The sequence below is a fragment of the Nyctereutes procyonoides genome, unplaced genomic scaffold, assembly GCF_905146905.1.
Source record: "Nyctereutes procyonoides isolate TBG_1078 unplaced genomic scaffold, NYPRO_anot_genome, whole genome shotgun sequence".
Taxonomy (NCBI): Eukaryota; Metazoa; Chordata; class Mammalia; order Carnivora; family Canidae; genus Nyctereutes; species Nyctereutes procyonoides.
Window position 1 is genome coordinate 33,878,022 of NW_026575131.1, and position 1,153,433 is coordinate 35,031,454.

General features: G+C 40.3%; 2 protein-coding genes and 2 pseudogenes across 5 annotated transcripts; 3 read left to right on the top strand and 1 right to left on the bottom strand.

Annotated features, from left to right (window-relative positions):
- Positions 1-49,002: 49,002 nt before the first annotated feature.
- Positions 49,003-950,812, top strand: ERC2 (ELKS/RAB6-interacting/CAST family member 2). The gene is made up of 21 exons (XM_055344919.1): positions 49,003-49,017; positions 50,170-50,238; positions 50,688-50,762; positions 82,902-83,696; positions 216,097-216,513; positions 318,488-318,562; positions 321,324-321,365; positions 339,892-340,047; positions 351,907-352,074; positions 418,741-418,908; positions 468,454-468,591; positions 474,500-474,640; positions 478,687-478,827; positions 493,856-494,049; positions 530,848-530,983; positions 593,932-594,092; positions 738,671-738,818; positions 740,285-740,413; positions 773,372-773,506; positions 789,417-789,482; positions 950,791-950,812. Exons 4-20 carry the CDS (start codon positions 83,040-83,042, stop codon positions 789,441-789,443), a joined length of 3,033 nt encoding a protein of 1,010 aa, XP_055200894.1. The 5' UTR covers positions 49,003-49,017; positions 50,170-50,238; positions 50,688-50,762; positions 82,902-83,039; the 3' UTR covers positions 789,444-789,482; positions 950,791-950,812.
- A 24,604-nt stretch (positions 950,813-975,416) lies between these two features.
- On the top strand, positions 975,417-994,954 carry WNT5A (Wnt family member 5A). Of its 4 annotated transcripts, none has more exons than XM_055343626.1 (5): positions 975,417-975,806; positions 981,932-982,065; positions 983,297-983,547; positions 988,119-988,411; positions 991,941-994,954. In XM_055343626.1, exons 1-5 carry the CDS (start codon positions 975,801-975,803, stop codon positions 992,397-992,399), a joined length of 1,143 nt encoding a protein of 380 aa, XP_055199601.1. In that variant the 5' UTR covers positions 975,417-975,800; the 3' UTR covers positions 992,400-994,954. The 4 variants fall into 4 exon arrangements, with proteins under 4 accessions (XP_055199601.1, XP_055199602.1, XP_055199603.1 ...); XM_055343627.1 differs by lacking the exon at positions 975,417-975,806 and adding an exon at positions 977,209-977,846; XM_055343628.1 differs by lacking the exon at positions 975,417-975,806 and adding an exon at positions 979,842-979,861.
- Positions 994,955-1,027,276: 32,322 nt separating this feature from the next.
- Positions 1,027,277-1,027,397, top strand: LOC129522622 (U4 spliceosomal RNA; annotated as a pseudogene).
- An 84,702-nt stretch (positions 1,027,398-1,112,099) lies between these two features.
- On the bottom strand, positions 1,112,100-1,112,919 carry LOC129522111 (peroxiredoxin-1-like; annotated as a pseudogene).
- Between the last annotated feature and the right edge of the window lie 40,514 nt (positions 1,112,920-1,153,433).

The following is a 1,153,433-nucleotide window of genomic DNA, read 5'->3' on the forward strand; positions in this document are numbered from 1 at the left end:
GTTTTTTGGTGGATTCTTAGAATTTTCTATATATAGAATCATATCATTTGTGAATAAATAGCTTTACTTCTTCCTTTCTAATTTCAATGCCTTTTATTTCTTTTTCTTGTCTAGTTACCTTGGCTAGAACTTCCAGTAAAATGTTAAATAGCATTGGTAAAAGTGGCATCTTTGTCTTGTTCCTGATTTTGGGGAAAAAAGCTTTTGATCTTTCATCATTGAGTATGATGTTAGCTGCTGTGCATGCAATCCCTTTATCGTGTATTTTTTTTAATAAATTAATTTTTATTGGTGTTCAATTTACCAACATACAGAATAACACCCAGTGCTCATCCCGTCAAGTGTACCCCTCAGTGCCCGTCACCCATTCACCCCCACCCCCCGCCCTCCTCCCCTTCCACCACCCCTAGTTGGTTTCCCAGAGTTAGGAGTCTTTATGTTCTGTGTCCCTTTCTGATATCGTGTATTTTGTATTCCTAGTTTCCTAGTTCCTAGTTTCCTGATTGTTTTTATCATGAGAAAGTATTGAATTTTGTCAAATAATTTTTCTCTTTTCTGTATTCAGATGATCATGTATTCTTTTCCCTCTGTTAATGTGTTATACTATATGAATTTATTTTCTTATGTTTAACGACTTGCATTCCTGGGATAAATTCCTCTTGGTTATAGTGCATAATCCTTTAGATATGCTGTTGGATTTGGTTTGCATCTTTATTCAAAAGAATATTGACCTGTGACTTTCTGTTCTTGTGATGTCTTTCTTTCTTTCTTTCTTTCTTTCTTTCTTTCTTTCTTTCTTTCTTTCTTTCATTTCACTTTGGTATCACAGTGATGCTGGCCTCAGAGAATGATTTGGGACAGCTCTTGCTCTTCTAATTTTTTAAAGAGTTTGAGAAGGATTAATGTTAATTCTTCTTTAAATGTTTTGTTGAGGGCACCTGGGTGACTCAGTGGTTGAGCATCTGCCTTTAGTTTACTTGGTGATCCCTGGGTCCTGGGACTGAGTCCCACATTGGGCTCCCCGTGGGCAGCCTGCTTCTCCCTCTGCCTATGTTTCTGCCTCTGTCTGTGTGTCTCTCATGAATAAAAAATTAAAGTCTTTTAAAAAATGTTTTGTTGAATTCACCCATGAAGGCATCTGGTCCTGAACTGTTTCTTTTTTGGTACGGAGGTTTTTGATTATTCATTCATTCTCTTCACCTCTTATAGGTTTGTTGAAGTTTTCTATCTCTTCTTGTGTATTTCTAGGAATTCGTCCATTTCACATAGGTTTGTTTGTTCACAGATGTTCATAATATTCTCTTACAATCCTTTTTTTCCTATAAGCTCAGTAGTAATGTCCCCATTTTCACTTCTGATTTAGTTATTTGCATCTTCTATCTTTTTGTCTTTGTCAGTCTAGCTACAGTCTGTCAATTTTGTTGATCTTTTCAAAGAACCAACATTTGTTGATTCTATTTTTTTAATTCTCTATTTCATTTATTTCTCCTTTAATCTTTATTATTTCCTTTTTTCTGCTTGCTTTAGGTTTGGTTTTCTCTTTTTATGATTTCTTAAGGTGTAAAGTTAGATTATGACTTGACATCTTCCTCTCTTTTAATATAGGCATTTACTGCTATAAAATTTCCTTCTGCTCACTACCTTGACTACATTCCATAAGTATTTTGTATTTTCATTTTCATTTGTCTCAAGTATTTTCTAATTTCCATTTTGATTTCATCTTTGACCCATTGGCTGTATAATAGTATATTTCTACATATTTGTGAATTTTCAGTTTTCATTGTTTTTGATTTCTTGCTTCATTCAATTGAGGTCAGAAAAGATACTTTGTATGATTTTAATACTTTATTGAGTTTTGTTTTGTAGTCTAACACGTGGTCTATTCTGGAGAACGTTCCAAAAGTACTCAAGAAGAATGTGTATTCTGACATTGTTGGAATGTTCTGTGTATGTCTATTAAGTTTAGTTGATTTGCAGTTTTTGTCTAGTAAGTCCAAAACCTATGCTTCCTCAGGGATGGTTTCTGTGAATGTATTTATTTTTTCCTTTAAATGGACCCTTCTTGGGGATCCCTGGGTGGCTCAGTGGTTTAGTGCTTGCATTTGGCCCGGGGTGTGATCCTGGAGACCGGGGATCGAGTCCCGCATCGGGCTCCCTGCATGGAGCCTGCTTCTCTCTCTTGGTGCCTTCTCTGGAGGAACTGACAGTCTGGTGGGAAGACATCTAATTAAACATAACCATACTATGACTCTAAAGTGTAAGAGGAACCTCAACGGTGGAAAGACATGCCATGAACCCCCTACTTGACTAGAGAAGCAAAAGGTGTCTTGCTTAGCATCTAGTTTAAACTCCCTGTGGGAAGTGGCCTACCTTTTGTTAGTAATTAAACCAGGACTAAAATTTTTGTTTTATGTCTTATTTCTCTCTCTCTTTTTTAAAGATTTTATTTATTTATTCACAAGAGACACACAAAGAGAGAGAAAGAGAGAGAAGCAGAGACACAGGCAGAGGGAGAAGCAGGCTCCATGCAGGGAGCCCGACGTGGGACTCAGTCCTGGGTCTCTAGGATCACACTCTGGGCTGAAGGCGGCACTAAACCGCTGAGCCACCCGGGCTGCCTTTATGTCTTATTTCTCAATTCAGCATTAACACACATAAACAAAAAGACAAAAACAACTTATCTGCTATACTTTCTTTCTGATTTAGTTGGAAAACCTGATCTTGGCTTTTGATTTCTTTTTTACTCACATAGAAGTTAGTTTGATTGTTCAAAAACTAGAGACAAGTGCTGGCAATTGTGTAGGCTATTCACCATGTAGGCTTCCCATGGTACTCTGCACATGCCAGCCACTGCTGGTCTGATCTGTGAACAGGACTCTCTTTCTTATGAGCCAAACCTGGGATGAAGTCTGGGGTGGTTGGATGATGCGCAAATGCTTCTAGCAGGCCTTGAGTTGACTTCAACCCCACTTTTTTTTTCTCAGACCAAGCTTAAGCCTGACACCTTCAGATTCACTTATCAACTCAGTCTCTCTCTAAACCACAACTGCCTGGCAAATTTTTATTGCTTAACTGTTGGTTGTGTGATGACAAAAAAACACCAAACATATTTTAGTTTTCAACATGCATTGGGGCCAAACCACATTGTAATTGGTGGTTCTTTGGATTTTTATTTCATGTGACATGAGTAGGGCAAGCAGAGACATCACTGATTTTGCATGCAAATAAAATAGCCATCAGCAGATCAGGGCTTGAGGGATCTCAAAAGATCATCCTAGGAGGTCATCTGGAATCACACAATTTCAGAGTTGGAAGAAACCTTAAAAGGATCACCTAGTTCAACAAACACCCTTTTAACTCTTGAATTTCCTTTATTATGTAATTTTTCTTTTTCCTTTTTTCTTTCTTTCTTTCTTTCTTTTTTCTTTCTTTCTTTCTTTCTTTCTTTCTTTCTTTCTTTCTTTCTTTCTTTCTTAGAGAGAGAGTGAGGAGGACAAGGGCAGAAGAAGAGGAAGAGAGAGAATCTTAAGTAGGCTCCATACTCAGTGTGGAGCCGCATATGGGACTTGACCACATGACCCTGAGATCATGACCTGAGGTGAAATCATGAGTGCCTAACTGACTGAGTCACCTAAGTGCCCCTACTATGTATTTCTTGTATGGACATGCAGCTAGACTGATGTCCATCCTCAATTATCCACTGGAACTGCTCTCTGTTAGTTCACCAATGACTTTCTAGTGGCCCAAACACTGGTCCCCTCAGTCCTTATTTTACTCAATATCTTTTAGGTATTTATTATGGTTAATTACTTTGCAAGTCTTTGGCTTCTGGTACATTATTTGCTTCTAACTTTTCTCCTACATCTTTGATCAGTGATTTTGAGTCAGGGACAGTCTTTCCCTACAGGGACATTTAAGAATGTTTGGAGACATTTTTTTGGTTGTCACAAGGGGCAGAGGGTGCTACTGGCATCTAATGGGTAGAGGCCAGAGATGCTAAACAAATGCATAAGACAGCTCCTTGTGACAAAGAGGCTTGAGGACTCCCAAGCCACATCACAGGATGCTGCTTGATCCAGAATGTGTTGCTCCTTTCAGAACCAGAGACCTGGCATTTTCTCCTAATGAAACCTTTGCAGTTGGAAAAGATATCAGAGTGGCCACATACACCTGTTCTTTATGTCACTCATTCATGCTGCCAAAGCCAAGACTTGACATGTCTATCTGCAGTTGGAAGAGAGATGGCTTGAGCTGAGTTGCTGGTCCTGTTGGCTTTTGCTGCCACTGCTGCTACTGCTGCACACCCCAACCCAGGCCTCAAAGGCTCCTCAAGGGAGGACATACTTTTTTTCTGACTTACATTTAGGAAGAAGTGTCTTTGCTGGACTGATAGGTCCCAGGGTTATAACTCTCTAAATTCTCTTATACTGCCAGTCTACTACTTGGAAAGAAGGATGCATGGGTCAGAAGCTGGTTTGGGCTGCCTCTTGGACCTACATTGAAGGTTTCCTTCCAGCTAGAATGGTCATCGGGCAATAACACCAGATGTCCATGTGGTCCCTTTCTTACGCAGAGACTGTGAATGAAAATGGATGGGCCCCCGAGTTTGGTATAATTCCCTCCTCAGCAGTTTTTTGCTCTGAGGGTTAATATGTTGGGAGAGAGGTGGCCAAAATCTGTTTGCCTTTAGGGCTAGTATCCAGGGTTTGGTAAAAAAATACACTGTTGCATCAGATTCTTCTTGATTAGACTATATCTTGTAAACTGAATCTTTTATTTATTGTAGATCTGAAGTGTAAAACCAATCTGTTGAAATTTATTTTCAGGGGTAGCACCCTTCAAAGCTGCACATAAGGTGTTTTGTTTTGTTTTATTTTTTTTCCAGATCAAAGCACTAGAATATGTCAAGAAGGAAATTTCCTAAGCTCAGTAATGCCCACAGAAATAGTTATGCATGCAGTATTTTAGCTAGCATTGGTGCAATATAATTTTAAAATCAGATATATTGTATACCTGAAACTAATATCATAGTGTATGTTAACTAACTTGAATTTAAATAAAAACTTTTATTTATTTATTTTTATTTATTTATTCATGAGGGACAGAGAAAGGTAGAGATACAGGCAGAGGGAGAAGCAGGCTCCATGCAGGGAGGCCGACGCGGCACTTGATCCCGGGACTCCAGGATCAGGCCCTGGGCTGAAGGTGGCACTAAACTGCTGAGCCACCTGGGCTGCCCTAAATAAAAACTTTTTAAAAAGATATAAAGACAAAATGGAAATGATAAATACAGAAAATAGAATTCAGTAATTACAATTCACTAGTCTCCTAACCAGCTGTCTGCTTACTCATTTATTCATTCCTTAATAATTTATCAAGTATCTACTCTGAGCCAGTCACAGTGCTGGGTGCCTGAGATGGGGACAATTCCTATCTATATGGAGTTTGGACTCTAGTAAGGATCGCATTCTAGTGCTATGTTAATTTTGAAGAAAATTCATAGCTTGAATATGCAACTATTTCAAATACCCAAGTCATAAAACTATGCCAAAATGCACGGGAGAGTCGAAAAGGAGAATTCACATTTTATATTTGGGAATGAATATACAGCATTTATGTCTCTAACTTCTACCTTTATCATAATGCTCATTTCCCCTAATTTCATTTCTTTTTCTTTAAAATAAAATGAAGAAATTAGGGAAAGGAAAGATTCTCCAAAAATTTGGATATGGATCCGTAACTCTTAATTTATTGTGAATAATTATTTCAAGGAATTATATTGGAGCTCTCCATGAAAAAAAGCAGCTTTTCCCAGGTCCTGAGAGACCATACTTGTGTTTAGGGTGTGTGTGTGAGTGTGTTTCTTGAGATAGATCAGGTTGGCTGTTAAATGCTCCATGTGGTTCAAAAAGAGATATCAGGAAGCTTTGGAAACCATTTGGAGCAGCATCTACAACAGTGAGACTAGAGGTTTATAGGCCTCCTCCCTTCACACCACCCACCCACAGCTGAATTGCCCACAGTGGGGCTGCTGCCTTGGGGAGCACAACTCTTGAGAGGACAGAGATTCCTTCTGGCATGGTCTGGTTGGCATCCCCAGCACCAACCACTGGCTGGAAGAGTTGGCACTCAGTAAGTATTTGTTACATGAATGAATAAACATTTAAAAATGTACTTTGAGCAAGAGAGGACAAAATTAAATCTCCTTGGGTTCCTAGTCAGATGATTTTTACAGCTTCTTTGATTAGTTGATTGGGAATTACATTTGATATACCAAAGACCCAATAAAAGCAGACAAGGAATGTGGGTACCCAGAGACCTCAGGTTTTTGAGAAGTAGCACCAGGTGCCTTTATGATTACATTTAAAGTAGACATCAATGCCTATATAGCCAGTGCTCTGGTTTAATTACAAATTATTGATGATTATAGGTTACATTTTGATTTACATAAAACAATCTGAATTCCAGATGCATATACTTAGAATTTATTATTTTGGGATAATTTTTGGTATCTCAGGCATTTTACTAATTAAGAAGGATTTCTGCATCTTGTAAGCTTAAAGAGGGTTTTCTTATATCAGTGATGGCAGATGGATTTCATCTCACTTGCCGATTTTGATTAATTGGTTTGCCTGGAATGCCAGATTGGGAAGGATTCTGAGGCCAATCCTGAACCCTCTGGAGAAGGCTACCACACATGATAAATTATTAATGTCTTTTTTGGCTGATAGAGGTGGGGAGATGGCACATGTCCTGCATAATTTCCATCCCCATTCTATAAACTATAATGCAAGATCTGAAGTACTCTTCTTTTTTTTTTAAATTTTTTTTTAATTTTTATTTATTTATGATAGTCACACACACACACACACACACAGAGAGAGAGAGAGAGAGAGAGGCAGAGACACAGACAGAGGGAGAAGCAGGCTCCACGCACCGGGAGCCTGACGTGGGATTCAATCCCGGGTCTCCAGGATCGCGCCCTGGGCCAAAGGCAGGCGCTAAACCGCTGCGCCACCCAGGGATCCCCTGAAGTACCTCTTCTGCAACCAGAAAGTGAACGCAGCCAAGATCTGCAAATCGGCATGGTGGTGGTGATGAGTAGATACATCAGTATACATCTTGAAGGAGAGTCTTTTTTTTTTTTCGTTTTGAAGGAAGAGTCATTTTTTAGCTTGATGGCAAATGCCCTGAAATGAAATTATTGAAAGAGTCTGGTTCCTTGCCAGAGGAAGACCTAAACGAACACAAAATTTGTGAAGTCCAAGAAGTCACTGCTGAACCTTGAAAATGAGTTAATAAACCTGGTGGGAGTTAAAACAGCCCAGGATTGATGCCAAATAGCTACAGTTCAGCAGCTAGTGATCAGCTGTGTGCTTTTGGTCAATGCAGCCTCTCTCCCTGGGACTGTGTCCTCATCTCTAAGATATGGATAATAATACCTGCTCTGCAGTTGATAACAGATATATATCAAAGGGCTTGGCACAGAGAGCAACTCAAATAGTAATTTTTAGGGTGCCTGGGTGGTTCACTGATATAAGAAATTTTAGGGTGCCTTGAGCGTCTGCCTTCAGCTCAGGTCGTGATCCTGGAGTCCCAGGATTGAGTCCCACATTGGGCTCCCTGCTTAGAGCCTGCTTCTCCCTCTGCCTGTGCCTCTGCCTCTCTCTGTGTCTCTCATGAAAAAATAAATAAAATCTTTTTTAAAAAGTAGTAATTTTTACCACAGAAGTGTAAATTGCTGGATTTTCTGGAAAATTATCCTTTAAGCTAGTTTGGTAACATGTTTATGTTTTCAAGCATGCTTTTGGGAAACTTTCTATTCTAAAAGATCAATGAGTGTGTCAGCTATTGATCGCTTCGTGAATACTAAAATAAAGCATAACTCCCATGCAGTAGCTGGCATTCATTTTATCTGGCAACCCTGTGAGGGCAATTTGCATTTAAGACAAATTACCAGTGCATCTGAATCTACTCATTTTTATTCTCTAAACTAGATACAAGCTACTTATTGATGCTTGCACTGCCCAATTCAAATCTACTTTACCACCTCGTTAACTGCCATGGTAGTAGAGTACACAGATTAGAAGAAATTATTCAGAACAGATGTATAACTCAAAAAATAGACAAACTCTGGGTTCAAGGAAAGATGGTGTTTTCAGCACTCTTTCACATGACTCTTGTAATTTTGGGTGCTCTTAGAAAGAGATCTCTTTAAGTGGAGATTACTTTTTAAATCCAATTTAGGCTTACACTTATCTCCAGAGGAGTCTTAACAATAAGAACTATGCAAACATTGTTAATTGAATAGAATTATTTTCTAGTTCCCTTTAGAACTTCGAAGATGAAAATTCAGGTAAGGAAATTATCATTACCAAAATGGTATGTCAACAAAGAGATTTTATCTGTATTTGCTTGCCTGTAGGAAAGCAGTGTAAATATCTGCCTCTGATTTCACAGGGAGGGAGAGTCGGGCAGCAGGTGAAACTTTTGTCATTTGCCCGTGGTTTTAAAATGTAAAAAAAAGGGATCCCTGGATGGCGCAGCGGTTTGGCGCCTGCCTTTGGCCCAGGGCGCGATCCTGGAGAACCGGGATCGAATCCCACGTCAGGCTCCCGGTGCGTGGAGCCTGCTTCTCCCTCTGTCTGTGTCTCTGCCTCTCTCTCTCTGTGACTATCATAAATAAATAAAAAAAAATTAAAAAAAAAATCCAACTGGACCCAAAAGGTAAAAGCTGCTTTGAAAAAAATCCACTTAGGGGATCCCTGGCTGGCTCAGCGGTTTAGCGCCTGCCTTCGGCCCAGGGCGTGGTACTGGAGTTTCGGGATCGAGTCCGCCTTGGGCTCCCTGCGTGGAGCCTGCTTCTGCCTGTGTCTCTGCCTCTCTCTCTCTCTGTGTCTCTCATGAATAAATAAACAAAATCTTGAAAAAAAATCCATTTGGCAGGAGGAAGTTCTAAAAAACAGTAAGATAGTTGCATTTTGAGTTATTTGGGCAATCTAAAAATATTTATTATGGAAAAAGTAAAAAAGACACACATACATACTGTTGATTGCTGAGAAATGGTGTACATGTACATCTGAGAAAAGAAAGTTATCTAGAATATGAGGTACACATTTTTATTTATTTATTTATTTTTAAAATTTTACTTATGATAGTCACACACAGAGAGAGAGAGAGAGAGAGAGAGAGAGAGAGGCAGAGACACAGGCAGAGGGAGAAGCAGGCTCCATGCACCGGGAGCCCGACGTGGGATTCGATCCCGGGTCTCCAGGATCGCGCCCTGGGCCAAAGGCAGGCGCCAAACCGCTGCGCTACCCAGGGATCCCATGAGGTACACATTTTTAAAGAATTACCTAATAGCCCTTCTGTCTTGGGATACAGTAGAATTCAGTGACTACAAAAGTGGGACTCTGAAGACTAACAGACCTGGGTGCAAATCCTTACAACCTCCTAGCTGTGTGATCTTGGGGAAGCTACTCACTCTTTGAGTCTCAGGTTCACTATCTGCAAATCCACAATAACTATGCCAGTACCATGTCACCGTTGCTGTGAGAATTAAATGAGACACTAATTATAAAGTGCTCACTATGGGGCTTTATACAAAAAAAAAAAGGTCAATAATGTTGACTAATGTTAGCCTTGGTCATTTTTAAAATTCTGAGGTTTGTGCAGTTGACAGGAGACTCAGAGCTGTTATTGAAAGCAGAAAGCATCAACCGGTCCCAGGGGGCTCCTGCATTGGAGGTGGTGGGGGGAGGGGCTGTTGGCCTTCTGATTGAAAATCTCCTTTTTCACAGATAGCTTCAAGGTACTGTTTTAGGAATACAGTGGTTTTTAAAAATTATTCTTAAACTGTTAGTTAAACATTACCTTGTATGGTATATTTTATAAGTTTTCAAAAGTAGCTCCTTTCAAGAACTATATTTAACTACATTAATTACTTTGGTAGTGATACATATTCTCAGATACCCACAGTTTAAATTTATTTTTATAAATGAAATTAATGACAAAATCAAATATATTTCATACGGTCTGCTTGGATAATGAGGCCTTTTTTCTTCTTGCAACCCAGTATGACTGGTATTTTCTCCATGTTTTTGTCTCTATATTCAAATTTAACTAGATAAATTTTAAAATACTCGTATTAGAGTCTAAACTTGGAGATAAATATCAGATTGGGAGAAAACATTTCCTCTACTTACACTTGCAAAGGATTATGTAATCAAGAGGCACCAAACAAAGAACTCTGTAACAATGGATTAATATTCTTGATATATGGTAATGGTTGCACAACTATAAATTTGCTTAACGTCATTGAATTACATATTTAAAATGGGTGAATTTTATGGTATGTAAAATATACTCCAATATAATTATTTTAAAAAGTCCTCCATACATAAAGAACTACAAATCAATTGGGGGGAAAATGAGTCAACAGCAAAATGTGAAAGAGATATAAGCAGGAAGTTTGCAGGAAAGCAAGTATGGATGGCTAGTAAAAATACAAATAAGCTCAATTTCATTAGTAATTAGGAGACTTCACCGTAAAACAGCAAGTGTACTTGTCATAAATCGTTTGTTAAATTTTTAATATTTTATTTTATTTTTTTATTTATTTATGATAGTCACAGAGAGAGAGAGAGAGAGAGAGAGAGGCAGAGACACAGGCAGAGGGAGAAGCAGGCTCCATGCACTGGGAGCCCAATCTGGGATTCGATCCCGGGTCTCCAGGATCGTGCCCTGGGCCAAAGGCAGGCGCCAAACCGCTGCACCACCCAGGGATCCCAAATTTTTAATATTTTAATTCAAATTGTAATACATTATTTGAGTAGGTAGTACACTTAAAGCATTCGAAGATAAAAGTGGAAAAAGGTGTAAAAATGTACAGTTAAAGTCCCCTTTCTTGTTTTTTTTTTCCCAGACATCTAGTATCTTTTCCCCTAGTGCAACAAATGTTACCAGTATCCTGTGTAATTTTCCTGAGATCCTTACACCTGGGGAAATATGTGTATTTACTACCACCACTTTATGTACAGATGTTCAGCCACTGTCTATATTGCTCTGTCTTCTCCCTTCTAATAGCTACCTCATAAGTCCCTAGATAGCATCTTCATTATTTTTTTAAAGCTGTTATAGAATTTCATTGTGCAAATATGTCACATTTAAATATTTAAATGTTTCTTATTGGCGGGGATGTTTTTTCAGCATTTTCTCATTTACACTGCACTAGACATTTCATCAGTTCACATACATGTGAACATGTCTGTGGAGTATTCCTACAGGCAGTTTTGATAAAAATGGCAACACTTTGAAAGATCGATTGCATATAGCATCAGGTTCAGGGGAATGGGCAGCTCATACATTGTTTGAAGGGAGCAGTCTTGCTCTGTATCACGATTAGAAATATGCTTACCCTTTGGTCCAGAAATTCTATTTTTAGGAATCTTCCCTGTAGAAATCCTTACAAATGAACATGAAGTTGTTCCTTCCCGCAATGCTTGTGATGGCAAAACACTGAAATCAACCTAAATATACAGTAATCTTAGTAAGCAAATTATGGTACATCTATATTATGAAATATTATGACAAGGTAAAAAGAAAGAGATGGATACTTATATATTGACATGTAAAGACAGTCCTATAAGTTGTGTTAAAAAGAAAAGCATGTTATATGAGTGATGTGGCCCCGCATAAGACAGATAGATAGAAAAGATCTATAAATCTATATCTATATCTAGAAACTGTGTATCCTTTATCTCTGCCTCTCAACCTCCTTCCCCTTCTTTCTATAAATGTATAGAAAAAGATCTGGATATATACATACACATTAACATTTAGCAGTGGTTAACAAAGAGGAAAAAAATATTGAAGAAGAGTGAAAGAGAAATTTTTATTCTTTATTTTTTGTATGGTTGGACAGCTTTTACAATATGAATATATTCACATACAATTTCTATAATTAAAAAAATGGCATTTGACAATACCAATAAAATTCTAATGAAAGCTATCAGCTACCACTTCAAGACTTTTTTCTCTTTCTTCCTCCACCCTGTTTTTTGTTAATCATGAACATTTTCAAGTATACATAAGGTACAAAAAATAATATAACAGATACTCATGCATCCACCATCCAAATTTAACAGATGTTAACATTTTGTCAAATTTGCTTCAGCTTTTGCTTTAAAAAAAGAATGAAAATGTTATGCTACAATTAAAGCTCAGTGCCCTATACCCTCATGGTGGCAATATTCTTGCAGTTGTATATCATTTACAAGTTTTTAGATCATAAAATAAGATGCCCTTAGATGATTCAAAAGAAAAAAACTTTTAAACTTAGTTTTCCCACATTTTGTAGAAAACTACCTGAAGAGAGATTAAAAATTGCATTTTTCTTTTTCTTTCGAACTACTTGGAGGGTTTACCATTTCCTGTTCATCCTGCCTCCACCCCTCTAAACCTGGTCTAACTTCTGTCTCTCTGAATGTCTTTCCTAGACTCTTTGCTTCCATCCTCTTCCCTCTGTTCCATCTTGACAGCTACTGCCACACTATCTGCCTAAACTGGGTTTCTTAACTTTGGCACAACTGACATTTTGGGTGGATAATTTTTGTTCAAGGGGAGGTTATGGCAGTTATGACAGCCAAAAATGTTTCTGGATATTGCCATGTGTCCCCTGGAGGGCAAAGTTACCCTTGTTAAGAACCAGTGTCCTTTGACGGGATGAGCACTGGGTGTTATTCTGTATGTTGGTAAATTGAACACCAATAAAAATTAATTTATTAAAAAAAAAAGAACCAGTGTCCTGATTTTTTTTTTAAGATTTTATTTGTTTATTCATGAGAGACAGAGAGAGAAAGAGAAGCAAAGACATAGGCAGAGAGAGAACAGACTCCATGCAGGGAGCCTGATCTAGGATTCGATCCCAGGACTCCAGGATCATGCCCTGGACCAAAGGCAGGCACTCAACCGCTGAGCCACCCAAGTGTCCCCCCAACTGACTTTTGATATTGCTTCCATGATCAAATAGCCTCCCATTTGCCTATCACAACATACTCAAACTCTTCCTTCATTCCCTCTTGCCCACACCTGACTTGTCCTAATCTGCCCTCACTTCCTACTTATTTCTCACTTCTTCCCATCAATCATGTAGACCTACCTCCCTGTTCCTCTGCCCTCTATGTTAAGCTAATTCTCATCTCTGGGCTTTTGTAGATGCTTTTCAGCATTGTATGCTGTTTTATCTGTTTCTGTCTGCCTATCCAACTCCTGTTAGTTCTGCAAGGACAGACTCAAGTCTCATTTCTTCAATAACATTTCCTGATGCTTTTGACTACTAGCTGTGTCATTCTTTGGAAGCAGTGAAATCCAGTGGTTCAGTGGGTGGGCTTCAGAATCCGGTGAATGTGGGGACAGACCTGACATTCCTACATGCAAACTGTGTTATTTGGGTGACTAGTTTATCCTCTCTGTGTCTTGTCTCCTATTAGCATAATGGGGGCAACAGTCTCTTCCTTGCAAGTGATTGAGATAATTAAATTACGTTTTGTAGACCTCACGTGGCATCTTCAGTATATATGCTATTTTTGGACTTTTGAGTTATTTCACGTGTGTTTGTCTTAACTGTCCAAACAGAATGAACTTCTTTAAAGAAGGGGATCTTTTGGGGTGCCTGGGTGGCTCAGTTGGCTGGGCATCTGTGTTCAACTTAGGTCATGATCCCGAGGTCCAGGGATGGAGCCCCGCATCAGGCTCTCTGCTCCACAGGGAATCTGCTTCTCCCTCTGCCTCTGTCTCTGCCTCTGTATCTCTCATGAATTGAATAAGTAAATAAAATCTTAAAAAAAAAAAAAAGAAGAGGATCTTTTGCTAAACTTCTCTGTCTTGCCAGTGACAGATCCTTTGTGGACACCCAATAAATATGATCAACTGCAAAGGGAAAAATGTTGCTGTATACATGTACCAATTACTTTATTACTATGATACAGCCTTGTCTACATAACCTGCTTCTTTGGCCCTTCGTTCCTTTGAAATAACTTTCAGAAGCACTAGGCTTATCACTTTGATTAATTTCAAAATAAATATATACCACCAGTCAGTTGCTGCTCTGTCACAATGGCTGAAATAATGGATTTCCAGAATGATTAGTGAGGATGACTTATTTCATAGTGCTCTTTGAAATACAGATGGAAATCATGGCACTCAAAAGATTCAGTTCCATGGTTTCTCTTTGGGATCATCATTTGTGAAGGTGCTGGATGTTGCTAGTAGTTTGAATTTCTTCTCTACAGGGTCATAGTTAAGAGCACAAATTTAAAATACAGACCATGATTGTAATTCCAATTCTGTGCATACCAACGGTGTGATTTGAAAAAATGTAAAACTTCTTCAAGCCTCAGTTTCTTGATCTGTAAAATGGAGGAACAATAGTACCTTCTTTATGGAATTACTAGGAGGTAATATATGTGCTGCTCTTAGCATTATTTGTGGCACATGGCAAGTGTATGTTAGCTATCTAACCATTATTTTTTTTTCTCTCCACAATATCAAACATCAACTATGCTACAGGTAGTGAAAAGAAGAAAGAAAGAAAGAAAGAAAGAAAGAAAGAAAGAAAGAAAGAAAGAAAGAAAGAGAAATGGCCCTGCCCTCATAGAGCTTACGGTCCGGTTTTTATTATGTTGAGTGTGGTAGATAGATTTAAATGGAAGGCTTATTGGACTACATGTAGGTAAAAGTTCTATTAGAAAAATTACTTTAAGGGCAGCCTGCGTGGCTCAGTGGTTTAGCGCCACCTTCAGCCCAGGACCTGATCCTGGAGACTCGGGATCGAGTCCCAGGTCGGGCGCCCCGCATGGAATCAGCTTCTCCCTCTGCCTGTGTCTCTGTCTGTGTCTCTGCCTCTTTCTGTGTGTCTTTCATGAATAAATAAACAAAATATTTTTTAAAATGTTTTAAAAAAAGAAAAGAAAAATTACCTTGAGAATTGATCAAAAATTTCAAATAGGAATTATTAGGAAGAGATTAATAATTTTACAACAACGACAAAAAATAATTTTACATTATTCTATGGTCATTTCAATGCTTGGAAATAACCTTGATATGGATGTAGAGTCTTAACCATCCAGTAAGCCTCTTAAATCAAGTATCATTTTTATTGTTGTGGAAAATAAGTATAGCTGGTGTGGTTTGCAGTGACACACGAGAAAATCTGTTCACAGAACCACAGTGCCAAAGCCAGGGACTTAAATGATCCCATACTGTGCTTGGTATACCTTCAACCCCACTCTGCTGTTCACATTACATCCTGGGCATTGGAGACTTTCCATGGGGACACTGTGTATATTTCATCTTTTTAGACTTGGAAACCAATTTACAAAACACAATGAGAAAGTAATCCACTTTCTCTGCACTTTTCAGTTTCACTTTGGAGTGGTAGATGGAGATTTCTGAGACATTTGTAGTTATCACTTAAAACTATTAGGAGGATTTCCTCTTTAAGAAACTGGCACAGGATCCCTGGGTGGCTCAGCAGTTTAGCGCCTGCCTTTGGCCCAGGGCAGGATCCTGGAGTCCCAAGATTGAGTCCCAGGATTGAGTCCTACGTTGGGCTCCCTGCATGGAGCTTGCTTCTCCCTCTGCCTATGTCTCTGTGTGTGTCTCTCTTTCTGTGTCTCTCATGAATAAATAAATAAAATCTTAAAAAAAAAAAAAGAAACTGGCACAATCTAGTTCAAGCCACTAGATGCCAACAACAACTGAAGCATGCTGAATGGGACTGGTAGGTCCATTCTTTTGTCAATTTTGATTTAGACATGCACATATGACCCAGTTCTAGCCAATAATAAGTGGAAAGTCGTGGGGCACCTAGGTGGCTCAGTTGGCTGAGCATCTGGCTTCAACTCAGATCATGATCTCAGGGTCCTGAGATGGAGTCCCACATCAGCCTCCCTGCTGGGGGAGCGGGGAGTCTGCTTGTCCATCTCCTCCTGCCCCTCCCCCTGCTTGTGCTCACTCTCTTTCTCTCAAATAAACAAATACAATCTTTTTTTAAAAAGTCCAGACGGTTTCTGCATTTTCCTAGGTTGTGAGACACACTGTAAGGCACAGTCCCCTTTTTAGTCTTAGCTGCAATGGTGCCTGGAATTGCATAGCGATGTTGGGATTGAGAGAAAACAGCTGGAGGAGTCACCCTGTTTTGCTGAGGATAGAAAAGCAGAAAAACAGAAAGAATCTGAATCCTTGATAATGCTGTTTAACTCCTGAATAAATCATCCTGGAGTCAACCACCTCTGGACTAGTTTAATGAAGTTATACACTTTATTTTTAAGCCAGTCAAAATTTGGTTTCACTTTCTTGTAGCCAAAAGCATCCTCATTGGTACAATTGAAACCCAGAACAAAACGCATTAGAGCAAAGTAAGTTCTATAAACCCTTGGATGCCTTTAGGCCTATACCAAAAAAACACAAACTCCCACATCTAATACACTGTACCAGCAAAAAATAGCTTTCCTTTGACTAAAGCCCAAGGTCTTAGTGAAGGACTCATTTTGTTTGGAATATTGACACCCGTAGAATATACATTTGAATGCCTCCCCTTTCATGTTCTCATGTCACTGAGTAGAGTGTGTTCCAGTGGCCAAGGGCCATGTTGCATAGCAACCTTAGAGATTACTTAATTTTAACAGCAGCCTCATCCCAGCCAGTTAACATTGGAGTACCCACAGAATGCACAACCCAGGATCCTATTCTGGTGGGAAGCTGGGGGGGCTATGAAACAAGAAATTCAATCCTGCCTGCTAAATGCTTTTGTTCAAGATAAGGGAAGATGGATGGAGGAGAACCCCAAGGTAAATAAAGACAATGTATGGGTAGGTAGGAGGGATGGAGGGGTGGATACAAGGTTTGCTTTCATTGGAGGAGGCAAGAAAAGGACTAGAAACTCAGAACTGTTTCCTGGACCCACCCATTTATAAACCATTTGCTATGTTCAGTTTTTTTTTTTATTATTTCATTCAGATCCCTTCGCTGATTTCATTCACACAGAGAAGTCTTTGTTAACCCCCCAATCTGAGGTAGGGTGCTCCATCTATCACCCCTGGTCTCTTCTTTTTTTTTTTTTTTTTTTTTTTTACCCCTGGTCTCTTCTATGCACTGTCCCTGTCAGCAGCACTGTGCAAATCAATCAATGATGTGGACTCTCAGAGACTTTGGAAGTTAGTTGAAAGGTTTGCACTCTTGTGCGGGGAAAAGATCTTAAAAAATTGTGTACATGTGGGCATAAAGACATATATGTACTATAGTGTTCCTTATAGCATTGTTTGCAACACAGGAAAACTAGGAAACAATGGAAATGTGCATTAGTAAGAAGTTCATTACATAATTTATAATACAACCATACTATGGAATTCTATGCACCAATTTGTAATTACTAGTAGTAATAATAATAGCAGCTAAGAGTTATTGAATGCTCACCTATATTTTATCATTTATATCCCCTAAAATCCCTCTAAGTATGAGTTTTTAATGATCCCTACTTTACCGATGAGTGAACTGAGGTACATAAAAGTTAAATGATTTGGCCAAGGTCAGACAATTAAGAAGTGGCAGACTTAGGGTTCATGACCAGTGTGTTGCTAGCACACATACTTTCAACCACTCATTCATACTGTCTTCCACAAATATTAGGAGTTATGTGTGCTCAAATAAAAAAAAATCACCTAGGAATTATATTAGTTGAAAAAAAAGCAAATGGGTCTAGAATGAATCTGTTCACAATAAAAGATGTGGGTAAGTATATGTGTGTTATCAATGCTTACCTCTGAGAAGGGGAAGGAAGTGGAGAGAATGATGTACACTTTCATATTTACTCTCTATATTCTTAAGATACTTAGGTCTTTTTTTTTTTTTTTAAAGATTTTTGCTTATTTATTTCACAAGAGACACACAGAGGCAGAGACATAGGTAGAGGGAGCAGGCTCCCTGTGGGGAGCCCGATGAGGGACTCGATCCCAGGACCCCGAGATCACCTGAGCCAAAGGCAGACGCTCAACCACTGAGCCACCCCGGTGCCTTGCTTAGGTCTTTTATAACAGTAATAGCCCCATTTATGATCTGAGTAATTAAAAAAACAGTCGTGCCAACTAAAGCTACCACTAGAGGGCTCAACAAGCTGCTTATCCTGATCTCCCTTTAGAGGTGACGCAGAGAGAGCTGTCCAGGTGCTGAAGTGTGTAGGATGGGTAGCTCCCTGTAGAGACACTGGGACATTTAGAAAGCCTCTTGGAGCCTCCACTACCAAGTTCTGTGGCTGAGAATCAATTGGTGTTGGGTGTTAGGCTACAGTATGAGATTGTACTAAATTCTTTCGTCCTCTCTGTCATTCCAGCGTGAGTCAGCTCTAGCATGTCAGAGAAGGATAGGCAAGTGTTTGTATTCCTTTTTTTTCCCCAAGATTTTATTTACTTATTTATTTATTTGTTTGTTTGTTTGAGAGAGTGAGCGAGTGCATACAAGTGGGGGGAGGGGCAGAGGGAGAGGGACAAGCAGACTATTTGCTAAGTGTAGAGACTGAAATGAGGCTCCATCTCAGGACCCTGAGATGAGGACCTGAGTCCAAATCAAAAGTCCAATGCTCAACCCACTGAGCCACCCAGGCACCCCAAGGGATTATATATCAATATGGTCCTCACTCAAGAAAAGAGAGGACTCTTTGTTATCCTGGTGAGATTTGTAACTCAGAAACTTGAAGTGGAAGCTTCACTTAGCAAAAGAGACTAGGAATTCCTGCCTAGTTCTCAAATAATGGGAGAGGATATGGCCTAGGGAAAGAAATTAAGTTTTCAAGGTTTTAAAAAGGATTTTATTATCTTTTTCTTTTTTATTTCTATTAAAATGTTTTAAAATATTTTATTTATATATGTATGAGAAACACATACAGAGAAAGAGAGAGAGAGAGGTAGAGGTAGAGACACAGGCAGAGGGAGAAGCAGGCTCCATGCAGGGAGCCTGACATGGGACTCAATCCCAGGTCTCCAGGATCAGGCTCTGAGCTGAAGGCAGCGCTAAACTGGTGAGCCACCCTGGCTGTCCCTATTTTTTATTTCTATTTTTAAGATTTTATTTAATTATTTGAGAAAGAGAGCGAGCATGAGAGAAAGCATGAGTGGCAAGGAGGGGCAGAGGGAGAGGGAGAAGCAGGCTCCCCACCAAGCAGAGCGACAGTTGCAGCCTTGATTCTAGGATCCTGGGATCATAATCTGAGGCAAAGGCAGATGCTTAATCAATTGAGCCACCCAAGCACCCCTATTGTCTTTTTTTGAAAAAAGATTTATTTATTTATTTTAGAGAGAGAGATAGTGAGCAGGAGGAGGGGAAGAGAGAGACCCTCAGGCAGACTCCCTCTGAGCATGGAGCCAGATGGCAGGCTCAATCCTATGACCTTGAGATCATGACCTAAGCTGAAATCAAGAGTTGGGTGCTTAACCAACTGAGCCACTCAGGGGCCCCAAAGATTTCATTGTCTATAATTAACTTTAAAAACCCAAACTTTAAACTCCTCTGTCACATAGTTTGGAAATGATAGGCAGGCCCTGCGCTGTAAAGATTGCAAATACAAATGTAGAAATAAGAACTTTGTAAAAATGAAAACTGCCTACAATGCTCACAGTTGATGAAGGATTGAGGAAATAAGTATGGATGTATACTGTTCCTGAGAGTTTAAAGTGTTGCAGCCCTTGTGGTACCTGGCTGGCTCAGTTAGCAGTCAGTACAGCATGCAATTCTTGATCTTGTGGTTGTGAGTTCAAGTTCTATGTTATATGTAGAGATTATTTAAAAATAATATTTTTAAATTGTTGCAGCCCTTTAGAGGACAATTTGTCAGAACTTACCAAAATATCAATGAGTATCTTTTTTTGGCCCAGTAATTCCACATGAAATATTTAACCTAGGGAAATTTAGTAAGTATGCAGTATCTTCATATTGCAATCATATAGTCATTATACCATTGTTCCTTGTAGTAAAAAGTTGGAACCAACATAAATGTTATTAGCAGGAGATTAGCAGGAGAAATTATGGCTCAGCAATTAATATACAGACACTAAGAAGGTTGACTTATATGAATAGGCAAGGAAAGAAAGCCATAACATTTTGTCGGATTAAAAAATACAGAGTAAAAAATAAATAAATAAATAAATAAATAAATAAATAAATAAATAAAAATAAAAAATACAGAGTAGAGAATGATATACATAGTATAATGTATTAAGGTGAAGAAATCTGCATATGTATGGGAAGAAGCATCTAGAAGGCCATACACTAAAATATTAATGATAGTTTTTGTTCAGAGACTGAGATGCCAGAGGAAAAGTGAGGGACTTTTCACTTGTTTGATACATACTTATATTAGTACTCATACATACAATGAGCATGTACCATTGTATATTTTTAAAAAGATAAGGAATTCTTTAAGCCAAAATATTGAGGTAGGCTATATTGCCTTTCTTTGTGCCCATATCCTTTTAAAATTTTATTCTCTTCAGTTTTGCTTTTATATTTTATTTATTTTTAAAAGATTTTATTTATTTGACACAGAGAGAAAAACAGAAAGCACAAGTGGGCGGAACAGCAGAGGGAGTGGGAGAAGCAGAAGACACCCTGCAGAGAAGGGAGCTTGACCTAGGGCTCCATCTTGGGATCATGACCTGAACAGGAGGCAGACTCTTTTTTAAATTTTATTTTTAAATTTTTATATTGATTTTATTCAAATTCAATTTGCCAACATATAGTATAACACCCAGTGTTCAGGGGAGGTGGGTGGGGGGATAGTTTAACTGAGTGACAAAGGCAGACTCTTACAGATGAGCCACCCAAGCGCCCCTCAGCTTTGTATTTAACACCACTAGGAAATCTGATTCTTCTTAGTCTTTCTTGCCCTCTTTTGGTCTCCAACAAGAAACTTTATCAGAAACCTTTTTAAAAGTGAGATGGATATTACACTAAAAATTCCTCACCAAAAAAATCAAATCACAAAAGTCCCTTGGCAGCTCAATAGATCAACTCACATGTCCTTTCTGCAAGCCTTATTGTAACAGACAGCTAAGACCGTATAAGCCTCTCACCACAACTTCTTGGCTGTGAAGTTTCAGGTGTTGCTCTTTTGAATCCAAGGATCTGGGAAAACATGGCTTAGATCCATGCCAACTTATAAGGATAATTTTTAAATTGCCTTATGCCAAGTTCAATTAGTATTGATTAAACTCTTGACTTTGGAAGGGGCAGTGAAGAAGTGGGGAGTGGGGAGTTTGTTTAATATTGGAAAGATTCCTGAATCAGCCATAGAAGGAATCCTCTGTGAAGATTCTAAATTAAAGGTGAGTATTGCAACAGATCCTTCATAAAAACAATCTCAGCTCTCAGATTTATCCAGTTTGCAAATTGTACAGTTGTAGGATAATTCCTCTGACTTGTGTCAGTAAGGTGGGGTGGAATGAGTCACCACAAGGCTGAAATCCTATAACAGATTACACTTCCATCTGCATGTGGGTAATTAGAAATTTTCTAATAAGATCTTAATACAGTTAAGCTGTGTTTCTTTTTTTTTTTTAAGCTGTGTTTCTGTACAATCTGTTCAGAATCCTGTTTAGGACATTGGAATTGTTAGAAAGTTAAAACAAAGCTAAATCCAAGGCTTTCACAATAAGGGTCCAGTAGGTCTGCCTTTTAACATTTCCTTATCCTTACATTTTATGTGTTCCATACATAGAGCATATTGTAGTTGATGCTTTGGACATACAAATTGCTATGTAAACTGAAACATAACAACTAATGGGACTAGAAAACATTACTGAGGCAAAAAGCTTCCATTTTGGAGTGCCAGTGGAGAGAAAAGGGAACCTGGGTTCCATTATTTATTTCTTTCAACCAGTAAAATTCTGTCTGGCTCATCTCTTCATCCACTGGAGAGAACTGAACCTGCAGTGATTTTGCATCTTCTGGGTAAGGCCATTTTCATTTTCCCAGATGTGGCTTCAGAACAAAATAATAAAATGATAATAGTTCTCTTTTAATGAAACACTTTCTATGTGCCAAGCAGTTTTATCTCATTTAATCCACACTGCTGTCTCAGAAAAATTCTATTTAAGAGATAAAATATATTCCCCATTTACAGCTGTGAAAACAGGATTAATTTATCCCAGGTTATTGGATTCCTGGGTGGCTCAGGGGTTGAGCCGTCTGCTTTCAGCTCAGGGCGTGATCCCAGAGTTCCAGGGATTAAGTCCCACATTGGGTTGTCTGCAGGGAGCCTGCTTCTCCCTCTGCCTATGTCTCTGTCTTCTTTCTGTGTCTCTCATGAATAAATGAAAAAGTCTTTTTAAAAAAGTTTTATCCCAGGTTACATTGCTGATAACTAAGAGGAGTAATTTAATTACCACTTATTTAAGAAATTTAGATTTGTTGAATGCCCAGAGTCTATACCTTCTTTCTAGGCCTTTTAGAATAAAAGATGCTTATATAACCTGATTTTTTTTCCCTGTGAGTTGATAATGTGCTTTGAGAGATAAGACACATTTTGATGAAGTAATGTGTGAACAAGGGAACAGTAAATAGAATAGACTTAAATCTGATAGAAAGACTGAAAACAAGACAGTATAAACTACCAAAGAGGCAGGCTACATAGAAGGCTAAAATCTCCAGAGGGAAGTGGAAGTATCTTAGTCTGCTCAGGCTGCCATAACAAACCACTGAAGACTAGGTAGCTTAAACATCATAAATTTATTTTCTCACAATTCTGCAGGCTGGAAGTCCAAGATCAAGGCATTGACAGGGTTGGATTGTCCTGAAGCCTTTCTCCTTGGTTTGCCAATGGCCACCTTCTCTGTGTCCCCACATGGCTTGTCTTCTATGTGCCCTATTTCTTCTCTTACAATGACACTAGTCCTATTGGATTAGGACTCCATCCTTATGAACTAATTTAACTTTAATTACCCCTTCATTTAATTTATTTTTAAAAGATTTTATTGTATTTATTTGAGGGAGAGAGAGAAAATGCAAGTGAGGGGGCAGAGGGAGGAAGAGAGCGAGAATCTCAAATGACTCCCCACTGAGTGTGGAGCCTGACACAGGGCTTGATCTCAGAGACCATGACCCTAACTGAAATCAAGAGTTGGATGTTTAACCAAGTGAGCCACCCAGAAGCTTCCTTAATTACCTCTTTAAAGGCTCTATCTCAGGGGCACCTGGGTAGCTCAGTTGATTAAGCATCTGCCTTTGACTCAGGTCATGATGCCAAGGTCCTGGGATGGAGCCCCTGCCTCAGGCTCCCTGCTCAGAGAGGGAGTCTGCTTCTCTCTCTTTTCCTCTACTCCTCCCCACTGTTTGTGCTTTCTCTCTCTCTCATTCTCTCTTCCTCTCTCTCTCAAATAAATAAAATCTTTAAAACTAATTAATTAATTAAAACAAAACAAAACAAAAAGGCTCTATTTCCAAATACAGTCATGGGAGGTTAGGACTCAACATATGAATTTGAGGGGACAGAGTTCAGTCCACAACAGGATGTCAGTGTGAGCTAATGCAGTCAGCAAAGGCTTCACAGGGGAGGAGGGCTATGAAAAATCAATAAAGTTATGGACAAACAGAGAAATTGTTGAGGAAGACATTTAAGGAGTGGGACCCGGAACAAGAAAGGGGCTAATGAGACAGATGCAGATAGACACTGAGACAAAGACAGAGTCAGAGAGATCACATTAGAAGTACAGTGGAAGGAAGTATCCTGCTTTCTCTAGGTGCCACAAAATAGAAGAGATGAAGAACCTTCTCATGAAACTTTCACCAAAAGCTTCCTTTGGGGGTGATGTTAATCCTCTTCCCACCAGGTCAAATGGACTCAACATCTTTGGGGGAGGCAAGAAAGAGGACAGCAATCGAGACAACAAGTTTCTTCAACAGTTAGCAATGCAGAAAAGGAAGATTGTTGCTTCACAGTCGCATAAAGAGATTTTCATGCAGAGATGCTAATACCAAGAGTACATGAGATGAGCCCACAAGTTCTTGAGCTGTTGGTCTCATCTCCCCACCTTTTGTTCCAGCCCCAAATCTTTCCTATATGATCTTAGCCTACACCCTCTGCTTGGGTTGCTCTCAAACTTCGTATCAGTGCCTCCCCACTTCTGCAATCCCAAGGTCATAAAAAAATATAGACTCTTTTTCTTTATCATATCTCTCCCTTGGCAGAGCTAAATTCTCACATTGACCCACTTAAACTAATTTAATGCATTCAGTTTCTACCAACAAATATAAAAGCAACATACATGTCCACATAGGGGCAACTGGGTGGCTCAATTGGTTAAGCATCTGCCTTTGGCTCTGGTCATGATCCTGGAGTCCTGTGCCGAGCCCTGAGTCAGGATCCCTGCTCTACTTCTCCCTTTCCCTTTACCCTTCCCCATTGACTTGTGCTTTCTCTTTTACTTTCTCCCTCTATCTCAAATAAATAAATAAGATCTTAAAAAAAAAACCACACATATGTCCACATAACCATACCTTCCTTCATACAGAACCTCTTTCAAGTCTGAGCTCTCATCGATATCACTTGATTGAAGAATTTTAATCTACATTAATATGATGTGTCTTGCTTCCTGATTATTAGTCCCTATCAGTGTGATTTGAGTGGAACAAAGGAAGTGACCTAGAATCAGGGTTTGAGGCTTCAGGGAAGCCAGAAGAATAGGGAAGTGGCCTACTCAATTGATAATGCTTATTGAGATGCTACTATGTGCTGGGCACAGTAGTAGGGACTGAAGATTGGAAGAAAAGTGACACTATACTGGTCTTCAAAAAGTTTACAATCAATGGAGAGGAAATAAATGAGTACAGAATAAGTCTAATATCACCTATTGACTATTGTCTAAGAGAGGTTGCAAAGGGAGGAAAGCGGAGGTCCAGGCCCAAGACCCCTCATACTTGACATGTCTCTGCCACATTCTAGCTTTTTGACCTTGAAGAAGTTACCAGAGAGCAAGTTTACCCCATTTCTTATGTGAAATATGAGGATGATAATATCTATTGTGCAGTTATTGTATAATATTAGATACTATACTGTCTAGTGCATAGAAAGTGCTCAGTAAGTTGCAGTTATTGTGATGATCTAATAATGATAGCATTTGTGATGTATGAAGTGTTACAGAGACTCAGTGGGGGCAGCAGTGAATTCTGACTTAAGGTGAGGGAAATTTGCTAGGGGAGATGGTGCTAGAAGAGTACCTGCATCTGCAAACCATCTGTCAGGAATGTCAGGAAGGTAGCTCTACACTAGGAAAAGTATTTGATGAGACAACCTCAAAAAGCCTGTCCAAGTATAAGATTCTGTGAATATTAGGTCAGAGAATTCTCCAGCTGGCAGAGACCTTTCGGGAAGAGTGCTTGATAAATACTCTTGACAATGTGTAATGAACTGATGAAGCTAAATTGATCCTCAATGTGCATAAATCGATAATTCCTTCTCCCCTTTTTATGCAGATAGTGTAGTACATAAGCTTCTGTCACTTTCTAGGATTTCTATAATTCAGAAGGTCAAGGGTTTTGTTTTCTTGGATTAAGATATTCATACTTTCTTTAGAGGGGCATCCATTTGCAGTTGGATCTGATTTTAAACTTCTCAAAACTTTGGAACACAAGACAAATGATGAGTGCTTAGCAATCTAATGTGGGCTTAGCAAAAACATAATCACCTGCACTAATACAATGATTCTTCTTCCCAAAAGATGTTTTATTTCAGTAAATATAAAGAATAAAAATGTGATACGATGCCTTCTGGATGTCAAACTTCAGATTTTTTTCAGAAAAATAAGAAATCAAAAAAACAAACAAACAAACAAAAGAAATCCAGATGTTTCTGAGCATGTTGAGTCTCCCCAAGATAAGCCCTCCAGCTGGGCAGGGAGTTGTTGGTGATGCTCCAGCAATCTGGATTTGTGGGAACAAATGTGGCCTATATACAATCTCTCCCATTTCCTACTTGATTCTAATTCCTACAAGGGCAGGTCTTGTGGAATGTTTTTCTTTGGCCTTGAATTTCTCAGGGTAATGTGCATTAAAGTGAAAAGTCGATATCTATAGTTCAAGGGCAAAAGAGACCATAAGGTACTGAAAAAATTAGAGCCCTGCAACCCAAGAAGGCTACCGCGTTGTGCTGGCATATCAGGCCCCAGCAGCGGAGTAAGCCAATTCTTGAGGCAAAAGCCACAGGGAGGGAATTAAAGCTAGGCCAGACCTCTTACTCAGCACATGCTGTTATTCATGCAGAAGCGGGGATACCAGTAAGACTCAACGTGCTGACTCAGCATCAGGCCACAATTCATATTATGAATAGAGAAATCCTTGAAAGGGCTAACTCCTAAGAGATGAGGCACCCCTTTATTATGGGTGAGCGTGACCTGATGCGGGCAACGGAAAGGAGAAAGGTGATTTGCCCAACCAAGGGCACAGCTGGAACTGAGAGAAATACTTCCCTTTGCAAATTGTGCACAAGCTGTGGAGACCTTGAGAGCCCTAGTGCTGGAGGCAAATTCCTTCTAGCTGTACCCTTGGACAAATAACTTACTTTCTCTATGCTTCCCTTAGTTTACTTATCTGTAAAATGGGGAATAACTTGGGGGGAATGGGGAATGCCTACTTTGTAGGTGTCCCTGGAGGATTAAACAACATATGTATGTGATGTGCTTGCCCCAGTACCCTCACACTTCATGAATACTCAACAAATGCTAGTAATAATTAAGATAGTACCTCATGATGCATTACCAGTTGCTCTTAAGCAACTAGAATTTACTCCTCATTTTTAAACTCCCAGACCTATGCTCATAAAGATTACTTTTACAGGGATCCCTGGGTGGCTCAACGGTTTAGTGCCTGCCTTCAGCCCATGGCATGATCCTGGAGTCCCTGGATTGAGTCCCACATTGGGCTTCCTGCATGGAGCCTGCTTCTCCCTCTGCCTGTGTCTCTGCCTCTCTGTCTCTCTTTGTCTCTCATGAATAAATAAATAAAATTTTTTAAAAAAGATTACTTTTACAAAAGTAAATGGAGAAAATTAAAAAACTTATTTAAAAGGCAGAACAGGAAATTCTCACCAGTGTTCTAAAAAAAAAAAAATCAATATTATTCTGGGATCTTAAAACCAGGATCTAACTCTTAAGATTCTAATGCTGATACTTGTGTGCACATTGAAATGCTATATGACGGTTACTACACTAAGGGCTTTGTCTGAAATATTTCCTTTAGGGACTCCTGGGTGGCTCAGCGGTTAAGCGTCTGCCTTTGGCTCAGGGTGTGATCCCGGAGTCCAGGGATTGAGTCCCACATCAGGCACCCTGCATGGAGCCTGCTTCTCCCTCTGTCTGTGTACACTCTGCCTCTCTTTCTCTGTGTCTCTCATAAATAAATAAATAAAATCTTAAGAAAAAAGAAACACTTCCTTTAATTTTCAGCAGAACTGTGTGCAGTGTGATATTATCCTTATTTCACAGATTAAGAAACTGAGGCTTTGAGAAATCAGGTACATTTCCAAAGGACTGATAGCTAGCACACTAGTTAACTATTGCTGAATAACAATTATTCCAAAACTTAGTGTCTTAGGACAGCAAACATTTCCAGGACTGAGACAAGGGACAGTGAGAGAAGTACAAAAGTTAAGGGCATGCCAAAAAACTTAGTGGCAAAGGTAAATAATATTATTAAAAATAAAAATTAATGTAAAATACCCTTAAACAATATACCAAGATTTTATTTATTTTAAAGATTTTATTTATTTATTTGAGAGAGAGAGAACAGAGATAGCAACAGAGAGCTTGAATTGGGAGGAGAGGGAGAAGCAGGCTCCCCCCTGAGCAGGGCTTGATCCCAGGACTACAAGATCACAACCTGAGCTGAAGGCAGATGCTTAACTGACTGAGCCACCCAGGCACCTCTCAGATACCAAGATTTTATTTCATTTTTTTATTTTTATTTATTTATTTATTTTTAGATACCAAGATTTTAAATAAAGACACAATCGGTATTACTGATTTTTCCTTCTGCTTCAGGCTCTGATATGGCTAGCCACAGCACTACTAGTGATCTTGTCTTGCACTCCATTTCCCCATCTTTCAAATGATCATATAATTTCACATTTGCTTATTTCCATCCCCAGAGCCAGTGTGCTAGTGCATGCCATCTTTTTCTATCACTTGTGCTACTGAAATTGTACCCCCCAAATGCCCTTCCCACCTGTCCTCTGGGTTCCCCAGGAAACAGACTCTGACCTGGAGATTTGCCTGCAGGATTACTGGGGGCATGCGTGGAATCAGCAGAGAGGGGAAATAAGGAAAGCAAGATCAGGCAGGGGGAGAAGCTGAACTGTGATACAGTCACAACATGGGTCTCCGCTGATTCCACAGGAAGTCCTGCAGTTGTCCCAGATTGCTGTGGCAACAAACAAGACTTTTATACCAACACCCCTTCACACTCCCATAATGTGTAGATTTGTCACTGGATGCAAGCTGCCCCCAGGGAGGGCCATGATCTTAGGCTAGGCAGCTCTCTTCAGACAAAGTGAATTCCCAGAGAGGAATCAACTGAGTGCCTTCAGTCATCACTGCCAACAGAAGCCAGGGAATTGAGAACTTCAGTCTTGAAGCAGAGAGAGTATCTGGATGGCTTATCACAACATCTACTACCTTCTTCAATCTATCCCCTCCTGTAGATGCTTCCTTTCAGCTATTAGAGAATCTGAGAGCTACCCATCCTGAGCCAAAACTCTATCATCCTCAGTCTGAAATGCTCTCTCTACTCTGAGCTTTGTCTTCCCAACTCCTATTCATTCTTCAGCCTAGATGACCTACTCACCGAACTCTTGCATGATCCTCAATTGCTTCTACTGCTTCATACCAAAGTACCATAAAACGTAGTGGCTTAAGACAACATTATTTATCATTTCTCATGATTCTGTGGATTGGTAGAATGGTTCTTCTGCTGGTGTTACCTGGGCTAATTCATGGCATAGCAGTCAGCTGGCAGGTTGACTTGGGGCTGGGCTCCACTGGGACAGTGGGTCTCACTTTCTCCACATGGTCTTTCATTCTGGCTTTTTTAATGATATGGTGGTTTCAGGGTTCCAAGAGGCTGAGAATGGAAGCTGAAGGCCTCCTGATGCCTAGGCTCTGGAACGTGCATATCATCACTTTTACCACATTCTATTAGTCAAACAAGTCACAAGGGCAGCCCAGGTTCACAGGTAGGAAAATAGATCTGCCTTTTGTTGAGAAGAGCTACAATGACTTTGTGGCCATATTTGATCTATCAAAGCAACCTCACCTAAGCACCCATGCTAAACTCTCCCCATCCATGCCCTGTTTTTCCTTCATTGTTCTTCTTATCACAACAGACAATAATGTTTATTTAGGTCTTAATTTTTTCTACTATGCTGTGAGCTCTGAAAGGATAGATAGCATGTCAATATTTCTCTGCTCATCCCAACTGCCTACTTGTGCCTTACAAGTAGTTGGCGCTTGGGGTGCCTGGGTGGCTCAGTCAGTTAAGTGTCTGCCTTTGGCTTAGGTCATGATCCCAGGGTCCAGGGATTGAACCCCACATTGGGCTCCCTGCTAGTGGGGAGTTTGCTTCTCCCTCTCTCTCTGTCCCTCCCCTACTGCTAGTGATCTTTCTCTCAAAAAAAAAAAAAAAAAAAAAAAAAAAAACCAAAAAAAAACACTCCTGCCAAACACAAATAGTTGATGCTCAATTAATATTGGTTGAATAAATGAATGCAAGTTCCACCTCAGATCTAACATTCTATGACTGCTATGGATTTTGACAATCCAGAATTATTACCAAAACACCCTGAAACTTAGTTTAATTCTACATATCTCAAAGTAATGGTTCTTCAAGTATGGTCCCTGAATCAGCAGCATTGAAACTTGTTAGAAATGCAAATTCTTGGGGCTCATCCCAGACCTACTAAATCAGAAACTCTGGGGGAATGAGTGAAGAATCTGTGTCTTATCAAGCTCTATAGGTGAGTCTAAGGAACATAAAAAAATTGATAACCATTGTCTCAAAGCATATTTCTTGGATTTTTAATGGGATTCAAATGAGTGTTAAAGGACAGAAGGATTCAATGGACCAATGACTGGGAAGTACTGAGTCAAATACAGCTAGATTTCTATACTGCACTTGTTCAGAACCTTTAATTTGTTAATTTGTAACGGGAATTTCTGAGAAAAGTTTATAGTCCCCAGTTCCTATTCTAGGAGCATTTCATGGGACTCGCATTCCATGGAATGCACTTTGACTCTTGGGAGAAACACTACTGTAAATTAGAGCCAGAGTGTATAAACTGGCAAAAAAATGTATATTACAATTAAGAATTATCTACTGAAAAAGAATCTTGAAGCTGATCCAGTTATAAAAGACCTTTTGGGTCTAAGTCACAATGTTGTGTGACATTGCATCAATTAGTTATTAGAACCTATAGCAATGTTATTTTTAAAGTTGCATTGTTTCTTTTTTAAAAAGATTTATTTAATTATTTTAAAGAGAGAAACAGGGAGAGCAAGAGTGTGTGCACAAGTGGGGGTGGGGAGGGACAGAGGGAGAGAATCCCCAAGCAGACTCCCTGGTAAGTGTAGAGCCTGTTGCAGGGCTGGATCCCATGACCCATGAGATCATGACCAGAGCCAAGATCAAGAGTTGGATGCTCAACCAACTGAGCCACTCAGGCACCCCAAAGTTACATTGTTTCTAAACTAAATCCAGATTTTCTGTTATTATAACCAATATACAGATGAAGAAATCAAAGCTCAGAGAGGGCAAGAACTTGCTTAGGGTCATGAAGATGATGAGCATGAAAATGGGATCTCAAACCTGGCATGATATATGGCTATAGAGAAGTTAACATTGACAGAACATTGCAGTGTTTTTCTGTCTGGCTTCTTGAAGAATATCAGTAAGTCCTGGATATTCAGGACATTTCAAATGCCTTTGAGCCTAACAAAGAGCCAGCCACTGGAGCCACTGCTATTTCTTTCCACATGGTGAGGATACTTAGACACTTAGGATGCTCCTGGCACTGCCTTTACCACTGTTCCTCACCTTGAACAAGAAAGGCCATCCCCCATGCATACTTGGATGCCAGTTGGTGGATGCTTCAATATAATTTTTTAAAAACCTGGCATCTCCTGCATGGTCCTCATCTGGTGAATCTGCATTGCTGCTTTTGCAATAGGAGAAGAACTAATAAATCACATCTTTCCACCCTGCTGTTGGTGCTATTCTGGCTGTCTGTTTTCCAAGCAGAAGCAACTATCACTCTATAATGATTCTAGAACCCTCTCCCTAAACAAAGTCACAAATCTAGGCTTCTATGAATAAACACCAACAAAATACCCATCAATGAGAAATAGTTATTAGCAAAATGGAAAATAAAAAATTATAGTCTAAAATCAGAATATTTTCCTTATTACAGTTAGTTATCTCCAATCTATTATGGCAATATCATTATATTACCATGATGTGTCAGCAGCAGTCTTTCTTTTTTTCTTTTTTTAAGAGTTTATTTATTTATTCATGAGAGACACAGAGAGGCAGAGACACAGGCAGAGGGAGAAGCAGGCTCCATGCAGGGAGCCCGGCGTGGGACTTGATCCTGGGTCTCCAGGATCAGGCCCTGGCTGAAGGCAGGCATGAAACTGCTGAGCCACCCAGCAGCGGTCTTTCATAGAATCCTCCCTATGTTACAACAGCTGTGCTTAACGCTGTATACATCATTGAGTTCTCACAGCAACACAATGAGGTGGTATAGAACCCCCATTTTACTAACAAGGAAACTGAGGTTTAACAAAGTTTTCCTGCCTCAAAGCCAGCTAGACGGCTAAATCACTCCACCATGCTATATATAGCAATGGGAAGCATAGAAATAATTTAAATGTTCCTTAGAAACACTTGCCTTGGGATCCCTGGGTGGCGCAGCGGTTTGGCACCTGCCTTTGGCCCGGGGCACGATCCTGGAGACCCAGGATCGAATCCCACGTCGGGCTCCCTGCATGGAGCCTGCTTCTCCCTCTGCCTGTGTCTCTGCCTCTCTCTCTCTCTCTCTCTCTGTGACTATCATGAATAAATAAATAAAATCTTTAAAAAAAAAAAAAAAGAAACACTTGCCTTATTTTCCTTTTGGCATACAAAATCTCAAGATAATGTACTTTTAAGAGTTGAACCACTGGATTTCTTTTAAGAAATGCCTTCCCTTTACCCAATCCATTAGTTATAGGAGACAGCATGGTGTTTTTGTGAGTGGTCATGGCTTTGGTGTGAGAAGTATCCAGATACAAGGAGAATTACTTTATGGGCCACGGTCTTTCATCTTGCATGTGGGGAATACTACATTCCACCTCCCAGGATTGTGGCAAGTGCTAGGAGAAGAGATGTATGTCTGTGAAGCTCTTGGTCCCGTGCCTGGCACACAGCAAGTGTTCCCTGAGTGGAGGCTGATTTTATTATTATTCAGGGAGTCCTTCCAGATCAGCTCTAGCCTCCTTCTGTGTTTACTCTTTCACATCCCCGACTCCATAGCTTTCATATGCATCTTCATTTACTAAAGGTTCATGTTATACCTGTCAAAGAGCATTCAAGAGAGAGGCGCTAAGTCAATCTCTGTATAAGCACGCTTGGTTCCAAATTTATTGGAGAGGTTCAGATCCCATAATGCTAGTCTCAGCCATTAAAACTAGGCAAGCCCCATGCCTCAGTTTCCTTATTTATAAAAATCGGGGGATAAAAATCAGTACTCTGTTCTTCAAAGGCTTGTTAGTAGGGTGATAAATCACACAAATGGAAAGCTAAAATGTACTACCAGCAGCCCTTAGTGTCAGCTTCTAGAAAGCCCGTAAATGCCACAAAGGGTATGTTCTGCAACAGGGAACAGCCTGACCCTGTAGTGAAACCCAGTGACAGAGTAAACTTATTTGTTTATCTTTGGTCTTCCTCTGTGGACCACCAATGTGAGAGGGTTAGCCATCCTGTTCTCTGCTTCCTCTAATGAACTCCCTGTGGTACAATCCCTTACTTAAGATCAAAAGGCAAGTCTTAAAAGGCAGAGATGAGGCAGGAATATTGTTGTCCTCTCTGGTTTACTCCTTACATAGAAGTGTTTCACCCCCTCGAAGTGAAACAAGTGAAGGTGCTGTGAAGGTTACTCTCGATTATGGGCTGAGAATTAATGGACTGATACAGGAAGAAACATAGATACTAAAAAAAAGTCACAAGTATTGCTGATAACCTGGGAGAAGTTTCTTTTGCCCAGAAGCTGAGGTTCATTTGTCATTTTACGTTTTAGAAGCCAGTCTCATGGAAGAAATTCTTTAACCTTCCTTCCTACTTGAGGCTACATCTGTTCTCTGACTCTTGCCTTTTAAATGATTTGCAGTGTTTACTTTGACAGATAATCAGCTGTCTTTCCTTAAAGTGGACTGAATGGCCAGAGCTACTTGGATGGTTAAGATTGGAATATCCAACCACAGCCTGCTCTGAGAAGGCTGGTATAAAAATATATCCTCTGGCTATGTGGAGATCATTTTCTAAAGAGGCAATTACTAATTTGAAGGCTGAGATGGGCATTCTGGAGCTGTCCAAAGTGCATTAGATGGTGAGAGTCTTAGTTGTCTAGTGGTAGATCAGTAACTTGGACTTGGGAGGCACACAACCCAGTAGACCCTGACTTTGCTCATTGTGTGAGCTTGGGCAAGTCACTTCACCTCTCTGAACTTCCTTTCTCTCTTATAGTGCAGCTGGAATGGTAGTTGTTTCAGGGTGTTGCTCTGAGGTTTAACTGAAATGAAGCCTATAAAGCACTTAGACTGGTGCCTGATAAGTTGTAGGCACTCAATGGATATTAGCCAGTGTCATCAAGATATGCAAAGTGCTTGGCACAAACATGCATATTAAGAGTGGCTGCTGCACCATTGGTACTGTGAATTTTGTCCCTTGTCACCTGGATCTTGAATCAGCTTTGCTTCAGCTCCTTGATCTCACAGACCCTTATGCCATGGAAGTGGTTCCATCATTTTTTGGCTTACAGGCTCCCTTGGCACAGAACTCAGACCTGACTTCCTGAGGCAGTGGGTGGAGGCCATTATCTAATACAGACTCTCAGCTATCCTCATCCATTTCAGTCTTTGCCCAAGACTAGAGTGACCCTCTTCCTCTCCTCACATCCTTGCCCCCTCCCCCCACTAAGTGCCTCTAACCTCTCATGCAAATCCAGAAGTTCCTTAGGAACTGAAGCATGTAATTGACTTGCCACTAAAACTCAGTTATGTATAGGGACAATCATGTCCCTCACTCAGTCTTCATCAATGTTTGGGTCAAAACTGACCTAGGGGGCAGCCCGGGTGGCTCAGTGGTTTAATGCCGCCTTCAGCCCAGGGCCTGATCCTAGAGACCTGGGATCCAGTCCCAAGTCAAGCCCCCTGCATGGAGCCTGCTTCTCCCTCTGCCTGTGTCTCTGCCTCTCTCTCTCTCCCTGTGTCTCTCATGAATAAATAAATAAAATATTTAAAAAAAACAACTGAGCTAGGGGTTCCCAGTCCTGGATACACATAGATTTGTCTGGTGGGGGGTTTCTAGAACATACAGGTGCCACCTGTTGATGATTAAATCAATGTGTGGGGCTGGTCCTGTATATCTGTGTAGCTAAGACTTTTGAGTGTTTATGTCAGGCACTGTGCTAAGAGCTTTCTACGAATCAGCTCATGGAATCCTCGTAACAACTATATGAGGTGTTATCTGCATTCTACTAAGAAGCTAGTTAAGGTGCCCAGGGCTCAGTTTGAGGTAGAGTCTGGGTGGGACTTGGCCAGGTGGGAGTGGGGAAGTGATCTCCAAAGGATAGACTAATGACCAAGTTACTTCTTCACAAAAACTATTTCAAGAATGACTCAGTATTTGAGCTTCCCTAATATTTCACACACTTGTTGTAAAGAGTCTACAGGCTCTGATATTAGCGGGTACCCAATTTCAGCTACAAGGATAGAGGAGGAGGTGGTGTTGAGGCGATGTCCCCCTTTTTCACGCCCTCACCCACACTTCATCTGTAGTCATTGCAAGGTGAGGCAAGTGTTAGTCATGTTCCCTGAGACCCAGCACACATTGGCCATTTATTCTAATTAGAAGCAATTAAAGAATTATTCCTTATGGTGTAAGTATTTCCTTGCCCAAAGAAGAAAGGTTTGGGGTTTTGGCAAAACAGACAAAACATTTGACTCTTTTCCATTTCTTGTCTTATTTTAAAAATGAGGCAGATCTATGGGTTTAGTCCATAATTAAGTTTATTTTACATAGGTGTTTTCGATTTTTAAGAAAGATTATTATTATTTATTATTTATTTATTTATTTATTTATTTATTTGACACACAGAGCACAAGCAAGGGGAGCAGCAGAGGGAGAGGGAAATGCAGCTCTCTGCTGAGCAGGGAGCCCAATGTGGGGTCAATCCCAAGACCCTAGGATCATGACCTGAGCTGAAGGCAGTCACTTAACCAACTGAGCCACCCAGGCACCATTGGGTGTTTTTGATTTTTAGTAGTTTTCAAAATTAACAAAGAAGCCTGTAAAAATAACTACAGCAGAGTAACCCTCCAGAATCTTATAAACTGACCACCCTTTATATTGATGTGAAAAAATACAATTATATTTACACATATATACTTGCACACACATATACACACTTACACATATACATGCTTGCTCACAATTCATACACGGAATGAAGAAACTTAGAAGTTTATTATATTTTAAAGTACAGCAATAAGCCTCATTTTCCAAATTAGTAAATATTACTTTATCAACACATCCATTTGTTCTGGTTTTGAGAAGTAGAATTAGAGTCAGACACACGTTGGTCTTAATATAGTAAGAAATTACCTAACCCTTTGAACAATTTGATAATGGAAAGGACTGCCTTGTGGTATATGTGAGTTCTGTCTCACAGGGAGGATCCATGTGGAGGGTAGGCTCTGGGAAGGGAAGCTGTCTCAGAATTGCTATTCTTTCAATATTGTGCTAAAACCTAATGTTGCAGGTGCTCTGAGAAGGTGAGCAGTATCATCAGCAACTCTAGTCTAGCACTTTGGCTTTTTTCTAGAATCTGCACTTTCAAGTATGCCTGAACAGGGAGCTAAGGTATGGCTTCTAAGCTCCCCTCTTACCTGAGTCTCTCTCAATTCCTTTTTGGATCTAACCAGTTACACATCCAATTAGTGTTAATTGTTGTAATTATCACTTTTTTTTCCCTAAAACTGGTAACCAATTAATTTCATAGAATGTAGATGATATGACATCAAATAACTACAGGTTATTTGGGTTTTTTTTTGTTTTGGATACATGGAATAAAGGCATTTTTCTGACTTTCATGAGGAAAGCTTCTTAGCAAATCAGCTACTAGTTGAGTTTCCAAAACTTAGAGTCTAAATTCACAGAGTAAAAAATTGTATTCTCAGATTTTCAAAAGATATTTATTATATCACTATATTGGGCCTGACATTGGTGTCAACATAATAGATGTGGTCGTATTCCTGATGAAATTGGAGCAAATAAGTGGGTGTCCACCAGCACCAGTGGACAACACTGGGTCTATGAATCATGCATTTATTCCAGTATAGTCATGATAAGAACCATGAAGGAGAATTGCAAGAGACAATGAGATTTGGCGGTGTGGGCACCTAACAGATGGCTTGGGGAGAGCTTCCAGAGAAGATGCCATCTGAGTTGAGGCTGAAAGTTGAATAGAAGTAAACTAGGTGAGTGGTAAGGAGGGTGTTAAGCAGAGGAAAAGGCAAAAAGGAGTCCATTTTTGGGAAGGCATTCAATTGGATCCAAAATCAGGTTGCACTTTTTCCCATGGTGGATTTTCTTTTTTTAATAAATTTATTTTTTATTGGTGTTCAATTTGCCAACATATAGAATAACACCCAGTGCTCATCATCCCGTCAAGTGCCCACCTCAGTGCCCATCACCCACTCACCCCCACCCCCCATGGTGGATTTTCTATGAATATTAGTCTGAATTCTCAAGGTACCTCAAAACCAATATGGGAAAGGCCCTTGAAATTTTATTTCACAAATTGTTTGTCTTATGGCTGGAGGAAATTATCCTTTTGGTACCTGTTTGTATTTTGCAGAACATAATCCAGGGCAAGGCTGAGCATCATGGATTTTGTAGTCCAATGTAGGACCCTTCTTCTCTCTTCAGACCTTTAATCCCCACTAGAGAGAGATGCAGACATGCAACGTATGTTCAAAATATCCTGAGAAGGGCATATGCCACTCTAAACAACATCTGACATGCATCATGTTCCAATAAACTCTGTTTTTTAACAAGGTCACAGAAACAATGAGTTTTGATCTTTACTCACAGTATAAGTTTTCTCTTAAAGAGAAACCCAACATTTAAAAAGTCATACATCCCCTTCTTATTTTTAGGACTGTTTTGGTTCCAAATGTGTTCTGGCTAGCACCCAGCTTTTTATGTGTGTTCTGGAAGTTTAGAAAGAACAGTTTTTGAAAGTCGCACTGGCAATTGAGAAACTCAGAAAGTGGAAACTGCATAGAGCCCCTGACAACAGAATTTATTGTAGACCATGAAGAAGATGATGTTAGTCCTCATTTACTAAGCATTTACTATAAGCTTAGCATACTCAGAGAAACTTTTCATGCAATTTCTTATTTAATTCTCTCAAAATATCTATGAGGCAAGTACTATCAAGCACCTTACCCCAGACCACCCCCCCCCTTTTTTTCTAATGAGGAACCAGGCTTAGATGGGTTAAGTAAATTGCCCAAGACCACACAGCTCATAAATGGAGGGCTGGGACTTGATCCCATTACTGTGTGACCACAAAGCCCAGTTTTAGCTCTTTTACAGTTCTGCATGTCCTGGAAACTAAATAGTGGAAACACAGGGTGTATTAGATTTTTAGACAAATTCAAACTCAATGGTAATTGTACTTATGGTTCCAGGCCTCAACAACTAATGCAAGCACAACTTCTTCTCATCATCACTCACAAAGTTCTATCCTCAAACAGAGGTTTAAAGACCCTCTGCATGAATGGATGAGTTTGAGTTTACTACTAGGTGTGGTGGAGAAGCTTGAGATGCAAAACGCATAGTCTTTAGTCGTGTGGCAGCAATGATAACAAAAGCTGCAAGGGACAAGACAGGTGTGATGAGTATTGCCTGGTGCACCACTTAAACTTCATTAGGGCTGACCTTCATTTACATAACAATCATCACCACTCCTGGGCACCCCGGGTGGCGCAGCGGTTTAGCGCCGCCTGCAACCCCGGGTCTGATCCTGGAGACCCAGGATTGAGTCCCGCGTAGGGCTCCCTGCATGGAGCCCGCTTCTCCCTCTGCCTGTGTCTCTGCCTCTCAGGCTCTCTCTCTCTCTCTCTCTCTCTCTCTCTGAATAAATAAATTAAAAAACAAACAATCATCACCACTCCTGATGTGGCTGCAGCTCTTCATCTGAATTTAATTCTGTGCTTATTGCTTTTTTCTTATTTAAAAGAATGGGACTTTACAGACTTCATTTCATTTAAGAACAAATTCCCAGAAAGTTTTAACCCCCCTTTGTTTTTCTTTTCCCCCCTCTTTTTAACTTTTCGTTTTGCAAGTTTTCCAGCCTCACACAAAAGTAGAGAAAATAACAAAAATGAACTTAGCTTCAACATTGCTTGACCTTGTGCCACTTTGGTTCATCCATCTTTCTTCTACTCCCTCAATTATATTTCTGGAGTAGTTTTTTTCCCTTAATTTTACTTTTATTTATTTTTAATTAACTTTTAAAATTCTTATTTTTATTGAAATAATTGACATACAATATTAAACTGATTTCAGATGTACAACATAGTGATTCAACAATTATGTATGTTATACAATGCTCACCACAGTAGGTGTAGTTACCACCCATCACCATATGAAGTTATTACATTATTGACTATGTTCCCTATGCCGTAGTTTTCAGCTCTGTGACTTATTTATTATATAACTGGAAGTTTGTGCCTTTTTACCCCCTTTTACCTATTTGCCCCCTCCTAACCATCAGTTTGTTTTTGGTATTTATGAATCTATTTCTGTTTTGATTTTTAGATTTGACATGTAAGTGGAATAATATGGTATTTGTTTTTTCTGTCTGACTTACTTCGCTTAGCATACATAATGCCCTGAAGGTCCATCCATGTTCTTCCAATGGGCAATGTTTCATTATTATTTAAGGCTGAGTAATATTCCAATGTGTGTGAATATTCCATCTTCTTTATTCATTCATCTGTTGATGGATACTTCGGATGCTTCCATATTTTGGCTATTGTAAATAATGCTGTCATAAACATGGGGTGCATTTATTTTTTGAATTGGCATTATTTTTTTGTTTGTTTGGGTAAATACTCAGAAATGGAATCACTGAGTGGTATGATATTTCTATTTTTAATTTTTTGAGGAACTTCTGTACTGTTTCTATAGTGGCTACACCAATTTACATTTTCACCAGCAGTGCATGAGGGCTCCCTTTTCTCCATATCCTTGCCAGCATTTGTTACTTCTCGTCTTTTTGATATTAGCCATTCTGATTAGTGTAAGGAGATATCTCACTGTGGTTTTGATTTGTATTTTTCTGATATTAGTGATGTTGAGAATCTCGTGTTCTTCACTTTTTAAAATGTCTTGTGTTCCTGGCTCTAGAAGACGGTCAAATATATTCATCATACAATGGACAGTGATTCAGCGATTGAAAGGAAAAAGGGAGGGCAGCCCGGGTGGCACAGTGGTTTAGCGCAGTCTGACCCGGGATCAAATCCCATGTCAGGCTGCCTGCAGGAGCCTGCTTCTCCCTCTGCCCATGTCTCTGCCTCTCTCTCTTTCTCTGTCTCTGCCCCCCCCCCCGTCTCTCATGAATAAATAAATAAAATCTTTAAAAAAAAATGAAAGGGAAAAGGGAGATGTGTACTGACACAAAATTGTCCATGATGTACACAATCAGCTGAACAAAATCAGACTGTAGAAGTGTATGTGTAATTGGCAGACAACCATGAGAAATCGGTTCAATGAGAAATAGAACTTTACTGTAGGTCTAGCACAGTCATAAGAACTAGAAGGATGGTAGAGTAGCTCAGAGAGTTGAAGATAATGTTACACAGAAGAGCTTTGGGAATCATGGGAACTTTGGGATCCTCAGCAATGAAATCAGGGACCTGACTGTACTCAGAGCCTAAACTCTCTGCCTCTTATCTCTGCTTCTCAGTGTTTGCAGCTTTTTTATAATAGTGGAGCCATGGGTGCCACCAACTCTGTAATTACATTCTTAGAGATCCTTGACTAAAGAATAGAGGGCCAGTTTGAAAAATCCCAGGGAAGGATTCTTACTGGCCTGGCTGTGGTCATATGTCCAGCCCTTGGAGCAATCACCGTGGCCAAAAGGAAAGGTGGTATGAAAACTTCTGAAGTCAGAAAGACAGGTCTAAAACTAAAAGGAGAAGATAAGGGATACTGGAAGGAAAAAAAAAAAAAACATAATTAGGCCCAATTTTTGTTAAAATATACATTAAAAAATCCAAGAGCATATACACCAGGTTGTGTTAAAAGTGGTTGATTGTGAGGGTAGATTTTCACTTTTCCTGGAATGTTTGAATTTTATTTTACAATATACTCCTCTTACTTTTGTAAGCTAAAAAAAATTTTTTTTTAAGATTTTTATTAAAAAGTTAAGCAGAGGGGATCCCTGGGTGGCTCAGCGGTTTAGCGCCTGTTTTTGGCCCAGGGTGGGATCCTAGAGCCCCAGGATCGAGTCCCACGTCGGGCTCCTGGCATGGAGCCTGTCTCTCCCTCTGCCTGTGTCTCTGCCTCTCTCTCTCTCTGTTTATCATAAATAAATAAAATATTAAAAAAAAAAAGTTAAGCAGAGGGATGCCTGGGTGGCTCAGCTGTTGAGCATCTCCCTTTGGCTCAGGGCGTGATCCCGGGATCCTGGATCAAGTCCCACATTGGGCTCCTCCCAGGAAGCTTGCTTCTCCCTCTGCCTATGTCTCTGCCTCTCTCTGTGTCTCTCATGAATAAATAAAATCTTTAAAACAACAACAACAAAACTTGTTCAAAAAAATTTTTTAAATAAGTTAAGCAGAAAAGGTCCTACACCAGTAAGCTCTTTGTTTGTTCAGTTGATAATGTATCTCATTAATCAAACCCAGGAGCATCATTCTAAAGGTTTTGCCAATTTGGTACATATTTTTATCATTCAAATAGCTTGTTTTCTTTTATTATTCTCCTCCAAGCAAATTAGTTCCCTTTCATTTAATTGTGTAGTTAAGGCTTTTGTTTGGAAAAGAACTGTTTCTCAGAGTTGATCCAAAGCCTGTTTCAAGAAATGGATGAATTTTTGGCAGTGTAAGTTATGAAGCTTTTTACTGTCTATAAGAATTGCTCGCTGATAGATCATTCAGTAATCCGAGCCGTCTTTGTAGGTGGTAGGATATATACCTAATGGTTAGAAGGAAAACTAGCACCCTCTCTTCTTTTCTGGGTCTGGGCCCCATTCTACATTTATCTACCATCAACCCCTGCCCCAAGGTAGGCTGATGAATGGGCCCATCACTTATATCTTTGCAGTATAACTGTGGATTCCACTCATATCACATTAATGATTCTCCTGTTTCTAAAAAACAACTCATGTTTAAGTCAGAGTGTTTATTCAGACTTTTCTCTCAGTGACTCTTCAAATATGTAGCCTAAAGCTGTTATTTTGTAGACCTTGGGTCTTTGGTTAAGCTGGGTAAACAAGTCCATTTTGGTCCCAAGAAACATTTCTAGTCATCTTGTTGCCCTTTCTCTCACAAGAATCCATCTTTAGGGCTGGTATTTTTCTCCTTCCCAGAGAGACTCCAGGTGGTAAAGATAATAGATGAACACAGGCATTCTCACAGCACAGGAATGATGTGCTAGAAGCACATCAGGAAGTTGGCTGCTAGTTAAAAGCCCTTGTGTAAGAAATTCTTTTTTTGGAACACCACGGTGTAAAAATCCCTATAATTGAAGCTCCAGTCTCTTTTACCTGTTTCCTTTAAAGTTTGTTTGTTTGTTTCCTAAAAGTTCCAATAAAACTTAATTTACAAAAACAGGCAGTCAGCCCCTGGGCTGTAGTTTGCTGCTTTGTTTTTCAAAAACATTATATTAAGATATATTAAGTTAAGACATGATTAAGATTTACCTTGATTGCTGAAATTTTGATGCCTCCTTTAATTTTCTACCCAAGGCTAGTATCTCACTTGCCTTACCCTGGTCCTGATCATTTAGCATGGAGATTCACAGATTTGTTTAAAACTCCTGGCAATGTTAATGTAAGTTTTACTCTTTTCCTTAACATGATCAGCATTATGGGCACAGAAGCCACCATTCCTTGAGTCTTCTAAGGACTTTACCTGCATGGTTTTATTTTATTCTTGTCATAGCCATGTGTAGAAGAAACTGTGAACTACTCCCCTCTTATAAATAAGGAGACTGAATCTCAAAGTAAGTAATTTATCTGAAGACATGTAACTATTAAATGCTGAACTTTTGCCACTAGGGAAGAAAATAGAAAAAAAAAAGGGTGGCTTTGCTATGCTATTGATATTTTAAACATCTTTCATGTTTCAACACCCTCCTCCCCGTTTTTTAAAATTATTTTTCTCTCATGTAACAAATCTCATTATTATTAGCTCCCTTAAAAGTTTTGCTGGGTCTTTTCAGCATCTGCATAGATAGGATTCAATGTGGATAGGATTTAAGGTAAGAACTTTTCATGAGTTTCTAGAATAGCTTAACTCTCCATAAGGCCTTTAGCTTTTTAGAAAGAGAACATGGTAGTGTTTGAATGTAACTGCTTTAGTAGGAAAAAGCACAAGTCTAAAGGAGTCAGGGTTTGGGTGAAGCCAAAAGAATATGTGAGCCTGCAGCATTTGGAAGGTTTAAAATCCTGTATCTGTACTTATTCCTCTTCTTAAGGACTTCCAAGAGGCCTTTTCCACCTTGAAATTGTTCTTGAAAAATGAGCATGGTAAAAAGTCCTTTTAATTTTACAGCTTTTAGCATAATTTAAAATGTGTTAATGAACTACCTTTAAATAGCCAAAGCAGGGAATGAAGGAAGAAGAGGAGGCCTAAGGTATGGGCAGTAGATCATGGAAAATAACATAAAGAAACAGACGCAGGTCAGGCTCAGGGCTTGGCCTGGCCATCTGCCATATCTTTCCAGAAGCAGTGTAAGGAATACCCAATAACTATAACAAAATCTACTTATGTGATTTCCCCCAGGTTTGTTTTCTTTGGGGAATCTGGTATCTGGGCCAGATTCAGGCTTTGGATTCTAGTGGAGTGCAATGAGGGGCTTTGCCTAAGCATAAGGAAACTGGCTTTCCAATTCAAGGACTAATTGTGGCTGCAAGGAAGAGAAACTTGCTCAAGCCACCTGAAGCAGAAAAAGAACGGTATGTATCTACTGGAAGGACACAGGGGCATCTCATGGAACCCAAGGACAGCAAGGGTGGCAAGACTTCATGAAGGGCCAGAAGTGTGGAAATGGAAAGTTATTGGAAACCAAGGAACTAAAGCAATTAATGTAATTTTACATTATATAAATATTTGACCAACATTTTTGCAAACCCCTGAAAGACTTTCATACCTTGAGATTACAGATTTACAGGAAACTGTAAATGGGGAATTAATAAATGCTTAATTATAAATGTGTAAAAAACATAACTTCATGGTTTTCCATATTTACAAACATTTCATTACATTTGAAAAAAATTGTATGTTAGATTTTTTTCTCATCTCACAACAATTCTTGAGTATGCTCTATGATTATGGACAAATCATAGCCACAAGTGACTATAATAAATTAGCCAAATAATTTTAAAGCAAAGCTAAAAACTCTCAAAAATTTCCACAGGGAAAAAATATTTTGATGGTGCTGGATTTTGATATGCTTGCTATGATACTTAGGACTAGAAAGGCCTTAAGACATTCCTGGCAAAGAGAATTGGCTTAGATTGATTTAGCTAAGCCAATAGGTTGGCTTCCTAAGGGTCAGGTGATTATTTCTGACTCAATTAACTGTGGTGGTGGTGATGCTAGTGAATCAGTTAATTGGGTCTTTTTTCTTTTATGGGAGCCCAGTGATGTTTCTCTTGAATTAAACCTACCCTGTTGGGCAGCCCAGGTGGCTCAGCGGTTTAGTACCACCTTCAGTCCAGGGCGTGATCCTGGAGACCTGGGATTGAGTCCCGCATTGGGCTCCCTGCATGGAGCCTGCTTCTCCCTCTGCTTCTCCCTCTGCCTCTCTCTCTGTGTCTCTCATGAATAAATAAATAACATCTTAAAAAAAAAAACCTACCCTGTTAAGATGCATATATAAATGACCTCATGGCTAGGAGGGACAGATAATTGTGAGTTGTTTAGGGATTTTTGTTTCTCATCTAACTAAATTCTTCTCATGGCTAATGACTTCTGGCTTACTCATCCATGCCCATGGCTCTAATTACTAATTGTGATGACTTCCACACACAGTAGCTTCATAATCTCTCATCTGACTTCAAAGCAGCCTGAGAGAGTCACCTTCTGGGTATTTCCATCATGAGATCCCTGGCACTGCAAATTTAAAAAGCTCCAAGTGAATCCAGAAATGATTCATAAATTTTCTATAAACCTGTATCATCCACACCCACCTTTATTTCCAATCTTAGTGAGTGGCATATTATCCAGCTGCCAGAACCAGACTCCTGGGAGCATTCTTGGCTCCTCCCTTTTGTCCCATATCCAATCACTCACCAAGTCCATTTGATTTTGCTTTGTTGATTCTGGGGCTGAACTGCCTGGTGTTAGAGGAAGTAATTGAGAGAATGTGTTCACCAGTTGACCATGAGCTGGACCTGGGTAATTTGAGGCTCCTCATCCACTCCCCAGTCCTTAGAATGTACACTCTGCTCACTGTTCCCACAGTGGGAGTCATTTCAAGGACATAGCCTTGAGAAGGTAAGGTGTTGTTGAGACCATCTGGACAGTATACATGACTGAATGCAGTTACGGCCTCTATATAAACTTTCAAGATTCTGGTGGGCAGGTGTGGAGATCTATTCATCTTGCAATCACTGGAGATAAGTCTTGTATGTAAGGTCCCTTGCTTATTAAACCTGCCACCTGCGAATCAGAAGTGGTCTGCCTCTTCCTTTGGTCTCTCTTTGTCCTCTATGTAAGGGGGCCAATTTGTGAAATAGATTTGAGTCTTTTTTTGGTAATAAATTTGAATCTTAATCCTGCAACTTCCTAGTTGTGTATATGTATAAAAGAGAGAGGGATTGTTGTGGTTGTGTTTCATGACTCTGTATCATTGTGCAATAAGAACAATTGCTTATTTTTAAAAATATTTTATTTATTTATTGGAGAGAGAATGAGAGTGAGAGATATCAGAGGCAGCCTGACACCAGGCTCGATCCCAGGGCCCTGAGATCATGACCCATGCCAAGGCAGATGCTAAACAGATTAGGCCACCCAGACACCCCAAGAACAATTGTTTCTAACCAGTGTTCAGTTCCTGGGCCACTTGGCCATTGTGTCCACCTACTGGGCAGGTTTATGAAGGTTGGCCGTAGTGCCTGAAAATATGGGGCAACATGGGGCTTTAGAATAGTTGTGTTTTTTCACTGTTGATATTTTATTAATTTTTTCTACTTGGTTTGAAAAATACATATGGGAGTACACAATTTTCTTTTTGCTTCAGGCTCTGATAGAACACTGGACAGAGGTGATAAAACTGGTGATAAACCTGGCCGATGGGGTGGAGGTATGGTATAAGCAAGAGGGAGAATCAGAGACGCTTCTAGGTTTGGACCCGAGCAACTGGATAAAGGGTGGTGTCGATAATCTGATGGGTGACCTTGGGAGAGAAGAGACCTGGTACATAAAAATCCAGAGTCCTGGGATGCCTGGATGGCTCAGCTGTTAAGTGTCTGCCTTCAGCTCAGGGTATGGTCCTGGAGTCCTGGGATCGAGGCTCACATCGGTCTCCCTGTGTGGAGCCTGCTTCTTTCTCCCTCTGCCTCTCTCTGTGTGTCTGTCATGAATAAATAAATAAAATCTTAAAAAAAAACCAAAACAAAACCCAAAGTCCTGTTTAGAATAAATCAAGTTTGAGATGCCAGTTAGATATCCCCATTGGCGTTATCAAATAAGCAGTTAGATATTCAAATTCTTTAGACCTTTAGGAATCTCCGTTTCTGTCTACTTGGCTCTCTATTCTTTCTGCTGACCAGCAAAGGTCTTAGAGCTCATTTCTCAGTGACTTTGGCATCATGGTTTTGGGTGCCCTAGTTCTGATCTGGGCTACAAGCTCACCACTCAGTACCCACTGTCTGACTCATTCCAATGGCCCAGTTTCAAATACTGTGGAGAGAGCTTGTGACAGCCCACCCAGGGGCAGGTGTTCTCCAAAGATTCAATCTCCTGTGGTTGACTTCACAGAGTATGCAGGCTGCTGCTCTGGGCTGAGCACAGGGTGGGACAGGAAGGGTGGATGTAGCAGGCAAATTTAATGACGTTTCCTTGGGAATCCATTTCTGAACCTCAGGGAAAAGGCTGACTGTCCTTCCTGTATGCTCCTACGGTACCCAGAGCTTTGTCCCTTCATAAGCGGTATTGTAACGGCCTGATTTCTTGTCTGTTTCCCTTACTGCAGTAAGGGAATATCCTTTAGGTCAGCTTTTTAATTTTTCAGATGAGAAAACGAAGTCCCAGAGAGGATGAAGATGACTTAAGATTCCTAATACTTCCAGTCCTTGTTTTACTACATAAAGTTGCTTTCTGTTTAAAGTGATTATTCTTAACTTTTTCAAGGACCTAATACAAAAGAAATCTATTGAGAACCATAGATCTTCTCTCTGGGGGTAAAAATGTACATAGGTATATAAACAACTTATTCCTGTGAAGTCCAGTGATTCTTGTTTAGAACCCAAGGATCAAAGGAAAAGAGAATGAGTGGCCAAGAAGAGTGAGCTTTAGGCATAGATGCAAATACATTCTCAACTGGGTATGTTACCTGATTTTCTGAAAGACAGTAAATATCTTACAGAGTTTTTGTAAGAGTAGTGGAAAAAAATCTAAGTGGTATACATAGGAGGTAGTCAATAAACATTGGTCACATTTCAAAAGATAAGGGATTTTAGGACTTCTCAAAGCACTCAACAAAGAACATTTATCTATCTATCTATCATCTATCTATCTGTCTATCATCTATCTATCTATCTATCTATCTATCTATCTATCTATCTATCTATCTGACAAGCTTTTTTAGCAGAGGCTGTCAAGACGGTACACAGGAAACTAAACACAACAGGTGTAGCTTGGTTTTACCTTGGAGCATCCAGGTCAACAGAATGAGTGTGATTTCTTGGTGACTGAGAGAAAGAAGAAGGTTAAGGGCAAAGAGGCCTCAAGGGGGATGAGTCTGTGAAAAACTATGAACACCAGATGTGTAAAAGGAAAGCTTAAGGAACAGGGCATTTGAATAGTCTACTTCCTTCATTTAATATTTCAATTTCCATCATAGGAGGAAGGAAGGAATCAACCCTAGTCATTGTGCTGATACCATACCTCTGCTCACCCAGACAGCCCATGGCTGAATTTAGCTTCATTTGCTCAAGCTTCCCAGCAGGAGACATTTAGATCTGGCCACTGAAATTGCTGGCAGCAGACTCATCAGGACAGGAAGGAAATCACTGCTCTAGTTTTGCAAATTGACTACTCAGTGAGAGACCAAATCTGGAGATCCCAGTGAGGTTTGGAGTCCCCCTTTCTAATATAAAAATGGTAGTGGCTGGGGCTCCAGACTTGTTGGGTGGAAGCTTTTTGTAACGAAAAAAGGTGTCCAATCCTGCTTGCACATTACCTTGAGGCGCGTGTATGTGTGTGTGTAAATGAACTCAGACACCATCTTTCTACCTTAGATGGGGGCAATGCACACCCGTTGCGGGGCGCAGAGAAGGGTCACTCAGTGAATGACAACGATGAGGCTGATGGTGATGATTTTTTTTCCTTGCTCCCTTTTTCCATCTTCCATTCGCTCTTTTCCTTGGGGCAACAAGAAAAGTGAAAATCTTATGAAATCCCTTCTCTCCTAAAGAAGATTAAGCTAATGGGAGGCTGCCAGAGTATGGGAACCTTGATTCCCGCCCCCCCTCCCCCCCAAACTCTAAAGCTTAACTTAAAAGACAGCTGCATCCTCTCCACCAAGGGCCATCCCTGCCCCTGTTGCCAAAGCCACCTGACCTGTCCCAGGAGTGCTTGGCAGCCTTTGGGAGGGAGTCCCGGGGAAGGGGCCTCGGGGCAGGGGGGAGGGGCAGGTGCTTCCAGCAGGCAGCTGCCTGGGAGGAGCGCCGCGAGGACCCCGCCGCCCGGGCCGGGCGCTCTCTGCTGCCCCCCGCGGAGGCGCCCGCGCCCCGGCCCCGGCCCCGGCCCCGGCCCCCCCAGCCGCTCCTCGGGAATGCTGGGAATGTGAGTCAGGGCCGCGGCGAGCAGGCGAGCGGGCGAGCGCGCCGAGCGGCCGGGCGGGGGGCCCCGCGGAGCGCAGCCCTGGCGGCGCGGCGCGGCGCGGGCGCGCGTCTCGGGACTGCGGCGGGCGCCGCCCCCTCGGCCGCCAGCCCCGCCCGGCCCCGCGCCCGGCCCCGGCCCCGGCCCCGCGCGCCTTGCCCTCCCTCCTCCCTCCTCCCTCCCTCCTCCCTCCCTCCCCCTCCCGCGCCGCTCCACCTCCCGCTCCTCCTCCCGCTGCTGCTCGCTGGGGCTCGGGCTCGGGCTCGGGCTCCGGCTCCGGCTCCGGCTCCGGCGCCGGCTCCGGCTCCTCCCGGCCGCCCGGGGCCAGGGCGACGTGAGGTTGTAAAAATCCATGTGGGACGGCCCCGGGGCGAGCATCGCAAAGGTGAGACGTCGACGCCGGGGCCGCGGCCGCCGGGCGCCGGGTTCCCGCGGGGCGCCCGAGCCGGGCATCCCTCGTGCCGGGTCCCCCTCACTCGTGGGGAGCTGCAATGCGTTATCGCGGGGGGCCGAGGGGTGAACCATCCGCCTCCCCCGGGGCTTTCGGAGCGGGGGGAAGGATGGGGCGGCCTAAGGGCGGATCTGCCTTGATGGAGAAACCCCCGGATTGGAACAAGTGCACGGCTTGCTCTGCGCGCGGTGGCCGCTCGCTCCCCGGCGGCCCGGGCCACCTCCCGCAGTCCCTCCCCGGCAGCCACCCTCACTGCCGTCGTCTTCCTTCTCCCCGGCTCCCCATCTTTCTCCTCCCGGCTTTTCCCCCCTCTTGCCTCGAGGGGTGGGGTGTTCGCAGGGGCAAGGGGCTCGGGAACCCCAAGCAGAACAAAGTGGAGAAAGGTGGAGCAGCCCTAGTGCAGGGGGGTGGGGTGCCTGGCTGCCTCGGTGGGCTCCGAGGGGACAGTGTTAAGAAAAAAGAAAAAAAAAATCCGTGTCAGGGAAAATGAAGCCGGCTTTATTGGGGGGGGGGGGTAGAGGGTGGTGGTGCATGAAAACGAAGGGATGTGGAATTAAACTGAACGATAGTCCTTTCGTGCCTCTCCCCTCCTCCGGATTATACAAGAAAAGGAGGGGGGGTACTTAGGAGGTGGTACTTAATTTTCTATTTTCATTTTTTAAAGAAAGACTTGGTGCGAGCCTTTTGAAAGATCATCTTAGGACGGTGAAGATTAAGGGCTGCTTGGTGCGGGATAATAAAACAGCGCTCATAAACTCTCGGGTCGGCCCGGCCTTATTTATTTTGTACTTAAGGGTCTCTGTTCTCTTGCCAGAGAGGGAGAGTCGGCTCTGTTCTGAGCGGATCGATTTTAGGCGGCTACCTGCCTTTGCTGGATGAAAGGCAATTTACTCCCGGAGTGGGGAATTGTCAGGTCCCTCCGTGATTGACAGTCACACCTGCCACTTATGTGGGCAGAACGGGGACCGGTAAAACCTCAAGAGCCAATCAACGCTCGGGAGAGGAGGGCAGCTCCCACTTGTCATGGTTAGTTTCCTGGTTGGCTTTTTAAATCAGTGGTTTTACTTAACCATTGGTTTCCACCAGGTATGAGGCTCCAGCTGTGAGAGGCAGACCAGCGGGGAGAAAACTCTTCGAAAATGGGCTTAGAAGCAAGTATGCTTGACTTGTGTTTGTTTCTTCTCTCCCCCTTCTCTTCTCACTAGTTGTAGTAGTTGGGGATGCTCAGGCCATTGGCTTAAAAATGAAAAGGAAATGGATCTGTATAAGAAATTCAGTGGTGAGGGGGCTCATTGGGGTTTAGAATCGTTCACCTATTTTTCTAGAATTGCAGGCTCCCTTCTAAGAGACACCATTTACTGTTGAGCTATTTGGGAAAAAGGGTGTGGCACTTTGTCTCCTATGGTCACTCTTGTCCTTGTAAAGTCACATTGTTTTCTCAGTATACAGTAGTACTTGCCTCTTGGCTCTATTAATGGATTTATAAGATATTTTTGAAGCAGACGAGCATACTTCGTTAGGACTGCCATAAATAGAAGGGGTTCTTTTAGTTTTTGACGGTGTAACAACTTCTGGAAGTGAGGATTTGCCTTCTTCACTTACAGTTTGGCTGTCAGTTTGGAGGTGGCAGTGGGGTCAAGCCAGATCCTTTCTGGAGGGTGGAAGAGTTTGCCTTTAAGGTGAGTTTGCTTCTAAGGTGAGCCATCTTGTCTTCTGCCTCTGTGCTTTAATAAAAGCCCTGCACAGTTTGGGAGGGCGGTGTGTGGATGGTGACGGAAGCATGGTTTCACCAGCAAGACTTTCATGGGTGGATGGAGTGTGGGCAGCAGGAAGGACCAGCTCCTCCTCAATTCTCTATAAGTGAAAGGCTTATTTTTTTTCAATGCCCTTCTTCCTGAATTCAGTAGAAAATTTACTGGTTGATCCTGTTACCTTATAGAAGCTGTATCTGGATGTGATAGAAAGCCGTGCATTCATTATTTTGTGAACAGATTGTGAGCCAGAATACACTGATTAGGATGGTTTTCATGTACCAGCCAGCTTTGTCAAGGTAGTATTATTACTATTATTATTATTATTGCTGTTGCATATGCTAGCACTTTGTGGAATATTTTACATACACTATCTTTCTAAAAACTTTCAGAGCTTCTGTAAGGTCGGGGTTATTATTATTTCCCCCAAATTACAGATAAGGAAGCTAAAAGGAATTATGTATCTTGCCACAGTTTAGTGTAAGAGTGAGCACTTGAGTCCAAATTTCTCCGACCCAGAGCCTTTGACCTTGGCTGTGGCCTTGAATTCAAATTTTGGTCCTGCTGTCTGTATGTGTCCATTCTGAAGTATGGACTCTCCCAGCACACATAGGGCCTATTCTGTTGAATCCATTGCGATGTTAATGGTCTTTGCACTGTGTGCCTTGCCACTCTGAAGGCCAAAGGCCATCACTTTACCATTAGACAAATATGGTAACCTTGTGTATTATATATTTCCTGTAAGTCAGCTTTTGGCCCAGTGGAAATTTGGTTCCAAAAGGAATGATGATTATTTAAAAGAAGGTAAAACAAAACAAAATCCGCACTATTCTACTTTTACTGATACCTTAAATTTCCAGCTGGAGTTCAGAATAGATATTGGTTGAATACATGCTCTTATCATTCAGTTGGCTTTTTTTTCCTTTTCCTAAGGGATTGGAATTTTATTTTCTCTTTCACTTATAAAGTGACTCCATTTCATTAGTGATTAAATATAATTGTATTTTAAATTATTCTACTGGAATAGTATGGCCCTCTTGTTTTATTATGTTGAAAAAGTCGTAAGACTTAAGCCTTATTGGTATCTTCCCATTGGTGAAATGCAGTGGTCATGGTTTGTCTAAACAGATATCCTCAAATATAAGGATATGGTGTTGGAATCCATAAATTTACCTCAACAGATAGTCTTTGACTTGGTTGAGGTTAACTTTGTGTAATCATCATCTTCTTTTCTTCTTCTTCTTCTTCTTCTTCTTCTTCTTCTTCGTTGTCTTCTTCTTCTTCTTCTTCTTCTTCTTCTTCTTCTTCTTTTTAACTAGGGACACCCTTTAACCCCTTTTATCAGCAAAGAAGTTAACATTTTGGCTGTTATATGAGAGACCTACTTGCCAGCCAATGGTTTAGTTTCTTTATTGTGACTTTCCTTATTTTGGAAAAATAGAACAAATGGAAAATGGAAAAGCACTGATATTAATGAAAATTGTAGGTCTTATATCTAAAACAGTTGATCCAAGGAGAAACATCATTGGGTGTACCAAAAGCAGGTTCTTCAATCTGTTCTTTCTTGTGTGAAGAAAAGGAACAAAGTGAATTAATATGTAAGAAATTCTAAAATACACCAATTGATAAAAGTTACATTAGTCAAGTTTTGCTGTGTATCGAAACTTCTTTACTTACAGCAACAGGTATTCATTTTCACACTCCTGAGTTTTTAGGTTGGCCATGATTTGGCTGATCTAGGCTGAGCTCCTGAGGTGGCTCTGCAATTGGCTGCATGTTTTGTTCTAGTCTGCTCCACATGTTTTCTGGGGCCCAGGAGGAAGGGATAGCAGCTGCTTGAGACATACCCCTCTCGTGGCAGATAACTGGATTTGATAGCTGAGTCAAACTGCACAAGCAATGTCATTTTCACAAAAAAACTTTTTGGACATGGCATATCCCATAGTGAAGATCAACATCCATGGGTAAAAGCAGACTCTGCCCATAGTAGAGGAGGGAATATTTGATGAACTATAATCAGAACTCCCACAACATGTAAAAAGTATGGTGTTTTAGAGAATTTTATGATTTTTTCTTTTTATTCTTGGGGAATACAGTCTTCATCTCCTCACTCCCACAACAAGCTTTATGACATATAAAGCTAGTAGTGTGTTTAACTTTTACAGTTCAGGAATATACCATGTTTGATTCTAGAAGATTGACTATAAATGTGGGTATGAATATGTACATGAATTACTTAAATTATCAAGGCACTGTTTATTAGAACCTACTGTGTTCCAAGAGACTATACTCAATGGAATAAGGAACACAGGAGTTTTTATCTGAAATGGGATCTGCCACCATAGAGCTTATTATTAGGAGTAGGTATCAGAAAGACTTCCTGGATGAAATGGCATTTTCCTGGACCTTGAAGCAGAGATAATGTTGGAGATATATAGAGAGCATTTAGATATTTATTAGTAAAAATGTAAGAAGAACATCTAGATATAATGAGCTATTTCTTTTGGCCAGAGGGTAAGATAGATGCATAATAATAATAACAATAGTAATTATAATAATAGCAGTAATTACAATTTGACTTCTATAGAGCTATTAACCACTGTGCTTCTCACTTTACATAAAATATATAATTTAATATTGGGATAGACAGTACTGATTGCTTATCCAATATTCATTCTCTCCTTTCTAACTAAAAGAACCCCAATTTTGTTTGAGATGGAAATAAGCCCATCTCACTTTCCAAGATGACCTTAACAGCCTAGAGTGGCCATGAGACTCAGGTCTTATAATGAATAAGTGGATGTTGTTGGTTGGGGGCTTTTCTTTTCTTTTTTTTAAGATTTTCTTTATTTATTTATGATAGACATAGAGAGAGAGAGACACAGGCAGAGGGAGAAGCAGGCTCCACGCCGGGAGCCCAAAGTGGGACTCGATCCTGGGACTCCAGGATCGCGCCCTTGGCCAAAGGCAGGTGCCAAACTGCTGAGCCACCCAGGGATTCCCAGTTGGGGGCTTTCTTGAAAGCTTAGTAAGGATGACACATTTGGCTATGATACCCCAACAGCTTTGGCCCCTTTCTGCTTCCTGCAGCTGGGAACCTGGGTGCAATGCCTGAAAGGCCCACAGCCAACCACAACGACAAAGATAGGACCATGTATTAAAAAATTCCAGCAAAGCTAGAACTTGGAAGGATCGTGATCTTGATGATGTTGTTGAGCCATAGTACCAGCCTAAACTGACTTCTCCCATACTTTTTTCTTTTTTTTAGGGGAGAGGGGCAGAGGGAAGAGAGAGAATCTTAAGCAGGCTCCATGCCCAGCATGGAGCCCAACGTGGGGCTAGATCCCAGAACCCTGAAATCATGACCTGAGCTGAAATCAAGACTGACTGAGCCACCCAGGTGCCCCCTCCCATACTTCTTATTGCATAAAACAAATAACCTCCTTACCTGCAAGCCACTATATGCTGCTTGTAGTCAAACATAATTCTCACTGTTACATTCTCTCAAGAGCCTTTCAAAGTAGATGCCATCATACCAATTTTATAGGAGAAAATATTGAAACTCAGGTTAAGGAATTTGCACAAGATCCAGGATTCATTACTATGCCACCATCTTGCCTTTGGCTGGGCAGGATCGAAGTACTACAGCAGAGATAATGTTGGAAAAGTAGGTTAGGGGAAAATTGAGGGGGTAACTGGATTCCAGGTTGAAAAGTTTTGAGTTTTATTTCATGGGCTATATACAATGATTTGAAAAAGCCAGAGACTGGAGGTTAGAAGACCATTGAGGTTTAAGTATGTGATACCTAATGCTTTAGTGTGAATGAAAGTGGAAGAAAAGCTGGGTACAGAGCAGAGCTGGGAACATGAGAAGAGAATGGAATTGAGTGAATGCAAATCATAGCTGGCTGTTACCTGTAATCTTCTGAGAACAAAATGAAAGTCTCCTGAAGGTTAGTATTAACTTCTACTAATGGCTTCACATTTGCCAGGAAGTAAGGAATGAGTAATATAGAGAATTGCTAATGGGATGTGAATCATTATTTAGTGCAGTAGGGTGGGCACCACTTATCATCCATACCATTTATTGTGTGACATGATTTTGGTCTGGGTCTGGCTCTGGCTCTGTTGTGCCACTTAAAGGGAACAGAAATGAAGAGTAAGACCAGAGGGTGGTGCAACGGTACAACAAATCTGTCAAAGGACATCTGCTAAACATTCTGGAGCTTTCCTGGAGGTGGGGTGGGGTCACTTTAACTTCCTGGGCCGCCCATTTTTCCCCTCTTTCTACTTTTTAAATCTAAAACAAAAGATTTGGTTTACATTAGTGGTTTTCAAATGTTTTTCAGCTGTAGAAACTTTTTTGTCTTTCCTAAATAAAAACTTATCTGGACCCTCAGTACAGTTAGAGAGAAAAAAAAAGAAAAAAGCAGAGTTGCTCTGAAAATTCAGAGTCCAGGTTTATGTTGTTTGAGACTCCTTCATATTGAGGTCACTGTTTTCAAATGATGCCTATACACCCTCCCAGGTCTAGGATTTGAAAGCCTTAGAGCTATGTAGTTGTTTTATTGGAGCATCCTCTTTAATAAATCCCTTTGCTATTCCACAGTTTGTTAGTCTTGTATCACCTGTGGTAGAGATTGTTCATGTTCTCCCCAGCTACTTTTCTCTCCTAGGTGTATATTGGAAGTGACTTGTGTCATGTCTATGCTAAAATATTTAATTTACAGTGTGAGACCATCCAGTGCTCACTTCTGCTGTGATGGTCATGGAAGCAGGTGTTGAGATGGAGCTTCCATCTAACTGGGTCCTTGAGTCACTAAATGAGCAATTGGAATGGGACATATAATGTGACCAATATATAAACCTTTGTTGTTTTAAACCATTGAGGTTTTATGATTGTTTGTTTATGTGGTACTTTTTTTTTTAAAGCTTAGCCTTTCTGATCGTCTTTTAGTACATGTACCAAACTTCATTTAATTTGCTTTTTTTTTTTTTTTAAAATTTATTTTATTATTTTTCTGGGGCGATGTAGAGTGAGAGAGTGAGAGAAAGAGAGAGAAGTTGGGGTAGAGGGAGAGGGAGAGAAAGAATCTAAAGCAGGTTCCATGCCCAGCACAGAGCCTGATGCAGGGCTTGTTCTCACAACTCTAAGATCTTGAACTGAGCTGAGATCAAGAGTTAGATGTTTAACTGACTGAACCACCCAAACACCCCTAAAGATTTTATTTTTAAGTAACCTTTACATGCAACGTGGGGCTCAAACTCATGACCCGAGATCAAGAATTGCACTCTACACCAATTGAGCCAGGCAGGCACCCCATCATTTAACTTAACTTTTTACATGTCTTCTGGATCAACCTGAAGCCTGTTCAACTTGTCCTTACTTTGTGGTTAGGAAAGCAATTGGTAGGCATCTATATCAGCTGTCCATGCAGGTCTCTATACTAGTAGATTCCTTGAACTGGAATGCTTATGTTTAGTAACATTCACTTTCATGTAAAAAAAAGTCTGAAGGTATGTTGTGTAGTGCACCTTACTTAAAAAAAATGGCTTTAATTTAACGACTTGTTGCTTTTTTTAGGTAATAGAGCTCAGTGACTTGTGGAAGAATAATGATTATTACTTATCATAATAATGGCTACTATTGATTACTTACTTATTCATTGATTTGTGAAATATTTATTGAGCATCTACAATGTGATACTCAGGGGCATACAGCTGAGCCAGAGATAGCTCTTCGGTTGGAGCTTACACTTTATTTTTTTAAATTATTTTTTAAAAGATTTTATTTATTTATTCATGATAGAGAGAGAGAGAGAGAGGCAGAGACACAGGCAGAGGGAGAAGCAGGCTTCATGCAGGGAGCCCGATGTGGGACTCGATCCCGGGACTCTGGGATCACACCCTGGGCTGAAGTTAGGCGCTAAACCACTGAGCCACCCAGGGATCCCCTGGAGCTTACACTTTAGTTGGGAGTTGTAGATGTTAGTTCTATTCTATGAAAGATACCATTTACTGAGCATTTACTATGTGCTAAGTGCTTTATATTCCTCATTTCAGATTACCTATAATGGTAGGTATATTATTCCTATTTTATAGATGAGGAAACAGAGGCTCAAAGAATTTGCTAAGCTCTATGAAGGCAAGAGCTTTTGCTTTATGCTGTATTCCCAGGGCCTACAAGAGTCTTTTTTTTTTTTTTCTCCCATGGAGCCCAACTTGAGGCTTGAATTCATTACTCTGAGATCAAGACTTGAGCTGAGATCAAGAGTCAGACACTTAACCAGTTGAGACACCAGGCACTCCCTAGAAGAGTCTTTAGTGCATAGTAGATGCTCAAATAAATGTCTGTTGATTGAATGAACAGAAGAACTTGCTCAAAGTTAATACCGTGGCAGATCTAGAATTTTTTTTTTTAAAGATTTTATTTATTGATTCATGAGAGAGACAGAGAGAAGCAGAGACATAGGCAGAGGGAGAAGCAGGCTCCATGCAGGGAGCCCAACGTGGGACTCCATCCTGGATCTCCAGGATCACATCCTGGGCTGAAGGCGGTGCTAAACTGCTGAGCCACCCAGGCTGCCCCAGATCTAGAATTCAAATCCACGGCTGCTTGACCCGCAAGGCCGCTAAATTATCACTTGCCACAATCATAGGTGCTGTGAGTGGCCCCATGATTACAATAGAAACAACAACTGGGCCCCATTGTTTTTGTGAAGACACCAGGAAAAGCCAGGCTGTTTTTCTTCAGCATCTAGGGCTGAGTCCTCTGTGTGATTTGCTACTCACTCTGCCTCAGTTGTGGAAGCTAAAGGCCACAACCTCACTGACTTAATCGCTGATATAATTGGTTACCCCTGTCTTGGGCCAGTTCAACCTCTGCCCTAGTCAGATTTTCTTAGCCCTTGGCTGGCTGTTTTCCAGTGTTGTGTCTCAAGTTCTGCATTTAAGTTTTTGGGCATTCCCTTTCCACTTTCATCTTTCAGATTTATTGCTTTGAAGTTCCAGGGAATCTCTAGTTGCTGGCACCTAGTGAGCACTCAACAGAATTAAAAAGAGAAGAGAAAGGAAAGAAAGGCTGCCTTCACTGTCAGGAAGGAACTAAGTGATTATTTGTTCCTGAAAGTCAATGATGAGATTGTGGCCCCAGCAGATGAAAAGTATGGGTTGGGTCGCAGGGCATCCCTAGGATACACCTCTAGGCAGAGAGGCAGTGACAATAATCATAGGTGCCTTATACAAGCAGTTTTACTTTGCTGTGGTTTATTCTTTAGATTTTATATTTTGCTTACTCGATTCTCTGTGTGCAGTGTGTTTGCACATGTGCGCGCATGTGTGTGTGATAGTGTTTCTTTTTTTTTTCCCTTGCCTTACAGATTTTCACTCCTAAAGGTAGTTGTCATGACATGATATCAGAGTATGAATGAATTGCAGGCAGCAAAGTGCCTTCCCTGTAAATGTATTAAGAGCAAACTATTAATTCAAGGCAACTCCTTAGTGGCTTAGAAGACAAGAGCTTGAATGGAAATTGAGCAATGTGACTGTTCTGCAAGAATATTCTCAGATCCTCATACAGACGTGAGAGACTTTCCACTAAAGTGGTGTGGCTAAATATAATAAGGGCAAGGTTTTATATAAGAAACTAAATCTAGTTGTGCTTTGTAATTACTAGTTGGTATGTAGCAAGTTTCTCTAAAACAAGGTGGGTGTGGTCAGAGTGAGTGGTTCATCCTCTGGGGTCCAAGGTGACTGAAGCTGGGGTCTGGGAGTTGCTCTGGGGGTGAACTCTGCTCTGAAGGTAGAGGTTTGAGCTGCTCTGCAAGATATGTAGTTAGATTGGTACTATGATCCCTTGTTATTTTCTTGGTGATACTGGCAGCCACCAAACTCCTACCAAGATGGCTTTCTTATGCATGGTTTCAGGCAGATTAGCCATGCTGCCTTCCTGCCAGCCAGCTCAATGTTAACTGTTATCACCTGGAGGAGCAAAACTGTGGTTCAAAGAGCAGGATCCTGGGAGCAATGTTGTTGACTCTTTCACATTTGGCTTTCAGGAGAGGGCTTTTGATGTATTTTCTTTCCCGAGATGTGTGTTTTTTTCCTTCTAGGTAAAGTTCCCTCCTACCCCTTCTTTGTTTTGCATTTTAGCCCTTTAACCATCTTGTTCCTGGAACCTCTCCATGGGGGGATGCAGGACGTTTGGTTGTGAATGGGATGATAGCTTGGCATTCTTAGGAGCTCTTTGAAAGTAGATCTTGTTTGATGCTGGGTGAATACAAAGGCAACTGAGTTTCAGTGACTGCTGTTTATTAGGCTTGCAAGCAAAGAGCTGATAGCGCGGGTACACAAGGGGTATTCTTTACTTTTTTGTTAAGTCCAAGAAAAACGTATCTTTTCATACAAGCTCCAAATACTGTGACAGCCCATCTTGAATTCAGTAACACAAACAGTTGCTTAGAATAACTTCAGAGCGGATTCTTTTGGATATAGAGATGTGAGCACTGACCTGTGAGTCAAAAGACCTAAGTTCCATTTTTGGGTTTGCCACTAGCTTTCTCCTTATTTGAACATCTCTTGGTATGTGTCAAAATCATTTGGTCCTTTTCCAGATCTAAAATGATATTTTTTTACAACAGTTTTTTCATGGAAAGAATCAATGAACTGTCATTTTATTAGCTATTTTATCTTGGAAAACAAGATGAGCAGTGTGCATTCACGATAGACTATTAACAAGTAGTTAAGTGTTTGTATTATATATTCACCATATGTGTGTGTGTGCTTTATGCCAGTCCTCTGCTGGGCATAGGGGGGTACAGCTGTAAACAGAGCAAATGGTTTTTAGGGGCTTAGGGATTGTAGTATTTAGTGGGGCACTAGACATTAAAGAGGCTATTATGGAGGAGCACCCAGGCTGTCATGGAAGACTTGGGAGAGTCAGGATAAAGGATGAGAATGGCTTCTTAAAGAAGGTGACATCTAGGGTGAGCTGGAACACTAGGTGGCATTAGCTGGCTACCCTTGTTTTTTTAAAAATATTATTTATTTATTTATTCATGGGAGACAGAGAGAGAGAGAGAGAGAGAGAGAGAGAGAAGCAGGCTCCACACAGGGACCCCGATGTGGGACTCGATCCCAGGACTCCAGGACTATGCCCTGGGCCAAAGGCAGGCACTAAACCGCTGAGCCATCCAGGGATCCCCCCCCCCCTTTTTTTTTTAAAATATTATTACCCTTGGTTTTGATGGTACAAATAACAGAGGGGAATGGTCTAGGTCCAAAGATGAGCAAGAGAATGGGAGGGTTGGGATTTGAGGGGGTGAAAGTAGACCTGTGGAACTGGAGATTAGCTTAGCTGGGGATGCGGGATGATGAAAGAGGCCAGACACAGTGATACAGACTCTGTGTTTCACTCTGGAGACGAGGTTTGAACTTTATCACCAAGGGGTTTCAGTAGGGGACTAACACGAACAGATGCTGAATTCTCTTTATTCTTTCATTCCACTTTCATGGCAATAATTACTTGATTTGGGTGTTTGTGGGAGTATGTGGGGTTTGAAATTGGGGTGAGGGAGTGGTAGAATGACCTGGAAGACAATAGAAAGATTATAAATATGACCTTGGGAATCCTAGCAATGCCCATTCTGATTCCATTGACCAAACACAATTTATGCATCCTTAATACCTTTAAAAGACCACTTTTCTTTTCTTTTTTTTTTTTTTTTTAAGATTTTACTTATTTATTCATGAGACAGAGAGAGAGAGAGAGAGAGAGAGAGAGAGAGGCAGAAACCTATGCAGAGGGAGATGCAGGCTCCATGCAGGGAGCCTGATGCGGGACTTGATCCCGGAACTCCGGGATCATGCCCTGAGCCAAAGGTGGACGCTCAACTGCTGAGCCACCCAGGCATCCCAAAAAGACCACTTTTCAAGTAAAGATGTTCCTGATATATAGTGGGACTCCACATTGCTTATTGGTTTTGAGAATCTTTGCAAATGTTATCAGGGACTAAGTTCTTTTCTATGAGTTTTGAGCAGAGCCAGAGAGTATGGCTCCTGTTGTAAAATCGTCGTAAATATTTGCAGTTTAATGGATGGCATTAAACTGACACTGTTATATTAATAGAAGGAAATTCATAGTATACAGCTTCTGAAAATAGTGTGAGAAAGTTCATGAACAGAAATGGTTTACTCCCTGAAATGCACAAGATTGAGTGTGCTGCAGCCACATTCAATATCCTATGCCTACCAGCTGCCTATGACTTTACTGTTGTATGACTTTTACCACTTTTGTACATTAGATAGTAACATTGCTAAATCACCTTTTTTTAAAATCTTTTTTTAAATTTTTATTTATTTATGATAGAGAGAGAGAGAGAGAGAGAGAGAGAGCCAGAGACACAGGCAGAGGGAGAAGCAGGCTCCATGCACCGGGAGCCCGATGTGGGATTCGATCCCGGGTCTCCAGGATCGCGCCCTGGGCCAAAGGCAGGCGCCAAACCGCTGTGCCACCCAGGGATCCCACCTTTTTATGCATTAATCTTGACTTCCATCCTTCAGTTTAGGGACCAACATTTTGAGCTATTGTAATCATGGTCTTAACTCCTAACAATTTTATTTCAGCAGCACCACCATATTTGTATAGCAGAGTTTATTTATTATTTTTTTTTCATAGCTTCTTTTTTTTAATTTTTTTATTTATTTATGATAGTCACAGAGAGAGAGAGAGAGAGGCAGAGACACAGGCAGAGGGACAAGCAGGCTCCATGCACCGGGAGCCCGACGTGGGATTCGATCCCGGGTCTCCAGGATCGCGCCCTGGGCCAAAGGCAGGCGCCAAACCGCTGCGCCACCCAGGGATCCCCATGTATAGCAGAGTTTATGTGATTGTTTGAAAATTTCTTGAATCTCGTCATTATTTTATAAAATAAATGCAATGGAAATATATAGGCAGTAATGTAGGGAGAGGTACGAGCCTCACACTTTTTTTTTTTTTAAAGAATTTTATTTATTTATTCATAGAGACAGAGAGAGAGAGAGGCAGGGACACAGGCAGAGGGAGAAGCAGGCTCCATGCAGAGCCTGACGTGGGACTCAATCCAGGGTCACGCCCTGGGCTGCAGGCGGCGCTAAACCGCTGTGCCACTGGGGCTGCCCAGGAGCCTCAAACTTCATGTAATTGAGGTAAAGATGGAAACCATTAGACATGCCCAGTATGGATGGTGTTTACCTTCAGTCAGATGCTTTGGACTTAAATTGACCACCTCTGTATAGATAGTTGTGGGAGATAAGAACTAAGTTAAAGGTTATAGACGTATGAGATGTGGAAATAAACTTTGGATAAAGAGCAAGATGTAATTTGGGATTTTATTTTTTATTTGTTTTGGTAACAGAGCATCCCTTTTTAACAAGTAGGCCTAGTCAACTTTTGTTCAGTTTTTTTTAAAAAAAGTACATATTCAGTACTTTTTCCTATAAAAGTAGAGGATAGAAATTGAATTTCTTATCAGTCTTATTTAGGAGAATCCACCTGTTCCTCTGGTTTGCTAATTGGCATAGGTGATCACTGTGCTAACAAAATTCTCTGTGTATTTTGGCAAGCAAGTAAAGACAAACCGAAGCAAATAAAATGGTACTTAGCAAGGTATATATACACTTTAGTGGATTTTCATGATTTCGTGGTTTCTTTTGGTATACTGTAGAACAGGAAAAGACTAAATGCATCTTAGTCTTCGTTGTAAGCCTTAATGATGCTAAGATCGTACATTCAGAAGCAAAGAGAAGGGGTAGGAATTAAAGTTTGTGTATGGTTAACCTCATAGCTCCCTAATTCACCAGGTCAGAAGGGTACAGTGCTGATCTGTCTGTTTTGGAAAATCTGGTTGATATCTGGGACCTTATCTAACTTCCTTTGTGGGTCTAGCCCACCTCTAAACAAAGAATTGAATGGGATGCAAAATCCCAGTTCCTTTTGGTGTCTTTTGTGGTTAAATGGTGAGTGATAAATCATAAGAAGGTGTTAATCAGGTAAAGGATGGAAAATAGTAGCTCTTGGATTTTTAATCTCTTCCTGAAACTGAGAAACTTAGTTTAACTTCAGTTAGAAAGGCATTTAACTATTGGACTAGAAGTTTGAGAAATTTACAAATATCTACTATGTGTCAGGCACTTTGCTAAACATGTTCAAGAATTATCTCATTTAATCTTTATAGTAAGTCCATGATCCAAGTATTATTTCTCATGATGAGGAAATTAATGTTTATAGAAGTTAAGAAAGTTACTTTTAGTAGTGAACACTGAGACAAGTATTTCTTGAAGGTAATTATTTGGGACATACAGGCATCACTAGTAGGTGAACAAGGGTATGAGACGGGGAAGAGAAGGCAGACAAGGCAGTAGCTTATTCTGTAAGCTACTACAGTGGTGACTGGAATTTAATTTAATCTCACAAAGAAATTCTGGAGGTTAAAAAAAAAAACCCTCTGGAGGTGGTGTAAAACACCTCCCTTAGGATGATCTCACATGAGGTGTGAAGGTACAGGGATGTGAAACCACCAGGTTCTGTCATTGTTTCTTTTCCTTTTAGTTTTTAAAATTTATTTTTATTAATTTTTTTTTTACTGTGGTAAAATACATATAACTTTTACAATTTTATTTTATTTTATTTTTATTTTTAAAAATTTTATTTATTTATTCATGAGAGAGGCAGAGACAGAGAGAGAGGCAGAGACACAGGCAGAAGGAGAAGAAGGCTCCATGCAGGGAACCCGATGTGGGACTCAATCCCAGGTCTCCAGGATCACACCCTGGGCTGAAGGTGGTGCTAAACTGCTGAGCCACCTGGGCTGCCCCATCATTTACAATTTTAACCATTTTTGTTTTTATTTTTTAAATTTAAATTCAATTTGCCAATATATAGTATGTCATTAGTTTCAGATGTCTTTTTCAGTAATTCATCAGTTGCATGTAACACACAGTGCTTATCACATCACATGCCTGCCTTATGCCTGTCACTCAGTTACTCCATCCCCCCACCAACCTCCCCTTCAGAACTCTCATTTTGTTTCCCAGAGAAGGGTTTCTCATGGTTTGTCTTCCTCTCTGATTTTTCCCCATTGAGTTTCCCCTCCTTCCCTTATGGTCCATTCCACTATTTCTTTTTTTTTTTAATTTTTTAAATTTTTTAAGTAATTTTTATTTATTTATTTATGATAGTCACACACACAGAGAGAGAGAGAGAGAGAGAGGCAGAGACACAGGCAGAGGGAGAAGCAGGCTCCATACACCGGGAGCCTGACCTGGGATTTGATCCCGGGTCTCCAGGATCGTGCCCTGGGCCAAAGGCAGGTGCTAAACCGCTGTGCCACCCAGGGATCCCTGTTCCACTATTTCTTATATTCTGCATACAAGTGAAACCACATAATTGTCTTTCTCTGATTAACTTAATTTTGCTTAGCATAATACCCTCTAGTTCCATCTACATCAAAGCAAATGGTAAGTATTCATCCTGATGGCTGAGTAATATTCCATTGTGTATATATACATATATATGTGCATGTATATGTATATATGTATATATACAGCTTCTTTATCTATTCATCTGTTGAAGGACATCTTGGTTCTTTCCATAGTTTGGCTGTTGTGGACATTGCTGCTATGAACGTTGAGGTGCTAGTGCCCCTTCATTTCACATCTGTATCTTTGGGGTAAATACCCAGTAGTGCAATTGTTGGGTTGTAGGATAGATCTATTTTTAACTCTTGAGGAACCTTCATACTGTTTTCCAGAGTGACTGTACCAGCTTGTATTCCCACCAACAGTGTAAGAGGGTTCCTCTTTCTTCAATCCTCACCAACATTTGTTATTTCGTGTCTTTGTTAATTTTAGCCATTCTAACTGTTATAAAGTATCTCGTGGTTTTGATTTGTATTTCCCTGATGACAAGTGATATGGAACATTTTTTCATGTGTCTATTGGCCATTTGTAATGTCTTATTTGGAGAAATGTCTTCTGCCTATTTCTTGACTGGATTATTTGTTTTTTGGGTGTTGAGTTTGATAAGTTCTTTATAGATCTTAGATACTAGCCCTATATCTGATATGTCATTTTTGAGTGTCTTCTCCCATTCTGTAGGTTGCCCTTTAGTTTTGTTGACTGTTTCCTTTGCTGTGCAGAAGCTTTTTATCTTGATGAAATTCCAATAGTTCATTTTTTGCTTTTGTTTCCTATGCCTCTAGTGATGTGACTTGCAAGAATTAACCATTTTTAAATGTACACTCTTGTGGTATTGAGTACATTCATAATGTTGTGAAACCATTAGGACCATCCATTTCCAATTTTTTTTTTTTTTTAGAGAAGGAGGGAGGGAATGAGGGAGAGAGAAAAGGAGAATGAGAGAGAGAGAGAGAATGAAAGAGAATATTAACCAGGCTCCATGTCCAGCATGGAGCCAGATCAGGGGCTGGATCTCACAACCCAGAGATTATGACCTGAGATGAAATCAAGAGTTAGATGCTTAACTGACTGAGCCACTCAGATGGAGCCCCCATCTTCAGATTTTTTACATTATCCCAAATGGAAACTCTATACCCATTAAACAATGACTCCGTGTTCCTTCCTACCCCAGCTTCTTGGCAACCATTATTCTGTTTTCTGTCTCTATGAATTTGACTGTTTTAGGTATCTCATGCAAGTGGAATCATACAATTTTTGTCCCTTTGTATCTGACTTAATTCACTCAGCATGTATTTTCAAGGCCCATCCTTGATGTAGCATGAATGAGAATTTCATTCCTTCTTTTTTTTTTTAAATTTTTTAAAATTTCATTCCTTCTTAAGGATGAATAATACTCCATTGTATTTATGTACCACATTTTATTTATCCATTCATCCATGGATGGAAGTTTAGTTTGTTTCTACCTTTTGACTATTGTGAATAATGCTTCTGTAAACATTGGTGTATAAACATCTCTGCCAGTTTTGTTTTTTAGGGTGATTAGTTCTCTTGTACTTCTATCTTGCACCCTGTAAGAGTAGAGTGGTTTTCCAGGGTTCAAAAGAAGTTTTCAGTAGGATGCTGATATTAGCAGTGTGAAGTCCTTTGGAGCACTTTAATATGTTCAAGTCAGAGGGACATGAGTAGGGCACTTAACAGCATCTACTCATAAGGCTGTTATACAAGTAAGTGGAGAAGCTGGTATTTGAATCTTGAACTCTTGACTCAAAGCCCATGCTTTTAATTGCTCTGTACTGAGCCGCCTTTAATTTTAAGTATAATAGTACTGGGATACAAAGGTGATAACCATGATTAGACATGGTTATTGCCTTTAAAGATCTATCAGGGTTGAATCATCTGTCTTGCAAAATGTTCATGGGAAGATGGACTTCCAGATTACTTTGTGCAATCTGGAACTCACAAAGCCAATGATTGTAAGATGGAATCACAGATAGGAGGTGCATGGTCTCCTTTCTCTTGACATCCTGTGGTGAGGCATGCTTGGGCCAAACGTGACTGGACTCTTCATGGCACTGTGCTCCAGGGCAAGCACTCACATATGTGGTGATCATTGGTGTTGTGCATTCCAGCCAAACCCATTGACGTTTCCTGTCATTCATTTGAACTGTTTGCATAACTATATTATCTCAGTAGGATTTATCCTCCTTCAAGCCTTTCCAACATTGCCTTCCTCTTGATGTCCAAGCATTAGGAACAGCTATTTGTTAGGAAAGAAATCAGGGTCCAGGAATGATAAAGAGAATACATTTGGAGGCAGTTGAAATGGTTGGTGATGTGTATGTATGCCTGAAAAGACATAACTTGCAAGCGATTTGCATTTGTCTGGAGACCTAACATGAGATATTTTATCTCTGAAAGAATGACACTACCAAATTGGTATTGTGGCAAAAGGAAGAAAGAGATGAGAAATAAATCAGTGAGAAAATGCTGCTCTATATTTTAGCCTAAATGTTAAATATTTTGTTTTAGTGTTGTATTTGTGGGAGATGGGTATATTAATCAGACACTGCCAAGTTATGCTGAGATAACAACCTCCAAATCTCAGTGGTTTATTTCTCTCTCGTGGGTTGTCTGTGGTACTATCCTACATTGTCTTTATTCTGGTTCTCAGGTGGAAGGAATGGTCACTTTCTTGGATGAGCCAGTCTCACTGTAAAGAAGAAACCAATGGATTGTGCATAAGATGGCTCTTACGGCTTCTGTGTGGATATGGCCTGTGTTACTTTGGTTCACATTGCAATGGCAATACAAGTCAAATGGCCAAGCCCAATGTCAGAGGGGCAGGAAGGACTCTCCTTTTATGGGAAACAGACTGTAGGGATGAGATAACTGGAGAGGGACAGTGAATATTTTGAACAAATGATGCAATTTTTGCACTGGCAAAAATTTTACCCTTATGTGCAAATTGCTTAGCAACCTTTTTAATCAGCCAATCTTTGTAGAGCTGTTGCAACATGTCTAATATTGTTATTCCTCCTTTATACATAAAGAAGAAACATATTGTGCTTAAAGGTCTAGTTCTCTTCCTGGAATCCATGTAAAACCACCCACATAAGTAATATTATTAATTCTAATTATTTAGTCAATTTACTGTCTTTTAAGAACTGATCATAGAGAATGAAGGGAACATAAGGCTCAGAATTGAGTGCTTTTCATAATCATATGTGGAATTAATAGAGAGCAAAGAACTAATTTTTTTTAAGATATTTTATTTATTTATGAGAGATACAGAGAGAGAGGCAGAGACATAGGGAGAGAGAGAAGCAGGCTTATCACAGGGAGCCTGATGTGGGACTCAATCCCAGATCAGATCCCGAGATCAGATCCCGAGATCACGCCCTAAGCCAAAGACAGATGCTCAACTGCTGAGCCACCAGGGGTCCTCAAAGAAATAATTATTAACAACAAGATGATCATCCTTTAATGTTGATGATGATGAGAGTTGTACTCTGTATTTACTAAGCTTCAAGCATTGAGCTGAGCACTTGTGCTTTCTTTGATTTAATCAGGACTTACCTTAATTTTGTGAAGTAGCCATTGTTATTCACTGAAGCTCAGAGAGATTTGTTAACCAGCTCAAGGTTAAACAAATAATAAATGTGGGATTCAGGATTCACACAGATAATAAATATGGATCTCAGGACTTAACTAGAATTTCTCAAAGATGGATGAGATACCTTTTAAAGAAATTATTTGTAGAACCCCAGGGTTGACTTAAATTACTGTATTATAGTAATTGTAATATGTAATGTGTAATGGATGTAATATGTAATGTGTAATGATTCTAATGGTAATATGTAATGTAACTGCAGGTGAGGTTTTTTTTTTTTTTGTTTTGTTTTTGTTTTTTTGTTTTTTTTTTTTTAGCTCCTATGCCTTTATAAAACCTAAATCAATTTAGAAGTTAAATATACTTCAAGGCACCTGGCTGGCTTAGTTGGTGGACTATGTGACTCTTTTTTTTTTTTTTTTAAGATTTTATTTATTTATTCATGATAGACGTAGAGAGAGAAAGAGAGGCAGAGACACAGGCAGAAGGAGAAGCAGACTCCATGCCAGGAGCCCGACGTGGGACTCGATCCTGGGACTCCAGGATCGGGCCCTGGGCCAAAGGCAGGCGCTAAACCGCTGAGCCACCCAGGGATCCCGACTATGTGACTCTTAATCTTGGGGTGGTGGGTTTAATCCCCATGTTGGGTGTAGGGATTATTAAAAACAAATAAACAAACTTAAAAAGTAAGTATACTTCATATTACTAATTCAAATTGACAAAATTAATTTAACCACATTAACTAAATTGCTGCTTATAACAAATATGATACTACTCTAGGTGGATTCTTTGGCAGTCAACTGGTCTACCTGCTATGTAGTAGGTGGTGACTCCAATTCTCCCACCATATTCACAATATTCAGCTTCTTTGAAACTTAGATTCATGCTGAGGAACTTGACCTCCCTTACCTTTCATTGAGCAAGAACTTGTCATTTAGATTCCCAAGTCTATCTTTTTTTCTTTCTCATTGACTGAAGGTGATTCCTGCGGTAGGGCTTGTTGCTCAAACACAATGGGCATGGCTGCTGTGATGATTAAGGATATCCTTACATTATTTGTTTTCAGAGTATTGAAATAAAAATGACCTTTTCTCAGGAGACTTACAAATTCCTTATACATAGCTGTAGATCTATCCCCTCCTCAGTACTTCCTAGGTTAAAAAAACTGGGTTTTCTCTCTCTGGTATTCTGTCTTTCTTTTATAAGACTCTCTCCATGTGAGACCACTCTCTATACTCCTAGAAAGGTTCTCATCTATTTCCAATGTTCACAATACCTGGCAGCCTTGCACAATATCTACAGTTATTGCTCATGTAAACCTGAATAAAGGGGCTCTGACTCCTCTTTGAAATGGAGGTCTCTGGATCTCTGGAAGGTCAGAAACTATATTACAGATTTGTTTTCTAGAAATATTGGTGAAGAGATTTGAACTATGTGCTGTAATTTCCCTTTTAATATACTTTTATATTAGATAAGCTTACCCTTATCTATGTACTAAGAGATTTAACTGAGTTTCTTGATGACTTAATGTAGATATTAACTCTCATAATTTCAGTTTTTTTAATGCATTTCTGAGCAACACTCAGCACTGCCTTGCACTTGACCCTTGCTATAGGCTCCTGTGATTCCTCCATGGTAATCAGTCATATTTTTGAGAGACCCCAGAATTAAGATATAGCATTTATTCTTTCTCTTCTTTGCAGAATACATAGATGAATACTTGTCTCTAAAATGTGCACATTTAAGCCATTCCCCATCTCTTGCTATTGACTGTACTGTGGTTGTTTTTGTTCTTCTTTTTTTTGGGAATAGCTTAAAATCTTTGCCAAATTTTTTCCTTGTGTGTGTGATTATGTGTATATTCTTTTCTAGCAAAAGCCTATTTAGACATAATCCTTCATGTTGATTTTAAATGTAGAAAAATTTTGTGTGATTGAGTTTTTAAGGGCATAGGGGTGGAGATGTTATTCCTTACCTTTCTATCACTTTCTCTGGAACACCTGTTGACAGATGGAGAATTTTTTAGTGTAAAGCTGATAATTCCTGAATATTCTTTTTTGTAAGTACACTATAGCTAAAGCTTTGCCAATTGACTTTTTATGTTTGCAGATTAAAGAAAATGCACAGATGTTTTAAAAATGAATCTAAAAACCTTATTTATCTCTTCAGTGCAACCAGCTTAATTTGTTATATTTATGACACTTTATGAGGCAATGAGTAATGTTGTTATAGTCAGTATATTATATTAACTATAATTGTCTTTTTATTTTGGTTTAGCATCTCACTTTTCTATTTTAACTGTTTATTGCTTGAGATTTTGCTATATTTTTAACTCATAGATTTAGCTGCGTACTAGATAGTGATTCCTTTAACAAAAGTTTTTAGGTCTTTCAGGTTTTAAATTTAATTCTTTAGAATGAATTGATAGAGTTTGAAATTAAAACTAAGGAAATGGTTAGTGGAAAGTACAGTTACCTAAATACATGGATATACAGAGTCCTTACTTTATAGTACAGAATATAGTCAACCTCTTCACTTAAGTACCTTACCATAAAATAGAGCCAAGGCAGCTGAACATGTAATCATGCTAAATCTGCACATGGAAAACAGTAATTATAAAACGAGTTTGAGGAAACCAAAGGAGAGAGTAGTGATGTGTGGATGAATGTGTTTGAGTTGCAGAGTGCTTCTTGGAGAATGATAGGAAAGCATTTTTTAAAATCTCTGCTATATCAAGCTTGACTTTTTTCCCCTGATTCATACCATTGTGGAATTTAAAAATGAAATGGCTTATTATTGGGACTTTCAATACCTATAGTTGTATAATAGTACAGCCTGAAGATGATGGGAAAATGGGCATTTTTCTTTCCAGTTTTAAAAAATGGTTGATGTCTTGAGCAGTTTTGAATAGTAGGCTGTATTTGACTTGGGAGTGTCTGACAAAACAAGCTTCATGGACTGAGAGAATTCTAAGACAACTTGAAATTTTGAAACCAGCATGCCCTGTTCTGGTAGCCTTGAGCTTATCACAGTTAGCTTTATTTGAGCATTAGCTGTATGCTGGGCATTGTGCTAATTACTTTTCTTTTATTATCTTACTTATTCTTTCCCAAATTACTATGAAAAATATTGCTATTATCCCCATTTACAGCTGAGAAAAGTGAGGATTGGAGAAGTTAAGTATTTTGCTTAAGGCTGCACATTGGGAAATTTCAGTGTGTCTTCAACTAGATCTGATTTTGAGGTCCTTTCTTTCCTTTTTAAAAACACTATGTTAGGGCACCTGGGTGGCACAGTTGGTTAAGTGTCCGACTCTTGGTTTTGGTTCAGGTTGTGATCTCAGGGTCATGAGATGCAGTCCTGTGTTGGGCTCCATGCTCAGCATGGAATGTGTTTGGGACTCTCTCTCCCTTTGCCTCTCCCCTGCCCCAGGCATAGGTGCCCTCTCTCCCTCTAAAAATAAATAAATAAATCTTAAAAAATTATTTTAAAAGAACAAACACTATGTCTCACCTTCCTGGCTATAGTAACAAAATTGTTGTTACTAAATGTCATGGAAGTGATTTCAATGATATGATGAAAATAACATAATAGTAACTATGTTCTCTCAAATATTCAAAATTTTTTGCATATCTTCTGTGTACTCTTAGGCCTGGTCAGGAAGAACCCTTGGACAGGGCCTCAGGCTCTGCCTTCATCTGATTGCATCTTCCCCGTGGGGGAAGAGTCTGCAGGGCTGAATGGAAATGTCCACCTGGAGCCTATGTCAGCATTCTAGGGTCCACTCTGCATACCCACAGGCTTGAGACTCCCTTTCCGAAATGACCCTGAGTTGTCTTCCAGGGTCTGTTTGGACTTTTTTGCCAGGTCTGTCCTCCTGAGGAGAAATCATGCTATCAGTGTGTATACCCTCAGGCCTGGAGTTGCTGTGGGGCACCTATTTGTAAAAATATAGGACAAGTGTCAGCAAACTCCTGCCTGTATGCTGAGTCAGCTAACACTTGTTTCTATAAATAAAGTTTTATTGGAACACAGCCACACTCATCTGATTACAGATTGTCTATGGCTGCTTTGGTGCTGAAATGCAGAGTTGAATAGTTGTGACAAAGACTAATGGCCCACAAAATCTAAAACATTTACTATCCGGTGTTTTATAGAAAAGGTTTGGTGCCCTCTGGTCTAGACAAGCTAGCCTGGTGTGCAGGATGCAGAGTTCATGTGTATGGGACCCCCTGGGGTGTGGCTAAGCCAGGGGTGGGGAGAGAAGGATGTTGGCTGGAGACAGGTCTGTCTCTTGCACCATATTTTGGCCAGATCTTTGAAGAATCCAGTTCTTAGTTTAGAATTCAAACTTCACTTTCCACATTTTTATATTTGTCAAGGTAGGAATATAGAATATATTTTATTTATCAGTTTTTAGCTCACTTTATAACTGTAAAATGTATGGATATATGGTACTTGGGCCTCCATTTGTACTCTTGCCCTGGGACCCACAAATGTTAGAAGAACTGTTAAACCCTGGGGTATAGGTTAAGGGTTTAAAGTAGGAGTCCAGAGAGGCCCCAATAAATAATTACACAAATTAATATGGAATTATAAAGTGTAGAAGGGCTTTTGGGTCATATATGGATTGTTCAAAAGCCTTACTCCAAGTTTCATTTGTCCAAATTAAACCAAAAATGCTGGAATCCATCTGCCAGCTTAGCTGGAAGTTTAGGTCTTTCCTCCAGGGCTCACCCTACCTCTCTCTACCTCTTCCTGTCTTTTCTGACTCCCTTCCCCAGAATTACACTGCCCCAAAGTGAGGGGGGTATGGGTAAATTCCACGCCTAAGACCAGAGATAGGTTCTGTCTAACTATTCTGCTATATGATTGCATCTTTGTGCCACAAGGTGTTGCCATTGAGACTTGTCTTCCTCAGACAGAAAGATACTATGGTCCCTACTATATGGTCCTGCAAGGGAGGGTCAACCCAGTTTTTCAGTGGCCAGCTCAGCCACTGGTGTGCCATGCATGGGGCAGCTGATGCAGTTGGTGCCTCACCCACATCTCAGCACTCATGGACTGTATTTGGAACATGAGGGCTTTCTCATAGCTTCCATGTAATGCAGACTGGAAGTGCCAGGGGAGCAGATGTCTGCCACTGGGCAATGGATAACTTACCCTTATGGAGGTATAGTTCTGAGGCAGGCTCTACACTTTTTCTCAAAGCTCCTTCAATAGACTGAACCCAGTTTCCCATGGCAGAAACTTCCCTCAAAAAGGACCCCATATTGACTTCTTTCACTTCCATGTTTTAGTGCCAAATTCTTTCCTGAGTCTTTCCTGGGATTACTTTCTAAATGAACCACTTGTACCCAAATCCTTGTCTCAGTGTCTGATTGTGGGGAACCCTGCCTGGCACACTTGGACCTCCTCAGGAATCATAGCCTTTTTTTAAATTTTTATTTTTAAGATTTTGTTTATTTATTCACAGGAGACACAGAGAGAGAGAGAGAGTGAGGCAGAGACATAGGCAGAGGGAGAAGCAGTCTTCCTGTGGGGAGCCCAATGTGGGACTGGATTTCAGACACCGAGTGCCAGACACTAGGATCATGCCCTGAGCTGAAGGCAAATGTTCAAACGCTGAGCCACCCAGGTGTCCCAAGGAGTCGTATCCTTGTACACAGCATTATGCCCTACTGCACAAGCTCCACATAATATGGCTATGGCATGTTTCTAGGAGTTTCCCTTCTCACCGGCTTTGTCCATACAGGCTTCTCCATGACTTATCTTGAGTCCCAATCACCAGCCTGCATATTCTCTTATCTTTTCTTTATTAAAGATTTTATTTATTTATTCATGGACACAGAGAGAGAGAGGCAGAGACACAGACAGAGGGAGAAGCAGGCTCTGTGCAGGGAGCTTGATGTGGGACTCGATCCCGGGTCTTCACGATTGTGCCCTGGGCCAAAGGCAGGCGCTAAACCGCTGTGCCACCCAGGGATCCCTGTCCCATATTCTCTTATCTTGAAGTAGTTGTTTTATTCCTGGTAGCTGTAGTATTGTTTGTGACCATGTTCATCTCCCACAGAGCTCACTGAATCTTGGGTTTGTGACTGGAGTATCAGTGATTTTCCTCCAGAATCCTTTGTGCATACTGATTACTCTCCTGTATGGCTTCCTGTTTTGCAAACCAAGACCCTGAGGAGGTGCAGCTTTGATTGAATCTGTCATACCATGACAAAAGAGCAACATGCTTTGAGAGAATATAGCCAAGAGACCTAATTTGGATGGGATAGACCTTGTAGAGAGTATGCTATTGGATGTTGTGATCCAAGTGATGATTAGGAATGAGCCCTATAGAGAGAATAGCACAGGTAAAGCTCTGAGTCAGGAAAGGACTTGGTGCAACTGAGCATCAGAAAGAAGACTCAGGCAGAGTCATTGATTAAAATGGCAAGAAAGGAGGCTGGCAGTATTGACATTGGCCAAATCCTGTAGGGCCTCAGGCCATGGAAAGAATTTTGATCTTTGTCCAAAGAGCATTGAGATGTTTTGAAGGGCTTTAAGTGGGTCAGGGGAGGTATTTTGTGACCAGAAATGTACTTTAGAATATGATGTGCGAGACAGAAGGAGGAGGATTAGAAAAGGAGAGATGCTTTGGGAGGGTATGGGAAAGCTGAAGTAAGTCATGCTGCTGTAATAGGGTAGTGACAGTAGAAGTGGAAACAAGGGAGCAGATGAGGACAGATTTTGGATGTAGAATTGATAGGATTTGGTAATGGACTCAAACTGGGTGGTGAAGGAGCATGAATTCTTTTTAAAGATATTTTAGGGGCAACTAGATAGCTCAATCAGTTAAGTGTCTGACTTTTGGTTTTGGCTTAGGTCATGATCTCAGGGTTGTGAGTTTGGGCCCCCATATCCGGCTTCAGGCTCTGTGTGGAGTCTGCTTGAGATTCTTTACCACTTCCTCTCCCTCTCCCTCCTCTCACTCCCCCGATTGTGTTGTTTTCTAAAAGAAATGAATAAATTCTTTTAAAATATTTTACTCATTTATTCATTTATTTATTCATGAGAGACAGAGAGAGAGGCAGAGACATAGGCAGAGGGCGGAGCAGGCTCCCTGTGGGAAGCCCGATGCAGGACTTGACCCCAGGACCCCAGGATCACACCCTGAGCCAAAGTGCCCCAAAGTATTTTTTTAAAAAAATATTTTATTCATTTAGGGATGACTAGGTGGCTCAGAGGTTGAGCATCTGCCTTTGGCTCAGGATATTTTATATGGGTAAGAGTGATAAAATATAAATGCCTATAGGGGCAAGAATGAAAAGAGAGAATCAGACTGAATAAAAGACCATAGGGAGTGGTGGGAACTATGGCAAACTGGAGGGGACATACTCTCTCTTGAAGGCGTAGCTGCTGGTTGATTCTAACTGTTGTTGTCATGCAGCAAAATGGGTTTGACATTGTCTGATTTTTTAGATTTTCAGGAGATGCTGAAATCTGTATTTCAATGTGAAATGTCTGTGTCTCTATGCTGGCAACTAGATCAAAATTCTAAAGAACACTGTGCTAGCCAAATATAACACATCTGCGGGCAGCATCTGGCTTCTGGGCAGCTGCTTCTTGCTTGAGATTTGTTCTACACTCTGTCTTCCTCTAGAAGAATTTCAGAATTAACTGTAGTCTGTGACACAAAGTTTTTTAAAAGTTGGGGATGCTGAGAAGAAAAAGAGGGTATTTTAATTTGGGCTAAATCTTGGGAGATACTGATGATCTCAGCTCACATGGTCTGTCAGCAGGACTCAGGTGATGGGCTGAGGCTGAGATCTGTGGAAATAAACTTAACCTAATTTAGAGCAGATAGAAGGAAGTGCTTTCCTCTTAAAATAGACCATTCCAGACCATGATAGTCTGAGACACTTGAGGTAGACAGAACAAGGCTCTTTCCACCTTGTTTCTCTCTGAGCTTATAGTTCAAGAGTCCATAAGCCTTTTAAATAATGAGTGGATGAGTGTATGTTTTATTTATGAATCCATATGCAATTAGAGAAAATATTCTTATAGGTTCATAATATCATCTTTGATTTGGTTTTGTATTTGAGTCTTAAAGGGAACTTACCCTCAAACTTTGAATTTTATTCATGAGGTGCTTTTGAAGTGAAAGGTGTCATGCAATTAATTTCTTTCGTGTTGCATTCAGCAACATTTGTCTGTTTCTGTGCTCAGTTTAATCTAATTAATAATTTATCCTTCTTGGGATTGTACATTGCAACTACATAAGAAAGCAGGTATTTTTAAGAGTTTATGAGAAAGCTCAATAATTGAGCCTATCTTGGGCTCATAATAGTATTTGAAACAGTAAGATCTTAACTTTGGCCTCATTTCTTATAATGCATTTATAGTTAGGTAGAAAAGCTTAGAAATGGTTACCCTGAAGTCAGTCATGGGAAATAGAAGGCATTATTGCATTATTGATTGCTGAATAAGGTTGATCTCTTTGCTCTTTCTCAGGGATTCATTTTACAGAACTAAAAAAAAAAATTCAGGATAGACGAGAATTAGGAGACTACAACCCAAAAAAGCCCGAGTGTCAAAACAAGTACCTAAAAATATATCAGGAGACTTAAACACAGCTGGGGGTGTGTGTGGGGGGGTTGTGAGTGACTCAGTAGAACAAGTAGGAATCATGAGGCTTAGGAGGACATGACAGCCATGGGAGCTCTCCTTGGCTTACCTTGTCAATTGGGCGTGCCTCATCTGTGAAATGAACATCACCCTTTGTGCTACAGCTAGCTATAAAGGCAGAATTATTCCAGGAAACCATCTTGCTCTTTGTCAATCTGGAGAAAGAGAGTAATTCCCCAAGTATTGGGCCTAGGTTGCTAACGACAATTTATTGTTAAGAAGCAGATGTGTACTGATGAAGAAATCATTCTGTTACCATTTTGATGGTCTCTGAAATTCCTCTTTGATTTAATAAGTCCTGTGGAATTGTATGTAATGCCTCTTGTCTGGTGTGCTTTGGAGTAAGCAAGATCCTGTTTCCTCACTTCTTAGACACACATACTCATGATAATGGACTTGTATTACTTTTGACATTCTGGCTTCTCTGTTGAGTGTTTGAAAAATAAATACAGAATTATATTTATTTCTTGTTCTGGTAAGGTCAAAACTCCAACCAGTCATTATTTTGATCTTCTGAATTTCCCTCTGAGAGATCAGTTTTGATTCTTTTGGGTCACCTTTATGTCCTTGCCCTTAAAGCAGCGCCTGGTCCCTGTAATCATCTGCTCCTCAAACCAAGTTAGATCTGAGATGAAGAAAACTCAGAGAAAGTCTATTCTAATAGGTAAAATTTCCATAGATAGAAGCTGTGTCCCAGCATTCAACACTGGAAATTAGGCTGATGCTTAAAAAGTAATTATTACATGAATAAATCCAAATGTTCAGTGAAACATTTTCAGGTTTTTTGAAGGGAAAAAGGAATCTCTCGTCAAATAAATTTGGGAAGAGCTACATTACATGCTCACTATTAGAAGAGTCACAGTACACATTAGTGTCCTAAAGTCTCTGAAACATCTTGGTGTAAAATCAAAACCGTTAGCCTTGTTTATCTGAACATTTGCCAAACTGTTGAGGAAGCAGTGGCATAAAGCAGAACTGGTGTAGCACGCTATTGGTACTTAAATACTTCTTAAGGTGTATTTATTGAATATGTAGAGCTATGATCCTGAGTTGGATAATTGAAGTATTTTTGATAGCCTTGAGAGAAGATCGTGACTTCCAGAATATATTGAGAGTAAAGAGTAGAGGCTGTTGGAGGTGAAGTAGTCAAGGGTAAGGATGGGAGTATAAATTGTTTCAACATTTCTAGAGAATTTTGATAGTGGGTATCAAGAGTCTTAAATTTTGATCTTGTAATTCTACTTCTGGAACTTTATCCTAAGGAAATAATAGGAGATGTATACAAATCTTCATCAATCAGAATACTAATTATGGTATTTCCTTTTTAAAAAGAAATTAATTAGGTGTCCCAAAATAGATGATTGGTTGAATAAATTATTATATAACCATTCAGTGAAATGTTAGTGACTGTTTCGCTTCTTTTGCTGCATAGCAACAACCAACTTCCCCTTCCCCAAACTTTGGAGACTTTAAACAAAAATTCATTATTTCCTATCACTCTTTGGGTTGTTTGGGTGATCCTTCTATTACACATAGGGTTCGCTATCACTCATGCACCTAATTTCAGCTGGCAGGGCTGGAAGATCTAAGATGCCTATCTTCAGAGTGTGGTGTCTTAGTGCTGGCTCTTAGCTGGGATACCTTAGTTCTCCTTCTTGTAGCCTCACTTCATGTGATGTCTCAGCTTCTGGGATTTTTCTGTGAGCTCTCTTTCCAGTAAGCTAGCTTGGACCTTAAATCTCTGGTTTTTAAGGCTGCTATGCCTCTTTAGAGCTAGGCTCAGACCTGGAACAGTGTCACTTCTGCAGCATCTGCTGGTCCAAGCAGTCATAAGGCCTGTCTAGATTCAGGTGGAAGAGAAATAGAATCCACTTCCTTGTGGAAGGTGAGACAAAGGTGTACAGGAAGAGAAGTTGGTGGCCATCTTGGAGACTCATGGTGGCCGTTAAAAATCATGTTTTATTAAGACATTTTATGGCATTAATGTTAAGTGGAAAAAAGAAGATGACGTTGAGATAAAACATTAAAGAAAATGGAGAGTACAATATTTTATATAGAATATAACAACTAATTTTGTTTAAAATTACATACACAGGCACTTAAAAAGAATTGGAAGCAACAACATCAACTTATTAACAGATATTGCCTATCAGTGCCAGGATTGGGAGTGTTTTCATTTTCTTCAGTATGCATATCTATACTTTAAAATTTTTCTATTATCATCTATCAGCTGTTTTAACAATTAAGGAAACTGATAATTTATTGGGTCAACTGGAAGGTCTTTTACAAATTTCAAAGATTAGAGACATGTATATTTCATGATCCCATGCCAAAAATTAGAATCATTAGTCAAAATTAGAACCAATTAGCCAAAAACTTTTAACTACCTTGACATTTAAATATATCTTTCTGAATAATCCCTGGCATAGGAAAAAATTAAAAAGAGAAATAGAAAGCTAATTTATAGATGACAAGAGTTCTAAACATAAAATCCTGGAATACGCAGCCGATGTATATAATTTTACATACATTCATCAGAAAATATGATTGAAGATAAATGAACACTTTATACAAAAAGGCAAAGTAAACACAAAGAAAGTATAAATTATTATTAAGGATAAAGAGATACTGATGAAATGGAAGACAGAATGTAGTAAAATGTATCAATAAAACAAAAGTTATATCTTTAAAACACTAAAAAAGTACACAAACATTTGTCATATGGTTGTCAAGAAAAACAAAAATACAAACAACATTAGGAATAAGATGGGGGCATAACTGGAGGAGATTTAAAAACATTTTTTTTTTGAGATTTAAAAATTTTTAAGGAAAAATCACACAAAGCAATACCAGTAAAACTGAAAAATTTGGATGGAATGAACTGTTGCTTAAGAAACATTTTAATGATCATTGGTACAAAATAGGTAACACACCTGAGTAGATCATTAAACACAGTGAAAAATAAAAAGTAATCAACAGCCAAGCCCACTGGGTTTTATGGGTGTGTTCTGCCAAACATTTCAGGGTTAGAGAAGTCTCTTACTATGCTAACTGTTCCAGAAAATGTGAAAAATGGAAAGCTTCTCAGCCCATTCCATTACACTAACATAAACCTGATACTATACCTAGAAAGAGAACCCAAGGAAACATGGGAGCTATTGTTAACATGTTTTGCTCTTTAACTAGAGAAACATTGTTTCAAATAAGTTACTATATGTTTGTATATAGTATGTTATCTGTGTGTTATGTGCCCTGTGTTTCCAAAATGATCACATACACTTTTTATTTATTTATTTATTTATTTATTTATTTATTTATTTATTTATTTTTATTGAAATGTTTTTTTTTTTTTAATCAGATCCACTTTTTGTTGATTATTGCAATTCACCAAAGCCTAGGTCAGTTAGGCTGGTAAAATTACCAAAGATGAAATCTGTGTGGGTATACATTTTGTCAAGTTTGAATTGAGACCTCTAACCTAGCTAGAGACCTCAGAAATATCTGCTTCTATACACAAGAAGAGAAGACAGGGGATGACAAGTTAGATTTCATCACTTCTAGGAAGACAACTCTATAAGTGGTGGCTCAGTTAGAACCTAGATTCCTAGATTCTAAGCATAGAAAAAAATAACAAATTCATTTAGCTGTTGGAATTATAGAAGGGAAGTTCATTGTGATGAACACCTATATTAAGAAAAAAAGATCTCACATAAATATCCTAACTTTACACCTTAAGGAACTAGAGAAAGAAAAATAAACTAAGGCTAAAGTTAGTAGAAGGAAGAAAATCACAAATATCAGAGCAGAAATAAATGAAATAGAGACTAAAAAGACAATATAAAAGATCTTTGTTATAGAAAATTTCACACATACAAATAAAAGCAAGAGAAAGAAAACCACTTGGAATGCCAACACTGTTAACATTTTGGTGTGTGTTGTCCCAGTCTTCTCTGTAAGTTATCATGTATGTATGTGTGTTATATAAGGTGAGTAAACCAAAAAATGTTTTGTAGTCTGTTTTCCCCACCCCTGCCCCAACTAGTATGTCATGAACATCTTCCATCTCATTAACTACTCATGTTGTAGCCACATTATTCTATTTGGTGTCTGTCTCTCTCATTATTTATGTAACTATCCTATTGTTGGAACTGTTGATTTATCTTTTCTATAGAACAGATTATTTTGCAAAAATCTTAGATACAAAATGATTTTTGCATATTTTCAAGTGAAATAAAATAAAGCTCTGAGCAACATAAACATTTGAAACTAAGTTCCTTAGTTAGAAACAGGAATATAATTCTTTGTAGGAACTTTTTAGGGAAAGGAGGAGACTTTATGGAAAATATTTCTTCATACTATATATGAGGACTCTTTAGGGTATAAAGCACAGATACCCCAAATAGAATTGAATGTGATGAAAAAAGAAACTTATAAGTGAATGTATCCATTGTCTGTTGCTCCAGTAATGCTGTAGAACATCCAGCTGCAGAACATCAGTCAGTGACATACTAAGAAGCGTTTGTTTAGTCCATATTTGTATTGGGCTCATTGGATGTCAGCTAGACTTGCTCATGCATCTGTGGCCAGCTGCTGGTTGGCTAGGCAGCTCTGCTGATCTTGGCTGAGCTTGCTCAAATGTTTTGGGGTTGGTTAGCTGTTGGCTAGGACACCTTGACTCTATTTTATATTTCTCATCTTCCAGCAAGCTAGTCTGGGCATATTCTAATTACTATTGCAGAGGAAGATGAACAAGAGAGTAAATACACAAGTGCTACTTCAGGCCTCTGCTTCCTTCACACATGCTACCACCTATGGGCCAAAGCTAATCATATGAGTGAACTCAGAGTCGGATTGGGAAGGCACTGCCAAGGACACAGACACAGGAAAGGGTAAAGAACTTGGGCCATTAATGCAGTCAGTCTACCTGGCACGTGTAACTAAAATGGCTTGGGGTAGATGTACCTTCAATGACTGCAGGATGTCAAGTGATCCAGGGTGTCAAGTGATGTCACATGGTTTGATTTCATACTATCTAAAGGTTGGCTTTGCTTTCCTTTGCATTAACTTCACTTCTAGGGGAGCCATTTCCACATCAGAAGCTCCATCTCAAAAACAAATAATTCTAGCTGTAAAAGAGCTTATCTTTTCTAGTTATTTCCAGCTAAAGTATGGTATAAATCTTTTTGGGCCAATGTGGGTCACATGCCCATCTCTAACCTAAAGTCACTCAGCTACTTAGTTTTAGAGTGGAAATTTGAACCTTCTTTTGTGTCTTTCCAAAATTTGTGGTCTTAGTGTCTAAAAGGTGAAGAAAAATAAAGTACGCTAAGAGGAAGAGCAGGAGGCCATGATGTACCCCAATAAGGCCATTTGGGTCCTAACACTGAAGGGATAATCACAACCCTGTAGCCCAGCCACATAAAATTCTGCACCAAAGTACTTGACTAACCATGTCAGGGAGCTTCTACTACTTTTCTCCGAGGGATATGGGACCAAGAACTCTAACATGGTGTATTGTTTCCTTGTGCCATGTCTGTTTAGGTGTGAATTAGTGTGGAGTGAATATTTAGGTCAACCAAAATGCAAAAGAAATCCCAAAACACCAGCCTGAAAGAAGTGTGTGAAGAGAGAAAAAGACAGGACTACCATTTTCTCTGGTAATAGCATTTAGGATCTGGCAAGATATATAGGAGTCTTGATGGTTGAGCCATCTCTTTTTCTTCTAGCTCCAAAATGGCCAATAAGTTCCAATGCCTGAGTCAATGTGAGCTGATTGGTGGTAAACTATCTAGAGTATTGTGTTGAGAAGAGTTCCTAACTTGGTGGAAATGAGGACTAGTGATGTCTGGAATGTGTACAGGAGGGGGACATAAAAACATGATTGGCTGTTATTTGATATCCTAGGAAGCAAATGCTTCTCAGAGTCGCTGTTAAGCCACTTATGTATGAGGGTCATGCCCTTAGGATAATGGAGTATTTTATAGCTAAATTCTCTATGACGAATTCTATGGTGAATTTTCTAGAGGCCCCAACTGTCACTTAGCACAAATTAAAATGCAGAGCTTCATTTTCCTGAGGAGAAATGAGCTGCTTTTCTGTTCTGAGAACTTTTAAGCTTGTTTGGGAGCAAGGTGGAAGAAATATACAAAATGTTCACATATAGTAAGTAAAGTTTGGGGCCACTTTCTCAAAAATAGAATACGGTGTGACTGTTTATTGTCCATGTATCTATCATTATCATCATTGACCCATTAATATATTTTAAAAAATATAATCAGAGTTCTGAAGAAGTTTATTTTTTATTCTCTTTTTTTTTCCCTCTTTTTCAGATCTCTGGAGCCTTTTTCTGGTACAGATTGTGAAAAGAATGCATTGAAAATTCTGGCCAATAGTGGAAATATTGGCTTAACCCCCAACTTAGTATAGTATTCCTTCTCTTCAGTAGCACCTCATAGTAGACGAAAAAAATGTATGGAAGTGCAAGAACAATCACCAATCTGGAAGGTAGCCCTTCTAGATCTCCTCGTTTGCCAAGGTCTCCTCGTTTGGGCCACAGAAGAACAAGCAGTGGGGGTGGTGGAGGAACAGGCAAGACACTGTCCATGGAGAATATCCAGTCCCTTAATGCAGCCTATGCTACGTCTGGACCTATGTATCTGAGTGATCATGAGGGGGTGGCTTCGACAACTTACCCGAAGGGCACCATGACTCTGGGAAGGGCCACAAATCGAGCTGTATATGGAGGCCGAGTCACAGCCATGGGGAGTAGTCCCAATATTGCTTCTGCTGGACTTTCCCACACAGATGTTCTTTCATACACGGATCAACATGGTGGTCTGACTAGCTCATCCCATCATCACCACCACCAGGTCCCCTCCATGTTGAGGCAGGTAAGGGATAGCACAATGTTAGACCTTCAAGCCCAGCTCAAGGAACTTCAGAGAGAGAATGACCTTCTCCGGAAAGAACTAGACATCAAGGACAGCAAGTTAGGATCTTCCATGAATAGTATCAAGACCTTCTGGAGTCCTGAGCTCAAGAAGGAGAGAGTCTTGAGGAAAGAAGAAGCAGCCCGAATGTCTGTCCTCAAGGAGCAGATGAGGGTTTCCCATGAAGAAAATCAGGTAGGTTATGACTTATCTCAGTGTGTGTTTCAGCCTTGGCTTCTCACTGAGTAGTTGATGCTTTTCAGATGGCACCACAACCTGTGCAGAAGAAAGTTTGGCATCATCAAAAAAACTATGGTTTAGTTTATGTTTGACTTAGAGACTACAAAAGGGCATAAAAAATATGAAGTTATAGTTTGTGATCTTATTTTCCAATGACTTTTTCATACAGTTGTAGAAGAGGGGGCATCATCTTCATTGCCTAACTTTTATACTCGGTTAATTTTTTTGTCTTTTTCAGCACTAACAACAGCAGCTCAGGTGTACTTCCCTCTGCACCGAAGAGGAACATGTTAATTTTTGCAAGCGTAGACACTTTAATGGCAACATTTAGAGAGCCACATTTGACTGGTGAATTATTTATTTTTGAAGTCACAGCAACTTTATTTCCTTCTAGAATGAATGGAGTTTATTCTCTAAACAGCAAACCAAATAATATTAAACAAAATAATATTCAACTGGGTGGAATGGGTTTGGTATCATGTTAGAGAAACAAAAACTTTTAACATGGCCTTTCCTTTATCCATTCATATTACATAGGCATGTACTATGTGCAAGGTACCTTCTTACTCTTCTTTGATCTATCTTGCATGTTATAGCAAGATTAGTTTTCCCTGTGTCTACTTGCAGTTATGCCATTTCTCTGCTCTAAAGCCCTCAATAATTACTTATTGCCTTCAGAGTGAAATCTGTCTCTTAGACTGAGCTGACAACACCTTCATTTGGAAGGCCTGAGCCAGCCTTTCCAACCTTATCTCTGAACGGGCACATCTCCTATGTTACCTGCACTACAACTTGGTAATTCCTGCACTGACTCAGGGTTTTCCCCGTCCAGTCCTTTGCTCTTTCTGTTCCCTTTCTCTAGTGGCCTTCTCAGCACTCCCTCTCCTTGCCTCTTCCCTTTCAGTGTCTGCTGGTCTCCATTTCCAAATCCTACCTATTCTGTGGGGCTCATTTCTCTACTGCTGTCTTCATAAGGGGTTTATGAGGGCTTTATGAGTCCAACATGCCTGGGTTTAAATCCCAGCTTCACCTCTTACTAGTAGTGAGATTAATGTTATGAGACTGGAAGAAGAGAGTACCGTACCATTTCGTGGAAAAATTTCCAGATATCATTTAACTTTATAGAAATTTAAGATAATTCTAACTTGGCTGAACTAGATTCTTTGATAATTGGTCTTGGTGTTGGCCTCATGAAGCTCTCTGCCTTTCTTGGGGTTATCTGCTGGCCCTCCTATCTGTTTCCCTGGATACCACCCCTTGGAGTCCAGGTATCTTTAGAAGCACTTCTGATCTGTATGAGAATCTGCTCTTCATTCTGCTTCTGCATATAAAAAGCAATCACTTTATCCCTTTGACTATCTGACAGAGCCTTTGCTTGTTTTCAGATGTGGAAATGTGATTTTTAGTTGGAGGAGAAAGTTTTGTTCTTCAATCCTAAATCAAATTAATGCTTTTCACTATTATTTCTGCTTTTTTCCCCCCTGACTTTGCTGGTTCATGATGTCCTTGTGAACCTGTTACTGCTATGTGTATTTCCCTAGTTCTATACTGGTTTTCTTCTTTTTTAGTTGTTTTGGAAAATGGTTACAGCAGTTTAGAAATGATGCAAGTAGTGACAAGAGATTTCAAAAGCCATTCTTTAAATTGTCAGTTCTAAAATTACTTTTATTTATGCTGCTATCATTAAATTTTTTTGAGCATAGATCCCCACTTATACACATATTTATTTATAAACTACATGATATGCTATTATGCTAATGTATTATGTGTCTTTTCTGACATCTACACAGAATTAAATATGGAAGTGACTAAGTAAAATAAATAATATATTGATGTACATTTTAATGACACACAAAACCTTGCTGTTGTAAAAAACATTTTAAACCCCTTGTATATTTCATAAAAGTTAGTTTAAACTAGGAAATATTCGTAATTCTACTTAACTGTCCCATGTTGCCATCATCTAGAAACAAGTGAATGCTTGAGAGTGCTTCCAATACCCCTTCCAAATTCTGGAAACTACTATGATCACAGGCGATCTTGGACATTATGGGTGCCATATGACTATGTGACATATGATCCAGTAAAAGCCCCGGTATTAATCTATAAGTAATGTGATTTTGTATCTTAGATTAAAAATGTGAAAGGAGGAAGAAGCATGGAGAGTTTGAAAAGTCAATTTCTTGCAGTATGAGGTAGTATTGGGAAGTAAAGAATATAAACATTGACCAAAAGCAAGTTATTTTTAAAAAACTGAAGCATCTCTCCTTCTCCTATGGGAATTATACCAGGATCTGTTTTAGGGGTATATGAGTACCTGCTTCAGGATAGGGTAGATCCTGCTGCAGTAATCAAATCTCGCTGGCTTAACACATCAAGAATCCTTTCTTATTCACCTGAAGTGTGAAGTGGGTCAGGTGACTCTCCAAGGTAACCCTCCTCCAGGCAGTGACTCAAGATTCAGGGTTTCTGCATCTTGGCACATGGCTTTAAGAGTTGCCACACCAGAGAAAGGGGGTGCATGGAGATAGCACATTGGCTCCTAGTTCCTTGGACTAGAAGTGACACAATTACAGGGGCTTGGGAAGTATAGTATAGTCCTTACCTCTTTCCAGGAAGGAGAGTCAAAGATGAAGGAATGCTAGAAATTTCTACCAGTGGGGTTTTTGTGTTTGTCAAAAAGTGGAGCTAGAGGAAATAAAATTTGGGGAACAATCCAGACTTCTGTTGTTGCTGCTGTTTCTATTATTACTGCTACTGCTACCAATAGACATCTGTTGAGGGCTTACTATATGCCACACATTGTTCTTGGAGCTTTGTGTACATTATCTTATTTACTGTTTGCTTCAATTATTTGGAGTAGGTGCTAGACTTTTCACATTTTACAGATGAAAAATAAATGTAGAGAGAACAAGCAGCTTGCCCAATTCACATAGCTAGTTAATGAGAGAGTTGGCTATATGGTTTTGGTCTAGTTCATGCCAATGTCTAAGACTTAACTTTATGTTCCCTAACTCCTTATAGGATCACTGAGCTGTGAATATAATCTTAGTAAAATAGGAAGATTATATGTGTTAGATGAAAAAAAATGAGTAGTTCTGATAGAATGATTAAGAATGTGATTTAGTTTAATTGGGATTTTTATTCTTAATTAGGAATTTATTTATTTTTCTCAGAAGTGGTTTTTTGTGCTGTTTAGAGTTCTACATTTACTATAACTGACTATAATTTCCCTTTAGAGTAAAGAATCTTTTTTTTTTAAAGATTTTATTTATTTATTCATAGAGACACAGAGAGAGAGAGGCAGAGACACATGGAAAAGGGAAAAGCGGGCTCCATGCAGAGAGCCTGACGTGGGACTCGAGCCAGGGTCTCCAGGATCACGCCCTGGGCTGAGGCGGCGCTAAACCACTGCGCCACCGGGGTTGCCCCTGCGCCACCGGGGTTGCCCTAGAGTAAAGAATCTTCGAAACTTTTTCTATATGGAAGAAAATAATGTAAAGGACAGGAAGGACGTTTGATCGTGGTTTCTTACACACAGCAACCAGAGACTGCATCTACAAATGTAGTTCTACCAGTGGGTATTTGGATAACTAGAAGTTTACTAACGTACATTCAGATGATCTAAAACAATTGGAACTATACTATATGAATACAAATGGGAAGCAAGTTCATCATAGAGTGGAGGTCAGGAAGCTCAAGTGCTCTTGTATATGAAATTCATGGTTCTGTGTATTTAATGCAAACCTTTTACCTTTATGTGCAGTGTTGAAGAGGGCTCCCACTTATCAATTCTATTGCAGAATATTTTGAAGTTATAGTGATTCTGTCCAAGGGAGCTGAACCCAACTCCAGATCCAAGGGAGGATGTTGAATATTCTTCCTGTGTATAGGAAGTACAGGACTATATGGAACCTTGGAGGCAATGGGTAGGGCACTGTGACCAAATTTCTTATGTGCAAAGAGTAAATACTCAGGTTCTTGGATGGATATTCAACTCCAGACCTCCTCCCCACTCCTCTCACCCAGGTTCTCTCCAAGGCCCTACTTCTCAGCCATGTAGATCTACATGAATAAAAATACATATGGTACCACCAGGAGTTGCAGTATTGGCATTTGGAATCATTGGTATGTTTGTAATAAACTGGGGTGCATGGATGCACAGTTATACTTACATTATCACTTGTGCTTTTTGCTTCATGATGTGCTTTCTTGAATGGAAGAAGAGAGTGGTGGAGTATTATAGACAGCTGATTTTTTGGAATGATGTGAACCTATAGCTTGTGCTCTCAATGTCACACCCGTACACTGATTTGAAGAGAAGTGAGAAGAAATGATTTGGAGTGGATGTTTGGCTGCCACTTGAGGCAGTTCCCTTAATATTTGTAATAGCCTATGGAGTTAGGGTGGATGTTGGGGGCAGGAGAGTGCAAGCACTAGAAAGTTAAGTGAAATAATTTTCTCTAAAAGTTTATATGATTATCTTTTCTTTAAAGCTCCATTTATTTACCTGCATGATAGAGATCAGAGAGGGAAAAAATGGTAGAGAAGAAATTTTCAGAAAGTTCATAAGGACTTATGTCTTATAGTTCGATGCATATAAGTTAATGACTTTTCATATTCTAGAATTTTTTGGTAATTATTAACTTTATATTTTTAATAGACTACTTTTTCCGAATTAGATGTGTATTCAGCAATTTTGAGACATTTTCCTAACTTGTGCATGGCTAGCCAAGGATCTGCATGAATATAAATAGCATCACATGCTGGGAGATTGTACTCGATCTAATATTTACCCATCTTGTGCATGCAGAAGTGGGGCAAGGTCACTGGGAAACGTAACCTAAGAAGTGTAAGTAAACCTGCCTGGGGAGGTTTATGGCTTTGAAGCAATGGTTATGTGATCATTTCTATTTCTGGCTTAACACAATAGGAAATAATCCACTTTAAATCAATATTAATCTGGGTTTTTGATGAGTTTTTGAGCTAGTTTCAACATATGATTTACTGGTTCTCATTTTGAGCCTGTAGCTTGAACAGGTCAAGATGGGTCACATTTCCATGTTTCTTTTATCACTGTTTTTTGTTTTATTTGATTAACTGTAGGGCCATTTTACCAGGGGTCATTAAGCTCTGTTCTAAAATACTACTATCACTGGGAGTGTCCCCGTATGAAGAGCTGTACCAATTGGAAGTGGGCAATAGAATTCACTCTGTCTCCTGTTGGGAAGGTAGTGAGGCAGTTGCACTGTGAAAGGGTGTCCATGAATAGTTAAATGCAGCTGCAGTCACTTTGAGTACTAAGTATTTGTGAAATCAAGGGCTCAATCTTGGAGTGTCCAGATCCATCCAGTTTGTTGATGGGACTTAAATATATTCACTACTCAGATAGACCTGTGTTATCCCTGTGCCTTTTTTCAGGCTCCATGCCTTCTGCTACTCTGAGCCTGAGATCCACGATCCCTCAAAACCAGTTTTTTAAAGTATATCCAGGGAAATGATACTTTCCAGAGGTGATTTTCCAGTCGAATAAACTAGAGACATGAATATCCTAGATATTCCTATCCTGAAAATTCATAATGCATATATTATGGTGTTGAATTATATTCCCCCCAAAAAGATATATTGGAATTTTAATCCCCTGTAACTCAGAATGTGATTTTATTTGGAGATAAGGTCTTTATAGAGGTAATCAAGTTAAAATGAGGTCATTTGGGTGAGCGCTAACCCAATATGTCTGATGTCCTTACCAAAAGGGGAAATTTGGACACAGACATAAAGATGTACAGAGGGAAGACCATGTGAAGAGACAGGGAGAAGATGGCTATCTAAAATCCAAGGAAAGAGACCTGTATTCTTCACTTACAGTCCTCAGAAGGAAGCAACTTCCTTAATCTTGATCTTCTAGCCTCCAGATCTGTGAGACAATAAATTTTTTTTTGTTTAAGCTACCCAGTTTGTGATACTTGGTTATGGCAGCCCTAACAAACTCATACAATGTATCAGCATGTGAAATGAAATACTCTAACTCTTACAGGTAAAAAAATTAAGGGGGCATCTCGGTAGGTCAGTCAGTTGAACGGGTAAGCATCCTACTTTTGATTTTGGCTCAGGTCTCACGATCTCGGAGTTGTGAAATTGAACCCCCTCATCAGCCTTCATGCTCTGAGGAATCTGCTTGAGATTCTTTCTCCACCCTTACCCCCATTAAAATAAATAAATAAAAAAAAAAAGAAAAACATTTACTAAGTTTGCTTAACCCCAGCAAAAACCATGAAATTTTATCTTAAACCAAGCATCTATGTATTGAACAGCTGTTGCTGCAATAATGCTGTGTAACAAGCCATTTGTGTAAAAAGACAAGCATTTACCTCTCCCTCATGTATCTGCAGGTTGGGCACAACCTAGTTGGACAGGGCTGGACTTGGGACATTAGACTCTAGGATGAAACTTGGCTTCAAATATGTTCTACATGTGTCTACATTCTCCTTAGGACAGAAGCTATTCAGGAATTCATCTTATGGTGGATCACAGATGCCAAGAATCCAACCAAACCACACAGACATATTTAAAGCCTCTGCTTATATCATGTCTACTAACATTATATTGCCTAAAGCATGTTACACTGCCAAGCCCAAAGTCAGTGGGGTCAGGAGAATGTACCCTCTGCCAAGTCATGTGTATATATATTCTGTTATATATGTTAACGTATATATGTTATTATGTATATGTATATAGTTTAATATATATATTTTTAAATAGTCTTATTTGTTACCAACTATAAATGTTCCTAGAACTAAGGGAATAAAGGCCACTCTTTGGGAAAGACTGCTTCAGGAGTAGCTCTGGAAGCAAGATATTAGTTTGAGACCTGTGAAGATAGATGAGCATTTTCAGCATGGTCAAGGGTTCCTTCAGTGGCTGGGCCTTCTATAGTGTCCTAGTGATAACTGTTTAATGGCTCGACATCGGGCTTCTCCCTTTCTGCCTCATGTAACTGCCAATGAAATCCAAATGGGAGATTCTGGGAAAGGTTTTGTTTTCTTAATAAAAAGAGTAAATGTTACCAGCAATGCTCCTTTCCCCTTCTTCCTGTCTTGAGTGTTGATATGTTGCCTGGAGCTATGTCAGCTGTGTAGTAACCATGAAAGAGACGGCATGCCAAGCACAGAAACTATGTCCTGCCATCTCTGAGCACTTCCAACAGCACCCGTAGTGGCTAGCCTCCAAACCGCTAGTCATGTGAGAAAATAGCCACTACTAGTTTAAGTCACTGTTGGTTGGGTGTTCTATTACTCGCAGCTCAGTACTTTCCTAAATGATAAAATATAAAATTATTAGTTTTTAAAAGATTTTATTTATTTATTCATGAGAGGCACAGAGAGAGAGAGTGAGAGAGAGAGAGAGAGAGAGAGAGAGAGGCAGAGACACAGGCAGAGGGAGAAGCAGGCTCCAAGCAGGGAGCCCAACGTGGGACCTGATCCCGGGTCTCCAGGATTACACCCCGGGCCAAAGGTGGCGCTAAACCGCTGAGCCACTGGCGCTGCCCAAAATAGAAAATTATTAATTGATAACTATTATTCATAATAATTATCAGTCATGATAACCAAAAAAATAGGTGCATTTCAATGAGGTGAAATGAGATCTTAAAGGACTTTACATGTTAGAATGAAGAAACCTACTTACTAGTTGTATTGGGCAACACTCCAAAGTAGTGACACAAAAGCTTTTCAAAGCCTGTGTAAGTGAAAAAGGACTATTTATTAATTCCTGTAATGAAATTGTAGAAAGGCTGAAATGTGGAGCTTGGGGTTGTCTAGATCCTGTGCCTCTCTCCATTGTTTCATCTCTGGTTCTTGGTATCTGTCTCCATCTATTATATAAGCCTTATTTTTGTCTTTCATGTGGTGAGTGGTCTTGGCTACCAGTATCCTAGGGTCATAACTGAAGCATGTCTTCACTTCCCATTTGGAAAATGTATAGAAGGACTTTGGTCTTGCCTTGGTGATATCCTCCCTCCAGGACTTGGTGAGTATGTACGGCTGGGGCAAGGGGAAGGTATGTGAGAAGGGGTTACTGTGACTGGTGACACCTTTAGACTGCAGGCATTGGGAGATGAGCAGTTCTTTATAGGAATTGAGATGAAGGGCAAAGGGATGCTGTAGGACAAAAACAGATGTTCACTGCACTGACTTGAGCTGTCCTTAGTCACCCTCTTTCTTCAAATATCTTAAGGGTTTATAAGTCATATCAAGAGACTGGAGATAGCTTGGGTGGCTCATTTGGTTAAGTGTCTGACTCTTGATTTCTGCTCTGGTCATGAACTTCAGGTCATGTGATCAAGTCCTGTGTTGGGCTCCTAACTCAGTGGGGAGTGTGTTTGAGATTCTCTTCCTCCCTCTTCCCCTGTGACTCTCCTACCATTTTATCTCTTTCTCTCAAGTAGATAAATAAATCTTAAAAAAAGAGAGACTTGAGAAATTAAGGCAATCAAATGTCATATAGGTTTTCTTCATCTTAAACTCTGATTCAAAGTATGAGTGTTTATGTATGCTTTCTCCAATGTTACATAGGCATACAGATTTAGAGCTGGATAATATAAGCCAGTTTAGCACCAAAGCATAACTTGAATTTTAGAAGGACATGTCCTGAATTTTAGAATGACAACAACAACAAAAAAGCCTACCTTCTCATCTTGAAATAGTCTTCCTCAGCTCTTCAGAGAACTGTAGCTTTTGTCTACCTTTCCAGAAAGGTGGAAAAACTTTGGTCCAGGCTTAGGTGATGACCTACTTAGACTGAAACCACAATTTTCAATGGCTTTCATGGGTAGGTGAAAACTTCCTTTGGTTCTGAAGATAGATGAGATGGCACGGAGCCAACAGTTGATTTCTTTGTTTGCTAGAATGTAGGAGAATGAAGTGAACTACACACATCTTTGTCACAGATGTCAGCTGGTTTTTGCCTCAGTAATCTCTTGCAGTCAGCCCTAGGATAAGCCATGTGTGCTGCATTAGTAGCCTTACAGATTTTTATTCCCAGGTTTTATTTTATGAAAGACTTGGCTAATCGGGAGAGGAATATAAACATTCCTGTATGCGGGACTTTAGGAGAGCTAAATGACTTCCATCTTCCATTTTCTTTCTGGTTCCTTATTTTGGTGATGGGATAGCAACAGCACATAAGCAACTAAAGAAAACATTTTGGAATATTTCAGTGGATAGATTATTTTAGTCTTACTTGTGCCAAAGTTCTTTTTGAAACCAAACTCTAAGGGGGGAAGGTAGAGGGAGTGGTCACCCCCAAAACATTCACTGCCTAATAAAATTCCCTATAGACAACATCCTCAGAGGATTTTAAGAAGCAAGTCTGTGTTGACAGGAGAAAAGTAACAGAGTGATTTTTATCGCCAAAGCAGATGGGGTGGGTTCTGAACCTAGCCTCCTCTGGCCAGAGTGCAATTTCAGTTTCTATAATTAGTTGCAGGTGGAGTTCTTGTGTTGTTGTTTTGGAGTCCACCGACATCTGTGTGCAAATTCCCACCACCCCCAGTTGGCATTTGGACTCAATAAGTGGTTTTGGCTTTGCAGGAATATAGAAAATTGTAAATCTATTTCTCTCTCTCTCTCTCTCTCCACACACACACACACACACACACACACACACAAAGCTGCTCTAAAGGTCAGGTTCTGAAAGCTGTGGAAAGCATTTTCAAAAGTTTGGGAAGTAGGTTTTAGGCAGAGTGTAGGCATGTAGCCAAAAGTTAGGGCAGCTTGACAAATGGAATTCTGGCATGTGCAATTTCATCTCTGTTCTCTGTAAAGCCAGCTTTTGATTATACTTTGGAAGTGATATGCAGCCATTTTGTTTTTCAGTGAGAACATTCTGGAGAGAAAAACTATAACTACTTCCTGTCTTATAAACCCATGGCAGGGCTTGCACTGTCCGGTTTGGCTTTATATAGGATCAAGTTAACTTGTTCTCAAGTGAGGGCAATTTGCCTCCCAAGGGACATTTGGCAATGTCTGGAGACATTTTGGTTGTCACTACTGGAAGGGGTAACATCCAGTGGGTAGAGGCCAGGGATGTTGCTAAACAGCCTAAAGGGCATAGAACTGTGCCCTACATTATCTGGCTAAGAATGTCAATATCTACAACGATGAAAAATCTTGAGTTAATTGGAAGATTACTATGTCTTCATTTTTCTTAATACTTTGCCTACATTCAATTCTTTTACTTTGTGATGATCAAAATGTATGTATTTATGCATAAAATATTCATATAAAAGGTAAAACCTAATTCAATGTTGTGTGGGAAAGAATTAGTTGTGAATGATGTCTTTTTTTTTTTTTTATTAACCTGGACGAGTAACCGTGAATCTTCAAATACCTTCTTTTAGAGGTAGACATTTGATAAATAGAGTTAATCTTTTAAGGAAATAGACAACCTGGGCAGCCCAGGTGGCTCAGAAGTTTAGCTCCGCCTTTAGCCCAGGGTGTGATCCTGGAGACCCGGGATGGACCCTGCATGGACTCTGCTTCTCCCTCTGCTTATGTCTTTGCCTCTCTCTCTCTGTGTCTCTCATGAGTAAATAAATAAAATCTTTTTTAAAAAAGAAATAGACAACCCTTTAAGGAAATCAAACTTTTTTTTTTTTGAGAGAGAGAGAGAGGAGGAGGAGGAGCAGGAGAAGAGAGAGAATCTTAAGCTGACTCTATGCCTAATATGGAGCCTGACGTAAGGCTTGATCTCACAACTCTGAGATCCTGACTTGAGCTGAAATCAAGAGTCCGACACTTTAACTGGCTGAGCCACCCGGGCATCCTGGAACCTATTTTTTTAAACCCTAATTTTTTCATACCTTTGCTGGCTTTTTATGGTGTTTTTTTGACTATGTCTGACATTGATCTTGAAAAGGAAAGGGAGAGAGAATAACCATTTTTGAACTCCTGTTGTATAAGGGACTTAATAGTTGCTTTCCGTGTGTGAGCTCAACAGCTCTGCAAAACATGTGGCATCCCCATTTTATAGATGAGAAACAGGACACAGGGTGATTAAATGGCCTGCCAGAGAGTAAGGAGAGCTCACCATTAGGTAGAGCTGGAATTTGAATTTGAGGTATGCTTAGCTTCAAAAGTGTGTTCTTTCTGTTGTCTGAAAGGGAAAAACAATAGATTTGCTTGAAAACCAGGGAATTTGGTGTGGAAATGGAAGCCCTAATATACAGCGGAAGTAGGAATGTGTTGCTTGACAGTATCTTAAGGATTCTGTCAAGAAATTATACAGGTGGGCAGCTCAGGTGGCTCAGCAGTCTAGCGCTGGCTTCAGCTCAGGGTGTGATCCTGGAGACTGAGGATCGAGTCCCATGTCAGGCTCCTTGCATGGAGCCTGCTTCTCCCTCCGCCTGTGTCTCTGCCTCTCTCTCTCTCTCTGTGTCCCTCATGAATAAATAATAAATAAAATCTTAAAAAAAAAAGTTATACAGGAAGGAGCATCTGTGTGGCTCAGTCGGTTAAGGGTCTGCCTTCAACTTGGGTCATGATCCCACAGTCCTGGAATTGAGCTCCACATCAGGCTCCCTGCTTAGTGGGGAGCCTGCTTCTCCCTCTCCCTCTCCCTGCCACTCCCCCTGCTTGTGCTCTCTCTCTCTCTCTGTCAAATGCATAAATAACATCTTTTTTAAAAAAAGTTATACAGGAAGGACAGAAAGCCAGAGCAAGGAAAGTAGCATGTTGTCAAGAGCAACAGAGGAGAGAGGGCAAGCAGGAAGGAGCAAATGCATTCTTGTCAAATACATGAGCAGAGGAGAATGCCAGAGGAAAACTCCTATCTTGGAAACCTACCCAGAAGGATGGGAGGAAGCAACTTCAAGGACTGGCTGGAATGTTAAAACTGCAGGTGGCAGAAGAATGAGAATTTCTCACAATGCTCATTAAAGGTCTTGCAGATCCATTCAGGTGATTATGACTTTGGCAAATTCATTGGATCCATAAGAGCAGAGCTTCAGAAATGGGGAAGTTCTTTATTACGCATTATTGTACTCCAGTGAGGATGGTCTCACTAATCCAGTTAGAATTCTTCCTAAACTTGCCTCTTTCTACAGGAATTTCAAGGTACATGGACAGCTTCTTGGCCCAGGAGTCATCTCAACTAGAATTCTTAGCATCCTTTTCAGGTGGTTTCTGACCTCACTGGAGTGACCACACCTATTCAGGATTTGGTTTTGGGTTGTTCCAAATCTTGCGTCTCAAAGTCAGAGCTTCCCCTCTTGAGAGTCCCAGCATTCCTGGTTTCCACCTCTCCCAGCAATTTCCTCCTATGAAACGTTTTCTTTGTCCTCTTTGAGAATCCAGCTCATTTTTTACTAATTGATTCAATCACCATTTATTTAAGGGAGAATGTAGTTGCAAGTAGGAGAAACCCATTCAAACGTGTTGAAGGGAAAAAGAAAGAGACTTATTAGGAATATACAAGAATTCTTTTCAGACCCCAAGTGTAGGTAGGGCAGCTAAGTGTCCTGGGGGATTGGGATCAAGTTAGTTGGAAAATAGGAATAAAAGGACACAGTCAGTTGCTCACTATTTTTCTCTCATGTCTCTTACTTTCTCTCTTTATATCTGTTTTTATATGCTGCTTGTGAAAAAGTGGCCATTCAAGAAATGCATCTACTCCATTCAAGTGCTTAATAGAGTTGACTAGAGTTGCTTGGTTTCAATTTCAAAATCAGAGAACCGAAAGTCTGATTGGTCTAGCTTGAATTCCAGAGTTTTACTAGGTCCAATCAGCTGTGGCCAAGAGAGTCATGAGAACCACAGTCTCTCAGCAGAGCTATAAAAAGACTCTCTGAGTAAGGTGCATGATGCGTAGATTCTCTAAGGAGGGAACATGAGGGTAAGAAGGTGGGAAGGAGAAAAGGAGAGCCCTTGCTGGGAAATAAGTTTGTGCAACACATAAATGGGAGCTTGCCTGATTTCAGTTTTTAAGAAGATCACAACCAAAAGAAAGTTAACTACTATAACTTCTGTAGACAGCTGTTTTAACAGCAATGTCAGTAGTCTTTTGGGATTTCCTGACCTTCACACCCACATTGTCAATCTCTACCTCTGATTATGCCCACTGGAGAAATTCCAGATATGGTATTAACTGACACCAGGATCAGTTCATGCTGTCTTATTTTAGTGGACCTATGTGTTCTCTTTATATAATGTCAGATCGCATCCTCTGTGGAACTTTAAAAAATTCTCCACTTTTCGTAAACTCTTTTAGTCTTTCTGGAGAATTAGGTCTCCAAAGTGGATGAGACTATGATGTCAGTTACAAACTTTTAGAACTAGGCCTGTTATAATCTGGCATCTTCTATTTTAAGTTACAACAGTTAACTTGAGTTCTAAAAAGTATTGTTTCCTGAGCATATATTATCTAAAAAGGAATTGAAAAAAATTAAAATTCACTGATTTGTCCCTTGGATGAGCTTTCTGAAATATCCATGTAAAATAACATAAAAGTTCTCAAGGAATCTTGGAACTATAGAAATAAGTAAATATATGAGATGGAAAGTTGGACAGTACACATGATGACCAAATTTAGAAATTGCTCAAATTTAGAAATGTAGCAAATAATAAAGTTTGCTTTCTCAAAATTTTTAAACTTCTGTTTGTGGTTTTTAACTTTGGGGAGCCAAGTACTCTTTTAGAGGCTAATGAAAACTTTTACATCTTTAGAAAAATGTACATAACCTGAATTGTGCACAGCATTTCACTTCCTTATTCCCACTCCGAACCCCGAGGGCATCTGAGGATATTTAGGTAAAACCTCTGACTAGGTATTGCCATTTAATTTTACATATTGCACATTTATTGGGAATAAATAGTTCTTGGTAGTTAATAAAATGAATGAGCTCTTGGTAACGTGAGACATATCTTCAGCTCACAGCTCTTCAATTTTTGCTGAGAAGCTGGGGACATGTGCCAGGATTTTGAGGATAGTTAAAGGGTGTGTACATTGGGAGGGTGAAAACTGGTAGATGGACAGTACCACATTCACTAAACATAATCAAGTACAATATCCTAGAGGTGGATTTTAAAATCCTAGATTTAAAATCTAGGATTTTAGTCCACACTCAGGTATAAGTTATCCTAGGAGAGTTTGCATGGTGTTGGATGTCACTCTGAAATATATGTTTACATATTTTCATTAAGGACTTTTGGTTCATTACGTTTGTTTTGGGGTACCTTGACAGTTTACTCTACCTTGGAACTTTACTTGAGCATGAAATTTGGGCTAGGAAAGGAAGCTTCTTGTTCAATTCTCTTTGTGAGAAGAGCCCTTGCTTGATGTGAGTTTTCTCTCTCTTCTGTAGAAGCCTAGCCAGAGTCCAGGAGAGTGGGCACAGCATCCTTCCAACACCCAGATAGTGTAGGGCTTCTGAAAGAGGTTGGGGAGGGGGAGTTGGAGAAAGTCTGGGCTACTGTCTTTCTCAGGCAAGCATGTGAGTCCATGAATCACTTTTCCATCTAGCACACCCACCTGACTACAATATGTTCTCTTGATAAGAATAAAAATGATCAGTATAGCTTGTAAAGCACTTCCTACGTATACCCTAAATGAAATAATGATATTTCAGACACTGTGCTGATGGGCTCACATATGGTATCTCATTTAATTTTCATGATCATTCTGTGAAGTAGGTACTGCTAATAATGTCACCATTTCAGTTGTGAGTAAGGCAAGGCTAGAAGAGAGATCACTTTGTCCAAGGTTACAGTTAGCAAGTGGCAGAGCTGGAGTTGAGCCCAGGCAGACTTAACTCCAAAGTTGGTCTCCAATCAGTCAGCCCTGATTGTAGTATGGAGTGGCCAGCTAGCCGTGTGTACACAGGTGATCTTAGGACAGGTGTGAACTCTGCATTACACAATTTGGAAGCCCAAGCCACTGGGCTTTATAATGAGAAAGTCAGTGCCTTTCCAAATCTCATCTAGTACTTTTGATGAACTTTAGTGAGAAAGTCTCAACTTGGTATCAGTCTTGACCACCTTTCTAATACCTATTAGGTGTTTCTTGCCCTCACTGTAGGATGTGGAGTGACATTCCTAAATGATGCTTATATTTTTGCTCTTTATATTTGATATGTTGTTTAGTTTCTGTGAGCAGACTGGTAATGTGGCCTTAGTCGGGTCTGCCTTCTTGGATCTTGTTTGACTATCTTTGACAGTTTGAGAGCACCAGCTTTGGAGGTGGATTTCTTGGGTTCCATTTCCAGGTGTGGGACTTCAGGCAACTTTATCTTTCTGAAATTGTTTCCCCACTTATAAAATAAGTGTAATAACATACTTGCTTTAGGGGTAAATTTACTGTGGGAGTAAATTTAACAGGATTTAAGTTTAATTGGATTAAATGAAGGAGTTCAAGTAAAAATATTTAGCATCATGCCAACATAAGTATCCAATAATATCCAAATAGTATCCAATAAATATCCAAATAATAGATAATGATGATAATCATGATGGAAACCAATTTGAGGACAAAGGCATCACATGGGGAAGTAGAGTTCTAAAAGAAAGAGAAATGGAATCAGAGCCATACTTGAAGATTGCCCCATCTCTGATCTTCCTGCAGTTTGAATTCAGACTTTGTTACTAATAGCCCAATGCATCTTGACTGATAGAGCTATCAATATTCAGGGCTCTCTGTTTAGAAGCTTTATGGTTACAAAAATGAGTAGGTCCCAGTCCTGCCATGAAAACCTAGTCTAGCAGAGAAAACTCTGGACTCATAAAAACCTGTAAAAAAGACCCATAAAAAAAGAGAAGAAATTTGTCCCTGCCATTAAAAGATATAATTAAATTGATTTAGGAGCCCAGAGAAGGAAGAGATGAAGAAAGACTTTACATAGGGAAGGTGGCATTAGATATAGTCTCTGAGGATGGACAACTATTCAAAATGGTAGGTAGGAGCAGGGGTTAGTGATAGGGAATCCCAAGTTCTCAATGGAGGGAATGGCCAAGAGAAACTAGATTACTAGAGATCGATTTCACAAAGCCTAGATATGGAGGTAGGGCAAAAATAGTGGTCTAATACTGAGAGGAGCACTTGATGGGATGAGCACTGGGTGTTATGCTATATGTTGGCAAATCGAACTCCAATAAAAAAAAATACCAAAAAAAAAAAAAAGAATAAAAAGAAGTAGTGGCGTAACTATTGTATTTCTATCTGAAGAGGAGGAAGAGAAGTTGGCCCTTGGAAATCACCTTTTAAAAGTTTTTCTGAATTAACAGATGTTGCTCTGGTGCATAATGTATATAGAAGCATAAGTTAGGACAAACTTTATTTTGCTTCTAAGATTTTTCCTATATGTTCCTGGCTCTGAACTCCTGGGACTGCCATGGTATAGCAGAAAGATAACTTTAAGATCTTCTCTGTTGGGGATCCCTGGGTGGCTCAGCAGTTTAGGGCCTGCCTTTGGCCCAGGGCGTGATCCTGGAGTCCCAGGATCTAGTCCCGCATCAGGCTTCTGCATGGAGCCTTCTTCTCCCTCTGCCTGTGTCTCTGCCTCTCTCTGTCTCTTATGAATAAATATGTAAAATCTTAAAAAAAAATCTTCTCTGTCAATATGCTAAAGGTCAAAAGGGAAAGTTTCTTATGAACCCAGCAGAAACTGTGGGTCTTTTGAGTTGAGAACAGCTTAATTTTCATTGGCTTAATTCTTTGACATCCCTTTTCTATTATTTGTGTGTGTGTATCTGTTTGCGTGTGTGTGTGTGCATGTGTGTGTGTGTGTGTGTGAGAGAGAGAGAGAGAGAGAGATGCCATTTTCAAAATGTCATCATTGGATGTGTAAGTATTGTTATAGGCTAAGAAGATATCATATCACAATTTTGGGAATAGTTGTTGTTGTTGTCCTGTTCTTAGGAGTGGCTAGGAGAGTTTTCTTGACCGAGGTATTGACCCCTTTAGTTGAATCCAAGCCAGTTCATGCTGTTTTGCAGATGGCTGCTCTGGAAAAATTTGGGCTTTAGCCAGACTTTTCTCATGCTTTAAAAAAAAAGAAGAATCACATTGCATTTTTCTGGTAGGCTGAATTGAAATATTTTCTGCAGCATGAGATGGAAACTAAATTTTTGTATCACTATAGGGAGTAATAGAGAAAAAAAATGAGGATGACTCCAATAAAAGCTGTTATTTGAACCCTCAGGAAAGGCAAACTCTCAAGTTGCCCAAAAAAGGTCACATGGCTTCCAGGTCTAGAAAGCTCCACACATTAATCCAACCAGTTAGAAACCTGAGGACTCATAGGAGGTGTTTACATGGTTGCTTTTTGTGAACTTTGGCCTGTTTTGCTAATCTTTGTCTACTGAATCCAACTGCTGCATAATCTCTGGCCAGCTAAAACTCTTACAATGACACTTTAAAAGTTTGTACCAAAGGAATGGTCTTTCAAAATTCTCTAACCCAAATCTCTCCATTGGCCTTATGTATGTTTACCTATTTTCCACTAGAGGGGTCACTGCTGTCCTTCCAAGAGGGTCAAGCAAGATGATGATTGGCTGAAATGGATCAAATTAACAAATACAGAACTTCTATCATGTGCTGGACTAGATGCTGAGTGTATAGTAATAGATAAGAATTCCTGCCTGTATGAAGCTTCCTTTCTAATGGGAGAAACAAAAGGAGTCAAGTTTTGCGCTTGAGCCACTGGGAAAGACTGAGTCTGAACAGGCTTAGTGTGTGGGGAGATCAGGAGTTTGGTTCTTTGATCATGTTTTGTTGCAAAGCCTCATTCATCCAAGTGGTGAACTAAGTAGAGATGTGGGTTTGGTGGAATTGGCTGTCTTGTGGCCTTGCTAGAACATTATGGAGGTGGTGAGAGTAGATATTGGGCTGCAGTGGGTTACAAGTGATAATGTTGATTTTTATATTCTTTTTGCAAGTAGCTTGGCTTTGAAAAGTGGTAACTGGAGGAGATGTAGAGTTTGGGGAATCTCCTCCTACTAAAATGTGACACAGTTGACCACACATTCTTACCATGCAGAGAATGGACCAGATGAGAAAGTGTTATTGGTGAAACAAAGTCTGAAAGGAGAGAGAGAAGACAAGATCAGCTGTGGATGGGTGGTGAGGTTTCCTTAAACTAAGGGAGGAGGTGGTCAGGAAAGGTCCAGATAAAGAAACAGTAGGTGTGGAGTAAAAAAGGATTAAACCTAAGGAGATTGCTTGGTTTAATGAAAAGAGAAATCTCCAGAATAGGAATTAACTTAGATTTCACTTTGATGCCAAACAGGATGTGATGTTGGCCAAACTACCTCCTCTCCCTGAGTCCCAGTTTTCCCTGTTGCATCACTAAACTGAATAAAATGGTCTCAAACACTCATGTTGGCTAAAACGTGACACAGATCTAAACTAAATTTTCAGGGAAATTAAGAGTGCCCTAGTGGCAAAAGAGTCATGTGTGCAATTTGATGGGGACATGTGGTTAGGATGAGGCAGGTGTGGTTGAAATAGGCAAAGGAAGGGGCTCCTGGGTGGCTCAGTCGGTTAAGTGTCCAACTCTTGGTTTCAGCTCAGGTTATGATCTCAGTGTTGTGGAGTGAGCCTCAGGTCAGGCTCCATGCTCATGGGGAGTCTGTTTGAAATTCTTTCTCTTCCTCTGTGTCTCTGCCTCTCTCTCCTGTGCTTTCTCTCAATAAACAGGTGAATCTTGGAAAAAAAAAAAAGAAATAGGCAAAGGCAGATGTGTTGGTGGTCAATATGATGTGTTGGTGGTTTTATTCAGGTGCTGCTGATGGGGCAATTTGCTTGCTGTGGGATGACACAGCAAGCCCAGTACTCTGCTTGGTGGAGACAGGAGCCACCAGCATGTCCCAGGAGACATTTTACAAGTAAGGCTAATTTTACTTTTGCTGTTGATGGCATTTCTCAGCTATACTAATTACCATCCTATCATCCTGATAGAAATGCTGCAGAAATATACCCTGTGCTCCCAAGAGTACAGAGGAGTTAAGAGGTTGTTCTTAAATAATCCAAGAAGAGGTTTTACCTGTGGATTAAAGCTACAGTGCTTTCTTTGTCATGGTTTTCTTAGTGGAAGGTGCTCTGGGTTAAATGGAACTTTGCCTTTTAGACTTCAGACTATGTGACCTATTCCCTCTTCAACATCAATTTTGAATAAAATTATTGCAGGAAGAAAAATGATAGTTATGGATTAAATGTACCTCAGTTTTTAAAAAAGGTATGTTGTAAACTTGGGAATGTTTTGTTTTCTTCTTTAGTTCCTTAATAAATATCTGTCTATATCCATTGATCCATCTACTTATTAAAATAATATCTCTGAATATAGCAATTGTTTAGTAAATAGCTGTTGAGTAAAATGCTCAAGTATATACAGAGCCAAGACCTCATAGACTTTGTGAAGTCAGGAGGCCTGGATCTGATTCTCACTCTGCCTTAATTTGGCCATGTGACCTTGGAAATTATTTGCCAGCATTGTAAAACTTGGAGATTTCATGTAAAAGCTTGGATTTCTGAATTTTTTCAACCTGGGCAGGTCTGGTAGCCCTGAACCCAGTGAGCTGGAGCTAAACAATTGTTGCTTGCCATTAGCTGGGACATTGTCTCTCCAGGTTGCTCTAGTCCAAACCTTTGTTGACAGGTATAGATTCTTAGTTTGAAGGTGAAACATAAAATATTTTCAAATTCAAGATGTTAATAAGATATGAGCATCTTTGAGTCTCAGAGACTTGGATGAAAATCTTGACCTTTTTGTGAAGGGAGTGTCTTAGTTCTCCTGGCCTATAGGAGTTTATCAGCTACCCACCTAGGTTTGGAAATGGGAAAGGACTGCCTTTTGATATTTGGGGAAGGAGAAATGGGTAAGATGTATCAGGCCTTGGTTAATTATTGAAAGTCAAAGACAATTGACATGATTATGGGTAATGGTGAAAGTCTGGTGCCTGGCCTGGAGTAAAAGGGATCATTTTTCTCAAATGAATGGAACAAAAAGGAAGAGAGAAGTATTAAAAATTCACCATAGATTAAGGTCTCACCCTTTATGCTAAGAAGGCAGATGCTGAGGTCCTTTTAGAGAATTTGCTTTGCAGGAGAGGAGCTGCCTTTGTTTGCTTTTCTGATGACTTAGATTTCTACAGCTGCTCATGGTTCTTGAACTTCCTGGAAAAAGTACAGGCAGATAGGATTGTGATGAAATCAGCATCCCAGCCCTATGTTTCCTAAGGACACTGTTGATTCCAATAGTATTTATCTTAATTCCAGCAGCTGGCTTGGATTTTATATTGGGATAGATATGACAAGGGGAGTAGTGTGTATTTGTATGTGTGTGTGTGTATGTGTGTGTGTATTTAGGTCCAGTGCTATATTTAGAGCAGGATAACCATTACAAAAATAGATGGTTATTTGATTTGGGGGAGAAATGGCTTTAATTTCCCCAAGTGCTTCATTTTCTTGGTATTCTTCAAGTGTGCATTGTCATTCAGATGACTAATAGGAAGTTCAGTACATTGGAGGACACTTTATAATGAGCATTATTCTTTGAAAAAATTGAGCTTATTATACACATTTTCCATCGGAAGGTAATATGAGGTTGTAGGAGTTTGGGTGGGGTTTTGGTGTCTGAATGCTACTGTTCTTTCTGCCCTTATCCAGGGTCTGACTAAAAGGGATATATACCTAAAGACCAGCAGTCAAAAGAGAAACATAGTATGGCTTTCTTAAGCCCTGAGGATGGGCTCAGTCTCCCTCCATGCAGGGATTTTTTGACAGATGAGAGAGCCTGCTGTTCCATTCCCATCAGACCTCCAGATGGCCATGCCTGCTGCATGTTGATTCTATGTAGCCACCATACTCAAGGGGAAAGCAAGTTAGCAAGAGGAGGAGGTTCTGCTGAGCTTACCACATGGATACCCAGAAGTGAAAGGGTATAGGAAGGTGGGCAGGGTCCTGTCCTTCCAGGCAGGGAAAGGCCCTGCCTGCTTTACTGGTCCTCATACCTGGAAGGTTGGGTGGGCACAGAACTGCCTAAGAAAGCAGTGTTTTCAGGAGTGGTCATTGTGGGAGAGCAGGAAGCAGATGGGAAGCATGGGGCTGGTTGCTTTTGCTCTTTTGGGGCTGGATGAGCAGGAAAGGGGATGTGGGGCATGGCTGTGTTCTTTTTGCTACCACACACAGGTTCCAGTCAATGTCCTGGTCACTGGTCAATCATATTGGCACTTCTTTTTGGGAGTGAGGCCAGTGAAGACAATCAAAGAGGTATAAGTGAAGGATGATGGACCTTTTGATGTCCAACACCTACATAAGAAATTAGGACATAAGGTTTGTCACAAATTTCTTTTTTTTTGTTTTTTTTTAAAATATTTTATTTATTTATTCATGAGAGACAGAGAGAGAGAGGCAGAGACACAGACAGAGGGAGAAGCAGGCCCTATGCAGGGAGCTTGGTGTGGGACTAGGCCGAAGGCAGGTGCTAAACCACTGAGCCACCCAGGTATCCCCACAAATTTCTATACATAAAGATAAATGTTGCTAATGTGTCTATCAGGTTTCTTTTTTCTAGGTACTCCCATATTCTTGAATTTATAATTTGTCTTTTATCAATAGCTTAATACATATTGGAATAAAATAATAGTAATAGCTAACATTTATTGAGAGCCACTGCATACCAGTCATATATACTGACTCACTTGTTCCCCAAAATAACACAGTGAGGTAGTTGTCATTTCTGTTCTCATTTTGGAACTGAGAAAATGGAGGTACACAGCCAACAAATGGCAGAACAAAGACACCAACATAGGTAGTCAGGTTCTAAAGTGCATATATAATTCTGTTTCTCAAAGAGGTGGGTTAAGAAGAGGTAGTGGGCCCAGGAATTAGGAGATCAGCATGTAGCCTAGAGCCTGACTTGGCTCTGCCACAAGCCTGTTGTGTGATTGATAGCATGCTAATGAATTCCTCATTCTGAACCTCAGTTTTCCAGATCTGTAAAGTGAGGATGTGATTTCTGTTAGTGTTTTTAGGCCTAAGACTCACTGTATTATCTTCCTGGGGCTGCTATAATAAATCACCCCTAACTTGGTGGCTAAATTTCACAGCAGAAATTTATTCTTTTACAGCTGTGGGAGCCAAAAGTCCGAAATCAAGGTGTATGCATGCAGGATTGGTTCCTTCTGGAGGCTCAGAAGGAGAATATATTCCATGCCTTTCTCTTAGCTTCTGTCGGCTGCCAGGAACTCTTGGCATTCTTTGGCTTGTACACACATCACTCCAGTCTTTCCTTCTGACTTCATATTGCCTTCTCCCCTGTGTCTCTGTGTCTCAAATCTGCCTGTCTTTTTCTTATGAGGACACTTGTCTTTGGATTTAGGGCTTGTCCTAAATCTGGGAAGATCTCATCTCAAGATCTGTAACTTTATACTTACAGAGACGCTTTTTCCAAATAAGGTCACATTCATAGATTCGGGGGAGTAAGGACTTAGATATATCTGTTTTGAGGCCACTATTCAACCCACTTCACTCACGATTCAGCTTTTTATCTGCTACAATATGCCAATGACAAAAAATATTGGAAAAGAAAGGATTAAAGCTAGGTAATGGCTAAAGCTTCCTGGGCAGATTGATGCAGTGGGTAAGAACATAGTATATGGAGTCAAGACCTCTGGTTTCAAGCAATGGCTCTGCTATGATCAGCCCTGTGACCTTGAACAAGTCATTGAATGCCGCTGGGCCTCAGTTTTCTACTCTCTAAAATGGACCTAGTAATAGAAACATTATAGGATTATTAAGTGAGTGATCATAAAGTGCTAGAACAAATGTTATGTTAGTGTTAGCTGTTATTATGATTATTGTTTCTGTTGTTACTTCCATTTAGAAGTTAAGTTTATGCCCATGATTTTAATAGAGAAATAAATTTTGCAGGGATACATTTAAAATATGGCAAGGAACAACCCACAAGTATGCTATTTTTCCACCATATTTTAAATTAGGGTGTCCAAATGTGTCTGAAATGTGAGGTTTATACTTTCCAGCGTGCTGAAACAATTTTTGGCTTAATCTTTTTAGACATCAAATAAGCTGAAAACAGAATATGGCTGTGCTCACTTTGGAAGAGGCGGGCAAGCAGATGGAAGGTGGCTGAGGGAGCATTTTGATGTGCTCATGGAGGAGGCGTTAATATTTCAACATCTTTCTTGTTATTTACAGATAATTTTTATGAGAGATTTTCAGAGATGCTCAGTTTTTTCCCTTTTCTCTGAGTGGCACAGAGTTGTCACAAATCAATCTGTTAATAAGAAACTGAAGAACTTAGCAGTCTCCTGTGTGGAGACTGATTGAAGTTTAGTTTTCTGGAACCTGATTTTATTTTCTGTGATAATTCATCACCTTGCAAAATTCACCCAATAGCCTAGAGAGTCAGCAAGAGTGATTGCTGGCCTAAGCTTTGTTTTAGAAATAGAGGAGCTAATTGCTTTGTATTAATATTATATTCCTATTCTATTTTAGGCAAGGAGGTAGACAGAGGTGAACAGGAGAGTCTGTAAACTCTTCAAAGGCAGATTTGTAGTGGAGGACAGATCTCCAAATAAACCATGACAACATAGTATATGATAGGTGCTCTGATTGAGGTGTTCTAATTGCTTGAAGCAGTTAAGGGCAAGTCTTCCAGAGGTAGATATACCTGTGTTTAAATTTTACCTCTAAAATAAAAATCGGCCACTTGGTCTCCCTCTGAGTTACCATTTTCACATCTGTAAGCTGGGGTTATTTTACTATTTTCCCAATAGTGAGGTTTAAATGAAATAATATACACAGAGTGGTTAGCATGAAGCTTGGTCCACAGTAAGTGTCTAGTAGATGTTAGTCATTATTACCATAGGAATAAAGGTGTCATGGGAAAGCTGTCTATGGGGTCATTTTGTTAATTTATTCATATGGCTTGATATTTATGTATCACATTATATGGTACATTTAATTCAAGCATGCTTTATTACCTGTCTTTAAATCTTTCACCAAAGTTCATTTACTAAATTTATATTCTATATCATATGGACATACATTACAATCAGTTTGCTCTATATATTATATCCTGAAATTTGACATTTTGAATACAGCTTTGTACATAAATTTTTAAAAAAGTCATCACTGTAATTACAGGCACTGATAGATACTAAGACACTTGACAAGGATATTCTTTTCCATCTATAGGGAATGGGCCTCACTCAGACTAGCTCGAGTAAATGAGGCTCTGTTTTAAGAAAAGAAGAATCAGGGGATCCCTGGGTGGTGCAGTGGTTTGGCGCTTGCCTTTGGCCCAGGGCGCGATCCTGGAGACCCGGGATCGAGTCCCGCGTCGGGCTCCCGGTGCATGGAGCCTGCTTCTCCCTCTGCCTGTGTCTCTGCCTCTCTCTCTCTCTCTCTGTGTGTGTGACTATCATAAATAAATAAAAAAAAAATAATATATATATAAAAAAGAAAAGAAGAATCAGTTAATCATAGTGGTGGTTAATAGTACAGCGTTTTGGAGCTCCAGGTCTGCCCACTACAGGTTTATGACTTTGGGTGAGTAACTCAACTACTGGGAGATGCCTCTTTAGGTAAAAACACAGGGATAAGTGATTCTTGCTTCAGTACGTGTTAGCCAAGACTATGTGAGATAGCGTGGAAAACCCCTAACGCAAAGCACAAAGTGTTTTATAGTATTACTCAAATGGTATTAAGAGGGCTAGATTCTTCCAGAAATATGATGGTAAGAACCAAGGTTTAGCTGAGGCTCGGAGTTGAGACTACATAAGGGTTTTAAATATTCACTCGAGTTCTGTTATTAACATGTCTTCTCCACGGTCACTTTTCTCTCCTGGTACATGTTTCTCCTCACCTCTGTTTTTTTTTTTTTTTTTTTAAGATTTTATTTATTTATTCATGAGAGACACAGAGAAGGGGAGAGAGAGAGAGAGGCAGAGAGAAGCAGGCTCCTTGCAAGCAGCCCAACGCGGGACTCGATTTTGGGACTCCAGGATCACGCCCTGGGCCGAAGGCAGGGGCTAAACCGCTGAGCCAGCCAGGGATTCCCCCCAAACTGGTTGGTTCTTTCCACCGCCCTTGGGGTTAAGTTCTGGGAGGAATCTGATTGGCTCCTCTAAATGCTGCGCCCCCTGAGTGAGCCCGAGGCTGGCACCACGGATTGGATGAGCTGGAGTCACGTGCCAGCCTCTGGACCAATGAGCGGAAGCGGGTGGGTCCTGGCGGCAAAGCCTGCAGGCTGCGCGCGCCTCCTCTCGGCTCACAGAGACCCTGACAGAGACCGGAACGCTGCGAAGGGTAGGTGAAGTCTTTGGTAAGAGATTTTGGTGACTGGACTGGTGATCACATGGCTCGCAAAGTTCGTGAATCCGAAGTGCGATGTGGGCCTGGCTGGTCTGCGCGCTTTGCCGTGTGCTTGTCCCTTGTGCGTCTCAGCGACGAGCCACCCCGACGGCCCTCGCTTCTCAGGTATGGCGGCAGAGCCGAGCTTTGGGCCTCGGCGCACGCGGCCTCTGCCTGCATTGCTTCTCCCGCCTTGACCACCCGTCCTGTGGGAAAAGCTGGCTTCCCTGTCCCCTCCAGGTTCCCGCGCGAGGGGACCTCCTCGGAGAGGCCTGCCTTGCCTTCCCGACGGTGTGTGAAGGAGCCTGCTGGCCTGGCACTACCTCACCACCCCGCTGAGTTCCGTCGTGCCTTTAACCAGTTTCCTTGTGTGCCTATTCTCCTGCTTCCTGTCTGGTAATTGGTACGTGGAATCTGTTAGGCACATATTTCCAGAATGCCTTCATCGGTGCAGGCGCTTGTCAGGACATTTGTTTTCAGAGAATGAGCATAAACTAAGGTGTCTACCGTGGAGATAGAATAAATGAGCTGTGGTTGCCCTGGCATTGTGGCCATTATACAATGTGTGTGTGTGAGAGAGAGAGAGAGAAGGAAGAAGGGAAGGAGGGAAGGAAAGAGGGAGGTAAGGAAGCAGGAAGGAAGGTGGGAAGGAAAGGGGGAGGGAGAGAAGGAGAGAAGGAAGGAGGGAGGGAAAGAAGAAGGAAGGAAGGTGGGAAGGAAGAAGGAAGGAAGGTGGGAAGGAAAGAGGGAGGGAGGGAAGGAAAGAGGGAAGGAGAGAAGGAAGGAGGGAGGTAAGAAGGAAGGAGGGAAGGAAAGAGGGAGGGAAGGAAGGAGGGAAGAAGACAGAGAAAAAAAGAATCTTTAAAAAATTTTTTTGAAATTTATTCATGACAGAGAGAGAGAGAGAGAGAGAGAGAGAGGGAGACAGAGACAGGAAGAGGGAGAAGCAGGCTCCGTGCAAGGAGCCCCACGTGGGACTCGACCCTGGGTCTCCAGGATCACACCCCGGGCCGAAGGTGGCGCTAAACCGCTGGGCCACCCGGGCTGCCCAGAAAGAAAGAATCTTAAGGGGAATTCCATAGTCCCTCATTGTGCCTGTTTCCCTTTCTCAACCTAGATTACTTGTGTTCAAATCCTGTTTCCTCCCCTAGGGGCCTCCATTTGTGACTTCTTTGTGAGCAAGCAACTCTGCTTCAAGTTTCTCATCCATAAAATACAGATAATAATGGCACCTACCTTGTAAGATTGTGTGAAGATGAGATTAATCGAATCTTGTGAAATGCTGTGAGCAGAGGCTGGCATAGGGTAAGGTAGCTCAACCCACATTAGCATTTATTAGGGTGAAGTGCTGGGGGGCTGTTGAGATTATAATGATGAGTCTAGGACTGGGATCTGTGGCCTACTAAGACTAGTGGGGGTGAGGTGGACATTATTCCTTTACTTGTGCAAAAAAACATCATTGTGAAATACCTAATACTCTGAAGGATGTTCAGAGTGCTATGAGCAGTATAAATACAGAAACCTCTTTTGGGTTTGCACTGGAGGCTTGTCAGGCAGTCTTCCCCGCAGAGGTGACACTTGAGCTGCATTGTGAAGACAGAGTGTAGGGTTTAACAAGGCCAACAATGAAAGGGTAGCTGGCAGTGGAGGAATTGTGTGTGCAAAAGCTCCAAAGTGGAGGACAGCATGATGGGAGAGCAGGGAGTTTGGGAGATGACTTGTGATGAATGAATGATATCTCATGTGGTTATTCTCATTTTGTAGAGAGGGAAACTGAGGTTCAGGGAGTATCTACCCAGAGTCTCATTCCAGGGTGTTGCCTGGGCTCCATTATAGGGATTCTGATTCAGTTAGGAATCAGAATTGGGCTGCACACTGTAATGTGCAACTGAGGTGGGAACTGCTGCTCTTGGCTTATTACAAATGAAGACTCAAATCCCTACCTAGATCGAGTGAATCAGACATAACCTGCATTTTAACAAGATCCCCAGGTGATGTGTGTGTCCAATGAAGGGAGAAGCTCTGGTTTATGCATAGACTTACCCAATGTTGGTCAAAAGAATTGGTCAGTTTCTGCAGGTCAGGTATGCTTGATTCAGAAAGGTCAAGCATAGGGCCCAGAAATCAGCATTCTTAAGAGTGTAGTTCAGAGTCAATTGATCCAAGACCAGATTTCAGAATATGCTCTTGAGAATGTCAGGATGAAATTGGGATGGGAGTAAGGGTATGAAAAGGATGTGGACTTGAACTTAAACCTGAAAATGCTTCTGGCCTGATGAAGTGTGCGGCCTCCCTTCCGTGAATCCATCTGCAGAATTCATATACTTTTTGATCGTCTAAACTTTAAATAAAACTTGGGAAAAGGGCAGTGTTCACACTAGGGATACTAATGGTCTATTAAACTTGGGGCTTGGTGAAAGTTGTGGAGGGTAGCAAGATTAGTGGTCTGGGTTCCTCTGGAATAGTTTTTATCGGCTCCTGAGACCAATTGTTTTATGTGGCTCAGAATAATAAAAAGACACTTATCCTGTCTGTCTTAATTTTCCAGATGGCCTCCAGGAAAATTTCCAAGCAGAAATCACATTTATTTAGTTCAGGAACCTACTGGGAAGATGATATAGTCATAGCAAAAGCCAAATTCGCATTGACTTTGAATTTAATGTTTTTCTGAATTATTGTCTTTCTAGGTTTTTAAAACTTTGTTTACTTTTTCTTTTCATGACTCCTCTGAATTTCTGTGACTTGGATTTAACTTAATTGTCCCCTTGAACTAGTGAAATTAAGAGGTAATTTGATAATGACTTTTTTGAAAAATGCATACTCTTTAAGGATGCAACTTACGTGGATTAAGTTTGATTCTCATCCCCTTTTCCCATAAACACAATAATATTGTGCTTTTGGGGGGGAAATTCTGAGTGTGTCTTATGTGCAACACATTTTCCTAGGCACTATGGGGTATGACTGGCTAATTTTGGGGACTCAGTGCAACATGAAAATGCTGGGCCTTATTAAAAAATTATTGGACAACAGACATTAAACCAGACATGGGGCTTTTCTAAGCCTGAGGAGCCCTATGAGGCTCCACAGGTCATACTCATAAAGTCAGCCTGGGTATGAGGTCCTGGGTGCCCAGTAAAGTGTCACAGTCATATGGAGAGAGCAGAGTAAACTGTACCTTGGTTCCTTTTTGCACCTCCCTGGGACAGTAGACCCTCTCCTCTCTGGTTTGGTTTCTCATACTATTGAGGAAGGAGGTAGAGTATCCAGAAGCCTGCCCCCCGCCTTTTTTTTTTGATGAGATGGATATAGTAACATATAAGGAACAAACACAAAGACCAGTATTGGAGGTTTAAATGGGTATCTGTTTTGTGATATGAAATTGGTAAATGTATATTGAGAGTCTTAAAAATATTCCTATCCTTTTTACCAGTAATGCCTCTTCTAGAAATTATATGCACACAAAGTAAAAAATGTTCATCACAATTGTTCTATTTTAAGTTATTAACAAAACATGGGAACTAACCTAAATATCCAATAATTAAAGATACCCATATTATCATAGTACTGAATACCAACCATTTAAAAACTGAAGAGTATTTAATGACATGGGAGTTGCTGTATTTTATGCTATATATTATGAATACATGATCATTGATACTTCTTAAGTCAGCCCCAATAATAGACATGCTTAGATATTGTAGGGACAGGGATGCCTGGGTGGCTCAGTGGTTGAGTGCCTCCCTTTGGCCCAGGGCATGATCCTGGAGTCCCAGGATTGAATCCCACATTGGGCTCCCCGCATGGAGCCTGCTTCTCCCTATGCCTGTGTCTCTGCCTCTCTCTGTGTCTCTCATGAATAAATAAATAAAATCTTAAAAAAAAAAAAGATATTGTAGGGACAGTGATATTGCTTAGGGCCACTGCCCTTGTCAAGATTGATTCATTCTTTTCTAATCATCAAATATGTCTCTGGCCTTTTCTGCCTAGTTTCCCACCATGTATCCATTACTTTGGCTAAAGCAGATGTATCTGTATTTGCACCTCCCTTGTTCTGCACCTTTGCTTGGGTGGTCAGTGCTAGTCTCTAGCTCTCCCCACCTACATCTTGAAATCTTATACATCTTTCAAACCATTACAAATTCTATTCTCTCTGAGCTTCCCACCCCCTCCTTCTAATTATCTCAGCTATAAATCGAGTGGTTCTTCCTCTCATTTTTTTTATAGCTTATTAATTGTATTACTTATGTAGCATGCTTTGTATATTGCTTTTTATCATAATTATTGGTGTCCAAGTCCCCCCCCCCCCACTGGATTATTAGCCCTTCAAAGAGGAGATCTTGCATATCTTTGAATCATCCAAGTCATCTCCCTTGTAAGAGTCATTTGATATATAGTTTCCTAGTGCATGTGTTCAATTAATTGCATGATGAGGGCAACATGAATCAGAAAATTCTAGGGAGGACACAGAAAAGATATAACAAAATGAGAAAGGGATAAGAGGGGCTATAAAAATTTCAAAACTCTAGAATTAATTTAGTGGAAGAGTAAAAATAACTTTAACTTAGAAAATAAGAGGCCATCTTACAGGTGTCATATATCTAGTATTTTTCTTCATGGCTACATCATTCATCTATGTAGAACATATTTGTAAAAATGAGGAGAATATTATAAGACTTAAAGACAACTGAGTCATCTATGTAAGTAATGTGGTAAACCACATTTGTGCAGTGGAGAGTTGATCTTATCACAGATACACATTACTTGTTAAGACTACTTTTGATTATTTGTTTCAATGTAGATGAATATGTCTTGATGAAGAGGCAGTCATTTTTGTCTTAATTTGGGGACTGGATAGAAAGGAGAGTGCTTTTATTATAAACTATCAGTAGTGAGAGAAGATTTGGGAAAAATTAGTTGGTCTTCAATCTTTAAAATAATATAAACGTAATCTCACATATATATTTTTTTTGCTAGAAAAATTCTGTTGTTTCTGAAGCAACACATTTTGGCATTAGGAAGTGATTTCAAGTATCAGTACAGGTGGGTGAATTAATGACTGGATTAGAAATATACCTAAGAATCTCAGTAGATTCATATAGTAGGGTGAAGAAGATTCTGTAGAACTCTAGGTCACTGTTCTGGGTTTCCTCTGGTTTAACATTTTTGAGTGTTTGGAAGAAGAAATAAGCATGCTCATCAAGTTTTCAAAGTTGGATGAAAGAATTGAGATGCGTTAGGAACTTGGTAGATGAAACCAAAAGACAGAAGCCAAGAAGGTTACATTTAATAGAGATAATTGTACATTTCTGAACATCAGTTTAAACAAGCATCCATGAAAGTTGATGAAATTTGTGACTTCACTGAAATTCCATGAAGAAAGCCCAAGGAACCTGTTGACCACAACTTTATTACTTGCCTAGTATGATCTGACTGATGGGAAATTGCTAAATAAGGACAAAACCAATGCACACTGAGACAACATTGAAAGGAACCGGATATTCAGCTCAAAGAAGGTGATGGTCTCCATTTCAGACCTCTCCTGAAACAAAGCCTTGCTTTCTGTCCTTTGTAGACGGGAAGATGATAGAGGGCAGTGAAGAGTTGGATCAGTGATTTGGAAACTAGGTCATATGATGAAAAGCTGAGGATGTTAAGACTGGAGAAGTAAGGAATGAGGGCATGTTTGATAACTGAGCTCAGATGTTTCAATCTCCCAGTGCAATGCTTCTCAAACTTTGGAGTGCACCTAAATCACCTGGGGAAACTTGTTACAATGCAGATACTGATTTAGTAGGTTTGGGGTGGGGCCCAAGATTCTGTATTTCTAACAAGCATTTAGATGATGCCAATACTGCTGGTCCTTGGACCACCCTTTGAGTGACAAGGTTCTAGAGCAGCTCTGTACAGTGGAACACTCTGAGATGATGGGAATGTTCTATATCTGTGCTGTCCAATATAGTAGCTACCTGCCGCATGTGGCTATTGAGCACTTGAAATATGGCTAGTATGACTGAGGAACTGAATTTTAAATTTAATTTCACTTAATTTAAACTTAAATAGTTACATGTGGTTAGTAGCTACTGTATTGAACAGTACAGTTCTAGGCAGTATAACTAAATTAATGATTGGAACTTAAAGGAATTTAGACTTCATTCTAGTTTTATGAGTTTTGGAGCAACTGTAGTCATTTAATATTGAGAGAGCTGCCTAGAAAATTAGCATAGTAATCAAGCCTGTAAAGAATCTTTAAAGAACACTGAAGAAGGGGCACTTCTGTTGGATGGGGAGTGGGGGTTATTAGTATCCAAGAGGCTGTAGCATGTAATTAGAACAGAGGGTTAATCTACTTAACACTGTGGTTCTCAGCCAGGGGCTATTTTGCTCTCAGAGGATATGCGGCAATGCCTGGTGACATTTTTGGTTGTCACAGCTGGAGGGAATGTTACTGGCATTTAATGGGTAGAGGCCAGGGATGCTGCTAAACATCCTGCAAAATTCTTGACAATCCCCCACAACAAAGAATTATCCAGTCCCAAATGTCAAATATGCTTGGTAAAGGAACTTTACCTTAATATATATAGAACTTTTATAAATCAATAACAAGATTAACAATGAAGTAGAGAAATTAGTGAAAAATATGGACAGGCAATTCCCAGAAGGGAAAAAAGATCTAAGGAAAGATAGTAACCTTACTGCTGATAAAAATATATGCAGGTTAAAATAATGAGATTATTTTCAGCTATCATATTGCTGAAATTTAAAGAGAAAGCTAATGCACAGTAGTGGACAGAGTGGTAAAATGCATGGTTATCACCTTTAGTAAGGGCTTTAAGTTACCTCAGGCCTCCTGGGAACAATTTGTTGTTATAATACATATTTTAAATGGGTGTACCCTTTGCCCACCAGTTACTCTACTTCTAAGAATTTATCCTGGAGAAATAATAGGACAGATTCACATAGATATGCATATTTGGACATGCATTATGGCATTGTTTATTATGGCAAAGATTGAAGAGAGCCTAAATGTCCAGTTTACAAGATTGGCTACACAAATTATGGTATATTTTTGCCATGGTATATTCTGCAGCCATTTACATAATAAGGTAGACCTTGATGAATGAAAGGAAGGATTTTGTTGATAGAAAAAATATTAGGTTATTACAGAATAGTAATTTATGCTGCAAAAGATTTGCACATATGACCATGTGTTTACATTTCAGGGGAATGGGCAAATATTAGGACTGGTTGTTAGGGAATTTGGGTTCAAGTCAGCTACTCCTTGACTCTTCTCATTTGACAAATCTGCTAATTCAGAGTTGCAGTTTCTTCATGTGTAAAGTGAGAGTAATTCCTGGGCCGTGTACTCATTTTACAAGATGCCTAGACTGAAATTGATGCTTTGTTTGCAAAAAGACACTCTGTGTTTAATGCCTCCAGGTTGGCACTGGCCTGATTTAAAATTATTTGACCTTTTGTGATATAAAAGTTTAAGTGAGCCAGAAGAATTCACATGCTGTTTCCCCCAGGCATTATTTAGATTGTACAACCTTGGGACTTGCCTTCCCTCTTTTCAGGTAATTGCTGGGGAGAGAATAAACTGAAAGGATGCAAGAGTAGGGCAGCTTTTTAATTTTTTTTTCAAGGTTATGGCTGATAAGGCTGATAAAAACTATTTCACGGTATGGCAGTTGAGGTTTCTCACTAGCAACCTTTTCTTAAAAAAATTGCTTGGAGCTTAGGTTTCTTAGCTTCTATTAAAGTCAGACTAACTTATCCTTTTTTGATATTTGATTGATGTTCCAATTATATGTTAGAATAAAAACTGGACCACAGAGTATTGAACATAGTAAGAATAAGAGTTAGAAAAATCATTTGTTAGGATTTTGTTTACAATTTTTTTTGGTGGAAATTAATAATTGCTTTTTATGAGAGAAGTCTTGATTTTAATGGCTGGTAGGAAATTTATATGCATTTGAAATTACCTTAACTTGTATTTTCCTCATTTAATTCATAACAGGTGAGTCAAGCCCTTCTGAAAAATATTCAAGACAAAAGGTTCTATCTGAATTAATGCATAATTTACAATAGGAATTGAAATAGTGGGTTGTTTAAATTATTTTTTTCTGATGGAATATTATATTTCAGATATTTGTAACTATCCTTGGGTTTTAGTTTAATTTTTTGGCGTGTACTAGGCATTTTAAAAAAATTATGGAGAATTTCAAACATGCAGAAATATAAACAAAATAGTTTAATGATTCCCTGTGTACTTACAATCTTTTCCCTATCCATCAACCTGTGGCCACTCCTGCCTTATCCTTACCCATCTACCACATCCTCCTCTGTTGGTTTGAGGCAGAACACAGATATTCTATCAATTCATTCATAAATATTTTAATCTTTACCACTAAAAGATAAGGATATTCAAACAAGTTCTAGTATGATGCTAATTTTCTTAGGAGTTCTTTGGACAATTAGATAGTCAGGGCTAGGTTCCCCCAGAAAAAAATAGGGAGCTGGGACAGCTAAGACAAAACCACACTAGCATCCTGTTTTATAGCTTAGGCAAGACCACAGTATCATCTTGTCTAGCAGCTTCTATAGCAGTGACTTTTGCAGACCATTCTGAAACAAAACAATTAGCCATAAAATATTGGTCACTATCACAAGTTGAGGCAGTTAGTCTCCAGATGTCTGTCCGAAAGACCATCAACACATGAATAATAGCCTTATAGGTAGATGGGTGCATGATCAAAGCCTTGTTTGGCATTCCTTAGTAGGCAATTCACAGGGGGCGCACACTCAGATTGCTCAAAGTAGTTCTGCAAAAGGGCTTATAAAAACCCCTAGATTTGAATGGCAAAATGGCAACCCTTTCTGGTTCCCTTCCTCTCAGGGAGCTTTGTATTTTTACTCAATAAGCTTTGCCTTGCTGCCCCACTCTTCATCTGGTCTACCTCTTCATTCTTTGAAGTGGCATGACCAAGAACTGCTGGCTCTAAGGAAATAGAAATCCTGTAACATTATCATATGCACTGAAAAATTAAGTACTACCAAATACTTAGGCAGTGTTCAAATTTTTAATCTTCCCATTGGTGCCATAGCTTTGTTTTGTTTTTACTTTTATGTGTGTGTGTGTGTGTGTGTGTGTGTATACATATATATACATACATATATTTATTTATTAGAGAGAGAGAGACTGAAAGAACATGGTGTAGGGGGGGGCAGGGGGAGGACAGAGGGAGGGGGAGAGAGAGAGACAGAGAGAGAGAATCTGGAGCAGACTGCAGTAAGTGCGGAGCTTAATCTCACAACCCTGAGATCATGACCTGAGCTGAAATCAGGAGTCAGATGCTTAAGGATTGAGCCACCCAGGTGTCTCTGTTTTGTTTTTTTACAACTGTTTGAATCAGGGTTTATTTATTTATTTTTTTTTTAAATTTTTATTTATTTATGATAGTCACACAGAGAGAGAGGGAGAGAGAGAGAGGCAGAGACACAGGCAGAGGGAGAAGCAGGCTCCATGCACCAGGAGCCCGACGTGGGATTCGATCCCGGGTCTCCAGGATTGCTCCCTGAGCCAAAGGCAGGCGCCAAACCACTGCGCCACCCAGGGATCCCTTAAGGCACTGTTATGGCTAGACCTTATCCTAAATAATATAATAATAATAAAAAATAATAATAATATAATAAATAATTAGATCTATGTGTACTAATATGAAACATTTGCATAATTATTTAAGTTAAAAAAGCAAGCTATAAAACAGAGCCTATGTTATTACTATTTGTGTAAAAAAAAAGGGGGGCTATAGGAATGCATATAGAATATATGTGTAGACCATCTCTACACACTGGGCAATACATTGATAACAGTCATTGCCAGGTACTGGGGAACTGAGAATCCACAATGAGTGGAAGACAGACCTTTTCAAATTTTTTGGAACTGTTTGAATTTTAAAACCCAAGCCATTTAAAAAACATTAAACACAAAAATTGTCTTTTAAAAATTCTGATATGCTTGCTTAAGCTTCCCAGAACACTGTGTACAGGCATTATCCTTTGTGCTGTGGAAGCCCTAGAGATGAACTGAGTCCTTTGTTTTTTAGGAGCTTATGCTCCAACAGGAGGGTAAAGGCATGAGAATTGATCTATTCAGTAGTTTGAGGTAGAAGGTAGTTAAATTTCAGAATCTAGAAGGAAGGGCCTTAGGATACTAAATAAAGGGGCGGGGAGTGAGTTATCACAATGGAAGTTAGAAAGTTGCCTCTGTTCTGAGACAGTTGCAATTTCTGCCTCTCTTAGTTCCCCTCTCCCCCATTCTCCAGAGAGAACAAAGGGAAAATTAAAAACAAAATAAAACAAAAACCAATTTCCCTTTTTCTCTTTTCAGGAGTAATGTAATTCAAACTGAAAAAATTCAAATTTGATAGAAATATTTAAGGTAGAAAATGAAATCCCATCACTCTAAGATAACTACCATTAAATTTGGGATATATTCCTTCATATTTTTGCTATGCATGGATTAACATTATAGAGGCATATTATAGTCTAACTTGCTTTTTTTGGTTTAACAATACATTTTGGATACCTTTCCATGTGAATATATATTAAACCACTTCATTCTTTTTATTTTTAAATTTTTTTCTTTAAAAAAATATTATTTTTTTCTTCCAAAATAACTTTAGTGTCCAAGGTTAGCTATCAGGTTTCAGGTAGTTTGTTATGGCCTCCTCAGGAAACTAATATATCTCCTTCCAAGTTTTTATTTAAACTCAAGTAAGTTAACATACGGTGTAGTATTGGTTTCAGGAGTAGAATTTAGTGGTTTATCACTTGATCATCCCAACAAGTGCTCTCCTTAATTCCTATTACCCATTTAACTCATCCCTCCGCCCAACCCCTCCAGCAACCCTAAGTTTGTTCTCTATAGTTAAGCGTCTTTTGTGGTTTGCCTCCCTGTTTATATCTTATTTTATTTTTCCTTTGCTTACCCTATGTTTATCTGTTTTGTTTAAAAGATTTTATTTTTAGGTGATCTGTACACCCAGTGTGGGGTTCAAACTTATAACCTCAAGATCAAGAGTCACACACTCACTCCACCAACTGAGCCAGACAGGCTTCCTTACCTTATTCTTTTTTTTTTTTTTTAGATATTATTTGTTTCTTTGACACACTCACACAGAGTGTGTGCACAAGCAAGTGGAGCTGCAGAGGGAGAGGGAGAAGTAGGCTCCCTGCTAAGTGGGGAGCTCGATTCCAGGAGTGAGCCAAAGGCAGATGCTTAACCTACTGATCCACCCAGGTGCCCTTACCTCATTCTTTTTAATAACTGTCAAATATTCTATTAAGTGGACAGACTATTTTATTTAGTCAGTCCCTTACCATGGACATCCTGTTTGTTTCTAGTTTTTCAGTATTACAAATAATTACTCAACTGAGCAAGTGTTTCTGAAGAATGAACTATTAGGATTGAATCTCCAGATAAAATGATATGAACTTGTACAATTTTAATAGTTTTTGCCAAATTGCCCTTCAGATGGTTGAGATAATTTCTACTCCCACCAACAGTATGATTCCTTGTTAACTACACAATTTCCAATCCTGAGCCTTTTATCTGAACTATAAGCAAAATAAAATAAAATAAAATAAAAACAAAATAAAAAATAAATTCTAAGTTTGCATTTAAAAAATTCTTTGTAAGCAGATTAGTTTAACATCCATTTGGTGTTTCTCCTTAGTAAACTGTACATTCTATGAAAGGAGAGATGAGATCTTAACCCACGGTAAAAAATATTATTTCCTCAACTTTCCATTCAAAATAACAGCAGTCTCCAACTGAATGATTTCTGAAGTTGCAAAAAACTCCAGTTTCCCTTTTAACAATTGAAGACCAAATCCAGAGACAACTTAAAGAACTTAAAGTTTGAAAAAAAGTAATTAAAGACCCTGGCACTTTGGTTTTTATAGCTTAAATTCTGAAATTTTTGAAAATAACAGCTTTATTGAGATATAATTTACATGCCATATAATTCACCCAGTTTAAGTGGACAATTTGGTCATTTTAAGTATATTCAAAGAGATGAGCAAACATCATCACAGTCGATCTTAGAATGTTTCGTCTCCAAGAAGAAACTTTGGTTGATGACTCACTGAACTTTGTGCTGTGACACTTTTATGGTCTTTTATGGTTTATCATGTTTTAGCTGATGGTTTGCTGACCCTGGCTTTCGGTTAGCTAGCTGGGGTATGATTTGAAGAAATAATGAATGGAGAAAGGTTCTTGGTTAGATAAGTTTCTAGCTATTTAATTCAGTTCATTCATTTATTCTATGAATTTATTAAGCTCTGTGCCAGAAAATGACTTAGCTATTAAGGATAGGGGGATGAAAAAGACAGGCATAATCCTTGGTTTCAAGAACTAATAGTCTAGCATGATAGTTCCTAAATAGTTCTACAGATAATGAATTACAATAGTGTTGAGTGGCATGGAAAGAGGACATAATTAGGGGCCATAATGGAAGCCTCACCTGTATAGGACACAGAGTAAGTTTTCCTGAGGGAGTGACATTTTAGCTATAATATAAAGTATCACTAGGAAAGGGTAGAGGTACAGGATGTTCCAGGCAAAGAGAATAGCAGGTATGGATACCTTGAGGAAGTGGTGAGTGGGAGGAACTGAAAGAGAATTTTGGAGAAGATATTGCTAAAGGGAGGGCAGTTTCAGGTGAGATTATGAAGGTTGGTAGTTGTCCTGTTAGGTAAGACTTCCTAGGCCACAGCAGCTTGTTTGGGCTTTGCCAGCCACAGTGAGTGGCTAGTGAGAAGGAAACAGACATTGGTCACTGACATTCTTTGATTATAACCACCATTGTCTTTATTGGAAGCCATTTTTTAAAAAAGATTTTATTTATTCATTCATAGAGATGCAGAGAGAGAAAGAGAGAGGCAGAGACACAGGCAGAGGGAGAAGCAGGCTCCATGCAGAGAGCCTGATGTGGGACTCGATCCAGGGTCTCCAGGATCATGCCCTGGGCTGCAGGTGGCGCTAAACCACTGCACCACCGGGGCTGCCCTGGAAGCCATTTACTATTGAACTTTGTCTTATGTCCAAGTGACACTTTAAAATATTAAAAAAAAAGTTCAAGGAATTTTTCTCCTTTTTTTACCTCTATGGAAAGCTAGTTAACTCTGTCCCATTGTGTCACTTTGTCCTGAAAGAGGACATTATACTTTGGTGAATTCTAGTATAATGGTCAAAGAAGGGTGATAGATAAGTTAATGAGCATAAGTAGGGCAGAATCAATATAAATATTTTTCATCTCCCTGTAGAAAAAGTGATTTTTGACTCACTGTGTACATGTGTACAATCTCTTTTTGAGATTATCCTATTATGAGACTCAACAAGATAGATAGAGGATGCTTTTGTTGGTAGCAAATATCATGATGACATAAATAATCCTGTGAAGTTAACTTGGTTTAAGATGGAGAGGCCAAGATGTGAGATACTTCTACAGCTTATGGCCAGAAAACATAAAGGAAATAAAGCTATATGGTGGAATTAAATCTTACATGGGCATTCATATATTCACAGATACACACTTTTACTTGGAAGAATCTGCTTGTACCTTGATAATTTTGATATTTGTAACATTTAAAAAAATTGTTTCTTTGAAGTGTCTCTTCACCTTTATCTAGCAGAGGGTAGTATCTTTGCTAATATTTTCAGTACATAGTTCTAATATGTTTACTGAATACATTGCGCAGCATATCATCTGCTATCCTGTGCTTTGTAATACAGTAGATGCATGGTAAATATTTGATTTGTCTTAAAATTGAATAGCATTCATGGAATGGAAAAATTAATCTTCCATCAGATGTGATTTCAGACAGTATGATGCCCAGGGGACAGAAAAGGTTATTTTTAGTATTTTTCGTAAAGCCCATAGGCCTATTTTAATTTGGGAAATAAAAAAAGTATCTAATTACAGGCATATTTTTCTACCCCCTGGAGAGATACTCTCCACAGTGTCATTAGCAACCCATATCTGTGCATGATTCAGTACACTCTACCTTTTATGAAAGCTCAGTTTCTTTTTTTTTTTTTTTTAAATTTTTATTTATTTATGATAGTCACAGAGAGAGAGAGAGAGAGAGGCAGAGACACAGGCAGAGGGAGAAGCAGGCTCCATGCACTGGGAGCCTGACGTGGGATTCGATCCCGGGTCTCCAGGATCGCGCCCTGGGCCAAAGGCAAGCACCAAACCGCTGCGCCACCCAGGGATCCCCGAAAGCTCAGTTTCTACCTCTATAATTAAAACTCATTTTCTCTATCTCTTTCGGTGATAGAGAATATGGGGTCATCATTCAGCTGTTACAATATACCTATTTACTAAAGTTGGTAATTCTTACCTTAAGCAGTAGACATAGCGTGACATTTAGAATCAAAGCTACAACTCTCTCCCTACCCCCCACTTCCTAGTCTTTTAATCTTTCTCTTTTTCAGACTCTTTATTCCAAAAATGGGAATGGTGGTAATATCTCTAGGGTCTTTTTGTGGTCAATGACTGATAAACTCTGAAGTTTAGATGGAAGTTATCACTGACATTATTTTGTTCTTTTCCCCTCACTGATGAGAAGGACATAGTCAATGGTATACATTGCAAGCTGTGAGTAGGCAGTTTAGGTGGAGTGAGACTGTGGCCTCTTTCCAGGGGACAGTGGGGGACTCAGCCTCATGTTCCTTATGGTAATCTTTCAGTAGAGAGTAATTTGCAATGTTGGTATTTGAGAACCTAATTTAGCACATATTTTTGGAATGTGTTTTAGGTGTGAGACCAAAAGATGTTGAAGATATGTTGTGGTCAGAATGCTTCATTCAGGTTTTCATTTTAATTTCCACAAGAGAGGAGATGAGTGCAAGAGCCATTATTACCATTTAACTGATGACAAAACTAAGGCTCAAGGGTTAGTCTGACATAGTCTGAGTCACATTTGGGAATTGAAGCAGGTGTTCTAAGTTCAGTGCTTTTTCTTCGTTATCTCTTTGCCCATAGCTCTGTTAGGCTCTCAGAATACAACAGAATGAGTGGTCTCATCCAATTGGGAGGGGTCCTTGTGAATAGTACTTCCTGCTAATCCTGGATGCAACCTAGGCCCAAAGCGTTAAGATTACATTCCATGGTGTGTTAATTCCACCCTTTCATCAGGCCAGATATGTGAACTCTTAAGTGGCATGTGAACTTGAATCCTAAAAATAAAACTTAATAATAATCTTTCTATTGAAAATATTTCTCAATTCTTTCCTCTTATTTCCAATTGTATGCATATAGATTTCCCCAGTGATAAATATACTATTGCTCTCCATTTTGATTCCAGTGGCAGTAATCACTAATCAGTCATGACACTTTCCCACTATGCTAAACCTAGTTCTGGCTTTAGAATCTTTCTAAACCCAGGGCATCAAGGCAGGCAGTTACTACTGTTTGCTGTTTTTTTTTTTTTTTTTCTTTTCAGTGTTAAAGTAGCTTATAACATTCTCATTACTCAATCACATAGAGTTAGTTTAGTTTGAAAAGCAAGCTATGAGAAGTCGTGAAATTCTATTTTTGTCATATGAGTAAGAAAGTTATTAGAAACCTAGTGTTAAGTTGGTTGTAATCTTTTCCCCTGAAACTTAGCAGAAGGATTTCCAAGAAGTTGAGTGATAGATCTTTTGTAGAGGGTAAAATACACTTGATGGAAAAGCTGATGGAAAAGCTATTTAACAAAGTTACTAATCAGGGCATTTTATCCTATTGAGAGAGATTTTGAGAAAAGGATTAATTTTTTCATTGTAAGAACACTTTATTCCATTCCCAAGTTCAACATGGGCATTTATTTATTGACTGTCATTGCTTTCAAATAGAAAAAGGAATTATTAACTAAGATAATTTTCCATTGTTAAAATTTCAGTCTTATTTTAGGCTCCCTTTCAGAGTCTGCTGTAGATTCAACCCCAAAATTTAGCAGCCTTTGTGAAGTTGGGTTTTTAGAGCTGTGGTTAGTTGTTGTTAACTTTCCTGTTCTTGGTCTCTATCTGATGGATCTGACAGTAGATTCCTGCAGGTTTCTTAAATGCTTTGAACTTTTCTTTACCCAGAGAATGATGTCTGTAGGTTCTCAGTTTAGGCTTCCTGATTTCTAGGGTTTTTTTCTAAGCACAGCATCAAAAAGTAGACAGAATGAGATAATGGGACTAGACAGTGACATGATTTATTATCTCTGCTGACTCCAGCCAAGGTCAGTTGGAGAAAACAACAGGCCAGTGTTGTTAAAAACACAGGTTTGACCTAATGTCTGGTCTTCCTTCCTGGGACATCATTCTTTCTGTGGCACAACCCCTGAGGTAGCACTCGCAAGACCATGTGTGGACCTTACCTGCCATTGTAGGTGGAATAGTTTCATTTCATTTGGAGGGGACTTTTCTCATTGTCCTGCCATTGACATGAATTAGGGTACCCCTGTCAGTGTAACTGAATATTATATATGTAGTTCTAGCGATCATGAGCAGTGCTCAGTCAGATTCCTTCTGTGTGCCTTACTTACTCTTGTGGTAAAATGACTAGAAATCATTCCACAGTTAGACTTGCTTTTTCTCTGCATTTTGTTTGCTCTCTTTCTCTCTGAAGTATGACTCTCAGCTCAGGGTCTGGATGACTGGTACAGTTTCTTCTGCATTTTTAGCTGAACTCCTTGATAATTTCCTTCTTCCCTTTCAGTAGTTCCCCCTGTGATCAATATTTAACAATATCTATTGCTTAACTTACTTATATTTTTTTGTTTTCCCTAGAGTGTGATCAGATCAGAAAGTGAGCTATTCCTTCTTCATCTTTACAAGAAGAGTTCCATAATATGTGCAGTATAGTTTTTATACTCTTTGTTGCTTTATACTATGAAGGTTCTATTGCCCCATACTTTTCATAAACTTCTCTTCCTATATGTAATTTCTCTTTAGACTTTGGAAATATAAGTGCTGATTTTGAAGTTTGCCACATTTCTTTTTTCCTTGTGTTTTTTAATTCAATTTATAGTTTTTGGGGTGGGGTTCCACCTATAAGCAAGTATCAGCTGTGGTGCTTTTGGGGTTCAAAAATGAATGAGGACTTAAGCTTCTTCCAGATGAACAGGGAAGATATGTACACAATTGCCATACAAAGTAGAAAATGATACAGATGTGGGCACGTAGAATAAGGAAAAAAACCATGGAAGGCTCCTGGAGGAGATGACATTTGAAATAGCCATGGGAAATCTAGATTTTAAGCTCCATGAGCGTAGGTTCTATGTATACTCTTGGGTTCTATTGTATGCTTAGGGCTGAGCATAGTCCATCGTGTGTAATAGGTGTTCCATAAATATTTATTCATGAAAATCATGACTTGGGATTTGGATATGTAAATATGACATTAGAAAAGTTTTACTAAAAGGGAAAGAGTGATCATAGGGAGAAATAATGGAAAATGAAAACAGGAATCATCTCTGAGGATCATGTCTATCTACATGTAAATGTATAAGAAGATAGAGTATTCATCTGTTAATTCCAGCTTTCTCTACATACCAAATTATTCTAGCCACAGGCAGACAGCCTTTTTTGAAAAGGAGAGTTAGAAATGGGAATATGGTACTCTGTCTGTCCTCTTACCCAATCAGTCATATCTCTTTAGCAGTGATGGCTGGGTCATACGCTTCTTGCGAGGCCACTCTTGGAAAAGAAAGAGGTGACAGAAAGGCAATGATATTTTTCTTTGAAATGGAATTTGATTAGATTCTTCTCTGTTCAGGCAGTGAAAAAGAGCCCAACTAGAGAGGTTTTAAAATCTTCTCGTCATTTTTGAAGGTTTGGATGCATTAGCAGAGGTGATGGTGTTGTCATGGTGAAAGAATGTTATTCTGCACCTGCCTAACCTGATCCCAGGTTTCACAGACATAAAATGGCAGAGACTCTGAATAGTCAAACAAGGGAGCGACTGCAGGGAAATAATCTTTAGTATGGTCTATTGCCCATTTTATTGGCATGTTCATTTTAGAGGATTTAAAAAATCACTTTGCATTGTGTGCGTTAAAAAAACCCCAAGAACATCCACAATGTGATGAGAATTCTTGAGTGTTAGGCAAAATTAGACAAAGGTCAAAACTTGAATTTTGTAGCAGAGATTGTGTGTGTGTGTGTGTGTGTGTGTGTGTGTGTGTGTGTGTATGGGGCTCTATAGTCATAATAACAATGGTTAAATCTTTCACAGGGATTGTAAATGATCTTAATTCATAGCACTTTTGCATTTTTAAAGTTAATTTGACATTCCTTAATGCCTATATTTATATTTATAATTCAGCTGAAATTTGGACATACTTAAAATTTTAATGTAAGTATTAAATTCTTATAGATTAGGGCCTTTTTTTTGGATGCTATTTCACTGTGGCACATTTTGGGTATTTTTAATAGTATATATTTATGCATCTTAACATGCCTCAATTCTGGTTGTCTGTGGTCAAGCCTTTAGCTCCTTGGCTTTATTGTTAAGTCCCAGTTGGGGTAAGTTTCAGTCAGAGCCATTGTCTGATCCAGATTTTAGCCCTTCATATGATTAGGATAATGGTTGGCCTGTCATAGTTCTTCAGAAATTATGGGATTAAATTAAAGCAAAGCATGTCAATTCTTTTATTGTTGTGATATTTATTTCTAAACTGGGGCAAGAAAGTTGTATTAGAAACTATTTCTATTCAACATTTGTTATTCTGTTTGATTTTTGTTTGGTGATCCAAACACAATCCAGGCCCAGAAGATGAATCAGGATTGACATAATTTGGTCAAGATAATCCTACTTTCTTTGATAGAATTTTTATTTTGTGGCAACCCTTTAGTTAGGAGTGGTCGTGTAACCCATGGGACTACTGACACATGAAAGGAAAAAACCTGGAGGGAGCTTCTGGGAACACTGGTGCCTTTCCCTTTCCACTTTCTTTTGCTTTGAACATGGAAATGACACTGGAGCTGATACGGCCATTTTGCTCTGGTGATACAAATATGAAGGTAAGAATGAAAAAAAGAAAGAATCTGGGTTTTGGATGGCGTCATTTTTTTTTTTTTTTTTTTTACCTTTGTTACATATGGATGGCGTCATTAAATGGCACAACTGATGCCAGCAACCACCTACCTCCAGACTCCTTACTTTGTAATGAAAAAAAGACCTGTTGGTTGTGACCAGTACAGTTGGATTTCTGTTGCTATTGAATTGCGGTAGAGATGGTATACTGAGGAAGAATGGCTGTGGCAGATCTGTATTCATCTAAGGGAAATCTGTGACAGGGGAATACTTGAAAATCACCCGAATCCTTCTCACAGGTGGTTCTAGGCAATCCCTTGCTACCAACAGAAGGCTTCAGACTCTGTTGTAATCACCTTTATATGCTGTTCATGTTGGGTGAAAGAGCTTATGTTGTACCTATTATTTTACCTGGCCACAATCTTAAGTTATGTAAAGTATTTGTATTTGGTGTTTGCTTTTTAGTTAGCTGTATATTGTATGCGCTTCTCTATGTTTCTGTGTGGTCTAGAATTCATCTTTTTAAAAAAGATTTATTTATTTATTTATTTGAGACAGAGAGAGACAGAGAGAGAGAGAGAGAGAGAGAGAGAAAGAAAGAAAGAGAGAGGCAGAGACACAGGCAGAGGGAGAAGCAGGCTCCATGCAGGGAGCCCGATGTGGGACTCGATCCTGGGTCTCCAGGATCAGGCCGCAGGCTGAAGGTGGCGCTAAACCTCTGAGCCACCCGGGCTGCCCGAATTCATCATCTTTAATAGCAGTAGCTATCTCCCGGTGATAATGATGTCCCGTTCATTGGTAGAGCCAATTACTAATGCTGTCTGTCCAGCATGGAAAACGGGTCTGGACCAATTGTTGTCAAAGTCCCACTTAACATTAGAATCACCTAGGGGAAGTTTAAAAAATAAGGAAAAACAGATAACAACACCCAACTGTAGAGATTCTGATTTAGTGTCTAAAGTGGAGCCTGTTTTTCTAAAATCTCTCCAGAAGTTTTGGAGGATCTCCACAGTTGGGAAGCTCTGAGGGTAATTCCATGATCTGGTTCTTTCTATTGAAATAAATTAAGCCAGGGCACCTGGGTGGCAGAGTTGGGTAAGTATCTGACTCTTAGTTTTGGCTCAGCATGATTTCATGGTTGTGGTACTGAGCCCATACATTGGGCATCTTGTTCAGCATGGAGTTGGCTTGAGACTTTCCCTCTCTCTCTTGCCCCTTTGTTCTGTGCTCACACATGTGGTCTCTCTCTCTCTCTCTCTCTCTCCCTAAAATAAGTATTTATTTATTTATTTTAGGAAGAGAGAATGTAGGAGCAGGGGAAGGGGCATAGGGAGAGGGAGAGAAGCAGACTCCTTACTGAGCATGAAGCCAAGGCAGGCCTGATCCCATGACCCTGAGACCATGACCTGAGCCATATCAAGAGTTAGTCCCTTAACTGACTGAGCCACTCAGGTGCCCCTTAAATAAATAAGTCTTAAAAAAATAAGAGGAAAGTATAATCAGAACTGCTCTCTATAAGCATTGTGCCAGGATCAAGAGTCAGAGAGATCTGGAATGCTTGAGATGTTTCACTATGACTTAATCATTAATATTTAATTTCATCCAGAATATTCTGTAGTTGAAATCATCTTGTTTTCTGATGTTACTGAATTTGGGGTCTCTTGATTTTCTACCTATGATTTCTCTACCAAGCAATCTGGGGCTTCACAGTGTAGATACAGTGTAGATACAAGCCTTTGTTTGATGTTTCCTAATTATTTCCAGTAGGCCTTTGATTTTTGTGGAGCTGTGTTCACTCTTAAGATGTAGTTTGGGGTCTTCATTTATTCATAATAAACAACCCCCTTCCCATTTTCTCTTTTTTCCTCCTATCTATTTTAAAAATTTATTTATTTATTTATTAAGATTTTATTTATTTATGTATTTGAGAGAGCAAGAGAGAGTGTGAGTGGAGGGGGAGAGAGAGAGGAAGAAGCAGACTCCCTGCTGATCAGGGAGCCCAACGTGGAGCTCAATCCCAGGACCCTGGGCTCGTGACCTAAGCTGAAGGCAGAACTTAACTGACTGAGCCACCCAGGCGCCCCTAAAAATTTATTCTTAACTGAAGTGTAGTTGACATATAGTACATTAATTTAACATAATGATTTTTTTTAACAATGTTTTTTTTTTTTAATTTTTATTTATTTATGATAGTCACAGAGAGAGAGAGAGGCAGAGACACAGGCAGAGGGAGAAGCAGGCTCCATGCACCGGAAGCCCGACGTGGGATTCGATCCCGGGTCTCCAGGATCGCGCCCTGGGCCAAAGGCAGGCGCCAAACCGCTGCGCCACCCAGGGATCCCTAAACATAATGATTTGACAATTATATGCATTATGAAATGCTCACCGTAAGTGTAGTTACCATTGTCACCATACAAAGTTATTATAATACTATTGACTATATATTCCCTATGCTATAATTTTCATCCTCATTACTTATTTATTGTATAACTGGAAGCCTATACCTCTTAATCCCCATTACCTATTTCGCCTATTCCCCTAACCCCTCCCTCTGGAAACTACCAATTTTTTCTCTATATTGATGAATCTGTTTGTCTGTTGTTGTTTGTCCATTTTGTTTGTTTTTCAGATACCACATATAAGTGAAATCATGTGATATTTGTCTTTCTCTGTTTGACTTATTTTACTTGCCCTATACTCTTTAGATCAATCCATGTTGTCACAAATGGCAAGATTTCATTCATTTTTATGACTGAGTAATATTCCATTATGTATATATATCATTGAGAATGATTCCAAGGTTTGGGGTCTGGGAAATCAGTAGGATGGAGTTGTTATTTATTGAGGCGGTATTTTAGGGAAGCAGGTTTGGAAGGTAAAACCAGGGATTTGGTTTTGGCCATGTGAAATTTAGGATGTCTGTTAGACATCCAAGTAGAGATGGCTAGGCTCTGTAAGTTAGGAATTCAGGGAGAGACAGTCAGGCTCAAGATATAAACTTGGGACTGATCAGAATTATGGATCAGATCACTAAGACCGTGAGTATAATGTAAGCTATATATAAACAGAGAAGAGAGAATGGCTGAGAACTGAGCCCTCAGATATTGCAACATTAAGTGGTCAAGTAGTTGAGGTGGGATGAAAATAAGGAGTATGGTATCCTTGAAGTCAAGTGAAGGAAAGTATTTCACAGCATAGGGCATAATCAGTTTAGATGCTTCAAATTGATCAGGTAATATGAAAACTAAAAATTGAGTGTTGACTTATCAAGATCATGAGGACCTCATAATTGCTAAGAGGTCTTTTGGGGAAATGGAAAAAGCTTGATTCTAGTTGGAGACCATAGATAGCATAGACAACTTTTTAAAGAAGTTTTTAAATTTTTTTTTTACTTAAATACAATTTAGTTAACATATAGTATATTATTAGTTTCAGGGGTAGAATTTAGTGATTCATTAGTTGCATATAACACCCAGTGTTCATTACATCAAGTGCCCTCTTAATGCCTATCACCCAATTATCCCATCCCTCCCCCTGCCTCTTCTCCAGCAACCCTCAGTTTGCTTCCTATGGTTAAGTCTCTTATAGTTTGCCTCCCTCTCTGTTTTTTACCTTATTTTATTTTTCCTTCCCTTCCCCTATGTTCATCTTTTTGTTTTTTAAATTCCACATATGAGTGAAATCATATGGTATTTGTCTTTCTCTGACTGACTTATTTCCCTTAGCACAATACCCTCTAGTTTCATCAATGTCTTGCAAATGGCAAGATTTCATTCTTTTTGATGACTGGGTAATATTCATCTGTCAGTGGACATCTGAGCTGTTTCTATATTTTGGCTATTGTGAATATTCCCACTATAAACATTGGGGTGCAGGTGCCCTTTTGAATCACTGTATTTGTATCCTTTGGATACATACCTAGCAGTGCAGTTGCTGGGTCATTGGATAGTTCTATTTTTAACTTTTTGAGGAACCTCTATACTATTTTCCAGAGTGGCTACACCAGTTTGCATTCCTACAAACAATGTAAGAGGGTTCCTTTTTCTTTGCATCCTTGCCAACATCTATTGTTTCTGGAGTTATTTATTTTATCCATTCTGACTGTTGTGAGGTGGTATCTTATTGTGGTTTTGATTTGTATTTCCCTGATGCTGAGTGATGATGATGAGCATTTTTTTTCATTTTTTAAATGAAATTCAATTAATTAATGTATAATGTATTATTAGTTTCCGAGGTAGGGTCAGTGATTCATCAGGCCTATATAATACCCAGTCATTACTTCACATACCCGTCCATCACCTTGAGGATTTTTAAAAATATTTTATTTATTTATTTGGGAGAGAGAGAGTGTGTGTGGGAGCATGAGCGGGTGGAGGGGGTGAGGGTAGGCAAAAGGGGAGGGAGAATTAGTCCCCCACTAAGCAAGGAGCCCCATGTGGGGCTTGATCCCAGGACCACGGGATTACAACCTGATCCAAAGGCAGATGCTTAACTGAGGCCACCCAGGTACCTCTTGAGCATTTTGATGAAATACTAAATAAATATGAGTGGAAATGCCGTTTCTGTCTTTGGGATGTGATAAAGGCATTTAAAAAATCATACAGTTCTTGGGATGCCTGGGTGGCTCAGCGGTTGAGCATCTGCTGTCAGCTCAGGGTGTGACCCCGAGGTCCCAGGATTGAGTCCCGCGTCGGGCTCCCTGCTCATGGAGCCCGCTTCTCCCTCTGCCTGTGTCTCTGCCTCTCTCTCTCTGTGTCTCTCATGAATAAATAAATAAGATCTTAAAGTCTTACAAGAATAAAAAAATATATATAGTTCTTTAAAAATACTGATGATGAAGTGGTTAGAGGAAACTAATTTTTTCCTTAAAAAACCTAAAATTCCCCATGAACAACATTGGAATAATGACTTATTTTAAGCATGATTCATAGGATTTTCTTTGGCGTAGTCAAATCAAATAATGTGAAACTTACAAAGCTTGAAAAGTGCTACCTTATTAATCAGTTATATTTAGTTAAACTTTTCTGATTTTCCCTCTTTTAGCCTTGGGGACTGTTGGTTAAGAAACAAAGAAATTGACACACATGGAAGTGTTTTTCTTTTCTGCTGTTCCAGTTTTTATGTGGTTTCAGAGGGATTGTAGGTGTAAATTGTCCTACTTTGGTAGTCAATTATCATTTAAAATAATTTTGAATTGTTTAACAGGTAGATTATAAGTAATTTTCACTTACTAAAATAGGACAAAATAATTAGCTTTTGTTTTCCATGTGCTTAATATTTCAAGAACAAATTTACAACTTGTATCAATTTGAACCTTAGCTCTATTTGTGAAGTTTACATTTTTTGTCACATCTCACTTTATATCAAAGGTGATATGCTGATGGCTTAATTTCTTTTTAAGAACATATTTGTGGCTTTTAATTGCTGTTGGCTAGGCTTTTGTATTAAGAATATGAGCGCAGATTCTTTTCCATAAGGAGGTATTCAGGCTTTAAACATTTATTTGTTCATTTATACCAAGCTGACCTGAAGTGATTTTTTTTTTTTTAAATTCTTATTTATTTATGATAGTCACACACAGAGAGAGAGAGAGAGGCAGAGACACAGGCAGAGGGAGAAGCAGGCTCCATGTACCGGGAGCCCGATGTGGGATTCGATCCGGGGTCTCCAGGATCGCGCCCTGGGCCAAAGGCAGGCGCTAAACTGCTGCGCCACCCAGGGATCCCTGAAGAGTGATTAACCGTGAAAACATGGGTACAAATAGAGCTCAAAGAACACAAAATGGAAGGGGAAGCTAAAGGTGATTGTAGTAGGAGGAGAACTCAGCAATGAGCCCTGAAGATGTAGTTTTATTTATATTCCTCTTTGGGATCAGACAAGGGAGTAGGAAACCATGCAAATCCAGAGGTGAGAGGGTCAATACAATACTGCTTGTATTGACCAGCAGTAAAAATATGCCTTAGAATTAGACAAACCTGGGTTCCAGTCCCAGCTCCATCACTTATTAGTGGTGGGGCCTAAGCAATAATATTGGCTTCCTGTGGCCTTCTGTGAAGAAATTAAATAAGATAATGTATAGGAAGCACTTAGTCTAGGGATTCTCAACTAGGAGCAGTTTTGCCTCCCAGGAGACATTTGCCAGTGTTTAAAAATGTGATTGATTGATTGAGATATCTGGTGAAGGTAGAGGGCTGTTACTGGCTTCTAGTGGGTAGAGGCCAGGGATACTACTACATGTCCTGTAATACAGAGGACAGCTCCCATAACCTTATTTGGTTCCAAATGTCAGTAATTACTGGGGTTGAGAAACTCTGACTTTAGCACAAATCCTGGCCCAGAGCAAAGGCTTCAGGAATGTTAGTTCTTATCACTAACATCATCATCATCATCATCACCATCATCATCATCATCAATTGTTGATACAGTAGGTTTCAGTTGGTTGCATGTTTCTTGTTCTTTCCTTTCTTTACCTTGTAAATGAATTTATCCCTGTACCTCAAGTCTAGATTTCTGCCAGCCTTGTCAAATACTTCCCTGAATCTTTTCTGTTATGCAGACTCACATCAGACTAAGATTTCTTAACCATTTATCTCCTATCCTTCCTTTACTCCTTATTAAGCAAGTATGATGAATAAGAGTGTACATTCTAGAGTCAGCCAGTTTGGATTGAAATGTAAGCACTACCACCTGTTAGAAAAGTGCTTTAGGCAAATTATTAATTTTTTGTGTTTTCGTTTTCTCATCTGTAAAATGGGGATTATGTTGTACCTTCTTATGTGGTTGTGAGCATTAAATGAAATCAGCTATGTAAAGCACTTGGCTCAATGCCTACCATGAAGAAAGTGCTCACTATATTATTTCATGAGTGAATAGAAGCTGTACCAGGTTATTTTGCTTTTTCATCTCTATGTGGTTGTGCTTTCATTTAAATTGATAATAGATGAGCTATCTTGGTAAGTAATAAACAAAATGAAAAGGTCTCTACAGATTAGTAAGGTAGGAGAAATGCACTAACCTTGCACTGTCCAGTACAGTAGCCATGGGCCACATGTGGTGACTGAGCATTTGAAATGTGGGCTATCCAAATTGAGATATGCTTTAAGTGTGACGTACACATTGGGTTAAGAGACAGTACAAAAAAAGGATTGTAAGGTATGTCAGCAACTTTTAATATTGATTACATGTTAAAATGATATTTTTGATATATTGAGTTAAATAAATATTAAAATTAATTTTACCTGTTGTGTTGAGATTTTAAAAATGTGGGTGGCTACTAGAAAATGTAAAATTACATATGCAGCTTGGTTTATATTTCCATTAAACTGTGCAGAGGTAACCTAAGAGGCAAGACTTCTTGAATGTAGGTGCATCTGCCAGATTCAGAATGCCCCTATTGCAATGGAAATGTCCCATAACATTTACTGGCATGATATGGATGTATAGTCATGACAAGGCAGGAATGGGAACCTGTCTCTGAGCCCAATTTATCTGACTTATTTGGTGAGATTGTAAACTGGAGACATGTGGATGATTTTGAGCTCTCTTTGGAACTTGGAATTTTACGGAAGAAATATTTTCTCTCTGTATAAGTCTAGAGAACATCTGGAGAGTAGTTTCATGTGGCTGCCTTTTGTTTCCAAAATGGAAGGTATTGAGCTCTGGGAGAGTTGTTTGTTTCTGCTATTTTGTGATTTAGTCCAGTGATTCATGATAAAAATGTGAAGTTTACACACATATGTACAAAATCTCTTTCTACTTAATTGACTACATTTGGGGGTAATTGTCTTGTAGGTTGGATGCATCGATGCATTTTAAAAACTGGTTAGAGCTAATGTACTGTGCAATCCAAAGATTCTCATGTGGTTATTTGTAATACAGTATTTTCTCCTATTTGATACTTGTTTTAGGGCCTAAAGTGTGAAATGATTAATTCTATTTAAAGATGAAAATCAGTGGTAACTGTATGCATAATATTTTTCTGCAGGTGTTGATCTCTTAATTTATATTTTTTTCTACATGGTGCTTAAGAATTTAGTTGTTAGGTTGAAAAATTGACAAGGAAGATGACAATCTATTATAAATAAGTGTTTAAACTTGGAAAGTTATGGCAGCAACCTCAAGATTATAAAATTGTAAAAGTGAATGGTATAAGGTCCAAAAAGCCTGTCTTATGTAGTCTTTGGTATTTCTCTCTGCATTAGGGACATTCTGGAAAATGCAGATAAGTTTATCAAAGAAAATAAAAAAAGATTATATTCTTCCATTTAGTGGGCATGATTTCTTATGTTTTAGTGTATTTCTTTCCAGTCTTTTTCTATGCATATATCCTATTATGGAAATGAGGTCATGTTTTACTTATTTGGCAAAAATATATTGAATTCATGGGGTACCTGGGTGGCTCAGTCAGTTAAGCATCTGTCTTTGGCTTAGTTTATGATCCCAGGGTCCTGGAATTGAGCCCAGCATTGGACCCCCTGCTCAGCAGGATTCTGCTTCTCCCTCTGCTTTCCCCAGGTCCCTCCCCCTGCTTGTGTTCTTTCTTTTTCTTCTCTCAAATAAATAAAATCTTTAAAGAAAACATGTTGAATTCTTATTGTGTGGCAGGCATTGTTCTAGATACTGAAGATATGGTGGTGACTGAAACTGACATTGGCCCTCCACTCTAATGAGAGAAACCTGACAGTAAACAGTTCAGTTGCACTTCATCATTTTAAGGGATTTGATGGGGGAAATATGGGGTGCTGTGGGAGCACTGAAGTGCAATCTTATAATCATATATTCATCTTACACTTGAAAAAATGAATCTAGGGGAAGCCAATTATCTATTGCCTACTGAATGATATATTAGAAACAGCCTCCTCCTATTTATTGTGACTTCTTTGTTTACTGTTCTTTTCTACTATTCTGGTTCTGCTAGAACTCCCTACTCTGTCCCAATTCTTATGTCCAGCCCACTGGCAAAAGAGGGACTTTCTTTGTTCACATTTCTTCTCTGGGAGCAAGTGAGATTCTCTTTGGAATAGGTGGAAAAAGTGCAGTTCAACCTATAGGGAAAGATGGTTTCCATTTGTAATATCAATGTTACTATACCAGCGCTTCTGGAGCTTGGCGGTGAATATCCTATAAAATGTTTCTTTTGTGGGAAATAAGAGAAGTGTGAAAAGAAGGGTTTGTGGGTATTTTCTGGGCAACCTGTTCTGGTATCTGTATTAGTTTATTTGTCGCTATGTAACAAATTTCTCCAAAACTTAGTGCTTTAAATAATGATATTTGTTATCTTACAGTTTCTTTTTTTTTTTCTTAAGATTTTATTTATTTATTCATGAGAGACACAAGAGAGAGGGCAGAGACATAGGCAGAGAGAGAAGCAGGCTCCTCGCAAGGAGTGCGATGTGGGACTCAATCCTGGAACTCCGGGATCATGCCCTGAGCTGAAGGCAGACGCTCAACCGCTGAGCCACCCAGGAGTCCCTATCTCACAGTTTCTGTGAGTCAGGAATCTGGGAGCGGTTTGTTGGGTTCTCTGGCTCAGGGTCTGTATCATGTTTAATCAGTGTGCAGCAGAAGGTGCAGTCTCATTTGAAGGCTTAACTGGAGGAGGATCTGCTTCCAACCTTATCCATAAGGTTGCTGAAGGATTCAGTTCCTTGCAGCCTGTTGGACTGAATGGCAAGGAACTAAGGACAGCCTCCAACAACAGCCCACCCAGTTCCTCTCGGGCTATTGTTGGAAGATTTCCTCAGTTCCTTGCCACTTGGGCCTCTCCGTAGGATAGCTCTACACATGGCAGCTGGCTTTTCCCAGAGTGAATGTGCAAGAGAGAGCAAGAAAGAGAAAGGGTATAAGGAAGGCTCTAGTCACAGTATTTAATAATCTAATCTTAGAAGTGACATCCCATCCTTTTTGCAATATTCTGTTTAGTTGAACCAAGTTGCTAGGTCCAGACCACTTTGGAGGGTATGCATATCAGGAGATGGGGATCGTTGGAAACCATTTTAAGAAGCTGCCTAATGGAGCACCTGAGTGGCTCAGTGGTTGAGTGTCTGCCTTTGGCTCAGGTCGTAATCCCAGGGTCCTGGAATCAAGTCCCTCATCGGGCTCCCTGTGGGGAGCCTGTTTCTCCCTCTGCCTATGTCTCTGCCTCTCTCTCTCTCTGTCATGAATAAATAAATAAGATCTTTTTAAAAAAGCTGCCTAATGCAGCATCCTTAATGGTTCTCTCCCAATTGGTGTTCACATAGGACTCAGTATTTCCTCATTATCAGCTCCTTACCTTTATTTTAGTGGATTACTTTCCATCAATAGCCTGTAGCCCAATGAGGGCAGGGACCATGTCTGTGTTGTCCATGGATGCACTCCCAAGGCTTGGGTTTGTGGCACAAAGTGATGTTTAGTACAAAGGAGTGGAAGAGGCTATAAGTTAAATACAGCTTTTACTTCTCTTCTCACCAGAGTCAGCTCCTTGCTTCTGCTGGGTTTCCTGGACCCACCCTGTTTGCCTGGCCCCAAGTGACAACCCTTGACTTTAGACCTAATTCTTGCAGTTTTACTTTAGATCAGGGGTTGGCGAACTAGCACTTGTGGGCCAGGTCATTTCCACTTCCTGTTTTCATAAAGCCCATGAGCAGGAATGGATTTTCATTTTTAAATGGTTGAAAATAATCCAAAGGACAGAATTTCAGAGCACATGAAAATTACATGAAATACTACTGCCCATGTCTGTAAATAAAGTTTATAAAATAAATTAAAAACAAATATAATTTAAAAATAAAAAAATAATAATAAAATTAAGTTTATATAATATTCATTCATTTCAGCACTGCCTAAGGCTGCTTTTGTACCACATTGGCAGAATTGGAATAGTTGCAACAGAGACTGGTTGGCAATCGCTGAAATATTTACTATCTAGCCCTTTACAGTAAAAGTTTGCTATCTAGCCCTTTACAGTAAAAGTTTACGGACCCTTGGTTCAGACTAATATACTGCTATTTCTAGCATAAAGTTGGGAGGGGTGGAGATGGTGAGATGGGGAAGCCGAAAAGCTCTGCAACTAATCCCTTGTTGAGTCTAAGTATCTTTCATGATATGGTGGTGTCCCAGATTAGTCACATACCATATTCAGATTTAGGAAGTAACACATCCTGAGGTTGAATAGACTAAATGAGTTTCAAATTCCCTCCTCTTTTTAGTTTATAGAAATGGACTCCGTATAAAAATACCAAGTTATTGAATGTACTTCTTCTGAAATAGCACACACATTAGTATGATATGTAGATTTTTTTGGTTGATACTAGCTTGGCTTCCATGTAAGCTTATGGGATCATTATGATTAAAATATATTAGTTAAATTTCCATTAACATTAGGCTGAAAAATATGGATAAAGTGCTGGTCTGGTACATAAAGTAGACCATTACAATATATGAAATTACTTTAGTTGTTACCATCTCAAATAATTTGGGAGACAATTGCTGACACAAAATCAATTTTAAAACCACAGGAATTGAAATACTAGAGGAATTTATATTCTGTATTTGTCAAAGTGCAACACAAGTATCTAATTAGAATTCACATAATAATAGCTGACTTGATACAAATTTGATTTTATATTAATTTCAGTTGCTGAGTAATGATGAATTTTCTTTCCCTTATATACAGTTGTTTTTCTTCATATTAAGCTGTCATTGAGTTGTTGGTTTGTGGTCCATCAAGTATGGATTATATGTAGCCTTTTAAATTAGGTGGTAATAGCTCAGGGTATAAAGTCTAACAGATTATGGCTGAGTTCTAGTTTCTGCTAGGTTCTGCTCTGTAACCTTGCTTCAATTTTCTTAGCTTCAGTTTCCTCATCTGTTAAATGGGTTCACTCACAGGGCTGTATTATCAAGATATTGTGAGATTGAGGAAAAAACATGTGATGTACTTGGTAATAGTGCATGGAATATAGTGAAAGTTTACTGAGTGTTAGATGTATTGTTATAATTACTCTTAGCAATATTATTTAATGTTGCTAATATTAATATAATTTAGGTGTTCTGCCATTAGTGGAAATGTGAGAATATTATGGGCTCCACCTCTTTGGAGCCACACTGCAGCTCGTAGCTTGTACAGTTCTCAGAATTTGAAAGCATGCAACGCCTCCTAGCCACAGAACTCTTTAGCTCATTTCCTTGGGGAATGACTCTCTGACCCATCTAAAGCATCCTATTCATGTTTCTCTCATTTTGGGCATCTTAAATGAGCCCCATTGGCCCATACAGATCCCTTCCCAGGGCAAAAGCTAGCACACAGCACAAGAGATCCAAGGGCTGGGTGGCATGAAATTTCTTAGTACCTTTCCAGTTTTTGAAGGCCATGGCATACACATATAGAAAATTGTAATGTTCCCATGTGTCTCTATAGAGTGAGAGGCTGATGTTGCCCATGGCTAGAAATGCCAAGTTAGGGTGGTGGCATGAGAATCAGTGACTTCTCAGTACACTGGTAATCCAAAACCACATGATTTTGCCATGGTGTATGGTTATGAAGCTTCATCTCTTTGCAAAGTCTGGGTGCAGTGATAAGATGTCAGGCTATCCAAGGAACCAAATTTGCCTGCTGGGGAAGGGCATATTTGTAGATGGTTGCATTTGGACTTGAACTTTTGGTGAGTAGAGTGGAGGAAGAATGGGATACCTCATACAACAGTGACTCTCCATGGCTCCTGGGATTTCTAGTGTCTTGCACATGCTCCTGCTGTGTATATGTGTGTGGGAGTTATGTTTGTTGTGTGGAAATAAATGAAGATCACCTAAATGAGAGCAAACAGAGGCTATGTATTTAGAGCTGGCTATAACAAGAAGTGGAGTCCGTATCACTTGCTTTGACAAAGACTGTTAGATGCAGTGGGCAGAATGGGATATCTCAACAGTGAATAAAGGGGAGACTTCAGTTATATATGGTTTGTTTGGAGGTTGTTGGCATGCGGAAGCTGAAGGCAGGCTAACCAGAAGCAAGGCATCTTATGTGAATTGTTTTGGGGAGAATATTTGATTTCCTTTGGTTGGTTCTGAGTTAGAAGCCATAACAAAAGATAAGGAAGTTGGTCTTGTTGACCAAAGCCTGACTGTTGCAGGCTGGTTACAGCAGAGTTTTTGAGCCAGAATCCTATTGTCATGGCCACACATATCCATTTATATATTCAGTCTTTCAGTTCTCTCTTTCATCATTCTTTTGCTTGTGAGTGGTTGGCCAATTCAGGAAAGGCTAGAGATTTAGGCCTTCCCCTATCAGAGATGGTCCAGTTGTCTCCATAGATAATTGCATTGCAAGATCTTCTTGACCTTTTTGTTGTGTTTTCAGAGCAGTCATTTGACTACTATGACAAGAATGAAAACACTTAATAGTTCCTATAAGTTGCTTTAGAACGAGGAACACTGATTGCTCAGCCCAGGCCAAGAGAACAAATTCCATAGGCCATGAGAATCAATCTTAGGAAGGAAAGTAACTGTTTCCTTAAGGCAATGTTTAACCTGTTCTGCCTCTTCTGTTTCATTGATCCAGGTGTAGCAAGCAGCATTGGCAATGGCACAGATACCACCATCACTTAGCCAAAAAATCTAGAACAATGTATTTTCATCACTGCTTGTGCCATTGAGTTGAGACTGATCTATGTTCATCAGGGGTAGAAGTGGTATTATTAATAATGTTTTCCAGAGTAAGTCATTAATTTGTTACAGATCTTTCTATTTGTAAGATTCCCATCATTGGGACCACTGTTCTGATTGTTTGCATAAACAGCGAGTCAGTCATTTCCCAAGGTAAAGTGCCTGAATAATGAAGGGTGGCCTCATTTTGGAGCTCATGTCCAGGCTTGGTGATATATAGAGTTGGAGGCTCTGTGCATGGGAAGGTCTTGGAATATAATTCCTAAAGTGCATGAGGTATTAGTCTGAGGCAAATGGGATCAGGCATCTTGGTTTCAAAAGGAGTGGTAGGTGCTTGTGGAGATACATGGTAAATGGAGTTGTTCATAACAGCAAACATCACATTAGCTAGGTTAAATATTTGAATCTCTAAGAGTTTCCTTCAGGTGGCAAGTATTTGGACCATTACTCCAGGAAATTTGTTGAATTCAAATGTGAAATTACCTAGGATCAGAACAGAACAACAGATTGTAATAATTCTTTTTTTTTCCCCTGGAAGAGAGGGTCACTAGTAGAATTACACATTGGTTTGTTTAAGGTCATTTGGCCACATAGTTATAAGTGGAAATGTCATTGACTATAGCTCCAGTGGTCTCATTTGATTAAACTGAAATTGTCCAGAGTACTATATCATGGGTATCCAGTGATGATGGCAGTCAGTAACACTGAGGCAATTGCTACTGTTTAGAATGATCAAAGGGTGAATATTTTCTTTCCTAACAATTACAATAGAAAGAGAAGAGAAAAAAATGCCATCATGGGTGGACAACAAACAAGGGTCTACAGAGAGAGAAAAATAAGTGTAAGGAGGTAGATGAAAAACAAAATAGGAATTAGATAGGTTCTGGAACTGGCCTTGAGTGGAAACTGTCCCCTGAGGTTATCAGCTTGTTGCAGAATTCTTTTTTTTTCTTTTTTTTAAGATTTATTTATTCATGAGAGACAGAGAGAGAGAGGGAGACACAGGCTCCATGCAGGGAGCTTGATGTGGGACTCCAGGACCACGGCCTGGGCTGAAGGCAGGTTCCAAACCGCTGAGCCACCCAGGGATCCCCCGTTGTTGCAGAATTCTTGAGTCAGCTGTCTACTTCTGAAAATTGACTACTTTTAGAGGGTCCCAGAGAATCTTCGATTTGATGTCCCCATGTGGGAGTAGCATTCTAATTCTGTGGAGTCTTCCATCTCTAGTTGTGAAGCATGAACCCATGGACTGACTCCTTGGAGTTTCACTGGTGTACTTGTTAACAGTACCAGATAATGTCTCCTCCAACAAGGTTCAAAATCAGTTTTTCTCTGATGTTTCGTTCCAGTTGAGAAATCTTCTTGTTGAAGATCATGGAGAGGCTGTTTAGGAAGACGTCGTAGGAAGGAGGCCTTCACTTGTTGGAGATAGGGCTGAGTGTAGTACATGAGTTCCTTGTGATATTTTTGCCACATCTGTGAGCAGCAGGACAGAATCTAGTATTCGAAGTAAAATCCCTAAACAGATGCGCCTTTTAGCTATTCATTCATAGGAGAATAATGTGTTCCCAAGGAAGTGAACCACATTGATATAAGGGTTAGTGGGAGTAGCTTTGGCCAAGATGAAAGAGCCACTATTAGATCAGCACCTTCTTTAATTCCTGGATGTTGTCGACAGTTATTTTATAGTCTGTTTTGAAAATCTCCTATAGTTTTATCTTTTTTCATCTTCATCATGATTGAGCTATGTATGGTTCAATCTATTTTTATTAGAAACATTTTGGGGATGGCTTTTTAGATTTTGTCCTACTTTTCAGGTCTTTGTTGTATTTTTTTATCCTCTGGTTTATTGTGAAAAGAGAGATCCTGTAGGTCTTATCCTGGAACAGTCCAATTAGCTTTTCCTAGTCAGAATTTAGATTCCAACAAACGTGTACAAGTTGATAAAAGCCTGGTTACCCAGGATCATATGTACCCAAAACAATTATAAATTCTTCTATGAATACTTGTTGGTCTTGTCTGGATATAGGAAAAACCCTTAGTTATGGCTCTCATTCAGCTCAGGTCAAAGGTTTAAATTTTGTAGTTGTCTAAATACGAAGTTCTTGGATGGAATGGATCTTTAGACACAACTGATATCTTGGGTTCATTGGGAAAAGGTAGAAGGTCTGGATAAGGGGAAGAGGAATAACAAAGATACAGATTGAGCAGAAGGAAGAGGGAAGAGGAAAAGCTGGTTGTAGGGAGGCAACTGGAGCACGGGGGAGGATTTACTAGGGACATGAGTCTAGTTTGTTGTTTTTTAAGATTATTAAATTGTTCATTAGCTTTGGCCAAACAATATTTTAGTGAAGTAGTTTTTATTTTTTTATTTTTAAAGATTTTATTATTTTTTTTTATTCATGAGAGATACACAGAAAGAGGCAGAGACATAGGCAAAGGGAGAAGCAGGCTCCGTGCTGGGAGTCTGATATGGGACTCGATCCCAGGATTCCAGGTCATGATGTGAGCCAAAGGCAGATGCTCAACCACTGAGCCACCCAGATGTCCCGCCCCCTTTTTGTAAGGTGAGGCAATTTTTAAATCGGAATTTTATTTGGAGGCCTTTGCCTGCCAATAAGAAATGCTGCCATGTTAGGATGACTTCTAGTGCTGTGGGAGCACATGGGAGGGTCACTCAATCCTATGGGGTGGACTGGGTGGGGTTGGAGCCCTTCCATGGCTCGCGATGCTTGGAACCCCAGAAGATGTAATTAGATGGGCCACTGGGGCCTGAGGTCCATGGAGAGTGTCAGAAGTCAAATAAGCAGGAACATTTAGTTACTAGTTAGACCTTGGGATAAGAGGGGAAAAAGGTCAGCTGAAACATCTGTTGCCTTCACTGAGATGAGGTTTAAGAAGGAAGAACACATCTGTCTGTTAGAGCCTGAAGAAGATATGTATATTTTGCTTTCTGGTCTCTTTCATGTTTACATGTAAATACAAGTACACCCACACACATGAACATGCATTCATGTATAGTGTACATGCACACACTAACAAAGGCTTTAAATGTAGGAGGTCCTCAATAAACCCAGCAAATATTGGCTTCCATAATCTGGAAGGAAGTTTTAGTTTCTACACTCCTTAAATGGAGAATTCTAATCCCTACCTCCCATCTCTGTTTAAAAGATTACATAAAGTAACATGCATGCGGCATAGCACCTGATGTATATTAACTGCTCAACAACCGTAAGTTCTCTTTGGAATTGTACAGTAAGTGTTGTTCAACCTTAGTGATCACTTAGTTCTTCAATTTTCTTCAATTTTTCAACTCATGAAAAAAAATGCTGCTAATTGGGCCTGAGAAAATCTTATTTCCCTTCCTCCTTTTTTTCCTATGGCACCTCTCAAGTAAACATTTTGTTTAACATTTTCTAGATTGTCTATTGAAGGTGGCATTGGTGAAATGAGGTGAGATAGGTGCAAGAATTAGGATTATAATGAAAGTTCATATAAGAAGCAGGGTATTTTTCCTGGAGGAAGAGAGGAATTAGAATTTGATGACCCCATGAGAACTGGCAACAGTTGGTTGAAAGTGGTGCCTGTGGACTTAGTGTCTTAGACTCTCAACCTGACAGTTGGCTGCCTTCCATTGTAGACCCGGTAATGTCTGCCTCCCTAGTAGGAAGACTAGACAAAATGATCTTTCTATATTTAAGCCAACCTCTCGGGACAAAATTGGAGATGGAAGGAGAATCTTTTTCAGTTTCATTGGTGACTCAGAAAAGCTTGTCCAGTGGACACTGGTCTGGTGAGAACCACAAAATCACCAATCTGTGAGACTAGCTCAAACAACAGGTTTATAGGGCTTTGTGTTCTACACTGTGATTCTTTTTATGGCACACAATACTTTTAGATAACACAATACAAAATAGAAGGATGTAAGAGAAAAAAAAGGAATGGCCTGATTCCCCTATACAAGTAGAAAGCAATAACAAAATCTGGGTACTACCAAATGTAGAATAAACAGCGAAGAACTCAATGCAAAGAGAGTGGTGTTCTGACCCAATGCCAACTCACCACACTAAGAGTCAACTAGCTGTGAGCAGCAAGGCACATGGACCTCCTTGGATCCACACCTGGGGGTCAGCAAACATTTTCTGTAAAGACCTGGTTTGTAAATATTTTAGGCTTTTCAGGCCAGTTTTTGTTGCAACTGTATGAAAGCAGATATAGATAATATATAAATGTATAGGAGATTCTGTGTCCCAGTTAAATTTTATTTGTGTACATTGGAATTTAAATTTTATATAAATTTCACATGCCATGAAATCTCACTCTTCTTTTGATTTATTTTCAACCATTTAAAAATGTAAAAACTGTTCTTGCCTTATGTGCCATACAGAAACATATGGTGGGTTGGATTCGGCCCTTGGGCCATAGTTTGCTATTTCCTGCTTAGTAGAGCAATAATAACAGTAAAAATAATAGCAGCCAATAAATAGTTGACTAAACACGTAGGTCAAAGTACTGGGTGTCAGATGTGGTTTTAAATATTTCATATAAATTATCTCGTTCATTCTCTTGTTAACATTATGAAGTAGTACCATTATTACTCCCATTGTTCTGATGAGGAAACGGAGGCTCGGAGAGGGTCTCAGTGAGTGGTGGAACCCTGGAAATCTTCCTTCAGAGTCCTTGGCTGCATTATTAAGCTCTTATGGCCATCAAGATTCATCCCATAAGCAGACATTTTAAAGTGATCAGGGGCTCACTCAGTCAAGGAAAATATAGGCAGTACTAGGTGCCTAGGGACCCCCTTTGCCATGCCACCATGATATGCCCTGACTACAACAGGAGATCACTGCTTATATCTAATTTTTATCTTTTTTTTAAGTTTTAGGGCTTTTTAAAAAATACTTTATTTATTTATTTATTTTAGAGTGTGTGAGAGCGAGAGTGCAAGCAGGGGTGGGAGTGGGACAACAGACCACCCTGAGCACAGGGCCTGATCTCATAACCTTGAGATCATGATCTGAACTGAAATCAAGAGTCCGATGCTCAACCAACTGAGCCACCCAGGTGCTTCTAAAGTTTTGGTGTTTTTAAAATGATAATTATTCTTCCTTTTCTAGATATAAAAGCAACATGACATAAGTTCATTATGAAAAATTGAGAGAATGTAGAAAATCTTGGAAAAGAAAATAGGATTCCCTGCATCTTGCCATCCAGAATTAATTCCTTTTTTTTTTTTTAAGATTTTATTTATTTATTCATGAGAGACATAGAGAGAGAGAGAGGGGCAGAAACACAGGCAGAGGGAGAAGCAGGCTCCATGAAGGGAAGCCTGACATGGGACTCGATCCTAGGTCTTCAGGATCACACCCTGGGCCGAAGGCGGCGCTAAACCGCTGAGCCACCTGGGCTGCCCCAGAATTAATTCCTGTTAGTAGTTAGGAATATATCATCCCTGTCTTTCTCCTACACTAGTATTTTATGTACATATTGTACATCTTTTTAACAGCTTTATTATAATATAATTTACATACAATATAATTCACCCACTTAAAGAGTACAATTCCGTGGGTTTTGGAATGTTACGTTGTTAAATTTAGAAATCATGGCAAAATATATATAATACAAAATGTGTCCTTTTAAACTTCTTTAAGTGTACAATTCAATGGCGTTCATTATATTCACAATGTTGTGCAGCCATTGCCACTATTCCCCCAACTTTTTCATTGCCCAAACCAAAACTCTGTAACCATTAAGCAATAACCACTTACTTCCCTTTTTCCTAAGCTCCAATCTACTTTCTGTCTCTGGATTTGCATGTTCTAGATGTTTCATATAAATGGAATCATATAATTTGTCCTTTTGTGTCTGGCTTATTCACTTAGCATAATGTTTTCAAGTTTCATCCGTTTTGTGGCATGTGTCAGATGTACATATTGTATTGTAACCTACTTTTTAATTTAACAGCATGCTGTGAAAATGTTCCTGGGTAGGCAGGGACTAGACAGTAGAAGAGGTGGGCTGAGTTTTATAAGCCATTCTGTAGAGTTTGGATTTCCTCCTGTGGGCAGTGAGGGAATGGCAATTTTTTTTTCTTGTTCTTTTCTTAAGGAGGGGAATGACATGATGAGAATTCTGTTTTAGAAGGAGCACCCTGGCACAGGTGTGGAAGAGGCCTGGGACTTGGTGATTTTGGAAGCCTTGATCTCAAACTTGAGTAAACATAGTTAAAGTTGTCCATGGTGTTTATAAAATGCAGACTCCCTGGCCTTGACTTAGAGTCCTCCCTCAGTGGACTGAGAGTGGGAATCTGCATTTTATTTTGTTTTTTTTTTTTTTGTTTTTTATATTTATTTATTTATGATAGTCACAGAGAGAGAGAGAGAGGCAGAGACACAGGCAGAGGGAGAAGCAGGCTCCATGCACCGGGAGCCCGACGTGGGATTCGATCCTGGGTCTCCAGGATCGCGCCCTGGGCTAAAGGCAGGCACCAAACCACTGCGCCACTCAGGGATCCCGAGAATCTGCATTTTAAACCTGTGTCCTGGTTGGTTGTTAATGCAGATGTTCCTGAACTTTATTTATTTTGATAAGTACTGAATTAAAGGTTGGAAGGCTAATTTGTAGTTTTTCCCAATTTGATTTTTAAAATTGCAATGATAGATAAAATGCTTTTCTATTTAAAGTGAAGCAAAAGCTACTCTGTAGTTGCATCTTTTTTTAAGGCAAGACTATTGGCACTTGGGGATTTATTTTGACTGGAAGAAGCATATGATGTTGTAGTCACTGCCTGATGACTTCTGCCTCTAACTGTATAAATACTCTTTATCATTAATTCAGTCATGTGCACTTTGCTTGTACCAACAGGAGTTTCAAGCTACTTTGGGTGAGGAGCCTGCTTTACCATTCCCTATTATGTCCCATGGTATTTGGTGCTGCAGTTGACAGTCATGAGTGTTTAATTAAGTGATCTGAAACGAGGGATTAAATTCTAAGGTTGAAATACTGCATGTTTATTTTTCCTGTTGTGGATGGCTTGTTCAAATTGAAATTCAGCAAATCTCTTCTTTAAAAAAATGGCTATTTTTATTCATCCAGGACTTTATTCTTAAGGTTTGATTACACGTTTAATCTATTTCTCATTAGAATCCTTCTGACTCTGCTCTGTTTTCTACTCCTTAATGAAACACCATCCACAGATTCAATTCTTTTTTTCTGTATCATAAAAAGTATCATAAAGAAGTGATATTCATTATATCTGCCATATAGACTGACTACTGTTTGTTTCTATATGTGACTGTCCTAAAAAACAATTGCAACTATCCTGTTTACCTCTCACAAAGGACACCAGGCTATGAGGAGACAACATCCTCAATTAGGCGGGTCTGCCAAGAGCTGGGAAGATTTTTGAGACGTCTAGAAAGCTCAGGTCAAAAACCCTGAGAAAGCCTGTACTGTAAGAAAGGAGAAGCCTCCTAGCTGTTGGATGGAGCTTCCAGAGCAGGATCCCTCTGTTCTAGTGGGGCAAGCAATCTCATGGGAGGAAGATGGGCATCTGTTAGGAAGAGCCCAATGTCACCTCCTTGCAAATGTAAATAACTAATTGTCCCTTCTGAATAGGCTTGTATGTAACTGTTTCTGAATTTTCATAGAAAAAATAATTCAAGACACACTGGAGACACACACAACAAGGGCAGGATCTGAGAATGGAACTGTAAGAGCCGTCTGTCCACCACCAAAATGAGTAATTTAGAGTGGTCCAGAACTAGAGCGTGGCTAGTTTATCTCTGGTCTTTCTTTCTTCAAGAGAGGTTTGAGCTTACCTCGGAAGTAAGGGGCTCGTTTGCCTGACGACTTGAGTTCTGGACACTGGGAAAATCAGCTTCTTGGAGGGTGTAAGAAGCCCTGGGGAGGGAATGTCCCAATCCCCTCCCCACTTCTACCTCCCTCCTCCCCCACTCCAATATGCTGTATGAGGCTGTGAGTATCTCCCTTATTTTGGTCTTTATTTTCCCGATCGATAGAGCAGGAGGAGGTTGGGCAATATGGTCTCTGAGGAACCTGGCAGTTCTAACACTAATCACTCCTTGGTAGCTTGTGGACCTTTCTTCCTGTATTTACTCTGGTTTTGGTTGACCAGTGTCCTTCCTTCCATTTGGCAGGAGATGGAGTGTTTAGTCTTTATCTTGTCTTTATTGGGAACTCTTCTGAATCCCTCTGACAGAGAATTGGCTGGACTTTAAAGTTCTCTCTACATCAATAGAAATATATCACCTTCCTTTTTATATAAGTGTTCTGTATAATAGAAGTATTTTTCTTTGAGACCTTTAATTTCTGAGTATGAGTCATGACTTGCAGCCAGCATCACGAGAGCAATATTGAGGATAACAAGCAAGTTGTGTTGTTATTTTAGGTTTTACTGTTTTCTGGGTTGTACCCTGGAACTCATGCTTCTCATCTATATGTGATTTATGATTTATGAGGAAAATATAGAAAACTGGCCCTGTGTGAATGACTTCTGTCCCTATAGCAATCAATATGTACCATATTTACTACTTGTGTTGTCTTGACTGACTGTGGTTGCTCTAACTGATGGTGTTGGATCACTCCTTGATATCTTGTGAGTATCATGTGGACCAGTGGTATCACCTCCAAACCAAACTAGTTGTGTTTGTTTTTATTTTTTGGTCACTTTCAATTTTTAATTCCATTTATTTAAGTTCCTCTTATCACATAGAATACTGATCCTTACCTTTTACATTTTGGTTTTGTTTAACATCTGTTGGAGACCTTGTGCTCATCTCCATCACTTTCACTTTTGAAACTTCCTCTTTTCCTTTATCTCTTTCACTTTTGAAACTTTCTCTTTTCCTTTATCTCTTTTCCAGATATGCTGTTGGCTTGTTTTGTTTTCAATTCTGTGATCCAAATATCATGAATCCTATACTGTTCTTATTTCTCTTGTGGGATGTTTTTGCCTGGTTAGACCTCCTTTGAGGTCTTTTCTTCCATGTGTTTCATGTCAGCCTTTGATATCCTTGTATCCCTTGTCTCCATCCTGTGGATATGCCTTATAAATTCACCCCACTATCCTTCTTCATTCTCTCTACTTTGTCCTGGTATAGCAACTGCCTTGCTGATTTCTTTATGCCTTCACCTGGTCTACAGAATCCACTTCACACTCTATAGCATGGCTGACAACACTTCACTATCAGCCCCTAGTCTTCCTCTCCAGGTTGCTCTCATTTCCCTCAGTTTAGTCATATACCTCTCATCTTACTACCTCCAACATGCAAGCTTCTTTCCTATGTCTGTGCTTCTGTTTGCAGGATAACCCTAAGCCGGGATGCCGGTTTCCTTTTTTTTTTTTTTCTGGCTGGCAAACTCTTATTCATCCCTTAATATCCAACTCTTACGTTGCCTTTTCACTTCTGGACTGAGTCCTTTTCCTCCTTTGATCTCCCATAACACATTTTTTTTAGTCCTAGAAAAACACTTTTTCACGTTTTATCATTACTTGCTTCTATCTTTCCTTCCATGAAACTATATGTTCTTTGGGGATAAGAGCAAAGTTTCTTTATAGAGGACCCCCCAGCCTGTCATAGAGCTTGGAGAAATAGCAAGGACTATTAGGAAGAGTTTTGTTACCAGCAAAGGTAGGGTCTTGATCCTGATTCAACACTAATCCACTCTGTGGACTTGGGCAAGTCACTTCATCTGTAAAAGCCAGGCCTGATTTGTAAAATGGGAATAAGAATATGTACTCTGCATGTTGATTATCAGATTAGAGACAACACCACTAAGCAGATAATAAGTGTATCTGGTATAGGAAAGCTCACAGTTTTATTGTGCGAATAATCAAATGGTGTTGCTCTTTGATACTTTCTCTTACATCCTCAGTCTCCTAGGTCTTTTTCATTTTTACTTTTTTATGAGCTCATTTCTGAGCTGTATATTCTTGGCATGGGTAAGCAGGTTCATTTGTGGGAGGATATGAGAAGTGGAGAAAGAAAAAAGGAAATTGTGAAACTGCCTTTATTTGGACAGTGATGATATAATTTTAACTTGACAGTTGTTCTGTGATAGACTCCCCAGTCTGGTTAGATACATGAGGCATGATTATCACATGGTGGACTTTTTAGGAAATATGCCAGAATTTGTGCATATACACATCTTTGCAAATTCATGTACACATGCACACATGTTGAGATGAATTTATACCAACTGAGTTAGCCCCTTGTCAGGATGTCACCTTAGACCATCCACTCTTCCCAGTAATTTTATTGCTTAGCATTCTCTTTGAGTTCTCTTTTCAGAACTGTATGTTTTTTAGAATCTCCTCAATGATAACAAGTTAACATTAATAATAACACTAATATCATAATCTATAGGTATTGAATCCTTACAGGGAATGAGACAGCATATTAAATTACATTTAATATGGATTTACATGAGTTTAATATGTATTTACATGGATTTTCTCCTTCAACTCTCATAACAAGCTGATGGGGTAGTCATCTTCATCCAGTATCATAGATCAGGATAACAAGTCTCTGAGAGGCTAGTGGCTTGTCTACATTCACACTTACTAAGTGTCAGAGTTGAGATGGGACCCAAGGAGCCTGACTTTAGTTCTCATTGGGCCAAACCCTTAGCCAGAATACTTATCTACTGTACAGTTTTAGATGTAATTGGTTTTTGGAAACTAAGCTATGTCTGTCCAATTAGGTGATAGTTGTATTATATTACCTGCACTGAATATTTAAGCTAAATTGAAGTATGCTTTTGATTGATTAACTATTTCATACATTTGTGGATCAAAAACTAATCTAGGAAGACTACCACTTTATTTTTTATTTTATTTTTTTCTGTTTTTTATTATTCTCTACTTTATTATTATTTTTTGTATATTTTTTACTGGAGTTCGATTTGCCAACATACAGCATAACACCCAGTGCTCATCCCATCAAGTGCCCCCCTCAGTGTCTGTCACCCAGTCACCCTATCCCCCCGCCCACCTCCCTTTCCACTACCCCTTGTTTGTTTCCCAGAGTTAGGTGGAAGACTATCACTTTAGATAATTCCAGTTTAAATGTGTCACCTTGCTCTTTTACCATATGCTAATAACTATTTGGAAGTTTAAAAGAATGTGTATGTAAAGGAAAACAATAGACACTATGGCAGATACTGTTTCCTGTGGTTAAAAAAACATCCTCATATAAGAGGAAAGAAGAGAGTGAGGATTAATGTTTGGGCCAGTCACTTTAGAAATACTGTTTCATTGCATCAAGAACTAGTGCCAAAATCATTTTTGTTCTCATGTTCCAGACAGGAAACTTGAGGATTGGTGAAGTTCAAGGTCACTCCAAGAGTAAACTAGTTTTCTGGCTCTAAAACCCATGTTCTCTCCACTGGATGATGTATCAGCCCATGGGAGAACAAGGATTTATTCCTTTGTATTTGGGACCGGTTTTCCCCTTTTCTCTGTTCAGCCAGCATGGGGCTTGTCTTTTTTTTTTTTTTTTTTAAATTTATTTATTCATAGAGACACAGCTAGAGAGAGAGAGGCAGAGACACAGGCAGAGGGAGAAGCAGGCTCCATCAGGGAGCCCGACGTGGGACTCGATCCCGGGTCTCCAGGATCACGCCCCGGGCCGCAGGCGGCGCTAAACCGCTGCGCCACGGGGGCTGCCCATGGGGCTTGTCTTTATCCAGTATTTGCAGAATTAGGGCAGAAGAAGTCTTATTATGGAGGAGGGAATGTTGTATGAAGATGTCGTTTAATATGGCAGGTTGGTGCCTCAGAATAGAATCAGGCAGTCGACTGGAGTGGGGACTGTAAGTGAAAGGGGCTCTGGGAACTGATTTCCTTGGTGCTTGCAATATTTATTTATAATTAAAAAATTACATTATGGGACATGTTGTATTAGATCCCTGGGATCATTCATTCTGCTGAATGTAATGGCTCATTAAAGTTTAACAATGAAATATGAAATCAGGCCTTCTGAAATGACCTTTGATCTTCAGTTTGCTGAAATGTTTTCTGCCTGTTCAAAGCAGTGAGAGGAATACTGTCTATGAGACTTGGATTGGGAGGCTAGAAGCTGCATTGGCTTTGTAATTACCCCCTATGGACACACATGGGTAGCAGAGCAGCCGAGATACCAGGACTCCATCCTGGGTGCTCACACTGGAGAGGTGTTGGTTCCCGCTTCAGTTAGTCTGATCGTATACAGGTTGTACAGGGGGAAAATGCATCTCTGGAGTCAGCCTCGGTTTAAATCTTAGCCTACCAGCCAAGGTAAACAGCAAGGTAACCTTGCGAAGTTCCTTCACTTCTCAAAGCACATGTACTCAAATAGAAATAGGACTGGGCTCTGCTTTGTGGGCAGGGGGGGTTTGTTGTGGGATTTTTGGGAAACACGGAGTCTGGCTTCTGACAAGTCCCTGGTAGAGGTTGCTGTTATTGTGGTTATTGTGGTCTAGACTGTACAGTGGGTGGAAGGGCATTGCCAAGATCTTGTAGCCCATTGACTATATATAGAGGAGTGTTTCATATGGGTCTATGGATAGATAACTTGTTTTCATAACTGCTGGTAAGCTAAGGATGTTTTTCCTTTTCATTTTTAAATGACTACTTTCATACTATAATTGAAGGCAAAGTTGAGAGGTTGAGACAAAGAATGTATGGCTTTCAAATCCTAAAACATTTATCAGAAGGTTCACTGAGACCTGATTTAGTGCCAAAGAAAGACATGGGCGTGAGTTCCAGCTCTACCGTGTACCTGCTGTGTGATCTGGGGCAAGTTGCTCTTCCTTCCTTCCTTCCTTCCTTCCTTCCTTCCTTCCTTCCTTCCTTCCTTCCTTCCTTTTTCCTTTCCTTTCCTTTCCTTTCCTTTCCTTTCCTTTCCTTTCCTTTCCTTTCCTTTCCTTCCTTCACTCTTTTGTTCTTTCATTCTCTCTCTCTCTCTCTCTCTCTTTCTCTTACTTTTCCTCTCTTAACCTCAATTTTCTCGTGGGTAAACTGGGGGCATAGGGAAATTAGATCAGGTCAGTTGTATAAAGATTTGGGCATGGTGTCTGGAACATCATAAGAGCCCAACAAACAGCTGCCCTGATACCCTATTCAGAGAATAATGTGACACTATGTTGGCTGAAATTGGTCAGGGTTGGCTTCTTAGAGGAGGTAGAGCTTGATTTAAGCCACTGGGTTGTGGAAAATGTATAGAATCTGGATAAGCAGACACCAAGTAAAAAAGGGAAGGTCATAATAAACACCCCACATGTGAGTAAATACTAAGCCAGTGTAGGTGGAATGACTACAGAGAGAGAGAGGTAGTTCTTGGTAGGTCTTGAGGTCTGGGCTCAGGAATCCAACATGAATGAATGAATGAGAGGGTATAGACAAGATGCCAACTAGATGTCTGCTCACACTTCAGATCAGGTCATAGCCCAGGGCTCAGTCCATCCATGTGAGCTCACTCATTGCCACAGAACCAAGCTAAAGGTCAGATGAACTTTACCCCCAGGCAACCTTACTCCAGGCCCTGGTACATACCTGTATTTTTGTTTTCTGATACTGTTTGTTATGTGCTCTGGGAGCTCAGGGGTAATGTTAAAATTAGTATAGGAAAATTATATTTGAGAAGTTAGATCTGTTCTTTCAAAGAATAACCTTCAGAGAATTCCAAATATGACTATTTGTGATTTTGGGGTTCCCTGCTGCTTTGAATTTCTCATGCCCCCATTAAAAATAATCTGTGGCTGATTGTACAAAGCAGCCATTGTCTTTCACATCCAGTGTGGATTTGATTCTTTGAGAGGTAGGAAACAGCAGGAGTTAATGGCTTTGGTTTTCCAGCCCTGCTGACTGTGCTGGGTTGCAAGTCTGTCTGATTCACCAGGCTTCTGTGTACAGCCTCACTAATTGGGTGTAATCAAGACACTCCTGAGGAATTTCAGAGGCTGCATTGACCTGTCCAGTCTGATTCATCTCCCCATGGAAAGTATATTGCTGGAACAGACAGAACAATTTTGGAGCCTTCTTAGCTATGTGGCATGGTCCCAAAGGTTTTTTTGTTTATCTGGGAGTGAAAGAGGACCCAGACTGTACCCTGAGATTGGAACACAGAGGCATGGAAATATGAAGTGCGGCATTTCCCTACTTGGTAGAAAATTTATTGGGATGGTCATTTGACTGTCTGGGCTGCAGGTTTAGATTTCTGTATGTTGAAAAATGGAATAATTTCTTCTTCTTCCTAAAATTATATATACACATCTCCTATTTATGCTAACAAACCACGGGGACTCTTTAATCATTCAGCAAATACATCTGACATGCTATAGAACAATATTCTCTTCCCTTTACAATAATTTGTGATTTTTAAAGAAAGGATCATTTTGGGAACCTAGTCCATTTGTACATACTTGGCTTTCGTATGTTTAAGGGGTGAGTGTTTATATAAGGAAATAAACTCTTTCTAGATCTTGGCATTTGATAATGCTTCTGGGTCTATTTGTTTTAATCTTGCATATTGTTTTGTTTATCTGATTTTTCTAAACTGAGCGTTTATTTGCTAACTCAACTATATAGGTGCTGGAGGCTGCTCTGGGTAGGCCTGTATTAATTGCAGAAGTAATTTAGCCTTCAGCGAATTCAAAGTAGGAGCTCTTAATTTGGGGGGAATGTGTTAATTGTTGAATAAATAACTCTTGTAAAAATAAAGCCTGCTATGTCTTTGAAATAAATTTAGATTCAAAAAGCATTTCTTGAACACTCATCACGTTTGGATCTTAGGCATAGGTTGGGAAAGATAGGATGATGAGGAACTCATGAAGTCCCAGCTCTGGTGGCATGTAGGTTTATCTTTGGAGAGTTAGGACAAATACATACAAAATAATAGAGAATTTTATGTTGACAGATATTAGGGAATCTCAAACTTGACACTATTGATACCTTAAGCTGGATAATTCCTTGTTGTGGGGGCTGTCCTGTGCATTGTAAGGATTTAGCAGCATCCCAGGTCTGTACCTCCTAGATGTCAGCAACATCCTTTCCCTAGTCATGACAATCAAAAATGTCTTCAGACATTTGTCTATACCCTTTGTCCATACCTCCAAGGGAGGGCAAAGTCACCCCTGGTTGAGAACTGCCGATGTGGATTATAATCCAAGTACAGAGCAACGTGACATGGACCACTGATGCCCAGCTGAGGAGCCATATGGGGAGGTCTGTGAGGCTCTGCAAATGGTTGCCAATCCACATTATCTTTGGAGAGAATAAGTATTTGCACATGTATGTACTGTGTTCTGCAAATATTTGTAGATTCTATTGTGGGAAAAAATTACAAATGTATTTAAAACTGTTACTGAACTCGGGGATCCCTGGGTGGCTCAGTGGTTTAGTGCCTGCCTTTGGCCCAGGGCGCGATCCTGGAGTCCCGGGATCGAGTCCCACATCAGGCTCCCGGCATGGATACTGCTTCTCCCTCCTCCTGTGTCTCTGCCTCTCTCTCTCTCTCTCTCTCTCTCTCTCTCTCTCTCTCTCTCTCCCCCCCTGTCTATCATCAATCAATCAATCAATCTTAAAAAAACCCAAAAAACTATTACTGAACTCAAAGTAGCTTTTGGTATTTTGTATTTTCTCACTCAGAAGATAATAAAAATGCGGCTGGTGATGTATAAGTGCCCAGTCTGGCTTTGAGTGTGGGCTCTGGAATCAGACTTCCCAATACCTGCCACTTAATTAGTTGTCTGACTTGGGCCAAGTGTTTTAGCTTCTCTATGTCTCAATTTTCCCATCTGTACAAAAGGAATAATATTTGCACTTAGTATCATTGGGAGGATTAAATGAAATATTCCATATATGGTTCCAGTATAATAAGTAACCATTTAGGAAATGGTAGCTATTATTTATTTTAGGACATATATAGTATTTTGACTCTGAAATTTTGGAAATCGTTAGTTTAGATTTTAAGTGCTATGAGACCAGAATGGGAGGGGGGAAGAGGATGACCTCTCTGGGAACTTTTCATGAAAGAAATTTAATTGAAAGGGATAGAGGGAATTATATTTGAATATCACTCAGTAGCTAGTTGCTTAGGCCATGGGGCATTAAGGGGGTAAAAAAGTGGGTCCAAGAGTTTCCAACTTTTGGAGACCAAATGAAAATGAGTGTGGTGGGTAGACTCTAAGGTGGCCCTCATGTTCTCCACTTCCTGGATCTATGCCTTTGTGTGATCCTCTGAATAAGGTAGGAATCTGTGACTTGCTTCTAACCAATAAAATACAACAAGGTGATGGTATGATGTGATTGTTATATAAGATTGTAATGCCTGTATTGTGAGGAGATGCTCATTTTTGCTAGCTTTGAAAAACACTGTTATGTTGCCAGATGCCTATGGAAAGGGCTATGTAGCAGGGAGCTGCCAGTAAGAAACTGAGGCCCTCAATCTAGTAGTCTGCAATGAACTGAATGCTGACAATAGACATCTGAACTAAGAAATGGAGCCTTCCCCCAGTTGAGCTTCAGATGAGCACCTAGCCCTGGCTGACACATTGATTGCAATTGCACTCTTGCAGAAGAGCCAGTTTAGTTAAACTTGGATTCCTGACCCACAGAAATTATAAATATATATAATTTTATATTATAAATTATAAATATGTGTTTCTCGAAGCTACTAAATTTGTGCTAATATTGTTATGTAATAGATAACTAATATAGTGAGTATGATATAGAGATGGATGACTAGGAAGTCTTCACCAGACAAGGACCCTTTAAACTCAACATGTCCAAGTCTGAACTTGTTACCTTCCCCCAAATGTATCCTGTGTCCCCTTCTTAGGGAATTTTTTTAGCCTCCCAACCCCAGCATAACCGGACTACACACTTGATCCCCTTTTCCCTTATTGTAACCCTATTCAAAGTTCCTTCTTTTTCATTCTTCCCAGCCCTGTGCTAGTTTAGGTTTCAGTATTTCTAGCCTGAACAATTGTAATAGTTTTTTGACTTACCTCCTTGCCTCCAGTCTACTTCTCTTTCCAATTTCTTATCCACATTGTCTCCAGAGTTTTGTTTTTTTAATGCCAGTCTGGACATGTGAGCCCCTTGATAATGGGTTACTGAATGGCTTTGCCTTCCCTTCAGGATAGAATATAAAGCTCTTGCCATGGCAGGCAAAAATCTATCTCTGATAACCTGTCTGACCCTCCTTCCATTTCTTTCCTTGGCTGTCCCTCACTTTAAGACTCATATGTCACCTCTGAGAAGACTTCGTTAACTCTTCCTCCTGAATCATCCTGAATCTTCTAGACTGAGTTCCTAGAATCCTTGGGACATACTTCATCATGGGTGAAAATTGAAATTTTCTAGCAGACTGTGAGCTTCTTAAAGGGCAGGGGTATGTCTGGTTCTCCACAATGTCTCCAGCTTTTGTTAATGAGCCAGGCTCATAGTAGGGGCTAGGTAAGTGTTCCTTCCATGCCTGGATGCATGCCTGAATGAATGAATACACATGCCAGGGCTACATCAGTGCACTAGTTCTCCAGGCACCCTGCCACTAACTCTAACCTCCTCAAAATAGTTCTCCTGCATTTCTGGGTGTGAACCTTCTTCCTCTTCACATCTGTCACTTCAAGTGTGATACTGCAGAATTTGGAAGAAAACACGTGATGAGCTGCCTAGTTTTCTGGGTTGTTAGTTTTTCTCTCTTTCTCTCTCTGTCTTTTCCTTTCTTCCCTTTTTTGCAAGTGATCATGTCCTGCAGCATTGTCACAGGCAAACTTTTTAGGGGTATGGTCTATAAATGGAATTCTGTTGCAGAGAGTGCTATTTCCTTTATTGATCTTCCTGCAAGTTATGTTATCTCAAATATTAAAATAAAGAAAAAGGAATAGTACAAGATGTCCGTTATTTTCCATCCCCTAGTAGTTCTGCTTTATCTTTCATTCTAGTATTCTGTCTGTTGTTTTGACAAGGGCAGTTATTTGGCCTGTCAACTCCTGGTTTTTTTTTTTTAATTTTTTATTTTATTTTTATTTTTATTTTTTATCTTTCACCAGGAAAGCTTTTTCTTTCCTTTTAGAATGAATGCTTTAAAGAATTGCTTGGTTTCTTTAATAGTTCAATGGGGATATCAATATTATATTACAGGGTTGTCCTATGGAAACAATCATACCCTCATTCATTAGATACTGAGAGCACAGGCCATGTTCCAGACGCTGTGCTAGAGAGATGAGGTGTCTGCCCCTTGTAGAGCTGTGGTGGCTGCAGAGTGCAGAGAGCTGGGACATCATTGAAGAGTATTATTCTGTTTCTTTTCTCCCCTTGCCTCTAATTCTTCTCCTCTCCAGGGCAGGCTTTTGAACTAGGTGGAGCTGAAATTCAGTTCAGCTATGTGCTTTCCTAGCTAGGTGATTTTGGACTTGAGCTTTCTAAGCCTCTGTAGCTTCATCTGTAAATGGATGTAATACCTACTTCACAGGGTTGCTGAGGGGGTTGAGAGAGAAAAAACAAGTGAAATAGGTGGCATTGAGCCTGCATGCCTAAGTCCACAATAAATGTCAGATGCTACTCTGACAGTTATGAGATTCATGATATATTTGTGTCTCTGGGCTATTTCAAATTGGTTACTTCCTGTTGATCCCAGTGTATTTCTTGCTTCTGTACTCTCCTTTTTGACATTCTCCTCCAGCCTTTCAAGAGGTAGCACTGTCTCTTTAAGACCCACTTTGAGCAAGGGGCTATGCACTCCTCTGTTTCTTTAACACATCTCTCTTTATTTTTTGTATGTGGTGTCTCTACCATGTGTTCTGGCATTTCACAATCTATATGTCCTTTTCTTTCCAAAGTGCCTTTGATTTGTCTTCATATTGAAATTTCCATGAGTCTGATCTGTGAACTTTGAATTTACACAGGCTAGTTAGAATTTTGTGTCAAGTAAAAGTTAATGGACTGAAGAAATAATGGGTCTCCAAGGAGTCTTTAGGGCATGGCCTTTGTGCCAACCATATGAGCTCTGCAGAGACCTTCTAGTACTCTTTTATGGCTCTTGGAGATTGAGGTTGTGGGTTTTAGATAGGTTAGTTCTCATTGTAGTTGACGGTAAGCATCTGTGGAGGTGAAGCAAAGTAAGTTGGCTGTAGGTATTGCATTTTTTTCATTCTGGAGCAATAATACACGAGGACATTTGGAATAAGAAATAAGAAATTAACCCATTCTCTCCTCCCCTCCCCCAACTCTAGCATTACTAGCATTGCTCTCTTCCCCAGCAGTGAATTTCACATTGCTCTTTGCTGTTGGACATTTCAGGCAGCAGGCATCATAGTGTTTTGGAGTCTGCTCTGAGGCTGGTAGAGTGTGGCTGGGAAATGTAGCAAAGCTTTTAAAAGGGCATGGTTTTTTAGTTCACATCTGGTAATTATAGAGCCAGTGTGTTTTTCTTTTGCAGATTGGGTAATTGTACTTGGAGGGGTGGTATTGGGAGGGAAGTGGGTGTGTGCCCTTATGTGTACTCAAGTGGTCGACTTACTCTAATGACACCTCCATTTTGGAGCCTTAGGTATTGGTGAGATGAGCAGAGGGTAATTTATCACCAGATCAAGCCATAATTTCATTGTCACCATTTTGATGTATGTATACCAGGCCTCCTCTATTTGTGTCATTTAGAACTCTAGAACAAACTGTTCTGTAAATATTACTTAAAAAATAATGTAGCACTGTTATCTTCTTCTAAGATAAAGTTTAAAAGCTTTAGTGAGCTATTTTCTTCTTTAATTTTTTTTTTAGAATTGAATCCCAGATTTTCGGAGGGTTTACATTAAGTAGTGTCTTCTGTTAATTCTTTCTTGCTTTCTTTCATTTTCGTGGTAACTTGGAAAAGTGGCAGGGAAAAGAATCCTATTTTTGGTTTGCTATTATGGCTTAGAGCTCTGTAGGTAACTATTAGAAAGTTAAACAGTTTTAATCATCAAATCTTTATAAAGAAAATGGGATATATTGAGTGGATTTAGGGTCAACATAGGGTTGTGTGGCAAATAGGGCAAATAGGTGGGATTGGATAAGTTTCATTTAACCTGCACAGAGTGTTAAACACTATGTTTAGAAACTTAGCGATTTCACATAAGAATCTCAATTTTTTTTTGCCTCCTTTGAAAAAATGAAGCTCTGACGTGTACAGTGCACACACCTTTCAGTCCCCACAACTGCCTATTTCTCTGTCTGACTCTGAGGCTGAATGTACTTTCATTATAATAATGTTGGAGTCTCAGAGTTTGTATGCCTTGGTAGGCTTCTCTCCTGTGTTTCCCGCCTTCCCATTTGAGTCTAGGGTAGACATTTCTGTTGCTAACCTCTGTTGTGAGGAAAGGCACCCAAGTGCCCTGGACTCTACACTTGGTTTTGCCACCCTCTGAGGCTCATTCCTTTTTGGCAGACTGGTCCTTAGGGTTTCATGACGGAGAATTAGGGGGAAAAGAGTTGAGGAGGAAGACAAGGGACCAGAGAAGAAGCAAAGGGTAAAGAGGATTTCAGAGGGAAGAGGAGACTCTTAAGGAGCAGCTGTAATCTTTGAGAGTGACAGATGGAATTTTAAGTAAAGTTCAGTATCATGTGTCTACTTCATAGTGCTCAAGAAACACAAATTAGGATTTGATTTATTTTGAAATTGCTGGATTGTGTTTCTGTCAGTCTAGCTTGAGTCAGGAGATAGAAACCACACCAATTATTTTCACCAAGAGAATTTATTTATTTTTTTTTCACCAAGAGAATTTAATATTAAACGTTATCAACTTGATACTGAAGAACTGAAAAGGCAACAAGAGAACACTAACGTATAATGGAAATAGCAACCACAGGAGGCATTTGTCACTACCAGGGTTGGGATTATTAAGATTTAGAAGCTTGCAGGAAGGGCCCTGTGGGGCTGAGCTTCCATCTCTGAGATGATGGCTGGTGCTGGGGCCTGAGCAAGGAGGGAAGCTGAGCGCCTGGTACCCAGGACTCTGAAGAGGTGGTGCTACTTGGTTGGTGTTGGAGTCTCTGAGCTTAGGTGAAGGGCAGCAGGCTAGTACTGGGACCTGTACCCGAGGAGCAGGGAGGCTGGGACTGTGGTCCCTGATGGCACAATGAGGCTGGTTCCAGACAGACTGTAAACTGGATTCAGCAGTTGCTACAGGAAGGAAGTGCTTCTGTTACAGTGAGGGAATGTAGCTGGGCCACATCTACAGAAGCTGGAAGCCAACAGGAACCAGACAAGATGGACCAGGTTCCACCCCTCCTCTAGTCCCATGGCTTCCCTCTAGCACCTCTGTGAGCACAGCTTGACAGGCAACAGCTGACAAAGTGGAAAGGTGGTTCACAGAGCCCCAGGGCTAGCATCACAGAGATGATATGGAAGGATGGATATGGAGCTGAGGAGCAGTGGCTTAATTACAGGTCAGTATCCCTTTGAGTAAGGAACTTTGAGACTGAATCACAAGCACCACACAAAAACCCATATTCCAATTTCATAAATGTAATTTAGGAGAGTTTGGTTATCCTTATGATCTCCAGGTTTTCTCTTGTGCAACACTGGTTGCCAACTTGGCATTTAATTACTGATTTTTTAATAATGTACTCCAAGGTAGTATTGTTACTAATTGATTTTGTCCTTTAGTGAAGGGGTTGGCAAACTATAGCCTATGGGCCAGATATGTCAGGCTGTTTTAATAAATTAAATTTTATTGGAATACAGCCATGTGCATTTGTTTACTGGAAAAACGTACACTCCTTGCACACTCCTTCTTTAGTGTAAATTTCAGTTTTTCCTTATTTCTGATTTAGAACAGAGGACTATGACACATAAGTTTATAAAAGTATTCTCACACTGTAAAAACCAAACACATAGGAAAGATGATTTGAAAAAATAAAGACATTGTCCAAATGTGAGTACCACCATAATATACCTTGGCTTTCTCAGGGAATGGGCAATTTTTTGACTTGCTAATAAAGCCAAGATAATGCTATCTTTCTTGAACAGATAATAGCTGTTTGGACAGAATCTGTCCCAAATAGGACACTTCGCTAGAAGTATCTGCAGTGGAGCGGAAAGAATGTTGAATTCAGAATCAGACTCTTACTGGCCTTGTCCCACCACATTTGTGTTGTTTTGTGACCGGACAAATTAGTTAACCTCTGAGATACATTTTACATAGATGCACTGAAGACTAGAATTTTCACATTTATCTTTATAGTTCTTCATTCTGTATAGCTCCCACCCTGATATATTCCCAAACTCTAGACTGCCCACAAGATGGTCTTCTTTAGTTGTCCAGATGTTGTGCTTTGGTTGTCCTGCATGTACTTCAGACCTAGCATGTCTTTGATGGACATTATTGCTGACCTTTATTTATTTAGAAAAGTTTTTATTTAAATTCCAATTAACATACAGTGTAATGTTAGTTTCATGTGTACAATATAGTGATTCAGCACTTCCATACCACACCCAGTGCTCATCACAAGTATACTCCTTAATCCCCATCACTTATATTACCTCCCCCATGGTAATCATTAGTTTGTTCTCTATGGTTAAGAGTCTATTTCTTAGTTTGCTTTCTCTCTTTTTTCCTCTCCTTTGCTCATTTGTTTTGTTTCTTAAATTCTACCTATGAGTGAAGTCATATGGTATTTGTCTTTCTCTGCCTGATTTATTTCGCTTAGCATAATACCCTCTAGCTCCACTCATGTCATTGGAAATGGCAAGATTTCATTCTTTTTTTTATGGCTGAGTAATATTTCATTGTATATATACCACATCTTTATCTATTCATCAGTCAGTGGACACTTGGGCTGTTTCCATAATTTGGCTGTTGTAGATAATGCTGCTATAAATATCAGGGTGCATGTATCCCTTTCAATTAGTATTTTTGCATTCTTTAGATAAATACCTAGTAGTGCAATTGCTAGATTATAGGGTAGTTCTATTTTTTTTTTATTTTTTATTTTTAACTTTTTAAGGAACCTCCATACTGTTTTGCAGAATGGCTGTACTAGTTTGCATTTCCACCAATAGTGCAAGAGGGTTCCCTTTTCTCTACATCCTTGCCAACATCTGTTGTTTCTTGTGTTGTCAATTTTAGCCATTCTGACAGGTGCAAGGTGATATCTCATTGTGATTTCTATTAGTATTTCCCTGATGATAAGTGATGTTCAGCTATCTTTTCATGTATCTCTATGAGTATCTGTCTTCTTTGGAAAAATGTCTATTCCTGTTTTCTGTCCATTTTTTAATGAGACTATTTGATTTTTGAGTGTTGAGTTTTTTTAAGTTCTTTATACTATTTTGGATACTAACCCTTTATCAGATATGTCCTTTGTAAATATCTTCTCCTATTCTATAGGTTGCCTCTTTTTTAATTGATCATTTGTTTTGCTGTGCAGAAGGTTTTACTTTGATGAAATCCCTGTAGTTTATTTTTGCTTTTGTTTCTCTTGTCGCAGGAGAAATATCTAGAAAGAAGTTGCTATATAGCCTTCTGTACACAGAGGTTATTGCCCATGTTCTCCAGGATTTTAATGGTCTCCTATCTCATCTTTAGGTCTTTCATTCATTTTGAGTTTATTTTTGTTTATGGTTTAAGAAAGTGATCCGGTTTCATTATTTTGTCTGTTGCTGTACAGGTTTTCCAACACCACTTGTTGAAGAGATTGTCTTTATCCCATTGGGTAGTCTGTCCTGCTTTGTCAAAGATTAATTGACCATGTAATTGTGGGTTCATTTCTGGGTTTTCCATTCTGTTCCATTGATCTATGTGTCTATTTTTGTGCCAGTACCAAACTGTTTTGATCACTGTAGCTTTGTAATATACCTTGAAGTCTGGAATTATGATATCTGCAGCTTTGCTTTTCTTTTTCAAGGTTGCTTTGGCTGTTGGGGATCTTTCATGGTTGCATACAAGTTTTAGGATTGTCCTAGCTCTGTGAAAAATGCTATTGGTATTTTGATAGGGATTTCATTAAGTGTTGTAAACTGCTTTGGGTAGTAGAGATATTTTAACAATATTTGTTCTTCTAATCCATTAGCATGGAATGTCTTTTCATTTCTTTGTGTCATCTTTAATTTCTTTCCTCAGTGTTTTATAGTTTTCGGAGACAGGTCTTTCGCCTCTTTGATTAGATTTATTTCTAAGTATTTTATTGTTTTTGGTGCATTTGTAAATGGGATCGATTCCTTAATTTCTCTTTCTGCTGTTTCATAATTGATGTATAGAAATATTACAGATTTCTGTACATTGATTTTGTATCCTGTGACTTTATCAGTTCTAGCAGTTGCTTGGTGGAGTCTTTTGGGTTTTCTATATAGAGTATCATGTCATCTGCAAATAGTGAAAGTTTTACTTCTTCCTTGCTGATTTGGATGTCTTTTTTTTCCTTTTTGTTCTCTGATTGCTGTGGCTAGGACTTCCTCTACTACGTTAGATGACAGTGGTGAGAGTGGACATCCCTATCTTGTTCCAGACTGTAGACGGAAAGCTCTCAGTTTTTCCCCCTTTGAGGAGGATATTAGCTATTGGTTTTTCATATATGGTCTTTATGATGTTGAGGTATGTTTCCTGTAAACCTACTTTGTTGAGGGTTGTTATCATCAATGTATGTTGTACTTTGTCAACACTTTTTTTTCTGCATTTATTAAAATGATCATATAGTTCTTATCCTTTCTTTTTTAAATGTGGTGTATCATATTGATTGATTTCTGAATATTGCACCACCCTTGCAACCCAGGAATAAATCCCACTTGATAATTGTGAATTGTTTTTTAGTGTATTGCTGGATATGGTTTGCTAGTATTTTATTGAGAATTTTTACATCCATGTTCATCAGAGATATTAGCCTGTAGTTCTGCTTTTTAGTAGAGTCTGGTTTTGGTATCAGGGTAATGCTAGCCTTAGCCTCATAGAATGAATTTGGGAATTTTCTTTACTTTTTTATTTTTTGGAATAGTTTGAAAAGAATAGGTATTAACTCTTTGAGTTTGGTAGAATTCTCCTGTGAAGTCATTTGGTTCTGGGCTTTCATTTATAGTTGTTTTTTGATTACCGATTAAATTTCTTGGGACGTCTGGGTGGCTTAGCAGTTAAGCATCTGCCTTCCGCTCAGGGCGTGATCCTGTAGTCCTGGGATCCTGTCCCACATCAGGCTCCCTGCATGGAGCCTGCTTCTCCCTCTGCCTATGTATGTTTCTGCCTCTCTCTCTGTGTCTCTTAGGAATGAATACATAAAATCTTTATTTTTTTTTTAATTTAAAAAAATTTTTTTAAAGATTTTATTTATTTATTTAAAGATTTCTCTCCATGAGAGACACACACAGAGAGAGGTAGAGACACCGGCAGAGGGAGAAGCAGGCTTCATGCAGAGAGCCCAACATGGGACTCCATCCGGGGTCTTCAGGACCACGCCGTCGGCCGAAGGCGACACTGCACCACTGGGCCACTAGGGCTGCCCAAAATTTAAAAAAAAAAAAATCTTGGGGCAGGCCCGGTGGCTCGGCAGTTTGGCACAGCCTTTGGCCCAGGGCCTGATCCTGGAGACCTGGGATTGAGTCCTATGTTGGGCTCCCTGCATAGAGCCTGCTTCTCCCTCTGCCTCTGTCTCTCTCTGTCTCTCATGAAAAAATAAATAAAATCTTAAAAAAAATTCTTTGCTGGTTATTAAGTCTGTTCAAATTTTCTTTTTCTTTTTTTTAAATTTTTATTTATTTATGATAGGCACACAGTGAGAGAGAGAGGCAGAGACACAGGCAGAGGGAGAAGCAGGCTCCATGCACCGGGAGCCCGATGTGGGATTCGATCCCGGGTCTCCAGGATCACGCCCTGGGCCAAAAGCAGGCGCTAAACCGCTGCGCCACCCAGGGATCCCCTGTTCAAATTTTCTGTTCCTGTTTCAGTTTTGGTAGTTTCTGTGTTTCTAGGAATCTATCATATCTTCCAGGTTGTCCAATTTGGTGGTGTATAGTTTTTCATAATATTGTGTTGTAATTGTATTTCTGTGGTGTTGGTTGTTATTTCTCTTCTTTCATTTGTGATTTTATTTATTTGGGTCCTTTTTCTTTTTCATTAGTCTGACTAGAGGTTTATAAATTTTATTAATTTTTACAAAGAACTAGCAGCTGGTTTCATTGATATATTCTATTGTTTTTTCATTTTTATTATCATTTATTTCTGCTCTAATCTTTATTATTTCCTTCCTTTTGCTGGCTGTAGGCTTTGTTTGTTCTTTTTCTAGCCTCCTTAGGTGTAAGGTTGGGTTGTGTGTTTGAGATTTTTCTTGCTTCTTGATGTAGGCCAATATTGCTTTATTCATCCCTCTTAGGACCACTTTTGCTATATCCCAAAGCTTTGGACCATTGTGCTTTCATTTTCATTTGTTTCCATGTATTTTTAAATGTTTTCTTTGATTTCCTAGTTGACCCATTCATTGTTTAATAGCATGTTATTTAACCTCCATGTATTTGTGGTCTTTCTAAATTTTTCTGTGGTTGACTTCTAGTTTCATAGCATTGTGGTCAGAAAAGGTGTGCATGGTATGATCTCAGTCTTATTGTACTTATTGAGGCCTAATTTGTGACCTAATATGTGATCTATTCTGGTGAATGTTCCATGTACACTTGGAAAGAATGTTTTTCTGCTGTTTTAGGATGGAATGTTCTGAATATATCTGTTAAGTCCATTTGCTGACCACTAATATTTAGTTCTCCTCTACATCTGGACTATTTCTGGGCTGTTTCTAAAAGAATTGCAACTTCTCTACTTCCAGAAGTTAGACACAATCTTATGTCTATTCCTGGACAATCGATTGTGAGTAGAAGTGATGGGTGATACTTCTGGGTCAAAATGTAATTGTCAGAGTGTGATTCTTTAGCACTTCTTTCTCCTGCTTTTGCAGGCAACAGTGTTCCAGATGGTAGGGCCTTCTTCAGTCTGGGCCCCAGAGGCAGGAAGCCAGTTGGAGCGTAGGAAACATGTAGCATGAGTAAGAATTTAGTCTTTGTTGTTTAAATCACTGAAATTTGGGGATTATCTGTTACCATAGTTTATCCTAATCTAGCTTGACCAGTGTGTGTTCAATCAGAAATTATTATTTTACTCTTAAAGTCTGCCACCTCTTTATTTCTTAGGTCATAGGATGGTACAACTCTGCAAGTTGACTTGCCAGAAACCTGGGATTTATCTTTTTCTTTTCTATCTTCTCTGACTCTTAATATCCAATCTATTATCATTCTTTAGCTTCTGTTTCCTTAATTCCACGTCCATTATACATCTCTTGATTCCCACTACTATTGTCTTATTCCAGGATTGTATAACCTCTCTCCTGAACTATTGTTTTTTAACTACTTACTTGCTCTTTTTATCATTTTATCACAGTCTGCCCTATCTCTTATAGAACACGTACATTGGATCTTGAGTGGATTCATTTCTCATGAGTGGGTTCTATGCTATGCCTGAGAGAAAGTCAAACTCCTCAGCATGGTGGGCAAGCCTCTCTGTGATATGCCCAGGCTCCCAGTATGCTTTCTTTATGTGCTGTCCTTACTTAACTACCTTTAGTGTCATCTGCCAAGTATCCTGTTTCTTTTTGTCTGCCTGCCAATCTCTTTGTGTTTTCAAGGTTTAGCTCAAAAGTTACCTCCTCTATGAAGCCTTTCTGAATTTCGCAAATGTATTTGGATGTTCCTTTTTCAACATTTCTCTTTGTTCTTTGTACAAACTTCTTTACATATATTAACATATTAAATATAATTGCTTGCATGCCTGATTCTCTTACTCGGTTGTCATCTTCTGGAGGGCAGTTTCTGAATTTTGTTTCCACTGTGGCCCAAGTAATTAGCAGAATGTTTAGCATATAGGTCATTGTAATTGTTGAATGAATCATTTATTGTTACTTTAGAATAAGAAATAAATGTTCTTATAAAATAAAGATAGGACAAACATAATTTATACAGCTCAACACCAAAAACAAACAATTTGATTAAAAAATGGACAGAGGACCTGAATAGACATTTTCCAAAGAAGACATAAAGTGCCCCAACAGATATATGAAAAGATGCCCAACATCACTAATCATCAGAGAAATACAAATCAAAACCATAATGAGATATCACCTTATACCTGTTAGAATGGCAGAAATAAAAAAGACAAAAATAAGAAGTGTTGGTGAAGATATGGAGAAAAAGGAACCCTTATGCACTGTTGGTGGGAATGTATACTGGTACGGCCACTGTGGAAACAGTATGCGGTTCCTCAAAAAATTTAAAAAAGAAATACCATATGATCCAATAATTCCAGTATTGGGTATTTACCTAAAGAAAATGAAAATACTAGTTTGAAAAGATATATGCACCCCTATGTTTATTGCAGCACTATATACAATCACCAAGATAGATAAGCAACCTAAGTGTCCATCAATAGGTAAATGTGCAAAGAAGATGTGGTACATGCATACACAATGGAATATTACACAACCATAAAAAGGATGAGATTGTGCCATTTGAGACAATATAGAGACAACTAGAGAGTATTATTCTAAGTGAAATAGGTAAGACCAAGAAAGACAAGTAACATATGATTTCACTAATATGTGGAATCTAAAAATACCCCTAATAAACAAAAAGCAGCATAAGACCTATAAATATAGAGAACAAACGATGGTTGCCAAAGGGGAGGATGTGGGTTGAGCAAAATGAATCAAGAGTAGTGGGTGATACAGGCTTGCAGTTATGAAATGAATATGTCATGGGAATAAGAGGCACAACATAAGGAATATAGTTAGTAGTAGTGTAATAGTGATGTAAGGGATAGATGGTGGTTATACTTGTGATGAACGTGGCATAATATATAAACTTGTCGAATCACTATGTTGTACATCTGAAACTAATGTAATGTGTGTCGCCTATACTCAAAAAAAATTACAAAAAGCAAAAAGACATGACAAACGATTTTAGTTTAGTAACAGAATTTACTAAGATTATGGTGGTGGTTTTTTTTTAAATTTTTATTTATTTATGATAGTCACACACACAGAGAGAGAGGCAGAGACATAGGCAGGGGGAGAAGCAGGCTTCATGTACCAGGAGCCCGACGTGGGATTCGATCCTGGGTCTCCAGGATCGCGCCCTGGGCCAAGGGCAGGCGCTAAACCATTGCACCACCCAGGGATCCCTATGGTGGTGGTTCTTTTTGAGGGGAGGATGGAATGCATCACATCAAAGATCTTATATTTTAACAAAGCTTTAGGTGACTAAAATATTCTTCAATCAGTGTCAGTGAAAAGTTAGTTGTTTTTTATTGTCATGGTCTTATAAAAGGATGAAAAATATTATTTTAATAATCACATATAATTGGCCAACATCAGTTTTTAAAATGTTCCAGTTAGCAAGTAGGAGTTTAAGAATGACTGACACAGCCATGGAGACCACATTTTAGCCTCTAAGAATATGTTAGCAAATTTAGAAAGGGCAGCTCTTTTAATATACTAGTAATTTTTTTATTCCAAGTGTTTCACTGAATTCTGTCCTACAGAGATTTTTAGTAGTATAAGAAGCCCAAATGAAATGGACAGAATGTATCAAAAACCTCAAAAATATTCATATCCTATGACTCAGTGGTTCTTCCTCTGGGATGATATCCCTTTGGGTGGTTTTGGCTTCCATCTGTGGGGTGAGGGGCAGGTCTCCAAATAATAAAGAGAATGAGGCTTTGAAAGCTGTGTAAGATTACTTTCTTTCTCCTCTTGGCCTGGCAGAGGCAGTAGGCAGGGTGAGAAGTGAGTGATGCAGAATTCCCAGCTGCCCAGAGGCCACTCAGGGCCTCATACACTTAGTAAACCCTTTACACTCCATGATATATGCTTATAGATGACTCTCCTGTGTCAACCATCTCATAGCACTTCCAAGTGTGTGTGTGTGTGTGCAATCTTCCTCTTTATATAAATGTTTATTATTTTCAGATGATTTTGCCTCACCTTTGTACTACCCCAATGCCATTTTCTCTTTTACCCTACAAATGATTATTTCCATAGACCTATTGTTTTCATTTCCCTGCTTCAGTGGAATAAGAGCACCTGTGTTTCACTTTCACAGCCCCTGCAGCTTCTTTGGGTAACATTTGGCTGAGTGCCTGCCTTTTGAACTAGATTGTAAACTCCATGAGAGCTAGGCTGTGCCCCTCTTTCTTAGTGTGTCTCTAGGGGTTGACATAAAGTAGATGTTCAATAAATAGTGGTTGAATGAATGATTGAACAAAGCACATTAAAGGCAAACCTATATTCAGATTTACTTGTTTTTTGGAGAAGGTAAACTAGATCCTCAAAGCATGGCTTGGTGCTGTAAGTGGCCTTGAGAATGTACATGCACACTAGGAAATGGTATATTGGCTTTCCATTAACACATTCCACAGATTTCATCAACACATTCAACAAAAGTTTTTGTACATCTTTTTACTTCTTGAATAACAGATACTGTGCTTAGACCTTGGGAATATAGGGCTCTGTCCTTGAAATATACAACAGATGAATAGAAGATACAGTGTAATGACCTTTTGCACATAATAGTCAGTCACCGTTGTTGAGTGAAGGATCCACTGTCACCGGGACACTGTGGAATCAACTCATGTGCCATTAGTGAAAATGCTCCAATTTTGATTTCTTACTTGCTTGGGGTTAATGGTGTGATGGGGTGGCTTGATAACAGGAAAAAAGCTACTGTGAGAATAACCCATTTTGTTAAAGAATAGTATTTTTGTCCTTGTCACTTCTTGAGATTTTGGTGTGAAGGGGTACGGTAGGGAGCAGCTCCTGGCTCTTCATTCTGAGTGGTGGTGCAGGCATTTATTGGAAGCAAACATTAGGGCACTTGGTTACAATAGTTGTGAGCTTTGTGCTCAGTAGACCATATGAAGGCATGTTGCTGTCAGCCTTCCTCAGTATGCTAGGAAAAGAAGAGGAGGAGGAGGAAGGAAGGGCTCTTCCTTGGGCAGTGGAGGCCTGATTGTGTTCCAAGGTTTGAAGGCTCAAATGGCAAGCTCAACCTCGATTATTAGACATTCTGAGAGAGGCCTTGAGTCCTTTCCTTATATTTGTTTTCTTTGCCATTTTTTTCTTGTTGCTTTATCCAGGATATATGAGCAATGAAATTGTATTTATTTTACAAATGTGAAAGGATATTTTATTTTATGTGGTATTTGAAATACCCATCTGCCTCTCTCTGCCTGTTTACTCTGATAAGTCCTAGTAACACAGGCATAGCTGAGTTAGGAGCCGAGGATCATGCCGTGTATTCTCTGGGAGAAAAGAATGTTAAATTTCAACAGATAGGATTATTGAAATAAGTAATCCTTTCTTTGTTATTATTGAATCTTCAGTCTGGCATTATATTGTGGCCTTTGAATACAAACAGAATTTGCAAAGCTAATGACCATAAGACTTTGTGAGGGAAGGGAATTTATGATTAAAAAATCCAACTTTACAATAAGGAACAATAATTTAATTTAGGCAGCTCTCTTTTGTGGCCTAATGTTTGCTATTTATTTATTCAGTGAACATTTCTGGTGCACTTTCTGGAAGCCAAACACTTTTTGTCCTTTATGAGCTTATAGTTTTTTGGGAGAGAAAATTATCTAAAAATCAAAATTCTGTAGTTTGAACAATTGTCTCTTTTTTTTTTTTTTTTTTTTATGATAGTCACACAGTGAGAGAGAGAGAGGCAGAGACATAGGCAGAGGGAGAAGCAGGCTCCATGCACCGGGAGCCCGATGTGGGATTCGATCCCGGTTCTCCAGGATCGCGCCCTGGGCCAAAGGCAAGCGCCAAACCGCTACGCCACCCAGGGATCCCTGAACAATTGTCTCTTAAGTGCTTATTATGTGGCAGGCATTGGAGACATGATGATTAGCAGGACAAAGTCCCTGCTCTCATGGAGTCTAGTGGGGAAATGTTGGCTGTGGGGTGTGTGTGTGTGTGTGTGTGTGTGTGTGTGTGATCTTGGAAGATTGCCCAAAGGATATGGTACCTCAAGGACAGATCAGGATAAAAACCTGGTGGAGAAGGATCATGTGTCATGAAGGCAAGAAAGCCTGGGATGTCCTGGCAGGTGCTTAGCTGTGGTAAAGTTCAACAGGAAGGAATGTGGGCAGCCCCAGGGCTTTAATGGGAACAGAGGGAAGATTGGGCAGAGACAGGCCAAGGGGCTTGAACTTCATCAGAGTGATCTCTTCCTTTCATGGAGACTTTATTTTTCCTTGTGAGCTAAAAGAAGATCCTTAGAGATCACTTCTTCATCCCACAGATAATCATTTCTTGAGATTCTTAATGACTTCTCTGTACTCCACTCTGTTCAATTTTGCATTCCATTCTATTCCTCTTTCTTCAATTAAGGATTGTTCTAATAAAGATGAAGTCTAGAATACATGGATGAATAAATAATCTTTCCCTCCTTAGCCGTGTCTGACACACCTCACAGCTATCCTACCCTACTGGAGTGTGAGTTCTCTGAGAAAAGAGACCACCAGAACTGCTTTATCTGCATGTCCATCATAGTACTTGACATAGCCTGGTGATTAATGTGTGTTGAATGCCAAAGAGGGCACACCCAAGGATTTGCCTTGAGTCTTTTGGAAGTTTGCAGTTATGAAATAATTTTTAAATGGAAATTGACACATGCTTAGTACAGTAGCTGGCAAATAGAAAATGTCTAATAAATGGTAGTTTCCTGCTTATTTTAATCAAGTGCTGTATCACGGAGGATATTTATTATTATTATAGATTTTAACACTGAAGCTTCATTACACCACTCCTTTGTTAAGATCTTATAGGCCTTACATTTCTTAGTGAATTAAGAGAAGTGAACATGCTTTTGTAGTTGTAGTATTTTATTCTGTGAATTTCTTCTAAATTCTGTGATGTCAGTAAATAGTATTGGCTTAAAAATCGGGGCAAGAAAGAGTTGTGCAGCATTTAAAAAATGGTCTGGGACATTTGAGCTAAAATGTCTGTCAGGTTGCCCTGAGCTCAGACTGTTTGGAAAAGAGTTGTGTCTCTGAGAAGCTGAAGTTCTTTGTTCCCCATGTGGAGGGAAAGGCAGGGGGGCAGTGTTGGTACTGCAGGTTTGTAGAAATAAGCTTTCTACAAATAAGTGACAAATAAGCTTTATGATCGTTGTTAATGTGACCATACCCTTGTTCCCCTTTGCCTCTCTGCTTCTCCAGCCAGCTTTTGGGAGTGTCTGCCTAGGCGGCCAAAGGAGCTACAGAAAACACCTTTGTAAGCCTCCCAGAAGGCCTTGTCCCTGAGGTCTCAAACCATTTGTGCATGGCACACTGGTGTGTGTTGCCTTGCTTAGGAAACAAATTAGTGGTCAGGAAGTTTACCTTGTGATATCAGGAATCACAAATAATTAGAAGCCAAAGGGTTGCAATTAAAGATGTTTCTTTGGTGGGACAGTGTTCTGGGGGCTGAACAAATGATTCAGGATTGCTAACAGGATTAGAGAACCTTCTTGAGCTTGCCCAGTGGGATGATACTTGGTGATAGGTATCTAGGTGGTTTCAGAATAGAATTCATCTACCTTCTTTTCTTCCAGCATTTTTTTTTTTTAAAGGTTGATGATCTGTCACAAACCCTTCACAAATGGTCATTCTGTGGTGGATATTGCAAATAGGAATAAATAAACTCTCCTAACAAGTAGCTCTCCTTTCTCCTGCAAAGAGGAAGCTGAGCCCTTTGAGGATTATCTATTGCTCAGCACAACCTCTGCCTTTTCAAAATGGAAGGTTTGGCTCCTGGGGGCTTAGGCCCAGAGCGCTCTGTTTTTAATTGGCAGAAATATCCCTCAACACAACGGTGATGCATTGTGTCTGTTCCCAGAATGACTTTCATTATAGGTTCCCAGAGCTCATGCCAGCCTGGACCAGTTCACCCAGCTGTAGCCTTTGTAAGATAGAAGAGGATGGAGTAAGAAGGAGAAGGTATCCAATAATAGATCTCATCTTTTTAAAATAACCATGACCTGTTACATTAAGTATTAATTGCAAGTCTGTTTCAATTTTTAAATAACATTCAGCTCTTTAAAGATTTACACTGGCTCATTTAAGCTCAATCAAATAAAATGTAAAACAAAGGAAAGAATGATCAACTTCTGGGTATCATTTAATGTATTAAATTAGCTTCAGGATTTTTCCCCACTAAGAAGTGGGACATTTATTTTTAGGACGTATATACTTTTTTTTCTGTTGAAAACTGCACAGAAGTAGAACAGTTCTATCTAGAGAAGAGGGGGTCTGTCTACTTTTAAAAGTTTTTTATAGTTGGCAATAGTTTTAACTTTTATATCATATAAGAATAAGGGGAAGCTAATACCTATAAATCTGGCTCATTGTTTGAACATAAGCTGTAAAGGAAACTGTTGAGTATTTGGAATGTCTGCTTTACAATTAAAAAATTTCCCTTGGTTGTCTTCTGGACATGAATTTGGTGCCACCTTGTGGGCAATTGTCAGACTATTATGCATGCCATTAAAACTAAACTTGCCCCTAGGCAATTAACAGTGCTGGAAAAATGTGCTCTGTAAATTAGTTAGATTAACAAAACCCAAAGCCTCAATGATTCTTCCACTAGGCCTGTGTAGCTTCATCTTAGAGGCAAAATTACTACCTAATTTCAGGAAACATTTAAGTCTTCCTAAGGGATTTTGATACCCTGCTGAGGTACCAGTGCTTTATTACCTGTGGAGTAGTTTGGTTATCTGTGTTCTTTTATTAAGACTTGTGTTTTCAATATATATAATAGCATGTTTTTTTCTTTTTTTTCACTTTGAGCTAAATATTAGGTATGTCAATATAAATTTAATGCTGTCCTTTAGAGAGAAAATAGTGAAGTCAAAATAGATTACTACAAATATAATATCGGACACCTACAGGTCTGAGAAGTCTTTGTTAATTAGTTTAAAAAAATCTAGATGTCATGTTTGTACTTATTTATCAAGTGGTAGGCTTAATATACTTTTCATTAATAAGAAAACAAAGTATGCAGTGTAATGCTATTCTGTATTAGGATGCTACTTTTATTTTACTAAGTAGCATCAAAGATTGGCAGATTCAAAGATGCCAGGGATGTGATTTTTGACCCACTTTATCACACTTGTCACAATAGCTCTTTGGTGTGTTTACTACAACTGATTTCATTACTTCTCATTTTGCCCATGGAGAAGATGGGACCAAAAGCATGGGTGACTTGCTCTAGCTCACAAGGCCTGGTAGTGGTGGGGCAGGGTTAGAACCCAGCTCTCAGGACAGTTGTTCTGCTGGTCTTACCATTGACTAATGCTGTTCCTCATGCTTACATAATAGGGTGACAATTGCAAGAAATGAACGTTTGGGCTGATGGGAATTTTAGAGATTCAGGCCACTGGAAAGGAGAGAGGGAGGGAGAGAGGAAGAAGGTTGAGAAGGAGTATATATATATAGAGAGAGAGATAGGGAAAGAGAGAGAGAGACAGACAGACAGACAGAGGTCTTCCTGCTGTCAGTTAGTGGCCTTAAAACATCGTGATCTTTCTAAAAGTGAAATTGGGCCCTGTTTTTCCTGTTTAAAGTTTTTCAAAGGTTCCTTTTTCCACACGACAAAGCCCAGACTCCTTTAAGTGGCTCTCAGCTCCTTTATGACCCACCACTCTGACTTCTCTTGCCAACCTCCCTCACTCCAGCAATACCGAAGTGCTCCTACTGTACCCCTAGGTTCTTTTTCTCACTCCTCATCTTTGCTCAAGCTGCATCCCTGCCCCTTTCCCATTTCCTTGACCCCTTTTTCTCCTCTCTTTTCCTTGATGAATCCAAAGCATTCTGTAGGGCTCACCCAACAGACTGTAGGGCTCAGTCACTTCTTTCAAAATCCTCCCCTGACACTTTCCCCTTCTTCCATCTGGTTAAGATGCTCCACATCCATATGACTCTCATAGTGCTGTTGGACTATCTGTTGATATCTATTTTCCTAATTAAACTGAGATATCCTTAAGAAGAGATACCATATATTACTTACCGCTCTGTTATTAGAATTGAGCACAAGAGTTGGCCCATATTGTCTCCCTGTAGCTGGGAAGAAGAGAATTGAGGTTAATTTGCAGAAATCATCAGTGGTAGAACTGGGGACTCAGGACTTCCCAACCCTCCCGGCTTTTGCTGGCTTCTGTCCCTCTAGGCATGAGGTCTCATTCTTAGAGCCTTGCCTTATCTCTTTCCAGATCTCAGCCCTCCTTCCCTTATTTTTTACTTGCAGACATGGCTTCCCCCACAGGATTGGGGAAAGTGGCCTCAAGAATCTCCAAACACATACTGGTATCTTGGCAACCTCAGGGAGAACGGTGTCAACAGTGCCACATTTCCCCAATATGTCTGTATGGATTTTAGGGGATTTTGGCTCTGCTTGGCTCATATGCCCATTCCAGGAACAAGGACTGTGGCCTGGCACAGTGTTGATTGAGTAATCCAGATGACTTTACTCTTTATGTCCCTAACTTCTTGCTTATGCTAATTATAAGGCTCTTCATTCACTTTTCTTTGTTTCATCTCTCAACAGTGACATGATACAGGACACGGGCTGACCCTGGGAGTATCCCTTGAGACTGGGACGGAAAGCTTAGACAGTTGTATCAAAATAGTCCTTGGTGGTGGGTTCACCTCTGTACCTCTCTTGCATCCTCCCTGTCAAACCCCACTAAGACTTTGGCTCAGGTAGATGGGGTTCAGAAAGTCAGAGCTAGCTGCATAAGCTACAGTCCTCTGACACTTCTGCAAAGAGGGCATGGATTAAATGGGGGTGGGCAGATTAGTTTTCCAGCTATTGTACAATATAAAAAACATATAAGTGTATAAAACCTAAACATACAGCTTAATTAATCAAATCATATAATATACACATAACTATCATCCAGGTCAAGAAATACACCTTCAGAAGCCCCATGTCCTCCTTCACAATCAAACTTCCCAAAGCTGTTACCCTGACTTCATGCTAATCTCCTTATTTTCTTTATTCTTTTACCACCTTCGTATGCATCCTTAAACACTAGGTTAATAATTTACCTGTTTTTGAACTTTATACAGATCTATCCTACCTAGTCTTACTCTTGCGTCTGGCTTCTTTCATTCAGCATTGGATTTGAGAGAGTTGTCTTTTTTGTTGAGGATAGCCATAATTTCTTCATTTTTAGCATCATGTGGTATTCTATTATATAAATATACCATCATTTCATCATTTATTTTTCCATTTTACTGTTGATGGACATTTGAATTGTTTTCAGCTTTGGGCTATTATGAATGATATCTTGTGAGCTTTCTCATTCTTGTCTCTTGGTGCACATGGGATGTACTTCAGTTGGCTGCCCACTAAGAAGTGGAAGTACTGGGGCATGGGGTTAGGTTTATCTTTACTATTAGTTGATGTGCCACTTTTCCAAAACAGGTGAGCAGTTTATTGACAGTGTTTTCTTTCTCTGCCTCTTCTAATCCCCAATTTCAGTGGTATCATGGGAACCACAGATGGATAAAAATCATAACTGCTATTTAGTAAGTTCTTACTCTGTGTGAGAATTTATGCTAAGTGCTTTACAAATAGTATATTAAGTCAGCCTCACAATAGCCTTGGAGACAGGTGAAATTGCTTTCTCCATTTTGCAGATGAGGACCCTGAGGATTAGAGAGAGGTTATGTAATTTATTTAGGGTCACATAAAGGTGTGTGGTAGATCCAGGACAGAAACCTTGACTCCAAAGCCTGAGCTCTTATCTCTATGCTGAAAGGCTGGTGTTTGCTTGGTAGTAAGAGTGTGAGAACTCTGGTTTGGCACATTGGACATGTACCTTCCTGGTCTACAGATGTGGGTCAAGCCTGTTGGCAGTCATTCCTTTAAAGAAAGATCCTGTTTTCCATAAGGAAAAAACTTGGAAGAAAATGAGGTAGCTTGGAGTTTGAAGCATTTATTAAGTCACCTTTGCACCATTAGGGCCAGGCTCAGCTGTGCCTGCCTCAAGTATTGTTCCATTCAAATTTGTTTTTGAAGTGTTAGGAGACTATGCCTTGACCATATACCTCCCAGGCCCTTTTAAGTTTCTGGGCTTATAAAATACCCATGAGTTTTTCTTTTTCTTTCTTTTTTTTTTTTTAAATTTTACTTATTCATGAAAGACACAGAGAGAGGCAGAGACATAGGCAGAGGGAAAAGCAGCTCCATGCAGGAAACCCAATGTAGGACTCAATCCCTGGACTCCAGGATCACGCCCTGAGCCAAAGGCAAACACTCAACTGTTGAGCCACCCTGGCATCCTTCCATGAGTTTTTCTAACAGGAATTAGAGTAATAAATAATTGATGGGAAGCTCCTGGGTGCTCAGTCGCTTAAGCATCTGACCCTTGATTTTGGTGCAGGTCATGATCTTGGGTATTCAAGATCAGAATCTCTTCATCTGCCCCTCACTCCACTTGAGCTCTCTCATAAATAAATAAATAAATAAATAAATAAATAAATAAATAAATAAATAAATTTTTAAAATAAATGATTGGTGGGTATTTGGCTTTTCTATTTTTTTTATTAATGATAAAATTGAAATCTTAGACATGTAATGATGTTGTATAAACATTAGCCAAAACCTTCCCACTGTTTACATTGACCTTTTATTATTTTTTAAAGTATTTTACTTATTTATTCATAAGAGACACAGAAAGACAGGCAGAGACAGAGGCAGAGGGAGAAGTAGGCTCCCTGCTGGGAGCCCAATGTGGGACTCAATTCCAGGACCCTGAGATCACGCCCTGAGCCAAAGGCAGACGCTCAACCCCTGAGCTACCCAGGCGTCCCGACCTTTTCTATTTTTTTTTTTTTTTTTTAAGCCACGCACCACAGAAGCTTTCTTACTGGCTGGTTGGTATGTCTATATTCATCACCATATCCCTACCAATCATCCTTATTACAGCCAATGGGATAATAATTTTTTTAAAGGCAGTTTTAATATATTTTATTTCATTTTTTGTTTTGTTTTTATTGAAGTTCGATTTGCCAACATGTAGTATAACACCCAGTGCTCATCCCATCAAGTGCCAATGGGATCTTTAAAAAGACCTAGTCTGCTTATGTTTCTACTCACCAAGGCCCTGTGTGATTTGGCCCTAGCTACTCTTCCCCAGCCTCCTGCTACACTCCCATTTTGTCTGTGTCCCAATACGGACTCAACTCAACACTTTTCCACGTGCCAGGCACTGTTCTAATAATTTTTTTTTATTTTTTATTTTTTTATTTTTTTAAATATTTTTTTATTTATGATAGTCACAGAGAGAGAGAGAGAGAGAGAGAGAGAGAGAGAGAGAGAGAGAGAGGCAGAGACACGGGCAGAGGGAGAAGCAGGCTCCATGCACTGGGAGCCCGACGTGGGATTCGATCCCGGGTCCCCAGGATTGTGCCCTGGGCCAAAGGCAGGCGCCAAACCACTGCGCCACCCAGGGATCCCAATTTTTTTTTTTTTTTTTTAGATTTTATTTATTTATTCATGAGAGACACAGAGAGAGAAAGGCAGAGACACAGGCAGAGGGATAAGCAGGCTCCATGCAGGAAGCCTGATATGGGACTCAATCCTGGGTCTCTAGGATCAGGCCCTGGGCTGAAGGCCGTGCTTAACCACTGAGCCACCCGGGTTGCCCTGTTCTAATAATTCTATTGTATAGAAATTGTTATTCCTGTTTTAAATAGGAAGCACAGAGAGATTAAGTTACTTGTGTAGGATCACACAGCTAGTAAATGTCAGGTAGAGCTGGGATTCAAACCATGTGTACTGGCTTCAGGGCCTATAATCTCACCTACTGTAAAGTGTTGTCTCTGTTTCCTAGATTTCTCTAAGTACCTTTAATATACCCTTTTCCTCTTCTCAGGGATTTTGCACTTGGTATTCCTTTTATCTGAGATGCTCTTTCCTTACCCTTCTTCACCTAATTAATTTTCTTCCCCTTAAAAACCAGCTTTAGTATACTTACTTGAACTGCCTAGGAGCTAAGTAGATGCTCCTTTAAAAAAAAAAAAAAAAAAACCAACCTGGTGCCATTATGGACTCTTTTGCTTTTCCTTGTAGAGTATAAGCTCCATGAGAGCTGAGGCCCACCCATGGCATTTATCACCAGGTCTCCCATGTTGGACACACAACTGCCTACTTGAGGTTTTTGTTGATTAAGTGAATGGAAGGATGGCTCATAGCAGAGTAAGAGAGACAGAGTTGGTTTTCTATTCCCAGATATAGTTTTCAAGTAATCCCTAACTTAAGTGAATGCAGCTTCTAATTATTGTTTAGATGGCTTTTTTGGTCTGGTACCCGATTGATCTGGATTTTTAATATATATTTTTAGTTCTCAATCTACTTTCCTTCAGGCAATACCTTCTAATTTACAAGGCTCCATTAGCTTAAGGTGTCCTGCCCATAGTTTTGTATTTCATTTCATGGTTTATGGTTCATTAATAACACTTAGGCAGAATGTTCTAATCTGTATACAGAGCTGCTGCCTATCAGAATATCCCCCCACCTTTTTTGTTTTAAAGTGACAACTTTCTTAGTTGATTTAAAATAATCCCTGGGTGGCTCAGTGGTTTAGCGCCTGCCTTTGGCCCAGGGCGCGATCCTGGAGTCCCGGGATCAAGTTCCACATCAGGCTCCCTGCATGGAGCCTGCTTCTCCCTCTGCCTGTGTCTCTGCCTCTTTCTCCCTCTATGTCTATCATGAATAAATAAAAAAAATCTTAAAAAAAATCCTTTTAGTCATGTGTTGTGAAAATCATGACCTCTTGGAGGAGAAATCATGGAGGAATTACAGCTGATGTCTATGTGTCCTATGTGTGCCTTTGTATGCTAACTTGAGAGAAGATGGGACCCTGGGATAAAGTGAGTTTTCAGTTGGTTCTTTAATTGTGAGCATTTTAACTAGTCTTCTTAGATTACCTAATTGAATGGAGAATCTACCAGTCTTTTAGAAATCACATTTTAATCTAATGTGCTAGTATAAATGCTTTCCATCTGTAAATATGTAGGTTTTTATATTCCAATCGTATAAGCTTTGCCTTACATATAAAATTTTTTTATGAAAAATTTTTATCATCAACTTTATAATCAGTATCAATCAGCTAGGCAACTTTTCAAATGTTTTTAGCTATTTTAATAAGTAAGTTTAATAAGTAAGTTTATCGGGCATGGCCTTTCCCTAGTCTCTTAGAAACAAAGCAGTGGTTTTTTTTTTTTCCTATGCAATATTTAAGGATTCTAACAATATTACATGTTTATGGTTATTAGAGACACAAAGAAGTCAGGATAGTTTTAGTTGCAAACACAGATACCCAAATCAAATCAGCCTATGAAAAATGGGAATTGATTGTCTCTCTATAGCTGGCAAGGGCAGAATTGAGGCTAAATTGCAGGAATGGGGTCATCAGGGCTGGAACTGGGTTCTCAAGGCCGCCAGAACTCTCTTTCTCTGTTCCATGATTGGTCTCAGCTCCTCTTGGCCTATGGCATCATTCTTCAGCCCTTGCCTTCTCTCTCTTCATTCATGGCCCTCCTTCCCTCTGTTGGTTGGCCTCCTTTGGTTCTCTTGTGACTGAAGAAGGTGGCCGCCAAATGCTCCAGGCATCTTCTCACACTTTGGCATCTGTGGCATGTTGAGAGGTAGTACTTCTCTCTCCTAATATCCTCATGTATATTTTGAGGGAAGGACTTTGACCCTCCTTGGCCCATATTCCCTCTGCCTGAACAGTTCCTATGTCTGGTCAGGGGGCTGTAAATAACTAATAGCCCCATCAGAACCAGGAGGAGGAAGCATGAAGTAGCCAGAACGAAGGGGCGCCTTCAGCTGAAGAAGGAGTATAAAAACATTTGAGGGAATAATGAAACTGTGGTTTCCACACTTCATTGTTAGTTGCTCTTGAGATTAAATAAACATTTATTGTCTCTGTGTCAAGTTCTAGGCACTATACTATCCTCTAGGGATTCAAAGACTAATAATGAGATTATAAACCAAGTTAAATGGTGTAAATTACAGTGGGAGGGAATGGGCTAAATGTAAGGAAAAGCTTTGTGACAGTGATTGGAGTTAATGTTTTGGAATGTATTTCATCTTATTCTTTCTTAAAAAATTCTATTTATTTATTTATGCATTTTCTTTATTCTTTTTAAGTTTAAACTTAATTAACATATAGTTTATTATTAGCTTTAGAGGTAGAGTTTAGTCATTCTTTAGAAATTTCTGTTTTGTTGTGTTTTAATGAAATGTTACTTCTCTGGGGGGTGATTTGACTATTAGTTACAGGTATCATAAATCAATTGCCTGGAAGGTGAATATAGATTTTGAAGTTTATTCTTTGAAAATGTTCCTTTTCTTCTGATGATGAAAAGAATATATGTTCATTTGGAAAAGATAAGGTACATGGAAGAAAGTGAAAAATAATTCTAATAGCCAGAGATAGCATCTTGGTTAGTTACTTAGCAGTTTGGAGCACATATGTCCTTATAGTCTTTTATATGCATGTATGTTAAACAAAATAATTTGTCTATTATTTTTTTAGACAAATTGGCTTAATACTCTTTATGCGGTTTTGAACCTAGCTTTTTATTTAATGATTTTTTTATTTTTAATTTTTAAAAAAGATTTTATTTATTCATGAGAGACAGAGAGAGAAAGGCAGAGGCACAGGCAGAGGGAGAAGCAGGATCCATGAAGGGAGACTCCATTCAGGGAGACGTGGGACTTGATCCCACGTCTCCAGGATCATGCCCTGGGCTGAAGGAGGCGCTAAACTGCTGGGCCACTGGGGCTGCCCTAATATTTTTTTTTAAATGAAGATTTTCCCTTAAAATTTTTTTTCATACCCTTAGAGATAGGATTTTTATTATTCTCTGCTTCATAGTCCACTAAATGGCTGAACCATGGTTTATTTAACCATTTGTCTGGTATTGCACATTGAAGTTACTTGGTAAATTTTGCCAGCATGATAAATGCAAAGAACATGTTGGCACCTAAATTCTTGTCTACCTTTCAGATGACTTCCTTGAGTTTCATTCCTAGGAATGGACTCAGGAGATCAAAGGAAAAACACTCATTTAAGTCTCTGGAGCCTGATGGCCACTCTGCCCTTTGAGAGGTTGTTTTGGTTTACATTCTTGCCAGCTGTAGCAGAGAGAGAGCCTATGAGTGTAATGGCCTGTCTCTAACAATTAGCTCAGGTGTCCAGTTAACAGATTTTATCTTGTCTGTGAGGGGCTACTATGTGTAAACCAAGTGTGACCACGTGCTGGATACTGGAAAAGGCTCTGGCAGCATGAACTGAAGATCTTAACCTTTAAATGAGAAATGAACATATGAATTCCTCCAATGATTCATTTCTTGTTTAAAAATGCTGTATTTGTACTGTTAAAGCCAAGTAAGTGAAAAGTACAATGTCCATATTTTTCTTTTCTTTTCCTCCTCTTCCTTTTTCTTCTTTTTCTCTCTCTCAAAATAAAGGAGACTCGATTTTCCTCTTGGGTCTGATTCCCAGGAGTACAACTATGGGATCAAAGTTGAGGCTGGTATAACAGAATACCACAGACTAGGTAGCTTATAAACAACGGAAATTTATTTCTAACAGTTCTAGAAGCTGGAAGTCTGAGATCAGGGTGCCAGCATGGTCAGGGTATATATAGTAAGGACCCTCTTTCAGGTTGCAGGCGCTTTTCTTATTTTATCCACATGCAGAGAAAGTGAGCAAGAGAGATCTCTGGAGTCTCTTTTATAAGGGTCGCATTCATAAGTGCTCCCCTGCCATGATCTAATCACCTCCTAAAGGCCCTTTGTCCTAATGCCATCATATTGAGGGTTAAATTTCAACATGTGAATTTCAACATGTGAATTTGACACAAACATTCAGTCCATAACAAAAGGATACAGTAGTTTCCATTATTGACTAACAAACTTGGTGAAGTCTGATGAGAAGGACCCTAAAGTGAAAGTTATAGCCCCCAGTAAACTGGAAGTGTGGTTTAAGAAATGAAACAGATTCTAATTCAGCAAATATTTATTGAGCACCTACTCTGTGGCTATACCATGTTGCCATGTGAAACTAATTGGCCCATGAAAGGATTGGACTCTGAGATATTGGGTATTGTGTCCCACCCACTAATTTGATAGAAATGATTACTGATGTCAAGTTAGGGGGAAGCGGAGGAACCCTGGCTTGAATCAGATCTGGGTAGAAATCCTAGCTGTGCTGGGTGCTTTCGCACACATTACTTTACCTCTCAGTTTCCTCATTGGGAAATCTAGCCAACTCACAGGGGTGTGAGAAGTACACATAATGATTCTAGTTACTAGTACATTGGTGGCACCAGTAGGTGTTCAATAACTGACAGCTGCTGTTATTTTTGTTATGATTATTATTGTTATGATGATAACTCAGGTGTGATGCGAGCTTGAATGCTTTGACAGTAGTTCCTAATATCTCCCTAAGTATCTTTCCTCACAGAGCAAAAGTATCTCTGCATTAATGTGTGTGCATGCATATATGTGTATGTGTGTGTGCAATATAGCAAATCTCTCCTTTGGGGTCAGTCCCCAGAGCTTATATCAGAAGGATTCTTCTAGGTGTCTGTTAGATTCTCGTCCTCCCTACTCCTCGGGGTGGAGGTACAAGAGAGTAAGAGCTCCTCAGTGAACCTTCAGCATGAAATCAAGCTTTGCATAATCTGGGCTTTGACATATAGTGGCTGAGAGTAGAGTGCCTGGCTCCGAAAATCTAGATGTGAAGCCTCTTCCTCTCCATCTTTGTAGCTTTTTAGGTCCAGAAGGCAAGCTGTGGTAATAAGGGAGAGCGAGGACGTGATTGTGTCAAAGTCACATGCCCACAAAACACTAGCTGGGTTGGGGGAGGCAGTGGGATGGCTACTGGAGTGTGAGTCTTTCCATATGCATCCACCAGCTACTACCTCCCATGTTTAGGTTCTTGGTGCTCTCATGTTCTTTTGCATTTGTTTCCCTTATCAGATCAAATACTGATTTAAATTATGTTTGATTATCCTAGTATGTACAGACCTCAGAGATTTCTGGGTGGTGGAAACTTAGTTCTAGGAGCTCCTAAGCCCAAGAACTGTTAATTTGTTAGAGTATCATCTTGTGTTTAAGGAAAAATTTATTGATACTTGTTAAAATAGTAAGGAAGACTTTATTCAAGATGATTGCAATAGAGGCCTTGTAATAGAGGAGAGAGATCCGATTCAACTCCTGTTACAGCAAAGATAGCTGGGGATTATAGCCAATGAGCAGAGTGAGGGGCTCAGTGAATGGGGAATTGCTAAGGAAAGACATCAAGAGTAGGAGTATTCTTGCAAACTTACCTAACAGGATTCTTGAGAAAGGGAAGGCCAAGGACTTAGGCATTAAAGGTGATGGATGAGGAACATCACCAGATATCTAGGGTTGGGGATTCACTCTGAACTGACAGCATTATTGCTAAGACTGGGCTCTGCAGGCTTGTCAAGGACAGAGCAGAGGCCAAGTTGAAGTCTGGTCAACCAGAGGGCTCAGAGGAGCCTAAAGTTTGGTCCAGGTGTGAGATTCTTTGTCACCTGCCATGATTAGAATGAAGCACAGTGGCAAGTGAGAAACATGTGAATTCCTCCAAATGATTCATTTCTTGATTGATGTGTAAGTTACTTGGCCTCTAGATCCTGAATCCCTTTCCAGAAAATGGACCAAATGATACCTCCCTCATAAGGAAAGCAGTGAGCATGCAATGAGATAATACACAGGAAGGGCTTGTCCCAATGCCTGTCCTAAAGTAAGGGCTCAGTAAATGGAAGTAGTATTATAAGTTGGGGACTGTAATTAAGTTTTGACCCAATAAACTTAATTTAGTGAACCTCTTTAATCTATAAGTGATATAGAAGATATGGTTTAGGAAAACTGATTGGACTAAATGTTTAAATAGCTGGGTTTAAAATCTGTCTCCACCAAAGTTTAGCATCCTTTTAGAGCCTTAGTTTCTTATACATATATTGGGACAGTGACCTCTTCCTTTCCTGTCCCACAGATTAGATGAAGTGAAAAAATATATGTGAAAGTACTTGGAAAGTTTAGAAGGGACTGTATTTGGCACTTGACCAATATTTGTCCAATGTTGTTTCTGAATAGTCCTGTGGTTAGTGGTTTGTGAGTGAGCCTATGCCTTGGGCTGTCAACTTTACTGGTGCTTCTCAGCTTTGTTTTGCTTTGCCCTCTTAGGAGAGACAAGAAACCTGGGGAGAGGTATTTCTGTTCTCTTAGGTTCAGGTAAAATAGTTTCCTTTGAAGGGAGACCTTGTTAAAAAGAACAGAATGCTCTGGAAATATTTTAAAGTGACTGCTTTCCCCATACTCCTGTGGGAAGAACCAGGGGATTTTCTCCGGTCTTCATTGTGAGAACCTGGTAGGGCTCCTCAAGGTAAAACACATGAATGTGGTGGGGTGTGCAATGGGTTGGGGGCACAGACCAATACTGCCCAACCTGGAGTTTCTTTCTTTTTTTTTTATAACTTAAACAAAAATTAAGATATAAAATAGTAATATTTTTCTTGCTTCGTTCCCGTCAGTCTATAGATTGGACATAGGAAAAGGATTAGCAACTATTTACTGAATTTATTTAGAATAAATAATAGCTGATAATAGCTGGCAGCAAAAGTATAATTGTTTGGAGGTTATAGCCAGATGCTTCTATCACAAGTGTGATAGAAAAGAAAAAAGGAGTAGATAAAAAGACCAAGCCACCTGGCTCTTTTGTAGTAAGCCAGGTAGTAAAATGGTGGATATATTACTAAACAGAGAACTGAATAGTTTCCATTTCAGAATATGTTGAATCTTCAAAATCTACCAAAAACTAGAAAGTCATAGAAGCCATTGGTGTACTTTAAATATTAGACAATTATTTAAGCAGTCATTGCATTGGAAGGTCCTTTAAATTATTTCTTAAAAGTACCACTATGCTGAATGATTTTAATTGTTGGACATTTTGAAGATTTAATTATTTATTTGAGAGAGTGTGTGCACACGTGTGCACGTGAGCAGGAGGGAGAAACAGAGAATCTCAAGCAGACTCCTTGCTGAGCACAGAGCCTTGTGTGGGGCTCAGTCTCATGACCCCAAGATTATGACCTTAGCGGAAATGAAGAGTTAGATGCTTAACCGACTGAGCCATCCAAGCACCCCCAATTGTTGAACGTTTTGTATAACTGGATTTGTTTCTGGTTTATGTTCTAAATAAAGTTAGGTTTAAAAGAGTAAAAAATAAATTCGTAACTTTCCCCCCAATCTATACTTAATCTGTTTATAACAAAATCTTTTATTTTTATTTATTTTTAGAAGATTTTATTTATTTATTTGAGAGAGAGAGAAAACACATGAGTTGGGGGAGGGACAGAGGGAAAGGGAGTAACAAACTCCCCTGCTGAGCAGGGAGCCCTACGTTGGGTTTGATCCCAGGACCCCAAGATCATGACCTGAGCTGAAGGCAGATGCTTAACTGATTGAACCACCCAGGCACCCCTTTAATAAAATCTTTTAAGCATTAGAAGTTGACTTCCTGTGTTGTAATTTGCAAAAGGGTTTCCTTTTTAATTATTTTCAGGATTCATAAGTGGCCTGTTACTGGAAAATAAAAGAAGGTGACCAAGGGTGGGGAGGATGGCGCCCAATGGGAAGAAATAGGAAAATATCTAAGGTGCAGTGTCCACGGGCTTGTCCATTGCTCTGCTTTTCCACCTTTTCTTGAATTACTTTTAGGATGCTGGTGGCTGGGGTGTATCCTCAAAGAAGCAGCTCTCATAGAAGATGCTCTTGTACTTTTACAAACACTAAATCTAGGTTTCTTTCTCTCTCATCTCACAAAGTCTACTATTCTTTTCCAAATTCAGTATCAGGTGGTGATGGAGAGTTCAGCTTCTGAGATCAGACTAGCTGGGTTTCAATCTGGCTCTTACTCTTCAGCATGTGACCCTGGGTGATTACTTGACCTCTCTCTACCTTTGTTGCCTTGTCAGTAAAACAGGAACAGTGATATTACCTCCCTCCTTGAGTGGTTGGGAAGATTAAATAGGGTAATCCAGGTGCAGGCTTTGTTGAGAGGATTTGGTGAATGTTAGTTGATGCTATTATTATGTTACCCTTTCCTTTGTCCCTTCTCTCTTCTCCTTTCTTACTTTCCTTTACATAGAGTATTCTAAAAATTCCCATTTGTACTTTCTCCTTCTCTAGTGGGGGCATAGGATAGCCTACTGATTTCCAGCTCAATTTCATTTAATACACACATAGACACATGCGCGTGCACACACACACACACATATGTGCACACATACACATTTCTTTATACTGAGTACCTGGAGTGTGAAAAGCACCCTGGTAGGTACTGAGAGTGAGATGCCTGTTTTATGGAATTTGCATCTTGTGAGAAAAACATGGAAGAAAATGAGTCAGTTATGCAAGTAGAAGAAAGTTCACGGTGCTGTGGGGTTATACAGCCAGGGCACAAACCCAGCCTGTGATGTCATGGAAGGCTCTGTGGATGGAGCATTCTAGGTGAAACTGGAAGCATGAAGAGGGCCTTCAAGGATTATCCAAAACTCCGTCTTCTCCATGGAACCCTTCCTGATCACATTTTTTTCTTTGACACCCCTGACCTAGGTTACTGTAACACTTTATTTCTGCTTCAGGTAGAGTATGTGCAAATGCCGATCTTCTCATATGAGTATGTGGGTCAGTCTCTCTCCCACTGCGTTACAAATACCTTGAAGAAGAAGATTAGATCTTATTATCTTTGTGTGGTCAGTGCTTCCTGAATAACACTGTTCAAACTGCTCTTTAGTTAGTGTTTTCTGAACTTGACCAACTGTGCTTTGAGGAGGGTGGTTCCAACAAAGGCATTCTCCTTACTCATACTTCACTTGTTTGGGCCTAAGTTTCCTCTTTGCCTTGTGACTTTCATCGTAAGCAAACGGGAAGGATTGAATTAGGGTCCTTCTAGTTAGAGTTTCTGTGATTCCCTTGAGGAAATCTAGAGGGAGATTTATGTTGTGTGGATGTCAGCATGAATGGATGCTTATAGTAGTGGTGTATAAATTTGGGTCCATTATCTTTCAATGGTCTTCTAAGGGTGTATTTTGACTAGGACTGAGTTAAAGTGCTCAGCAGGTGCAGCAGAGCAGCACCCCCTTTCTATGCTCCTAGACCTCCCAGGTGTTATGGAGCATTTGTGGGAAAGAATTTGAATTCTTATTACTGTAAGTGCATATCCAGGCATATGTAGTCCTGTTTTGATGGACTAAGGATGCCCAGACAAAGCCAGATTGCTTTCTGGGAAAGATCCTGGGACCTCTGAGAAAAGAAACAAAGAATTGGGAGAATTCACAGAGACCAAAGGAGTAGAGGAGTAGTGGGGCAGGTGCCTAACTGTGGCCAAAACGACCTCTAGCCTGCTGCTTCCTGGGAGCAAGAGGATGAGGGATAAAGAAAGAGAAATGAATTACTTGGAGCCCACCATCCCTGCTGAGGAAATGGCTAGGAGGAGCAGAAGTTGGTGACCTGGGCAAAGTCCGTGGTGGTAGAGAGAGAAAAACCTGAAATCTGGATCTCACAACTTACTCCTGCACGTCCAGGATTAATGAGTAATTATAGGTGGTTCTGGATAACAGGTCCAGAGAGGGGCCTGTTGGACAAGAATTTCTCAACCTATACTTTGTTTTGGTCTAGTCAATCTGTTGCACTATGGTTGATTATGTGGGTTGAGACTGTCCAAGTTACTTCAGGAAAAAAAAAAGGCAGAGGTTCACTGGAACTGAAACACTATTGGGATCTAAGTCAGCTGTTCTTTTAGGGCATTTCTATGGCTTTCCTGCTCTATTCTCCTTTCATCTACCTGGACAGCCTTCTGCATGTCCATTTTGCTTCCTCAGAACTTGGGCTTCCCTGGGGCTTTGGTTTGCCAAGGTCCCATATCCTCCTGAGGAATTCTTTGCAATGTTGCTTCCTTTATTGACTGGCTCAGGCTCTCAGTTTCCAATTCAAATTTTCTGAGAGAGGCATCTGACAGCCCAGCCAGGCCATGAATGAGAGGCCCACTTCTTGGTCGTTTAGTTCCTGGAATGGGAGGAACCAGGAGCAGAGCCATGTGACATGGAGCTTGACTGTGGATAGAGTGGCTTAGAGTAGGCTGCAACCGGAACAAGTCATTACGGACATCTCTAGTTCCTGATCTACTCATTTACTAATTCCATTTCTTACTTGACAGTGTAGCATTGGGGTTAAGAGCCCAGTTTCCAGAGTCAGACTCAAATGTTGGCTTGACCTTGAGCAAGTGACCTTTCTTTGAGGCTCACTTTCCTCATCTATAAAAAAGAAATGGTAATTGTACTCTATAAAGTCGTTTCAAAGAAGACTTGAGAAAATGCATATGAATGGCTTAGCATAGGGTCAGTACAGAATAAGCACTTTGTAAATGTTATTATTTTTTACATATAGTCCATAAGTGAGTAAGACAAATAATCTGTCTTTATAGAGATTTCAGTCTAACAAGGAAATAGTTTTCATGAGCCAGTCACATAGTGCACTCTTGGTAACACATTTACAATGTGTAGAAGACCTCTTATAGTTAGAAAATTAATTCGCTGAGCAAACATCTGGCAGAAGAGCATTCCAGGCAGAAGAAAGAGTAAAAGCAATGACTCCTGAGCAGGCATTTACTTGGTATTCTTAAGGAGCAGCAAGGAGGCTAGGGTGACTGGAGCCTAGTGAGTGAAGGTGAGAGCAGTGGGAATTGAGGTCTCTAAAGAAACCAAAGGCCAGGAATAATTTCCAACAGGTTCTGTTACATCTGGTGTCTATGGCCCATCTGGCCTTCTCAGATCAGCCTAATCTCCTGGCTTGTCAGTTTCTTCTATGATCAAGGACAGCAGACAGATGCCCATTTTGAAGTAGCTTGACTTTGGAGATGCAGGAAGACTTAGAGTTTTGTACTTTGTTGTAGGTTATTGGCTCTTGAGACTTGAGACCGTGCTTGGCATTTCTCCTGCCAGGGTTGTGTGAGTCATGCATGGGAGGTGGGAAGTTCTGATAAACGTAAAGCCAGCTCCCTCTGTCATCACTACTATAGAGCTACTTCCTTAGTCATCCTTTAATCCTGTCTCTGTGTTCTGACCTCTTTCTCCAGGATTAAAATAGCCCAGCATACTGCATCCAGTGTAGTTATGTTTAGGGACAGGAACTGGGCTAAGTGACTCACCACAAGTAAGAGGTGAACTTACTTAGAACTTAGCTGTTCCTGGGACCAGGTGCTGCTGAGGGTAGGAGACCCATACAATACGCTGACATAGGTGCCACAGCAGGGCTCTACCCTCAGGGTTCCATGGAAGCAAGAAGTGGTTGTTTCCTTCAGTGAAATCTTGGGAATGTTTCACAGTGGATGTGACATTTGAGCTCTGATATTTCAGGATTCCCTGATTCAAAACATGTTTCCATGATATGGTTGTAACTTCCTGCAATTGAAGAAGGCTGTGACTCTTGCTCTACTGGGGCTGGCTGCCCTTAGATATTGGTTTTTCTGGTGAGTGGCAGGAATGGGCTATTTACTGAATATTTATTGCTCATTTTCTACATGTACAACATTGTTTTAGACATCTTATGTATCAGTTCTCTATTGCAGTGTAATAAATCAGCCCAAAACTTGGTGACATAATACAACTCTTTTTATTTGCTCATGATTCTGAGAGTCATTAGTTTTGGATGGCGTTGGCTGAGTTCAGCTGGGCTGTTCTTCTGATGAACTCTTCTAGGGTTATTCATGAGGCTGCAGTCATCTGCTGATTTGATAGAGGCTGTTTGGTTTAAGTTGCCACATGTCATAGTTGATGTTGGATTTTGGCTGGGTCTGTCTTCTTATGGTCTGTTATCCTCAAATAGGGTAGCTTGAGCTTCTTCATATCGAGAGCTAAAATGTAGCTCCAAATATGATTTCCTCTATCTTTTTGGGTGGTTCTTCCCTGGCCTTAGGCAGTTTCTCACACACATATGAAGATTAATAGCTGAATACTCAAGGGGGACCCTCTGAAACTCTCTGCCCATGAACTCTAATTGACTTGATCTTTTCAGACTCCTTCATTTCCTCACATCAGGCAGACCATACATCTTTTCTCAGTATTCTTGTTCTGCTGCAGTCTGGACATTGTCACCAGGCAGGCGGTGCAGTTATAGTGCTCACTATATTTGATTTTCATATCTCAAGATCACTGTTCTTGAAGCCATTATGTCATATATATTGTCCAGTATGTTAGTTGTTTCAGGAAAGGAGTTTTTTCTGTCTCTGTAACTTCATCTGGAAATAGAAGTCTCAAGAGGATATAAGTAGAAGCGGCAAGGTGTCTTGAGTCCTAGGCTAAGAACTCACAGATATCACCCATGAATTCTGTTAGTCAAAACAAGCCCAGGACCAGCCCAGACTTAAAGGATGGAGATATAAATTAGACTTCTTGATAGGAGTAGTGGCAAAGTCTTATTGCAAAGGGGCATGTGGAAAAAGGGATGAAAAGACTGATTGAAGCCCTGTTTATTATAAACATTCTGTCCCATTATGTGGGCAGAGAGGGTAGTTATAAGATGATAGCTATCATATGTCAAGCTGATGATATTAACTAGGCCCTGTATGAAGCATTTTACACACAGTGCATCTGATTTTTTTATTTACTTATTTGAGAGGTGATGGAGGGGAGAGAGAGAGAGAGAGAGAGCACAAGCATGAGCAGGTGGGAAGGAACAGAGGGAGAGGGAGAAGCAGACACCCTGTAGAGCAGGAAGCTTGATGTGGGGCTCGATCCCAGGACCTTGAGATGGTGACCTGAGCTGAAGGGAGATGCTTAACCAACTGAACCACCCAGGCATCCCCACACAGTGCATCTAAACTGAATAACATAGTGAGGTGTTGTGAATGTTGTGTAACATTGTTCACATGTGGAACAAGTGTAACATCATGCAGTTTATTTTATAGATGAGGAAACTGCCACTCTTCAGAGGTTAAGTGATTTGGTTGTGGTCATATCTAGGATCATGTGACTTTTGTGCCTATGGGATTTCATGCCTGTGCTCTAAATCTGTCCTTTTACTTTCAACTTTTCTATGCCCTGAAGTTTTAAGTTCATTTCTTATAAGTAAATATAGCACCATTAAAAATAATATAAACAGGTGATTTCTGTCCTTTAGGTGGTAAGTTTATTCCATTTACATTTGTTGTAATTACCGATATATTTGGATTTATTTCTACTGTTTATTTTGTGCTTTATATTTACCCTACCTTTTCTAGACTTATTTCCTCTTTTTTTTTATTGTTTATATTTTCTTTAGTCTCCTTTCCTATGGATTTGAAAGTTCTAACTCTATTCTTTATTCTTTTAGCTTTTCCTCTTAAAATTTTAACATATCCACTTGGCATTTGTCTAAAGTTAACCTATTTATCTTCTGTTTTCTAAAACAAACCACAAAAAGACAATGAATTTAGAGCATTTTAACATTAACCATTTGCTTCTTGTGTGTTTTAATTTTTATATCGCCATGGGGATATAGTAGTATTGTACTTTCCTGTTTCCTTTGAAATTAGGCCATGTGACTGGCTTTGGCCTGTGAAATATGGGAAACAGGAAGCTTAAAGAGCCAGTGTGCAGTTCACTATATGACCTGGGGTAATTGTTGAAGGTTTTGAGGTCATGTCCTTTAGGGGCTATAGTGGGTAGTGTCCCCAGCTAACCCCTGAAAGATATTTAGCATGAGGAGAAATAAATATTCATTGTTTTAAGCTGTAGAGATTTTGGTATCATACCATAGCATGAGGTGATTACCTGATGGATAAACTCCCGATTCTCCAAGTTAGTTGTCATCATTATTATTGTCTTACATAGTTAATGCTTATTTAGAATATTCAGTAAATAGCCCATCCCTACCACTCACCAGAAAAATCAATATCTAAGGGCAGCCAGCCCCAGTGGAGCAAGAGTCACAGCCTTCTTCACTTGCAGGAATGAGGATGAAATAAAAATTATCTCCAGACAAAAACAGTTTACCACTAACATAAGCCACCTGAAATAACAGTGTGCTTTTATACTGGCTCATAAGAGCCAAATTTTCAGGACTTTTGAGTCAGTGAACATGTTGATAACTTGAATTGATCTTGGTGGGAGTATGTACACTACAGAAATCAGCAAACATTAAAAATCAGGCTTTTTTGCCCCTCAGGGTACCCGTTGTTAAACATTTACCACTAGTAACTTACAGGTATTTCTAGAATAAGTACTTCAAGAAAAAAAAAATGAATCTAGAAAGAAGAGTTGATATGAATGAAGGAAAGTGAACAAATAAATATGGTTAAGTGTTGTAATTCTAAATATTACATTGTTCTTTTGTAGTTAATCTGTTTCTTTTCTCTGGTTGCTTTTAAAATATTCTCTTTGTATTTAGCATTTTGTAGTATTATTTTCATGTGCCTAGGCATGAGTTTAATTTTACTTACCCATTTTGCTCCCCTTAATTTTTAATGAGTTTTAGAGATTATTTAGACATTCTCTCACTGAATATCATTTGATTTCTGGCATTCCATGTGCTCTGAGTTGAGAGCACTTCTTTTAGAGCACTTTTGTGTTTGTTTTTGCCACGTATCACCTTAGGATCATTTTTATACGTAATTTTATTTTCCTTTTTGGATGTGCTCAGATCTTTAGGCACTGTTAAATGAGTTCCAGATTCACATGAAGGTAGATCCTTGGGAAACTAGTTTTATCTTATCCTGAGCCCAGAGTTCAGGCTATCCTCTTTTTGTGTCCACATTTCACTGATCTTGTTTTAGGGAAAGGTCTAGCTCTAACTTGCTTAGAGCCTGTACCTACTTTCAAGGCTATTAACCTAAGCTACCTCCCTATGCCCCCAACCTACCTCTTCATAGCTAAACCCTCAGGTCCTCTCACCTATTTGATTTTTAGTTTTCTTCCTCCCTCCCTCCCTTCCTTCCTTCCTTCCTTCCTTCCTTCCTTCCTTCCTTCCTTCCTTCCTTCCTTCCTTTTTGTTTTTAGCTTTTGAGGATCTCTTTCATGCATGCTCATCTATGCATACAAAGTGATATTGTTGTATTTTCTCTAGCTTTTCCAGGTGTTTGTAGTTATCTTTTTGCCATATTGCTAAAAATCAAAGTGCAGGTTACACTCTGGTCCTTCACCATCCTCTGTTTCCCTTGAATTATTCCAGCATCTTTCATATTTGTTTCTCTGCCTCTAATTGCCCATTCTTTCACGCTATCTTCCAGTTCTGAAATGCCTTCTCCCTATTTTTCTACCAAACTTTAGTTTGGTCTACCCTGTATGAAATTAACACCATCTCACTATGTTTATCTTTTATTAATCTGTGTAACACTGTTTCCTGATATGCTATACTTTTGTTTATTGTTGCCTCATTTTATGAGATTCTAAGTTCTACAAGGTCAGGCATTCTTTCTCTTTTGTTCAGCATTATATCCCCAATGATTAGGATTGTGCCTGGTATATAGTAGGGTTCAGTAGATATTTTTTGAATAAATGAATGAAATATAAATTATTAGTATAAAGAAACATTGTATCTTAATTTACAGAAAATTTTATTTTTAAATTATTATTAAATAAATTTCAAGTTTTTATAAAACTCAAGACCTCTCAGAATGCATTCATAAGCCCAGTTTGCAGTCCAGTACTAAACACTCCATTTATATCACTTTCTGTTTTATGAAGTTTGCATCCTTTCTATGGCACTTAGGTCCTTTACTGGTGAGTGTTACCACCTTTGTAGCTGCCTCCTGCCACTCTTGATCTTATATTTGGCTCTTGAGCTCCATATTCTTTTCCCACTTAACATGTTATGGTTTTTTCACACTTCTATGCCTTTGGCCAAAGCTCCATATTCTTTTCCCACCTAACATGTCATGATTTTTTCACACTTCTACACCTTTGGCCATACCCTTCACCCTGCCTGGAATACCTTTCCTTTTTGCCTTTAGGAAATTCTTTGCTTTAGGCCCCTCTCAAAGTCTGCATCTTCTGTGGAGTTGTTGCTTGTGCATGGACCAGATTGATGCCTCCCTCCTCTGTGGTGCTTCAGTACATTGTACCTGATTCCTTATGTTCACATCCTTTTTATGGTGATTACTGGGGACTTCACATTTGTAACTTTTTTTTTGACTAAGAACATCTCAAGGCCAAGGACAACGTCTCATGTCCTTATATCCTTGACACCTTATCATATTGCTTAGCATACTTTGAGTGAGTGAATGTTGCCTGGGAGTGGTTGTGGCAGAAATGAATGATTAGTTTATTCTTTCAAACTCTCTGAGTGGTCTCAAATGAAAGAAGAATTCTTTATAGTGTAATGGTTGCCTGATAGGGGATTTGATGAGAGATTGTGTCATATCCTGAAGAAAGAAAAAGGCAAAAGCCTTCTTTTTTATGTGTATATATAAATATATATATGTATATATATAAATATATATTTTTATGTGTGTATATATATATATATATATATACACACACACACAAGCTCAATTTGCCAAAATACAATATAATACCCAGTGCTCATCCCATCAAGTGCCCTCCTCAGTGCTTGTCACCCAGTCACCCCAACCCCCTGCCCACCTCTCCTTCTACTACCCCTTGTTCATTTCCCAGAGTTTGGAGTCTCTCATGTTTTGTAACCCCTCTCCAATTTTTCCCACTCATTTTCCCTCATTTCCCCTATAATCCCTTTCATTATTTCTTATATTCCCTGTATGAGTGAAACCATATAATGATTGTCCTCTGATTACTTACTTCACTCGGCATAATACCCTCCAGTTCCATCCATGTTGAAGCAAGTGGTGGGTATTCATCCTTTCTAATGAAAAGCCTTCTTTCTGAGGAAGTAAACAAATGTTACCTGGCCTACAGTTCATTGATTGAGTTGCTAAGTAACTTTCAAAGGTATCTTCCAGAATAATGGTGGTTTTATAAATACTAATTACAACATTAAGAAAAGTTGCTTTTCTTAGCAACTTCATAGACTTAGCAAGTTCATAGACTTTAATAAGCTATATGTCTATCTACAAATATATTTTTATATATTCCTATATGTAGGCTTACTCATAACCATAATTGTATCAGCCTTGTTTTACAGAGGAAGAAATCGAGGGCAAATAATTTGCCAGGGATTAAATAGTATAGACAAACAGTGGTGGAACCAATTCTTGCTTGAGTACAGGACTCAGTTCTTAACTAGTCTCTTATACTGGATTTCAGCAACTCCTATAATAACAGAGTTTTCTTTTGCCCTTTAAAAAGTGATTGAAAAAAAAAAAGGTGATTGAATAGCTTACTTAAAGGAATAAATGAGGGAGAAGGCTCTTTGCAGATTTTAAACTCATCCTAGGTTTATTTTTTCCTCCTTTATAAAACCATAGATTCTGTTTTTAATTCTTTCCACTCTTATTTCCCTTTGAATTTTTAAATTAAAGAAAGAAAACCTTCAAAGATACAAGACTTGGTATCAGCAAAAGACTCCACTCATATCACGCACCCCTGTTTCCGTTGGTTTTGTATAGTCCACAGTTAAGCACTAAATAATGGTAAGAGGGACAATCATGTTTTAAATAATGTTACAGATGTATGGACTCAAGAGGGCCATTGGCCTCCCTGTAGCTTGGTGAGGGCCTTGGTATGTTGAAATTTATGTAAAGCAGGACTAATAGTTCATCTTATTAGGAGAAATGGCAGTAGGCAGTAATACTAAGGTATTACATTAGAGCTTGCTTCAATTTAAATTCTTCTTCCATTCAATAATACTTTTGTTCCAGCATCAGCAGTGTCTGCACTGTTAGATGCTTTCTTTATATCCCTGTTGGACTTGATAGGTTAGCTCTGTTCCAGACTCAAATTTGAAAGCCATTTTTTTCTCCCTTCCTGACTTTAAAAGTCTCAAATGAATTATAAAACAAAATAAATATCCAGGGATGAAAAAAAGTACTTTGCAGTCCTTGTTTAAAAATACATTTTACTGTTCTTTTGGAGAAAACTCTATTCTTTCTCTTTGGCTTAAAGACTTGAGAAAGAATCTTAAGGCATATGAAATGTATCTACATGCTAATGAATGCATATGTGAGTTTCTGAGTCTTTGCTAAGGAAAACTCTTATTTTTTTATAATATTTACAAAATTACCCGGATTAAAAAAACATAACCCCAAGTTGATATTGTTGAGGATTGGTGTCAATGGATCTTACTTCTTAGCCATATAACATGTTCTTCCAGTGGTGGTATCTGCAAACGAACTATTCCTTCCTTCTGGTTTTTACTTTGGCTTGCCCAACAATAGCATGGATCTCCTGTGACTTATCATTAAGTCACTCAGGGGTTCCTGTGTGGCCCCTTTCATTCTTGACATTTATCCACATAACTTTTTTGGGGAAAAAGTTCCTCTGAACTCTTTTCAAAGTCTTTAAGCTCTCAGGTGGAAGAATGCTAAATCTTTTAAAATTCACTAAAGGTGTTTTTTAAGAAGTCCTTTCAGAGAGAAGTGTTACTTTATCCTGGTTGGAATTAATCATTTGTTCCAACTCCTGAAGTCTTGGAGCCGCTGAGGTATGGACTGTGGTTACAGCTGCTGTACCATCCGTGGTGTGTGGTGGAAGAGATGCGTCTGGGCCAAAGATGTTTGACTCCAGTGTGGAAATCTGGCTCGTGGCAGCTGTTGCACATACCCTGACACTAATTATGTGGTAGCAGGGTCCTTTTGCAGTTTAGTGACCAAATAAAACTGATGCATGAGGTAGAAGGGAAAGACCGGGACACAGCAGAGTACTGGGGATTTTGTGTCTGGGCTTTATAACTAGCAGTGCTGCCATCTCTGTTGTGGCTTTGGGTGACAAGCAATCCCCCTCTTTGGGCCTGTTTATCCTTCTATAAAAAGAAACAGATGATTATCTTTCTGATCCCTCTCATCACCACCAGTCAGTGATTTCTGTTCAATATTTGCTATGTCTTTAAAGTGCATATACCAACTTGTGGAAAATCTTGGATGGTTCTTTCAAAGTATTTTATTTACTATTAAAAGGTTAGCATTCAAAGTGGCCAAGCCAGAAAGTTCCTGGCTTAAACGATTTATTTGTATATGATATAGGCAAACATAATTTTACATTTTTTTCCCTACTCTACTTTCATTTCTTTCCATTGCGTTTTGGGAGAGTTTGCAATCTGGGTTTGTATGTTCATAACAGTGGCTTTAAAAAATGATGGCTTCCTATGGGCTGAAGTGGGACTTGCTAAGTATCTGATATGCATTTTCGGTTTAACCTTATCATGGTTTTGTGAGATGTTTGTGTTTTTAGCAGCTTTTAAAAGAGCTAGAAACTGAGACCTAGAAAACAAAAGTAACCTGTTAGTATCATACAGCTCTCCCAAGGCTGTAGGACCCTGCAGCTAGTGTGTGATCAGATCGACCCCACAGCTACAGAGTGATTAAGCTGAAGATCAATCCAAGGCCTCTGACATCAGATAGTATTCAATTGGAAGCATTATTCTCAGTCAAATATTTAGGACTTTCACTGTCAAATTAATTATTTATTCCAAAGTCTTGTTAGTCTCTAAATTTTCTAGTCTCTTAACTCATCATGTTTGTTAGTAGATATCAGAAACTTGAACTTGCATGGTTATGTTTGTACCATGAAGTTCACCTGAGTCTTGACTATATTACTCTTTTGGAATGCTTTACCCTGAATAAACATAACTATAGCACGTTTACGTTTTTCATATTTTGCTTCTTTTAAAATCTTTAATTATAACAGCAATTGTTCTAGTTTCTTCTTGAGATCTCTTCTCATCTTTAAAGAAATCTCCTTCCCCTTGGAGTAGCTCCTGGTGGGCAGGGTCAGCTGCCACAACTGATTGATTCATGGTGCTTACCTGACCCTTGCCAACACAATTCTATCTTCTGTCCTGGGTATTTACAATTTGGATCAAGGGATTGTTGAAACCAAGTTGCAAACCTTTTACAAAGGTTCTTGCTGTGTCCTGCTTCCTTCTTTTCCTGGGTTTTGTTTTTACAATTTATGCTTTGATGCAGGGAGATACCCTGGTATCTTCTCATACATTCCCTTTTTTGGCTTAGGATAGGCCAAGTTAGTTTCTCTTGCCTGCAACTCAAAGAATATCAACTAGCCTAGCAGTGATGAGTACATGACCCATGTCTTAGTCCATTCAGGTTGCTATAAAAAAATACCATAGCCTGCATGGCTTATAAACAACTAACATTTATTTCTCACAGTTCTGCAGTCTGGAGTCACAATCAAGGTGCTGGCAGATTTGGTGTCTAATGAGGGCCTACTTCCTAGTTCATAGGGAGCTGTTTTCTCCTTGTATCTTCATGGTAGAAGAGGCAGGAAAGTTGTCTGGGACTTCTTTTATAAGGGCATCATTCCTATTCCTGAGGTCTCCATTCTCCTGACTTAATCACCTCTTAAAGGTACCACCTTCAAATCCCATCACTGGGACTGGGTTTCAACATGAATTATGGGAAGACATAAACATTTAGTCTATAGCAGTAGGCATTCAAAAATTATTCTTGGAAAAAATATTTGCTAAATGAAAATGGGAAACAAAGAAAGGCATCTTTTTTTTTAGTGAGATTTTTTAAAAAAAGATTTATTTTACAAAGAGAGAGAGAGAATGAATAGGAGGAAGAGCAGAGGAGGAGGAAGAGGGAGAGAGAGAATCCTAAGGAGACTCTGCACTGAGCATGGAGCCTGACATGGGGCTTGATCCCATTACCCCAAGATCATGACCTGAGCTGAAATCAAGAGTTGGACGCTTAACTGATTGAGTCACACAGGTGCTCCAAGAAAGGCATCTTAAATGCTCCTACCTCCTATCATTTTTAATGGCTTCACTGAGGTATAACTCATGTGTCATAAAATTCACCCTTTAAAATGTACCATTCCGTGATTTTTAGTATATTCATTTAAAACATTTTCAGCACCTCCTAAAGAAACCTCATATTCTTTAGCAGTCATTCCCCATCCCCCTCTCCCTAGCAAAGATTGTTATGATGTATTTTTTTTCTAGTTTTTTGTCCTTGTCTAGTCATACTACTTTTTGTTTGTGGGGTGTGGAATATTCATTCTCTCTTTCTCTCTCTCTCTCTCTCTCTCAACACACACACACACACACACACACACACACACTTTTTACATAAAATTTATATTATATGTAAAGTATTAAAAACCATAGAAATTCTCTGGGTATAGCAGTAGATACCTCACCTTCACACCAGAGAAAGAAATGAAGGTCCAGGCTTTTGATTCTAGTGCACTGATAAAATGGAAAAAATTAGAGAATTTAAGTAATTAGGTTACTTTAAACCAGTATAGTCACATTTTCTCTATACTGTTCAAGTTCCCTATATTGTTCAAGTTATAATATGAAAAAGAAAATTCATCTCAGACTCTTCATGGTTTCCCTAGTCATTTAAAATTCTACCAAGAGCACAGACATGCATAGGGAAATGCTATTTAAAACTAAAAATGAGGGACACCTGGGTGGCTCAGTGGTTGGGTGTTTGCCTTTGGCTCAGGGTGTAATCCTGCGGTCCCGGGATGGAGTCCCACAGTGGGCTCCCTGCATGGGGCCTGCTTCTCTCTCTGACTGTGTCTCTGCCTCTCATGAATAAATAAATAAAATCTTTAAAAAAAAACTAAAAATGAACAAAACAGTTAGTTGATTGTAAAGTCTACTTCTATCATTTCAAGTGACTTTTTAAAGTTTCCCTTAGATCCTTTTAAGTAATAGCAGTAAATAACAGTACAGAATTAAAATTCAGATATTATGTATCTATTAAAAGTCAAGAGCATATATAGCAGTATATATTATTTATAACATATAGTTGTATATTTTATGTGTAAAATAAAATATATTACATATGTAAGTTTATTTATATTTGGGCTGGTAGGATTTCTTTTTTTGACTAGGAGAGGACACTTTGTATTGATGTCAAATAGCACATAGCTTAATAATGGTTGAACGAATGAACAAATCCCTGCTTTGTCTGCTTTATCTAGTAGTGTCTTATATTGAGAGGCACTACCTCATAGTGGCTCAGAGTAGGGAAAAACTGTTAGTTCAGTGCATGTCACACAGCTATTTGAGATGATAATAATTTAGGTAAAGCCTCTTACCTATTTTAAAAATATTTAGATGGTTAGCAGTTTTGTTAAATAAACATGTAGGATGAAGAGGAGGTGACAGGGAAGGAAATTGTAATCAGGATTTTAAAATGTCATTTATACTAACAGTTTGCTAAGCAGTTAAAATAAAAGAGCTGTCCTCTAACTGTGTGTGGCTATTAATAATAGAAAAGTTCCAATTTTAACCATTGTTTCCATGATTACATGTATTGGGTTGCTTTTCTAGACACATTTAAAAAATATCAGTATTTCTTAAGCTTGTTCGTTCATTCATTCATTCATTCATACATGCCTATAACAGGTTGAGTGTTATCACAGCAGGGGATACCACTATCCTTTAGTTGCTTATGTATTATTGGCTATAAGTAGGGAAAAAAAATCCCTGACTTTCAAAATAGAAATGTTCTTATTCTGGAGAGTCCCTTGTAGAGTTATTTGTAGACCAGCTAATGGGGAACCAATTTTAGCCATCTTTAAGTTGGTCTTAAAACAACTGTTTCCTGTTTCCCTTATTTATAAAATGCCAAAGTGCTTAGCATTTTGTTTCCCACTGTTAAATTTATTCGATGATCAAAGATTTATGTTCATTATACTTACTTCTTTTCCCTGCCCAGGGAGGAAGGAGAGAAATTTTAATTCCAGGCCTCTAGACACCACCACTGTGTCAATAGTAATAACAGTGAACATTTACTGAGCATTCATTATGTGCCAGGCCTGGTGCTTTATGCTAATGGGAACTCTTCACTTAGGTGAGGAACATCTCATGTGGCCTTTGTGTGAACCCTGTACATTAGTTACAATTATTATTTCCTGTTTATGGATGAATAATTCAATGCTCAAAGTACTTAAGTAATTTGTCCAAGGTGACATAGGCTATAAGAGGTAGATCCAGGATTTAAAACCCAGCTCATCATCACTGTTTTTGGAAGCCCAGATGGGTTTACTGATTTTTCCCAGATCATATAATTGGTTAGTAGCAAAGCTGGAATTAGAGCTTAAATCCTTAGCTCTCAGCTCAGTACATTATTCCAATACTGTGCCACCTTATAGTGTTGGTCTGTAATGAGAACCAGAACTCCTTGCTTACAAGAGCCACTGCCAAGAGGTCTTTTCCATGTATGCTGTTCTTAGTGTTATGAATCTTGGCGAAATGTCACATTATCGACCAAAGAGGGTTGTGCAGTTATCACTGATGTGTCTGTGTGAGGATCCCAGGATCCTGGTGCTTTGGTGCTTTTAAAAATTGCCTATCAATATTCTCTATTATCTATATGTGCTTATTCTACCTACCCTAAGGGAGAAAGTCTAGGACCATATGTCTAAATATTAATTTCTTTATACTTTTCTCAAGTAGAGCAACTCTTCCACAGCACACTGGGGCCACATGTGTTTAGCCAGCGTCTGCTGTTTGTCTTTTCACACACATGACACAGCCTGTGGAAGGTTTGAAACCATGAGGAGTTCTGTACATCCTGCACATGGTATTATGGAAAAAAGGATCAGAGAACCTGCCCTTAAAATTTGATTCGAGACAAACTAAAAAATGATAAATAGGAAAATAAAGTCACAGGAGAAGCAGAGCAGGCCAAGTTGTCTGCAAAGAGATACTGTTTTCTTTGAAAGAGTTATGTTAAGCCCTTGCTTGAGAAGAAGTATGGGTTTATTAAAAAAAAGTTTAAGACTTGGATATAAGCCAATTCATATTTTTATATAGCTCAGAGACGGTTTTCATAGCAATGAAACCCTAAACTGCTTTATAGTACAAAACTTTATCATTTTTTTTTGTTTTTTTTCCCCATAGTGTGGAAAAGAGCTTAAGGTCACAAATTTTTTCAAATTTGCCAGGAACTCATATTTTCCATGTTTGGGGATAAGACACAGTAGATTCTAAACATCTGGCCAGTCCCTATTTAAATAATTGTGTGTTCCATGCACATCATACATATATAATTGTATTTTCATTCTATTTACCTTTTTGTGTTTTAGACATTCTAAAATCTGGATTAGATTCTGACTCCGGTAGCTGTTGGAAGTTATTCTTTTGAATGTTGGCTAAGGCAGAGTATATCCCCCTCCCCTTTCCATATAAACTGAAGTATGGCTTAGTTTCTTATATTTTTATTGTCTACGTTTTTCCTCCCAAGATTAAGTGACTATGGGAGCTTATAAGAGTTGTGCAAAATGAAGTTCTCTATATTTTTTATAGCAGGGGTGACTTTAGAATTGGCTGGAGGAAACCTCAGTTTTAGATACTGGCCCATATCTGCTAACAATGTGATTGCAGTCAAATCCCTTAAGCCAGCCCAATTTATCCTCTTGTGAAGTGGACATAGTGCTGGCAGCGTCAGAGCAGTCTTGTTAGATGAGTGAGTTGGTGGACGTGAGGCATTTTGAGTTTTGGAGGAGAGAACAGGACAGAGTAATCTGAGGTCAAGGACACCCCTTCCCTCCCCACCGGCCCCACATTCTCTCACCCCTAGTCATAGTACAGCAAAGCAAAAAGGAATGGAAATCTATTTGCTTGCACAGTGTTCCCCTGTGCCGACCATCTGGTGAGACAATTTCCCTTCTGGTCCTCTCATCTTTCTGTCCATGCTTTACTACTTATTGAATACCTATTATGTGCTAGATTTGGGGGTATAATGCAAATTTGGCCCAGAATGTACCCTTGAAAAGCTCAATTTCTTTCTTTCAATCTTTCTCTTTCTTAGAGATTTTCCTTACTTTCTTATAAGCACAGCAGTGCTTTGAAAGATATATCTGCTTTTATCTAGCTGTTGTGTAATGGGAGGGCTTATCAGAAAACATAGCCTGCCATAACACCAGAAACAGAAGTCATTATGACCTCCTTTATTGTCTGAAACTTGGAATCAATTGGACAGACTAATCTTTTAAAGCTCCCATTCCGTTTACCTATGTTTAAAGGATAGACCAATGATTTTAAACTTTTGTTTTCCTTTCTTGTACTGGAAATGGGGATAGTCTTTACTATCCAAGACAGATTTCAAAGTATGCCATTAAGTGTCAGGGAGAAAAGGCTAAAAAGAACTGGGCTGAAGTCCAGGTATCAGGATAAACACGATGCAGTCTATTTGTACTCCTGGCAGAGTAACCATAAAGAGTAGCCCGGATGATATTGTGACATCTGCTTCGCTTCTCTCTGTGGTGTCCTCAGGCTGTGGAGAAGGGAGTTTGCCTTTGGAACTTTGATTCTTTGAGAACGACTAGAGAATGATTGCAGAATTAGGGTGTGAAGTAAAAAGCTTTTGAATACCCATCCAATCACAGACTCATTTTTGTACTTAAAGGAAATTAGCGGTTTTGCTACCTGTCCCACTTGTGCCATAAGTGCTAAGTTGACAGCAATTTGACCCAGGTACAATGTTGGATTACCTGGTGATGTTTTATCCCAATGCAGGTGTACATTGGAAAGGCTTCCCTCTCCAGATATGCAGTGGAATGGAAGTCACAGAAGGAGGGGTTGAGGCTTTGGGAAGCTGAGACCACAATGATGACTGGGAGATTCCAAAGAGATGGCCCTAGAATTCAACCTTATAGGTTGCTGGTTTGTAGGTAGGTACCTGATGTAGGTAACAAACTGAAATGAATGCTCTTGATTATTGATCCAGTAGGGTTTGGGAGACTGCCTTATAAGAAATGTGCTTTCATGTTTGAGAAGGGGGTGGTGATTCAATCTGAAGGAATTGAATAATCTGGGAAGCACAGAATTGAAAATTGTGCATTGTTTTTCTTACTTTTTGGCCCTTGGAGAAGGTGTTTGGCCCTGCTTGAGATTTCACCTTGTATCTGGATCTTTTAGAACTAGTTTTTATTGAGCTTGACTCTAATTTTAATTAGCTAACAGTCTAAGTCTGAAGATTTAGAAAGGAAGTCTTCAGTAAATTATTCTTGGAGTATCCCATGCTATTTAACTATTGGGTAGGACCAGTGAGTAAGTAAAATGATTTAGGTTATCTCTCATCCTCCCTGTAGTAGATACCACTGCTATTTCCTGAGATGTTATAGTAGAGATCCATCCCCTTTTGGTCTATTCTTAGGGTTACTAGAATATATAAGGATGGAATTCAGGATCCTAGAAACCAAGATTCCATGCTTCCAGAAACTGAGATTCTGACTTTGGCAATGTGATTGCCCTTTTGGGTCTGTTATTTAACCTGTTTGATCTGATTTTCTCATTTGTAAAATGAAGTTAACAGGATAACCTTTATGGTCTGTCTCTTTGAACTCTAAGAGTTCTGATACCATATCATCAGTGTGTCAAGTGGATTATGTCTTTCAGAATATGAGTTTTTGTTGCTGTTTTCAAGGCAGCATATCCTAGCCTATCCTGACTGACATAAGTGATTACTCTACTTGGTATTATCTACAGCATTATATGTATTAACTCATTTAATTTTCACAACATCTTATGTATTAGGAATTATTACTCTCCTCTTCCTTTTACAAATGAGGAAACAGACACAGAGAGGATATTTTTTTTCAGTGGATTATTTATTACACATGGTTTTGTATTTTAAAATAGAAATTGCCTTGTTAAATATCTAAAATGGCTATCTGGTAAATGAATTTTGAAACTATATTTATTTGAATTTCTTAGAAGTAGAATAGTGAGGGAAGAGAGAGATAGATAGATGGGGAGGTTGCTTCAGATCCCCTCCCCATTCTCCATTACATGATGCAGAAAGATGATCAGTACTCTATAAGGTACATGCCTTTTACTCAAGAATTTTTTTTTTAATTTTATTTATTTATGATAGGCACACAGTGAGAGAGAGAGAGAGGCAGAGACACAGGCAGAGGGAGAAGCAGGCCCCATGCACCGGGAGCCCGATGTGGGATTCGATCCCGGGTCTCCAGGATCGCGCCCTGGGCCAAAGGCAGGCGCTAAACCACTGCGCCACCCAGGGATCCCCTACTCAAGAATTTTTTTTCAGGAACAGATCTCTGCTTAATTTTAAATATTTTATTTTATTTATTTATTTTTAAAGATTTTATTTATTCATTCATGAGAGACAGAGAGGCAGAGACACAGACAGAGAGAGAAGCAGGCTCCACGCAGGGAGCCCAACATGGGACTCGATCCTGGGACCCCAGGATCATGCCCTGGGCCAAAGGCAGGCACTCAACCACTGAGCCACTCAGGTATCCCTTTTTTTTAAAATATATTTTTTAAGATTTTATTTATTTATTCATGAGAGACAGAGAGAGAGAGAGAGAGAGAGAGAGAGAGAGAGAGAGAGAGAGGCAGAGACACAGGCAGAGGGAGAAGCAGGCTCCATGCAGGGAGCCCGATGTGGGACTCGATCCCGGGACCCCGGGGTCATTCCCTGGGCCAAAGGCAGGTGCTAAACTGCTGAGCCACCCAGGGATCCCCTCAGGTATCCCTTTTTAAAATATTTTAAAAGAGAATGAAAACTAAATGACACATGAACTTGAGAAAATTTTGAACACCAACTTTAGGTTGATTATCAAATTGTGTTTGGTCTTGCTGAAGTCATTTAGTTATTAGTAAAATAGCTACTTGGAAAGTAGCTTTTACTGATTAATAAATACGCAACCTGGAAGCATCTATCACAACAACCTTTGAATAAGGAACAGCCTTGATGGCTAACTTTAAATTTAAAGAATTACTGTAACTGTCATAATTGCCTGCCTGCCTGTTCTCACAACTTCTGCCCCCTCCCTATATTCTTTTTTCAGTATCCTGAAATATTTGTGCCAATTTAGAGACTAGATGGTATAGTGGTTTGAGCAGGTGAGTTGGTATCAGACAGCAGGGGAGTTGGTATCAGACATCTGGCTGTACCACTTACCTAACTGAATGACCTGGAGCAAGTTACTTAACCACTTTGCATCTCCATTTTCTCATCCATTAAATGGAGATCCTAAACAGTGGCTATCTCACAGGGCAGTTGTGAGTATTAAAAAGCTTAGAACATTGTGTGGCATGTGGTAAGCAGTATCCAGATTTTTGCTGTTATTGTTCCTTAATATGTCTGCTCTGTCTTTGCTTCTGGGCTTTTATACTTTCTCTTCCCTCTCCATCATTCTTCATGGGGTGGGCTCTCAGTTGCTCTTCACGATGCAGCTCAGTGATGGCTCTTTGGGGTGTTTTCTCACATGTCCCCAGCCTGGGTGACATTCTTTCTGAATTTCTAGCCACCTGACTATGACTTCTGTTATAGTTGCAGGATACTTTACCTGCAAATGTTACCTCATAACATAGTAAAGCTACTATCAGTTTACTTATCTATATGGACCATGAACATGGACTGTTCGCTCATTCTTTCTTTCATTATATCTCTCTCTCCTTTTCTTTCTTTTGATACTTTGTGAGTATAAGGGAGATACTAGGTAAATGTATATTGAATGGATAAATAGACCAATTTTTCCCTCCATTTCTCTATTCCTTCTTTTTTCCTTCTTCCCTCTCATTCTTCTCTTCTACTTTCTTTCCTTCTTCCTTCCTTTCTACCAAACTTCCTCTCTTCCTGCACTCTCAAACCTGGCCCTTGATATATTATCTTAGTTATTCCTCACAGGAACTCTGAGACAAGCATCATGATTATCCCCATTTTGCAGGTGTGGAAGCAGAGGATCAGGGTGACAGGCAACTTGCCCATCCAAAAGGACAGACCACTTACAGAGTTGTCTTCCAGTGTTGCTGTCTCTGCTCAAAGTATTTGGGCAATTTTTCCTTGGAATTCCCTTTTGGCCAGTCTATGAGCCACATAAGGAAACCAATCTTAGTTTTGATCACTCTCAGGAAAGATGATTTCCAGTCTGATCACCCCAATTCATCATGTTTGTTTCCAAATAAACCTAGATCATCTTATGAATCTGTTTTGTGCTGGTCTCAGTCTATCAATAACCAGTATTGTGGTTGGACTGGCTCTTGTGGTTCTTAGTATGATTGTAAGATAACCTTAGCAATAACCACCAAGAAGCTTTGAAAAAATAAAGGTTTATCATCTAAAGAACCTGGAAATTGCACAGCGGAGCTAAGGCCATGCAGTGAGGTCATGGGTAGAGAGAACCATGGGCCTGGTTCTGCTTTTATTTGAGTCAAGAGGGGGGTTAGGGTTTTGTGAGCTCATTCTTTATTGGTGAATTTAAAACATAAGAGGAGAGATTTTAAGTATGAGAAGAGAAAAAACAAGTGTCCCAAATGGTCAGTTATTGATATCAATCAAGATCTCTAAAAAAAAAAAAAAAAAAATCTCTAAAACAAAGGAGCTTCAATACGGGAGGCAGTCTGGCTCTTATCTATTTGTGTGGTTGGTAATGTGTTTGAGATAGCCGTCATTGAAGTAGATGCCTCTTTGAAGTGGATGCCTTAGCAGTCAAATCTTAAGTCAGGCACTGTCATTGCAAAAAAGAAAGAAAACAATTGTCAGGGCTTATGCAGAGATGCCTACTCTTGCCACTTTTATTCAACATATTATTAGAACTCCTAACCACAGTAATTAGGCAAGAAAAAGAAAAAAAAAGGCATCTCAATTGTTAAGGAGGAGGTAAAACTGTCACTTTTTGCAGATGACACGATATTATATATAGAAAAAAAGAAAAGCCTATTAGAAATAATAAATGAATTCAGTAAAGTTGCAGGATACTTTACCTGCAAAAATTGACTTGCAGAAATCAGTTGCTTTTCTATACATTAATAATAAGCTATCAGAGAGAGAAATCCAGAGAACAATTCCATTTATAACTGCATCAAAAATAATAAAATACCTAGGAATAAATTTAATCAAGGAGATGAATGTCCTGTATTCTGAAAACTGTAAGACATTGGTGGAAGATATTTCAGATGACAGTAACAAATGGAAAGATATACCATGCTCATGGATTGGAAGAATTAATATTGTTCAAATGTCCATACCCAAAGCAATTTACAGTTTCAGTGCATAATCTCCATCAATACCAATGACATTTTCCACAGAACTAGAACAAAGAATCCTAAAATTTGTGTGAAACCACAGAAGACCTCAAATATCCAAAACAGTCTTGAGAAAGAACAAAGCTGGAGGTATCATACTCCCTGATCAAATTACACTGCAAAGCTATAGTAGTCAAAATTACATGGTACTGACATGGAAGCACACACACAGATTAATGGAATAGAGTCCAGAAATAAACCCACAAATATATGGTCAACTAATCTATTCCTAAGAAGGCAAGAATATAAAATGGGAAAAAGACTCTTCAGTAAATGATGTTGGGAAAACTGGACAGCTACATGTAAAAGAGTAAAACTGGACCACTGTCTTATGCCATATATAAAAATAAATTCAAAGTGGATTAAAGACTTAAATGTAAGGCCCCAAATCATAAAATTCTGAGAAGAAAACATAGGCAATAAGCTCTTTGAGATGAGTTTTAGCAGTATTTTTCTGGCCAGTCTCCTCAGGCAAGGGCAACCAAAGCTAAAATAAACAAATGGGATTACATTATAATAAAAAGCTTTTGCACAGTAAAGAGACCATCAACAAAATGAAAAGTCAACTTACTGCATAAGAGAAGATATTTGCAAATCATACATCTGATAGGAGGTTAATATCAAAATATATAAAGATTTACACAACACCAAAAAGACAACCCAATTAAAAAATAGGCAAAAGATCTAAATAAGTATTTTTTCCAAAGAAGATATACAGATGTCAACAAACACATGACAAGATGCTCAACATCATTAATCATCAGGGAAATATAAATTAATATCACTTCATATTAGTCAGAATGGTTATTATCAAAAAGGAAGGAAATGACAAGTGTTGGCAAGGATGTGAAGAAAAGGGAACCCTCAAGCACTGTTGGTGGGAGTGTAAATTGGTGCAACCACTGTGGTGAACAGTATGGAGATTCCTCAAAAACTTACAAATAGAACTACCATCCAATCCAGTAATTCCACTACTGGGTATTTACCCAAAGAAAATGAAAATGAAAATACTAATTCAAACAATATAAGCAGCCATATGTTGTTCTTGCCTGAGGAGACATACCCATAAATATGTTTCTAAGGCAGGTATACAAGAGATTAGTGCTTGTCTTTTTCTTTTAGGAGTTTTATGGTTTAGGTCTCACATTTAGATCTTTAATCCATTTTGAATTTATTTTTGTGTATTGTTATAAAGAGGCCCAGTTGTATTCTTTTGCATGTAGGCATCCAGTTTTCCCAATACCATTTATTGAAGAGTTTATCTTTTCCCCATTTTATATTCTTGTCTCCTTTGTTATAGATTAGTTGACCACACAGGTTTATTTCTGAGCTCTTTTTCCTGTTCAGTTGATTTGTATGTCTATTTTTGTGTCAGTACCATACTGTTTTGATTAATATAGCTTTGTAGTATATCTTGAAATCTGGGGTTGTGATACTTCCAGTTTTTGTTCATTTTTTATTTTCAAGGTTGCTTTGGCTCTTTAAGGTCTTTTGTGGTTCTACACAAATTTTAGAATAATTTGTTCTAGTTCTGAGAAAAAGTACTATTGGTATTTTGATAGGGATTGCACTGAATCTAGATTGCTTTGGGTAAAATGGACATTTTAACAGTATTAATCCTGGGGCACCTGTGTGGCTTTGTCACTTACGTGTCTGACTCTTGATTTTGGCTCAGGTCATGATCTCGGTTCTGAGATTGAGCCCTGTGTTGAGCTGCACACTGGGCATGGAGTTTGCTCAAACAAACAAACAAACAAACAAACAAACAAATATTAATTCCTCCAATCCATGGGCATTGAATATCTTTCTATTTGTGTGTGTTGTCCTCAGTTTCTTTCACTGGTGTCTTACAGTTTTCAGTGTAGAGGTCTTTTACTTCCTTGGTTAAATTTATTTATAGGTATTTTATTCTTCTTGCTGAAATTATAAATAGGATGGTTTTCTTAATTTCTCTTTCTTCTATTTCATTATTAGTCTAAAGAAATGCAATAGATATATTTCTTTGAGAGGAGAAGAGAGAGAAAATGAGGGGGTTATTGGGGCAGATGAAGAGAATCTTAAGTAGGCTCCACTCCCAACCATAGAGTCTAATGTGGGGCTTAATCTCACGACCCTGAGATCATGACCTGAGCCAAAATCAAGAGTCAGATGCTTAACCAACTGAACCCCCAGGCACCCCACAACAGATTTCTTTATATTAATTTTGTATCCTATACCTTCAGAATTTCTTTTGGAATGATGACGAAAATGTTCTAAAATTTATAATGTGGATGTTTGCACAACTTTGTGAATATACTGAATACCACTGAATTTTACACTTTACAGGAGTGAATTATATTTAAAAATTTCATAATTATCATAATTAAATACATGCCAGTTGCTCACTCCCAGTCACTATCCTGTGAGACTGGCATTTGGATGAGAAAGAGAATACTTTTTCTTTGTGCTCTGGAAATGTCTCAGTAGATGTTCTTAAATGGAAAGATGAAGTAGAGCCATAAATAGTTTAATCAAGATATTGCAATACTTAGTGCTAATATCTGAGCATAGACTATACTCGGAAAGATCTCTATACTTCTGGGTGCCAGCTATAGGAATTCTGAAAGATTTCAAAATGTGGGCTGCTCCAATATTTGTATAGCTGAGACATGGTATTATTAATGGCTTCAATACTGTGAGGTACCTAGGGGCAGGAGCTATGCTTTGTGTTCATTTTGATTCCCTTGCTTAGCATCGTGTCTGGTCTACTGGCAAGATTGTGTGTTTGGTGATTCAACTGAGAAACTGCTGTTTTGGAAGGCTCCTTGTTGTTCCAAGGACAAAAATGCCTTCAAGCTTATGGCTGTTCTGACCAGCCTGAGGGTTAGCCCTGTGGGGAAGATGTTGCAGAATTTACCAACTGTCCTCATGCAACTGTTTCTTTTCTCAGAACCGGTAAACTATTTTGTTTCTTTGGTGTTTTCACTCTGATTCTGGTTAAAATGATGATTTGGAATAATATGTGGGTACTTCTGGAGTGTTGTGCTTTCTTCCCTGGTAGTACACCGAAGACTTTGGGTTCTTGGGTCAGTGAGATTTAGGAAAACAAAAGGTGGAATTAACCTCACTTTTCTTCTTCTTCCTATTCTTTATTTTTTTTTGTACTTTTGATCACATTTATCAAACAGCAGTGCATAGATTTTGTGTAGCTTATGGATCTTTGTTGTAATAAATTGTTTTTCTTTTTTTTTCTCTGTGAAGGTACTTTATGTTGATTCTTTATGTTAAATATCCTTTGCTTGCATTAGACTTTTCTTTGTGTTGATTTTTTGCTTCATTTTTTTTTTCCATTTCCCATGCTGTTCAGTTACTGGATGCCAGAAGAACCAAGGTTTGTCCACTCTTTGCAGTTTGTTTGTTTTGTTCTGCACAGCCTCACCTCCTTGTGTGTGTTTATGTCTGTCTCTGTCTGCATTTGTTCCCTTTTGCTTGCAGATGCAGTAATCCTGTTTACTAAACCTGTTCACAGCTTTATTTGTAAAAAAAATAAAGTCCTTGTTTGTGTCTACTTGTAGTGGATGCTATTATTTTCATTTTTTAAATGGAAATGCATTTATCATGGAGAATAATGGATAGTAGAATAAAGAACACCTTAGGAAACAAGGAATACTGAGTCTGGAGCATTGCTGGTGTAAAGAAGGTGTGTTTGTGAGACTTTTCCCCTCTAACCCTTTCCACTTCCTCAATTAAAACTTTGTAGATGTATAATTTCCCTTGTGACTGACACTAATATATTGTTCTGTGTATGTGTACATTTCTCTTCTCCTAAGACATTCAGAAAGCATCATTGAATTACTTTCCCCCTTTTCATGTGCTGTCCCATGCTTCTGAAGTCACCCTGGAGGACTTCACGGCTAGCCCTCTGGACCTCATGATTAACATTCCATCTTCATAGTGTGGTAGTAGCAAATAGCGCTTGGCATGTCCATTGACTTTTTCTCCTTCTTTCTCCTCTTCTGCTCTGCCTGTCTTATCACAGCACCTGCAGTTGACAATCCAAGCCCTTCAGGATGAGCTTCGAACCCAGAGAGACCTCAATCACCTCCTGCAGCAAGAGAGTGGCAGTCGTGGAGCTGAGCACTTCACCATTGAGCTGACTGAGGAGAACTTCCGGCGGCTCCAAGCTGAGCATGACAGACAAGCCAAGGAGCTGTTCCTTTTAAGGAAGACCTTGGAGGAAATGGAGCTGAGAATTGAAACACAGAAACAGACCCTCAATGCCCGAGATGAGTCAATTAAAAAGCTTCTTGAGATGCTGCAAAGCAAAGGTTTGCCTTCTAAAAGTCTTGAGGATGACAATGAACGGACACGGCGGATGGCAGAAGCTGAGTCTCAAGTCAGCCACTTGGAAGTGATTTTAGACCAGAAAGAGAAGGAAAACATACATCTTAGAGAGGTAAGGACATTCATTCTATTTCCCCAAAGCCATATTTTACAAGTTAAAATATGTTACCAAGTTATTTACAGATTGGAAGATATCTACAGCCTTAACAAAATTTCCTGGCTCTGTTTTATAATCTTCTTGTCTGCTTATCACCTTTAAACTGGAATTTTGCATTAGTTATTTTTCTCTCCTCACTACACATATGTTCCATTGTTATTTGACACGTATTCAGAATCCAAGTGTGTGCAGCACATGCCAACTCTAAGGTGGTTTACAATTGCTTTCCCCCAGATGGCCATAGTTTCAGGTTTTTTTTAAGTACAGTGCTAACTTTTAGATGTTTATCAAATATCATCCTTCTAAAGGAGCAAAACAAATAGGTGATTAGCAAAAAAATGAACCTAAATATTTTTATAGCTAAATTAGGGCAGCATTTGCAGAAAGCATGTGGATATTTCTAGGAAGAATGGTAAAGTGTGCAGACCAATTTTGAACGTTTAGTTTTCAGATAATCTTTGTCTTCCTTTTCTTCTGTCTAGAACAAACTATCCCAGGTTTTCTGAATATGCATTTTACCCTTAGTGGATTAAATTATTTGAAGTCCTTCAGAGGCATATTTTCTGGCCTGCCACCACTATTGAATATTGAGATGTTTAGATATCTGAGGATATGTAGTTGGGTAGAGCTTAGAAAAAATGTGGGTGACAGCCAAGGTTTGAAATTCTTATAGCAGTTCCTTGCCACTATGGTGGATATGGCTCTCAAAAGTACCATGTCGGCAAAATGCTGTGGGAGATGCAGATCTCACAGAAAATAGGAAACAATAAAATGGCATTAAGTATATTTTAAAGATATTCTATAACAATAAATAAAAAATTCCAAAAGATATTTGCTTTCAAACCAGGTTAGACTTCTTGGCATTATGTACCTTTTCACAGCCTTTTTGGCTGTGAATCTTTTTTTTTTTTTTTTTTTGGTTGTTCAGAAAACATGACTTCCATGATGGGGCTTGCTAATGCAGATGCTCCCAAGAGTTTTCTCTGATGTGGATTGTATTTGCTTAGAACATTTGAACAGACTTTTGTATCTTCAGACTTTTTTTTTTAATTTTTTTTTTATTTATTTATGGTAGTCAGAGAGAGAGAGGCAGAGACACAGGCAGAGGGAGAAGCAGGCTCCATGCACCGGGAGCCCGAAGTGGGATTCGATCCTGGGTCTTCAGGATCGCGCCCTGGGCCAAAGGTAGGCGCCAAACCGCTGCGCCACCCAGGGATCCCTGTATCTTCAGACTTAATGTCCTCCATGCTTATTCTCTGTTGTTTTATTTTCATGAGACATTAACAGCATGCTTAGGAGACCACTGGCTTGGTTATGGATAGAGATGCTCAAAGAGATGTTTTGTTGGTCCTGGGTTTCTTATTCATATTCTAAGAGGCTGAATGTCATGGGTAGACTTCTAAGATGGCCCTTAATGACAGATACTTCTTGGCAATCATACCCTTGTGTAAATCCATGTCCTTGAGTATAGGCTGAACCTAGTGATTTGATTCTAAACAATAGAATATGGTGAAGGTAATGGATGCCAGTGTGACTTACATGATTAGGTTATATAAGACTGTTATTTCCATCTTGTTAGCAGACTCTGTTGAGTTCTCAACTTGCCTGCTTTGATGAAGCAAGTTGCCATGTGAGAGAGGCCAGTGTGGTAAGGGACTGAGAGTAGCCCCTCCAGTCAACACCTAGTGAGGAACTGAGACCCTCATTCAAACAGCCACAAAGAACTGAAAACTGCCAACAACTACTTAGTACGCTTGAAAGTGAATCCTTTCCCAGTGCAACCTTCAGATAAGATGACAGGTCCTGGATTGACACCTTGATTGCAGGTTTGTGAGAGACTGTGAAGCAAAGGACCCAGCTAAGCTGTGCCTGGATTCCTGACTCACAGCAACTGTGAGATCATAAAAGTGTGTTGTTTTAAGCTGCTGAATTTGGGAATAATTTGCTACACAATAATAAATAACCAGTACAGTGGAGAGAAAGTAATCTCTTCCTGCCTTTCTCCATAGACTTTATATTTAGTTTACAGAAGGGAAGCAATAACTACTGGCATGTAATCACTTGCATGCAGAGCAACTGTGGATTTTGAAATTTTGGTTATGTTATCTTAGAACTGTGGCTAGAGATTGCCATAGTTGAAAAAAGCTGCTGCTTTATTTTGGGTGCCAGGGGTTCATGTTGCATTATACAGCAGGGCAGTGATGCCAGAGAAACCTCCATCTGCAGCATTGACCTTGACTTTATGTTGAGGTCTTGTGGTCAAGGCAGAGTCACTCTTTTTCTGTTATTAGATTCTTCTCATTGATAGCACTAAGTAGATGGTGCCTTGATTCTATTGTGAGGATGCCTCCACTTAAATGAATCTAAACAAAATTCAATTTGTGTTTTATAAGATTAGTTTGCCCTTACAGTGGTCTGGCATGGAAATAGATCATGTTTAGAGCCTTGAACATCAGTTTGAGAGCCCACAGAGAGTGGTACAGAAAATTCAGCCCAACATACATAGCTAGTTTCCTTGAGCATCAGATAAAGTCAGAGGATTGCCTTTTTCTTGGATTATCGAGGTGTGTGTAGAAAAGGTGTCTTTATATAAAAATCTCATTTTAAACTTAACAAAAAGACTTGGAGGCTTGAAAGGACCTTCCCTAAGAGAAGGAATGTACTGGATTCAGGAATTTTGTGAGCCTGCTTTTAAACCATTGATAACTTGAAATCAGTCATGGTGGGAGTATTTACACCATGGAAATCAACAAATTTCTACTCCCAAGGCCTACGCCCCTGCTACCCTATCCCTAAAGCCCACTTACCAACACATCTCTGAATAAATGACATCGAATGTTTAACCACAATGCAGCAAGAAGAGGCAAGTTAAATAGTGCAAGAATTAGGAGTTCCTTAACCACTCATCATTCATTAGAAATTTTCATAGCAGTATCTGGATAGATGCTTACATGTCAGACATGTTGAAGAATGCTTTACATTGAATCATATTTAACTCTCATAACTACCTTGTGCATTCAGTCATTCATTCATTCAGTGAGCACTTTACTGAAGATCTGTTTCAGGTTAAAGCAGTCATAACTAATAAAGTTGTGGGGATGAACCATAATTTAATAGTTAAATAGAGAAGCATCGTGAAAAAAAGAAGAGAAGGAAGAATTAGCGACCTGGGTGGGGCCAACTTGATATCAGGTGGTCAGGGAAGGCCTCTTGGAGGCGATGAAATTGTGAACTGAGACCTGAATGATAAAAAGGAACTGGGCATGAGAAGCTTTCAGAAGACTGTTCCAGTCATGTGGAAAGATCCGTACCTGGGAGGTAGGTGCTATTACTTGGCCATTTTACCTGGGGGGCCTGAGGGACAAGGGACATTAAGAAGCTTGTCCAGCTTCCCAGTGCTGAAGCTGGTATTTGAATTGGGCTGATTCCAGAGTTTCAGCCATTAAACCGTTTCATGAAATCCCTTTTCTAGAGGAACCTTCTCCAAAATGTACTCTGCAGAACAGCCTTCTTGTGGGATGCTGATAACGTGCTATGAGAGAAAAAGGGTTGTTGAGGCAAATGAGCTTGTGAAATGCTGGATTCCACAGAGTTTACTGTAGGACTCCTCAGGCTCCTTAATATGCAAGCGTCAGTCATTCCCAGGAAGGGGAAGGTTCTCAAACTTATTTAACTTGCTTTTGTCTTGCTGCACTGGTGTTCTTTGTAAAAAATTTGGAAAAAAGCTATGCTAGAAAATAAAAAGTGCTGCTTTTAACTTGTGATCTGCAAAGCATGTAAAAATATACAAATAGTTCTTTCCCATGGCCAAATAACTGGGTAATTTCTTCCATTAGTTATTCTAGAAGGCAAAGTTTATTGTAAGCTATTTCCATATGCTCTACTGAGTTTTAGAATGCTCTTCTGTCAGGGTCTGGGTTTTTTGTTTTTTGTTTTTGTTTTTTTTTTTTTTTTTACTTTTTTACTTTTGAGTGGAAAAATGTGGCTGACCTCTCTTGGTATTAAAGCAATAAGAATAGCCCAGCTTGAATAAAGAAGTAGCCTGACCTCTGTTAATTTAAATGAGTCAAAAACATGATTTAAAATGTACTTGAGGTTTTAAGTTCAGTGTGTACCTGATTTCTTTTTCATTTTGCACGGTTCAACCTGGTTGGGGCTAGATGGTGTAATGCTGGAGAATGGAGTGCTAGTGGTTTTATGATTCATTCTCAGGCAGAGGTGTTGGGCCTCATATAAACCCCATCTCCTGAAATACTAGTCTTGTGTAGCCTATTGTTTGAGGAGATTTTGAGTTGGCAGGAGTTGCACATGGGGAGGGTTGGGTTGCTTTAGTGTCTTGTTATCTTTCGTTGGTCTGGAAAAGGCTGAGGGTGAAACCACTTCTTTGCCTGGCAGGAAACAACAACAAAAAGACTATGATCTCAACTTATTTGGAAGACCAAAACCATTGCCCAACAACTACAACTGATGTGCTAATGTGAGCCGAAGTGTTGGCTGAAACACAGCATTACTCACTAGTGTCGTGGGATGCTTTTGGATACAGGTTGATTTGATAAGACATTATTGAATGTGGTAATAGTTTACCTTGTTCTCTAGCTTTTTCTGCACAGAACATATTGTTCCCTGTAAAGGTTTTGGTAATCAAGTACCCAAAATACTATTGATTTAATTAAAGAAAAAAGTGGGTTTATATATCAGATCCTCCTATATTCACTCTCCTTCATATTTTCTTGGCTGGTCCCTAGAAGAGAGTCAGGAGTCTCTGGATTCATTGCACTGTAGGATGTTTGAAGGGAAGAGTGTATGTTCTGCTGACATGATTTCCTATGCTAATCCCTTTGGGCAGCGTGTGGCATCTTTGGTAGCAAGGGTTAAAGAGCACTCAAGTCATTGGGGGCCACAATTGCTACTAACCTGGGAGACTAGGCCTGGGCTTCCCACTATGCTGCTGTTGGGGCAGGGAGAAAGAGGCAAGGCAACATGAATTCTTGCTTTCCTCATTTTTTTACCCAGGTTGTCCTTGGAGCAGTGGGAGATCTACCTAGGCAGAGTGTGTGACCTAGAAATTCCTGAGCTCATAAACCTTTTACTGATGGCTCAAACCTTCATTATATGGTCTTTGCCCAAAGTTTTAAACTCCACCATAGTCCCATATCTCAAAACCATATGGCTTCTTTCTTTGTAACATAAATTTGTTGCCAGTTCTGCTGGCTGAACCATGGTTTTGCTGATGTAGGCATTGCTAATTCTGATTCTTCAGATTTAACATGTTCTATTTCTACCATTTTTTTTCAAAGCTTATCACAGAAAATATTCCTAAACATGAGTGACCACTTAAACATAACATTCTACATATTCTCTCTTGCAAGAGGTATTTCCTATATATATTATAGAACCTAACAATTACTCTCTTTTTTAGAATAAGTTTCTTTTTTTTTTAATATTAGAAATACATGCACTTTATTTTTTTTTAAGATTTTATTTATTTATTCATGAGAATACACAGAGAGGAAAGAGAGAAGCAGAGACACAGGCAGAGGGAGAAGCAGGCTCCATGCAGGGAGCCTGATGTGGGACTCGATCCCAGGTCTCCTGGATCACACCCTGGGCTGAAGGCGGCGCTAAACCGCTGAGCCACCGGGGCTGCCCGTAGAATAAGTTTCTTACCTGATCAGTATGTTCCATCCATATTCCCAGGCCTCTTATATTGCCTGCAGGTGCTCAGTAATTGAAAGAGTGAAAAAGTAGTTGAAAAACAATGGAGGTCAGCCGGGGTGGCTCAGCAGTTTAGCATTGCCTTCAGCCCAGGGCCTGATCCTGGAGACCTGGGATCAAATCACACGTCGGGGCTCCCTGCATGGAGCCTGCTCCTCCCTCTGCCTGTGTCTCTGCCTCTTTCTCTTTGTGTCTCTCATGAATGAATAAAATCTTTAAAAAAAAAAAAAAGAGAACTTCTCTGTGATTTATTTTGCCAATATTGCAGGGGTGGTTCCTAATGACTCTAGTGCCAAGCTTTTTTATGTTTTCTGTATCACCACTCTGTGTTTGGTGTGGAGCAGGAATTTGAGTATAACCCTAACTGGAAGTTTTCTTTCATTTTTTTGAAACTCTGTTGATGCTGTGGGAGCACCCTTGGCAAGTTTGTGGTCTTGTTCAAGGATTCAGATAGGCAATAAGAGGAACAGCTCATACTTGCTGAGGCTTATTTTGTGCCAGGTTCTGTACTATATCAATCAGTTGTTATCATCTCTATCACACAGATAAAGAAATTGAGGCACAAAGAAGTATTTCTAGTCACACAAAGCAAATGATGGAGCCAAGGTCAGAACCCAGGAAGGCTGCAGAGTCTATACTTGTCACCATCACTTGCTACTACTTCTTGGGGTGGTAGAGTAAGAGAACATAAAATGGCACTTAAATGCTGTGCATCTCAGAAGTAGGAGACTGACCACTGACTTCATCCATGACAGAGCTAGTCTTCAAAGGCAGAAAGAATTTCAACACACAGCAGTGGTGATGAAGTACGATTGGAAAAGAGACATCTGAGCCAAGCCTCAGAGGTGGGAAATGTGATGCGTTTGGGGGTGCCATGAGTTTGGAGCAGTTGAAACTCCACCTGTCAGGAGGGAAAGGAAATGAGGCTGAAGCGGTGGTTTGAGGTTAGGTCACTCAAGACCCTGAACATGTGACACAGGGTATTTGCTTTTACTTGGTAGGCTCTGGGCAGCCTTTGAAGGGATTTTCCTAAGAGAATGGCATGATCAGAAAAGATTGTTATTGCTAATTGATAGTGGATTGGGAGGAGGAGACATGGAGACACATTAGAAAGATAATGTGGTTGTTGAGATCAACAAGAGTCTGAATATGGGTGGTGGCTGCAGAAGTTGAAGGGGAAGATCATTTCCACATCCAGGCAGGACCTTGACAACCTGGGAGCCAAGTACTGAGAGCTGTGAGGAGCAGACAGCCTCTGTGGGCCTGAGCACAGGCAAATGGTGGGATAGTGGGCCAGTGGGAGTGGTCAGCAAGAGGTACTAGGCTTGAGGAACGACTTCGGATGTGTTGAGTTCAATGAAATCCTGGTGGAGTTGTCCAACCAGGGTTGAGAACATGGCTGAGGAAATGACTGTGAAGTTCTCCCCGAGTATACAAGGCGTTTCTGAGTATTGGTCATGTTGTTGCTGTTGTTTTTACACACACCGGATCATTTGTGGCTACCAAGCCCCCAGTTGGTGTGATCATCCCAAGTTTGCCTTGTCTTTCACCCTACATGTTGTTTAAGAGGTGACTTTAGGAAATTCATACTTAAAAAAAAAAAAAAAGGAAATTCATACTTCTCTTTCATGCCTCTTTTCTGAGTAAGCATATCACTGAGTAAGCATATATCACATTTGACTGTGGTATATCTTTTGAGATTACGTAGAATTTTCATTGACTGATGCCAACTTGGTACAGATTCCCTTTGTTTGCACTGAGTTCCATTTTCTCCAAGTACTCCATACAGGATGAATGCCAATGAAGCATCTCTATAGGAAAGCATTCTCTCTGAACCCTGATTAACAACACTTTCAAAAGCAGAATTTCATAATTTTACCCACACATTTCTGATGACAAAGGGAATGCACCTGTTTCCATTTCTGTTTAGCATCATTTGTCTTATCTTTAAATTCTAATACATTCTTTAAAGTTTGAACACTGCATGCTAATTTGAAATGGTTGAGGTTTTACCCCATATTGTTTTTTTATTTTTAAAGATTTTATTTATTTATTCATGAGAGAGAGAGAGAGGCAGAGACACAGGCAGAGGGAGAAGCAGGCTCCATGCAGGGAGCCCGACCTGGGACTGAATCCTGGGACTCCAGGATCATGCCCTGGGCTGAAGGTGGCGCTAAACCACTGAGCCACCCGGGCTGCGGGCCCCCCCCCCCCCATTGATTTTAATGAGGGTCATTGATTGCTTTTTACAGTAAAAGAGACTGGTGGAGCCCCAGGGAACCCCAGGGAGCCGTTAGGCACAAGGCATTTTGGAACCTACTGAGAAAAGAAAGTGGCAGGGTAGAGGGAGGTGAGGGGAGGTGACAGGGTCAGGGAGAATGTCAGGTGGTTATGCTGGGAGAGACTCTCATGACTTGTTTTCACTGCCCTGTCCTTTTGCTCTATGTTGGGTGTGAGTGCTTTTTGAAAAATATTCTTTTGGTAGCTGACCTAATTTATTATTATCACATTTGGTAAAACCATGTACCACAAATGAAACCTCAGAGGTGAGAAAGTACTCCAAGAACCAGGACTGTGGATACTTCGATATGTCACAAACCGTGACAATGAGAAGTTGAGACAGCTCAGTTATACCAAGGTCCTACCTGTCTTGGATGGAACGTCAGCCAATACCTTACATATTAAATTAAGGAGGCTTCGTAGTTCATAGAACACACTCTGTTTTGATGTTTTCCTCTGATGCTCCTAGTAAACTTGTGAGGGAAGAGGCTCAGAGAGATTAAGAAGTAATGATAAGTAACATTTACTGGGCACTCAAGAGCATTAGCTTAATTTCCAGGGAGTGCCACTAAATCCTTCCAACAATTCTATAAGGTGGGTGTTAGTTTCCTGCCTCTCAGATGAGGAGTCTGTGGCCCAAAGGGGTGATGCAGTCCAGCTTCTTATAGCAAGTAGTGGTGGATCTAGGATTTAAGTTTAGGCCTGCTGGTTCTAGGCACCTGTTCCTAACCACTCCTTGACACTGCCAGGGATAATCCTTGAGTACACCAGAGACTAGAATTTTGGTCTTCTGACTTGCTCAGGGATATTTTCTCAGTCAGTGCAAAAAAGGAAAAAAAAAATAATGCAAAAGGCTCTGACTTTTTTTTTTCTTTCTTGCTTCATCTTATCAGGGCCTGTTAAATCCAGGACTATATAAATCTGTGAGGTCACTGAGCAGTAGAAGAGTTAAACAGTGCCACAGAGAATACAGTATCACAGCTGGATCTCCTCAGTCCATTTGTGGCTCCTGAAAGTTAAAGTACGAGCTTCAAATATGAAGAATGGTACTGTATGTCTAGGCCATGAATTACTAGGGAATAGATGACTTTTTGTGAATGGAGAATAAGGAAAAAATAGGTTCTTAGAGATGGACCTTCCCTATTTTATCTGTTCAAAGTTAGTCTTCTTTTTCAGTGTTTTAACTGTATCATTATTTCATGCCTAAAAGAAATGCTTTGTTTCCCCAAACTGACTTTACTTTTTATTTACTTTTTGTTAGGTATTTTGGGTTTCTCTCTCTGTCAGTGTGAGACATTAAAACTGTATTTATAACCTCCTGATAAGTGCCCCATTTCATTGTTCTTCTAGGTGGCTAAAATTTGGTAAAGCAAAATCTACTTTCCCACACACTCTGGCTTGGATGTGAAAGGGGAAACTTTGGCACATATGTTGAAGAGTATCTTAAATCTTTTGGATAGAAGGTTACATAAGGCAATGTGAATGCTTGCTGGGCAATTCCTATGATTGACTTATAGTTTACAGCAGTTGTGACTTATACAAAGTAGGAATCAAATCGTCCTTAATAAAGGAAAGATATAATTATATATGGGTGGCTTATAGAAAAAAGGAAAAAGAAAGAAATATGAGTGAGCCTTTAGAAAAACATGAAGATTTATTACTCAATTAGATCAAGAGTGGGCACACTAGAGCTTGTGGGGCACGTGTAGCTCACCATGTTTTTTTTATGGCCTGGGAACTAAGAATGGTTTTTATCTTTTAGATGGTTATATTTGAAATGGTTATGTAAGTATATAATATCCTAAATAGATACAGATATGTATATAATATCTAAATAGTTGCTAAAAAGAAAACCTCTTTTGATTTTACCTCCTAGCCCTCAAAGCCTAAAATATTTACTACTTGGCCATTTAAAAAAATGTGTGATGACTCCTGAATTAGATGATAAATAAACAGTTTTTGAATCAAGATGTTGGGTAAAAAGCATATGTGCAATTAGTTATATTTATATTATCAAATCTGACAGTTTGTGTAGAGCTTTTGACTATTTTTTTTTAAATGAGGAGACAGTATTTTTTTCCTGTCATTTCTGCCTGTATTTCCCTTACCATGATTAGGCTGGTGATTTTCATCTCTAGAGATGTTGCACCTTGGGCATTGCCAGTTACCGTGAAAGTCTGCAGCTCTTTCAGGAGTGGTGGGTGTTGGGGAGGTAACCTGTGGGTTACAAAGGGATTATGTGGGAAGAATTCACTAACCTATAAAATGCTAGAGAATTTTAGATTGCCATTCAAACTCCAAAGGAACAAGGAATTCCTAATTAAAACACAGTTTCCAACTCCTCCTCCTTTTTTTTTTTTTTCTTTAAATGCCTGTGCTTACTGACACTTTTTAGGCCTATACATTGCTTTATTAAATCTGTGGCTGCTTTAGAGGAACTGGCCAGAAAAAGAAACTGTCCATGTATATATAAATCATGTTAAAAGATACACATAGTAATCATTGGTGTACCGTAGATTTGTTTGGTTTTCCTGTGGAAAGTATTCTTAATCAGGTAAAACCAGGGCCTGGTCAGAATGACAACTGAGAAATCCCTTTACCACCCTCTTCCCTTCCTTCCGCTTCTAAGGCAGTCAGATCTGTTTAGGTCATATATGGGCCAGGTTGTCAGCTGTTTGAGCATATTTAGTGTTTGGGGAAGACCCTGCATATTTTTGATATTTTGCTTCTTTGGTGTAGCTCACAGCAATCTCAGCCCTATTAACGTTTGGGACAGGATAATTCTTTGTCGTGGGGGTTGTCCTGTGCATTGTAGGATGTGTAGCATCATTCTGGGCCTCTATCCGCTACGTACAAATAGCACCTTTCCTCTTCCCCCAGTTGTGACAACAAAAAATGTCTCCAGACATTGCAGAATATCTCCGGGAGGAGGCCAAAATCACACAGGTTGTGAACTGCTGGTATAGTGATTGACGCATCCTTCTGGTGGCTGGCCTGTGGCTGTGGCAAAATACAGTAATTCCCAGCCCCACCTGCTTGAAACTGTTTTACTGAGGAAGGGCAGCCCAGTCATGATAATTCTTGACCCAAAGACTGCGTGCAGGGGATTGAACTAGGAAACAGATGTGCTGAGTGGAGGTGGGGGCTTGAGTCTGAAAAGAAACAGAAGTGGTGTGTGTGTGTGTTTGTGTTTGTGTGACAGAAAGAGAGAGAGAGAGATAGAAGAAGAAGGTACCTATTACTACCCCCGCCTTCCCTCTCAGGAAAGGTAGGGCTGGGAATTAGGCAAGTCCTAGAAAATAAATCTAAGGGAGGGGCTGGAGGTAGTGTTCTGATCTGAGATACCACTTGGGAAAGCTGGACTTTGTGAAAATAAAAGATATTTGATTCTCAGGAGTATTTTTAGAGGTAATAATTATAGATCTGAGAAGACACATAACTTTGCTTTTTGACCACTGGACTCTTACTATTAATCAGCAGTTCTGTTTTACGGTAAAGGTTGTCGTCCCTGCTTTCCTCAAAATGGCCTTTGAGTCTCCCTTTCTGTTTTTTCAATAAACATTTCTCTACATGAACTGCTTATCCACCCTTTCCCAGCTCCACCAAACTTAAGAATAATTTTGGAGTGTGGTAGTTTTATCGTGTGGAAATGTAGTACAGATGTTCAGAATTACCTTTTCTTTCTCTTCTTTAAAACATCATGACCACACATGCTTTGCTCTAAGTACTATTAAGTATTTTTATTATTACTATTAAAAAATCTTGCCTCAGGCAGATTCCTATGAAATCTCAAGTAAAGGCAAATATTAAAATAGCAGCAAGTATTTATGTATATCACACTAAAAAGTCTGAACTCATATTTGGCTTTTCATGCAACTGAAACCTTTATTTTTTGATCCACTTGACCAAGTTCTCTAGTTTTGCCCTCTTTTCCTAACTCTAAAATTTTAAGTTTAGACTATGGGATTTTGTTCACTATCCTTTTCCCTTCCCCAGTTTTCTCTAGACTTTCTTTTTGTCTTGTGTATATATTTGAACTTAGCCCAATCACTTAATGAAGTTTGGGAGAATTTGGATGCCAGCATGAATTAGTGCATGCTTTTAAAAGTTATTAATGGAGGAAAGTTCTCTTCTCCCAGAGAATTCCACTGATGAGTGGCAGGGTTTCTGTGTTCTTCAACTGTAGCATACATATACAAAGGAAATGTTTTATCAACACTCAATACCTATCCCACTCAGAAACCTATTTATGGAGATTAGCTGCTTCTCTAACCATTAGCTTCTTTTGGGTTTATTAGTACCACTTTCTTTTTATATTTCTTGGCCAGACTTAAACATATTTCTCTTAATAGTTGCTAAAAAGAAAACCTCTTTAGATTTAATTACTTGAACCTGGACTCAAGAGCTCCCTCACCACCTGTGAGCACTTTTTAGCATGCTGGAGATTAGTCCTGGTTCAGACAAATGATCTTTAAAGCATTGCTTTTTCCATCCACATCCAAACAGAAATGCATTGCAAGGTGATTTTCTTTTAAAGGGCAGTGGAGATATTTTTCCTTTTGTCAGAGTCCATACAGCAAGGAAGAGGCAAAACCTGACTGTGCCTGAGACAGCAGAAATAACACTTAATACAGGTTTTCCACCATGGCTTCATGATACCCAGTGGTGTTCTTGCCAGCAGTCTCTGTTGCAATACTTTTATGATGCATGTCAAGATTTAGATGGTTTTAAGGACTCAAGCTTTAGTTGCTTTAGAAGACAGAATGTTGCACGTGACTGGATCTTTGCCAATTCCACACTGGAAGCTTGAGACACCTGAAAAACCTGCCAGGTGCTAACCTCAATGGATATTCTTAGGCTGCCTCTTGAGCAGTTGTTATAGGGAGAGGGATCACAAGAGTTTAGTGGAGATTTGAGGATGCTTATGCCGAGCGGGGACTTCTGATATGTGATGACACAGGATTCCCCAGAAGACATGAAATCTCTTTGAAGAACTCATGTTTGTAAGCTGTGGTTATCTTTGTATGGTGGCTTTTTGCTTGGTTGCCTCACAGGCACAAATGTTAGAGGACTCAAGAAGAATGGTCTAAAATGACCACATTTTCTGAAATCACAGGAGCCTCTTGAGAAATATGTGCGGCATGGTCTGTTTGAGGGCTATCACATGGATAGAGAAAGGTTGATGGTGTCTCACCATGGGAGGCCCTGACAGGGTGCTGTTAATAGCATCAATCATCATTGTTGCCACTACTTAAAAGATAGAAGGCTTTCTAGTGCAGGCACTGAGCTGAATGCTGTAACTCAGTTACTCCTCAGAGCAACCTCGTGAGGTGTAGGTGCTGACATTGTCCTATTATTTCATCAGGGCAGCTAAGTAGCTTGCCTAAGGCCTCACAGGGAACTTGACCTCAGAGGTGAGAACTGTTGTACCTACTGTTCTATAGAAGGTCAAAATGGGATCCCTGGGTGGCGCAGTGGTTTAGCGCCGGTCTTTGGCCCAGGGCGCGATCCTGGAGACCCAGGATCGAATCCCACGTCGGGCTCCCGGTGCATGGAGCCTGCTTCTCCCTCTGCCTGTGTCTCTGCCTCTCTCTCTCTCTCTCTGTGTGACTATCATAAATAAATAAAAATTAAAAAAAAAAAAGCTTTCCTTTTCTATATGGGTTTCTGATCTGGCTCATATTATGACTTCATTTAAAGTCTTATTCTTTCTCTCATTATGTTGGTTTCCTTCTCTTTTATTTTAACCTCAATCATTTTCTTCCCTTTGTGTTTTCATCTGAATTGTTTTATACAGTTAATTGTCTTTCTTGTTATGTTCCAAGTAGAAGTTCTGGGCTTTTGCAAGAGACCTAAGAATGCTAGTGAAATTTATAGGAGACTTCTGGCCTAATATAATTTTAATCAGCAGTTTTCTCTGCTTCCTGTAAAACCTTTTCATCCACCTGTGTAGGTTTATTCTTTGGTCTCAAATGAAATGACCTATACTAAGCATTTTGTGCAGGGCTTGGCTCAACAAATGTCATTTATGTTTCTTTGAAGAAAGGTGAAGAGAGGATAAGTAAGAGTTATGGTCACATCAGTTGGTCTTCTTATAAAGCAAGTCCATGCTCCTTTTACGAATCATTGACTTCTCTCTTCAGAATAAAACCTCATCTGGTGACATTTTACAGGTCACTTGTTGGGGCACAAATGTTTGTACCAAGCTGTCCAAACTCCAGAGTGACCTTCTCTCCATCATCCTGGGTTCACTTTGTAAGTGCTCCAGTGTTGTAAATTACATTGTATGCTAAACATCTAGTTCACTGGGTTTGAATAAACTTAAATGTAATGCATGTATTAAGTGAATTATATGTAATGCACGAATACATGTAAGAGTTGGCACATAGTAGGTGCTCAATAAATGTTAGTTTGATATCTTTATATATTAATCTCTATATATCTATATATCTATCCACCTGTCTATATCTCTGCTGAAGATTGTGCATTCCTTGAGAGTAGGAATCACATCTTACTCATCTTTAATATTACCAGCACCTGGCACACAGTAGGTGCTAACAGAATGGGTTTATCATTATTGATACACATCTGCCTCTTATATATCTTTAATGACTAAAGTGTTTGATGTCTATAGAGAATGGGGAATGAAAGAATAAAATAGAAGTTGTTACTACTTTTGGGATGACATAAAAATTCTGATGATTCGTCAAAATATTTTTAATGAGTTGTGCTTAAGAAATACTTATATAATAGCTACCCTTTATTGAGCACTTACTTTGTGCTTGACACTCAACTAAGTGCCAGTCACTCATGCATTTAATCTGAGTTTGGATTTATCCTCCTTTTACAGATAAGGAAACTGAGGCACAAATACGTGTGACTTTTGCAGGGTAACATTGCTACCATGTTCTACCACGTTTGAGTTGGAATTTGAATAGAATTCTTTCCACTGTCTCATTCTTGCCTATGGAAATAATTATTCCTCATTGTGTATTTTAGATCCATTATATAGTAGTGGTAATTTTCCTGCCTCTAACATTTTTATTAAAAGAAGATGAAAATCCAGTAGACCTCATTAAACATATACTGGGTACCAAACGTGTGGAAGATTCCATCCCCAGTCTGGAGCTCTGTCCTGAGCATCAGGGCTATCTGTGAACTTTCTAGTGAGCATCTTGTAGGTTGCAGAGACATCTTAAACTTAGCCTGCTCAGACTGGAACTTCTTGTCTTCCAACTGTTCTTCCTCCTGTATCTTTGTCTTGCTGTTTAGCTCCCCACCCAAGCCAGATACTGGGAGTTATCAATTTCTCTTTCTCTATCACTCCTATATTAGTTTCCTATTACTGCTATAACATATTACCACAAACTTAGTGGCTTATGTGTAAATTTATTCTCCTACAGTTCTGGGGGTTAGAAGTCTGAAGTCAATTTCACTGTGCTAAAATCAGTGTGTTGGCAAGCCTGTGTCCTTTCTGGAGGCTCTAGGGGAGAATTCATTTCCTTGCTTTTCACAGCCTTTAGAAGCCAGCTGCAATGCTTGGCTCATGGCCCCTTCCTAGATCCTTAAATCTCTCTTTCTATGACCTCTGCTTCTGTTGTTACATTTCCTTCCCTCTGATTGACTCTCCCACCTTCCTCTTAGGAGGACCCTTATGCTTACATTGGGCCCCCCCAGATAATCTGGGATAATCTTCTCATCCCAAGATCCTTAACTTAATTGTATCTTTAGAGCCTTTTTTTTTTTTTTTTTTTTTTGCCATTTAAGGTAACATAAACACAGGTTTGGGGGATTAGGATGTGGCCATCTTTGGGGAACTATTATTCAGCCTACCACATCCCTTATAGCCACTGTATCACTAAATCTTGTTTATTCTCTCTATAGACTTTTTAGATCTCCCTGTGGCTTTTCTATTCCATTGCTTTTACCTTTGGCCTGATCCTACTAACTAGTCTCCTCTTATAGTTCCTTCTTCACACTGCTATCATAGTCATCTTTGAAAATGCATGTTTCTCCTTTTCATATCCTCCATTGCCAGGAGAACAAAGTACAAATTCCTGAACCTGGCTCACATCCCTGCCATGCTTTTCCAGTCTTGTTTCTTGCTCTTTATCTCCCCTCTGCTTCAGTCACCTTAAACTCTGACTGCTTTGCTCAATAACCAACCTGTGAGCTCTATGCTTGTGTTTGTGTGGCTCCCCTTAGTGTCTGCGTACCTGTTCTCCTCCATCTTTACCTGACCAACCTTGATTTGTCCTGTATTATTCAGCCCAGGTGTTACTTCTCAGAAGTCCTCACTTTTACTCTCTCTCACCCTAGACTGAATTAGGGTCCCTGCCTGTGCTTATTTCTCATATAAATGATTAAATACCCATTTATTTGTGAATATCCAGGTGAAGAACATCCATAGGACCTGGCACTGTCCTTGGTATATGGTAGGAATCCCATAGGATGTGACACATTTCATATTCTTTCTTAGACCCCTGGCCTCCCTGAAAAAACTATATGATTTTAACTGTACCTTAATTTACCCCATTATAGTCAAATGTACAGTTTCCTTAAAGCATATGCTATAATCAAACAAAATAACATTTGAAGACAATAAAGTATGACTATTTCAGTAAAAATATATTAAAATTGAACTAGATTTTTGGTGCTATAAATATTAAAGATCTAGATGAATAACTGGTTTCTTTACTGAGTTTTGGGAATTAAGTGGATGCTGGGTGCAAAGCACTGCAATGTCCTAGCAATATTGATAGTTGGTAGCAAAAACTAATGCTGAATAGTGAGAGATGGTTTCATGTGATTCTTGTCAACAGGGTAAGTGTTTGAACTGTCAGAACAGGAAATTATAAAATTTGCATCTAAAAATAATCTTATCTTTTGCTTTTCAATTGTGAACTCTAGTGCTATGAAACAAGGACCTTTAGAAACTCCAGGCAATTTGTAAAACCCTTCTTTTAATCAGCTGATTTGATTTTCTTCAGTATGATGGTGGAATATTTTTGAGGAAATGAAACCTCATCATACTCTAGCCATCAGTTGCATGCTATGAACTTTTCAATCAGACTTTAAGGAAAATTTTTGAAATACTGGAGCTACCTTTGACCCCAGTGCAAATTTGCAAAACTACAGCAGCTTTAAGTGAACTTGGGACCTCTAAAGCAGAGTTTCTCAACTGACTCAGTGTTGACATTCTGGGATGGATAATTCTTTGTTGGGAGCGAGGGCGATCCTGTATGTTGTAGAATGTTTAGCAACATCCCTGATCTCTACCTACAGAATCCAGTAACATTACCATCCCCAATTGTGACAATCAGAAATCCCCAGAAATTTCCAGGTGTCCCTTGAGGGGAAAAATTGTCCCCAGTTGAGAACCTCTGGTCAAAAACCTTGTTACTCCAAGTGTGGTCCAGCAACTACAGTTAGAAATGCAGCATCTCAGGCTCTGCTCCAGGCCTCTGGAATCAGAATCTGTTTTAAAACAAGATCTGCAGGATGTCTGTGACCACATGAAAGTTTTGGGAAGTGCTGACCTAAAACTCTGCTCAGGGCAGTGTGGTATAGCAGAAAGGCAAGAACTCTGCAGTCAGAAATGGCTTACCGTTAATAGCTGTGTGACCTTAGGCAAGTTGTTCAACCTCTCTGAGACTTGGCTTACTCCTCTATAAAATGGGACTAAGAAAACCTTCTGTGTTGTGAGAATAGAGGGAGAGAATCCAGCTCAAGTGGAGAAAAGGGCACCTGGCCATTATTAGAATCTCACTGGGCTGGCTTCCTTCCCTTTCTTTATAAAGCTGTTTTTCTTGGCCTTGTTGCACTTACTGTTACTTGTAGTGATGATATAAGAGGATGAGGAAAAACAATTCGTCTGAGTCAGTGCTCTGCAAGTAGAGCGGGCCATAAGAAAATCTGCCTGTTTACAGATCTTTATTTTTGAATTATTTACTTTCTTTAAGCTGTGGCTCCTGTGGTCTGGCCTTCCCATTGCTTAGGAAACTGGGATCCCGTTTCTGGAAAACCCATTATCCTGGGCCTTGTGAACTCTTAATGGTCTCATTTAGGGGCCAGAATCTAAAGGTGAAAAAGGTGAAGTTGATGGCAGCTAAATGTAAAAGTATTTAAGGAAGAAGCTCACATGGTAAAAACTTTATTCCTGTGCTATATAGTGAGTGTATTTTGAAATGGGGCAATTATTTTTATGATCATTAGTAAAATTTTTGATCATGCAGGGTAAGAATAAATAATTTTGCCTTGGGAATAAATTGTTTGGTATGGGACTCCAAATTATCCCCCTTTCCTCTTTTTCCCATCATGATATTGCCTTGTATAAAAGCATGTATTTTTAAATTTCTTATTTATTCTATCAAGAATAGCTGTTCTCATAGCTTTGGGCCAGTAATCTAACCTGACAGATAATTCTCTCTCTGTCTCTTTCTGTTTTCTTTTCAAAATTCATTACAAAAATAATATATAACATTGGTACATACATGCACACATGTAATCATATGCCCACACAAGCAATATATGAACTTGACTTATCAGGACTATTTTTAGGCAGATCACAAGTAGTTTATATCAGAAATACTATGATTTAAGGAAGATGAAGAGACATGGTCCAGAATCAATGTACAACTGTGTAGATTGGGCACTGTACAACTCTGAAGGTGCCATGTATATCATGGACCTTATAGATTTGCATATACATTATGAGTTTTTTTAGAAGATGGCAAGATAACCCCTTGTTCCAGCAAAATCATATTGCAACAATTTTTGGGCAGCCAGAAGTAAGGTGTCTTGAGGAAGGGACTTCCTTTTATAATTTGCACAAAGATGCCATATGAGCTAATCATAGCCCTGCCATCTCACATTCTCTGGAAACTTCTACTCTGGTATGCAAAGCAATATGAATCATTTTCCCAGAAGTCATAATGTGGCTTTATTATTTATTTATTCAAGTAGAATTGACTATATTATATTAATTTCAAGTGTATAGTGTAATGATTCAGCAATTCTGTACATTACTCAGTGCTCATCAAGATAAGTGTACTCTTTTTTTTTTTTTTTTTTTTATGATAGTCACACAGAGAGAGAGAGGCAGAGACATAGGCAGAGGGAGAGGCAGGCTCCATGCACCGGGAGCCTGACGTGGGATTCGATCCCGGGTCTCCAGGATCGCGCCCTGGGCCAAAGGCAGGCGCCAAACCGCTGCGCCACCCAGGGATCCCGATAAGTGTACTCTTAATCTCCTTCACCTATTTCACTCATCCCTCTCCATCCACCTCCCTTCTGGTGACTGCCGGTTTGTTCTCTGTATTTAAGTGTCTGTTTTTGGTCTCTTTTTTTATTTGTTTTGTTTCTTAATTTCCACATATGAGTAAAATCATATGGTATTTGTCTTTCTCTGACTGACTTTACTTAGCATTATACCTTTAGGTTGTCCCAAATGGCAAGATCTTATTCTTTTATATATATATATAAAATGGAATATTATTTATATTATTTATATATAATGGAATATGTATATATATATATATATATCTCACATTTTCTTATCTCACATGTTCATCTATGGATGAACATTTAGGTTGCTTTTGTGCTTCCATATCTTGGCTCTTTAGATGCAACCGTATTGATGATGCAGATAACAGCTCTTCTAGATGGGCAGAGCAGAAATGAGAGAGTACAGTTGACAGAGAACCACGTGGAGGAAAATCTACTTTTTTGTCCAAGTGGTTAATTCTGAGTTATTTTTCTTGGGTCTGGATGTGCCCAATTTGGTCAGTTTGGACTGTAAAGAAGGATCTTACCTGGATCTTTTGGTGGTGGTGTCGTTTTTATGGTTATTAATGCTAGAGTTCTCAGTTATGAGCCTTGTAGGAAATGATCTGTTCTTAGTAGTTAGAGTCAAGAAATTTGCAAATAATGTGTTAAAATTAAATTATATGGTTATGATACAAAATAAAATGATGATATAACTAAGATGCAAAATTAGATTGCTTATATAATAGAAAGCTTAGTTTGGGCCCATAGTTGAAAATTTCTGTTATTATCTATAGCTTGTAAATGTAGAAACTGGGGCTTAGATAGGTTAAGTTCACAATGCTGGGAAGTGGAGGGAATGGGATTTGAATGCAAGTCTGACTGACAGACTCTCACTCACAGTTATATGTCCTGAGCTAAAAAGACAAGGGGTTGTACATAACCACATTTCTGGACACTGCCATGGGATTTGTGAATGTCACTGTTCCCATGTAGGATGACTGACTGCTACAGTTGCCCAGGAGTGAGGTGGGTCCCAGGATGTGAGACTTCCAGTTTTTAAACTGGAAAAGTACTGGAAAAATTAGGAGGAGTTGATCACCCTACTCCTGTATGCCAAGGTAGGGACAAGGTGAGGATAAGGTGGGAATCATTGGGTTGCTTTCATCCTTCTTGCTATCATGTATATTCTGGACAGTTTGGATGAGAAAGTGGTTTTTCCATTAAAGTTTTTCAGGATGTATAGAAAATGTGTGAAGAAATTGCAGGGCTGGTCTTTTAAGCAGCTCATCAGCCAGGATCCTCAGGGTCTTTCTAGAAGCAGGTGAAGAAGTTATAAATAAATACATAAGTAAATAGTCTGCCATGATGGTAGTACACTTATGACACTTCAGGTTTGACACAGTGGTTGCATTTCAGCCAGATGTCTTCATCCTGTTTTGCACTAAGTTGATGAATTTTAATAATTTGGTGCTAGGGGCTGGGAGCAGAGGGTTTATACCCTCACCTGACTCTAACCTAAATGTGGGCTGTTTTGCCTCCATTACAGGATTTAAAAGCTAGAATTTAGTATTTAACAACCATTCACATTGTTGTAACTAGAGAAAATAGCAATAAATATGCCTATTTTAAAATGGAAATTTGCTATTTGGAAGTGTCTACTCCCTTGAGGAAGTTGTTCAGGTTTCATCATCTAATGGTGGAAGAGCTGCCTGTGGGCCTGGCAGTTATACAAAGGGAAATTTATTTCTTTGGTGTTGAGTTTAATAAGTTCTTTATAGATTTTGAACTTATTAAACTCAACACCAAAGAAATAAACAATCCAATCATGAAATGGGCAAAAGACATGAAGAGAAATCTCACAGAAGAAGACATAGACATGGCCAACATGCACATGAGAAAATGCCCTGCATCACTTGCCATCAGGGAAATACAAATCAAAACCACAATGAGATACCACCTCACACCAGTGAGAATGGGGAAAATTAACAAGGCAGGAAACAACAAATGTTGGAGAGGATGCGGAGAAAAGGGAACCCTCTTACACTGTTGGTGGGAATGTGAACTGGTGCAGCCACTCTGGAAAACTGTGTGGAGGTTCCTCAAAGAATTAAAAATAGACCTGCCCTACGACCCAGCAATTGCACTGTTAGGGATTTACCCCAAAGATTCAGATGCAATGAAACGCCGGGACACCTGCACCCCGATGTTTCTAGCAGCCATGTCCACAATAGCCAAACTGTGGAAGGAGGCTCGGTGCCCATCGAAAGATGAATGGATAAAGAAGATGTGGTTTATGTATACAATGGAATATTACTCAGCCATTAGAAACGATAAATACCCACCATTTGCTTCAACGTGGATGGAACTGGAGGGTATTATGCTGAGTGAAGTAAGTCAATCGGAGAAGGACAAACAGTGTATGTTCTCATTCATTTGGGGAATATGAATAATAGTGAAGGGGAATATAAGGGAAGGGAGAAGAAATGTGTGGGAGATATCAGAAAGGGACACAGAACATAAAGACTTCTAACTCTGGGAAATGAACTAGGGGTGGTGGAAGGGGAGGAGGGCGGGGGGTGGGGGTGAATGGGTGACGGGCACGGAGGAAGACACTTGACGGGATGAGCACTGGGTGTTATTCTGTATGTTGGTAAATTGAACACCAATAAAAATTAATTTATTTAAAAAAAAACAAAAAAAAAAAACAAAGGGAAATTTATTTGGTTCCTTCTTCGTAAAACCAAAAATGATTTGTCTTTCTTTTCTTTTCTTTTTTTTTTTTTTCTAATGTGTGTGATGCTCTTGTGCCTTCATTGGAAACTTGAAATTCTGTTTTCAACTCCTTGATTGCTTGCTTATCTGATCGTACCATTTGTGTGTGTATGTTTGTGTGTCTATTCCCCTTGCCCCCCCCCCCCCCTTAAACAGTTTGGGTGTGGGGAAGAAATAACTGCCTCTTCAGGACATCTGTTGTTTGTTGTTATAACTGACTTTGGAATGCTGTCCTTGGAATGGCTTCCGACATGGACTGTACGTATGCAGTGCTTCATTAACTGATGGTGTGGGAGAAGGCAGCTTTTCTTATAAGACAGCTTCCCAAACAACCAGAACCTCACCCTCTATGTGTCAAAACTTTTAAAAATGATTAACCACTTTAAGGGAAGTCTTTATAGATTACAGCTATTTGAATATTTCCTGGCTTTCTTACACAAAGAGTGTCCCCAGCTGATTGGAGCCTTTTCTTCGTAGCTCAAGGTCAAGATTAGCAGTGTCTATTATTATTATTATTCCTTCCCGTGAAGGAGTGGGTGCCTTGGGATGGCCTTGGGAATATAGGGTTATTTGCTTTTCTCCTAAGTAGTCTCAGATTATCTCGTTTTGATGTCTACTTTGGTGTTTTTTGGAGGGTTCCTCCTATGTGGCTGGAGGACATCTGTCCCTGTTAACAATATTGGTGTCTCTGGCACTTGTTTCATATTCCATCTTTTTACTGTTAATTCATTGGAAACCAGGAATTAGAATGCCAAGCATGTTGGAAGTGTCCAGAGTAAGTAGGATTTGAGCAGACTCACCTATGAGTAAGTTGAATGTTTAAGTGTGTTGAACTTGAATTATCTAAGATAGGACCTCTAGATAATTGTGCAAGTGTGTTTGGATATCTCCTTGTAGGTTTTGGCATTTTTGTCAAGATGGTGCTGGGAACTTTTAACTCTTTTCATTTTTTAATAAGATTTTATGTATTTATTTGAGAGGGAGAGAGCCAGAGAGAAAGCTTGCACATGAGGGGCAGGGGGGCGGGGGGCGGGGAGAAAAGGCACTGAGCGGGGAGCCTGAGGCCTGGCTTGATCTCCAGACTCTGGGATCATGACCTGAGTGGAAGGCAGACACTTAACTGACTGAGCCAGCCAGGTGCCCCCTCAACTCTTTTCAGATACCTTTCTTTCATCTGAATGTGTAACAAGAGTTTTATTTGCACTGTTTGGGTCTTGCCTGTTTATTATGTTAGTCAAAGTACTAGCATTTATGAAATCATGACAGATCCTGAATTTTTTTTATCTTTAATAACTTAGCCTCCTAATTACATCTTTATCCTCAACCAAGCTGGGTGTAACTAGAAAATAGGAATGACATCACATTAACCAAATTTGGAGAAGCTTCACAGCAAGTTAAAATTCATATTCCTTAATACCTTGAGGAAGTCAAGCTATGGATAGTGTGGAAGGGTCTGGGAGAAGGCAGGTGAAAATTAAACTTTTTAAGCAATTTGTTTACCTCAACTTGTTTATTAGACCATGAGAGTAGATTTTATCAAATTGCCAGCCTGTTTTGGTCTTTCAATATTTGTTTGAAATTTAAAAGCATTAAATTAGTAATTTAATTAGTATTTTAAATTTAAATTTTAAATTTAAAAAGTAATTAGAGTTACTTTGAATTAAGTGGGAAAGTTAAGTCATTTATACCAGTTAGGCTTAATATAACAAAGTAAAAGCTGTTTTAATTTTCAATTATAGGCTAAAAATTCTGTATTATTCTGTTCTGAAAATTTCTCAAGTTTTTACTTTCTGTGAGAATGTAGAGGGCTAGAACAAATGTGTGTGTTAGAAATCTCTTGTATTCCTGAGTCAGTGAGAAAATCAAAAGCTGATTGTATTAATAGGCTAAAAATAAAAATCACTTCGGCCTTGGTAGTGTCTTATAAATTACACAAAGCCTGAAAGTAAAAGGTTAAAGGCTCTTCTACCTGAAAGACCATAAAATGAATGGAAATAGGCTAGTATTGTATTTTCCTTTTTGCTACTGTGATTTGTTGTTGTTGTTCTGAAAATGGCTTCTCTAGTTAGTCTTCTTGTGGGTAGTAATAGGATAATTTTGTTTTAGGGGAATTAGCTCATGGCTGTGAAGACATCTAGGATTATAATTTCTGTACGGCAAATGTAAGACTAAAGAAGTGACAGTCTTCGGAATGTTAACTTCTCAAAGAGAATTTAAGACCATACTCTTATGAAGGAGGTCCTCCTTACATGAGGATGTCCATATTGAGACCAAACTAGGATAAAAATTTGTATAAATAATGAGTGAACTTAATAAGTTTAGTATGGACTTTAATCTTGCAAATGGAATTAAATGGTATTTAATTAAAGGAAATTTTCTTATCTCGCATTTGACAAAATGTAGGTGACAAGTATAGGTAATTTTTAGAAAGAACAAAGAGTGAAACCCAAATATCAATTTTGATTTGGTATGAAATTTTTGATAAAATTGCCAGCTAGCATGGTACAGTATCTGTCAGTTAGTGTTTGACCTTCACACTGCTGTTTAAAAAAAAAAAAGTCATTTTGCCAAAAATATGTTAGAGAGCTTCTACACATTTCCCAGTGGCCTCCTTAATCTGTTGTTATTCAGATAATTTTCTTTTGAAGTTCTTATCCTGCCATTGTCCTCTTTAATCATCTCAGCTCAACAGATTGTCACTTGTTGGTGACTCTGAGATTTGATGGTTCCCCACCACCTTACCTTCACTGAGTGCAAGATATGTGCCAGATATGGTGGTGGGTGGTGGGATGATGTGGCCATTGCCTTTCCAGTCACACAGCAGGGGCTTGAAGAGTAGTAATACCAAACATGGTCTACAAAAGACACAAAGAATGATCAATTTCCATTAATTGTTGGGAACCCCTGTAGGAAGTAGCATTTGGAAGGGGAGAGATTTCAGGAAATGGAATAGGATGAGGGTAGGTAGCAAGAGACAGGGCACAGCCAAACAAAAGCTCAGGGGTAGGAACACACAGGACAAGTTCAGAGGGCAATTGGTTGTGTAATTTGGACAAAGCATAGCAAAGGCTTGGAGGATCAGAGGCAGTTTGGGATAGAAGGTTGGTGAGGCTTCCCCTTCTTGCAAGGTGTTATTTGCTAGAATGTAGTTAATAGGTGGAAGAGTCTGTTAATGACTGCCCACCAGCCACTGTAGTTACAGCTGTTCATAAGATAGACAGTATTAATCCTTATGGGAAACAACAGAATGCATATGGTTAAATCATTTCAATTATTAAATATGCCTGGAAGTATTTAACAGAGTTACTTAGAGGAGGCAAAGGCGGCCTCTATGGATCAGTGGTGTTTAAGCTGAGACTTGAAGAATCAAAAGAAATTAAAAGAAGTGGTAGGGAGGAGATAGTGGGCATGAATTGGAGACAAAGGACATAGTTTAATCAAATTTGGAGGCATCAGGGAGCTGAGTTCATAGTAGGAACCAGGCATAGAGTTGTGCCATCCACTATGGTAGCCATAGTCACATGTTACTTTGAGCATTTGAAATGTGGCTGTTGCAACAAGGGACTGAATTAATTAGCCATTCCTTGCTAGTGGCTACCATAGTGGACAGCACAGGTCTAGAATACTTATAACAGAGTGGACAAGAGGAAGAGAGTTTCTCATGAGACTGAAGGAGACCATTGGAGAGGGATTTTGTGAGATATGGTAAACCATGGTGAGCTGTCAAGATTTTATTCTAGAACTTTAGGGAATCTAAAAGATTTTATGAAAGGGTGGGACATCATCAATTTGTCATTCTGCAGTTGCCCTGAGAACAGAATGCTAGTGCTGGATTTGAGCAAGGAAGTGGTAGTAATAAAGCTGTCCCTAAGGAAGATTGATCTGAAGTGGGATGAGGGGTAGACTAGATAGGGAGTGGAGGGAAGTGTAGAGGTCAGAGGGGAAAGAGGTAGAGCATAGTGGTTAATAATGCAGGCTCTGGAGCCTAATTGCCAGAACCAAAATCTGCCATCTTTGATTTGACAAGGATGCTTCAGCTATGCGAACAGTACTTGACCTGGAGCCGGGCCTGGCTCACACAGCTATAGGTAGATTGGAAGGGGACTGTCTGAGCTTGCAGCCAAGCCTCTGGGAGCCACTGTGAGTTGCCATTCTGGGAGTTGCCATTCTGCCACAGGGGTGATGTTCTCCTGTTTTTTTGTTTTCACTTGGTGCAGAAATTAAAGACTCTTGGTGACATCTCATTCAATCTTCTTTTACCTTATTTGGTAAGCTTTTCACTAAACTTTTATGGAAAGTCTGTTATTCTCATCTGCTTCCCATAAGAAAGTGTTTGGCAGTGGCAGAGAGTCCCAGGACTTACTGGAGAGGAGTGATTTCCCTCCCCCACAACATTCTCATGGAGCTTGCTTTCCCCAATTGCAGACCAAACAGACTGAAGGAACAAATTTGCTTTCTCTCTGGAGAAGACTTGAGAGGTGTGGCTGGGAAGGTGGAATGAGCATTGGAACAGGCAGCATATGTGGAAATTAAGACTCTAGTTGTAAAAACTCTAGCTAGCACAATTAGAAAAGGGGCCTTCACTGAAAGGGCAGTGTGTAGAATCCAAGTGCTGGATGCTACTGGTCCTGAGGAAGGGCTGGGTCGGGGGGAACCTGAGGATTGCCAGGATGTTCCAGTTCTTCTGATCACAGGCTTTACCTTTGCTGCATCTTGGTCCATATGATCAAATCAGCCAACCATAAATTCAACTCAACTATTGAATTTACTTTTTATAGATACAGCTGGAACCTGTGAGAGGGCCCACCCGGGTTGGGTTGGTTTTTTATCCTTGCTCCAGTCAAGCCTGACTTCCTAGGAATGACCTTGTAGAATAAATATAGATTCTGGGCCTTCTTTCCATGATGCTTAGGGCAGGAGTTGTGCTTGGTTGTTGTCAGAATGGTGTTCACTATGGTATCATATCGTATAATAAATACAAATATAAACACATACATAAGTAATAGTTTCCTAAGCAGTATCTGAGGTATTATATAAAAAGTTACTCCAAAACCCATTTTCTCCCTATACCTATTACATCCTCAACCACTCTGGTATAATGCTTATTGTAAGAAAACTCTTGATTTTCCTTGTTTTTCATAGTATCAGCTATTTATACACGTGGGAGAAAGAACAAAGCCCAATTTTGTATGATACTTACATGAGATGCAGTTTTTTGGGGAGGAGGAATTGCAGGGAACATCTTCCAAGAAGCGAAATTCACTATGTATGAAAGATCACATTTGAGATGGTCATGATTTATAGAATTAAAACATAGTTTAAAGGCCCTAAACAGCTACCTAGTAAATGAATGAGACAGATTTTTTTTTTAAACAGAGGGACAGAGAGGGGATAGGCAGAGGGAGAGGGAGAGAGAGAGAATCTTAAGTAGGCTACATGCCCAGCATGGGGTCTGACTTGGGGCTCGACCCCACAACTCTGAGATTATGACCTGAGCCAAAATCAAGAGTTAGACACTTAACCAACTGAGCCACCCAGGTGCCCCTGAGATAGAATTTTTGTTTTAACAACTTTGGTAAATATAGTAGGTAAAATGAAAATAAATCAGAGTTCAAGTTGTACAAAATGGAATTTCTGGTGTTTTCTGTGATATATTCCACTTCTCCATCTTGAATAACATGTTGAACCTAGAGACAATAAAGAGATATGTCTCTAGTTTAGGGTTGGTAAACTATAGCCCATGGGCCAAATCTAGCTGGTCACTTGTTTTTTAGATCAACTTTATCAGAGGACTGGAATGCCCATTTGTTTGCATATTGTCTCTAGCTGCTCTTATGCTATGATAGCAGAGTTGAATAGTTGCAACAAGAGACTATTTATGGCTTGCAAAGCAGAAAATATGTGTTACCTGTCCCTTTACAGAAAAAGTTTGCTGTTCCTCAGTTTAGATTATCCGGTATCTGGGGCAGTGGCTTTTAAAATGGCACGGAAGGGTCCTAAAGTTCTGTGAGGTAGTCGGGATCAGCCAAAGTGTGAGACCTAGCAGGGCAACGTATCTGGGCCCCTAGTCCTGCTTCATCCAGAATAGTTTGGCTTTGTTGGGCTTCTGTGTAAGATGTGATATGAAGAAAGAAAGGCTAGTCCTTCAAAAATGCTATCAAAGCTACTGATCTGAAAGCACAAGAAGGCATTCAGAACAGAGGGAGGGTCTCTCTAATTATCTTATTGTGAGCTGAATTGATTGTTGCCTTGACATGATGTTTCCAACTTAAAACAACAACAACAAAACCCTTGATGGGAATTTGGTAACTGAGGTGGACCTCTGTTATTACTGACTTGTTGGAAATTGCTTTTCAGTCTCTGGCAGGCTGTCTTCCTTTTTTATAGGCAGAGATGCTAAACTTTCTGTGCTAAATTCAGATTTTTAAAAGAAGGTATAACTAGAGCTTATGAAGAGGTGAAGTTTATACTTATAAGGCTATGGGTGAAAAGTAAAATGTGCCAAATCCTCAACTTTGGTTCCAATTCTTAAAGCATCAACACATTAATCTGGCCTTTAACTTGATGCCATGGAAAATGGCCTTTAACTAAGCTAATTTCCTCAAATGTTTCTATTTTTGTAACTTAGGTGAAAATCTAAATACAAGTTGCAAGAGTTATGCAGGGTGAAAAATAGAGCCTTGGGATTGGGGCAATAAGGATAAATCCATTTGGTTTAGTTTAGGTTAAGCCACATAAACTGCAGCTGGTAATCAAGCTTGCTGTTGCTGATGAAGGTTTTAAACTATGATGCATTTAGGTATATGATATGCCAAAAGGATTGCAAAGTTTTGCCAATTTATATGGGCAGAAACTTGGGGCATATGTTTGCAAATGAATTTTCAGGGTGTTAAATGGAAGAGGGTGGAATTTATTATTGGAATAAGCACAATTTATACATATGGATACAGTGACCACAGGTCATCTAGAAGGGAAAATCTAGAAAGTGTGGTAGGGGTTGGGTAGCCCTTGCTTCATTCCAGAGATTTTACATATATTATCTCATTTAATCCTTACAGTGTCTCTGTGAGATGGCTATTATTATCCCTATTAATTAAGCACTTCTTAGGGGCCACACAACCAAGTACGTACTTAAGCATATTGGCTCGATGCTTTCCCAAGGGGGTGTGGTTGAAGTTGGAAAGTGAGTGGGTGTCTGGGAAGAGCTCCCCTGCATCTAGCTTCATTTCATGAGAGGAAGGGGAGTATTAGATAAGGTCTCTTCAGATCCAGAAATTTCTGAAGATAATTTAGGAGGAATCTAAAGCAGCAGGGGAACTTAATAGCTTGCTTCCCAGAGCTGCCTTGGGAGACTCAATGATGCACATTTAACTGGCCCTGTGAGTGGAGAAGTGGCAGTGGGCTGAAGACAGCTATATAGTACCCAAGCTCCCAAGTGTGGTATGGGAAAAGCAGCAGAGGCTCTGAACTCTTTTGGGAAGATGTGGCAGATGCTGAGAGGATTGGAAGACTTGGGGAGTCCTGGGACAGGGACAAGAAGGACTCAGAGTGCACAGACCTTGTTGAAGTGGCTGCAGTCATCAGAAGTTGATGCTAGACATCAACACCCAAATGCAGGTGGTACTACCTACTCAGACACTACCTGTAGATGGCACGTATGCCCCAGAGGTTGCTTTCCATTTAAGAAGTTAGGGACAAACGAGAAGAAGGAAAGAAGAGAATCTTAAAAGACTGATGTTTAAGTAGTGGTGACTAAATTACTTCTAATTACCAAGGTTAATAAGTTCTTTACTAGGAGTTGGAATTAGAAATTTAGAGGCTACATTGAAATTCAGATATAGAGATGTACTGTAACATGATATTTTTGTACATTGTATATGAAGTTGTATTTTGCACATTCTCTTAATTACTATAATTTTTAACCAGAATCAGCTAAATTAATTATGCTTTTAATTTTTTCACAATAACAAAACTAATCTATAGTTTTTGAATATTTAATGGGTTGGAAACCATGTTCATTATGTATATTATTGGACTTAATTTGGGAAGCATGTACAATTATTTAATTTTGTGAGGCAGACCTATTATTATCCCACATTTTATAGTTAAGGAAACTGAGGCTCAGAAATGAGCTTACTTGGCCAAGGTAAATTTGGCTCACAGCTGGTAAATGAATGAGGCTAAAATTATTGATTCAACATCCATTTCTGACTCTCAGAACCTGGCACAGGACCTGACACATAATAAGAGCACAATAAATTTGAATGAATGAATGATTACTCAGTTGTGTGGCAGAGTCAGCTGGCCAGCTGGTATGTTGGGAATCCTGTTCTGAGCAAGGTAAGGAAAGAAAAATTAATCAGAGCTGGATCCTCTTCTTGGTGAATTAGCTGTCTCTAATGTGTTGTGCATTCTAACTCCTAGCCAAGCCTTTGGAAATACTCATGGGTCCCGGCAGAAAATACACAGAAAGCAAAAAGAGTTTTAGAAGTAAAAAAAAAAAAAAAAAATTTTTTTTTTTTTTTTTGTGGTTTAGAGACTCCCGAGGAAAGTTAACTCTCGGGCTGAATACAGTATGGGAGGAATATGTGAAGGGCCAAGAAAGTATTTCATATCAGTTCATGCCTCTTAGAATTGCTTTATAACATCCCATATATTGCTGTAATCCATGAGCAGAATAAAAGTGGATAGCCTTTCAGGGCAGTTGTAAAGAAATTACAGCTAGTTCTCTGGTGAAGTAGTGCCAATTTCAAACTTAGGCACCAGGCTTCTCCCAACTCATCTAACCAAACTGACAGTACTTTTGTCTGTTTTCACTTTGCACATGGGCTTCTATTAATCTGGTTAAAATACCAGTGCTATATGTAGGTGTTAAAACTCTTATTAGTGCCTTGAGATTGAGGTCCTAATTGAGAACTTTCTTTCACCTACTGAAAGTACAAGTCCTTTTGAAAACTTATAATTTTTTTAAAAAGATATTTATTTATTTATTTATTTATTCATTCATTCATTCATTCATTCATTCATTCATTCATTTAAGACACAGAGAGACAGAGACACAGGCAGGGGGAGAAACAGGATCCCTGCAAGGAGCCCCATGTGGGACTAGATCCCTGGAACTCTGGGATCACGCCCTGAGCTGAAGGAAGACACTCAACCACTGAGCCACCCAGGTGTCCTGAAAACTTAGTTTTTGAGTTTGGGATGTTTTAGGATTTGTGTTTCACATATGGGAGAGGGTTCTTTACATTAAAGTCTAAGTGTATATGCAAACAAGTGAGTATTTCCAGAGCCTTCCAACTTCTATGCACATTATACCTGGACTATATTTAGAGTGGCCTTCACACTTACAGTTATATCTCAAGCCATTCATTTATAATTGGTTGATAAGAAGTCTCATATTTGGTGTAAGTTATTAGGACAATCATATTGGGGAGAAAGCTTGTCAACATAAATGAGTCTTACCCTTTGATTCTGTAATTCTACTTCTGGAATCTATCCTTTAGAGATAATTCGTAGTACAGAAAAAGTTTTATGCCCAGAGATATTGAGAGCAATTTCCCCCTTTTTTAAAAATAAGAGAAAACTTAAGTTATTTTTAATAAGAGAAAACTTAAAAAAAAAAGATTTTATTTGAGAGAGAGAGACAGAGAGAGAGAGAGAGAGAGAGAGAGAGAGAGAGAGAAAGGTAGCACAGGTGGGGGAAGGGCTGAGGGAGAGGGAGGAGCCTGCTGAGAAGGGACCCCCAATGGGGGGGTGCTGAACTGAAGGCAGATGCTTAACCTATTGAACCACCTGGGTGCCCAGTAAGAGAAAACTTTTAAATAGATAAAATTTAATAATTTACAAATATAAAACTAGTAGTGATGTTATATAACTGGTACTTCATTGATTCCTTGGGATGCCCATAAACAACCACTGTTACTGTTTTTGTTGTTGTTGAAATTTTAAATTTATTTACAAATGAAAATATAGGGATGCCTGGGTGGCTCAGTGGTTGAGCCTCTGCCTTTGGCTCAGGTTGTGATCCCCAGGTCCTGGGATTGAGTCCTGTATCAGGCTCCCCACAGGCAGCCTGCTTCTCCCTCTGCGTGTCTCCGCCTCTCTCTCCTTTTCTCTCATGAATAAATAAAATCTTCACAGGAAAAAAAAATAAAAAAATATATATATATATTTTTAGGATAGTTTGTAGCAAAAAGCCTTGGGAGCTGTTTTTGTGATCCCATTGTTACTATCCTATGTAATATTTGCTGTATTTGGGGAAGGGGAGGTATGTAAAGTCTACCTTTGAGTTTGGTTTTTTTAGCCTCTAATTCTTTGATTTTTTTATCTCCATAATCACTACTAAGTATTGTGGTTATTCTTCAAGCTTACACTCAAATGGGACATAACTTTTGCACACTCTGAAATTAGGTAAAATTTATAGAGATGACTACCACCCATGTTGATATTTAACATTAAGGTCAATTAATAGCCAGATTTAAAAAATAATAACCATTAGAACATGAAAGGATAATATTATTTAAAAATTTTAAATCAATATTTAGTATTATCTATGTGCAATAGGGTATCCTTTCAGCTTCATAGGCACTTAAAATGAAGCCTCCAGATCTTTCACAATAGAGCTTTAGTGCTAGAGGGGTGGGGCAGAGGAAAGTGTCCTGTAGCCCACCTCCTTCAGGTCACATTTGCTCACCCCTCAGGTTACAAAGACAGACCTGTAGGCTTGACAGGTTGCAGGTACTACTGGGAACCAGGACAAATTATTTAAATTGCTGGAAACCTTATATGTAAAAATGTGGAGGCAGGAGTTGGATTAAATCAGCATTTCCTAAACATTGTTTTGAGAAACTCCAGTGTTCTGTGAGGAGTTCAGAGGCAACCTCAAGTAAAGAGTTTCCCTGATCAAATACATGGGATAAATGCCACATCCCCTTTTGGAGATTCTCAATGTATGTGAGCTTATTCTAGGCTCTGAGATATTTTGTAGTAAAGACATATTTTCCAGTGTTTCACCCAGCATGACTTAAATATATTTGATGACAGAATCCTGTTAGCAAAGAACGTATTTTGGGAAGCACTGAATTACGTTTTTTCCAAGCTTCAAGATTTCAGGGTTTTAAACATGCCATCCAGAGGTTGCTTAGCAACAGGACAGCCACCAGATTTTCCCACTAGATGGCACCCTTGAATGAGATTTATTTTTTATTTTCAACTAATTTCTCTTTGGATCTTTTTGGACATCGCTTTTCCCATGTACCAGGAGAGATCAGTTATGAAATTGATTTTAAGGCCATCCTGGTAACATTTTATAAGCTATTTAAAATCAAATAGTTGTGTCAACTGTAAGGATAAATAACAACCAAGCTTGAAATAATATATGATTTTTTTCTCACTAAAGCAAATAACTTCATAAAAAATATGATTTGAACAATATTGATGTCTTATTTTTTTTATATTTTAAGTCAGACTTGAGCCAAAGTTTAGTTGGACATTGTGGTTGTTCTACTCATCAAGTTGAAATGTTGAACCGTGAGGCTCTCAGGGAATCTGGTGGCAGTTGAGAACTTTATTTGGTTTCTATGATGGGTAAGAAGTGTCTTCAGCCGACATGTGTGTATATTTTGTTAGAGATCACTGAAATATTATTGTGCTTAGATGGCAGTCCATCGTCAGAAGGTGTGACTCTCGGCAGGCTGTGTTAAGTGGTCTCTTAAATTCTCCTTCATGTTCTAGTAAATTTTTGATTGGTTCTTTATTAAAAATGATTTGCTATTAGGCATTAAGAGTTAGCTGGTCTGTGGGTTAGTCAGTTAGTCTGTGTTTCACTGGGTCTCACTGTTGTAAGCTTAAGCACATTAGCATCCCCCCACCCCAACTCCTTCCCTGGAGTTCATGGAATTTCACACGTTGGTTTAAGTGTGCCCAGGAGTTTTGGAAAATGAAGGCAACTTTACTTAGGAATAGTCATGCTTCGAGTTTGTTCAACTGAAGTATGTTTACCTATTAGAAATGTGTGCCTTTTTAATGATGGAAAGGGAGCTTTAAAAAGTATAATGAGGAGGCTTCCTGAACAGCTTCCTGAATTACCTGAAATATGTGTGGATATCGGGGTTAGAAGTGACAAACCAAACTCTGTGACTGGAGTCTCATCTTGCTCTTTCAATGCTACTTTTTGAAGGTGAAATCTTTTAAGGCCTCTTAGATCTTATTCCAGTGAAAGATTTTTTTCTGAACCCCAAATAACATCCTGAGAACGTTAAAATTCTTAAACTTCCTAGAGGTAAGTTGTCTGAATTGTGATCTTCTTAGCATTACTATCAGATCTGCTGCCATCTCTTGCTTCGTGTTTTTTGTTTTCTCTTAGCTTTTTCCTCCACAGTGTTCAGCATGGCACAGGACCTAGTTTTTAGCTAATCTTCGGGCCTTAGATTTTTAGCATAGTTTGTGTGGTGCACTCTTACTTTGTTGGGAGTATCTGTTTGAGAATTTTGATGCAGATTTTGTGAGTGTGGTTTATAATGGAAATATCAGATAAAATGTAATAATAATCATAGTTGGTGTGTATTGAATGCTTATTATTCCAGGCACTGTGCCAAGCATTTTACATGCATTATCTCATTTAATCTTCAGAGCATCCTGAGGGGGATAGGTGTCCTTTCTATGGCGTTTTCAGATGAAAATGGGGGATAGATGTTTTTTTTTTTCTGTAGCATTTTCTCATGGCTTATGTTTTACTACCACATGAAAGATATGAAATATTCTTATCCAAATATTTTGTGGAATGTGCATATGAATCTTTGTAAGGTTGAGATAGGCTGGGCCAAGTGGCCACAAGGTAACAAGAAATCTCCTGATAATGAGAACTCAACTGCCAATTTTGATCTCAGCTCTAGACACCAAGATTTCTTGGCCTGATGGCTTCATATTCAAATATGTTTGGCCGTATTTCTCAAAACACTGAGTTACTATACTTTGCATTAACAGTGCTTGGCTTTGTCTTTTATGCAGAAAGCCCCTCCAGGCCTCTGTAATGTGTTAAAAAAGATCTTGTCTAAAACTCATGAAAATAAATAACATAAAACTGTTCTGAATAAATTTGAGTTAAATGAACAGAACCCTTTTCTGTGTATGTGTATTGCGTACATACAGTTGTATGTGCCCATGAACACATGTTCTGTCGTTGGGCCTACGACCAATATCCTCCATTATGAAGGGCATCTCATAATTTCCATTATAAATTATTTTAGGGGTTTATAACTAATACTGTAAAAAATTCAACCCTGCCTGGAACTTACTTTATTGTGTTTGCAGAATTCGTTATTACAAGGAAGCACGTAGATGAGAACATATCTTAGTCTTAGCAGTTGGAGGTGGTGCAGATGTTTTTGTAATTGTAAAAGGATGGGAGGGATGTCAGAAGTAGATCAGAGACCTCAAAGAGTCAAGTGGCAAAGAGTAACACACTAGATGGATGTTGGATGCCTGAAGGGCAAATGCGAAGTTTGATCTTGAACTTGAATGCCAATTATAGACAGGAAGTCCACATGGCATAGCACTGAATTCTGTGAATCTCTCTCTTTTTAAGGAAATTAGTTGGTAGGCATGAGTACATTATTAGAGGCACATAAATTTATTTTTATCATCAAGGCCAAGACTCAACTCAAAAGTCACTTCTTCTGGAAAGCCTGCAATAATTTCTAAAATATATGGAGCAATTTCAGGGAGCATGCTAAGCTCTGTACATGAGTTTTCTCATTTACTCCACAGAACATCTTTATTTGACAGATGAAGAAACCAAAGATCAGAGAGATGAAGTAACCAGCTCAAGATCACAGAGTAGCTGGTAGAAGAGCTGATAGACTTAGGTGCAAGAGCCTACAGTCTCTACTGCAGTGTGCCTAATGTTTTCTGATTCTCTCTTTTCACGGGCATTCCTTTCACCCAGTTCTCGCTTTGGGGCTTATTGGAACAAGCCAAGGAGCTTAAAAATACAGACACACAAGTCCCACCCAGATCAATTAAGTCAGAATCACTGTAAATGAGGCCCAGATGATTTTACTGTGTAGAGAAGATTGGCTGAGAGCCCCCCACTTTATTCCTGGTCAGCTTTAAGAGTTGTGAGCTCAATTATTTCTCATGTAAAAGCTTAATTAATTCATAACTCACTCATTTAAAATTTGTACCAGTTTGTATGGGCTGAGCAAAAGTTTGTCTTTGCAAAAGATTTGCTAAGTGAATTAATAGATGACATTGGAGCATAAAGGAAACGTTTATCCTATTAAAGAGCACAAATAGCTGTCATGCATAATTGAAAACTGTATTCATTATAAATAAATTAATAGAAGAATTTCAAGTCATTTTAATATCCGTTAAATAAACTTAAGTATTCTTCATCCACCACATTTTATTAACCTGATTACTTGCTTTAAAAAATGTTTTTTAGAAAAATATTTTATAATTCTAACTTTTGATGTAGTCAGCTTGAGATTTTTTTCACCTTTAGTTGAAATTAGCTTTAGCTGTGTAATGTGCTATAATGTCATTTTGTAGGTGGGTGTTTTGCCTCACCCATGAGATTTCCAATTTCTTAAAGATTTCATCTCTTACTTTTTTTTAGTACTTATGCTCATTTTTTATCAAAGATTTATTGTTTATTCATGGAGAGAGAGTGCAGGGTGGGAAAGTAGTAGAGGGAGAGGGAGACAGTGTTAAGCACACTATATCCTCAGCACAGAGCCCAATGTGAGGCTCTATCTAATGACCCTGAGATCACTACCTGAGCTGAAACCAAGAGTCAGACACTTAACCCACTACACCACACAGGCACCCCTACTTATGCCCATTTTTCAGCGTTCTGCACCTTGTAGGTGCTCTATAAATTCATGCTCTTGACTGAGGCAGTGCCTGATTAGGCAAAACAAAGCTTCAGTTGAGGAAAACATCGAGCTCACATTCATCCTGTAGATATCAGATGGCTAGTCATACTCATATGGGTTGTTTATGATCCACATCTGTGGGATTGGTCCATGCCCAAGCCACACCAGTTGTTGAATCTTTATTCCTGGGAAGATGCAAGAGCTCCTGCTATGCAAATGATATATTCTTAGATGTTTGATGGATCTCCTGTATGCTCTGAATCATAAAATAGGGAAGACATGGGGAGAGACTGTACTTGGTCTACTCCTATCAGTTTTGTGCATTTCCAGAAAGGCAAAATGGTGCAGTAGTTAAGAGCTAAAGGTCTGACATCAGTGGACACAGGTTTAATAAAAGGTTCTACCACTTAGTAACAGTGTGGCCTCAGACAAGCCACTCATCTTTTCCAAGTATTTCCTCATCTTTAAAATATGGTTTTGTGAGGATTGAGTGAGTTAACTTATAAACATGATTGGAATAGTGGATGGCCAATTGTAAACCTGAATATATATTACCTTTTGGTATTAATATAAAATGGAACTAATAAATTTAGAGCAGTGGCTATTAATAGGGGATGATTTTGCCTCCCTGGTGACATTTAGCAATGACTAGAGATAGTTTCGGGTATTATAACATGGTGTGTGTGGGTGTGATTGTGTGTGTACTACTGGCACTCTGTGGGTACAGGCCAAGGATGCAGCCTCCACAACACAGAATCATTTGACTTCCAACATCAGTGGTGTCAAGGTTGAGAAACCCTAGTTTAGAGCCTAATAAGCACAAGTAAATGTAAATAAATTAACCAAGAAAAGTTGAAATATTAAATTACCCTAGTATGTTAAGGGAAGGCAATTCATGAGGATAAATATATATATTTTTAAGAATCTAGGGAATAGGGGCATCTGGGTGGCTCAGTCACCTTGAACATCTGTCTTCGCCTCAGATCATGATCTCAGGGTCCTGGGCTGGAGCCCCACACTGAGCCCCACATTGGGCTCCTTGCTCAGTGGCGAGTCTGCTTCTTCTGTTCCCTCTGCTTATGCCCCCTGACACACACACTCTCTCTTTCAAATAAATAGATAAATAAATAAAATCTTAAAAAAAATAATCTAGGGAATAGACTTACTGTGATGACTAGGGAAGAAATGCCACTCAGGAATGGTAAGGAAAGTTTGCTTTTAGGAAATAGGCCACAAGACAGCGGTGAAATAAGCTTGAGAAAGCCATGGGGATGCTTTTTAGGGATTAAGCTGCTAAAAGCATGTTCTTCCTGCAACTTCTGGAGCTATCTTTATAAAGAAGCATTCAGGTAATGGAGGAACTTTTGTTGCTTTAAAAATAAAACTAAAGCTAATGTGTTCATTAGTACACACAAGTGTGCACACACACAAATATATGGCTGGTAAATTATGTAGAGTATTAAATTAAGGTTATTTGGAAATAACCTTTAATTCATAGCTAGCAGTACATTGACTGTGTACTAATATATACTGGGCCCCTTCTATATATCTTAAAATGATCAAGTTCAAACTTTTGAGAATGAGTAGTGGTATTTTTCTTGTGAACTGCATTCACATTCTACTATATACTTTGCTATGAAGACAATAGATTTTGAAGACTTATCTAGTGTTAGAATGATCTCTAGTGCTCTAGAACATAAGCAGAACTTACAATGTATTAAATATATATTTATTTACCTTATAAATATTTTAAATATTTATTAAAATATTAAATATTTTTAAAAATCTTATAAATATTCTTGAAAGTAGAATCCAGCCTCTTTGGCCTGGCATCCTAGGTACTTAATGGTAGTCTATTGAGTTGAGCTTTGTCTCCTATCTGTTGAACCTAATCTCCTATGATATTTTTCCCTTCACTGTGCTCTCCTTATCCTAAAACGATGGTAATATGAAGCCAAGTTTAGAGGCAGGTTTTTTTTTTTTTTTGCCTCTAAAGAAAACTTGTTTTGTTCCCAGATGTATCACTTAGAATAGAATAGGCACTCAATAAATAAACATTTGATTAATACATGATAATAGCTCTCTTTGTAGACCAAGTACAGACATACTAGGCACTGAGGCACTCTATCTTTGTGCCTTTATTCCTCCCTCATCCCAAAAGATTTTCCTATGGAAATATTTCTTCTCTTTTAAAATCTACTCAAAAACTTTCTTCACAAGATTCTTCTCTTATTTCTTTTTCAACCCAATTCTATCAGAATTAATCTGTTCCTCGAGGCCCAGAGGAGACTGTTCTTCCATTTTCCTTTTGTTGGATTTGGTCACAACAGTACCCTTGTCCTTGTATTGTATATAGCTCAAGGTAAGAAGCCATGGTCTTCTATCTGCCACAGGGCAGATAGAAGTCTTCCCCTTGTTATTGACTTGAGTTTCTGCTTGCTATCATGCTGCTTACAATGTGTTTAGTATGAAATAAGTCTAAGGAGGTGAAGTCTCAGTAAACTTTAGCTCCCTGAGCGTAGGGGCTGTATCTAATTCAATTTGATAGCTCCTGATCTAGAGTAGCACAGAGAGCATGCTCAATAGATGTCTCGGAAATGATTGATGCCTTGAATTGCTGTTAGGTGGTTAATACTTCTTTGTTATATATTATTTGTTGTGTGAAAGGCAGTTGATGGTCCTCAAAGTGTTTGTTTAGTGAACTTAATCAAGGAGATAATGGAGTTACTCTGTTAGTCATATAGCTGGTGTAGGACTGATTTATAGACTGTATCTTAACTTGTAAAAAAAGAAAGTAAAATGGAGGGCAAAGAGCTTCCTTGAGAAATGCAAACTAGTTTTTAGAAGACCTTTTAGCTTGATTTAGAGGCATGCTCCTCTTAAATTTCTAAAATTTCTGACACTAAGCATACATTAACTGTTTTTCTCTTGGTACCAGAGGCTACTGGGAGAGTAAGACCAGTATATAATATAGCCCCTGTCCTCTGGGGCCTTATGCTATAGTGCATGGCCAAGCAAATATTTTCTTAAAGGGCCAGATGATAAATATTTTAGGCTTTGTTGGCCATTCAGTCTCTTGTAGTTACTCAATTCTGCCATTGTAGTGTAGTTGTAGCAACCATAGATGATACATAAATAAGTAAACGTGACTGTGTTAAAATAAAACTTTATTAACGAAACTGATTGCCTGGCTTAGCTTGTGCATCGCAGTTTGCTGACCCCTGCTCTAGAGTGTGAGAATGTTTATATATGTGGATATGTGTATGCATGTAAAACTAGTTGTTCAAGTGTGTGCTTTTTATTACCAACATTGTAGGAACTGAGATGGGAGAGAAGTCTGGGCCAGAATAATAGGGTAGAGGCTTGATGAAGGAGGATTATATGATCACATGTATGGTACTGTTTTTTGCTCCACTTCCCTATCGAGAAAGTTATTTGTGAAGTTACTAATTTTTTCCATGTATTTTACAAAGATTTGCTAAGTAGTAATCATAGACAAATGTTTGTTCTCACTTTGTCCAGTGTAAAGAATTGGATGTGTTTTCCGTATTTTAATGACTTACCTTATACATGTTAGTATCTCTAACATTGGGATGCATCTCATAGTTGATGGGGTTATTACAAGATTTTCATTCCTCTGAAGGTATAAATTAAGATATGCTTTATAATCTTCGGTAGCTTGGATTCAGAAGAAATAGGGTAGCTGCTTTAGCACTAACTTTCAGTATTTTCTAAAACATGGTCATTTACTATAGATATTTTAGTTTTTACTTTTACGTTTACCCAGCAACTTATTAGACACACAAAGATTCTGAGAACATTTTAAATAAAGATTAGAAATGCATTTTCTAAAGTAATACTTTAAGTCCTAAAAGAGATTGGCTATTTCACATGTCTTAATGTTCTGTAAGTAAACTTCTCATGTCAAGCACTTTTCCTGTGCTCTTTGATAATTTTGACTTGATTCAGAGTCCCTTCATAAAAGTAAAATATGGACCAAAATTTCAGAAATACCATTCTGTGGTCTAGTGAGGAACCTGGTCATAGCCTGCTATGTCTATTACCTATAACATTCCCTTTGTTAGAAGCACAGACTTTGAGAACAGGTGTTGGAATATATGTGTTTTTCTCCAATTTATCTCATTTTTATTTCATTGCTTTCAGATTCTCTAAAACTACGAAGTTCTTTATGTAGGACTGGCCTAATTAGGAGAGCTTGGGAAGGTTTGTAAAAGGTTTAATGTTCCCCCTCTTTCCTGTCTGTATAAATCAATTAAAATGGACTATGAAGAAACTCACACTCAAATCATGTGTAACTCTGGATTTTACTGCTGCGTGTTTGTTTTCTACATTCGAGGAGGAGGTTCCACTTAACTGTATTTATGATTTATGGTAGCTAGAGATACATTTCAACCAGTTTCATGATATACAGGAACACAACATAATATAGAAACATTATTTATGCCCCCTATCAGAAGAGGAAAGCTGTTTCTTATACAGACTTATAGTTTAGGCAGAATGCATAGTAAGCACTGCATCTGTCTTTGTAATTAGTATAAAAAATCAGAAAAATTAAAATTCAGATTAGTATTTCACAACTGACATTTCTAAATATTTCTAAGTTAATCTTCCTAAGTAATAATAGTAAATACTCCTTAGTGTTTGTGGTCTTTGGCTTCTTTTGGCATGGCTTTGGTTTCTTTGTCCTCTTTAAAGTTATTGTTTGAATGCAGAGTCTTGAAATAATATCTACATAGTTTTTTCCTCTTGTGTATTTCAGAGAAGGTCTTCAGTTCAAGAAGGTGGTTAAATATTAATTGCCAGTTGGTCATTAGAGAGAGATAAACTGTGATTCTTATACCACATGGAGAATTTTACAGTGTGGTATTTGTGGTATTGTGTGTGTGTGTGTCTGTGTGTGTGTCTGTGTGTGTATGTATTCCAAGGCATTTCAAACTGTAGTTTTACTTAATGACATTCTTTTCATAAGGCGTGCAACCTGAGAGGTAGAAGAGGGCAAGCCAGAAGCTGCAATTCATTCAAAGATTTCTTCTTGAAATAACTCTGGAAAAATAAATTTTATTTTTTTTTTCCTGACATCTTGAATTGCATTTTTTACCTTGCTTTACCTTAAGGCACTTAAATGAAAAGTATAATGACTTTTTAGAGCTGGCCCAAACCAAAGAGCAATTTTAGTTGAGTCTTTTTTTACACTGGAACCAGAGTCAGTCAGCCCCTACAATTTGTGGGGCCTGGGCAAATGGTAATTGAGACCCACAGACCAAATATCTAAATATGCTGAAGGTCTAATGAACCTCTCCCGGCTTTTTTTGCTCAAAGGGCTGCAGTCCAGTTCCCGGAGGCAGCAGGGACCCCAGTCTCTCCAGGGCTGCTCTGTGGATCTGTTAGAGCAGGACAGGGTAAGAACTGGAGTCAGGCTCTAGATTCCTGGACCCACTGAGCCCCAAATGGGGATGACCTGCTTGAGCTCTCTAGGAAGGTATATGGGGTAGCTGTCCAATTTCCATGCCTTACTTGCCTGACTCAGGGGTTTCTAAGAGCCTCTCAGATTACATCCTCTGAACAAGGGGAAGGGAGGGAACAGAGTTATTTGGGAGACACTTATTTTGTCCTTGTTTTCCAACAGCAGAGTCTTTGATTCTTCCTCTCATGGGCTTTTCATCTCAGTATCCTTTGGCCTGGGGGCCAAGTTCAGCTAAGGAGTCCTATAAGCTTGGGCAGTTACCAAATAGAAAAATAAATCAAACTTCCTTATAATATTGAAAAGAAAAAAAATTGCATTTTGGAGTTAGTCCTGTGTAGAGTCCTCTACAGTGTGTGATCCAGGAAAAGGGCCCTTCTCCCCTAGGTCTAAGAGAGGTTTAGGGGCTTGGACATTACACAGCTAACTAGTGGTACAAGCATTATGATCTTCTACAGAAACTAGAAATCTGTTCCATCTACCTATGACTTACAAATATGCTTGCCTCTGATAGTACAAAACAGGAAAAAATGGAAAGAAAAAAATCATTTAAATAATGTATTAGTCACATTATCATTATCCCATCTTAAATTTTCTTTCTCTGTTGGATAAAGAACCTTTAAAAACTGACATGTACATCGTGACTTCGAAAGAAAGGCTATCAAAACACTCTCCTGTGAGAAATTTTCCATTTCAGGGAATTCAGGTGTGTGAATCACTTCCTTCTGTCCTGTCATAGAAAAAAAAAAAAGCAACATGACTTTATAGTTCAGCTGAGGAGGCCGAAGTTGCCGTTTTCCAGGGAAGATTGCTTATCATGGAGGAAAGCTGTGTACTGAAATGGATTTCTGCATAGACCTTACAGGAACAGTTTGCAGATGTGGACAGCATTCCCAAGAAAAGATTTTTACAGTGACTGACATCCCCAAAACCTTCCCAGAAAAAGGAAAACGTGTCCTTTCTCAATTTCACGTATGCTTTCTCCTTGATCAAAAGGCCGATTTATCCATGGTGGCACCTGAAAAATAAATTTTTTAACAAGGTTGCTTCACAGTAAAGATTAAAGTACAAGCAAGTATTAGACAGACCAACTGGAAGGGCCTGACTGTGGAGGATTTTATATTTCTTCTTGTAATAAACACATGTGGAGTCCAGGAAGGGTGATGCCGTCATCTGGTGGGGTGATGGAGATCCCCACTGACGCTGGAAAAATACCAGGTTAATGAAGTATGAAATGTAGCGTCAGGCACAGGCAGGTATTTTGTGGGTTTGGGAGTCTGTTGAGGGGAATAAAATCTTAAATCTTGTTGTTCTCAAGGATCTGGGAGAAACGAGTGGGCAGAAAAGATTACACTGGGGAGTGACAGGTTTGGTTTGTTTTTTGCCTCAGATAACTGCACCTGGATGTTCTGTGAGAGGACCAGTGAAAGAACTGTCTGAGAGATGGTTCCCCGATAGGTTTCATATGTTGACTTGCCTTCAGGTTTTTACCAACATGTGTGTTGGTCATTCATTTAACACCTGTAACATACGTCTATTTTTTCACTGATTGGAGGGATTATGCTTGTTTACATGTCTGGCTTTACCCTGAGCTGTGAGCTTTTTTAGGACAGTGCTTAGTCATCTGTTTTTCTCCCTATTCCCAAAAGAACTAATGAAACTTTGGATATAGTTGTTATTTAATAGAGATTGGTTGCTTGGAACCAGAAAGGCAAGGTCTCCCTCAGTGGAAAGATCAGATCTGCTTCTATATTCTTACCACTGAGGGTTCAAAAATGCCTCAAATAATAAATGGACCCCCACACTTGAGAAGCTGTTGGCAAAAACTTGGCTTTCAACAGTGTGAGATCTAAAACAATTCCCAAAGCACATCATTTTCCTAATGCAAATCCTTAAAAAATGTAAGCTGCAAGTTCTAAGAAAATTGAGGATGCCTTCCTCTAGAGAGAAGTCACTGTCCTTTAGAATAGAAAAGTATCATAGTGCAATCCACTCGAGAAGAACATTTCTGTTCCCCTGGAAACAGCCTGCTTAGCAGATGGCCTTCATATTTAGGGCCTTGATAGTCTCAGGCTTGGAAACTATCATCCGAAATGGAGAAGAAAATTTGATTTTCTGGGTATGTGGTCTTCAAATGGAGACGGTTTTTCAAGTGTTACTTGGGGGAAAAAAGTATGGTAATATTATCTGAAGCTCTGAATTTATATATGTCCCTCTATTGCTTAGATGTGTGCTAACCAAGGATTTTTTTTTTTTTTTTTTTTTTTTTTTTGTGAGTAGACATGAAGTGAGCTGAGATCAGGAAAGATTCCTATAAGGATAAATTCCCACCTTACATTTCCTTATATGTTGTCCTCTCTGTCTAGATCACTTTTCCTCCAGCTACCCTCAGACAACTAATATTGGTACATTTTTTATATCCCAGCTTTGTGGCCACTTCCACTGGGGAAGCTTCCTTGAATTTTTAGATCCAATTTGGTTCTCTCTCTCTCTCTTTTTAAGATTTATTTATTTATTTATTAGGGGAGAGGGCAGAGGGGGAGTCTCAAGTAGATTCTACACTGACTGTGGACCCCAACATGGCATTCGATCTCATGACCCTAAGATTTGACCTGAGCCGGAACCAAGAGTTGGGTGCTTAACTGACTATGCCAACCCTGGTTCTCCTGCTTGAACAATTTCCTATCTTCCAATAGCAGGGCTTGTAAATTAGTATGCCTGTAAGAGCCAAGGTTGAAATGGGCTGTTGATGCAGAATCTTCTGTGATGATGAAAGTGTTCTATATCTGATTTATTATCGTAGCCACTAGCCACATGTGGCTTTTGAGTACTTACTGTGGCTATTGTAACTGAAGACTGGACTTTTAGTTATTATTTAGTTTTTAATTAAAATTAAAATTTAAATAATTACATGTAGCTAGTGGCTACTATAACAGACTAGCACAGACAGGTCTATAGGAAAAAAAAAGCATAAATATGACGATGACTGGAACTTGGGCTCAATGTCAGGGAGACAGAAAGGAGTACTGAGGACTGTGGGAAACCAGAAATCATGTGCCTTTTATTTTTTATTTTTATTTTTTTAAGATTTTATTTATTTACTAATGAGAGACACAGAGAGAGAGAGAGGCAGAGACACAGGCAGAGGGAGCAGCATGCTGCATGCAGGGAGCCTGATGCGGGACTCAATCCCAGGTCTCCAGGATCAGGCCCTGGGCTGAAGGCAGTGCCAAACTGCTGAGGCACCCGGGCTGCCAATCATGTGCCTTTTAAAAAAAAGGACAGCTGTTGCTCAGCTCTAGCTAATTTTTAAAAAGTATAACAAAAATTTCTTATTTTATTGCAAAATTTCCTTATTCAGTATATGTGCTATTGAAGCAAGCACTGAAATTTCCTTATTAAAAAAATATGTTGGCAGCTGTCTAAAATTCTTGATCAGATTTTGCCCTTGTGTAGCCATTTTGTGACTTCTCTGATTTCTCCATGGCAAGTATTATTATTACAACTATTGGTTTAAGTTTTGTTTAATTTTATCTCCCCAATTGACTCTAAACTCCATGTAGACAGGGGCGATACCTATCTTGTTCACTATTATGACTCAGTATTCAGTTTGGTATTGACTAGACACTCAGTAATATTTGTTGAATGATTTTTGGATATATAAGATAAAAATAAAGTAAAAGATGGGGAAAAAAGCCAAACCTAAGAAATAAGAGACCATGAATATGGTCTCTGGATGAAATCCAGCTTGCTTTTCTGCATGGATAAGCAATTGCCTGGATGAGAGAAAGTCTTCTGGATATAACTCACTACATGATGGTGGATTTAAGGAACGAGATCAGATCTTAGACGAACACATTATGTGGCTTGAGTATGCCTTATTCCTTGAGAAGTGAGAAGGAATGGAATAGATCAAAGGATTCTAGATAGGGGACGCTCTTTGTGAAAGCACTTATTCCACTATAAACTCTAAAGGACAACAGGAAGGGGTACCTGGGTGGTTCAGTGGTTGAGCATCTGCCTTTGGCTCAGGTTGTGATCCCAGGTCCTGGGATTGAGTCCTGTATCATGCTCCCCACAGGCAGCCTGCTTCTCTCTTTGCCTATGTCTCTGCCTCTCTTGGTGTCTCTCATGAATAAATAAATACAATCTTAAAAAAAAAAAATAAAGGACAATAGGAAGAATCTATTGTTTTAAGACTGTAGTGTTGGGATCCCTGGGTGGCGCAGCGGTTTGGCGCCTGCCTTTGGCCCGGGGCGCGATCCTGGAGACCCGGGATCGAATCCCACGTCAGGCTCCCGGTGCATGGAGCCTGCTTCTCCCTCTGCCTGTGTCTCTGCCTCTCTCTCTCTCTCTGTGACTATCATAAATAAATAAAAGTTAAAAAAAAAAATTAAAAAAAAAAAAGACTGTAGTGAACATGCTGTTGCTGTTATGTGTCATGGCATCCATATCCCAACTGAAACTGTTCTTTTTTTTTTTTTTTTTAAAGATTTTATTTATGGGCAGCCCCTGTGGCTCAGCGGTTTAGCGCCACCTTCAGCCCAGGGCGTGATCCTGGAGACCTGGGATCGAGTCCCATGTCGGGCTCCTTGCTTGGAGCCTGTTTCTCCCTTTGCCTGTGTGTCTGCCTCTCTCTCTCTCTGTGTCTCTCATGAATAAATAAAATTTATTAAAAAAAAAAACAAAAAAAAAGATTTTATTTATTTATTCATGAGAGACACAGAGACAGAGGCAGAGAAGTAGGCTCCATGCAGGGAGCTCCATGTGGGACTGGATCCTGGGACTCCAGGATCACGCCCTGAGCTGAAGGCAAATGTTCAACCGCTGAGCCACCCAGGCGTCCCGCCAACAGAAACTGTTCTGTCTTAATATCTCAAACTACCTGAATATCCTAGAAATTGCAGGGTTGAGGGTCCAAAAATTGTTAAAAACTATGGGTCAAGATCTTTGATGCTAGTAATAGTCTATCTCATGGAATTGCATTTGTGGAGTATTGGTAAAACTTAGGAAGTTTAACTGAATTAAATTATCTGCTATCTGGTTATCCAGTTGAGTTTATAAAAAAGCTGACTCAAAGGAAATATCCTCTTTAGTTGTATGTGTCATTTTCCTGCATTCCACATTTGGCTACTAAAGCAGTTGTTTTGAATTAAGCCAATTGTCTGAGATGAGAAATTATTTCAAGAAGAGAACAAATTGTGTTTATTTTCATGCTGCTACTCTTTTGTCTATAGATGAGTTTTCATAATGATTCTCTAAGATGTATAACTGTAATAGACTCTTAGGAATTTAAAGCTGATTAGTGCCCTCACCCCAAAGGGTGTGGACATCCTAATCCCTGAAACATGTGACTGTGTTGCCTTATATGGCAAAAGGATCTTGCAAGTGTGATTCAATAAGGATCTTGAGACGGAGTGATTATCTTGGATTATCTGGGTGGGCCCACTGAAATCACAAGGATCCTTATAAATGAAATAGGGAGGTAGGAGAATTAGAGTCAGAGGAGATGAGATGATGGAAGAAGAGGTTAGAGTAACATGATTTCTGGCTTTGAAAATGGAATGTGCCCATGAGCCAAGGAATTCAGGTAGCCTCTGGAAGCTAGAAAAGGCAAAGGCAAAGATTCTCTCTGAGTTTTCAGACAGAATGTGGTTCTGCTGACATCTTGCTTTAACCATTTTGAGGTCCATTTTGGATTTATTGCCTCTAGAACTATAGTATAGAAAATTTGTATTGTGTTTTAATTCATTATGTTTGTGGGAATTTGTAGCAGCAGGAATAGAAAATTACTATACCAGTGAACAAAATGAAGGCTGTTTACAAGTGATGATGGCTTTATTTTCTACACCAATAATTGTGACTTGTGATCTGATAAGTGAATTCATTTATCCAATAGTATTAATTAATTACCTGCCATATGGAGGATACTGTTTGAGACACTTGGGGATTCAATGGTGAACAAACCCCATCATAATCCTTTCCCTCAGAGACCTGTGGTTCATGGAGACAGACATTAAACAACTAGACATGCAAAAATTTAGTCACACATGTAGTGTTATAAGTAGAAGTGGAAGTGTGTAGTCTGAATAGGTAGTCAGAGAGGGCTTTTCTGAGGAAGTGATCTTTTGGTTGAGCTCCAAACACTGAATGGGAATTAGCAAGGAAAGGGGGATGATGGGTAAGAGCATTTCTGGTAGCAAGAACATGTGTGAGAATCCCAGGCAGAAGTCCCTGGCATCCTTGGAGAACAAAATAATTCTGGTGTGGATAGAAGGGAGGTGCAGGAATGAACCTAGTGGAGTAGGCCTTGAATATCAACACAGTGGAAGTCAAGGAAGGTTTTTAAGCTGGAAGGAATCAAGGACTATAGTAAGGTTGTGTCATTTTGCCTGTGATGTGGAGGAATAATTGGAATGAGGTGGGGAATAAATGAGAAGTGACTATACTTCATCCAAAGTGGGACATTTCTGAGAGTGAGAGGAAGTGGTATTAATACCTGCTGGGACAGCATCAACAAGGGCTGATCCAAGCAAACTGGGCACTAGAAGGTGAGCCAGAGGGGTGGCAGCCCCTTGAGAACCTCATTAGAATATACTTTATTTTTTTCTTGGCCCTTTATGTTCATTTGATACTAGAATAAAACTTACAGATAAATAATTTTAAACAGCTTCATTTGTTTTGTACATTGCCCTCTGTAAACAAGCTTGTTTGTTTCTACTCCACCTATTTCCTTCACCTGCTGCCACAGAATCCATGGGTCTCACCTCTGAAGATGCCACATGCAAGCAGGTCACACACGTGGCAACAAAGGTTTATGCCATTGAACTTGACAATCTGGTTTTCTGGATGGAAGCTGTGATTTCTTAAGCCTGTGCTTAAGTTTTAATTGCATTTCCTGTCAGTATTGGAGAATGTTGAGCAGTTTGCTGGTTTTTGGCAGTGATTTCCAATAAGGGGCACTGTATTAGAACCCCTAGAATTCAGCTATAGAACCTCACCTGAGGATCCTACCCTGACTCTTGCTTAGTGTCTGATTATGGGGAAAGAGTAAGAATATTTACAATCAAGCATGTGATTTATGTTGCTACTAATTCTACCATTTTGTGTGAACCTCAAGGAAATTTTCATACTTGACATTTGGTCTTACTATACTTATGCCTACATTTTGCATTTTGATAGAGATGCTCTGTTTCCTGTATAGGATAAAGGTTTTTAAAATTTCCTGTCTGTTAAATGTGATGCAAAGGCCAAACTCTTATAGGCTACCTTTGGGGGTCTCACATGGTTATGCCCTCCCACCCCCACCTTAATAGTCAGCCCTTCACTATAATCCCACGGATCTTTTCCACTTTTTTGCACATTTTACAGCCTTTCCCCAAGATTCTCTGAGCTGTTTCTGCTTCTAGAACTCTGTGTTTTCCATACTCTCATTTGGGATGTCCTTCCATTCTTACAGGTCCATCTCAGAACTAACTTCCCTCTGTGTTTAGTACGATATTTGTTTTTCTGTTATGACACCAGCTCATGCCATTGACATCCTTGAGGGGTGTATTTCATTCCACTAGTACCTTGCCCAGTGTACTTCAAATAAATATTTAATTCATTGAATTATGAATATAAATCTTTTTGAATAGGTGGTATAATTCTGAATTTTTATTTGTATTTTATAATGTGGAGCAATTTTAGCTGAACTTTCCTCCTTTTTCCTATTAGTCCTCAATTTTTGTATAGTTTTTAAAAGAAGTACTTAAATTTATTAAACATTTTTTCCCCACAGTTTGGCTGGGCCATCTTACTTTTTTCTAAATTAAGTAGATTTTGCTGTGTAGTCAGTTTCTAGTATATTTTATATGGCCTTTGGTTATGTATGTCAAGGTTTGATAATACTGCTATGAAGTAATTTTTGAATTTATTTTTGAATGTCTTTACTTCATATCCTCTGGGCTTCTCTTAAGCTTTCCTTTTAGGGAAGGCTTTCAGAAGTGTGTGGTTTGGTGTCCATGAATTCCTGGAAGTTCTGGATGGTTGGAAAATGATTCATACAGTAAATATCTACGGCTGGATTTGCAAATCATATGCTAAAATCTTGCAAGCATCATTGGCTATCAATCATTACCCTGCTGGAAATAAATAAAAGAGATTAGTGTCCATACAAATCTCAGCTATGGCTTTGACATAACAGGCATTCTTTAGGGCAGTGGTTATCAAAGTGTGGTCCTCATACAAGCAGAATCAACATCACTTGGGAATTTGTTAGAAATCCAAAGTTTTAGGGCCTACCCCAGGCCTACTGAATCAGAAACTCTGAAATCGGGCCCAACAATCTATGGTTTAAGAAGTCTTCCAGTTGATTCTGATTTACACTAAACCTTGATAGCCACTGCTTAGGAAGATGGGGGAAAAATCTGAAATTGCCGTGCCTTTTGTATGTACTTGGTATGTACCTGGAATAAACTTTGGTTTTCTCTCTTTAGCTCCTTTTCTGAGCTTCCTCTAAGAAGGTCACTATCCTGGGATTTTGTTCATTTATTTATTTATTTTGAATCTAAGAATTGTAAATCTCAATGCTATATCTTAAAGATTTTATTCCTTTTTTTTTTTAAAGATTTTATTTATTTATTCATGAGAGACAGAAACACAGAGAGAAACACACAGGCAGAGGGAGAAGCAGGCTCCATGCAGGGAGCCTGATGTGGGACTCGATCCCGGGACCCCAGAATTACACCGTGGGCCGAAGGCAGGCGCTAAACCACTGAGCCACCCAGGGATCCCCCAAGATTTTATTCCTTATTTGGAAGGCAGCTGGTAGCATACGGGTATTTGAACAAATTATTATAAATGGTTGCTTATGACATTAATTAGTTTTCTCACACCTCCTTCCCTAGTTGAAAGAGATTTGTTTGTAGGAATATTTATTTATCTTCTGTATTAGATAGCATTGCACCAAAATTGCAGCTGGCCCAGAATCTTGGATATGGCACTGTATATAGGGCTTCACTGCATTAGAAGAAGAACCCGTTGTGCTGAGAAGTAAGCAGAGGCTCAGGAAGGGGAGCCACTCATTCAGGGTTCTCTAGCTAACAAGTGGCTGAGTGGGGGCACACCCACAGCCCCTTCCAAAGTCTCTGCTCCTAAACACCATGTCTACCGCCTCACCAGACCATGAGACAGCACCAAGTAATTACTGCTTTCTGGATCTCTTTGCTCTCAGAGGATTCATGCTCTTGAATTCCTTAAAATCATGCCTCCTCTCTTCTCTCCAGGGTATAAACTTCCAGTCCAAGAAAAGGCTGCTTTCCAGGAAATACTTTGAAAAATTGCTAAGTATAGCAAAGGGAGCTGGAGATATTATTTAGTCTTAGATTTTCAGAACTTTAGAGTAAAAAACTAAATACACTAAAATAAACAAGTATGTGCATATTTATTCATATGTATACCACCAAACCTTTGATGGTGGCTATAGGATTGCCCCTTTTTAACTTTTCCAATTTTGGAAATTGAACAAAAAAATCACAGCTATCATCAGCTACCTTTATCATTTTTGAACTCTGATTTTTTTTTTTCTTAGCACTCATTTCCTGGGTGATCTTGTCCAGCTTATGGCTCTAGATACCATTTATTTTCAATTTTCAAATTTATATCTTTGACTTTAACCTCACCTTTGAATTCTAGAATCATCTGTTTACTTGCTACTCCACCACTCCGTTTGTGTGTCTAAAGGCAATTGCAAATGCAGTGAGTCCAGCCTAGATTCTTAATTCCCTCTATTGTCTTGGTCTTCCTTCAGTATTTCCCATTTGATGCACAGGACAAAAATCTTACCCTTACCTTTTAGCCTCTCTTTCTCTCACATCTTACATCCAATTCATAAACAAATCTTACTGTTCTACTGTCAGCATATGCATCCCCTTCTTACCACCTCATCTACCACTATCCTAGCCTAAAAATACCATGACAGTCTCTCATTTGAATCCAATTCAGTAGTCTCTTGATTGGTCTCCATGCTTCTTGCCTTGCCTCATCTCCACACAGCTCCAGAATGATCCTTTTAAAAACGAGGACAAAACTCGCTTTTGTTTCTGCCCAAAACTCTCCCATGGCTCCTGTATCATTCAGAATAAAAGCCAGGGTCCTTCACCAGTAATAAATCATGTGGATATCGTATTATCACCTGATAGGATGTGATGACAAGGACATTCCACCTTTGTGGTATTCTTCCCCAAACTTATGACTTTAGGCTAAACATGAGGAAAGTATCAGAGAAATCCATATTGGGGGGACAATCTGCAAAATACCTGATCAGTAATCATTAAAATGGCAAACACATGAGGAAGGACTGAGAAATTGTTACAGAGTGGAAGACACTAAAAACACATGTCTACGTGCATTGTGGGTTACTGGATGGTATCTTGGAACAGAAAAAAGACATCAGTGGGAAGACTGGTAACATTTGAATAAAGTCTAGAGTTTAATGAATATTGTTGTACTGATGCTATTTTTTTTTAGTTTTGACAAGTATACCACGGTTGTATAAGATGTTCAGCATTTAGGGAAACTGGCTGAGAGATTACTTTCTGAACTATTTTTGTAACTATTCTACAAGCCTAAACTTATTTCAAAATTAAAATATAAAAATATAAAAAATAAAAAGTCAAAGTCTTCACAGTGGCCTATTAGGGCCTATGTGAACTGGTTCTTCTTCTTCCTTCTTCCTTCTTCTTCCTTCCTCCTTCCTCCTTCTTCCTTTTTTTTTTTGTATTGTAAAGATTTTATTTATTCACAAGAGACACACAGAGAGAGGCAGAGATATAGGCAGAGGGAGAAACAGGCTTGCCTGATTCATGACTGGGTCCCAGGACCATGGGATCATGACCTGACCCAAAGGCAGATGCTCAACCACTGAGCCATCCAGGTGCCCTTGTGAACTGGTTGTAATAAGTGCTCCAACCCTGTCTTCTATAACTTAACTGCTATAGCCACACCAAACTCTCTCTTGGATCTACCAAATTTGTTTTTGCTTCCCAATCTTTGTACTTGCTTTGTACTTTGCTTGTCTTGTGCAGGGAGTGTTCTTTTAGTATATGGTTAGCACTGTCACCTCCTTTAGATATTTGCTTAAATGGTATAGCAGGAGAAAGAACTTCCCTGACCCTTTTCTTCCCCCTGCCCTATGTATTATCTTGCTTTTTCTTTGTAGGGGTGTGTGTGTGTGTATTTACTGTCTTTCTCCCTCTTCTAGAATGTAAGCTCCATGAAGCAGAGTATCTTTTATTTGCTCTTTATCTCTAGAATAATGTTTGACATATAGGGAGGTCTTAGACTTTTGCTGAATGAATAACTGAATTTCATTAAAAATTTAGATCAAATAATTTTAAAAGGAGCAATAGCCTTTTAGATGGAGTGGGTTTAACATTATGAAAAAAATCACAGACTTGAACTTTTCTGGTTTGTTTTGCTGTAGACTAATGAAAATTTGAGGGCAGATTGGCACTGGTCTGTGAGTTGGGATTTTAGAGCTATAGGGCTAGATCTTTCTTCCAAAGGAAAGTAGTATTATAGTTATTCTAAAGTCATGCTATCCAATACAATAGCCACTAGCCACATGTAGTTGCTCATATTTAAATTAATCAAAGTTAGACAAAATTAAAAACCCAATTCTTCCACTGGACTGTGTTTCAAGTGCTCAATAGCCACATGTGGCTAGTAACTACCTCATTAGAGCAGCTATAGAACATTTTTATCATCACAAAATGTGTTGGCAGCATTGTTTTAGACAGACAGGCCTTTGTTTTAATGTCTTCAGATAACAAAAATCAAATGATAATGGCAGTAGCTATAATTTTTGGCATTTATTACGTGGCAGGGACTGTGCTATTTGCACTCTAAGTGTTCTTTCATCCCCAGATCCTTGGAAGGGGTACTATTTTTATGTTTTAGATGAAGAAGTTGAAAATCAAGGAGAGTAAGGAAGGTTCCCAAGGCCACAGAACCGGTAAGATAGATTTCAAACTGAAAAATCAATTTGCTACCAAAGTAAGGCCTGTAAATACTGCGATTCAGAGAAGCAGTGTTCACAACCATGAGGAATTACCCCATTTTGTGTGTCTTTGGATTACCTTCTTTTGTCAGGCAATATGTTTCTTCCTTTCTTTTCTCTGCAATCTCATCAATAAAATTCAGCTTTATTTTGCAGGGTAAACTTTACTACTAATTGTCTCCTCACTATTCTGAATTTGCAAATATCTGTCCCCCATGTCCATTATAGATATTGGTTACAGGCACTGCTTACTACTGATAGGTAGGTGTCCTCCTTGCAATGTGTGATAAAGGATAGTGCTGTCCATTTCACTTTCACTTTTCTCTTTGGGTTGCTGGTTGGGTACTTTAAAAAAATGTTGTATTTAGGGCAGCCCAGATGCAGTGGTTTAGCGCCGCCTGCAACCCGGGGTGTGATCCTGGAGACGTGGGATCAAGTCCCACGTCAGGCTCCCTGCCTGGAGCCTGCTTCTCCCTCTGCCTGTGTCTCTGCCTCTCTCTCTCTCTCTCTCTCTGAATAAATAAATAAATAAATCTTTAAAAAAATGTATTTGAGTGTAGCTGATATACAATGTTACCTTAGTTTCAGGTATACAACAATTTAGCATCTCAATGTTGTGCTATGCTCATCAAAAATGTAGTTGCCGTCTGTTATTATATAAAGCTCTTATAATATCATTGGCTATATTCCTTGAAGATTCCACCAAAAAACTACTAGAGGTAATAAATGAATTCAGTAAAGTTGCAAGATACAAAATTAATACTCAGTAATCAATAGTGTTTCTATACACCAATAACAAATAGCAGAAAGAGACATTAAGAAAACAATTCCATTTACTATTGCACCAAAAAGAATAAGATACCTAGGAATAAATTTAGTCAATGAGGTGAAAGACTTGTACTCTAAAAAACTATAAAGCACTGATAAAATCAAAGATGACTCAAATGGGATTTTCTATGCTTATGGATTGGAAAAATTAATATTGTTAAAATGTCTATACTACCAAAAGCAGTCTACAGATTCATTGCAATCCCTATTAAAATACCACTGGCATTTTTCACAAAACTATGACAAATAATACGAAAATTTATATGGAACCACAAAACACTCCAAAAGACAAAGCAATCCTGAGAAAGAAGAACAAAGCTGGAGGTATTACAATCCCACCTTTCAAGATATACTCCAAAACTTTAGTAAACAAAACAGTACAATACTGGCACAAAAATAGACACATATATCAATGAAAGAGAATAGAGAGCCCAGAAATAAACCCACATGTATGTGGTCAATAGATCTGTGACAAAGGAGACAAGAATATACAATGGTTGAGCATTTTAGCTATGCTTGTGCTCCACTGGGATTGTGAATTGTTGCACAAGGGTAAAGTCCCAGGCAGTGATAGAGCTGATAATTGCACATGGCTCCTCTGGAGTGGAGGTCATTGGAGCATGAGAAGATGTTTCCTGAAAGCTAAAAGAAGGAAATTCTAGATTGTTAGGAGAAAGCCCTCTGAGAGAGAGACCCTGCTTGATTTGAGAAATGATCACGAAACTAGTCATTTTAATCTAATGTATCTAGATCAGAGAGAATTTTTGTTTCTTATTTTGGTGGTTTTGGTTTACAATTAAGGAATATGTCTAGATCTTCTACAAAGAAACTTTTTTTCTAGTGTAAATTGTATAATGCTTATTTTGTGCAGCCAAAGGGTATTTTTAGAGGGAAGAGAGTTTATTTAGGATGATTTCCCTTTCTTATTGAAGCATTCTCTGAGAGAAGTGGTCTGATATGCAGTAACTAGGCCATATGTCTGTTACGGAGGTCACTGTTGACAATTTGAATAATATTGTCCTTGAAGAGAACAGCTAATGGTGGTGATTGACTGCCAAAATTCAGCCTGTCAGGCCTGATCTGATTCTCTGTGGTTCAAAAAAGATAGAGAAATATGTCAAATGCAGATAAATATGTCATAATTATAACCCCTGCATAATTGCTTCAAGCTCAACCTCTTTAATTTATAATGTATTGTGTGCAGTTTTACCCATAGACTCTGATGGAGTTTTTTGATTGTAACAGATTAGTTGGTAGGGCTTTCCTAAAAGAAGTGTGTGCACACAAGTGAAGAGCTTGAAAAGGTTTTTATGTATCGAAGATAGAATGTTCAGTTCAATGACTGAAGTGTAAGAGACAGGTCTTGAAAGATAAGTATGGAGTCAAGGTAGGAAAGGCTTTGAAGCCTCAATAAAATAACTTTTTCTTAATATAGGAGTCATTCAAATTATTGGGGCACCATAATTTTTAGTTTTTTTGAATTTGAATTCAAAGGGTATGTGTATAGTATGATGCTTGATAACGTAAGCCCTGAAATCATACTGTCCTGATTAATTGCAAATAACTTAAGTGGCCTAAGCCTCAGTTTTTACATTTCTAAAATGGGATTAGTAATAGTTCCTACCTCTTAAGGTTGGCTTGAGGATTAAAAGAAGATAAACAAAACACATGTCATGGTTGTTTGCCTTTCATCAGAAAACTAACATATTTTTATTTTAATTTTAATCTGTTTTTGTCACTTGAGTCAAATATGCCTTAAAAAAAAAAACTATTGCAATAATTGATGTAAGAGGTAGTACATATCCTGAAGGTGCTGGGAGAAGTGGCAAAGAACATTTGAATGCCATTGGTACTATTTTAATTTTAAAAAAGATATTTATTTATTTATTTATTTATTTATTTATTTATTTATTTATTTATTTATTTATTTATTTTTGAGAGAGAGAGAGAGAGAGAGAGAGAGACACAGAATGAGCAGGTAGGGGGCAGAGGACCACCCACTGCAGGGACCCAGGACCAGAGATCCTGATCTGAGCCAAAATCAAGTCATATGTTCAACCGACTGATCCACCCAGGTACCCCAGTACTATTCTATGACATAATCTTTAGGTCACCTGTCTTTTCCTACTTTAGTGATAAAATGCTTAAAAATCACAAATACTAATTATTTCAGTTTTATAAAGAAGCTAATATTTTATGACATTTATAATTCTGACATACATAATTTCTTAAGTCTTTTTCCTGTCTAATGACCTTGAATTCAAGGATCCTAAGGGAACACCCTATTACTCTATAATAATTTGGATGATTTTAAACCACTTTACTATGATGACTTATGGATGCTGTCTTGCCTTATTCAAATTGCCTTTATCACCCTTTCAAATGGTGGGTATGATAAATCATTTAATTTAATTAATGTAAGGCTCAATAGTGTGATGAGAACTATTTAAAATTATGAAGCTTTTTCTCATTTTCTATTTATCATTGGAGATGTCTCAATATCATGTTATTAAGCATTAATAAGTTGACTATTAGTCAATAGTTTTCTTAATAATTAACAAGTTATTATAAGTTATTAATAAGCATTATAGTAAGGCTAGAAACATTCTGGGGAAATGGCAAGGACTGCCTCATCTTCCTTGAATGTTTTAGCTTGTTACTATTGCTTTTGATTTTTTTTCTTAGATGATTCTCTGGAAAGACAAACTACTTCAGACTTTGTACCTAAATATTATACTCAAGTACCTTTAGTTCTTATAGTTTGTCCTGTACTAAAGATGGTTCCACAGCGGAACCAGGAGACCCAAATTCTATTCAGTTTGATACTAATAGTGTCACTACAGAGGCTATTGTCAATTCTCTGAAACCACCTTTTCTTTATTCATAAAATCTGAAACTAGTGCCTTTCAAGGTTTTAAGAATGGTGGACGTGTCTTCTGTGTGTTTTGGACTGTGCATGGGGTTGAACCATGGACAGACCTTGCCCTCAGGGAATTTATAGTGCTATAGGGGAGCTGGTGATAAAGCAGTACATGAGTATCACCATCAATTGTCCCATTAAAAAAAAATCTATCTGTATATTAGTATGTGAACTCCTGAAGGGCAGGGACTTTTTTAGGTTTATTTTCTTCACTGCTATCTCCTCAATAAACAGAAAGAATCCCTGGCACATGGTAGGCACTTGGTAAATATATGCTAAATAAATATAATACACATATTGTTAACTAATATAACAAATATGTATAGTCTTGAAAATTGCATTTTGTAAAATCATACATTAAAAGTATTCGGGCTTATGGGAAAGATAGAATTGCTGTAGACTATTCAGTACCTATGCACATTAGTAGCCAAAGCACTAACTAAACCAATAGTGGATGTATTCTTTCCCCACCCCAGGAAAACATAGCCAGTCCAAGCAGACATCTAAGTCTTGCTGGAGGCTGTTTCAGGAGATGTCTTTTTGTTGTTGTTTAGATTCTTTTACACTTTTATTAATGTATAGTACACAAATCAGGTGTACACATCTTAAACATATACTTTGATGGATTTTTGTTTGTATCCTTTGTGTATATACCTAAAATAATTGAAAGAAGGAACACCAACAGATACTTGTATATCATGTTCATAGCAGCATTACTCACATTATTCACAAAGGTGGAAAGACCACAAGGGTCCATTGATGAATGGATAGACAAATGTGGGTACACATGTGTCTATTTGTACAATAATATCCAATACAGTGGATATTATTCAGCCTTAAAGAGTAAGAAACAACTGATACACACTACAGCATGGTAAAACCTTGAAGACACTGTGCTAAATGACATAAGCCAGTTACAAAGAGACAAATACCATGTGATTCTACTTATATGAGGTACCTAGGATAGTCCAATTCACAGAGACAGAAAGTAGAATGGTGGATGCCATGGGCTGAGGGTATGGGGCTATGGGAGTTTTTGCTTAATTAGTTGGAATTTCAATTTGGGATGATAAAGTTCTGGATAAAGTTCTGGAGACATGATAATGTGAATGTACTTACTGCCACTGAGCCGTATACTTAAAATGGTTAAGAGGGTAAATTTTATATTATGTGTATTTTACCACAGTTTTTTAAAAAAAGAAAAATGTTTGTACTCATATAATCCCCACTCAAATCAAGATAGATTTCCTGCCTCTAGAAGACCCCTTGTGCCTCTCTCTGTCAGTTATGTCCCCTATTCCTGTCAGTCACTAAAGCTCATGTAAATGGACTTAAGTTGTATGTTGTCTTGTGTTTGGCTTTTTCTCTCATCATCATGTCTGTAAAATTCTTCCATATTGTTGCACCTATCAGTAGTTGGTTCTGTTATATTGTTGTGTAATATTCCATTATATGAGTATACTTGTTTACCCAGTCTGTTGTTGATGACATTTTGGTTGTTTTCAGCTTTTGTTTAAGTAAACTGCTACGATCATCCTTGTATATATATTTTGGTGGACATCTTTGCTCATTTCTCTTAGGTAGAATTGTTTGGTCATAAGGTAGTTCAGTAGATACTGCCAAATAGTTTTCTTTCTTTTTTTTTTTTTAAGATTTTATTCATCTTTTCATGAGAGAGAGAGAGAGAGAGAGAGAGAGAGAGGCAGAGTCACAGGCAGAGGGAGAAGCAGGCTCCACGCAGGGAGCCCAATGCGGGACTAGATCCCGGGACTTCAGGATCACTTCCCGTGCTGAAGGCAGGCGCTAAACTGCTGAGCCATCTAGGGATCCATCCAAATAGTTTTTTAAAGTGGTTGTATCAGGTTATACTCTCACCAGTACTATATGAGCATTCCAACTGAGCCACCTCCTTATCAACTCTTACTATTGTTGGTGACTGAGAAAATAATAAAAATACATAAAAGACTAGGGTGAAAAGGCTCATTTTGCAGTGCTGAATTGTGCAGTGGAAATAAAGCTGAGTTGCTGGGGCTTCTGTTAAGGAGGGCATGGAAAAGAGTACAACTTCCTACAACCTGTGAGCCAAGTAGGTCTTGGGTATGACTGGGTAGGGAGACCAGATACAGAGGATTTTTTTTAGTTTTTAAAAAATAGAACTGAAAAGCCTTCAGTAAAACCAAGAGCTGTTTCTTTCCTGTTGGAGGTTGTAAATTGACTCTTATATTCTTACTCCTCATTGTCTCAGAAAAATTGCTTATGAACCAACAACAACTTACACATAATAATTCATTACTGTCTTCACTGATCAAATCTGAGGTCATGGTTTATGAAAACATATCTTGTAGCAAAACATACGTATATGCATAGAAAATTAAGAATGGGGGTGAATGCTATCGGACGGGAGGAGCAGAGGATGTGAGGATGTTTCCAAAGGAGTGGTTATGAGTGATTTGAAATCTAAGCAGGGAAAGTGGGGAAATGACCATAGAAGACTGATGACAGATTACTAAGACCCGTGTATTAGAGATCAGGATGAGGTGGAAGTAATTGAGCAAGGAAGATAGAGGATGGGAGGTGAGGTGAAAGAGCAGGATGTTAGTTAGCATAAAGATTATAAAAGGGGGGCAGTTTTTGGTGTTGACAAGGTCTTGAAAGTAGTCATAGACATGTTGCCATAGAACTAATGGAAATATTTTTGGAGATGAGATAAAGAACAAGAGGCCAGAGCAGTTGGATGAGTCCACAAGAAGATGGAAGTTGCTAGAAAGGATGTGAGGGATAGGGATGGAGAAGAGATCTGTGAGCCCAGGACCTTCAGGTAGGACTGTGTAGGCTTTTCTTCCCTGACCACCTGGGAAAGTGGCCTACAGGTGGGATGGGGAGGCCCTTTTCACATTCTCAGAGTGCCTCAGGCTCTCTTCTCATCCTTGCAGACTTCTGCCGTTTCATATCTCTTTCCTGTCTCTTAAAAAAATAACCACTTAGGGGCGCCTGGGTGGCTCAGCAGTTGAGTATCTGCTTTCAGCTCAGGGTGTGATCCCTTGGTCCTGGGATCAAGTTCCACATTGGGCTTCCTGCATGGAGCCTGCTTCTCCCTCTGCTTCTGTCTCTGTCTCTCATGAATAAATAAATAAAGTCTTAAAAAAAAAACCCACTTACCATGAACTTTTAATTTTTTATAACTACAAAATTTTAGTTGATATTTTTAGTCTTATTATTATTATTATTATTATTATTATTATTTTGAGTATTATGTTCTAAGCATGGTGCTAGGTGCAGGGAAATGATGGTAAAAACTCCAAGGGATCTTGCAGAGGATTAATTTAAAACTAAACAAAACAGAAAGCTACCAGTCTTCCTGCATGTGGGCTGAAGGTATTTTCTCTAATTTAGCATATGAGACTTAGTTGCTTATGGGAAAAATCATAAGTGAAATATAGGTCATAAAATATTTTGCAGGTAGATAATTTGTGTCTTGGAACAAATTACAAATGATATCTCTTGATTAGGGTCCTAGGCCCTTTAACTGCTAACTATTAATGTAGCTGAAATATTGATATATTTTCATAAAAATTAATAGAAAGCATCTCAGTTGCAATAGTAGTTCAGTAAATAGAAAGTTGATGCAATTGTATGAGGCATAGTTTCCATTTTTCATAAATGCTGGTGCTTGGTGAGGCAGATTGCTGGATCCAAGAAAGTGAAATTCTGGCCAGAGCCCAGTGAGTTAGGGGCCAGGGCCTATCTGCCCAGTGGTTGATGGACTGGTAGCATCAATAGGATGATATTGTATTTCCTTTCAGAAAACAGAGCTTGGTTTCCTTTGTTATTGGTGTCAGTGTCATCCAGCCAGTGACCATGAGGAACATACTTGTTGAACATAACTGGATTTGTTATTCATTGCAGCAAGGGATAATAGGCCCTATGGGGAAATTTGGTGTGTTTCAATAAGAGGGTATTAGAGAAAAATTTATCATAGAATTTGGGCTTGGGTTTGGTGATTCAGAGAAGGGGATTTTGCTCTAGATTGGATGGCATGAGAAAGTGGGTGCAATTCTGTGATCGAGTAGCTCAATAAATCTTATTTCTAGGGAGGGAAGACTAGAGCAAATATAAAATTATCATTGGTAAATAAGCAGCAGTCACTCATTTTAGCCAAGGGAAACTATTGGGTATTTCGTTGATGGCACAGTGGCCTCTTATTATTTATTGTCTGTGCTTAGGCAAAATGATAACATGGTCTTGTTTTGTCTCTCTTTATTATGGTCTCAGAATAAACTTTTCTGATGTTCGTGTTCTGTAAGATCATTTATGTCCAATAGGAGGTTAACCTGGCCCAGCCGTTAAGTGCCAGGCCAGCTTCTGGACGTCAGACACTGCTTTATCCCCCTCATTAGCTTCTATGTAGAATACATGTATGTCTGTGGATTAAGAGTTTGTAATCTTGGGTATATGTGCATATTAAAACCTGTGTGTGGGTGTCTTTTTTTAAACAGCCTGGACCTGTATGGTCCCATCTTTGCTTGGTATTTCTGTCTAGCAACCACAATAATAATTTCAAATAGCTCAAGTTCTGTAGTTAAATTTCTCAAATACAATGAAGCAGCATAAGACTGCAATAATACTTCCTTATAATAGTAAACAAATGCACTCCTTAACTGATCTGTGTTTCTCTTGCCCCATCATCCCTATTCCCATTGCCATGAAAAATGCCTCACACCTACCCAAGCCGTAGCTTTAAGAATTTCTGATCTTTTTTTACCTTTCTTATTTCTTCTTTTTTCTGGATTTGGACATTTGGGTGTTTTTTTTTTTTTTTAATTTGGTCATAAATAGTGCTACTTCAGACATCCTTTTATATAAACACTAAGGTCTTTGTGTAAATAAATCCATTGGATAAATTCCTAGCAGTGGGATTGGTGGGCAAGTCAATTAAAAATTTGCCACATTACTTTATAAATGAGTTGTGCTTGTTTAGACACTCACCAACAGGATTTGAGAAGGCCTGTTTTACCACACTCTGGCCAGTGTTGGCTATGCTAAACCTTTGCATGTTTGCTGATCTGAATCTAAAAATATGATTATATGCAACCCTTTGTTGCATGTACATGTATATACATTGTCATATATATATATATACAGTGTATATATATGACAGTAAATATAATTGACATGTAGTAAAGATACAAAAACCTTAAATCTATGTGTCACTTTTCAGTCTTCATATTCTAAGTTGCTATGGATATCTTTTTAAATACTATTGACATAATGTTATTTAAAAATATAACACCAAAATATATAGGTGAATTAACATGTATATTTGGCAGTTCTTAGCCTTCAGAGATGACATTTTATAAAATTTTTTAAAAAGGTATTTGGTGAAGAGGAAACACTGAAAATAAATTTAAACATAGAAATGGTCACTCAAAGAGTAAGGACTCTTGGATAAAGCCAACCACTGGGGCTGGGACATGATTAGTTACTAGGGAGATGCCAAAAAAAGCTTTGGTAACTAAGGTGCAGGTGCCAAGAACAGTGGATTGGAAAAAAAAAAAGAGATTTACATAAATTGCAGGCTAAAGTGTCAGCAGAAATGGTGTGGTTATCCTGCCAAATGAACTACTGGTTGTCATTTTTCAGCTATTTTTTTTTGATAGCCTTTGAGTTTGTTATCCCTCTATTAATTTGTCCCCTGTCTATTTGACAAACATGGATGCCTTTTCCTAGCATATTTGTGTGCCATCTTAATTTGGGGAAAATGTTTTCCCATCCAAGAGACATAATTCAGTTGGTGTGGTGTGAAATGGGGACAGTGGTTAACAAGGGTCCCACCACAACGCTGACAAGTCTTGCCCTCCCAGCAAAGGAATCTTTTCAATTGGGATCATTCATACTGACCTACTTGGATGCTCTATTTTTGGTTTCCAAAATTCATTTTAGTCACAAAGATTCCTTTGAAAAATGAAATGTGAAGAGGTGAGGACAGTTCAGATTCCACAGAGCCCCATTTGTCAATAGACATGGACGGCTGCCTTGTGTTAGGGAGAGAACCAGTTAAATTCCTCTGAGTTCGGTCTGTGGTGGTGCACTGTGTGTCTGCATTCCTGGCATGGCAAAAGGCACCCAACTAGGAGATGGCTGCTCATTGGGAAAATATGAGGGAGAGGAGAAATATGATGGCCTCAGTCAGAAGCCAACTCGTTCTGGGAACCGGTTGTTCCCAAGATGGAAGAAATGTTTAGGCATTGCCTGCAGCTCAATTAGGGAGGGGAGGAGTCTTGGTCTTTTGAAGGAATCTGTCTTTAGGTTTCCTTTTATCCGTTCAACATGTCAGACCAGGGGGCTTTTGTTTGTTTACTTGAACTACAGAACAATATGACTGTGATGTATTTTACATTTTGCTATAGCCGCTGTTCATCAATCTACCCACTCATCCATCTATTCAGTATTTGTTGATCATGAACTATAGGTGAGGTATAGAGCATTTATTGCTGAAGAAGATCTATATGGTGCCTATCCTTTGACCTCCCATTCTAGGGGAAGCCAAAAACCAAATAAATAGTTAAAAGTGTGGTATTTGTTCAGAAGTGGGAAGGAACAGAGTATATGGGAGAGTTAGGAAGGACACTTAAATTTATTTTAAATGGTCAGGCAGTGCCTTCCAAAGCAAGTGGTGCTGCATTTGAAAACGGAGGGAGGAATTGCAGTTGGCCAATCAATGATGGAGGAAGCAGGTGGTGGTGATATGTTTGTGTCCATAGTGTTTCATACAGATTGGCATCATCTGCAAAAAGTTAGGGAAAAGGAGAGAAATTATTTGTATAGAAAACTCTTGGCTGTAGCTAAGAGAACTGAGGTCCTTGGTTTAAACTATACATTGTGCACACTTCTCACAATTATGAAACAGAGGATATAATCTGTAACCATAGCCTGATATTTCTTCCAGTAAACCAGAATACCTTTTGTGTTATCTTTAATTCTCGGCACAGAGAGTTTTTATTTGGGTTCAGCAGCCTCAATAATTTTTACCCTCTTTAGGCCTACCATGGGTGGTTGTTAGTAACATTGTCTTTGATTACTAAAACATTTTAATATGCTGTTGACCGTATATGACACAGTAAAAGTAAAATGGTACCTCTCCTTGTACCAGTGAGTGAGTTATCTAAGCTTCCTCTGTGATTCATCATAACTTTTGTGTCTTCAATTTTTTTTTTATCAGAAGATTCCAGAGCTTCTCACCGAATTGTTGTGTGGATTGTTATAGGAATTTTGAAATGCTCCTAAATTTTGTGCAAAAACGACAGGATATTTCCATAGGGGTAGGTAATTTGCCTTGGAATGGAGTGTGGCTTTGGGCAAGTTTATAACCTGCTAGGTGGCCCTTGTTGTTGTTGTTGTTGTTTTTTCTTTAGCAGGTTGAGAAGCAGCTGAACAGAACCCCCCTTAAGGTGCTTAATATTCTACAGGGGATGCCACATAGTAGGTTATCAATAAACAAGAATCACTATTGTTTTTTTGATGAGCTGGTAGCTTCTGTAGGCTCTGAAATAATATCCCTTAACTTCTATAACCAAAGTCAGCAGAATAACATTGTTTGAACTCACTTTAAGTTTTGCCAAAGTGGGTGGCTTCTTTGTTATTTTCACTTGCTAATGCTTAGTCAGTACCTAATGTTAGCCTGACAAGAAGCAGAGAAAAAGAGAATCTTAGTAACAGCTACCAAACTGCCAAATTAAATTATGGACTTTGAAGTTTTTTATCTCACTGTGTATTTCTAACAGATATTTGTTTATGTGTGGGACTTCCAACAGGTTGCTCAGCCAACATATTATTAGAATATTATATATACTTAAATTTATATATACATGTTCAAGGACGTGACTCAGCCAATTAGATGCATTAATTCTGGAATGGGAATAGAAGCTAGGTACAGATACTTGCTGTAGCAGTGGTAAAGTCTGAAGCCTATAGGCTCTAGGGACAATTGTCAGGGAGCCTGTGGCAATGTATAGTGGTCAGTGAGCAGTTGTGCTAGATATATGCCGGTGCTTTGGGTTGAGATCCTAGCTGTGAGGTATCCCAGTGATCCTGTGAGCTGCCTCATAACCTTTCAATACATTTCCCCTCTGTGAACCAATTTTTGGCTTGCAACCCAAACTGCAGGTGGCCTACATTGTAGAGAGTGTTTCCAAAACCATTTGTCCATACAGCCTATTTTTTAATTGAACATTTCATTGGGTAACTATGTTGGAAAACATATTGGGAAATGCAGAGTAGCATGATATAGCAAAACCTGGGGTAGTCCCAAATCTGAAAAGGACTATGGTTAGAAAGTGCTTGTGTGTGTCTGCAGCTGGTCATACCTGCAGAAAGTTTTATAACCTCACAATTTAAGATATTGTAGGGGGTAAATAGATAGGCAATTGCTAGTACTTGCAAATTGAGCCCAGACCCAGTTTTGTTCTTTGTGCCATCCAGAGGAGTCTGCTTTTGCTTGTTACATTATTCTAATTGTAATAGTAGTAATAAATAATCATAATAGACAACCAACTTTTTATGTTCTTACCATGTTCCAGGCACTTTCCATAGTTGACATTTTAATCCTCATAATCATCATGTGTGGGTAATGTAATCCTTATTTTTCAATCACCAAAAAGGTGGCACAATAAGATGGAAAAAAATTGCCTAAGATTACCAGAAGTAAAGCTGTGTAATCCACACTTTGATCCTGAAGCTAGAAGTGTCTCTGAAGTCAGACAGCACAGACTCTCATATTTCTCTTGTTTTCCAGGCATCATGGTTGGTTGCTCTGGCTGGTTCTGTAAGCTTAACACTCTATCTTACTGTTCTTTGCCTCACTTGGGTTCCCTTGCCTTTTAGGTCTCAGCCTAAAGTCACTTCTGAAAAGAGGCACTTTCTGGTCTTTTAGTCATGTTCCCAGAACCTTTTTTCTATCAGAGTACTTTTTTTTCATGGGTTTGAATGGTGTCTTTAATTGTGTGATTTACTTGGTTTGCATTTGTGTCACCCTTGGACCTCTAAACTTTGGTAACCTTGGGTCTGTGTCTGCTCTGTCTACCACTGTTATCTTAGTCCTTGCACAGTGCATAGCCTTTAGATTTTTCCTAAATATCACTTAATAAATGAATGGCTCTATCACTTACTAGAGGTTATGCCAGTGTTGTTCTTTTCTTTGTAGCCCCACCTAAGAAGAAAAATTAAATTTAAATTCTCCCTAATGAGAGAAATTAAATACTAGGGAATAAGGTTTTATGGGGTAGGGTTGGGATTTGGAGGGCCACCAACCATTGTAATATCTAAGCTTTTCTAACCACTTAGGAACAGATTTTTTTGCCCCCTTGGTGGTGATATCACCCTTGTTGAGAATGGATGGGTTAAGCTTTTGGCTTCTTGGCTTCAGCTTTTATAACAATAGAGCTAGGAATATTTAATTTGTAGGGTTTCTGTGAAGATTAAAGCATCAGTATGTGAAGTTCTTGTATTGTAGATGTTCAAATATGGGCTGGGGCATCTTCTATTAAGTATTAATTGAATATCAAGAATGACTTCAGTTGGTCAAATAATTTTCATGTTAATGTTACAGTTTATATAAATTGTAAATCTGAAAGATGAGACATAAACCAAATAGTATTTACTGAAAAGACACAAAGGTTTATCCAAGATTTCTTCATTTAATGGAGATTTCTGGCTTTTACTTAGCTTAATTTAATTTTGTGTCTTCAGTTGTAGAATTTCCTGAGGAATGCCTGATAGTGTAGCTTAAGCACAGAGTAAAAGCCTACACCTACAATGTGGATGCATTATTCATTTTAGAGGATGAAATGTAATGTTTAGTACAAAGCACACCTACATGAATTCCCTTAGGATATGCCATCAGGCAATAATTAAATTATGTAAAAAACAGTTTAACCCTATTATATATGCATTCTCCAGGTTCTAAAAGAGTTTGAGTCATAAATATTAAAATGTGCCATTTTTGGCATGTTTCCTTCTTTTCAATTAGATAGGCTCAACAAATTATTTTTCCCATAGATAATAACTTTTTGTAAAGGAAACACCACAAATGCACATCTCCATGGCAACTGATTAGAATCCCTTGCCAAGTTCTCTTCTTAGATGTCTGATTTATCAGCCCCCAGGTAGTTCATTCTGGCACAAAACAAAACTATTGTCATATTGTCAGTTAATTAGGAGAAAGAAATAAGATCAGGAACTTGCAATTTAATTAGCTACAATACATGTTTACATAAGTCCTACTGATAATATTGGGAAAATATCTGTTGATCCTAAAACTACTCTTAAAGTTTGTCCTTGGAATTTATGTCTGAAGTATATGTTTTTTATGCTGTAGTATGTTGTCAAGAATGAAGTAAAGAAGGGAAATATGTTCCCTCTCAACTCCACAGAATAGTGCTCCTCTGTCTGAAGGGACTAAGTGCATGACCTTATGGGAATTTCACTTGTATTTTTCATGGTCAACTCACTTGAGAGTCTCTAAGGCCTGGAACTAGTGCTTGCATATAGTTTGAAAATGAGGAGGATGATCCTTGGGCTTGCTGACACCATTCATTATGATAAGAGTCAGCTGCCAAGGTGGGCCTGGGCCTCCAGACAGACTCATTTTGTTTCTACCTATGAGAGATTTTGGGACTGTCTTTACCAGGCAAGAGTCAATAATCTTCCTTTTGAGTTCCTTTAAAAGAGAAACAACATAGTTTATTTATCCACTTTTTTAAATGAATATTTCCTGAACACTGGTTATGTGCTGCACACTCTGCTAGGAATTGGAAATAGAGTAGTGAACTGACAGAAGTTGTCTGTGTCCTCATGAGACAGTCTTAAAGTCACCTCAGAGGAAACTTCTAGAATGAGGAATCAAATCAAGGGGAAGTGTGCTGGATAGCAGTCCACAGTCTAGTCTGGGAGGCCAGACAAAGCATCTGGGAGACCTGAACAGAGAGACTGGAAGTGGGCCAGGTAGAGAAGGGGAGAAGTGTATAGGAGGGAGGCAGCACAGGGGTGAAGATTTGAGACAGGAAAGAGCATGAATGATGTTCTCCAGGAGCTGAAATCAATCAAGTTCTCATCTCTAATGAGAGACAGAAGGTCGGTGAGGGGGGATGTTTTGAGAGGAGGCTGAGCAGGTCAGGAAAAGGCCTCAAATGTTGCCTTAGTTGCTTGCACATCAGGTACCAACTGGATACAGGGGAGCCTTTGAAGGGTTTTAAGCAGGGGTGGGGGGATGAGTGATCAAGTAACCCCATTGCTGCTGTGTGGAAATAAGATGGAGGGTGAGAGTGGACTCTGGGTCCCAGCTCCATCACCAGGCACCTCATTTCCTGAGCCTGGGTTCCTAAGGCAGCTATGGCCATGGCCATCCTATAATTTCCTAGGCTGCCTATTCTAGTCTATATTTCCCCTGACAACTTCTGTGGAAGCTGTTGTAACTTCAGTTTTTGCAGAGAGGCCCCGATGTTCTTTTCAACATTCCAGTTTTTTGCTTTAATTAATGGATGTCCCCCTTAACTGTAGAGCAGCTCCTGCCCCTTGCCACTAGCTGGGTACATATACATTCTTATATCTCATATTTTCTTTCCTGCTAGAAAGCTTAGAATCTACCATTTGCCTATTTCTAATGAAGTGTTAAAGTGTCCTTTGCCACCGAGTCAGCTTCTGAGTAGTTGTCAGTTCCTGGCCACACAGTCTAAAGACAAGAAAGTTTATAAGGGTGAGGAACAGCACAGATTTTCCCCTTCCCCTCTCTTCTTCTTATTAGCTGCTCTGAACGTTGGGGATTTGTAACATTTTAACACCGTGTTTGCCATTACATCTGCAAAATGGTAAAATATAGTAAAGCAGTGTTTTAAAACTACAATTTGAGATAAGTATAGGTAAAATGAGCAGGTGTCCTGAATTTCTGACCTGTTGAGTGAAGCAGAACTTGCTAGAATTAACTTTGTTTAAATTGTGGGCAAAAATATTACTTTTAAATATTTGTTCAGAATCTATGAATTTTGGAATCACCATCTTTCCAGTCAGAAAGAACGAACTTGGTATTCTTGGCAACAGTTAATAATCCGTTTGTGGCAGTCTCTCTGACATCTTTATGATTTGATAGGCTGAATCATGGAAATTTTATCCTGCCCAAGCTGACATCCCAGAAGAGATTGATTGGAAAATCCGCTTGAAGATGCGTCAGTTTATTCCCACATTGTCTGGATCTGATAAACCCATATGCATTTTCGGGATCAAATTACCACAATTGACTTTGCTGTGTTGCCATCTAGTTTGCATGCTGCAAAATGGAAGCAGTTTACACTTAGTAAAAATGCCATCTATGAAACAGTAAAACATAATTATGTGTACAAGCTCTTCTTGAGCTTCACGAAATCTAGGAGAGGCTCACAGTTTGATTGAGGAACTGAATTTTCTAGAAATCCCAAGTGTATGACTCTCTAAGTTTAACCTCCAGACTCTAATGTTTAGCTCCCAGCATTTTTCTTCCCTTTAAATAAATATTTATTGTGCCAGGTACTCCTCTAGGCCCTGAAGATACATGATGTGGAAAAGACAGAAATGTACCTAATCTCATGGTACCTTGGTCAGGATGTATCCTTTTGTTTGCTGTTTACCAAGTAACTGAACACCATAAAAATCATTTTTAGAAGCTTTTATCCTTGAGAAAATTTACCTTCTTCTAACCCTATAATCAAGTTTCTAAACATTAATAAAAGGTAATTGTGATCTTTAAGATCTTTTAGGCCTGTGGGATGCAGTATTATAATGCCATTGCATATAATATTTTTGAAGAATAGTTAATGGAAAATACCTTAGGACATAATGCTAGATGAGAGAAGCAAAATGTTAGCTTAATATACCATATGATCCCAGTTTTATTTTATGAAAAACTACAGAAATATAAATATATCTATAGTTTGAAAAATAAATATATAGATAAGAGGATCGTGGAAATACAGAAAAATGTGTGGATATGGGCATAGTGATTACTTTTTTCCTATCCTATATTTTTCCTATTTTTAAAATAACAAGTCTTTTATAATCAGGGAAAAAGTTATTAAAAATAATCTCTACTCTTGAATCCCCATGAAATGGGCTTTTTTTTTTTTTTTTTTTGTTATAGAGATGCCTGCAGCAAAATTTTGGAGTTTTTTTGTAACAGAACAGCAACTGATGAGAATTCTCCTGTCTCCTATTTCTTATATTCTAAATACTTTACATTCCTCCTTGAGACTGCTCTTCATTTTACATTTTATCTCTATCCAGTTCTTCTGATTATATTTAACTGAATTATTATTGGTAAATGAGAGAGATTATTATATTTCAGGTATAGCCTGGCTTATCTCACTGAGTTATATCTACTTAAATTCAGCCTAGGCAAGAACTTGCATCTGTTAAAAGTGGTGAAATTAAGCAAAGATAATGCATGATGTGAAAATTCACTTGAGGTATCTTCAGAGATGTAGGATACTATGAATATACTCCTTAATGGGAGGGAGAGAATTGCTAGAGGATTCAGAGAAAAGTTGGGATCGCAAGAAGTGTTCTAAATGTGTCATGTTTGCATATGTGTGTGTGTGTGTGTGTGTGTGTGTGTGTGTGTGTGTTACAAGGTCTGCATATGCATATGTGCTATGTATTTTTATAGGGATTTTTTATACTTAGCAAATCATATCTTTTATATATCAATATTTTTTCAAATGAATGTAAATGCTGTTAAAATGGATATAAAATTAATTTACTCATTAGCACCATCATTGGTACATCCAAAAAGTAGTTACTATTCTGAGTCCTTCATAACAATACTAATGGTAATAACACACCTAACATTTCTTGGGTGTTTAGTATGTGTCAGACTCTGTGCTAAGCTCTTCATTACATATTAACCTTATAAAAGGTTTAGGACCTTATGACCTTGTTTTGTCATTGGAAAGGTGTCTTTGTCCTTGGATAATTGGGAACTACTGGTTGAGATTGTCTAGTATAAGTTTTAGGACCCAAAAGTTTTTGAGGCAGTGTAGTTGTGGTTAGGAACCTGAAGCCTACTGTCAGAAAGACCTGGGTTCAAACCCTGGCTCTGTCTTTTTCTGGATGTGTGACTTTGAAAAAGTTATTTAGCATTCCTTGACCTCATTCCCCATTTGTGAAACAGAGATCATTGTTATAAGATTAAATAATACAGGCAAAATCCTTCACAGTGCCTGACAAGTAGAGAGGGCTCAACAATGATATCTATTCCCATAAAGAGCTTAAAGTCATGGGTTAACTTGAAAGAACAGCACCGAGTGGCAGTTGCTATAAGAAACTGCATATGTGATTTTTGTAAAATTGACTCTTATGGCTGGAAAAAAGGATAAAATTTATCCAGGATTTGGAAATTTTAACCCTTGTCCAAGGTGAAATTTGACAGGAAAGGAGAGAAAATTTAAGAGATTAACTAGAGCTAGGCACGAAGTTGGGGTTCTGTCATCTATATTGCCAGCTATTGATTCTCCTTACCCATGGGATTTGGTGTCCTTTGGGAACACAAGTGGATCTGTTTTCTTAAATATGTGCTCCTTCTGCCTTAGTCCTGTTCCTGGCATCTGTTGTATCTGGCCTTGTGACCTGATGGTAGTTTTGGTGGTCATGCCCACAGCTGGCAAGGCTGTTGTTATTTTAATGCCTTTAAATAGTCTGTCTGAACCACAGTCCTTGGATACCAAAAATCAACATTATAAAAGATAATGGCCCCTAATGATGTGGGTTGTTAGGTGGTTAGCTGAGTTACAGAGGGTCTTGTTACTGGGCAAGAGTTTGGACAGACATTAATCAGATGCTGTGTAATTGGGGTCCTGCTCAGAATACAATGTACTCCAGTGACTCAAATTGTAAAAAAGATACTCCCCTTTTCTAAGAGAGCACCCTGGATTGTGGGGACAACAATTTGGAGATGGGCTTAATGAGGAAAATTTCCATAGCAATTTTAAGTATTGTCATACACAGCTGTGGAACAAAGGCTCCTGCTTGCTTTAATTATTTAGTTGTCTGGAGTCTGAAAATAAAATCTGAGGGCAGATGGAACCTGGTTACCATATTCCCTGATAATTTCTTCAATGGAGATGTTGTTGATGCCTGGGTAGCAGATAGTAAGGATTGGTTTTTTGTTGTTGTTGTTGCTGTTGTTTAAAGAAATGGGGATTCTATATGAGAAAGGCAGTTATGTTAAGAGAGGGCAGAGTTTTATGGAGTGTTAAAAGAATTTATGTGCAAATACTTTTGAAGACACAGATTCAAAGACAACCTCAAACTGACTTAGTGGCTTCATAATGAGACACACACACACACACACACACACACACTTGTACTTATGCATAAGCACATGCACACATGCTTCTTTCTTCAAAGAAACCTGTCTTGCTGAGTGTCAGTGGCTTTTGGGGGCCACATTATATCCTTTTTATGTACCTGGAAGATTTTTCAGTGCTTTCTAAATATATACCTGATTAAATGTACATGTCACTTTAAAAACTTCAGGGGATCTAATTACAAATGTTTGCATGTCTCTTAATAAAAATGAGACTTTAGGCAGAGTTAGCAGAACAAAAGTAAAATTAAATCATGCATGCGATACACAAATATATTCTGAATGCTAACTCTGTGCCAGGCCTCATTTTGGGAGATGGAGCACACTGGTGTAAACAATTGTGATACCCCACTGCTGCCTTCATGGAACTTAGAACAATCTGAGTAATACACCCAAGATTGTATTGTGAGTATTCTCCAAGGCAATAAAAATATCTCCCATGAGGTCCTCTACACAAGATTATTCTTTGTGTTAGTCTATGAGCTTGTCATGAGGTGGAATTTTCTTAGCACTTACCAAGCTCATTGTAAATAAATATTTAATTCTTATTCCCAAGGTCTCAATATGTTCTTTGTATTTTCTGTTTTTAATATACTTTTTTTCTTGGAGAATAGTCACAAGGTAATTGGGATGATTCAGGGGGTACTTATTACTGATCTGTTGTAGACATAATATATATAGGGGGAATGTGCCTTTTCATTATGTCTGGAACATTTTCAGTTGGTACTTTACTTATTAAGTCATGGAAAAAAAAGGTCTTGATGCAGATTTTAAAGAAATTGCTGTAAAAGGGTGCCTGGGTGGGTCAGTTATTGGTTAAGCCTCTAGTCTGGCTTTGGTTTTGACTCAGGTCATGATCTCAGGGTTGTGGGATCCAATCCTGGGTCATGGAGCCTGCTTAAGATTCTTTCTCCCTTTCTAAAAAACGAAAAGAAAAACTACTGTAAAATCATGTATAATTCAAGAGTATACCATAACTTTATAATTGAATTTTTCTCAAGTAGGAAATAATTATTTTTGTCCTAATTAGGATGAGTAGGACTTAACTGTATCTCTTTTTAGCTGGAAGCCAAGAAATACAAAAGTGGCCAGAAAAATCTGTCCTCCACCAGCTACCACAATAGGTCTTAGAGTTACTTAAGGTCAGAGGCTATTAGGCCACTTTCCTTCTCTCAGGCACTTAATCATACATAGTTTAATCAAGTCAAGAAGGAGATGCTGGGTGATCCCATTCTTGATGGACTCCGATAAACTGGCAATGGGCAGAAATGTTTTCCTAGAGGTTAAGGTTTCAACTGTGCAAAGAAACTTCTACACTGTCTTTCAGGAAATACGAGCCCAGGTACAATATCAGCTTGTCTTTTGCCCAAGTGCTTTCTTACCTTGAAGGCCCAAAATACTCTGGATCTAACATGTGTGATTTCAATGCCAGTGGTTGAGGAATGCATTTTATTTTTCTAAACCAATTAGTAGCATAGGCTTGGTTGCATTTTAGGAGCTTGAGCTTAGAGACACTCAAAATTCTCTATTATGGTTGCCAACTGTTTTTCACTCTAGATTGCAGTACAATCAGATATGAGTTCCCCAATTAGGACATTTCCAGAGGCATTATACAGACACAAAATCATTATAATCAAATTTTGTAATTTTAATTTACCTTTACAGCTTAAATGAGTGCATATGTGTTTTGGATAATTGAGAGAAGCCAATTTTCATCTTCAATATGAATCATTTTTATGTCCCCCCAAGATGTACTGCAATTCATGGATAAGGTAACTTGAGATTTCAAAACCCAAATGGAATTTTTTACCTGAGAACATTCTTGGTTTTAAGTGGTTATTGGGGAAAGTGACTGTAGGCTTTGGATATTGCCAGCAGGCTAAGACCTTCACTTATATGGCCTGTGGTGTTCTGCCTAATGGTGGAATACAAAGATGGCCAAACCAACATTTTGATGACTATTTTGATTCAAGCATTGTAAGAAATTATGTTTTTGTAATTTGACTCTGAGCTAATGGTAACATTTGCTTCTTGTGTAGCCAAGCATGTTAATAAAACATCCTTTCTAAAAGCGGTCCAGAGAACAGGATTCTAGAAGCAAGGAGGAATTCTATAGAAACATATTAAGGCATTATGTTCCTAGTGTTTAAAGAAGAAATTGAAGAACTAATTTATTGTGAATAAGAGCATATTCTTAACCTTTTATTCTTATAGCAAAATATATGTATCTGATAATGAGATATTGTCTTAGGTTTTTGTTTTGTTTTGGCTTCTGCTAAGGGTATAACCTGTTGTACCCATTGAAGCAAATTGCTTTCGTCAGTCCTCCCCTGGTGCCTAGGCTGTGCATATATAGACAGAAGATTATGGAGTTGGGAATGGATACTTTGCTAGGTTGGTGTTTTAATCAGATGTTTAGAATTGCTTCATGTCCTTTTTTTACTGATTCCACTCCTAGTTCCTTAAAAAGGAAAAGAAAATTAAGGAAATAGGGATTAGAGTGTGCTGATTTCTCATACTTCTCAAATAAAGCTTTGATTTATATGTAGTTCTCCCAAGAAGAGCATACTAATTCCAAAATGACTCCATCCTATGTTTTGTAAGTTAAAAAAAAATGAATACGGGCATTTTCATATATTCCAATAATAGTGATAAACTTCCAAAATATAAACTTCCGGGATCCCTGGGTGGCGCAGTGGTTTGGCGCCTGCCTTTGGCCCAGAGTGCGATCCTGGAGACCGGGGATCGATTCCCACGTCGGGCTCCCGGTGCATGGAGCCTGCTTCTCCCTCTGTGCCTCTGCCTCTCTCTCTCTCTCTCTCTCTCTCTCTCTCTCTCTCTCTCTCTCTCTCCCTCCCTCTGTGACTATCATAAATAAATAAAAAAAATAAAAAAAAATAAACTTCCATGAGAGAAGTCTGTACATGGCACAGAAAGGACAAAGAAGGAGTAGCAATTCCATTTGCTTGGTGTGTTTGCTGAATTCAATTCCTGAGGGATCCAGCAAAGATTCTTAAGGATTATTGAGCCAGTTGTTAGGGAGATGGTAATGAAGTTGGGGTGAAATGAGGAAGGAAAAGTAGGCAGTGTAGGCCAGGACGAATGAGACAGCAAGGTGAGTGACAAAGGCTCTGACAAGTTCGGTGTCCTGTCTGAGGGCTGCTGAGCAGAGTCAAGTAACAAAGAGTAAGGCACTTAGCACAGTGCCTGGTACATAGCAAGTACCTATTAAATGGTACCTTAAAAATAAAAGCTGCTTCCAATGGTGTGCAGGTAAATGGTTAACAACTGGCTCTTAAAAAGGGAGGGAGACTCCTGATTTATATCATTTGCACAGGTCTGTGATGTAATTACCTTCACTGGCCAATTTTAAGCTACCAATGTGAGGTCTTTGAACTCAGTTGAGAAGAGATGCGCAGTCAGCTCTCCCAAGCTGGTAACAAGCTGGTTTCAGCACACCACTGACTGCCTTTTTTTTTTTTTAAAGATTTTATTTGTTTATTAAAGAGAGGTCTCATGCACACAAGGAGGAATGGGGTGGGGGAGGGGAAGAGAGCTCCAGAGAAGCAGACTCCCTGCAGAGCAGGCGGCCTGACCCAAGGCTCTATTCCAGGATCCTGATCATGACCCGAGCTAAAGGCAGATGCTTACCCAGTTGAGCCACCCAGGTGCCCCTGACTGCTTCCTTCTTATGTATAATGCTTGAGATCTTTGCAGCCCCTCTTTTCTATCTGAAGGGTATTCTCTCATTAATCCTGGTTTAAGCAGCAGAAAGTTAACTCAGTTACTAAAAACAAATGATATTAATGTGAACTGTATTATTGGAAATAATTGGTAGGCTCTGGGATATTAATTTTGCTTGGGGAAATTTCTAGATTTTCACATCTTTGGCCAAGAGCCACTTGGAGTTTTAGACATGAGAATAGGAACGTTTTTTGATTCTCGGCTGGATGAGGGTGGCCCTGGTGGGAGGAACTGACTAATATGAGTCACTTGTTAGAGCTGGGAGGAAAGTTAGGCTGGGAGGAAAGATATTTTTGCTCACTAAAATTAAGTACTTTCAGGTTTTTGTTTTTTTTTTTCCTGATGAAAGTTTGAGTAAGCAAAATGTATGGGAAAGAAGTTAAGGGAGCAGTCCAGGGTTCTGTGTGGTGGAGGAGAGTAAGAAATGAAGACAGAGCAATCCTGAAACCTGGTTTTAGGTGGGGGTCTGTCATGCAGGAAGAGTAATAATGATGTAGAAGATACCTGTTTACAACTGCTCACCTACCATGCTGGCCTTGGTGCTGAGTGATGGACACATGTTATTTCTTCATCCTTCACAATAACCTTGAGAGATAAATCCTAAAATCCATTCAGCTGCTCAAGCTGGAAACTTAGGAATCATCTTTGATTGTTCCACTCACCCACTCTATCCTATTTATAACCAAGTCCTGATGATTATCCATCCAATTATATTTCAAAGCCATTTGACTCCTCCTCATGTCCCTGACTAACCCCCTCCCTGGTCTAGACCACCATTGGTGTTCACTTCTGATCTGGTGCCCCTGAGTCCACAGTTCCCTTTATCCATTTTCTATATGGCAGCCAGAGTGCTGCTCTTAAAAATATGTGTCTTATCATGTTATTCTGCTTAAACACTTTTGCTAGCTCTCTGTTACCTTTAGAGTGAGGTCCAAATTCCTTCTCTTGCTCTATTACTCACCATGCCCCCTTGTTTTCTAAGCTTCAGAGCATTGATCTGTCAGGTTTTCAAATATCCAATATCTGCTTTGTCCTTGTCTAAAGCCCAGTTGCTTATGCTTCCTTTCTCCCCTCTGGGTTTTTTTTCATTCTTGAGGTCTCCACTGAAATGTTACCTCTTAAGAAAAGACTTCTCTGATCTTAATAATCCAAGTGGGTCTTTCCCTTTCCCGGATATTTCTGTTTCAGCACCCTGTTTTCTTTGTGGCACGTTCTATTGATTTTTTTTATGTGCTTTCTTGTTTTCAGCTTCCTTACCCAGTAGGTACCAGATCTCTCTTGTTTACCAAGGTTTCTTCAGTCCGAGGCACGTTGTGTCTCAAATAGTAGAGGCTCAATAAACAGTTGTTGAATGAATAAAAAAACAAACAAACTAAGCTGTAGTCTAAAGTCAGTTGGGTGTTAGGCTGTTGCCTTTTCTGTAAGCAGTCAAGCTCCTTCCCATCCCCCAACCCAACCCCCACCTTCTGTTGTGCAGTGGCACTAAGGATGGGGGTTGGCTTATGATGTCTTTATAGTCAGAGCCAGATCTGGAGTGACCCCTGACTTTAACCAGCATTCATTTGCTGATCATTCTCAAATCTGGGACTCCATAATCTGCTTTTATCCCACATTTTAATGCTGACTGGGCATCTTTTGATTGAACCTCAGGTGCCTCAAATGTAACTTGTAAAAATTGAATTCATCAAATTCCCAGTTTCTTTTTTTGTATTCCTTAACTCACCAAACAGCACTTTACTCAGTTCTCTAAGTCAGAAACAGTTGCTTGCTTCCTATTTGGAGATTTTTCTTATCTGTAAATCAGTCACAGAATCTACCAGTTTGAACCTCTGTGTGTCCTTTGACTCAGGACCCTTCTTTATCTACCTATCATCTCTTCCTTAGCTCAGGCCACTGTCTTCTCTGCAGCAACCTCCTCACTACCTCCCTGCTCAAGGCAGGCCAGCACCAGTATATCCCAAGGTTAGGTATCTGGTTAGGGTTAGGGTTACATATCTGATTATGTCAGACCTTTCTTGAATTCTTACATAGTCTCCTATAACTATTGAGAGGAAGTTCAAATCCCTTAGCACATTACAAGGGCCAGGGAAGACACTGTACTAAGTTATGCACAAATTGTGAAGACTTTATAGGGCAAGGATATGAAGAACAAGACCTGCTATATCACTTGTGCACTCATTGAGAAAGCAGTACCTGGGCTTTGTTGCTGTTGTGTATTCAGAGAGGAAAAATGTCTCTTTTTTGTCAGAGCTCCTTCTTCTTTATATATAATCTCATCTCTTTTTAGTGGTCATTTTTCATTTCTATATGTACAAATGTGTATGTGTATGTGTTTATTTCTGTTAGTTTCTACAATGTGTGATTATAACTGGTTATGTTCCAAAGGCAACCAAGGCTGTAGGAATTGATCAATGTTTCTGGGTGTATGCTTCAGAGTCCTAGTACCTGAAGTCAGAATGCAAGCATGTTATCAGTGTAGTGTTGTGGACTCAAATACTAAGAATTTTCTGAAAAATTCAAAAGCATCTAGTTTGTCCTTTTACTCACTGCCACTGCTTCCACCATAACAGCAGTTAACCCTTACTGAGCAAAATATTAGTGGATTGTGACAATCAACTGAATGAATCATGACTAATGTCTTTTAAATGAAAAAGATTAGAATTGAGTGGAATAGAATAGAAATATCACAGTTTCTCATGTTTAGTAAGTACAGGAATTGTTTGATGAAATTTTCATTTCTGTGAAACCCATGTTATATGAACTGCTGTTGTCACTAGTACCCCATTCCACTGTTCTTTCTGGGCATGCAAGTGCGCTACATTTTCCAGATGCGTTTCATGTATGGCCATATGACTAAATTCTGGCCAATATGAGCAAACCTGAATATTCCACTTTCAGGCATGGCCTATAAAAACCTCTATTCAAGTAATTGTTCAAGGTGTTTATTATAGTAGGAGGCCTATTCTAAAGTACATTTCAGAAAATTTTTCGAAGCCTTTGTATTATTACATTTAATTCTCATAACTATGTGAAATAAGTATTATTACCATTCCCATTGCACAGATACCAAAGCTGAGATACAGAGAGGTTAAGTTACTTGCCCATGGTCATACAGCTAGCAACTAGTGGAGTCAGAATTTGAAACAAGGCCACTGGGCTGGAGAGCCCGGGTTGTCCATCATGACATTTTGCTATCTCTCATGGTGATGATGCCTGTGTTTCATGCACAGACTCAGCCAACATCAAGAGCTTTTCTCACACCTGAGGTGGCTGGAGCTCAGTTACCAGTTATCTTTTTGTTGTTGTTTTGGATCTGTATTTATAAACATGATCTCTCCAGACACTGTGAAAATATTATTGTGAAATATGATTCTGAAGGCTTCAAAGTGTCATGTTGGAGATTAGCAGTGTTATTCCCAGGGATTCTAATGTGTGTGTGGCTGCCAAAAATCCCTTCCACTGTTTTGGAAAAGACAAAGGGGGGTATAGTCCCATTTATAGGGGCGTAGTGTAATAGGGTAATTTCTAACATATGGCTCATGATTTACTATCTTGAGGAAACTTTTATCTGTGGCTCAGTAGCTAGGCCTCGTCAAGCCAAAGATGATGAAAGTGTTTATGAGGAATGGATTTGCCAGTTCAATTATTATTTTAAGGGAATGGCCAACAGGAAAATTATACTGTTATAGTTTTTAGAAACTAAACTCCAATTGTGTCTGTGTGGACAGCTGGATTGTTTTTAGAGCAGTTTATTCTGTTTCTCTTATATCTTCTCAATAACTCATCTGAAGTAGTTTTGGTCTTTGATGTATTAAAAAAAAAAAAACAAAACAAAAGAAGGAGAAGAAAGAAAGCCATCTGTCCTGTTACTCAGCAGTGAATTTAGAGGGGAACTGCCCAACTGTGGATAAGTTGCCAGGACTCCATTGAAGATGGGCTGTATTTTTAATATACTTTAAATTAACTTTTTCTTATACTCTCAAGATCACAAAGGACATGTGGGTATTGCTTGTATATTTTGTCAAAAATCTCCATTAGGGGGGAGTGGGGACAGTTTTCTTACGTGTCTAACAAGAGTATGCTGTGTGCTGTTCAGTGTGTGGCATAGCCAATGAGCCATCCCTGTTTCTGAGAACCCCCCCTGCCAAGTCACCATCTTTCCTAGTGCAGCAGCTTGCCAAATGGGGTGGGATAGTAGATGTTGCTCCTTCCAGGCACAGGTGATAGCAGAGTGGATTGTCTGTGGAGGATTTAGAAATAATAGTAAGCAGGCCATCCCTGGGTGGCTCAGCGGTTTGGCACCTGCCTTCGGCCCAGGGCGTGATCCTGGAGTCCCGGGATCGAGTCCCGCGTTGGGCTGCTTGCATGGAGCCTGCTTCTCCCTCTGCCTCTGCCTCTGTCTCTGCCTCTCTCTCTCTGTCTCTGTCTCTCATGAATGAATAGAAATAATAATAAGCAGTGTGCTTTTATTCATAATATCCTGGTGTTCATAATGCCAGTGATAAATTTTCGTACCAATGGGACCACTCTTACTGCTCCTCGTCTGTCTTTACTCTATGTTGTCCTGATGGCCAAATTTATATAAAAGACCAAGTTATTAGGATTTTATGTTAAGTGCATACAGCACTTTTCCACAGTACATATAGTATAGTCCCTTTTTTTAAAAAAAGATTATATATTCATGAGAGACACACAGAGAGATGCAGAGACATAGGCAGAGGGAGAAGCAGGCTCCCGTGGCAGCTCAATGTAGGACTCAATCCCAGGACCCCGGGATCATGCCCAGAGCCGAAGGCAGAGATGCTCAACCGCTGAGCCACCCAGGCATCCCTAGGATCGTCCTCTTTTAATTAGAGAGATCACATATGCATGTGCATGAGCACACATACACACCTACATATATACAGCCATAGAGAAAAAGTTTGGAAAGCATGTTTATACTAAACTATGGATAGCAATTATCTCTCATAGTGGGATTACAGGTAAATTCACTTTTCTTTAAGCATTATTTATTAAAAAAAAAAAAAAGAAAAGAAAGAAATGACTCACTATTTTTGGTGGTGGCTCTTCTGATCAGCATTTTTTAAACTTATGCCCCTTCCACTAGAAGCTGCTTACTATTATATGTTGCCACAACTTATACTGGGACATGTGGGTGCCCACATCAGGTGTAATTTAGGTCTTGTTTTCTCTGTTCCAAGCTGGGTGACCTCAGGCAAGCTCCTTAATCTCTAGGTTCCCATTTTAAAATGGGAGTGATGCCTATTACCTTGTGAGAAATACAGTAATATCTGTTAGCAGTTAGCATGGGTCCTGGACTAGAGTAAGGGTTCAGTAAACAGCAGCTGTTGTTATTTTTTCTGGACACATCATTGTGGTCTGCTTGTCCTTCTCTTCACACTCACGGCTTCCATTCCCTGCAGGCCCCAGGCCCTTGGTTATTGAAAGAGCTCCTGATGGTCTGCCCCCCTTGAACTACCCACGCTCCAGTGTGCTGATTCATCTTCACTGAGCATATTTCTGTTTTTGTGATTCCTGAAACCCATCAACCAAGCTTGAGCAGCTCAGTCTGGCATTTAAGGCCCATGAGAATTGATCACCGCTTTACCTTTACTGCACGCCTACATTTTCCCCTCTGTGCCATGGTAATCCCAACTACTTGTTCTTTGTGCTGATCTGAAACATGGTCAAACTACCTTGCATTTCTCTGCAGCTGTCACGTAGGCCAGTTCAAGTAATGTGTATGAAGGTGTATTACACACCTGCATTGCTGTTGGTAGTAATATGTATTAGTTTTCTAGGGCTGCTGTAACAAATTACCACAAACTAGGTAGCTTAAAATGACAAATGTATTCTTTGACAGTTCTGGAGGGCAGAAGTCTGAAATTAAGGTGTCAGCTAGACCCTGCTACCTCTGGAGATTTTAGGGGAGAATCTGTTCTTTCTTCTTCCAGCCTCTGGTGACTCCAGGTGTTCCTTGGCTTGTGGTCACACTCCTTCCAATCCCTGCCTGCATCTTTATATTGCCTTCTCCTCTGTGTGTCTGTGTCTTCTCCTCTTTCTTCTTAAATCCATCTTAAATCTCCCTCTGTCTTTCTAAGGACATTGATACTTTTCATTGGATTTAGGGCCCAGCCAGGTAATCGAGGATGATCTCATTTTGAGATCTTTAATTTAATTACATCTGCAAGGACACTTTTCCCATATGATGTAACATTTGCAGATTCCAAGTAGATATACATTTTTTTTGGAGTGGGGGGAGGATAGGCACCATTTAACCTACTGTATGCTATTTTCTGAACCCCACCTTTTTTTTTTTTCACTCTCAAACAAATCTTTATTGGATGCCTACTATTTGCTGGGTACTTGCTATGTGTTAGAATATAACTGTAACCATGATGGATGCTTTCACTTACCTTAGGAACCATATGGGCCTGGTAGAAGATGTAGATACTAAGCAATGAATAAATCAATCAGACCTGATGGCTATATTTTTGGATGCTCTTCTCAAGGCAATTAAGTAATTAAGCTCCTGGAATATCAGTTTATTGGTCTACATAATGGAGACAAAGGTGGTAGCTCTGCCTAATTCATAAGAAAATTATGAAGATCAAAGAAGACCATAGGTGTGGAATTGTCTTGACCTGGATATTTTATTGCTATGACTTTGCTCATGCTGGCCCTCTGAGCCCCAAAGTTTTGTCTCTGGATTTTGACTCCTAGATTCAAATTCTAACTGTATTACCACAAGATTCTGGGACTCTGGGCAAGTGACTTAACCTCTCTGAGCCTTAGTTCCTATGCTACAAAATGGGGGTAATAATAGTGCCTTAGTAGGTTCTTGCTGCATTAAAATGAGCTTATACATTGGTAGTTTAAAGATAAGTATTTATAAGTTCTTTTTCTTAGGCAATTTAGAAAGTGTAGATTCACAAAAGTATGTAGTGTTTTTAAACCGCTCTTTTCATTTAATTTATTGTGAACATTTGCCTATATAGTAAGTTTTCTTCCCCAACATCATCAATAATAGACTGCCAACTATCATATGCCAGATTTGTAAATTATATACAGTTTTGTAAATTAATTAAATAATTATACACAGAGGTAAATAAAAATGGGGTAGATAGTTTTACAAGCAGCTCAAAGATATCCCTGCTGCTTGGGCCCCTTCTGTTGAGAGTTAGCTGCTAACTTTGGCTGCACTACTTAGTGGGAGACCTTATGGGAAACTATCTGACACACCTAATGTCAGATGGGTGTGTTTCCTGCAGTGTTGGTTTAGGGTTTCCAGTTCCACATGAAGCCATTGCTGAGGCCAGTAGGGTACCTTCTTGAGGTTTCACACTATCCCAAGTTAAGGCCTCATAGCGCATTTCATTGAAGGGAATTCATCTCATTCAGGTAACATACTATCAAGTCCACCTTGAAGTGATTCCCACTCCTGTCCCAAGCCTGAGCTCCATATAATGGAAAAGCATGGTGTTTGTATTTAGGGAGGCCAGAGTTCAAATTGTCTTAGCTGCTCACCAGCCCTGTGACTTGAGTGGAGGTTTATGAATTCTCTGATCCTCAGTTTTCTTATTTGCTTAATGGGAATGATAACGTACCCCTCAGAGTATTGGTATGAGGGTTAAATGTTGCCTTAAATCTCTCTGGAACAACATTAAGTAGAAACAAATGGATAGAATATAAGTGAGATTATGTATAACATCTCTCATGGAGTCATTTGCTTGTTTGTTTATGCATATTATTTCATCTTACCATATGCCAGGCCCTGTTACAAATATTAACCTCATTTTAAACATGGATAGAATTTAAATAAGTCAACTAGGCTTAGCAAACAGTGGTGAGTGTCAACAGTGGGCACATGCTGTGGAGTTATGTTAGGGATCGGGTTGCCACATTCTACCCCACCCTCCATGACCCTCCGTGGAAGACATACACACATATATGTATGAAGATTATTGGAAAGAGCTGCATACTAATGGCTAAGAGCACAGATTAGTAGGCCATTTGGTTCCTCAGTTTCCTGACCTATAAGATGGAAATACTTGTGAAGATTGAAGGACATAGAACATGTGCAGGTTTAGAGACTACTCTAAAATGTTGGCTATTGTTGTCAGTGTTCTAATGGAAAAAATGCTGGGTAAAGGGCAGAATTAATAGGGATGTATGTGTAGTCTTTTGCAGAAGATGGGATTTGGACTGGGCTTTTGAGAGACTGCAGTGAATAAGGGAATATAATAGTAGGAACAAGCTAGGAACTGTGTTGCAGAAGTGTGGATGGATGAACATGAATATTGTGGGGGACGAGATTGGGAGGCAATGCAAAGCTTTTTTCTAGGAAATGCTTTTTGCCTTAGGTTGGAGACCATGTTGCCAGCTTATTTCATCCATCTGTCTACCTATCATCCGCCTCTTAGCTGAACACTTAGGTATTCATTTCACCCCACTGGGCCTTTGTCCCCTTATCTGTAAAATAGGGTAATCATAGGATCTCAGGAAGCTGCCAATGAGGGCTATGTGAGAGAGGCTGTGAAGAGGACCTAAATTCAGGTACAAAGAAAGTACTTTGCAGTGGATGTTAGGTGCTCTTGTCTCAGCCATATGCTGAAGGGGATGTCCTGGGTGTTGGGAGGGGCTAGATAGTGACTCAGAGCCTGCCCATAGACAGTTTGTAGTGTAGTTGCTGGCTTGGCATCCCATCCCTCTTTGCTCCTATCCTGGACCTGGGCATTTTTTCCCAGGACCTCCTGAAGACTAGAGCTTGTCCCAGAGTTCCCCCTGCTGCCAGGTTGCCCACCTAGGTCTCTGCCAAGACCTCCCATTGATCAGCTCTATCTGTGTCTGAACTCCACATGAGACCCATCATTGCCCTTCTGCCTAGACTTCCTCTTGCCTATTACACTTTTACAAAGGGACCATTTGTTATTCTGGGAGCATTCTCTTTTTGTGACCTTTCTTGCCCTCTCCCAGGGTGCATGACCCTTTTCCATATCCCTGTCTTTTCTGCAGATTGGCTTATCTTAATGCCCTCTGAATTCCTTATAGTCAGGAGGATGTTAGCTCTTCACTTGAGTCACACTATTAAATAAATTTAAATAGCCAACATTCCAGGTACTCTCTAGGCACCACTGCATACTGGCTTTATACCTGTTAACCACTTCACATCCACATAACAAATGGAGTGGGTGCAGCAATTGTCATCATTTACAGATGAGATTATGAGGCACAGAGAGAAGTCTAGCCCCTTATCTAAGGTTTCACAACTGGTTGGTGGTAAAGCCAGAAGTGATTTGCAAATCAGATTGCACTTAAATGTTTTATAGGAGAAAGGGACCACTGTCACTATAGATATGAAAATAATTTAAAAATCTGATTTTTCATTTTTTAGTCATAATCTTTAGGCATCTCTTTCTGGCAGCATTACCAGTTTTATTACTCAGCCTCATATTCAAAAGGGAGTTGCCTTACTAAAGCGTCAGAATCATGGTAAAGAATGAGCCATTTTGAGCTACAAAATGCACTGGTGCCACCTGTCTTAGTCCTTTGGCTTGTGCTTGTTGTCACTTATATCAGTCCTTTTGCTTTAGTATCCCACTAGTTTTAGTTAAATAATAAGGGCAAATGCAATAAAAATACTTCAGAGTTGTACAGAATCTGCTGCAAGGATTAGATGATAAAGATTTTGAGCAGGTTTAGGGCTGACTTGCAAGCAGCACCAGCAGGTTTTGTTCACCATCTGAAACCTTAAAACTCTAGTTCAGTGTATGGATGATGGTTTAAAAGGCTCCATCTGTGTTGCCCAAAAGCCAGATGTTTGCAAGGACCACATATCTATAGGGTACTTCTCTGGGAGATTGGCGCCAGGCTCATCATAGGAGACCTCTTCCTTGTCCTACACCTTTATGTTCACACCATGTTTAATTCAGGAGCATCTTCATTTGATGCAGAAGAGCCTCAGCTTGCATCTGCCAAAATAGTTGACCCAATTTTTGGCTGTTTAATAATAAGATGTGTAAAGATGGACTCTACTATTGTAGAGACTGCATGTAGAATGGTCAGTTCTTGGCACCACGTTTTTTTTTTTTCTTTTTTTAAAGGTTTTACTTATTTATTCATGGGAGACACAGAGAGAGACAGAGACATAGGCAGAGGGAGAAGCAGGCTTCTTGCAGGGAGCCCAGTGAGGGACTCGATTCCTAGACAGATGCTCAGCCGCTGAGGCCACCCAGGTGTCCTAGCACCCCATTTTAGAAAAGAGATTAGACCCTGGAACTTTTTCAGAGAAGGGCCACCAGGATGGTTTTTTTTTTTTTTCCTCACCAGGATGGTTCTTATCTTGGCTTTTATGTTCTATCAAGAATGGCTGAAGGACCTGGACATATTTCATGTAGGAAGAAAAGTCTGTAGGAGAGAGAGGCTTCAACGCAGAGTGCCATCTTATGACAAAGAGGTCAATTTGTTCAGTGGAGGCTGCACTCGTGTGTGGCTGAGTTTTTGGAGAATGATAGCTGAGGATCCAAATCTTAGCTTTGCTTCTCTGTGGTTTGGTCTTGAGCTCCTCCTCCATTATCCTCTCTGAGGCTTAGGTTTCCTCCGGATATGTGAGGTTAAGATTAGTGCTTGCCTCCCAAGTGTGAGGAGTTAGATGAGATATTTCATGTCAGGTACTTAGAACAATGCTCGGGACATGGCAAAGCCTCAGTGAATGGCCAGCATAAGTGTTATTGTCAAATTCTGTGTAGTGAAGAACCAGACCAAATGGAGGCATTATAGGGAAGAGATTTTAACATAATATCTAGAAGAAGAGAACTTTCCAACTATCTGAATTGCTTCTTGGAGGTGTGATGGCCCAGTTCTGAAATTATTCAAGCTTCAGCTCAGTGACCCACATCAGGAAAAGGAGGGAATTCATACTATGAGTAAGAAGCTACACCAGCTAGTTCCTTTGGGGCTTTCCAATTCTATGAGCCCTCAGTATTTTACACTAGAAGATTTTACTACAGATGGGTGTTTTAAATGAAAATTTGCAGCAAAAGAAAGACTGTGGCTTTTTTTTTTTTTTTTTTTTTGGTAAAAATGTCACCATGACTACCACAGTGTGTTCCTTCATGGTCCAAAGTGTGGTATGTATCTTCAGCCAAGGAAGTTGTCTGTGTAGGAGCCGCCCTCTGCTTCTGGGATGTATAGCCATCTGGACTGTGGGGGTGTGCAGGGAACACATTGTTGATTCATATGCCATTCCCTGCTGGCATCTCTAAAATGGGCCCTCCGGCTGGAGGTGTAAAGCAGCCAGGCCCTTCCCCTCCCACACCTTCTCCAAGTACTCGAGAGAGAAAGGGACATGATGAAGAAATGTGTAAAGATCCAGGAACATGGAATGATGGTTGGGTGGCCCTTCTGGGCAACTGAGCAGGTGTGACCATCTTCCAGTGGCTGTGGGTGCTGCTGCCAACAACTCACATTTATGATCTTTATTGGGAGGTGTGCTTTGGGTGACTAGGGTTGCCAACTTTCTCTTGCCCAAAGGTACCCAGGCAGCCCACAGATAGTGACTGACTAGAGCAGAGGTATGGGGGGCTAGTCTCCTTGCCAACAGTGGGACGGATTTTGCAGCACATTTAGCCCCTAGAGCTCCCTGTAGGCTCAGGCTAAATTTTCTGTACAACATCCTTGCTTAACTTACTTCTCTTCTCTGTATGATTTATTTTCTTCTCATATGGGTTCTCCTGTGAGCCCTCCATTAATAAATTACTCGCATAAAAGTCCCTGTCTCAGACTCTCTCTCTCAGGAATATGACCGAAGGCATAGAAGTAGACTAGGATAAGTGGTTTGGGTACTGCTCAGAGCATTTGATGCCATACCTTATAAGAAACAGTGGATAGGACCCTTTAGTAAGAAAGGCTTTGGACCATGAAGCTGTCATCATGTGAGAGGAACGGGATTTGTTCTTTTGTTGTTGAATGAATAGAATGAAGGTCTATATATAGTAGTTTCAAGGGCATGTATGTCATCTCAGTATAGGAGAGCTAACAGGGAAGTCCATAGGTTAGGTATTGAAAGATTAACCACCTTATATTAGTTTTGTATTACTGGCATAACAAATGACCACACATTTAACAGCTTAAAACAACACAAATTTATTAGCTTACAGATCAGCAATCCTGGTATAACATGGCTTAATTGGATCCTTTATTTTGAGGGTGATGAGGCCAAAACAACTCTGGGACTCTGTTCCTTTCTAGAGGCTCTTGAGATCAAATCTGCTTCCAAGTTCCTTCAGGTTGTTGGCCAGATTTAGTCCCTTGTATTTGTAGGATTGAAGTCCCCATTTCCTTGTTGAATATCATTGGAGGACCATTCTTATTCCCCAGAGACCTCCTCTAGTGCTTGCACATGGCCCCTGTATCTCAGAACCAACAATGCCACATTGAATCCTTCTCATACTTAGGATCTCTAACTTCTCCATCTGCTGCATTTCTCTTCTGCCTCTAGTCACAGGAACTTCTGAGCTTTGAAAGGGCTCAAGTGATTAGATTATACCCTCCCAAATTATCCAGGATAATTTCCCTATTTTAACATCTATAACCCTAATTACATCTGCAAAGTCCCTTTTGCACAAAATACAAGATATTCACAGGAAATAGGAGTGGATATCTTTGGTAGGGGGCATTATTCCACTGGCTATAGTCCACCACCTGGCTCTCCTAGATGTACATCTCTTCCAAATAAAAAAATGCATTCTCCCCATTCCAAGGTCTCCAAAATTCTCATCCCATTACAGCTTCAACTCAAAGCCCCAAATCTCATTTAAATCTCATCAGTTCAAAAATCCCCATCATCTAAATTATGTGTGGCTGTGGCTCTGGGTGTAATCTATTAAGTTCAACTCCTGAGGCACAGTTCCTTCTCATCAGTGGACCTGTGACACCAAAGAAACAATTTATCTGTGCCTTACAGACAATGATGGGACAGGAGGGTATAACAGTTACAGACATTCTAGTTCAGATGGGAGAAATGGAAGGTAAGGTGGAGTCTGTAGTCCAATGCAGTTTCAAAACCAGCTGGGCAAACTCCACTAGATTTCAAGGCCTGGGAATAATCTGTGGTTTTTGGCTCCATACTAAAAGCCTATAGCACCCAATTTTCTCAGATGCTCTTCCATCCAAGTACTAACCAAGCTCAAGCTTGTTTAGCTTCCAAGAGCAGACAAGATCAGGTGTATAGGCTGGAGTGAATGACCAGGATGCTGCTGACAGCACCTAACAGTGTGCCATATAAGAACGAGTGGACAGAATAATTACTACTTACAAAGAAAGACTTCCGACCACCCACTTGTACTTTTCCATGAAGCTTTCCACAGTCATCCTTCCTTCTGTAGGGAGTGGATGATTGCCTCTTATTCTCCCCCATAACATATTGTTCAGAACTGGTGGGGTCCTAACAAGGAACTGAGAAACAAACCAGAAGTCAGATTTACTTACTTTTAAAATATTAGATGTTTGTAGAGTGTGGAGGGACCACAAATAGCAATATGAACCAAGTGTTATGTTAGTAAATTAAGGGTGTGAGTTTAGGTGTCAGACACTGTGGTTGCACTCCCAAGTCTTACTACACTGTAATCTTCAGTGTGTTACTTACCTCTGAGTCCTTGCAGCTTTCCCCTGGTCGTGGTAGCTCCTACCTATAAGGATGCTGTGCGGATCCATTGAGGGCTAGATGGGAAGCATAGGGCTTGGCATATGGTAAGCATTCTGTAACTGATAGCTGCTGTTATTAGTTGCAGTCTTGTATTCTAGTTATGTACTTCCTCTTCCATCAGAAAATCAAGTTCCTTGAGACTTGGCATTACATTTATTTATTTTTGTTATCTCTGCATTATCTAGTATTACTTTAGGCACTCAGTAATTATTGAATTAAATAACTTTGTTGTTACTCCTAGGACATTGCTAATGACACTGGCCAAATATTTGGAACCTGGCATCTTCTTCTATTAATTTCTGTAGTTTCCAGAATCAGTATCCAAAAAACCAAGATAAATCTGCCAAGCAATCTTTAGTGCAAATTTAGGAAAAGGAGTAGGTCATGTATTAAAACAAACTAAGGGAAATGTGTTTATGTGTACAGATCCATTTGGTATGGTCTTAGGTTCTCAAATGTCTATTTTTTGGTGAAGACTAAAAAAATAATAGTAAGTTTATATTTACGTATTTCCATGGAAACTTTTTTCATCTCTCTAGAATTTGTATAAGACCAAGATTTTATTGAGGGCCTACATGACCTTATACAGCCTTCACCCCTTAGGTCTCATCTCCTAGCACTGTATTAATCACTTCCTCCACTCCAACAACACTGGGCAATTCAGTGTCCCTGGAGTCCTATGGACATGGCACTACTTCCATTGAGAATGTGTGCACTAGAATATAAGCTTCATGAAAGCAGGGCTTCTATTTGTGTTTTCCCTGGCACATAGTAGGCTTTCAGCAAGTCTTTTTCTTTTCTTTTTTTTTTTTCTTTTTCTTTTTCTTTTTCTTTTTCTTTTTCTTTTTCTTTTTCTTTTTCTTTTTCCTTTTCTTTTCTTTTTCTTTTCTTTTCTCTTCTCTTCTCTTCTTCTTTCTCTTCTCTTTCTCTCTTCTCTTCTCTCTTTCTTCTCTTTCTTTTCTTTCTTTCTTTCTTCTTTTCTTCTCTTTCTCTTTTCTTTTCTTTTCTTTTCTTTTCTTTTTTCTCATTTATTCATGATAGACACAGAGAGAGAGAAAGAGGCAGGGACACAGGCAGAGGGAGAAGCAGGCTCCATGCAGGAAGCCCGACGTGAGACTTGATCCCGGGACTCCAGGATCACGCCCTGGGCTGAAGGCGGCGCTAAACCTCTGAGCCACCCGAGCTGCCCTCAGCAAGTATTTTTTGAATTATTCAGGCAGACCTAGTGGCAATGCTTTAATGGTAGCTAGTATTAGACTGTGAACAAGTAGGGAATGCATTCTGCCGACTACATTCTCTGATATACTTTCAGGAATTCTAATAATCATTAAGGAACAACAAGAATAATAAGGATAAGTTTCAGTTATTGAGAGTGTATTGTGTGCCAGCCCAGATAAGTACTTTGCATGCTTATCTCATTTCAACTTCACCATCCTCTGGATCAGAGAAAATTCAGGAACTTGCCCAAAGTCACACACCTGGTAGGTAGAGAGGACAGGATCTGTTTAACTGTATAGGATGAATTTTGAGACTTTCTGAGCTTTACCTTCCAAATAGTAAGGTTTCATTTTTACTTTTGTTATTAATTTGTTTTATTGTGTATGGACAAAGAATGTGGCCTATATCACTTCTGTCTTTTGTAATCTTATTAAAGTTTTTCTTAGTAGTCTGTCTGGTATGTGATCAATCTGCTTAAATATTCCATGGAATCTTGAAATGGAGATCTGTAGGATATAAAGTTCACTGTAATTGTCTACTAATATAGTCTTACTAATTTTATCATTTAAATCTTTTACATTATATTTTTAATGCTTGATCTGTCAAAGATTGAGAAGGATGTTAATATTTGAAAGTAATCATTTTTCCCCTCTATTTCAGTATGCCTAACCGTGTTTATCATTTAGGTTTTAATATCTACTTAAATATCTACTGGATATCAGTACCAGACAACTGCTATTGAGATAAGCCCCTTTTAATTTTCAACTCCTCAAGAAAAGAGAAATAGAAGACAGAATCAAAGGAGAAATAGGGAGGTGACTACAATGAAAGAAGCCAGGTGAGCTAGGTGTCAGTTTCACATATCAAAGCCATGTGGTGAGGGACTCTTGGTGGCTCAGTGGCTAAGCATCTGCCTTCCGCTCAAGGTGTGATCCTGGGGTCTCAGGGTCGAGTCCCGCATCGGGCTCCCTGCATGGAGTCTGCTTCTCCCTCTGCCTGTGTCTCTGCCTCTCTCCCTCTCTGTGTCTCTCATGAATAAATAAATAAGATATTAAAAAAAAAAACTAAAAACCTCAAAAACCCCATAAAAACCCCCAAAACCACAAAGCTATGTGGTGAAACATGGGCAGTATAACACAGTGGTTAGGAGCAGATGCCCTGGAACCAGGCTGCCTAGGATAAGTCCCAGCAGTATAATTCAGTAGATTGTGCAAGTCACTAACTTCTCTATGCTTCCACATATTTGAGTGAAAAATGATAATGATAGTGTCTATCTAAGGAGGTTATTGTGATGATTAAACAAGTTAACATTTACAAAGTACTTAGTACATGTATAAATAACTAGTAGCTATTGCCATCCGTCACATCAGATTCTTTTGGGTCCAAAGATATTATAGAATTTCCAGGCTTAGAACTACAATGTCATTTGTACTGTTTCCTTCAATCAGTCAGTATTTATTTATTAAACACTTATTCAGGCACTATGTTAGTTACTAGGAATATAATGGACATACAGAGTCCCTGTGCTCATGGAGTATACCACCCACCCAGTGGTGAACATAAATATGAATCCATTGATTTTATAGGTTAGTGTAAAATTGCAGCCATTTCCAGTGATATGAAGGCAAGGTACATAATGCTGTGAAAGTGTATATAAGGGTGGGGGATTAGTCTGGAGGGCCGACTAATGTCCTTTGTGAGATGTGTTTGTAATCTATGGCTTCATAACACATAGCCCCAAACAGCTACTTAAAACAATGAACACTTAGTATCTCACAGATTCTGTGGGTCAGGAATGTAGAAGTCACTTAGCTGGATGGTCTGGCCCAGAATCCCTCAGAGGGTTGCCATCAAGCTGTTGGACAGGGCTTCAGGCATCTGGAGACTTCATAGGGGCTGGATGATCCACTTCTGCTATGGCTGATTCACATGGCTTTTGGCAGAAGGCCTCAGTTTCATGCCACCTTGGGTAGCCTGAGGTATCTTCATGATAGTGTTATCTGGCTTCTCCCAGAACAGGTGATCCACAAATGTGAGCAAGAAGGAAGCCATAATGTCATTATGATCATAATATCATTACGATCAAGCCTCAGAAGTCCCAAATGTCACTTCTACCATACTCTGTTTGTTGGACTGAATTACTAAGCTCAGTCGAGAATCAAGGGGAAGATATTTAGGTTTCATCTTATAAATAGAATGTCAAAGAATTTGTGTACATATTTGAAACAGCCTCATGAGGAATTGATATTGGCTAGGATGAATATTGAAAATATTCTAGACTAGGATTGACAAACTTTTTCTGTAAAAGGCCAGATAGTAAATATTTCTAGCTTTGCAAGGCCATATGGTCTGTTACAATTACTGAACTCTGTCACGAGCATGAAAACAACAATAGACAATATGTAAATTAATGATATAACAGTGTTGCAATAAAACTTTATTTATCAAAACAGGTGATGGGCTGCATTTGGCTTGTGGGCTATAATTTGCTGATCCTTGTAGGCAAAAAGAGAACAAAAAGCATAGGGGATTATTTCAAGCAGAAGAAACTGAATGCTTCAGGAAGAAGAGAGCTGTTATGCAGTCAAGGATGTAAAGATACCTAAAACAGATTTGTTTTTTTTCCTCATGTATTGTGTTTATTGCAACATAGTAGTGAATAAAAAGACTGGAAATTTTACATAGATAAATTCTAAAAGCATAAGTATTGTTGAGGTAAAAACCAAAATGCAAAGCTTTGTGTAGGGCAGACAGCTGGCATTTATGAAAATTAAAGAATGTTCTCTGTTGTTAAACTTCTACTATTTACAAGGATATACATATGTAATAAAAGCCTCAAAGCCTAAAAACATGCATGAGAAAGATACTGACCTTAAGATAATGGTTTCTTTCTAGAAGAATGGAGATGGGGAAGGTTGTGGGACTCCAACAAGTTCTGTTATGTTTGTGGCTTGCAAATTTTAAAAATTGTGATAAAATACAACATAAGCTTTATCATCTTAACCACTTTTAAGGGTACAGTTCAGTAGTGTTAAGTATGTTCACATTATTATGCAAGCAATCTCTAGATCTTCATCTTGGAAAAGCGAAACTGTATCCATTAAATAACAGCTCTGCATTCTCTATGCTCTGTCCCTGGCAATCAGCATTCTACTTTCTGTTTCTGTGAATGTGACTACTTTGGATACCTCATATAAGTGAGATCATTCAGTATTTGTCTTTTTGGTGCTGTATTTCATTAAACAAAGTTCTGAAGATTCATCCATTATTGTAGCACATGTTGGAATTTTGTCTCTTTTTAGGGCTAAGTAATGTTCCACTATTAAGTATATATCACTTTTTGTTTATCTTTCATCTGTTGATGGATACGTCAGTTGCTTCCATGTTTTGGCTATTGTGATAATGCTTCTGTAAACATGAGTATACAAATCTAAATCACAGTTTTGATGAAAGAAATTATCAGTTAAATAATACCCCGTGCAAAATCATCAGGCTCTTTCCTACTTCCATTCTCCCACAGCACATTCCAGTCAAATTTTATTCATACTCTCCACTAAAACTGCTCCAGTCAATGTTACTAATGGCCTGCATGCTATGAAGTCCTGTGGTCCATCCTCTGGCCTCATCCTATTAACTTCTCAGTAGCAGTTGATACAGTGGTCACTCCTGCATCCTGAACTCATTTCTTTACCTGATTTTTGGGATGCTATACTCTTGGTTCTCTTCCTACTTCACTGGTTGTTCTTTCTGTTTTCTTTGCTTCTCTCCTTTCTTCTCAGGCCCTTAATGTTGGGTCACCCCTGGCTTAGTCCTCTTTCCTCTCCTCTTCTTTCTATGTGCAATTCCAAGTTGATCTCATCTAGGCTTACAGCCTTCAGCACGATCTCTATTGGCTGATCCCAAATTTTTATTTGTAGCTCTTACTTCTCCCCTCAAATCCAACTCATCTATCCACCTGCCAACTCAGCATCTCCTCTTAAATGTCTTATGCAAAACCAAACTCTTGGTTCCCATAACTCTCACTTCCCTCCCCAGTCTTCCCTATGTTAGTTTTCCACCTGTATTCTTCTTGTTGTCCAGGCTGAAAGCTATGAAACCAACTTTTACTTGGCTCTTTCTGTCGTCTCCAGGCAATCTATCAGAAAGTCAAGTCAGCCTCACCTTCAGAACATATCCATACTTAGTTCCTTCTCATTACCTCTGCTCTGTCACCTTAGTCCCAGGCTCTGTCATTCCCTTGCTGGCGTTATTCCAGTTGCTTATTACTAGTTTCTATGATTCTGTCCTTACATCCCTCCTCAACCCCAACCATATTGCAGTCCAGCAGGCAAAGCAAATCTCTAAGGATGTGTGTTATTATCATAGTTTATCTTTGCTCAGAACCTTCCAGTGGCTCCCCATTTTTCTCAGAGAAAAACCAGTGTCCAGAAAATGATTCCAAATTTGAACACAATGTGTCATCATGCTTCACCCTTGCACTTCTCTAACCTGCTATTTTCCCCATCTCTTATCTAGCACTAGCTTGGTACTTAAACATTTGTTATTCTCCCTGCTTGGAATATCTGTACAACTGGTTCCTTGATTTCCTGTAGATTTTTGCTCATATGTTACCTTTGCAGGAAGCTTTCCCTGATCACTGTATTTAAAATTGCAATTGATCCTCTCACACAATGTGTCCTGTTCTACCTTTCTGTCTTATATTCCTTTAAAGCACTTACAACAAACTGGTTTGGTCTCCTCTTTAAATTATTGTACCTCTTTCTCATTGGAATTTGAAATTGAAAAACCCATAAGGGCTGGGAAATTTGTCTGCTAGGTGTACTATTGTATTTCCTATATGTCTTACAACAAATTATTATTTGAATATATGAATCTGCCAAATTTAAAACAATGAAAGTTGATGTTTGATATCATAGTGTTACTTTCCAGTCAGTTCTTCAACTGCTTTTGTTCCTCAAGAGTGGTAATTTAAAAATACGGCTTCAGATTCTTTGGCACTCATCCCTGGAATCTGAGCAGGCTTGTAACTGCTTCAAACAACAGAGCATGGCAGAGATTATGCTATGGGACTTCCAAGGTCTTTGGAACTTTTTTTTTTTTTTTTTTAGCAAGCAGATACATTTATTGGGTAATTAGCAAGGAACGAGAACTCCTGAAATACTTGATTCATGTTGTCATAGGCGCCCATGGCTTCCGTGTTGATCTGATAAGTGGTGGGGTACAGATCACAGGATTCCTGTTTAGCATCTCATCGTGCAGCCCCTGCCCTCTGCCATGCTCTATCGACTCCTGGAAATGCAGCCTTGGCTTATTTGCTGAAGCACTTGCTTTTGGATTCTTTACACCTAAGTGTAAGAGGTTAACACCCCAAGGCTACCATGCTGTGAAGAAGCCTAAGCCACATGGAGAGGCCATATATAGGTGTCATCATATATAGGTGACAATTCTAGCTAATTCCAGCCTTCAAGTCTTCTTCTGGCCAACATAACAGATATATGAGTGAAGAAGCTTTCTTGGAAGTGGATCCATCAGTCCCAGCTGTTCTATCTCCCAATATCATGGTTTAGAAACAAGATTTCCCCAGTCTATCCTTTGTAAATTCCCGATCTAGAATTTATGAACATAGTCAAATGGTGGTAGTCTGACACCACTAAATTTGGGGTGGTTTGTTCCATAGGAGTAGATTACCAGAACAGTAAAGGGGAAAGGTCAGATTAAAATAATGAATTACCTTTAGACAGAAAGTTAACTTTTAAGGTGTTTTTTTTTTTTTCTCTCTCCTGAAGAGAGTAGATGGTGTGTACAAATATTATTTTGCCAGGATCATCTTGGAAGCAAGTGTCCATCCACATTAACTCACTAGACTCTAGATTCTTATTAATTCTCTAGATAGACCAGCTAAGGCCAACCTCATCTTGAAATTATAGGAAAATATATATCCCGGTGACACTGTCATAGTGAGATATGAAAATTTTTGATGGGCTAATTTTCTTCTATTTCTGTTATGTTTTTAAAGCTGAGAATTGGTATAACTAGAAATACCAGCCAGTGATCAACATTTCAGAGTCAGCTACCTATTAAAAATCTGGATGTTCAAAGAAACTCATTCATAAAGCTCCTCATTCTGTAGTTTAGAATGAGGAAGACATGTGCCCAAGGTCTCAGGCTGGGACTATAGCCTCCTGACTCCTGACTCTCCATACAATGTTCTTTCTTCTCAGCAAATGATTTTTAGCCTATAGTCTGGTTAAAAGATGAATCTTCTGGGTGCTGGACCAGGTCCTGTTAACCAGCTGAAATAGTGCACACCATTTTGTTTGTATGTGCTTTTATACCCATTTCTGGAGAGAATCCACACCTTTCATCTAATTCTTATAGAGATCAGTGTCCCAGAAAAGCCTAAGTCCACTGTACATGATTTAATACTGTCCTTTAAAAACTACCAGAATTAGTTAATTCTTGCTAGTTATATCTCTTCACACATTAAAACCACTTTTGTGATTCATTAAAAACACTTTTGTGTTCAGCTACAAACAACACAGGGGTAATTAGGTATTATTTTTCCTTATAGTCATTGCAGTAGATAAGGCAGAGAGGAGTGGGATCTTTGCAGAGAAAATCTGAAAGTGCAGAGGCCAACTTAACAAAGATTTTTCACACACACCATCATCCCATGTGGGTGTTCAGTGGTTTTTTTCTATGGCATTTCAGGAATCCAGGCTCCTTGTAACTTGGGATTCTACCATCTTCTTGCGTCTTGGAGTTCTTTACTTCTAGCCAGCAGACAGGGAAAAAGCAACTGCTCTTTTCTGCCACAGAGTGAGCATTTCAAGGATCCAAAATTTTAGAGATGGATGAAGTGCCTGAGATGGAACTTTCAGACAGCCCCTGATATCCACACGTGGATTACAATCTTCATTTACCTGACACCTTAGGAATTAAGGTGATTCTCAGTAACTGTTAAGTCAGGATTGATTGAAATGTAGTGTAGTTAAGATAGGAATATTATAATTTTCAGGTAATTGGAGATTTTATTTTATTTTACTTTTTAAGGAGTGACGAGGAGTGTAAGGGCCCAAACTGGATTTTGAGCTGGTTTACATTATATGGAACTTTGTATAATTATAGCAAAGAAAACTCTTCCCATGTTTGCAAAACTATTGCTACAAATTTAGCTTTGTTATTGCCTGTTTGCCCTTAAAAATGTTTTTTGGCTTGGCAGAAATTATAATAGCACATGCCTTTACCCTATGGTTTTTATTTTCTATTTGTGTTACTTAGTTGCTTCTTAATTATTTTTACTGTTTTATGCAAGCTTAACCTCTCTCCTCAAATTGTCTTAAGATTTTTTTTTGTGTGTGTGTGTCTTAAGATTTTTATTATGGAACTTGGTTTGGCTATGGTTTGAAATTACTATGAATTCAATTCTTAGCTCTTTTCACTAAGATGCTTTTGATGCCACATGGTATCAGAATTGGTGACGTGTGAAATGTATTTATTCTGCCACCTACTATGGAGCAACTCTGACAAGTGACTTACTTACTTCAATTTTTTCATCTATGAAATTTTATTGGTCCAGTGAACTCCAACAATCTTGGAAGTACATTGAAGGCTAGGTAGCTTTCTTTGGAGGTTGAAGTCTTTATGTGATTGACTCAGTGGTATGCTGGAACTGGATTGTATTGGTCCATGAAAATCAAAATTGGAAACTTGTCTAACAGCTAATGTTCAAATGTACAAACTCACAATTAAAGGCATTGTATTAAAACTCATAATTTCCTAATTTTGTGGTTACATTTTACTATTTATGTTATTGAGGTTATTACATTTATTTTGTCCATATGATAGAAATACTATACAATGGACTCACAACACAGGTCAGATTCTTCATATGGTAGTGTTGAGGCTTGAAAGACACATGCAGTGCCAGGGACATTGTAGATGCTAATAAAGGGAAGCTGCTTTTAAGGTCATTCCTCAGAAAATCTCTGCCATTTCCACAGAGCCTAAAAAATGACCAGTGTTGCTGGATTATTTTAGTCCAATGCCTCTAAAAGGACAGAAGATCTTTTTCTGTCTATTCATAATACGGATTTGGAAATACTGGACTCCATCTCTTCTAAGGATATGTTAGGAAAAAGAAATGTTTTAAATGATGTGAGACTACTTTGAATGATTAGGAAGCACTAATTCAAATTCTTCTCAACTTGGAGTTTGAGAAGTAGTGTTGCACAGGTTTGCTGGTTTGTTCCAATGATGACTTTGGGAAGAAAATATGCTATATTCCAGAGCTGAAGTGGTGATTCTCCAGTACTGGTCCCTTGACATGTGCACAGCAATCCATGACCAAATCTTCCTGGGCTGCTGGCAAATAAGAACAATATAATAGAATATGGGCAAAAGATTGTTTTATTATTCTGGAAAGAATGATCTTATATTGTGGGACTCTGTTTTTCTGGCAATATTTGCATTAATGTGTTCTGTCTTTATGAAGTGGTGATGATAGTAGATGGCAGTGGTGGAATGAAAGTTAATTTTGATGCCTTAACTTGAGAAGAGCGAGAAGTCATGTTGGTTCTCTTCCCTAAAGCCTAAGGTGGCTTTTCGTTTTTTTTTTTTTTTTTTTTTTTTTGTTGTTTGTTTTGTTTTTAATGTTTGTAGCCCAGTGAAATATGAAGGCCTAAAACTACTTCATGTTGAATTTAAATGATTTTTCTGCAAGCAATAAGTATTATAGAATTATTCCATAGGTGACTTGTATCAGCAGTATGGACATATGTGAGCACTTTTGTTTATTCCTCTCATTGGCTACTTTCATAAAACTTTCATAAAACTGCTAATTATTATTAAGAAAATCAAAGCACAAAGTAAGAAATCTTATCTTTATTTATTCTTCTGCCAAGGGAACTTTCAAAGCCTTGACAGAACTGTTCTTTTGAGAAGAGGCATGCAAAAAGTGAACCTTCCAGCTTAAAATTGTAATTATGTTGTGTTTTGCCTAAAGTTATATTTGTCATATCCTAGGAGTTCTTGGGTCTGCATCTGGCTTTAACCATTTTTGTCTCCTTGCTAACAGTGTTGATATTAATGCCAATTTTAATTTCTTGGCATCATGAGTGCCACACAGATGTGATTTTGAATAAGGAGTGAAACTGTAAATTAGGAAGCAAGATATGTTCACAGGGTTTCATCACATCAATTCACTTCCTAAAGTGACACAGTGGTACTGAAAAGGTCTTGAATTGCTCATTTCAAACCTACCTCAGTAGCAAAATGCCATGCGTGCAGTGGATTTGCAACCACGTTAAGTCATTTTCTTTCCTCTGTTTCATGCTGTGTTTGTATTGGGAGCACAGAGTAATGTAATTTAGTAAATTATGATTTGATGACTGGGCAGCAGCCCCAGTGTTGAATAGTATTTGGACTATGATTACTTGCTGGCTTTGTCACAGTTGACATTAATTATTGATGGAAGTTTCAGAAATAGCGCATGTGTGTGCCAGGAGCTTTTCACTGGAACGGAGGCTCCAGGCAGGAGGGATGCTAAAGAGGGTGGGGGAAGAATCACCTGTGGCTTGTTTATGTCTGTGCACAGTGAACCTGCACCCAGTGGGCTGTGTGCTACCTGCGTAAAGGTCATGGTGTAACGGAAGGATGAACCGTCAGGCTTATTTCTATCGTGTTCCTTCCCAGGAATTGCACCGAAGAAGCCAACTTCAGCCGGAGCCAGCCAAGACGAAGGCTCTCCAGACTGTCATTGAAATGAAGGTAGGAGCTGTTCACATTTGTCAAAAACAGCTTTGCCTCCGGAGTTTGTTCTAACTTGATGGTGCCTAACATAAATACTTGAAAAAACCTTGTGTTTTTCTCTAGGTACTCTGGTGGGTGCTTTTCTTCTGAATCTTTTTGCCTTCTTGGGTACATTTAATTTATTGGCTCTTTAATTAGTATGCCTATTCTGGGCAAAAGAATAAAGGGCTCAAGTATCCCTTGGCTGAAAGGAGCTGGGTTCATTTCTAGAGCATGGCCAATTTGTTCAACTCTAGGGGAGGTTTTGTGTGTGCTTTCAAAGGAAATTTCTAAAGCTAGAATAATTTTTTTCTCTTTTTGTTCACATTACAATGAAAAGACACTTTAAAAAACTAAGATTTGGCAAAGAGAAGTTGTCTTATATGCAACGAAGTAGTTAAATAATTAAAATTTGCTATCAGCAAAATGTACTTTTCAAAGAATAATACTTTCCCAGGACTCCAGTATTTTCTCCTAATCAAGTCTGGAAGTAATAATAACTTATTAAATATTCATAAGATAATTAGCTGTGGAAGTATAGATATATGCTATTTAAAAGAATTGAAAATCCTCCTAGAGAGATTTAGGGTATTTAAAGAATAATGAAACAAATGATAGTGGTTAAGCCATGATGATTAAGAAATAGATTTAAATGAAACAAATTGCTTTGTCAGTATCTAGAAATGTAAATAAAAAAACTTTTTAACTTTCAGTGTTTGCCAGAGGGAAGCAAATAGTGTTTATCTTAAGAGTAAATAATTCTTGATTTAAATTGTTTCATGAAGAAAAAAAATTCCTAACAATGATGTTTGCAATTTGGTAATTCCAGAGTTTAACACTTGAGAGTTTGCTTATCATCATTAGCCTACAAGAGAATTCTGCAGCTTGCTGATAGGATAGGATAATGATTTTTCTTTTTTATAGTACATGATTTTGAACTATCTGCCAAAAAATTCCTAAGTCCTGGTGAAAAAGAAACTAACACCAGCTATTGAATTTTTAGCATGTACAATTCTGACTTTTTTTTTTTGTCAATGACAATGTCTTTATCCAAGTGAATTTTTGTGAAAATAATGTAGAGCATTTGCTTTTAAAACTCTGTGTCCCTCAAATGAGGTTACATGAGTTGAGGCACTCATAATGTATTTGCAGCACATTGGTTTGAAAAATATCATCAAAGGAACCAAATGCCAATAAGATTGAATAATCTTTGCTAATTTTGGCTCCTCAATTCATTTTAAATTTATGTAATTTGAACTTGTTTTGAAAAGAAACTTAACATTTTACACTTGTGGGGGAGTATTTCATAACTGAGATTTCTTTCTCACTTAACATTGGAACCAAACTTGAAACTTGGTTAGGGCTTTATCCCCCCCCCCCTTTTTTTAAAGAAAAGATTTTAAAGACTTTATTTTACTTTTTTGCAAAGAGTCACTCCCACCTCCATACCTACCACCCCAATCTCTGGCACAGCTACTAATGGGAAAGAGGATGCACATAAAATCTATTTCCAAACTATCTTTTCTTTTTAAAAAAGGGAAAGAGTGAGTTCCAGGAATCTTCGGAGAAACCAGGAATGACATCTCTTCCAATGGAGAGGGCATTTTCCATGTAAAGGTCTCTATTCAAAGACAATTAATACCTTTTGGTGACCTTTAAAAGTAAAAAAAAAAAAATCTGTTTAATTATGACTGTTTCTAGTATTATATGTTTTAGTAGAAAACAAAAAAGTTAATAAATATACTCATTTAGGCTAGCTATATGAGAGGCCATAAAATATGATTTTTAGGGCAAACTCATATCCAAATATTATCAATAGATTGAGTCTGGTATTTTATGCATGCCAATGATGCTGATTTATAGAACACGTTTTTAGGACAAATAATGGTCAATATAGTTGTCAGGGAATTGAGCCTGGAGTTTTTCTGTTTTTTTGGGTGTGTATTAATTTACAAACCACTGCCTTCTGTTTTGTCAGTGAAGTCTGGGTCCCATTAGCATCTATATTCACCATGTAAAATTGAGTTATGGAGGCAGATGGTAGAGGGTCATCTTTTCAGCTGTGTGTAGCTTGTGACAGAGGCTGTGATCTATCCAGTTTTGTACATTACATCCCTGTGAATTTGGAGGGAATATTTAAAACCCATATTTCACAAGCCTTAGGGTTGACTATCAAATACAGCTGACCCTTAAACCTGGTGGGTAGAACTTAAGACACTGTTGTGTTTTAACTTAAGCACCTTTGGGTAAATATTGGTCTTATCTGGTGCCTTGGCAAAATCTGAAGTTAAAAGGAACTTTCCTAGGGAAAATTTGACCTATAGTTTCAGGGAGATGACATGAATTAAGGGCTTATAAGTTGCCTCTACTATTCCCTTGCTTCTGAGAGAAACTGAGGGTGAACTTCTGACCCCTCATCTTCCCCACACCTTTGTATCAACTTGAGAAAGTTGTTTGTTAGGAAAATCTGTGAAATCTTGCCCTAATTCAAGCTGTTTTAGAAACTTGATCTGGTAGTTTCATTAGATCTCTACGTGCACCTCTGGGCTTGTAGAAATTGTGAAAATATATCTCCTTGGGCAGGCATTGGGGAGGGCCATCTGCCAGCATCAAAGAGGGAGTAATTCTCTTGCAGCCATCACATCTACTGCAGCCACTTGAGCCAGGGGGTTAGGGTCATCTGAATGAAAATGAAAGGAAGCAAAGTGAATGAAGTTATTTGTGATTTATCTTCTTGCAGGAAGCTCCAAGTTTTAATTTTGATCCTGATTTGCTCTGGCAGGTATGTTACAGGTTTGCACTAGAACATTGTGTATATTTCTCACAGAAATTAGCTTTCTTGTAGATGGTGTAACGAATGCTCCTCCTTTTCTTGCTTTTATGTCTAAAGATTCTTTACTAAGCTCCTCTTTTCTGCTCTCATGGAGTGCTGTCAATAAAAATGGTAGTTAAAAAGATTTTTCCCCCTTTTTTTCTTTAATGCTACTTCCTTTAAAGGAATGTTTTAACCTACATTTACTATAAATTTGACAGGACATAAAGATGATGTCCAAAAATTTCACTTAGATTCATTCATAAAACTGTATCCAGTTTCTCTTTCTTTCTTTCTTTTTTTCTTTCTTTCTTTCTTTCTTTCTTTCTTTCTTTCTTTCTTCTCTTTCTTTCTTTCTTCTTTCTTTCTTTTTTTCTTTCTTTCTTTCTTTCTTTCTTTCTTTCTTTCTTTCTTTCTTTCTTTCTTTCTTTCTTTCTTTCTTTCTTTCTTCCTTCTTCCTTCCTTCTTCCTTCCTTCTTCCTTCCTTCCTTTTCCTTTTTCCTTTTTTTCCTTTTCTCCTTCCTTCCTTCCTTCCTTCCTTCCTTCCTTCCTTCCTTCCTTCCTTCCTTCCTTCCCCTTTCTTAAAAAGATTCATTCATTCATTCATTCATTCATTCATTCATGAGTGACACAGAGAGAGAGGCAGAGACATAGGCAGAGGGAGAAGCAGGCTCCTTGAGGAGAGCCCAATGCGGGGACTCCATCCCAGGACCCTGGGATCACGACTTGAGCCCAAGGCAGACATTCAACCACTGAGCCACCCAGGTGTCCCCTGTTTCTTTTTAAGAAAAATGAATTACAGTAATGACAGTACTTGTCAGATAATCTTAAAATTGTTTTCTTTGTTAAATCTTCCAAGTGAATGAAAATCTAATTCAAAATGGCTAAAGCCAAAAGGAAATTTATCGGATCACTCAACAGGAGGAAAATGGGGTTTTGCTTCAGGTACAGCTTAATCCAGGGGTTCAAAAGATGTTAATGATCCATTTCTTCTCATTTCATTCTATAGTTTAGCTTCCTTCATGTAAACTCTTATTTTCAGACAGTCCTTGTCTGCCCATCTGAGCAAGATGGCTATAACAGCTCTAATAATCACAAAAAGAAGGGTTAGGAAGAAAGTTGTGTTTTAAGAAAATGCAAAAAAGAAATCAACCCCAGAATAAAAATAATGTGATGGAATATAAACTTCATTCTAAACTTAACAGTCCAGACTAAAAAAGAAATGCACAAGGTTTCCTAGTTCTCATTTGCTTAATAAATTAAAGGGCACTCATTCATCAAAAGAAACAAACTTTATGCTAGCAGTAACTTCAACAGAATTTATCAACTGGGACCTAAATGAGTGCCATAAGAGACTTAGTAAAAGTTGCAGAAAATTGATCTGGTGAACTTGTTATCTAAAGTGGATTAAGAAGCTATGGGCATAATGTCACTAGATAACAGTATTTCTGTGGTAACTAAAGTGAGAGGTGTGGGATGTTTAGCTTTCCTGTCACATGACAAGCTAGTAGCTAGTCACTTAAGAGTCATGAGTGGTTCTTCTTGAGTAATATTTGTCTCCACCAGGCTTTTCTATGGGAAATGAGCAGTGAGCAATTCAACATTGAGCTTGACTAAGTTGCTGATGTGGAGGTGCTGTTGATCAAAGAATATGACTTTGCATTCAGGTGCTAAACTTCCAGTGGTGAGGTTTTTCTTTTATTATTAAAACTAAAGACCTAGCCTTGTCTTTGTGCTCAGGTAGATGGCTGCTGTTCTTCTGCATGAGGTGGAGCTGAGCTGCAATTGTGTTAAGTTTCTCTTAAAAGATATGCTGATATTTGGTCAAATCCAGCCAATTCAGTTCCACTAGGTGGAAGGGATGCACTGGAACATGGAGAAGGTAAGAGCTATAGTGGCAATTTTTCCCAAGGTTAAACATCTAGGAAAGGAGGTATTTCAAGTTCAAACCTAGGCCATTGAATGCATCCCAATTCCCAGTTTGAACTTCATTTGAGTACTGGGATCTAGTCAGGAACGCCACTTGGTGGCTGAAATGTTTTCTTTGGCTCTAGGGCCTTCCTATGTTTATTTCTGCCATCTTTTGAACTCTTACTAGTTTGAGTCTAAACACTGCACTCTACTTAGGATGATTTCTTCTCTCAGGATGAGGTGTTATTAGAAAATTTGTTTCAAGCCTAGTTGTTTTAGCCAAGCCATTATGATAGCTTTTAGGCCTTCAAACTATGCCCCACTCCGTGCCTTTACAAAGAGCAATAATAATAAAAAATACCACCTTGCTGCATTTGTGACAATCTACAGCCCAAATACCACTAACCGTACATGGAAAGCCATACATAGGGCACCTGACATATAAAAACCTGTGGATAGGCATAATTAGCCCCATTTCACAGATGAGAAAGTTGTGTTTTAGGGAGGATAAGCAATCTGCTAAGATCCTACATCTAGGTTGTTGGCAGCTGAGATCTGCATATAGGTTTTTCCTCCAGAGTTCCTAAACTTTCTATTCCTTTAGTATGCTTTTACTAAAGACAGCCCATAGGTTCAACTGGTTTTTCTTTCAAAACTTATTTTGGAAATTATGCACTAGAGTTTGTATCATAGAACAAATTGAGGCAGCTCTCGAGAGCTGGAGAGGTCTCTGATATTTTGAGGAAGGTGTTATCTGCTTTGTGCCAAGAGACGAGAGTCATCCTTTTATGTATAAATTTTATCAGCCCTCCAAATAGGGCTCCAGATATATACTTTACTTCTATAGCCAACATATACTTGTAGTGTCCCCCACCCCCGAGTTTTAAGTCTTGTCCTGAAGTCTTTATAACAATTGGAGCAAAACTCATTCAAACTTGCAAAGCCCTGTGTTTTTGATTTGCAATATCCATTTATGATACCAGAAATTATCTTTTAGCTTATTTTTTTTCTTGAGAAATTTCATCTTCTCATCTTTTAACTTAAGAAAAAAACTTTGTCCCATTTAACTGTTTTCCTTAAATAAGGGGGGAAAATGTGGGTTTTAAGTGATAGCCAGAAAAAGCAAAATGTCAAGTTAAATGTTAGCTCTGGATGATATATAGTTGTTATTTGGAAGCAAGGAAGACTTTAAAAAAAAGAGATGAGACTTCTTTCCTTTTTTTAGCCCAAATTCTTCTTATGATGTGTTTGAATATTTGAGTTACCAATAAAAAATTCCTGCTGTGAATGGGTTTAATTGGTGTGAATTTAACTCCTGAAGTTGAATCACAAACACCTGTGTTGACTGAGTAGCTATTTTGTGCACAGCACCATGGTAGACCTTTTAGAAAAATTAAGCACTCGGTTTTAATGGGGCTAATGGAAGGAAGTACATGAGTTAGGATCTAAATAGTGACCTAAGAACAGCAAATTGGACTGCAGAGGCTCAAATGATATCAAATGAGAGAAGCTCAGGGAATGATTCCTGGAAGAAGTAGCATTTGGGGAGGGCCTTGAAAAGTTGGCATGATTTTAATAAAGGGGATAGGGATGGGTTATAAACAGCAGGGACTATAGGAGTAAAGGCAAGGAGGTTGGAAAGTATGAAGAGTATCTGGGGAAGATCAAGTCATTTAGTTTTGTTGAGAGAAGACTTCTTAAGTTCAAAACACAATTGAAGATCAAATAAAACCATAAGACAGTGGGAGAAGAAATAATAAGAAAGTGAAATGAATGAAATAGAAATCAAACATACTGGAAGGGAATACCAAAGCCAAACAAAATTAACAAATTCTTTGAGGAGATTAACAAAAATGACAAATTCTGATTAGAGTTATTGGGGTAAATAGCCAATATCAGGATTGAAAGGGGACATCACTGTCAATCTTATTGACATTAAAAATATGAGGAGTTTTTATTTAACAGCATTATGGTAATAAAGTTGAAATTTTAGATAAGTTCTTTAAAATAAAAACCTTGTTAAAACTGCATGGGAAGAAAGAAAATATCTGAGTTGTTCTTTATATTAAAATGATTCTATATTTAAAGTCTTACCACAAAAAAAAGCAACTTGCAAATCTAAAACCAAACCAAACAAAAAACCCTGCAGGCCCAGATGGCCTCTTCAGTGAATTTACTAAACATTTGAAGAAAAAATTATTATCAGTCATACAGAAACTATTCCAGAGAATGAAAGATGGAGCACTTCCTATCTTATTTTATGAGGCCAATGTAACCTTGATATTAGTTCCCAATAAAGTCATTACATTAAAGGAAAATTACAATCTTTCATAAATGTTCATGGAAAATTCCTACCGAACTGAATCCAGTGAAAATTAAATGATGTGTGCTTATTCCAAGAATGTATGGTTGAACTAATATTTGGATATCAATCAATGTTATTTACTACATTAACAGGATAAAGGAGAAACATAAATGCAATTTCAATAAATGCAGAGAAGGCATTTGATAAATGCAGCATCCATCCATGTAAAAAAGAAAAAAATGCCTTTTTTGCAAACTCAGATTAGGAGAACATTTTCTTAATAAGAAGCAGCTATAAGAAAACTACAATCAACATCATATTTAATGGTAAAATGTTGAAACCTTTCCTTATGATATAAAAAATAAGACAAAACCACCTATTACCACTTCTATTCCATAATGTTCTAGATATGCTAAGTATAAGAAGTATAAAGAAAGAAATAAAAGCATTTTTATTCACAGAAACCATGATTGGTGTGTAAAAAAAAATCTCAATAAATTCATATAATAAAAGATTAGATTAATAGACAAACTTAGCCAGATAGCTATTCAATATTTTAAAATGTAATCCTATTTTTACATGCCAGTAACAAACATTTACAAAATAAAATCTTAGAAACCATATCATTTACAATGGCATTAAAAAAACCAAAATATCTAGAAGCAAATCTAGCAATGGTGGTACAAGACCTAATTTAAGTAGAAGATTCAAAAAATAATTTAATGTGGAATAACCAAAACCTTGAAAAAGTGAAATAGCTATAAACAATGGAGTGGATAAATAGTGAAGTATTCATGCTATGAAATGCTTATATGGCAACGAGAAGCACCAAGCTATTGCTTCATATAACAACATAATTCAGTATCCTCAAAACAGCATTGAAAGAATCTAGACACAAAAGAACACATACAATATGGTCTGTTTATATGTGTGCATTCCAAAAATAGCAGAAGTAATGAATAGTGTTAGACGTTTGGATAGTGGATAATCTGGAGTGACAGGATATGGAGATTGGGTGGGGGAATAAAGGAAGCTTCTAGAGTGCAGGTAGTATTCATTGATCTGGTTTGCTTTTTCCCAGGTATGTTTACTTTGTCATAATTCATCATGCTGAAAACCTATGATTTGACTTTCTTTTGTATACTATATTTTAATTAAAAAGTTCATTTAAAAATAAAGGAAGAAAAACTCGCCAGTAAAAAGACAAATAATCTTATCAAAAATTGAGCAAAGGATTTGAGTAGGAATTTTTCCAATGAAAACCAACAAATGGCCAATAAGGACATGAAAAGATGTCCCAACAGGAAATGCAAATCAAACCTTCAATTAGATACAACTTACCCCCCACTAACATGGCTAAAATAAAAGGAGCTAGATATTAACTAACAAGTGTTGGGGAAGATGTGGAAAAGCCATATTCTTAATATTGATGGTGGAAATAAAAAATGGTTCAGTCCATTTTTAAAAGCTATTTGACAGTTTTTCCAGATATTAAATGTAGGGTCTTACAGTAGTAAGACTCAGCAGTTCCCCTCCTAGGTATACACCAAATGAAACTGAAAACATATGTAAAAATCTGTACACAAATGCTCATATACCATGATTAATAATAGCCAAAAAGCTAAAAAGAAATCCAAATGTCCATTATCCTATACGAATAAATGAAATAATGGCATCCCCATACAATAGAATATTTTTTGGCAATGAAAAGAAACGAGGAACTGATACATGCTATAACCTGGCTGAACCTTGAAAACATCATGTTAAATGAAAGAAGTCAGTGCAAAAGGCCACCTATTACATGATTCTATTTATATGAAATGTCCAATATAGATATATCTGTAGAAATAGCAAGTAAATTAGTGGTTGTTAGGAGATAGGGGAGAGGAACAGGAGTGACTGCTCATGGGTATAGGGCTTTTAGGTGGTGAAAATACTGTAGAATTAGATAGTGGTGTTGGTTGTACAAACCACTGAATAGTATACTTGAAAAAGGATAAATTTTATGGCACATGTACCGGATATCAGTAAAGCTGTTTTTTAAAAATAAAGATATTTCAAAGGAAATGGTCAATAACTTTGATTACTTAAAAATTGAAAAGATAGAGCTATAAAATAATCATGAGATGTATTTCTAAAAAGAAAAGGAGATGTATTCCTAAGGTTTATAGTAGTTAGAGACTTAATGTTCTTAATATATAAAGAAGGTATATTTATCAATGTGGAAATTGGCGAAAATACCAAAATGTTGACACTATTTCTGAATGAGTCAATTATGATGAATTTTTTTCCTCTTTTTCCTTTTCTCCCCCCTCCAAATTTTTATGTTTTCAATAATGTGCATTCATTACACAGGAATGATCAGGAATTATTACTTAGGAAAAACAACAGTAAGTTCATTTAAAAAAAACTTTTTTTTTTAATTTTTATTTATTTATGATAGTCACAGAGAGAGAGAGAGAGGCGCAGAGACATAGGCAGAGGGAGAAGCAGGCTCCATGCACCGGGAGCCCGATGTGGGATTCGATCCCGGGTCTCCAGGATCGCGCCCTGGGCCAAAGGGAGGCGCCAAACCGCTGCGCCACCCAGGGATCCCCATTTAAAAAAAACTTAAAGCTGCACAGTTTCTTCTATCCTGGCTTTCTTTCACTGAACAGAGAAGGCTCCAAAGAGGAAAAGGTTAGATTATTTGTGGAAATTGATAATTTAGCTCTGCTGCTTATTGCTTCTCTGGCTCCAGCTTTCCTATCTGTGAAATGGGACAATGCTACCAGCCTGCGTAAGGTTGTAGAAAATATTAAAATGAAGTAAGGCATGGGAAAATCCAGGTATATAATAAATGCTCAAAGAATTATTTGCTTCTCTATCCATTCCCTTCCAGTCTGGAAGTTGAGTTTTACATGTTAAAAAAAAAATAGTGGTACCTTTGAGCAAGGAGAGAGAAGGAATTTAACAAATTTACTTCAGGCAGCTTCTTAGCTCAGAATGCACACATACACAGAGCTGGTATGTGGAAAGGCTTTAAAAGCTTCTTTCAAAGGAGAAACCAAAAAAAAAAAAAAAAAAAAGAAGAAGAAGAAGAAGAAGAAGAAGAAGAAACCAGTGGAGAAAAAAAATAGCCACTCCTAGTAGGCCTGTGGCATAATAAATGACCTAGGGACCTGGCTTTCTGGCTGGTTGTGCCTTTGGCAAGTCACTTGTCTTTTTTCTGGCTCTCACTATTCTCATTTGGCAAATGAAGAGATTGGACCAAGAGCCCTGTTTTAAAAATTCTACCAAGTTTTGAGGCTTGGTGACTGGCAATTTGGAATCTCAAAGGGTCCTGCCTGGGGAGTCTGACTTGACATGACATACTTGCAAAGTTTAAATCTTTGCTTTGTTTGCTCCATTTTGGCCAGCCCTGCCCAGGCTAGCAGCCCCTGCATTCTCCCTTGTTGGTGCTCAGGTTCCCAGCCTATTGTTTATTTAGGGATTGCAATTTCCTTATTGGCGTGCGCCTCCGCCAGTAGGGTTGAGAAGTCAACCACAGGCCTCATGTGAACTTCCCCTTTCAAGTTTCAGTAATGACAGTGGGGCCTTCACATGCCTCATCCCTAAGGCACGTTCCAGTTTCCACATCCATCAGGCCATGCTGGTGACTTGGGGTGGCCTGGATTCCTCTGCCGCCTGTTGCTTTTTCCATGAGACAAACTGGTTGAACATAGAAAGATTTGTGGTATGTTTTGGAGATCCTAAGAAGGAGGCTCCAAACCAGGGCTGTTGAAGGCGTTGTGAGGATGATTTAAAAGAAATGGAAAGGGCAAGTTCAGGTTGATAGAGGCCAGTGAATGAATAGAGCTTCCTCACCCAATCTTTTCCTAAAGAGCACTGGAAGAGAATAGAAGTGTCAGATGCCCGTTGTTTCATTACTCCTTGAAATGTAATCACTGTTTTGCAACGTAGTATTTCATTGGATCTCTGGGAATTGGGACTCTCTTTGTATTTATATGTATGTGAAAGATGACTTTGATCCAGCCTTAAGGAGGGTGGGGCTGCACACAGCACACACTGAGGGGCTATCTTCTCATCTGGAAGCACTTTTTGAAATTTCTTCCTCCCTATCCTCTCTCCCTAACCTCTTCACTATTTTATTTTGACCTTGCTCCGTGATCTTTAAAGGTTAGTCATGCTGTGTGTAGGAAGGGATCAAAATAGCCCACATCTAGGTGGCACACCTTTTTTGAAGCCAGTTCTTTTGAGATTTTTCCTGGAGACAGCAAGATCTCAGTGTGTGGCTGTGGCTTCCTCTCTTCTCTATATGGAGGGAACCATTCCAGTGTATGAATGGTGTTAAAAAATGGCTGAAGAAGACAATGTAGGTGATACAAACAAATATTATCTAGCACTTCATGAAGCAGTTTCCATTTGGAGAACTGGGAAATGGGGTAGGAGGAAGGAAGCTTTTATAGGATAAAGAATAAAGAATAAGGAAGAAGAAAAAATAGAAAATATCTGATTGGCTGGGGCCACATAGTCACATTTGTTTGAAGTGAGAAGGAACAAGGAAATTAAAAGTCAGAGTTGGCTTGGCATGTGGAGATAGGCTGATTGGATACACTGCATTTCTGGTCAAGTGGAACATTTACAGGGATGTAAAAGTTAATCTAAGTATTGGTTTGCTGACAAGGAGAACCAAGCAGAAGTTGAGCCATCGTGGACTTGGAAAGTTATTTTAACAAAGGGAAGATCTTGGGCAAGTTATTTACCTTTTATAAGTCTCTTGACCTATAAAATGAGTAAAATAAGTACTTAATTCACAGGGTTATAGGAAAGATTAACTGAGACTTTTTCTAGCACAGTTTTTGCATTAGTAATCAATACACATTAGCTATTGTTGTTATTAACTGCATTTTTAATGCCAAAATGGAGAAATACTACTTCTGTCCTATACTATTCTATATATTTGGATAATGCAAATGTATTTATATCTTCAACATAAATGAGGAAGAAAACAGAAGTCTAAAAAAGAAATATTTTGATATGGCTTTGTACCCCCCTGAGGAGTTTACAAATAAATACAGATCTTTGTGTCACCTCCATCCTGAAAGGGAATGTCTTTGGGTGACACCAAGTCATTGGTTCTTTTTATTCACTCCTTAGGTGAATCTGATAAACCTAGTCCACGGACTGGCACCGGGGAGCCTCTGTATTAATGTGTGTCACAGGCATGTGGAAATGATTTTGGATTAACAAGTGCTACCTTCCATGCATTGGGAATGTAGAAAGCTATCAGTATTAATTGAAGCAACTTTCTATGAAAGCTGCTAATCAGCCAAGAGGCACAGGTGCAACTACACTGGTTGTTAAAATACTGAAATATTTCTTTGGTTATCTCAAATCCCCAGATTATACTCCCCCACTCCAGCAACTAAAGAGTTAACCCCTGACTTATCAGAGACTTCCCAGACCTGGTTCCCTTGCTCTAGGTGGTGTCTGTTCTAGTTGGTTCTCGTCCTATGCTGTACTGGTTGTTGAGTGACTCAACTATCACTCTGATTCTGTTTGATTTAATGTATCCTCAAACCTTTTCTGACTCTTTTTCTTTTTTGAAACTTCACTATTTTATTTTTTTGTGACTTTTCATGATTTCCATCATTTTTCACTTCTTACTTTTGGTGATTCCTGTGCTGTTTTTTCTATACTTGATTCTTAACCAGGTCAGAATTCTTTCAGCACTAGGCTGATGATCTATCATCTCTACTGTCCCAACTCCCATTTTGGCTTCTGTTTATTATTAACTTCCCAAAGGCCATCTTGTTGCTTAAAAAAAAAAAAAGATTTTATTTATTTATTCAGGAGAGACAGAGAGAGAGAGAGAGAAAGAGAGAGAGGGGCAGGGATATAGGCAGAGGGAGAAGCAGGCTCCATGCAGGAAGCCCCGATGTGGGACAGGATCCTGGGACTCCAGGATCACATCCAGAGCCAAAGGCAGACGCTCAACCACTGAGCCACCCAGACGTCCCTTGTTGCTTTCTTTTTACCAGCTTATAAACAACTCCTGTCATACCCAAGTGCAAACTATCTTGATTCTGAAGAGTGCTTAGCATTCAGTCCCTCCTTCTTTTCCAACTCCTCTGCAACAAAAAGTGATCCATAAATTTTAATTAGTCCTGTCTTCTTACTCCTCTTCATACGTAATTCATACTTGTTTTCTTATTCTTTCAACTTATATTAATTAAATATTATGTGCTGGACACCATGCTGAGTACTCTAAACTTTGCATATGTTATTATTTCTGGCTGGAAAGAATTTCATCTTCCCTATGATAATCTTATTCTTATCCATCTCTAGGTCCAATATTAGACTCTTGTGCTTTGTGGAAATTTGTTGACTCTGCTATCATGGTCTTGCCCATTTCTGACTTCCCTTTGTTGATTTGTAGAATATTATATCTAGCTGTATTGTGGTGTTATCTTTCATGCTATCACTTTTGTATTGCAAGTAGCTGAAACCCTTCTGTTGTATTTTGGTATTCTGGGGGGAGTGAATGGTTCAGATATCTGTACCTAGCTATTCAAATGATGTTATAAGGGCACAATCACTCAGGCAGATTCTTAATCATGGTACCAAAGAAGCCCATAACCAGCCACAGGCCCATATTTTCCTTATTATTCATAAGCTCAGAAAAGGAGAAACATAGCTTAAAAAAGTAGAGGCCTAGGAATTTATGTTAGTCTCCTAAAAGAACTCTGATTGGCCTTGATAGCATAACGAGGTCACTGCAGATCAATCAGCATCCAAAGAATCCATAGTACTTGCCACTGAGCAGGGTCATCCATGAAACCCCACTGAAACCACAGGGAATTGGGGAGATGTAGTTTCCAAAAAGAAAAGCTGAGCAGACAGATAAAAAAGTAATCGATAAATGCTACAGCTAGAAATGGGAAGAAGGTAATCTTTGTAGAGCACCTACTGTGTGTTGGCTATTATTCTGGAAGAAGTACATGCTTTCAATCATGTAATTCTTATAACAACCTTAGTTTATAGGATTAGTGAGGGTAGGAATATGTTCACAAAATTAAACGGGATAGACCAAAAGCGTAAGCTACTGTCTTCTACATGTGCACCTCATAGAACTGAGGAATGGGTGGGGCCTTACTACACTGTTGTTGGCTGATGATAATAATGATGGCAACCCCTTTACTCTCATGGGGGATGTTCCATGATAGGTAATTTGCATGCATTATTGATCACTTGTAATTTTCATGACATGCTCTTGAACATAGTCTTATTTCAGGGATTCTTAGCATCTTGCCTGAAGATGTAAAAGCCCAAACTAGGATTTACATCCTGATTTGTGACTCTGTGAGGGTCAGGAGGATTGTTCTATCTTCAGCTCTTTTTTTTGACTTGAGTCTATCAACAACAAGAGCAGCAACATCAAATTGATATATGGAGACCAGAACCTCAATGGTTGTATAGTGTCCAGAAAGAAACGTATCTTCTGCCCATGGGTCATTAGCAATGTGCACAGAGACAGGATGACAAGAAGGATGCATTCCTGGGGCCTGGGCTTCATGAAGAATGAGTGAAGCTGGCAAATGAAGCCTTGGAAAGAAACATCAAAGCACCCTAATTGCGTTGAATTTGACCTGATTCTGTGCTCATGTGTTTTGCTATAAAGAATTAAGTACCCTATGAACAAAAAACCAATACTACCACCAAAAAACAGCATGTTGTCTGTCATCTTCTCATCTATGTCACCATCTCTTTACAATTTGATAACGCCCAAGAAGTTGAGTTACTGATTTTTTTGTTTTTATTTTTTCCTTCTTACATGCTTTAGATCCAAGCTGACTTCTTTCTGGAGTGCTTGACTTGGGCTCACAAAACCGCGGTTAATCCCACACAGTAAACCCTTCCAAAGCCAGGGCGTTCCTCAGATAGCCTAAGACCTAGGGAAGCTCAGTTATGTTTGCAACTATGACTAGATGAGTTTTAAAAGTTAAGCCTTCAGGAGCCGCTGTGGGATCCAGTAATAATAGTCTAGAATTTTATCCTAAATAAAGCATAATATAATTAGGTTGGGATGTTTCCTGAACATTAAATCACGTCTTCTTCTTTAAACCAAATTGGCCCTAAGTTTGTTGATCAGTGTCCATAGACTGATATGTGATCATGGTGAGTTCCATGCTCTGTAAAAATTGCTTATTTTTTCTTTCTTGGCCTGATATTAAAGTGAAACCAGTAATTCTTACTGTATTTGAAAAAAAGCACATTGTGACACTCAGCAATAACATAATTTACTTTTTGTGACTAAATGATACTGCTTTTTTGATATTCCACCCACATCATTTCAGAGTTCACAGTTCCTAGAGAGGAATTGAAATCTTTTTCTTGCTATTGAAGGGGAACATAATGTTTGACAAATACAGAAAGGGTAATAAAGGCATCTGGACTGGCAAAGATGCTCCAGAAAGTTTACTCACAGAGTTGGTGTACACTTAGGCCAAGATGGATAGCTCTTGAAGGGAGTTTAATATTTTTCTAAATTTACTTGGCTTATAAAATTGTCTTGGTCTCTTCTGCACTGGTCAATCCCGTCTGTCATGTATGCGGGACACCTGAAGTCATTTAAAACACCGAAGTCACTTGAGAGCCTTATGAAAATGCAGATGGGTTAGGGCCAGAGACTCTGCATTTCTAAAACTCTCTCAGGTGATGCCAATGCTGCTGGTCTGTGGACCACACTTGCAGCAACAGTGATCTAGATTGTACTCCATGTTAGAGAGAGAAGGGTGCCTATGAATCTTGTTGAGATCTATCTAGACTCTCATACCTGGCAATGTGACTGGTACCCAAAAGATGCTTAGTACGTACTTGTTGAATGAATGAGAAAACTCCCTGCTTCTAAGTTTACTATTAAATGTAGCAAATATGTCTTAGAAAAACTTAGAGATTAGTAAAGCGAAGCAAAGGTGAAGCAGAGATAAACTTATTTCAGTCTTCTCACCTGACTTACTTTCATTGCTATAGTCTAGCAGCCAGACTAACACTTATGGCTGATTTGAGACTCAGCAGGTGGGCCTGTTGGGGTGATGGCTGCTAGGTGTTCAATTCCAGGGGTTTATTTATTAATTGTCCTTTAAATACCTATTTTACATTTTTTGAATGATAGATATAAAAATGTCTTGGGTATGAATCTTTAAGTAGAAGTTATAAGTTGTAATTGATGTATAAAATTTTTACAAGTGTTATTTTATGAAAGTGTGGAAAGAAATGATTTGAAAGATATTCAATTCAGATATTTTTTCCAACTAATAAGGAATGAGTGAACACATTTCAGCTATTTTTCCCTCCTGAAACTTTATTTCCCACATTCTTACAGTCCTTAATGAAAATACAATGTAAAAGCAAGACAATTTCATGGTTGTACTATCTCAAGACTATTTGAAAAATGTCACCTCAGACATGTAGTGGTAGGTTTTTAGAGTATGAGAGCCTATGTTCTTTCATTGCTTTGAGCTCAGAGGTGGCTGTCAGTAAACCACGTTTGAGTTACAGAAGCCAACAAGGTGATCTGGGTATTTAAGCACCTAATTATTCAATGGAGATTAATGATAGTAAGTTTTCCCTTGAAGAGCCAAACATTGTTTTGACTCTTCACTTTAGCATATAATCCTGAGCATAAGGTGGTCAATAAAATCCTAATTTTTATTTTAAAATTGACTTCTAGAGGAATTATACTGGGAAAAATCAAATCAAATAGAATACTTTGCTGTAGGACTTCCCAGAGCCATTAATGCTAATGTAAGCATTAATTATTCTCAAACTTATTTGATGCTGCAATCCCTATTTCACAGAGCTTTTGTGTTCTGTGGATTTTGGGAAAAGCTGTTCTGTGTTGTATTTCATTTTCTCCATCTCCAAGGAAGGTCCACAATGATCTGCTCTAAGTGTTTGCTTATTTGTGAAACATAATCAAAATGAGTACTTGAGGGGTGCCTGGGTGGCTCAGACGGTTAAAGTGTCTGCCTTCAGCTCAGATCCCAAGGTCCTGGAATGGAGCCTCACATCAGGCTCTCTACTTAGCAGGCCATCTGCCTGTTCCCTCTCCCTCTGCCTGTGTTCACTCCCTCTTCTTGTGTTCACTCACTCTCAATCTCTGTCAAATAAATAAAATCTTTAAAAAAAATGAATACTTGAAAAATCACTACATAAATTGTTTTAAAATATCAGTGGTAAGTAACGTGTAAAGATGTTCAGATGAAGAAAACTCTGGTGATTGGGAGTAAATGTTCTACCTTCTGAAACTACACTTCTCATGATGTTACAGCATTATGTCTTCACTCTAGATCAGTACTTTTTTAAAAAAGATATTATTTATTTATTCATGAAAGACACACAGAGGCAGAGACATAGGCAGAGGTTCGATCCCAGAACCTAGGGATCATGCCCTGAGCCACCCAGGCATCCTTCGAACAGTAGTACTTAGAATTCTTGAGATGTGCAGTTAGCATCAGTTTTGAAGGGCAACAACCATATGCCACACTGAGCCATATTAGGACCTGTGAGGTGGTTGCCTTCCATTGTTCTCCTTAAATATAGAAGTTTATAGTAATTCATCTCAGTCTTAGAGATTTGAAAAAAAAGAAAAAGATGAAATTTCTTCTCCCTGAATTCCTTAAACAGAGGCAGCAGAGAAGCTGTGACCATGGCAGTCATTTTATTTACCTTTATATTTCATACTTAGATTTCCTCACATCATTCTTTGCCTCAGCATTTTGAGTATCTTCTTGGGCACAGTCAATACACCATCTGACATATCTATCTATTTTGTATCTGTTCTTTTCTCTGGACCTTAATGATATACTCGTATTTCCTTTTCTCCATGCTCAAGATTTTCAGGTATGAGGTCTGTTGTCCTTAAACTTGACTTCTTAAAGAACACAAATGTAAATAAGGACAGGAAAAATAGATCATTATTAAAGTGACTTCCTCAACAACCACCCTCCCCCTTTCTTTTCTTTTCTTTTCTTTTCTTTTCTTTTCTTTTCTTTTCTTTTCTTTTCTTTTCTTTCTTCTTTCTTCTTTCTTTCTTTCTTTCTTCTTTCTTTCTTTCTTTCTTCTTTTCTTAGTATCTTGAGACACCTGTAGCTAAAGGGGAAAAAAGTTTGTGAGGAAAAAAGAAAAGTTGATTAAGGAAATTAGTAATAGTTAAAAATATTATTTTTAAAATGTGTTCACTATTTGGTGAAATTTTAACTCAGATGCCTATAGGTCAAGATAATTTTTTTCTTTAAAGATTTTATTTATTTACTCATGAAAGAGACAGAGAGAGAGAGAGAGAGAGAGACAGAGAGAGAGAGAGACAGAGAGAGAGAGAGAGAGAGAGAGAGAGGCAGAGACAGACACAGGCAGAGGGAGAAGCAGGCTCCAAGCAGATGTGGGACTGGATCTGGGGTCTCCAGGATCACACCCTAGGCTGAAGGTGGCGCTAAACCGCTGAGCCACCCAGGCTGCCCAATAATTTTCCTATGTTAGGAAACTTTCTATCTTAACCCTGTTCTGATCTTTCTTTAGCAGTATGTAATTTTTAAAAGTGCGGTAAAAAGCTCCATCTAACCTAGTTAGAAGCTGGCGGGCAGTTGTGGTCATTGCTAACTAAAGCTTCAAGATTTGATGGAGGGGAAAGCTGATGGTTTCCCTCCCACTCCCCTTGTGTATGTGATAGAGACCTGAAATTCTAAGTGTATCAAAAATGTATGTACATATGAATATGCTCACTTTAGGCTTGGGTCTGAAATCCCAGAAGATTTTGTATTAGAAAAGCACAGATGTAGGCCCTTTCTTTTACATTTAACTTTCAGTTAAACTCTTGTAAAGATTGTACTTAGATATTTGTAGATGCTGAAAGATTGTATCTCAAAAAGAGGAAATTACTGTCACATTGATTAGGGTTTTAATTGATAACTATCTTTTTATATGTCTTAAAGTAATAATATAATCTTAAGGCTTTCATAAGGATAAATAAAAGTGTTAATAGTGGGTATATCTGGGTGATGGGACTTGTGCAGTCATAATTATATAGCTTTTCAAGTATTCTGTAATGAGCTTGTCTTAATTTTATAGTCAGAAAAAATATTGATTTAAAATAACTCTCATTTATTTAAGAAGGCTCTTATGAATGTTTAGAAATTCTTTTTTCTGCATTCTTTTTATTTTGCTGCTCTTTTTATGTCTGGACTTCTCATAGCTCAGAACTCAAAAGATTCAGTAAAGATGCCTCCCTACATATATCAGCTTGGGCTGCTGTAACAAAATACCACTTATGGGTGGCATATAAAACAGAAATGTATTTTCTCACAGTTCTGGAGGCTGGAAGTCCCAGATCAGGGTGCAAGCGGGTTGGATTCTGGTGAGAGCTCTCTCTTCCTGGCTCACAGATGGCCACTTTCTTGCTGTGTCCTGACATGGCAGAGAGCAAAAGAGAGAAAAGAAGCTCTGTAGTGTCTCTTTTTTGAAGGCCTCATCCTTATGACCCCTTGTAACACTGATCACCTCCTAAAGGCCTTGTCTCCAAATGCCATCACCTCTCCATTACATTAGGGGTTAGAGCTTCAAATAGGAATTTTGGAGGCATGCATTTAGTCCATGACACCCTTTTTACTCAAGCTGGAAGTATAAAGGATTTCTAGAAATTGCATTTGGAATAGAAAAATACTGGCAGGCTGTACATAAAACATGAGTCATGGTTATCTCTTGGTAGTAGGATTAGAGGGGATTCTCTCCATTTTCTAGGAATTTAAGATATATTACTTTTATAACTGGAAAAAATAACAATACTATTTTAAAAGGAAAACAAAATGCTATAAAATATAACATTCCATAATAATCTTTCAAATTTCAGAATCTTTTTATTTCATTTTCTTGGTTTTTTTCTGAGAATTAATAAAAATATCTTCAGCACTTAAAGCACTTGGATGTTCACACATAGTGGCACTCAGTAAGAAATTGTTTCTCCTCATTTTCTTCTGCTTAATGATGATGACGATGTTAAATGATAATAGTAATGATTATTACATTGCCCCATGAGACATGACATCGACCACATAATATAGGAAATTAGAATGGAAAATAGCCACAAAATCAGGACAAATATATTTGTTGCAAAGTTTTTTTCTATGAGTTAGTTATAAATAGAATAGACCATTCATTGTCTTTACTTTTGGAACTCTTTAGTCTTCTAGATTCTTGAAAATAAGTTGGTAAAAAAAAAATGAGTTTGTGTTTTTTTCCCCCCCATTAACATTGAATTACAAATGTAATATCAGCTCTTTGGATTTGCACAATAAAAGGGCAGGTAGATGGTGTCAGGGAGAAAATTTATAGTCAAACTTTCAATGTGTTTTATTCCAAAGACTGGTTGGAGTTTAACATCTCAGGTTGGAGAAGGTATTTTCTTTTCCCCTGTAAGAGCTCGCTCTCTTCTCGTCTTTCTAAAGCAATATTTCTTGCTATGCTCTACCGTATACATAGAGTCTGTCATTTCCTTAAAAAATTCTCTATGTATTTTTTTTTCCTTCTCAATCCCACATTTGAGTGTAATATTTCTAGTTTTTTAACTCTGAAAATCAATAGATTAGAAATGTCCTACAAGGTGACTTATGTTTTTTTGTCATGCAGGGAGCTGCTTGCCAAGTAAATCATTACAATGTACAGTTGCTATAAATTTTCAATATTTAGTATATCAGTCATACTAAGTCAGGATTCAGTTATTTAATTTCATTGATGTCTGTATTCTAGATGAGAATCCTTTTCCTCATTAGATTTTAATATCCTTCGCTCTCAGAGTCATATTCCAAGCATGCCTTATAAAACCAGCCACATAATATACACATGAACAAACTGTTTTTGCATTTACAAGTAGACTAGAAATTGTACACTGGTAAACTGTATCTGAAATTATAAATTTGTCCACTTAAATGGTGTTTTTTTTTTTAAACACTTTAGATCACTTTTATCACTGTTGCTTTGGTAATTTGATTCCCAGACATTAGACAAACATATCTAGGCAACTCTCCATGTTGTATTGACACGTGTTCTTTATTGGAAACTTAAAAAATATCTTACAAATGATCCTCAGAAGTGAAAAACATAAATTATCCTGAATTCAGGGTTATGTCTATTCCATAGTTAATGATTACTACCCAAATTACTTTCTGAAATTCTGTTTTGATGATACTAAAAAAACAATTTTATTTCCTTCTTTTTATTCCCATTTTTTTTTTTAAACAACAGGACACAAAAATTGCTTCATTGGAGCGAAACATAAGGGATCTGGAGGATGAGATCCAGATGTTAAAAGCCAATGGTGTGCTGAACACTGAGGACCGCGAAGAAGAGATCAAACAAATAGAGGTTTACAAAAGTCACTCCAAGTTCATGAAAACCAAGGTATGGTCCAAAGTTATAAACTTTTATACTCTTAATGTGACTGGAAAGTTACGGTTTGCATACATACTTTCCCCAAATGCCCACATAACCTGTTTTATGTGATATGATGAAATATATGGACAATAAAGAAGAATGTAGAACATTTTTTGTTTGGAAGTGTAGATTCCAAAAAGAGATCAGGGAACATCTTTGGTTGAATTTCTACTTACTAAGGTGTTCAAGATTTTCTAATAAGTAAGTCTGGTGTCTTGGGAATTAACATTTATTTTTAATAGTCTCCTTTCTTCCAAATTTCTTGAGTTTTCGTAAATTTGATATTTGTGAAGTTTCTATCATTGCCAAATTTTGGCCCATGCCTAGGAAGGTGACTGTGTCCAAAGGTGTTGATCCTGGAAGCCAACTTAACTTCCAGTTGTATAAAGACATTTTGGTTTTAGCATAGTTTTTAAGGCAGAATTGACTTTGCATTCCAATACTACTACTTGCTTAAATTATTCAATTTCTTTAAGCCTCAGTTTTTTCATCCATGAAATAGATGCAGGACAAAGGAAACTACCTTCATCTTTGGGTTGCCTTGACAATTTCAAGAGATTATGCATTTAAAACACTTAGCCCGTGACTAATCTCTAGAAAGCATTTAATACATGTCAGGCATTGTTATTATTGATATCTATTGCTATGGAATATTTATAAAATATAATTATAGTAACCTGTTCTATTAACTTATATTGATATTGCTAGTTTTAAAGAATTTGGTTTGTTATTTTTCATTAAACTTCGGGCTAAAATGAACTAAACTCTTAAATATCTATTATTTTTACATATGCATAATTGTTAAGTTTATGAATAGCTCTACATAGGTCTTTTGAGACTTTGAGATGCTTTTATTTATCCCTGGATTTAAACTATTTTGCCTCTGAAATAATAACCACATCAGTTTAAATTTTGTTTTTTCTACCATGTACTCTTAAACACTCCTGTTCTTGTTCAGAGTTTTACTTTTGTTTGTTGCCTTATAAAATGCAGCAGAGTTAAGAGTAATGCAGACTTCTATGAAGAAACAGTGGAAGTAGAGAGAAAAAATGGTTAAATGATGGTATAATTTTATCATTGTGAAATACATGCATACTTATTGTGGGGAATTTGCAAACTATAGAGAGGAAATAATATGTAGCATCTACTAAACCATGTCTATGTATGCATGTATGTGCCTTTCTCTAGGAAAAAACAAAAAGTTCGCTTACTTCTACCAACTTTATATTTGTAAGTTGACGTTGAGATTATGACCAAAAATTTGGATGAAGGGGTGGAGGGAAATTTGAGGAGAATGTCCAGTGGATTTGAATATAACCCCTTCCTTTCAAGGAGTTCCACAAAATGTAGAATGGGTTTCCTGGTCAAGCCCTCTCTTCCAGTTTCTTTTTTGTAGTCCTTCCCTCTCTGAGAATTGAGGTGGGGTATAGCAAGCCCAATGGTAGGGTGGCCTGTTGACCAAACAATGACCATTCACTCTGGGATTGAAGTTATGAAGATAAGTATGAACTCATAACATTTGGGCAAAATTATTGTTTTGGCTTAAACTTTTCCTCCCCACCCTGTCATTCAGCAGTGGGAAATAGTTCAAGCCCCTTCTACAACTAAAAATGCCATGAAATTTGTCCAGGTCAATAAAACATGTATATGGTCTCCAGCAAGCAGGACTTTATTAGCCCATAGGTGTCTGAAAGACTGTTGGTCCTTGAGTTGGTTTTAATTTTTAATGTTTGGTTACTTTTTATGGTTCCAAAAGTGGTCAGGTCAGAAGGATGTTTGAGGAGAGAAATAGAGTAAGGTGAAAAGAGAGTAGGCTGACATGGCAAGTGGACTCTGGCAGATTTCTAGCTTGCCTTTGCTAGTTGCATGGTCTTGAGTAACTTATGTCACTCAGCCATTCTTCTATAAAACGGGACAACACTGCAAGCCTTAGAGGGAGACTCACAGGGTTAAATGAAATAATGTAATCAAAATGCTTGGCTTAAAAAAGTAGCTAATAATTATCCCCATTATTACTGAAGAAGTATTACCAAACCTAATAATAATAATAATAGTAATAATAATAATATTTGACTTGACTAATGGGGAAAATAGATTTCTAAGAATACAAATGAGTTTTTATACTGTCATGCAGATACCCTCATAGATTGACAAAAGCTACGTAGTAAGCATTTTTTATATTTTTTCCGTTGATAGAATGTTCTTATTGGATTAAATCTCAACATAGTTTTTATACTTCATATCATTACTTCAATTGCTGATTTTTCTTATTTCTGTTTTGAGAGGCAAGCATGGGTATGGTTGAGCAGGTCTATTAAGACCTAGGTATTGCCAAACATTTAGTCCTGAGTGCTTGTATTCTGTGCTTTGTGGGACCTGGGGGCTGTGTGAACTGATTCCAGTTGGATGAATCACTTGTCATGGAACTTATTAAATTTTAGAGGCATGGATTGATATCCTCTAAAATTGGATTACTACCATAGTTCATGGTCCATTGTGGCCTGTTTGGATAACTTTTTTACAAAATTTATATGAATATGCTTGCTGCTTGTCAACATTATCACAGATATCTGAAGAGTTAATTTTGACAATTGTTTAGTGTCAGCATTAGAGTCTCTTGAACTATTCATTCATTCATTCATTCATTTAAAGATTTTATTTATTTATTCATGAGAGAGAAAGAGAGAGAGAGAGAGAGAGAGAGAGAGAGAGAGAGAGAGGCAGAGACACAGGCAGAGGGAGAAGCAGGCTCCATGCAGGGAGCCCGATGTGGGACTTCATCCTGGGTCTCCAGAATCAGGCCCTGGGCCAAAGTTGGCGCTAAATCGCTGAGCCACCCCGGCTGCCCGAACTCTTTCATTTATACAGAATTGTATGGATAAAGCTTTCAATGGTGGATTTTTTAGCTTTCTGATTGCCAAAGACTTACCAAACCCCGTTTTTAGCACATGACACTGCGCTAGCTACAGAGGGGCTCTTAAAAGTAGTGCAAATTCAGAAATGTTTCTCACTTCATAGTCAACACTGACCACTTAGTTGGGAAAGTAAGAAATGTCCTAGAAAAACTACTCCAAAGATTTGATAAGAGTAGAGGTCACTTCTGGCTGCAGTAATGCAAGTAGTTTAGGGGTTAGTTAGTGTTTTTTGTCTAAATAACCAGATTGGCAAAATAGCAATGACAGGTCTGGTAAAGAGTGCAAACTCAAATTAGTGACTGAGCAAACCTAGAAGGATAAGTAAAAATACCATCCTAACCCAACTCCACACAGAAGAGGAAGTGGAAAGAACTCCAGTCTATGTGAAATGGCAGGTTTTCCAAAAAAGGAAAGAAATGTTAGATTTAAATTGTGAACACCTAGAGGCTCTGAAGCTTACTGAGGGAAATGGAAATGTAATTGTGAAACTCAGGGGTTTAGTGAGGCAGTGATAGAAGTGAAAATCAGAAGTGACTTTGGATCCCAACTAGCAAAAAATGCAGGCATAGTTGACTTTAGAAACTGTTATTTTAACAGTTTTTAAAGACCTTGGTCTTGGTGAAATATTGCAGAAATTCTTAATGAGATGCTACATAAGGAAGGGAGTGGAACTCCGGAAACCAAATCTGAAATTGCAGTTAAATATTGTTACTTCTTCTAGCTGTTTGTAATGAATATGTAGAAAGCTTTTAAAAGGGTCCAGAGAACTTTTTTACCTGGTGTTTTGGAGAGGCACTTTCAGAGTGATAACAGTTTGCAAAGAGCAGCCTTAGAGGTGTTCTTCAATGTGAATATTTCTTTAATAGAAATCTAAAATGAGTTCTATCATGATTCTCTGGAAGTTCACTACTTTTAAATAAAAAACAGAAGATAAAAAATTCAGCCTGATTATGAAAAAAAAAGCTCCTAAAATTGGATAAACACATATTTACATTCTCCTTTTATTTTTTGGAAATTTTAACCGGAAATTATTTTTATGACTCATTGGTGATAATTGTCTCAGCATTTGATTTCTCTTCATTAACAGGGCATGACTTCAAATCATTCTCAATCTCAGTATGTAATTATTTGCTCCAAGTGGGTAATAAAGGCAGCTAATAATAATTCTTGTATACAAACTCATTTTTTAGATGTAATAGTATATTGAAATAGACAATTTTAAGTTTCTGTGAAAATTTGACATAGAAACAATGTTGTGGATGTAAAGGGAGTGCTGCTTGCATTAATTATTAAAATAAGTAGTGGCAGCCCTGGTGGCTCAGCAGTTTAGTATCGCCTTCAGCCCAGGGCGTGATCCTGGGGACCCGAGATCGAGTCCCACGTCGGGCTCCCTGCATGAAACCTGCTTCTCCCTCTGCCTGTGTCTCTGCCTCTCTCTCTCTCTGTGTGTGTGTGTCTAATATAAATAAATAAATAAATAAATAAATAAATAAATAAATAAATAAAATAAAGCATGTAGGTGAAGGGAAAGGAAGTATTTTAAATAGCCATGTGGAATGGCATGCATGCACCTCCATTTTGACGCTGAACAGATGACTGGGGCTGGTAGGGTCTCTTGAAAGCTTTGTGATTAAATGAAGTAGAAGTAAAGACCCAAATTGCTTTTATAAATTATGTCATAGAAAAACCATGACATAACATGTTTGCAAAGGTGGAAGACAAATTGCAAAAAATGTAAAAAATACAGTTTAGAGTCTCAACTTGTGCAAAGGCACAGATACCAGACATAGTTGGGCAGGATGGAAATCCCTGCATCTTGAAGCCCTTTGGCACATGCACGTTTTCCCTGAGAACTGAGACTCAACCCTGAAAACTTAGAGGACTCAGACTGCACAGACAGAATCTAAGAGGTCATGAAAAGCATGAGTCACCATCAGGAGCACTGTTGAGCCTCTAAGAATGGAATGTACCATGCAAATAATTGTTTTTCTGTAGGGAAAGAGTGATGGCATCCCTTGTTCTATATGAGGCTTTGTTCCTAGTGTAACACATTTTTCATCTACTGATCTTAGTACTTCTGTATTAGTCACTCTCTCTATTTTAGGAGTTTGCCAAAGACACTGCTCTGCTGTCTTAGATCTCCTTTTTTATTCTGAATTTGTAACACATTTTCTTATTAACCTCTGAAGGATTACAAACCTCATAACCCAAACTGCATGATAATAAGCATATCACTTTCTAGACATGAGGGCCATATCTGTAGTGAAAAAGAAGCTGTTTTCCTTGGCAAGGGAGTGTTTTCAGGGTGTTGGTTGTGTCACAGACGTAAGTGGTGGAAGAACTTTCAGACGAGATGAAGTGTTCCTGATGTCCACATGGACTTCATATAAAGCGTGTGATGTAATTCCGATTGGCTTTTCTTCTTGCCATCACCGAGACAGACCTTCCCCAGTCTCAGTTCTCATGTATGTTTGATTGCATCACTTTCCATTTTTATTGAGTTTATTGCTGTAAAAGAAGCAAAAGGCATATTTTTATGGAAGAATATGATTTTCTACCCTGTAACTATATTCCCCTTAGAAAAGCCCTTTTCTGTTATTGTCTGCATAAAGTACTTATTTAAAATTTACCTCATGGCTATGATAGTCTGAAAGCTATTTAAAGCAACTGTCTATTTAATATTTATAGACTGAAATAATTTTATCATTATCAATCTATTTTTGTTGAATAAAGTAGGTGCATGTAGAACTTGTCACGTTCTTCCTTCCTATTAAATACCATTCTGTTGATCAAGTTATTTCATTCAATTTCCTCTCTCAATACCCCATTCCCATACTAAATTTCTACTCTGATACTTGTAGAAGCTAGCCCAGGTCATTTTTTTATATGATAAACATCATCTTTGCTTAGGCATATAAAGTTCAAAGTTTTTTAGCTTTATTTTAGGACGAATCAGTTTCATATGTGGAATTAACTATATATTGTGCTGTGAGCTACAACTGCATGTGATTTAGAACTATAACCCATGTGAAGAATGCTGATCTTGCTGATCATAACAGATTTTATTTCTTTTATAATTTTAGTTAATCCTAATCCAGATTTTTCCCTTTTTTAATTGTATAGTCTGTTCTTGTTGTATGAGAGAGAGAGTGAGAAAGAGATAACTTACTTTTATTTTAGGTAGAAATGATTATAGATTCATGATTCCTTAAATTATAAAGAAGAAACATGTTCCATGGATTTTATATATGTGATCAGTGTCACTATCTCTTCACACATACCCAGAGCATATTGATAATCAATCACAATTCTTTTTCAGTGAATCTTTAAGCGTCCTCAGAATCCTTCTCAAGACTGCCAGTCACTACCAAATATTTAAATTTGGCAAGCAAAATGAAACCTATTTGCCCCCTGATCTAGTCTGACTTCATTCTGCAAATGAGATTTCATCTCAGCCTTTCCAGGGAATTGCACAACCTGAACAATTCTGAAAAAGGGGGTCTTATTTCTTTGTAAGCATCCCATTCTACTCATTCTCATAAGTTATTGTCAGTAGCTTGGTTCTTGTTTATGCTAGTTTTAGTTGTTGAAAAGAACAACAAATGCTAGGTAAAATACATTTTCAAAACATATATTTAAAAATGTACTTATAAACTGTCAAGTTAGAAAGAATCTCAAGGACAAAAACTAAACCAAAGAAGGGAGCTTGAGTGATGATAGAGCACTGATTCTGTCTTCTCGTTGGCATTTTCTAGACGGTGAACTTGAGCATTAGTTTCCATAGTCACGGGGACATTGAAAGAAAGAGAGAGAAGCCTGAGTTTGTTCAAGATGAAGAGTCAAATAGGAATTCTACTACCCCTACCACATTAAGCTGGGATCTCAGACAGCTACATGCTTTAGTACAAACTAAAAAACCTCCTCACTATACTCTCCTCCCACCTAGACTAGGTGAATCCAGGGAAAATTATCTATTTTAAAACTTTGAGCCAAGTGAAAGGTAAAAACAAAAACAAACTAGCTTTGAGAATCCTTAACCACAGATGTCTCTTGCACAGATATGCAGTGTATAAGGTGATCAAAAAACTTCAAGTAGAGAATGGAGTTTAAAGGGGTACTTGGTTGAGAGTGCCCAGGTATTGGCAGAGACAAATGCTCTGAAGGGCTACATGTTCAACTTAGATCTCAAAGTTTTCCTCTAAATAAGATTCCAAAAAACATGATCACACAGTAAAAGTTTTTTCTAAATCACAAAACTTGACAGAAATCAAGCTACCATAATTGATGGCTGGTATAAAAAAATAGCAGAACTAGAATAGCAGAACTGTGGCATATTCATTCAGTGTAGTATTACTCAACAATAAAAGGGAATGAAGTACAGATATGTACTATAATATGGATGAACCTTGGAACATTGTGCTGTGTGGAAGAAGCCAGTTGCAAAGTATGTATAAGATTCTGTTTATATAAAATTCCCAGAATAGACAGAAGGTAAATATGAGTTGCCTAAGGCTGGGGGTACAGGGTGAGGAATATGGAGAGTGACTTCTGATCGTTACAAAGTTTCATTTTGGGATGATGAAAATCCTCTAACATTTGATTATCATGAGGGTTGCACAATTCTGTGAATATACTAAAAATCATCAACTGTACCCTTTAAGCAGTTGAATTGTATGGCATATAAATTATATTTCAATAAAGCTATTTTAAAAGGCAGCTAATGGAAAAAAGTCCCATTACCTGTAAAGGAATGTATTTGGAGTGATAGCTTGAATTTTTAATAGCTTCTGTTAGCCAAAAGTTGGCTGAGAGAAAATATCTCTTTACCTAGAAAATTACTTTTAACACTCAACAACAATATTAAAAAAATGAAGTTGAGATATTTTTAGACAGAAATTTAACTTGCTACCAACAAAATCCTACTACAAGAAATTTAAATGATGCATTTTACACAAAAGGAGATTTCTGACAGAATATTTGAGATGCAGGGATGAATAACAAAGCTAGTGAAAAATGTTGGGGCTATATCTAAACTGACATGGACTGTAAAAAAATAATGATGAATTCAAAGCAAAACAGGAAAGAACTGAGATATATGATAATAATGTGTATGTCAGCGGGATGGTGGCTGAACTTAAAGTGTCTCACGATCCTTCTATTATTCAGAAAGAATGTAAGCATAGACTGACTTTAGACTAAGGTAGATTAAAAATGTAAGTGTGCTATACTTTCTAGGGTAGTAACCTAAAGATTAGAAATAATTGAAGTAAACATAAAATAAATAAAATAAAATTATAACTTTTAAATGAGTAGAGGCAAAAAAGAATAGAATAGGAAAAAAGTAATTCAAAAGATAAGAAGGAAAAGAGAAGAAATAGAAAAGGCAGTATATTTAGAAAGCGTGAGGTAAAATGTTTGAAATAAAATCACATACATCGTAATGTTAAATGCTCCATTTAATTTTATCACAAAGGATAAAAGCATCTCGGTATATGCTATTTGTAAGAGACATCTACAACATAAAGTTAATGACACATTGAAAGTGAAAAAAAGACACACCAGCCAAATCATAACCATGAGAAAGCTGTTGTAGACTTTTAAGGCAAGGGAATAATTTTCAAGCCAATAAATATAGACTGTTGTGCTCAATAATTTTTGGATACAAATTCTTTTCTAGCACACAGTATACAAAGTACATTTATGATAACTGACTACATACTGTGTAGTAAAGCAAGATACACCAATTTCAAACAGACCTTGTTCTTTATTCACAAAGCAAACAAGCAAGAAAAAAACCACAAGGATGACTAGGAAACATCCATGTATTTGTAGAGTAAGAAGCATACTTATAAACTATTTGTGAGTTGAAGGATAAATAATAATGGAAATCAGAAAACATTTAGGACTGAACAATAATGTTAATACTACATAATCAAACTAGTGAGATAGAGCTAAAATGATACTGACAGGGAAATTTATAGTCTTAAGACATATATATGGTAAGAAAAAGGGGTGAAAATTAGTGAGATAAATATCCAATTTACAAAGTTAGGAAAGGAAAATTGAATAAATCCAAAGAAAGTAGTAGGAAGCAAATAATTAAAAAAAAAATAAGAACAGGGGATCCCTGGGTGGCGCAGCGGTTTGGCGCCTCCCTTTGGCCCAGGGCGCGATCCTGGAGACCCAAGATCAAATCCCACGTCAGGCTCCCGGTGCATGGAGCCTGCTTCTCCCTCTGCCTATGTCTCTGCCTCTCTCTTTCTCTCTGTGTGACTATCATAAATAAAAATTAAAAAAAAAAAGAACACAAACTAATGAAATAGAAAATAAGAATTTTAGGTGATGGACACAGCCAAAATTGACTCTTTGAGGAGATTATTTAACATGGCATACTTCTGCTGAGCCTCATCAAGAAAAAGAGAGTAAAATGAAAGAATATTAGGAATGAAATAGATGTAAGTCATAGATGCTATAGATATTGAAAGATAAATGGGTTTTATAAAAATTTCCTAAGTAAAAGTGAATATTTAGATAAAATGAAAAATTCTTAGGAGAAAAAACTTATTAAAATTGTCTCAAGGGATCCTTGGGTGGTGCAGTGGTTTAGCGCCTGTCTTTGGCCCAGGGCGCAATACTGGAGACCCGGGATCGAATCCCATGTCGGGCTCCCAGTGCATGGAGCCTGCTTCTCCTTCTGCCTGTGTCTCTGCCTCTGTGTATCTCTCTCTCTCTCTCTCTCTCTCTCTCTCTCTCTCTCTCTATCATAAATAAATAAAAATTTAAAAAAATAAAATAAAATTGTCTCAAATAACTAGAAACACAAATATTCCTATAACCATTAAAGATAGATGAAGTAATGGTTTTTGGAGAAAGAAAATATCAGCTTTAGATGGTTTTACTGATGATTTCTAATAAATGTTAATGGGAAGAAAATTTCAATTTTACACAAACCATTTCAGAACACATTAAAAGAATGAGCACTCCATTTGGAAGGCAAAATTGGTACTAAAACCTGACAAGGAGAGAACGAAATGGAAAAATTACAAACCAGTTTTATCCATAAATATAGATGAAAGATCTTGACAAAGTATTAGTAAGCTGAATCCAGGAACTTATAAAAAATATAATGCATCATAACTAAGTGAGGTTTTTCATAGTTGTGCAGGAGAGCTGAGTATTTTAAAAATCCATTAATGTAATTCATTACAATAACATATTAAAGGTGAAAAGTGTGATAAATCATGAGAAGCAGAAAAAATGTTTATTAATATTAAACATTCCTTAATGATTAAAAAAAACAACTCTTGGCAAAGTTGTAATAAAGGAACTTTCTGAAACTTAAGAGTGCCTATAAAAAGCTAAAGCAAACATCAAACTTAATGATGAAACATTGAAATTCTTCCCTTTAAGATGAGGAACAAGACAAAGGAGCCACAATTTCTCTTTCTACATGGCCTGTCCATGTGGCTGGTATGGGCTTCTTCACAGCATAATGGTTAGAGGGTTCGACTTTTAACATGGTGGCCAACTTCCACCTGGAGGAAGCTAAGTCTGCCTGTCTCCTGTAGACAAGGGCCAGAACAGGCATACTGACACTTTGGCTGTATTTAGCTGGTTGAAGCAAGTTGAAGTTTAGCCCAGGTTCAAGAGGAGGTTAAACAGACTCCATCTCTAGTTGTGAGTGCAGAAAGTGTGTACAAGCTGGAAAAACTAGGTGTCAATCATGTTTGGAGATTATCTACCACAACTTCAGGCTTGTAAAAATGTAAAAGTCTGATAACATGAGATATTGGCAAAGATGTGGAGTGATTGGCACACTTACACACTTCTTGTGACCCTAAAAATGAGTGTAACAACTTGGGTAAACATTTTGATGTTGTCTAGTAAAGTTAAAGATGTGCATACCACATAGTCCAGCAATTTAACTCCTAGATCATTTTTGCTAGTTGTACCAAGTGATATATATATATATATCACCAAGTGATATATATATATAATAGCACTTTTTGTTCTAGCAAAAAACCTGGAAACAAACTAAAATGTCTTTTAACAGCAGAATGGGCAAATAAATTGTGGAGAAGTCATACAATGAAATTCTGTACTTCAATGAAAATGAACAAATTATATGTACAATAACATGATCTTTAGGACATAAGATTGAGTAGAAAAAAGCAAAGTACTAAAAACACAGAACAAATAAAGTTGAAATGCAAAAAATATATGTAAAGGACAAGCAGGGAAATGACAAACACAAAATTTAAGGTGATAATTATTTCTGGAGGGGGAGAAAAGAAGATAGAAATGGATTGGGACATAGGTAATTCTAATGATCTTTCTTGGTGAATTGAAGGATGAATGTCTCATATTATTTTTCCTATACTTTACAAAATTATATGTTCTTTGGTGTCTTCTCAATATTTAATATAAACAAAAAACATTTAATGCTTACTTTGGGGTGGGTGAAGATTCTTTTTTGTTAAATGATGCCCATGAATGATCATTTCCACAGTGGAGTAGCAGAGAAGGACCTTGGGTTAATCACCTTTAATAGCATCCTGTTGACCCTTCTGAAGATCATGATGAATAGTTTATGTGGCTTCATGGTTTCCTGGATGAGGAATAGGTATGGCTAAGAAGCCTTCATTTCACTGTGAACCTTGGTTCCCAGTGGGGTGGAAAGTGGAAGGCAATCTGCTGACCTTACCTTTCTGTTTTCTATATTCTTGGCCACCTTTACAGAGCCTCCCTAAACTCATAAGAACTTCCAAAGCCATCTTTTTTAAACTCATGGCTTGCCTTCTTGGGTTAATGATCATTGGCTACTGAAAATTAAGAGAAATCAGCAGTTCTCAAATGTGAAGAGTAGGAACTGTGGCTTCTAATTTCTTACAATGTTGTTCTTGTTTCACAGATTGATCAGCTGAAGCAGGAGCTTTCAAAGAAGGAGTCAGAACTTCTTGCCTTACAAACAAAGCTTGAAACCCTTAGCAATCAAAATTCAGATTGCAAGCAACACATCGAAGTGCTTAAAGAGTCGCTTACTGCCAAAGAACAGAGGGCTGCCATCCTTCAGACTGAGGTAAGGCACTGTTTCATGATTCTAGGCAGTAGACATTGAGATGACAGAAAATATGCTACCTGGACAGCTTTCTTTAGAATATTCCTTACCAAACCCTTGGAGAGATGTGTTTTGGATATCAGATATTCCAGGGATTTTGGAAAGGTAAGATCTATATCACAGATTGCATAACACTCCCAGTGGGGATACAGCAACACCCTGTAACAAACACATAACTCTTCTGCACAAAAATATTCCTCACACTAAAGTAGGATAAATAAAGACTCTATGTAACATACTATTAGTTCATGTCAGGTTGTGCCACCAGAGTTTGTTTCACACTGGAATTTTTTTGTTTAATTTTTCAGAGTTTTTTTTTTTTTTTTTTTTTTGATTTGGGAACCATAAATAAGTGATTGGATCTAGAATGGTTTTATCAAAAATCATAGAAAAGTTAGAATTTCATCTACCTTACTTTACTGTGTATATAGGTCCCTCTTTTAGCGCCTGTGATTCCAGGGGTTTCTTACTTCCTAAAGAGTATCCTCAATTTTCAAGATTTTTTTACCCATTAAAGAAAGTTGATACTGTGTGGGTTTCTTAAAATAAATGTTGGTTTGTTATTTCTTATTCATACTTAGAAGAAAACCAAATACATTTTACTATCCTGTTTCCTTATTTCTCCTCATTGGATTATATCTTTGGTCTGCTAAGAAAGGCAAAACACAAGCTAGTTATTATATAAATAAAACAGTTGCCAGAAAATAAGTTATTGCATGTGGACAACAGCAAAGAATGTGGTAATTCTCCTTGATTTTTTGTGTTGAGGCAGTATTGTTATGTGGATGACTGTAAGATAAGGCAATCTAATTGAGTTGCATGTTCTTGTGTTCTTTAAGCCATGTCTTTGTGTATATTTTTGGGTCTGTGGGGAGGTTTAGATTTTCCTTGGAGTTAATGGGGCCCTTGAGTAGGCCTATGCTCTCAGTCAAGGTGCAACCGAGTGTCCAGAGGTGAAAAGAAACAACTTCCAGATTGGACAGGTCTTGGCATGGATGTGACTCAGCCCTTAGGCACTTGACACTGGTTAATAGGCAGTTACTCGATTGCTGCAAACCAAAATGATCAGTTTGGCCTCAATGTTGTAGATATTTCACAGTTAAGAAATATCATTTTCAGTTTTGTATAGTTTCATTGTGAATGTGGAAGTATGGATATTTTATTTCGCAAGGCAAAAATTTGAACTATGCCATAAACTGGAAGACAGCTTGTATCTCTTTTGAAGTGGCTGCAGTGAATAGTATCTAGAACTGTGCTAATACTTTAGCCAGTAGTCACATGTAACCATTCAAATTTAACTATAAAATTCAGTAAAATTTAAAGTATAGTCACAATAGCCACATTTCAAGTATTTAATAGTCACATGTGGCTAGTGACTAGTGTATGAGAAAGCACAATTATAGAACATTTCTGCTATCTAGCACTTGTCTAAATAGGAGTTAAAAACTATAGCTTATGGGAGAAGTCCTGCTTACTGCTTGTCTTTATAAATAAAGTTTTATTAGAACACAGTCACACCCTGTCATCTCTATGTTGTCTTTGGTTGCTTTTGTGCATCAACAGCAAAATTTAATAGCGACAGAGATCATCTGGCCCTTAAAGTTGAAAATATTTACTCTGGCCTTCATGGAGAAAAATTGCCAAGCCATGGCATTGTGATTTTGTGGGAAAAGGGTTGATTGGAATTGAAATGCCTGGCTGGTCCTCTCTCTAGCAATCATACTCTGAATAGGGCCAGATAGTTTGCTGACCCCTGTTGTAGAAGAAGGGTCAAGTTTGTTTTCACAGTGGTTATTCACAACACATGGTTGTCTTGGGTTGGCAATAATACCAGCATTACTAATAAAGTTAGTCTAATTCTGCTTTTGCTGTGTATTAGGTAGAAGGAAATTTGAGCAAGGCAATATGCTGTGGTATTGCTTGAACTGGTTCTTTTCCAGAAGGAAAGAAAGAAAAGTCAGCTCAGAAAGTGTTACCACCTTCCTTTTATTACCTTACACTGATGAGTGCTGTATCCCCCAGCCTCTTTGTCTTTCCTTATACTCTCCCTTGTATTTTACTCCTTTCAAATTAGTGTAGTCCAAATTAGACCTATACATTTTTCATGAAAAAGACAGTGGTGGCATTATGTGGATAGCTTCCATCACATGTTCAATAATTAAAATAATTAAAATGACCCAAAACAGAGATAGTGCTTTGAAGTAGGAAAAATTATTCTCTGTGTGCAGAGAAAGTGAGATGATTTTCTAGTTTCCTGCTTTGAAGTTGGGAGTATGAGATTAATGATTTTATCAGCTGGGAACATCCAAGGAAATGTCTTTTGCCTTTTTTCTTCTTTTAAAATCTTTGTAAATGGAAATGGAGAATGTTACCTAATGATGTCCATCTCTTAGGGGAAGCAATTGAGGTTGAAATTAGCTCTGATTGTTGGATCATAAGCAAAGGATTTTTGGCAGAAGGGTAAAGTACATTAAAGTGATTTTCCTGCTTCTTGGAGAAACAGACAGAAATAAGAGTCTCTACCTAACATGCGGTGGGTTAGTGGGTGAGTCAGTGAATGAAGCATGTTATGTCTTGTTGTGCCTTACAATGAAAAAGCTGAGTTTACACTCATATGAAAGATATGGTGCTCATTCTTAGGGGAGGTTATAAGTGATAGTTCTTTCCAGTTAGATTCCTGAGTCATTCTTGAAAGCTCTTGCCAAAACAGAAGGAGGCTGTTCCTAGAATGGGAAGAGCTCTGTTGGTTTATTTGGAAAATCTGTACCAACAGCTGGATTTTGGCTACTCTTACAATATGGTATAAAGGACAGGTGCCACTGGCTTAAAGGTTGATCTCTTCAAGGAAGGCTTTTGCTACTAGGGGATTTGTGTTTAGGAGGTATAGTAGGATGAAGGGTGAGATGGCGGTGGGTGGGGCATGGGAGGCAAGTTGTCTAAGTTTGTGGCTTGGTCTTGGGTCCTGGATTGGTTTAACTTTTACACATGCCCAGATGCTCTTTGACATGCGTAAATCAGTGGAATAAAAATTACACACACACACACACACACACACACACACACACACACACACAGATATACTGCTTAGCTCTTAACCTAAGATTTTACTTTTTAAAATAGCTTCAAAAGACCCCAAGGCCAACTTTCTTATTTTGCTACTTCCCTTGATGTTTTTTTTTTTTTTTATTCATGATAATCACACACAGAGAGAGAGAGAGAGAGAGAGAGAGAGAGAGAGAGAGAGAGAGGCAGAGACATAGGCAGAGGGAGAAGCAGGCTCCATGCACCGGGAGCCCGACGTGGGATTCGATCCCGGATCTCCAGGATCACGCCCTGAGCCAAAGACAGGCGCTAAACTGCTGCGCCACCCAGGGATCCCTCCCTTGATGTTTTTATGTACCAACTTACCCCCTTTTGCCAACACATTGATTCCGTAGCATTAGAGATAATATTGAATTGGCTTTCCTAAGCGCCTCTATTTTTCTGGATTTTAAGGAATAATTACCAACGTATTCAGAAATTAGGAAGAAGAAATGCATAGTTCTTATTCTATGATCTGAAGCGAAATGTATGAAGAACATTAGCATTTAGAAATGGAAGATGTGTGGACATGACTTACTTCCCTATTTTGTAACTGTAACATGAATAAGACTTAAACCTGTCTGAGCCTCCTTGCTTTGATCTATAAAATGTCAGTCACTATGCCAGCCTGATGCATCTATGTGAAAAGCGCTTTGACTCTAAGAAGGGGTTCCAGTTGTAAATTGTGTTATCATCATTGCTGTTGTTATTATTACTACTATTGTATATCAGGGATGTTTCAGGAATCCTCTACCTCACTTTTTTTCTTACCATGTATTCTCTGCATTCTGCCTCTGTGGCTCACCTTTGCATTTGTGGTGTCTGCATTATCTAGCCAAGACTTTTATATTTTAATTAGGCTACTTTTTATGTCTTTGAATGATATAGAGAAATGAAAAAAATATGAAAGAGCCATTTATTTTGTTCTGTCCACAAATTAAGAGACTTTCTTCAGTTTTCTGGCAGGTCCACTTTTTCCTAGCCCAGAATCATTTCCAAACTGCCAGGCATAACAACTCTTTTGCATGTTTCCTAGAAGATGTGTTATATGACAGTGGCATATAATGCTTGCTTTTGTACTCATTTTTGTTCCAAACAGATCATGGAAGAGTTCTACTTGTTAAAAGTAAACACTTGAGAACCTATTAACAAATATATAGGGGTTTGTGTTCACAAAGTCAAGGGGCAACATATGTAGGCAAAGGTCCATAACATTTTTGTTTTTGTTTTTTAAAGATTTATTTATTTGAGATAAAAACAGGGAGACATGCAGAGGGAAAGAATGTCAAGCAGACTCCCTGCTAAGTGTTGAGCTGATGTGGGGCTTTATCGCAAGACCTTGAGATCATGACCTGAGCTGAAATCAGGAGTTGGACCCTTAACCAAATGAGCTGCCCAAGTGCCCCCTGCTTTTGTTTATGTAATCAGTATAGAAGAGAACTTCATGCAATCTATAGGCTCACTCATTAGAAAAATTTACCTAGGGACATATACATTTATATTCTCTTGTAATCATTTATATAATTTTAGGCAATTTACAGATGCCCTGAAGTATTTCCAAGAATTTCATATTAAAGATCCCTGCCCTGTAGATTTCATGCATTTTTTATTCAATGCATAATTTTTGAATGACTACTATTGCGATATGATCTCTGCCTTTATCCAGCCAGCACTTCACTGGGTATATATATATATGGATATATGATAGAGAACTGATTTATAGTGCCATGAATGCTCAGTGATTTCCTCATCACTAGTTGATAATCGCAAAAGATTCACAAAATCTTAAATGGACTTCATCTTCCTTCTATTGTTTAAATGCAGATAAGTAAAGAAGGAAAGAAGAAAAAAGAAATACATATTTAGCTCCTTTGAAGACTAAAGCATGCAAGCTGTACGCAATGTTTATTTATATCTTGTATAATTGAAGGCTAATATTGCTAAGGTAATAACTCTGGTAATGTTAAGATCTTATATTTTGATTAAAGCTGGTCCTTTTTGAGTTCACACTCAAGCAACTTGGCTTTCCTTGAGAAAGGGAATGGTATTTATGGGGTTACAGACACTCTGCTGGATTGATTATTTCAGGAGTTACTGCATCTACTTATAAATGCTTCAACCTGTTATACTTCAGACAGATGCTTCCCTTGACTTATCTAAATGAACAGGTGTTATTTGATAATATTTTATTGAGCATCTATCATGCGCAAGGTTCTTAACAAGGTGGGGCCCATAAACTCATGAGCTACTGGTCTTGGACCTCTTAATTTAACCGCATTGCCCAAATGGTTACTGAGTGTCTTCTGGCTGCTATATTGAATTTCAGGAGATATAGCTAAATGTTTTCCATATGATAACTTTATTTTAAACTTGACTTACAACTTATGAAGTTGGTATTATTAACCCTGTTTTTAAGATGAGATAGAGCCTTAGAACTTGCTTAAGGTGAGTGACAGAACCGTGGATTGCAAACCCTGAAATCTAGTGCTTTCCATAAGGGCTCCAGTGGATTGAATGCTTTTTTTGTGTGTCAAGGAGCTGACCGATATTGTCTCATTTAATCTTCATGGCAAAGTTTATGGCAAGTTTTATAATTTTGTCTTAACAGGTGAGTTCACTGCTGTCAGTGCTTACTAGGTAAAATCCTGTATTTGGGTATGAAGAGTTAAGAATGAATAACTCTGAGGCTTAAATCCTCATAGTATCACTATGGCTAAAATAACCATTACATTGTGGCCATAATAATGAAGGATATTGCCCAAACTCTGGGAGGGAACCATTTTCCATGAAGTCTAGAATCCTAGAATATTAAGTATAGTTTATTATATAATATTTACTTTTTATTTCTTTAAAGATGTTTATGATTATGTGTACATACCTACACATATGCATGCGTGAATAGTTTAAGAAAAGTAAAAGAATGGACAGCAGTACCTTATGGTGTTTTCTTTTTGTGTTGGAGACTCAGGTGATTTTTAAGTTGTCTAGCATTTGCAAGGTAAAAAAAATTAAATGCAAAAAATTAACAAAAGAGATGATGATCATTTCTTTAGGGAGATTGTTTCCTCAGCAAGGTGCTACTGGTGGAGTAGGAGGTATTTCTGGGCCCATGGTGACATTTTTTTGGTCCTTTAGTCATGGATGTTTCAGTGTGATAATACAACCAGAAAGTAGACTTGGGCTGTCAGTTTTCAAGATATTGTAAAAACCAAACTTTTGACAATAAAAATGTTACATGGAGAAAAGAACACAATTTATGACTACTTGTTTCTTGATTTTTTGCATTTATGTGGGTCCCCTGCCCCATTTCATGATGAGGTTCGGACTCTTGGGTATACAGGTCACTGTGACAGGAGCTGTGAATGCTTTGTGGCCTCCAGGGACTGTGGGACTAGATGAATTCATTTAGGGCCTTGCAAACTATTCCAGATACTTGTTTCTGAACTCACTTGTTTATAGCAAAGGAGTTTTTTTTTTCTTTGTGGGTAGAAATAATATTTGCCACAATATAGAAGGTGAGATTTAGAAGCAGTGGTCCTTCACTTTTTTTCTTTTTTAAAATTTCCGTTCAATTTAATCAACATATAGTGTATTATTAGTTTCAGAGGTAGAGTTTAGTGATTCATCAGTTGCATATAACACCTAGGGCTCATTCCATCAAATGCCCTCCTTAATGCCCATGATCCAGTGCTCCTTTACTTTTAATTGGTAATTTCAGGTTTGTTTTTCTTTCCTTTCCTCTCCTTTCCTCTCCTTTCCTCTCTTTTCCTCTCCTTCTTTCTCCTTTTTTCCTCCTTTCCTCCTGCCATGATTGACTGGCAAGCAATGAAGTCTTTTTTTAATCACTTCAGTCTAGGCTTCAAAGGATATTTGAAATGACTGTTTTGAGATAGACTTTTGTCTAATGAACACATGGTATTTAAAAGTGAGGCATTTTTTTTTCTAAAAAGTCAGTAGCATATGACAGCACCAATTTTTAGGACTGTTAGATTACCCCACTGCTACATCAGGGTACATTGGTTCACTTTCAAGACTTGCAAGGAATGTCTTTAAAATTAATAAATTAAGGGATTTGGTGAAAAAAATATACAAAACAAAATCCTGGTGTTGCTTATACTTTTCCATTCTAATCCTGTTGTTGGCTTTACATTTTAAAATGTTTTTATTTGACTGGGAAAGGCATCATTTGAAATTTTTATTGATAACACTTTTAACTGCAAGAAAAAGACATAAACTTGCAAAGCTGTAACTATCATGGTGGCCACAATTGGGAGGTCTGCAAAAATGGTTTATTACCAGTAGAAAAAAAGCTGTTGGGAACCACAGTCGTTATAGGGGTCATCACCTCTGTTACGTGCATTTTATTTTTTTCCCTTTTCATTTTGAGGGTATTTATGATGGCAGTGCCAAATTACATACTTTTCCCTCCCCTAATGTCTGTAGGCTTTGTTTTGATTCTCTCTTTATTAATGATGTGAAAACTTTGGGGTTATATAAAAATGAGCCAGGGTCAGGCTTTGCGTGCCCCAGAATGCTGAAAATGTCCTTGTATCTACTTAGTGAAGGCATTGTTTAAAGGGGCACATTTTACTTCCTAGGATTTTTAGCTGTTTTGCAGATTTTAGATATCTGGGTAAAATGTGCAAGGCAGCCTTATACTCTTGCTTTCTTTTTTCTCTTTTTTTATACTCTTGCTTTCTTAAGGTAAAACATAAAAGACTTGTGGTAGAGGAATTAAAATGTGTTATGGTTGTTGGCTGCAGTTCCATAGCAATTTCTGGCCTATTAAAGGATGATGCAGGTAGTTATAGACATTATTTTATTTCACAGGTCAAGAGTGTAGTACTTCTGTTGTTATTGTTGTTCAGGCTTTCAGAGAATACCTTATTTAACACCTTGTTAGTATAAAATTGCTTTTGACTTCATAAACACAGGTGTTCAGTTTGAATCTTAATGAACTGTGAAATAGGTAGATGTCTAAAAGGAAATTCTATAAATTGTGAACATGGCTCTGTCAGCACTCTAAATGGATTAGGAAAATTCACTGTCTGCCCTGTAACTGAACACCAATGTGATGCGTGGGCATGAATCAGTCCTGAAAAGCCAATAAAATGGAAGGAAAAAGCAGAACCTAGGAGATGTTGATTGTGTGGGTTCCCCCTACCACAAATGAATGTTGATTCAGAAGGCTCTGAAATCAGAATGGGTATTCAGAGGACAGCCAAGAAGGAATACATATGAGCAGACAACTTAGAATTTATAGAGTAAAACCACAAACACCTTATTTTCCATTGTACTAAAATAATGATATTTTACAGTACTCATTTTGTATGGTAATTCTGCTTTCAATTTTATATTGTTACTGCATGCAGCTCAAATCTCATTATAAGTGTTCCAACAAAAATTCCTTTTTAATAAAAAACTTTCCAATCTTTAGCCCATTGTCAACTTATTTTGAGCAACTTATTTTTCTAGTGAAACAAAAGAAGTTGGTTCTTCTTTTTGAGTTCATCGGGATGTTATTTGACCTGTGTGGCTAAACATGTAATTAAGATAACTGAATCGTTTTAATTTCTACATTAGATCCCTTTGTAATCTGCATCTGTTGTTTTAGAATGTAGAGATATGGAGTCAGAGCACTTTATATTATTTGAAACGAAAGAAAGAGATCATTAATACTTTTGTTTGGTTATATTTTTGTTTGAAAAGGCATTGTCTGTCTATACTATATTAAGCTGCAACTGGAAGTGACAATATCCAATTAACCAATCATCTCTGGGAAAGTACTTGTCCCCTGGTAAGTGTTACTGGTAAATGGTTTGTAGGGAAAAAAGAATGTATTTCTGTCATGTGTATGGGAAGCTGACTTGTTGCTTTAAAAAGGAGATGATGGAATTTAGGAGGAGGGAAATTCAACAAAACTCACTGACCTCCAAGCTCACATTCTTTCTTTCTCTCTCTTGTTTTGGTATGAATTTTATGGAAAACAGAATTTATTAAGTACTTTCTTTCATTTTTTTCCTTTTGTGGGCACCATTTAGAAATAATCAATTTACATTATGATTATGTTCTCCTGATACAGGACCCACATTTGTAACACTTGCCTCTATTCCTCTGAAAAAAGCTAACATTTGCTGTGGTTGGATTTTTTAATGTGTATATTTACCTATCAAACCAAAATGTAAAGAGTGAAGTTAAATTGCAGGGTTTCTGCAAGAATCTTTTACCCATTTTCATATGAACTTTATTCTTTTGTAAGTTAAAATACAGATATTTATTCCATATAGACATATACTTTCCCTCTCTTATTTTATTTAAAAAAAGAGAGGAAGAGAATACAACTTGAAACAAAAGTTGTGTAGATGAGGATAATTGTAACTCTTAAAAGTTTGTTTTTATTGCAAGCATTTCTGTCTTGAGATGTATGAAATTTATTTTCTTGCAGTTATTTTGTATTTTATTTTCTTATTTTCAAATGTAGTGATTTCTTAAATCCTTATGATTATAACAGAATGATGATAAAATGCTACTTGGCAGTTGTTAATTTGAAACTGGACAGGTCATAAGTTCTGTCATTAAAATCTGGCCAATTGTGAAGGAAAAGAGAAGATCTAATTCCTCATTTACTGAGTGTGACCCCTTAGCCTAGTGCCAGCAAAGCTGGGTGTCAGTTTTCTCCACAGTGATGACCACTTTTGACAGCTCTTCTGAGGACAATACAAGAAGAAGGGAAAAGTGTGACTTGGAGAACAGTTGGGACTATCAGAGATCTAGAGATTAGAATTTGTCAACTCTTCAACCTCACTCCCATTCAAAATCAAAGTGTGCATTTGTGGAAAAATGTACATGAATTTTAAAGATTTAATTTGGAAAAATTTAATCGTTTGCACCTTGCTGTGCCTACATGAATATGTGTGTGTATGTGTGTAAAAGTGAAAGAGCACTAAGATATGAAATTTAGGTGTATAGTATCATTTTGGTAACCTTGTTAGGTGGATCTCCAGTAGGTTATTTATAAAGTACTTACTGTGTGTTAGGCATAGTGCTAGGTGCTAAGAATACAGAAGTAAATAAGAGATGGGTGTTGTCAACATTATCACCTGTAATATAATGATTGAAAAAAATGTAAGATTATTGGTAATTCTTTTTGTCCTTGAGCTTTCACTAGGGTTGATTCATGAAAGATTCAATCTAATGAATTTTTGGTTGCTTGACAGAACCCATAACGACCTTGGACATACAATAGGGCCTCTGAGTAAGTCTAATGAAAGTACCTAACCAAATGGAGAAATTGTTTTGATGCTTGGAGCTTTCTTCATTTCAAATCCTTAAATTTTCAAGGATCACATTGTTGGATAGTCTCTTGATAAAGGCTGTGTAGAACACAAAAATATAATCTTATTCCTCTGAAACACTGTGGCCTACCTGGGGTTTTTATTACCATGTTTAAGTATTTATTTTATTCCTTTATTAACCTAACAGTTATGTAGAAGGAAAACTTCATCAGAGTATAAGTTTCTTGAAGGAAAGTATCTTTTGCTTTATTTTACTGGGATATATGATCTCTGAGCAGTGTCTAGCATAATATAGGAACTCCAAAAATCTTTGTTGGATCTATTGTTGCTCTCCTATGTTATAGGAGAATTAGAGGAGATATTACATCACACAAGAAATGAAAGTATCCAGTCTCAGGTGGTGCTTTGATATTAGCAGTAGGAGGAAACACTGGTTAACTCTTCTACAACTTAGGTATGGTGAAAACTTTCCTAACTATGAATCAAGATCTGGTAGCAATAATGTATACGAGTGATAAATTTGATGACATGAGGTAAAGAATTTTTGCATGGCAAAAAAGTATCAGGTAGGATAAAAAACAATAACAGCTTAGACTATATACTTGCAAGCTGTGCTACATATAAAGCGTTTGTATCTCTAAAAATAAAGTTTTTAAAAACAGAGAACTGAAGAACCAACAATCCTATAGAATACTGGGCCTGACACATAGATAGTACACGGAAAAATAAATATAATATAAATGGTGCTTAATTTGTGATGCTCAATCTGACACAGGATAAGAGAAGTGCATATTAAATCTACATTGAAAACTTTTTTCACTTATTAGAATGGCAAAAAAATCCAAAGATTTGAAATGTACTCTATTGGTAATACTGTGGAAGTAACTAGCCCTCTAATAACATTGCTGGTAAAAATGCAAAATGGCATATCCCTTTTCAGAAGGGTAGTTGGCAGCATCTAGCAAATTATACATGTTTACCTTTGGCTGTAATCCCAATTCCTCCCAGAATCTCTAGATCCCAAAGATCCACTGGCAGAAATACAAAATATTGGAAACTATTCATTGCAACACTATTTGTAATAGCAAAAGACTGGGGACCATCAAGATGACTACCAGGAGGGGATTGATTGAATAAGTCATCGTGATCCACAAAATGGATTACTTGTAGCTGTATAAAAGATGAAGAATATCTCTAAATACTGATATGGAATGATCTCTAGAATATATTGTTAAAAAAAATAAAGGTTAAAAGTATATAGGTTATGCTACTGTTTACCTTAGAGATTAAAGGAATGCGAATATATATTCATACATATATATGTATGTATTTGCTTATATTTTTAAAAATTGATGGGCAAGCCATAATATTACTGTTTCACAGTAGAATGAATGGACAGGGAAAGAACCTAGACTTCCTTGAATATATTTTGTTTCATGGATTTGACTTTGGAACCATGTAAATACATAATTATAAAGCAAAATTGAACCTAAAGTCAATCCCTAAAAAGTTAAACCTATCTATGTGTCTCAGTGGTGGTATAACCTCACAGCATCTATTCCAAGTGGCTTTAAAACACAATACTTTGAGTGTATGTCTCTAGTGGTATACAGTCCAGGATAAAAAAAAATATGCAAAAATCTTAAACTTTTTAAAGTAATTATGTTATTGATTATAATGTAGGTATTATTATTCTAAGGCAGGTATGTGTGAAACCTGGAATAAAGCAAGTAAGTGTTTTTGTTTGTGTCACTAAGCTCTTAGGAGAAAAGAAATATGATGCAAGATTGATGAAGTTAAGAAAAAAATATGACTACAGTTTTAGGTTGTGTTTCCTCTTTAACATCATGTAGACTTATATAGATAAATGTTTTATATTTATATTCTAGCCATGACTCTGTGAAGCCCTAGAAACAAGGACCAATCTGGTAGCAATGAACATTCCTAGTGTCAGATTTACTGTTTTCCCATGAAAAACCTTTGTAGAAGTGGAAAAGTCTATGTCTAGGGCAGGGAATGATGCTTAGAACATCTTGTCATGCCAGAAAGTGGGGAAGCTATCAAAGACAGGGCATGTCAAAAAGACCGAGGAACAAATAAAAAAGATATGCCCACTGAACAAAGAATTTGAGCATCAATATAACATAAAATATGCTTAAATCCAATAGTTCAGAATAACCCTTACAAAAAAAGCTCTTTTGTAGATTCTAGAGAACCAATACACTATTTCTGAAACTAGTAAATAAGGGAAAGAAATGAGCATTTATTGTAACTCTTTTATATAAATTGTACCTCAGAGTAGTAGTCAGAGAGTTGACAGAGAAGATTCTCTGTATAAAAGTATTCCAGTTAATAAATGAAGAATGCTAGACTATCACCATTTTGCATCCTCTAATGATTTAATTAGTGGATCTGGGAATTGAGTTTTAATGATTGTCATATCAAACAATATATGCCTCCAGATGAAAGTACACTCTGTTACAATTAAAAAAAAGTCTTGTCAGAAAAATCCAACTTGAATTTTACTGGAAATAGGACAGAGAGAAACTTGGCAAATAGCTTCAAGGGATGAGCAAGTTCCACATCATGGGAAACTTGTAGGACAGATGAACTCTGTTTTTGTTTTAAAACAATGACAAAGTTTTCAAGGAAAAAAAAGAGAGAGGAAAACTGTAGATAAAAAAAACTTAAGAGACATATTAACTAATCATAATGTATGAACCTTGTTTGGATCTTGATTCAAATAAGCAAAATGGTAGAATTGTGAGCCACTGTGGGAATTTGTTGGTTAAACTTGTGATAGTAAAGAATCACTGGTAAATTTTTCTAAGTATGATGATAGGATTTTTGAAATTTAATGTAGAATTCTTATTTTTTTAAAAACACATACTAAAATATTCACAGATGAAATGATAATATCTGGTGTTCAATTTTAAATAATTGGGCTGGGAAGGATGTGTGGTTGGAGTTCATAGAAGGAACAGAGTAATAATACATGTATAGTGAGAAATGGGTGCATGGAGATTCATTCTGTTATTTTCTGTGTTTTTGTATATGTTTAAAATTTATGTAAGAAAACACTGAAAACAAAATAAAAATAATAAATGAGTAGTGACCTGCATAGGCTTTTTGAATTTCATTCCCTGGGACATGGATATGTCACAAGATGTTTCCCACTCATCTCCCCTGGGACATTATGTCCTTCTTTATACAGATGCTTTTTATGCTAAATTATTCTAAACTTGATGGTGATCCTGAAGATGATTTCAGACTTTTTCCTTCTAAAAATGTGTACTTCCATTGATTCACTAAAAAGTCTTATTTTAACTTTTTCTAGTTTTTCTAAGGCTTTGTTTTTATGAGAAGGTAATTTGGATGTAAAAGACCTAGAAGAAAGCATTGGGAAATCTGAAAGGGAAGCTGAGTCAGTTGAGCTTTTTATCTTGAAGCTTTGGAAATCTTTTTTCAACCTAGCCAGTTGTTGTAAGAATGCAGCTGGCTGATATCAGAGACCTACCTGCTAATGACTCATTCCATTTAGGCATGGTCTGTCCTCCAGAACTTCCCTGGAAATGGTTTGGGTTGCCAGATACAGACCATGACCACGTGATTTGCACTTGACATCATTTCTTTTACCCACATTGGTGGGTAGCAGTCATCAGAGGATCTAATTTCTATTTCACACTCAGCCGAGAAGTCTAGAAGACTTTATTTTGCCTGTTTGGATTCTTCTGTTCTTCTTACAATCTCAGTGTTTTCTAATTAGTAAAACATAAGTCTAGCTCAAGGAATCCTAAATATTTGTCTTATATGTTTTAGAAAGAAAAAGTGTATAAAAAATGAAATACAGGTAATAAAACCATGTTAATTTTATTCTTTCTTTGTGCCAGTTTTGAAGCCTCTTAAATACTACAAAGGAAGCAGCACATTCACTATGGAGTGAATTGTTAGAGTGCACGGGTATGTGTTTTATAAATTGAGTTTATCTAAATCCCAGTCTAGAAGAACTAAACCAGCTTTCTCTAATCTTTCTCTAGAAAGTGAGTTCCAAAGTGATACCACATGTTGGGTGCAATACAATAGAGCCAAGATTGTTATCAAGATATCTCAATATGTTATAGAGTGAATCTGAGAACATGAAAGAATAAAAGAATGCTCGTCAATTTATGTAAGATTTGAGAGAGAATGGGTGATTTGAAAATGTTTCTTTTGTTCAGTTTTAGAACCTGTATAGATAAGTTCTGGCAAACTCATTTCCTCCCCTACCCCTTTGCTTTTGGACAAATTTCTCATCTTCCTTTTTCCACATATCTTTAGATCTGGGCAGAAATTTGTTTGTGCTCATTATCCTTGGAAGATGTGGCCTTGATCATTTTCTCTGCTCTCTCTTAGCATAGTAGTTGCCACTAAGTTTCCAGAATGCTTTTTAACTTGACTATGAGTTTCTTGAGTATGGAGACATCTTAACTTGTATGTTTTCCTGCTTCTGCAAAATCTGGTTTTGCTCAATTCCCTCTCATTATCTACTGTAGGTGTGGGTTTTGTCAAAGAATTTTGACAAGGTTTGGGAAAGTTTGAGCCTGGGAAGATGTTGTATTGAGTGACCACTATAGGAAGTGAATGTAGCTTTGCATTTAGTTTCATTTTTATAGTACTTGGCTATAATGCTGGTCTTTTAGGGAGAAATTATTACACAGAGTCTTATCCTGGGCATTGTGTTATTTCCTAAATAACACAATAATTTTAGCTTTTTATAAGCTAAAATTTGTAACTCAAGTTAGTAACATTTCTAAAGCACATAATTCTTATTTTTATTAGCCAATTGATGCTTTATACTGATGATAAACATAGTTAAAGTGCTTTTCCCTTAGGAGCTTGCAATTGGTAAAATCAGAATGAAGCTACTAGTGCAGTTTGACACATTTTGCCAACAGGAAGTCTTATGTATTATTAACCAAAACAATAGTAGGATATCATATTTATTATGCATTTTCCAGGTGTCAAGCCCACTGTGATGTCAAATCATCCTCATATCAGTCTTATGAGGTTGGTACTACCTGGTACTTCTCATAGTTTTTTTATTTTATAAAACTTCTTTGTGTGCAAAGTGGTCATAGTTAGAGTGGATTTTAATAATTATCTATAATACATATTGACTGAGAAGCCTCAGGGTAGGTTAGATTAAGGACATTCCCTTGTCCTTAGGGTGTCCCTATGTAGAGACTCAGAACCAAAATTAACATGATGGAATATGTTCAATAATAAAGGCAGAAACAGAGAACTCTGAAACACCAGGGATTAATGTGCCTGTGGGAGAGCGAGTCATTATAGGTGTTAATGGGGAGGAGAGTTTAAGATGGACCCTGAAGGAGCAACAGTGTTTACAGTGATGGAAGAGAGGTGAGAGAAGAGGTATTTGAAGCAGAAGAAACGATGCTCTAGAGGGTAAAGTATGCCCTACACAAGGCACAATGAATAATTAGTTGTAACTGGTGTGTCCTACTTGCTGTGTGTGTGTGTGTGTGTGTGTGTGTGTGTGTGTGTGTGTAGGAGAAATAAGGATGGGATGGGTGGATGTGCTATATAGCATAGGGTTTGAGCTCATCCGTTTTGGGGTCAGAAACAAGACTGCTTTAGAGTCCCAAGTCTGTGTCTTCCTAGCTCTGTTTCAACTGAAAATTTGTTCTTTCATTCATTCAACAAATATTCATTGATGTCTTCTGTGAGTCTGACATTATCCTATGTACTAGCAAAGAGCAGTGAACATAATAGGCAAAAATCCCTGCTACTGTGGAGCTTACATTCGAGTATAAATTTGGGGAATGGCAGTGAAGAAAAGAAACATATATGAAAAGGACCATATAACAGTCAGTATGCTAGATCAGATAGGGATCCTAGATGGAGGTACAAGTGCCCAGGCCCTCAGTCAAGAGTGAGGTTTGTGTATACAGAACAAAGAAAAACCAGTGAGGCCCAAGTAGAATGCATGAGAGGAGAGTAGGAGAAGGTGAACTTGGAAAGATGGCAGAAGCCAAGCCATGGAAGATCTTGTTGGCCACAGCAAGGAAATAAGATTGGGTCCACAGTGCAATGGAAAGCCACTGGAAGGATTTAAATATAGTGGTATGTGGTCTGATTTTCATTCCTAAAAGACCATTCTGGCTACTGTGTGGGAATGGCCTGAAAGGCCACTGCAGATATCCTGGTAAGGAGTGATGGTGACCTGGATCTAGTGATGGTATGGAGGTGAAGAAAAGAGGATGGTTTTGCCATCCATTTTGGAGGGATAGTTATCAGGTTGTGGAGGAATTAGGTATGGAGGCAGAAGTGAAGAATGAGAGGAATTAAGGACAAATTCTGAGATTTGAGGTTGGACTAACTGGATGGGCAAGTCACTTGTCTCCTTAAATTCTGGAGAGCTGTTCCAAGGATTAAATGGGATGGGAGAGGTATACGGAATGGTAGAAGAGTTCAATAAATATACCTGTGCTCTCTTGGTGTGTTTGAACCTAAGATATAAAGACATAAAGCCCATAGAGTGGCAGAGATGTTGGGAGAGGGCTAAAGAGAAGGTACTTAGCTGAAGCCATGAGGGAGCAGAACCTAAGAGCAATAAGAAGCCATGAGATAGAAAAAGAGTGTGTTGCTAACAGTAGAAGAAGCAGTGGCAAAGAGACTGAATTACAAGAGTAGTGGGTGTTTTGGCATCACTCTTGAGCCACCCCATCTCCTTGGATATCAGGAAAGGAATTTTCATTTCCCCCCAAGACCTAGCTGTACTATTATTCACAGTTTTTTGGCCGTCCTTTTGCTCCCCATGAGCTTTTTCTACCTGAAAAAGCCCAGAGTGTCTACTCATCTAACCTGATGAGTCAAATTAGGACCAACCAGACCTCTTTGTTTATGTTGGAAGACACATTTTTTTTTAAAAAAGTTTTTATTTATTTAAAGATTTGTTTTATTTTATGTAATTAATTTATTTTTAAAATATTTTTAAAATTTATTTATTCATGAGAGACAGACACACAGAGAGAGGCAGAGACATAGGCAGAGGGAGAAGCAGGCTCCCTGCAGGGAACCAAATGTGGGACTTGATCCCAGGAACCCCGGAATCATGACCTGAGTCAAAGGCAGTCAGCCAGCCACTGAGCCACCCATCTTCCCTATTTATTTATTTTAGAGAGAGAAGAAGTGAGCACGTGAAAAGGGAAGTGTGCAGAAGCAGTGGGAGAGAGAAACTCAAGCACACTCTGTGCTGAGTGCGGAGTCCATCACAGGGCTTGATTCCACAACCCTAAGATCATGGCCTGAGCCAAAACCAAGAATCAGTTGCTCAACCAACTGTGTCATCCAGGCATCCCTATGTATTTATTAGAGAGAGAGAAAGAGAGAGCACAAGCATGAGCAGGGTGAGGGGCAGAGGGACAGGGAGAGGCAGAAAATCTCAAGCAGGCTCCGTGTTCAGCACAGAGCTCCATGTGGGGCTCGAGCTCACCACCGTAAGATCATGACCTGAGCCAAAATCAAGAGTCTGATGCTTAACCAACTGAGCCATCCAGGAGCCCCACATATATCTTATTACACATAGATTTTTATTTATATCTAAGTTACAAAGTAATGCAAAAATACATTTATATTGTCAGTTTAAAAATGTAAATAATGAAAACATAAATTCCTCTTCTGTTTTTCTGAACACATTGAAGTGTGTCCTCTCCTCAGGGGTAACCACCCTTATCATTTAGCGGTATAGCCTTCCAAACACTTTTCTAAGTATTTTGTGTATATATATAAAATACAGTTATTGTGGGGATTTTCCAAACATAAATGAGATCATATTGGATATGAAAAACAATCACTGTCATTTCTCATTTGCTGTTTTTTTGGAGTTTCTTCTATGTCAGTGAACAGACCTGCCTTACTGTCAATGGTGTTCCATTATTCCACTGACCATGCTTTAGTCAATCATTCCCCAGTAGATGATCAGTTAGATTATTTCCAATGTTTCTGCTATTACAGACTTACCCTTAAGTGGTGGGCTGTGATACTATGTGCCCTTTCACCATTTGGGCAAAAACAAAGTAGACTGGATGAAGTCCTTTGCCATTAGGGCTGTGCAGTGCACCTTGGCCCTGGATTGTGCTGAGTTGCAGGCAGAGCTTGTGTGGGTTGCAAGCCAGGCACATGTGGCAGCAATTTACCTCATATTCTGTTGCTGCAGGGAGGAATTAGAACGGGGGTGGGGTGGCAGGGTGAGACTCCAATGTTGCAGTCTCCTCAAGGAAAGCTGGAAGTAAACTACCCTGTTTATATTAACACCTAGTAAAAGAAAATATTAACTTTGCTAAAATAATCTTCCAAAGAGACAAGTTTAATGAGAATATCTGAATCAAATTTAAGAGTTTTAATTAAACATGCAAATGATAAACAGTATCTTCAAAGTTCAGCCTTAAGAAGTAAAAACTATTTTTTAAGAAGGAAAAATATTTAACTGCATTGCATGCCTGGATGTTTGATCTATAAAAATTGGAGCATTCAGTTTTTGAAAATTAATCTAAAAACATGAAGTAACTTAAGTCTTTAGGGCAGTCATAATATGTATGCTTTCTATAGATAGGTTCATAGAAGCCAGGATTTCTTTATTTCTCTCATTTTGTTTTTGTTTTGAGAGAGAGAGAGTGAGAGACAGCAAGCAAGAGTTAGAATGCATGAGTGGGGAGGGAGGAACAGAAGGAGAGGGAGAGTCTTAAGCAGGCTCCTATGCCCAGTGTGGTGTCTGATGCAGGGCTTGATCTCAGGACTCAGACCACAACCCAAGCTGTAATCAAGAGTCTGATGCTTAACTAACAAAGCCACCCTGACACCCAGGATGTCGTGATTTCTTTGAAGGAGTATACTTTTTTATTTTTATTTTTTTATTATTTTTATTTTTTTTATAAATTAATTTTTATTGGTGTTCAATTTACCAACATACAGAATAACACCCAGTGCTCATCCCGTCAAGTGTCCCCCTCCGTGCCCGTCACCCATTCACCCCCACCCCCCGCCCTCCTCCCCTTCCACCTCCCCTAGTTCATTTCCCAGAGTTAGAAGTCTTTATGTTCTGTGTCCCTTTCTGATATCTCCCACACATTTCTTCTCCTGAAGGAGTATACTTTTGTTTTATGGAAAGACATTGTACTTGCTGAAAGATAGTGAGTGTTCTAATTGTTCTTATATCATAGCTGTATATTTTACTAGTACTCTTAAAAGTAAAGACAGTAAGATGTTGCAAACGGTTGATGTTCCTATGCCTGTTTCTGGGAGATCAGGGGGCTGGAGAAGGAGCAACCTGTGTGTGCTACAGACTTTGCAACTTAGTCTTAGTATAGTACATGGTTATAGCAATCCTGTACAACAGATAGTGCTATCCCCATTTTACAGTTGAGAAAACTGAGGCACAGAGAAGTAAAGTAAATGTTCCTAAGACCTACCACTAAAAAGTAGTATAGCATTTTAACCTCAGGCTGATCTATTCACTGCTCTTTCAGGTGTGTGATTCTGGGGTCATCCCCCCCCCCCCCACCACCACCACCGTTTTTTGATTTATCAGTCCTTTTGCTCTCTGGAACTGAAATAGCTCTCCTTCCTTATGATATGTATAAAGTATCATGATTGTTAATTTCATTGGCCAACCTTGACTATAAAATAGACCTTTATGTCCTGAAGGTCTTAGGTTAACTCCAAGGTCATCAGAGGGCCTGGTAAGAAAAATAGTAGACACCTTTTTACAGAGTAGTTTGCTGAATCCCACGCTTAAAACATAGCTCCCAGATGTGGAGGGTTTGAATGAAATAGCTGCTAGAATTTTGTGTCTGGATAATTCTTTTAGGTATTCACAACTCCTTGTATCATATAATACTAAATCAGATCATTCTGGCAGGAACCATTGTGGATGCTCCCTCCATCACTGCTGTATGATCTAGAAGCTGATTTCTCTTCCTGCCCCAGTCCTGTGTTTAGACAGTTACAATATTATGACTAAGGTGAAAATGTTTCACCCATCTTCTCAGTATTTCTATTTTGGCTTCTAATTTCGCCACTACAATTTCTCTCTTTCCCTCTCGCTCACCACTCTCCTCTCCATTCCTTCCTTCTTGCCTTTTGATATCCTTTCAAAAGGAAACTAAATAATCACTTTCTCTTGTCTTTCTACTTAACTTGTAGCCCTCCTCCCCTGAATCACCTCTGTTGAGTCTCCATATAACCCAGGGGTTCCCAATGTGACAGAGTCCAGGTAGGTTTTGTAATTTGGAGAAGCTGGCTGAGTGGAGACTGCTGTAACTGGAGAGCAGAGGCTCAATCTAAAGTTAATTCTTGCCCTCAGGAATTAGGGGTCCAGATTTACCAGATCTCTGACTTTAAGAGATGCAGGAAATTCAGACTTTTGGGTGGAATTTCTCTCTTTGTAATGCTGACAACTAATTAAAAAATTATTTTGCAATAGTGTGTAGGCAAACAAAAGACACCTATTCATTAGACATCATTTGGAATCTCTTAGTAAACCAAAGAAAAAATTTGAACTTCCTTATTTTGAAGGTAGTCACTCAATTCCCTCCATATTTTCCTGCCTTTTGGCCAAGGTTATCTTTTCCTTGGTACTTTTATTTCCCAGGTATGTTATTCCAAGATCCCTGGGAGGTAGTGGGGTGTTCTGCTTAAGGTCAGAGCTTGAGTATCAGCTGAATCTGGGCTTAATTATAGGTCTATCATATAATAATTTTTGTCATCTTGGATGAGTCATTGCAGCTATGTGAATCACCAGTAAAAGGCGACTATTGATGATTTACTTTATTGCTTTATGGCACAACAAATATTTATTGACTACCAATTATATACCAGACACTGGTTTAAGGATTGGGGATGCCATGGTCAACAAAACCAGACATGGCTCTGGCATTCCTGCAGCTCACTAAGCAGTGGAAGAGAAAGATATTAATCAAGTAATTTCAGGAATACAGTTAGAATGAGAAAAGGGGCTTAAGTGCTCTGCCAAAGCCTAAGCTGGCTCTGGGCTGGGCTTCCTGGAGGAAGAGACGCTTGATATGAAATCTGAAAGATGAGTTGGAGTAAACCAAATGAGAAGGGGTTGGAATAGCATTTCTGACTGAAGGTCCAGTGGCATTAAAATCTTCTTCTTCTTCCCAAGGCATTAAAATCACACTGATGTTCTTCAACCATATTAAATAAGAATCTGAACTCAGTTGTACATGGTTCAGCTTTAACAAATGTTCTTTTTTTTTTTTTTTAAAGATTTATTTATTTATGATAGACATAGAGAGAGAGAGAGAGGCAGAGACACAGGAGGAGGGAGAAGCAGGCTCCATGCCCGGAGCCTGATGTGGGACTCGATCCCGGGACTCCAGGATCGCACCCTGGGCCAAAGGCAGATGCCAAACCGCTGAGCCACGCAGGGATCCCCACAAATGTTCTTTCAAAGAAACATGAAACAAACATAAAGTGGGATGCCTAGGTGGCTCAGCAGTTGAGTGTGTCTGCTTTGTTCTCAGGGCATGGTTCCAGAGTCCTGGGATCGAGTCCCACATTGGGTCCCTGCATGGAGCCTGCTTCTCCCTCTCCCTCTGTCTATGTCTCTGCCTCTCTGCCTCTTTCTCTGTGTCTCTCATGAATAAATAAATAAAATCTTTTAAAAAAACAACAACAAAGAAACATAAAAGTGTCATTACTTCTCTGCCGCTCTCTAGCAGGATTCCCTTTGTCAAGTGTAGTAGTGTTTATATAAGATAGTATAGTCCAGGTTATGCTGCCATAACAACCTCAAAAATCTCAGAGGCTTAAAGCAGAGGTCAACAAACCATGATTCACCAGCCAGATCTTGTTGCTGCCAGTTTTTTTTTTTTTTATTGGAGTACAGTTTACACACGTTACATTAGTTTCAGATTTTGTAAATAAATTTTATTGGAACACAGCCATGCCCACTCATTTATGTATTGTTTATGGCCCATTTTTTATAATACAGTGGTAGAATTGATTAGTTGTAAAAGAGACTACACAGCCTGCAAAGCCAAAAATATTTAGTACCTGGCCCTTTACTCCCAAGTTTGCCAATTCCTGCTTAAGAATATTGGTAGGAACTTCCTCAGGGAAAACTAGAAGTTACACTACCTATGCAGGGGCTGTGTAAAGGAACAAATTAGTGTGTGGAAAAGACATAGCATGGTACCTGGCATGTAATATGCTGCTGCTATTTGTTATTATTCTGCAATAGTGTGTGGGCAACACTATTTATTATTATTCTTAACTTTATCTTCTTTATTTTTGTTCTCAGAAACCTCTGCTCTTAATGCTGAGCCTTATGCATATTATATGAATATTATTACTGCTCACTACTAACAATAATGCTTAGCATTTACTGCTCACCTGCCGTGTTTTAGGCACTGTCTGGGAGCTTTGTGTATCATCTCCTTGAACCTTTAAAATGGTTCTCTTAAATAGAAGCATCCCTATTTTATAGATCCCTGTTTATATAATTAACAAACACTACAGTTGACTGAGCATTTACTCCATGCCCAGGCATGGTACTCATGTAAGTAATTGGTCCATACAAAACCATCCCATCTGACAGAATGGGAAGCTGAGCCCTAGAATGGTAAAAAGTTATTTGTTCTGAGCCCCATATTCTGAAGTGGCAGAGCTTGGATTCTAGCTCCAGCCTAACCCCAGAACCCTTGAACATACTCTTCTTCTTCTTCTTTTTTTTTTTTTAATTTTATTTATTTATTCATGAGAGACACACAGAGAGAGAGAGAGGCAGAGACACAGGCAGGTGGAGAAGTAGGCTCCATGCAAGGAGCCTGATGTGGGACTTGATCCCAGGTCTCCGGGATCACACCTTGGGCTGCAGGCAGCGCTAAACCGCTGCGCCACCAGGGCCGCCCCTTGAACATACTCCTCATCATGATGTCACCCTGTGTCCTATGGGTAATCCAGGTAGAATGGGTAAAATGACTGTTTCAGTGACTCCTGTGGCCAGGCCCATTCCCTATCCCTGGGACACCTTCCTAATCCTATTTCCTCTGCTCAGAGTAGTCTTCCTTTTTGCTTCTCACTGTCTGAAATCTGCTTATCTCGAAATCCCTGTCTTAGAGAAGCTGGTTCCCATTGCCACGGTGACCTGTCCTTTCTCCAGCTTGTGTTAAACATTGGGATTGCTCCTTGGGTGCTAAAATGACAATGAAGTATACACTAGGATGAAGCCCTTAGATACAACAAGCACTCATTTAGTGTGGTTTATCCTGTGTACTTAGCAGCAGTTATCATTCTCTTTATCCTCCTTCCTTTTGAATAGCTTACTAGCACTTTAAATGTGTGAGGCTTCATGCCATTTTCATAGCACCTCTAAAGGGGGTTTCTTTTCTTATTCTGATTTACAGATGCAGAAACTGAGTCTGGCCCAAGATCACTCTCTAGGGAGGGATAAAGTGGGTGTGAAGTGCAGGAGCATACTCCCTGGGCTGAGCTTTCCACAGATGCATCTTATGACTGTTGAGAATATCAACTAAGGAAGAAAATGTCTTTTGGACCAGTTGTCTTTGATTTAGCAGCTATGTTAATGGAATGGAGGTCTTCTGTTTGAGGGTTATATGATTTCACGTTGACATAAAGAATCCAGGCAATGGCCCATTACTGCTTTAAGTGACAAAGCATAATGGATGAGCAGTTGCAATTTATAATTCTTAAGCATAACTAGAATTATTTAACAGATATTAAGCACCCATTATTCACTGTGAGTAAACACTGAGCGGAGTGTATGGTATTTGCAAATGCCTGAGGCAATATTACCATCCTAAGGCAGAGTATAGCCCAGGAAGAGGCAGTACCACCTATTAAGAGCACAGGCTCTGAGGAACCTAGGTTCCAATCCAGGCTCCATTACTTCACAAATAAGTATTCTGGTCATGGATAATTTGCCTAAACTTCCCAGAACCTTAGTTTTCTCAGCCAGAGAGCCATAGAGAAATACCTGTCTCAAAAGGTTAACGTAAGCAGTACGCTAAGTGATAAGTGCAGTAAAACATTTAGTGCATTACCCATCACACATAGTACACTCAATAAAGTCTTAACTATCACTAGGTATCTCTATGATAGTGATAAACATGGTTCCCCAAGAAGGAACAAACAAGGCCACATGAAAGAGATGTCAGAGAGGAGGATAAGAATCAATTCCTCTAGGCTGAGGGGCATGTGGAGAAGTTCCATCATGGAGGCAAACTAAAACTGAAGAATAAGAGAATCCTGGTAGACAAAAATGGCTGGCAGAGGGAATGGCATTCCAGGCAGAGGGAACAGTGTGAGCAAACATACAGAGACAAGAAAAAAAGTGTGTTCAGGGAATTCTTCATGGTGTTGTGTGACTAGAAAGGGGAGGGCAAACAGAAAGATGTGGACAGTCTGACTTTATGAATATTGAATCAAATATTTCTGGAACACATGACTGCAAGTATGTGGTGTCGTCCCAGTGAATGTGCAACTGTTCTTCTGTGGATGCCTGCCATTCCTAGAGGCTGCAACGTGATCTTTTCCTGAAAGCAGATTTTAAAGTTTGCTATTCTGCTCTCAAGACATTAATGCCTTGACATCACAGGAGGCAGAACAATTTTATCCCTTCCAACTTCAATACCAGAGATATAATCGCTCTTACAATATGGCAGGAAACCGTATTATCCCACTACCCCCCATGACTATAAATGTTCCTGAAGCCAGGCTTCTGGGCCATACTTGCTTAGGTGAGGGTAAAATAGACTGAAACATGGCTTTTTTAATTGTTTTAAAATGTAGATTTTATTTTTATTTAGGTCTGGTGAGGCCAACAGATCAGGAAACAATTGCCATTGGATAGATAGTTGGTTACAGTTCCTAAAAGGAGGAGCCATGCTATGCCATTGGGGCCACACAAGGAAGCACCAGAGTTGGTCAGGAGATGGAAGGAATGAGGGGAAAACATGGGCAAGAAGCTTTATCGTGGCTTCCTTGGAAGGAGTGGATGAGGCAGGGTAAACAGTTTTAGGATTGCTAATCTGAATAATTTCAGAGGTGCCTGGGGCATAGGGACTGTCCCTAATTATCTGGTACCTTGCCTGGAGTAATTGGAGCAGAGGAACAATGGTGGTGAGCTTGAGAAACTGATGAAAGAGGTGGAGTAGGATTACTGGCTCTAGACTGGTTGGTTTGCACATGAAAGGCACAATTGTAGGTTGAGTCTTTTACTATTCATAGGAATTGGCTTGCCCTGAGAGGGGCAGTCTCTTGGGGTCATCAAGGCCACAAGTGTCAAAACATCGGAATACAGAAAGTAAAGAGGTATAATTAAGAGGTTTATGTCCTTGAAGATGTAAGAAAATTGTGTCCTTTAGGAGTTTAAAGAAACTGTTGTTGTGCCCAAGATTGCGAATCCTCCGAGAAACCACCAAGGAGCCGACACCAATGCAAGCGCACGAGGGTTTATTAGCAAGCTCCAGCTTGGGTCCAAGTATACCCGACACAGCGGAGCAGGGACTTGAACCCCAAAGTGGGTTACAGCTGGGTTTTTTATAGGCTGGTCTAGGGGATTTCCAGAAGGGATGGAATTCTAAGATGGGCTTGGGCTCTGTTGTCTTTCTGATATGGGATTACCTGCCCAGGACATTGAGGACATTCTGCAGTTTTTCCCCTTAAAGTTCAGCTTTAAGATGGCTGTACTTGTGCTAATGCTAAACTTTAGGTGGGATGGCCTTAATTTTTCTCGACCTCCACATTTCCCCCTCTCAGAGGAACCTAAGGAAGAACCCAATCATGGGTCCAGGTTGCTCTCAGAGTGAGCCAGGGGAAATGATTAAACCAGGATTCAAACCAACCTTGTTGCTGTTTTTGTTCCCGTTTACGTCTAGCCAAACCTTTTCTGACTTTTGCCATAGATTCCCGGACTATTCCTGAGTGGTCAGTAAAGAAGTAACACTCCTCATTTGGGGCAGCACATAAACCACTCCCTTGCTTGCAAAAGATGCTCCCATCTACAGTTAAGATGCTCCCATCTTTTTAACCCTTAAAAGACTTTAAAAGCAAGGTTGAATTGGGTGCACATTTTTAAATGGCTAACGGGGAAGCAACATTAGTGGGGTAAGTGAGAATGGCGCAGTCTTAACAAAGTCCTTGCAGCTGGCCCTGCGTGGGTGTAGTGGACCCAGGGAGTAATCCCGCGACCTTGAGAGCGGTGGGAGTGGTCAGGATCACTGTGTAGGGTCCCTTCCAGCGAGGTTGAAGTGTCTGGTGTTGGTATCTCCGCACGTACACCCAGTCACCTGGCCGGTATCTATGGGGGCCCGGGGGTGGCCCAGTCTCGTAGAGGGCCCTCAGCTTAGGCCACACCTGCTCGTGGGTTCGTTGTAACATTTGGAGGGAGAAAAGGAGTTGGTGATCAAACTCAGCAAGCACCTCAGGTTTGGATATGGGTACCGCCTGGCGGGAGATTTACACCCTCTCCCCCAGATTTTCAAGGGCCAGCGAGAGCTCACTGGACGCCGCCAGAACCGCGATGCTTTCCAAAGCATGGGCCCCTCTCTCGGGGCGAACCCATTCCAGGGCGCCCTGCCCTTCACAAAGGAAAGAGAATTCTCCCCGGGGCTCCCGCTGGCTTCTCCGGGATCGGTTGCGCTACCGCACTGGACGCCTCGGCGCCCATCTCCACCACTCTGGATTCGGGGATCTGAACCAGGACTCCCTTCCGATCAGCTGAGGGCAAGGAGGCCAATGCCCGTCCCTTCGGATCGGCACTCGCCCATCTCTCAGGACCGACTGGCCCATGTTCAACTGCTGTTCACATGGAACTCTTCTCCATGTTCCAACATGCCAGAGGCTGTTCACCTTGGAGACCTGCTGCTAAATTGGGGATAATAGGTGGAGGAATACCGAACATGGCCTCGAAAGGAGTCAGTCTCATATGGGGAGTTCCTCACCCTATATAAGGCGAAGGGGCGGAGAGTCACCCAGTCCCCACCAGTCTCCAGGGCTAATTTAGTTAAGGTCTCCTTTAATGTTCTCTTCATCCTCTCTACCTGTCCTGAGCTCTGGGGTCTATATGCACAATGTAATTTACAGTCTGCCCCAAGTACTAGTGCCACTCCCTGTGTTACCTTAGAGACGAATCCTGGGCGGTTGTCTGACCCAATCTTAACAGGAAAACCATACCTCGGTGAGATGTCTTCCAGCAGTTTCTTGGTCACGGTCTGTGCTGTCCTCTGCTCTGCAGATCTGGGCTTTTTTAGCTGAGGCCCGGTATCCTAGAGCCACTGTGGTTTATAGCAAGTCCCTGGTGCTTCGCAGGCATGTGCCTGTTCCTCCACCGCCAACAGGATATCAAATGAGGGTGCTCGGATTGGAACTCACCCAAGTAATCGTTAGAATGCGGTTTCCGAACCGGCAGCAAGGGAGTGTTCCATGCCGATTGGCAAGGCCTCAATATGCCCGAGTCCAGTAGTCGCCGTATGTGGGGTGTGATTCCCCTACACGCTATGAGAAGCATGGGGTATTGGCGGACCCTGACAGGGTCTGCCCCCAGCTTTAGTTCTATGTATATGGCCGGTCGGTGCCGGGCCAGCCCAATTCCCCCAGTTTCTGCCCACACTTGGGGAAATTCCCGCAGCCAACGGTCAATGTCAGTCACTGGGGCTGAGGGCATTTGGTGGAGACAATATCCCTCTTCTAAACTCAGGAGAAGCACCTGAATAGGGTGCCCCTCCTTGTTTAGGATTTTTGCCTCTTCGGGGTGGAAACAAATTTGTGCCCCCATCTTGGTGAGCAAATCCCGACCTGACCATGAAGGAGTGGGATACCCAGCCCATGCCGAGATCCACAGTTCTTCGGGTAGTCCATGAGTACTGTTTGGTGCCTGTGGCCCCTTGCACCCCTGAAGTCTTGTTTGCCAATTTCCCTTGGGGTTGTAATAAAACCAAATGTTGTGCCCCAGTGTCCACTAGGAATTCAACAGGTTGCCCCTCCACTCTGAGAGTTACCCTGGGCTCGGGGAGGGGTGCTGAACCCCGGCTCCCCTAGTCGTCTAGGTTCTCCATCTCCAAGATTTTGGTAGGGGCCTTAGATCTTTTGTTAAGACAGTCTTTCACCCAGTGGCCCTCTTCTTTGTAGTAAGCACATTGGTTTTTGTTCAGCTTAGGGCGCTCCCGATGGGGACCAGGGCCATCCTCCCTACCTGTCCCTGAAGCCAGCTTCTTGAGGTGCCTCCATCTTTCCTGTAGGTCGTCCATGGTTGTGGCCAGCAGGATCCTGGCTAGGTTTCAGGTCTGCCGGTCACTTAGTTTGGTTTGTTGCTCTTCTGGACTTTATTATTATAGACTCTTTCTGCTACTCTAAGTCCTGCAAGCTCTTCTCTCCTAGTATTCTAAGAAGGCTGCGGGACTCTTATCCTTACCCCGTCTTACATAACCATACCTCGGCCAGATTGGTAGGCTTGTGCTCGGCAGCCTGGAGACCTGCCCCTAGAGTCTGGTGGTGGACCCAGAGTCCTTACCTTCAGCTGAGTTGTGCGCTTTGGGAAGTAAAAATGGTTTTAGCCAAGGAGGGGAGTTCTCAATCATGTCCTGCCAGACCAGGATGTAGGGCACCTGGTCAGGGTGGCTGTCCGATTTGTCCCTGAAGATCATGGCCTTAACCTGTGAGATAATAGGTGTGTGAAAGAGTTCCTTCTTGGGGCCATCCCACGCCAAAGGTTGGCCATTCTGATATGCAATAAATTTGGAATCTCTCTCTCCGTATGTCTATGCTCAGAATACGAGCTCTTTCCCTAACATCCGAAAAATGGGAGAGCATTAGAGACAAGGGTGTGGTTTGCGTCTGCCCCATTATGTCCCCCGTCCACACCAAGGCACGGACAGTTATGACAGTTAACAAATAACATAGTCAAACGCACAGTTAACAAGAACACAGTAACACAGACCAGCGTGCAAACAGGTAACAAGAACACAGTAACAGACAAACGTTCCAGTGCGGCTGCAGAGACAAGACAAAGTAATCCGAAGGGCTGGCAGCCGACCTTCCTTACAGAAGAGGGCCCCCGTCCTCCTTACAGATGAGGACCCCCGCCCTCCTTACAGACGAGGACCCCCGTCCTTCTTACAGATGAGGACCCGTCCTCCAGGCAGGGGCAAGGGACGTCTCCTCAAGATCCCCGGTCTGCCTAAGCCAATGCCGACCTAATACAGATTGGAATTCCTACAGGTTAGAGCTCTCAGAGAATATGCGCGCAAAAGGTGGAAAAAGTTGAGTGCACTCACCACGCTTGAAACCCTCCGGATAGGGTCCTGGAGGTCTCTTTGATCCCGGACGAGCCCCCAAATGTTGTGCCCAAGATTGCGAATCGAGAAACCACCAAGGAGCCGACACCGATGCAAGCGCACGAGGGTTTATTAGCAAGCTCGAGCTTGGGTTCAAGTATACCTGACACAGCAGAGCAGGGACTTGGACCCAAGCTCGAGCTTGCTAATAAACCCTCCTGCGCTTGCATCGGTGTCGGCTCCTTGGTGGTTTCTCGATTCGCAATCTTGGGCACAACACTGTGATATCCCTAAAGAGAACAGAGACACAGCACACAGACCCCCCCTCCCCCACTGAAAAATGTGGTCTCAGAATATGGGCATTCCATTGCAGGCAGCTATTCTTATCTGCTTGCTTAGTACCAGGGATGAGGCATCTTCATGGGCATAAGGGAAGCATCATAAAAAACACCAGATTCATCTTTTCAGTATTAATAGCACAATTATTTTCATAGAAGCTTACAGAGTAATGTTTCCAACTTCATTTCTTTAATCACCATTGCCTTTAACTTAATGCACCCCCCTATTCATGTAATTTAAGAAACTAAGGAAGAAAACTTGTGTTCACATGAGGCTTTGGTACAGCAGCTGGTGTCTCCTGTGAACTAGAGTTTCTATGTTGGGCCCTATCAAGCTGCTTAATTTTCAAAACAGTTATTAGCACCGCTCCCCCCCATCAGATGGAAAAAATACATATGTGGGGTTGCCCAATAACTTCCTAGGGTTTTATACCAGCAAGAGGCAGAGAAGCTTTTCTTGATTTTTTTCATGTAGCCTTTTGGGTACTACTTCCCTGAAAGACCAAAAATAGACTTTGGCTTATTTTTCCTTTCCAGGTAGCAATTATCTCTGATGATATATCTGTATCAGATACTGTTTCAGATTTATTTATTGGTTTACATTTGCAGGCATCTTAGAATTTTGCAGTTGGAGGAGTGTGGTGTTGAGCTGCTAGTGGAAATGGGAAATTTAGACTCTCTCCTCCTCTCCCCATTCTGAATCTTAAACATGTGCTATCTTTATCATGGTAAAGTACTTTGTGACCATCCCTACTGGTTTTCTCATAATATATGAAGTTGGTTAAATGCATGAACTCTGCTTTCCAGTTTATCCCTGAACTTACATATTTTAAATTGTGCTTTTAAAACTCCAGGATCATCTTTTAATAATGACAACCAGCCAGAACTAAATTGTTTAATGTGATACTCTCCTTAGAGACTGCAGAGAATTGATAGCCCAACAGCAGTTTTGTACCTTTCGTGTGTGTGTGTGTGTGTGTGTGTGTGTGTGTGTGTTATTCTATCACTCAAGGTTTGTTACTCTCTGCTAATATGCTATTGCCCAGGATTGCTTAATTAAACGAGACTTAAAAGTTTGCATTATGCTTTAAACTAGTGACAGAAATTGCTTAACATGATTTCTTGGTTATATGCTGCCTTTGGAATGGCAAGAAAACAGAGTCAAGAAAATACATTCATTCTGTTAAATCTTTATTTTCTAAGGAGTGAGAGAGCATTTTTATCCAAGTGATGAGAACCTCCTGGAGTTGATTGACTTAAATTAGCTTGATTGCTTTTTATCAATTGCAGCTGCACTGTTTAGCATAAAAATGCAAAACATTTAAAAAGCATTTGCCTTGCAGCATACTGGAAAGATGTTTTTAGTTAGTTTTAAGATGTTTCAAATTTTTATTCTGCACAGATTCTCTGAGAATGTATCCAGAACATATCTAGTTACAGAGAATTAGTACAGATATTGTAAACTTTGAGAAAATGAATTAAAGAAAATATGCTGTTTTATGAATTACATATTTAGAATTTGGGTTTTTTAGCTTTTAAATGTCTCTCATAAGTTAAACAGTTCAGCAATATTTGTTGCAGTGGCCAAGCCAAGCAACCGCTGCTAAACATTAAGTAACAGTCTTTGGAACTTTTCTTGTAATGAGCCATTTGGCCTTTCTTGTGGAACTGTGACATGGTTGAGTGGAGACTGGCTGTTGTAAAGTTAGGTAAAACCATCTTTGTCTTGAAATCCGATGAATGGATTTTAGACCATCATCTTCATTTTCTTCTTGGTTTAGATGGTTTAATGATGAGTATGGCTGACTTACTAACTCTTCTTGGGTGGGTGATGCCGAAAGGGGTCGGCTCTGTGAGCTGTGCTAGTTCTCTTTCTGAACCAGCTTCTGTTTCTTTGATTCTCCCTTATTTGGCAGATTTTGCCCTCTAGTGCTTTCAAACATTATCAATTCCAAAACCAGAAGAGGGTACACTCTTGGAGTTATTGAAAGAGAAGGAGTAAGGGAGGGAGAGAATGAGCTGATTGCTTGTCTTCTTGTTTTTGTCATAACCACCTACTGGTCTTGGTTTATAGTGAATCTCTTTCAGACACTGAGACTGAGACACAGGATTCCAGTTAGGACAGAGCCCCAAGGACATGTTCAAAGGGGACTAACCCTCAGGGCCACGTTCCTTGTATGGGCTCTGGGTTGTGCTTCATGGCAGAAAAATAAATTTTTCCTGTAAAAGTATTTTTCAATTGCAGCACCTATATTTCTTTGTTGGACATTTTATAAGTTGTGTGAGAATGGCACATGTCTACCTTCACTTGGCTGATTTTTCTCATAATTTAAAGGTGTGATGTGTTATGCTCCATCTGTAATGGAGTTGTAGAGACCATGTGCCCTCAACTGGAGAGAGCACTGGAGTCCTTGTATGCTTCTAAGGCTGTGGGCTCCCCCACCACTGCCCTTGTGAAAGCATCTGATGGTTAAAGATCAGTTCAGTAATCCAAAGATACAGAGCTATTCCACACAAACAGGTGGGGATCCTAACAAGAGCAGACTTGTATCCGACTCTAGAGGTCACTTTGGCAGATGAGAATTCAAAGGCTTTTCCCATAGCCTTTCATTCTGGATGAATCTCTGATTATTCATTTAGATTTGTAGAATCAAATAAGCCTATACTTGATATGTCACATTATTCTCGGGAAATTTTTGAAAAATGCTTCTGTATTTTAATACTGCCTACAGGCCACTTTCCAGAAATCTTTTTTCCTCCCACTTTTAATGTCTTATTAATATGCTGTGATGATATTAATGTTTAAATCAATCACAATTTTAACATTATGACAGAATTTAAAAAATGGCTCCCATATTCCTTTCTCATCTTTGTTATGCTGTGTTCACATTACATTCGGCATAATTGCTTTTATAATGTACCAAAAATTTAGTTTTTTAACAGAAATTTAATATAATGTCATTAAAAGTGTGCCTATGTGATGATAAGCCTGCTGATTTTTATTCATAATCACATTAGATGCTGTGATTTTCCAAACCATACTCCCACTTTTGGTCATTGCAATTGCTTTTAAAATTTTTCACTTATATTGTTTTAGTGATTATTGTTATCACAATAATAGTGTGAATGTCTTTGAACATTTGGATTGCTGGATCAAAGAATATAATGATTTTTATGGCATTTTACATGCACATCTAAATTGATTGAAAGCAGCCTCTATGTATAAGGTCAAAATAATTTAAACATCAAAGTTTGAAGTGTCTTATGTTAGTAGTTGTGTACCTTCATGTACTTCAGTTAGTGATATGTCCAAGGACTCATTCCACCGCCAAAAAAGATCGTTGACCTCATGCGTTCACTGCTGCATTATATCCCATTAGGTGCATAAAGTATAATTATGAAGCCAGTTTGCCTTTATTTGAAAAAACTTGCTCTGTAGAGTCTATCTATACAGTCTCTTTTAATATGTCTTGCAAAGTATAAATCTAAGTTAGATCTTTTCATTTGATGTATACTAATGCAGTTTATTTAATAGTCTGTCCTCATTGTTTTTGATGCCATCTTCATCTTATGTCCTATATATATAATTGGTTGTCCTGAGCCTTTCTCCTGTCAACCTGATGATTACTGCTGTAACTTGCATCAACCTTCCCTACTTCGTGTTGTAGATGAGGAGGGAGACTGTGTCCTCGTTAATCCATACTTTTTCAGAATGATATTTGATATGTTTATCTGATTTCTTCCCAAATTATTTCTAGAACTGTTTTTATTTCTAAGAAGAATCATCTAAAAATCTACATGTAAGTGTACTTATTTGCAAATTAACTTGGTGAGAATTAATCAAAGTAAATAATTAAATTAAGTAAATAATGTATTCTGTCAAATATTTCCCCACTTCTAGTGGTTTTTATAACCCTTATTAAGTTTATTCCTATGTGCTTTATCTTTTGTGACATTATTATGCAATATATGCTCATATGAAGTACATATGTATGTGTATACACAGATTTGTGTTCAGATCACTTACTGTTTTACTGTGAGAATTATGAAAAACTTTTGGTCATTTCAGTTTTCATATAATGTTAAGGTGAATAATAATATATTATCCCTTTTGTTGTCAGTATCAATTCTTGAAAAACTTTGTCATCCTTATGCAATAGTCAAACTTCAAAACAATTTTAATTTCTTTTGTTTCTATTTTCTATAGGAAAGACTAGAGTTTCTGCAGTAATGGCAACATGGATTCTTTGCTATGCTTTGCATTTCCTAAGGTTGAGAGCTTTTATTTCCTTTAAAAAATGTTATGGGAATGAAAGTTACATTTTATTAAATGGTGACATAAAATCAATTAAAGAGTTAGTTGTCTTTTTTCTACTTTATGGTATTCTTATTAACAAAAGTTCTTATGGTGAAAGAGCCAGATGAAAGCCTATTTGATTTTTAAAGTATTTTAAACTCCATATGCTAGTTTTATTTAGGATTTTTGTATCTATTCTACCAAGGAAGATTTTATACACACACATTACTAGCGTGGTTTTAAAATCAGAATCTATTTCTTGGTAGTATAAATTAGTGGGGTCTTTGGTAGTATAAATTAATGTTTTTTTCCCCTATATTCTTGAGTAGTTTATTTAATATGGAAATTATTTTATCCTTGAAAGTTTGAAAAAATTCACCAGTTGCCATCTTAGAAGGAATAACTTTTTACTAATTTAAGTTTTCCTCTCTGGGTGGGATCACATCTCAAGTTTCTCCCTTTGTTAGAATGAGAAGTTTGGACAATGGCTTTTTTTTTTTTAGCATGTGTTTAATTTTCTTCAATTAATTATACTTTATTTAGGTAAGGTTTTTGGTATAGTTAAAAATCAGAAGGGTTGCTTTGGTGACAGGGAGAATTCTTTCTTTGTACTTAGCTACCTGACTATTTTTAGGGTAAAAGCAGTGTATCAGAGGTAGACAGGGTCCTTACAAGCCCCTATTTTTCAGATGAGGAAACTGAAGCACAAATAGGTTAATGTGGTTTGATCAGAACAAATCAGTAGGTATCTATCATGGGAAGACTGGGACTAGGACCCAAAGTCCCTTTGTCCTCATCTAGGTTTCTTTTTATTATAATCTGTTGTCTTTTTTATGAACTGAGAAGGTATGGAATTGGATATATGAGCTACCAAGATGGAGGGAAAGTGAACCTGGAATCTCTTATTGACCTTGAGAGCATAACCTCTGAATCAGAGATTATTGAATTAAGTTTAAGGATTTTATTTTATTTTTTTTTAAAGATTTTATTTATTTATTCATGAGAAACACAGAGAGAGGCAGAGACACAGGCAGAGGGAGAAGCCGGCTCCATGCAGGAAGCCCGATGCGGGACTTGATCCTGGGACCCCAGGATCACGCCCTGAGCCAAAGGTAGATGCTCAACCGCTGAGCCACCCAGGTGTCCCAAGCTTAAGGATTTTAAAGAAGGTTTGGTAAGTTTAATGGACTGCAGTTTATATCAGTTAGCATTCTCTTTTTAAAAAAATATTTTATTTTATTTATTCATGAGAGAGAGAGAGAGAGAGAGAGAGAGAAAGAGAGAGAGAGAGGCAGAGACAGAGGAAGAAGCAGGCTCCATGCAGCGAGTTGGATGTGGAACTCAATCCCAGGACACTGGGATCATGCCCTGAGCTGAAGGCAGATGCTCAACCACTGAGTCACCAAGGCGTCCCTCAGTTAGCATTCTTGTGCTAGCAAGTAGCTAGAACCCATTTCAAATTAATGTAGACAAAAAATGGGATTTAGTGATTTGTACTATTGAGAATTTAAGGTTATATTGACTTTAGGCTTAGCTGGATTCTGGGACTGAAACCTCATCATCATTGCTCTTTCATTTTACCCTTTAACCTCTTGGTCTTTTGTTCCTTTTTTGGCTATCTCCTGTAAGAAGTTGGGGCCATCAGCAGAACCAGAATCACATCCTCCATTTTTGTAACCTCAACAGAATAAATTAGGTGCATTGGATGGTTCTGGGAAGCACTGTATTTGGTTTGACTTAATTACCTATTCATCCTTGACCAAATCATTGCGTTGATTCAGTCACAGTCAATGAAATACTTCCAGCAACCAAAGTAATTAAAAAAGTAATCTTTTCTTGTGTATCCTAAAGAACATAACAAATTCTCCAGTTTGTGAACAATAGCAATATTTTTCCCATTTTGAAAGGAGACTCAGGACTACTGTTATTCTCTCCTTATTACTTTCTGACTTCTGTGGCTTTTCTTTCTTCCTCTCTCTGCCCTTTCAGCATTAAAAACAAAACAAAACAAAACAACCATGGACCTAATATCTAAGGCTGTTTTTATGTTTCCTCTATCTTGTGTTATTCCTGGGGCCCAGGAGGGCCCTAGAGACAAAAAAGAATAATCACCCCTCAATGCCTGGGGCAAAGGGAGGGGAAGTAAAGAATAAACAATTTATTATTTTATTCATGTGAAACATTAATAATTTTGGTTCCTTCTTTCCAGTTGTAGACCTCTACACAAGAGAGATCTGATATATAATTGTGTCATTCTGGTTGCAGGTGAACATCTGTCTTTTCTCCTCTTTCTACGAGGCCAGTGTAATTTTCCTCTGCACCTGGAGGTATTGCCAGGTTGAGCTTGGCTGTGATTACTGTGGTTCCTCCTTAGGAGCCTTCCACTTAGAGAAGAGGCCCTTCTCAAGGGTCCCACTCACCCATACTGTAAAAGGGACCTTACTTTCTTAAGAAACTGGATGCCCATAGAGATTATACTAAAAATTAAGATATACTTTGTAATTTCATAAAGGACTTTTGAAAAATTCTCTCAGTTACTGAACTGAAATTATGCCTTGTCAGTTTCTTTGTCTCCGCAACACCTAGTCCTGGATTGTACATTCTTTTTAAAGTTACATGCCAACTTTATATCATTTCCTCATTTCTCTTTGAGGTTGTACTTTAAGGATAGGACTGCTTGGTCAGATTGACCCTGATTCCTACATACCATGAGTCCAACAGTCCAACCACCATGTTAAAGTACCTGCTTAGCTTAAGTGTTGACTGTTCTTTAGTTAAAATATCCTTCAACGTGCCAATCCTCCTAGCTTGACCTGGTATTGGTCCACCATTCTAATTGTCACTATCATCTCTCTTCTGGATTGTTGCAGTTTCTTCTTAATTGCTTTCTGTTTCTCCCAGTGCCTCCCCACAGGAAGCCTATTAACATGTAAGTCCAGTCCCATCTTTCCTCTGCTCAGAACCCTTCAAGGGCTCCTTATTTCATCTAAAGTCCTCACAGTGACATCCAGACCAATGTGATCTCTCTTCACCTCTGCCCCACCACATTCCCATTGCCTTATGACTTTGTCTCCTAGCATTTGTCCCTTCATTCACCCGATTCCAGTCACACTGGCCTCCTGGCTGCTGTCCCAACATGCCAGGCATGTGTCCACTCCTGGTATACTGGTTCCCTCTACCTAGAACTTTTTTCCTCTGGCTTGCCACATTTCCAGCTCTTTGCATCCTCTACCTTCTTAGTGAGACCTACATTGGCCACCCTCTTTAAAATTGCAGCTCCCTCAACTGTAGGATTCCCCTTGACCTACTTTATACAATTTTCTAGCATTCTATAATTTTAATTATTTGCTATGTTACCATTTACTGTCTTTCTCCTGTCATTTTCCCTCCTCCTACTAGACTGACAGCTATTTTGTTCACTGATATCCCTATGATTTAGAAAATAGTAGGTACTTTATGAATATTTTAAAATAAACTGATGAAGTTCTATGGAGATGTTTTAAGATATGGTGTACCTGGGTACTTAACCTGTGGGTCAAAATTTCAAACAGGCCCTAAAATACAACTCAAAAGATATCGAGGATCTCGTGTGATCCAGTCCTGTCACATTCAAAGACACATAGCCCAATAATTAAAGTAATTAAAAAGTAGTTCCATTCTGTTGAACTTCCCAGAATATCACCAGCTAAATTTATTACAACTTATTTTAGTGAGGAGCAAAGCTTTATAGTTTCTTAGAAGGGAAAATTAGAAATGGAATATTTACAGGGCTTTGAGGTTGGACTCAAGTGGTTTAAGATGGGCCTTTTAGGCAGAACTAATTGGAATTGGCCAAAGTTTGGGATATAATAATTTAGGGTTGGTTAACATAGCAAAGTGATTGTCTTGAAGAGAATCATGATAAATAACTATGGTTGATAAATAAATCATTTGGCCAGGTGAGTAGATTATTGTCTCCAATAAAATGATCAATGGGAATTTCCTGCTGCTAATAGTGAATTTATTGGTTTATAGCCTTATAGGGCAAAGATTTCCTGGAACAAACAACTAAGATATTGACATGGGTTCTACTGTCATATTAGAGTCATAATGTCAAATATGGTCTCAATCCTTAATTCTTGTGACTCTTTAAAAAGACCCACTTCATTCATCTATTCTTAATGCATACATCTGAAAAATATTTATTGGTTTCCTATAGTGAGTCAACACTAGGTTAGTAGTGCAGCAGAGTTTCCTATCAACCATTCTTTTTTATCTCAGGTTCCTTTCTTAACACTCAGCTATTCTGTATCTTCTCACCACTTCAAATCCCTGTAAACTCCTTTTGATATCAAAGTCATGCAGCTTTTTGGAATCTCTCACCGTCTCCCCTCCTGCTTATTTAAAAAAATATATATAGATTGAATTTTTTTATTTTTATTTTTTGTAACTTATTTCAAAATTTCTCAACCTTAGAACTATTGACATTTAAGGTTGGATAGTTCCACCTACTAGATATCAATTATATGCCCTTGCATCCCAAAATGTCTCCAGACATTATTGATTGTCCTCTGGAAGGCAAGATTGTCCTGGCTGAGAGCCATTAGCTTGGTCTGTTGTTTGGATTTTGAACAATAAAGGGGAGTCTGAGAGCTGACCCAGCAAGTGAGAATTCATTCCCTTTAGAGGAGGGAAGGATACGTCTATGCACACATGATACTTTGGCACCAGTACATCTTTGCTGAGTGCTCCTTCTCAAGGGCATGTATCATTATGCCAATTCCCATTCCCATCAAAACAAAACCCCAAATCCGGAGCATGGCTCAGTTCATCTTTCTCATCTCTCCACTGCCCCAGACTCAATACTCTCAGTTGAAATCTGTGGGTATATCAAGCTATTTTTTGGTTCCCCAACCAGTAACACTATTTCCTGCCTCTAGATTTGAAGTCTTTTCCATCTCAAATGAGTTCCTTCCTTTTATTGACCTTTATTCCTTCAGTTTCAGCTTCAATATTCTACTCCAGGGAGCTCTTCCTAATTCATCCTAGACTAATTTAAGTGGTCCCATAGCACTGTCTACCTTTCTTATCATAAGAGCTAGCCAAATTTTATTGGGATTGCTATTTAGTTCTTTCTTGCTAGGTTATCAGCCCAGTGAAAAAGATAGGACTATCTCATTCACCATTGTTTTTATCTTTAAAACCCTACATAAAGCCTGGAACTTGGTCAATATTGACAAAAAAGTTGTAAAATTAATTTTTGAAAATAGTATTAATTACCAATTTAGGGAATAATACATAAGATTTTAACAATATCAACAGGTTCATTGGAAGAAACTCAACCTAACTTTCCTCCTGAACCTTTTATTTTTTATTTTTTATTTTTTCCCCCTGAACCTTTTAGAAGTTTAGAATATCAAACTATCAATAGATAGAACAAAGAATTAGATATTTTTTCTTTGTCTTTACTGTAAATTCAGATTAAACCTTCTCTACGGAAAACATAAATCCATTAAACTGTCTCTGCTTAACAATGAAATATCTTAACTTCTCATTTTTTAACTGTTATGTTTAGCAGAAGTTTTACAAGGTGGAAATCTGCAAGGTGAATCCAATCTAGCTTTTGTGTTCTGGGCTCACCCAGTGTCCTTTCTTTGTGTGTGTGTGTGTGTGTGTGTGTGTGTGTGTATGTGTGTGTGTGTGTTTTATTTTCCTTTGGGAAATAAAAAAGTTGCTAGAAATGAAAGTCATACCATGTCACATAATAATGTAGATTTCTAGTTTCACTTGAGTAAAATGAAGCTCTCAGCAGCACCATGGTGCCTCTTGACAATCTTGGGTGGGCACTCATGCAATGGCTGGCTTGGGATGAGACATGTGCTCCCCAGTTTGCCCAGTCCCCACCTAACCACTTACTCTTGATATTGATTGGCCTGACCTCCTTGGCATTTAATTTGCAGCTCCAGTATTTAGTATGCTGTGTAAGTGAAGTTAGGAAGGGAAAGGTTAGCCAGTGAACATTTGAATAAAATATGAGCGTAAGAATATCCAGGTGACAAGGATCTGGTAACAGTTGTTAATGAAAGTGCCTCATTTTATTGGATTCAAACTTCATTCTGAAAAAAAGCACAATCAAAATCCTTTTTTTTTTTCCTTCCAATTGTAATACAGGTTGCAGAGGATGAGGGGAGGATGAGATGCTCCTTGGCTGAGGCATGTACAGACTAATTTCCTCAGCTCAGCAAGTTTGAACACAAACATCTTGATTCTTTCCTCTGAGGCTCAAAGCAACCCAGTTTCCTCCTGCTAGGTGGAGTATTTCCAACCTAGCGCATTTTCTTCTCTAATAAATGACTTCCTCTTGACATTACTGGGACACTAAAACTATAATGGCTTCTCTGGGGCCTTGATCTGGGAGGCAGAAAAGCTGAGGTCTTGGATCCTGTTTGTCATGTGTTCTACATCTCCTAGTGTTCAGGCTGTTCTTTTTTTTAGATTTATTTATTTATTTATTTATTTATTTATTATTTATTTATTTATTTATTTATTTATTTATTTGAGACCCGGGGGGGGGGCGGGGGGAGAGAGAGAGGCAGAGACACAGGCAGAAGCAGGCTCTATGCAGGGAACCCGACCTGGGACTGGATCCCTGGTCTCCAGTACCACGCCCTGGGTCAAAGGTGGCGCTAAACCACTGAGCCACTGGGGCTGCCCTGTTCAGGCTGTTCTAATGGACAGATGAGCCTCAGTTCTGACTTTGAGTGGATGTGGGGTCATGGGCTGAGTCCTTCTCTTTCCTGTGGCTTACTTCCCTTCTTTGAAAATGGGAATGATGATGCTTTCCACCTCGTCATCGCATCCTTAGGCTGGCATGTAGCACTTAAGGCATTCAATACAATAAATAGCAGTAGATTTTGTTACTATCACAATGTTATTTTATTTTATTTTATTTATTTTATTTTTTTAATTAAAAAATTTTTTATTATTTTTTATTTCTTTTTTTTTTTACATTTTTTTAATTAATTGGCACAATGTTGTTTTAAAGAGGGACTAGAGTTTAGCCCTTCAAAAACATATAGGAATGGTGAAGGCATATATATGAATAAATTGATTTTTTTTTTGAAAAAAACAATCTCTCTTTTTTTGGTTACAATATTGTTGTTATTGTCTAACCTGTAAGTGCTCCTACCTTGATTGGCAACAGAAAGCACTCTGGCAAGATCTGTTTCCCTGAGGTGTGAAGAGGATTACGGAAGTGCAGGCTGGAGGCTCACATGCCCACAGCTTAAAGAGTGCAGGGCCTATCCACTCATCTCCAAACATGTCAGAAAATGCCTGCTTTTCAGAGCAGACATCATCCTATCCAATGAAATGGATCTTTATTCTTACGACATTTATAGAGATTAGAAAGAGCAGAATTCCATTCATCTTTGCCTGGAAAATAACTTTCCATTCAGAATGGTACCAAGAAGAGAAAAACAGAAGAAGCTCACCCTTCCTTATTTTGATTTACTCCAAAATTTCATTGTTGAGGACTCATCAGAGGAAAGAAAATGAGTTTTTAGGCTCCTTTCCTTGTAATTCCATCTTCCTTATAATTTTAATATCATGTGTAATCATGAAATAAGAGATTATTTTAACAGGTTTTATTGTATGGGGTTGCAAGCATAAATATATCGCAACTTAGTAATGTTAATGAAAATAACTAATGATGACACAAGATACATAGAAATGGCAGGGAAGTAAATTCTAGCCTTGGTCTTCTGAAGGGTGATATTTCAGGAAATGCCTTTTTTCAAGTTCCTGGGGATTCTTGTGAGTCTGACAAAATTTGGCATTTGAAAATGGTAAATTTTATGGCCTATTTTGCCTGTTTGTGCAAACAATATTTAGAATTGTTAGCAATCAAGATGAAAAATCTTCCATTGGGGTTACTTTAACCCCCTTTATTGTGTGGTTATTTTGTCAGGTGTAGAATTAAATCATATTGCATAATGTGTGGCCATGTCAAACTTCTGAGGACACAGACACCATCTTCTATGTTGTTTCCAGGGCCTATCACTGCATTCTGGATATGAGTGCTTAATCTGTGCTTGTTCAGTGTTCCGGGGGCATTGGTTCAGGCCCATGTTTTCGGATAAAGGTGTTGTTGAGTTCTGGGTAAGAAAGGGTTTGAAAACATTCAGCCTGTGAGCCTAACAATGTATTTTGAGAACTGCTGTGTATAGAATACACAATTAAACTTGCATTTGAAAAACATTATTCTGGTGTAGCATTTTCCACAATATGTTCTCTTGGATATTAATAGGATATTATAAGAAAGAGAGTGTTAGAGGTAAATAAGCTTGGGTAATGCTGATTAACCAAAGTTAACATGGATTCTCAGAGCATTTTGTAATTCTTGGAAGAGCATTTCCCATATTTATCTTATGGTGGAATGTTTGCCCCTACCCCACTTCCAGTTCTTTTTCCTCCAACAAGAGTACTTGTAGAACTGGTTTGCTCTAGAAATTTTTTGGGGGAATGCTAGGATTACACATAGCGAAGGGTTTTACGGGGAAGGAAACTTCTTACAAATGTCACTAGCAGGGTGGAATGGCAATCCAGGACCTGGAGCAGAAAGGCTATGTTTATATTGGGAATGAATTTGAACTTGAATTTTTGAGTGTGACCAAGGCAGGAAAAGAAACCTATATATATCTTTTACATGATCAGGAAGGGCATTTTCTACAGATTTCCTCTCTTTCCTATAGGAAAACATGCCAAGCTCATTAATGTGGTATACACAGTTTTTAGGATCTGGCATCTCACTTCATGGCTCCATTCTCGGGTAACTTCTTCTCTGTCCTGCTGGCCTACCCCATGAACACCCTATACACCCCCTTGTCTCCTGTGAACTTATTTTCCCAGACTCAGGTCAGATGTTACATCCTCTGGGAACATTTTCAGCAGTTGTTTGGGAGAGTTCTGCACTTCTCTCTCATGGTTGTCAGTTTATATACCACTCCTCTAGAACATAGGCCTCTGGAGAGCAAGGGTACTATTTATCTTTGGATTCTCATAAAAAATAATGAACATTGGTTGTTGGTAGTGAGTGAGTGAATGAAAGAGGATACTGTATTAGTTTTCTAGGGATGCCATAATAAATTCCTACAACCTTGGTGGCTTAAAACAACAAAAATTATTGTCTGACAGTTCTGGAAACCAGTTATCCAAAATTAAGGCACTCCCTCCAGAGGCTCTACAGGAGAACCTTCCCTTGTTTATTCCAGCTTCTGGTGGCTCCAGGCATTTCTGTCTTGGACTGTATAATTGCAACCTCTGCCTTCATCTTTATGTGGTTTTTCTCCTGTCTATGTCTCTACTCCACGTGTCTCTTATCAGGATCTTTATCATTGGATTTAAGGCCCATCCAGATAATCCAAGATGATCTTATCTATAGATCCTTAATTTCATCTAGAAAGACCTTTTTTTTTCTAGATAAGGTCACATTCACATATTCTATAATGTGGGTATATTTTTTGGGGGGTGGCCACCATTTAAGTCACTACAGATATGAAGTAGGTTTTTCAAGATCAGAGGATATATAAGAAAATCCTACTACAAGAACAGGGGACCAGCCATAAATGTAAGGGTGAGGATTCAGGATTGAGTGTTTTAGATCCAGAGAGACCCCATAGGCTACCATTGTTCCTCAAACTTCTGTACCTGACAACTCATTATCTCTTCATCCTGCCGATCTTCTTACCAAGTCTGGGTGTGGCCTCCAGATCCTTCTTAACACCAGGCTCTATAAAGCTATTTCCAGTCACCTGGAGTGGGCATGTGAGGTGGACAAACAGAACTTTGAGATGATGAACAGAGCAAACTTTCTAAGAGGTATGGGCAGTCCTGTTGAAAGAGTTCCATAAGAGACTAGGGAATTCAAGCTTAATGGAAGTGGAACACAAACATATTATTTTATTCCGTGAAGCATGTATTTCTTCTAGGGAATGCTTTGGGGATCGAGGGAGCATATATTTGTGCATGCCTCTGGTCCTTTATATGCTTCCCCACAGGATCCAAAATGCCTGGTGTGAAGATACTTAGGAGGGAAGAAATGCCTCCTCTGTGTTCCATTTCCTAATCTACAGAAGAAACTGGGACCACTCTGGTTAATGTTGATACCTTCTAAAAGACTCAAATTCTGCCTGGATATGGATATGAAGGAATCTTGGCAGTATGTTTGTCCTGGCAACATCCTTAGTCATCTTGTTTTTTGCATAAACTTACTTGTATTTGGGATGCAGTAGAGTGGCAACCTTCTTTGGTGCATTTGGTTTTTCCGTCATCAGAAGGTTATAGTTTCTAGACATATTTTTCCCCTGTGACTCAGACAGTACTTCTTTTAGATTACTTCTCTCATTCCTAGGTATTTCTTGTGTTTTGACTAGGTAGGATGCTGTCAGCACAACCCCCCCCCAATAAAATTGGTAATTGTGAAATGTAGGGCTATGATGATTGTCAGTTATTTTCTCTTCAAGAAACTTTTTTTTTTTTTGCAAGATAAATGTGATGCAAAGTGCTGCCTGTATTCCCCCCCTTAGACTGCATTGAAAACGCTTACTTTTTAAACGGGTAAATATCTAGTGACCAGGTTTGCTTTTGGATATCAGGCTGCTCAGAAACAACAGTCCCTTCGTTTGTGGGTGATTTGATGAGTTCTAGTATTGCAGAATATGAACTAACAGAATAGAATAATAAAATCACAGAATGTCAGATTTGGAACTGGATCAGTGAGTTCAACCTCTTCATTTTACAGATGTGAAAATGGTGGGAATTTCTAATCACCAATTATTACTCTTTAAGCAGGTCACTTTTGATTCTCTCTTAAAATTGTAGAACTCTAAACAGAGAGAGCACTGCTGCAAGAATAATACAATGGAATATTGTTAACTTACTGCTCATATGGTAATTTGATTTACACATATACAACACATATTCACGTGTGCATGCACACAGAAAATTTGCAGGATGAAACAGATTTTTCTATACTTTGCAAAATGTTTCCCATCGTAACATGGTAAATATTTTCAGGAGCAATGATGGTGAATCCAGAAAGGGATGGCTGTTTGTTTCTCTTTATGAAAAAAAAATGAGCAAAGAATGTATTTAGCATGACTTGAATTTTTTTTAAACATCATGGAATGTCTTGTTTTTGGCTTAATTGGTTTTTATAATTATTGATTGATCGTCTTCCTCACTCCTGGAGCTGTGTTTTTTTCCAGTTTTATGTTCCTTGGTAACAAAATGCTTACAAATTGGAAGAGTCCATAACAAGTCCCAACAGAGAAACAGTTGCTTTCTCTGGCCAAAGTAAATTTGTGCAGGATTTGGTGTTACCACCCATTTCAGAATCATTTATGCTCGTCCTAACAGTCAATGATGTGAAGCTTCAACTTGGCTTAAAAATGCAGATGTTTTCCTAAATTCCATACACACTTTAGTGGAGTGTATTATAATGGAACTATAGTAGTGAATCTTCCTTTCCTTCAGTTATTCATGTGTGTAAAACATGTTTCTGAATACCTGAGGATGGAAGTATTTTCATTATTTTGAAAGGCAAATCTGTGAAAACTAGTTAAATAGTAAATATTTGACTTAAGTTGAAACATTGCAACATAAGCATATGTAGAGGAAATAGTGTATACCTGCTAGCATTTTGCAGGATTTTCTTGTTGATGACATTTTGTTCAGGAGATTTTATTTTATTTACTTTTTATTTTAATTCCAGTTAAGAGACAATGTTATATTAGTTTCAGGTATACAATATATGATTCAATAATTTCATATATTACCTAGTGCTCATCACCTGAATCCCCATCACTTATTTAACCTAACCCCCTCCCCCTTCCCTTATGGTAACTATCAGTTTGTTTTCTTTAATTAAATGTCTGTTTCTCAATTTGTCTCTATTTTTCTCCTTTTTATTCATTTTTTTTTCTTAAATTCCACACATGAGTGATGGGGATTCAGGTAATTGTCATATGTAATTGTCTTTCTCTGACTGACTTATTTCATTTAGCATTACACTCTAGCTGCATCCACATTGTTTCAAATGGCAAGATTTCATTCTTTTTTATGGCTGAACAATATTCCTGTTTGTGTGTATGTGTGTGTGTGTATGTGTGTATGTGTATCACATCTTTATCTGTTCATCTATCAGTGAACACTTGGGCTGCTTCCATATCTTGGCTATTGTAAATAATGCTGCTATAAACATAGAGGTGCATGTATCCCTTTGAATAAGTGTTTTTGCATTCTTTCAGTAAATATCTGGTAGTGCCATTACTGGATCATAGGGCAGTTCTATTTTTAACTTTTTGAGGAAACTCCATACTGTTTTCCGCAGTGGTTGCACCAGTTTGTATTCCCACCAATAGGGTGCACAAGTGTTCCTTTTTCTCCATAAGCTCACCAACACCTATTGTTTCTTGTTGATTGATTTCTTATTGATTTCAGTCATTCTAACAAATGTGAGGTAATATCTCATTGTAGTTTTGATTTGTGCTGATGATTAGTGAGTGATGAAGGGCATCTTGTCATATAGCTGTTGGCTATCTGAATGTCTTCTTTGGAGAAATGTCTGTTCATGTTTTCTGCCCATTTTTAATTGGATTGCTTGTTTTTTTGGCTGCTGAGCCATACATTTATTTATTTATTTATTAAATATTTATTTATTTATTATTAATGTAGACATAGAGATAGAGAGAGGCGGAGACACAGGAGGAAGGAGAAGCAGGCTCCATGCCTGGAGCCTGACGCGGGACTCAATCCCGGGACTCCAGGATCATGCTCTGTCTGGGCCAAAGGCAGGTGCTAAACCACTGAGCCACCCAGGGATCCCCGAGTTGTACAGTTTTTTAAAAAAGATTTTATTTATTCATGAGAGACACACAGAGAGAGGCAGAGACAAAGGCAGAGGGAGAAGGAGGCTCCCTGTGGGAAGCCTGATGTGGGACTCAATCCCAGGACTCTGGGATCACAACCTGACCTGAAGGCAGATGTTCAACCACGGAGCCACCTGGGCATCCCTACAAAGTCTTTATATATTTTATATACTAACACTTGATTGGATATGTCATTTACAAATATTTTCTTTTATACTATAGGTTACCTTCAATTTTGCTGGTTGTTTCCTTTGCTATGTAGTAACTTTTTATTTTTATGTAGCCCCAATTGTTTACTTTTGCTTTTGTTTCCTTGCCTCAGGAGGCATATCTAGAAAGAAATTGCTATGGCTGATGTCAAAGAGGTTACTACCAAATCCCTCTTCTGGGATTTTTATGGTTTCAGGTCTCTCACATTTAGGTCTTTAATTCAATTTGTATTTATTTTTGTGTATGGTATAATAAAGTGGTCCAGTTTCCTTTTTTGCATGTTGTCTAGTTTTCCCAGTACTATTTGTTGAAGAGACTGTTCTTTTCCCATTGAATATTCTTTTCTGTTTTGTCAAAGATTAATTGATCATCTAGTTGTGGGTTCATTTCTGGGTTTTCTGTTCTGTTCCATTGATCTATGTTGTCTATTTTTGTGACAGTACCATACTGTCTTGATCACTACAGCTTTATAATATAACTTGAAGTCTGGAATGGTGATGCTTCCAACCTATTTTTCTTTTTCTTGATTGCTTTGGCTATTCAGGATCTTTTGTGGTTCCATACAAATCTTAGGATTGTTTTTTCTAGTTCAGTGAAACATGCTGTTGTTATTTTGATAGGAATTACATTAACTGTATAGATTGCTTTGGGTAGTATAGACATTTAAACAATATTTGTTCTTCTAATCCATGAACATGGAATGTCTTTCCATTTCTATGTGTTGTCCTCAATTTCTTTCATCAGTGTTTTATAGTTTTCAGAGTACATGTCCTTCTCTTTGATTAGGTTTATTCCTAGGTATCTTATTATTTTTGATGCAATTGTAAATTGGATTGATTCCTTAATTTCTCTTTCTGCTAATTTATTATTGATGTATAGAATTGCAACAAATTTCTGTACATTGATTTTGTATCCTGTGAATTTACTGAGCTTATTTAGCAGTTTTTTGGTGGAGTCTTTCAGGTTTTCTATATATAGTATCATGTCATCTGCAGATAGTGAAAATTTTACTTCTTCCTTACTGATTTGGATTCTTTTATTACTTTTCATTGTCTAATTGCTGTGGCTAGGACTTCCAGTACTATTTGAATAAAAGTGGTGAGAGTGAGAGGGACATCCTTGTCTTACTCCTGACCTTATGGGTAAAGCTCTCAGTTTTTCCCCTTTAAGGATGATGTTAGCTGTGGGTTTTTCACCAATGGCCTTTATTATGTTGAGATGTGTTCCCTCTAAACCTACTTTGATGAGGGTTTTTATCACCAGTGGATATTAACTTTTTCAAATGATTTTCTGCATCTACTGAAATGATAATATGGTTATTATCCTTTCTCTGATTGATGTGATGTATCATGTTGATTGATTTACAAATATTGAGCCACCCTTGCAACTCAGGAATAAATCCCACTTAATCATGGTGAATGATTTTTTAAAATGTATTGTTGAATTCTGTTTATGAATATTTTGTGGAGGATTTTTAAATCTTTGTTCATCAGAGATATTGGCCTATAGTTCTCTTTTTTTGTGGTGTCTTTTTCTGGCTTTGTTGTTAGGATAATGCTATTCTTATTCCAATGAATTTGGAAGTTTTCCTTTTTTTTTTTTTTGAATAGTTTGAGAAGAATAGATATTAATTCTTCTTTAAGTGTTGGATAGAATTTGCCTGTGAACCCATCTGGTCCTGGATTTCTGTTTTTTTTTTTTTGGGGGGAATTTTTTGATTACCAATTCAATTTCTTTGCTAGGTATTTATTTGTGCAAGTTTTCTCTTTCTTCCTGTTTCAGTTTTGGTAGTTTACATGTTTCTAGAAATTTATTTATTTTGTCTAGGTTGTCCAATTTGTTGGCATATAGTTTTCATAATATTCTCTTATAGTATTTCTGTGGTGTTGGTTGTTATGTTTCCCCTTTCATTTGTGATTTTATTTATTTGAGTCCTTTCTCTTTTTTTTTCTTGTTAAGTCTGTCTGGAGGCTTGTCAGTTTTATTGATTTTTTTCAGAGAACCAGATCTTGGTTTCATTGATCTGTTCTATTGCTTTTTTAGTTTCTATATCATTTATTTCTGTCCCAATATGTATTATTTCCTTCCTTCTCTGGTTTTGGGTTTTTCTTATTGTTCTTTTCTAGAAAGGTGTAAGGATAGGTTGTTTATTTGATTTTTTTTTTTTTCTTCTTGATATAGGCCTATATTGCTATAAACTCCTCTTGGAGCCACTTTTGCTGTATCCCAAAGGTTTTGGACCATTGCATTTTCCTTTTCATTTGTTTCCATGTACTTTTAAATTTCATCTTTGATATCCTGGTTGACCCATTCCTTGTTTAGTAGCATATTTTTAAACTTCATGTATTTGTGGTCTTTCCAGATTTTTTTCTTTTGGTTGACTTTCAGTTTCATAGCATTGTGGTCAGCAAAGATAAATGATATGGCTTTGATCTCTTTGAATTTGTTGAGGCTTGCTTTGTGGGCTAATGTGTGATCTATTCTGGAGAATGTTCAATGTGCAATGGAAAAGAATGTGTATTCTGCTGTTTTAGAATGGAATGTTCTGAATATATCTGTTAAACCCATCTGTTCCAGTGTGTCATTCAAAGCCATTGCTTTCCTTGTTGATTTTCTATATAGATGATCTGTCCTTTGATGTAAATGGGTCGTTAAAGTTTTCTACTATTACTGTATTATTATCAGTTAGTTCCTTTATGTTTTGTGTATTTGAGTGCTCCTATTTTGGGTACATAAATATTTACAATTATCATATCTTCTTGTTCTATTGTACCCTTATTACTATATAGTGTCCTTCTTTGTCTCTTCTTACAATCTTGTTTTAAGACTATTTTATCTGATGTAAGTATTGCTATTCCAGCTTTCTTTTGGTATTCATTTGCATGATAGATGTTTCTCCATCCCCTCACTTTTTTTTCAAGATTTTATTTAATAGAGAGAGGGAGATAGTGAGAAAGAGCAGGAGCAGAGGGAGAGGGTGAAACAGGCTCCCCCTGAGCAGGGAGCCTGATGTGGGGCTCAATCCCAGGACTCTGGGATCATGACCTGAGCCAAAGGCAGATGCTTAACCACCTGAGCCACCTAGGTGCCCCCAACCCCTCACTTTTAATCTGCAGTTGTCTTTAGGTCTAATATGAGTCTCTTGTAGAGAGCACATAGATGGGTCTTGTGTTTTTTACCCATTTTGTCACCCTGAGTTTTTTGACTGTAGTGTTGAGTCTATTTACATTCAAGGTAATTATTGATAGATATGTATTTATTGCCTTTTTATTATTTGTTTTATGGTTGTTTCTGAAGACTTTCTCTAATCCCCTCTTGTCTCTTATGATTTGCTGATTTTCTTTAGTGATATATTTGAATTTCTTTTTCTTTATTTTTTGAATACTTATTATTAATTTTTGACATATGGTTACCATTAGATTTGTAGCATATAGCAGTCTATATTATGGTCATTTAGGTTGGAACCTATCTATAATCCTCTCCTTCCCATATTTTAGGTACATGTTTTTATATTTTATATCCTTTTATTTTTTGAGTTCCTTGACTGGTTTCTTATAGAAATATTCATTTTTACGTTTTCTAAATTTATTCTGTCACTTTTGGTCTCTTCTTTCCACTCAGAAAGTCCCCTTTAATATTTCTTGCAGGGCTGGTTTAGGGGTCATGAACCACTTTAATTTTTGTTTTTCTGAGAAACTCTTTATCTCTCCTTATGTTCTGAATGGTAGTTTTGCTGGATAAAGTATTCTTGGATGCAGATTTTTCCCATTCAACACATCAGCACTTTGAATATATCATGCCGCTCCCTTCTGTCTTGGTGAGGTTCTGCTGAAAAATCCTCCACTAGCTTTATGGGTTTTCCTTTGTAAGTTACTGTCTTCTTTATTTTCATGCTGCTTTTAAAGTTTTTCTTTATCACTGTATTTTGCCAATTTAATTATAGTATATTGGGATCCCTGGGTGGCGCAGCGGTTTAGCGCCTGCCTTTGGCCCAGGGCGCGATCCTGGAGACCCGGGATCGAATCCCACGTCGGGCTCCCGGTGCATGGAGCCTGCTTCTCCCTCTGCCTGTGTCTCTGCCCCCCCCCCCCCCGTGACTATCATAAATAAATAAATTAAAAAAAAGAAAAAAATAGATATTTAATTATAGTATATCTTGGTGTAGATCTGCTTTTGTTGATTTTGATGGTAGTTCTCTCTGTCTTCTGGATCTGGATATTTGTTTCCTTCCCCAGATTAGGAGAGTTTTCAGCTATTATTTCTTCAAATAAATTTTCTTCCCTGTTTTCTCTCTCTTCTTCTCTGGCACTCCTATAATATGAATGCTATTATGTTTGTGAGTTCCCTAAGTCTGTTCTTGTTTTGCATAATTCCATTTTTTCTCTTTTGTTAAACTCAAGTACTTTCTAGTATTCTGCCTTCTAGATCACTAATTCATTCCTCTGCTTCTTCCATCTTAGGATTCATTCTACCAAACATGTTATTCATTTCTTTCATTGAGCCCTTTATCTCTGATACATTATCCTCTATCTCTTTGTTAAGGATCTCACTTGTGTCATACAATCTTTTCTCAAGTTCAGTGAATATCCTTATGATCATTACTTTAAATTAACTATCAGGCATTATATATGTCTGTTTTGCTTAGATCTCTGGCCATGGCCTTGTCCTGTTCTTTCAGTTAGGGTAAATTTCTCTGTCTTCTCATTTGTCTAAGTCTCTGGGCTTCTCTGTATTAGGAAAGTCAGCTACTTCTCCTGTTCTTAAGGGTAGTAGCCTTATGAGGAAGAGGTCCTGTAGTGCCCTGCCATGTGGTGTCCCTTATTTCCCAGGTCTGGCACTCCTGAGAATGTCTCCAATGTGTGCTGCTTGTATGCTGCTGTTTTGTCCAGGCCACTTTTTCCTTCAGGTTGGTCATCTGCAGAGGCTCTTTTTGCTTGTTGTGGGCAGTGTTTGGTTACTGGCCTGAATGTGGCATGTTTTAACGAGATGTGCCCTGGTCTGTCTGCTTGTGCAATGAGACCTATTGCCACCACCACTGGAACTGAGGCTCCATAAAGTTCTCCTGTAGGAAGATGCGATGTGAGCAAGGGTTTGGGCTGGTCTTCTGTGGGAGGGGGCCTGCTGTGATGGGACTGAGACAGGTGTATCTAGGAGGTGAGGTTCCACTGGAGTATGGATTGTGGGGCTTGATGTAAGCAAGTTAGGTAGTGAGTGTCTGTACTGAGCTGGTTCCCACAGTGGACCTGTACTTATACTGAGGGTGTGAGAAAGAAATGGCATCAGCCAGTTCCTTTGATACCAGAGGTGTCTCTCAGTGAATGCAGTCTCTCTGGATGTGCTCCAGTTTTCAGAGCATTTTAGAAATGGAGAATAGAGTTATTATTTGCTACTGTGTAATATACTATATGGCAGCAAATAATATATTTTAATTTTATATTGTATATCATTATTTATATGTAAATGTGTATTATCCATAATTAATATATGATTATTATACATGATTCAATATAGAATACCTAAACATAAACATAATATAAAAATATGTATTATATACAATATATAAATATGTAATAAACATATATATGAATGTATATATATGTGTGTGTGTGTATATATATATATATATATATATATATATATATATATATATATGAATTACAGTTCTACCATGTTAGCCTGGAGATCCCTCAGAGCCCGAATCTTTTCAACTGTAAATAATACCTACCAATACCAATATATCAGAAAGTATGAAATGTATACTATAATTTTACCAACTTTATTTATGTTTTTGGCTTCATGCTATATTCCTCTTCCCTTCTGTGCTTGTCATTCATACAGTTCACATATTTACAACTTTTCTCCTTTTGAGCATGATGTTCAGAGTAGGCCCTTTGGAGTTTGATAGATATGGGTTCAAGTCTCAGGTTTGCCACTGTTAGCTGTGTGGCTCTAGGCTTTGTAAAATGGAGAGCAGCATCTACTGTCCCAAAGTGTTGGTGGATCTCATGAAATTGCTCAAGGGTGTTAACGTATATTCCCATGATTCTTTTCAGTGTGATTAATGATAATCACATTTAATGATAGCTGCTAGAATATAGCACTCTAATGACTAAATTTTAACCATATATAGATGATTAGTAATCATAAATGATTAATTATTATTAAACAGCAGCCACTGTTCATGTTTCTGTTTTATTTCTTAGTACAGTTAAATGAAGCTCCCTGTAGGTCATGATTCAATTAATCCTTATAGTATCAGTACTATTATTATCCTTTTTTTATGGACAGGGAAACTTAAGTTTTGGGAGATTGTATTTTTCTATAAGCTATAGTGATTAAGTGGAAAGTTAAGATATGAATTTGAGGAGTCTAGAGCCTCTGTGTATATTTATTACTATTACTTGGCTTTGAACAATGTGTTAATAAAATATTAGATAAAGAGTCATAGCAGTTTTGATATGTATTACTATAAATAATTCTAGGAAAGATTGTGCACTTGCCTGCTCCTCTAACTGTAGCATTTCTGCCCTGGGAAGAGGTCAATTGGAAAGGCAGATGATCATTTGATTTTCTGGGAGCTCTGGGCCTGATTGAATTTACCTTACTCTGAGTTCCCCATAGCAGTCAGTGGGATGCCCTAGTTAGCTTACAAGTGTAATTGACTAATCTCAACTTAATCTTTGTTTTTTATCACTTATGTAACTGAGTATATAGTAGGGATTTAATAAACTCGTACTTATTTGCTTATGTGTACTTCTAGAAGTATTCTATGTACACACAAGCACATATTCCTTCTGTCATTCACAATTGGAAACATATTACACTGGAACCCACATTGCATTTTACATTTGGCTTTTGCAGATATTTTCTATAGTTTGCCTTTTGTCTTTTTTTCATGAAGACATTTTCATTTGTATTTAATCTTATTTGTCTGTCTTTTCCTTTATGGTATTTAAGCTTTTTTTTTTCTCTTGCTTAGAAAGTGCTTTCTATGAACTAGGGGTGGTGGAAGATGAGGTGGGTGGGGGGTGGGGGTGAACTGGGTCACTGGCACTGAGGGGGGCACTTGATGGGATGAGCACTGGGTGTTATTCTATATGTTGGCAAATTGAACACCAATAAAAAATAAACTTATAAAACAAAAGAAAGTGCTTTCTATAGAGTACTCCCCAATCTATCTGCAGTTTTGCTTTCTATAGTTTCAGAAAGTCAGTGGGAGCTTAATGCTTCATCATTATGCCTATGTCATTCATCTCACTTCACCTTATCATGTAGGTATTTTATCAAGTCATATCTTCACAAACAGAAAGGGGTGAGTATGGTTGAGAAAAGTATTTTGAGAGAGAAAGAAGGAGAGAGACCACATACAGCAGTTTTATTACAGTATATTGTTATAATTGTTATATTTTAACAGTAGTTATTGTTGTTAATCTCTTATTGTGTCTAATTTGTAAATTAAACTTTATCATAGGTATGTATATATAGGAAAAAAAACATAGTATATAGAATTTGGTACTATCTGTGGTTTCAAGCATCCACTGGGGGTCTTGGAACATATCCTTGCAGATCAGAGGGGACTATTATACTCAGAAATAAAAGGAAGAGCCCCCATATTTTTTTCTAGAATTTTCATGGTTTAATTTTTTTACATCTAACTCTTTATTAAGAATTAATTTTTATTATAAGGAGTTAGGTTAGAGTTTATTTTTGTAAGTGGATAGTCAGTTTTCAGTCATTATTAATTAAATAATCCATATTTTCTCTATTGAATCTAAATCTCACTTTTATCATATGCTAAATTTCTTTAAGTATGGATGCCAGGGTGACTCAGTCAGTTGAGTGTCTAACTCCTGATTTTGGCTCAGGTTATGATCTTAGGGTTGTGAGGTAGAGTCCTGTGTAGGGCTCCCCACTCAGTGGGGAGTCTGCTTCTCTCTCTGCCCCTCCTCCTGCTCTCTCTCTCAAATAAATAAATAAATCTTTAAATTTCCATAAGTATGTGAATCTATTTTGGATTTCCTCTTTTTCTTTCTGCATCAATACCAAATTCTTTTAATTACTGAAGTTTTAAAATATGTTTTAGTATCTGGAGCACTCACTTTCAGACATCATAAATATGTGGGGTAGGTGGTGATTTTAGAGGTCATTGAGCAAAATTATGTTGGTTTATAAAGGTGGTAGCTGAGTTTCTGAGAAGCAAGTGTCTTCCCCCAAGGGCCTCCCCTCCGGGTGCCAACAGAACCATAAAAGAACCTGGAAGCAGACTGGTGTAGTGGATCTTAAACCAGAAGATAGGGCTTTAATGCAGTCTACTGAGTTAGCTCTACAAGCTCTCAGAGCTTAGTGTTTTTACTTATAAACAATACCTCCCTCACAGGTGGTCCTGAGGAATGTATTAGGCATTCTGGTGCATCAGCTAACAAACACACTATGAGGCACAGAAGACATCTTGAAAATATTTAGTTGACTCTGAGCAGGGCTTTCTGAGAGTAATCCAGAGCCGTGTCCTCATTTCAACACACTCAAACACTTCATATGTATGCCATGCCTTAAAATTTGATGGCTAAAAAATACTTGAGAACAATCTTTCCTAAACATTTCTGAAGGATATTATTATGCATTCTTAGATAAACCAGGGTTTTGTGGTTAAATAAATGCAAGAATAGGTGAGTTAGGTAAGATCCTTGTTATGGGATGTCAGAACTTTAGTATGTTAATGTCTACTATAAATTAGGAGAACTAGCCATATTTCCCCAGTTAGCTTGATCAAGGAACACACCTTTACTCCCTCATTTAACATTTGCACAACACTCAGGAGGATTTCAAAGAATAAATACTGTTTATTTAGAGCAGTATGTCTTACACTTGAGAAGTAAAAGAAATTCCTTTTAAAAGAAAAATGAAAAGAATGTTGTAGACACTCAGTATTGCTTAATGTAACAATTATTACTTATGTTGCTTAATTATATACAAAGATAAGATTAAGCATGCCTATAACTCTTAGAGAACTGTGAGGCCAAATTGAAATTACACACTAAATGAAAATATAGTGCCAAAGCTTATAAAATTTAAACTAATGATACTAACTTTATATGGAAAAGGATTATTTGCTGGACATTAATTTATACTTGATATGAATATGGTGCTAACTGCCATGGCTCTGATGCTAGTTCAGGAGGTCTGCTAGTGGTGTTCTCTATGATACCCTGCTTTCCTCACTGATTTCTGTATCTATAGTTCTGAGGAATCCCTTGTTTGCATGGTCACCATTATGTCCAATGGCAAAGATTTGAAGAGAACATATCAGAGAAATAAGAGGTCATTCTGTTCTTTCTCCATTTCACTCCAAAGGAATCTTAACTGCAAACTCAAAAGCAGATATTGAAATCTCTTAACAGTTCTTGGTTATAAGGATAACAATTTACATGACCCAGAATAATTCATCCTAACTTTTGAGATAATCATCAAAAAGAAGAAATAATGTAACACAATTCTGAAACAATTCTTATAGCAGACTCATGGGTTCTTGAACACAAGTGTCCATCCTCCTGGAGTCTGGGTCTTGATTTGAGAGACATGACTTTAAAATATGGGTTTAATTTTCTTTTAAATAAAATGACTCCAGTTCCTAATTTTCAAGTCATTGACAAACATGTCAAGCATGCCTAGATGGAGATTACTTACTTGGATTTGTTGAAAAGCACTGACCTTGAGATCACAAAATTAATACTTAATCTTGATACTAAATTATCAGTGATTTAAGTACTTTGGGCTTCAGCGATAGTTTAGAAAGCTCATGGCATATGTAAATAGAACCAGTATTTTAAAATTTTATGTTAAAATGCATCTTCATGTTTAAATATAATGTGCTTACTTGATGGGAAGGTACAATCTGAGTGATACATGGTGTTTTCTTAAACTTGTTTTTCGATAATAGTAAATGTTTTGAAGATGGGATATTTAAATGTTAGGAGGTACTAAGATTGATAGCTTTGCAAATTGGTTTTAAGTATTTTGAATTTATAACTATCATCATGTTGCAAAATAACATTGATTTTGGAATGGCTTACTTCCTTTTGTAGTAATTCAAAAATATTATGACAGCTATAGTTTTATAGTGAGCATAAAAACCAGTGAGGTAAGTTCAATGAGGTAAGGTTAGTGTTGGAAGTTTTATTAACAAAAACTTTAAGTATTAACACATGAGTTACAATTCCCATGTGTTTTCAGAAATTTGCTGGAACTGAACTGAACATTAAATTTTGAAATTTGGACTAGTCACTTAAAACCACCTAATTTTAGTGTAAGAAGTAGCCAAAAACTTAAGTATGAAAACAGGCTTTATAAAGTTGGCTGGATTATTAACCCGCATATGATACGAATTCCTCCATGTGGGTGATATGAAGTACTCTTAACCAAGCATTGTTTTCTTCAAGTAGGTGGCATGTGGGTCTTGGATATAATTTTTTGACAGGTAGGTAAGACAAAATGCATCTTTACAACCTGAAAATCTCAACTGTGTTATTAACAAGCTGGTGATTGTAACTTAACTTTTATAAGCACAGTATGTGGTTATACAATACTAAATATCCCTGAATTTTATTTTGTGAGTTGAAATTGTATAAGGGAACAGACTTATAATTTAAGAGAAAGGTATATTGTAAATTATGAAGCACTTTATAATATAGCCATTATTATTTCTTTTTGTGCTATCTAAATATCTTAAAATATAATATAGGTTTCTTCCTTGGTCAAATGTATAAGTTTTTGGCTGCTAAAGGAAAGCCAGCACACAGAAGTAGAATCATATAGCTTGTTTTTTCCCAGTCAGTATCGATTTACTGACTGTAGTGCTCAACAGGACAGTAAATACGTCATTGACATTAACTAGTCTCCTTGAAGAATTTAAGGGCATAATAGAAATGACCAAATCTGTTGCTACTCATGACTGTGTGAAGAGAGACCTTATAAATAAAGATAAAAGACCAGGAATCTTTTTGGGAGAGAGATTTTTCTTAGTTTCTTTTCTTTCTTTTTCTTTTTCCTTTTCTTTCTTTTTTTTTTTTTCCCTAAGATTTTATTTATTTATTCATGAGAGACACAGAGAGACACAGACACAGGCAGAGGGAGAAGCAGGCTCCATTCCATTCAGGGAGCCTGACATGGGACTCGATCCTGGGTCTCCAGGACCACACCCTGGGCCGAAGGCGGCACTAAACCACTGAGCCACCCAGGCTGCCCTTCTCTTGGTTTCTAACTGTATTGATGTCATCTTTTTATAAATGCTTATTAATTTGGTCTCAAACAGCTATACTATATCTAAGTGGGAGTTAATCTGTAAATGTCCTATGCATGTAATGTAAAATGCAGTAGATGTCCTAATTAGTCTTCTGAAGGAATGTAGATATGTGTACAAGACTGCTTATTCACACATAGGTTAGACTGTAGTTCAGGTTCTAGTGTCTCAGGGTCTTCCAAGTTATATAGCCTTTTACCATCTGATATTTCCTTGCATCTCAAAATATGTATAACCTAGTCTCAGACTCTTGATTTCCTACCCCGACATCTGATTCTCTCGTCTTTCCAAGTACAGGCAATAATTGCATTATCTAAAGAGTTGCTCCAGCCAGGAATTATTTTTGTTTCCTTCCTTCTTTTCATCCCTTTATGTACAAACCCTCAGTTCTGCCAACTGCCTCCTGATTGTATCTCAAAATATGTCTCAAGCACAGCCATGGTCTTCTTCTATATCACCTCCATCCCTATTGTGGTAGCTACTGTCTCTCTGGTTGATTGCTATGGCTCCCTACTTGTCCAGAATCCATTCCTTCTTCCTAATATCTGTGCATACCACAGCATCCAGTTGTTCCATGTGTGGCCAAAAAAAAAAAAAAAAAAAAGACTATTTGGTCTTTAATAATTTCCTTGCTTTCTGGTTTAACAAAGTATTCTATATTTACCTTGTATGTTTCTTGTCACATATCTAAAATTAATCATTTCTACAGTGAAATTGATTTTCTTTTAGTGAGATATAGTTTTTAGAGACCACAATCTGGGTATTTTGGGTATGTGCTCATTGCTACAAAGGTAGTCACTTTTTCTAAGCCTTTTTACTGGACAAACCTAGAAAATAATTTTTTAAAAGAGAAAATACATAATCTGTTCATACTTATTAGTATTACAAAACTACTTTTAAATACCTAGATTTATTCAAAATTATCTTGAAAACAGTGTAGCAGGTATAAAGCACAACTGATATAAAGATCAATGAAGATGACTTTGTGTTCCAGGACTGTACAGTAAAGAGTAGCTATTGGGGGGATCCCTGGGTGGCGCAGTGGTTTAGCGCCTGCCTTTGGCCCAGGGTGCGATCCTGGAGACCCGGGATCGAATCCCACGTCGGGCTCCCGGTGCATGGAGCCTGCTTCTCCCTCTGCCTGTGTCTCTGCCTCTCTCTCTCTCTCTCTCTCTCTCTCTCTCTCTCTCTCTGTGACTATCATAAAAAAAAAAAAAAGAGTAGCTATTAGTTAAATAAACTAACTTACTGAATACCAAAATGTCTGCCCAGGTTTGATTTACAATAGCTGATATTTGTTAAATCATGAATTTTATTACTTAGTATGCATACAAACATACATATACATTTTTGTCAGTAAACACAAATATCCACAAATTAGTCTTTGTCATTCCAGTTTTTTATAAGTATTTTATATAAGCCTTTGAATTTCATATTTGTATTACTTCCCACTTATTTTAAAAATTGTGTTTACTGATGATATTGACATAATACTTGTTTGCTCTGCCTTACCCTCAACTTCACAAATATGTGTTTCAATAAGTCATACACCTGATGGTCTTGTTAAAAGGTTGTATCTCTGGCAGCTCAGGTGGCTCAGCGGTTTAGCACCACCTACAGCCCAGAGCGTGATCCTGGAGACTGAGGATCAAGTCTCACCTCGGGCTCCCTGCATGGAGCCTGCTTCTCCCTCTGCCTGTGTCTCTGCCTCACCCCCTCCTCTCTGTGTATTCTCATAAATAAATAAATAAAATCTTTAAAAAAAAAAAAGGTTGTATCTCTAACCTATAACAATGCCTGGTACAAAAATCAGTTCTTTATATTTGTTAAATGAATGAGTAAATAATTCTAGTTACTGTAGATTTTGAAAAATCTCCTACAAAGAGGAGAAATCTGAAATCAGAATAGCTGCAGAAATCCAAGAGTAGAAGGGCATAACCCAACCAAATATAGCATAAGAGATGGACATACCCTCAGCTATATAGCTGGTGTTTAATGGTGCTGCTGCTGAAGGACATTTTTTTCTGAAAGGCAAATTTTGCTATAATTGAGGATTGGTATAGAAAGAGTTTTTAAAAAACAGTGATTAGGGAAGCCTGGGTGGCTCAGCGGTTTAGTGCTGCCTTCAGCCCAGGGCCTGATCCTGGAGACCCAGGATCAAGTCCTGCATCAGGCTCCCTGTAAGGAGCCTGCTTCTCTCTCTGCCTGTGTCTCTGCCTCTGTCTCTGTCTCTGTGTCTTTCATGAATAAATAAATAAAATCTTTAGAAAAAAAAAAACCAGTGATTATTCTGAATTCTTCTCTTCAACAAAACTCCAGAAAGACCATCCTAAAAGAATCAAGCCTTTTAGATCATTGACACTTATGTGGTTGTCTCTGGTAAAGATCAATAACCTCTGATGGTTAGAGAAAGGAAGGCTATAGGATTCCTGCCCCATGAGCCTTTCTTTAAGTAGTACATCACAACCTCTCAGAGTGTTCCTTCAAGTTCTAGCTATCTGTCCTTTTGAGGCCAGAAACAGTTTATACTAGCTAGGTCAGTGCCATGATAGTTTCTGAGTAGAGCTCAGCCAACCTTGTTTGCTTTTGGGCCAGAATCCTCCATGAAGCATCTGTATTCAGGGGATATTGAAATCTAAAAATTGAAACTTTGGGGCTTACTAGAGTCATAGACCTGCACTGTCCAATATGGTAGCCACATATGAGCCATATGTGGCTCTTGAGTACCTAAATTGTGGCTAGTCTTAATTGAGATACATAGAAAGGGTAAAATAAATGTTGGATTTTGAAGAAAAAAGAATATAAAATACCTCATTAATATTTTTCATATTGATTACAGGTCAAACAATGTTTTGGATATAGTATGTCTAATTAAATATATTATTAAAAGTAATTTTACCTGTTTATTTTTACTTTTTTAATATGGTTATTAGAAACTTTAAAATTATAGATGTGGCTTACATCATATCTCCATTGGACAAACCATCTTAAATCTTGTTTCTGGAAGAGTAGGAGACTTGTGCAACATTTCTAGCCAATCCACACATCTCAAACACCACTCAGATAACCAAGGAAAAATCATTCCTCACATTAATTATGTTAATTGAGCAAATTTTAGGTGTTCATCAAATATAAAGAATATCTCTGTACTTTGGTAGCTATCTCTGCCATGTCAGCTTTTAATTAAAGTCTTTCATAGGCTAATTACCCCTAGAGAATTTATTTCCAGTTGGGAAATACACCCGTCCACCCACCCACCCTAAAATCCCTCCACACATACACACACATATCATACAGTGTATGGTGAAATATTTTAAATGACAGACAATATAACACCCTGCTACATGTTAGAGCACAAAATCTTACTTTCTAAGTCTCCACTTTTACTGAAGGCTGCTGATTAGCAACCTTTATTGCATTCCTACAGTATATAAATCACTGGATTAAGTAGTTGTAGAAAGCAGAATAGTATAATAACAATAGCAAAGATTTATTGAGTGTTTCTAGGTGCCAGGCACTGTGCTAAGTGCATTACATGTTATTTAATTTAATCCTCAAAATAACTTGATGAAGGAGGTATTGTTATTATCCTCATTTTGCTTCAAACACCTTGTTGTGTTCCTGACCTCATGGCCATTACCATGAGTTGTTTGAACATGTATATTTGCAATGCAGAGACTTTTCCAAAATAGAGTAGTTCCATTGGGCCACTTGTTATATAAATAGAAGTTCAAGCCAATGAGCTTAAAGGGATTCTTCCTCTTTTGATCCCTTTCTGCTCCTAAGATCTTAGTCTTTGACCTTAGTGTCTACCCCACAGGGTTTTGCTACTTGCTCCATTTAACTCTGTCCTTGGCTTTCCATCATTTTCACTCCTTCTTTGGATTTGGGGTCAAAGGATAGGGGAAAGTAGATTTTGAGGTCCTACACATAGAAGGAGTAGAGGGAGTAATAATGGCCCTTTTTCTTTGAGGTTTACAGCAATCTCTAAGACCAACAAACCTTTCTAGTTTTAAGGTGCCCACTCCCTAGCAAAATCAGTGGAAATTATAATAATTTCTGAGTGGTTTTGACACATCACACTGTAAGTCCAGCCCATGTCAAGTGTTGAAGATTAGAGCTGAAGATGGTAAGGAGTGATCCTGCTTCTCATGGTCACTTGGATCCATATTTATGGGAGTTCGGCCATCCTGTAGCTCTACCATCTGGAAAATGTAGCCTTCAAGATCTCTGAGTGAGGGAAATAGTATGGGGATAGATGGACAGGAAGTGACATATGTCGTTTCTGTTTACATTTCATGAGTAACACATAAAGCCCCATCTTCCTGCAAGGGGGTGGGAAGGGTGATTGGATGGGAGATTGGATGTGAGTGAGAACTAGTGACTATTACCACAGCAAGTTTTAGATTTTAGGTTATTTTTAGTGTTTGTGTCTTTGGAGGCTGTGTATATTATGCATATTTTTAACTTGAAACTGTCTCCCCATTTGAATGATTGCATGTTGAGTCAAATTCAAATATACCCTTAATCCAAGTCTGCTATTAGGAAAAACAAACAAATGAAGTTTCGAATGTGAAATAAAACTATATAGGGAGTTTTATGAGTGTTCCAGTTTCATTTTCTTTTAAAGTTGTTCTTTGTGATAGTGTTTATTCAATTCCTGAAGTGTTGTCAAGTAAGTAGTATTTAATCTGTGAAAATTTTCAAGTGGCCCCTTTTTCCTTCTCAAGGTTTTTTTTTTTTATTTTTTATTTTCTCAAGTGTTGCTGTAGTCATTTTAAGATTGAAATGAACCATTTGATTTTAAAAAATTATTTATGGCACATCAAGTAGCACTTAGTGTTTTGTCACAACATTGAAACTGTTTCTGAAGCCTACGTAAAATACAGCAGAAAGGTCGGGAGGCTTATGTATAGAACTTCTAGAAACATACCTCACCATTGGAACTGGTTATAATTCCTGGGTGCTGACATAAAGATTAATAATATTTAACTCTGATTTTGGCAATTTTTGCCAATTTTATTACCATAGCCCCTTTCTTTCAAGTTATTACCTGGAACTGAAGTGATAACAAATGTTTGATATTTTATACTGCCAGATAAAAGGTTAAATTTTCATATGTTACACGCACTTAAACACACGCACACACACAAATACACATACAACTGGGTCAGAAGGAAATGAATAATTCTCCTAAAATGAAAAGATTGTCCTAGTTTTAACATTAGGTGACTCATTCCCATGTGGTTAAGTCATATGTAAAAATTGGAAATTCAACCTATGGGTCTTTGTGCACTGCCTATATCATAGAGTTCTAATTTTCTTTTGTTTTTCTGGGAAATGATGGTGCTCTTTGCCTTGCCAAGTTTTATTATTGAGTCAACTGCCAAAGTTTAAGAGAGAGAGAGAGAGAGACTCAAGGCCCTTAAAATTATTTGGTGTTGAGTGAAGAGGCAGAGAAAGGTATTTCATATTCCCAAACATTTTAACTTTTATGTTTCTACCTGATGTTAGAATATAATCTAACTTTTTAGGCTTTTCTGATTCTTTTATAAATGATGTACACTGTTGAGTGAAGTCTGAATATTCATGAGGAGAACCCAATTTGAAACTCTATATTCTAATTTTTAATAGACGGTATTCTTCCTTTCCTGATCTTCCCTGTATTTAAACTTCTGTGCATCAGGAGGCCTGTGTGCCTGCTCGTGGTTTTGCGCCATCTGGAAGTTAAAATTTGATTTTAGAAATGATGTCATACTTGCTTACTGCAAACTAGGCTAATGTTGGTTGAGAATTGGATGCAGTTCAGGTCAAAGTTTTGTAAAAAAAAAAAAAAAAAGACCCTTAAACCTAGTTTCTTGATTCTAGGAGACTGCAAAGTTATAAGAGTAGCTTTAAGTGATTGAAGGTCATGAGTCAAATTCTTTTGAAGCTAAATTAGTGCATTTGGGTACATGGAAATTAAGCTCCCCAATGAAGACATTAGCTGGCACAGACTCCTTCCTACCATGTAAGGTTTGCGAGCAGTATGTTTGTCATGGGCATCCTCACTGTTTTACTCCTGGAGAAATACTCTTACACCTAGAACTTTGTCTCTTCTAGGCTCAGGAAGGTCTGGCAGGGCACTGAAAGATCACACATGATGAGAAGGCACAGTAAATGTTAAGCATGTTAGTCATCAACACTGAGTCTCTTTTTCTAAACTCTCTACAGCAGCACTTACTATCTCTTATAGTGTAATTTATTTATATCACCATTTTGGATGTTGAGCATTTCCTCTAGTCCAGATATAGACCATCCATGTTTGATAGCTAGAATGCAAGGCTAATGGTATCACAGTTTGTTCTCAGATTCACACTGAGTCCTGGTCAGCCTGTGGGAAATCTCCACAATTGAATGTAACCCCTTATAGCCACTACTATAATCTGGAGTGCTCAACATGTCCTACCAATTTCCAAGGAACCCACCAAATTCCACCCTTAATGTATAAACTAAAAATCGCCTTTTTTTTTTTCCAGATAGGATAAAAACCCAAAGAGAAGTATTGATGTTATTCTAGGTTGGTAGATGGAGATGACTTTAAATAAAGATAGGCCATTTGAGAATCTGGGATGCTTAAGCTTTAGTGCAACTGGCTTGAATTTTCATTTAGTCAAAGGAAGATTCCCAGGACCTGAGTATCCCCTACACTTCTCATTCCCTAGATTTCTGTGGCCCTTATGTAAGAAGAGGCACAGCTATCAGATGTTTAAGCAATCTGCTGTTTTCACCCTGTGTAGTCACAGAATGTCCATCTTGTCTCATAATGTAGTCAGGGTCCTTCTGCCAACTGGGCTTCAATTACTTTTTCACCCTTTCCCTTCCCAGGAACTCACTGCTTATTCCTCCTCTCTGGTACAGAAACTGGAGAAACTCTCTGCTCATCAACCTTCCATCCTCCTTGCCCTTTAGAAACACAAACCCCCTTGCACAGGGGTAAGAAAAGGAGTTTCTACTCTGATAACTTTGTCATCTCTAATTTTATCACCCTTTCCTAATGTAGTCGATCTAAGATTGATTTTTGCCTTTAAAATCATAAAAATGTCAGTAATTAGGGAGTTTTATGGATGGGAAAACTGAGACCTGAAGGCTGATGGGGGAGTTATTTTCCCTGATGATCATAGCTAGATAGAAGCAGAATCCAGCCTAAAATCAAAGTGTCCTTTCTCGTGTTCCAACTTGCCTTTTGAATCTGTGTCCTGATAGTATTTACACATCTATTTATTTTGGCTTATTGTGCTATTCCTTCCTCTTTTTTATTTCTTAAATTTTTGTCCCCCCGCCCCCCGCCATCCAAATTTTACTTGCTAAAATTAGTAGTATAATATAAAACATACTCAACAAGATTTGTGATGAGATGCAGTAGACCCCTACTTACCTATCCTATTTCTTCTTCCCCAAGACAATCTGTTTTAACTCTTTTTGTCTGATTATTTTGATATCTCTAAGTAACATGCTTCCATCACTACTTCTTGATTGTTGATGTGGCTACTACTATCTATCATATTTCTGGTATGGAGAATGAGGATTAAATTCTTCCACCACCCCAAAAGCTGGAAGGGTGGGGTTCACAACAGGGACACATACTACTATTTCATAATATATTATATTTCATATAAACTTTATATTTAAAAAAGCATCTCTGTTCAGATACACACATATAACAGGACTTTAAGGTAGATACAGGCTGTTAAACACAGGGCACTGAGGTGCTTCTGAGCAATGGTTTGACCATGCTGTGCTGAGAAGGCACACTGATGCCCCACTCCCTCCCAAGGCATGACCGATGGTTACTGATGACCATGGTGTAAAACTGCAACCTTCTTTCTTTTTCCTGACTTCAGGTAGATGCACTGAGGTTACGATTGGAAGAGAAAGAATCTTTTCTCAATAAAAAAACAAAGCAGCTGCAGGACCTCACAGAAGAGAAGGGGACACTGGCCGGAGAGATTCGAGACATGAAGGATATGTTAGAAGTGAAGGAAAGAAAAATCAATGTTCTTCAGAAGAAGGTGAGTAGCTGACATAAGCCCTTTAGGTTGGGAATTGGTATCATCTATGTTTTGTCATTTCAGAGAAATTTTTGAGCACATGAAAGAGGAAAAACTATTTTTTAAGAGTTTTAGATCAGGAAGTATATACTTTTTACTTATTGTTGGTTGTATCATGCCACTTGTAGCATGGCCTGATGAATTTTCTGTTTGATTAACTGAAAACTAGTGATGGTTCTTTTTATATTTTCTAGCTTAAATATAGAAATAATTGTACAAATTCATATTTACATCTAAAATTGATATATATATCTAAATTATACATTTAGATAGATATCTAAATTTAGATATATACCTAAAATAATAACAAGTCTGAAAAGTTAGTTCATTTTTTCTTTTTTCTTACTGAGTGTTGAGCAATGTATTCTGTGGGTCTTAAAGGTATTTTAAATGTATTTTTTATTTATGTAAATTGTTTTAATTTATGTAAATTTTAGTAGATATTACCTTGCTACAGATTTTTTTATTTTTTATTTTTTGGTGTGGGAGGAGTAATGTTTACACCTATTGCTTAATTGAATCAGTGAGAGAATATGCAATAAGTTCCAACAATAGTTACCTAACACAGAAGATGCTTGATTAAGCTAGGGCCCTTCTTTCCTTTTTTCTTTTTTTTTTTTTAAGATTTTAATTTATTTATTAATGAGAGACACACAGAGAGAAAGAAGCAGAGACACAGGCAGAGGGAGAAGCAGGCTCCATGCAGAGAGCCTGATGTGGGACTCGATCCTGGGTCCCCAGGATCACACCCTGGGCTGCAGGCGGCGCTAAACTGCTGCGCCACTGGGGCTGCCCAATTATTCAAACTTTATTGAGAATTTTCAAATGAAGATAAAACCAAGCCCAGGGCCCTTCTGAGGATGGCACCCTGTGCAGCTACACAAGTCACATGCCTATGAAGCCACCTCTAACCCCTGTGGAAGTGATCAGATGGATCATATTATTAATTTGTTTCTGTCGAGAAACAAACAGGGCCTTTTACAGACAAGGCCCTGGTTATCTCCTCTTGTAGCTCCAGCTAATTGATAAGGTGTTTAGAAGAGAGAACAGATGATATGACTGAGAACCCTTGAATCAGTGAGGCTTTCAAGGGCAGATGGGACCAACAGGAGACAGAGTGGCAGTTCTTGGAGCAGGTACTAAGGATTCAAAAGAAAACTTATTATTTAAAATCCCCAGCAGTCTATAATGATGAAAGCTGATATTTATTGTACTTATGTTGAACACTGTACACTAGATACTTTGCTATACTAGTTACATGCACTGTTTATTTATTTTTTTAATTTTTATTTATTTATGATAGTCACACACAGAGAGAGAGAGAGGCAGAGACACAGGCAGAGGGAGAAGCAGGCTCCATGCACCGGGAGCCTGATGTGGGATTCGATCCCAGGTCTCTAGGATCGCGCCCTGGGCCAAAGGCAGGCGCCAAACTGCTGCGCCACCCAGGGATCCCTGTTTGTTTATTTTTGACCATAATCTTGTGAGGCAGGTATAGTTATTAATCCCAGGAAGCTGGAGGACACTGAAGCATATGGTCGGCTTGCCCAAGATCATGCGATCTAGAAAGAATTTTTTTTTTTTTGTCTTTAGGAAAATAGAATAAAATGGTTATTGCAATTTAAGAGAATAAGCCTCATTTTCCTTTGGACCTCAAGTTGTATGATGATGACACCAGGTGTCAATCAGTGAAGAACATTACAATTGCTAGTTTTAAAAGGAGTTGAACTAAGTGCTCTTATTCTTGAGGAATAAATGGCATTCATGTTCTCGGTAAAGATTTTGGGAAGGTACTTTCAGTGCATAAGTCACAAATGATATATTTGCAAAAATTTTATACTTTTTGAGCACTTTTTGAGCAAAATTTTATACTTTGCCCCAAAAGTGAGATTCAAAGATTTGGGAACTAGTTTGGAAATTCTAGAACAAAGCCAATTGTATATTATGGCTCCTTTGGGCAACTTGATTATAACCCCACTTACTTAAACCAGGTAAATAATGGATTAGGAAATATTTCATGTGTATTTAGAGGGGTTATTCAGCTTCAAGTTTCTTTCACTGAGTTTTTACCAATCCATTTGAGGAGGAAATGATACCAATGGCAACATAGTGAAAGGGACAGAAATTCTATTATAACTGCACTGTGAAGGAGAGATAATCCCCAAAGAAGTAATGCACACAATTCCGAAACCTACTCAAAATGTGGAAATACTACAGAAGCTAATGGGCCAATGAAACATTGTCTTTGGGACTGGAGACTCTTTCGAGTTTTGACCACATCCAGCATAATTGGCTGTTTTAGGGCAGGCAGGCCTGGATTGGAACAGCGTAAGCTTTGGATTAGGGTGTGTTGGTATGGAAGAAATAATAAACTTATGTCAATGTCAGACATGTAATATTACTTAATATTTCTTTCTTATAGACTCTTTGGCAACCAGCACTGTGTTCTGATGCCAATAGAAATGGGTATGCTCCTTCATAGCCACGTTTAACCTGGAGAAGCTGGGCTTGCACCTCGTATCTGTCAGCCTTGCCTTCAGAGCTCTGGGTCTCAGAAATCTTGTGTCCGCCATAAGCCACGTGAATAGGTCACATGTCTAGGCATCAGGCATGGACACAATGCTCTAAGCATTTTGTTATTTGAGAAAGGAAGTTAAGTTGAATAAACAGAGAACCCCAGGTGACACAATATCTCTGAGCAAGCTTTGTAGGAAAACAGCAGTTATTAAGCATGGATTTTTGGTTCTATGGCCATATTTTTGGCTCTACTCCATAATTCCCAGATATGGAATTATTTTAGTAGGGACAAAAATGTATATGTATGAAAATTGTTAAGTGGAGTCTGTGATGCCGAATTCAGAAGACCAGTACAGTTTTCAAGCTGCAGCCTTTGCATTCTGTTCTCATACCTGAATTCAGACTTCACCTGATGAAGTGTTGGGTTTTGGTAGGAAATGTCATAAAACCTTGATGACATTGTACATTTGGAAAGTGTATAATGCCCAGGATTATAGAACATGGTAGCATTATTTGAACCAGATTAAATTCAGACTGTTATGTAGCTCATGCAACATAAACTTAGTACCCAAGAAATTTTTAAAAAACCAATAAGTTGGACAAAAATTCTATCTCTATTTTCATTCTAGGTCTCAGTCCCACATTATAGAACAGAGGTACTTTACTTATTAGGGGTAGAAAAACAGATGGTGATTTCTCTGGAAGCCAAGTTCACTAGCTTCATGGATTGTGCATTGGAAAGGGCAGGGAGAGGTGAGTGGAATTGGCTTCTGGGGGTGGCATCTGTGTACCTGCCCACTTCCACAGCTTTATTCTACCAATTTGGAAGTATGGCAGTGAAAATTCTGAATGAAGATAAGCTCAGAGGTAAGGATGCTACAGGAGTATTGTTATTAGCATACTGAGTTTCTTCATGAAGTTTATAAAAAAATAGTATCTGAGAAGATGATTATAGAACATAGAGATTTCCATGTTATTATGAAGTTGATGTACAGAGGACTTTCTGACTGAACTGAGCCCGTTCTTGGTGTTTAAATATCCAGTTGCACTTTTATATTTATTATTGTCAAACCTTCTATTTTTTGAACATATGGAAAATGGTATTCTTTTTCCATTTACTAAGTTTTCCTATATGTCAGTGAGTCACTACTCTAGATAGTAAAGGCTCAAAGGGAAACAGGTCATTCTGCAGCCCTCAGGAAGCTGACAGTCTGGTTGGGGATAGACATGCTTAATAGAGAGCAACATGATGTATTACCAGAAGCAAATTGCTTGATGAATGCAAAGAGCAGAAGCTAATTCTGACTACCTTGAGCAAAAGGGAATTTACGGCAAAGATATCCAGAGCCCTAGTATTTGGCCTGTAGAACCAGATTAGGAATGATAAAGAACCAGGACAGTTATAGGAGACCAAGAGAAAGGAGAGAGTGCCATGATCTCTTAACTAGGAGTGTCTGGTCAGGCGTCTTCTCTGCTGATGTCGGCCCTCTCACCTTCCTCCCTCTGCTCTTATATTACATTGTTGGTTAAGATTTAAAGTCCTGAGAGAGAGAGAGCTCCAAATTTCACACAGGTGCTTCTTATTGGCAAGATCTAACCAGACCTGCCCTAAAAGAAATCTGGGAATTGTGGTTCCAAGCTTTACACCTGAGATTTCCACTCAGTTTTTGTGTCACTTACTCAAGGAAGTCTTTGCTGACAGTGCAAGTTGGGAGAGGTTTTACCCTTTTAAAGAATCATTTCTTGGCTCAGTTTGAAATTCTGCATCCCTTTGGTGAATGTTGGCTTCCTTCCCATGGCTAATCTCCATGAGTGCCCCAACTCTGGTCATCAAGATACCTCTAGCTCCTTGCCAAATTCTTGGCAGGTGATGGTCCTCAATCAATACACACTGGATGAATAAATTATATCAGCAAATTCTGAATGAATGAGGACTTGGGAGAAGAGAAATCATTTTGAGATCTACTCCTGGCCCATGAATATTGTTAATTGTGAGAGGAGTCTTTTGCCCTAGTGAAGTGTCAGACTCACTCATTGTTCCCAGGACAGTATGTTCTATATAGGCTGCAAGATGGAACTATCCCAGGGATAATAAAGCAGGATGGGGAAATAACTGTTGTCCTACCCACATCTAACATCTGAAACCTTGGTTCTGTTATCCTGATAAGGTAAAAAGGGATTAGGGCTTGAATAAGGGAACTTAGCTATTTTTGCTTCCTTTTCCTTTTTAATAAAAAGAAAATGTGGCATTTATCAAGAATATTGTCTTATTCTGCAAACAGAATAAAGCTTCCTCCTCCAGTTCTCACTTCTAACTTACTGGATTGTTAGTGGTGAAAGTGATAAATTGAAATTATTGATAATTTTAAATTATGACCATGCAAATTATAATTTTTTATAACAAACGGATTATCTACTGATGATTATGCCCTCACTACACACCAGACACTGTGCTAAAGGTTTTGCCTCTTTAGGTTATGAGTCCTTACAACAAACCTAATGGCACATAGGTACTATCATAATCACTATTTTTAAAATGGGATCCCTGGGTGGTGCAGTGGTTTAGCTCCTGCCTTTGGCCCAGGGCTCGATCCTAGAGACCCGGGATTGAATCCCACGTCAGGCTCCCAGTGCATGGAGCCTGCTTCTCCCTCTGCCTGTGTCTCTGCCTCTCTCTCTCTCTCTGTGTGTGCGTGTGTGACTATCATAAATAAATTTTAAAAAAATTAAAAAAAAATAAAATTAGAGACCGGTTTAAAGAGTAACTTGGTCAAGGACACCTAGGTGGATCAGCGTGTGATCCTGGGGTCCTGGGATCAAGTCCCACATCAGACTTCCTGCATGGATCCTGCTTCTCCCTCTGCCTATGTCTCTGCCTCTCTCTGCATGTCTCTCATGAATAAATAAATTTTAAAAAACTTAAAAAAAGAAAAGAAGAGTAATTGGCCCAAAGTCACATGGCAGGGAAGTGATAGAGCTATTCTTAATCGCCGCAGTATTCTGGTGTTTTTCTATTTTTTGATCTTGTCTCACTCATGAGGCAAGTGGGATCATTAACTTTTAGAGATTAGCTAAGGTATAATTTAAGCAATTTACCTGAGGTTAACATACAAGGATGCCTATATTTAATACCAAACCAACAGAGATGGAGTTACCAAATAATGTGATGAAAAATAGGAAACCAATTAAATTAATAAAATATGACATCAGTTCTAGAATTTAAAAATGTATGTTAATATATATTTAAGCTATTAAGCTATATCTAGAAAAAAGATTGTGATGACCTTCAATTTCTGTTTGTTTTTCCCCCATGAGGTTCTTCATGTACCATTCTAAGCCATTGGATTGTTTTGCTGCTTCTCTTTCAAAGGATTGCATCATTTTGCTATCATAGTAGTTTCACTTTATTTTTGTAAATCCAGGAAGCCACTCTTTCCTGAATGAGTCACAGATGAATTCATGATTTGGGGGACTCCTCATGTGCTCCCAAAAGGAAGTAGTCTGGGAGGCTGCTCCTTTTTGCAGTGAGCTGCCCACCTAAGGTCTGTCCTTGGTGTAGGTGGGCTCACCCTGCATCTAAAGCCAGGAACTTAGCTGACATCTAAGGGTTGGAGCTGCAACTAGAGTGGTTGTGGATCTAAGGCAGGCCTCTCAACTGGGAGGCACTTTATAACCTTCCCACCCCCAGGAACATTTGGCAGTATCTGGGGATAGTTTTGGTTGTCATAGAGGGGGGGAACTGTTATAAGCATCTGGTGGGTAGAGTCCAGGGGTGCTGCTAAACATGCTGCAATGCACAAGAGACATCTCTTGCCAAAGAAAATAATTATTGAGTCCAAACTCTGGTACAGGAGTCCTTTTTTCCCCCATGTGTGGACTGTCCAATTCATCTCAGCTCTCAAGATAGTATTCCTTAAAATTATTTTTACTTTGTATAACATTTTTCTCTCCAATATCTCTGAATATTATCTCAACTAACATGATTAACATTTTTAACTACACTTTTTATCTGCCATCATTATAAGAAGTTTCCAGAGGTGAAAATCTTATGTGTGTGCATATGAGTGTATATGATTCTTAACTATTACTATTACTTTCTTTTTTATATTTTTGACGTACAAGAATCCATACTTTATAAAGAGTGTATATAGCACTCTTGAACTATTAAAATTATTAGAATTAAAACTGTTTTGACCACACTGATCATATCAACTAATTTGGAGAGAAGTGGTGGTCACCTATAGTATGGGGAGTATATAATAGAAATCAACACCTTATTTGAACAGAGCAGTGATGGGTCACCCAGCAGGTATCACCCTGTTTAAATTTCTTTGGCTAAATGCCAGCATTCTAGTCATTTGGAAAAGTGACGTTTAAGGCTATTTTTTTTTTTTAAAAAACAAAACAAAACAAAACTGTGATTGGTTTTAGTAGCCTTTGTGGCTGAAAATCTGATTTCTGTATTCACATTTAATATATTTTTAATATATTTTAGTCATTTGGGATTCGAAAATATTATTCAGTGTGGACTGAATGTAGCTTTAATATGTTGCTTAAATATTTGTAACTAAAATGTATTGTCTAGATTAGTGTTTGTGATTTGCCAGGTTTTTTTTTTTTTGAATAGTGCCTTTTTCAGTCTAGAAAATGTAAGAAAATCCTATCCTAAATCCTAACTTACTACATTATATAACAAAGTCTCTACACATATTCTATGTTTGTATGGCTATCGATGTTTGCATGTTGCTGGGTCTAAGCAGAACACCTTTGTTCTAGTGTCATTTAATGAATCTTTATCATGGCTTGAAGTTGATGCCAAAGTTTCTAGTACTAATTAAATTCCACAGGACAAATATGCACCAGGGATGTGTGCCTCCTGTTTTTGGCTGGAATTATTTGCCCAACATTGGCAGTGATCTAGGCAAAAACCAGCTTGGTGATTTTAACCAATTGATCCCGTTGGCAAGAAGTCCATTTTGTTCCAATAAAGTGATATTTTGAAGGTCAGTTTGTGTCTCATGAGTAGAGATGTGGCTAGCCTCTTTGGTAAACAAATGTTTCTTTATGAAGCAGTAATTTCACCAGTCTCCCTTTTCATGTGGATTGCTAAGGAATTTGAAGGCCCTTCTCTTAGAGATGACATTGATGAAGTGATATTTTTTTTATCAAAGAACCAAAAAGTTCACCTTCTCATGGAATAACTAAAGAGATTTAGGGAAGCCTGCTAATTCATCCATGCATTCATTCAGCAACTGCAGTCACTGTCCTCAATTAGCTGCATTTTTCTAACCCCCTGGCTGGCTGGCTGGCTATCTATCTATCATCTCTCTCTCTTTCTCTCTATCTCTCTCTACATAATTTATCTATCTTAGAGAGAGATAGTGTGAGCAGGGAGCAAGGCAAAAGGAGCAGGGCAGAGAGAATCTCAAGCAGACTCCTGCTGAGCATGGAGCCCAACGTGGGACTTAAGATCATGACCTGAACCAAAATCAAGAGTCAGATGCCTAACTGATTGAGCAACCCAGGTGCCCCTACTCACTGGCTTTATTGACTACAACCCAACATTATTAGACTTTAAAAGATATGTATAAATAGGGATGCTGATGAAGCATGGACAATCCTGAAGACAGAAAGATATGAGAGAACAGAAAACCTGGAAGAGACTTGAGGGGCCCTTCTGGTGTAGTCTTTTCATTTTTCCACTTAGGACTCAGAGGTCCTGAGAGATATAGTGACTTATTTAGGGTTATAGAGCTAATTAGTGACAAGGCCTGGGCTCTGATGACACTTTTCCTTCTTCTGTTCATTCTCCTGTGACATCTGAGGCCTTGGGCACCATTCCCCTATTCTGGCTGGTTTGCCTTCCCTTTGTTTTACCATCCAGTCATCCAACAAAATATATTCAGCATCCGTAATGATAGGGATGCTCTGCAGGCACTGGGGGATACATAGGCTACTGAAGAAAGTATAGTTTCTGTTTTCTTGGAGCTCACATTCATAGAAAAAAAACACTAAAGATTCAGTTACAGGGCAGCATGTGCTGTATGCAATGCCACCTATATGGTGCACATAGGAGAGGTTCCTCACCTATTAGGAGTAGATATGACTAAGGAGGACTTCTGGAAAAGTTGATGACTAAATTGAGAGCTGAGGGATTAGGAGGTGTTGTCCAGTCAAAGCAGCAGAATATCCTTTGCAAAGATTTGACTGGAGGAGGCAGCATAGTGCATTTGGTGGAATCAGAAGTAACAGTAATTTAATATAGATGGATCACACTCCACTGCCCCATTTGGGACAAAAATTTCACAGAAGTTTTTTTTTTTTTTATTCTTTATGTCTTCTAGTAATAAAATATATTTTATAATTAAGGTTTGAGAGTCATTTTGACTTCCATATTGTAAATATTCTCTTCCAGTCCCTTGTGACTTGCAAGTGGCAGGAGCGATTATCTGTGTTATTTCAAAATGCAGTTCAGGGCCAGATCATGCTGAGAACTGATTCTTATTCAATGAGAGAGCTGATCCTGAGCCAGAGGAGGCAAATTCTCTTTTAAATAAATATTTGCTTCTGGGTTAAGATCTTATTTTCTGTACTCAGTTACAGCATGATGGATATTTTAAAGGTTTGTTTATAATTACCTGCAAAATCCCTTTAAGATTTAAAATAAAAATGCTTAGAGTGCCCTGACAGTGGCTGCTATCCTAATGGGTACAAGCATCTCGACACATCTGTCAATCTCAGCTGCCAGCTGTTGTTGTTTTGTGATATGGGATTAGAGGTAGTTGAGCCTTCACATATTTCAGTCTGGAGATGATTCCGTTTTTTCTTCCCACATACTCCTCAGGCCATTTGATTTAAATCAACCTTATTTATGTGGGAAGGAAAACTTTCTGTCTTTTTTACTTATCCTGTGTTTGGCAGTGGATTCTACTTTGCTGTAAAGAGTTTGCACATAACTCTATTAGCATTTATCATGTTATATTGTAGAGAGAAGTCTTTAGTTCACAACTTTTATAATATATGTCTATGTTTCCCATAAGAGTAAATGTAAATTAAGGATGATGTGTTCTTGGGGACATATAATGGCACAGTCATTGAGGGTAAGGGGCATCTTAGTACTGTTCTGATATTGCAGTCTCTTTGCCATATTTTAACTTTATCCTTACATGATTATACTATATATTTTGTAAACTGAAAGATATAACTGCTTTAAAAAGACTATTTTCACAGAAACTGAATTCTAAATTAATGGCACAGTATATGGCAGTTTGGGGACTTCATCATAGTATTTTATCACACCTCCTTTGCTGATTTTTGAGAACCATCAATAACATCAATATATAATCAGCTCTTGGATAAAAATAATTTACAATTCTAACAAAAGTGTTTTGGTAGGTAGAATTCTAAGGTGGCTGATTTCCTACCTCCCTGGTGTACATTTCCTGAATAATGCCCAGAACCGTGAATATGGTGGATTCAACATCCATGATTAGATTATGTCATATGTAATAATTGACTTTTAAAAAGGGATATTATTTAAGTGAGTTTGACCTAATCACATGAACCCTCTAAATCTGGGTTCCAAGGTCAGATGTAGGGAAGTCAGAGATTCAAAATAGGGAGATTCACTGTGGAAGAAGTTCTTTATTATTGATTTGAAGATGGAGAGGACCATATGGCAAGGAATGGGGTGAGAGTTGTTCTTGCTGATATCCAGCAAGGAAGCAAGGACCTCAGTACTGAGACCGTAAGAGATTGAATTTTGTCAATAACAAGAGTAAGCTTGGAAGCAGATATTTCTGTAGAGACTCCAGATAAATACTCATTCTGGCTGACACCCTGATTTTACCCTTATGATATCCTGAACAGAGCCCCCAACCAGACTGTGCTGGACTTTTGGACTTCTGACACACAGAACTGTGAGTTGTGGGCTGATAAGTGGAAGTTGTTTTAAGCCACTAAATTGGTAGTATTTTGCTACACAGCAAGAGAAAACCAGTACTAGTGCATTATTAAAATAACTGTTCAGTAGTGACAAATCTCTTGCAGAAATACAGAGGCAACTAAACAGGGGTGGAGTTCACAGGATACTGACAAGGGGTGTAAGTTCTATTGCATTCTAGTAGCTTTTTTTGTGAGTAGATTTTGAATTAGGCAAAGCTAAGCAAACAGGATATACTCAAATGAATAGTACTGAATGACTTGGAAGAAGTCATGTGACTTAGGGTAGAGATCTTCTGTAATATTGAAATATATAGTTACATTCTTTAGGTTGCTTATGATACTCAGATTTACAGAAATGTATGAAGGTTAACATAGATACACTGAGGCTTTCTCCAAATTTTGAGTATTTGTGAACTTAAGAAAAGCTGGAAGCATAGACAAGGTTGGCCAGGTGGGAATAGAGGCAAGGATATTTTGCTACCATTCCATGTTACCAACTTTTCAGTAGAGGTTGCAGGAAAATGTTCTTCGAAAGAGATAGAAGCAGGCATAAATTGTCAGATAACTGGGGAAAGACAAATGTGAGGCAGTTGACCAAAGATTCCATTTACTGATTGTTCACCTAGGAATTCATCCTAAGGAAAAATTAAGGAGGTAGGCATAGGGATGCCTGGGTGGCTCAGCAGTTGAGCATTTGCTTTCAGCTCAGGGTGTGATCCCTGGTCTGGGGATGGAGTCCCATATCATGCTCCCTGTGGGGGGAGCCTGCTTCTCCCTCTGCCTGTGTCTCTGCCTCTCTCTCTCTCTGTATCTCTCATGCATAAATAAATAAAATCTTGGAAAAAAAAAAAGGAGGTAGGCACAGATTTAACCACAGCCTTGTTCATAGCTATTCTTAATTTTTTTTTTTTGCCACTCAGTGAAAATATCATAAAGTAGAGAAGTGGCTACATAAATGATGGTATATACCTACATGGAAATTCAGCCAATAGAAAATATATTATAGAAGAATATTCAAGAACATAGAAAGATATTCACCTTATTGTATTAACTGAGATAAACTGCTTCTGATATGTATGTACAGAAAATGATCAGAGAATGCCTGTTTTCTCATACTCTTACTACCACAGTACAACTCTATTTTTGTTTTTAAAAATTTATACATAAACATATACACATATACATGTGCATATACACGCATGTATCAGTAAAATCAGTTTGTTAAGAACATGGACTGTGACAGACCTGGTTTTTTTATTTATTTTTTTTATTTATGATAGTCATCACAGAGAGAGAGAGAGAGAGGCAGAGACACAGGCAGAGGGAGAAGCAGGCTCCATGTACCGGGAGCCCGACGTGGGATTCGATCCCGGGTCTCCAGGATCGCGCCCTGGGCCAAAGGCAGGCGCCAAACCACTGCGCCACCCAGGGATCCCTCAGACCTGGTTTTTAATCTAGCTTATGGTCTTTTTAAACTTTGACAAGTTACTTACATTTTTCTCTGCTTCATTTTCCCTATCTTTAGAATGAGGATAAGCTTAAATATCACTTTCAGTCTCAATTTTTCTCAACATACTAGATGTTCAAGAGATATTTGTTGAATAAACAATGTGCCCAGCCCTGTTGGTATAAAACAAAATTATTATATATATATATATATATATATATATATATACACACACACACACATACATACATACATATTATTAATTTAAATGCTAGATCAATCAACTCTTTCAAAGAACTTGGAAAGAAAGTGGAATTACTTCATATAGATTATTTTAAATTTATTTTTAATACTTGCAATAAAATTCACTCTTAATGTTGTACAGTTCTATGGGTTTTGACAAAGGCGTAGAGTTGTGTGACCACCTTCACAATCATGATAAAGCACAAATCTGTCACCTCAGAAACCTCTCTTGTGCTGCCTCCTCTGCAGTCAACCTCTCTGCCCAGTCCCCAGTCCTTGGCAACCACCAATTTGTTCCCCATACCTATAGTTCTGCTTTTTCTAGGATGTCATAGAAATGAAATTATACAGTACAGAGCATTTTGCACCTGGCTTCTTTCACTTAGCATAATGCATTTGAGATTCATCCATGTTATAGCCTTTATCAATAGTTCATTCTAAAGATAAGTCCTATTACTTGTGAAACATTCTGTATCATAACCACCCAGGTATTTTATCCTGGAGGTTGTCCTGAAGCCAGAGTTGTGACAATACAGTATGTTAGCACCCAAGAAGACTGGAGAGATAGCCTACTCCAACTTAGCTTTAGTTGAGATGAGGATTCTGAGAGCCAGAAATGACATACATTGCCCAAGGTGAGCTTCAGTCAGAGTTAAGATCAGAATCCACAGCCTTGATGCTAAATTAACAAAGTTATGTTGGAAGTCAGAAAGGATAAATCATTCCGGTGATGGACTAGAGAAAGTCTCTGAAGGGTCGGGAAAGGGATGTGGAGCTTGTATATGTGTTCATGTATGTGAGTGGTCTCATATGTTGTGTTAAAAGGACAACATTAAATTATTTTTAGAAGGAAAACAAACCAGCGCTTTTTTGTGTGTTTAGAATTAGAAGAAAGGATCTTCTATCACTATTATTTTGTAATAGGGATGAGTTTATGTCAAGCTAAATCCATTTCCTAGTGTTCATAGTAAGCACTGGTTTGGAGAATGGCCAGCAGGTGTCATAGGTATTGCTTTCATGCCCAGTTCTTTTAAACACCTCAGTTTGGTGAGCACCAGATTCCCACAAAAAACTTGCACTAGATTCTGAAATGTGCAGAAGTGTGTGGTTTGCTTTCAAGCCTGAATTAGAAAGAGTCCTTTTAAGGTTTGTTACTTATCCTATTTATCTTTTATTTGTAAAGGCACAGTCCTATTTTATTTTTAAATAATTAGTTTACATGTAAGTACCGTATTATATATCTTTCTTTAAAAGAAATGACAAAGTACATTTTTCTTTCTTTTTTTTTTAAAGATTTTATTTATTTGTTCATGAGAGACAGAGAGTTAGAGACACAGGCAGAGGGAGAAGCAGCCTCCCTGTGGGGAAACTGATGTGGGACTCAATCACAGGATCACTACCTGAGTCAAAGGCAGAGGCTCAACCACTGAGCCACCCAGGTGCCCCTAGATTTTTCTTTCTTAAAAGTCAAATTCGATTTTTAAAAGTAGAATCTCTTTTAAATAAATGATGGGGATTAAGGAGTGCACTTGTGATGAGTACCAGGGGATGTATGAAAGTGTTGAATCATTATATTATACACCTGAAATTAATAGGACACTGTATATAAACTGGAATTTAAATAAAAACTGTCTTAAAAAGGGAAAAAATGTAATCTTTTAAGTCTATATAGAATGTTTATCCATTTATATTACATAATGCTAGGAACAAAATAAATATTTGACCTTAAGAAAAATTTAGATTTATTGTTTATAATATGAAAAAAACCTTCCATAAATAACATGAAACATTTATTCACTAATTTAGGTTGTTCACAGTAATGCATGTTTATACCTATATGCCTATCAGTGTATTTTCCTTTGTCTTACTTTAAATTTTTCTTTAAAAAATTTTCATAGCTATTGACAGAATATTACAGATATAGAACATAGTTCAGTGTCCAAAGTAATGTATATATTTACTCTGTTTACAATCACTTTGACTTAAATCCATGGTAAACATTACAATTGTCACAAGGAAATCTATGCTATTTGTTATGTTCAAATCTAAACTTTTCGGAAACAGTTCTTCAGGGACTGTAATTGTGTCTTTGGTTTGGTATTTCATTTCCATTTATAGTTCAAGCATTAGTTGTACATTTCTGTGTGTTTTATATATTTTTTTCACGTCAGTAACACCAGATCTTCACTTAGAATTTTAAACTAAATGTTCTTTTTTCTTTGAATAATTCATCTCTGAAAGTCCCTTTCTTCTTTCTGTAAAGTCTCTATGATCAAGGATATGGGAACTAAGCAGAGACTGTGCTAAGTGTTATGGTAGTTGACAAACTATTTTGGTTAGATAAGTCTCCCAGTTGGAGTGTCAGCATGGATTAGTCTAGCCCAGGGAGAGATGAAGAAGGTAGGAAATAATGTCCAAAATGCTTATAAAAGCAATGAGCTGTGACAGGGAAAGGGCCTGAGACACCATCCCTCTGTTGCATTGAAGGAAAAATCAAGAATGTCAATTTTAGCTATTAAAATTGCTTTATAGTGCACGGGAGGTGCTAATTTGCTCAGACATCTTTTGGCAAACTTGCATGTAGGATCTGCTCAGACCTGTTGTTATTTATGTACAATAATGCTTGCAGCCAGAGAGCTATCTTTCTGGACTTGCCTCTTTCTGAGAGTAAAGGCTTGAGGAATATAGGAGATGTCAGTAGCAACAAGCAACTTGAATTCCTCCAGATAAAGACCATGGCTGGGAAGAATTGAGCAGGCAAGTAAAGGTTACTAACTCCACATTAATAATAAATTTACGAGAGTACAGAACAATCATGCCAGGCCATCTTTATCGTTTTCTAGGTGGACGTGCAAGATTAAAGAAAGGAATTCAATAGCTGTAATATCTGGAATTGAGTAAATCATCTAATTCAGTGTCTCCACAAATCTTTGGGGGCTGTGGGGGTGGGGGTGGGGGATGGGGAGAACCTCAATGAGAATTGGCTCTGAGCACTGTCATGTGGATTCAATTTGGCTGTTGTAATAAATTACAATGGAACAAGGTCCATTGGGACGATGTTGGGATCAATAGAAGGTCAGGCTGTAACATCTCCAGCAGTGGTCTGGAAGAATGGATAACACAGTTTATTAAGCTTGGCAGGCCAGGAGGCTTTGGTACTGTTGTGGTCACCACCACTGTCATTAGCCTTTATGAAGCACCTGTTGGGTATGGGGCACTCTGGGGACTACTAGAAGAAAGATAGACTGTGCACAATTGTCCACATGGTCAACCTGTTTAAAGATGATGATTATTGGTACAATTTGTTGCATATTTACAGAGCTACCATGCATAATGCTAAGTCTTATTCATCATTTATTTACTTTAATCCTATTGACAATCCTTGAGAGGGGTTTTTGCCTCCATTTTGCAGATGGGAAAAGTGAGGTATAGAGAATTACAGTAGGCAGTGAAGCTGATAAGTAGCAGCCCTAGGTCATGATCTGAAGTAGTCTGACTTTTGCCCTTAATTACTATCTATGCATACATATCCCTGTGTACTCATGGAGAAAAACATATGTTCAATCATTAGTTCGTTCATTCAGTTGTTCATTCATTCAAAAAACATCTTAAATTTACTTAAGACTATTCTGATATATCAGAAGAGACAGAACCTACTCAAAGAAAATTTTCAAAAAAATGGTAATATTATGACTCTGATACAGATATGAAATGAATGTGCATAAGGAACCGGGCAGATGTTAGAACTGGATAGAGAACCTGGCAAGCAGAAATGTTTATAAATCAGAAATATTGAATTGGATGTGCAGATAGGGGTAAAACTGATTTTCCCCAAGTGTGGAGGGAAGTCAGTATAACCTCTACCACACAGGTGAGAATTTGTATGATTATAAACAAGAATTATTTTCATTGCCATGAGTTATCTAAAATTTACCAGGTTGCAAAATAGCTCAAAGACAATGAAAGATTAGTATCACATAATGTGAAAGGGTGTGATCTAAAATAGTTTTCTGTCATTTAGAAAATGATTTTAGTTAGAGCAGGGAAGGAAGGCCCCAAACCCAAGTGTCTATGTGGGGAAAGAATGCCCAGATGTATTGGTTGGGATTCCTTAGAGAAGCAGAACTAATAGGATGTGTGTGTATACATACATACATATATACATACAAACCCACACACAACACACACACACACACACACACACACACACACGAAAGAGAGAAACAGAGACTGAGACAGAGAGATTTTAAGGAATCACCTGATTTGATTGCGGAAGCTTGATGAGTCCAAAATCTAGTGGAAAAGGTGTCAGGCCAGAGTCTCAGCAAGGGATTTCAGTTTGAGTCCAGGCAGTCTTCTGTTGAACCAAGAAGAGCTCATGTTGCAGAAGTCTGAAGGCAGTCTGCTGGAGAATTTTCTCTTATTTGGGGGAGATCAGCTGTTTGTTCAGTTCAGGTCTTTAACTGATTGGGTGAGGTACAACTCACATTATGGAGGGCAATCCACTTTTGCCAAAGACCACTGACTTATATGTAAATTTCATCCAGAAATACCCTCACAGAAACATCGAGAATACTCTTTTACCAAGTATCGGGACTGTGGCCTAGCCAAGTTGACATAAAATTGACCATCACATCAAGTCAGAGCACTGAGTGGCTTTGTCTTTACAAAGAGATGATTAGGGGTGATGGCACAGTTGTCAGGCACTTGCTGGATACCAGGTACCTGGAAGGTGGTATGGTAAGCAATAGCAAGGTTGTGATTCTGAAGGTAAAATTTTCCCAACTTCACAACTTTCCCAAGAGCCAGTCCTTGAAATAAGTCCATAGGTTGCAACACTTATGGATACCAGTCACAGGTCTGTACATATGCCTTGCCAGGATATATGTCTCTTTAGGTGTGAAAGAGAGGTGTGGGTTCAGGATGGGTTTCCAGATAGTCTCCACTTTATAGAATATGTTTGGGTATTGGGAATTATAATTGAAGGACAGCTGATTATCAAGTCCAGGATATCTTAATACTGAAATTTATAATCTGAATTGATTTGTTTTATAAGAGCTGCTCTGTAGATCATGTTGATTACATCACTTTAAGGATATCTGATAACTGGAAATCAATTCTTTAGAGGAGAATTTAGTGTGAGAATAATGGAAAGAAAAGTAATAAATTCTTAACTTTATTGTTTACTTCTATAGCTTTGCCAGACCTCCTGGGGGCGGGATCAAGAAGGTATTTGTGATTGTTTTCATCATTGTAATTATTATTTTATTTTACAATAGCAGCTACTATTTATTAAGCTGTTCCTTCCTGGGTGTTAGGTACTTTACATACTAGAAGGATGACTTCCTCACCACCTCCCAGTGTTTCCTCTACCATCGCTTTCTCAATGAGGCCCCCTGACCACCTCATGCAGCAGTGCAGCCTACTTGCCCCCATTCAGCAGTCTTTATCCTTCTTACCTTGCTCTACTTGTTCTTTTTTTACTGGTAATATATCACCTATCAATATTTTGTCATTTCCTTATTACGTTTATTGTCCTTCATCCTTTTTGCTGGAATCTAAGCTCCACAGTCACAGAAATCATTGTCTGTTTAATGTATGGATGTAGCCCAAGTGCACAGATTTATTCCAGGTCAGCTTCAAGGACATGACCTGGTTGGTGCTGTTGATTTGCATCTCTCTCTTCTGAGATGGTGGACAGTGGGGCCACTGAGTTGTAATTCTTCCTTTCTTGAGGCATTGAGAAGTAGATTTCTCTTGTTTCCCAAGAGAAACCTCACAAAGTCATAGCAAGTATTCCTTTATGATGTTGAGGAAGCTATAAAGACCCACTGACGTTTCATGTCATCCTTCTCTCCCCTAATGAGAATGGATATAAATTATCTTTTAGGATTGGAGCAGACTAAACTGTGTCTTTCAGGGACAGGTTTTCAAAAGTGTTTGGCTCCACGTGAAGGGAAGATTGTCACATGGCAAATAGTTAAAGTCGTAGTCTGGCAAGGCAGGGTGTTCTGAGGGTTTTCTGGACACTGCTCAATAAACGTGCATTATTACATATTGAAAACAAATGATTCAAGTTAATGCCCCCTTACTTCTGCAAGTCTCTTTCAAAGCCCTGGCAGTGTGTTCTCATGTTTATATGTTTTTGTAAATGTTGCAAAATTAAGATATTTCTGTATTTTTTTAAAAGAACCTCCCCCAACCCCACCTAGTTCAGGTCCTAAAAAAATCTGAATCCGCCCCTGTTGTCATTGTTGTTGAAATATGGACACACAGTACCACCACAACATGGCAGCTCTCAACACAGAGGGAAAAACACAGGTAGAGAGAGAAGAGACTCAGAGTAGGGTGGGCCAAGAGGTGGAGATGGAATGAATTTGCTGAAAATTAGAAGACTCTCCATCTGGGTTGTGCTTTAATGATGGGGCTAATGGGCGCCCCGAGAGTGGCAGATTTGGAAGCCAGCCTCCATTACCTCTGCAGTCTGTCCATCTCACCTCTTATGCAGGACTTTCTAGTAGGAAAAGTACTGCTTGAGCTCTTCAGGGCAGACTTGATGACTAATGTCTTTTAAGTCAAATTTCCTCTGAACAATAGAAGCTCAGGTTGTATATCAGAACCAGACACAAATATATTTGGCCATGGATTACAATAAAATTTACTGGTGCTAAAGATAATCAAACCATTTCACTTTCCATGAATTTTATTGTCTGAAAAAAGTGAAATCACTCCTTGGAAGAGAGGAAAATGACTTGCTTCATATGCTATTTTGCTGGGAGAGAAAATCTCTGAAACTTGAAGTCAACCAATGCCTGTCTTTTCTCCCCAGGTCTGCCCTCTTCATCAGGGAACACTGCCATTCCAGCTAGAACGCGCTGGATCAGGTTGTTCCCTCCATATCACATTCCCTTTGCTGGGCTGCTGGAGAGGCAAACTGTTGAGCAGATGTTGAGTAAAGGGGCCCGGGTTGCTGTGTTCGGCATTTCAGTGTAAGTTTAGTGAGGCTTTGATAGCTTATACACAGAGGGCTTGTGTCTCGCCTGCCTGAGGTAACAAATTCTGTAATTCAACACTAGCATTGTCTTTAGGAGCCACTGCCTTAGAGTATTGGATTACATCACACTGCTGTGAAGGCTGTGAACCTCTGAAGACCTACATTTGGCCCATGTCAGATCTAAATTGCTTTTTGGTATAAAAGTATAAATACTAAGCATGAGGGCAATTTTGAATGACTTAGTAAAGATTGAAGCATCTTGGAAACAGGCATTTGATTGTGTTATTGCACCCATTTTTCCTACTTGCTTGCTTGGGTATTGGCAAAATCATTTGATTTTAACTATTGTTCTGAAGGAGCCAGGCAGTGTTTTTATTGAAGACAGATCTTGAACCAGTGACCTACGGCTGTGTAGATTTAGTCCAGTTATTTTACTACTTAAAGCCTCAGTTTCCTCACTGATAAAAACAACAAGACTTCCTCCGCCCCCCACCCCCGAAGGATTGTGATGAGAGTGAAATGAGAGGAGGGTTATATGAATGGCTTTATTCAGTTATTTACTCAATGTTATCGTTCACTCACCACGATCCATGTCTGGGCTTCACTCATTTGTTATCCCAAAAAAAGTTGGCTGTAGTGGTTTGAAGTGGAGTTTTTCTTGAATTTTTGTTTTGAAACTCTTAAAGTCACCTTCCCCTCTTCAGCAATGCTTGCTTTGCTTATTCCAATTCAAGGCAGGGTCATCACTTTGGCACATGTGATAGACTTGCCATTTCTCTTTAAGCATTCCCTGACATCCCCTAAATAAATGACCCTACAGCCCTGGGTCAGGATGCAGGTACTCTACACAGCTTTATTTTAAGGATTACTTTATATTATTCTCATTTGTTTTTCCAAAGGGTGTGACCTTAATTCTAAAAACCAAGTGGAGGGATCCCTGGGTGGCACAGCGGTTTGGCGCCTGCCTTTGGCCCAGGGCGCGATCCTGGAGACCCGGGATCGAATCCCACATCGGGCTCCCGGTGCATGGAGCCTGCTTCTCCCTCTGCCTGTGTCTCTGCCTCTCTCTCTCTCTCTCTCTCTGTGACTATCATAAATAAATAAAAAAAATTAAAAAAAAATAAAAATAAAAATAAAAACCAAGTGGATATAATGATTGCCATATACTTGACAGCTATTAGCAAAGTTTAACTTAGTAGCAACTCGAGGGATCCCTGGGTGGTGCAGTGGCTTAGAGCCTGCCTTTGGCCCAGGGCGTGATCCTGGAGACCGGAGATCAAATCCCACGTCGGGCTCCCGGTGCATGGAGCCTCCTTCTCCCTCTGCCTATGTCTCTGCCTCTCTTTCTCTGTGTGTGACTATCATGAATAAATGAAAATTAAAAAAAAAAAAAAGTAGCAACTCGAAGGAAAGGTTCAAGATGGTTTAAAGGTGTACTTTCAAATAAATAGTCTCAGCCAATTGGGAAAGGGGGGCCATGAGCTGCAGTTGGCCTGTCTACCTCTTCATATCTCCTAATGCAACTCTGAGGGGGTCACCAGTTTTATTACCTGGAATTACGAAGGGAGAAAATGTAAACTGCTTCAGGATCTTTGAAGTTTTGGTTTTAAGGGGGTCAGACTGGTTAATATTTTACCAAGAAGTCAACTATTTCTTAATGATGCCACATTACACTGGGATGGCACTTTACAATGTTCATGGGGTACATGTCCCATTTGATCCCTTCCATAACTTTGTGGGGTCATCAGGGCAGCTATTATCATGCCTCTTTTTATAGATGAAGAAGCTGAGGTCTAGAAATAGTTAATTAGTTTGATATTATGAGACAGAAAGCAATAGGAATCAGGTTTTCTCATTCCCAGTAAATAGTGACAACAGTAATCATATTGGCAAAGGCGTATGAAAGATCAGGCAAGTGTTTTGTGTGTCAGCCTCCATGCTAAGTTCCTGATGTATGTAACTCATGTGTCATCTGAGGTCACCCTGTACTTTGAGATGAGTAAATACAGCTTGCTTGTCATATTCCATATCCAGTAAGAAGCCCATCCCTTTATAAGAGTGCTCAACATCCGTCACAGCCTCCTGTTCTCAGGATGCCCTTCAGTTGTGAATTTCCACCCCTATGGCACTTCAGAGCTTGCCTACACCTCCTTCCTCCAGTGGGTCTGGTTGTTTTGTCTATATAATTGTGGAACACAGCTTCCCTGCCCCTACTCTGCCACTTAATTTCTACTTTTACCACTCATGCAAGGCATGTGATGGGTTAGCAGCACTTCCTGAAACTCTGAGGTGGGAGAGCAGGCCACAATAGGCCAGACTTGAGAAAATGGAGCATCAGGCTTCCTGATTTTTTTATTTTTATTTTTTTAGATTTTATTTACTTATATGAGAAATAGAGAGAGGCAGGGACATACATGGAGCCTGATGTGGGACTCGATCCCAGGACTCCAGGATCATGCCCTGGGCCATAGGCAGGCGTTAAGCCCCTGAGCCACCCAGGGATCCCCCCAGGCTTCCTGATTCTTCACGAAGTTTTTGCCGCCTCATCCTGTGGGGTTTCTGACTGATTATATGTGTCTACTCATTTCAGCAATTTTCCAAACTGCTCAGCCCTGTCTCCTGCCTATTTCTCTCCTTGGCCCACCTAACTACCTTCCTTTACAAACTTTGGGACAGCCCACTTGAAGTGGAATTCAGGTCTCAGTGAGCTTCTGTTTCCCTATGGACCACACTTAAAACCCCTTGTCTTTCCTATATGAAAAGGACTATGTAATACTTCCTATCTCCCTAAGCAAGGGCAATTTTTAGTCCCAAATGAAATTCAGGTGTCAACTCTTAAAATCCCATTTCCCTTCTAGCTTTGTGTAGATGTATTAACTCCTATAGCCACCATAATTACCCTATGGGATAGGTATTATTATTATTATCCCATTTTACAGTTGATGGACCCAAGGCTCAAAGAGATTAGCTAACTGCTTAGGGTCACACAGAGATCTAATCTCATATCCACTACCTCAGAGGTCAACAAGTATTTTCTTTAAGGGCCAGATGGTCTCTGTTGCATCTCCCACAATTTTGCCATTTGTAACAAAGCAATAAAGCAGGTATAGGCATTATGTACACAAATGGACATGGCTGGGTTTCAGTAAATTTTGTTTACAAAAACAGGTGGTGGGCTGGAAACTGGCCTGCGGGCCAGAGTTTGCTGACCCTGCATTTTAGTGCACTGCCTTTTTCCATAATACCGGCTCTTTATTTAATGTCTCTAATTTAAAGCCTAAAGTGGATTGAGAACAGAATCCACATGGCCACATCATTTCAAGCTCCTTTTCTTTTTCTTACTGAAAGCAATCTGTAGCTTTGCACAGAGTGAACAAGTTTGTACTAATCATTAAACTATCCATAGGGCATCCATAATGGTGCTGCCTCTGAACTTCGATGGAGACATGCTGGGATTTTACAGTCTGGGCCAAGGGCGCATTGCTAGAATCGTGTGGCTGTTATTTATACTTTATTTTAAGCAAAATGGACACTGCCCACATTTCTCAAAGTCTGGTTTTCTCTCTAGGGCCTTAAGGGACCTAAGAGAGCATAGTTTATGCTCAATTTATTGTGTCTAAAGAACAGCAGGAATTGCTGTTTCCTACATCTTGGGACAGTAAGTCTGACAAATAAATGTGACCAGGTTAAATTTGTCTTGTTTTTAAATGGCTGCTCAGTGTACTGTGTTAATGGAAGTCAACACCCTTTTTTGCATGAGTCAACTTTCCCATAAAAACATTTCCCATGTTTGTGTAGTGGTCTCATCTCTGATCACCGGTCCTCAAGATTAATGTTGAAAAGAAAGACTTTTTCTCTCTATAAGGATGATTTAAAGAAACACCAGAACTGCTTTTCAGATTTTCTTTTTTGGCAATTCAGTAACTTACAAGTGGCTAATGGTTGGATTCTTTCTCTCTCTCTCTCCCTTTCTTAAAAAAAAAAAAAAAAATCTGTGAAGACAGTCCATCATTATTTGGCAAGTTTTAGTTTAGAATTAAGTTTTACTACTGGCTTATCATGTAAGTCCCTGAAAATAGGGATTTATAATGGAAATGTTGAAACCACCTTAATCTGTTGGTAAATGTTTTCATTCTAGCACTTATCTGAGTTCCAACAGGGCCTTAGAAAATTATTTTTGGGGCTCTTATTCAATCTACGAATCATGAATTGCATTCATTTCAGAGCAAGCAGAGCAAAGTTCCTGTGAAGTCTACAGCCTAGGGAAGTGTCTCATTCTGAACTGTAAATAGGTCCTGTGTGCATGTGTCTCATCTTAGTACTTCAGCTGCACTCAGGGAAATGAGTGGAGAAGGGGCTTTCTTCTCTCTATAAAAGCCTTACCAGGGACACCTGGGTGGCTCAGCGGTTTAGCACTTGCCTTTGGCCTGGGGCATGATCCTGGAGTCCCGGGATCGAGTCCCATGTCAGGCTCCCTGCATGGAGCCTGCTTCCATGTCTCTGCCTGTGTCTGCCTCTCTCTCTGTGTCTCTCATGAATAAATAAATAAAATCTTAAAAAAAAAAAAAGGCTTCCAGAACTTTCTTACCTGCTTTCCCTATTAATTACTCATTTAGAAAAATCAAGAAAATATTCCAAAATATCTTTTATAGAACTAATATTTTTAGTGAGCTACTTAATTGATATTTATTTAACACATATATATTGAGGCCTACTATGTGCTGGGGGCTGGGGACATAGCAGGAGATGAGAGAGATGGAGTCCCTGACCCTAGGGAGCCTCAGTGGAAAATGACTGTCAATAAACAAAAGTCAAGCTATAATTATGGTTAGACAGTTAATGACCCAAGTATAGTTGCAGGGAGTGTCACGAAGAAGTGCAGGTACCCAGAGCGAAGAGTAGGAGCTGGGCAGGGGAAGGGGCTCACTCCCTTTTCAGGAGTGGGAAGGTCTCAGGGAAACCTGTGACACTTCAGGGAAAGGGGAAAAAAGACAAATATCGGCCAAGAGAGTGTGGAGCTGGGGGAGCTTGTCAACTCAAGGACTTCAGTGGGGCAGAGTTGAGAGGAAGCTGGGGAGTTAAGCAGAGCCAATTGTTGTTGTTGGGGTCTTGCACAGATGCATGGGTTTCGCACTTGACCCCAACACTTTCCTACGGCAACCCACCAGCTGTCCTCTACCCTCATTTCCTCAAGACCTCAAACCCAACCGTAGAATGTTCCACACTGAGGATATTGGGCAGAGACATCCTGTGAAGGTCATGGGCTCTACCTGTCATTTGAGTTTTAGTGGTTCAACCTTTAGATATCTAAAGGTATCTACAAGTCTAGTCACTTAAAAATATGATACATAATTTATATATGGTAAAATTGCCTTCTTGGGGGTATCTCGATTGTATACAACTATGCATTTTTAAAAATGCATACAGCAAAAATATTGAGACAGTAAAAAGATCAGTGGTTGCCAAGGTTAGAGAGGGGTGAGAGATGAATAGACAGAGCTCAGACGATTTTTAGGGTGATGAAAATACTTGTATTATTCTATAATGATAAATACACATCATTATACATTTGTCTAAACCCACATCATGTGCAACACCAAGAGTGAACCATAATGCAAACTATGGACTTTTGGGTGACAGTGGTGTGTCAGGGTAGGTTCATCAGTTGTAACAAATGTACCCTCTGGTGAGCTGATATTGATAATAGGGGGGCTGTGCATGCTTGAGTGCAGGGGATATATGGGAAATCTTTGTATCTTCCTTTCAATTTTTCTTTGAACCTAAATCTGCTCTTAAGAAAATAAAGTCTAAAAAATATTTTAAAAATGCATATAGTATGTGACCACCACCATAATCAAGATATACAACATTTGCATCATCCCATGAAATTCCTTTGTGCCCTTTTGCAGTCAGTGTTAGCTCCTGGCAACCACTAATCTGTTGTTTTGTCCTTGTAATTTTGCCTTTTGCAGAGTATCACATAAGTGGAGTTCTAAACCTTTGAATATGGCTTCTTTCACTTGACATAATGTGTTTGAGGTTCATCTGTGCAGTTGTGGGCACAAGTAATCCATTCCTTTTTATTGCCAACTAGTATTCCGTTGTTGAATGAACTGCAGTTGTCTGTCCATTCACCCATTGAAGTTGTCCAGTCAATGTCACATTTGGTGCTCCTTTGCAGTCATCTCGCCTGTGTGGTTTTGGGAGCCACCTGCCTTTGCTGCATTCACCCTACCCTCCTGTACATTCACCCACAGCAGCTAGCATCATCTTGATCAAACACAAGTCAAGTTGTGTCATTCCCATGCTCAAACTTTTAAGGGTCCTGCTGCCCTCAGGATAATGGTACTTAGCATTCTCATGATTTTTTGTAATTGGGGCCTCACCTGTACCACTTGCCTCTTTCACTCTCTCTTCCAGCCATTTGGAGCTGCTTCCAGGTCCTAGAATAACGCATTGCTCTCTCTTGCCTCTTACCCTTTGAACACTTTCCCTCCTCAGACTGGAATAGTTTTCTATTCTTCTATCTCATTTCTCACCTTGATAACTCTTACTTGTCTCTTGGGTTTCAACTTAGTTATCACTTTCTATGGGACATCTTCCTTAACCCCACAGAATGAGATGGTACTCATAGTCTATACTTATTCATAACATCACATTGCTTTGTAATTCCCGGTTTATTTCTGGGTTTTCTCCATGTAAGATCCTTGAAAATAGGAGCTGTGTTGTTCACTGCTATGTCACAATACCTAGTGGGTGTCCAGCACTCAACTAGTATCTGTTGAGTAAATGAGGATGGCTGGGGAAACAGCATTATCATTCCAGCTATAGAGAATAGAACACTGAGTCTTGGAATGCTCAGTGAATTGGGGGAATCTCCCTTTCTCTTGGGCCTGTCTATGCTGTCATATATGATATGATTCCAGAGTGTAGGAAACCTCTCTAGTTTTCTGCATTACACAGTGTCTTATTGCTGCATGTACTTCCTCTATGCCTTTCAACCTTGCTTGAGACCTTGTAGTACCCATAGAAATAGAACCCCAGCTTCTCTGAGGTTCAAGAATGTGTTCTTACATTTCTACTAGAGTGTGTAATACTGAACACCACTTGATCAGCTTGGCCCTGGAGGGTTGTCCAATCTACTATTGAGTTCATCTTGGCACTCTCTGAATCTTGGGGGAAGGTTCTGTTTGGATCTCCAGGGAGGTTTTGCTTCTTTTCTCCTTTTGTGGAGTCTGTTCTGATATGCTATTGATGAACTGACCCCTAGGTTGGGAGTCCCCCAGTAGGGAACATAGCTCTGTAAATCATCTAACTAGATATCCCTCATACAGTAGACAATAATTATCTATTAAATTAATGAGTGAATGAGTAAATAGCAAAAGAATGGGCGAGTGCCTCAGCTCTTAGAGATTTTAATCACATTTTAATCTGTTTGGAAGTTAAAAGCTTTGTTACCAGTGATATGATATGATCTATTGGTCCAGGTTTGAGAATCCTTCTTGCTGTTCTTGAACTACCCCAATCTCCTTATTTTACCTTAGGGCCTTTGCACTGTAGTTCTCCTAGTTAGTTCTTTATAGTATTCATGTATCCTTTCAGATGTCACTTCCTCCAAGAAGTCTTCATAAGCACCACATCTGACATAGTGCTGTTCTAACTTCCACCACTTATTCCCTGATCTGATTAATTTTTTCTGTATACTTTGTACTTGCTACTATATGAAGTTTCTATGCTTTATGATCATTTGTTGACTTTTTATGTTAGTTTTGTCCCCTAAGGTACATAAACTTTTGTGGAGTCTGGGAGCTTGTCCAGCGTCTTTACCAGGTCTGCAAGGGTACCTGACATACAGATATTAGCTTAATACTGAAATAATTAATATATATAAAAATATGAATTTGAAGAGTGTGTGTGTGTGTATCTCCAGGCACATTGGGGGAAAAAGATGCCTTGATTTTCTTATTAATAAATAATTCACTGTGCACTATCTTGTACCTATTTGATCTTTACTGAGACCGTACTGGTGGGAGGCAGGCAAAGGGAAACGTTAACAGTACATAGATCAGTCAGGAATAAACAATTATAGAAGAGCTATTCTTGAGCATGCTGTGTCCAATATACATTAAATATTTAAAAAATGCATAATAAAATAGTGTCTAGATGACAATGGTTAAAAAAAAAAAAGAAAGACACAGTGTTTAGAATCTGACAGGCTTGGGTTCAAGTCCAACTTTTCCATCTAGTAGAAATGTGATAGTTTTCTTGTCTGTGAAGTAGAGATCAGTGTCACCAAATCATAGGGTCATCATGAGGACTTAATTCACAAATACAGCTCCTGGCATGAGAGGCTTCCCTCTGGATATGGTTTCTTTCTTGTCCCCTTTCTTCAGGAGCTAAAAGAAGACTGAAGTGGAGCTGGGAAAAACATTGAAGAAACCTAAGCCTGTATATTTAGACCAAGATAAGTATCAGGAGCTGATTGGACTTGCTCATCAGAGTATCACCTGCATATACTTAAATCCTGTTGTTTTGGCTGTTCCTGTTTATTTGTCTTAAAGAAAAATCACCAAGGCAGCCTAGCTGTGTGTCTAAGTAGGGATGCACCCCATGAATCGCTGGGTTATTGCAGTCTCTCTCTTGGAGTTCCACTGCATCTAGGGCCCTATCGTGTGGAAGCCGCTTCCTTTTTTGGGTACAGTTCTACATCTGCAACTGATTGAGACTGCAGATGGGCTTATACAGAAATAATTAGCCACTTGCCCCTTATTTTGAGGTGTAAGTGGCCCCTCTTGCCAGCAATTACTGAATCATGGAAAAGAGTAAGCCTTAGGGAGAGCCTGTGGAAATTTAAGCATGAGGGCGAATTGCTTTTACTTTTTAAAAGTTACAGCTATCTTCTTTAAAAAGTCCTTGAAAGTATGTAAGCCACTTTAGAATGGACCTACCAGCAACTCCATGTACCTTTCCCAGGGTGTAACACTTCAAATATTTCCAAGTTTTCCTATTGATTTTATTTTAAGAGCTTATTTAAATATGCTATGTGTTTTATGTGCTGCATTTGGTTTCACAGTTGGTTCATGCTGTACATTAACTAATTACTGGAAAAGTATCTGACTCCTGAACTCTGATCCTTCTTCCTCTGGAAAGATCCCTTGTTGACTTGCAGCAGTGCCTTGCATTTTAATATAGTTTTGCAGGGAATTTTGCTGTGATCTGCTCTGTGGTACCTTTGGATACATCTGGATGTGAATGACTTACCCCAAATGTGTTCTATAATTAAGGAAAGCATCTAATGGTATTAGGAGACCAGAGGAGTTTGTTAACAAAGGGTAGAAATTATCGATGGCCATCTTGAAGCATTGATCTGAGATTCAGAAATAACACAAAGGGAAGCTGCCTTGGACAATAAAAGAACAAAACACATTCTAGATCTTAATAGGAAACAAAAGTGCATAAACAAAAACAGACTGCTTCTTTAAATATCCAATTTCAGAACAAGACTAGCCTCCCAGGAAAGTTTAGGGAACCCTGAATCTAATTGGGAAAAGAAGCGGGTTTACGTTTTCTTTAGTGTCAGGCTAGGAGATGAGATTGAATTTTTGACACTTTGCAGAAGACAGTCTTCTTTCCATTAGCCAAATGAATCTGGAGCCTGCGCCATGATTTTATTTTGTAAATTCTGCATGTGCTATAATCAGACCTCTCAAGTACAGATGGTTACTTCTAGAAGGAATGAACAAAGTTAAACTTTGAAAAGAAGAAAAATGAAAAGCCTGCTTAACCATTTCAGCTCATCTCTCCAGGCCCAGAGTCTAGATCAGAGGTGTAATCTTTTTTGTGCTTATTTTCTCCTAATACATTTAACATCCCATGAAGTTATTTTCCCAACTTGAGAGGAAGAGAATATACAGAATCTGTTTCCTTTATGCTGAAGCTCTGTCCACTAGCATTTATCAAGTCCCGTACTTGTTAGATCTTCAGCTTCTTTGTCTTATCTTTCACCTTTAATGGGTTCTATCTAAGTGAAGACAGGCTATGGATAGGATTTCTTTTTACAGACTGATCGATTGATTGATTTTTCAGATTTTATTCATTTATTCATGAGAGGCACAGAGAGAGAGGCAGAGACAGGCAGAGGGCAGACTCCCCATGAGGAGCCCGATGTGCGACTTGGTCCCAGGACCCCAGAATCACGCCCTGCCGAAGGCAGACACTCAACCACTGAGCCACTCAGGTGTCCCTATTTATTTATTTTTGAGAGAGAGCTGGGGATGGACAGAGGGAGAGGGAAAGAGAGAATCCTCAAACAGACTCCTCACTGAGTGCAGAGCCTAACACAAGGTTCAATCCCTGAGATCATGACCTGAGCTGAAATCAAGAGTTAGCTGCTTAAATGATTGAGCCACTCAGGTGCCCCTGGATAGGATTTGTCATAAGTAACTGATGACTTCCCCTTTAGAGAGCCTTAGAGGGAGATTGGATCCTTCCAGACCCTTGCTTTCTCATAGAAGATGATCCTATCAAATGCAAATGCCACTGATATATATATGCTATTTGAGATAAGGAAGGCACAAGGCAAGAGCTTCCCTCCACTCCCTCAGATCCATGTTCTGGGGATGCTTTTTAAATTCTCAGACCTTTGAAAAATAATTTCAGTTATGAGAGACTGAGGGAAAATATTGCCGATTTGTTTATTTCTTTGTTTAGAGAGGGATGAGGGAAGGACAGAGGGAGAGAGAGAATCTTAAGTAGGCTCAACACCCAGTGTGAAGCTTGATCTCAGCACCCTGAGATTGTGACCTGAGCTGAAATCAAGAATTAGATGCTTAACTGACTGACCCACCCAGGTGCTGTACCCGCATTTTTTGTTTATTGGAGATGACTGAGGGAGAAATTCTTTTCCATACTCAGTTTGATGTAAAAGTGTTTCAGTGCTGGGATGCCTGGGTGGTTTAGCTGTTGAGCACCTGCCTTTAGCCCAGGGTGTGATCCTGGAGTCTTAGGATCAAGTCCCACATCGGGCTCCCTGCATGGAGAACCCTCTGCCTATGTCTTTGCTTCTCTGTGTGTGTCTCTCATGAATAAATAAATAAAATCTTTTTTTAAAAAAGTGTTTCAGTGCCAGTATTTTTAAAAACTCTGGTCCATGGACTATTTGATCAAAGTGATCTGCAGGACTTATTCAATATCCCTGGACCTAATGAATTAGCACCTGTGGTCCTGGAGCCAGGAATCTGCATTATCGGCTATAGCTACCCAGATGATTCTTGTATGTGGCCAAGTTGGAAGCCACATTATTTTGGATAAATTTTATAGTTTAATAATTGAGTCCATTTTTACAGTGTATGATTGAGTGATCATAACATGAGTGACAGGAATAGATGATCCCTTTTGGAACTCTGACTGTATTTAGTGTGTAAATTATTAGGATGCTGGTATCTCTCAGGGATTGCTGAATTACATTCTTGTGGGCTTCTTGGCCACCTGTCCCTTTGGTTGAGCGAGGAGCATAAGTCATTGTTTCACAAAAAATTCTTGAAAAGGGACTTGATCTTAACCTCATTAAAACTCTTCATTTCCGGAGATCCTTTCATGATTAGCTTCCAAAATATTTGAGATAAATTTTAAAGATGTTCAGAATCTCACGCAGAATACTGTGAATTTAGTTGGAAGGACACAGAACATTCTATATCCCTAAAGTAATCCACCTGATATGAAAGGGAGTTGGGGGCAGGTGACCTATATCCTTTAGGTCTTGCTAGGGCCATTTAAGACTGGGCTCTGGAAGGTTTAGGGTGGGGCAACTCTGGCAAAGTATAGATAAAACACATTGTTTAAAAAAATAAATTGTAAAGATCAAAGAAAAAATACTGAGTTACAGAACTGGTCATGCTCATAGACCAAATTGAAGAAATGTTACTATTCCTTTATATTTCTTTTTATTTCTAAGATGAAAATAAAAAGTGAGTTTGGAAATCTTACCTCCCATACTTGTATGTAACAGAGCGTTCTTTTAGGGATAGTACTTTAATTTCTGTTTCATAAAGCTTTTATTCCAACTGAAGAAGAATTCTGATATACTATTGGGTTATTTTACAAATTATATTGATAATAAGATTCATACATACTGAACTTCAGGATTAATGTTCATTTTTCTAATCTACCATAAATACATTCTCTAACCACCAGAACTATTGCTTTGGTGGTTTCTATTTCCAGCACATGTTACTATGTTTTTGAAATGGAACATTTGCTGTAGGGGACAGAACATTTAGCATGAAGGATACTAACCAATAACAAAATAAATTGTCTGCAAATAATGATGTAGGGTGCTTTGACATAATGTTTCTATTTTTCAGTCTAGTGGTTCATCTCCTTGTCCTTCCTCTGGGTTTGTATTTGATTTGGGGAGAAAGAGCCAGGATTTGTTTATTTAGGAAGTAGATGCAAGAGTCCAAAAATGAACCGCATCCTAATCCTCCCCCCAGTGGCTCTTATAACAACATAGTAGGGAACTTTTTGAAATGGTACCTCTTCTTAGGAGGAAATTTTCTGCAGTATGAATATTTTATCCTATTAAGTATTTCTTAAATTAAAGAACATAGAGTATTTTAAGTTGGAAAATAGTTGCTTGGGTACTAGGTAGAGTGCTGTCATTTTTTCCCCAAATGCATATATACTTTTAATCTCAAATTCAGTTTCTTCTATTATTTCATTTTTGAATTCAAAAGAAATACATCTTTTACTTTTATTCCCTTCATGAGTTTCAAATGTTTAGCTCATAAAATTATATAATCTCTTTTAAAAAAAATAGAAGACCATAAGCCAAACTTAGAGTTCAAAACAACTATAAATAAAAAAAATTCTTTAAAAAAAAAAAAAGCTTCCTAAAACCCCCAAAAGACAGTCAAAATTGTGAAAAGACATCAACTTGAAGTAATTTAAATGACACAATTTTATGGCTCTCTTAGAAAGACCTTGAGAAAATATTTCCTAAAACGAATACTCTCTGAAATAATTCTTTTAGACAGTCTTGAAGAACAAACTCTCTTGAAGTGAATTGTTTTCTTTGATGCTGCTATTTTCTTGCAAATTCCAAAGGATAGAATCGTTGGTTTTAACTTAAGATGATGAAAGTAATTTTCCTTTGAGAACTAGGTTTTCGGCTGAATTGAAAAGCCTGTCTGCAGGTGAGATTTAATTTAATCCTTTGAGTACTTAAGAAGCATTCCTGAGACAGTGGCCAAAAAAGTGACAAGATTAGCACTTTGTTTATTGACAGTGTGTAGACAGGAAAAGACTTTTATCCCAAAGAGTTTAATAATTTTTTTTGGTGATCTTAATAGTAATTTTTAATTACTAAAATATTCATTATTTAAATAGCCAAAGATTATATGACACACTTAAAATTTAAAGTTAGGTGAATTGCAGAATTGAATTAGTTGAATTGCAGCCTAGGGAATTAGATAGCAACAAAACAAGCATGAAAGGCAGGTAGTATCTTGCTAACTAAATTTTAAGTTTAGAACAGTTAGAGTGGAAATTAAATCTGTAACTATTAAAAGAAAATACGTAAACGAAAATCTACAGAAGATCTGTTGTATCTTTCTCAGAATCACCTATATATAGTTTTCATGAGACTTTAAATATTTTATGTCTTTCTTTCTATGTGTCCCATTATTTCCTTTTTAATTCCTGTTTTCTGTGTTTTGTGTGTTTGAAGTAGACCAATTTTTCTGATGTCAGCTACTATTTGAATAAATTAAAAAGTCCATAAATATGAAAGGTATTATATACATGGTTGAAAATTGATACTAAAGCTCTATAATGTATATAGCTATGACTTTCAGATAAAATTAGTGTCATAAAAAGTTCCTAATTATTTCCTGTTCAATGTGTTTGTTTGCAAATGTACTTTTGCTACATATAGTGATTCCCTTGTTTATGCTTTGCTTTTTCTTTTATTTGGGGGAATACAAAATATTAAAACATGGGGATATTTTGCACTCTAAATTTGATGGGTCTTCAGGGTTTTTTTAATGTGGAAAACAAAAGTAAAATCTTCTTTCTGACTATGAAGACATTCAGCAGAAATGAGTTTACACAATGTAAGGAGTTTTTTCTGTTTAGGAGGCTCAGACCTCTTAACCAAACTGCCATTCTCTTAGTAGACTTTGCTGTGATTAGCAAACCGTGGAGATCTTATCCACAGTAATCACTTATTAATATTTTTACATCATGAGAATTTCTAGATGCTTCCTTAGACCATGCCTGTCATTTTATCATTGGACATTTTCAGGATGTTCCATTTTAGAACAAATTGGGATGTTTTAAATTTGTTGCCTAATAATTTTATGTCTGTAGGAAAGATTACACAAAATACCATACTATTTGGGAACATGTTGTCTTGGTTAGAGTTTGGATCACATTTTAAAATTAGTTTTAAAGGAAAGGAAATCATATAAGTGCTCTGGAATTCAGATAAGCACCAAGTATGGGAAACAGGCACTTTTATTTTAGAATGCTTATCCATTGGGGTCAGACTGCTGATGACAAAAAAGCATACTAGACTTTTAAATATTGATTATGCATTTTGGGGAGCTATTGTCTTTTCTGTTTTACCTCTGTCCATTTGAATTTGAACTTTGGTAGAACTTGCAAAGTGCAGTATCTCAAATATTCCACAGGGTGTCATGGTATGGTTGTTTGTTCTCAGGAACACTGTCTAGTGGGAGGTAATTTGAGCCAAGCCTCATCCAGTATTAAAGGGCTGGTTCATTTTGATTACAGTCAAGAATTATTTACCGAGGATCTACTATGTGCGAGCTCCATGATAAGAAATGTAGCTGCTAGTGATATCATGCAAATCCTTTTCTTCACTTTGCGTTTGGCATTTTGGCCAAGAGAATATTTACCAACACAGTGAGTTTGCTTGAGTTTGTTTGAATTCACTTGCTATGTAGCTTCATGCCACTCAGGAATGAATCTCAAATGAAGGAATCAGGTTCTGAAACTACTCAACTACCCAGCTAGACTCTGGCTCTCTTCCCTCTATCATATGGTGGGAGTAGACCACTGAGGTAGTAGTGCAGGAAGCAGGCTGAGAGTTACTGCCCTAAAGACTTCTGGGGCAGCCTTGAGGAAACTGAAGCAGTGCTGGGGCCTCAGTTGGACAGTTTGAGTATGAATTCCCCCATCACCACTAGTTATCTGGGTCACCTTACCAAGTTTCTTTGCTTCTTTTCATTTTAAATCCATGATGGGATTTTGAAGAGCAAATTAATCCATTTCTTAAAAGTGTTTGGTGATTTCCAGTTCTAGGATAAGATAGCATAAACTCACATTTCCCTTCTCCTTCTTTCTAAATACAACTTAATTTAGATTGCTTAGAAATAATTCAACAGACAATCATAAAAGGACTCTGAAAGTTGGGATAGAAGAAGGATTGGTTAGGGGCCTCAGGAATTGAATACCATGATGAGTTCCCTGGGTTTTATTCTTGTTTTTCATATATCCCTGCCTGGGATTTGGAGAGCCCTGCAACCCTGAACTGCCAAGAGAAAATAGATGAAAAGAAGGAAGGATGAAGGATGAGAGAAAGAGATTAGAAGGGAGGAAGGGATGAAGAGAAGGAAATGCCTGTTCTCTCTGGCCAAAGGACTGGGAAAGGGAAGGCCCACCTGGGACTTAGCACCAGCCCATTCTGCCCGCAATGGCATTGCTAGCAGAGTCCCAGAGTACCAACATGTTCCCCATCTCACACCTGCCAGCAGTGGCAGGCTCAAGCTGCCCACAGCAGCTTTATCAGTGGAGTCAGGGCAGGTCAACCTATTCCCAGCTTTCAAGCCCCTGGTACCAGAGAACTGTCCTGTCCCTTGTAGCAATGTCAGCAAGCCATGGAGGTCACCCAGAACCCACATGCTAAACTGAAACAAGGTGACTGCTTGCTAAAATGGAAGATATAAATAGGAAAACAAAACAAAAGAAATCTAACATATATCCAAAATGTCCAGGATATAATAGAATATTACTCTTCATACCAAGAGCCAGAAAAGGCACAATTTGAATGAGAGAAGACAACTAATGCCAACACTAAGATGAATCAAATATTGGAATTATCTGAAAAAATTTTAAAAAAATTATCATAAAATTGATTGAACAAGTAATTATAAATTTCTTTGGAAAAATGGAAAGCCTTACTGGAAGGATTCCATAGTAGAATGGAAATGACAGAATGCAGAATCTGTGAACTTGAGAACAGATTGATAGAACTTAATCTGAACAACAGAGGAAAACTATACTGGAAAATAAATAAACAGATCTCAGGGAACTGTGATTATATAACAAAAGATCTACCATATCATCAGAACCCTAGAAAGAGATGAGAAAGAATATGGAACTAAATAAATATTTGAAGAAATAATAGCTGTAAACTTCCCAAATTTGGCAAAAGATACAAACCTCCAGATTTAAAAAGATGAGTGAACCCCAAATGGGATAAGCCCAAAGGCACATGACAAACATCTAAAAATTAAGACAAAGAAAAAAATCTTTAGATAACCAGAGAGAAATTACTCATTTTTTATAGGGGGATGGATATCAACTCAAATGACAGTGGATTTCTCCTCTGAAACCATTGAGGCCAGACACAATTGACATATTTTTAAAGTACAGAAAGAAAAAAAACTGCCAGCCATAAACTATCTGGTAAAACTATCCATCAGGAATGAAGAGGGAAATAAAGACATTTTTAGACAAGGGAAAACCAAGAGTGTTTGTCACTAGCCGTTCTACTCTTGAACAATGACTAAAAGAAAGTCTAAACAGAAAGGAAATGATAACAGCAGGATTTGAACTTCAGAAAAAAGAAAGATTGTCAATCTCCGATTGACTTATTTCACTCAGCATAATAACCTCCAGTTCCATCCACGTCCAAGCAACAATCATCATATGATTTCACTCATACATGGAATATAAGAAATAGTGAAAGGGATAATAGGGAAAGAGGGGAACTGAGTGGGAAAAATTAGAGGAAACAAACCATGAGAGATTCCTAACTCTGGGAAACAAAGGGAAGGGGAGGTGGATGGGAGGTTGGGGTAAATGGGTGATGGGCACTGAGGAGGGCACCTGATGGGATGAGCAGTGGGTGTTATACTATATGCTGGCAGGTTGAATTTAAATTAAAAAAAAAAAAACAAAATTGAAAAAAAAAAAAGAAAAAGGAGAGTGGAATGGAAAAATACGGATAAATATATTGAACTCTCTTCATTCTCATAATTTTTACAAATCATATTTGACAGTTGAAAATATTATAGCAATATCTGTTGTACTCATGTATGTAGAGGAAATAATGAGGCAATTGGATTTAAAAGGTGGGGAAGGTAAAATGACCTTAAGTAAGTGAAATTTTGGTACTCCACTTGAAATGGAAAAACATTTATATCAGTAAGTTATGACATGTTTCATATGTAAATTGTACCACATACAGCAGTTGCTAAGAAAATATACAAAACTCTATATGCAAAAATAGTATAAGTAAATGAAGACAGATTCCCAAATATATATCCAGTAACCTTCAGGAAGACAAAAAAGAAATGAAGGAAATGAACATAAAACAAATAATAAAATGGCAGGTTTAAGCCCTAATATATCAGTAATTACTTTATGTAAATGGTCAAAATATACCAATTAAGAGAGATTATGCAGGTGGATCCAAAAAACCCAAAAAACCCATGACACAATTGTATGCTGTCTATAGGAAATTCACCTCAAACATAATGACATTGTAGGTTGAAAATAATAGAACAGAAAAAGATGTATCATGTTAACTTTTTTTTTTTTTTAGAGAGAGAGCAATAGAGAAAATGGGGGGGGGGTGCAAAAGGAGGAGAGAGAGAATCTTAAGCAAGCTGCATACCTAGTACAGAGCCCAACAGAGGACTTGATCTCATAACCCTGAGATTTCACAACCGGAGCCAAAATCAAGACTTGAATGCTTAACTAACTGAGCCACCCAGGTGCTCCTAACATTAATTTTTAAAAAGGAGAAATGGTTACATTAATACCAAATTAAAGGGACATCTGGGTGGCTCAGTGGTTGAGCGTCGGCCTTTGGCTCAGGGCATGATCCCGGAGTCTCGGGATCAATACCTACATCAGGCTTCTATGGAGCCTGCTTCTCCCTCTGCCTGTGTCTCTGCCTTTTTCTCTCTTTCTATGTCTCTCATGAATAAATAAAAATAAATAAAAAAACAAATAAATAAAATCTAAAAAAAAAACAGATTAACTTCAGAGCAAAGAAAATTACTAGGAACAGTAGGAGACATTATATAATAAAGGAAATAATTTGCCAAGAAGACATAGTGATCTTCAAGGTGTATGTACCAACAAAATATATGAAATAAAAACTGATAGAACTGAAAAGAGAAATACACAAATTCAGAATTATAGTTGGGGACTTCCACACCTCACTATCAGCAATTGATAAAATTAAAGACAGAAAATTAGCAAAGATACAAACTGAATAGCTCTATCAACTAATAAAAGCTAATTGATATTTATAGAAGACTCTACCCAACAACTGTGAACTGTATGTTCTTTTCAAGTGCACATGTGACATTGATTAAAATAGAGCATATTCCGGGTTGTAAAATAAACCTGAACTATTGAAAGAATTGAATACATACAGTATGTTCTATCACCATCATGGATTCCAACTAGAATTCAATAATAGAAGGATACGAGAATCTACAAGTAATCCATGGTTCAAAGATGCTAAGTAGGGGTGCCTGGCTGGCTCAGTTGAAAAATTATATGACTCTCAATCTTGAGGTTGTGGGTTCACACTCACACTGGGTGTAGAGATTACCTAAAAAAATTAAAATCTTAAAAAAAAATCAACAAAGACACTAAGTATTTGAAAATCTATGCCTCAAAGATGAAGTCAGAAAGGAAAAATATACACATAGCTGAATGAAAATGAAAATACAATATATCAAAAATTTGTGGGATGCAGCTAAAACAGTGCTGAAGGGAAATTTATGTGATTAAATGGCTACATTAGAAAAGTGGAAATGTTGCAAATGAATAATCAAAGTTTCTACCTCAATAAACCAGAAAAAGAACAAAATAAACCCAAAGGAAGTATAAGGAAGAATAATAGTAAAGCAGAAATCAATAAAATTGAAAACATGGAAACAAAAAAAATTAATAAAAGCTGCTGCTTTGAAAAAATCAGTAAAATTGGTAAACCTCCAGCACCGCTGACAAATACAAAAGAGAGAGGATGAAAATCATCAATATCAGAAATGAAGCAAGAGATATCATTACATATTTCATAGCCCTTAAAAAATTGATAGAGGAGGGGTACCTGGGTGGCTCAGTTGGTTAAGCATCCAACTTTTGGTTTTGGCTCAGGACAAACTATCAAAAAAACCAAGATGAAATACATAACCTGAATAATCTTATAACTGTTAGATAAATTGAACTGTCAATTTAAATGATACTACAAGAGATGTTTCTAGGGCCAGATAGCTTCACTGGAGAATTTTACAAAACAGTTAAAGAATTAACACCAATTATACTCAATTTCTTCCTGAAATTGAGAAGAGAGAATATTTTTCAACTAATTTATGAGGATAGTATTACCTTGATACCTGAAACAAAATAATACAATAAAAAAAGCAAAATCCCCCACCACTTAAACCACAGCCCACTATGTCTCATGAACTTAAATAAAAACCCCTCAACAAAATATTAGAAAATGGGGATCCCTGGGTGGCGCAGCGGTTTGGCGCCTGCCTTTGGCCCAGGGCGCGATCCTGGAGACCCGGATCGAATCCCACGTCGGGCTCCCGGTTCGTGGAGCCTGCTTCTCCCTCTGCCTATGTCTCTGCGCCTCTCTCTCTCTCTCTGCGTGTGACTATCATAAATAAATTAAATAAAAAAATAAAAAAAAAAGAAAATCAAATGCAAAAATTTATTTTTTTTAAATTTTTTTAAATTTATTTATTTATTTATGATAGTCACAGAGAGAGAGAGAGAGAGAGAGAGGCAGGGACACAGGTAGAGGGAGAAGCAGGCTCCATGCACCGGGAGCCCGATGTGGGATTCGATCCTGGGTCTCCAGGATCGCGCCCTGGGCCAAAGGCAGGCGCCAAACCGCTGCGCCACCCAGGGATCCCAAATGCAAAAATTTATTAAAAGAATAATATATCATGACAAAGTGGGATTTGTCTCAGTTGTACAAGGCTGGTTCAACATTTAAAAATCAATAATTGAAAAAAATCAATCATTGTAATCCATGATATATGAACAGAATAAAGAATAAAAAATGTAAAAATATAATCATATTAATATAGAAAAAGCATTTTATAAAATTCAACACTCATTTATGATTAAAAACTCTAAACAAGTTAGGAATAGAGGGGAACCATCTCAGCTTGATAAGGAACATATACAAAAAAAAACCACAGCTAACATCTGTCTTTTATTATTAAAACTAAATATATTTCCCCTAAATTCAGGTAAAAGGCAAGGATGTAACATAGTACTCTGAAGTTCTCACCACTGTGATAAGAAAACAAAAAACAAAAACCCATCCTTTTTTACAGATGACATGATTGTCTATATAGAAAATTGCAGAGTATATTTAAAAGGAAAAAAAAAAAAACTCCTAGAGTTGATAAGTGATTTCAGTAAAATCTCAGGATATAAGATCAACAAACAAAAATTATTACATTTTCATATACTAAAATGAATATGTACAAAATAAAATTAAATAAATTTAATAATAAATTCTTATATATTTATTACATATTATTATATGTTTGTTATAAATAATAAATTAATAAATAATAAATTTAAAAATAATAAATTAAATTTCCAAAGAAAATTAAATATTTAGAAATAAATTTACCAAAACATGTACAGGATCTGTATGCTGAAATTTATAAAATGTTAATGAAAAAAATCAAAGAGGATATGGACTGTATTTATGGTTTTGAAAACATATTAAAGGTATTACTTCTTCCCAAATTGAGCTATAGGTTTAATGAAATTCCTTTCAAAACTCCAAGGATTTTTGTTGACATAAACAGGCTTATCACATATTTTTATGGAAAGGCACAAGTCCTAGATTGGCTAAAACATTCTTGAAAAAAAAAAGGTGATATTAGTCCTTACTATATAGCTACTGTAATCAAGAAAATCTCCTATTATTGGAGTGATAGAGAGGTAGGTCAGTGGGACAGAATAGAGAATCCGGATGTATACCCACACAACAATGCCTAATTGATATTTGTCAATGGTGCAAAGACATATCAATGGAGGAAGAATAGATTTTTTAACAAATGGTGTTTGATCAACTGGATATCTAAAGGCAATAAAAATGAACATTGACCCAATCCTCATATCTTACATAAAAATTAGCTCAAAGTAAACCATGGACTCAACTGTAAAACATGAACCTATAAAGGTATTAGAAAAACTATAGGATAAAATCTTCAGAATCTAAAGCAAAGCAATGAGTTCATTAAAAGCATGATCTCTAAATTGGACTTTCTGGGGGATCCCTGGGTGGCTCAGCAGTTTGGCACCTGCCTTCGGCCCAGGGCGTGATCCTGGAGTCCCGGGACTGAGTCTCATGTCGGGCTCCCTGCATGGAAACTGCTTCTCCCTCTGCCTGTGTCTCTGCCTCTCTCTCTCTCTCTCTCTCTCTCTCTCTCTCTCTTTCTCTCTTTCTCTTTCTCTTTCTCTTTCTGTATCTCTCATGAATAAAAAAATAATATCTTAAAAAAAATAAATTGGACTTTCTGCTGTTTGAAACATCCTATTAAGAGGATGAAAAGACAGGATACAGACTGGGAGAAAGTAATTGTAAACCATATTATCTTATAAGCGATTGGTATCTAGAATACTCTCAAAAGAACTGCAAAATCAACGGTAAAACAAAACCAAAACCAATCCAATTAGAAAATAGCTGAAAGACATGAACAGATAGATATTAACTGTAGAGAATGTGCACAGATGGCAAATAAGCACATGAAAAGATGTTCAACTCATTAACCATTAGGGAAATGCAAAATAAAACTACAATGAGATGTCACTATATATCTATCAGAATTACTAAAACAAGGAGTATTGACAACACTAAGTGTTGGTGGGAATGTAGAAAAACTAGATCATTCCTACATTGCTGGTGGGAATGTAAAATGGTATAGCCACTCTGGAAAACAGTTTGACAGTTGCTTATACAGCTAAAATTGCAAGTTCTTATGACCCAGAAATTTTACTCTGGTGGCATTTATCTCAGCTAAATGAAAATTTATATTCATAGAAAAAACTTACACGTGAATGTTTATAGTAGGCTATTTGTAATAGCTCCAAACCAGAAACAGCTGAAACATCCTTTAACAGGTGAATTGTTAAACAGGCTAGTATATCCATACCATGGACTACTACTTAGTAATAAAAGAGAACAAATTATTGATAAAGATAACAACTTAGACAGGTTTCCAGAGAATCATACTGAGTGGAAAAAACAAACTAACAAACAATGCCAGAAGTTATGTTATATACTGTGTGCCTACTTTTATGTAACATTTATGAAATGACAAAGTTGTAGAATATAGGACAGATTCATTGTTGCCAGGGGTTAGAGATGGGGACAGAGACAGAGATAAGTGGGTGCAATTATAAAAGGACAGCACAAGGGATCTTTTGGGAGATGGAATTGTTTTGTATCCTGACTTTGATGGTGGTCACATGAATCTATACATATAATACAATTGCATGGCACTAAATCAGGCACAGACATATACTCACTTCAGTGAGTGCATATAAAAATGGTGACACCTGAATAAGATCAATGGATTGTATGAATATCAATTTCCAGGTTGTGATACTGTGCTATAGTTATATAGGAAACTGAGTAACAAGAGTAAGGGATCAGTTTATATTGCTTGTTACAAGTGCATGGAAATATCAATTATCTCATTATAAAAAGTTCTTTAAAAACCAAGTATTTAGGGCAGTGCCTGGCTTGTAGTAAAGAGGTCTGGTGTATCCATTACCTAACTTTTTTATAAGCTTAAAGTTAATTTTATTTATTTTTATTTTTATTTTTTTTAAAGATTTTATTTATTTATTCATGAGACACACACACACACACACACACAGAGAGAGAGAGGCAGAGACACAGGCAGAGGGAGAAGCAGGCTCCATGCACCGGGAGCCTGACGTGGGATTCGATCCCAGGTCTCCAGGATCACACCCCAGGCTGCAGGCGGTGCCAAACCGCTGCGCCACCAGGACTGCCCGCTTAAAGTTAATTTTAATTTTAAGCTGTATAAAAATGGCTACATCAGAAATACTACTTAAAATGTCACACATCCCATTATAATTAATTCTTCAGATTTGGATAAATTTCTCTCGCAGAATTCTTTGTTCAAGGAATCTTTTAAAAGACTACTATGTTTTTGTTATAGATGAAATATATGGGTTTAGTGACCTGAATTCTAGGATGGCCCTCTTGACATGGGCCCCCTGGTTATGTCAATGTTTAGATTACATTTTATGCAAAAGAAAATTTTCAGATGTAATTAAAGTTCCTATTCAGTTGACCTTGAGTTAACGAAAACTGAGAATCACCTGAGCATTGTAAATCTGAGTCTAGAGGTCAGAGACAGAAAACTCAGAAAAATTCAAAACATGGGAGAGGGGATTTGACATGTAAGAGGTTCTCTGTTGCTAGTTCTGAAGATGGTTAGGGGCATGTAGAAAGGATCTAAGGCAAGTTCTAGTTGCTGAGAGCAACTGCTGGCCGATAGCCAGTAATGAACTAAGTAATGCCAACAACCTGAATGATCTTGAAAGAGGATCCTAAGTTCAGATGAAAACTCAGCCTGTTTGATCTTTGATGTCAATTTTCTGAGACCATAGGAAGAGAAACCAATAATACCATGCTTGCACTTCTGATCTATAGATTGTGGGGCAATAAATTCATGTTGTTTTAACCTGCAAAGTTTGTGGAACTATTTTATGCAGTAATGGAAACCCAATACAAATGGGTTGATTTATTTTATTTTATTTTTTTTAAAACATATTTTTAAAATTTTTTTTTTTTAATTTATGATAGTCACAGAGAGAGAGAGAGGCAGAGACATAGGCAGAGGGAGAAGCAGGCTCCATGCACCAGGAGCCCGACGTGGGATTCGATCCCGGGTCTCCAGGATCACGCCCTGGACCAAAGGCAGGCGCTAAACTGCTGCGCCACCCAGCGATCCCTGATTTAAATATTTGTATTTAAATCCATCGTTTAGTGGATCAGTTTTGTGTTTTCCTTGGTATTATATAAAGGGTATTTCTGAAGGAGGATTCTGGGAAGATGGAAGAATAGGAGGCACCAGTATTTCATCTCTCCATCTAGACAACAATGGCACTGTCAGAATCTGTCTGATGTAACTATTTTGGAACTCTGGAGTCTATGGAAGGCTTACAACTTCTAGAGGAAGGCTTAGATGGTAAAATGCCATTGATTTTGGACAATATTAGCTCTTAACACAGTGAAAGCTAACCATTTCCCACCCTTTTCCTGCCATAGTCTAGTGGCAGGCAGCTGAACATGTGTGCCTGGAACAGCCCACACACAGCTTATAGGAGCCAGGGCAAGCAAAAAGAAACCACCTTCCAAATATCAAGGATTTGTGTTCTGATCATTGATTGTTGCTTCTCATCTCAGAGGTCAGCAGAGTCAGCAGCCATTGTTGTTGTCCCTCCCGCCATTGGTACACATCCCATCTCCTCTGCTGAACTGACTTCCAGGGCCTTGGTGGGCTGGCAGTCCTTTTTCCTCCTCATTCATTTTCTCTTTTTCTCTTTTGAGAGCCATACATTGAAGATTAGGGCATTCGTGGACAAATATATATACAAAGAAAATTAAAAAGTTGTGATTCATACCTGGGAAAAGGCATAGGCTCAGAAAGGACCCAAGAAGACCTCATATTTATACCTCAGACTAATCTTTGCATGGAGATATCCTACAAAAACAATAACAACAACAGTAACAACAGACTCCAAACAATAAAAATGGTAAGAAAAAATAGCACACCATGGGAAATGGAGAGAATCTGATTTCCAGAGTTACCACATTATGAGTTTCCACAACAGTTTTCAACAACAACAAAAATCACAAGGCATTCAGAAAGCTGGACAACATGATCTGTTCAAAGGAAAAAAATGACAGAAACTGACCCTGAGAAGACTTGATGGCAGATCTATTAGACAAAGATTTTAAAACAATACTCTTAAAGGTGCTCAAAGAATAAATGGGAGATGTGGGAAAAGTAAAGAAAATAATGTATGTGCAAAATGGAAACATCAATGAAAAGGTAGAAAACTCAAAACAAAATTCTGGAGCTGAAAATTACAATAACTGAAATGAAAAATTCAGTATAAGGAATCAAAGGCAACTTTGAGCAGAGACAAGAAATAATCAATGAACTTGATACAAAAAGAAATGATTGAAGAAAAATAAAGAGAACCTGAGAGCCCTGTGGGGCATCATCAAGTGGACAAACACACATATTATAAGAGTCCCAGAAAGAGAAGAGAGAGGTGAAAAAAGAATATTTGAGAAAATAATGGTTGATACTTTCCAAATTTAATTATATCCAGGAAGCTCAATAAACTCCCAGAAAGATTAATTCAAAGGTGCCCACACCAAGACCCATTATAATCAAACTTTTGAAATATAGAGACAGATATACATTTGAAAATATCAAGAGAGAAGTGGCTTGTCATTTGTAAGGGATCCTAAATAAGGTGATAAGCAGACTTCTGATCAGAAACTTTGGAGGTCAGAAGGCAATGAGTTGATATAATCAAAGTGCTAAACCAAGAATCCTATAAACAGAAAAACTGTTCTTCAAGAGAGAGGCAAACAATAAAAGACTCTTAACTATATGAAGAAACAAAGTGAGAGTTGCTGGAGGGGAGGTGTGTGGGGAGACGGGGTAACTGGCTGATGGGCATTAAGGAGGACACTTGATGTAATAAGCACTGGGTGTTATTTATAACTGATGAATCACTAAATTCTACCCTGGAAACTAATAATACACTATAAGTTAATTAAATTGAATTTGAATAAAAATTTTTTTTAAAAGTGAAGGAAGGGGCAGCCCCGCTGACGCAGTGGTTTGGCGATGCCTGCAGCCCGAGATATGATCCTGGGGACCAGGGATCTAGTCCCATGTTGGGCCCCCTGCGTGGAGCCTGCTTCTCCCTCTGTCTGTGCCTCTGCCTCTCTCTTTCTCTCTCTGTCTTTCTCTGTGTCTCTATGAATAAATAAATAAAATCTTAAAAAAAAAGTGGGGGAAAAATTAAGATACTCTCCCAAAAAACAAAAGTTTAGGAATTTGTTACCATTATAGCTGCCTTACAAGAAATGCTCAAGGAAGTCGTGCAGGTTGAAATGAAAGGACACTAGATGGTAACTTAAAGCCTTGTGAAGAAATAAATATCTCAATAAAGCTAAGTACATAGGCAATTATAAAAGTTAGTATTATTGTAATGATGGTATATAATTCCACTTTTTGTTTTCTACATGATCTAAGAGACTAATATATTACAAAATTTATTAGTCTAAAAGCTAGTATTATTGTAACTTTGGTTTGTAACTCCATGTTTCATTTTTTACATAATGTAAGAGACTAATGCCTTTATGAACCTAATGCCAGACCATCAAAATATGTGAAGTAAAAGCTGATAGAACTGAAAGAGGAAGAAGATAGTTTTGCAATAATAGTTGGAGATTTCAGTACTGCACTCTCAATAATAAAACAATCAGAAAGAAATTAAGTAGAGAAACAGAGGACCTAAACAATACAATAAATCAATAAGATCTAACAGACACATTCAGAACACTCTACCCAACAATGACAGCATGTGCATTTTTCTCAAGTGCACAGAGGACATTCCCCTGGGTAGACCTAATGACAGCTCACAGGTTAAGTCTCAATAGATTTTAAAAGATGGATATTATACAAAGTATCTTCTCCAACCACAAAAGACATGAACAGAAATTTCACAGAGGAAGACATAGACATGGCCAACAAGCACATGAGAAAATGCTCCGCATCATTTGCCATCAGGGAAATACAAATCAAAATCACAATGAGATACCACCTCACACCAGTGAGAATGGGGAAAATTAACAAGACAGGAAACAACAAATGTTGGAGAGGGTGTGGAGAAAGGGGAACCCTCTTGCACTGTGGGTAGGACTGTGAACTGTATAGCTACTCTGGAAAACTGTGTGGAGGTTCCTCAAAGAGTTAAAAATAGAACTACCCTACGACCCAGCAATTGCACTGCTGGGGATTTACCCCAAAGATACAGATGCAGTGAAACGGCAGGACACCTGCACCCCAATGTTTATAGCAGCAATGTCCACAATAGCCAAACTGTGGAAGGAACCCCCATGTCCATTGAAAGATGAATGGATAAAGAAGCTGTGGTATATGTATACAATGGAATATTATTCAGCCATTAGAAATGGCAAATACCCACCATTTGCTTCGACGTGGATGGAACTGGAGGGTATTATGCTGAGTGAAGTCAGAAGAAGGACAAAATTATATGGTCTCATTCATTTGGGGAATATAAAAAATAGTGAAAGGGAATAAAGGGGAAAGGAGAGAAAATGAGTGGGAAATGTCAGAGAGGGTGATAGAACATGAGAGACCCCTAACTCTGGGAAACGAACAAGGGGTGGTGGAAAGGGAGGTGGGTGGGAGGTTGGGGTGACTGAGTGACAGGTACTGAGGGGGGCACTTGATGGCTTGAGCACTGGGTGTTATGCTATATGTGGGCATATTGAACTCCAATAAAAAATATATATACATAAAAAAAGATGAGGTTAGATATCAGTAACAGAAAAACTGGAAATTTTGTAAATTTGTGGGAATTAAGCAACACACTTTTAAACAATGAATGGATCAAAACAATTCACAAGAGAAATGAAAAATACTTAAAGGTGAATGAAAACAAAAGTGCAATGTACCAGAACTTAATGGAATGTAGAGAAAGCAGTACGAAGGGGAGAATTTACATGTTAAGAGAATATCAGCAGAGTAAAAAGGCAACCCACAGAATTGGAGAAAATATTCATAAATTATATATGTGATAAGGGATTAATATGAAGAATATATAGAGAATTCCTAAAACTCAACAACAAAAATCAAACAATGTGATTTTAAAATGGGCAAAAGGCTTGAATAGGTATTTCTCTCCAAAAGGTATACAGTATATAGATGGCTAAGCACATGAAAAAGATCACTCAATATCATTAGTCATTAGGGAAATGAAAATCAAAACTAAACCATCTTCTACCCATTAGTATCCACTGTAATATTAAAAAAATGGAAAATACCAAGTGTTATTACCTTACCTGCATACTGGTAGGATCCTGACCCTAAACTGTCTCAGTCCTCTCAGGGATTTGGGGAGGCCCTAAGGAGTCTCTCATAGGTCATAATTGAGTCTTTTAGCCTCTATTTCCAGTGCTGAAAGTCACTTGAAAACCTTGCCTACCACTGCTCCAGAGCTCATGCCTGAAAGAAGAAATCTTCAGTCCTGTCCAGGGAACTGTCTCCCAGAGTGACAGGGGGTACCTCATCAGTTTGCTTGGAACCACCATGGATCTACACATATCCGTGTATACAGATATATCGTTGGGTGTGGGTATATGCAAACTAATAGTACACACTCTCCTTGAAGAGCCAGTCCTCTAGCTGTTGGCTTCTTTTATATAATGAGTATCATTCTGATATGTAACCATCCATATTCTTGCTCACCCATATATTTATTTATGGTGTTGTGAAACTGCATGAACACTTGTCTGGAATGGAGGAAGCTCTGTTTTGACCAGATAATTATGCCTGTTGAGTTCCTGGGTTTTCATTGGAGGGACAGTGAATTTTCTCACAGTTGTAGGTGGGCAAGAATACATTGCATTTTGATGAAGGAGAGGGTTAATTATTTGACTTATCACTTGAGTTTCCAGGATGTTTGTCTGAAGGCAGAAGACATGTCTTATTAAAAAGATACATTGGTGAGAAAAAGAAAAGGAAGAAGGAAGGTATAAAGTAAGAAGGAAGGAAGGCGAAAAGTCCATCTGTTAGTCCAAATCCATTGTAGCCACTGGAAAAATTAGCCAAGTCCCATGTCATGCCAGTAGAGGGTCACCAGGGTCATTGTCTTTGCATTCAGGGTGATTTTGCTGCTCCTACTACTACCACCTCTACTGTCACCCTCTAGTCCTCCTCCTCGTGTAGCTGCAACTTCTGTCATTATTTGTATTGCATTCCAGATTTATGCTAAATGAATCAAATAATCCAAAAATTTGTTTAAGTCACACATTGTTAAACATGCATTTGGAATGATTTCCTGCGAAAGCCTGTGTGCAGAATACAAATATTTTGAATGGACTTATCTTTGAGTTGTACTGCCTTTTTCACTTGTCACTTTAAAACCCTTAATATGAATAAATTGTTTGTACAGTGGGCTTTTTTTAATCCTTAGATAAGAAATACATGGTTTGAAAGCAGAGAATAAAAACATGAATGATAATGCACGCAATGCCCAGGAAAGGTCCTTGCTGCTGCTCATGGGCAGGCGTTATAATCAGCTATTTGGCGTGTTTATTTCAGGCTGCAGATAGTGGATAAAAGTGGCTGGTTGGTTGCCAGCACATGACTTAGTTGCTAAATGGAGTGTTTAGTACTTGCTGCATTTGATTTATATCACAAGTTCTTCCCATTAACAGTCTACTGAAGATAACCTACTTGGCTTTTCATGTGGTTACTTTGAAATAGCCACTTGACAACATTTGGCATATCAGAAAGTTTAATACCAAATAAAGGAGTGACTGAATAACTACATAGATTCTGCCATATATTGATATGGTGCTTGATGCAGAATGGGCGCCTAATTAATATGTCTTTTCACTGAATGAATAGATCCTGCATATGTATTTCTCTGATTCACTATATGAAGATTAGATTATGGATTGTTCTGGTAGGAGGAATAGAAATAGGTAGAAATAACAGTGTTTACATGTCTGACAGGCTTATATTTTATGGAAGGAGATGGTCTACTCATCTGTATCACCATTTAAATATGAAGTTGATTACATGGAAGGATGAGGTCTCATCAAGATGATTCTAAGTTAGTGTAACCTCAATGCTGACAATGCCCATAAGCTAAGGTATATTTTTCAACAACAGGTCCTCCTCAGGAATCTTGGCCTTGGATATTTAATAAAATATGCATTGAATATGGTGATCTTTATTTTCAGATTGAAAACTTGCAAGAACAACTTAGGGATAAAGATAAACAACTAACCAATCTGAAAGACAGAGTCAAGTCCTTGCAGACGGATTCCAGTAATACGGATACTGCGCTAGCAACACTTGAAGAGGCTTTGTCAGAAAAGGTGAGCTTGGGCTAAAAAGTGGGGGATTTAGGGAAACATGGTTGGGAGGAGATGATCTAAATGCATTTAAATGTGCCCGCTTTTCTCCATGGGCTTACACTAAACTCCATCCCAGCTGGACCTCCCACTCTCATGTTAGCCCTCCTCAGTATACTTGGCACATTGAATAAGCCAGGAGAACCTTGAAATGCAAACCAGATCATATCACATTTGGCCCTGGTTAAAAACTTTAACTAGCTTGTTATTGTTCTTAGGTTGATAAAAACTAAAATCCTTAACCTGACCCTTATGGTCTATCCCTTCATCTGATCTGGCTCATATCTGATCAGCTACCTCTCAACCTGTTGGCCTTATTCCTCTCTCCTTCCCATTCTCCCACCTTTTTTCCCTTTCTCCCTCTTATTTTCTCTCCCTCCTTCCCTTTTTCTTCTCTCCTTCCTTTCCTCTACCTTCCCTCTTTTTTCTTCCTCCTCCTTTCTTTCCCAACCTTGTCCCCCATGTCTCTTCCCTCATTCTCTGTATTCTAGCTATGCTGGCCTAGCTTGCTTGCTTTCTTTCTTTCTTTCTTTCTTTCTTTCTTTCTTCTCTTTCTTTCTTCTTTCTTTCTTTCTTTCTTTCTTTCTTTCTTTCTTTCAGATTTTATTTATTCATGAGAGAAAGAGAGAGGCAGAGACATAGACAGAGGGAGAAGCAGGCTCCACGCAGGGAGCCTGATGTGGGATTTGATCCCAGGAGTCCAGGATCACGCCCTGGGCCGAAGGTGGTGCTAAACTTCTGAGCCACCCGGGCTGCCCTGGCCTAGCTTTTCAAGTCCACCATGTTCCTTCCTGCCTTAGACCTTTTGCATACACTATTACCTAGCCTAGAATGTTCTTTACTTCCTGCAGATTTAATTCTTCTTCTTCCGGGAGTTCAGCTTCCTGAAAAGCTGTATTACACAGGAGTCCAGGAGGTAGATTTTGGAGCTAGAATGCATGTCTCTTATATTTGCCATTATCATAGTCTATAAACTGTAGTAATGAGGTCAAGTGGTAGAAGACCTAGGTAGGAGTCAGTCCCAGCCTTGCCATTAACTAACTGGATGACCTTGGCAAATAACTCTCTTTTCTAGCCCTTCAAATTTGTAGAATGGAAGGCATTAGATTAAATGGCCCACAGATTTTTAAAGCCAGTGTATCTTAGAGAAGGCTTCTTTTACTTTGTCAAAATCATCAGGAGGTGCCTGTTGAAAATCTAAATTATTAGGTTCCATCTATACCTACTAAATCATAACCTTGAGGGGCCCTGGGATTCTGAACTTTAGCAAGTTCCTGGAGTGAACATCCAATCATTGTGTAATCCGAGAGCCATTGCACTACATAAAAAAATAGAGATGCTAAAAAGAAGAGCCATAATTTTATGGCTAGATAGAAATTATAACATTATAACTTTAATATTAAATTATAAAGATATAAGATTTTACTTGAAAACTTATAAGAATAAATAAGATGATTTTTCAGGGAAAATATTCTTTTTTGAATTTTCTAGAATTTATTACCAAAACTCTGTGGCAGGTTTTTTTTTTTTTTTTTTTTTTGTAAAATTTTGAATGAGGGAATATTGGTTCAAAGATTATTAATGATTCTGTATCCTGTTTGCAATATTTGAGTGATGCGATGTCAGTACATTAGTACCTCTCAATTTCCTTCTGCAAGTTTACAGAAGTAAACATGTACCATATAATTTTTCCATGTCACAGATTCTTGGGCAAGATTTTATCTTTTTTTTCCCCTGGCCCTATTAAGATTTGATTTATTCTAGTTTAAATCCCAAAATAATTTCCAAATCTGAAATTACTCCTTTCATGTAAGCACTTCCTTTGAGACTGAGGGGTGACTGGGAAGGAAGGCTGAGGTCTGTGGGAGTCTGCCCCCCTCATACTCATGCCACCACTTGACAGTTGTATCACATGGGGCAAGCATCTTCTCTTAGTATCTTATTTCAAAATATACATTTAAATTAGTTGACCTCTAATTGAAACCACCTTGATAATCCATAATCTCAGGCACATGGAATCTGATTTGGGCAATAGATGAGGAGTTGATTAGATAGATACCTTGAGGGGAGAGGCAAAGAACAAAAATAAGGAAAGTAGGTTTGGTGTGAGACAGTAGGGATTGCTGACAACTGTAACAAGCTGCAGAGTCCTTGACCTGCCTCAAACCATTCAAGTTCCTATTTTAAAATATTATGATGCTCAAGCCAAATATGATGTAGGCTGGCTTTGGCCTGTAGGCTCTTAGTTTTCAAGTCTTATTTTGCAATTGACTTTTAGCCTTTCACAGTAATAAAGAATAAAAACAAAACACAAATCAGTTATTTGAAGGCAATTTTCAAAGGGTGCCAAAATTAGAATGTTAATGCATTTGAAAAAGCACAAAGAAAAACATTGGATAGAAACGGGCAAGGTTTTTTTTGTTGTTGTTGTTTTGTTTGTGTGTGTGTGTGTGTGTGTTTTTTTTTTTATCATGGAACAAAGAATAGTAGATTCCTTTTAACTATTCCAGTATCAAACTTTTGTATGTATCCAAATAATCTTATCATCTAGGGAGCTTCTTAAAATGTAGTTTCCTGGGTCTCATTTCCTAGTGATTCTGATTCAATTGCTTTGTGATGGGGCCAAGGAACCTGTGATTTTTAAAAGCATGCCCAATGATTCTGATGAAAGTGGTCAGATGACCACACTTTGAGAAATACCAAACCTATGCTCTTCCATTTTAAAGATGGGACCTGGCCTTAATGAGGTGAAATGACTTGCCCAGAAATGAACATTTTGGACAGATATAGCACCATTCCCCATTCCTGGGTTCTAGGTGGATATCATGGATAGACCATGGTGCATGTTAACTTCTCAACCCAATGATCCAGGAAGCCACTTCTAATCTGTCTAAGTTGGCCCTTTGTTGGGACTTTGTTGCCTCCCCTGGACTATCCCAAGGCTACTCAGCTCACTGGTGATGGAATGGGACTGAAATTCAAACCTTCTGATAATTGTATAATTGTGCTTTTGACAACAACATAATTACCATTAATGACCCTTCCCTCACAAGTTCCAGTTTTATCCACATTTAATTGAACAGATCCCCTGGAACAAGATATGGTACAAAAATTAAAATGATTAATTAAAAATCATGGACTCATAAGAACATCTAATTACTTGCTGTCATTTGGTTGATGAATAGAACCTATTAGGTACTATTCACCATTCCACTTGAATTATGACCTTCTGGGGAGTGTGTTATTCCTTTTAGTTTCTAGGAATATATATACATATTCACAGTGCAAAAAAATAATGCCACTTAGCAAGTCAAGATTGAGTATGACTTAGTTCTAGGATCGACACACAGAAGCTCAAGAGATGGAACCCGCAGTATTTATAAAACTGGTCTCGCCAAGCCTTGCTGTAGCCACATAGCAGATAAGCAGTTGAGAAAGGCAGATAGCAGTGCCGGAGGCCACTGTAATTCAGTTCCCACTCAATGATAAAGCACAAATAGATTAGACCTGTGCAGAGCCAGATGAGTGCACAAGAAACACTTGCCAATGCAAATAAGACTAAAACAAGAACACATTGTTGGAATTTCTGCAAGTTAGTTGTTAATCAAGTAGATCATGGCATATTAGGGCCTTTTAACACATGTTTTTGACATCTGGCCCTGCGTGGCTGACAGTTAAATTAGTTTTGTGATTGACAGAGAAATATTTTGTAGTATTGAATCATCAATAACACTTAAAAACATTATAGTGCTTGCTGATTTTTTTTGTCATCGACACCCAGTCAATAGTACAAGTGCTTAGAGTGAATCAGCCTACTTACCAAATGATTCTGGCACCTTCTGGATGTTAACACACATACTTAATTTTATTTCCCTTCTTTTGAAGCTAAGGCAATGCCTATGTTGAATTCTTATTCCTTCCTTCAGCCTTTGTAATTGCCTGTTGTATGCCAGTTTGCCCAGCCCAGGTTAAAAGAGTCACAGGATTTGAGTGCTGTCCTTTGGAAAGCTAGTCTGGGAGGATGGACATGCAGTAAAACCATATGAAGGGGCTGAGTGGGAATAAATGCCACATGATCCAGCCAGAGCAATTCCTGGGAAATTTCCAAATAGTGAGGTGACATAGTTTGGGCTTAAAAAAAAAAAAAAGTCACTGCAACAGCTCATGTGATGGAAGTGATGGCATGGAGAGGGCCTGGTGGGTAGGTGACCAATTGTGATGTTTTTGCAATGAGTACAAGCATAAAGCAATAAGGGCTCAGTTGCTAAAATTTGTAAAAACCCTTGAGAGACTTCCTGTGCACTGAGGCCATTTTCTCCTTTTGTAGATGGCATAATCATCCAATCACCAGTGTCATGGACAGAGTCAAATAGGACTATAACTAGAATTAAGAAGAAACAAATGTGGGCAATTAGTAGACTGATTTGTTCTGTTTCCACCTCCACTGTTGTAATACTATACTTCATTTCAAAGTGTTTTTAACTAATTGCAAAACAATAACAATATTTCTTTTTTTCCTTGAAAGCATTAGATACATAAATTATTGTCATTGGAGTAGAACATTTGCTTCCCTGGGGGATCTTAAATCATAGGCTAAGTGTTCAAACTAACTTCCCTCTGCATCACATACTGTTTTACATTATCTTATGTATCAGGCCTTGTCTCATACTACATCCTTAAGAGTAGTTATTGCACTAGTATATTTTAATATCACCATCTGAAGGGAAGTTCAGATATGTGTTGGGAAATTTGAAACAAATTTTATAAATATAACCCAAAATTTACCCCACTGGAATTTTACTTAAAAAGAAGAGGGCTTTTATTTTGATACTGGCAAGGTTCCACATTTTTGGAAAACATGTCTACCAGAGTAGTGTTTTCATTTTAGCATGTAAGTCAAGGGCAGCAAGGTTCTCAGATCTCCTTAGGTGGCACCATGCATATGTTTATGGCAGTGTGGTCTCATGAATATGACTAAGACTCAGAGAGCCCTGGATGCTAGGGTGTGCCTTTGGTTTATGCACTAGGTCACCTTGGATGAGTTAGCTGGTCTCTGGACCTGGGTTTCCTACTATACTGTTACAGGTAGCACTGGTTCAGAGCTTGGAGTTATGATGAGGTATAGATGGAGAAGGGCACATTGTAGTGCCTAGCATGTAGTAAGCTCTCAGTAAAGGAAAACTGCTATTTGAACTTTTTCAAATTCAAGCACTCTTTTGGAGTCTCTACTGATTCCCAAGAACCCATTGAAAGAATATGGAGGAAAATGAAAATCTCCAGGCACATTAGAAAATCACTTATCCAATTAGCTCATTCTTTATTTTGTCTCTATTTTCATTGTGTGTTCAGACCTAAGTCCTAGAGGGCTTATTAGGTCTTGCACCACTTAGATCCCCTTTCTAGCCAGGGAAGAGTCTTCATAAACCAAGGAAGTTTCTTTAATATCAAATGGGAAAGCCAAGCAAAGAGGGTTGAACCAAAAGGTTAGTTCTACTTCTTCTAATTTCCATTACAGGCCTTATTAAGTCCAGATTCTTGGTGCCTAAACCTACCCCTTCTGGAACTGCTTTTGGAATTTTCCAAGTACTACCATGAACCAAGAACAGCCTCAGAGCTTGAACATTTAGGTCCCTTGCAACACTGTGATGATAACTTTTATTAGTATGCCAAAAGCCATATTGATTGTCTTTCCCAAATGCTATAATGGGAAAGGACTCTCTTCACAAACCCAAGTTTGACTATCTTGCATGTGTTGACTTGTGTAGAGCATTTCTTACATTTATTGCCTCCCATTTCCTTTTGTATCATGCCTTGGCACACACACTGATGGTTTCTCACTTTTTTTTTTTTTTTTTTGATGATTGCCTCACAGGAGAGAATAATTGAGCGTTTGAAAGAACAGCGGGAGAGAGATGATCGGGAAAGACTAGAAGAGATAGAATCTTTCCGAAAAGAGAACAAAGATCTGAAAGAGAAGGTCAATGCTTTACAAGCTGAACTGACTGAAAAAGAGGTGAGTCTTGGAAGAACAAATGGACCACACTGATAGTCCTATTTATGGGAGCCTCAAGAGACTAGAGAGTGAGCTTGAGGGGCAGTGTGAAGGCTTTCCCCAAAGCCTTTCCTTGGCAAAGCTGAGTTCAAAGGAAAATATTTACTCTAACTCCCCTCATCAGAATGCTCTGTGCTGTCGTCTCTACTCTAATTGCATATGATGCAGCTCCTTGAAAGTTTTCTTGATGTCTTTCACATTTGTGTGGCTTAGAGGATTCTGTATTTTTTCAATGTCCCATGATCTTTTGCTTGGGATAACAACAATATCAATAATAGTAATAACATCGCCACTTCCTGAAGGCCTGTTATATGCTAATAATCCCTTGTGTTGGATGCTTTACATTCATCTGTGTTTCTCAACCAGATCACTCAATACTTCCCGGTTTGAGGATATGGTACCATACAGGACACAAAGTATAGGTTAAATTTGTCTTCTGGAATATTGATTTTACATTATGATAAATAATTTAAAACAATATTTTCATGCTAGAGCAAACACGGATGCAGAATACAAATCCTACGTGCATTTTTAAAGTAAAACTATATACTTTAAAGAAATTTCTTGCTTGGGGGTTATGGAAAGGATGGATTGGGCTATACTCCCCACGATCTGAGAGATACCTATAACTCCTTTAGTTTATTTCGGGATACTTTGATGGAGAAGTTTGAGAAGCAGCAGCGCATATTATTTTGTTCAATCTCCAAAACTCTGAGATACGTGTTATTGTCTACAACTGGCCCCTTCGTACATATTTTTGTCCACAGGAAATGTCCATCTCCTTTAGGCTGTTACAGATTTTTTCCTCCTATTGGGCTGTATCACTGCATTGTTCATTTTCCAGTTCCAGATTATTACCTCAACCCTTGGGTTTTAATTTGTATAGAATAATTCTATACCAATTAAAGCACTGTCTAAATGAGGAATCCAAGAGGGGGAGAATTGATGAATAATAGAAACAAAATGCATATTCCCTAAAATGTAAGCACACTATTTTTTTTTACAGAGGAGATTATTTCTTTGATATGAAACTAAGGAATGTAAATCTTCTTCCTACAATTTTGCTATTAACTCTAACTTGGGGGATCTGTAATTACTGTAGTTGGTATGTGACAGAAGGCATGCTTTGACCTTACTTGCAATTTGAATAACTGATTGCAAGTGTTTTTCATGGATTTGACCTTAAAACCTATCTGTCTGTCTGTCTGTCTATCTATCTATCTATCCATCTACACTTGTAATTGAAATGCGATATTGATGGCATTGTGGAGCATAGCTTTAAATGAAAATAATTTTGTAAACAATGCCTACATTATATGATTTCAGACAGGCATTTCAGCAAACATTTATTGTTCCTGTATAGTAATATGTGTGCTCTGCTGTTGGGATGGGTGTGTCAGTCAAGGTTCTACCGGAAAAACAGAACTATATTAAGAAATGTAACCATATTAAGAAATTTATTGCAAGGAATTGGTTTACATAGGGGGTACTGGCTAGGCAAGTCTGAAGTTCATAGGGTAGGCCATCAGGAAGGGCAGGCTGGAAACACTCCAGACAGGAATGATATAGTAGTCCACAGGTAGATTTCTTCCTTCTCAGGGAAACCTCAGTCCTGCTCTTAAGGCCTTTCAACTGATAGCATCAGGCCCACCCAGATTTGGAGAATAATATCCTTTAAAATCAACTGGTGGTAGGTGTTAGTTACATCTACAAAATACCTCAAGAGCAACACTAGATTAGTATTTGATTGAATAACTGGGGACTATAGCCTAGCTAAGTTGACACATAAAGCTATCAGACCTGGCTAGCTATTTATTTATTTATTTATTTATTTATTTATTTATTTATTCATTTATTTATTTATTTATTTATTTATTTATGTTTCTTTCTTTCTTTCTTTCTTTCTTTCTTTCTTTCTTTCTTTCTTTCTTTCTTTTTTTTGGTATTTTTTTTATTGGAGTTCAATTTGCCAACATACAGCATAACATCCAGTGCTTATCCCGTGAAGTCCCCCCTCAGTGCCCGTCACCCAGTCACCCTGTCCCCCCACCCACCTCCTCTTCCACCACCTCTTGTTTGTTTCCCAGAGTTAGGAGTCTCTCATGTTCTATCACCCTCACTGATATTTCCCACTCATTTTCTCTCGTTTCCCCTTTAATCCCTTTCACTATTTTTTTATATTCCCTGGATGAATGAGACCATATAATGTTTGTCCTCCTCCGATTGACTTACTTCACTCAGCATAATAGCCTCCAGTTCTATCCATGTTGAAGCAAATGGTGGGTATTCATTGTTCCTAATGGCTGAGTAATATTCCATTGTATATGTAGACCACATCTTCTTTATCCATTCATCTTTCAATGGATGCTAAGGCTCCTTCCACAGTTTGGCTATTGTGGACATTGCTGCTATAAACATTGGGGTGCAGGTGTCTCAGTCTTTCATTGCATTTGTGTCTTTGGGGTAAATCCCCAGCAGTGCAGTTGCTGGAGACCTGGCAATTTAAAATGTACAAAGAAAAACAACATATAATTGTTGTCAGCTTATAATTTAGTTGGGGTGATAATCACCTTCGTCATGACAAAAATGCCTGGATTGTAAGGTCCTTTATTATTTCTGTGGGAATGGTATGATAAAGAGCATTGAAACTGGAGTCAGAGTTCTGGGTTTGAGACCTGTATCTTCCTTTAGTAGGTCAGGAACCTTGGAGAAGACAGTTCATGTGAGCCTCAGTTTCTTGACCTGAAAAATTAGAGTGGCTACCCTATCCTTCAGAGGGTTATTAAGAGCTGGGTAGTTTGCTGCGTGATAGTGATGTTATCTTCATCAACAAGGTTATTTCAGGGTCCAGGAAGTAGCCCAGACACATATCAGTTAACATCATCTACTGAGTGGCCACTGTGCTTAGTGTCTTTCTAGGTGCTGCAAATGGATATAAAGGAAACTTAAAAGGTCTGATTTTGGGTATTTTTTTTTAAAGAAATTTTTATTCTTTTATTTATTTATGATAGTCACACAGAGGGAGAGAGAGAGAGGCAGAGACACAGGCAGAGGGAGAAGCAGGCTCCATGCACCGGGAGCCCGATGTGGGATTCGATCCCGGGTCTCCAGGATCGCGCCCTGGGCCAAAGGCAGGTGCCAAACTGCTGCGCCACCCAGGGATCCCTGATTTGGGGTATTATCTGAATATTTTAGTTACATTGTTAGATGTTGCTAATCAGTTCATATTTGATGATAGACATTGCTTTCCTAGCTAAGCAAGATTATGTTTCATGATATATACACAGCTTTAGTTCCTTGTGTTTTGAAATTCAGGCTATCCAGGAGAGCTCTTGGTTTGTGAGCATGATTGGTAAGTGGAACGATTTAGGCAAACCCATGTCTGAGTTGGGAAGATTCATTATATCTGTTGAATTTGGATTTACAAAGTACTGGGATGTAAAATCTACTCTAAATTTTAAAATAACTTTGTCCTTTATTAACTAAATAGAAGAAATAACTAAAATAGAAGATATTTAAAAGATCATTGGTTATTTTTATGTTAAAGACATGGAATTTGATAAAAACTTAACAGGATGCTTCTTTTATACTTGGTTTGCCCTTTGGGGAGAAAGCATTAAAGTCAGTATTTTCTTTCATATTTGTCTTAGAGTCTGCACGACTTGACAGCCATAAATGTAAATGGAAGGTTCAGGGTATCTGTTTTGTCATGACATGTAAAGACCACCTTGGGACTTACATCATTAGCATGACTTTGAGATGTGAAACATGCATTTACTGACCACACTATTTGGTCACATTTGATTCTACTGCAATTAGATCCTGCTCAGTTCTGCAAGCTGGCCAATTTTAATTTCCTGGCCAGAGCCTGCTATTGTTACCTTAGTAAGACTATATTTACCCTTTCTGTCTAATGCATACTTTATTACTATGCAGAGAATCAGTGTATTCAAATTGAAGACAGTAGAAATTGCAGTGTTTTACTTACTAGTGTTCTTTCTTTTCAGTCTAGTTTAATTGACCTCAAGGAACATGCATCTTCATTAGCCTCAGCAGGGCTGAAAAGGGACTCCAAATTAAAATCTCTAGAAATAGCCATTGAACAAAAGAAAGAAGAATGTAGCAAATTGGAAGCACAGTTGAAAAAGGTAAGTGAAGTCCAAGAAAAAAATGCTCATTTTACAATGAATTTATAAAATGGAAAAGGAAGAGATATTTTGCAGAGAAACAAACCCCTTATCTTTTGCTGTCTGCTGATAAGAGAATTAGGCACTCTTAACTTACGAAGTCTGCATCGAATTGGCCAGTGAACCTGAAAAATATCTTAGGTTTCCTGTCTGAAAAAAACTTGCAAAATAGATGAAAATAGTAGTGGAAGTAAAAAAATATAAAAATAAACTGTTATTCTCTGGGTAAATCTCAACTATAAAAAAAACAAATGAAACTGTAACAAATCAAAGAATCCAGAGTCCCATTATATATTGATAAACTTTTACTACTTAAAGACGTAGGTCACTTTTTGTATTGGAACTTTGTAAAAGTTTACCTGACAATACTAAATTTCTAGAAGTCCACCCTAATAGTTGAAGAAGTCCCTAGAATATCTGTGGGATGACTATTTATACTTAACCAAAATATAACCTTAATGTCTTAGAAAGCTTGTTGAATGTAGAAGACTTTGGAAAAGAAAACAGGTCTTTACATTGCAGCATTAACATGTTTTTTTCTGAACTGGACATTTTTGTGGAGTACATTTCCAGTCATGCATCGTTCCTTCGACTTTTTCCCTGTGTTGTTTGGTACGTCTGCACTCATTGTTCACATAAAACTCATAACTTTATGAGTTTAAGCATTTTGTTTCCCTTTGACAACTTATAAACTTATTCAAAAGAGGTGATAAAAATTTAAATAACCAAGCAAAGCATATAATAAAATTTGACTATAATTTATAGCAAACTAGAACGAGGATTTATTTGCTAAAGTTATGAAAATATATGATGTAGATGATAGGGATGTTAAAGCATCATATCTGTGGAGAAATTATTCTGAATATTTAAAAATTGAATATACTATTTTGTAAGAAACAATATATAACTGAAATGTGATCATACTCTGTTCACTTTAACAAGGAATTTTAGGAAATTGTCCTGAGAAATTTCATACCTTTAATGTTTCCTTACTAAAAAAGATAAACATCAAATCCCTCTACAGCAAAACAGCAAGAAAATCTCTGTATTGTAAAATCTACCTTCCCATCCACTCAGCATCTCACTTATTTCAAGCAATCTCTAGTTAAGCAGAAATCTTAAAAAAATAAGTAAAAGAATTTAAATTGCCCATTTGAGGATGCTTAAGTGGCAATTGACTTGGCTATTTACACATTGAGTGTATGATAATACATTCTTGACACATATATGAATGGATTCTGTAATATGTTGTACATGCATGTATGTATCAAGAAATGAACCTAGGAAAGGTACTTTTAATTTAATGAACAATTTTGTGATCACAAGGCAGGCTCTAAAATAATTGAAAGAATTTCATTGACTCGCTTTGCATTAGCTTACCTCAGTTGTATTGTGCTGAATCCTGAAGGAGGATCTCAATTAGACTTGGCCATGAAAGATACCTTCATCAACTCTGTGTAGCCACTTATGTAGCTGAGGTCACCACCTATATTATTTCTGCAGATACATGCTTGACATACTTCCTTTTAGTGTATATCACCTATGAAATTTGCGATCCTCTAGTAATTAGAAGGAAGAGATTCACATATTGACACAGTTTCCATGTATATAACTTGAATAGTTTAATAAGTGAATGTCTATGCATTTCAATTTAATTTCTTTCAGCATAGCTCTGACTTGCCCAAAGAATCACTCAGGGTATGTGTTTTCCTTAAACTCTCAGGTATATATTGTGTGCTAAAATTCACAAAGGAAATCCTGTAAATATTTTAGCATTATTTTCGACAATATTTTAACATTTTGCCACATCACCAGGACTAAAGTAACAAATATGGTTGTCTTGCTGTAAAGGACCTGTTTAATTTTTGAATAGATAACTTATTTCTAAGTATATAAATAATGTGTTGGATTATACTATCTCCTAAGTGAATAGTACAGTGAGATTAAATAAGGTAATTATAATTTAAATATTTTCATACCTAACCTGCAGATGCTATTTTGTTATTTTTGGCTCTCTAGCATCAACGAAATTCAAAAGTTTAAAATACTTTTTCTAGTAGTCTTTAATTTCTGCTAATAAATAGTTCTGTAAAAACCTCAAGTACCCATCACCTTAAAAAGAATTGAGATCTACATGAAATATTTGAAAGTATAAGCCAGTAGTATATGAATATACATATAAACACATCATTTACTCATGGAAAAATAAGCAGCTATAAAAGCTTAAGGAGTGTCTGGGCCTCCTTTTAAATAAAAGGGTATGTGACTTGTGAATAAAATATAAAGGGTTACTAAATGAAAGCTAAAAACATAATAGTTTTATTATGTCATAAATAAACCATGAATTCCCAATGGAATTTTGCTAAGATTTGTGTGCGTCTATGTATTTTTGCCATAAAATGTACACAACATCATAGATGTGTTTAACTGAACAGAAATCTTATTTGCCAGTGATAATGGAATCCAAATTGTGATTTAAATTTATTTTTGTCTTATGAACAATTCTTGACATTGGTAAGGTGAGTTTTTACATAAATGTTTGTGGAGAACATTCACAGGCCTAGTTACTTTTAACCCTTTACTGTTAAGTCGGCAAATTCTTCATTATGAAAAATGGTTACAGGCAGAAAAGGAACTGTTCCTTACACATTACATCTCCCATCTTAACAACAATGCCATCAGATATCCACATGTGAGGAAAGTTTTACTGATACTAGTGAGGTTGATAAAACGATGTAATGCACAACAAGTTATGAGTGTGCTTTACAAATTAGCTCATTCATTAATCTTAAACATCCAAGGGGTTGAGAAGAACCTCTTTAGTGACATGTGGATAATTTTGTCTTTTAAAAGAATATGTGATGTTCAGTGTATAGAAGTAAGTTTACCTTATCTGACTAGGAATCAGTTGAGAAGCAACAAATCAAAATGTTATGATTTGGTAATTTTCCAATTAATATTATCTTTGAGGAGAGTGGGTTTTTTTAACCATGGTAAAATTATCATTTTAGTTCATCAAAGTTGAACAAATGAAAAATTCAGGCTCTTCAAAGGCACATGTCTCAGCTTATAGCAAAGTGAAAGTTCCTATAGTATTTTATCTTCGGCCTCTTGACGTTGACCCCCAAGTGAATGATATAGGTATTTAAGAAATAGCACCTGTGAGTGATATGTAAGATAATAATCACTACATTTAAATCCACAAAAATTTAAATCTTCTATACAAAATAGACTGAAGAGCTTTATAAATTCAAAAGCACTTGGAACATAATAAGATAGTCACGAAAATTACATTTTTATTAATTATGAACTAACAATTGAAGCTGTTAATGGGCAATGGATAATACCGTATTTTGGTTCCCTTATTCTTCTTGCTGACTTAATTTTTTTCTTCTTCTATTAACTGTTAATCCTATAATGTCTTGCTTACTGATATTTTGCTATTGCTAACCTGCTGTTTGCTGATCTATATTTTCCTAAACTTAGATTGAATAGAAACTTCAGGCTTGTGTTAATATAAAAGAAGAGCTATAAATTCAATGATAAGATTTAATTAATCTTTTATTATTACTATCTTTGAAGTTCAGGTAATAAATTGCAGGCTTGGCCAAAAGTACTTCTTCTGATTCATTGCTAGAGGCCGGCACTTCATGTATCATCAAAAGTAGACAGCTTTCTTTATTTCATGGGTTATTTAACTTGAGAAAGGGAAAGTAACACAAACCTTAAATTTCTTATTCCAGCTATTCTTTTTTAGGAGCCAAAGTCAACATTTCTATTTCCCTAGAGCCTCTCACTTTCACTGTGGAATGTTTAGAAACTGAAATTTCTTCTTTTTTAACAACCAGTTCGTCTGTGCAAATGCACTGGATTTGTTGAGCTAATACTGTTTTTCTGGATCTTTCCTTCTTTCCCTGTCTGTGCTTCAATGCCTCCCCAACTTTGCAATGTAGCAAGCTGAGCAGTTGTTCAATCAGATGTACAACCCAGTAAGTCATTTCTGAAAGTTCCCGCTGTAACATATCAAAGCATGAGGATCTATTGATCACATGTCACGGTGTGCCATACATGGGAGATTTCAAAAATATTTATGAGTCTCTTCCCATTTCCTTTCTGTCAAAGGAAATGACCTGTGCAAAGGCCACTGCCATTTCTTTTGAATGTGAAATTTAAAAATGAAGAACTTAAGAAAATATGGCCAGCACTGATATTACCTCCTTCTTAACTTCAACCCTAAGGCTATAGAAAAGTGGAGGTCAGCTGCAGATCTAGGCTCATGGAACTCTTTCTTAGATCCTTTTAACTCAGAATTACCTATGTGAAAAGGGATAGCATTTGTAAAATAGCAAGCAACTCGATGTAAATTACATCCAAATGATAGAAGTTAAAATAGGCTTAGATTTAAAAATAGGGCTATGCTCTTTGAGATTGGTAAATGCCTAACATTATTGTGGGTTTTGTAAGAGTTAAAAACATGTCATTTGGCTGAGGACAAACTAAAATATAGCCTCCTAATAACAGTAACAATTTTGATTATAGCTTAATGGTACACAAAACAGGTAACTAGTAAAAATACATGTAAAATGGCTGGCCCAGATGCCACCACTGATTTTTTTATCCTAATGACAGGTGTGCATTTATATGAAGCAGTTTATTTGTTTCTTTAACTTATTAAAGAAGAAAGACCTTTTTGTTTTGTCAACTCAACTGGCTTAACTGGGTGAAATATTACCTAACGGTGACCAGAATTTGTCATTTGGCAGATGTGATCTGTGCTATCATGCATTCTAATTAGCTCCTATTTATGAATTCCCATCATGGGAAAATGGAATAGCATAGATAAAGGAAGCAATTTAGGCAATAGCTTTTTGTTAAGCTGCTATTCCAGGATACATACAGCATGATACACACTGCTTGGATGTATTTAATTAGATTCAACCTCCACCCTCCATTCTTTAAAACAAATTTTATTTTTGCAAACAGAATTTCTCAATTTCCTTTTGGTGCATCTTTATTAACCTCTTTCCCCAAATATGATTTTTAGCAGAGCAAGAAAAATAATCCATATTTCCTATCTCTTAATATTTGAATGGGATTGTTATTTATTATTATTTTGGTTTTTTATATGGGGGAGGGAAGGGCAGAGAGAGAGAGAGAATCCTAAGTGGGCTCCAAGCCCAGCACATGAGCTGGATGTGGGGCCGGATCTCACAACTTCAAGATCATGACCTGAGCTGAAATCAAGAGTCAAATGCTTAACTGCTTAACTGACTGAGGCACCCAGGCCCCTTGAATGGAAATATTAATAAGCAGGCTCCAGACAATGGGTAGATAAAGAAAGACAAGACTGGAATATCTTTAAGCTTGAAAATTGACCCTGGGAAAAATGAGTATTTTCTTTAGATCATGTTTAAAAGATGTAAAGTAATCCCACAGAAATTGTTTCACATTTACTAGTTAAGGCCAGGAAGAAAATCTTAGGTATGTCACATTTTGGGTGTGTTCAGGATAACTGGGGTGGGCTTTTTTCCTGTAGCAGCAAAGAGTTATTAGAACCATGATATGATTTCCGCATCCCTGTCAGAATAGGTAGGACTGAAGAAATGGCTCTGTTAACTCTGAGACCATTTCTAGGAATATTGATGATATGGCACTTATTAGACTTTTCAACCACAGTGGCAAGCCCCCAGGAAGCAAAAACAAACTTTTCTCCTTGAATTAAGTAAGCTAACCCATTGGTTTGGCATCCTGGGAGTATAGCCAGCCTCTCATTACTGTAACTCTCCCTGTGTGCAGATATTCTCAGGGTCCAGTTCTTTTCTGGACTGATAGGGATGCAGCATGATGGATTTTTTATTCTTAATAGTCTTTTAAAAATAATCGTGTTATTCTGGTTATAAAAATAACATATGGTCACAGTGGAGAATTTGCAAAAGTATGGAAGTATAGGAGAAAATAAAATGACAGGGTATCTCCTGGCACAAAGATAATCATTAGGAGCATTTGAGTGGTTCTTTACTAAGATATCTTTTTGTAATTCTTGTTCTGCCCTTCTTCCTTTCTCTAGTTTTCCTTTCTCCTCTGTCCCTCCTGTCCCCCTTTCTTCCTTTTTTCCTTCTATTTCCTTTCTTTTTTCTCTCATTTAATACTCTTATTTTCTTTTCACCAAACTATGTCAATGTTTATTAAATTGTATATCCTGTTTTTGTAACATATCATCGTTTGCTCCAGTAACTAATTATTCTTCCAAAACACTATCTTGGGATCCCTGGGTGGCGCAGTGGTTTGGCGCCTGCCTTTGGCCCGGGGCGCGATCCTGGAGGCCCAGTATCGAATCCCACGTCGGGCTCCCGGTGCATGGAGCCTGCTTCTCCCTCTGCCTATGTCTCTGCCTCTCTCTCTCTCTCTCTGTGACTATCATAAATAAATAAAAATTGCCTTTAAAAAAAATTAAAAAAAAAACACTATCTTACTGATTATGTGATATTTTACTCTATTTACTCACTCCCCAAATATTGCTCATCTCCCCCCTCCCCTTTTTTTTTTGCCTGTATATAATGTTCAGAAAAACATCATCCCGTATTAATCTCCCTACATTTCTGTGTTCTTCATGGAATAAATTTCTGGCCAATGATTTTTAAAAGCTCCTAATAGTTGTCGCTTGTTGAATTTTAGAGAAGTTCTACCATGACACTTTTCTTCCAGCACTGGATAAAGGCAACCTTTCCGCCACACCCTGACCAACACCAAGAATTGTCATTTTTTTATAACTTGGATAAATGCATAGCTGGATTTTTTTTTGGTCATTTTTACTTTGTTTTCTTTAATCACTAGGGTGGTTGAGGTTAGGGTGGTTGAGGTTTTTAAAACATTTATTAGCTGTTTTTTTCTTCTGTGAATTGTTTCTTTTATTCATGTAAACACTTGTTTTTGAGTTTACTGTTTCATCCACTGTTTGTGTGAGCCATTCTATCCTTTTATAGAAACTTTGTCAGATTTGTGACAATATTTTTAAAAGAATTTATTTATTTATTTATTTATTTATTTATTTATTTATTTATTTATTTATTTATGAGATAGGGCAAGAGAGTGAGCACAAGAGAGAGGAGGGACAGAGGGAGAAGCAAGCTCCTTACTGAGCAGGGAGCCTGACTCAGGGCTCCATCCTGGGACCTTGGCAGGGATCATGACCTGAGCCAAAGTCAGATGCTTCACCGACTGCGCCACCCAGGCACCCCTCACTTAAATTTTTTAAATAAACAAAACTATAACTCTTTTTAGGTTTTTTGACCTGTGTTTCCCTTTAGAGTTTTCTCATTTTCTTTATGCTCAGAAGCCATTCTCTGATTTCAAGAATGGACATTTACATTTAAAACATTTTTAATGTTACTTTTTACATCAGCTTAACTCATTTATATGTCTTTAGTATATTTTGATTCATGTTGAGAGGTGAAGTTTTAACATTATATATTTTTAAATGATCAACTAATTTTCCCAGCACCATTTATCAAATAATTCTTTACTGTTCTTCATATTATTTCATCAGATACTAAGTTCTCATCTGGATGAATGTCTTAGTTTCTGAGCTGTTCAGTTTTATCAATGTCTGTTATTTGTTGGGTCAGAATTTTAATTACTGTGGTTTATAATATTTTAAAGTATCTAGTGAAACAAATTCCACCCGAATTCTGCTTTTCATTTTGTTTTGTCTTGTTTTAGTGTTCTTAGCCTTTAATTTTCTATTATTCCAAGTAAACTTCAGGATCACCTTGTCAACTGAAAAGCACAACTGTTGGTGATTTTAATTTAAATTATACTCAGCCTATAAATAATTTTAGAATGATATCTTTCCAATATTATTTCTTCTAATTCATGAACTTGATACAACTTTTATTTATTTCATAAATATTTTACAGTAGAGGTTTGACATTATCCTATTATAGGCCTGGGATATTTCAAGGGTAGTTCTAAGCATTGATAGATAGATAGATAGATATAGCTTTATCTATATAGATATCTATAGACTTTCAAGTTACTTAAAAATTTATGTAAGATCAATTTTTGGTGAATGCTGTATTTCTTCTTTAATTTTCTAACCAGTTATTGGAACCTAGGAAATTTCTTTTATTATTGTATGTTTATTTTGAAAAATACCACCCTATAAATTTTGGTGAACTATAACTTAATTGTTTTTGTTAAATAAGATCATTTTACAGTCAGTTCTGTGTCCATAAATCTATACTAAATCAGAGTAAATAAAGATTCAACTTTGAAGTCTTCCTGGGAACATTTTTTTCCTGGAGTAGAAATAAACCTACTTTTTGGGATCCCTGGGTGGCGCAGCGGTTTGGTGCCTGCCTTTGGCCCAGGGCGCGATCCTGGAGACCCGGGATCGAATCCCACGTCGGGCTCCCTGGGCATGGAGCCTGCTTCTTTCTCGGCCTGTCTCTCTCTCTCTGTGACTATCATAAATAAATAAAAATTAAAAAAAAAAAAGAAATAAACCTACTTTTGAAAGTCTTACTTTAGTCACCTACTAAGTGATGCTGTAATGCCATTTCTTAGGAATCTAAAATTTTGTCTTTGTATCCTTATTATTTTTTATAATAATAACCTTTCTGCAGCTTAACTACCAGTTTCTACTCCTGGAGGAGTTTTGTCTTGTCATATAAACACTATGTAGGTTATCTTCAATTGAATTCTTTTTCTTTCTTAGTTCTTAGTTCCAAACAAATAATATGTTTTTTTCATTAAGCTCAAATACCTTCTTTGCTATAGCCCTAGTAGTTATTATGCCTAGAGATGGTATCCAGAGGTCTCTTATAAATTTTTAATAAAACTTTAGAGCTTCTGAGTCCTAAATTTAGTGCATTGTATATCCTTGTTGCAAGGCAAATGATAGATTTGGAGGCACTGAGGGCAACTTCGTGACTGGCTAGGGCACACTTGAGACCACTCTGATGTATTTCCATACATGTGAGTTTCCTCCCTTGCCTGATCACTCATTGAAATCCTGTCTTTTCTGCAAACGCATCTTTTGCAGGGCTCACATTTTATGTAACAGTTTATAAGAAAAAGACCGAGCATTTTTCCAGTCTAGACAAAGAAGAAAATCTTGTTAATGTTCAGTGAGGTCTTCCTGTTATATAGGTCATCATAGGACTTTGCAGTCCCAAGGACATGGCGGACTGCATTATAAATGCTTTCACACTCAGTTTAGGGACAGTGGTTTATTTTTGTGATTTTTGGGACTATTTACGAAAATTATTTGATTCACTCATAGACTGGTTCCCCCCAGCAAATTTAGTTTTGTTTATCACTTTTTTGGGTGATTTTATTCACAGACAGGCTATGTGAGTGTTGTTTTACTCTCTCGCTCTACTCTATTACAATGTATATGATGTCTAGCTCGAGGCCGTTCTCTTTTGAGTAATGATTAGTCTAGGTTTTTGGTGTTTAGGATGTGGGGTTGGGCTCTGGGGGTGGATTGGGCTGTCAGCTGTTGTTGGTGGGCTGGGAGTGTGGGGGCGTTGGGGGGTTTGGCCATGTGTGTTATTATAAGTGGACTGGTGTTGGGGTGGGGGGGGGGAGTGGGGCGGTATTTTACGGGGTTGCTTTTTTATTTTTAATTAGGGGAAGCTGTACATGTGGGGTGCAGGGGTTGGGGGTAGTGGGGGGTGTGTTGATTATGTTGGCGGGTCCTGGGGGGCTGTGTGGGTTAATGTTGCGCGGGGTGGACCATCATAGGTTATTAACGGGGTACTGGTTGAATAGTTGTTAGAATATGAAAATTGTGAGTATTCTGATTTACTTAGCCAAAATTATAAAAGAATAGTTTCCTTTAGTACTAAGTAGTGTAAGATTCAAAGACATATCATTATTAGATTTTGAATGTATTATTTAGGCTCAGCTTTTATATTTGGTATTGATTAATTGGACTTAACATATAAATTTCACAATATATTGAAGTTCTATAATCACCCTTGAAACCTTTATTTTAAAAAGTAACGCTTATTTATAACAGAATTATGTGAAGGTTGGAACTTCTTTTAGAAGACTGAAATAAAATACAATGTTTAAATAGTTTATATGCCCTTTTCTGTTGCTTAGATATGAAAAGAATGTTTAAACCCCCAAAAGTACTGCAATCAAGAATCATATTTTCACTGGGCATAAATTTAACAAATTATTGCTGAAACTCATAAGTAGCAGCGAAGAAAAATCATCAGACTCATTAGTTAGTGTTCTGCTTGTGCTTTATGATCATGACTAATCATTTGTTTATTTTGAAAGAAATGATTTTTTAAAAATTGTTAAGCCCCATTTCAAAGAAAGAATGCTATATAATATTATAATTGAATATTCCTTGCCCAGTTTTGCAGCAGGTTTCTGGGCCAAAGTTAATGCTTTCCTTTCTAGGCACTCAGAATGATGAACTAGAATTTTACTGAAAATAATCAACATCCAACCTTTACCCAAGAAATATTAATAAACTTGTGATTTTTCATATCGATACTATCAATCTCTGGTTTGGCTTAAGGCACTTTTTGCTCTTAACTTTAATTTAAATATAATATTAACCTGAATCTTTGCCTTATTTCCTGAAATAGTTCTAAATTCTATAATTTAAATAGCCACTAGGTATTGTTATGTTCTCTTTGTCCTAAGTCATGACCAGATTTCTTGTTTGTGCTTGATTCAGACTTTCAAAGTCAGTTCACATCAAAATTCCAAGGCGTGCCCACATCAGTGAGGCTCCAAAGTTTGTTTTGATTATTTCCATTTGTGGGGAAATTTCCTTACATGTGGAAATGTAGGAAAACATAATTGGGGGACCCTCAAAACTTACTGATCTAATATGCAATACAGACTTTTCTGAAATATATTTTCCCCAATTTTCTGTGTTCCTGAGAGATGTTTGAGAGCTGCTCTAAAAGTGATCAGAAATATGTTGAAGCAGAACCAGATACTTGAATTTCCCTTTAAACTGACTGGTTTAATCAGCAAAATTAAATCTCTAAGAAAAGAATGCTCATCGATATTTTTTTGGTTTTGATGACTGGAGATGTCTTTGAAAGTGACAATGTTCTTCCCTATATTTATGATAAATAGCTTCTAAAACCATGAAATCCACACCAATTTGCATTTTAAAGAGCTAGATTCCTGACAAATGAAGAGAGGGGACAGAGTTGATGTGCCTTAGAATGAAATGGCCAGTCACTTCCTGACCTTTTGGGAGAATTAATTTCAAATTGACAGATCCACAAGGGAAAATAATTACTGTGCATTTTTAGTTTAAACCTTGAATGGGGGATCCTTGGGTGGCGCAGCGGTTTGGCGCCTGCCTTTGGCCCAGGGCGCGATCCTGGAGACCGGGATTGAATCCCACGTTGGGCTCCCGGTGCATGGAGCCTGCTTCTCCCTCTGCCTGTGTCTCTGCCTCTCTCTCTCTCTCTCTCTCTAACTATCATAAATAAAAAATTAAAAAAGAAAAACCTTGAATGGGTCAGAATGCTGTGATAGGAATTTATTAGATAATGATCATTCAAATATATTTATTATTTTTCTCTGTAGTGTCTAAAGTATATTAGGTCCAATTCTGTTACCTACTTTTAATCCCCATCAATAGCTACCATTCTAGTTTAAAGAATCCATGTTATAATTAGAAAAGGCAAGAGCATTGCTAAATGCAAATAAAGTGCTTCCTTCACTTCATTTTTAGAGTAGGCTCTGGCCTTATAACTTGGAAGGAAGCACTTCTTTATAAGCTCAAGTTCCTCCTGTATTTCTTTAGCATACTATAATCCTCATGTCTGTATATCATAGTATAACACACTTATGCTACACTGGTTAGCAATTTTAGTCCACAGCTGAAAAGTTATGATTGAAGCTGAATAGAGGTGGTTACTTGCTGTGTCTTTTATGAATTCCTTGGAGACTTTTGCCCTCACGACTCAGGTTGGATCTGGGACTAAGCAGCTATCAGTCATGGGAAACTCCTCTCCCTTGAGTCTTTGCATGGACACTAGTGATGACCCAGAAGCAACTGTTACTCATCCATCTCTATATGATTCTTTCTTAAAGCTTTCTATTGACTTTAAGTTTTTTAAATGGTATCTATTTGCATTTTTTTTCTATTTGCATCTTTGTTTAATAACCCTTCAAAGAATTGTAACCTATCATTGATATGGAGATGGATTTAACTCCAAGGTATTCTTGTGGTTGCTTATTTCATTTAAAAGGAAGAGTCATTAGCACCTACAAGTATTATCTAACAGATATCAGGCTAACTGTAAACTTGACTATGATCTGTTTTAATAACATGATCTAACTTTAATATCATGAGGCCAACAGTGGTCTAGATTCAGGCATGTCTTTTCCTAGGCTTTCTGTACTTCTAAACATCCCATGTGTCCTTTAACCATATTCATTTGTTTGGTTGCAAAGACTACCAACCATCTAATTTCACCTGGTATTGAAAACTGGCTTTAGGTTACCTTCTCTTTACAGAGTTAAAATAAAGAATGTGCTCAGATACTCATCTACCAGCAGACTCCTTTTTCTGTAAGCCTAGTGGGGAGGCTTCTCCAAGATATATGTACTATCTTGATGAAAAACTAAATAAACCAGTACCCTAGCTGTATAACAAGCTGCACTGGTGGGATGCATATCATTAAATAATAGTCATAATAATACAAATGAATAATACCTTTCCCATGTTTATTATTCATAGCTTTTGTTGTCCTTGGAGAGGCTAACTCCTTTGTCCGTAGTACTCATAAGACACAGGGCTAGATTTAGATTCTAAGTCTCACAATTAGTAATCCTGTACCCATTTATTAAAAATAATGATAATAATAATCATAAGAAAAGCAACTAAAATAAAGCACAGTGGCTAACTGAACTGCTAGCTCTTTGTGAATCTTTAAGTCAGGATCAAGAAAGGAATCGTAACTTAAATCAGGAACATGGAATCAAAGCATTTATGTTTGTTTTGCACATTTCTAGCTCAATTCATGAGTTCTCTTTAAAAGATCTTAATATTCTTGGTCAGGTAGTTTGAGAAACTGTCATGAAAAGCTTTTTAGCTGCCTAAAATAATGGTAATATAGCATAAAAGTGGAAGAGAATTAGTATCAACATTTTGTTTGTCTTTCTTAGAAATTTTTAAAACTGTATTTTTAGCACTTTTCTGATATAAGAGTAATGAATTCTTATACAAATAGAAATAGATATATGGAATAGTTATTTTCTTTTAAAATAGAATATCTACTCTACATTTTAAAAGTGGAGATTAACAAATTTAAATGTTCATTACTTCAGTTTAAAATAAAATTGTTAGATAAATAAACTTCTAAAGGCATATTAGCTCAGGATTCTCTTTTAGATTATTTTAATTATACTGAAAAAGCTCACTAACCTAGTAGAATGAAATCCAGTGTACATACTAAGTAAATAAAAATAAATTATCTCTGAGAAATGTTGGTAAAAGAAAATAAACCAGTACTGGAGAGTATGTCGAATTAATAATTTTTCCCAAGTTCTTTTTGCATAGTAGTTGAGTTTATTTCTTGAATAAGGAAATCTTAGATTAAACAACATGAAAGCAAATTATTTTCCTCCTATCCTCATGCTTAAATAATATGTTACATGCAAGAATATTATTCTAAAAATGATTATTTTGTCATAAATAAGAAATTTATTTTTATACTAATTTTTTAATTTTTTTCAACTAAATCATTGCAAAAGCTGTCACCCTTGTAAAGTAGTATTAGTATTAATTTTTCTAACCATGCATGATTCATTTAACCCCACAGTAGCTGTAGCTTGCTTGCCTTGTTTTTTCCCTGAAATTAAACAAAAAGATATAAAAATACAGTGAACATCTATTCTACATGGCAAGACAGCAGAACAACTTAAGTCCTAATAAATTGTTAACATTGTATGATTTCACACATGGATTTTGGAGATACACACATATATGACTTCTCTGAACTTTCTCTGTTGAATGTGCACTGTTATTAAACTACTTGTTTTTTCCCTGCCTACTCTTTGAAGAAGTCAATTAGGAATAATGGGAAACAAGGGGTAGGCAAAACATTGCAGTGCAGTGTTATTTCCATCTGTCTGAGAATATTTCAGCCAAAAGTTTATTTTGGGAAAAAAAAAGTCATAACACACTTTCAGACACGCAAGAATCACAAATACTTTGGCTGCAAATTATTCTGCAGTATTGTTGCTGTGTTGTTGCCTGTGTATGTTTTTGTGTGTGAAGCTACCACCCACCCATGCATGTGTTTGCAGATTCTCGTCTGTGTGCTTGTTCATGAATTAGCTCATCCTCCTCCTGGTTCAGGTTAAATTTAATCAAGAGAACAAGAATTTATGGGTATGACTGTTAGCTGGAAAGCCCTTCCTCACTTGCAAGTCTTTCTCTCAACCTACATCTTCTGCTGAAAATTCTCAGTGGGATGAAGTGTTCAGTGATCAAGCAGTCTCTTACATGTTCCTTGCCTTACATATACCTTTGATGGTTCTTGGAAAAATAATTTAATATTGTTTTATCTATCTCAGTTTCTCTACTGGAAAAGGAAGCTGTTGGTATGAATCACCTCCTTAATTGTAAGGAGTTGAATTGTCTTAGTTCTGCTTGCCAAAACATCAGGATAAAGATGTCACAATCTCTCCCTCAACTAATCTCCCATTTCTTAGTGGGGAAAAAAATCTCCTAAAAGTAGTAACATTTAATGCAATAAAATATTAACAATAAAAGAAACTCTCCTGTGAAGCTATAATTTAAAATCAACATTGTTCTAAGGTAGCTGAAACATGTCATTTTCCATTTTGCCTTTTAACTGACAGTATGCCCATAATTCTTGATGGTTATTATTTTTTTCTCCAAAGATAATTTCTGGGCCATTGGTGACTGTACTGCCTATTGTTCTAAATTGTTGTCTTAACTACATTCTTTAAAAATATAATGTTGAAGGCTCATAATATTGAAGATGACTCCAGGATGAATCCCGAGTTTGCAGACCGAATAAAACAACTTGATAAAGAGGCATCTTACTACCGTGATGAGTGTGGCAAGGCTCAAGCGGAAGTCGACCGGTTGCTGGAGATCCTCAAGGAGGTGGAGAATGAAAAGAATGACAAGGACAAGAAGATTGCAGAACTTGAGAGGTAAATTTTGCAGTCATGTTGCGAATTGTCAGCAGTGAGTGAGCATGGATTGCTTAGTTGCCCATCACAGGTGGTAGTAGACTTGGAATGTACATTCATATTTCAAGTTGGAAATGGGTTATGTATGAGGAATAGGGACTATTAGGGATGATGTTATGTTTCTGTGGGACACTCAAGAAGACAATTGGCTTATCTTTTGAAGGCTTATGTATTTCTTACATGTTTAAAAATGTAATAGCCAAGTTTCTTGAGTGATATCCCTCATCTAACACATGTGCCAGCAAGGTGTGTGAGACATTGAGGCTATGACTACTTGAAACCTTAGTTTTGTTTTGTTTTTGTTTTTGCTTTTGCCATGAAAGACAAACATGTGTGGTTTAAGTTTGTTTCACACAAAGAATATATTTGGCAATTCATTCAAGGTAAGAGAAAGGAAAGGGAGCTCATTCATGTCCTTTGGATGTCTTCTGGCACACCACAGCAAATTCATCGAGGGATGTATCTTTTAAGAGGACCTTATAGCATTTGTTAAATAAATATGTTTGAATAAAGTCTGAGGCAGGCCTATCTGATAGCAAATTCGGTCAAAAACAAAGAGGGTTATATCAGGATTCTAGAATATTTAGATTTTCAGATAAATCACAATCCATATTGTATTTATATATAGGATAGACTCTAAAAATAAGCTTTCTATCAATGCTTTTTCCTATATTTCATAGAAGGAAAGAATTTCTGAATAATCTTATGTAACTCCATTACCTCTGAGGATTTCATATTGGTTCAGCAATAAGGCAAAATTTGTCTTTCCCAGATTTAGTCCATATGGAAGAGATCAACAAATTTTGAATAAATCAGTGAATGCCTGCCAGCTTTGATCAAGACACTTGCGAGGCCTGAAAGGACTTCAAGACATATGCAGAATAGCTCTCTGTGGCCTTGTGGAAAGATCACTGGCTGTACTGACAGAAAGACCTGGGTTCAGATTTTGCCTCTGCTTCATGCCAGCTGTGTGACCTTAAATCTCATTAGAATTGAATCTCTAAAAACCTTTTAAAATGTATCATACTTTTTAGGTGCCAAGTCCTGGTGGGACAGTTATATTATCACAAACAGTTAAATGCTAAAACAAATAAATTCTCAATATTAAGTGGCCATGTATTTAAATGGATAGGTTAATTCTCAAATTTTTAAGATTTTCAAACATAGTATTTAATATATTCAGACTTCAAGTCAATTTATATTTTGCTTAAAAATCTTAGTTTGATGATAATCATATTTTTATACATTGTGACCAATTTTAGTGATTAAATCAAGAATTTATTTTCCTGAGATAAGTGGGCAAACAAAATCCTTAAAGGTGAGAAAGCTGAGACACTGAAAGGTTGAGTTACCTTCTGGAGGTTGATCCTATGGTCAGAAATAGGCAAAACTATGGTAAATGTTTCCTGATTGTTAATCTGTTCTGAGAAGCTGTGAGCTTCTGAAGGGCATAATATTATCTATGCCCTAGATAATGTTAATAATAGTAATTACAATAATAATAATATATGTATTTTATGCTCACATTGTATATCAGGTACTCTGCCAATCAGTTGACCTGCAATACTGTATACCATCTAATCTCCCACAATACAGAAAGTATCATTGTCTTTATTTTATAGATAAGAAAACTATGACTTATAAGATTAAGTAACTTCCTAAAGCTTTCAGAGTTTATAAGATCAAGAGTCAGGATTTGAACCCAGGTCTAACAGACAAGGGCTGAGAACAATCCTGTCCCACAGTGAACCAGAAGGAAGAAGTTAGTCCAGTAGCACTAAACAGTCACATAGCCTACAGAGAGAGAGGCATTGCTGCTAGGCCCCAGGAGATCTGTCTCATCTTTATTAGCTTTCATGAGAGAAAGTGATGTGCCCCACATTTTGAAGGCATTTTTCTGCACTAACCCAGCTCCCCAGAACTATAACTGAAAAATCAGGATTAGCTACTATAAATATTTGCATAAAAATAGCATCGTCATCTTGTTCGACAAACAGGTCTTAGCTGGACACTAGTGCCATTAAATCATTTAGAATATTCACATTTTTATATCCTCAATATGGAATGCATTAAAACAACAGTGATTTTACAGGCATTTATCTTTATGTACTTTCTGCACATTTTCTTTATCTCTGTCTTTGCCTTTCCTTAAAGCTGATGCCTCCCAGGCACTGTAATTCATAAAATGTGTGGTGAGACTTGAGTCTGTCCCAGTTCTCTGCCTGCCTGTGTCTTGGGTCCAGCAGCAGAACATAGTCTGGGAAATGTCTGAGCCCAAGCCCTAGCCCGAGCCCAGGCCCTGCAGGAGATGGCGGGGGGGGAGTGGGGGTGGAGAGCAAGAGGGAAGTTTCTTGGGAAAAGGAGAGCTTAGCCTTGGCCTGCCTTTCTGAATCATTATCTGCCGGGCTTCATGTGTATTCTGACCAAAGCACCTTCCTTGTTTGTCAGGTAGCCCTTTTCAAATTGGGCAGTACCTCCATTTTCTGGCTTAAACTACAAAATTCCTACCTCGTAATGTTGGGAACTAAAGATTTCTTAGCAATGTGACATATATCTCCATTTTGGAGTCATGGAGGAGTGTTTGCAATTAAGTTTGTGATTTTGAAAACCAAAAAAAATTGAACTTGAAATAAATTTGTGGTCTCTGTTCTGTAATGTGACCTACCAGAGTGAAAAGACTTCTTTTTAAAAGCAATGAGTGTTCTAAAATATTCCAGAACTTCAGTCATGTGCAACAAAAGGTTCAGGGTTAGGAATAGCATAATTCAAAAGACACTGACACTTGTCTACTTCTCTCTCAGAGGGCAATTCTTGCTTCTTTCTACTCTGCTAATCTTCCCATTTTTAATTTTCTTCACAATGTGTACATTCCAAATAGCATATGCCTGGCACTTACATGGATGCATTTACCTCTTAAATTCCATGTGAATGATGTTTTACATCAGCCATTAAAGATTTGCTTCCCAAAATGCATATTGTTCCAGTATGGTCCCCACGTGCATTTTTTTCCTATAAATTCTTGCACTTGATGCTTATGGCTCAGCATGGAGCTTCTGCCTTGGGCAGCAGGCAGCTGGACTCTGGGGAGGTTTAACACAAGATGGGTGAAGGGCCTTAAGCATACCTCTGAGAGTTGGTCCAAATCGGACTGAAGTCTTCATTTGATTAACCGTGCTAGATACCATGTCTGCTATATGATCAGATAGGTAATCAAACATTAGAGGGAGGGAATATGTGGTCTTTCTGTGTCAGTGCCCATCAAGGGCTCTGAGTTTTTTTTTTTTTTTTTTTTTTTTTTTTTTATTTTTTTTTTATGATAGGCACACAGTGAGAGAGAGAGAGAGAGGCAGAGACACAGGCAGAGGGAGAAGCAGGCTCCATGCACCGGGAGCCCGACGTGGGATTCGATCCCGGGTCTCCAGGATCGCGCCCTGGGCCAAAGGCAGGCGCTAAACCGCTGCGCCACCCAGGGATCCCCAAGGGCTCTGAGTTTTATTTAGAGTTTCAGAATTAATTCTGCCTTAGGGGAAAGAGAGAGTTAACATCTCTTGTCAAACAAGGCATGCTGCCACTAGGTTTTTAGCATCTCAGCCACAGGAAGGAATCCATCAGGTGACCTTTCATGTAATTATCCTAAATATGGTAAGAGGTTTGTCGATATTTGTCTAGGAGACGGGGAATGCCCGAATCAAGCCCTCAGTCATATCCTCCCCACTGTGGAGAGGAGGGTGGGTCATTTGGGTTTCTACTCCTAAGACATAATATCAGAATAGAAAACAGGTAGTTCTTAATTATCTGGTTCAAGGACTAATTCCATCAGATATTTGGACATTTGAGAAATCATTTTAGATGCCTAAAAGAACCTTATCTAAGAGTTGAGAAACAGACTATTATTTTTTCCTTCTGAACTTTTTCAGTAATGTGCCAACGTAATTTCTTTGATGCCTTTCAGAACACTTTTAACAAAATCTAAACTGAAGCTTTATTTAAAAAAATGTACTATGTTCTAGAAGTCTCATGGTACAACCAAGAAACCTGATAGCAGTTCTATTTGTTTTGATATAAACTCTTCTTGCTGAGAAATATCCATTTTTGTTTGTTAAAGTGAAGAAATTTCAATGAAACAAGTGGCAGATGGTTTTGCACCATCCCTAGCAATCCTTTGGTTGTCATGGATGCCTTTGAGAATTTGATGAAAACTACGAATCCTTGGAAAAGGCAACTAATCTTAAATGTTTGCTTGCTGTTTCAATTCAGGATCCTCTAAAGCTTGGCTGTGGAGCTCAGTTTGATACACTTCTCTCATCCAGAAGAATTTGAAATAACAGCTGGGGTCAAAGTCCCCACAATTATCATGACCCTGTCACTTATTTTTGATCAGTTGTGTGTTCATGATCATGAAACACTGTGCAGGGGGCTTTCAGATACAAGGGGTTATTGGACCACTTATTTTTGATCAGTTGTGTGTTCATGATCATGAAACACTGTGCAGGGGGCTTTCAGATACAAGGGGTTGTTGGACCATTGTGTGTTTAATTCTGAATTTTCTCTTTGATTTGTATCATTATGATCAATATTGTTTTCACTTGAAATATTCTTGTTTAAGCTTTCTCCTGAGGATTTGTTTTGTTTTACCTTCCTCTGTGAAATGCCTAAAGTTACTTATTTTTAAAAATATTTTAAGTTTTATTTATTTAAGTAATCTCTGCACCCAACATGGGGCTCAACTTGACAACCCTGAGATCAAAAGTTACATGCTCTTCTGACTGAGCCAGCTATGTACCCCTAAAATTACTTCTTAATAGTATGGAATTATTAATGGGGTCCCCTTGAACAGGTAGCTGGTAATATACTTGTTCATACACTCTGTTTTTTACAAAAAGCATTATATAGGTTTACAAATGAATGCCTATTGTTTGCTCCTGTGGTAGCTTGAACATCATGACTTTTCTTTTTATCTTTTAATTTTTGCTTGGATTTGGGACTTTATTATTTTGATTAATTAGAAGAGCATGTTAAATATTTTTGTACAAATAAGTTATCAAGCATCTGGATATTTTCAGTGATGAAGTATAATCCTCATTTTCACAACTGAAAAAAATTACCCTCAGCTTTGGAAGTTGCCCTGTCCTCTCTTGGGAGGCTGATAGGCAAGCAGCACCTCACCCAAAGCCCTGCTCACAGTGTCTTTGATCATTGCTAGGTACTGTGCTTTGTGAGCATCTAAAATGGAAATCTTTAAACAGAAAGCCAAATTGTTCAGCTCATTATGGTTTTCAGGGAGGAAGGAAGAATATAACCATCCAATTTATTGGTTCAAATAAATATTTGTGACATCAGTGCTTACTACTAACTCTAATGTCTTAGCAACTCCTAATTCAGTTTATTAAATAATAAAATTTTGTGTGGACACATATAGGAACTTTCCCTATGAATATTCCTCCAGAAAAGGGCAAATTCTGCTATTGGGTTGCTGGAGCACACCTGTAGTTCATACCAGTACTTATAGTGATAATGCATGAGAGCAGAGACTGGTTTCTTATGTATATAATATTTAATAGAGCATCTTAGAATGTGTGCCCGGGACTTTTTGGGATAATATCAGATAAAAGTTGCTTTATTATCCTTCATTTGGTTATAAAACCTGCTAATATAACATCTGTTGGCTGTATGTTTAAAACTAATGCATTTCCTTCCTTTTATTCTCTTTTGCTATCCTTTTCCTTTCTGCTTATCCTCCAAATCGCTGCTTTCACCCTTGCTCCAATCAGCTTGACTGTCAGGTCAGTACTTTCAGTTTTTCTTCTAACTGCCTTTCCCTCCTAAGCTCAATTTATTGCTTGCACTTGTTTAACAAACACATATCTGAAACGGTTTTCCTCTGGCCACCACATTTTTTCCCCATTTCATTCTATGCCTAGGGAAGGTTTATTTTATGAGAAAGCCATATAGGTGGGAAAGGGCAAAGAAGAAGATGGGAAATAAATCACTGTTGGATTATTTGATACATTTGATTCCCAGATTATACAATCAGTAAGAGAAATCAGAGTGAAATTCTAGGCATTTCTCCTGAGCAGCTCAGAAAATTGACTGTGTGAGATAAAGCATGTTGCAGTGGAAAAAACAAAATCCAGGATGCTAAATATAACCTAGGAGAACAAAAGATCTGCTTGTGACACAGCAACTCAAAAGCTAAATTTAATAGTGCAAACCACTCAGACTTTTTGCTTACTAAATCACTGTGTTTTGAAAGATTTATGATACTTTTTGTTAAGTCACTTTTGAAAATTATCAGTGTGTTGGTAACATATTGTACACACATGTTATTTCCTGTCATCGTTTTGGTTTTTGACTTTTAACTTCATTTTTATTAGCCATAATACATACTTTAATTACCTAGGGCATACATATGGAACCAAATGTAAAACTAGATTCAGCATTAACTATGTGCATCCTGATATTAAGAAGCAAAATGAACATTTTGTTTTAGAAATGCATCCCAGATTTGATTCCTCTTAGATAGCAGTCCAAGTCAGTAACTGGCCCTCGTTTAAGTCAAGCAAGACTTCTCTTTACAGTAATATGCCGTACTATCTAGTTATTTCTTTATTCAATCAATGAATTTACCAGAAGCTGCTCATTGTATGATTTGAGCTACCAAGTTTAGAAAAAAAAAAAAAAAGGGCCCAAATTGATAGCCAGTGTAGTTGCTCTTTTGAGAGGCAAGCAATGTTATTCTCTTCTCTTTATTCAGTATCTATACACCTTTTTATTCTGTCTACTGCTCATCACCTAAAGCCACCAGACCAAAGCATTTATGCTAGTGGCAGATAATTTCAAAATGAGGCCTCCTGCCTACACACCAGTTTTGTCCCACTGCCTGCTCCCAAGTTCTATGGCTTATAGTCCTTGAAAATGAAACCACATCTCTGCTATTCCCACATACCATGCTGGGCGTCCCACAGCAACTGCCTTGAACTTCATCTCACTGAAAGAAGCCCATTCTCAAGAATTCTCCAGAGATCTAAACAGAGATTGAAAGCATGGTCCTACAGAACTGCTCTCACCCAAAACTTAATGACTATTAATTCACTTTCTGGTACCCCTATATGCAGATACAGACATCATAATGAAGGTGGGAGAGGAAGAGGTTGGCCACATGGCATCCAAATCTTTCCTGCAAGTTTTGGATCCTCTCATTTAATGAGGCTGTAAGCTTTCCTACTTGCCTGTCTTTTTTGTTTTCTTTCTCCTTTTGCTTTCCTTTGCTACTCCTCATTTGCACCTATTGATATGGAAGCTGTTGAGACCAGGGATCCCTTTGGCTCTCACACCTGAGGCTCCCTGCCAGGACCTTCAGATGTTGTTCACAGGCATTCTGCTGTATCTTATGTGTCAGAAACTGTACTGTGTAGTATTTAGTTTTATCTTGTTTCATGGTGAATAAACATGAACTCTGACTCTCAGAAGAAGGAATGCAGGATTAGGGCTGGGAGAGGTTTGGGTAACAAGGGGTCTCTCTCTACAAGGGGTTCCATATGTCAATTGAGTTTGGTAAAAAGTTTAGGTCAAGTCTGGTTGTGTGAACTGTATGGTCAAATCAAGATTCATATTATTTCTAAATCATTTAACATCTTACCCCAAATGAACACAATAGAGAAAATGTACAATCCTTGTCAACAGTCTCTTGTTATATTTTTAGTGTAAGAGGAATTGGGCAGCTTTACTTTCCTGGAACAAAAATATCTAAAGGTCTTGGAAGCTTTCTTGAGCTTTGACGGGTTTCCAGAGTTAACTTTGCTTTTTTTCCCAACCACTTTTAAGTTTACCAGTTAAAATAAAATGAGATGTAACGATTTTGGAGGGCAGGTGGGGAGGGGGGATGGGCTAATAACTAGGTTAGGTGATTGGTATTAAGGAGGGCACTTGTTGTGATGAGTGCTGAGTGTTGTATGTGAGTGCTGAATCACTAAATTCTACACCTGAAACTCATATTAGACTGTATGTTAATTAACTGGAATTTAATAAAAACTTGGAAAAATACTTAAGGGGAAATAAATGAAATATAACAATTAGATTGAATACAGCTCATGTACTTTCTTTATATGGCTCACAGTTGAGATACATGTATTTGTATATGTAGCATACACGTATCCCTGTCTATACATATATATGTTATGTGTGTATACACTTATCACATATTCTTTAAAAGATGTATGGTCTTTCTTACCATAGAATTTTGTAGTCTGCACTGCATTTCCCTACTTTCCAATCTGAAGTGTGAAAACTTGACTAACTCTTGGGTCTTTTTTTCTGTGCTGTAGACTCCATGGGAAATCTTCCCCTCCAACTATTTTTAAAAATGGCCTGATTTCCTTTTCAAACTTTACGTAGACTCTCTGCTTTAAATCGGATGGACATAAAAAAAAATTAGATGGACATGTAATAAGTATCTGGTTTGTAAAATGCAAATGTCATATTCCAAATTTGTTCAGGTTCTTATTCCAGAAAACTCCACTTATGTCAAGAATCTCTTTACACAAAAACCAGTGGGAAGCTGAAGAAGATTTAGTAGGATCCCTGCATTGCACTCTGGGGGAGGGTTTATGTGAAGTTTGCTCATTTCTAGGAACTATTTGTGAGATTAGCATGTGACTTATGGCAGATGAAGTTATCTAGATAAATGTATGCAGCACTTGAACAAAAAAAGAAAAAAGTATCCTTTGGGATTCACTTCAAAATCCTGCCAGAGAGTTCACCAAGTAAATTCAGAAAGGCCCGAGCCTTTCCTGGGCTCTTCCAGCCTCTGATTTGCTTTGGATTCTGAGGCAGGTGCTTCCTTGTTTATGCCTCAGTATCCCCTCCTGGAGAGGAAAGAGATGTCTTTGGAGTAGGTCTTCTGGGATCCTCCTCCCTGCATATGTCCTACAGAGATGGAATTGGTGATGGGCTGTGTGCATCTCCCTGGCAAGCAGGCTCCAGCTGATGGCTGGCGCCTGGCAGCAAGCGTGAGCTCATTGTTACAGAGTCACTTCAAACATTTCCACCAAAATAAACTCTTTGTGATGTTTCCCCAAAGCTCAGTACTGCCTCATTCTTCTAGCAAAGGATGAAGTCATTACTCCTGGACCTCAGAGGCCTGTTGTCCAAAGAAATAATGAGAAACAACTTGCTTAGAGCATTCCCTTTCTGTCCTACAATTTGCTCTTTGCTAGGGTCAGTTCTTGCCCCATTCTCTCCACAAATACCTAGTAAGCACCTCCTGTGGGCTAAGGCCTGGCACTATATGCTGGATCTGGCATTTTTAAAAAATAGCTGATGAAAAACTGACCAAATCATTGAATAAATAATGTACATGACATCCTTCATTTTTATATTCATGATGCACATTAATATTAATAATAATAGAAATAACAGAAGCAGCAGCAGCAGTAATAATATTGGGCATTAGCTAAGTGTCAGCACTGAATTAATCACTTTCTATATAGTATTTACTCAAAACAACTGTATGAGGTTGGGACTGTCAGTTCTTCCGTGTTGAAGAAGAGGAAACTGGAGTTCATGAAATTTAAGTATTTTGCTCAAGTTAATACAGCTAGTAAGTGAAGAAATTGTTTTTTTTTTCACCCAAAAGCCAGTCCTTTCTGACATACAAAAGGAATCTTTTGCCACTTCTGCTTTAATTGCATTAAAATCTTTGAGAAGGCCTACAGTAGGGACTCCTGTGCAATTGTGTGGGATCCATGGTTTTCCAAATATGAGGTTCATAGAATATACCTCATGAAGCACTTTGGGGAAGTACTGTTTTGCCTGCTGTGCAGCCAACCTTTGTCTTTGCCCTGATATTGATGCCCTCCCTTCTCCTATAACCCTTACCCCTTCTTGGGCTGGTTTCTTCTCAGGCATCATCTCTTCAACCTTCCCTGAGCTCCTTAGGCAGCAACAATTTCTCCCTGCCTTGATCTCCTCAGAGCTTTATCTGACCCTTTTCCCTGGTCTATGTTATACCCTACCTCGAATTAGGCACTGTATCTCCTAGTAGATGGTGGCCTCCTTGAGCACTGGCTGGTTCTCCAGCTCCATGGGATATTGTGCCATACACTGGAGGTGGCAAACTCCTGTGTGTTGAATAAATGACTGTTGAGAGAGGAATTTCCATTAGCTTCATCTTCACCCCTCCCATCCTCTACTCAATCCCCATGGAGAGTTGCTGGTTGCTGGTAGACTCTTTCTGGAGGTGGAGTTGACTGCACCGTAGATCTTATAATTCGTTTTCTCTCAAGTTGGATGCTTGAAAGTTCAAGAAAAATTAAAACACAAATAAAAGGATAAAACATCTCCTGGATTTATTTTATTTTCTCCCTGCCTCTCTCCCTCTCTCTTTCCCTCCTCTGCTCCTTCTTCCTTCCCTTCTTATCTCCCTATTTCCCTTCTTGCCTTCTCCTTCTTTCATTCCTTCCCTTCATATTCCTTTTTTTCCCTTCCCTTTTCTTTCTCCTTCCTTCTATTCCTCTCCTTTCTTGACTGTTTATTGAAATGTTTCTGCATGCAGGAGTCAGTGCTGGGTGTTGGGATATAGCAGTAAAACAGACATAACCCCTCCCCTCACTGAATTCAAAGACCAGCACTTCCTATAAGGAAGGATTTGGCCACTAAGAAAAATAGTTTGTCCCATTTATACTAATAACTGGAAAAACTGGGTTTCAGGTGTTTTTTAAAATTCCTTTTCCTGTTGGGGTTGAAGGGGTTATCCACAGGTCAAAAAATTATTTCCCTCTTTTCGCTGCCTTATACTAATGCTGACATTTCTGGTGAAGTGTCAGAAAATTTTATGCCCAAGCAGAACTGGTGGAGAGCCAGAAATCAGTTGATTTTGCTTTGGGTGCAAATATTTTATTGGGGATGGAAAAAGTTGTTTTCCCTGATTTACAGCTCCTGCAAACATAAAGTAGGTTCTATATTTGGAAATGTTTTTGAACCTTTGAGGTGTAGCCAGGGGTTGGTTCTTGCACCTTTCCAACCTGGCCTTGGTAGGACTTGCCATGGCTAATGTTTTGCTGAGCCAGCTCCAATTTGTAGAACTAGGGCTTTATGCTCTGTATTATTTTTGCTTTTTAGCTTTTACTTGAGTGGCTGCTCTGGCTCTTTCTCTGCAGCCTCTAGAATGTGAAGAAGATAGAGGGAATACAATGTACATTGTAGTTGAAATGCTTTGTGGTACAATATGCTTCTAAGGTTCCTTAGAGAGGAGTAAAACCATTCTCAACTTGCAGATCTGTTAAAACAATGACAGCAGGGCAGCCCAGATGGCTCAGTGATTTAGCGCCGCCTTCAGCTCAGGGCGTGATCCTGGAGACCTGGGCTCAAGTCCCATGTCAGGCTCCCTGCATGGAGCCTGCTTCTCCCTCTTGCCTGTGTCTCTGCCTCTCTCTCTCTTTGTGTCTCTCGTGAATAAATAAATAAAATCTTAAAAAAAGAAAGCTATGACCGCAACAGCAAAATCAAAAGATAGTTCCAGGTAGGCCTGATAAGTCTTGGCCTCAAAAGAAGAGATGCCAAGTTAGTAGGGTTAACCATTCCTTTGTGTTTTTTTCAAAACCTCCTGCCCTCCCCCAACAAGCCACCCCCCATTCCTCCCCTACTCCTGGCTTTTGGTTGGTCCTACCATATGGATGAATATCAGCAAATAGTAAATCTCTCAAGATATGTTAGCCTTTTCTGTAAATGTTGAGAAGGGGAAGGAATGTAAAAAAAATAGTTTCTCAGTATTATTATAAATCACTTTCTAGAAAAATAATATCTATTTCCTTTATATGGCTTTTCTTATGAAATGTGAATTCTATCACTTCATTACCCACACTACCAGCTCAAGTTGTAGGGAAACCTATCCAACTGGTGACTAGGACTCTCTTCCGTATTGGGTAAAGGTACTTGGAATTTTCACACTGCGTAATTTCACATTTTTGTGAAGCCTACATTTTGGAGGGACCTCTTTAAAAATGAGTGGGTACTGTGCATGTTTCTCTGAACAAAATACTTTATTGTTAACATATCTAACAAAAACTTTGGAAATTTCTTTGTAAGGAATTCTGATAATATTTGCTGCTCTTTTAAATTGTATTCTAAATTCAGTGACTACCATACAGGTGAACATTAACTGCGATATCAAGCTACAGAAATATGAAAACTAGAATAGGAAGACAGAAATTGGCTGATTTTGCTTTCGGTGCAACTATTGAGGATGGGGAAAAGTTATTTTTCCTAATTTATAGCTCCTGCAAAAATAAAGTGAAATGTGTAAAATTATTTTTGTAGGAAAACTTTAATTCTAGAAATTATAGAGTGAGTCAGGGACTGGAAAGAAATTTCCCCTAGAAGAATCTCTTGTTGCTCCTTTTTTTAGTCCAAGAGGAGTGAGACTTATGTTTTAACTCTAGCTTGCCCATTGACCTTCTCTTCCAATTTTTTTCTAGTTGGTAACATTGTTAATCTAAGCATTATTCTTATTGGTATAAACAGAGCTGAGTGTACAATAATTTATGCTTTGCAATAATTTTTTAATGATAGTTGAAAAGTGTGTGATCCTCACCATTGTGTGGACAAGTTATACTATTTCTTGTGAGACCCCACATGTAATTGTGAAGATACATCGTGAACATGAGCAACTTTTGAGACATTTAATGTGTAGCAGAAGCAGAACTTTGGGCAGTTAATTGCTTTGCAAAGTTTTACTTTAGGTCCTAGGAAAATCTCTTTAGAGGGTTTTGAGAACATAACCATTGCCTCTCCCAGATGGGAACGTAAAGTCATGGAATAGTCTCTCCCTGGCCTTTGGTGTTGGTCAACTGGAATATTCCCATGGCTGGACAGATCTCGATGTGATGTGTGAGTTGAAGTGTAAGAGAGTGGTTTTAAATTTAACTTCAGAGCCCTCTGCTATTTAATCATATGTCAGTTTGATGGTTCCAAGGACAGCATGATACATTGCTCACAGATAATTACAGTGGAGAGAATGAGTTGGTTATAATAATGAATAGCTGGAGAATCTTCTGATAACCTGTGATGAGTGGGCCTTGGTGAGAAACACTCCCTGGGCAATTGGCACATAGGTGTCCTATCACTCTGGTGAGTGTGGGTGCTCTTTTACCACCTAAACATGCAAAGCAGGGGCTTTTTAAGGATTCCTGAACAGATAAAGAAGCACTGCTCTTGGATTTCATGTGTGTCATTTATCCCAAACCTGTTACTACTTTATATTAGTATTTCATTTGTAATCCAGATTATTCAAACTGCTATCTATTGTCAGAATGTTACATGTAGAAAAGTAAACTCTATCTTAAGAAGCAACTTCCTCATTGCTGTGGCATGTTGAGTATACATCCACAGGTCGTCAAGCCTCTCCCTGTGTCTGTAAAATGGAGACACTGTATTATACTCATCCCTTGTAGGTTTGTGGTCAGGATGTACATTGAACATGGGGCACAGTCTGGCACACAGCAGATGTTCATAAGGGATGATGTTGTGATGAAGGTTTTCATGACAAGAATACTGGGTCAGAGTAGGGGGTTCATGCACCAGAGAAGTAGGAGATGATCTGTTCATGTAACCTCTTTAGCTTTCCTAGTTATAGAAAATTTAGCTGTTGGAAAAAAGCCTTTAAGGCTTTTTCCTCTTGAGCCATTGACAGATTTTGAGGGAAAGGTTGAAAACAATTGTATCCTGCCGAATGCTTCTTTCCTGAGGGATATGAATAGCTAAATATAGAAAATTCATCCTGTGTTTATTGAAAAGTAATCTTTGTCTTACATAAGGATGTATTTAGATTTTTCTGAAACAAAATAGCTAGGATTTAGCCATATTTTTTTTCATAGGTTTTCCATATCTATGCATTAAAGGACCATATGTTGAGTTTAGGCCAAGTACCCAAGTTTGTTCCTTTATCCATTTATTTACTTTATTCATCAACTTACTTTCATCAAATACTAATTTTATGTATGCTTTATACCAGGCATTGTGGTGTAACTCAAACTATTCTTAGAAGCAGGATCTAGAAAGATGGAAGCAAATTGATAGGATTTATAGTAGGATACTTATGCAAGTGGTATAATGGGATACACACTGTTCTGCACCTTGGTTTCTTTTTTTTTTTTTAATGTCTTTGAGATCTTTCCATATCCATAAATAAAAGCTTTCCATTCCTTTTTACTCATGCATACAGTTCCATTGTACCAGTCTCTTCCTGAAAGGACTTTAGGTTGTTTCAAATTTTTCCTTTTCATATAGACTCCTCTAATTAATAATAGGAATAGGCTTAATTTCATATGTATATGAATATGTCTGTAGGATAAGACATTTAAACCTAGTTTTCATTTGCTTTTATCTTGTTACAGGTGAAGATGGGGCACCTTTAAATATGTGCATAATTTGTCATATTCTTTTGTTGTTTTTAAATTTATTTTTAGAAGTTCTTATATTGGAAAAATTACCCATTTGTCTGATTTGAGTTTAAAATGTTCCTTCCTTAAAAAAAAAAAATGTTCCTTCCTGACAGTTTGCTTTTTAAAAAAAATTTTGCTAATGTTTATACAGAAATGTTAAAAATTTATTTTTATATAGTCAAGCATATTGTTTTTTCTTATGTCTTCTGAGTTTTGTGTCATAGTTAGAAACCTCTTTCATACTATAAGAACAGTTGTCCTGTGATTTTTGGGAGGATATTTTTATGGTTTGATTTTCTGCATTTAGTCTTTGAACCATCTGGAATTTATCTTACTGTAAGGTATGAAGTATGGATATAACTTTACTTTTTGCTAGGTCAAGTGAAGTTTAAATGTCACTTCCTCTGTTTGCCTTTCACTGGAGCTAGCCCAGCCAGGTTAGGTTTGTCTCTTATAAATTATGTAACTTCCCACTAGAACATGAAGCACAGTCTTAATTCTTGTTCAGTGTCTGTCCTCTAGTCTAGAGTGGAACTTCCATCTGAAAAGGACCTGTGTGCCTGTAATATAGTGGACACTTAATAAATATTTGTAGAATGAATTAATAGTGTGAATTGTAATGAACTGAAGTTATGAGGAGATAGAAATTATGAGTAACTAGAAGCTATGTAAAGATGTGCAGATGGCATGTTAACCATTGAAGCTTACATAGAGGGGAACCAAGTCACCAGGGTGGTGGAAGATTAGATAGCTATTGCTATGCAGGACAATAAAATAGCCCTCTGTTTAGAGTCACCTTGGACTCTAGATGGCTTTCCCATACCCTTCTCTGTGAGACCCAGCAGGAATATCTTTTTTTTTTTTTCTCCTTCTTAGGAAGCCTAATTTCTCAGCTTTTCCTAGGTTTAGTGAGACATGCCTACATGATTGAGATCCCTGACTAACAGTGGCAGGATGTAGGAACAGGTGTGGAAAATATGGCAGGAGCTAAGAACAGAGAGGTTTTGTCCAAGCTGTGTTTTAGATGCTTTGGGATAGCTAGGTAGCTCTGTCTAGTAGGCAGATAGGATTGAAAATCTGGAATTGGACAAAGAGGCATTACCCATGGCAGAGTGTGCCAAATTGAATATGAATATCATGGGCATTTAGAAGACAGAGTGCAGGGAAGTTTCTATTAATGTGATAGTATTTGGACTGGACTAGAAAAGTGAAAAAAATTTTATCAGATATAGAACCAGATGGGGAGCATGAGCAAAGGCAACAGAAGTGAGACGGGACAATGCTTGGAAGAGCGGGTAGGGGATTCTGTAGCTTAAGCTCTGGAATAGGGAGAAGTAAAGGTTTGCCAGGACAAGGAAAGCCTTGAGTGCTTAGCTCAAGATTTTGAATTTTTTGAGTCTGGGAATAGCAGGCAAAAGTATCTTCTAGAGGATTAACTCTATAGCATTTCAGTGCCAGAGATGTAGGCAGTAGCCTATGCTAGAAGAAACACTGGTGCCAAAAGAAGGTGGTAGCATTAGAGGTAAAGAGGGAGGAACAAGCTTAAGAATGCAAGGATAATTAATAAAACAAGCAAACAGACAAAACACAAAAATCAGCAGCCTGTATTATCTATCCCTTAGTTTCTAAAAGAAGCTAACAAGAAAATAGGAGTCAGCAGAACTGGAAAAGCAAACAAAACTTACTCTAATAGCAGGAAGAGAATAAAGGTGTGGTGGCAGGGATTTTTTGCTCAAGCAATCTGTTGCTGTTGCTGTTATAGTAGCAGACAAGACAGAAGACTTAGTTGAGTATGTGTTTGGTGCTATGCATGATGCTATATTCTTTAGACTTGCTCACACATTTTCTTTATGGTAACTCCAAGACAGTAGATGCTATTATTGGTCCCATCTGTGAGATGAGGACAGCCAGACTCAGAGAATTAAGTTGCCCACTGTCACACAGCTGTTAATGAGTAGAACCAGTATTCAAACTCAGCTGTTCTGACTCCAGAATACTGCATCCTATTCCACAGTGAGAAGTTTTGTGCTAGGATAAATTGGTTTGGCTCAAGAACTCCTGATACCATAGGGACCACTCTTTAATGTGCTTCTTTTGGGGTGGAAAACTATTTCTATAACACAAAGGATTCCAAGCATTGATGAAAACCTCTTATAATAGAAGCTGAGAAGCTGTTTGTGTTGGCAGTTTCAGCAGCCTTTTTTGTGCTGCCGGTCTGAGTCTTCACCCTCTCTTGAGCAGGAACGTGGAATTCCTCTTTTTGAAGTGAGTTTGAGTGGGCTTGGTGAGTGGGCCTCCATGGAGGCAGCAGTGCCTTTGTAGGCCAGAGACAGTCATCAGCTCTGGATGGGCTTCAAGAAACATGGACGGGGAAGAGGTGGGGGAAGACCTCAGGCCATACATCCTCTTGCCTGCTGAAGACAGTTCCCAGTGGGGAATTCTGGGGAAACAGCCAAGAGAAAAGATATATTTCCAGGAGGGGTTTTCTGCTTCTTCCAGGAATCATTCTTGGGACAGTTCTTCATGGCCCCACACAGTGTGATTGGAGAATCCCAGCAGCATAAAAGCTGAAAAGAAATGAAGCCTTTTTTTTTTTTTTTTGTGATAAATGAGAACTTTCCTTTTGGAATAAATTAAAAAAACCAGCACAAACAAAACAACTCTCTGATAGAGAGATGGTCTTCACTGTAGCACAGTATCTGTATCTCCCTTGATCTTGTCTGAGGCTTGTGGGAGGGTTGGCAGCACATAATAGAGACTGAGAATTCAAACCCATGTACTAGTGCACTTGTCCAGGCAGTCATCATACTGTGGAATCATTTCTTCCTCATCATTATAGTTAGGTCAAAGGGTAGGTATCATGCCATCAAAATGTAGTGTCTTCCTCCTACAGAACTTGAGTGGGTTTTTTGTTTTGTTTTTAAACTTTTAAACTTTAGACTTTTAAGCTTCAACAACTTTGTATGCCTGATAGAAAGGATCTGTGTTAGCTTCTCAGTTCTTAGAGCTCTAAGGAGAGTGGGATTTCTTTTCTCTTTGTTGCTTGCCACTTTGTTTGGTTTACCATCTCATCTCATAGACATTTTACTTTTGTTCAGTCCTCTCAAATGAAGATATTTTGGGTAGAATGATTAACATAGCTTTCCTCAACTTCTCTACATTGTGTTATTTGTAGATTGTTTTTATCAATCAACAAAGTTTTGTAAAGTGTAGAAGCACACAAGGCCTTTCTAAAGACCCTTTATGCTTTTAATTTAGGTAGTTCTAAATTTCTAAGGTATTAGAAAACTTTGCTACCATTCATTAAGCACTTTCCACGAGACAAGCTCTGTGCAGAAAACACTGGTGTGAAATATTTTTTCTAATCCCCACAACAACCTTGTAATAAGGGCAAAAAAAAAAAAATCTCTGGAAAGATTGACAAAAAACACTGAACTGTGGGAGTGGTTATTGCAGACGTGGAGGGGGAATATAGCCTTTCTTATTATAAACTCTTTTGTGTTGTTTGATTTTTTTATTACTAGCATGTATAATTTTTAAAATTAAGATATTCATATATAATAACATACCTTTTATAGTATATAATTTAATTGTTGTTGGTGTTTTTATAAGATTGTGTAACCATCACCACTAATTCCAGAATTAAATTTTAATCACCCCAGAAAGAAACACCATGCCTATTAGCACTCACACTCATTTCTCCAATCATTCCCCTTATTCCAGCCCCCAATCTACTTTCTCTATGGATTTGGATATTTGGGACATTTCATATAAATGGGATTGTACAATATGTGGTCTTTTGTGATTGGATTCTTTCACTTAGCATGATGTATTTGGGTTCATTCATGTTGTAGCATGTGTCAGTATTTCATTCCTTTTTATTGCTGAATAATATTCCATTTTGTGAGTATACCATATTTTGTTTATACATTTATTAGTTGATCAACTTTTGGGCTATTTGTGCTTTTTAGCTATTTTCAACAATGCTGGTGTGAACATTCATGTGCAAATTGTTGTTTGAATATTTATTTTTATTCTCTTGGGTATATGCCTAGGAGTAAAATTGCCATATCATATGGTAATTCTGTTTAAATTCTGGAGGAACTACCCAATTGTTTTTCATAGTGGTGTGCTATTTTATACTCCACCAGTACCAGGTAATAGTTCTAGTTTCTCTACATTCTCACCAACGTTTGTTACTGCCTGTCATTTTGATCATAGCCATCCTAGGAATATGAAGTGGTATCTCAGTGTGGTTTTGATTTGCATTTCCCTAGTGACTAAGTGATGATAAACATCTTTTCATGTGCTGATTGGCCATTTGCGTATCCTCCTTGGAGAAATGTCTATTCAGAATCTTCCCCCATTTTTAATTGTGTTATTAGTTTTTATATTGTTGAGTTGTAAGAGTTATTATATATTATGGATACTAGGCCTTTATTAGATATATGATTTCTTATATTCTCTTGTGTACAAGTAATTTTACACTTGCATTTGCTGTGTTCCATTAAAAACACAACAGTCAATATTTTTTAGTAAGTTGGAAGAGTGATAGATTTAACCAAATTATCCCTTTAGGAAAAGTACATGGATTTGTACTATTTTCAAAGTGTACAATCTTGACACTAAACATATACACTGTATTCTTTGAACACAGACATGGTCACTTATATCAAATGGATGCTTATTCTCTTTTGGTGATATCTTAGCTACCTTAGAAATGGACTTTACCTTGAATGTTCTCTTACCTTTTGTCTTTTGATAGGACTGAACTTCAAAATTTGAGCCACTTCCAACCAAATAATTTGCCCATTTAAATGCTTAGGGTATGGCCTCATTTTATAGTGCCATAAAATGAAATTTAAAAAGCCTCTCCAGAGAGCTGTGATTACCATTTTTTTCTTTAGTTGTTAGCCAAGCTAATAAATATTCTTAGCAGTTCTGTCATCATATGTCATATAAAACTAGATCTAATGATCAAATCCATGAGAGGATCCCAAGTACCTTCTGTACAGCTTGAGAGGAAGAAGTGACCCACCTGATCATTAGACCCTTGGGTCTTCTGGAGCAAGATTTAACACACACCTCTCAGAAGGGTGAATGAAGGGGCGCTTAACAAGGTTTGGCTTGTTGAGGATCAACTGGCTGGCTGCTCTGGGAAGTGACGCTGTAGCTTCCTGGCCTATAGTACTATATGCTCCTGGTTCTCACGGAGGATAACTTGGCTGTGTTCGGAGATGGTCCCTTGAGCCCCTCTTCTGATACATACGTATATGTGTGTGTATTCCAGTTCCTGACCAGGGCCTCTGCAATCTTCCTGCTTTTCTGGCTCCCTCGCGTACCTTCTTGGGTTCTCCAGCACATGGTCTCTCTTTTCAGAGGTCTCCATTAAAGCCTGGGACCTTTCTCAAATTCTTGACAGCCAGTAATTCATAAAGGGAAAATGAATTAACTCCGTTTTAGCATAGCTGTAGGGCAAGAGAGTTGTTTGGAAGTGATTGCTGCAGGCTGTTAAGACAGCTACTTAGCTTTCAGGGCTGGCAAGAGAAGGATGAAAAGTAATGAGTTAACCTGCTAAGAATTTGGCCATTTTAATCATTTGAGTCTGGCTATACTTTGTCTCCATTTATACCGAGTGGGGAAACAGTTATCTTGATAAGCAGGGATTTATCTCACCCCACCTCTCAGTGGCTGCCTGGATTCAGAGTAGAATAGATTCCTTTATGTAGCAAGGGGAATGGGCATGCTTTGTATGAGTAAGAAAAAGAAAAAAAGCCACTGGTATTTTTTTCAAAGTTCTTATCAGCAAAGAGCATTACCGAGAAATCCAATAGGGTAGTGATGACATTCAATTTTATTTGTACCAGGAATGCACAGATGGCTAGAGTTAGCAGCTATTCATTTTTAGCACATATCTCTCATTAATGTTAGGGGGAATTACAACAGACCTATCAAAGGGAAAAAATAGAGGAGAGTCTGTGGTATCAAATAAACGTGCATCATTTTTTTTTGTGCAAGGGTCACATACTTGGAATAATTCCTTTCTGTAATTGTAACTTTCCGTAGTTAGTTTATTCTTCTTGTTGAATTTGTATGTTGTCATGGTATTTTTAATGGCCTGAAGAAAAGCATTTCAGCAAACTGCCCAGGTCTGAGACTTACAATTAGTCATTGCAGCTTGTGGGATCGTTTGTGAATAGCTCAATCGAGATGTGTTTTTACATAAAAGTTCCCCTTGATTAATTGCCCAGGAAATGCTTCCAGTTCATAGAGGTTTGTAAATCTGTATCATAAAATATTCCATTCCCAACAGTTCAGCCAGTGAGAAACTTGTGATTTTTTTTTTTAAAACCATCATGTGTCCAGGTGTTGCCAGCACTTTTCTTTTAATCAGTTTTTACCAAACAACAATATAGAAATTAAATTCCAACAGCCAGGAAAACTAGAGTTCTTTATTTTCTTTCTACATTCAAGATATAAGCAAATAGTCAAATAGTCTGGTTTTCTAGAAGATCCAAATTAAAATGTAATTTACAAAAAAACATCAAATGGAAAGAAAATCATTTAATTAAAAATGCAAGTAACATAGGACTTGGCTTCAATGGTACCAAAATTTAGTAAGAATTTGACACATTATTTTTTAATAGGATGTTGCTTTTCTCATGGGCTGGACTTGGATATGTTAAATTTTTAGTTTCTTCAGTTGGGAAAGGGGAAAATCTTTCTTGCTTCCTATTTCTTCTTTGGATGATGAAGAATTCTCATTTTATCAGATGCAACCAGAAGGAATTTAGTATTTATACTAGCAAATGAGCATACTAGTAATAGGAAGCATTGCCTAAAGTGAAAAATGAGTTTGAGACACTAATAGAGCAAGCATTCAGTTTTTGCACATGAATTTCTTTTCTTCTGTTTTCTCTTGAATCTCAAATATTTATCATATTCATCTAATTAATATTGATATTTTTCTCATAAAAATGAAAAAAAAATTTAATATGAGTTATCACCTAGTAGTGTAGGAGAATTAGTCTGTATGATGTAAGTTTAAATTGTTTCTCATTTCTAAATTACATGACGGCTACATTTAATAGAGTCATTCATCATCATCCTTTAGGAACTTTATACAACTTCCACTATTCCCCAAACCTCAGCTATTCACTGGGTAAATGGTTTCCTTGAATTCTGTGTGAGGAATGTGAGAGCAGGCTTCCTCTTGTCTGTCTGTCTGTCTGTCTTCACAGAGTCTCAGATGATTTTTTGTCTCCTGTGGTGTCTATTTTGTACAATGGATAGAGCCTTTGCCTAAAGGAGAGATGCCCCCACAGGCACTGCTTAGGTGTGTGTGTGTGTGTGTGTATGTGTTTGTGTGTGTGAAAGAAATATAAATATTTATGTGTATATTTATGTTTTGTGTGTAATAAAGATGAGTAGTATATGTGTGTGAACTAAATATATGTGTGTGTATATATGTATGTATGTGTGTGTATGTATATTTGTATGTCTGTGTGTGTATCTTCTTATGTAAGAAACAGAATATTTGCTGAGTTTTCTCTGGTGAGAAGAAGAGAAGTTGCTTGGGGCCACTGATCAGGAGTTGTGGTAACATAGCTTTGGGAAAACAACCTTAGAGCCAAATAATAGTAGAGTTGTTTTTGTTTTTGTTTTCGTTCTTGTCTTGGTGGGAGGATTATCCTGGTTAGCTCCGATAAGAAATTAGCAAGTGCGGTAAATCCAAGAATAGCAATGATAGGTTAGGAAAATGGCCTGAGTTGTGGAGTCTAACAGGTTCGGATAGAACCCAGCTCTGCTTCCTCCTAAGTGCAGGAGGTACCTCTAAGCAAGTCACTTGCTTGCTCATCCTCATCTTTCGAGTCTATAATGGGGATAACAACACCTACACCATACAGTGGTCCAGAGGAATAAACATGTACATTGTCTAGTCCAGAGAGATGCTGATAAAAATTCTACCTTCTATAGCATTCCTGCTTATGAACCTCAGTCCTGGTGGCTGCTTTGTGGATTTTGGGTGGAATAATTCCTCAAAGTTGGGCCACCCTGCCCTTGGGAGCTCCAGAAGCATGGCCATCCAGGTGAAAAGTAGCAAGGGCATGAAAAAACTCCGGTGGATGCTTAGGATTTTGCTGCATCCCTTCAGGTAAAGAACCTATCATGACTCCAGTCATGACTCAGTGTAGAAGCCTGGGTCCTTTGAGGAAATAGGCTGGGTCAGGAAGAGGGAAACATGAGAGGTGTCAGGAGTCTACAGATAGGCTTTGGAGGAGGCCTGAGAGCTCACTGTATTTTTCTGAATCTTCCTGAAATGGACAGCGGTCTAAGCTGGCTCTTGTTATTCTCTGTTTTGCTTTGAGTAACTGTCATGAAGTAGAAGATCAAGAAAAGGTCTTGATCTTCTTGATCAAGAGAACAGGAATGCATTGATTCACAAGAAGGATAAGAGCTGCCCAAATATATCTTATGATTGGGAGGTGGCTGCAAGTTTTCATAACTTACATAGCAGATCTAAGTCCTGCTCCACAAACCCAGGAGAATAAGAGATGCCCCATCTTTAATGTCTTTATTGCTTTCAAAGTCACTTAGATCAGACCTCAGATTGGAGGCTACACAACCAGTGGAGGCAGAGACAGAGGCAGACATGTGATCCAGATACCACCTCCAGAAACCTCAATCAGCCTATCACACTGCCTCCTAAGGTTTGAGCTTTTAACTGTGGAGCTTAGATAACTCAGGACCTCACATAGGTGCCATCTTCATGACATTTTGGGAGTCCTGGAATGTGAGGTTGAGGGCATAAAAGTCTTCTTTCCATTAGCTTTCCCCATTTGTTATTGAGAAAAGGATTTCTGTCCCCACGGTGATCCAGCCTGGATTCATGGAGGGCAGAAGCCACTACCCTTATTATTTTTTTCCTTATCATTAAAATCTTCTTGTATTATCTCGTTTATTTCTCCTTTTAATAAGCATTGTTTTACTATTTATATCCTATTGTACAGATAAGGAAACTGATATAAAAAAATTAATTCACCCTTCTCACATCCTTCAGGGAAGAAATGGTTGATCTGAGGTTTGAACCCATGCAAACAGGCTCCAAGTCATGACTCTTAAGCTCATTTTGTCCCACTGTTACTTTTGTTTCTAGCCTGAAACCAAGAGCTGATTCAGGGCTGTCCTGATTTGGCTTGAATGGCCCATTGGCAAAAAGCAAAGGAAGGATGTTGTTCTGTTTATAAGCAGAATCCTCAGGTTGGTCAGGGCTGAAATTTCTCAAGGAGAGAGTGAAGGTCAGTGGTCTTTACCTCCCTGGGAATAATGAAGTCACTGATCTATGGCAGAAAGGGTGACTTCTTTTTTTTTTTAAGATTTTATTTATTCATTCATGAGAGACACACAGAGAGAGGCAGAGGTATAGACAGAGGGAGAAGCAGGCTCCCTGTAAGGAGCCTGATGCTGGACTCAATCCCAGGACCCTGGGATCACGACCTGAGCCAAAGGCAGACACTCAAACCACTGAGCCACGCAGGTGCCCCAGGTGACTTTATTTAGTACTGAACAAAAGGAGACATTTTAAGCAGCTCTAATTGATGAAATTTGGGGACTCAGTGGCATTCAGAGATAACTGCTTGTACCTCATAGCTTGCCTGGCACTTCCCCTTGATGCCCATAGTTTTAAACACACCAGCTGAGTTTTTGTGTGCAAGTCACTGAACTGCTCTGAGCAATTACCTCATCAGGCATACATGGAAGATGGGGACTCAGCTCTTGTTCCTTCTTGTTCTTAAATGCTGTCTCTGTCATTTCTACTCAAGGCTTTGGTGGTATCCAGGAATCTTTGTTTTTGTTAGTTATGTGTTTAAAAATTAGGATGCTTTTGGGTGGTACAGATGAACACTTACGTATTTTATTAATGATGCTTTTTTGTATTAGAACATCCATAACTTGAAGATCAAATATAAACATGATTTCATTAATTCTTGCTTAGAAAGAATCTAAGGCTAAAAGATATGTATAGTAAAAATATTTAAAGAAAAATATTCAGTAGCACAGGTAGTGCATGGTATAGCAAAAATCATTGAGATGATATACTAACAACTGAAATTTGAGTAACTCTGATTAATACTATTATTCCTTGGACTTTATATCTCAGAACAATAATTCAGTGGGATGATTCTTGGGCGGGGGAAAGGTTTGGGTCAAATAAATTCAATGAACACATCCTATCATGTCCATTTTTAGAGATTCACAGTGAACTTCACAATAGTAAAGGCCCTGGAAAGTTCTGCAGTATAAGAAACATGTTCACATTTTTTTTCTATGTCCACAAGACTTATTTGATCCTAACCCTTTCTTGTTTGTTTGTTTTTGTTTTTGCAACAATTAACCGCATCTCCCAGAGCTAGTGCTGCCAGAATAGTATTGTAAACCAGTGAGTCAGGCAAATATCACCAAGTGGGACTGAAACAGGTGGCATCACAGTAATAGACTTTGAAAGTGGTTAATTGTTTCGAGGCAATTGTGTGGGGGAAGTGGTTTGTTCTGTCTTCTCATATAATTGGGGGGAAGTGGCTTGCATCCTCTTTGCCAATAATTCTGCCACTTTTTTATCCTTCACTGATTTTCATTTTATCCGCCTCCCACTACTGATTCTGTTTTATTCATTGTCATTTAACTAAGAGTTAGAAGAGATTTGAGTTATGAGAAGAAGAGTGGAAAGAACAGGCATTTATTTTTGCAGTGTGTTGTCATGGGGATAAATACTTGGGAAAGTGTAAGGATGCATAAATTTCCATAACCCCTCATTGGCCATAAGTTATGCCTTCCAAATGCCTTAGTTTGCACTGGTGAAAATGGTTTGGAAGAAGTTTGAGAAATGGAAAAATGAGGTCTGTTAGGTAGATACCAAGATAAACAGTTTGAAATGGACAGTATTGTGAAGTATTTTTGAAAGATAAAGACAAACAAAATAAAATAAAGGTTTAAAAATTTTAAATAAAATTAATTCTGTCTTTGTTCTGCTCCCTGGTTTTCACTCCATTGTATAGTTCCCTCCATTGAATGTGGGCATGACTTGAATCTGGTCAATAGAATGTGGCTAAGGTGATAGGTGCCACTCCCTCAAACAGAGTGTGTCACAGGGCAAAGGTAGTTGTGGCACACCCATGATTACATTGTATAAGACTCAATCCTAGGAGACTGGGGAGAGATTTTTCCTGCTGGCCTTGAGGAATCAAATAGCCATATGGTGAGCTGCCAATGGAGAGGGCCACATGGCAAGGAACTATGAGCAGCCTCCAGAACCTGAAAGCAGTCTCCAGCTCCAGCCAATAGCTGGTAAAAATCTAGGAACCTCATTCATTCAGCTGCAAGGCAAGGAATTCTTCCAACAACCTGAATGAGCATAGAAGCACATTCTTCCCCGGTTAGGCCAATGGATAAGAAATGCAGTCTGGCTAACATCTTGATTTCAGCCTGGCAAAGCTGGGATCACAGGGACCAACCAAGCTGTGCCTGGGTTTTTGACTCAAAGAAGCTGTAAGATAATAAATGAGTGTTGTTCTAGGCTACTAAGTTTGTGTTATGTTGCTGTGCAGCAATGCAAAACTGTTCAGTATTAGTCTGAATTATTCTGGGGATGGTCTGATAAGCCACACCTTGGACCGGATTCTAAAGAGAATATAACTTACTTATTGATGTGTTAGTGCTTTGCTTCCTTGTAAGAGAAAAAAGATTGTTAACTCTCAAAAAAGAATGCCAGTGTCTGGCTAGAATGCTCCATTTACTTTTATGGCAAAGATCTTATAATAATGTACAATATTATATTGTTTCCATATGACATAATAGATAAGCCAGTGAGCTTTGGCGTCATAGAAATGACGCCAAATTCTGGGTCTTCTGCTTATTAACTGTATGATGTATGATGTTAACCTTTCTTCATCTGTGGAATGGGGATAAAATTAGGATGTTGTTTTGTTTAACTGAGGCTATATATTTACAGTGCTTTAGCATAGTGCCTGACACTGAATATAATATTGAAAGATAGAAGATGTTTTATTATTTAGCAATATTTTAACATTGGTTTTTGATAAGAAATCATATAGACTCTGACACACTATTTCTGTACTTTAATTTGGAAAATCAGCATAGAAGATTTTTATCTTCTTAGACCTCTGCTTTGTTTTACGTCTGGACTGCTGCAGACCAATTCCAGATTGGATGCAATAAAAATAGGTCTTGCATACACCAAGTGCCCCTGTGCTCATAGGTTGCTCTGGCTTTATATTGTCTGGGCAAATCGCCCCCAACCTCTGGCCAGACTGTGGAATGTTGGTTTCCTCTAACATTAGCCCCCCAGGGGTCAATTTTCACAGTTTCCATATGTTTTTATATTACCCCAAACTGTAAATACAACTGACACCCTACCAAATTGGCCCTAATGTGCCTATGCCTAACAGTGGAGTCGTAGGCTTTTAGAAGAATATAATACTCCCTGGAATTGTGGCAATTATAAGAATGTTTTGTTTTTAAAGTGTTTAGATTCTTTTTTTTTTTTTTATTTGGGAAGAAGTAAATGATGTGCAAGGAGAAGATATGAGGTGGAAACAGGGCAGTAGTTTTAATCTTATGTCTTAGCCCTGCCTTGGGTTTGCCCCCACATTTTTAGAAGTTCTGTCCTAAGATCTGTTACCTGCTCTTGCCCTTTTGTTTTTCTCTTACTTTCCCTTTTTGTTGAGTGTCTACTTATTTTTATCTTCACTTATTTTATCATCTCCAAGTCCTTTGTCTGTGATTAAATCTGTCTGTACAGGAAGAAGAGCCAAACTCATTATGATGCAGTGAAGTTCCAGGATATGAAATACGTTAAATATTTCTCCATGTAGATTCACCCATAAAACCACATAATTTGTTCAAAAAGTGGTCACATTGAGGTTAACGGGTTCAGAGAACAGAAATTAATAGGGAAATTGCATGGCGTCCTTGTTGGTTTTGTGTTCTGCTTCATAGCTGGATCTTCATTTCAGTAACTGTGGCCGCCACCATGAAGTTTGAAGCTGTTAAGCTCCCACCTTCCATTCCAAGGCTCCCCTGGTGGACAGCCAATATTCTTGGGTAATTACCTCATGTGTATCTAGTTCTCTAATAGCCAACTGAGTTGCTGCTCAGGGCATCCTATAAAGTTTGGAGTGGTGTTAAAGGACTGGGCTACAGAGATTATATCCTGAGAATTTTCATTGCTGTTCCCTAGACCTTTCTAAGTAAGCCTGGGAGAAGAGAAAGTGAGAGTGGTATGAAGGAGCTATGCAATATTCTCCACAGTTAGGTGGCACAGGACAGAGGTTAATGGCTTGGGTGTGGCCGCTGGAGCCAGACTGAGAATCCTGCCTCTGCACTCACTTGTGCTGTAACTTTTGGCAGTTTCCTCATTTGTAGGCAAAATAATCAAAGGACCTTCCTTATAGGGTTGTTGTGAGAATTAAGTGAGCTAATAAGTGTAAGATGCTTAGAGCACATCATGTGATGTGAACATTTGCTGTCTGTAGTTATCATTGCTACATAGCAGTATTAGAATGTGTCTAGACCAGCATTCAGGAAACTCTGGCCTATGGGCCAAATCCAGCCCTGCCCACCTGTTCATGTAAATAAGGTTTTATTGGAACACAGCCATGCACATTTTTGTAGCATGCTTAGGCTTTCATGGTGCAATGACAAAGTTGAGGCAAAGTTGAATAATTTCTGCAGAGGCCATATGATTCCCAAAGCCTAAGATATTTACTAGCTATACCTTTATAGAAGAAGTTTGCTGATCCTTGTTTTTAGATGTCAGAAAGCTTTCTCAGCAGCATAGATGAGAAAATATCAGTCTACTGTGAACCATGTAGACTTTAAAAACCATCTATTGAGTATGAATTAAATTAGGAAAGAGATCCTGGGTTTCTTCTAGGTGCCATCTTATAGATATTCAGTGTAATATTAAAAATGACCTTTATAGGAATGAGAACTCTGAGTTGTTATTGTGCTGGCACCAGCTAGTAATACCCAGTTGTATTCATCAGCAATCCAGTCTTACTCCTTTTTACTTTGGTACCATTTCATTGACAATAAGCCATATTCATTATATAAGATTGAATTCTTCTTTAATAGGAAGTGCCTTTCTTAAAACAAATATGAGGGCAATCTTAACTCCTGTAAATCCCTAAATGCATATTCCTAAATAGATTTATGGGTTCACACAAAACACCTAGTCAACACAAGGGGGACTGTTTCATCTTTTGACTAAACAGCCGCAGGTTTTAGAATTAAATTCAATGCAGCAGAAATCTATTGGTAATAGTGGGAGTAGGCATTGTGCTCAATTCTTAGAGAACAGATAGTTGTGATCACTGTGCTGAGGGTGCTTATAGCAGAACAAGGAGGACATTAAAGGATCAGAAATGTGTTGCAAGCACAGCATAATTTGGGTTTTTATAACATGGGGATCCAACTTTCTAGATTAACCAAGACTAGGACAATGTCCTAAGAGGGATGCATGTGAATTGTCTGTGATGAAAGGGCTGAGATGGGAGTGTGGTGAAGAGCTTTCTAGAAGAGGAAAGCACTGTGCAGGGGCCCTGTGGGTGGCAGGACTTGGTGTATTGAGGGTGCAAATGGAAGGCCAGTGTAGCTGTGGGGAGTAGGTTGAGATAAGACTTTGAGAGGCAAGAGGTAGACCTGGTAGGAGTAAAGGGAAGAAGCATGGCCTTTTCCTCAGGTAGTGGAAATCCAGTGAGAAGTTCTAAGCAGCAGAGAAATATGATGCTGTTTGTGTACCAGACACTTTGTCCCCTGTCCTGCGGAGAATGAATTAGGGGGACCAGTTGGAGCTGGCATCCTCACGAACTCGGAGGTGATATAGTGTGGGCCAGAGAGGATGTGGTTAGAAGTTATTCCTTCAGTCTTGTGAATACTCCAAGATTGGGCCCTGTTCTGGCAGTAATGCCTATCTGGTGGTGCAATAGCCTGTAATCAATAAAAAATGCAAATAAAGATATCTTTACAAGTTGTGGTGTGTGCAATGGAGAAAGTGCATGGATGTGGGCATAGCAGTTTTGGTGAGAGGGAGGGGGTATTGTTTGATTTGATGCCCAGAAAAGCCACCTTTGAAGAGGTGACATTTAAGCTGAGACCTGAAAGGTCAAAGTCAGTCATGTAGAAGGAGCAGTGTCTGTGAGAGGATAGGGGTGGGTGGGCAGACAGAGAGGAAAGAAAGAAGACTGGATTTTGGATTCTGGGGGTAAAGGTGAAAATGGTTTGGGAGGCAGCTGCTGAGGTCCACAGATGTACAACTCTCTTCTCTAGGAAATGGAAAACTCTTGGAGAGTTATACATCAACAAGCACATGAATTCACTTGTTCTGAAACACTCATTCTTGCTGCTGTGTGAAGAGTGGCATAAAACGGGCAGCAGAGCAGGAGCAGGAGCTTGGTGAGGAGAGAAAAGTATCATGGACCAGGCAGAAAGTGATGGTGACTTGAGGTGTTGTGGTAGTAGGAGTGAGGGAGAGAAGGGGTCTGTCCACTCTGTTTCCTTATCTGCCTTTCTGTACTGTCAGCTTTTAGCAGGGCATCAAAGCACCAAAGGATAGGTGGAGCCATGGTGTAGGGGACCCTTACCAGGCAGGTCGAGATGACAAGGGACCCTGTTTTCGGTTCTCCTGGTGGTGAACTCCTGCTGCCAACTTTGGACATATGGGCTGAGAAACCTGAGCATATAGTTCAGTCTACAGTGAGGGGATGTACAACATTACAATACATTTATTGCTTAACAATGAGAAAAATAATCATTCCTGGGCTATCATTTTCAGACCTACATGACCAGTCTGTGCTCTCTGGGTCACCAGACATAGATGAAAGGCCAAGCAATAAGAAATGTATTTGATGAATAGTAAATGGGAGCCAGGCTTGTTAGTTATGTGACCCTTGTGTGTATGGTCTGCTCTCCAGGCAGAGTGTCTTGTTATTAGGTGCCCCTCTATTGAATATAAAGTCCTGAGGAGGGTGAAGAACAGGCCAGCCTTTTCCTATTTCCCTTTGAGTTTCCTGTGGGTGCATGCCAGTCCTACCAAATGCATTGGGAGGAGGACAAGGGGCATCAGAGAACACCTGGCTTTCTCCCTGAGGTGTTCCATTGGAGGAGCCCCCATCTACTCTCTTCAGCATAGGCTTTCAGCCATTGGGTTCCATTTATATTTAGTATGATGCTCTATAGGGGAAGGAGGTTCTTCAGGGCCAGAATAGTGGAGAATAAAGGTAGCCAGCCCTTCAGAACTTCACCAGAGTGAAATATCTACAAGAAAAACAAACCCTTCTCTTGCTGATTGTGACTAGCTTCTGCTGTGTGACTTGCTTCCTAGGTTTTCCCAGCTTGGGTGGGAAAATAAACAGTTGAAAGCAAGGAGAGTGCATATGGGCTCTAGAAGAGAGTTTGAGGTAGGGAGAATTAAATCCTAAATTGTGTTGGAACTAAGTCCTAAGACTTTGGCCCTACTTATTGCTCTTTGCTGAGAGGAGAGCTGGATTCAAGTAACCACAGCTGGCCAGATATTTTCTCTTGCAGGAAGAAATATCATGCTTGTGACACTTAGCACATTTGTATGTGCTATAAAAGTATCTTTAGAATAGTTATGCAGCTTTCTACAATTTATAGGTATGCTGGAATACTGAATGGTATTTACAAGCCTTAAAAAAGTGGAATCATCCCAGTGGTTAAAAGTAAAAACCTTTATTATTGGAAATTCTGCACGCAATACTCATTGTCAGCTTCCATTTTGTGTGTGTGGCCCATCTACTTGTGCGGTCATTGTGGGATCCCAGCTCACTTACCCATGCTTGTCGTGACCTTCTTGCAACACTTCCATTAGGATGGACTACTGGAATGCAACTCATCTTATTATTAAGAAAAGCATACTGGAAGCTAAATATATGACACAAAGGGTTTGATAATGCATTCCAAAGTCCATTGTTTGAGGCATTTTGAATACCTGCTGCTGGTATGGGAAGCAAGACACTAAATACGTATTCATAACATTATATACTACATGATCACATTTATATTGTGAGCTAAGAATGAAACAGAGAGGGGACATGCTGGAATCTATTCTAGGCATTTTACTTGTACTAATATATCAACTCTTCACAATAACCCTATGGATTAGACAAAATCATTTCCATTTTATATATGAAGAAGCTGAGGTACAGAGATGTTAAGAAACTTGCCCATGACATACAGATAGAAAATGGTGGACTTCCGATAGAGCCCAAGGAGCCTGGCTCCGGAGTTTATGCCACTACTTTCTATCTTTCAGTGGTTCCTGGAAGATTCTTATAACCTGTAATTGTTTTCCATGGGGGTTATACCATTTACACTCCCAGTTGTACCTACATCTGGTTATTTTACCAAGATATAAGAAAACAGATATCCATAAAAATATTGATACAAGAATGTTCATTGCAACCTTATTCTTTTTTCTAATTTTATTTTATTTGAATTCACTTAATTAACATATAGTATATTATTAATTTCAGAGGTAGAGTTTAGTAATTCATCAGTTGCATATAACACCCAGTGTTCATTATATCACATGACCTCCTAATGCCTACCACCCAGTTACTCTGTTCCCCCATCTAACCTCCCTTCCACCCACCCTTAGTTTGTTTCTCATAGTTAAGAGCCTTTTATGGCTTGTCTCCCTCTCTGATTTTGTCTTAAATTACCTTATTCTTCACAGTAAAAAATTGGAAACGGCCCAAATATAAAACAGGCTAATCAAGCTGTAGTATATTCATATAATGGAATACCACTTGACTTCAGCAATAAGATAGAACTTAAGAACAATATAAATGAGTCTCAAAAACTTTATACTGAGTCAAAGAAATCAGAACAAAAGGGCATGTACTGTGTGATTCCATGTATATGAAATGTAAGAATAGATAAAACAAATCCATGGAGATAAAAAGTTGGGTTAACGATTACTTCCTGTCAGGGGACAGGGACATGTGCCTGGCAATGGTCTATATTTTAAATGGTCAAAAATCATTGATATTTACACTTAATATCTGTGCATTTTCTTGTATATATTTATACCTCACTTGCACAGACACACAAATGCATACAGTATCACATGAAAACTCCCCCTTCTTCCCTTATTCATTCCCTTCCTCAGTGGTAACCACTGTTGACAGACTGGTGTGAGGTTTCCATTTCAATAGGATGTGTGTGTGTGTGTGTGTGTGTGTGTGTGTGTGTGTGTGTATCTCCAAACAGACTTTAATATATATTTTTAAGATTTTATTTATTTATTCATGAGAGAGAGAGAGAGAGAGGCAGAGACACAGGCAGAGAGAGAAGCAGGCTCCATGCAAGGACAGGCTTTAATATTTTAACATAAATAAGATCAGGCATATATATATTATTCTGCTACCTGCTTTCTTTTTCAATTAATGATATGTCTTGAAGGGCTTTCCATGTTTTGCCTTAATCTTCTTAGCTAGCTTGTAGTATCAGAGTGTGCATGCAGTTGATTTCTTCAGCCAATCTCCTTCTGATGGACAATTTGGCAGTTACCAAATTTTCACTTTGATAGTGCTGTAGTGAAAATTTTGTATATAAATATTCATGCATATGCTGCAAGCATTTTTTTAGGCTACTTTCCTAGAAGTGTATTTGCTTGGGCAAAAGGTATGGACACTTTGGTGGATACTGCCAAATTGGTTTATAATTTTGCAACCAATTTTTGTCAATTATATTCTTTCTGACTGCATATAAGAGATTTAGATTCTGGCCTTCTCTCGCAATGGAGATTATGAATCTTTTAACGTTTTTGAGAGCAGATAGGTAAAAAGTGGCATCTTTTTCTGCTGAGATTTAAAAAAAAAGAGAAGTTTTTATTTTCTCCTGTATATACAATATACACATGCACTTAGAGAAACATACGTACTCCCTGCTCCACACTCCCTCCCAGCTATGTAATTGTAGAGGCCCCAAAGCCTAATAATCTCTCAACCAGCAAATTAGGGAACATTTTCTAATTTTAATTTTAATTTGATAGACTGTTCTAGTGAATAGCAGGATTCTGTCCTCTCTGACATTCATTCCTAATATAGATGCCATCGTTGATCTTGATATCTAATGGAATTTTTTTATTTAATCGAAGTTCCTTAATGATGGCTGAGTTTTGAAAAGTGACATGACTTGCTTTATGAAACTAGTTAATTTTAAATTGAATGATGAAAACTGACCTTGCTACTCTACTCTCCAACTAATCTCCATCTGCCTCCCTCCATAATGGCCTTCTTAAAATTTTTGTTTTCCTGGAGAAAAAAGTTTGCCCCAAGTCAACTTTATTTATGAATATGGAGCAGGTCTTTTTCTGGCAGAGCTTTAGAATCTGAGTTGCCTAGTGGGTGGGAATTTGGGAAATGGTTACCAATGATACTCTCTTTTGAGGCCATGTTGCCAGAGGGCTTTGCATTCTACACCCCCAGGGGTTCTACTTTCCTGAGTTTAGTACCATTGAGAGCTGTTCTGAGTTAGCCCCATTTATTTATGCATGTGGTTTACTTCTGCAGGTGGGAGGAGAGGCTGGGAGTGATAGATCACCAGAGATTTTATTCCTGGAGATGAAGTTATTACTAGCAAAAATCACAGTGACCATTCCTTCAAAAAGTGTCTAGTGAGCTTCTGTGGGGGTATTTTCTCTTGATCAGGGGATCTCATATTTTTAAATTTCATGACTTCTTTACCTGTCTCTCCTACCCCTTACCTCTTTCCTACCTTTGCCAGTACAATCCTTCTCTTTTTTTGGCTTTCAAGTAAGCTTTTACTAAAAGAAGGAAATATATTTCTTCTGCTAGAATTATATTTGAAAACCTAGCACTCCTGTAAGGGACTGTGTATACTTTCTAGGTATCTATTGATATTCATGTGTACAAAGACAAAATGATCATTTTCATCACCTTGCTCTGCATCCACCTAATTGGCAGTTCTAAGCAGTGCCATTCAAATCCCAGCTTTTCTTTTCCAATCATGCGTCCTACGTCAGGCAACACTTGAACGAATGGTTGGAGAATACTGAGAATAGGCCTCTGTCACAATGTCCGGACTTCAGTTTTTCATTATTCCTAGCCACTCATTCTTAATTCAGAGAAGCTTTACGGGATGCATGGAATTGGAGGTTTATTTTATAATTTTTGGATTGTAAAAAACACTGCAGTATCCCTGAAAGTAAGATCTATGTATGTTCATACTGCACCAAGAACTTTGTGGGAGTTCTTTATGCAAATGATATTTGCAGTAATACTCTATTTTCTTTTTTAGTGGTGCTTGGAGAAAAAAAATGTTTAGTAGTTGGTTTTGTGTAGTGTCTGCTTCAAAGTTATAAAAAGCTTTTCTTTATAAAAATGTCCTCTACTTAATCTCACTAATAACACTGACCTCTCCATCACATGCTATTTCTGGGCATGGACCTTATTTCCTGAGCTGGAAAGTGTGCTTGCCTTTGGTTAGTATGAGTTTTGGAAATACTATATCCTTGTTCAATTAGGAAGCGAGAAGTTGTTCTCAATATCTTTGTAGTAACCAAAAGGTAATTTTCTAAAAGAAGATTCGCACGTAGACTTGAGTTGGTAGTTTTATATGTGTGTATTTATTGGGTAAAAACAAGGAAACGTCAGACAAAAATTATCCAATCCGAATGTTGACCAAGTAGATGGCTCTCACCGCATTCCTGTTAATAAGTGTCACCAGAAATTGTTAAATCACTGCTTCAGCCAGTACTGTAAGTTTTCATAAGGACCAACATGTTCAGAATATTTTCATTAGCAGGATTTCTGATAGAAGATCATTCAGCTTAATAAGTTCTCTTGAACTTTATTTTCTTGGAGAGAGAGGGAGTAGCAGAGTATATAATTTTATGAGGATTAGAAATAGAAGTTTTTTCTTCTTCAGAGTGGCTTCCATTTGATTAGCAATTGTTTCAATTCAACATGTTTACTGCATATCATCTAATTCTTATCTTGTACATGTTTCCGTGAGAGCAGTGATTCTCACTTGCTTTGGGAGTCAGGACTCCATGATAGTGACTGACTTAGCAATGCCTGGGGGGGCTGGGAGGATTCAGGAAGGATCCCAAAAGATTCTACTCTGAGGTCTTCCTCTTTTGGAATCAGTGCTCTCAAGCCCTCTCTGTACTGCCCTTTTGCCTCCTCATGTGTGAGATTAGATTTATACCAGCTGCCATGGACATGGTTGCCTAAATCTGTGGAATGTTTTGCTAAACACTGCTGGTGAAATAGTCCACATTAAGCCTAGCACTCCTCCCCCCACTCTTCTAACCCATCCTTTGTCCTTAGTCTTTTTCTCACTTGATCACTTTATGATTTTGCACTTTGAGATCCTGTAGATTCATTAAGAACTTTTATTGCAAGCACCAGGGCTTTATTTAACATGATGATTAGCCAAAGTGTTATTCTGTTTGAGCTAAGTGATGACAATGTATTTGATTGGAGCCTTGTAATTGTTATTTTAAAATCAAAGTAATGGATTATGATCTCAGAATAGGAACATGATCCAAAAGAATAATAATAATTATAAGAGCAACCACTTAGAAGAAAATAAATGCCCCGTCACAGACCAGGGGCCTTGTGTTCCCTAAGTCCCACCTACCTTTGTAGTCACAGGTTCCCAGGAAGAGGGGATTCTCTTCCCTCTCACCCTGGGCTAGCCTCTCAGCAGCCTTCCAGTTCCTGGAAGTAGTTGGTCATTTTTTACCTTGGGAATTCTACTTGCTGTTCCCTCCTCTTGGGAATTCCCTCCCTCCACTGGCAATTCTTGGCTGGCTCCTTGGAGTCTTACCCACTGTCTCACCTCCTTTGGGGCGGTTTCCAGGCCACTGTGCCTAAAATCATCTTCCTACCCCATGCCTTTCCAGAAATGCAATGTGCATCATCATCTTTCACAGCATGCAATTTATTTCCTCTCCTTTAGGAAGCCTAAATTGTGTCTCTTGGTCCTGGTCTGTGTCTCCCACTGACATTTAAGCTCCATGAGTTGGGTGAAGACTATACATATCTCATTCACCATGGCAGCCCCAGTGCCATACTGGCACTTGGCATTAATTGGTTACTCAATGCATACTTGTGATTGAATTAATGGAATATTCTGAAGTTTCAACTTTTCCTGAATCCATATCAATATATTCTATACTTAGTATTTCTAAGATAACATATGATCTTCCAGTGGTTGAATTTAACCACACTCTGCTGACTTTTGTCAGGCATATGAAGGATCAGAATAAGAAGGTGGCCAACCTCAAGCACAATCAACAGTTGGAAAAGAAGAAAAATGCCCAGTTACTGGAAGAAGTCCGCAGGCGAGAAGATAGCGTGGCTGACAACTCACAGCACTTGCAGGTGAGCTCAGGCTTCTCCTTTTAAAACCTAAATAACTGGAGATTGACTCTCTCTAACAGGTACCCATTACTGTGAGAAAATATGCACAGAAATGGGAGACTTGCCTTAGCTCTGAGTCCAGCACGAACAGTGTACTCCTAGAGAACCCAATAGGTCTTTACAACTGTGGAGAATCATTTTCAGAGTGGTGCCCAAAAAGAGCTGATTATGGTGGAAACTTTAAAGCTGTATGGAGTCCATTGGTTTTTATACCTCACTTGAAAAGGTAAGGGCTGAAAAAAAAAAAAAAAAAAGAAAAGGTAAGGGCTGTGTTTATATAGTTGGCAAAAAGCTTAAAATGTAGACATATACCCCTTTTAGAATTATATTTCAATGGTTTTGGCGTTAGTAGAAGGGAAATATATGTGTATTATCACAGAAGCTATTTGAAAAAGGATGCATTAAGTTGATCTCAGATAGTTCACAAAACTGGTTTTGTTTTACTCAAAACTCTGAGGCTCTTCTAAAAAAAAAAAAAAAAACTCTGAGGCTCTGAGACATCATTATTCTGTCTTTTCTGTGGAATATAGTTATCACTGAATGGACAGACCTATCTCAGAAACCAACTGGCTGACTGAAAACACCAATTTTTCCTCATTAACATCCCTATTTTTGGCAAAGGAGCTCTCCCCATGTGCTCAATAAAACATTCAAGCTAAAACAGGGCATTTGCTTTGAAGTTCCTTTATTTATTCCAGTGTGCCTTTAAACAGAGCAGTTCAAGTTCAACTTGGCCAGAGTTCATGTTAAATTTTGCTTATTAATTAGTGTCTTTCTCCAGTTATATATTAGGTTTCCTCCTTGGAGATAGAAGAAGTTAGATAGTTTCAATATGTACTCACAGTTCATCTTTTTAATTGACCAAAAGAGAAATAAATAATTATTCTAGAGTATGAAATAAAAGGAAATGTCTTGCACAGAGCATGGCACATGGAAGTTACTTAGTCAATATTAGTTTCTTTTTGTCTCTGTGTTTTGGAGGTGCCTTAATGATTTCAGTCAAGCCCCTTTGCATGCATGTCTGATTTGGTTAGCACAGTAGTACCATCAGGTCCTTTGTTCAGGCGTGGCAACTCCTTAGCATGGACTGGTAGCTTATTTGAATCCACAGCTTTCTCAGTGTTCTTGTCCTAGGATTTGGGTCTTAGTTTCCCCACCAGTCGTAGGAGATGTTAGATTGGAGCCTACAGAGTGAGATCATGAGAACTAAAATTTGTAGAACATTTTATTGCCTTGCCAAGCATATATTCTCATTTGTTTCTTACCACAATGTTGGTGATTTTACATTTGGTAAAATTGGAGTCTCAGAAAAGTTATGATGTGACATGCTAGTAAAAAGTAGAGAGCTACCTGATTCTGGGTCTCCCTGCCTTCAAGAAACTAATGTAGAGGAACAATTGCAGTAGTAGCTATCATTTATTGAACTTTTCAGTATGGTGGGTATTAGGCTATGTACTTTACAGCACCTATTTAATTCTTTTTTTAAAAAAGATTTTATTTATTTATTTATTTGAGAGAGAGAGCAAGAGTGTGTATATAACTGGAGGTGAGGGGCAGAGGAAGAGGGAGAAACAGACTCCTCACTGAACAGGGAGCCCAATGTGGGACTCGATCCCAGGACCCCGGGATCATGACCTGAGCTGAAGACAGACGCTTAACTGAAAGGCACTCAGGCGCTCCAGCACCTATTTAATTCTTATATGAGTTGAGTTAGTTGGGACTCTTGGTTGCAATTGATAGGAACACAATTCAATCTGTAGTAAGCAAAAAGGGAAATCAATTAACTGAAAAGGCCATGGTGGACTTCAGGCCTGACTACACTCAGATATTCCAACACTCAGATCCAGGCATTAGGGATCTGTCTCCATCCTACTCATAGGTACACTCTGCTCCTTGTTGTCTTGATTCTTAGGAAAGCTGTCCACAGTGATGCCAAACCTGACCACCAGCAGCCAGCCTCCACTGTGAGTGCAGTCATACTTGGAGAGGAGAGAGGTTCTTTCCTGATGATTCTAGCAAAAGTTCAGACCTGTACGAATGCATATATTGGCTAGGCCAGGATGTAATCACCTGGAGCCTAGGGGATAGCAGTTAGCCACACCCGAATCCTATGGGCTGAGAGTGGTAACAGGTGACCTCACACAAGAAAAAAAAGAGTGTGTTACTAGAAGGGATGCTGGATGGTAAAACCGTAGAGATCCATTACAGCCATCATATGGGTAATGGATAGACAACCTATTATCTCATTTGATGTACAAGAAGGAGGAGGCTCTGAGAGGTTACATAACTTGCCCAAAATTACTTAGCTAGTAAGTGGCAGAGCCAGGACTCAAACTTAGATCTGACCATCTTTGGATGGTGAGTTCTGGAGAAGAGTTCTAAGAGAGGACTTGAGAAAGAAAGAAAACTGGAGTGGCAGAGAGACTTCATGGAGCAGACAGGATGACAGCTAAATGAGTCTGAGATGGGAGGGACTCAGCAGTAGTGAAGGCACTCCAGGAAGGAAAACTGTCAGCAAAGGTATAGAGTCTATGTAGAGCAAAGTACAGTCAGGGCACAAAACATTACAGACCAATTGATTGTGGTGGTAGTTTTCAGTGAGGTGAGTGTTACCATCTTTCCTTAACTGACTCTGGAGCTAGAATGCCCAGCATTCATTCCAAGCTTCAGAATTTACTAGCTGAATGTTCTTGGGCAGGTGACTTACTCTCCCTCATTTCAATTTCTTCATCTGTGAAATGGGAATAATAATAATTGTATCTACTCCAGGGTTGCTCTGAGAATTAAAGGCAATACCTATAAAGAATTTAGAATTTTACTTGGCACAAGTTATGCTCACAATAAGTATTAATGATTAATTATTATTATGATAACAAGGAAAAGATAAAAGGAACATTTTGTGAAATTGTTGTCTATGATATGTGTGGGCATTTATATAGTTCTACTCGATATGCGTTGAGCATCAGACTTGCTGTCTTCTATATATAGTCATTTCTAAGGACACATCTAGTTATGGAAATTAATGTCTTGTTTTGACTCATGAACTTTTTGCATAGCAATATTTTTATAAGGGGCCTCTTGATAACTACCTCATAGACCTATTCGTAAAAGACAGAATGGTCTGGAATTGCTTAGTTGCATTCCTGACCACCCCATATAAAGGATAGCATTTGAAATGCAATAAAAAGTAATCACAATTAATTTTGATGAAAATGTCTCTGGTTAAGGTTAATAGAGAGTGAAACTCCCACTTTCTTGGATTGTTAAGCAGATGTACTCAGATGCAGTAATTACTGCCTTCTGAAGACAGAACTTTCCATTCTTGGGGCACTTGATTTTTTTAATATTACTGTTGTTTTAAGTATTTCCTGTTTATGAGTTAGCTTCTTAAGCCTTTTAATAGGTGTCTGTCAGCTGGGATCATTTTTGGTTAGTTGGACAGTTGGTTGATTGATTGATTGATTGGTTAGTAGATGTGGGATTGGCACCTACTAAATTTGAATTATTCTATACTAGTTTTTTGTAAGGGTTGGACATTATGACTTACTGATTTTGATCAACCAAATAGGTATCATATCCAGAAAAATCTCAGGTAGAGTATTTTCTGCAATAATAATAGCTGTTGGATGAGGTTATAAAAGAGAGATTGAAGAGATTCAACTAGTTATGAAAATTGGAGACAAAGTTGAATGTATTCAAACCAGGACATAATAGCAATGGGCAAAAACTGGGCCATTTCAGTCCAATTTAGATATACAGTCATGCTAAGAAACATTTCACAAACCCCACTTTCTTTAGTTCTTAGGTTTATAGTTTTATGGCAAGAATTGCAAACTCAGATGCCTTCAAGGTCTAGGCTATTAGCACAAATAAGAAACAGGTTTGCATGTAAGAAAAAATTATGATGTCTCATTCTTTCAGCCTGTCTTAATCTAAATTTTTGGTAGAGATGTATCAGTTAGCAATTGACATAATAATGCTATGTAGCAAATCATCCCAAAACTCAGTGGCTTTAAAGCATCAGTAGTTATTGTAACAGATTTTTCGGATTGACTAAATGGCCCAGCTTCTCCACGGTGGGTTTGAATGAGCATTCCTATTTCTGCAAGTCTGTGAGTCTCTAGGGCACCTCCCTTCCACATATGTTTATTCTGAGACTCAGGCTGAAGGGGGTCACCCAGGGGAAACTCTTATGATGACAGTAACAGAGGCACAAGAGAGTAAGCAAAAACTTGCAAGGTCTCATAAGGCCTAGACTTAAAATAACACTGTGATTTTCATCCCACCTCACTGGCCAAAGCAAGGCACATGGCTGAGCAAATAAGCAGGGATTAGGGAAGTACACTCTACCCATGAAAAGAACATTTTAAAGGGGCAGATACAAGGAAGGGTGAGGACTTGAGACTAATCATTCAAATTGTCAAAAGAGGCAAGATTTGGAGAAATATTTCTCTACATAAGAAAAAACAGTAACATAAACATAATGAAAAATTATAGCTGCAGTGGCCTTAGTTACAGATATCATAGAGGGTGGTAAGGAACTCAAGAGCCCATGGCTCATCAAAAGGAATTGAGACTACTAAGCTTTTACTGAAAGCTGCCATCAAGGTGGGCTTAAGATTGAGGGGACCCTCTGATTGCCATAAAATATAAATTTTTATGTGAAATCTATGGATTTGGTGCGTTTTTAAATACACTCTGGGTCTAGGGAAGCACATGTGCAGATGAATTGACCATTGGCTTGTAGCCTCTATTATACAGCCCTGCATTCTGGTCCCACTGGGTTCACATGATATAAGAGACTAGCATCCTAGCTAGCTCAGTTTGACCCATCCAAGAGAAAGGGCAGTTTAGTGCATTTGCCCTGAGTCCTTTTTTTGTCTGAAAATACCTCGAATACATTGAATTATTGTTTCTCAGAGGAAATATCCACAATGTATAAGAATAGAGAGTCTTCTTGATTTAACTCTTAAAGCATGTTTTGGAGAATTTGGCAAAGAGAGCAAGAAAGGAAAAATAAAGAACCATGGAGCTAAACTGTCTACTCTTCAAATATCGGCCCTTATTATTATTAGCTCAGGACTTTGAGTAAGGTAAGGAATCTCTCTCTTACTTTTTTTTTTTCATCTAGAAGTGAGAATTCACAATCTCTACCTCCCTGGGAGGGTTAAATAAGGTGAGCTTTATGACAGGACCTAGCACAGTACCTGATCTATTTGGGGTTCAGTTACTAGAACTTTCCCCCAGAGAGACTGATAATGACCATTTAACCATAGAAGACAGTGACCATTGGGAGTATCATCCAACAAATCCTTTGCAACGATTCTATACTGATGAGTAATACAGATATAGAGCATAAACCAGTAAATGAAAGTTTCCAATAAAGCATTAAACAACAGATTAGGCAATAAAGAGGAAAAATTAAAGCATTTTTCAAGTTTAAGTTGAACTGTGTGTAAAAAGTAAATGTAAAAGATCATGATTTTTTGGTATTCTGTAGAACTATTCTCCAGGGCACAGATTATGGAGGATGATATTTATGTCTGGCCTTGGGGCTTTGGGCTTCTGTGTGTCCCATTAGAGACTGCATGGGGATTTTTCAACAAGGTGTCTTTCCGGAGATTCACACTAAGTCGGCATTACCAGAATGGGATGCTTTCCCACCCCCCACTCCCAACCTCTAGCTATTTCTTGCTGAGTAAATATGCCAATTTGAAATCCCATTGGACATCTTTGTAGATTTTGGCTGCATTTTTCCCTGTGTAGTTATCGAGTTAATGAACTAACATTCTAAGAAATGCACAAGCCAATATTTTATGCTCTTTTTCTGTTGTATGTCTGCAGAACTCTCTTCAATTTATTGCCTGAAAACTAAAGTCTGTTCTTGTGTGCTTCCGTTTCCAAATTATAGGTTCCCAGGGAACTGTAAAGTTTCTTCTCTGCCAGTGGTTAAACCCAAGTGTGATCAGTTTAAAAAGCAAATGAATGTTCCCATTTATTTTTGTCCTTTTAGTAGAGTTCTAAAAAATAAGGAAAGCGAAAAAGACAATTTTATTTTTTAATTTGTGTGAGTCTGTATATCCATATCTTTTTTCCAAGGGGACTTCCTTTACTTTGCTTCTCCAATTAGAGTTGGAGTCAGCTTACTGAGGAAGTGTAACAAACAACATAAACCTCAAAAAAATGCATAACCTTCAGCAAACATAAAGTGCATTATGAAGTTCCCAAGCATTGGGAAGTTGTTTCTTTGCAGAGAGACACTTAATGATTTAAGCAACAATTTTTAAGCCCCATATCTGTATGTTCATCTCTCCAAGTCACTAAGTTAAGTTCATTTCTCTTTCAATTCCCTAAGCTTAAAATTGTTACTCTAACTGTGATCCATGTTCATGTGTTATGGTACACTTCTAAGTACTGCCATTAGAAGAAACCTGACCAGCAGAGTTAAGAGATTCATCATTGTCAAAACACGTTTATTTAGCTCCTGGTTTTTCATGGCCGTTTGGTTGGTATAGCATAGAGTGACTTAGGGCGGCTCCATTTCAGCCATCTTGTTCAACATATGGGAAGATGGGAAAAGTCATCGAACACAGTTTTATTTTTTTTTTAATTTTTATTTATTTATGATAGTCACACACAGAGAGAGAGAGAGAGGCAGAGACACAGGCAGAGGGAGAAGCAGGCTCCATGCACCGGGAGCCCGACGTGGGATTCGATCCCGGGTCTCCAGGATCGCGCCCTGGGCCAAAGACCGGCGCTAAACCGCTGCGCCACCCAGGGATCCCTCGAACACAGTTTTAAAGAAAAACGCACATTTGTTCAAATTTTCATAAGAATTTAATATGATTTTTTTAACACTGCAAAGTGTTTTCGTTTGCCTTGCAATTTTCTATGTTGATGGGTAGGGATTGTTGGGATTTTCCATTAAATTGTGAATAAATTCTATCATGTTGTTGAAATGTGGACTGAACCACATCCAACATTTCCAGACTCTGTTCGTGGTTTCAGACAATAAGAAATACTCAAGTATTTGCGAGTCTGAGGAGGGCACAGAACGTTGGAGGGTAGGACTGAGGTTTAGTACAGAAGTGCTTTCTTTCCTTGGGGATTTATGTTGACATTTGTTTTTCTTTCACACTATAATCCCCCACGAGCCAAAACTGACTTTTGTTGTAGCAGCTCCCTATAGGCAGTCTCAGAAAATCTTATTTGACAATCAGTTCTGGTAGCCTTGAGTTGAGTCGTTACTCTTTGTAGTAACTCACAGACTGTCAGGGATGACAAGGCATTCTGTGCAATGTATTTGGGAACTAACCATTTGTTAGAAATGTTCCAAGAAGCTAAAGTGAAATTGTGTAAATAAAACTGTTGTATGTGGGGTTTTTCTTCTTTCCTCCCAATAAAGTATTACTTGTTTTTCCAAATGTGGAGTAACTCACATGTTTCTTCTGAGAAATGTCTTCTGCTTTTTCTTGAGGATCTGTGACCTAATCCTCCACTTCATACAGCCCCTCTATACAAACACAATATATTTCTATGGAAAAGAGAGGTTTACCCTTAATCAAGTGTTGCCTAATCTACCTACTAAATTACCCCCTGGAGACAGAGTGGGGTTCATTATTCTTTTCTGAAGGGTTTTCAGGATTCACCCCATTAAAGGCTCTTAGATAGTCCTCAGCAAAGTGAATGTTTGTTTGTCCAAGGCTGAATATCCTATAGAATGAAATGCAACATATTTATCAAATGAAATCATTGTTATTATAGAGGTAGAGTCCTGAATGTCCTGGAATGACAAAGCTTGAGGGGATGGGAGGTGGAGAAAGGAATCTTCCTAGAATAATATGGTAATTTCTTAATTCATTTCAAAGGAGGTTCCTAAGGAGGATCAGACAATTTTTAATATATTATTCCATTTTCTCTTTTTGGTCCCTGAAATATAAATCGATAAGGGAAAGGTAGCATGCATCCTCCTGTGCTCTCCAGTGAGATTTAAGCATTCATAGGTATGCCTCAGCTCTAGGGAAAGAGGCAGGGCTGGCTCTTTAGAACCTGCATTTCTTCTGTTTATCTTTAATTCTGACCTCTGGGCTTACTTTGAGGTGAAGCTTGGGCCATATACTGGAGACATCATTTTAATATATATATTTTTTTTCAAATCACTGCAGATGATCAGGTTAGTCAACAATAACAACTACACATCTCAGCCAGAGCCCTGAGTGCTTTCAAAATGCTTCCCTGATATTCTTCAGGCTAGATCTTCCTACTGACCTTAAAGATTGGGAGGGGCAAGTTTATGTGTTTTTGTTTTATAGATAGGGAAACAGCCTCAGACAGTTAGTTGTTAAGGCTGACTATCTGCAATTTTAGGTGTTATTAAAGGTAAAGATTTGAGGAGGTACCAGTGCATAGGAGTTATTCCTGTGAAGGTCAGACTAAAGCTTAGCTTTTGGAAACAAAAAATTGCTGCTCCAGGCAAAAGTTTCTGAACCTGGATTTTCACTTTAAAAGCCACTGAAGAAAGAGATCTTTAGGGTGTGTGCTTGGGAGCATCTATATGTCTTTCCATTCTTCTTGAATCTATAGCAGGCATGATATAATTTTCAAAGTAGATACAATGAAGGCATTACTAAAGACCCCACACTTTGAAGGCAAGGGGATTGAAAGAAGAAAATAATTCTGATAGCATACTTTATTATTTTTTCAAAGTTAGAATTCACATGATAATTCACTCACGGGCCCCCGGAGGTCCCTAAAGGGTGCTCATGTTCAACATGCATCAAAAGAGCCAGTACAGTTAAACCAGCTCTTCCTGGCCAGGGTAATCATGGCAGGTTTACCTTGAGATATGACTACCAAAGGTTAGTCAGGGGGGCACCTGCAAATCACAGTGCATGTCATTCCCAACATCAATAACCTATTTCTAATAGATGCTGGTATTTCAGCATGTTTTTATGGAAGGCAGAGACCTGGGCATGGTTAATTTTTTTTTTTTAATGTTAACTTTGACTTATGGCTTGTCCAAAGCATTGCTAAACTGTATATTCAAACACTCCAGATTAAGGAAATGACAATCAATGACATGGGCAATGATTTAGATGGAAATCTTGCAAAAGGAAAATACAACTATAAAATCTGTTCCTGGTCACTTAATAGTCTCTCCTGTAATATACATTTGGGAAGCTGGTAATTTGAATTTATGACATTTTTAATTTCATCTCTGGTATTACACTTTCCCTCTATATCTTACTTATTTATGCTGCCTGGAAAAACCCTGCAAGGTTAAGCAATCGTAAGTTTTTCTTACTAGAAAGGACCTTAGATTTTATTTAATATAAGCCCCTTGCTTTGCTGATGAGGGAAGTAGGGCCCAGCAAATACACATGACTTGCCCAAGATTCCAGAGAGAGTTATTCACAGAGGGGAGACCAGAACCCAGGACTCTTGCATCCTGTCTGGTGACCTTTGTGTAGCCCACTGGTTCCATAAGATAGGTCCACCTTTAGTAGGCTTTGAACAATTAATCCATAAGCCCCAAGAGCCTGTGCTCTTTCATCAGTGGATATTAGATTGGCCATTTAAGATAACATGAAATGATTCCTCACAATGAATGAAGCTTTATGCAAAGTCTATGAACAAGGTATTCATTCTATCATCCTCTATCTTGCATGTCTTTAAAATTAGAATTACTAAAAAAAAAAAAGTAGCAAATCAGTGGTGAAGAAAATTGTGAGAACAGACTATGTAGTTTAGGACTCTTAGATGCTAAATAAAGATCAGTTTAAGTTATTTATATTTTTGCCACTTTCCTCATCCACAGAGGGATGTCGCCTGTAAAGGAACTCAGGAAGTCTCTTGTCATGGAAAAGAAGTGTAGATTGCTTAGATAGTTCAGCAATTAGAATACTAGCTACTGCTTTTCATTGAGCCATGAACTATTCCAAGACTAATGTCTTTGGTTGAGTTCCCAGAGAAACTGAGAGTGGGATTAACATGCAGGAGATCTGTTGGGTAGAAGGGCTCTCAGGAAGGGAGAGAAGCAGGACTGGGCACTGAAGAAGTAGAACTGGGGCATAGTTGTGAGGGAGGCTCAGCTGTTTCCATCAATATCCCATGGAGTTGGGGTGACCATTTGGAAGGAGATGACTCCAATTGAGATGAGAGCCTTTATTACCCTCTCAACAAGTGAGTGGATGGATATGGGTAACCCCTGGGGAGGGCATAACCCTGGAAGGAACATCCCCCGCAGCAACTGGGGAAGGAATGAATGCCTTAGTCCTGAAGGGGAATCTGGGCAGTACACCACTTACTTCATCTCCAGTGAGTATCTGATATGCATGTGGTTCTCTCCTTTTTGATGATGATGGCAGATACATGCCGTTGATCTCAGGACTCTTGCCTACCCAGCTTCACACTTCTTTTCAAGACAAGCAGCTGTTAAAAACCAATCTTAGTTGGCCAACTTTCTCTGTATACATATTGACTTGTTTAATCTTCCCAAGAAATGAATGAGGTAGCTACCATCTTTGGAACCATTGTACAGTTGAAAAGATTGAGACTTGGTGATGTTAAACAAGAAAAAGAGCTGGCATTCTTTCTCAGGTCTCAGTCTTGAGTCTCTTCTGTGCAGACTGTTTCTTTATATGCTTATTAGCCCGGTAACTATTGTAACAGTGAAGACGATGGTCAGGCTACTCCAAAAATAGAAAAACTAGGTAGCATAAACTTGGGTAAAGAGGCTTCACATGAATTTTTTGGGGTGATGGATAAGTTTCTTTTAACTAATGAGATAGACTGAAATGTTTCTTCAAGTCATGCAAGGGTCTTCCCTGAGTTCTGAAGTAGTCCCACTGATATTTTTTTGAGGACTTCTGTGCATTAAGTACTGTGCTACCTGCTGGGATTTAACATTTGGAAGGACAAGATTCTTTACCCTTGAATATCTCAAGATCTTTTCTGCTGACTAAAGATGTCCTCTGGCATCTGACTTGCAGCAGCTTATACAAGTGAGCCAGATCATGTGTTCCTTGGCTGCTGCTTGCTCTGGAATAGAAGACCATTGGAAAGAGGTAACCATGAGAGTGTGTCTATAGCTGGAGCCTTAGCTCTGGCAAGCTGGAACAGAAACTTCCAGAAGGCTATCTGAACCACAGTTCTGTCCTAGGATACAAAGATCTGAGTGAGTGAGTGAGGGATGAGAGTACCAGGGCAGTTGCTGATTTAGGTTCTAGTCTAGGCTTAATCACTAATTAGCCATGTGACCTTGGGAAAATAATTTTTTCTCCCTCTCTGAGCCTGTTTTCTCATCTACAAAACAAGAGGCTTGTATTGGGGTAAGGTCCCTTTTAACTCTGAAATCCTGGCAACCTGAGACTAACTGAAGTGTACATGCATGTGGTGATTAAAGGTGCCACCAAAGAGGACAACTCATGGGCACTTGGGGATGCTGCTGCCCAACTGAAGCATCCATGTCAGTGGCAAGGACATCCTCCAGTTGGGAATCCATGGGTCTCCTTCAGTACCAGCCATGTAATATGTTATTTGGCTTTAAATATCACTTATTCTAAACTCTTTCTGTTCTTTATCTGAAGTGCCATGCCTGCCATTTTGAGAAGACTTTTGTAGGGCAGCCTGGGTGACTTAGCGGTTTAGCACCGCCTTCAGCCCAGGGCATGATCCTGGAGACCTCGGATCGAGTCCCACCTCGAGCTCCCTACATGGAGTTGCTTCTCCCTCTGCCTGTGTGTCTGCCTCTCCCTCTCATGTGTCTCTCATGAATAAATAGATAAAATTTGAAAAAAAAAAGAGAAGATTTTTGTAGTGTGCACTAAAACATTGTGTTTTCTTTCTTCAGAGTAGTCCGTTATAATAACACACCCACCAGTTGCTACTTTTTAAGTATAAGATAAAGATTAGAACGGTGATAGCCTGGACACAAGATACACAATGCAAAAACTCTTCAGAATTGAGCCACCTGGGTTACAGCCTTCTTCTCAAGAGCAGGAGCTATGTGGCCTTTAAATGTAATTGTTGATGAAATAGACTATTATTTTAATAAGCCACTATATCAACTATGTCCCCTCAACTATGTGGGTCACAATGAACTGTGGGAAAGTGGGAAGAGACTAATTTGATAAAAACTGGGTTGATATTATCTAGACTTGTATTTCCCAAAGCATTGTTTATCAATGTGAAGGTCTATGAGATACCGTTTGAAGAAAGGGTTCCATTTGTCAAATGATTTTGGAAAATAATACATGCTGTATTCTACATTTGGAAAGCCATCCATATTAGTGTAGTAAAAACCCTGAGAGTTTCTGTAGTCGAGTTTAATGTTCTTTAATCCAAAATTTCTCCAAATCATTTAAGAAAAAGATTTTTTTCTCCAGAGCATCTATTAAATTGCAAAGAGTTAGTATTGAAATTGGGTAAATACTGATCTAAACAATTCACAGTGCTGATAACTGAGATATGCAATCAGCTCTTTGATTACAGTTTGAAATTGAAAAAACTCTGCAGTGATACTTTATTAAGCATAGAATTATCCTTACTGAATAAGAATTCACCTGGGCATATTGCAATGGCTTTATGCCTGCCACTTGATTAAAAAGCAGTTTTATTAGAGTGACTGGCCAAGAAAATTATATGTCTGATACACCTTTTAAAAATTTTGCCTCATTAAAAAAGTTGATGTGAAGCAAACTTGAAAAATGTTTGTGACAGGCGTAGGGATATTTCCTTCTATCACTTCTTGACTTTGGTATCTACATTGACTTCTGATTATAAGCTCACATTTTGCTATGCCCCAAATCAAAATTAGATGAAGAATGTTTTAGAGGAAGATATGGAAATATGGAAAGTATTCCAGCCTTAAAATATAAAATTGCATTTTGTTAGGTATCTATTGTCAATTCTCATTTGGACACAGTTTTGCCCTCTTCCTGCTAAAGCCGTTCTTTGCCAGTGTGGACTATAGTGCCTTAGGTTCCTGCTATGCTGTCAAAATCAATTATACGGGTTGAAAATGAAGCACAGAGTGTCCCTGTGTCATTACCAGAAGGCTTGTTTTCATTTTGGTTGTACTTTTTTGGCTGTGAAAGGATCTTTATGAGAAATTAGAAAACCGCAAATTTGAACACGTTAACAGTTAAACAATATAACTTTGAATGTGTATGTATGTCTCCTGGATGCCTGAGACTGATCATAAATGGGCCTATAAATCTGAATGAACTGCACCTCTCTTAACCTGGCTAATGATTACTTTACCCTTTTAGTAATCTTTCAAGGTTATTTTGCCCCTTACTCTAAATGGGGGATTAAGGCCATACTAGACTGTGGCTTGGTCACCTGGATAAAGTTTCACTTCACAGGAATTGCCACATGTACACTACAGTCCAATGTTTGAGACTGGGTTATAGTTAGAAGTGCATCTTTGGGGCTAGGAAGTCTGGGAGGTATATAATAGACAAGAGGAGGACCCTCTTCAGTTGTAACAGGTTTCGTAATGTTTTTAATTCTTCAGACTTGTTTTATTCCCACATAAAAATAAGTTCATATGTATCTCTATATTTTAAATGCTTATGAAAGAAAAGTTTCATCTATATATTCATTCATTCTACAGCCATTTGTGTCAGGCTTTGTACTAACCTCTTGAATACCAAAGATCAGATTCTTGCTTCTCCCTTACCCTGTCTAATGTGCAGACAAAACCATTAAGAAATAATCATAATGTAAGACATACTAGGAAATGGAGGGATATAGCCCAAAGAGATCTTTTTTAAAAAATATAGGTTGGAATAGGCAGCAGCACAAGTTCAGAAGATGAACATAAGCAAAGGCAGCCTGAGTTTTTCCACCTAAGCCACCTCCTGCAAATGTTTTTAGGCTGCAGGCTGGGCCCTTTGCCTGGTTCTGATGAGCCCTTCTTCCATCATTTATGAGTCAGGAAATATCATTGTATATATCCAAATATAAGTACCCTGATTATATAGCCTGTGCGATGTGAGAAAAGTTTCTGGATTTTAGGTGATGATAGCACCCACCTCCTAGTGCCTATGGTCATTTAGGAAATAGCACTCAGTACAGATTACATGTTGGCCAGTGCCACGATGATGCTGATGAGACTGTTAATGTAATGTTGTTGTTTAATGTTTATACTTGTCAGGGCTCCCTAGAGACCTCCCCATAGCCTGCAGTGCCCTGTGCAATTGGCCCTGGTTTTCTTTGGGACCCCATCTCCTCCCACTGTCTCCCTCACTGGCTCCACCAGCATACCAGTCTCCAAGCCTGCCCCACCTTTGAATCTTGGAGCTTGCTTTGCCCTTGACTAGAATGCTTTCTTCAGATGTTTGTATAACTTACTCCTTTACTTTATGTAGGTCTCTACCCAATCTCATAGAGGCTTCTCTGCATGTTCTTTCTAATTAATTGTTCTTGTAATTTGTTATGTCCTAGCTTTACTTTATATTTCTTCATCATGCATGGCATAGCCTAAACATAATAGTGTTTGTGTACTTGTCCCCTAGTTGTCTTTCCATGAGCACATGGACCTTTGTCCATCTCCCTCCCTAGGATATAAGATTCTCTAATGTCTCTAGAACAAGGGTTGGTCTTTGGTAGGCATTTAATAAATATTTTTGACTAATTGAATAAATGAATCATGATGAATAAGCAGATTGAAAAATAAGTTCCCATAGCATTTCTATGGCTTGGGAGCTGCTGCCTGGCACAGAGAGAGAAGGACTAGGGAGCTGGGTCCTGGAGGAAAGAGGATTGCCTACCTGTTCAGCAGTGCATGCTGGGGATTTGGAGAGAGCAGGGGGAGTGTGTTCCAACTGAGATTATGGGTGGTGACCGCCTTGGAAGTGAGGGCCTGCTGTTTCAGTGCCAATAGGTAATAAGATAATAATTTTTAAGATTATTAATAACTGTGAGATAAATGGCTGAATAGTCAGACAATAGAGATGTATCATCTAGACCTTGTCATGAGGTTTCATTGAACGGGGTATTCTTGCAAGAGGCATTCTTGTTGGCACTTGAAGATGTGCATCTTTAGAGCTCTGTCCTGGTTATTTTTTCTTCCTCGCTTCAGCTGCAGGGTAGAGCCATCATCACTGGAAGCTTCTTGGAGTGGGTGCCCTGAGAGCAAGGTAGATAGTAGCATAGTGAAGGGCCAGAGGAAACCCCATTCTACCCTGCCCTCAGAGCGATTGCCTTGTGTGGCAGGCACCTTATATGCCCACATTTAGGAAATATACTCACAGACTAGAAACATCTTGAAAAAGGTAGCAAAATTAGCAGCAGACCCTTAAAGGAGGATTTTCTTCCTATTTTAGTTCTTCAGTGAAGCCATACTATCTATTGTGAGTGTTCAGGTCTTTGATCCGATAACTGTTAGAAGAGTGGAGAATTTTCTCATTAGGAATGTGTTTGTTTATTGTTTAACTGACAGATGGGTGGAGTCTCTGGGTCATTCATATAACTATGCAGTGGGCATCTACATGTGCCAGGCACCATGTAGGGAGCACTAAGCCAGTATGAATATGATGGCTACATCATTACCACCACCTTTAAATAGGCTAATTTTGACACTGTCATTTCCAAGTGCATGTTTCCTTCTCAGCCATCACCCGGTGGAACTCATGTACATTTCCCTGCGTGGAGACATTACTCAAAAGCTTTCTGGAGCTCTCCTGGCCATTTAAAAAGCTACACAGGAGACCTTACTCTTTTGTAATCACAACACAAATTTCTTTCCTAAAACCAGAGTTTCCTTTTCTGATCAGCAGCCGTATTCCCCAGACTTGGTTCTAAAAGACATGTGACTATTAAGTTATGCTGCTGGCAAGATACTTTGTCACAAAAATGTGCCAGACTTCAGAAACTATTCCAAAGGCTAGTTTCCCAAATTGTCTTGGAGAAAAGCCTGGCTCTTTGGAGTAAGTAACAGCCTCCAAGGTGACTCCTTAGAATAGGGATGATGTACATGGAGATGGAAAAGTTCTGACATATTTTGTCAACTGACCTTTTTTTTCCACAGACCACATTTTAAAGTTTTGAAATGAAGCAAGCTAGTTTTTAGGCATCATATAAATAATACACTGATTGAGTTTCCAACTTCTCAGATGACTGCTTCTATGCAATGAAAGATGCAAAATCATTTACAACTACACAAAAACTTTATATTGCCATAATTATGGATTATGCCGTAATTGTGGATGACATTGACTTCTTGGAGGCCCAAATTACCTAGAAAATTCTCTGGGTTCTTTCTGTTTTTCTTTCTTATTCTAGATTTTTTTTCCTTTCCCACTTTCCATTTCATGGGGGAAGCTGCATATCAATGGCCATCATTTTTTATTCTTTAATCTATAGTTTCACAGACTTGTAATCCATCCCCTCTCCTTCCACTTTATGGGTGTGATATTGAGATTTCTTAATCCTACTGTGCCTCCGTTTTGTCCTCTTTAAAAAGGGGATTCTTGACTACCTCACGCATTTGCATGAACCAGTGACATCTCCATGTAAGATCATTACCTCAGTTCTTTGTGCATGGAATATGCCAGGAAGTGACAGACACAATTACTTTTGCCATTATTACCAATACCATAGTTAGCATTGACAAAATAAATAGTTATTTTCCAATATGATTGTTGAGGCTGTTGTTAATTTTAGGTTTTCTGTTAAACTCTCAATTCCTTGGGTTATACTTTATTAAAGATTTGCATGCCTGTTCTGGTAGTATACCATTGATTGGGAGAAAAATCTCAGATTTATGTCTTCATATACTTTTTCCAAGCATCGTAAATTTTTAAAACTTTTCTTAATGTTTGGCAGCAAGCCATATCCTCATTGTTTGAACACACATGCACATATGGTATATATGCATGTCTATAGATATGTATACACACACATGTCTATCCATTCCCAAATTATTTTATTTTCTATTTGAAATATTGCAGCCTTCATAATTCTGCTTACTGGCATTAGATGACTATATTTTCCACCTCTAAATTAAATACCGAAAGAATTTGACGCATAGGCACCAAAGTGGTAGCCTTTAAAAAGCCACTAACTTTACACAGACAGATACTTGAGACAGAAAAATCTTTGCTTCTTTGTGCTCCCTTGGTGTCTGGCTTCACCTGGTTGAGTGAAGTGAACTGTGGGTAGGTTGAGCTAAATATGGCCTTGCATACCCACGCGCAGGAGGTGGGCAAGGGGTTCCCGTAAATCGAGAGGCTGGATGCTGTCTCCAGACTGGAGACCATGGGAGTGAGGAGACTAAGGAGGAAATGGCATGGCTCCTGTGGCCAAGTGGTTTACCTGCAGCTGGCTTGGGCCACAGAGCACCCTCCAAAAGTACTTTGATGGCTACTTGGCTAATTTGATTGATGCTATGGGGTGTGGGAGGGAGGCAGGACCCCTGAATAGTATTTATAATGCTTTGCACATACAGGCTGCAGAGGCAGCCACAAAACCAAGCTGAACATAAATTTTAACTATGAAGTAAATTCTAGAAATGCTCTGTATGCATCCTTACTGGACTAAGTGCATGTAGGTAGTATTATTCATTCTTCTCTCGTCTGAAGCATTTTGTTTGCCATCTTTACTGTTGCTTAAAGATCGCGATTAAAACATGACCTGACCAAAACCCATGTATAACTGTTTTACTGAGAACTCAAGATTCTTTTCTTTGGCTTTATCTTTGCACAGAGGGCAAGTTTTTTCCCTTCCCAACCTGAAGGTTGGGACTTGTGACTGGGCACCATTATTTTCTTTATTCTTCATAGTATAATAAGAGTAATTTTTTTTTCTGGCTAGGCCCATGTATTAAATACTTGCTTTTTCATGGTTCCTTGTCAAAATATATGTGCATTTCAACATAGATTGCCTTATTCCAACTAGGTATTTATTGAAAAGAATTCCAGGATGGCTCAGTCATTAGGATGATCTATCACTTTCGGAAGATTTTAGCACACTTGTGATCAGGAAATGAGGAATTGGACAATTGCTCTTATGAATGCTGAATGTGTTAGGAATATATTTTAAGGGGTACCAGAAAGTGAAAGAAAGCTAATGGTGTAATGAGGAATGTGTAACATTTAAGCTAAGACCTGAAGGAGGAGCAGGAGCCAGGCAGGCAAAATGCTGGGGGAAAGAGCATTGTAGGTAGAGGAAATAGCATGTGCAAAGGCCAAGAGGTAAGCATCAGTTGGCTTTTCAGAGGAAAAGCTACACATCATGTAGAATTATCAAGAAAAATCCTGTCTCCTAGGGTTATTGTAAAGATTAAATCTGATGAACTTCATTAAATCAATACTTAGTCCTAGGCACATAGTAAAATACATATTGTAATAATAATATCATTATTGCCTCTATCTGCTTTAAAGTTCTTCTCTGTACATAGTAATTCTTAAAAATATTCTTTTGTTTTGTTTGTTTTTGTTTTTTAATATTCTAACAGACATAAAAGAAAAGGAGCATTATGTTTCTAGGAACGACTCAGGCCTTTATCCCCTAGGTTGTTCAATATCCAAGATTTTCTCAGCCTAGCTTTCTTTAGACATACTCTCTATCTTCAAACAGATCTACTTTGATTCATGAACGAGATAAGCAGATGGAAGGTGGATAGGAAACATTTATTGTAGTGATGAGAACTCACAGAAACATGAAAAGAGACTTGTACGTTTCTTTACAGAAATCCAGGTGATTCTTAGTTTGTAGAGCCAAAGAGGATGAGAGTTGAAAAGTGTATTAAGTATAATACAAATAGAGAAAACAGCTAAAAACACATGCATGTACAGCTAATGAATTTGTAACACCTTTGAATCCACTCATGAAAGAACCTACAACTTTCTAGTGATCGCAGAAGCCCTCCAAGAGATCCCCTCAAACCAATTCATTTCTTCCCCCCAAAATAACTGGCTCTCTTACTTTCTATGGTAATCATTGCCTTACTTTCCTTTATGTTTTTTTCTTCCCCAATTGTGTGTTCCTATGTATTATTTATTAGATTTGTCCACTTTTGTTTGTCTATTTGAAAACAAGATTTAAAATTTCCACATCGGAGGAACTGGAGTAAAATAAAAGTGGCCATGTAGGGAAGACACAAAATCAAGAGAAAAAAAGTAGGCAAAACTTCAATTCAATCAGGATTAGTGGTAAGAGGGCAAGTCTAGGAGAAACTGGGGAGGCAGTGGAGGTGCCTGGCTGGGCAGGGCTGGATTAGAGCTCCTTCCCAGGAGAGTGTCTTCTGTCAGATGAGGAGGTCTTACCATGGAGACTTGGAGACTGTACATAGCAGGATGGCAGCTCTGAGCAGAGAGTTTTAGGATGAGTTGTTTGTTTATGCTAGTCTGGAGCTCCCCCTTTGGAAGACTACAGTCATTTGCCCAGAGCCTGAGGCTCAGGGGAGAGACATCAACCATCAGTGAATAATTCAAGAAAGATGAGAATGGGAGCTTCCCTCTGCTGGTCAAGGAAGCAGGGCCCTGGACAAGGAGATGGGAAGAGAACCACAGGTTGACTCTCTATTACAGGAACAAAGGGATGGTGGAACTCCCTGACGTCAGTCATTCCTTAATGATCTTCAAGAAGGGAGAGGAGTTGGGGGCAACAAGGCCTAGTATTGAGGAGCTACTTTGAGACTGTACTTAGCTTTCTAACTTCCCTATTAAGTGCCATTTTTGAAAGCCATGCTCAATCTCTTGATAGTTAGTAATGTAAACTCTGAAACAAAAACAAATGGGATTTTTATTTCCAGGAAGATCTGGGGAATAGTTTAGGAACATGGTCCTTGAGGGCCTGTTAAGAAAGGAACCAGCTGGGAAAGCTTATGATGAGACAAGTCTCCAAATTATCTGACAACAAAAAGAGGATGGACAGGGATCCAACTTGGAACTGAGTTGCCCTCCATTCCCTGGAGCTGTATTGGGGGGAATCTAGGTTTTAACGCTGGCATTGCTATTAACAAACTACATAAACATTAAAAAAAATTTTTTATGGGCAGCCCGGGTGGCTCAGCGGTTTAGCACCGCCTGGCCCAGGGCCTGATCCTGGAAACCCGGGATCGAGTCCCATGTCAGGCTCCTTGCATGATGCCTGCTTCTCCCTCTGCCTGTGTCTCTGCTTCTCTCTCTCCTCTCTGTGTATTCTCAGATATAAATAAATAAAATCTTTAAAAATTTTTTTTAAATTTAATTTTTAAAAAGATTTATTTATTTATTTTAGAGAGAGACAATGAGAGCACAATTGAGAAGGGCAGAAGGAGAGGGAGAGAGAATCTCAAGCAGGACTTCATGCTGAGTGTGGGCCAGAATCTTACAACCCTGAGAGAGATCACTATGTGAGTCAAAACCAAGGGTCAGACATTTACCTGACTGTGCCATCCAGCTGCCCCTATAAACACTTTAAAAAAAAAAAAAAAAGGCATGGGGGGTGGGTGGGGGCAGCCCGGGTGGCTCAGTGGTTTAGCCCAGGGTGTGATCCTGGAGATCCAGGACTGAGTCCCACATCGGGCTCCCTGCATGGAGCCTGCTTCTCCTTCTGCCTGTGTCTCTGCCTCTCTCTCTCTCTCTCTCTCTCTCTCTCTCTCTCTCTCTCATAAATAAATCTTTTAAAGAAAAGAATGGGGAAGTTATCTGGAGTTAGTTACTTGAAAATATTTGTTGAGCTTCTCCTGAGTGCCAGGCACTGCACTTTTTGGAATCAATAAGATTATAAAGACTCCCATCTTCGTAGAGCTGTCTTCTATGCATGAAGACTGAAATTAATGATAAGCTTGTTGAATGCAATGGAGAGAGGCATGTGGGAAGACTTACCATGAGCTGCACAACCCATGGTGATCTTGTCAACCTTCTCTGTGTTTCAGATGTAGAGGTGGAAGGTAAGAGAGTGAAGGAGGATGTCTTATTGAAGGCAGTGTGATCAGCTAGTGATAAAAGTCAGAAATCAAACTTGAATTTTGCTTGTATTCACAGTATGGAACTGGAAGATCAGGAATCTATTGTGAGTAATTTATCTCAATCCCTGATAAATAATTTAAATCCTATATATACTCCAGTTTTCAGGGCTTTTGTTCTTGTTTTTATAAAATGTTCCATTAGGGGACTGTGGAAGCCAGAATCCTGGTTCTTGGTTTGAATTCAGACACAGGCTGTAGGCCTTGAATTATCCTCAGGGAACTGATTTTGCTAAGTCCCTGGACCTTTCACTGCTCATTTTTGTATTTTCTCACCCTACAGGCCTTTTTGGATTTAGTTACCTAAGACTTGTGGTACCTTAAGTCCAGCAATTCCATATCATTTTTTGGTAATAATCTGACATTCATTCAATGATGTATATACAGAGATAACTTGAAAATATTTTTAAAGTTACAAGAATAATAATAATTTATAAACCTAAACAGTAAATGGATGCCCACCTACTCAAATATTTTTTCTGGCTGAGTAATTTGAAATACATACTTAGTAAAATTTCCTCCACTGTTTATACACACTGTCTAATGAAATACTACAGGACAGAAAGTATTCATCTGAGGTATGGTATGGCTGTAAAACACACACAGATGTGATATACATTTTATAGCTTTGTGTATTTTTCAGACAACACATTGAAGAAACATTGTAGAAATACTACTGTGTACAGTGAAACCTGATTTAATGTTAGCATGCTTTAGCCCTTCATCTCTGTTAGCCTTTTATTTATATGTGTGTAATTATGACTTCTAGTACTTGTTACCAGGATATTTCCAAACTTGGTTTTGTCCTTACATCTTTTTTTTCTTGGGGACTTTTTCCAGATTGCCTGTTTCCTGGGAGCATAACTCTCTCTGTGGTTGGAAAGATCGTATTGGGATGTGGTATGGTCTGGCCTCACAGAGGTATGGTGTGGCCATCTGCCCGATGTCCAGATTAGAAATCTGAGAATTACGGTCTCTCAGAGTTCCCTAATCTGCCTCCTCTTACATCTGATTGCTCACCAGGTCCTGCTGAGTTTAGTCTGTAAATATTTCTTGAATCTGTTCTCCTCTCCACCCCTGTTATTTTCCACCTTTGTTCTGATCTTCTTTTGCATGGATTATGCATTGGCTTCCTGACTGTCCCCTTTGCCTCTAGCCTCATTGTGTTCTGATTAACTCTCTACAGTTCCTCATCCCTAGCTAATACCTAGCCAATACCTTCAAAACCTTTGTCATCTTGTCTGCTTTTAATTGGGGCAGTTAAGGCCTTCCATCGTCTTGCCCAAGCCTAACCCTCAGCTTCATTTTGCATCAGAAGCTGCATCCACTTTTATTCTGGTAATACGGAGCAGATCTACTCCTTATACACACTTAATCTGTGCATTCTCTTCCCTGAGCATTGGTCCCTGGACTCTTCATTTTTAGAATGCCCCTCCTCCCACTTACCTTCCTCAACTACCTCCTGCTTATTCTTACATCCCTCTGCTTATTTGTCAACTTCTCTAAGAAGCTATATGTTGTTCCTGTAGACTGACTTAGGTCTTGATCTTTGTGCTTCCATAATTCCATTCTCAAGTCACAATTTTTCCTCCTATCCCTTCCCCTGCATTCTTGTCTTTCCCTACCAAGTATTTTTATCTCTTTCAGTCCCACCTTGTATTGAAGATAGACCATCAAATACTTGCTGAGACAGGGATTTTTCTTCCCTTTATTAGATGTTATCTTTCAGTCTGAAGACAGATTACCTGGAATGTATATCTTTATTTATCCTTGTATGGAAACATCATTTGGATTCCCACACTAAATATAAGAAACAGACCTTAAATGGCTTGCTCACAATTAGTGAACTACAATGACTGGCCTTGGAATGAGCTACCCTGGCTCTGACCTCGTCCATACTTATCCTGCTCTATCTGATTGTTACTGAGCAGAATTTGTTAGAAGTGGCAATAACTTTGTATTAGCTTTGAACTTGCTTTGCACCAGTCTCCAGAGTTATCTTCAAAGGACATCACTTTTTTATGACCCTTAGCAAGATAGTAGAGCCCATAACTAAAATGGCCCCTAGTCATGTCAAGCTTACACACAGAAACCGAAACCACATCCAGAGAGAATTCACTTTGGGTAGATTTGAATCCCTTATTCCAATACATCCAGCTTTTGTGGATGGGTAGAAATTGGGAAGTAGTTTCTCCCTTCTTTCCACTTCCTTCTTAATGCTGTGCTTTCCGTGTCAGTTGTTCTTCATTCAGCTATTTGTGGGGAGAGGGGGCAGTGCTCAGGTCAGGATAGAAATGGCTTTAAATTCTGAAGGTGGATAAAAGGAAAGGAGAAAGAGTCCCCTAATTACATCTGAACCAAAGATGAAATATCTAGAATACTGGTTTGCAAATTATGGCCACAGGCCAAGTCCCACCTACCACCTGTTTTTGTAAACAGTCTGCCCATTCATTTATGTACTGCCCATAATTGCTTTTATAGGGTAGAGTTGAATAGTTCAACAGAAACTGCATGATCAACAAAGTCTAAAATATTTGCTATTTGTTCCTTTTCAGAAGAAGTTTGCCAACCTTTGCTCTAGAAAACAATGAGGGTTTTCATAACAAAAGATTTGATAATTCTGACAAACCCCTTTTTATTATCATGCTATAAGAATCTCTGTCTCTCTTTAGTCACTTGAGTTGCTTGTGTTGAGTTGCTTTTCTTGTACTTGGCCCTGTATGTTTCAGAATCTAGGAAAGTGAAAAGACATGGGCAGAGATTGGGGCAAACTTCTCTTCTTACATCTGCTATTTGGCATACTTAGCTTAATAGTAACCGGTTTTTAACGTGTAGGATTTTAGTTTGGGTAAAAATAACTAGATTGCCACATAGACCACTGTGACAAATAGATTTCATTTTGACAGGCAGTTCTGATGAGGTAGCTGTCTGAACCCTGTGTTAGGAAGGTTTATAAAATTGTAGAAAGTAGTGCTGTGATTGATTAGTGATGTTTGTTAGGATCTATGCATAGGGAGAAGGTGATTCATTTGTCTCAAGCTAGTGTTTTCTTCCTAATACCATGAATGACTGTGGTTTAGTATACCACAGCCTAGCCTCTGATCTGATGGCCACTAAAAGGAGAGTCTTTGCAACACAGAACCATCATATTCATAGGCTAGTGTGGAGCTGCAAAATGGCAGATTGTTGATTCATAAAAGTAATAGTTGACTGAAAAACATTCTGAGTTTATAATTATAACCTCTGAGTCAACTTTCTTTTATTGTGGCAAAATATAACATGAAATTTGCCATTTTAACCATTTTTAAGTGTACAGTTTTGTGACTTTAGCTAAGGATATTCACTTTGATGTGCATCCATCTCCAGAACTTTTTTATCTCCAGAACTGAAACTCTGCACCCATTAAACAATAATTTCTCATTTCCCTTTTCTCCCTTCCCCTGGCAACCACCATTCTATTTTCTGTCTCTATGATTTTGACTATTCTAAGTATCTCGTATGAGCAGAATCATATAATATTTCTCTTTTTGTGTCTGGCTTATTTCACTTAGCATAATGTCTTTAGTGTTCATCCATGTTGTAGTATGTGTCAGAATTTTCTTTTTCTTTAATGATGAATAAAATTCCATTGCATGTATGAGCACATTTTTCTTTATCTATTTGGTGTTCAATGGATATTAGGTTTTTCCTACTTTGGGCTATTGTGAATAATGCTGTCATGAACAGTTTGAGTTTCTGCTTTTAATTCTTTCAGCACATCCCCAGAACTGGAAGTTCTGGGTTGTATGGCAATTCAATAGACAATTTTTTAAGGAACTGACACACTTTTCTACAGGGACTACACCATTGTATATTCCCACCAACAATGCACAAAGATTCCAACATTTACAGTCAGTGGGTAGTGGTATCTCATTGTGGTGTTGATTTGCATTTCCCTAAGGCTAGTGATGTTGTACATCTTTTCATGTGCCTATTATATATTTTATTTGAAATGTCTATTCAAACTGAGTCTTTTTAGTTAGTTCACACTACTGGTTTCTTTAAAGAGTAGTGGGCAGAGTCAGTTTCAGCCAGGAATTTCCCTGTCTGAGGACTGAAAGATCTTGAAGACAACCTTGTAGGAGCTCCCGGTGACTATAATTATAAGCCAGAGAAGTCTGAGGAGAAAGAAACTCTAAGTAAAATGGGAATGTCTTGATGCCACTGTAGAAAATAAGACAGAAAATAGGGTAGTGGGGGGTGTGTGGAGAAGAGCTGCTTAAATTTTTTTTTTTAATTTTAATTTTGTATCTTTTCTCCTTCCCAAGAGTGTGAGAAAGGGAAGAGGGTACAGAGAGAGATCCAAAGTGTGTTGCTTCCTCTTGACTTCTGTTTAAAATAAGTCTCTTTCAAGGTTCCAAAGCCTCAAAACCCACAAGTGACATTTTTAGGACAATTTTTTTTCAGTGTGGAGGCCTTTGATTATCTTACCATAATTACTGTGTTTACAGTGTTTTTCTCCCTGTTGGCTATATTTTAGTGAAGCAGAGTTTGAGTTGGTTTTGTTAGAAACATCACTCTGGGAGCATTGAATTTACTTTACCTCCAGTAATAGAAATAATTTAAATAAAGCTTTAATGTGCTTAAAGTCACTGATTTGAACTGTATGGACCAGAAACATTCCAGAAACAGAAAATCTTAGTCCATTTGTTTAATTTGAAGACTAAATAAGGTGTGTTTGGGAAGGCTTGTGGATAAATGTTCTTTGTGTGAGCTAATGTATAGGATGAGACCATACCTTTGGATTGGTACTATACAATTGCTAGAATTTAGCAAGAAGATGGACAGAGATGTGTTTCTGATCTTATTTAACAAAGCCTTGCTTAAATGAGAGAAAATATTAAGTATATCAATAATATTTTCTGAAGTATGTGATTAGCCAACAGTGAATTTGTTTTTTTTAGTGTCCCACCAAATACTATTGATGTTCCTCATTGCATGTAGTTCCTAGCAAACATGATTTTCCAGTTATTTCCATTTATGAGGAATAGTTTTCTCCATATATGAACTCCATAAATACTTAATCTCCTGTTAAACAAAAGCTAGTAGAAAAGTGGTATGCTAGTTCTTTTTCATTTCTATAGCTAAAGGCAAAATACAATTATTTACATTTTTCATTCTTGATTTTCTTGATCTTAGATGCATTTGTGTTGTATTCATTTGGTCTTAGCATATCTCTTTTTTAAAAAAAACATATTCAGGGGTGCCTGGGTGGTGCAACTGGTTAAAGCATCTGACTCTTGGTCCAGCTCAGGTCTGATCTGTGTCCTGAGATTGAGCTCTGTGTCGGGCTCCTTGTTCAGTATGCAGTCTGCTTGAGTTTCTCTCTTCCTCTGCCCCTTCCTCATCTGCTCTCTCTCTCTCTCAAATAAATAAATCTTTTTTTTTTTTAAGATTTTATTTATTTATTCATGAGAGACACACAGAGAGAGGCAGAGACACAGGTAGAGGGAGAAGCAGGCTCCACGCAGGGAGCCTGATGTGGGACTCTATCCCCTGGTCTCCAGGATCACGCCCTGGGCAGAAGGCGGCGCTAAACCACTGAGCCACCCAGGCTGCCCTCAAATAAATAAATCTTAAAAAAAAAAAAAAAAAACAAAAACCATATTCAGTTTTGATCAATCTGTTTGCAATAACAGAGTTTTGGCCTGCCAGGTTGAGAATTTCTTAAGAGAGGCAACCTCCAAACTTTGCCTATACAACTCGGCAGGACTGATATATGTGGCGATACAGCCTTTAGGGAAATGATTATGGTTTTCAGTGAAAATCAAGAAGCGATTCTCACAGCCAAGTTGAACTCTGCCTCCAACTTCTCCAAACACCATCTTAAGGATGACAGTGTTTATAAGAGTTTAAAAGATCACAACTAACTTTGGATGCAATTTTATTTACAAGAGCCCACAAGATTTCAAATTTCAAATTCATGTTGGTGGGTAATCAAGGTTCACATTGATTCAAATGAAGCACATAATCCCATCAGTTGAAGCAAAAATGAATGATACAGTTAATAATTTATTACCCAGGCACACAAACATATTCACAGTTGGTTTTAACTTTAGTATACAAGTGGCTAATTGTGGGAGCAGTTTTAGGGTGTGCTCAGAGGTTTCTGCTTCACCAGCAGAGCTTAATGGTTAAAGTTCAGCCTCTGCTATCAGACTGGCTGCTCTGTTTGAAGACTGGCTTTGTCACTTCCCAGGTGTGTGACCTTGGGCAAGTCAGTCACCTCTTTGCAACTCTGTTCTTCAGTTCTCAGATGGAAATAGTATCAATGCCTATCTCAGAGAACTGTTAGGAAGATTATATAGCCTGCTGTACAAAGTGGGAGTGTGAGAAGGGGCTCGGAAGCACTGAGCACTCAATAAATGTAGTGCTATTATTGTCATTATTACCAACATCATTAACCTCCTCTCTTCCTGTCCAGTTTTGTATGAGCATCTGCTCTTTGAGGTTATATTAGAAGCAGATAGAGAGGTACTAAAGGATTGAAGCAGAACCCACTTTGGTGTTTGCCATCATCAACAGTACATTTGGTCATTTCCTAGCATTTCTCTTTGGGTAAAAGTTAAAGTTTATCCATAGTATATATTCAGAGGAGAAATTCCTGGCTGTATCAGTCACCTATTACTGTGTCACAAAACACCCCAAACTTACTGGCTTAAAATAATGATTTACACAATTCTAAGGGGAGGCAGGCTGGTTCTGTTAGTTTTCCTCATCTGATTGCAATCAGATGATGGATGGAGTAGCTGAATAGTCTAGCATGGTCTCACTTGTATGTCTGGCCATCGGGGCTTTCTGTAGACTAGGGTACCTCAGATCTTCATTTGTCTTCTCATCCTCTGGTAGAACAGACACACTTCCTCACGTCATGGCATTCCTGAGGCACTGGAGTCTTTTTAAGCCTTAGGCTCTGGAGTGCACTCAGCATTACTTCCACCTCACTTGTTGGTCAAAGCAAGTCATAAAGCCAGCCCAGGTTAATAGGATAAAAGAAGTTGCAAACTCTACTCAGGTCTTTCTAATCTATTGCATTGGGTCATAGGTTTCTTATACCTTTGACTTTCCTGGATGTTGCCAAGTTTCTTTCTAAAGTAGTTTTACCAATTTATTCTCTAATTGGTACCAACTAATTGTTAAGAGGGAATATCTTTGGGCAGCCCCAGTGGCGCAGCGGTTTAGCACCGCCTGCAGCCCAGGGTGTGATCCTGGGGACCTGGGATCAAGTCCCATGTCTGGCTTCCTGCATAGAGCCTGCTTCTCCCTCTGCCTGTGTCTCTGCCTCTCTCTCTGTGTCGCTCATGAATAAATAAATAAAATCTTTTTTTTTAATTTTTATTTATTTATGATAGTCACAGAGAGAGAGAGAGAGAGAGGCGCAGAGACACAGGCAGAGGGAGAAACAGGCTCCATGCACCGGGAGCCCGACGTGGGATTCGATCCTGGGTCTCCAGGATCGCGCCCTGGGCCAAAGGCAGGTGCCAAACCGCTGCGCCACCCAGGGATCCCTAAATAAATAAAATCTTAAAAAAAAAGGAGGGAATATCTTTGGAGAAACAGTGTGTATGACAAAATGGATGCTCATAGGCTTCTCCCCAAATCTGGCTTTCCTTTATGTGGTAGTCTCTGCTATATATTTTTTAAATATTTTATTTATTTATTTATTCATTCATAAGAGATACACACACACACACACACACACACACAGAGGCAGAGATACAGGCAGAGGGAGAAAGCAGGCTCCCCACGTGGAGCCTGATGTACATCAATCTCAGGACTCCAGGATTACACCGTGAGCTGAAGGCAGAAGCTCAACCACTGAACCACCCAGGCATCCCTCTACTACGCATTTCAAAAAAACCTGAATCCTTTTCCTTCTGGACACACAGATAGGTTACATTTCCCACATTCCACTGTAGTTAGGGGTGTCCATATTGCTGAGTTTTGGTCAATGGAAGTGATTGTTGCCATTTTCAGATTTGGCATATAAATTACTCTGGTAATTTATTACCAGAGTGTCCTTTACTCTACCTCCTTGTCCAGAAACAGAAGATCCAGTGGAACTGTGAGGGTCAGACTAAAGGATAGTGAAGCTATTATGTAACAACCTAAATGATTGCTGAGAGTAAACATCACACCCTCCTATTCCCACTGTTGATTGGAATCTATTTGAACTAGAAATAAGCTTATAATAAGTCATTGAGATTTCAGAGTTTATCTGTTAGAGTGGCTGACATTTCCTTAAGCAGTGCATCCCAGGATAAGCAGAGAGTACTTTTTTTTTTTTTTTGTAGACTTTAGGTCTAGATGAGAATTAATCATCCAATGTCATCTCCAAAGATATAATTGGTACCTATATGCCATATGCCAAATATGTATTCATATATATATATATATATACATATATGTCTATATATGTATAGACATATATGAAAGCTTTATTGAGATATGATTCACATACCATCTAATTCACCCATTCAGAGTGTACCATTCAGTGATTTTTGGTATATTTAGGGAGTTGTGCAACCATTATTGCAATCAATTTTAGAGCATTTTTATCACCCCCAATGGAAACCCTGTACCCTTTAAATAGTTACTCTGTATTTCCACTTCCCCAATACCCAGTCCTTGGTAGCCACTAATCAGTAATCTGTTTTCCCATGGGCTTACCTATTTTGGGCATTTGGTATAAGTGAATTTATATACTATGTGGCCTTTTGTGTCTGGCTTCTTCTACTTAGGACAGTGTTTTCAAGGTTCATCCATGTTATAGCAAATGTCAGTATTTCATTAATTTTTATGAATGGACAATATTTCATTGTATGGATATTTGGATATGCTACATTTTATTTTATTTTTTAAAATATTTTATTTAAGGATCCCTGGGTGGCTCAGCGGTTTAGTGTCTGCCCATGGTATGATCCTGGAGACTCGGGATCGAGTCCCGCATCGGACTCCCGTGCATGGAACCTGCTTCTCCCTCTGCCTGTATCTCTGCCTCTCTCTCTCTCTCTCTCTCTCTCTCTCTTTCTCTATCTCTCATGAATAAATAAATAAAATATTTTTAAAAATATTTTATTTAAATTCAGTTTGCCAACATGTAGTATAACACGCAGTGCTTATCCCATCAAATGCCCTCCTTAGTACCTGTCACCCAGTACCCCATCCCCCCATCCACCTCCCCTTCTGCAACCCTTTTGTTTGTTTCCCAGAGTTAGGAGTCTCTCATGGTTTGTCTTCCTCTCTAATTTTTGATTTGTTCATTAGTCGATGACATTTGGGTTGTTTTCACAATTTGATTATTATGAATAATATTGCTGTGAACATTAATTACACAACTTTTCCTAGATGTCATTTTTTATCTTTCAAAAATCTTGATAGAAAGTGTATAAGAGCATATGACCAATTTAGTAGAAGAAAATTTATTTGAAAAGCGAACTGTTTTTAAAGCATTGATCATGGAAGAAAAAAATACAACAGTGTATCTTCATGCTGGAACTTTGGGAATGAGTAAACTAATGTAATAACCTTTATTCTACTGACTGTGAAACTAATCTTAAATATGTCCCCTCTAGAATATATCTTATTTTTATAATAATGGAATACTTAGAATGTAATAGAAGTCCAACCTATGGCTTTGCACCATAGTTCAGTGAAAAGTCTTAGTACTTTGGATTAAACTTTTTCCTTATTTATTTAGCATATATATATTGAGTCCCTACTCTATCCAGGAACTAAGGAAGTGACTATAAGTAAGGAAGAAAAGACTGTCTCATTAATAAGAAATACATTTAAAAAATGAACAAGGGGGGATCCCTGGGTGGTGCAGTGGTTTGGCGCTTGCCTTTGGCCCAGGGCGCGATCCTGGAGACCCGGGATCGAGTCCCACGTCGGGCTCCCGGTGCATGGAGCCTGCTTCTCCCTCTGCCTGTGTCTCTGCCTCTCTCTCTCTCACTGTGTGACTATCATAAATAAAAAAAAAATTAAAAAAAAATAATAAAAAATGAACAAGGGATGTAGAGATTGTAATATTTGCTATGTGTAGAGAGGGAGGAGGGCTACTTCTGAAGCTGAATGATGAGCAGAAAGCAACCTTGCATGCATAGCACTGGGATGAGTGGACACCAGGCATCAGGAACAGCAATGCAAGGTCACGGAGATAGGAACAAACTCAGTATATCTAAGGAACAGAAAAAATACCAGAGGCGTGGACTTTATAAAGGGCATAACTTTTGATGGTATTGTACTATCTTACATATGATTATTAAGAAGTATTTCTTTGCTTTCAGATTCTAGAATTAGTGTAATTTGATGTCAGCTAGTGTCTTTGTGACAGTTTTTGCCCAATGTTCTGGAATCACATTCTGGATTCCTAGTGGTGTGAAAAATCACCTGTTACAAGTACCAGTCTAAAAATCTGTCAGCGAGGCAATAAACATTTGGAAACCCTAGAGTAAATCTTTCCAAAAACCTGGATTTTTGTGTAAAATGAGCCCAAAGTCAACCAGCATGCCAAGCATTTTATGGGAATAAATTGGGTGCTTTATGAAGTACAATCATTCTTCTAGGCCACTGGGACCGAAATACTCACCGCGCTGTTGCCACAGCGAGTGGAATGGGTTTGCAGTGGTTAGAGGATTTAGCACTTCTTTCAGAATTGCCTGGCTTGACCTTAAGGTAGAATTCATGCCTTGGGTCAGTGGCTGTGAGTGGGTTGGGATGTTCTTATGCAAATACTATGGATATGTCTAAATATGTCTTACTTAGGAGACATGAACTATTCAGAAGAATTTTAGTGATAATTCCTTTTTATTCTATAATTTAAAAATGTCATGATTTTTTAAAGTAGTCAAATAATTTTTGAAATAACCTATAATGCTTTATTTTTTAGGAATTTACTTATTTAGCATTGTTACTATCTTCAATACAGCAATGAATGAGGAAGGAAACACAAAGCTTCTGGATAGGCCCAATAAATTAAAAATCAGTTCTTCCTAATAAAGTCATTAGAGCTTATTGTCTTCCCGCATACATCTATTTTTAATGAGGGTGGTTACCTTGTTTCCACCCCCTCAGCCAATCAGAAAAGAGGTAAGATGTTACCTGTAACTAGGTACCTTGACATCAGTAAGAATAAGTGAAATCTTATTGCACATCCCTGTTAGCTCTAATATCCTATCTCTTATTAATCCAAACCAGTTCAACGTCACAGTCAAAATTAGAGAAGTGGCAAAATTTAATAAAAGGCCTAAAATATTTAAATTTAGCAATTTATTTCCTAAAACCAAGACATATTATAAATTTATAAGTAAATGTTTTGCGTTTGATTTTATATCCTACATACCTCCACAACAGCCTTTTATGTACTGCTTTTATTTTTATTTTTTTTTTAAGATTTTATTTATTCATGAGAGACACAGAAAGAGAGGCAGAGACACAGGCAGAGGGAGAAGCAGGCTCCATGCAGGGATCCTGATGTTGGGATTTGATCCCGATACTCTGGGATCATACCCTGGGCCAAAGGCAGGCCCTAAACCGCTGAGTCACCCCGGGATCCCCTCTGCTGCTTTTAGACTTTTTTTTTTTTTTTTAATTAGCTAAAATGACCCTTTCTGTTTATTCTCTGAGAATATCTTCTGTAAGCTGTTAAGAGCATCACAATCTTTGTTGGTATAGTAATGATTGCATTATTATGTAAACTTCCTAATTGCATTTTATTTTTATTTTAAAAAGTGCTAAAAATAATGGTAAAGAGCATGTGGTTTATATACTTGATATAGTTAAGACAAATATGGAAATTATTAATATATTGAAAATGCCCATCCTGAGACTTAATCAGTGACACTTTGAAGGTGAAGGCATGTTTGAAATATGGCACTACTGTGGCCTTTTCATAAAAAACTGGATCTGAAAAACAAAATGTCATTAGATATTTTAACAATTTTTGGTTCTAGCTTACCTGTTTTATTTTCATATGTGTTTCCAAAAATGAATCATGTTCCCAAACAGAAGACGGCAGGTACTGTTAGGGCTTAGGAGGAAGCACCTCCAGGAAGGAAGCATGTAACCTGGTTCCTTTCCTTTCTCCTCCCAATAGTGGGTATCTATGTAGTTTTTGTGGGATAAACTTGAAGAGAGTCCTCAAAATCAACTTAACATGTAGCTGTTTCCTTTATGAGACTAGATTTGCATGTTTGTACATCTTCTGGTTGGCAAATGCTTCAGTCAATGAACAAACCATTTCTCCTGACCTGAGGTAAAGCTTAACAAGTCAGTTGAGCAGGGGAATTTGTGATCTTCTGCGACCTTATGTGTGAAGGGAAGAGCTATAGGGTAATGGCTTTCTAGAAGTAGTAAGAGATTCGGGTACATATCATCAGAAAGAGGATTTTTGGCAAAGGTAGTTTCCACTCTAAAGAAAAAAGCTGATGGTATTCTCACATGTTAAAGATGACCTCTAAAGTAAACAGATATTCATGGCCTCTGAGTTCTCTGATCTTCTATTCCATTCTTCACCAATAAAGAGTGTTAAGAATAATTTAGTATTCAAAGAGAAGAGACCCAGGCCGTGTCTCCCTTTCTCTCTAGATGAGACCTGAAATGGAGGGAGTTTGGGAGCCTAAGGCTGTGGTGGTAAGAAGCTAGTCCATAAAAAAGACTCTCCATTGTCGACTAATTTCTGCATGTGTCTCAAAATTTCTTCTCATGCTGCATCTTCTCCCTATCATACAGTTAAAAAACTCCATGACAAAATATTAAGGGAATGTGTTTTCTTAATGTATCACTTTTGGAGACTTTGCTCAGATGAGTATCCGGTCTTCTTGCTCTCCAGCTACTAGGTTCAATGGACAGTGTATGTTCTCATTCATTTGGGGAATATGATTAATAGAGAAAGGGAATATAAGGGAAGGGAGAAGAAATGTGTGAGAAATATCAGAAAGGGAGACAGAACATAAAGACTTCTAACTCTGGGAAATGAACTAGGGGTGGTGGAGGGGGAGGAGGGCGGGGGGTGGGGGTGAATGGGTGACGGGCACTGAGGGGTACACTTGACGGGATGAGCACTGGGTGTTATTCTGTATGTTGGTAAATTGAACACCAATAAAAATTAATTTATAAAATTAAAAAAAAAAATAGTTTATCCAAAAAAAAAACAAAACAAAAAAACAATCAGGTAGGCAGCCCCGGTGGTGCAGCGGGTTTAGCGCCGCCTGCAGCCCAGGGCATGATCCTGGAAACCCGGGATCGAGTCCCACATCGGGCTCCCTGCATGGTGCCTGCTTCTCCCTCTGCCTGTGTCTCTGCCTATCTCTCTAGCTGTGTCTCTATGAATAAATAAATAAAATCTTAAAAAAAAAACAACAATCAGGTAACAGGAAATGGAAAGAGTGTTTTATTGGTTTCAGGAAGAGGGAAGGGAATTGGAAAGTCTTGACTCTACCTAAGGAAGATTCTTTTGAATTTCTGCCTTGAAGGGAAATATTCCAGCAAAAAGGAAGGGGGGGGGATCCCTGGGTGGCGCAGCGGTTTGGCGCCTGCCTTTGGCCCAGGGCGCGATCCTGGAGACCTGGGATCGAATCCCATGTCGGGCTCCTGGTGCATGGAGCCTGCTTCTCCCTCTGCCTATGTCTCTGCCTCTCTCTCTCTCACTGTGTGCCTATCATAAATAAATAAAAATTAAAAAAAAGGAAGGGGGTCATTATCTTGGTTTTGAAAAACTAGAATAGTCTTTGATTAGTGAAGTGATGACTAGGACCATTTAAAAGGACTAGACACTCAGGGTTGCCAATCACTTTATTCTCCCCCATAGATGACAACTGTATGGGAAGATAGCATTGTGGGCATAAGCAAGGGAAGTGAGTTGAGGGAGTTTAAGTTTAGTGTCAAGTTAGAATCCTGTGTCCCCCTCATGCTGGATATGTATAGTCTTTCAGGAGGCTGATTTGTTGGTATGTATTCTAAACCTTAAAGATATGGAAGCCTTTTGACCTAGCAAATGCCCTTCCAGGGACTTACCTTAAGTAATAACTCGATCATGAGAGGAGAAAATGTTCAGAGATCATTTCTGCACAGTTATTTATATAATTTGAAAATTTGGAAACAACCTCAAGGCCCATTAGGAGGGGATTATGATAGATTACACTGTGGCCCCTAGAGAATGAACTAGACCAATATTTATGGGTAGGAAAATGGCAATGGTATTTTGTTAAGTTGGAAGGAAGGTCACAAAGCAGTATGCATAGTATGATTGACTTTTGTTAATGCCATAGGCATAGATGGCAAGAAGTTTGGAAAGCCACAAATATGGTCATCAGTAGTTTTCTGGTTCCTGGAGTTGTGTTTTGTTTTTATTTTGCTTTTCTTTCTCTCTCATACTTTCCCTTATTTCAGAATTAAAAATACGTAATTGTGTATTATTTGACAATTGAGATCAAAGTTGATAAAGCAATTTGGGGTTTGGATAATGAGAAAAAGAAAAAAAATCCATGATTCATAGCTAAGGAAAACTACTTTCAATTTTCTGATATATTTTATTTTTCTAAACAACCTTCTCTGGCTGTGTGCATGAATATTTATATATGTGTATATAATTTTGTTTTAGAAAACCAGAATGTCCCTTAATTAATTGAGAACGGTAGATTTGACCATTGGGAGGGGTGGCTTCTCATATAAAAAAATAGATGTACACTCACACATGCACACTTATTAATACTAGTAGGTATTTTTTAACAGGTGACTTTAATATTGTATTATTAATTGATAATTACTAATACTTGTTAGTGGTAATAAAGATAAGACATTTGATCATTCTTCAACCTTAACGATTTTTGCTTTTTTTTTTTAAGATTTTATTTATTTATTCATGAGAGACACACAGAGAAAGAGAGAGGCAGAGACACAGGCAGAGGGAGAAGCAGGCTCCATGCAGGGAGCCTGACATGGGACTCGATCCTGGGTCTCCAGGATCAGGCCCTGGGCCAAAGGTGGCGCTAAACCGCTGAGCCACCAGGGCTGCCCTGGTTTTTGCTTCTTTCTTGCTTAATCTTTGAGTTATTTTTTGTCATGAAATGATTAAAACTATTTACTATCAACAAATAACTAATCCTGTGTTTCCTATTAAAAAATACATTGACTTTTATGTCTGTTAGTGACCTTCATGGTCATCATTATCTTTCTTTCTAGCAAGTGCAATTATCAAATAACTTGGTGGGACTGAAATATTGGGCTCTAGGATATCTCCTCTGAGGTTGCTTGTCTCTCTTGTCCCCACTGGGTACTATCACTTTTCACTACGCACCACACATTATGCCAACCCTAATCTAGTATAAGCCAATTTATGCTAGTTCTTCAAAAAGGATATCTGATCAGTTTCTAACACCACCAGTGAAAGACTTTATACAGTCTTCCAGATCAACTGGTTCCCCATCAGCAGATCACTCCAGTTTAGTAGGGTGGTCTGTTTGCTTTCCTTAGATATCCATGCATCCCTTTAAATCCTGTGTCCTTGCTGGTAGAAGGTCCATTTTTTCTCCTGTCTGTGGCCAATATAGAACACCCACAATCAAATTGCTCCTTTGACCTTTCAAGTTTGAGGAGAACAAGGAAGACCATTCAGCTAGAATTACCTGAAAATTTGGTTGTATCTACATGAATGTGGCATTATGACTTATGGTATTTTCTACTTTCAATAATGGTGATTTTATTTTGTGGAAGCATTAGCAAAGAAATTCACCTCATTGAAGAAAAGGAATTTTTGTGTCTTAAATTTTTCCCTCCACAAATGGTAACCTGAAATCTCATTCATGCTCTGTGAAATTGAAGAAATTGGATATTTGGGAATGGAAATTGGTGGTCCTCCAAGCAATATGGGATCTAAAAGTGTTAAATCCTTTTATAAATAAACCTTGATTCAGACTGGAATGTCTTGGCTTGATCTTAAAGGTGATATTATAGGAGACATATAGCTGTTGACTAGCCTTAAAGATAATTATCTACACATTCCAGTCTTAGGCTGCCATCAGCAGGGCCTGCCTTGCGATGAAGTCAATGTTCTTTCCCTTACAGGAATATTACATTTAGACAGGCCTCCAACCCCAGGATGTTTGTAAGCCACACTCAGCTTGGGAGCTGTGAATGCAAAAGAAATCCCTTAATAGTAGCAAATGTTATCTTTGAAGCTTTCTAGATTTCCATGCGTCCATGTCTCAGCAATTTGTATTTATTTCTAATTGGACCAAGTCCTGCTATCTTTGGGTTGAGAGAACAATATTTGTGATTTGCTTTGCTAAATTTGTAAGAAGAAATTAGCTTTTTTAGACCTGTTATGTTGTGTATTAAACTCAGCTATATCACTGGGATATGTGCATGTGAGTTTTTGGATGAAGTTGTGGAATGAAGTCTGTTGATATAGGTAATTTCCTAAGGACATGAGAGAAGGAGGGAGGAACAGTTGGAGGGAGAAGGAGGGAGGAACAGTTGGAGGGAGGAGAAAATTAAAAGCAAGTTTCTTGCTAGACTGTGAATACCATGGGTGCAGGGACTGAATCCCTGATACCTGCCATAGTGCCACAGTAAATTCTGTTGAATGAACTTATAGAGAGCTTGAAACATGCTAAATGCTCTACCTTCAATTCTTATAACAGAAGCACAGTACTCAGTACTCTTGTGGTCATCAAAGACTCTAGAGCCTGACAGCCTGAGTTCAAATCCCAGCCCTGCCACTTACTAGCTGTGTGAGTACAGGCAAATTACTTAACCTCTCTATGCCTCAATTTCTCTATAAAATGGGAATGATAGCTCAAAGGAGTGTCACAGTATATAAGTGGGATTATAAACAATTATTTATACGTAAGACCAAGCATCCAGGTTTTTGGAAATAAAATCTCTTATGTCACCTCTGTATCAAGAGGAGTACAAAACTTATCAGGATTCAAACCCTCCTGGGCCACCCTCTCTGGAGCAGGAGAGGGAATCCTAGTCCCAAGGCTTTCTCAATGCATCCATCACTAAAGAACATTCCCATTTGGGTTATCCTGCCATGTAATTTCGGCACCATCGTGTAAGGAACACAGGACCAAAGTATAGATTTGAAAGATTCCAGAAGGGAGGCAGTTTGACAAAAGGGCTGGGACTGAGGGTACTGATCAGACTGTGTGACTCACTGGCCTGACTGCTGTCCCTGCAACTTCTCGCTATTGGATCTTGGGCCTCTTTAGCCATTCTAGGCGCATAACATGGGAATAATAATGAACTTGCCTCATTCAATGAGATAATCCTGTTCAGTAAACACATCAGCACCCGGCCCAAAGCAGGTATTCAGTGAAGGTGATTGTGTTGTTATTTGAGCTACTGCTTTATCCAGGGATTTGGTTGACACTTAAGGCCTCTGGTTCCCCCTGCATTGCTCAGGACAGCTTGTCCTCTATGGCTAGTAAAGGTGGTGCTTAGGCAGATTTTGAATCCTCATTCTCTTGATGGTGAGCTAGAGTCACATTCCTCACAGCCTCAGTCACAGGAGCTGCATATGGTGTTCCCCAGGTGAGGAGGTTGCAGTGATACCCCCAGTGATGCAGAGAGGGCCAGAAGGGAGCTTAGAGCTCATCTAAGGAGATCACCTTAAAAGAGGGAAGACTGTGGGACACCTGGGTGGCTCAGCGGTTGAGTCTGCCTTTGGCTCAGGGCTTGATCCAGGAGTTCCAGGATTGAGTTCCACATTGGACTTCCTGCATGGAGCCTGCTTCTCCCTCTGCCTCTGTGTGTGTGTGTGTGTGTGTGATGAATAAATAAATAAAATCTTTAAAAAAACAAAACAAAACAAGAAAGAAGACCGGGCCCAAAGAAGGGAAGATGGTGGCTTGATACAGTTTTCTGTTCTTCATTTCCAAGTTCTTCCTTCTATGTGTTTGTATTGTCAGCCCTACCATGTCAGTCCAGCCCATTCTTCTCCCTGTAAGCCTTCTTCACCGGCTTGTTTTCTCTGACATTTCTATTCCTCATCCTCTCCCTTGAAGTCTCGTGGAGCAGTATTCTTCTTTCTGAAAGCTTCGTGGCCTTCTCCCCTACTTCACCTCCACTCCCCCACCATAGCTCAGACCATCCTCTTGCTAGGATGATCTCTTCACTATCCCTACTTGACAAAATTCTACCTATCCTTTAAAATAGAGAGTCAAAGTTGGTAGCCAGTGATCCAGATGTGGCCAAAAAATGTATTTCATGAATTCAGGTAGGTTTTGTTTTTAATTGAGGCACCATTTCACAAGAAAATTCAGATACTTTTTCTTCTTTGGGTAAGAGGATCTGGCCACTTAGTACCTACATTTTTGCTTGGTGGAAATTAGTGGCAGCTAAGGAGCATTTTCCCTGCCTGGCCAGCATCACTCCTTGTTAATAACTGCTCTGCTTTGCTGGTGTTTAGATTTGTGACTCCTGTTTTAAGATGTTCTCTAAATATTATCACTTCTGAGAAGCATCTCCTGCCCTTGTCTTGCTTTTCCAAATGTATCTTCTCCTTGTCTTATGTCTCTAAAACTCTGCTGCCTTTTCTATAGTGGAGATGGAGTTCTGTCCTGCTTATTGTTGGTTCTAGAGAATAATACTTAGCATCTATCAAGTGCTTACTAAGGGCAGGGCACAGGGGCTGAGTGTTTCATGGACATCTTAATCTCCAGGCCTCATTACGACCTTGTGTGAAGTGTATTATTATCTCTGGTCTACAAAGGCAGAAGTCCAGAGAGTGTAAGTGGCTTACTCAAGGTCACACAGTGGGTGGCAGAGAAGGGATTCAGGCCATCAACTACCCAACCTTAATGCTTGTGTTGCCCCGTGTTTTATACTGATGGATCTTTCCAAACACATTGAAAGCTGTGGGATATTTAGGAGTATAATTCTCTAGCTCTCCTACATTAAATGTTTCCAGAATACATACTTCATCAGAGGCACAGAACTCTGATCCATTTTCTCCAGTTAAACAAGTAAGCGATAATTATATTATGGGTCATGATAGTGTTTGAGTATTCACAACCTGCCCTGTGCTGTGCTGGACATTTACCCTGCAACCTCATATAATCCCCATAACTGCCCTGTGTGGCAGAATGTGTTTCTTTATGTCCAGTTAAAGAATTGGAGGTTCAGTGAGATCAGGTACCTTGGCCAAAGATATATAGCATCAATTGAACAGGATTTGAACTTGGATTTTTTTTTTTAAAGATAGGGAGAGTGGGGGCAGAGGGAGAGAGATTCTTAAGCAGGCTCCATGCCCAGCACAGAGCCTAATGTGGGGCTCGATCTCACAACCCTGAGATCATGACCTGAGCTGAAATAAAGAGTCAGATCCATAACTGACTGAGCCAGGCACCCCTTTGACTTTTCTTTTAACAGCATCATAGTCCCAGTTCTGCTTATGTTTCTGTTGTCTGGCTGCACAGGGGATTGTCATGATCCTACTGAGATTAGGCTATATCTGTAGGGTTGTTATACACAGATAGCTGGGCCATACCCCTGAGTTTCTGATTCTATAGGTAGAGGCAGGGGGCAGGTAAAAGGATGCTATGAATATGCATTCTCACAAATTCCCAGATGAAGCTGCTGCTGCTGGTTGAGGAACCTTCTTTGCAAACCACTGGTTTGACTATCAGGTGTTACTGTTTTTACTAATTCTAATTTTGAGTTAGGTGATTATTTATTAAGTGCCAGCCATGTGCTAGACCCCAGCTGGGGATTATAGATATTTGGGTAAATTAGACATGAAGCAAAGAGCCTAGTGGGGGAAATGGGAAGATACATACAAAGAAATTCTTAAGTGTAGTAATTTATTGTGATACATGCTAGAAGAAACAAACTTGGAGCTGAGATGAGGAATACCAGGGACAGGTGGGAGGTAGGCAACTAACTGTATCTCAGAAGATTCAGAAGGGCCTTTGGGAGGTGGTGACATTTATGTTGAGACCTGATAGGTGAGAAGATACCTGTCCTTTGAAGAGTTTGGAAGGAGTGGAGGGGAAACAAGTCATGGTAGAGGAGAAAGACCAGATTCTACAAGGCCCAGGGAAGGCCAGAGTGTCATGAAATGTCATTAAAGGGGGCAGACAAGGCCTAAATAAAACAGGGCCTTTGTCAGTCAGGGAATTGGGGTTTTATATGCAAGGCAATAGAAACCATACTGCCTCTTTTAAAACAGTATTTTGATTTTGGAAGTCTGTGCTTGTAGGTGTAAAAATTCCTTTGCTCAGTTATAGGGTTTGGGCTCTCTTCACCGGTAGTATAAAAAAATGGAAGTTGGTGATTCACCCTCACCAATCACTGAGGATAGGAACATGCGTCAGGGGGCTGGTGGGAGGGGCAGATAGGACGCTATATGTGCACACACCCATACCCTCCAACACAGCTCTAAACTGAGCAAAAAGGTTGGTTGATTTGTCTCCTTTTTTTCACCTTTGGAAACTGGATCTGCTTTTCTGACATAAGAGAGGTAGAAAATACTCTTACCATGCTCACCTTTGTCTTTGAAGAGGTGAGCATTGTTGCCAAATGTTGTAAGTTAAGTCCTAGCAAGGATGACTATAATCAAAGACTGAGTCACAAATTAAAATGGGAACTTGTATTATTAGCTGTCCTGCCTTTCTTTCTCTCTGAATCAAAGCAGAGGATGCCAGCAGGCCAGCTGTCTCCAACCACACCTCAGTGCTCATGAGTGTCAAGGAGTTCACATCGCCATCTCGTTCAGAAATGTGTTCCCAGGATCCCTGGGTGGCGCAGTGGTTTAGCGCCTGCCTTTGGCCCAGGGCGTGATCCTGGAGACCCAGGATCGAATCCCACGTCGGGCTCCCGGTGCATGGAGCCAGCTTCTCCCTCTGCCTATGTCTCTGCCTCTCTCCCTCTCTCTCTCTCTCTCTCTCTCTCTCTGTGACTATCATAAATAAATCAAAATTAAAAAAAAATTAAAAAAAAAAAGAAATGTGTTCCCCCTCTTTCTTTGCCATAGAATGGAGTTATACTTCTTCAAATCATCCAGATGAGAACATATTCATGATGGTTTCTACAGCATTGGGAATTCCTGCTTTTTTTGATCAGGTCTGCTAGAGTTGTAAAAGGAAGCTTTCTGGACGTTAACTTTGTAGCAAGGAGGGGTAGAATGAGGTTGGCAAAGGAAGAAACAATTTTGATGTAATAAAAATAGGATTGCTCAGAGCTGAGATGAGAGCTTTCTTACTGTTTGGTATTCAGATGAAATTTAGTTTGGAAGTCACATCAGCGAATATTATATTTCTTCAGAACCTCGGCTGTGTTTTCCATCAGGGGGCATCTTTATTTCACTTAACTTGTGCAGCAAGCTGAAAAACCATAGATGATTTCAACTTTGTTTTTGTTTTTAAAAATCTACAGGTACTCCAGACGTTCAAATATGTTTTTAGTGTCCATTCTGGAACCTTAAAGAAATGATTTTGGACAAGGCCAAACATTTTGTGGCACCTACTCCACACAGTCCCTTTCTTTTCTATGCTTACTTGCATTGGCACTTAATTTGTTACTGTATATTAGAACATTTCCCCGTCGCCTCTGAAACTGTCTCAGAGGCAAGGCTTTTAGAACCTGAATTTTTTTAACACGAAACAGGATTATGGATTAATCTCAGGCAGGGAAGTCCCTGGGGGCAATGTAACCTGACAAGTAAGACTCTGCTCTTGGCAAGCCCCTTGCAGGGTCACCCTCTGTTCCTGCCATTGACCTAGTGGACGAAAGAGTGGATGTGTGTGTGAGTCTAGGCATGACTTCTCTAAAGATCAACATTTGTACACACTGGAGTCACCTTTTATACATAGTGCTACTGACATTAACCAGAGAAGTGGGCCTGACAGCCCCAGCCTTAAAGCCAGCTTGAGAGTGGCCCGGCTGTGCATGCAACGATTTATCTGAAGGGATTCAGCACATTACACAGCCTAATTGTGTTTCGTCCAAAAGGAACTATTGCCCAGATAGAGGCGCCTCTAAGGTTACTGAGTGTGACCCATCAAAATGGGGTATTCATTTCCATATATGTATAGTTGTTAGATATTTTAAATACCAAGGCTGTTTCCCCTCGTGAAGTCCAGATACAATGATTTCCTTATAGATAATTATAACAGTGTTAATTCTTGAAGAAGGGAGGAGAAATATTTTTAAACAAAATAATTTACATATTTGGGAAATCATAAAAGGGAGAAGAAGTCCCAGCTGAAGCAATCAGACCCTTGAGTGACTATTTGGCATTGAAGCAAGGAATCCAGTGTTTTCACTTTTGTTTGTTTTGAGACTACCTAATATCAGGGTTATGTTTGATTCAGGGTTATGTTTAATCATTTTATATGGGACTAGACTATTATCTTGGTAATGAAATGGTGATTTTTTTTTTTTTTAAATCTGAAAAGAGCTACTTGGAGACAGAATCACTTATTTTGAAAATAGAGTTCAAAGGTGTAAATTGTAGAATATATCTTATGGGGAAAACATAAACATCTACTTCCAAAGCATGATACAAGTACTTGGTGAAGCCTGGCATTTAATATGTGAGTATAAATTGTCCTGTTGACAGAGCACTTTCCGTCACCACTGTGAAGTTTTGAAGAACAAAGTGTCACCACATTTAGATTTGAGTAGTTTTTGTCTCTGCTCAGATTATCAGTGAATGCTCCCCTGTGTCAGGGTAATTGAGAAAAACAAAAATTGCTGCTTTTAAGCATGAAAATTATGCTTGGCAGGATAGATACTTTGGTTGTTTTTATAAAAATGGGCTGGATTTGACCCTTGCCATCTACCCACTGTCTGCCAGGCTCCTTTGGGACCAATACACAGCCCCTAGGAGGGGTTGAGGGACAATCTCCGGTGCAGAGCCAGGTGAGAAGCAGAGTAACTGGTCCTGGGAGCCCAGTGTCATAACCCCACTCTCATTAGTTCAGCTGGATGGCCAGAAAGTAAAGTCTGAGTCCCTAGAGTGAGGGAGGATGTTGAGCAACACACTGATGACTGCTAAGATTGGAAGAGGGGCACAATTTAGCAGATCTGCTGTTGTGATCCAGTGGATACTTAATTCCACTTAGAGATGGAAGGAAAGTGGATAAACTCTCCATCCAGCCTGAAAATACACTTCTATTCCATCTGTCCATCAGCCTTGCTTACGTAGTGTCTCTCAAACTCATCCTCAGTCACTTTGTATGTGCAGAGAATTGGCTGTTTGGGTGGGCGTCTTTGTTCCAAGTCTTCTCTTTATGAAGCGGTTTTCCCAAAGTTAACCAATTAAGAATTGTTTTTTTTCCATGTAGCAGTAATCGCTCTGAGAGGAGGGAGCCAAGTCGCTGTGGGGGATGCTGTGCCTCAGGGACACATTTGGGAGGATTTCCTTCTCCTGAAGCCACAGGGTCAACATAAAGCCCTATAAAATGTTTTAAATAAAGAAGAAATTGAAGCGGAAGATTTCATTCTGGCACTTCATGTCTGCTTTTTGCTTTCCTCCCACTCAGGAGCTAACCAAGCCAGAAGCCTGGAGGATGTATTTAGTTTGAGGATAATGAAGCTTTACTGTGATTTTTTAAACTTACCTGGATTATAATTATAAGGAAACCAGTACCTGCCTTTATGGGTTAGTCTGTGATGTGCTGATGGCTGTTGTTGAACACAGTATTTTAAACGGTGTGTGTGTGTGTGTGTGTGTGTGTGTGTGTGTGTGTGTGTGTGTGTATGGTGGTTTATTGGTTTTATAAAAAGGGCACCGCAATTATGAAATTTTTATCACTTAACTCTTAATGAAGTCACTTTCTCATCCTGATTCAGTAGATGTCAAGCCATTGATTTGTATGCTGATGGTTTTGCACATAAGTCATTGTCCTAATGGACAATGGAAGGGATTTAGGGCATGAGCATTCTCTAATAACATCCTCATAGTTATGACATTTTGGAGAGGATTCTTCTTCAGGATGATGGGAATGGCCTCACTGACCTTATGTGAACATTTCTCATCTCTCCCAGTATTTGCTCTTGCTGTCCTTTCTGTAGCTGAAGTGGGCACCAAATATGTATGGCATGCGCTTAGAATTGTCTTAACTTTTAATATTTAGATAATTGTAGATTCATATAGTTTTAGGAATAATAGACATTTTGTATATCCTTTACCCAGTTTCTCCCAGTAGTAACGTGTTGCAAAACTGTAGTATAATACCACCACCAGGATGTTGACACTAATGCAATGAAGTTAAAAACACTTCCAACACCAAAATGATCCCTCATGCTGCCCTTCTATAACTGCATTCAGCTTCCCTTCCCATTCCTTAACCCTGGTAAGCATTAAACTATTCTCCATTTCTATAATTTTGTCATTTGAAGAACACTTTATAAATGGAATCATATAGAATGTGGCCTTTAGTGATTGGCTTCTTTCAGTTAGCATAATTTACTGGTAATTCTTCCAAATTGTTAGTTGTATTAATACTTTTTCCTTCTTATTGCTGAGTAGTGTTTCACAGTATGGATGTATCACAGTTTAACTATTCACCAGTTAAAGGACCTCTACGTTGTTTTCAGTTCTTGGCTATTAGTAATACAGCTCCTATGAACCTTCATATATAGGTTTTTGTATGAACATAAGTTTTTATTTCTCTGAAGTAAATAATGAAAAGAGTACAATTGCTAGGTCATATAGTAGTTGCATCCTAAATTTTATAAGAAACTGCAAAATTGTTTTTCAAAGTAGTACCACTTCACATACCCACCAGCAATGTATGAGGAATCCAGTTTCTCTGTATCCTCACCAACTTTGGATAGTGCCACTAGTTTTTATTTTAGCCATTTAAATAAGTGTGTAGCATTATTCCATTGTGGTTTTAATTTGCAATTCTTTAATGGCTAAAGATGTAGAACACTTTTGTATGTCCTTATTTGCCATCTGTATGTTCACTTCAGCAAAATGTCTATTCATGTCTTTTATCTATTTTCAAATTGTATTAGAGATTTTACTGTTGAGTTTTAAGCCCTGTTTAGTATAGTTTAGTTCATGTTCTTTTTTTTTTTTTTTTTTTTTTTTTGGTCTATGGATGTCGAATTATTCCAACACTATTTGTTGAAAACACTATATGGGCAGCCCGGATGGCTCAGCAGTTTAGCACCCCTTCAGCCCAGGGCCTGATCCTAGAGTCCCAGGATCAAGTCCCACGTCAGACTCCCTGCATGGAGCCTGCTTCTCCCTCTGCCTGTCTCTCTGTCTCTCTGTCTCTCTCTCATGAATAAATAAAATAAAGAAAATCTTAAAAAAAAATAAAAAAGAAAACACTATCTTTATTCCACTGAATTGCTTTTGCTCCTCTGTGAAACACCACTTCAGCATTTTCATGAACGTCTGTTTCTGTTCTAGTTGACGTATACATCTATCTCTCTGCCGATATCACCTGTCCTGGTTATTGTAACTATACAGTAGCTTTGATACCAGGTAGAGAGATTCTTTCCACTTTATTCTTCTTTATCAGGATTGTTTTAGCTATTCTAAAACCTGTGTCTTCCCATATATATTTTAGAATAAGCTTGTCTATGTCTTTAAAAAAAACTTGCTGTGGGACGCCGAGGTGGCTCAGCAGTTGAGCGTCTGCCTTCAGCTCAGGGTGTGATCCTGGGTCCAGGGATCCAGTCCCATATGGAGCTCCCTGAGAGGAGCCTACTTCTCCCTCTGTCTATGTCCCTGCCTCTCTCTGTGTGTCTCTCATGAATAAATAAATACAATCTTTAAAAAACAAAAAAACTTGCTACGATTTTGATAGAAATTACATTAAACCTATACATCAATCTTAGAAAAGTTGACATACTTAATTATTTAATTCTCTAATCCATAGATGCTCTATTTATTTAAGTTTTCTTTGATTTCTTTCATCGGAATTTTATAATTTCCAACATATAGATCCTGTACTTTTGTTGTTGTTGTTGTTCTGTTAGTTTTTTAGAGAGAGAGATAAAGTGCATGTGCACACAAAGGAGGGGAAAGGGGCAGAGGAAAAGGAAGAGAGAGAATCTTGAGCAGGTTTCACAGAGCCCAATGCAGGGCTTGATCTCACAACTGTGCGATCATGACCTGAACTGAAATCAAGAGTTGGATGCTTAACCGACTGAGCCCTCCAGGCACCCTCAGGTCCTGTACATGTTTTAAGTCAGTACATAAATATTTTATTTTTTAGAGAACTATAATTGACATTTAGTTTTTAATTTTTGTTTCTATAGTTTACTATTAACATATAGAAATGCAGTTGATCTATGTGTGTTGACCTTGTGTTCTATAACCTTGCTGAGCACATTTGTTAGTTATAGGCATTTTTTCTTTTAGATTCCTCAGGATTTTCTGCATAGACAATTATTTCATTTACAAGTAATGACAGTTTTGTTGTTTTCTTTCTAATTGTTATATCTTTTATTTCTTTTTCTTGCCTTAGTGCAGTAGTTAGAACTCCAAGTATTATACTGAGTAAGAGTGGTGAGAGCAGATATCCTTGCCTTGCTCCTGATCTTAGAGGAAAGCATTCAGTCTTTCACCATTAAGTATGATGGTAGCTGTGGATTATTTTTGGTAAATATTCTTTATCATGTTAAAGAAGTTTTCTGTCTTTGACACATACATTTTGAAATGCAATTTTATATTTTTACAGTGATTAGGTGTGGCTTATGATGTAGCTGAGTTTAGGAAAGGGAGATTATCCTTGGTGGGCTTGATCTAATTAGTGAGCCCTTAAAAGGGACGGGGCTATTCCTGAGGAAAAAGAATCAAGGCATGAGAAAAATTTGATGCAAGAGAGGTTTTTCTGTTGCTCGCCTTGAAGATTTGAGTGGCTCATGTGACAGGGAATGCAAATGGTCTCTAGGAGCTAGGAGTAGTAAGGAAAAGGAGACCTCACATTTGAACTGCAGGGAACTGAATTCTATTACAACTGCATAAGCTTGGAAGAGGGCTCTGAGCTCTAGATTAGAATGCAGCCTGCCATATCTCAATTTCAACCTTGTGAGGCCCTGAGCGGAGAAACCAGTCACACTATGCTTCCTGCCAGGAATTCAGACCTACAGAACTTTCAGCTGTCAAGATGATGGCAATTTGTTACATAATAATAGAAAATTAATGCAAAAGTCAAGTAAGATATTTTGGAACAGTGGTGGAATCAAAGGGTATACTGAATACTCCAGTGATTCAAATGGGACCCAGTTCTAGTCCCTAAATTATATTCATCCATAAACCTGTGGGTGCTGGTTGTATGCTAGATGCTATGTTCAAGCCTGAGAACACTGAGGAGAATGAGCCAAGGTTTTATTTGTTTGTTTTGTTTTTGTTTTTATTTTTTTACTATTGAGAGCTCATGGCCCACCATCATCTTAGGATATCCCCCTCTAACAGTTGTCCCATTATATTTTTACTCAACAATCAGACTCACATCCTGGTAAAGAGTAAGAGTAAGCCATCTATACTTCTTTGGTAAATCCCTTACCTTTTTTGAGCTTGAGTTACTCAGCAGTTAAATGGCTTGCTTCTTTGGAAGTATGTAAGGATCAAATGGGTTATAGGAAACCATATTGATTGATATAATTATTACCTTTCTACAGTAGAGTTTCTTCTCTTCTTTTCTCCCTCTTGGCATCTCTCCCAAAGTTATTTACTGACCATATACTGTGTGTTTGAGAAGATGCTCGGTCCAGTGGGAGGATCAAGGATGCATTAGACTCCCTGTGATCAAGGACCAAGATGTCATACAGGGAAGCCCCTACCTATTGCTCAAGGCTGATGAAACCATGATGCAAGTGTCCTTAGGGCCTTAGGAAAGGGTTTGGAGTCAGGCTTGATTTGGACTAATTGAAATTTGTCATAATCAACAGGTATCTCCTGCAGAGCCAAGACTGTAGGAGAACTCGGAGTAAAAAAGGCCTCCTTCTTTCATCCTTCCTCCTTGGAAATGCCTCAGAACCATTCCTTACATCACATGAAAGTAGGCCTATTTGAGAAAACTGCCCCAATTTGTTGAATAGGAATGAATAGACAGTAATAGAGGTGGCTTAGTGGCATGAACAAATGGTTCTGATTTTTTTAAGACCTGACAGATAATTTTGAGTGATGTAGAAATAAAATAATAGCAAAACCAGAAAATGTTACACAAACATAAAACAAACAAGCAAACAACCATACTGGACTTCCAAAACCCATAGGAACTTTATTAATGAATAGTAATGAAATGAGCAGCATTCAAGTGCATTGTGGGGTAGAGTGAGGTGGCAAGAATGACTGTTGACAGCTCTGGAGTCACCAACACTCAAGCACTCCCTGGTGAATGGGGATTATAATCAGCATAAATCTAAGTGACTGTCAGGAGCAAAGTAGCCTTGCCCGGAAGTGTGGCCTGAGTTAAGATATTTTGGCTGAGGGTAGCTGCCACTGTAACTGCCACCAGAGGGCTCCGCCCTGCTCTGGACTTCTGCTTTATAACTCTCTTTTGGAAGCTGGTTTGCCAGCAACCAATTGTTCCATGGGAGCAGAATAAGTCCTATGCAGACCTTCCTTGGTCATAATGTTTTAGAGATTGTTCTTTTTTTAACTTAATAATTCATATTTGCAGCAAAAGTACAAAGAAGAATGTAATAGATTACCTGAAATCTCTATGCCTAGAAACAAACTCGTCATTAATATTTGGATGTGTTTCCTTCCAGTCATTTTGTTTTCTGTGACTATACATTTAAAAACCTACATATAGTTGGAATTGTATTTACCATTTACTAACTTGCTTTTCTTTCTTGGGATTTCATGAACTTCTTTCCCTTACATTCAGTCTTCCTACTTAATGTTTAATATCTGTCCAACATCTCAACAATTGGATGCCTCTAATTTCCTATCTAATTTCTTTTCAACATTTATACACACACACATATTTTAATTTATTTAACTCATTTATTTGGAAGGTGAGCATACATATGTATGTATTTATGTATTCATTTGTATTTATGCGTGTGTGTGTATATATATATATACGCATACATACAAAGTTTTAATTCTGATTTTTATAAACAAAACTATGACGAACATATTTATTATATACTCGAGTAATTTCCTCAGGAAGCATACCTTATGATATCCTTAGGATAACTTACTAAAATGGGATCATGGATCAAATGGTAATTCATGAACTGTAGTGAATTTAAAGGAATTTAAAAGTTTTTCTCACATAGTCAAAACAGATAAAATTTCCACAAAGATTGAAATAATTTTTTTTTTAGGGATGCCTGGGTGGCTCAGCAGTTGAGTGTCTACCTTCATTCAGCTCAGGGAGTGATCTCAGGCCAGGGGATTGAGTACCTCATCAGGCTCCCTGGGAGAAGCGGGCTTCTCCCTCTATGTCTCTGTCTCTCTCTGTGTGTCTCTTATGAATAAATAAGTAAATAAAATCTCTAAGAAAATAAATAATTTCTTTTTTATTTTAAGATTTAATTTGTTATTCAAGAGAGCAAACAGGCAGTGGAGGTAGGGGAGAGAAGGGCAGAGGAAGAGGGAGGAAGAATCCTAAGAGGACTCCACACTGAGCATGAAGCCTGCATAGGGCTAAATCTCATGATCATGAGATCACCACCTGAGCCAAAACCAGGAGTCAGGCACTTAACTGACTGTATCACCCAGGTACCCCAAAGATTGAAATAATATCTAAACATCACTGGACAATAAAGTGTAAAACTTAGATGCTCTGGCTCTTTCCAGTACAGTAGCCACTAAATTTGGCTATTTAAATTTAAATTTAAATTTAGATCAAACTACTTTAAAGATTCAGTTCCTCAGTTGTACCACCAACGTTTCCAGTGCTCTGTAGTCACATGTAGTTAGTGATATGTGTATTGGACGGTGCAAGTGAAAACTTTGCCATCATCATAGGAAGTTCTTTTGTATAATGCTGCTCTCATATCTTCAACAAGTTCTTTCATGTTGTGTTTGGAATTCAGCTAAGTTAGACTAAAATATGAACAATACATATTTGAGAGTGATTCATTTGGTTTGTTACAGATTCCCTAGTAAAAAATTTCACCATTCCATTGAAGACATAAAATACTGTGTCTCTCTGAAAATGGAGAAATAAAATGGAAATTGTAACTTTATCTTGCTTACTCATCCTCTATGAGGTTGAAAGCTAAGCACCAGTGTTTAAACTAACATCACTGTTGATAATGATTACAGGTTACTATGTGCTTGCTATGTGCCAGTGTGTAACTACTGCAAGTCAGGTATTCTTCACAAGGAGGTCAGGAGATATGGTTGTTATCAGTAGTTTATAGAGAAAGGAACTGATGTAAATAGAGGTCAAGAATCTTTTACAGAGTCACATAGCCAGCACATGCCTGGATCCTGATTGGGAACGAAGTCTTCTGGCTTCAAGATGCATAGTCTTACCACTAGCTACACTGCTTCCAAGAACGTCTGAGACTGTTAGGGAGAAAACCAGCTCTTTGCTATGCTGAACAACTGTGCATATTTAAAGTAAAGAATGCTTCCCTATTGTTCAAGAAGCACCTACACAGCTTTTTTTCTCATGGAGGTTCCACTGAGCTTGATTTAATCTGGAATGAAGAATGCTCAGGGCATGGTGGAGAAACTTTTATTCATTTGTATTCCAACACTTTGATTTAACAGAATCTAAGTCAGATGTATCTTACACATTTCTTTTACACATTTCTATCTTCTATTATGGTCTGAAGTTTTGCTAATAAGCCTGGGAAGAAAAGAAGGAAAAAGGAGAAGTTAAAATGCAGTCAAAATCAAAGAGTTTGAGCCCAAACACACTCACTTGATGTGGGTATTGGTTTAATGCTGAAATATTAGAGGTGACACATTTAAGCAAATCTCCTAGATGCTTAAACTTCAGTGAGGAGGGAACAAATCCCAAATCACAGTCCTGAGGGTGGTTAGGTCCAGGCAGAATGCAGTCTGGGCATTTTCAGTTTCAACCTTTTCCAAAAGGTGTCACTCTAAGGCAGCAGTGGGGAGGTGGGAAGGAGGTAGAGATAGAAATGTCAGATAAGAGTAATTGGAAAAATAAGATTAGTAGCCCTCATTTTAACAGATTCTTCACCATAAGCATCACTGTCTGAGAAGTTCTTGCTTTTGAGGAGGGAGGGTTTTGGTGTTTATCTTCACCTTCTGATCTCTGGGTGACCTCCTCTGTGCCCAGAGTGGAGCTGGGCCAGGTCCCAGCTATTCCCACAGGGCCAATTCACATTCCGTTGTGGCTATATCTTGGGATATGGGGATTCCATTGGCTCTGTGTTCTGGTACAAACTGAAAACTACCATCCTCTTGGACTTAGGACAAGTGAAGATAGAAAACCAGGATGAATGGTGAAGGCTAAGGCAGAAGGGCCCATGTATTTTTAAAACATAGTTTAAAAAACTTTAAAAATTCCAAATCATTAACACAAAATAGACACTAACTCAATACTGACATATAATTTAAGGAAAAAAATTGTTTTATCAAAATATTTGAAGATCAGTTCTTGCCAAGCAAGCCTCATGAAAAGCACAGGATGTTGCCACGTGTCAGGAAGAGACACACAGAACTCAGAGTGGGGCTCTTGGCAGATAACTGAGAGAGAAGCTGGTTTTCAAATATTTAGTTAAACAACACAAATGTATGTGTAAGTTTAAGTCGACACATGTTAATGATTTAAGGTCTTAAACAGGTTTTTTATTTTATTGTTTTAAGGCTCCGCTGTTCACTCTAAAAGTTCCAACAGTTTCTCCAGAGCTGGGTGTAAGCACTAGACTCTTTAGAAATTCATTTAACGGCTTCATTATTCTTCAAGTGTATAGAGTTATGAATTATTCAAATGCAATTGAATAGTCCTGGTAATTTAACCATTTTATAAGACAGTTTTTATGATCTGCCACATGGAATGACTAATAAAATCAGAAATGGCACACAATCATTTGAGTGTTTTTTAAACTGGTGTGGCCTAACAGACATCTAGCTTAAAGAAACCATTAATTATTATGTTCTTCATTTGTAAAAAGAAGTTGATGTATTTTAAAATGTAAGCTTTCTAGAAGTAATATCAGAATTCAATTTTGACATATTTGGGGACCTTGTCAGAGTTTAAGACTTAAGATGTTCCATTTTAAAATATACAAGATCCTTGAAGTTGCCGTGAATTCTGTTTTTATTGAGGGTGGCATTTTAGGAATTAAACAGTTTTCTAAATTATTTTCCCCAAGAAATATTATTGTCTGGTGAATCACCAATAGATGTGCCTCTGAAAGAAGCAAATGCCATATTAAATCAAGACAAATATGTTATTTTCCTGCTGGACTTCTCAAAAGTGGTTATTGACTCAATCATTGTGATTCTCTAAATAGCAATTCCCTAATGCACAGGACCACAGGTCCCCATAGCCTGGGCTACCAGCATCATTTTTTTCCTTCCTCTTCAATAAGCCACTCCCACTTGACTGATTTAAGGAGGTGGACCATGAGGCCTAGAGCAGGACTGGCTCTTGTTTCACTCTTGCTCATCACTCAGTACTTTTCTTTAATAGCTTTTTGGGGGAAAAAAAGAGATTAATTAATTAATTAATTAATTAAAGAGAGAGAGAGTGAGAGGGAGAGACCGAGACCAGGGGGAGAGGCAGAGTGAGAGGGAGAGAAATTCTCAAACAGAATGTCTGCTGAGCACAGAGCCTGTTGTGAGCTGGATCCCAGGACTCAGATCATGACCTGAGCCAAAATCAAGCATCAGCCGTTTAACAGATTGAACCACCCAGCCATTCCTACCTCTTTTTTTTTTTTAATCACAATTGTGATTAAATGGTTTTTGATTTATGCTTGTCTGCCAAACTAGACAGCTTCTGAAGATGAGCCTATCTCAAGTGTCCAGCAGAGTGCCCGGCACATAGGCGACAACCAGTAAGGTGGTGGAAAGAAGGAGGGAGTGCACATTTTCTAGGTCCCAGGGAAGAGCATGTAGAATACAGAGCAGGACTAAAAGCTTCCTGCTTGTTCCCGAGCTCAAAGCTTGGGACCTTTTTATTGTGCCATCCTGAATCTCACAGGTTTCTGAGTGCTCTTAGTGGCTGCTGGGGTGACAGTGAATTTAGGTCTTCCTTGCATTCAGGAGCTGAGTAACGGAGCCCCCTCATCTCTATAGCAAGGAGAAAGTGCTTGAGGCAAACAGAGAGCAAGACATGAAGGGTGTTTGGTGAGGATGGCAAGGGGACCACTGATTTATGGGGTAGGAAAGTATCAGTTTCAGACTCACACTTCATCCATCATTGCACTAAGTGAGTCAAAGGAGGGTGTTTCAGAATCATGCTTTTGCATTCCCCTTCCTGCCATCCTGCAGGTATTTATTGAGTATAGGCAGTGGTATTGTGTCAGGGGCTGAAGGGGCTTTCCAAAGAGGACAAAGATAAGGTACTTGTCCTCCAGCAGATTACAATCCAGTTGTAGCAACTAAGCATTCACATGAAAAGTTGTGCAGGAATATGAAGTCGTATTTGATTAGGTGGTAGAAAGTCAAGTGTAGACAGTAAGAACTGGGACTTAGTGGATGCCTGGGTGGCTCAGCTGTTGAACATCTGCTTTTGGCTCAGGGCGTGATCCCGCAGTGCCAGGATTGAGCCTCACATCGAGCCTGCTTCTCCCTCTGCCTACGTTTCTGACTCTCTCTCTCTGTGTCTCTCATGAATGAATAAATAAAATCTTAAAAAAAAAAAGAACTGGGTCTTGGTACTTGGGTTGGATGAAGGAAATGTGGTTAGGAACCCCTTCGAGGACAATGGTAACCGTCATATACTAGACTTCCAGGGTATCCAGCAGAGAGGGCTGGATGCATTATGTGTATTACTTTTCTTTATGCTTGTGCCAATGCTATGCAGTAGTTTTTATCTCCTTCCCATTTTATAGGGGAGGACCTACAGGCTTAGAGAAAGATCAGGAATATACAGGGTTTCTAGACTAAGCTACACTTTGGAATCACTTTGGAATCATCCGCATCTTTAATGAAACACTAAAGCCTGATTCCCACTCAAACATTTTGATTTAATTGATGGAGATGCAACCATGGCATCAGGATTCTTAATATCGAGGTTCCTGAATGACTCAGTCTGTTGAGCGTCTGCCTTCAGCTCAGGTTGTGATCCCAGTGTCCTGTTGGCCTTCCTGCTCAGTGAGAGTCTGCGTCTCCCTCTCCCTCTGCCATTCCCCCTGTTCATGCTCTCTCTCTGTCAAATAAATAAATACATAAAATCTTTTTTTAAAAAAGAATTCTTAATATCTTTTCAAAGGATTTTAATGTACAACAAAGTTTAGGAAACACTGGGTTAAGATTGGTCTAAGGTCATAGAGATCCTATTGTGAAACCAAAACTTGATCCAGGTATGTGCTTGTCCAGCTTTTAATCACTGTACCCTTCCTGCCATCCTGCATGTATTTATTGAGTATGTACACTAGCCAAAAGGAATGTCAGGGCTGTGAAGGAGGTCAGGGCTCTGTGACAGAACTTTAAGGGTAGAGTGATTTTGGGAACAGGAGGGGGTCATCACTGGCAGTCCAGATGTGTGTGTGTGTGTGTGTGTGTGTGTGTGTGTGTGTACACAGTTGAGGATAGGTGACAAGAAGCACAACATTTGAATTCAGTAATAAGCAAACATAAGATGGGTTAAATACTTACCAGGCACTGTATTATTAAGAGTTGACACTTTTATGGCACAAAGAACTAGACATTGTTCTCAAGGTATTACAGATACTAACCCATTGAATCTTTACAAAACCCCTGTGAGCTAAGTTTTGTTATTGCCCTCCCATCACAAGCTAGGAACCTGGGGCTCAGGGAACTTTTGTAACTCACCCAGAGTGCCACAGATAGTAAATGATAAGCTAGCTCCTGAATTCTAATTTTTTTCTTTCTTTTTCTTTCTCTTTCTTTCTCTTTCTTTCTTCTTCTTCTTCTTCTTCTTCTTCTTCTTCTTCTTCTTCTTCTCCTTCCTTCCTTCCTTCCTTCCTTCCTTCCTTCCTTCCTTCCTTCCTTCCTTCCTTCCTTCTTTCTTTCTCTTTATTTTTAATAAATTTATTTTTTATTGGTGTTCAATTTCTCAACATACAGAATAATACCCAGTGCTCATCCCGTCAAGTGCCCACCTCAGTGCCCGCCACCCAGTCACCCCCACCCCCCGCCCACCTCCCCTTCCACCACCCCTAGTTCGTTTCCCAGAGTTAGGAGTCTTTCATGTTCTGTCCCCCTTTCTGATATTTCCCACTTATTTTTTCTCCTTTCCCCTTTATTCCCTTTCACTATTTTTTATATTCCCCAAATGAATGAGACCATATAATGTTTGTCCTTCTCTGATTGATTTATTTCACTCAGCATAATACCCTCCAGTTCTGTCCACGTCGAAGCAAATGGTGGGTATTTGTTGTTTCTAATGGCTGAGTAATATTCCATTGTATACATAAACCACATCTTCTTTATCCATTCATCTTTCGATGGACACTGAGGCTCCTTCCACAGTTTGGCTATTGTGGACATTGCTGCTATAAACATCGGGGTGCAGGTGTCCCAGTGTCTCACTGCATCTGTATCTTTGGGGTAAATCCCCAACAGTGCAATTGCTGGGTCATAGGGTAGATCTATTTTTAACTCTTTGAGGAACCTCCACACAGTTTTCCAGAGTGACTGCACCAGTTCACATTCCCACCAACAGTGTAAGAGGGTTCCCTTTTCTCCGCATCCTCTCCAACATTTGTGGTTTCCTGCCTTGTTAATTGTCCCCATTCTCACTGGTGTGAGGTGGTATCTCATTGTGGTTTTGATTTGTATTTCCCTGATGGCAAGTGATGCGGAGCATTTTCTCATGTGCTTGTTGGCCATGTCTATGTCTTCCTCTGTGAGATTTCTGTTCATGTCTTTTGCCCATTTCATGATTGGATTGTTTGTTTCTTTGCTGTTGAGTTTAATGAATTCTACTTTCTAAACACTGTGCTGTGCTACCTCTTTTGTTAAGAATGTACTGTTCTCATATTTGCCAGTATCTACACTAGGAACTTTACATTAATTGCTTCATTATGTACTTGCAGAGACTCTTATGAGAAGTACTGTTGTTACAGTTGAGAAAACTCAGACCCTTTCCCAAGATTCTGACTGACATATGGTAAAACAGGTATTATTAGTACAGTCTGATTTCATAATCATGCTTTTAATCATTCCTCAGCATTTTATTTTTTAATATTTTATATATTTATTTGAGAGAGAGAGAGAGAGAGCATGAGCAGGGGGAGGAGCAGAGGGAGAAGGAGAAGCAGACTCCCTGTTGAGCAGGGGGCCTGATGCAGGATTTGATTCCAGGACTCTGGAATCATGATTTGAGCTGAAGACAGACGCTTAACTGACTGAGCCACCCAGGTGCCCCCATTCTCAGCATTTTAAAATACGTTAATTTTTTTTAAATTCAAAATCCTGAGTAGAATTCTATATATAAAACAAAAGTAGAACAACTCCCTTTGGGACACCTGGGTGGCTCAGTGGTTGAGTATCTGCCTTTGGCTCAGGTCATGATCCTGGGGTCCTGGAATTGGGTCCCGTATCAGGCTCCCCAATAGGGAGCCTACTTCTCCCTCTGCCTGTGTCTCTGCGTCTCTCTCTATTTCATGAATGAATAAATAAAATTTAAAAAAAAAAAAAGAACAGCTTCCTTTGAGTGTGGGATGGTAGAGAAAGATCTCTGCTGATTCACATTCCTCCCATGTCATTGACCTATTTATCAGTCCCTAGATGTCCTTGGGAAGCCCTGGTGCTCAAGGGAACACATTTTGAAAACCACTACTGTGGGTAATTGGTAGCTTCTTGAGATGTTGGAGCCAGGCTAGTGATATTTTTGATGAAATATTGGTGAGTTAGGTATATTGATTTGGAAGTAGAGATAAATTATGACAGTGAGTCCTGTGGGACACCTTTGAATCTCAGACCCATAGGGCCCAGTATAAAGATACTTTCAAACACATACAGTCAAAACAGCTGAAAAAAATCAAAAGGTAGTCTAATTTTTCAATTTGTGTCTTTGGAAAACATTGAAAGGGCCCCAGAAATAGCCCCTAGCAACGTTTTCCTCTGTCCCTTTTCTCTTCTTTGCAATTTCCTTATTGTGCCCTTAAAACATACCTCTCTCATCCAAGTTTCAGGGCTTATTCTTCCTCTCTCTGTTCTGACTTCCTTCTCCTTATTACACAGATCATCATAGCCTGTGCTTCAATGTCTTGTACCTTTGTACTTAGTTTCTCAAGTTCACTTTGCTACCCACATATCCTAAAATCCAGGACTGGACCTGGCTGAGAGATACACTATGATGGGGAGAAACTGATCAGATGAAGCCATGTCCCTGTTTAGGATAGGGGATAGAGTCAAAGGCTAGGAATACACACACACACACACACACACACACACACACACACTCAGTCATGCAATTATTTTCAACCTCATTAGGAATGTGGGAGTGGAAGGGATCTGAGTTTGTGATGTCAAAAGTAATGATAGGAAAGAATGATGGGGGCACCTGGAAGGCTCAGTTGGTTAAGTGTGTCTGCCTTTGGCTCAGGTCATGATCCCAGGGTTCTGGGATTGAGCCCTGAGTCTGGCTCCCTCCTCAGCAGGGAGTCTGCTTCTACCTCTCCCTCTGCCCTTCCCACCCACCACTTGTGCTCTCTCATGTGTGCTCTCTCTTTTTCTCCCTCTCTCTCTCTCTCTCAAACAAAATCTTAAAAAAAAATGATGGATATGAGAAGTCTTTCCAAAATAGAGCCATATGACTTAATGATGAACTGAAAATAAAAGAGGAAGGAGAGGAAAGAGACAGATGTGGTTCTGAGGTCTTAAACATGAGTTACTGAGTAAAGATTAGGGTGTTGGACCTGTGGATGCGTTAGAAAGTGGCAGGTTGAGAGAAAAGGAGTAGGTAGTAGGGATTCAGTTTAGGCATGTGTGCATGGATCATGAATTGGCTTTTGGTCATCTTGCATCTAAAGTGATATTAGGACATCCAAATGAAAGTGATCAACAGGTGGTTAGGTATGTGAAAGAGGTCAAGGGAGTAAAAGATAAAGTTTGAAAAGTATCTATGCATATGTGAGAGCTGTGGAAACAGACCTCAGTTCTTCTCCTAAGGATACACATAGATGATGAAAATGTTTCTAGGACAGAGTAATAAGAGGAAGGATCCAATTACAGACTGCAGGAAGGTGAAGAATTTACAAAAGACACATGGGAAATAGGTTTCCAATCTAAAAGAGAGCTTCAGAGAACCCAAGGGAAGAGTTGATTTTAGGGAAATGGTGGATGGATATGACCCCACTCACCCATTAAATCTATTACAAGGGGCTATTTAATTACAAGGGGGGAAATTCTCATGATACATTTATTGAAAACTGTTTGGGAAATTGTATATAGCATCCCAGTTATACATACACGGATGGAGAGAGAGAAATGGAGAAATTAGAACAAAATGTATATATTGTTTATTTCCAGGTAGCAGGATTTTGGGTGATCTTAATGAAAAAAATGTCATTATTTTATCTTAAAAAGAGAAATTTTAAATGTTTATATCTGTATCTTTTACAATTTGTACAATGAGTGTACTTTATTCTCATTAAGAAGAAAAATTATTTTATTGACATCAGTTAGAAAAGAATAAATAATATAGAGGCTACGTCATCTCACTTACTGTCCACAAACATGGAACAGAATAAGCAGCCTGGTCCTGTGTTTCCTGGCAGGGAAACTGAAGCTGAAAGAGATGTAAGAACTTGTGTCAGTCACATAGTAAGTGACGGAGCTAGGATTCTAACATGGGGCTTTTTAAGGCACAAGTTACATATACGTGGTTAAAATGTTACATCAAATGAGAGGAAAAAGTTGGCTGTGCAAACTATACATTATGAAAAGATATGTTGGGGGCACCTGCATGGCTCAGTCAGTTAAGCATCTGCCTTCAGCTCAGGTCATGATCTCAGGTCCTGGGATTGAGCCCCATGTCAGGCTCTCTGCTCAGCAGGCAGTCTGTTTATCCCTCTCTCTCTATCCCTCCCTCTGTTCATGTTCTCTCTCTCTCTTTCTCAAATAGATAAATAATTTTTTTTTTAAAAGACATGTGGCAAGAAGGAAGATACCAGTGGTGCAAGTATAGAGTTTCCATGGTATAGCAAGAGTGAAAAGCAATTTTCTTTCTTGATGAGAGGGGACTGGTGGTGGGGAGATGGAGGCAGGTGTAGGACACTTGATAAGAAGTGTGACAGTTTACCTGGCCTGTGGTAACAGACAGTCCATCATCTCAAGGTGTATAACAAAAGAGGTTTATACCTTGCTTAGGTGATATGGGTTGGCCTTGGGCTTTGTTGTGGTCACTCAGAGACTCAGGCTGAAGGAGACACCATCTGAAACACACTTTTATAGTCACAGGGAAAAGGGAGGGTTGGGGTTGAATACTAGCACTTACATGCTTTACCTGGAAATGACAATGATTTTATTGGCCAGAACCTCAGCCCAATTAAAATGGAGGGGCAAAGTGTAGCTATACCACGTGCCCCTAAAGAGGAGAACGGGAGTATTGTGAACCACTCTAATGACCACCACAACAGGGAGAATATTACTTGCTTTTTTAATGCTCCTGATTTCGTAGCAAAAGAAATAGTTGGCAGAACTCTAGTAGATGTTTAACACAGGAGGTATCATGGTCATCATCCAGGAAACTGAGACTCAAAGAATCAAGTGATCATTTGTACAAAGTCACAGAGAGAAACAGTGGCCGTGTGAAGACTAGAACTGTGTGTCTGAGGCCAGTGACCCCCAGTGGCCCTCAGTGTGCAAAACTCACTGGCCTGGGGTATGTGATTTTGGAGGAGTGGTGGCCATGGCCTAGGAAACTATTGGAGACTCTGCTTGCAAGGTGTTGAGAATAGCAGTCTCACCTCATACTGGGAGTTGATGCTGGAAGCCAATGGCATCCCCATCAGTAAAAACTCTGGACTGCATCTCTTAGGCGCCCAGGTTTCTCTATGTGGTTATTGCTGAAATGACCAAGGAAGACTGCAAATCACTACTGTAAAAGTATAATTGTGAAAGTTGAGTTAACATAAAACTAGCTGAGGCTGGCCCCAAGCAGTAAAGTGGCAGGTGAATTAAATACCTGGAAACCCAGTGGAGCAGCTCTGTGTCTGTAGATTGCAGACAGGTCAGCTTCAACTTAATGAGAGAGAGTTTAGCTGGTGAGAATCCTGGATAGTGTCCTTCTCTGGGATCAGTAGTGCATTCAGAATAGAGAGCAATTTATGAAAGGAAATGGGGTCGTGAGGACATAGGCCATCCTATAGAGAGTTAGGCAGACTAAATCTGAGTTGGTACTTGGAATGAACATAGTTCTTATCTTTTTTTACACTGCTATCAAAAATGGGAGGAGGGAAGGAGGAAAAATAGCTGCTTCAGTCTCACTAAAGCATTGCTTTGTAGAAGATCTGCTAGTCATATTTATAATATTCTATAAATTTACATCAGAAATTATTACAATTGTTTTTTAAATTTTGTATATTTCTAAAGTTAAAGAATAATACTATTTATTCTACACTTAAGCAGGTGTGGTTCTGGGACTTCCATGGTTAACCCTCATATTCCTAGCTTTTTAAACTATTTTTGGTTTTGGCTTTGACTTAAATTATATGGTCATCAAATTCCTCTTTTTATCAGGGAAAAAAATGGAAGGTTTTCTGAATCTTAAGAGCATGTAATTTACCTTGGATGTGAACTATAATGCTTATTCTGAAAAAATTCCATGTAAAACTGAAGAAATTTTGTAGAAATTCTTTATGAATTGCAACCTAACATGTCATTGACACATTTTGAAGGGCATTTTGTTGACTTTAGTGATGGATGATCCCATTCTGCCAAGTTCAGCTGGAAGGGGGGTGGCTTAGAAACCCAAATATCAACCCTGGAATCTAGAAACTTCCTGGAACCATGGTTTTAAATCAGCAGGGTGGATGCGGCCTGCATCTGTGCAAGGGATGGCATTTCACTGGCTCGCTCCATGGAAGTCTCTGGAACAGAATTGTAAACACCAGCCCTCTTTGTTGTGTGTTGGCTTTTAAAAGCCCCCAATGGTTTGGGGAGGATAAGGCCTTGCCTTGGGGCTCCCTGGTCCAATTTTTTGGGACCTGGCTAAAAATCCTGGATATTTGATAGTCTGGCTTATTTCTATGGTGTATTAGCACCCTATAAAAGTTACATGTCATTTATTTCAAGTTTAGAACCCTCTCAAACTTCAGGGGCAAACCAAACTTGAACCTTTTGTGGCTGGAATTCTGTTTACCTTTGGCCAAACTTTACTTCCTGAATATGAGGCAGGGAGGTGAGGTGAGAGGGGGCTCCTGAGGCCCCTTGGACATCAAATCGCTTTTGCCAAACAATGCTTTGATAGGTTAAAACATGAATGAATCTGAAACACGTAGATTAACTTCCTGTCAGAATACTCTGGGGCCTACACACAAAAGTTTATTGTGCTGGGCAAGTGCATTTTGAGTGTTCCCTTCCGCCAACTGTGAGGCAGTATATGAGATTTTTTGCCAAACACAGGTTGAAATTGGGTCAAGCCAGTTACCTTCCACTTCTAATAAATATATAAATAGTTTCTATAAAGGTTACTGGACAATCCAATTGAATAAGAACTTTGGATAAATTTGGACATTACTTGTGTTTGAAACATTTATTTTCAACCAGTGACAAAGAAAGAATGGGCTCTAAGATACAGTGCCCTGTTTAAGGATGGCTATGATTCTTTGTGTCTATTGTCAGAATATAGGCTAGCAAGGAAGTCCTAGTGCTTGAATGAAGGAGAAATAACACACCATTCGATGTGCCTTTCAGATAGAGGAACTGATGAATGCATTGGAGAAGACCAGACAGGAACTGGATGCTACCAAGGCACGCCTGGCCTCCACACAGCAGTCCCTGGCTGAAAAAGAAGCACATTTGGCCAATCTCCGGATAGAAAGGAGAAAACAGCTGGAGGAGATCCTGGAGATGAAGTAAGTATCCATTTTTGTTTTCCTAGTTTCTCTTTTCTAACTTTTCTTTAGGGATGGGGAAAGTCTATAGAAAACAAAGAAAAAGCTTGAAGAAAGAATAATTTAGCCAACACTTAACTGTTCATTTTTGTGACTCTTCTTATTTTTTTTAAATTATAGCTTCCATGTCCCAATTTGCACATTTTTCATATATGTTATTCAAAAAAAAATTCAGCATTAAATTTTGTGCATCTGTGTTTTGTGGATGGCGCTATTATTCTTAGATTTGTCTCAAAGGTTTGAGCTGGCCAAGAGACAGAGTCCTCATTAAGCACAATAGTAATTTGAGTGCTGCTTAAAGTTAAGTGGAAACTTTTCTGAGGAGGTATTTCCTAATTGTGACTATAACTTTGCTAATTATATTCTTTTCACATGTGTACAATGTGTAGCTTGTGTTGGCTTTCATAGAGTCTCAAGGTTGGCACCTCTTTGTTTAGAAAGCAAGGACTCTGATTTGCTGGGTGATAAAAACAGACTTGGAAATCCCACTGCCACCTCCTCCCCCTCACCCAAGGGTAGGGTAGGTGAGGGATATGGGGAAACTGGAACCAATCTCTTTCTTTGATTTAATCAATAAAGTGTGGCCTCATGCTGGGCAGTGATCCTTCCTGTGGGCCTGTGACACACCCATCCCCACCTAGCTCTTATTTCATTCTTACAATGAAATAATATTACCATGGAAGAATATAGGAAAGAAAATTACTCAAAGATTTTAAAAATAATCACTTGCTATGGATCCATTCCTAAAGAAGTAGGCAAGAAGCAGCATCTCTCTATATAAATTAAGATGAAATAATCACTAAGATATAATTTAACTTCCTTCCACAATAAGGAAAACGTACATAATTATGGCATCTTAAGCCTGTAACATAGACTTTGAAATTGGTGGCTAGGTATGGAAGCATGACCTTATCCTGACCCCACAAGTCTTACACATGGTTAACATTAAACCCAGAAAGCTTAGATCATGGAAAATATGGAATGAAATATTTTGAACAATTTAATAATGAGGACAAAACTTTTATTCCTTGTCAACTACCTCAGTTTCTCCAAGACCAAAGAATAAGTATTTTTAATGCATAAATTTGCATTTTTCCTAATTAAACAGTGTATAATAGAAACAGATATTATTATCCTTAGTTTAGAAGTGAGTGAACTGAGATTCAGAGAGATTTCAAATAATTTGCTTATGGCCATCTGGCCAGGATTAAAACTGAAATCTTCTACTTCAAGCTCCCTTTCTACTGTCTTATTTCCTCATGGAGCTTATGTGAATTCCACCAAGCCTGGAACTTTGTTTACTTTGAGTCACTGTGGATATCAGACTGCCTAGAACAGCAGCATATGGTAAATGCTCAATAATTGTTTATTGAATGAGTGAATAGATTGAATGCAAAGACTAGATTTATTGTAGCTAAGAAGAAAAGTATTTCAAACAGCTATGACATTACCAGCTTGATCAATAATTTATTAACAATAGCAGTCCATTGATTCCGTGAGGCTTTATTCTTTTCCATTCACCAGTCCCACTTCTGCCTCCTTGTGTGTTGTGATGTATGAAGTTCAGCCTAGTTTCTCTCATTGTTCTCCAGCTATTCCCAAGTTAACTCTTTATCTCTTGGAGTGATTTATTATGACTTTTAAAGGAAACTTCCATTACTTCCTGTTTATAAAAAGGACATATACTTTCAGCATTTTAAGAGAGCAAGTAATGGTGAAACACACTGGTTTGGGAGTCATCAGATCTAGGTTGGAATCCTGTTTCTTCCACTTGGCGGCCGTATGATTTAGGGGAAATGACCTTAACATCGCTGGCCCTTCTGTTTCCTCCTATAATGACTTTGGTGGGGTGTTTGAGAGGAGAGGCACTCAGGAGGGCTTGGCACAAGGAAAATGATATATGTGTGTAAATGACGCTATCAGCCAATGAAAATATGTCATTTGTTTAGTATACTTTGTGAAGAGTATCATTTATCTAAAATTTGGATTTATTTTTCTTAAACATATAAACCTTTTCCGTGTGTATGTTTTCCCACTTAATTTCATGATTTCAGATAGCACCTAACTAAGACCTCTTTTGGTGAATTGCCATATTATTGCTCAAGTGCTTAATCTTCTGCCACTGCAAAATAAATACAGAATTCTTCTGTTAATTCCTTTGGTAAGAGTAACAAAGCCCTGCTTCATTAAGCCCAATATGGACTCTATTCACTATTTAACTGGCCCAGAAGCCTCACTTATGGGCTCCTTCCCAGGACCATAGGGACACAGGTACAGGGCAATTATATTGACCAACAACTTCAACTTGATTCAGGGGCCTCCTGGGCTATTCATGTCAACCAGCTAGTTTGATCAATCTTGATTTTTAAACTGAGTTGACATATAGGTTACTGGACACTAATTGAGTCAGTGTAGGTTAGTGGAAACAATCAGATGGGTATATCCCTGCCCGTATTTACTATCATTCTGTGCCGAGCATTATTGTTTTTTTTTTCAATTGGCAGGCATCGTGTAAGCAACATTAGGTGAAGTCTATCTACTTCCAAACCCTGGTGGGGAGAGACTGTATAGTGTTAGAGGACAGAGGGGTGGGACCATGAGTCAAGAGAAAGGAGGTGGGATATGTTAACTTACCCATAACATTGAAGGAGATCACTCTCTGGTTATTTCAGTTTTCTCTTCAGTAACATGGAGGTGATAATAACCGCCTTGCCTACTCTATGTAATTGTTGTACAGACAGGATTTTTTTTTAAGTACTGAACTGAAATGAATATAAACCAGCATATGTGAAAGTGCTTTGAAACATAAAAGGGGCTTTTGAAATGAAAGGTGGTGTCTGTTAAATTCGTTGTAAAATCAAATGGCACAGAGTTTTAAAATTGGAAAGCAGCTGGGTCCAACCTCCCAGTGTGCATAAACCAGACTCCTACCCACATAATTACTAATAGGGAATTCACCAGGCTCTGGTGAACACCATTCTTGTTGGAAGTTGTGGGCTCTGGCAGGTACCTCATTGGTTCTTATATGGAACCAAAATGGCTTTCCATGTAATCTTCCCACATGTCTTGGTTTTTGTTCAGGGCTACACAGAATTCACCTGAGCCTCATACACAGCACAGACAGCATTTTAGATATTTCATCTGGTAATAGTGTTCATTTTAGGAAAGAAAAATGAAGAAATATGAAGAAGAAAAATTAAAAAGAAAATCACCTATGATCCTACCATGCAGAGGCAGACACTGATGGTATTTTGGTGTACACCTTTACAAATAGTCTTTACTTTTTTTTTTTTTGGTCTATATTTTTTAACACAATTCGAGTATTCTTGTATTTTGTAAATCCTGCTTCTTTTGCTTACTAGATGATGAACACCTTTCCATGCTACAAACATAGAATTGTATTATTTTCAAAATATACTGTCATTTAGGTTCACTTCTTTATTGGACATTTATCTTGGTTCCAATGTTTGGTCAATATAAAGAATGTTTTGATAAGCATTCTGCTGTTCTGTTTTCTTAACTTATTTTTAGGTAATTATAGATTGATATGCAGATACAAGAAATCATTTTCCTCAATGGTAAGATGTTTCATAATTATAGCACACCAACAAATTGATATTGGTACAATTTACCAACTTTATTCAGATTTCTCTGGTTTTATGTGCACTTGATGTGTGTACGTATTTATTTATATGCAATTTCATCACATGTGTAAATTCATGTAACCACTCTAACAGCCAAGATATAGAACTGTTCCATCATTACAAAGATGCCTTGTGCTACCTTTTGATAGCTACCCCCACAACCCAGCTCTTTCATTTATAACCAGAATTTTGTTTTGTTTATAATATTTTGGGACATGTGCCATACTAGTCTATATTTTTCCCTCCCATTCTCCTGGAGCAGGGCAGGGAATTATCTTCTTAGTTTAAATTAGATTGACTTTAGAATGAGAAAATTTTGCTTGATTCCTATAACTTAAATATTTCTCATGAGTTAGTTTTATTTACAGTAGAATTTCTTTTTAATATTGGATATGTAGAACTTGTCATGTGGTAGGCATTTTTTTAAAAACTTTTGAGGAATGAAAGGATGAATTAGCTCAAAATATCATGAATATTCATTGAGCACCTACTACCTGGCAGGTACTATTATAAGTAGACAAACAGAAAATCCTACCTGATCAAGCTTGCAGTTTAAATGAGTGGAGGAAATAAATGAACTAATAAATAAATCAGTAAACGAATAGACAAGTAAAATAGTTTTTTCCTGTAACCAAAGAAATCTGGAATTACACTTAGAAAACTCTTCCAAAGAGAAGAACTCTTGTAGATCTTTGGGGTAAAGAGGGACATGGAAAATGCAGTGTAACTTCCTATAAACCTTAACTAGTCAAGGAGAGCCTTTGACTGTATTTCAATGTAGGATTCTTCCCCCTAAGACCTCCTCATTTAGTTTGGTCTTTATTGGTTAGTATTCTAATTGCCAATCATTATTCCCACACTGGGAGGAACTAATAGTCCCCAACCCTGCATTTTCTTTCTTTCTTTCTTTCTTTCTTTCTTTCTTTCTTTCTTTCTTTCTTTCTTTCTTTCTTTCTTTTTTTATATGTCTTTAATTATTTATGAAGACCTTATTATTTATTTATTTATTTATTTAATATTTATTTTTAATATTTATTTATTTATTTGTGTGTGCGAGAGTGCACCAGCAGGGGGAGGGGCAGAGGGGGAGAGAGAGAGAGAGAGAGTCTCAAGCAGACACCCTGCTGAACATGGAGCCTAATGTGCTCAATTTGATTTGATGCTCAATCTCAGGACCCTGAGATCATGACCTGAGCCAAAACCAAGAGTTTTGCTCGGTGCTCCAGCCCTGCATTTTCTTTTCTTTTCCCTTCTTCTTTTTTTTTTTTCTTTTCTTAAAGATCCATTTATTCATGAGACACAGAGAGAGAGAGAGAGGCAGAGACATAGGCAGAAGGAGAAGCACACTCCCTGTGGGGAGCCTGATATAGGTCTTGATGTAGGACCCCGGGACCACGACCTAAGCCAAAGACAAACACTCAACCACTGAGCCATCCAGGTGCCCCCCAACCCTGCATTTCCATAGAAGAGCACAACATTCACTTTTCCTTGTGCATAAGATTATTCTTTAAAAAAAAAAAATCTAAAACCTCATACTACAACATTTCCTAATGCTTCGTCTTTGCTGCCTTTGCTCCTATTTAAAAAGAATTTTACTAAAATAATATTAAGAAAGAACATCATTCTATATATTTGGTTTTATAATGCTGGTTAATAAGCTTACATTTCATTAACCAAAGAGCAATTATCTAACTTGTAACAAGTGAATTTGCTATCTGTGGCTAAAAGGAATTGAAGGCCATGAGATACAGTACTTAAAAATCTATCTGTATCACTTGCTTAGATGACTTAAACTAGAATATAATTTAATAGGAAGACAGTGAGGCTGACTGATATGTTCATTTTAGTTTTAAATACAGATTGAGTGAGAGTGTAGAGAGCTGGCCAATAGTTCCATGATTTGAAATGTGTATTTTAGACTTTTGGTGATTTCTTGTGCTTATGTAAAGATTTTAATGAAACCTGTACATTTTTAACTCATCTGATGATGTTCTAAGATCCATCTTACTTTACTGGGTATTGTTGCATTTTAGACATTTTCTCCAGATACCTTCAAAAGCCTTTGTATATATTGAGCTATTTTAGGAAGTTTACAGTGAGGTAAGGCAGCAGCTTATTCCAAGGCATTATCCTGTAGGCCTCTTTGATCTAGGATCCTTTTTGAGAGAGCCACTCATTAGGTAAGTACTCTTCAAAGGAGAGGCAGTGCAGAAAATGATAAAATCAATTTATTCTTTACTTCATGCCAGCATGAGAAAAGACAAATCATATTTCTTTAGGGAGGAATCCTAAGTGCTTGGCAATTTGAACAGGATAAATGAAGCCTGAGAGAGGAGTTTTGAAGGCATCCATTACTTAAAATTGGTAATCTCAGTTGCACCATTTTACAGAGATGTTATGGGGATTGAATGAAATTATGCATTTATGAGAAAGTTATTTTTAAGTAGTAAAAGATCATATATGTATGTGTGTATTTATGTATGTATGTGTGAATATATAATGTCATGTTACATATTAATGTTAGGTAAACACGTAGTTCACATATACAGATTCTATCTTCAAATTCCAAATTAGCCTCATGCTTTCAACATTTTTTTTTGTCAAAATGAAATCCTTTCTGTATCCAGTGGTTTATCTAGAAAAACTTCGACATGTCTAATATAAAAAAAATATTAAATACTAATGGCAATGTGTTGTAGAATGTCCTACTTTGTTTGGTTGTTTCTATTTATTACCTGCTCAGTGTGAAAAGTAAGGTGAGTCAGCTAGAACACTGATGAAGCTCATTGCAGCTTTCCAGGTTTCCTGCAATGGTTGAGGACAGGTGACGGAGAGAGAAAATAAATGTCACTAAGAACTGCTCATCCAGCATTGATTGTGGTTTGCACTGCAGGCAGTCACATAAATGCACAGTTGCTTATCACTTGTGATTTCTGTTTCTCTCTTATACCCTGAAGTTGGTACGTTAGAGCCGTTAGTGGTTGAGAAAAGACCTGCTATACACAAAGTGTATAGTGGGTTAGTAAAACTTAACTACAAAGACAATAACTTTAGAATAGTAGAATGGTCTAATTAACTAAGTGCAAGGAACAGAAAACCTCACATTTCATAAGCTCATACAAGTAGCCATGTAGTCACTGGGGACCTCTACTCCTTCTGTCTTAATGCTTTGCCATCAAGTGTAAGGCTTTCAGCCTCGATGCAAGATTTTTGTCTCAGCTCCAACCATCCTGTCCACATTCCAGTCAGCAGAAAGGAGGAAGGAGAAAGGAACCTACCCACTCTTTAAGTCACACAGGCCATCCATTGACACCTCAGTCATTAATGGTTCATTCAAGAAGGATCCATTCCGTGCAAGGACTGTTCTGTGCCTTAGGTACCAATCTAACCACTGTTCTAAGTGAACAAATCAGGGCACAGATTCTTCCATTTCTTTCATTCTGTGTAGGTGCAGGAACTAGTGCAGGGGAAGGAGCCCATCAGCCAGTGATGAAGTCATGTGGTCACACTTAGCTGCAAGGCAATCAGGAAAATGAAGCCATTCACTGGGTAGCTCTATGTCCAGTTAACATTCAGGGAACCCAGTACCAACACAGGAAGGAAGCAGATTGGCAGCAGTTAGTAGTATTTGCCAAAATAAACAAACTATGAAAAAAATGTGTTGATTGATATGTCAATTCACTGAGCACATACAGACCACATTGCACCTACACTTCCAGAGATGGTCTTTCTAATAGACATTTACTTCTATTCATGCATTCAGTCCAGTATATATCTGAATTTGTTTCTGGCTATCAACATTGGTAAACTATGGGGGAGACGTGGTGAGTAAACAGGTTCAGGAATACCTTTTGTCTTAGTTGGGATAGCTGATGAGCGAACCGTGTTAGGCCTAGAGAAGGCCAAGAAGCACGTGCTTCCTTTAACCGTTAAGGGGGTGACACATAGGAAAAGAAGTGGGCTTGATGTATGTTGCTTCAAAAGATTGTGCTAGACCTGGGGTATAGAATTTAAGAGGAGGAAGACCTTTCTTCTGTGTTCTGCAGAACTTTGTAGTAGTAGGACTCTGTAGCCTGTGGGGGCAGCTTGCAGGGTATGTCAGCAATTCCTGTGTGAGCAAGAAACACCTATTCTGGGTGCCATGAAAGGAATTTCCATCCCCAGAGAGAGGACAGTAGGGTGATCACAGTGCTTCAAATATGGAATTCTATCCATAATTTGACTAAACAAATGACCTGAAACATGGATGATATTTAGGAAATGCTGGAATTTTCTTTGTTTTTTCCTTTAGGAACTTTGTTTATATGCAGAAACTGCCAAAAGCCAAAAATGACCACTTGGTTTAGGACATGGTCTTCTCTGATAGAATTAGACCACAATAGAATTTTTGTGTATTTTTTTACATTGTTATTTTTCATAAAACTCTTTAGATGAAAAAGATATTAGCCAAACAGAGACATGTTTCACAAATCATTATAGGGAAAGAATCACTTGTTAAATTGCATGTCAGGTAGAATCAAGAGCCCTTTATTCTCCCTGCCTTAAGGAATGTGCTATCTCTGATTGACATGCCTTCAGAGAATTAAACTAGCCCAGGCATATATACTATTCAGTGCATGCAAGACTTTGGGTGATGGAATTACTATGACCAGTAAACTTTTATTAAGTGTTTATTACATGTCAGGCAGGGGCACATTGCTGCCACCTCCTGTGAGCTGGGAAGTGTTATTATCCCCACTATGTAGATGCAGAAACTGAGTCTCAGACATCTGGAACTCAAATGAAAGTCTGTTTAATACTATAGTCCATGATCTTAACGTTGAGCACACTGTCTCTGAGCGAAGAATTTAGATTTTGTTGTAAGAATTTTAAGTGTGGGAATGGCAGGACTGGTTTTGATTAAATAGTAGAAGGCAATGGGCAGATAGGTGCTTCTTCCAATTTGCCTCTGGGGTGCAGGACAGCAGGCTGGGGTGGTGGTGGGAGGGAGGGGGGAGAGAGGGAGCTAATTGGAAAACGCCTTTGAAGTCAGCTTCCTTATCTTAAAACAAAATAGTCACACACTGTCTTCTTGTCAAAAACATGCACTATATGTATAGTTTTAATAGTGAAAAATGTCAGTCAAAAGGACCCTTGGCCTGGTGGTTTTTAATGGAAATACAAACATTTTCTGAGCTAAAGCAGTATAATCTTTCAGCTTAAATAATCATAATCAGCTGTTAAATAATCTAAATGCTTGTGAATTGAGGAGCTTAAATAATTTCAACCACCATACTTTATGTTATCTCCATCCTCACAGCAGCTTCATGGGGGCTAGGAAAGGTCAGCCATTAAGACAGGGAAAGAGAAATGTACAGGCCTTCCAACCTCATAAAGCACAACAAGTCAAAGGGGACAGTTGTGGTCCTTCTTCCAGTCCAAGAGCAACATCCTGTTGGAGGAGTTTTTTTAAGTACTTGATCTAATGCTGTGTGGGTTACTGCCAGGTTTAGCCTCAGGAGGCAATGGATGGGGCAGCTATATCACACAAAGAGAAACCAAGGGCCAGATGGTACAGCCAGGATCATGCATCAAGTCCTAAAACAAGAATTCTCTGTGAATTCGGTCCAGTGAGCTGGGGTCTTGGGACTTGAACTCACAGCCTAAATCTGCCAGTTAGAGCTGAGTGAGCTGAAGCCAGCCTGACCCAGTCTCTCCAACGGTGAACAAGGCTTTGGACTCAGATGACCACATTAATAGTCTATGATTATCTAAATAGTAGGTTTCTGCCTGGGGTTGAGTTGCCCCCTGGGGGACATTTGGCAGAGTCTGGAGCCATTTGTAGTTGTCACAGTTAGAGGGGAGTTGCCACTGACATCTAATGGGTAGAGACCACGGGTGCTACTGAACATAGGACAGCCTCTATAACATGAAAGAATGATCCAATTCCAAATGCCAACAGTGGACATTGATAAACCCATAACTAGCCTCCCTTTCTAAGGAGGCTGGCGTATAAGTTTGGGAAGAGAAAAAAGCTTTGTAGGATCTCATCTCTCATTTAATTTGACTTATTTTCAAAGGGGACTTACATAGAATAGGTTTTCCCCATTCAGAATCATGATCTTGGCCCAGAGGGTTTGGTGGCCTGGGGTTTCCTGTTTTGTGTAAATGACTTTGAATTCTTGACTCTGGCTTGCTATCTTAGGACTATAGAACAGCTCACCATGGAGGTCCCCAGTGAAATTGGGACAAGTCTCATATCCAAATCCCCAGGAGACTGTAGTCCTTATAAAACATAAATCCTCACTAAGATACAAAAGACCTGATCCATCCATGCCTACTGGTCAACAGATGATGAATACCTCTCTAGCTCTGGTGTTCCATCATTCTTTAATCTGTGGTTCTCTTTGGTCCTCAGTTTGCCCAGCTATAAATTGAAGGTATGAAAGTGGACGTTTATCAATAGGCTAGTCTTCTAGCCAGCTCTATAAATTGATGCCCCTCTCTCTCCGTTTTTGTTCCTCTCTTCCAATTGTTCCCTTCTTTACTACATCCCTCTGAGTAGCTAGGTGTTTTGCTAGGGACTACTTCTTGCAATGGTTGTTTAGAGCAAAAAGGATAGAAGAAAAATGAGGACACTGCAAAGGTGGGAGAATGTATGCCAGAGCAGAGGCTAGGAGCATCAATGGAAAATAGACTGTTGCCCAGATGCCTGCTGCCTGCCAGAACTCTGAAGGGCAGGAGTTAGGGCAAATCCCAACTTAAAGGGTTTTCTGTCTTCCTGTAGTATCTTCTTTGCATAGATAAAATGTAGTCCAGATATAATCAAGGGAAGCCTGAACCCTGAAGAGATGGAGGGCGAACGGGTAAATATCTTCATCCTCACTGGAAGAGGACATCTCAAAGGCTCCAAGTCAGTGAAGACATATAGAGTTATAGGACAAGGCATAGCATGGAGATGGGAAAGGCTTTGAATGTTCTGGATTCCTGGAAAGCATTTAATAAAAATGTGTTGAAGGAATTAATGAATGCTGATGAAAGTTATACTCTGCCTCCTGCTAGCTGCCTCTTCCTCCTTTCCCTCTACCTTGGGCATCCCTGCCTTCTCTTTTACCCAGACTTCCCCTTCTTGTCCTTTTTCTCTTCCTTCTTTCCTTTACTTCTAACTACTGTCCTCTCTCCTCTTCTTCCCTTCCCCTCCCTTTCCTACCCTTGTTCTGATACCCTAAAAAATAATGGGGTTCAAAATATTTTCTGGATTTTCTTAGCATAATGGTTGTCTTGCTAGATTTTAATTTTGACCTTTGGGCAGGAGGCAGGCCAAGCACCCTGGGAAGGAGGTGTGTGTGTGTGTGTGTGTGTGTGTGTGTGTGTGTACACATGCATGTACACACATGTTTGGAGAAGAGAAGGGCCTGGCTCTGGAAATCTTGTCTGGAGAATGAAATGTTGAGAGAAGACTAGTCAGTTCAGCAGCAAAACAATTGAGAACTATACCCTGAAGCCAAACCGCCAATCAAGTATGGCCAAGGTCTTTTGTTTTCCAATCATGGAATTTGGGAACCAACAGATTGTGAAAATTGAAATGCAGTGTTTGACTTGATCTTTGGGTTAAGCCAATATCCCTGGGATCTTAATTCGAACCTGCAGGAGGCTGTGGCCAACTTTGAGAATCTGTTATTACTCATACCCTACATTTCACTTACTTGAAGAGATTTGCCGAGTGCACTGCAGCTAGTGCCAGCATGCAGTTATGATAAAAGTTAAATTATTGTCTTTCTGTTCTATTTTGAAATTGGTGTTTGTGTGTTCATTTCATGAGCCCTGAGCTTGGAGCTTCTTTTTCCTCTTGGCTCCATCTCTGGAAGTTTTCTTGGAAAACTTTCCATTTGATACATTTCTAAGACTCTCATTAGCTAAGGCTTTATTCTAAGGCAACATGGGGTTGGGTGTGCCCAGTGGTTATCCTCTGCTCTTTCCTACCACCTGCATTCTTTGGAAGGGGAAGCTGTGCCCTGGGAAGCTGCCCTCCATGGGGTACATTTCTAGGGTTCCCTTGCTGGCTGACTCCTGGTCAGGTTTAAGACAAATAGGAGCCACTATAGGATATGGGAAGTTGGAAGGAGAAAAAAGCTAGAGAGTTTCCTCCTTGTTGCCTTCCTGCTTTGTGGACATGTCTCTGGAGGTAGAGACTTCTCTCCATGACTTCAGCTTCTTCTCAGCAATGCTCCCTCCATGGCTCCTGCTGGCACTAAGATGAATTCATGTTTCCTTTTGCCCCTCATCCCAAGGCGCAGAAATGGCAACCCACTATTGGCAATTTCTGGGTGTCTCACCATGTCTTGTTTGTTTTATTAACCCTGCCCACCTCTCCTCTGTAGACCTTTCATTGAAGTCTCCTCATTGGACCCATCTGTGGTGAATTCTGTCTTCAGCCAGACCTGGACTGGTATAATGGGGAAGGCCATGGTGCTATGGTCACATGTGTGAGATTTGTTAGGATGATTTGAGAAAGTGATGTTAGAAAATGTTTACATTTCCCATATTAAGTAATTTTGGAAAAAGAAGCAGATTGCTTGATGCTTAAGTCAAAACACTGAAACAAAACTGCCATTCTGTGGTTTTTCTAAAAACACTTGGCTTCCAAATGACCTTTCAATATGAATGACAGCTGGTGCCCCAACCCCAGAAAGATGTAGGGCTGATGTGCCCAGAGTCAGTCTTAGTCTTAGGACTAGTGAAAACAGCCTCTTGCTCCTTCCACATACAAGGGAAAACAATTTTTCTCCTATTCTTCAGGCCTGGGGATGTTGGCTTGACTGAGAAGGGAAGAGGTTCTTGAGATAGAAAGAAAGAGATCATTCTAGGGCATCCTGGCCAGAGTACAAGTCAGCTGCCTCCAGGCCATGAGTAGCCTCCTTTCACCCAAGCTCTGAACATTTGGGATTTCCATAAAGCTAAAGGCATTGCAGCTCTGAGCAGTAACTACTCTAATAGCACTCTAGCCTGAGGTACAAGCCAGGCACTCCTTATTTACTCAGGCATTTGTTCAGGCATGGATTCATTCACTCATTCATAAAACAAATCATTCAGTGAAGTCAAAGTTACTTATTCAGAGCATGAATGAATTATTTGATGTCCAATCAAAGGATTAGAAATCTGAATGCAGAATGGTAGTGAGGGTAAGTGTGTACAAAAGGAAAGTTTTGTATAGTAATGAGAGTACTGAAAGTAGAAGAGCTCCCTGAGGATGTATCTGTGAGCCAGGATATGATGGATGAGTGGGAGTTCATTGCGTGAAGAAGTAGGGCTAGTAAGTAGGGACAGGTGAGGGAGCACATTCCAAGGGGCAGGGGCTATCCCTGCAAAGGCCCTGTGGCAGAAGGGATGACATACTTTGCATTAGCTCATGGGAGGCCTGTGTCACTGGAACACAGAGACCACAGCAGGGAGCAGGAATAGCTAAAGCTGGAGGGGTGGCAGAGGCCAGGACCTTGAGGGCCAAAGTCAGATTATCAATATTTATCCTAAGGAGAACAAGAATCCATTGAAGGGAGGGGGCATGATGGGATTAGGATTTGAAAATAATAAAAAAACAATTACAGTGTACTTACCATGTGCCAGAAACTTTTAAAGAGCTTTGTAAAGATAAACTTATTTTATCTTCACATGACCCTCTAAGATAAGTACTGTTATCATCTCCATTGTATGTTTGAAGCAACAGAGATACAGAGGGGTTAGGTACTCACCCAAGGTCACATAACAAAAGAGATTTGGACCCCTTAGGATTGTCATGTAGTCTGGCCACATGCTTGACCACCACATCTTACTGTCTCTGGCTTTTGCTCATAGGATAAATCTGGATGTGGGCATGTTAGTTAGGAAGTGGTGCAGTCTTCCAGGAGCAGAGAGCTAGACTTAGGGTTTTGGCAGTGGAGTCACAGGAGAGAAGTGAAAGATTTCAACAGAGCCATAGGAGCAGAATTTACACAATGAGGGTTAGATTAGCTCTGGGAATGGTGGAGATGGGTGCTCCTGGCTTTCCCTTCTTCCTGCCAGCTCTGTGTTCTGCTCCCCTAGCACTTTCATCCCTCCATGCATGCATGGGGCCTGTGAGGGGATTATTGTGACAACTCTTGCTCTAGTCTAAGGGTTTGCAATAACAACCCTACTGAAACTGGGACGGATGATTATTTGTTGTGGGGATTGTGTTTAGTAGCATCCCTGGTCTTTAACTACCAGATACCAAGAGCAATCCCTTCCTTCAGTTGGCAATGAAAAATGTCTCCAGACATATTGCCAGAAATACCTTAGAAGGTAAAATCATCCCTGATTGAGAAGAGTTGGCCTAGTTCTAGCCTGTGTGATGTTTATAGTTTCTCACCTTAGACCAGCAGCTTAGCTTCTTTCTGGAATACATGGGCCTGGAGCAAGTGTGGTAGTGACATCAGTAGCATTGTAACACTGGCCTTTCCAGCATATAGGCCTTCTCCCATCAGGAGACAGGTGGCCCCAGATTCAGAAAGCTTAGAAAGGAGTCCTTTCCATATTCAACAGTGTCATTCATCTAACAGTCTTTAGTGGGGTAGACTAGAAACGTGATCACCATCCAGAGCCATTTTCTTTTTCTCAGGGACATAGTTTCTTAAGTTTGATGGAATTGATTTCAACACGATCTATTGTCATATATGGTCATCTTGTGAATGTTATGTTCTAGAGAAACAATTTTCTAAACTTCTCCAAAGCTTTCCTATGCAGACTTCCATTTCTTTAGAAAGTTTTCCAATGAAGAATATATTGAAGTCAGATAAGCTTCTTATTTGGAAAGGTGAATTTATCAAATGTCTATATTTAAAGGAAAAGAGAATTTTAAAGAATTTTGGCCATTTGAAAATTCCTTACTAAGTCATATTTTTGAAATAAGGTACTTGAGAACTCTGCCTTTAATGTGGGATCCATGCACATACCTGAACAAGCTCTCAAATGAGATATGACTTAAGTTCAGTATGATGAGTGGTAATTTCCCTTCATTCAGAAGCAGGGGGCACTTCCATGGTACAGAGAGGAATATTCCTATGAGAATCATCTCTTTCCTAACAGTGGTTCAATGCATTTAGATAAAATACTGCTAAAAGTTTTTTTTTAAGTCAATTATATATGAAAGTAAAATGAACCCTCAGATACCCATTATCCAACCTCCGTGATTATTCAATCATTGACAATCCTGTTTCCTTTCTATCTGGATGTACCCCACACCTATCCCTGGGTTATTTTGAAGCAAACCCCAGACATTATATAATTTCATCCATAAATATTTCAATATAAACATTCCTTTTTTCAGATAAACATTTTTGACACCAAATTACACACACTTTAAGGTGGAGGAGAATTCTAATGAATGCCTTTCCCCATAAAGTTGAAACTCCCTGGGATCCAAACGTGAGAGGCTTAGATTTTAATTTGTTTTAATGTTGCTATAAAACAGCAACATGTACCACTTAGTGGTATTATACAGGGAAATCAGAAGGATTTACACCACTTGACACATTCCTTAATCGATTTTCGGCTCTATTCTCCCTGACTTGTGCTTAAGTCTTAGTCTTCCCAGTGCTGACATAATGACATACTACTGGGTAGACTATTTGTTATCTCTTAGTAGTTATTGACATTTCTACACATTACTGTAAGAGAAGGCTTTTTCTTGATTGTGTCTCTTTCCAACTTCTTTACTGAAATGTAACTTTCCAGGGTTTTTTTTTTTTATAAATTAATTTTTATTGGTGTTCAATTTACCAACATACAGAATAACACCCAGTGCTCATCCCGTCAAGTGTACCCCTCAGTGCCCGTCACCCATTCACCCCCACCCCCCACCCTCCTCCCCCTCCACCACCCCTAGTTCATTTCCCAGAGTTAGAAGTCTTTATGTTCTGTCTCCCTTTCTGATATTTCTCACACATTTCTTCTCCCTTCCCTTATATTCCCTTTCACTATTATTCATATTCCCCAAATGAATGAGAACATACACTGTTTGTCCTTCTCCGGTTACTGTGGCCAAGTTCAAAAAGGGTGTTGCCTGAGTTCTTCTCTGGGATTTTGATGGAATCTTGTCTCACATTTAGATCTTTCATCTATTTTGAGTTTATCTTTGTGTATGGTGCAAGAGAGTGGTCCAGTTTCATTCTTCTGCATGTGGATGTCCAATTTTCCCAGCACCATTTATTGAAGAGACTGTCTTTCTTCTAGTGGATCGTCTTTCCTCCTTTATCGTATATTAGTTGAGCATAAAGTTCAGGGTCCACTTCTGGGTTCTCTGTTCTGTTCCATTGATCTATGTGTCTGTTTTTGTGCCAGTACCACACTGTCTTGATGAACACAGCTTTGTAGTACAACCTGAAATCTGGCATTGTGATGCCCCCAGATACGGTTTTCTTTTTTTAAAATTCCCCTGGCTGTTTGGGGTCTTTTCTGATTCCACACAAATCTTAAAATAATTTGTTCTAAATCTCTGAAGAAAGTCCATGGTATTTTGATAGGGATTGCATTATACGTGTAAATTGCCCTGGGTAACATTGACATTTTCACAATATTAATTCTGCCAATCCATGAGCATGGAATATTTTTCCATCTCTTTGTGTCTTCCTCAATTTCTTTCAGAAGTGTTCTGTAGTTTTTAGGGTATATTTTGAGAACCATTTGAATGGTAAATGGTTCTCCAACCTTTTATTTTCAGGTTGTAGGTGTCCTTCTGTCTAAAATGAGTCTCTTGTAGACAGCAAATAGATGGGTCCTGTTTTTTTATCCAGTCTGAAACTCTGCGCCTTTTGATGGGGTCATTAAGCCCATTCACGTTCAGAGTTACTTGAACTTCTTCTTAAAGGGGAGTTTTAAGAGTCCCCCTTAAAATTTCTTGCAGAGCTGGTTTGGAGGTCACATATTCTTTCAGTTCCTGCCTGTCTCGGAAGCTCTTTATCTCTCCTTCCATTTTGAATGAGAGCCTTGCTGGATAAAGTATTCTTGGTTGCATGTTCTTCTCATTTAGGACCCTGAATATATCCTGCCAGCCCTTTCTGGCCTGCCAGGTCTCTGTGGAGAGGTCTGCTGTTACCCTAATATTCCTCCCCATGAAAGTCAGGGACTTCTTGTCTCTTGCTGCTTTAAGGATCTTCTCTTTATCTTTGGAATTTGCAAGCTTCACTATTAGATGTCGAGGTGTTGAACGGTTTTTATTGATTTTAGGGGGGGATCTCTCTATTTCCTGGATCTGAATGCCTGTTTCCCTTCCCAGATTGGGAAAGTTTTCAGCTAGGATTTGTTCAAATACATATTCTGGCCCTCTGTCCCTTTCGGCGCCCTCGGGAACCCCAATTAAACGTAGGTTTTTCTTCCTTAGAGTGTCGTTCATTTCCCTTAATCTGTCTTCATGGTTCTTTAATTGTTTATCTCTTTTTTCCTCAGTTTCCCTCTTTGCCATTAACTTGTCTTCTATGTCACTCACTCGTTCTTCCACCTCGTTAACCCTCGTCGTTAGGACTTCTAGTTTGGATTGCATCTCATTCAATTGATTTTTAATTTCTGCCTGATTGGATCTAAATTCTGCAGTCATGAAGTCTCGTGAGGCCTTAATGCTTTTTTCTAGAGCCACCAGTAGCTGTATAATGGTGCTTCTGAATTGGCTTTCTGACATTGAAGTGTAATCCAGATTTTGTAACTCTGTGGGAAAGAGGGCTGTTTCTGATTCTTTCTTTTGAAGTGAGGTTTTCCTTCTAGTCATTTTGCTCAGTGCAGAGTGGCCAAAAACAAGTTGTATTGGAACACGGGGGAGTATCACTGGTCCGTCCAGCTGGTCTTCTGGGGAGGGGCCTGCTGTGCTGATTTTCAGGTGTTAGCACTTGGGGGAGCTGCTCTGCCCCTGCCTGCTGCAGGGCTCAGCGGGGGTTGTTTACCCCGTCAGGCCCCAGGAGGAACAGTCGCAGTTGCTATGGCGACTCTGGAAGCCTGGATTCAGCCTCCGCAGGAACTACGGGGCTCGGGGCTCTCGGCTCTCCGTCCGCAGGGCCTGGAGGCTCCGGGGCGGGGCCGCTGATGTGCTCAGCTCGGGCAGGAGCGTCCTTGCTGTCCTGGGCCCTCCCGGCCTCTGCCTGTCCCGGGGGAGGCCGGATCCTGGGCTGTGTCCCGGCGCCCTGTGCTCCGGGGCCTGCGCTGTGGGATTCGCGCTCCCGCCCCGCAGCCCCCTCCCTGGAGCCGCTCCCGAGTCCCTCCGAGCTGCTCCGGCCCCGCCGTGCGCGCTGCAGCCCTTAGGGAGCTCGGAGCACTCTCCTGCGCTCGCAGGTGTCTGTTAGTGTCCCGGGGAGCCTGAGGGCATCCCCGCTCTCCTGGGTCCTGCTCTAACTCCCTGCGAGCCCCTTTCCGCCCGCCCGGGAAGGTTGGTGCAGCTCCTGCTCCTCCGGGACGGGGCTCTCCTGTCCTGGGGACACTCGCCCCGGCCTCAGCCCGGCTCCTCGCGGGGCCCCTCCCCCTCGGAGGCCTTTTGTTCCTTTATTTCTTTTTCCCCGTCTTCCTACCTTGATAGAAGCGCGGACTCTTCTCACTGTAGCATTCCAGCTGGTCTCTCTTTACATCTCAGGCCGAATTCGTAAATTTTCAGGATGGTTTGAAGGTTATCTAGGTAATTTGGTGGGGACAGGTGATTTGGGGACCCTGCTCTTCCGCCATCTTGCCCCTCCCTCCCTTTCCAGGGTTTTAAAGAAATAAATAGTAACTTTCAAAGTATGAACATGAATTTGTGATTGGTCACATCTTTTACACCTAAGGGTTCTTAGATCTTGATTGATGGTAGCTTTTTTGCAGAGAATAAAATTAAAATTAAGCTTTCTTTGCAGTTAGGTTAAACTCCTGAATCTCTTGTGAGGCCTGAAGATAAACCACTCAGCTTTTTGCACTATTTTTGTTAGTGATCACATCTGCTTGTTCCCAGAAGCCCCCATATGACTGGGACAAAAATTTAATTTTTTAAATGAAAAAATTAATTTAAATTTTAAAACTTATTCAGGGTTATTCTAGAGCATTCATTCATTAATTATAGTTGACCCTTGAATAACAGGGGTTTGAAACTGGATTTTTCTTTTTATAAATACAGTATGGTACTGTAAATAGTACTGTATTTTCTCTTCCTTATGACTTTTAAAATAATATTTTCTTTTCTCTAGCTTACTTTATTGTGAGAATACAGCATATAATGCATAAAACGGAAAATATCTGTTAATTTGCTGCTTATGTTGTCAGAAAGGCTTCAAGTCAACAGTGGGCTAATAGTAGTTAAGTTTTGGGGGAGTCAAAAGTTACACATGGATTTTCGATTCTACAGGGAGTTGGTGCTTTAGTCCTCGTGTTGTTCAAGGGCCAACTGTCATTCAACCATCATTTATTGACCAATAACTAGGGACCTCCCACTGTGTTAGATGCTCAGCAAGTCATGACTCAGACCTGGTCTCTGATTTCCAGGAGCTTAGCTTAGTCTTGATGTTTTGACTACTGGAATATCTGTTGTACAGCCAACCTTGGTGATTTGAGGGAGCAGTGGGATGGATTCCACATCTAAATATTCTCTGTGCCCTTCTCTCCCTCAACTAGGTAACCATGTGGCATCATTGGTTTGAGACAGGTTTTTGTCTTGGGCTTGGCATTCAAATCTGGTTGCTCTAGAGGGGGGTGACTCAAGAAGTCATAACAGCTAGGTCAGGGGTTTGGCAACATTCTAATGCTGGCTGCAATAGAAGGTAGAGGGAAAAGGTGTCCCAAAACGGTGGAGAAATGTGAGATCTAGGGTCCCACATGAAAACAGACTTTATGTCCATTACATTTTGGTTGACAGACTTTATGTCCATTACATTTGGTTAACCTTGAGCCAGGCAAGACCAAGTGGTGACAATAAAGTGTTGTCATGGAAACAAACTTTCATATCATCTAGCCTGTTATCTCATCTGGTGGTGCTCCCTATCTCCTCTGTAGCATCTGTAGAAAGGGGTCCTTTAGCCTCTGCTCAGCATCAGAGGTGATGAGGAATGCATTAGCAAACTAATGCACCTATGCAGGCCAAGCACCTAGACTTTGAAGGGTCAGATAACTTAGGTTTGAATCTTGGCTCTTCCACTTAACTCTGCTTGCACTATGATCTCAATCAAATATATGGATGACATTGCCTTCTTTATGGGGTTTCTCTGACAATTAAATGAGGTAATACATATAAAATGGTTATGCACCTTAATAAGTCTTAAATCTACATGAACACTCTAAGGGAACTCATTCTCTTTTCAGAGAACTCTGTCTTAAAATGTTTGCCTTTTGTTCAATTATAATAACTTTCCTTATCATCTTATCTTCTTGCTCTTTACTATTTTTCATTTTGAAGCCACTTAGGTACTTAATCCATCTTTATAATTTTTGAGTCTCCTCTCTTCTCCCCAGTACACTTCACATTGTAGAATCTTTTCATCTCCATCTGAAAGTACCCAGTTTTTTTGTACCAAGTTTAGAGGACCCTCACTATTCTAACCTATCTCCTTTGGATATTCTGTGCATTCTTTATCTCTGCCTTCCATTTAGTCACTGGACATTATCTATGGGCTGGGCACTGTGTCTGCCCCTGGTAACATGATACCTGCCTAGGAGAGCTCACATACTAATGAAGAATATGGAAAGATGGATTAAGTACTCTGATAAGGAAGGTCCTGGAGGTTTTGGGACATCTAATCCAGATTGGAAGGAAGCAGGGTGATTGGGCCTCTGGGGGCGGGGAAGAACAGCTCATGTGAGACCTAAGGGATACAGAAGGGGGACAGGAAGAGTGTTTTGTATGGGACTCACAATCAAATACAATATTCAAATGACAAATTTAAAAAACTCAATAATTGAACAAATTGGGTCCTCCTAAAAGCCCAAAACAGCTCTGGGAGATTCTGTTGGAAGTACCCATTTATATGGGGGAAGGGACTCAAAAATATCATCCCCAGAAGGATGTAATAATAGCTAATCTTCTACCACAACATCCTTGACTCCTAACCTTATCCTTGCCCCAAAACAAATATTTTCCCTCCAAATAGGGCAAGAGCCCCCCTCTTTCCCTCCATTCTCAGCTTCTTCTAAACATGTAGCCATTAAAAGTTGGCTACTAACCCAAGTTATTTTTTCTAAGCTACCATTAGAGATGCTGTGTCCACAATGTGTTGTCCTGTGGTTTACATTTCCACTGGTCAGCTCTAATTAGATATGAAATTTTCAGCATTATCTTTCCTTCTGGATGGTATTTAGCAATAATTTACATATTTATAATAAAGCATTTTAAAAATATAAAATACACAATGAAAGAGGCTCCCAGAACTGGTCTGGAATTTTTCAGAGAGATATTGAGCTTGGAAGATATTTAAAACTCCAAGCTAAACTTGGAATTTAGCTTTTAATGCACTAAAAGTATATACATGAAAATCTGTGACAGCAAACTTGACCCACTTTCCATTGCATAACTAATATTTTATTATTTTAATTTTTGAAACAGTACAATTTTACCAAAAGAACATAAAGCCTTAGGAAAAAAAAAGAGTTGACTTCTGCCAAGGCTGACCTCAGTCAAAATGGGCCTCTGCCCCTTAGCAGCTATCTCTGAAAACATACTTTTTTTAAGTTTTATTAACTGAGGAAATAATGATGATCAAAATGATGGAATGGGATGGTGTTTTTATTGAGCAGCAGCCAGTAAAGGACCAGGAAAGCCTCAGCCTCTGACGTCAAAGTCCACAGAACAAGGGCTCTCCAAAATCATCTGGGAAGGCAGGCTTCTGTTGCCAAGATTGCTTTTTTTCTATTTTTGTAGGCTGACTGAATTATGCCCTTGTCTCCAGGAACTCTCTTAGTATCATCCCCTTGGGCCTCAGTGGCACCCAGAGCATAACTAATCGACTACAGGCTCCAGGGTTCTTAAATCCAGCCAACAAACTGAATACAGGAACCCAGCAGATGTTCCTGCATCTTAGACTCAGGTTATATTATGGCCAGCTTGCCCCACCTGCAGGAGCAAAGACTGCCTGTTGGAGATGCAGGGCTTAACCCTGCACATGCATTTATGGATGGCCCCCAACACAACTCATGTGCTTCCTGATAGGCCCTAGAAATATAGAGATTACTTCATTTAAAAGTTATAGAGCCAGTAAATTAATATTTAATATGTAGAAACACACACATGATCAGTAAGGCAGGAGAGAAGAAGGTATATCATCATCATGTCAGGTCCAAATGAATATAAAAAATTATCTGTGCTAAATTATCAGAAATATCAGTGCTAGATATTATATAGTATAACAGATTGGATGGTGTTGATGCATTGTATTATTATTATTATTCCACATAAGAGTAGTAAGTCATATCTGTATAGGACTTTATAAAAATGCTTTCTCTTGTATAACATTTTCAAGTGACTAATAGCAGTTATGTTACATCCCTCTTATATCTAAAAAATCAAGAATAAATTTTTATTTTGAAAGAGACCTCTTTTTTTTTTAATAGAAACTAAATGTGCATATTATGGCAAATACTGGCTAGTGGAAAGAAGAAAATTTACCCGAGAAAAAGAATTGACATTTTGAATTCTATTTTTTTTCCTAGTCTGTTTTCCTATGCATGAATTTTGCATAGTCATGATGCAGTTATTAGTTTTCTCCTGATTTTCTTTCATTTACATGGAGCGATGTTTTTTATTCAGTTATTATAAAATAATTTTTTTGAAATCGAATATGGATAAAACAGTGCATGTATAGTCACTGTGGAGAAGGGATTCTTATAGTTTGGTTTGTCACTCAAGGATAGGATCTGACTGTTCAAATTAAACCCTAAAAAACTTCTTGCCAGGCCTTATACTAGGCATCGTGTGTGGGCAGTGGGGGATGGTGGCTGATAAAGGGTTGTGAAGACAATCAAGACCTGAAGGATATTTTCGAGGATACTTTAGTTAGGAGAATTAAGAGAGGAAATTAAGAGGTAAATAAGGGGGAGAAGGTAGGAAGGAAGAAAAGGAAGAAGAAAGTTGAGTAGGTGGCAGGGAGAAAAGAAAGGAAGGAGGAGGGAGAGATGGAGAAAGGAAGGAAAGAAGAAAGGAAAGAAGAAAGGAAGGAAGAGGAAAAGGGAAGAACTAAGGGCGGGGGAGATAAGGAAGAAGAAACAACAATAAAAACCAAGAAACCACAAATACCTATTCAATTTTAAGTATTCAGAATATAGAAATCATTCAAGACAATGAAAGGAAAATATCACAGGACAATATAAAATCAAAATTTAAAAAAATAAATAAAATAAAAATTTGATGAATTTTACCAGCATTATCAGTGTCTCAATGATGAACAGTCTTTTTAGCTTTCTTTGATTCTCCCTGTATAAAATTCCCAAAATGTCTTAAATGCAAGGTCTCTGTAAAATGCTCATGAGAGTATACTTGAGTATTATTGCCACTGAAGAGAAACTATTGGTAATGTATATATGAGATTCATAAGAAAAATGTGTGGTCTGTTCCTTTCCAAAAACGCTAAGCTATGTGAAAAGTTCTTTCATACCATATACGAACATTAACTCAAAATGGATTACAGATCTAAATGTAAGAGTTAAAACTGTGACACTCCTACAATAAAATATAGGTATAAATCTTTGTGACCTTTTGTTAGACAAAGCCTTTTAGATATGACAACAAAAGCACAAGCAACTAAAAAAAGAATAGATAAATTGGACTTAATCAAAATGAAAAACTTCTGTACTTCAAAGGACACCATCAAGAAAAGACAATCCACAAAATGGGAGAAAATATTTGCTATCATATTTCATAAGAGGCTTGTACCCAGAATATATAAAGAATTTGTACAACTTAATAAAAATTCATATAACCCAATTTAAAAATGGCAAGGGATTTGAATGACACATACCTGTAGAAAAGATACAAATGGCCAGTAAGTGCATGAAAAGATGCTCAACATCATTAATCTTAAGGAAATATAAGTTAAAACTGTAATGAGATATCACCTCACACTCACAAGGATAGCTATAATGAAACAGACAATAACAAGTGTTGATGAGGACATGGAGAAACTGGAATCCTCACACATTGCTGATGGGATTGTAAAGTGGTGCAACTGCTTTGGAAAACAGTTTGGTAATTCCTCAAAATCTTAAACACACAGTTCCCATATGACATAGCAGTTCCACTCCTAGGTACAGACCCAATAGAAATGAAAAGATATATCTATGCAAAATATTATATATGAATATCCACAGTGGCCTTATGCATAATGTGAAAAAAGTGGAAACAACCTAAATGGGTGAATTGTTGATGAATGAATAAACAAAATGAGGACTATCCATAGATGGGACAATATTTAACAATAATAAGAAATGAAGTACTGATAGATGTTACAACATGGAAGAGCCTTGGAAACATCATCCTCAGTAAAAGAAGCCAGTCATAAAAGATCGCATATTGTATGATCCAGTTTATATGCAAATAGGCAAATATACAGAGGCAGAAATTAGTTTCATGGTTGCCCAGGGCTGAGGGGAAGGAATGAAAGACAACTAGTATTGGTATGTGGTTTGGTTAGGGGTAATGAAAATTTTCTAAAATTTGATTGTGATAATTTCACAACTGGAATATACAGAAACCCATTTAATTATACAATTTAAATAAGTGAATTATATCTTATTAAAGCTATTAAGAGTGGGGGGCTCTGCACAATGCTGTGAAATCTACAAAGAATCACAAGTTATGGCCTATGTCCGTGTTTATTTACAATCTGTTTGAAGGCAAAATATATACAAAATTATTGGAAATATCAGAACACAGCCTCAAAGTCACTTTTTAGCTCATCATCCAAGTAATGTCTACATAGTGAATGCCCTTGAAATGAAACCTATTCATTTAAATTCAACCAATTTATACTTATTTTGAATCCTAGAGTTGGTACCTGACCTAGTGCTAGGAGCTGAAAGTAGGGAGAGAAGATTGCATAATTAAGTCATTATGTTATAACCCAGACATGTTCAAAGGACTTTTTCAGTGGTTCCACAGAAGTGAGAGAGCAATTCGTTTGGCCTATAAAATGGGGAGAACTTTGAAGGGTGATGTTTAAATAAGGTCATAAAGATTGAATAAGAGTTCAGAGGATGAAAGAGTGAAGATGTCTTAGGGAAGTGGTAAAGGAACTAAGTAAGGACTTATTACGTAGAAGGCATGGTAATGATGATGATAATACTCTTGGTAGTGATGATGGATGACGATGAAGACAATGATAGTGGTGGTGATGACAATCCAATGATAATGGCCATGGTGGTGGTGACAGTAGTGGTAAAAACAATGATGGTGTTGATGATGGCATTAATGATGATAATGGTGGTGGTGATAGTGGTTTTGGAGGCTATGGTTTTGCAGAGAGTTTGAGGAGCTTATGAGGCATCTAAGTGATATGCTTCTAGGAGTCTGCAGCCATAGGCCTTGAGCTTCACATGGTGGCCAGGAACATATATCAGTGGCCAGTGTCTTACTTTTTGGTCAAATATTATCTTTCAGCCACGTTTGTAGAAACTGTGTTTTGGCCAAGGAAAGAGGAAACAAATGCTTTAAGAGTTAACGAATTGCTGCACTTGGACCAAAATATCATTGGCCCATACTCTTGTGATGAGCAACTACTCAAGACAGTAACTTTTATTGGAGGCCTGCTATAAGCCTACATTCTGAATCTCACCATGAATGCTCTCATGAAAACTTTGGATTAAAATATTAAGTTGAATCATAGGAAATTGCCATTTTTGCAGGTTAAGAGTGGTTGCATCTCAGCAATTTCATCTGGGTTAAGCTATACAATGCCTATGCTGATTTCTATCTCCTCCCCCCCTCTACTAATTGTATGGGATGGACATGAGGGAACAAAAAATATACATGTTATTCTGCTACAATGACAGTCTTTGTGCCATTGACTCTGTATGTACTATGTGTGTGTTTTTAGAAGATAGGTACTATCCAGTACAATTTAACACTGAACTAGTGTTGTCCAGTGCAATAGTCATGAACCTCATGTGGCTATTGAGAATTTGAAATGTGACTAATCCAAATTGAGGTGTGCTGGGAGTGGAAATTATATACCTGATTTCAAAAATTAATGTGATAAAAAGAACATAAATTATCTTCAATAAATTTCATATTTATTATATGTTCCAGTAATAATATTTTTGATATATTGGCTTAAAATATTAATATTAATTTATTTTTTCTTACCTTTTTAATGTGGCTTTTAGAAAATTTGGTTTATATTTCTATTTGACTGTGCTGCTAAGACAGAAAGTTCCTTTCAGTACACTTCTTTTTTTTTTTTTTGGCAGATTCAGGAGGAAGACAATCCAAAGTGGCTTTTAGAAATTGCCCAAAATATTCTGAGCCCAAATCTGCTTCAGTTTCCTCAAAAAAAAGGAAGGAAAACCAATCTGGCCTCTAAAATGTACATTTTGAAAATTGCATTATGGACATATATTTCCTCTCAAATATACAAAATAAATTCTAGAGGCTCATCATTTTCCCATGTACTTATAGTATTTTCTTTGCTTTTATTTTTTGTTCTCTGTGTTCATCCTGTCATCACTTTATCAAAATATTGAGGCCCTGGCATTGAGCAAGTAGAGATATTCAAGATACATAAATGCCTCACTTATTTGGTACTAAGTTTATCTGAATCACTTGGGGATTGGCTAAGTGTATAAGCATTCGGATTTCTCCAAAATTGAGACCATGCCATGCAGTGTGGGATTAGTGGGAAGAAAAGAGTGTCAGTCTCCTGGCGCTGACAATTTGAACTGTCAGGGTCAGGGCCCTGTGGTCTCCTTTTGCTCCCCTAATCCTGACTAAGAAGGTAATTTAAGTAGAATCCTGGGGTGCTAAATTAAGGAGGCTCTAATGGGAAAATGGGAAGTGGAGGGTTTAAAGGACACCCATTAATGTGCTCACTTCAAGATGTACTCTCGTCAGTGCTTCTTAGGAAGGCACATGCTCGCCAGTAATGTCTTTTCTTTTTGGAACACAACCAAGGGTAAGTATGGAGATTTTTAAACATAATATTTTGGAACCCAAGGGAAGCCAAAATATCATAGACAGTGATAAAACCATGATTTAGTAATTGTGTTGTGTGATCCTGTAGCATGTGGTGGGGCTGCTAGAAGGGGAAGTGTGACGAGTTTGGGCAGCAGACATTATGCATCTCAGGTTGCTATATAATCTTTCCTTAAACAGTCCCAGGCAAATGTGCAGGTGTCTAGAAATCCTCTTTTCTCTGTAGCCACTTCTCAGCCAAAGAGAAATCAGCATAGATATCAGCTATGGATGCACTTGCCTGCCCCAACAGAATACTCCCAAACTCAATAATTTATTTTTTCATATAAGGTAAGTCTGGAGTTAGGCAGTCCAGACAGTGTAGGGTATTTTACTCTTGCCATCCTATCTTATCTTCTGGCATGGTCAGCTTTTGTCTCCATGTTGCAAAATTGCTGCTGCAGCTCCACCCATCACATCTGTATTCCATCAGAAGGAAGGATACATGCCAAACAACGTCACCTGTAAGAAGGGACATTGCATTCCAAGGACCTTTGCCTCTGTTATGGGCTTGAAATGGGCACATGAGTTCTTTCACATGCTAGGGATTCTAAGGGAAGAAGCAGCTAGAATGTGGAGCCCATAAAGCTTGCCACTCTGACAAAGGAAGATATAGTCTATGTAAATAGCTCCTAGTTCAGTTCTTGGCACATAGTATAAATTTTTAAAAAATGGATCTTGAAACAATCTCACCTTTGTAGTCAAAAGACCAGACCAAGCAACACTACAACCGCATCTTTGACAAATAATGGTTACTTTGATTAGAGCAGTGTCTAACACTTACCAAACATGTCCTTTAAGCATATATGGCTTATAGAACACAGGTACAGGGCTCAGTCTTTATACCTTACTCCTTATAACAATGTGATGAAGATATTCTTCCCAGGTTATGGAGAAGGAAACTGAGGCTCAAAGAGGCTAAGTAAACTTGCCTAAAGCATACAGCTAATGTGGAGGAGGCCTGGGATGCTAACCCTTGTCTTCTGTTTTTTTTATAACCTCTAAGCTCTCCTATAAGTAGAAGGCTCTTAGTGGGTAGTTTGCCTGTTAATTTGCTAACCTAGTTAAAACTAAAGGTCTTAGAATGAATAGCAAAAAGGACCTCTCCGCTCAAAAAAAAAAAAGGAAAAAAATTAGGGTAACTTTGGAGTACCTGAAATAGTTCCCCATGTCATGGGCTGTTAATGGTCTAAATGATGCTGAGTTCTGAACTCTCTCAATCACAGAAGTTTTCACAAGTTCTCCATTTTGGGAGATTTACAATGATACCACACAGTAATGGTTTGTTTGGGGTTTTCTAGGGGCATTCTTAGGAACAGTTAGGCCATTTGGTGCTAGGTGCTGTCCAAGTGAGTGAGAAGGAGCTGTCATATCTTGGGGTGCAACCAGACCCTGCAGAGTGGCCCATGGCTGCCATGAGATCCAGTAGCGTGAAAGGAGGGGTACACCAGAATCACCTCCAGAATCACCTCCAAGGAAATGGAGGTTCCCCAAGAATGATGGATCTGCCTTTGATGTCTAGCAGCTTCCAAATAGCACAGAAATGATACAGATACATGCCAAAAGGGGGAAAAACAACTTTTGATCTAGTTAGAACTAATTAAACTTTCAGTGTGCATGAAAGAAACTTGAGTGCTAGCCAGTTGTTTGCCATGGATGGATTTTGTCAAAGAGCATACTTGAAAATAATGTAACTGAAGTAAACCCCTTCCTGGCGTTCTACTTGGGGGGAATTAATTTTTTGGTCTTTGCTTCTAAAATGTTAGGGATCCTTCACCCGCCCCTTGTAGGCTGAAATTACCTGCAGTCTCTTTTTTTCTTTATACAGTGATATTAAGAGTGATGTTTTTCTTTAATGTTTTCTCAGAAGGCTCTCCCTTCAGCCCTTCCTTGTTGTCATATCTTGTTTAGTCTAATGTATGTTTTCTGTTAGTGTGTGGACTTAAAAAAGGTAATCTAATTAACAGCAGAAGGTAAGAAGCCCTGCAGGATTTTGGCAACAGAGAAAAACATGGGCTCTGGTATGTGACCAACAACTCCCACTTTAAAGCTTACAACTCTTACCTCGTTAGCAGGAGAGTCTTTCTCTCTTTATAAGCAGGCTTCAACAAAAATATAAAGTGTGTATTTGACAGGACAACAGTCAGGTCTAAGAGTAGCTTTTAGAAATTTCTACTGCCTTTATTCAGAGCGACTGGTCTGGTAAATGTTTAGAGGGCTCTAATTATGCTTTGGGGCGATTAAAACATCGTGGATTTATGCTGTTTCACTAAGGAGAACGGCCTACTCCACATACCAAGAAAGAAAGAAAGAAAGAAAACTAAAAGGGAGGCAAGAAAAGAAAAAGGGGAGGCGGGTGGGGTGGTGGGGGGAGCACACACCACCCCTTCTTGGAGAGGAGGCCTCTTGGTAGAGCATATGAATCCACTTACATGTAAATTGCTTGTCGCTATGAATTAAGGGAAGGCAATGAAAGAACTGCTTTGCCGTGTTTACTATAGGATTTTTGACAGACTCTTTCCTCTTTCAAGTAAATTTGGCTTAAGTCCATAGTCAGTCCAGTTTTAAGTAAACTCCTCTTTTGTTACATTAACAAGGTTATAACATCACTGGGGCAGATTTCCAGCTGCAGGAACCGAGGCCTAAGTATGGGGCTGAGGGTATAATTAAAACCTTCGGGTGGGAGAGTTAAACTCTCAAGTAAAATTGGATAAAAGGCTAATTGTCCATAGCAACATAATACATGCTCTAAATATCTGTGAAATGAAGATGAATAGTAGGAGGCTTGGAAAAGAACCTTTCCTACTCTGAACTGAGTTCTGATTTTTCAGTTTCACGATAAAGGGCATTCCTCCTGCCCCATTTCCAAATCAACTTCCAAAGCACAGTGCTATCCTCTGTAGTCCCTGACTTGTCTTCTAACTGTGCTAAAGATCTACCATCTTTTGCAGAACTTCCCTTACCAAGTGGAGAGTGTTTATAACTGATAAGCGGGACCATGAAGTCCTGGATTTTCTGGTTCCCTAGGTCTGAACAAAGGTGTTGAGTGCTTTGTCCACATTTGCCAGACCCTCCTTTATAGCAGGGGTGGTGATGGGGGTGCGAGCGGGTGGAAGGGGGTCCAAGGAAAGGGTGCACATACCTGTGGTGACCTTCTCAAAGATGACATCCAGCCAAGCAAGATGATACATTACCACAATACTAAAAAAACAAAAGGGCTTGTAATGGCAGCTTGTCCTGAGCAAATGCATCAGGAAGGCCCATTTGTTATTCATTAGAAGCAGCCTGGCTGGGCTGGCGTGGTAGGGAGCCTGGAGACTTAAGGTCATTCTACACCCCTGCCCCAGTGGCACCGACAACAGCGAAGACAGCTTTAGCAGCCCCTATACTTCTAGACCTTGCCGCACTGCTGTTTGAAGCTCTGCAGGAATGAAGGTGTTCTAAAACAGTTTCGAGTTACTCCAAGGGTGGGAGAGGGGGATTGGGGGGGAGGGAAGAAGAAGAAGAGGAGAAAAAATAAAAAGAAATGATTTCATGGGTAAAGTAATTCCATGGAGCTAAGCACAGTGGAGCCCACAGCTGAGAAGTTCTGCAGCCTCCCTCCAGCAGCCCAGGAAGTATACCCCCAAAGAATTCCGAGTCTCTCCATTTGAAATAGGGATGATCAGAAGAGAGGGTGTGGGAGGAACTTAAGGCTGTTGGAGACTGTTCAGTGCTTGAGGGCTTGTTGAAGAAGTGCATGGCCATGTCCAAAATAGAGTTGCTGGGTGGGACAGGGTAAGGCGCCTTGGGGCTGCAAGAGGGGCAAGCTAGTTTTTTTGTTGTTGTTGTTGCAAAGACAGAAATGTAGTACTGCAGCCGGGGGGGGGGAGGGGGGGGGGAAGCTGAGGCTGGGCAGAGGAACGAAAGGGCAGTGGGAAAGCTGGCAGTTTGGGACCTCAGCAAGTGGATGGGTTGAGAATATAGGTCCTGCATGCCAGGAAATCAGGATCCAGCTCCTCAGCTCTGAAGCACAGAGTGGTAGTGAAGCTGGCCTGAACTCTGCCTGTCCTGACAGCTAGCTATAGGATGTTCCTGGTTTAACGGAGAACACCAGGAATTGTGTTTTTGGTATTTTCCACCTAGTTGTATTGCAGAGTACCTTTGTCTTATTGCACAGTATGGAGATTTGTGTTTTGAATGGAAGAGTTCTTTCTCACTTTGTGAATCAGAGTACCTTCAAATGGGACACACCTATTTGTTGGAGCCAGGGTGCTTTTCAGCAGGACAGAGATGCCAATCTTCAGTTTCATTGTGAGCATCAATGTGCTTTTATGAAAAGTACTGCAGCCTCCTTTCAGTATTTTTGCTCAGAGAGTTGTTTAGATCACACATTTGCCTCATGGCAGCTTACTATCAGTAGTGTTTTAAGTGTGTTTAAGTATGTTGAATAAGAGCTTATATTTTAGAGTGTATAAGTTCATTTTTCTTGCCAGCGTTGTAAATTTAAAATCCTTCTTACATGTACCAAAGACACATAATATATAAACTAGATTACAGACCAGAATAAGAATGACATTATGAGAAAATAAAGCTGAGAATGCTATGTTTAATAGGAACCAACTCTTACTAGTTCAGCCAATAAAATTTTAGCCATCTTTACATTTGTCTTGTAAAGTCACAAGTTTCCTTTTTAAAGTAGAGGTTTAGTTATTATTGCACGTGTGTGCATACATGCGTGTGAACATACATATATTGCAAATTAGTTTAAGTGAAAAAAAGCACTGCTTTTTCTGTGAGTTATTATGATTTGATGCCAAGATATGGAACAATAGTTCTATTTTTTGAAGTTATATACTATTCAGGGAATAAAAGTTGGGATTTTTAATTTTTTTAAATTTATTTTTATGATTTTTTTGGAGGGGGTGGATTTTTTAGACCTGGATACTGTCAGATGACTGTTCATTATATAAAGCACACAGATAAGGGGCAATACCTGGTTATTTTAGACATGAGAACTCACACTCTCTCCATGAGTCAACAAATATTTGAAAATCAAATGTTGCATGATGAAAGGACTTTTTCCACCAAAAGGCAATCTTGCCAGACATCCCTTTCTCCCTGACATCCCTACAATTTTCTTTCAACACGGGCTGAGTATCCTATATGACACAAGTATTGCTATCATCATCATTAACCATTTACTGAACAGGAGAGAAACAAAACAGTGACATCATACACTCCCTGTTCACCTTTTCTCTTGTAAAATAGTTTTTCTTGTTTTATTTTCTATACTAATGACCTAACTGTAGCCTTAAAAGAAGAATAGCAGTTTTCCGTTTCAGGCAGTGAAGAAGTTTTAGAAATAGATGGTGATGACAGTTACACAATATTATCATTAAAAATGGTTAAAATGAAAAGTTTTGTGTTGGAAGAAGGGAGAGAAAGAGAGAGGACCAGCAAAAACAAAGACCCCAAATATCTGCTTGGCATGTAAACCTCATTATATTCAAGTTTCTTAACTGAAAAGGCTTTTCTGATCACATTAGCTAAAGTAGCACCTTTTCTGTCATTACCTGTACTCTTACTCTGCACTATTATTCCTACTTAAAAAAAAAAAACAACTTAAAACTTCAAATAAAATTCACATAGCAAAAAATTCAACATTTTAACCAAGTAAAGTGTATAATTCAGTGATTTTCAGTCTATTTGCAGTATTGTATAAACATCACCACTAATTCCAGAACATTTTCACTATCTCCAAACCCTATGCTCATTAAAAAGTCACTGTCTATTACCTTTTCTCCCCAGCCCCGGGCAACCACTAATCTACTTTTTGTGTCCATAGATTTGCCTGTTCTGGATATTCCATATAAGTAAAATCATACACTATGTGGCCTTTTGTGTTGGCTTCTTTCATGTAGCATGGTGTTTTCAAGGTTCATCTGTATTGTAACATAAATCAGTACTTCATTTCTTTTTATTGCCAAGTAATATTCTATTGAGTAATATACCACATTTTGTTTTTCCATTTATTGGTTGATAGACAATTGGGTTGTTTCCACCATTGGCTGTGGCTAATAATGCTGCTATGAATATTTGTGAACAAGTTTTTGTGGGGATATATGTTTTCATTTCTCTAGGGTATAGATATTTTTCTTTGTAGCACTTATGTGTAAGTGTGTGTAATACACACTCCTCTATCATCTATCTATCTACCTACATGTATTTTGTTTATTTGTTCATTGTCCACTTCAGAATGTCCCTATGTTAGAATATAAGCTCTAGGAGAACCTGGCCTTTATGTTATTCTTTGCTGTATCTCCAGTACTTAGCACAGTGCCAATTAAATGAATTAGCTGATAAAGAATGAATGGTATTCTGTATTGAGTGAGCCACAAAATTCTTCCTGAGCCATAGAGTTATTAGTTCCTTAGTCTTTCTCTTTTTCAAGGCATTCTTTGGGTGGAATATAGCAGAAAGGATCGCTCAAACAAAAGAGCTGTTACTGAATATCACAGCTGTGTTAGGCTCAATCAAGCCTTCTTTCAGGCGAACATCCAAAGACACACACACGCAAAATACCAGGATGTCTTAAACAACCACAGGCCCAAGTTCAGTTTTGATGCTGATTACTGATATCAGGAGAATCAGTTCTGCCTATGACAGACATCCTCTTGCATTTGTAATAAAGGCAAAGATAAAGTTCTTTTTTAGTAGTGCCAAGAAGAGCATGATCTTCATCTTTCTGAGAGGCATGATGTCCATCTCTCCTTTGACAGACATGCCAGAGAGGAAAGAACAGGATGTTGCAGCCTGCTGGGGGTAATGCCCAAGTACATTATTATTCACTAGTTGCATTTAAAAGGCCAGGAACATCTTTTTACATAAGGCCAAAGTGAAATTGAAATTGCCGCAGAACTTTTATATACTTCAACAAGAAAACTCTAAGTTCTGAGGAAGGGAAATAAGTCATTCTAGCATTCGTCTTCAGATCTCTGATGAATCTGGGAAAGTATTATTTTGGCTTTTAGGAATTCTGCTAGCTCCACTTTTGTTCTAATTAACTATGTGATTCCTTTTAAAATATTCTTCATGGATCCTACAGGACTTTGATTATGTTTGATTCAATTTTTCTTTATAGTTAATCTATATTTAAACATTTAAAGAAAATAGTTCAGTTTTTAAAAAAACTTCTACAGGATGTGATATGTATAGTTTAAATGATAAATCTTTTCCCCCTAAAGAAATGTCATGGCATAAAAGCAGACATAGTTATTACACTGTTTATTATTTGACTTGGCCAAAGGCCTAGATTTGGGCTCTAATTTTAATGTATTAGAATATAGTTTTCTTGGAGTTTTGCATGTAAATGCTATATGTTTGGTGACGGGGTGAGCCGCAGGATAAGCTGAAATTACACTTAATTAAATTATTTTCTCCATGTTTATTATTTATTTCTTTCATCGGTGAATGAGGGATTTCTCATCTTATGTGCTATGGGTGAGTGCATTTCCATCCAAGATGCTCTTGTGATAGAGTGGGTCAAGAGAACAGATTTTGGGTTTATCGGGGGTATTTTGTATCAAAAATGTCCTTTGGGTCATGATAGATGCATCATCTACTGTTACAATCTAGATGGAAATAAGGCAGTCATCTTCCTTTGGGATATTTTTTGGGATGAATTCTTATTCTTTTTTCTTTTTTAAGGAAAATAAAAATTGGTAAGAGAATCTTAAAAGGAATCCAAGATTATGGGCTCTCATAGATAACCTGGCTTTTTATACTTTGAGCACTTGAAGAAAACTGTAAGACGGCCATCAAACAATGAAGAGAAGATCCTCATTGATAGCTGAGCTTTGGGGAGGGGCCTTCTGTTAAAACAAGGATGGATGAGCCGTCCCACCCCCTAGTAGCTTCCCCTTGCAGTTTATAATACACCAGCACATAGGAATGTGAAGCCCACTTCGGAGCCCATTGTGAATGTGTTTCTGAGTTGTTTAACGTGTTTCTCACAAACAGGACATGACATGTATGGTTTAAATGAAAATAATGGCCTTACCTCTTGGTACCAGACCGTCTTTTGTCAAGAGCATCCTGGCAATTGCAAGGGCTCTGGGCTGACATGGCCCACAGGCTGAGTCCTTAGGGGATCTGGACTTGCTGTGTTTCACACAAAGAAGGCTCTTAAATCAGGGGGCCTCCCTGAGGGCCTGTACCCTGGTGCATGCATGTGCACTGCTCTGCAGCAGGGCACCAGAGCCCTGCTCGCTGCTGTTGCTTCTGGCCATGAAAGCTTGGTCATGAATTAAGAGGGAGATTTTCTTAGTCTCTGATTCCTTAGCTATGGAGTTTATTTTCAAAACAAAACAGCCCGCTACTGCCTCCCCCCAAAATAAGAAGAAACAAAACAGCAAAAACAACAAAAACCAAAAAATTTTTATGGGAGTTTTGAAGCATATCTAGATGTTTTTGCTTTGTGGAGTTAGGCCTTGTGATGATGTTTTAAAAAGAATTTTAACCATTTTTTTAAATTTTGTAGTAAAATATACATAACATTTACTGTTTTAACCATTTTTAATTGTACATTTCAGTGGCATTAAGTAAAGTCACATTGCTGTGCAGCCATCATCACCACCCATTTTCAGAAACCTTTCATCTTTCCAAGCTGAATCTCTGTAACTATTAAATAATAATTTCTACTTTCTTCTCCAGAACCCCAGTCCCTGGAAACTACCATTTTACTTCTGTCTCTATAGATTTGACTACTCTAAGTTCCTCCTATGAGTAGAATCATGTAGTATTTTGTCCTTTTGTGACAGCTTATTTCATAGAATATAATGTATTCGACGGTGATAATGTTTGATATAAGCAGATTAGATGATATCAAATCAGTTTATATTTTCTGAGAACTTTCTATATGTTATCTTTTAATGTGCCTCCAGTTGATTCATCAAGTTTTGTATTTCATGGATGCCAAGGGGATATACTGTCACCAAAGGTCAGTCATTCCCAACCAAGCACAGGCCCTCCAGGAATATTTGACAATAACTGGAGACATTATTTTTGCTTGTCACAATGAGGAGGGGGGAGACAGGAGAGCATGGTACTGGCATCTTCAGGGAAGAGGCAAGACCACTAATAAACATCCTGCAATGGCCAACGAAGCATTACCAGGCCCAAATGTCAATAGTGCTAAGTTTGAGAAATTCTGTCAAGAGTTCATGAACTTGTCAGTCACTTACAGAAATAAAAATCTGGAGGAAAATGCAGGACATTCTTTTATTGAATAGTTTTGAAATTAATTTCTATACTGTCATCAATTTATTACTACTTCAGTAAAACATTAAATATTGAGAGCTAAATACGAACAGTTGTAGACTGAGTTTCTGACTTCATGGAGAGACTTTAGCCATAAAAAATAGAAAATTCAAAAGCATCCGTATACTTGTAACTCAATTAATGCTACTATGGGTTCTTTTAGGAATTTTTACATTTCTGTGCAGATTATCTTGTAATTAGGCTGGGTAGCTACATAGAGGTAGTGAGGCATAGCTGTAGCAAGGAGGTCTTAGTTCTTGTCCCTGTTCTGTGGCTAAGAGGCTTTGTGACATTAAGCACTTCTGATAATCAATTTGGGCCTTACTTTTCTCATCTGTAAAATGAGGGAGTAGTATTACAATGAAAAGTGCATGTCTTTTACATGAAGTAAAATGGATAATTTTTAGCAGTGACTTTTCTTATGATGCAATTATTTTAAAATACATTCTGCTATATCAGTTACTTCTAAATGAAGACTAAATATTGCTTATTAAAAGAATAGATTTCGAGAAATGAATAGTAAATGAGTGGGTTAAGACTGAAGCTAATCTTGCCAGTGAAGATATTACATTCTCTGCAAAGGATCTAAAACCCTGCACTCCTGCTGCTGTCATATCCTTTCATTAAGAGGTCAGATGCCTACTACCAGTATCAGTATGATACCTGTGTGATCCAATAGATTATTTTTTAATGCAGTTTTGTTGTGGCCCACTTCAATGAGAGCAGATGGTTTATCTAGAATTTTTTAACATTAGATGGACAGGAAAAGCAAAAAAAAGTAATATAATAAGAGCCATTTTTAAATTTTTAGGCAAGAAAGGTGAGAAACAAGTATCTAAAGCCAAAGCTCTGGAGTCCAATTATTAGTAAGCCTTGCATAATGATGCATGAAGCAAACTATAGAACTCTGGTGATCCTCAAGTTTCTAAGTTGTACACACAACCTAGGAAAATTTTATTTTCTTGGAACATGTTATGTCTTTTCCCAGTGAATTCCCTCGTGTGTGTGTGTGTGTGTGTGTGTGTGTGTGTGTGTGTTTAAATAAAGACAACTGAAAAGGAATTGATTGTAAAGAGCTGTAGCAAATGCCATTATCTGCAGCAAAGTTTATGTAAAGAGCAGCTTGATCATAGGGAATGTTGAGAATGAAGCCCAGTCTCTGGGGAAGCCATACATGGCTCTTCCAGTCCAGTACACCTGCTGTCCTGTTACCACGTGCATGTTCATCCCAGCATCAGCCCCCATCGTTGGCTTAAAAAAATCATTATCTAGTATTTTTTCTTAGAGATTGAAGCAAAGTTTCTTCCTAAGGCCAGAGTTTTTCCAAGAATTTGTTGGCAGCCCCTGCAGTCTTTGAATTTCAAACAAAGTCTGGTGGGATCTGGATTTTGAGCCTGGGCTTCTGTCTGGCTCTCCATGCTGTTTGATCTGATCCAGTTTTGTACTGTTAGAGTTGGTCCTGTCAGAGTTGTCAGAGGCAGATATAAGTCCTAAGGGATGGCAGGTTAGAAGACAGGACAGGGGCTTACCTTCCAGCAGGAGACAAAGGAGACCCCTCACCCCTCAGCCCCTCACCCATTCTCTCCATTTTTTTTCTTTGTAAAATGAGAGATCCTAGAACAAAGATGATAAAGAGGTTTCATTTTGAGTACCACCTTGAACTGACAGCCCAGAAATGTTTGGAATGCTTGAGGCTATCTTCAGGCTCCATAGGAAAGAATTCTATGATCATTTAGTGATGTCAGGGTTGGAAGTAAGCTGCAATAGCATATACATTATGTATTTCCCAACATTGTTTAGTGTAGGACTCCTAGATGAACAATGAGACTCTCTAGAAGTGGTCCTATCTTTTAATTAGGGCACTTTGAATCTGGTAAATGCATCTGAGGCAGTTGATTCTGTTATGAAGACATGAATTCCTAAGTCAGATTGCCTGACTTGAATACTAATTCTACTTTTCACCACTTTTGGGCTCTTGAAACAATTACTAGACCTCTGTAGATCTTTTCTTTCTCATCTGTAAATTGGGGGAATGGCTACTTCTCGTTAGTATGAAGATAAAATGACTTAATATATATTATTTAGAATAGTACCTGGCACATAAGTAAACTTTTCAACCAGTGTTGGGTTGAATAGTGGCTGCTAACTGATATATTCATTTAGAACCTCAGAATGTGATTTTATTTGGGATAAGAGTTTTTGCATATGTAGTTAAGATAAAGATCCCAAGATGAGACCATTCTGGGTCAGAGTGGGGCCTAAATCCAATGACTGGTGTTCTTATAAGAGACAGAAAAGGAGAAGAGTCACCAGGGAGAAGGTCATGTGAAGATGGAGGCAAAAATTGGAGTGATGCATCTGCAAGACAAAGAATATCAAAGACTTCTGGCCATCACCAGAAACTAGGAGACAGGAATGAAATGGATTCTCTTTCAGGGTCTCCACAAGAACCAACCCTCTTAACTTCTTTTTTTATAAATTTTTTTTAAATTTTTTTTTAATTTATTTATGATAGTCACAGAGAGAGAGAGAGAGAGAGAGAGAGAGAGGCAGAGACACAGGCAGAGGGAGAAGCAGGCTCCATGCACCGGAAGCCCGACGTGGGACTCGATCCCTGGTCTCCAGGATCACGCCCTGGGCCAAAGGCAGGCGCCAAACCGCTGCGCCATCCAGGGATCCCAACCCTCTTAACTTCTTGATTTCATACTTCTGGCTTTCTGAACTGTGAGAGGATAAATTTCTGTTGTAAGTCACCTCAGAGGTAATTTTTTATAGCAGCCCTAGAAAACAAATATAATTGGTTATTGGTATTATTATTGCTGTTGTCTTCAAGGTGAAGAGTAAGTCCTTGCTTATCTGGCCAGTCCTGGCATTTGTTGACACATTGATGAAGTCAGCTAGAATCTCTGGCTGCCCAGAGGCATTATTGTCTCTGATGGTGGTGAGTGACTGGTCAGTGGGCTTCTTTTCCTTCTCAGTCACTGGCTCTCAGAAAGCTTAAATCTGAAGTAATCAGAATGTAAAAAATAAAGAATAGAGGCACAGACCGTCATTGAGATGGAAATAGAATGACTGACAGTAGAAAAGACAAGAAACCTTCCTGGTCTGTATGCCAGTTCTTACATCAGAATTTGAGAGAAGGCAGGGAGTTGAATTCTGGGCAAAGTGAGCCCTGAGACAAAAATAAAAAAATGTGTAAAGAGGCCATATTCTCAGAGGGATAGTGAATGAGATACCACAGACCCAGGGAGGTGGATGATACTTGAACTAGCCTAAAACAAATTCAAAAGTTTTATAACTTTTTTTTTCTGGAAAAAAATTTTTTTAAGTTTTATAACTTAAGAATACATTGACCACTTTCTTATTTGAGAAAATTGTTTTGGGGAGCCAGCATTTCCTGCATGTTTAGATTGGTCCACTTCATATATATTTGTATAGGAACACTGGTTAGTAGAGGAAGTTCTGAACCTGAGTCAGATGGCAGTCCAGGGCTTTCATATTAGATCTGTCATGACTACCTGGTCTCTAGCAAGTTACTTAACCTTTTGGCCTCAGCTTTGATATAGAAAATGGGAGTGACCCTGCCTACCACACAAGCTTACCTAGCACTTACCTAGCACACAGCAGGTGCTCATAGCTTTTTTTCTTCTTCTTCTTTTCTAAGTGCCTAAGATGTGAAAAAGTCTGTGCTAGGTGCTTCAGAGAATAAGAAGATAAAAAATTTATCCACTCCCAAAAGCTCCACATTGTAGTAAAGAAGACTTGGACATACTTAGAAGAATGAAATATTAATGAAGAAAGGCAATCATTTTTGGTTTTGTTTCGGTTTCCCAAACTGGGAGATGAGCAAGGTGGTCCTAAAGGAGATTCAATTTTATCTGACTCATGAAATATAAGCAGGGTTTCCATAATCAGGGAATGGGCAGGAACATTTGCTTTTTAGTGGACAATATGACCCATGGCATAGAAATATAAACATAGGTTGTGAATGTAGAGAATGGCGAGTCATCCTAATTATTGTGGGTTCAGGACAGAGAGGGGTGAGTATGGGAGAAGTGAGGCTGAAAGTGCAAATTTGGGGCCAGAGGGAAATGTGGAATACTATTAACAGCATAATAGGAGAGTGAGTGGCTCTGTAGTGTGAAGGATGAATCAGAGCCAAAGTCAGTTAGAAACAAAGGTACAAGTTAGGGAGTTACAGGGTTGATCTAGGTGAGGGGTGATGGAGGTTGAGCTTCATGAAGAAGAAGAGGGGGAAGAAAGAGACACACAGAGAAGATAAGACATTTCTATGCCAAGCTGATTTGTGTTTGACACCAAGGAGGCAGCCTGAACTTCACCAGCTGTTTGCTCTTCTTGTTTAATCTTTAGTAGAGGTGGCTGCTGTATTGCGAAATTAAACTGGGCTCCTGTGAACTGAGTCATCTTCATCACTTAGCACACAAGAAACTTCTTGAATCCAGTGTGCTGGGAATTGATAAACCCAGTAGACTTTGTTTTTTTATGGATTATCTGAATAAAAACATCTCATCTTCTTTTAATATCCGTTGCAAAAAAATGGATTCTAAATAATTCAAATGGTTAAAGAGTGAAAATTCCTGCTTGTTAGGTAAAACAATTGGTATTAAAGTTTTAGATTGTTGACATTAGACCCAAATGTTATTAGATTTTCCTAAAAGGTAGTTATTCCTACTTTTCCATTTTTGCCTATTCTCTGTAGTATTTCTTACTGTCCTTTGATGTAGTTTATCCATTTTTATAGATATGTCCATAGTATTCTGTAGTCTCAAAGATGTTTTAGATGGAGAGTTGCAATAGTCTTTTCACTTTGCTTTTGGTATTATAGCCAATTTGATGTTTTGGATTCATGTATTTTAAAAAATCTTAAAAATTGATGTATAGCATGCATGCCTAAAATTGCACAAATCATGTGATTTCTGCTTGGTAAATTTTCATAATGTGAACATACCCATGTAACCAGCACCCAGATAAGAAAAAAGCAAACAGAATATCTTGTGTACTCCATAAGTCTTCCATTCCCTTCCCACTCATTACTTCTCCCAAAGGTCACTATTATGATTTCTAATACTATAGATTAATTTTGCCTAGTTTTGTGCTGTATGTTGATGGGACCATAAAGCATGCATTCTTTTCCTTTTTTGCATACAACATCTTATTTGTGAGATTCATCCATATGGTTTTGTGTTCTTGTAGTCAATTCAACCTCTTGCTTGAGTATTTAATGTTTGTTTTATCCATTCTGCTTTTCATGGACATTTGGGCTGTTTCCACTTGTGAATTGTGTTTTGGTGAGTATTGGCACACATTTCTGTTGCTTATATTCCCAGGAGTAGAAATGCTGGTTAGAGGCATATTCTAAAGTGATGGAAGAGAGTATGTACCACATTTTGCATGAAGGTGGACTATGATGCTGTGTATTTTTATATTTCTGGGGAAACATATCAGTATTTAATATATGAAAGGAGGGATCCCTGGGTGGCGCAGCGGTTTGGCGCCTGCCTTTGGCCCAGGGCGCGATCCTGGAGACTCGGGATCGAATCCCACATCGGGCTCCCGGTGCATGGAGCCTGCTTCTCCCTCTGCCTGTGTCTCTGCCTCTCTTTCTCTCTCTGTGACTATCATAAATAAATAAATAAATAAATAAATAAATAAATAAATAAATAAATAAAAAATTTAAAAAAAAAATAATATATGAAAGGAATTGAAAAATGTTCATTTACTTTGGCATGGTTTCCATTATTTGCTTCTATCTGAGAATTCACAAGTTATTCTATAGGTAATATGGTCTGAAGTAAATTGAGTATAAATGCACAATCCTTGCCCCATTCCAATTTACCAAGCCCAGAAGAAAACATTTGTTATCCTATATTTTTACAATATTTCATTGTGATATGATGAGGATCCAAGCTTTAATAAAAGGAAATTGAGAGGAGAAAATTAATATGATCCAGTGTGACTTTAGGGTAACAACTAGAGTCTTTGCAAAGAAAGGAGCTAATAGGTCTGATGTGAAGTATTGGGGCCACATCTTTTTGAAGTGGAATTAAGAGAATAGAGGAACTCGTGCTTTTCAAAATCGGGGAGTCCTTTTCCTAAACATCCCACATTTAAAGCATAATATCCCAAGCCATCAGAAAGAAGCTGCAAGTGGTAATTGAGCTAGCCCAACTTGACTGCATTGTCAAGATTTTAAGTCTGTGGCAATATATCACATTTTTTATCTCTTCTTGAATTTATATCATGTGGTAGTTGGAGGAAGTGTTTCCAGAAAAGTTTGTTGCAATGAAATAAAATCCTCCTTTCCGTCAGTATAATTTGGTGTCATTATCCTAATTATTAATCTTGTATGATCTGATGTACTAGTTATAATTCACATTAGGCTGCTATAATGAAGAGATCCCCAAAATCCAGTGGCTTACATAAGATAGAAATTTATTTCTTCCTTATATAAAAGCCTCTATAACAAACAAACAAACAAACAAACAAACAAACAAACAAAACCAAAATCTGTTTAGATCACTATGGACTGTCTTAGTGGTTTGACAGTGAAAGAGATCCAGTCTTCTTCTTTCTTACTGCTTTTATCTTACTGCCATCCTCAGTACATGATGGTTTCCATCTTATGGTTTAGGATGGCTGTTCCAGTCCCTTTATCCAGTCTGTGTTCTCACCAGAAGAACAGGAGACAGGGGAAGGAAGATATTCCTTTCCTCTAAGGATTCAGTCTGCATATATTACTCTTGCAGGCATTTCCTTGGCTAAAACTTAGTCATGTGACTACATCCACTTGGTAGTGAGGGCAGAAAATGTAGTTCCTTAACTGAAAGCTAAAGGCCAGCTAAAGTTCCATAACTATAGAAGGGGAAAATGAATATTGAAGAACAACCAGCAGTTCACGTGAGTTTGAAGATTTTATAAATATACTAGATATTTTTATTCATGGAGTCTGATTTCATCTCTCTTACCTCTTGTCTTTCTTACTTGTTTTCCTTCTTGCATTGAATTCACCTCTAAAGCTTCTCAACTTACTTTTGATCCATGGAAGTTCCTTGTTAATCAGGTCTGCAAACTCTGTGATCCTATCTGTTCTTTCCCAGGTCATAATCTGGGAAAACAGAAATTTTTCTTTGTCTTATCCAGTCTACATGTTAATTTTTCTGAGGTAATTGGGATGGTTCTAGAAGCCTAAGTGTAATTACCCTTGGTAAAGTTGAGCTAAAAAATGTCCATCCTAATTCCTAGCAACCTATATATAACCAGAGAACATGTAAGTATGTGTTAGACAAGGAAATAATAGTTATCAGTCTCTATTGAATTAAAAAGGAAAATAATTAGTTAACCTTGAGATAGGAGGGGTGCTGGACAGCTGAATAACAGAGCCCCTCCACTCTTGAAGAGGGCTTGGAGCTTGGAATGCATTGTCTTCAGAGACAAGGATTGCTGAGCATTTATTGTGTGGCCCTGGAACAGGACACCCACATTCCTTTGTAAGCTTGTCTCAGTTCATCTGCAGCCTTTCAACACCTCTGAGCCACTTATGGTCATCTTAGAGGGTGTCATTTTCTGGCAGACAGATTTTGAGCATCTCTTTCAGAGAGTCGCAAGTCATCCAGCTCTGGAGTTAGCTAACCTGAGTTTGACTTCCAGGTTCACCGTTACTCATTTGTTGGGTAGCTTTAGGCAAATTTCTTTATCTCCTTCTGAACATCAGTTGCTTCTAATCATTTCTACAAAAGTTGTTGGTTATGTGAACACTGAGGGAGGATGAACATGGGTCCCCTCTCTGCTGACTGTGGAGGCCAGAAAGTACACATTTAATTAGCACAGATTTGCTCAGTCTAGGGTTACTATTATGTCTCTGACAAGATGTTTCCAGCAAGGGATGCAGTATAATGAAGTGGTGAAGAGCTTGGGCTCTGAAGTCAGACAGATCTAGAATGGATCCCCAGATCTGTGTGGCCTTCTCTGAATCTATTTCCTCATGAGTTGTTGCTAACATCATTGACTCTGGAACAAATCTCAGCTCTACTCCTTTCTAATTATATAACTTTAGACAAGTTGTATAACTTCTCGGTGTCCTAGACCCCCTTTAATAGGACCTGCCTTAGGGTTTTCAAAAGAATAAAGTGATATAACACATGAAAAGCATTTAACAGAGCAACTGGAACATAGTAAATGCTCAGTAAAAGGTTGCTGCTATGTTAATTTGGTCATTGCCAAATTTTTAAAAATTTAATATTTTATTTTAGAAAAGAATTTATTAAAGTTTTAACAGCTTTATTTAGGCATGATTGACATACAATAAATTGCACTTATTTAATGTGTAAAATTTATTTTATACACCTCCCAGCCATCCCTCTATACAAGTCTTTATATACAGAAGTATTTCCTCTACTCTGCTGCTAATACCTAAGAAAAATGACTAGGTCATATGGTAAGATACATTTAGCTTTTTGAGAAATTGTCAGTTGTTTTCAAAAGTGGTTGTACCATTTTACTTTCCTTCCATCAGTATATGAGCACTCCAGTTCCTTCAAATTCTTACCATTTGATATGGTCGATCTTAATTTAGCCATTCTAATTAGTATGTAGTAGTATCTCATTGTGGGTTTAATTTGCCTTTACCTCATGACTAGTGAAGTTGAGTGTCTTTCCATGTGCTTATTTGCCACTTGTGTAGATTCTTTGGTGAAGTCTTTGTTTAAATATTTTTCCTGTTTTGTATTGTGTTGTTTTATTTTTGAGTTTTGAGAATTCTTTACATTTTCTGTATTTCACTGCTTTATTATATATGTGATTTGTAAATATTTTCTTCCAATGTGGGGATTGTCTTTATTCTCCTAATATATTTTGAAGAGCAGGTGTTCTTAATTTTTACCCCTGGATTATTTAATAATTCCTTACTTAGTTTCTATACATTTGGGGATGTTTAAAGATATATTTATGTTATTGATTTCTATTTATTTTCCACTGTAATCAGAGAACATAATTTGTACTAATTCAATCATTCATTTTTATTGAGACTGATTTTATGGACCAGAATATGTGCTATCTTAGTAAATGTTTCACGTGCTCTTGAAAAAAATACATATTCTATTAGTGGTGGTAGTATTCTAAAAATGTCACTTAGGTTAAGTTGGTTGTTAGTGTAGTTCAAGTCTTCTGTGTCCTTACTGACTTTCTGTCTGCTTGTTTTATCAATTACTGAGAAGGGTGTTGAAATCTCCAGCTCTAATTGTGGACTTGTCAGTTTCTCCTTGTAGATCTGTCATTTTTTTAAAAAATTTTTATTTATTTATGATAGTCACAGAGAGAGAGAGAGAGGCAGAGACACAGGCAGAGGGAGAAGCAGGCTCCATGCACCGGGAGCCTGATGTGGGACTCGATCCCGGGTCTCCAGGATCGCGCCCTGGGCCAAAGGCAGGCGCCAAACCGCTGCGCCACCCAGGGATCCCTAGATCTGTCATTTTTTGCTTCATTTATTTTGAAACTATTAATAGGAGCATAAGCATTTAAGATTCTTATATCTTCTTTTTTAAATGATGACTTTATAATTATAGAATGGCCCTCTCCATCCCTGCTAATATTCTTTGTTCTGAAATCACCTTTGGTATTAATATATCCACTTTGGTTTTTTTTTTTTATTAGTATTAGTAGAGTATGTTTTTCCAACTTTCTACTTTCTTTCCATTTTTCTTTATACTTCAGTGGATTACTTGTAGGTAGCATGTATTTGGGACTAGCTTTTTTATCCAATATAGAAATTACTGCCTTCTGGTTGGTGGTATTTAGTCCAAATACACTTAATGTGATTCTTTGTTATGACCAGTTTGTTTGTTTGTTTGTGTATTTATAAGATTTTATTTATTTATTTATTCATGAGAGACACAGAGAGAGGCAGAGACACAGGCAGAGGGAGAAGCAGGCTCCATGCAGGGAGCCTGACATGGGCCTCGATCTCCAGGATCACGCCCTGGGCTGAAGGCAGACGCTCAACCACTGAACCACCTGGGCTGCCCTGTTACGGCCAGTTTAAATGTATCTTGCTATTTGTTTTCTGTCCTTCCCCTCCCCTGCCCAACACACACATAATTTCTTTAATCCCTCTTTTGCTGCCTTATTTTGGATTGAGGATTTTTAATTGATTCACTTTTCTTATTAGCTTATTCACTATAATTCTTTATTATTTTAGTGGTTGCTTTAGGATTTATAATGTATATCTTTAACTTATCACAATCTACCTTCAAATGATTATACCATTTCCTGTACGGTTTAAGAACTTCACAGCACTAAAACATTATATTTCCATCTTTCCTCTTATTTTTTGTGCTTTTGCTATTATACATTTTATTTCTGTTTTTTATAAACTTCACAATATATTTCTTATTATGTTTGTTTCAAATGGTAGATTATCTTTTAGAGGGATTTATTAATAAGAAAAAAGTCTATTTACTCCTACAGTTAACATTTCTGGTGCTCTTTATTCCCTTTAATAGGTTAAAGTTGTCATCTGATACAATATTTCTTGTCCTTATAGATTGTGACTTTTTTGGTAGATCAAGTCTGATGAACTTTTTTATTTATCTGAAGAAGTCTTTATTTCACCTTTGTTTTTAAAGGTATTTTTTCCAGATGTAGAGTTTATTTTTTTCATTAGTATTGTAAAGATGTTGCTCCACTATGTTGTAATTTGTATTTTTTCTGATAAGAAATCTGCTGTCATCTTTAGTTTTATTTCTCTGTATGTAATGTGTCTGTTTTCTTCTGGCTGTTTTTAAGATTCCTCTTTATCATCGGTTTTGAGTAGTTTGATTATGATGTGCCTTGCTTTAGGTTTCTTCATGTTCTTCTCTTCTTAGATCTATGGGTTTATAATTTTTATTGTTGCTATTTAAATTTACCATCATGACCGGTAGGGTACATTTAAGAGATCACTTAGGTCATTCATTTCTTTTTGAGTGAGCTTTGGTAGTTTGTTTCTTTCAAGAGATTGCTACATTTTATCAATATTGCCAGATTTATGAACATAAAATCATAGGTAACTCCCTTATTAATCCTTTAGTATTTCTAATAATGGTCTCTTTTTTCCCTGATATAGGTAACTTCTCTCTACTTCCCATTTTTTCTTGGTCAGTATGCCTAGGGGTTTATCTACTTTAGTGATCTTTTAAAGAATAAACTATTTGTTTCATCAATTTTGTATTTTCTTCTGGTTTTAATTTCATCAATTTGAAATTTTTTCACCTTATTGTCTAATAAGTCATATATTGCTAAAAAGTTTCCTCTAATCATTGCAGCATCTGCATTCTATGTATTTTTATTTGTTGTATTTTCATTTTTGTTCATTTAAAAATATTTTCTAATTTCTCTTGTGACTTCCTCTTTTAGCTCATTGGCTATATAGAAGTGTGTTATTTAATTTTCAAATATTGGTGATTTTCTCAGATGTCTTTTTGTTATAGATGTCCAATTCTACGGTACTATGCTAAAAAAAAAGTGCTTTTCACTATCTTTATTCTTTAGAGTTTTTTTTTAAAGATTTTATTTATTTATATATTCATGAGAGACAGAGAGAGAGAGAGAGAGGCAGAGACACAGGCAGAGGGAGAAGCAGGCTCTATGCAGGGAGCCTGATGTGGGACTTGATCCCCGGACTCCAGGATCACGCCCTGGGTTGAGGGCAACGCTAAACTGCTGAGCCACCAGGGCTTCCCTATTCTTTAGAGTTTTTAAAATTTATTCTGTAACACAGAATATGATCTATTTTGGTGCGAATATTCAATTTGGACTTGAAAAGAATATGTATTCTACTGTTGTTGAGTGGAGTATTCTTTAAATGTCACTTAAGCCAAATTGGTTAATAGCATTATATATATCTTCTGTGCCATTTTCTGCCTATTTATTCTGTCGATTACACTGAGAGAAATGTTGAAGTCCAAATAAATAATTTGTTCTCCTTTCAGTCTATCAGTTTTTGCTTGATGTATCTGAGAAGGTCTGTTACTAAGTACGTAAATGTTTAATATTGCTTTAACTTCTTATTATATAATGACCTTTTATTACCAGAGATTTTTTTTATTCTTGATAATATTCTTTGTTTGGAAATTGACTTTATCTAATATTAATGTAGACACTGCAGTTTTCTTTAGTTTTTGTATGATATATTTCTTATTACTTTTATGTATGTATATCTTTGTATTTAATGTGAGTTTCTTATAGATAGCATATAGTAGGATCTTGATTTTCAATCCATTATGAAAGTTTCTGTATTTTTATTAATATGTTCCAATTATTTTACTTCATTATAATTATTGACATGATTTAAGTTGACCACTTTATTAAATATAACCTGTTTGCCTTATCTTATTTTTGTTCTTCTGTTTCCCCATTAGGTCTTCTTTTAGATTATTTAACTATTTTTAAATATTTCAGTTTAATTCATCAATTGGCTTTTTTACTATATCTCGTTAATTTTTAAATGATTGCTCTAGATAGTATAATATATACACCTAATTTTCACAGTCTACTTTGATTTACTATTTTACCATATCAAGTAAAATGGAGAAACTTTGTAACAATCTCATTCTTTTCACTTTCCACCTAGATGTTACGTTTGTCAGATGTGTTGCATACATACATTGAAAACTCCATCAGACAACATAATTTTTGCTTTTACCAGTCATACATATTTTAAAGTCTCAAAGAGAAGAAAATGTTGTCTATTATATTTTCCAGTTATCTCTCATTGCTGTTGAACTTCCTTTTATTCTGTATTTCTGGGTTTCCTTCTGGTTTTATTTCATCTCATCCTGAACAATTTTTTTTATTATTTAATGAGTTTTTTAGAGCAAATCTACTGTTAATAAATTCTCTGAATGTGTCTTTATCATAGAATGCATTTCCCTTCATTCCTAAAGGATATTTTTACTGGCTATAGAATTCTGGACTGACAGATTTTTTCCTGTCAGGACTTTAAAGAACTTGTTCCTCTATCTTCTGGTCTTCATGATTTCTGAGGAGACACACAATCATTCCATTCACTGTTCTTCTCTAAATAGCATACTATTTTTGTCTAGCTCTTTTCAGGCTTCTTCTTTTATCAATCTTTGGTTTTTGACAGTTTGATTTTGATGCAGCTTAAGTGATTTTCCTTAAGTTTATCCTACTGAAGTTTGTTCTACTTCTTGAAATTGTAAATTTATGTATTTTACAATGTTTCAGAAGTTTCAGTGATTTTTTTTCAAATCTATTTCCCTTTTTTCAGCACTAGAATTTTCCCTCTCCTTCTGAGATTACAATGTCATAAATGTTAAACATTTAGATATTGTTCCACAGGTCTCTGATTTTGAATATTATGAAGTTTGGACTCTGAGTCCTGTTAAATCCTCTGGAGAATATTGAGGGTATTTAGTTGGTTGGTTGATTGGTTGGGGTTTTGGTTGTTTTGTTTTGTTTGACTTAACAAGAAGTCAATCTAGTTAGGTTCACACTGCAAATTTCTTTTCACTTTCTGTGAGTGGTGGTTCCAATGTCAGTTCAGTTTTTAAAGCCTTTAGATCTATCCCTCACATGCACAGTTTAGGGATAAGCCTTATAGTTTTACAGATACATAAACAGAATTATGGGATTTTTCTTCTTCAGCTTTTTCCCCTCCAGGATTCCCTTCACATTTTTCAGCTCACAGGGTCTTTGTTCTTATTCTCCTGATTAGAATATTAGAAAAATGAGATTTCTTTTGGGATGCCCACTGCCCCAATAGTTACAGCCCATTTCTGTAACCATAATCCAACTTGGATCAGATAAATGGGGATTTCCCCTATAGTCCTTGGATCTTAGAGGTCTCTTTCCTCAATTGTATGGACAGAAAGGCAAGATTTCTCTCAGAGTTCTAGTTGTGTGGGCTGCTACTGACGTATCATTTTCACAGTCCTCAGGTAATAGCTTTTATATTTTGTCCAGAGTGTTTAGTTGTAATCAGTGAGAGAGTTAGGATATAGTGAGCTAACCATCTTGGCCAGCACTGAGGTCTCTGGGAATTATTTAACGTGTTAAATGTTGCCCACCATTATGAATTTTTCCCCTTGCTCTTTAAAAGTTAAGTTCAGAATTTATTCTTTCCTGCCTCTTATTGCTTAAGTGATTTTTCTAAACAGTCACAGTTGGTAGCACAACTGTGATCTAAGCTGAATGTTTAAAATGGCTGACAACTTGCCAGCTGGTTTTAATCGGTTTGGCCACAGCAATGGATGTACTGAACACAGGCAAGGTTGTATGCCTGCCACCATTGCTTCTAAGTGGAACAGGTTTGTAAACATCACAAATGACACTCTCTCATGAGGAGCTCTGCATTTATCATGAATTCTGGAACTTTGTACTGGTAAGAATTCTTATTCTTTTTTTTTAATTTATTTTTTATTGGTGTTCAATTTGCCAACATATAGAATAACACCCAGTGCTCATCCCATCAGGTGCCCCCCTCAGTTCCCCGTCACCCAGTCCCCCCCCCACCTCCCACCCACCTCCCTTTCTACCACCCCTTGTTTGTTTCCCAGAGTTAGGAATCTCTCATGTTCTATCTCCCTTTCTGATATGTCCCACTCATTTTTTTCTCCTTTCCCCTTTATTCCCTTTCACTATTTTTTATATTCCCCAAATGAATGAGACCATATAATGTTTGTCCTTCTCCGATTGACTTATTTCATTCAGCATAATACCCTCCAGTTCCATCCACATCGAAGCAGATGGTGGGTATTTGTCATTTCTGATGGCTGAGTAATATTCCATTGTATACATATACCACATCTTATTTAAAAATTTTTATTTCTTTATTCATGAAAAACACAGAGAGAGAGGCAAAGACATAGGCAGAGAGAAGCAGGCTCTATGCAGGGAGCCCGATGTGGGACTCGATCCCACCCTAGGATCCAGGATCCCACCCTAGGCCAAAGGCAGACACTCAACTGCTGAGCCACCCATGGGTCCCTATACCACATCTTCTTTATCCACTCATCTATCGATGGACACCGAGGCTCCTTCCACAGTTTGGCTATTGTGGACATTGCTGCTATAAACATTGGGGTGCAGGTGTCCCGGCGTTTCACTGCATCTGTATCTTTGGGGTAAATCCCCAGCAGTGCAATTGCTTGGTTGTAAGGCAGATCTATTTTTAACTCTTTGAGGCACCTCCACACAGTTTTCCAGAGTGGCTGCACCAGTTCACATTCCCACCCACAGTGCAAGAGGGTTCTCCTTTCTCCATATCCTCTCCAACATTTGTTGTTTCCTGCCTTGTTAATTGTCCCCATTCTCACTGGTGTGAGGTGGTATCTCATTGTGGTTTTGATTTGTATTTTCCTGATGGCAAGTGATGCGGAGCATTTTCTCATGTGCTTGTTGGCCATGTCTATGTCTTCCTCTGTGGGATTTCTGTTCATGTCTTTTGCCCATTTCATGATTGGATTATTTGTTTCTTTGCTGTTGAGTTTAATAAGTTCTTTATAGATCTTGGATACTAGCCCTTTATCTGATACGTCATTTGCAAATATCTTCTCCCATTCTGTAGGTTATCTTTTAGTTTTGTTGACTGTTTCCTTTGCTGTGCAAAAGCTTCTTATCTTGATGAAGTCCCAATAGTTCATTTTTGCTTTTGTTTCTCTTGCCTTCATGGATATATCTTGCCGGAAGTTACTGTGGCCAAGTTCAAAAAGGGTGTTGCCTGTGGTCTCTTCTAGGATTTTGATGGAATCGTGTCTCACATTAAGATCTTTCATCCATTTTGAGTTTATCTTTGTGTATGGTGTTTCATTCTTCTGCATGTGGATGTCCAATTTTCCCAGCACCATTTATTGAAGACACTGTCTTTTTTCCAGTGGATAGTTTTTCCTCCTTTGTCGAATATTAGCTGACCATAAAGTTGAGGGTCCATTTCTGGACTCTATTCTGTTCCATTGAGCTATGTGTCTGTTATTATACCAGTACCACACTGTCTTGATGACCACAGCTTTGTAGTACAACCTGAAATCTGGCATTGTGATTCCCCCAGCTATGGTTTTTTTTTTTAATAGAATTCTTATTCTTGATCCATGAATCATATGGGTCCCATTGATTCCTAGCATTTCTCACAAGCTTAAGCCCATTCTTTGTCAGTGTGGGGGATGGAAGATATGTAAAATTCATAGGGACTCGTCTACCACGAGAAAAGTAGTATTGCACTTTTATTTTTTTTTAATATTTCATTTATTTATTCATGAGAGACACAGGGAGAGAGAGAAGCAGAGGGAGAAGCAGGGTCCATGCAAGGAGCCTGATGTGGGATTTGATCTCGGAACTCCAGGATCATGCCCTGGGCTGGAGGCAGGCGCTAAACCGCTGAGCCACCCCGGCATTCCCCAGTATTGCACTTTTAGAGACGTTTCTGCTCATTATATAGGAATAGATATATTAAAACAACAACTTGATTTACATTATGCCCAAGATTTTTCCATGACAAATTGACTGATTAAATTTGTGTAGTGATTGCTCAGTCACTATCTTCTCCCATATGTGCAATAGCATTTATGAATAATCAAATATAACATTTCTAGAAGCAAGGTAGGGGTTAATTATGACCACGTGACTATTTATCATTTCTTCTTTTTTTTTTTTTTTCACATAGAGGGAATGAATAAAATACTGGAATAGGGCCAGGAATGCTCCTTACTCAAGAGGGAATTGTTGCAGAGGAATCCAGAACAATTAGACCATGTTACTTCCTTTTGTTAAGTTAGTCATCTGGGGTCATAGCTAATGTAAAGGAGGGCATTTTCAGTAACAAGTAAAGTGAGGCTGTTGTTAAAATGAAACAGGCTGTGCTTTGCTCTGTGACCTCTCACTACAACTAGCTCTTCCAAGGAAAATTGGGCAGAAGAGTTGGAACCCTTCCCAGTCCAGAATATGCCTTACCAGCCCTTCTACTTAAAAGCTATTTTTTTTTAAATTTTTATTTATTTATGATAGTCACAGAGAGATAGAGAGAGAGAGGCAGAGACACAGGCAGAGGGAGAAGCAGGTTCCATGCACTGGGAGCCCGACGTGGGATTCGATCCCGGGTCTCCAGGATCGCGCCCTGGGCCAAAGGCAAGCGCCAAACCGCTGCGCCACCCAGGGATCCCTTAAAAGCTATTTTAAATCTTTTTGGAACAATCTTAGTAGTTAAAGTATAGAAATACATACATTGCTAATAGATAAATAATTTTAAAAAGTTTAAGACTTTCTACAGAATAAAAAAAGGACAAAATGAAACAGAAATTAGGAATTGTGGACTTGCTAACTTGACATAGCCTCAGGTTCAGTCCTTTGTGTAATAAGGAAGAAGGGTATATTTAATAGAGCAAACAAGGAATTGAAAATGGTTATTGAGGGCTGCCTGGGTGGCTCAGTTGGTTAAGCATCCAACTCTTGATTTTGGCTCAGATCATATTGAGATTCTCCTTTCCCTCTGCCCCTATCTGCACTCACTATTGGTGTTATGTGTGTGCTCTCGTTCTTTCTCAAATAAATAAACAAATCTTTTTTTAAAAAGAAAATAATTATTGAACACTGATCATTGTCAGGCTTTGTGCTATATGCATTATATGTATTATCTCAACCTTGCAAGAACTGAAATATGCACATTATTGATACTACCTTTTCCCAGGTGAGCAAATTGATGCTTAGAGAAGTTAGAATGGTTAGCTGATTTGCTAAGGTCAAATAGTTTGACTTCAAATTAATATATTCTGTCTAGACTCTGGTAGATTTGGTAACTATAACTACTTAGTAGTGGAGGTCAACTGGAGCCCTGATTCTCATTGTTTTGTGGTGGCTTCCTGGAACACTGTATTTATGTCATTTTTGAGGTCCATACTATCTAGCACCAGAATAGACCCTGATTGATTATTGATGTCTGCCATGGCACAAGAAGACAAAATGAAAGCACATTTGCCCAGTGTTTGCCATTTTCGCCAGGTAGTTACTGAGGGCCCTTCCAACAAAAACACTGAGCCAGATAGTTAATGATATCATCAAATATGGAAGTTTTCCAGTTTGTTTCATTTTATATTAACTTTGGGACTTTGTAATATCACCACAGATAAAATATTAGTTTTCTTGGAAAAAGCTCTTCTCTTTAAGATATCTTTTGATAAGTTATCACAGGACTAAATTATCAAAGGACTGAAAGAACCATTACACATACATACTGGTCCTAATATAAAAATATTCGGAAGTAACTAGTTAGTCAGAGAAAAAACCCAGCATGATATGACTTCAAATAATAATTATTAGGGATTTTTGAGTTAAATGTTCTTTTCTGAAGAATAATAATATTTTAGGTTGTTACAAACATACATATATACACCCACACATTTTGTGACAAACTAAGTCTGGGAAAATTTGTAGATTATATCCTACTCTTGGAGTTTTAGGAGTTCAGAATATAATCATTACATAAAGAAATCTGATAAATTTTACATTGTATTCCCTAATAATTTTGACCATGGAACCATTTTATCTGTTAACAATTATTAAAATTCTGATGAATCATTGTCAGATTTTAAGCAATGCCAACCCAAGACCTATATATGTAAAATGGAGTAGGAGTGTTTTTCAGGGTTACTCCTTCTATGACTCTACATGGACTTGAATTTGTGACAGTGAGAACTAAGCAACCCTGCCCACAGCTTGAAATGAGGATACAAGGAAAAACTCTCTGGGTAAAGTTGTCAACTGTAAATGTAATTTCAATTGAGAGTTACTAAGATAAGTCATAATAATAAACAAATAGGAGTTTTAACAAGGACCTCAACCAGTGGTACATCACCATAAATAGTAATAATTAAAGAGAGAATTATTTGTTTAATCTACAACAGAAAGGAAATAAAATTGAATGAACATGTTTGGTAATTCCATGGAGAAAATCTGAAAACCTGTCTCAATAGGTTTAGGCAAGAATGGCTTTGCTACATCCAATCAATGTTCATTTAAAATTAGAAAGGGGTCCACCAGGTAAACCAATACTTTTTATATCTTAGTATGCATTTGAGTGGCATATAGACTTATTAAAAATGTGAGGCTCCCAAATGCACTGAGATTTTGATTAGCAGGTGTGAATTAAGGCCCAGGATTCCATGCCTTTACAACACTTTGAGAAACATTGATGTAAACCATGTGATAATACTAGAAATGATAAAGTATTGTGTGAGCTCTCAGAATGCTCAACATAAATAATCATTCCACTGAGGCTGATTTTTTGGCAAAATGTCAAAAAATGCATTGCCCTTTTATGTTAGGTGGAGCCAATGAATTCTTTAACACGTAGACTTCAAAATATATAAATGCTTAAATATAGAGGAATTTGTTTCTTGCTCATACAGAAGCTTATTTTTACTTATGTAAACAGCCCACAGAGGGTTCAAGTTAACAATCTCTGCTCCCATATAATCATTCTAGGTTCTAAGATAATCATTCTAGGTTCTAAGATGATGGAGGTTGACCACCTTCAACTTATGGCTTCTAACATCACTTGGATGTTAAGCCAGTTTGTGGAAGGCAAGTGAACCTAGAAAATCATGAAAAGTGTTACGGGTTGAATTGTGCCCCCTACCCCCAATGCATAAGTTCTAACTCCCACTACTTCAGAATATGGCCATATTTGGAAATGAGCCCTTTAAAGGGGTTATTAAGTTAAAATGAGACCCTTGGGTTGGCCCTAATCCAATATGACTGGAGCTTATAAGAAGAGGAAATTTGGACATACAGAAAGACATTAGGGAAGTGTGTACACAGAGAAAAGACCATGTGAAGACACAACAAGAATATGCCAAGGAGAGAGGCTTGAGGAGATACCAAACCTGCCAACTTCTTGATCTTAGACTTCTGGTCTTCAAAACTGAGAAGGTACATTTCTGTTGTTTAAACTACCCAGTCTGGTGGCGCAGCAGTTTGGCGCCTGTCTTTGGCCTGGGGCGCGATCCTGGAGACCCAGGATCGAATCCCACATCGGGCTCCCGGTATATGGAGCCTGCTTCTCCCTCTGCCTGTGTCTCTGCCTCTCTCTCTCTCTCTCTGTGACTATCATAAGTAAATAAAAAAAAATTTAAACTACCCAGTCTGGTATTTTGTTGTGGCAGCCCTAGCAAACAATACAAGTAGAGTTTTAAGAGTTGTCCTGGAAGTGGTGCACATTATTTTCATTCACACTTCATTAAGTAGAAGTCAATCAGTCACACGGCTCCCTAAATGCAGTGGAGTCTGGAGAGTACAACCCTGCTACATGCCAAGAAGAAGATCAAGTGAGTTAAGAAAATAGTGTCTGTGACACATTTTGCCTCTTCTTTTGCATTTGGACCATCATCTATGGATCCAGAGAAACCTTCTTAATTCCATTAGAGCATGTTATCAATGTCCTTTTCCATCCCTATCAAAGCTCTTCCTTTGGTGGTGGTGGTGTGTGTGTGTGTGTGTGTGTGTGTGTGTGTGGATGGGTACCAGCAAAGGCAAAGGTAAGAAATACCTGCAGAAAGAGGGACAACTTCTGGCTCATGTACCTGAACCTAGCATTCATGATTGTTGGAAGTGAGGAAGGGCAGAAAGAAGAAAGCAACAGATGGAACTGGCAAGGCCAAGAATTGTAACCATTTACATGGTGCAGAACCCAAAATGGAAGGACTGTTTGTTTCCGTAGCAAGCCCATTAGCTGCAACCTAAGGGGAGTTTTTCAAATTTTTGACTTAAGGTTAACATACATATGAAAAGAATATGAATCCTAAGGATATAGCTTGAGGAATTTTATGCAAACTCAACTTACCCCTGAAACCAGCAACCAGATCATGAAATAGATATAGAATAGAATCAGCACTGTAGCAGCAGCAGCAGCCTCTTGCACTTTTTCAATCTCTGTGCTTCAGGTTCTATCCAGACTTTCAACCTCATAGATGAGTTTGCCTGTTGAACTCTATATAAATGGGATCCTATAATATGTACTACTTTATGTCTGTCTTTTTGACTTAATATTGTATTTATGGGATTCATCTATGTTGTATGTATCCATTTTATTAAACTATGCATTCTTATTGTTTAGTATTTCATTGCATGATTATATCATAATTCATGTGTCTATTCTTTTCTAGATGGACACTTAGGCAGTTTCCAGTCTCTGGCAATTACAAACAGTGCTGCTATTTGTAGTATGTTTTCCTTATGGGCATATATATGTATTTCTCTTGGGAGTAGAAGTGCTTGGTCAAGATAGATATAGATATAGTTATAGATACAGATATTGCAAAAACAATTTTTTAAGTGGTTATACCTAAAGACTTTACTTTTTGTTCCATATGCTGCTCTTTCTTTCTGTCCTAATCCCTGAAAATTCTTCCTGCTGCATCCCTGTTGACCTGTTGCTGATCCCTGAGACCTGAATCTGTCAGACTCACCTTCAAGGCCTCATTTAGACTGCCATGTGCCTTCAACATTTGCCTGTTAGTCTTCTCATTCACTTAGGTCCTTTTTAACTTTAAATAAAATCAATTCCAAAGTACTTGTACAGCATTCTATCAACTGCAGTGTACTAACTGCAGTTGATAGAAGCTCAGTGCAAAGTAGCTTAAACCAGAAAGGGAATTATTTGGTCCTCATCCCCTAGAGAAGCTGGAGAGATTATGCTCAAGCACAGTCATCAGTACCCTGTTCCTTCTATCATCCCTTAGCCATCCTCCCCTGTATAGCAGCCTTCTTCTCTCCTATTAAGGATGAGTTTTCTCCACACAGTGGCTAAAACAACCTGAAATTCCTGTTACCTCTTACTGAGTACCTCTTGGGTTTCAGGCACACTTCTAAACCAACCATTTATTGTGAAGGGGGCGGGGGGGGGGGCATGCACTATGAATGACACAAGCTGGGTAAAATTCCAGCCTGAGACAGGGAGAAGTAGGACCCATGCTTGAGATATTGTGAAGACAACAGGTGTCAGTGTGAAGTGTGCTGGACAAGCAAAGACAAGAGCTGTCCACTACAGGGGCAGCCTCTGCTTGCTCTGGGAGGGTATTGGCATTTCCAAAGAGCCTCACATATGGTCCAGCTTGAATGATGGAAATTTAAAGCCCTGGAGCAGTTCACCTGAACTCTCCAGGGTCACTTCAAATAACTCAGATGGGTGACTGCCCATGGCCAGCTTTCTAAAGAGGTTGGCTCAATTATAATGAGCATAAAATGTCTCATCAAAATGGACCCAGTTTTGGTCTACTAACTCAGCCAAAGAGGCCAAGTGATTTCCTTACATCTTTTAAAATGGAAATGAAAGGAACTGCACAGTGCCTGACCTCATCAGTTTAGCCAAGATGATACAGGCAAAGCCACGTTTGATTGGTGCAGGAAGGAGGGAGGAAGGGGTTTGCTATGGAAATTCTGGGCAGCATGATGGCTATTCACAATTTCTGCAAATTAAGAACTGTCCAGCTGGTAGTAAGAGGCAGTAATGAGGATGAGAAAAACAATTTAAAAAGCTCACTGTGAGGGGAACTCAGATCTTACTATTAATGCCATGCAATTCATGATAAGGCAGAGTGATTTAACTAAAGAGATGTAACAAGTTTTAGCTCAAATGGAGTGTTTGAAGATTATCTTGTTACATATGAATTTCAGGAACAGGCCCCACATGTTAGTTGACTTTAAATTCTCTGGGGAATAAGTGAAGATCTTGAAAAGATGACTATCATCATGCCAAGTTCAAAATTTCCTTAGTGACCACCCTATGTGAAGTTCAAATTTCAGGGCATTTTAGAAAGGACAACTGACACGTACTTTTTGCATGGCTTTATGTAAGCCAGTAGAATAAATGCCCAGCTATTTAATAAAACTGGTAAATCAGGCAGACTTTCATAGTGGAAATGTCTTTAACACCATCTCAGAAAAGAAAATATATTTGAAGTTTTAAGTGAGGTCCTAAGAAACATCAAAGGAAAGATCATTTTCAAACCACCTCCATGTGCATGCTGGCAGCAGAGTGTGAAAGCATCCAAATGTATATATTCCCTCTGTTCTGCGACTTGCCAGCTGTGTGATCTTGGGCAAGTGTTGGACTTTTCTAAGCCTCATCCAGTGGCATCTACTTCAAAGGATTTTTGTGAGATATTCCTCATCATCAAGTAATCTCTTTACGGAGCTTTGCACAGTGTGAGGCACATAGAAGCTCTCCCTATGTCTTAGTTATTATTGGGATCATAGATTTATAGCAGTTCATAGGCTTATTATGAGGATTGAATGATGGCCCCTGAGAAAAAGTTAGTATGCACACTGGTCTCATTATAATGACTATCAGCCTCATCAAGAAACAATGGTTTGTTTGTTTGTTTGTTTTTAGTTCCAGTGCTCTCCTGAGTTTTGCATATCCTTTAGGAAACATTACTGCTAATCATCTGTTTCAGTCTGAGACACTCATCCAAATGATAGGTTAATATGTGATAATGTGATTATTAAAATGTGCTTCAATGAGATGACAAATACATTCCCTGGTCAGTGAGCAAGGGAAGGGGTCAGCAGAATGAGACTCAGCAGCACTCCATCACTGAATCCACAGATTCTTTAAGATTCTTGCCATGCATTGGATGGGCTGCCCAGAATGTGAACACTCAGAATCAGCCCCTTCATAGGCCACAGAGGTCAGGGTGCTGAGGTTTGTTTTGGTTTTCAGATTTCAATGTGGAGACTAATTTTTGGCAGTCCCATTGAATATGTGCTCTTGTTAAGTAAGAAATACGCAAAGGGAGGTACAGCAGGGTCTCTCTTCAACATTCCTTAGTATACTCCTGCTGGTTGGTTGATGTGACTTCTCCCCATTTCTCATAAAGGGATTTGTTTTCAGAAGACAAACTCATTTCCAAGGCTTCTCTTTCCCCCTTTTCTTCATGCTGTCTAGCTCTTGCCCTCCTTCCATGTCTCACTCCCTTCCTACCTCTCTCCTTTGCTCACTTGCTATTTCCTTCCCTCTTTCTTGCTTGCTTCCCTTTTGAAATTATCTACATTAAACAAGCAGCCAGGGAAACTTCTAGCTTATAAAACATTTACCTGACATTTGTGCTGGACCACAGCACTCATTGAATATTCCTTGAATTGTTACATGGATGAATAAATGGATACACAAATGAATGAGCCAATGAATGATCTTGTGTTCTGCAGAGCAAATCTTTAGCTACTGTTTCCATCTTCTCATTTGAAAATTTTCCCATCTTGAGTGGCAAGCTGGCTTAGTGCCCTGGAGTCAGCCTGCCTGGCTTTGATACCTGGTTCCACTTCTTGCTAGTCTTGTCTCCTGGGTCATGTTACTTCATCTCCCTGTACCTCAATTTATCTTCTTTAAAATGAGTATAATAATTCTTTAAACTGGTATGTTAAGAGCATTAATTGAACACACATATCCATATTCACAAACACACACTTAGAATAACAGCTGGCCCAGTAAGCACTCAGCAAGTGTTATTGTCATTAAAATTTTGAAGATTCTAACTTTAAGTATATGGGCTCACATGAGATGATTACATGGAAATACTTTAAGAATAAAGCTTATTATAAAGTTAATATAGACTTATTTTTCTCACTGAGCTTCTTTTCTTACTCTCCAAAAGGTTACTTCTGTAGCTCTGGTCCACTTCTCTCTTAGAGCTAGTTTTCATAAAATTACCCAATGTTATCAGCCCAGAGCTTTAATCCTTTTTGTATCAGAGAACCCCAAACCCCACCCTCTATGTGGGGGTCCACTTCTAAACTCCAGATGCACACCTGACACTCCTAAATGCTCAGCATTCCATTTCACAGATCTAGATACCCAGACAGCAGTGTGCAGCGGAGCATTAGGCTCAACCTGGTCAGGAACCATTACCACCTTGTGGGCACAATTATCCACTTGCCCCCTCAAAGTGAGGTGGAAATTGCTAATTACACCTGCAAGAGCCTAATTGGGAACTCACTCCGTTGCATGCAGCAGAAATGCACCTGCAAATAATTAACTGCAGACACCCAAATTGTGCCCACAAGAAAGGAAAGGAAGCCCAAGCTGAGACTCCAATCCCTCTGAAAAGGCTCATGTTTCCCAGGTTTGTAGTTTGGACCCTTTGAATATCCAAAGGGGCAAAGAAGGATGTTTCCATATACAACCACGGAGTCTGGTGCAGCATTCCAAGGCGGCACGTGTCTTTGCAGTCTTAATATCATCATTATCCAATAGATGCTATCCCACAAGTGGGAAAACAAAAATGGGCTCCAGAGCCTTTTATTTCTCTTCTCTCGGTGTGTGGTAGAGAATTTCCACTCACCACATGTCTCTCTATTATATCTATATGGTATCTGCCAAAACAAATATTGTAGTCCCTTTATTTTTAGTTGGTATTGCACAGGTCCTTCTCAGATTAAACAGTCAGAGGTCAGGAAAGTTGAGATGAACCATAGGTTTAAAACCATTGTACTGCATGGAGTTATTTATATAGAGGTTTTTCATATATAGACTTGATTAAAAGCTGAGGATATTTGCTCAGCAGAGAGGGGAAAAACCATCATTATCTGATTTTACATGGAATTCAGTGGCTGCTAATCAAACCCGGGCCTGCATCTGGTTAAGACATACTTGGCACTGGCTTGTCACAAGTAGAGGTTTTGCCATGTCAAGGGGATCTTTCACTCAAAGCGGCGACCCATATTGGACTGAACAAACACATGAGTTTTTAATCGAGAACAATAGTTTAACAAACCACTTCCCAGGACCATCGAAAGGAAGGTATGTGCCCATGGCAGTTCTGGCACCAAAAGATGTTTGTTTGAGTGCATTTACTTCAAATCATAGCCCCAAATGCCCAAAAGAGGAGGACCGTTAAAGGCTAATGCAGAAAACTGAATTTCCATGGGGTGACCCACATAAGCTGGCACCAACCTTGAGAAACCCATCTCTTCCCAGGAGCCCAAGTGGACCCAGGGACACTTAGAAACTTGCATATATGCATTAACTTTGAAATGCTTTTCATTAGGAAATATAAACCTATTGTTCCTTTTCTAAATCCATTAGTAGTTTCCTTGCTGTACTGTGCCAGTGAATCTACACAGTGAGTTTTGAGGAATTTTACTAAGAAAAAGTATTTCTAATGCTTTCTAAACCCCAGGTGCATTGCTAAGTGCTTTGGTTGTCTTGTCACACTTTACACACACAGCAACTCTCTGAGGTTGGTGATCTTTTTTTTTCTTTTTTTTTTTTAAGACAGGGAATACTTTATTCAAACCCATCAGAGAAATGGACAGCTTGGGTCTGTAACAAAGCGTTGTGTTTTAAAAAACATAGGTCAGTAATTGTTTATGAGAGTATACACTACTGCATACAAATTAACTGATCCGAGCACAACTTTTCAATGTTCAGAACAGAATAAGCTTCCCTATAAAAGCAGCACCTTTGTGACATTTTTAACTTTAGTATTCCTCTCCTTCTTCTTCACCCTCTCCTTCAACAGAATCCACACCAACCTCCTCATAAGAGGTTGATGATCTTGATATTAACATCTTGCAGATGAGGAGAATGTGGCCTATGTGGTTAACTCACCTGTTAAGAAGCCTGGCTAGTAAGAAGCCAGCCAGAGTTTAAACTTGGATCCATCTGAGCCAAAGATCAGCCTCTCTGTTCCTGTCTTCTTCTTTCAAATAAGAAAGATTATTGTGCTGTTGTTCTGCATGTTTCATAGAAATCTTATCAGGGTAATAACATTTGACAATTGGTCGCTATTTGATCCAGAAACAGACTTATGTTGATAGTTCTGCTTTTTAATTCTGATTTTTAGGGTTTATTTGCTCTTTTAAGGTCCTGCTCTATGCTGCTGAGATGAAAGGCATGTCACCATGCTTTCCTCCAGCTTGGGGACCAGGTTGATTGGGCTCTGTGAGGTCTAAACTCTGAATGTGGAGCTTGGTACAAGTATGTTTCATGAATGTCACTGTAATGAATTGAAACATTCAGGGTATGGTCTCCTTCCAGGGCAGCTCTGGAAGGCCTTGGCAGTTTTGCCAAAAGAAAAGAGGAATTCCACTTGACAGTCCCATCATGCAGATCTTAAATCTTACTTATGATCCCCCAGAAGTGTGGTGCCCCGTGAAAGAGGTGGTGACAAGCAATCAGATGGCTGACTCAAAGGTCAACAAGGAGAGGCCAAGTCTGGGGCTTTATCCAGTTAGAGAACTGGAAGGCAGTTCTTGTGACTTAGCTGGAGTTGCTGTGTCCTCTTCAGCTGGAGGCTTGCCACTAATAACAAAGAATTGGAAAATAGTATGATAACAATGATGATGAGATGAACATTTGAGGACTTGTTATGTCTTAGGCATTATGCAAAGCTCTTTATGTATAGAATTTCATTTGATCCTTACAACATCCCCATCTGCAGGTACAATACAATGGCCCACTTGACAGCTGAGGAAATCGAGACTCAGAGAACTTAATTGCTCTGCTCTACACACTGCTTGGCTAATAATTGGTAGAATCAAGTAGGTAAACTCAAAAGTTCTTTTGGCTTCAGAGCCCAAGGACTTAACAACCATGCAACATTGCTTCAAACATAGTTTGGGAATGGTTGAAGTTTTTCTAAATGTGTGAGAATGGATTCAAAGTTATTCTTATAACAACATAAATGTTATTTATTTGTAAGAAAACTGAAGTTCTTTCTTGAGTCAAAGAGTTGAGATTGGACTTGATAAACTGCAGACTGCCCATTCCTTGAGTGAACTCCCAGAAGTGTCCAGTTGTGGATGCTCTGACACCAGCCAGGGTTGGCAGGGGGCAGCTTATCTAGGAGGCTGCTAGAAGGCTGAGTCATTTAGTACCTGACACCATGTGAAACATAGAAAGCTGGGAAATGTTTGAAGCAGGGGCCAGAGTAGTGGGTCAGACCTCAGGCTCAAATCTTAGCTCTTTGTGACCTTTGTTTAGGCAAGTGACCTTTGAGAGCCTCACTTTCCTTGTCTATAAAATAGAGATAGTAACAATAACAGAATATGGCTATGGATATTACACAAATGCTGCCTAGCTCAGGGCCTAGAAAAGAAAACAGCACATGTATATTGGGCATGGGTGGAAACCCCCTCATGTTGCACTAACGTTTGTCTTTGAGAAATGGGACTTGAAGCATCTGGTGTTAAGTGATGGCCTGAGACTTTAGCCCCACCATCGTATTCTGAGGAATCAGACCAGGGAGATGGCACAGTGCCTGAGGATTTCCCAGAAGTCAGTGTGGCTATAGCACAGATGGTGAGGGCAGGGACTCATGCGAGATGCAAGTGTCTCATCCAGCACTTTCTTGGTATTGCCATGCATACTGGATACCAGAAAATGTTTTCCAGTTCCTTTCACAGTTTGTATAAGGAATTTCCACCTGGCCAGCTCTGTTTGTTCAGAGTACTGTTTTCTGATACAATATATTCTGTAGAACAATACAGCTTATTCTTGCTATAAAAAGCCCCTTGTTTTACAATCACAGCCTTTTGTCTGAGGAAAGGTGGGATTTAAATTGTCTTGAAATAATGAAAATCATGTGAGGAGTGAGATTGTATCTGACAAAGATGCAATTGTCCCTCTGCTAAAAAAAACTAGTTCCTCCCTGGGTCTCCTGCATCCACAGACTGTTCCCAAGCACTAGATTTCACTATTGGTTTTTGGAATCATTACCATTATTACTCGTGAATAAGAAAAATACTTTGTATTTATAATGTGGGTTTCACTTGAGAAGTCCAAAGTGGTTAAACATGTGTATAATGGAATGGACAGAGGCCACACAGGGCACAATACTGATAGGGCTTACATCTGTATTCACAAAGCTGTGTCATTGGTAAATGCTCACTTGCAGAAGGGTTCAGGACAGAGTAAGGAGTGGGGAGGGAGTGTAAGATAGATGTAGTAGGGAGGTTGAGAAAGCCTCTTATATAGGTCAAATCCTAAAATCCTTCTTTTGAGGTTTACTATTAAGAAGATTAAATATTGTCCATTTTCTGTAAGTTACCCCTTAAGTGCATAGCAACCCCAAAGGGGTCATAGTTGAGTACTGCTTTTTAAGAAGTTCATTTATTGGATTGCTTTCCTCTTCTAGAACAGAGACTATAAAGGAAAAGGAACTATAGAAAGGCCAGAGGTGCTAGAGAATTAATGCCTCTGGAAACAGGCCCTCCAATGCCAGTACAGGTGGATCAGTGCTCCGGCTTCCTACCTTCAAAGAGAATAACTGAGACTGATTCTGTAGGTTTCCTAGAGGTCCCTAGCAGGGCTGAGCTCCTTTTCCCTGCAGTAGTATCCTGTATTGTATTGGCTCTCTTCCCTTCATGGGCTTACTTCTTTACTCCTTTACCACTTTTTGGTGATTACCCCTCCAATTAAAAACTTGAAAGTCAAACTCTGTCTTGAGGGTCTGCTGCTTCTGGAGAAAGCTCCACACTGTATTAATTTTCTATTGTCACTATAACAAATGACCACAAATGTAGCAGCTTAAAACATCACACCTTTATTACCTGACAGTTTCTATAGGTTAGAATTCTGGCATGGCATAGTCAGGTTCTCTGCTCAGGGTCTCACCAGCCTAAAAAGGGATCAATCATGGCTACAGTTCTGGGGTTCTGACTCCTCTGCCAAGCTCCCAGGGTTTTGGCAGAATAAACTTCCTTCTCGTGTTTTACACATTGCTCCCCCTATCTTCAAGCTACCAATGGTAGGTTGAGTTTTGAATCTCTCTGATTTTCACTTCTGAATTCTTTTTCTGCTCTTAAGGGCCCAGGTTACTACATTCCCCCACTTTCCCATTAATCTGGGATAATCTGCCTATTTTAGAGTCAATTCGTCAATGACCTTAATTACATCTGCAAAGTTTTTATGCCAGATCATGTAGCATATTCATGGTATAATACCAGGGAACAAAGGTTATGGGAACCCAAAGTCTGCCTGCCACAATCACTAAGAGAGCAAGTATCTTAAGCAAATACCTAAGGGGACATCTCTACCATATTGAAATCCTGATTAAAATTGGAACCATTTGTTTATCATTTGTTCATGTATCCATGACATGGACAAAAAAGATATTACTTCAACAAACAGTTGTTCAGCAGACGTTACCGGTGACCACTCTGTGTTAGATCAAGTTCTAGTACTTGAAGAACTTGCCTACCAGGAGCTCATAGTCTAGTGGCAAAGATAGACTAAACAAGGGATTAGAACATTGTGAATCTTCCCAATGAGGTGGCGTGGGCAACTGCTATGGAAAGGGTCAGGAGTACTGAGGAGCTCAGGGAGGCTTCTGGATGGCATAGCAGCTCTAGAACATAGACCTACAGTCTAAGAAGGATTTAACCAGACAAAGGGGCAAAGGACAGAGCAGACCTCTTGACAAATACCATGTCTATTTTAGATGACTTGCTGTCATCATGTGGGGTCCATTGAGTTTTAGCATGAATTGTATGCTTGTGTGCTTGATGGAGAGGAGAGACCCGGGGAAAATACTCTCATGTGGGACATAGAGAAAGGTGAGTAGAGCCATATATTCATTCAGCTTTCATGTAGGCTTGTAAATAAGTAGCCCACATTTACCAGCCCACATATATCTTACAACTTGTCATCTGCTATGTAACTATAACTACTTTTATAGAAAGGTTGACCACATCAGCCAGCTTTTCTATTTTTGTAGTTATTTCATGCCCTAGCTATGATTTCAAAGGCTTTCTCTACTTAAGCCTGGACACTGCAGGCTTAAATTGAAAGGGAAGAATCAAGAATCTGATTCACATTTCAAAATGCAAAAAATAAAGTAAAAAGCAGCATAGTATAACAAAAACTCTTCAGAATTGGCAGCAAGAAATCTTCATTTAATCCTATATCTCTGGTAATTTGCAAGCCTAATTGTAATTTGTGGGTTTCTTACCCATAAGATGAACATACTATTACTAGCTTTTTGCACCTTGCAGGATTGTCAGGAGAATCAAAAGGAGAAAATATATGTGAAGTGATCTTGGAAGATTTGATTATGCATGTCTCACAACCAAAGGGCATTTTTCTAACTTATATCTTCCTGTATTTTAAGACTCTTAATAGTCAGATTTCTGGGAAGGGCATTTGACTGAGACCGAAGATACGCTTTTATTTTTGTTTTTCATTGTTTCTTCTGCAATTTGCCTGTGCTGATGCATTTGCAAAGATGTTCATAAATGCTTTCATCTTGCTCTACAAAATTCATATCTTATCCTACCCCTGGAATCTTTTTTCTTGGCCTTGTAGATCCTGTTCCCGCCTCTCACATGCTTTGAAGTGGATTTTGTAGCATTCACAGTAGCCAAGAGGGTTACATGAGAAGAAATGGAAAAGTGTGTGTTGCCCAAGGCTAGGAGAGCGGTTGACTAAACGAGCAAATGTGGTTTTGATGGAAGAACTTGCATTTAATAGGAGAAATAATTTTGAAGGAATGATAAAAATTTGGTGTTTATAATAAGGCCAACTCTTTGAAGGTATTGTAGCAAATTTTTATTTTCTCTTATGTAACAATTTACACATGCTGAACATTTCTATGTTTCATAAGTTTTAGTTTATCGTTCTTTAAGAATGATCAGTGCAGAGTTCAAGGGTAGCATTGAAAGCTGGCCACCACATCATGTAGTCCCAGGCCCCTGGTGCCCTTCCAGCTCAGTGCAGAGCAGATATCAAAGAATCTTTCTGAGTTGTTGAGATTCTGTAAGGGGCATCAACATCAGGGACCTGTGTTTTGGAAGCAGTGTGGAGTAGTGGAAAGAGGACAGAACCAGGCATGAGTCAACTTGAACTATATTCCTTGTTCTGCAACCAGCTAAACCGACGCTGTTCAATGGAACTTTCTGTTAATTCTCCATCTCACTTTCCAGGATAGTGGCCAACTAGCCCTATGTGGCAATTGAGTACTTGAAATGTGAAAAGTGCAACATGAAATGGAATTTAAAGTTTCATTCAATTTAAATTTTCAATTTCAATTCCGATTGCCACATGTGGTTAATAAGAACCATATTGGATAGTACAGGTAACTAATAAAGAGCCTGAGAAGGTTGTGACATAGTGGTTTAGAAGATTATGGCTCTGTCAGGGAAATACAAATCAAAACCACAATGAGATACCACCTGACACCAGTGAGAATGGTGAAAATTAGCAAGACAGGAAACAACAAATGTTGGAGAGGATGTAGAGAAAGGGGAACCCTCTTGCACTGTTGGTGGGAATGTGAACTGGTACAGCCACTCTGGAAAACTGTGGAGGTTCCTCAAAGAGTTAAAAATAGAGCTACCCTACGACCCAGCAATTGTACTGCTGGGGATTTACCCCAAAGATACAGATGCAGTGAAAGACCAAGACACCTGGGCCCCAATGTTTATAGCAGCAATGTCCAAAATAGCCAAACTGTGGAAGGAGCCCTGGTGTCTATCAAAAGATGAATGGATAAAGAAGCTGTGGTCTGTATATACAATGGAATATTACTCAGCCATCAGAAACAATGAATACCACCATTTGCTTCAACGTGGATGGAACTGGAGGGTATTATCCTGAGTGAAGTAAGTCAATTGGAGAAGACAAACATTATATGGTCTCATTCATTTGGGAAATATAAAAAATAGTGAAAGGGATTATAGGGGAAAGGAGGGAAAATGAGTGAGAAATATCAGAGAGGGTGACAGAACATGAGAGACTCCTAACTCTGGGAAACAAACAAGGGGTGGTGGAAGGGGAGGTGGGCGGGGAGATGGGGTGACTGGGTGATGGGCACTGAGGGGGGCACTTGACAGGATGAGCACTGGGTGTTATGCTATATGTTGGCAAGTTGAACTCCAATTAAAAAAATACAAAAAAAAAAACCCACGAAGATTATGGCTCTGGAGTCCAACTTCCTTGGTGTAAACCCTGACATTCACTTGCCATAGAAACTTGGCAAGGTACTGGTTTTGCCTATGTTTCAGTTGCCTAATCTGTAAAATGAAGATAAAAAAGTACTTACCTCATTGGACTGTTGTGAGAATTTAAATGAGAAAGTATGAGTTACTTAACATAGTACCTGACATTCATTCATATATATTTTAATGGACTTCAGATTATCAAATTGGTTGAACCATGATTCTTGATTCACGACACACTGCCATCTTTGGTCCATGCAGTATGCAAGACATATGCATACACATACATGCAAATACACACAGACTTAACACTTATACCAAGAATCATCAGATCATGAATTATGACTGTATGTTTTATGGGTATCCCCCTCCTAACCCATGGCCTTTCCCTAATGACCTCCTTGCCCATGACCCTGGTTTTTGTGTTTGCTATTACCATGCTTTTTATAAAATAATCACATATATATGAATATTTAAACTATACTTTGGTTTTATTTGCTTAACATTACCAAAAATATAGCATACTGTGTGTGTTCTTCTGGGACTTGATTTTTCTTAGCCAATATAATTATTATTCCAAACTACCCATATTACTGTATATAGCTTTGGTTTATTAATTTTGCTATTGCATGATATTCCATTGTGTGAGCACTCTATGATTTATTTTTCCATTATCCTGTCAATGGCCCTAGGTATTACTTCCAGTTTTTCTTCTCATATAACCAGGGCCTAAGTAAATATGTATAAAAATGTCTCTTGCTTTTGTACTTAGGAGTGTGATCACTGGACCAAAGGGTATGTGACAAATTCTCAGTTGATTTTAGAAGTTACGATGCCACTTTATACTTCCTCAGCCATGTGTGAGATCCAAATAGTTGCTAACATTTGGTATGTTCAAATTCTTAATTTTGCAGTTGGAATAATGTGAAATGATATATTCTTGTGGTCTTGAATTCCATTTTCCTGATTTGAGGTTGAACACCTCTTCATCTCTTTACCCAGATGCTGTGATAAGTTAGCCAAGGACTCCTCTTTTGGTCTTATCCAATGACCCACATTTCTCCCTCTGATCACTCCAGCCTCATGAGTTTCTCCTGGAGTCTGTCTGCACACCATCTAATCCATGTCTTTGTTATAAGCCTTTCTTATATTGATATCATGAGGCCAAATAAATGGTGAGCTCCTAAGGCAAGGATACCAACCAGAGATGACCACAAGCACTGCCTTGTCTGGAGTGTGTCCTTATGCTGCACTCTGGACCCCATGTTTTAACCCCTTTTAATCCTTACAACAACCCCAGGATAGATGAATTTCATTCTTACTTTATGGTTAAAGAAAACAGTTCAGAGAGGTAAAGGAACTCTTGGGTATTTGGGAACTTGATATATAAAGAGCGTGGTATCCAAGCGATGGGGAAAAGACAGTCAGCCACTTTGTAATAGTTGGTTAAATAGGATCACCGTGTGAAAAGTAAATCAAGGTCCTTATTTGGCCCCACATGCAAAAGTGCATCACCTGGACTAAAATGCCAAAGAGAAAGGAAAATCATTAAAGCTAACAGAAGATAATTTATAACAATCTTTTTGAGACTTATGAGTAGGGAAAGACCCCATCATTAAAATCCAAAAAGCATAAATCATGGTATGAGAAAATAAAGCAATTTTATTCCATCACAATCTAGGATTTTTATCCCAGGAAGTAAATGATAGGCACAGTTTAAAACTAGATGATGGATTGAATGAAGATATTTACAATGTCAAAAACTGACCGGGAACTAATAGCTAGTGTAGAGAACATGAGCAGATTACCAAACAATAGATAACTCAGTAGAAAAAAGATAAAGGTTATGAACAGGCACAGGTCTATTTAGAGATGCTCAAACTCACAAGTATTTAGGGAAACACAAATTTTAAACAAAGTGAGACATTACTTTATACTCATTAGATTGGCCAAAATTGGAAAAGTGGGATTTGGTATATGAAGATACATCTCTAGATTTATGACATGTCCTGCACTGCTGGTGCAAATTTAGATGGGGGTAGCCCTTTGGGAGAACAAGCTATGATAGCACTGAGTCAAATGACTTGTATACTTACATGAGCAGTTCTTAACTGGGAATGATTTTGCCCAGCAAGGACCATTTAGCAGTCTGGGATATTTTAGGTTGTCACATCAGAGGGTAGGTATGATGTCACTCATATGGGTAGAGAAATGCTACTTAACATCCTGCAAGTGGGTAGTAGCTACTGTACAGATAGTACAGCTATGGAACGTTTCCATATCACAGAGTTCTATTAAACAGCTGTAAATAATTCTCTTCCTAATGCAGGAGTTATAAGCTTCTGAAGCCTTTAGATATTTATAGTCTATGGTGCAGCTATTCTTTTAGGAATTTAGTCTATGAAAACAACTGTGTGGGTATGTAGGGATCTAGGTTCATGGATGCCCATATCTATTAAAGTATTGTTTAGGAATGCCTGGGAGGCTCAGCGGTTGAGTGCCTGCCTTTGGCTCAGGTCATGATCCTGGGGTCCTGAGATCGAGTCCCACATTGGGCTCTCTGCATGGAGCCTGCTTTTCTCTCTGCCTGTGTCTCTGCCTCCCTCTCTGTCTCTCATGAATAAAGAAATAAAATCTTTAAAAAAAAAAAAGAATTGTTTATGAGAGTGAGAAAGGGAAAAGAGTCATTCCTTTATCCAAAAGTGGAGCTAATTCAATACAAACACACCTTGTTTTATTGCATTTCACTTTATTGCACTTCACAGATACTGTGGTTTTCACAAATTGAAGGTTTGTGGCAGCCCCATGTCAAGTAAATCTGTGATGCCATTTTTCCATCAGCATTGCTCATTTTGGGTCTCTGTGGCACATCTTCATAGTAATTCTTAAAATATTTCAAACTTTTTCATTATTATTGTATTTATTATAGAGATCTGTAATCAGTGATCCCTGATTGTTACTATGATCTCACAGTTACTATTGTAATTGTTTTGAGGTGCCAGGAAGCATATTCATAAAATGGTGAACTTCATCATTAAATATATATTTTGACTGCCCTCCTGAATGGCCATTCCCCCACCTCCCTTTCCCGGGGCATCCCTATTCCCGGAAACACAACAATATTGAAATTAAGCCTACAATGGCCTCCAAGTGTTCAAATGAAAGGGAAGACCACTTTAAATCAAAAGGTGGAAATGATTAAGCTTAGTGAGGAAGGTGTGTTGAAAGCTGAAATAGGCCAAAAGGTAGGCCTTTTGAGCAAATAGTTACCCAAGCTGTGAATGCAAAGGAAATGTTCTTGAAGGACATTAAAAGTCCTACTCCAGTGAACACACCAATGATAAGAAAGTAAAACAGCCTTATTGCTGATATGGAGAAAATTCTAGTGATTTGGATAGAAGATCCAATCAGCCACGACATTCGTTTTAGCCAAAGCCTAATCCAGAGCAAGGCCCTAACTCTCTTCAATTCTATGAAGGCTGAGAGGTGGGGAAGCTGCAAAAGAAAATTCTGAAGCTAGCAGAGATCAGTTCATGAAATTTAAGGAAAGAAGCCCTCTCTGTAACATAAAAGTGCAAGGTGAAGCAGCAACTGCCAATGTAGAAGCTGCAGCAAGTTATCCAGAAGATCTAGTTCAGATAATTCATGGAGGTGGCTACCCTAAACAACAGATTTTCTTTTTTTTTAAGGTTTTATTTATTCATTCATGAGAGACTCACACACACAGAGGCAGAGACATAGGCAGAGGAGAGGGAGAAGCAGGCTCCCCATGGGGAGCCCAATGTGAGACTCGATCCCAGGACCCCGGGATCACGACCTGAGCTAAAGGCAGACGCTCAACCACTGAGCTGCCCAGGTGCCCCAACAACAGATTTTCAAAGTAGACAAAATAGCCTTCTGTGGGAAGAAGATGCAATAGCTAAAGAGACTTTCATAGCTAGAGAGAAGTCAATGCCTGGCTTCAAAGCATCAAAGGACAGGCTTTACTTGTTAGAGGCTAATGCAGCTGGTGATTTTAAGTTGAAGCTAGTACTCAGTTACCTTAAAAGTTATGAAATTATGATAAAAGTACTCTAGCTATGCTATGTAAATGGAACAACAAGCCTGGATGACAACACATCCACTTCAACATGGTTTACTGAATATTTTAACTTCACTATTGAGACCTGCTGCTCAGAAAAAAAGATTCCTTTCAAAATATTACTTCTCATTGACAATGTACCTGGTCATCCAAGAGTTCTGATAGAGATGTACAATGAGATTAATGTTGCTTTCATGCCTGCTAACATGACATCCATTCTTCAGCCCATGAATCAAGGAGAAATTTCGACTTTTAAGTCCTATTATTTAAGAAATACATTGTAAAAGGGTATAGCTGCCATAGACAGTGATTCTTCTGATGGATCTGGGCAGTGGAAATTGGAAACCTCTGGAAAGGATTCACCATTCTAGATGCCATTAAGAACATTCATGATTCATGGGGAGAGGTCAAAATATCAACATGATCAGAAGTTTGGAAGAATTTCTTATGGAAGACTTTTAGGGGTTCAAGACTTCAATGGAGGAAGTAAGCACAGATGGTGGAAATAGCAAGAGAACTAGAATATGGAGCCTGAAGATGTGACCAAATTGCTGTGATCTCATGATAAAATGTAAACAGATGCTTCTTAGGGATGAACAAAAAAGTGGTTTCTTAAGCTGGAATCTATTTTGGGTAAATATGCTGTGATGATTGTTGAAATGACAACAAAAGGATTTAGAGTACACATAAACTTTGTTAGTAAAGTGGCAGCATGATTTGAGAAGATTGACTCCAGTTTTGAAAGAAGTTCTATTGTAGGTAAAATGCAAGAGTGAATGAAAGCAAGAGTCATTCGATGCAGCAAACTTCACTGTTGTCTAATTTAAAGAAATTGTCACAGCCACCCCAACCTTCAGCAACCACCACCCTGATCAATCAGTAGCCATCAACATTGAGATAAGACCCTCCACCAGCAAAATATTACTATTTGCTGAAAGCTCAGACAAATGGTTAGCATTTTTTAGCAATAAGGTATTTTTTAATTAAGGTGTGTAAACTTTTTAGACATAATGCTATTGCATACACTTAATGGACTACAGTACAATGTAAACATAAATTTTATATTAGGAAATATATTAGGAAACCAAAAAAATTCATTTGACTCGCTTTATTGTGATATTCACTTTAATAACATGGTCTGGAACTGAACCCACCGTATCTCTAAGGTATGCTTTTAATGGTGTTTTTGTACACATACATATGTTTACACATACTCAGAGTGGAAATCAATATAGTTGTTAAAATATATAATACAAAAAAAGTAAAATATATAATACAGATAGGCATTTACTTTCATTAAAACATTCTACATACATTGCTAAAAGTCAGATTAATATGTATAGTGTGCATTCATTTTAGTATCCTTATGTTTGTGTTGTGTATGTAGAGGAGAGGGAGGTGAAAATGAGTGCATGAGAGAAAAACAGAAATATTTGGAGGAATATTTACCAGTGTCTGAAATTTATTCATTCTTAATGAGATCATAGTTTTCCATTTTTATTTTACCTCATATATACCTTCTGAGGTTTTTTTCTAGGGTATGAATTGTGTGTCTAACAAAAAAAGGAGGGAAAATCTTTGCACATATCAGAATATGAAAATGTATGTGTGAACAGAAGACTATCAGGATAGATTTAAAAAATGTACAGTAGTTGCCTGGTGATTCGCAGACATACAAGTGAGTTACACATACTTTGTGAGAAGGATTTATCTTCTTAAAATCTTGTCATTGTGGATTATTTAGTGTGAAATACATCTTTGCTCTTTGTGTGGAAACGCTCCCCAGTCCCTTTGACACTAGGCTTAAGAATTAGCAGAACTGTTTTCCTCTACCTGGGCTACCCTTGATTGCAGTGTATTTGGTATATCTGAAAATGTGTTGAAAAGGTTAGTACGTGCATTTCCCCTGCAGTTTATGGGATCAGAAATGTGGCCTGAAGTTGTTAGCTATTACCTTACCACAAAACCTCTGTGATTTGAGGCATAGATGCCAATCGACTTGTAAGAAAGCTCACTGGGGACTTTTATACTTGGGTTGTGTCGATAGACAAATGCTCCTCGTATGAGCTCCCAGATATTGGATTGCAATCCCAGAACTTCACAGCCAGCATATCCTTTTGAATACCAACCTGGCAAATTTATTTTTTATATATATTTACACTAAGTACTATAAAATATATAGCTATAGTGAAATCAACAGTCCAGAAGCTATGTTCTAAACATTTTCATGTCTCAACTCTATCTTGTCAAAGAAGTGATGGTTTATTGAATTTGGGGCCAGGGTCTCCCTGGCTTTTTTCAGTATCTGGGCCACTCTGAGGAAAAGAGGGCATGAGTGCTACTAAGACTTATAACTCCACAATGGATGGCAGCCTGGTCCAGGGACGCTGCCATGTAGAGTTGTGTTGGAATGTTTACTTTTCTCTCCTACAATTACGGTGTACTCTAAGATGCTGTGGAAAACACAGAAGGACCTATGTAGAGATGCAAGGAAACTGAGAACAGAAAACTGAATTTTGCTTATGATGACCCTTTAGTATCTCAATTCAGACAACCAGCAGCGCCCCCTCTGCCCTCATCTTATTTCCAAAAACCACAGAATTCAGTAGGGACAAAAAGGCTGCATTGAGGAACACAGCTATCATTATTTGCTGGAAACATGTAAATATCTTAATCATACATTTTTCTCTAGAAAATGGAGTGAAGTTAAGAAATCAGTCAAAATTTTGGAGGTTTAATTAACTTAAAGCTTTGTAGGAGTTTGTGATTTGGTCATAAAAACTGATTTTTAAATTGAGGGCCACATTTACCTCTGGATCTTTTTAATATGGAAAACAAAAAGGGAAATGGACAATAGAGTTTCATTTTCCTCCCCAATTTCAAACAAATATCAAAATTCAGTTTTTTCACCCTAAACCATATAGGTACATTATTTCTAACTTAGTTTTGTGACCTTGAAATGTTAACTTCGCTGGACCTCAGTTTCTTACCTGTGAAATAAGAAAATGAGACTAAAGTAAATACTATTAATATTCCTTCCAGTTCAGACATCATGGCGGGGCTACCCCTTCTCCTCATGCCTCAGGCTGCTGGTTTAATTCTGCTCTGTCAAGTTCTATGGCTCTGTCAACTCTATTAGAGTTGGCAATGGTTTCTAATGAAGGTTGAGTTGCCTAAAATAGAGCTGTAGATATAAATGGATTATGAATATAAAAAGGATAATGGTCATTTTACTTCAAACTCTTTGGGAAAGAGGTCTTCTAGGACACTTTAACTTTCCTACTTCCCCAATAAAAACAGTGATAGAACAAGCCAGAAATAATGAATACCACCAATGAACTTGGTCCAGAGGCCCACAAAAAATTCAGCCCCATCTTATATAAAGTTACTGAGGCCATTTCCAGCCAATATGGCCTGCCACTGTAAGCATCTGGGGAGTTTACTATTTTATTGCCTCTTTTGTATGCTCTCTACCATGCCTGAAGATCCTAGATATTTACTTAGTAGTTTCCAGGAGGACACCAACAGGCATCCAGCAGCGTGAGTAGATTTTCTGGAAATCCTGAATTTATAAATGATGGCAGTATCTTCAATTTGCTTCCCTCAGCTGAATGGGGAGTGAGAACTGAAAGATAAACTCTGGACTCCTGGGATCCCTGGGTGGCACAGCGGTTTAGCGCCTGCCTTTGGCCCAGGGCACGATCCTGGAGACCCGGGATCGAATCCCACGTCGGGCTCCCGGTGCATGGAGCCTGCTTCTCCCTCTGCCTATGTCTCTGCCTCTCTCTCTCTCTCTCTGTGACTATCATAAAAAAAAAAAACAAAAACAAAACTCTGGACTCCTCATTGCTAAAGCATGAACCCCCACCAGCCTGGAAGCAGTCTTACTTCCAAATGCTGAATGTTCAGGCATCATTTCATCTGAAGATGCTATTATATAGGCACAGTTTCTGGGTTGCCAGGACAGTCTAAGGGTTCTAAGAAAGTCATGTGTTCATTAGGTACAGGCTAAGCTGTAATGCTCAAAGAATATATATATACACACACACACACACATATATATGTTCGTTTGTTTATTTGTTTGTTTATCTTTTTCTCATAATAGTTCCAAGGGGAGGGATCCAGGTTGATAGGGCAGTTCTGTTCCTGGCCATCACAAATCCAGGTTCCTTCCACCTTATTGCTTCTTCATCCCTTAGCACAGGGGTCAGCAAACTGTGGTCTGCAAGCCAAATTCAGCCTTCTGCCTATTTCTGCAAATAAAGTTTTATTGGAACATAGCTATGCCCAGTTGCATATTACAGCTACTTTTGTGCTACAATAGAAGAGTTGAGTAATTGTGACAGAGATCATATGATGCATATAAGCTGAATATATTTACTCTCTGACTCTATACAGAATGACTTTGCCTACCCATCATGGCATGGCCAAAGTTGACTCTCAGCTATTTAGCAGTCAAGAGGTGAACAAAAGCAAGTCATTGAGAAGTCGCATTCTTTAACATGAAGCCCATACTCAAAACTCAACACATCATTTCTCACATTCTATTGGCAAAAACTTAGTCTCATGGCTGTACCTAACTAAGGAAGGCTATGAAGTATCTAGCCAAGGAGCCAAGAAATTAGGAAGTAAAAGACAGTTTGGTAAATAGCAGTCTCCACCATATTAAAATGATCACTACTGAAAAACAGGATGCATTATATACACAGTGGGCCTCTTTGGAACATTTGGAATAATTCCCATTATGGAACGAGTACATCACATCAGGTAGTGTAGTAAGGGTTTCACATTTGTTTTCATATGTAATCTGCCCCTCTACACCTGACCAACCCCTCACCATCCTTCACATGTCCAATTAAATGCTATTTCTCCCCACAATTAGATGCTTTTTCTCCCCACAAGGCGTCTTTGATCCTTCTGCTCTAGGGTAGATCTTCCTTGTTGGAACTTCTTTAGCCTCTAATAATATCTCTGCCGTAGCATCCCTACCTCCTTATTATTGCTTGCTTATATGCCTGATTTCCATGATTAGCTCTATGAAGATGAGGATTGCATTCATTTTACCCACTGCATTATCCTGGGACCTAGAATAGTGGCTGGAACATAGGAGACCCTTTAGACAGATCTGTTGAGTAAAGGAGTGACCATTGTAAAGTAGTACTGCCAGCATTTCCCATTTAACAGATGAACACACTTAAGCACAATGGGGATGTGTCATTTGCCTCTTGTCTACTAAGTAGCCATTTGTCACTTGACTACTTAGGGGTAGAGCTGGGACATGAACCTAAGTCTTTTTGCCTTCAAAGCTCCTGCTCTTTACTCAAAGCCAGGGTTTCTCAACCTTACCACTATTGGCATTCTGGAATGGATAACTCTTTGAGGGGAGAGAGGGCATTGTAGGATGGTTAGTAGCATTCCTGTTCTCTACCCACTAGATGTCAGTAGCAGCCCCCCTAGTTGTGACTGTCAAATGTCCCCTATGGAGCAAAGTCACTCTGTATTTAAGCCACATGAGAACCACTGGACTAAATTCTCCTGCCTCTCAGTTTTGCTTACAACTCCAGGAATCTATTATTCCCCTGCTTCAGCTTGGTGGTGACTTAGGGATTCTTCTTTGCATGGATAATGACCCTCTTCTTAGCGCAGGTCACATGCCTCTTCCTCCCTGAAGTCTTCCTTGATGCAGCCGTCAGATAACAGCCTTTCCTTTCTCCGCACTCCTACTGTACATTGTTTCTATCACTTCATGATTCCTCATATTAAACCTATGTGTTTCACTGCCTTTCCCCTCATAGTAGACTGTGAGTTACTTGAGAACAGGGATGCATCTTCCTTTGTTACGAACAGTAGAGTGGACCCCAGTCAGTGTTTGCTGAGTTGGATTGCAGCCATCTGAACCAGATAGGGGCTGAAGGCTAAGAGAGGAAGTAACAAGGAGGAATTGTGGGAAATATCTACTGCTGGTATAATTCCATCAATGCCATTTGTTTTTAGTGTTTCCTGAGTCTGGGGATATAGCTATGGTCTCAGAACTAAGCTTCTTTCACTTTTTTTAATTGTGAAGAAGCAATAATTTCAGGAGTCCCCTGGTCAAAGGGTGCCATTCACAAAGCACTGCCAAGTGATATCTTTACTGTACTGCCCCAGCTGGTGAGACACTTCAATCATTCAAATAGCCCTGGGCCCAGAGTTGGGGTGCTGGGTAGCAATTGAGTACAGATAATAGAGGGCTTAGTTCCAAAATGTGTACCTCAAGAAAACTTTTGAATATTGCTGAACCTCTATTCAGTTAGTCAGTTAACAATTATTGCACATTTACCATGTGCCATGCACTGTTAGGGATATGACAATAAATGAAACAGACCAAAATCTGAATCCTTTATGGAATGGAGGGCCTAACGGGGTGTGCAGAACAGAGATAATGAATTAAATACATAAAACATATCGTAGGTAACATGGTAATAAAAATTAACCAGAGGAAATTAAAAATATATACTCGGTACCTATTGTAAGGATTAAACAAGCTCATGTATGTTACATGGACATTGGCATGTAGGTGCTAAGTTAAGGTTAGTAAGGTCCCTCTCTTCTTTCCTTAATTGTTTCACCTATAAAGTAATAATGAAAATATTGGTCCTGTGTGAAAGTGGGGGGGCCAAAATATAAACAATCCTGATATTAATTCACAATGTATTGTCTGTAGCCTTTGACATCTGTAAAGCTCTACCATCCACTTTATGTCCAAAAAGTGATCATATTTCAAGTGGAAGACCTCCTAAAGGAAGCAGAAGGAACTGATGATGCTTTTAGATACGTGGTCCAAACAGGAAGTGGATTACCTATCTTCAAGAAAACAAACTCTGACACTTCATTTTGCCAGTTGTTGATTTTTTAGATCCACTCCTGCTGCTGAAGGTGACTGGATTTGGTTGCTCACCAGAGGGCAGACTGGCAGAGAGGCTAAGTTCACTGGCTTTGTAGTCAGCCATATTTCCTTACTGGAATTGTGTATCTGTTACTTCTTCACAGTGGGCTGTGGAGCAAGGAGCTAACCTCTCAGAGCCCTGGTTTTCTCACAGGATGCTGATAGGATTAAATGAGATAAGGCACATAAAACAGGTAGACCTAATTGTCTTCACCTGGCAAATGTAGCTGGTTCCTTTTTTTTTTTTTTTTTTAAATGTAGCTGGTTCCTAACCATTCTCTCTGTCTCTGAGATTGGGTGAACACTCATCAGCCAAAGTGTTCTTTCTAAAGGTACATCAACAGTGTTGCATCCCATTGTCTTGGTAGCAGAGTCTTGTCTCCTAAGGAGAATACCAGGATGGCATGCTGAATGGGTACAAGACAGCTTTATTACTATAGGAATAGAACCAAAGCTGTAAATAGTTACTTTCAAAGGGTAACCTGGATATAAAGTTAATAACTGATAATTGGGGCTGCTTTACTAGACACTGTGAGGTAGTAACAAACTAGATCATCAGTGTTGTTGAAATTTATTTATCATTGTTTTCAGTCTTTTAATCCTTAAGAGTGCTATCAAACTTTCTTTTTAAAAAAAAAAAGATTTTATTTATTTATTCATGAGAGACACAGAGCAAGAGAGAAAAAGAAAGAGAGAGAGAGAGGCAGAGACACAGGCAGAAGAAGAAGCAGGCTCCATGCTGGGAGTCCAATGTGGGACTCGATCCTGGGTCTCCAGGATCAGGCCCTGGACTGAAGGTGGCGCTAAACCACTGAGCCACCTGGGCTGCCCCAAACTTTCTAATATTTGAAAATACACTACACATCAAGTATTTGAGAACCACTGCAGGATACAATAGTTAAACACATGGAAAATAGTTTGATCTTGTACTAGTTCCAATCACTCAATAGTGACTGCCAGAGTGCTGTGATGAGAACAATACAAAGACTGGCTTGAGTGCTGAAGAAGTTCCAGGATCATTTAGTAATGTCTGCCACTGTGGCAGAACTAGAGAGTAAGGACTCATGGGCACGTTTTGCTTTCCTTGGATTTACCTGTGTGTCTTAAAAGTCTCTGGAAAGAAAGAGACTATATCATTACTGTACCATCTGCAATCAACCCCATTATAGAGATGGCCCAACATCTGTTCTCAAAATGAACCAATGTTCCATGACTATGTTTACAGTTTGACACACCACTATAGTTCACAGTTGTCAACTTCATAGATAAATATTTATAAATTGAGTCCTATGTAATTTCATTGTGAATTTTAAAATATTGGCAGTTAAACTGATATAAATTAATAGTAGACCAGATACAAAATATTCTTTGATCTCTGCATGAAAAAAAATGAGGCCCTTGCAAAAAATATTGTCAGAGTGTCATACTAAATATTCATCTATTGAAAATACTTTTGATTTGAAGATTTTCATTGGAAACTGGAGTTTCCCATATTTATTATTATGTTTTAGAAGCCTAGCATAAGGTATTTTTAGCATCCTTCATTAACATTCTTCCCAGTAACTCTTATAATGTGGCACATACATTTTCATCTTCTTCACATTTAAGTAGGGGAACAGAAAGGTTGTGGAGAAAAAAAATCATTTTATTTTCTCCATATCATTTACAAATGTTTACAATTACAATTATTTAATTTTACTAAAATTACAATAGAAAAGGCAATAAATTTAACTTAGAATACAGGCAGTTAATTATCAACACTTGAGGCCTATAAAGAAGAATATTCTGGAAATTGTAGACTGTTATACAGTTGTCTGCTGATCTTTCTTTGAAGGCAGACATGACCTTATCAGATTTGTTTAATATCGCCAGACTCTCATATTTTTTCCCGGCTTCAGAACAATGGAGTTCAGAGGTCAAGATACCTACATTCCACATGAGCAAACTTTTCATCCTTTGAAATTATAATGATGAATAGTCAACAGCCAGCCACACTGTATACCCAGAAGGGAGAAACCAGAACCCTGAAGCTGGTATAGGTTCTTATAGGTTATAATGCAGAGGACATTTGTGAAAATGAATTGGCAGTGGTTTTGTGGGACTTTGAAAGTGACAGTGGAGTAGTTTAATCTTCAAAGAAGCTGTCTTCTTGTTAATCCTTCAAGAACAATTCACCCTAGACTCACTGATTTTCTTAGTTAGTACCTTGGTTATTCCAAGTGAAGTATTTGAAAATTTCTGAAGGTTTTTGTTTGTATGTTTATACACTGGGTATTTCAACATAGGATAGAACTTCATAATTCTTAAAAAACTTTATAGGTCACCACGAACTTCTAATATCTCATTTTCATTTGAAGTGAGGCATTTTTTACCTTTTAAAATCATCTGCAATATATTTTTATATCCTGTATCAATTGTATCAAAGCCAAGATGGTTTTGTTAAGCTATCTTTTCTCAATAAGCATATAATAAATATATATTTATTAAAATGATAGATTTTCCATATTCAGATATCCCAACCTAGGGGATCTCACTCATCCCAACTCTGATCTCCCAGCTTCCCTGTACTTAATATCACTATTCTAATAATATCCTCATTTATTTATGAACTATTCATAGATAATGCCTGAGCAGGCACAGTGCCCTGGCATATAGTAAACATTTAATAAGCATTTGTTGAGAAGAAGAATATCTAAATGTGAGATAAGCAATTAATATTATTTGGGATATTAAATTAGTACCTATGAATTTATAAATGCATAGATAGATTTAACTTTATGAACCAGAGTTTTATATTGTGATATCCAATACAAAATTTATTCAGATAGTTTTGGTTCTGAATTGGTTGGTTATGTGTTTCTTTCATCCTGAGATTTTATCCCCCTCCCTTTTATATTCTCCAGGGTAATGGTTCTCAGAGTTTGGTCCCTGGACCAGCAGGATCAATATCACCCAGAAATTTGTTCAGAATGTAGATTCTTGGGCTTCACCCCAGACCTCCTGAATCAGAATTTCTGGGAGTATGGTGCAGCAATCTATATTGTAACAAGTTCTCCAGGCAGGGCAGCTTCATGTTCATTCAACTTTTCAGTGATGGGACTCTGCATTTAAATGAGCCTTGTGCTTGGTTTAATGATTCTGCTATCACCAACTTGGAATTCTTAATAATTTCTTAACAACAGACCCACATTTTTGCCCTAAACCCTGCCAAACTATACCCAGTCCTGACTCCAGGGTGATGCTCATGGCACACTCAGAGTTTGAGAACCTCTATCTTGGAGAAATATTCAGATTCCCTTTGGATATTTGATCAGTTGGTCATTTAGTTATCAATTAAAGCCTATCCAAAGTGTTCCTTTTTTCTATTTTTTTATTGAAGTTCGATTTGCCAACATGTAGTATAACACCCAGTGCTCATCCCATCAAGTGCCATCCTCAGTGCCTGTCACGCAGTCACTCCATCCCCTCGCCCACTTCCCTTTCCACTACCCTTTGTTCATTTCCCAGAGTTTGGAGTCTCTCGTGTTTTGTCACCCTCTCTAATTTTTCCCACTCATTTTCCCAAAGTGTTCTAAGGCAGTTGGTCCTGAGAGAAGTTACTACTAAGTTCTTTTAACATTCTTTTGACTTAGTAACCTGGGTTTTAGACAAACCTTGAGCCTCTCCTGGCTTTCCATAGCAATTGCCCAATAGTTACAGCCAGAGGTAGGGTTCTCTTACTTTATATGAGCATCTGGGACCTTCTTCTTTCTGGTTACTCAGAAAATATTCCTATAACAACTTTTTCTGAGATTGTCAATAGTGCCAAAGAGGTAGTCAATTTTGTTTCCATAGCAAATTACCCAGAGCTCTGAGCTTATGGGTTTTTAAAGAAAATCTCTCCAAAAAGTGGTTGGTTCACAGACATTGTGTTATATAACATGAAATTACAGTGAGTGGGTCAGTCAGGGCCCCCATGGAAACAGCTATTTCAAATTAAGAAAATTAAAGAAGCATTTACCTACAAAGGGATTAATTCTAAACATATGAGTATACCTTTAGAAATGGTTCCTGCGTAAACCCAGGCTTACAGCACCAGAGATGTCACCACTTTTAGGCCCAAGGAGATGAGGGAAGGAAACATTTTCAAAATTCGGAAGAGAGTCAAATGGAGCTGCTTTGAGAGGGACATAGCCAGTCTGAAGGGAACTCATAGGGAGGGAACCAGAAGGGCAGACGTGCTGATGTGACTCTCCTCCCTACATCCATCTCCTGCAATTAGCTTAATTCTGCTGGAATCCCAGGGACAGAGAGAATACTCATGTCACCTGTATACATCATCCATTGAGAAAGAAAGCACAGAGAGAAGAGTGGTATAGATATAGAGGGACCAATGGACAACATCCGGCACAGTTTACTCCATTTGCCTCTTGGCATCTCCTCATGTTCTTTCTTCAGGTGGAAAGTTGGTGTCCCTAACACAACCTCAGCCTCTGTGTCATTGTGAGAAAATATCAGTTTGGCCGTATTCATATCTAAAATCTGAGCTACCACCAATCTCGTAAAGTATCAAATGATAAAAGGAGGAAAAGAAATGACTTAGTGAAACAAAATTTAACTTCTGTAGCTTCCCTCCCTGTAGCTGGCCATAAGGCCTCATTGGTAATCATAGTTTTCTCTACTATCGCTTCTTCTATGATCCCTTTACTTTCTGCTGGCACTTCAGCTTGATAGGGTTCTTGACTTGGTAGTGTGTTGCACACCTTCATTCCTACAAGATCTGAGTTCTGATATTTTGAATTTGTTGAGTTACCACAGTTTACATTTTCATTTGAGGGTACCTCAATGAATACTTGGGTTCTACATTCCCATTGCAGTAAAGGTGACCCCCTTCCCTGTCTGTTGGTTCAATGGTGTGATGAACCCAAAATGACCAAGGGACAATCTCAGCTTCTAATTCATCACACCATGACAATGTTCTTTGGTGGAAACAAATGTTGTCTTAGGAAGTTATTAGGTATTTTAGTGGGAAGGGCTCCTGCATCTCTTCCTCTGTTTCCCAATCCACATATTCTTACCATGAGGAAGATGGCATCATATATTGGCCTATGATTTAAGACATTTACCCAGAGGACAGTATCTTTAGGTGTTGTCCCCCCATCAGATACTAACCAGCCTTTCTAGGTAATAGTTCTACTGATGTTCTTCCTTTGCCGTAAAATGTGTCCCATGTTTGGGGGCAATGTTGTGCAGGATACCATGTGGTAGATAAGAAACTTTTTATGTCCAAAAATTGTCCTGGCAGAAGTGCTGAAGAGAAGAGAAATCGATAAACAGAAAGTTTCTCTCCTTTTAAGTCAAAGCACTGACCTCTTCACAGTCAGAGAAATCTAATGTCATCAGTTGTCCCTAGGTAGCTAGTTAGTTAACCCAGGACTCAGTATTGTCCTTTGCTGTGGGCAGATGTGGTACTCAGCTGTGGTGGTAATTAGGTCAGCCTTAATGAGAAGACGACTGTGTGAGTGACCTGTGCATGGCCCATATTTCTGCCGTTGTGACCAATGACTTCCCTCTTTCAGACAATATAAAGATGACAAAACATATTAACTCTGTTCATCATTCTCCTATTTATTCTATTTACATGTTCTTGTCTAGTACTTTAATTATGCCCCCCCTTTTTTTTTGGACCAATGGATTAGATACTGATAAAAAAGAAACATATTGGCAATTCTAAACAAACCTGTATGTGAAATTATTTTTAAGAAAAAACAATGTTCTTTGTTTACCATTTATTTTTATATCTCAAACTTTCCTCCTCAGTTTATAACTCTTTATGCTTTTTACAAGTTCTTTTAGTATATACTTGTTGCTGATAAACTCTTCAATTTTTGTTTCTCTGAAAATATCTTTATTTCACCCTCATTCCTGAATCAACCAGTTTTAAGTTGATAGTTGTTTTTTTCTCAGCAACATAGTATTCTACTAACTTCAGGCCTCCACTATTTCTGTGGAAAAGTCTGCTTTCCAGCTAATTGTAGGTAACTAGCTTTCCCCTGCTTGCTTTTAGTCTTGCTATAAAGTATAGATATAAGTTTTATTTTATTTATTCTGCTTTATATATAAGTAAATTAATATCTTTTACCAGTTCTGTGTAATTCTCAGGCATTATTTCTTTAAATAATGCCTTCCTGATGCATCTCTAGTCTCTCTTCATGGGTCTCTAGTTAACAGATGTGTTGGATATTCCCCTTTTGTTCTCCCTATCACTTAACATCCCATTCTCATTTTCCTTCTCCTAGTTCTCAGCTGCATCTGGGTAATTTCTCTATTGATATCTTCCAGTTCACATATTGTCTCTTCAGCTGTCTCTAATCTATGGCTAAACACATTCATTGAATGTTTTAGATTAACCATCTAATATATATATATATTGTTCTCCAAAGCATAATTTGGATTTTTCAAATCTTCCTAGTCAATTTTGATAGTTTCTTGTTGCATGGATTTCTTTAAGATTTCATAACTAGCTATTTTACATTCTATAGTTAATATTTCAGATATCTGAAGCCATTAGGTAGATATATCTAAATATGCACATATTCTTGTTTATTATAACATCTTTCCTTCATTGGAAATTAGTTTCCTTATATGCTTGGTAATCTTTCGGGATCTATATTTGGCAAATCTTAGTGGAAGCCCTGAGTGATTAAAATAGGAATTCTTCTCTACAGAAGGGATTTATTTTTGCTTCTTCTAGAAGCAAGGAGGGCTGCTACCAACCTAGGACCACTTAGTTCTTTTAAGAATCCTGATTTAATCAGGGTTTCCAGGTTAAGCTCCTCTAACTTGCCACTGGCTTAGTCTCTCAATTCTGTAAATGGCCTTGGAATTTGCTCACAGAGCAATCTGTTATTTATGTGGGCTTTCAGCACAATATTCTGGTTTCAGCTCAGTTCTGGAGTTTTGTTTGTTTATTTTAGTCCTTTAGAGGTTTCCTTGCTTCCCATGAGCTCTACAATGCAATAAAAATTATGTTTTGAAAGGAGTCTTCATAACATCTAGTCAGCCATGATGCTGGAAGCAGAAGTTTCTTAATTCATATGCTCCGTTAATAGAAATAATAGAAATTAATATTGATTTATTACTACAAATTATAATTAATGAGTGATATTAATAATATTAATCACTATTAATAGATATAATCTTTAAACATCTTGTTTATCCACCTTAATTTTATGATATTCCTGCATTCTAAATTTCCCAGAATTTCCAATTTAACCTATCCCTCAAAGATTTTCAAGTTAAAGTTAAATCCCATTACTTACTAATTCCCATGGATATGAAAGATGATTTACCTTTTTTTTTTAAGTTGAAAAATTACATTTATTCACATCTTGGTAAGAACACAGGTATCTTGAAATTCAGGTAAAACTTCAGTTTGAGTTGCTATATTTTATGTGGAATCCAAGAAAAAGCAGATTTGGGGGTCTGAAATATGATCTACTGGTAAAGCTCATATTACTTTAAAAAAAAGAGAGACTTTTTTTTTAAGCAGTCCTAGGTTCACAGCAAAATTGAGTGAAAAGTACAGAGAATTTCCATATATCCCCAGCTGTCAGACATGCACAACCTTGCCTACTATCAACATCCCCACCAGAGTTGTACATTTGTTACAATTGATAAACCTGCATTAACACATCATTATCACCCAGAGTCCGTAGTTTACATTAGGATTCATTCTTGGTGTTGTACACACTTTGGGTTTGGACAAATTTATAATGACATGTATCCACTATTATAGTGTCACACAAAGTAGTTACATTGCACTAAACATTTTCTGTGCTTTGCCTGTTCATTCCTACCTCTCCACAACCCCTGGAAACCACTGATCTTTTTACTCTCTCTACAGTTTGCCTTTTCCAGAATATCATAGTTGGAATCCTACAATAGTGGCTTACTTTGTTGTTGTTGTTTATTTAAACATTTATTAGAGATTACTCTATTTCCGAATTGGCAACCTTTTTCTTAAAGGGCCAGACGGTAAATATTTTAGACTTTCAGGTCTGCTGCAGCCACTTAACTCTGTTGTTGTAGTGTGAAAGCAGCCATAGACAATACATAAACAAATGAATGTGGCTGTGTGCCAATAAAACTTTTATTACAGAAACAGGCAGTAGGCCCATGAGCTGTAATTTGCTGATATCTGATCTCTTCTAAATTCTGGATCACATTTTTGGTTTTTGTTTTTGTTTTTGTTTTTCATGTTGAATCTCCAGTGATATTCACCAATCTTGTTTTGGAGGTTCTCCCTTTTCACATAGTCTCCTGAAGGCACAGTGGTCTGTTTTCTTTCTCGCAAAAGCCAAGCTTTGCCTGTTTACAGTCTTTGTATATGCTGTCCCCCTTCCTAGAATACCCTGTGTCTGCTTCCTCCACTGTAGCCTTCAGTTCATAACCTAAAAGCTTCCTGCTTAGGAAAATTTCCCTCTACGAAGACATCTCCCGCCACTTCTCATTGTTACTCTCCAAAGAGTTCTGTCATTTCCTTTAGAGCATTTATCAAAATTTGTAAGTATATATTTTCATCTGTTGGTTTAGTATATAACTGCCCAATTAGAATGAAAGAACGCCCTATGAGAGTAGAATCCATGTATATTCTGACTGTACCTGGTGCCTGGCACAGTTCCTGGCAAATAGTAGGTACTTTGGGAAATTATTTCCTGAATGAATGAAGCAACTTTATGAGTGAGGTACTGTTATTAGTATTCACCTTTTATAGATGAAGAGGGTTAGGTCCCACGGAATTAAGTAACTTAAAGTCAGAACTAGTAAGTGGCAGACCCTAGATTTAATATGAGGTCAGTCTGTCTGATTCAAGACTCTGTACTGATATCCAGTCCCTCTGTGGCCTTTTGGTTTTTTGGTTATGTGCAGAGTTAAAGAATAAAGCCACCCAGCTATTCTTGGAGACCTGTCAAGGGAATGAGAGGTGGGGGGTAGAGAGGTGGGGTTACAGAAGCATGGTGTTAGTATCAAATGAACTGACTCAAGTTAAATAGGAAAAGGATCAGTTACTTAATTGCAAACAATCCCACTGTTAAGGTACAGCTTTATGATTCAAGGGTCAAAACAGTTTTATGCCAGCAGGATCCCAGTGTTCTTATGGTGGTAAAGGGGAAAGTAAGTAGGAAGGTTCCAGTCTCAGTGGAGATCCAGGGCAAAGCAAAGTGCCCCAGCTTATCCAGGAGGTCTGGCAACTATTAAAGAGAAATGACTTCCTAAATTCTAACTGACAGGAGGACTGAATGCATTGTACCATCCAGGAGGCAGAGCCCCCATGCTCAGGGAAATGAATATGGTTTTAAAACTCATGGGATCTTTCCGGTTTGTCCCAAGCTTGGGAATTCAGTGTGGAACTTTTTTTTTTTTAAAGCAACAATTTGAAAGAAAGTTAATGTATTTCTCTTAGGATTTTGAAAAGATGTGTTTTGCTTATTAGTCAGTGGAAAATCTATAGGACTAAAATATATTTAAATGTAAGCTGGATAATAGAATAGGCTCAGGGCAGGAAAATAGACCATTTGAAACAAATCAACCATTAATTTCATATGTATTACTTAAGAAAAAAGAAAACATTGAAGCGAAGTGAAAATGACATGATGGTTCATTTCAAACATTTGGTAAACGTAGTGTAAATGAATTCTCTGCAGTGATTTCTGTGAGTGCAGCCAAGCCATCAGAGCCAGCTCTAAGAACTTCATGATAACTGTGAGCTTAACAAAGTTTTGCAGAATTATGGTGTTAATTTTCTGAAAGGCATCAACTATAAATAAGGATATATTATTTTGTCAAAGAAATAATCCATAAGCAGAATAAAACTTATCTGTGTATAATACCGACAAGCACTTAACTTGTATAGAAGTAGTTCCTGAAGAGAAAGACAAGATACTTATGCTCACACACATGTATGAAAACTATTTGTACCAAGAAAAAGCATATTTTGACATCTTCCTGGATCTTTTACTTTTATGCAATAAACATAATCCATCATTTTCCAAAAAAGGAATTGAAGTTATAATAAAGCCCATATCTGCAATTAATAAAAATAAAAAATGAAAATAAAAGCCTTGAAAACCTGGAGGAAGTAACTCTGCTAACCACAAAGTCCATTGTAATTACTATGATTGATCATCAAGTTTGGCCCTGAACTCCCTGGCAGCCAGGGCAAAAAGGGAAACAGGATAAATTGTACCATTTTTGTTATTAGAAAGAAGGAAACAGACTAGTTCCTGGAGATAGAGATTTTCCTGGCACCAGATATTAAAAAAGAGTTTCTTGTGTGTGATTTTCTATAGGAATATTGAACCACATAATGGATAATGCCCTCCACAGCCCTTTCCAGCAAATGCAGATGTGGTTTTCATAGATCTGTCTCCTGCAACGACCCCCAATAATAGCTGGTGCCATAACATTAAGTGCAACTTAGAGAAGGCACATTTTGTGACAGTACTGGTTTTTACTTCCATATTTTGAAAGGTGCTTGATTTAGCTTTTAATGCATATTTTAAAGGTCCAGAGAGAAATTCTAATTTGTTTGTTGCAGAAATCTGGAACCATTCCTATAGCTAGGCATTTCCCTGGGGATTTGTATTTGGGTATATCATACATTAAAAATTTTCCAGTCATCATCATCTTCTCAATGTTTTCAAAGTTATGAGCTAGCATTCTAGTTTTTCTGTCAATCTACCTCTCTCTATTCTTTAATGATGTAATAAAGTTTTCAATAATTTTGTTAAATGTAGATGGAGGCCCTAAATTCTATGGAAATTCATAAGAAGGATAGTCTTATCCCTTTTAGCATATTCAGGGTAAATTATTTCTGCTCCATTAAGGTCTTTCTATTTGCTTTTAGTTTTAATTTTTGATTAACAATATTATATTGTTATATATATATAGTCAATATTTCAAACTAACATGACTTATGTAATAATCAAAAGACACTTTTTAAAATCTCCTACCACTCCTTTAAACATTTAAACAAACAATGGAGAAAACCTTCTGTGTGGGACTGGAAAAAACTTAGTAGGCCCAGTATCTTCTCTGCTCACTCATAGGCAAAAACATCATATAGACATCATAAATCACAAGACATTCTATAGTTCACCTGGGTTTTTGATCCGCAAACAATTACAACACACTCAAAAGAAGATGTAACTGCTTAGTTGAATCCATTAGCTTAGAAAGACTAAACTAGTAGTTCTCAGCATTCTTTTAAATTCTATTATAATATGGACAGATTCATTTACTGCCCAAAGCTCAGGCTTGTAGCACCACAAGGCATGGTTCTCCCATGTATTAGTAAGCACATGAACTTGTGCTGGTTATGATTTGACATTTGTCTTTCCTCTCTTATTTCTTAGGTGCCAAAAATGGCACAGCACCCTACACTATATCCCACAACCCATTCAGCTTTCTAGTCCCTGGAAGCCATGGTGGTCCTTAGCAGCACAGAGCCTCATTTGTGGCCATTGAAGAACTGCCAAGGACTTGATTCTGCCTTGTCAGCTTTGGGAAGGCCATGTACACTCATTTATTAGCTCATCCTATATTTTGGGAAAAGATAAACATGAGACAATGTCTAAGGTTCTAATCTGCATAAAGATATTCAGTTTTATTCAGGTTTCTATTACCATTATTATTGGGCATTGTATATTCATGCACTCATTTCTTTGCTGCAGCCAGTGGACAACAAGTGGAAATAAAAAAGAAGTTCCTTCAACAAATGTTTATGCCTACTGTGACATAAACAAGTGGAAATAAAAAAGAAGTTCTTTCAACAAATGTGATGCCTACTGTGAAGTGAGCATAGGGGCACTTAATGAAGTGTGGGGCAAGAGGTTGGTCAACTCACTTCGTTTTAACAGCACAATGGTCTGAAGAAGACGTAAACATTTGTCAACAATGAAATTATCCATTAACAAGATAGTGGATAACCTAGTACACAGCAATTTTCTAATGTCTAGCTTTAAGAGCTATACAATACCCTCTTTACCCTCAGCCTTCTTCCCTGTTTCCCTTATTGGAAAAGATGGGGTATTCCTTTTTGATTGTCCAGAGTTTTGCTGACTTAGCAAAAGCAGTGCATTTTACTCAGTCTTAACCTCAAAGCCTGGAAGGAGAGTCCGGTGAAATATTGCACAAGCACAGCCTTGGGTTAGCCATGAATTATACATTGTGTATTTAGACTATTCTACTGTTATAGTCTGTTTATCTGTTGACTTCCATCAAGATTTAGGGTTTTGTTGTACTTAATAACTTGCTTTATTTTGTTTGACATGTATTTTATGTCCTCCATGTGCATGGATACATAAGATACACAGTCGTGGGTGAGGGTCTGGAGAGAAAGCCCAGCCCTGGAAGCACTAACTTTGAGAACTCTGGGGTAAAAATTTGCTTTTCCCTCTTACATGGTGCTAATCAATATGATGATAAATCAGAGTTTTCCCATCCACCTAGAATACAAAACGGTTAAATGGAAGGAAAGAAAATGAGTGCAGGTTTCTCTTATTTCTAAATTGTGGCTCTTTTTTAAGCTGGTCCTTAAATTAAAAAATTGTCAAAAGATGTTCAGTTAATTCCATATTGATGTTCAGTATTGACTACAACTAAAATTTTCACTGTTTTAGACAATATTCTAATTTTTTATTCTTATTCTTTTATTAAGTCTTATATTCAAAATTGTGGTCTGTGGGTTAATACAGGATTTGGCAGGTCTCAAAAAATAAAAGCAGTATTATGAAGATACTAAGTTGACACTTGATTTTAGTTTGATCTGAAAAAAACTCAGTTATTTCTCAGCGTGTATGTGTTTAGGAATTTTGAAGTTATTAAAGGAGAAAAAGTAAAAAATATACTAAGATTTTTTTTTCATATTTACTATGGTTCATTAGGAGTCTACTGCCAAATAGACCCATAGATAGATGCAGACATACCTTTTATGTCTACTTAGCTTTAGCAATTATTTCTAGACTTTTAAAAGCCTGTTTTACCGCCTAATTTCAATCAAAAGGTGTATCAGCCTCTAAAGACTCTCCAAATGGAATTAACTGTTTACCCAGCCCCTGTTTTCATCAACTTCCTCTTCCTACCACTAGTGCTTGTGGTATCTGGGATGAAATCTCCTTCCCCTTACTTAGGCACAAAGAATTGCATGACTGCCTAAAACAAGGACAACTTACATTTGTGTAAATCCTCACCGTTTTTAAACAGCAATCCTCTGAGTCTCATAAAGACTCCTATTGTGCAGAAGGGGACACTACGGCTCACGTGTCTTATCCCCAACTCCCACCCTACCCAAGACTACACCAATTAGAAGTGGAAGATTACATTTTTTTTTTTAAAGAACCCAAGTCTTTTGACAGGAGAGCCTTTGCTTTTGCTAGGCTCCACATTGCCCTTAAGTAGAAAACCAACAATGAAATAAGTGTTCACTGAGTGTCACACACAATGTTTTCAATAAATATCTATTCTGTGCCAGGCATGTGGTAGGCACTGATGATGCCCACTGATAAATGAGAGACTTCAGTTGCTGCTAGCTTCACTGAGCTCACAGTCTGACTGGGAGATGGACTAATGTCTCAGGCTGTTTTCCCAGAAGCAGACCTTCGGACAAGGATTTGAGTGTAAGTGGTTTATTTGTAGGGAGAGAAAGCTAGACTTGTCATCAGCCATCTTCATTCCACCCTTAGTTGAGGGATGTTCCCTAGAGCAATATCTGGTGCTCATGGCCTATATGTGCTGTGCAGGCCAAGAAGAATCAGGTGGAGTTGTAGGTGTACACAGTAGGACTCTGTTGGCAAATTCTGTGTTCGTGACTGCCAAGGGGATAAGGGTGAGGAACTGGTTAGGGTGGCTGAAGCAGCAGGGAACAGGGTTGCAGTCTGTAAGTATTGTGTTGTGGGATGCTACAGGGGCCTTCAGAGGCCATCAAGGAAGCCTTTCCAGAGAAATCAGCAGTTCCCTGAGACCTGTGAGACAGGCAGGATTAGCCCGGTTAAAGCTAGGGGAAAAGTGTTCTAGGTAGAGGGAATTAGAAGACTTTCATATGGCTGGAGTGTGACGAGGGAGAGAGCAAGCAAGATAAGCAGAGGTCTACTCCAAGAGCACTGAAAGCCACAATAGAGGATTGGGACTTTGCCCTGTGGGCAATTGAGAATCATGAAAGAATCTAAAATGGAGGCCTGTCATGATCAGGTCTGTGTTTGGGGAAGATCCTTCAGGCTTCAGTTCAGACAATGGGAAGAAGTCACAGATGGAGACTGGAAGCCCAGTTAAGAGTATGTTGCAATAATCCAGGTTTATGAGGCTAAGTCACTGCCTTAAATCTGGCCAATAGAACAGCCTGTCTTCAGGCTGACATGTCCCAAGAGTGGCAACATTAGCTGCCAAATCAAATCATGTTGATGCCAAAAGGTCTCTGGCCTTGTCAGGCAATGTGGATAATGGCTCTGGAACTTCTCTTGCCTTTCTGCAGCACCAGTAGGCTCATTACCCTCTGTATTTGATCATTTGCTACAATAGGAAGGTTTTTATTTCATTTTTCAAAAACATGGCTAAATTTTTTTTAAACTCTCTTCAGTTTATTTTCCCCAGGTTACAATAACCATGGCCTTTCTCATTGAGTGTTCCTTGTGAGCTCTTCTCAGACTAATTGTTTGGAAAAACAATAGCGATTTTTACCTGGCATAACCCCACAAAATGCCTTTATCTTTCTTCTTGCACATGAATTATTTTCTTTCATTTATGCTGAATGTGTTTTCTTTAAACTAGGCTATGTATTGGGTTTCCTGTCTGTGTCTATAATCTATGTATCAGTGTTGTCTTTTTCGCTTGGAAACTCCTAAGGGGCCTGGGATCTTATCTGTATAAATCTCATGCAATAGTAACAAAAACAAAAAAAGTGCTGCTTAAACAAGTTTGATACTGTTGGCACTATGCTTTCTACTTCTCTGGGCATAAGACCTCTGGGGACTTGAAAGAACATGGCATCCATGACCCCAAGATGCAGTAAATAAAGTCTCTCTCAGTTCAGGCATGTTCTTTGGCTTTTCTACTTCATTTGCAAGGCAGTCTCAGTGGTCATAAGCTATAGGACAAAATTTGGGACATCAAGTAGTAACCACAAATATTAGACCTTAGGCAGTATATTAGTGTGCACTGGAATACTCTAGAGCAGTGACAATGAGTTTTTGTAAACTTCACACCAAAAATGAATCTCATCAACATGTTTAGGGAAAGAAGCCAGGCACAAAGAAGCCCATAAAGTCCAAATGAGTAAAACTAATTTATGGTCTTAGAACTTATGATCATGATAACACCTCTTGGTGGGTGACTGAGAAAGTACAGTGGGTGCTGATTATGTTCTATTCCTTGAGAATATTCTTTTTTGCATGTTCGAACTGTCATTCACTGGTTGCATTCATTTTGTGAAATGCATGGAGTTGCATCTTTACAATGTATGGAATTTTCCGTATGCCTGTTATTCTTCAATAAATAAATTTACTTAAAAACAAAACCAAAAAAAAAAATGGAAATTTTAGGCCTCAGAACTGCACAGAGCTAATCCTAATGGCCATCTGCTCCAGCCTATCTATATCTACATCTGAGAAGAGGTAGGATATGTTCAAGGTCTACAACTAGCTACTCAGCTGCAGAATTGATCTGGTGCCCAAAGGCACCCTCTCCCAGGCCATTGCTCCTATCTCTGTATCATTCCTAATTTTACATGATGGACTCAGTGTATCCAGATAAGAATTCATAATGAAAAAATTGAGAATTGATAAGGAAAATAACCTTTAATGCAATAATCCACAGGACAAAAAGATCAAGATACTTTTGTGTTGCTTTTGTTTGTTTGTTTTAAATTTCCTCTTGTCCTTCCATATTAGCTATGATCATGCTGGGGAGAAGCAAGAGAGATTTCATGGGCCCTTTCTCAGCACATGGCCAAGATTTAAAGTACTCTTTCAGGATGGCTGCTGCTGCTCAGTGTTTAAGGAACACTGAGATTTAAAAAAAAAAAAAAAAAAAGGAACACTGAGTTTGTCAGGGTAGATTCTTTTCAGGCAGACACATCCCAAGTGAAACTGGCCCAACCCATGCCACATTCTTCTTTGCTTTTAGAAGAGAGAAGGGAGATATTATACAACATGGCCTAAACGATATTTGAGGTAAATGATTTAATTCGGTACATGAGTTAACCACCCTTTTCTCCTCCTTTTTCTGGTAAGTCTAATATATAAGGTACGGGAAGCACTAAGTTGTTTTGTGTGGTTCATGAAATGAAACGATTGAAAGAATAGATGTGTTCTATTGGTCTCTTAGTTAATGATACTGGTGACTGGGGGCTGGGTCTATATGAAAGTATTTTCTAGACATGGCTTTCTGCTCAAAGATACTAAAAGGTCTTAAGAATTAGAAAGCCTTTGTGTTTCAGGAATTTGCACTTGAGCTGTAGTTACTTCTTGAATATTTGACCTTGAGATTCTTTTGAGCCTACAGGTGTAAAATTGTCAGATGTGATGTGGTAAATTTTCTCTACTGAGCTCTTATGATTAATAGAGATCTGTTTTGGTTCTTTATAGAATTGTTGAAACCTCCTTGTTCCTATTTCTCATTTGCAATAAATGAAATATTGTAACTAAAAGATCTTATTAAAGGTATAATGCATAAAATAGTAAAATATTCTGCTGTATAAGAACTACTCAAGATGCCAAGTCAAGCCCTATATTTGAATGGACATGGCTGAGCTTACCTAACAACAATAAAAGTAGAAGTCGTTTTTTAGCAATCAGTCATTGGGCTTTATCTAATATATTTCTCATAGCAGTCCAACTAGATATCAATAGACATGTAATATTCTTATCCCCATTTTACAGGTGAGGAAACTGATGCTCAAGGACATTGTTTTACTTAAGCTCAGATAGTAATTAGGGGAGCTGATGTTAAAACTAGATTATACTACAGTTTATGTTGCATCCATATGTATTCTAGGACACAGACTCAAAGCATCATATTCTCACCTAGGAATGATCTTTCTAAGGGCTGGAGCATTAGCTGAGTAGATTTTTCCTTTTGAATAAAGGCCAAGGACAGATTTTTTTATTCACCATCTTGAGGGAGATGCCACCTTTGTCCCTGGTAGGGTTTATTCAACTTACCCTGTATTCTAGCCACAGCCAAAACCTGGGGCCAGAATTCCCTATCATGCTGGCTTACCTATATGTGGTTCAGAATGGCAATGCAGATAGTGATCAAAAGACCAAACTTTGAAATGGACAGAATTTGGTTCATATGATTTTACCTTTCTAAAACTCAGTTTATTCAGTCACAAAATGGGGATAATAATAGTACTTACCATATAACAGGCTTGTTGGAAAGGCCAAATGAGACATTTACATAAAATAGTTGGCACAGTGCCTGGCTCACAGTAAGTGTCACAAAATTATAGATTATTGTATATAATCAGCAATGGCAACAAGAAAGCCTCTTGCATATATCCAAAGTCACAGTCACACACATGTAATTAATTGTGAGGCATGACTCTAGCATGGAGAGTTAGAGATCAGACTCTTATCCTTCTAGAATGAACTAATGGGCATGGACCTTGGCACCAAGATAGCATTTGGATAATTTTCAAACCATTTGCTTCAAAATGGATAGAACTGGAGGGTATTATGCTGAGTGAAGTAAGTCAGTTGGAGAAGGACAAACATTATATGGTTTCATTCATTCGGGGAATATAAAAACTAGTGAAAGGGATTAAAGGGGAAAGGGGAGAAAATGAGTGGGAAATATCAGAGAGGGAGACAGAACATGAGAGACTCCTAACTCTGGGAAACGAACAAGGGGTGGTGGAAAGGGAGGTGGTGGGCAGGGGGACGGGGTGACTGGGTGATGGGCACTGAGGGGGGCACTTGACAAGATGAGCATTGGGTGTTATGCTATATGTTGGCAAATTGAACTCCAATAAAAAATAATTTAAAAAAAGAATAATTTTCGGGGCATTAGAGTCCATGTATAGAAGGCTGTAATCCCCTCCAAAAAAATATGGCTAAACTAGGCTCTGGCTTTCTCTAAAGAACCCCCTATCCTCCACCCTACCACCATTCACACACATTGCACAGAAGGGCAGGACTTGGCTCATTTTCGATCAGATTTACAAAAGAAAAGATAATTGTTCTACTGAATGTTGGCATATTGCAAGCTAAGTGTGACATACTATGGAGAGTTAACTCAAATGATGAAGGAATTTTTTAAAATTCCCACATCTAAAACAGATGTATAGCCAGGATCCATAAATGGTAGTCAATTCACGAATTAAGAAAATAAGTGAAAGGATAAATGCACATTTCAAGATCTAAGTCTTTGTTCAATATTTTAAACACATGGCTGATTTCAAAGTCCCTGTAACCACTGAGTTGGAAAGCAACCCACTCAGAAGTAGCTGGCACCTTGGAGGAAAGGATTAGAATTCCTTGTGTCCTTGATATGTTAAAGAAGTGATCAGAAACAATCAGACTGAAGCCAGTGAGCCCCAGAAAAACACACTCTGTGAGTAGAAGGTGGTGCAGAGCTGGCTTTGTGTAGCCCTAGTTAAGAGAACCAACCCCCAAGTGATAGCATTGCTGAAAGTCTGGGCACTTCTAGGCAGCATTAATGAGAAGATTTGGACTGCCTGGGGCTCAGGAGGCATCTCTCACTACCTTTTCATTGGCATAAGGCAGAGCACACTTCAGTGCCATGTGAGATCCACAGGGAAGGAAAGAATTGAGGTTGAGGAACACAGGGCATTAGGGATCTGGAAGGGAAAAAAGACAGTTAATGCAAAGACCACAGAAAATAGGTATTGTCCAGGGAGACAAGAAGAAAGAGGCTCAAAATTACAGCAATGGGACAGAGGTGAGCTAAAAAAAGAAACTAGGAAAACGTAGTGGCAGAAAACTTGAAACTTCACAAGTTTAACAGCATCTCCTTTTTTTTTTTTTTTTTTTTTAGAATAATTTGAAGCGAGGTTTGGCAAGAAGGTAGAAGATGGTGCTGGTTAATTTGGGCAGCCCCTTTCTGTCATCTAAACACTGACAGGCTAAGCAGGACTATTAAGAAAGTCTTTTGATCAGGAGTTATTTCCAGGTTCTCTATGTGTACCCTAAGTGATCTCACTTCCAGGTAGTTGTTTTAGTCATTCTGTTTGGGTCAAATGTTCTTTTTTCCATCCCCGTATAACAACCCTACCATCCCTTCAAGGCCTCGCTCAAATGACACCCTTTCCAAGAAGTCTTTCCTAAAGCTGGAAGTAACCTGTACTCTATCTGCACCCCTCCACAGCATTGTACTATAATTGCCTCCCTGTAATACTTTCATAGAATCTTTAGTTATTCCTTTAAATGTCCTTCTTATACAGAATTATTCACATATATTAAGAGCTAAGTAATGTTTGGTGAAAGCCTCAATGAGCAATGCTTTCTTTTGTTGGCACTTATGGAAACTCTAGTGTTGGCAGAAAATTTCAGCCACATGTAAAGGACTAACTTCTGACAAATACCAAGAGACAAAGGGATGCTTCCCAGTTGACTTCCTGTGAATGGTGATTGACACAGGATTTGAAAGTCAGGGAAGAGTTCACCTGTGCTACTGTGATTTGTATAGACCTAGTTATTTGAGTAGAATCCACAGAACCTAGAAAACATGGGAAGAAAAAAGAACAGTAGATGTTAAAACATAAAAAGGGGAAGAAAGCTCTCCAAGTCATCTGTGTTAGGAGAGGGACTTGAAACAATTAACAGACCATGAGAGACTTTTCCACCTACAGGCATAATTTATTTTATAAGTTCCTATGAAGTATTTCAAAGTCGCAGAGAGTCCTCTTGTTGATATGACTGGTTTGGGCCCTATGACCTCACCAGGCAGCCTTTTTTACACAGTTCTATAAATTGGTAGCCAATATGAAAAAAGTTGACAAGCTCTATAAAAACTCTCTTGAAACTTTGTTTCTCAGACAAGTTGGAAACTGATGAACTTCTGTGGCTTATCGGTAAATTTTAAATCTTCTGTAAAAGGAGTCACATTCTCTCTCAAGCTTCATTCCACTCTCTGTAGAGAATAAAGGGATAATTACAAAGACAGGGAAGACAAACTAGAGTTCTCTAAAAGAGAAAAGCTGCATGAGCCCAGAAGACACGGGATTTTGCCTCTTTTACATGAGAAACGACTCCTAAAAGGCCCTGGTGTATATCTATGTGTTCAAAAAAAATTGTTACCTACTATAACAAGTACTTTTGTCCTCTAGTATGAAAACATCTTAGTTTAAGATAATGTCTTAATTACAAGAAATTAATTTAATTTTTTTTTAATTTAAAAATACAAACTGGTAATCCATAGTGGTTAAAAGTAAAATATACAGAGATGTCATGAAAGTCAATATCATTTTGGATCTTTGACATCTAACCCTGGTTTCTTTGTTACTGTCCTATATTTTTAATGGCTACCTGTTGCTTTCAGCGTTGAGACCCTGCCTTGGGAGTGTGTGTTTGGTAGTCTTCATGTTATCATCTATATGGGCAACTATAATGTTTTGTCACACAAGGCAGGTAGCTGTTTTTCTTGTATTCTCAAGGATGGGCATTCCCTAACCCATCTACACATCTAAGCAATATGTACATCAAGAGCATATCATCAATCTACCCCCAAAATTAGCTTGCAGATAATAATGATATTTTTAAATGGCATCAGCAAAAAGTGGGGTATTTTTTGTTTTGTTTTTGTTTGAGAGAGAGAGTAATGCCGGGGCGGGGGGGCGGGGGGGTGGGAGGGGAGAAGCAGAGGAAGAGGGAAAGAGAAAATCTTAAAGTGTGTAGAACCTGATGTGGGGCTTGATATCACAAGATCATGACCTGAGCCAAAAATCAAGTGTCAAGACATTTAACTGACTGAGTCACCCAGGCGCTTCAAGGAATTTTTTCTTTAGGGCAATTAGTCATTCTAGGGGAAAGAGCAAAGTATTTCAAAAAGTAAATTCCACGTTTCTCATTACTTAAGTTCAAAACAAGAAAAATGACATTTGTTTACAAAATAGCTTTAAAAATGGCAAGTAACTCAGCACCATGCTAAGGCACTTTTGGTACTGTAAAATATTTGCTCCTTTTGGTCCACAGGGAAACTGAGGCCCAGACTGATGACTTAATCAGGAAGTGGCCAAACTAGGATTTGATCTCACGCATTCAGTCCGTAGAGCCTGTACTCCTTGCTGTGTGCATGTGTTTCCTCCATGTGAAGTACAAGTATTCATAAAAACAGAAATCCTTTATTTCATGCTTTAGTAGTATTCACTGCATCCCTCCAGGTTCTATTGGGATAGAGTTACTTGATAATGTGGGTGAAGAGTGTGGCCCTCTCTGTGTGGGACATGTCAGGCTACAACTAAAGGAAAGTGCCCCATTTTGTGGCCTCAGCTGTGGCTGGCCACACCAGCCGTTTCTGGCTTTGAAGTCTTGGTGTGAGTTCTGACTCTGCCATTTGCTATCTGCTGAACCTCTCTTTGCCACTTTGTAAAATGGGAATAATAACAGCCTCCACTTCATAGTAGTGTAGTGCCTATTAAATGAGAGACCATGAAGAAAGCAGTTACTCTAGTGCTCAATAATGGTAGTACTTACTGTGGTTGATATTTTGTCATAATGACATGAATATGTAACATTTTGCCTGTCTTGGCAGCAGACATATTGCCAAATTAACATATGCAATGTTAGTCTATTCATTACATTTATTGACTACCCACCATGTACAAGACAGTGTATGAATAGCTGTGAAAAGATTATGAACCTAGAAGGGAGCTTGTAGACTAGCTGAGAGGACAAAATTCGACGGTGAAATGGAGCTTTTCTTGTATTTTGCCATCAAACTCCTGGTAGATAGTAGGTGCTTAATAAACAGTTGCTTCAATAATTGGATTGTAAGCCCTGGAGTTAAGAAGTATGCCTTTAATTCCTTAAGTATTTCCAATCATAGTGCCAGATGGAGTACCATGTATGCAATGAGCAGAGTAAATATTCACTGTGATGGTAAAATTATTTATTTGTCAAATACTCTTTTGATGACCCTTGATTACAGTGACCAAAAAAAAAAAATGATAGAGGGTGATGAATGTTATTCAAAATGCCAGTGGATGTTTCCAAGTAGAAAGGTAACTTGATCTGATTTGCATCTTGAAAAGAAGGTCTGGCTGCCCTGTGGAGTAGGGGAAGGGTTAGAGGGGCTTGGAGCAGAAGAGCCTCTTTATCATTTAATCAGGAGGTTTCCTCATACTTGTGACAGGAATGCAGTAATCTTTGCTCCCCATCGCATTTTCCCAGATGGTTTTTTGTTTGCTTGGGTTTGTTTGTTTACCACTGTATTCCAGCACGTAGAATATTTCCTGGTACATAGCAAGAACTCAGTATTTTTTTTTTTAATAAATGGATAAAAGTGGGACAGTAAGTAAGGAGTTTATTGGGTTTGTGACTTGTAATGTGGTAGCAGGCTTCCTATGGAAATGGGGAGAAGAGTACTGATTCAGGATGAATAAATGGAGTAGATCTGGTGGGCAAGAAAGAGAAATAAAGAGTATCTGTTGTGATTAAATGGCCAGATGATGGTATCTTTTACTGAAATACAAAAGGATGCAGGAGGAAGAGATAAAGGTATGGGGAGTTGAGGATAGGTAGAAAAACCAGTGGACATTAACAACCCAAGGGACCTAGGAAAATGCTGGCCAACCCCTGTGGCCTCTGATATCAGCAAGCATGTCTGTGTAACACATGCAGACTCTCCTCAGTGGGCTGTCTCTCCTGGAAAGTTGAAAAGGAAAGGAATTCCAGTTGAGGTATGAGATAGCCTTACAATCCCTGAACGGTATCCCAGAGTACATAGTAGGAACTAATATGGGGTGCCCCTCCCTGATAGTCCAGGGACATAGGCATGGGAGCTGAGGGGAGAGAAACAGTGAGATGCCTCAGGTCCCTTCTTACACTCCACCATTCCCATTTTTTAGGGAATTAAATGAAGGTACCTATAGGCTGCTTTCCCAATTCCTTCATCCTTTGTATGCCTCTTTATATATATATGGTCATTTCACTCCTCAGACCTTCTGAGAGAAAGACAGGGAGCACAGAACCAAGGCATGGCAGAAAGGTTTTTAAAAAATTAAATGAATGCATTATATAAACTTAAAAATTTAAAGACAACAAATGGTTCTTCTCCTGCCTAGGCCTCCATTAAGAGCATATAGAGAAGTCTGGGAATGTTTTCTAAGTGTCTACCCTGGAGAACAGGGCTGGCATGGAAGGCCTGTGGTTTTAGGAATGTGGGGTCTCATTCCCTTCCTGGTGCTTCTCCTGCCAATAGTTCAAGTGTTGCTTTCAGTCTCAAATTGGAGACTCTGGAAGAGGTTCCAAGGGCAGGTCTGAACTTGAAACACAGTGATGAATATGGGATGTCCTCTGCAAAATGTCATGGCCCTGGACATCCCTTCCTGGCCTGTGCTATGGCTGCCTCAGCATTTCGAATGTTGATAGAGTACTCAGCTCAGCAAAGGCAAACTTACTTGTCCAAGGTCTTACACAAAGTCTTGGGCGAGAGCCCAAAACAACAGCCACGACAGTGTCCAAATGTATTTGGATGACATACCACAAGCTGAGGCCCTGGACTTTACCAGTGGTTTCCTTCAAAGCCCCTCATTGCTTTTCTCTACTTAGGAAGTTTTAGTGAATAGTGACATGGAAAGATTTGACACTCATAAGCTCTACTTGGCATATCCTTTACTGAAACACAACACAGGACTATAGAACAAGATGCTCCCCATCCAGTGCGGGGCAGATATTGTCAAAGAGCTTGTGATCAGAAGCATGGCAGATTTGGCTGAGTTTGAATCCAGGATTGGTCACTTATTAGATTTGTGTCCTTGAATAAACTTAGTATAATATTTGGCATATCCCAACTATGAATGAATTGTTGTAAGTAGGAAATGAAATAAATAATGCATGTAAAATACATCTTCATGCAATAACTGGCACATTTTACACATTCAGTAAATATGTAGTAGCTATTATGATTGAGATATTATTTTATATTTTGTTATGTTATTTGTATTCACTTACTGTAAATCTAATTCTAAGCTGCAAGTTTTCTCCATTTTGATATTTTTCATTTTGGAACTTATAATTGATTTCTTTATTTATTGGTATCGTATATACATACTGTCTATTATGAGTGGAACATTTTCCTGTTGTCTTTTTGAACTGGCAGTGGAAGTTGCAGGAGAGCTTCATGAATTTTTTTAGTTTGTCACCTTTCCAAATTATCTTTTTTAAAGATTTATTTATTTATTCATGAGAGACACAGAGAGAGAGAGAGAGAGAGAGAGAGAGAAAGAGAGACAGAGAGAGAGAGAGAGAGAGGGAGAGAGAGAGAGAGAGAGAGAGAGAGAAAGAGACACAGGCAGAGGGAGAAGCTGGCTCCATGCAGGGAGCCCGATACAGGACTCGATCCCGAGTCTCCAGGATCATGCTCTGGGCTGAAGATGGTGCCAAACCACTGAGCCATCTGGGCTGCCCCTGAATTATTTTTTTAATTCAATTAAATTTTAGTTGACTCTTGTACTTTTTGAATAGATAATTATATGATCTGTAAATAATCACACTTGAGCTTCTCTTTCATGATAGCTATGTTTTAATATCCTTTTTCTTGTCTAATTGCATATTTAGAATATCTAGAGCAATATTAAATACTAGCAACTGTGGTAAATATCCATGTCTTATACTTGGTTTTTATGGGAATGCTGCTAGTGGTTTACCATTATCATGTTTACTATTCAGATGAGATCATCCTTATTAAAGGGATTAATTCCTAATTTTTAATGACTAATATCAAAATTCAATTTTTGTCAGATCCCTCTTACACATTTTTCTAAATCAATGGCTCTCAAAGGATATATAAGAATTCCCAAGGAACACTTAAAAAAAAAAAAAAGACCAGGACTGACTGCAGATATATTGCAGAATTATTTGTCATGATAGAACTCAGACCCTTGATTCTGATGTGTGTCATTGATTAAGAAGCATTGATTTGAATGATTACATACATCTCATGACTTAACTAATGTTATGAGCTATATTATAGAACTCCTAATATTAAACCATTCCTACTTTCCTTGAATAAATACTGCTTGGTCATGTTTATATTATTCTTTTAATATGCTGTTTTTTTTTTTGCAAGTATTATGACTTACAGTTTTTTATGTCATAGTCACAAGTTGAAGTGGCTTATACTTTCTTTTTTTTAATGTACCCAAACTATGGCTGCTTAGAACATTAAATTTTAGGCAATCCATATTTCCAGAACTATTTAAGCAGCAAAAAAAAAAATATTCGTCTGTTCTTGAAAGTAGTATCTTGTTACGTGGCCCAAACCCAGTGCCATTTTTGGAGATAATTATTCAGCAATATTTTCCATTTATTTCATGATTTGTGAGGTGTTAATTCATTTAGATACTCTTCCTTTTTCCCAGTGAATTTTATTATCTTCATTGTTGTAGAGTATTATCCAGTTCATTCACATTATACCCATTGTCCATATTCCAATCTCTTCTTTACCTGTCTCTTGTCTTTTGGTCGTTTTGTATTGGGTTGCTTAAATTCTTCCTCTGCCTTTTTTTTTTTCTTGATTAGACTTCCTAAGAAGGAGATCTTCTGTTTTTTTAAATTTTTATTTTCCTAATTTTGGTGTGTGTGAACTCTCTTTTATATTTAATTATTTGCATATCCCTCTTCAGTGACTTAACCTATTCATAACTTTGTGCATATTTCTCCTGGGCTATTGGGCCTTTTTAAAATTAATGTGTCATATTATGGATATAGATTCTTTATCTGGATTGTGCATATCTAATTGTCATATATCATATACCTTTGCTAATGTGAAATCTTTTGCTGTCCTTTGTTTTGGATTGTTATGGTTGTTTGTTTTATGCTCCACAAAACTTTTATAATTATATAACTCTCAGTCTCTTCTTTTATAGTGCCCAGATTTTATATCTTTTGAAAGTGTTTCTAATGCCAGTATTTTGAAAATAAAGTTGAGAAATAAAATAACTGGGCATTATGTTCAGTGAGGTATGTGAAACACAGTAGGTACTCAACAAATATTCTTCCTTAACCTGCTCTTCATCCTCTTTTTTTCCCTTCCTCTTTACCACACCATTCTGAATGGGGGGTAAATATGCCCAAAGTGGAGCCAAAGGACTTACCCAAACACTATTCCAAAGGCTTTGATTTTTCTTCACAGTTATTACTATCAGTACCCCTTTTGGGATTTAAGGAACACCTGCACTTGCCTAATCTTGTGTGCATGCCTGTACATATAAACCTATTCACACATATCTGTTTAGTTGTGCATAGGCATATGCATTTACACATGTGGATTCTAGTGTAACAAATTCTTTTCTTAAAATTATGTATTTTTTCCCACAGGTGTTTGTATTTATTATATTGAAAAATATAATAAATAAAATATAATAAATATCATATTGACCATAAGTGAGCATTAATAATCTTACCTAATGGGATGTGAAATATCATCAAGGAAATTTTCTATGCATTGGAAGTTTTGTTTCTTTCAAAAAACATAAAGAAACCCCACAAAACTGATTTTTTTAAATTGCCTCATATAGGAAATAGTCAATTATGTCACATTTCATCATGATAAACAGTACACTAAATGGGCACAGTATTCTGACATTCACATGTGAAAGAGAACCACACAAGTGTAAAAAGTAAAATTTATATATAGGATTAAGGGTAAAAGTATATGTTACAACATGTTTGCCTGATAGTGTATAATTGCTGAACATTATTTGTTGGTTAGGGGGATCAGCTAAAGCCTGGTGTATAAAAATTCATACCAGTAGGAAATTTACCATAAATCAAAGTCTAGATTACTCCATAACATTATGTCTTCAAGTTGTAAATTAACTTGCACAAATATGGCTTTCTGGGTAATAAGCAACATTTCCAGTGGAGCTGGAGGTCTCTATAAATAAGTTCAAATTAGATACCAAGCCTCACTTCCCCTTCTGCCATTCTGGGGGGTATCTGTATGCCTGCTTTTGTTGCTGGTCTTTCATCCAGATATAGACTGAAGGGTGTGTCCTTGGGTGTGGGTTAAGGACATTCATCTTTAGCCACATCTATTGCACCCCATGGGAAATTTTATTTTTGCTGTAACACAGCTACAGCTATTTCCTGCTGTAGATGGGTACAGTTCTGCCTTCCAACAGGGCACTGCCCCAGAAAATGGTCATGCATGGGCCTTCAGATGCCACACTGAAGTCCCATGTCTCTGGCTCTGAATACTAATACTGGGTATGAACCATATGGTGCTGAATGCTTCTATCTGGCAGGGCCATTTGTCCCTGGGGAGAAATGACATGTTCCTTTATGAGATGCTGCATACTGCATATTACTGTTTTTTTTTAATGTGTTTTTATTGTCCCCGGATAAAGAAGAGGGAGACACTGGGCCCTGTAAGCAAGAGGTAAGTCTTTGCAAGAGAGTTCCAGAAAAGGGCCAAGGAATTAGAGATGTCTACAGTGTTTCTTTAAGATCTACCAGCCAAAAAGAATCCTATTAAACAGAAAATTTACTATATATACCAATACTAAAACTAATACGAATGCTAATTTTAACCATAGTGCTAATGCCTAATATGTGTGTATATTTGCTACATGTCAAGTGTCTGCCTGTTCTTTCTCATTTTCTTCTTCCTACAACCCTGTGAGATGGGTCCCATTTACAACAAGGAATTCAAGGATTAGAGAGGTCATGTCAAACATCTGAGATCACCAGCCCCAGTTTATAATCTCTAGAATGCTCTGAAGCCAGTACTCAAACCCAAGTCTGGCTTGACCCTTACCTGACTCCTTTTGTCCATCAGGAATGAACATCAGAGACTTATATTTTTGCATAGGACTTCTCCCTCTGCTCCTAGGTTCCTCTGGCTTCCAGAATCCTCAGTTGATGTTCCTAGTGAATCCTTGTCTCATCAGGTCTCCTCTTTGGTCCTGTGAAATCCACTTGTCAAGCTTCCTTGCTCCATCCCTGTGAATGTGTCTGCCTTTTCTCTCCACCCTCAGTCACACTGAATAATTAAAACATTAGTCTGTTCTTATTCCTTAGTCCTCTGCATTATAACCTCTCCTTCAATTCTACACTTATCCTCTCTCCATGAACTCAAACTGACCTGCTTCTGACATTTCCATGGCCTAGGATGGGAGGACAAATGGAAGCCCCTTTCTTATAATTCTAGTTTACTTGGTCAATTAGTAAAACTTCCAGCAACAACTTTCTTACAAGCCAGAAAAAAATTTGTATATGAGTGTTTTGATATGCAGGCCCTCAGAGCAGGGGCCTAGCTAGGCCAGGGACCTTCTTGGCCAGTGTCAGGGTAGAACGAGGCTTAGTCTTGGCTCAAGGAAGTTTGGCTGGGGATCACTATCAACCTACCATCCTAATGCTTTTTTCCCTTCTGGGGTCCTTCTTTCTTTTAAAATTGAAAGGCAGGTGGATTTGTGCAAATTAGGATCCATCTAGAGTTGTCCTTACCTTACACAGAACAAAGCAAATTATCTAGAAACTAGCAGAGAGTGGCAGAGAAAAAATGGTTTGGGCTCATAACTAATTATCTGCTACTCTGAATATTGGAAGACCAAGAGGGAAAAATACATTTTTCTGATCAGATTTTTCTGGTCAAGCTTGGGGAGGCATTCTCATCTTTTCTCTGTCTCATCCTCTCCCACTTATTTATATATATTTTTCTCATTCTCTCTCTTTCACCTTTATCATCATTGAGAGGAAGGGAAAGATGAGAGGAGGAAGGAAGGAAAATAGTAAAAGACAGAGGTCTTTTGCAGCTTTGTAGATTGAAAGCTATATAATGAGATTCAAGGCAGGAGGACATATCTGGGAGTTTTTAAGGCACGTTAGGCGTCTGCTTCAGCTGTGAAAGCCCTCCACAAGGGTGCTGACTCTCCTAAAATGTCCACTGAATTCAAGTTTGTTCTCTAGTTAGACCAGGGAATTAGAATTAGTGTTGGTGTAAGCAGTGACCTATGACAATTTAAAATTTAATGAGGCAAGAACCAAATTGGGCTTGGCTTTTATGTCTCTAAAACTTGTAAAACATGCCATTCTCTTAACCATGTTAAAACAAATATTAGTAATTAGTTAATATTAATGGCTATTTTGATGAAGGCCTTTCTTTTTAAATGGAAAATAAAGCAAATTGACTGGAAAAGCATATTATGTTCTCCCTGGCTGGGCCAGACTGCGATGTTTACCTGGTGGCAGCCACACAGGCTCAAGGCAGAGGGCCTGGGGGAGATGTGTACTCCAAAGGCCTGACTTTATAAAGCCAAACCTGCAGAGTGAGGACAGATGTCACCATCTGTGAACCACATCTGTGGAAAACTATCAGAGCACGAGGGAGAAGGACCTGGAGAACCAAACCTGGGAACAAGGGAGCCAAGGAAGGGAATACCACAGCCTCATAAAATTGTTAAAAGACTACGGAGTCAGAGAGTCCCTGAGCATTTTGCCATCCCACTCCAGGCCACAGCTCAGGGAATTTCACTTCCCTGGTGTCTAAATGCATGCTCGTTCTTATTTAGTCCTGGGCTTGGGCTGTGGAATTCATCATAACTTGCTGGAAGAACCAATGTTGACATAATGCCTCCCTGCATGAGATCCCACAGGCTTTCTTCCCAACCCAGCTTAGGTGGTTGTTGGAGTACTGGGACATTGGTTGCGGTTATGGCCCATTGTCTTCTCTTTCCCTAAAGTAAGGACATGTTTCACCCAGCCCAGTTCAAAACTAAATGTATCATATTAAAATTGTGTTACATGAAGATGCCTGATGTCTCAAAAGACTGAAGGGTTAATTACTGCTTTATACTTAAGCAGGGCAGCCAGAAGGATGTTTTTTTTTTTTTAAAGATTATGATTATGGGGCTTCTGGTTAGAATCCTTTGGGCATCAGGCAGGGGTAGCAGCCCAAATTTGGGGGATAGGAGAATAAAATGACAAGAATCTCAAATTGGATAAGTATATATACAGAGGCAGCCTCTTTTCCCTCTGTAATCTCTGTTCCTTTCAACATATCCCGGGTGTTTAGTGAACCGGAAAATATACTTAAAATTTTTCCTGCTGCACTTTCAAAAAGCCCAGGATACTTTAACTAAAATTGCCTTTCCCAAGAACACCTGTCAGCAGTCTAATTTTTTTTTTCATTATTAACTGAAACTGAAGCACCAAGCCAAATTCATTATTCATTGAATGACTATTGACATGAGTTGGGGACGCTAACATTCTTTTATGCTAAATACTATTCTGGATGCTGGGAATACAGTAAATAAAATGAACATCTTTGCTCTCATGGAGCTGATGTTCTAGAGGTGAACAAAAACAATCCACATGCTAGGTAAGATAAATAAGAGATTGATTCAGATGACAATGCCAGTTTTGTAGACCCAATAGTTTTAAAATTTCATAAGGTTCAACTTAGTATATGATTTTTTAAAAGATTTATTTATTTATTTATTTATTTATTTATTTATGAGAGAGAGAGAGAGAGAGAGAGAGAGAGGTAGAAACACAGGAGGAGGGAGAAACGGGCTCCATGCCGGGAGCCTGACATCGCACTCGATCCCGGGACTCCAGGATCACGCCCTGGGCTAAAGGCAGGCGCTAAACTGCTGAGCCACCCAGGGATCCCCAATATTGATGTTTTGATAGTGATGAATGCCAAGGAGAAAACAATTAAAGAAAGGGGAACATGAAGTGTTGAGGTTAGGGATTTTTCATTAAGGAAAGTCCCGACAGAGGTGAGATTTGAACAAAGATTAAAGGGAGTAAGGGAGCCAGTCAAATGCATTTCTGGAGAAACAATTTTCTAGGTAGAAGGAATAGCAAGTTTAAAGGTCTATGTGGTAGGAATAGAGTACGTAGGTGAAGGATAAGTAGAAATGATGTTCGAAAAGTAATTAGGAACCAGATCATGTAGGGCTGGTGCCATTAGGATGCCTTTGGTTTGACTCAGTAAAATGGGGAGCCCTTTGGGAAATTTCTGAGCAGAGGAATGACTTGCTCCAGTGAAACATTTCAATAGGATCCCTGGCTGCTGTGGTGAGCAAAGGCTGCAGGGCCAAGAGCAGAAACAGAGGGACCAGCTAGGAGGCTACTGCATTAATCCAGGCAAGAGATGATGGAGAACTAGACCAGATGGTGGCAGCAGATTGTAGTGTGGAGTGTGGTGGTCCACTTCTGTATCTGTTTTGAAGGTAGAGCCAAGCAGAAATGCTGAAGGATCAGATGTAGGGTATGAGAGTAGGGGGAGGGTGGTTAAAGTTGACACTGAGGCTTTGGGTCTGAGCAGTGGGAAAAATGGAATTGTCCTGAACTGAAATGAGGATGACTGTAGCAGGAGCTGGTTAAAACCTAAGAGAGACTCTTCATCTCAACAGGTTTTACAATTCCAGTATGATGGGCTCAGTTCTGATGCAAGAAGACGTATCAGAAGGGAAATAGCCTTCAATAGCCTTTTTGGTAATAAAAATAAATGGTAATTCTAGGAATAGGTATTGATTGCTTACGGTATACCTACAGCACCATTCTAATCTTTGGGCATGGATTTTCCTATATAATTCACACAACACCTCTTACTGGTAGAGGAGTCCACAGATGTGAAGCTTTGGAAAGCAGAGCCTTTCTGAGGTGTTCCTGAGTTGCTGATGGATTTCACCCCTGCAAAATGTGGGGCTATTTGTGAGGCTCACCAGTAGATAAGAGAAAGACTAGGCATGATTAGGATTTCTGAGAAAATCAGGAACTACTAATATACTGAATATTCTGCTCAAAGGGAAATTCCCACAGCAGGTGGAGAACCTACCTGCCTCTGCAGGCATGTGGTGGAATAGGGTGGGGATTGCAGAAGGCACAGTCTCATCAGATGTGTAGGATCAACAATCTCATTTCAGCTCAATAGGAATGAGAGACATCACTGCCTCTGCAAGGTCCTGGGAGAGGACAGTGGTTAACTGGAAGCCCAATTTGGTTAGGTGACTCATGCTCTATACCTGTATAAACAGCTAGCCTGGGAGGGTCTGTGCCTCAAGATCCAGATAGGGGTGAAGACAGAGACCTGGAGAGATAGGTCTGGTGTTCAGGGACATTAGCAGACTGAGATCCAAAATGTGACTCTGTGGCGAGAGTTGATAATTAAATCATCTCAATTTGTTACTTTTCTTAGAATGTATAACTGTATAACTCCTAACCACCCCAGAGGGAAGCCATTCCTTAGCCACCTCCATGCAACAGGGAAACTCAGGATAGTGATATCCCAGCAAGTGAAATTATTGAGGACATAAAAGTGTATGTAAATTATATGAAAGGTTATTAAGGAGGGAAAAGCACACATATAGCTGACTCTAGAAAGAACTATGTAATGTTCTGGTTTGTTGTGACTTTTTCTGTCCTCCTTTCCACTTATTTTCATCTTCTAATTTTTCTACCATAAACAAGTAATAAGAGGTTAATAGCGTGGGATTTGCAGACAGACCTAGGTTCAAGTCCTAGCCTCAGTTTTTATGAATTGTCTAGCTCTGAGCAGCTGTGAGCCTTTTCAAACCTCACTCTCCCCATCTGTGCAGTGACAGTAAGGTTGACTCAAAGATTCAGTGAGGGTAATGCATGGAAAGTATGTAGCAAGATTGGTGTTGCTTTTGTCATTGCTCATTTTATCTTTAAGGATAATAATCAAGACCATCTGTAATCTTAATAAGCCATATTGGGCTGGTTATAAGAAAATCAACAGTTTATCAGTTGTGATAATGGCAGCCAACTCAGAGATTCAGATCTGGAGGGACACCAGGACATAGTGAGGACTAGAGACTACCTGCCCCATTGAAGGGACAGTTCTTGCTCATTTCCAGGGGATTTCTGTCATGTAGGAACACAATCTCGGTATTACTAATTCTTCCTGTTGTTAAAGAAAGCCCTACACTGGGATTTTTAAATAAAGGCAACTAATTTAAAAAAAAAGACTTTTAAAATTCCATTAAAGTCAAACAAAATGTTTTTGTGAATTAGAAATGGCTTGAAGAATGCTAGTTTGTAAGCTTTGCTGTATAACAAATGACCCCCATAGCTCAGAGGTTATAGATCAGTCATGGGCCAGTGGGGGGCTCTGCTCTTCATGTCATCATCACTTGAGTATCCAGGATAAAGTAGCAGGCTGTGTTTGGGGCATACCATTTCATGGCAGAGAGGAATTACACAATGATTTTGGCATTTTTGCTTAGAACTGGCATGTATCACTTCCTCTTGTATCTTAATGGCCAAGCAGATCTCATGGCCAAGCCTGATAGTGGTAAGAAGGAGTGTACACTCTTTCTCCTGGAAGACCCTGCAAATCACCTGGCAGTGGGAGGGGATGTTGGCTGTCTCTTACAGAGAAGTAGGGAGCAGATAATTGGGAATGGTAAAATAATCTACCACAAGAACCTTCTGTCCAGTCCTCGTCTTTCCATTCACTTGCCTTTCTAGGGTTTTGTTCAACTGTTGCCAGTTATCTTCTAAAATCCTTAGAAGGATTTTATAGACTGATATTTTTCCTTAGAAACAAGTATAACTCTTTGTGGCTTGTGGGGTGAATACCCAATCCTTAAGCATGGCACTCAGGCCTTCCATAATTTGGCCTCTATATGTTAGGTTAAATTGAGTGATTGCTGATATTCAGCTATTTTTTAATATGAAAAAAATGACAATTTCATATTAGCCAATTAAATATATTTGTAATTTTTTCATTCTCTGAGAGCTGAAGGCTGTACTATACAAGATTGTCTAACATTACTCTATAATTCCACCTGCAGACCTTTGTTCCTTTTACCCCCTATTCTTTTTTTTTTTAAAGATTTATTTATTTATGATAGAGAGAGAGAGAGAGAGAGAGAGAGAGAGAGAGAGGCAGAGACACAGGAGGGAGAAGCAGGCTCCATGCCGGGAGCCCGACGTGGGACTCAATCCCGGGACTCCAGGATCGCGCCCTGGGCCAAAGGCAGGCGCTAAACCACTGAGCCACCCAGGGATCCCCTACCCGCTATTCTTATATATACTTTCTCTACCCTCTGCCCACCCCAGACAGAGACTCTGTGGTTTTGTTCCTAAAATGTGCTTGGGAATAACATCAGCAGGGAAGGAAAAGGGGCCATTCCTATACTGGAGGATAGCCTCATGTGTCCCAGAGCTCCTAAGCCAGGCTGGGCTGGCTCTTGGCCCCCACCACACCCCTGAGGAAATGCTGAATGGCTTGACATCATCAGTAATGATGGTGACCTGAAAGGTCCGGAAGGGCAGACTTCTTAAATAGCAAGATGACAGGTCTTTTGAGTGGGAAAACAGATATTCTTTCAGGATATATTTACTGACCTCACCTGTGTGCATGACCCTGGACCAAGTTCTTTTTTTTTTTTTTTTAAGATTTTATTTATTTATTCATGAGAGACACACACACACACACACAGAGAGAGAGAGAGAGAGAGAGAGAGAGAGAGGCAGAGACACAGGCAGAGAGAGAAGCAGGCTCCATGCAGGGAGCCTGATGTGGGACTCGATCCCAGGTCTCCAGGATCACGCCCTGGGCTGAAGGCAGGCGCTAAACCACTGAGCCACCCAGGCTTGCCCTGGTCCAAGTTCTGAGAAGGATAACAGTGAACATGAGTGAAAGGCTCACTGTGGCCCTGAAGCTCAGCCCAGTGCATCAGAGATTCCAGAGCCAAACAGACGTTGGAGCATGTAATGTCCCACACCCCCATTTCACAGATGAGGAAACCATGGTCCAGCTCTTACCACAACCCTAAAATGTATCCACACAGCAGCCACAGGAATGTCTTAGGGCATGAGTTAGATTATGTCTGTTTCCTGAATTATATCTTCACACACATATCATTGCATTTACATAATTAAAGTTAACATATAAAAATACAGTAAAGTCCAAACCCTTCACTAGAATGTGCAGCCTGTCTCTGCCCACTTCCCAAACCCATCTGGTATCCATCTCTCTCTCACTTCTAAGCTCCAGCCCCACTGATTTGATTTTTCTAAGCTCATTCTTGGCTCACCACTTTTACATTTATTGTTCCTCCTGCCACATATGCTCTTCCCTCTGATCTGTCCATGAGTGACCCCAACTCCTCCATGCTTCAGGGCTCAATTCACATGTCTTCTTCACAAAGGAGAGTCTGTTTAAAGTCAACCTTCTTCCTTGTAACTCTATATCACTTCCTTCTTTTAGGTTGTCTTTATCTGAAATTATACTTGTTTACTTATTTATTTTTATTCTCAACTACAGACTGAATTTCAGGAAGGCAGAATCTAGTCCCTTAAGTTCACTACTGTGTCACCAGCACCAAGCACAGTGCCTATGACAGAGTTGGTGATCATTACTAGTTGTTGAATGAATGAATGAATGAATGAATGATGTGAAGAGTCTGGCTTATGGATACTCAGATGATACTTTGTTCCAGAATTGGTATTCTGATCTGTAAATCAGCCTTCTGCCCATCCTTCTACATTTGGTAGTTAGTAGGCACTCAAATATTTGTCAAATGAATAGTTCATAGTCTGGTTGTCATAGAGAGGATATTTCATTTTCATGTCTGTAATTGACATTAGTAATCACTCAGAACAATCATTTCTTGCTCAGCCTCAAAACACTCTTCAATCTAACATTCCTAGTGGACATCACCCATAGATTAGAGCAGGTCTGTTTGCCGTTCCTGGTTTCAGCTGTCTTCATGTATCTGGGCGTGTCTGATTAGGCAGGCTCCTTAGAGGTCTAACACATGAAGGACCACCTTGTCTCCTGCAAATTAAAGAATCATAAGTGAACCTGGGGCTGAGAGGCAAGAAGTGACTTTGAATAGCACTGGACATCTGTCACACAGGGAGTCTTCTGTTTTACTTCCCTCACACATGTTCCTGAAGGCAAGGAGCCCATAGTCAGGACAGCCAGTGAAAATTGAATAGGCTGCCTTACTGAAGCCCCTGGGGTCTTTGACAACCCCTGGAATCAGCTGCTTTGGAGCTGGCAGATGTTAGCAATAGAAGAAGGTGCTAGTGACTTGGAAGTTGGCACTCCTGGCAAAAAAACCAAAGCCCTCTGAGCAATTTACATTTTATAGTACTGCATGCCAATTGATTATGCCTTTGGAGTGCCAAAGTTTATATTTTATCTGTATGATGGTTTAATTAGCACTTCCTCATTTATTGTCCCCCCCCCACCTCCACCCACTAATTCATAACTCCATGAAGACAGCAGGACCCTTGCTTGGTTTTGCTCACTATTTTATCCTTGGTGCCCAGTCCAGGGCCTGGCACACAACAAATAAATATTTGCTGTCTGAATAACCTGGGGAAAATAGGTGACAGGACAAACACGATGATAGGAGGAGGAGGTGACGTGAGCTCTAATGTGGGGGATTAGTCAGGTGACCCACCCACAGGAATCCTGTTCTAGGAAGTGGAGCTGGGTGACAAAGGAGGAATATAGAGTGCTTTTTGGCAGCCCTTTCTCCCCCTAGATGTTGGGCTTTCAGAGAAGATGAGTTCTGGGTTATAGTCCCAGAGTTCTGTATATAACCCAATCCCAGTATGCCTGAGGTGCCCAATGGGGTCATCGACCCCTCCCAAGCTGTGCCAGAAATAGGGTTGGGGCTCGAAGGTGAGCACTGCCTTCCAAGATACCTTCTTTTGTGGGATCTCAGCCTATCTCTCAAGCTCCACTCATCCCCTGTCCCTGTCATTGTTCCTGGGGGCAAGCTGCAGTCTGATTTTCTCCACATCCACTTGAAATGCCAACCCTGCCTGACTTCCTTGGGTCATTTCCAAGGCTAGACAGGGAGAGTTCTCATATTGTTGTTTGATTCAATTAAAATCATCCACCCAAACACATGTCCATTCCTCTTTTATTCTGCTTGGGTTTTTGTTCCCTTTCCCTAAAGAGAGAGCCAGGAAGCATGTTTTAACTTTAAATGGAGCAGATTCTCTGTATCCTCAGGTTTCCTGTTGCCAGTCCCCAGCGACAACAGTGATCTTGGTGATCTGCTGGGATTTAGGTGGCTGGGGGCAAACAGGACTTTGAAATCAGCCTCTCCTCCCACAAGCCTGGGCAGTAGACATAGCTTCCTGCATTTCCTTTAGTGCCCTGAGATGCAGAGCCTGGGTACCCCCATGACAGGATCTGAGCCCTGTAGAGGGCTCCTCCCCAAGTCTGGAGTCCAGCCTGGAGCCAGCTCATCCAAGGCCCACACTATACTACTATTCTCACACTCATTCTGTCACAAAAATGCTTTCCTCAGATTAATGAAAAGTAAAACAGACTGTGGGGTCATTTAATCATTTTATTCAGCAAAATACACTAAACCCATACTTACCTGAACAGGCAAGGAATACAGCTCTGCACACACACACAAGATTTCCTCAGGCTTTTCCTCTAGTCTGCTGCCTTCTCTCTAAAGCAGCCTTTGCACTGTTTTGTATTAATGCACTATCTGCATGATGTAATAGCTCCAGTGACAGCTACTCCCTGAACCTCCGGGAAAAACCTTAAGTAACGACTGACTCTCTAATGCACATTCCCTCTGTTGAGGATGTCTCTGCCAGTTTAGATTGTCTAAAAATGTTCATTTTGAGTCATTAGGGCAGAAAGCCATAACAATAGTTGCACGTGCTACGTCATCGAGTGGAATACAATAGCTCTCTCAGACCCTGGGAAAGATTGATTGCTGCATTTATCTGTAGATTAAATATGAATGTGGGGACCTTGAGGATCAGCCTATGCAGAGCCATTACACTAGTTTGAACAAGTACCAATGGCTGGAGATGAATGGGCAACTTAATCTGCCAAGAAAACTAGATTTTAGATTGTTCTTGTGTCTTGAGAGAAAAAAAAAGTCTTTTATTTAAGCAGGTAATGTGGATAATTGCATGTGTTTTGCATAATTTGATTTATGAGAATACTACAGTCACATATGTACCCTTGTCTGAATTCTCTATCTTAGGAATTTTAGCTTCATTCCACCAAAAAAGAAAAAAAAAGAAAAGAAAGACATCATGTGGGCTTGTAGGGAGACTTGATTATGACTTACTTTTATGACCATTGGAAGAACCAGTAGTACATTGACAACTTCTAAGAAGCTATCTTGGGTTGTATTAAAACCCGTCTCCTAGAAATTGTTCTAATAGGTAATTCTTGAATTTGACAGTTTGGCACAGAGTTGAAGGGCTCTAGAATTTGGCAGCCAATTCTAACCTGATGTGTTGCCAAAAAGAAGAAAAGCCCCACAAAATATGAGCCTGGCTGGCTTGTATTCCGTGATTCATAGTCATATTCAGCTACATACAGTGGAGAAGTACTACCCTCATTTAAGAGACAGGGAAAAGGAGGCCCCATGCTCTATTCTTAGACTTCTAGATTTTATTGGGTGTTAGTTAGTCTATAGATGAATCCTAGGGAGATATGTGGGTAAATAAAAGTACGGTTTCATTCAATGATTGCCAAGATATCTTGGGGGTGCCTAAGAAACTCTCAGAAAATCTTATTAGTTTAGAATCCATTAATTCAGACTTTAAGATCATGCGATCTAAACAGAGCTTTGCTTTTGCTCTGTCTAGGAAATCAAAGTTTGATGAGCAAAATAACAGTGTGACCAGAGCCCTAAAATATCTCATTCACTCATGTAAATATTCAGCTAAAACTTATTGTGGGTTTAGCATCTGCCAGACCCTGGGCCAGGTATCAGAGATTGTGATGAACAGTCTGTAGACCTGGTGTATACAGTTCAACAAACAAGAATCCATTAACTAGTAAACATGGTACAAGTGCCACAGCACATGTGGCAAAATTCAGTTCTCTTCCAAGGAGTGGCAGAGGTAAGAAGGAGGGAGGAAAACCTCCTTTGCTGTGCTTACCTGGCAGCAAAAATTGCCTGAAAAGAAAAAGAAATTGCTTGTAAATGGGGGTAATAATTATAAATAATGCTTCATAATCCATATGGCTCTTGCATAGATTTCATTTCAGTTAGAATTATCTGTGTTAAAGAGGTAAATACTTTTTCTAAATTTGGAGAACAATGAGGCGCTCAAAAGTAAGAATTAAAAACCTTTATTCTAAACTAAAGATAAAGGAAATGATGAAAATGTTTCTGAGAACCTTAATATCTGAGAACTTGGTTTGGGGACGCTGTAAGATTGAAAAAGTTAGGTCTGCATGTGTGAGTTAGTGAATACATTAATTAATGTTCATGAAGCTATAATTATGAGAATTCAACTTTTTTTTAGATTCTATTTTTTAAGTAATCTCTACACCCAATGTAGGGCTCGAATTCACAACGCCAACATCCAGAGTCATATGTTCTACCAACTGAACTAGCCAGGCACCCCAAAAATCCAAATTTTTTTAAAAGAGAGTGGCTTTAAGTATTGATAATATTTATTATTTATCAGGAATGTGGAAGGGGAAAAAAAAAAAAGGAATGTGGAAGGGGGCACCTGGGTGGCTCAGTGGTTGAGCTTCTACCTTCAGCTCAGGATGTGATCCCAGAGTCCTGGGATCGAGTCCTGCATCGGGCTCTCTGCAAGGAGCCTGCTTCTCCCTCTGTCAATGTCTTTGCTTCTCTGTGTCTCGCATAAATAAACAAATAAATAAATAAATAAATAAATAAATAAATAAATCTATCTTTTAAAAAAAGGAATATGGGAGAAAGTTCTTATTTTTTTTTAGAAACACATACTGACATATTTAGGGATGAAATGTCTTATTGCCCAACTTACTTTAAAATATTTCAGAAATAAGAGATGAAAAATATAGCATATCTGTTAAGTCTTGGCAATGAGCTTGTGGATGTTTCTCCTCTCCTTTTCTGCATGTTTGAAAATGTCTGTAATTTATACTCAGGAATCTTTTTCTATACTATTTGCTGAATACCTTCTATATGCAGGACAATTATGCTTACTACTAGATATTCATTCTTTATAAATTTTACAACAACCCTGCAAGGGCAGTAAAACTATCCTTCTTTAAGAATGGTAGATCCTGGAACCCAGGGTCACCCAGTTAGTAGGAGGCAGAGTCTATCTCTGAATCTGGGTATGTTTAATGCCAGACACACCCCACATATCTTCATCATGAATGCAAACTTCTGTTCAGAGCAGGAATTCTCTTCATAGTCTCTGTCAGGATGGCCATTCTCCCACTTACTGGAGACTTCAGCAGATGAGCAGCATTCCATCAATTCTAGATACCTCTTCCTTAGTCACTTTCCACCTAGGTAAAATGAATACCTACTTACTAATAAAACTTTTTTATGTCTCCTCAACATCCCTGGGAGACAGTTAATTCTTCCACTGACCCCATTCACTTAAATACATGTCCCAAATATCTCATGTGACATACTTATACCCCTCCAAAAAAGTATTTACTGTTTATTTCCAGTTCAAATTTAATTGGGCTCTGTCCTTTTATTTGCTATATTGGGCAAGCCTTATCCACAAAGCCTAAAATCTTTACTATCTGGCCCTTTACAGAATAAGTTTGCTGGCACCTGAGCTGTAGCAATAGCAATGATGATGATAGGAATAGCTGGAGTAAGAACAACAGTAATCAAAGCAGCAACAACCTCTTTGATATGCTTTGTCAGTTTCAGTGCACTATCTCATCCGATCCTCAAAGCATCTACATTAATGCTGGCAGAAGTTCTGGATCACACACTGAGCACATGGTGATGCTGAAAATACATCGCCTGTCTCCCCCTCTGGCATGTCCCCATCCCCCCTGGGCCTATCTACTTTTTTTGGAGGGAGGTCTGTGGCTCATCTTTGTTTTTTCCCAGGTTTATATCACACCTTTTAGGCTCCTATTCCAGAAATAAATCAAGACACCCCTGAACCACTACCGTTTGCTATATTTCATTCCTCCGTTAACTGACTCCATATGCTTATTATATGTGTCAAATAATTATAGCGTTATTTCTGGACTATTTTATCTGAGAGTTGTTTTTATACAGCACGTTCTCATGCACAGAACCACCTCCAAGCAGACCAGCAGAGACACCCTGTGGGAAGCTGGGTTCTATATGAACGAGCATTTAATAGGGATATCTTCATTATGCACCATAGTTCATTTATTTTTCTCTCCACTGTATATGTGAAAATAATGTATCAAATCACAACTAGATTTGATAACTAAGTTTTTCTACTCAGTCTATTTCAAGTGTTTCTGCACCACAGTAAAAGAATATTTCTGCCCTTATATGCAGCAAATATCAAGAGATGATTTATTTAACAATTATTAAAAACACTGGATTGAGGGGGACCTGGGTGGCTCAGTGGTTGAGCATCTGCCTTTGGCTCAGGTTGTGATCCCAGGGTCCTGGGATTGAGTCCCATGTCATGCTCCCTGCAGGGAGTCTGCTTCTCCCTCTGCTTGTGTCTCTGCCTCTCTCTCTCCATGTCTCTCATGAATAAATAAATAAAATCTTAAAAAAAAAACAAACCACTGGATTGGGGTCTCCAAAGTGCCCCTAATCAATTTTTTCAGCCACACTGAAATAGTTGCTTACATTACGGACAGTAGACTATTACCTTTAAGGAAGAAGGTGATTGGAAGATAAAACAGCTACAGAATGTGTTTCTGAAGAATCCAATCTGCTCCTTGACTTTGGACAGTGGGAGGCACATAATTTACCTATGATACTGCAGGCTTTCAAATGTCAACATGCTATTCCACCGGGGCTGTGAATTTGCTCTTTTCAGCCATTAGAGAAGAATGAGATTGAAACCTACAGTCTGTTTTCATGTGATAACCTTGACACTGGACTACTGTTTGGTAGGGGGCTTGTGTCAGGATGGGGGGCTGACACTCTGTAGATAAAAAGGTTAAGCCCAATAACAAAGTTTGTATTATGAAAAGTCACAGCATTGGAATTGACTAACTTTTAAAGAATCTTTAAAATGCTCAAACTTCTGATGTACAGAGATGAACCCATTAAAGTAAAGTACAGTTTCCTTATTTTTTCTTTTGCATAAAAACATTTCTCATAAGTTTAAGTGCACTGCTCTTCAAGATCAACTGTAAAACCTGAAAGTATCAGTCATACAGGTAATTGGAAAAATATAAATTAAAGGAATGCACAGCTGTAGAATAAACTACTAGATGCATTTAAAGGACTAGATTTACTAAAAGTAAAATCTGTTTTCCAAAACCCTTTTTCTCCTTCATGATTATGTTGCATGGAAAGAAAAAACAAGCTTCATCATACATGTAGTGAATTTTAATGTTACATTTTTTTTTGTTGTTTAGTCTTTCGTCCTTGAGTATTGAGAATAGAAACTACCATGTTTATCATACTTATTTTGACCTTAACCTTCTTTTTTTAATGAAAGAGACTTAAAATGTCCCAGCTGGTCTGACTCCCAGTGAGGGGGAGGAGACAATAGGGAACCCTTCTTCCTGTGCAAATGTCGAGAAGATGGAATAAGACCTGAGTGATTTAGGTGAACTGTGAAGCAGCCATCATCTTTATTTATGAAAAATTTAGGAAGCTGCTTCTTAAAGTTATAATACAATTATAATTTTCAAAATTTCAAGAAGAAATAGCAAAACACTGCACCAACTCAGGGACTGTTTCCTTTTAAAATACTGCTCCCAATTTGTTTTAATTTATGCTCTGTTGGATTGGTACAAAAGGAGGAATTCCATAGATAGGTAAACTGGAGGAGCCTGAAATGTAAAATAGAGTTGCTTTTGAGGTTTGACTTAATTGTTAGGGAGTAAAATTTTATTCCAAATTGAAATTCCACTGCAAAGAACTAAAAATATTAAGATTTAGAGTCTTTAACCTAAAAAGAAAAAGGAAAAAACCAACTTATCTGCTGGAATTTGATGGTTAGCCCTCAGCTTGGCAAGCCAAGTGTTTTGAATTTCCAAAGTGGACTCTCTTTTAATATGCTTAAGGCTTATTTGTTGGTAGAAGAATTCACTGCAGAATATATTTGATCCATTCACCTTCACTGACATAAACCCACTGTAACATTCTTGGAAAATGTTATATAGTTTGAGTTGGTTTGGCTTTTAATGTATAATAAGAAGAGTTGAAAGATCCAACATCCACAATTTCTTAGATTAAATGGCTGGATTTCTTTTGGCTACAGACATGCCCCACCTTGTCTGAATGCCAGCTCTCAGTGTGCAAGCTATAGCAATGTCCTCAGAAACAAGGAAACCTAACTCAGAAAATTGGAAAATGGGAGCAGAGATATTAAAAGTTCAAAGATTCTTGAAGGGCATATAGGGCCACTGATGTATGTGTATGTGTGTGGGGGTGTGTGTCCACCCCTCATTAGTCCACCCCTCACCTTTCACAATACCAAAGAAGTATGTACAAGGGTGATAGAGTTCTAGGAAAAACACATCATGAGAAGAGGCAAAGGTTTCCATAACCTTCCTGGATCTGAGCAGAGTGGCTACAATGTGGGTAGTTTGAAGTTGGGGAATCCAATTAACTTGATTTGGTTTAACACATTTAAGAAATCATAGACTATCTTGGCCATAGATTCTGGTTCCTTAATCTTTCAGAAATCAATTTAGTGTGATACAGTTTTTTGCCTGGAAGATTTTTTTAGATCAAACTTGATATATGGAGTTGTCTCTTTTTCATGAACTTAGAACACACCATGTTTTGATGAGAATAGTGGATTACTAGAGTCACCTGGCACAGCTCAAGTAGTTGCTGGGAAATATTGGATTGACAAGGGATTGGGAAAGAGTTAATATTTTAGCCACTTTACTAGTGATCACATGCAATTCTCTCTAGGTGATAAAATTATCCTTATTGTTACTTGAATACAAAATATCAGCACTCAAAGACATAAATGTGTGTATATTGATCTAATATTTATCTCAATTTGATAGAATGGTCTTTTACAAAAGATATATTACCTGAGCCTAAAATAAAATTGACTTTTTAAAAATATTTGACTGAGGGCACTTAGTTAATGTTAACTAAGAACTGTGATTACATTTCTTAAATTGTAAGCTATTTGATAAACAGCCGATGTTTATGTAAGCGTCAATAGCCTAAACGATTGGAATATTCAAAATGAACAATATTTACAGGTTTATAATTCCTTCTCCTACCACATGAATTTATTAAATTCCTCCCATGTGTGAGGCATTCTGGTAAGTCCTTTATAGAATGCATTCATTGAATTCCCATATCAATCCTGTGAGAATATTATCTTTATTCTTTTTTTAATTTTTATTTATTTATGATAGTCACACACACACACAGAGAGAGAGGCAGAGACACAGGCAGAGGGAGAAGCAGGCTCCATGCACCGGGAGCCCGACGTGGGATTCGATCCCAGGTCTCCAGGATCGCGCCCTGGGCCAAAGGCAGGCGCCAAACCGCTGCGCCACCCAGGGATCCCAGAGAATATTATCTTTAGACTCGTTTCATATATGCAGAAAGTAGATTGTTAGATTGAATCTTATATTGTCATTTTTGTGGATTGAACCTACCTGCACACTAGAAATTTCATATAGATCCACTAAATATAACTATATTATAATGAATTTATATGCATAGTTATAATAATCACATGAATTTGAATATAACACTAGTCAAATCACATTGCCACTGTGAAGTGCCTTACCACAAAACTTGACGTAGTAGTCAGTCTGGAAAGGAGGTCCTTTGTTACCTCTTGAATTTGTTTAAAAATCCAAATTTGCTTTATGTTCAGTTACATCATAGTGCTCTTTTGTAGAAGGTAAGTCTTCCAGAACAAGCTATATATTACAAAATTGCTAATTAAAACTGGGAAAAGTGTCACAAAATAAAGGGAAGCCTTCCCTGGCTGGAAATGATAGCCAGGATCCGCTTTAGTTTCAAGCAGAGTAGTTTTTAGTTCGACGTGGAGCACTTTTACCAAAAGCACATTAAATGTGGTGTGTTCGTGTATTAACAAAGTGGGTTTTAAGTTAAAAGTTGAAAAGCTGGAAGTGTATTTTAACACGGATTTGGGTATGCATTTTTTTTCTTTCTTCTTTGTATCTTATTATTTTTTAAATTAGAGTTAAAAGTAGGTCCTTTGGCTTTCTCCTCTTTGAGGGAGGGATCCTGAAGTGGTTTTCTTTGCCTTGTTGGGGGAGGTGGGGTGATAGGGGAGAGATTCAAAGAGGCAAGAAGGAGTGACTACCCTTTATAAAACGAGTTATCTTGCAAGCATTTGAATGGCTTGGAAACAAACAGTTGCTAGTGCCACTCTGTTTTCAGGTGATTTTATTTCTCATGGCTTGGGCCAGTGTTTGGAAATAATTCATCAAAAGGAGATGTCAGGATGAACAACAGACACATTAAAGTGAAACAGCCTTTGACGTGTCATACCTCTGGTGCTTTGAGACTTTTAATTTTGAAATTTTAGAAAGATAAGCTAACCGGAAAAACAGTGATCCACATCATCAAAAATACTTACTGTCAAGTCCAATTTCCCATTTCTTGTGTCCCATTGGGTATGTAGGGGAAGCTTCATTGCACCTTTTAAAGTGAGACTAGCCTTGAATATTTTGATGTCAAATGGCATAAACCAAGTTTGCTAATATTACAGTCATCTAAGATCATGTTAGCATCAAAAAGCCTCGTGGTGCCCCCAGTTTTAATAATTATCAATGCCTACTATGATGTAGCCTAGTATTACGTATGCCTGCTATTATATGTGCACCTCCTATTATGTAGGTGCAAAAATACTCGAAGATGATAAAAGTATGCTTAAAAGTCTGAGGATAATGAAATTATGTCAAGGTGGCTTTTTAGCTTAGTGATTGTGTTTCAATTTGTAAATGTTATAACTGTTTAAAAAAATTTTTTTCTTTAGCAAGCTGCAAACTTTTAAAGACATTAAGCCTGCCAAATTATAGCCACTTATTTCTGCCTGACGTATTTTTCAGCTTAGAACCACAGAGGGACTGCCAAGCCTGTTCCTTCTCATTACCTGTTCTGTGTCTGGCCCAGAGTTTAGATTTTCGAAAATGGAAAAAAGCTGTTTGCAAAATCACAAGGCTCTTGAGCTCTTAGTTTCTTCTTAGTATCAACGTTTATTTATTTAGGTTTGGGCTGGGTTTCAAAAGATTGAAATTGGAAACAGAGAAGGTGACTCTGAACACCATTTATCTGTATATAAGCGAACGTTCAATGTACGTTTAATTTAAAAAATTGCTGTTTCCTACAAGAGGGAGCTATTTTTCACATTGTTACAACATTTTTAGAGGTCACTAGGTGGTCATGTCACCAGCAGGGAGTTTTTGTTTGGCAGGCAGCATTGGCAGTTAGTTACAAATGCCTCCCATGATTCAGTGTTCAAAGGGGGCTGCTTTGCAAGTAACAAATACTTACAACCTGAGAACTGAAGTATAAAAAGTAGTGACAGGGGAAAATGTTTGGAAATGTAAAACAGCATCTTTAGTGGCCAAATTGGGGTGTTCGGGGAGTCGAAGATTACATGTCTACTTGATACTTGAGTTTAGCATTTACAGAAGCAATAATGCCTTAACTACCCCACTTGGCTGTCACCTTGCTTCTAGTTAGCAAGTGCTCTTAATTTGGGAGTCATTGGTTACCGTGATTTGGAATAATGTTCAGATTCCTGACAATAATCTTTATTAACCTCATACCCTGCATTTGCCATCCTGATGGTTACTCAACCTGTGCCTCTCAAGTCATTCCTCATTGTGAACACTGGTAATTTAAGCAAGATTAAGTGGGCAGCTAAAAGCACCAATTACCGGGGCTTCTTCTGGGCTTCCATATTTACAGACAAACCAGTATTTCAAATTTGGGATAAGCGAATTATAAGCTGTCTTTATGTGGAAATAAATAAATGAAGTGCAGATGGATCTTTGAGGAAACCAGTTACGTTGAAAAAAAAAAAGATTAATAGCCAATCATTAGAACTGCAAGCATTTTGTTTGTAATTAGTTTTTTAAAGCTTTTAAAATGGAGATAGATTTTTTTTTTTTTTTTTTTTTGGTCTTTAAAACGGGACAATTGCTGTGTCTCCTCTACCCTCCTCCTTTTAAGCCAAGGAAAGATTTAAAGAATGCAGTTATCAGGAATACAATGCAGTTAATTTGCTGTCTCATACAGCTTGTATAAGATACCTTGTATTTTTTTAAGCTAGAAGCTAAATTAATTCGATTTGAGCAAAGAATTGTCAGGGCTCATGTTGAGTTGTTTAGGATAGAAGAGCCTAAGAATTTCAGACTTCTTTAACAGAACAAAGGAAGACATTTAGCACCTGTGTCTATTTGCAGTTCAAAGAGAAACTACAAATAAATTGATGGGGTTTTCCTTTATTTTACTATAGCAGTTCGTTGATATTTTTCCCCTTATAATTTTGTGGGGTTTTAAAATCCTGTCTGTAAGAACGAGCAACTGTCACAACCACACTTTTTTTTTTCCCCTTCAAGCGAATTAAATTTATATTCTTAATGACACTTTGCTACTCCTTTAATCCTTTGCAGAAAGCTTTTTGGCTCTGAAGATCCATTGAAATACTGGGTTTGGATATTCAAGAGTTCTGTTAAGTGATTTTAAAAAGGAAGGCAGAATCCAGAGTGAAAATTTTATCTTGGATACACTGTCAATTTTAGAATTCAATTTTTCTTTTTGCACTTATCAGAAAAATTCATTTCTACTCTCCAATTTACATTTGCTTAAGTGTGTGCAAGTGGAGTTGTGATATCGTGGTAAACACTAGGAACATACTAAATCTCTAGATACAAACAGAAAACTTAGAATATTGTTGCTCAACATTCCTTTTTTTAAAAAAAAATAGTTTTCTGGTCTCTAGCGGCTGGGAATACTCATATTACTCCCTTGACAATTGAAGATTTGAACATATTTATCTTATAGCTGATAATAATAGTAAATTAATAAATAAAACTAATAACTATATCTTGCATTTATAATAGTAATAACTGCTTTTACTTGACCAAATGTAGTAAGTGATTTACATTATTTTATCTTATATAATACCCTACAAGAGTGAGTATTATTATTCTCATCTTATAGATGAAGAAACCGAGATTCACAGAATTAGTTTCCCCAAAATCATACAGATGCTAAGGTGCAGAACTAGGATTTGAATCTGGATCCATGAGATTCCATTCATTCATTCAATAAATATTCATTGAATCTTCAGTGGATTTTTAAAAATTATAATTTTTAGATTCTATTTAGAAAGAGTCATTGTCTCTCCTGCCAGTGGGTTATGGTCACTTCTTTCAAGGAATTGTTGGAAAAGGAAAGCTATATTTCCTACAGATAGCAATTTTCCCTTCATGGACTTACACTGTTTGTCCTAGGTGAAACTCCCAGCAGCCATTTGGACTGATGATTTTACGAGGATAAACAAGTTTGGCTCAACTGATGGAAGCAGTGCCCAGCTCATGATGGGGTCCACCACAGATATTGTTTGGAATGAATCAAGCTGCACCATCACTGTTTGGGCTAGAAACCACAACTATGTGTGTAGGGATACTGCCCATAATAATGCTTGCCATTTTCATGAGATTTTGCAGTTTATGAGATGCTTTCCTGTGGGTTATCTCATCTGAACCTATCAATAACTTTGGGAGTAGGTAATGGTATTTTCATTTAAGATGCAGTATGTCAAGTGACTAGTCCAAGGCACACATCTAAAATCAGATGACTGTCTTTCTATGAGTCTCCTCCTTTCTATTTTCCTTTAGTACCAGTGGGAGAGGAGAGTTGAAGGTTCGGACGTATCTCTCTCTTCTCATTGGGATTGCAGCATCATGGCCAATTCAATGCCCACTGAGTCCTGAAATGCTGCTGCCACTCACTTGGGGAATTCTGGCACCATCCACAGTGAATCGCTCTCTTCTCTAAGGATTTGTAGCAGGTTTAGATTTGTCTTCAGTCTACAGGCATTCCGAAAAATGAAAAGAATGAACATCCAAGCACTAGTTGTGAGCTGTCCTGTGAGTTGCTCTCACTGACAGCTTTGTGACTAAAGGGAGATCCTTTTATTGGGATTCAGCCAAGTTCTCACTGGGTTCAAAGTGTTTGGGTTGTCAGTTTTTTCTGTGTCAGTGGCATCAGTGCTTAGAATAACAGTTACACATTGTCTATTTTATTTTGAGACTTATGAAATTGTAGACTTCCTGGGTTCAAATCATCACTTTGCCATTTGTTAGCCATGTGAACTCCAGTGAGCTAATTCACCCCTCTATCTCTATTTCCTTATCTCTAAGTAGGGAAATAATAGCACCTGCCTCATTAGATGGCTATACAGATTGAATGACTTAATACATAGAGAAGAGTTAGAATAGTGTAGTGTATAGTATAATGTTATCTTGCTATAGTGCTGCTATAGGATAGTATAGTGTTTGGTACAGCAAAAATGCTGGGGAGTGTTAGCTAAATATTACCTATTGCAAAATCTGTGGCATGTCCTCAGGGGTGGATAGCAGTCTTGGCAAGAGTGTTCAATAATCTTGAAACAGGCCAATGGAGTGCTGGTAAACCAGATTAATGGGAGAGGGATGGGAGGTGAGAAAGTAGGGGAGGGTGGTAGTATTTGCCAATTTCCATAGTGTAAATACTTCTACCATGGCCAAGGTACCAACTGACCATGGAGGTTGAAAGAGGTGCACATAACTGACTCTCACTAGCCAGTAGCATCCAGTTCCAACATACCACTGAAATAGACTCTTCAGGCTGAGAGATTATTAGAGTAATTGCCATTGAAAATGGCCCCCCCTTTTTTTTATGTGAATCTGTTATTTAGGGTCGGTTCCCAGTGACAGGGACCCTCTGTAGCTGATTGACCTGGATTGGGTTAATCTATTTTCTTTCTAGGAAGGTCAAATATCCTTTTTTCATTAAGTCTGAAGGTTGTAGCAGAGTTGTTATATAAATGGTATGTCTTCCCAAGATGGATTTGGAATTTCCTGCTACCAGGGTACTGGAGCATCTTTCTCACTGACTTTCCTAAGATTCACTTGTTAGCTCTATTTTTTTATCCTTGACCTATCCAATTATGCCTCTAAGACTCCCTCTCTTTGCTAAATTACCTGGAGTCAATCTCTTTAGCTGGCAATCCAAAGAAACCTACAAACTCATCTTTTGTTAGAATTCTTTTTCTGGGAATTGCTTGACATGGGCCTCTGTTGTCTTCACTGAGATCTTCGGAGATGGGAAAGAGGCAGCTTGTGCTGGTTGTTTGAAGCTGTGACTTAGCTGGAGTTCTTTCTATTACTGGATTTGCATCAGCCTGATCTACCTGTGATTTCCATGCATTCCATTTCCTGATTCAAATCTTAGTGTCCCTGGGGAACAAGCCTAATCTGTATTCCCTTTAACCAATAGTTGGAGGAGTAGCTACCATGTTCCTAAGTCTTCCCAGACATTGATTATTGACATACTGGTAGGTTCCATACATATTTATATTGCATTAAACAATTCAATGCAAAGAGAGGCAGAGTATGTCATATTTTCATATTTCATACTAGACTTTGGCCAGATGTGGGTTCCCTAAAAGTTAGTGTTGACCAACCCAGTTTTTTTTTCCTTCTCTGGGCACTGAGGGTGCCGAGAAGGACCTGGACATCGTGTGTGGTGGGAACTATTTATGTAATAAAAGACCACTCCCCGCTTTTACCCTAAAGAAACAATATCTGAAAAAGAAATCAAAGGAATGGTCACTTAGTAAGTGACACTTGGTAAGAAAAATTGGGGTTCAATATGATGTTTCTAAGGCAACCTACTTGGAAATCTTGGCAATATTTAGTGAAAGGTCAAGCACTTTTCAAAAGGAATAACAAGCAGACTGAAAGGGAATGACCAGATGTTCCTCAAACGCACCCTAATTATAATAATATTCAGCAATCAAATGAATGCTTCCTAGATTTTGAATGTCATGGACCAATAATGTGAAAAATATTTTTGAAAACAACATAAAGCTTATTAAGCTATAAAGTTAAATAAGTCTATTTAAATGTTAACTCTATCACCATCATTTGATAAAAGGACATTTTAACACCACAAATGAGGAAGAACATTACCTAATTTCAGAATAAAAGGCTGCCATTACCTGGAAAGTGTTTTGGCAGTCATATTCCTACAGTATTTGCCCATGTCCTCACCTGTGTGCATGCATGCATGAGTAAGAATATATGTGCTTGTATGTGTGTGTTTAAATGAGTGTGTGTGTGCATGTATGAGAACTTAAACACAAGCAAGTGCCAGTCTTTGATTTCGCACTTAAGAATGACTTAGTCTGACCATGCTTTTTCTCTGGTGATACTCTAACATCCCTGGAAGTTATATAGCTGGAAATAGGAGTAAATATGCAAGAAAAACATAATTTTAGATGACTTGAATCCTCTTAGCTTTTCCTCAGATGCTTATCCTCATCTGAGAGTCCCTTGTTTCCTTGTAGAGCCCTCCAGTACAGCCTTCCTTCACACCCCACCACCACTTCTGCACACTGTGAAAACCTACTGCCATCATCCCAGACCAAAGATAATCCTTCCTTCCTACAAACATTTCAGTGAAATAACCGAGTCACACAGACTTGGGTTCAAATTCCAGTTTTCACCATTTACAAGTAATATGACTTTGGGCAATCTGCTTAAATTTCACACACTCAGTTTATTCAGCTTCATGATATGAATAATAATAACTTTCTCTCTGGAGGATAATTTGAGAGAACTAAATGAAACTATGTGCTTTACTTATGCCTCACATGCACATATAGCAAACAAGTAATAACTGTTAATAATTGCTAATCCTCCATCCGAACAATGGAGGCATTAATTGACTATTATTCATCCTTTGTGGTTTAATTTTTCCATATGCATTTGTTTTCTGTAGCAGAAGAGTTTGCGAGCCCTCTCATTGTTCCCACATAGCATCTAGCACAGTGTTTGTCCATAGTAAATTCTCCTCACATGTGTAGAGATTAAGACACAGAGTAACATTAGATGGTTCTTTTATGCCATCACCCATGATTGTGTCACCATCCTCATGGATGCTTTTTTATTGGTCCTCTCACTAATGGGAATTTAGAAAACATTCTAAAGCATTCTGCAGCCACACTCTTCTTTGACTCCTGCCTTATGTCCCATGACTTGAAGTTCAAATCTAAAGGAAGGTGCTCTATTGCTGCTTAGTGGTGCAGGGCAGCCTCAAGGCTGTCCTGGGAGATAGATGATCTGATCTCAAAGCAATCCATCAACAGGTCAGTGTTTCAGGGAGTGGTGATCAGTGTCAGGTTGGGATTTGGTCATGAGGAAGTTACTAAGTAGTTTTCCAGGTCTGGGGGTACCCAGTAAGGGACTGGAATTTTTCACCTTTCTGGGCTTCTAGTCCCCCTCTTCCCACTCTGATTTGTGTAGCAGGCTCTCTTCTAAAGGACTGGGTTGTCTCTAGTAGGTAGTCTTTGGTGCATGTAGGATTAATAGTTGGATATTGTGAAGAGGGAATTGCTTCAATATTTTCAGTCTTTGAGGTTAAAAAGTGATAATTATAATTTTCTATGGGCATGTATTATAAACAAGATGAAGAAACCAATAAAGCTGCTTTTTTTTTTTTTTTGAGATTTTATTTATCTATTCATAAGAGAGAGAGAGAGGCAGAGACACAGGCAGAGGGAGAAGCAGGCTCCATGCAGGGAGACCAATGTGGGACTCGATCCCAGGTCTCCAGGATCATACACTGGGCTGAAGGCGGCGCTAAACCACTGAGCCACCCAGGCTGCCCTAAAGCTGCTTTTTTATGGAAGAAGAATGTTAGGTTGAACTGCATGAAATCACTGATATTTGACTGTTTCTGATACACAAAAAAGTGCACTTTATATCATTCAGCCTAATAGCTATGGATATGAAGTTTTGGGTTTCTGTTTATTTGTTTATTTTTGAGCTTCTGGATTGCAGCTGCATAACACTGGACATTCAGAATGAAGAGGACAGGATGGAAGAGAGCTTTTGAATCAATTATTCCAGTATTTGATGCATGTGGGTGAACCTACCATATGAATTCTTACACCCAGCTTTTGGATTGGTAAACAGAATTCATGGATATCTTCTTTGCCTGGTATTGCTAACGATCTGGTATTTGTTACTGACAGAAATAGAGTGGTATTTCTTTGTGTTTTGTGGCATCGTTGCAGGGCCAGCCATCATGACTATGTGCATGGAGAGTCTCTGGGGCCTGCTGTATAGCAGGAGTTGTGCCTGTCTTCTTTGTCCTTTCCTCGCTGGTACCCGGTATGCATGGGTACTCAGTTAATATGTGTTCAAGGAATTAAAGAACTGGGCTCTGATCATCTGGTTAGTTTATTCTTCCCTGTGTGGTCAGTAAACAGCCATGCCAGAGGAAGACATTCCCTCCAGTTGCTTTGGACTGGACTTCCTAATTTCACATCAGAAATATCCCTACTTCTTAGTGATCGCTCCTCCTGGAGTGGAAATTTCACTTCCATGAGCCACAAGGCCACCCATACTGTAAATCTGAGACTGCTTTCTATACCATTGTGTCTTGGGCTGGTTCCCCCACGATTCTTTCCAGATGTGGAGTTCTTTCAGGTAGTTTACCAGACTCTTTCATTCTGCATCCGCTGTCTGGTTTCACATTCCCTCAACCTCTGAGAAGGAGCATGTTAGTAGTGTCCCATATATTATATCATGAATCCAGAAATTTCAGGTAACTAACAGATACAACTCATTATTTCTGGATTCACTAGCTGATTTTTGTAAGTCTTCATTATATATAAGTCTTTTAAATCAGTTGCTTAGCAATGCAATACTTTTGGTGTATAAATGTGTATGTATAGTTTTATACTTCTGTAGTTTGGGCTCTGAAATTAATTTATGGCCATGGAATATGCTCTTGCATCTCTTTTTTAGTTTAGAGCTTATAATACATTGGCTTATGAAACCTTGCTGAGAAAGTGGCCACACACATTCACTTTCTCTCCCATTGACACATGCAACAAGTGGCTAGTGAGTGTGCATTAGACAGACTCAGTGTGTTTTCATGGCAGCATTTTAGCAAATTCTTCCCAACATATAACTGCTATAAATTTGGTCTCACTTTTCCCCCTCACAATGTTGAAGTGTGTATTTCTAATCTCTGTCATTTGGACTTTAGGTTTTTTCCAGAAAAATATATCATCCCAGTTTTTAGGTATGAAGCTCCTTTGGATTTGCAATCTATTTTATTCTATATGTTCTCCTCGCAAATTCATGTATGGTAAATACAGAAATGCTGAGATTTTCATTCCATTTGGGTGCAACTTTGTGTCCATTAAGTTTTCCCTTTTTTTTTTTTTTTAAAAAAAAAGGCACCTGAAGTTTAGCTATCACCTCTTAACCAACTTCTCAGCAGACCTGATCCTATACTGAATGTTCATTTGATAATTTGAGAAGTGCTCATTTGAATCTAAGCTTCCATCAAGGAATGAAAAATGTGAGCAGAAAGACGATTAGAATGTGAGATGTCCTAGCTCCGTATGCATTGCTGAGCTCTCCTATGGCTAATATTCATTTTTTAAATAAGCACCCTCTGTGGTACCTTTTTAGAATATAGATTATACAGATGTAATTGCTTTGGGAAAAACTGGAAAAGGGATGTATTTATTGCAATGGCCACGAGATGGCAGACCTAAAATCCAGACTTCTCAAAGAGATTTGCTTGAGGCATTACATGTTTGAGGGTGCTTTAAAAGCTATCATCTTCCCAAAGGAAGACTCCTACAGGTTATCCTGAATTGCTGTTCAATTCTGTGGCAGGCACAGCAAAGGAGAACAACTTCAAGCTGATGGGAATCTGGTTAGCCCCCCTCCCCCCATCAGATATGATGCCTTCCTGTTCCTTCTGGAAACCTGCTTTTTGCTTGGCACACACAGGCACAGCACACTCTCTTTCCTTCCCCCAGTCAGAAGACACCACTGCCTTTTTTCCTTCCCCTGAATAGGAACTATCACAAAAGAGCTACTTCCACCAAATTTCATTTTTTTTTTTTTGTATTTCTCTACAAAGATCTGCTTTATAGAACCTTAATTCAATTTTCTTCAAATGTTGCATTAACAAAATTCTGGAATGTGCCCCCTTCTGCTCATATTCCTCTACAGCAATGACATGACAATCTGTTTTGTTTTTCATTATAATTTAGCCTATGGGAATATTCTATTCCATGTAAACATAAATAAAGGGAGGTTTGATTTAACACAAAAATTTCAAATTAAGAAGGGAAATATTTAGTTCAGGATATAGGAGGGCAATTTGCTGCTATGTGCAAAGACTTACTAACAACTTTTAGTAGCATTAAATATACAGAAAAGGAAAATTAAAATGTATTATATTTTGGGAAATATGTATACATATACACACGTATATACATTTATATATATCACCAATAAGAAAAATAATTGGTCAGACGCCCTGAGTGCTAAACCCTGGAGTCAATGACCTGTTTTCTGGCTGTTACTCATTTCCAACCAAAAAGTTAATGTGATAAGACAAGTGTCTTGACAGTAACTGATCACCCGTGGACAATAGGTTTAGCAAAGATCTGGCCCACAGTGAGGTCCAGATGTATTTGGTTTTCTTATTATCAATCATCAATAACCCTTCGAGGGAGTCTGGTTGGGTGTATTTCACACAGAAGGCTACATTGACAGAGTTAAGTGATCAACAGAGAAGCTTTCTCATCACTGAATGACGAGAATAATGGGAACAAACGAGAACTACAGCAAGCAATTACACACTAATGTCTGGTGTGCTAGTGTGTACCTGATAAGCCTGGTGCGGTTCGGGGTCAGAAGCCCTTTATTTTACTTGCCCTCCCTGTCTTCCAAATTTACCCTTTTATTTATTTATTTTTTTTTAATGGAAGAATTTTTGTTTTGAAGTTGTTTGACTTTGGTTAGATTTTGCACTTGACCTTGACTTTTAAAAGGTCACCTTTCTGAATACGTTTCCATTTCTCATGTGGCATGAAATCATATCTTGCCCACTTTTGTGTGGCCTTTCCTATCAGTTTGGATGGGTGCTATTGAACAGTTATTGACTAAATCAAACCTGGGTGGCCTGGGATGCAACTTCTATGATGAACACACTGTGTCCACAGTCAAGCTCTGTTTTCTCCTTTAAATTTCTTTGCAAAACAGACATCATCTTATGTAAGTCAAATGTGCAACTAAACAGAAACCAATTTCAGAGTCAGTCTTGAAAATAAGAGACCCACTGGCATGTTTAGAATGTTTATTATAAAGGGGAGCCTGGTAGAAAATAATGCAAAACTTGAATCTTCACATTTGGTGATATCCATGTTATGTAATAACAAGTAATTGCTAACATTTGTGTGGTTGTTTCAGGCACCCCTGAACAGAATCTTTACATGCATTATCACATTGAACTCTCACAAAGAATTAAGAGAGAATTACTATCATCCTTCTTAGTTCAATTATGAGGAAATCTAAGTTTCAGAGTCATTAAGTAACTTGCCCAGGGTCACAGAGACAACCAATTTTGCTGAGACTTAAACCCAGGTACATTCAGTTCCAAAGTTGAGGATTAGTATCCTAATCAAGGACCTTAATCACCTCTTAAGGACATGAGTGATACATTATTTATGTAGATAAGTTTAAAGAAATCACAATAGGCTAAAAATCAAAAGAAGTAATTTCTTATCTCGTGTGCACGCACATGTGTGTGGTACACAGTAATCAGTAATACCTCAAACAAATGTCTTCTACTAGGACTTAGAGAGGGGCTCCTCCCATCTCCCATTGCCTTTTTATCAGTTCTCCCAAGGGATGGGAATGGGGCGAGCAATTTAGGATGGGGCTGGAACTCTTCCTGATACTCATCCTCCTCTGGCCTTTTCCACATGGGAAAGTCAGCTAGCCTCCAACACCCTGATACTCATTTGAGCAGAATGACACGAGGTGCCAACATTTGCCATCTTAGTGTCCTGAAAGTGCACAATGCTGCCACTTCAGAGTTTCCTGGCCAAGACACACTTGGTGGAACCCAAGGATGGCTCAGCTGCCTAAACTTAGGTCATGCCCTGAGTAAGTAGCGGGGTAAAAGCTGGTGCATGGAGTAAAGAGCTTCCACAAGACTTCATGGCCCCTGTGTTAGGAAATTCCAGTCATGTGCTATTAGGTTTCAAAGACAAAATTCTCCGTAATTGGAGTAAACTATTTCTTGAGGTCAGTTTTAGGTGGGCGACAGAGAGCAAACCACATTAAGGAGTCAGGCTGCCAAAGCCTGGCCTTTACAAATCTGGTCTGTTCTTTGTCCTTGGTGGAACTTGTGGTTGTTCAAATATATCTCACCCTGTGGGCCCCACCTTATGTGAACAGCTTTGCTTTCTGCGTGGGCCCTTCTGCATACACAATATATCATTCTACTGGTGGGTCGTGTTGATAGTATTGGTATCAGAAGACTTCCCTTTCTCAAGATGCTTTTTAAAAATTCTGCTTTTAAAATTTAAGCAAATGAGCATCTATCTCCAGAGTTGATCACAGCAAACCTCCACCCATCCTCACTCCAGGAGTGAGAGGGAGGCTGTTTTGAACAGGATCTTTCGTCACCGTCTGTCTTAAGTCACCTCCTACTGAACTTATGGTTGAAGATTCAGGGTCATGAGGGAAAGAAAACAGTAATTAACTGGGAAAAGTTGATTGAGCGGAATTTTTTTTTCCCACAGTATGATTAGAACATGACTGCGGGCTGAGCACCATACATAATGTAGGTTCTCCCTTGCATGTCATTATCCAAACATTTCTTAATGGAATGCATTTTTTAAGCATCTGCTTTTGTAATTGAATGTGTTCCTAAAGATGGGTCAGCTCACTAAAACAAGAGCCTGTAGGAAAGCAAGAAAAAAAATGTGTTAATACTTTTCCCCAATCCAATTTATAAGAGTTCCTAATTGGTCTGCCTCATTTACAATTCCTAAAATTAATTTTGGACCCTCTCAGCTCAAGTCATCATTAATAGAGTGACAGCAACAGGGAGTGAAATAGAAATGTTTATAAAGCTCCCTTTTAAATTGACTGTGATAAGTGATGTAGTGATGTATTACCATCAGAGGATTCTGGAGCTCTCTTTGTGAAGGTTAGCCACAGGCAACACTCAAAAGAAGGCATTTATCTTGGTGGGAGACGCCCTTCAAGCTTTTGTTTTATTCCATTGAGGTTTTTTTTTTTTTTTTTCAGGGTGGCTCAAACCATTTTTTTGGTGTTTTATTAGCTGTATCTTGACTACCTCCTACAAACTGAATGACAGCATAGGGCTATTAAATGTGTTCTTGCACATATTTTTATCCATTGTTAACCCTGACTAAATGTGTATAAGGGCACAGAAGTCCCCCCCTCTTTTTACTTCATTGTTGCCCATATTTGTTAAAGAAATTATTCCCCTTGACGTTTGTTTAGGCTGCACTTTGATAAAATGCTGTCTATGGTCCACTTTCTTAGCTTGGCATTCAGCAGACTCTTATAGATTTATTTCTCTTTGCATTATCTTATCTTCCTTTCTAGCTTATTTGGGCTTCTTTTTCATATTTTAAGCTACATTTTGGGGCATAGACGGATCACCTTAGTAATTGTATACTGAAGCGTTGCAGTGTTCTAAAGATAATTTTGCAAGCCTTTGGCATATACTTAACCCCACTAACTATCTAAAGATGAGGAAATATGTTCTTTTCATGTTGTCTATGAATAGAAAGGACAGATTAAGTGTTGGAGGTGGTTTCAGACTTCTAGAAACTTTCTTCAGGTTGATGGGACCATAACAATTTCTGAAGCAATGTAAATCTGGTCTTGAATCTAGAAGATGATTCACTTGATGGAGAAAACAATGAGGATATTTCTTTGTGATTCCAATTTATATCCAAATGTCTTTTCACAGATACACTCTATACTTAAGGATTTTTTTTTAAAAGATGTAGATGTAAAAGGACATTAGAAACGCAAATATTTCCATTTTCCCAGACTTTGAAAGACTGAATCAAAATTCCCTTTTGGGGAGAAAAACAGTGGTAACATTTAAGCTTCCTAATTTATTACAATGTTTGCCATTTTCTCAGAGCAGGCCTCTGTGTATTTTCAGTAAGGTATTTGTCAGTAGGTGTAGTAGTTGTATTAGCAAATTGCCTTATGGGAATTGCAAAAAGTATAGAGTCTGGTATATGGCTGGCAAATGAAGTTAATCGTTAAAAAATGTATGTTCAAAAAAAAAATGTATGTTTAGTATCTTCAAAAAGCCCCTGACTACTAAAGCAGGAATGATGAAAACCCATTTAACTCTGCAGAATTAGCTCACAATGATTTAAATTATTAGTTGAAATGTATCAGCTTGATAAAGAATTATTTAAAATTCATTTTATAAAGCTTATTGCTTAAAAAAGCCACAAATGCAGTGGTTCTGTCACCCTAGAATTAAGAATTTGCTTTGCCTGACGTCCCTGTACAAATAAGTAGTGGCCAGATAAGTCTTAAAATATTCAGAACATTTTTCCAAACATTCTGAAGTGTAAAATGTTCATATTTCTAGTTTTATATACTTTTTTTTCTACCAATTACTCTTTGCTTTAAATAGACTGGAATTATTGAACATAGATTTCAATCAAGTTATTTTAAGGGAAATTATCAGTAGTTTATGGTTAACATATAAAGGAGGATTTCAAAATATATATATGATTCTTGTTACACTAACCTTATTCACAGTTCTATGATTGTATAATACCACCATTTATAAAATAGATTTGTTAGCCAGAAGTAAACAAAACAAAATAAAAACAATAAGGAAAATGTTACAAAGAAGAAAATGGGTTATTTTGCATGAATATTAATGTTGATGAGTAGTGGTTTTAAATATAATTTTATAAAAATGATTTCAATGTATTTGAGGTATAATAATTGATAATAGGATTTGGGACTGTATTTGGCAATAACATCTGCAGAGAATTAGGAATTGACATATGTTTTGTAATCAACAGTTTTCTGATCAACAAAAAACCAAGAGTTAGAAATTAATTTATTGGGAATTTTAATGATATTACAAGAGGAAATATAAGTTTTAAGTTGGAAAAGGAATTTAGAAGAGTCTATGTTGGCAAATTGAATTAAAAAATATTTTTTTTAAAAAGAAATCTCAACAGTCAATATAAAAAGAAAGAAAGATCAGTTTTTAGACTGATGACTTGTAACAGTTATTAAAGCTGTGTTAATTCTTAATTTTGACCTGGAAGAAGAAAATAGGTTGAAAAGGACCATAGGACATAGAGATATAAAAGTTGATCCAGGGAACCTATTTAGGTAATGCTTACAATTAAGTGGGAGATGATGTAGATTGTACCAGACATGTGTATATGAAAGTATGTGTGCGTCCACTTAACCCATGCATAAAGAGTAGAGGGACAGAGAGAACATAATAAATACCTTGATGGGAAAATGAACACATTTCACATATGCCAAGTATTTGAAGCATGCATCTGCAGTTTTTTTGATGACTGAGAAGTTTCATTTACAGTTTTTTAATGTTTACTCTCATGATATTTTGTGAGAAATGGGAAGAATGCTGGAAGGTATGGGTAGAAAAGGGCAAAAACCAACCTATTTCACCAACGTGAGGTAATGACCATTAGCATTTTAGTGTCTTTCCTTCCCATTTTTTTCTATGAATATAGTTTTATGTTTTGGTGATCTTATATATACACATGCACATCAAGAACTGTGAGGATTCTAGATTTTTCCTTATTGGCATGCTAATAGGTTAGTCTGCCTCGGTTTCATGGATGTAAGTAGATGACCAGAGACTTTGAGTTCAGAAACAAAGGACTTCACTGCTCAAGGTGCAGAGAGTAGGATCAGTATATTTATGTCAATTCTCCTTTCCTTAAGTCCCGTGGAAGCAAGGCAGATGGGCCAGACGAATAGCTGTACCTACAGTGGATTGATTACATTGCAAGAGAAGAATCCTCAATCTACGGAATCTGAATCTTTTATAATGGCAGTAACATGCCTGCTCTTTGCTCTGGATTGAGATACTATTATATGAGGGCAGTAAGCATGTCTACCCTTTGATCCAAAGGAAAAAACTACCTCTGTCTTCTAAGGCTATTCACTATACAAACGTTCTGGAAAGATTGTGAGAAAAGAAGATAGTGACTTTGCTTGTAAAATGGGCAGAAATATGAGACACGTGTAGAATTGTCTCTCAACAAATGTTTTCAAAGATCTTTTTTAGTCAGCATTTTACATGCAGACTATAGCTGTAAAGAGTGAAATGTAGAGGGATATCTGGGTGGCTCAGTCAGCTAAGCATCTGACTTCAGCTCAGGTCATGATCTCAGAGTCCTGGGAGTCTGGGATCTCAGAGCCCCACACCCCATGCTGAGCTCCACGGTTAGTGGGGAGTCTGCTTCTCCCTCTCCATCTGCCCCTACTCTTGCTTGCATGTGCATGCTTGCGCTCTCTCTCTCTCTCTCTCTCTCTCTCTCTCAAATAAATACAATCTTTTTTTAAAAAGAGTGAAATGTGGAGATGCAGCATAATTTATGATCAATTCCCAGTATTTCTACCAGTGATTTCTAAGGTTGTTTCCATTTAAAAAAGCATCACATGGACATTTCACTTTGGGGCAGAGTGGGGTAAAATAATGCAATCACCTTAGGTGTGTGGTAGTTAAATTGGAGGAGGTAGCAAATAGGCTCTCTTTGATTTGAAGGCTGTGCTGCCTCTTCAGCTTGGCTTTATGTACAAATATGCACAAGCTGTGAACAGTAAGCATGTCTATTGTCTCAAGATGTTATCCAGAAGGAGACAGGCTGTGTGAAGCTGGATTTGAATGCTGCTGTTGATAGTCCAGGCTGCACTGGTTTTCTTCTGGAAAGTGGACATAGTCCCTGACATTTCTGCTGCTCATATGTCTGACTGAGCCTCCAACAGAAGCTCCTACTGCCTGCCATTAGCAGGGCCCAGAAAAGTCCATACAAATCCCTGCAGTGAAAAGGGAGAAAATCTGAGATCCAAATAATGGCCATCTTGTTCAAACATCTGGAGGGGGGCCTGGTCTGGAGGGGGCCTAGTCTGGGAATTAAAGAAAGATAAAACAGGATCATGACCAGGTTTTAGTCCTGGGACTTGTATGCAAAGAAAATACCCAATACAGACACTTACCCAGTACTGCAACGTCTTATAAGAGGTCTTCTCTCATTTTTAAAAGAATTACAATGCTTTGGGGCACTTGAGTGGCTCAGCTAGTTGGACATCTGGCTTTTGATTTTGGCTCAGGTCATGATCTCAGGGTCATGCCCCAGGTAAGGCTCCGTGCTGGGTGTAGAGCCTACTTGAGATCCTATCCCTCTGTCCCTCCCCCAGCTCTTTCTCTTTCTCTCTCTCAAATAAATAAATACAATTAATCTTAAAAAAATTAAAAATTGGAGTGCCTGAGTGGTGTAGTCAATTAAGTGTCTGACTCTTGGTTTCTTCTCAGGTCATGATCTCATTGATTATGGGATCAGCCCCACATCAGGCTCCTCACTGCTTGTAAGAGCCTCTCCCTCTGCCTCTCCCCCTGCTCATGCTCTTTCTTTCTTCCTCTCTCTCAAATAAATCTTTAAAAAATAAAATTAAAAATAAAAATAAAAAATGAAAGGAAGATTTGTACAGTGATATCTTCAGTCATTTTTTAAAGTACAAAGTAGACATATATTTCTTGAGCAAATGTTTTTGACCCTCACTATGTGCTTAGTGTTCTTTCAGAAGCCAGAGAATTGATGGTGCACAACGTAGATGAGGTTCCAGTTTCATGGAGTGCCAAATCTGGACAACAAATAATGAATGTCTAAGATCCTTTTAAATAGCAAAGAGTTGGGGGATCCCTGGGTGGCGCAGTGGTTTGGCGCCTGCCTTTGGCCCAGGGCGCGATCCTGGAGACCCGGGATCGAATCCCACATGGGGCTTCCGGTGCATGGAGCCTGATTCTCCCTCTGCCTGTGTCTCTGCCTCTCTCTCTCTCTCTGTGACTATCATAAATAAATAAAAATTTAAAAAAATTTAAATAGCAAAGAGTTTTATGAAGAAAGAGTATAATAAGTATAATGTGATACAGTGGCTTGGGCACAAAGTAGAAGGTAGGGAGTCACTGCTAGGTAAAGGAGCTAGAGAGGGCTTTTCTGAGTAAGATACATTTGAGTTGAGACCTGAAGGGTAAAGAACTGTGCGAGGGCATTCCAGTCAGAGGGTATGGCAAAAGCAAAGCTTATGAGGTGAAAATAAGTATAACATTTTCAAGGACTAGAAAGAGTTTGGACACAAAATGTGCTGGAGTCTACTGATTATGGAAGGAGAAGAGGCACAAGGTGATCTCAGAGAGGTGGTCAGGGCCAGTTGGTGTAATGAGTCACAGGCATCAATAAAGGGTCTGGATTTCAAGTCTAATGTGTGACGCAATGGATTTTGCAATCAGCAGAGTGGTAGAATTCAGATTTATAATATTTTTAAAGATTACTTGGGGTTTTGTTCCAGGGAGACCAGTGGGCTGCAGGAGTGAATGCTGGTGGTTAGGAGAAATTTGGTAGCAGTAGATCAGTTTAGGTAAGGAATGTCTTCTGGAGTGAAACCTACTGAAGTTGTTAATGGGTTGTCTCTGGGTAGAGAAGAAAGGGAAGGAATCAAGAATGACTTCTAGGCTTTGTGTTTGGGTTACTCAGTGGGTGGTGGTATAATTACTAGATAAGGAAGACTGAGGAAGGAATGGTATTTGGTGGAATGGCAGGAAAGCATCATTAATTACATTGAAATTGGAAAGGACTACCCTATCGAATATCTATGTCTACCTTCAGAAGAAAATCTTGCATGAAAAAAATGATATTTATATTAAAATTGTTGGCCAGTTTTGTTGGGTTGTCTTGGTGTACCTAGAACTTTACTTGGCAAATGGTGGGTGGGTGGATGGATAGATGAATGAATGGATGGATGGATGGACAGATGAATGGGTGGATTAAAGTGTCCTAGAAGTGAATGCTCAGATTGACTCCCTCCATTTCTAACTTGCAGCTTTGTCTATGAAGTCAATGAAAGATGGCTCCTTCAGAGAAAGCAGTGCATGGGTCTCAGGGGTTCTGACACAAACTACTTTGTCCATTCTGAAAATCAAAGAGTTAGCTTGTCTTAAACATTGTCCATGATTCCATCCCATTAAGACAATGCTCTATGGTTCATTGCAACTATAAATGACAACTTTTTTTTTACACTTTATAAAAATTATCGCAATAATCTTTATTTTACCAGACAGGAAGCGCTGCTTGCGGCAATCAGTGAAAAAGATGCAAATATTGCCTTGCTGGAATTGTCTGCTTCCAAAAAGAAAAAGACACAGGAAGAAGTCATGGCCCTCAAGAGGGAAAAAGATCGGCTCGTCCATCAGTTAAAACAGCAGGTGGGGCCTCCTGCACGAAAGGTGTGTTTTGCTGGTGTGGGGGCTTGGGTGCTTTCTCTGGGTTTAGCTACTCTTCATTCTCCCATGTCCATCGTGCCAGCTCAAACAGCTAAAACCAGGTAGGAATGAAATGGCCCAGGTTGTTGCTGGAACATCACTTTACTGCTTTTCTGTGTTTATGTGCATGTGCCTGAGCTTGTGTGGTTTGCAGCCAGCTCTGTTTTCCTTTCTTTTGTATTTGCATCATCTCCCCAGAAATAGCTCTCAGGTCTCTTCCTTCCAGTGAACTTTGTATGACTTCTGACTAAATTTTACAAACTATGAATTAAATTCTGGGCACTTTCTTTCTCATTGGAGCTATTACCTTCTGTTTTGCTCACTTTCTGGGCCCCATCAGTAACTCTCCTCATCTAGTTCTTTATACTTCTTTCTCTCTATACTTCCAACGTTGATTCTTTAACTAGTTCCTTCAGGACCTTTTTGGCTAAGGAACATCTCCCAGCCCCTAGTACTGCCAGACTATGCTTGGAGACCTCCCCAGCCATTATTTAAACATTCTTTTTATCACCTATTTACCCAGTTATCCATATTTTTCCTCCTCTCTAGGCTTCTCTATTTCTTCTGAGGGAGAAGGAAGAAGGGGCAAAGTCCTAACTTGTATAGAAAGTAGTTCTTTTCTTTTTGGAGGGGTTTCTGAAAGTGGCTTGAATGGAAATTGTACCTGAAGCATGTTACAAAATCATTCCTGAAATCTTCAGACATTATTTCTTCTCCATATATAACTTGGGGGCTTTGGGTAAGCAAATAGTTAAAGAAATTCACTTGGATTCTAGCTTCATGATGAAACCAACTCAGAAAATACTATGGCTCAATGGTCTGTGGTCTCACAAGGTAATAGGTCACATCTTAGTTCTGGGCACATGTGGCTCTGAAGCTTTCTAAATGCCGTATGATACCACATGGAGTGTGTCCACATCAATTTCAGCCTCCAGGACTGGTTCTCTGCCTGCTAGGGTGATCTGGGCACAGTGTACAAGATGAGTGGAAGGGAAGCCAAAGAAATAAACCCTTTCACCTCACAATTGGGCCAATTCTTTCCCTCCTCAGAAAGGAGGAGTCAACCTTTGGCCCTGAACCAGAGTCCATTTCTCATAGGGCTGCCTTGCTGAGAGAGAGAGACCAATGCCATGCCTGGGTGCCCTCTCCTGCAGAGGAGGGTCCCAGTCACTGCCAGACATTGGGGTCATTCCACAGAGCAGCATGCCTCGCTAGCACTGACCCTGGGGGTTGGGAACTGCTTCCATCTGACCTCTTTGTTTGGGGCTATGCATCTTCTACACTGGGCTTTCCACCCACTTGGCCACAGAAAGTCAAGATAAGCCCCTTTCTTTGCTTTCTCCTAACTCCTTCCTGTGAGCCTTGCACCCTCCCCTCCTGCACCTAACCATTGTAGCTTTCTCCCACAGGTATATAGACCTAGGAAACAGCCCCTGAGCTCGAATATACCATGCACTTGTGATGCTGGCTACAGCCCAGATATTACGGCCAAGTACCACGGGTCCAGCTACGATGCATACATGATCCAAAGGTCTCAGGTCAGTCAGCAGCTAAGGAAACACTCGCCCCCACCATGGGGGGTGGGGATGCATAACAGCTACATCTTGCCTTGCCCTTTACCTCTTTTGATGATTTCGAGTAGTTGGTGGCCAAAAATCCTGAGACCATAGATGATAGCATTCTATCTTGATTTGTAAAGTGATTTCATTTATTATGTATTTGCCAAGGGTTCCAGACTTGGTGGCTACCCTCTGGGACCAGCTCTTCTAAAATGGCCTGGCATTACTGCAAAGCCAAGGCTGCCAGAGGCCTTATTGTCAGGCATAGTGGATTAAATTTTTCTTTCTATCTCTTAGATACCTTGCTCCCCAAATCTCCCTTTACTTTTCCAATAAGGAATTTTTTTAAGGCTGTTTTTTCTCTTTCTCAGCATCATGAAAATGCACTCCTGGATTCCAGGAAGGATTGAGTGTAGCCCTTCAATTTGCTCCTGGGAAACGGCACAAAGCCTTCATTATTCACGACAGGCTTGGTTTTGGGTATCATGGGGCACATTTGGGAAACCCCAGCCATGCAGTGTTAGGCTTCTGCCTGAACTAAGGCAGGGTCTGACGGGCTCTTGTGGAAAAAGAGACAGCAAAAGAGAAGGATGGGCTCCTTGATGATTTAGGTTTGAAATCCTTCCCCATACCCTGTAGGCAACAGAGAAGGGGGGAAAAAAAGCAGACAAATTGATGTACTCTTGTTGTAAATGATATGATTCTAAAGACAATGATTAATTGGCTTTAAAAGCACTCCCTTTTTATTGAGTGTTTGTTCTGTGCCAGGATATGTATCCATTGTTTCTCAGGGACTTTGCCCAGTGTCCTCATAGCAGCCCTGTAGTATGGATAGCAGGATCACCTCCCTTTTCCAGGGGGCATAACTGAGACTCAGAGTGTGGAATAAACCAGCCTAAAACACACAGCTTCTAAGCAATAGAGCTTGAGTTTTGGATAGTCTACCTGAGTCCACACATACCCCACCCAGTTCAGGAAAGAATTCAGAGTGACAAGCAGAAGGGTATTCCAGAACCTGGGAGGTCCCCTTATCTTTTTAAGCTTAAAGTAGATGCCAAAATGCCCATTTAAGAATGTACTTAGGCTATTCATAAGGGGTGGGTTCTGCCTAGAGCTCTTAGGTTTAGGCTATTTGATCATATCAGTAATTCCTAATACTTCTGAGTTCTCACCACATGCCAGATGTGGATGTAAAGATTTTACATACACTAACTCATCAACTCCCAACAACACTGAAGGGCTGATGCTCTTATAGGAGGTCCAGAAAGGTTGGGTCCCTTGCTCAGGCTCCACAGCTGGACATTTTATGATATTTGAAAAGACCCTTTTCCACACAACCATAACCGGATTTTGCAGATGCCATCTAGAATTGGACTGCTTAGGATGACTCTTACTTAAGCATTTGTTAACTGTGTGATCGTGGGCAAAATACTAAACCTCCATAAACCTCAGTTTTGTTATCTGTAAATTGGGCTAATAATCTAATTCAAAGTGTTGTGAGTGTATTGTATGTAAAGAGCTTTGCACCTGCCTGGCACATAGTAGGTGCTATAAATGTGTGAGCTGCTACTACTACTACTATTACTACTAATACTACTACTACTACTAATAATAATAATAATAATTGATTTTATCATCACCAACCCTCAGAGATAGTTTGATTTTTATTTCATTGTTGATATTTTTCACAAACCTGGGAGTCCTAACTTATTAAGAACACACTCTTGACTGTGGAAGAAACTGCAGACAGATGTTAGTACCTAAGCCTTCCTGGTCCTCCCTCCCTTAAAGTCCAAGCACTTGGGGAGCAGTGAGCAGTCATGTCAAGAACTGTAGACCCCAGGTCCCAGAGTGCTGAAGAGGCTCATAGTGCTTATTAAATTTGCTTGGTTTGTGTATGCAGTCACATAAAGTGAATCAGAGAAGGCACCCCTGGGAGAACAAGTCTCAGACCTCCACTGTCATTCCTGCATAAGTGACCTCGGAGAGCAGAGCTCTTTCAAGTGCCCAGGCCAATGGGAAGGAAAGGCCTGGTCTGGATGTTCATCTGCCCAATGTACTGTGAGGATACTGAGGCAGACTGGCTCATGAGAGATGCCACCCTCTTCATGCTACCTCCTGCTCAGCTCAGCTCATGCAAGTCTTTCTACTGCCCATGACATTCACAGTGACTGAACATCAGTAGCTCATTCAGCAATCCCCATAGTTATTGTACTTTGCCAAGAACATAGTAGTCACTCTATAAATATTTGTTTTGTGAATAAATGCATGATTACCACATGCCAGGCTCTATGCCACGTGCTTTATGTATACATAAGTTTACAAATATTATCTCACTTTTTCCTCATAATCAACTATCCAACATATTGCATATCTGCCATGTGTCAGGCTCTCTGCCAGGTGCTGGGGATTCATCCACAACATATTTTATTTGCTGCAATGAGGATAGCATCATTCTTATTTTTGAGTTAATCAAACCAAGGTTCCAAGAGACCACATGACACAACTACCATACCTGTACATACATATCTGGTTGTGCAGGGTTGGGCTTCTGAGATGTAGGAGTGCTGACACTTTCCCTTTAGCTAGGCTAACTACTGCATCCTTAAAGCAATAGTGTAAGCCATGGATTAGCCCCCACACCTCACAAATGTTGTCAGAGGAATCAAGTTTGAATGCCTCAGCCTATGGCTTACAAGCTACTCAAGGGCACAAGTGTGAGCGGGTATAGGTAGCTTGGTGAGGCCAAGTGCCATGTTGGGATTTAACTCAACAATATTCATTGAGTGCCTTCCCAGTAATAGAATGGTATGCATTTTTGGAATACATCAGTGACCAAAATAGATAAAGACACCTTCCTTGTGGAGTTTATGTTTTAATGCTTGGGGTGGGGAGGATGGGAAAAAGGCAATAAATCTGAACATCATGAATAAGTAAATCACATGGTAAAAAAAAAAAAAAAGAAAAGAAAGAAAAGTGTAGACCAGTGTAAGGAGAACAGGAGTGTCAAGGGAAGAATTGAGGATGTGGTAACAATGTAAAATAAGGTAGACAGATGGGCCTCATTGAGAAGGAGACACTTGAGCAAAGATTTGAAGGAGGTGAGAGAGTGAGAGCCCTTTAGAAATGTAGAAGAGTGTTTTGGCAGAGGGAATCACCAGTGCAACGCCCTAAGGCAGGAACATGCTGCTGTGTTTGGTGAAGAAAAGGGAAACCAGTGTGGCTGGAGTAGAATAGACAAGGAAGTGAAGAGGTTAGCTGTCAAAGCAGTAATGAGGTGCAGATAGGACGTATAGGACTTTTGTGCAAGATCTGCTGAGAGTGGTACATTCTAGAGGAGAAGTTCTCTGCAGTTAGGAAACAAAATACATTAGCTATGCAAACTCAGAGCAAGGAGGGCTTTTGGGTACCACTCAGAGTGCCCTAAGGCTGCCCTACTTGAGTCTACTCTCCAGATCCCCTGCCGTTAGCTACTAAGGAGTCCCAGTGCTTAGCTTGCATTTTTAAAAAGCATTTCCATTTCCACTGGAGCCATGAAGAACTAATGCCAAAATTTGCTTGTCATGGCTAGTGAGAACTTTTGAGTAGGAACAGAACCCTTTGATGAAATATCCTCCCTGACTTTCTGGCAATCTCAACAGTATACTACTGAAGTCTAAATCCTGCATTCTCCTTACCATAAGGAGGTAAGCAGGTGGTCAGGAATGGTCATCATCATGCCATTGGCCTACTCAGGGTGATGGCTATGCCTAGGAGAAGTACAGCCTGCCTCCAGGCCGAGACAGAGATTCTCAAATCTCACTGGACAAAAGCTTGGTCTTTTTTTTTTTTTTTTTAAGCTTGGTCTTTAGAAAAGATAAATCTTATGATACACTTATCACTCTCCAGCCTTATTTCTCAAAAATCTTCCCTGGCTTCCTTTACTGGAAGGATAAAATCAAATTCAAACCAATATGTGCTCTGCTTTGTACATGCAATGCAATCCCCTCTGCCTAGAATACATTTCCCTCTTTTCCTTACCTAGTTAATAGCCATTTACTCATTCAATCTCAATCCAACACCACTTTTCTCAGGGAAGCTTTCTGGAACTTTCTCAATTGGGTAAAATCTCTAGTTTGACACTCCTATAGAATGTGTACATCACTTATTGCACTGTAACATATGCAATTTTGCATTTGTTCTTTGATCATTTGAATGGTAACTATCTGCCCTGCTAGTTTATGAGCCCCAGGAGGACTAAGAACGAGACTCTGGGACTTTTTTGTTGTTGACCATTTATCTCCAGGCCTAGCACAATTGCTAGCACATAGTGGGCATATAGTAAATATTTGTTGAAAGTATAAATTCATAAGTGAGTGAATTACCAGGGCAGCTTATTTTAAAAAGAGACATTATTGATCAGTCATGACTTTGACAAAACTTAGTCTTATGATTCTTCTCCCCCCAATATTCCAGGCAGCCACCACCTATAGGAGTTGGTAGAAGATATGAGACTTGTTTGCCAAATGATGAACACAAAATGTTGTCATGTCCTTTCCTGCCATGATGTAAGACATTTTACAGAGATTGCCTTTTTCCGTACTTGAATAATGTGCAATTGTGGCCATTTTGAACCTTTCTTCTGAATCTATTCACTGTATTTTAGTTCAGATCCCCTCCAAATTTGGGGATTCGTCTTGGAATTTCCAGATGTGGCAAAGGTTACTTGTTGTTATGAAGGGAGCTCTTCTACTTCATCCCTGAAAAACTTCTGAGTGTCATAAATCAATTTGCCTAGAAATACCTAAACTCCTGTTAAACATCTGTCAGGAGAGCTAGAGAAGGTGATATGAAATGAGTTCAGAAATTCCAAGTATGCTTAACAACAAAAGAATCTTTATGACACTCTTCAGGTGTTGACATTTGGGTTGGTTCTAGGCTAAGCAAGGTATAAAGCTGAGAGAGCAGTACAAATTAACTTTCTGTTGCATAAAAAAAGATAAAGGATTAATCATAGCTTAGTAGTAGATACATAAGTCTGTCCAACTTTTGTATTCTTCCCAACTGCATTTCTTCATAAGCACACCTCTGACACTTTTACTCTGGCTCTTTTTTTAAAAAAAAAAATCTGGCTTCCAGATTTTTGCAATTTTGAGAGAAGGTCTCAATTGGGAATGAGTTAAGTTTTCTTTTCTTTTCTTTCTAGTTCTGAAAAATATTAGTAAAAATAACCAATTTTCCTTCTTTTGTGTTTTGGATCCAATCTCCCCCAACTCTTTTTCTTCACCCTTAAAGGAAGGACTGACATCAAAATAATTAATTCTGAAATCATTGGATTTTTTCTGCTGCTAAGGGGTTTTTGAAGAAAGCTTAAAACTAAATCTTACCCCCTAAGCCTTATTCTCAAATGCTCCCCTGTGTGCTGAAGTAGTGATATGCACATCCTTGATGAAAATGCCTTCTTAAAATGAGGGCCAGACACTATTGTTTAGCTAAAATTAGAACCAGCTTATTTCTCAGAACTGGTTAGAATACCTCTGTGATCAGAGATAAGTTGTGCTTGGTTTTCTTTTCCCTTTCCTACTAGTTCTGGGTATTGCTTTTGGCTACCAGGAAATATACTGGGCATTTTGGGACAGGGAAGTATTAATAGGCCAGGAGAGACTAGTCCAGGTCAACATTCTGGAGGCTATGCTAGTTCCGTAGAGTAGTATCTATTTGGGTAGCTTTCCCCCCTCTCCGGTGTTGTTCAGGTCATAGGACTCCTATCGAAGAATTAGCCAAGTAAGTATGGCCAAGAATGGGAGATGGTGGAGGCTGCCACCATCTTGCTGTTGAACACTTTCAGGTTGTAGGGATGGAATCTTAGTCAAACTGGATCTTGGCAGAGACAGAACCATCCTGTCAAGGAAAGTGGGAAGCACCTGCCTGAGATGGTTGGGCAGGCATTTCTTTCTCTTTCTGCTTGAGGCCACACATGGTTATGCTTCCTATTTGCACTTCCATTGCTTTGTATGCAGATGACTTTTAATTACACTTTATGGTTCAGGAGGTGAGCACAATTAAACAGCAGTGGAGGAGCTCTGTGCAGTAGGGTTCCCATAGCCTCGTGTTTTGGTTGGATGAGCTCCAGAAAAGCTTGATTTGATCCCAGCATTGTAATGCATCACAGACTTGCCCCAGATCAAATTGCTGAAATGCAAATGCATTGGTTTTCACTGCAGGCTTACTTTGGGTTAAGTTGTTCTTGTCCCACTGGTAGAATCTAGGCACATCTCTATTTATCATTGATTTCAATGCAAGGCATCTTCACAGTATGTTCCAGAGAACCATCCTTTAAAAAAGAAATATTCAGATTCCTCCTTGGCAGACCAAGGACAGTGTATCTCAAGGAGATAAAGCTTGAAGTACTCAGTGTTACTGAAAAGTTTCCTCATAGTGTCTAAGTAATTGGTCAGGACACTAGTCTGTTTTCTTTACCTCGACTTTCCTCACTCTAAGTAGCTGATGCCTCAACCCCAGTACTCTGGGTATCAATTCAGCCAACCAGTTGCAACACGAAATGGCACTCGGATTGTGGAGGCAAATATTTTCTCAGGGATTCAACAGGTTTCCCAAATCTCTGTTGGAGGTGCATTTTCCCAGAGCTGCAAGCTGACTTTGATGGTCCACTTTCTGAGTCTTTCATTTGAATAGTCATATTTTTAAAACCACTTTGGTTCCCTTCCCTAAATATTCATGGAGTACCTTTGGTGAGATTGTGTTAGGCCTTCTTGAGCTATAGAAGGACATATTGAGTTCACCTTTGAACCTTGGGTTTTTATCATCTCTACCACCAGTATGACAAATGTTAGCTCATGAAATGGATAACAGGGGAAAATTGCTATTTTTTGGTGCAGATGTGCTATCAACATTCAAAAATCTTTCCGTGCTGGAGAGGTCAGGGAATGCTTCCTACAGAAGTAGGAATTCCTGTGAATTTTATGATTGGCAGCCCATAGTCTATCTTTTGTGACAGAGGCTTATCCATGATACTTCTCTAAAGTATTTAAGGATTCTAATATAAGAATTGCTAGTTTTAGAAAAGCTCTTTACTTTTTCAATATACCTTTCTAAGTAAAAAACTTGAAAAGCTCAACTTGATCAGTGTGTTCCTCCATTTTTAGAAATACGTAAAGGGAGAGATGGATATGACTTTTAAGTTCAGAGTGATTTGCCAACTGTGCTTCAGTAATTTGAAGCACCCCCCACAGTATCTAGCAGTTGGCAGAGCACATTAGAATAACAGGCTTAGCTGAAGGTGACCAAAACAGAGAATAGCATACAAATGCCAAGAAGATCTCTCCCTCTTTTTTTATTCAAATTTCACATCTGTGCTCTATTTTTAAACATTTATTCTTTAAGTGATAACGCATGTTTTACCAAGCCTCTTATTGGATTAGACATGTTTGAAATCCCCTCAATTTTAACCTGTTCATTACTGCCTCTAAGAACATTCAGATCCATCACCAAAGCAGACAGCATATATGGGGGAAGTTCCCAAGATGTCAGCCACCAGGAAGCCATTGTTCTTTGGGAAAGGACGGATCCAGCTGTTGCACTGGGTAGATTTGAGGGGATCTTAAACTGACATTGCTTCAAGAGGACTTTGTGTGTGTAATGTGTGCATCATTCTTGCTCTTCGTGACAGTTTTTCTACTCACCTTTTAGAGTGGGAGTAACTAACAATTTTTGAACTCTTGCTATATACCTGGCACTGGGTTTTAAATATATTATCTCATTTAATCTTCACAATTCTGAAAACCAGATGTTATTAATATCATTTCAGAGATAAGGAAACTAAGGTCCGGGAACTAGGTGAAGACACCACAACTGAAGTTGTGAAGAGGTCTCACTCCAGAGCTCTTCCATACTCTTCTCAGCCCAAGTCCCCAGGTTGCTGCATACCTCATTCAGTCATCGCCCCCAAGCAACGGGGTAGCATAAAAAGAAGGCTTTATCTTGTGATACTGAGCACCACTCCCAGCTCCTCCTACAGGCCCCACCAGCACCGGCTATGACCTGAGGTCACACATGCAGGCTGGGAAGGGAGACTTATCTCTTTCTACATCACCAGGTGTCTCCTGCTGCCATGGGGAAGGTTTGCCACAGGCTTGATCAAGTCTGCCACATTTTCTGCTTCCCTATGTGAAATCTTGGCACTTGCCTCTTTTAGCCTTTGTGTTTCATTCTCAAGATAGCTGCTGGAAGCCTTTTTCCCCTCTCCATTTTCCACTGTCTTCTTCATCATCTCATATATAAAACAGGTTTCTCCTGGTCTCTTTTCTCTCCCTCCCTCCTTTCCTTCCTCTCATCATATAATTAAAAGTCCTTCCAGGCTGTCTTCACCTTATCATTTCAAATGAATTGAAAAAAGATCTGACTTCCTGCCCTTGTGTCTTCCTGATGCTGAATTTCAAAATGAAAGAAAAGTCCTTCTCCCCCTCCCTTTGTGTTCACACTGCCCCTTGCATAACTGTGTCTAAATCACACTGATTTGTCATTGATCAGCAGTGGTGTACAGATTGTGCTTCCCTGGCTTCAGAATTTCTTCTTTTTAGGCTTTTTCAAACAATAATGTTTCAGGAAAGGGGATTACTGCCCCTTCCCTCTCATGATTGCAGAAAGACAATTATCAAACACAGTATTTAGCATTCTTGTAGTTTATCTTTACTCTCACTTAACTACATATTCTTTTTGGGAAGATGCCATTTTTTTTCCATTCTCTGCAACATGCTACTAAAGGCAGAGTTAAAACTTCTAGAACCTCTCAGGTGTGTTGTTTTTTTTTTTTTAATGTGATCCATAGTATTGCACAATATTAAAAAATAATAAGGATTTAATTCTGTAACCATCCTTATTATGTTAATGATACTTTTCCATACTTGAAAGCATATAAATATATGTTTTATCATAAAAATAGTATGCTCGTTTTAGAAACTTAGAAAATGTATGTAAGAATCTAGAATCACCCATAATCCCACCATTCAGAAATAACTGTCATTAAGATTTATACTTTCCTACATTCCATTGTCTACATACATATTTGAACAAAGACATGACATACTACATAATAAAGTTTTTTTTAGCCTTATAAACATTTAATGTTATACATTTTCCCATGTCCTTAAAAGCCTTCAAAAACATATATCTTGGTTGTATGATTTCCATCATTGCCGTAATTATTTTTATCATTCTCTTATTTTTGGAATTTCAGTTGGTTTCTAGTTTTTCACTTTTATAATCATATTTGATGAACATCTCAGTATATAAATCTTTTTTTCTGTTATTTCCTTCATGTTAGTGCTCAAAAGTTGAAATATTTGAGTTATAGTTGTTTTAAGGATTTTAGATAATTTAGAAATGGCTCTCTCCTACAATGTACTTGACATTTCTAAGTTTTTACAAAAATTTCAGTTGTTTGTGTTAAGTTTGTCAAGTCTATACTCTGATAACATGCCAACTATAGATTTGGGACAGAATATTACTCTAAGTAGTGCAAATGACCAGTAAAAGAGAGGGAGAGTCAGAGGGAGATCTTTAAAACTTATTAGGGGAGTAGGCATGGGAAGAAGTGAGCAGCTTATTCAGCAAATCTTATTGAGCACATACTATGTGCCAGACATTGTTCTAGACACTGAGGACACTGTAGTGAACAAAACACAAAACTCCCTGCCCCAAGAGAGTTTGTATTCTAGTGGAGGGGACAAACAAGAAACAAAAGAAAGGCATCATATATATGCAACATTAAATGACAAATGCTGTGGGGGAAAATGAAGATGGTGTTCTATGAGGTGTTTGGGAAATGACTTTGAATATGGTGTTCCCAGGATGCCTCCTTGAGAAAGGGACATGTGAAAAAGAACCTGAAGGGAGGTAGGGGGTGATCCATGTAGAGTACAGTGCAGGAAGGGAGTCCTCAGAGGGAACAAATTATAGCCAGGCGAGTTGGAATCTGGTCTTCTAAGGTCCAAGTCTGAAGTGCAGTTGCTGAGCTGACAAGGTGGGGGAGCCAGAACCCCACAACACCAATGTTTAGATGAGATTATTTTTAAAAATATGCACACAACAACCAAAACCCCACTCTTATCTCTGCCCTGATATGGCCATTGGGAAATGCCCATTGGACACAGCCAGCAAATTTTTATTCAGATGATCTCTGATGCAGTCTGGGAAGGGAATTGTGCAAAGAGGTTATAAGTTCAGATTGGACTGAGAGGCTGTCATTTCAGAGAACAATGAAAATCGACTGAACAAGAATGACAACTCACAAGGTAATGCAGGGTGGTTTTTTTGCCCCAGAAATCTCTGATTAACCAATCATCTGGAGGCTAGTTTATTTCCTTTAGCTCACCAAGAGTTACAAAGATACCTGAGAAGCCAACCAGAAACCCGACTGCTTTGGGCTGCCTTGGGTGTGCCAAAGCTCCTTTGAGTGCTAGGGTAGGAACCAGATATGTGGGTCACAAGGCCAGGCAGTTTCTGCTGTTGATCTTCTTGCATTTGGGGCCCAATGTTCTCTGAGATATCTGACAACATGCAGCGATCTAGGAGGTATTATATTAACTATTTAATACAGCAAAGCACAAAAGACACCTCAGCAAGGAAGACTTGACAGGTAATAGAAGGTGCAAGATCTGAGAATCAGAGTTCTCACCCAGCTCTGACCTCAACACACTGAGAAACTTGGGGCAGCTCATTTTGCTTCTCTCTCACAGGCTCAGTTTTCCCATCTGTAAAATGAAGAGAATAAACCAACAGACCCCTAGGTTCCTTGCATTTTTGGTAGTCAGAGACAATTCCAGTACATTCACACATACAACGAGGACTTTGAGGCACAAGACTGTTATTTGCTTTCTTGGAGTCTACAGTTGAATAGGAGAGATGCATTGTTCAATAAGATATGAAGACAGCTGTCATTTTTTGAACAAATGATATTCTAGGCACAGTGATTTACTTTTGTTGTTGTTTTACAATTATCACAAATACTTAAAGAGGTAGTATCATCAGAGTCCTCCACTTTGCAGAGGCAGAAACCAAATCACAGAGCTGGTGAGTAGTCAAGCCAAGATGCCATCAGTGAATCTCTCTGTAGGGGTAGCACTCTCAGCCTCTGTTTTTCCACTGCAATGCATTTACCCTCTTTCCTACCAAGCAACATTTGAGTATTCTAGATTTCAAAGACAACAGGGAAGAAAGAAGACTCTGAAGTTTGCTCATTTGGCTTGTGTAATTCTGACTCATCTTCATTTATTACTTGGTCATAAAGTATGGTGAGCAGGTCAACTTACCTTCCTGTAAAAATGAGTATTTTGTTTCCTACCTAACTCACAGAGAAGCATTACCATGAAGCATCTTCTCTGGGACAAGGTCTTTTTTTTTAAATTTTTATTTATTTATGATAGTCACACACACAGAGAGAGAGAGAGGCAGAGACACAGGCAGAGGGAGAAGCAGGCTCCATGCACCAGGAGCCCGACGTGGGATTCGATCCCGGGTCTCCAGGATCGCGCCCTGGGCCAAAGGCAGGCGCTAAACCGCTGCGCCACCCAGGGATCCCTCTGGGACAAGGTCTTAAAAAAACCCTGAGGGTTGCACAAATGTGCAGAATGTTAATCTCAATTCTGAGGAGCAAGGACAAGACTATCTTACTCTTCCCCACAGGGTAGCACTGAGAAATGATGGTCCCACATTGTCTCTGCTGACAATCCATTGACACAAACCCATTCCACATGACTTGTTTCCCTGGCCAAAGAAAAAACTTGAGTAGAAATGTTCATAAATCGCCCTTGCCTTCTGCAATTTTGGGAGGCAAATCCTGATTCACCCTTGAACAAAACATAAGTAGTGCAGAAGGTACAAGCGTTGCCTTGAAAGAACCCAGTTCAGTATGGGTTCAGACATCTTCCTTCCAAGGAAAGGAGTGTCCAGATATCCCAGCCTTGAACTTTCTTGTCCAGGGTGCTGGGGGGGTCTGTTGGAGTCAAGGTCTTCTGAGGTTTCTTGACATGAGATTGGGCTTCCAGGGAGAGCCTCTGTGTTCTTGAGCTTTCTACTGATGCAATCCTTGGTGAGGCAGGGAAACAAAAAGCTGATATTTGGGGGGGGGGGGAGAACCATCTCCAGGGGATTATTTTTATGAACAAAAGACACTTAAGTGTTGCTGATTTATCTTAATAGCAAATACTATGAGTAAATGTCCCAGTTGCCTCTTCGTGCTTTTGGCAAGTGTGGATGAGAAATGGAATGGAGCAGACCCAATCGGAGCTGGCTAGCTCAAAGTTCAGGAGGCTTAATCTTTTTCACTCCAAATATGTGACTTAGAACTGTTTCCAAAGTTTTCCAAGTTGCAGGTGGACACCCAGCTTTGGAAAGAGGCAAAGCAGGTTCTATCACCAAGTTTTCTGTTTCCAGAATGATTATCTTGGGCTCAAGAGGAGAAATGCCTGTATCTCCCCTAGGTAGTTAGTTCTATAAGCTCAGTTACTATGTTCTGGTTCTGAGGGTACTATTTCTGTATATAGAAACCTTCTTTTGTCATGTGAAGAGCCCTCCTGCTTGTCATACACATGATTGGGATTCTCAGAGGACACTACAGGACTGCTCAACATATCCTCCTATGTCAGGGCTGGAATGAGAGCACGCTGAACCCAGTGCCTTAGAAGTTGGAATATAAATTATGTCAAGGCTGTGTTCAGTGTTGTAACATTTGCTAATCCTTATTAGATATGGATAAATTCTCATGGCTTAATTTGGCATGTTGAACCAGTTCTTCAGATTGTCTTTGGGGACTGGAAAGGAAATGCACAACTTTACTATAATTTTTCTTTTGTTTCTTTAGAATGGGACATAATTTTTTATTGTTAGCTGGTGGAAACTTTGGTGAATCGTGGCCAACTGTGGCTCACCCCCACAGGAAGAAAGAATCAGACGTTAGCTGAGAACATATTCTTTGAAACAAACCAGAATATTTGATTTTTGAAATATCTTCCCACTTAAAAATATGCTGTCCAACAAATATAATGTTCTGACCAAGACCAAGAGAATTGAGGAAGTAGAAAGCTACAATTTCTCTCTGAGGAAAATTTTAGAGTGATGTGTGATACTTTAGTTTAATGCTAACTCCACTGAGCATAGAAAGAGTCTGTGAAGATGCAGGTACAACCACAGAACTTACAGAACATCCTCTCACTCTTGGTCTTCCTTCCTCCAAAGTGGAAGGAGCTAGGTGTTGGCTGGAAGTCAGGCATTCCACATTTCTTTATCTGGTTACCCACATATACATTACCTTGGGCACATCCTGTCACTTAATTTCCATTTCTGGAATTTGGTCCAAAAATATACTTGTCAATAGGCTCTCCCTGCTTGTTGCCAAACAGTTTTATATTGAAAAGCATTGTTGCTTTGGTTGGAAGCTATTGTCTTGTTCTTTATTCTTTTTTCAGCATCTCACATAATTTGATGGTCAGTCATGCATGCTCTTTAATCACCTTTAGGGGACTTGAATCTTGTCAAATTTGACTAGTCCAATCAGGTTTGGGGGTTATTGAATCAGTTGGTATTAAAGCTGCAAGATTATTTAAGTGAGATTTTTGTTGTGTTCATAATTATAGGTTTGTTTTAACAGATCTGTTTTGCAGATTTTTATGAGCAGGAATTCTCTTAGGCAAATCCACCATGAATTCTCAGTGGGGTGAGGGTAGGCAATTTTTCATTTCTGTGGTGGCTTTTCAAAAAAGTAGTCACATTAAAAAGCCTGATTCTGTCCTCTTAGCCACACCCAATTTGCAGCTTCTGCTAAGAGCAAGAACCAAAATTATCCCCACATCTCCTTATGAAACTCTGTTGAAAAACATTAGTCCCTGTGCACTGTGCATAAAAGCCAAATTACTTTTGGAATGTTCTGTGGAACTCTGGGAATCCAGATAGGGATCAAGGAAATAGCACAGCATCTTTTCCCCCCTCTGCTCAATCTGTTGATTGATTTGTAGGCAATTATTCTCCTTACCTCCAACCATGTGGGATAAAGTATTGGGTCTAACTTCTACTGCTTGTGTGTTGATTCCTTTATTTGTTAGGTTTTTTAGATATTATATCTTGTTCTTAAACTCAGAGAATACAAAGAAAAGTTCTGGGAAAGCAGAGGCCTCATTTTCTAGCAATATTCTCCTGATAGTTTGCCAGGAGGTTAGGATGTTTCTCAGATCTTGCACACTACTGAAATGCAAATCAAGAAAGAGTTTCTGGAACAAACTAAATAAAAATCACACACTTATTCAGGGACAGAGTTGATATATGCTTATGCTGGTTTTCATGCTCAGTGATACCAAGATCTTTATAGACATGTGGGCTTCCCAGGACTTCAGGGAGGCATCCCTTAGGAAGTAAGAAAACTTTAAAAGGAGGAAGAAAGAATCCTTTCCTGATTATTCTTCAGCAGTGGCATACTGAGAAGAGATAGTAAGAAATACTGGATTTTTCCAAGTCTACAGTGATTCCCAGCTTGAAGCTCCCAAAAGCCTTATTAATGCTATGGCGATAGATTCATAGATAAAGAAGGAAGATCACAAATTAGAGTGGAAATTAAAGGAAAAATTATAAAGATGATACAGATTATTATTTCAACTTCCAATCCTCTGTGACATTTCTGCCTATCACATGGCAAAATTCTCAAAAAAATTTATACATGTCTTAGTGTTTAAAGTGGTTTCATTAACTTCAGCAGCAGTTCTTAAACCTGGCTCTGTTTTGACATGTGGTGGGCTTCTTCACCAACTCTAGGACCAGCCTTCCAAACTACATCTTCAGGATCTCAGGGAAGGAGAACTAAAAGCTGACAGATAGGATTGACAAATCAGCATTTAGGAAGTATTGATGTAATGAAAGTGTTCAGCAACACCCCCAGGAGGGAATCGATCTCAGAATGCATATAGATGGCCTTGCAAATTCAAGCACTGTAAACATAAAATAAATGGCAAGATTTGAGATGGTTTGGGCTGCAACTGTGACCAGAAGAAGTGTACCTGGGGCCTGGGACAGGACCATATAGCACAAATGGGCATGGGAGTGAAGATAAGCCAGTAGCCCAAGGCACAAGATGGTAATGGGTAAGAGAGAGTTGCTCAACAGAGTTTCTTTCTTTCTTTTTTTAAATTAATTTTTAAATTTAAATTCAGTTTGCCAAAATATGGTATAACACCAAGTGCTCATCCCATCAAGTGCCCTCCTTGGTGCCTTGAGCACAAAGAGGATATAAGCCTTGTTTCAGATATTCCAGGGCTATGAAAAGGTATCAGAAGCTACAGACTGAGATCAGAGAACCCCTTTTGATATCCAGCAGTCTCCTGATGACTTTTGCAAAGAATCAGAGAGGTTGAATAACTTGCTGATAGTTAAACAGCTCTTAAGTGACTTTGACCATTTGATGGAGGCTTTCTGACCCCACTTCTAGTTTTCTTTACTCTCCAAGATACTTTCAATTATGGAAATTACCTTAATGGGGTACATTTGAGCTCTAGCTGTGATGGAGGCTGTAAGACCTGGTTTTGAAGGAAGGGGTAATCCCTGGCAAGGGAAGTACCAGGGTAGAGATGAATCTGTGAGTAAATGGTATTGGAGACAATCTTTGGGGATAGTTTCTATGGATACAGCTGGGGGGGGGCATTGTTCAGAAAGAAAGGGAAAGGATGGCCTTGCCCAGTGAATGAACTATTTTTGATACATAAGACAATAGGGAACTATGATATATTCTTAAGGGAGAATATAATATGAAAACTGTCACCTGAAATAAATTTGGTCTCCAGCATCTTTGATTAATGATAGAATGGCTTCTGAGATTAGGTTGCTGGGTCATCTCTATCTATGAACACTTACCTTGGGTTTGATGAAGCTTGGGTACATCCCAAGGCATATTCTTGTTTTCTGCATACTTAAGAATGGTTGGCCAGTAATGACTTGGGTCTTTTATTAATGCCGCCTTATATCATACAAAGTATAACCTAACAGCTTCTTTCAATTACACAGTCTATGAGACATGGAGATTTGAAGTCTTTCCTCTGTGGCACAAATTTCAAATCATGTCCTATAAAGCTTCATAAAACCTGAGAGATTCTTGGGCCATTAACCTTAAAATCCCAGAACTAAAGACTTTATTTTGCTGCTACTTTTCATCTCATGTCTGTTTCTAAATAATCATGATAGGTACATTATTTTTTAGTGGGTTATTTCCCAAAATGGGAAAGAGAGAGAGAGAGAGGGAGAGAGCCCACTATTTGATTTTGGGTGCTGTTTTGTTTTGTTGAGTAGGACCTGGCCTGAAATGTCCTCAGGCTCATGCTGTTTCTGAGCCATAATTATGCTTTTTAACCCACTCCTTTATGTCTGGGTCCTTAATGTCCAAGCTCCTATATAATTACCAAGTTTCAGAGTGTGGGAATGAGACAAATATTTTTTGCATGACTTTACCCTATACATTACTGCAATGCTGTATTATTACAAGAAATTTCCTGAACTTGGAGCTGTACTTTTAACTCTCCCAACTTGAAAGGACCCAGCAAAGAGATACGCCCAATCTTTGGCCCATGATGCAGAACTCAGATGGACAGTGACTCGATCCAGCTGAGGGCTCTGGGGCTTTTGGGGGAGTACTGGAGTTTGGCAGTGGTGCACTGGTTCAGAGCCTGACAGGGCCTTGGGAACCTTTCCTCTTCTATCCAGCTGTGTTGCATAGCCACAGCCTTGCCTCTCATTGCAGTTGTGAAGTGCGTGCATTCTTCAGTATTTGAAAGGGGTCAGGTTTGCTAAATGCCTGTCCTGGAGGAAGCTGCTATGTTAGTTTGCTAGATCAGGCTGATATAGGAAAGCTGTGGCCAACAAGGCAGGCAGGATTCCATTTAACCCTGGTCTTGAAATTCACAGAAACAGAAGATTGCAGGAGACCAGAGCCACAGTGCCAGTCTCAGGAGTCTCTTCCCCTGAACTAAAATGATTTCAAACCCATTTCCTTCTAATATGAGGAATAACTTGTATTTTAGCATTTTTGTATGTGGAGCAGAGAAATATTTTTTATTGTTTCATTTCTTATTTCCTATAATTTGTTGTATATTCAAATAATTTAGAAAGGAATAAAGGAAGAAGTAAACTCCCTGAAATCTAAGCACTTGGCAATATTTTGTGCTCATCATTCTGAACCTTTCTCACATATGCATGTATGAATATATGTGCTATACACTTATACATGTGTAAACCTGCAAATGTGTTTAAATATAGATATTTATATATTATTTTATATGGTCATGTTGTTTTATCACCTGCATCTCCTTCCATTCAACTACATGTTGTGATAGTTTTCCTTCCGATGAATATAAATATATATTATTCTTGAATGGCTTCAAGAATAACCATTCTGAGGATTCCATTATATGATAATGGATATTCAATAATTTGTTTAACAAAATCCTGACAGATGAGCATTTTGTTTACTTCTCATTAATTGCTACTGTACCCAACATCCCAGTGAATATCCTTTTATCCATTTCATTCCTGTGTATCTGTTCTAACTTTCTTTTCAGGAAGAGACTGTTTTACCCCAGGGCATGCATATTTTGAATTTTAATACGTAGTTCCAAAATGCCCTTGAGAGAGTTTATTCTAATTTACAATCCTGCCAACAGTGGATAAAAAGCACCTAAAAAATAGGAAAACTAACTTCCTATTTTCTTAGGACTTTTTGAATTTTACACACCTCCAGAATTTTACTTCTAAATGCCTAAAAGACAAATGTGTTTATAAGATACTGTAAATTTGTTATCGATTCACACACAAATTCTAGAACAAGTTATTCAATTGATGGTTATGAAACCTGTAATAAAATCAACAACCGCTAAGATTCTTTGTTTACTAAGATTAAGTAATGCTAAACTCACTTTGTTTTTTGAAAACGTTAATATAAAGGTAGGTTGAGGGAATGCCATAGACACAGGGTACCAGGGTACCTATAAACTAGGCATTTATATCAGTTTGTATTCTTTTGCCTTTTCTTCTACTTCTCCTCCTCCTCCTCCTACTTATTCTTTTCTTCTTTTTTTTTTTTTTACCAGAGAAATAAGGACTAAAAATGGTGATTTAGTTGGATAGATTTATAGTTGTTTGAACAACTCCACCCTAGGCAGATTGGTTAGAGAATCCTGTCACCTCTACAGAGAGGTTGCCAAAGTGCTGGGCTCTCTCCTTCTGGCATGTACACGGACCTGATTATATGGTCTTTGAAAACACACTTTTTGAATGTGATGGCTCAAAGCTGGGAAATTTACCTAAAACAATGGAAGACAGAATTGAGAAAGTCAGCAGGATGGAATGACAGACCCAAATTTAGTATAAGCCAAAGCAAATTTTCAGTAAGGAAAAGAATGAACTTTATACTTAGAATTAAAATTCTGGCATACACATGCCTCATATCTTTGTGTGTGTGTGTGTGTGTGTGTGTGTGTGTGTGTGTAAATGGCAAGGAAACTGGCCACCAGGATATGAGTTTAATCAATTGCAAATTTGAATATGAGTCATCATTGCACAGCAGATGTTAAGAGATCAATGCAACATGGGAGTATGTTAATTATTTTAAAATAATGTTTAGCACAGGTTAAGAACATATGTGAAGACTTGGATTATCTTACTCTGTTCAGGGACTTATTCTCTAAGAGGAGCCCTTGTGTGATGGGGTACAGAAAGGAGACAAGGAGAAGTAGAGAAAGGCCAGTAGAGACGACAAAGAATGATTAGGGTAGGTAAACGAGAGATAGAAGGCATAACTGTACTGATATGTCTAAAGACCTGAGCCCCCCTCCCAAAAAGCAGAATTAAGACAAGTAGACTAAAACTGCAGCCAAAAAGCTCAAAATATGTCAGGCATGGGGGAGGGAGGACATCCCCTTTAAGCCATTTAATATATTCTCTCATAAGCTACTGTGTTTCCTATGGCTAGGTAATGCATCTACCAGGACTGCTACACAGGGAATTTCTGTTTGGAGAGGAAAGTTGTATTAGATTCTTCCCACCAACATATGCATGATGAGTGTCATTTACATGCCCTGTGCTCTCCAGTGGATGGCCCAGACTTTGAAGAAGCCCACAAGCCTTTTGCAGAAAAGTGAAGCACCATATTAACTGTTCACACTAAGACTCCTGCTAGTGTTCCCTCTATAACCACCGCCTGCCTGCTAGGGCTGTGGCACAGAGGGAAGGGAGCCAGCTCTGTTTGCATCCCAGCGCACTAACTGGCTAATACTTCCCCCTTTCTCTCTTGCTCACGGGAACATTCCAGATGCTGATGTCTTCCAATAATCAGAGGTTCCCCAGCATCTTCAAATCCAACCTGAGTGTGTACATTTCCCTTTCTTTATATAGCCTGCTCATACTTGCTTTCTTCCCACTTTTACTTAGATTCTTGTCTCTTTCTGAAAGGAGCTCTCATCATTTTTTATATATGTGATTATTCTCACAACCAATAAAATACATTCCCCCAGCCCTCCCCCCAAAGTTGACAAAAGGACAAGGAGACTCACAGATAGTAAAACAGAAACAGCCAATACATGTAGGGAAAAGATACTCAGCCTCAAATTATAATTATGGAAATATGAATGTGACACAGGTTTTTATGATTTTGAAGATTAGAGTTTGAAAAGACTGTGTTGACACAGTCTGGGGAAAGAGGCACAGACTAGAAGTTGACTGATATTTCTGAAGGGAAATTTGATGATAACTTTCAAAGTTTGGAATGTGTATACTCTATTCTAGAGATCTCTCCTGAACCTCTTTTCCTAGCACATTATAGAAACAGCTTTTATAAGCTGTTTCAGCATCCATCCTTCTTGAGAGCAAGCACACGAAGACAGGTAAAACTGTCCCTTTAGAAAAGTGGTTTTTGTTTTTGTTTAAAATTTATTTATTTATTTATTTATTTGAGAGGAAGAGGGAGAGAGAATGTCAAGCAGACTCCATGCTCAGCAAGGAGCCTGATGCAGGGCTCGATCTCATCACCCTGAGATCACGACCTGAGCCAAAACCAGGAATTGGACACTCAACCAACTATGCCACCCAGGCACCCCTGGAAAAGTATTCTTTAAAGCCTTGTTGAAATAATGAAAAACTGGAGATTACACAAATGTTCCTCATTCATTCACTCATTCATTCGTTCACTTATTTATTCATTTAATCATTCAACAAACATTTACTGTGTGCCCGGCAATGTTTTAGGTACTTGGGATACATCTCTGAACAAAATAAATAGAGTTCTGTCCACTATTTTAGTACATCAATAGAAGATTGGTAAATAAAAGTATATGCATTGAATGGAATAATGTGTAACCATTGGAAATGGGGTCACTCTACATGATCTTGATATGGAAGGGTAGCCAAGAGATACTGGGCATTTTATTTTTAAAGGGTATGTGCAAATATCTGTGCTTGCATTATCCATAAAAATTGTATGATAAAACTGGCAAAAAAACCTTAAGAGTGGGAATGGATATTGGGGTAGGCAGGGAGGGAATATTACTTTTCTTTTCATAACATCTTTTGTACTATTTAATTTTTCATAGCTAGTATATATGCTTTCTATAATAAGCTAATAGATGTGTAAAAAAAAGAAAATATAAAGCTAAATCAGTAGTTCTGCTAGAGAACTAAGACTCATATCTCAAAGAAAATGGAAAATTCCTTAACCTATCTGTAGACACTGAGACCAGAATGATTAGGTGTTTGATGCTGTTCAGACTGCAAGAATGGAAATTAATACCATAGTACTTTGGAATGCAAAACGAAAGACATAAGGTGGTCCTGTGGTGTTACTGGTCATGGGCATGGTGGACTTGTCTACACATGCAAATCAAATGGGAAGGCAGCCAGGGGCAGAGGAAGGGCCTGGGGCCAGCAGTCAAGTATTCTAGGGCTTTCTCCTGGGTTTGTGATTAACTTCAACCTTTTGGAGCCTCAGTCTCTCCTTCAGTAAGATAGTAAACTTGGATTCATTGATTTAACGTGTGGCCTAGCACTAACGCTGCATGAATCTGGATTATGTTAGTAAATCATCATTTGTAGGGGAGAGATTTGAGATAGCTCCTGAAATTCTCAAGAGTCTTAGAGGAGATCACTTTAACTTTCCAGTTAGCCACCTTCTCATAGTGCTGTGGAGAAATTTTAGTTGTATACTTTAATATCTGCTTCTGTTTAGATTCAAGTCCAAGTACATTTGGATATTTTCTACTTATGCTGTTTCAACTTCAGGACAATAGAAAAATCAGGCTTTTTGGATTCTACTAAACAGGTGACTAAGAAAAAATGATTTTCAAAATGTATCCATTTGATGAATTTAATCTGAAGTGTTGGGAGGTAGGGGGCGGGGGTGGAGAACATGATTCAGCACATTGGACATCTCCAGATGAAATCAGAACGTAATTCCATCCTTTCTGGAAATTGGATTTCTGTCAGATTCACAAACCCAGGAGTTCCACTGCCTCTTCTTCTAGGGTAGGTTTTCACAGGAGAGGAGGTGGTGGTTATGGATTTCATTTTTGCGTGCTGAGGTAATATCAGCTCCAGGAGTGTGTAAGAGGACCTGTGAATGATGTGCCTGTGGTGTCTGTGTGTCCCTGGGTGGGGCCCACAGAGACCTACCCAGAGTGGAACAAGTGACTCAGACTCTTTGTTCCACATAGAAGTAAATTGGTCCTAGCTAGAGTTAAGTTCAGCGTATCCCATATAAAGCTAGTAAGGGCACTGAAATCCAAACAGCGAGCAACCCAGTAAGAAGATAAACGCCAGAGGGAATGTTTCATAGATTTGGTATTTGGGACACTCCACTGCCATTTCTCTCTTCTCATTTGTTTTCCAACTGATTGGAAAACTACTAATGAGTGTGTTTACATATTCTCCTGTTGTTTTACCCAAATGTGAGAGCAGCTGGGGAGAGGGGTTTGTTCTCTCCAGGGCCTACGCTGTCTCTCCCTGTCTTCCTCCTGCTCTCCGGCTGCCAGGCCCCTGCACCCTGCCAAACCTCTGCTCTTGTCTCACCGCCCCTCCCTGGGTCTCTCCCTGTGTGCAGCGCAGCCAGCAGCCCCACCACATGTTCTGTGTTGCTCACACCCTCCCTTTCTCCCTCTCTTGTTGTCATTTGTTTTGTTTTGAAGGGAGTGAGGTGCAGAGGAGGTCTTGGGTTTATGCCCCCTCTGCTCAGCATCAGAACTGGGAGCAGGCCCAGATTTCATTTGCTCCCATTTCTGGATTGAGGTCACAAGCCCCTGGTGGAGAATGTCCTTCTGTCCTCTGACAGTTCCTGGGGACACATTCATTCTTTGTGGTCTACTCCATTTTCAGAGACTCTGCTGTCTGCAACCCAGTCCATTCTCAGCTGCTTTGCTCTTTCCTTCTGATGAGATGTTTCAAGCTTCAATCATTTTAAGAACCACCTTCACAATGTTTTCCACAACTTATGATATAATTTGTATGAAATGTTTTTGTTATGCTTGTGAGAATTTATTTAAATACTTTTTTTTAGATTTTTATTTATTCATGAGAGACACAGAGAGAGAGAGAGAGAGGCAGAGACACAAGCAGAGAGAAAAGCAGGCTCCATGCAGGGAGCCCAACATGGGACTCAGTCCCGGGACTCCAGGATCACGCCCTGGGCTGAAGACAGGCACTAAACCACTGAGCCACCCAAGGATCCCTATCTAAATACATTTTTTAAAGTCAATCCATAACTTAAAGACTCTGTTTACTCCCTGTGAATTTTCTTGCACGTGTCCATGTATATGGACACTTGTCTTCTTAGCCCTCACCATGGAAGACTCTCAGTCCCTTGCTGGGATGCTGCTGGGTTACTCACGCCCTTTGAGTTCTCCTTACAATAGTCACTCACCGGCAGTTTCCAATCTGTCAGTCAATTTGGTTACACCAGACCCTGGTGTGACTGGCTTTTCTTTTCTTTTTTCTTTTTTCTCTTTTCTCTTTTCTCTTTTCTCTTTCTTTCTTTCTTTCTTTCTTTTTTTCTTTCTTTCTATCTTCTTTCTAATTCATTAGTTGAGGAGAAGATGTGATGCCAGTTCTGCCTAGGCCAATGATAATAAGTATTTGTTGACTGTATGAATTGAATGAAGACCTTGACCTCCCTTGTCAGCACAGTTTTAAGTCTGAATCACAGTGGCTAGAAATAACCTCCTCTGTGCCATTCTTCCTTTTTTCTTTTCCTTTTTTCTGTCTTCTCTCTTTCCCCTTCCTTCCTTCCTTCCTTCCTTCCTTCCTTCCTTCCTTCCTCCCTCTCTCCCTCCCTCCCCTCTTTCTTTCCTTTCTGTCCCTCCATTTTCTTTTTAGTTAAAAAATTGGGATTTGATTTTGAAGCTCAATTTCTAAGGAAACTCACAATAGACCATGCGCAAAATGCATCCTTAGTTAGCGGGACAGGTTTTTTTTTTTGGTTTTTTTTTTTTTTTTTTTTTTGTTTCAGAGACCCTCTATTGACTCTCTGAGTTGAAACAGTTTAGACTCCACATAAAATATGCGTTGTTTACCCAGGCTCTTCATGCTCTGCATACTGTTACAGTCCTTGAAGAGCTTGTCAGTGACAAGTAAGATAAATGAATGAAGAGGACTTTACAAGTGTTTAAAAGCTAAGTATAGCATGTGCTGCCCACTACTTAATTAAACAGACCTGTGCTTAACTAAGTAACTTTGTGGTGGAAACTTCTATGGCCTTCCCCTTCCCCCAAACTCTACCACTTCCAGCGGTGCTCAGGATGTTAGAAATTCCTTGGTTGTCTGCAGTTGCTAATATGTTAGCCTAGCTTCAAAACCATCTTGCTTGAAGCATTAAAAGTTAGTATGGATTGTGGATAATGATGTTTGAATTTATATTAGGGTTAGTCAGCAACATGGACTCCTTTGAAACTCGATCGAGATTTTATGATATGTCTGAGTTCTGCTCTTTTCAGAGAACTTTAAAATCAATTACATGAACTGCTTCTCTTCTTCTCAGCTCTGAGATCAATGTCCAGAGAGTCAGAGCCCATTCCCAGATCAATCTTTTTTTTTTGTTTGTTTGTTTAATGTAGGAGCCAGTCTTTATGGATCTGAGCAGTAGGGTGCAGTGGTTACATAGAAGGTTCTGGAATTATAATCCCAAATCTACCAGTTGTGTGATCTTGGGTAAACTTCTTAGTCTTTCTAAACCTCAATTTCTGGGCACCTGGGTAGCTTAGTTGGCTAAGCATCTAACTCTGGATTTTGGTTCAGGTCATGATCTCAGGGTCATGAGATTGAGCCCCATGATGGACTATGTGCTTAGCAGGGAATCTACTTGAGATTCTCTCTCTCCCTCTTCTCCTCCCCCCCCCCAACATGCTCACTCTCTCTCTCTAAAAATAAATAAATAAATTTTAAAAAGATTAAAATAAACCTCAGTTTCTTCATCTCTAAAGTGGGGATAATAATAGCCTCTACCAGAACTGATATCCACGTCATTTGCACTTGAGTCACTCTCGGTTCTTAGGAGTTTGTGCCTCTGTCATAGCAGCTATTTTTTTAATAAATTTTATTTTTACATATTCATGAGAGACAGAGACAGAGAGAGAGAGAGAGAGAGAGAGAGAGAGGCAGAGACACAGGCAGAGGGAGAAGCAGGCTCCATGCAGGGAGCCTGATGTGGGACTTGATCCCAGGTCTCCAGGATTAGGCCCTAGGCCGAAGGCGGCACTAAACCACTGAGCCACCAGGGCTGTCCCCAGCTATTTTGAATATGCCCCCCACCTCCAACCTACATCATTGTGGATGTAACTGACTAAATTAGATGACAAGAGCAAAGAGCTGTGCTTGGCACATAGCAGGCCAACGTAAGCATTGGTTGTTGTCACTGATATTTATAGGTGGCTCCATCTCACAGCACTGGCCTTCTTTCTGCCACTGTGAAGGATCCTAACCTCCCCATTATCAGCAGAGCACATAGAACTTTTTTTGGAGATAATTACCCCTGCCATGGGCTGCATTGACTGATAGTAGAACAGAGGAGAGCATGCCTTCCCTACAATGATTATCTACAACCCATCCAGGAACTCCTCAAGTTCCTAAGGTGGCAGCAATAAATGGTTTACCAAAATAATTTCTCTCCCTTGATTTTAGGAGGAAAAAAGAAAGAAAAGCTGCAAAATGTACAACAGAGAATAAAAACAGTAGTCCAGCATCAATCCATGTGGAGTTTCGTTCATGCTAAAGACATCCTTCCCTCTCTTGCCCATTTTATAGATATAGGAATTGAGGCTCATGGAAAAGTAATTCAGCCTGAGTCTCAGACTGAATATTTTTTTTTAATTTTATAAATTAATTTTATTGGTGTTCAATTTACCAACATACAGAATAACACCCAGTGCTCATCCCGTCAAGTGTACCCCTCAGTGCCCGTCACCCATTCACCCCCACCCCCCGCCCTCCTCCCCCTCCACCACCCCTAGTTCATTTCCCAGAGTTAGAAGTCAGACTGAATATTTGACAGAAACAGAATTAGTGCCAGGCTATGTTACTACCCTAAGAAAGATGAGAGAGATCTGCCTCCCCAGGTGATGAGAAATCTCAAGAGCTGTCCTTGGGAAGGCCTGGTAGTCACCAGAATGTTAGTCCTGTGCAAAAGTTAGGCAAACATAGGCTTATTACTCATTTGCTGGTATTCTCACAAAAAAAAAAAAAAGACCCAGAGACAAAGATTTGGTGCGGGTAGTTTATTTGGGAGGTGATCCCAAGAGGCATGGTGAGAAAATTGAGAAGCGAGGCAGGGATTGAAAATGTCAATAAAGGTGCATTAATGTGTGCTTTCCTGCTATAATCAACCAGGGCTGCACTCGGTGAGGAATTTACTGAGAGATTCTGAAACACAGCATAGGGTGATCCCACCAAAGGACAGAGACACTAGTTATTTACTTACTTTACCTCCCTCCTCCCTCATAGAGTGAACATTATTCTGAGGATGTGAGCTCCCTACACTCTGGTCTGCCCTATTCCCTAGCCAAACCTGCACGTGAGGCCAGAGGAAGACCTCAGGCAGAGAGGTACATGGATTTGAGATGGGAAGACAGCATCACATCGGGGATTGTCACGGCAAGTGACTTTTAGGGTAGAGCAAGAGGATATGGGAGGGGCACTGACATGTTCTATAATAATTTAAAATAAAATAAAATAAGGGGATCCCTGGGTGGCGCAGCGGTTTGGCGCCTGCCTTTGGCCCAGGGCGCGATCCTGGAGACCCGGGATCGAATCCCACGTCAGGCTCCTGGTGTATGGAGCCTGCTTCTCCCTCTGCCTGTGTCTCTGCCTCTCTCTCTCTCTCTGTATGACTATTGTAAATAAATAAAAAAAAAAAAAAAAAAATTAAAATAAAATAAAATAAGGATATTTAATGAGTAGATAACAAAAATAACTTCTAAACTCTACATAGTGACCAACTACTTTTCTGTTTATAAATAAAAACTGAGGGAGAACATTCAATAAAGTTGGGAGGCAGATGGTTGGCAGAAAGGACTGATCAGCCTAATGAGTTGGAGGATATCAGACCAGTTTTCAAGGCAGGCCTGATATTGTAGCAGTAGATTGTGTAGACAGTTGTAAATACGTAGATATCCAGAGCCAGGCCTATTTTCCCAGAAATGTCATAGTTTGACGTGTGTGAGCATATGACTATGGCTCTGTCTTAAATTCCTTCCAAAATGTCCCAAGTTTATAAACTCTTTTGAAAAATAAGATAATGAAGTATTATCTCAAATATGTTTCATGCTCTCCCCACATCCAGTACAGGAATGAAGAAAGCAACACATAACATGCATACACACACACACACACACACACACACACACCCCTCACATCTTGGATTCCAGTCCCCTTCTTGATCTATTTTTCTTCTCAAGGTGAGTTTACTATAAAATCTCCCATGCCTACTCTTCTTTATACCTATATCCATGCCAACTTTCATTCCTAGCTCAAAGGACCCTTGGAGCCTTATTTGATGTCCTCACCCTTAGCTGGAGGGGATTTTTCCTGCCTCTGGGCATTTACATAAACCAATCCCTTCACTTTTCTTTTTTTTTTTTTTAATATTTTATTTATTTATTCATGAGAGACACAGAGAGAAACAGAGAGGGAGAAGCAGGCTCCATGCAGGGAGCCCGACACAGGACTTGATCTTGGGTCTCCAGGATCATGTTCTGGGCTGAAGGTAGGCGCTAAACCGCTGAGCCACCCAGGCTGCCCTATTTTCTTTTTCATACCGTGTCTAGTGAGTCCTTTAATTCCTCATGTCTTATCTTTGCTTTGTCCCCCGCCTGTGGCCTGGGACCTTACCCTTCACATAACTACTGTAGAACTCTGGAGTCAGAAACCTGAGTTTCAGTCCTGTTTTCCCACTCAGCAGCTGAGCAATCATGGGCTTGGTTTCCTCATCTGTAAAAGAAGGCTCATAAAAATAGCTGTCTCAAAAGTAAAGAGTCAACAAAAGCATACCAGCCAAATCCTTAGCCTGGCACATCATTGTTCTTGTCCTTAGGGTTACAGAAGTTTGGTAAATATTGAATGAATTTCTGTGCAATGTCCAGAGTGGAAGTCTTTCCATCACTGATTCTTACTTAATCCTATAAAGTTCCCCAATGCATCAAACTCCCATAATAGCTTCTTCATCCTCCTACTTCATTTTGTCCTCCAAGAGTGACCCAAGTATTGGAACCCAGACTCCATTCAATTATGATTCATTGCCACGTGGACCTAGTGGATATACAGGAAATCCCTCTCCTCCTGACTGTCCAGTTGTTGTCTGGTTTCTCCATCTTTTGCTCTGAGACAAGAACTGTTGACCTTGCTCTGATTTGGCAGAAATAAGACCAGTAGAAGAGTTCTGGACTATTTCAGATTTCTCTGACAGGAAAGAGGGAGAAAAGAAAACCTGATAGAAGAAAGTGTAATTGCTATTGTATGGTATTATCTCCATATCCCATAGCAACAAATCTTATTATATTTTTTTCTTATTTAAACCATATTCATGAAGGTTTTATTGTTAACTTGATCCAGATGACTGATCAAAGCATAGTTCATTATTGCCACCTTGCTAAAATATTTTTAAAGGCAGTTTTAATATTACACTTTTATAGCTACATATTGCCATTAAGCTATTGAGTCTATTACTAGTCAATCAAGGATTTTCATTTTGTTTCAAGAGCTCCTTGGATAAACTCTTCAGAAATGTCAAAGAGATGGAGTATATGGCACCTTTTCACAGATGGTGTTCATCAGGGATTTTAGTTAATGGATAAAGTTTCAGTTTTCCACGGTTGACTTTTGGTGCTAACAAAAGTATTCCAAAGGCCCCTGCTCTTCTAAAGGCTAGGGGATAGTAAGGAAATGAATCCCATAACACCACCAAACCTTTTATTCTAAATGAGGTAAATAACCAGGGACATGGAGTATTTCACCAGGTCCATTTTACTAAAGAATGGAATATATCTTGGAGAAAACCAATTCAACTTTTCCAATAGCTCCAAAGATATATGTTTGTTCTCCCACTCTCAAGAATAGCAACCAAAAACAAATATATAATAGGAAGAGCTAAACTATCATGTGAAGAGTTATATACTCAACTGGCTCATAATAGAGGCTTATTGTAGGCTTTTCTCTTTCATCTGTTCCAAACTAGTCTATACCCATTCTATCCATTCCTTCATACATCCATACATTTATTTTACACACACTTACTTACTACTTATGCACCAGACTGTGTGCAGGTGATGAGTGTAAGGGTGTTTCAGACATAGTGCTTCCCTTAAGAGAATTTCAACCTAGTGGTAGAGAAAGCCAAGAAAGCACGAGATTATTTGGCATTCATTGGGATAAGTGTTGTGATGGAAGGGGGCTTGGAGATGGATACAGGAATACAGGACTCTGGGGAAGGCAGTGGAAGAGCTCTTAATCCCTTCTGAGGCAGGCTTAGGGAAGGCGTTTCTGGAGGTAATGGTATTGAAGCTAAAATGGGTATAACTTTGGCAAAGGGATAGAGGATGAAGAGCATGACAGGAATAGAGAATAGCACATCCCAGGGCTGGGACATGGAGCATAAGAGGTGAGATTCAGAGGTGAACAGCAAGCAGTTGCCTCAGAAGAGCTTTGTAAGCTGTGGAGGAGCTAGCGCTCTTTTCCTGAGGGCAGTGGGGAGTCTCTGAGGATCTTGAAGTCAGGGACTAATGGGTCTAATGTCGCTCCAGCTATAGATTATGTTCAGTGGGAGGCAAGAGTGCAGTGGGAGAGCTGTTAGAGGAGTCTTTTGCCCTAGAGAAATAAGGTTGCGCCTGGAAGAAAGAGGAAGTGGAAAATGAAATCTGATTAGAGCTGTCTCAACAGTCATGACATAATATAGTAAAATGAATATAACATAGTTAGCCAAAGGCAAACATGTCAGGTCAGCAGTTTGGTAGACACTGAAAAGGAAATAAAAATGGGCTTCAGTGCACTGCTAAATGAGTCCGTGAGTTCCCAAGTGTAGTGCTGTGGAAAGCTCTCCCTCTCTCTAATTCTGTTTTCGTTTTCCTGGGACTTCAATTATGACTGCCCGGAAGAACTATGGTTTAAGGCTATGTGGCGGCCACCTCACGTATCTGTTGACTGCAGGGATATGAAACGTTGCACACGGCGTCACCTGATCAGTGTGTCTGGAGTTAGTTGAACAAATGCTATCCTTGTTAAAATTTCTACAGTTTTTCTTCTGTCGATCTTCTAAGAATGCTATTCATGGCTTCTTATCCTTCCAGACCATTCTTGGTATGTTAGGAAGCCAATATAATTGGGTGGGAATGAGAATAGGAAATATAGATTTAAAAAAATTGAGAGATCCATTTTCAATTTGACAATTAAGTGGGCAGGATCGGTCAAACTTTTTTATAGAAGGGAAAACTAGCAACCAGCCTGTAAGAAATTGGTCACAGTTTAAGGGATATGTTACAAGCAAGATAAATAAAAGTGGTCTAGAATATCAGGGCAAACTCTCATTATTCATCTCTGTTTCACACTCTTCTCTTCCAGTCCAGACTAATCAAAAGAAGCCTCTTCCGCTCACAATTGCTGTGTGTACATTTCCCCCAGATCTGGTATTCACATGAACAACATGGTTTATTTATATTTCAGCACCAAATTGGAAAGATGACATCATTCATTTACAGTCTTTATCCCATGACATGCCTATTCTCCAACACCTCATTTCAGCAGACACATTTAGGACTTCATATAGCATCTTGTTTAGCTTGTACATTCTTTTATGGGATACAGTTCAAAGGTAGGGAACTTTAGGCTTGTTGCTGGTAAGAAAATAATCTCATAAAATCACAGGAGCTTCCCCAAAGACTAAGGACATTATGATGTTTACAATAGCAGAGTTATTATTTGTTCACTTAGGCTTCATTGTTCATTCTTGAGTGAGCCCCCTTCCTTCCTGACCATAGCAGATCTTACAGCTCCCTTCAGGCTCTCTGAGTTCTATTAGAAGAAACAATTTCAGATTTATTAGTTCATGAGTTCAAAAGTACAGATTCTTGACAATACTGGAGTTTTAGGTGTGAACACTGAATTCAGAATCTTTTGTACAAGGGCAGGCTGAATGAGAGGACTCTCAGTACTTGGTCGGCAACAGCTCCACTGACCTGCTCTTTCTCACAAGATGTGACTTGTCCATTGGGTCTTCTGATGCTATAAATGGACAAGAGAAGGATAAATATGCTATCAGTTGCCAAAGGTTGCCTGGGATTTATTATTTAATTGTTAGATGGATTTTTCTCTCTATTTTTATTGTTTTTATCCATATACATACATGTTTTTTATACCCACTGTGGGGACTTTCAAATATTGTACACATTTCTCAAAGTGGAGTACATCACAAGACATCCTCTGGCAGATAGAATTGGGATATAAAGTGTTTCCAAAACTGAGCAGAACCAAAGCATCTATAGGAAAGCTGTTTCTGCCTAATTAGCTGTTTGCTTTTTCTGCTAGCAGTATGGCAAAGAGAAAGGCTAGAGATTGAGAATCGGAAGACCTAGGAAACCTAGACCATGTTCTATGGTAAGGAGACTCTGAGGGCTGAAATCTCTGCTTTCATGTTCTGGCTGCAAGTGAGGATAGTAATTACTCCTCCCAGGAATGTTTTGAGGATAAGTTAGATTGCACATGAAACTTACTACAAAAATATACTGTATTGGGTCCAGAATTGTTATCAGAGTATTATTTATGTTACAAAATAGAATTCCAACCATTTGGAGGGTCTGCCAGCCTTTGATTTCCAGCTCTCTTGAAGTACTTCTGGCTCACTGTCATCTCAGGTCACCAGTGGGATTGTTATGGCAACTCATGAGATGTTCTCAACTCTCAGTAAACTTCCCTGGCTAAAAACAAATGTGCAGTCACCACTAGGATGGCAGCATCCCTCAAAATTCAGTTCCCTCATGCTTCAGCAACATGCACAGTATATTTACATTTACTTGGCCCCGTTAGATTCTGGGGAGGGGCAGGTGGAAGAAACAAGCTCAATTCGACCAACAGTTGAACAGATAGATCTGAGGTTATGCATGATAAACAGGAGGTGCATGTGCCCTGGCATTAGGGGTGGGATTGGGAAAAAGCTCCTAGAGAAAAAAAATGCTGAATTAGCCAGACACAGAAGGTAGGGGTAAGGGTAGGTGGTTGTGGGAGGTACCACAGGCAGAGAAAACAACATGTATAAGAAGGAGAGGTTATTACTGTAAATGTTGCAAAAATAAAATAAAATAAAATAAAATAAAATAATAGAATTTGATTTTTACTGCAAGCCTATGATGGGCCAGGTCCTGAACTGACACTTGAAGCTTATCATATCCTTTGCTCCTCACAGCAACCCCAGGGAGGGGGGCACTATTACTTCTATTTTGTAGTTGAGAAAATTGAAGTTTACAAATAGTTAACTCTCAAGATCACATAGCCAGCAAAGAGATAGTGCAGGACTTGAATCCAGACAGTCTTCTCTTCATACACACATGTGTAGTCTCTACATTTCCTGGCTTTCTGGGGTAGATATTTTTATCTGTCTTTTTCCCTTGTCTATAGGCACTTTTCTAGATTCTGTGACTGTTTAGGCAATTCATTGCTGGTCCCTTTCTTGCCTTACATAATAAAACAAGGTAATTGTGTGTCCTGGGAATTTAAACCATGACACCTAGCTACCTCATGTGATAAACATAATGGGACATAAATTACAGTAGTTAGCTCTTCTACATCAACTTTGCTCCTTTTGCTCAATTTCCCCAAAGAGCACTATCAGTTAAATTGTCCACAGAGAGTCCTTTCCCTAGAAGCCATCAGAGCAACAAACCTTCTCCATTGCTATTTTTGCATTTGGCAGCTTTTGAGTGGATTCCTCTGCTTTGTCTCGCAAGACCATTACTTGTCTGTAGTTTTGTGTCTCCACCCAGCCCTGTTCCATCATTTTTTTGTCCAGGGCTTCCTTCTCTTGCTTGCTCTAGAGAATAGGATGTGACTATTGGTAGTTTGTGATTGCAAGCTTATTCTGGATCTGTGTGTTCTCTTGATAATGTAAAACAGAGCATCTTCAGGTTTATGTCCATTTTTCCCCCTTATAAATCACATGAAGGGGAAGTACATTTACATCTAATGTAGATCCAAGAACAGGGTAATTTCAAGAATGTGACAAAACCTCTTTTACCAAATGGCATGGTGCATTCTTTATTGAGTTTCAATTTGACTAAAAATGAAAACTTCTGGATTAGGAACCAAAGGAACCCTAGACGTACTGTAATTATGCCCTGAGTCTTTTTGGCTGGTTTTCCAGCTCCTGATAGACTCTACTCTGGTTTTTGTTCTGTGCAGACCCAGAACAGAATGAAGCTGATGGCAGACAACTACGATGAGGACCACCATCATTACCACCACCACCACCACCACCACCACCACCGATCTCCTGGGAGGTCGCAACATTCCAATCACAGGCCTTCTCCCGACCAGGTCAGTTTCATTGCCGCTTACCTCCAGGACCCCTTTTACCCTTTGGATATTTTAAGATAAAATAAATAATCCTCAAGAAATAATAAACAGCATAAAGTGATACGTCCTTTGAACTGAAACTAATAGCTTTGGTATTTATTTCCATCACTCAAGGAGTCTAAATGTTTTCCTTTCTCCTTCCTCTTTAAGGTTTTGTCTGTTCTTGTTTATGTTATGCATTTTCTTTCCTCCCCTCCTTTCTATTTCCATAGATATGAAGTCTGTTGCTGGCTCAGTATCTAATGGTGGGTTACTTTGGAATGTCTCTCTCAGAGTTTTAAGAGAAAGCACTTTGTTTCCATGAGCTTGGCAACCAGAGAAGCCTTGAGTTTCATGAGCACTTTCCTAGAAAATTCCTTAGTGATGCAAATTAATGTGGGGTAAAACAACATGAAGAGAAATCAGTTTTGCTTGCATTTTACCTGGTAAAGTCAAGGGATCTGGTTTATTTGATTTGGACCCTATCTTCTCCCTTGACTAAGTGAAGCAAGTGAAAAGACGGGTTGACAAAAACAAAAATCTCCTGTGGTCTTCAATATTTGCATTTGCCCACCAAATGTAAAAACTAATGACTGTATGGAATTAAAACTCCTGAAAATGAACTTCATGGAAATTATGAAATTAAATGCAAACTAGCAGATTGATATAGTCAGTATTGCAGTATTTCCTCCTTTATTGTACCATGAGCTTCTTGTGTGTGTATGATCCTAGTGTAGCTTATACAATAAATTTCAAGAGGGAAAGGGCCATAGGTAATGGAATATAATCATCTAGATAAGTGTAAATGCCTTTGTTATATATTTCTGGGTATGTGAGGGGGGAGGACTTACTGGAATTACCTATGTGAAGAGAGGTTTATCTGTTTGTTGGAGGAAGAGGTGCTTATTATGCTCCTAAGACCATTTTTCAGATGGCTCCATTTCCTTTGCACCTCATGTCACTAGCATCCCAAAGAAGTTAAGATTACAAGTCTCCAAGATGTTTTACTAGGAGTACAACTCCAGGGGGAGCCATTTATATAGTATGCAACATAAGAAGTGCTCCTGGAGCTTTGCAGTAAAGTAGCTCCAACCAGGAGGCCCTCTGCCTCCAACCCCCAGCTTGGCTCTACCCTTATACTATGAAGCATTTGCCCTCAGAGACCCCAACATTACAGATGTTCATAGAGGACATCTAGATTTCTGAAGTCAAGTTCAGAAAGGCACCAGTTCATGTTATTAGTTCTCAAAAATAGTTCTTAATTTAGCAATCAGCAAAGTAGAGAGAGATACAAATTTCCTGTCATTATCGTGTATGCCTGTGGTTTTGCTTTGATTTCACTTTATTTTTTCATATCTCATCCCTTGCTATCACCACCACCTTGCCTGTACTCACGCACCGTGGTATACCTGGCATCCTGCTAACTAAATATCTTCGTTCTTGTTCTTAATCCCAGCCTTTGGCACACTGACCTTTGTTCCTTGAACTTCTCCTGGGAGGAGTAAATGTGAGACTTTATTGGTGCTAGAAGGCCACCCTGGGCTTTTTTCCCCCAGAGAAATAGGAGCAGAGGGCACTATAGAGGCAGAAAGAAGGATTTGGAGCCAGCGGGTTTGGGCGTCGGGGGATGGTTAGTCACACAAGGACCTGCTGAGATAAGAAACAGGCTTGTTTCATCACAGAGACACATATGCTAATATGTCCTGCTAGAAACTAGACACCAGATCAAAATTATCTGCCTTGTGAATGATATTTCTCACAAAAGCTAATCTCCTGCTACTTTTCCAGAGATCGTTGAACACAAAATAGAGGTCTTGCTGGCTTGGTTGACTGTCTTATGTTTGTCTACCACCACTAGAGGTTGTCATAGGGTGGAAATCATTGCTCGAGGGCAATGCTCTTCCCAGAAGAGTTATTATCCCTTGAGAAGTATCTGGCTAAGATGTGTCATCAGGACCTCTGAAATACCTTTTGTCATTGCTACTGTTAGGAGGATAGTGATGGTCATCCACCTTCACATCCTTCATTTCAGTGACCACTCTAAGCAACCCATGGACATAGAGGTAGATAACCTCATCTTCTTCTACAAATGAGAAATTTAGGCCCTGGGAGGGGTGGTGGCCCTGAGTCCTGCTTCTGGTTATTTGCTCATTCAACTAATACTTGGAGCACATATTCCATGCCAGCTACTATGCTGGCCTTGGGAAAGAACATGATGGACAAGAATCCCTACCTTTAGTGATTTTGCTGTGTAGTCTGAAAACAAAAATTCAGGTCATCTGATGTTTGTTCATTTTTTTTCTGGATTGTGTCAATCAAAACATGACATTGAAAAGGTAGTTACGACTTAACTTGTGGCCCGTGACTTAGGAACTCACTCTGCAGTGAAGTTTAGGAGCCAAAAAAATGGTGCAACTCCAAATAAAAGTAACTTATTTGCCTCTTCCATAATCACAGCCCTGATTCTACGGACTTGACCTATCATTTTTACTACCATTGAACTTTACAAAAATAGACTCTATCTCTACTATGTGAAACTGCTATCTCTTATGCATATATAATTAGCATGATCCCCACATACCCTTGAAAGTGGCATACCCTTGACCAGAAGGATAACTTTGCCATTTTAAATTGGAGTCAGCAAAGCTTTAAGGCTTCATTGATACACTCTTTCAATTAGAGAAAAGAGAGCTGACTAAGAAGACCTGCAAAAGTAGATTGATTCCAGTGATAGAAATGGCAAGATCCTCTGGGCTGGTGAGCTTTTTGAATAGGAGTCACAGGTCTTAGACAACCATACCCTCCGTTAAAAGCACCAACAGCTCATATACCAATATATGGGTTGTTCTAAAACTAAATTCCAGAATGCCATAGTCATCAGAAGGCTGAGAAGTCTTTCCCAGATGATTCTAAACTCTCTATATAATTGTGCACGCATATATACTAATATGTATGGAGTGGAGGTACTTCTCAAGAAAAAGTGACAGCCTTATGGTGACAACATAAGAGTCTGAACAATGAATTGATTTGGATGGGATTTAAACTAAATGTCCACGATGTAACCATGTTAATTGAACTGACTTAAAGGGAAGATGTCTCTTCCAAGGGATTCCTGATTTCTTTCCCATGAATCTTCCAGCCCTAACTTTCCTGTAGCCTGGATATTGACCAGCAATATCTTCTGGAGGAGGAACTACAAAATGTTGCCATTGTCTGTTGAGCTTTATTAAAAGGTCAGAACATGTGAGAATAAAGAAATATAAAAAAAAAAACAGTCACTTTGCTACTTTTCCAGAGAAATTCATTTTTCCTTAGGAAATTCAATTTAAGTATCCTAGGCACTTGCAGAATTAGATTCTTTTTCCATTTCTTGCTTGCCCCTTTCTCCTTCACTAAGATTTTGCTTTCTCCTCAGGAGAAACTGAATCCAAGGGTTGTAAGTCTAGACGAGCATTTCCCAAAGTAACTTTTGAAACATTAGTCCCAGGAGGAAAATCTTGAAAGAAAGATTCAGTGAATAAAGAATTTTGTTAAAGTGCTGCATATTATAAGTCAATCTTAGAGAGTCTTGGTGCAATTAGCAGATCAAAGGATCTAAAAAGTCATATAAGAAAGAAAACTCTCCAATTTTATTTAATCCAGCATTTCCCAAACTAATTTGCTCATAGAGTCTTTTCTTTTCTTTTCTTTCTTTCTTTCTTTTCTTTAATAGTAACATCTGTGCTCTGAGAAATACTGTTCTCAGAGTATCAGGTGAAGAAAGAGACTACCCATTTAAAACATAGCTGCCAACAGTGTTTTTCATCAGAAGGTGGAGTTTTGAGGCAAATACAGCATAGCAAAAAAATCAGAGTGCCTCTTTCATTCATTTATTGGGATACCTTTTTAAAGGCTATAACGTCTGGGAATGAGTTATCCTATCAAAAACCCAGTAGATCTGAACTAAGGAAACCTTTATAAGGGTGAGGACCCAAAAAAGCAAGAATAATCATAAATACATGGCCCCTCAGAAATTGAAAATTAGTGTAATGAGGGGAAGAGGCAATTTTGAAAACACATAAGAAGTCAGTGGGATGTGGCAGTACAGCAGCTTAGACACTTACCTGAGAAAGAAGCAGGTGGCACTTGGTGGCCTATGACCGAGCAATGGCCATAGCCATTGAAATGTCCAAGTAGATCATTCAGACAAATCCTACTAAAAATGCCATATTTGAAATTTTTCAAACCAAGAGGTAGGCACAAATATTTCCAAGCAGAGACAATAAATGCTTCCCATGACACAAGCTGCTGGTAAGCTTTGAGAAACGACAAAGGCTATAGAATAAATGGAACATGCTGGAACCACATTCATTTTTATTTTCAGTGAAGTAACCAAGATTGATTTTAAAAAAGTCAAGTGGAAACTCAACTTCTTCCAAATGCCCTCTGTACCTGTCACCAGTACACTATCTGTTATTATGTCTCAGGAGCATCTTTCTTTGACATATCAGTTACGTTAAGTCTTTTTAGCATGTTATTTTTTTGGTCTCAGGAAAAACCCATATTTTATTAATCTCCTAACAGCTTCTAGGTATGAAGAAAAGCATAGCGTCAAAGTGAACTCCAGACCCCAGCCAGCTCAAAATGCTAGGCCTTGTTCAGGATGTCCTTTGGCATCCAGGACTCACATTCCTGTGTCTGGGACTTAGGATGGGCTTTGGCTCTTTAAGGACCTGGATCTCACTGCTTTTTTTTTTTTTTTTTGCAAAATGTGCTTCCATTTGTTAAAACATTCTAATTTGTAGGGGCCTAACTGGAAAAATCCTAAACATTTTTTGTCTGGAAACCTCAGAATATATGAATATTTCCAAGCCCAGAACTTGCATCTCTTTTCTCTTATTTTTGAATGGAAATGCTCACTCACAGGAGTTGAGAAGCTCAAGGACTTTTGACTACTTTGAAGACTTTCAGATCCCCTTTAAAATTTAAATTTTACACTTATAAAAATCCTGCTTCTAAAGGAGAGCTACAGAGTCCAGGATCATGGAGGCATTATGGAAAAATTTGGTTGAATTTTATGTTCTATTCATACTCTGTTACATATCACAAAGTTTATTCACAACTGGGTGGCCCACAGTGGGCACTCTCTGTTGAACGAGATGTTCCCTAAGGAACTTTGGGAAGTAGGACTGGCAGATGGAAGGATCTCCATTGTACATGTAAGGAAATTGGAGCTCAGAGATGTTGTTAATTATTCACAGTCACAAACCTGGAAATCAACAGGCCCAAGGTGAGGTCCTGGGTCTCTGAGCGCTGTACATTGGCGGCAAACCTCTTTGGATGTCAGTATGGATGCATTTATGCAGCCACGTGTATTAAATATGGTTGCACAGCTATAACATCAACTTTTTCTAGAGTACACATGTGCTGTCACCTTTCCCATTGAATTACAGTAAATTTTATCCTATTTTGATGTATTTTCCAAAGTTGAAAAAAAAATGTCATCTCCTCAGTTCTCTTTCCATTTTCCTCAGCTCCCACTGTCTTTATTTACATTCTTCTGTTATGTGACTTTATCCTTTCATTTCCTCCCATTTCACCTGTTGCCTTTTACTCTTTATTCTTGCTGTCCCTGTGCCAGTGAAAATGCAGCTTCCTGCAATTAATTCTTCTACTGCCATGGAATTACCAGAGGGAGATCCTCAAGCAGTGGAAAGCGTGGTACAGAGAGGGAGGGAAATTGCCCTGGGTTACAGAGGGCCCTTAACAGTGGACTGCCAGGACTCACAATCCCTTGCTCATTCACTTATGAGTCTCTGTACAAACAAGAGTTTGGGACAAGCCAGTCTCCCAGAGCAAAGTAGTGGATGCTTCTCTGGGCCAGGGGATGCTATCAGATCTGCCAGGGCTCAGGGCCTACTTTAAGGTAGTGACCTTCCTGTGGAAGAAGATGGTTTTTCCATTTTGCATCCTTAACTTTAGGGTGTTTACTCTGCTAATCTATTCCCAGAATAGATATTGGTTGCCTTCGTCCTAAATATTGCTCACTCCACTTGGCAATTTCCAAAATTTTTCTACAGATGTAAATAGTGAACATTCGTTCTTTCTTTGTTGCTCTTGGTTACTGTGTGGTCCTGGCACATGTTGGCTTTCAGCTAAGACTTGAGTTTGTATGACTGGACATATTTCAGAACACTGAATGTCCATTTTGACTTTTTGCTTAAAATTCCTGTTGAATTTTACTGGAGATACATGTCATTTTCCCATAAGCCATCAAATAATTTGGTCACTAAAGAACCTAAATGTGGTCTTCTTTGCAAGCTATGTATACAGGACAGATATACAAATTGTATTTTAATATGTAATGAAATGGCCTCAGTGGTCCCACCAATGTTGAGTGCCACCTATGCTCTGCCTCAGAGGTTGCAACCCTTGCTATCTTGGTTTTGAGATTTCTGGTCCCCAGTCATCCCTTACAGTAAAAAAAAACCAAAAACAAAAACCATAAGGTAGAGTTAGCTCAAAATAAAAATAGGTTTTTTGTCCTCTTGCTCTCCCACCTCTGTCCATGCTGCACGCACCTGGGCCTTAGGTACCTGCTGTCTGATAGAAGTAGTCAGTGTCCTACAGAGCCTTTCCATAGGAGGGGAATTTCTAGCCATTCCTACAATTAGGTCCTCATTGAGGTAGTGGCTGGAGGCCAGTGACAACATCTCCAAACCCCAGATGTTTCTTAGCCCCAGATCTGTGTAGTAAAAACCCCCTGCTCTCTTCCTCCCCTTCTTCCCTCTCCCAGAGGCCTGCATTTTATGTTTGGTCAACAAGGAGTTGGTAGAGTCTCATTGTCCACCAGGAGAATGAAGCTGTCACAGTAACCCCTCCCCAGGCCCAATTACTTCTCAGAAAGCCAACTCAAGGCCCTTGGATTCCCCACTTGCCCACAGCCCCTCTCTGTGAAATGGTGGATGCAGTTTATGATTGATTCCCTGCTTGCCTCATACTTTCACCAACAGATTAGCCAAAGTGCAGCCCTTTGAATTCTAACAAACAGACAAGGGGCTTAACTTGCTCCATTGCCCTCTGAAGATGGATTCTGTATATAGAGTTGTTATTCCTAGCTTTTGCATAGGGAAGAAAAAAAAGAATTTATTTTATGTTTTGAGGTTAAATGAATGTGGGATAAATGTATACATAGTGTCCTGTGTGTATATATGTATGTATCGCTATATGTCAGACGAACTGAGGACTTTCCCACATATGGAAGAATTTCTCAAGATCATGTTTAACTGGAAAGTTCTCTCCTTAACTTCCCCTGAGTACATGTTTGAATATACATTATATATACATATATTCGTGTGTGTGTGTAAATACATTTTCATGTTTCCTACATAGAAGAAAAATTAACTACCATGTATCAGAGCTACTAAAGTATAGTTAACAGCACAACAGAAAAAAGCAGAAATTTGAGTCCCCTATGACAGTAACCTAATAAGAAAAGTTACATGTCTTTGGTTTTTAATATCAGTTTAATATCAAGCTAGTATGTTGGAAGCTGGCCTGAATAAGAAATGACCAGGATTTTACACAACAAACCTAATTTCATGGCCCACTTCTTAGATGAAGACTTGGGTTTTGGCTTTCGGCAAGGATAAAGGCTTCAAATTCAAAAACCCATGAAGAAGGCTTCTGTTGGCTGATGTTGATTGGATGAGAAGAAATGTTCAGAGGTTTCAGCTGTTCCCACTGTTTGCTGGTCCTCTCACAATCAGAGCCAAAAAGATTCTGGGGTGCATTTTGAAATAAATTTTATAAGTCATTTGTCTCTTTCCTTTTTTGAGAAAAAGATAATTAGACATTAAAAATTGAGATGTAACACATTTAACATTATGTTAGTTTTAGGCATATAACATAATAACTTGATACATGTATATATGCAAAATGATTAGCAGAATCCATTTAGTTAACATCCACCACCACACACAGTTACAAATTCTTTTTTTCTTGTGATTACTTGCCTCTTTGCTGATACGCCTTTTATCACAAGTGAATTAGAAGACGCTGTGTTTAAAACCCAGCAGGATTTTTAAAAGTAGATGAAACAGGGGATCCCTGGGTGGCGCAGCGGTTTGGCGCCTGCCTTTGGCCCGGGGCGCGATCCTGGAGACCCGGGATCGAGTCCCACGTCGGGCTCCCAGTGCATGGAGCCTGCTTCTCCCTCTGCCTGTGTCTCTGCCTCTCTCTCTCTCTCTCACTGTGTGCCTCTCATAAATAAATAAAATAAATAAAATAAAATAAAAGTAGATGAAACAGAAAGATAGCTCAGATATCACTTTTTTCTTTATCCCTCAAAGACTACTAAAAATCACCGAAGCTACTGAAACACAAGGAATGCGTGGTTTCTCACCATTGGGAAATAAAGGTGGCAGCTTGTTTGCTTGTTTTTAAGAGCAGAAGCTCTGGAATGACCCTGCCAGGGCTCTCTGTGAGGCCACAGGTAAAGAAGGAAATGAGGACAAACATCTGAACTGTTGCTGGGGGACTATTTAACTCTCCTTCCTCTACCAGCAGTTGTGAGCCTACCCAACCATCACAAGCCACAGAAGAGCAAGGGAGGCGGGGTGACAGCCTCTGAGGAGCTGGCTTTGCAGATGAGCAGGTTGTTACCAAAGCTCTTTAATCTGGGTGTGATGTTAATTCCTGACATGTAAGCACATGAGGGCACAGTTTGATAAACCCTGCCAGGTAGGGTCTTCATGCATGGGAAAAAGGCAGAGCCGCTTAATACAGCAGGATCCTCTTATTAGAAAAGGATTTTTTCCTTACAGAAGACTTGAGCCTGTTGAAGATTTCAGTCTTACTCTATTTTGGGTCAAGTGTTTGTCCCCCCTTTTACTGATTCCTCTCAGTTTTCAACCTTGTTTGCAGTATTAGGGTTTCATTAAAAGATTTGTTGCAGTATCTTTTGAGTCAACAGGGGTTTTCAGACACAGCCTGCACTCCCCAGCTTGTAGATGTAACTCATCTTGGCAACACCAGAGGGTTGATTCCTTTTCAACTTGCTTCTTTAATCCAGTCACATTTGTCTAAGAGGCAGATCAGCTCCCCCGTGGAAAAGGGGGTGGCCAACCTTGAAAACAGCTGAAAGCAGAGAGATCCGTTTTCTGTTGCTAAATACTACTGTTCCTCTTTTTTTTTTTTTTCTTGAACTGATGTCATGAGGATCATGTTTGACTTACACACACCAGGTACTTGTAGTACCCTGACAAGAATGGAGCAGCACAGGGAAGAGAATCAGAAACATCTTTTAAACTTAAGTACACTGCACACACACAAATTCTGAAAACTGTGTTACATACACAATAATAGCGCTTTAAAATTGTCTCAGCATCTCTATATGAATGATGTGAATAACCTCTAGCTGTGAACAGCCCAGAGATGATAAAATATCTGAGGCTAGTTTTATACACTATCAGGTCCTTTTTATACATACTCTTTTGCCTTTGACCTGAGTCCAATGTCAAATAATTTGTCGCAGTAGTAGCAAACTATAGATGCTACCAACAGGGATGGTGAGCCTAGTTGTATTTGTATATGTTTGTAGCATCTACAGAGTGGTTTAATTTACATTCTCCAAGTTAATTCAGTTAGTACCCTCTGAAGCATCAGGGTCAGGATATGGTCCCATTTTTCTTTTTGAAGCAGCTGAGGAAGTGATGAGTCAAGAGGCTAGGGGGATTTGTTTGCCCACTAGCCAGATAATGGCAGAACCAGAGTCATGTTAAAAACACAGTTTTCACTGTATTTAACAAAGCCAAGTGTTAATGACTGATGGATGAGGGAGCAAATATAAAGCCTGTCTCCACCCTCACCCCTTTTTTATGACTGTCTGGCAGTGGTTCAGCTTTTAACAGATGTTGACTTTGGGCTCTGAAACAATATTGTTGGCCAACATAGAGCCTTCCAGCATTTCCATCTACAGCTTGCATCTTTAAGCTGAGAGATCTGGTGCCATGCACCAAAGATTGGTTTGTCAAAATTACTTTTGCTGGAAGGAAAAAGAAAACTACTTTCTTCAAGTTGCCTCACAATGAAGGGCCCTCCAAAATCAAGAAAATGCCTGAAGATATTTCATTAGACGTGAAGGAGAACTCCATCCCCCTACCCCCATACTTTGTAATATTCTTAATGGTTTAGCAAAGGACTCAGATGGTTGCCCTGCCTAAGGTGTCCTTGTGAGTTGAACTTGCTGAGAAGATCCAACTCAGACTGCACAGGCTTCCAGTCTGTACCTCTTTCTTGAGAAACACCCCAGTATCTTTTAAATATATGAACATCTCCTGTCAAGCTCCCCCTGAGCCAGTGATATTCAGCTTTCACCAACTGGGGTTAGAAGAATAAGCCAGGGAAGTGGCTGGTGCAAAGGGGGAAGGAGCCATTCTTGGGAGAAACAAGTAAACACAATCTTGGCAACCCTAAGGAACTCTGGAATCCAGGCAGCCTTGTGTCTCAGAGGAGTTGAGTCATTCAGAAAAGCAAGAACTGATCCTATATACTTACTCATTTGGAAATAATTTGTTAAATTCCCACATCTGAGACATTGTGAGGCAGTGTGAAGTGAGTGAAAGCTTTGCCTTTTCCTTCAGGGACCTTGAAATTCGTTGGGGGTGCTGCTGATATATGACCACTTAAGGGACAGGTACTGCTTACATGTGAGGTTCTCTTGTCTTCCGATAGCCAGAGAGACCCAACCTAAATTGTGCCATCCAACTCCAACTAGGACATTGAGGTTGAAAGAGGACAGTGCAAAGTCCAGAGTACTTCAGAGCTGGGCAGCCCGGGTGGCTCAGCGGTTTGGCGCCGCCTTCAGCCCAGGGCGTAATCCTGGAGACCCGGGATCGAGTCCCACGTCGGGCTCTTTGCATGGAGCCTGCTTCTCCCTCTGCCTGTGTCTGTGCCTCTGTGTGTGTGTGTGTGTGTGTGCCTCTCATAAATAAATAAATAAATAAATAAATAAATAAATAAATAAATCTTATTTAAAAAATGAACAAAAAACAAAGTACTTCAGAGCTGAGAAAAGCTGAACCAACCAATGCCTTCAGGGGTCAGATCTTCTTTCTGTGGCTTCAGCGTTCATATGTCAGAAGGGTATACCTTTGTGGTCAGATAGACTGGAATTTGACCCTGGCTCCATAGCCAGGTGTCCTTTGGTGAACTATCTGATCTTTCTTCCTGAGCCTTCCTTTCTATATCTGTACAAAGGGCTTCCCAACACTTGTTGGGGGCACAAAGGGCTTCCCAACACTTGTGGGGCAGTGGTAAGACTCCGTGAAGAAACACAGAAACGCTGTCATACTCTCTCTAACCTTGCACAGGTACTAATACCTGCTGAATCATTTCTAGCCCAGGTCAGAAATAAGCTAACATTTATACTTCAACAGAACACAGAGAAGGTGTCTGAATCTAGATAGGGTTTTCTTCTTCTTTGGAGCAAACTTTTCTGCAAATGGGCCTCACAAGCTGTAACAAATACAGATCCTATAAGAGTTTACAGCCAGTCCTGACCTCATCACCTGAACAGAGAAATCCATCCATGGGCTAGCTAAGCTTTACAAGAGGCAGGAGAGGTGAAAGGTATGGATGGAAGGTCTCCAAAGAGAAGACTCTGAGAGTAAACTTACTAGTGCCTGACAAGGCTAGGTGCCCCTGTTTTTCAGATTCATACCCATATTTTTCCTTTACACATGTATTTGTCTTCGCCAACTCTGGCCAAATCTGTAGTTGGAAATGCCAAGGGGAGCTGCTTTGGTTGAACTCAGACACAGGGCACATCATAAATCACATACTATAGTCCCACTTCCAGGAATTTTGCAGCCAAAGTTAGCAGAGTCCTGGAGCTTGATGTTTCCAGAAAGTGTCAGAGAAGGCAGAGACTGAAGTGGGTGTAGGGATAAACCTGGTAGCTATCTATACCAGACTCTATTATAACCAGGACAATCTCTTTGCATCCCTTCCCCCAAGGAAGCCAGGGTGAACTTTCTGGCAGAGACAGCTAGCTGAATTCTCACAGAGGCAAGTGGGCTGATTTGAAGGTGACACTTCCATGATTTCACTCTCATTTTCAGCTAGGACAGGTGTGATAGTACAATCCCCATTAGGAACCTAGTCCTCCAATTTCAAGAAAAAAGCTGGCTGTTAACTCAAAGAGAATTGTAGGTGTTTTTGAAAAAAAGAAAATCCAGTGATGAGCTGGGGCTTACTGGCTGGCTATAGATAATACTTAAAAATAGAGACCAATTAGAAGTTTACACTGGGCCGTTTACCATGCGATATTGTATAGTTCCTTCCCAGAGCTTCTTTGCTGGGGCTAACAAATGGCCCCCACAACAGGAAGTCACCTGTCTTGTCAGTGATGCCTCATCCCTCTTAGATCTTGTCATCAACATAGCCCTGTGAGTGGCCTATCCCCATGAGGAATTTTATCTTAGTATTTAGAATCACATTAGGGCCCAGCATCTGAGACTGCAGGATTTCCATCAAGGCCTCATATAATCTCTGGAGCTATGGATTCATCCTGAGGTTATTTGATAGCTAAGCCTCCCCACTATTCAAAATTTGCTGTTTGGGGGATCCCTGGGTGGCGCAGCGGTTTGGCGCCTGCCTTTGGCCCAGGGTGCGATCCTGGAGACCCGGGATCGAATCCCATGTCGGGCTCCCGGTGCATGGAGCCTGCTTCTCCCTCTGCCTGTGTCTCTGTCTCTCTCTCTCTCTGTGACTGTCATAAATAAATAAAAATTTAAAAAAAAATTTGCTGTTTTGTGGTCACTGTGCTTTGGGCTTCAGCCCACCTTGGATGTTCCCATCCCCAGATGCTGTGGAAAAAAGCACATGGATGACTGATGGGAATAGAGGCTTTCTTCCCATCCAGATATTTTGGCAACTCCTGGCATAGCAATCACTCAAGAAGGATACACAAGGGAGGTAACACCAGGCAACATCCAGAAAAGCCACTGCAAAGTAGATTTGGAAACAGAAAAACAAGGAAACTGTCTCTCCCAGACCTGATAGATGCATTTTGAAAGTCCCAAGAATTTCTAGATAGGTTGGCATGAGGTTAGGGATCAAGCGACATTTATCTGTTTCTTATTTTTTGTCTCCCAAATTTACATTTCTGTTCAGTAAGATTGCTGAACAAATTAATATTTGCATACAAGGAGTAAGCAGTGCAGGAGTTAGACAGCTGTGAATGTTTGGAAATACTGGGAGCTCCCCCTCTGATTAGCTCCTGCATTTTTTGTTTTTTATTCCCTAAGCAGACTCACTCTGACCCAGATCACTTGGTGATTAGGGTCAATTCATGTTTAAGCTTTGAAGATTAGAGAGACCAGAAATGGCCACCACCACCCTTTCTATTTTCTGTTAAAAACTTTCAAGTTTAGAAACAAAAAACCTGAAAAAAATGCATAATATTCCAAGTTCACTAAAGGAATTTATCCACATTTCTGCCATGTTAAATGTTAGCAAAGTTTATATTGGACTGTCATATTTCTTTACTTTATTCACCAGCATACAAGACGTCGATCTCAACATCTGGTTTTTAATAACCCTGGACATCTGGGAGCTCCTTTTTATTCCTATGGTGGACGAGGCACAGTAGTGATATTGGCAGTGTATATTTTCAACCTACAACTCCTGTCTGTTTCAATCATAATTAATTACCACTTTTTAATATATTTAATTTGCTAAAAGTCATTTGCATTAGACCACATTTCACTGTTAAGAAAATAGTGGTAGATTTTGGTGCCAGTGGCTTTCTTTTTTTCTTTCTTCTTCAAAATTTAAAACACCCTATGAATGGATTTGAAGCAAACTAATGTATACATCTTGTTGAGTTTTAAATGCAAAATGAAATAAACTGCTCTGCAAGGAAAGTGGTTTTACAGCCACTTAGAAGCAGTCAGTAGGACCTGTGGGCTGCATTTTAGGGAAAGCCTCCTATTTTGTTTTGTAACTTTGGCAAGTCATAGCGTCACTATGCACCTGGAGTTTTCCTATGGCAGTGACTTTGGGGGTCAAAAACCTTATAATGAAAACGAGGGCTACATCCAGAGAAATATACTTACACACATCCCTACAACATTCTTCTCTGAAGTTCAAGGGGTGGCTAGAACCCTAGAAACCCATTTGTGGGTGCCTGAGGGTCCCATGCTGTAGACTTTCCTTCTTCATTAGCATAAAAAGGAACATTAACTTTGCTTTTCTCCAGTAACTGAAAGGAAGTTTAATGAATGTAAAAATACATATTTCTCAAGTTACATAGGGAAAAGAGAAGTTTATTGCCAGAAGCAATTGCTAGATTGTGTAGTGGCTAAAAAACACAGATAAATTATACATAGGAAGACCCAGCTAAAGCGATCAATTATACCTTTTTTTTTTTTGCTAGAATATTCCTATCTAAACTGTCAGTACAAGTTCACACTAAGTTGCCCAATTTGTACTCTGTGCAAATCACTTGGTGGACTCAAATCAGTTGGGGATTGTTAACCCTTTGTGGGCAATAGATGCCCTTGGCAGTCTGGTAAACTCTGGCCCTCTTCTCAGAATATTTTTAAGGCACAAAATAAAATACACAGAAATAAAAGGAAATAAATTATATGAAAACTCACTTCAAGGACCACAGATCTGATGCTTGAATAGATGAAAATTACCCTAGCCTATTGGCAAGATTAGATTGAACTCTATTAAATTGCTGTTTTTCTAGATCAAAAATGGTGAAATATTGGCATTTTTATATGATTCAAACAAATATTACAACTTATGCAATAAGAATCCAAATGGTGAGAAAATGATCCAAATTATTTTGTTTCCTATTCCTGGTTTTCAAAACAAAGAAGCAAATCATGGCAAAACGTGGTTTCATTGGGGATTTATTAAAAAACACAGCTCCCAAATTATGCGTGAGATCAGGATATGACACTCAGTCTTCTACATTTTGTTTCAATCTTTGCAGTAAAAAGTGAGAATCCGTGTTCAGAACAGGACCTTGGGATGGTAGATTTACTTCTGTCTTCAAAGACTGAATTTCTCTGCCTGTTGGCCACTTCACTAAGTGAGGAAAGTGGCCAGAGCCATTCTGGAAAGATTTTCAACATGAGAATTCAGACCAAATAAGTTTCAGTTTATCCATAGTTGAGCACAATTCTAAGTTAAACAAAACTCTCATTCTACAAGCATTCTACTGAATTGAAAGTTTTCTCTCTTTGAAACTTATTTGATTGCAAATGTATAATCATTCTATTCAAATGTATAATCATTCCGTGGTGTGCACATCCTCTTTTATGCTGAGAGCAAAATAGAACCTGACAAATAGAGAAGATCACAGCATGTTTGAGCCTTTGTGAAATAACCGATGTGATTATCGCATGCTACAAAAGTTTGTTCCACCCAAGTAGATGGAGTTGGTTTTTTTTTTAATTCTTCTTCAGCCTTTATTGATACTCTAAGCTTAAGAGAAATTAAGGGTATTTGATTACTATAATTACTTCTCTGCTTACTTAAAAGGTTTAATCTACTCCTTAGGCATATGCAATTCAAATTGCATGCTTTCCAAAAATATAATCATCTGCTAATGTAGACTAATTTTAATCTTCTAATCCAATCTTGACAGAGTCAGAGCTGGGTGGGTGGAATGTTTTTGTGTGTGGGTTGCCATAGATACAAAACTCAGTTATGTATTTGACAAGTCAGTGATGTGGAACTTAAGTTACTATAGATTTTTTTCCTCACTCTTTAAGGTTAAAAAACAAAGTGAAGATCAGTGTGCCTTTCCAGTGCATCACGGTGTAACTAACCTTCTCTTCTTTCATTCCGGTGCTCCCCTCCTCTCCGTGCACCTCCCCACCCGGGCCGGCCACAGGATGACGAGGAGGGCATATGGGCATAGCCGGGCCTGTAAACCAAAGTTCCAGTTTTGTTTTGAGGGGTGAGAAACCATCTTTTATATCATTTTTCTTTTAAAAATTGCATTCTGGTGTTGTATTGTATGTGTGCTCAATTGTGTTCGCTGATGTTTGTGACTGTGCCCTGTGTCTGCTTCTGTGTTCTGTGACCATCCCCCAAGAGCCCCCTCCTTCCTACCACCCCTTCCTGCAACCACATTATTGCTCTGCCGTGTTGGGACTGGGTTGAGCACGATTCAAATGTTTCTGTGTTATTTAAGATGTAAACTGTGCCCTTGCTAGGATTTATACACACTTTTTAAGGCATGATTATGGACTCAGAAATTGTCACAATTCTCCGGTAGCGGTTTTTCAGCCAACTGCTTGCTTTTACCAGATATGCCAGTGTGATGTGACTCTCATGTCCTTCTGGTTGTGTCAAATGTTTGGCAAGGAATAAGGAAAATAAAACTGTATCTTCATGGATCTGAGACTATCATCTCTAAGAAGCCCATTTAATGGATTGTACTATCTCTTCTATGGCAATTTTGAAGAAAACACAAGGATCAAGGCATAGTAATGGTGAATGGGTAACAGTATCTCTTTAAATGAATTAGGATAGAAATATCAGTATTGGCAGGTTAGTGGCCTTATCTCTCTCTCTCTCTCTCTCTCTCTCTTTTTTTACAATTGTGCTTCTACAGAGCTTTGCATTATAAATTTCGTACATTGCATTTTTTCCAGAGGATTTTGCTCTTTTAAAGGTTGATTTTTAGCCATTAAGAACCCACCCTTTATTTCTGTGTTATCTGTTTTGTAACTGAATAGTGGCACATGTAATTACCACAAGGTTATAAATGGAACATGGAACTCTAGAGACTTGCTGCTGTGAATCACACCTCTCCAGGACACTGCAAGTTGTTTAACAAGTCATAAACTCCCCAGAGTTGAATATACCAATGGTTACATAAAATATGCTGTTGAACTGATGACACTGTATATGCCATTTTCTTCAGAACAAGGAATGTGGTGAATTGTGTGCCATGGTGATTTTTTATGGTCAAAAAGTATTCAATGTGCAGTTCTTTTTCTGGGACAAATATGAAATTCACAAGTTTGGGATTAGAAAGGAATTTGGGGGGGGAATAACTTAGCAGGTGTGCCCTTCCTCAAATCTTGCCTTTATATTGCATGATAGTGGTACTTCAGGCAAATTTTAAAAACAATAACTGGTGTGTTTTGCCCGCAAGTGACAGTTTCATTGGTGCATTTCACTGCTTAGTTTAACCTGTTGCAGGTCCCACCAATGACTCAGATGGCTTTCTCCAGTCCTGTTGAGGATACACAGGGGTTGATTTTCAGATACAACATCTTTCTGCAGGGTAAAGATGTAATACCTCCTGGATCCATTTACTGGGAGTAGAACCTGTTGCCCAGTCATATCAGCCTATCTATCTCTCTTCTCTCTTTCCTGGGTAAAGGGGAAAAAACACTGGAACCAACTCTTCCAAGAGCAGAGTAGTTCCAGAGGCAAGCTTATCAGTGTGCAGAGGTGGAGAAACCAGAAAAATTCCTAAGGTCCAATCTGAGAGATTCTCTCCCTATCAAGAAAAAGCTCTAAGGGAAACATCACATTTACTTATGCAGAAAAGCTAATGCACATGTCAATTGACCTACAACAACATTAAATAAGAAATGAAGATTTTATAATGTTAAAAAGTGAGTATGTGAAGCGTGCCCACAGCATGCAGAGACAGGTAGGCAAAGGAAGGCTCTAAGAGTCTGGGGGTTGCCTTGAGAAGAGTAGGTCCAACTTGGGGCTCTTCCATGAAGCTCTTTCTTTTGCCATTGTGTTAGGATGCTGAGCTGTATTGGTGTCTTCTCCTGAATAATAAATACTTGTATTCCTCTTTCACAAGATTCATGGTATCCACCTGGTCATCCCCTAAGATGGGACCTGTGTTGTCATCCTCAGGGTAGAATTGGTGCCGAGGTTCCCAGAGAAACTTCCTTTGCACAAGGCAAATAGAGACAACAGTGTTAAGCCCCTGCCGCCTTTATTCTTTCATGAATTTCCCCAAGTACCCTATACCCCAGAAAACAAATGTCTTCTGAAAATTAGTCAATATATAATCCTACTTTAATATTATAATAAATTTTATAGACTTCTGAGGAAAACTACCTATCTTCCTTTATGACTCCTTTAAACAAGTTTGCTTAGATATCCTCAGGCTTTTAAAACCATATCTAATGGATTTAAATAATGAGATATGTGGGACCTTCCACTTTTGAACAGCCATTGCATGTTTTGAGTCATATTACAATCTGTTGGGCCTAACGAGACATTAAATTTATAACTAAAGATGGATAATAGTGGCACATTAAAAATTAACTGTTTTGAACATTTTGATTTATGGCCCTTATAAAAGAAACATCACAAGAAGTTATTTTACTAGCCATCAGTAATATGCTCATAATAGCATCAGAAGTCTTTGACTTGAATCTGGTGTTTTGGTGCTGAAATGAATCACAGTTTAGGAAAAGTCGCTCCAAAAATTACAACAAATTGGAATTAACATAACAGCCTTGACAGCTCCTCCTTCTTTTGCCACTTCCAGACACTAGCCCAGGCATGATTTATTTGTCTCACTGTGATCATTCAAGAGTGGTGTTTTCTGAGACAAAGTGAACTGGGGAAATTTTCTAAAGAGTTTCGACAACGCTTAGAACTAGGCTTTCTCCCTATAAACCTCACACCCCAGTGTTTGACCCATATAGTCCAAGAACCCCAACCTTAGAAGAGCTCTTGGTCTAATGCTCTGCTGTCACTGTCTTCAAGTTCTTAATAATTTTTGAACATGGAACCCCACAATTTTATTTTGTACTGGGTCACACAAATTACGTGGTTGGTGCTGCTTGAATTCGACATATATTCCTATATTTTGTTTCCAACTTCTCTCTACTCTCCATCCCTGATGGCTTATCCCCACTCCTACTTTCCTATGCTTAGAATTTACCTTTGGCTTGCCTCATTTTTCTGGTTTTCTTGCAGAGACCCTGTAAAGTCACATTTCCCAGCAAGTTGTTGCCCTCAGGGGTATCCCTGTAACGTGTGTTCAATCATTGTCCTCTCGACACCTCCAACTTTTGATTGTGAAAATGAGCTCTCAGAGCCCTTACTGCATTTTCTATCTTGCTTTGCAAAAAGGAAAAGATGGCAGCTTAATTCTTCATTACTTTCCTTCAGGAAAATCCACTTGATGTGGCAAACATTTATGTCAGGAAATAATTCTTCATTTCCACTGAATGGAGATGCTTCCCTTGGACCCCCAAGAAGTATCTTGTTTAGTGAACATTCAGTGAGGTAGAGCAATGAGGAACCAAATCTAGGCACCTTGTGAGATCCAGTGCCACACCTGCCATGACATTTGAACATTTGAACTTTTATTGTGAACTCTCATAATTGGGCAGACATCGAACACAAGATCATGTTTATTTCTTAAACCACTAGAAAGGAAGAAGTCTTTTTAAATTGAAAACATATGCAAATTTTTAGGACCTGATTCATAAAAATACAGATGTGAACATTAACAAGTTTGGCAAAGGGCCATGATGCTGGTAGATGCATTTTATTCAAAATGAAGAATTGTAGTTCTGTGCCACCAGCACATGGACACTGTTACAGGAGCGTAAGTATGAATCACAGAACACTTAAACATGAGGAAGGGGGTTTTTTACACATAGAAGCAGTGCTCAGAGGCCACTGGAACTCCCTATCATGCTTCCTGTCAGGAAGAATGAGGAAGGAGATATTTTATCGTAGCTGGAAAGTTTATATCTTCCTTGCTTTCTCTTAGTAGAAATGATCTAAACACTAGGTTTTGTGCTTGTACTAGGACAAGAGAAATCCAGCGGATGGGACAGAAGTCATAGAAAGAGACTTTCAGTCTCTTTAACTGAAGTCCCATTTTCTCTGCATAGTGGTTTCCTTATACCTCCTATACTGGGATACCACCCTCTGTCTCCTATGGCTGAGGATCAAGTGCATCTCCTCTCATACCATTTTCTTTGATTCATTTATTTGTCCATTTATTTTCCACTTCTTCGTCCATTTTTTCATCAAATTCTTGGTTATACGCTAAAAAAAAATGAGTAAGATAGATGTGATTGCTACTCTGTGGATCTTTCAATGTAGTTGAGGGAAACAGACCATAAAGAATTACCTGTGAGTAGAAACTTTGTGCATTTTGATTATTGCTTTGATGGAAACCAAGAGGATATCAAGATTAACAAGAGGAACCTATTGCTTAATCTACCTCAGATATCAGCAAGCATCTCTCCAAGGAAGTGAGTTTTATGCAAAGCATTGAAAGAATCAGAGTCAGCAGGCATCCATGCCAGGATGTGTGTTTGGGAGGTGGTCCCAGGCAGGCATGCAAATGGCAGAGGGTGGGAAAGGGCTTTATAGACCACAAAGACCATACTCTAGAGTAGAAAATTCAGACAATGAGAAGATGAAGTGGAAAGGGGCCAGATCATGGAAAGTGTTTTTAGCCAATGTAGAGTTTGAGTTTTATCTGAGGAAAAATAAAACCATAAAAAGAAAATTAGAGGATCTTAAGCAGGAACATGGCATGATTCAATTTATGTTGTATAACAAGCTTGACTGTGGTATGGAGGATGAACTGTCATGGAAGGAAGAGCAGAAGGAAGGGTCGTTGCATCATTTGTGAAGTAACTGATGGTGCTGACCCAGGGGAGCAGTGGGAGAGATGATACCCTGTGGGGGATAAGTGGATAACTTAGAGATGAGACTAGGAAGTAAAGTCAGCAGGACTCTGGTAGATGGGTAAGAGAAAGGCCTAAATGAAAATGCCTCCAAATTTCTACCTGGGTTGCCAAAGCCAGGATAGGCCATTGTTGGAGGTTGAGGGCTGATCAGGAGTCCTATTCTCTTCTGCTTTCCCCAGGTGTCAGGTCAGACTGACCAAAAGAAAAGCAGACTTTGACCTCCCTCTTTTTTATTTCCCTACATATCGGCATGGGAATCTTTGACCTCTCGTTGCAGTGACATGCAGAACGCCAAGTTTAAAGCATAGCTGAAGCCCAACTTCAAGAGTAACTCTCAAAAAAAGGAGAGAGCTTGAATATCAAAGATTGCAAAGAAAAATCAGCAGTCATATAATAGGGAGACAGGTGAAGCATAGTGATCTCCAGAAAAACCAAGCTCCTGAAGTTGTAGAAGGATGAAAAGGACCCACAGATAGGAGGAAGATGCCATTGGCTCTTGCAGTCCCCCCTGAGATCCTCAGGCATCAAGAATTCTATCACCCAAGGCACATTTTGTGAAATTTTGCCTGCTCACAAGGATTGGCTTCCCATCTTAAAATTCCAAGTGTATTATTTCCGGCAGAAGAAACTTTCAATAACCTGTTTTCAGGAGTTCAAATGGGAAGTGACCAGAAGTAGTCATGAGGTGTTTCAGAACCACTATGACAAAGGCTCTGCGTATTCCCAATGCAGAATTCATTCCTGGGCAAAGTGAGGTGCTTTTGTTTTATCTGTTCCCCCACTTACTTTTTCTTCTTTCCTTCTTCTCCTTCCCCCCCTCCTCCTCCCCTTCCCCCTCTTTCTCTTCTTCCTCTTCCTCTGCTACTCTGGAAGATATATTGAAAGCTGTTGTTCAGAGTTACAGCTTAAATGTCTTTCCCAAAGTCCTTGTGGTCAATAATTCATTCAAAAAAATATTTCTTCATCTCAGTACTTGTGTCAAGGCAATGAACAAAGTACAGTTCCTAGTTGGGGAAATTTCACGTAGTATATGGATTCTTAAGCAGATGTCCACGAACCCCCAAGGGGCTGCAATCCTTTGACATGGCTAACAGACTTGGTTTTGGGTATGTGCACACCTTCCAAGGAGAGCATTTGTGATCCTCCATGGATGCTCATGGGCCAATAACTCAGGAAAGGAGAACCACTCATCTGTGAGATATTGCGTGACAGTGTGATAGGGTAGTTCATAATGTGGTCACTGCATTTAGATGGTCCTGAATTTGGATGCTGAATCAGCACTGCTTGGCTGGGTGGTCTTGGACAAGTATCCTTTCTTCTCTGTCCTTCCATTTCCTCATTTGAAGAAGATAATGCACACTTCACAGGGCTGTGGTTAGGATTAGATGACATGAGGTGAGTAACACACATAGCCATGTCTGGTGCATGGCAAGAGCCCAGTCCTCATCAGAATATCACTGTTATTGTTACTACTATGCTTGGAAGAGCAGACTCTATAAGTCAACTGTGAGGTGGGTGGATTTGAGGGATAAGAAAAAACACAGAAGAAACGAAAACCAAAAGGGGAAATCTATTCCTGTGATCATAGCTATTCAAGCCAGATACACATTTTCTAGGTCTTAAAGCATGTTTACCCTAAAAAAAAAAAAAAAAAAATCCTCTTCAATTATCTTTGATGGTAATGACACTTTGGTATAACAAAGGAAATTTTGATTGCTGGACACTATGGATTAGCCCTTGTTTCTAGAGGAAGGTTTCTTTTAACTCAAAGAAAAATTGAGTGTATAACATGGACAACTATGAGCTGAGGAAGAGAAAGAAGGGTAATAATATCTCAGTCCACCTCTTTCTATTCTCAAGTATGACGGACTTGGGGGAGCTGGAGTAGAAGCTTTTAAGCAGAATCGAGTGCAGTAAATAAGTTTTTGTGGGTTTTTCTGGAACTTGTGAGGGTTACCTGGCAAAGCAGTGCATGTTGGCTTGGATATGACCATACTCTAAGGACTTGAAATCTGGCTGAGAAATCATAAACAAACAGTGGTGATAAATGACCATGAACCAGAGGCAGGAGGTGTCTAGTGGAGTGTTGTTGCATTACATTACATCCTTCTTGTGCCAGGGCTGGCGCTCAGGGAGCACTCTGGCCTCTCCCACCCCTTTGTCATTTGCTCTAGAGTGCGGTACTGGTCTGGTCTTATTTAACCTCTTTATTAATGATCTATAAAGGAGAGAGAAGAACATGTGAAGGAAAGTTGCAGATGACACTAATTTGGGAGGTGTTGGAAATACTAGCAAGGTCAGAGAAATCACACAAATGGCCCAAAGAAGGTTAGGAACATGGAGGGAAAGTAACAAATCTTGGAAAGGTCTAGACACTCACATCTGGTGAAAATTAATCTGAAATACAGATATCAATGGGTGGGAGGACTATGGAAATCTGAAGGCTAAAAGAAAAATAATAAGCTGAGTGGACATCAGGAAATCCAGCCATGGGTGAGAGCAGGGAGAGAGGTTCCAATGGCAGCACAATCCAATATTGGCAGGTGCCAGAGAGACATATATCACCACTTGTGACAATCCTGCCCATAAATTGTATCACATTTGGGACATGATAATGTTGTGCATACTCTTTTCCAGAGGATCACGTGTGTTACCGAAAAAAATGGAAAAGGTTTTTAAGGAATGCAGCCACTAAATGAGGTTAAGGCACCATTTAATGTTGGGTGTGGATCCATAACTCCCAACAAGAGTCAGCATTCAAACACATGGCCAGAATGGCATTTTCAGGGAAAGCACAAGGGATTTCTCTTGGAATAGTAAATGTAGACTTGATAAGACCACATAGGTCTCATTCCTAAACTTAGGGACCTAGAGTAGATGCTTCTCAGAGGGCTGTTTGGGGAGCCATCCAATTGGTAGACAAAAAAGCTGGACCAGAATTTTCTTGGTAGTTCAGGGAGAGAAACCCAAGCCCCATCTCTTTGCAGCCATTTCCACAGCCCCAACGAAATGGAAAAATGAGATGATAACATCCAAAACAAAAGTGCCTATATTATATATAAAGGCCGCCATTGGGTGTATTAACCAGAATGTCTATTTTCCTTTCTGCAACTGAGGCATCAATTTTCTGGAGCTCAGGGGAGGATGTGAGAGTAATGAACACTGCCCAGTGCATTTGTTCTTGGCAGTGTATGAGCCTTCATTGTTCTGCACTCAGGTGTCACCCCAAGAGCCCGGATGCCTGTGGCTGCCCTGAGTCAGCATGTGGCCAAATTAGCAGCCCTGCTGATCCCTCAGCATCCATTCTTCTTTCAACACACCTTGATCTCTGATGTAACTGTATTATTTGAGAGGAGTTTCTGTACAAATCCCTCAAAAACAAAGAAAACCAAAACCCCTCCATGATGAAAGGGGGACTCTCCTCGTTGCCTCATGTCGCTGGATTTGACCAGGCTCTGCATGTTGGGCTTTTTGTGGCTGTTGTTGGTCATGTTATGGTTTTAGTAACTTTTTGGAATTGTATCTTCTGGTGCCAATGCACCATGGGAGCATGATGAAGTCATGTTAGAGGAAATGCTTTGCGCCTCTCATTGTCCAAAGGCAAAGACACACTGGGAAATGGAAGCAAGAGTGTTTTCTTCTGAGAGGGACACAGTATGCCAGGGGTAACCCCACCTTCACCAACTGATCTGAAGAGCAATTCAGTCTCTACAATCAGCCATAGAAAAGAATTGTCCTTCCCTCTCATGGAATGTGGAAAGAAGAGAGGGAGAATGAGGAAGTGTTCCAGAGCCAAAGAGCAATCTTTGTCCCTCCTTATACAACAGGCTTGGGACTCGGTGAAATCCAATATGTCAGATAAGGCATTGACCGTGTGTGGGTGTGCAGGGCTGAGAAGCAACAGGTGAATTTTCTTAAAAATCATGAATGCACTAACATGTTTGCAAAGGCCAGACTGTTTGGTAAGCCGTTTCTGTGCTTTGTGGGTGAGTGTGAACATCTGATCTGAGGCTTGGGACTCCTGCCCACGGAGGTTTTCTGGGAGCTTTGTGTAACTAGGAGGCTGTCACCATGGACAGGGGCCAGGGACAGGGAAAGATGGGCTCTCTCCATCTCCTCCCCACCCCACCCCCAGGCTGGTCACTGCTTTCCCAGTAATCACTGAGGGCAGGGGCAGCTGAGGGGAAGCCTTAGTTGCTGGTGCCTGGTCCGCTCATCTCTGGACATGTTTTCCAAGTGCTTCTCCCACCTCTCTCTCATTCACACAGCTCCTTTCCTAGTTTAAAGGAAATCCCCCACATCCATCCTTATTTTCATCTGATCCCTTATCAGCTCTATGAGGGTGGCAGGCAGGTAGCACTGTGCCTGTTTTACCAAGTAAGAAAGTTGACTCTTGGTCACCTGTTTCGCCCCTGTAGTAGTAATTCCCTAAGGATTTTCCCTAGAATATTGATGGTATTGGATATTAAGAGACGCGATTCTTTTTTTTTTAATTTTTTTTATTATTATTTATGATAGTCATACAGAGAGAGAGAGAGAGAGGCAGAGACACAGGCAGAGGGAGAAGCAGGCTCCATGCACCGGGAGCCCGACGTGGGATTCGATCCCGGGTCTCCAGGATGCGCCCTGGGCCAAAGGCAGGCGCCGAACCACTGCGCCACCCAGGGATCCCCAAGAGACACGATTCTTAAAAATTATAATAAAAGCACTTTATGTTCAAATAAGTTTGAACAAAACTGGACTAAACAGAACTAAATAGGTTTCTTAAAGCCCTTCTCAGACCCTTTAAGATTTCCACTCCAGTTTTCAAGCTTCCACCCAGCCCCTATCAAGGAACAGGGAATGTGGGCCTGCCTTTCTGAGGATCGTGATGTAGCCGGCAAGGGCTCTGACATTCCCCCCCACACACACCTCAGGAGTTTCCTCCACTGACCACTTCTTCCCTTCCTTCTGCTCATACCTTCTATCACCTTATCTTCCTCCTCCTTTTCTTCCCCTTCTCATGAATTAAGTGTCCATCAGGCACATATAGGAGTTCATGGAACCAAGATGGAGCTGTAAGTCTTAGATCTGCCCCCTACGCAGCCATATGGCCTGGGACACATTACTTAATCTCTCTGAGCCTCAGTGTTCTCATCTGGAAAATGGGGAAAATACAGTTTTAGTTTCCTCTCTTGTGGAGTTCTCATGAAGATCAAATGAGCCAATGACATAAAACACTAACCCGTTACTGATACATAGTAAGCACTCAGTGAATACAAGCTCTTGTTGTTTTAATTTTTCCACACTATCTACACCTCTGATATCTTCTTCACTAGTCAGTCCTTGCAGACTTGGGACTCGGTGGCACCATCAGTATTTCTATAATTATGTATCAAGTATCTGCTATGTGTTGTAAAGATTTAAATGTTTACTCAATGGGTGTATCCTGAATCAACTTGGGTGCTGAGCACCAGTCTGATCACTATGACCACTGTACATCAGCACACAATATCAAAGGAGCGGATGAAACGGGTCCCCCTGGGATCTTCATGCTTTGGACCAAAAGCCCCTTGCCTGGAATGGCTGACCATAACTTTCCTAGGGCCAAGCCAAGGGTCTCAGAAACAACAAAAATATATGCCTGCAAATTCAAAAGCCCTCAATACACAATCCCCAAAAACTAGCCGAGAGAGTAGCCAATTGGAATCAGATTGATGAAGAAGCTTAAAACATTTCAGTCATTACAAGAAATATCACCACCATGTGAAGTCAGGAAACATTCCGACAGAGGCCATAAAGTAAGTGAAATTACAAAGAAAATGCTAAAGCTGCCTTTTTTCCTAGATGTTTGCACTCTCTTATCTTGGATGATCCAGAATAGATAAAGGAAATATTGGAAACAGCTTGTTGAGAAAGGCCATGTTACATCTTCTTTGCCTTCAGGAGAGCAAGTACATGCTTGCAGGCCTTGGTGTGTTCCTCGAGAGGTTTGCAAGGAATTGTGCAAGCAAGCTATGTTCCAGGAGATTATGGATCCTTTGTGTTTCATGTTTCATGGTTGCCAGCAGCTGGCATCTTTCAGAAATCCCATGAAAAGTGGGTAGAACTCATTGTGCAAACTTCTGAGCAGAGGGTTTAGAAGACTTTTTGTGTGACTCTTAATCTTGTTGGGAAATTTTAGGGTAAGAAATGTAATTACATCTGAAATGCCAAAAACCAAGGCCAAAGGCATGTCTCCTCTTTGGAAGATTCTTTGTTGATGAGATTAACAACTAAGCTCTCGTGCTCCTGCCTACAAATTATTCAGATTATTTGAAAAGAAATGAAAGAAGATACTGGGAGGAAAAACGCCACATACCACATTATGTAGCACTTAACTAATGCTCACCTGTTTAGCGATGAGTTCAACAAATATTTATCAAGTACCTACTATGTGTAATATAAGAGAAACTATACAAATAAGGTTCCTGGTCTTCTTGAGTGATTTTACCCAAGTAAACTATATTCTTAACTATTTGTCAATGGTGGGTTATAAGAAGAATTCAAGGACTCTGTTGTTTATCACAGGGCAGCATCAGTTGCATGGTCTATATTGCCATCAATTCCATATAGAAATAGATCAGCATGGACAATTCAGTTGGCGGACAGAGAGGACTGTGTGATGTGGCCTGAACACCAGAGCTGGAGGCAGAGAGGGGTAACACGTGAAGGAACTAAAGGAAATAGGATGGTGATACAAGAACATTGAAATGTGGGGTCCTAGTCAGTTAACTTGTCCCATAGAACAGGAGTTAGTAAGCCATGGAATCCCAGTCATGATGATGGCTGAATTTGTTCAGAAGTGGAGAGCAGTCCTTATCAAATGTCTCCTTAGTCCGTGTGCAGCTCCACTTAGTCTTCTTCTTAGACCAACCTGTAGGTCTCAGGATGTCTCATTTTCCAGTAACCTCCTGGGAGGCTGGAACCCCATCATCCTGTCATTCACCACCCCACCAGCCACCATATAGCATGGGGCTGTTCAGACCCAGCTATTTAAACTACATACTAAAGTCTGTCCCCAGGTAGGTTAAGTTCTGAAAGTTTGTAAGTCATCTGACTCATGGTTGGGAAATCAAATTATGATTATATACATATGATATATATGTATATATATTCTATATATATATAGAATATACACAGGTTTCCCCCACTTTCAAAAGGTTTGCATTTCACCACTTTGCTTTTGCAAAAGATTTACATTAATTCCTGTTTTCACTAACCAAAAGAAATCCAAAAAGTGTTTTCACTTTTACAGAAAAAGCAAAAAGAGCATTTAACATTTCTTTGCAGTAAGCCCTTATAGAGGCAGCATTTACCCCTTGCAGTGAGAGCAGCCCACTTAGCTCCTTCCCTGGGCACTATACTCCATCCCAACATTAGGCCACCATAGTTTGGACCTGGGGCTGTGAGCATCTGTGCTTTGTCTTGATTTATTTTGTGCATCCGTTAGCAAGATGTGTCCTAAAGTATCAGAAAAACTTGAGAGGTTATTTTTTGGGGTCTGGGAATGCTAAAAAAAAAAATTCTGCATAAATTAAAGGTAATTGTTTCTTCATTTTACATCATTTTGGCTTAGGAAAGTTTTCATAAGAAACTTTCAGACAGCAGGGAAAACCTATATTGCATATGTTAAACAGTGTGCTAGGTGCCTAAGCTAACCCACAAAAGCCTATGTCATGTTGCTTAAATTCCTAAGCTTGTGGCCAGGATTGGGAGCCTACCAGGAGACAACAGCTATAATGTAATAGGACAAACAATAATATTGAATGAAAACTTAATAAAGCAGTGATTGATCTTGGGTCCTGATACTTCAGAAGTGGTTTTGTTTAAAAAGAATGAGGGAAGGCAATGCCCATCTCATGGGGTGGTTTTGAGGATTAAATCCATTAAACCATGTAGTGTCTGGCATGTTGTCAAAGTGATGTAAATGCTACTTCCATAGATAAATGGAGACCTCTGAGAAGATTCCAAAGGGAATTTCTGAATACTTTTAAAGATTTTTAGAGAGGGATGGCCTAAATCATTTACTCTGCCTGATTTTGCTTTTGAAACAAAGAAACTTCTATGTTGCACCTTGCAGTTTGTGTATATGGTAAGTGCCTGAGTCAGCCATTCATAAGTCTAAGACTACCTACTTCAGCTAAAATTGCAGAAAAGTACATTTGAGCAGCAGCTACTGAAGCCCACAGTCAGACACCTAACTTACAGCTTTGGAAATACTAGGGGTGACTATCCTGAGCACTTACACTGTGCCAGGCACTTGGCTTAGTGAATCGTCATGCAACAATGCATGCACTCTACCCCTCCCTCCCCCCCAAAAAAAAACCATAATGTGGGCACTATTACTCGTCTCATTTTGAACATAAGAGCACTGGATCCTAGAAAGTTAAGAAAATTGCCCCAGGTTGCAGAACAAGTAAGCAATGGAGCTGGAATTTGTACATGGGCAGTTTGCCTCTGAAGGTCAGACTCTATGTCAGGATTTCTCAACCCCAGTAGTATTGACACTTGGTGCTGAATACTTCTTTGTTGTGCATCTGTGTGATGTGGGAAGTGTAGCAGCACCCTTGGTCTCTGTTTGTTAGATGCCAGTAGCATCCCTGCACCCCAGCTGTGACAACCAAAAAGGACTCTAGAGATTGCAGATGTTCCCACATGGGGGCAAAATTGCCTTTGGCTGCGAACCACTGCTCTACATCCAGATGCGCTCTACATGTGTGGCCCAGGAGAATTCCTGGAATTGACTTAGAACATTATCAGAGTTTGACCCATAGACTGAAGCAATTTCATAGACTTTATAGCCATGAAGCTGTGTTCTGCACTACTTGGAAGAAGCAGAGGTTTCTTGTAGAGGGAGGGAAGAGAAATGAACTCTCTGAAAATGTCCATATGTGTGCATTAAGATATTAGAAAAAGGGTATTGATAGAGTGTGCATGGTGGAGGAAAGACAGAAGAAAAGCTCCTGCATCGAGACATAGGAGGGAAGAGATGGTAATTTGAAAAGGGATACACACATGCACTGAGACCCCAGCAAATCTGAGCTGTCTAGGCTCCTGCTAGAGTTCACAGATCTGGTGCAAACCTCAGCTCTACCACCCATGAGCTACGTGACCTTGGGCCAGTCATTTAACCTCATTACCTCCTCTATGAAACATAGATCATGTTCATTTCTACCTCGTGGTGGTGTTAATAGTTCTTAAAAGTGCCTGTCATGCTTACTGAAAGGGCTTATTAGATGTGAGTCAGTTGTCTTGGCCACTCCACTTGAGGTTATGATATTTAGTGGTTAAGAGAACAGGATCTGGACTCAGATTGCCCAAGTGTTGATCCAACTTGGCCATGTGCTAGCTATGTCATCTCCATTTAGTAGCTCAGCCTCTGTGAGCCTTAGCTTTCTCATTTCTAGTCCCTATCTCCTAGATTTGATGTAATGATGCACATGAAGCCTTCTATCACTAACTGGCATCAGTATTAGTACTAAGATGGCACTTTCAACCTTAGGATTTATATTAGTTTGTTAGGGCTGCTGTGAATAAAGACCTCAAACTGGGTGTCTTACACAATAGAAATGGATTGTTCCACAGTTCTGGAAGTGTCCATGCCTGTTCCTCAGCTTCTTTTGGTTTGTTGGACATGTATGGCATTCCTTGGCTTAGAGATGCATCACCAGATTTCCACCTTCACCTTCACATGTGGATATATCTATGTCGAATATTATCCTTTTTATAAGGATGGCAGTCATGTTGGATTTGGGTTCCAGTATGTCCTCACCTTAACTAAGTATATCTGCAATGACCCTATTTTCAAATATGATCACATTCTGAGTTACTGGGAGTTAGGACTGAAACATATGAATTCTGAAGGTACACAATTCAACCCGTAACAGAATTCTACGAATCTTTTTAAGGTTTTCTCCAGCTCTGAAATCCCATGAGGGATCACTGAAGTTCAAGTAGTTTTGGATGATCAAATAAATGAATGGGGGAAAGAACTATTTTAGGAGTCAGGAAATGTGCCGCTTAATGGAAGTGGCTTTTTTTTTCTTTCTTTTTTTTTTTTTTACTTTTAAAATTTGTTTACTTGGTCACACCTTCTCTGTCCTATGGGGTTAATGATGACTACCTTCTACACCTTCACCCCTTCTCTAAAAAATTATTCTACAAACTGAAGAAGAAAGACACCTTGACACTCTGGAGGTTCTTTCTAGATACATTATCATTATCCTCATTATTTATCAAGAATAGAGGGAAATGTTGATTCCCATGTATATGTATTCATCATCTGTTAACAGAGCCTTACTTCTGCATCCCTGCTCGCCTCTCCCCATCAAACACAGACCTGCTGCTGAAGTTTTCAAAAGCTCCGTGTGTTGCAAGATTTGAGCAAACTTGATCTTCCAGGTTTAACTTAAATATTGTTTCCATTTTGAAGCCTGTCATGTGGGTGTACCACAAAGAGCATTTGGTTTTCCCCCCTGAAGCCCTGGGCCACGGTATGTAGGCAGTAACAGAATACTAAGAAGAAAGAGAGAGCCTGAAATGGATCCTCAGGCTCTCAGCCTGTGCACAGGCAAAGCAGGATGTAAGTAAAACCATTACTTCTCCCTCCTGATCAAAGGCAAGATGGTAACCCCGCCCCTCCTCCCCACCACCCAGCAAGCAATTAACACAGCCTGGTGTCTCTGCTGGAGTGATGCGATTCAGCCCTCAGGACCAACTCAGGCTGGTCAGTGGTTGAAAGTGGGATGCCCTGTGTGTGCAGGTTGAAAAATGCGCACATTTGCAGATAGAATACATTCCAAAACTGTCCAATAAAGGAGACATACAAACCAACCTTGTTGACGGATTACTCTTTTCATCTGCATTTGATGCAGATGTGAGATCAGAATTTGCCAGCAGGATCTAAAAGTAAAAGGTTAAAATTGCGGGAGCCAAGTAGACTAGTGCCTCTTGAATTTTACAACCACCCAGAATCTTATTAAATGCAGATTCCGATTCCACAGTTGTGGGTGGAGCCTGAGATTCTGCATTTCTAATAGTCTCTCAGGTAGGGTTGCCAGATTTAGAGAAGAAAAAGAAGAAAAAAAAAAGCTGGATACCCAGTTAAATTTGAATTTCCTATATTTTATCTGGCAACCCTATTCCCAGGCAATGTTAACACTGCTGGTGTGTGGACCATGCTTTGAGTGGCAAGGATGTATATCATCAAAACATAAAAATGTGATGGAAACATGAGGCTAAGTTCGTATGTGAGCATCCGGTACAATTTAGAAACAAGCTGATGGCTCGTGGAATAGTCACACTACAAAATGTTGTTCAGTGGTTGGCAGAAACAAGCCAACAGGAGTGAAGAGTATGCATACATCTCCAGAAATGGGGTTCCCCGAATTCCCCAGCTTAGAGTCCAGGGGCCAATGTGTTACTCATGTTCACTTTATATATTTATTTACTTAGTCACTTATTTAATTATGGTAAAATGAAAGTGAAATTATGGCTGCAAAAGAATAAAAAGAGTAAGAGTTTTTTTTTAAAGGCATTTTAAGAGCTAAAAATAATACAGTTTTATGCTTGAGGGCATTGGGGTAACATTTCTCCATGGTCTACCTCCCTTCCGAACTGGCCCTTCAAAATGAAGGGGCCTCATTGACTCTTGAAGCTTAGCCGCAGACAGGTGATCTGTGGAGAAGGTGGGGGCTGGCCTTAGGTTTACTTTGACATTTGACATGTAAACCCAAGGCTCTGTTCCTTGTAACCTAAGGGAACTGCTTCCAACTCCTTTGGGGCTACTTGGCCACCAAAGCAGCCTCTTACAGATTATAGGAAGGTAGTGCTGGGAGAGAGGTTAGCTATCATTTATTCCATCCCCTAAGTTCTACAGATGAAGGAGTAGACACTGTGGAGAACTTTCTCCTCCTCTGAGTCCTTTTCTTCTTCTCTGGCTACTCTGGCAGGCACCCTCCAAGAGCTTTATCATAGGTAGCTACATAGGGTTAGGATCTGGTCTTTCAGAGGGTTGTTTGTCTCGTTCTATTTTAAAGTACATCAGGATTGCCTACAGTCCAAATCTTCCTTGCCTGTGTTCTATAATGGAATCATTTGCTTTCTGTCCATCCATTCTTGAGATTGGGTTGAATATGATATATATGTCTACTATAATTTTAGTGTGCTTCATAGGCACCATACTTCCCCAAATTGAAGAGTGCCATTTGTTGTATTCTTCAAGTATTTATTGAGCACCTACTCTGTGCCAGGTCTGTGGAAGGCCAAGTTATCTAGAAACTAACTTCTCTTGTCCAGCCCGTTTTAGGCTTGGCTCTACTGCAGCAATGAATAAGCATGGAATTTGCAGCTGAAATGCTCAGAGGTTATTTGTTTTAGCACTTTGACAGGCTTTGATTTCTGAAACACTTTCAAATAATATCATTTATCAATTCCCGTTTGTAGAAGTCCTATATGCCTCTACTCCTTAGTGGTATGTCCAACCTGCTGTATTTCACCCAGCATTTTTAGTCTACCATTAATTCATGATTCAATTCTCGTTGTAAAAGATTTAAACTATACTGAAGTAAACAGCTTAAAATCTCAATGCCCCTTTCCCTTTATCCCCCAACTCCACACTTGTCCCCATAAGCAATATATACCAGTTAATTGGTAGATGTGCCCTTCTTATGCATTTGCAAAATATATGTACGTTTACAAAGTTCATTTCTAACACAAATTGGGTCATATTATACAGATTTTTCTGTGATTTGCAGTTTTCATTTATAAGAGTATGTCTTGCTAAGCCTTCCATTTAAATACATATGAATCTACCTCATTCTTTTCTAATAGCTATAGGAATGTTCCATGGAATTATCCTGCCAAGGTTTATTTAATCAGTCACATTTGGTGAATATTTAGATTGTTTGCCATTTTTGTTACAACGGACAAGACTGGTAAATAATTTTGTGTCTATGTCTTTGGACATATTTCTAAGTATTTCTGAGACCCAGAATTTTAATTTTCTATGTCAAATGGGTCTGGTAACCTGATGAGAATGGGATCAGTTGCCAATTGACAAATACATTCCAACCTGAATCTCAAGTTTCTCAGCCCATGCTGTCTTGTTTGAATTAATTCAAGATTGCCCAAGAGTCTTCTGTGTTTGGACACTGCTGGCTGACATTTGAAAGCCAGAGTTGAGCCTCATAGATTAAAAACCTTAGAGCTACAATATTTAAATACCTTAAAATACTATGGATTTTATTGGGCAGAAAGTGGAAAAGAGAAGGATGATGGGAGTTTCCCTGATAAATGGATTAAAAACTCCATATTGAACAGAGCAGTTAGTCTCTCAGGAAAGAAGGTAGGCTATTTTTTTTTTATTTTTTTTGAAAAGAACTTTTTCATTTTTTTTGTTCCTAGCTAAGCCAACTTCACAAAACAGCCAAAACTAAACACATAGTGAGTGTGCTATGTTAACATGGATTTTGTAGCAGATTTTAAAGTAAAACTAACAGGATATCATAAGCAGAATCCAAAGACATCTCCCTAAAACTCCCATCCCTCATTTATTTAATCAAACACTAACCCAGACACTGGGTAAAGGGACTTTGCATGTGGAAGTAAGGTTACTTATCAGCTGTTCTTGAAATACGGAATATATCCTGGGTTGTACAGGTGAACCCAAAGCAATGACACAGGCTCTTTAAAAGTAAGTAATAGAGGAAAGTAGAAGAGTCAGAGAGATACAGTGGAAGAGGGAAGGAGGGAGAGATGGGGCAGAAGGAGAAGTCAGAGTGATTCTAAGCGTAAGGAAAAGTTTTGAAGATAGAGGAAATGGGCCAAGAGCCCCAGAATGCAGGAGGCATCTAAAAGGTAAGAATGACTCCTTGTGACAGTAACCAAGGCAAGTCCCACAACCACATGGAACTGTATACTGCCAATGGCTTGAATGAGCTTGGAAGTAGGTTAATGCCAGACCTCTAGAGAAGATAGCAGTTGTACCAACACCTTGATTTTGGTCTTGGGAGACCCAAGCAGACAGATAATAAGTGGATTCTTTATTCTGCCAAATACATAGTAATTTGTCATAGATAGCAATAAAGAATAAATACAAGGATTGAACCAATGTCAATGTATTAGATGTAGCAGAAATAAACCCATAGGTCCGGAGGATGTTTCTTACTTCCTAGCATCTGAAGGAAGGTAGGGTCCAATGTTATAATATAAAGATTAGCTCACATTTGCTAAATGTTTGCATAGTAAATGTGCTGCCGAAGCGAGCACATAAAAGTTTGCATAGAATAGGTGCTGTGCTAGGTATTTTATGTGCATTTCCTACTTTATTCTTTACAAATAGCCCTGTAAGGGTTAGTATTTTACTATTATCTCTGTTTTATAGATGAGATAACTGAGCCTCTGAGAGGTTAGGTACCTGGGCAGGAATCACACAGCTTATAAAAGGCAGGACTGAGACTCAAACTCCTATCTATGGGACATCACACCCAAGTGTGTGCACATGAAGGCTGTATTTTGCAGTATACCACCAACACCCCTGCAATTAATATGCTTCCTTAGGCAAAATCACTAATATTTAAACTCTTGCTAAACATTCACAACCAAGAATGCCTTCTTGACCTTGTTTTAATGCCCTCAGAATACTACACCATCAGATGCTGAGCAAGGAAGAAAAAATCAAACTTGGATGATCAAGGAAACAGAAACTCCTGCTCATCCCCCACACCCAGGCTCTTCAAGCCAAAGCATAGTGCACATTCTTATATTTCTCAAGTCCTTGGAGGTCCACTTGCTCTAGATTGTGTCAAAGATTGTGCTCTCTTCCCCACACTAGGCACTCTTCTAGAGGTGAAAGTTGTGATAGAGAAATTTTTATACCTTGAACATAAACATCAGGAGCCAAAAGAAGTATCAAGTGAAACAAACGTGGAACATAACTGACATTTTATCTGAAGGTGGTGGGCAGTATGCTGATTTGATCTCAGTTGTCTATACAGAAAGTGTGACTTTAAATTCAGCCAGTGGAAAGTCTGAGCATGCAAGACTCCTATTATTCAGTCACATATTCCAACACTTACCAAATATGAACTGAGCTTCTATTGTGTGCCAGTTTGCATTGGAGGCTAAGGGTACAGTGATGAATAAGATAAACTCCATGTTCATTGAATCTTCCAGGCTAGAGAAAAAAGAATGGATAAGCAAAATATTGCAGACAGGTAAAAAGAAATGCTGAGATGGAGGAGTACCGCATACCATGAGAACATGTGAAAGAGGTGACAACTCCAGATTCAGAAACCAGAAACAGTGGCCCCTAAACTGGAGCCGAAAGGAAAAGTAGGAGTTAGCCAGGAAAATATGGGGTAGAGGAATATATTCCAAGTAAAAGGAATATCATAATGTAGGTCTAATCTAGAAACATAGATATATGTTCATAAATATATCTGGAGTAGAGAAAGCAGAGAGGCAGAATGGCAAGGATGAAGCTGAATATATCAGTAAGGACTGAGGTCAGAAAGACTCCCTACTATTTAAGGATTTTGAACTTTACTATAAGGGAACTTGGAAACCATTGAAAGAAAAAGCTGAGCAGGGACATGATGAGATGTGGATGCTTTAGGAGGATCCCTCTGGTGGAATTATCAAGAATGGATGGAGGAGAGAAAGTGAATACAGGAATACTGTTAGGAGGCTGGGGTGGGGGGGGGTATGATATGTATAAAGGATGGGTCAGATTAGGAATGGAGAGAGGTAGCTGGATTCCAGAGATATCTGGGAGTGATAGTCAACTGTATTTGGTTGTGGAGTAGAGGGAATCTAGGATGACAGCCAGGCCTGACTTGGCTAAATCATCATCCAAATATCATTCTGGCCTGATACACTAGAGCTGTGGTCTGCAGACGTGAGATGGGGTTATAATTTGTAATTTGTGGAAGTCCTGGGGAGTAGGGGATTAGCCAGGAAGCACATCTTTCTGCTGCATGGGGGGGGCAGCCAAGAGCACTTCTGTGGATGGGGATCTTAGGGCTTTCAGAGCAGGTGACTTCTGCTGGTTGTTTTGAATATGCTGACAGAACAAAAGTTTTTAAGAAAACAAAGTCCCAACCTCTAACAAACAGGAAATGATATACAATTTCAATTGATCACTTTCTTTCCTATGTCCTTATTTCTATAGGGGAGAATGGCTTTTCTGTTGAAGGTGGTAGGTGCAGGTTGCTCAGTGAATTTGAGAAGGGTCAGGGCAGCTATGATCTGCCCACCCCATATGCCCTGATGTGCTGTGATATCTTGACAGGTGTCCTGACACTTGACTTTGACTTATCTTGTCAGGGCTACCAGTCAGCTGGGATTGGACCCTGAGAAAAGCCTGTGGGTTTGGGACTTAGCAGCACTTGCTTGGTTAAACACCTGTGGCCATGGCTAAGCCTTGTCGCAGGCTGACAAGCCGGGTTACTCAGATTTACTTGCATGGTGATGATCTTTCAGTTCTCTTCGTATTCCTGTAACTGCATCAGGAGAGAGAGATTTTTCATGAGCAAGTGTGTGAAATGTATTCAGTGCCTGGTAGTGGTGTATGGCTACTATCTACTGCTATCCTCTGCCCATAATCTGTCTCCCTCTCTTCTGATACCAGTAGCCCACACTGTCAGGTATAGGCACATGACTCAAGTCAGCCAATCAGAATCCTCTGTCCCGAGACTTGATCACTCAGAGGAAGCTATCCCTTGGGTCATGGTGATTGGTTCAGGGATGGGCACATGACCCAGGTAGACCAATTAGTCTCAGTTCTGGTAAAAGAAGTGCTAAGCTGGTATGATGATGTTTGGGATACCAGGGAAGCAGAGTAGGTGATGGAGAGAGAGAGAAGACAAGACAGATCCCTGGGAAATATCAATAGGACAGTGGGACAGTGGGACAGGAATGGGAAGGCAGCCAATAAAGGGGATCACCACTACGGGTAACTGGTAACTAGAGCTTAATCCTGCAGCGGACCTCTGGGAGGCAGTGTAGGACACAGGCCTCAGAGTCACCTGCCTGAGAGAGAGAGGAGGAAGGAGCTGGGGTATGTATACACTCTCTCCTATTAGTCATTGGCTGAGAGCTGCTTCCCCAGGTCATACTCTCCCCTGCCACAGGTCTGTGTAGGGTGGACCTTGGGGGCCCTAGAAGTTCTCAGGCAAAGACAGGCTAGGATCAGCAGTTGGACACAGACAGTGTCAGCAGGAGAAGGGCAGAAGGAAGCAGTCAGCATTAGGCACTGCATTAGCAAGTGTTCAAGAGACACTTCAAAACATTCCGTCTACCCCAGTGATGAGGGGTGGATGGCAAAAGCCCTCACACTGCCTTCATTTGTCCTGTCAGTTGAGGCTTCCAACACATGCCTCTGGTCTCCTACTTGTGCCAAAGCAGGAGTTGAGGCTGGAAAGAGATATAAGTGAGCTCCTAACAGGAATGCCCGCTGGCCGCGCTTGCCTCTCGAGGCCCTGCCTGTCAATTATGGAAAGATCTGCGAGATTCCATTCTCCTCCATTATCTTCCACTGGAGTCTCCAGTGGCAACTCTGCAACCGTTTTCTGAAGAGTGGTTCAAATTGTTTTATATCTCCTTAGCTGCCAAGTACAATGTCATAAGCAATAAATAAATAAATTGGCCTACATGGAAAGCATATTTTGTCCAGATGCGTCCTTGAAACTTCAGCCCTGAAACATGAAAGTCAGATTGGAAACTGCGTTCTCAAAGCTTAGGGGAAATAGGCTCATGAGGGCAAAGCTGTCTGATTGGCAGGTGCTGCCACCCAGCACCCGATGTGAGTCCTGCAGGTAGGCTGGGCAGCGCACCTTCTGAGAAACCAAGCTATTGGGTTTTTCACACCGGTTTGAGAGCTTAGCATAGGTGAACCAGCTGGACAGGGCAGGGGCAAAGGTTTACTGGAGCTTGGGGAGTTGCTTGGTTAGAGGGGCTGAGATCTGTGTGTATATTTTGATTCCTGTTGACCAGCTAGCTTGGAGTAAGCCTTCCTCATTTAGAGGACTGAGTTTAGCACCCTTGTCTGGAGTGCTAACAGTTCCTGGTTGCTTTGTCCTTGCTGTATGCAGAGGATGAGGCCATGGGAATATGTAGCCAGGAAGAGGAGGATAAAGAGGGGGACCTGAATAGCTGAAAGTCACTCAGAAAGATGCTCTGGGAAAAAAAAAGAAAGAAAGAAAGAAAGAAAGAAAGAAAGAAAGAAAGAAAGAAAGAAAGAAAGAAAGAAAGAAAGGAAGGAAGGAAGGAAGGAAGGAAGGAAGGAAGGAAGGAAGGAAGGAAGGAAGGAAAGGAAGAGAAAGAAAGAAAGAAAGAAAGAAAGAAAGAAAGAAAGAAAGAAAGAAAGAAAGAAAGAAAGAAAGAAGAAAGATGCTCTGGGTATTTTATGGGTTAGCCAACCCTGAAACCCTGAGATGGAGTGGGCTTTCCAAGACCAAAGGAGGCTACTGGGTAGATGACCTAGGAGAGTAGATGTGGCCTCAATGGCAGGAATCTGGATGTAGAGCACACCAGTGGTGATGGTGCTGTTTGTGTCAGCTGGGTGGGAGTGCTTTTAAATGTCATCTTTGTTTCTATTTAAATTAAAAATACACTTACATAAAAAGAGTTAGACTAGAGATGCTTGCAGTGAAAAATGGAAGTTCCTTCTTCAACCAAATCCACCCCTTCTGTGTCCTTCCAGAGATTTTTCTTGACTTATACACACATACACACACACATGCATTTTCATAAGAAATGAGCTTGTATTATGTAAATTATTGTGTAACTCACTATATTGCACTTTATGTACTTTGGGCACCTTTCCACGTCAGTATAATCTTTGTCATTGCTTCATAGTGCTCTTTTGGCAGATTACAATAATTTGTTACAATTTTCAAGATGACTTCTCAGATTTCAGGCTCTGGTAAATAACCAAAAATGTTACTTGCTACTCTGTTATCATTCCTACCAGTAGGCATAATCTTTTATTCTATTATCTCTTGAATTCAATAGAATTAAAGTAAACAATAGAGGAAATCATGAAAAAATGACCAGAGAAATAGCAATTTTGGATGTGTACGTATACATGTGACGTGTGTAAAGTGTAATCAAAATCAAGAGAGATATTTGACTGAGTAAAACTAAAGATGTCCTTCTAAACTAAAACTAAAGAAGTCTTTCTTCAAATCTGAGTTTGAAGGTACCCTTTTTGAATGAACTCCTTTACCCACATGCCCACTTTAGACTTGTGTGTATTCCTTGACTGGTAGCTCAGCTTTGTAGCTAAGTGTGAGGCCACTATAAGATGCTAAGATGATTAAAAGCATAGGCTGTGGGCTTGAATCCCAATTCCAGCACTTTCTAGCATACAGTCTTGGTATGCTTAACTCTCTCTGTATCTCAGTTTTTCCTCCTTTCTCAGGGCAAAATGATGACATGTGCTTCCTAAGGTGCTTTAGGACTAAGGGAGAGAAAGCCCATGAAGCCCTTACTTGGCACTAAGTACCTGCTCAGCAAATAGGGGTTATTCGTAATAGGAATAGGAGCATGATCACCAGCAGACAGCTGACATCTGTCAGGTGTGCATGCCTCATGAGATACATGGGATATGCACACGAAATATCTGCCTTTATAGATGCTCATTTTCTTCTCCCAGCTTGGGAGCTGAGAAAGAATTGTGGAAAATAAAATGAGAATAAAATGATTTTTAAAGTCAATAGTCAACTAAAACTATTCCAAAATGCCTTGAAGGTTGTCGCAAACCATCAGCTGCTCTACACCAGAAACAGAACCTGATTTCCAGTTGTAGATAATAAATAAACACAGTGCACTGCCCTTTGCAATGAGTGACTATTTTTTTAACCCATGCAGATGTGTCCTATTTACATTGAAGCTGTCATACAAATTAGCAAAGGCCCATGGAATCTGAAAGAAGGCAGGCTTCAGGCCCTGAAACGTTCACAGGAATGGAAAATGGCTTATCCCGGCTCCTTATTGCTCTGGTGTCCCAGTGCTGGTAGGGGATGATTGGGAAGAACTGAAGAGTTTTTCCAGGCCAGCAGAAATGTTTGCTGACCAAGCAGGCTTTGAAGCTAATCTGCAAGGCTGGGTAAAATGAAATGCAATAGTGTTTGGAGCTGCTGTGATTTTGGCTTTGTTGCAATCTGTGAAAAGTCCTGAACCTTTCATAGATATGCAAAACCCCTCATTTGGTACAAGCTTGGGCATGGCAGATGCAGCCTCAATTAAAACACCAATTAGAGCACAGTGGATGATTCTTGGTTGTTTTTTGTTTTTTGACCATAACATTTTTTTTTTTTTTAGCAAAATACTTGTTTCGCTACACTTATCAGGCACGTTCCTTATCACATCATATGTATGGGCTGTTACATGGGGAATGTAGAGACAGAGTCACAAAGTCAAAACAAGAAAGGCTAGAAGGGTATTCAGATTCCAAGCTTTTCAACCCCTTCCCTATAATAATGAGATAGCAAAGGTTCGGGGAGGTGAAAAGACCAGGTTTGGGGAGGTGAAAAGACCAGCTCATGATGCCTCAGCGAGGCCTGAGAGTAGAACCCAAGACACAAGGTTCTCACCGAATGCTCTTTCCACTAAACCACATGGCTTCCAGATGATCTTTCTCTTGGGGGACACACATGGACACAGAGATGTAAACTGTTTAAATGTAGGCTTTATAACTCCTATGGCTTATCTTTCCTGCAGAGGAAGCAAATCCTTGATTGTGCAAATACAGAGATGTTTGGGTCCTAGAAGAACAATTCATTGATTCTCTAAGCACTATGGAGGACCTGCAGGGGACCAGCCCCCAGCAAAGACCTGGGACATACAGGACAGCACACACAGGTCACTGCCCTGAAAGCAGATGTGTGCTCTCACGGCCTGATGACAGAGTTGTATTCACCATCCTCTGAGAGGCAGGCAGAAAGGGCTGTGGGAAAACAAAGCAGGTGGCTCTTCAGTTCTGTCTGAGTATTCAGATGGTTTTATTTGACCTGCATCTTAAGCAAACTGTTTCTTAGCAAATAATATGATCATTCATTCATTCATTCATTCATTTCATTGAAGTTTACCAAGCACCTGCTTTTTGCCAGTGCTGGGTAAATAAGCAGTCATTATGGAGCAGTAAACAAACAACACTCTGCCCTCAAGCATTTTACATTCTCTTGGGAGGAGTCAGAAATTAAGCAGGTAATTGAATGAATAAATGAGATGATTTTAGATAGTGACAAGTACAAAGAAAGAAATGAGGTGATGTGGTAAAAAAGCCTAAGGGTGAGGATGCTGCCTCAGATACAGTTGTCCAGAAGGCTGATGGGGAAGTGTGACCCCAGCCTGAGAGGAGGTCAGCAGTGCAAGGAAAGCCAGCATGGAAGTGATGGGATGAGAAAGAGAAGGTGGTAAGAGGTGATTTTGGAGAGGTGGGCAGTAGCTAATTTGCAGTCCTGCAGGCTAGCGTTAAGTATGCTGAGTGTTCTCCAGGAGAACTAGAGAGTGAGCAGGGGATGCTGTGCTGTATGAGGAGGCAGAGAAGCATAACAATCCCCAAGGTGGGTAAAAGTTACAGTGGTGGATTTGGGGCTCCCCAGAATGCCAAGTAGTCAACCTGGATTCTACCAAGACTTTCTTCTCTAGGATCATATATAGACAGAACTGAAAGACAACCCTTTTGTTTCACAATGAGGAAACTGAGTCTCTGAGACTCCATGCATGTGGCCAGCCTAGGCAGGGGAAGGCCTGGGCCCACACCCAGAACTTGGGATGCCAAGTCCTATGCTTCTCCCATGCCTCCTTACCTACCTGCATGTCTTCCAGGGACTGGGATTTAAAATCTGTTCCCCATCAGACATTTTAGGGGGTGCTTTTAGGATTTGTTTTTAGCAGTGTGTTCCAGGGCAATCACTTTGAATGATTTCTGCTTGACAAGAGTGTCAGCATTGTCACCACCTAGTCCAAGGAGCAATGGCACATGCCAGGGGTGTCCCAGCTCCAGGAAGAAAGGAGGAGGAAAGCAGAGAGTTGTTCATCAGAGCTAGACTTCATGTTTAGCTCTGCCCTGACTGACTGTGTGGTGTGACCTTGAGAAAGTCTCAGTGAAGAACACTGTGGACCTGCACTCCTCCTTTATATATGAAATGAGAAGATTGGGACATAGGAATTATTAAATAGCTATTTTGAATAACTTTGAACTAAATTAAGCTAAGCAGATTGTTATAGGACTTCTCAGAGCCTTTACTATGCTAATGAGCACTATCAGACTCCAAGAGGGAGGTATAGTCTGATGCATGTCATAAACATATTTATGTATGTGATCCTGGAATACTTTTGTGAAGGACAGCTCACAGAACTTGTGCTCCTCAGGAAGGTGTCAGGGAACTGGTCTGTCAGATGAGCCTGAGGCTTTGAGACATTAGAGTTGAAAGGGAGCCTCCATTCATGTCCTTGTTCAGCCTTATTCAAGAATGACACAGAGCAACAGGTTGTTCAGTGTTTCGGTGGTGTGTGTACCCTACACACCCCACTTTCTCCACCTCTCCTGCCCTCCCAGTGAACCACAAAGGCTGTCTTTGATGGAGCATGACAGCAGAAACGGCTTCTCTCCTTAGAACCTCCTGGGAGCTCTTTGTGTGTTCCAACCCCTTAGAAGCCTACTTCCTTGCCTGATGCCCAGGTCACAGCAGCCACAGCTCTGACACTGAGACAATGGGATAGTGAGAGCCTCTTTTGGTAAGTAACCTCTAGGTCCAATGCTCGCTCTCTCTCTCTCTCTCTCTCTCTCTCTCTTTCTAAGGAGCTTTCTCTGAAACTTTCCCCAGGGACTTTTTTACTTTTTACGTTTTATCTTGTTACTCATATGTAAGCCTTTTCTGCTTGTCAACAACCATCCAAGGTGCCTTAGGAGGGCAGCCTGTGTGATGCATCTCTAATGGCTCTGAGGTGACTGTCCTCCTCATCCTAGTATTTGCTATTAATTGAGCACTTACTGTGCTCCAGGTAGTATGTAAAGAGCTTTTTCTACACTAACTCATAGTCTTCTGGCAGCAGCCCTATGAGGTATGGGCTCTGTTATTATTTCTACAGTACAGGTAAGGGTCCTGAAGCTTGCTCAGGTAACTCCCCCAAAGTCTCACAGCCAGCACATGTGAAGTCTGGAAGTCCCACCCAAGTCTGCCCCACCAAGTCTATATATCTGATTGTTGTATTGCATTGCTTCATTAATATCTGAATGAAGGGAAGGTGAATGAATGAATGAATGAGTGAACAAATGAGAATGTGAGGAAAGGATACCTCCTCATTCCCCACCTCCCCACCCAGCTTCAGGAAATTGCCTGGCCACAGGGGGAAAGCAGCCATGCCCCTTTGGAGCTGCCATCTTCTTAAGACCACATTGTCCCTCTCTGTTCTGCACCTGCTCCCACCAGGGGATAGGCGGGCACTACCTTATGGTGGGGCATGGCAGCTGCTAGCCAACAGCCACCTGAGATATCCCACCAGGAGCTCACGTCTACTCCACTCTGTGGTGGGCATACACGCCCACGGTGAGGCAACCTCATCTGGATCCCAGTCAGCCGGGCTTCCAGCCTGTTGGGTTTTAGGCTGCCACTGCTGCGTGTCTCACCAAGAGAAGGGCAGCTGTTCTGGGATTGAAACATGAAGAAAGATGGGCTGAGATCAGATAAGCATCCCTTCCCAAGCAGACGTACCTCCCAATTTGCAGGCCTTTGTTATATTGCTAGCAGTCAAGGAATGTTGAAATGGAGCTCTAGCCTTGATCTGAATTATAATCTCCGAAGCTATATTTAAGTCTACCTAAAGATATTTCAATTTGCTATCTCTCTTTTTTCCCTCCTCTCCTTGGCTCAGAGCACACTTGTATCCCTGCAGAACGCAGAAAGCCGGGACGTATTTCTTAATGTTTTACATTACAGCTGTAAGTCCTTCTTATCCTTTGATAATCATATTTTAACTTTTAGTCCTCGTACTTGTGGGTGTGCCTGCGTCTGTGTTGTATGTAAGTTCACATTTATACAAACGGCATTAGCTCCTTTTATCTTTTTTTCCCCCAAAGCCATACTTGTAAGACTACATTCAGCAACGGATTAATCCCCAAATAACTTAGTTCAGCTTTCGCAGCTGCTGCCAAACAGACTCTCTCCCTGATGGTATAGACTGTGTGGTGGTTATAATTAAGGAGTCTTCTGGGGGTGGGGGGTTGTGGCACAGGGAATGAGAACTGGGCAAGAAGGTCACCAAATACTAGTGAGAACTACAGACAGAAGAGCCCATCGAGGACTTTTGTTGGAGACAGATTTGGGGTGAGGGGGATGAGTTTTGTCCTTTAGCAATGTGCCTGTGGTTTGCTGAGGGAGCAGATGGCCTGGGGCAACCTGTGTCTGTGTGTGTGTGTGTCTGTGTGTGTGAGTGTGTGTGTGTGAGAGCGTGCATTGGTGGGTGTGACTGAGTGTATGTATTGGATGAGGGAGAGAGCATATTTTTTAGGATTATAGATTTGGGTATTAGATCTTGTGTGAAATATCATTTGTCACTTATTATCTCTGTGATTTTAGGTAAATTGCTTATAATTGGCCTCCTTGTGCCTCAGTTTCCCTACCTGAGAATAGGGATCCATTCATTATTTGACAAATATTGATTGGGTGCCTGCTGTATTCCAGGCACTGTTCTAGGCACCAGGGATGCAAGAATAACCAAAAAGAATAAAATATTTGCCTGTATTAAACTTCCATTCTATCGGGGATCTCTGGGTGGCGCAGCGGTTTAGTGCCTGCCTTTGGCCCAGGGCGCGATCCTGGAGACCCGGGATCGAATCCCACGTCGGGCTCCCAGTGCATGGAACCTGCTTCTCCCTCTGCCTGTGTCTCTGCCTCTCTCTCTCTCTCTCTCTCTCTCTCTCTCTGTGACTATCATAAATAAATAAAAATTTTAAAAAAATAAAAATAAATAAATAAACTTCCATTCTACACAGGGAGAAAAAAAACCATACAGGGAGGGTTAGTATAAGGATTAAAATAGATTATGTATATTAAATGCCTAACATAGCATCTGGCACATAATAAGACTTTAGTAAAAAAGGAGCAAATATTAATATTATTATCCTTTAGGTTATATTTATAAAGTAACTCCTCTCCCCACCCCAAAAAAGAAGCAAAGTCATGAGTCTAAATTCCATCAGTTTTATTTTACAAACTGATTCTTCTTTGGGAAGTAACATAAGAGTACTTTGGGAAAAGATGCTCTGTATATGTTTTGCTAGTTCAGTCAAAACAGCCCATCTTTGCACCAGACATCTTGAAGGGTAAAGATGCTTCTCGAATGGACTTCAGTCAAGGAAGATCAGCTCTCAGGTGACAACACAGACACGACAAACCGGAACAATGCAGAAAGGAATGCATGCAGGGGTTGGGTTAAGAATTGCGGGGCAATTACTTTCTGCAAACTGATATGTGAGAAGGAAACACAGGCACACCTTGTTATCCAGAAACACAATAAGCAAAAATTCACTATTACAGAATTGCAGAATAGGCAACCCACTACGTAAAAATGACTTGTTATTAAAAAAGTGGGGGGTGGTTGTGAAATTGGTTTGGAATGTGGGCCTCATTTTCCACTAGACTTGAGTTCATGGACTGGTCCTTGAAGGGGCTTATTTAACATACACTTGCCTGAAATGCATTTTCCCCCTTGCCAGCCACTATGCACAACATGGTTTTTATGGGAGACTGTGTTGCAAGAGCCCTCTTGTTCCCACACCAACCCAGTACCAGTTTGTACTAACTTTATAGGAGTTTTCCTTAGGTTCTTTTTATCCAAAAATCCACTCTCTAAGGCTGGTGGTTCAAAGGTTGTAGGAAAGCCAAAGTTACTATAACATTAAAACATTCATGAATTAATTGACCACTTATCAAATTAGGCTCACTTAGACATCTTCCCCACTTAACGCCAGGCCTCCCACTGTGTTGAGTCAGCTCTTTATACATCTGTCTTTTCTGGATAATCCAGCAGCCAGGAATGTAATGAAAATAGAATATATAACACTTGAAAATTAAAATAGCAAATTTCTCAAAAGACTCAAGATTTTATCATGTTGATGAAAGTGATGTTGGAAACTAAGTTTGTGTCACATGCAAATTTATTAACCAATGAAGATAATTTATCAGTTAAAAAGAGGAAAAGTCACTAAGCATGATCACAGCCCAGGGGTTTCACAATGAATGGCTGGATGTTAGAGGCTTACCAATAGATCCTTGGGAAAATGGCAAAGTCTCAAATATGTCTGTGAATGCCACCATCCTAATAACTATACTCACTGGAGTGAAGGAGGTCACATCAGGCACTCATACAACCTGGTTAGGAAAAGAAATGGGCCAAATAAATCCACACTTTTCATTCTTTGTTCTTCTTAAGAACTAGCGAGTTGTTGACATTGCAACCTAAATTTTATCAAAAATAAGGTATATATGATCATACTCAAAAATTTTAATCTCATTAAAAAAAAAAGCCCCAAATCTCTTCCCCATTATTTACTGTGAAATTCTGGTCCCTGTCAAAGGTGCAGTGTCCTCCAGGTCCTAGTTTTTCTCTAGTAAGGAGAACCTGGTATATTTGCATGGAGGAGATTTGCTATAGGTGACTACTATTTATGCACACTGAATTAGGGGCAGTGGGCAACATGGGAGCAAAGTATCCATCAGTCTCTTTATTTACATAGGGATGCTTAATGTTTTCAAGGTCATGGACCCCTTGGATGGAAAACATAACTGTGGATTATCTTTCTAGAAAATGCACATGCACAAAATAAATTTCAGGGGGTTCACCTACCTTTTTGATGTCTATCCATGGATCATAGATATTAGGTTATATATTTAATAGCCCTTGATCTACACCCGTCTCCCAATTTTATTTATTTATTTATTTATTTATTTATTTATTTATTTATTTATATCAGAGGGGGGAGAAAGAGTGGACAGAGGGAGAGGGAGAGGGAGAGAGAGAGAATCCTAAGTAGGCTCAAGACCCAGCACAGAGCCCGATGTGGAGTCAGTCCCATGACCCTCAGATCATGACCTAAGCCAAAATCAATAGTCAGATGCCCAACTGACTGACCCACCCAGGCACCCTCCCATCATATATTATTTATTTATCTCACATACACACACACACACACACACACAGACCTACTAAGTACCAGAGCACTTTATACATTTTTATCTTTTATTGTTGCTGACAGCAATCCTATGCGGTATGATATTGTCCTAATTTTAACATATGGGAAATCTGAATCTTGATAGAAGTTAGGGAACTCACTCAAGGTCAAAGTAAGTGACTGGTCTTGCATTTCAAACACCGGGGTTTTCTAAGACCTAAACCCTCACGTTTTCAATAATATTAGGCAACACTATGTGTTCACATACTACACTATTTTTTCCCTTAATACGTAACTTTTACAAAGTGTTTTTATTACTGCACAAGAGATGCATGTTTGTTGCAGAATGTTTACATATTCTAATTCCTAACTTTGGAAGTGCTACCCATTCTTGCTTTTTTCTCTTTTTTTCTTTTTTTTTCATTTTAAATCGAAGAAACAGGAGGTTTTATTATTCCTCTCATTTTTACAGATGGTAAAATGGAGGGACTTGGGACTTAAATGACCTGCCAAGATCAACCAACTTGTTGGCAGCTTACCGATGCTCCTGCTCAGGTTGCCTGGCCCAGACCTGGGCCTACCTGTGGGCCCATGCTGCCCTCTCTCACCCTGACCTACTTTTGGCATCTCTTTGACCCCCTTCATCCTGCCCCAAAGCCGCCCCTATCATTATATCTCCACAGTCACTTGTTAGCCTACCCTAGCATCCCAAAGTCTGGAGGCATTCGTGAGTTTGGCTCTCATTTTTTCCATATATCTTGAAATGTAGAGCCCTAATATTTATAGTAAAAACTGCTTTGCATTAATAATTCAGAGTCTCAACTTTATTTAAAATTTAATTCTTATTTTTCTCTAAATATTTTATCTTCAACATTAGATGCTGACTAAAGTCTAACTTTACTACAAATGGGAGCCACCAATTTCTACAAATATACACTTGTCCAGTAATATGTTGAAAAGTAATGAGGAAATAATTATAGCAATAAAGTTGACCTTGTGCCAGATACTCTATTAAGTGTTTTATGTGTATCAACTTGCTTAATCTTTGCAACAATCCTATGAAGTAGGAATTGTTGTTACCCTCATTTTACGGGTGAAGAAACTGAAGCACAGAAAGATTGAATCATTTCCCCAAGATTAAAGCACTGATAAGAAATTTGCATGCAAACTCCTGCAAATCCCATAAAATTCAACTCAGTGTAATGATAACAAATCCCTTGAAAACAGAACCACACCCTAAAAGAGGCATAAGAGACTCTTTTATCTAATATTGTATTTACCAGAGTTTTGTATCCATATGATGGTAATTGATATTCATAATGATTACCTTGAGTCAAAATAAGATTTTGAAAAATTTCAGTCATCAAGGAAATATTAGTATCAAGGAGCTGTTTGAGGCAATGTTAGCCTGACAAGTGCACACATTAAGCAAGAGTTTGTTCTTATTAAGGATATAATGCAAGTCTGACTGAAAAGTTTTTTGGCTTTCTCCCTCCATTGATGGATGTCTTTTAGTTATAAAGCCTTCAAGGCTTTAGTTTTTATTTAATAACACTGTATTGTTTTTTCCAAAACAACACAACCTTACTTTAAAAGATTGCCTTCTTGTAAAGTTAAATTTTTAATTTCTCCTTAAATTTTTGTTAGATTAACATGAAACCAAAATTATATGTATACTTATACAATAAACTATTTTTCAATAGGATCGAAGTGTTATCAGGGATGCCTGGGTGGCTTAGCAATTGAGCGCCTGCCTTTGACCCAGGTCGTGATCCTGGAGTCTCAGGATTGAGTCCCATATCAGGCTCCCTGCATGGAGCCTGCTTCTCTCTCTGCCTCTCTCTCTCTGTGTTTCTCATGAATAAATAAATAAAATCTTTTTTTTTAAAGGAGTGTTATCAGAGAGAGTATTATCAAAGTTAAACTTGAAATTAGCAATTATCATAGACGTAAAATACTTTTTAAAAAATAAAATGCCAGGCTAACATAGGAAAGAATCTCCAAGTCATCTGCAAATCCTAACTCTACACATTCCTCATTATTTATTCATTCAACAAATATTGGGCCAGTGGTGTTTTGACGTAGCAGAAAGTGGCTAATCACCAGTGCTGTTTCTCCAACATGCAGTTGGGTTCAGGCCAATAAAATGTGGGTGGGAGTAATGGACAATACTTAATTCTTCAACATAGAATATCCCTCAGGATTCTCTTATGCTCTCAGAAGACATGTAAGACTATTTTTTTTTTAATTTTTATTTATTTATGATAGTCACACAGTGAGAGAGAGAGAGGCAGAGACATAGGCAGAGGGAGAAGCAGGCTCCATGCACCGGGAGCCTGACGTGGGATTCGATCCCGGGTCTCCAGGATCGCGCCCTGGGCCAAAGGCAAGCGCCAAACCGCTGCGCCACCCAGGGATCCCCATGTAAGACTATTTAAATCAAACTGAGAAACTTTAAAAAAATTTTAATTACAATATAAATGACATCAAACTGAAAAATTTAATGGTATAGAAAAATGTGTGGAAAAGATATGCTGGTATAGAGTTTGCAAAGGCAACAAGGTAATGGAAGGTAGAGATTGAGATTACTGCTCTTTTTAATTTTTTTTTTAACAAGGTAAGTAGTGGAAGGAAAAATGAGATAGGATCAAAAAGAAAGATTCCTATGCTGCAAAGAATAGTGGCTGATCGAGGCTGTCTGAATCTAAAAGGAATATGTAGTAGTCGGTAATCTTGTGTCAATTCAAACTATTTTTTAAAAGGGAAGAAAGGAATATATTGGCCCTTATATCTGAAAAGTTAAGGCACAATGACTTCAAGTATGGCTGGATCCAGTGGATTAAAAAAAAAAAATCAGGACTCTGTCTCTCACCATCTCTTGGCTTGCTTTCCCTTAGAGATATTTCATTCATTAGCAGATAACCACCAAAAGATTCACCATAAGATAGAGAAACAGCTCTTAACAGCCCCAGATGTTTATATAATAATATAGATGCCCCAGAAGCATGAAGCGTCACTCTCTTAATAGTTCCAGCAGAAGTCCCCAGATGAAACTCATCCCACCAATTTTTTCCACAATCCCCTCCATGAGCATATCACTGTGTGGCTAAAAAATAGGATATTTTGGATTAGGTAGTCCTATGTTATGTTACGTTCCCTCCCCCAAAGTCTTACAATGGGTGAAGTGTGATTCCCTGAAGGAAAAAAAAAGATACTGCTACAAAAAGAAACTGTACTAAGTGATGAGCACGCAAAAAGAGCATCTGCTGCAGGGGATGTGTTGAAAACCCTTCACAGAGTTGAAGGGTTGGCAGTGTAACTGAGCAGCACAGGACTAGATCTGGAGAGTGGAAACTCAGGATATCTATTTTCTCATCTGTTCTGTCCCCTCTCATAGAGCTTCCTCTACCTTCTTTGTACTCTCACCATAGCCTGCATGTCCCCAAAGCCTTTTCATGGACTGACTCAGTTCCTTGGAATCCCTCTTTCTCAATCCCTAGGGGAAGCAAGCTCATTAGTCAATCTCAGAACTAAGCCACAAACTACAGGTCACTAGCCATCCTTCTAGATGTATTTGCCTGAAGCAGGAGGCCTTGCTGGGTACAGTCAATGCTAACAAGTTAGGGCAGCTCAAGCTCCCTATGGGATTTTTCCTTCCAGGGCTATGGATAAGGTAGGATCTCTAGAAAGATATGGCAGAAAAAGTCTTAATATGTGTCAAGAACAGAAGCGGGCTGCAAGGCCATTCCTGGAATGGGAGCCTTGTTGAAAAACCTGGAATCTCATTTGTTGACAAAGACAGATGGACGAGGAACAGGCTGTCAAGGAAGCAGGGAGGCCAAGTTTGTCACCAAGGAGGCAGACAAAGAATCAGAGCCAAGTCTTGGCTGTCCCAACACAGCCATGGAGTTCTTCTCTGAGGGAGGTAAAATGCACACATAGGACTCATGAATTGTGGCATCTTTCAATATCAGGGAGCATAAGCTTCCTGGGCAGCCCTCCTCAAGTTGCTTCCTCTCAGTTTGACAGGGCTGTCCTTAAGGCTCCCTCTGTTGTCTTCCTCCTCATCTGAGTGATGTACCACCTCTTCTCTCTCACCCTGGGTCCAAGTGTGAAAACATCTGCTTCCTGCCCTTGATAAACTCATAAGCAGCCCAGGGGGTTAAGTAAGTAATTTTATTAGAAACAAAGATTAAACACACACACACACACACACACACACACACACACACACACCCCACAGGAACAAAAGTACCATAAATTCATGCAAGTTGATTGGCTTCGGTTTGGTTGTGTTAAATGCAAGGGAGCATATTCTTAATAAAAGTATCAAAATTAACCTAGGTGCTACACACAGATATTCTTTCTCAGATGATGTAGATTTAAGCTAACAGAGCTTCTCAGGCCAAGCAGAATGTTAGGTTTCTCCCTCTCATTCATCCATATTTATTCATTCACCTGACATATATATAGGTGTCCACTGTGGGCCAGATATTGCATCCTAGCATTTTCTTCCTTTCCAGCCCCAGCTTAAGCTTTCGGTGGGCAGTTTGTGGGCCTCCTCCCTTCTCTCTTCTCTCCAGGGTATGAATTCAGTGTCTTTCCTGACTTCAGAGATCCTTCCTGTGAAACTCTGTACCAAGAATCATCCCATAGCATTCCAGTAGTTCTTATCTCTGTCCATTTGGTGTGGGTACATGCTAATACTGCTTCTGAAAAGGAAGGGGATATTTCTGTCCTAGCACCTGGACCTCGTCTCCCCGGAGGTGGATGACATATTTCCATGGTGACTGTGCACCAGATTCTGGGCATAGCCAAAGCCCTCTTTTGACTGAACTTACAGGTTCTAGTTTCTTCCTTGAGAGCTACCTCCAACTCTCACTTGCAGAGTCAGGCAGCTCACTGACCTTGAGGCCAATGAGCAATTCACCTGGCTTTGAAGGCCTTTTTCCAGGATGTTCTTCATCCACAGGTTTTATGAAGAGAGATGTAATAGGAATTACTTTTTTCAGAGACTTCCCTAGGTTGTCTTTGAAACCACCCCTGTGCTGCCCAGTCTCCAGCAAAATAAGAGATGGGCCATCTTGTGAAGTCTGTAGCTGCACTATTAATATTGTACTAATGTATTTGGTGAGTAAAAATGAGGGAAATTTTTTCAAGTTTTCTTGATTTTCTTTTAGTTTTTAAAACAAAGTGGTAGTGATTAGCCAACCCTATCCACCTTTAAGGAAGTCAATTTAAAACCTGGTAACCAGCCAAAAACATAAAATATTTGAATGCTGCATATTTATTAATTAATGTATTTACTTGGGGGATGGGCAAAGACTCTAGTTCCTGTTCTTATGGTGCCCTTTGGCAAAAAGACGGCAAACTCTAATGTGATTCTTTGGGGAATCTCTCTGAGGTAGTAAGTCATTCATGGCCAACCTTTTAATTGAAGGTAATAATAATTCCAATGATATTATTACGAACAACCATTAGCACGGGAAGGACTGAATTCACTGACGTCATGGCAAAGCTATGCCCAGCGATGACTGCTGTGCCGAGCCCCTGGGGGAATAACTTTCATAATCCATTGAAAAGTTATGAGCTCCTTGTGTTTGCACCAAGAAAGAAATCAGCATTAACCATTTGAGAAGCCATGTAAAAATGGAGAAAAAGCTACTTGTACTTTTAACAGCTTAATTAATGACTGCAAATGGAGTTATTTCTCACAAAAAACCCATGGAGGAGGTTGGGATGTATGTTGACAATGGAAAATTATCCTGATTTTATAGGTGAGAGCAATTTCCAGACACTAAGAACAAACATGGCCAGAGAGAAAAAGAAAAGATGACTTTTTGTTGTGGAAGGAACAGGGCCCTCGGCCAATGGGCTCACTGTCTGGTTTGGGACAAGGGCGATCATTGTGTAGGGGGAACTGAATGGAGGAAGTAGAAGCTGGGTTAAGAGCCTAAAAGCATTGGGTTCAATTATTGCTTCTGCCATTTGTTAGCTTTCTGACCTTACCCTAGAAGGACTAACCTTTCAGAACCTTAGTTTTATCATCAATAAAATGGGGAAAATAATAGTAACTAACTTGTGGAATCAGAGAGGTCATTGAGATGATGTATGTCAAATTCTTAGCCCAGTGGCTGGCCCATAGACAATTTCTATTATCTAATATCTTCATTATTCTTCTTTCATAATTAATTCTTCAAATATGTAATAAGCACCTACAGTGTGCAGGGACTATGCTGGAGATACAGAACAGTTTCTTTTGATTTTGTAATTTAATGGGAGAGATGTCAAAAAAAAAAAAAAGTGAACACATCAGTAAGTAAAATGCTTGCAAATTGTGCTGAATTTGAAGGCCTGGCTCCCATGAGTACTCAGTAGATAAGAGTTGCCATTTGTACCCAGAAGCAGAGAGTGGGTTTTCATAACTTGCGGTCTTTTGAGTCTGTCAGAACAACTTAAGCACCCATTTCTGCTCCAGGTCATATCTTTGGGCAAGTCCTCTGTACATTCTGAGATCCACTTCTGTACACCAGGGGTGGGAAGTGAGGGGCATTCTAGACAGTGCCTTGAACACAGTAGGCTTTCAGTGCAGAGAAGTGTTATCTCAACAAAGCCCCCACTCATCCTGGCTCATGGCTTTCCATCTTCCTCAACATGATTCTATACTCCCAAGATTAATAGGAGTTTAAGATGGAATAGTATTCCCATTTCTTTCCTTGGACATGGACAAGGAGATTCCTATCTCCATGTCTGAGGATTTTGTAAGAAGATTTTATCATTGGCTTGTATAGGAATACATTCCAGGAGGCCCTTTGGCCTACCAGTGTCACCAGAAACCCGGTCCTAAGAAGGAATTGGGTACAATAGACAGGTTTAAAGGATAGGTGAGTCCACCAGATGGATAGAAGGCCCCCAGCATACCTGTGAGACCACAGGGGTCCTGCCAGTGGTGGGGAGTATGTGACAGGATGTAGCAAATGGCTACAGTGAAGCTGGGAGGGACTGACTTATTGCCTCTTAGTTTCCCTTTGAATGATTTGGTCTAGCACAGAGCTTTTAAGTCATGACTGAGCACTTGTTTTTGGTCAGTCTGGTTTGTCATCAGCAGGCTAGGCTTTTAGAACATGGATCTGCAATCTATTGCTTGTGGTCCAAATCCAGTCCCCTGCCTGCCTTTGCAAATAAAGTTATATTGGCACACAGCCACTTTCATTTCTTTATTATGTATGGTTAGTTTCTGGTACAACACTGAGCTAGGTAGTCATGACAGAGACCTTTGGCCTCCAACGCCTAAAATATTTCTTCTCTGGCCCTTTTCAGGGAAAATCTACCAACTCCTGATTTAGAACATTATAGTTTTGGTAGGAATAGATTCATTGACTGACCAATTCATTCATTCATTCATTCACTCATTGCACAAATAATTATCCATCATTTCAAGTGACCTAAACATATGCTAGGCTCACAGTGTCCCAGGTGGTGTGCTCAATTCTTCTCACAGCGATGTGAGTTAGTGATATTATTATCCCATTTTGCAAATGGTGAAATGGAGGCTGGGGATTTCAAGGTCATTCAGCCAGCAAGTGGCAGAACCAGGACTAGAATCACATTTGTCCTTATTATCCCATCTTAGAATGGATTACTGCAAGAAGGGAAAAAAGATACAAATGGTGAGAATAATTTATTAAAAAAAAATCTCTGACAGAAACTCTTGCAGTTTAATGAGATGGGTGAATGAAGTTGCTACTTACTTGGCAGAGCCTCTCTTGAGATGGTTCTTCATTGTGCCTTGTTCTGAACTCACACACTAATTGCTTTAGATGATATTGAAAAAAATCATCTGAAAATGTTTTCCCTTGTAATGATATGATTTCACCACTAATGTTGATAAACATTAAAATAACATAAAGCATTTCCTGTTCCAACCCGAGACATCTTGGAGGATTTGTCTAAATATTAGCATACCTTTAAAATAATCAGTGGGTGATTATCTGGATAAGAGGTCAAGAAAAGGATGTTTAGGGAAAAGAAATAAAGTGGGGCAGATTTTTCCTTTCAGAACTCCAAACTGCTGTGGGAGAACAGAGAACTGGCATCTTGCTTTTATTATTTTTTTTAAGATTTTATTTATTTATTTATGAGAGACACAGAGAGAGAGAGAGGCAGAGACACAGGCGGAGGGAGAAGCAGGCTCCATGCAGGGACCCCGATGTGGAACTTGATCCCAGGTCTCCAGGATCACACCCTGGGCTGAAGGCCGCACTAAACCGCTGAGCCTCCCGGGCTGCCCGGCAACTTGCTTTTAGCAGGTTAGAAAGGAACTGTATTCACAAGCAAAAGTGAGATTTTGTTCTTTCTGGTGCTCATTCTAGATGTGGCTTTTGCTGGTGTCTCCACTGGGGAAATGCAAACTTAGAGTTTCTAAGTGGAAATAAGAGAAGAGCATTTTAGCTTGAGCGACGCTGCCTCCTTCTAATGACAATTTATGAAGATGGTTTAATTTCACAGTCCAAGTAGAGGGTCTACTGACAAGTTCTCATATGAACTGATTAGGCTTCCCCTGTAGACATTTTTATCAGACTGATTCATTCCTCTGGAAGAATGCTGGCTTTTACATTTTTTAAGAAGAGATTCCAAATGGCTTGTCAAGATTACATCTTGCATGTGAGTCTCAGCCAGGATTATGTTACAGCCGGGACTGACAATATTTAATAGGTAGAATACAGGCAGAATTATAGAAATGGAGCAAGCCGATCCCAACAAATAGAAGGAGCATGTATGTATGGTGTACATATATCCCAAGTAGCTTCCAGGCAGTCTGTGGATTGGATGTCCTGAGAGAATGCATGGATACATAAAATGTAATATTCCCAAAAAATCAATTACTTCAGCTTTTGTCTTATAGCATGAGCAGATTCTTATAAACTGTCTTCGTGTCTGGTGCATTCCATGACCAGAATTCCTAACCACCCCTTCAGATCCCCTATAAAAACCAGATATGTGGGAAGAGGAGGGAACCCCAGACCCTTTTGTGCCAAACTGGTCTAATGTAGAGATCGCAGCTACATTGGATAAGTGCTGACAAACTCACCGCATCTGAAGGGGCTTCTTTGGAATGGCAGGTCCCTTGCTTCTGGAACTCAAATGGAGCATCTATCAAGCCACACAGGAGGTAAGCAGAGCATGTGGCCTTTCCCATCTGAAACCTTGACTCCTAGGCTTGGCATGTTTAGAAGTGGTATGGCATAGGCTGACCCAGACAATAGGAAGAACATGCGCACAGGCTTAGCAATAAAAAAAATCATGAGACCTTCAAGAGCCAAGTCCTTCCCTGCCTTGGCCATGGCTAACAGGTTAGTCTTTCCACAAATGCCATTCTGTCTGCCGCCTTTGTATAGGACACAGCTCGATGACCCTCTCATGACAATAATTCTATTATTTATGGGAGAAATCACACAATGACAAAAAGGGATCAGGAATGCATTAACCCTTTAAAATTATTTTGTAATACTATCTACTACTGTTATCCTCACCCCTTTAGCCCAATGAATTCCAACTCATGCCCTCCTTCTGCTTCCCCAGGAAAATTTTCCCTGGACCCTGCCTGGACAGGTCCCTTCACTCTAGGGTCTCATAGCCTATGGCATCTTTTTCTTACTCCTCATATTCTTTGTCATGTTACCACTATTTGTGGGATTTAGTGGATTAACCTCCATGAAAGCAAGAGTAGGTTGGTTTTGCTGGTTTCCATAGCCTTAGCGTCTGGCACAGGCCTGGCATATACTAGGGCTAGGCAGATGGATAAATAGAGAAATAAAGGAAACTCCACAGCATTTTAAAAATGTGGATAACAACACCTAATAATGGGGTTATTACAAGGTTAAATAAGATAACATATGTGAAATTTCTGGCTTGTCTTGCCAAGGAACAAAGACTATTCTGATTATTACTTTAAAAATTATTAGCAAGGTGAAGAATTAGAGTATATAGAACAGAATTCAGAAGATGATACTCAAGGCAGTAACTGAATCTTCCAGAGAGAAATGTCACCAGAGTTGTCTGGACATCTTATGCTTCTGGCATCAAATTAACATCTCAGACCAACCCAGTTGTGTTGTTGTAAGGGAAATCATATTGTCACAACTGATGGTACCAGAGGAGCTCCAGGTGATGAGCATCTAGTTACTGGTTTCCTGGTGCTATTTGCTTCAGTGAGCCACATCACCCCTCTGCTAAGTGGGTTCAAAGCTACACCTTGCCACAAGCTGACATGACCATTTTGATGATCACTTTCTTTTTTTTTAAGTATAAGGTAGTAGTCTCCTGAAAATTACTGTCCCTGAGTTTTGAACCATGCAAGGATAGTGGTGAAAAGACCAACATGTTTTCAGGAGACAGCAAGTGAGTGTCCTTCCACTTTTGGCAAGCAACATAGCATGGTGGCCAAGTGCTTAGAGTCTGGGACCAGGCTGCCTCCCTGGGAATTCCAGCTTGGCCACTTTCTAGCTGTGTGACTTTGGCTAGTCATTTAACCTCTTTGCTCCTTTGTTTCCTTGTATCTAAAATGAGAGATTATAGACCTGACTCCTAGGGTTGCTGTGAGATTGAGTGTGTTAATATTTTTAGAGTGCTAAGATAATGCCTAGTAAGTAGGAAGTGCATATAGATAAATGGATGGATGGATAAAATAGAAAAGTTTTTAGTGAAGACTGATAGGAGTTCTTTGTATTTCTTGAGAATTGCTTGTATTTCCTGAGAATTTTATTTTACCAAGTTCTAATCTTCCCAGCAGCCAAACAAGGCAGGTTCTCCTTCTTTGCCCTCCTAGAGAGCAAGAATCAGGATGAAGTGCTGACTTGTCCAAGGACATCTGATGAATAAGTGGCAGAGCTGGATCCTAATATAAGTCTTTCAGAGTCCTGTAAGATTCTGGAGTCCAGAGATCTGGATCTGTACTGAACTAACACAAGACCCATTAGAGAATGTTATGTAAGGGAGTAATTTCTGCACAGACCTTACTACTAAGTGTTTTAAAATCTAGCAGTGCCAATTATGCTGGACTCAGCTCTGTTCATTTTCCTATTCATTCATTTGTTCATTCAACAAGTATTATAGAATGTCTCCTCAGCAGCAGTTACTCTTCCCACTGTTGGGGTATTTCTAGCTTCTTACAGTCTGCCCTGAATTGTGTTATCTGGGTGCTTTCATGCATCTCTTTAGGAAATATGTATTGAGTGGTAGGTCAGGCACAGTTCTAAACATCAGTTACTTGTCTTAGAGTCCACATAAGCCCATTAAAGAGGGGAGTTACTCATCTTTGCACTTTCCAATACCTAGCAGACAGTAGGTAATAAAGATTCTTGATTGAATGGATACATACATGGACTTAACTTAAAGAAACTCAGGAAAAAAATAGTGGAAGGATGATATAATGGGAGGGCGACATACTATTTGCATACTTGTATTCTTGCCCTGGTTTTGCCACTAACCTGGTGACCCTTCATAAATCGTTTAAGCTCTTAGAAACTTAGCTAGCTAACCATCTTTTCTTCTCTCCCCTTCTCCCATAGAATTGTATTAGGGATCTTGGCCAAAGGTCAGTGATAATTGAGAGAAAGATTATATTGCTCTAAATTATCCCTAATTTATCCTTATATACCTGCTTTAAGTTTTATAATGTAATGATAGTTTAGATGAATTACATTTTCTGAGCAGTCTTAAAGTTCTAGGTCAGGACTGCAATCATTTCATGCTGCTAAAGGTCCTATATGATAAGCTAAAGGTGAGGGATAATTAATCCATGGCCAAACTGGATGTCTTTGGGCCAACCCTTGGGCTTCCACTGAAGCCAAACTTAAGAGAAAGAAGAGATGCAAATTTGGGCCAATAATTCTTGCCTCCTTACCTCCATCTCACCCTGTCTCCCAAAGCCTCACAGCCTTCTGGCAATAGATTAAGAGTGAAAAGGACCAGATTCAAGAAAAAAAAAATGGCTTGAGCCTCACAGTCATCCATACCCTGAGCCTCCTTGCTCCTATTCTCTAACCAGTTAGTTCTCCTGATTTGACTAGGATGGGAAGCCACTGTTTTATGGATCTGTCAGTAGCTTTCACCACTTGCCAGCTCTGCAGATTGGTGTGTAAGTGGGCATACAGCACATATTTGCTCTCTGGCTAAAGTGTTTAGCCTTCTTCTCTTGGAGTGCATAGAGAGAGCCAGCCGTTTGGCCATCCCTCTAGCTCACCCACCCAATAGGAGTTCACCTAGAGAAATGCAGCACAGTATCAGGCATGAGCAAGAGTTCGTGCAGGCTTGAGGGTCACATATCCTTGGTTGCAATCCCAGTTCCTTCGTTTGTTAGCTATGAGACCTTGAGCAGAGGACTTAATATCTCAAAGTTTCAGCTCCTGCACATGTTCTGCGGGGGATGATAAGAACACTGACCACTGGTTATTGGGAAAGTTGAATGAGATAATCTTCATGGAACACTACACATGGGTCTGACGCATAGTAGATACACAGTACACAGAAGCACTTTTTAGTGTTGTTATTGTTGCTCTTCGTGGAATTCTCTTAGGAGCCAAGAGTGTTGATTTGATAATAATAAAAATCCCCACGTTTGTCTAGCTGCCTGTCAGGTGATGGTTGGTAGTCAGCCAAAAGTAGTCCATTTAGTCACCGTCTTCTGGAAGTATTCAGCATTCCAACTATTCTTCCTAGCTCCTAAATTTTCTCAAGCCTTCTTTTCACTGCTGAGGGCTCCTGACTTGAAAGTAGGAAGAAATCAAGTGAGAATTTAGTTAAGCATGCACTGTAAAGATGGTCCATTTAGTTGGCAGAGTGAGAGTTTTGGAGAGGGTGTTTGAAAGACTAGCTTGTAACTTCTGATGCCAACCCGGAGGCGTGAGGCAATATTTTTTCTTTTCTCCTGGAAGGTCCACAGCCTCCTTCCAGGGCAATCTCTTGGGTTTCATTGAATTGGCTGTTACATTTGGAAACCAACTTGTGCATCTAAGCATTTGGAGAAAAGCTATTGACTAACCCTTGCTCTCTTTCAGCCTGCCTCCCTTTTTCCAATATTTAGGTGTCTTGGCCAAAACAAAGAGCCCATTGTGTCCCTGGTACAAGCACCAGAACTAAATTAAACATTCATTGAGTCCTAATTAATTGTATTAAGGTTAGGCAATTCCCACTGCTTGGAAAAAAAACCCAAATACTTAATTTACTCGCAATGTGGTGTGTGTCCCCTAGCATTGAACTAAACCACCACGAAACAATCACTCACTTAACAGAAACTGGGGCCTCGGCCCAGGAACTAATTAGCCCCTCTTTCTCTATATATAGCTATCTTCACCACCAGGACCATCTGGAAGTTGTTACCTTCCAAATTCTTTCCATCTATTTTTTTTTTCCAAACCAATCATTACTGCCATGATTCTTTCTTTCTCTTTTATTCTTATGTTACGTGACTTCCCACTCTTAGATTCATTGGTGTTATCTAGATCACAGCCCAGCTGCCCTGGGTATTTACTGTCTGTTTGCTTTTCAAGTGGCACACCTATTTTTATGTACTTTTCCCAGTGGCAGAAGGAAAAAGAAAATCTTTGTAAAACCCAGAGGCGGAAGCAAGAATAATTGCCAAGAGGTTTGGGCCTACCAAAGTTGACTGTGTGCCTACCAGGAGGCCCCTGAACTCTATGAAGCCCCTATAGTTAGTGTCTTTCATGGTCAGAGACACATGGAGAGCTCTTAGAAGACCTTGATTTCTTGCCCAACTCATTGAGCAAAAAGCACCGACGTAATTTACCCTTTCTTTAGGGAAAACTCCCCCACGTCAGGGTCTCCTGTGCTTTGAGAGTCAGTATAGAAGTATAGAAACTGCCTTAGCTGACAGTATACTTTAGGAGAGTGGCCTCAAATACTTCATGAATGCTTAATTAGTCCAGAGCCCTTACTCTGACTCTCAGGAACCCCTCTGGTCTGGCCTCTCTGTGCCTCTCCCACACCCTGTCTCACCAACATGCCCTGGTTTACTGAAGTCCGGGAACCCTGGTATTCCTTCTGCCTCCCAACATGCCAGGCTTATTTCCACATCAGGACCTCTGAACCTGTTGTCTCCTGTGTCTGGAACCCATTCCCTTCCATCTTTGCAAGACGAGCTCCTTCTCATCACACAGGTCTCAGCTTAGCTCTTACAGCTCGAAGTGGCCCTCCCTAGCCACATTATCAGAAGTCCCTTCCAGCCCTCCAGGCACTCCTTATCACATTCTCCTGTTTTGTGCTCTTTAGATTTTTTTTAAACTTAAAGTACAATCTAAAGATTACAAGAAATAAGGAATATTATAAGAAACCTTGAATAACTCTAGTAAAATCACCAGGAAAACTCAAAATCATAGGCTCACTTTACCTGAAGCGCTCTCCAATTCACCATAAGTTTCAATGTTTCAAGTTCATTCCCTCTATTTCTTGCATTTTAGAGTCCCTTTGGGGTAAGCCCCTCCCCTTCCTCCACCCCAGGCATCAAAGCAGAAGAAGCCTAGCCTTCCAGAGTTCATCTGGAAGTGGCTTCTGATCAGTGGCTTCTGATCATCTCTGGGAGACTCGGCCTCCCCATCACCCCCACCACCCTGGCATCCCTTCTGATATCTTGCTTCACAACATATATTGCATGCTGGCTCAAAGTCAAGGGGGTCTGGGGGACTAGAAGTATAATGAATTCTTGTTTTTTATGGAGGTTGGTTCTCATCTTCAACCTTGGAGACTAACTCCATGCAAAAGCAAATTTCTCTTTTGTCCCTTTACAGTAGTTCATCTGCTGCTTTTGCCTGCTGCTTCCACCCCTCCTTTATAGTCCCAAATGGCAGAAATCCCTGGAAACTTAGCTCCTGGTTCTCAACTCCATTTATCTTAAAAATTCTCCATATAAAAAAGGCCCATGGTGTCCAGATTTCAGTAAGACTAACAGGACCCTCTCTACAGAGTATCATGTGTCAGAGTTATAAGTCCCAAGGAGGAATCCAGTTACATGGGAGTTCAAGTCCACAACCTGCTCTTCAAGCATTTTGATTTTCCTTTGAGTGTCACATTGGATTCAACTAATTCATTTTTCGGAGGAGAGAAAATATTCTTAACAGCCAGGTTTCTGGCTTGGCTTTCATCTGGGAGGCCTTCAGCTTTTCATGTTCTCTCTTCAATCACCTTTTCATGGACCTTTCCTACTAAACCTCTGGGACTTGAATCCAAGGAGGAAGGAATTCAGGCCTCAGTAGAATCCTGCATAGGTCTGTTTCTTGGCTGATGACTAGTTTTCATAAAAACAATCAGAACAACAACAACAAAAAATGGGTGGGGGGTAAACATAAGGAAGTAAATTTTTTTAAAAGGCCAAAGGCATAGTAAATAAAATAGAAAACAACAATAACAAGAGATGATCCAGAAAAATAAAAGCTGAATCTTTGAATTTTACACTGTCCAATATGATAATCACTAGCCACATGTAACTGTTTACATTTAAATCAATTTAAAAAGTCCAGGGTAAATAAGAGAAAGAAAGTAGACAAGATATAAAATGCTTCATTAGGAAGAAATATAGAAACATAACTACAGATAGAGTAGGGACATAACTACATATAAAGTAGGAACATTTTTATTATTATAAAAGATGTTATGAAGAACTTTGTGCCAATGTATTTTTAAAACCAGGTACAATAAGAAATTTCCTGAAAAAAAATAAATAAACCTTTCCCAAACTGACTCCAAATAAAGTGGAAGCAAGTCTGGATATACCAGTAACCATTGCAGGGACTAAATCTGTAGCTAAAATATGACCCCACCTCCATCCTCCTCACCAAATCAAGTCAGGATAATTTTACAGTCAAGTTCTACTAAAACTTCGAGAATAGCCAATCTCTTAAATTAAAAGTGATAGTGGCCAGACCTATGACCCAAAGCAAGATATTTTCCTGCTTGGTGTCTCTACCCTGAAGCAGTTAAACTAAAAAGTTTCAGGGGGTGGGTAGGCACCTGGGTGGCTCAGTTGGTTAAGCATTTGCCTTCAGCTCTGGTCATGATCCTAAGGTCCTGAGATGGAGCCTCGCATCAGGCTTCCTGCTCAGCAGAGAGCCTGCTTCTCCCTCTCCCTCTGTTGGTCCTTCTTCTTATGCACACACTCTCACTCTCTTTCAAATAAATAATATCTTTAAAAAAAAAAAAAAAAGGTTTTCAAGGGCCTAGGCAGCTCCATGGTCCCATGATTCCAGACTCTAAATCATTTGTCCTCCCACTAATCTTGTCTACACATTAATAGCTTCCAAGTACGAAAGTGACAATATCAGATCACCTCTATGACCAGTCTGATGTGCTATACTAATGATGATTGTTAAATAGACCCAGACAAAAGAGAAATTGCTAAAGAAACAGTTGACTCAACAGTATTATGGAGCTGAAGCCAAATTATGATTTGTTCCTATCTCATTTAGGGAAGATTTCTCCACTGAAAAGAATTTACTCATAGCCCTGAATAATAACAATGTCTAGTGAGGGTAAAAGTTGTGTTTTTCTTGATTTTACATTAATAGCAATAGCTAATATTTATAGCATGATTCTCACATGCCAGGCATAATCTAAGTGCTTTATATGCATTAGTTCATTTGACATATATGATGTCCTGCGAAGTAGGTAGATATTTGCTTCCTCTTAAAGGCTAGGAACAGTGACTCAGGGATATTCTTACTTGCCCAAGGTTACATGGTTCTCACATGTTGAACAGAACTCCAGGTCCAAGAGGTGGTACAAACGAACTGCTCTTATGCACAGATAGCAAGTTATGTGTGCTTGTGGAGCTTCTGCAGTAGCTAAAAGTATTTCTCTTTGGGTTTTATGTCTTTGGTCCACAGGAGCAATTCTTCTGTATCATGTGTCTAGTAGAGGTTACTTTCCCAATGCTACCTTATCCAAAGGACCTTAAGAAGCTATTTTATTTCCTTCTGTAATCAAAGCAATCACTGGCTAGGGCTGTATTCAGTAAGGAAGCCGGCTGGTTATTAGAAATTCATTGGTGTCATAATATTAGTTGCATTTGTAAAAGATGGATGAAAGGATAATTGTTCTGGCATTTCCATAGTCTAGGAGGGTATATAGATTGGAGGGTCCCTTCCTCAGTGAATATGCTTTAGCAGACTTAGGGAAGTTACTCCATCATTTCTTTCCTGCTGATTTCTTGAAGGGTCTGAAGTCCTTATTCTGGTGACCACCAGAGCTGCCCATCAGCACTGGTAAGCAGCAGGTCATTTTGCCTGATCCCCTTTGATTTTGTGGCTTTTGTCAAAACTTTGTCTGCAAATACCTCACAGCCCAACAGGGAAGCAAAGCCTTGCATGCTCCAGGCCATCAAGGACAGTTCTGCAAGGGTCAAAAAGGCATGCTGATGAAGAATTTCCTTGTGTTACCCACTTCCTTCGCTATTCATTCCAGACTTATTAGGTCAAGCGCTGCTTACCTCTGCAATTTGCATTGTGCAAGATGGACTTTGGGAAAGTTAGGTGGATGAGGAACATTTCTCGGGAACTAAAACAAAAGTACATTCAGTTTAAATTCTTTGGAACACACCTACCTGAGATAATAGGGCACTTCTTTAAAAGTTTCTGAACCCACCACAATCCTCCTGTAGAAACACAGACATGCCTTTCAGTCCCCTTGAGTTATCAAAGGGGCTTAAAGAAATAATGCACCTGGATTTAGCTTTGCTTTAAGTCTTTATGCTGCTGACAGGGCTTAAAATGGGCAGGTAATCACTGGTACAATGTGTCATCTTTTTTTCCTTCCTCTTCTTATGAAATAAAGTGCAAAGTACCTACCTTTTAAAAAAAAATCTTAAGCTATTTCTTTTAAATGAGGCAAAGCTATCACTATTTTCCTTTGGTCTGATATTTTTGACAAGACTTGGTTTCCATGGTGAGATGGAAATGAGTTAGATGTATAATAAAGAGGATACAATACATGAGTCTCCATTCATATTGACACCTCTGTTTGTCTCTGAGGCATTAAAGCCTGGTGTTAAATGTTAATGAGATCTGAAGAGTGAACCAGAGGGCAGCCAGATCTGTTGCTTTCTTCATTGGCTTAGGGACCAGAGGTACAACCTCTTTTTCTTGCCTCTCATTTTTAATTCCTTCTGTATCATACCAAGTAAATGGTTACTTTTTTTTTTTTTCTAATTTTACCACTTTGGAGTGAGCCACGTGTCATGCTAAGTGGACCTTAGCTTTTCATTCATATGAAGTAAGCGTTTTTGCTTCCATTTTGCAAGAGAGGAAGCTGAACTTATAAAAAGTCAGTGCCCTGGGCTCAGGGCTGCTGAATGGCAGAGCTGAGCCTCAAACCCATCCTACGGGACTCTATACCCAGTGCATTTAGACCTTGTATCCAGATGTCTAGTCATTGACCAGAGAGCCTTTCTCATCCTCCACTTCCTATCTGTCATCTCAGCACTCTGGTGTGGGCCACAGGACCTCACCCTTCCACTGGCCTCTTGGTGGCCTCCCTGATCAGAACTTTCCCAGCCCATCCAACCTGAGTGCCTCAGCCAGGTTTACCTTCCTGAAACACTTTCTCTGAGTCCCTCCCATGATGACAGATTGCCAGTTTCTCTTGTTTCCAACCACATTAAGTTCAACTACCTCTATTCAGTCCTCATATTCCTCCCAAATAGCTCCCCCGAGGAAGTTTTTATGAATTTTCCACCACTCCCAGATAATGAGATATTTTTTCCTCTTCTAAAAATATGTAGTGTCCATTTTTCTTTCCATGTCTTCTTGAGTATTGTTTGCCATTGTCTGAAGTGCCCTGTTTTCTGTCTGAAGCCTGCCTATTGGATTCAGCCTAGATATAATCCTTTAAGCCTCAAAAAAAATTTGAAAATGTCATTATCTCTCTTTTTCCTCACCTCCTGAGGCTCTTAGAATGTCCTCACTCAATTTTCCTCAGGATTCCCTTGTGGATCACCATGGTTTCTCTTCTGGCCATCTTGTCTTCAGCTAGACTATAAGTTCCTTATAATAAAGCAGTGGTCTTTATTTCTGTTGTTCTCGTTCTGCTTAACAGACAGCTAGAAAATAAGAATTGTAGCTAACATTTATTGAGTATGTATATGCACTGGGCACTGTTTCCCTGTATTCATTCTTATAATCTTCACAGTAATCCTCCGAGGTAAGTAGTAGCTCCATTTTCAGATGAAGAAACTGAGGGACTGAGAGATTAGATGACTTTGCCCAGGTGGTGAAACCATAAAGCAAATCAGGCAGTGGAGCAGGGCCTCCACGCTGCACTATACCCCTTATGCTGTCTGACAGGTCAAATGCATATAAACACACATCCAGGCATAGAGAACAAATGAGAAAGTGTGAATTTTTTATCTGAGATTTTATACAGCTAGTGAAGCTCATGGTTCCCAGATTCCCTCTAGAACTGGGTTCTTAGCTCCTCGCCTATCACCGAGCAGCTGGAGATTTTTGCGTTAAATCAGTATATTCTTTTTTGGAAAAGTATTCTGAGTTTTATTAGCACTGTCCAATCCCACTTAGAGCCAACCTGACCTTTGCATGGTGGATGTAACTCAAGCTCTCATTCCCCTTCTCCAGTAATAAGAGCCTCTTTGGTATTAGGTGCCTTAATCTTCTCAGAACGAGATAGAATATAAACAAATAGAGTTGAGTATTTTAACTTTATAACAGCAGCAAAAACTTCCATAAGTCTCTTAAAAATGAAGTAATTTTGGTTTTGAGAAATTTGTGACTGCCTAGGTCAACACTGTCATTTCTGACTCTCCATCTCTGTAGTATATTTAAGCAGCTAATTTGGATTGCTTCCATTTTGCAAGAGAGGAAGTTGCATTTTCCCATACTACAAACTTGCAAATGCTATAGCTGTAGCATATTTTCCACATTAGTGCTCTTCTTTTGCATAGTAGATGTGGTTTGGGAGATTTTATTTATTTATTTAGTTAGTTAGTTAGTTGGTTGGTTTTGGTGAGGTTTTTTTTTTTTTCCCCCAAATACAACCAAATTATCATCATCAGAAATGCAAGAAAAAATCATATTAATAAAAGACCTTTAAATTCTAAGATCCAAGGTGTGTCACTTGTGTACCTCAAAGTCACACTGCATACTGAGGTAACACCTCCTGAACCATGTTTCTGACTCATCCACAGAACAGTACCTTATATGGAGTCAGCACTTAGCATATGTTTACCAGGTAGAATTTTGGATGTTTTCCTTGGCTTCTACAAACAGAAGTTGGTTTAGTAATCAAAAGCAAAGTGTTCCCCACCAAGGGAAGTATGACTAGAGTTTCAAAGAGTTAACTTTGTCAGGTTAGACTGGGGGATTTTACAAATGGCAGCTGTTGATGCTGATGGAGAAAATAGATTTGAGTAAGAAGAAGAAATGGTTCTTACTCAGCCATATCTAACAAGTTTGTGGAAAGGGGTACTATTATACCAGGTCTCCTTTGAACAAGAAGGGTGATCACTATGTAATGTAAATACAAACCCCACAGGGTAGGGCACCTGAGTGGCTCCATTGATTAAATGTCTGCCTTCAGCTCAAGTCATGATTCCAGGTCCTGGGATCAAATTCTGTATCAGGCTCCCTGAGCGCAGCAGGAAATCTACTTCTCCCTCTCCCTCTGCCCCTCTTGCCTGCTCATGCTCTCTCTCTTAAAATAAATAAATAAAATCTTTAAAAAAAAAAAAACCCCACAGCATCTTGTCCTGGTTTTGCTTCCTAGCCTCAGCTCTCACCACTGCCCATCTGGCATGTGATGCTCTGGAACACCAGCCTGTTTGGCATTCTCACACATGCTATACCCTCCTCAAATCCATGTCTTGCCTTTTGTTCTCCTTGCTGGTAAGGCTGTTCCTTCTCCTCCATTTGGTGTAGTTATCTGCCTCAGACAAGAAATTCTTTTTCCCAAGGACAATTCCCTCCCTTCCAAAAGTGGAAATGCCACTTATCAGTCCTTCTAGAATTTGCTGTGCACAACCTGTTAATACTTTGTATTCTAATTAGTAATGTGCTTGGGTTTCCAGCCAGCCTGGGATTTTTCTCAATCTGTATCACCTACACTGTGCCTGAAATATAGTGGGTGCCTAGGGGCCTTGCTGAACGAAGAAACAGCAAGGAGAAGATGATGGTAGATGAGTGCTATTCCACAAGGGAAAAGGAAAAGCTGAAACCTATCTACATGAAATCCCAAATATGTTCCATTCTTTCTTTGTTGTCACCTTATTCTGCCTTTCCTGAGGGAGCAGTTGGCCCCATGTGAAAGGTAAAACCCATGAGTCTTTACGGACATTTTATGCATGTAGAAAAGTCTAGCATTTCCCAGTCCACTACTTAGGAGTTTCATCATAGAGTGTCTCAGGAGGTGTTATCTCCGCTCTCGGGTCTTTGGGGGAGAAAAGGTGATCAAAGAAACCAACTCTAGGGGAAATTTTAGAGTCAGAGAGTGGTTTTTATGGATAAGCAAGGGGTCTGAGCTTCCAGGAACAGAGTGGCAATGGGTATGATCACAGTATGGGGAAAATTCTTCAAGGATCTCCTGACCATTTTTACATGCAGCCATCTTTCATATCCCTATGAGATAAAATCACCCTAAGGGTCATAAACCACTGTCAGGGGTATTGGACAAGCCCCATAGGTAGTTGTTCTGAGCCAGTAAAAGCATCTTAATTGACCTAAATGACAACAGTTATGTTATAAATATCTAGAATTTATGACCTGAGAAGGCATAATCACATCTTCCATCAGTTAAGTTTGCATAGGAGAAGCTTGGGGATTTAAGATAGGGCTGCAAGTTGGGGGAAATCTGATTAGCCTTAACTTTATGACAAACACAGAGCTAAGTGAATCGGAGTGCTTTCAAGTTCCTGATCCCTGAGAGTTAAAGACAGTGGTGTTTCAGAGTCGGTAAAAGCCACCCCGTCCCCTCTGTGCAGCTGTCATTTTATTGGCCTTGTAAAGTCTCGCGTTCGCCGTGACAAATCCAAGACCATATACCTGCAAAGAAGAGATGTTTTAGATTATGGGGTGTGCAGGAAGCAGACGGTGGAGTTAGAGGGTGTAAGCTGAAGGCTTGTTGGTGTGTGTGTTTATGCTGAGCCCTCTTTGGAATGTGCAGAGTCATTGTGAAAAGCAAGTAAATGCTGCACCAAAGAACACACAAAGATCTGATGAGATGCCTCAGCCTCTACAGCATTTGAGTAGGTGAAATTCAAGGAAGAATTTTAAAATGAATTTATGCATCTAAAAACTCCACATGTCTTTCAAGTTAGTTGAAAATTAAACTTGGGTTTTTAAAACATAATGTATTTCCTGAAGTTTTTTATGAAGAGATGCATTGATATCAAGCAGTTTGATTACATCTGAAGCAAAAATCAAAACAAAACCAACCCAAAAGAGGATGTGTGTTTTTAAAATCACACATTATAGACATAAATTTGATATCATTGATCAACCAGGTGATTGCCCCAGACTCAGTGATCAATGGAGTGGAGTCATCTTTGAGGTAAAAGGCAAACAGCTAACTTAATCCCAATTTGCAGAGCTTCAAAGGTGAACAGTCATTTTGCAGGGCAATGAAGAGCTCAGGTTATCTATTTAATGCCGAAGTCTGTGAAGTCAGTGAAAATTCTTTAATGAATTTGAGAACTATCCTTCAAAGAAGCCTCCAACTAAAACCCATAGAGAGACCAGTTGTCTTTGAACTCTAGAGATGACGTTTATCCTAGATTAACCTGATCTTTCAGTTTCCTCTGTTTACTAGGGACAGAGTTCTGAATTTTGAGAGTAGCATTACAGTGCTTTGGCAGGCATACCTATCACAGATGTATTATAACATGGAGGAATGCTTTTTGCTTCCTACAGCTTCATCTATTAATAAGGACTTGTCCCAACCAAAGGATCCAGTTTGTGCATGAAATTCTTGCATGTGTCCATGTTCTGTTTCTAAGGGTCAAATGGGCCCTGAGATATGCACTCAATTCATAACTTCTCAGGAGGTATGCAACAAAACTTCAATTTTGGTTTTATTTTTATCATACTTTCCACTGTACTGCTATACCTTTAAAGCTTGTATCTTCCAAATCCAAAATTCCATGCCTTACAATGTGGAAGAAATAGGAAATCTGGAACTGATTATGAAATTATGAAGGAGGGGAGATGCAGAAATGTACGAGGATAAGTGTACAAATGCATAAGCTCTGATATACACAAAGCCTGGTGCGAAGGACACATCATTTTGGGTTTGAACCCCTGCTTTTACATTTCAGCATAATGAAATCTAGCATTTGCTTTGTGTAGTGCTTGGGGAGCTTTTGGTGTTAACAGAATTCTTTTCTAAAGAAATTCCTTTGGATTCCTTTAGAATTTGTCCAGTTTCCAGGTTCCAATAGGAAAAACATGGATGAGATTTTAATAGAAAAATAGTGCTTCAGATTTTTCATTTGGCAAGCACCCTACTCTACAGCTACTCTTATTTTATTGAGTAGAACACATCAGCTAATAGAGGAGCTCTCAGTGTTTGTACCCTGATGAGACAGGTATGGGCCCCCTGGGAAATAGGCCCTCTGGGGTTTTGAGTCCACTTGTGGTTTGCCATTCATTCTCATCTCATTGGAGAATACACTTGAACAACAATTATATGTGCTGATAAATCAAAGCCAAATCCTTTAATGTTCTGTACTCATATCTCCTTGAAAAAGGAAGGCTGAACCTTTCCATAAGTTATTTCAGATGTGATTGTCTTCCTATTGATCAGGTGGTGGTGGTAGTGGGATATTCTATTGTTTAGCTTTAGTGCTCGCAAACTGATTTTAAAGGCAATGCATTTTTATTATTAAAGATATCAAATAATTCAAAAATCTTTGCAAAAGAATTCCACCATCCAGAAATACTAACATTTTGGTGAGCTGTGTGCCTTCCCAGTCTTTTTTTCTATATCTAACCTCTTTACAAAAAAAGAATGAAACCATGTTATAAATATCTTTATAACTTGCTATTTGAACTGTTAACATTGTATGTTGGACACATTTCTGCATTAATAGATTATACCTAGGGCATCATTTTCATAGCTTCAGGGTATAGAATTTTGCATTATTTAATCAGTCCTTAACAATGAACACTTAGTTCTTTTTAAATGTTTCCTATTAGAATGCCATAGCTCCTTGGGCTTCATCTTTAAGCGGTTGTCTAATAATTTATTTAGAATAAATTACTAAAAGGGAAGTTGCACATGTACATTGATACCTATTGTGAAGTGGCCTCCTAGAGAGTCTGTGCCCAATCAATCTTTTATTTTTTTAAAGGTAGTAAGTAATCTCTATACCCAATGTGGGGCTGGAACTCACAACCCCAAGACCAAGAGTCAAATGCTTCACTGACTAAGCCAGCCAAGTGCCCCTCATCCTACTTTTATGTCTTGAATGGCACCATCTTGCTGTACTACCCCTCAAGTCTTTGGTTTTGTTTTACTTTGCTTTTCCAAATTAACTCTAATTGGTACTGAGTTCTCAGGATTTTTCTTCCGTGTGATAGGGTACAAACCAGGGAAACAGTTAAAATGCTAACTTGAAAGTCAGTGCAGCAGGGAAAGAGAGATGAAGAATATGCTTGTAGAAGTGACACTATGATGCTCATCTGGCTTTTCCCCTGTGGGTACAGGCCTTTAACTTGAATGTATGAAGTTTCTGAAGGAGTTGCCTCTCTCCGTTTCCTTGCAAGGACAGTTTTCTTTGTTGTAGGTGAAGATTTGTAGGCCTCGGCCAATAAAAGGGAAGTGGCTGGTGCAAGAAATGAGCAAGTGGTCCCACTTTCCTTGCTCCAGATCTTACAAACACATAAAACAAAATTCAGTTAACCAGCTGATTTTTGCTGGCATACGTTTTGAATCTGGAGCTTCTTGGCCATTGAGGGGTCTGAGGTTCGGGGCCCTTTTATCCTTTTATTGGTGAATTCACTGAAGTGTAGGCAGACAGAAAATGTTCAAGTGGCAGGCAGATAAACTTGTTAAATCCCTGGGAGTCTTTCCTTCCTTGCTCTGGGAGTTTATCATCTTGGCGGAGTTAAAAGGCAATTAGACCTGCAGGTCTTTGCCGGCTTGTTTATTGGCGTTTTACACATGGGTGTTGAAGAGACAGGGTCGTATTAAACATTCCGATCCTGCTGGCTGGAGGGGAATGAGACCTCGTCCCAGCTAAGTCTCGTCAAGAGAGAGCCTTGCCAAAAAGCTGGAGGAAAATCCGCTTAAATATAGTACCTGTGCCCCACGATGCTCATTGTTGGTGGAAAATTGCAGTTGGCTAGCTCCATGCTGTGTTACATTTCCTGGGAAATGGTTTTATGGAAGGGCGTTTGATGAAAAAGTTCATTCCTTTTGTAATTGTTAGCTGCCCTGTGGTGTTAGTTAAGGTAGAAGCACACTAGAAATGCTTCTTGCTCCAAATCTCTAGGGCAAGCCCATTCATGACAAGGGAAGGCTACTAGTTTGAAATTGGATGAGGGACAGATTTCCTCTAAGCCTCCTGGTCCTTCTGGTTCTCTGCATCTCCCCAGGCAGGCTAGTCCTGGGCAAAATTGCAGAGAAGCCCCGTCTTAGGCTTCTGCAACCACTTCTCCCTCTTCTCACACCCCTCCCCTCCATCTGCCAGGAGCCTTGTAGACAGAACTCTCACACTCATATGCTAGTGAAGTAATATGGCCCCCATCCCTTCTCCCTAGGAAGTTGTTGTTGTTGTTGTTGTTGTTGTTGTTTTCAGAGTCAGCTTGGGCACTCATCTCAATGGAAGTGATGAGAATTTGCAGGGCTGAGCATCCTGTGGTGGTTAAACACACAGGTTCAGGAGTCAGATACCCCTGGGATCAATTTAAGGCTCTCTGACTAACCTTGTGGCTGGAATCCCCTCTGATCTCAGGATTTTTTTTTAATCTATAAATGAGGGACAACAATAGTCCCTACCATGCTACTCTGTTGAGAGAGTAAATGAACTAAATCATGGAAAGTGCTTAGCAGAGTGCCTGTCATGTAAGAGCACAGTAAATGACAGCTATTATTATTATTATTATTATTAAAATATATTTTTAATTTTTCTTAAAGATTTTTTATTTATTTATTCATGAGAGACACGCACAGAGAAAGGCAGAGTTACAGGCAGAGGGAGAAGCAGGCTCCATGCAGGGAGCCCCATGTGGGACTGGATCCCGGGTCTCCAGGACCACACCCTAGGCTGAAGGCGGTGCTAAACCGCTGAGCCACCTGGGCTGCCCTAAAATATGTTTTATTTATCTAAGACACGCCTAATGTGTGTAATATACATACAGATGTGTGTATACACATGCACAGTTGGTTGTCAATTATTTTTTTTACGAAACTTGTAATACCTTTTTTAGTGTTTTTTAACCAATCTAGGGTGTTCCTGAAATATAAAAACCTATCCAGAGAAAATGAGAAAATCCTTGCTCATGTCCAGAATACCTGGAATGTTTAAGGACTTTCCATTTCCACAACTGACCATTGTGCTCAGTAGTCCAGGGAACTCCTTTCCTAAGTGGCTGCTGCTTATCCAAATCTTTGTTTCTTAGGAGTCAGGCACCCTGCCTTAATTTTCTCATCTAAAGAAAACACAATAGATGACTGCAGCTTTTATTCCCAATCTGACCTTCCGTGTTCTGAAACTAATTTGCCCTAGTGTCTTGCCAGCGTCTGTGCAAGGACTTCCTCTAGCTGAGGAATGTGGTTCTGATTAAGGACATCCTATAAGACCCAGGAGGATCGCCTGGGAAGGAAACCGGACTGAGACTAGAGTGAATTTCCATTCTCCAGTCGGATATGTGATATAGAAGACCAGAAGGTGTATGGAGTTTATCATTAGAAAGACTAGGAAAGAGAATTAAAGCAAATGGCTGACAAATTGGCTGTCTTTTATGCAAAGTTGACGAGCTAGTCCGCCTCTCTTACCAGAAAGAGGATATGCAGAGCCCTCAGGCCAAATGGCTCTGCAGGCAGCAGGCTTTTTGAAGTCTCTGCTTGCAAGCCACCACTTTTAACAAGGCCTCTGCTGAATTGCCTCCTCATAAAGATGTAAAAACTTAATTTTTACCTAAAATATCTTAGTTTCAACAACTGTGATTCCCCTCTTTAGTGTGTACGATGCTAGGGTGAAATGCCTGCATTATGTACAAACACGGTGTGTTTTTTTCTCCCTACACTCTTATGAATTGAGTTGAAAATGCTAAACCTTGCTTTATTCTGAGATGCTAGACCTTTTCCTGGACACCATTAGACACTAGCTCACCCCTGCTGTAGCCAGGAGGTGACTTGGTGAAATGCTCCAGGATCCCTGGAGTAATGGGAGCTCTGCATCCATGGGAAGAGGGATGGCAGTGGCACGCAGTAGGCAATGAAGTTTTGGAGAGCTTGGAGTTTCTTTACCAAATATCTAAGAATCTACTAATAGTTGTAACCCTAATATGATTTTCTTGTTAATCTCTGTCAAACCATGAAATCTGATATGCTAGCCATGACTAAGCCGTGAAATTTGTCAACTTTGTCTGTGATTTACACAAGCTCTGTTTAAAAAAGAAAAGTCTTAACACAAAGTGTGGAACATTACTTCCCAGCATGCCGCTAGTATCTTATGACAACAAATAAGAACAGAGTGAACACATTTCTTGTGCTGTTTCAGGGACCAAGAATGGATAAGATAAAACCCAAAAACTAAATAATGTATTTTCCTTTGAGATGATAAGTATGCACATGGTAGATCTGCTTAGTAGATGTCAATAAGTATGAAATAAACATTCAAAACAGTTTTATGGTTCATATCACTGGGCATGATAATAAGCTTCCTTAGAGTGGTAGATTGTTTTTGAAGAAAAATAAATGAGTAAAGTCTGTATTTTTTTTTTAAATCATAGGTTATATAACTAATCATTTAACATAGTAAAGTGGCCATGTGTTTAGGCATTGGGACTTGAAATCTCTTTTTGTCGTTGGCTAGCTGGGTGAATTGTGTAAGTCACTTAACTTTTTTCCCTCAGTTTCCTCTTCTGAAAAGTGGGGGTGATAATATTTTATAGGTGCTCTAAGGCACAAGAAAGATACTACCTTTTTTGTAGGTACTCCAAGGCCTTATCCATTTGAGTTCTGATTATAGTTAGTGACATTATATAATGATATAATAGATTGTTGGCTATCTTTGTTACCCCCAAAATTGATTAAATTAAGTTCATGTAATTGGGAAAAAGTATTTTTATTTTACCAAAGGAAATCTGGGCAGTTTCTGAGTTTTCCACATGGAGGAAGGGAGAGAAATACAAATGAGGAAAGACATTGCAGACCTGGGGAGTGGTAAGGGCTCTCCTAAACCTGCCAACTGCCTTTTACTCTTGGACTCAAAGAGAAAGAATTCCCAGTCTTTCTTAACTGTCTCCTGACCTCTATCTATGCTGTAGATTCTACAATCAGATATCAGATGACTTAGAACTTGTCTTAGTGTATACCTAGAGCATTGATTTTCATTTTTTTCAGAAACAGGGGCATATGCCTGCTCAAGCAGACCTGTGTATTCACTTTGACTAAAGTCTTTGGTACAAACAAAATGCTTACACACCAGTGTGTAAAGTCAGTCAGGAGGTACCCCCATCAAGACACACAAGACTTATCCTGTGGTTTTAATGCCAGCTAGAATTGGAAGTGGGTTACTCTTCTCTTTTTATCTCTGTTGATGTACCCAGGTATTCTGAGAAACACAGGTAGGCAGAGATGAATGATTTCAGTAGAGAGCGGCTGGGGTGGGGATACTTATTCACACAAAGAGTATGTTCTGAGAAATTCACTCTTTATGTATCAAGAGTTGAGGACTAATTCCTGCAGATTTAATTACTAAATTCGGTAAAGGATAGTTTTTTACATAGCTGTAAGAGTCCCTGTGGACTTCTGCTAGAACCTTCAGACAAGTACTTCTATTTTTCCCGTTATTGTTTATTCTAGCTTTTTATTAAAGCAAAAAACAACAAGCTTAAAAGCACAAGGGGAGGAGGGCCAAGGCCTCTGGAGATCCCTTTATTCTTGTTCTTTCTCCATTTGAGACATGGCTACACCCTAGTCATCAGATTTCACTGGTTGCAGGAGAGAAGTGGAGGGCAATTAGAAGAATGGGACAGCTGGAGCATGATGATAACTGCAGGAGGAGGCTGCATAGGAACTGAGGAGGCAGGGTGTCCCAGATGTGATCATCTGAACTCTCCTGATACACTTCTCCATCCCCTAAGGCATTAGAACTTTCAGTGAGAGAAATTGCTAGAATCCAAACATTTGGATCCATATTCCGTCAAAGGATCCATATTTGGATTCAATCCGTCAAAGGCCAGTCATCGTACATAAACCAACCTGGTTCCTGACAGAAGTCAGTACTTTAAGGTACATGTAAGTCAGTGCCTTGAAGCCAAACCTCATTGGAACCTCACCACTGTAGAGTTGTGCTTGGCCTCAGCTAGCAGTTGTGTAAAGATGCAACCAATTAGCTCATTGAGAGGACAAACCAATTCCAAGCCCTTCTTCAGGGCTTAACAATGCGTATGCTAATTAAATAAATTATACCTTACCTTTCATTCAAATCCATCCTGAAGGAAGGACATCTGCCAATCCATTCTTAGTTACTGCTGGAATTTCAAAGAAAGTCAATAAATGCCTTTACTTTAAAAAATATTCTATGAATCCATTCAATTTTTTTTTTTTTTTATTCAGAGAGAGAGAGTGAGAGAGAGAGGCAGAGGGAGAAGCAGGCTCCATGCAGGAAGCCCGACATGGGACTCGATCCCGGGTCTCGATGATCACACCCCAGGCTGCAGGCGGCGCTAAACCGCTGTGCCACCAGGGCTGCCCTCATTTTTCTTATTTTAAATGTCTTTGCCTACATTTGCCCAAAGAAGTAAGGCTTTACCATTTTGGACTTTTTCTCCACAGTGTGTTTTAGGCCGTTGGAGGCATCTTTTGAGATGTTTGAGCCCAGCCTCTTCCAGCTTTTTCATTGGACCTAAATCCAGGAAACCCAGCAACAATCTTAAGATTTCATTTTCTTTCCTGTGGAATGAGAAGCAGGATATCTATTCACTTCGGAACTCATTGCATAGATGCTTGTTCTTCATTTCTAATTTTCTCCTCCATATCCTTTAACTCTTTCTGGTTTAAGGTAAAATAATTTCTGTTTGATATAATTTTCCCCACCTTGGTCCTTAATGGGTCAGTGAGTCTTCTGTGGCTTCATGGCCCTGATAGTAGGGGGTGCTGCTTTCTTTGGTCTTTTTGTTTAGTTAGCTCTCCTCAGTTTATATTTTACATGGCTCTTAGAAAGTTCTAGGAGTGTGGTGGTGCCCTCATTCCTCACACTTTAAGTAGAAGATATCACAATACTACAAGAAATTTTATTTTCAGAGATGCTATGAGGAAAATCCAATAAATACCTCAAATGTTCTGTCAAAGCAGTGGTTCTCAAATGGAGGTCATCTTGGCCCAGACTCCTAGATGGATATTTGATAATGTGAAGAGACATTTATCTCTCCAACTTAGGGAGAGAGATGCTACTTGGCATCTCATAGGTACAGGCCAGAGGAACTTTGCTTCATATCCTATAAGGCATAAAGGAGTTTCAATGACAAAGAATTATCTGTCCCCAAATTTCAGTAGTACCATAGTCGAAAATTTTGCGTTAGAGGAATTCTTGGTCTTTTTTTCTTTTTCCTCAAGGCCTGAGGAAAAAGAAAAAACAGGAAAGGAAAGGAGAAAGGAAAGGAAAGGAAAGGAAAGGAAAGGAAAGGAAAGGAAAGGAAAGGAAAGGAAAGGAAAGGAAAGGAAAGGAAAGGAAAGAAGAAGGAAGGAAGGAAGGAAAGAAGGAAAGAAGGAGCTCCATTTTCATGAGTGCAAATGTCCTGAGTTCTTATATTCCACACAGACCCAGGAATTGGAGAGCACAAGGGTACTACTAAGCAGGGCAAAGTGCAAGGTCAAGGCAGGTCTTCTCGGCTCCAACAGCTGTCTCAGCTCCAAGAAGAGACAACTCAGACCAAAGCAGAGGACCAAAAAGTTACAAGGATGTTTAGTTTGTGATAAAAATCATTTTGCAGATTAAAGTGCTTCCTCCTGCCCATAAAATGGTATGTTCTTTAAATAACTCAAAAATAGGAGGCATTTAACTGTGTTGTGAGCAGGAGGCAGAACTGCTGCTCAAAGCCACGGTCAATTAATTCCATCCTTGTAATCAAGCCTACTGAAGCTGTAGGTGGTAGCGCTCTTCATATTTTCTCTAATATGCTGTTGAACTACCCCATGTTTTAAATGCCTCTATTCTCAACCTGATGGATTCCAGGGATGTTTCCTGGACTCAGGTTCTCTCTCTACATCTCTTGGCTGCCTTTTCCCTCACTCCTTCAGTGGTAGCTAAATGGCTACTCCACTGCCAGATGGTACCTCCCCCCACATGCAAGCCCAGTTAGGAAGAGTGAATCTCTTTACCAAGATCTTCGATGGAACCTCAGTGTATCTCACTGGCTTATATTGAGTCACATGCTCATCCCTGAGCCAGTGACGTAATTAGGGGAATTCTAGGAGCTGATTAGCCGAGGCCAAGGTTCTAGCACACTCCTGAGCTGTAGCTGAACTTTGATGTGATGCATGTAAGCTGGAAGTGGGTAGATGTGTTACATCAAAGGGAAATTGGGGCAAGATAATCAAAATAGAAAGGATGGATGTCCAGGAGGGTAATCACACATAAACACACACACACATACACTATACACTACACACTTCTTGCTAAGAAAAGGCTTGGGATTTTGAAGGGGGAAGCCTCAGGTCCTTTCCCTGGCCTTGCCTTTAAAGACCTATCTCTACCATTAACTAGCTATATCACTTGAGATAATTCCACAGCTCTCCCTGCCTCCTTTATGTCATCCACAACATGGAAGTAATAATACTATTAGAGTGGTTGTGAAAAATCAGCCATGGGATATTGGAAAGGTGCAAACAAGTAGTGGTGGTGACATTAAACTTGAATGGATTCAGTTCAGCTTCTAGAGGCTAGGAGACCAGCTACAACCCACCCAGCTAGTCTATGCCAGCCTTCAGAACCCAGTGTCTAAATTTATCCCAATCCTCATTGTTACAGGTCAGTGTGGGAAATCTTCTGAGGTCAATGATTGAGGTAATTGGCTTGCTGTGGATCTTGAAAAAGTCTCTCTGTTAAATGACATAATTGGTTTTAATTATATAATTATGGCACTTAAAGTGTGGGGGTGAAAGGTTACTATTATATTTAGAAGTGAGATCCCCAAATGAAGCAAGGGTGTTCAGGCCAGTGTTTCTTCAAATTTCTCTTTTTATTTTTTCAGAGGGAAGTCAGAGTAGGCTGGCCTTGGCCCTGGCCATTTTGGGATGATTATCCTGCATGAGGTAGTGCTGGGGCTGCTCACAGCATCATAGGAACCTTTGTAAAGAGACGGGAAAGGGCTTCCGTAAAGACCTCATTGCGATCTGAAGTTAATGAGCAGTGGGAACTCAACTGTCAGCAATTGAATGTGATTGGGCAGGGTAATTATATGATTGCCTCTGGTGTTTGCACATGCACAGGGATATTTTTATTGGAAAAAACCTAATTGCTTACTTACTTAGTGGAGGGAAAACCTAAACAAATTTGTGTTGTCATAGATTAAAAAGACATCCTTTCTTTGTCTCTAAAATAGCTGCTTGCCCTGCTTTTTAGAAATGAGGGTTTTATTCTTTTCATGTTCAATCAGAGATGTTGTTTGCAGGACTTGAATTATATGCTAATATGAAAATATAAAGGAAAGCTACTTTGGACTGTGCATTTTGGTAAAATGACCACGTGTTTATTGCCATGTCTTAAACCATCCCCTACAATGGTCTCTTTCATAATGCAAAGGCAGCTAGAATGCTGGGCAACACTCAAGATACTGAGGCTTTCACAGGTTTTTTTATTTTGTTTTGTTTTCCTGCATGGAGCCCCATGACAAGATTGGCTTCAGAAGCTATCCCGTTTTCTTTAGTTGCATTAGGCAAGTGGGAGGTATCATTTCTATGGCAGCCTTTTAGACATCAGAACATCAAAGGTAAGAATTGCAAAGTGTTCCCTCTGTGATTTCCTTGAAACTTAGAGGAAAAGAAAGGGCAAAGTGAGAGAGCCCAAGGGAAGAAGCCTTGGGCCTCTCATTTTGGTGATGCTAAATTTCAGTCCAGCATCTTGTTTTGACAGTCCTGCGTAGGTATGGCATCTCACCTGTGATGCTGGTGTGCAGAGAGCAGATTGCTGCAATTGAGTCTATTCTATAGCAGTTCAACTCTGCATTATTGGTCTTTTTTCCATCTTCTTACAGAACAAACTATTTTCTAAGTTCTTTCCTGACATCCCACCAGAAGAGGTCAAAATATGACTGCATGATGTGGGGGGGGCACCTTGTGTTGAGAACAGCCCCTCAGATCAACCATGCTTTCTCATCTCAGAATCTTGCACATGCTGAACACACCATAGTCCTGTTGGCTAACTCCATGGGTCCTCTAGGCTCAGTGTTAGACATCACTTCTTCTAGGAAGTCTTCCACGACCATCACCACCCCAGTCTGGTTTGCCTGCCTTTGCTTTATGCTCCCTGGCACCCTCTAGGTTCCTTTATCCACTGTCCTTTAATTGCTTGTCTCATTGTCCTGAAAATACATAAACTCCATAAAGGCAGGGCTTATATTTATATTTGTCACTGCTATATCCCCAGAGCCTGGCACAGTGCTTGATGAGTGTATTCAGAATGACTGAATGAGGAGAGGAATGGTTGCTGGGTGTCCTAGGGAATTGTGTGTGATGCTTGGGCTTCCCTACCCTTGCTGTTAATACCGCTTTCTTGTTGCTTATAATTTTCATTGCCCCAGATGATCCAGCTCTGTCGGAGGCACGGAGGCACAGTCAAATCTCATGCTGTACATTGATCACCTGTCCAACCTTTGCCTAGAGTGGGAGCCCCCAGTTCCTTCAAGAGATCCAACTTTACCTGTCTGTAAAGAAGAAGAGGAGGAGGGAGACAGCGGGGAGGATCCGGTGGCAGTTTAACACCAGAGCAGGTCCAATGTTTACTTTTACCCTTTCGGAGGTGGGTAACTGCTGGGTTTCAGAGAGAAACCTGCACAACCATCTTGGATTTGGGGGCTCACACATACTTTATTTTTTTGCTAGCATCTAGAGCTTGCTGTTTTTGCATTAATTCACAGCCAGACTACTCCATGATTACCCCAGCATAGAACAAGAATCCAGGTTCATAATCAACATGATGCAAATTCTCATGCTGGCCTCATGTTGTTTTGTGTCTTGCTATGTGGACAGAGAGTACGGTTCATTCACTGGCTCCTATTTCATGACTATTATATTTATTATTTGCTTTTCAAGGTCTGTGATTTTCAACAGCCTTGCTTGTTTTGATTCTCTGGCTTTTGATGTTTTGAATCCCACCTCCCACCACTGCCCCCTCCCCATCCTCTTAGACCATGAGATCTGGAATAACTGCCAAAGGAATGAGCTGGCATTGAGAGCATCCCTCAGTGTTTAAGTATAGCCTTACACAGCCCTAGGGTATGTCTAACCAGCTTTCTCCCTAAGCAGAACATGAACCTCTAACCTTGTAGGCCTCGGACAAAAGAGCTTCCTACTAAACCCCTAAACTCCCTAAGTTTGGACAGCCTGTTGTTGGTTAGACCACGATAATTTCTGGGTGAATGGATATTTGCATGTGGAAACCATGGCCCCAGGTGGCAGGGAGACATAAACCCTCAGAGCCCCAGGGTGCTTCTTGCATAGTGGTCTGTGACAACTCCCCTAGCTCTAAAGCATATTCTCTCTCTGTTGGTTCTGAGGGTCTATTTAGTTTTTATTCTTCAGTTTCATTTCTATTTTGGCATAATAAGCACCTCAATTAGGATCTTTTGGGTTTCCTTCAAGAAAGAGAGTTTGAATAACCTCTCCTTATAGCAGGTGTGTTCACCAGTGTTACGTGCTTTGAATCAGATGGGGATGGGCCATGGTGAGCTTTATGCCTGAATTCCAAGGAGTTCAGTTTAATTTCCAGTTTTGGAATAGTACCAACGGATGTCTCGCCACCTCATATCCTTTCTGGATTGAGGCAGATAATTACTGCCTACACAAATAAATCACATACTTTTGTAAAAAAAAAAATGTTTTTTAAATGACATTTGATTTGTAATTAAACTTGGTGATGTGGTCTCTGAAGTGTCTCATCTTGCCTAATCACAATTATGTGATTTATGTCCTTTTAGAATATTTCTGCATGCAGGGCTTAGTTCTCTGGTTATTATTGCATAACATGGTGAAGGGGAATAATTTAAGATCAGAAAAAGACAAATTAGAATAAATGGTTGCCATTTTAGGTCAGATTCAAACCACTAATTGTTTCTATTCTATCATATTTTCATGGCCCTTCATTGACTGATTTATTCAGCAAACAGATTTAAGCACTGGCTCACTAAGTGCCCTGCCGAGACCAACAACCTGCTTTCCACCATCTATCTTCTGGGAACTTGTTGGAAATGCAGATTCCCAGACCCACTGCAGGCAGAAACTCTGCAGGTGGGGTCCAGCAGGCTGGGTTTGAATGAGCTTCCTGGTGATTCTGCTGCACACAAAAGTTTATGCACTATTGGTTTCAAACTTCTGTAAATACATGAGGTGAGGTCATTAATAGGAGTATACTGATAGCCCTGTCAGCCAGGAGCTCGTGATCCATTTTGGGCACAAGGCATAAATTCATCAGACAACTCAGCAGAATGATCTTTATAAAATGTAAATTACATCATGCACTTACTTCCTAAGTGCCCCTAGGCAGTTCCCTTTGTGCTTGTAATAAATATAAATGCTTGGCTAAGGCCTGCAAGGCCTGGCATGCACCATCCCTTGCCTACCTGCCCAGCCTCATCTGGTGCCATTCCCTCTCTCTGCTGGTGCTCTGCAACACCACGTGGGCCTTCTTTCTAATCCTCAGACACATCTGCTGAGTGTGATGTCAGCAGGAATGTAGAGGAAGGGGAAGAAAGAGAGAATATTGCAGAGGCTCAGTAATAGGCTTGGTCACTGAAGTATTTTTTTCATATGATACAATATATCTAAACCCCATTGTCCCTCTTGGCTGATACATTAATATATGGATATTGGTATGTATTGATGTGATAATGTATTCATGTGATAATATACCCAGCCTTATCTTGTAGCATAGCCAAGTCTGAAAGGAGTTGCTGAATCATTAAGGAAACATTAAATATAGTTTACTTTGGTCTTAATGTTATGTATTTGTATTGATTTCCCTCTCTAAGAGTTGGCCCAGCGGGCACAGCCAACCACTGAGAACTGAAGAAACATGCTGAATGTGAAATCATCTGTGTGGCACCAGAACAGTCACGGAGCCCATGCAGGATTCTTGCTGGCTTCATTTAGTTTTAAGAAAGACATGACCCTGTTCATTAGGTTTTGTCTTTTTGTAAAAGGTGATCTGCAAATGCCAATTTTGATCTTTGGGGGTAGTCAATGTACCATGTGATTTGGGAACAAAGCAGCTGTTTTGATTTTTATTAACTATGAAAAATAATGCTCTCAGGATTCTCTTTATAATAAGAAAGGGCAAATACATATTTTAAATATCATTTGTTTAAAAAACTTATTTGAATTTGAGGCAAAGGGGTTCTTAAAGATTTGGGACTCTTAGAATGAAGAGCTACAGCTATGATCTTCTGGTCTTTTTGTCTTGATTTTGTTTTGTCTATCCAAAACTCTTTTGCGGTAACAGACTATAGTATAAGGGTAGCATCTCTAGTTTGGTGCATTATTTGCTTTTTACAAAGCTTCTCATGTGAGCTCCTCAACAGAGGAGGGAAAGGTGGATTTGAAGGAGTCATTACAGAGAGTGGGAGGTGGGAAGGACTCCTGGCAGCCTTACAGCCTCACCTGGCTTAAGGAATTCTCGCAGGGAACGAAACAAAGTCTCCCCACCACATAAGCCCTTCCTATTGGAAGGCAAAACTAGGCTGCCACTGGTGGCTGGGAATGCACGTGTGAACAAGACAGACACAGGCGGCCCCTGCCCTCCAGGAGCCCACAGCCTGGAGGCCAGGGGATTTCAGCAAATAACTAGTCAAATAAAGGTACATTCTCACACTTTGAAAAGCACTCTGAAGGATAAGAGAGCTAGATGAGCAGAGAACAGGGAAGCAGATTCCCTCTTGGGTTGGCAGGGAGGCCTTCTCTTAGACACAAGTCTGAAGCTGAGAACCAAAGGATGACCAGGTGTTTATTTGGGTAGATGCCTAGGTTGGTGGCATGGGGGGTAAGGGAAATGTGTCCCTGGGAGTTGGCACCATCTCCCATGCGAGCTGGGACTCTACCCATAGAAAGAGAATTCTGTGCCATCGCGAGAATCTGAGCAACTACCTGAGTGAAAACCCCTGAAGACCAGCTACAAAGTGAGTCCCAGGGGAGGAGCTCTTCCTCCTGAAAGGAGGACAGACAGATTTCCAAGTGTGCACTGACAATACTCAAACCACTGTGCCTAAGTGTGACACCAGCACCTGCCCTCCAAATCTTCCACTGGCTCTCTGCGACCCCCTCCTTCTCAGGGAAGCCCTGTTGGTCTCCTCCTTGAGAGCAAAGCTGTCTATAAGGGACATTTATCATACCCTGGAAGATTCTTACGTGGCTTTTAGGGAGACATTTTAATCATCTTCAGAGGATCTTCATAGGTGTGGCCACCAGCTCTGAGAAATGAGGAACTGTCTTCACCCACTGCCCTCTTGACCTGGAGTCATCACAACACATGTCTCATTTGTCCTAGCCAGAACACAGTTTGAGGGAAGGTTCTCTGTCTGTTTTGTTGGGGGATGTGTATGTGTATGTGTGTTTGTGCACGTGTGCACGCATGTGTACCGGGCATGCTGACTTTGCACAGATCTGGCTCTTAGAAATAGTTGACAAATGAGAGGAGAGAGTCTGCAAATCCAAATGCCCTTGCAGCACCGAAGCTTGGTTTGTGGAATATGAAATAAAAGTGACATCTGATTCATTCATCTATTTGTTCACCCAGCCAAAAGCAGTTATTGAGGTCTTACTGTTTAACTGTGCAGCCGGAACACAATGCCCAGCACAGGGAAAGTTCACAGGCAGTACTGGTTATTACAGAGGAAGTACAAGCTAACTCTGCCTTCTGAATCCTTTGGTGTTCTTGTCTTCCTGAATTCTGTATCTGTTCATCCCTCTCCTGTCATTTGGGAGTGACAGTGCAGTGTCCCAGGCTCTGAGTGTGTCTGCTTCTCTTCAGAGAGGCAGGACTCTCCCATTGGAGGGAACTTGTGGCATGAGCTCTGACTTTTAGAGTGCCTAAGGACAGCTTACTGGTTGTCTGGACAAAGCCTGGGAGCATGAAATGACATCAGTTAAACTTCAGGGTGGTCTGAGTGGCTTTTTAAAAAATTAGCAAATTAATGAAGACAGTTATTTGGAGAATCTAAAATTTTACTTGCTAAAAAAAGGCCTTGCCTGTTTCTGAAGAGACTGAGGTTTTCTTTGATTAAAACAAAGGAACTACTTCTGCAGACCTGAAAAATTTGAGGCTGGAGTCCCAAACAGAGCCTAAAAGTCAATTCTGCCCAGGTGGCAATTGGGCTGGCCCACACAAGGTTCCTCCAAAACCTGCAAATATCACATAGACTCCCGCTTCTGGATTTGGGGGAAAATCTTAGGTGATTCGGCTACCCTGGACCATGTTCCCACAGATTGCTGTAGCAATGCCCCCCATCCCAGCCTGCCCTCTCTAGTTCATGGTCACTGATGCCTTGCTTACATCAGGCTCACATCCCCCTTCACATTACCTCCCTGGTTCCTGTCAGCGCAGCGTGCAAACCTTATTAGGACATGAGGGCCTGTGGTAGGCTTGTTGTGGTCAGCAGCAGCATGAATGATACCCTCCTGTTCAGATGTCATGTGGCAGGACCTGTCAGGTCAATATCAGTGGATTACTACCCAACCTGAGCTGCTCATAAGAATGAAGTGGGCACTCAGCCAGGCCCCACCTCGGGGATTCTGACTCATTGGCTCTGGGCTGGGGGTGGGGATGGAGGCCTGGGGCAAGGTCCACCCGGAGAGCTTCGGAGAGCCCACAGCATGCATGACCATGCACAGCCCACCTGCTCTCTTCACAGGTGTTCTGCTCTCATCAGCCCCCTCGGAAGCCTCTATCCCCTTCCTGAATTAGTCTTGAGCATCACAAACCACTGTCATAAACATGAATTCAAAGCCAGAGCACACGTGTTCAAAGTGGCTCTTAAAAGAAAAGGGATATAACGCCAAAAACAAAAATGTTTTAGTTTGAAATCCCAAATTTATCAACAAAAATCGGGACTTGGGTGGGGAAGATGGTAGACGCAAATGCTTGCCTTGTCTTATGTATAAGCGTGGGAGGTCCCTCTATGTCTAGTGGTTCCAGAGGCAGGCCTGATGTGTGTTTCTTAAAGGCAACCTGTTATTTTCTTACTAGATGCTTGTGGATTGTTTTTTCTTTATGTAGACAAGCCAATAATTTTGCTAACCTATATCTAGTATTTACTTCCTGTATATATTACTGGTGTTTACTGAGCCCTTTTAGCCTTCTACATCTGCATAAATTTATTCCTTCTTTTCATAGTTTTAGCCTTTTCTTCTATAGCATCTGCTAGCCTCCATTTCTTCTCTATCTTATGCCCATGTACCTCATCTTGTCCCTCCTAGGTTACATCTCTATATTCTGGGAAACCTGGCAAGTTTATGATTTGTTTCACTGGCAGTATTTTCTGCAATGGTGATTCAGGTCTTAGCTGCTTCTAATGTCAACTCTAAGTCCATTATTGCATTTGTATCGAGTAATGGGTAGTAGAGTCTCCTTCCATTTTCCATCCTAGCCATGGCCCTCTGCCTCAGTGCCCCATATGAGGTGTTAGGCTTATGGAGAGACTGAGGCCCAGAGAAGGATGTGATTTGCCAAAGGTCACACAGCTGGATTCTGGGGGAAGTGAGAGGAGAAGTCCAGTTTTCTACCAGTCTAGGGCTCTTTTTATCCAAGACTCTACTTGCAAGATTGACTCTGAGGTACAAAATAAATAATTAGATAAAGTCATCATTATCATCAGCCTAACTAAATTTCATACCTATTAAGAGTAAGTATTGCAACAAAAATTGCTTACCCTGTATTCAGTCTTCTTCTTCTACAGCAGAGCTTGCCTCAACAAGCAACTCTTGTTAGAGAGAGCTAGAATGTGGGGAAAGTTGAAAACAGTGGTTTCCAGTCAGAGGTACTTCTGCCCCTCTGCAGACATTCAGCAATATGCAGAGACATTTGTGGTTATCCCAATTCAGGTTGTGTGTGAGAAGGGTGCTATTGGTATCTAGTGGGTAGAGGCCAGGGACCATGCTAAGCATCCCACAATACACAGAACAGCCTTGACAACAAAGAATTTTCCAGCCCCAAATATCAATAGTACTGATGTTTAAAACCCTGGTTTAAAGGGAACTAATTCGGGATCCCTGGGTGGCGCAGCGGTTTGGCGCCTGCCTTTGGCCCAGGGCGCGATCCTGGAGACCCCGGATCGAGTCCCACGTCGGGCTCCCGGTGCATGGAGCCTGCTTCTCCCTCTGCCTGTGTCTCTGCCTCTCTCTCTCTCTGTGACTATCATAAATAAATAAAAATTTAAAAAAATTAAAAAAAATAAAATAAAGGGAACTAATTCTACATTTTACGTCAGTAAACTACAGTCTGTCTACCTGTGGACTACAGCCCCTTGGGAGGCCTCATCCTTCCACCTCTCTTCCCAGCACACACCCATAATCAACCCTGGACCAGAATAGAATACCTCATAAACATCCAAGTGACAATTTCTGACATATGTATAGATACTATTGTGACTTCTAAAATAATTCACTTACAGATTTACTGAATTCCTAGTAGCTTTTTGTCACCAAGTGTTTTTCTGAATCAAAAAATAAGAGAAATAAAATTATTCAAATGGAGGGCTATGTAATATTTTTTTTTATCTTTAAAGGAGTGATCGTCTAAATTATGCTGCTCCTGTCTTCCATGACAAATTTGAAGTTTGGTTATGCCATTGTTCAAGTAGCTCCCAGTCCAAGAGAAAATCTTTAATGTCTGATGGCTTTTACTAGTGGCTACTAGTGTTGGAGCAGATCTGGCAAGCAGATGTTCATGGTGGAAATTTTCCATTCTAGAATAGTTCCTTCTGAGGCAGGAGGAGAGTTAGGTCAGAGAAGAATGTGCCAGACAATATGCCCCTTTGTTAATCAATGCTGTCACCTTGGCTGCCCTTCTAGCAGCCTCATCTTCCTGAAATCTTCAGTAAAAAGGCCATTCAACCAATACATGTGGCACTGGCCAGAATTTTTTCTAGCTCAGCTCTCACAATAAGGAATGGATTTAATCAGATTCAAAAGAACCTTTAGACCCATGCTATAACTGCGTTACATCTCTGGAAGAGATCTGGAAGGCAGATTATCAAAAAACAGTTTCTGAGCAAAACTCTCAAACCACAAAGTAATGCAAAGTAATCAAGGTGACTTGCAAAGTAATGCAAAGTAATCAAGGTGACTGTGCAAGGTTCTGAAATCTTAGCAATATTTATTAAGCACACTGGGACACAAATATATATTCAGTGCTCTGTTACATTAATTTAGTCTTCCTAGCAACCTATGATTTAAGTACTGATGTTATGATCATTTCATAGATATGGAAACTGAGGCTTTGATCCACTGAATGACCTCCTTCTTTAACCCCTGGGCTGATAATATAGCCACACTGCTGATCTTGAGTCAACAAGCTATTGTTTAAAACTCTATCCCTTGCTAAATTGGAAAACGCAGTCCTAGTAGAGATGTGCAGTTATTATAAGAAACGATTTGAGCCAATTGTAGTAGAATTGGCAAAAGCTAGTATCTGCATAATAGTACCTGAAACACCAAGTTTATTGCAAAAAGGTATTTCCAAGTTGTCTCCTCTGTCCTCATTTGTAACCTCTACACATGATAGGGTGTGATACAGAGGTCACTTGGAGGGGATCAGAGTGATGCTCACAGTTGAGAATCAGGCACTTTCATTAACCACATGTGGCTTTAAACAGGCCACTTGGCTCCTCAAGCTTTCAGACTTCTGGCACACAAGGGAAGTCATAGTTTATTCAACAACCATTTATTTAGCATCTATTATGTACACAGATATGATGACAAGCTCACTATCTCTTACTGAGACGGTCATACAAATAATTCTAATGTAATGTGATCTGTTTTAGGGGAGAGATCTGTACTCTATGAGAGACTATGAGTACTGCAGGCTGCCAATGCACACTGACCCCAGCCTTGTTTATTGAGTGCCTACTATGTATCAGGCTCTATTTCAGAAGCAAGCGATTACAAATGCATTGCATTTTAGTTGGAGGGGTGGGGTGGGGAGAGACCATAAACCAGTAAACAAACAAATAAAATTATTTCAAAGACCAGTTAATTTCTTGAAGAAAATACAGTAGAGTGATACAATAAAGTGACAGGGGATGGAAGGCACTAAGGTAATCAGAGAAGGCTTCACTGAGGAGGTGACAGCAAGAAAAGCCTTGGAAAATGAGAAAATTTTTCTAGGCAAAGAATTGGGTGAAATAGCTTTGATGCATAAGGTTCTAAAATTACAACATTCTTTCAACAGAGAAGTTCAGATGCCAAGCATGTGGTATCACTTCTTGGGATTTGTTGAGACTTTTTAATGGCCAAGCACATGCTCAATTTCATGTAAACATTCCATGTGTACTTGAAGAGAATGTATATTTTCTCTTTTTTTAAACATTTTATTTATTAATTCATGAGAGGCACACAGAGCGAGGCAGAGACACAGGCAGGGAGAGAAACAGGCTTTCTGTGGGGACCCCAATGTGAGACTCGATCCCAGGACCCTGGGATCATGACCTGAGCCAAAGGCAGATGCTCAACCACTGAGCCACCCAGGCATCCCTATATTTTCTCTTTGAGTTCATATGCTTTGCATGTTTTTTAGATCAAGCTTTTAAATTATGTAACTGAAATCTTGTGTGCCTCTATCAATGTTTTAGCTGTTTAACTGTTCAGTTTCTGAGAGATAAACATTCAGATAATCATGATGATTATGGGTTTGGTAATTTGTGTTAGTAATTCTACCAGCTTTTGTTTTATTTAGTGCTAGGCTATGATCTTAACCATATTAAATTTTTTCTACTGTTACAACTTCCTGATGGGTTGTTCTTATTATCATTAATATCCCCCTTTATCACTATTAATGCTCTTCCCTATAAATTTTATTCTGTCTGATAATATGGCTATTACAACATCTTTTTGGTTAATTTGTGTGAGTGTATGCTTTTTCTGTCTTAGTCTTTGTGTGTCACTGGTCATTTAATAAGCAACATAAAGCTGGATTTTTTTTTAAATCTAGGGTCTCTGCCATTGGTGGGTGAATTTAAGCTATTTATATTTATTGTGACTAATCTATCTGACTTAGCTTTGTCTTCTTATTTTGTATGTTCTGTTATCATAGGTCTTCTTCTTCTTCTTCTTCTTCTTCTTCTTCTTCTTCTTCTTCTTCTTCTTCTTTCCTTTACTGCTCCTTTTGCATTAACTATGCTTTCTTATTTCTTTTTGAATTTCCTCTCTACTGGTTTTGAAGTTACATATTCTATTTCTCTTCTCTTAGTAGTTTGGATAGTATCTGAAGCAGAAATATGCAAACATTCAGAGACACTTAATGCATTGCTTTGTGTTGGTTTAACAGCTTTCTCTAGTATCCTGACTCCCCAGTGGCTGGGTGTTTAATAGGGAAGGATGTAAATGAAAGTGCAGAGCATGGTCACTATGATGATTATATCTTGGAATATGGATTTCCAGCTTGCCTTTGCCAAGACCTGTGCCCTGGTGCCTGAGGGTTCTGGTACTAGACAAACTGTAAAACCCTCATGGGTTAGGGGTAACATAGCAGCTTCTAAGCAAGGAGTTACTTGGTTTCCTCTGTTGCCCTTCTTCTTGTCTGCATTTGAGCTCTTGTAAGTGATGATAAACATTAAATAGCTCCTGTAAAACTGTTGAATTGTCAGTTTTTAAACTGCATAAAACACTGACATTTTCATTAGATCCTGGTCCTGAGGAATGTCCGGCTTTCATCATAACGGATTTGTTTACTTCTGCAGAGAGTCTTAATGTGCTGCCTATGGGAGAGATCTTACTGTCACCTGCTCTTAAATGGGAAAGTCTTTGTTCAGCCAAAGATTTTTGGAAAAGGATTTGCAAGGCTTTTTCACCTCCCCCTCTTCTTCTCCTGCCATCTCCCAAAAGGGTAAGGGATGGGAGTAGAGTCTTTGAAGAACTTTGGTATTGGACAGGAAAAATTGCAATGTAAAATAATCCTGCAAAGCCCATTAGAAGACAAAATGTTGGAAAGATGCTATTAAACCACTATTTAGTTTCAGTGTATCCTGTTAAAGATAAGCAAGTTGTATCTATGTCTTTTTGACCTCAATCCTTTGCTCTACATTTAAACAGATATCTTGATTTTTGGATTAATAAACTCTCTTGTGTATATTAGTAGAGAAAACATTTTAAACTGCTGGGTCCTTCTAAGCAAATAAGAAAAGAGAGCTTTTATCTTCTGATCATTGCATTAGAATTTCAACATTTTTTGCAGAAGATGCCAAAATCTATGAACAAATGTAGAGCCATCTCAACTTAACAAGGCTGGAAAATGTGTGTTGAAAGACAGACTTGTCTTAATATGACCAGGGCCTGAGAATGTTAACTTTCCTGGAATTAATGTTTGCAACTTATGGCAAAGTTTCTTGCTTATTTTTTAAAAGAACTCTCTCTTCTGCATTAGCTTATTGAATATTTCACTGCCAGGTTTGTCTTCTTTCACATTTTAAGAGAGGCAACCTGGCATGAATCAGGCAGATTAGCATTTAAATTCTCCTCCTCGGACATATTAACTGTGTAATCACGGATGTGTTACTGAACCTGTCTGAGCTTTGGATTTCTTCACTATAAAACTGAGATAATAACTGATTTTTCGGAGTTCTTATGATCATTAAATGAGAGAATATATGTGAAGTCCTCAGCACAAAATTTGGTACATCATAGGGGACCATTCATCATTTGATAATGATGATGCTAATAGTGGTGGGGAGAATAGTAATAAAGATGATGGTAGTGGTGGTGATTGTGGTAAGGATGTTGATAATGGTGGTGATGGTGGTGGTGGTGGTGATGATGACAGTGGTGGTGATGATAACTAGACGTTAGAAGTCCCCTGAAAAAGCCTGAGAGAAGGTATCACATAATCAAAGAACCTGAGAAAAGGTAGATTTATCTAGTACTACTTGGTCCACAGTCCCCCGGCTTCTACTGGGGCACTGCCAGTCACCAGGAGGTCCTTAATAGAAGTCTACTATAGATAGCAAACCACAAAAGCCTAACTCATTCATGCAAATCTGTTTCCAGACCTGGATTTGTCTTAGAAAAAGCCAAGAAATGTTACTGAGTCATTTGATCCTGTTGGTATCCATCTCCTTCCTAAAATTTGTTCATTCCTTGGCTTCTGTGATATTGGATGTTTTAGAGTTCTTGTTCAGTCTCCTAGAACATTTCTCAGTCATCTCTTTGCCAGCCAGCTTCTCTTTCTGTGGTAATTTGAATACGTGAGTGGAACTCAGGGAAGGCAATGCAGGAGAAAAAGAAGGTGGCACTGTAAGTTCAGTGTTCGCATTGGACACAAAATCACTGGAATGGTAAAAGAAGAAAAGTAAAGGAGTATCTAAGAGATGAGGAGGTGGGTAACATAGAAATTGAAGAAAGAGGAAGTTATACAATGGAAAGACTTTTTTTTTTTTTTAGGTGGGAGAGAATCAGGCCTACTTGTAGACCAAGAGGAGGGAGCCAGAGGAAGCTGAGTATGAAGATACAAATGTAGGAGGATTCAGATATTTGGTCCTACAGGAAATGGAAGAGGTAGGAGCAAGAGTTCATTGGCCCATAAAACCACCTGCCACATCCCCAGGGAGCACTCAGGGGGCTAGAGGAGAAAAAGTATAACCTGTGAGACTTATGATGAATGACCTTGACTTTTTCTTAAAAGAAGGTAAGGTCTCTGAAGAGAGTGAGAGATGTTTGCAGGCATGGAGATCTGGGAGAGAGTTTAAAAAGAACTACTGTCTGAAATAGAAAGTCAACCAGTGATGATTAACTTTCCAAAGAGCCCTGTGGAGGTGGGGAGGTGAGGATCTTTCCGTACTATTCGCACCCTGGTTTCTGTCCCTAGGATCTTCTGTGTACCGTAAGTACCCTGGAATCCTACAGGTGGCCCTCACCTTCCCTTTCCCTCTGCCCATGGGGCCTTCCCTTTCCATCTGCCCATACCCAGACCTGCTTGCAGATGATTATTACATAGAAATGAAACAATGGACTGATTTTTACCAAGGTGAGGCAGATTGCAAAGGTGTAATGTCTCATCCCACCACTGCATTAATGTGACAGGTAGTCAAGTGGAAGGAACACAGGATCAGCAGTCAAGGACATGGAGTGTAGTCCCAGGTCTAGTTGGTTAACCTATTATCGTGCCCTCCTATAGCACAGGATGTCAGGTCATTCTTGCCCGCCATTGCAACACCAGCATGCTATCTAGCACCCAGCATACAGTAGGGGCTTGTAAGGTTTATTTGACTAGGTTGGTGGATAAAGATATAAAAGATCTCCAAACACCCCATCATCCTATGCAAGTACGAGGGACTATTATTCTGATGTGCATTTTAACAAGCACAATATCAGCCCCGGGAATGACGCCCTAATAATAGAATGTCAGCCACCCTGGTAGGCAGGCAAAAGGAAATACTTTCAGCGAAGCTGGGTGGAGGCTTTCCAGAATTACTCAGATTTAACTACCTCCATGTCTACATCTATTGGTTTGGCTTATAGAAAATTAGCTCCTATCTCTTCAGTAATCTGATCCAAGGTGATTAGTCATTTTTCATTCTTGCTGTTAAAAAATATATATATACTTTGTCATTACAGACAAGAAGCTGAGGTGGAGGCAAAGAGATGAAAATGGGTTCTAAATAAAGAAGCAGAGCCTCCTTCTCACCCGCTCTTTCTGCCCTCCCCGCCCACTACACACAAATAAGATCTTTCTCTACCTTTCCCCATGACTCCACCAGCATGGAGAAATCAATTGTCAGCCAAATCCCAAAAGAATAAAAGAAAAATATCTCTTCAGAAGGAGAGGGCAGATGGGAGAGATGGAATCATCAATAAAAGGCTGAAGGGATTGGCCGAGAGAGTGTGGAATCCAAGAGGGTGTTTATTTTCAAAACAAAAGCTTACTGATCATGTACTTTTCAACAGATGAGAAAAATGGAATGAGTAGAGCCTGTGCCTGGGCTTGGGGACATGCCCACAGTGGCCTGAGCTACTGAGTCAGCAAGAGTGGCTTTTGTTCTCTTTCCTCAGGCGGCAGGCAGCCTCTGTGTGAGCAGGCTTCACCAGCAAACTACCCATAAGCTCCAGGAAGGCTGTATCTGGCCTGGCTGTCCTTCTCATTTCACTAGATCACTTAGAATCCCAACTTCCTGCCCTGCCCACATATTGGAACAGCCCAAAGAAGCCTCACCAGCCATCCTTTGGCATACAATCCCCATGATTGGAAAGATGTCCATCACAAATCTTGCTTTTGGCTGGCATCTTTGGGGGCACTGCTCTTTTTCACAAATGTTTCTTAAGAAAAAGTCTTTAAGACAGGACAGTCGTTTTTTTTCTTTAGAAGCTACATATCAGAGTATTAGACAGACACGATTAGATTTAAAGTAGGCCTCGGCAACTCGTGTGCTGTGTGACCTTATGCAAATGAGTTTTCTTTTCTGAGCCTTAGTTTCCTCATTGGTAAAATGGGATAAATCAGACCTGCCTCACAGGGTGTGGTGTGAATGAGGAAAATGAAGACAAGGTGCTTGACAGAGGGTCTGGCAAAGAGAAGGAAGTCAGCAGTGGGCAGTGAACCTGGCTGGAGAGACTCCAAGGACCCATTCAAGACTTGTTTGTTTACTGTTGTGGATGTTTGCTTTGGGCCTTGGTCAGTGGCTTTTTCAAACAGAACCACACACATGCTTGTGTTTTGAGTGCTCATTCTCTTTGGAAATAGCTCCTGGCCTGCCTGAGTCACATCTTCTAGGTCCTGCCTGCGCCCTTGGTCTCAGTGTCTACACCTGGAAAACAAAGTGTACAAAATCGACTTTGATTAATTTGAATCAGCTTTGGGGTGCCACCCCATCCCTAATGTCTGAGAACTCTCTACTAGACTTTCTGCACCAGAGACTTCCCCATCCACTCACAGTGCTGGGTCTCACAAAGGTGGAACTGTGAGGTCATACATGATAAAATGCAAACCTAAGTAAGAGAAGAAATAAAAAACAAAAATGAAAAAAAAAATCTGGTTAGTATTTCTTGACTATGTGCAAGTGAAAATCATCCATACAAAGTAGGAAGTCAGTGTTCTGCACCCACCAACTTTTGGCAATTTCATCACACCGCCAGGTGCTACCACTGTTGACAGTTTGGTGTATGTCTTTCCTACTTTTTTTCCTGAGTTTCTCGCACATATCCCTATTTACATGTATACATGCATGTATATGTAAATTTCACAGAACTGTGGCCTGCAACCTGCAATTTACTTGGTACCATATCAAGTGCATCCTTTCATGTCAGTATAAATAAATCTACTTTCTGTGTTGAATGTGCCATATTGTTCACACCATAGAAAGACTGTAGTTATTCAGTTAAAACCTTATGATGGGCAATAGGTTGTTTCTGGTTGTTTTTCATTTGGGGTTGGTGTTTTGCTACACCAAAAAGGCTGAAGCAAGCATATTGCATATATTGCTGTATGTTCTGGTGCTTTTATTTCTGTAGAATCAACTCCTGGAAGTGTGACTTCTGAGTCACAGGGTATACTTTCTTTAAATTTTAATAAAGACTTCCAAATTGGCCTCCACAATGTTCAAAAGGACCTTATATTCACACTAGTAGGATGAGAAAGCATCCATTGCCCCATAATCTTACCAGCTTTGGATACTATCAGTCTCAACTCCCCCCTCCCCCGTCTGATAAGAGGAAAACTGCCTCATTTTACAATTTTCCATCTTAGATTTAGCTTATTTCCATTTGTTCTTAGGACAAAAGTGTCCTAAGAATTGCCCATTTGAATTGAGTGAAATTGTTGTCTTTAAAAAAAAAAAACATGGTTTTAAAAAACAAAAACAAAAAATAAAATCATGGTCTTAAATTGTTAGTAAATAAATGAATAAACCAATAAAGTGATGTTTTTCAAGGTGCTCTGAAAATGTAAGACCTCCCAACACTGTTGGGAGAACAGGGGGTTTCACAGAGTGGCGATGGGTGAGTGAGAGGGAGTGTAACTCCCCCAGTGTCCTATGCAGTTCACGGGTGTTTTCTCACACGTGTATCATTGCCCCCATATGTTCCCAGTGCAGTTCTGGGAGGTAATGTGTGCTCTGGATGACCTTCTGGCTGTCAGACCTTAAACTTGCCCCTGACTGATGAGGTTTGCTTCTTGGGCTTGACCTGAGCATTCTGAATCCTCTGCTTGCTCGTCTCCTGCTGGGTCTGTTGCCTGACAACCTTCCACTGCCCTCTACATACTACCTCCCTCCCAGATCCTCCACCCATGAGCTCTGCACACTTCCTGGGGTCCTGGGAACTCATTTATAACCTGCTTCAGTGCCATCGGGGAAAGACTCCTCATGGAGTTCTTGGATGATGGTATTTTTACTCTTACTGATAAAGTATTAGTTACGTTTATTAAGCACTTGCCATTTGTAATGCCAATGCTTATGGTGCTGTGGAGGCACTATTTACCGCATAGTCATTATAGATTTGCATAAGTATTTTTATCAGATGGCAGTCAATTGTCTTGAAAAAGAGTGCTTTTTTTTCTAATTTGTAAAACAGAAACACCATAATTGCAAGTGGAAAGCTTAACTATGTGCTAGGCACTGTGCTATGTACTCTGAACACATTTTTTAAAAAATCATTCTAGTAGTTTACTGAGGTTGGTGATATTACCTCCCTCTCTAAAGCTGAGGAAACTGAGTCTCAGATTAAGTTGCTTGCACAAGTCACACAATTAATAGGTGAATTCAAACTCAGGTCCAACTTATCCCAAAGTCTGTGCTTAACTTTTGCCCTTCCCTTCCTCTTGTATTGAGATCCGGTTATCCCCAAAAAGTCCTCTGCAATAACTCCAAGCCATGCTTCTGGTACAAGCACTGAGTTCAGTCAGCCTGTCCACCATGGTGTTCCTACAACATTCTGTAAGGCCTGTGGTGGCCAGTGGGCAGTACTCCTACAGCCAGGGTGAACTTGAAACTACCTAAGGGACCCTCATGATCCAACAGTGCCTTTCTGTGAACTAAAACCAAAGCATCAGAGAACAGCACCTGCCTCATAGGAATCTGATCAGGAGGTCAGCATCCTTGGATCTCCTGTAGGAGGGGAGAATCCCACTTTTTTGCTGAATACTCTTCCCAAGTCAGGGTTTCTTGGTCTCCGTCCCAGAGTTGGTGTGCTTTGACCACACTCAGAGTATGGATAACTGTAGCACAGAGGTGCTAAGAGTGAGAGCCACCATTTCCCATCTCCTGACTCTGGTGCTGATGGATGGGGACCAGGTGAAAGGGTTTTTCTGGAATTGATTCATCAGGCCGAGGGGATTTCCCTCGCGCTCTCTGCTTTCACTTCTGAGGTTCATGTGTCTTTTTAACATTCTGTCGGCTTACTGGGGCCTGAGTTGAAAGCCATCTTTAGGATCCATTTGTTCTGATTCAATTGCTGAGGCTTTATGAGGTTGTTCCCTCTCTTGGAAAAATGCTCCAAATGGCTTGCATGACTGATGCACTCCACAGCACTCTGATTGATGGTGAGGAGGCCCTGCCTGCAGGACCATTCCTGGAAGGAGGGGCGAGGGTCTGTGAACACCATTATAGCTGGGCCCGGAAGCAAGGATATCTGCCCTTGATGCCACCCAGCTTGGAACCTTCTGCTGATTCCTCGGAGAAAACTGTCAAGGAAACAACCTTGACCTTTGTGCCAGCCTCAGGTTGGGGAGTAAGGAGTCAGGAGCTCTGAGTTCAGTCTAGGGATATGTACCAATTTTTTAGCGCTTGGGTAACGTTATTGTCTCTGTGGCTTCAAATCATGTGTCTGCTCAATGAAAAAGGATGTTTTTGCAGTTTTGAAGGCAATAATATTTTTAAGAACTCTGGAGCCAGACACAGCTGGTTGTTATTACCAACCCACCATTTGCTGTCAGGTTGACCCTAAGTGGTTTCCTTCTCCGGGCCTCTGATTCCTGTCTGCGAAATGGGATTGATAAAACCTGTTTTATAAGGTCATTGCTAGGATTACATGGGGGTAATTAATGGAATACTATGTGTGAATAGCTTAGCCTAATGCCTGGCAATAGAAATCACTGAATAGTAGTATCACCAGCTCAGCAGACAAGGTAAATAATACACTACACCACATGGTAAGGACATTGCCCTAACTGCTAGTGTGGATTTTACAACCACTCTGGAGTGCAACTCAGCAATATCTAGTCAAGTTTAAGTCAGACATTCACTATGACATAGTAATTTGACATCTAGATATATGTATATATGTGTATATATATACATATATATACACACACACCCTTGGGAACTGCTTGAATCTACACACAAAAGGACATGTGTAATTAGCATCATTGAAGATTTGTAATGGCAAAAAGTGAGAGACAATCCAAATACTCATCAATAGAATTCTAGTATATAATTCAATAGCATACATCACAGCATTAAAATGCTTTGAACCAATTACATTAACGTGGATAAGTTGCAAAAACATAATGCTGACAGAAAGAAGCATGTTTAATAGTGATAAATGTGGTATGATAACATTTAAAAATTTTAAACTTGCAGATTTATTCTACATTTATTAATGAAATATGTAGCATGCAACAGTATTTAACAAAGATGCATGGGAATAAGACTCTCCATCTTCAGTGTTTACTTCGAATTAGGGAAGGGAGGGGTGGGAAATCATGGAAGGAGGCTTAAAGTAAAGGAAAAAAGATTTGAAAGGAATATGGCAAAATGTTAAGATTTATTTATTCCACTAGATATATACGTGTTTTAAATATAATTTTCGACTTTGGTTAAAAATATACAATCTTTTTTGAGATCAGTTAGAACCAATATTTATTTTAAATGTACTTTTTAAAAAATTAATAACAGCTAAATAGGTCACCAACTCCTTCTGTTTGTGAACACAGAAATGGGAAATCTGGTAAGATGCTTTCCATAATAGTTGTATTTTTTGGCGGTGATGGTCAAATGCAGTAACATAAAGCTACACTTTAATTATAAATCTTTTCCCAGAGTACCATGGGATCTATGAATAGCATTCCTCTAAACATCATGGCTAGAATCCACCTTCATTCTGGCCTACGAGGGTTTGGAATTAATATTGAAAATGCAGGGAAAGACCTACAGTCCAAGAGCCACTCCACATATGGCTTTCCAGAGCTTCTTGGGGGCATTTAAATTACAGTGTCATCCTCTTGCATCTGAGGAGAGCTTCTGGGCATCTGCTTTTCCCCCGTATAAACATGTTATGCTCCTGTTTTAGAATAGGTCCCATCCACTCAATCTGCTGTTTTGTGGGACGTATCAACCCCCCTCTTGGTTTTGTCTTGGTTCTTCCCCTACCCCTGTAATCCCTCTTCCTTCTCTGGTCCAGGGTCATCTTGGGTGCACCAGTGCCCTGGACTTTAGGCCGGCTGCCAGCGCCTCTGTGTGAACCAGGGCACAGCCGGGGGGCTCCCAGACTCCCCTCTGGGAAGCCCTGCTCTCAAACACTGCCCTTTGCAAAGCTTCCTCGAGCCTCCCTCCCACGTCTACAGGCTGAGAAGAAGGATTTTCTTTTCTTGTTTTCAGTCTGGTTTTTTGATTTTCGTTCTGCGGTTCTGCTCTGCCTTGCTTTGTTTATCAGCATCAAAGCTGAAACCAGCTGTGTTTGTTTGTGGATCTTTCATTTCCATGAAACCTGCAGATTTTTCTAGGTCATTCTGTGTTCTTAATAATCAAGAAGGTGGTTCACATGGCCACAAAGGAAAGACTGGGGTCAAAAAAACCTCAAACCCACAGAGGCCCCTCAGTAGCCCTACCCTTGGCCCAGATTGACTGGGAATAATAGTTAAATATACTGATACGGTTTGGGTTTTATTATCTTCCAGGGTGAAGTCCCCAGTGAGCTCTCTCAAGGGAATTCAAGTGGAAAAATCACTTATTATCTTTGAGCAATACCCTATAACAAAGATCTCATTTTTAAAGTCTAGAACTCTAACAGTTTTTATAGGAGGAAGAAAGCTATGCTGGAAATTTTTCTTCAAAATTTAATAACGGGGCCCTTGGTTGCATTATTACAGGCCCGGCAGCCCCTGAGGTCACAAATGTCGAGGTGCTTGGTGGAAGAGCATTTGGCCAAATGGAGCCCCAGTTCAGTGATGGTAAACCTAGCCTTTTAAGGAGCCACTTAATGCCCAAGGACAGCTTCTTGTGCAAATACCCTCAGCCTTAACACAGGAGAAACAGGAGACCCAGGGAAGCCTCTTTTTAGAAATTGAGTCCTAAAGCTGTTACCTCATCCTGCTAAGTGCTGCCCAGGTGACAGCACAAACAGACCATACTGGGTGCTCTTTATCTCTGAACAGGCTAGAAAACTTAAACTGAGTAGATGGCAGCACTTAAACTTTACAGTATGGGGGAAACTCAAATAATTGAATCTCAGGGACCCCAGCAGAAGCAGCAGCCAGCATGAAAGACCCCAGTTTCCGCCTGAGCCCCTCCCCACCAAATGGACTGGCTTACATCAGGCTCCTGAAACAGCAAAGACAAGACCGTATTTGGATTTGTAACTCCTGGGCATTTTGCAAGCAAGTCTGGTTCTCGTTGTCCACTGACTCTGCGATAAAATCAGGGCCTCTGCTCAGCTTGAGACAAGCCATTGGTTTGGACACCAACCACTTGGGGTGGGAATGCACAAGTGCTACCTAGGTGACTCCAGTGTGCTGGTGGTGTTCCTCCTGTCAGTCTTCCTAGGTCTGTGAGGAATTGCCAGTCTGTCTTACATCATCCTTCCCTCATATGTCCTTTGATCCCCACCCCACCTCGTGGGTCTCCTGAAAAAGGCAGCTTTAAAAGAGAGATGGGGGCCATGGCTGGTTCTACTCACTAGAGCAGGATACACAGCTGTAAAGAGCAAGGTCATAAATAGCCCATGGAAGTGACACATGGAAGTGAAAGGAGAGAGTCCCTGGCCTCTGCAAACCAAGCCCACCCAGTGCCCCAGGGTCTTCGAATTCCATGGAGTGGGAAGGTAAGAAAGGTGTGGTTTTAAAACCTCAGCTAAATAAGAATTGCCTCTCCTTTGAGTCTCAACAAGGCAAGGCAGAGGCTGAGGTCAGGGTAGAGCCAGGAACCAAGCCCGGAACACCTGGCGTGAATGGCTAGTAGTAATCGCAACCGTCTTTGGTGAGCATTGATGTAAAGCAGGCATGGCTCTGAGGCCCTCCTCCCTATTGACTCACTGAGTCCTTAGCAAAGCTCCAGGAGGTGGATGCTGTTATTGATTCCACTTTGCAGATGGAGAAGCTGAGTCTGTGAGATGTCACGTATCTTGTCCCAGGTGGTACACAACTAGACACACAACTAGGTGGCAGGCCTAGACTTCAAAGCCCCAGTCATCTGGTTCCAGGGCTTGACCTCTTACGCAGTATGCTACTGGGATCTCTGAGGTTCCCATGACTGGTACTAAGAATGACTGTCCTCTGAGTGCTTTCTCTGTGCCAGGCACCATTAAAGAGACACCTTACCTGCATTTTCTTCTATAATCCTTAGTCACTCTGAGGTTGACACAGTGCTTATTATACTTTTCCACATAAGAAAACGAAGGCTGGGGGAGGTTGAGTGACTTACTCAGAGTTGCATAACTAATATGTGAAGGAGTCAAGATTCTAACCCAGAAGGCCTTGAGAGGTTGGACTCCTGACCCTTGTGCCAGTATTGGGATGGGTTGCTAGAGAATGGGCATATGGTTGGACTTGCTGGCAATGACTCCCACTTGCTCCTCTGCTGCCCTTGGAGGGCCACAGTGGGAGAAGCAGCTCAGTAAGCCCTTGGATACTCAGAAGAGCCAGGATTTCCCATGGCTCCCAGTTTCCTCCAGCCCATGTTGTCTGATGCCAGCATAGCACTGCACAGAGTTGCTGATTTGGAACTGAGCTCAGTAAACTATTAGGGAAGCTGATATTGCCCAGTGCCTTCTTCCATGAATGAATGAATGAATGAATGAATGAATGAATGAATTAGAAACTAGCCAGTGTTAACAGATGACCGACTTCACATGTGATTTCTCTAGATTCATATTCATTAATGTAAAGAGGCTAAAGTCCAGCTTTTGGTGGGTAAAAATGTAACATTTTGCTTTGACTCTAAAGGCTGGGTAACCCTGACTAAAGGGCTCCAGTCTTCTCCCTCTGACTTAGCCACAGGAATAGCTGTACCATTATGTACTGCTCTACGTAGCATAATAACGACTATGTGGGTAATGCCATAATGATAGTAGTACAGTAACTAGTTAGTACTTACTATGTTCAGTGTCCATTGATATTTTTGCTAATAAAACTTTCCTAGTCCCACTTGCCAGATGATTAAACTGAAGCCTATAAAGATTACATAACCTGTGAAAGGCCACTTGGCTGGCAAGTGTCAAGACAGAATTCAAACTCAGGGCTTTGCCTCCAAAGCCCTCTACTCTTGACCACCATGCAGTGCACTGAGCCAATTAAGTGTGGGGAAACTGAGGCCCAGGGATGCTAAATATTCTCCCAAGGCCCTTAGTGGGTTTGTGATAAAGTCAAAATTTGAACTCAGGCTACCTGTAGTCATCCTGTCTTTTCTAACAAACACTCTCAAAGTGAGGCTCCACATTCACTTTTCAGGCAAAGAAAGGCTCAGCGTGGAGCCTTGCAGAGGGACCAACAGGTAGAATTGTGAAGACTGATGTAGGACAAGGCAGTCAGTAGTTTGGGCTTCCTTAAAAACTTACCTGAAATGGGAATCAATCAACTGGGCAAAATTTAGTTTTTGAAGTAGATCAATAATTTTTTTTTTTTTAAGATTCTACCTCTGAGGCACCTGGGTAGCTCAGTCAGTTAAGTATCTGACTCTTGATATCTGCTCAGGTCATGATCTCAGGGTTGTGAGATCAATCCCCACCTTGGGCTCCATGCTGGGCATGGAGCCTGCTTGGGATTCTCTCTCTCCCTCTGCCTCTGCCCCTCCCACCCTTTCTTTAAAAAAAAAAAAAAGATTCCACCTCAAAAGATTGATAGCTATCTTTTGGGTGTAACTACCCAGGTCTGTAAGAACAGGATTTGTAAGTTGTAGTTGACTATTTCATGGGGCCTGGCCGCTGGTTGGGGAGGGGAGCAGGTTAGTGTCCAGAAGAACTGGCCTCTCTGAGGAGAGTAATTGATCAGCATACCTATCCATCCATTCCTCTGGAAGTACCTATTGGGTGCCTACTAGATCCAGAGCTCTGTGCAGAGGGAGGAAGCCCCACTTCCTGCCCTCACAGAGCTTACATTCTAGCAGGGAGAGTTTCTATGAACTAGAGCTCATAGGAAACTCTGATGGGATATGACGGAGAACACGTAGGATGCATTGGGGGTTCATAACGTAGCCTAGTTGCCTCCCACAGAATCCATGAAGTGAGGATGCCAGGAACCCTGGCTATTGTCTATTGTTACCTTGACTTTTACCTGAAAACAGTGGTGGACACAAGCACTGAATGCCCTTTGTCCAACCTTGACAACCTTTCCTGTCATGCAGAATTTGTGCTTACACATCTAAAGTCCCCACCTCTGGGTAACACTCCTGGATTAATCAGCCTTCTGTGTAATCACTGTCTTCTAGAAGTTACACAGTCTATAAACTCACCCTGATGAATGACCCTAAACATCTTACCTTTTTGCCCCACGGCAGGACTGAATGATATTACTACATGTCTATTTTTACAGGTGCCATTTCCTTTCCCACACTTAGCTTTCTTTTTAAAGGAAAGGACAGCGGGAGAACTATGGCTCAAGTGTTTGAAAGGAGAGAGAATGATAGTACCTTTGTTTCCCCTCTACACTGCTCATCCTGAAGTTGGCTCCTTTGAGGGCTGATAGGAATCACCCAGATCTGCCTCCTAGTTAGAACACTTCCTTAAACTGGTGTCACACAAGTTCCCTATACAATGTGTCCCTTTCCCACCCCTATCACTCCCCTCCACCACTGACTTCATAGAGACTTCCCAAGTAGGCTAGGCACCTATTGCCACTAGGCCTTTGCACTGCTTATTCTACCTAGATAACCACATGGCTCACTCACCACCTCATTCAAGTTCTTATTCAGATGTTACCTACTTATTGAAGCCTCATCTGACCACCCAATTTAAAAATGAAGTCCAACCCTTCCCTGGTTCATCATCAAACATACTGCTGTATTTCACTATAGACTTTGTTTGTAAAGCCCCAAACAGGCAAGCATATAGGCTGTTGTGTTCACTCTGCCTAGAATAGTACATGGCACATATTAGAGGTATTCAATCCATATTTAATGAACCAGAGGAACAATAATGTCCTGGGCAGGTTTGAGGCAGACAAGCATCTCAGGGATCAGAATTATATATAGTGAATCAAGAGGCCTACCTTCCAAAACTGAAGCATTGCTCAGGGCCAGAGAAATGAGAAAATCATTCACCAAGCTCTGGGGTTCTGCTCTAGCCAGCACCCTTATGAAAGCAATTAGCACCTTTGATTTGGAGAAATGACTTCAAGGCTCTCATGGGAGTAGGTAACAATCTGAGGACTCCTGATCCAGGCAGTGATTTCCAAAGGAAATGAATTTAGCCACTTTTGGTTTCCATCCTCTGTCTTTTCTTCCATATTTCCCCGACATTGAAAAGCTATTGCTCTTTTTTGTAACTGAAATCGGTTTCTTGCCCTTGGGTTCTCTGAGCCCAGTGATAGCCATATCTTTTACTTCTAGTAGCACTGCCTCTTCCCCAAATGGAACCCTCTAGGATTCAAGCTTCCCCAAGAATAAAAGATGCCCTTGATGTTGCTATCAAGTGGCATTTACATTCACTCTTGGCAATTGTGGCAAAAACCTTTCTTGCTTTTGGGTCTTTTTTGCCTCGTCTCAAATGCAAAATCATCTACAAATCATTATATAACCTTTTGCGTTTTCTTCCTATGTCCCTGAGGCTGTGGGCTCTATTGTTTGAAACCCTGACCATTGCTGTGGAGATATTAAATTAAGCATTGCAGCTTAGCATGGAATGTGCAGATACTTGAAGCAGGGTTTAAAAGACGTTCTGATTTCCTAGAAATGTAACAGTATATTGCCTTGGAGCAGAGAGCAATGCAGGAAGGAGCCTCCTGTTCCAGAGCCGAGTTTGCCGCTCTTCAACGAAAGAAAAGGTTAAATCATGAGCTGAATGTAGAGCATGTGAAAGGTTGAGGATGTGTTCTGTTTAGGAGACCCTGTAAACGGACTTGTTTTGCTGGAAGGAGGAATGAATCATTTCAGCCGTGCACACCAGCTGCAGCCTGTGGAAGTAAAGCAAGGGCTTTCCCACAGCATGCGCTGTATATTTCATTGTTAGAGCTTTGCATTTTGACAGGTAGTTCTTATCCTTCTGGAAAGAGAGGTCTGAAGCCAGCAGCTGGAGGAAGACCTGGCAGGGCCTGCTGTCTAAATGGAGAGCAAGCATGTGCAGTGAAACCTCATTATAACATGACCTGTTATTACGTGGATTTTGGTATCCCATGGGGCAGATACGTCTCCCAGTGTAGAACTCCATACAGCAGATGCCTGTTGTAACTTGTCTGGGCTGGGATACAGCCTTGTTCCAGAATTCAATGTTATAAAGGCGTTTGTGCCACTTTAAAAAAAAATTCAACGAGTATACTAAACACAGATTGTGAACTATGTACACTCTGTAAGAGGATGGTTAAATCTGTGTATGGTGCTTGGCAAGTGCTCATTGAGGTCCTTCCTCTTGTGGAACTTCCATTGTAGAAGGAGAATGTGATAGACTGCCAGAATGTGCCCAGTTCTTCAGGATCCATATATCTATATCCTCTGCAGTGTGGTTTTACAGCTTCTCCCATAAAGAAGTGGAATTCTGTTTCACTTTTTCTTGAATCTGGATTAATCTTGAGACTTTCTTTAGCCATCAAAGTGTGGTGGAAATGACTACATGCCAGTTCTGAGCCTAAGCCTTGAGAGGCCTGGTGAATTCCTTCCTTCCCCCTCTTTCCCCGGAACTCTGCCTAGCCACATGAAAACAAGCTTATGCTAGCCTGCTGGTACATAAGAGGCCATGTACAGTAGAGTATAGTTGTCCCAGCCAAGACCATCCTATACTAGGTCATAGCCAGCCAACCCCCAAACATGTGAGACAGCCCAGCTAAGACCAGCAGAGCCATCTAATAAACTCCTGTAGACACATGGGTGAGCCTAGCCAGGACCAGATGAATCATCCAGTTGACCTGTAGACTCATGAGCAGTAATAAATGGTTACTATTTTAAGTCACTGAGTTTAAGGGTGGTTTGTTACATAGCTAACTAATACAGGAAAACTGGCGATATGTTAAGTGAACAAATACGTAAAGAGACAGCTTAAGTCTTATTTCAGAAAGAGACAATTACTTTGAAGGAAATAAAACAGGGTCACATGATGGGGAGTTACTTGTGCAGGCTTCTTTATAGAAGCTGGGTGAAGACCTTTCTGAGGAGGAGACAGGTGAACAGACCCCTGAATGCAGGAGAGGATGCTGACCGTGGGAAGAGCTGAGGCACGAGCTTTTCTGGAGCAGAGAGACGCATGTATCAAGGCCTCAGGGTGGGGTCCTGGGAATAATGACATAGGAAGGAAATGGCAGGAGAAGAGATCTGAGAGAGAGCCAGAGGCTAGACTCTGTGGAGTTTGGGTGCATGTGCTGGGCAGCCACGGAGGGCTTTGATACAGGAGAGTGACTGCATTGTTTTTACCCTCTGCCTGTGGTGTGGTGCAAGAATAGCTGCAGGAAACCAGTTGGTGCACCACTGCAGGGATCAGATGGCAGGTACAGCTCAGATGAGGATGGCCCTAGGTGGGCAGACCCCCTTTATGCCTGCCATGGCACTCACCACAGCCTTCCTTGTTCAGTCTGCTGCTTACCCACCCAAGCTCCCACTGGCTAATGGTGAACTCCAGGGGAGGGGGCATGTCTCCTTTGTTTCCCCATCTCCAGTGCCTCACACATAGTAGGGCCTGAGTAAGTGCTTGCCTTAGGATAGCTCTGCTCTGAATGTTGATCCTAACTCATGCTTGATGTCCTGTCCAATCTCTTCTGTTTCCTTTTCCCCATGGCTTGGGAGGGGCATTCTTCCTCTTTTGCAGGACTATGGAGGCCCCATGAAGCACTCCAGGACATGGTCTTTTTATTACAAAGCATCTTTTAATGACCTGTGGCCACCACCCAGTGGGTTCCTCTCCAATGCCTGGAGAGCAGTGCGTGCCTGGGCTCTGTTTGGGGTTCAGCCCGATTCATCAGGTGACTGTGGGGAAGTCTTTAGGGTTTTTGGCACCTCTTTCTCCTGCTATAAAATTCTTCTGGTCTGCACTTCCCACCAACCCACCTCGAAGGCTCTCAAGTGCTACAATCCCATGTTTATGGAACCCCTGGAGCGATAGAGGCAACCATTGGGAGCAGATGCTACATTTGGGACCCTGCCCTGATGAGCTAGTGTTCCTCAAGTGCCTTGGGAATCACAAATAAAGGAACTTTATGAGGATATAACCTTATTATTTTTACCCTGTCTCTCACTGCCCTTTTATTAGTAGAATTATTTGGGGCTGGCCTTCTCCTTTCAACTGGCATAAATTTTCTTTGACTCAGCTTGGCTTTTTTTTTTTTTTCCTTTTTTTCCTAGGGAGGTGGGTGGAATTTAGAATTAAAAAGTAGCAATGCAGTGGGAATGCAGACTTGTCTTAAATTTCACAGCAGTTCATGAACTTCAGGAAATCTGAACACACAGCATGCAATTAAGAGCAGGAGGGAATTTTTTTTTTTTTTTAATCAGTTGTGAAAGAGAAGGTGGCTGGGTAGAGAGGAGCTGTTTGCTGGTCTCTGAGGTTGGAAGGCACACTCTGGAGACAAGGCAGACAATAGCCTATCGGCAAGCCGCAAGCTTCAGCTTGCCTTTTGATCTTTTATCACCTGAACTGTCTAGGAACAAATGTGACAAATCCATCCTCTGGACAGAGAGACCAGAGCCATGATCTAGGGACTCTAAATAGGGCTCAGAAAAGGCCAGGGAGGCCCTGAGGGTGTGATATCACCCCCTAGAAGATTCTCCCCTGAGCATCTTGTGATGCTGTGTGACTAATGCTTGTCACCACTTCGAAGCTGTACTTTTACAACATGGTTCAGTAGGACAGGAAACCAGAAAGAGGCCATCAGTTGAAGCTATAAGGTGACTAACTGAAAGGCCTGTCAGCCAGTAGGAAGGCCCACAAGATGGTAGCCTTACTTCAAAGCTGGTTATTTACCTGTCATCTTGGCTGAGAGACAGAGAGGGAAAGCTCATCTCTTGCATCTACTCTGGAGGTTGGGAGACAGAGTGGTGACATACAAAATGCCAAAGGGCAAGTGCTTGGAGCGCAGCAGACTTGGATTCCAGTCCTGCTTCATCATTGCTCTTTGGCACACCCACTCACCTTTCTGGGCCTCAGTTTCCTCATCTGTAAAAGTAGCTGTGTAGATACAGGTGTAAATGTGTCTCCCTTGAAGGATTTTAGGTGTACCAAGTTTTGAGAGATAAATGAGTGTATTTTCATAGTGGTAAAATGCCCTTCCATTTATTGATTCTGTATGAGCCAATAGTTCAGGAGAGGGACCCAAAAATTACTATTCCTTTGGTGTGTGGTTTCTCTATCATGGACAAGGTGATGCTTATGTGGCAGTGTGAACCTGCTAGGGTTTTGATCTGGCCCAGGGAAACATCAGGGTCCACTCTGACCTATGTCTGGTGGGGACTGGTGATAGTTAATGTATCTCTGACTCTCTGAAGAGAAGTTATGGGACTTTGGGGCTTGAGGGAGTAGACTTGATGATGATCACAGTCATGACAACAAAGCCACCATCATTTGAGCTCTCCTGTGAGTGTCACCCAGTAAACATCTTGAATCCTCAAATGACTCTCTAAGACGCTTGTCCTCATTGCATACTCACAATACAAAGCCCCTGGAGGCTCAGAGAGGTACAGTGATTCACCCCAGGTCACATACTGATGGGTGACAGGGAATTTCCCTGACACCCCATCATGGGGCATCCTCCTCCTCTATGGACATGTTTAGTAGCAGAGAGCTCATCACCCATGGGATGGTCTGTTCTCTACATCCTCTTATTTATGTTCATGCATTGGCCAGATGACTTGGGAGAGAAAATTTTGTTTTACTGCAATATTTCCTCAAGGGACTTTGGCAAAGATTTAATCAGGGATTTGAGAGAGAAATACTACCGAATAGTGTAGATGATAACAGGAAGAATCTGGGAGCCATTTACGCCTGGATTTGAATCCAGGCCCTTTGGCTTTAGCATTGAAGCCTAAGTGGGTCACTTCACGCCAGAGAGTCAGATGTCTTCATTGGTCAAATGGAAATAACAGAACCTACTCTTCAGAGTTCTATTTATAGGGATTAAAAATGGTACATACAAAGTCTTGGGCCTTTGTAAGAACTCAACACAAAGTAACTGCTAATAATAGTAACAATAATATTATAATTACTACTACCAGCTCTAGCAGGATGGTGTTTAATCTCTACACAAAATGCAAGGACAAATGAATGTATTCCCTCAATTCTAAAATGCCCCTCCCATTTATCAACATCTCTTTGGTGATGAGGATAAACACTATGTCAAGTGCATTCATCAAATGTAAACTATATTCTCATTTCAGAAAACCCTAAAGGTAGAAAATTATACATTTTAAGACCGGAAATTCATGGCTCTTCCTCACTCCAGGAAGTTTGTAGACAGAACCACTGTTACTTAGGCTGATGGCCTGTGACAGGCTTCCTGGATGCCTGAACTGTGTGCATGCAGAAAAAGATGAGGCAGGGACCTGTGGGCTCTAGAAGGTTCAGGCAGGTGACTCTGACAAGCAGAGAATTGAGGGACAGACCAACACCGGCTATGCAGATGGAAGAAGTAATCATTGTGAGGAAACACACAATGGGTAGCCCAATGGGTTGTCTGGCTACCCCAGCCTTCCCTTTTATAGGCTGCCTCCAATTAGCTGTGACATTGCCTTTTGGTGCTGCCTTCCAGCTCGCTAGCAGATGGCTATGGTGGACTCTGCTGTCCTGATTGCCCTCCCATCTGTTGCTCTTCACATCATCATTCCAGATGTGGAAGGCATGTGAAGAATAGAGTAAATCATAAAGTTCAACGATCATATTAATGGCTAACATTTACTAAGTGCTTCTGCTGCCCAGCTCCATGTAAAATGCATCATTTTGGACAATTCTCAGAAGAGTCTATGGAACAATGACTGTTGCCAGTGACCATTTTACAGATAAGCCTAAATATTTCGTAGTAAGCAGTGGAGGTAAAATTCAGTCTGTCCAGCATCAAAGTCCATTCCTTACCCACACTTCTATGTGTCATGTCCCATAATTCTATCACATTCCAGAAATATTTACTTTGAGACAGGAATACTGGAGAGGAAGGATGTGGTACAGGTAGAGAATTCTTGGAAAGAGCTTGGGCTTTTGGAGTCAAACCTGTTTCCTGCCCATTTTGTTCCCTTCTCTGTTCTCAGAGAAGTTGAGCAACTTGCTCGAGGTCACAAAGCCTATAACAGTTGCTTCAAATGCCCTGCAGTCTTCTTAGCTCCCAGAGGACATCTGCAGTACTTGGAAGTATCACTTGTTGAGTCCAGATAATAAAGCATAGAAAACCTTTTAGTGAGATGATCTGGAGTGAATTCTTCACAGTAGAGAGAGGGAAACTGAGGCCCTGAGTAGTCACTCAGCTGTGGCTTTTGAATTCTTAACAGAATTTGATTGTTTGCAGGATGCCATATGGGGAAGTGGAGAGATTTTGAAGCTAGGTATCTTGAGTTTAAATGTAGCCCCCCACCCTCACTGTGTGACTGTGGGCAAGTCCCTTTACCATTGTCAAATGCCAGGTTCCTATCTGAAAATGGAGACCGTGATACCCTTTGACAGGTTTCTCAAGGTGTGGCTCTCACACACACAAATTGCCCAGAATGCTGCCCGGCATGTGGTAACTGCTCAATAAGTATCATTTATTATTCTGTAGAAGATTCCAAATATTTCCCAGGGGCCAAATAAATAAATAAATAAAAGGTCACTGGTATTATCTCAGCATGGGTTGACTTCAGTTCTTTCTTTCTGATGCCTGCCCAGGTGGTTATGGGAGATGTTGGGGATGGGCATGAAGAAGGCTAAGAATGTTGGGAATGGTGTCCCCTCAACAACCACATGCTCACTTTCAGATCCCTGTGCGTCTTGCAGCAGTGCTCCTGTAGCTGAAGGATGGGTGGCCAGGAGGCACAGAAGTAAAGCGACATAGCCTGCCTGGCCCCCAGTTCACTCTCTGGCTGTTCCTGAAGTGTTGCCAGGATGGAACCATAAAAGGCGAGGCTCCCTGGCTGTTGTCTCTGTTCTTCTTGCTAGCTGGAATGTCTCATAATGACAGGCAGCCAAGAAAAGCCCCTTCAGTGTCCCAAGACACTCTCCCTTCAGCAACACCATCAGGCTTGCCTTCTTGGGCCACACCAACCCTGCAGGCGGCAGGAAGAACGGTACTCCCTGAGTTGGGAGGGACCACCTGAATTTTGGCCAAGGTGGTAGCCTGGTGTGAGGAAGGAAGAAGCTTAAGGAAACAATGGACAGGGAATTTCTGTGGACTTTGAAGTCTGGAGGGCAGGGCTGCAAGAGTCATCTAGTCAGTCATTCAGTCTCCCTGCAAATATTGATCAGTCAAGCACCTACTGTGTGCCAGCTACTGTGATAGTGTTTGACAATATAGGCTCTATTAGTATTCAGATGTGGTGAGACCAACAGATCAGAAGACTACTTTCATTGGAAAGATAGCTTGCTACCCACAGTTACAAAGAAGAGGAGGTACACCATGCCACACAGGGCCACATGGAGAAGTGACAGGGTCAGTCAGGAGGCAGAGGGGATGAGCACAAAGTGGGCAAGAGCCTTTATTGTGGTTTTTATAGGAAAAGAAGGGGAAGATAGAATAAACGGATTTAGGATTGGCTAGTTTGAATGACTTTGGCAGTCTCTGGGAAAGGAGTAGAAGTGCCTGGCCCTGGGGTGATTAGGGGAGAGGAATATTAACCTGGAGTATTAAAGAGCTTTGTGAGTAACCTGTAAAGGAGGTAGTTGGGGAGCATGGGCTTTGGTTGATTGGTTTGCATAGAAAGCCACTCAAGTCATGTGCTATCTCTAAGAATTGGCTGACCCTCAGATGATCAGTCTCCCTAGGGTCAGTAAGTCCCTCGATGTCAAAACATCAGAAGAAAAAGACACGTTGGCTACAGCTAGGGTTTGGTGTTGGGTGTATGTGGTACACAAAACAGACCTGACCCCTGTCCTCGTGGAATTTTCCATCCAATAAGGAAGAGGACATCAGATTACTGATAGCTACAAAATGCGTAAAGAGATAAAATAGGAAAAGATCAGGGTTCTGTGGGATTTTTCATAAGTGAATATCCCTGATAGCCTGAAAGAGCCCTCCACACAGAGAATGGGTTTGGATAGGGCACGTCACTTCTCATTACTGATGTTAATCAGAATCTTCAAAACTGATTAAAAGTTGGAGCATCTCAAAAGTGAGAAGAAAACAAAATGACTGGTATGAGGGTAAAGACCAGAAGTCAGGGAAGGGTGAAGAAGAAAGGGAAGCTGTAAGGTTTCAGAGTTTTCCTAAAACTTCCTTATCACATGCCTATAGGCCTTACTGGCCTATATGACCATCGACCATCTGGGCTTCTCCTGGGATGTCAGCAGCCAGATAGAGAAGATCATCAGTACTCTTTGAACTCCTGGAAGAGATGTCCCGCAGAATAGCCACCTCTTCCAATCTCTGCATCATCTGGCTGCTGCAACTCCACCTGGCCCTCCATCCACATTCACCTTCCAATCCCAAACCATTTGGAACCAACCTGGAAGTCATTATCTCATCAAGTTACATTGTCACATCAGCAAGTGGGAAACTATAACCCTAGATATAAGACCTGGAATTTGCCTCTCCTCTGGCTGAGGTTCATATTCTGACCACATATTCTATTATTATGCTACTTCCCAATGTCCAGCACAAAATTCTCTTCTCCTGGGCAACCAACAGTGACAGCAGACCAGGACAAGAACCATTTGGAAGCATGAAATTGAATGGGGAGGGGGTGATTCAAGACACCATTAATCCTTGAGAGGGAAGAAGAGTCAATAAATAGAAGTAAAAAGGCCATCTTGGAAGTCATCATCTAAAAGTAGAAATTTATTGCCTGTGTTTTTTTCTATCCCCAAACTTGGGGCACCCCAAAATAATAGTCAAACCCAATTAATTACTTGTCATGTCATTTGAAAAAAGAGATGAATAGTGAAATGTTTCTAAATTCGTGACTTAATTGAAATCAGTGTTTATGCGAGTTGCCAAAGTTTTAAGAATGTGTGTGACGAGCTGAAAATGCTAGCGTTAAGAAGAGTTTCAGGCACATCAGATGCAAAAACATTGAAAACCATTCGTCTAATTTAATTGTCAAGTTGTGCCAAAAACGCTAACGTGATATCTTTGAAGAGTAATTGGTACAAAGAATATCCTCAAAGAGAAATATTTCCACACGTCTGGCTCTTATCTTGCCCTCGTTAAAATTTTTTTCCTCCTTGTTGGCAGAGTGAGTGCATGCTCCTTCCCTGCCCCTTCCACACCGAGACCCAACTTGTTCTGTAGATTTTTCAGCCACTGAACTTTAACATGTTATCAGGATGAATGCAGATTCCTTCTCCAGATTTGGCCCAAGATAATCATGGAGGGATTTTTAATCCTTTGTTGCTGCCAAATGTGGTCTTCTCTTGTATTTGTTTAATCAGCGAGGTTGGAAAGTTGCTGCCAGCTCAGCTCCTTGGAGACAAGGGTACCTGCTCACTGAAGTGGGAGGAATTCTGGGGTTTCAGTGACATTTCCTTGAAGTGGGTCCAGAGGCAACTTTTAGCTCCTCTCCCTCAGTCACATTACCCAGAAGTTCCTGGAATGGTCCCAATGAGAGATGAGTGAAAGGTGAGGAAAATGGAGAACCCATTCCATTTTCATCACTCTAAAAAGAAGAGGATAAAAAGAAGCAGTGGTCCCCAGACCGGGGGGGTGATGAGAGCCACCCACAGCGTCCCTGCATCTCTGCGTCCCTATGGCACTAGCTTTCCATTCTGCTTTCTGGGCTACAGGTGACCTGACAGCTTACCAGAATCTCATATCACCTTCCTGCACAGTGACTGTGTTTGCCAAGGCCTGGCATAACAGATCTGCCTCAAGCCACATTCCAGAACCCCCTTTGCATGCTGCACCCCGACTTCTCTCATGTCACTTGCACCTTCCATTGCTCAGCAATGACTCATGTATCTCTTTCACTGTCTGTTGCACCTCATAGAATTTAGTCTCCTTGAGGGCAAGGATCTTTGTCTTGTTTGCTGTGTGCCTGACACATAGTGGGTACTCAGTAAAAATTTATTGAAATGATGAATGGGGATTTAAGTATTCACAAAATTATTGACATAATAAATCTCTATTAAAAGGAGTAGTAAGGGACAGTTAGCCAAATAGTATTGTTAGCCCTCATAGATTCCATACGTTTAAAAAAATAGTCTAAATCTAACCTATTTTTTTTTTTAAAGCACAGGATGCCAAAAGGCTGGATCTTCCTCTGATCACTAAAATCTTGGTGTCAGCCATGTGGAAGTCAGCCAGCACTGTGCTCTGTCTAGTGGGCAGAATGCCATGTGCCTGTGCTACTGGACGAAGCTTCATAACTTGTGAGCTTTTCCAGCCTTGCCCTTCAGTCAGCCTGCTGAAAAGGTTCTGGCTTTGCCAGCTGAGTTACCCCCACCAACTTTACCCTCTGTGGAGGCTGGCTTTGCAGAAGTGGGCCCTTGGCTTCTGTGATGCAGAATCCAAGGAATGATATGTGTATGTGTTTGGGGAAGAGTTAGGGCTGGAGAGAGGCATTCCGTGAAGAAGGAAGGAGAATTTGTTGAGGGTGCTTTGGAAGATGAAGGGATGGGAGGAACCAGGAAGGCTATGGGGAAGGAAAGAAGTAGATGCAGATGAAGGGTTTTCACTCTGCTCTTCTGGACTGGAGTGATCATTTGGGCCCTTCCCCAATCTCACTCTAGGAATAAGGCAGGATTTTACCTCCTCTCCTCCTGAATTCAGACTTGACCTTGTTATTTCTATCTTTCTGACTGTGAGAGCTTGTGCTGAGATAGAACCCAACTAACCACTGCAAGGAGGACCCCTTGCTGACCCACAGTAGACACAGAGCATGAAAAAGGAATAAACCTTGCTGTGTAATGTCAGTTTGTTGTTTCCTACAGCATAACTTGGCATATTATGGCTAATATGTGACCAATGCCCATGGTAGTGGTAAAGACAATCCAATAAAAAACTTGAACTTATAAATAGTCTTTTAATTAATTGACTGATTAATTAATTAGTGCAATAATTATTTACTGAACCCCAATAATGTGTGCCAGGCACTGGTTGAAGCACTAGAGTTGCAGTGATGAACAACAAAACTTGCCCATAGCAAGTTTACATTCTAGTTCAGGGAGATAATTCGAAAAAGGTAAATATGGAAAATATTTGTTGATGAGAAGTGCCTCTGGTTCATATAATAAAGAAAATAGAACAAAAAAAAAGAGGCTATGAAAGGTTTGGGACAGTTGAAATTTTAGTTAAGGATGCTTGAAAAGGCCTTAGTGAGAATGTCCTATTTGAGTGAAGTCCCAAAGGGGGTAAGGTAGTAAGCTTTGCTTATATCAGGGTAAGAGCATTCCTGGTCGTCAGAGCAGTACATGCAAAGACCCTGGGGTAGAATGTGTATAACATGTGTTCATGACAAATGATGTGAGTATGGTGAGCACTAGGAAAGCAGCAAGGGATGAGCTAGAGAGACCATGTAAGGCCTCAGGCCACAGTGAGTATTTGACTTTGTTGGGAATGAGAAGGTAAGTCCTTAGAAGGTTTTGGGCAGATGTATGACATGATCTGACTTTATTTTTATGAGAATTCTCTGGCCCACTTGAGAATATACAGGAGGGGCCAAGGGCCAAGAAGGCTATTAAAATAATCCAGAAAAGAGATATTGAGGATTTGGACCAAGATGGTTACAGTGGAAGTGAAAGGAAATGGTTTAGATTTTTGATAGGTTTTAAAGGAAGAAATGACAGTATTTGCTGAAAGATTGGATGTGGAGTGTGAAAGACAGAAGTCAAAGATGGCGCCAACATTTCAGCCTGAGAAGCTGGAAGAATGGAGTTACCGCCACCTAGAATAGGGAAGATTACGGGAAGGGTTGAATTGATTATCAGGAGCTAGGTTTGGGAAATGTTAATTCTGAGATGTTGAATGATTCTTTTCCCACCTCCTTGCCACTCTGAACTTAGAGCACATAGGACCCACTCAGCTTTATAAACATTGCCAAGCTGAACCAGGAGCATGGTTTAACTAACACAGACCCAAAGTGTGGACTTCTTGTGCCCATGTACAATTCATCACAATTTAGGGGGAAGCCTTCTGGAAGATACCAAGAGAGCATGAGATTTCTCTCTCAATAAGAGCTTACCATTATGAAATGTATTTGGCTAGTGGGACCCATACACTTATAATGAGCTGAATATAGATTCAACTGAGCTATAAAATAAAATAATAACTATTTTAATATACAGCATCTCCCTGCCAAGGCAGCTGAAGAGAGGGCTATGAGCAATAAAATTAGTCCGGAGAAAGAAATGAAAAACCACTGAACACAGCCACCTTCTAAAAGGAAACAGATTAGAAGGGCCCAAAGAGGGAAGCCATCAGCAGGAGTGAAACTCACCAGATAGTAATAAAACAGTTGTGAGGGAAAAGGCCGGAAGGAAATTTTCCAGGCTGCTGTCTGTTGCTACACTAATCACTGGGGTGACCTCATCTATCCCTCTGGCTTCATCTTCCATCCATGGGTGATGACTCTAAGGCCTGAAGCAGGCCTCCAGACTGCTGCCTCTATCCCCAGTGGTAATTCTTCTCAGTGTCTTCTCACCCTCGTTCCAGCTCTAGACCTTCTGAAAATCTGGGAATCGTTGTCACCTCTTCCTTCTCTCTCACGTCCTATACCCAACATGGTGGCCCTACTATGTCTGTTTCTTAACATTTCACCAGTTACTACCCAGTCCATCATCTCCTTGCTGGACCACAGCAGCCTCCCAGCCAATCATCCTGCTTCCACCCTGTTCTGTACACATTCATGAGGATCAAGTCTTAAAGTGAAAATCAGATTAAGCTTTCCCTCAAACCCTCCAATAGGATCTTGTTTCATTCTGACAAAATTTGAAAGACTCATCAGGACTTCCAAATCCCATACAATGAGGGGCTTTCCCACCTCTCCAATTCACTTTATACCACTCTCCCCTTTGCTTAATTAGTCTTCTATTTATTCTTCACACATATCAAGATCCTTCCAGCCTCAGGGCCTTTACACAGGCCTGTCTTACTGCCTGGAGTGCTTTTTCTCAGATCTGAACATGGTGGTTCAAGCAATCTTCCCCTGACCTCCCCTATACACACCATCATTGATTACGCTCTATCATGACTCTACCTAGTTGTTTTCATGGCAATTATAACCATAGGAAAGGTTCTTATTTGTATCCTTACATATTGCCTGAGTTCCCCATGTATATGTAAGTGCTATGAGAAGATGGACTCTTATTTCCTTCTGGATCTCCAGCACCTAGAATGTGGTCTAATGTTCATACATCCATGTATTTTATAGGAATGATCAACATGATGACAATGGGTATTAATGGAATAATTACTTTGCATCAGGCAAAATATATGCATGGCATTTGTCATTTTGTCCCTAAATATCTAACAGTGCCTGGCACACAGTAGGTGCTCAATATTTTTCATGATGAATGAATGAATTTAATTCTTCATGTAACCCATTTTGCAAATGAGAAGTTATACATTTTCCCAAAGTCTTACAGATGCTAAGTGGTGAAGCCAGAATTTGAACCCACACAGACAGAATACAGCAGACGTTCTTAACACACAGTAGGACTTCAATGAGTGGCTATCATAGCATGCAAGTCAAATTTACATAAATCTAGAGCAAGAAAACTCAGTAGCCAGGACATTTTTTTCCCCAAGTGTAGAGATCTTTGCCTCCCCACTAGATGTAATAATTTCATTCGAGACATAAGGAAAAAGAAATTTGGAATTCGAAAGTGTATTTTTGGACTTGAAACTTGACAGCAAAAGCCTTTTGACTGGCCTTGATTTCAGTTGCTATTGAATGTGCCTGTGAAGACAGAGTATTTACATCCAGCTCAGTGCTGCTCACAGTTTGGAGGCTGAAATCAAATGATTATTTCTGAAAGTATTTTATTTTAAAAGCCTTTGAGTGACAAATGATTTAGCAAGTTTTCAACACTGTGCTTCATGTGGTTTCAGTTGCCAGAGGGTGACTTATGGCCAAGCCTGGGCACTCTAACCCAAGTCAGCTTACATGGGCCTAGACCGTCATCTTTTTTATTATAGTCAATAAAGGTTAGCACATTTTCTGTTCTGAGTGGTTTATTGTTGTCCTGATGGGAACATCTCGGAGGAAGGAATACCAGCGCAGCAGAACAGACCATATAGAGGTGGAAAGTGGAATTCCTGTTCCCATGTACAGCAGAGGAGCATGGCAAAGGGCAGAAAGCATTCACCTGTATACTTTGCCTCTCATCCTTTCTGACTTCAGATCAGTTGGCCACCAGGTCCTCAACTTGGTAGTAGTTAAAGCTTTTTTGAGTATAGCTATCTGGTTGTTATTATTATGAAATACCCATTTTATTCAATATCCACTTGTCTTTAATGTGTATTCTGGATATTTCACATGCACCATTTATTTATTCCTTAAACAACTATTTTAGTTGGAATTAAGTTTGGCTCGGAATGACAGAAATTCTAACCAAAAAAAATCATGATTTTTTTTTTTGTCTTGTATAAAATAAGTCTGGGAAGAGGCAGTTCGTGTTCAAGGAATGGGTGTCATGATATCACCAGGAACCCTGGTTTTTTTTAACTTGCTGCCCTTCCATCCTAGCAAACTGTGGCCTACAGCCCACTGCCTGTTTTTGTAAATAAAGTGTTATTGGAACACAGCCATGCTCATTCATTTACATGCTGCCTGTGCCTGCTTTTGCACTACAGTAGAGTTGAGTAGCTGCCACAGAGAACATATGGCCTGCAAAGCCCAAAATACTTGCTATCTGACCCTAAAAGGAAAACATTTGCTGATTCCTGTCCTAGGACATGATTTCTGTCTCCTAATTCAAAATGGCTGCTTAAGCTCCAGCCCTCATGTCTGTACTCTAAGCAACAGGAATGAAAAAGGATAAAAGAAGAACCCTTCTTCTCTATGGACACATCCTAGAAATTGCAGGTAACCCTTCTTCTTACATTTCATCAGTCAGAATTTAGACAAATGGTCCCACACAGCTGCAAGAGAGGCTAAGAAATACAGATAAGAATCTGTATATGTAGGGATCCCTGGGTGGCGCAGCGGTTTGGCGCCTGCCTTTGGCCCGGGGCGCGATCCTGGAGACCCGGGATCGAATCCCACGTCGGGCTCCCGGTGCATGGAGCCTGCTTCTCCCTCTGCCTGTGTCTCTGCCTCTCTCTCTCTGTGTGTGTGACTATCATAAATAAAATAAAAATTAAAAAAAAAGAATCTGTATATGTATATATAAGCTGTATGTATATATGCATTATATATCTACATATATATTATGTATATATGTATATATATATGAAATACAAATAAGATATCATTATTCTAGTAGCCATGTGCCTATGTAAAAGTCAGAGAACCTAGACTAAGAAGAATGGCAAACAAAAAGTAAAATAGACAACTAGCAGTACTTCTTTCACAGGAATTCTGCAACTTAGATATTATTCCTACCTGACAGTTGGGAAAGCTAAATCTCAAACACTTCATCAATTTATAAGCCATATCCCACTTTCACAAATATTTAAAATGTGAAAAATAGGCCATTTACAATGGGAGGATTAGGGGACATCAGGGAAGCATCGTCCTTTCATAATTTTCCACTGTACCAAAATGTTAAAATTGGACTTCCAAGTCCATATCCTACAAGCTTTTCTTCTTTCCCTTGACTTAATCCACCTTCTTCAGTGCTGACTGGTGCCTTTCTGGTTCTAAATAACCAAATACCTCCCCATCTCCAAAATACCAAGAAGAAAGCCACTGCTTGACTCAGTAGGGAGATCCTTTAGGGTGAGGCCTATGTCCTAATCATCCTAGGATCACCCAGCCCCTCACACAGGCTGTGGAACAGAATAGATGCCTAGCAAACCATGACCAAACTGAACACAATTAAATGGTGAGTTTCTTTGAAGTAATAACCGTGTCATCCTTTTCCTTTGTCCAGTTTCTTTTATGGTCTTGATCGTGCTGCAAATATTGTGGGTAACTGTATCAGTCAAAATTAGTTCAGTTCCAAGTAGCAGAGCCCAGCTCAAAACTGGCTAATGTTATTGAGAAGTCCAGGCAAGGGTGGTGGTTCTATATGCAGGCACAACTAGATCTCATATCTCCCCACCTCTGTCTTTCTATCATCTATCATTTATCTGCTTACCTACCTACCTATCTCTCTCTCCCACTCCTGTGGCATTTATCTCTTTTCTCTGCTTCTCTGAGCATGGTAGCCTCATTCCTTCTACAAAAGGCTGGAGGAGAAGTAACAATTTCTCCACATCCCATGGTCTTTGCTCCCCAAGATCCTGAAAGAAAATGGTCTCTCTCTCTCTCTCTCTCTCTCTCTCCTTCTCTTTCTCTCTCATTCACTATCAGATCTTATGGAAGACTCAAATGGGGAACTTGCCATCCTTGAACCAATCACTATGACCATGAATAATCTTATTGGCCAGGTACAAGTCAGGAGCCCATCTGAGGATTGAGAAGGAGTAGGTCACCCACCCCTCCAGGTTCCTGACAACATATAGAGAGTCTGGGGTGCCAGATATGCAAGAGCAATCTGTTGTGCTCTTTTTAGATGTGGTCCTTGAAGTAAAAAATATAAAGGCCTGAAGGATACATACCCATCAGTCCATTAGCAAAATTCTCTTTCAGAAGCAGAATTCAGATGGCCATTCAGGGGAAACAGCCCACCTTACATATTGCTAAGAAGTGATTATTATGTTTTAAGCATTGATGAAGGTTTTAGAAGCTCAGCCTTTCAAACCTCACCACCATCTTTTTCACATGTGTGCATTTTCTCTGGTATTCGGGGCAGATATTCAGGCCTTTTCCTTGTACATCAGTTATTGTTTATTTGGGATTCATGTGTTTCTTTGACCTTCCATGCAAGGTTGATGGATGGGTTTTTAAGCATCTTTAAATGAATTACAATATATGCCAAACTTATATTTTTGTAATATTTCTGCCAAACTGTACTACAGTGGATGGCTTATTTCCACATTCCTTTGGAATGTGCACGTTCATAAAATTTTACGCCTGTCAGTTGGTAATTTGCCAACATTCATTTGCTATCACATCATGATCATTTTTTTTTAAACGACAACAAAAAAAAATTTAAACACAGGTATTAGCATAGACAGAAATGTCTTCCAATAGCATGTCATTTTGGATGTCTTGGCTGGAGAAAGATAAGCTCCATAAAAGAAGGTGCAGCTGGAAAGAAATACAGAAAGGGATGGGAGGGTGACTGTGCTGGGTGAGCATGGTATTCTTTGGTGTTTGTACAGTGTCTCAGGCCACTAACCTGGGAAGTTGCTTTCTCTGCAGAGTATGCAAAACATTTAGATTTTTCTCATGGGACATCCCCAGACTCAAGCTATGTTTACACCTATTCTGTTAGCTGAAACTCTTGGTTTCAGAGACAAATATCCAACTCAAAATGGCTTAATTAATAAAGAAGGGGGGAAGGAGGAATTTTCAGCTTAAATAACTAAAAGGTCCAAGGACCCTATTGACTTCAGATTCAGCTGGATCCAGAAGCCTATATGATATCATCAAGGTACTGTCTCACTCCATGTCTCAGCTCTGCTCTCCTCTGGCTTGGATTCATTCTTAGATTGACTTTCACACAGAGGTGGCAAGAATACTGCTGTCAGCTCCCACCTGGCATTTTACAACTCCATGAAAAGATGGCCACTTTTCTGATAGGGCTGACTCTTATTAGGCTGGTTTGGGGCCTGTGCCCATCCATCACTGAACAATATGTCATGACCAAGAAGACACTGCATTTTGAATGACTGTGTCTGATCATATGCTCCCACTTAGATGGAGCACAGACTGAGTGGAGGAGGGGTGATTTCCCAAAGGAAATTTAGGATGCTATTGTTTAAAGAAGGGGGGTGAATATCATGCAGGAAAAATGAAGAATGACCCACCATGCCTACCTTTCTGAAATATTCAGTGGGAAAATCAATGCATGATTGCCACACCCACTCCTCCTCAAAATTAGGAGAAGAGAATTCAGGGATGAGAATTTTAGAAGGTCCCTTACAAATCATGAAGACTGGTAGTGTTCCGGAATGTTTTTTGCTTTGTTTTTGAAATTAAGAGTTCTATCAAATGTCGGTAAGCTCCTTTGGTTGAAGTGCAGCTGGAGGATCCAGAGCTCAGGTTGCTGAGTTGTCTTTTTTACCCCTACTAACCCCCATAGACATACCAAGTCTCTGAAGATCTTCCATGAACTTCTGAGAACTATAGGTGAAAACTTTATACAGAACCATAATGGTATGCAAAGGATTTTGCTCAAGGTTGCAAAGTTTGCCACCTTCCAAGTTTACAGAGCTGGTTCAAAGTGACAGAGCTGGTTCTAAATCCCAGGGTGTCTGATTTCTAGCCCAGAGTTTTTCTTCTCTCATTTTTCTCTAAGTGAAGAAGCAATAGCTTGGTGAACTTTCTCCTGGGAACATGCTGACATCATCTAAACCTTCTGATAAAACTATATTTGCCTTTAGCCACTGATATGTGGATGAGCCAATCTCAGATTTGCATCCCAAGCCATGGGGAGGAGATCTGGAGCAGCCCTCCCTCCTTTGGTGCATGAATCTTGCTGGGAGATAAGATTCCTTGTACTCAAAGAGGGAGGTGAGGGTCTAATAGGCTGATAGTCTGCCAAGACAGTGACCTAAACACTCTGCCACAACAGTGGGTTTCTGATCACTTGATTTCCATTTGATCATATTTCTAAATTGACTAAAATGATAGATTTTCCTCTGAAAGTATTCCAATTATTTCTTGTTGTATGGCAAACTACACCAAAACTTAGTGGCTTAAACAATCATTTTCATATGTTTCACGATTCTGTGGGTCAAGAACATCATCAGGACTAAGCTGGACAGTTTGGTTCCATGTGACTTGATGATGTTCAGCTGGTGGTTGGGCTAGGTTGGACTGGGCTGGACTGGCCTGTAGAGTCCAAGAAGTCTTCAGGCACAAACCTGATGCCTTGGTGGGCACAGCTATAGGTTGGGCTCAGCTGGGCCTCTCTTCTGCATGTACTCTCAGAGCCTTTCCTGTAGGTTCTCCATCGGGATAGATGGGTTCCTTATGTGGTGGCTTAGGGCTCTTGGAGACCAAGTCAGAAGCTGTGAGTCCTTGCAGAGTCTGGGCCATAGCATCACTTCTGAGCATGCATACCCCACTGGTCAGAGAAGTCATAGACCAGAGCAGATCCAAGGGGTGGAAAAATGGACTCATTTCTGATAGCCACCTTTGCTCCATACAGTAATACACCGTGGATCCAATCCCCTGGTGCAGTTTCCAGTAATCTCTGCATTCCCAAAGGATTTCCTAACTGCAGCTTTGGATAGACTTAGTCAAAGCTGTACCCCCTTTTCAGTACAGAAGCTCCCAGGAGGTACAGTAATGTGAATTTCTGCATTAGAGGATCCCGAGAGCAGAGCTACTCAGACTTACCTGCCATAGTTTCTCTGAGGGATCTGGTGAATACAGATTCTGAGACAGCAGGTCTGGGATAGGATCTGACATTCTACACATTTGACCATCTCCCAGCTGAAGCTTGATGCTGATGAGCTGGTTCAAGGACCACACTTAGAGAACACAGACCTCAAGCGATGGTTTTTAGCTCTATTTAGCAGCTGAGTCCATTTTATAAAAAGAATGTCAAGTTGAGGCTCAGTATTACAAAAGATAAAAACATAGGTGCTCTGGGTGAAGCGAGTGGTACAAGGAGACCTGGACCTAATTGCCGTGCTCCAGAGGGTGCCAAAAGAACCTCAGAGAAGGGCTTGGGGCCCAGAACCCAAAATGAAACCAACAGACTTAGAAGGAAGCTAGAGAGGGAGCCAGTCTGGAGTAGTGGCCACCCTATGGAAAGGGTCCCTTGGTCCCAGTCGCAGTAATAAAACTGATGTTTCTTTAGGACTTCAAGGTTTGCCAAACCTTTACTCTGGGTTATCTTTCTGGTCTTCCAGCAGCCTTTCAAAGGCAGTATTATCATCCCCACTTCACTGACAAGGAACATGAGGCTGCAGGATGGCGCACTGGCTCAGAGTCAGGCAGCTAAATGTGGACGTGGAGGAGTCTAGCTCTTGTCTCTACACTGCCCTGCACAGACATAGAGAGAAAAAGTCTCCATTCTGGGCAGACAGGCCAGACTTGAGGTGCAAAGTCAGTGTCAGAAAGCCTGAGGCAGAAAGGCAGACAGAGAGCTGACATCAGCACCGGAATGATTCAGGGCTAAGGGCATGGGCAGATAGGCTGCGGATTTGAGTCCTGGCCTCTGAACTTGGCAATGTGATCTAGGGCCCACCTAGCTTTGCTCTACTGTAGGGGTAAAGCAGTGCCCACTTCATGCCATTGTTGTGATGATGCATGCATAGCAGGCAGCCTTGAACAGGGCTTGTAGTGGTGCTCAGGAAGCAGGAGATATGGCACCCCTTTACATCATCTGAACCCAGGTAGAGAGGTTCCAAGTGAGAGTGCCACATATACCTCTGTCTGCAGGTGTGCAAAAGGAGGCTGGGTAACCCTGGGCAAGGACAACAGTTAAGGGGACTCAAATGGCATGATCTCTTTATGTTCCCTCCAACCCAGTGCTTCTCAACTTCTGGGCAGACTTCCTCCTCAGAGGAGGTTTGGACATTTTTGTTTTTTGTTTTTTGTTTTGTTTTTTAAAAAATATTTATTTATTTATGATAGAGAGAGAGAGAGAGAGAGAGAGAGAGAGAGGCAGAGACACAGGAGGAGGAAGAAGCAGACTCCATGCAGGGAGCCTGACACGGGACTCCATCCCGGAACCCCAGGATCGCGCCCTGGGCCAAAGGCAGGCACTAAACTGCTGAGCCACGCAGGGATCCCCTGACGACATTTTTGATCATCAAGATTTGAGGGAGGTGCAACTGGTATCTAATAGCTGGAAGCCAAGGATGCTGCTAAAATGTACAGGACAGCCCTCCTCCCCAATATTTATGGGCCCCTAAAATGTCAGCAGTGCTGAGGATGAGAAACCCTTATCCCAGCTGACAGTTTAAGGTCACTTCTTGAGCAAGAACCTCTATCAGGCCTTATACTAAGATAGAGGTTGGCAAACTATGGCCTATAGACCAAACACTGCTTGTTTTGGGAAATAAAGTTTTATTGGAACACAGCTATGCCTATTCATTTACCTGTACTTGCTTTGTGGTCCAAAGAGTTTGTCACCACCATGCTGTCCTACCCAAGAAGGGCTGGGCTGCCGAAGATTTGCCTGGAGCTAAGGAGAGTTGGCATGGGCATCACTCCTGGTACTGCACAGCTGGAGAGAGGCACCTCACCTCCAGGCTAGAGTGCCTTCAGCAGCATAACCAAGATAATGTTCCTAGCCCCCACCTTGCTCTGGAGAGTGGGAACGGATGAGATCATGTCTGAACAGGCCCTGTGGGCTCCTGCGAGATAGGAAGCCATCCATACCTCATGGGTGGTGCCTTGTTCTGCTAGAAACTAATGATTTGGTGTGAAATATGGCCTTGCCCGGGATGGAGCTGAAACAGGCCAAAGCCCAGGGTCAGGCCCCTGCTCAAAGGGAAGGATTAAAAAGAAATTAATCTCTCTTGTTCTCTCTTTGTTCGCCATCTCCAATGGAGAGAGGCCAAGAGCAAGGAGGACATTGATGAATAGACTGAGGGTGTTGTCCTCTGAGGCCTCTTTGGGTGGAGTTGTGCAGGGATCTAGGTTGTCCCCTGAAAACCTAGCCTACCACAGTCCTCAGGCCCCATCCACAAGAGAGTTCTACCCAGCTTCATTTCACCAGCTGGGTCACTCAGGGACACACATTTATCTGAGGAGGCGAGTGCAATTTCTAGCATTGATTTCCAGCAACTTAGTTGCTAAACAAATAGATATTTAGACCTAAAATGAGGTACTGAAGTAAGAACCCATATGGTAGGAGTTCAGGTTGGTAAGATATGGGACGGTGCAGGTTTTACAGGTGTAGCTTCAGTCCCCGAGTGAGGGGTGTGAGTTTTGGGTATATGCATGCATTTCTTGTTCCTCTAACACTTTCTTCTTGTAAGAAGCCATTGTGAGGGGAGGGTTGTGGCTCAGAACTATGCTCCATAGATGCTTTGTGGAATCAGAACCTGAGAATTAGAGAAACATTTCTTTTAGGGAAAGCAGAAATATGCAGAGAAACTTTCAGAAAGCCGAACAATCTGGGAAGGAAAACATCTCTGTGGTTCAGACCAGTTGAGAGACGCGTGAAGTGAATGCTGCCCAGCTGGCTCAGGCGAAGGGGATGAAGGGAGGGAGGCATCAGGAGCCCTGCTCCAGGGAAAGCAGCAGCGCCCAGACAGAGCTGCATTACTTGCTCAATCCAGAGGTGAGGCTCCAGGGCCTGGCTCTTCTGCCTCCTTTCCCATTAGTACTCAGCCTTCACTTCTGCCTCTTTCAACCTTTCTGCAGGACTAACTTGAGTTTTGCAGAGGGAAAGGCTAAATGTCCCTACTGTAAACCCCAAGCCCACTTTTGGTCATTCGCATCCAAGCCGTCCTTTCTGAAGGACCACAGAAAAATGAGGGATCAAAAGTTTGGCATTGAAACTGCTGTTTACCCCTCAATCTATAACGTATTCCATACTTTGGAGATCTAGCATGGATCTCGGAGGAGAATTTGGCCCATTATATGGTATGAGACACATATTAAAAACATACCCCAAATATGTAAACTCTCAGACAATAGCATTGCAGAGGAAAGCATAATATTATTTAAAATCTGGGCCCAAGGTCACAAATGCAGAAACTTCCCTGGAACTGTTAGGGATGCTAGAAGAGGAATTATCGTCATTTGATGCACATCAGACGGACTTCTGCTGACTTCAGAGTGTTGCATCTGGTTGGCTGGCCATGCTTACTCTGAGCTTTGTATCCTTCTTTAAGGAGGAAATGAATTGCTAAAGGGGAATTCAGTGGCTGGAGCATCTTCTGGAATCTGTTTTCTTCATCTTTGAAACCACAGATGTTTGCAACTTCAAGATCTTGCTCCTGAGTTACTTGGAGGAACATCTTTAGATCAGGGTTTTTGCAAATGATGAGAATATTTGGGATCTTGCTTTTTTTCTGTCTGTATTCCTTCATTCATGGCTGCATTCTTGAAATATTTATTAAGTACCTATTATGTGCCAGGGAGGGTACTAAGTGCTAGAGATATAACAATGGGCAAACCCAGACATCACCCCTGCCTCATGGGGCTTTTAGTCAATTGGCAAAGACAGATGCCAATCAAAGGATCACATGAATAGATTAAAGTACATCTGTGAAATGGCAGAAGGCAGAAGGATGGGTGGTTTAAAGTCATAGGACACTGGCTCTTGTTTGTTTAGTGTTTTTATGTGCTAACATTATTGCTGTGATTGAGCCTCTTCATTATTATGTCGACATTGCAAATGAGAAAGCAGAGGCATAAAAACATGACACACTTAGGGAGCACCAGAGCCAAATTCAAATCCAGATATTTTGACTCTGGAATGCTGGCCCTTAACCCATACACTAGGAGAAGTAGAGCCCTGGAAGTCCAGGCGGGTTTTTATGCTGAAGTGGCAATTGAGTCATGAGCTGAGGGATAAATTGGAGCTGATTAGGTAGACAGATGGTGTTCCAGGCAGAGGGAACAGTGCATGAAAAGGTTCTGTGACTGGAGGACATGGGGAATACAGAAAGCAAAATGATTGGTGGTGTGAGAAGTCGGCAAGGGCCAGACCGTGCTAAGGCGCTGACTGCGGTGCTCCTCTCCGGCTTCTCCCAAGTGGGTTTCCTGCCCATGTTGTATGGCTTGGTGCTGGAAGCAGCTTTTGGGGAGTGCAAAGTGAACTGGCTGACTTTCAGAGATAGCAGAGCTCACACCACAACTACTCAGTAAGTAAAGGATTCCCTCCAGAGGTAGCCTGAATAATCTGAAAAAGCAAAAGCTGGATTCCTTTGCAGGCTGAGATTTGTTACACAAATTGGTTGCCAGCAACGGGAGATAGCACAATGCCGTTCAGAATGGTGCGAAGACATCAGAGAGGCACAGAGTGGGCAGGTCCTGGCTATGCCCCCAACAGAATTCCCAGGGTTTTCCCTGGTCCTTGTCCCTGCTTCTAAAACATGTGTCCCACAACTTGGCTCACACTGTTGCCTCTATCAGGGGTCCCCTCTGCAACTTTTCACCCCAAATTCTGCTTGTCGGTATGACTCTCTTCAAATTGGTGCGAAAATCCACAAACCTTCTCCTGGCCATTGGCCTAAGGAAGGCTCTCGTTCCTCTTATGTCAGTAGGATTTTGTGTCCCCCCTTTGCAGCATTTTTCACTGTATTTCTTACTATTACCATCACTCAAGCTCATGTCTCATCTCTCCTAAGAGACTGTCAACTCCAGATCTATGTGTGCGTGTTAGTCCTGGTATCCTGTAGTGTACCCAGCACAGAGCCAGGCACATGGTAGGCTTTCAGGAAGTCCTTGCTGGATGCTGCTGTCTTTTGACAAACCAACTCAAAAGCACATAAGCAAATGAGAGAACATAATGACTTGTGGAACTGGAAGATTAAGATCCCACCTTCAGGCATGGTGGGACCCAGGGGCTCAAATGATATATATGGTAAGAACCTGATTTCTCTACACCCTGTCCCCTATACTTTTCTGTGGGCTGGTTACTTCCTCAGGCTCCACTTGGTAGCACAAGGGCTACTATTCATCATCCTTCCAGGTTCAGGTCCATTTGCAAAAAAGAGGGTGCCTTTTTTCCAATAGTCCAGCAAAACTCTTGATACACCTCACTGGATCCAACTGAGACCTGGCAGCCAGGGGATGTGATAGTGTGATTGGCCAAGATGAGTCACATGCTCTATGTCCTGGGTGGACTTCTGTGCCCAGAAGTGGAGGACATGGGAGTTTGGGCTACCTCCCTGGAAGTAGGGTAGTGGGATGCTATAGGGCCACACCTCATGCCCCCTCTGCTCTGCCTAAAGGGCAATAATGTGAGAGGGTGGACCTCCCTGCTTTTGGAAGACCGCTGCTGACATTGTTAGAGTGGGAGTATCCATAGTGAGAGAAAAGATGACTCAGCCCCAGATTTTAGGTCCTAACCCTTCTCTCCAAAGACCTGCAAAGGAAATCCCCCAATTTTTAAGGCTGGATGAAACGTTAGGAAATGCAGTTAAGTGAGTCCCCAAGGCTTCTTTCCTGCTTTCTCTCAGCCAAAACGAAATGTTTGTCTCCAAGGGAGGACGTTCATCCTCTGATTAAGAAGGCAGAGATTCCTCCCATTCTGGGAATTTCTGCAGCCCCATGGGGTTATCTGTGTGGGTACATGAACTCCAACGTGGGATCTGGGGGAGGCAATTGAGAGGTTCCACAAGTCCTGGGGCACAGTCACGTTGGTATTGTTGTAAGGGCTGCTCTCTCTTGCTGAAGCCTTTCCCCTCCAAAGTGCTAACTCAGTGAGAGCTACGATTTCAGTAACTCCAAGAATTTACTGATGAGAGTACAGAAGCACTGCCCGGAGTTACCCCAGAGCTCGACATGAGTACCTGAAGGATGCTGCTTCTCTGTCTGGTCCATCGGCCTCCCGAGGGCAGGACCATACCATCTTTGCTAACTGCCAGGCCTAGGGCTTCATCTCATTTGATTATCATAGTGATCCGTGAAGAGCCTGAGTCTTGGAAAGTTCAACAACTTTGCCCAGGGCCACTCAGGTGGTAAGAAGTTGATCTGGGTTGTCTGACTTTAGCACTTCTGTGTGTAACCATTTTTCTAGGTAGGTTGATCCATTTCTGAGGTGTCTGTGACAATCTCTTGCAAAATGTTGTTAGCACCTCTGGTACCTGTTTCTCTTTCTGAAAGAAATTTTTGCTTTTGCTCCAGGCTCCTTTGAAAGGCTAGCTGGGATGAGGAGATGCTGCTGCCTCACACAGGTCCTCCCCAAGACTTAGCTGTGCTCCCAGGACTGTTGCCTTTCTTAATTTAAAGCTCAGATGTGCTCAAGCTGGGGCCGATAGGATTTCTCCACCAGTTGAGACAACGAAAACGCATTTCTGGCATGGTTTGAATTAAACGAGAATTTCCCGTTTTTCATAAACATTTACAGTAGTTGTGGATGCAGAGTTGAAAGGTTTAGGGTTTTGGTGTTTAATTAGAAACAAATGCCCTTTATGGTCCTGTTAGTGAGGGCGGCAGGTCTCAGATTATTAGGATTATTCCTATTATTTGTGCCTGCATTTTGATTTTTTTTTCCAAGGCGCCTGGTGCTGACTTCCCTCCAGTGGCTGGATGTGGTGGTGGGAAATGGGATCCTCAGAATCACCGGTGAATTTTCTGTCTGGGAGCCAGGGCTCTGTGCTGGCTTTGGGCTTCACCTCCACATAGCCCAAGGCTCCCTTCCTTCCTTTCCAGGGACGGGTGTGAGCTGCAGGCTTAAAACAGACAGAGCAGCTGTGGCCTCTCTAGAGGCCTGGGCGGAGAGATGTTTGCCTGCCTGGAGAACCCAGGTGCTCAAAGATGAGGCTGGCCAGGCCCCTGGTCTCAGCCCTCACTCTTGGTTTAAAACAAGGGTGGCTTGTACTATGGGGCACATGCATGGAAACCCAGTCCTTAGGAAGCAGCAGAGAAAAATCACAGCCACACAATTTGCAGGTGGCTTTGCTTTTGTCATTGATACCGATTCTAAGGCTGTGCCTTCAGGAAGGAAAGAAGAAAAGGCTGATCATAGCAGCCTGAGATACCCCATATCCTAAAAGAAGGTGTCATCCATTTGGTATGTTCTGAAAAGAGGCCTGTGTCTCCTGTCACAGTCCCTAAGAGGCCGTCTACAGCCTGGCTACTAATCCCTTTGGACCTTCTCTGCACCTGTGTCTTGAAAGCTCGAACAAGAGGACAGAAAATGCCTGGGAGTCCATTCTACCCTGTTAGGGATATCATGAGCTCCCATCAAGCGGTGTCTTTGAATATTTGGTGATAGAGACCATCTAGATTATTTCATAAGCAGTTAAAGAGGTCATAAGAGAGTTAAAGAGGAATTTGCAGCTGGAAGGACCCTTAAAAGCATTTCAGTCTACTAGTCCCATTTTACAGATGAGATAAGTAAGGCCAGAGAAGCTCACCCACATAATCACAGATGAGGAGTTGGACAGCCAGCACAGCCCAGGTCCTCTGCATCCTGGAATACTGCATTCTATCTCGATGTGCAAAGAATCAGGCAAATTTTGTATTCAGACACTCTTGGGTGTATTTAAACACTTTATAAAAGACATTCAGTTTTCTTTAGATAAGACTAGGCAGGATTACATTACTTCCCCCACAAAACAGTTATATAAGCACTATTCCATGATTCATTATAGAAAATCTGAAAATTTTAATGAAGTTTAAAGAAGAAATTAAAAGTTCCACGGATCCCTACCTGTAAAAGTCACCCATATCCCATACTATTAGTATGTCTTGGTCTCCTGTCCTCTCTCTTTTTTTTTTTTTTAACTTAGAAAATTAGACTTTAAATGATGCAGAGGGTTTGGCTCTGAAGTTTCAGTCTCAGGACTGTCATTTCCTTGTGGTGACCTGGGACCAATCACTTAACGCCACAAAGCCTCCATGTCCTCGTGGGGTTCTTGTGAGAATTAAACAAAATTATTAATCTAGGGTGTTCAGCAGAGTGCTTAGTGCATTTTAATATACTTCTGTTACTATCATTGTAAGAAAAACAGAAAAATCTGGAAGCCCAACAATCATAACAACACAAAATTATTAAGTTACAAAAGCCAAACAAAATGACACTAAAGTAGAAGAATGATTACAAATTGTTCAGCCACTCAAGAAGAAAATTTATTTGGCTGGCCAGTTTTTAAATCCTCATTCCTAAATCCATTTGGACAATTAAAAAATAATTTTTTAAGTGAAAATTATTGGAAAGCCACATAAAATGGGTTCCTGTATAATTTGCCTACAGGAAAACTCCAAGTGTTTTAAACAGCAGAAATGATACTAATGTTGATATGAAATTATGAGACATATATGCCAACTGGGACATTTTTAGAGGCCCTTTTGTTTCTCTCTTTTCTCTCTCTTTCTTTCAGACTCACAGGGTAGGGTTAGTTTTATCAGGCAATTTTAATAGAACAAAGTCATATAATGAACTTTTTCACGTAAAATGCATTTTTTCCATGATTCACTCACTGTACCTTGTTTACAAAGCTTGTAAATATGGTAGATTAAATGGGTCCCTTTCTCTAGTGTGCAGAAGTCCAGACCCCTCAAAGGCAGAGGAGAATGAGGGGGAGGAGGCCAGGGAGGAAGGAGGAGAAGAAAGCAATAAACAGAGGGGGAGCAGGCAGGAGCAACATGAAAATGAAAACAAATGTATGGCTGTGGAAAAGTGGAGTGATTTTCTAGAGTGGAAGGTGCGAGCCTCGCCACCTGCCCCACCCCCACCCCCACCCCTAGCAAAGGTCGCCTTATATGCTGACTTGCTGGAGCACAGAGGAAATGTCTCACTGAGACGGTGAAAGTTGTCCCACAAATCAGACCTCCCCTTCAGGCAGTGAAAGCTGGGCCCTGAGCACTGGAAGCCTCCTCTTTGCATTTTGAAAGACCATGTTTCTCCAAGTTGAGGACAGGAGCCTGCTCTTAGAGGTATGGGGAACTAAGGGCATGTGTTTTGGTTGGGTAGGCATGAGTTCAAAAGTAGTTTGGGATATAAAAATATGTGGCCAGGGGTATGTTTCAAAACACTTTGCCAACAGAAAGAAAAAAAAGAAGAAAGGTTAGTTAGCTAAAGCAGATGTAGCAACTTCTTGATCATTGTTGAATCTGAGTGATGGGCATATGGAGCTGGTAATTAGCCTAATTTTGTGTGTCAACTTGGCTGGGCCATAATGCCCAGGTATTTTCAAATATTATTCTGGATGTTTCTGTGAGGGCGTTTTCTGGATGAGATTAAAGTTAAATCTGTGGACTTTGAGTAAAGCAGCTCGCCCTCCATAATGTAGGTGGGCCTCATCTAATCAGTTGAAAGCCTTAAAGAAGCCAGACTGACTTCCACTTAGCAGGCAGGTAATTCTCCCAGCACACTGCCTTGACACTTGAGCTGCAACTCTCCCCTGAGTCTCCAGCCTGGTGGCCTCTCCCATCAGATTGTAAAATTACCAAACTTCCAGAATTGATTGAGCCAATTCCTTAAAATCAATCTCTTTCACCCACTCTCTATTTCTCATTCTGTACACATGCATGTGTACACTCACACACACCTGTTGGTTCTATTTCTCTGGAGAACCTTTATTAATATGGAGGTTCACTCTATTATTTTCTTAGTGTATTTCTGATAATTTGGAAATGAGGCAGACCTGTGGCTGAATCCCACCCTCATCTCTTACTAGCTGTGCAACCTTGGGCAAGTCACTGACGTTCTCTGACTCTGTTTCGCCATCTACCACAAGGGACTCCTTATAATGTCTTGTTTATGGAATTTAGAGAGAATTATATGAAACAGTGGGTAAAATGGAATTCACACATCTATTTATGCACTGATTGAACAAATACTTACTGCTTACTGTCTGTTTCCTGTGTTGGAGTTATGACGTTGAATGCAAAGAGATGAGATCTCTGCCCTTGTTTACAGTTTTCAAGCAGATTTCAGTGCTTGATGAGATGGAATTAGATGAGATCATCAGACTCCTGAAGGTATAGAACGTGTAATCACAAACTGGGATAAAGGCTTTGAAGTGAGGAACTGTGATTATCTGAGAGCAAAGGAACGTGAGCAGGAAAAGGGGATTCAAGGGAGGCTCCCTGGAGGCAGTGTTGCTGGTGCTGAGGGGGAACAGGTAGTGCACAGGCTTTGAAGAGAGAGAGAAGAGACAAGTATGACTGCAAGAAGGCCAAGGGAGAGGGAGGGAACATGAGGCCAGGGTGCATGGGGACCCATTTGGGCCAGGCTGGATGTTGTAGGGAAGAGTGTGTGAGGAGTATGGTCCAGACCATAATGAGCAGTAAGAAGCCACGGAAAGGCTTCTGTTACTATAGTGTGTGTGTGTGTGTGTGTGTGTGTGTGTGTGTGTGTGTGTGTGTTTGAGAAGGTCTAATTTTTGCCTTTAGAAAAGAAGAGCCTGGACTTTAAGATTCAGTAGGTTGGTGAAGGAGCCGAGGGAGGGAGCCCTGTAGGCAACTGGTACTCTTCTCTGGGCAGGAGTGATAGTTGCTAGAAGCAGCTGCTGCTTTTACTGCTGTTAGAACTGCCACCGCAAATGGTACTGACCAGAGTCTTCAGCTGTCCTAACGCTGGCTGAGGGCAGGGCCCTATGCATTAAGCCTGTATTTAGAAAGGTATGTGCTTTGCAAGCAGCTGGCCACCCAGTGAGGATTGCCAGCAGGCAGCAGCCCACGGGGCCTCCATCTCATGCCATTCACATTCTCTGGGACCTTGGCCCAGTCATTCTTCTCTCCGAGCCTCAGTTTCTCCATTTGGAACATAGTAATACCTGATCTTAACAGCCTTGCCGGGCAGCTGTGAGTTCAGTGATATCAGAGCTCATGAACGTGGAATGACTTTGAAAAGTTACAAAAGCACTGAGGGGGGAAAAAAAGGTAAGGCGGTGTTTGCTCCGCATCTGGTTTCCATATCGTCTCAGGCATTTGCTTCGGGAGAGCAGCCTCTGAGACGCGAGACAGCTTAGTTCCAGGTTTGGGCCTCAGGGTCCCAGTGGTGAGAAGAATTTTTGCATGATGAGAATAACCAGGGCATGGCACTCTATCCTCCCTCCATCTACCCCTTTGCAAAAGGAACCCTGCTGAATCCTCCTGCGGGTGCTGGGACCTCCTCCCGTTCGGAGACGAGGGGACCTGACGGGCTGCCCGGTGGTGGTTGGTGCTGTGAATAAGCGCTGCATCCGGGACCCCAGCTCCTGTCTGGGGCCGGCAGTCAGTTTTCTGTTTTACACACACTCCACTTTTCTATCATAAATAAGTATGGATCATAGAGTTTTAAACCAGGGGTTACTTTAGGGATCAACAAATAGATTTTTTTTTTTTTACCTGCATGCACACCATCTTAAACATCTGATTTCATTGCCAAGATTTAAGTATTTGGTGGTTCACATAAAAACCTAGGGTTTTAGTCTCTCTGGAGAAAGGGAGAATCCAGCTGCTGAGGATCTGTATTTCTGAGAAACAACACTAGCTGCCATAGAGCGATGGCTGCCCCTGAGCTGGTATGAGGGTGTCCCCAGGGTGCCACCGTCCCTTCTGCCCCTGCGGGGGGGCTGCTGCCTGCCGGCCTGGTGCCCAGGTAAACGCTGAACATTTGTGAGCCCTCACTGAAACCACCCTTCTCGTTTGGAAAATGGGAAAACTGAGTTCCAGAGAGGCCAGGTGACCTCTCAGAGGTCACACAGCTTGTGGGGGGCAAACATTGGTAGCAGGAAAGGATGGAGGATCAGCTGCCCTCCTCACTGCCGGGGCATCGCCCCTCCTTGCTGACTCAGGTCAGCCAGGTCCGAGGGAGAGGCTCCTGCATGGCTGTCTCTGCTCTTGTCCCTTCTGCCCGGAGGAGGAGGGCTTCCGCTCAGAGCAAGCGTGGCCACTGGAGTGAGGAGCCAGAGGAGGACACAGGCAGACCAGAAGTCAGCGTGGTTTTTGCAAAGGACCCAGGATCAACTGACTATATTTAACCCTTTTATCACTTGCAGCAGTTGACAAAATAATTAATTGATAGTGTAGTTCCAAAATGATTTCTGACCACAGAGGTATTCTGAAGGGGGAAACACAGCTGCATCTTCAGGAGAAGAGCATTATTGTGTTGCGTAGGACCTGTCCTGTGTGGCTATCTGGAGAGGACCTGGGGCTTTCGGGTCAGCTGGTAACCACGCAGCGCCTGGGCCTTGGAGCACTCTGGCAGCTACAATCCCAGGGTTTTGTATTCAGAGGAGGCCTCCTGCTGTCTGTGACGCTGGCTGTTCCCGCCCCCGCCCCCCACACCCCACCCCCACACCCCCCCTACTGCAGACCCAGACCCATCCATCCTCTTCAGGCACCCCTGACCCTGGCCTAGGCCTGGCAAGCCTGAAGAGTCCCCTGACAGAGAATCTTCCACTTCTCTGGACTGCAAGCTTTTGTTGAAAGGCTTATAGAACACCCCCTTCCGCAGCAAGAATTCTTCGGTTGACAATTCCTTTAGAGGGGACAAGGAACCCAAGTTCCATTTCCTGCATCTGCAGCATTCAGAATTCCCAGGCCTCTGCTTCTCCTCCTCCTTAGTAGAGGCTGCACTGGCTTGTTTTTCTCCTCCGGTCTCTGAAACTTCCCGGGGACTGAGCAAAGCTCTCCTGCGGCCGAGGGTTTTGTGTGCTACCCCACGGAGGGAGCGTTCATCTTCATTATTTCCTAAGAGGAGCTGCCGGAGCAACAATGAGACATTTTATGAGAAAGAAGACCTTAAACTGGTTTTCATTAAATGTGGCTTGATGGAGGCGAACCGGAAACATCCATTGGAGCAATGGCAGCCTTTCAAAGCCCCCCTGCAGAAACGATAAGCTATAAAAACAAATGGCCCAGCAACAGAACAAAAAACAAGGCTCCAGGAACATTTGCTGGGCTGCAAACACGGCCCGCTGGGCCCTACCCCGCCTCTCTGAGGCAGATCCATCGGTCCTGGCTGATTTAGAGGATAACTTGAGTCAGGGGAGCTTCCCCACCCAGAAGAATCAGTGGTGGGGGACCTGGATGGAAGCAGGGCTGGAGTGAGGGGGGAAAGGGTCCTGGGCAACAGCAGAATGGCCACAACAATAAGATCTAGCAATCACTTTGTGCCAGGCACTGAGGAGCCCTTTAGGTGCAACTGAGCCATCTCGCCAGTTGCCCTGTAGAGATGCGTTGCCAGCATTCCCATTTTGCAGCGGAGAAACCCGAGGCTCAGAGACATCAAGAAGTGCCTCAAGGTCCCATGGTTGAGTGGAAAAACCAGTACTTAAACTCTTACTCCAAAGAGACTGCTCCAGACCTCTGTGGTTCCACCTCTTATGAAAAAATGATTATGGACTTAAACTGACTTCCAGAACTCATGAGGGAGAGCCTCAGAAGTCATCAGGCACAGACTCCTCGTTTTCCACCGAAGTTGGAAGTGATAGATGTGGGTGGGGGCAAAACTGCTCTCTCTATCAGAGACAGGGGCACACACACATTTTCTCTCTCACCCCTTCCCAGCTGATGGTGCTTAGCCAGTTCCCCACCCTTGCTGAGCCTGTTTGCTCATCCATGAAACAGAAAGAGCCACAATGCCTGGTTTTGATTAGTGTCATTGGGGTGGTTAAGAGTCTCTCAGCAAATGTTTATTGAGCAACTTCTATGTGCCAGGCACCATGCTTGGCCTTGGAGACACAGCAGTGAGTGAAGTAGACTAAAAACCCTGCCCTCGTGGGGCCTGGATTCCAGTGGAAGAGACAGACAGTAAATATGATAAAAAGGAAATGATGCCATGGGTCAGAAGATGACATAAATAGCTTGGAGAAAAACACAGCTCAGAAGGGATAGGGAGTGGGGCTGAGGAACAGGGTTAATAGGGTGACCAGGGAAGCTCTCACTGGAATGGGACTTAGAGCAACAACTTGACAGAGATGAGGGAAGAGTGCTCCTGGCAGAGGCCACAGGGAGGGCAAAGGCCCTGAGGTGGGAGGAAGCCTGGTCTGAAGGAACAGCAGTGAGGCCAAGGTGTCCCGAAGGGAGGCAACCATGGAGTGCCTTGCACAGCACCTGGTTCCCGGGTTATTCTTATTTTCATTCTATTAATTAACAATGGAGCCAGGGGTCTGCCCCCCCATACACACCCCACACACACACCTGTCTGAAGCTTTTCCTAACCTACCACCTCCCTGCTTAGGTGGTGAGATTCTCTGGCTCCTGGCCACTGGGTCCTCCCTTCCTGCTCCACCTTCCTTCTATCTACTCACTTCTGAAATAATCACTGAGTGCCTCACATGTGCCATGAGCCAGTGAATGTGCAGAGACTCTAAGGAAGGCACTGAAGACTGGTGGTGGGACGCAGTGCCCCCTAAGTGGGCTTCCCTGACTCCCCTGCCCCTTAAATTCCTCCAGCAACAGTGGGGGCTCCTGGCTGTCCAGCTACACTCTGGACTCTGGGCTTTGACTCTTGCAGCCCCTGCAGGAGGACCTAGCCCAGTGGGGGAAGGGCCATACCTCAGCACCATAGATGTGAGCACAGCTTGCCACCCATGCTTGACCTGTGCTTCTTCCTTGACTCCTTCCTCTTTGCCCCACTCTTTGTACTCGTTCTGTTGCACATAACACATACAGAAACTCTTTCCTGGAGGCAGAGATTTGCTGATACTGAGTGCTCCCTGGTGAAGACAGTGGCCAACTGCTTCAGATTGTCCCAAGGAACTGTTCATCAGATGCTCAGACCCCATGTGCCCTGTGACCTATCCACTTGATCCCGTGCACAGCAGCCCAGAGCCTTCCACAGCTCCACAGAAATTCCAGAGGACACCGGTGTGCTCAGGGTGTCCTGCTCACTGCTTATCACCACTCATCCTTCTAGTCCCTCCGCAGTAGAGTCACATAATCGAGGTACCTCTTAGAAGGAGCTCTTTAGCTGCCATTTGGCATTTGGAGTGTGGCTGAGGAGGTGCCAGGACTGGAGGCGGGGAGCCCCAGTAGGAACTCAGGGCAGGAATCTCAGAGAGGGATGTGGCAGCAAGTGGCAGTGAGGATGGGCAACAGGCGCCACTTCTCAGGGACATTCTAAAGATAAAAGCAGCAGGACTTGGTGACTAATTAAATGGGAAAGAAGTCTTCTGGTGAAAGTACTCATAGAGCCAGAAATTGATAACCAACAATACGAATGACAGTGCAACATAGCAGATGAGAAAAGCAGGAGCTCCTCTCTACTAAGTGGTAGGAATCTTTTTTTTTCTTTTAATGATTTTATTTATTTATCCATGACAGAGAGAGAGAGAGAGAGAGAGAGAGAGAGAAGCAGGCTCTGTGCAGGGAGCCTGATGTGGGACTTGATTCCGGGTCTCCAGGATCACACCCCGGGCTGAAGGCGGCACTAAACCGCTGGGCCACCGGGGCTGCCCTAAGTGGTAGGAATCTTATCATGACCACTACAAAAGGATATACTTTTCAAAATTAGTCTGTCAGTCAGTGGATGGCCTATCATCTCACGTCTGGCACTAGTCACCAGGCCTTTGGCACAACAATTAAACATGTCTTTTCATCTGTTGAATGGAAATTCTAATGAGTCCTATCTTACAGGGTTGTTTGGGGAGTCAGTGAGGTGAGAGCCATAGCACAGTGTCTGGCACACCGTGGGGATTTGTAGATTGTTGTGTTGAATGATGGTAATTGGTGGATTGACTCTCTCCACCCCACTCCCACCCAGGCCTGGTAAGGGTCTCAGAAATGGTTCCTTGACTTTACGCTCCTGAGTTCTTCAACAAATCCAAGGAGTAGCAAGCAAGGAGGCAGCATTTGGTAAACATTTTGGAATTAAAATTTATCCTAAATGACACTGATAAGTGGGAGGAAAACAAATAACTCCCTAGGGAACAATTCATAGAAGGATGCCCTCTCTCCCCGCCCTCCATTGATATGAGGGTAGGGGAAATGGGGGACATCATGGGTGGGGAGAGGTTGTCCCCTTCACAGCCAGAACCAAAGGGGGTAGATGTGGTAGGACTGGGGCGGGGGGGGGGGGGGACAAATGGCACATCTGTCACTGATAAAAGGGTGTTGTTGGGGCCCAATCAACCTAGTAGCCAGTCACTGGGCCATATGTGTGAATGGGCAGCTCGTCTCTTTTCCATCTGCTGAGCATTCACCCAACATAAGCAGAAGGCACCTGGAGCTCAGGAGGGGGTCATGCTCTAAAGCAGAGGCTGAAACATGGAGTTTGCAAGACTGAGTTATATGCTTGGCAGAGGGGACATGGAAAGTCCCGGACAGGTGTGCAGCTTACATCACTTTTGAAGAAACCTGCACCAGCCCTTAGCTCCTGCTGCAGAGGCGACCATGTGAAGGACCCCCACTGCCCAGGCCTGCCCAACCCTGGCTACCACTGACTAGGTTGGTTCACCTGAACCAGTAAGACCCAACGTCATTTCTTAAATGGTGACCTATGACCCGACCTTTCAGGAACCGATCAAATGGGCCTGTCGGGTTCTTGTTACTTGGGAATCTGAATTGAGGAACATGGAGAGGTAGCATTGGTTAGCTGTGAGAGGTCAGGCCATAAGGTTGGCAAGGTGAGAGAGGCCGGGCCAGCCAGCCATGACATGCAAACAGAAGTTGCAAGGATGAGGAAATCACGAGGAACCAGAGGAAGAGGATCTGCAGAGAGAAGCAACCGCCACACAGAGACAACACAAGCAGGAGGGAGGAATTTCAAGCTGTCCCATTTCCTGACACTTCTCCAGATCCTCCGGACCAGCTAACTACTTCCCCAAAGTCCCATTTTGATGGAGTAGCTTAAGTGCCTCCTTGATTCTTACAATCCAGTTTGATGGTACACTGCATCATCTACATGCCCCACCCCCGGGGTCTTCTCCAAGGGAAGGCACACTGGAAGGGGGCCAGGCTCCAACCCACCCGAGGCAGCATGGCCTTGTTTATAACCATGCTGGAGCCGAGCTGGGGGAGCACAGCAGTGACCTGGCCGCTCACTCATCTTTATGAGAACATCCCCCACGTGGGAGCCTTCCCTTTTCATCAGGATGTTTTTCTTGATGTCCAGCCGAAACATTCCCATTTTTTATTTCTTCCTATTAGTCTAAGCTCTGGCCCTCGATATTACTGGCTGATATAAGCCCTGTCTCCCTGAAGCTCTCCCTCCAAGTTCAGATATTTGACTGCTTACGCGTGGACAGCCCATCGCTGCCGCTCCCCTCCCAGACAACTCCTCAACAGCCGTGTTGTTTTTTCAGCCTTGCTCTTCCATTCCTCCCAGAGAAGAGGTCTGATGGAGTTCAGGGACGGATGGAAGGACAGATTAAACACAGCAGGCGCAGGAAGGCAGGAAGGCAGGCCAGGAGAAGGGATCCTTTGGGGCTTGCAGAGGAATACTGGGGAGGCAGAAGCTTTGAGCAGATATGGGACCTAAGAGACCACCCCAGCAGCCAGAGCCCAGGAGGGATCTCTACAGAAGTTTCCCTTCCTTGAGGGGCAGAAACTGAGAGTGACTAGATACGATTTTGTAGGAAGACCAGATGCCTTTCTGGGTGGAAATAGGAGGCCAAAAGTATATAAATACTGGCCACAGTGGAATCCATTCAACTTGGAGAAGCCTTTGAGCTTTCCTGTTGGTATCAGGCAAGAGCTATCTGGTCTGCTATTAGGCAAACTATGGGTCACCTTGAGGCAGACAAAAATTTGGATTAAAAAAAGGGTGAGCCAGAGGTACTGTTAATGAGAAGAGACAAAAGGAGAAATTTGGGGGACACTCAGGACCCTTCATTTTTCCATGAAAGGAGAGGTGTGGCATCTTCTTGTTTCTGTTCTTGGATATTTCACTGCTAGAATAAGTCCCTGGGGAACTGAAATTTGATGGCATGTGTCATGGAATCACACTAAGTATTGTCTTTTTAAAGTATGAGAAAAAGTGAGAAAGCAAGAGAGTGGGGAGAAAAAGAGAGAGATGAATTTTGATCATGATAGTATCCTACAGCTTGGAGTCAGAAAATATACAAATACCTTACCTCTTCTCTCCCATGGCTAGAAGCAGCAATACCTCCCAACTTTCTTTTCATGGGTCTATAGTAAATACAGCTTTCCAGACAGCCAGGCCAGGCCACCTCAATTAGCCCTCTAGATGAAACATAGTTGCCCTCTTGGACAATGTTTTATTTTTGATACGTCTTCCATTGTCTTAGAATTGGGGGTTTAGGGTGGCAAAGAGAAAGGTGACCACCATGATAGCTGTACTGAAAAGAACCAGAATTGACATCTTCTACAGGCTATGAGGGAAAGAACCCACCTTGGCATACTTGGATTCAAACTCTGACTTCATCATATACAAACCCTGTGATCCTGGATAAATTGTTGGGTTTCCAAGTCTCAATTTTCCCCAACTACAAGTGGGTTTCATACTATTAATCATGCAGGATTGCTCTGAGGATTAAAGATGGCACATTATGTGTCATTGCTGTTCACGGTGCTTGGAAAATAGGTTTCCAGTAGAGGGTCACTTGGAAAGTGAGGAAAATCTTAAAGTGCTTTCAAGTCTGTTCACTCAACTTAGTTTGTGTGGGGCTGAATTGATTCAACGGACATTGACTTAGGACATTTAGCACATGGACTTGACTATTTTCAACATCTCTGAAACCAGGCAGCACAAATACATTTCTGTTTAGACTATTATCTAGAATCTAATGACAGTTGTTTTCTGGCTTCCTAGATAATCCATTTTGTGGAGACACTTAGCTGCACACTTTCGGTGTTCTGTGGATGTTATATGCTGAGAAATGGCCAATTTTTATGTTGGATAAAGTAACAAAGATTATGAAAGCTGCTCTCGATAAATCATTAAAGTGTCCTGTGAACTCTCCTTACCGGAGATAGTCAAGATGCACAAGCCAGACAAGAGTCAAGAATGGGAACAACCATTCCTAGCTTTTACTTACAATGGAAAGTCAATGACTTTTCCTCTAGGACCCCCATCACCAGGGCTCTTGTCAGCTAAGTTACAAGGCCCAAACCCCGGCAAGCACCAGTGGCATGACTTGACAATCTAAGATCTCTCATCAAAACTGTTTTTTCTGGGACCTGAGGGGGAGCCAGACTGTTTTTGGCTGGCTCAAGGTCTTTGTAAAAATAAGTTGTTTGTCATCTTAATTTTTAAAAGCATGGAATTTGAAATCCTGGCCAAAAAAATTAGCAACTTTGTACATTGCATATAGCTTGCATAACAGATGGTGGTCTGGGAGGATGATCTTTTTAAAAACTTGAGGACTTCACGGCTTGATGTCCTGAATGAAGTTGTTTTCTCTCAGATAGCATTTCAGGAATGGGGAGTTTTGATCCAGAGGAAGACCTGAGCTGACCCCAAACTTGAGACCAAACTTTTCTGAGTTTCTGAAACTCTCTTCCAAAGAAAACTTAAATATATATATGTATATACATATATATATATATATATATATATATATATATATATATATGTTTATTTGTTGGCTTCTGCGCATCTGTACCTCCTGCTTTCTTCTTAGGGAGTGGGAGCCAGAAAAGAGAAGCTGTTATCTGAGGATCTTGCAGTCCCTGGGGAGTAAGGACAGCCAACCCTTACAGGACTACCCCAGGTGCCTCCCAGAAATGGCACAAGCTTTGCATAAGCATTTGTTCTGTGGGGTGCTGGTCTGAACTGACCTTGCTTTTTGAAAGAACAAAGAAGATTCTTTCCCAGAGAAGAGGATTTTGACTTTAAAAGCAGCTATTCATGATACAGTCATTGTGTGAATGTGGCTTTGAGTGTCACTCCCTCCTGGGAGCATAGGATAAAGAATGTAGAAGCTGGGAGGGGGCTTCAGGATAGTACTGAGGTTCCCCTCCCTCATTTTACAGATGAGGATTCTAAGACCTCAGATAAGAAGGCATATCCTGAGCTCAAACATGAAATCAGCGCCCGGGCTTTCATGAAATCTTGTATTTTCTTCTCCCAAGTGAAGATAGGCAACCTCTTACCCCTCCCCTGCAACCACCTCAGTGTCCACATTTTGTAACAAGGATCAGTCTGAAATAGCACCAGCCTAGCCTCCTCGTTCTCAGTCTGGAACATTCCTACTATAGCAAGCTGTCATCAGCCAGAGCAGAAGAGCAAAGTGTGAAGTGATTCACAGGAATGCTCAGTGAGCGCCTCCTCTGATGAACAGGTGCCCCAGTCTCCCAAATGCACCAGTTCCCTAAGTACATTCTGCATTCTCACTCAAAGTGTGATTCTTTGAAGATGTTGCAGAGAGGTACATTGGATTACCCTGATCACGGACTTAAAGGCCATACGGACTTAAAGGTCTGAGTCTTAGTGCTATATTCTCATCACCCAGGTCGGGCACTGGTTTCATCCATGGGGCACTGGCCTGTGAATGCAGTGAACCACTGTCCTCCTCTTCCAAGAACCGCCTAAGATGCCGTACCTTTCCTAAGAGCAAATCCTTTCCTCTTCCTAGGGCTCAGTATCTTTATTTATGACATATGGGATTTGATTAGCATTTCCCAAAGTGTGTTCTGAGAAACACAGGTTCGTGGGACCATAAAACATTAATTTAAAAAAAAAAAAAAGATTCTCCAAAGGATGTATTAAGTATTACTGATTTTAAATGGTTTTTAAAATAACATTCACTTACTTTAATAAACATGACTTAAATAACGATTCTTTTCAGAAAATCACATGAATTTGGCCAATTCTGAACAAAACAAGATTAAATATGCTGTTTCTTTGGCCTTCGGTATGAAAATGTGCCATAGAAAATCTCCAAGCAGAGATGAAATATCCACTATTTCTCAAACATGTCTGGCCACGGTGGTCTTGTTGAATCAAGCACCCTGCCTCAACTTGACAAACATGGGACACATGACCTCTCAAACCAGGTGCAATTCTAGCTTTGTGCTTCTTTCACGTCCTTCCTTGATACACCTAGTAGCTGTTTTCTAAAATAATAGATGGACCCACTTCCAGGTTTTTCTCTCTCATTATCAGTGTGATTCTGTTTGCATTTTCTCAGCTTATGTTTTTTCAGATGCAGAAAATTATGTAATTAGCTATGAGGTCTCAGGCCATAATTTGGGAAACATTTCCCACTTAAATTAAAGACTCTGCATGCCCACCCAATCCGTAATTGTGTGGATCTTTCAAAACTTTCCGTTGGCTTCATTTAATTGTTAAACATTAATTTACTGGGGGGAAATCTTCAAAGAAGGGGTAGAGGGATAGAGGAAGCGTGGCTGGTAGGACAAAATATTAATAGGTGGTTAAAAGCAAAACAGTAATTCTTCTGGTCTAAGCTTGCAGTCTTTGGTTGGGTGGAAAAGAAACAATCAGTTATTCTGGGATTATATAGGTTTCAGTGACTTAAAATGACCTAAAAGCAGCCAGAGGGAATTTACTTTGTCTTTATTTTTTGCCTGAGGAGACAGAAAGAAAAGCAGGGTTTTGTTTTTTAAATTTGAAAATGCCCTTTTCCAAAAGGTTGGTTAAGGAATGCGATGCTGTTCAACAAAGACCAAAAATTAAAACGGAAAAATCCCATTTTGCCAGCAGAGTTGCTCCTATAGCCATTGAGCTCAGCAAACTCCAGCCCAGTCCTCCGTGCAGGGGAGGACACGGCACCTTCTTGGGCATCGGGGTTGTGGCTGGAGATGTGTGGAGTTGCCATGGTGATTGCTGTCAACAAAGGTTACCCCTGCTGGAACCTCTTTGGCCCTGTGACCCACACACAGAGTTGGAATAATAGACTCTGTAAGTGGCTTCTGCTCTGCAAATAGAGACAGGGCTGGAAATCAATTATTAATGAGCTGGGTGACATTGACATTCATCCCCATTTAATAAGCACAGCCCAGCAACCAGAGGAGAGCTGGGTTTTACCCAGCAAAGTCCCACGGGTTGGTGGGGAATTCAGAGAAAAAGAAAAAGCTAAGGACAGACACCCAAAGAGAAAGAGATGATAGGCTGTCTATAGCCACTAAACAGGTTTAAGATATTTAGATTTCTCTGCTTGACATTTCTTTTGATACCAGTTTTTATCCTAAATGAACTCAAAGGATTGGACAGTCATACAGAGCATCTCCTCCTTCCTGCCTCCCACTTGCCTACCAGAGACACAAATGGAAGGTGATGGGGCTGGTCCACAGTTTGCCAGGGGCTGGGGGTGTGCAGTGTTCTGATACACCGGTAGGCACAGCTTTCCTTGGTGATTCAAAGGCCTTTTGGTTTATTTTTGGGCATCTTTGCAGAAAAGTAAAATGCTAATGAAACATGAAAAAAAAAAAGGAGGTTGAAATATGTGTCCTCATTCCCTGTGTTCTCCATGCAGAATAAGCAGGACTTTGGTTTCTAAAGCTTTCCGTGGGAATTACTCTGATTTGTCTTCTTAGCTTTTTTCCAAGGCAGCCTGCGATTTCTTTATATCTGGGACGGTGCAAAGCTACATTCATACTGAACTTGAGGCTGCCACATGCATCCTCTGTGACAAGAGGGGAGCCTTGTTTTATTAAAAACTTGCATCTGCTCTAAGGTGGGAGTGGGGGGCAGGGGCACAGGAAGTTTTCTAGAACCACTTCACATATTGGTAAGCCTGGACCCAAAGGAATGAGCTGACTATGAAATTTGCTCAACTGACCTTTGAATTAAAAACTCCAGCCAGCCAGCCTGCCTTTGGCCCAGACTTTGTCAAGTCTCAGGACTGGCATCTCACCCGTGATATTCTAGAGGCTTTCTGGGATCTGTCACATTGGGTGGGGGGAATCGTCCTCCACCTCTGTGCTCCAAGTCCGGCTTCTAAGACTGTTCTTTCAGCACACTTGTCCCTTGTAGACTTGGATGGCTTGTGGCACCCAGCGTGGTAGTGAGCGGAGATTCCTCTGGGAAATATGGCTGCTGGCCGCCCTGTTTCCAGTATCAGGGGAACCCATCCCACCTCCCAGCATGCTGACAAAGGAGGCCAGGGTGTTTGGCAGAGACTGGAGTCAATTAAAGGCTACAACTTGAGAAAAGCCCTCCCTGCATCTCTCTTTTTAATCTGGACCCTTTACCTTTTGATATTCTAGACGCTTTTCTTTTGCCCTCTGTCAGCACAGAGTTTTTGAAGGTGACTGATGTCTCAGGTCAATAATTACATGTGGCAAAAGTTCTTAAGCTAGAGGTTTAGATGCCTCTAATTTCAAGGCAAAAGCTTGAGGTTCCACAGTCCCTTCCTGTAGGGCAGAGTGGAGGCATGGCTGCGAGGGCCAGGAGGCCACCAGCATGTTACTGAGGGTGACCTAGGGCCTGCCCCCACTTCTAGTAGAATCTCTGCATAACTGAATCTGGTAGTGGGGGCCTCCTTCTACTCAGCCATTGCTCACACTCCTGTGTTTAGTGTAGTCCCCTCCATGAGAGGCAAGAAGTTCAGATTCATTACTACAAAGCTCTTTTGAGTTTCACATTTCACATTTCACAGTATGTCAATTTATGACTTCAATTCAGACAGAGACTGATAAATTTGGATTCTAGAAGACCTTACTCCAGGCCCTACATCAAGTCAGCTCAGTGGATCAGCAAACATTGATTGGACACATGCTGTGCGTTGGGCACAGTGTCCCTGTCCCCACGGAGCTCACTGTATAGCTGTGAAGACCAGGCAGATATGTGCAGCAAGTGCCAAGAAGGAGTGGGTGGGTGGGTGTGGGGGCCTTGGGAGTGAGGGGGAAGGCTTCCTAAGGAGGATCTGCTATCTAACCTGAGATCTGAAGGGTCAGCTTGAGTTTGTGAGGGGACAGGAAGAGAGGGAACTAGATCAGAGGATGGCAGCAGTTGGGACAAAGGGGGAAGGCAGAAGAGATGAATGGTCATGTCCCTGTTTCCCAAAAGCATAGGGAGCTCCTGAAGCCTCTTGCACAAGGAAGGGCCCAGTTACTTTTATGTTGTAGTAGGTTCACGCTGGCTGTGCTGGGGACAATGGATTAGAATTTGGGATTTAAAACTACTGTTTTGTTTGGATAACCAGAGATGGAAGAGGATTCATGGTGGATGGGGGAGATGGTTTTGCTGCAGGGAATGGGTACAGACAGCCCCATCACATGTGTGAATCTTGCATCTATTTTTCTTTCTGTTGTCCTCTGCTACCTGTGTCTCTCAGCAGTCACCAGACACTCAGTTTCCCCAAATACTTGTATCCCGGGTTTCAGTCTTTTGCTCCACGTCACCCCTCCATTGTGGCTTAGGTTAGACTTCCACTTTATCCTCCCCCTGCTTCCAGCTTTCTTCCTAAAAATAGTATTCCCAGGCTTGCAGGAGCGCACACACGCTGTTGTCCATCTTTGAATCTGGAAGGCCGTCATCTAGTAGAATCCCGGAAGGCTGGTGTAAGGGACCCTTTTATTTTTGTAAAGTAGTTTCCTGGGGATAGCTCCCCTGTCATTTAGAAGCAAGGCCTAGTGAAATACCAAGTCAGGCAAGATGAGAGAAACTCAGTGAGGAAACGAAGCTCTGAGTCATTGAAATAACACACTGCCATCACACAGGGTGAAATACTGCGGTCTGGATGCCCCCGCAGGGAGTTATGGCCACACATGCCCCTGGCTGTTCCAGATGCTACACTCCAGTCACTGAATTCTGTGGGGATACCACACCTCTCCAGCCTTCTCTTCCATTGACCATGTTGCTTACCTGTTTTCTCTCTAGAGCCAAGGGGACCACACAATTCAGATTGTGTCCTGGTTCTGAAATGACTAGAGGACCTCATGTCATGGTTTGGTGCAGACTTGCCTGACTCCAAGATGATAGTCAGAATCTGAGAGAAACTAAAAGTATTTCTGCTACTATTTATTGAGCTACTGCTTTGTGCCAGACTCTGTGACAGGTCCTTTAGTACATGTTCTCAGCAAACCCTTCCTTGCAACCAGTGAGGAGTTCCTCATATGCTTTAACAGTGGAAGGAATGGGGTCTTGAGAGGTGATACAGCTTGCCCAAGACACCAGGCCAGTAAGCAGCAGAGCTGGGGTTCAAACCCCACAGCTCTGACTGTAGGGGCTGCATTCCTAACCAGCTTATTGTGCCATTGCTCACCTGCGGGGAGACCCACCCCTCTCTGGGCTTCATTTCTTCCACATCATCAAAATGAACTTGTATAAGGCACAGAGGATCATAGGGTAAGGGAGGGAAAACTGAAGAGGAGGTCATCAGAGAGGGAGAAAAACCATGAGAGAGTTTTAACTCTGGGAAACAAACTGAGGGTTGCTGGAGGGGAGATGGGTGGGGGGATGAAGTAACTGGGTAATGGGCATTAAATAGGGCACATGATGTGATGAACACTGGATATTATATGTAACTGATAAATTATTGAACATGACATCAGAAACTAATAATGTACTACATGTTGGCTAATTGAATTTAAATAAAAGATTTTTAAAAATAAAAATGAATGAGTGACAAAAAAAATAAAACTAAATGAGTGATAAAAAAAAAAAGGAAATCATGTAAGGAGACTCAGAATACAGAAGAGAGTAAATGCAGGACTGTCCTGGATGAAGTGTGGGTATGTGAGGGTCAGGGAGATGCTTAGAAGGAGCTCACATGTTGCTCTTTTGTTTGCTGTAATCTTGACCTCTCCACATCAGCCCAAAGAATAGAAACTCCCTCTGGGCCTCTTGTCTTCTGCACTCCCCTCCCAGCTTCTTGTCTTACCACTTCACGTCTTCTCTTCCCTTCTTTGCCTTCTTGAGACTCTCTTTGGTACCTTTGCCTCCTCTTGTCTGAGATAATGGCCTTACAGAGAGTAGGACCGGTGTTAGGATAGGGATATTATCACCCACCATCCAGGGTGGTGGTGCAGACTGAATGCCAAAATCAAGTCATGTGCTCAGCCCCATGCCTGGTACATGGCATTCAACAAATGAGGGGTCCTAAATGGATTAATATGGATATTGTTGTTATCATTAAGGACATGGAGGGGAGATGGAGATGAGGAAGGACAGGAAGAATCATGAGCTCTGGTTATAAACTCCACTCTTGTGCTTTTCCCTCTGCCTCCCACCTCACACCTCTACCTCCAGAATTACCAAAAAACGGAGACCCCTCCGTGTGCTCAGCCTCCATTCCCGGGAAGCTTCTGTGTCACCTTGGCCGCTCCTGTCTGTGATGCTCTTGCCAGACCTCACTGTGTCCCCTGGGAAATACATCTTTTGCTAACAGAGAAAATGCCATGTTAGGTAAAAAAAATGTACTTTGGGAAAAGGGGCTCTTCCCCTGAGCTCCTCTTAGTGTTGACTGTCTTTGTGGTTTTGAGAACTCTTTAAGTTGGGAAGACATTTTATGGCTCATGTCCCAGGGTCCTAGGGACAAAGCATCTTTACCAGTGAAGAAGGATCTTAGGTGGTGGGGGAGGAGGTCTCTCCTATTCCACTGTGAGCCCTGTGACAGCAGGGCTCCTATCTTTCTCAGCTGCTGCTACAGTCCCAGCACCTAGCACTGGGTCAGGCCAGAGGTTCATTAAAATGTTTTAGAATAAATGAAAAGGTGAATTGATTAACTGGGAGCACAGCACAAGTGTGTGTGCTCCCACACAACCTCTATGTCCCTGAGGCTTGAGAGGGCCCTCCAATCAGTCTAGGTGTGTCCCGTCTCCTTAATATCTGTGTGAAACTGATCAATTGTCTTGACCTGTTAGGTCCTAAGTGTTCTCATGTCTCAAACCAGGATGAAAAGAGTATATACTTAAAAGGCACCTGGGGAGCAATGGGTATTATAAGCAACTGATGAATCCCTGAACTCTACCTCTGAAACTAATAATACACTATGTTAATTAATCAAATTTAAATAAAATAAAAACAAATTTAAGGCACTTGGGGAGAATCGATGCATTAATATTTAAAATGGGCCTAAGAAACTACACTTGACACCTGGTTCGTGCTTGGTAGGTATTATCCTCATGATTACACGCTTGACGTATTAGACAAAGAGGTTTGTTTGCTTGACTGTGAGGACAGGGATGAGTCTGACTGAGTTTTGTACCCAGTACCACTCATGCTTAGTATATGATAAAAGCCCCTATTGCTGGTGATGTTTGTGTTGATGAAGGGAAAGGAATCATCCCGTGTTGGTCCTTAGGTCAGAGGGAGAGACCTGTACAGCTCAGGGGCCCTGATCAAAGCATTGAAAAGTCGAGCAAATTAACCCAGTGTCAATGTTGAAGCTGGGACGAGGACACAGGTTCAGGCAGGACCACAAGTTAGCCCCTTGGTTTTTCCATTTATATGGGGGCTTCTCCAAGGCACAGTTACTTTGAAATGGCCCTCACTATCTTTAAACCACAAAAAAAATTAAAAAAAAAAAAACTGAAACGCCTATGAAGAGGATGATGTGGCTCAAACAGAGGTCTAGAATGGCCCTGGAGTCTTGTTATGAAGCAGCCTCAGATATGGAGTGTCCGCATAGAAAGACTGGAGTCTGGAGGACAGTTGCCTGGGTTGTATTTGCTGACCTTTTTACAACCATGATTAATGACTGTGAAATTTCCAAGCCTCTTGTTCAAACGAGTGAGAGAAGCTCCCCAGGTTTTCTTGGTGACTTAAGATTCTTCAAATATGCTGAAGCTGGAGAGGAGAAGAGGGAGATTTTGCCCTATCAATGCCAGTGGTGGTCCTGGGAAAGCCCAGCTTTCTAAGAAAGGCAGCCAGGCAGCGGAAGTCGTTTCTATCACTGAGCTAGAAGCCTGGGCCTGGCTGAGAGTTCCCGTCAGCAGGTTGAAATCAGAGGGGAGAATTACCTCCTTTCCTGACTAGATCATGAGTATCGATGATTTGTGCATGTGGTTATACACCAAGCCACCCTTTATCATCTTTTTAAAGGGAACCGAGAGTCTTTGGGGGACCTCTCTGTGCTCTGACATTCTGCTAGCAGGAAGTCGAGAGTCATTACTATGAAAAATGGCAGCAAGGACACAAATGCACATCAGGGGCAGACAGTGGGCTGAGCAAACACATTAATGTTCAAGGGGCAAGGGAGGGGTGGCTTGTCATGGGGAGGGATCAGCTTCCTTTCTCTGGAAGCTACTCCCAACGACTGCTTTACAAGTCGGGAAACTTTGTGCTTGCTTTGGCAAGGGTTCCTGCTTGCCACTCGAGGGTTTCATCAATTCATTCCAAATTGTGTTGGTAAGCGATGGGAGTCTTGCCTTCTGGAGAATTACTGCTCCTTAAAGACATCCTCGCCAGCAAGCCCGGCCCAAGGAGTAGCAGGCCAAGGCCCCCAGAGTAGATTATTCACTTAATAATCAGGTCTTTCCTCCTGGTTCCCTCCATGGCTCTCCCTCCCCTCATCCTGTGCCTCTCTATCGAGGCAAAAATCTAATCAAAGGAATGCAGGGGCAAAGGGACTTGGAAAAATCAGAGAAGGGATCACTCAAAAATGCAACATAATGAGGTTCCCCGAGCAGACTTCAAAAGGTCAGTTGGGCTCTGGAGCCCCATGTGATGACCTCACGATCAAACTATTCCTTCATAGTTCTGTTAGAATCCAAATTGTGCTCATGTGTGAGCCGGAAAGGTGTTCTGGTGGGAGCAAAGCCCACTAGCTCCTTCAACTGCTGCCTGCGATAATTGGGCATCGTAACTCTTTTAACACTTGGATTTGATTTTCCAGGAAAGACAAGCCAAGTTCCCATGCATGGGTGCTCCATTTCCATCCATCCCTTCCATCTCATTTCCCTGCTCTTGAGGCCCCAGCCTAATGCAGGAAGACAGTGTGGCTTTGATGCCAATAATCTTGGAGATCTTTGCTCCTCAGCTGAAAACTTGGCTCTTGTAAGAAGATTTTTGTCAGCTCTGACTACAGGAAGATGAGCCAAGGGAGAGATGGGGCTGCTATGATGGCAGATATTTTGGGAAGTGGCCATACTATTCTCCAGGCCCATAGTAAGAGGGGCTGCTCAAGATGGAGTGGACACGTGTGAGTTGGTTGGCCATACCGACAATAGCCCATGGCCAAATCCAGCCCACCGCCTATATTTGTTTTATTGGATCACAGCCACACCCATTCATTTACTTATTGTCGATGATGGCCACTTTCATGCCACAATTGCAGAATGGAGTAGTTGTGACAGATACCATAGGCCCACAAGGCCTCAAGTATTGACTTGTCCCTTTACTATGTTGCCAACCCCTGGTCCACACCATAGTTTTCATAAACCTGTAAATCGCTTATGTCCCAGAGTAAGTGATCCTTGGTTTGGGATCACACATGATCGCAGAGGTGGCTCAGCACTTCAGTTGCAGGAAAACCACACCCACACTCATTCACTGAGTCATTCATTCAAGCAGCACTTGCTGGGAGCTATTATTATCAAAGGCATCATCTCTTGGCGCCTCCCCAGAGGACCTCCCAGCCTATATACAGACCACAACTACTGTGGAGAAGAAAATCATTGACTGTCAATGCCAGAGGAATCCTTGGTCTCATCTAGTCCAGTGAGTTCATTTTGCAGACAGGGAACCTGAGGCTCGGTGAAGGGAAAGTCCTTGGTCCACGTGACATGACGCATTACTGGCAGAGTTGGAGCCAGTGCCATGGATGCCCAGGTCAGGGAACTTAGATCACAACAGATGACTGTATTACTTCTGCTTGTCTTCTGAATTTGGTCGGTAGTGACCAATGGCTTTGGCACCTTTTTGGGGAGTGGTGGTTGACTGTGTGACTCAGCAGTTTCTCTCTCTGAAGGGTATGTCCCTGCTTCCTTCTTCAGGGCGGCTGATTGCAGTGATTATTCACATAAATTGCACCTGTCACTCCTGTGCACAATGCCAAACTAGGGGTAATGTGAGCTCCTTGAAAAAGGAACCCTTTTTTTTTTCAATGCGATTATAAATTAGATATGAATGTAGGCTTAGGATCCTGGCAGACATTCTCTCAGGGAATTCTTTATCTTGCATATATTTGCAGAGTAACCCTTGCAAAGGTTAGGCCAGTCTTGAAACTGAAACATAACTTTGAAGTTTAAAAATCTCAAGATATTTTGGGAATATAATAATCCCATTTTTCTCTTTCTTTGAGACTTTCTGTACACCCTCACAGAGTTACTGTTTAAGGAGCCGAAACCTGAACTTTGGTCCAAAGGGCCATCCAGGGGCTTATAGGAGAACTGGCTTATGTCTGTAGCAAAGCTCGGGGATGTCTTGGATTCAGCATGTGGGTTACCTAGAGTGTCCTCCAACGTTCAGGAATTAAATGTCTGTGGCTGATATGATGTGGCAGATATGGAGAGAAAAGTCAAAGAATCCAAAGGTAGACATGCATTGTTAGTAAATGAAACAAGATCACAGCAGCTCTGGCCTGGGAACCCCCGCCTCCAGACCTCAACAGGCAGAAACAAAGTCACATCATCAAAGATCAGCTCTGGCTTCTGCTTAATACAGCTCCCTTACTAGAGGTGCACTCTTGGTCTTAGCCGCTCTGGGATTCACTCCATCATTTTATTAAGGCAGTGGTTCTAAACTGGGAGCAATCCTGCTCTCCACCCACTAGGGGAAATTTGGCAAGTTCTGGAGATGTTTTTGTCAAACTGGCATCTATGTGAGGAGAAGCCAGGGATGCTGCTAAACACCCTACAATTCCCAGGATAGCCCCCCACAACAAAGAATTATCTTTATCAAAGTATTGGCGCAAAAAGTCAGAAGTGCTGGCACTGAGAAACCTTGACTTATGGGAAGGGACCAGAGCTTGCTTATTGTTCTATCTGAAGCAGACAGTATTGTATCTGACGTATAATGGACACTCCAGAAATACCTGTTCAACAAATAAACTTGGGAAAATAGATGAACATGTGAATGTTTGAATATTATGTCTGCTTTGTAAGAGTGCTAAAAAATTTTCTACTGAAGATAATATAGTATCTATGCATAGTTCCTGGCACAGTGCCCAGCACATAGTAGGTATTCAGTAAATGGTAGCTCAAGAGGATGCTGATAACGTGAACCTGAATTTGTTTCATGCTCATTTTAAATAAGAATTCCCTTGTTTTCATCCTTTGCCAAGATAATAGGCAGTCTGTGCAGGCAGAAAGCCCAGTGGGGCTTTTACAAATATTGGTTTACAAAGAATCTTTTTCATCTTGTGTTTTCCAGATAGGTAAGCCAAGGGCCACTTGGTTGTGCCTTCATTTCCGCTCCCTCTGGCAGACTTTTCCTAGGCTGGGTTTTGTTTCTCTAAAATTATTGTTTTATTGCTTTGTTGTTCTAAAGGAACCTGTTGGTTAATATTAATGCATTTTTATCTTGGGCCATTTCCTTCCGGTTCTCTTTTCCAATCTGCCATCATATTTTGCTTCATCCTTTTAAATACCAGTGCTGCTTATGAAGCCCTTTCATGTACGTATCACTAGAGCTTCAGAACAAGACTGTGGGGGTGCTATTATCTCCATTGGACAGATAGGGAAACTGAGGCACAAGACATTAAATGACTGGTGAGCAGTAGCTTTTCATTCCTCCTTATTACCCCTCCTAGGGTTTGAGAATTGGCATAGATTTCAGAACAGAGGTCAGAGAAGGGGAGGTGACTGCCCAAGCCCACACAGGAAGTGATGCCCGGTCATGTCTCTGGATGCTTCCATCCTGTGGATCATCGCCACCTGTGGATCATTTTACAGTTAGATATATCATTCATTCATTCATGGAGGGATCATTGAGTGCCTCTGTGCTCTATCAGGATGTAGTGGGAAAACTTCTAGGTCCGGTCTCATTCTGCCACTTATCACTAGAAAGCATTTGCCTGAGTTACTTAACTACCATGAACTTCAGATTCTCTTATCAGAAGTGGAGATGACAACCCTTGACCTATGTCATAGAGCTGTCATGACAGCCAATAGTGATCAAAGCAATAGAAGGAATTTGTAAACAGAATTCTCATGAGGATTTTTCCACCCTCTCTTCTCTCCCCTCTACCTCTTCCCCTAAGTCTAGAACTGGCAAATATCAACACTCTTGTTACATTGACACATGACAGCATGAAGAAAAATCATGATTGTGATGGCTAATATTTAGGAGCCCTTATTACTGTCAGGCACTCTCCTAAGCACTCACATGTATGATCTCACTTAATTCTCTCAACACCTCGATATTTTTAGTGTTTCCATCTCACAGATGAGGCCATCAAGGCTCAGAAAAGTATAATTCCTCATTCAAGGTTGCACAACTAACCCAGGCCAGGACTGAACTCAAATCTCTTTGGATCAAAAATGGTCTTCATTTACTTACATATGCACTTATGGAGAACCTCCTAGTGCCAGGCACTGTACTAGGTACTGAGTGGTCCTGTTGCTGCTTCCTAACTCCCATCCCTACCCAGGCAGAACCAGAGTAGCAAGAGGTGCAGAGGTGTGGAGACATGTATCTTCCTGCAGCCTGGCCCACAGTCCCATCAGCTGTGTCAGCTGGTGTCCCTGGGAAGCGGATGACATTAGCACTTCCAGCTGGGAACAGCTGATCAGCACTGAGGGAGGGCCTGGAGAGACTCTGCTGAGCCACATGAGGAAGTCCCGCCTGCCAGTAGCACAAGCGCAGCAATTGTCTGCTGAGCCTCCCTGAAGCCCCTGGCCCTGGGACCAGTCCCCTCATGCTTCCTGAGCCACTCTTGCCAAAGCCCACTGTTTGGGACTTGCATCCCTCCTGGCTCATCTTCAGGGGTTTCCTCGGGACAAGGTTACTTCATGGCCTAAAGACCACACGGACTGAAATCTCTGAAAAAAACCTGGTGAGGCTTTCATAGCGCAAACACAACTGTTGCCTAGGGACAAATATTGACTTTTGGCGCTAACTCTCTCACGGATGGCCACCCTTGGGAGAGGTCCATTGCAGGCCATGAAGCACTGCTTGCTCAACCAGGTCAGAGGAGCCAGAGTTAAGGATAGATGCTTCTTGGATCTCAGATGACCCTCTCCCAAATTGACCCTGGGGTCTCAGTGCGCAGGCAGTGTGGAGTTTCAGAGTTTTGAGGAGCAGTACAGTAAGTACAGCAAGACTCCACCATGATTCCTATATCAGTTTACTAGAGGTGCTATAGCAAAGTGCCATAGATTGGGTGGCTTAAAACAACAGATACGGATCGCTCATGGTTTAGGAGTCCAGAAGTCCAAAAAAAAAAGGTGTCAGCAGGTCTCTGCTCTTTTGGAAGGCTCCACGGGAGGATCCTTCTTTGTCTCTTTCTAGCTTCTTGTTGCTGGTAATCCTTGGTGTCCTTTAATTTGTAGATGCATCCCTCCACTCTTTGCTTCCATTCTCACATGGTGCACCACGCCCTGTGTGTTTTCTGTGTCTCTGTGTCCACATTTCTCTCTTCTTCTAAAGTCACCAGTCACTGGACTAAGGCTCCCCTTAATCCAGTATAACTTCATCTTCATTTGTTTTTTTGTTTTTTTGTTTTTAATTTTTTTATTTATGATAGTCAGAGAGAGAGAGAGAGAGAGAGAGAGAAAGAGGCAGAGACACAGGCAGAGGGAGAAGCAGGCTCCATGCACCGGGAGCCCGATGTGGGATTCGATCCCGGGTCTCCAGGATCGCGCCCTGGGCCAAAGGCAGGCGCCAAACCGCTGTGCCACCCAGGGATCCCCATCTTCATTTGATTATTTCTACAAAGACCCCACCCGCCAAGTGAGCAGGTACAGAAAGGTAGCAGGTCCCCAGAATTGGATTCCTACCAAGTTCAGCTGAACTGCAGTCCAGGACTTATGGACCCACTATGGTGAGATGCAGGCAGACCCTACCGCCCAAGACGCACATTCACAGGTACTCAGGGTTAGGACTTGAACACATCCTTTTAGGGGACACAGTTCAACCCACACTGCCCCCGTGGAATTGTCTGTCACTTAAAGAAAGGAGATGTGCCTCTCCACAGCCTCACCAGCCTCCACCCAGCCTCCACATTGCCCTGAGGAGACCCTCCTAAATGTCACATCTGGTCAGATCACACCCCTTCCGTGGTACCCCTGAGCCCTCAGGGAAGATCCAGTATCCCCAGTGTAGCCAAAAGTCTTGTGTGGCAGGCCTTGCTTGCCTCACTGCCCTGTCAGCTCCCCTGCTTCCTTCTCATTCTATGTTCAGCTGTCCTTGGTGCTTGGGCTTCTGAGGAGGCCTTAGTCTGGCTCTATATTAGGCCTTTACATATGCTTCTCCTGTAAGCAGAAAACTCCTTTCTGTCCTCTTTCTCTGGCTATGTCCTACTTCTTACTCCTCACATCTCAACCTGGAAGTCATCTATGGGGGTCATTACGGACCCTCTTTGCCACTGTATTGGGTGCCTCCTGGGCTCTCTTGGCACCCTTCCTATCTAACCATGTTAGCTCACCCATCATGTTATATTGCAGTTGTCTCCTTACTCATCTATGGCTCTAGCTTAGCCGTCCAATTTTAAGATCAGGATCTATGTCTTACTCCGACTGTATCCCCAGTCCTAGCTCAGCAAAAATCAGTGCTTCTTGAATAACCAATTGAATGAATGAATGAATGAATGAATGAGAAAGTCAGCTGAAAGTAAAACCAGTACAGTAGCCTAGCCTAGCCTCTGTCGCCTCCCTCTATATCCCTTCCTCTTCTCCTCCTTGTTTTTCTTCTTCCTCTTTTTTTTTTGAACTAGATGAAAGGGATATTATAAAAGGAAGTAACTCAAGAACAGTCAGATAGAAGAGATGCACAGGACAAGGCATAAGGAAAAGGCTCAGAGCTCCCATGCTCTCCCCAGGCCACTCTGCCCAAATCTCCATGTGGTGACCAACCCAGAAACTCCCACCTTCTTAATTTTATGAAATGAGAGACTTTTCTGCTTTTCTTCCAATGACTACCCAACACCAAATTTAATTAGTGACCAATGCTCAGAGAAATGATGTATCAGAAGACATTATTATGCCAGGGTTTGGTCACGGCTCAAGAAATTGGGCAAGACTCCTGGGGAAATCTTGATCTGTTGTCAGGAATGTCCAGTCTTGGGCCATGTTAAGGGTGACCATCGTGCCTAAGATCTTCTTTTGAGTTTGCAGCCTCATTTCCTTTCTCAATGAGGGTGGAAGGCAACAGAAAAAGTGGTTAAACTGAGCTCGTTTCTTCTGCTTTGGCACATGTGTGGTGTCCTTCTTTTGTGTGATTGACCATATCGGCCCAGTAAAGAATAAAACTGTAACTCCCCCTCCTTCTCTTCATTGTGTTTAGCCAAAACAAGCTGTGAAAGAATGTAAAATATATCATTTTGTTGGCACCAGTTCACAAGTGAGTCAGTGAGCTTGCTCGCATTTACAACTAAAATTGGATTCTAACCTCCCAAAAATTTATGACAACTGCTCCTTCTTGTGGCTTAAATGTTGACATATAATTAATTTAGGATTTCTTCCTGACGCTTCCTGTCCAGGTTTGTACCTGCCACAGAAATATCCTTGAAAGTTTATCTAACAGCTGGAGTCATGAAAAAGCCCTACTGAAGCTTTGTAAAGCAGGTTGGCTGTGCCAACAGGAAAGGCCCAAAGAGAAAGGGTGAGGCTGCCAATGAGGCTGGCTGCCAGGGGTGCCGCAGGTTGGAGGCATGGAATTTGTAGTTGGAGCGAAGCTCTGGGTTCCCTCTACCACTGTTCCTTCCGGGGCACTGTGATGTGCTCCCTCTTTGTTCTGCAGTACTTCCTTTCATGAAAGTGACCAGACCTGGCCACGAATAACCTAGGCATGAACACCCCATGCTGGAACTTTCACACTCTGGATCAAGCTGGTGGTGATGCCCTTCTCTCTACCCTCTATGAGTTAGTATGATGGAGGAGGTAACAAGAAGTACTGGTATTTGAGCACCTACTACATGTCAGGCGCTGGTCTAGGGGCTTTCTAAACAAACTCATTTTATTTTATGCTCTCAACCACCTGGAAAGGTTAGAATTATTCTTCACTTTGTAAATGGGAAAAAAAAAAAAAAAACCTGAGGCTCAGAGAGGTTAAGTGATTTACCTGAGGGCAGCCAAACTAGAAAGGGGAAGAAGTGATAGATAGTTGACATGTGGAATTTCCGTTAGGCTCTGTCTCATGGTAACTCTTGGAGGTGGACAGTGTCATCTTTCTTATCCTTCCTTGGATGAGAGACCAAGGATCCACAAATGGAGTCACTGGAGCAGGTGCAGAAAGGTAGGTGGTCCCCAAATTTGGATTGCTACCAAGTTTGGATAAACTGCAGTCGGGGGCCTGTGGACCCCCCATAGTGAGATGCAGGCACACTGGGATCTGAGTCCCAGCTTCCCTGTAACATTCTATCAAGCCTTCCACGTGCCTAAGAGTGAGGTACTCGTGACTCACCTTGCTAGTTGCTGATAGCCTTGCTCCCAAAGAGTCTGGGCAACATTGACCACAGACCCAGGAAAGAGAAGCAGTCAGTGAGCAGAAGTCTATGAGGAGTCCTTCTAGAAACCCAGCCCAACCTTAGGAAAGGGCCCACGGTTGGCACAAACTAGAAATGCAGCTCAGGGCAATGGCCAGGAAGCTCACTGAGCAAAGATGGGAAAGGCCTGGTGCAGGTCACACACTGGCCACCTGTCTACCTGTGTGGCCTTGAGCCAGCCCTTTTACATTCCAGCGCCTCTTCAGATTGAGAAACTGAACACCCCCCCCCCCCACCGGGTCCTGGATTAGCTTTCTGCTAGGGATGTGACTTTTAGGACAAGTCACTTAAGCACTCTGGGCCTCGGTTTTCTTAACCCTGACACGAGGGAAAGGTCAGTTCCAATTTGTGGGGTGATTATGCACACTAAGTAGTAGGTTAATATGTGCACATCACTTATTCTCAACAGGGGAGAGGGTGGGTTTTGCCTCCTCTAGAGGCGTTTGGCAATGTCTGGAAACATTTTTGATTGTCATGACTTGGGGAGGGGTGCATGTGCCACTGGCATCCCGGGGGTAGAGGCCAGGGATGTGGCTAAACATCATACGAAGCATAGGATAACCCCCAGAACAAAGAATTAGCCAATCCCAAAGGTCAGTAGTGCCAAAGTTATAAATCCCTACTATAAAGCATTTAGGAATATTCCTGGCACATAGTGAGCATTTAGTACATGTGTGTTATCATTGATGGCTTCACCTCTCCCTTTAATCCACTTAAATGTTTTTGAGCACCTACCACGTGGCAGGCATATAAGAAATACAGCAGTGAGCAAGACATCCACGGCCTGTCCTCGTGAAGGCAGCTGAAGCTGCAATCAGACATTAATCACGTGCTGGCACAAATGCATGATGCCAGGTTGTTCCAAAGCAGGGGCACGTTGGGGGAGAGGAGAGAGAGAGTGCTGAGGGTGTGTTTGGCAAGAGGATGTGACCAGGAACAGTAAAAGGGAAGGACCTCCTGAAGAAGTGGCATTTAAGCCAACATCTAAGGACAAGCAGAAGGTGATTGGGTAAAGGGTGATGGGACACCAGAAAGGAGCTGGATGTGCAACAGCTCTGAAGGGGACCCAGCTACGTGCCTCCTTGTGCACCAGAACCCATATTCACAGACTGGCACTGCCAGTCAGAAATTTTGTGTGCTTCTGCAGCAGTTTGCAACATCACATGGAACTGGATCCTAAGGCAATGCTCTGTAGCAAAGCTAAGGCCTCTGGTATAACCTTGGGTCACACGGGGACTGCTTGAGTACTCTGGAGACATGCTGTATTAGTCTTTGAAAGTGGCTCCAAAGATGCCCCCGGAACCTACTGGTATCATGCATCAGGTATCCACTTTTTCATGCCTCAGCTCCTTGATCTCTGGCCTAGTTCTTCCTCAACGCATTCCCTAGCCCTCACTCCTGGCGGCCAGCCCTGTCTTGGAAGAGTTAAACCCAGCCTCTGCCTGCCAGGACCTTGGGATTTAATAGGGAAACTTCTAGCCAGTTTCTATATTATGAAAATGCGTTTTTCCCTCTTTAATCTTCAAAGTGACCAGCGACAAAAGCAGCACAGGAATTGCCTCTCAGGGCACCTCCACATCTAAGTTGGAAACATTTGTGATAGCCAGATGGGAGTGTGGGTCTGCCTGAGGGGCCCGTTGTTAACCGTTTCTCAATCACCCTGGGAGCCCATCAGCCCCAGTGGCTTTGCAGAGTTCACTTAATCCCCGAGCAGAAGCCGGAGGTGGGAGACAGGGCTGCAGCCATGGGCCTTGTATGAAGTGCAGACCTGTAAGGGCAGACAGCCACTTTTAAATGTAAATTCAAACCAGAGAGCATGTCCCCTTTTAAGTGTTGTGCAAATGTGACTGGCCTTGGCTTTCCTCGGAGATCGCCTCTGCTTTCCTCTAGCTCCTCATTGGGAGTGGACGTCATCATTTTCCTTTGAACAGCGGTCCACTGAGCCATGGGCTTTGTGAGTAAACTCTGCATGTGTGTGTTTGCAGAGAAGAATTACAATTTCGGAGGCATCTTGTTGTGTGTGCGTTTCTTAAAACCTACACCGTATGAAACTCACAGTAGGTTCTCAGTTGGGATCCACCATTGTAAAACACATACTTGGATTTAAGGACCATGTTTTCACTGCCTGCTCCCGCCCACACATCCAACACAAAATCAATGGTACTATAGACACTCCAGAAATCTTGTTCTATAACATTCTGGCCATTTTCCTGCTGACCAGGCCACCCTACACAACATAAAGGGATTATAATGCTATCCTGAGTAGAAGCCAGAATGGCAGCTGCGATGCCAATGGCCTAGCCCAGATGTCCCAGGAAGGTGCCCTTCTGTTTATGCGGCAGTAAAAATTGCTTTGCGACAAAGCAGCTTTAGATTAGATAGAAATCTCATGGAATAAAGTCAAGTCCCACCAATGCCAACGGATTTCACGTGAAGGTTTTCCCCAGACCTTTCAAAGTTACATATCAAAGGATAAGGTCAGGAAGGCAAAGATTCCCTGTGTGGGGATGAAGGAGGGGGAGTAACTCAGCAGCAGACATCCTGGCCATCACTGGGGGAGGCTCTAATTTGGAGCAAGTAAAGCCTTGGAATTATACTTTGCCGGTAAAGGCAGACCCTCCCTCAATAATCTCTTTAGCATTCCACTCCTTCAAAGACAACTCAGACCTCGAAGCCCTCTTGCAGCCAGAAGACATGTGAATATCCCATCAGTTGCATAGAAGCAATAGATTGGAATCCTCCAGATAGTTCACTCAATCTCAGAATGATAAATGATCAATCATTGCATTCCTCCTAAATGAAATTAAGATGTTAAGATATATGGCTTGGGGCTTCTGGATGGGATTTCTGCAGTTGAATTGAAAATGTATTGCTTTGGAACCGCTGGGAAAGGGAGCCATTCTGGATCTATGTTAAAGCAAAACATTTGACAGTGGAGAAGAACGCTTCGGACATGTTAATTTTTTTCATATTTAAAAGCAATTAATCATCCCCAATGCCACAACGCTGGAAGGCCACGATGTAAACTCTTGGAGAGGAAGGAGAAGGCAAGTACCTCAATACTCTGAAGTGGAGGTTTTTGCAGGCGCCCATAGGTGAGCTCTTGTTGAGAGACAAAAAGCATCAACTAAGAATCCATCTGAAAGGACAGACATTCTGGACAAAATCCTAGGAATACATAGAAATCCACAGACTTTTCTGTTAACACAGTGAAAAAGAAGATGAGGGAGAGGAAGAGGAAGTAGCCATTCCCTTGCAGTAGGTATATGGAACCACCAGAGATGTTAATTCCTTGGAAAGTCTCTCCAGGCCTCCAGCCAGACCAAGTCAGGCACCGATGTGTTCCTGTAAATTGGGATTGGATGTCTCCATGTGCAAGATTGCACCATGGCCCCACCAGCTACTAGCTGTGACTGAGTGTGTAACTTTACCTCTCTGTTCCTATTTCCAGAGCCATGGAATGGGCTAATAATAGCAACCTCTCCAGAACATAAGGACTGGGTGCCATAGAACAAGTGTCTTCGCTCAGTGAATTTTGGGAAGTCATTCTCCTCCTTGGTACTTAATGCAATTTTAATTAGTTAATCATATGTCCATTTTAATTATTTTTTGAATGCAATGTCTGACATGCAGAAGTGACTTCCATGAAGTCAGCATCTATCTTGTTTGGCCACGCCACATGTCCCCAGGACTTAGCATGGTTCCTGATAGATGCTTTAAAAATTGTGTGTGTGGGGGCGGGGGGGGGGGATTGGGAAGGAAAGAAAGAAGAAAGGAAGGAAGGAAGGAAGGAAGGAAGGAAGGAAGGAAGGAAGGAAGGGAGGAAGGATTCTTGTACTTTTCATAAGCATAACTTGATGACCATATCAAAAGCAACCTGAATCTGCCTTTAAGAACCCCTGTCCCTTTCAACTCTGCCGACCAAAATGAGGAAGCTTTTTTCTTATTCCCTTATTTGCAGGTGGGTGTGGATTAGGGCTCAGAGGGCTCAGAGACCCTGAAGATCTCTAAGAGGCCGGCAGTGGCTCAGCTGGTTGCTGGCTTGTGTTTATACATTTCCTTTTTTTCCTCTCCACCTACCAAAGAGGTCTTCCCCACCCCCAGGAAGGCTAGAACCTTTTGTTGCAGGAAACCCTGATTTGTAACTTAGAAAACACAGAAAAGTTTGAAGCAAGTTGAAATTAAAGCACAGTTAATCAAATGCAAAACTCCATTTGGCCCCTATCTGCCAAAAATAAATAGTTTAAAATATGAATCTCAGATCAGCGACAATGATGACTGTGTTTATGGCAGTGAGGTTGACTGCCTTCAGCGGCCATCGTTGCCAGCATGCACCCAGCATTTAGAAATTAAACAGAAACATATTGAACTTGCTGCATTAGCCGTTGCCACATCGGAACGCTAATGGGTTTAGTGACCACAACCGATCCAGGCCAGAGTGTGTCAACAGCCCAAGACCAGCCTCTGCTCGCTGTTTGAGCTTTGCCCAAGTTGTTACAAGTTTAATTCTTTGCAGCTTACTTTCCCTGCTGTGTTGGCCTCTCCTGCACTACTAAAGAGCCTAGCAGCCAGCCCTGTGTCATAGAGCAAGGCCATGGGGGCCCTAGCAAGAGCTCTGCTGATGCGGACACCTCAGCCTCTTGGAGCTCCAGAAGGTGCACTGGACTATCCTCCCCTGCTCCTTGGCCCTCCAGCCTTCTTTATTCCAGTCACTTCTGAACTCTGTTTTGGAAATGGCCCAGCCTGAAGCAAAATGCAAAGGGCCTCTTGATTTGCCACTCATTTGGAAAAGTGGAGTCTTCCTGCCTCTCTTCCTGCACAAGAAAGCATGCTGCGTAGTGTTCGCACTGTGAAGGGGGGGTTCTTTGCATTACACACAGGCTTTCAGCCCCGTCTGAGAAAGGACGTCCACTCTCCCTATTTCTGGGGAGCCAAATCAAGCCCTGGGCTGCGGTTCCTCGGCCGTGAAGAGGTTAAATTGCTCAACCGGCTGGATCTGTGTTTTCCTGCCCACACTTGCTCCTGGCCTGAGGCAGTGCCTGCTGTTTGGGGAGGGGGGAAGGGAGGTCTCGCCTGGACCCAGGTGGCCGACAGGCAAACCATGTTATTAAGAAGCAGGGATCACAAAACCTTGATCTTCAAAAGAGACCCCTAATTAGTCGCCAGCCCAAGAGTAAATGGCATTCCGCCTCAGCGAGGCGGGAAGGGAGCCCTCAAATCCTGGGGACTAATTGCCATTATTGGCTCTATGAAGATCCTGTTGTAAACACTTGTCATCTGAGCCACTTCTCAGCGGCAAACTTGAGATATCGAATTGTTCCTTCGTGTTTCAGATTCTGCAAAATGCCTTGCTGGCTCCTCTTTCTAGGAGGAACATCTCATTCCTGCCCATGACTGCTTTCTTCATGGGCAGGCTGGAGAGATGTTTCCCTGTTAGGCAAGCTCATTCTAAAACTGAATTCTTGTCAGTAAGGGATTTGAAAACATGTTTTACTTTATTCTCAATGGAATTTGAAAATTGCATTTCCAAAGCAAAGTTTTAATTGCAGGTAGAACAATTTCTCATGAAGCTCACTCATGGGGCTTAAGCTTTGAGGCCCCTCAAGTAGATAGACTTTTCCTAAGACCCTGGGAGAAGCCCTCGTGATGCGGAAGAGTCAGCTATGTGTGTCTTCTTCTTCTTTGTGTGTGTGTGTGTGTGTGTGTGTGTGTGTGTGTCTTCTTTATCTCTAAGAGGGTCCACTGAATGGTATAGAATCAGGATGTGCTCTGCAGTAGTACTCAGAGCGTGTTTCTTGTCTCTTATATCAGGTACTCTTGTTACTTCTGGAAGTAAGTGTTTTCTCTCTGTTCTTAGACTTAATGGTCCTTGGTTCCTTGGGGCACTTGTGAAGGGAAAGGCAAACTTCTCCAGGCCACAGTGCAGGACGCTAGAACTTGTCTAAGTTTACTCTTGATCTGGGAGAAGTTTTCAAGAACCTGAAGCCAAGATAGCCTGCATGCCTGCCCTTCCAGGACAGACTGGCTAATACCAAACCCAGATGACAAAAGAGGCCAACCTGAGGAGAGGTTTGGGAGACACGGAGATTTGGCCTTATGACTCTCCAGACCACTGGGATTTTATTATCTGGACATGTTCATGGCAATAAATATGGCAGAGGGAGAGAGAGAGAGGAAGGAGAAAGCAAGTGAATAATTTGTGAATTTTCTTGCAGTGTGGGAAGTTTTCTATTCACCTTTAGGACTGGCTTTAGCAAGCATTTAGGGGCTCTGAGATGCTGCATTCTACGCTGACATCCACAGCCAGCTGTGTGGCAGGGCCAAACGTCACTTAGTGACAAATAGCCCCTCTCTCCCAAAGCTGAGCTGTTTCTTCAGGGAGCTAGGGAGCCACCGTTACTCAGCAATCCTTCCTTTGTGTGAACAGCTCAGGGTGGGACTGGAAGGTGGACGTTCTAGACGCAAGGCGGAGGATATTTGCTTATAGGATTCCACTGGCCCGTGATGAAAGCGGCCGGTTTTCCCTCTCCAGGTCACCTAATAACCCCAGACAACCCGGAGGCGCGGAGGTAGCGGCCTCCCCGCACCGGCTTCCCCGGGATGGCTCGGGCACTGTCCCCTCTCCCTGGTGCGGCTGTTCCATCTAACGAAACAGTCGCTGTCTCCGATGTCCCCCTCCGTGCTCCCAGAGATTCCCAGAGCGTTATTGTAACCTATACGTTTCACTGATTTGAGATGTTAGAAATCGCATGCCAAACTTTTGGTTATTTTAACTAGTTCAGGAAAGAAAGACTAACATCGGTTTTGACAACAAACAAAACCAGTTTTTGTTCTATCACTTATGTTTAAAAGATTCCAATTTCAAACTAAACACAATGTGTGGTTATTCTGTCAGCGATTTATATAGCCACCAGGGCGCCACAGTTACACACTGCATACATCATTGTATTTTTAAAATGTACTTAATGAACATTTTTTTTCTTTTCTAGTAACTACTTCATTGCCTTAAATGAATGCATTCCAATAGAATTTGTAACAAATGACCACTTTGTGTTTGCATTAATGCCAAACACGTTTAACAAATTTTTAACAAGGAACCCTGGCAAGATGCCAAACTCCTAGAGGGACACTGAAGGAATGCTATAAATTTCAACTAGATTTTACCTTTTCACTTAGCTCAGCAAGTGACTTAGGTGTCTCACTATCTCAGGATTGTGGCATTTCTACTTTATGTCAGATAAGTTGTACATTTTCATTATTTTTATTACTTAGGTTGTACCTATTTCCACAGGACTTTTAAATCTGTGCAGCCATGTCTGAAATAATACGATGGCAGCTTCAAATAGATGTTTATTTCTGCGAAATTTCTCGTGTCTTGTATAGGTTGGTGGATGCATGAAGGCAAGACATGCCTTACCGAAAATTAATTATATTTAAAACAACACAGTCAACCAATTAAATACAAAAACAAGGGATTAGACCAGTGGCTCTCATCCTGGGGGAGGAGGTGTTTTGCCCCCCAAAAGGTATTTTGGCAATACTGGGAGCTGTTTTTGATTGTCATGACCGGGAGAGTGGGTGATGCCCACTGGATAGAGGCCAAGGATGCTGCTAAGCATCTCATCACAAGGAGCATCCCCACAAGAAAGAGTGACTCAGCCTCAGGTGTCCTTGATATCAAATCAAGAAATCTTGGAGTAAAGTAACAAAGGCCTTTGGCTTATGTCTCAAGCTGAAGAAAGTATTAGCTTAAAGAAACTTGTAAAAAAAAAAAAAAAAAGAAACTTGTAACTAAGCACATCTGTACTCCACCGATGTTTTTAAAATTACACAGATTATCTAATGCTGATGTTGAGTGGCAGATTTCTTTTTTTTTTTAAGATTTAATTATTTATTTATTCATGAGAGGCACAGAGAGAGAGGCAGAGACATGGGCAGAAGGAGAAGCAGGCTCCCTGCAGGGAGCCAGATGTGGGACTCGATCCCAGGACCCCAGGATCAGGACCTGAGCCAAAGGCAGATGCTCAGCCACTGAGGCACCCAGGTGTCCCAAGTGGCAGATTTCTGACTTTTAGTCCTGCTGCTGACTGCCCTTGAGCAGAGAAGAGAAAAGCTGGCCCATGGTACTAGCCTGGCCTAAAATGTCAACTGAGGCAGTGCTGAGAATGCTAGGGGCCCAAGTATGAGAATGTGTGGGCCCGATGACCACACCAGTTGCCACCTGTGGGAGGCCGCTGCTAGGCAGTGGGAATGGTCTCCAAGGTGGGGCCAGGGGCAGTCAGGGCCCCATGTGTCCACAAGAAGATAGCTTTAGGTGTTTCCTGGACATTTTTATTTTAATAGCTATGTAATTATTATAATGTATGCTAGACAAATACTGGCTCTATTACGGTATAAAAATAAATCTTTTTTTTCCCGAGTATAAGTCCTATTTTTTAGAATGATGCAAACAGGCACCTACATAAAAATAAATCTTTCTTAAAAAGGAAAATTTAAGTTTTAAAAAAGATTTTTAAAGAAAATTATCAGTTAAATGTGACAGGTGTTATGAAGATATTACAAAGCCTGGGAAGGTGGAAAACAAAGGATCAAGGTTGAGAAAATTCTGGCATCAGAGTAAAGAGAATGGGCTCTAGAAGCGAAAAGACGTGGGTTTATATCAGACCCCAGGAAGGTGGAAATTTGACGTAAAGCGTTCATTCAGTCCCCGGAAGCCTCAGTTTCCTCACCTATGTCAGGGGCTGTCAACCCGATAGTACTATGGTGCTCTCAAGCTTGTTTGAGATAATTGGAGCAAAATCAGAGAGCACCAGGCCAGATGGGCGTGCGCCAAACATTAGCTATGAATAACTCTGACTACAATACTACCTACAGAAATAAATCCTGAGGAGACCTAGTAGTATATGCTGCTGTCCATCTGATTTCCTCTATTTAAAACACGGTGGGTGACTTGCACTCAGAGCACAGAAACTGAAATGGAAATCCAAATCCAGAGTGTCTCAGTTGCCCTTGGCAGAAAGCTCTACCATCCCCAACAGCAGTTTGCAATTCCAAGCTGAGTGCTTGCTGGGCCCACCCCACCCCCCACTCCCCACCCCCAGCCCTTCGGGCTCTCAAGTGTTACATTTTATTGCCCTGTGGAGCTGTAGGAGGCCACTCGCAAGGTAAAATGTTGCTCTCCACTCATATTTTTGAATTATGGCTTCAAGGTGGTTGCTCCTATCAAGAAAATTAAATGATTTAACATAATTTGTTGCCACTTTGATCACAACAATAATAAATAAATCTTCATGAGAAAAACGGGAAACCCATTCCGCCCTGTTTTAAAAGATGTTAAGTAATAACACAGATGTAGTTATAGAATTTTTTTTTTTTTTTTGAGCAGAAACGACTCTACTGGGTTTTCCTGTGAGCAGAATCACTAAGTGGAGTTTTGCAGCAGAATGCCTGCTGCCCCCCCAGAATGAGCTGCTCTTCTCTTTAGGCAGTTGTTAATTAGCCTATCAAGGGCTTGCTATTATGTGGGCACCATGTGCAATGTCAGAGACATCCAAAGCCAGCGTGAATGGGTGTCTGTTTTTGTACCTGGGGCCACAGCACACATTTGGAAAGCACATGGAGCGTAATGGACATTAACCCAGATGTCAAAAATAGCCTGCGTTTTACTACTGTTATTAAACAGTTTCCCCTTTAACCTCTCCGTGTTTACCAAAGACCCCTTTCTCCCAGTCAGTTTCTGCAAATCACTACTGAAAGGGCAGGAGAAGAAAGTCATAATCGGGCAGGTGTCTTTATTCCAAAGAAAAACAGTCTGAAGGAATATTTGTGAGACACCACACGTTTATAGCCTGCTCTCCTGGGGGCGCTTGTCCTGGGACAGAATCTTACTGCTGTGCTCAGGCCGCCTGCCCCACCTCCACAGGCACCCCCACCCCCACGCCTGCACACCAACTGCCAGGTTGGTTCCCTTCCCTAGAATGGAATCAAGATTTTTCACAATGGAAATAGACTTCTATTCCACTATGATACTAGTTACACATTCTTTGGATTTAAAAAAACCTTAGAAGTGCAGCAAAACAAAGATCCTAAAGAAAATTTTAAAACACCATTCAAAGATAATTAACAATATTCTGGTATATACATTTGCAAGGGGATCCCTGGGTGGCGCAGCGGTTTGGCGCCTGCCTTTGGCCCAGGGCGCGATCCTGGAGTCCCGGGATCGAATCCCACGTCGGGCTCCTGGTGCATGGAGCCTGCTTCTCCATCTGCCTATGTCTCTGCCTCTCTCTCTTTCTCTCTCTGTGACTATCACAAATAAATAAAAATTTAAAAAAATTTACATTTGCAAGTGTTTGCTGTAAATGAGTGTCTTGCTACAAATAGAAGATCGAGCTACACATATAGAATTATTATCTGCTTTTTTCACTGGAAAATTGTGGACATCTTTTTTTTTAATTTTTATTTATTTATGATAGTCACAGAGAGAGAGAGAGAGAGAGAGAGGCAGAGACACAGGCAGAGGGAGAATCAGGCTCCATGGACCGGGAGCCCGACGTGGGATTCGATCCCGGGTCTCCAGGATCGCGCCCTGGGCCAAAGGCAGGCGCCAAACCGCTGTGCCACCCAGGGATCCCCTGTGGACATCTTTCTGTGTTAAAAAATACATCCTAATTGTCACGTCATATAGTGAATAAATCTTAAGCATGCTGGTCACAGATCCCTGTTCATTTCATTTAAGCCACAAATTTTTTAAAATCCTCATTCTCATCTCTTTTTGTGTATCTGTTGTTTATCTTATCCTAAAAATAGAGGCTTCATGAGGGTGCAGATATCATCTTTTTAATTATCATACCTCTGGCACCAAGCACATTGCCTGAGAACAGAAGGGAGCTGTATTGGTTTTCTATCAATGCATAGCAAATTAACACAAACAGTGACTAAGACAGCACTCATTTATCAGCTCACAGTTCCTATAGGTCAGAAACCAAGTCATGCACTACTGGGTTCTCCTCTTAGGGTCTCATGAGGCCAAAGTCAAGGTGTTGACCAAGCTGGACTTTAACCTGGGGGCTCTGGGGAAGCATCCCCCTCCAAGCTTATTTGAGTTTTTGGCAGGTTCAGTTCCTTGTGGTTGTAAGACTGAGGGCCCTGTTTTCTTGCTGGTTGTCAGCTGGGGGCTGCATTTGGATTGTGCAGGACACTCTCAGGTCCTTGTCCCATGATTCCCCTCCATCTCAGCACCGCAAACCCCAGTTGTATTTCAAGTTTCCCTTTCTCTCCCACTACTAGCAAGAGAAAGGTCGGTGCTATTCAGAGCTCCTGAGATTAGATTAGGTCCCTCTTGATTAATTTAAAATCAACTGATTAGTGACGTTCATTGCATCTGTAAGGTAGCATAATTATGGTGTGAGTTGTTCACAGTATTGATCTCAGGGATCAGAGCAGGAAATCTTGGTGGGAGGTGGGATTCTGCTGATTCTAGATGCCCTCTAACACCTGTGGAATGCATGAGTGGCTCAAGGCACAGAGGATGCTAAGTGAGCAAGACTGGCCTGGCCCCTGCCCTCTGAGATATTATAGCCTAGACCAGCGTTATGCAGATAGAAATATAATGCATGCCACACCAGTAGTTTTCAGTTTTCTAGTAGCCATGTTAAATATAGTAATAAGAAAAAGCTGAAATTCTTTTTAAAGATTTTATTTATTCATGAGAGATACACAGAGAGAGGCAGAGACACAGGCAGAGAGAGAAGCAGGCTCCCTGCAGGGAGCCTGATGCGGGACTTGATCCCGGGACTTCAGGATGAAGCCCTGGGCCGAAGCAGACACTAAACCGCTGAGCCACCCAGGGATCCCAAGAAATAGGTGAAATTAATTGTAGTACTCTATTGGTCCAGTATATCCAAAATATTGTTTTAACATGAAATAAATATTTTAAAAACGAAATGAAATTATACTAGCCAGTATTACACTGTATGTTAACTGGAATTTCAAGAATAACTTAAAAATTAAACAAATGCAGAGGAAAAGAAAAATTAAATGAATAAATTCATACTAAATCTAAAATTCAACATCTCGATTTATATTCATTCAAACTCAATATAAAAAAATGAGTCCTTACTAAATCTTCGAAATCTGGTGTGTATTTTACACTTAAAGCACATCTCAGTTTGGGCCAACATATTTTGAATGCTGAGTAGCCATATGTGGCTGGTGGCTACATTACTGGATAGTTCGAGTCCAGACAAATCTCCTGAAGGGGACAGTGAAGTATTCCCTGTGCTCCGTCCCACACTTAAGGGGGTCAGGCCCGACTCCCAGGGAGGAAGGGACATGTAAACTGAGACCAGAGAGTAAGCAGGCATCAGGTACCAGGGGGTTTGGTGTAAATGCAGGTCAGGCAGAAAGACAGTGTTGTGAGGTGAGGAGAAAAGAAAGCTTGAGGTTGCAGGAGCAAGTCCAGCAGGGGAGGAGCCTGACGTGTGGGGCTGGAGAGACCAGCGTGGCCAGAGCCCTTCCACCATCCTGAGGGCAATGGCATTGTGGATGCAGGTGTACCCAGGGAACACGAAATGGAGGAGACATCCTTATGGAAATAGCACTGTTGGGGGCACCTGTGGGCACCCTGAGTCACCACTTGAGGACAGAGTGGGCCTGCTGTGACCCTCCAGGTGAGGCAGAACTGGCCAGAGATTATCCCACAGTGGGTGGCTGCCTGGATTGCCTCATTGCTGGAAGCCAGGATTCCTTTTTTCTTTCTTTCTTTCTAGCATAGGCTTATTCGCCCCCCAGTAAGGATCATCTGCATTTCTGACTGCTCGAAATGTCATCTGAGTCTTGCTCCCAAAGCCATGTGGGCCTCCCAGTGAATGGATTGTCTGGTCGAAGGAGTGGCAACTGTTTCTGAGAGTCCTCTTGTCCACGGCATAAGCCTCGCCCCAAAGCAGCACATGGCCGTTGCGAGGCACTGTGTTGTGCCTAGTGACCTGTTACCCAGCTGGAGATCTTTCTCTCAACTGAATAAATGATTGTTCTTTGCTACTTTATCTTGGAAAAACATCAAGGACATGAGGCATTCACTGTAATTATTTTTCACTCGTTTCCCCATCTGTAAAATATGACCAGTGCATTTTAGTACTACTTTGGGTTTCTCTTTACCTTTTAATCATGTGGCCTTTTAATATATTGGTCAGCCCTTTAAAAGGATGATTAAGAAATGCTTAATGCACAAAAGAATTAGAGCTATGCACAGCTCATGAAGCAGAAAGCGTGCTCTGACTTACAATTTTCATACAAAGTTTGCAGAGATTTTATGTGCCAGAATGAGTAATATGATCTGCTCTAGGAACTCCCTAGCTTTCTGGCTCTGCAAAAGTCATTTTTTTGCCCCGATTCAAGTTTCTTAACCAGAAGGGTTACACCAAACTCCTCAGAGTATGAATTAGCAGAGTTCATCCAAGCCACATATTTCATGTGTACTGTTTAACCATGGCTGGGACTAACTGCCTACCTGTGCGGACACTGGGATCTTTGGTGTGCTCATTAGTCACTGTGGCTTGAGTAATTCTGAGCGTCAACCACCAAATCAAGCAGCTCAGGCTATATATAAAAAGTGGCTCACACATAAGTGTGTGTGTGTGTGTGTGTGTGTGTTTGATCTTTCCCCTCCCTGCCGTATTCCCCAGATAGCTGCACTATTGCCATGTGCCCGGAAACTCCGAAGTATTCAAAGGCCATATGTGAATGATAATGAGCATCAGCAGGGAAGAAAGTCATTGTTTGAAGGGTCACGTGGGCTGGTCCTCTCTTCCCACCCATTTTACTGATTCTTCCCAGCTACATTTGTATTCCACATGAAGGCCTCTTACGGGGGCAGTGAGAAAACGTGGGGTGCTTATGCATATCTGTTCCCCAGGGCATGAAACACGGGGATGGATGGCTGTTACATTTATATTTAGGGTCAAGCACACACACATACGCTGTTGCATGCGGGGATGAAGGCCAACTTTGTTTTGTTCCTCTCTATTTAAGGAGATATAAATGTCCTTTTTAAAAACATGTTCTCACTGTGGCAAAACATACCTTAAAAATGCTCCATTTTAACCAATTTAAGCAAACAAGCGTAATTTAGTGGTATTTAGTACATACACAAGGTTGTACAACCCCTACTGCCCATTTCTAGAACTTTCTCACTATCCCAAACGATCACTTAAATGTACCCACTAAGCAATAATCCCCTGCTCCTCCCTCTTCTCCAGCCCCTGGCAAACCTCTAATCTATTTTCTACATCTATGAATTTGTCTGTTTGAGATATTTCATGTAAGTGGAATCATTCAGTATTTATCCTTTTGTGTCTGGCCTCTTCCACTTATTTCACTGCCATGATGTCTTCAAATGTCATTCATATTGTGGCATGAATCAGAACTTCATTTCTTTTTAGAGCTGAGTAATATTCCACTGCATGTATGTATGTATGTTTATCCATTCATTTGCTGAGAGACACTTGGCAGTTGTTTCCACCTATTGGTTTTTGTGAACAACACTGCAATGAACATTTGTGTACCAGTATCTTTGTCCCTGTTTTCCATTCTTCTGAGTCCATACCTAGCAGTGGACTTGCTAGGTCCAGTATTCTTTTAAACCATTGATCTCAGCTGATTTGTAAGCAAATGTTAAGTTTTCTGGTGTCCTGACCATCTTTAACTCTCCAGTCTCTATAAAGTCAAGTTAAAAACAGTTTAAGAATCATTCTCATTATAGAAAAGTATGGGTGGAGAAAAAATGGACACATAATCTGACCACATAGAAGTAATCACTGGAACGAACATTTTGGTATATTTCCATTCACTTTCTTGTTGCCTATCAAGAGATATCTATACCTGTATGTGACATATTTTGAAAGAGGCCTCTTCTCAGATGTGTTTACAGGACGTAATTTAACTTAATGTTCACTCTGTCCTTCCTCTATGCTTCCTGCCCGTTGATGCCCTCCTCATCCCAACCAACCCCAACCAAAGCGCAGAGTGGAGGGTCAGCACAGGGGTCAGGGTATGGAAATGCCTGCCAGGATTCTCTCCTCTATCAATGGCAGTTGCTTTCCCTGCTAAATTATGTGCTTTCTTGTTGCAGCTATCAGAAGAGCTAACTAAAGGGGAAATGCAGCTCTGCAGCAATATTCTGATAATCTATTGCAGCGTGGCTTACGTCACTGGCCATCACCACCCGGAACGCGCATCAGAACTGGAAGAGGAGCTTTCATTTTCATTATGGTGCACAGTTCTGTTCGACTTGATATTTCCTTTATCATCTCATGTCATTTCTCATGGATTCAGATGTGTTGGACAGGAAGAATGAGAGGAAGAGGAGGAGGAAGATGACAGATCCTCCATTTTTTGTCAAGATTTGGGTGTTTAAAATGTGATCATCTCTTCTGCGTGTCATTATTTGATAACTTTTATTTATGTTACTTAAACATCATTGGATAAATTCGAACTCCATGGGATTTTACCTGTGGCTTCAGCTTCTGTTGGACAACTAGCTTCATCTCCAGTTTTTCTGCTGGTTCAGTCTAAGTGGTTATTCCTAATGCACTAGATTATCAAAAAAGTGTAAATTCTGTGAGTGAGTGGTGTTGGCGGTATTTGTATACCAAGATGCATGGAGTGTTTGATGAAGAAACCAAAACACCAAAAATGGCGAGCCTTTACCCTCCTCTATTTCTTTAATCCGCTGTTTGAAGAACCATATTTTGATGGTGTAACCAGTAGTTACCTCTGGGCCAGGTTGGAAATGAAATCAATTTTTTAAACCACTAATACTTGCCAAGAAATCGCCTTATGAGAACATGGTGTGTGTCTCTGACAAAGCATGGCACATCTAAATCGATCATTCATGATTCTATCTACCCTGTTTTTGTACCGGAGAGTGGCAAAAGCCTGAGGCACCTGCATATTTCTATTCCATGCTTTCCACTCATCCCCATGGCTGGGATGTGCCCGAGCCTCAGACTCTTACCAGTCCCATACTCACAGGTCTCCATGAAGAAGCTGGGACTCATTCACATTTCAAGATCCAAATGCTGTGCAAACAGTGTAAGCTTAGATCTTCTGTAAATGAAAGGTCATTTCTCATTTTTATAAAAAATGTCTCCAACACGGATTCCAAAGCATTTTCAGCATCATACATGAAAACATTGATGAATGAGGAATAATCACAAAAGCTGTGTATCTGTATATAGCTCTACACAACATGTGTGTGGGTACAGAGTCATTATTTAAAGCACATGCCAGGGAAAGAGACCAAATTTGGAGGTCTTTTACATATAGAGACATGGTACTAAGGAGAATTCAACTCCTACTGCTTTCTCTGAAGATTCAAAAATAATTAAAGTTGTTCTAACTTCATAAAACTCACGACCAGTCTGGCAAACATGTGCAACTCTCGCATTGATCCACTTTCTCGTCAATGGAAGAAACCCTTCCACAGGTATGCAAGTGGGGGATGAAAATCTGCATTCTTAAAAGGATAAACCGTGAAGTTAAGCATGAGTGGCCTTAATAAATACAGTTGTCTTTCTTTGCTGCTGTGGAAAGGATTCTACACAGATGTTCCTGAAGTCTTGCATTGAATTTAGTTGTTGTTATTACTTTTCAAAACGTTGGTGCAATTAACTCTGGACCTCTCCCGTGAGCCATAGAGATATTTAAGAGACAGACACCTTATTTGTCGGAGAAGATGAAACTGTGTCTGAGTTGCACTGTTCATCCTTGGTGCGTTAGGAGTAATATAATCAAGCAGGTTTCTTGCTTCTGGCTTTGTTCTTGTCGTCAGTAAGTATAGCGAACTATGTAAAGCTTTCGTGTTGCATAAACAATCCAAATACATCCATGTTTAAACAGTTTGTCCTTTAGCAAAGGGATTTAGAATGTCGGTTTGGAGAAAAGAGCAGAGTTCTTTGCAAGCGTATATAGCACATTCTGACATAATGTCGCACTGAAAACCCAGGCCACGCAAACGTGTCCCCATGAACAATTTGAGTGTCCTCAAATAGGCGGTCCTCACTGCCTCCTACGGCCAGATCCTGACCTGAACTCTGCAACTGAATACTTGAAGTAGGAGTAGGAATTCCACTAGGGAAAATAGGGTCCTCAAAACAGAAAAAGCAACCAACCATGTATAGTTAGCTATTTCTAAGTATGTGCCAATTTTGTCACAGCTATCGTTTGGGGGAGCATATTTTGCCCCACTCTTGTTGGTTTAAAGTATTATCGATCTTACCGTTATGGGGGCATACTATTTAGTCCCTTAAAAATTAAATTCTGTCTAACATAGCATCTTTTCCCATTTCATGTAATATTCTCTGATGTTTGGGGGTTACCAAAAAAATTCCCTTTTTACAAAAATAGTCTCTGGGTTTACAACAAACACTGTGATGTTGGGGAGATATTTCCTTCGTGCAAACGTCAGCAGGTGCCCCTCTAATCTTAATGAAGTTGAAAAAAAAAGTTGAGGCTAACATTTAGGAGGAGTTGGTCTTCTTGCTTTGTGCACAAGCAGGCTTGTATTTTATACCCCATTTGATTTTGATGTACAGTCTCGATTTTGTATTTAATGATTTTTGTGTATCCAGTATGCACGTTAACAGCGTGTCAACTTTCATTTGAAAGTGGGTTTCAATTTACTTTTTAAACAGTGTTTATGATGAGACCTCAAATGTGTTGACATAAGCTCTATCTGAGATGTTTTTGTGTAGAGTGGCGTTTGAATGCTGCCAGGGGTCAGTGTATCTAATTCCCAGAGACCCTTGTTTGATAGTGCTTCTTGTAATTTCTCTTCAAGTGAGTGGCATGTGGGTTGTGAATATTGACCATGTGATTATGGACTTCGATATGAAAACAATAAATAAAACTAAGGAACCCTCAGAAACTACCAGTGGGCATGTATTAGCCAGTCATTGTAACCTCGTGTCTAGTAGAAGTACAACAACGTACAAGGTATGTACAGTTCATAAATTTGTTATCATGTGTATGAGAAATACTTCGTGCTGATCGCCTTATTTATATTCATCAAATAAACTTTGTTTCTTTCTGAAGTGAGTTCATTCCATCTCTAATAAATGCTCCAACTGTGGTGGTTTCTAATCTTTTCTGGGTCCTGGGTCTTCATTCGAGGAACCTAAGGTCTTGAAGAAAAACAAATGGCAGAGGGAAGACGTACTCTGGCTTTCCTGGAAAGGCCGAGGCATGTCCCTTTACACATAGCTGGAGTCAGAGGTTCATATGAAGAAATGAAGTCATTGGAGGGATCTATCTCCCTTCCCACTTTCCCCTCCTTTCATCTCTCTCTCTCTCTCTCTCTTTATCTCCCCCTGCTTCTCTCTCTCTTCTATCCCTCCCTCTTTTTCTCTTTCCCACCTTTTCTCTCTTCCTTTCCTCCTCCCCTCCCCCCCCCCTTTTCCCCTGTCTCCTCTGCACTTCCCATGGGGTTGACATCAGTCCCTGCTGGGTTGTTTCTGCTTGGTGGCAAATATGACTTGCAACAGCTTCGAGCACTCTGGGATCTAAGAGTGGGGACCCTCTCCCTCGGAGCATCCGTGTCAGCCCCTGAAGGGACTCTTAATGGCCCTTGTTGGATCATGCATCTAATTACCTTATTCAAAGGAGTTGGGGGGGGCGGTGAGGTGAAGCCATGTGATTGACAGCCTCACTGATGTGGGCGGGGCAGTTTCCAAAGGGGGAAAAATGGGCTTTATTCTAGAAGAGAGGGACAAGAAAGCTGGGCAGGCAGGAATAATAGCTAGCCCTGGATACACTTGGTTACACACAAAAAATCATCCAGAAAAACACACAAAATCATCCATGCAAGGGTTCACCAGCCTTCACAGCCCAACTGTGGATCATGGTGGGGAGCCAGCTCCCGATTTCTTTAAAGGCTTGAATTCTATTCCAAAAAATGAACTACCAAATCTTACCATTATTGAAATCATAGAGTAATTGATTATCAAAGGTAGGAAGTATGTTAGATGCCATGTGTTCAATATTCTCATTTTACAGATGGAGAAACTGAGGCCCAGTTAGACGGGACCGATTCAAGTGTGTATGGTAAGTTCATTGCAATCCAAGACTGTCCTCAGGGCTTGTAAACAGAATTATAGCTCCCTGACGATTCTCTGGGGAGGGGAGGATGGGACAAAATCTACCCCCTTCCTCCCCCTCCCCCCCAGTTGGCCCCTGACACAGGGGACATACCATTTTCTTTATGGACTCACAGCCACTGTATGGGAAATTCTCCCACAGTCCAGAACATTTTGAGGCAGTCTGCAGTGGTGCCCTTTCCATTATGTTGCCTTTTTGTAGAAAAAGAACTTTTGTTGGACAAGAATTTCTTACTTCATAGAACTTCCTGAAGCAGCCGGCTAGCGTTCAAGCTTCATTATGTAAACCCAGCTGGCCAGATGGAGCCTCTGCTTCTTTACTCACAAACCACTCCTTTTGGTAAGAAAGGTACCAGCCCATGCACTGCTGAACTCATCCACAGGCCAGTCCGTACAGTGGTCCCACTGAAGCATGGAGACGTAATTTGGGTAAACCTGAAGTTTTGACCTTAAAAATCGACCTTGATTGCTGCCTGGATCTGTAAACTGCTCCACAAAAAATTGAAGAGCTTTTCTTTCTTTCTTTCTTTCTTTCTTTCTTTCTTTCTTTCTTTCTTTCTGATAGTCACAGAGAGAGAGAGAGAGAGAGGCAGAGACACAGGCAGAGGGAGAAGCAGGCTCCATGCACCGGGAGCCCGATGCGGGATTCGATCCCCAGTCTCCAGGATCGCGCCTGGGCCAAAGGCAGGCGCCAAACCGCTGCGCCACCCAGGGATCCCTGAAGAGCTTTTCTAATTATTAGAGTGCTAATCCACAATAAGAATTGTACTACTAATAAATGAACACAGATTAAAAATGGCTGGATGTTATTGAGCATTTGCTAGGAACCAGGCTGTGGTCCTAGGACTAACATGCAAGAACTTGTTTGTCCAGAAAAACAGTCCTATGAGGTAGATACTGTCATGATCCACACTTTACAGCGAGGGAAATTCTAGACCAGCAGAGATGACGAGTGCACATTTATAGAGCATGTGTCGGGTGCTGGCGTGGTGCTCAGTGCCAGGCTTACATGAACTTATCCTTGCAGGAATCTCTTGAGGCAGGAACTATCATTATCCTCAGACAAGGAAGGGGATGCCCAGGGAGCTTACATATATCACCCAGGGTCCCACTGATTGTATGTGGTGGATCCAGGCCTTGAACCCAGTACTCTCAGCAAGCCCCTCTGTCCTAGGGATGCATCAGGCCCTCTGGAGGTGGCTGGGATGCAGATCCCAGTCTCACCCACCCAGCAGTCCTTCTGTGTTGGGAGTTTGGGACCTGAAGGAATTGGCTGCCTCCAGAATGCCACAGTTGACCAATACTATGAGAGGACAAACGGTCATGCAGCAAGGCCATGGACACTAGTGGAACTCAAGCCACATGTGAAAAGAGAGCCCCAACAGCACATTGGATTTAAATCTGCTATCCAAGGGCCTATTTCTTCTAAGCTCCCAATGTCTGGGCACCAGTATCTCTGACCCAGGTGCTTTTGGGTTTGCAGGGTGGGTGGAGCATCTGGTGACAAGACAGCAGACACATGTCCCTAGTGGGAGAGCGCCTTGAACACTGTGCTAGAGGCTATAGACCTAGTACATTGGTTCCCAACTTTAGTCATTTAAATACCACTTTCCTGACCCTTTGCTATACTATAGCTGAAGACAATATGTAGTCTCATACAGTAGTTTTAAAAAAAATCAAATGGGCTCCCTTTTCTATTTAAATAAGTATAAGAAGAAAAATGCCACTATCATAAAGGAGAGAGCAGGATCATTTTCTATTCACAGGCATCACCAAATAGAACGGTGCAAATAATGAAAACAAAGTTCTGAGCTTGAGGCTTTTCCTTCTTTGTTAAAAAGAGAGACGGACAATGGTTGAAGTGTTTCCGGGGCTCATCCAAGAGTTTCTCTCTGTTCCTGAATCAGAAGGATAGAAAAATTTTCAACAAAGGCATATTTAACCGTGCAGCTCAGGGTTACTTAAGACTGTGTGGGTGTTCCACTATAATCATCTCAAGGACCCTTTTGAACTCTGAATTTAGGAAACCCTCCTACTGCAACAGAAATCTGGTGAATTTTTAAATAAACTTTATTTTTCATAGACTTTTTTTTTTAGAACAGTCTTAGATTTACGGAAAACTTGAGCAGATAGTACAGCACGTTCCAGGATAAACTTCCTTCCCACAAACATACAGCTTCTTTTATCATTAACATATTATATTAGAACAGTACACTTGTCACCAATTGAACCAACACTAATACAGTGTTATTAACTAAATATCTCTACATCATTCTATTAACTAAAGTCTGTGCTTTATTCAGATTTTCTTGGTTTTTATCTCATGTCCTTCTCCTGTTGCAGGGTCTTATCCAGACGGTACATTCCATTAGTTGTCAGATCTCCTTAGGCACCTTTTGGCTGTATGTTTCCATACTCCCCTTATTTTTGATAAAGACTGTGATGGTTTTGAGGAGTATGGGTCAGATATATTGTGGGTTGCCCCTCTCCTTTTTTTTTTTTTTTTTTTTTTTTTAAGGATCAGTCCGGGGAAATGGGTTTTAGGAGGAAGACCATGGAGGTAAAATACCACTCTCACCAGAGCATGTCAAACAGTACCTATGATCAGATGAGGGTGACTTCTCACCATTGATGGCGACTGTGATCACCTGGCTGAGGTCACGTTTGTTGGGCTTCCCCACTGTAGTTACTCTTTACCCTCCTCTTTGAGACAGACTTTCAAAGTGCAGATGTATATAGATGATTAGATCTCTGTCTCAGAATATGCTGCTGACAGTGCCGAGGACACACTGGCTAGAGATGAAAACAGTTCTAAAAGCCTTTTGAACCAAGACTGTTGAATCTTACACAGCATCTATAGATGCTACACAGCAGCAGCACTGTTTGGACCATTTTTTCCTTCTATTTGAAAATATCTTTGCCCCCTCTAGCCTCACCTCCCCTGTTGGATTACTTAGGCATCAATGGCAAAAAGGATCAATGTGGGTAGAGAAGACCCTTTCCCAAGCTCATGGCAAAGCCAGCACCTATATAGTTTAAAAACAGATGTTGTCTGTGCCAACCCGTGTGACTCCACACGGAGAGGATCAGGAGAAAATTTTCGCATAAATTCAAGGCAAAACCTCTCTGTCTGCATAACTGCAACTCACTGGATAAAGACAGTGTGGCTGTTTGAATTCAAGAAAAGAAATATGAATGTTTATTTGAATAAGGGTATCTGTTAGGATTTATTTTTCTTTTGCAAGTATCTTGCCCCACTCCCCAAAAAAAGAATAAGAAAAGAACACAAGATAACTCGAGCAAAAATAAATATATACACATACACATACATGTATATGGCATAATGCAACAAACAGTTTAGAGGTAGTGGGTTTCAGATGTGGCTTGTCCCAGGGGCTCGAATAACTTCTTACTCTCTGCTTGGTTTTGCTTTCTTGGTGTTCATCCATTCTGGAGCCCTTTCAAGGTGGCAAGCGAGACCCTAGACCCTAAATCCCTCTCCTGGGGGGATGAGTCATATGCTCTCCCTCACAGTAATGTAAATTTTCAAATAAGAAAGGAGACAAACATCAAATGCACAGAACAGTATGACACACAGTGAAATGACTTTAGAGGCTGGCTTATTTTTCCTTTGAGCCAGAGAAAAGCAACAGGGTGTGTGTTCAGTATTAGACAGGCAAACAAACAACCAACAGCTCAACCAAAATCTCAGTTGCCACTTGCAGGCAATCATAAAACTGTGAGGTTCACCCTCTAGTTCTGAATCTCCTTAGTAGATATGGTATGTCTCTTCACTGCCTAACATGGGATAGGAGAAGAGAAAATGAGACAATAAATGAAAAAGTGCTTAGAAAAAATACTGTAACAGTAAAAGTCTACATAGTCCTAGAATGGTTTGTTTCGATGTTAGGACCTGTGTTCCAAGAAAGTCTTCCCCCTTAGTGGCTTAGCTGGAAGGTAGCTGGGTGACCAGACTGAGCAATAGATTTGAGAACAGCCCCTACAAGGGACTCTTGCTACATGCCACAGCACGGATGAGTGTCACATAATATTAGGGAGAAGCAGACCCAAGTGAACATACTGTGTGATTTGATGCGTACAGAGCTCAGAAACAGACAAAAGTAACCTATGGGGTTAGGAGTCAAGTTAACTGGCTAACTTTGGGGGGTTAGTAACTGGTAAGGCACAAAGAATATTTCTGGGATGCTCGTAACATTCTGATGCTCGAACCTGGAAGTTAGTCAACATGGGTATGTTCAATTTATGAAAATTCATCAAGTGATATGATTTGTGTACTTTTCTGTCTGTATTTGTATCTTATTTTGAAAGTTTATCCTAAAAATTTTTAATGCCATGAAGCGCGAATCCAGTTTCAAATTACAGAGGTGAGAAAGCCAAAGCCTGTGGAATGAACTCAGGCTTCCCATCTTTCCCGTCTGGCCGGTGCTGTCTGTGTCTTAGAATGTTCTCACAGGGCAGCAGGGGCGGACTTGGGGGCTGGGAGCTTGGTGAAGGGTTAGTCATAATTCCACTTCTCCATGGTCCTCATTGAGTGGACCAGCCACACCCTGGGTGCTACCCCTGGATGCATTTGAGCTTGCAGCCTCTGAGAATGTTAAAATCCTGACTCCACTGCATCCCAAGACGTGACCCTGGGCTACTTTCTGAACCTTTCCATGTTTATCATCCTAAGATTATAATACATTCCCAGAAGGTTTTTTTTTTCTTTCTTTCTTTCTTTTTTTTTTTTTTTTTTTTTTAACAAGGATCAAATGGGCATTTAACACAACACTGGCCACATAATAGATTTTGAACAAATGGAAATGATAACTCTTAGAAGTAGTAATATTGTCATAAATAATAAAAAGATTTAATGAAATAAAATTGATAGTCCCTCGTTGACTCCCAGCCATTCTCTCGCAAGAATTGCTGCTGAGCTTGTCCTTGCTCAGATCTCATTTGCCACGTCAGGGTTTTCCTCGACCATGTTTAATAACCAGTTCCCAGATCTGGATATTGGGGGCTGTAAATTTTCCTGGTGACTGTTGCCAATGACAGGGAAGGAAAGACTTGTGTAATTACCACTTGTACTTCCACAAAACACATGAACTCAAGTCAAGAGCAAGGGTTTTGGACAATAAAACACTGAGTTTTTTTAAATCCAGTAAAGATCTGCCCAACTTATATGATAAGAAGTGTGTGCCTGTTTAGAAAAACAGAACAAGGGCTAATTGCAGTGTAGCAAAGCACCATTGGAAGGGACCGTTTCCCTTTCCCTCCCAAATGCTGCACACATCTGGAAGAAGAATTAAGGCATCAGGATGAGTCGTGGGTTACTTGGAAATCAGTACCTTTGCCTCTGGTCAAAATCCATGGCTGTGGTTTTCAGGGCTCCATCGGCAATGCAGTGCCTTTCCCAGTTCATCTTATAGCGTGGTTGTTTGCAAATGATGCTATAATGTTCAACAGCTTTCAAACAAGTTAGCTTAATGGGATCCATGGAAATATCCCAAGACAGCAACATACTAGGATTTTTGGAAATACTGAAACACCATAACTCCACTTGAAAATGCTTAAGACAGTCCTTTGCAAGATGTTGGACTTGGCTCCCCAAAACTAGTTAAAGATGCTTTCATTTCTGAGTATCATGTTTTCAGTTCACGAGAAAGTGGGTAGACGTGAGTTTCAGGGAGAAGATTGCTTTGCCATTGCATTCCCCCAAAGTGTTTTATTTCTGGAAAGAAAATGAGTAAGCTTACTTTTTTTCCCCCTGCAGTGTCTGTACAAGATAGCAAGTAGGCTTAGGTCGAGCTTGTGCTTCTGAAAGGAGCTGTCCACATCAGCACAGGACCGACGGGGTTGTGAAAGGTTGAGCAAGTTGCACAGAGCTGGAATTTCCTAGGATGACCAATCCCATATCTCCTGGACTTCCAGAAATTACACTGTAGAAGCAGAATTTCTCTAAGAGGCTCATCTGGCTGGCCAAAGAAATTGAAATTCAGCAAATCCAAAAGTGACCGCTGTGAATTCTTAACCAACAAGCTCAGAGCGTGGCACATAGTCATTTCTTAAAAATGTAGCTGCCCTCCTCCCGAGTTGACACAGACCCTTATTTTCCTTCTGACAACAGGTGTACTGATATCTTATGTTGCCCCAAACCAGTGAAAATTGATAACAGCATAGTTGATTTTAAATTACATTTGAGGGAGGTGGGTGGGGGGGATGGGGTCACTGGGTGACGGGCACTTAACAAGATGAGCACTGGGTGTTATGCTATATGTTGGCAAACTGAACTCCAATAAAAAATATACAAAAAAATAAACAAAAATAAAAAAATAAATTACATTTGGAGGGGCAGAGTCTTTTGCAAAATTGGACAAGAGGCATCACTCGCAGCACTTTCTCCAGTGGACCCATTTTCTATGCATCCGCCTTTGCAAGTGTCAACTCTCTGCAGAGATTCTTTCTGGCTTCCCTGACAGTCTTGTCTTTTCCCAACTTATGACTTTGGTTCATGTAACTTTCCCTACTGTCAAAGGTACATAGCTGAAAAGAGTAAGAGGTATTTAACTTAAGAGTGACAGCTCAAAGGTGAGCGATTGGATTCCAGATTTTGTATAATTCTGAGACAGTTTATGCTCATCGTTCCTCAGTCTAAACATCACAGTAAAATTGTAGATGCCCCTAAACCTTTTTATGGGCTACAGAGTATCTCTAAAGTAAAAGAAAACACAAAAAGTACTTCTTTATAGAACAATTCTCCCTTTATGCTCCAAAAGCTGTGTAGGTATGATTAAATGTAACAGAGCTAGGTAAAATGGATCCCACATTTGGAGCAGGGTGCTATATTTGCCTTCAGCCAATATTTTGGAAAAATCTGATGTCAGTTTAGAGGCTGATATTAAACCAATCCCTACAAATTCAGTGGAAGGCAGCTGCAGAAATCTCATGAAAAAAGCCAGTCATTTTGTGCAAGGGCATCTAAGTGGGTATCAGCACATGGTGGTAAACTAGCCAATCAGTTTGCGTATTTGAGTGGAGTTTCAGAAGATAATTGCTTCATTTCCAGGTCGGTCTAGCTCACCACTTGACCTTGGACTAATTGCTTAATCTCTCTTGGCTTCAGGTTTTCTATCTTGAAAGCAAGAATAGTAATAACTTGCAGCTACCTATCTCATCCGGGTATTGAGTGGATTAATGGGGTCATGTTTGTAAGGTCCTGGGAAATTCTCCAGAGAGAAAGTTCTACCACTTTTTTGTTTCTGGCTGGTAGCATTTTAGAGGTATGGATGGGAAGGACCGCATTGAGTGGGGTCATGACTGCACATGGTTCTCTGCTGCCTTCTAACTAAAGAATGGACACCTTTCGAAAGCACAGCCTTTCATTACTATAAAATCTCTGATTTTCTTTTGTTCTTGCAACAATCTGGAACTCCTGCAGAAAACCAGATTCTCCCCTCTATCTAAACAGTCCATGGAACTCTGAGGAAGGCACTGTGATCTCATGGGCCACGGGAAACTACTCAGAATATTTCTGCTCCAATCAATACCTAGATTGACTTCGGGTGTGGGAAGGACTTGGGCTGAGTCCTATCTCTGCCAGTTCTTGGCTGGGGGACCCTGAGCAAATCTCTTGGCCCTCCTGTCCTCCTGGGCTGTTGGGAGCACCACCTGCAGATGTCTGACACGTGGTCGGCTCTCAGGAAAAATTACCTACATTAACAGTAAGTGTCACAGTACCTGCGTGTCCTCTATAGTCCCACAAAGAATGGCGATGAGAACTAGTCTTTCATTAGCCCAAACCAGAGCCGTGGCTAGCCATTAACAATACCCTCATTTTGCAAGCACTGTAGATTTGGGAAAATGGCAATTTGAAAGGAAACAACTCTGCGTCAGAGATTTATCCAAATCCCCATCGTATATTTTGCTACCGATCTAGCCCAACCCCCTGACTTCCCGGGGGTGACATGAAGAGTAGCTCTGAATAACAGGCATTTACTGAAAACTACATGCCAGGCATTGTGCTAACACTGTGCATAGCCTTTCTCACGTAATAGTCACAAGGTAGGGACTGTCAATAATCCTTTTTACAGAGGGGGGACCGTGAGGTCTAGTGAGGTGAACTTATCCAGCACCACACGGTTATTAAACAGAGAAGCCAGATTGCAGTCTTCGCTGGAGAAATTAATTTCAATAGTATGTCTTTAATCCAAAATATTTGAGAATACCATCATTCCAACGCAGTCAATATAGAGATTATTTTTTAAGGATTTATTTATTTTTGAGAGAGAGAGACATAGAGAGACAGAGACAGAGAGAGAGAGAAAGCGAGCTCATACAGCAGGAGGGGCAGAGGGAGAAGGAGAGAAAGAATATCAAGCAGACCCCACACGGAACATGGAGCTGGACCTGAGGCTCGATCCCACCACCCTGAGATCATGACCTGAGCCAAACCAAGAGTGGGACACTTAACCGACTGAGCCACCCAGATGCCCCATATAGAGATTATTAATAAGAAACTTACCACCTTTTTCTGTTTTCGTACTAAGGCTTTGAAAGTCAGTTTATATTTTGCACTTACAGCCTGTCTTAATTTGGACTAGCCACCTTTCAAGCACTCAACAGCCACTGTCACTCATGATCACTGTACCGGACAGCGTAGCTCTAACCATTGCACCATCATGCCAGAGTCTTGGAAGTTGTATCAACCAGGGTTCCCCAACTGTTTTTATCAAGGATGCAAATCATAGATTTTCCAGTTCGAACAGAGGTAATAAAAAGGGAGAGATTTAGAAGTGTAGTAGGATTTCAGCACATTATTCTTTATATTCTCTGTTTATCAAACAATTCACTCTCAAACAATAGCTCTTTTCTAGAACAACTTGCTATCTGAGCTTTATCTTTGTCATGTATAATGTGTGTACTTACATAAGCTGGTACAAAGAAAAAACTGTTAACTGACTGGATAAATGAATGAATGAATGAATGAATGAATCCAGTGCCATAAAAGAGGATGGGCTCTTGTGCAGGGAAATGTGTAGGCAAGATCTTCATCTAATTTTGGCCCACCTCTGTAGCCCTGCCTGTGGAACGGTGCCAGGTATCAAGAGGCTTGCAAGAAGCATTTTTTGGTGGAATGTATTGATGAATCCACATGGAGAAAGTAGGTATTTAAAATTGTATTCCTAACAGACATAGGGAATCTAAAATCCTTTCTCTGTCCCATGTATTTGGATTTTAAGATCCCAAATCAAACCCCAATGGATATAGCTTATTTAAACCAGTTCATTTATTTATGTTTCCAAATGAAGTAGCATCAGAGAGACCGGAGGAATCAAGAGTCTACTTTAAAAGACAGTTGCTGACTTTCCACTGATTGTCCCAAGGATGTCAGAGCCAGATGTTCTACAGATGTAAGTACAGGTCACAGGCTGCATCATCCATGATTCAGCTGCAGAGTGTTCTGTCTCCAAGAGAACCCCTCACATACTCTCTTCCTGGCTTAGACCTCACTGGCTTATCCTCAAAGTGCTCTTGAGATTCCTGCCTGGCCCATCTATCAATTCACCTCCCACTCCAAGCCATCCATACATTAGCAGTGACTCCTCAGGGTTTTTCCAGGCTGACAAGATGCTCCGTCTCAAGGGGGCCTGAAGATGGTGTTAGGGCAAGTCCCCTTCAGATTCTGGAGGGCTGGTCCAAACCCAGCTCGGAATGAACTGGGTTTTTGTCCTTTAACCGTAAACCTGACTTTGCTTTCTTCACTTAAGCATGAATTTCCCTAAAACGACTGACCATTATTGTATTGGTAAGACTTTTTGAATTGCAAGTGATACAACTCTACTTAAACTGATTTCATGAAGGAAAGGTGAGGAGGGTTATAGGGACCTCAGGCACGGCTGGATCCAAGGGCTCCCCGGGTCAGGCTAATGTCTTAGTCTTTCCTCCATGTCTGGGCTCTGCTTACTTCTTTGTTATCTTCATTTTCCACGATGCTTCCCGAGCCCTCACCCAGAAACTGCCTTTACGGCCAACCAGGGCAGCAACCTCCAGGGAAGGTCACTTCTCCTACTGCACGGTGGCCAAGACACAATCCTGAGACTGTCTCTCATTGGTCTAATCCGTGTCACATGACTCCTCTCCAACGGGCCATGGGGCCATGGTCGAGTCACAGGCCCATGCCTTGAATTAGACGGTGGGCTCATCTGGCCTGGAAGGAGAGTAACGATGCATCCTTAAAGGAGAATCAGGTGTTCTTACTGGGAGGAATCGAAGCTGGACAGGCCAACGCCCTAAGCTTCGAGACTAGGGGCCCTATCTCTGGACATAATCCTTGGTCTCTTCTCTTTGGTGTGGAGTCGGCTTTGCTCTCCTTGCTCTGTCTCCCACATACCTTATTGTGTAGCACTAGTAAGTGTTATGCTCCTCATCATTATTGCAGGTGCCTGGGTATCCCGCTTTAGTGTGAGCCCCTGAGAGCAGGGACCATGGCTCATTCATTTCTGCATCTCCAACGCTTAGCGTAATTCCTGGCACACAGTAGGTAATTGGGGAAAGTTTGCCCAAAAAAAGGAAGAAAAAAATGAACCATCTGGGAATCAAATGGCCTGAGTGAAAACTCTCCATCATGAACAGTGACATTTGGAAGCAAGCTGAAGAATGCACCGTTGTGAGACTGCTCCAGAAAAAAAAGCAATATAATTTTGGCCTTGTGACCACTTCATCGGGTCCATGGCAACATGCAGTGATTACAATTTTGATGTGAATATGGGTGTTTGATCCTGTAGACAAAGAGCAGAAGGCAGATATAATCCTTTCTCGCTGCTCTTCTGGGAGAATTGACTCAGCACATTTTGCCTCATTTCCGTCTTCATCCCTCTCATTCTTCCCACCTCCCTCTCCTCTGCTTTCTTCCCTCTGTCTTGCCTCTTCTTTTTCCAGCTCTACCTTCTGCTTTTGCCCTGAGGAATCAGGGCTTGAGTTTCAGTCCTGACTATGTATCGTGGGGCAAGTTGTTTCACCTATCCAAGCTTACTTTCCCTGTCTGTGACATTAAGATCATAACTAATGATCATAATAGCCCTTACTATTATCCAGGTCAAGTTTGATGGTATTATTATTATTATAAAATGCACAGCACAGACTAGAGCAAGTGCTTTAGGAGAGAAGCAGGGTGGCAGGGGCAGAGATTCCATTTCTGTGGGGTGGTCAAGATTGTGAAAAAGAGACTTTGGTTACGAATTCACTCAATTTCAAACCACCCTCCCACACAGAGGCCAATATGCCTCTGCTCTCCGAGCCTCCTATCCGATGACAGTATTTGGGGTCCTTGGCCATGATGTGGCTACAGAGCATTTGTCTCCTGATGGTGACCTACTGGATCAGAATCAACCGCTCTCTCCTGCTGGATGCCCCCTCCCCCTGGGACTTCTAGGGTAGCCAGCTGGCACAGGGAGGAATTCCTCATGTTGACCTCGGTTCTTAAGCCCTTTAAGCCCTGTTCCAAACACACTAAGAAGCCACAGGCCCAATGACATCACCCAAGTAGCAATAACATCCAGGATATGTTTACACATTTTGTGGGCTTCCATCTCACCCATTCACTTGAGCCTTTTTTCTAGAACCTATTAAGGTCTAGCACTTAAAGTGCTCAACAATTATCTGTTGCCTACACTGGACAAACCAATATGATCTGGCAAATACAATACTAATTTGAGAAATGAATCAATTATGATGTGCCATAAATGCTTACAAAATGAATGATGAATGATCCGCAGTAGAAAATCCACGGATATGTGTTGAATGAACAAACAACAGAGCGAATGAATGAATGAATGCATGCGTGAATGAGCACCCTATCGGTCATGCCATAGGCATGTGGTAAGCTGCTCTTCTATTTATTTTCTGTAGCTGTAATTTAGTCCTGAAAAACTGACTCTAAATTTATAATCTTTTATTTTCGGTTGTTGAATTTTGAAATAGATACTGCTATCAGTATGGATTGAATTCCGTTTTCAGCTAGCAAAAAGATATTTTCAAACATCCTTGAATTGAGCATGCAGAACCAGGGAGGGATGGTGCCTATGCCCCCACTAATCTCTGTTATGACATATCTGCATGACGGAGAGGATCACGCTCCTGGGCTGAGAAGAAGAGGATTGTCCACGAACAACATGTGAGTGGAGCCATCGTGTTCCTGTATATACTCAGTAGATATATGTACAGGCTGGAATAGGTAAATTTAATCCTTTGCCATTATTCATTTCACTTCCCTGAATTCTGTGGTATTTCCAAGGAGTGACTGCTTTTCTTCTGGGTTAAGTAGAAATCTTTGCTTAAGTCAAAACCACTTACTTTAAATACATTCAGTGACATTGGGATCTTTTGCCCTGAGAGTGTTTCTCATGTTTTTCAAAGTCAATGAATCGTCACTTGACCTTATGGACACTTATAGATCACTGAATTAAGGATTAAATTGAATACAGTAAAGAAGCTTTTATCTGAAATTCACTGATATATTGAGACCGATTTGGGAAGTCATAACAGTGTCACTTTATTAAACACTGAAGATTATAATGGCAAAGTATACAAAATTAAAAGGACTTGGGCTTTAATTCTGCTATTTAGAATTATTTGCGGTCTCTTTTAAGGAGGTCAAGAGTATTTGCATAGAAGAAAAAATCATATCAGAGTAACTCCAGTTAAAATTCAATCAGATGTGAAAGTGCTGTAAGTCAGAACAGTCTTGAAAAGTTAAAAATGCCCTCAGCTTCCTAGATGGTTCATGCAGAGCTTGGCATCAGAAAGACAAGTAACAGAACAATGATGAAACTCTGTTTTTTTTTTTAATTTAGATATTTTGCTATTACGTTTCTCTCCCTTAAAATTTTTCTCATTGGTTTGATATTAGAATGTGTCACACAGCTGAACTTAACAGAGAGAAACGTTCATATCCTTTTTTTTTTTAAAAGATTTTATTTATTTATTCATGAGAGAGAGAGGCAGAGACCTAGAGAGAGGAGAAGCAGAGGGAGAGCCCTATGTGGGACTCGATCCCAGGATCCGGGGATCACTCCCTGAGCCGAAGGCAGAATCTCAACCACTGAGCCACCCAGGCGTCCTGAGATGTTCATATTCTTACGTAGTTTTGAAATGCCAGGATGTATGTACTTTCTTCTTTGGGCAAAATCTGCTTTCACACTCATCCAAATGTGTCCTGGTGGTAGGCTTTCCAGGTTGTCGTGAAAGAGAGACTGTTCATTGCTTCTCATCTGGAAAGGATAGATCTGATCTATATTAGAATCTAGTTAGAACCAAATCTGCTCATTATCTAGATGCTGTCTAATGAGATTTTATTTGTCTGCCAGCCAGTTTCATGGCCTGCCCAAGTCCGAAGAGTTTGAAAAATAATTACAATTCTTTAGATTCCCCCCTTCCAGTGAAAGGAACTTAGTTGAAGAGTTTACAAACATGATTATATACCCAGGAGTGTGACTGGATAATGGGTTGTTTGGGAACAAGAGTAATAATGAGAATACTAAATCAGATTTCCAAATCCCAACACAGAGATTTAGGTACATGATATTGAAAATTGTGGGCAATAAATAAACAAAATAAGATAAAATGAAAATTCCAGCATTTTTTCCTGTCTCCCATGTGAGAAAATCAGCTTCTTTCATGTTAGTAAATGGACTTGTGTCCCCCCAGAAATGGTTACTCTGCGTTCTAAACCCAGTATCTAGATGCCCAGTGGCCCACATTGAGCATGCATGGGATGGATAGCAAGATTGAGTATTCCAGTTGTATTTTATGAAAAAAAAAAAAAAGCCAGTTGAGAGAAAACTTTCCAGAAGAAACAGTATGACAAGAGGGAGAGGAATAGGAGACTGTCTTTCTTCAGAGGAAAACTATTTCTCTTATCAGACTCTTTCCACTTAAAGTAAGCCTTATGTGGGAGAGGCCAGAGAAAAAAGTGTGGGCACATTTAGGAAAGCAGGGAGACACTTGTTAAAAAAAATAGTTTCCCTTTCTTTATAGGTAGATAAAATATGGTGGTTAAGCCCCTGCTATTTAGAGTCAGGTTACCAGGGCTCAAGCTCTCGCTTAGTGGTTAAATCTCTAAAGGCATGATCATTCATTCATCTATCTATCCATCCATTCATTCATTCATTTATTCTGAGCACTTTCTCTGTGCCAATTACAAGAGGCTACAGGTTTGAACGACACAGGATCCCTGCTCTCCTGGAGTGGATGTTCTCTTGAGGGGAAAACAGAAAATAAATAAATAAACATGCATGCAAATGAAATCAGATACTTTTATAGATCAGGATGAAAAAAGAAAATTATACAGAGGATCATCAGCAGGGGAGCAGGGCCTATGTTAGGTTAATATGTATACCGAAGTGGTGACCTGAATGGGGGGGGATGTACCCAGATGCGAGGAACAGCTTTTCAGGCAGAGGGAACAGCATAGGCAAAGGGTGTGTTCTGATGAGCCTGGCAGGCGGGTGGGGACTGGTTTCGACTATATCTGGTAATCTAGGGAGTCCTTGAACGGCTTTAAGCAGGGGGAATGATACAATCTGAGCTGTGCTAGTGAGAGAGAGACCTCAGGTCTTGATCCATGGTGTCAGGGATAACTCTGGAGGAGCGCCAGACCCAACTCTTTTCAGAGAACAGGGAAATCACAGGACACCGCCCCACATGAGGTCAGAATGCAAGGTAGATTGCTGAGTATGGACGCAGTGGTTCCTGATGGTGGTGGTGGAGCGAGGGCAGGGAGGTCACGGCTTCGTTGGAAGCCGATTAACAAGACAGCTCCGTCAAACTGGACTTCAGCCAGGCTGGTTGGTGGGGCCGATTCTGCTGGTATTCCTGTTTGGGGCTTAGTGGAGTGAACTCAGAAGCTTTCGGCAAAGACTCTTTCCACTTAAAGTATGCTTTGTATGGAAAGGCTCAGGAGGAAAGTGTGGGCACACTTGGAGAACTAGGGAGACACCTTTTAAAAACTAGTTTTGTCTTTATCTCTAGGGAGATAAAGTATGGTCGTTAAGCCTCTGTTACTTAGAGTCAGATTACCAGGGTTCATACCCCGGGGTTTGGACACAAAAACAGCTTGAGTTTATAGAAATTGTGACCTCTTTGAACCCTTCCTTTTTCTGTATCATGCAGATAATAATAGGATTTACCTCATGAAGTAGTAAGGACGAAACACATCAATGAATATTAAGAGTTCAAGCAGGCTGGCATCTAGCACATAGTAAGAGCTCCAACAATGTTACCAGCAATTATTACTATTACTCATTATTATGACAGGCATTTATCAGCCTCATACTTATGAACTGTATCACACAGACACTACAGATAATCGTATGACAGATAATCTCTTCTTTTCCTGGACCCCTGCCCCTACCCTCCTCAGGCAACTCATTTGTCTCCAGATTTAACCCAGGAACTCAGGGACCTAGTATTGAAATAATCACAACAGCTATTGCCACGACCAGAGGCTGGACCAAAAAGCCTTTGGAACATTACCCCAATTGTCAGAACACCTTAATATATTCCATTTTACAGGTGAGAAAATCGAGGCTCAGAAGGGGAAGTGACCACGCAGTCAGCAAGAGGCAGAGCTGGTATTCAGATCTGATTTTTTGACCCTAATGTCCCTTAAAACTAAAAGAAGAAAGAAGAAGAAGGAAGAAGAAGGAAGAAGAAAAGAAGAAGAAGAAGAAGAAGAAGAAGAAGAAGAAGAAGAAGAAGAAGAAGAAATGAACAAACGAAAAGCATCTATTGAGACCCCCCCAAAAGCATCACTGATGATAAATATAAAGAGGGCTCTCAGTGAGGGAGCACAGCACTAGGAGAGCTTGAGTCAGTCCAGTGTCCAAACACGTCCTCGAACCTGAAGGGAGCCCCTGTCCCCCCCACCACCCCGGTGGCTGGGGCATCACAATATGATGTACTACGTTGACTGTGGCCATGTGGTGGTGAGGAAGCCCCCGGCCCCCTTCCGGCTCCTTTGTCCCGTTTAGTGCTCCATCTGTGGGCCCCTCACAGGCAGCCTGACTGGTCTTGACTCTGAGGTGAAGGAGTAAACATCTTTGGGTGCTTTATTAGTTTATTTCAGAAGATGGAGCCTGTTTGTCCCTGGGGCCCATCCCTCTTTTATGGCCTCCAGCCCTCCTTAACAAATTCTAGTGACTGGAGAGAAAACCGCTTTCTACGGTGGATCATTAAAACACCGCCATAAACCCAGGGCCATAAAATATTATTTGCCAGGCATAAAAGGGGGGGTAGATTTTCCCAGAATGACAACCCAGGCCCTCTTTCTCCCACTGGGAAAGGCGGCACAGGGATGCGATCGTTCATAAATTCCTTATCTTGCGCTCCGTTTTGTGAACTAACCCTGTTGGGAGAGCAGCCAAGAATATTGATTTATTTGTTCCACGGACTCAAAAGCATTTTTAATGAGTGGAGCGTCGTGATGCCTTGCCAGCGTGTCTGCAGATGACTCAATCTGAGTGCACACACCCAGATGCACACGGGAGTTCGACAGACTGGAGGTCTATGGAACAAGAACCTTTAGGTGAAATTGGGGGGGGCATCGGTTTCCCTCCTTTCAATCTGCTCACCTCCTAGCCAGGTCCATCAATACCCTGAGAGGTACTGGCTCTTACAACGGAGCCTGGTTTTCCAGAGAAGCACCCCTGGACTGAAGGCTTAAAGTGGATTTCTAGTTGGTTCCCTGTGACATCTTTCTCTGGAAATAATCCTTTCATCCATTCATGCATTCATCTGGTCATTGAACAAATATCTTGGAGCACCTACTAGGTGCCACGCGGTGCTCTGAGTGCTAGTGTCCGAGCCGAGAAAGATACTGTTACAGACCTTACTGCATCGGTGTGGTGTGAAATCTGAGCACACCCATTATTAGTATGTTCAGATAAAATTCACAATCCCATATCTGAAGTCTTTGGGGCCAGATCAGTCAGAGATTTCAGAACTTTTTGGAATGATGAAATGGGGGCATATAATTATTTAGTTTGCAAATGGCTCCGGTGACATCTGTAGAAGTACCCAGTAACTCAGTGCTGTTCATATTTCATCAATGAAAAGTGTGACTATTCACCGCAACGGGAATAAATCAAGACTATAAACGGTCTTGTCACATGAGGTCCGGTTCTGCCACTAAAGGAGTCTGAAAACTTCTGTTTTCAGAGCTGCTTTTTGAAGAGCGCATATGGAGTGCCTGGTAAGTGACCCACGCTGAGTACTCCATGACCCTCGCTGTCCATTCTTGCCACGTGCCTGATTTTCAAGGTCATCCATTTCCTTTTCACTGCACCCCTGCCACAGGTCATTATATTTCTCTGTCTTGTTTGTGTGTGTGTGTGTGTGTGTGTGTGTGTGTGTTTATATGTGTACTTAAGAGGATCTTGAGGCACTGAGAGGCTAAATGACTTGTCCGAGACCTGACAGCTAGAAAATAGCCCAGGAGGACTGGAACTTCAGAGTCTGCCCTCAACCACTACCTAACACCACCTTCCTCTAGAGGAAAGACAGCAAAGCAGGAAATAAGAACATTTGAGGCTGTGTCTACATAAGCAACAGCAACCAGGGAAAAGCAGGCAAAAATCCAGATAATCCCGAGTTTGGCAGATTTTAGAAAAAGGTGTGTGTTGGGTAGCCAGTGTTTCTGGACAGGCTATAGGGGTGGGAGCAAGTTAACAGCCCTTCTCTTTTAGCAATAAGATCATCTCTGTGGGCTCAGGGACACTCAGGCGTGGAGCCGCTCCTGCACCCTTGGAGAGCTCCATTCTTGAACGAGACATGTCCTGCCACTTCCCAGGCCCTTCACGTGTGAGCCCCGCGGGCTGAACTGCTGCCCCTGGGCATCGCTGGGTTGCCCGCCCAGGAGACACGAGCGCTCCTCTGGCCAGGTGGATCTGGGAAGGCAGTTGCTGGTCAAAGCCAAAAAGCAAGAGAGGGAGCTGCAGAGGGGCCCGCCAAGGGGCGGTTCTGCAGGCACAGACACCCCCCCCCTTAGACCCTCCCCTTCAACTGGCAGATCTCAGACTAGATTGGAAAAGTGGAAAATGCCCACAGGTCATCATTAAGTGGTCAAGGCCTAAAGAATGTGAGGAAACATGGAACTCCGAGATGAAGGGGAGATGTTTCAAGAGCAGCTTTGATGACTTTGGGCTCCCCTCCTTAAGGTTTCCTGCACCCCTGGCTACAGAAAGCAAGGCCAGAGAGAGAAAGCGCATCTCTTGCTGGTCCTGGGAAGCCCACGCTGCCATTTGGGGGCGCATAGCAAAAGGAGGCCAGGGCCGGGGAGGAGTCCCCTCGGCCCAGACAAGTAAGGTCCAGGAAGGGGCTGCGAAGGGTGGGACAGGATCTCTGGGAGCCTTTCCCCCACCCCGCAGGACCTGGGGTGGTCAGCCAATGGAAGAACAAAACAAAACAGCCACCACCCCGAAGTACCCAGGCCGAGGAGTTTTCGCCTTAAGGTCAAGTGCATGCTGCTGGATGGCGGAAATTGAATCCCGCGTCTGTGTGTGTGTGTGTGTGTGTGTGTGTGTGTGTGTGTGTGTGTGTCCCCTCCACCTCACAGGTCTGGAAGATGGGGAGCAAGGAGAACAAGAGTTGTGCTCCAGTGTGAGGCATGGTTTGGGAGTGGCGTCCCTGTCCTGCAGGACTTGGGGGGGGGCACACATCCCCCAACCGCGTCCCTGCAGGGACAACCACAGGTGTCTGCAAGTGTCTACAAGTTCCAGCGCCTGGAGTCGGGTTTTGCGGAGGTTTTGCGGAACTTGGCAAGCTTCTCACCTGGGGGCACCCGCCTAGATCCACCGCGCAGCACCACACGTCGCGTCCGGGTGCGCTGGGTCGCAGCCAGGGGCTGAATCGCGCCCCGGGACCCAAACCTACTGCCCTGGGGGCGGTGCAGGATGTGCGCGTCTCCCCTGATGTCCAGCCCCGGGCTTAGGGACCCTCCCTCAGGGGTAAGGACGGGGTGGAGGTCCTCCCAGAGGTTCGGTGCTCGGGCAGCGGCCCGCGCCCCCGGCAGCCCCCAGTAGGAGCAGCCCGGGACAGGCCAGCCGAGGGGTGCAGACCGGGAAGTTGGGGTTCAGCCTCCCGAGGGTCTGCGGCTTTGGAAGATCGCAGGCAGCGGGGCGGCGGGCGGGCGGCGGCTGCGGAGTGCACCTCTCTCTTCCAGCAGATGCCTGGGGGATGGGGAGCCCAGAGAAGGGGGCTCGAGCAGGGAGCCTACTCCACCCCCCCGCACCCCAGCCGTGGTACGGCTTTAAAATCCTGCGGAGTTTGTCATAGGCCGGCCTCACCACGCATGCGCATAGGCGAAGTTGAGGGTTTTTTTCTCTCTCTCTCTTTCTTTTCTCCCCCCTTCCCTCTCTTTCCAGCCGCCTTTGGTTCTGCAACTTAAAAAAAAAAAGAAAAAAAAATTTTTTTTTTTTTTGAACAGCAGGGGAAAGCGGAGTCCGGAGAGAGGGAGAGAGAGTGAGGCGGTTGGCTAGGAGGGCCAGGGGGTGGGGGGGTCGCGGTCCCCGCGGTGCCCGCGGTGCCCGCGGTCCGGGTCAGTCTGTCTGGCAGGCGCAGGATCGCGTGGAAGGCTGCCGCGAGCTCCGGGGCGCCGCCTCCGCCGCCCAGAGTCCGGTCCGGTGCGGCCGCCGCCGAGCCAGCTCCTCCCGCCGCCGCCGCCGCCGCCGCCGCCGCCGCCGCCGCCTGCTCGCCCGCCCGCCCCTCGGCCCCGGCGCCAAGCGAGGAGGTGGGCAGCCGCGCCGGCCATGGAGCGCCGGGGCTGAGCCGCCGCCGCGGAGCCCCGGGCCTCGCCCCTCCCCAGCCCGCGCCCGGGGCGCCCCGCGCCTGGGGAGGGCGGGGAAAAGACGGGGACTAACCCGGAGAGAGAGAGGAGGGAGCGGGGAGGGGGGAGCCCGTGCCTCCCCTGGGGCCATCGCCCACCGCCCACCGCCCCCGAGGCCGCCGCGCGCCGAGCTTTCGAGGGACGGCTTTTCACCCATTTCGCGCCCCCTCCTTTTATCTTTTATTATTATTATTATTATTATTTTTTTTTTTTTTTTTTTTTTTGCCAAAACCCTAAAATGAAAGGACAAAAGTTGGCGCTGACTCCTGTAGTCCGGACGGCGACTTGCGCATTTCCAGCGGCATCTCCCGGAGAAAAAGCCATGCGCGCCTGATTGTTCTGTGGCCCCAAAGCGCCCGTGCGTGCGCGCGTGTGTGTGCGCGCGTGTGGGGGTGGGGGTGGGGGTGGGGGTGTATCTGTGTGTGTACACAGACGTCCGCACGCTCACTCGCGGCCGCAGGATCAGCGCCGGGAAGCAGACGCTTCGGCCCCAGACGCGGAGAGGAGGAGCTGCAGAGCGGGAGGCGTGAGCCGCGGGGACTTCTGCAGCAGCCGCGGTGTGAATGAACTGGGGGCACCTGGGCGCGCGGGTCGCCCCCGCCCCCGCCCCGGGCCAGAGCTGAGTAGTGGGGCATTTTTTTCACCCTCTTGCGAAGAATTTTTTTTTATTATTATTTGTTGTAAAGTCTTTTGCACAATCACGCCCACATTTGGGGTTGGAAAGCCCTAATTACCGCCGTCGCTGATGGACGTTGGAGAGGGAGCGCCTCGCCGCGGAACAGTCGCCTGCACGCCCTCGCCGGACCCGCGGCTCCCTCATTGCGCGCCGGCCCGGCTCTGCCCCTGCGGCCGGCCCGCGGGCTCCGGCGCCCCCTCGGTCCCCGGGCGCACCCCGGAGCTGCTCCGGCTCGGGCCCCCGGGCTCGGGCGCCAGGGACCGCTTCGCCACCGATTTCCTGCGCCTGCCGGACGCGCCCCGGAGGAGCCCGCCGCTCCGCGCCGGATCGTCCCCCCGGGCTTAACCCGGCCGCTCCGCTCGGATTCCTCGGCTGCCCTCGCTCCGGTGGCGACTTCCTCCCCGCGGCCGCGTCCCCTCCCCCTCGCCATGAAGGTAGGTGTTCTGCGCGCTGCCGACGCTCGCCACTTTTTTTTTTTTCCTCCCCTCTTTGCATTTTTTCTTTTGGAAGTTAACTGGACCCCCCCCCACCACACACACACACACACACACACACACACACACACACACACACCCCTCTCCCTATACCTCCATCTCTCCTACCGCCTCCAGAAGCTGAACTCCATAGCCGAGCTGGCAGGGACCCCCCATCCCTTCGCCCACCGCCCCCCTCGCGCACCGCCTGCGTCTCTCGGGACACCTCTCCTCCCGCTAAAAGTTACTGCAAACCTAGACTTTGCAGAAAAAGGGAGGATAAGCGAGGGCAGAAACCCCGAGAGCGGTTCACAGATGATCTTCTTTTTGCCCGGAGGAACACCAGTGTCATTTACTAGGTATATTTCAGGAACAGGATAATGATTCAATTCAACAAATATTTATGAAGCGCCCACTGCGCGGGCACCGAGAGGGTGTGTGGCCGGGGCTCGGGAAGGGGAGGAGGACTCCCTGGTTGGGAGACCGGGCAGCGGGAGCCGACACCCCGGAGCGGTGCACCGCCCCCCTCTTCCCCGGTGCTCTGCGGCGGGAGGCCAGGTTGCAGGCTCGGGACTCCCAGCGCTGCGGGCCGTGTGCCTTTAAGAGTGCCTGGTGGGGGGCCAGCGCGCACCCCGGCGCGGGAGCCGGGTCGCGTTATTAGCATTATTAGCCGCCACTGGCGAGCTGGGCCCTGGGCCCGGGCGGTGGGGGCGGGGAGCGCTGGCAGCGGTGGCTCCAATCCCGTCCGCCGGGAGAGCGCGCCCCGGCCCCCTGCGCGGACTCCGCCGCGTCCTTTGGAAACATTTGGGCCTCCGCTTTGGGAGAGCGGGCGAGGAGGGGCGGGGGGCAGTTTGTGAACTCTTGTTTGTTTTAATTGTCAGTTGTATGTTAAAGCCGAGTCACACACTCCGAGGGTCACCGGGAGTTCACTTTTGCGGGAAGTTAACATTTCTTCCTGCAATATAACTTGTTATTTTCCAAACAACTTCTCCGTCCTCCGAGCTTCGGTCCTTATTTCTACTCTTCTTGATCGTCTCTCATTTTACTTTTCTAGAACGGCAAAGGTTGGAACTGGGATTAAAACAGTTTCCTAAAACAAACGAAATCCCTGCACGCCTTCCCAAAAAAGTCCAAAAAAAAAAAAAAAGAAAGAAAAAAGAAAAAAAGAACCCCAAACCTGGAGACCCCGCGGCCTCGTTTTACTTTCCAATTCCAGTTTGGCGTCGGGGCCCCTTCTCCTCTCCCGTTTTTAAATGGACAACCCGCTGATTATGAGTCCCCTGGAGCCAGGGGTGGGATCGCACCTCCTCAGCCCCCTGCTCTCCCGCCAGGGCTCACCGCTGCTCCAACCTGATACGGAGATTTCGTTTGTATACAGCGTCTGCCAGGGGAGCTCCGAGGGGGCAATGCTGAGAGCGCGCGAGCGGTGGAGACGCGGTGGAAACTGTGTCCGAGTGTGTAAATCCGTGCCCTCCGTGTTGGGGGGGGCGAGGGGACGAAAGGGTCAGTTGTTCTCGGGCATTGGGCTTGCCAGCCCCAATCCCGCCGGGCCCCACAAAGGAGGACCCTCTCCTGGAGGACTGGGCCGGGTGTCCCAGGCCTTTGCCTTTTCTCCCCCGAGCGCCCCGGCGCACAAGGGGTTAGCGCCGTGCGCTCGGAGCTCAGCTCTTCCCGCTGCCTTCCATCCTCGCCGTGCGGTGCCGGCTGCCCCCTGTTGGCCGCCTCGAGGTAGGGCGCCTGGGAGTCTGTTGCTCGGGGCGGGCGGTCAGCTGCTCGCCTCTCCCTCCCACCTCTGGCTCAGCTCGTCCTTCCCGACCCCCAGGTCCTCCTCTCCCGGGAGGGCCCCTCCGAGGCCCCCGGAGGACAAGCTGCACTGCGCGGCCGCCGCAATACGGAAGGGGCAGGGGTCCGACCCAGCAAACGGGGCTCCGGCGAGTGGAAGGAAGGGCTCACCTCCTCCCCAGGGCGTAGGAACAGGAGCGTCGCCCTAGGAGGCCTAGGGTACGGCCTTGGCGCTCCCACCCGTGCTGTCTGTGGGAGACGAGTGTTGCTTTCTCTTTCTCGGCCTCAATTTCTTCTTCTATTAAAACGTGGAGTTGATACGGCCTCTGGAGGGTGGGGGTTGAACTGATCTTTAATTTTCTTTCTCCTTCACTTTGCTCTTCCTCTGGTTTGGAGCTGAGAGCCTGTCTTTGGAGTTAACCTGTGTGAGGAAAGTGTAAGTGATTGTGTGTGTGTGTGTGTGTGTGTGTGTGTGTGTGTGTGTGTCGGAGAGAGAAATAAGGTCTTGACGTCTGAAGAGACTTGTCTGGGGATGGAAGTGGGGGAGATAGGGAACAAAACCCGGCTCGAACACCATTCTTCCTTTGGAGACTCCTTGTTTCCCGACCTGCTGTTCAGCCCTGAGCCCAGGCAATCCTTGCATTGATCTGGGCCCAAGGAGCTCTCTCCACCTTATAACTCTGTCTCTCTCCCAACGCCCCCCCCCCCCCCCGCCCCCAACACACAAACAACACATAGGCAGTGCTGTAGACACAACAAAGCAGTGAGGGGCAGCCTCAGTCCCCCTGAGCCCAAGCTGGAGGCTTAGGGACGCCCTACCTCCTGGTCTGTTCCCCAAAAGCGAACCTCCCTCCCATCGGTGGCCCCAAGCTCATCCTCAGCCGCTCCGCTTCTCTGCTGGCACTTCCTGCGGCAGGGCATCCCAGTTTTGTGGTTGCAGCCTTTATCTCCCACAATTTTCTCTGTTACTGTTACTCTTCTTTGGAGAGAGATCAGAGTGGGGAAAACAAAGTTTATTTCCCACCAAGAGCAGAGATTCTTGCAGTTTTCTATCCTTTTAGCCACTGTGGTGAGCCCAGGTCGAACTCATTTTTGACTCCTAGCTGGTCTCGCTCTTCGTTTCCATTCTCCCTGGACGCAAAAAAGCCTAGTGGAAGGGGATGACCAGACTGAATGAGGTGTAGTACCAGTGAGTGAGGGTCAAGAATCTTCCTGCCTTTGTGGAATTTCTCTTTAGGGGCCATGGGGCTGAGGACTTGGGTGCAGCCTGCGGGCTCGGAGGCTTTCTGTGGCCTGGGAACCTCCTCTAACCAGAGTGATGGATTCCTCTCTTTCACCCCTCATCACCCTCAGTCCGCACCCCAATTGATAAAGGTTTTAGAACACCTTCAATCCACTGTGAAGGCTTTGTTGGAGAAACAGAATCCGCATCACTGCGTAGAGCTGCTCCGGCTTTGGAAACAGGGGCCCTCCACTGCCCTACCCCCACCTCACCCCTCCCCTGCGCTAGAACCGCTCAAGTGCCCGCAATCCTCCTCCCCATCGCCTGCTGGGAACAGATCGTCAGGATCCCTACCTAGGTGGGCTTCTCGTGGCCCTGAAAGTGCTCGAAAACATTTAGCCCGTTCTTTGGTAAACTCAGCTTCTGCCCAGAACTTTTATTTCCACACACTCCCCTGCGTGACCATTCCAGGAGAGGTCTCATTTCATACCGTCTTTTCGGATCGGATCTCTTGGTGAACAGGCAGGGGTGTTTACCCTACAGAGTCTAAGTATTATTTATTAGGGAGTTCGCTGTGAGTTCTTTCAGCCCTTCAGACTTGTGGGGCCTTTTGGGGGGTTGCACGGGGATTGGAGCGGGAAGAGGGCCAAGGTGTTTCCGGGCAAGCACGCGGGGTTAAGTGGAGACGCGCCTCGAAGGCCTCTCCTGCAGGATCCCCTTTGGGACGCCCCTGGCCTACCCCCAGTCTGGAGCTGGGGAGACCTGCGTCTTGGAGACCCAGCGGCCCACTCCCAGTTAGGAACGGGCGGACTCTCCCCGGGGTCGTCGGGCCCAAAGTCGGTTCGGTTTGTGTGGCTTCGCCTCTAACAAAGAGATCCGCTGTAATCCGCCGAATCTGTTATCAATTTCTCCGCCGCCCGCGCCCCGCCCCGCGCGCCCCGCCCGTCGGGAAGCTCAGAAAGTGCGCGCGGCCAGCGGCAGCCTTCCCCGCCGGCGTCTCGGAAGCACGTCGGTGCGTGTGTGTCTGTGAATGCGTTTGAGTGTGTGAACGTGCAGCAGTGTGGTTGCGAGTGTGCGTGTGCGTGTGCGCGCGCGGCCCTGGCCGCCGAGAGGGAGAGTCGACTTTGCAGCCCGGGCCGCGCGCGAAGGCAGACCTCGCAGCGCACCCCCTCCCCTGGAGGAAACTTGACACTTCGGGCGGGGGTGGGGAGGGAGACCGAGCCTCCCCTCTCCGAGGCTGGGGAAACCCCAGGTTTCTACTCTCCGGGATGCGCCCCTCGCCTGGCGGCGCTTGGAGAAGGAGTGGGCCCAGGGCTCGGAGCCCTGGTTAGCGGGCGCGGGGGACCGCAGAAGCATTTCCTCTTGGAGAAGCCCGGAGCTCCCCTGGTCAAGGAGACCGCGGGCACGGAGGAGCCGTGGCACGCTCCCGGGCCCCCGCGCGCTTTCACGGCTGCCTGGGTCCCCTCAGCCCCTTTGCCCGCGCACGTTCCAGGCTCCTCCGCCGCCCGGAGGAGGCTCACCTTTCTCCCCCCCTCCCCTCCCCGGAGAAAGGCGCTCCCTCGGGGGCTGCGGGCGGCGCAGCGCGGCCGGGTCGCTTGGATCAGAAACGTAAAAGGGGATTTTTTGGAAACCCGCTCCTCCCACCCGCACGCGCCACGGCCTCGCGCCCCCGCCGCCTACAGGTGGAGAAGTCCCCAGTGGGGAGGCACGGCCGCGAAAGCTTCCAGGGCCACCACCCCCTGCCCCTGGAAGCCCTCGCGGCGGGAGGCTGCGCCGCCGCGGCCCTTTGCGCCTTGGAACCCAGGGGCTCCGCGGCCGCGCGGGAGCCTGCGCATCCCCGGCCCCGCCGAGGGCTGACTCGCGCGCGCTGCGGCCTCTCCCTGCCCCCGCGCCGTTCGGGGCTCACCGAACCGCGCGTGAGCTGGGCCGGCCGGTGCGCGGAGGTGCTGCACGGCCAGACCCCAAGGGGCCGCGACCCCGGACCCCGGACCTAAGGAAACTGGAGCCCCCCTTGGCTTCCTGGCCTCTCTCTCCGTGGCAGCTGTCAGGAGTGGGGGCTGCAGGGGGGCGGGGGTGACATGAGAAACCAGAATTCGCGGGAGGACAGGGAAGGGATCCTGGATCCTCTCCCGGGACAGCGGGGGCTCGGACTCCTTTCTTTCCTCCGGGGTGCTGTCCCTTCTCTGGGGGGTACACTGGCTCGGAGGAGGAGGCCTCAGGCAGGGGAGAGGGCACAGGGCACTGTTTTCCCGCTTCCTTGGTTGGGAGAGCACATCTCTCTCGTTATCCCCGGTGCCCCCCGTCTCCAACCCCACCCCAATCTGGCGGAACAGTGTCCTAAGGAAACCCAGGCTGCCCTCCCCCCCCTCCCCACACCCTCTGGAAGCGGCTCCCCCCCCCCCCAAAGCGGCCTGTAAACTGATTAGGAAACATGCGCTGTTAATTCCGAGCTGCACTTCCCAGCTGGGCACTCGCGCGCGCGCCGCTCCCCGGGGCCTCGCCCCCCACCCCTGCCCTCCCCACCCCCTCCCCACCCCCACCCCCACCGCACCCCACCCCACCCCCGCGCCGGCCACCCCGCCTCCTCCGCAGCCGCCGGCGGCGTGCTCCACTCGCCTTCGCGCTCCTCTCGCCCATGGAATTAATTCCGGCTCCACTTGTTGCTCGGCCCAGGTCGGGGAGCGGACGCGGGTGGCTGCGGGTTCCCGAGTGAATTCCCGAGCAGGGACCCAGCAGAGCGCGCACTAGAGGGGAGCGAGGGGGTGCGGGAAGCGGCCGAGCAGGAGAGAGGCAGCGCTTGGCACCGGGGCTCTGACTCCACAGCATTGGGACATGTTTGTAATCGCTGGCGAGCCCCGCGCGCAGGATCCCAGCGAAATCAGATTTCCTGGTGAGGTTGCGTGGGTGGATTGATTTGGAAAAAGAAACTGCCTATATCTTGCCATCAAAAAACCCAACGGAGGAGAAGCGCAGTCAATCAACAGTAAACTTAAGAGACCCCGGATGCTTCCGTTGTTTAAACTTGTATGCTCGAAAATTATCTGAGAGGCAATAAACATCTGCTCCTTTCTTCCCTCTCCAGAAGTCGATTGGAATATTAAGGCCAGGAGTTGCTTTGGGGACGGCTGGAAGTGCAATGTCTTCCAAGTTCTTCCTAATGGCTTTGGCCATATTTTTCTCCTTCGCCCAGGTTGTAATAGAAGCCAACTCTTGGTGGTAAGTTCCTTCTAAGTACATATGCTTTGTTTTTATTTTATTTCATTTTTTTTAAAAGATTCATGTGTACGATGCTGCAGTATTTAAAGCAGAATCAGGAGTTCGAGTGCCTTTAATACAGACGTGCGTAATGTGATTTGTTTGTATATCTGGAAATCGGATTTTTTTTTAAGTTGTTAATATCGTCAGGCTTAATCTGTAGCTCCGTAGGGAATGCGACCCTATAAATCTACACCTTTTTCTATGAGGCCCTTGTTGGGATGTCTGCTTGTAGTACATCATGTAATAAAAGGGGACCGAAATTCACGTCTCTAATAATTGTAAGCCTATCTATAAAGTTTACTTTTTGCCACCTCGAGGTAGTAAAAGTCAGTTCCAGCTTTTATTTTTGGTCATTGTGGTTACTAACCTTCGGGGTCTGAGGTAGGCAGAGTGTTCTAGGAAGACAGCTACACTGCAAGTGGGCGAGGACTGGGGCTTGAAATCTGATCAAAAGGAGGTGAACGTGAAGTAGTCAACCGTCCCTAAGTGAGCGTTTCTCTCTGGTTAGGGGCCCGTGTAGACAGACTGCAATATATCCAGAGGATTATTTTTGACGGTGTTCTGGATATTTTTTTCCCCTGTAAATGAACAGCGTTTTTCTGACTGTCAAACATGACTTGTATTCACTGGATACCCTGTCTTGGGTCTCTCACAATCACATAAGGAGCCCTTTTAAAATGTCCAGAGAACATGGTGGATTTTCTGCAGCCTCTATACTTGTCTCCCTGTTCTTCCATCGGTCAGAGGGAGCTGCTATCTCCTCCCCGTGTCTAATTGTGTCTACTTTCGGCATTCATACGTTTCCAAGGCACATCGGTCCAATTTGTGGGGCAAAGTGAGTCACTTTCTCTCATGTCAGAGGCCCGTCCCCAAAAACCGCCATTCCCCCCTCTTCTGAGTGATTTCGGAAATATTGGTTCAGGTATATGGCAATGAGGGCAAAGAAGGGAGTGAAAACCTAACTGGGGAGCCAGATGGCGGGGTGGGGACTACACAATACCTCCGTTTTCTGAGTGCAGTTGAAACAGAGAAGTTTTATGAAGCCCTTCTCATACTTTGTCATGAGGACAAGCAGGAGAGAAAAAGCATCTGTGTGCTTAAAACTATGTATTGCTGACATGCTTTCAGGGGGCCTACCTCAAGAGTTCACGTAAATCTTGAATGCACATCTCCCCCCTCCCCTTTTTAGGTCGCTAGGTATGAATAACCCTGTTCAGATGTCAGAAGTATATATCATAGGAGCGCAGCCTCTCTGCAGCCAGCTGGCAGGACTTTCTCAAGGACAGAAGAAACTGTGCCACTTGTATCAGGACCACATGCAGTACATTGGAGAAGGCGCAAAGACGGGCATCAAAGAGTGCCAGTATCAATTCCGGCATCGGAGGTGGAACTGCAGCACCGTGGATAACACCTCCGTTTTTGGCAGGGTCATGCAGATAGGTAGGAAACCATTTAACATATTTTTAAATACGGATCAAGTGTTCTCCTGAAGAAAGAGAAAAAGAAAAAAAAGGGGGGGGGCTTCAGTGTGTACTTACAAGCTTGATAAGGAGGGAATCTCCCAGCAGGCTGATGGCTGGGGAACGTTAGTCACTACCACTACTTGCGCGTTAATTCCTGTTCCCACACCTTGATTATAGTAAGTTTGGGGCTGCTTTAACCAAATGAGAAGGGAAGCATCAGAGACACCTTCGTTTTTCCAAACACTCAATTTTTCTTAAAAGCATTTTGTTTAGGAGGGAAGCAGAACGCTTAATTTGGTTTCTCAAAAGGAGGTGAGGAAAGATGAGTCATTTATATCCTTTTAAACTTCAAAACTCTTTTTAACGGTTAGAAGTTTCTTAAGCCACAATTCAAATGGCCCACGCATCAAACTAAATACTGTCATCTTTCGAATGTTGGCTATGTTGGAAGTGAATAAGGTTTTAATTTTCCTAATATAGATATTTCCTGAGGCCATAGAGATATATATGTTAAAACTTTATTTTTAGTCCAGAAAGAATTTTAATTAGAAGTGATCCAATTTACGTTGCGATTTTGGCAATTGATATAAAAGCACATGCCTCAGATCTCAGCCTAGAAACTAAAAAAAAAAAAAAAAAAAAAAAAAAAAACAACTTAAATGTATTGCTCACAGTCAGATTCTTTATGTTAAACGTATCCTTGAACTTGTTATTCCGTGCAGGGAGGAGGTGGCATTAAAATGGGGCTAAAGGCAAAGAATTTGGAAAATCAGTTTGCCTCTGGTTTGGCTTAATAGCATAGGATACTATCTGACAGATGTGATCCTATGTGTGTTTTCTAGTGAGAATGTTTTAGGTCCATTTAGTTTTATGCAAACAAGCCCTTATAATTAATATGACCGCGGTGATTCCTAAAATAAGAAGCCATTTATCAAAGCAATTAACTGTTTAGACTGACTGAAGATAAAAAAGTTGGCTTAATATCCGTCACGGGTGGATAAAATGCTTTTTTAAAAACCCTGAAAAGTGCATTCATTGAGAACAAAAAAGAGTTGTCAGTGGATGTTTGAGCCAAGCGACTTCATATACTAAAATAATACAGGACTGGAAGCCATTCCTCTAATTGAATGGCAAAATGGTCTGCAGCCCTCAGCCTGGCAGTTTCATAGGGCTTTGTCCTTCCTGTTAATGATTAAAATGTGCTAATGTATATACTGGGATCTGAATCCAGGAGTTGAGCGGCAGGAACACAGGAGCTTTCCCTGAACGGGGACTGCCCTATGTAGTTAACTGGGGGTGGTGGAGATTCCCTTCTGCACTGTGATATTGTGAGTAAGCTCAAAACTTTTTTTTTTTTTTTTTTTTTTTTAGCTGTATCAGAATGGTAAGTTGTCAGCTTTCCCTTCTCACCTTTGCGTTATATATTCCCCCTAAGCTCCTTTCCTCTCAAACTAAGGGAGCGATTTTTTCACATGTATATGAGTTTGCAAAAGCCATACATTTTTTTATGGCAACCAGGAGGCAAAATACCCATTGGAACAGTTTTTCTGTGTAGTGACTCGAACACAACTTTGATTTAAGGTCCTCTTCATTTGTAGCCTCTTTTGGGCCAAAATGTTCAGAATAAGCTATCATTTGCTAAGTGGATTTGAGTTCTGCTAGAGATTTATTTAAAATGTGGTCCAAGATTCAAAGAGCCTGCTTCCTCAGGGAACAAGCAGAACCTTTGGTACAAAGGCTTATATTTAATTGTCCCTTGCAAATACAGTGTCTGGTCCTCAGCTGTGTGGTACTCCCGTCTGGGTTGGTGGCAAGTGGGTGGGAGTAAAACCTCCTGGCGGCCTCCAAGGGAGCCCTGCCACATACTACCATCCAGTTAGCTGATATCCTGGGCATCTGAGAGCGCCCACCATCCTCCTTTGCCAAAGGTCCCCCAGGTTCTGGGGTCAGGAAGCTGCTGCTGGGCTTTTGGTGGAACACGGATGGGGCCTTCTCTTCTAGTTATTTAAAAAAAGAGACGGAGAGAAGGAAAACCAGAGTAGAGTTTTGTGGAAGGGAAACATGGACCCAACCCCAACAGTGGGAAATTTACTTGGCTTTCAGTTTTCTATTTAAGAGTCTGTTTGAAGAGAAGGAGCTAAGGGAAAATTTAAAACACCTTTGATGCTTAAAGGGGTGTGTGTGTGTATGCGTGCGTGCATGCGTGCCCTTATGCACACGGGCGCTAACGCCCACTCCAGAGCACTTAGTATGCCAGGGACCCGAGCGCAGTTTGTGCCCGTGAGAATCTGACCCTGTGATGGGGCCAGTGTCTGAGAAACTCAGGCTGCCACTTCCATCCCTCTTTAACTCATTTTTTCTAGGGTGCCAGTTGCCTGGGAGGCACTGTACACAATTGGCTGGTGAAGGGCCCACTCTTCATTTTGGAAACTTCTCATTTTTCATCACGCTAACCTTTCCTCCAGCTTTTGTCTACGTCCCTTCTTTGTCTCCACACTGTGAAAAGATATATAAGAAAGGCTCTATTTTTAAGGGGTGTGAGGATCCAAATAGATGTAGATTTCGCAGGAAGGAAACCTAACTGAACCAGCAGTATTCCATACAGCATGGTTGTGTCCACAGGCTACTCGCCAAAGAGCACTTTTCAAACTGACGTTTTCTCTGCAGTGACAAAGTGGCTTAAGAGATTTCCACCAGGTTTGTGTTCCAGGGTAAAAAAGGAAATGCTCAAGGTAGACTCATTAAAATAAAAAAAAAAAGCATTATTGGGTTTTGTATAAAAGCCAAAACGATCTATGCACGATCTACTCACAGGACAGTGCCTTAGGTTCTTCTAGCTCCAGAGGATGGTTTATCTGTTTTCCTCTCGCTACTGCCTTATTCTACAAGTCTCCCATCCAGGACCACATTTTCTGTCCTATCAGTGTTGATCCTCAAATAACTCCCTTTAGAAGCTTTCTGCTCACCTCATTTCTCTCCACTTTCTGATGGGCTCTGCCTCTCTAATTTGAGCTAGCTAGCTAGAACACCCCTTAGGAACTCTCTGGATCTTCCTGCCAACCATCAGCACGCTCCTCAAATCATTCATTTTTTTAATTGTGGGAGGGTAGGTCTGTGGTAACTGGGAACCTTCACCATTCCTGGAAGGAGGAATCACAAATGTCTGTGGATTGAAGTATAGAACTCAAGTCCCAGGAAGGGCAGCCTGCTGGATTCTGGAATTGGCATAGCCATCCTCCTCAGGCTGACCTTTCTAGTTGGGGCTGAGTCCTGTTGTCAGCTGTTCTTCTGCTGGACCACCTCCTCCCACCCCCGCTAAAAAAAAAATGGTCAGCAAGCTCTTTTAAGAGTTGGAGAAACTTCTGATATAGGGATTTCAGCACTAAAAGCGGCCTTTTCCCCCCTCTTGGACATCTAGTTCAATAGTCTTATTTTTATAGTTGAAGAAAGTGAGGCCCCTGTGCCCCAGCATACCCCTCAGGCCCAGCTTCAGCCCACCCCGGGGGGGGGGGGTTAACCCTTTCTCTCTGGCACCACTACATTTTTATCAAGTGGCTTTTTGTTACCCATAGAAGTGTCTCCAAGTACGCATGAAAGTTAGACTATGATGGCCTCCATTTTCCCTCTGACAAATGGGACTACAGGAAGTAGACATTACAAGTTTGGGGAAGGAGAAGACTCTTCTTTTCCCCTTAGATTGTGCTTTCTTCCTGCTTGCAATTGATACTAACAGTTTGAGGCAGAGGCTCTGTGAGGGGGGCAGGTGGGTGGCTGGGTTGCAGAAGTAGCCTCTAAGGCAGCAGGCTGCTTTACAAGTCCACTGCCATCTTTCTGAATAAGTATCAGGCCAAAGCAACTTGGGATGTAAGAAGAGGCCAAGCTTGGCTGATACCCCAGGAACAGGTTTAGAAAGGGGAGGTCAGGGCAGCTCAGCGGTTTAGCCGCCTTCAGTCCAGGGCCTGACCCTGGAGACCTGGGATCGAGTCCCACATCGGGCTCCCTGCATGGAGCCTGCTTCTCCCTCTGCCTGTGTCTCTGCCTCTCTCTCTCTCTCTGTGTCTCTAATAAATAAATAAATAAATAAAAATCTTAAAAAAAAAAAACTAAAAGGAAAAAAAAGGATTAGAAAGGGGAGGTCAGGAGCCTGGCCCTGCGACAGGCCCCGCGCCTGCGTGGACATGGAGCAGGGGGAGCCAGGCCCCAGGTCCCCGCCCTGGCCTGTGACTCCAGGCCTAGCCACTTCTGCGGCCCTGGCCCTGCGGGAGCTAACTCAGAATGACCCCAAACGTTCAAATCAGTGTCAGGAAGTCTCCCCACATTCTGTTCGCCCTCAATGGCTTCTTTCATGTGCAGTTTTGGGGAGGAGGCTTCCAGGACTTTGAAGGAGCTGGAGGCAAAGCCAGTGTGGCTCCTCAGGGCCAGAGTGGAGACGCGGGGGGGGGGGCGGGGGGGTCCGCTGGCCCCTGGCACCTGCCGCGGGGGCGGGGTGCGGGGGCAGGGCGGGGCGGGGCGGGGCGGGCGCCCGGTGACCCCGCGTCCCGCCCGCAGGCAGCCGCGAGACGGCCTTCACGTACGCGGTGAGCGCCGCGGGGGTGGTGAACGCCATGAGCCGCGCGTGCCGCGAGGGCGAGCTGTCCACCTGCGGCTGCAGCCGGGCCGCGCGCCCCAAGGACCTGCCGCGGGACTGGCTGTGGGGCGGCTGCGGGGACAACATCGACTACGGCTACCGCTTCGCCAAGGAGTTCGTGGACGCGCGCGAGCGGGAGCGCATCCACGCCAAGGGCTCGTACGAGAGCGCGCGCATCCTCATGAACCTGCACAACAACGAGGCCGGCCGCAGGGTGAGTCGGGGCGCCTGCGGCCCTGGGGGCACCTGCGGCCCGGGGGCACCTGCGGCCCGGGGGGGGGGGGGGCATCCCGCGCCGCCCCGCCCCGCCCGCGAAGGTGCGCCTGCAGCTGCCTGACCAAGAGCTTTCTGGGCCCCTGTCCTTAGTCCCCCCTGCAACTGGGCAGCCCAGCTCAGAGACAAAAATGTGCATAAAGGTCGCCCTCCCCCCTGGGACGTGTGTGTGGCTGCGCTTCCCCTGGCGCGAGGGAGCTCCCTACCCCGGGGGGGGGGGGGGTGCCCAGTGGGGGGACCCGGCCTTCCCGGTCTCCCCGACCCCCTCGACCCCCTCGCTTGGTTCCTCCTTGCCTCCTCCCCTGGCCTTAGAGAGCAGGCCTGAGGGTTTTGTTTTGTTTAAAGCGCTTCTCTAGGAAAACGACAGCAATTTTATAGGTCTGCCCATCAAGGCCAATCGAGGGTGGCTCTGGATAGAAGAGAGGGCCACTCAGAGGGGCCCAGAGAGCCCAGCTTCGCAAGCCTGGTCACCAGCCTTCTGGGGCCACTCTTTCCTTCCCCTGGTGGGAAGCTTCTCCACAATAGTTAAAAAGACCCTTTTTTTCCCTGCGGTTAAACACATGGCACTTTATGGCTGCTTTAAAATGAAGGGGTGAAACTTTTCTTAACTTTGGCAGCATTGAAAACCAGGGTCATTATTTTTTCACAGAACCCAAGGTAGGTGCCAGGAACTTTCTGGTCAGAGATTTCACTCTTCTGTATTTTGGGGTGAGGAAAAGGGAAGATAATCACAGAGTAAAATATAGAGGACTGGGAGGAGCCTTAGAACCCTCTAACCACACACCCTCATTTTTAAAGCTTGGGAAACTGAGGCCCTAGAGAACTGCTTCATGGCCACGGAGGAAAATTGATGGATTTGAGATACAGGCCCAGGCACGTTTTTATTAAACTCATGCGTCACAGCTCAAAGGTAAAGGGCTATCAGCTTTGGAATTAAAGAAATCTAAGTTAAGATCCAATTCTGTGCCTTTCTAGGTGTGAGCCTCAGTTTCCACGTTTCCACATCTGTTGGATGGCCATGGCATTAACTATCACTCCGAGTTATAGGAGGACTGACTGGGATCATAGAGGAGGTGGATCCAGACAGAGTTACTGGTGCTTGACCATCTCTCACCAGTAAAATAAGAATAGTTCAGTCCAAGGGTGGAGTTTAGTGTCAGCCTGTAGTAAATGCTTGATAAATCCTAACTGAATTGTGAGACATGCAGAAGTTAGGGAACAGAGAAGTCGAAGATGATCTAGACGATTCCGGCTAGCCCAGCTTCTCACATCAATGGTAAACGTTGGAGGTGTTGGGGAAGGACTAAACTGGGCAGACTTTTTGCCCCTGGTGGCCTGAGGGGTCAGATTATTGCTCCAGAGGGAGCGTGGCCTCTCCTTTCTCAAGCCTCCCATTGCTGTCTCTCCCCATGGCAGCTGACCAAGGCCACATAATGGGCATGTCAGCCCCACGCTCTGTGGGAGCCCATAAAGCTTGGCCGTGTCCTCACAGGGGACACATCACATTACTCTGTGCATACAGTGTGCCCAGTGCCTCAGACCAGAAGTGCCTCCAGGACAGAGATGTGGTTGGCTCTTCTGGGCCCCACTGTGCCCATGTTGGGTACTTTCATCCATGTAGGGGATTTCTTTGACTCCTCTCATGAGGAGAAATGATCCGGGGCCTGGCAACCAAGGAGAGACAGTCAAGGGATTTCCAAGTAGAGAACGGGGGTTTTGGAGAGTTGGAAAAGCACCTTTAATATTATCAGAATTTCGTTTAACATCTACATTTTTGAAAAGTGAATGAGTTCTTTTTGTAGGTTTTATTATTTGAGCAGTGAGCTGAGCTTGGATTCTGACAGATGAGGTTACATGTAGAAGACAGTTTTTCTCCAGGACAGTGGGGGTGGAGAGGACGAAATCGGGACACTGTGCCAGGAAATCCTATTAGAATCGCCTTGGGGCATTAGCTTTTTATTTTCCTCAAAGGGGAGCAAAGGTTAAATACATTTGCAAAACCCTTCTGCACATTAGCTGAGTGCCTGAAACTCTTTATGCCAAGGGAGTACATTGTGCCCCCCCACACTTTTGAAAAAAAAAAAAAAAGCCCCTTATGAATCTTTAGAGGACAAAGGTGGCTATTTGGTGTGGAGTTCAGGATGGAAGGAGCCTTCTAGATCACTCCAGGCTCCAGGGTCCTGAGAGGCCCTCTGCAGCATGCCAGCACTACGCCGACTCTGGAGGGTGACCAGCACAGGAACTGTGGGCAGTGGGGACTATAAATAGGCGGCCACCACCTCCCAGGCTGCTGGGCACAGTGCCATGAGGTCAGGCCAGTGGGCACTGCAGCTGGGAGGCCAGGGTGACCCGGTGAGAGCCCAGGATCGGCACCCAGATGCCGTGGGCTCATCACCTTGGAGAAAGAGCAGATTCATTGATTGCATGCCCTATGCCAAGCACTTTCTTTTATCCCCTAATTTTATCCTTATAACAATATCGTGAGGTTGGCGCCATTACATTACAGTTCCCCTTCACAGATAGAGGAGGCTCTGAGAAGTGAGGCCCGTTGCCGGAATTCAGGGGCAGAGTTAGGACAGCACGCTATCAGCCTAGCTCCTGTGCAGATGCTCTCATCTAGGCAGTGGGGAGTAGAGTTGGGGACTGTGCAGGAAGCAGGAGTGAGAGCAGCTGAGATCCAGGCCTGGTTTCCCCACATTCTAGTTGTGTGGCCTGTGCAGGCCAGTTTTCCTCTCTGTGCCACTATGGCATCATCTAATCCATTATGGTGTTATTTAGGAGGATTCAAGGAGGTAAATAGTATCAAGGCTCTGATGGCAGTGCCTGGCACACAGTAGTAATAACTGATTAATATTGGAACCCTGATCCCACCTGGGCTGGACACCCTCTCCACCCTCCCACTTACCAACCAGCTGGGTGCCCACGGGCAAGTGACTGAGCATGAGCTTGCAGCCCAGTTGCCTGGGTTCAAATCGTGGTACCCCCTACCTTCCAGTGGCTGGGTAAGTAACTCAACTCTCTATAGGCCTCACTTTTCTTCTCTGTGAAATGGGCACACACTAGCTAGCACTTCTCCCGGAGGCTGGCTGAGGGGATTAATCCAGGTGATGGAGGAGAGAATTGTGAGTAATCTATGGGGTGAGCATTCAGGATGTCTAAATTAGTTGCTGTAACGTTTTCCTGGAAAAGCAGCAGCAACCAGAGTGGTCTCCTGTTCCCATTTAAGAGAGCGGGTTGTTTAGCCCACGGAGTGTAACAGTGAGGGGCCCAGAGCCTGTTTATTTTGTAGACTCTGTAGAGAAGGCGACAGCAGCCTTCTGGTGGCACGGGGTATAGGCCAGGCCCTGGCGGGGCCGGGTGACCACAGCTCCACGGGGGAAGGTGGAGCGGAGCTTTGGTAACCTGCCACCGCCTGGGCCCCGGGCTCCTGCCCTGATGGCATGTCCGCTGACTGTCCCGTCTCCCCACAGACGGTGTACAACCTGGCCGACGTGGCTTGCAAGTGCCACGGGGTGTCGGGCTCGTGTAGCCTCAAGACGTGCTGGCTGCAGCTGGCCGACTTCCGCAAGGTGGGCGACGCCCTGAAGGAGAAGTACGACAGCGCAGCGGCCATGCGGCTCAACAGCCGGGGCAAGCTGGTGCAGGTCAACAGCCGCTTCAACTCGCCCACCACGCAGGACCTGGTCTACATCGACCCCAGCCCCGACTACTGCGTGCGCAACGAGAGCACCGGCTCGCTGGGCACGCAGGGCCGCCTGTGCAACAAGACATCCGAGGGCATGGACGGCTGCGAGCTCATGTGCTGCGGCCGTGGCTACGACCAGTTCAAGACCGTGCAGACGGAGCGCTGCCACTGCAAGTTCCACTGGTGCTGCTACGTCAAGTGCAAGAAGTGCACGGAGATCGTGGACCAGTTCGTGTGCAAATAGTGGGCGCCCGCCGCCCGCCTGTCACCCAGCCCCGCTCCCAGGACCCACTTATTTATAGAAAGTACAGTGATTCTGTTTTTTTTTTTTTTATATTGTTTTATTTTCCCCTGAGAATTGCAACCGGAACCATTTTTTTTCTGTTCCCATCTAAGAACTCTGTGGTTTATTATTAATATTATAATTATTATTTGGCAATAATGGGGGTGGGTGGGAACCAAGACAAATATTTATTTTGTGCATCTTTGAAAAGGTAAGACAAGACTTCTTTGGATGGTGTAGGATGAGGGGGGATTACATGTACCCTGTGTGCACATCTAGAAGGGAAAGGAAATATGCTTTCTTTTTCTCAACTGCGGGGTCAAATACAGGACAGGTAGCATCCAGCTGGAAGGGGGTGGTACAAATCTATGCATGATTCAGCTTCTGTGACCAAAATGAATTGTAAATGCTCTGGGGAGAGTCGAGAGATCTTGAGAAACAAACAGAAAAATGAGACCCCACCCCATCCTTCCCTAGGGGCTGCCAGCCCGAAACATTTTCAAAATGGTGATTTAAAAAATAACAGCGAGAATCTCACATCCCTCCAAGATAGGTCATTTGTGTCATTTTCATCAAATGTTTTACCTGCAGATGGTCCTGTACTAGTAGCTACTGAAAACTTGGGGAACAGGGAGGAAAGCCCCGGAAGGTAAAAACAACCTTAAAAATGCCTCTATCAAGATACCGATTTGATGCTGTTACAGGAATTAGGTGATCAGATTGGAAAAGGATCCCCAAATGATTCCGGGTACTAGACTTTTTTTTGTTTGCAGAGAGGCGGGGAGGTTGGCTTGAACAGAAAAGGAAAAATATACTGTAATTTTCTTAGGGATGCTTGGTTAATAAATGATAATGATGAAAATAATAAGCGAATTCCGTTCACAGATCCTCAGCCCAGACAACAAAGTAACTGCATGCAGGTCGGCCGCTGCATCAGAGCAGAAGCCCTGTGTGAGGGGAGAAAAGTGAAATCGGCCCTTCCCCTCACCCCCAAGTCCTCTCTGATTCCTCCTTGCCTTTGCTGCGATGTGATGCTGGCCACGTTGCCAAACGGCAGCTCCACTGGGTCCCCTTTGATTGTGGGACAGGAAATGAATCATTACAAGCTCCACTTGGGAAACAGTTTGCTACTTAGGGATTTTTTCCCCCTAAAACTTTTATTTTGAGGAGCAGTAGTTTTAAATGTTTTAATGACATTACACGGCTAACAGAGTTCCCAGAGGTGTTGCAGCGTTTCACTCTCTTGATCCTGTGTGTAGACTATCCACTCCAGCTTTTCCTATTATACTGCAGGTGTACCCTAAGACTGTTCCTAGTGTACTTGAACAGTTGCATTTATAAGGGGGGGATGTGGTTTAATGGTGCCTGATATCTCAAAAGTCTTTTGTACATAACATATATATATATACACACATCTATATATAAATATAAATATAATTATATCTCAGCGCAGCCAGTGATCTGTAGTTTACTCTGGGGTTATTTCTTGGTCTAGAGCATTGTTGTCCTTCATTGCAACCCAATTGGGATTTTTTCCAAAAGGTTTCCAGGTTGAGCTTGGGCTGTGGCCCCGATGTGATCACACCAGGAGCATCACGAAGCAGACTTGTTTCCGAGGAATCTGGAAGGTCTTAACTGATAATGCATGTTGGTTTGAAGATTTCTTTTATCGTCCCTGCGCCACCCCCTTTTCTCTAACCTCTGTTTCTGTACACTTTCCAGAAAGGGCATTACTCATTTGTCACAGACATAGGAATGAAGAGAGATTCAGATTCTGTTCCCATCTAAGAACTCAGAAACCTTGTCAACATTTCCATTTCCGGTTCATTTTGTAGAGTGGAAACCAGTGCCTCTTAGATCTGCTAGTACCAGTATTGAGTCCGTGAGGAAAATGGAGCTCACAACATACATAGTTTAAAAAAAAGTGGTGTTTTTTTTTTTTTTTTTTTAAGCAAAGGACACCTCTTTCCTAAAAGTGCCATCAAATGTGTTCTTATCTCAGACTTACGCTGTTTTAAAAGTTTGGAAAGATACACATCTCCTGCAACCCTCCTAGGCTCGGTGGCCTTCATGATCACCTCTGCCACCTGTGGCTCTTTAATTTATTGCACGAAGATATTCACGTCCTCTCGGTTGCAGTGCATTGCAAGCAGAAGATCTTGAAATTAAAAAGCACTAATTAGTTTAAAACGTCACTTTTTTGGTTTTTATTATACAAAAACCATGAAGTAATTTTTTTTATTTGCTAAACCAGATTTTGTTCCTTTTTAGTGATTCATGTTTATGAAGAGAGTTGAGTTTAACAATCCTAGTTTTTAAAAGAAACTATTTAATGTAAGATATTCTACTTGTCATTCAGATATTATGTATATCTTCTATGGCCTTATTCTGTACTTTTAATGTACATATTTCTTGTCTTGCGTGATTTGTATATTTCACTGGTTTAAAAAACAAACATCGAAAGGCTTATGCCAAATGGAAGATAGAATATAAAATAAAACGTTACTTGTATATTGGTAAGTGGTTTCAATTGTCCTTCAGATACTTCATGTGGAGGTTTTTTGAGAAACCATGAGGGATAGTTTAGAGTGACTACACGTCAGAATAACAGAAGAGTAGAGAGTTTTACCAAAACCAAACTTTGGAAGCTTCAAAAGATTTCTATATGTAACGGAACAAAAGGGGAATTCTCTTTCCTATATATGTTCCTCAAAAAAAAAAAAAATCAAGCAGATGGCTTAAAGCTGGTTATAGGATTGCTCACATTCTTTTAGCATTATGCATGTAACTTAATTGTTTTAGAGCGTGTTGCTGTTGTAACATCTCCGAGAAGAACTGAAAAGGCACATGCTTTTATCCATGACCAGTATTTTAGTCCAAAAGTCTATTTGTGTTTACCACTGCATCTGTTGCACCTCTCTGTTTGAAGTTACTATGGACGTATTGTCTCTATGCCCCTTTGAAAGTACTTCTATGAAAAGCAAGCCTCAGTCTGGAGAGAATGAAACTCATTGGAAACTAAAAGGTTCGTTGTGTTAAGTGCAATTAATATGAGTTCTCGTGCTTTCTGAAAATGTACACCGAAATCTGGCCAGCGCCGCACAGCCCAGATTGATACGTTAGCCCTTTGCTTTTTTCTTTCCGGATAACCTTGTAACATATTGAAACCTTTTAAGGATGCCAAGAATGCATTATTCCACAAAAAAACAGTAGACCAACATATAGAGTGTTTAAAATAGCATTTCTGGGCAAATTCAAACGCTTGTGGTTCTAGGACTCACATCTGTTTCAGTTTTTCCTCAGTTGTATATTGACCAGTGTTCTTTATTGCAAAAACATATACTTCATTTAGGAGCGTCAGCATATTTTTCCTTCTCATCCTGGAGTGCATTCAAGATCTTCCCAATACAGGAAAATTAACAAAAAATTTATATATAGGCAGCGGCAAACAGAGCCATGTTCAAAATAGTAATTATGGGCTCAAGTAAAAAAGGAAGACTGTTTTAGGTTTTAGTCCGATTTATCTGTTCAGTTCTTCGAGCTGCTGACCTCCTGAGACTGGCACTGGATATGTTTTAGTAGCCTCCCCAAACCCTTTTCACGTACAATTTTGCCTGTACCAATTTTCAATTTGTTTTTGTAAAGCATTATTGAAGCCACTGGAATTATCAAAAATGACGCTCTAGCAGGATGAGTTCTCCAAATGAGAGACTGGTACTGGCTGACTCCAAAAGGTCATTAGCAAAAACAGTCCCCAAAGACTGAGTGGTGCATAATATAAATAGAGACAGATAGAAAAGGTACTTATAACTTGAAGCATATATATAATGCAAATACGCACCAAGGCATAGGTCTAAGATACCGCATTATCACTGTAAAGTATACTTTTAAAATATTTATTTTTTTAAAAAAAGTATTCTTTAGTCTCCCCTGTCTCTATGGAATGGGGAAAACCAGATGCCATGTTTTGAAAGATGATAAAATAAGTTTTTAATACAGGAAACATTTGGCAATGTAGGAATTAAAACTTAGGAAATGGATCTTCTGATTTACCTGTTTGCACAAACTTTACACTTAAACCTGATGATTGGATAATTTATTTCAGTGAAACATCTTGTTAGCCAACTGGAAAAAAATGGATGTAGAATGATTAAAGGTTGGTATGATTTTTTTTAAAGCAAAAAAATGTATCAATTTGAATTTAGAAGATTTCATTAAAATGCTGTCTCAGTATTTCAAAAGCAGAAAAGAAATGAGGAAAATTGCCGCTTAGATCAGTTTTATATGTAGTGTACAATTTGCTGGGCTAGAAATGAGATAAAGATTATTTATTTTTGTTCATACCTTGTACTTTTCTATTAAAATCATTTTATGAAATTGGCGCAGTCATGTGTGTGTTTAGCAGAGATGGTGTTCATGGCCATCAAAGTTGGATGTGGGTACAGAGTACAATGATGGTTTAGGGCATCCAGAAAAATAAAGTCACGTTTCATGCATATGCGTGACATTTTGGTTGAATTTTGAGGGTTTAATTTGTATCTTAATGCTCATTTTTCTTTTACCGGATGCTCACCTTGAGTTCTTATTCATTCTGCTGCTGTTAATGTAAAAGGGTCATTCTCGGAGATTATCGTTGAGTGTGGGAACTGAGCATAGTGACATGGGGTTATGACGAAATTCCAGGGCAAGAGAAGAAAGACTAGGATTTGAGGAGAGAGAGAAAATAATGTTCGAAATAAACAGACCGAATCACCTGAAATATTCTGCTGGTTACTTTTTGCATGTTGCACGGTTGCCAGCCAGGTGTCTAGAACTTCAACACTGTTGGTGTTTGGGGCTGGGAAATTCTTTATTTTGGGAGTTTCTCCCGTGTGGCAGAGGTTTAACAGCATCCCTGGCCTGTAACCACTAGATGCCAGCAGTACCCACCCCCCCCAATTCGTGACAACCAAAAATGTCTCCAGATGTTGCAGAATGTGTCCAGGGAGGAAAGTCACCCTCAGTTGAGAACCACAGCTTTAGATGGAGGGACTGAGGACCTGAGCACTTGAGGAATACAGGCTAAGTATAACGGGGGACTGTTAACTTGCCCGAATTGAGTAATGAGCCAGAAAAGCCCCTTGCAAGTGTTCCTGTGTAGAAATGGAGATGCAGCATCTTCCATAGGGCAGCTGGCTTAGCAATTAAGAACATAGATTGGATTCAAATCCTGGTACCAGCATTGGCTGTGTCACATTGGGGAAGTCGTATAACCTCTCTGTGCCCCTGAACCTTTGTCTTTAAAATGAGAGGTAGTATTATACCCACCACTTAGAGTTGTAAAGATAAAACGAGTTAACATGTTTGGAGTGCTTAGAGCAGGTTCTAGTACAGTCCATGCTCACTAGCTTGCTGGGAGGGCTAGAATAAGTCCGAAGGCTAAACCCCCCGGGAAGTGTGAACCAGTTCTGCTTAACATTCCCAACGGTGGCCAGCTTGATGCTAGGAAGGCACCCTTAGTGTTTGGGGAAGTAGCAAACTTGCGGCCCACTGTCTACATCACATTTCAGATGTGTTTTGTTTGATTGGCAAAGCATTAAAACAAGGCTCAAGTGAGTTGCCAACAAGATGAGTACTTGCACATTCAAATTTGAATTTCTGGCTTGGAAAATGGGATGAGCTGGCCACCTGGATGCATGATATCACAGGTCCCCTGTAGCAACAATCAGCCGGATCCGAGCAGCGACTGCCCCTCTGAGCCAGGGTGGGGCATGTCCAGTTCACCAGCCATTTATGTCACCTAACAGTCCCCTGCAGTTTCTTGCACTTGTGGTGGTTTTTAAAGGTGTTTCTCTTCTAAATCCGAGTTTCTAAACCTTACCATGGTTGCCATTTGGGACCAGATAATTCTTGGCTGGGAGGGACTATCTTATGCATTATAGCATGATTACTGGCATCCCAAGGCCTCTCTCCACGAGATGCCAATGGCACCTTCCCATTGGTGACAAGCAAAAATGTCTCCAGACATTGTCAAATGTTCCCTGGGGGGCGGGGTGTGTGTGGCAAAATCACCCTAGTGGAAGCCCATTGGTCGAAACCCAAAAGATCTGTATTTATAAGTTAACCAATGAGGGTAAACAAAGAAATAAGACAAAAAAGATTAGTCTCTTGGAAGGAGATATTTGGCACATCGCAAGAGCTCAATAACTAATGAATGAATGAAAATCACATCCATTCTCCGGTTTTAGCCTCACCACCATTCTTGAATCTCTTTGATCTTACTGTTCCTCCGCTGAAACATGGGCAGAAGAACAATTAGGCTTGATACTGAAATTATGTGATATCACCTGCAAAAGGCTAAAAATAGTAGCAACTTAAGAGGGGGGATTAGCATCAAAAACAAAGGCAATAAATTATCAGCTAAATTTTTCTAACCAGCCTGCTGCCAGGAGCTTAACAAATGGGTGTCCCAGTTGATTTTTAATCTCGAGCTGCAATTTCTGAAGACCTTTCCATCACTCACAGACCCAGGAGATGCTCAACAGTAGGCGCGTCAAGGCCAAACAAGTTCGGGAGATGACAGACGATGGACTACTGCCCACTGGGAGACGTACGATGCTCGTTGGTAAGTTGGCAATGCTAAAATCGAAGAGAGCGCGGAAACAAACCTGCTGCTTAACTCGGAGCCGGTCGGAGCTTTTGACTTCTGTTCCTTTAGCACCTGTTCCTATCCCGTGGGTCAGCCGGGAAGCGCTGGGGCTGCTTGCCCCTCGGTGTGACTGTGGGGACTCCTCCTACTGGGTCCAGAGCGGCCTGGCTTGTGTCCACGGCTTCCCGGGGGATGCGGCGCTACCTGTGTTGCGGCTGGAGAGCTGGTGTCTGTCCCTCATGCCAGTGGAGGCTGGTCCCGAGTGGCAGCTCACCTGCTTCGCGGTGCGGCTCGTTAGGAGGGGAAGGATGTGCTCTGGAGACATGGAGGGACCACAAAGGTGAAGCAAAGGAAGAAAGGAAGGGAGATGGAGGGTGGGGGGAGGGAGAGAGAGAGAGAGAGGGAGAGGAAGAGAGAGAGAGATGAAGGAAGCCAAGAGGGAGTCCAGATGTCCTCTGACCATCGGCTTCGGACAAATCTCCTTCCTAATAGTTTTTAAAAAGTGAGATGGAAAAGCTATATTTGACAAGCATATATTCTGTACCTGGTACTTGCTAAGGTGTTTTTTTTTTTTTTTAAGATTTTACTTATTCACAAAAGACACAGAGACAGAGACATAGGCAGAGGGAGAAGCAGGCTCCCCGCAGGGACTCGATCCCAAGACCCCAGGATCACGGCCCGAGCTAAAGGCAGATGCTCAACTGCTGAGCCACCGAGGCATCCCCTCACTAAGGGTTTTATCTTTCACTCCTTTCAATAAGATTTTCAAGCATCTTCTGAAGTAATGTTTATAAGCCTTCATTTTATAGATGAAGAAATTTTATAGATGAAGTTTAAAGAGCTTCATTTGACCCGAGAGCAGATTTGTCCAACAAAAATTCATGCTCTTCCTTTACCGATGTGGATCCTGCGAGAGGGCTCTCTACCCAAAGCCTGCATTTCCCAGGTCCCCTCGCAGCTAGGTAGGGCAGGTTTCCAGCAATGGAATGTGAACAGAGGTGGTGTCTGTCCATTTTAGTGCTGGGAGGTTTGAGAAGACACTAAGTAGGAGTTCTCCGTGGCATCTTTCCCTTCCACCAGTTGGGAACAGCGGGCTCTGAAGTGCTAGGTTGATGGAGCCAGGGCATGAAAGAAACCTGGGTCCTTGACCCCCCCACGTGGAGGAAAGCCATGCACTGACCAGAAACTCCCTCCTCAGACTGGGACTAAAGTATAAAGTTCCATCAACTGATAGAGCAATTAGTTATTCACTACCCAGCACATTGCTCCTCCTGGTACTTCAGGCCACTTGTCATGCTCCTTTGGTCAGGACCCAGGTCGGTCACTGAGTCCCTAGACACAGTGGAAGGCCCTAAGCTGAAAAGTCACAGGTTGGGAAGGTTCCTTGCACGATTTCCCATCCCACCCCCAGAGGACCCTGGCTCCTGCGAAGCATGTGGTTTCACCTGGAGAACTCCATCCTCTGGAAAGTCCAGACGTGTCCTGACTCATTCATGTTCATTATCAAAGAAGGCTCAAACTTCCATCAACTGGGGTCGCTCCCAGCCATCTAAGAAAATAGGCCTCATTCAGTAAAGGCAGAGCTTTCCCTGCTTCTGACATAGCTTGTGTGTAATTTGGGGTAAATTTCTTCCCCTTACTGAGCCTCCAATTTCCTTTTTGTTGTTGTTGTTTTTTTCTCTAAGGACCCTTCCAACTCATTTACTGCTTTATCATTTACTCAGCAGGAAGGGATATTTAATGAACACTTACTGTCTGCTGGGCACTGACTTAGGTGATGGCTACAGAGGTGAAGAAAGCAAACGTGGTCCAGCCCTGCCCAAGTAACCAGCAGTCAAGATGACAGGATATCAGGGAACAATGGGGTGCCAGAGGGGGCCTGGAGGAGAGAGCCAAACTCAGACTTGCGTATCAAGAGTGCTCCCTGGAGAAAGGGACATTTTACCTGAGCTCTTAGAGACAAGTAGGGACTATCTAGGTTAAGTGGTAGAAGTGTGGGTAATAGCATTCAAGGAAAGCTCTGCTTGTGCAAAGGACCTGAGGTAGGAGAAGATGTGGTCCATCCAAGGAACTGTGATTTGAGGGGTATGCCAGCTTGTGAAGGGGACGGGGAATCACGGGGGATGAAGTTGGGGTGCATTGCAGCTCACACTGCAGTTAGGCAGGGCCTAGATATCTTCCTTAGGGGGATGGGAAGCCATGGGAAGATATTCGGCAGGGGTGGGGCATGTTCAGGACTAAATTTTGGGCCCTGATGAACTTCATGATCTTGGGGACATCTTGGTGTTGCATTGTCTTGGCTCAAAACCCTGCAATCCTGGGCTTCTAGCTCAACTTGGGATGGCCTTAAAGTCCCTGTAACCAAGAAGATTCTCGCCCCATGCTTGCCAACCTTTGTTCCACTAGTGAGACCTGCCATAAGTTGTACCTCACACTCTTGTCCCAGGGCTGCCATCTATGTGCACATTTCCCCCACCCACTGAAGGGCTCTCCTCATGCCACTCGCCTCAGATGCCATAATCAGAGCTGTGCACACCAATGGTGACCCCCTGACAGTAATGTTGCTAAATCTGTGCCAGACTCAGTGCAAGAACCAATTCACAGGCTTCATCTCATTCACTCCTCATAACAAGCTCATCAAATATGGATATGAACATCATCTCCATTTTACAGATGAGAAAACTGAGGCCAGGAGATATTAAGTCATTCCCTTTATCAATTTATTGCTGAATGACACACAGTAATTGCACCAAACCTTAGTGGCTTGAAACAATCACCACTGTATTTGCTTATGATCTTGTGAGTCAACAGTTTGGAATGGGTTAGCTGGGGTTCTGCTGCTGGTGCTTGGGGCCTGGCAGGTCGGCTAGGGGCTGGATCAATCCTACATGGCCTCACTCACGAGTCAGTGGTTGATTCTGGCTGCTGCCTGGGCTTTTCTCTTGATGTGATCTCTTAGTTTCAGGGAGGCTGGCCTGGGCTCCTTCACATCCTGGTACCACATTCCACGAAGGTGCGAAGAAAAGAAGCTTCAAGGCCTCTTGAGACCTGAATTCAGAAGTTACACTTCTGCAGCATTGTATCCGTCAGAGCATCCCAAGGGTAGTCCAGGTTCAAAAAGGTGGAGAACTAGACTCCACCTCTGGATCAGAGTGGTGGCAAAGGCATGTTGCAAAAGGGATCTGCACAAGGTCTCATTTGCTATGGTAGCTTTGCAAACAGTCTCTCCGATGGGTCAAGATCCTAGAGTGTTTGGTGGTCTATCTCCCCTCTCTCCTGGGACAGCACCTGTAGTAGGATGCCCTTCTCTCATCCCTAGAAGCACGGTGCAGAGGGGAGGACAAAGAACTTGGAGTTAAGTAAGCCTGGCTCCAAGCATTGCTTTTCTTAGCTGTGTGTCCTTTGGCTACTTACCTCTCTGAGCTTCATTCAGGATTCTTATGTGTAACATGAAGGAATGATAATGTCATACAGCGTTGGCAAGGATTGCTAAGTATGTAAATAAAGAGTCTGGCACCAAGGACGCACTCAAGTGCTAGTAGGGATGGTGATGGTGGTGGTGGTGATCCCTGGCATGGGGAGAAACCAGCCACATTCCATCACCGGCTTTCAATGACTCATGAGCCTCCCTGATTCAGCAGATTGCAGGACGCTCCCTTCAAGGCACTGGGAGGGGGCTCTTGAAGGCTCTTGATCAGCTTCAGGCTGGAGAAGCAGAGGGTGGGGAGTCAGAGGATGGGCTTAGCCTCAGCTCAGACATGCCGAACCCTCCCCCATCCATGGGAAACTGTGAGGCATGCCTTCCCATGTCTTAGGAGAGACCAATGACATGAGCAGGGTGGGGACTTACCTCCTCTTTACAGCAAGATTCTGAGGCTGGGAAGAGCAGCCGGGACTCCTGAATCCCAGGCACACCCTTCAGCGTACCTCACTTCACTTCCTGTGGGGAGCAAACTGTGCTCCCCTCAGGGCAAGCCACTAAGCTTCCTCTGGGCCTCAGTCTTCTTGTCCATGAAGTGGACATAAGAAGATCTGTGTAACCCACGGCACAGATTTATTAACAACTGCTCCGGTTTACCAAGCACGTAATATTTTTACTTCTATTATTTTGTTTGAGCTCATAGCATCTGACGAAACGAAAGGATTCTGTCTCTAGTTTATAGAGGTAAGAGAAGCCTCAGCAGATTAAATATGTTGCCCAAACTATAGAGGTGGTAAGAAGCAGAGCCAGGTCTCTCTGATCATAGAGCCCTTGTTTTCGCCCGCGAGATGGTAGGGCCCCCGGGTTGCCGGGAAGAGAAAGATGGAAAGCCAGAAGTGCTAGAAATCTAACATTTCACTCCTGACCCAGGATCGCCTGTGCTCGTTTGCAAGTTGAGGCCTTGAAAACGTCTCAGGGGTCTCGTGCTTGTGCCATCGGAGCACCCTGGGGGCTGTCAGGCAAGGTTTCCCTCTGCCCGTGAACCAGCGCTGGGAGGATCCCGGATGAGGGCTTTATCCGCATGAAGGGCCCCAGCGGGACTCCTGCTGTCTGGATTCTGACTGCACCCTGGCCACCACTTTGCTGTGTGACTCTGGGCAAATTCCTGTCCGTCTCTGGGCCTCGTTCTCTGACACGTGCACCGTGGTTTGGATGGGGTCACATGGCGAGTTTGACTTCCTGCAGAGCAATGTCGTAGCCCGGGATGCGGATTCTGTATCACGGTGGAGAACAGGACTTCGGGCCTGACGTTTGTGAATAGAAGGGATGCCAATGAAAGCTGGCGCACGTTGCTTCGGCCCAGCAGCAGTGTGATGTAGGGAAAGCTTCTCTTTGGCAAGTGGGCCTCGGTGCACACCCACACGCCCGCCACATCCACGCAGGTGCCTCGCTCACATGGGGTGGGGGGAGGATAGGAAAAAACTGTGAGCGTTGGGCTCAGAAACGTGCAAAGCTGTTTCCTGGACCTTTCTGAGCTTTCATTTCCTCCTCTGTAAATAGAGGGGCAAACCATATCCACTGTGCAGGGGTTTTGTGCAGGGTCGAGTGCGTGGCGATGGGCACGGGGTAACTGCTCAATAAATGGAAGCCGTTATATTGTCATCTTCCTCCACAAGCCCTCCTGTCCGCCCCGGAGAGAGAAGCCTGATCGATTATTTAGTGGCAGGTAATTGATCAGAGATGCTCTTCAGTGCACTGTCTGGGGGGCCGAGCGTTCGGAGGAAAGGCTCGGAGAGCGGCGGCGGCCGGCCCCGCAGCCTCTGGGGGGATTTCTGGCGTCGGCCGGCGGATTGCCTTTCCGAGGGCCTCCCTGACTTCCACGATTCAGGCTGTGCAGGGGGGCGGGCTGCTCTGACTCTTTCATTCCACGTCTCCCGGATGCCTCTGAGTGCCAGGCCTTTTGTGGGGTGCAGAAACGAGGAAGACTCCCTCCTGCCCAGGGGGAAGCTCCGGTTCTGCACGGGGGTCTGCTCCGGGGTGCAGTTTCGGGGCGAAACAGGGAAGAAGACTCAACCCCGGCTTCCCCCGGGAGCCTCCAAGGCTGGCAGAGAAACCGCACTCCAAGCACGTTTGCAGCGAGTAGTGTAAACCACTTGAATCCGGGTCCGAAAACCAAGAAACCAGTTCTGAGTGTTTTCACCCCTCCCACCGCTTCCTCCTAAATTTCATTAGGGCTGACAATTTGTATATCCACTTACAGGGTAATGTGATTTAAATGGCTGACCGTAACTGCTCCAGCCGAGTTTTCCCTGGGCGCGGTGAGCAGCCGAGGCAGCTGGGGACGATCCCAGGGCGGTGGGGCCCGTCCCCATCGGTGCGGTGGCCTGCATGTGACTCGTCAGGCGTGGTGTTCACCCTCGGAGACGCGGGGACAGCCTCTTGGCTGCCTTCCCCCTTCACCCCACCATCACTTTTGTTCCTGGAGGCCCAGCGATCTTGGAGTTTTGGGCACGCAATAAAACATGCTCGACCACAAGGCCCCTCTCGAGCCAGGACTGCCGGAGGAGGAAGCCAAGTCCCTTGGCCGGACTGTCTGCATGGTGAGGCGCAATTGATAGTGTGTGTCCTGCTTCGTGGCTTTCCTTTTTGTTTTGGCTTTGTAACTAAAACAGAGCTGATGTCTCAGAAATGGGATGCTCAGTTTTATTTGATCCCCTATCAACATTTAACACACGTTTTGTGTGTGTGTGTGTGTGTGTGTGTGTGTGTGTGTGGCAAGCAGTTAACGTATCATGGATTGAATTTGGGTTTGAATCCTCGCCCTGTCTCACTCGGTGACCTCAGGCATGTCATTTTCCCTCTCTGAGTATCAATCTGTAAAACTAAGCTGGTGTTTCCTGCCTGGCACAGTCGGCAGTGTCCAGCATAGGAGCTGTTAGCCACCTATGGCTATTTACATTTAAATTAATTAAAATAAAATAATGCAGTTCCTCAGTTGCACTAGCCACTTTTCAAGTACTCAATAGCCACATATGCAAAACGACAGTGTGGCCATAGGACTTCCTGCCACCGAGGAAAGTTCTCCTGGAAGCCGTGGCCAAGAACCATGCCAACACCCACAAGAGGCTCAAGACGCCCCTAAAGGAGAAAGAGTGGCCCCCACTGCCTTTAACTAGCACAAGCATGTGGCCAACAGGGGCGTGATTTAAATCAGAAAAATAATCTTACAGAGAACAGTTTCCCTAGAGTTTAGTATTTGTAAATCACAGATCAGCTGCCTCGTTCTGTGGACCTTTTTCCTTGTACCTATAATGGCCAAACGTGGGAAAATACAGCATAGAGATGCAGATGCAAAAAGCAGAACGGAGGGCTGTAATAGGGCAGGTGCTCAGTGCCCTTGGTTCCGGACTGTGTTAGCCACGGGTCCTTATGGTGCGATTGGAGTCCGATAACACGACACAAGCTTGCTGGAAGATGCTGAGATGTCTCCTGGGATCCAAGAAAGACCTGAGCCATCAGTGTGGTCAGAAAGTCGTGAATTTTGCCCTCTGCTACGCTTTCCAAATTTGACAGAGCTCCTAGCATCAGCTAGGACATTCATAAAATACAGGTTCTAGGGCTCGCCCTTGGATATTCGGATCCATTAGGCTTGGAGTGAGTCCTGGGAAGCTGTATTTTTGTAGGTTCCCCAATTGGCACTGGAAGAGCCATCTGGAAACCGATGCTCCCAGCTCTGCGGATCTGTCCTACCAGTAATTTGACTGTCGGATTGGAGGCAGGTTTGGAACGGGAGGACCTCATTGGTCCACCTGTCAGCCCATCATCCAATCAGCACAGTGAGGGGCAGTGGGGAAGCTGCAACCTGGGGCTCCAGCCAGCCTCCCGGGGCTCCTAGAATTGCCTCGGATCCAGCAAACCCACTTCGGGCTATAGATCTAAAATAATTGAGACCAAGATCTCAAAGAGATATCTGCACTTCCATGTTTATTGCAGCATTGTTCACAACAGCCAAGATGGGCAAACAACCTATATGTCCATCAACAGAATGGATAAAGAAAATGGGGCATATACATATAATGGGATAGTATTCAGCATTAAAAGAAGGAAATCCTGCCATTTGTGACAATAAGCATAAAACTGAAGGATGTTATGCTAAGTGAAATAAGCCAGTCACAGGACAGATACTGCACGATTCCACTTAGAGGAGGTATCCCAAATTGTCAAATGCGTAGAAACAAAGAGCAGAAGAGTGGCTGCCAGAGGATGGAGGAAGGGGGAGACGGGAGTTGTTCAACCGATATAAAGTTTCAGTCATGCAAGATGAATACATTCTAGAGATCGGCTGTAGAACATTATGCCTAGAGTTAACAATACTGCACTGTACTCTGAAAACATTGTTAAGAGGGTAGATCTCTTGTTAAGTGTCCATCCCACAAGTTTTAAAAAGAGAGGAGAGAATTTTGATGAGGTGTTCAGAGAGCACAGACATGTCTCCCGCAAGGGCCATGCCATTTTCAGCGCTTTCTCTCATGATGCCCAGGAGGTGCTGAGGCAGTTTATCACGGGTTTATAGAAAACTAAGGCAAAGAACTAGATTTTCTATTTTGGGGGCGGGGAGGTCTGCTTAGAGATCTTTCTCTTACTATTTGGTGCACTGTTGATTTTTGCAAATTATCAGTGAAGAACTTGTAGTTAATCCTGGGAACATGTGATTTTTAAGGAGTGTTCCAAGTGCCTGGCTTGGTGATATGCAAGGATCTTTACTCCCTTTTTGCCCTCAGACAAAATATTCCTACATAATGGAAATGAGTGGGCAAAAAGATTTGTGTGTGTGTGTGTGTGTGTGTGTGTGAGAGAGAGAGAGAGAGAGAGAGAGAGAGAGAGAACAATCTGAATAGAGTACACCGAAGATAATTCACAGTAATTATCTCTAAGTGGCAGAAACAGTTTTTAATTTTATTAATCCTTAGGTTCCAATTTTTCTATGATGGACATTCACTTTGTGGCGATAATTAAAGGTAATTTTTAAATATAAAAATGGAGAAGTGAAATAAGATTGAAATGTTTGAAATGACTTCTCATGAACTGTGCAAAAGGGTCACTGAGGGCTACCCATGTGCTTGGAGTTGGGACAGTTTGGGTTTCCAGGGTAGAAGACTGGCTAGCAGTCTGGCAGATGGTATCAAATGCCTCCTCCTCAGGAGGTGAGAGGATCAGGATTTTCGAAGCTAGTTATTGAGTCAGACTCAAGACTCTCAAGGAGCTTTTCCTCTGTACTTCAGAGAGCGTCCAGCACCTAGTATGTGTGCAAAAGCGTAGGATGAATGAAGAAAGAATTTAGCTCACACACAGTAAAGTTTGGGGAAGAGGGAGAAGCAGAAGGGAGTCTCTTGACACAGAGCACTCGGGTCCCTTTAGGTTTCTGACCTGGGGCTGGAAGAACAAGGGACCACTGACATATAGATAAGCTATGTGTTTACTATGATATGTAAATAAGCACTCAGTGGGGGCACTTGAGGAGCTGTGCGGGACAGTAGCAGAGGTCAGATGACCTGGCCAGCAGTGGAGGGAAATGAAGCCCCAGTGCACTTGAGGACATCTCTCTACTTGAGGCAGCTGGTTGGGGGGTTGGCATGCCACTAGCGTGCTGACGTATCCTCAGCCAATGAGTGAGCTCCCCCTTGGTTTTGACTGCGTGCCCCCTTTCTAATGAATGTTTTTGCCCAACGACTTGAAGATGTAAATGCATTGATGGCATCGTACTCATTTCTTCACTTAATATCTTTCTGGCAAAAGGAGGTGTCTTTAAACTAGCAATGCATTGAACCTCTAAGTCTATCAAGTTGGGCATTAATACAACTACCATTGTCTATTTTTTTAGTTGATATTTTTCTCTTTCAATTCTTCCATTCAACTGCTCTACGTCTTTAGGTTGTGTTTCTTTTAAACATCCAAAGTCAGATTTTTTTTTTTAGTCTTTCATTTTTTTTAATCTTCATATGTCTTTATCTTTTAACTGAAAAGTTTTATTCGTTATATTGCTTCTGATCCTTGATGTTTTGAGCTTTGTGTTTGCCCTACTTTCTATTTCTTTTATCTCCCTTTCCATTCTTTTGGATGATTTCTGTTTGCTGTCCCTCATTTCATTTTTCCTCCTTTTGGTTTGGAAGCTATATTTTCCATCTAATTTTTAAATGTGAGTACACTAGAGACCTAAATGTTTATATTTTATAGAACCTAATGTTAATCAGTGCCTCCATCCTCTTAAACAATGAAAGGTTCTTGGATTATTTTAATCCCAACGGACTTCTTCCTAATAGAAATGCTCTTGTTTGACCAGTGTATTAGTTGTTTTAATATCCAAAAGTAGACATTGTAATTATTATTTTACACAGTCAATGTGTGTGTGGATTTTTTAAAAAAGATTTTTATTTATTTATTCATGAGAGACACACAGAGAGAGGCAGAGACATAAGCAGAGGGAGAAGCAGGCTCCCAGGACCTGGACCCCAGGACCACGACCTGAGCCGAAGGCAGACGCTCAACCACTGAGCCACCCAGGTGGCCCTATGTGTAGATTTTTTTCCAAATATTGAACTATTTATTTTAGAGAGGGCAAGGGAACACATGAGTGGGGGCAGGGCCAGAGGGAGAGAGGAGAGTATCTTAGGCAAACTCCCTCCCAAGTGTGAAGCCCAATATGGAGCCAATTCTATGACCCCAAGATCATGACTAGAGCCGAAACTAAGAGCCAGCCTCCTAACTGACTGAGCCACTCAGGTGACGTATAGATTTTCTAACCTGTTTACCAACATCTTATCCCTTAGAGTTTCTGTGACCCGAACTCATTTTCCTTAGTGACTGAAATACAGCCTTTAGAAGTTCCACAGTGAGTTACTGAGAATTGCCGCAGTTTTTGTCTTATTGAAAATGCCTTCATTTGACCAGCAATCTTGAATGGAAGTTTTCCTAAGTCTAAAATTACAATTCTTTATCCATTCCTTGTACTTGGCAAAAGGCATATAGCCAAGTTCAGTGCCAGGTACTGAGGAGTCAGGGATGAGACACTGTAGACTCTTTCTTATGGGATTAACCAGATAATTGGAAAAACAGACAATGAAACCATCCCACAAAGAAATGCCGAAGTGCAATTGGTAACTGACACGGAGCACTCAGGGTGCTTTGAGGATTTAGAATAAAAAGCTTGACCCAATCTGGGAAACCAGGGAAGCTTTCCTTCAAAGAAATGGAAATTGAGCTGAAGATTAAACTGAGGCTTGATGAGTAAGTAGGAGGGACCTTGGCAAAGGCAGGACTGAGAGGTGTGGAGTCAGGGGAGAGCATTCCAGGCATAAGAAAAAGCATATACAGGGGACACCTGCGTGGCTCAGTGGTTGAGCGTCTGCCTTTGGCTCAGGGTATGATCCCGGGGTCCAAGGATTGAGTCCTGCATCGGGCTCCCCATGGGGAGCCTGCTTTTCCCTCTGTCTATATGTCTCTGCCTCTCTCTCTGTGTGTCTCTCATGAATAAGTAAATAAAATCTTTAAAAAAAGAAAAAAGAAAAGAAAAAGCACATGCAAAGTCCTGTGGTTGAACAGCACCTTGAGAACCTGAAAGATGGCCCACATGATTAGAAGACCAAAAATGAGGCGATGGTGGTTGACTGGGCTTCGAAGGTCAGCTGTGAGGTCATGAAGAGCTCATAAATTGTGTTGAAGATTTGGGGCTTTATACTAAAATGCTGTATTTCCATTTGTAATTCATAGTAGAGAAGTTGAAGGAAGGAGAGAGGGAAGAAGGAGAAAAAGCCGGCAGACAGACAGGCTTGGTTCACAAGGAAAAGGCAAGACCCAGCCTGAAATACAAGGCACTTGCTTTCCAAGTCCCCTGGCTAACAACTTATAGCCAGGAATATATCTCAACTCCCTGGCTGGTATCCTTGAAAGGGATATAGCTTGCGAAAGCTCACTTTATCAAGAGGAGAAAGATGGATAATCAATCCTTTTCTTGACCAGTTTTTCAAAATAGTTGGTAAAAAGCATTAAATTAGTATTAACAGATTCCTGTTATGTTCTTCACTGGGGTTTGCAATGGCCCCTCCTAGGAAACCACTCTCTTCCCAAGACTAGAATCAGAGTTGTTGTTGTTGTTGTTCTTCAAGATTTTATTTATTTATTTGGGAGAGAGAAAGAATGCATGAGTGGATTGGGGAAGGGCACTGGGAGAGGGAGAAGCAGGCTCCCCACTGAGCAGGGAGCCTGACGTAGGAATCAATTCCAGGACCCTGAGATCATGACCTGAGCCAAAAGCAGATGCTTAACTGACTGAGCCACCCAGGCGACCTGAGTTTTCCATCTTCTGAATGTAACTTGAGAATATATGAATGAACTAAATGTATAGTAGTACATAATTATTTCAGAGAAATGAAATTTTATTTCCTGTGAGCTAACGTTTTTGTATATTTTGGTGTATTATAAATAATCATGCCCAAGGCTGATAGTAACCAGAGGGACTATCATAAGCCACTTACAACCCTAAATTATGGACTTTGTTTGTTACGTTTTTAGTTGCCTCTGAATATAATTCCTTAAGAAGACATATTCCTTCTTTGTTAGACTTTTTTTTTTTTACATTTACCTTTCATATACATTTTTATGAATGCAATGCCTCCCATGTGTTGTACTGCAGCTCAGGTGGGGGAGTGGAAAGGACGTGGTTGCCCGGAGAGCAAACAGACTTGTGTTGGAATCCCAGTACATGGCTACTACTTGAGTCATCCAGGTCACTTACAAACACTCTCTGAGTTTCAGTCTCTCCATGTCTGTAGAGCTAGAAATAACATTATTTTTATAGAATTTGAGATTGAATATGGCATTGCATGTTAAGGACAGGTTGCTGGGAACCACTCAATAAATATTGGTATTTGCCTCGCCTTTTGCTTATCTGTTCCCAAAGCTAGGCTGTTCAAACCTCCACATTATTTATTTTGCTACCCACAAGTTAGAATCACAAAGTTCAGTTAAATATAATAATATTGCGTTTCTTGAAAACAAATGTCTAATTCCAACTGGTGTCAAATTCAGTAGAACATTTCTCTGAGCTGTTTTTTTCCCCCGGAGTCAAATTATCAAAACCTGTGCCAATTCTTTCTCAGTAGTATTTAAAGAAATACACAAACAAATATTATCATACGTTACCAAAATATTGAAAAGAGATAATACTCAATGCTGGTGAGGATATGGTGAGGTAGATACCTATGCCACTCAGTCTGGGCCATGAGTCATAAAGCAGCTCACGTGGGCGATCTCAGTAATCCTGCATCCAGCAATCCAGGAGATGGTCAGGGGTAAGCAGGCGAATAAAAATTTATGTAGCAGCATGTTCCTCGTGGCGTTATTTACGGTGGTGTGCCGTTAGAAACCACCTAAATGTCTAACAACAGGGAAATGGTTAAATAAATTACGGTACAACCGGATGATGAAATGTTATTTGAATCTTCAAATGTGGTTTACAAGGACATTTTAGTGACAAGGGAAAATAGTTCTGATCAAAGATTGAAGGGGAGAGGCAGGCCATGGAAGATTCTCTGTAGCCTGTACTCGGCTACGGGAGAATCTTAGAGGTCTCTCTCTTTATATAGGCCTTAAGAAGATGGGGGAAAAAGCACAAAATATTAATAGTGTGTTTTCTCTGGATGGTAGGATTGACATGCATTTTCTTTCCTATACCTAGAACCATTTCTGCAACGTGCACTGTTCTTTTCAGGATCAGAAAAAGGAATTATGTTATGCTGTTTTTTTTTTTAAAGATTTTATTTATTTAATCATGAACGACACAGAGAGAGAGAGAGAGAGAGGCAGAGGAAGAAGCAGGCTCCATGTAGGAAGCCCGACGTGGGACTCGATCCCAGGTCCCCAGGATCGGGCCCTGGGCTGAAGGCAGCGCTAAACTGCTGAGCCACCCAGGGATTCCCTGGTGGTTGTTAAAAAACAAAAAAGCAGGTCTGGACCCCATGATGTGAAGAATTAAGGAAGAACACCCCACCTGACCAGTGTTCAGATGAGGGCTTCTGGGCTTGTTTCTCACACATAGGCTGTTCCAGGCCAGTTCTCTTCTCGGTTAAGACGTCCAAGAGATATGGAGAGAAAGCTGTCTCCCTGTGCTGGCTATTAGGGCCTCTGTGCTCTGAAGCACCAAGGCCTGAAGCTTCCTGTGAGGCTGTGCCATTCCTCGTCTTTTGGGCTTTTCTAAACAAGGAGTGGAAGCAGACTGACCTCCTGGCTCAGCCTCCTCAGGCTGCCACAAAAAAATACCAGAAACTGGTGGCTGGAACAACAGAAGTTTATTTTCTCATAATTTTGGAGGCTGAAAATGTGAGATCAGGGTGGCAGCATGGTCAAGTTCTGGTGAGGGCTCCCTTCCCGACTTGGAGACCACTACCTTCTCGCTGTGTCCTCACATGACAGGGAGGGCAGGGGAAGGAGAGGGGGAGAATGAGAGACTCGCTAATCCCATCAAGTGGGCCCCACCCTCATGCCCCCATCTAACCCTGATTATCTCCCAGTCATGTTGGCTTTCCTTATAGGCATGGGGGGCAGGTACAGATATTCAGTCCACAACTCCTGTGTTCTCCTGGTCCCTCCCTCCTACCCTCATCATCATGGCACCCTCAAGACCATCGCTGTAGACTAGGCACAGAGACTGAGAATGGTGTAGGGTGCATCTCTCATATTCCAGGAGCTCCCAGTTTAGTGGAGAACAAGAGGAACTCACTAAAACCAAGAGCTAAACCTATTGATGAGCACTTACTACATGGCACTTGTAGGCACTGTTTGTCATTTTAACTGGCCTGAACTCAAATGTAATCTCGTACAGTTCTGCAGGTTGGTATAGAAGGAGGTCTCAGGGGCTCAAATCAAAAGTGGCAGGGTTGTGTTCCCTCTGGGGGCTCTGGGGCAGAGCCTGTTCCTTCTGTTCCCAATTGTAGAGGCGGTCTGCGTCCCCTGGCTCACATCCCCTTTCCGCAGTGACATCACTTTCACCTTGCTTCCACTGCCACTGATCCTTTTCTAGCATTATTTTACTTAAGTGTTGTTTTTTTTTTTTAAGATTTTATTTTTAAGTAATTTCTACACCCAACAAGGGGCTTGAACTCACAATCCCAAATCAGAAGTCATGTGCTCTACCGACTGAGCCAGTCAAGCACCCCACTAGCATTGTTTTAAATGCAAACCCTGCTCAACTTAATCCTCAACAGCAACTCTGAGATAATTCCTGCCATTTTATAAATGAGTAAACTGAGGCAGAGAGGGACTAAGAAGCTTGCACAAAACCACAGACCTTGAAAATGATGAAGTTGGGATTCAAACCTTGGTCCATCTGTGCTCTTCTGACAACACTGGAGAGCACAGAAGTTTACAGACTGACTTGTTGCTTCGGAGTCTGAAGCACTCTCAGACTCTGAAGCACTATCCTGAGCACTATCCTCTCTCACTCTGAGCCTCAGTTTTCTCATCTGTAAATTGGGCATGATTGTTGTTACATGGACTTGCCTCGTGGATTAGATGCTGCAGGTGAAGGTGCTTTGGTGAGTATCTGACCGAAGACAATAGGGGTTTCCTTCTGGCCCAGTGGTGAGTGCTTTTGGAGTTGCTAAAAGCAGAAGTGTGGGCGTTGCTGAGCTGAAGGCAAGGAAGCCTGGGGTCGTGGGAGAGAGCTTCTGGCAGAGGCGCCTGAAGGCTTGAAGGAAGGGCAGGCGGGGAGATGGTCATCAGTAAAGGAGCTCCGGATCTCCCAAGGAGAAGCCGTGGGAGCAGGGAACATCCAGGCCCCGTCACTCTGTCTGGGTGTCAGTGCCCGGCAGGTGTGCAGCTCGGGTGAGAGGCTGGGCTGAGTGGGCCCCACCTGTTGGGCATTAGCACTAGGGTGAGGTAGGTGTGGCTGGGCAGCAACCAGCCCCAGAAGGAGGGCAAGTCTGGGCCCATGGTCCCTGCACCCCGGGAGCCAGGAGCTCATTAAAGAGGGAAGGCGTCATTACGTGCCAGCTTCTGAAGGTAAAAGACCATGAGGAGTGGGGGCAGGAGGGGGGTTTTCTGCCCTGCAAGGGCAGCATGCCAGGAAGGTGGAGGGGATGAAAGGGGGTGGAGATGGCTTCCAGGGTCACTAACTAAGGTCAGCACAGGGCCAGTGAACGGGAGGCTGGGGAGGGTGGCTTACGGTTGCTGTGAACTGTAATGTGGAGCCCTGGGGAGCTCTGGAGCAAGGCATGGGCAGGCCTTAAAGGGGAGGCTGGTGCGGCTGGTGGCTGAGCCATCGGGGTGGGAGGGGGAGGAAGAAGCAACAGGACTGGTTGTGTCCAGGGCCTCTATTCTGTGCTGTCAACTAGAAATGGGATGCCAGCCACGTATGTAATTTAAAATTGACTAATAGCCTATGAAAACAGCAAAAGGAAAGAGGTGAAATTAATTCTGATAATATATTCAACCCAATGTGTCAAAAATATTTATCGTTTTCACATGAAATCGATATGAACATTATTACTGAGACCCTTCGCATTTGTGCTAAGTCTTCAAGATTCAGATTCAGAGTGTATTTCTCGCAGCAAGTCACGATTTGCCTTGCTCCGGGAGCTATGGGGGGCTCGTATAGGACAATGCAGCTCTAGACCCAGAACAAGTTTGGGTGAAGTTGATTGCAGTTGTGTCTTTTCCCCAGGGGTCCATTTTGTCCCCTTTTTAATTGCCCTGGAGCGGTAGCCGCCAGCCACAGGGCTGTGGGGTCCTTGGACCGTGAGCCAGGAGCAGGTGATGTGCCCTGGCCAGCCTCTTGGCTCTCTGCTCTGCTGAGCCTGTGGGTTGGGCTCCACTGCAAGGCTGGAGTTAAACATTAACCCCGGATTTCTCAGGGATAGCCCAGATGAAAGAAGTGTTTTAGAAAATTAACTTCTCTCTATTCGGAAGTAGTCTTGTCTTCAGAAGAGTGGGGTGGGCTGAGCAAGTGGGTCTCTGAGTCCATAATAGAGGCTCACGTTGTATGAAGCTTGGTAGGGTGGTGCTGGGAATTGAATTTGACAAGCAGATCTGATTTGGGAGCTACAGGTGAGGGTAGAGGAGAATGAATTTAAGACAGGAGCTTTTGGGTACAGGTGACCAGGTGCCATGGAGGGACCTTTGCCTCTGCAATCAAGCTCCCCTTCGCTCCTCTGCATCTCCTTGATTTGGGAGAAAAGGAGTTGGCTTCTATACTGATGATTTTATGTTCCTGAAATATTGGTGTGTTATGCAACAACCTTTGGTGATGGATCATTCTGGGTTTGGTTTTAAGCTTTATGACCATGGGGGAGTTAGGTCACCTTTCTGCCTCTGAGTTTCTTTCTCTATGAAGTAGGAACAAGAGTACATATGATCTGAGGGTTTATTCAAAGTATTCAAAGGATGATTGTATGTAAAGCTCTTTACCTGGGACACGAGGGCTCAGTAGATTGGAAATAATTTGTGGGTTACTATTACTGTCATTAACATTATTATTCATGGAGCAGGGCCTGGGCTGAGTTTGTGGTTTGGGTCAGGAGAGGCAACAGGAGAAGGATGGGGTGAGGGGGGTGTGCGTGGAGGGATGTCTCCTTACCAAAGCAAGGATGAAAGGGAGTCTCTGAGCGGGTGGAGCCAGAGGCCTCCAGAAGGGTAGGGCAGGAGTCTGGGAGGCCCAGGGAGCTTGTCCTTGACTGGCGGGCCAGCAGCTCTCTGGCCATAGCTCTGAATTCTGTCTGGGGGTCATGTTCTTTCCTACAGGTTTCCAGCTCCACCTCCCATGTCCAGAGTTACCCAAACATTTTCCAAACCAGTCTGACCCCTTTCTAATATGTTCCAGATGCATTTGCGAGAAACTGGAAAAATGCAGAGCCAAGTGGGAAGTTATGCATTTATAGCACCGTGTTGGGCCCAAAGATTTTGGCGAGTAGGCACCCTGTTCCAGGGGAGGGACTGCCTCTATTCCTTCTCCTCTTCTTATCTTCTCAAAGAGGAGCCTTCCACAGCCCCTTCCCAAGAGTGGCATTTAGAACTGGAGTTGGCATGGTGGGCTTTTTCTCAGACATGCACTTTGACCTTCAGATCTATCAGTAGGGTTTTGGTTTGTTCATTTTCTGAGTATTTATTGAGTATCTACTATGATGTGCTTTTTGTTGTCTTTTTTATTGAGATATAACTGACATGAAACATATTAGTTTGTTATACTGTATTTATTAGTGATTAATGATTTGCAAAAATAGTTTTGACCTCACAGCCTCCCTGAAAGGGTCTTCGGAACCTCCTAGGAATCCGGGGTCACACTTTCAAAACTACTTCTTTAAAGGAAAAAAATTACATGGGGCTATGAGAGCTTAAGACAAGTCAACCTGACCTAGACTTGGAGACAAATGACTAGATGAAAAAGGAGGACATCAGAGAGTGTTTAAGATATAGGCATAGCACGTGCAAAGGTCCAGTGGTGGGGGAGAGCAAGGTATCTAGGGGAGCTGAAAGAACAGTGTATGAATCCCCTGCCTAGGGTACACTGGGACAGTGACAGGTTCCATCTACTTTTGTAAATTCTTGTTACCATTGAGGTTGATTGAGAAGTTGTGACATGCCACATACAGGGTTATCTCTTTCCTCTTGTAGCGGACAGTCTGGAAGGGGACAACATATGCCTATCCCCATCCAGTATTACTGTGATATGTGCAGAGAGGTGGGGATTGGGTTTGTTATGCGTGCATACGGTAGAGGAGGAAAAAAAGTCGGATGTGGAGTGTCAAGGGTGCAGGGAGGGTTCAGTTTCAAAGAGTAAGTAAGGGTGATCCAGGCACAGGGGAAGGTATGTGTGTACCAAGCTTTAGAACAGGAGCAGCCAAAGGTCTGGAAGAAGAGAGAACATGGACTTTGGTGGCAATGGAAAGGGTGCATCAGGGAAAGTTGGGGAGAGTGGGAAGGGCGTTTGCCATCTGGTGCAGGTGTCTATCCGATCAGTGGACTCTGAGCTCTAAGCCCAGTGTGCTTGATTGGTAAGATCATAGGCTGCGTTCTGAGCCATGACTTCATATCTTGTGGGTAGGCCACTTTATCTTTTTGGACTACCTTAGAGAGGCTGCACTGTTTGGAGCTTGCTGGCCTGGGCTCTGCTCTAAGCCACCTGTGTGACCTCGGATCAGTTACTCGATCTCTCTGTGACTTATCTCAATCGTCCCTGTAATAGGAGCTGTACTAGTACCTGCCTCATATGATTATTGTAGGGATTCATTGGGTATATGTGCAGTTATAGGGCTTGACTATTATTATTGGCAAATTTTTCACTCACAAGAGAGATGATTATTCCATCCCACCCACTTTAGATGATGCTGTAGTAGGGATACCATCTTAGCGTTGGCATCACCCGAGGGGGTTACTGGTTCCAAGTCCCGTGTGATTCAGGTGATCTCCAACGGCCTGTGCTCCTGAGTATCCTGCATGAGTGGCTACTTGGGCAGTGCTCATGCATGCCCTGTGATGGTGAGATTGGAGTTACTCAAGCAGATCACTTCACTCTTGGTAAGAACACCAGAAGGGAAGGGAAAAATCAAGCCGGAAAAGTGCAGATCTAGCATTTGTACCCTTTCTTCTTTTTTTAGGGAAATGTGATGCAAGTGTATTTCAATAGGAAAGAGAAGACCCTCCCCTGATTTTCTTCTCTATTAGTTCTCTAATGTACACTGACGAGCTGAGAGCCTGACAAATCAGCAACAAGAGTGGAATGAACTGAAGAACAGCCATATCCTAATCTAGTTATGAAGAATGGAAAAGCCATTGGAAGGAAGACAAATAAAGAAGACATGGTGGACACGCTTGGTTGCTGTATGTGATCTGGTCCTGTAGTGTCCGAGCACACAGCTGTCACTTGGTGTGAATAGGATAGACCCCTCCTAACCCTGCCTATCGCCACGGGGAGGGAGGCCAAGGTTGGGCGCGAGTCTTCCAATCCATGAAAACCTGCTTCCCTGGGATCTGCAAAAGCAGGGCTCTCCCCAGGTATTGGCCATATCTTAAAGCTCACCCAACTAGCTTCTTTCCCCAGTAGCTCACCTGAACATGGATTGTGGAGTGGGAACCCAGGCCTTTTCTCCCTTTGGGCTGCTGAGACCTTGCAGGCTGGGATGTATTCAGTCTTCTCTCAGCCCTGGAGCACTGCTTCCTGCCTCCCTGCACAGAATGACCTACCTGTCCGTGGCTTCTCTCCGGCTCATCCCGGCAGCTTTGAGTCAAAGGACCGTTTTGCTATGTGATGGTAAGAATACCAGCTGTGCCTTCCTAAGCCCTGTTTTACTACAACAATGAAAGTAGGTGCAGATGGGAGAAGAGCTTGATGAGGAAGAGTTCCAACATCTGGAGCCAGACTGCGCGGGTTTAAATCCTGGCTTCGCCAGTTAACAGGTAAGAACTTGCAGTTAATGACACTACAATTTGCCCATCTGAAAAGTGGGATAATAAGGCCTATGCAGTAGGTTGTTAGAAAAAATAAAAGTCCTTGAAATTGGATCTGGTACATAGTAGGTACTCAATAAATATTTGTGAGGGTTGCTGTTTGACAGGCAGTGTGCCTAACCCTTTGTGTGCATCAGTCTCGCTTATCCTCCCAATAGACTGCTGAAGGGGTCACTGTAATTGTTCCCCTTTGCAGAAGTCTGGTCAACATAGCTAGGAAGGGTCAATCTCAATTCCCCTGGCTTCCAAAGCCCCTGGTCTCATCCATTCTCCATGTCGTCTCCAGCAACACATGGTTTCCCATCCTCATATTGCTACTTTCTGGCTAGGGGACCTTGGTTGAGCCAGTTCCTTCATCTGAGTCCCAGTTGTCTCCCCCATTAAAGGACAAGATGAAGCTTGAGAGCTATAGTGCAGAGAAGAAAGTGACCACAATTTTGAACTCCACTGAGATCTTGCTACAGCTCTCCTGCTCGATCTTGGAGTAACTTTGACCGAGTCATTCTGCTGCCCCCTGCCCTAGCCTCTCCTACCTGTAAGAATGAGAGGATTTGCCCTGATGGCTTTTGAGGCTCCTTCTATACTAGATACCTCGAGCTGCTTCTACAGAGGCTGAGAGCCAGAGACACTGAGAAGGCAGCAGAGCACATAAGCCTCAGAACTGATTAAGCAGTCGGGGGACCTCCATGCGCTTGCTGAAAGCTGCTGTTGAAATGGCAAGATGAACCCCCTGTGGGAAGCCATACCTGACCAAGAAGCCCTTCAAATGTCCAACAGCAAGTCCACTGGAATTCACCTGCTTGGGATTGAGTCTTCGCTTTGCCTCTTACCTGCCTGTGACCTTGCTGGACAAGTAGCTCACTCTCTCTAGGCCTCAGTTTCCCATGTTATTAAAATGGGGTAGCAAAATGTCTCCTTCACAGGATTGCTGAGTGAAGTGAGGTCATTCCTGTCATGTGCTTAGCACTGAGAGTATCAAGCATAGCATGTAAACTGCTGTCCCTGGCTATAATTTTTGTGCCCGTGCTGCCTTGAGCAAGGATCCAACTTAGGCTCCAGTCTCCTTGAGGGCAGGCACCTGTCTACCAATGTCTGTATCCCCAAGTCCAGATGCTCATCAAATGTCTCTGAAATGGGGAATATGCCCCTTCCTGTTACACATGAGGTACCTGAGACCCAGAGAGGGGATACTTTGTGCCCAAACAGCCAGCTGGTAGAAGCAATACAGGAACCCCAGCTTTGCATTTTGAGCCAGTGGTGTTTCCATGGCAGTGCATAAAACCTTGAATTTTGTCAAGACAATCACTTGAAGGTTTTCCCGGTACTTAGAATGTCTTCACTTAGTGCCATGGAGTGGGGGTGGGGATTTAATGCCTTGGATCTGCACTAGACCTTGGGAGCTGGTAAACACTTCTATAAAACTGACTGGGGAGGTCCTCACAGCCTGAACTAAGGCGGAGGGGATCTCTAGGGTACACATTGGGTAATTTTATGCTTGCATACTTACAAGATGGGGTTTGCCAAGGAGATGGAGAACCAGTGCCAGTGGTGCCTGAGAGGTGACCTTGCTAATGGTTTTTTCAGTGACCCAAATAAGTCATGGTGCTCACAGAAGTCCAGAGCTTTGTCTGCCTAACTGCCCAGGCATTTCCAAGCTGAGTGCTTTTGCTGAAAACAGGAGGTGAGTTTTCACAGGCCCAGAGTTGCTTCAAGTTGAACAGAAAACATTTTTCATGAGCCCCGTATAATGAGGTGTGGTGACCTCTTGTAATGAAAACTCGTCCTCCCTGTAGGAATCCTGCTGCATGCCAAGGGACCGCAGGTAGTGGCTGACATGTGTGACCTGAGATAATGGGACTAAAAAGGTGCTCCTCAACATTTGTCAGACAGTCAAATAGATGTGCCCAGAGTATCCTTCTGGTTGGAAAGGAGGGCATACTCAGAGCATCTGGCTGCTGGTAGCCACAGGAGTCCCGTGGCCTGCAGGCAGGGAAGTGGCCAATTCATGAGTAGGATCTTCAGGCTGAGTCTTTAAACTCACAGCTTCAGAGGGTAGGTTTGTCAGATTTCCCATATCCATCACCAGCCTCTTCCTGGAGATCAAGCGATTTAGATCTAACCCCCATTTGACATCTTTCCTTGAGCACTTTATTTTATTTTTTAAATATTTTATTTATTTATTCATGAGAGACACCCAGAGAGAGCAGAGATATAGGCAGAGGGAGAAGCAGGCTCCATGCAGGGAGCCCAATGTGGGACTCGATCCTGGGATCCTGGGACTCTGAGATCATGCCCTGAGCCAAAGGAGCTCAACCACTGAGCCACCCAGGCATCCCCCCTCCTTTAGCATTTTAAAGATGAGTTCTCAATTTCTCTCACCAACTCCTCTACAAACTAGCTCCCCCATCCCTGCCCATCTCAGCAAATGCACCACCACCTGCCCAGTGTAAGCCAGACGTCTAGCCCTACCCTTGCCTCTGCCCTTTACCCACATCTAGTCCAGCACTAAGTTTGGTGGGCTCCACCTCCAATATGTACCTTGATTCTATCTGGAATCTGCATTTCCACACCACCAGCCCCATCTTCCCTGTGCTTCCAGCACTGCTCCTGTGTGATGGGTACCCTTCCACCCTGCCTTCCTCTCCTCTTCTCTCCCAGCCTGCCTGCTGCCCATTCCCACATGCCTCAGCACACATCCTTCTCTGACCCTTCATGCCTCAGGGGCTTTGTATTTGCCATTTCTACTGCCTGGAACTTTAGTCCCCATGGCCCTTCACAAACTGTCTTCCTTGCGGGGAGGAGTCCTGTCTGCACCAGGCCTTCCCTGACCCCTGCTGTCAGGGCCTCCCTGCGTCTCACCCTGACCATGTCCTCCAGAGTCTTCCTTAGTCTGCAATCATCTTGTTTTCCTGTTTAGTCTGCCTTCTAAAGCGCAAACCTTTTCAGTAAAGGGTCAGATAAAAAACACTAAGTTCTGCGGCCATTCGGTCTCTATCACACAGATTCACCTCCACCATGTTAGTGTGAAAGCGACCGGGGAGGCACCGTGTAAGGGAATGGACTTGGCTGTATTCCAGCAGTTTATCTGTGGACGCTGAAATTTGAAATTCATATAATTTTCCTGTGTCAGGAAATAGTCTCCTTTTGATTAAACAAAACAAAACAAAAAGCCTTTAAAAATGTAAAACCATTCTTGGCTTTTGGATCTTACAGGAATACACAGTGGGGCAGATTTGCCCCACAGACTGTAGTTTTGCCCACTCCTGTCACAGAATGTAGGCCCCATGAGGGCGGCAGCCCGTCTGCCTCGTCCTTCACAGTATCCCAACTCAGTTCCAGCTCTTGGGATGTAGGACAAGGTCACTTGGGCTGAGGGATGAAGGCAGGCAGGGAAGGCTGTATTTGGGGCTCATCAGGTGTGCCTCAAACATGGAACCATCACAATTCTGAAAACAAGGAATAAAGGAACGAAAGAAGGACAACCGCAGTGATAGGCATTTGAAGACCTGTCAACAGCCATTTCTGGTCATCGGGTCCATCCTCCTGCCTCTGGCCAAGACAACAGTCGACCACCCACGATCTGTGTTTTCTAGGCTCAGAGATTCTCCAAGTCAAGCAAGAATCCTCCAAACTGGCAACTCAGCCAGGCTGTCAGAACTCTAACCCATGGAGAGGTCATAGACGTTTTGTTCTGGCACGGGGAGTTAACATCTGAATAAATTACTATCTACCTGCTTTTATGAGCAAAGTTTTCCTTCATCTTTAGAAATGACAATCAGTCGTCAATCCCATCTCACGTTTGCATCATTTGTCTCTCAGTCTTCACCTTGACCACTGGCTCAGAATAAATCTTTCGCTGAGTTTTTTTTTTTCCTAATAGCATTTGTCCCCCCTGCTATAGCTTTGAGACAAAATACTTTTCTTAATAATACTCTCAGAGGGAAAATATTTGGCTCTCTCCTCCATAATTTTTGATGGAACCTGTTTATTGCCTTGTGGTCATTCCACTGGCGGTCATTTGATGCTTTGGACGGCTGAATGAGGCCCCGTTTGGGCTGTGTCTCTGGACACCATTTGGAAACATTTGGAAAGTTTAAAGAAAACTCAGGCAACTGGTTGGATTTGGGGAAAATATAACTAGATTCTACCTCTCACCTCATATCAAAATCCTGGATGAGTTAAAGATCTAAACAAGGAGAAAAGATGAATGGACATTTAAAACACGTAATTTTGGGAATGTGAAATTCTCTAAACATGTTACTGAAGGCAGAAACATAAAGACAATGACATAAGAGTTAAAAAATCATCAGCACGGTCCCCCACCGTAATCTGTTAGAATCATGAGAAAACAAAACCTTATAGAGCAATTTGTTGACAAAGGGTTAATTTCTTTAATTTTTAAAATTTACCTCTTTTTTGGTGAGAACACCTAAATTCTTCTTTTGTAGCATATTTGAATTTAATAATACAGTATTACCAACCATAGTTATCATGTTATACATGAGATTCTCAGATCTTGTTCATCTTTATAACCAAAAGTTTATACCATTTTACCAGCCTCTACTTATTTCTTCCACCAGCCAGCCCCTGGTGACTATTTTTATAGTCTTGTTTCTGAGTTGGACCTTTTTTAAAAAAATTAACACAGAAGTGAAATTTCACATGTAGTTCTTGTCTTCGCCTGGCTTATTTCGCTCAGTATGATGTCCTCCATGTTCATACATGTGGTGACAAATGACAGGATTTTTTAAAGGCTGGATGATATTCCATTGTATACACACACACACCACATTTCCTTGATTTGTTCATCCATTGGTGAGCACATACCCCAACTATTGTGAATAATGCTTCAGTGAACATGAGAGGACAGATGTCTTCAAGATAATGATTTTGTTTGCTTTGAATATGTATGCAAGAGGTGGGATTGCTGGATCATGCTGTAGTTCTAAACCTCCATCCTGTCTCCTAGAGTGGCTGCACCAGTGTACGTTCCCACCAACAGTGTGCGAAGGTTCCTGTCTCTCCACATCCTCGCCAGTGTTTATCTCGTCTTTTTGATAACAGCCCACCTGACAGGTGTGAGGTGCTAGCTCATTATGGTGTTTATTTGCATTTCATTTTTTAAGAAATATTTTATTTATTCATAGAGACCCAGAGAGAGAGAGAGAGAGGCAGAGACACAGGCAGAGGGAGAAGCAGGCTCCATGCAGGGATCCTGGTGTGGGACTCGATCCTGGGTCTCCAGGATCACACCCCGGGCTGCAGGCAGAGCTAAACCACCGCGCCACCGGGGCTGCCCTGCATTTCCTTTTTGATTAGTGATGTCAACCAGACTTCATTTCTTTAATGTGTAAAATGATCAAATTATTGACAGAAAAACTATTGAAAAATTGGTAGAGAATATGTAGAGTTGCATATATATAAGGATGTTAACAGAAAAACAAGTGAAGAACATAAGCAGATTACTCACAAAATAAGTTTAGTCAACAAACGTTTGAAAAAGATGTTCAATCTTTTTAGTAATAACCACACTCCCTCTCAAACAAACCCTGAGATACCATGTTCTGCCTGTCAAATTGTGAAGAATAAAAAATAATTAGGGTAAGTGTATGGTCAACATTGGTGAGGCAGCATGGTTACGTGTATCCCAAGGTCCAAACTCAATGGTTCTGCTTCTAGCGATTGAGGTTTGCATAGTATTTCCTTGATCACCACTGGGGACAGGGACTCTGCCTGACTTAGGCACCACTTGTGTGCTCCTAATAGGTGCTAAGTAAGAACTGGTTGAGGGAATGGATCACTGAATAGCCACCAAGGATGTTAGAGTGTTTTGAGCCGCGAAACTTGGGAGACATTCTCCGTGTCCATTAATGGTGTGTTGCTTAAATATATCAACAGTCGAGGTTGCCAAGCGACCAGTAGGTTTAACAACCTACCTACCAGTGGGTTGACTAAATCGACATTAATTCAGTCAAAATGATATCTTGGGGGAATGGGTATTCATTCTATTCCATCAAGTATTCATGCCAAGTACACTCTTGGTGCTTCTATATTGAACTGGACCCTAAGCGGATGGAATACTTTCTATGTTAAAGGTTCAATATATTCATGATCACCCATTGCTGGATTCTTAAAGGCCTAATACACCAAGTGTAAATGTACCTTTCTTTCCCACCTCCTCTGCTGTCAGGATTTTGTAGAAAATACTGTCTCCCACTCTAGCAGGCACCGTATACACATGCCACTGAGCCTTCAGTCCTGGAGTTAACGCCAGGATTCAAAACCTTGGAGAATAACATTCCTGCTTGAGGCAATCTAATTAAACTTCTGCTGTCAACATGAAGTGGCCCCCAATGGACAGATCAAACCTATTTTTAGGCTGCAAGTGTTATAAGAAGAAATATTTAATTAGAATGGGGGATGTTTAAAATAGCTTTCTCTCTTAACATGGGTGCCTGCTGGCTTGTTTTCCCAGTTATCATTAATCACCACCAGACGGACGTCAGAATTCACAGTCGGCTCTAGCTCCTGTCAAAATCTGCCTTCTTCGGGTAATTTGTTGCATAACTCAAAATGCCAAGACTCTCCAGATCCGGGCACTTTCCTGTGAGCTAATGGCCCCAAGAGCTTTAGACAATTCAGTGGAGAGCATTTCTTTGGAATGAGAGCCCAGGCAGGGTATTTCTCCCACTGAGGTCTGTGTTTCTTGGTGTCTGTGGAAAGACAGTCCTGTTCAGACTGAGGAGATAATGTTCTCTGGCCACGGGCCTGAGAAGGGTTTGATGTTGCCTCAGGATCTACGGGAAGAACTGGGTTGTAGAGAAATTGATAGAAGGAAGACAAAAACTGCAGCTATGTTAGGTTTCACACCTAATTTTTGATACTGCTTCATGGTTTTTCTGGGTCAACAAGTAAAAATCTTTGGGAATTGGAGAACTAGGTTGACTTGGCTTTACCTAATAGTTGTGCTTATAGGAAGTCCTATAGACTAGACTTTATGTGAAAAAAAAATCACACAGGTACATAATTCATGGCAGGTGCTGTTCTAAGTGTTTTCTGTGTGTTTAACTCATGTAATCCCCATGATACCCTTTTGAGGTGTGTGGTAGTGTTACTCTTATTTTAAAGATGAGGAAATTCAGGCATGGGAAGGAAACTGAGGAAGGATATGAACACCTTCACAGAGCCAGTCACTCATGGGTGGTAGAGACAGGATTAAAATAGTCTGGAGTTGAGTCTTAGCCACGTCTTCTGTTTTAGTACTTTATGATTAACAAGGAGGTTTTTCTTCATTCCTGGTAGATTTTAAGTAGTGCATGCCTCCTAGAACTTCACCTTCAGGCATCCTACAAATGATCGCCCTTTCCCCGAACTCAAAAGCTTTTATAAAGTCATTATTGGTGAGAAGAAAAAGCACTTTTCTCTTTTGGGAGCAAGCATTCAGCCTATATGCTTCTTCAGTCTGATGTTCCTGCTTCTAGAATGGTACTGTAAGGAAATGATCCAAGGTGTATCTAGAAAAATCTATTTAAAGTAAATGGGGACCTTTGCCAGTCATGTTCCTAGTATCATCAGAACCCAGAACAGTTTCTAGCACATGGTGGACATTTGGCAAAGAATTATTAATGAGCAAACTGCAAATTACAAACAAAAAACCAAAGATATATGCAAGACCTCTGTGTCCACCCAGAGGATGAAATAATTTTATATCCATTGATAGCATTCTATATAGGGACCAGAAATCACATTTATAGAAGAAATTTCATTAATAGTTGCTTTAAAAGAATCTATATTAAGGAGATAAATCAAGCACAAAAACATTAAGGACATTATTTTCTTGGTTCCCCTACTCAGCAAAATGGTATGTTTGTAGTTTTAAACTGATTGAATTCACTTTGACACTTCACTAGTAGTTATCCACAGCTGGCAAGTTGTGGTTGATTTTATCCTATGCTTTGGGTTTAGGGCACTTGTTATCTTTCTTATAATAAATCCATGTTCTTTTGTGATCAGAAGAAATAAATGTTTAAAATTATATCTTCCATGGGACCATTAAAAGAAGAAGCAAAATTTACACAAAGGAACAAAAGTAACTAAGGATAGAAGACTATATTCTTTAGGAAAACGCCAAAAGTGAATAGTGGTGGTATTTGCTTGAGGGGATTGAATTTAGCATTTCACTTCTCTTAATTTATGTTATTTGCTGATGTTTCAATAATGAAAATATTTTAAACAAATATACGTTTCTTTAATGGAAAAAGTAGAGTCTGGGTAATTAGTTTTAAAATTGGCTGCAGCTTTGCACAGTAGCAGTATCGTAGCCAATGAGGTTTATCTGAGGCACGATTATTGCTAATTAAAATTGGCCGCAGCCAGTGTCCACAATAGCCAAATTATGGAAAGAGCCTAGATGTCCAGCGACAGATGAATGGATAAGGAAGATGTGGTGTATATATATATAATGGAATACTACACAGACATCAAAAAGAATGAAGTCTTCCCATCTACAATGACATGGATGAAACTGGAGGGTATTATGCTAAGTGAAATAACTCAATCAGAGAAAGACAATTACCATATCTCATATGTGGAATTTAAGAAACAAAACGGAGGATCATAGGGAAAGAGAGGAAAAAATAAAACAAGATGAAATAAAAGAGGGAGACAAACCATAAAAGACTCTTAATTATAGGAAATAAACTGAGGGTCGCTGCAGGGGAGAGGAGTGGGGGATGGGGTGCCTGGGTGATGACATTAAGGAGGGCCTGTGACGTGATGAGCGCTGGGTGTTATGTGCAACTGATGAATCATTGAACTCCACCTCTGAAACCAATAATACGTTATATGTTAATTGAATTTAAATTTTAAAAATGTTAAAATTGGCTGCAACATCTGGCACTGGTTAAGGAGTTTCACTGTGGTCTCCACATGTGCCTCTTGCCTCTTCTGCGGCCCCCATCCCCGTCCTTACGATCCCGGCCATCTTGCTGACCCACTGGGGACTACCCCTGTGCCTGGCTTATGAAAGGCTTTCATATGTTTGTTTAATGACTGAACTGAACAGCTGTGGAGTAAATTTTTAATTTAGTATTTAAAAATAGGTCTGCATTACAGGGCTCCTTGTTCTTCCAGTGTCACTCACCTCTAATAGTCCCTCATCTCCAGGGTGGGATGCCCGCTTCCTGGTGGATCTCAGGATGTGGTGCCTTGTGTCCTCTTGCTGCTCCAGGGGTGGAGGGAGCATCAGCGGTCCCTGGTGAAAGAGAAGACTTTGAAGCACCTGGAGGAGAAAGTCCTCACTGGGTGACATAACCTTTGGGCTCGGACCACCGCTTCTGATGGTAACTAGCCGTCTCTGCCGCCAGATATCTTTAGTGGTGGGGTTAGGGGTGACAGGTAAGGCTTGGGAATAGTCACAAAGCTCAGAACGGCCACTGGGGGTCAGTCTTATGCATGGGAGGGACAATGGCCCCCAGCCCTCCTCCTCCCCCAGGATCTTTTCAGCCCATTCGCTGGTAACAAATTCTGTCACAGGAGAGAGAGGTTCTTAATCTGAGATTTTCTATCAGGGCTAATCTGTAAGGATTGTCAAACCTTCACACTGCGGGGTGACTCAAGTTCTCTGAAGGCACATGTGGGTTAAGGAACGCCTGCCTGCCTCTCCTTGGCCAGGTTGTGTGTTAGGAGCTTTATATTCAGGGTGGCCAAAGAATGTACCCTCCAAACTGGGGTGCTTCTGAGAGTGGAAGGAGGTGCTGGTTGCACCCGGAGTCAGAGCAATAGGCAAACATGGGGAGCGTCTTGCATTAACAGGGTTGCACGGTCTCCCTGTGGATGGATAGATCTGGTTTATGTTTGTAGAAATGACCAACGAAGCATCCTCCCCATTTTATCCATAAGGAAGCTTCGCCTCAGGAAAGCGAAGAGGCAAGCTCTAGTCCCTGTTGTGCATGTGTGTGTTCTGATCTCCCCTCAAGGATACGTCAGGGACGAGGTGGCGCTGAGTGCTGAGGGGAGGGCCTGGGAATGAGGAGCAACCAGAGGTCCTTTGTTAAAGGTTTTGCCAGGACCAGCTGTGGCTACAGCCTGGAAGGTGTCTCAGGTGGGTTCTGGCGGGAGAAGTCCACTGCCCGGTCACTGCTTTGCCTAAATGTGGCCACATCTGCAGGTCTGGTGGGTTCCACCCTGTGGTACGTGTGTGTGGCCTGCTGGGAGGCTGGAACTCTGGTCTGGTTTGCATTATTTTTCCTCCCTGCGGCTGCCTTTCTGTCTCGCAGGTCAAAGTTATGAATGGAGGAGCCTCTCACGCAGCTTGCTTCGGGGTTTCTCCCATATTGTCAGGTTTTGAAAATGTTGCTGGACTTTGCTCCATGAACAAAGGAAAGAGAGGGACTTGTCTCATGTCCAGAAAGGCTTTTGTCACAGAGAATAAGGAGGTTTTGAGGCACCCAGGCTTCGTTTCAGGGCCTGAGGGAGGGGCCTCACAAATTTGGACAGACACTTATCTCCCTGAAGGGATAAACTACTGCCTTCAATGCCAGGTAAGGAACTACCCCGGACATTTCCACTCTGGTGCTCCATCCTAGGTCAATCCTACCAGCTCAGCTATATGCATCTTATGGAATTCATTTCCCAAGGAGTAAAGCTGTTCCTTTTCAACTTCCATTTGTTTGTGTCTATTCTCATATCCTATCATACACACATTGGCCTTCTCCCTATGAAGTGGTCATCAGAGCTGACTCTTAACTGGAAATTTGGGGACATCCCAAGGAGACATTCACCCTAGAAGACACAACCCTGCCACTCATCACCCTTGGCAAGATCCTGATCAACTAAACCAGTTTGTAGCTCCCCATATGCGCCCTTTAAGTCCATAAGCCCTCCCAGACCCCTGTTCTTTCCCAGGGGCTACCCTTCTCATGCCCATCTATAGGCCTGAGCTCCTTCTCCTTTAAAAGATATTATCTCACCATCCTATATATTGTTTTTTTTTTTTTTTTAATTCGTGAGAGACACATAGAGAGAGGTAGAGACATAGGCAGAGGGAGAAACAGGCTTCCTGCAAGGAGCCTGATGTGGGACTTGATCCCTGACCCTGAGGTCACATCCTGAGCCAAAGGCAGACATTCAACCACTGAGCCACCCAGGTGTCCCGTCCATCCTGTATTTTCTTATCACCCTCTACTCTTTCAGGTCAAATCAGGTGTGGAATTCACCCAAGTTATTGATTTCCACAAACAAAACAAAACAAAACCCAGTTCTAGGTTCTGAGAACATTGCAGTGGATGCATCCTTTCAAAATGTCTCCAAATTCCTATGTACAAAAAGGACAGCTGGGTAGCCAAAAGTCAACATTTACACACAAAGGAACACCCCCCTGCCCCCAATCCAAAGTATTCCTACAAACTCCCCAACAGAAGGAGTGAGCATAAGCCGCCAAGAGCTGCAAGGCTGTTGTGATCTCAGCTTCTACACAGAGGAAGGCAGAGAATGGCAACAGGGCGTGGGATAGGCTTGATCACGGGAGAACCTGAAGATCTCCAGCAGCTATGGGCCAGACAACATGCTCAGCCAGTTCAGGATCGGTATTTGAAACTGAGGGAGGGCTTTCTCTCCCTAACGGTAGGAAGGTTAGAAGGGGCAGGAGCAGCCTCGCCCCTGGGAGCTCCAGAAACCGATCCCTCAGAAACTTCAATGGCCTCCTATTTCTAAACCATCCCTCGCCTCACTCTAACATACCTTTTCCAGTATAATTTCAATCACATCTTTCTGTTTGCCCTATAGGTCAGCTCCTCTGTTCTCCATGGTTCCACTTGCATTCCCCAATTTCTTGTTTCTCATATTTCACCTGGCCATTCTGGTACAGTTTGGATGAATTCTGGATAACATTGTGAAATGTGCAGGCTCAGGACACAGGTGATGGTGTTCAGTTAATTTTGGCACTTTTTTTTTTTGATAAATACCAATTCCTTTTGGGAGAGGAAACTGTCTGCTAGACACAGTCTACAGAGAACAGGAGGACTCCTACCACTATAGTTCTTGCTTCAATACTCTAGTCTCTCCTGACCTTGTACTAATTTAAAATAATCATGTTTTCATTAAAAAAAAAAATCCATCCCATATTTGGAAAAAGGCTACCAGGTATTTGCTTGATTTTTGAAATGACGATAGAGCATCCTTTTGTCCAGAGAGTGCCAGCCAAGTTCAACATCCACACATGAGATGCTATGGAGACATCTTTGCTAATGCCAAGGCTCTGGTGCTCTACCCACATTCAAGATTTCTCTGGGAGATAAATGCCTGGATAGGAAGCTCTAGACAGTAAATATGATGTCAGGGGTCCTCCTGCTGACTCGGGCTGTGCCCTGTCCTATAACCCCACGGAATGTGAACCAAACTGCCCTTTTTCAGGGAGAGCAGAGATGCAACATTTTCTTTCTTCCATTGAATGTGTGTTGGTTTCCGTGTGGGAGGAAGATTTCGATACGCAGAACCCCCTACATCCTCAGTCAGAGAAACAGATGTACCATATGATTTTGAGTGTGGCACCCAGGATTTGAGTCTAGTTCAAGCACACAGCTCATAAAAGGCCAGACAATAAAAAGTGAAGATGTAAAAGATAAAAGGGTTGCTTTCAGATGCCATAAAATATTGTTTAAAACCATTCCTAGCCATAGTGTGCTAACCTTTACATTTCCATTTTGATGCATGGAAAAAAGGACTGTTCGGGATACTAACCAAGCCTCAGGAAATGAACATCTTCTGGCCATTAAAAGCAGGTTCTACTAGTTCAGTAACAGCATCTGAATCACTCTCTGCGATATTGGGCTTGCCATCGTACGTTGGAATGCGTTCATTTTCTTGTGCTCAGGGACCCTGCTAATGCTTTAATTCCCGTAGGTAAATCCTGTGGCAAAAAAGCAATACTGCAGCTGAAATTCCTGACAAAAAGATACCTGAGATTTCTGTAACTTTAGAGAGGTTTGCTGTCACCAATTTAAGATCGCAACAATTGTGGAGGTCCCTTGAATATAATTATGGTTACATTTGAACCTCTAAACATTTAGCTAATGCTGTTTTCCAGGTATCATTGAAATTAGTTGCAGAATAATAAAATAATAGCTTTCACATATTGCACATTTTATGAGGATTAAGCCTTGAGCTTTTAAAATCTTAAAATCTTCCCGACATGTCGGGGGCAGGTACTGATGGGCAGCCCTATTCTATAATGAGTAAAGTGAGACCCAGTGGTGAAAAAGCTTGCCCAAGGTCAGACCGTGCTGGAATTTTATTTCAGATCTGTCTGGCTTGAAAACCCAATTTCTTAATCGTTTTTTTTTCTTTGTTTTTAAATCACTTTGGATACACTGTATTTTGCCCACCGAAAATTTTTATACGATGTGAAATGAACTTAAAACCATACACTGTTTATTTATTTTTTTATTAAAGATTTTATTTATTTACTCATGACAGACACAGAGAGAGAGAGACAGGCAGAAACACAGGCAGACGGAGAAGCAGGCCCCACGCAGGGAGCCCGACGCGGGACTCGATCGGGACTTGATCCTGGGACTCCAGGACCACACCCCGAGCCAAAGGCAGGTGCCAAACCGCTGAGCCACCCAGGGATCCCCTTTACATACACTGTGTTTAAAACTTAAAACAATCCTCCTCTTGCCCCCGAGATTTGGGGACCACGTTGCTCCCCATGTGAAGGACGAGAGTCTCCATCAGCAGTCTGATCTGCCACGGTTTTAGTTTTCTCATTTGCAAAATGAATGGAAGAAGCTACACACCTGCCAAAAGCACCTTTTCTTTCTGACATATTCAACAAACGTTTATTTGAATCTTGAGTAGGGAAAGTACTGAGTGATCTGATCTAATCAGAATGATAGCATAATGAGGTGTGATCCCTGGCTGTAAAGAGCTCACCATCTTATGGAAGAGAAAGATTCACCAACAAATCATCAGAGTCCGATGAAGTCTGTGGTGTAAAAGGTGTGTGTGTTCATTCATGTGTGTGTAGACACACACACACACACATTTATATAGTCATACCTATATATACTTATATACACACATAATTTTATATATACAATCATACCTATGCATACTTACACACATACACACACACACAGAGGCTTGGGGAAACAGAGCAGAGGCAGGAACTTAGAAGTCGGGTGGCTTCATAGCAGAGTGACCATAAGTTCCACGAGGAGGAGGGGCTGAGTCTGTTTTCAATTCCCATATGCATCCTGGGCCTGGCAGGCCAGTACATATTTGTTGAATGATTGCATGCATGAAAAGGAGACATAATCTGGGTGATAAAGGATTAATGGGGGTGCACCAAGTGGGGAAGAGGGGTTAGGACATTTATTTCAGGCAGCAGGAACAGCATGTTCAAAAGTAAGGAGCACATATGATCTTATTATGGTGGGTTGAGGGAAGCATTGGAACCTAGACCCAGAAGGAGGGTACACATGGGCCAGTAGCGGGAGGTAGATTTGGGCAGGTTTGTGGTGGGTCTAAAGGCATGGGGTTATAAGTGATATGTGGCTCTGCAGAGATCTTTTAGTGGGGGCTTTTTGACTTGGGAAACACTTTAGTGCTCCTTATTGAGGGGAGCTCTGAAATGCCTTATTTATTCATAGCTATTAGACCCCAGATAATTTAATGAGTTAACAAATTAAAGGAAACTCCATTAGGAAAAGATATTGTGGGTGGGTCCCCATTTTAAAGGGAAAAAATGTTGCCAACCTAAATTAGAGGAGAATTAAGAATTACTGGCATTAAGCAATAGGTAGTCAGATTGAACTGGAGTGTGGGAACCTGTGTGCATGCAGCAAGTTCTTTTGTCTGTGTGGGTCTGCCAGTCTACCAGGAGAGCCGACAGTACACATCGATGTGAGGCAGCCTTGGAAATGTGATTTTTCTGGCTCTGCCTATTAAAAGGTAGGAGTCTGTTTTCCCACTCCTTGAATGTGGCTGGCCTTATGACTTATATTGGAAGAGAAGTGATGGAATACCACTTATGAGCCTAGGCCTCCAGAGGCCTGGCTTGCTTATATTCCTGCTCTTGTAACACTGCTGCCACCATGTGAACAAGCCCAGGCTGGCTTGATGCTTGTCACCTCAAAGTGAAACCTAGCCAAGCTCTAGACACATGACTGAGGCCATCCTAGACCAGCCAGTCTCCAACTGACTCACAAGCTGACTCATGATCAAGGCTAGCTGAGTCCAGCCTTGTTCAGCAGAACTGCCCAGTCATCCAGAAGACTCATGAGCAGCAATAGATGGTAGCTGGTTTAAGCCACAAAGGAATGGAAGGAAGGAAAGAAAAGGGAGGGAGGAAGGAAAGAAGGACAAACATGGTAGGCAATAATGATGATAACTTATCATCTAGCTCTTACTATGGGTTAGATCTTGGGCTACCCACTTTAACTTATTTCACTTAATTCTTGTTTGCATCAAATTGGCTCACAAATGCATCAAATCTCTCTTCAAAGGAAAGTTTGATTCTAAAGCCTTCCAAATTGATTTGCCAAGTTGCATGCCAGAAGGATTTTAGGCAAAGGTTTAGAATCAGACAAATCTGGGCTTGAATTCCAAATTCACCTGTTTCTTCTGAATGACCTTGGGTAATGTATTTAACACAAACCCCAGTGCCAATTTCTGCATCTGAAAATTGGGGATGAATAATACCTACACTTTGGAATACTATTCAGCCATAAAAAGGAGAGCCTGCCATTTGTTATATTATGGGTGGCCCTCGAGAGCATTATGCCAAGTGAAATAAGTCAGAGAAAAACACTGTATGATCTCCCATATATATAGAATAACAGAAAACAAACTCATAGAAAAAGAGATCAGATTTGTGGTTACCAGAGGCCACAGGTGGGAAGAGGGAGAATTGGAGGCAGGTGGTCTGAGATAACTGCAATGAGCACAACTGGGGGTGTTACATACAACGTGGTGATAACAGCTCACATTGTTCTCTGGTGTTTTTAAAAGATGATAGGAGGGTAGATCTTGACAGTTCTCATCACAAAGATAAAAGCATCTATATGAGATGATAAATATTTGTCGTGGTAATCATTTTGCAATATACATAAGTAAAATCTTTATGCTTTCTATCTTAAAATTATACAGTGGTGTCTGTTAATTACATCTCAATAAAACTGAAAGGAAAATTAATATCTACAGCCCTTATTGTGGTAAGGATTGAGTTAAATGAATCCAAGGGCCTGTTACTGTGCCTGAGTGTACCAGGGCCCGACAGTAACAGCTGTCATTAGCACTGCCACTTCTAAATTTAAACAAGGTATAAACCAAGGGAAAGGATTTTTTAGCAGAGGTTCTCCATGTGTTTGCAGCGTGTAGCTTGATGACCTTGTGCATGGCATCCCCACTCCATGGGCATCCCCACACGTATGTTTACTTTCTTGTACTACATTTCCTCTCTGTTAAGGAACATATTAGAATGTGAAGGTGCCATCATGACCCAACCTTCCAGCCACTCTCAACTACAAATAAAGACAAGATGATGGCAAAAATGTGAATCATTTATTACCTACAAATTGCTGGCAGCAACTTGACATCTGTCAGTACCTGTCATGGCTCTGTAGGTTGAATCAGAGTGCGGAGAGAGCCGCTTCTCCCTCTCTGTTCTCTGGACTGTGAGCTTCATTGGGCAAGGGCTGGGTTCTTCTGTGTTCTTGGCGCGTATAACCATTGGTGTGTAAACAGTAATTGATAAATATTTGCTGAATGAACAGCTGTACTCCCCCACGGCGAGGGAACGACAGAGTGAAGGCTTCCTCCCCCCAGTAAATCAAGGAGACCTCTGGAATTGGAAGGGTGGGATTGAGCAGAATGTCACAGTTTGAAGGATAAACAGTAGCTTGTTGTCAGCAGCTTGACTCTCCTTCTGACTTTATCAGCTCAGTGAAAGAAAGGGACTTTGTTACCCAAGTGGATCATGACCAATGGCACAGTTCCTACTCTGAAGCTAGAAGGGGGTGCATGTCTTTTCAAGTTCATGAATCTCAGACTCTGCTTTGCTTATTGGAAAGTCTCCTGGTATATAGAGGTGGGACAACAAATTCCCAATAAGGTAAACTGATAAATATGTAGAATATTAAATAGCGATGAATACTAAATAGAAAAAGAAAGCAGGGGGCAGGGATTGGGAGTACGAAGGGGAGTGTAAGTTTGCATAAGAGGGTGAGAGTGGGATTCATTCTTTGAGTGAAGATCGAAGGGGTGAGGAAGTGAGCCAGTGGTATCTACCATAGAGTGTCCCAGGCAGAGGGACCAGTAAGTGCCAAGGTCCTGAGGCAGGAGTATGTTGAGCATGGCTGAAGATTGTCAATGAGACCCCTGTGGCTGGGTCAGAGTGACCTGGGCAAGAGCAATAGGAGGTGATATCAGGGAGGCAATGGACTTAAGGTCAAGGGCAAGGATATTGGCTTTTGTTGTACATGATGTGGGAGAGCGTTGAGCAAAGGAGTGCTAAGGTCTGACTTGGAGTTTTACAGAATCACTCTGGCTGCTCTGTTGACGACAAATTGAAGGAGGATTAAGGTAAAGGTGGAGAGATCAGTTAGGAGGCCACCAGGGGAGGGATGGGGGTGACTTGGTGACTTGGAGAATGGTGAGAAGTGGTTGGATTCCAGGTACACTTTGAAAGCGGAGCTAATGGCTTCGCTGATGGCGCAGAGGTGGGGCAGGGGAGGGAACCCCCTGCCTAGCATGGAGCTCCCCCTCTCCTCAAGGTCAGGCCTGTTACATGCGGGAGTGATGGGTTGTGATATCACCAGGGGTGTACACAGACATCTATCTACTTTCATAAATTCTGCAACCAATGGACTGGATTCCATTTCCTTCTTTGAAACCATTTTTGAGTTTAGTCCCTTTTGTAGCACTCATGCAGGCTCCTATCAGCAAGTTGCAGATGGTCATCCTGGAAGGAACTCTGAGATCAAATAAGCCAGTGTGTCTCACAGTGTGGGGGAGGCCCTGGTGCTTGGCCAATGAGTTTCAGATGATACGTAGTAATGGAAGTTACCATATCATGTCTGAAAAAGCAATTTCCTTTACGACCCTGTTTCATTATATATCAAGAAGCAATCTCTGCTTGGTGGCAAATCTTAAGTGCTTCCTGAACACTTCCTTATTTACATGTTTAACCAAGAGAGATCAGGCCTTGGGCTCAGCAAGCAACAAGATAGCACTAGAATTTAATAATGTGGTTTCAAGTTCACTAAATGTATATTTTTCCAAAAGCATATTCGTCGACTCATATTTAGTTTTTGGACTCATATTACTGTAGTACACCAAATAACACTAACGTTTGATTCAAATAATTCCTAAAAGCATTAGGATGATTGTTAGATATTCTCTTATGTGTTTGATTTAAAAAATTATTTATTAGTGTATACATTTGTACAGTAAAGGACACCTAAGAATATATAGCTTGATGATCTGGCAAGGTGAACACGTGTATGTAACCACTGCCCAGATTAAGACACAAAGTACTAGAAATATCTCAGAAGTCCCCTTTAGTGTCTTCCCCGCCACGAACCTCCAACAAAGAAGACCACTATTTTGACTTCTAATACCTTAGATAAGCTTTTCCAATTTTGAAATTTATGTAACTGAAATTACTGCGTATACATTCTTTTGCATTTTTTCTTCTTTGGGGCCATATTATATTTCCAAGTTTCATCTGTGTTGTTTATGTAACACGAATTCTTTTTCATAGCTGTGTACTATTCCACTATATTAATACATCACAAGTTATTCCTCATTTTATGGTGGATGGACTCTGTTTTGTTTTTGGTTGGTAGGTATAGGTGGCTATGAACATTCTTTTGCATTGCTATTCCTTTCTTTTAGGTACACAGTTTTCAACCATATTTGTAGGTGTGATTATATCTCACTGTGGTTTTGGTTTGCAGATTTACATTTCTTCGATGATTAATGGGAAAGAATCCCCGTTTTCTGTTTATTGGTCATTTCTGCATTGTCTAATCTGCCATAAACCCAATCTAGTGAGTTCTTATTTTTTGCTAATTGTATATTTCAAGCCTAGAGTTGCATTTTTCATTTTGTAAAGATTCTAGTTCTTGTGAATTTTCATTTTATTATCTGCTTTCTTGAATATATTAATCCTGGATATTTTGAAGTCTGCAGTTGATAACTCTACATGGCTCACATGTGGGTCTGTCTTTTTTTTTTTTTTTTCTTCCTGGTTTTAGTTATTTGGTTATGTCTCTTGGCATGCCTGCTAATCTTTGGTCAATGCTGGATATAGCACATGACACATCATAGAGCCAGTTTAAAGCTTTGGGTTATATTATCTTCTTCCAGAGAATTAAATTTTATTTTGCTTCTGTCAGGTGTTTTGAGCACGGGTAGATTATTTTGTTTTGTCTGGATTTGAACTGGCTTGAAGTGAGGTTTTAGTCTTTATAAGGATTGGTTTATTTCCCCTTCACACTCACCTCTGAGTGTGAAGCTCTTGCATGGCTCCAATCAGAAGTTTGAAATGTTTACCAGGGCTCCTTTCCTTGGTGGATCCTATACTTTAATTATTGTTATCATGTTGACTTTTGAACCCCTGGGGCCTATGAAATGTACAAATCTGCAAATACCTGGGGGGAAGCAGTGTATGGGCAACACCAGATGTACTTCAATGCCTTTGCCTTCTCTCCGGGCTTTTGACTCTTCAGGTCCTAGCTGCTTTAGCATCTCCCCAATGTCTTCAAACAGAAGTTCTTTGTTTTTATTTTTACATCTTATATACTTTATCCAGATTTTTGAGTTATTCTTGGCAAAGGGGTTGGTCTGAAGCAATCTAGTCTGTCCTGAGTAAAAGCAGGAGTCCATTATACTTATTTTTATTATTAACCTTCTATTTTAAGACCAGTAATTCTAGCTTTCCTTTTATATTAGTGAAATTATTTTCTTTCCAAATAAATATGTTTATTTTGAGATATGTACAAATTGTGGCAAAATGCAACAAATAGAATAATAAATACTCATTTTCTTCCCAGTGTGTGACCATATACACATAAAGAAGAATTGACTTAAACGAAAGTAGTAAGTAAATAGCAGTGCAAATGGGGTTTGGAGGTAGTAAGCACAGTGGTGATGGCCTTCGAGCAGCTTGTTCTAGATGGAGAGAAATAGAGGCCTACATAAGCCGTTGTCTTACCTAAAATTACCTAGAATATGCATGGTGGAGCTGATAGTGATGATTCAGGTCCTCTGGTTCCCAATTCAATCTTTCATCTGCTCTAACACAGAGCTCTCTTTCCAGGTCTCTTCTCCCTCCCTGACTGGCTTTTAGATTTTATTCCAGAGTTTGTTTTCTGTTTTGGCCTCCTGCATTCTTCTATGTGTATCCTAAGCTTATTTTTATAATTGTCTTTTAGTTATTGGACTGTAGAAAAAAAAGAAAGTACGTCTAGGCCTAATGCATGAGTGTATTTCTGTGTGTGTGTGTGTGTGTGTGTGTGTGTGTGTGTGTTTCAAATCCTCATCAGCTTTTCTAGCAATTTCTATATAATATTTGAGCCCGTGAGATTCAGGGTGATTGATCCTTCTAAATGCTCAGCTTCTTTTAAAAACTGCATGCAAAAGAATGACCACTTCTTTGGAATTTATTGTTACTAAATCTCCTCTCCATTTGCTTAATTGTATTATTTGCCTGGGGGATGCTGTTTAAATGTGGAGCGAAGTCAGCTAAATGAAACATGATCCTGGTGCAAGAAAATAATGATGTGTCTCTTTTGCTAAATAGCAGCCTCCCCCCTCATCTCCAGATGCTTGGAACCACACCCTCATATTTTCAGAGGCAAGGGGGGGTGGTGCCCAGCTTAGTCTTGGCTGTTAAGGGCATGGACCAGGGAGCAGACACACCAGCACAGCACAGCTGCTTGCTGGGAAGTGAGCAGACACTGAAGACATCAAGAGTGACCCACGGGGCGGGGGGGGGGGGGGGGATCACACGTCTTCCCTGTGCTCCTGGATTCACATCCCAGCCCCCACCCAACCAAGCAGCTGAAAACCAAAGTATAGATTAGCCTTCTTTTTTTTTTAAAAAAAAGATTTCATTTATTCATTTGAGACAGAGAGTGAGTGAGTGAGAAAGAAGGGACAGGCAGAGGGAGCGGCTGAAGGGGAGGGAAAAGCAGACTCCCCACTGAGGAGGGAGCCCGATGTGGGGTTCGATCCCAGGACTCCGGGATCATGATGCGAATCAAAGGTAGATGCTTACCTCATTGAGCCACCCAGGTGCCCTGGATGGACCATTTAGTAGAGAAAATTGTCAAGGTTGGAAGGCCCTTCAAGAGGATCATCTACTTCCTTCTTATCTTGAAAGATCACTGGATTAGTACTTAAAACATCTAGAATAGTGTGTTTTCAAGCATGTCATTAGATAGCCTTCCACAGATGACCTTTCTAGTATCTTTGACCTTCCCTTCTAGGGCCTTCTGAGGTCACATGAGAATATGGGCTGCAGCAGAAAGTACTGTGCTAGTAGTGGCTGAGTGCCTGCTGTGTGTCAGCTGCTAGGCTCAGCTCTGGGGATGTGGCCGTGAACAAAAAGAGACCTGCCCTTGTGCAACTGACATTCAGGATGGGGGTGAGTAGGACAAGACAGATGAGGAAAATACATGGATGGTAAGATACATGGAAAGTGTTAGGGAGGTAAGATGAGGGAGGGAGATGAGGAGGCGCTGGTGGGGGATGTAGGGCTGCTGTGTTCATTAGGGCGCTCAGGGAAGGCCCCTGCGGAGGTGGAGATGGTGAACCTTGTAGTTTGTGGTGTAGGGAGAGGTTATAAGTGCCTCCTTAAATGCTGGTCTTGGGTGCTGCTAGTGGGTGTCAGAATCGTGATAACACATGGTCTCCCAGGTCCCACACCCAAAGATTTTGATTCATTAGGTCTAAGGCAGCATCTGGCAATCTGCTTTCCTCAAATCTCCCTATGTAATTCTGATGTGAGGGTCCACACAAGAGTCCTTAAAAAAATATATTACTATGAACTTTCTATACTTTGAAAGCCTAAACCATTTTTTTTCCTCAGGATGAGTGATTTTCATTTTCAAAGAAAGAGTTTTTCTCTTTAAAAAAGATTTTATTTAAGAGAACACAAGTGGGGGAAGGGCTAGAGGGGGGGAAAAGCAGGACCCCAGGTCATGATCTGAGCTGAAGGAAGATGCTCAATCCACTGAGCTACCCAGGTGTCCCTCGAGAGGAGGAATTTTTCTGGAGACTGCCATTTTGTTGGCAGATGCAACCCCTTGGGCAAGGAGGGGGGAAATGAGTAACTATTAAGTGCCTGCTGCGTGATGGGTGCAGCCTGCGTGATGGGTGCAGGATGAGGATTTTCTCATCCTCCTGACATTCCCTGGGCTGAGTGTCACATAAGCACAGTGAGGCCCAGAGAGACCAGGTGAGTCACAGCTTTACAGAAGTAGACTCCACATTCAGTGCTCTTCCCACCTCACTGTGAGTTTTTGGCTTGGAGGAGCAGGTGTGCGGGTCTGCTCGGTGTCTCTGCTGTGCCAGTGCCGGCACCTTCACCTACCTGACCCTATCTGGTTCTTGCCAAGGCTTGTTGAACTCTGAAAATTTTTCTTAAGAAAAGTTTCTGGGACAGCTCTTGGGTGTCAGGCACTTTGAAACACGCTGACTTTCTGAATTAAAATCATGTAGGACTAAGGTGTTGTGTCTGCCACCATCCTGTCGGCTTCCCTCCACACCCACGGGAAGCATCAGTGGGGACTGTGGGGCCCTTTTCTGGGGGACCCACATACAGCCTCCCAAGCCGCTCCAGCACAATGTGCTCGTGAACAGCTGTCATTTTATTGAATGTGGCTCACGAAGAAACAACCTGACTTATGTTAATCGGACAATTCCTCCTTCAGTGCATCAGAAAACCAGGGCTCAGTGGGATCACAGTTTCTCAAAGACAGAGTTAGTAGCAGAGCCGGATCTCGTTTCACACCACTGCTGTTTCACTAGCCACTTGAGTGGTTAGGAATCTCAGTCCGAACTCTGGTATGCAAGAGGAGAGCTATAAACAACCATCACCTGTATGCAGTTTTTGAGTCAAGTCTCTTCTGTTTGGTGGTGGCAACATAGCATCATCTACCCCCCTCTGGGTTGTGCCAAGTTCTGGAGAGCAGCGGAGGGCAAGGCATGGGTAGTCCCATAGGGACTCTCCTTGGTCTCGACTCTGTGCTGGCATCTTCTGATGCCGACCCATCTTCTGGTCTTTGCCACCCTTCCACGGGCATGCTGGCAGCCGGGTACGCGTCCTTCATCTAGAGTCTGAGTGTTGGTCTGCTTCTGTAAAGCTTGCTGCTGATTATCCCTATCCCCAGGTGGAAGGTCCCTTTCCACCCCACTCTTTCTCCTCCAGCCACTGGCCCATGCTGCTCTCCAAGGATGGGGGATCTTTCCGCTTTTAGTGTGTCCTTCCGGGCTAGAGGGTATTCTGTGAGGTTGTCTGAGGCTTGCTTTGCTCAGTGCACTGAGAAATCACCTCTTCTCTGATGTCCTGTTATTTTTCTGGGCCTTGACTCCGTATCTGGAGCCCAGCAGTCACCTATTCCCAGATGTTACACATGAGCCAGGGGGATGGATCTGAGGTCTGCGGTCACTCTGCCGGCACTGGGCCTGGGATGAGGTGGAAGCACGGGGTCTGGTGCCCTTTCTAGCAATGCACCACAAGCCACGCATCCAGGTACCCATGTTCAGGCTCGGCCCCCACTCTCACTATCCACCGGCTGAGGCCTTTAATTGTGTTCAGGTGGGGAGCTTCACCACTGGGGCCCCATCACCTCTTCCTCTACATCTGTTGTGAAACCAGGGTCTTTCCCTCTCTCATCTCCCCACATGGGGGAGAACTAAAGATAGGTTTTCGGACTTCAAAAGCAAGGAAGAGATTTTTGTTTATTTCCTATCTTGTCCCGAGGCAATGAACTCAGGGTGGCCTTAACTGAATAGAAAAAAGGCTCAGGGAACAGTGGGGAGGAAAAAAAAAATAACGCACTATTTCAAAACATGCTATCATATCAAGTTGCCTCAGAAGTTCAGATTTTAAAACATGCCTGTTGACTTACTTTGAGATTAGCAAGCTACGGCCCGTGGGCCAAATCTGGCCTGGTGTCTGTTTTTGTATGGCCTATAAACTAAGAATGATATTTTTGTATTCCGAATGATTCCATCTAAAATGGTTGGGAGGTAACTATATAGCACCCTCTTTCTGGTTCTCGGCACATAAATACTAAAATACGAGTTATCCAACCTTCTAAGAAAAAGCCAATGGCCCTGGTTTAGGGCACTGGATGGAAGGGGAGATACTTTCTCTCAGCTCCCTGAAGCTCCTGGAGGAGGGGAGTCCTGGTTTACCTTTGTTTATCCACATTCTAGTTCTTTAGAATGAATATCAGGGACTGCTTTGCCCTCACCAACCGGTCTCAGTTCCATTTTTGGTTGGAAAGGATAAAGCTTCAGAAGAGTTGACAAAGGAGAATCTTCCTAGTAAAAATCCCCTTTGGCATTACGACTGCCCTCAGTGGTCCCCAGGAACAGACGCTGCCTCTTTGGGGAGCTGCTTTCAACCAGCAGTGACATGTGGAAAATCTACTCTGGATATGAAGTTTCCTACCCATAAGCTTGCCTTTTGGCACTGTCCCATAGAATACATTGGGAAACAAATGTAATTCTTGCAATTTGGTTTTCCTGACGGGAAAATATGTCACTTGAGTCAGTGAATAATATATGTTGCTATACATTTTTAATAAAATGAACAAATTGTTTCTGAGTATTTGGAAGACTTAATTCTTCATTTGCTAGTTCATTTTCAAACCATTACAGTTCTGTGCATTGCTCCGCACAAAAACGCGAAATTAACCGTCATATTTTCTGCTGCGGTCTGAAAGTTGAACAAGTTAATGTTTCACCCAAATTAGCTTCTTTCCCTTCACATTTGCTCTATCATTAACCTTCCCTATTTGAGCCTGCAATAAAAATTACATCATGATCAAATTCAAGGAAAGGTTCTGTGTAAGCTGTGCCTAGCACTTATTTATTGCTGGGCTTGAGGGGCAGGAGTCAGATTTATTTGGATAATTTGTTCACAATTTATGCTGTGACTATTTTAGACTCTTGAACACACAAACGCATGCTCTCATGTCAACCCATTGCCATAGTGATGGGCACATGGGCTACACCCTGTGAGTTGAGTTTTGCTGACATCTGTAAATGGAGATCTTTGAGCAAATCTTTTTGGCATGGCCCATCTTTACTATGAACTTGGAAAATTCATTTTCTTAGTTTTGGTTAAACCACTGACCATACCAATTTGATTATTTCTACTTTCTCATTGTAGCATTTGTAGTGATGGCAATAATGGAGATGATCCTTTATATGTGTGAAGCCTTTATGTATATTCTCTCTCCTGGTCCTTGGAGCCTGTGGACTGAGAACATAAACACTCTTTCTGTTTAAGAGAAGGGAACTCCAAGGCCCGGGGATGGGGAATGGGTGAGTGGAGGCCACACAGCTAGTGAGTGGTCAGCTCATCTGCTTTTTAGCTTTAAACCCCTCTTGGATCAGGCTCTCTCCTGTTTGTTTGGTGGTCAACATTTGAGGGGTCCAGATGACCCCCACGTGGTTACACAGTCTGAGTGTGTTCAAGTGCCTGAGACAAGAGTGTTTATGGAGTTTAGAATGGGCTTAAGTATCTTTAGTTCTGAATTTAGAAGCAATTTTACTTTTTTTGAGGTTTTGGTCAAACCACTTGAGGCAAATAGAACTTCTTTGTTCAAAGGAAATAGATTTTTTTAAAGTCTTGTAAAATAGACCCATAATGCTTTCTGGGACTCAAATAACTCTGGCCCAAAACGTTTTAATAAATTAAATGTAAGTGGATTAGAAACAGACAGATTGTCTTTCCGTGAAATACACCCAGGCCAGACCCAGAAGGAGAAGCACTCAGGGAGACGTGTTTAGGGTTGCTATGGATTCTGGCACACAGATTTCTTGGCCTCCCTCTCTTTCTGATAGTAGAATAGAGATGAAATCTGGTGTTATTCCTGAGACTATTTCTTTGTGCCTCTTCAACACACTTCTCTGGATGTGGCCGTGTTTAGCCCTTCCCATATTGGATGGCATTATCCCTGCCCCCCCAGGGGTAGCTACTTAATGAGGCATGGTGGGGTGATGGTTTTTGACTTGACCATGCCTGGAATGTCTTTGACATTCCAACTTAAGGTCCCCAGAACCAGATAATCACTTAGCCCATGGTTTGAGAAAGGAATGGGACATGTAGCATGGATAACAGGGCAATGATGGGGAGGTTTGGCTGGGTTGGAGTACAGTGGCTAAGAGTGTGGGATTTAGAGTCCATTGGACTGGGGCCAATCCCAATCCTCCCACTCACCTGTGTTACATAAATAAGCTATGCAATCTTTTCCAACCTCAGCTTCCTCAGCTATAAGTTGAGAATAATCATGGAGTCTACCTCTTAAGTGGAGCAAACTATACCAAGAGTGTGTTTAGCTGCGTGGATAGCACCCACTATGTACCCAATAGGTATTCAGTGTCTTCATCATTGTGGGTGTCAGTTGTTTGTGCTTCTTTGCTTCCATAGACTTTTACTAATAGCACCTCATCTTCCTTTGGAGAATCTTTCTCCTTCCCTACAGTATGGAGTCATGCTGGGATGGTCAGTTTTGGTGACCTTTCCTCAACAGAGAAGGAAGGGACCACATGGTCTAAAATAGACCCATTAAAGTATCTCTCCTGGAATTTGATGCTGGAGCCAAGACACTCAAGAACTGAAAGAGACTAAAGTATTAAGTCATTTCCACTGCCTGGATCCCCAAGAAGCTCCAATCCCTGGACTTTCTGAGGTCTTGTTGGTCAGCTTTTCCTTGAATCCTATGAGTTGCCATATCTATACGGCCATACACAGAGCCATCTCAACCTTTCGTCACCCCAGGACATGTACCCACTGGCAAGCTGGCAGAAACCAAGAAGTAGCCTTTTTTTTTTTTAAGGTTTAAAAGGAATGGTCAAAACAGAACAAAGCAGGTTCTGCTGAACAATCATACTTGCAGTGTCTGAAGCTGAGTGTTCATGTATGCAACTCCCCTGGGCTATGCTTAGAGTTCTAAATCTAAACTGCAGACTCAGAAGTGCTGGCCTTGGGGGTTCTAACCATGATGAGGCAAGTGTGCTGAATGGCGCACTCTAGAAGGGGTGCATCGCCTCATGGATCTGGTTGTGGCTATTTCTAAACCAGCACCAAGTCCATCCCATTCCTTCATTAGGGGTTCTACAGTTCCCTCAGGGAACATCTTTAAAAGGTCATTATACCTGGTTTTATCAGACATCTATTTGGTTTTATTAAAAAAGACAATTGTGTTCTAAAGGAGGCTTCTCATCTTCATCATTGGACCCTGGATTTAATACATGTCCTGTACAGCACACGTGAAAATAATGGACAGAACATTAGTAATGTGGCCTTTTATGGGAGAGTCATCATTGCACTCACTGATGCAGTCCTTTAATGGAAATTATCTTAAAATTAGCCTAAATCTCTATAATCCTGAAGTGTTTTAAAAGATAATTCCATCTGATAAAAATTCTTGTAATGTCATTCTTAGAAATTATGAGTGACTTACCTGCAAAGCATTTAGCAAGATACATCAGCCACCACTTGCAGGATGCAGTCACAGTGCACATTAGTGGGGAGGCTGTGATTCTAGTTAGTGTGGTGCAGGGGCTGCAAATGCCTTGGAGTAGGGCTGCTGGGGTTCAGATCCTGGCTTTGCTGCTGGTTAACCTTGTGACCTCACACAAGTTTCCTTGTGTCTCTGAGCCTTGGCTTTCCCATTTATAGAATGGGGCTCATGAGTTTGTGGTGAAGATGGAATAAAATATTACCTGTTTATCAGAGTAGGCATTGCCGTGGTGGTGGTTCTTGATAAAAACAACAAACGAAGTGGAATCTACAAAAGAAAAAGATTACTCTGATGTTTTCTGCTTATGTGATGAGAAAATATTCCATTTACTGAATGTCACTCTCTGGGTTCCAGAAATTCATTTTTATCAGCTTCATTAGTCAAATACTTTTCAGGAACTCTTATGCATAAGAAATGGAGCTAGGCTCTGTGAGGAGCTTAGTGGCCTCAATATGCTTCCAGCATAGTGGAGGATAAATGGTGAGTAGCCAGCTTATCTGGTGGTGTGTCATATTGTAGGCTGTGGGGCCGGTGGCCAGTGCTTGGCAGTTCAGAGGAGGGAGCAGAAGCCAGGGCTGGAGTGGTCAGGGGAGACTTTGCTGAGAGAGGATTGTTGACATTAAGGAATGTTTAGATTTAAGACAGATGAGGGGGAATAATGAAGGCATTCCACATAGAAAACTCTACCAGAGGGAGGTGGGCCTGGTGAAGAGTGAGAAGCAAATTTAATGGCACACGTAAAATGTTCTATGAGGATGTATGGTTGCAGGCATGGATAAATCTATATATTACATATTGCCACCAGGTTCCTATTTTTCTCTTCTCTTCATCTACTGCTTTCTGACAGCGGTCTGTTCTCAGAAGGGATTGCCTCTCTTAGCGGCAAAGTAGCTAGGAGAACCATTACCCTCCATCCTTCTGCTTCCAGTGGAGTGGGGAAAAGACTTCTGGTTTCTCTCCCAACAGTGCTGACCAAGGTCTCATGGGTCCCACTGACTGACTGGATTTTATGCCGATCCCTGAGCCAGTTACTCTGGCCAGGAGAATGAGATATGATTGGTCATGTCTCAGGTAATAGTCAGTTGACCTAGGTAGGGAGGGGAAGGTAGCTCCTCAAATGCAGAACAGAAGCTGCTGCTGATAGTAGCAGAGTAGTGCAGGATTTCTAAGGAGGGTGATGCAATGTTCTTTGCTGAAGATACTTTTTTATGACCACGTTTATTCTCTTGAATATGGTACCTGATTTACAAGAACCTGAAAATTGGTAAATCTGTTACATACCTTGGAGATGCTAAATTGAATTCCGTGTACCCTTTAATGTTAAAAAAATGTACATTTGAGAATACTTGTCTTGGTCAAAATGAGTAATAGTGGATTTACTTCATTGCAAACCATAGCTCCTTAGTCCCCCAAGAGTACTTTGTTTTTTATAATACAAGGGACAGGATATGACTGAACAGGCCATAATTGCTGCTTTAAAGTTTTTTCAAGACTGCAGCTAACTTATTTTTTCTGATTCCCGTGGTTCTTTGAGTCATTTTGGAATTGGCTTTCTGTGTTTGGGTGACACTTGGTTTTCTCAAAGTTGAGGAAGTAGAGTGAGGGTTTTCAGAAAGCAAGCACCAATGAAAAGGATTGGACTGTATTTTAAAGCAAGTGTTTTTATACCAATGAAAATTCTCCATATTTCCTCCCCCTTGGAAAGGCTTTATCTAGTTTCTTATTTGAATGGGAAGCTCCAACAACAACCCCATGCAAGATGAATTGGGATCCTTCTTTTGCTATGTCCGGCCCTTTAGGCTGAAGATGTAATCAGAATGGCAATGATGAATACGACTGATGTAAAAGCTTCCATCTATTAAATGCTTGATTTAAAAGTTTTATACTTATTGTTTGTCACAACCATCCTGTTGGGTTCACCCCATTATCTCAGTTTTGCAGATAAGACAATGAGGTATGGAGAAACTAAATCATTTGCCCAAGATGACACAACTCTGAAGAGATATAGTCAACATACAAAGGCAAATCTGTCTTCCCCATACACCAATCAGTCTCACCCCGTGCCTTTGCAGGTTCTATAAGACGTCATTTGATGGTGACCCTTTTGATTAGCAACAATTTCCAAATTCTGATGTGATTTGCTGCAGTCACATCAATATTATGCATTATATGATTTTGAGCTATATATCCTGAACACAGGATTGTGTTGATGGGAACATCAAACATGTTAGCCCGGAGACAGCCACTTGTAATAAGTTTCCTACAGGTAAATGCTAGCTTCTGTCCTCCACAGCCTCATCTGCAGTTACCTTTTGCTACCACGTGGTGCCACTGTTGGAGGAAGGTTCTGCATCACCTAAGTTTCTCCCTTGACTTTACCGGGCTCTTTCTGGTTTATATGCAATTGCAATGGTGTCCTTGGCAGATGTTAGCATCAGCCACATGCTGAGCTAAATCAGCCATCTTCTGGGTGTGGGTCTAGGGACTTAGATAATAACTTAGTCCCAATGCCCGGTTCCTAGTTTGATCTTTCTACCATTTGAGATATATGGCTACAGTACAATTTTGTGGTAGCTGGTGTACTAAGGTATAAAATGGAGATATTCAGAATCACTGAATGAATCAATGAGTCGATAAATTATTCCTCATATGTAATCATCTCTTGGGGAGGCAGTAATAGACACAATGAAGACCATGGGCATTGCGTTCCTGCCAACTTGGTTCAAGTCTTGTCTTTACTGCTGATAGCATGAATAATTTGGGGGCAAATATTTTAATTTCTGAGCTCCAGGTTCCCTTATTTGTAAATATTACCTCTTTTGTGAGTTGGTTGTTATGCTTGACTAAGAAAATTTGCCTAAGAGTTCACTAAGTTCTCAATATATGACAGCTATGACTAATTAGCCCCTTTGTGCTCCTGGCAAGACTTTTATACAGTCAGTTCTATGATGATGCTTGTTTTATAAATTCATGCTTGTTCCAATAAGATTACTCTATTAGCAACAATTTGAGCATGACATAAATTTTATGTTGAATTTTGTCAAGGACAAACACTTGGTGAACTTGGGAAGCTGAGCAGAGACACGTAGAAACACAGAAATGCACATACCTCAAACACCATCCACCTCAGGTTACCACATGTGTTGTGAACCTCATCGCATGAACAACTGTGTGGTACCACGACTATTGGGCCAAAGTCAGATAACCTCCTCTTTTACTGCACAATAACCACTCACAAGCTGCCACCCTTCCTCCATGCCCACTTCCCACAAGGAAATGTCAGGACTTTCCCAGGTAAACTGCTATATTTATCAGAATACTACGTATTTCTCAACTGTTTGGCACACTGTAGAAAATGTGCTACCACTTTTATGGCGTTCCTCTCATTTTTAAAGAAAATATGTCATTGATGAAGATTTTGAGTGTTGCGTTCCAACACCTTTCCCCCAAAGGCCCTGTGGTTTTTATTGCATAATTTTGCATCATGTTGTGATTTTTAGGAATGCCCGTGCTGTGTGTTAGCAGAACTGATGGTACTGGCCATGCATCTGTAAAACACTGTCCTTGTTTCAAACAAGGTTTGAAGTTATGTGGGGAGCTTGTGCCAGCCACTAGGGTTTGATTCAGATCACTGGTGGCCAAGCCCACAGTGTGGTTTCACTGCCAAATGAGCATCTTGTGCCAAGCATGGCCGGGCTCTCGCCCACTGGATTCGTTCTTGGTTTCTCAAAGGAGCTAAATGGAAGCCATGTTGATTGGCATAGCCTGGTGTGTGCTGACTGTTCTTCACAGGAAGTTACCATAAGTAAAGCTCACCACACTTTTATTTCTCTTTTTTCATCTCTCTTGTACTTGAATCCCTGAAGATGGGCATGTGGTACCATCTTCCTGCTTGAACTGGCAGCTACTTCTGGTAGTAGTGGTGCCTCAAATTGGCAGAATGTTTTAAGGTGTTTCCCAATGTAGTTCTACAGTTAATTAATCTACTTTATTATTGTAAATATCTGGGGAGGTTGATAAGTCTGTCTCCTTTTCATTATAGAACATTTAGTATGAGAATAGCACATAAACCTATATGGCCATTTTCTATTTCGTGCCCAGCCGATATGATCAGTTATCCCTAAATATGTTGTCTCAGTGAGTTTTTCTTCTTGAGACACTAAATAGCTCTTACAAATGGGTCATCAATAGGAAATGATATTTACTTACCTTCTAAGATCTAGACCTTTGAACTCCTCAGGGCAGAATGATCTCTAGTCTCCCTCACGGTATGTGTTTAATGAGTTGGACTGAATAGGGATATAGGCAAGGCATGTCACGTGGTGTTCTCATGGTGGGGATGTCTATATTCCGCAATGCATGTTAGGCAGTGGGATCTTAAAAATGTTCTGCTAGTTGTAGCACCCTCAGGCAGCCAATCCCCTAGATAGAAGTTATAATCCAGGATTCATGAACCAATCTTCTTCTTTTTTTTTTTTTTCATGAACCAATCTTCTGATCAGAAAGCCCATTCTTCAGTCTTTAGCTCCTCTATCTATATCATGGGCTTTAGGGATTTGCATAAGGAATGCAAGATATGGATTTTCCTTGGTGAAATGAGAGGCTTATCCTTTAGCATGATGGGTGTTGGAAATGGGTTCTCTTCTGGCAGATATCAATTGAGTCCTGTTCTAAAAAATAGTGATTATGTGATTATGACAACTTTTAGACAAGAGGAAGTAAGGAGCCTTGAGAGTTGCCACCTTCCAGTGTTCACTAGTGGAGTATAGTGGGTTGATTTCTTCTAGCATTTCATTTACTCTTTCCCTCAGGTGAAGTAGCAGGAGGGCTCTTATCCCCTCATGCTAGTTCCTCATGGGACCTGTATAAGGTGTTATAGGAATGAGCAATTAAAAGAGAAGTGTCATGTTCCTAAACACTAGTAGAAAGCCACTCTTTATAAACCAATAACTAAGATACAGGAATAGAAAGTTCTGGGAGCTGGGCTTCTGGGCTATGCCGTTAGGAAAAGAGGTGACAAAAGAAAACACGAAGTGCCTTAATATGCTTGCACTGAGAGCATCTTCTGACTTCCTGGCTTCGCTAGCTTAGGGGTATCCCTCCCACCAAATCACATGGAATCCCTTCACCATGGTTCTACTTCTGCATTTCTCACAATCTGAAGTTGTTTTGTTCATTCATTTATTTGTCAGAACGTGCCCCCCACGAGAGCAGGAATTTTCTATTAATTTGTTCAGTGTTGCATTCGTGGCACTTAGAACAGTGTCCAGCCCTCAATAAATAGTTGTGGGATCAGTGAATGCAAACTGAATACTAGTCAAATGTGTGCAATTCATAGGATTAGATATTTGAAGGGAAGCATCAGAAGATCCCATCTGCCATAGTCTCAATGTTTGCATCCCTCCAAAATCCCTGTGTCATGATCTTTTTTTTTTAAAAAAGATTTTATTTATTTATGAGAGAGAGAGACACAGAGAGAGAGAAAGAGGCAGAGACACAGGCAGAGGGAGAAGCAGGCTCCATGCCAGGAGCTCGACGTAGGACTCCATCCCGGGACTCCAGGATCGCGCCCTGGGCCAAAGGCAGGCGCCAAACCGCTGAGCCACCCAGGGATCCCCTGTGTCAAGATCTTAATTCCTAAGGTGATGGTGTTAGGAGATGGGCCCTTTGGGAGGCACTTAGGTCATGAGTCCTCATGAATGGGATTATGGAATTAATGCCCTTATGAAGGAGGCCCCAGAGAGACCCCTCCAGCCCTTCCTCCACATGACGATACATCAGGAAGTCTGTGACCCAGAAGGGGACCCTCCCCTGACTATGCCAGCACCCTGATCTCAGACTTCTGGACTCCAGAACTGTGAAATAAATTTCTGTTGTTTATAGACAATCCAGTCTATGGTCTTTTGTTACAGCAGCACAAATGTACTAAGACACTATTTAGGTTCCAGTTGTACAGATGATGAGCTGGAGCTTCAGCTGGGGGTTACTGAGCATTGGTTGAGTTGTTTGCAATTCCTGAACCACACTGATTGCACGTCAGGACCAGCAGTTAATTTTTATACCTATAACCCACTGTACATGTATGGTATCCTAAAACACAGCTTTGCCCTCACAAACTTTCACCATCTTTCTACCAGGAAGGAATAGGACTATGGGCAGAAAGAGATCAATCCAACAAGCACTGTTTGGCAGCTACAGGAGTTAGGGAACTGAGGCCATGAATGATAAATCGTAGTTCAATTTGTTGCCTGCCCCGCCTCACCACTGCAGGATCATGCTGCCAGTGGGGACTCGGTCACATAGAATCTCTCAGCAGAGCACCTCAAAAGATGATATATCTGGCTTCCAAGCTGGAAGGCCCCAAATCCAGCACTTCCCTGCAAGCTAACTTCCATGATGGGCCTTGGTGATGTCTTCAGAGAACAACTGGCCAAGTTAACACCTGCAGAAGGCTTTTTGTGTTCCTTGCACTTGAAAGCTGCATTTCACTTAAAAGATGAAAGAAAGGCGGTGTCAGTCAGCCGTGAGCCTGTGGGTCATCAGTAGGGACATTTGGGTATGTAGGGGTGGCCAGAAAGCAGTTTGGGAGTGTCCTCTGCTGCAAACAGCAGCCTCTGACAATAAGGCTGCATATGGGCACGAGGGGCAAAGCTCTGGTAGCCCCGTTTCCAGCACCCTCTCTCCCTGCCTCTTCCCATGTGGTGCTCCCCATGCCTTGAGTGCTCTGCTTCTTGGCTAGAGGGGGGTAGTCCACCCTCTCGGCAGCATGAGATAGTACCTAAGGGAGACTACAGGAGTTCCTACCCCACCCCGCTGCATAGTTTACTATCCGCACTCTCTAGGGGCTTATAAAATGCTCCCAGGCCTGAGATGACTGCTTAGGACATCTGGAGACAGGTGAGTTTTAACAAATGTATACACTCATGTAACCTACACTCCAAATCAAGATCTAGAATAAACCCCAGGTAGTTTCCTCTTCCTCCTGTGTAGTCAGTCAATCCTTTTCCTTCCAGAGGTGACCACTCTTCTGACTTCTATTTCATAGCTAAGTTCACATACATGCAATCCTATAGAATGTACTCCTTTGTGTTTGCTTCTTTTGCAAAAAGCCATATTTTTGAAATCTTTGCACATTGGTGCATGCATGGAAATCAGATCCTTTTTCTTGAATAGCATTTCATTGGATGGATATATAACAACTCACCCATTCTCTTGCTGATGCACAGTAGAGTTGCTTCTATGTTTTGACTTCTTTGAATTATGCCTCTTTTTAAGTTTGTTGGAAAAAACTTTTTGTGGACGTGTCTTCATTTCTCTCAGGTCACTATCTAGGAGTAGAATTTGTGGGTCATATGATAAATGGATACTAACCTTTATAAGCTGCTATCAAACTGTTTTCCAAAGTTGTTTGGTCATTTTACACTGCCATCTGAAGCTCTAGTTGCTCCACATTCTTGCCAAGAATGGATATTATCAATTTAAAAAATTTTAGCCATTTGGAGTAAGTAGTAGTATCTCATTGTGGTTTTAATTTGAATTTCTTTAGTGACTATGGATTTAAAAAAATTTTTTATTTGAGTGTAGTTGACACACAACATTAGTGACTTAGGATATTGATTTATGTCCTAATTGGTTATTTATATAAATTACATGTTTTTATACTTCTATAATTGTGTTTACATTTTTTACCCATTTTTATTGGATCGATAATCTTGTTACTGAATGTTATTGTGTTCTCTTTGTTTTGGATACAAACACTCTGATAGATGTGTATATTGTGAATTTTTTCTCCCAGTATGTTGTCTATTTTTTACTTTTCTCACTGATAACTTTTAAAGAACAGATGTTTCTGATTTTTTATAAGATCCATCTTATCAGTTTTTCTCATAATTCATTTTTTTTTATCTAATGAAGAAATCTTTACCTAGCCTAAACTTGTAAAAGTTGTTTCCTAAATTAAGTCTTATAATTTCAGCCCTTACATTTAGGTCTATGAACCAGTGTGAATTAATTTTTGTTTGTGGTATGACATAGGAGTCAATACTCATTTAAAAAAAAAGATATAAATATCCAGTTATTTCAGTATCATTTGTTGAAATGACCATCCTTTACCCGATGATTCACTTTGGCTCCTGTGGGGTAAATCGATGTGCTATATACAATGTGTGTCTATTTCTATGTCTGTGTAGACATGCCCTTATCACACTGTCTTGTTTGCTCTCACCTACTAGGTCTTGAAATCAGGCAGTGTAAGTCTTCCAACTTTGTTCCTTTTTACCAGAGTAGTTTTAGCTGTTCTTTTAAATTTCAGAATCAGTCTATAATTTTCTACAAAAAAGCATGCTGGGTTTAGATTGTGACTACATTGAATCAATTGATCTGTTTAGGGGAGAAATGACTCTTAACAATATGAAGATTTCCACTCCACAAAAATGGCATATCTCTCCATTTATTAGGTGTTTTTAAAATTTTTGTGAGCTATATTGTTTTAGTTCTCAGCAAGCCAGTTTTGTTTACCTTCTGTTAATTTTTTTCATAAATGTTTTACACTTTGTAAATGGCTGAATTTTTTCTTTTTTCAAAATAGCCTTTTAATTTTAGAATAGTTTTAGATTTGCAGAAAAGTTGGAAGGACACTACAAAGATCTCCAGCCCATCCCTCACACAGCTTTCCTGCGTAGGAACATTTCACATCACTGTTCTACATTTGTCACAGCGGAGAAACCAGCTTTGGTACATCACTATGAACTAAAGTTGACTTTATTCGGAGGTCACCAGTTTTTCCACTCACGTCCTTTCTCAGATTCAGGATCCCACCTGAGAGCCCACATGACACCGAGTCACCATGCCTCCTGTGTCTCCTATGGTCTAACGACAGTTTCTCAGACTTGCCCTGTTGTTAGGACCCTGAACGTTTTGAGGAATACTGGTCAGGCATTTGTTGGCATTACTCCTCCTTTGGGATTTGTTTCATGTTTTTCTCAGGATTGGGCCTGGAAGAGAAAAAGCCCAGAGGAAAGCATCCTTCTCCTCATATTAATCACTCCTTTTATGATTTTGTTAGTTTTGAGCTAGGAGGAGGCTGGGCTCTTGTTTCACATTCTTTGTTTCTGAATTCAACTCCAGCAAGACGGTTGAACTGTGTACTCTTGTTTCTCCTGTATCAATGCTTTCTTGGCACAATTTGAGGGTTTGAGAGAGGGGTGAGAGTTGCTGCAACGAGTCATTTGCTCTGTGTTTGGATCCAGCCTGCCAGTTGATGCTTGCATTTCAGGTTTGGCCCATTTCTTCTTATTTGCGAGTATTATCTGTGTTTATGGTGGAAGCCCACTCCTTTCCATCTACACCTAAACTGAAGCTGAGGATCTCCCCACTTTTGAAGTCTCTTTTCTCCCTATAATTGGGGGATTCAGGGCTTCTAATTGTTCTTTACTAGCTCCCTAGAATAGTATGTCTTAAACATTTTGTCAGTGCTTTCTGGTTGTTAACCAAGAGAAATACTCCATCCACATCTTTCTACCCCCTAAACAGGAGGAAGACTTATGCATGTTTGGGTATTTTCTTCATCGTGTTTATTCCTTCTGTTTTTCCCTCCTTTCTTTTTATTTTTTGAATTGTTTAATTTCTTTTCTTTACCTATTCTTTTGCACATTATGTATTTCTTGTCTCTTTTAAAGACTCCATGAAATATTTTTCATGAGGTTGCTTAATTTATAATTGAAGTGTATGCGATGTTTTAGCTCTCATTAGCCCTCTTTGATTATATATTATTGTCATCTCATGTTTGCGCCTCAGCCTTTATCCTACAAAATCAGTGATTATTATTTCTGTCTCTGGGTCTTGCTTTAGATTTTTCCCAGTTTGCTTACCATCGTCTACCTCCTCCCCTTTGCCTGGGGGTTCAGACCCCTTTCTTTCTGTCGTACATTGTGTGATCGTTCTCTCAACAAGGGACTTTCCACAGCAAATTCTACAAGAATTCCATTTATTTTATCCTTTGCTCTCACTGTTGAATGGTAATTTAGCCAGGGGAAATTCTAGGCTATTTATTTTTGCTCACTATTTTTGGTATATTATTCAATTTTCTTCTGACCTATACTGTTGTTTTTGAGAAGTTTCCTGCCAGTTAAAGGGCCATTTTTTTTGGTTCAATATACAGCCTTCCGCCTACCTGGTTCTAAGATTTTCTTTCTGTTTTGATGTCCTGGAATTTAATGAGAAATATCTAGATGTAGATAAGCTTTTATTTAAGTTTTTAATGTTCATATGTATCCCAATGGACTATTGTCACATAATTTATTAAAGGGACTCATGTCCACTGGGATTGCTCCTATTCTTTTATACCCAAAGCACTCCAGCGAACATCCTGGTATGATATCCTTGTACCCGAATAAATGTCATATTGTTTTAGTCACCAAGGCTTTATGATGTATTTTAATATCCAGGAGTCTGACAAATCTCTTCTAGAGCATTACTCTTCTTTTAAAATTATTTTTCTTGCAATTTTCACTGATTATTCCCCAGACTAATTTTAGGGCAATTTTGCCAAGTCCCAAAGCAATGAGATGACATAAATTTTATGGGCTAGTTTTGAAGAAAATGGATATATCATGTCTTCCCATCCAGAGTATCTATGGCATATCTCTTAATTTATTTGTCTTTATTTTGTACCTTAGGAAGATTATACTGGTTTTATTTAGGTAAGTCCTGAATATGCCTTATTTATTTCTAAAGTATTCTTAAAGTATTTTTTAAATTGTATTTTTAAAATAGGATATTAGATAAAATGTATTTCTTCTCATGTGTTTATTTTGGCTGAGATTGACTTAATTCTTTTTCTGGTTTTATTTATTGTTGTTGCTTTTCTTCTTCTTCTTCTTCTTCTTCTTCTTCTTCTTCTTCTTCCTCTTCTTCTTTTTCAAAGATTTACTTATTTATTTTAGAAAAAGAGAGAGCAAGAGCAGGGGAGAGGAGCAGAGGGAAAGGGAGAGAGAATTCTAAGCAGATTCCATGCTGAGCATGGAGCCCCACATGGGGTGAGGTCTCAGGACACTGAATCATGACCTGAGGAAACCAAGAGTTGGTCACTCAACCAACTGCACTACCCAAGCACCCCGATTTTTTATTAGTTTTTACTTTTTAACTGATTCTCTTGGATTTTCCATGTTAAAAAACCTTGCAAAATGTAATATTCAAGCTCCTCCTTTCTAATATGTTTACTCTTTGTTTAACATTACCATCTAGTTCCATTAGCTGCAGCATAAAGAGTATTACATAATAGTGGGGCACCTGACTGGCGTAGTTGGTTAAGCATCTGACTCTTGGTTTTAGCTCAGGTTGTGATCTCAGGGTGGTAAGATGGAGTCCTGAGTGGGGCTCTATGCTCCACGTGCTCTCTCTCTCCCTCTCAAATAAGTCTGTAGTTTAAAAAAGAATATTACATAATAATAATGATATCTCTATGCTGTTCTTTATTTCGTTAGAAATTACAGCATTTCTTCAAAGAACATAGTACTGCTGGTAGATTTAAAACACTCATTACAAAATATCTTGCTTCTTTTTCGAGTCTTTCTGAAGTTGAAAAAAAAGGACTAATTTTATTAAATCCTCTTTTAATTATAAAGTATCTCATATATACAAAAATGTGTAAAACATGTTTAAATAAAGAACAGTAAAGTGAATGTCACGTATTTACCACCCACATTGCTAGTACCTTCCAAACTCTCTCTTGATACTTCCCTGATTGCAACTCTGTATATCAGGCTAGAGTTTGTTTTAACTGTTAGATATTATCCAGTGTAGAAATGAGTCACAATCATCTCCTCATCTTACTGTGGGTAGGCATTTAGATTGTTCCCAGTTTTTCACTTATACGAAAAATCTTGCACTGTCAGTTTTGTATATGTTCCCTTTTGTTAGCGATTTCTAAGGAGAATTTCTTGCAAGAGTTTTCCAACCAGTGATTGGAATTTCTGGGGCTCAGTGCTTGTGGGTGGTCACCTTTACTGAGTAACACCTTTACTAAGTAACCTTTACTTACTTTTCAAAGTGGCTGTTCCAATCCAAATTCCCTTTAGCAATGTAATGACAGCCCCCATAGCTCCACATCCTTGCCCACATCAGGTACTGAGACTTTTTAATTATTCCCGGTCCAAAATTATATCTCTGTATTTTTTAATTAATTATTTTTAAAATTGAGGTATAATTAACATACAATGTTATATCAGTTTCAGGTATACAACCTAGTAATTTGACAATTCTATACATTACTCAGTGCTCACCAAGATAAGCGTAGGACCACCTGCCATCATACCTTATTATGTTATTAACTACATTTTCTGTGCTGTGTTTTTCATCTTCATGACTTATTTATTTTATGCTGGAAGTTTGTGCATCTTCAGCCCCTTTATCCAGCTCCCCTATTCCACCCATCCACCTCCTTTCTAGCAATTGACAATTTATTCTGTATATTTACGAGTCTGTTTTTGTTTTATTTTTTAGATTCCACACATAAGTAAAATTATATGGTATTTGCCTTTCTCTGTCTGACTTCTTTCACTTAGCATAATATCCTGTATGTCCATCCATGATGTCACAAAGGGCAAGATCTCAATCTTTTCTATGGCTCTGTAAAATTCTCAGTGTGGTTTTAATTCACATATAAACAATTGCTAATTGAGAGCTATCAACTTTTAATATGTATATGGTCTATTTACTCCTTATTAAATGTCTGTTTATGGATTTTTTTTCTATTGAGTAATGACATTTTATCACTGACTTATAGGAATCCCTTATCCTTGATACTAATCCTCTGATCGTTATGGGTTAAAAAATCTTCCCCCAGTTTGTTGTTTCCTATGAAAAATATTTCTATTTTTAAATTGTCAAAATTTTCAACCTTTCCTTTGTGGTTTATGCTTATTATGTCTTTTTTTTAAAGATTTTATTTATTCATGATAGACACACACACACAGAGAGAGAGGGCAGAGGCAGAGACACAGGCAGAGGGAGCCTGACATGGGACTCAATTCCGGGTCTCCAGGATCAGGCCCTGGGCTGAAGGCAGGCACTAAACCGCTGAGCCACCCAGGGATCCCTGCTTATTATGTCTTTTTTAAAAATGCTTTTATTACTGAAGTAATAAAGTTATTCTCCTATATTTCTAAAAATATTCCTAGATGGAATACTCTCAACTATGGTTACTACAACTCTTAATTTCTTTTTTTAAAGATTTTATTTATTTAATTGAGAGAGAGTGAGAGTGAGAGCAAGAGGGGGTGGGGGTAGGGAGAGGGGCAAGCAGACTCTGCACAGAGCATGGGGCCCAATGTAGAGTTGGATCTCAGGACCCTGAGATCATGACCTGAGCTGAAATCAATAGTTGAGCACTTAACCAACTGAGCTACCAAGGCACCCTTAAAAATCTTATTTCCTGTAGTTTTGTTTTAGGTTCATTTGGCTGAGTTGAACTTTATGGAAAAACTTTTTTTGCAGTTACTAGGATAACTGTGGGATTCTTTTTCTAAATTGTTCATATGGTGAATTTCATTCATTTATTTTCTATATTAAATTACATTTCTATTTCTTGACCAAACTCAAATTGGTAGTAATGTCTTCATGTTTTCATGTACTTGTGAAATTTTTTATTTACATTTTTTCGCTTATGCTCATAAGTGAAATTGGCTTGTTATACTGTCCCTGTCTTGTTTGGAATCAAGGTTAGGTTGGCCTAATAAAAATAATGCTTTGGAAGAGGTTGTGTAAATTTGGAATTATCTGTTCCTATCTGTTTGGTAGAACATGCCTATAAAACCATAGGAGTCCAGCATTTGCGTGTGTGTGTGTGTGTGTGTGTGTGTGTGACATTTCAAGCTTTTTTTTTAAGATTTTATTTATTTATTCATGAGAGATACAGAGAGGCAAAGACACAAGCAGAGAGAGAGGCAGAGAGAGGGAAGCAGGCTCCATGCAGGGAACCTGATGTGGGACTCAATCCCGGGACTCCAGGATCAGGCCCTGAGCTGAAAACAGGTGCCAAACCACCAAGCCACCCAGGCATCCCCATTTCAAGTTTTTTTATGTAATTTTAAAACAACTACAGGATTACTCCTACTTTCCCTTCTTTCTTGAGTCAATTTTTATAGGAATTTTTCTAGGAATATATCCATTCTAACAAAATGTATAAGGTTATTAGCATAAAGTTATCCATAATAACCTATTATTAACTATTAATATCTCTGCAGCATATGTAGTAATGTCTTTTCTTTCACTCCTATTTGAATCTTATCTCTATTTTTATTAACCTTGACAATAATTTTTTATTTATCAGTCATCTCAGAACACCAACTTCTGAGTTGATCTTTACTCTTGGTGTTGGTTTTTAATATTATTAATTTTTGCTTTCATCTTTATGATTGCTTTCCTTCTATTTTCTTTGTTTTATCCTGATGTTTTCCCTCCTGAATCTTTCCATTGGATGTTTAATACACTAATTTAGAGGCTGTATATTATTTCTTAATGGAGCATTGAAAGTATAATTCCCCTGTAATACTGCTTTAGCTGCCTTACACAAGTTTAAATATTTTAAAATTTCCATTATTATTTTTCTATGATACATTCATTAGTTGTTTGGTTTTTAAAAAATTTTCCAATTATGTACAATTTTTTCTAGTTATCTTCCCCCTCCACATTTTCTCACTTAACGTGCATATTGGTCCAAGAATGTGGCATGGGAGATGCAAAGTTTCTGCATTTTCCAAGGTCAGCTCTGTGGCATAACATGTGGCCAGTTTTTGCGTTTGAAGGGGATGCCGATTCTCTAATTGCTAGACTCAATGTTCTGTGTAACTCATGAAGTCAGGATTTCTAATTGCCTTTTTCAGCTTGAAATGACTTCTTGGTCTGCTTGATCTGTCCATTTTTGAGAGTTGTGTTGAAACAACTTCTGTGATATTGGTGGATTTCTTTCTTGCAGGTCTATTAATTTTTGTTTTCATATACAGCATATAATTGAACTTTTTCAGTTCCAGTTTTGACTGGCAGTTTTTGTCTTTTATGTGGAGATATTAATCTCTTTATATTCATTTTGAATGCTGATATACTTAACTGTTTCTTCTATCTTGCCATGTGCTTTGGGTTTGTCCTGCTTCCTCTGATTCTTTATCCCCTGTTCTTTTTTTTATTTTTTTATTTTTTAATTTTTTTTTTAAATTTATTTATGATAGTCACAGAGAGAGAGAGAGAGAGGCAGAGACACAGGCGGAGGGAGAGGCAGACTCCATGCACCGGGAGCCCGATGTGGGATTCGATCCCGGGTCTCCAGGATCGCGCCCTGGGCCAAAGGCAGGCGCCAAACCGCTGCGCCACCCAGGGATCCCTTTATCCCCTGTTCTGTCTTCTTTAGGATTGTGTTTTCTTATTCCATTTTTCTCTGCTCCCTCTTTGGTAGATTAATATTTTATGTTGATTCTTTTAGTAGTTATACTAGCAGTTTTAATTAATGTACTTAGCTTAACACAGTAAAATTTAGTTAATACATTTCTCTTCCTCCAGAACAATCTTCAAAACTTAGGATACTTTCACTCCCAGATCACCCTCCTTCCAACTATTATTATCCATAATTACTGTTCAGGCTGGAGTTCTATTACTACTATTGGTCAGTATGATTATTTCAACTACTATTTTTGTTCACTCCATCCCATTTGGTATTTGTATTATCACTTTATACAATCATTAGATTAACCCACACATTTCCCAATGCCTTTGCTCACTTTTCACTATGTATATCAGATTTTCATCTGGGATAATTTTTCTTGTGCCTAACCTACATCCTTTAGAATTAAAATTTTAAAGATATTTTGTAGGTCGCTATTTTGTGAATAAATACCCTGTTTTCATTTATATTTTAATTTTAGCATAATTACTGAGAATTTCACTGGGTATTGATCTCTGGACTGATGGTAATTCTCTCAGTCCACTTAACTCCCTCACCCACTTCTTGTGGATGAGAAGTCAGCAAGTGTTCAAAGGCTAATTCTATATAGGTGATCTGTGTTTTATCATCACCTGCTTTTAAGTTTTGTTTTTTTTTCTTTGCTCTTCTGCAGCTTCACAATGGTGCAACTATGGTGAATCGTAAATCTGAAAATGGGTAACATTATCTTATTGATAGTACTTTTCCTCTGTTTTGTCTTCTATCATCTTTCAGAACTTGGGTTAGATTTGTGTTGAACCTTTCACATCATCTTCTATGTGTCTTAACCTTTTGTATTTATCGTGCATCTGTTTATCTCTTGACTATGATCGGATTACTTTCCTGTCTTCCACTTAATTCCTCTTCAGCTCAGTGGCTTTGACTCAAATATAGTCACATATTGCCACTTTGAACTACTGAGTACTGTGCCTCCATTGGGAGAGATCATAGGCCTTACCATTTCAAGCCCTGTCATTTTTTAGGTGAAGACCACATCTTTTCAGCTGTAGACCTAGAGACAATAGGTTGGCTAAGGGAAACAGACTCTGTGTGGTAACACAATTATAGCCTCGGTGGATCACATGCCACACCACTTCATGCTTATCCTACTTGCCTAAAAGACACTCGAGTACTTCTAGCCAACTCCCTGGTGAGTAATGCCAAGAGCCCAAGTAAGTCACTACCAGTATATGTATCCATAGTTGGCCACATCAGAGGATGAAATCAACAATTATAGGCTTCGTGCTTGTAACAAAGAATGTAATTTTATCATAATATTGATAATGGTTCCATACTCTACCCAATGTGACCACCAGAAAATGATTTTACCCCATGAGGGAAAGACAAGCCTGTCTGCCTGTTAAGCATGTTAGAGCCTTTTCCTCCTTCCCATACATCTTTGTCAGACACTGGAGGACTTCTCCAGGCTGCTCTACATGGCACAGTACCCTTTTGGTGTTAAAGGGTATCAGTCAGAACCTACTCAAATGAACAGTTTATGCTACCATGAAATTTGTTAACCACATAGGTTATCCTAAGTGACTTGCTGGTTTGTTTGCAATTACCAGAAAAGATAAAGTTAGCAGTAAAATTCTGCTGATCCTTGTTCCATTTTTCTTCATTTGCTATGTTTGGTGGAACATTTAGTCTCTAACTGGCTTGAAGTACTGAAGCAAGTTTTGAAGGCAGCTGTAAAGGAAAATGTTCTGAGATGGATAGGACTTTCGAGGTCTTTGGAGAGGACAGGTGCTCTGCTCAGAGCCATTCCAGCAAGTCAGAGCCAGGCTTATCACTCAAAGTAAGGACTGCTCTCAGATGCTTGATTCTTTAGGATCAAGCCTTTACTGACTGGACAATACTGATTTTGCTCTTCAGCAGCCACTGTGGTTTTGGATGGTATTATCCACCTTCTTTTCCCCATCATCCCCTTTGATAACACTGAGGGGCTCTAGCCAAGTGGTGTGTTGTGTTACTGTGGCTTCAGCGATTAGAATGGGCATACGATTCCATCAGAAACACTCTGAGACTCTGGGAAGTGAACAAGGGGTGGTGGAAAGGGAGGTGGGCAGGGGGTGAGGGTGACTGGGTGACGGGTACTGAGGGGGGCACTTGATGGGATGAGCACTGGGTGTTATGCTGTATGTTGGCAAATTGAACTCCAATAAAAAAAAAAAGAAACACTCTGAGACTCATTTTGGGAATGTCAGAAAAGAGGCACATCTTATTTCCCACTGGACAATAATCAATAAGGATGTAGGCAGAAGCTGGAGAGGCCATGAGGGTAAGGTAAAGTCTTTGTGAGAGTGGAGCTAACACAGAGGAAGTAGGGCAGATAAATTGAGAGACAACAGATCTTTGTACTGCTTCCTGACCCCCTACCAGCTCCGCCTGTGATGCTTTTTGAGCACCTGGATCCAAACACTCCTGAAGTCATCCCTTCTCTGGTCTTTTCAGTTTCATGAGTCAATTAAACCATGACTTAGAGGCTTACAATATGTTTTGATCAAGCTATCCCTATATGTAATCAAGGGACAATATGACCACCATTCGTAGGAACTTTGTCAATGATTTATTGCTGTGATGGTTAATTTTATGTACCAACTTGACTGAGTTAAGGGGTGCCCTGATAGCTGGCAAAACATTATTTCTGGGTGTGTCTGTGAGAGATAAGGCTTTAAATTGGTAGGCTGAGTAAGAAAGATAAGATCAAAAAAAAAAAAAGAAAGATAAGATCACCCTTATCAATGTGAGTGGGCATCATCTAATCCAGTGAGGGCTTGAATACAACAAACCGGTAGAGGAAAGGCAAATTTTTTCTTTGCTTGAGCTGGAATATCTACTTTCTCCTGCCCTTGGACATCTGTTCTCCTGGTTCTCTGGCTTTCAGACCAGATTGAGACTTATACCATCAGCGCTGATTCTCAAGCCTTTGGATTTGTACTAAATTATATCACCAGCTTCCCTGGCTGTCCAGCTGGCAGACAGCAGGTACTAGGATTTCTCAGCTTCCATAATCATGTGAGCCAATTCCTATAATAAATATCCATTTCTATCTCTGTGTCCATCTATCTATATCCTATTCATTCTCTTTCTCTGAAGAACCCTGATAATATAATTGCCTAACTTTTATCTGGTATTAGCTTTAGATGATCTACAGACTTTATAGGGCTATTTAAACATTATCCTGATTGGGAGAGGATCCCTTGGCCTATCTTGAGTGTTCACATGCTTGTAAATTAATTGCAGCAAATGATTCAAACCAATAAAAAGGGAAGGGTACGTTTTGAGTAGCAAAAGGTGGTTTATATTCCCTAAGTGCTATTATTCTTGATCAGTATTAAAATACTCTTTTTGGCAGAAAGTCAGAAGGCTTTGGGGTGGATTTCAACAATGATAGCCCCATAGATCCACTCATCCAAGCAGAGATTCTAATTTTACCTTAAGGAAGAGAAAGAGAAAGTGAGTAGTTACTTGAACAAAAAAAAAAAAAAGGAAATAATATGGGTCTCAAAATTTATGGAGAATGCCAAAAGTCTGGGAATAAATGACATTTGAGATTGAGTAATCTTCTACCCTGTGCATTGTAGGATGTTCAAAACTGTCCCTGGCTTCTACTTGCTAGATTCTGGTAGCATCCACTGCCTTAGTTGTGACAAACAAAAATGCCACAGTGTTCCCTGGAAGGCAAAGTCACTCCCAATTGAGAATCACTGCTCCATCCAACATTCTCCTGCCTTTACCCTCCATCTGAAGCTAGACCACAAACCAGACCTGAACTGGCAACTTTTAGTGAACCCTGACAGGTACCCAAAACAATGTGTACTAAATATTTGGTAGAGGGATCGTGTCAAGCATAAGAAAGAACATGGACTTGAGAAACAGGCAAAGCTGAGTTCAAATTCTCAGCTGGGGCACATCATGCAGTTGCTTGATTTTACTCTTACAGTTTCTGCATGTGTAAAATGGGAATGATCATTCCCTAATCAAAATGATGATTTGGATTGAGGTGAGTTGTTAACATTTATATGTTAAGTGTTTAGATTTGTTAGGTGTGTTTGTTTATGTGAATGTGTGTGTGTCTCTGTATTTGTGTGTGTTGTATATGCATGTGCATCTGTGTACGTGCCTGTGTGCGAACATTTGGATGTGTTGTCTGTGTGTGCATCTGTGGTGTTCCTGTGTGTGTGTGTCTATGTGTGTCTGAGCATGTTGAATCCCTGTGGTGCTGAGCACGATCCTCTGTGATTTATCTCCTGATGAAACAGACACCTCCCACTGATCTTGGTTAAAGAATCTATGTGTCCTTGGTGCTGAAGTGAGGACCAGGTCATAATTTGGAAGACCAGAGGAATATTACCATTAAAGATTTTGTTTTTACAGCCTGATTTCTCCCTGGCTTTGGGCTGGTGCCAAAATACGTGGTTTATATTCTCCATAAAGAGATGGCAGTCAGCACAGTTGTACAAATTGCTTCACCCCTTGAAGTCATTGAAGTAAGGATAAAGTGATAAAGTGGAGGTACCTTTGTTCATCATATTTCCAGCGGGATTGCTCTTGAGAAGAACTTTCAGAGACAGGGAGAGCCTACAAGTTCCAGGCACTGGTGTGTGTGTGTGTGTGTGTGTGTTGTTATTATCAATAACATCAACTATAATGCCAGCAGCTGATTTTTTCATGCCATTTATATGCCAAGAAGGCATTAAGGACTTGATAAGCTTTACATCATTTGTTGTCTCTATACCTTAGAGAAGCTCAGTACTGTCATTACCGCAGCTCTCAGGTGAGTTCATGAAGAAGTGAGAACTTGCCAAGCTCTCACAGATAAGAAGAGGGGCTGATTTTAACCCCCCTCCCTGAGGCCGGAGGTCCAGTCCCAACCCTTGGTAGCTTCCCCCTCTGACCTCCTGAGCCTGTAGTCCTGCTCAGAGGGACTCTCACTGCACAGAGAGCCTCGCCTGGGAGGGAAGGATGTATAGCACCCCTGTGCACCTCTCACTGGGAAGCACTGGAGAGCCCCCCCACCCCGCCCCATTAGGCTCAGGCCCGGTCAGCTTTGGCAGTGAGGGGACTTGAGCTCCACTCAAGGAGCGTCTTGAACGGGTAGAGGTTGTGTGCGGCTGCCTCTGACTTTCCTCACTGTAACCGATGACTGGCCCCTCCCTCCCAAATCCTTGGGATTTGTTTTATGTTTTCCTCAAAGGATCCAGGGTGAGCATGACGCCAGCACATAAATCTCAGTCAAGTGGGAGGGCCAGTGGGAGGACAGGTCAGGAAGGAGAAAGCCCAAACACAGATGGGACGGGCGGCCGACTCACAGAACCCCCACTCTGGGGCAGCCCTGGGGCCCAGGAGGCCACCTCCCAGGGCCGCTCCCCAGGCCCAGGACACTGGGGTCAGCCAGTCTCCGGCCCTGGCAGAGGCAGCATCTCCAGCTGCTGTGAAGGAGAAGAAAAACCCCTGTCAGGTGTTGCTGTGGCTCATGCATTTGTCAGAGTCTTGACTCAGATTCCCAGACATTTTTGGAGTCGATGCCCCCCCTACCCTAGGGAGGAGGGGCGGTGTGCAAGCAAACTGTGAGGTGGTCCACCTCCCACCAACGTTACTCAACTTCGTGCTGCCAAAACCGGACAGCTCTCCACCCTTCACCACCCAAACACTTAAAACAAATAAAAAAAGAAAAAAAAAAGAAAGAGATTAATTTGAAATGCTTTGTGTATAGATACAGCCCTGAACTACCAACAAATACTGGTGGTTGGAAACGGAGTAGTAGGTACCTCAGAGGTTTGGGAGCTTGGGGAGCAACTTTAATAAATTGTTCACAGCTCCCCTAGCTTTCTGCATGAGTCATCGCTGACCTCCGTCAAGTCAGAGCGCAATGTTCCATTGCCAGGTAGACCCACCTTGACCACCGTTTTGAAAGGTAAAACCAAGTCCTTGGTCACTCTTAACCTGCTCTGTTTTGTCCTATGGTACTGGTCACTTCCTAATGGTCAGATTTATTGTTGGTTGCTTGTCTTCTGTCTCTAGAACGTAAGCTCTGTGAGTCAAGGGTTTTATCTCTTGTTCACTCCTCTCTCCCAAATACCTGGACCTGTGCCTGCCATGTGGGAACCACTGAGAAATACTTACTGAATGTAGGAAGAGATGGATGAGTGGACAGATAAGTGGGCAAACAGTGCTTGTTGTGGGGTGTAGTTCAGAATGAAGAGTTCAGGTTTAGTTTTCCCCTCTCTCCCTGAAATGGAAGTTACTAAAGAATTTTGTAATCAGAGCTGGCAATTTTGGAAATGATACTTTAAGAAGATGGGAGGATCCCAGGACTGGGGACATTCCCATGGCAAGGAGGATGGAGAGAAAGTCCAAGCCCCAGATGTCCAGGTGGTCTCTAGGCCCTGTAAGGCTCCATCCACCTCTTTTGTCAAGACTTTTGGTGCATTAGCTGGAGCTTGCCCCAGTTCCAGAGAAATGATGGCAGCTCTGTATGTTTCCCTGGGCAGGACAAATCGAGGTTGACAAAGTGGTGGGCCTGGTTGGAATCTTTACTAGAGATCCATAAAATTGAAGAGTTGGAGGAATGCATCAAGATGGGTGTTGCTTTAGTCTTATTCTCTTGGTAGCAAGCAGCAGAATACCCAATTCTCTCTTATATAACCCTGAACCAACTGCTGTGGCCCGGGGAATGGAGCGAACCATCTGGCTGTGTGTGTGACCCTGGATCCAAGGGTGGAGTTGGTGTCCCCAGCTGCCAATAAATTAGGAGTAGAAGAGAAGTGGATCATCAAGTGAAAAATGAGGTGTTTTTATAGGCAGAAGGAGTGGGTGCTAGGGAGGGAAATAATGAATGATGTCAAAGGAGACCTATGTAGAACAGAGACAGAATGGTTCCACCTCAAAGGCTAGCTAGCTCTAGTTGATTTTTAGGGGCTCTCTGGAATGCCATGTTAAGAAATAGCCTGAGACCAAGCCAAGGGGAAAAAAAATGTCACGATTGATTAGAAATATCTGCCCTGTTCTCATAAAACATTTGGGTTCCAGATATTTGTTCTCCTTTATTTAGGCATTAGCCAGTGGAAATGATTACAAGTGAAAACACACAGAGTGACATTTATGCTAGGTCATGGTCAGTTTTGAAACTTGCAGTGAGTTTATCTATTGAAGTCCTTGTTGCTTTATTTTTCACACACCCAGTCAGGATACAGAATGAGGATCTAATAAATAATGCCATTTGTCACCATCAATGTCAACCCGTGATGCTGAACTAAGTTGACATTTTACCTTGCCTTTTTCACTGCTGGCATTGCCAAGACTACCCATGATGTGGCCCTGACCAGGACTCGTCGACTGGCATCCAGTCAGTAACCACTTGCTTGTCCTTTTTTCCCTTTGCTCAATGAATCTTGACTAAGTCCTGTTTGTGATAGGCACTGTGCTAGCCACTGCATAAACAGTGATGGGCAGCAAAACAAATCTAGCCCCTGTCCTCACTGAGTTCATGGCCTATTGACAGCAGCTCTGTTGGTTTACAGCTCCTCACAATGTTTCTTTTTATTCCTAATTTGTCATCTCCAGAGAAATCACATTCAGATCCATTCTATTCCAGCCCACTGAAGTACCACCAGATATTTTGCCTGGAAATGTCACCACACCCAAATTTGGGTGAGAACGTAAGGTGGTTAAATCAAACCTATTCTCCCCAGTGTCCACGGGTTATCAGATTCAAGATGCTCCTCAACAAAGCTGCTGTTTGGAAGCTGAATTATAACTATGACATTTCATAGACATTATCTCACTTAACACTGTCAGCAATCTTCATGGGCAGGTACTATTATTAACAACACTGTTGTCTTGCTGGTAAGAAAGCCAAAGCTTGGGGAAGTGAAATGGCTTCCTAAACATCACACAGGTAACGAATGGTAGAGCTGGGATCCAAACCTATGTTTGCTCATTCGAAGGGGTAGGTTCCTAACTACTAACTACTAGGTAGCACTGCCATACCATGAGCTCCTGGGAATAGAACTATGGTTTGATTATGAACCCCAATGGGCTTTAGGGGAGGAAGAAGAGGAGAAGGAGGAGGAGGAGGGACTCAAATGTGGTGTCATTCATGATTTCATTTATGTATTCCCTCCTTTATTAGTTTGATATAAGAAAATACCAGCTTGGGGAGCTTACACTTAAGTTTATTTTCTCAGAGTCCTGGAGACTGGAAGTCCACGATCAAGGTGTTGGCAAATTCAGTTTCTAGTAAGAGCTGTCTTCCTGATTTGTTGACTGCTGCCTTGTTCCGGAGGGCTCACATGGCCTTTCTTCTGTGCATGCCTGCAGAGAGAGCATAACAGAGAGAGTGAGCATGAACAAGCTCTGATAGCTCCTCTTAGAAGGACACTGATCCCATTACATTTAACCTTAATTACTTCCCTAGAAGTTTCATCTCCAAATGTGGCTACTGGGGGGAGGGGAAGCTTTAAACATGGGAATTTGGGGGGTGGGGACACAGATATTTAGTCCATGGCATTTCCTTTCCTGGGCTTAAAGTTATATTATAGGTTAAGAGAAAATCATTATGCAAACTGGGTATCTCCAGTGGTGGAGCGTTAACTTTGCCAAGACAGAAGGTCAAGGCATTTTGCAGAATACATAATTGATTAGGAATTAATGAATTATAGGGAGTTAATCTAATGATATTTGTATTTCCTTTAAGTGAATAGGGCCCAAGCCCTGGCTCCATTTTTATGCCTTTCCTGCTTCTCATGTTGGTTGCAGTACTCAGGAGTAGTAAACCATCCAAGTATCTTAAGGTTTTCTGGAACAGTCTCAATTTCATATAATTTTCCTTTTTTTTTTTTTAGTAAAGGTAACTCCTGATGAGTTTAATGGAATGAGATTTAATTTTTACATCTTTGTAAGACTTTTATAAAAATAACCAGACCAGAAAAATTCATCATTTTGTTATTTTCTACCCTTTGCTTGAGGGATTGTGTGTGTGTATGTTTATAAAAGTATGTCACTGTATTTATGAGACCCTTTTGGATTGAGCTAGGTTTTCATAAATTTCACAGACTATTGGAAAGTTTTCCTTTAATTCCTCATGTAGGTGTCCTTCTGCCAAGTGGATCATTGCGGGTCTGAGGAATTAGAGGTGTGGTTATTTCCTCACTGAGCTCTTCCCAGAGCTTCCCATCCAAGTACAACATCCATGGTTCTAATGGAGGCAGCAGCCTAACCTGGAGGTGCCTAAGTTCTCACTGATGGGCCAGCACTGGCCATGAAGAATCAGCCCAGTGGGCCTGCATCCCAGGGATTTAGGAATTTGGGGATGAAATTAAAATGTTGTAAGCATTATATTTCAGAACTGAAAGAATGTAAAAGCCCTGTAGGAAAGAGATTCTCCTGTTCCCTCCCTGACCAGGAATGTCTGGCAAAGTAGAGTTTGTGATTTTGAAGGGGCCGCCTGTAAATGTTTCTTCACAGCAGAGTTGAAGATCATTATCCCGAGATACAGTCATGAGTTCTAAAAGAGGATAACCCTTTTCTTTTGGGTGAGTCCATATTTTTCATACCTCTGAGGCCTTGGTGTCAGGAGGGGAAAGTCCATCTGATGGTGAAATTTCTTAGGGAGTGGGTCATTGTGGGTCTAGTTGCCAAGTGATCAATTCTCATCTGGCTTTACAAGGAAGGAGCTATGGCTAGAGAGGAGTCTAGGAAGAATCTCTTGACATCTTATGTGCATTGACTATTGACTATGCCGTCTTCAATAAGCAAGAAGACTCTGAACACTTTTCAACTTTATTATTTTATTTATGGTGCTTTCATTTATTGATTCATATAGCAGCTTTGTTGAATGTTTGCTATGTAAAAGCATCATGCTAAAACTTGAATGGAGTGTAAGAAAAAAAATGATCCTTGTCTTTTTTGGACAAGATGGTCCTTTCCCTGGCATGGAAGACTAGAATGTGGGCTGTTACTATTAGTGTGGAAGGTGTTGATGGCAGGAAGAACATGGGAAAGGACTCATCCCTGTCTTGGAAGGGGTAATTTATTTGAGGCCTGAAAGTTGAACAGGAAATTATCAGGTTCCATTGGGGCTGCAGTGAAGGTGGGAGGGTCAAGAAGGTGAAGAGCATTTCCAATGGAGGGAACAGAATGTGCAAAAGCCTAGAAGCTGGGAGCCAAGAGGATTATATGTTTGGGGAACAGAAAGAAACTCCGAACGTTCTGAGACTGAAGACTTCTCTGTTTACCCAGAGCAGCACTGGGATGATGGTAGGTATACAAGTAGGAGAAGACTTGATGAAATGAATTTAAATGTATAGCCCATTGACCTGTCTTGCTCCACTGTGAACTGAGATCTTTCCTTGGTGTGCAGAGGCAAATGGTGTAGCTCTGAACTCCAATTAGGCACTGTGTAATTACATAGCTACCGATATATCACAGTGCAGAGGAAAAAAATACTTTGTTGGATCTTATTGTGTGAAAATGTTCCTGATAGAAAAATTGATGATATAAGATAGTACGTGGAGTATAGTCACAGCTGTGTTAAAATAATACAACAACAAAAGCAGTTTATGCACTGAAAAAAGACAGAAACAAGATACACCAGTGGTGTTAACTGTCAGTGGGTGATGGGATTGTGTTTTCATTTTTTATTTGCATTTATTATCCACATTTCCCATGGATGAACAAGTATTAAGAGGGGGAAAACCAAGATAAAATCTCTACCAGTTAACCACCAAATGTTTATTCAGTCCTGAGGCAGGATCCCTAAAGGAGACAGCAGAGTCCCTTGTCTCCAGGAGCTTGCCATTGGGCCTCCTGGTGAAGGGAGGAGTACTTAAGCATTGATAGGAAGCCAGCACCAGCTTAGTCAGGAGGAACTTTTCTCTGCAGCAACCATCTTGAGTCAGTTCTTAGAGAGGATGAGGGCCACTGTGAAGCTGTGGAGAGGCAGGAGTTGGGGAGAACATTTTCCAGAAGGAGAGTTCTTGTTTTCTTCCCCTGGATTTCTCCATGGGATTGTTTCTATTTCTTATTCAACTTACCTTGGTAGACATGATTAGGTCAGAGGTAATGGGAAAGTTCAAATGTTCATCTTTTCTTGCCTGGGGAATACCTGTCATGAAAATTCAATGAGTAATTCGCAAACGCAAAGCTCAAAATAAATATAATATCTGAAACAGAGAGACTGTCTACAGGTTTACACTAGGTCACTCTTGAGGAATGAAAAAAATAATCTTCTGATACATATGTAGAAAATACCACATTCTTTCAAATGGGATATCAAGGTGAAAGTGGAATTTTAAGCAACCTCAAGATTTAAAGATTAAAATTGGTTAAATAGTATACCTGGGGTAAATGCATCAGACGTTCAATAGAATTGCCCCTTATCCTTAATAGAATCCTTATCCTTATCCTTAAATAGAATTGCCTCTGGCAGAACGATAAAGTATCTGTTTATAGGTCAATATGCTTTAAGATTAGAGCCACTGAGGGTACAAAAGGTAAAGCTAAAGCATCCAGAGAGAAACTTAAGTAGTAAGAGTGTGAGAAAAAATATGCTTTAGTCAATGAATGAGAAAGCAGAGTTTCACTTACTAGGGTTAAGTTTACATGAATTAAAAAAAAAAATCCTCCCTGGAGACCTCAGCAATTTTTATAATTGTAGTATAGACGTTAAATGTTTTAGTTGAAGGAAAAAAATGAGTTGAGTTTTCCAGCTGTGTGTCTGCTCAGCTAGTCAGGGACAGTAGGAGAGGGGGTTGATGGAAGTGTAAATCAGCGGTGTTATCTCTCAGGCCTGGGAAGCTACTAGCGGCTGGTTGGGTGGCTGTGGTTACAGATGATCTGTCTATGGGAGCGTCAGAAAAGGGACAACGTGTCAGCTTCCCTTCCCACTCATGCCCTGGGAGCGTGTCTCGTGAAAGGAAAGAATCTGAAACCAGGACCTGACAACAGGGGTGGGTGGGTGGGGGGGAGCGGGAAATGAGGTGGTTTCATTTCACTATCTTCAAAATTGTCACCAGGAATGCAAACAGATGATCTTGGAGATTTTTTTTGAGCTGAAGTTCAGAATCGATTCCTGGATGTTGGCTAGCTCTTCCTTCATGGGCCTTCAGGTCACTAGTCAATGCAATGTAACAGTGTGATTGATCGCCACGGTATCATATATTATAATAATAAAAGATGTGTTACTGATACCGTAAGAGCTATTTTTATCTTGTTCTTCCCTTATTTTTCATCTGTATCAGTGTGGTTTATGTAAACCTGACACATTTGTGTATGTGAAACAGATGCAGGGTAAAACACAGTTGTGTCTGTTCGAACCATATTTTTTTAATCATAGACATGATTTATGAAAATGTTCTTTGCGTATGAGCTTTTTCTTTCTCTCTCAAACAAAGCGCATAGTAATTATAAATCTAACATTCAATTTTTCTGGTACTTACAGAGATAGTAGAAGTTAAGTTTCTAAGTTGCTTTGCCTAATCTGTCTTCATTAGGCGTTGTAAGAGAAACAGTCTGTGACTTTTGGGCAGAGGCAAATGAGAACTTGCTAGTCGAATGCATGATGTGGAAATGACCCTTTCAGCCTTACTGAGTCACAGCCCCTAAAATGCTGTCCTCTTCGAGGCTCTGGGTCCTTTTCCTCTGCAGTCTCATAGTGAATGGCTCATAGTGAATAGCAAAAAAAAAAAAAAAAAAAAAAAAATCAGTATCTTTCCAAACAGATCAGCCTCCCTCTTCAATGGAGGAACTCACAAAGTGAGTTTCCACAAGAGAAATGATTAAATCCAAGTGTTCTTCATCACTGCAAATGGCCCCATTATCCATCAGATTTCTCAGACCTACAACTTAGTAGTTTTCTTCTTGATCCTCATGTTTAATCCATGACCACAGGCTGGATAGAGTTTATCTCCTTAATGTTTTCACAATCTACTGCTCTACACTGCACCCGAGACCAAACCTCACCATCTCCCTTCTGGACTAATATCCTCAAATCTATTCTTCCTTTTCTTTGAACCCCTTGTCTTCTTCAGCCAGTCTGATCTGAGGGACAAACAGAAGGACAGGTACCAGACCTCGGCAAGTCCTATGTAACTGTAGGATAGGAAAGGTGGCCCTCAGGAGAATGAATGAATGAACAGTGAATAAATACCCCAAGCTCTCAATCCTCTTTCTTTTCCATATCCCTCTGGCACCTTTTATTGACTGAACCTGACTCAAATGTAGATAGCAGAAAGGCCCAGGGGAGGAACTCTGTATAAGTTACCCTCCTAGGGTACAGAGCAAGATGGAAAAGAGTAGAGAGCAGATTTGGAGGGCCCAGCACACAGAATATCCCACACAGCTCCTCTGCTTAAAACCATTCACATGGCACCCCCCTTCCCCACCCCGCACTTAGACTTGATGCCTGCTATCCTGTCTCAAATAGTGGCAAGTCAAAGTGTTATAATTAAAGAGAAAATAATTGTAGTTTCCTTACTTTTTCCAGCTATAGTAAAAGCTGATGCCAACACCTGCTTTCACGAGAAGATTTTCTGAGATTAGCACATTGTTCAAATGGATGCCTTAAATTAATGCTATTTGAGGAGCTTGTAGGTGGTCTCTGCAGTCTTGTTTATATAGCTGCTCTGTCTTCACTTCCCTACATCTCCTCCACTGTGGCCTGTGCAAAATGCCAGTGTCACACTAGTCCCATTGGGTTGATGGCTATTCTGAGTTCCTTCCCGTCAAAAGAGCTGGCCTGTCCCTGGGTGTCATGCAAAGACAGATCAGTCCGTTCATCTAAATACAGTGGAAAGTTCATTCTAGCCTGCCTTCTTATGCTTTACAAAGGGTGTGTGTGTGTGTGTGTGTGTGTGTGTGTGTGTGTGTGCAATCCTGGTTCTAAATCAATGTGTGCATTTCCCACAAAACAACTGACATCTCTTTCTTCTTTCTTTCTTTTGTTTTCTTTCTTTCTTTCTTTCTTTCTTTCTTTTTTTCGTAAAATTTCTATTTATTTATTTAGAGATAGAGAGTGTGGGAGGAAGGGGCAGAAGGAGAGGGAGAGAGAGAATCTCAAGCAGACATCATGTGAATGCGGAGCCCGACTAGGGGTTTGATCCCATGACCCAAGATCATGACCTGAGCTGAATCCAGCAGTCAGAGGCTTAGCACACTCAGCCCCCCAGGTGCCCCAAGGCTGACATCACTTTAAAAGCATACTTTTGGGGCACCTGGGTGGCTCAGCCCATTAAGCCTCTGACTCCTGGTTTCTGCTCAGGTCATGATCTCAGGGTGGTGAGATCGAGTCCCACATGGGGCTCTCTCTGCATTCAGTGAGAAGTCTGCTTGAAATTCTCTGTCTCCCTCTTCTCTGTCCTTCTCCAACCCCTCCTGCATAGGTACTGTCTTTCGCACTCTCTCTCTCAGTCTCATTAAAAAAATAACAACACACTTTTAAACAAGATAGCAATGTATGTCAGTTCTGGCATCTATTTTTCTGCCATAGCATGGCTGGTGCTTTTCTCCTTTTCACCCACCTTTCCTGACTCTTCTTGCCTCTCTTCTCCCTTTCTTTCTTTTCTGGTTTTCCATGTTCCCTCCATTTTCTAGAATTTTTCATTTTTAAATTTTACTTCCATTTTTTAAATCTTATTTTCTTTTTTATTTTTATTTTTTTTTTTATTTTTATTTTTTTTTTAAATTTTTTTGAATTTTTTATTTATTTATGATAGTCACAGAGAGAGAGAGAGGCAGAGACACAGGCAGAGGGAGAAGCAGGCTCCATGCACCGGGAGCCTGACGTGGGATTCGATCCCGGGTCTCCAGGATCGCGCCCTGGGCCAAAGGCAGGCGCTAAACCACTGCGCCACCCAGGGATCCCCCTTATTTTCTTTTTTAAATTAACATTAAAAAATACAGAGAAATACAGCACAAAATATTATCTATAGTTCTAGCCCTTGGAATGACACAGAGTATAGCTGCTTCTAGTCTTTTTTCTTCAATATGGTGTTATGAGAACCATCTGTCTCCCTTAGCAAAGAGCCCCAGTGATTTTAATGCCTGTTGTCCCAGGACCACTGCCGGCAATGGGCAAAGAGGTACATCTTAATATCTTATAATACTTAGAAAAAAGTCTACCAGATTGTCTGTGTGGGACAGGCCGATTGGGCAGGTGAGGATGGGTTTTGCAACTTTCACCTCTCAGTGGAGGGTATAACTTGAAGAGATAAACTGAAAAGTTGAAGAAGCTGAGAAGGAGATTAGGGGAAGAGATCCTTTAGAGAGAGCTTGAGCATGTTGTGATTCTTACCTACTCCCACTCTCCACCCTACAATGTGCTCCCTCCTAACTCCAGGGCATATGAGTGAGGTTTAAGTCTGCTACCCTATGGGTTTGCACAGATCACCAGGAGATTTTGGGATGTGGAGCCCAGGGAAAAGTGTGGGGAAGCCAATGGGGAGACCCTGGCTTGCATGAAGGAACTGGGGAAGACATCTCCAGCAACCGAGGGAACACCAGACAAACCAGGTCACCCAGCAAAGGTCTGGCTTTAAACATCTGCCATGGCCAGAGAAAACCAATGTCAGATTACACTGGTATCTATACACCTTTTCTGCCTTTTCTCTCTCCTTACCACCACCCAGGCCTGGAGGAGTCAGAAATCCAGCCACTGGGGGCAGGAAAATGTGAGAAAACAAGGAAATAAAGAAGAATTGGCATGCTCTTCCCCCATTAGAGGTCCAGTATAGGCCGCTGGAGCATTAAGTGGAACTGACTATTATAAGGAACTGTACATTATTTATCAAAATGACACAATTCCTAAAATCACGAGTGACAAGAGAACATTTTGCAGTCTCTGACCAGAGAATTGATGGACCATCTTTAGGATTTTTCCGAGGTGGGAAAGAATTGGCCCCGCAAAATTAGTTTGAATGAACAAATAGGGAGAAGAATAGGGTTGTGTGTTGGCATCTGAGTTGGAGCTCTTTATGAATATACAGATTTGTATCTCTATTACGTTTGCCTGCTTTTAAAATATACAGAAAATATGTATGAATTTGCCACCACAAAACAAAATTAAAGCATTGTACTTAAAGCCAAAGCTCCCTTTGATTTCTGCCATTGTCTTCAGCACCCCAATCTATGCTGTATGATTATGCCTTAGATTCCTGTAGGACATTTAACTATGTAAAGGTTGTTTTTTTTTTCCTTTTTCTCTTATTTCCTGTTATTTGATCCTTATGACAATTCCTTGTCATTATTAGGAGCAAAGTGGTCTAGGCATCCCATTTTACATAGGATAAGTCTGAGGCTCACAGATATTATAGTTGTGTCTTGTGCTCACATTTGCCTAGGGGCATTGAATGCTCTTGCCTCAGGCCACATTGCAATCACCATGGAATGGTTAAGCAGCCCATTCTCTCAGGACATCAAGGTTGGTCTTCCCTTTCTTCCCTTCCTGCCTGTAACTCACCCTTTCAAAAGGAATCTTTGCTCCTTGGTATGCTGACCCTCTCTGCTGCCCCTGCATGCCTTCCCTGTTAATGGAAGGGCTGGCATCCGTGCACCTTAGTCATGCCCAATTCATTTTAGTGGACCAGGTCAGCCAAGCCAACATTTACTCAGGCCTGAAGCCATTGGGCAGAGTCTTTTACAACATCAACAACAGCAGCCAATGAGGAGGCTTACTTAGTTCAAGTTCACTGCCTTTTGGCATTGCTGCCCAAGGTCTTTGGGATGAGTCCATGGCATTCCTTTGTAAGGTACAATGACCACCTCTTGGGCAGCTTGGGAGTTCCACAGATTCAAACAAGGCCACTGGTATCATTTCATTTGGCACTTAATGCTGGAAGTCACTCTTGGGCTTCTTTGCAGGATTTGGAATCTTCACCTTGTAGCTCAGAGTGGGAAATTCCTCATTAAGCAGCCAGCCCCACCATACTCTTTAGAGGAGAGAGGTGTTAAAAAACAAAAAACAAAAAACAAAAAAACAAAAACTGCTGGGAGGACTCAGGAGAAATGTGTCAGGTCATTACTTCCTTTCTTGCCTTTTAAAATTCAACTTAAAATTCTTACCAATTGAGGAAATGTAGTATCCTAGCATCTCCCAGTAAGAGCTACCATAAAACATATCGTCTAAATCAAATGAAGCATCTGGGGCCATCTGGAGGAAAATCAGAACAAGGCTTACCTTTTTTTCTGGTGTACCATCCAGGACACTCTTTGGCTGAATTCATTCAGCTCTTCCATACACCCAATTTATTTATTTTTTAAAAAATTTGAAATTTGAATTTCCCCCACATTGAATAACCAAGTTATTTAATTGATGGATTTGTGGTTGGGGTGTCCTAAGGCTGTCAGAATGCTATTATCCTACAAGCAAAACTTTGGAGTTGGATCTGAGTCCAAAATCTGGATCTGCCAACTTACTGTAAGTGAGACCTTGGCTAAGATACTACTTTTTCAGAAGAGGCAGTTGAGAGTAATGGTAAAGAGAAGGGGTTCTGGAAACAGAATGGCTGAGTTGGAACCACTCATTAATAGCTGTGTGACTTAGGCAAACTACTCAACCTTTTTGTGGCACAGTTTTCCCATTTGTCAAATGGGGATTAAAATAGCACTTAACTTTAGCAAAGTTAATACACAATAATCAGTTGCACTTCTATACATTACCAGTGAACAATCTGAAAAGAGAATTATGGAAATAGTCTATTTAGAATAACATCCAAAAAATACTTAATAAACTTAAGGAGGCCAAAAACATATGCTGAAAACTATAAAACATGGCTGAAAGAAATTAAAATGTAAATAACTGGAAAGACATACTGTATCATGAATTAGGAGACTTACTATGTATGAGATGTCAGTATTATCCAAAGTAATCTATAAAGTCAGTGCAGTCCTCATCAAAATCCCAGTGACTTTTTTTGCAAAAATAGAAAAGTCTATCCTAAAATTCATATTGAATTTCAAGGGATTCTAAACAGTCAATATAGTCTTTAAAAAAGAAGAACAGAGTTAGAGGTTTCATACTTCCTGATTTCAAACCTTCCTACAAAGCTACAGTAATCAAAAGAGTATGGTACTGGCATAAAGACGGAGAGAGTAATGGAATAGAATAGAAAGCCTCAAACTAAGCCCTTGGATATGCATTTTTGCAGGGTACTAGGATCATCCAATGCGAGAAAGGGCTGTTTTTCAACAAAAGATGTTGTGTACACTGGATATCCACATGCAAAAGAATGGAGTTGGACCTTTACCCCATACCTTATACCTTATACAAAAATCAGCTCAACGTGGATCAAAAACCCAAACCTGAAAGCTAGAACTATAAAACTCTTTGAAGGAAACATGGAAGAAGAGATTCATGATACTGGATTTGGCAATGATATCTTGGATATGATACCAAAACATGGGCGAAAGAAGAAAAAAATAGATAAATTGAATTTCATAAAAATAAAAAGCTTCTTTTTAAATATTTTATTTATTCATGAGAGACAGTGACAGAGAGAGAGAGAGAGAGAGAGAGAGAGAGAGAGAGAGAGGCAGAGACACAGGCAGAGGGAGAAGCAGGCTCCATGCAGGGAGCCCGACATGGGATTTGATCCCGGGTCTCCAGGATCATGCCGTGGGCTGAAGGCAGGTGCTAAACTGCTGAGCCACCCAGGGATCCCCCAAAATAAAAAGCGTCTGTTCATCAAAAGGTATGATTCACAGAGTGAAAAGGCAACCAATGGAATGGGAAAGTATTTGAAAATCCTATATCTGGTAAGGAATTGATATCCAGAATATATATAAAGAACTCCTATCACTCAACAACAAAAAATAACTCAATTAAAATATGAGTAATAGACTTGAGTAAATTTTTCTCCAAAAAAGATATGCAGATGAAAGATCTTCATCACTGTCCATTAGGGGAATGTAAATCAAAACCACAGTGAGATATCTATTAGGATGGCTATTATTTAATCAAAGCAAAGGAAAAACATAAACCAGGAAATAATGAGTACCGTCAAGGATGTGGAGAAATTGGAATGCTTGTGCATCACTAATGGGAATGTAAAATGGTAGTGCTGCTGTGGAAAATAGTCTGATGGGTCCTCAAAAAATTAAACAGAATTATCATATGATAATTTCACTTCTGGATACAAACCCAAAAGAATCAAAAGCAAAGATTCAAACTATTATTTGTACATCCGGGTTCATAGCAGCATTGTGAATATTATGAATACCAATAGCCAGAGGTGGAAATGACCCAGTGTCCACCAACAGATGAATGGATAAATTAAATGTGGTATATACATGACAGAATATTGTTCAGCTATAAAAAAGAATGAAATTATGGCACATACTACAACATAGATAAATGCTGAAGACATTATACTAAATAAAAAAAGCCAGACACAAAAAGACAAGTACTGTATGATTACGTTTATATGAAGTATCTGGAATAGTCTGAATCACAGAGACAGAAAATAGAATAGTGGTTGTCATGGGCATGGGGTGTGGGGGTACAGGGATAACTATGTTTAATGAATATGAAATTTCAGTGTGGGAAGATGAAAAACGTTCTAAAAATGGGTGGTGATAGTTGTACATCAATGTGGATGTGCTTCATGCCACTGAAGCATACACTTAAAAAGAGTTAAAATGGGGGCCACATGGGTGACTCAGTTGGCTAAGCGTCTGACTCTTGGTTTCAGCTCAGGTCATGATCTCAGGGTCTTGAGATCAAGCCATGCATTGGGCTCTGTGCTGTGAATGGAACCTGCCCGGGATTTTCTCCCTCTCCCTCTGCGTCTCTTCCACCACTGCTCATGCATTTACTCTCTCTCTCTCTCTCTTAAAAAAAAAACAGTTAAAATGGTAAATCTTATATGTTATGCGTATTTACCACAATAAAAACCCAGCATTCGCATGTAATGTTGTCAGAAGAATTAAGTAAGTTAATATATAAGGCAAGTTTTTTTTTGTTGTTGTTTTTGTTTTTTTTTATATATATATAAGGCAAGTTTAAGCAAACTTTTTCTGCAAAGGGCCAGAGAGTAAATCTGTTGATTTTGTGGGATACGGTATCTGTTACAAGTCTTCAGTTCTATTTTGTCAGAAAAATACTCACAGACAATACATAGATTAAAGTGCATGGCTGTGTTACAATAAAACTTTATTAAAATAGATGATAGACCACATTTGGCCCAAGGGTAGTAGTTTGCTGACCCTGATCGAAAGCATTTAGAATAGTTTCTGGCACAAAATAGTGATATTTACATATTAAATATTAGATATTACTGTTATTACTACACAGTGTTGCTGTGGATAATTAAAGAAAATAATGCATAAAAGTGCCTGGCATACAGCATGTTTGATCTAATTTATAGCTTTTAAACCAGGACATACTGGGGCTATTTCACGCCAAGTTTGAAACTTGAGATACAAATTAGCAGCCAGGTATGACTAACACAAATAAGGCAGGGTACAAGAGGACCGAATGAAGTGTGAACTTCCCTTAGATGGAGTAAGGGGCCCCCCAGCTCTGATAGACTCTGCCTTTGAACCTGTGATGTTCTTTACATTCACTGCTGCCCCCCACTCCCATCATTTAGTGATACACTGGACCCATCACTGGCTGCTGACACGTCTCCACATGCTGCCTGTGGAGTGGTTCCTAGTGTCAGCTTGGACCAGCAGCTTCCACATGGCTGGGGAATTTTCCAGAAATGTACATTTCAGCACCCTCACCCTTTAGCCCTCCTGAAGCAAAAACCCAAGGGGGTGGGACACCAGCATGTCAGAACTGCCTCTGCCCCCACCCCACAGGTGATTCCAATTCTGCCAAAGTTTGAGACCTGTGTCCTAGAGGGATGGTCTCTCATCTTGCCTTGATAGGGTTAGAGGTTATGGCTTGGCGAGGGGACAGGGTGACTTTCCCGGCTCGTCTGACACCTCTCCCCCAGGACAAGGCCCAGTGCACATAAGTTGTTAGAAACGTGTTCAAGGGTGAGCACAGAAAGGCGAAGGGTTTATCCACACCTTTGATGTCCTTGCCTGGCTGACACCCATGTGAATGATTGGGAGATGGTCCCTCTGGCTCCCCAGGAGCTTCTAATGGTGAAAGGCAGTGTTGAAACCCTGCTCAGTGAGCAAGGCAAGGTGCAAACTTTCTAGTATTAAAGCAAGTCTTGAAATCAACCTGTCCACGGCATGAGTTAGACTGAAGTTGGGATCCTCACACACTGCTCATTTTGTCAACGTTTGGGAGGAGGGCATCTTGCTCTCTTCTCTTTCTCTCTGAACTTGGATTGGTGGCGGTGTCAGCAGGGTCTTCTCAGTAGGAGAACTTTAGTGTGGAGAATTCTTTAGTTGGCCACACTCCTTGATGAATGTCAAACACACCAACAGATGCTTCCCTTCGCTGCCATCCAGGAGCACCCCAGGCCATGCATGCATAGTTCCTGCGTGCCTGTGGCCCTCTGCAGCAGTGGGGTCTCCCCTGCAGCCACCCTGAGCAGACCCACTTGTGTCCCTGCAGGGTAGAGGCAGAGGAGCCTGGAAACGTCTGTGGAAATGAATTGCACTCTGCCTTGAAGGAGCTGGAACCTAGATCTCCGGGTGGCTTCAGGATCTGTGGTCTCCCGAGGTAAACTGAGGAGCGTGGAGGTACAAACTCATCAGGTGAGTCTCACAAGGCGGGCATCTGTGACTCAAGCCAGGCCTGTGATGGGAGGCAGCCCCTGGCAGGCCTATAGCAAACAACGGGTATCTGCTGTACTCTAGGAGCCAAAAAGCAAGCCCACAGGAGCAGGGCCTTTGTGCTGGAGCTATCTTCCACCTGGTACCAAACACTTTGCTTTCGGAGAAAGAAAACACATGCTCTCGGAAGATCTTCCCCTGACCACAGTCAAGATCCCAAAAGCAGATAGCCGAGGGGGGTGTTTGGACACTGCTGTTTGGATAGATTTCCCTGTAGAAGAGCAAATCGCAGAGGAGATTAAACACACATGTTACCTACCTGGATAAAGTCAGGGGGTTTCGCTGGTTTCTGTTCCTACTGTGTTTCTTCAACTGGGGTCATATGTGAGTCTCTACTGTGTTTTCCAGATCTAGTGGGATTCAACTGTGATTGTTTTTTGTATATTATTATTGATAATTTTGTTCTGGGGAGGGATGAACAATGATAGTTATCTTTAAAAGAAAACTTACAAAGCAGGTATTGGTTCATTTCTATCTTGGTTCAGGTCTTCTCCATTTCACTTTGGAGATTCTGGAAAGAAGGACTGGGAGAGAGGAATGCAAATTAGGACAAAATGGATCCAAATAATGTGAGCCCCACTTTTGTGACATGTGAATGAGAAGGGAGTGTTGCCACCCTTAATGCTGCTGTGTGCCAGCCTTTTGTCCTACAGCCGTGAGCAAGTTGGTGGTGATGGGATTGGGAGGGAGAAGTTTCTCAAAATGAATTCCATTAATAGAGCTGCTGCTAGTCAAAAGGAATAAACACCCCGGCCCCCATCCCACACTTCCTTTAAGGATCTTCAAATTCACCAAATCTTCCTGTCTCTTGCTGGTTGGTGTTCACAATGGATGGAGTGTGGCATGATGTTTTTCATTTTTCTATCAGAAAAAAAAAAGACAAATTTTTTGTTGTTTGTTGTTTTTTTAAAGATTTTATTTATTTATTCATGAGGGACACACAGAGAGAGAGAGGCAGAGACACAGGCAGAGGGAGAAGCAGGCTCCATGCACCGGGAGCCCGATGTGGGACTCGATCCTGGGACCACGCCTTGGGCCAAAGTCAGGCTCTAAACCGCTGAGCCACCCAGGTGTCCCAATAAGACAAGGTTTTAACTACAAGTGAGACAGTGTGACTAATGGCAATTAATACATAATTGACAAATAGAGCATCTTCTCCCCAGTGACCCTGGCTAATAAGCCCTAACCACAAGGCAAAGGGCATCAAGATGCTCAGAACTTTATCACCACATCTTGGACGTTACTGACTTACCACTAGTCTCTGGGACTGATGTTAAAGGCTCACCTCTGTGCTGAGTGTTCTTAGGGACTCAGACTGAAATACATTGTGGTCACTCTTTTCTGTTGGTCCTCTTGGAGACAGACATTCTTAATTAACTCACATAAAGTCTGGACTCAGAGGAAGCCTGGTGGGTGTACACACAAGGCACTACAGGGTGACAGGATAGGAGGAAAAAGCCCTCCAGGCAGAGGCAAGAACTGGAGCAAATATTTGGAGGTGAAGGTGAACAGATGTTTCATGAGGGGAGGTGAGTCCAGTGTGGTTGGATTGGGAATGTTAAAGGACATACAGTGGGGAAAACATGGCAGGCTGGGGACCTTATTGCCTTTGAAATGGAGAGCCTTAGAAGATTCCTGAGGATGATAAGGTCATGTTTTGGGAACGAAAAGCAGAGTTACAAGTGGAAGGCAAACTGGCAGAGGTTGGCAGCAGGCTGGCCATGTGGAGGCAAAAATGTATTGACAGCATTGAGGGTGGTAATGTGTTGTGCAATTGATGTGGGGTCATTGTGCAGCAGGAGTTCTGGGTGGTGAAGGTGAAAAGTTGCTGACGGCCAAGCCATGGGTGAGAACTTCTGGCTGTCCATCTCAAATCATGATTTGTGAGGACGGGCTCTGGAGGGCCATTAGAGCCCTAGCAGATCCTCCCTGTAACCTCCCCCAAGGGATGCGGGCAGCTGAGACATCTGAGGAATGAGGCAGGATTGCACAACTGGACTTTTTACCTGGGTCCAACCCAAGGTCTGGTACCTTCTGTGGGAGGGTCTAGCTTCTCATTCCATCAAGGAGGAGACTGTTCTGGTTTATAGCTGAGCTGTTCTGGTTTATAGCTGGAGTCCTGAGCCCCTCCGAAAGGCAGCAGGCTGCTTTGGGAGCCATGTCCTGACCAAGGTGGATTTTGATCAGGAATTGGAGGAGTTCCACATCCATTGCTTTACTGAACCCTTCCTACACCGCTTTTTCCTTCATAGACATAATTTCCTTCCTTCTTCACTGTTTTATCACCAATTTATTGATGATGAAACTGGGGCACAGAGAGTTTCTGAAACCACTATAAGTCACTGGTTTTACTTCTCAGTTTTAGTAAAAATAAATCCATTAGCATTCTATTTTATTAGTATTTGCCATTCTGTTTGCCTCTCTGTTAATACGAGCTGTCTGCTTTTTCTCTCTCTCTGACAGCTTTTAGGCCCTTCTCTTTATCTGAGTGTGAAAATTTTTTTCATTCAGTGGTTTGGGCACTTGGTGACCTTTTCAATCTGGAATCTTCTGCCATTGAATTCTGTTGAATCTCTTGTTTGTCTTCAATATCTTGTTCTCATGGTCCTGCAGGTTGATGGCTCCTTACCTCCTTGACTGCCATTTTAGAAGGGTTCAGTTGGGAAGGAGGCCATGGAAATAAATGTGTGCATGCTCAGGCCCTCATTTTTTTAAAGCTTTTATTCATCCATTCATGGGAGACACAGGCAGAGGGAGAAGCAGGTTCCATGCAGGGAGCCCGATGAGGGACCCGATCCCAGGATTCCAGGATCAAGCCCTGGGCCGAAGGCAGGTGCTAAACCGCTGAGCCACCCAGGATCCCCAGGCCCTCATGTTAAACAGGAGCTCCTTTGATCTATTTTCAGTATTTTTCCAAAACTCTATCAGAAATTGTTGGTTGTCTAAGCTAATGCAAAATAGGGTAATTAGAAGGCATCAGTTTTTAAACTGTATAGAAACTCGACTCAAAGTAGTCCAGGCCAAAAAGGAGGATTTGCTGGCTTATATAGCTAAAAAGTACAGGAGTTTCTAGCTTCGGGCTTTCAGGGATAGCTGGATCCAAATGCCCAAAAGATGTCCCTAGGACACAAACTTTCCCTCAGTTCTGTTTTGCTCCATGTTGATTCCATTCTCAGGCAAGATGGCTGCCAGCAACGTCAGGCTATACCAACCCTTCTCACAAGCCCTCTCAAAACAATGTCGTCTTTCAACAATTCCCACAGAAGTTTTAGAGTTGAACCTCTCATTGTCTCTGATGACCCCATTCCTAGGGCCTTGGTTGCCAGTCTGTCCACATTAAAGCATGTGAAACTGAAAGAAAAAACAAGGTGGTTTCCAAAAGAACAATAAAAATACAGAATCCAGAAGATGGGGAAGGGGATGCTGAGCAGTCAAAAAAGAAAGAAAAGAAAGACATCCCTACATGGAGCTCTGGAGAGCCCCTTGAAAGGTTCTGAGAGGTAGGTTGAAGCAGAATGGTGAGACTCAGGGGGAGACCTAGGCACCCCAAGTTAAGAGCCACTGAATCACACAATTCCAGGGGGCACTATAGATTGGTGGAGTCTGTCCCACTCACCCAAACTCTATTTCAACTAAAGCAACTCAGTCCTTATCAGTTTTACGGGGGCCACCATGGGAAATTTTAATGCAATAAAATTTGAAAAACATTATATTGATCTAAAGGGATCTAATGGTGGAGAGGCAGGGATCTTGGAAAGTTGGCAGGGTGAGATCCATAAGCAATGGAAGGGAGCATCCATCTTACATCACAAATGGTGGGTAGAGAACAGAAGATTTATATCCAGGAAGGTGCAGGTGCTGCGAGTGGGGGAGAATTTGTATTGGAAACTTAAGACAAAGTGGTAAACTGTGGACTGTCCTGCGGTGCGAATCCTGGGTGTCACCAGCTGGCTCAGGTGGGAATTCCTGCACAAGCCATGGGCTTCTTATATGGCTGTGTCAACAACATGGTTTTTAAGGTCTGCATCAAATTATGAGAGGCCTGTTTTAGGGCCTTAGGGGAGTTATGTCTCCCCTTACCCCCTGGGAAAAATAAAGAAAAGTAAAAGGATATCACTTGCAAAAGAAACACTAGGTGTGGTTTGAAGCCACCAGAAAGCATCTTAGAAATATTTGGTGTCCTCTCTTGCCTTTTTTCTGCCCCTTCACGAGCTCTTGAGCATCTGCTGAGTTCCTGGCCCTGTGGTCAGGAACTAAAGGGGAAGATCTAAAATTACATGAATATTTTCAACAGTAATGACCAAGGTATCCTTCGGAGAACTTGCCTCTGGCCCAGTGGTGTGCTGGTAAATGGCTAACAACCAACTCTCTGGGGAATAAGAGAGCATATGGGGAGGGAGTCCCGCTTTGTAGCATTTGCTAATTTCTGTGATATCAGTACCCCAACCATGGCTGGTTTCAGGGTACTGACATGACATCACTGGACATAGGGTTGAGAAGAGATGCTTTAGTAACATACCAATATATGTATTTTTACTGTTTAGATACCCATAAACTGTTAATAACCTCGAGTACAAATAATAACAATATGTAGTAAAATCACTAGGAAGTGATAGATCTTGAGTATTTATTATACTTGTTTTTAATGTAGGTTAAATATGTTTATACTTTAATTTTTAATAATTGAATGTATTGCACAATTGGTTCACAGAATCCCAGAAAAGTTAATAATTGGCTCTCAGGAGTCCTTTTGGCCCAGGTCTAGCACAAAACTGCCTCATTTTGTTCACCCCGACAGGTCCCAGGGGTTCAGTCTATTTCTTTCTCTTCTTTGAGAGGCCTCACTCCGCAGCAAATTCATTGCTCAGACTTGAAGGTGGTCAGTCTCCTGGATGTGCTTTCTGTAACAAGGCAAGAATCCCTAGTTTTTCATCTGTGTCTCCCCGGTCTAATCCAGAAAGGCATAGTGAATGTTTGATGAGTGAATACGTGAGTGAACAAGTGAGTGAGTAGCTGCTGGATGTAGAGGGGTTGTGAAGACTATGGAAATGAATCCTAGGTTCCACATGCCACATCCTTGCTGCTCTAGATGCCTCATAATCCTGGCCAGCATTATCTGTGTGACCATCTGTTTAATGACTGTTTTGTATGGCTGGACCATCCTTCCATCGGGACAGAGACTGTATCTGGCTTTTCACTGTGCCACTGTAATATCTGGCACATGGCAAATGCTCAAGCAATACTTGTTAATTTTGGCTGACTTGACAAAGTTAATGATGCTTTTTTAAATGGCGAAAAGAATACACAAATGCATACTGTTGGAAAAATATTCTGACATTACAGGAAAGGCTAAACACTCATTTGAGAAGCCCCTAATCTAAAATACATTCGTTTTGGCAAAGTGACCACAGCAATCAGTATGATAGATATCCTTTTAGTTTTTGGAGGATTTGTTTTGTTTTGTTTTCATTTACTTACAAATATATCTGTGGGAATATATGGTATTGTCCTGTGACTTCCCCTGTTTCTTCCAGTGGTTACATCTTATGTAACTATACCATAATATCAAAACCAAGAGATTACATTGGTAAAATGTGTGTATATCGTTCTATGCCATTTCATCACCTGTAGATCTGTGTAGCCACCACCATGATCAAGATACAGAATTATTCCATCAGTAAATTATTCTAACTGTTCATCACCTACTGCTTTAAAGTCATACCTCCTCACCCTCCACTGTTCCCTAATCCCTCCCAACCAGTAAGTTTTCTCCTTCACTCTGATTCCGTCATTTGGAGAATGTTGTATAAATAGAATCATACAGTAATTGATCCTTTTTTTAAAAAAGATTTTATTTATTCATTCATGATAGACATAGAGAGAGAGAGAGAGAGAGAGAAAGAGAGAGAGAGAGAGAGAGAGAGGCAGAGACACAAGCGGGCTCCATGCAGGGAGCCCGACGTGGGACTCTATCCCGAGACTCCAGGATCGTGCTCTGGGCCAAAGGCAGGCGCTAAACCGCTGAGCCACCCAGGGATCCCCTAATTGATCCTTTTAATTGTGTTTTTTCACTCAGTATCTTGCCATTGAAATTGAGGCTTTGTGCTTTTAACATAAGCCACACTGCTGCACGTGCTTTTAAAGTGGACAGTATTTCCCCATCCTTCCCCTTGCAGAACATTCAGATGTGTCCGATTCATGCTGTCATCTCCTATTCCACAGACTAGTTCCATCGCACCGTCATAGTGTCTCTACAGATTGCTGCCTGTGAGTTCTTTGGCTTCCCGTCAAGGGGCTGCTGGCAGGGCGAGACCTTTCCCCAGCCCCTTGCACAGAGGCCCCCTCGTCTCAGCCACTGCTTGGAAGGTAGAAAGAAGGGTATCAAGGAGAGGGTACCCCACAGGTTCTGTGGAGCAGTCTCGCATCTGTAAGAAAGTTCTTGTGGTTCTCTAGTCCCTCCTGTTTCAATCCTTTGCTGAGAGGTGACTTTTCCTACCATCCAGAAACATAAATGAGCTAGAAGAGGAGGAGAAAAATGGATGAATGTCTTTCCAATTGCTCACTCTTGTCAGTGGGTAATTTCCATGGCAGTGATTTCTGACCCCAGTGCTCCAGAAAGATACCACCCCCCCAACCATGTACACCCAAGGGATGTAGGAACGGGTGATAGAATGCCCATATGCCTTCTTTTGCTGTCTCTAGGTAATAAGACCATTTCCTGTGTGGTGAGTGAGTGGAGGCTTCCCACAAGCACGTGGTGAGGTGCTGACTCTCAGGTCCTTGGGTAAGGTAACAGGATAGAAGTGAGACTCTGGGAACCCTCCTGTGAGCCCCACTGAGCCAACACGAGTTACCAGCTCTCAGTTCCATCCAGAGAGAACCCTCTCATGGTTTTCAGGCCAGAAAGCTTTGGCAAGCCTCAAGTCTCAAACTCTAGTACCCAAGCAAGCCTGATCTGTAAACTCCAGGCCTGGGCCTCCCACAAATTCCTTTTCTGTCTCCCCACCCTTCTCTTGCCATGCTCTGAGCCTTTTGGACAAAATCGTGGGCCTGGTATCCATGTCTGGGAAGCTCAGAACTTTATTTAGAGTTTTCTTATTTTTTGGGAGAATAAAATGGAACTCATTTTAATAGACTAAACCAGGAATCTAAACTGAAAGCAGAGGCCATGTAAACAGAACCCTTTTATGTGGTGGCTCCAAATGAGTTTACTTTAACAAAAACAGGACAAGTAAATAAGTGAGGTTTACAAATATAAACTGCAAAGTTGCTGAAGTGTGAGATAAATTGTCTAAGGCCCTTCTGTTTAAATTCTACGGCCTGGCATTTCTCCTTTTGAGTTTCTATCAGAGGGAATCTGGGGAGGAGAGAATGTTCTGTACAAGAGAAAAGAATTTCCCATAATGGGGCCAGCCAATGATCTGATTAGGGGACCTCCTGTAGGGGCCAGCCAGGGTTAGCCCCACCTCCCTCCCAGGGCATGGGGAGATACCTGGCTGGTGATATCACCTGAATGGCCCCCTCCCTTAGAAACAGCTTGTTCTGTGACCCAAGAGAACAGGGCAGTGGTGGAGGGGGATAAGGAGTGGACCTTTAAAGGAATGATGAAAACAATTCCATTAGGTATCATTGATACTTGAGGGGAAATCTCCCTCCATTATCCACCAAGAGGCATAGGGTGTGTCCAGCAGGTGGAATTCATTATGAGGATGCACGTCCTTGCCAGAGGGATTGGTGACCTGGCATTTAACCACTCTCCCAGGGGGAAAAGAAATCTAAACATGGCATGAGATTTCATCTGGATGGTTCTGAGCCAGTCAGTTGGATCTGGAGGGGAAGGGATCAAACCAAGCATAAGCACTGTGGGAGAAGGCAAAGAGTGAGAGGGGTGGTAAGAGGACTGGTGTGCTGTGGTGTGCTAGGAAGCACTTAACCACTGGCTTTTCGGGTCATAGAGAGAGCCCTGAGTTGTCTGTGAATGGTATAACTAATATAACTAATAGTAGGGGCACCTACTGTGTGCAAAGCACTGCACTAAGCCTGGACAGGAAGCATCTACTTCTATCTTCATAGCTAGCTTCTCAACATATGATAGTACATCCCATGGAGGCTTAATCACAGATAAGGTTATCTAGCTGTACTGTAGATCCTGCCCAGGAATCTTCATTTAACCAAGCTTCCAGGTAGATTTTATACAAATTCAAATTTTAGAACCACTTCCTGAGTGGGTAGATATTATCATTCCTATTTTTAGATGAGGAAACAGGCTGGTTTCAGTAGCTGTCCCCAGGTTATGTTAGATTACTGGCAGGTCCAGCACACCAAACTGGTCTACCAGTTGCCAAAATTAACCAGTAGGCTAGAAGGGCTCCCACAAAATAAGACTGAATAACCAAATGAATGAATGAGTGAATGAATGAATGAGTGAATGAATGACATATCGCTCCACTGGGTCTTCACTGTGGAATTCAAGAGATGAGAGCAGAGGTATACAAAGCCAACAGGAGTCAATTATGTTAGTTTTGGGGCGCGATGAGGAGGCTTGGAGTGGAGATAGCGGACAAAGGATTGTAGGATATTGTACTGATGGTCGAATGACTTCCTGTGTATCTGATACTGTGTGAGTTTTACATCAGAGTCTCATTGAATCTGCTCATTCAATCAACAGGAGAGATGCCATCATCCATGTTTTACAGGTGAGACTCATGAAGAACAACTCACTGAATTCACCATTAGGAAGCAGAACAGCTGAGGTGGAACCTCAAGTTTTTCAGAGTCTATGCTTCTTGGACGCTGATAAATTGGAACGCATACCTACGTGCTATAACTCTAAAGGGGAAGGTGAAAGACATTCGGAGGGAGGGTGGAGGCAAGTCATAGGTAGCAGGCTTTCTGCCAGTCCCAGTTTGAGCTTGGGCAATGGTTGGAAGAAACACAGTGGAGGTTCACCAGTTGTCACAACCCTGGAAAACACATGCCTGTGTCTGTCTGGTTCCTGGAAAATGTCACTGTGGTTGGGGCGTTCCCAGTGCTTGTGTGGACAGATAACTATCTGCTGGCAAAATGACTCTCTTATGGCTCTTCAGTAGCCCAGTTCCTGAATTCTGTATTCTCAGGGTCAAGTGAAACCAGGAGCATCTCTTCTTGGAACTGAGACCATTTCCTTAGAGATAAAAGCCATCAACAGTGATTAAAACCTCAGAATGCAAAGGAGGTGGCTTTTAAAGAATTTTTGTCATCCTTTCCTCTTCATCTTTGTCATCTTCCCCCCTCTGAGCTTTGCAAAGAGCTAATGTCAAAGCTATGAAAGTAAATGTCTTGCTGACTAGCAGAGGCACATATTTGCTTGGTGGGGGGGATGGTGGTGGAGAGTCTGCATCCTGCCAGGAAGATGGCCCTCCTGGGAATCCTTCTTGATTCCAAGTTTGGAAGCAACGTGACACAATATCATTAACGGATAGATCGGTGTCTGCATGGAGGCTTTCTTTAGAGGATGTCTGGGATTCTTTGGGCGGGAGAAGGTAGGACATGCAGCTGAGGGTAAGGCATCGACTAGATGCCTTTGCCAAATACATGCTTTTTAACAACCAGCTCTTGCGCTCTTCCTTTCTAAAGCATAGAAGTAGGGGGAAATGGGTAGCTTTCCTGGATCACCTTTGGGATTATAAATTAGTATAATTTTTCTGAAGTTCATGTTGGTAAAATGTCACAATCTTTGATTATTGATTGTTATAAACCACTAGCGCTTTGGAGTAGTTTGTTACTGCAGCATAATTTATACACATCCTGACTAAAACACTGGGTAGTAATTCACATTGAGGGAAAGGTCATTTGTGCTGTACAATAGAGCTCTATGCACCTCTATATTAAGGAGGTAGTTGACCTTATTGATATGTAAGGCTTTCCAAAATATATATATATATATTTTTTTCCAAAATATATTTTTAAGTGGAAAAGGCATGACACCAAATAGCATGCATGACAAGATCCCAGTTAAGTAAAGCTAGGAGGCAGGTATGCTGTAAAGGGCCATCTGCATTGAAACACTGGGCTGTGTCTTACCCATCTTTCCCTCGTGGTTGTCTCTGTGCCGGTCCCAGGTCCCTGGTTCTAAGGTGGATGGCTTCATGATTTTAGTTTCTCAGCAGCTGCCATTTGTACGATACTATAAACATGTGGGAAGCCAAAACCAATAAAAGTCTGATCTTTGCTCTTGCCTCGTGATACACATCATATGTGGATTCTCAGCACCATAAAGATCTCACTGGGTGCTGAGGTGTGTGAAAAATGCTTGATGTTGATGCATTTGGGAAGATACCCCACCCCCACCCCACCAACTCCCTGTGTGGCTCATTTTCCCTCTGCCATTCATCATGATGCATAGTTGCCCCGGATTTATGAAAAGACATTTTCCATGTTTGATGACTTCACACAACTCTGTTTCACGTTGTACTCTAATACCACCCCTGCCAGTCAGAAAGTGAAAACTTAACTCAGTCTCTGGCAACCTCACTGCTTCCTACTGGTAGTGATTGCTGACGTGACTGGCGTGTGGTTTTGCACGGCTTTCCCAGCTCTCTTGGTGTCATGTAGGCAAAACGCAGGGTGATTCACATCAGCCTTTGCTTGTGCAGACAAGCATCCATTTGTTAGTAAAGATGGGTCTCCCTATACTTAGGAAGACTTGCATGAATACTAATTTCATGCTAAACTGGCTATTGCTAATAACAGGAGCAGCAGTACTTATCTGTCACTTACTGACTGTTGACTGAGCTGGGCCCCATGCTAAGCATGTCATGTGCGCTATCAAATCTGACCCTCGCCATATATATCTCTTTGAAATAGAATGATGATAAACTGCACTTCACAGGTGGAGATGCTGAGCTGAGATATTAAGTCGATGGGCCAGGCTCACTGAGTTTGCAAGGGGTAGTGCCGCCATTACAATCCACATATTCTGAACTCCAGATTGGCCCATGGCTTGGCAATGGTGCAGCACATATTGAAGATGGCCCTTGCCCCTCACCATGACTTCCCACTGATTCCTTAACAGCCTGGATCTGACCAGTGAAGGGAATGGGAGATTGAGCCCATTAGTACACAAACAAACCTCAGCATTGTTCCCCATTGGCACTTCCCAAAATAAAATCAAACAGAGCCTGTCTCCCTTCGACCACTCTATTGGTTAAACCCATCTTCAGCCATGCCAGCCAGGTAGTCCATGTTAGTACACAAGGCAGCTTCCACACAGAATGCCCAGGGGCCCATTCTTCCTCTCCGCCATAGAGCTTTCCTTCTCTCGAGAGGCTACCAAATGAAATGTGGCTAGGGGAATTCTAGTGACCTCACAGCCCTGCAGGTAATTGGCCCAGTTCTCTTTGGCCTGAAGTTTCTGGTGTGAAAAGACCAGAGGAAACCATGATTTTAGATAATTCCACCTTCCCTTTAGTTTTGCTACCTCCTCTATGAGGCCACTTATGCAGCCTAGTTGGAACATCCCTGGTCTCTATCCCACCAGAGAAGGTAGAAAGGCATTTTCCTCTTCCTAGGACCAGACCCAAACAGCTTATGATAACTGATGGGGTCCCTCATAACCTGGCCTGTGTGTTTTTCTCTTACAATTGCCACCACCTCATAAGTATTATCCCCTCTTCTGAACCACTTTCTGTCCCATCAACATACCATATCCTCCCAACCTTTGAGCCTTTGGCTGTGTCATTTTCCTTCCATCTGGAACAGTTCTCTCCTGTGTCAAAACTGCATGCAGATCCTCATGCTTGGGGAAACTGAGCTCATCCCTTAGGACTAAGATGTATTGCTCTTGCTATGGGAAGCCTTGGCTCACTAGTACCCTCTCAAACACCCTAGCCTGGAAGAAATGCACTTGCACCCCACGTTCCCAGCTCCTCTGGACTTTTCACTAAAATTAGAAGGCTTATCACACCATTTGATGATCTGACGCTTTTCTGATGCTCCCTGACCTTTTGATTCTCCCAAGAATATCCATACAAATTTGGGAGAGGAGTCTCTATGTGAGAGGAATTCTCTCCTATCATGCCTCCTGACTAGTTGGCTACCCGATTTTTTTATGAGGCCCCTGGATTGCTGGTAAGCTATGGTGGTTTTTTATTGTACGTGGTCCGTGAATGGAAGAGTACTTTTAAGTAAAGGTTTATTCGGTGCAGAATGATAGTGAGATGGAAAGCCTAACCTGGGATCCTGGACTGTAATTTCCTGTTTTGTTTTCCATCCTCTGAAATGCATATGTACTCCAAAACAGCTTCCTCGCTGTCAAGAGGGAGAGGGAAGGAGGGAGAGAGAGAGAAGGATTAGAGATGACAGATTACATGTCTATCAGTTTCACTGTGCATCACCAGCACCTTAGGTGACCAGCAAGTGATGGACAGCACGGTGAGGGGGGGAGTTCAGCTGTACAGGGAACTGAGCCATGGTCAACATTCACAGACATTTCAATTCGGCAGCCTTATCTCTGCCACTGCCTTCCTCTGCAGGGGAGATTTCTGCCCCAACAGCCACGGCAAGAACTCACACACTGGTTATCAGCAGGCTTGTGTTTTCTGATACTCACTTTTCCTCCCCATTCCTGCTGATGAAAACTTTTGCTTTTCCCCTGGGTTTCTATTCCAGCCTCCCTACTCCCACACCAGCTCTTCCCAGTGCCCACAACCCCCTATATCCTCTCTCCTGTCACCCTTCCTGCTTTTATGTAAATGCATCACTTTTGGCAAAAGTAGTTCTCCTTCTGGCCATCCTTACATTTCTAGCATGCTGAAGCTCCTCTTGAATATGTTATGGAGTCCTTGAGCGCATCCTGGTCCTTTGCCCTGGTATTACACATGTCCAGGCCACTGATGAACCTGTGGACCACCCCAGAAGCCTCTTGGATGGTCTCGCTGTCCCTGCTTCCCTAGGAGGGATGACACAAAGAAGGCATTATGCCAGTCTTTGTCTGAATCTGTCCCTCCCACCATATTGCTGCTGTTGCCATAAGGACCAGCTTAGAAATGTTTATATTAATTCAGATGCTCGTTGGGGGTGGGTGTGCAAAACCAAACAACACACGCTGGGGAAAAGTTGCAGGTGTGCCGGGAGAAGAGGATTAACTCTGCTGTGTACAGGCTTGTTTCTGTGGTGACCACATGCATTGCTCTCCTTGGAAACGCCTGGATTTGGTTTGATTTGCTGTGCTGAGTTTGGTGGAGTGTGGGTCATTTCTGGAAAGGTCAGTGTAGTGGGTGGGTGTCCATCCTTTGTGTCTTTTTGCCTCTGTTTCTCTCTCTGCCTCTGTTTCTCTCCCCCTCATCTCATACACACACAGAGTAATCTTTAGGGACTGTTTCAGCCTTTTCGGGAGACATAAACAGAAAGCCCCCTCTACAGTGAGGAGGCTGCATCTGAAGAAGAGCCTGCTGGGCACTCTGTGCTGCATCAGGAGTTAATTGAATCCAAGTGGACAAATATTTGAACTCGATTATGGGCTGAGGCATTTTCACAGAGTGACTTGGAGAGTTCGTGGGATTCTCTTCAACTGGGGCATGGCCACCGGAGTGTGGCCACTGGGGAGTTGGGGCCGCCTTGGGGCAAACCTACTCACTCCTTAGGATGTTCTGCCAAATTCTCTTACCAAGGTCTGGTCCTTGTCCAGTGGCCCCACACGCACTTCCTCCCACCAAAGAGCATCCAGTCTCGTTTACGAGTCTGTGTTTGCCTGTCACCTCATCCTGAGAATAGCCAGACTAGGTCATGAGGTATACCCCTTGAGGACAGGGTGCATGAGCGCTAGGTGTCCATGTGTCAGGGAGTAACTGAAGTGCTCTGGCCAGAATAGCTCCACAATTTGGCCAGTTTTATCCTAGCCAGGTGTAAATGTTTGCCCTTGACCAAGCCCACAAAATGTCTCCTCCTTAAACCAGGATGTTCCCTCCCCACTTGATGAGACTGGGAAAAGAGCCCCAGTGTTCTAATGGTAGGGGTGAGGATCTGTGGGTCCTGCTTCTCCACCACCCCCATCCAGAGAGGGAACTGTTAGCCCTCCAACCTCCTGTTGGGGCTGCCTTCAAAGGGCTTAGGCCTGAGGGCCTGTTCACTTGTCCCAAAGTGTCCATGCACTGGAGCCTAACAGCTGGAAGGTGGTGGACCCTCCCCCACAATGACCCACTGTTCTAGCCAAAGACCCCAGAAAGGCAAGCTGGAGCAGAGCAAAAGCAGCCGCTCTGTAGGAAGATGAAAGCCCACTCCCTTGTCACCCTGACTGCACCTCCTGCCTTCACACTACAGTCCCATGGTGGAGGTTCAGTCCTTTGATGATGCCGGTGGTACAAAGAACATTGTACAGCGTTCACAGAGGCAGATTCAGGGCCAAGACCCCTCTAACACGAGAGCCTGGGAATAAGAACATGCTGGAAACTAGGAAGGCCCTTTCAGTAGTTTGCCTTCCTCAAAAATAAGTCCTCAGGACCACAGAAAACATTTGGGCCTCTCCTCCTGAGACATAGAGCTGTGCTGTGTCTTCCACACCATGATGGATTTAGCCCTGAGCTGTGGCAGGGGAGATGAAGGGAGCAGGGCTGATCTTCAGAGTCGCCTGCCCCATCTCCATTCCTCTGTCTCCTGCTCCCTGAAATTGTACTCTGCTGAGTTTGTGGCCTTAGTTATGAGATGTCTGCATGTTCTGCCTTTATCTGTACACTGATCCTTCCCAACCACCCTCCTACCTTCTAGTTGTGAAGCAGGTCTCTGGGGAAGAGTCTTCGTTTACCCTCGTCACAGCCGGATGAACATCCATTAGCCTTGTCGGGTAAATGGGTCCTTTCAAACCTCTCCAGAGGTACTCTCGTCCCTCATCTCTTTTCAGAGTGCTGACTTTTTTTTTTTTTTTTTTTTTTTTTTTACACAATCCTGCTAACCTCCATCTCTTGGATCCTTAGGAACCCACAAACTTGCCTTTGTTCCAACCAACCCAATCTACCAACCAGAATCTGCTCCTTCTCAAAGCCAGAGTGTGTTTGATGATCATATATGGGGCTCTTGCAGCGCAGGTCTCCAGGCTCCACACGTGGCAGGTTGTGATTCCACATGTCTGGTGGGGCCTAGGAATCTCCAGTCCATCAGACCCTTCAGTGATTCTCTGTATGTGGTCACCAGATGCTGCTGGGGGGGCCATTGCTCTTCTGCAGCTCCAAAGACAGGAGGTCTGGGTTTGCAAATGTCTGTGCTGCTTAGTAGCTGTGTGATCTGAGAAGAATTACTCAAATGATCTCAATGTCAGTTTTCTCTTCTAGAAGCATCTTGAAAATCATAATGCCTCTCTTCAAGGATTGTCATGAGCATTGTATGAATTGATGTGTATGGAACCTTTAGTGTGGTACCTAGCACCTAATACCTAGTTAATGCTAAACAAATGTCACAGGCTGCCATTATGAATATTACAGCGACTGTTTTGATGAGTAAGTCCTTTGATTACTTCCTCTCAGATCTGGATCACCCTAATTTGAAAACCTGCTCCCTCTTGTTCTTAGCATCTCTCTTTTTATTTTTCTGCTTCCGTAGTGTCTCCTCCTTCCTAAAATAGCTTTGTTCTTTTCCAGTGAGTTTGTGCTAAGTCTCTCTGCTCCTTCTCTAAAAGATTTATCTTCACTGAGCCTTTTCTAGAACATAGTTTGGCTTTTGCAATGAAGTTTTCATTAGGGGCACAGATTGTACCCCTAACACACACACACAGAAATATGAGCCTAACAACTTTTCACCCTCCTTCACCTGAGATCAGGCTTACAACCTTGACTAAAGCCATTTTTACATTTTCCTGGCATCTACTGCTTCACTCCAATCCCATCCCTTACAGTGTATGACCACCTCCAAGGTTACCTAAATTGGGATGCCAACTGGAATAGCTTAAGAGACTTGAGGACATCCCCAAATTCTGAAGCTCACTATACGCTAGCATTCTCCTGCTCAGATCTGCCCATCTGTTGACTTCTAGGGACAGATATTGGCTTTTCTATCTTAGGAAGGAACCCGGCAGCTGCTGCAGGGGGTCCCACTGTCCAGGCCCACAGCTGGGAAAGTTGGGAAGGGCTGCCTCTCACCTTCCAGCAGCTTCCATGTGGGTGAGGCCAGTGATGTGGACAATCACACTCATACATCCTCTCTCATTCAGTTCTTTAGTCCTTTGTTCCTGGCAGCTGAGCTCTTTGTTTCCTTCCATTGAAAAGCCAACATTAGTACCTGGATTTTTAGTCTTTCCAGTAAAATACTGTTTGTCCATTTAGAGAGGCCCTCTTTGGGGAAAGAGTTTGTCCCCAGAAAACTGTATTATTATACAGAATGGGGCACGATACGTGGCAGGCAGTCATTAATGTTTAATAGTAAATAAATGAAGCAAGAAAGCAAACAGGATTAGACATCTATGAATTCCCTGGCCAAATACCATGTTTAATATCCTCACTAATATCCCAATATCCATTTCCTAGAGGGATTTTGTGCAAACAACATCCCAGAATGAACTATGAGAAGACCAGAATCTTCCCAGGTAGATATACTAACTTCATCTTACAGGAAAAACAAACAAACAAAAACCCAAAACAGTGTGTTCAGGGGAAGAGCAGGTATGATTGGAGGGACACCAAGAAATATATCTGACCCTCAGGGTAACTGCCTGACCTTTCTGGGAAGGGCAAGACCTTTCAACTCAGAGAGAGAGAGCCTCATCAGGAAGAAGCATCGACTTGCATTTCCGCCAAGGGACAAGAGACGAAGAACGGGTTTGAAAGTAGGATGCCTCAGTGAGCCAGATTTTCAGAGCTCATGAATGGAAGAGGAGAGGGCAGTGTGTCACAGGGTAGAGGCCGAAAGGGTGCCCCAGAGATGAGATACACAGCCCCTTCCAAGATCTTGCTGCCTAATGTCTAAATTCATAGTCCAGGAAAGAAAGGGGCCCACCATCAGACCCTGGCTTGGGTCCAGAAACCAGTTGGGTACAGGCTCTGACTGGGGGAAGTGGGGCAAAGGGGAATCCCGGGCTGGCCTGGAGAACTGAGGGCTGGTGCCCCACAATAAGCTCCAGGGATAGGTGAGGGCACAAGAACAAGCCAGACCTGGGGTCTCAGCTGTGGTGTATGGGCTCTATCTCACAGGATAGAGCCCAGGGGTCGGGGAAGGCAGGGAGGAGGCATTCCCTGAGGCCTTGGATGGAGAGGTCAGTTTATGGGGCGCCTGTGGCTTCCCCTGTGGGTGGGGAGGGAGCTGTTAATGGCGCTGACCTGAATTGGACAAATAAAGATCCCTTTCTGAGGCTCCTTGTGTGTTCTTCCTCCCCAGCAAGATTCCCTCCCCTCTGCGTGAACCTCCTCCTTGCCCCATGGTGACCAGGGTGTAATTCTCGGTACAGAAAGCACTGGGTGTGGAGGTGGGTACCCTACAGGCTCTGGGACCCTCCTTTCCAGGTCCAGGGTCCAGCCTGTGACACTTGTCCCGGCGTGGAGAGAAGTCACCTGAAAACACTTAGCTGAGCACTGTGGTTGTGAAAATCTCAAGGCAGTTTAAGAGATTCAGAGAGAGACACACACACACATTTGCTAGTGTGTGCAGCCCCGGGATCCATGTTTTACAAGAGAGCCGGGCAGTGCCGAGAGGGGCCTCCGTGTTTTTCATATTTGGCCTCTCCCACACTCGCGGCCTGGTGGGCGGCTTTCACTTGAAAGTTAGAAAACATTCCAACCCTCGCCCGCTAGTGTGACTCCTGATACGCCTCATAAACTATTCATAAAACAAAATGATTCCAGCCTGACTTGCTTCCCTGTCTTCCTCCTCCTCTGGATTGATTTGCCCCAGCCTGTGCTGCACCCTGCACCTCCCTACCTTCCTGGGTCCCCCTTGGGGACCTCACTAAACCAGGCCTCGCAGCCCGGTGCCCACGTACAGCTCTGCACACCTTTACGGGAAGCCTTGGACTTCCTCTCACATCAGTCACCTTGTCCGGTGTGACCTCTGTCCTTCTGCATAAGCCTGGCTAGGCCCTTTGCTCCTGTTCTTCAGTATCGAGGGCGTTCAGAAGGCTTGTTGGCAGGATCACCCTTTGCTGTGTCCTCTTGTCCCAAACGACTAGGTGCTAGGAAGGCCTGAGAAGGTTGTTGGCTGCGTTGCCGTGGTTGTCCCAGATTCCCCAGATGCAGGGTGTGACTTGTAGAGAAAGGCCACTGGTGATTAGAAATGAAGATGGCAATTGGTGCATTCTCCCTTTACCCAACCCTACACTCAGTGAAAGGGAGACTTTGCATCAGACTTGGGTTCAAAGCTTGGTTTTGACACTTCCTTGCTGGATGGCTTCCTTACGTTTTGACTTCCTGTCTGTATACTCATCCATCCATCCATCCATCCATCCATCCATCCATCCAGTAATTAAGGAGCACCTACTATGTGCCAGGCCCTGTTTTAGGCACTGAGGGCTTAGAACCAAATAAGCTGATGAGTTTCTGTCCTCATGGAGCTGATCTAACGAACCAGGAATATTAAGAGGACCTGCTTCAAAGATATAAGTGTAAAATATCTATTAGTTGGAGCCACAAGAAATTGCCTCTTTTTGGAGGCTGTTTGAGTTTCAGTTACTTCCTGTGAATCAAATGGTCAGCACCTAGCACATAGTGAGTCCTCAGGAAAGGGGCAGGAAATGACCATCTCATGTACAAAGAGTTTATGTGCTCCTCACTGAGGACAAAACTGACTCACAAATGTCTGGTTCATTTGATGAAAAATGCAGTTGAAATCACGTATTATTTACAGCTCATGTTTTTTTATTAAGTGTTATGAGCCCATGAAGTCTTGCGAAGCAGCTGACAGGAAGTAGCTTGTTGAGTTTTACCCTGTGTTTTAATGCTCCCGTCCGCCAGACCGTATGACCAATATTTCAAAATATGCTGATCCTTTTCTTGAGTAAATCAGCAGAGCTTAAAACAGACTTTGCATTATTCAAAGCATCCATAGGGGAAGAGCGGGTGAGGAGGAAGACCCTGTGTTAAACATTTATGTCTCACTGCTGAATCACAAACGCAACCTATCTTTACTAAAACCTCTCCAAATGGTTGAAATAAATTTCATACAATGAGTCTATTTTTTCCCCCTCCAGAAAATATACAAAAGCAGGTGTCTAGACTTCCTGGTGTGTTAAAAAAGAAAAAGAAAAAAAAAACCCTCAGTTTTTAATGTTTACTTGTTTTCATGTGCAGTTAGGGTTGTTAAGAAAATATTGGCGAAGCTTCCCAGGGATTCACGTTGCTGTGGTGTTTGGCTTTCCAGGACATTAAGGCAGGCACCAACTGCTGCTCCTATGACTCAGTGGTTGAGAGCAATGGACCTACAACCAGAGGACCTGACTTTGCATCTTGACTCTCCTTGTTTCTAGGAGTATGACTGTGGGCAAAGTGTGGGAAATAAGACTCTGCTTCTGTAGAGAATTTGCAAATTCTCAAGGCAAACTCACACATATAAGAAGAAGAATAAAATTTGAGAGTATGCTAGATTAATCTGCTATGTCACTTCAAGCTGGCTTAATCTTAGAGAAGGTCATTAATTGGCTTGTAGAATTCGGAAGAATAAGTGCAGTCTAACTTCTGGCATGACTGGATGCAGGTGCTCAAAGTAGTTAGAAATCCATCATAATCCCTTGGCTCTGCTTACCACTGTGTTGGATTCTTTCTCAAGCAATATGTCCTCCAGTGATGGCAAAGATTATCTCAAAGAGATCTAGACTCACCCACTAGCTTCACAATCCAGTATAAAAAGTCCTAGGATTGGTGTCATTGGTGTGGCTTGGGTCATGTGCCCATCTATGAATCAGTCACTGCAACTTGGGGGCCAGAATGCTCTTGTGGGCCAGATATGTGCAAGTCAATGGAGAGTGAGAAGAAAAGGGCAGATGGAGTCCAGAGAAAATATGGCTTCCTCAAGGAGAAGTGGTGTGTTCTTCCCAGAAAGGGGGTAATAGATGCCAGGAATGGAACGATAGATTTCTGCTACAGGATGGCTTTGGGAAGAGGTTATATGTGTGTTCTATGCCAAGATGCTACAAGTGAGGAAACACAGGACTGGGAGCTGGCACAAGACCCAGGAAGCTCTGAATGAAGTTTCAGTTTGCAGTAGAGAGTGGTGGATTCATGGTGAGCTACAGTAAGAAAAGGAGGGGAAGGAATACAATAAAGGGGAAGGAAAACGAGAGCAAACAGAAAGTGAGACAAGAGAATGGGGAGAGGGAGAAAAAATAGTGAAGGGAGGAAGCATGCCAGAGAAAGAAGAGACTGGGGTGGGAGGGAGAAAGAAGGATCTGAATTGTTTGTCATGATATTTTGGTTCCAATCTTTCAGTTTTTCCAATTCAGGACTGTTCCAGACTCTTGCAAGTCTTTCTACCAGTTTTGACAACTCTATAATAGATACTAAAATTCCTGTCCTGTCTGTACTTAGGGCTGGCCCTTCAAATGTTCTAAGAGATACGCACTGTCTTTCAAAAGCATTACGTAAGAATGAGGTGCATAATGATTTGTGGGAAAGAGAATGCTTCAAGACCCCTCCCACACACACAGCACTGTACCTCTAGTGCATGAGTCCTTCCTTATAAAGGGGTTGTTCTTGGGAAGACATTGAAAATAGGCTTTGCAATATCATAATTCCTAATTTTCCTTACTTTAGTAGTAGATAGGGCTCCAGTCATGTGCCTAGCTGTGTAACTCCATGAATTTTTACTTATGTGTGTGTATAAAATTTTTACACCTGAGTGATGATATACAGAACAAAATACATTTCCAGGACCCCGGATGGTTCCTGCGGGCTCATTCCCAGTCAGTGCTATTTTTCTAGTGACACAGTACCTCTTTTAGTCTGTCACCATTGATCAGTTTTGCTTGATCTTGAACTCAAATGGAGTCACACAGTATGTACTCTTCTGTGATTAGTTTTCGCCAATGCAGTGTCTTTGAGATTTACCCATATTGTCATATATATATCAGTAATTTGTTCTTTTTTTTATTGCTATGTAGCACTCTATCATACGAATATAAGGCTATTTATCCATTTTCCTGTTGATAGATATTTAAGCTATTTCCAGTTTGGGGCAATAAAGCAGCTGTGTATATTTTTGTACATGTCCTTTGGTGGACATAAGTTTTTATTTCTCTTGCACATATACCTGGGAATGGAATTGTCTAGTCCTAGGTTTGATTTAGATTTAATAGGAATAGCTAAATTTTTTTTTCTAAAATAGGTTATCAGTTTATGCTTCAGCGCTATATGAGTTTTATTTGTTCTATATCATCACTAACACTTGACGTTTTCAGGCTTTTATCTTTAGCCGTTCTTGCAGGTTGGTAATAATCTCTTAGGGGTTTTATTTTGCATTAAAATGTTGTGACATTGAACTCTGTTTAGTATGCTTATTGGCCATTTGGATGTCCTTTGCTGGCAAGTCTCTGTCTGCAAACTCTGTCCATTAAAAAAAAAAAATTCTATTATGTTCCCAGACTTTTTCTTATTGATTTGTAAGAGTTATTTCTATATTCTGGATATAAGTCCTCTGTTAGATTTCCAAGTTTTGTGTATATTTCCCAGTTTCTTCACTGTTTTGATGGTGTCTTTTGATAAATGTTCTTCATTTAAATGAAATCCAGTTTATCAGTGCTTTTATATTATGGCTAGTGCTTTTTGTGACCAGCTTAAGAAATCTTTGCCTATTCTAACAATTTAATTTATAACCTGCTGTTTTGCTGCCTTCCAGCAGCATCAAACAAGAATAAAAAATGGTTTCCTTAAACTCAGTGGATTCTAACATAGACCCAGGCACTTTGGAAGACTCCAGAGCTATTTTTTAGAAAGAATTACACTGAGAGAAAATGAGAGAGAGATATACCTATCAGCAGAATGGAACAGGAGTCTATCAGCCCAGATTTTCTCAGCTGTATGTGATGAGAATCGTGTGAATGTACAGGAAGAGAGCTAGCTGGCCTCAGAGGTTACTGGAGCCAAGGACTGAGATCACCTGGAACTATGTGATTCTTTTTTTTCCCATTCTCTCTGTTGACTTCCTCCTTCAGGCAGTTTGGAGGAAGGAGGGATGGGAAGATATGGTGCTAATTTTCCTGTGTTAACATCCTAGCCAGTCTATGAGCAGGGAGGAAATCCTGGGCAGTATCTCTAGCCTGACTTGGGTCACGTGGTTGGAATGGTGGTGTAATACGATTGTCTGAGCCTGAGTCATGACCCACCTCTGTGGCCAAGGAGGTAGGTTCTGTTACCATAGGAAAAGGTACCAGGCAGCCTGAAAGGCTGATAGAGCTGCCTATGAAGAGAAGCTCAGTTCAGCCACTGAAATGCTGAGGTTTTTTTTAAAGATTATTTATTTATTTATTCATGAGAGACAGAGAAAGAGAAAGAGGCAGAGACACAGGCAGAGGGAGAAGCAGGCTCCATGCAGGGAGCCTGATGTGGGACTCGATTCCGGGACTCCGGGATCATGCCCTGGGCCGAAGGCAGCACTAAACCGCTGAGCCACCCGGGCGTCCCTGAAATGCTGAATTATCCTACTTTGTTTTTAATTGACCAACAAATTAGGTTTCTGAGCGAAGTCTCAAACTTCCCTTGAATGACCTGTCCATCCCTTCATCTATCCATCCAACCATCCTGGTTGGTTCTTTACTTTAAATTATTTGTGGCTTACAACATAAACACATACAAGGTGATAATGATAACATTAAAGCAAAAATAGGGAATTGGGTCCAGGAATAATATAAAGAGACATAGGATGGTGATGGTTAAGAGTATTAGGAGTATGAATTCCTCAAAGACAAAGAAGGTCTGTCTTCATCTCAATTCCAAAGCAGAGCTTGGTGCCATGTGGGAATTGAGAATTCATTTCCAAATGAAAAGAATCAAAATAACTACAATCTAATGCCTCCTTTTATTCTAGATGGTTTGCATGTATTGTTTTTCTTAATATTGTTTCTAATATTTTATTTAGGGAAATTTTCAAATGACAGAAATGTTGAATTGAAAACATAGTATAGTGATCATCACATCACATACTGACCACCTCAAATTGACAACTGCTATGCATGGCATGTTTGATTTGGTCTGTTTCTATTACACATATCATTTTAAATCATTCCACTAATTTGTTATGAGGGAGAGGCTAGTATTCCTGTTTTCCTTTTTTTAAAAAAAATTTTTAATTTATTTATTCATGAGAAACAGAGAGAGAGAGGCAGAGACACAGGCAGAGGGAGAAGCAGGCTCCATGCAGGGAGCCGGATGTGGGACTCGATCCCAGGTCTCCAGGATCAGGCCCCGGGCTGAAGGTGGCGCTAAACTGCTGAGCCACCCGGGCTGCCCTCCTGTTTTTCCTATGGAGAAATAGAGATTCGGTAAGAAGCTCAAGCTGCTATATGCAATATTGCCTTCCACTGAATGAGCAAATCTGGATTCCACCCCTGGCCAGTGGTCCTCTTGCCACATCTGTCCTGTGGCTCCCTCTATCCCCTCCCTCATATCCCATGCTCATCTTCTCAGAAGAGAGATCTGGGTCCTGGAATGTACTGGAGTCTAGGAAAAGGTCGCTGTTCCAACCTTTTTTTTTTTTAATCAGCATCATAATGCAGAAGGACTGCAAACTAGCTTAAGCCTGGAGGTAATTTTTCTGCCTTTTCTAGTGCCTCTCACACAGCAGGTCCTATAAATGTTTGTATGCTGGACTGAAGAAATCTGGCCACAGACTGGACCACGGGGAGGTGAGGTGAAAGTCCAGATTTGAATATCCACTACGTGTTTGTTGACCTCCTGCCGTGTCTCAGGCACCAAGCCCCATTGCCTGAATCTTTATTCAGGACTTGGTTATATGTCACCTCCTTGAATGGCCCACAAACTATAAAATTCTGTGTTAAAAACACACTTTCCCCTCATTAGTCAATTTTTTCACCTCTCCTTGTTTTTGTCACAATTTGAAATATTTTTTTGTGAATATATACATATATATAATCTACCTGTTTATTTGGTCTCCCCCGGGATCCCTGGGTGGTGCAGCGGTTTGGCGCCTGCCTTTGGCCCAGGGCGTGATCCTGGAGACCCGGGATCGAATCCCACGTCGGGCTCCCGGTGCATGGAGCCTGCTTCTCCCTCTGCCTGTGTCTCTGCCTCTCTCTCTCTGTGACTATCATAAAAAAAAAAAAAAAATTTATTTGGTCTCCCCCTCACTCCCCCAACCCCAACCTCATACACTACAAAGTACATGCTGGTGGGGAAACTTCACCTGTCTACCCTAAATGCCTGGAGCAGTATCTAGAAATAATAGGTGCTCAGTAAGTATTTGTGGAGTGATCAACTGAATTGCTTACATTTTTTGAAAATCTGTGATATGGAACCCAGTCTTGTACTAAGCCTTTATTATTTGCTAGGTACTAAGCATTTACTACTATGTACTAAGCCAATTCAGATAAATTTGGTTATCTGGTTTGTATCTCTTAATAACAGTATGAAGGTAGAGTGAATTAAGGAAATTGAGGCACAGAGAGGATCTGTAATGTGTTTGAAGTTACACAGCCAGGAAATAGCAGAAGTGGGACTTAAAAGCAGGCCTGGCTTCTCACCCACATATACTTTGGCTCCTGTTCCTGAAAGCCCTTGGTGTTATGAACCAAATATTCCAAGTTGGCTACCAAGGGAGGTATTGCCTGGCTTGTGGGCACCTCCTTTCCAGGTATCTATGGAGGAGGGGGTGAAATAAGAGCTCCTATTTCTGATCCTTCTAAGATTTCCCTGCTAGCAGCTCAAACCATAGGGATGGAATGAAGGAGAGCAGAGGCAAGGATGCTAAGTAAACTAAAGGAAGGCTTTCAGGAATCTTCCTGGGTACTCCTTGAAAAGACAGCCCTTACAGCAGCTGGAGAGCTTAGGCTTGATTTAGCCATTTTCTCCCTATTACCTTGAAGCAGGCTCCCCACCATCCAAGCTCCCCACCATCCAAGCTTTGGCTCTTTCATCTCTAAAATGCAATATAATAATCCCTGATACATACATAATAATCACTCAGTATTGGACCTTATTTTCAATGTTAACACATTACTTTAGCTATTGATGTTATTAATAGCTATTATGACTATCGATACTAGTAATGTGCTTTGGATAAGAGACAAAATTAGATTCCTGATTTTGGCTCTGTGACTCTTAGCAAATACGTCTCTAAGTTTCAATGGGTTCACCTGAACTCTGGGCTTACTAGCACCTGCTACTGTATGCTGACCTTGCAGGGCTCAGTGTTAGAAGAAATAATAGGGTTTAGAGAGGGCAGAGGGTGGTACACATGGAAAAGTTTGTCATTTCACTGTAGTTGATATGAGACAGGGGAGAAGGCAAAGGAAGGCAGGGCCTGGAAGCCCTAGGCCATGGAAGACATGCCCTTGGCCACTTCAAAACCTATCAAGATCTGTCGCAGTTGGAAAGGTATAACTAACGGTCATGTGTCAGGGAATAGCATGTAAAGGAAGTGGCTTTCATTTTTTGATCATTGTAGAACCAGCCAGTTCTGAGAGGCTGCCTGCTGGACATAGATTATTTTTTTCCTGAACAGGCCCAGGCTTGGTTTGATAAGGCAAACGACATTTGGACAAATTCTGAAAGAACTTCTCTTTGGGAAGATGCCATGGAGTATAGCCCATACCAATGGTGTGGATTTTTTCTTTAACATCCAGTGCACCTCATGTTCAAAATAGTAATTGAAATGTATGCTGTTTATTACACTCACATATGTTTGTAATCAAGGTACAACTCTAGTGGATGGGAAGCAAAAAGCTATAATTTGCTGCTTAGCATCATAGCTGTCGTACATTCATTTATATTGCTTTATTTATCTTCTTCACCGTAAAGAACCTTCCATATTGCAAATTTATTGAATGGTTAATGGCCTAAAAGTATGGGGTTCATTATGGAGCGATGTATTTATTGCAGTGTTAATTAAATAAAAGCATTGTAATCTTTCCAAATTGAACAATTATGTTCATTTAAACATCTTAAACAGAAAAATCTTTTATATACTAATTGAGTTGCATAATGAAAAGCATGTGTAATGGAAATTTAAATCAAAACAAATACTGAAATAGTTTGAACAATTTTTTAAAAAATAGAAAATGTCTACCTCCATCTTTATTGGAGATCCTCTTAACGGCCAGCTCACTCTCAGAATTCATGACCTCTGAGCAGAGTGTATGGTTTCAGAGCCCATCGGCCACCCTCACATACCAGCTGGCCAACCCTTAGACATCAAAGTTCTGGTTGGCTACCAGCCGCAGCCCCTGACACTCTGGCTGTTAGCCTAGATCCTGACAGGCTGGCTTGAGGCCTGTAGGCCGAGCTGACAGCCTTTTCTACAAAGTCTGATGAATGGTTTCTGGCAACGGATGGCTCTGTTCTGACTGCCTGTGAGGGCAGTACCCCGTCTAAAAAATGTACACTGTCTCTCCCAGCTTGCCTGGGGTTGGGGCTTCAGAAGTGCCGGGTGATGCTGATTTTTTACACCCAAGAGGGGTCTTTATTTGCTCTGGGAATTCCCACTCCCTCCCCATCTCTGTCAGGCTGTGAGAGGTTGGCGACAAAAATGGGGCCATCGTCAGCATTAGAGGGATTAGCTTTATTGGTGCACTCCAGTAAAGATTTTTCACTGCCTATATTTTGTGGCTCTAGCCCATGCTTCAGTTATTTAGGGCTAAATCTTAAAGTAACATTAAGTTGGTAGGAAGGGGTGTGGAGAGAGAAAAACAGGCACATTTTTCAACTAGATGCTCATTTCCTGGTCCCACAGAAGGATTTATGTGGGATCCTTGGTTTGCCCACGTCTTATTCTCCTGTTTTGAAATGGTCTTTAGTCTAGCTAGACTCCATTAACGCTATGTCTTGGATACAGGGCAAAATGCAGGAGGGTTGCCTTCCATTTTCTGACACCTAGAGGTTGCTGGGATTATCAAGAGGCTTAAGGATAAATCACTGTACTAAAACCTTCAGTTATTAAAAGGTAGCGACAGTAAGTTGCTTTGGAAGCAAATTCTTGCCTGCCTTATCCTTAGGATGAAGACTTAGAAACATGAATATCTAATAAAAATCCCCAAACTGACTAAATACATTAATAAAAAGGGCTTATGGTGGCATAAGTGAAAAAAATATATACTCTGATTAATCATGTGATTCAGGCACATTTTTCCTCTGTCTCATTCATGAAAACTTGCCCAGAGTGTCACTCAAGCCAAACGGATTGAAGCGGATCCCAAAAGATTGGAGAAAAACCTCATAAGGTCAACTATGTCTAAGGTTATAGTAGTGAGGTTGATTAAAGAGAGGCGAAATCTCAACATGGAAGGTATGGCTCAGTCAAAACTTGGATAAGAGAGTGTCAGGGTTGGTTTCTGTTTCTCAAGAGTCTGGTCACTGGCCTTCACTTTACATGTAAAAGGAAAAGGCCATTCAAAGGAGAGCCATGCTAGAGCCATGTTAGCTTGCCCTTCCCAGGTATAGCTCAGCAGGGTTCTAACTTCCAGTGTAATCTCAGGGGCTGGAGGGGCTCTGTGCCATTGACTGGCACTTTTATAAGAAATTCTGCCCTTTGACCACCTTCTCTATGCCTCCTACAGACCAAGTGCTGATCTTCCAAGCTTATTTTTGCAAGTAACTTCTTTTCTCATGGTTTTGGTCATAGTCCTGCCATTGAAAGGTGCCATTTTGCAGAATGTGATAGAGAAGTAGCACCAGGTTGTGGATGGTTGAGAGAGAAGGTCCTGAGATAGTCACTGGGTGTCTGACCCATGTTTTATTCCCAATAGCGGTTATGAAGTTATTTTTGGAATTTTCGGTGGAAGCTCTCAGGGGCTTGGGGGATCTTTGAGGAGTAAAACCACTAATAATGATAACAGAAACAACTCACCTAAGTTCAGACAGCTAATAGATGGCAGAACTAGGATTTCTACTTAGATAGGTTAGCTCCAGTGTCCACACACTTGACTACTATTCTATTTTTTTTCTCAGTTCAAGTTTAATAGAAACAACAAAAGATCAAAAGTGATGCCTTGCTACTGTATGTATCAGTTGGCCTGCCCCATAGCACACCTCAGACCATTCTCTCCAGAGGAAGAAAGGCTGGCCTCCCCAACCCCTGCAGGAAAGGGCTGTCTTGTCCCATACCACATACCACATCTGCAGAGTCTAAAGTCTTGTTTTAAGCATGACAATAGTACAAAAAAAAGATTCTGTTTTCGTGGATGCCCCACTACAGCCCGGCCCTAAAATGGCGAGGCGCTCACTTCTGCTTAGAGAAATATTCTTTGCTCTTCTGGACATCAGGCTTGATGGTATCACTGCCAGGCTTCCAGCCAGCTGGGCACACTTCCCCATGCTTGTCAGTGAACTGGAAGGCCTGAACCAGTCGCAGAGACTCATCCACTGAGCAACCAACAGGAAGATCATACAGTGATCTGCCAAAGGATACCTTTATCATCAATGATAAAGAGGCCCCTGAACGAGATGCCTTCAAAAGCCTTTAAGACTCCATAGTCCTGAGCAATGGTATGCTTGGGGTCTGATACCAAGGGAATGTTCATGGGTCCCAGTCCTCCTTGTTTCTTGGGTGTGTTGATCCAAGCCAGGTGACAGAAATGAGAGTCCACAGAAGCACCAATCACTTGACAGTTGAGTTTCTTAAATTCTTCTGCCCTGTCACTGAAAGCAATGATCTCCATGGGGCACACAAAGGTGAAGTCAAGAGGATAAAAGAAGAATACAACATATTTTCCTTTGTAGTCAGATAGGCTGAGGCCTTTGAACTGGCCATCTGGCATAACAGCCGTGGCTTTGAAGTTGGGAGCAGGATGCCCAATTTTGGCATTTCCTGAAGACATCTTGCTATGGGCAGCACTGAAGAGACTAACCACCGAAGACCAGTCAGGAAGAAGACCTTGACTACTATTCTAAACTACTTCTATATCATACCAGTTCTTTGAACACTAACTCTGCTCTTCAGTTATTACTGATGATGCTAATGATGATATGAACAGCTCCTTATGGACTTACTTGTGTTGCTATCTAATGGATGGACACACTGAGGCTTGGAAGGGATTCCTAAATTCATTCCCAGGTCTTATAACTGGTAAGTGATAGTCTACAGCCTGGGCTGAGATTCATGATGTCTGTAAATTTTCCTCCTACCACACCTACTTCCTCTCTTCACCTTTAAAGGAAGGAATTGGGGCAGCCCGGGTGGCTCAGGGGTTTAGTGCTGCCTTCAGCCCAGGGCGTGATCAATTGGGTCCCACGTCGGGCTCCCTGCATGAAGCCTGCTTCTCTCTCTGCCTGTGTCTCTGCCTCTCTCTCTCTGTGTCTCTGATGAATAAATAAATTTAAACAATTTTTTTAAGAATAAAGGAGAGAATTGACTGATTTAGTCAAAATGAAACCCCCCTGGGCAAGTTCACTGGTCACAACTACAGAAGAGGAGGTATTTTTAATCTAAACAGAATGGATGCCTGGACCATTTGCGTTCAGGATTTCTCTTTATTAGCATGAATAATTGGAATATGACTATATCATCTTGAGAAATAATGCCTATGCTGATTATTGTTGTGGTCATTTCCAGGGTGTACCATAGTGTTCATCCAGCTCCAGGGAAGTCCGAAACACTGCCATCTAAAAGCTAGGGATGTCCATCCACTAGTCACTAGTTTATGGAACTCTTCGTAAGTGCCAGGCATTGTTCAGGGTGCAGCTGGCAGAAGAAAGAAGGCATCTTGGAGCTCACATTCCAGTGGAGGAAACAGATACTAAAGCAACTAGTATAGATAAGGGCCATTAAGAAAGACTAAAGCAAAAGGAATAAAAACCTACCACCAGGGAAGTCCCTCCAATCCAGATACATTTTCTCCTGTTCACACTCAACATTTCCATCTTGAAAATAGAAATTGTAACCCCTGCTTTAGTTTTAATGCTGTATGTAGTCTTTGTGCCAGGCAATGTGCTGGATGTTGGGGATAAAGAAACAAGATCCTGCATACCTGAACTTACAGTTTTGAGTCAAAAAATAATAATAAGTAGAGAGAAAATAATTATAGAATATGTTAAATCTATGGAATAGGGGTCAGCAAACTTTTTCTGTAAAGAACCAGGTAGTATGTATTTTTGGCTTGCAGGCCATGTGGCCTCTGTCACAACTATCCAGCTCTGTCATTGTAGTGTGAAACCAGCCACAGACTATGTGTAAATGAATGGGGGGTGGCTATGTTACAAGAATATGTTATGAAACCAGGTGGCCCATCAGACTGACACTCAGGCCAGCATTTGATGACTCTGCTCTAGAATATAACAAGGTGGGACCTACTCTAGAAGGTCTCCGGAGAACTATTCCCTGTGGAGGGTGACTGATAAATGTAGAGCTCAGAGAAGAGTTGGTTAGGCGAACAAAGATGCCAAGGGGCTAATGAGAATAAAGTCTGGAAAGTGGCTGAAGGCTAAGCAACAGGTATACCAGAGGTGTGAAAGGAAGAGAGGCTTGAAGTGGGCTGAGGAAATGTGCAAGGACTCAAGACAAGGAGCCTTGCAGGTCCTACATCAAAGATATAGGTAATTCTTTGTCCACTTAAATTGGGAGATGGTCTCTGAGCATTTCCTTCTAGAACAGGGGTCCCACTTGACTCAAGCTAAGCTGTCCATGGTTGGAGAGGGTATCTTCTCTCTCTCTCTCTCTGTCTCTCTCTCTCTTTTTTTTTCTTCTGAGAGGGTGATGATGGGGAAGAACACATCCAGGGCCAACTGTCCGAAGCTCATTTCACCATTGGGGTTGCAAAACCCTGGTCAGTGTTTTGGCCCAGGTCCCTTTCCATGATGGCTGCTCTTTAGTGCTGATAATTGAGCACAGCTATTATTACCCAGATGGGCAAACCTCAGCAGTTCACAAGTTCAGTTCAGATAAGCAGTTTAAGATTTGGTTGCTTAACCTTTGCTCATGAGCCAACATAATACTCCTACCTTCCCATCTTCCCTACTGGCCGAGTCCTGAGCTGCAAATCCCCCAGCCTTTGGATATTTATGTGGCCATCCCAGTTTTGTAGTGTAGCTACAGTATGTTTTTCACCACATTTCTTGCCTTGAGTATTTCTCTAAGAAATACCCTCATGGTTGGGTACTCCTCGTGCCACCTTCATATACACCCCTCTCTCTGAGCTTGCATGTCTGCAGACAGCTCTGTACTGGTGGGGAAATAGTTCTAATCACTGGATCACTGGGAAGGAAGTTGTCAGAGCAACACAAAAGGTTTCAGAGCCTCTGAGAACTTTAGTTTCCTGCCCCCTATCACTGCCACCTCCAGGCACCACCGAGATCTCGCATTCCTACCCTTTATGGGATTTCAGGGGATAGTGAAGATGTACCCTGCAAAAAATTTCCAACCTCATGAGTCCCATGCTCGTAACATGTCTTCTCTTGCTTGGGTATATTTTTTCTGGAATGGGTGAAATTTTGAGCAAAGATTCCTACTTTTATTTCCGGAAATTTTGTGCGTCATTGTAAATCATATGTAATTATGTGCATAAGAACCAAAAGAAGAAATATTTGGGTTGGAACTCTAAAGCTTTGATTTGGCTACTTTAACTAGTTAGATCCAATTGAATGGAGTCGTTCTCAATATCCTCCTAAAGGTAGTTAAGTAATAGTAATGAGACTTTCCCAAGGGGATTGAGTGAGAAAGTCTGGTTGATTAAGGAAAGAAACTAATTATCTTTAGTGAATGGATTGGTCCATGGCAACATGGTGTAAAAACCTCACCTTTGATGAAACAGCAGAAGTAGCTGTTATGTGTGTTTGTAGGATATTTTCATTTGAGTCAGCTCTTAAACTGTTTGTAAGGAGACACCCCACAAAACAGACAGGTGATGTTGAGGGGCAGCTAGATTCAGACTGGCACATGGGCACGTTTCCACAGAAAGCACATCTCCTCCCCTGGAGAAGTTGTTTCTTTTGTGACTCACCGGACCAATTATTAGCCCAATGCTCTTGCCTGCAGTGGTTGCAGTGCATGTGGAATCAGAGCATGTAAAGAACATTTCTTCCTGAAGTACCCTCTTGGTGAGAAGTAATGGTTGCTAGCAACATAAACAGATTTGGGTGACTTGAAGCCTTGGGGTAATTGAATTGAGGCTACTGGGGAGCTCACAGAGAGTGGGATGAGAAGCTAGAAAGGTGGGCACGTGCCAAAGGCCGGTGGAAGTGCCAGGAAGATAGGAGCAGCCAGGGAAGCAAAGCCAGGTTAGCCAGATCACACAGGGTTGCTACTCTGGGGTCTGGCCTTTTGCCCCTGAGTTCTCAAACCAAGGTTTGAGGTCTCAGGAGAGAACCTTGCTCTGTCTATGCTGGATGCATGAAAGAGGAGTCTGGCTCTGGCCCTTGGACTTCCACGGTGGAAAGCCATATCAGAATTATACTCTATCCAAGACACCACAGTGAGGCCATGGGAAGAAGTTACTTACTGGTAAGATATTAGAGTAATTAGGAAATTAGTAAATTAGGGAGAAAATAGATGCTGGGCAAGTGAGCAGAGAGAAGGACAGAGAGAGGGGGGCATTTTGTATAGTCTTTTCTGTTAAGAGAAAAAGTCACAGGTAGATGCTGTCTTGACTCAACACCTCCCATCTCTCTACCAAGATAGATTCCAAATTCCAAGTTTCATAATTCCTTTGTCATTCAGTTGTTTTTTTATTCCACCTTTCCTCCTAATAGTGGCAGTTGGGATTAGGGGATTAGAGAGATTGGGGACACAGACAAGAATGGTTTTTGTCACATTAAAACTTCAGAAGGTCGTGTGTTTTGTGCTAACGTAACTGATGTTTTCACACTTAATTTATTCTTTTTCTCTCATGGCTCTCTCTGGTACACACACATAAATGGAATCACTTATTCATTCATAGTTATTGTATTGGCTGTGAAAGACTTATTGAACACTGCCTTTGTAAAAGGCAGCCCTTGACTAATCTTGAAAAAAAGGTATCACTAAGGACCCATGAGCTCATCTCCTAGATGGGATGTCAGATCTCCAATCACCTACAATAAAAGGCAGAGTGGAAGAAATGGCAAAAGGACAGAAGTAAAAGTAAGGAAAGATAATGCACAGTTGGAGAGAAGCAAGGAAGCCTGCTTTAAAGCTAGGGGGTACCAGACACAAGGTCTGGGCTGCAGGGATGGAGATGCAAGTACATGGAGGTACTTGTACACGCACAGGTACATGTGAAGATCCACATGTGTGGTCCATATACACTTTCAGAGAGGGTAACAGTCAAAACTTCACACTGGTACAGCAAGGCCGTCTGGGCACTGACCAATTAGAACTGCTACTGGCCAGTCCAGCACACCCGTGTGTAATGGCTAAGCACCAGGCTTGCCTATGAAGATATCAGAGGAATCTCTCTTATACGTGCTTAACTTAGTCAAATGGAACCACGCCCACCTAGATCAATTCTGGTTCTCATTCCCCTCAACTGGGCTACGCCTTAGGTGGGCATGAGTTAGGAAATAATCTGAGGTTTCCTTTTTCTGTCCTGGTGCCATAGTACATCTCTTAGTGTTAAGCACTGGCCTATGGTGAGAGCAACTCTGCTATTTAAAAAATCTATATTATTTGAACAACATGGCCCTTAAATTCAAGCCAACTACTTTCTGGGGTGATCCACTGGAGAGACAGAAATCTCTTTCCTTACTGGTGGATAAGCTGGCTAGGTTGCCCTCACTGACAGAACTATGTCTGTACATTCTACTTCATGAATAGTTTGAGGGATGCACAGGGAAAGGTCAAGTCTTGGCAGGTTTCACCTTGCTGATTTTAGAAATAAGCCTCCTCCCCCACCGCTGCCCCACCATGGAAGCTTTACTATACATAGTAGGACACAGGCATGGAGACGGAATAACAATAGGTCATAAGTACATATACAAGAATAGTCTCCAACTTATGTTTCTTAGTGAACCATAGACATGGATTGTGAGCCATTCTGGACTTTCTGGCTATAGCTGAGGGGAATCATGTGGCATTTCCCTTTCATCTTCTCATTCCTTACCCTCTGGAACTATACCTTCACTTCTACCCAGCCTCTCCTCCTCATGTGACCCCACAGCATCTTGCTACATTGGTGCTGGACAAAGAGGAGAGGTTGACCTTCTGTGGCTTTCCTTCATAGCTGAGTCCACCACAGTCTTTGGTTCTCCTCACCCCTACATCTTAGAGCTTTCTTCTCAAACCCCTTGTCCTATCGCCTGAATGGGGTATTCCCAGTCTTCTTGATTACATATTCACATCAGTAAAAATAAATAAAAACATTGGCCAACACCCCTCACATATGTATGTTTATTTGCACATGTGTACATTTTCTTTCCTCCTTCTAAGCAGAGCCAAGTGGTCAGAGCTTGGACCAGAGCTGGGATTTAAATCTCGGTTCCAACAGTTACTGGCTTTGATCATTAGCAAACTAGAAAAATCCTCTCTATGTTCAAGGTCCCCCAATGGTAAAAGGTGTAGAATAATAGCACTTACCTAATAGAATTGTTATAAGGATTAACCAAGTCAATATGTATGAGGTGTGTGGCATAAAGCCAGTGCTAATTGTTAGCTCTTCTTTTTATTGAGTCATGGTGGGGTTCATTGCCAATGACAGGAAGTAGGGGGGTTACTTGCTTCAGAGGTTTGGGACAGTGTGTTGTTGGAGTTACCATGGGGAGAAGAGATTCACCCCAAAGGAGTCATGGTGCATTATCTCATGGAGTCCCTGTGATGCGTGGAGGTAAAGGGCTAACACTCTTGACCTACTAGGCATTGTGGAAATACAAACTGGGAACCTAAACAACTCTGTCCATTTCCTCCTGGAAAAAAGTGTTTCACACTCTGCCCAATCAGCCCACCAAACAGGACATAGTGTGACCTTAACTATGATTCTAGCTGAGAAGTTGAGGCTAGAGATCCAGAGTCTGGGTGGAGGGAGCTGAGAAAGTAAGACTCTCTGGACTAGTTGGCAGTGGTCAGTTATGGATTCTGAGTCCCCTCCACAGACTGTCTTTGAGGTGAGAATTACCTGAGCTTGAGGGATAAGATCCTCAGAGGACTGTTATTTGAATCAAGTGAAAGAGTCTATGAATGAAGGGGCAAAGTGCAGCGCTAAGGGTGGTAACCTGACTTCCTAACACTGCACAGTGTCTAGTGATGGCATTAATTAATACATGGTCCATGGATCCCTGTTGTGCATGTAAGTATCATAAAGGACAGAGATAGAGGTGGGAAGCTGACTCCATGGCCCTGTACAGTATCTAGCAATGGGCTTTAAATAGTCCATAGGTTGGGGCACCTGAGTGGCTCAGCTGGTTAAACATCTGACTCTTGATTTTGGATTGGTTCATGATGTCAGGGTCATGAGATCAAGCCCTTAGGTTGGACTCTGTGCTGGTTTGGAGCATGCTTGAGATTCTCTCTCTCTTCTTCTCCCTCTGCCCTTCCGCCCCCCACCTCCAGCTCACACACACTCTCAAAAATAAATTTTAAAAAATAGTCCATAGATTCACTAACACAGTAAGCAATTACTTGTATGTTTGGGTTGTATATCTCAAAAAATGGTTAGGATTTGTTGTTATGAAGAACCATGCAAATTTAAGGTAGGACTCTCAAAGTACACTTTTTTAGAAGACAGGGAATAGAATTGTGTATTTGCTTGTCTTTAAATTATAAAATAACTTTGGACTATTCTCACCAAGCAGTGGAATTTTAATCATAACCTTAGCTAAAAAGTGATACAAAAAGAAATGCAATATTCTAGAAGCTAAATAGAACATCATCCCAATATTGTTGAGGCTCTCATATACCACTTTCCAATCTGCAAGATAGTGTGTTTTTTTTTCTGGCATAGAAAAAAAAATGTTGTGTCAGTTCCCATGTTGCAATTTCTTCTGGAATTCAGCTTTAAAAGACAAGCATTTATCTTATTGAACTATTAACACCATTTATCTCCAATTTATAAAATGTTTTCCTTTATCTATCTCCCTTCAGCAGTCATAGCTATCCCCCCACAAACACACATATCACAAGCTGAGCTGCTAAATAAACTTATTAAAAAATGTCTGGGAGTTATATTTTCTCTGAAAGCTTTCCCTGTTGCTTATTGAGCGTTTTTTACTATCTGGTTATTATATTTAGCGGTTGTCTTAAAATGACAGGTCACTAGAATTGTAGTAATTGCCTATACGAGAAAAGATCAGAAATCACTGGGAGGTTTCAAATTTCATTTGTAGCCATGTAATTGAGTGAAGTCATACAAAAATAGGGCCTAACTGTATGTTCCTTGTCCCTCAGTGTGGACATGGTTCTCATCTCCAAGTGGAAAGTTCTTGCTTCAGAAATCAGTCAATGGCTTGATCAATATTTGCTTCAGAAGCTCAGTTTGAACCTCAGGGGACTGAGTGTAACAGAATCATTTTGATTTATCCCAAATGCCTCTAGGTCATCCCAGGGACAAGCAGTATCCCCTCCCAGGGGAAGCTGACCACCAGGCTTTCCAAGAGCAGCTCTCATTTCTCTTTGTGAAAAATCTGGCTCCACTGTTTCCCAAATAGTATTCCCTTTCTGAAATGCAAATTCACACTCTCATTTCAAATCCAGGCGAATACTCAGCACATCGAATCACTTGTTTCAAGGCCAGGCATAGAGTAGCGACCTATCAAGTGATGACATCTTGTAGATGTATTGGGTCCCGAAAAGGTGTTTGAAACAAGAATCAAATTAAAAAATGAGTGGTTACATATGTGTAACCGACTCTGTTGCAAGCCATTAAAATGGAATGTGTTGAGGCCGCCATTTGCCTCCGTTCCAGAGACCCTTTCTCTGCAAGTGCGAATGGAGGCCGACCACTTCCCTGGCTGTTTGGGTAGGGGATTGCCTGTTCTGTTTGAATTGGGGGCAGGACTCAACTTGGGATCCCAGTCCAGGGTTCCCATTTGTGAGAAACATGATCGCAGAGGTAATTATTTGGCTGTTGAAATATTGCTCTGCTTTTCAAACATGAGCCCTCCTTTATTCTTTTCTTTTCTTTCCTTTTTTTTCTTTTCTTTTCTTTCCATTTTTTTTTTTAACAAGGTCTGTATCTATTTTATCTAAACCATCAGTAGTCATAGCAGCCATCTCTCTTCTAAGGCAGAAGTGAGCTATCAGTTTTTCTCAGGCTTGAGCATTCTCCCACCTGTCCTCAATTTAATGCACAAATGAAAGCACATAAATCTTTGTGACATTTTGGCATAAAGCGCCTACTTCAGATGACTCCTTTAGGAAACTCTGAACCCAGGTGTTTGGTTTTTGCATAAACTTTGCAAAATGAGAATTGTAACGCGACTGTGTGTACACACACACACATACACACACACACCTCCTCCAAAAGGTGGTCACATATGAAATGTGGGGAGCCGAAGGGATGTGGGTGGGGGTAGGGGAATAACATGTGTGCAAACTTAATATATCTTTTCCTCACCTTAGGTTGGACCCAGACAGTTAAATTATAATTACAGCCCCATCTGGAGGGGGAGAAAGTACAGTACTCAAGCGCTCCAAGCCTTAGCCATGGGTACTTTGTCAGGTAAAATAAACACACATCCCATTTTCAGCTTAGGGTCAAACTCAGCAAAAGCCATGAAAGATGGGACACTCATCAAAGACCAGATTGTGAAATGGTCAGAATGATAGCAACCACAGGAAGAAGGAATAAAATGGTTGGTTACTTCTGTCAAGCCAGATGGCTCAGGAAGTCTGCTCATGGTTTACCTTAAAGGATATAAATCCTCAGCAAAATTCATGATGGGTTGGTACTGCTGCTGGATCTGGTGGGTAGAATGGAAAGGAGTCATTGGTTCTGAGGAGGGAGATGACCCAGGTTGAGTCATGGTCATCCCTGGAGTCCTTTTACTGGCTCATTTTCTCTGGTCACAAAATGGTGAAGCTGTGAAGCACTTGGTGACTGTGTCCCTGCCCTGTGAAAGAAGCCAGTGTTGAGAATGAAGGTGACACACAGGAAAGTGGAGAGGAGGGAGACAGAGAGGTTTCCTGGATATATCTGAGTCTCTGGTTGCAGGCAACCTTGGAGCCAACTCATGCCACTGTTTCCATGATATTCAGTATAGTCATGATATTCCAGTATATTCTCTCTTTTTGCCTAATCCAGTTCTGAGTTTCTGTCACCTGCTATCCAAAGAGCTGCCTAATACATCAATCGAAATGAAATTATTTATTCTTAAAGATTTTATTTACTTATTTGAGAGAGAGCGAGCATGTGGAGAGTGAGAAAGAGAACAAGCAGGAAGGGGCGAGGAGCAGAGGGATAAGCAGACTCCTCACTGAGCAGGGAGCCTGATATGGGGCTTAATCCCAGGATGCTGGAAATCATGACCTAAGCTGAAGGCAGATGCTTAACTGACTAAGCCACTCAGGCACCCCCAAAATGAAATTTATGAAAGGATTACTTTTGTTTGATCTAATAGTATCAGTGCTAACAATAACTGCTAACATTTACTGAGGACTTGCTATGTGCCAAGCCCTATCCTACGAATGTTACATATACAGATTCTCTCATTTATTTAATCCTCATAACCCCATGTGATGGAAACAATTATTATCTATGTTTTATAGATAAGGACATGGAGGCACAGAAAGGTTAAGAGGCTTGCCTAAGGTCTCATAATCCATAGGAGGAGGTGAATTTCAAACCCAAGCCCTAGAGCCCACCTAGTCTTTTAACCACCTCCCGTTCTTCCCTTATGCAAATCATAATGGTGGATGGTGCTGTCCCTCACAGCACCTTGCAATTCTAAGTGTTCTTGAGTGAGAGAGGAATGGAATTAAAGCCAGAGAGATCATGCCTAAATCTATACAGAGTATTATTTATGCCATCGCTAAAATGCCACAATTACTGATTTCCTATCAATAGTTAGAGACTTCAAGTTATTGTACTCTTTCATCTTCCCATAACTTTTTCCTTTGGTTTCTTTGAAAACTGTGTCTTAGGGAAAGCGTTGTATATGAATGGGAGGGAAAGGCAGAAGGGAGGGAGGGAAGAAGGGAGGGATGGAGAGGAGTACTTAACAAAATTGACAAATCTTGGGTCCTCAGTGGTTCTGTTAGTGATCCTCAGACTTGAAGGGGGTGTCAGAAGCTTTTTAAAGCCCAGATTGCTGTGTTTCTGATTTGGTTTCTGATTTTTTAAAAATTTATTAATGAGAGACACACAGAGAGAGGCAGAGACATAGGCAGCAGGAGAAGCAGGCTCCCCGTGGGTGGCTCAATGCAGGACTCCATCCTGGGACCCCAGGATCAGGACCTGAGCCAAAGGCAGACGCTCAACCACTGACACATCCAGGTGCGGATTTCTGCTTTAATGGATCTGAGCTGAGTTAGATAATTTGCATGTTAATGAGCTCCCAGGTGATGCTCCTGTTGCTCATGGGGTGGGGGTGGGGGAATTGCCCTATGGCAGCTGCAGCTAATTGGTTTTGTAAGCACATCTGAAACAGCTGGTCAATTCAATAAACTAAATCCACCAGTTTATTATTTAGGGACATTATTGATAGTTTACTCTAACTGGTTTGTGTTCCAAAATGGCCAAATCAAGGTGAGCATATTTCCAGGGTCCTGAGATTAATAAAATGGCATCTGAAGATATTTGGTATTTTTATAGGCAAGAAAATATTAAGCTATTATCTTTTTATCTACCAGTTCATTATACAAAAATAACTTGAGGTAGTGTATTGCTATATGTTTTCTAACAAAAATCACTATAATTGGTGCTAAGTGGTTACAAAAGTCTTTCACATACATCCTTCCCAGTATGTGATTCCTGCGACTCATCACAAGCTACAGTAAGGGAGTGAGTTCACTGTTACCATCCTTTATGTTAGCAGGTTTTGTCATGCAAATGAGCTTTGGTGAGCGGAGCTGAGGTCATTTTACTCTCTTAATTTGAAGAATTTTCATTAAGGGGACCAAAAGGTGGGGCTTTTGGGGAGGAGTGATTTTCTTTTTTTTAAGATTTTATTTATTTGAAAGAGAGAGAGAAAACATGAACAGAGGGAAGGGCAGAGGGAGAGGGAGAAGCTAACTCCTCGTTGAGCAGGGAGCCCCATGTGGGACTCAATCCCAGAACCCTGGGACCATGACCTGAGCTGAAGGCAGATGTTTAACTGAGCCACGCAAGTGCCTCTAAAGATGGGTTTAATCTAGAAAGAGGAATCATGATTAATTTTGTCCTAGAGACACAAATATATCTTTGAGGATATCAGGCAAACTTTGGCACCTACTTTTTAATGCAGAACTTGTTTGAAAAATCTCCTCTCCTAAAGTGTTTCCTGGAGCCATCAAAAGTGTCTCAAATGTACTTACAAGTTAGTCTAACAAAAAAAGGCATGAAGCCAAGAAATATGTTAAGAAAAATTTGCTTTTTAAAAGAAATTATTATTATTATTATTATTATTATTATTATTTGTTTATGAAAGAGATTGGCCTGTAGCTTTCTTTTGTAAGGGCTTTGTCATGTCTCAGTGTCAGGGTTATGCTGACCTCATAAAATGAATTTAAAAATGTTCCCTTTCTTGTACCTCTGAAAGAGTTTATGTAAAATTGCTATTATTTCTTCTTACATGTTTGGAAGACTTCACCCACGAAACCATTTGAGCCTGGAGTTTTCTTTGTAGAAAGGTTTTTAGTTAAAGCTTTAATTTCTTTAGCAGGTTTTTTATTTCTTCTCATGTTATTTTTAATAAGTTGTGTTTTATAAGAGATTTGTCCATTTTCATCTAGGTTGTTTAATTTATTGGCATGATCTTGTAATGTCTACATAATCTGCAACAATGTGGCCTTTTAAAATCTTGATATTGGTAATGTGTATTCTCTCCTTTTTTTCTTGATCAGTTTTACTAATTGAACAAAAGTTTATTTATCAATTTACCTTTTCAAAGGATAACTTTGGCTTTGTTAGACTCCCCTACCGTGTATCTTTGTTTCTGTTCTGTGCTTACCTGTACTGTTTCCTTTCTTTTACTTTCTTTGAGTTTAAGTTGTTAATCTGTTTATTGAGTGAAGCTTAGACAATTTATTTTCAGTGTTCTTTTCTAATATATACTTAAGGCTACAAATTTGCCTCTAAACACATCTTGAGCTATATCCCACACGTTTTTGATATGTCATATTTCATTATTGTTCAGTTCAAAATATTCTCTAGTTTTCATTTTAATTGCTTCTTCAAGTCTGAGATTGTACAGAATTAGGTTGCTTAATTTCCAAGCATTTGGAGATTTTCTAGATATCTTTCCATGATTGATTTCTACTTTGACTTCACCAAGGTGGAAAACATAGTCCTTTGGAATTTGTGGAGATTTGCTTTTCACTCCAGCACTTGGTCTATTTTGGTGAATGTTCTGTATATACTTACAAAAGAATCTGTATTCAGTAGTTATGGAGTGTAAGAGCTCTAGATATATTCAATTAGTCAAGTTGATAAGAAACTACTTCTTGAGGGAAAAAAATGAAGTTAATTTTCCAAAGGTTAAGGGGTCAGAAAGCCATATTTACTGAATTTTTATTCCTGGAATTTTAACATTAAACCCATCAGCAACAAATCATGGATATTTGTCTCCCCTCCAAAGGACTGCTCAATGTCACTGTCTTGATGGAGATAAGGAGAATAAGGAGATAAGGAGAACTTCACATTAATATGCTCTAAACTCCTAATTTCCTCTTCAGATCTGCTCTTTCTCCTGGCTCTCCATCTCAGTAAGTGTACGCAGGTGCTCAGGCTGGAAAAAATAGAAGTTGTCTCTGACTTCTCTTTTTCTCATACCCTTGTATCTTTACCTGAAGGTTCTGTTCCCTCTGCTTTAAAATAGGGGTTTTAAATCGCTAATGATATTGATCCTCACGACCCTCTACTACATCTCAGCTCTAAGTCCCTGACATTTCTATCAAAGGTACCAGAGTAGTAACTTCCTCATGGGTCACTCTGAGTATTTTTTCTCTTCTCCCTTCTCCTCCTCCAGACCCTGCCACCTCCTGCAGCAGAACACATAGACTCTGTTCCTCCTATAACATTTAGAGGCATTTTCAAAAAGGAAATCAGATCAAATCATTCCGTTACTAGACAACAACGAAACAGATACAAAAAATTCAAAGGCTTCCCCTCACACTCAGAATCAATTATGAGACCTTACCTTGATCTATGAGGAGGCCCTCTGGTGACATGGCTCAGCCTCCATCTTGAATCTCATTTCCCATCCTTTCCCCTTGCCCAGGGCTCTAGGATCAATGGCTCTGTCATGCTTGGAAAATGTCTAGTTCATTCTTGTCTTGGAGCCTTGACCCTTGCTAGTCCCTCTGCCCAGAACGAACTTCCTCTAGATCTTGACACAATTCATTCTTTCATCTCCCCTGTGTCTTGACCTAAATAGGTCACCATCCTATTTAATACCCAACCTACCTCCACTGGGCTTCCCTTTGTTCTCCACTTCCCTAAGTAAAATTTCTTCATAACATTTGGAAATATCTCAAACTACTTGGAAATTTCTTTCCTTCTTTTTCTTTTTCTTAAAGATTTTATTTGTTTATTCATGAGAGACACAGAGACAGGGGTAGTAGAGACACAGGCAGAGGGAGAGTCCTGCAGGGAGACTCCTATGGGTCTCAATCCCAGGACCTCGCCCTGAGCCAAAGGTAGCCACCCACTCAACCGCTGAACCACCCAGGTGTCCCAGAAATTTATATCTTGATTGTGTTTGTCTTCTGCACTAGAATATTCCAGGCAGTCAGCATCCGTTTGGTCTGGTTTATTGCTGAAACTCAACCATGTAAGCCAGTGCCTGGCACAGAGCAAAATCTCAGTAAGTGTCTCCTGGTTGGATGACCACAGAGATGGACACATTGAGGATGAATGTTTAACTGAAAAAAATACCTTTTTACATCCATTTATATGTGCCAAATAAGTTCATTCTCCCCCAGGTAGCGCAAGGTCGTTCTGGTTCTAATGAGGAAGTTGGTTTATAAAAGATTAAACTTCTTAAAGTAATCTGTGAATTTAATGTTACTAATTCCGGTTGGAGTTAGTCACCGGTTAGTTTGAATTGGTTTTCTTTGACAATCCAGAAGCTCTACAGTTTCAAGAGACTATGTTCACAGAACTTCATTTCTGAAACACAAGCAGAGAGAGAGAGAGAGAGAGAGAGAGAGAGAGAGAAATTTTATATATATATATATATATATATATATATATATATATATATATATATATCTCAGCTGTATGATATATCCCTAAACCATGAGTAGACTGGATGATGGGCATTAGGGCTGATAGATTAGGATTTAAAGATAGTAATTTTGAAGGGCAAAGGAAATTTTCCTTAGGTGCTATTCTTGGGCTTTTAAGGGAAGTATTTTTGCTTTTTGATATTCTGTATCATTTTGTGTACATCACTATCTGTCTACCACTACCAGCAGGATGGGCCTGTATAAACATCGCTACAACCCTACAAACCAAGCATGACTGTTCCCATTTTTCAAGTTTGCAGACTGACTTAAGGAGATAATAGATGCAAGGCAACATGACCAGAATGTTACAGGACCAAGACCTTACCCAACATCTCTCTGTCCGCAGTGTTGGTGCTCTTTCTGCTGAGACACATATTGCCTCTCTCTTTTTTTTTTATGTTTAGTATGAAAAATAACCCCCCAAAATAATATTTAGGAGTTAAGGGTAGAGACTTCCTGCAGATATATACTTGGGTCTCATCCCAAGTATTACTTCTCGTTGTGACCTAGGCACAGGCATAGATTTTAAAATCTAGGCACGCATAGATTTTAGAATTTTCTTTACTTATGTGTCCTTATGCCCTTCCCTTTTCTGTGTACCTCACTAAATTTCTGCCAGCCTAGTGGAAGAAACAAGATGTTTCCAATTATTTTCAGCACTCAAGTATGGTTGTGCAATGGATGGTTCTCATCTGATTGTCATTGTATGATGCTGCCTCAGACCAAAAAGCCCTTTGGGATCTTGTCAGATGTCAGTGGCCCCTATTATCACATAGTGCATACTTTTACTAAATTCCAGAATTTGTTCAAATGTTCCCTCCTCAGAGAGGCCTTCCCTATCACCAGCACCTTCCCCTTATCTTACTGTATTTTTCTTCATAGCTCCTGTTGCTAACTGACCTTCTATAATACTCTTTAAAAAAAACTATCTTTCTCTTCCACAAGAAAGAAATAATTTCCAGGGTAGGGACTTGGTCTCATTCCCATTGTCTTTCCAGGGCCCAGGACAGAAGCTGGCACATAAAAAGGCCCTGAGAGGCAATTTATCAAATGAATGAATGGTGCCTCCACCCTCTAAACACAAGGCTACACAGAGTTCCATATGGGGGTGGGAGTTGATCATCTCTTGCTCAGGACATTGCGTAACTATATGGAATCTCTTCATGCAATGCTTTTATTCTGTGGTCATTAATTGACATAAATCAGTCAAACTGGGGATCAGGTTTCCTAATCTGACCTGATAGATAAAATAATCGTATTCTAAACATGTTCTCAGCAGTGTCAGGATAGGTTAAGCTGATGATTCTCAAACTTGTCTTCTATGGGGTTCAATAGAGGTGGACCTCAGAAATACCTAAGAACTATCACCCCTAAGTGTTTTAATGGTTGTCTTCTCCCAATGCAGAGGATGAAATGATATTGCTAAAGAGGCTTTTTTTTTAGTTGCTGAGTGTTCTCCTCTCCTAAAGTTCCTTTTAAAATCTATGGTGCTTCCTATCTCACCGATTCAATAGTAGCAAATAAAATTTCTGAAAGAACTCTGAAAGCAGTAGGTACATATATTTTGACCATGTGGTATTTCTGAGGATGTTTGTTTAGGCCCTGGGAAAGCAGCAGTGAATGACATTAAGTCCCTGCCCTCGTAGAGATCTTTTTAATCTTTTTGGAGAGAAAGACAATTTTTCAAAAAGTACAATATTTAAGATTGAGTTGCTAAATTGCATATCCACAACGTAGCCATAGTTTTAGCTAGAAAGATTGTTCCTAGGTGATGTGCTGGAAAAAATGGTATCAGTGTTTCCTGGGGTTCTCTAGAGAGATCATAACTTCCAGATGTTCTTTTCCTGAGCATATTGGGGAGCACTCATGTTAAGAAAGGTGTCCCTGCAGTCCTGGGCTCTGGCATTCTAAGCCAGTTCATTGGGATTCATGATGTGGACCCCGCTGTGGGTATTTTAACTACAAATTCCACCAAGGCCCTATTGCATATATTTGTTTACTCAGCCTGTAATAAATAGCTTCATCTACAGAGATTTCATCTGAACACAAACAGTTCCAGCCTTCAGAAGACTCTCCAGCAAAGCTCTGGGAGTGCGTGTGTATTTGGGGGTAATCATCTCCAGGCAACACTGGTCGGTCCTAGAAGTTGTCATTGCTGTCATCTTCCTGAGAAATTCTCCATCCTTTTTAATGCTCATAAATGGGCATTTTCATGCAGAGTACATCATTTTGAATTGGATTTCAGTGACTCTTCCAGTGGCCGCCTGCCAACCTGACAACGTCCGTCCTTGTGAAATGAGCCTCAGTGAGTCTGTTTGGAAGCATGTTGGCTTTGGTTTTAGCAACAGACGAGGCTGAGTCCAGAAAATATTTTGTGATATTTATTTTTATAGCATGAATGAGCAAAACATTCAAGAAAGTGCTGATGGGTCTCTAATTCTCAAACTCTAGCTTAGAAAATAGAAATTCAGATTCTCTATTTTACCTCCAGCCCCACCCCATTCTTCCTTTTTTTTTTTTTTTCCAACGGGGGCTGATCTTGCTGGCTTTGGCAGAAGTAGGGATGTGTTGAAATGCTCTAAATTACAGTTAATGTGATATGATTCTGTTTATCCTTGTCCAACACTGTTGAACCTACCAATTTTTCCCTTCTTGGCGTCCCATGAATTAAGGCAACCAGAGAATAGCCAGTTGGAAGACTGGGCCATTTTCTTTTTCAGTCAGAGTAAAAGACAAGCACAACTGATGAATGCTGGCCCTAAAAAAAAGGATTTTTTTGCTTTGACAAGCCGTTCAGAAAAAGCCCAAGATACTGCCCTATTTACTTCTGAAGGAAAAGGATTATGTTCTGGGATGTAAGGAACTGAAAGCATGATTTAATTTCCAAGAGGAGATTCACACCAATAAAGTTTAAATGGAAAATGCTGATAGCTTCACAACTATGAACTGAATACTAAAGAGACAGTTGCCATCTTTGAATTTCTCATTCAGAACTAGAAGGATCCCTAAGCAGATAGTCATTATGGGCTCTCATTGCCTTATATTTGACTCACTAAAGAGCACTGTACTTTCAAGGGACATAAGTGACTCAGGCACTGGCTGTCATGGTGCTAGATGGCCAATGTGACAAAATCATTCAACTGCCAGCCACTGGGTTTGTTGGTGAGACATGGAGTTTATCAGATATTTATTAGAAGTCAGAGTATTGATAGAGTATTGTTTTCATGTAAATCAAGGTTTCAAAAGGGGCTGTACTTAGAACTGTAGAGTTCTTTTGTGAGAAGGTAAAAAAAAAACCCACATATGTGGTTGAAACTAATAATCATAAATAACTGGAGGGGGGAGTCCAAATGGAACATTTTTCAGATTTGATTTGCTTTGAATGTTTCACAGTCCAATTTAGGTTTGATTAAATGAACAGGAGTGAATGGCAATGGCTTTATAGAACAGTGGAGAACAATTTAAGGAAAAATCCATTCTAGCCCACAGTTAATAATTGGCTTTAAAAATGTGTAAGAGGTGGTTAGGAAAATGTGATGTGAATTTAAGAAAAGAGGTCAGAGATGAGCTCTTTAGGGTTTTCTTAAACAGAGACATATGCTGTCTTTTGTGTGTGTAGAGAGAAGTGACCCCTCCTCAAACTCCCCTCTCCCTTCCACACAACTTTTCTGGATGGGTCTGATAACTCAAATTCTTCACATTTGGCTACTACCCTGCGTATTTGCATATATCCAATTAACAAGCAGAGAATGTAACAATTTGCCAAATACTGTTTCAAGTACTTTGCAAATATCAATCCAGCTAAATCCTCAGGACTAGCCCATGAGTGAGGTGCTCACATTTTCATCTTTCCACATGGGTAAATAGAAGCATCTGGAGGTTAAACAACTTCGTTTGTCTATTTAACCTTTCACACACTCACCACACACTTGTGGAGTCCTTTCTAAGCACAGACACTGAACCAGGTGCTGGAGGCACAAGAGGACCATGACTTAGTCCCCACCTTCAAGGCATTTTTGGAATGGTAAAGAAGAACAGCAATCTAAATAAGAACTCACACTAGAAAATGGTAAGAGAGTAATAAAACTATGTATAAACTTCTCTCCCTCACACAGCAATGGCTTAATGCATCGCTAGCACTGAGTACTTTTGTATATGTGGTGCTGTGCTTTGGCCACGCCACGTATTATTTCCTTTACTCTGGCATCAACTCAACGAGGTACGTGTTCTTTCAACTGATACTCACTGAGTGTCAATCCTAGGAGAGGCATAGTGCCCACTGTTATGAGAATTGATTCTAGCAGGGATACAGACATTCATCAAAAATATCACAAAGTATCAATGAGATGGGACAGCTATGCTAAGTGGTACCAAAAAGTGACACAGAACCAGGAGAGTACACCCAGAGTGGGCCAGAGTGGGGGTATTTGACCCCATGGAGAAGTCGGAGGAGTCTTCTCTGATGATGTAACCATCTGAAGGATGAAGAGAATTAAGCAGGTGAGATGAGCAAAGTATTCTAGCAAAAGGTAGCAGGATGGTGTGCAGAGAACTGGATGAGCACTGACTGAAAGCAAATCAGGAAAATAAATGTGATATCAGCAAGGAGAGGTCAACCCCAGAAGGCCCCTGCATGCCATGTGGGGAGGGGTGTGGTCCTCACCATTGCATTGAGAAGTGATTGGAATGTGTAGCACATGGAGGGTCACAATGCCGATTGGAGTTTTAAAAGACCACTTTGGTTGCATTGTAGTGAATGCATTATAATGGGCCCAGAATGGATTATAATGGGAGATTAGATACTAATCTATTGCAATTATCAGATACTAATCTAGATGCTATTGGGACGAGATACTAGAATTGTGGCTGTAGAGAGGTACAGAAGAACAAAGATCTGAGAGATACTTTGAAGGTGAGGTCAAACTGACAGGATTGCATGGGAATAACTCCAGGGTGACCCATTTTACAGATGGGAAAACAATGGACAGAGACATTGGTTAACTCTCCCAAGGACAAGAGCTACTAAGAGAATTCATCTTCACTAGAGCCCTTTGGTTGCTGAGGGAGCACTCTATCTCTGTTCTCTGAGAACAAAGAGGAAGGAAACAGGAACCTTGGCTGGGGAAGCTGAACAGAACTCTAAGAAGGAAAGAACATTTGATCTGGGTTTTGCAGAATGGGTGAGGGATAGAAAATGGGACATTTGAGACAGAGGAAATTGTGTAAATGCAAGCCAGATAGGGGGCTTTGAAGGGTAAAGAAAACTAGATCTGGATTTTGGTGGTAGTTGCAAAAGTTCATACATTCATCACAACTCAGCAAACTGCACTTAAAATGGATCTACTTTAATAAGCATTTTTTGTGCCCAGACCTTGGCCTCTAATACCTTTGCCTACTCAAAGGAACCAGGGTTCTTCAAAGACATGGCTACTTCTGGGACTGGAGCAGGTATGTACAAGATGAGCCTGGAACATTGTGTAGTGCCAAAAAGTAAAGAAATGACTTAAGAAAAAAAAAAAAAAGGTGGGCATATTACAAGGGAATCATAGCCAACTTAAAGGGGTTCCATTAGCCAAATCTGGGAAAATTTGGGCACCAAAATAATTAAGGACAGTAATGAATTATAAACCATTGAGAAAAACAGGAAACTGTGGATCCGTACTACTAATAAATAAATAAATGGGGGAGGAGAGGAGATCTTATCTACAAAAGAAGGCTCAATGTGGGCTGGTATTTGTGGAGGGCGTGCTGGTTGCTGGGAAATCATTACTTTGCATCCACTGTAATGAAGTTTTCTTTGTTCAAGAATCATCAAATGACACTACTAAGTCCACAGGGATATTTTTTTTAATTTTTATTTATTTATGATAGTCACAGAGAGAGAGAGAGAGAGAGAGAGAGAGAGAGAGAGAGAAAGGCAGAGACACAGGCAGAGGGAGAAGCAGGCTCCATGCACCGGGAGCCCAACGTGGGAACGTGGGATTCGATCCCGGGTCTCCAGGATCGCGCCCTGGGCCAAAGGCAGGCGCCAAACTGCTGTGCCACCCAGGGATCCCCACAGGGATATTTTGATTAGGAACAGGATATTCAAATGACCTCAAAGAATCTTCCCATGAATTGCTTATGAGAGACAAAGTAGTAAGTGTGAATAACCCTTTGCATGATTAACATGAGCATTGCAATGAGGCAAGATGTGATTGTGGGTCTCCAGACTTAATGTTGATATCCATCGTTTTAGTTGTTGAATTGAAATAAGATTAAAGCAAAGGATATCAAGATGTAAGTCTCAGATGAAGGGGAAAACAGTAGCCAACAAATTTATTTTAAAAGATGTTCACCTTGACTAATAATCAGGAAAATGCAATCAAAGCAATGCAGTATTGATTTTCTCAGACTGCTATTATTTAAATGATCAATGTTTTGACAAGGTCAATCAGAGAAGTGGAGGTTTGCATTCTGTTTGCATGAGTGTAACTTGCTAAGTCTTTTTAGAACCTAATTTAATGCTATTTTTCTATGCTAAATATCCTTACCCTTGGAGCAACCTCAGGTCTAGGACTTGATCCTAGAGTACTCCACTAATTATGCGCAGAAGAACATTTGTCCTACTGTTGTTTGTGATAGAAGGCAATTAGCAACTGTACCAATTATCTGTTGCTGGATACAAGATTTAGTGGCTGGAAACAACATACATTTAGATCTCAGTTTCTGTAGACCTGGAATCTAGGCACAGCTAAGTTGGCCCTCTGCTCAGGGGTCTCTCCCAGGCTGCAATTAAGGTATTGGCCAGGACTGGAGACTTATCTGAGACTCCAATAAGGAAGGGTCCGTTTCCAAACTCACATGGTTGTTGGCAGGATTCTGTTACTCGTGGGCTGGTGGCCAGAGGCTGCCCTTAGTTCCTTGCCATGCAGGCCTCTCTATAAGCCAGTAAAAGAAAGCTTGCTAGCAAGAGTCAAGTTACAATCTCTTCTAAGCTAATCACAGAAGTGACATCTTTTCTTCTTTTGATTAGAAGTAAATCGCTGGGCCAGCCCACAGTCAAGGCAAGACAGTTTCACAGGAGCATAAATACCAGATCACTGGGGACCATCTCAGAGTCTGCCCACCGTGATGACCCAAATGTCCAACAAGAAAGACAAGGTTTAATAATTCTTGGTAGTGCCACACCATGGGAAACTCTTCAGCAGTTAATAGGAACGATGTCGCTACGTGTATGCACAGACTTGAGAGAGTTCCCAAACCTATTGTTAAGGGAATAAAGCAAACAAAGCTATTTTGCAAACAAATGTGACACCATTTGTGTAGAAACAAAATATTTTTCCAAAAGGAAACGTGGTTATGTGCACATAGACATGCATCCAAATACAAAGGGAAAAGCTTGGGAGGAGACAAATCCAATCCATCCATGGTGGTTACCACTGAAAAAAGATGTGGGTTCAGGGTGGAGGTGGGGCATAATGAGCAAGTTTCTCTTTTTATTCATCATACTTATTTATTGTTTGAGGGGTTTTTTTCTTTTACAGTGGGAATATATTTGTGCATTGTATATATTTGTTTCTAAAATAGAACTTATGCTGGGAAACAGGGGCTGGTGTCCAAGAGTGTTAACTTTGGAAGGTGAAGCATGCTATGCATCCATGTGTCCCAACAGGGCCTTTTAATTGTGCACATTCTAAAGGTTTGCTCGATTTTCCATCACGGCTTTTTCTTAGATGTTTGTGACTATGCTCAGAACAAGGAATATAATAGGCGGCCCATTGTCCTAGGCCCAGGAGCCACGCTGGATATACACAAGTAAGGATGCAATGAGCTGGCAGCTGGATCCCATCGAACACTCTTCTTTCCCAGACACAAAGGAAGAACCGCAGTAGCCACCCAGAGAGTAGCCTGGTGCTGTGGGGTACTTCTGGGAGGCCACAGGAAGGGATGTGGGACAAATAGTCCCTTTTGTGGTTTGCCTTTTTGTCAGTTCCATGACCCACGTTATCATCAGAAGATGAGCCCAGGCTCCTGTGGTGGAGGCTTGCTGGTGACCTTGGGCCAGCTGCATCATTCCTTTGTATCCCAGTGGCCTCATCTGTGAATGGGTGACGGTGATCACCCTGTTATCCTAGGTTTGCCGTGAGGGTGAAATGAGCCGGTGCAGCCAAGGCCCTTGGCTTAGTGCCCAGAACATGTTAGGCATCCCAGGGAGCTTAGCAGCCTCTCTTGCTGCTGTTGTTGTTTATCGTTATCAACAAAACATGGGATTTACTAAAAACTTCCCAGGTTCCCATGCCTAGCTTGGTGATAAGTTCTTTCCAGACCTTATCCTCATGGAATCTTCCCAGCCTTCCAGAGTAGAAGCCACTCTAAACTCCGCATTTTATAAACATAACTCTGAGGCTTAGAGAGAGGAAGATACCTCTCCAAGTTCACAAACTGGGAAGCACGGATGTCAAGATTTGAATTCAGGTTCATGAGTCTTGGAAGTGTCCCTTAACAGTGGTCCTCCTTTGCTTCCTGAGAGCCACGTTCTTTTGCTCTTAGGCTGTGAGGGAAATGCCATCAAACACTGGAAGGAGGGCTCGGGAATGGACTAGAACACTTAGGAGAGGACTAGACAGGAATCTCTGCTGTAAAAATATGAGAGACACGAGGAGAAATGGATGAATGAACAGTTGGTGTGGGAAACTGTTCACAACTTCTTCAGAAACCAACCAATCAAGGAGATCAAAAAGTAAAAAAGATCCATTGAATTTGACGTATACATTTAATGTGCTTGATGTGTGTATATATGAAATCTTTGTGCTCAACAGAAAACACCCAATCTTGTCACAAAGATGGGATATTTACAAAAATTAACCAAGATTTCTCCTTTCATCTGTTGGTAGAGAGGCAATGCCACAAAACTCAAAGACTTCAGGGAGAACCACTCAAAACGAACTTTCTAGAAATGTCTACTGCATTCTGTATGAACTTCCAGACATGTTTACACATACATGTCTCATTTCATTTTAGTGAATAATGAAAATATCATCTTCATTTTACCTATGAGGCAACCAAGGGTTGGACAATCATCTACCAAATGTGTACCATTTGCAAATCATGGTGCTGAGGAGGAAACCACAGGGGGATTCCTTGTTAGGAGCCGTGTCAGCTTCTTTCTTTCCATGTTCTGTGCCTGCTCAGGAGTCAGAGGTTCAGGGAGCATTTTTATGGAAAAAAATTTATTGAGGTAAGTTTTCCAGATATCCTTATTTTTCTCAAACTTTTCTGAAATGAAGCTTCAGACTAAAGATGTAAGCCTGCTAGTTAAAAAGACAATGACAAATGTTGACAAGGATGTGCAGAAATTGAAACCCTTTTACATTGCTGGTGGGAATGTAAAATGGTGTCATTTTGGAAAACAGGCTGGCAGTTCCCAAAAATGTTCAACATGAAGTTAGCTTATGACCCTGAAATTCCACTCTTCGGTATCTACACACATCCCTGCAAAAACGTGGGCATGAATGTTCATGGCAGCATTATTCATACTCTCCTAAAAGGGAGATGACCCAAATATCCATCAACTGATGAATGGGTAAAGAAAGAAGGCATGCTCATAGAATAGATTAAAAGGAAGGAAGTGCTGGTACATGTTACAACTTGAGAATATTATACTAAGTAGAGGAAGCCAGTCACAAAAGATCAAGTATTGTATAGGTACGTTTACATGAAATGTCTAGTATAGGTGAATCTGTGGAGATTGAAAGTAGAGTAACTGCGTAGGGTTCTGGTATGGGCGGACAGGGAATGACTGCTGATATGTACTGTGCATGACGTTTCTTTTTTTTTTTTAATTTTTATTGATTTATGATAGTCACACACACAGAGAGAGAGAGAGGCAGAGACATAGGCAGAGGGAGAAGCAGGCTCCATGCACCGGGAGCCCAACGTGGGATTCGATCCCGGGTCTCCAGGATCGCGCCCTGGGCCAAAGGCAGGCGCCAAACCGCTGCGCCACCAAGGACCCCTGCATGAGGTTTCTTTGTGGAGAAATGGGAAGTTTCTGAAATAAGATTATGTGAATAAACCAAACCTACTGAACTGTTCACTTAAAAAAGGTAGATTTTATGGTATGCAAATTACATCTTAGCCAAGCTGTTAACAACAACAACAACAACAACAACAACAACAAAAAGAACATAAGCTTGGCTTGCCAAGATGCCTTGCCTTCCAAAAACTCAATGAAGCGACACTTGCAATTACTCGAGTGAAGGGGTGCACACCCGGGGGAGAACTCTTCCCGTGGAGAAGTCAGCAAAGAGAACAGGGCATTTGAACCTGAAAAGCTGAGAGCCCCAAATGCACCTGGAAGAAAGAAATAGATGTGGGCATATGCAGGAAGGTGTTCTAGATGAAAGGAATGGTGTAAACGAAGCTCCAGAGGCGAAAAGGCAGGAACAAAAAAACACTGACTAAAATCAATTGAATTAAACAAAGGAGACATAGGGCAGTTTTTAACCATACCTGTAAACACTCACAGAAATAAATGGCTATTGGATAACTTTTGTACTGGAAGTCAAAGGCAAAAAAACAAAAACAAAAACAAAAACTTAATTGAAGTTCCCATCATAAGGTATATTGGTAGGGAACCTTTATTCTCTTAAGCAAAATGTATCGATAGTGGCTTCCATGAAGAAATTAAATATGGATCTGGAATTGTTAACAGTACTTTATAAAACATTAACTCTGAAAACAATTTAAGCCTGGCATGTCTAATTTTCGGGAATAATCCGGCTTCTGCCCTTGGCCAGAAGGCTGATACAGGGTGGTCACAAGCAAGCCGAGCTCAGACTGGTGAAATGTCACGTAGCATTTCTCAGAGCAGACATTTGCCCTCTCAGAGAAGAGCTTTCACAGGGCAGATAGCCCCAGTGATCTCTGTCTTGGAGTCTTCAGGGGAGATGACTCATTCCAAGCCAAGGACAAACCAGGAGTCCTTTAATAGAAAGGTACATTAAATTGCTTTGAGATCCTTTCTCCTCTGTTGACATGTCCCAGCAAGCTTAATATTCTACATGTTTTTCTACTTTTGATTCTCTGCTCAAGAATTCTATGGTTCTCCAAGTTGATCCATTAAGAGCAGCAGTGAGGAATAGGATATTTCAAGTTCTCATTAAATTCCTAGCTCAATGCAAGACTGGAATAAACCTCATTATGTAAAGATGGGTCCTGCTCTTTCAAGGGACTGAATCTAGGGAGGCCAGCAGTTAAGAGGAGGTCAGTAGGAAAATGAAGAGATAATGAATGAGGATAAACCTCTACCCCACCATCCATTAGGCCTTGTGTAAGTAGAAGAGCACAAAATGCTCCAGGTGTGCAAGCAAAGGTGGAACGAAGGCAACAGATTGGTAAACCAGAGTTGAGAACATATAATATGGCTTCTTTTTGATCAGACTTTGTGGGAGCACCTGGGTTCCTCCTACCAGCAGAGTAGGACTCAGGATCAGCATTCTGAAGGCTGACAGTAGGAGGGTTTTTCAGGAAGATGGTCTGGTGGAGATTTAGGGAAGAGAAAGGGAGAGGTGATACCTAGTAGGGCCAGATGGCCCCCCAGGTGGCTATGCTGTGCTTAGAGCATCAGCAAAGGAGGGGCCACCCCTCTAGAGCTCCCTCTCCACAAAAGAACCAGATAGACAACAGAGAGAGAGGGTCAGTTTTTACATGCCTATCCAGGATTTTGATGTCAGAAAATCATATTGAAATTTTAGCATAATATAGGTGTTGGGACTGAGTTTGTTTTGTATGATGTGTGTTGGGGGGTTGTCTCACTCACCATGAGTGAGAGGAGAGCACAGGTGAGTTATGCCAAGGGGCTGGTGTGTGTATGCGTGTATGTGCGTGCATGTGTGTATAGGGGTCAACAGAGCACCATATCATTTGGATGGATGGGTGTGGGTGTGAAGATGTACATGGGCACGTGTATATAGGTATGAGTGTGTGTGTGTGTGTGTGTGTGTGTGTGTGTGTGTATGCATAGGGGTCAGCAGAGCACCATATCGTTTTTACTGCTTAGGGTTCCTGAAAGTCATTCATGATCTGGCCTGAGGTTCTGCCCCTGGTGCTGTGTCTGTGGCCAGCATCACACTGCTGGCCTGGTCAGTGATAAATTCCACCTTTGAGGGCCTATCCAAGTCAGGTGCTTTCCACACATTATTTCTAAACATCTTCACATACGTAGGCTGTGAAATCCCAATTCACAGCTAAGGAACATGAGATCCATGGTCCACCTCAGCTGTGGGGCTGGACTTCACACCCTCATGTGCCAGACACCAAAGCCCAGCTCCATCCACAGCACCAGGACTTGATGACAAAAGGGTTTACTGATCTCTTTGATGGGGAAGAAGTAAGGAGGACCCCTGGTGGGAAAGGCTTGAAGCTGAGATACTGGATTGGGAATCCAGGGATAAAGCAATGTTGTTTCATTGATTTCGAGCTGGAGTCCCAACTTGGGCCAGTTGGTTTGGAAGTTCCCTCAACAGTAGCAGAACTGCCTGGAATGCATGATAAGAAGAAGGAGGGGTGGTAGGTCTTCAGCTTCTCAAATGAGAGAAATATGCTTTTCTCTGACTCACACAGACAGGTTCCTGGGGCTATCTGGGGATGGAGCCTCCAGGCAGGCTGATTTGAAATGCTTCCAAGCGGATATCATGCTTCAAAGAGTCAGCCCCTGTGGGGCAGAAGCTGAACCTGAGTGCGGGAAGGGGACCTGAGGGCTGGAATTCAGGCAGCCCTCCCCTCCCCCAGGCCCGGGAGGGTTTGTTTAACCCCTCAGGGGTGCTGTGTGCCTTCCTTGTCGAGGTGGTTTGTGGCTTAGTGAAGCGATATTTATAGAGTGCTCTGTGATTCTTGGGCGAACATTCGTTTTATAAATGAATGATCAAATTTATTAGCAATGAGTAACTAACCCGTCTACATTTATTTTGTTGATAATACAAATTTACAAGGTTTTAATTGCCAGTTTTAAAACCCCAAAAACCCATACATAAATACATGAGTAATAAAATATCTTCTCACTGTGCCCTTGACTTCTGTAGTTACATTAGGGCTTATGAGGAGGGTCTTGAAGGAGGTTTCACATGTAATCACAAAACTTGCCTAAAAGGACAAAGGGCCAGAAACAGTCTAATTTAAACCTGGCTGGTGGTGACTTCAACTGTTTTAACCGAAATGCTCCTACTGATAATAATTATTAATAATTTTCTTTGTAATGGTTATTCATGTTAATAACGATCTCTTTATTTCTCTTCAATGCCTTATGACATTGCTACTCTGAGTGTGGTCCCCATCCCAACAGCAGCAGCAGTGTCAACTGGCAGCTTGTTAGAAATACAGGATCTCAGGCCTCATCCCAGACTTACTGAGTCTGAACCCACATCATAGCAAGATCTCTAGGTGATTAGTGTGCACATCAGAATTTGCTATCTTGCAGGATGCCTGGGTGGCTCAGTGGTTAAGTATCTGCCTTTGGCTCAGGGCGTAATCCTGGAGTCCTGGGATTAAGTCCCATATTGAGCTCCCTGCATGGAACCTGCTTCTTCCTCTGCCTATGTCTCTGCCTCTGTGTGTGTGTGTGTGTGTGTGTGTCTCATGAATAAATAATTTTTTTAAAAAAATTAATTAAAAAAAAAAGAATTCACCATCTTGCTTTCTAAGGTAGTTATGCCCTCTCTTGTTTCACAGTCAAAGAAACTGAGCTTCTGAGAAGTTCAGTCCCATGGCCAAGGTTTATTTATTAGAGACACAGAGAGAGGCAGAGACATAGGCAGAGGGAGAAACAGGCTCCCTGTGAGGAGCCTGCTGAGGGACTTGATCCCAGGATCCCCAGATCATGCCCTGAACCAAAGGCAGACACTCAACTACTTGAGCCACCCAGGCATTCCCCATGGCCAAGCTTTGAATGCGATCTGTTTAGTCAACTCAGCCATAAGCCAGATGCTGCAGATGCGCAGTGTCCACACCAGAGTCCAGAAGCATGGACCTGCGAAGACAGTGATGACAGTCCTGGGCCCCCAAAGTAGTGACTTCACTGGGATCTGGCCCATGGGTTGTATACTCAGCTGTTTGTACCTTCATCTTTTAGACCTGGTGTGGGGGAAGCTTGTGATGTCCAGTCTCTGCACAATGCATCTCAGAGAGACCAAGGGATATCTTGGAGTTGTGACCAAGGATGGTCTCAAGTAACATTTTCCTTCAATGGCAGAAATGATGGTCGACTTGTTCCTTAAAAAAATAACCTATTTTAGAATAGTGATATGAATCCCAGAAAGTTAGAGAATATCTGAGGCCACAGTGAAGTGGTAAATTGATCATATTCATTAATAGCAATTGAACAAATATTTGAGTGTTTACTGTGTTGGGCCGTATCCTGCATGCTGAGAATAAAGTAAGGTACGAAGAGGAAGGAAGTTTAACAAGTAAGGTGATTGGTTCCTTCCCTGGATCTCTCCACCAGATCCAAAAGAAAGTCAACTCAGTTCTCTGCCTTAAATATAGAACTGATCAATGCAACTGTCAATTAGGGGAGAAGTCATGCAAATTCCCCAAAGTACCTGAGCTCACTATTTCACTCTGTTATGGTGACCTTCACTTAATCGGTTCTCACCGTGAAATGCATCTAATTGATCTAAGACAAGAGGTCTCCGTTTGTTAGACTGAACATTTTTGATGTCAAAGTCATATCCTTTTTTTTTTTTTTTAAGATTTTATTTATTTATAAGAGAGAGCACAGGGGGAGGAGCAGAGGGAGAGGGCAAGTAGACTCCATGCTGAGTGCAGAGCCCTATGTGGAGCTTGATCTCACGACCCTGAGATCATGCCTGAGTCCAAACCAAGAGTCAGATGCTTAACTCACTGAGCCACCTAGGCGCCCCAGGCAAGGTCATATTCTAAGTATAGAGAGATATTGGAGTACCTGGCCAGGCATATTTGGTATTCCCCCCTATAAGGTAACTTCTGATACTGTACTCAGCAACCCCCAGACTCAGTTTGCGTACCTGTCAAGTGACTTGGTTGATCAAAAAATAGGCGGATACTTTAGGAAATAAAATGGCCTGTATTCTTGCACAGACCTCTCCTTTCTGAACCCTCTGGTAGAACAGTTTTAAAACAACCCTTTCCTTCTGCATTTTATTGAAATCATTCAGGGTGCCTTCTGAGACTAAGGCCTTCTAAATTTATGACCTGTCATCTGGAACTTTCCCCTAAGGGCAAAGTTCCTCTGCAAGGAATGCCCTCATTGAGTGCCATTTTCAAAGACTTTCATGGAGGCTGGGGGAGGAGAGACTCACTTTTCCAATGGAACCACAAACAATGGGACTTACATGGGCCAAACCTCATCCCAAGCTCTGAAAACTACCCCCTGGAGGCTCTCTGAGGAGTGGGGGCAGACAGACAATTCCTTCCTTCACAATTCCTCTTTGTTTCTAATTTTATTAGAAATTATTTTAGGATTATTGAATGAATAGGCATTTAGGGATTTAATTTCATCTTTCTGGGTGTCCACTTATTAGATTCCTGGAGCCTAAACCAAACCCAGGCCACCCAATAAACAAAACTTGGATGTCTGGGTCAGTACCTGGCTCTGACCCACAGTACCTCACAGATTCAAAACACAATTATGGAGCAGCCACCAGTCTCAGGTGCTAGATTTGAAAATGGGCAAGTCCCAATGTGATCCCTGCCCTCAAGGTATTTTGGATAAGACAGTTGATGGCAAATATCAAGCTGAGATGGTGCGGATGGACAGTGCCCCATGGTTCACACATGGAGATCTGGTCTACTCTTATGTTTGGGGTTTTCATTCTGCAGGTACATGGATTTCCTGGAAAAAGTACATGGCCAAAAATGTGTCTATGAATATGGTTTAGAATTTCTTACCATACAAAGTGAGGAGATATTTGTTTTGTGTGAGTGTGTCTTGGTTTTCCTCTAACACTGACAAGGGAAATGTCCCCACTCTCTTTTTTTTTTTTTTTAAGAATTTTTCTTTTTAAGATTTTATTTATTTATTCATGAGAGACACACACACACACACACACAGAGAGAGAGAGAGAGAGAGAGAGAGAGAGAGAGAGGCAGAGACACAGGCAGAGGGAGAAGCAGGCTCCATGCAGGGAGCCTGATGCGGGACTCGATCCCGGGTCCCCGGGGTCACACCCTGGGCCCAAGATGGGTGCTCAACCTCTGAGCCACCCGGGCATCCCCCCACTCTCAATAGAACTTATTCCACATTAGTTTAGAGAAGTAGCATAAAAAGAAAACATAAAATAACATTGTGAAATGTAATGATTACTAGGAAATTAGTACTGTTTTCACGGATGTTTCTGTTTTTACTCAGGGTCTCAACTTCCATGAGCGTGAATCTCCCATTAAGTCTAAGTCTTCAGAGAAAGAGTAAAGTAGACAACAGACCATCAGGTTCACAGAAAAGAGGGTGGTTGAATGAATAATCCAAGAAGACCCCTCTGAAGAGGTAGCAGTTTGGTTGTGATATGGAGAATCAGGTCTTAGTCATGAAAGTCATGGGTAGCAGACTTAGGGGTAAAGGACAGAACATGTGTGAAGGCCTTCAGTGTTTTCCAAGGATCTAAAAAAGGTCTGCAAATCTGCAATTACATTGCAGTAATGGAGAGGAGAGCTAGCAGAGCTGGTGTTGGAAAGGAAGAGAAAAGGAAGGGAAGGGAAGGGAAGGGAAGGCCTAGATCATGCAGTTTGTGTGGTCCATCCATGAGCTATCAACATGATCTGCCTTAAGTTTTAATAGCAGCCCTCTTGTGGCTGTATAGCAAACAAAGCTTAGGAGGAGGACAGAGAAGTAAGGGAGCATTAAAAGCTGTTGAAGTAGTCAAGATCAAAAATGGCCCAGGTCCATGATGACAGAGCTAGTTGAACAGAAGCAATTCAAGATTGCCTTTGGGCATTGGAGTACATAGGATTTATTGACTGATTAGACATTGGTGGATTTTCAAGAATGCTACCAGTTTTTTAGTTTGAGGTCCTCAGTGAATCAGTTCAGATTGTGGGAGGACCTGGTTTGGGAGAGGCAAAGTACTAAGAGAGAGTCCATCATCCTGGACTCATGACTACACAGAATGCAGAACAGCTGCCTTAGTCAAGATGTTACTGTTGCTCTGGTTTGGTTCATCAGGAAAAAGCCATTCTTAAAAAAAATAAAAAAATAAAAAAATAAAAAGGAAAAAGCCCTTCTGAGTAATTATTTTTTTTTCCTTCAGAGTAATTATTAATGTCTACTGTGAACACAGGCGGAGGAGTATGGCATAGTTGTTGTTGGATATTTGTCATCCCTACCTTATCAGATACAAGACAATGTCCAGCTTATAAGGCTTCGTGTGTTGGCCAATTTGTGTTGAAGTTCTCTTGCCAGACACTGTTGTAGACACTGTTGGGGCATACTGAATGACTAGTTAACAAGAAACAATTCCAATGCATTCCTTCACATTTTTTTTTCTTCAAGTTTTAATACAAGTATCATCAATGAGGCCAAAAAGCATTTTGTTTCTTTTAGAGTGGTGATGTGCACTCTTCTTAGATGGTATACAGTTGGATGTGGCAGGGAAGACTAAAACTCCAGAACCTGGCATTTTGTATACATGGCAACTTCCAGCTGAATGGGGCAGACATGAAAGCTTGCAACAACAGGGTAAATATCCTATCCACAAGTCTTTTTTGCCACTTTAATACATGACTAAAAGTCATGTTGATTTTTGCACTTTGAAGTTCTTAGCTGTGGACTATGCAGGGTAATACTCTTTTGATGGGAATAGGACCTCAATTTCCACCTCATTTAAAATATCACTGGGTCCAAGGCCAAGTGCCTTGTGTCATTGGCCGGTCAAACCATACTGAGAATGCCCATTACAAAAAGATCTTTATTGTATTTTATCTCTTTAAAGCAGCAACCCTTTTTGGCAGCTGGAGCTGCCTTCTCTGGATCCAGTTAGTGCCTATAAAGGAGGCTCAGGTTTCTGACAGTCAATCAGAATACAGGTGGAGCTGGTCTGTGCCACCACCACCACCCCCACCCCACCCCCCGCCCCTGGCCTGGGCTAAATGGGGATTTAGTGGACCTCCTTGGGATTTGTCAGAAAAAAAAAAAAATCACTTTTCGAGTGGGAAGAAAGTAAATCCAGAATCCAGGAAGGGAGAGGCAGCTTATAATAATAGTCTTTTACCTCTGTACTGGGCTTTACATTTCACAAAATATATACATTAATCTATTTGGGTCCCCCTCCAAAACATCCTGCGAGTAATATATTATTTTCCTCATTTTACAGATTTGGAGAGCAAGGCTTACAAAGAGAAAGTGACTTGACCAAAGCCATAGACTAGAAATGGGGCTTAAATTCAGATCTGACTTCAAGTCCTTCAAGGACAAACTTTATGGAAAATAGAAATGAACTAAAATTTATTGCATTTTACCTTGTGCCAGGCACAGTGCAGGGCTGGGGCAGAAAAATGAAATAGTGTTTTCAACTTTATTTGTCATAGCTGATACTACTCAAGGCATGATGTTTAAAGCAAACAAATAAATATAAACCAATGACACAGGAATTGAAATCATGCTGGAATTTACATGTGGCCTCTATCATATTCACTGAAAATGTAGGAATGATTTAGAGGAAGGGGCAGGGGGCTACAGCCCATGGGCCAAATCTGCCCATTTTTGTAAATCACAGACGATTGAAACATAGCCTTGCCTATTCATTGTATTTGTCGCTGATGGCTTTTGTGTCGCTGTGACAGTACTCACTAGCTGCAACAGAGGCCCTTAAAGCCTAAGATGTTCGCTATCTGGCCCTTTACAGAAAAAAAAATTTGCTGGGGCACCTGGGTGGCTCAGTTGGTGAAGTGTCTGCCTTCAGCTCAGGTCATGATCCCAGGTCCTGAGTTTGAACCCTGTGTCCTAGCTCTCTGCTCTGCGGGGAGCCTGCTTCTGTCTATCCCTCTGCCTGCTGTTTCCCCTGCTTGTGCTCTCTCTGTCAAGTAAATAAAATCTTTAAAAAATTTTTTGCTGGCCCTTGATTTAGAAAACATCTTTTGTCTTCTCATCATGAACTCATTCCCGAAGGCCTTTTTAAGGAGGAATTGTAGGGCTAAAAATGTAAATTTAGTATTTAAAGTCCTGGGATAGGATCTCTGGGATATTCTCGGAATGTGAGAATAGGGATGTCTGGAGCACGACATAAATGTTTGAGAATAGTATCAGGGAGGATTTATGCACAAAGTATCTTAGTGTCACTTTCATAAATTTAACAGTGGAGCAAAGTTGTGATAGACTGAATCTTCGTTTTCCTCCTCAAATTCATATGTTGAATTCATATGTTGAATTATGATTCCCAATGGTGGTACTTGGAGGTAGGGCCTTTGGGAGCTGACTAGATCAAGAACAGACATCATGAACGGGATCAGCGTCCTTGAAAAAGAGACCCCAGGGTCGCTTGGGTGGCTCAGTGGTTGAGCGTCTGCCTTTGGCTCAGGGTAGGATCCCAGGGTCCTGGGATTGAGTCCCATATCAGGCTCCCCACAGGGAGTCCGCTTCTCCCTCTGCCTGGATCTCTGCCTCTCTCTGTGTGTCACTCATGAATGAATAAATAAAAATCTTTAAAAGAGAGAGAGAGAGAGAGAGAGAGAGACCCCAGTGTGCTCCTTCATCTCTCTGCCACTTGAGGACAAAGCAAGAAGACCACTCTAGATGAACCAGTAAGTGAGTTCTCATCAGACCACATCTTAATCTTAAACAACAATAAGTGTTATTTAAGCCACCGAGTCTGTGTATTTTGTGACAGCAGTCCTGGCAGACTAAGACTGGGCTGTATTGTTCAGGGCTGGTTAACTGTATGGAAATAACCCTAATATCTTGGTGTCCTATCTTTCTTTCTCATGTCACCGTCCCATATGAAGGGAGCACTTTGCTCCATGTAGTCATTCAGAGACCCAGGTGCTTTCCTGTGTGGCTCTACCATCTTTCAGGGCCTGGAGACCTCCACTTGATCCTTTGCATGTAGACAGATGGAGAAAGGGGAGAAACCATGAGGAACAGAGCAGGAGATTTTAGGGGCCATTCCTAGACCTAACATGTAGCCATTCTGCCCACATTCTGTGGGGAATTAGCCACACGTCCTCATGTGAAATCGGGAAATACAGTTTAGAAGCATGTCAAAGAGGAAGGAAACAGAGATGTTGGTGAAAAACGGATCAGATTCTGCCTCAATATCTGTAGGGGTCAGATTCGGTGATTTGGATTTACATGTCTCCTTCCTTCTTCCTTGCTTCCTCTTTCCCTTCCTTCCTTCCTTCCTTCCTTCCTTCCTTCCTTCCCTCCCTCCCTCCCTCCCTCCCCTTCTCTCCCCCTCCCCTTCCTTATTTGTTTATAGTCTTATATGTAAGATTGGTCCTTGGTCATTTTGACTACAAAAAATATGTTAAGGACTAGCTCCTGTCCTGTGATCTGTGTTCCTAAATTCACCTAAATTGATAGAGGGAAAAGATAGAAACAAATGAATGCAAGGATCCTACCCCCACTACAGCAATAGTGATGGAAAGCGGACCTCGGACACCAGGCTGGAAGGCAGAATGGATTGAGAACATTTGGCTTATGCATGTGTCAGTTTGAAGTGGTATTTAATTAAAAAGTTGCAAGCTCATGAAACAAAGGGGTTTGTTTGGCTCTCCGTTGTATAATCCCAGTTTCTAGGAAACAATAACTTGTGATTTATAGGGTTCCTTTTCACAGAAGTATGGAAGTTATATGTAGCTCATGTTTAAATGAGAAAACAAAATTCCCTGATGGTAACTCATTATCTGTCTGGCTAACAAAGGACAAAGGACAAATCCTGGAATATCTTTCTTTGCCATTTCATATTTATGACACATCCTGTTGGTAAAACATTATTCTCAAGGCAAACTCTGGAGTTTATTATTTTTTGTCTTCTCATTCTTCATGACTGCATCATTTTTTAAAAGTGCCAGGCCAGATGGAAGCTTTCTTCCTTTTGGGTCAGGGGTGGAAAAGATTCAGTGTGAAACCATGGATAATGAATCCTACAGTGTGTGACCCACTTTTAAGAGAAGATGGTCTCGCCTCTTCATAATTCATGGGCTTTATGTGGTCTTACCAGAGTTTATCCTAAGGAATGTTCCAGTTGGGGGTATAGATTGCTGTAGAGGTCCTCAGAGCTCCTCTAAGAGTCACTTCGTATCTCTTTGAGGGCATTGCACCATCTGAAATTATTTTTAGTGATGTTGGCCATTGTGTATTGTCTGTCTCCTACAATGAAGTTAGGAACCCTGAGAGGGCAGGAACATTTATGTCTAATCCATTGCTCTCTCCCTGGTGCCCGAAACAGGACTTGGCACACCACGTGTACTCTGTAATATTAGGGATGAGGGAGAAGAAACAGATGAGTGAATGAGTGCACAGTGGTAGAGATAGACCCACACACTATCTCCCCACACAGCTGCATCTAGAGGAGATGATAAATGCACCCCAAGACTTTGTGCCTCCTGACCTGACAGTAGTCCCCTACCATTGATTGGGGTTTATAGATTTGTCTTCATTAATCACTCTGTGAAGTTCCCACCAGAATATTAGTGACAAAATCATGTTCCATTGACTGACACATTAATGAGGGGAAGCATCAATAAATTCTTAATTTGTCCCTCAGGGAAAAAGTGCAGTTATTGTCTATTTAGAAGTCTTAGTTCCTAAATCCAACCCTAGCCGGAGGGCATTTGGTCTCTTTCTTGGAGTGCTGTGGGGAAGGAAATATTTTCAGAAAAGTATTTGCTTTTCCAGATTTCACTAATGAGAATCCCTTCTTAATAGGAACCAAGTCACTAAGATGCCTGAGAATGAACATTTCACTACCCTCCCAGCTGCTTCTATGGATATGAGTCCAGCCTGGCACTGATTATGTCGCTGGGAAAGACTCATATGTGGGATGAAAATTCTTCCTGTTCCTGTGAATTGGCGGGGCTCTACTTGGTGTCCTCATGGTCATTCCTAGAGGTAGTGAGATGTGGGTTACCAGTAAAGTTAGAATCACAGGCCCCAACACATACCAGCTGTCAGACCTTGGGCAGGATTCTTAACCTTTGCTGTCAGTTTTCTCTTCTAGAAGATGAGGATAATGGAAGCATGAGCCTCATATGTTGCTGAGACAATTTGATAAGACAGCAGTCTGTCAAGTGTTTAACATAACATGCAGCACATAGTAGAGGCTTTGCCCATGGTATTTGCTCTTGCCATGTTTCTTCCAACTCCGTGAGGAATGCCAGGGATGGCTGAATTTTTAATGGAATGTTATTGAAGAAGTTGAAGTATCACAATGTAGTTTGAATTAGATAAACGAGGGTATCTGCAAGTCATAGAATTTGTCGTTTTGATTTTCTGCCCTACTTTAGACAGCACTTCAGTCAAAATTATGCAATTTAAAAATTCCTCTTCCTAACAAGGCTGAGCATTCATGGCCTATTACATCTATTACACCTAATGGCATCACTGTAAATACCAGCAATTAGTGTCATCATAGTCTAAGGAGGACAATACATCTGCTGCATGGCAGCCCAGGCCCCACATGCAAAGCACAGAGCAGACATTACTAATTGATCAGGGCACTCTTTCTGCCAAGCCTGGACTCAGTCATGCATTCGAGCACATCACTCCAGAATCTCTCTGGTTAATTAGATAATGACACGTATTTCCCTCCCTAGTAAAGGAGGCCCTAAGAAGCACGGGTTCTGGTTCTGGTTGAACCACTAACCAGCTGTATGGCATTTAACTTTGTTTTTCTTCATTATAAAGCTTATATTTTATTAAAGCTCAAATAAACATTTCTCCAACCTCTTCACATGTACATTGGGAGATTGACATGAGGGAAAAGCCGACGTTTAACGACAACTTAATTCACATGGAAGCACACTTTAAGTTATAAAGAGAATTGGCTCAGAGCGCCACGTCGTGACTTACCATACGTACATCTGTTCCTCAGAGCCCCCAAGATGTTTGTGACTGTGGGGTGGGCGGGGGGCACTCTCCTGTTCTCTACCCACATTGGTCTCAAAACTACTGATTCTGCTGCACATGAACTTGTGCACACTGTCCTTGTGGGGAATGCTGACCCAGCTGAGGTTCCTTCCCAGGCTTTTTTTCCCCTAGATTTACACCCTCCTCCCATAGCACACACCCTCCAGAGGAGCTTTGTGAATGTAGTAAGTTTGGGCAGAGGGAGGTGGGTTTGCATATCAGCCATCCCTGCTTGACAAATCCATCTAGCTCCTTTAACGCTGAGGTAGTTGTTTTCTTCCCCTCCCCCCTTCTTTTTCCTTCTTTTTCTTTCTTCAGACTCACTGCACTGCCTCTCAGAATCCTCTGGCCCCTTGTGACATATCTTCTCCCCACTTCTTTCTTGGGCACAGCAGTCAAGGTCAGAATCTTTCCATTTGAAATTTGGCCTGACTTCAGACCTGCCCTGTTTCTCCAGATCTTGCCTTATTTGTACCCAGTGGTACTTAGTAGTGACAGCCCCTTCCCTCAGAAGAATTTTGATAGCAGCTATTAAAATTATACCTACCTGCCCTGGTATGTGCCAACATGTTGCCTCCTAATAGTCTAGCCATTCTTCTATTCTTCATTTATAAGGACCCTGATTTTTAACTGGCTAATTACCACCTGGTAAAAACAAAACAAAACAAAAAACCCCCTGCTTACTCTAGCTTACCTAGTCTCTATTGGAGCCAAGTAACTAAACTGGGAGTTACAAGTTTTGTGTGGGATTAGTGGGATGTCTCCAAAAAAGGGAGAGGAGATCTATTCCTTCCTTTAATCTGCTGTCTGGAATGCTAACAAGATGGCTAGACCTCCAGCAGCCACTTTGTACCAATGAAGAGAAGGGCCCACCCTAGGACTAACGGGGCTCTGTCAAGTTGTCTAGATGCTCTAGCTTCCTGTTTCTTATCTATTTGAAAATAAAACTTCTATCTTATTTAAACTCCTTTTGTTCAGGCTTAACTATTACATCAAAACACAATTCATTATTTTCAAAACTTGCATCCACAAGCCTCTTTGGCTTTTACTCCAATGCACTTATGAGGTGCACCCTCCCCCGTCCCCACCACATACTCATTTTTAATTTGAATATTGAATGGGGGAAGCTGTACCCCAACAGACAGTTGGGCTGAATGGTGGAATAGAGATGCTCTAAGGGACATCAGGACATGAGTGCTACTGACAATCTTCTGCCCTGAGCTAAACCTCTGACCCATGCCAAGAAGATTCAAATGGCTTCCGGGAGACAGTAGCAGGCAGGACATTCCAACACTAATGTCAACCTTATAAAGAAGACGAATGAATGTGGTACTGAGGGAGGCAACGAACCCCATTATTCCCACGATGGGCTCCTGGGGAAACCGCAGACAGTTTTGTGGTTCAGATGACAGACGTCACCCAAAAGTTGAGGAGTTCACATCCACTGAAGTGCACATTTAAGAATAATCAAAACATAAAACAGATGTCAATATCAAAATACTGAGTGTGTAGTCCCCAAATTAAAGTCAAACACGAAAAGTAAGTTGAGCAGTGAGCATTCTTTTCTTTTTTAAGTATTTTATACTACTTTCCCAAAGGAAAAGAGGTTACAGAAATTTAAGAAATTGCTACTTTTTTGCAGTAGAGTTACCTCCACCTGGAGCCCCACAGGAGTTAGCTGTTGGCTCCCTCACCTTGTCTGGAGAAACTGATTATTTAAGGCTTCAAAGGGCTGTAGTCAGTTGATTTTTGTATTCATTTTTGGATAAGGGACACTCAAAAGACTTCTAGATTGGCTAAATCCAGACACAAAATCTTGTATTACAGTCATTGTATGTTCCTAATGGGCAGGCATATTCTCGTTTTAAATGTGATAAACAATGATAACATATTGATCATAATGGGAGTACCCACTGAAGTCTCAATAAATGTGAATTCTACCCTTATTTTCCAACACTGCCCAAATACAAAGTCCATCATGCTCTCAACCACAAGTGATTTCTACATCTCTCAGAAAGTAAATCTCTTTCCTGATTAAAATCATTGGATATGTGCATTTTGAAACTATCAAACAAGAGGTGCCTGCATAGCTCAGTTGGTTGAGCATCTGACTTTTGATTTTGGCTTCGGTTATGAGCTCATGGGTTGTGGGATGGAGCCCTGTGTGTCAGGCTCCACACTCAGCGTGGAGTCTGCTGGATTCTCTCCCTCTGCCCCTGTGTACACACACTCTCTTTCTAAAAGATTTTATTTATTTATTCATGAGAGACACAGCTATAGAGGCAGAGACATAGGTAGAGGGAGAAGCAGGCTCCCTGTGGGGAGCCCGATGCGGGACTTGATCCCAGAACCCCAGGATCATGCCCTGAGTCAAAGGCAGACAATTAACCACTGAGCCACCCAGGTGCCCCTGACTTAGGCTTTTATTCCAATGTCTGTGAGAGCAAGAACTTTCTCTGTCTTGTTTAATGCTGCTCTCTATGATGCCTGGATGGATGTCTGGCACATAGCAGGTATTCAAAATATTTGTTTTTGAATTTATAATTTCACATTTACATGATTTTTTTTGCTTCACATATTGTAGACATCTTTCCAAGTCAATAAATGCAAATATACAACATAATTTTTTAAAGGCACATATTTTATTGGATATTAAATATTAAGTTTTGCTGTTTATGCCACACATGGGCATGTGTGTGTCTATCTTCTTAAAACCTATCCCTGGGAGTGAAGATATTTAGTCAAAGCCTATGGGCTTTCAAAACTCTGGTGCATATTACCAAACTGCCCCCCAGAACGTGTGTATGGATTTTCACCCTCACCAAGTTCAAAACAGGCTCGTTGTCCCCCAACTCCCCACCCCCAGTCTGGATAGTGACATACCTTTGCCAATTTCATGGCTAAAACAATGTTAGTTTGACTTGTATTAACGTTATTATTTGTGAGCATGAACATCTTTTCTTGTCCTTATTGGTTCTTAATGGTCTGAATTTGTGTTTCTTTTCCAATTCCCATTCTGAGCCT

What these genes read in the sequence shown, in the direction of transcription:
- ERC2 (XM_055344919.1), top strand. Translation starts at nt 83,040, where the DNA reads ATGTATGGAAGTGCAAGAACAATCACCAATCTGGAAGGTAGCCCTTCT. An exon ending in AAAACATACATCTTAGAGAG is followed by an intron (nt 216,514 to 318,487) that starts GTAAGGACATTC and finishes GTTCCTTCCCAG; the next exon opens with GAATTGCACCGAAGAAGCCA. An exon ending in ATCCTGATTTGCTCTGGCAG is followed by an intron (nt 321,366 to 339,891) that starts GTATGTTACAGG and finishes TTTAAACAACAG; the next exon opens with GACACAAAAATTGCTTCATT.
- WNT5A (XM_055343626.1), top strand. An exon ending in TGGCAGGGTCATGCAGATAG is followed by an intron (nt 983,548 to 988,118) that starts GTAGGAAACCAT and finishes TCCCGCCCGCAG; the next exon opens with GCAGCCGCGAGACGGCCTTC. An exon ending in ACAACGAGGCCGGCCGCAGG is followed by an intron (nt 988,412 to 991,940) that starts GTGAGTCGGGGC and finishes GTCTCCCCACAG; the next exon opens with ACGGTGTACAACCTGGCCGA.